The sequence below is a fragment of the Trichosurus vulpecula genome, chromosome 1 (assembly GCF_011100635.1).
Source record: "Trichosurus vulpecula isolate mTriVul1 chromosome 1, mTriVul1.pri, whole genome shotgun sequence".
Classification (NCBI taxonomy): Eukaryota; Metazoa; Chordata; class Mammalia; order Diprotodontia; family Phalangeridae; genus Trichosurus; species Trichosurus vulpecula.
This window is the reverse complement of record NC_050573.1, coordinates 121,432,154-122,585,586: the sequence shown is the minus strand read 5'-3', so window position 1 is coordinate 122,585,586 and position 1,153,433 is coordinate 121,432,154. Positions and strand designations below refer to the sequence as shown.

Sequence of the window (1,153,433 nt, the reverse complement as noted above, 5' to 3'; positions counted from 1 at the left end):
GGTGGATAAAATTCTGGAAAAGTTAGATATTATAGATCTCTGGACAAAACTGAAAGGGAATAGAAAGGAATATACCTTTTTCTCAAGAGAACATGGCACCTACACAAAAAATTGCCCATGTATTGGGACATAAAAGCCTCACAACCAAATGCAGAAAAGCTGAAATAGTAAATGCATCTTTTTCAGATCATAATGCAATAAAAGTTACATTCAATAATGGACAATGGAAAGAGATTAAAAATTAATTGGAAGTTAGATAATATAATCCCCCCAAAAACAAGTAGGTCAAAGAACAAACCCTAGAAATAATCAACAATTTCATTAAAGAAAATGATAAACTACTAAAATTTATGGGATGCAGCTAAAGGGTACTTATGGGAAAATGTATATCTCTACATTTTTGCATAAATAAAAAAGCAGACCAGTGAATTGTGCATGCAACTAAAATAAACTAGAAAAAGAATGAATTAAAAATCCCCAATTAAACACCAAATTGGAAATCCTAAAAATCAAAGGAGAGATTAATAAAATTGCAAGTAAGAAAACCATTGAACTAATAAGCAAAACTAGAAGCTGGTTCTATAAAAAAACAATAAAGTATGTAAACCTTTGATTAATTTGATTTAAAAAAGGAAAAAAAGAAAACAAAATTCTTAGTATCAAAAATGAAAGACAATTGTTGGGAGCTATTTTGCCCAAGTCTATGCCAATAAATTTGACAATCTTAATGAAATGGACAAATATCTCCAAAAATATAAATTACCTAGATGAACAGAAGAAGAAATAAAATATTTAAATAACTCAATCTTAGAAGAATAAATTGAAACCATCAATGAACTTCCTAATTAAAAAACACCCAGGGCCAGAGGAATTCGCAAGCAAATTCTACCAAATGTTTAAAGAACAATTAATACCAATATTATATAAATTATTTGGAAGAATAGATGAAGAAAGAATCCTAACAAAAATTTTTTACAATACAAATATGGTACTGATACCCAAACTAGGGAGACCCAAAACAGAGAAAGAAAATTATAGGCCAATTTCTCTAGTGAAAATTGTAAATAAAATACTATCAAATAGATTACAGCAATATATCACAAGGATCATATGCTATGACCAGGAGGGATTTAAACCAGGAATGCAGGGCTGGTTCAATATTATGAAAACTATCAGCATATCAATAACAAAACCAATAGAAATCATATGATTATGTCAATAGATGCAGAAAAGTCCTTTGACAAAATACCGCACCTATTCCTATTAAAAACACTGCAGAGCATAAGAACAAATGGAGCTTATCTTTAAAAGATAAGTAATATTTATCTAAAACCATCACTAAGCATCATCTGTAATGGGTATAAGCTAGACTCCTCCCCAATACAATAAGAAGTGAAGCAAGGATGCCTATTATCACTTCTATTATTTAATATTGTACTAAAAATGTTAGCTATAGCAATAAGAGAAGAAAAAGAAATTAAAGGAATTAGAAATCAGCAATGAGGAAACAGTTCTATCACTCCTTTGCAGATGACATGATGTTATACTTAGAAAATCCTAGAAAATCAACTAAAAAAACTACTTGAAATAATTTATAACTTTAGCAAAGTGTCAAGAAAAAAAAATAAACCTAATAAAATCATCAGCATTTCTATATATTACCAACAAAGTCTAGAAGCAAGAAGTAGAAAGAGAAAATCCATTTAAAATAACTGTAGACAATATAAAATACCTGGGAGTGTGCCTGCCAAGATAAACCCAGAAAACATACAAACATATACGAATATATAGAAATGCTGATGATTTTATCGGGTTTATTTTTCATCTTGCCACTTACTCCTTCTTCTTGGGCTGAATTCTGAATTCTGGCTTCTCTTCTGACTCTTGAATTCTCACTCCTCAATGGCTATCTTCTGGGTATATATTCTCTTTTAAGGACCCAAGGGCTTCACAGCCTCTCGTGACCTAATTAGCAAAAGGGTGTGGGCCTGGGGCTTCTTACCTAGTAAGTAAAGCGTGTAGGCCTGCCTACAATCAAGCCTCTCCTAATCAAGCTTCCCTTAACTGGCTCAACCTGAGAAGCTTCCCTTAACTAGTTCCACCTGAGGCCTATTGAATGGGAGGGGAAGATTTTTAAGATTAAACACCACAGGATATCGAGGGAATAAATGAAAAAAAATGCAAAAGAAGGTGGTCTAGCTGTAACAGATTTTAAACTGTATTATAAAGCAGCAATTATCTAAACAATCTGGTACTGGCTAAGAAATAGAGTGGTGGGTCAGTGGAATAGATTAGGTACAAATTACATTATAGTAAATGACCATAGTCATCTAGAGTAAAAGATCCAAAGTTTTGGAACAAAAACACAGTACTTGACAAAAACTGCTAGGAAAATTGGAAAACAGTATTGCAACAACTAGATATATAAACTAACATCTCATACTGTATACCAAGATAATAAGCTCAAAATGGATACATTATTTACATATAAAGGGTGATATCATAAGCAAATTAAGAGAGCATGGGTAAGGGAATTTATGTACAAATGTACATAACCAATGCAACCAAAATTTTAAGGAAAGCAGAAAAGGGGGGGGGTTTACAATAAGTATCTCTGATAAAGGCGTCATTTCTCAAATATATAGAGAACTGAGTCAAATTCATAAAAATACAAGTCACTCCCCAAATGTTAAATGGTCAAAGGATATGAACAGGCAGTTTTCAGACAAAGAAAGAAAAGATATCTATAGTCTTTTGAAAAAATGCTCTAAATCACAATTGATCAGAGCAACACAAATTAAAACAACTCTGAGATACCACCTCACACATATCAGAGTGGCTAATATGATTTAAAAAAAGAAAAATTTTGGATGTTGGAGGGGATGTGGGAAAACAGACACTAATTCACTGTTGGTGGAGAACTCTGCCCAAAGGGCTATAAAACTGTGTATACCCTTTGATCCAGCAATACCACTGCTAGGTTTACATCCCAAAGACATTAAAAAAGGGAAACAATCTCTTTGTGCAAAAATATTTATAGCAGCTCTTTTTATGGTGGCTAAGAATTGGAAACCAAAGGGATGCACCACAGTGGGAAATGGATAGACAAGCTATGGTATATGATTGTAATAGATTATTGTGCTCTAAGAAATGACAAGAAGGATGATTTCAGAAAAACCTGGAAAGATTTATATGAACTGATGCATAGTAAAGTGAACAGAACCAAGAGGACATTGTACACAGTAATAATAATGTTTTTCAGTGAAGAACTGGGAATGACTTAGCTATTCTCAGCGATACAACGATCTAAGATGAAGCATACTATCTACCTCCAGAGAAAGAACTGGTATTTATTGAATATCTGAATTGACTGAAGCATGCCATTTTACACTTTCTTTCTTTTTTTTCTTTTATTCAAGTCTTCTTGTACAAAATGACTAATATAGAAATGTATAACCTATATCTGATTCCTTACCATCTCAGGGAGGGAAGAGAGGAGAGAAAGAGGGAAGGATAGAATTCAGAACTCAAAACTTTAAACAAAAATTTTAATTTTTTAAAAAAATCCTTCAAAATTAGGGGATTAGATTATGTGACCAATAAGGTCTCTTCTAGCTCTCTGTCTAAGAGTTTATGACTCTCTGTTGTCCTCTTTCTCTTTCTTCCAATCCTTTGTGTTACTCTTATCCCTCTCACTCAGTAGATAACTCTTGCTGAGAAAATTGAAGCCATCTGTCCTGAATTCTCCTAGTTCTTCTATTCTACATCTCAAAACTCTTCACCTTTATCCATTGAGATGTAACTAGGAATTTTCGCATCCAGAACAAGTATGCCCATGGGGCACGTGACATAAAATGCACCCTCACACGTGATGCTGGGGAAGCTGCAGCACAGGCTGAGAAGGAACTCAAATGGGATGGAGCTGCTGTGATAAGGAAATGGCTCCATCTGGTAGCTTATTTTTAAAACTAATTTTTTTCTTGCTAATGAGATGCTAAGTTCAGTTGTTCTATGCTGCTAAACTGCACGAACTATTACACAGCCTTTTACATTTTGGTACTCTGGAGTAAAATGCCAGTTGCCCCTCCTTATTACAACTCTGTCTCTACCTTTCCTACAATGGCTATGGAACACATGGCTCTCCTTGCCAAGGCTACCCCATCTTCTTGTTCCTTTGATCTTCTTCCTTCTCATCTAGAAACCTTCCTGTGTTTCTCTCTGGGTGTCTCTTTTTCTTTCTCTCTGTCTCTCTCTATCTCTCTATCACTCAGTCTTCCTCTCTCTCTCCTTTCAATGCTACTAGTCATTAAATTGCATCTGTGAGATACATTGAAAATAAACTAACAAATGACAAATCCCCGTACAATGAATACAAATCCCAAAGAATCCATGAAAATTCACTAAATAAACTTTACTGGAACTAGAGTAAATAGAACTATTTCCTCTCAAGGTCCTGAACACACACACACACAAAAAAAACAGTCAAAAATTTTTAAGAATGACATTTTGAAAGATGTTGCCATACCTCCTACACATAATATCCAAACTACATGGAATCAAAAGCTTTCAAAATGTAAAGACTTAGTAGAAGAAATTAAAACTATGTGAGGCCAAGATAAGGCATATGGTATCGTGGTCATCTTGGTCATCCTGTCTCCTACTGAAATAGCATGTCCTGAACATGATTTCCCTGAGAATATAGAACTTGAGCTTACATTCTAATCTCTTACTCAGTTATAAAAAGCAGTCATCCTATCTAACTGTACAGGAATCTGCAGAACATTAAATCCAAAAGAATAATATTAGGAATAAAAATAGAAAATAATAATATGAAGGATATACCCTTTTCCTCAGAATATTTCTATATGAACTCCATTTTAAAAAAGACAAGAACAAGGTAATATTGCAAAAATTTGCAAAACACTTTACAGGCATTATCTCATTGAGCCAATCCAGGAAGTCAGATGTTGCGTAAATGTTTTGTGATTTTTTTTTCAGTACACACTCTTCAACAACACAAATTGCAACCCATTTATGAGTTAGTAGAAAAGTGTTAGAGAATCCCCTGAGGTACATAGAGGTTAATTGATTTGTCTGGGGTTTCTCAGACAGGAAGTGTCACAGGCAGGATTTGAACCCACATTTCTTCTGATTCCAAATCTAGGACTCTTTCCATTATTCCATGTTGATCTTCCCAAAATATGAAAAATGAAAGCATATACCCTTCAATTAATAGGCTATTATGCTTCCTGATAGTGGAGAGAAATTGAGAGGAAGAAGAAAAGAAGACAGGGCATAAAATGCTTGGGGAAAAGCCCAAATCAAAAGTGAGATATGGATGATATTTCAGTAAAGAGGCTGAGGAATGTCAGGTAGGAGGAGAACCAGGAAAGATCAGAAAGGAAACAAGCATTTATTAATTGCCTACTATGTGTCAGGCTTCATACTAAGTGCATTGCAAATATTATCTGCATTTGATCCTGACAATCACCTTGGGAGGTAGGTGCTATTATTATCCCCATTCCATAGTTGAGGAAACTGAGGCAGTCATATGTTAAGTGATCTTCCCAGAGTAACACAACTAGTGTCTAAGGGTAGGTTTGAACTCAGGTCTTCTTGACTCTAGGCCCAGCACTCCATTCACTGTACCATCTAGCTGCCTCAAGCAGTGTCATGAAAATTCATGGAGGAGAGACTGTCTGGAGCAGGAGTTTGGACAGTAGTGTCAAATGCTACAGAAAGGTCAATTATGAGAACTGAGAAAGGACCATTGGACTTGACAATTAAGAGATTATTGGCAACTTTGGAGAACAGTTTTAGTCGAGAGGTAATATCAGAAGCCAGATTTCAAGGGGATGAGAAGTGAGTGAGACAAGAAAAAATAGAGGTAATGAGCATAACTGTCTTTTTTAAAGAAGTTTAGAAAGTAGCTGTGATGAACAAGTCAAGTCAACAAGCATTTATTAAGTGCCTACCAGGTGCCAGGCATTGTGCTAAGTGATAACATAAAGAAACAGTGTGATCAAGTGAGAGCTAAAGAATGTCTATGTGATAGAGAGTCTTTGAGAGTTATGCTGATGAAAAATGAATTAGCCTGCCTCTAACTTCTCCAGATTTAGCTGTTCTGACTTGGAAGGACCTACCAGCATCTTTTTGCATTCTACTGGCATAAACTGCAAGAATCTATGTCGCAATGAAGCTTCAGACATTGTCGTTGTTCATTCTCAGAGAGCACCAAAGACTTCAGGAGGGTAATGTCTTGACTTGCCAGTGAATTGGATTTAAATGAGGTAGGGCTGTGCAAAGTCACCAGTCTCACTCTCCTCGAGAGTCATCTGAGTCCAGTGGCAAGACACTGGTCAGGAAAACTAGAGATGGTCACATATACAGTGGAGAGACCTCGGCCTTTTTAAGTTAAAGTCTTTCAGAGGTCTCAGCTTGTCTGAGGCAACACCTATTCAGTGACTCAGTGGCTTAAGGCTAGGCTAGAAATGAGACAAAAGGTGGCCTAGTTTGCTTACTCAAAAAGAAAAAAATCAACCTGGGAAGGCCCTTAGGGTTTCTGGCCAGAACAGAAACAATTGCTATTTACATTCACTCTGAACCATCAAAACCCGAAGACCAAGTGAGGCTTGGGCTAGGACTTATTATTGGCCAATCAGTGACAGCCAGAGTGATTTGGGTTTAAATCATAGTCAAGTAGCTTCATTTCAATACCAATGGGCTTTATCAAAGTCTGGTTTTCCAGAACTCTTTAAAGAAATAATCAATGAAACTACATGAGACAAAAGAGTTAATTGTCCCAGTTTTTTGGGGGAAAAAATGACAAAATACATATATATGATATAGATAATAGTGATAATGATAGAATAAATATAAATATATATGCCACAGTGTTTGGCAATTGAATGCAAGTGCAGGATGGTGAACATCTTTAATCCCTGCTACAGGAGAGGCTAAGGCTAGTGGATCTGCTGAGCTCAGGATTTCTGAGCTACAGTGGGCTATACCATTCCCATGGCCACACTAAGCTTCAACAGTAATAGAGTGAGTCACCAGGAATTTGGGAGGGAGGAATACACTAGATTGCCTAAAGGGCAATCCCATCAAGTTCAGAAATGGAGCAGGTCAAAGTTCCGGTGCTGACCCATGGTAGGATTATATTGTGAGAGGCCACTGTATTCTCAGGTGGGGCAAGATAGGGGTACCTAGTCTTTAAAAAAATGAGTGTATAATGTAAGTTGTGATGGTTATATGGTTTGTGTTCCTACTCTATCATTTAGATAACCTCTTGAGAAAATTCCAGTGGAAAATATTGCTTTAGAAGTTTGCTGGCAACAGTCTATAATGGCCAGTTAGTACGATTTAGGTTTTGATTTTAGAAAATGAAGTTTACATTTGACTAAAAATTGTCTTTACAAATTAACTGGTCTTTGATTCCCTTGGTAAAAGTTAAAAGACTAGTTATTAATTCCAGAAGAGAGAAGTGGGGGCAGTGGGGAGGGGCGCTTACCTAAGGAAGATCTGAATTATATGGTAGAATATGAATTAAGTCAGGTACAACAAGATAGCCCCTACTAAAGAATGTCGGAGGTTATAAGGCAGCAAGGTATGGTGGAAATAACCCTGATTCTTGAGTTAGAGGACCAACATTCCCCACCTTTGAGATGAAATATCTGCATAACCTTGGGCAAGTCATTTTTCTCCTATGTAAAATGTCTTCAAGACCCCTTTCAATTCCAGATCTAGGATGCTGTGGAAGCATAAAAATCACTCTAGAGTGAGTGAACAAAGGGAAAAAATGAGAAAAGGATATGATCCATAACACTCTAAACATCTCAGACAATGGCTATAGCTATGCTTGTAGCCCCATTTTTCTTTCCTAAAACTTCAAGACAATTGTTCTGGATTACTTTGAGTGAAGACACACCCTAAAGCCCCTTTCAAACTAAGTTTAAGCCAAGAAGTGGGAAGGAAGGAGATGGAGGCTGGTTGTGGTTCAACCGGGAATGGAACATCCAACTTGGTTAAATGGTTTTCATTTTAATATATGCATACTTTAGGTTTTGATTTACTTTGAAACCATCAGATACGGGGAAATGAACATAGAAAGTTCATTTTCATATTGAACTACCTGAAACGTATTTCAAGTGAGAATTCAAAGCAGGTTGTTTTCCTTATGAAGAGGAAAAGTACATTCCACTCATTCAGCATCATGTCATCCCTGCCCATGACTACTTCTCCTTGGAAGAGATCATCATTTAATGTTAATAGATAATAGGAACTACAGAAGGGGGTGGAAGTAGAGCAAATTTGTTACTATACTGCTAAGTTTAATATACACCTAATAGAAGTTGATGATTTAATATAGTATTCTCTTTTTTTGTTACTCTGCATGTTGAGATATTTCCATTTATTGAAGATTACATTTATAATAAGATCAGTTTTTAAAAAACGAATGAGGGTTGATCCAAACCATAGGGTCATATGGCTTTAATACTTATCCAGAACTTGAGGAGGCTTGGGACCACATTTGGACTTCCAACATCTTCACTGAAAATATTTCTTAAAAATCACAATAGAGAGAAAAAATATTTAAAATAAAAATTTCAAGGCAAGGGTATGTATAGGATCTGCCTTCGGAAGGAGAATGACTTGCAAGCAGCAAGATCCTAGGTGCTGCTCAGCTCCTAGGAGATGATTTGGTATAGAAGCTTAGAATGAAAAACATATCACCTTACCATTATCAAGTGGCTTGCTCTGAAGGTTTGAAAGCACTATGTTGCTCATCACCTCAATCGTTTAAACACCATCTTCTGTGAGGTAACTCTGGGTTGCCATCATCGATCCCATTTTATAAGAGTACGTGAAGAATAGAGATTCTCATCTGCCTGTATAATCTTTTTTTCTCTTCTAGTTTATATATGGAAATGCTCATTTTTATTTGGTGTTTGTTAAAGTTCAGAATAAAAGAGTAAAATATTTTTTAAAAAGAGGCAGAGAAAATGATCTCACAGCAAATAAATATAACATTAATGATCGTTGGCATTTAAATAGCAGTTTAAGAGTTGCAATGTGCTTCATATACATTATCTATTTTAACAACCATGAGAGGGTGGCACTCTCATGAGAGGGAGGTGCTATCATCCCCATTTACAGATGAGAAAACCAAGATTCAAAAAGATTAAGTGCTTTAGTTGTGATCATATAGTCATAAAGTGTCTGCATATGATTGTGATGGAATACTGTAGTCCTATAAGAAATGATGAGCAGGATGGTTTCAGAAAAATCTAGGAAGACTTAGGTGAACTGATGCATAGGAAAGTGATCAGAGCCAGAAGATTGTTGTTCATAGTGACAGCAATATTGTATGATGACCAACTGTAAATCACTTAGCCATTCTCAGCAATACAATAATACAAGATGGTTCCTAAGGACTTATGATGAAAAATGCTATCCACCTTCAGAGAAGGGACTGATGAAGTCTGAAAGCAGATCAAAGCAAACGTTTTTACTTTTTCTTTTTGTTTGTTTGGTTTTTTTTTGTCTGTGATCTCTTTTGCAACATGGCCAATATGGAAATATGTTTTGCATGACTACATTATATATCAAAGCGCTTGCCTTCTCAAAGAGTGAGGAGTAGAGGAAGAGATGGAATTTGGAACTCAAAAATTATCTTTAAAATGTTAAAAATTGTTTTTACATGTAATTGAGAAAGAAAAAACATTCTATAAAAAAGAAAGGATCTGAAATAGAATTCAAACCACAGACTTCCTAACTCCAAGTCAAGTGCTCTATCCACTATGCCAGCCTAATTTCTAAGGAGAACCCTAATACCCAATTTGGCTTTTGACTCACTGGAATACATCAAACAATTCAACAAATATTGATTAAGAACTTCTTATGTGCCAGACTCTGTGACAAGAAAATATATGAAATAATCCCTGCCCTCAAGGGAGCTTACATTCTTGAACATATAAAACCTCCAAACTCATCATTAATACATTGTGTCCTAAAAGTCTTAGTTCAGTTTTAGGATATTAATCTTATTCATTTAAGCCACCTTATAAAAGCTATTAACTTATTAATTGTAAGCTATTAAAGCTTATAAAAACTATTAAGACTTTTGGGGCACCTTATATAAAATCCCCAAATGGCATCAGCATCAGAAGATAATAAATTTAGAGATGGGAAAGAATTTGGAAGTCATCTGGTCCAACTCCTTCATTTTACAGGAAATGAAGAAACTGAGGCCTAGATAGGTTTTTAATATAAATGCTCACAATATCAAAGTTTAATGCATAAATTACATTGAGAAATATAGGGTCTAACAATACCTTTTGATGATCTGTTGGCAGTCCTACTACTCAAGAGCATGTATGGCTACTTAAAACCAAAGGGACCAACTTCACAGTTGTCAAAATCCAGCTGCTTTAGAACTGGTTTCTTCTACAATGTTTCTGGGCAGTGATGTGGAAGAACATCATGAATTGGGCACATTACCATCATTTTCATGGGCCAAGCTCCAGTGATACCAGCTGCAATTGGAGTAGGAAGACAGTTGTTGCTGGCATGCATCAAAGCTTTCCCTCTAAAGGTGTTAGACTGACAAGAGATTGACTACCATTGTGCCTCTGCACTCTGATCTCTTCTCTCCACTGGAGTCCTTCCATGGCGTACCAAAATACCCCTGAAAACAGGATCCTGATTTGGAAATGGGTGGTTTTGCCATCTACATTTCTATAGGCATTAATAAAAGTGGAACAAAATCCACACCGATGGAAAGTCATGCTATTTATTAACAATTTTTCAAAACTAAATCTGAAGAAAATGTCTTTGGCAGCACTCTAAAACACCCAGGGCTTGATGGTGAAGCCACATAGTTAGCGATGTAGGTTAATGGAGCATACCAAGTTCTGTGGTTCTGAAGATCCTCTAACACTCTCTCTCTCCCTCTCCTCCCCATTACCCACCATCTATCCTCTCCCCTCCCCCCTCCCCCCTCTTTCTTTTTCTCCCTCTCTGTCTCCCTCTCTCTCTGTCTCTCTTTCTCTCTTCCCTTCCCTCTCTCTCTCTTTCTCACTCTCCTCTCTCTGTCTCTGCCTCTCTCTGTCTCTCCCTGTCTCTGTCTTTCTGTCTCTGTCTGTTTCTGTCTGTGCGTCTGTCTCTCTCTCTCTCTTCAACATTTAAAAATTTCTCTGTATGACATCATTAACACAGTAATGAATAAGGAAATACTTAGGGAAAAGATGTGGTAATTCAACGATCACTTTAAAAACATGGTTATATCATCGGAGAATCTCGTGATGAAAGGGACCTCAGCAGCCACCAAGTCTCATCTCTTTATTTTACAAATGAGGAAACCAAGGCTCGACGAACTTAAGGAACTATCATAAGATTCTGCTTCCCTGCCCCCCACTATGAAAAAAAAGAAAATTATATCCTAAATCTGTATCACATGCAAAATTAAATGTGCTTAGGTTTATTTTTCCTTGTAGTTTATCATCAGGGAGGCAGAATGGTATTTCAGAAAAAGTCCTCACTTTGGAGTCAGAGTCAAATTCTGCCTCTGTCATTTACTACCTATGTGATCTTGGATAAGTCACCTAATGTCCCCGATCCGCAGTGTCTTCATCTGCAAAATGAGAGAGTTTAACCAAATGACCTTCAGTTTTCTATTTCTTCCAGTTCTAAATCTACGGACCGTCTTTTTTTTTATTTTTGGTCCCTTTCTTTTCCTTCTCAACAAATACACTAAATAGTTTTTCTAAAAGTAAATGAAGATAATAAATGAATGTGGAACCATAGCCAGCAAACAGCATAATTTCAGAATACAGTACTAACACAAATTAAGAAGAACCTCTCATTAAGATGGACGGGCTCCAACTTTAGAGAAAAACAAACAACAACAAACCTGGTTCCACAGCAGGCATGGGAATCATTCAGATAACAGGGGAAAAGAAAAAAAAAAACAAAGGAAGATCAGCTTGACTGGGCTTCAGATAAGTGTGAGACGTTGCTAACTAAAGGTTCAGTCTTCCAGGCTGACACTGCTGTCTTTCTCTCAGAGTCGGCTGAGCCAGGACAAGAATCTGGAGAGTTTGACAAATGTAGAGACCAGTCTGTAAAACACATGGTTATGGATGAAATTCTTTGCTTTAGGAAAGAGGAAACATTTTCAAAGATGTTTGCAGTCTCGGGATGATGTCAGTAGCAATTTTTCTATCCAAACCAATGAGCATCTATTCAGGATTCACTCTGCACAACGAATAATGCAACTACTACCGTTGTCCCTCTTTCATTGTGAAGAAGACCAATGTCATCACAGGGGATGTCTTGACTCGCACATGAATTGGATTTAAGTGAGGCAGAGTTGCACAAAGTCAGCAGCCTCACTCTCTTTTCCAGAGTAATTGGAGTCCAGTGGCAAGACCAAAGTCAGAAGACCGGCAATGGTCTGGGATGCAGTGGGTGACTTTGGTGTCTTCAATGTCTGACCAAGCTCTAAGCATTCCACAACACTTCATGGCCACTGGAACAAATTGTTCTGATCCACCCATTCTACCAGGGGATGTCTTCCTGTGCTTGGGGTGGGCATCCTCCTAACTGACCAACGGGATTGAGGCCTATCAGCTTCCCTCAATCTGGCTTAGCCTGTCTGCTGAGATGGTTCTACCAGGACGTGGCTGCTGTGCATTCTACACCTTCCTGGAGCCACTGGTGAGACTACTACTATTACTACCACTATTACTACTACTACTACTAGTATTACTACTATTACTACTACTCTGTTACTACTACTATTATTACTACTACTACTACTATTACCACTACTATTACTACTACTACTACTATTACTACTACTACTATTACCACTACTACTACTACTACTACTACTACTACTACTACTACTACTATTAGTATTACTACTACTACTATTACTACTACTCTGTTACTACTACTATTATTACTACTACTACTACTATTACCACTACTATTACTACTACTACTATTACCACTACTACTACTACTATTACCACTACTATTACTACTACTACTATTATTACTACTACTACTACTATTACCACTACTATTACTACTACTACTACTATTACTACTACTACTATTACCACTACTACTACTACTATTACTACTACCACTACTACTACTACCACTACTACTACCACTATTACTACCACTACTAATACTACCACTACTACTACTATTATTACTACTACTACTACTACTATTACTACTGCTACCACTACTACTACCACTACTACTACTATTACTATTACTACTACTACTATTACTACTACTACTACTACGACTATTACTACTACTACTACTACGACTATTACTATTACTAGTACTGCTGCTGCTACACATTTATATAATAATAAGATTTGTCAAGTACTTTACAAACATCTCATTTTATTCTCACAGCAATTTTGGAAGACAGGAGCTATTATTATCTCCACTTTACAGATGAGGAAACTGAGGAAGACAGAGGTCAAGGGATACAGCTATTAATTGTTTGAGGCCAGATTTGACCTTGTCTTCTCGACTCCAGGTCCAGCACTCTAGGGATAAGCATTTGGGAAGGGCCTACTATGTGCAAGGGCACTGTGCTAAGAGCTCTACAACAATCCAAAGCGGTAGGTGCTATTGTCATCCCCATTCTACAGCTGGGGAAACTGAGCCAGACAGAAGTTAAGTGACTTGCCCAACATGGCACAGGTAGTAAGTGTCTGAGGCCAGATTTGAACTTAAGTCTTCCTGACTCCAGGTCCAGTGCTATACTCTACCAGGTGCTAGGGGTATCACAAGGAAGTGAAAAAGTCTCTAACTTTATGCAGTTCTTATTCTAGTGGAGGTGGGGTAATATAACACATAAGTGGATAAGTATATATATATATGATAATTTGATGAGACAACATAAAATGATACATCTAGAGTGGCAAAGGATCTTTAAATTGATCTAGTAGTACAACCTGCTCTTACAGATGAGGAAACTGAGGCCCAACCAGGTGTTATGTTTTGTTGTTGTTGCTGTTGAATTATTTTGGTTATGTCCAACTCTCCATGACTGCATTTGGGATTTTCTTGGCAAAGATATTGGAGTAGTTTGCTGCATCCTTCTCCAGCTCATTTTATAGTTGAGGAGCAGTAACAAACAAGATTAAGTGACTTGCCCATAGTCACACAGCTAGTGAGCGTCTGAGGTTGGATTTGAACTCAGGTCTTCCCGACTCCAGGCCTGCTCCTCAATCCATTATGCCACCTAGCTGCCCAAGGTTGTACAGGTAGTAAATGTCAAGAGAGAGCATTTACTTCCGGATAGATCAGGAAATTAATTTAAGGTTCAGTAAATGTCAAGAGAGAGCATTTACATCTGGATAGATCTGGATGATATATGAGCGGAAGCTTTCCAAAGCATTTTGCCACCATCGCTGATTTGATGGGAGAATATTGTGACTTAGAGGTAGCAGGATGTAGGTGGCATGGAAGGGACACTAGACTGGTAGTCTGGAGACTTGAGATCTTGTCCTGGAATTCCATAGGATCATGGCTCTGCAACTAACTAGCTATGTAACAGTGGCTAAATAACTTCGTTTCCTTGAGTCTCAGTTTCCTCGTTCGTAAAATGAGGGGGTTTGACAAGATGCCTTCTAACATTCTTACCAGTTCTCAAACTCTCTGCTTTCAAGCTATGATTCAGAGTTCGCCCCCACCCTTTTATTCAAGTGGGGAGTTTCAGAGTATGTGAATAATCCGTTCCCTGCTCATTCAAGTTCTGCACCACATCTGTGCTCACACACCCACCAATCCCTCCCGCCAATAGAGCTCAATATATCCTTTAAACATTGAACTGAAAATAACTTTTTTCCTATTGAACAAGCTTAAAGAAAGGGAATCAGCTGTGAAAGAATATGGCCTTTGTCAAGTCTACCTCAGGAGCTGCAAAGTCACCTGAACAAATTGCAATCCACAGGTCCTCTAAACAAGCTAACCCATCAGTGCAGCGACTGCAAGCTAATAACACAACCATGACAAAACAGAAACATTTTCACTTGGGGGGAAAAATAAATCATAACAATAATTACATCTTTTTTTAATGGGAAGAAAGTGAGTCACACTCCAGCAGGTAGGCAACCCCAAGGGATCTGGGTTTGGAGAAAACACCAAGCAATGGTCAGCTCTGGGAAGTCTGTAATTCAGTCTTGTCCAGCAATGGTCTCATTCAAATTCTAACCCAGCAGAGTTGTCTCCACCTCCCTACTCTCATCTTACCAAGTAAGTTGGATTAAAATTTCATCAATTCTTAAGAAAAAAAAAACCCAGATGGCTTGTTTTTTAATAGTGTATAGGTCTATTCGTATTCATTTACCACACCCCCCCCCAATTAATTTAAGGTTCAGTAACCTTTACTAAAGGCCAGATGCTTAATATTCCTTCAAGTCATCAGGCATTCAAGTACCTGCAAAATCAAGGCTAATATAACCTTATTTTTGCTTAACGAAAACAAGAGTTAATTTTTTTTTCAAAGGAAAAGTGAAGGAGGCAATAAAGATTGATCTTTCGTAGATAATCATTTGTAGCAGTAGAAAATTAAGATGCATACCGAAGACTCCAGCACAGAGGGTTTCACAGGCTCCTGGCAAATCCAAACTCCAATTCTTAAGTGTCCTTAACATGCAAAGGTAGGATCACCTACTTAGTAACCTTTAGAATCGTCAGTTCTAGGTCTTCTCAAGAAGGATCAACCAAAGTACAGAACCTAATTGCCACATAATTCTTCAAAGTTGACTAGTGACTAAAAACACATACAGGTCCACAGAGGGACCATTGGTTACTGTCAAATTTGGCTAAAAGATAAATCCCTACACCTGCAGCAATGGTTATGCTTTAGAAAAGTGTTGCAATGAAAAACAACACTTTTCTAATGGAATCTTAGTTGAGGTTACCATTTTCCTCTTCTCTTCCTTCATCCCCCTCCATAGGGATTGTAGAGGAAAGCGTCCTATTAGCAGCTGGCCAGTGTTCGTATGATTTCATCCTTGTGGAAGAGCAAGTATTTTTGCTGTTGCTCCAAAAAGATTTACTCACTCACAGGCAGATGTGATGTTCAAACTACTAGTAATCTTAAGGTGTTAAAAAAAAAGCACATTGAGGCTGCTAGGCAAATTCCCCACAAAGGCTTAATTAATTAAAAGAAGGCTTATATATCACCAAATATTTAAAGTAGTACTTTTTGTGGTAGCAAAGAACAAGAAATAAAGTAAATGCCCTTTAACTGGGGAATGACTCAACATCAACGTAATAAAACATAATTATGCTATAAGAAACGACAATCATGACTCAGACTTACATGAACTGATGCACAGTGAAATAAGCAGAACCAGAGGGGAAAATATACATGGCTTCAACAACATGAGTGGAAAGAACAGTAACTATAAAACAACTGAATCTGAAAACTGTGGAACTTGATTGACCAAGTTGGGGCCCAAAGAGACACATTTCTCTCCACACTCACCCTCCCTGCTCCTTTCCAGAAGCAAGGAACCCTGGATGTGGAAGACTGCACACAAATAACATCAACCTTTTTTGATCTTTAATTTTGCAGAATTTTCTTTCCTCCTTTCTTCATACTTCATTATAAGGGATGGCTCTCCGGGAGCCAGTGGGGGCAGGAATATAGTTAGGGTAAAAACAAAATATATCAATAAAATTATTTTAAAACAGCATGTGGGAAATCTACTCTGATTTGTAATTATTGTCTTGCCTATAGAGCTTACTTTTAAAGACTTCATCCCTCCCATCAGCATTGTGGTAGGTAATCCAAATCCCTGAACTTACACGTCAGGACTGTAGCTTTGAAAGCCTGAAAGCCAACATAAGTGGATCCAAGCTGGCTCTGGCCCGTAGGAACACACTGAATTTAGATGGGGAAGGAAGGCTAGTATGAGGGGGAAACAGAGACTGGAAACCACTTCACACATAATTTGACAAAGGCCAAAGAAAATAATTTGAGGGATGATTAATCATTACACTTAATTGACATAGCAATCCTTGAGAACTGCAGCTCAGATATCAAGAAAACCATGACTCTAGATGGCTTGGATGAATAAACTGCCTTAAGAGCAAAGATTTAGGGCTAAAGGGGAGGCACTAAATCAGGTTCAACTGCTTTGTTTTACAGATGAGGAAATGGGCAGAGAGGAGTTAAGCACCTTGTCCAGACACACAGAGCTAGCTGTCTGAATTTAGGTGCTTCCGACTCCAATTTTAGTAGCCTACCCTCTCCAACCTTACAGCTATGACCCATCTTTTGTTGAAAACACAAATACACTGTGATTAAAGTCTCACCCTGTACAGATATAGGTCATAATGACCCCAAGCAGGCTAACGTTGAGTCAGGGGAGATAAAAGGAGGCTTAGAGACCTCCTGTGAGTCACAGAGCAGGTGGAGGAAGGCAGAGTTGGAAGAACTTTAGGAGCCTTGTGACCATGGGCAGGCCACTGAGACTATTTCTTCATCTGCAAAATGACATTGGGTTAGGTGGCTTTGAAGGTCCCATCCAGGTATCGATCTGTGATTGCATGAAATTCAAAGGTCTTAACCCTCGGGCTCCTCCTCTTATAGACCATATTACATCGATCTCTAAGACTTTCATATGCTAGCAGTGAAGTAAAGAGACCATTGAACCTGGAAGTCATAAATGTAAAGCTGGAAGGGACCCAAGAGGTCATTTAACCCAACCTCCTCCATTTTTACAGATGAAGAAACTGAGGCCTGTAAAGATGAAACGACTTTCCAATGTCTCAGAAATGACCATTTCAGCAACCTAGCCTCAACTATGTCCTAAATGTGAATCCCTGGGCTAATCGCTAATCCACTCTGGGCTCTGTGTCTTCCTCTGCAGAATTAAGGAGTGAGTCTAGAAATCTCTACCAGCTCTAGGCTCCCTTTCCTCTCCCAAGCACTTAACAAAGAGGAAGGAGTCGAGAACTGCTAGATTTTTACAGCTTTGGCTGATTGAAGCCAGACTTTCTAAGTGATTTCCACATATCTCTATGAGGGAATTTTCTTCTAAACCAAAATTGGAATGTGCTCCCATAAAAATGCAAGAAGGCTAAAGGGGGAAAATACACTGCACAACTAGAGTGCTTATTGTTTATTCAATAGCTTATCAGATGGTTCCTTTCTAAAATACCCTTATTTGGAGGAACCAGACAATGCAGTTCCCCATTGTGACCACCTTTTCATCCTGCAAACCCAAAAAATTGAATGCTTGAAAACTTAAGTCTCCATCTTTTAAGAAAGAATCATGGAGAACGCTTTTTCTCCCACAAAAGCTACAGCAAAAAGTAGCATAAGGAAGTGTTTGCAGCTACAAAAATTCTTTTGTTTTAACACTCCACCAACTTCAAAAGGGCATGAATCACTTCTTGGGAGATTTAAAAAACCAAAATAAAATAAAGACACACACATTTGTTCTCGATTATGTTGTTTGCCACATTCTTGCTTGAAATGACTTGACACATTGCTCCTCCTGCCCTTTAAAACACAGAAGAAATTGGAATGGAGTCCTACCAGGGGTGACATGCGCACTGTCACTGGTATTGCCATCATTAACCATCGTTCCTCCTCTCTTGAAAGGAAGAACTCCTGAAAGCTCAAGATTTTTCTATTCACTATGGAGCTTCTTCTGCAGAAAGACTTCCTTTCCTCCTCTGCACTGCCCTCAGAAACTTGCTGTAAGGAGGCCCCCAATCATAGCCATTGTCTGCCACCATCACACACAGGTCAACCAGTTATTATTGAATCTAACTCACTCCATTTGAAGACATCAGCTTTCTGTTGGGTATAAGTTATTCCTGAATTATTCATATGCTGCATGTGTGGCTCAGACAGCTCTTTATGTAAACATAACATTCATATTTCCATAGTGTTTTCCTGTTGTTAGCCAAGCTTATATTATTTTCTTATTTGAGACACATATAGGTCTTGGTTATGGCTGATTTATTGAAAGTTGCCATACTCCCATCTTCAAGCACTGATCTTTTGGAGAAATAAGGGAATATTAATTTGAAAATCTAACCTACAAACACACATTTTCATGAGCAAAATTTAACATTTCATATTTTCCTTCCTTATACTCAGCAGTTGTTTGGATTTTTTGTTTCTACTCTGAGTATAATGTTTGTTTTGTTTTCTGCAGTGTCTAAGCCTTTAATTCTGCAAAGAAAATAGCATAACTAATGGGAGTGGAGTTTACAGACAAAATAAAATAGCAGCCTGGAAATATTCACGACCAACACAATTTTGATTAAAGAAAGAACTCTGATTTTTAATAGTTTTGATCATTAAAAAAGTTTAAACCTGCATAGCAATCATTTCAAAAATAATTATTTAATGTTCCATAATTAAACTGTACACAACCTAGTCTTGGGACACAGAAGCCTGTGAGGTGAGTTTGCAGTCCAGTGCAATCAATCCCAGGAGCAGGGAGTCAGTCTCCCCTTGGCCGTTTAGTTCTATTCATCTGTTTTTTGTTTTTGTTTTGGGGTGTGTGTGTGTGTGTGTGTGTGTGTGTGTGTGTGTGTGTGTGTGTGTGTTTTCTGTTACTTGGCACAGTCTAGCTCCGCACGTCAGCGGATCTGCACTGAGAAGAGAGAGCAGCTTGACCCCAGTCCTTTCTCCCTTCCCCTCCCCCCACTTGGCAGGACTTCCTTCTCAAAGTCGCTCAATGTCTCGGTATTTCTTCCTCAAGATGGAGACCTGGTCTTTAAAGAGGACGGGGTCGAGCCTCATCTGAGAATGGCTCAGCGGCATGTAGCCAAACCAGCTGGCAAACGTATTCATGCAGCTCTGTCTCTGGGCAAAGTGGTCCGGGTCAGCCCAACGAGAAGCCCGAGAAGTCTGGAGGAAAAGAAGAGGAGAAGGAGGGTGAGATAGCTGAGAGGCTTTACATTGACCAAAAATAAGGTTATTATTAAGGAACTGACATGGATATAGGGCAACACCAACTACCTAAGAGTCTAATGGAAATGTAGCGGCGACGGGGAGGACCACAGGATACTGGTTTTGGTTCTTGACTCGGTCACAGAACCACAGGATAATGGATGGATGGAACAATCACAATAAAGCTCATGTTGATATACCAATTTCAGGTTTACAAAGCATTTTACATACATTCTCTCATTTGAGCCTCATAACAACCCTGAGAAGTAGGTGCTGTTATTATCTCCAATTTACAGATGAGGAAACTGAGGCTGGTAGAGGGTAAAGGACTTTCCCAGGGTCACATAGCTAATAAATGTCTAAGGCAGGATTGGAACTTGGATTTTCCATCAGAACTCTAATCTAATGTGAGTCAGGGAACCTGAGGGACCATTGAGTCTGACTCTTTTATTTTACAGATAAGAAAAATGAGGTGCATAGAAGTTAAGTGATTTGCTCAGTCACAAGCTAGTGAATGTCAGGTAGGATTTGAAACTCAAGTGTTCCTGACTCCAAGCCCAGAACTCTATCCGCTATGCCACCTAGCTGCCTAGACTTTCAGAGCTAGAAGGGACCTTTGAGCCCCTGTACCTATACCTGTATTATATATAATATAAGAAACATATGATATGAATAACGTAATATAATATATAATAATATAATATGAATAACAGAAAACAAATATTCCTATTCCTTCTACAACATACCTTGACGAGTGACCATCTAACCTCTGCTCAAACACTTCTAATGAGAGGGATCATCCCTATTCTGAGGGAGTCCTGCCCACTTTTAGATAGCTTTAATTTTCACGAAGTTTTTCCTTATATAAGAGCTATCATTCATATAGTGTTTTAAGATTGGCAAAGAGCTTCACATATACTATCTCGGCAGGAATTAGGAGATCTGCCCATGACCAGATAACTAAATCTGAGTGACCAGGCCTCTGCCTTTGACCGAGCCAACTCAACAGATACAAGCACAAGTGTTCACGTCTGTAGCTGAAATTCCTGAGGTCGGCGGTGCCGATCACATACAAAATGCATATAAAAACAATTAGAACAACCACAATATCCAATTTCCCTCTTGCAAGGCATGGTCTGATGGCCTGGAAGCAGTGAGTTCTCCTCTCAAAGCTTCTAGGCTTTGTCATCGCTGTTGTTTTGCTATAAAATGAAGGTTAATGCTACTGATTATACTATATGCTACCAATTATAATTGCTATTAATTATATCCCAAACTCCGGAGTCACCACATTTCCAAATTTGTTTCTGCCTTTTTTTTTAAAAAACCAAAACAAAATATAGCGATTTTGTTGTTGTTTTTGTCAAAATGTTGAATGGAATGTTTAGGACTCTGACTTCAACTAGTCTACAAGCTTGACTGATGCCTAAAAGCTATAAAGCATTTTTCCCCAATTTTATAACATTTTTATTTAAAGTTCTGAGTTTCAAATTCTATTCTTCCCTCCTTCCCTTCCCTTTCATTTTTCCTCTCTTTTCCCCTCCCTGAGATGGTAAGCAATCAGATATAGGCCATACATGTGCAATTATGTTAAACATTTCCATATTAGTCATTTTGTACACAAAGACTCAAATAAAAGAAAAAAAGAAAGAGTGAAAAATAGCATGCTTCAGTTTGTATTCAATCAGTGTTAGTTCTTTCTCTGGGGGCAGATAGTTTGCTTCATCATTAGTCCTTTGGGATTGTCTTAGATCCCAGTATTGCTGAGAATAGCTAAGTCACTCCCAGTTCTCCACTGAACAACATTGCTATTACTGTGTACAATGTTCTCCTGGTTCTGCTCACTTCACTCTGCATCAGTTCATATAAATCTTTCCAGGTTTTTCTGAAATCATCCTTCTTGTCACTTCTTAGAGCACAATAATCTATTACAATCATATACCATAGCTTGTCTATCCATTTCCCACTGATGGGCATCCCTTTGGTTTCCAATTATGCAAGTCTTTCCAGGTTTTTCTGAAACCATCCTGCTTGACATTTCTTTTAGGACAGTAATACTCCACTACAATCATATACCACAGTTTGTTTAGCCATTCCCCAATTGATGGGCATCCCTTTGATTTCCAATTTTTAGCCACTATGAAAAGAGCCGCTATTAATAGCATTTTTGTACAAATAGGTCCTTATAAAGCTTTTTAAGACAGTTCACACAATCTAAAAGGCAAGTCCGGTAGTGGAACGGATGGAGCCTGGAAGATCTCAGTTTGAATTTCTCCTCTGACGTTCATTGGCCGTGTGACCTTGGGCAAGAGACCTAACCTTTCAGCTTCAGTTTTCCTAGTTGTAAAACGGAGACCGTGATCACACCATTTTAAAGGGTTATTGTGAAGATCAAATACGTAAAAGCACTTTGCAAACTTCAAAAGGCTAATTAAACATTAGTTATGATGACGATAAGGATGATGTTAGAAGCTCCCTCGGAGGCCCCTTGCTTCGACCAATCATCAGTTTGGCTACTGAGTACTAAAATGTTACTATTCCACCTGACTGAAGCAAAGTAAGGGGTATATTTGTTTGCTGTTTTTGTTTTTATAAGTAGGAAAACATTTGAAAACTGCTATACTGGCACAAAGGTAGGTGGAAGCATCCAAGCCCAAACATTTTCTTCAAAGTTTTCATTGTGTCCCATCAGAAAACTTTCTTTCCCTTCCAGCAAATGCCCTCTGCTGAGAAGAAATTTTAAGTTTGTTTAACGGGCAGATTCAGTGAATGTTCATTAAGCTTGGGGTGTCTATTAAATACTCTAATGAGCTGCCTTTAACTATCTCTTTTCCCTCACCAAGACTGGCCACAGACTTCAAGTTGTTTTTATGGGTCTCTTGCACCCAAACCATTGCTTTTTGAAACTAAAGATTTTTGCATTTCTTACTCCACTTATTCCTCCCCACTGGTACCTTCACCAAACACAATCAGCTTTGCAAATAGTCATTGCCCACTCAGGATAGGAAATTATTGATCTTGGATGAGTAGTAAGGATGGCTGTCCTCATTAATTTGCTTTCTAAGTACCTGTGGGGAAGAGGAAAGGATGGCAGTTTCTTTTGGGGTTAACTAAATGTGGGCTCTTTGAGGAGAGGAACTATTTCCGCTTTTCTTTGTATCCCTATTCCTTGACATATTACATTTAAAAATTCTTATTGATTGATGGCTTTGCAGTACTTAAAAAAAAAGAGGGAGGGGGAACAGCTTTAAATGGCTGTAGAAGTTCTGAACAGCACTAATTAGGCATAGGATCATGGCTAGAGAGCTGGAAGGGGTCTTAGAACCTGTCTATTCCAGGGGTGGGGAACTTGTGGCCTTGAGGCCACATGTGGCCCTCTAGGTCCTCAAGTGTGGCCCAGCTTCGAGGCCACGTTCCATCAAAGGGCCACACTTGAGGACCTAAAGGGCCACCTGGGGCCTCACCCCTACTCTAGGTCAACCTCCTCATTTACAGATGAGGACATTGTGGTTAGGAAAGTTGAAGGACTTGGCCAAAGCCACCTAGGTAGTAAAATTCAGAGGCAAAATCTGAACTCAAATTTTCTGGTTCCAGATTCAGTGCTCATTACTCTACGCCAGTAGTTGGCAAACTATAGCTCACAGAATGCCTGTTTTTGTATGGTCCTTGAGATAAGAATGGATTTTACATTTTAAATAAAGTTTTATTGTGATTAAAAATGCAAAAACCATTCTTGGCTTACAGGCCTCACAAAAAGAGGTGGCAGGCCAGACCTGGCCCTCCTACTGTTGTTTGCTGACCCCCGAACTCAACCAAAATGCTGCCCTTACTTAAGGCAATGGTTAGATTCTTGAAAATAAGGTTTTCTTGAAAAAATGAATTTGAGGAAAGCCTAAGTAATGGGCTTATTCAAACTGTTCTGATAAGTCAATAGGCAGATGTGTACATTGATTTATGCCTTTGGGACAGATAGGTGGCATAGTAGATAGAGTGCAGGGCCTGGAGTCAGGAAGACTCATCTTGCTGAGTTCAAATCTGGCCTCAGATACTTACTAGCTGTGTGACCCTGGGCAAGTCACTTAACCCTGTTTGCTTCAATTTCCTCAGCTGTAAAATGAGCTAGAGAAGGAAATGGCAAACCACTCCAGTTTCAATCAATCAAGAAAACCCCAAATGGAGTCACAAATGGTAGGACATGACCAATAAATAACTGAATGACAACAACGTGGCCTTTATTCAGAAACCAACTCGTTCACAGCCTGGCATAATTGTCTATAGTTGCTTAGATGGGCCATACTCAGTTTCAGAGGGTTATTTAGGGCCATTTACAAACCAGCCAAAGAGTCAACATACTTTAAAAGAGAGCTATTCAAAATGTGAATGCCAATTTACCTCTGGAGAGAAGAAGAATCAACACAGCAAAGAATCTAGCACCTCCCTTACAAATATTAAGCACTCAATAAATACAGAATTTAAATAGGAATTTATTAGAAGATGTCTGTGAATTAGTCATGCTTCAAGAACTCTGATTTTAAAAAGCAAAGAAGGGGTATGAAGACTAAGTTGGCGTCCTTAGCTCAAGACAAAAATAACAGTTCTCATACTTGTAAACGGCCCTACATTTGTCTCTTAATAAGGACAAGTCTCTTCTATCGATAAATGATCAAATTTCCATGTGCATACTTATGCAAATATCCAACCTAAGAAACTTTAATTGAATGTTTTAGATGAATCCAAAGAAGCTTGTGCTCTCCTCCCTAAGTAAAACTCGTTACCATTTAAATGCAGTGCAGTTTACATGGAATTAAATTATGTTCTGGAAGATGTCATAGGAGTATCGATCTAAAAGCTGGAAAGAATTTCAGAGGCCATAATATATAATTTTCATTTGTCAGATGAGAAAAATTGAGGCCTGGAAATATTAGGTGACTTACCAAGGTCACTTAGGTAAAAGGCATAAGAGGCAGAATTTGAACCCAGGTCTTAAGACGTGTGGTTCCCTCACTCCCACTTTGCTTGATTGACATAAGTATTCAACAAACTAACTTTTGTGTATATCTAAGAGGCAGTTACAGATTTATGAACAGATTGTGCTGTAAATGTTCATGTGTAAATTAGTCGCCTGGAATTCAGAACAAATTTTCCCATAGAAACAATGTTACAAATGGCAGTGACGTTCCCTAGCCATCTCCTCAGAGTTCATGGAATCCATAATACTCATGAAGCATAGAGTAGTATAGACCGGGGTTTAGAATATGATTCCATAATTTGTGACAGTGTTCTTAGGGCAAAAACATCCTGAAATTCCAACCTGGGATCCCATTAACCCCACAGTAAGAAAAAGGGATATCCTAATCACTTGGCAAGCATGGTTGCTCTAGGGTGAGGAGCCAGACAAGGTAGTGAGAGATGCAAAAGGCTCCAGAGAGGAGGAAGGGAGCACAGGGGCCAGAAATCCTGTCATCATAAACTCCTGGTAATACTTCTTGGTCCTGAGCTAGATAGCTGGTTGTATTTCATTCAATTGGATAAACATTTATTAAGCACCTACTATGTGCCGGGCACTGTGCCAAGTACTGGGGAAACAAAAAGAGGCAAAAAACAGTTCCTGGCCTTCAAGGACCTTATAATCTATTGGGGCAGGCAGGGGGAGGGGAGGAACAATGTACAAACAAACACAACCAAAGCAAGCTAGACACAGGATAAATAGGAAATAATTAACAGAGGGAAGGCACTGGAATTAAGAAGCATTGAGGAAAGCTTCCTTTATGAGATGAGATTTTAGTTGGCACTGAAAGGAAGCCAGGGAAGTGCCATCTTAAGAATGTGACAGAGCATTAGAAATTGGGAGACAGGAAGAACTGGGCTTGAATCTTCCCTGGGCAAGTTATTTAACCTCTCCATATCCCAGTTTTGTCATCTGTAAATTGAGGGGGTTAGACTTGATCACCTCCCAGGTCTCTGCCAGCTCTAAATCTATGATCCTATGATCATTATTTTGTATTGTGATTTAAAAATGAAAATTTTATTCGTAGTCAGGGTCTTTCTTCTTCCTGACTTGCTGTGGACCAGAAGTCAGTCTCACAGCTTCTCATCTACTTTTTCCTTGATGTACCCACACAGCCCTTTGAAAATATTTTTTAGGGCAGGGACTCTAAAGCTGGGGTTCACGGATTCCAAAGTGGGTCACTGCATAGATTTTGGTGGGCCTGTGAACTTGGATGGGAGAAAAAATACATCTCTATCTTCACTAGCCTCCAACTAAAATTTAGTATTTCCTTCAATTATGAATGTAGGCAACAAAACATCATTCTGAGAAGGGTGTCCACAGGTTTCCAAAGAAGACTGCCAAAGGGGTCCATCACACATTCTCTCTCTCTCTCTCTCTCTCACACACACACACACACACACACACACACACACACACACACACACACACACAGGCAAGAACTCCTGCTATAAAAGAATTCTGTGAAAGGGGATAAAAGATTGCCTCCTCACTTCCTCTCCCAAAGGCTTACACATAAGCACACATGTTCAACACATAAATCCCTTTCTTCAAGAACAAAATGAGTCTTTGGGCATACAGGGGACGGTTCTAAAGTATCATTCATCAAATGAGATAATGTAGGTAACTTTTCTTTTGTAAATCTCAAAGTGCTACATCTACCCTTTAGAAGAAAAACAACTTCAAGCTGGGCTAAGAATTTCATTAACAGAAGTTAGGGTGGGGGGAAAGGTCCTGCAGATAAGGAGAATGGGCTGCTTGTTAGCAGAAGTGAATAGGTTGAGACTGGCTCTAGGCCAGAGGTGGTAGGAAGGAAGCAGGAGTAGTCGCTGGGTTGGTGGTAATGGCCGAAAGATCGGAACTCAAGCCAGGAGAGACCTCAGTTCAAATCTTAGCTCTGACACTAAATGGGAGTCCATGGGAAAGTCACTGAACCTCTCCAGGCCTGTTTCTTCACCTGTAAAATGGGGATAATAACATATCTGAATTACAGTCACCTTATAGGATTCTTAAGAGGAAAGAGTCTGGCAAACCTTAAAATTCTATGCAAATTTTGGGCCAGATCTGTGATTTCATCAATGCAGGGAACTTCTAAGAAGGAAACTCCTTTCACTGATGCAGAACATCACCTGTTCTGTAATTTAGCCTTAGACAGCTACCTAGGGCATTGAGAGACTAAGCAATTTGCCCAGGATGCCACAGCCATTACGTGTCAGAAGTGGGGTAAGATTCAGAGGTCAGCTGTCTGTCCACTGTTCCATGTTGCTCTCTACCTCTATGTGAGCCATTATTAAATACTTTTCTTTCCTCACTATTGTCAGTCCTAATACCATGAACTTACTTCTCCCTCTTCTTCTCTCCACCACTGCAGAGACCTTGAGGAAAAAAGTAGGAATGGGAGATGGTAATGGAACCAATCCCAGGTATCAGGGCGCCAGGGGAAGGAGAAGAAATAAGACAAAAGGACTATTTCAATAGATGACAAAAGAAAGAAAAAGGATGCTTCTGTGGCCAGCAGGCTGGGTGACCATTCCAGGGTGTCACACTATGTAAAAAAGACAGACAAATTGGAGGAACAAAAATTGAGTATTTCTTGTATATGACAAATATAAAATGTAGGCATAGCTAGACATGCCTGGCTAAATTCAGATATGGTCCCAAATAGTGTTAAAATTGAGTATAATCAGAACTGGCACTCTTAGATTGGACAAATTTAGCAAGTCACCAGAAAAGGCACAAAATATACACCAAGAGTTATGCAATTTACAAGATAGGCATAAAAAATGTTTGAATTGCAATAAACAAAAATTAGATATTTATCAAAGCACATTCAATGAATGAAAAAATCAGAAACTGAAAATATTTAGGTTTGCTTAAATTGTGCCTATTGTGAAAGAGAAGCAGTTTACATTATTTTCAATTACTTGCTGCTACAAGATGTCCAGACAAAGCTATAGAGTTGTGTTAAGATGCTATGTTCAAGTGTGCCTCATTGGAATTGACCAAGTCTAGTCAGGCATTTCTAGATTTACCTGGACTGATCTACGTAATCTTTAAGAATGGGGTGTTTGGAAAATGACTAATATGGGAATGTTTTACATGACTGCACATACATAACCCATATCAGATTGCTCAACATCTGGGGAGGGGAAGGGGAGAGGGAGGGATAGAATTTGGAACTCAAAAATATTTTTCTAGGCATATCTAGGTTTGCCTTCTTTCTCAAGTTGCCTCTCTCTCTCTCTCTCTCTCTCTCTCTCTCTCTCTCTCTCTCTCTCTCACACACACACACACACACACACACACACACCCCTAGCAATTTAAAGCTGGTAAGGTCTATGACTTCCTCGCTAAAGGAATTCCCCTTCCTGACACACAACACAAATTCTTACTCTGTGCCTCATATCCTAGGCCTCCTTTTCCTATCACTCAACCAGCATCATTAGAGCAATTAGAAAGGGCATAAGGTCTAAAGGTCATTATTATTTTCTCTTCATTTCATGAATTAGCATGGCCAAAAAATTCATCACCTTGTGGCTGCTTATCTCCTAACTTTCAGAGGGTCACAGGACCATAGATCTGGACTAGGAAGATGGCTCAGATGCCATGAACACCAACCTCCTCACTTTAATGATAAGAAAGCTGAGGGCCAAAAAGGTTCAATTACTTGCAAAAATAAAAATAAAATCACACAGGTAGTAAGTGGCAGAGGCAGGATCTGAAACCAGGTCCTTGGACTCCGTAGCTGAAGCTTTTCCCCTTTGGCCCCAAATTCTGGTAGGTTCTCAAAGGATAGTGTCCACTGAGCCTCTCTTGCTCAATAGGACGTGGGAGAGCGTGTTTTGAGAGCTGAGGGTTGCCTCAACACTGTGATGAGCAAGGCTTTATTGGAGGACCATTAATTTATCATATTCTAAATTGGGACCACAAGAGTGAGTTAAAAATGAGACACACAGGCAGGGAGTTAAATCTCTAAATCACATGACTGATTGTTAATGATCCTGTCCCAAATTAAGATAAACCACAATCAGAATGCACCCATAAGTCTATGTTAAAGAAGCTGTCGTTATCCACGGATCAAATTAACTAGCCAGGATACGTCAACATTTCAGGGACCTGTAATTTAATCCATGTAGGCGCTCCCTTCACTAATGCAGACCAGATTCCATCTTTAACTCAGTGGACAGTTTTAGTTAGTATTCCCTTATCTGGGTTAACATCCTGTTTTCCCTTTGTAGATTATAAGTTCCTTGAAGACAGAGGCGGTTTCATTTTTGTCTTTGTACCCAGCACCTGCTGTATACAGTAGGCACTTAATAAAAGCTTGTTGAACTGAATTGGAACTTCTGAGCATTGGTATGGACAAAAGAAATTCATCATACTGTAGCCACTGTGTTGATGAAGCTGTCTCATCTTAGCTAGGATGGCTCTCCAGCCATACTGGAAGCTACTCTAGCTGGCTAGGACAGGGCAAAGTCCTCTGCATCACTACCAGTCTTTGAGGACAGCTTAGTCGTAGAGTTGACAATTAATTTACATAAATTAGGATTATAGTATCATCAATTAGAGTTGCAAGGGATATTAGAAGTCATCTAGTCTAATATTCTCATTTTACAGATGAGAGACCAGAGGCTCAGAGAAGATGAGAGACTTGCCTGAAACCACACAGCTAGGAAATGCTGGAAGCAGAATTTGAACTCAGGTCTTCCTGACTCCAAGTTCAACCAATTTAATTCTTGTACTATAGAGACCTTGAGACAACTAAATACACAAACTCTGGAGGAGTTATTAAAAGTCTTCTTTATATTGTGTCCTACATCACATGATAAGTAGCCTTTTCTTTTTCCTTTCCTTCTTTCTTTCTCTTCTTTCCTCCCTTCTTTCCTTTCTTCCTTCTTCCTTCCTTCTTTGCTTCTTCCTTCCTTCTTTCCTTCCTTCCTTCCTTCCTTTTTTCTCTCTCTCCCTCCTTCCTTCTTTTCTCCCTCCCTCCTTCCATCCTTCTTTCCTTCCTTTCTCTGATATGGTTGGGGCGGAAAGAGTTATATTTTTGGTTAATCTCATATGTTCCAATCTTAAAACTCCCTCAGGTTCTCTACATTTGGACTTGTTTAATGAGTTTATCTTAATTAATCTTCCAACTGGCAAGACCTTGCTTAAGAGCTCTTTAGCTAAAGAAAAATTTAAACCCTCTGTTAATGAGCAAGACAAAAATAAGTTCCAGCTGCCCTCACCTGCCCCATCATTGTCTCTTTATACTGTTTTTTCTGGGTCACTTTGATTGGAGGCAGTTTCGTCACAGCTGACACAAGGAAGTTCATCAGAATGTCCTCACAGTTGGCCAGCTGGTCCACCATATTCTTCAGGCTGGCTGGCAGATAATGAGTGTACAGGTAGTGATAATATCTACAAAACCGAAGGACAGAGATAGCAATTCATGTCGAGATGTCATTATGGGATGATATGCGACACACACATACACAAAAGACATATAAGCCAGCTGGACCCCAAAACAAATCATTATAATTGGCTTGTCACAGATCAGAAATAGGGGTGATGGCTCACCCAGGCTAACACATTTTCAGGTCAAATCTGTTAGGGAAGTACATCTGAACACTTGAAAACAGCAAAAGGAATAAGTATTATTTATTTACTGTAAAAGACCTTGCTTTATGATTCCATGGATGTAGTTTCAATTCAAACCAAATCACAGCAATATATAGAGCATCCCTCACCCAAGAAATCCATTACATGGCTTAGACTTGTCCTTGATACTATGAATACAGTATTCTACCACATATGGCCCATAGTACAAATATTTCAAAGATGCAAACACTGATTGATTGCAACTGAGTAAGCTGAACCCTTCAATTAACCAGAATTTTTTCCTCTCAACTTTACTTTCAAGAGAGAGAAATAAAATGACATTAACAATTTGTTTGGAAAAAAAAAAAGATAACTTTCAGGGAGCATTCTGGCCTCAAGTAGCACAGAACACGATCGTCTATGTTTTGTATATTTAAAGGACTTTAAAGGCAAAATGGCATAATGGAAGAAGGAACTGATCCTGGCTCTACTTACTAGCTGTGTGACCCTGGGCCAGACTTGACCTCTCTGGGCCTCAGTTTCCATATGGATGAATGGAGAGGGTTGAACCAGATGGTCACAAGGATCCCTTGCAGCTCTAAATCCTATAATCTAACAACTGTCTCTTGCCAAATGATATTTGAAGTTATAACCTCAAGGCCCTTAATGATCCTCAATCATCAAAGACTCAATTATGGTTGGCATTTCCTCCCTTCGTATATAGAGAGTAAGGTATTAATTAACACATTTTTTTCTTTTCTTTAATTAAAAACAGCTCATATTTACATAGTGCTTGAAGGTTAATAAATCACTTTCTTGAAGTTGAATAAAGCACTGCCAAGAACCCTTTGAGGAGGGTAGTACAAATATCATTCCTCCCATTTTTCAGATGGCGAAATGGAGATCCACAGAGCTGAAGTGACTTGAACATGACTGCCAGGGTCTGGAGTCAATTTCAACTCTCTGGACTACTACCAGTATGACCTTGGACAAGTCCTTCCACCTCCATGGGCCTCAGTTCCTTCATTTATAAAATGAAAGGGGTTTAAATAGGTCATATCTGAGTTCCTTTCTATCTCTAAATTTACAAGTTTACGGCTTCCACCGGACTTCTCTTAAAAAGACTGCCAACAACAAAAGCTGCAACCATAAAGTTAACCATGAGTAAACAAAAAAAATGTCAATTAACCAGAATAACCCATTCCCGAGCATGCTGGGATTATTGTATTAAGACAATCAGAAGGCAATATGCTAAGAGGCTTCTCCATATACAGGATAGGGCAGCCAGGCCACCCGAGCTGAGCCAAGAAGTTAACTAATTAACTCCCACAAGTGATCTGAAATACGGCTGCCAAGTTTCAGCTCCGGCTGCAGCCAGAGCCTAACCTGACTGACACAGCATTCCAGGAGAGCCCTGTCCGGTTTGCTTACTTGTGGTAAATAGCAGCTCCTGTCAATACCATGGAATAATCATTAGTCCACTTAGACGTGTAACCCCACCGTTCTTTAGTGTTATCCCAGAAATGGCTGCGAGCTGGGTACCCTACAATCCTCTCTGGAAAACTCTGCCACACCGTAAAGGCAAAATCCACCTGCAGGCAAAACACAAGCCAAACAAGTAATCAGGGATGTTAACAAGTGTCAACAAAACATTACCTTCCCCACTAATTCAGAATGCAAAATCCAGGGACTGTTGCAAAACATTAATTCCATGTATTCATCAGTAAATTAAACTGACTACTTGACATTTTGCCCTGTGATTATGCACATTTTAATGTTTTCTGTTAAAGGAAGCTCAGAGCATTGCAGAGTTGAAATAGAAATTCACAGACAGGTCCTTGTAGAAACTCAGCCTGCCCAGGGGAAACCATATTGGTTTTTTTGTTTGTTTGTTTGTTTGGTTTTCCCCCTGGAGGCAGAAGTGACTATCAATTTGCAGGAGGCATATAGGTATCGTTGAATAAATGGAAATAAATTTGCAAACACTGGTGCACTGGCTATACTGTCCAAGTAAAATGGAATCAATTCAAATAAATGTATTGAAAATAAGATGCATTTTTAAAGGTGATTAAAAAAAAGTTAAGTCCTAATAGGAGAATTTCAATATGGAGATGACATAATTAAGAATGATAATTACAGTGTTTTCAGCAGGTACAGGTATACCATAAGAGAGTGAAATTTAGAAGTCATATACGGCAAAACTATTTAAACTTGTTTTGTTTTGTTAAAGGAAATGCATCTATGTTAGTTTCAAGAGTATATATTAACCTGGCCAATTAGAATTTCTAAGTAGTCGTCCTGCTTTCAAGAGTCATTTGTAGCTAGCAAATTAATATTTAAAATCCAGGTAAGATTTTTTTCCCAGTTCTAAAATACTCCACTGTATTTTGGATATTAAAAGTGTTTAGAAATCACCTTGCAATGCTGCACATACCCTTGCTTCATGAATAGTGAAAAGGTTTGTAGCAATGGATAGAGCATTGGGCCTGAAGTCAAGCGGACTCATTTTCTCGAGTTCAAATCCAGCTTCGGGAACTTACTATGTGATCCTGGGCAAGTCACATAACCCTGTTTGCCTTGGTTTCCTCATCTGTAAAATAAGCTGGAGAAGGAACTGGCAAACCACTCCAGTATCTTTGCCAAGAAAATCCTAAATGGGTTCATGGAGAGTCAGGCAATGACTGAAAAACCGAATGAACACAAACTTCAATTGAGCCCTTGTCAGAGTGATCACACATTTCCTATCAAGGAGGTCACAAGAAATGAGGTTTTACTATATGTCTTCCTATAACATGCAAAGTAAATCATCTCCTTAATTATCCAGTCAAAGATCTGTGAATCATAGATCCTGGCTACATAATACTCTGGGGAATCATGGAGGGCACAGACTCCAGGGCATGATCTTCTTTTTCCATCATCCTCAATGCCTGCTGGAAGTGTTGCCTCTAGAGCATAAATTTTAACCAATGGATTGAGCCTGAGAGAGAATGGCTCTTTCGATAGGACTCATTCAATTCTATTATCATCAAAATGATGACTCAAAAACCAATGATTAGAGCATCTCATTTGTTAATACAAACTAACATTTATTAAGAGCCTACTGGGCAAAGTGTTGGGGAAGATGCAGTTTAGAAACATTTTGGAGGTGGGGAGGATCTAGAGCAGGGGTGAGAAACCTGCAGCCTTGAGGCCACGTGTGGCCCTCTAGGTCCTCAAGCACAGCCTCTTGACTGTGGTCCACACTTGAGGACCTAGAGGGCCACATGTGGCCTCAAGGCTGCTAGTTCCCCGCCCTGTGATTTCATTGGGATAAGCTACTGGTAGGGAAAGAACCTCTATCAAAGGTAATGTTGCACAATGGAAAAATGTGCTGGATTTGAAATCAGAGGACCTAGGTTTGAATCTCAGATGTGTCACTTAATCCCTGTATGACAAAAGAGAAGTCAATTGATCTCTCAGGTCCTTTGAGATCAATTTCCTCATCAGCAAAATGAGGAGGTGGGGCTAGCTGAATTGTTGTCTGAAGTCTCTTTCAGTTCTAAATCTATACTCCAATGATCTTCCTGCAGGTAAGCAGCCTCTCTGTAACTTACAGTATTGAATGGTTGCCTGGGGGCACTGAGAGTTTAAATGATTTGCTCAGGTTTCCATAGCCGGCATATGTCAGAGGCAGTACCTTGAAACCAAGTCTTCCTGATTTTAAAGTCAAGTCTCTGTCTACTATGCCGTAATGACTCTCACCAGAAACATCAATCAATCTTATCGGTTAAAACTGCCACTAATATTTAAATATCAATAATTATTCAATAATTGTTCCTAACAACAATTATTACTATAATCATATTTGAAGTTTCAAAGCACCTTCATGTCTAGTCCCTCCTTTCATCCTCCCAGTGACCCGGTAAGGTAGGCAGGGAGGGCAGCTGTATTTTACAAATGAGGAAGCAGATTAAATGATGTGCCTCAAGTAATGGAGGCCTCCATAATGGATGCAGCCAAGACCATAAATGAGACCATCTAACATCTAGCCTTGTGTTCCAGAGGTCACACCTCTCTATAGGGGTAGAAAGAGGATAGAAGGAGGGTGCCCATCAACTGGAGGTTGGCTGAACAAATTATGGTACATGAATAAAATGGAATACTATTGTGCAGTAAGAAATGATGATAGGGATGGGTTCAGAAGAACTTTGAGAAGAAAGGATCGAACAAATGCCAAGGAATGTGAGTAAGACTGGAAGAACAATTTATACAATAAAAAACTACATCAGAAAGACATAGTCAATGTGGGAATTTGTTTTGCTTGACCATGCATCTTTATTAGAGTATTTTGTTTTCTTTTAAAATAAAGTGGGAGAAAGAGAAAGAGAGAGAGAGAGAGAGAAATGTTTTTTGAATCGAAAAATATAGAAAATTAAACAGAGAACATAGGATCTGGAGTCAGACAATCTGAGTTTAAGTCTCCCTACCATTTACTGTTAGTGTGAACTAGAGTAAGTCACTTGCACTTTTTGATCCATCCTATCTGTAAAATAAGAGCAATAATACACATCTACCTAACTCATGAGGTCGTTTCAAGGCCCCAAAGAGGTACCATATATAAAGTACATAGAGTAAAACATATATAAAAATATATTATATATACATATGTATTATATATATAAACATTAGTGGTTATTATATGATGAGATTGGAAAGGAAGATTAAAGTAAGACTGTGGAAGGCATTAAAAACCAAGGTAAGGCATTTGAGATTTATTCCATAGCAACAGGGAGCCATTGTAGGTGTTTGGACAAGGGATCGGCCTGATCAAAACCGTGCATCAAGAAGATTAATCTGGCAAATGGTATGTAGGGGAAACTGGAAGAAGGGAGTCTGGAGGCAGGGGGACTGAGTAGGAGGCTGTCATCCTGGACTTTCAATAGAAAGACTACCTCTATTGTAACATAACAAGAAAGCTTGACTTATGAAGCTTCTAATCAAATGCTGCTTCCAAGAAAAACTTAGGGTAATAACAACCACAAGCATTTATATGGTGTTCTAAGATTTGCAAAGCACTTTACATATATATATATATGTGTGTGTGTGTGTGTGTGTGTGTGTGTGTGTGTGTATGTATATATATATATAGAGAGAGATACACACACACATACACACACACACACATATATACATATATACATACATATATATATATATATATATATATATATATATATATATATATATATATATATATATATGTATTTTGGTATATGTATATGTATTTTGTTGTTGTTCAGTCATTTCAGTTGTGTCCAAATCGTTGTGACCCCATTTGGGGTTTCCTTGGCAAAGATACTGGAATGATTTGCCATTTCCTTTTCCAGCTCATTTTACAGATGAGGAAACTGAGGCAAACAGGGTGAAGTGACTTGCCCAGGGTCACACAGCTAGTAAGTGCTTATGGCTGGATCTGAACTCATGAGGATGAGTCTTCCTGACTCCAGGCCCGGTAATCTATCCACTGTGACACCTAGGGGAATGTGTCTATGTATATGCATGTGTGTACACATACATGTTTGCTGTCCATATGTATATTCATATATGTATGTTGTATATACACACGTATACATACATACTCCCATTTGATTCTCACAATAAATCTGGGCGGCGGGTACGATTATCATCCCTGATTTACTGATGAAGAAACTGAGGCTGAGGTGAAGAGAGTCACCCAGGGCTACGCGTATGGAGGATGATGTGAATTCAGGTGTTTCTAACTCCACATTCAACACTCTATCCATTTTTTTCTAGGAACCTAAAGATTGAGAGGCATCGTGAGAACTGCCAACATCTCTTGGGGTGCTTAAATCACATAGTCACAACCTCTACATTGTTTCTAGTGTTTAATATTTAAATGTCCCAGAATGATGAGGAAATTACATCAGGCTCATCTTCAGAGAAACATCCTCGCTGTAATCACTTTTAAAAAAAATGATTTATGACCCTCAAAGAGAAATATATACATTGGCAAAAACTGGAAAGCCCAATGGGGTATATTTATCACATGGATTTCCTATCATTTCCAAGATGTTTCAAGTAATTTCAAAGCAAGTTAAGAGAAATTCAGATAAAATTGTTATTCTTGTGATCCTTCAGATCATCAGCACATCAAAGAATCAAAGGTCAGCTTAGGGCCCTTTCTCTTAAAAACTGACATCTGTTTTCTTTAGATCACTTGGAACAACTCAGATTAATGTAAATAACTATAAACCAAGTATGTCTAATGTCCCTTCTAGCATACTATATAAATATCTGTCCTTGTACTACAGGGAGACATTAAAAAGAAGCTGAAAATCCTTGGGGGAGGGGGAAATAAGCCAGTATCTAGTCAGGTGAAAAAAAAGGAAAATGAAGCAAAAAAAAAGAAAGAAAAAAGAAACCCTCATCCTAGATCATTTTAAGCAGCATTACCACTCTAGTTTTCAGCAAGAAGAGCAAACCAGCCTGCCAGCCTCTTAAATCTCCATATCATTTTCAACCCACATTGACTTCTAATTACTGAACATACAACAAATGTCCCTCTCAGCATGCGACACGGTGCTTGGGACTGATACTCTGAGAATAGAAATTGACATGAAATGCGTATGCATCACAGAGGCAAAACGTTGTTGTAACATGGGCCACAAAACGCCAACCTTAGGAGGGCCACTTGTGCCCTGGAGGGTGGGGAGGAGGGCTGGGGAGTGAGAAGAAGCAGGTAGGGATCAAATACTCCTGATCACATTTTAGCAACGGGATTTTCAGCACATGCCATGCTCCCAAGTTGCAAAAGTAGCCAAATGGCAATGTGTGCCATCCCATAACTGGGGTTCCATGCATGCTTTCCTCTTCCAAAATTTAGTTGACCACTTTAAGCCCACCCAACACAACTGACTTCACGAGCTTCCTTCTTCATCTCAGAAACAGCAATATTTTATCAAGAAGAAGGAATCCCTGAACAATTCTGTCTCTTTTAGTACTTCTTTATGACATCTGCTCAACTCCATGTTATGGAAATGGAAGCATCAATTGGGCTGTAAGAAGGCGACAGTGGGTCCCTGAGCTCAGTCAACACTGAGTCTTACTGAGGGAGGAAAAAAAGGCCAAGAGAATCCACCAATGATGACTGCAGACTGGAGAGTGAATGATAGCAAATGCTAATGTTTGGTTAGAAGGAAAAAAGCTTATGAAAGAGGAGGAAAAATGAAGAGGAGAGGGGGAAAGGAGGACAAGGAGCAAAGTCTCTAAGCTTTTTAGTAGCTACCATTAATAATGTATTTCCAATATGCTACATTTTTATATAACTGTCTTTGGTCTCTCCGATGGTTTAAAGAAAGGTTTCAGGGATCAATACTCATCCTAGTTGTAAAAATTGGTTTTCTACAGTATCTATCTTTCTTCTTCTCGCTCTCCCCCTCATGCTCTCTTTTAGTACAATCTTATTTTTGGCACAAATATCTGAACATCTGAAAGAGCAGGGATCTCCATCTCAGACTTAAAGTGAAACCATTTGCTCTTGTGTGGGTGAAAGAAAATCAACACTTGTACCAAGGCAGAAATACTGTTTTTAGAACCAGGAATAATGTTCCATAACAGAGGCAGCATACACCCGCACATACATTAAGATGATTAGAGAAGGGTGGAACTGTTTTCTCTGGACAGCATGATTAAAAGATGATGCTAAATGGACCCCTCTGGGCCTCTCCAGCACCCCACTCCCCTCGGCTCCGCCTACCTGCTGACAGCTGTGACATATAGAAACAAACAAGGGAAAGGCAGAGAAAAGGGAGGCTGGGCAATGCAAATGACGGGCCAATTAACCCCAATAACAAAGAGAGAAAGGCCCTCCTTGGGGCAGGGGGTGGCAGGGTCACTGATAGAAGTATGTGAGGTTGAAAAATGACACTGGGAAATTTCTTTAAAAAAATTTTTTTTCTCTTCTCTCCTGAGTCAGGAAAAGAATGTGACAGGAAAACCCTGATGGATCAGTGCAACCACTTAGAAGACTTTGCCTCTGAGCAACTGTGATGACCAATCTTGACCCTAGAAAACTGAGGATGGGACACACCTCTCTCCTTTTTCATAGACACATGGGGGTGGGCAGAAGAGGGGCTGTGGGTGCAGAATGCTGTATACACTGTCAGACAGTCACTTTGTCAACTGGTTTTGTTTCACTGCTTTTCTTTGATATAAGGGATGGCTCATGGTAGAGGGTGGGCAAACCTGAAAATGATTATGAGGTAAAAACCAGAATCATCAAAACACTTAAAAAAAAGAAAGATGTCTTTCTTTGGCTAATGGGCGTTACTCACCTCAGTAGTTGAAAGCACAGTGTCTTCATCAAGGCTTAGGACTGCATCTGTGACAATGTTGTCGTAGGGCAGAAAACGACTGCTCATGACCTATGGACAGAGTGAGAAGGGGGTAAGAGAAAAATCTCAGTTCCTTTATCATTAGCGGAGGCGGTAAGAAGAGCGGAAAAGCCTCTCTTTCACTAGCAGGCAGGCTCTCCTTCATTTTACCCTTTATTTTTCCTTTTTTTCCCCCACAGGTACATCCTAACTTTTTATATCTGTTAAAGGGCACTGCTCAGCACAATGCCAGAAAGCTGCCATTCTCCTTCAGTGTGGCAGTCAGCTTATACCTTGTACCACAGGAATTAGAGAATCTTCAAATCTCAGAGTCGGAAGAGACCTTAGAGGTGAATTTGGAGCAAATCTTTTCCTCACTATGCGGCCTGCTTATTAATCTCACGCTAGCTCTACTGGTACCCATTTGGAACATAGTCTTAGAAATCAGATTGGAAAAAAGAAAAGCAAACAAAAACAACAAAACATTTCCTAGCTTCCTTCTGGGTAACAAATCTATGCTTCAATAAAGAAAGGAAAAAAAGCAGCTGGTGTTGAAAGTTCTCTATAGTTAGGGACTCTTGTAGCAGAGCAACCTCAAAGTCCAATATGGCAGGAAATGGAACTAAAGGAAAGAGAGAGGAGGCAGAGGGAGGGAGGAACAGAGAGAGAGAGAGAGAGAGAGTGAGGGAGAGGGAGAGGGGGAGAGAGAGAAACTCTGATAATATGAATTCCTATAATAAACTGAAGAATAATGGACCAATCTCAGCCCATTTAAAAGCAGACCAACTTTTATGTAAATATAAACTAAAAGCTAGTCGGCCAGCCTACAAGGATCATCTAAGGAGCTGTTTTCTATTTGATGAAACCCCTCAGCAGGGCTTATGACATTAAAGAAAAGAAAGTGTCCATCAGAAAACATCTCCATGAGCTCAAGGGATGTGTCTGCAGCTTTCATGGCTCCAAGGGCTGTTCTTACATATCAGCCAACCGGGCCAGGTGTTTTGTTTTGTTTTTTTTTCTTCTTTTGGTTCCCTCTTTCCTAGCCTTTCAAAATGAAATAAAAAGAGATCACTACTACTACATATGCAATGGTCACAAATTACAGCCCTGAAGCATTTCTCCTGATACTGTTTACATGTCCAGAGACTAAGGCAGAAACCATCAGCTGCCAGCTTATCAGCACTCTGATCTTTCCCCTTGTTAAGCCTACAGGGGAAAACTGAAAAGACAAGACCCGTAAATTCAAAATGGGATTTTGCAGCCAAAGCAGCCAACACATCAATTTTGAATTCAAGGCCAGGGATCCTCGTTATAAAATGGGAAATGGGGAGGGGGAGTGATCTCTCTCCTCTTGTCTGACCTAGTGCTGGTTTCAGAGGACACAGTTTCCTTTCTTAGCTTTGTCAACAGAGGGCACCATTAGCTGACCCAACCTCTCCCATCTTACAGCTGCACACATAACAATTAAGCTCCTAAAGGCTCTGGCACCAGGACCTTCCCAAAAGGTAGACTGTAGGGAGTCAGTCGACAACCATTTCTTAAGCACCTACTATGTGCTGGGCACTATGGTAAACATAGAACATACAAAAGCATGCATACATATCAGCAAAAGGTGTGGTCAAGGAGGACTCAACAATAACTGGAAGATGAAGAGGGTAGGGGTGGGGTGTGAATGGGGAAGTGAGGGTTTGGGAAGGGCTTACTCTGGAGCCAGGACTCGAAGAAAAAGAAGGACCTAGGCAGGTGGAGATGAAGACAAAGTACATTGCAGTCATGGGGATCAGTCTGTGCAAACGTAGGAAGAGAGTGTACTATAGTGCATAGAGTGCTCAGCTTAATGTTCAAATCCCACCACTTAATCTTGGAGCCTCAGTTTCTTAATCTGTAAAATGAGGGAGTTAGACTCAATGACATATAAGGTCCAAGTCCTATGAGGCTGAGATCAGGAAAGATCTATAAGGGTGCCCTGTCTGGAACAGTTTTACAGATTTAGAACCAGGAGGGACCTTCTCGAGTCCAAGCAAATCTTTTTACAGATAAGGAACCAAGGCTAAAACTGGTCAAGATGGTATGTGGGAAGAAGTAATGTGAATGAAAGCTGGAAAAGATGATGGACACTAAACTGTAGAAGATTAAATGCCGTGTTTTTAACTTTGGATTTTATCCTGCAGACAACAGAGAACCATTTAAGATTTTTGTACCGGGGAATAACATGATGAGACATGTGCACTGGAAAGAAAACATTGGCAGCAGAATGAAGGCTGGATTAGAGAAAGAAGAGACTAGAGGCAAGAACACCATCTAGAAGGCTACTACAATAGTGAAAGTTAGAGGGGATGAGAGATTGGATGATGTTGGAAGTGATGCAGGTGGGAAAGACCCTGGAAGTGGAGTCTACAAGATGTGGCCACCATGGGATTGGGGGGATTGGGGGATTAGAGAGAAAAGAATCAAAGGTGATTAAGATTTTGAGAGTGGGTGACTAGAAGGATGCACTACTACTGAAGGAAACAGAGAAGACTGGACAAAGGATAGAGAGAAAATGATGAGTTCAGCTCTAAACATGGTGAATTGGAGGTACTAACAGTAGATTGAGGTGGACATATCCAAAGACAGGATCTGACACTTTTACAGAACTATTGTTTCTAACAAACTTTACATATACTGTCAACTCTGAGCCTCACAACAACCTGGGGAGGCAGATTCTACATATTCCCTATTTTCTGGTTGACAAAACTGAAGCTCAGAGAACATAAGTGATTGGCCCATAGGAATGCAACTGGAAAGTTTGATATGGGATTTAAAACTAGGTCTGCAGGGTCAGAATCATATCCATGCTACTATAAGGCCTATCAAGACAGGTGGGAATCCAGGGGAGAAACTGGGCATGAATACAGTCATAGAGTTATTACTTAAATCACATCAGTAGACAAGATGTACAAGTCATTTTTCAACAAGTGGTTATGGGGGTAATCACAGGCTTCAATCATACAATGAAGTCATCACAACAGCTCAGGAGATCTGTTGAATCACTTCCATTTGAATTGTCTTAGGAAGATTCTGCCGATCACCTGACAAGATAAGGCAAGGGACAAGAGATCCTTCCTCCAGCTAAACTGCCAAGCCCTCTTCAAACTCTACTGAAGTAAGTGTAACTCTGATGGGCTGGCCACATTGTTTGAACGCCAAATGCACATTTGCCTAAAAGACTGTTTTACAGAGACCTCACATAAAGCATGTGCTCACACAGAGCTTAGAAGAAATAATACAAAGACACTGTCAAGGTCTCTCTGAAGAACTTTGGAAGTGATTTTGTGACATATGAGACACTGGCACAGGACTGCCCAGCATGGCATGCGCACATCAGAGAAGGCACTGTGCTCTATGAACAAAGCAGAACTGCAGTAGCTCAAAAGAGATGCACAAATTTAGACATCTCCACTACAAATGTTCATTCAGACTATTTGTCCATGACCTGTGGTAGTGCCTTCAAAATTCATATTGGTCTAATCAGCCATACTGTACATTGACCCTTATATAGTGATATCATCTTGGTCCATATGAGGGACAACAACCACCACGTGAATAATTCAAGCAAAAAAGTGGTGAGGGCTGGAGGGAGAGGACAGAGAGGAAGGCATAGATTAAAGTCTTAAACCAACAGAAATGAGTCCCATTTAGATGTGAGAGCTGAACAGATCAAGGAGCCACAGCATAATTCAGGAAACATACTTCCCTTCTCTTGTCCCAGAGGTAGGGGGCTGCCAGGGCAGAATGTTGCATTCATGGTCTGACAGGGTCACATTTACTCAACTCTTTTTGATACAAAGGAGGATTCTATTCCTGGGGTGGCGATGGGGGGAGGAAGGGTGCAGCTAGGCCTTTCCAGAATTGACTGAATAAAAAAGAAAAGCCATCAAAACAAAAGCCTGTAGAGCTGATGGTCACTCTGGGTGAATGGTAAAGCTGAATAAATTAGCAAGGGTGATACGACTGATGAAGAGGAGGGGGCTTAGTTATGCAGCAGCCGCAGAGCAAGGAAACACTGAAAGCAGAAATTCTGGGGTGCAAAGATGGCAGGAGTTCGCCCTATGCAGCCCTCTTGCTATCTTCCTGAAGGCCACCTACCTTGCTTTCTCCTTCAATGACGATGACAGGTACGGGAGTGGCTGGCCAGCGGTGTTTGGCTGGCAGGGGTTTGTCACAATTCCAAAGAACTATAATCTGAAATGGAGAGAGTGGTTCATTAGATGTCTGGATAAAAACACCCGGCACTTACACAGGCTTAGGACACAAAGACTCATTTTGTTTACAGAGGGAGAAAATTAAGTCTGGAGATTTCTACACAAAACAGAATGAAAGCCTTCAGAGCTGGCTTCAGAGGAGGGGCAGATAATCCACAAGCCCTTCAGTGTCTGGCCATTTCAAGAACAAGAGATAATGGAAAGAAATGGTTTAACTTCTTCTGGAAAGGACGCCTGTTCAAGTCATAATGTAGGGGAGGGGAGGAGGAAAGGATGTGATTTCACAGTTACCGGTTCTTAGATAACAAGTCATTCTTTAGTACAGCTAGGTGGCGCTATGGATAGAATGCTGGGCCAGATTCAGGACCAGAGCTCCAATTCACCCTCACACCGTGGGCGAGCCTAAGAGTGGGTTAAGAATCCCACTGCCTGCCTCAGTTTCCGCACCTGTAAAATGAGGATGTTGGGAGGACAAAACAAGATGCTATTTATAGAGCGCTTTGTTTCAAACCTCCAGGCACTATATACATGCCGGTTGTTATTTGAAATGGGTAGTGTGAGCAGTATTATGAGTTCTACTTTACAACTGTTTACGGAAGCTCCACTAAAATCCAATGCTGTTGCCTTCCTGCGGTGTGGAGGTAACCCCCAGGTTCTTGCCTCCAGCAGGCAGGTCTTACCGAGCTGGAATGGGATGGACTCAGCGACAGCCTGTATGCTTTGAGGACCGGATCAGTAAACGTCATCAAGGAACCCCACTCCAGTTTGGGTTCAGGATGATGAATTTTGGGGCCATAGCAAGGCAACTCTCAAAGGCCACATATTAAATCATAGACAGGGAGGTTGCAACTTGCATGGATGAATGGTCTACTCGTGCCCACGAGCTCAGAGAAACATTATTTTATAGATATAGACTTGTGCAGCATGGGTTAATGAAAAGAAAGCTAGACGGGGAGTCAGGAGACCCAGGCTTGAGCCTTGTCCCTAGCATTTATTAGCTTACTAGAAATGACTGTGGACAAACCACTTTACGAATCTGAGCCTCAGTTTCCTTATCTGTAAAATGGGGCTGATCATACTAGCACTCTCCACCTCCTTGGGTTGTTGTTAAGGAAAACACTTTGTCAGTCCTAAAAAGCACTACATTACTATGCAGTGACTTTGCCCAAGGCCATATGACTAGTAAGTGTCACAGCCAGGAATGCACCCCATCCATTGTGATTCCAAGTCTGCAGTTCTGTCTGTGTTAGCATCCAGCTACCTAATACTTCATGTTTGGGACAATTGGCCATTTGGTCAATTGCATAAACATTGATTTAGGGCCTTCTGGGTATAAGGAAGTGTGCTAAACAGTCAGGAAAATTTGAAGTACAAGATGGAGTTCTAATTCCCATGGAGTTTATTAGCAGTCACTATCGCTAGGCAAGGAATCAGGGCAGCAGGGACTTCCTCATGATGCCTGGTGTCCTACGCTATCTCAGTCCCTCCGCTTCTCCCACTGCTGTCTCTGTGGTTGTTAACTAACCACCTAGTTACCACCATTTGCCTGATCTTTGGTACATCTCCCCAGAGAGTTCCACCTTACCCTCCCAACAACACACGCCAGATTTTCCAGGTATCATCAGAGACCTCAAAGGGAGTTCAAATAAAATAAGGAGCTTGAAAGAAGAAGGCAGTTAACATGATACGAAGAAGATCTATTTTGGGGAGGAGTGTGATAGGGGATGAGGATGCCCTTTTGGAAAGGAAGAGGGGGTTTTAAAAAGCCAGATGCTGGTTAGCAAATGTTCCCACTCACCTGGGCACAGTACTGAGACTTGGCTGCAGCAACTAGGAGTTTCAACACTGGCTGAGATTGAGAGACCAAGGGGGTCACTGCATGGATGACTGCAGTAAATTTGGAAGGGGGCTTTAAACCTGAAATGAAAATCACAGAGCTACTGAACAAAGCACTCAAAAACCAGAGAAAATTAGCCTGCCCTTCTCCCAATCTCCCCACATGGATCCACTCTAGCAAATGTTCCCTTTGGGTATAACTCCTTTGCCTTCTTTCTTTCACTAGGGCAATGTTGCCTATCAGCCACTGCTTAGTTGTACAAGTCTGTAAAGAAGGAAAAGCTGTTTTTTGGGTTTTTTTTGGTGATCCTACCCTCCTTATACTATGCCTTTCCATCAACTTCATGGAAATTGGCTTTTTTCCTCTGTTCCTATTCTGAGGAATCCAATGCCATTCCCATGTAAAAACTTATTCTCAGGAAAGGATACGGGTTACACCTCAGTGTGAATTTAGGTAACTGTTTTACCTCTTTCAGGATATTTGTAGGGAGAAACTTTCTAATCATGGAATGGAAGGCTTTACCTGCATTAAAGATATTTTAGGAGGGTTTCATCTAATAGCACACAAAGAATACATGGGAAGGCCACTGCACCTTTGCAAGCACTGTGAACAAGACCACTGGAGAAAAACAAAACAATGCCACAAAAGTCTTGGTGCGGTTTTCAGTTGGAATCTACTGAAACATTACATGACCAAGCCACTTTTAAGCACCGCAGCATCACCTACTTGCACAAAATTAATAGTCTAATTATAAATAGCTGTCTTTTCATTTGAAAGAGATATGGCGAATAGGTAGCTTAGCACGGTACCTGGCACAGAGCAGGTACTTAATAAATGTTTTCTGATTCATTGGCATATAGCTAAATGGATGGAAAGAGCATTTATTGAGTGCTTACTATGTATCACACGCTGTGCTCCATTTCTTGGCTCCTGGCATTTTCTCTGGCTATCCCCCAGGCCTGGAAGGCTCTCCATCCTCACTGAAGCCTACTGGCCCCTCCTGGCTTCCTTTAAAACCCAACTAAAAATCCTATCTTCTACAGGCAATCATTCCCAACTCCTCTTAATTCTAATGCTTCTCTCTTTTAATTGTTTCCTATTTAATTATTTCCTATTTATCTTGTACGCTTATATGCTTGCTTGTACGTTTTTGGTGACTGTCTTCCCCATTAGATTTATAAGCTCACTGAGGACAGGGACTGTGTTTTATCTCTTTCTGTAACCCCCAGTGCTTAGCACACCTTCTGACACACAGTAGGTAATTAAAAATTGCTTATAGGCCGACTTGACTGTGATAAGGGCTGGGAATAAAAACACAAGATGATCCGGACGTGCAAGGAGTTTGCATTCTAATGGGAAAAAATAACACATAAAGGGGAAAGTGGAGGGGCAGGGAGAGTATCCTCCCACCAGGCAACAAAAGTAGCTACTAGAAATGGCATAAATTGTACTTTCTATTCGTTTGGCTACAACTACTAATCCCTTTGTGATTTTATTTTTATTCTTATTCATCAAATGGTATTGATATGACGCTTTAAGATTTTCAAAGCTCTTTCAATGTGTTACCTCCTTTGATCCTCACAACAACTCAGGGAGGTAGGTGCTATTATTATCCCCAATTAACAGATGAGGAAACTGAGGAGAGCAGAAGTGACTTGCCCAGGGTCACACAGCTACTAAGTGTCTGAGGCAGCATTTGCATCCTGACTCCAGGTCCATCACTCCATCCACTGTGCCACCTAGACCTCCTGACTATTTTCATTAAATCAAGGATTAATACTCTCATCCCGTGATTTTCCTAAACTTCTATCTCATTATATTATTATGTTCCTACTAAACATGTAAGCTATAAAGGCAGAGTTATATTATGATAAGAAATGTGTACAACCCAATGCATTGGCCATGTTGGCTAAATCAGTTTCAAGCAGGTAGTTACCTTAATGGTTCTCAAATAGAGAGAGAGGGGCGGGGGGGGGGGGAGGGAGAGAGAAAGCAGAGAAAAAGAGGGGTGGGAGAGGGAGAGGGGAGGGAGATGGAGAGGGAAAGAAAGAGAGACAGAGAGAGAGAGAGAGAGAGGGAGAGAGAGGGAGAGAGAGAGAGAGAGAGAGAGAGAGAGAGAGAGAGAGAGAGAGAGAGAGAGAGAGAGAGAAGGAAGACATTTCCAAGGGATTTACTGAGATTAGAACTACAGGCCTCCAAAGAGACTTTGTCTCACAGGCAATAGCATGACCCTTTTGCATGGTCTCTTCTCTGAGTCACATCACCTCCGCCTCCATTATCACTTTATGCTCCAGTCTGCCTTCCCTTTTAGCACATCTCTAAGTGAGAGCCCTTCTTAAGCCCATTTTTCTTTAGTACAGAGGTGTCATGGGGACAAGGGATTATGGCATGAAAAAAAACCCAAAACAACATAGAAGCACAGTCCTACATGGCTATCTCAAGCGACTATCACAAATGAATAGTCATTGCAGCGTCAGAGTCAAGACTCTCCATAAATCTGAGTGAATCTCATTTCACAGGATCATAGACTCAGAGCTAAAAGGGCCCTTAGAGGCTATGGAGCCCAACCCTCTCATTTTAGAGACGAGGAAACTGAGGCATCAAGAGATTTCATAACTGGTACAGAATCACACAGCTACTAGGTGTCTGAGGCAGGATTTGAACCCAGGTCTGATCCCAAGTCCAGGGCCTTAGAGATCCTCTAGCCCAACTCTTCTTCATAATTGGGTATGCTACTGCTAAAACCATCCCCACATACCCATTCCCAGTAAGAAATGGCAGCACCATTGGATTTTTGCTCCAGAAGGAATTGCAGCACCACTCACTTACCTAGATTAGCATAGTAGTAAGGGAAATCTCCCAGATAAGATGAATACTGTGGCAGTACGAACAGCCCTCCAGGATGTTTGTTCCATATTAAGCTGTTACGTGATATGTGCTTGAATATTCTGTCCTGAATAATCTGGGAAACAAAAAGCAGAGGCCACAGTTAAAAAAAAAAGGACACTGACCAAATGCCAGATTAAACATAACACTTACCCAACTATGACCACAATCCCCCAAATAATGGCTTTAAATAAAAAGATGCCCAATACACATTTAAACACTTAGCATGCTACAAAATAACCGAAAAATCACGGGATTTGGAGGTTAGTAAGTCCAACCTCCTCATTTTCCACGTGGCAAAACTGAGACCAAGATCAGGAAAAAGATTTGCTCAAGGTCATTGAGGTATTAGGCTGGGATTCAAATTCAAGTCTTTGATCCTAGTCTGACTCCATATCTGGTCTTTTTGCAGTCGTGCTGATTACAGATACATTTCCAATCCAGGGTCTGGACTCAGCTGGGCACCTCCTCAACTCAGCACAGAATCATAGGGTAGGAAACGAGTTCAGAGGCTATCTAGGACCACTCATCACTTTAGAGAAAGAAAACCGAGGCCAGAGAAGGAAGGGTCTTGTTAAAACTATAAAAGCCTGCATTAGAATCCTGTTCCTCTGGATTCCAGCCGAGGGTTCTTTCAAGTGAACTATGTAACTTCACCAGCCTTCTCCCCCTTCCCCTACGGAAGATTCAAGTTCAAAAACACGGTGTGCGCTGGAGATGTGAAGGGTTGGAGATGCATAATGATTGTCATCCACGTTGACAGCAGGACTCCCAGATGATTTGTTGCTTCTATTGCTGTTTATATTAAGGGGAGTTCTCATAATCACACCAGCTAGCATTTATAGAGTACCCTCACTTTACATTCATTATCTCTTCTGATCCTCACTACAATCCTGTGAGGTACGTGCTATTATTATCTCTTTTTTACAGATGAGGCAACTGAGTTTGAAAAAGGTTAAATGACTTGCCCCATCTCACAAATCTAGTTAAGTGTCTGAGGCTTCACCTGAACTTGGGTGTTCCAGACTCTGAGTCTAACACCCTATCCATTTTACCACATTGCTGCCTTGGTTCTAGTTAACAGACAAGGATTTCTGGTTACCAAAAATTCCTTTTGCTTACAGTTGTATCCTGGGCCATTTCCAGTCATCCTGATGAATATCTGGCCACTGGACCCAGATGGCTGGGGACCTTGCACAGCCCTCCCTCACTCAAACCAAAGTCAACTGCAAGTCATATCATCATTTCCCTGATGTCATGGTCCTCTTCGAAAATGAAGGACAAACACAACAACCAAAAATTCCTTTTGCTTACAATACTGTCTTAAAATAAGTTCAGAAGTTAATTGATCTACTCTCTGGTCTTAATAAGGGACCCTCATCACAAATGAATCTTTCTTCTATGCCCAACAGAACATCTTGATATAACGAAGGGTGATACCTTTAGCAAAGTGCCACAAATGCCCATGTAAATGCATACATGGGTACAAGGCAGAGAGGGAGATAAATGAACATTTAGCCCAGGACACATACTAGAAGCAATTTTTCTTTTTGCTATTTTATGAAAATGCTAGGTATCTGTTATTCACCTTCCAATATCCTGTTTCAGGCAAGTATAGAAAAAGGTTCTAGTCCACAGGGAGGTTGACCATGAGAAGTGATGCATCATTTTCTCCGAATGCTCCGCCCCACCCCCCAAAGTTCTAAGAGGACAATGAAGACTAACATTCAGGCTATTTCATTAAGTTTTCTGGACATTGGGACCTTGCAGATCATTAGATTCTACCTTTGGAGTCAAACGCTTTCCACTTAAAATCGTTTATCAGCCATAAGCCTACTTAGTTCGTTCTGAGGTCTCTGCTCCTTGACTTTCAAACTTGTGTAATTATATCATTTACACAGTAAAGCACTTTGACAACAATTAACTGAACAATGCCTCACAGCTTCAGCAATCTATTTGTATTTTTTTAGATAAAAAAGCAAAGTTAAAATGAATCTTTGCAGTTTCAGACATAGATTGCTTTATCTTTCAAGGTCCTGTTTAATGTAATGTGATTTAAAGAATGTTATCCAGTCATTCAGTCGTGTTTGACTCTTCATGACCATGGACCAGAGCATGCCAATCTTGTCCATGAGGTTTTCTTGGCAAAGATATTGGAGTGATTTGTCATTTCCTTCTCCAGTGGATTAGGGCAAACAGATTAAGTCACTTGCCAGGGTCACACAGTTAGTAAGCATCTGAGGCCACATTTGAACTCAGGTCTTCCTGACTCCAGGTCCAGCACTCTATCCACTGACCCACCCAGCTGCCCCGATTTAAATTATATCCTACTGTAAACTGCCATTATTATCCAAGGTGAATAAATGCTCTGGCTCATTCCCCTTGATAATTGGTCCCATAATAAGGTGGGATTCACTTATCTTAATAAATCAACTGAATTCAACAAGCATTTTTAAGCCCCTACCACATATAGAGCACCATACTGGGTACTTGGGTAAATGAAGATACAAATGACAGGGACAAGTCCCTGTCCTCAAAGTGCTGTCAACTTTAGGGAAAATCTCCTACAAAATCTTCCTGTTTTTCCATCTCTTGAGAGAGAAAAGGGAAGTAAACATAAGTAGCTAGAAGACTACATTTAAGTTGGATGGTGTTGCATTTCTTCCTCTTCTCAGACTACTTTGCTAAATACACATATTTGGATAGACATTGCAAATTGCGTGGAAATTTTAGGTTAGGAGTTACTTTGAAATACTTATCTTTTATTATACATCAGAGACCTGAGTTAATGCTGTGGTGTGCTCCTTAATTACAACAGACATATATCGGCAAAGGGTAGGGTTTTAAGTTACTAGCTGTTCCATTGATCTCTGCTGTTGCATTGCCTACTTGGTCAATTCTTTTTATTGCAGTTATACATCCCAAACCCTGAGAGATTCCACTGTCCACTTTATGATGTCAGTCTGTGTCCTTGACTCCTCTTCTCACCAAATTCCCTTATCTAGGGGCAAGTAGTATCTGAACAAAGAGCCACAGAGTGAATAATCATTTGCAGGAAATACAAATGACACAAAGCCCAGAGATGTCACAAAGGAGTTTGTCATTCACTTTGACTTTCTGGGTGGCACAGATCTCACTGTTCCAGATGGCATTCATAATTCCATATCAGTGTTGTTATCTCTCAGGCTTCAAGGACCAAACAAACCAGATACTCTTCACAAAGATGTGCAAGCATTTTACGCTTTCATCATAGACCCTTGGAAAAAAAGACTATAATATGCTGCAGAAGGCAGCACACATGCATGTGCGCTCTCTCTCTCTCTCGCTCTCGCTCTCTATCTCTCTGTCTCTTTCCTTGACCCTGGGATAATTCTTGCTCATAAAGAGAAAAGTACACATGGGATTTTCTTTTCTTTATGGTGCCAAGAGGCCCTGACAATGATGATGTCAATTTCTTATCTATGTGTGTGTATGACTTGGAAGACTCAAGTGTCTCCAAATAAAGTATAAGCACCGTGAAGGTACAGACTATACTTCTTTTCTCTTGTTTTCTGTACTCCTAGCACCTAGCATAGTGCTTTGCACACAGTGGCCACAAAATTAACAGTGGCTGGATTAGGCTGGGAAAAAAGCTGGATTTGAAGTCACCAGATTCAAATTCTGGCTTTGCTATTCATGGTGTGACCTTGGGCAAATCAATTCACTTTTCTGGGCCTCGGTTTCTGTATTCTGTAAAATGAGGGGACTGGATTAGATGGCTTCTGAAGCTGCTTCCCACTTGAGATCCACATTCGTGAAACTAACAGTCCCTTCTTTCTTCTTTGTGTTTACACGCTATTCTTTAAATAATAGACAAACCCTACAGATGAGAGGATGGCGTCACTTGGTATGCCCCTGACTCAGTCATCTGACCAACACGATACTGAGTTCCACACACACTGGGCCACCATATGCCACCTTACTCCATGCCAATGCAATCTGCCACTCTTGTATCTCTACATCACACTGAATGAGAATAGGAAAAAAATGCCATTGTGTGAATATTACACAACAGTAACAGCAGATACCAGAGTATGCTGTGTTTATTGTCTTAGGATTGTGGAATGTTTGGATGAGAAAAAAGGCAACCTTCTTGCATCAAGGTCCAATTAAGAACATGCCTCACCAGACACCTTTGAATAACATTAGCCCATAATCTCAATGTTACCCACTTTATGTCTAATTGTGATTCACTGGTTCACATCCTGGTTTTAGATAAGCATTTTTTTAATTCTGCCTAACAACCATCTCCATTAAGTGCTATATAATGTGGCCATCCACCCTCTGTTCATGATTAGCCCAGCAAAGCTTGAACCTAACAGAGTGAGCTCTGAAGGAAAGACTTTAAGAAATCTCACTGTAACTATTCCTTCAGAAATTATCATTATATAACATATGTGGAAATTCCAGTCATTAATCAATGTGGAAGTTGATCTAAGTGGTACAAAGAGTTGGCTTTGGGGCAGCTGTCTTGGCTGCAAAAGATTCCTAAATCATCAAAGCTTCAAGGTGGAAATAGTCTGAGGGGTCTTCTAGTAACCAGGTCCTCTGGTAACTCAAATGTCTGTCCTGGAGAATGTCTACATCCCTGGTTCCCAAATGCCTAGGGATCTATGAATCTTCTTTTCTGTAGCTTAAAGTAGAGAACCATGAAACCAGGGAGGAGATTCTACACCTCTAGGCAGCTAATGATCAAGCCAATACGTCTACAGCTACAGAATCTTTGGGCCCTGGTATCTGGGGTAAGTTCCCAATTGCCCACTCTTGGTTCCTCAAACTCCAGCACTGAGTGACATATACTCCTCAAGCCTCAAGGGCTCCCCACGTTTCAAGTTGGACCAATGATGCTCATAAGGTGGTGGTTGTCTTTCATTCTTGAGGAGGACCAAAATGACATCACTATGTTAGAGTCAAGTTACACTGTGTCTGACTGTGGTTGATTGGACCAACATGAGCTTGCAATGCTCTACCACAGGTCAGGCACAAATAGTCCTAGGAACATTTGAGGTGGATTCTCTAAATTTGCACATCTCACATTTCTTTTGAGCTACTTCAATTCTGTTTCACTCATACAGCACAGAGCCTTCTTTGATGCAGCTATCCTTTGCCAGCATCTCCCATGTCACACAATCAATTCTAAAGTTCTTCAGAGAGACCTTGAGCATGTCCTTGTATCACTTCTTCCGACCTCCGTGTGAGTGCTTGCCTTGCATGAGTTCTCTTAAAGGTTATGATAAACTGAAGAGGTTGATTTAAAAACAAAAAAAAGATACAGAGACTTCTATATACAGGGTTTCTCCCTAATCTGCTTTCATTGTGTATTTCATCTAAAATTTTTAAATGTATTAATATTAATAATAGAAATAATAAAAACATGAGATTTAAACGAAGGGGGAAAACCTAAAAAGTGCCTTTCTTATGGCACTTGGTTAAGATGCCAAATGATTACAATCCTTTTTCTGGACTCCGAGAAGAGATTTGGCAGGTCTTGTACATTTAGATGAAGTGTATAGTTTTTCCAATATTTTAGAATACATAAGCATCCCCAGAGAAATGGATGGCTCCCATCCAAGGGAAAGGTGTTTCCACTGCCAACCTACAGATTTAAACAGTTTTGACTCAAAACCCTCCTCAGATGCCACACAACACATGCAACCTTTTTTACCTGGCAGGCATATCAAGACACCTTAGCTAACACTGCTAACTCAATAAGTGAGGGGGATGACGTAGCAATGAAACCACAAACAAAAGGAGTAATTTCCCATAAGGCCCTGGTTAAGACTGTGTCTTCTCCACTTGTGGTCATGAGATGGCAAGCTTGGAAAGGAGATAAGGAACATTAGGATGAACAAAGGTACGCTTCAGCTCCAAAACTGACTAGCTTTCTGACACTGGGCAAAGCCCTTGAACTCTCATCCTTAGTTTCCTCACTATTAAATGGGAATAAGAGAAATATCTGCACTCTCTACCTCATTGGGATGTTGCAAAGAAAACAATTTGTAACCCATAAAAAAGTGAGTGATAATTATTTTATTTTTCTGCTTTACGTATTACTTTTTATGGAAGTGAAAACCCAATTGATTATTATCTAAGATAAGTAATTTTAGAATACAGAAAGTTTTTCATATAAGAACTATTAAGAGGGGCAGCTAGATGGCGCAGTGAGTAGAGCACCGGCCTTGGAGCCAGGAGGACCTGAGTTCAAATCCGGGCTCAGACACTTGACACATGTACTAGCTGTGTGACCTTGGGCAAGTCACTTAACCCCAATTGCCCTGCCTTCCCCCCGTCAAAAAACAAACAAACAAAAAAAAAGAATTAAAAAAAAAGAACTATTAAGAAATCCCACAGAACCAGTAAGTTCCAGACAACTAATTATTTAAATTTTTTTTATGTGCTGGGAATACAGAGACAAAAATGACATTGTTCTAGAAGCTTGCTCATCTAAATAAATGCAAATGGAGAGGCCCTGTGAACTAGAGAGATGGGGAGAAGAGGAAATGAGCAACTATGCATGCTATATTCTAGGCACTGTGTCTCATTTGAACCATGCAGTTACTCTTTAAGATAGGTGCTATAATCCCCATTTTATAGTTGAGGAAACTGAGGCAGAGGTTAATTAAGTAACGAAGGCAGCATTTGGGCTGAGCTTGGAAGGAAGCCAATTCTAAGAGGCAGAGGAGAAGGAATACATTCCAGCTATGGGGGCAGGGGTGGTTGGTCACCTCTTGCTTTCAAAGAGGACCAACAACATTACAAGTGATTTCATGAATTTTATTTAAATGAGGCAGAGCTGAACAAAATTGTCAGCCTCACTCTTTCACAGTCATTGAGGTCCAGTGTCAAGACAAAAGTCAGGACAACTGACAGTGACCCGGAATGCAGTGGATGACCATGGCATCTTCGATGTCTGACCAAACTCTGAGCACTCCTCAGAACCTGCTTTACACACTTTCATGGCCATTCGAACAAGTTCCCATCTGCCCATTCCACCAGGAGAAGTCTGATATGCTTGGGTAGACATAACCCTAATTTATCAACCAGTTTGAGATCTGCTCTAGCCCATCTGCCAAGATGGTTTTTACCAAAGTGTGGCCACTGTGTATGCTACAGCTATGAGTGGATGGACTATGCAAAGAAACAGAGATGGGAGACAGACTACTGTGTCAGGTACAGAAAGAAGGCCAGTTGGGTTCAGTCAATTCTTTCAGGGCAGTTCAGTACAAAAAAAACAGACCTCGCTAAAAAGCAAGTGAAAAATTGGCATAGACTAGGGCAGGCCTGGTCAGTCAGAGAGGATGGGAAGGAGACAGACTCTGGAGAGAACATAAGCATGAGTATGACTGTACAGGTCTGAGCAGGCAAAGGCAGATCACTTCACAATGTCTGGTCTAGCCAGAGAGCTTAGGTAAGGAGTAGGAGAGTGGCTACAGTGTGTGCCTCTCCTCCCCAGATTTTTTCAGTGCATGACTGACCATTAATTCTTTGGACAGCTTTCAAGGATTTTCTTTTCCGGAGTAAGTTTCCTGCAAGTCTGGAGCCCTTTAGGTTCTTCTTATATTATTACACATAAGCAGTATTTCCAGTGCTTTCCCCGGGATCAGTGGTCTCCAATTCTCCATCTTAGAGATTTCTTGGTCTTAGCATGTCATGTTATATTAGCCTATCATTAAGCCATGGCTACATATTCCACTCCCAAAGTGGTTACAGGCATGACTTTTAAACGAGGTCTTTCCTGGAACTTTTCTGATAATTGTTTTATAGCACAGAGACTAGACCTCTGACTTCACTGATACAGAGAATTCCCAGGTGAGCAAATATCCTCTATGAATGAAGGTCAGCACCTTCCACATAACTTGTAAGTCCTAGAGAATTCCTTAAGGGGTTAAATGATTTGTTCAGGGGCATAGAATTCAGAGGTAATTTGGTGGTGCAGTAAGGAGACAGAACACTGGCCCTGGAGTCAGGAGGACCTGAGTCCAGATCTGGCCTCAGATACTTAGTAGCTGTGTAATCCTGGGCAAGTCACTTAACCCTGTTTGCCTCAGTTTCCTCATCTGCAAAAATGAGCTGGAGAAGGAAATGACAAACCACTCCAGTATCTTTGCCAAGAAAACCTCAAATGGGGTCACTGAGGGTCAGACACAACTGAAATGACTCAACAACAACAAAAATAGAACCGGTCTGTGTTAGAGATAAAACCTGAACCAGGTCTTCCTGGCTTTGAAGCTACCTCTCATAACTCTGTATACATTTTGCATTTATATAGCTGTGTACAGGTTATATCACCTTCCAGTAGGTCCCTAAGGACTGGGACCATTTTTTTTGTCTTTATATCCCCAGAGTCTAGTACCGTACCTTGCAAAAAAGTAGGTACTTAATAAATGTGCATTTAATTGAATCATATATATGATTTCATTTTCCTATTTTTGGGGGGGAGGGCAGAAGAGAAGGGATGGTTTCTTTAAACTTGGGGCTGGATGCCATCTGGCCATTGATACTTTAAAATTAATAAACATTAATAAAACAACCCATCTTAATTCTAGTGCCCTCCCTTTGTTAATTATTTCCTCCTTATCTCATATATAGCTTACTTTCTCTGTGTGTGTGTGTGTGTATATGCATGTGTGTGTATATATATGTACATATATATACATATATATACATATATACATACATACATATATACATATACATACATACATATATATGTATGTATATATGTATTCCTTTGTTTGCATGTTTTCTCTCCCATTAGACTGTAAGCTCCTTGATGGCAAGGACAGTCTTTTGCCTCTTTTTGCATCTTTGCATCCCTGGTGTTTAGCACAGTGCCTGGCACATGCTTAATACATGTTTCTTGATTGATTGATTATTGTCTTGTTTACCAGATTGAGATGATTCTGACTTTTTTTTTTTTTACTGTATCACCTGGAAGCTAACATAAATTGAATCACAGATGACTAAAAAACTAAATGTATTAATCCTTCAGCCAGAACGCAGTGCACAGAAAACTGTTTTGAATGTTTGGAGGCACAGGAGCAAGAACGAGGATTTTCCCCAGTTGGCTGCTAACTTCTCTGAGTAAGTTCCGGAAATGGGTTTTTGAAAAGATCCCATGGAGCATGAATGACAGAAAGGCAATCATTAAGTACAAATCCCCCCAAAGCTTCAATACAGAGCTGGTTTCTAGGTCAGGTGGTTTCCACTGTTCATCAGGTACACTTTCATGTATGGATTTCAATAGGAAAGGAAACATTTCCTTGGACTGGGAAGGTAGGTAAAAGGTGGAGGGGAAAGGGAAGTGGGGGCAGCGGGGAGGGAGGGGAGAAGGAGAAGGAAAGGGAAGTGACATTGTCAAATAAGAGTCGGCTTTGTTTCTCCCACAGGGAAACCAATCACATGTCATCAAAACCAAGGTCGTTCAATAGCAAAACACAAGGCAAGAAAGGCACATAAGGGAACTGCCTAATATCCAAAAGCTTTTACTCACCTCTAGTGTAGTTAATACAATCTTCTCAACTGAAGAAAAATAAGCCTCCCACAAGAACTGTGTCTGTTGTCTAAGTGCTAGGATTTTATCCTGATGGATAGACCTGATTGTAGAAGGAATCTGCAACACAAGGTTAAAATAATTAGCTACTAAACAAAACAACATAATTTGACTAAATCAACACAATTGAGCTAGGATACAGTATCCAACTCAAGATAGCAAGTTTTTAGAACCCACGTGTATTTCATTTCATTGTTTCATCTGTACAAGCAATCCCTCCTACAAAGATGTGCAACCACCCACAAACAACACACCAGATAACGACAAGTACCATTTAGAGAATGCTTTAATGTTTGCGAAGCACCGGGTTTACATGATTTCATTTGAACCTTACTACAGCCTTGTAGGGGACGTACTACAAGTATTATTTCCATTTGATAGAACAGGAACCTGAAGCTTAATAAGGTTAAGTGACTTGTAATTGGTCAAATAGTTAATGTCATAAGTGGGATGCAAACGCAGGTCTTCCTGACTCCAGTTACAGCAAATCAGTATTAATTACCTTTAACGTTTGAAATCCAATGGACAACTTCAAGATGGAGTAATAGGTTTGTTTGTTTGGTGTTTTTTTTTTGGGGGAGGGGGTGCTGGTAGGAGAATACATTACTCAGAGGGCCTAAAAAATTGCTGTCAGTGCTGCTAACTCATGTCCTTCATTTTCTCCAGTTAGAAGTCTAAAAATTCCCTCCCTCTGAGAGATGAGGCAGATCTTATCTTAGTGTGTTAAGAGTAAATTCTCAGGGTATAATCTCGGAAAAGCTTGATCACTAGGCTTCTAGTAAACAGGAAGAGTTTGCACCAATAATGCTGAAATTAAACGAGCTACTACCTAAGAATCAGGAGAACTGAGATCCGAGCCTGACACTGATCAGCCAACCTGAATCTCAATCTCCTTACTTGTAATATGAGGCTAATACCTCCTGTCCTACATAGCGCAAAGGGCTTTTGAAAAGCTCAAATGAAACAGTTCGTGCAATTTGGGACCCATGTGCTTAGTTATTTCTGGGGCAGAAATTGCTACGTCCACATACAAAAATTATAAAGGATCTATATCAGGCAAATGTTTATTATATGTAAACTCACAAAATAATTTTTTCTTGAATAATAATAATAATACCTTACTGTTATATTCACACTCTATAGAGAGCACTATCACACACTCCCTCATGTAAGCCTCAACAGCCCTGTGAGATAAGTAGGGCAGACACCGCTTTTTGGCAAATGAAGACACTGAAGTTCAGAGAGGCTGCCTTGTCCAACCAAGGTCACACAACTAAGTAAGAGTTGGAGCTAGGTCTTCGGATTCTGTATCTATAGGAGATAAAAGAATCGAAAGAGCAGACAAAAGACTTCTCTAAGCACACTGCAGAGACCCTAAAACCTCAAAGAGTTCACAAAATGGCAAATCAGAAAATACAATTGAACTGAGGCATAGAAACTTGAGGCAGGCAAGACTCTGAATAACATTGACTAATATAGGTGCAAAACTATGAAGGTAAAAGATACAAATACGGGCAGCTAGGTGGCGCATTGAGTAGAGCACCGGTCCTGGAGTCAGAAGGACCTGAGTTCAAATCCAGCCTCAGACGTTTGACAAACTTACTAGCTGTGTAACCTTGGGCAAGTCACTTAACCCCAATTGCCCTGTCTTCCCCCCTCCAAAAAGAAAAAAAAACAATAACAAAAGATACAAATACCTGGTACTGATTGGAAGAGTTTTAAAGCAATATATGTTGAATGCAAATCTCATTAATAGATCTCTCTTTTTAAGCAAATATTTATTTTGTTTTATTCCATAAATAAAAAGTATTTACATAACAAAAAAGATGATTGCACGTGAAACTGCAAACATAGTATGTACAACTTGCTATTCCTTTTAAATATATAATACAGTTATCATGTAAATTTCTTTTTTTCCTCCTTTTTTCTTCCTGTCCTAGAGATGGCTGCCATTAGACACGATGTGTGTGTGTGTGTGTGTGTGTGTGTGTGTGTATGTGTGTACATACATGTAAAAGCATTCTATACCTATTTCTATTTATCAGTTCTTTCTCTGGATGCAAAGAAATTACTAAACTGCAAAGTGACTATTTGTACCCATAAATATTTGGTAATGTCATTTCCTTCCTTGTGTTTCCTTTTTCTGATTCCCATAAGAATGGTGGAAAAACATGTCAATGAACACAACAGTGTAAATGGAATGAACAAAAATACTGAATGCTTGATAATTATGGTGACCAAGCTTGACCCTAAAGAAAAGATAGGACAATGTACCTCTCTCCCTTCTTTTCAGAGGTGGGGTACTTCAGAAATGGAACACTGCATATACTACGGAACTTGATGGATATCTTGGTTGATTTTGTTGAATTATTTTTTTCTCTCTCTTTTTTAAAAAGTCATCAGCATTTTTCTAGGTGGGGGAGAAAGGAAGTGTGTACTGGGAAATGTAGTGATGTAAAAACAAAGGATACCAACAAAAGTTGAAAAAAAGGGAGAAAGAAAGAAGTTTATATCTTCCTGGAACAAACACAGAACTTCCTACAGGTGCAGATTTTGATAAAATAATAAAATGGAGAGAAGTGTCTATATTAGGTTAGCCTCATAGCATGTACCAATCAGTCAGCATCATTCTTTTAGGCAATTTTGATTAACTTTTCAGGAAATAGGGTAGGGCCATTGTGTTTATTGAAATATGTCTGCTGGTCTAAACAAAACATACAAGTATAAGTCAATTAGTCTCAGTACTTGCTCATTACACCTCTAATTATTTTCTCAATCTAGATATACAGGACTGAACTTATTTCCTTGGTGCAAAGGAACCAGAGAGATGGGTTCATCCTTAATTCTTACTCAGTACCCAGTTTAATGGGGGCACTGTTCCAAGGGCTGAGAAAGTATTATTATATAGTATTGCATGGTATAAAGTATTATTATATCCTCTTTCTGTCTACACCGTGGATCTAGAGAAAGCTTCCAACACAGCCAACATAGTTAAGATGCTGGAAGACTTAAAGACCTCTGATCCATGCAATGACCAACCACGTTTGCAAAGTACTGGTAACAAAAAATAACCTTGTGACAAAGAAGTGATGAACTTAAAGTGCAGAATAAGACACGTGATTTTGGAAATGGCCAGTGCTGGGGTTAGTTTTGCTAATCTTGTATATCTGATAACATGGGAGAAGACTACTGAACTTTGAGCGATACAATAAACAATTATGACTTCACAAAGATGGATGATGAAAAATTCTTTCCATCTCTTAGCACAGGGGAGAATGAATAAAAGATGCATAATGAGACATAGACATTTGCTGCCATAACCAATGTCAGATAAATGGCCAATGTATCACCATGTGTGTTTTGTTTGACTATGCTACTTGTTATACAGTGGGGCTTCTATGTGAGCCTAGGAGAATGATTTAGTAGTGATCTGTTGTTGTTGTCTCATCTGACTTTTTGTGACCCCATTTGTGGTTTGCCTTGTCCTTCTCCAGCTCATTTTACAGATGAGGAACTGAGGCAAACAAGGTTAAGCGACTTGCCCAGGGTCTCGCAGCTAGTAAGTGTCTGAGGTCATATCTGAACTCAGGAAGATGAGTCTTCCTGACTCCAGGGCCAGCATTATATCCACTGTGCCACTGAGCTTCCCACAACAGCTGGCAGAAATGAGCTATAGTATTTTCAGAAGATTACTAATCACTTTTTTGTGGTTGTTGGGTTGTTTTGGTGATATCTGGCTCTTTGCCACACCATTTGGGATTTTCTTGGCAAAGATACTGGAGTGGTTTGCCTTGTCCTTCTCCAGCTCATTTTACAGATGAGGAACTGAGGCCAGTAGCATTAGGTGACTTGCCCAGGGTCACACAGCTAGTAAGTGTCTGAGGACAGATTTGAACTCAGGAAGATGAGCCTTCTTGACTCCAGGTCCAGCACTATGCCACCTGATAGAGATGTTTTTAAAAAAGTGAAAAGAATATCAATAAAACATGAAAATGTACACAGAACGGGGGGGGCAGGAGAGAAGGAAGTTCAAAAGAGGAAACAAATGGAACAGTTTTATTACTACCTTGTTAAATTCTTCACGGCCTTTTTAAAAAAAAAACTCTACACAGCAGAAGTTCAGAGTGTCACATACAATTCTCTTTTCTGTTCTTCATATGCTAAAATGTTTGTGTGTTGATGATTGTTAAATGCATGATAAAAAGAAGTCATATAAAAGGAAGAAAAAAGGGATGAGGAGGGAAAAGGAGAGGGAAGGAAAGGAGAAAAAGAGGGGGGATGGAGAAGAGAGGAGGAATGGGGTTGGGGGAGAGGGGAGGGAGAGGGAGATTTCAAGCCCATTTGTCACTGAGCTGCTCTTTCCCTGTAAAGAGGAAATGGCCAGAGAGTCTGGAACAATCATTTGTCAGGATGGATAGCATCAAGGTTATTCCTGTTCAAGGCATGGATTGGACTAGATCTCTGAGAGTCAGCTGTGGATTCCATGGTCTCATACAGAAGAGGAATCAAGCTGGGGAGAGGGCAGAGCTTCCCTCAGTCTCTGGGATCTGAGGAGAATTCACCAAGTTGTCACATGTTCTTTACCCAGGGTGACCAAGGCTGTGAAGTGGAAGGATGCCTGTTTTACTTGGTGGCTAGCACTGTGGTTGTGGCAGAGGTTGTGGGAGCTGGGGATACAAGTTGTCAAAGCTGAAATCTAGCCATGTTGGCTCATAAAAAAGCCTATTTGTCTCTCGAGAAAGCTAGAATATTTTCTTTTTTTCCCCATCTCTTATTTTTATATATTAAAAAGGAACAGCAAATTGTAATGGTAATATAAATTTGAAGATCTTCCTCATCCATTAATAGGCCAATGTACAGTTTCATGTGCACTCATCTTTTTTTTATTATGCTATATTATATTTGTCTTATTCCATAAATTAAAAATGAAGTAAATAAAAATTTAAAAAAATTAAATAAAATAGAGTACTTTCTATAAAACCATCCACCCTAAATTCCAAACCACCAACTTGTACACATATCTCCTCCCAACTCCCACCCATTTCTAAGTTGGTAACTCTGCTGTCTACTGAGATCTACATGAGTTATCTCCTCAGGTACATGGAACTAAATTTTGAGCAATTGCTGTTTCGGTAGTCTAAAAAATGAATAATACTGATACGGAACTAGGAAACACACGGTGGCCTTGGTGATCAATAAAGATCTGCAGACAGATGAGCACAAGGTGCTCCCTTGATAGCCACTCCAAGATCAGACTTGACAGTGACTAGAGCTCCCTCTAACTGCTACATGCCCATCCAGGGAGGGAGTCATTGCAACAGCCATCATTCAGGCCAGTCTCCTTGAGTAGAATAGCCATAATTTCACTGAAGAATGTGAGGGTTATAGATGTTCGAGCTGTTTACAAATTAAGCAAATTTACAGAATAGAACCTAGATCTGGAGACAGTTCCTTGCTGGGTTTCTTTATTTAGATGTTTCTCCAGATACAACACTTTAAGTCAAGTTTTTCTTGGACCACCTGTTTGTCCTATTCTTATCCCATTTCTTTTCAATGTTTCCTTGGATTCCTCCAGCCTTTTAGACCCAGATCTCTATATATCTGTCCTGCCTATGCTCTCCTATACTAAGGTAACACTAAATAATAGCCTAAAATGTGATAGGTGGTACAGTGGATAGAGTGCCAGGCCTGGCATCAGGAAGACTCATCTTCCTGAGTTTAAATCTGGCCTCAGACACTTACTAGCTGGGTAATCCTGGGTAAGTTGCTTAACCCCGTTTGCCTCAGTTCCTCATCTGTAAAATGAGCTGGAGAAGGAAATGGCAAACCACTCCACTATCTTTGCCAAGAAAACCCCCAAAAGGGGTCACAAAGAATCAGACAACAACATATTCTGGACTCCTTCAGCAGTCTGGTGAAAGCTATGGACCCTTCTTAGAATAATGCTTTTAAATTCATAAAACAAAGCACGTTGGTTTCCAAAAAAAACCGAGTTATACTGATATTGTCTTAGAACCCAGGATAAGAAGCCCAGTTTTTTAACAAAGGAAGCCCTCCATGATCAATTTCCCTTCCTTAGGCATGGGAAACAAATTCAAACCTAAAAAATATTCATTAAGCACCTACTTTGTGTAAAATAATCTCCTAGATGACAGCATAAAAAGGCAAAAATCCAACAGTCCCGGCCTATAAGGTGCTTACATCCAACTGGGAGGACATACATGGTCACAGATAAGTAACAGATTTCCTTTCAGACTTCACATACACTTATTTCTTCAAACAGTTTGCAAATAGCTTACACAATACCACAGAACCTAGCATATATGATAATTTACAGCAGAGTGTCCTGCATATCAATTCACCAGTGATGATTTATCTCTGGACTATGGGATTGATTTGGCTGGTCCAAGGAAAAAAACATGAAGCCATGAACACGAATCTGCATGTTTTTGTGCGCTTCCTTACATAACCTCAGAAACCATGCTGCCTAGAATTTCTGCAGCTTCCTAGGCCCTCTTCCACACCTTTTTTTTTTCCTCCCTGGTCTTCCCTTCTCAAGGTCTTACCTAGAGAAAGAGGGGAAGGTGTTAAGGGACAGGGATTAATCCATTTTTTGTTCCCATCTCTTTTGGTATGTTTCTTTGTGCAACAAGCAGCTAGCCACATAGACCCAGGCTAAAGCAGGAATGATGATGCTTTTCTAAAAAGTGATTCATGTCATTATCAACAGATCCAGCTTTGAATTTCCACAGGTGGCTGCTACCAGGGGGAAATGGGGTGGGGGGTAGGGGGGAAAGGAAGGAGGCATAGTCTTTTGGCTCTTGGTTCTGCTTTGGGGAGGCAAATGAAGTTGTTTCACATTGAAAAGAAGAAAGGAGGATGAATACTTCTGGCAAATATTCAAAACCAGATGCTAACCAAAGTATGCACCTGCATCCATGGCACCACTCAAAACACAGGGACAACAGGTAAGATAGAAAAGCTGGCAAGGAAACTTTAGGCGAGTAGTTTTGTAACTTAGGCCTCAAGAGTCATTTGGAAGTAAAATATCCCTGGAGAAAACAGCCAGAGAAAACCTTTCAAATGAGAGATCTTTGGTGACGGTAGAAAATTAATTTTTATGTCAGCTCCAAGAAAATTATCTGGATCACCAAAGAATGGATATATAAGGGAACCCTAAACAGAATCCACATTGGATATTATAGTCCTGAAAGATCATTTCAACTGAATAATAAGACCTCACCATCACCCTATTACCCTTGACTCTCCAGAAAATTGTGCCTGATGGGGCCACGAAGGTGAATTTATTGACGCATTTCAACATCTGTGTTTGTTCTTCTAGCCTGAACCCACGTGCTTATCCCGAACTTGCAGCATGCAGTTCAATGTCAGAAGCAACTTGTATGTGTTTATAATACTTGCATGTCTCTGACAGTATGTTGCCAAGAGAAATCCATTGCTCAAGAAGATGATTTTGCCTGGCTGTAAAGACACACAGTTCCCAGTTTTAATGGTGTCTGGCTATTAGTTATTAATCTGCTTGTCTGCAGAAACAGGTAAGGGGAAATGATAAATTAATACCGATTTGACAGGATGGTTTTGGAAGTCGTGGCACTAGATAGAGTCTTAATAAAAAGGTCATGTATGGTAACAAAACCTAACTGAATCGACCAAAATAGATTCAGGGAAGCTGCCTTAAGCTCTCCTGGCGACACGATGACAAGACAATATGCAAATAAAAACATTCTAGCTGTTCTAAAACAGGAAATGAAAAATTGTAACATAACAAAAACATTTCCCAGAGCAGACATTCCGGCTGGGAGCCAGCTCTCTCAAGCCATTGTTAGCAACAGCACAGTAGCTATTCAATATGGGAGCAGCTGTACAGAAACTAGCCCGTGCGCTGGAGAAAAAAAAAAAACACACCACAAAGGTCAGGAAAAAAATTAAAGGGGGGGTGGCATGTTAGGAAGTAAAATCTATATTGAACCTAGTGATTGGGTTCTGTGTTGGACAGGGCATAGTAACAACGGTGTTTGATACCTGGATCACCTTTCATCCTGGGCTGATTAAACTTTAACACCCAATATAGGGACACTCACTCAAGAAGTATTGGTACTAGGATGTTGCGAATGCCAAGAGTGCAGTGTTGGGATGGTGGCTTTTAGGCAAAGGCATAAGGGATGTGAGACTTTTTACTCTTAATACAAAACACAAGCGGATTTTTAATACTCTGATGTGGGCTTCCCTGATGTTCTGGACACTCATTCATTTTTTACAGAGGTCTCTCTTCTTCTTGAAGCCAGTATTAAGCCAAACAGAAGCAGACAGAAAGGAATGTGAGATAGGGAGTGAGGAGAGGGAGTAGAGAAAATCCACTGGTGTCACTAAAAATAAACAAACAAATAAATAAAATAAGAGGTCTTAAGCGGAGGTGTTATCCACATCCCCCCTTTCTCCCGCTCTCCTACCTCCCCTCACACCCAAATGGTGTTCTTTGCCAGTGTGTTTTCAATCTCAAAAGCTGTTCCCCTGATCAGGGCAGATGTTGTACTGGGAAGTGAAAGGTGCCTTGCTGAATGAGTTAATATTCACCATGACACAGACCATTTTCTCATGATAAAAATTTCTTTTATAGCGCTGACCTTTTGGATTCATCTTCCTGGTAACTTTGGATGGTGGCAGCAATAATCAACTCATCTGCTGAAGGCCATAGCCCTTTTCTTACCTGTAATAACAATCTCTCATCCCCAATGATGGCAGCTTGGTTCCAATCAATCACTTCAGAGAACGGTAACTCCCATCCATTGCTCAGCATCACCGGGACGCAGGCAGCCTGTACAAAAAAGAAAAACCATCACTAGGTTAAAAAGAGGTACTGTAGGCTCCATACTTAAGTCAAAAATCATATCCAATCAAATTGCTATCATTTCCTATGTCCTTTGGATCCCAGACTCTTAGGGCCATGAAGAAAGATCAAAAGTATTGAAAGACTAATACTCTAAGGAGTTGTGTGTCTGAGAGGAGACCCTTATGCATTATCAGATGATATCAGAGCTGTGCCTATGCTAGCCCGGTTAATAGTTTGGAAGTTTTGCACAGGGCTTTTAAAACCCTATTTCTATCTCTTCCCCAAACCTGATCATTTCTGCTGCCATTGAAACAACTGGTCAGGATGGAGCAGTTTCATTAAAAGCAATGAAAATTTGGCTCCACTGAAGTCTTAGCATATAACTTGCCTTGAATGTAAAACACTTTGGCCCATTTCTACAGACCCCAGTTAAAGTGACCCACCTCTAAGTGTCACACTCTACACAGAACAGCTCACTCTTTGTCTAACAAGAACTTGATTATAAATTTGACTGGATTGCAAACTTAACAACCGTAAGAAATACCGACAATCAAATAAGCTGAATGGAAAGTAAAACCCCGACTACAACATTATACTGAAAGTTACTTAAATGTTTCATTAAAAATATAACTTTAACAAAATAATTGCAATAATTCTTTTGCTTTTTCTTCTTAAAAACGTCTCATAATTTTATCTCATTTTATATTCTTCTTTCCAATTTCGTCATGTTTGTGTGTGGATGTGTGTGTTTCTTGTTTTTCATGGTATATTAACATTCCATTCCATTCACATACATCCCTTTCCTTTCCCTGGGTTTATTTAGTAGAAGGTATGTACTTTCCCTTCTAAGTCAACTGAATCAGAACCATGTCCTCTTTAGTGTTAAGTGATCCGAATCATTCTCACTTCCATAATGATAACAACTCACATTTATATGGCCTGTAAACTTTCTTCATGGGACTACTGGTAGAGAGACTGCGGTAGAGAGAGTGTAACACCCAGAGTCAGGAAGACTCATCTTACTGAGTGTAAATTTGACTTCAGACATCTACTAGCTGTGTGACCCTGGACAAGTCAGCTAAGCCTGTTTGCCTCAGTTTCCTCATCTGTAAAATGAGCTGGAGAAGGAAATGGCAAACCACTCCAGTATGTTTGCCAAGAAAACCCCAAATGGGTCATGAAGAGTCAGACGTGACTAAAATGACTGAACAACAAACTGGAGAGTTGGCTAGAAGTGCCATTATTCCTGCTACGCAGATGAAGAAACTGAGATAAAAACACTTGCTCATGGCTAACTGCAAGTCATTTGATGGACTCGCCTACAGCCATATAACTAGCTCAAGTCGGTATTAGGGTAGGACGTGGGACTCCTGACACCACATCCAGAGACTTCTTCCATTATATCATTATACTGGTGGAATGCCAGGCACCATAACAAAAAAAGATCTTAAACAATTAACAAAAGCCCAGCTCTAAGGAATTTAAGACAGAAAGGTCCAGATTGGTGAGATACAGGAGACATCTAAGGGCTGCAGAGACATCTATGTTTGGTACGCTTTGGAGAATGGTGAGGGGAATCTTAAAGATTTTAAAGGAAAGGAGGCTGTTCTGTTTTTAGAAACAGCTACAACAGTTTTCAGCTGGAGGTGGTAGGAAGATGTAATTATGAAAGTACAAGGCAGAAGTTTCTGGAAGAGAAGGGTATGTATAGATTTATAGGAAACATAGAATACAGGGATGTAAGAACCTAGAGTTGTGGGCATTGGGGAATAGCAGGATGGCCCTCAGGACCAACAGAGCCCACTGGCAACTGTTTCTATGCATCAAGGAGTATTTAGTTCTTCAGGGAATGAGGAAGCAGGAAAGAAGAGTCTTTCCCCATAGGAGTTACCCCCATGAAGGCACTGGAATTGGAGAATCACCAAACCTGAGGGCCCCTCGCTGCTAAGTCACTAAAGCATCAGACCAAGCAACTGGAACCAATCCACCCTGCTATCACTTTCACTTAGGACTCAGAGGATATTGAATGGGGAATATAACGGACAATTTTGCTTTTATGGAGTGAAAACAATAAACTGTTTTCCCACTTGAAGGGTTTGGGTATTGACAGAGGTCAGGATTACCGCCCCACCATCCCCCCAAGGAATCCAGCTCTAATGCTTGTCAGGCAAGTGCGGCAAACTGGTCTGACTCTTGTGCTCAACCACTACTGGGACAATCCCCTTCAAGGGAAATAAAGCAACTCTGTGAGCTCTAGAACTTATTTTAGGGTCCTCTCCCAAAGGCAGGGGGCTCTCACTGCAGAGGTATGTACAAGCACAAAGAAACAAGTTGCAAGCCTCCACTTCCCCACCTCACCGCCCCCCACCCATGCCCTCTTAAGGCATAATATTAAACACACCAGATCCAGTCTTAATTCCCAAGTCTATCTTAAGCCAGGAGGCAGTACAGCATGACGAATACAGTGCTGACTTTATAGTCAGTCGGGCCAATAAGTATTTATTAAGTGCCTACTGTGCGCCAGGCACTAAGCGCTGGGGATACAAATACAAAGACAGTCTCTGCTCTTGAGGAGCTCAGTCTAATTTTTGTTGTCATTCAGTCCTGTCTGACTCTTCATGACCCCTTTTGGCATTTTCTTGACAAAGATACTGGAGTGGTTTGTCATTTCCTTCTCCAGCTTATTTTACAGATGAGGAAACTGAGGCAAACAGGGTTAAATGACTTGCCCAGGGACACACAACTAGTGAATAAGTGTCTGAGGCCAGATTTGAACTCATGAAGAGGAGTCTTCCATTGTACTACCTAGCTGCCCCAACAGTCTAATGGGGGAAGCCAAAACTCGAAAGGATGCTACAAAGCAGTGGGGATGAGGTGGGGAGGAGACTATGCACTCCCCAGTAGTAAGGAAAAATAAGATTCAAATCCCACCAGAGTCGTTTACTACTTGGGAGGTCCCAGACAAATCAGCTTACCCCATGATCCTCTGTAAAACTGGAATGATAATGTCACCAACTTCACAAGAACGTCAAGAAAATCAAATGAGATCATTTATGTAAAGTCATGGGTAGAGTCCTAGTCCCAGAGAAGGGAAGACCTAAATTTGAATCCTGCCTCAGACATTTACCAGCTGTGTGATCCTGGGCAAGTCACTTAAGACTCAGTTTCCCTGACTATAAAATAAGGGATAATAATAGCATTTACCTCACAGGGTTGTTCTGAGGATCTAATGTGATCATTCATAAAGCATCTGGCAAACCCCTGTAAGCAGTTTGTGAACCTCTGCATACACTATATGAATCCTAGCCATTATTATCAGCGATTATTAAAGAGCTTTGCAAGCCTTAATGGGCTAGATAAATGTGAGCTCTCGGTAGTGGTGGTGATATGAGTATTATTAGCATTAATAATAATCTGTAGAGTGCATCTTACCTGCAATGCCTCCAGAAACCTAAAGGAGCCAAGCCTGCGGCCACGGGGAACCAGACAGAAAGTGGCATTGTGCAGCATTTCTCGATAATCATACCTAGAGGGAGAAAAATATGTAATTAAATAATGAAGACCCAAGGGAGGAGATGATGATGGCCATCATAAGAAATACACATACCTATATATGCTAGACAGCCCAATGGATAGAGCTCTTGGCCTGGACTCAGGAAGACCTGAGTTAAAATCTGCCTTCAGACACTTACTGTGTGACCCCAGGCAAATCACTTAACCTCTGTTTGCCTCAGCTTCCTGTCTGTAGAATGGGGATAATGATATTACCTACTTCCCAGGTTGTTGTGAAATGAGACAATAATTGTTAAGCATCTAGCATAGGGCCTGGTACACAGTAGGCACTAAATAAATGTTAGCTATTATTATTATATGGTTGTTGTCTCCACCCATTGGAATGTAAGCTACTCCTTGGGAATAGAGAATTATTTTATTCTTTATATGTGTAGCCCCAGAGTCTGCCACATAATAAATGCTTAATAAATACTTTTTGATTCACTGACTTATACATTCAAATCAAGTCAATCGAGACCAAATCAGTATAGTCATGAGCTCGGGTCTTCTCCTTCTTGGGAGGGGAATTGGTTGTGACAGGTCCAGCAAACATTAAAGATTGTGTTGGATGAAACAGTTATAATATGCTTTGCAAACAATATCATCTGACACAAGTTCAGTGGCCGCCACTTCAACAGACTGGGTACCGGCGTCTGTGTCTTAGAAGTTGAGTTTTGTTGTGACAGCAAATGAAATATTGCCCCTCCTTTCTCTCGATATAAAATAAAATAAAATAAATAAAATAAAAAAAAAAACACTACCCTTTTTTCTGTTGATTTTTAAAATGCCATTTCAGTCAGCCACAAAAGCCTGTGAAAGCTAAGACAGGCCTTGTTCTCCCGCACACCACCCCTTACATTCCCCACTCTGCAAAAAGAAAAAAAACCAGTTACAACTAACTCAAGAAACCTTCATAGTGCGCACAAACAACATTTGCTCTTTCCTCTCAGCCAAAGTCTCTACATTTAGCTAAAGAACATTCAGCAGCACAAGGCAAATCTTCCTGTAGCAGAACAACTCAGATTTAGGGAGAGAGGAAGATGGAGAAGGAAGGGAAAGAGATGATCCAAAAAAGGGGGGGAGGGAAGAGTCAGGGCAAGAAATCTTTGGGGCTATAAAAAAAAAGCAGAGGATCTGCTTTTAAAAGCACACCTTCTTCCCCATGCCACTAGAGTAAAGTTTAGTTGAGATTAAATATCTCCTTTTCATTAAAGCCTGTCCCCTCCAAGGGATGATGTTTAGAGTAAACATCTTAATGGTTTCCAGTTCATTATGAGGTAATCTGAGTTTTAGTCAAGCCTGTACAGGGTAGAAGGCCTGGGTCCTGCAAAGAGACTGTCTACCAAGCATCAAGATTAGCCCCCACCCTCCTTTCTAAAGAGCCTCCAGAGTTCTACAGACAGGTGCTACTTTGGCAGTAACTTATGTCATCCACACTTTCTGACTCTTAATAGTCTAATTTAATCATAGCCCAAAGGCACTGGATATTCTTTCCTCCTATGTTTTTTTGGGAGTGGGGGGTATTGATATATACATTTATATTTTTAAAGTCCACATCTATTTTTATATTCTCACACAAACTAGGCATATGGGAGTAAGCCAATTTTCAATTATAAACCCGTCATTAGGAAGAGACATCTTGCAAAGGCCCATTTGCTTAAACAGGCGTGTACAACTAATTTGCACAAGAAAAGGTCACTGGGAATGGATTAAGATTATCTCCACAGAGAGTAAAATAAAAACCCTTGCTGCATTAATTAAACTACAAAATAGACTTCAAAGTGGATGAGATTTTTAAGAGGGATCAAATTTAGCTAAATAAAAATATTAAATTACAGTGGTAATGGTTTCTTTTCCCATCCTCAAACATTGGTACAGTAATTGACAACCAGCTTCAAGTTCAACTCCTGATCTTGCTGGGATACCTTTACAAACTGTGGAGAAGAGGGAAAAAAGTTTTAAACTGAGTGTGTGGTATTTTTTTTTAATATAAAGAAAGGTCGAAGACTCTTCAGAGTACAATGCATGACAGCAAGGTTTAATAAATGCTTAAAATAGAAACCCCTGAGGGACCAGCATAGAAGGTCCTATATCCCCATCATTAGCCAACTCAAAATGTAAAAATCCATTAATGTTCTCAACTGCGACAAGTCCCAAAATTGCCAGTTTCAGAATTTAGGAAATATGGGGGGGTGGCAGGAGGGAAGAGGAAGGAGAAAATGACTTACAAAGAATTCAAAAAGGGATCACTGTTTAATGGTTACACCAGGAACATTGCAACATAGATCTGGAAATGAAAGGGGCCTCGGAGACCATCCCATCCCACCCCTTCACTTGAGGGGGATACTGAGGCCCAGAGAAGTAAAGCAACTTGCCCATGGTCCCAAGTAATAAGTGTCCAAGGTGGGATTTAAATTCAATCATTGTGAATTCCTCTCCAAATGAATAACGTTGTTCTCTTGACTTTTTAATGGCAATTTGGAGTGGATTAAAATTTACACTAGCAATTTTTGCTTATGTAGCTAGCTGTCTCAGCAAACAAGCAATGTGTCTTCATTTTTTTTCCTCATCAACTACCCACATTTCTGTTGCTGCTTTATATCCAAGGATCTATTGGAGGGGTTGACAATCAAAATGTTCAGAAATTCAAAGATCTAAGATTTTGTTGGAACTATAATGTATAGATTAAGAGAGCTACCTGAGATTCAGAAAATTTAAGTGACTTGCCCAGGGTCATACAGCCAATAATTGTCAGGGCTCAGATTGGAACCTAGCTCTTCCCGGATCCAAATCCAGCACCCTTTCCCCTACTTGATACCTCCAGTGTGATTTTTTAGGGAACAGATATGGTTTGTAGAGACAAGTCCTTGCCCAAATCATGAAGTCAGTAAATGGCTTTCTTTCATCCTCTTTACTTCCTTCAGTGTGTTGCTGTTCAGTCGCGTCTAGCTCTTACTGACCTCATTTGTAGTTTTCTTGGCAGAGATACCAGAGTGGTTTGCCATTTCTTTCTCCAGCTCATTTTACAGATGAGGAAACTGAGGCCAACAGGGTTAAGTGACTTGCCCAGGGTCACACAGCTAGTAAGTACCCCTACTCTTACTGCTAGTACTTTCCTTCTAAGATTATTTTCCCTTTACACTATATCTATACCTATATACATATGTAATACACTGTATATATATATATATATATATGTTATAGTTAACATGTCAAGAGAATCTGAAGATTTGTAAAATCTTTTCTGTTATCTCATTTGATCTTCATCCCACAACCCACCGTACTATTATCAGAGTTGTTTGCATGTTGTCTCACCCATTAGAATAGGTGCTACTTTAGGGCACTTATATTTTATTTATTTTTATTTATTTCTCATTATTTATTATTTATTTATTTTATTTTAAAAATTTTGTATCTCTAAGGTTTAGCAGAATGGGATACATATGGTAAGTACCCAGTGAGAGGAGGGTGACTGAATGACCCACCCACGGACCAACCCATGGACCAACCCACCAACCGGGTAGGAAAGTTGGGGCTTTTTCAGAGAGTCCTCCTCTGCCCCCTTCCTATGGCCCTTGCTAGATGGGCAGACTTTCAGCAAGTCCCAGATCCCCACCCCACCCTCATGAATAAAGGAAAATCTGGCAAGCTACTTCAAAAAAGGTGACTGACCCCTGATCTGACACCATCACTTTAGAAATCACAAGCCACTTAAAAGTATATATAATTAACTAATGCACATGATAGTCTTAGCAGGGAGGTAAGTAATCTCCAAGAACTTGCAGCTTTAATTAATGAAGGATTTTTATTACCCATTTCAGGGGGGTATTAAGATCTCTACTGTACAGGTGGTGACACAGAGGACAGAAGAGTTTTAATAAATGACTGCAAAGGCTAATGTAATTAAGCTGTACGGCCATGAACATAACCCAGAAATAGGTCCCACTTCATACACAATTCTCTCCTGAAAAGTTGTATGCATATGATATACTAGTGAGTCCCCACTTAAAATGGGTCTCTATAATAATACATAATTAATCCTCCCTAGAAATGTAAGTGCTATGATGCCTGCAGCAACTTCAATATTGTTCTGGCTGAAGGGAAAAATCCCAACAGAATGAGGTGGAAAAATAAATATTCACAAGGGCAGACCCAAGGGGAAGAAGCAGAGCCAGCCCTCAAAAGAAAAATGACAGCAGACACTGAGATTCCTGACAGGGAAGGAATTTCTTATTGGAAGCAAGCTTGGTTCTTATTACGAAAGAGTAAATGACTAGTGGTGTTACCATAGATTAGAATCCAGATGCAGCATGGTACGAAGGCGACAAGTCAGAAGACCAGGGTCTGAGTCCCCACCATCTCCGCTCCATGTGGTATCTATACCTAAGGAGTGGTGTTTTTTGCCCCCAGCAGATCTATAAACTTGCTTCCAGAACTCGAGATCTCGTTTTGCCCAAGTGGCTCTAACAGCTGTTTGTTTCCTATAGCACTGACCCTCACAAGTCATTTATCTACATCAGGGGCTTTTAAACTTAGAGCTCATGAATTTCTCTTTTAACGAACATTTTGATAACCATCTCAACAATTCCTTTGCAATCCAATGTATTTTATTTTATGCATTCAAAAAACTTTTTCTGAGAAAGGGTCCATAAGTTTTACCAGGCTGCCAAAGGGTCAAGGCCACACACAAAAAAAGTTAAGAACAAGCCCTGATCTACAGGGATTGCTTTCCCTTTAGCTTGCACATTAAAATATAAAATAAGTTACTGACAGCAAATATCATCCCACAATCCACACACTGAGCTGCATGCAGGTGGTGCTGAGATAGAAAATTTCTTCAGAAACTACCCAGTCCTAGGCAGGTCCTTTGGGTCTATAAGTGAGCTTGGACTCCCTTTTCCATGCCTCCCTTTCCTTTCCACTCTTCCCATGGTCACTAAGGTTCCTTATTTGCTGCAGCTTCTCTGGATGTCATTTGCCCCACAGCCCAAAGGTCCTTGCCATTGGGAGATGGTGTGACTCCTTCCCAGGGCTGGTTGTCTGCTGCTAGCTTTGCTTGCTGTCAGTGCTGCCTCAGCTCCAGGTAATGCTCTAGGATTAGAAATTCATTTCTTTGTAATCCTCCTCAGCCCAATGCTTCCTAGCATGTTCTGTGCCCTGAATATAGGCAGTCTTTGCTAAATCAAATCAGGTATTTATCTTTTCCCTTTCTATGGACTCCTATGCTCCTCAGGTCTGATGCTTCTTTAAAATTCATTTCTTTATGGAGATTCTGAAAAGGAAGTCAAAAAGACCCCAGAAAACATCCTATACCTCAGGATGCAGCCTGAAAGCTCTTGGGGACATTCAACCTTTACCATCACCATCAATAGAGCAAGCGTTTAGATGGTGCTTTCAGGACTGCAAAGCTCTTCATATAAATCATCTCATTCAATCCTCACAACAACCCTGAGAGATAGAAACTATTATCACCCCCATTTTACAGATGAGGAAACTGAGGCTAAGAATGAGAAAGTAAGCTTGCTCAGGGTCACACAACTTCTGTGAGGCTAGGTTTGAACTCAACCTTCCTCACTCCAAGTCTAACACTGTATCAGATTGGTAGCAAACAGACAAACTTAGAACACATTTTAGCCCCAAGCCCTCTCACTAGCAACTAAGCACAACTTGAAATATTAACTATGAGTTTAGACATCTGAAGTCAAAAGATAAAGAACAACTACCTAGCAACAACAAAAAATAATTAGGCAAAATGGGTTATGTGACCAGGTCCAGAAGAGGATGGCAGATATGCAGCAAATCTTTGGGGACTGGAGGGTGGGCTGGCTCTAAGAGCTGTAAATTTAAAAAATATATATATCAATATAAGGGGTAACTAGGTGGCGCAGTGAGTAGAGCACCAGCCCTGGAGTCAGGAAGACCTGAGTTCAAATCCAGCCTCAGACACTTGACACATTTACTAGCTGTGTGACCTTGGGCAAGTCACTTAACCCCAATTGCCTTGCCTTTCCCTCCCCCCCCCCCAAAAAAAGAAAGAATAAAGAAAAAATATCAATACATCTATTTTTAAAAGAACAGAACATGGAAAGTAAGAAACACAAAGGTCAAGGATAATAAGTCTTGAGGTCGTTTTCTTACCATTAACCTTTCCCTGGCCCCTCCCTGCTGTCACTGTCCTGCTGCCCCACATGCAACAAGATCTAGAAGGCTGTGCCAAAGTACACCCAGTTCTACAAAAGGATGGGGATACCACAGTCTGTGCTGTAGAGGAAGTTGTTTCTTAGAGATAGGAAAAGCCTTGGAATGGTGCCATCGCAGCAACTTGCCCCAATGTATCCTTCTTCAAACAGTCACAAACTCAAAAGCTCCTCAGGGTGACCACTAATCCTTTGCGGCAAGTTCTATTGCCTGTCTATGTGCATGGATTGGGAACAGGAGAAGGGTAGAAAAAGAAAAAAAGATGACAAGGAGAAAAGGCCGACTTTTTCTAAATAAGAAAATTTTAGAATCCTGGCATTTCAGAGCAGAAAGGGTCCTCAGAGATCATTTCTACTCCTCTCATTTGGCAGGTGAAGAAACTGAGGTCCAAGGTCACTTAAGCGAATTCAAATGTTACCAAGCTGCCTCCCAGAGTAATTCTTATAATAATCCAGTTACACAAACCTCACCTTCCAATTAATCAAGTGACATCCTACCCTTGATTTTTTCTCCAGGTTTGAGGGAAAATTACAATTAAATTTACAGGGTCATTTGCTTAATCCAGCTCTATGAACACTACGAGGTTTCCAGTTAGCCTGCCCACTAGGAGAGAGGTTTTTGTTTTCAGGTGGGGGAGTGGGTCCTTCTTTCATTTCACTTTCTCTATAGAGCTCAAGATTTGTTAGAAACTCATAAAGATTTGCAGCTCAATGACTTCCCTATTTCTCCCCATTGTAATTCTAATCCTCCCCTCTAGCCTCCCAAGTTTATAAAGACAATAGAGCCCTATTTGTAATCAACTCTAATTCACTCACAGTTTATGTCAGGAAAACTGGTCGTTGTGGATAGAGCTGGTCTGAGAGGCAGGGAAACCTGGGTTCTCCCATTTCAGAAAGACTGGCTGTGTGACCCTGGACAAGTCGTTTGATCTCTCAGTGTTCTAGACCAGAGATGTCAAATTCGAATAGAAGCAGGGGTCATGAAACCATACATAAGGATTTCTGGCAGCTGCATATGGGACTTAGAAAATCACTTATTAACAGTATCTATGTTCTATTGTATTTTTACTTATTTTGTTGAATATTTCCCAATTACATTCTAATCTGGTTTGTTTCTTCCTAAGGTCTATGGCCTCGTATTTGCCACCTCTGCAGTAGGCAACTCTAAAGCAATAAATTGCAGAGAAAGTGTAGAATTGTGCTGGTACAGAATCTCATTACCCACAGTTCCCTATACTAATGGAATTGCAGTTCCTATCCCTATCTCTTAATTGAACTAGTCTTTGATCCCTACCCCCTGCCCTCACCTGGGAGCTGAGGAAGGATGTAGATTTCCATCCCCACCCCACCCCCCCACCCCCTTCTGTAGCTTTCAACATCAAAATGATCTCTGGAAAACTATCAAAAGGAGAAAACCAGGCCTAACAAGAATGTTTTTACTGCTTTCCCACTTGATCCATCACATTCTTTCTCTCAGTGCCAGCTTCACTCAATCCTGGGATTAGGTGGATGCTTGGAATTCCAAGGTCACTCTTCTCTTGACCAGTGTAAGCGGTAGGTAGAGAGGCAGCCAGGGATAGAAAAGGGCTGTGCTAATCTGATGTACCTTGCATTTCTGCTCAGTTTAAGCCTTTTCCCCATACCCTGTACTTGAGATACTACAGACCTGGAAGTTCCAGTTATTCTCAATAAAAATGATTACTTCCATCCACTATGCTTTTGTGTCCCCTTTGTTACCTTTACCACCTGAATCCCACCTGCCAAATTAAATCCCACTGTGACTAGCTACTGAGAGGGAGGAGGAACTTTTATACTGCATAAGCCAAAGTGTCCAGATTCCCAGAGCAGGTTGAGAAAGTTCAGTCCTCCAAAATAAAAACAAAAAAAGTTATCAAGAGTATAAGTATAGACAGCATTGAAACAGCACAAAATTTGGCTTGGTTTGCTCCTTCTTTAACTAAGGAGTCAGTTGATAGAATGCTGCATTTGGAGACCTTGAGGTCAAATCCTGCTTCTGACACTAACTAGGCATGGTTCATGGGCCTCACTTATGCTCTCAGAGTCTACATTCCCTCTTTTATAAAATGGGAACAAATTGCATTTGTGATGCTTGTCTTACAGGGTCCTTGCTGCCTCTGATGGATGCATTGAGAGATACAGTATGGTGCTGAGGAAAAGAGCAGGGGGTTTGGAGTCAAGAGACCAAGCTGGGCCTGGTGCTACTACTTATACCATCTATGTGGCCTTAGACAAGTCACATCCTCTGTCTGGGTCTGTTTCCTCATTAGTAAAGGAGAAGGGGTTTGTCTAATGTCTCTTTGAACTCTAAATTCCATGGCTGAGTTTGGCTTAATTGTTTAGAGTGTATACTTTGTTGGGAGGGTTTGTTTGGGTGTTTGTTGGGAAATAGCTGTTATATCAAAACAAAAGGCATCAACTACTTTATTTAAGCAATCTTATACTAATGTAAGATATAAATGGAATATTTATGGAATATTTTTAATCTAGAACTTTCCATTTATTACCTCATTTGATTTTCATCTTTACAACAACTCTTTGAGGTAGGTGGAAACTTAGAGGCAGGAAACTTAGGCAGGCAGAGGTTAAGTGACTTGCCCAGGGCCATGCTAGCTAATAAATGTCTGTGACAGAATTTGAACTCGGATTTTCCTGACTTCAAGTCAGGAAGGCCACATAATTGCCCCTAAATATTATATCCACTGGACACCTGAGAATATTCAGCTGGCAGGGCCACATTGTTAGCCAAGATACTACAAGTTTCTCCCAGGTGGCCAACATGCTGGACAATGCAGTATAGTAGATAGAGCATTGAATGAACTTGGAGTCAGGAAGATCTGAGTCTGAATCTCACCTCAGATATTTACTAGCCTTGAGACCTAGGGCAAGCTCTCTGCGCCTCAGTTCCTTATTTGGAAAACGAGGAGGTTAGATCCGATGACTTTTAAGGACCCTTCCAGCTCTAAATTCATGATCCTACATGTTCTGTTCTACCACGCTGACTTCCATATTAGCCATGAATATTGTCAAGATTAGTTGACCCCTTTCTTTTAATAGCAGCTGCCAAAGCATCTTTACCTGTAACACGTATACCCAAATGACATCACACTAGAAAAGCTCTAGAGAGAAGGCAGCAAGAATGTCTCCTTGGCACAGACTAGTCTGTCGTGGCAGAGTTACATCCTGTAGGATATGTCAAAAACCCTGGAACCGTTTTCTTTCTTTCTTTTTTTTTTTCCCTTTCCCTTCTTAAGCCAAAAAATAGTCATGGCACACAACCAAAATCCATCCACTTCTTTTCTGGTATTCAGAAATACAGTGCTTTTTCCAGAAGAAGCATCTGGATTAGCTAAATTGTTACCAAGGACAGTTATTAAATACACATGATAATGCTGGGCTAAATACCTTGAGACTGTTGCCTAGTTTTCCTTTGTATTAGATTTCAGCCATTAACCAATCAGCCCATTTTCAGAGTATGAATTCTTGATGCAGATGGCTCTGAACTGTTGGCTCCAGGGCCCCAAAAGCTAGACCAATTTTGTCACATGGAATGTCTTGTTGCTTGGTTTCCATTAAGGTATCTTGGCTTTTGGATAAACTGTCAAGTAAAACTTGGCATTAGAAACACAAAGTGAGTAACTTCCTTTGTAGAGAACCTGACAGCTCAGCTATGTGTCAAGCAGATAGCTGCCTAATAGGGATCTCCAAAGGCTAATGCATCTTCCTTGGAAAGTTGCCTTTACCACAGGCTGCCTTCCTTGGGATTTGGGCTGGGCAAGATTGAGGGATGATCTTTACTGGGAGTGAACATACCACTGGCTGGTAGGTCATGTCCCTCTCCACAAAGTGTTGGTTTTGGAATTAGAAAAAGTTTTGGAGGTGCGAAAACATAATTGGAAAACTTTTTTTTTCCCTGCTTAAAGGGCTAATTGATTTCACAGGTGTTTAATTATCATTTGCTGTGAGATAATACCTTGTAGTGCCATAAAAAATGGATTTAATTTTCAAGTGCTTGCAAAACCAGCACCAAAGCCAAGTTCGAGCTAAAGCTAGATAATTATTCTATAAATCAAACACATTGCCTCCTTTCTTTGAAATTTTTAATACTTGGCTATAATGATATCTGACAACCTTGAAACTAACATAAAAAGGATTTTTCTGCCAAGTGCCAAGAGGCAGTCATTGGAGTATTTCAGTCAGTCTGGTTCATTAATATTGAGTCAGCCAGCCAGGGGACCCTGGTTCAGACATCCAAAACATGCCAACGTGTAAAAGCAGTAGAGTAGAAGCAAGGTGCTGTGTTTCCTGTAGATAGAAATGACCATTAAACTCCACAAAGAATTAGAAACTAATTCCAAACCACCCATACCACAAACTTTTAACCAATCAGCTATATTATCCAGAGCTTCCACTTGAATGTAGTGAATGATGAGTAAGTTGAAGGGGAAGTTATCTTTATCATTAAACACTTGCCTGTCTTGGGTCTAAAATATGAGCCTAGTGTCTTTTAAAAGAGAGAAAAGAAAGCAAGAGGGGAAAGGGCAAAGAAGTTTGGCTCTAAGTGGAAATGGAGATGAAAAACTACAAAAGAGCTTCTGGGTAAAGCACATTCTCCTTTCTTAGGCACCTAGGTGGCTCAATGCTGGGCCTGGAGTCAGGAAGAACCTGAATTCAAATCTAGCTTCAGACACTTACTAGTTGTGTGACAAGATACTTAACTCCGTTTGCCTCAATTTCTTTAACTGTAATGTGGGGATAATAAGAGCACCTTGTTGTGAGGACCTAATGAGACAATATTTGTAAAGTACCTAGCACAGTGCCTAGCACATAGTAGGAGCTATATAAATGTTCCCCTACTTCCCACTCTTCAAATTCAATGTTCCCTCCAACAATGCATATCATAATTCTGCTATGTCTACTTATTCTGCCATTTTTTTCCAATAAGTTTGCCACAAGTGGTCTACTGAATGTGCTGGGGAAACTTTCCTGACATGGTGAGGCTAATAGTGGAGGAGACAGGGCATCCACCAATTGTTTAGGTGTCTTATCACATGACCAGCTCATTTAGTTTTTTGGTCATCTATTTCCTTGGTGATATTCTTTTCTCCACTCTTCTTCATAGAATGCATTATGTTAGGTGTTGCAATCTGTTCCCACCCACCATGAACCTTTCCATTGTCATCTGAGTCAGGTACATTTTAAATTCTCCAGATACTGTGATGTTTTATGACTTAAAGTTATAAAACAACAGTGGTAGAATGTTAATATTAAAACAATGAGGCTTCATTCTTGGGAGAAGTTTGAGAGTAAAAGAGCTTTCCAATTTCCCAAAGGCATTCCAGAGAACTCCCCTACTTCTGTTGAATTTGGGGCTTACCTCATTGTCTATTTACGGAATATGGCCAAAACTAAGATGCTCATAGACAAAGTCTAGGGGTTGCCCATCTGACTGTGTGTTATAATCTAGTTATTCGTCATTCACATGGACTGTCCTGTGTGGATAATTAGGCCAAACATCTGAGTGGCTACAGATCACATCTAGAAATGCCCACAATATTTTAGGGCTTGTCTACCAAGGCTATGTTGCCATCTGCTCTACTACCAGATATAGATCTTCACTTTTCCTTTTGTTCTAGGCAAAGCAATCAAATAATTCATTCACTCACACATTCATTTATTCATCTGTTCCTATACAAAGCAAGATATACATTATGGCAACTCGCTTCTCAACACTTGTAAGTACATTTTCCAGGTGCAATTTAGTCCCAAGCTCTGCGGAAGAATCATCAATTCCCTAAATAATATTTTCACAGTAATTAAAAACCAAATCCCTGAACTCCTAAAAGTGACACACAGCTTGACTGCACTTTAGCCCAAAGACTCTCTAACAGCAAGGTGGTACAATGTTGAGAAATGCCATGTGCTGTTATTAATGCTGCTGAATTGAGAAAGTAGCGGTCCTGCATGGATACAATCGGAAGAAGAAAAAAAAAGGATAAACAGCTTCTTTTTTTTTTCACATGGCAATTTTAGGGAACTAGGCCTCTTGCTGGGAATAATGCAAAGCTGGAGAGTGTCAGCCATTAACACCTGCCATCTGCTCTACCCTAACTTCTGACTTCAGGGACACTCCTGGCCACCCAGGGAACACGGTTCAGGAAATCTCTGCACGCAGGTGTCCTTCCTTCTGTTACAAAGCAGAGCCTTCCCTGATGTCTTCAAGAGCAGCCAAAAGGAGAAGGCTGGATGGAGGACTTTCAGTTATTCAGGTATTAATTTGGATTAGAATTCCTGAGTTAAAGAAAATCCATAAGTGGCACTTACAAAATAAAGATGCCTTTTGCACTTCTTTGCTTTTTATTCTAATTTTAGGATTATAGAGCAGCCTAAGCAACTCCCAGCCCAGCATAATAAATATCTTATTTACCAAGCCACCTCACTGGCATTTCTGGTTGTGCTTTAGCTGGGCTATTTTAAGGACTCAGAACTTCACTAGCTTCAGTAATCTCTTCAACTGTCAGAGACTATAATTGTTCTACACTTCAGTAACAATGATAACGGCTAACATTTGTATAGTGCCTACTACGCGCTAAGCCCTTTACAAATATCATCTCATCGGATCCTCCCAATAACCCTGGGGTGTGGGTACTAGTATTATAGCACCATTTTACAGATGAAGAAAGAGAAATTAAGTGATTTGCCAGATTTGAACTCAGGCCTTCCTGTCTCCTGGCCTGGCATTCTGTCCACCTGTGGTATCAGAAAGAAGGTATGGCCAAAATTCATCACGAGAGGACAAACTTTTAAACCTGGGGAGGTGGTCCTTGGACAACGGATACGCAGCCCATTGTTGAAACTACATAGGTCTGGCCAGAATTTATGCTCCTCCACTGGCAGGGCCTTAGATTAACTCAGATCACATCCATGCCACAGTGAGATAACAGAAGAAGGTTTTCACAGAAATAACTGGAATAAGGACAATGATAAAAAGCATGCAACAAAAATTTCAAAGCATCATAGACAGAGTAAGAGGGGATATTAGAAATCACCTAGGCCAATTTCTTCATTTTACAGATAAGGAATGCAGGCCCCAAGAGACTAAAGGCATTGTCCATAGTCACGCTGGTTAGAAATAGGAATGCCAGAATTCGAACAGACATCCACTGTCTCCCAACTCTGCACTCATTCCACTGTATACAAGACCTCACATCCATTTCTTTAAAATAAAATAAGCTGCAGGGGGAAAAAATTGCCACGTATCTAAGGAACACATTCTTAAGTGAGCAAAACTCAAGAACCTTCCATATGCATGTGTCGGGGTTGGGGTAGGATTTTCGGTTCATATGCCCCTTAGACTCCAAAAACTATCAGGGAATTAAATAACAGAGTGGGAAGATGTATAAGGTTCAAAACATAGCATTTCAATAGCTCCTCCAATGGACTACGTATACTGTTACTGTATCTTTAAGAATGAATGAAAGAGTTTCATTTTAACTGATCTCTGAGGTGTCTATGAGAAGACACATTTTAACTATCATTCTGGAGGGCCTGTTAATTGTCATAGCTAGAGGGGACTATTTGAAAACAGAGAAAAGACTGAGAGAGCTTCTTTGCTGAGAGACTGAGTCTAATTCTTATAGAGAAGCTAAGCTGTGAAGATATTATATAGGGTATTTTTGAGACACTGATTGTCATTCCGAGAGAGCTGAGTTGTGGGGTTATGTTTCCAGAGTTGAGGAGAAGTTAAGAGTTGTAGCTGATTGTTAGAGGTAACTTCGGGTGTGATTTTTCTAACTATGATACATTATTGAAATGTTTAGATATATCTTTGTATTGTCATAATGTTAATAAATTATGTAAACAATAGCATTGGCATTTATACGATTACACCCTGTAACACCATAAAGGAAAAGAAAGGGAGGTCTAATCTGAGGGTCACTTGAGTAGGGATGTGGGGAAGTTATTGCTGAGATTGCTTTCGAATAGTCCAAATTCTAAAGATCATAGGGACAGCCCTCTTTAATGACATATGTCCAAATATTTTTAACATCAGGAGGGTTATTCTTTTTGGTTATTGCTTTTTAAAAGGCTTTGTTAGGCATTTTACTATCCTCAATATTCTTTTAAAGCAAGAATTCTTGAATATTTTTGTCACAGATCCCTGTGGCAGTCTGATGATGCCTATGGACCCTTTCTGAGAATAAATGAAGGAAATGCTAAAATTCGGTTAGAGGTGAATGAAAATAAAAATGTAGGGTTTTTTTCTTTCAAGTTTATGAATGTCCTAAAATCTATCCATAGTTTGGTGGGGGGAGGTTGAACCTCAGATTAAGAACTTCAAAAAAGAAGTTTCAAAATAGTTTACTTTCAACTTTATAAACAGGAGCAGGCAGAGTCCTTTGTTAAAGAAGTAGGCCCTACTCAAGTCAATTCTTCAGTTATTTATTAAGAGGCGACCAAGTGCCAGTCACTGTGCTAGCTGATAGGGATGCAAAGAAAGCCATGCTAATCAAACTTGACTGAGAGGAGACTTCAAAAAGGCGCAGGATAGGCAGAACCCAGAAACAACTTACTTCAATCTTGTTATTCAGAAAGAATTTAAAATCCAACCTTAATGTCAGTTCTGTTTTGTTTTTCTGTAGGAGGGTGTTGAGTAGATAAGCAGCACCCTTATAGAAACTGGCAAAGAGCGCAATCCTAACTCATCCTCCATTCCCTACCAATCATTTCTTTTTTAGAGTCTGTCAGCGATGCATTTACCAAACCTGAATCCCCAGAATACAAACATCTGCATCCCAAATGCAGAATGCAGTGACTGAGCTTCACAATGTCACGAGTGATACCCACTGAGCTCTCAGCACACCAATCCTGCCGGGTATCCAGTACTAAATGTGCTGGCAAGCTGATGCATTATTTACACCAAGGTATTCAGACACAGTATCGAGAACATAAAACATTCATCCACAAAGGGACCACTTTGTCGTTTTAAAATAATTATGTTTCTTTAAAGAAACCAACAAATTCCATTGTCTCCGAATTATTTATTGAGCCTGGTAGGCAAGTGAAATCTTTTTTTTTAAGTGAGGCAGCAAGACTTCATCAGACTTACTGAAATTAAGGATAAGTAATGGAATGATAAGGAGAGAAGAGTAAAAATGTGGAAGACTTCCCAGTATTTCAACGAAATGTTTTTAGAACAAGAGATTTCATAGAGGTCTTAGTGTTCAAATGCTTTTCATCACACTTGACTTCAGAAACTTATAACTATGTGGCATACTATAGGTATTTAGCCATTGGGATGGCATAAAACTTTGGACATGCAAAATACACGCTTAAGAACCTGACAGCCAATATCTAAGTATGCTTTCAAACCATGCTTCAGACAAATGAAATTGAACATGTCCTTCTCTGCAAGTGAAAGTCCTAGGGTTTATTTGCACAAACAGTGTAGTAAAATACAATGGTTACCTAGTGCCATCTCAAAGGCTTTTATGAAAGGTTAGCACATAGTATTAAGTGCATCTATCAAATTAAATTTAATTAAGAATTTATCTACATGTAGCTGTAGTCATCCAATTCAACCAGTAGATGGGGCACATCCACATGGCAAATCTTGGGCTATCAGCCTCCCTTTAATTCTGCATGATCTGAGGCAGCATCCATCCCTCCCATAGTTTGGTAGACTTCTCTTCCTTTTAGCCCCCTACTGGAGAGCTTTAGAGAAGATATGGGGACTACTCTCAAAACAAAACAAACATTTTAGGATCATAGAGATGAAAGGATCGTAATTTTAGGATCATAAAAGATGAAAGAAACCTTGGAGCTCATCTAGAAGAAGCCTCTCAAGGTACATATAAGGAAACTGAGGCAAGAAAGGTTAAGTGACTTGCCCCCAAGATCATGAAGGTAGCAATATGTGACAGAGCTCGGAACTAAAATCAGGTCTCCTACCTCCAAATGCAATTGCTCTCTTCACTGCACCACAAGGCTGTCCCATTCTTTCCCTTAATTCTAGGATTTCTCTCCTTCCACACTGAGTAAACAAAACTCAAATCATTCAGAGGCAGGGGACTACCAGAGTTGGACATTGTAGACACCGTCAGACCTCATCACTCGGTCATTTATTTGCTTTTGTTCCCTTAACTTTTTCCCTTGACTATAGGGGATGATTCAATTCTGGGGAAGGAAAAATGTACCCAGAAATGACTATGATGTAAAAACAAGAGGTATCGATATAACTTATTTTCACCCCCAAAATATTCATTAAAAATTAAAAATAATAATGGTAAAGAGAGATGGAAGAGGGACCTGCTTGCTGAATAGTACTGAATTCTAGATTTCACAATTTCCTAGCAGGAGGCATGAAGTGCTAACAAGTTGCATACCCCTGATGAGGTACTTTCCTTACGACCACCATGGGACCCCAAAGCATCATCAATTTTATTCTGGAAAGGACCTTAGAAAGTGTAGCCCAATCTCACTCATTTACAACTGGGGAAACGCAGCCCACATCCCCACCCCTCCACCCCGCCCAGTTTAAGTGCCTTGCCAAGGTCACAAAGGTGTTAAGCAGCAGAATTAGGATTCCAACCCAGGTCCTCTTGCTTTAAGCCCAGTATCCTTTCCACTGAACCATGCTTTAGAATTATTATAAGTATGTATCAATGCATATTGATAAATAAAAGCTTGCGAGGAGCACTGCTTTTGACTTATTCTAACAGAAGCTGCCCAAAGGCAGGGACAAGGAGAGGAATAAAACGCTAGGAGAATGTAATTAAAACTGTGACTGCAAGTAAAAGACAGGCAAGACAAACAGCATTATGGAGAACTTCATATACAATTTTCATGATCCACCCCACCCCCAGCTGTAAATAATTTCCTCTTCATTTTTTTTTTCCCCAGAGCATTTTGTCAAGATCTCTCCTCTTTGTCCCTGGATGATACTGTGCTATCTATATGTGTGTGTGTGCGCGCACACACGTATATGTATATAGTGTATGTGTATAGATATGTAAACATGTATATATGTGTATATGTATACATGTGTATACACATACACACACACACACATATACCACCACCACCACCACCCACCCCCCTGCCATGTGCTATAGTGGCAGGAGCTGGACCTGCAATTTCCTTGATATAGGGAACTCTCTGGATGAAGAATCTACTACTCCCAATAGAAATAGCATCCTTTTCTGCAACTTAGAATTTAAGAGAGTTACCTAGACACAGTACTGAGATGCCAAGGGTCACAAAGCTGGTATGGATCAGAAGCAAGACTTGAACCCAAGTCTAGCTGGTTCTGAGGATAGCTCTCTATCCATCATGCACTGCTGCCTTTTGTATATGTAGAACAATTTTAAGTAGTCTACAAGCTTCTTGAGGGCCCAGGCTAGGCTGTTTTTGTTTTGTTTTAAATCTTCAAATCTCCTATGCCTAGGACAGTGTTAGTAGGTATCTTATAAACTTAGTTAAAATTGAAAGAGTGATTTGTTAATCTAGTCACAGTGAATTTTCTCCAGCAAATAATCTTGTTTCTTTTGAGCCCTATACACACAACAGTCGTTCTCAGTGGAGGAAAATAACCAGAAACCCATTTGATTTTTAGAATCAAGAAGAAACCTGGGTTTTGCCATCAAGGGGAAATTACTCTTCAACTCCGCTCACTTTTCCTTTTCAAGTCACCTAAACAAGATCCTTCCCTGCTCAGACTTGAAGCTTAAGATGGGAACTGGGGAAGGGGGAGAAAAGGAATTACCCACTATAGTCAAAACACTGCTTTTTGCTTACCTACTTAAAAATACAATTCAATAAGCACTTACTAAGCAGCTAGTCTGAGGCAAAGTACTGTGTTAGTAGGCACCAGGGAACAAAGGATACAATGAGAAATAGGCCATGTCCTCAAGGAGCTTACATTCTTGGGGGGGGGAGGGAAGGGGATATAACAGGAACTCAAATAAATAAATAGGAGGTAATTTGAAGAGGGAAAGAACACTAAAGTCTAAGGAGATGGAGAAAGACGGCAAATGAGATGAGGCTTAAGGGAGACCAGGGATTCCAACAGATGAGAGATAAGAAAAGAGAGCATTTCAGGCAGCCTGAGTTGGGGTGGAGTATGAAATTTGGAGTTTGTGGAACAACAAACAAGCCACTTTGGCTGAGTGGAGAGAGGTTTCATCTCTAGCTTTGGCACACCGGTAAAATGATTTCCCAGTGTCAAACAGTATTGCTAACAACAACAGCAGCAACTGTAAATGGCAACAACATATAGCACTTAGCTTTGCAAAACACCTTAAATTATCCTGATTGAGAAATTCCATTCGGAAAGCACCCTAACGATCTTCTAATCTAACCACTCATTTGAACAAATAGAAACTGAGGCCTACAAAGACTAAGTGGTTTGGTCCAAGGTCAAACTGCTAGTAAATGGCTGAGAGAGAGGTGTGAATCTAATTCTCACGCCAGTTGTTTTCCCACTATACAATTTCTAATGGTAAGAAAGAATAAAGGAATGACTGAATGAATGAATTAATGAAAAATATTTCTTAAGCACTTACTATGTTCCAAGCTTGTGTTGGGAATACAAATACAGAATATTCATTTTATGTATTATATATTGACTTTAGCAAAATGTCATTACAAGCAATGTGAATATCCCTCATGTTGCTGGTTATAGTAGGGTTTTAAGACCAATGCAAATCATTCATTTACTTAATTCAACAAATACTCATTGGACACCTACTATATGGCTCATAATGTGGGAAATACAAAGTACCTCATTTTCTTTTCTGGTAAATGACACACAAGTCCCTCCCTTAAATAATAATAGCCTGCAGTCTATCTGGGGAGAGATGAGGTATATGCATGAAAAGTTCAGCAATGCAAGTCTTAATAATAATCAAGGACAACAACATGTTGCAAAGCAGAGATAGATGGTGCCCAGTTCATCTGTCATGAATTGGAAAGGTAGTATAAGTTCTACGGAATGATGCAAGGAAAGATCACTAGGGAATGAAATACACAGAGAAGGCTTTTATGGGAGACCTAGGATTTGACACTCAAAGGATGATTATGCTTTAAGTAGGGATAAATGGGCAGGAAGGGGTGTAGTAATGGATGGAAGCTATAGAGAGGCAGATTTCAGCTCCATGCAAGAAAAAAAAGAAGTAAGTAGAGCTATTGAAAAATGGAATGGGTTACCTTGGTAGAAGAGGGAGAAAGCATGGTACAGTGGATATGAAGAGCAATGGAGTCAGAAGGCTTAGGTTCAAATCTTATCTCTGCCACTTCAGACCTGTGTGAGTTTGGCAAGTTACTTAACCCCCGGGCCTCAGTTTCCTTATCTGTAAAATGAGAGATTTGAACTACATGCTTTCTGAGGTCCCTGCCAGCTCTAGCTCTATTATGATCCTTAGTAATCAAAGGCCCTGGGCCTGTAAGTGAGAGGTGTTGAACTAGAGGGTCCCCGAGGTCCCTCTACCTTGGAACATATGTGTGCCAAGTCTTTGAAGACGGAGTAAGTATGGCACATTTAAGTGAAAGCAAGTATACCAATCTTTGCCACATATGCATGCAATGGAGAAGGGGGCAGGGATCTGCTTAATATTAATACATTCAAAGTTTTATAAGAAACTTTGATAAAACAGCATCCCTATTGCATCTGTTTTCTGTAGAAAGAGGTGACAGAAGTAGCACATCTAAAGCAATCTGCAAACTGGCATCTCCTATAGGGTGAAGTTGAATTATCATATGTCATAATAACCAAGTAGTCTGCACACACCCCTGTGTTGGCTTACATGGGCATTTTGCAGCTTCCAGATGAGCATGAGTTTCTTGTACCAGCTCCCCAAAGATTAGTAAATCAGAGTGCTATCTATCTCCACAAACTTTCAAGCAGATGTTTTCCCTGTGTTGCTCTCCCAGGTTCCAGATGGTTGCAGATACTGACTCCTTCCTCCTTCAGCCTTTCTCAGATCACACTTCAGGCATGTCAGCAACTATGGCTGATATTGGCAGCAAAGAGACCCAGTTAGTTAAAGAGCCCCGTACAACACTATGGCACTGAAAACATGTGTGTGAGAAACCATCAACTCTGGGAACATAGCATATCACCCACAGAATTTCACTCCCTGCATCCATTTGTTTAATGAAGCTGCTTTGCATGTTGACTTAAATCTTTCTACAACCAGTTAACCCACTGATTGCCAGAAGGGCTAATATCATCACACACTAAAAAAGATTTAATCTCTCCAGAATTGAGAATGGTAGATAATGGTTTAAACTCTCAGGAAGTGAAGCATGCTTAATAATGGAGTTGTAGCAGCTCCCTATCTCCCACACTATTTACTTCAATATATGAAAGGATCTGTGATTTCAGTGGTGCAGACAGAGCTATAATGAGCAATATTTTGCCCTGGGGCAAGCAGCATGGAATGTTGGGGGTGGGAAGAGACAGAAACAAAGTTCTTGGAGCTTCCTATTTTTAAATCATTGTGATTGCTTACTAGATGCTAAAGTTCAGCTGAAAAGAACCACAAGTGTACTTTGGTGCAAAGCTTTAGCTGCCCAGCTCTAGTTTTGGCTTGGCATGGATACAGATCAGAATTTTTCATATCTTAGTCAAATAAGGTTCATGAGTTTTTATACCTGGGGTGGAGTGGGGGGTGTGTGTGGAATAATGACCAGCTGGTCACCTGGTGATAAGCCTATTTGAACTTAGCTGTGATGCTCACTGGGTGGTAAATATAAATCAAACTGCTTCCATACTTCAAATTCATCTTGGTAAGACTTGCTAGAACTTTGTTTCACTGGTATAGACTTTGAGAACCCAGGGTCACTTCAAAAGCCGTGAAGAATAAGTCACAGGGTGGGGAGCCTGTGGACCAGAGGCCACATGTGGCCTGCTAGGTCCTTGGGTGAGGCCTTTTGACTTAGTCCAAGTTTTACAGAACAAATCCTTTTATTAAGGGGATTTGTTTTGTGAAGTTTGGATTCAGTCAAAGGGCTGTACTTCAGGACCTAGAGGGCCACATGCAGCCTCTTTGAGGCCACAGATTCCCCACCCCTGGTAGGGCTTTAGTGGAAGCTTCTAGTCTACAAAATCAGTCGGTAAACAAACATTTGCTACATGCCAGACACTATGCTAAGTGTCTAGGAGAAGGTAGGATTGGAGCCACTCTTGAATGAAGCCAGGCAAAGTAAGAGGTTAAGATGAGATGTGCCTACAGGCAATCTACTCCCATGTCAGAAAAAAGGGTTTATTTTTTTTTGTTAAACTAAATAAGTTCTCCTGGAATCGTCATCAGAATTATGGGCATAGAAAGAGACAACACTTGAGGACAGTACATAAGCCTTAATTAAAGATCTGGACAAAGTCACTTAGCTTGATATGTTCCGCAATTCCACATTTTCTACCCACTTCCCTAAAGATGAGTTAGGATACAGTTACAGTAGTCTAGATGGGAGGGTAAGAAGGCTTGAATGTGAGTTGTAGTACTGGATGCAAGAAATGTTCTGGAGATGGAATTGAGACCTAGTAACTAATGTGATGAGACAGAAATGAAAAGTAAGAGATGGTTCCAAAGCCTGGGTGACTAAAAGGTGCTATCCAGAGAAGGAGAGAAGTTAGAAGGAACAACAGATTAAGAGGAAGATGAAGAGATTCAGGTGTGAATATGAATTTGGGAATCACAAGATTTGAGTTCAAATTCTGCATCTGCCCTTTGAGGCCTGAATGATCTTGGGCAAATTATTTAATTTCTCTGGGCCTCAGTTTCCTCGTCTGTAAATGAGGGTGTCAAACTAGTTGGACTCTAAGGTCCTTTCCAGCTCTAGACCTATATATAGATTTAGGAACTGATGGAACATCTTAGGGAAGATATTTGCCAGGAAGTTGGAAACAAGAGAATAGAGAGCAGGGGAAGACCTGGGGAAGTATAAATAATTTGGAAGTTACCCACATAAGGCATTACATAATAAGTTGGAAGTTATTATGGTAGTTAGTAATTGAAGTCATAGAGCACTGGGCTTGGAATCAGAAAGACTCATCTTCATGAGCTCAAATCTGGCCTCAGACAATTACTACTTGTGTGACCCTGGACAAGTCATATAATTCTGTTTGCCTCAGTTTCCTCATCTGTAAAATGAGATGGAGAAGGAAATGGAAAAGCACTCCAGTATCTTTGCCAAGAAAACTCCAAATGGGGTCACATGGCTGAAAAGGACCAAACAACTTCCTAGTTCAGAGGCTAGTTCTCTTTAAATTATTGATACTGCTTTCTGTAATATCACAGAAGTCAGCTTCAAATATGGCGCACATAAAAAGGAGGCACATTTATTAACAGCCTATTTTATGACAGCCACTTTGCTAAGATTTGGGGATACAGCATCAAAAACTACAGAAGATAATGATGGCAAAGGGAAAAGTCACAGGATTTAGCCATATGGTGATTAGAGGTCCCAGAGAAAGCTGTTTCAGTGACCTGGTGGGGATGGAAGAAAGTTTGCAAGGCGTTGAGGACTGAAAGAAAGGTGAAGTAGAGGCAGAAAGTATAAACTACTTTTTCTAGAAGTCTAGCAGCAAATAGAGGAGGGAGAAAGGTAGCTTACAGAAGGAGCAGGGTTAATGAGGTATGTTGGTTGTTGGGGTTTTTTTTAACTTTTTTATTTAATTTTTTAGGATCCTTGAACATGTTTGCAGACTAAATGAAATGAGTCAATGGACAGGGAGACATTGAAGAGAAGTGAGATTTGGCAGCTCTGATCATCTTTTAACTCTTTACTATACTGTGGATTCTCTAGCCACCACATCTCACATATTCTCTTGATCTCTCCACTTATTAGACTCTCTGCCTCCAATCTCTCCCCCATCCAACTCACCCTCTACACAGCTACCTGAGTGCTATTTTTAAAGCACAGACCTGACCAAGTCACTGCCCCACTCAAGAATCTCCACTGCCTCCCTATTGCTTCTATGATTAAACAGAATTGCTCTGTTCAGCATTTAAAACTGGCTGAACAATGTAGATCCAGCCTACCTTTTGATGTTTATTGTATATTGCTGCCCTTCATGAAATCTCTGCACCAGCCAAACTAGTGTGCATGCTGTTCCCCATACATGGCATTCCATCTGCTTGTTTTTATGCCTGGAATGCTTCGCCTCCTCCCCTTTGCTTCTAAGAATCTTTGTCGTTGTTGCCATTCAGTGGTTTGTGTATTTTTTCAGACCCCATTTGGGGTTTTCTTGGTAGAGATACTAGAGCGGTTTTTCATTTCCTTCTCCAGTTCAAACTGAGGCAAACAGGATGAAGTGACTTGTCCAGGGTCACACAGCTATTAAGTGTCTGAGGCCAGATATGAACTCAGGAAGATGGCACTCTATCCACTGTGCCACTTAGTTTCCTTCAAAACTAATACATGAGATCTTTCCCTGTCCCTCTAGCGGCTAATGCCCCCTCAGATTTACTCTGCATCTATTTTATATTTATTTGTATGTAAAAGTTACTTACATCCATCATACTGTATGCTCCCTGAGGACAGGAATTGTTTGTTTTGCTTTTGTTTTTGTACCTTCACTATATAATAGGCACTTAAGTGCTTATTGATTGTTTAAAGAAGGAGGATTTAGTAAGAACAGGCAAGAAGGGAAATGGAATTGATGGGGAGAGCTTGGAGAGAGGTGTAGAAATGGTAGTTTAGGTCTGGCAAGAAGGAGAGCCGCAGCATTTTGACAGTGCAAGGAAATGGGGGGGGGGATGCATAAGAACATAGATATTTGCAGCATACAGGATACCTTTGATCAGTTTTCTCATTTGTCCTGGTCAATCTGTTCTCTGAATTTGCTGCCTCTTTAAGACATCCATCTCAAAAGCAGAAGATCCCTTTTGTTAATTGGGTAGAAAGGGGATGGATGGATATGATGCCATGCATGTGTGAGGTATGCTGAGTGTGCTTTCCCACATACACACCTGGTCTAATTAATCCATATTATCATCACCTGTCCCTTCCCAGCTTGCAAGTGGGGAGGCCATGTGGCTGCTTTTTATGTTTCCTTTCACATTTTCTCCTAAGCTTTGTAATGTTCCCTTAGTGTTCTTAGACCGAATCCTCCTTTGCACACAAGAGCCCGGAAACAGAAATCTATTACCACGACTCCCTCATCTTGATACCTAGACACAGCAGTAACAGTGGTAGCAGCAGCCAGCAAGTGAACAAGCATTTCTAAACTTACTACTGTATTAAGCAGTAGGTATACAAAGAAAGCAGTGGTGGGATTCGAATGAATTAACAAATGGTTTTCCACAGAACCTAGCCAAGGCACCGCTGCTGACCTGTTGGGAACAGGTCTACAGAACTGGTACGAATCAGCTGAATCCCACCACTGAAAGAAAGTCCCTGCCCCCACAATAAAACAAAAAAAAGTCTCTGCTTTCTAGCTCACAGTCTGGGATTGTACAAATAAGATACACACAGGATAAATTTAAGATGATCAATAGAAGGAAGGCACTAGCATTAAGAGGGATTGGGAAATTTGGGAAACCAAGAAGCTGAGAGGAATGAGAAGCACATTCCAGGTTTGAGGGAAAAAGAGGGGAAGAGGAGAGAGTCAGTGAAAATGTACGGGTTAGGAGATAGAGTGTCTTGTTCCAGGAACAGCAAGGAGGTCAGCACCACTGTATTCCAGAGAATTTGGGGCCAGGGCTGGGTAATCTTGAAGAAGACTGGGAAAGTAGGAAGGGGCAGGTTATTTTGTAGTTGTAGCTATAGAGGTAATGACAATGGCAGGAGTTATTTACTATATGCTTATTTATGGACGTGTATCCCCTGTTAAAATGGCCTGGGACCGCTTTTCTAATTTCTCTGTGCCTCCTCAGTGTCTAGCCCATAGTAGGCACTTAATGAATGCTCGCTGACAGATTGAACCAAACAGGTCTCTTAAGGAGGCTCATTTAGCCATGACTGTAGCGGGCTAAATAGTTCATTAACTTTCACACTCTCTCCTTGTATGTACTTCATCTTTCCTGGTTTTGATAGGACTGGATCATTTCACACATACCACATTCTTTAGAGAGGGAAGGATGCCACAGTGCATAGTGAAAACCATCGATTCCTGACAAAGCTCCTCCAAAAGTCTGGCATTGAATGAGGCTTCAGGCATTAGTCTTACGTAGAGGTAATGGTTCTGTTCCTGTAAATCTTGTAAATAGCCAGACATTCTCAAAATCCAAAAATTCAGACAGTCTATCAAATATTCAAATAGAATTATGCCACATTAATTTACCTAAGTATGGTTCTGTGCAAGAATGTCTTTTCTTTACAGAAAAAAATGCCTTTTTTTCCCCTTTATTACTAACATTTCCCAATAATTCTTCTTTTCTGATAAACCCTCCTTTGAAACAAGTGTGTTCAATTATTTTTCATTTGTGTACAACTCTCCATGACACTGTTTGGGATTTTCCTGGCAAAGATACTGGAGTGGCTTGCTATTTTCTTCTGCAGCTCATTTTACAGATGAGGAAACTGAGATAAATGGGTTAAGTGACTTGCCCAGGGTCACACAGGTAGTAAGTATCTGAGGCCAGATTTGAAATCAGGTCTTCCTGACTTCAGTCCCAGAGCTTTATTCACTGGGCCACCTAGGGGTTATACAAAATAAATCAACCCATTAACCACGCCTGAAAATGTATGGTTCATTCCAAATCTGTATTTTATCTCTCTCTACCAAAGGGCCAAAGGTATGCCTCACAGTTTGGAGAATGCCATTTCTGTGTAATATCATTTCCTGAAGTGGAGTGTATAAAATACTGTACTTGGAATTTAACTCCAACTTCTGACACTTATTGTATGACCCTAGGCAAGTCACTTAACCTCTATGCTCCCCTAAGTGACATTTTCTTTGGTCACAGACCACACCACTTCAGTTTCCATTACATTTAGCCAGGAAAGCAAATCTGAAAATATAAGCATACCTGGGAAGTCCTAGGACAAGTCCTGTGTCAGTGTGGTCCTGCCCTCATCTGCCTCTTTTTCCCATTTTTTTTAAGTGGGAGGAAAATTTAAAGCCTAGGAAGACGTATCAGGGAGAGGCAGCCTATTTATTCACATGTTGTCCAGAGCAGGGGCAGGTGGCAGCCCAAGCTCCTGATGGATATCTGCATGTCAAGCAAGGGGGGTGGGGAATTGCAAGGAGGGAGTGAGTAGAAGAAAATGTCTTGGTCAAGTCGGTTTGGGGCTTTTCTGTGGAGGCTGCCAATTAAAGCCAATTGTCATGGTGGTTTGTGTGAAATGGCCACCTGCCCATTAGGAATTGGTCCGGGATTACAAGTTCATTCCATACACTCCACCAAACAGCTGTTGTAGGATAATGATTTTCAATCACTATGAACCTGGCTAGATTTGAACTAGCAACAGAGGGGTAGATATCCTATCACCTGATCCCTAGAGACCCTTAACCCTTCTTTGGGGACTTTCTCTCTACCTTAACCCACCACCTTCAATATAACTCATGTTCCTTTTCCTTCTTAGTCTGGACTATTTTACAGCTTTTTTATTCATGTGGATGCCTAGAATCAAATGAGATTCTCCAAAAAGTAGATTCACCTACTCAGCAAAAAGAAAGAAAAAAAATCTCTGATAGAGTAACATTCTTGATAAGCGCAGGCAGATTGAAACTTGAATGAAAATAATCTTATTCTCCCATCTCATAGGACAGAAGTGCAAAGAAAAGATAGTAGATGAAACCGAGATTCTGGGGCTTTCCAAAGATCCTCAGTAGAATAAAGTCTGATATTGACTATGGACAGCAGTTACTTCTATGTTCAAGACAGATGGTTTACAACAGAAATGATAGCTTGATATTCGAGTCTGCTCCCATGCCCAGATCTGGCTAACCAGCTAGCCACTAAGTGGGTTGAATATAAGGCATATGTGTGGGAATTTTCATGTCCCAAGAGCTCTGGTGATCTCAATTACAAGAAGAATTTGAAATGGTTCAAAACTTCCATGTCCTTCTCACTCAAACAAAACTTGGAATTGTTTCTGTCACCCTCCCCCCCAAAGAAAAAAAAAACCAACCAGAACAACCCCATAAACTTATCTGGGATAATCAGCCTTTGACTCCTGCTGATTGATACCAGCATAGGAAAAGGTGACCTTTCAGCTAAATACTTCATTTTTACAGCATCTGAATCATGACCCTAAGCAACAAAAGCTAACAGCACTTGGGTTTCTGAATATTCTAGGTCTATAATCCTGGACAAATGTTAACAGACCATTCTTGTCCTCATAAAAATTGCTTGCTCAATTTACCCAATTCAAAATAGATTCTACAGGGATTTAGAAAACATTTAAGTTCCATTCCCACAGATAAAGGTTTGGGTTTTTTCCCTTATACATTAAAAACAAAACAAAAGAAGTTTCCTTATCCACTGTAAAAAAAAATCTTCCAAACCAATAATGGATATAAAAGAATACCAAACTAAAAAAAAAAAGCTCAAATTTATGTAGTGTTTTCTAATTTATAAAGTGTTTTCCTCATAACTACTTATTGTATTAGGCATTGAAAGTATTCCTATTTTATAAATGAGAACACTGAGGCTCAGATAAGTCGGCACATCTGGCCACCATCATGTTAAGTGTCAGATCCAGATTTGAATCAAGGTCTTCAGTTTCAATGTCCAATGTTCCTTTTTCACTGTACCATGCTTCCTTTCTGTTTGGGGAATATTTTTGTGGGGGTCTGGACCCATGATTTCATTGGCATGGAAACTCTCTCTGCTTGTCATTATCAACAATTTGCTGCAACTTAAGTTTGGGAGAGAGGCCTGAAGCAGAGAAAGGGTATGTGACATTCCCATGGCCACAGAGCGAACATGGGTTAGAGGCAATATGGAACCCAAGGCTTTCTGATTCCAAGTCCAGCTTTCCAATCAACCACTATGTAGCATTACCTCTTCTTGAAATATTTTTTAGGACTGGGAGGAGGGAGGAGAATGCAATGAGATGCCATCTGAATAGTTTGAGATGGTGCCATCACCACTATTATAAACAACAATAACTTTAAAACATGAATAACAGTTCAATTTCAAACAAAACCTCTTTCTCGCTGTTTAAAGAGGCTTTGACTCTAATGATTTTTAAAAATATTTCAAGATGGAACATAGCAAATTAAAACTGAATTAGTTAAACCGAAGATGGCCAAATTGCTAGCAAATTGATCACTTCTGGGATTATGCGCTTTATCATTATATGGGCAGAAGGCTTATTTGATTCAGCCTCATAACTGTGGCATACCAGACTTTTCCTGAATCTCAAGGTGAAAGGGAAAAACAGCCCCATAAAAATCACTCTCATGAAAGACTCTGTAAAAAAGACAATAATTTTGTTTTTCTAGACTCTGAGCATTCAATTAAATTTAACAGGTATTTACTGAGCATCTATGACAGCACAAGGATTGGCACCAGGCAAGTATCTGTTATTTTAGCATCTGATTTACTGAGAGGCATTCACTGGGCACCAAATGATGGATGATGGAGGGTAGGACCACCTTTCATATTTATATGTTTTTCCTAGGATGACATTTTTTCCAAATCCCGGTCATCTCACAGTTCAGCGGTCTGTACTTAATCCAACAGCAATAAGGACACCCCTAGTGCTGGAGAATAACTACAACATATTCACATACAAATTGTCAGAGGTAGATTTTTAATTGTACAGGAATTCCCCTTCTGTCACCCACCTTCTTCTTCTACCTCTCACCCCCAAAGAATGTAAACTCATTTAAATACCAATCTAAGTTAGGGCTCACCAGATCTTGGATGCCCTAACAATTTCATTCCAGTAGCAAGGCTGCCTTGTGCTTCAGGACTTCCAAGATTTGTGCCTTCCTAGACAAGAGACAGTGTGGTGCAGGGAAGAGGTAGATTTCAAATCAGGAAGACCAGAGCTCATAACCTACCCTAGATATTCATTAACTTTGTGACCTTGGAAAAGTCATTTAACCTCTCTACGATTCTATTTACTCATAAATGTAAAATGAGGGGGGTTGTACTTGATGGCCTTTAAGATCCATTCTAGCTTTAAATCTATGATTCAAAATCATAGAGTGGGGAGTTCCCAGTCCCCACCCCAAATCCTCAATTCTGGATTTGAGAGGTTAGACTCAAGTACGGATAACCTCTCTCCTACAGGTTTCCCCAGTTTATTCTGTTTTCGTGGACTTTTGACCAAATGCCTCATTCAGTATGGACTCTCTGACAGTAGACAAGATAAATCCTTTCTTGGTCTTCCTTTGCAAACCAATTCAAGCCCAGAAGCATTTTACATTGCAAAATTTTACTATGTAAAGTCCCACTTCAGGCACATCCCTAGGCAAGCCATTAAACCTCTTAGTGCTCCAGGCCTAAAGCCAAACACACAGCCTACAATCCTCCAGAGTAAATCCTGAACCAGATTAAAATGTATATGGGAAATATTTAACAAAATAAATAAAAATACAATAGAACATAGATAATGTTAATATGTAGTTTCTTATGTCAACATGTGGCCCATAAGGATCCCAAAATATCATTTAGTGGCCCTTCTTTCTATTTCAGTTTGACACCACTGATCTAAGCAACCAATGGAGTTCCATAGAAGGTGCAGATCTGTATTGGTGGAGGGAATTTCCTAACCAAGGAACTTTTTCCACTAATGAACAAAAATGTCCAAAAAATACTCCAGGTGTGGTCTGACCAAGACAGAGTACAGCAGTACCAGCACCTCTGTAGTTTTAGTCACTGCTTCTAATGGTCCTCGGCCAAGAATTTATACCAGTCACATTGCAGCCAACAAAAACAACAACAATAAAAAGCCTCTTCTCTGACACCCCATTCTCCTGATTGGTAGCTCTTTGCCCAGCCTACTATTTCAATAAGGACTCCAGCCATTCTACACTTCCCTCGCTACCAGATTCCTTCTTCCTTACCAGCAGTTTTACCACTGAATGGATACTCCTCTCCCCATCTTTCAGTTTGTCTTTATGTGAAGTCTTCCTCTACTAGAATGAAGTCCCCTTGAGGGCAGGAATTGATTTGCTTGCTTGAATTTGTATACAGTTATCCATCCCTTCCACATAGCTACTTTCCCCATCACGGTTTTGATATATCACCAGTTGGCATAAGAAATTAATGGGAATTTTGGGGAGTTTTGAGGAAGCTGTAGATGACACATGAAGGCCAGCAGATGACACAGAAAAAGTTTAGAAGCTCAGAAATGCATAAAATACGTATATATTTAAATATGTATAGTATCATACATCAACATATTTTATCTTCTAATACCATAAATATATGTGATTTCTTCTTCTCTGGTATGAAGGGAGGGCAAAAAAATTTTACATGGACTTTCCAGATTGTAGGGGCACCTGTACCCCCAACCCCCATGATGTGGAAAGGATAACTATACTTGATGTTTAGTATAGTTCCTGGCAGGTTATAAGTACTTTATAAACATTTTATCTATCCCTACTATGTGTAAGACAGTATGTTGGAGGATACTGATTCTCTACCCCCCAAAAAAGCCATGACCTCAAGGGGCTGTCATTCTATTGTGGTAATACATGTAAACAAATAAATACATATGTGATAATCTGAGTTATCTCCAACGCCTAGCTGAATGCTTTGCACATAGTAGGTGCTTCATATACATTTGTTGTAATGAAACATTCTGACTTTTCTCACATGTTGTCAGTGTCCTGCTGAAACAGCTGGGAACATCCGCTAATATTCTAGTATTTAATTTAAAATGGTTCCATATGGTTTCTCAGATACTTTTAGACACAATCAAGAAGAAATCAACTCTAATTCAGGCTTTGCTCATTTTATAACACAGTCATTTGCAGAACATAAATAAGGCAAGTTCTAGGCATATCCTTCCAGCAATCTCTGGAGCAGACATCCAATTCCGCCATGTTGTGGGTAAACATCCATATTCTCCCATCATGGCATTAGCAGGGTAATAAAGTAGTGGGATCTCTCTTCTTTCAGAAAACTGTAAGAAACACTTATTCCCAGCTATGTGAGTGGCTTTTGCTCACATCTGTTTCAGCCTTGTCCCCCAGAGATGTCTAAAATCTAATTAACCAATTAATTTGCAAATATATTCTAATTTATTCAAGGCAGATTTTCTTAGTGTTCAATTATCTGACAGTGAACCATATGCAGTACACAGAAGCAGGACTTCATTGATACACCAAAGGTTACCAAAACCAAGAAAAAAAGTGCTCCTATACAGTGGTCAGCCTGACTTCATGAAGCCCCTATGGGAGGGGAGGGAATAAACTTGTCTGTCAGAAAATGGAAGTAAAAATACAAGCATAAACTTCTATGTCAGAAAAATAAACTTGTATTTCATAGAGTTAGAGCTGGAAGCGGTGTCATTTATTTCAATCCCTTTATTTTACAATTAAAGAACTGAGGGCACACAACTTGTCCAAGGTCCCACAGGATGTAAGTGGTAGAGCCAGAAATAGAATGTAGTTTCTGGGACTCCAGGGGCAGCTAGATGGCACAGTGGATAGAGTGTTGGAGTTAGGAAGACTCATCTTCCTGAGTTCAAATCTGACTTCAGACACTTACTAGCTGGGTGACCCTGGGCAAGTCACTTAACCCTGTCTGCCTCAGTTTCCTCACCTGTCAAATGAGCTGAAGAAGAAAATGGCAAGCCACTCTAGCGTCTTTGCCAAGGAAACCCCAAAAATGGGTCATGAAGAGTTAGACATGACCATTTTCCCAACAGAATGGATGGGCTTCAGGACATGAAGTTAGAAGAGAGGAATCTGAGAAAATGACTAGGCATCTTTCCCTAATCAGTTGTCACCGGTAAAGGGTGAAGGCACTGGTACCATGTAGAAACATAACACATGATGCTATGCTAAGAATTACTGTAAGCTATTTAGTTGTAGGCAGAACTCTGTTCTAAAACAAAGCAGCCTCAGTAGGTAACACTGTTTACTCAGACAATCAACTTGTAATTTACTGTACTTGTACATTAAAAAAAGGTTGTCCTTAATTGCTACATTGCAACATTTTCTCCAGCTCAGTGACTGTATGGGAACAGATAACAGCTGGGAATAATTCTGTCAGCTATTAGGGAGAGATTACATAATTTACGATGAGGACTCCTTCTATAAATAGTTTGACACCTAAAAATAAGGTGTATGGATTTTAACATACTCCTCCTTGACATGTTTGGATACTTGATAATTATGCAGCATTAAGGAGAAAAGCTGATTTTCTCATTATTGGTAGACAATTAAATGGTGTAAGATTTAACAAAAGAGAAAAAAAAACACTCTCCCCTCCCCACTTTCTGACATGTGGCTCTTATGCAATGAATGTGTTTATAATTCTAATATCTAATGTATCCCTTTCTCCATCCTTGAATCATGTAACACACAAAAGGAAGAAAAATTAAAAAAAAAAACAACCAAGGCTGGCAAACAAGGATGAAGGAACAGAGAAGGAATTCTGGAGAGTGGATTCCCAGGTTTGATAGTGAAGATAACAGTATGTGTTAAGATTTATAAAGTGCTTTACACTTATCATCTCTTTTCACCCTCACAAAACTTCTCTGAGGTGGCTGCTATTATTTTATTTCTTTTTAAGTAAAAGACGGAATTTTATTCAAACCTAAGAATTTTCACAGTTGTGAACTCACCATTTTTTTCATTCGCTGAATATAATGGTTTTGGTAAACAGCTTTACATTATTAAATTTTGCGATTCAAACAGTTCTTTATATTTTTCCCAAAACCCCAAGAGGCTAGCTGTAACCAATTTTAATGCTTTTTGGTTAAATGTGAATTTTCTTTCAACACATACACAGATACAATAGGGAATGGGTGAGATAGATTATTTTAAGCCTTTTAGAATTATTTAAAAATTCTTTGGTGGGTGCTATTATTATCCCTACTTTATAAACGAGGAAACTGAGACATAAATGTTAAGAGATTTGCCCAGGATCACACACTTAGTAAATGTAATGAGTCAGGATTGGAAAAGAGGTCTTCCTGAATCAAAGTCTGCCAGTCTAAAGAAAGGGTCTTGCAGTGCTCACAGAAACTTCAATCTAGACTTCCCTATATAAATTCTTTGCTGAGGACGATTAGAAGCAGTGACCAGAACTACAGATTCTGGTACTGCTGTATTATGTTCTCGGTCAGACCACACCAGGTGTATTTTGCTTGGTTCTGGTTGCCATATTTTTATATGGATATTGATAAGACACCATGCCAGACAAGGATCAAGAATTAAGGAGAGAAAATTCAAGCTTGACGTATGAGAAAAAGTTTGCCAAAATGAGACATGCTCAAAAGTGGAGTGGGGTGCCTCAAGAGGTTTTCAAAAAAAGGATTAGCTGTACAATTCTTTTGTCAGGTATGTGGTAGAGGGTACTCTTCTTCAGGCATATGTTGGACAGGTAGCTTTTGGGGTTTCTTCCAGCTCTGGGATTCTGTGACCCATGAATGGTATGATTTTCTACATTTCAGTAAAGAGGAATCAGTAAATTGAGAAAAACAGCCAGAGTGCCTAAGGAGGAGAAAAAGTTTTTGTATCATCTGTTAATAGCATACATAGATTTCATTGCCAAAATTAGCCATTGATCTATTCATATATTCTACTTGGTATTACTAGTTAGTTATGTAGATTTAATAACAAAAAATGTTTTCTATTAAAAACCCTAAGGAATAGATTTTTTTTTATTCTGTATGCATCAATTGATAGCCTGAGATACAGATGAAAAATAGGGGGCCATGAAGGGACTCTGTGTAAAGTTCTCCTTTACACAAGCCACCTCTTGACCTCACAAGCTGATCTCAAGTCGAAATCATAGAATTTAAAGCTGGAAGGGCCTTCAAACTTTACCAAATTCAAGTCTTTGAATTTAGAGACCAAAAAACGGAGGCTTAAGGGGCAGCTAGGTGGCGCAATGAGTAGAGCACCAGCCTTAGAGTCAGAAGGACCTGAGTTCAAATGCGGCCTCGGACACTTGACACACTTACTAGCTGTGTGACCTTGGGCAACTCACTTAACCCCAACTGCCCTGCCCCCCCTAAAAAACACAAAAATGGAGTCTTAGGTTATATGACTTGACCATGGTCATGAGTTATATATGCCAGAGTTTGTATTTAAATCTAAGGGCATCTAATCCCAAGTCTAGCATTCCTTCCTCTATAACTGGAAGAAAATAAGCTTTTCTCAAGTTGTTGTTGTTTATTGTTCAGTTGTTTTAGTTGTATCTGACTCTTCATGACCCCATTTGGGGTTTTCTCGGCAGAGATATGGCATGGTTTGCCTCATTTTACAGATAAGGAGACAAGCAAATGGGCTTGAGTGACTTGCCCAGGGTCACAAAGCTAGTAAGTATATGAAGCTGGGTTTGAACTCAAGATGAGTCTTCCTAACTCCAAGCCCAACACTCTGAGCCACCTAGCTGACCCTCTTCTCAAGAAGGGTTTTTTTTTAACATAAAACCCAGTGGTCACTTCATACATGCTTGATCGTCTAAATTGGGTTCTTCCAAACTGATAGTTTTTATTTTCAAATAATTCATTTTCCCACCAAAAATAGCCTACATAAAAGTAGAATCTGCTCCTCTTCCCCTAAACCCTCCCCCTCCCATCAGAATTAGTTTATGATCACTGAATGAATTCAACATGTATTAGGCACTTACTGTGTACCAGGACAGAGAATGCAAACATAAAAATTAATATTAATGTTGGTTTGAATCTGATAAGGAAATCAGCTTCTTAAACATGCTGAGTTTATTTATTCTATGTCAACATTTTGCATTTAAGAGAGGAGAAAAAAGACAGAATATGCTGATTCCCCTGATAGTAACACAGGAGCTGATACTTCTCTTACTTTGTGCCTACTTGGCCCTGTAAATAAAGTTAGCACTTTGCTGACAACATCAGCTTTAAAAGGTCTCCAATGCAAATTGATTCCAATACTGGTGACTGGTGACATTAGTAAATATATTCCTTTTCAATCTCCCTGACTGTCAAATAACAGAAGTAAGTCACTGCCTTCTAAGGCACCGTGTCATCTTGCCCTAGTTGATTTTCTAAACTTCTCCCAGTAAATTAGAAGTGTTCAGTCTCCCCTAATTTCAAGAGAGAAGAGATAATGGGTGTTAGCATAAGGCCAGTGGACATTCTGTCTTTCAGCTGAGGTCGATGTTAAAGGGGAAGAGCAAAAGAAATAAGAAGTAATCCGAGTTTTGCAGCACTCGATGAGAAGTGTCCCAACTCCTGCAAGGGAGAGACTCCATGTCCAGAATGAAGCATAGGTTGTCAGCCACTGTCAATGAATCCATTTGTTTTGCTTATCTGGACTTTGTTAAAAGGGAGGGGAGTCATAGGGAAGTGATAATGATGTCAAAAAGATTAACTATAGAATTTCTTAAAACAACAACACTATGAGATTTTTAAATGCATTTATGAAGCAGGCTGTGAAAGTTCCTTTCCTGGATGCATTTTAAGGAAAGAATACTATTGATAACACACTATTGATAACAGGGGTATACAAGTTCCTAACCCGGAGAAAGGGATGAAGAAAGGATGATCACCTAATTTGCAGATGAAAATATGTGTATGTGCACACATATATGCACACACAGACCAACTATAAAGTGAATAAAAGACATGTGTGTATGTACGCACTCCACATTTTGTATATACAACACACATACCATATAATTAAAAACAAGGTAATTTGGGAGGGAGGGCACTAGCAGTTGGAAGTTGGTTTCATGCAGAAGATGATGCTTGAGCTCTGCCTTACAGGAACAGAAAGATTCTATGAGGCATAGATAAGTTATGGGAAATGACTATTATGATGGTATAGATACAGAAGACAGAATATTATGGATAAGGAAAAGCAGTTTGGCTGGATTGAAAAGTGAAGGGTGGAGCGTAATGTCCAGTGAGACTGCAAAATTAGCTTGGGGCAAGGTTTTGTAGAGCAAATTAAACAGAGGGGTTTACACAAGATATTGTAGTTGACTGAGAAGGAGAACATTTATATAGTGCTTAAAGATTTGCAAAGTACATAAATTCTCTCATTTGATGAAGAAACTGAGATTCATAGAGGTTAAGGGACCTGGCTGTTGACACTGATTAAGAACCACAGAATCATCATTTGAAATTGCTTAGAGGCCTTAGAGGTCACCTAGGCAAACTTTCCTTTTACAGATGAAAGAATTTAGGCATAAAGGGGTTTAAATACCTTGCCCAAGTCAGGAGCAGAGAGCCAGAATTTGAATCCAGGTTTAAGACTCCAATTATAAGCACTTCTACTGACCACAATCTGCATGGCATACATTAGCTCCTCGATGACTTTTTCAGGCTCCCACCACCCCACCTCCCGCCCCCGCCACAAAAAAAAAGGCTACTGTGGTTTCAGAATCCTTTAGTTACTTCCACATGTGGAACTGTTTTATCCAATAAGCACTTCAATTTAGCTAAGTGTCTACTATGTGCCATGTACTGTATTAAGATCTGGGGATACAATGACCGAAAGAAAAGAAAAAAAGAATCCCTCTCCTCAAGAAGCTTACATTTTATTAGGGGAGGAGGAAGGTAAAAAGTAAGAAAGTAAAAACAATGCATAGACAAAATAAATTGGGGAGGGGAATGCTATCGAGTGGTTGTATGGGGTAGACAAGTTGTTCAGAGAAGGCCTCAAGTAGGAAGTGGCATTTGGGCTTTGCCTCGAAAGGAGCTAAAATTCGAAGAGGCAGGTGGGGAGTCATCCCAGGCATCGGGGCACAGCCTGGGGAAAGGCGGAGAAGTGGAAGACGGAATGTCATCCACAGGCATGAGGTAGTAGACCAGTTTGGATGGAGAAAGAATTCACAATGTAAAATCAGTCTATACTCCAGAAAGATAGCATTTGGCCTAGTTTTGCATTTTCTTAACTGCATTTATTTGACGTTGGTAGAGACAACAAACAAGACAATTTTCCAATTTCACCTTGATAGTAGGAACAGGGGTAAGAGTTGAGTGGAATGGAGGGTGCTGGGAGGAGATGAAGAGAGGAAAAGCTACAGGAAAGCAATGGGAAGTTTGAGAAGGATGTATCCAAGGAAATCTCTTGATCTGAATGAAGACCATTAACAAACTTTCAAACAGATGCTGTTACTTCTTGATCTTTCAGCCCTCCCCATTGACCACTACCACCTGGCCCTACCCAAGTGCCTCTGAATTCACTTAGCTTACTGGGTTCAGTCATCAATGAGCACCTTGTACACTCTAGGACAACCAGAGAGGAAAGGTGGAAAAGCAGTCCAGAGGCCTCATCTCTAACCTTGGCTGCTACTACATTGTTGTTTAATTACTAACAAGCTTTTTGCCTCAGTTTACTCAGTTAGAAAATAGGGGCTTGGAATAGATGCCTCTTTTCGGTCCCTTTCAGCTCAAGTTTATTCCACTCAGTAACTGCTACTTCTGCTGGGACCTTTCTACTGCTCAGACCTCCTCCAACACCATAAGGACCATACTTCACAGTTGAAAGAAAAATTAAATTAGCAGCTATTACTTAGACCATTAACACCTAAGTGAGATGTCCATCTTAAAGTAATCAAAATAGAACTGATCCCTAGAGTTGGAAGGGACAGTGGAGATGACCAAGCCCAACTACCCATCTTACAGATGGCAACTCAACAGAAGCTCAAAAAAACAGTGGCTTGCCCAAGCTCACACAGCTAATAAGTGGAAGAGATGGGGAGAGACTGAGTTACATGATACAGGGGAGAAATTAAAGCCAGGAAGACCAGTTTTAAATTTTGCCTCAGATGTTTGTTAGCTGTGTGACCCTAGGCACTTAAATCACTTAATCTCTCTGGGCCTCAGTTTCTTTATCTGCAAATAAGGTTGGGTTCCATTGTCTTCTAAAGTCCCTTCCAACTCTAAATCAATGATCCTATGTCTTTATATCTGGGACTCTTTTCACTTGGAGGCAGAAGAAACATGAGCCTGTATCTCACATATCTAATGTTTACCAGATGTATGACTACCATCTCAGAGCCTTAGTTATCTCACCTATAAAAGGGGAATAGTAATGACTGCACTAGGACAGCTAGGTGGCGCAGTGCATAGAGCTCCAGGCCTGCAGTCAGGAAGATCTGAGTTCAAATTCAGCTTCAGACACTTACTAGCTGTGTGACCCTGGGCAAGTCACTTAGCCCTGTTTACCTCAGGTTCCTCATCTGTGCTGGAGAAGGAAATGGAAAACCACTCCAGTATCTCTGCCAAGAAAACCCCAAATGGCGTCATGAAGAGTGAGACAAGACTGAAACAACTAAACGAAAACAATAAAATGCCTGCACTCCTTACCATACAGGGTTATGAAGGTCAAATGAGATGATGTATTTAAAGCACTCTGCAAACCTTAAATGGCTACATGTGTCACCACCATCATCATCATTGTTGGTATTATAATCACTACCCCAATTGAGAGATCACTAGAGAGCTCTAGAAAGACCGCTAGAACTTAAATATCCAACAAGAACATCCTGAAGCTTAATTATAAAGACAAACACACACAGTCCAGTGTGATGGAAAACGACGGCATTTAGAGGCCCAGTTCTATTCTGCCACCTGCTGTTAAGAGAAAGTTTATTTTCCGCTTCTTAAAAATAACCTCTTTTCTGATGGGTGGAACTAAGTTAAAAAGTGCTGCCAGTTGGAGGAGCGGGGCAACAGTGTCTAACTGAAGCAGGTCTGAGAACTTGGAAACCTGGATATGCATTTTGGCTCTAAGACATTTATGTACTCATGGTCACATGGACCAGCTAGGTGGCCCATTGGATAGAGTGCTGAACCTGTAGTCAAGAAGACTTATATTCCTGAGTTCAAATCTGGCCTCAGACACTTACTAGCTGTGTGACCCATGGCAAATCATTTAACCCTGTTTGCCTCAGTTTCTCATCTGTCAAATGAGCTGGAGATGGAAACGGCAAACCACTATAGTATCTTTGCCTAGAAAACTTCAAATGGGGTCACGCAGAGTCAGACATGATTGAAAACACCTGAACACCATGGTCACCTCACTCCTCCTTACCTTACCTGCTTCAGGTTTAGAATTCAATCAATCAACAAGCATTTATTAAAGTATCTCCTTGATAACAGGCACTGTACTAGAATTCTAAAGACAAAGGCAAAAATGACAGTCTTTGCCTTCAGGGAGTTCACATTTTTTATCAAGGAAGACAAAAAAGTAGTACACAGATGCAGGCTTAGTGCAGTTTTGAGCTTCTTGTTGTTCAGTCATTTCAGTCATGTCAGACTCTTCGTGACCTCATTTGGGGTTTTCTTGTCAAAGATAGTGGAGTGGTTTGCCATTTCCTTCTCCAGCTCATTTTAACGATGAGAAACTGAGGCCAACAGCGTTAAGGGACTTGCCCAGGGTCACAGGACTAGTAAGTGTCTGAGGCCTGATTTGAACTCAGGAAGATGGGTCTTCCTGACTCCAGGTCCAGTGCTCTATCCACTGCACCACCTAGCTGCCCCTCAAAGTTTTGAGCTATCAAAGCTTAAATCTTTACTGAGATGTCTGGTGCACCTCATATAAAACAGATTCAAGGAGACTAGGGGGAAGAGGTCACAAGCAGTTGGAGATTAGGATATGCTTACTGTAAAAGATGGAGCTTGAAGTGAACTGAATCTTGAAGGCAAAAAGAGATTCTCAGAGATGTGGGTGAGGAGCAAGTGTATTCCAGGTAAGCAGGACCCCCTCCCACTGAAAAAGCAAATTAGGTGGGTATGTATGGGAAGGGGGAGGAAGGAGGAGAGAAAATTCAACTAATAATCATCTATAACATATCACAGTCATAATATATCATAATCATATCATAAATAGTAATAATAATCATACATTATTTTATAAAATAGATTGCTGCTAACAAGGACAAAATTCTCAAAGAAATTTAAGACATGAGCTAAGAGAAACAGGATAAATTTAAAAGGGGACACTGGATAACCTGGAATGTCAACCAATCTCTCTCTCTCTCTCTCTCTCTCTCTCATAAAAATGTGTGTGTGTATCGTATATATATATATACACACACACATATATATGATACACACACACACACACACACACACACACTACACGCCTTGCTAACCAAGAATCTGAGCACATCACAGAGGACCAATTTAACCAGACCTAATGACTGAGCATCTCAAAAACCCTATATCTTAATTACAGGCTTTCTTTTTGCAACTTTGTTCTCCTTTTAGATTCTCCACCTCTACCCAGCACAGAGACTTCAATGTTTGCACTAACCTGTGGCCACTGAAGCTGAAACAGCCATTTCTTCCCTAACCTCATAAAGGAAGGTCACTGACTTAATGAGGGACAGATACAGGCCTTCAATGTGGACTAGACTGCCCTGAGATTAGGCGGGGTAGGCATGGGTAGGAGAGGGAAAGCAAGTCTTTATTCACCTCAAAACAAAACCTTAAGGGGGAAAAATTGTTCTTGCTGGCAAAAGTCTGCAAAGCTCAGACTTGTTGTTCCCACTGTAGCAAAACTACAGCTAAGCTGAGGTGAGAAAAAATAATTAGGTCCCAAATCTGCATTAAAACATTTTTGCAGGATTTTCTTCTTGAAGTGGAAAACTGTTCCCACAAGGTCTATTTTTAGCCATTTTCTCTTAAAGAGATCAGAAAACCTCTTCATGTTGAAATTTTCTCAGTGGGAAATCTTACAGTAATGATGCTGAGAGCCAGACAAAGAATGACAGAGCAGAGGAAATGAGTGAATGCCATCCGTCTGTGGAAATACAATTGCGCTACTTAAAACAATGCCAGGGAAGGCCTACGGAGCTGCCGATCACAGAATCAGCTCTGTTTTCTAATCTAGTTTGTCTGTTAGTGGGAGCAATTAGACAAGCGAACGTTCCAATGATACAAGTGGAGAACTGATCCCTTTTCCAGACCCAGACTTTTAATTCTCTAAATAACCAATATTGCAAATAGAGGCCAAGCCTTTTGACTGCTTTACATTTATACTCCTTCATCACAAGATTTTGATTGTCTTGTAACACACCTAAGTAGGAATCCTAATGTCTACAGCTGGCTCTTCCATGACAAATCACAGAATCATTCATGAGAGGCAGTGAAGGTGCTGGACTTGGAAAAAGGAACAATGGGTTCAAATCCACTGACACTTACTAGGTGTACGACCATGGTCAAGCCCTTTGACCTGTTAGAGCCTTAGTTTCTTCATTTACAAAATGAGAATTAAAATGCCTATAGTAGTTAGGTCCTTCACAGCTTTATTGCCAGGCTGATGGGAGCTTGTGCATGTAAAGCGCTATCCAAAAGTCGGGTCATTACCACTGTTAGCTCTCCCTAGCCATGGCCTTAAATGAAAAGTCATCTCCATAAAATTGAGTTGAGTAGCAACCTGCAAAAGAATAACCTTTTTCTTAGGAAAGTCAGGAGAGGTGGGAGAGAGGTTTGGGAGAGGCCTGAATAGCACCAAGTAGTAGTCATCTCAGCAGTGATAGGATATTCCTCCTTTGTGGTCAAGTGGGATCTTTCCTTCAGTCTTACATGCAACAGAAGCATTCAAGCATTAATTCGGACAAATGTTTCTTGTGTGTCTAATATATACATTGTACGTCACAGAGGAGACAAGGGTTATGAAGAAAAGTTGGATTTCATACTTGCCCTATGCATTCAGAAATGTCAAAATTCCCTCATGTATGTAGGAAGAATTTTGTTCTCTTTTAGACTTCAGTTTCTCAGGATCCATGTCCATGGCAATGTCTAGTTTCCAGGTGTTAGATAATAACTCCCAGAATAGCCCCAAGGATCTTAGATAGTAATTCCTAGAATCATAGTGATACACAGTCCTGTTGCAACTGCGCCATAAGATATGGGGTTGACATAATTGATACTTACTATGCTTGCGCAGAATGACGATATGGCTAAAGTTAACCTGTGAGGCTATTGTTGGCAAAATGCCTTCTTTGTCTGTTGCCCTATAAAACAAGTGGGCTTTGGTCACTGAGTGGGGAAACTACAGGGAATCCATATGGGAATCTGTGTGCCTTGATTGGCCCCCATCAAGGCTCGAGGGGATTTAGAGGAGTGCATGAGCTGTGCCTGTCTCGAATGACCCCATCGAGACATTGTGGTAGTTGCTCCCCCTTCTTACCCACCCCTGGGGGAAGGGTGATTAGGGAATGCTATAGGAGCTGGTGCTCCCATTATCAGCAACACTTCTGAGAAGACTGAACTAGAATAAAGTAAGAGTATTAACCCCTCCAAAGGTCTCTTTTTGCCCTTCCTGTCTGACCAGATCAAGAGTGAACCTGTTAGAGGCTGGAGTCCAGAAACTCCAGTGCCTCCTGTGTGTTATCTGTGAAACACCTCAATATGCAGTTTTGTGACTGGCACATAGCCATATGCATTTTCTCTTCCCTATCCATGTAGAAACAGTGTGTTGTTGAGAAAAAGACTCGGGCATTAAATCCTGGGTTCAATTACCACATCTAATAGCAACTACACTTAGGTGAATCATTTGACTTCCACAGGCCTCAAGCATCTCCCTACAACTCATCTCCTAAGACTGTCATATAGACATTGGAAAATGTGCCGATGTTACACTACCCAGTTCCCATCCCTATATAACACTTAAACCTGGTGTCACCGGCCTCAGTGCTATTTCTCACACAAGATACTCCGTCTCCCAACTTTAGGGGGTTCCCTATACCTGGAATCCTGTCCTTCCTCATCTCTTGCTCCCTGGCTTCCCATCTCAGTTAAAATCTCATTTTCTAGAGGACGTCTTTCCTGATCCACCATAATTCTAGTGCCTCAACTCTGTTATTTCCCAATTAATTTTTCTATAGTTTGTACATTCGCATATTGTCTCCCGTCCCCCTCCTCCCATTAGACTGTGAGCACCTTGAGAGCAAAGAGTATCTCTTACCTTTGTATTGCCAGCATTTAGCACAGGGCCTGGCATACAGTAGGCACTTAATAAATGTGCATAGATTGACTGACTGATACTGAAAGGTCCCTATCATCAGCAAAAATCACAGACCCTATATATGTATTTCCTTCTTGTATCCACATGTACGTGTCTAGTACGTGATTACTCATTTTTTACAAGAGGACAATGTTCAATAATTCTTGAAGCAAGGACAGTCTTAGAAGAAAACTGAGGATGCAAAGACCAAGAAAACATATGAGACTAGAAAATAAATTCAACAGGTCAGTCTTTCCTGATCTGAGCTGACTGGTCCATTTTGGAAAGGAAGTCACTCTTTTTTACATCATAATCTTTACCCCAGAATAGGAGAAGTGAAGGACATAAGATGAGAAGGAAACAAAATGGGGCAGAAAGAAGTCTTGGGAAACTTGTTTTTATATTGATATAAGAAACCCTTGTATGAGGAAACTCCTTCTAGTAATGCAGCGTACCACTTTCTCTGCAATTTATAGTCCTAGAGGATTGTCTAGAGAGCACTAGGAAGTTAAGTGATTCCCAGGTTCACACAGTCAGTATGTGTCATGGGTTGGACTTAAACCCAGGTCTTCCTGGCCCCAAGGCCAAGCTTCGGTACCCAATGCCAAAGTGACTCTATAAAGGATTCATAGGAGTTCTAATTGCAATGCCTTTAAAAAAATTATTTCCCTCAACAAGTACTTCTCCCCTCCCCCCATGAAGAGAAACCCAAGGAATAATGATTGAAACTAATTTTGAAAATTAATGAAACCAATGAATGAAAAGGCATGTAGTAAACTCTTACTATAATATATGGCAGACACTGTGCTAAGTGCTGGAGATACAAATACGAACAAAAAAAAGAGACAGTCCCTGCCCACAAGAAACATACATTCTTATTGAAGGGAGACAAAATACACAGGGCAGTAGTAGTCAGGAAGGGTGTCTTGATCTAAAGAAAGCAAAGGAATGGTGAGCAGAGCTACAGGACAATTGATTGACTCTGATTTTCCTGGAGGGAATGCCAGAGGTAGGACAACAGAATGGATGGCCATATCTGGGAATTCTGACACCTATATGACAAATCACACCATCTTCAGAAAGAAAGAAGTCTTTTAAAAATGAAAGTGAGAGAAAGGGCGGTTTGACACAAACTTCTTGACTTTTCACTCTGCACCAATTAAAAAGAATTAGAATACTGGAAAGAAATACCTTAGCAATTCAAAAGGGCATTTTAGGCCTTTCAGTTTCTTAGCAACATACTGAGTAACAGACATAAGTATTCAGCCATACCAGCATCAGATCGTATCAGGGGTTAGAATTTTAGGATGCAGATTTTCCATTATCGTAATAGTTGGCAATGATGCTTCTATAATACTACAGAAATCCAGTCAATTTGAGGATTTGCTTTTCACTCATGAGGTCTCTGTCTTTCAGAAAGACCAGGGGGAAAAATCCACTGAAGAGAAAATGAGATTTAAGGAGTTTCTGATGACTTCTGAGAAATATGAAACTGAATGGAAAGAAGAAAATAACTCCTCTGACCTCCCCCTAATCACCTGATAGGTGGCTCTGGACTCTCTGAAATGTTTAGATCTACCATACAAAGTCCATTTATAGTTAAGGGGCAGCCTTAGGAAGTCTATTCCATTTGATTCAATAAATGTTTGTTAATTGCTTACTATGTGCCAGGCACTGTGCTAAATGCTAGGGAAATACAAAAAACTAACAAACAAAAAAGCAAAAGATGACTTTCAAGAAGGTAACAATCTAATGCAAACAAACATGCAAACAAAATTTTAAAAAGCAAGCTATATACAGGATAAATAAGAAATAATGGAGAAAAGGAATTAAGAGGGGTTAGGGAAGGCTTTCTATAGGAGGTGGGATTTTAGTGGGGACTTAAATGAAGCCAGAAAGCTTGGTAGTCAGAGTGGAGGAGTGAGAGCATTCTGGGTTGATCACAGATAGATACGGAATTGGGGTTAGGTTGAATTTTACTAAATACCTCTGGGGGCTTTCTGCTCCAACCCACACTCACTAGGTCATGAAAGAACTGTGGTTACAAAAAAAAAAAAAAAGAATTGTGGTTACAGAAGCATGGTACTGTACAAATACCTCTTTTTCCAAGGTCAAATCTCATACGTACTTGAGTGCTGAAGAGGTAATTTTTAATGAGTAATAAATATTAGGTACCTACACTAAAATAAATCTATTCTGGATTAAGATCAGAGTTTCTGGAGAAAGGCAACAATTTTACCCTAATGTACACAGTGGGATTAACTATAGCTGATTTCATGCATTTGTCTAGTATTAATAAAGAGTAGACACTTAGTAATAAGCAATACTAGGTTCTTCGAGGTCCCTGTTATTGACAAATCACAGACCAATCTATCCACAGGATGCCAGAAAGAGAACTACATAAGCTTTTTAAAGTCAGAAACTCTCACTATGCCTTTGTATTCCTAATGACTAGTATAGTATCTGGTACACAGTAAGTACTTAATAAATGCTTATTGCTGTCCATAAAATGAGGGTCACATCATTTAACCTGATTCATGGACTTTTAGCCTGAGTTTTACCCCTAACTTGATATGTGATTGTAGACAAGTAACTTTACCTGTTTATGACTTGGTTTCCTCATCTATAAACAAGGAAATTGGATTGGATGCTCTCTAAAGGTATCTTTCGTATTTTGACATTCCAGGATATTATAATATATATGTCAAGAAGCATTTATTAAGTGCTTACTATATACCAGCCACTATGCTAAGTAAAGGTAACACAGATGACAAAAACATTTCTACTTCACATTCATTATCAACTTTCCTGGGCTTATGATCATATGGCAAATTGATTAAATGGGCTGGTTTTCCTCAGCTGGACATACTAATCAGCTGAAAATTTAGTTGACCTGAAAAAAAATTAGCCCACTGCATATGTAGTTACAGAACTGAGGTTTGCCCCAATGCAGATGTCTGGTTTGTAGCTTGGAAGTCACTCACCCATATTTTTGTAAAAGAACATATTGGGGAACTCTAAAGAGAACTCATACCGCCAACTACTTTACAATTCAAGTCATGTACTTGTTTTGAAATGAAAAGGAAAACATCAGTTAGCCAATACATGTTCCCATGTTCTAAAGCTTGGCTGGGATTCTCTGGTTGAGGTGATGATGAACTATATCAAGGGGAAATACACAAAGCCTTTCCTAATAGACAAATCACCAATCCGTACTGCTGAGAAGACCACATATTTACTTCCAAATTCCATTTCACTACCTTGCAAGGAAAAATATCCATGAAAAAACTTAGTCTTGGACAGGTAAATAAACATACCTACCTCTTCTCAGCAGAGAGGGGGAGGACAATGGGAAAACTCTACATGCACTGGATCTGTTGGTTTTGCTTTGTTACAAAGGTCACTTGGTGCTGGAGGGTGGGCTATATGGGGACATCACTGTAGTGTAAAATAAAAAATCATCAATGAAATTTACTAAAAGGGGAGGAGGATAAATACATGTCCACAGTCTATTTCTTTCCTAAGCAATAGTATTAAGAATTCAATTTGTGATAAACCTAACCAGAAACTCCTGACACTTAACGCTTCCATGATTATTTAAGCCTATTAAGAAAGCTGTGGGAAAATCTGTAAAGAAACCTTAAACCTGGTGAAGCATTAGTGGGGTATTTTTTTGTTGTTGCTGTTATTGTTGCAGAAACAGCAGGTGGGGGATCTCGCTTTTTGCCTGGTGTCTTTTCATTTCATATTGCACATCAACAAAGAAGCGGTACCCTGATATTTCCTGATCAGCTTTAGATTATAAATATTATAAAGGAGCCCCATGGTGACCTAAACCATGGTGTTCCAGTAGTTCAAGATACGCCAGAGTTCAACTCACATCCTCTGGAGCATTCAATGTGATGCTACAAACACCTACTTTGTGTGTGTAGCACCATGCTGGGTGCTCGGAAGATACAGAGCTAGTATTTGTTAATGCCATTCAGTCAATATATGCTTTGTGCTAGGTACCATTTTAGGTGCTGTGGATAAAGGGGGAAAAAATAAGGGTAATTCCAGACTTCAAGAAATGTATATTGTACTGGATATATATATATCTATATCTATATATATAGATATATAGATATATATAGATAGATAGATATGGATATATAGATATATATATATAGATATATAGATATATATATGGATATATATGGATATGGCCCCCTTAAGCAAATAAGTTTAATGGCATACAGAATAATGGGGACAAGAGGGAAATCCAGACTAAGTGTTCCAGTAAAATTTGGGGAGGAAGTGATTATCTTGGTCTTTTGGTAAAATGGACTTTATGGTCGAGAAGACTAGAGTTTAAATGCCATCCCAGGCACCTGACTAGCTAGCTCTGTGGCTTGGGCAGGTCTTTCTCAATCTGTTTCCTCATCTGTGAAATGCTAACAGCGCCTATGTCATCCATTCCTTGGAAGGATCCAATGAGAGAGCACATAGAACATTTTGTAAACTTCAAAAGGGATATATATATATATATATATATATATATATATATATATATATATATATATATATATATATATTTGTTATTGTTATTTTCATCTTAAGTCTGAGGTGCAGAATCATAGAGAGGTAGTACCTGGGCTATGCCCTGGAGCAGGGGTGGGAAATCTGCAGCCTTGAGACCTTCTAGGTCCCTGGGTGAGGCCTTTTGACCTTTTATTAAGAGGATTTGTTCTGTGAAGTTCGGAATCAGGCAAAGGGCTGAACTTGAGGACCTTAAGCCCACAGACTCCCTACCTCTCCCCTAGAGGATGTGGAAGATTCTGAAAGTTAGAGATGGGGAATGGGGACATTCCATCTTTGGAAATGGACAAGTCAAGTTCAAAAAATAGCTGCTAATCAAATCTAGTGATAACATAAAACATATTAAGGGAAATATAATAAATTGAGGCTAGAAAGGAGCCAGAATCAGGAAAGCTGAGATGCTACACTAAGGAGTTTATCTTTTACACCACAGTCTACAGAAAGCCATGGAAGGCTCTCCAGCAGGACTGACATTCACATAATGGTCCTTAAGGAGCTTACAAAATATTAGAAGGACCAAGACAAACACATGAAACTATTAGTTACAAAACAGAGAAAATAATATAAATTTTAATAATGTGCTAAATTTGCTAGATTCATATGCCAAAAATATGTGTACATACATACAACATACTTTAACTTGTGATAAATGAGGGAATGCAGTCCTTTGTCAAAAGGTCTAAAGAGGGTGTCACTGAATTGGCCACTTACAAGGAGTCACAATTCTTTCTAAAAAGTGAGATGTATTCAGTAAATGGCCTAGAGCCTCCTTCTATTGGAGAAGCATAAATCACATTTAACATTTTCTTCTGGTCAAGTTAGAAAAGTCTTCCTTTTCTTCCTGATTTTTGTCTCACTGAGGCAGCTCATAGAGCAGGTATTCCTAACCTTCTTGTGTGCTGTGGATACCTTCAGGAGGCTTGGTGAAGATGCATAAAGTGAAATTCATAGGATGATTACAAAAGGAACGTGTGTGTGTGTGTGTGTGTGTGTAGAGAGAGAGAGAGAGAGAGAGAGAGAGAGAGAGAGAGAGAGAGAGAGAGAGAGAGTGTAGTTATATAAATAGTTATCAAAACACTTTTTAAAATGTTCACAGACCTCTGGTTAGGAACCACTGTCCTAGAAAAAAAAATCTTTTTTCCAAATAAGTTCAAATTTCCAAGCATTTCCAGATTACTTAGTTTCTTTCTAAGTAACACATTGAATAAAAAGGTGGGAATATCTGGAATCAGCACACTTGAATCCCAGCTTGGTAAGTTTCTAACTATTACATGGGACCCCTTGATTAAGTTACTTGGCTGGTCTGTGCCTCAGTTTTCTCATCTGAGAAGTAGAGACAGCAATTGATGTATCCCCTTTCCATGCAGAGGTGCTGTTATGAGGAAAGGGCTTTATAAGCCTGAAGAAATGTGAATCATTATTGTTAAGCTCTGTTTATTCTATCTCTGCCTGGTCTCTGCTACAAGACCAAACAACAGGGACTTAACCAAATTGCTGAATCTCAGAAACATATGTCAGCAGTTCTGAGAAGCTGGGGCTCAAAAGACTTGGATCATTCTGCCTCTTGAGCTTTCTGGATCTTTCATAAAGGCACATCTATTGATACTACTTCCCTTTCTAGCTTTACCAGTCACTAAGATCACTCTGTTGCCTTCAAAGCAGTCAACAGGCCAATTGAGAACTATTGGAATACTAAGGAAGGCGCTATAAATGCGTAACACCTTCACTTGGATTTGTCTCCCAGAATGCACATATGCAAGAAAGATAGATTTGGAATACTAGCAAGCTATGCAAGCTACACATCCAACTGCCTCTTCAGAGACCACAGATCAGTTGTAATATGAGGCTAGACATCATTCTGACAGCTTTAGCAGATGAACTGAAGTCCATTTGGAATATTCTTTTTTTTATCTGAATTGCATAATGTAGCTAGTCTGTGTTGTCATATCAGGAAGGTGGAAATCTGATTCTACTTTCACATCTGGGACTTTCACACCCAGACCAAACAACTTACGACTTATTTTAAAATGTTATTGGCTTTAAAAAAATCTATTTGTGTTTCTTTGGGGGGACGGTGGACAGGAGAAGGGAGAAATCACTTTTCTTTTGTCCTTTTTTTTAACTAACACTCCTTAACACCATATTTATTTCAGTAACATATTTCTTCAGCCTCCCCTTGCCTCTCTGGCAACATAGATTTAAGAAAAAAAAATTTAAAACACTTCAGCAAAACCAAACCAAACAACACGTCAACCATACATGACATTATGTGCAAACATCCACACTGACAGTCCCTCAGATCTGGAGGGGAAAAAGAGGGAGGTGCATTTTTTCAACTTTTCTCTTTTCCAAAGGAACTCAGAAAGCAGGGGAGCAACTCCTGAAGTTTTTAACTTGTATAAATAAAGGTTAATATGTGACTAACTGAGAGACGACCATGTGGTCAAATTACAAGGCTCTGCTCTGAAATCAATTTAAATGTTTTCACACTTAAACATAACCCACTCTCCTATTCTTTGAATTCCTTTTCTTGGAATCAGTCTTCCCATAGGTAGGAGAGAAAGACAGTAGAGAAACTACCATAAGAGTAGCCAGTACCACAGAAAAAGGACGAGGAGTAGAACTTTAAAGAAAGGCGGTGGAGGTGGCAGCATATTCTGTAGACAGCATGCTTGCTTTTGGACTGAGATGGCCTGGCTTGGGTATCACTGCTAAACATCCGATTTTAGGTATGTCACTAATCGCCTTGGGTCATTTTGTACACACACACACACACACACACACACACACATATACACATGCACATGTATGCATACACAATACACATATACATACGTACATGTGCCTGGGCAAGTCATTAATCTCCTCGAGTCACTTTGTATATATTCATATAATGTGTACATGTATGTATGTATGTATGTATGTATCACTACAAATCAATTTATACATACATATTATATATATACATCTATATGCATGTGTGTATGTGTATATTTCCAAACATACATATGTGAATGTGCATATGTGTGCATATATTGATTTATAGGTGTGTTTATATACACATAGGTGCATATATGCATAAGTGTATATATGTGTAGGCATATATGTGAATATACATACATATAATCTCCTATGGCAAGTCACTTAACCTCTGTCTCAATTCACTGGAAGAAGAAATGGCAAACCATTCCATTCCAGTATCTTTGCCAAGAAAACCCCACGGGTAGCTATGGTCCATGGAGTCATGAAGAGTTGGACACAACTGAATAACAAAAATTCATTTCCAAGTATTTCATAGACTCTGGACAAAGAATGAGACAGACAGACAGATGGATGGATGGGCGGACATTTAGGACAGACAGAGCTACATACAGCATATAGTTGTATGTATATTATTTATATATATATATATGTATATATATATATATATATACACATACATATATCTTATTCTTCATCCAAAGTCTATGAAATAGTTAGAAACAACTCCGATGTTTTAGCATGCCTCTTAGTAGAGCGGTGGATAGAATTCTGGATTTGGAGTCAGGAAGACGAGTTTGAATCCTGCCTCTGACACTTATTAGCTGCATGACCCTGAGCAAGTAACTTAACCTCTCTCATTTAAGAAGCTTATAAAATATTAAGAGGAGCAATCTGTTCATTTCAAACAAATGAAACAATCAAGTCACAAAACAGAGAAAACAATACAGTGTGGGAGTGGAGTCATTTGGGGAGGATGGGAGAGGGATGAGCATTGTGGGGTGGGGGTGGGGATCAGTTTCCTTATCTGTAAAATGAAGATTCTAACAGCATCTACTTCTTAGAGTTGTGATGGGAATCAATTGAGATGGTACTTAGGTAGTAGCACACTGCTAATCTTAAAACACTATATAAATCCTAGCTTCTATTATCTGTAAAAAGGTCAAGTCGGTTATGCATCAGCTATGGAACTCTCCTGCACTTCCCCTTTTTTACACAGCCAGGGGCAAGGAGGGCAGTGGAGAATGATACCCAGATTAAGCTGCAAAGTGAGCTAAGGTGGTGGCAAACACCACACTCCCAAGGATAAATGAATAGCTGCAGATTATGGGAAACACACTGGCAAAAGACAGACAAATACATCCTCTTGAAATCCAAGGCTGTCTAATTACTGTGTGGTCATAATACACATGCTTTCCTTAGTGGCAAGCCGGAAATAAAACACCAAATTTTCTTCCTCCTACCCATCACATGGAAATGAAGCTATCCAGCTAGCCCCTCACACCTCAACTTCCACATGCTGTGTTGCTTTATTAAACAAACACTTCCATGAGCCCTCGGTTGCAGAGCTCACTCCCAGTCTCTTTATTGATTAAAAAGAAGCCTTCCATTAAGTTCATTCTTCTCCCAGGCTCACACAAGTAACAACCAGGCTCAATTTCTTCTGATTAGCCCAACGATTTATATTCACTTTTCCAAAAGTGCTAATCAGCTTTTGCTTAAATGGATCAAAATGGAACACTTACTGCAATTTCCCCATTCAGACAGGTCTGGTGGACTCCCACACCCACCTACAATGTAAATACTAGTCTATTTCAAATATGTATATGTATACACACACATAAGAAAAAGAAAGACCAAAAAAAAATCCACAACTACTACAAAATATTACTACTGCCAAGTGGAGATGAGGTACACACCAAGACAGCCTTCAAGGCTTCCTGGCTCAAATGGTGTGGCCGGCTTTTCTTAAGCCCTTCCTCCCCCCACGCTACACAGGAAAATTCATCGTAATACTTCAGTGCATACTTCCCAACATCTCCCATGATATAAGTTAAAAAAAAAAAGTCAACAGGCATAGGCACCAATAACGTGACCCTATTAAACACTGTGTGCATGTGTGTATGTGGAAGAAAGAAGGAAATCAGTATTAATTATGTGCCTACGATATGCTAAACACTTTATAAATATTATCTCATCTAATTCTCACAACAATTCTGAGAGTTACGTGCTATTATCCCTATTTTACATATGAGGAAACTGAGGCAAGCAGCGGTTAAGTGACTGACCCAGGGCCACACAACTGGGCAGGATTTGAATCTTGGAGTCTTCTCTGACTCCAAGCCCAGCACTCTATCCACTATGTCCCTTGAACTCTTTATGGCAACACTTAAGTTGGAAGCTCAGCACATATTTATAAATTTAGTAGTAAATATTATTCACATGTAAAATGACTTTTCTTAATGCATAAAGGGCTTTTTTTCCCCCTCATGAATATTTGCCCTATTGTGAGATAGAAAAAAGGGAGAAGCACCAGGGTTAAAAGGGGCACTGAAGGGGAATCATCTACCTCTATAAGCACTTATTAAGAATTTAAATAGTACAAGACCCTGTGCTAGGCTTTGGGGTCAAAAAGGCAAAGAATGAAGCAGGCCCTCCCCTGCCCTCATGGAGTAAGTAACGAATCAGTCAATAAGCATTTATTTAACTATTTATTAATTTTGAATTTTCATGGAGCTGACATTCTATTTGGGATAAAACATATACAAGTATGTTGTTGAGTTATTTCGGTTGTGTCTAACTCTTCGCACATTCTACTGAAGAAGAATAAGTACCAAGTAAGGACAAATTAACTGAAGACAAAGGGGAGCACTAATTCAAGACTGGCTTTCAAAAGAGAGATTAAGGTAGGTTGTATGGAACTGGGACTCATCTGCCTAGAGAACAAGTTAAATGTCTACTATGCGCCAGATGCTGTCCTAACCAATATGAAGGAAGGAAGGAAGGACCTCAAGAAACTTTTATTTGGTTGGGGGAGACAACATCCATTCATTTCAGCATATGCAAGATCCATACAAAATTTGGGGATTTTCCTGGCAAAGATGCTGGAGTGGTTTGCCATTTCCTTTTCCAGCTCATTTTACACTTGAGGAAACCCGAGGCAAAGACAGTGAAGTGACTTGCCCAGGGTCACACAGCTAGTAAGTGTCTGAGGCCAGATCTGAACTTAGTGAGATGAGTCTTCCTGACTCCAGGCTGGGCATTCTATCCACTATGCCACCTAGCTGCCCATATATACAAGTATAACTAAATACAAAGTCATCTGAAGAGGGTTGGAGAGAGAGAAGCATTGATAAATGGGGGTTGGGTATCAGAAAAGACATCATGTAGGGTTAGCCATCTGAACTGAATGTCAATGCACAGGTGTTCTTAACCTTTGATTGTGCCATGGACCACTCTGACAGTTCGGTGAAGCCTATGGAGCCTTTATCATAATAACCTTACTAAATGCATCAAATAATATAAACAGAATGATCCTACTGAAATAAAGACATCATTTCTGGCCCCTGCCATCCAAATTCTTGGACCCCCTGGCTCATGGACCTCAGGTTAAGAACTTCTATATAACAGGGCCCTAGAGATTCAAGAGATAAAGATGAGAGAGAAATCATTCCAGTAATGGGAGGATAAGAAAGAAATGGCAAGGGGAGCAAGGAGGAAGAGAGGGGAAGATCTCAGCACACTCCACATCAGTTTTGAGGCACAGTTATGAGCATGAATGTCACTGAGCTGCCACAGGTACGAGTCATAGCTGACAGAAGAAGATGAAAAAAAATACAGATTTCTCTTAAGAGACAGTGCTGTGCCTCTTGACAGCACACCTTCACTAACCAATGCATGCTGTCAAGGCCTGCCTCTTCCTCCTCCTCCTCCTCCCTTTGTGCCTTCCAAAATCATTCACTGTTTCTGAGGAACTGCAATGTGTTCAGTTGTGTAAGTTTTCTTAGTGACTATACTATGAAAGTCACCTCCCTCTAATCTCTGTGCTCACCCCCGTTTTCTCCTGTTTCTGTATCGTACTCCAGTCTTTGTCAGGAGGAGAGTCTTTCAACTAGATCAAGCCCCATGAACAGGATCTGTGCATCCCCACACCAGAGTCTTGCCAAATCGTTGCCCTTTGTGGGGGGCCTTGCTGTGTGACTGGCATATAGGTTGAATTTCCTTATAATGAAAGGGGTTTCTGTCCTCCAAATCCTCTTGGATATGGTAGAGAACTCTTCTCCATAATGTACTTTCTAATCCTAACCTAAAGCCTAATAGAAATCCTTCACACAAAGTGGTCATGCCTGGCAATTCGAAAAAGCTTTTAAGTGCCTACTGTGTACCAGGCATTGTGCTGGGTGCTGGCAGTACGGTGTCTATTATGTACCAGGTACTGTCCTGAGTGCTGGTGATATGGTGCCTACTGTGATTATGGATATATATGTATTTTCTAATCCTAACCTAAAGCCTAATAGGTTTTATCTATCCATAAAGTACTTTCTAATCCTAACTTAAAATCTAACAGAAATACTTGACACAAAGTGGTCATACCTTGCAATTCAAAAAAGCTTTTAAGTGCCTACTATGTACCAGGCACTGTGCTGGGTGCTGAGGGTGCAATGCCTACTATGTGCCAGGTATTATTCTGAGTGCTGGTAATAGTACCAGGCACTGTGCTGGGTGTTAAGGACAGAAGGATTAGAAAACAGAAACAGCCCTTGCTTACATTCTACTGAAGAAGAATAAGTACAGATATGTACAAAGTAAAGACAAATTAACTGAAGACAAAAGGAAGCAGTAATTCATGACTGGCTTTCAAAAGAGAGATTAAGGTAGGTTGTATGGAACTGGGACTCATCTGCCTAGAGAAAAAGTTAAATGTCTACTATGCACCAGATGCTGTCCTAGCCAATATGAAGGAAGAAAAGGAAGGAAGGAACGAAGGAAGGAAGGAAGGAACGAAGGAAGGAAGGAAGGAAGGAAGGAGGGAGGGAGGACCTCAAGAAACTTTTATTTGGTGGGGGAGACAATATTCATACATTTCAGCATATGCAAGATCCGTACAAAATAAATACATCATTATAAGATAGGTTTTTGTGAGGTGCAGGGAGATGTTATTATCTGGGGAGGGGCTCAACAAAGTCCTCATGTAAAAGGTGATGTCTGAGTTGAGTTTTGAAAGAAAATGGGGATTCTAAGGCAGAAGTGAGAAGGGGGCTGATTCTAGGCATGGAAACAACCCAGACAAAAGCATGGAGATGATAAATGAACCCATGAGATCACCAATTGACTGGGTCCTATGCCAACAGCCATCATACTTCTGACGAAAGTTACACTGTTTCCTGCAAGTGCAAAAGGACTGATGGGGCAGAGTGCTTTTGAATGGCAAGTGTTGGCTTGAATCATGAACAAATAGCCACATTTGGAGTAGCCAACTTCATTCAAGACAGCCTACTGATTCTGGGCTCCCCATCTCCCATCCCCACTCTTTACTGTGCTCAGTGGGATCAGCTGGCTTGTCTTGTCTATCTTTTTCTCTAGTTCCAAAATGGAGACAATTATTTTCAACCCCAGTTGGGTATATGGCATGTGGTAAAACTGAAGAGGAATGAAGGTGATTTAATCTAGGCACCATAAATATTGTTACCAATGCTGCTAAATTAGGCAGACTTCAACAAGAAGAAAAAAGGGGTTTTGTTTAGTTTTGTTTTTACCATTAACAAATGCTTTTCATTAGATAGCTACGTTAAGCCAACTTGGATCCGGTTAATAATGTAGCCCATGCTGAACAATTGTCTCCCACCTCGTGAAAATAACAGCCTTTCTGGTGTATAAACAGAGCGACTAATTTGCCAAGAGCCTATCTTGATTTATTCTACTCCCTACCACTTTTTAATTCATAATGTCAGGCTATATCTGAAAGGGCTAGACTTGGAATCTGGGAGAGCTAAGCTCAAATCTCTTCTCCCACATTTATTTATTGCATGACCATAGGCAAGTCACCTAAATCTTCTCAGCATCCATTTCCCTCACTTGTACAAGGGTGATAGTATCTCTGGTCTGGTAGTGAACTCTAAAGATGGCTATGAGGCTCAAATGAGATGTTGTAATGGAGCATTTTGCAAACCTTAAAGCTCTGTGATGGCCATTTGCCAATCATCTCAGTTTTCCAAAGTACTAATAAGGACTCTGGAACTTAATATACTCATAACTCCTTAGCAATATGGCCCAGAGGATAGATGGGTGGACTCCAAGTCACGAAGACTTGAGTTCAATCCCTGCCTCCGACACACGTTTATAGGCCAGCCACTTAATTATGAAGTGCCCCCCAAGAAATTGTCTAAGACTATAAACTGCAAGACAATATCAGGAAAGGGATTTTCTACACCAGGAATCTCCTACCCCAGTCAAGAAATTGGTCCAGACCCCAAAATTCCCAAGAATTATACAAAGTACATCTAAGGTACTCAAAAACGGGTGAAGATGACTGAAGAAGTTCTGTTACTTTGAAAGAAACTAATTTTATACACACACATGTATGTATGTATGTATATGTTTCTGTATATACATACATACATATATATGTGCATATATATATATATATGTGTGTGTGTGTGTTTCCCCTTTTCTTTTTGATAAATCCAATGACTATAAGCACTACCATAAAGAAATTACAGCAGATGGGCATAATGCTTACATTTTACTTCTAAGATTCAATTAAAAATTTTTTTTAAAAAATGCTCAACTAAACCATCACACCTAAAACCAGCCTAAGAACTTGCTGAAAACACACATGGACATTTCTGCGGGAGTGAACAGGTTATGCCACAATGAGCGGCCTAAAGACTAGGATGACAAAAATAATGGATGATATAATAACAGATTAAATAACACAAATATACTTATAGAGATTCATGAACCTGGGAGACAGAGACACCTTCACTACCGGATGCTTAACAGCCTGGGAAATAGACTGGGTAAAGTAATCTGGTACTTTTCATACTGTAGAATCCCAAAGGCCTTCACAGCATTCAGTGTGACTAAAACATCACCTGCAATCCTATATTCCAAGGCAGGCTACCTATTCATCAGGCCACTGAAACACAAAAAATCTATTACTGGGTCTTTTTCAGCCACATGTACAATATGGGATCTCTCTCTTTAAAGTTTATAAAGTTCCTTGACTCTCAAGTTTGGCAGCTATGTGGTACAGTAGGTAGAGCTCAGAACCCGGTGTCCAGAAGACCGGATTTACTTCAGACACTTACTAGCTTATGTGACCCACTTAACCTCTCAGCCTCAGTTTCCTCATCTGTAAAATAATTATAGCACCTACCCCCCCGGGTTGCTGTGAGGATCAAATTAGATAATGAGTATAAATTACTATGCAAACCTCAAATAACTACATAAATCCTAGCTATTATCATTAATAAGGATAGAAATGATGTTAATTATAATAATAATTATTATTATCATCATCATCATCATTCTGTTTCTATGAGTCTAGCTAACTGGGAAATTGTCTAAGACTATAAATTGCAAGATAATATCAGGAAAGGGATTTTTCACACCAGGAATCTCCTACCCCAGTCAAGAAATTGGTCCAGACCCAAAAATTCCTAAGAATTATACAAAGTACATCGAAGGTACTCAAAAACGGGTGAAGATGACTGAAGAAGTCCTCTCCTTTGCTTATCCATGCCTTATCTTTTCTTCAAGACCAATCTACGTCCCAATTCCTGCCTCAAATCTTTCCTGATTGGCCCAACCCACAATGATGCCTTCCTTCCCTCTGCTGAATTCCTGTAACACTGATTATTTGATTAATCATTTAACATATACTAACATACTGTTTTTAAAATATATCTTATATTGCCAACCCCTCAAAGGCAGATATTTTTACTTCTTTTTATCTACCTGGAGGAAAATGGAGACCACGTGGAAGTAGGAAGCAGGCTGCAACACAGGGCAAATAAAGGGTCACAAAGGTGAGGGGACCTAAAAAATGCTATCAAGAAAGGTTTAATCCAAAAAAGATGGGCAAGGGCAAGGAAAAATCAATGTACTACCTGTGTACTCTATTGGTATCCTTTCAAAGTCAAAAAGGATTCAGGGCATGTCTTTAGCACATTGGCTGTGCCCCATATGGCCAACATATGGACAAGAACTGGGCTCAGTGGACAGTCATGGGTCAATTGTCATCTGGAACACTAAAGGAATTTGGAACTCAAAGTCTTATAAAAAAAGAATGTTGAAAACTATCTTTACATTAAATTGGAAAAAATAAAATACTATTTTTTTTAAAAATTGAACAAAATACCCACATCAATGAGATCTCACATCCCTGGAGCATCCTGCTAGCACACAGAACAGTGCTTCATATACAACAGGTGGACCAATAAATGTTTATGGAGGGAAAGCTAGTCAAGTTCATCCTATAGGCTTGAAACCCTAAACAACAGAACCCAAACTCTCACCCCACCCTTCCTTATAGGTATACATTTTACTCTCTCATTTGTTCTTTACAACAACTCTCATGAAGTAGGTGTTATTATTATCCTTGATTTGGGGGTAGAAATGGGGACTGGACCGATGATTTCATTGGCATAAGGAACTCCCGGGTGAGGAGCCCTCTTCTGCCAGCGTGTAGGTAAGCACTTTCTCTGCAACCTGTATAGGCTTAGAAAATTGTCTAGGGCACCGAGAGGTGATAAGTGAATTGCCCAGGGTCTCACATGCAGCAGGTGTCAGGTGTGGGGCAGAAGGAATTTCCTTATCCCCCAATAAAGAGGGGGAGATTGAGGCTCTGGTTCTTGCCCAAGTATTAGGTGTTTAAGGCATGATTTGAACTCAGTTTTTCCTAATTCCAAGTCTAGTGCTCTACCCACTATCCCACCTTGCCTTCATATAGATATTGTTTGAGGGAAAATACATGTATATGTGTGTGTGTGTGTATACACACACATATGTGTGTATTACACCCACTATATATGTACACTCACACACACAGACTTAAAAGATCCACATTTTTACATTTACCTGGAATCAGAAGAAAAATGTGGTTGTGTGCTTTCTCCCTGCCTGCCCTATTCACCTGCCACATCTACACTGTTCACTTAGGATAGGGACAATGATAAGAGAGGGTCCTGTGATTTCACAGGTGTAGCGAACTTTCTGGTGAGCAAACTTCCTTTCGTAACGCATGTCTGTACCTTCTTGATAACTGACAGTCTCAGGGACTGAATCTCATCTGGAAGCAATACCAGATAAAGTCTAACCGAAACACACTCTGTGCTTCCTATGCAGGCAACCCCCACCCCACCTCGTGTCTAAAATAGGTTGCTTCGACTAATTAGTGAGTCAGCTTTGCTAATAAAGATTACAAGGAGGCATTAAAAGCAACACTGAAGAAGGGAGTATTTATGCGGGTCAGTAGGGGTTTTCCTAAACATTTTGATTACAACTTTAACTGCACTAAAACGCATGCAAAAGCCCTATCATTAAATTTAAACAGCCTGATGATATGCCGAACAAGACCAGGAGAACAGCAAATAAATTGCTGTAATCTGCCACACTGTCACTTACTCCTGTTCCTCAACAGCTGTAATTGACTAATAGGATAATAAGGTGGCAGTTTACAAATCTGAAAGCTATACTCCTTTGTTTTAAATGCCCTTGAGGAGAAAATGCTCCAAGTCAAGAAGATGGAGTGGGGCTATCACAATCATCTCTCTTGATTCAACATTATTTAAAAGCTCTTCTCATATAAACTCACACTTGAGAAGTCCCACAGCATCAGTCCACTGGAAATCACAACAAATGTAAACTGACTCATCTCCCGGGAGCCCAAGGATGAAGGGATGTTCCTAGGCAGGAATGAGAAAGAGAAGCCACAGCAAGCAAGTCCTTCTTAGAAACGGCTTCTTCATTTCCCAGACAGATGATGGACTCTGGGTGCAGAATGAGACAAATACTTTTTAGACATGGCCAATGAAGGAATTTGTTTTTTCTTGCCTATGTCTATTTGTTACAAGGGTTTGTCTTTCCCCCTTATGGAGGGTGGGAGGAAGAAAAAAATATTTTTTTCCCTTTTTTTTCTTTAAAGAAGAGTTAAAGAATGGGAGACGCCACCTCTGATTGTCTGGCTTAGGGCTTCAGGCTCCCAGGCTGCTCTTCCTCTGGGTTTAACTTTCTGGAGAATCACAGAATTTGAGAGTTAGAAAGGATCTCAGCAGACATCCAGTCCAATCCATTCCCAAAACGGAATCATCACTATTAACATACAAGCAGTCATCCAACCTCTTTCTGAAATCTGAAGCAGGTCCTTTCACTTTCAGACAATTCAGATCACTAGGATGTATGAATCTGCCTCTTTGCAACTGCAACCCAGTGTTCCTGCTTCTGCATTTTGGGACCAGAGTAACTCTTCTCCCTCTTCTACACAGAGGATATATCAAATACTTGAAGGCAACTGTTGAGTCTTCTTTGAATCATCTCTTCTCCATGCTAAATATCCCCAGTTTTTTCAACCAAAATTATGATAGGGACTTAAGTCCCTTCACTAAATTGGTTACCCTACCAGGGACACTCTATATAGATGGTCAATGTCCTTCCTAAATTGTGGCACCCACAACTGAACACAATACACTAGATGTAGTCTGACCAGGACAAAGTACAGAGGGTCCATCACTTCTTTCATCTTGCATGCTAATGTTCTCCATGAAGAATAAAAATGGCATGTTTAATTTTTGGTTGCCATATGACTTTCCTACCTCAGTGTCCCCTAAAACTTCCAGATATTTTTTCAGAAAAACTGTTCTCTAACCATAGCTCACCCAAGGATATCACATCAGCTCAAAAACCATCTTAGCCCTCACCGAGGAATTTCCATGGAAATTAGAACAAGTCTCTAGTGTGTTAAGCTTCAAAAACCACCATAGTAAGTCATTTTAAAAATTTATTGATGTCTTTCCTTTTCTCACAATTCATCCCTCCCACTCCCCCACTGAAATTTGCCTTAAAACAAAGAGCAACAACTGACAGAGTATACAGCATTCCAGACCCATAGGCCCCCTCTACACCAAAGCAGGAAGTACACTATGTATTCTACACAGGACCAGGATTAGTCATTGCAACGAATCTGGAGTTCAGTGGCCTTCTAGTACTTTCATTTACATTAATGCAGTCCTTGCATAGACTGTTTTAATGGTTCTTTTTTGTTTATATTCATTTATCTAAATCTTCCCATTTCCTCTGAATTCTTCATATTTATATTCAGATACCACAATTTACTCAGCCATTCCACTATCAATGGACAATTTCTTTGTCTCCTCTTTGCTGCTATTTATTATGAAATTCTGCTATATTTCCGGACAGTGCATCTATATATGCAATACACATACATACACATGTGCAAATATACACATGTGCATAGACACACATGTGTGTTGTATATATGTTTAGATGTTTGTCTACGTGTACGTGTATGTACATATGTGTATGTGTGTATACATATGTATGGCCTCCCTGGATATCCATCCAATAGTGAGCTTCTGGGTCAAGGGGCATGAACAATTTAAAGTTACATCATTTTATAAGGTTATATATGTGTGAGGCCAGAATATTTGACAAAAATGAAACATAATGAAGAAGGTAAATAGGAACAACATATCATAAACCCCCATGGTTCAGAGCTGGTATAAATATCCTACCTTTGCACACAGGGCTGCTACTCTGTCTGAACTGTTCACCTCTCCTTTAAATGGTATTTAGAAACTAAGTTAGCTATTCACACATTATTTGGAAGTAATATGCTACAGAAAGTCAAACTCAGACAATACTAAACACAGCAGATGTGGGTTCAAATCTTTGTTCTGCCCTCATTAGCTATATTACATTGTCCAAATCACTTGGGACTCAGTTTCCCCACTTGCAAAATACGCAGTTTGGGCTAGATGACTTCTGAAATCCTTCTAAATCTATGATCCTATCATCTTATAACATTTAATAACTTATTGTGAGCTTTGTTTTCAGGGGGAAAAAATCCATACCTCATATCTAAAACAGGTTGCTTCACCTAATTAGCGAGCTATTATAAGCAATGATTCTTTGTTTCTTAAACAGCATCATTTCCCAAATAAATTGCTGCAAAATGCAAGCATTTTTTTGTGCTAAAAGACACAACACTGAAGTATCTGGATGAATGCAAAACTCTTCCTGAATAGCCAAAGTCTCAGTTTCCAAAACTGCAGGGTGACATAAACCCACCCCATGCCAAGACCATATGGTAAGCTTACAGGGAGAACAGGCCTTTGGAATCCTTTGAGGTTTCCTGGGTGAGAATGGAATTTGGGCAGTGAGGCAGGAAACACCCAGGCTGACCTCTGATAGAGCCCCATAAAGTCAGTACATTTGCACTCAGCAGGCTGTTGAACTAATTCCCTGCAAACACTGACACCTGAGCCCACTGGTAATCCCTGGTAGCTTCTGCTGCCACACTAACCTGGAATAGGCCCTGCTTGGGAAATAACTCCTTGCTTGTTTGCTACCTTCTCCCTCCTTCCTAATCCATCAGTCCACTCTGGGTCCCATTTAATGGGAATAGGCACCAAGAGGCAAGCTTTACTGCCCACGCCTTAGTATAATTTCCATGTTGGGACACTATCAATGCTGTCGATTAAGTGGAAGAAAGCACACTGGATGTGGAGTCAGAAGACCTGGGTTTTAGTGCTGGCTCCTTGTTCAATAACAGTAGGACCTTGAATCAGTCTGGCAGGGCTTTAGTTTTCTCATCTATAAAATGGAAAGGGGTAAAACACATAGTAGCTACCTCCACAGGGTTGTTGTGAGGACCAAATGAGATCGTACCGGCAAAGGACACTTTAAATCCTACAGTGATATGGTAAATGGGAGCTTTTATTATTTCTAGAGGCCGGCAGTGTCCTGGATGCCTTTTGTTTCTTACTATTGTCAAAAATGACAGCATCAGTCATTCCAAGGGAAAACCAAGAAAGGAACCCGGATTCCTTCCAATATTCATGACATTGCTGGGCTTTTTTTTTTAATGTTTTAATTCCAGAGAAATCTGTCCCTGTCGAGAATCAATCAAAAGTCACTTAGAAGCAGTCACTCCAAATAAATCCCACCCTTCCCTGGGGACTTTGCTCCCTTCTAACCATTCACCCACCACTGGAGGCCTTTTCATTGCAGAGAAAGTCGAGTGTGTTGGGCAGCCCTCACAGCTTCTGCCAGTGTCACTTCTGATTAGTGAGCCCTGGGCTGCTTCAGCCTCCTGTAAATTAAATGTGCTGTAAGGAACACACTCTGACATTCATTGCCCATCTACAATACAATGCGCTGCTTAATTGCAGAGCCCCACTGAACTGGGGAAGAAGGAACCGAGCGCTGGAAGAGAGGCTATGCAGAAGAGGGAAAAAGAGGAAAAGAGAAGTGGATGGGTAGATGTATGGATGAAAGTGCTTACACATAAGGAGGAAATGAACTGATACGAGAACAGAACTAGATGTAAAGGACTAGATGGATCTCTGATAAATTATTCACTGGTAAAAAATAAAATAAAATAAAGCAGCATCTCGAAAGCCCTGATATTAAACTAGCAAAACCCTCCCCTCAATTGATGAACTAATACACCAGGCCACAGTAATCCTAGAAGGCAGGATCAAAGAGGCTGTAAACCTAGATGGGTGTGAAGTTACATCTAGTACAGAGATAATATCATGGTTTGCCTAGGCTCAGCCCAAATAACAGCAATGTGTGGGATACCAAGTAGGTTGGGGTAAAGCCCTGGGAATCCCATAGAAACTTGTGGTGATATCTACCGGAGGCCTTTATCTCTGAGTGGAAGAGAAGGAGTTTACAGATAGAATCTTTGAAAATAAGATCACAGGACACTCTATCAGTTCACATTCCCCAACCACCACCCTCACCCCTCTATGTACCCGAGGAGAAAGCAGAGTCTGGTTTTCAGTTTGGCACCTAAGAAATGCTTGTCGAATTGTATCCTCTTGAATTTAGAGCCAGAACTTTTAAGTAGTGTTAAGTATGAAAAACCAAATAGAAAAGCACTCTTCTCAAGACTTGACAAATCATTACACCGGCCCAGCCCTGGGTCTAATGGTACAGGAAGTTTGCCTGTAGTGAATTACCTTATTATAATCATGCAAATTGCTGAAAATAATGAGAATATTTGCCCATTGCTAATAAGGACTGATATATCAAAGTTTCACCAAATATCCTAGGCAACAAGAAGTGGTCTGTTCTCTCTGGCCTAGATGTTTTTCTTCTTTTCCTGCTGATCTACTTCAAAGGTTTCAGGCTGGAAACACTAATCATAGTCTCATTGGCTCAAACAGCTCACACTCGTTTTCCTTCCTAACTACTCTAGCTTTAATTCCATCCCAAGTAACATAGGCCTCTGGCACACTCAGATCTGCAAGACTATACACATCTGACAAACTTATATAACATATATGTGTATACGTACACACACATATATATTCTTCTATCCATTGTTTTCCAGAATGGATGTAATACGGAAAGGTGTACAAATAACATTCATATAAATCAAATATGACTTTACATAAATTGAGGGAAAGACACTATGTATAAAGGATGCCTTTAAATCCTTTTGCAAAGAGAAGGTTCCTTTGATATTGCACAAAACCACCATCTAGTATTTGTTTTTTCCCCATTTGGAATTTTGCACATCGTTCAACTTTATACGCTCATTTACATACATGTATCTCCTACACATTTGTCTAACTTTTGCTGAGTCTATTACACCCTAGAGTTGAAGGTCTTGGAAAGCACTAAAAAATCTGCTAAAAATACAAATTAGATGGGGTTTGGGGTGAGGAGGAGTAATAGCCAGCTGGCAAGCTGGTCTTTTTAAAAAGTATCAGGGAATTAGGGTACCGGGCATTAATCCTGCAATTTTCTCTCTTCTGCCAAACTCTCAAATGCATGCATTAGCAAGCAATCATCCAGATTAAAAACTAGTTTCTACAAGGGCTTCGTTTCAACAGATACTTTGCTCCTCCACTTCCTTTTTCTCTCCCTTCTCCATGCCACTTCCCCCCTACCTAAAAATTTGATCAGTTGGAACCAAGCGAAAAATACTGTAATTAAATGTTGCTTTGGTATTCAGGACCACAGATGAAGAGCAAATTTGGGATGTAAACTCAAGCATCACATTCTTTCTTCCAAGCCTTCCTCAATTCAATAAACATGAACTTGAACACAACTGCCAGCAAGGCACAGTGCTCTATTCTTAAACTGTGATGACAGATTACTTTTACAGCATTAAAACAAATGGAGTCTCTACATTTTAAATCAGCTCTCCCAAGGGCAATGGGCTCATTTTCACCTGACTTATGCTAAGGCAGAAAGTTTCATCCATGAAGGAGAAAGATCAGTTTTTATGTTCAGTTTCTATCCTTTTGCTTGCCCAATGTTTCTTCTATAACTCCCCTCATCATCTACTTGGTGATGATATATCTAAGTATCACAGGATACTTAGAATTAGTTGGAACTTCCAAGATGGGGTCTTAACCTTTTGTATCATGGAACCATTGGGAAATTCGGTAAATCATCTGAATCCCTCCTCAGAACTATATTTTTAAATGCATAAAATACATAGGATTGCAAAGGAATCCAAATATTTTGAAACCCAATTATCAAAGTATCAAAACAGTAATATAAATATGTTAAATATTGAAAATATTAACAAGAAAAATCCATGGATCCCTTGTTAAGAATCTCTGATCAAGTCCAACTTCCTCATTTTATAGATGATGAAAATGAGTCTCAGAGATATAAACTAATTTGTACAGGAGCACACAGGTAGAAAGTATTGGAAGCAGGGCACAAACTTCAGTATTGTACTTCTGAATTCAGCACCCAATCCACTGTATTACCCACTGCTCTAGATAGGAGATACAAGTGACCTTAAGGATCTCGTTCAATCATTTCATTTTTACAGATGAGGCCGCTTAGGCCCAGAGAGGTTAAGAGGTCCAAGGTCACGCAGTAAAATGGCAGCAGAGTCAACATTACAACCATAATGTTCTGACTCTCAACTTAATGCCCTTTCTATCATGCCATGTTCCAGTGCACAGTGTTACTATGACATGAGGCTGAAAATGCCTTTGTAGTGGAAAGAGTAACCAGGCTAAAGATTCCATTCATTCAACAAAGTTATAAAATCCCTGTCACGTACAAGGAATACATGTTAGATGTTAGGGATACAAAGATAAAAACAAAACATTCCCTACTCTCAAGTTGTTGTTCGTCCTTCATTCTCAAAAAGGACCAATGACACCACAAAGGTGATGTCTTGATTTGTGTGCAAATTGGATTGAAGTGAGGTAGAACTGTGCAAAGGTATGCTTACTAAAGGAAGAATGGGGAGTAAGAACATACATTAAGTAAATAAATTCAAGGTAGACACAAAGTGATTTCTAGATGAAAAAAAGTACTAATAACTGGGAAGGGAACCAGAAAAAGCCTTGGGTATCAGGTGACACCTGAAAACATGCTTAGAAGCAAAGTAGGTAGTGTAAGAGGTGGAGGTGAGAACGGAAGGCATTCTTAACACAAGGGACCATTTCACAAAGTACAAGGAAAAGCTAGCTGGCCAGTTTGACTGGAATGACAAGCATAGGAAGAAGAAAACTACGAAATAAGACTGGAGAGGTAGGTATATCTGAATGACGATGTCAAAGCAACCAACTAAAATTTCATTTAATCAGCAGGCGCATTATACCTTTACCAAAGGACCTTCAAACCAGTCACAAATTTTCATTAACACTGCACCACTCCTTCAGAATTCTCATTTATACACTAGAATATATCACACTCAGATGAAGACGCCATACAGGAGTATGAGATTCTTCTTGGTAAGTGATAATTGCAAATATGACTTCAGTGACAGAGCCAAGACTAGACAGAAGTTTCACCTCCTCCATAAATTAAATGGAGACCAAGACACAATAGTATGTAGGTATACATAATGTACACAAAATTAATACAAAGTAATATTAGAAGGAAGTACAAGGCAGCCAGGTGGTGCAGTAGATAGTGTGCCAGCCCTACAGTCAGGAGGACATGAGTTCAAATCCACCCTCGGACATTTACTAGCTTATGTGATTGTCATTAAGTCACTTAACCCTGCTTGCCTTGGTTTCCTCATCTATAAAATAAATTAGAGAAGGAAATGGCAAACCACTCCAGGATCTTTGCCAAGAAAACCCCAAATGGGGCCACGAAGAGTCAGACAGACTGAAACAACTGAACAGTGATGTAGAAGGTGATGCTTGGAAAATTCTGACAAGAAGCTAGGAATTCAAGAGACAGAGTTGAGGGAAAATCATTCCAGTCATCGGGGACAGCTAAGCAAAAAGTGTGGCAATGGGAGATTGAATGATTGTTTACTTCCCATTTTGCACATTGCCTAAATGAGAAGGAGCTAGAGCTTAAGGCCTAGAGTATACTGAATCAAGCCTCACTTTGTATACATTTTTTTGAGAAAGTGACTTGTTGAGTGATCTAATTAGGAAGAGACCTTTAAGGACAGTGTAATGCAATGTGGGGCTGGAGGTTATTCAGCCAGTAAGTGACAGAGCTAGAATTACACCAAGTTGCTGTCCCGCTATTCTTTGTATCTTGCCATATTGCTTTCACAATTGCCTCGCTGTGGTTAAAAATAAGTAAATAAGCCATTCCCCACTCCCACCCCCCACCCCCAGCAATTTTGAAGAGGATCTGTGTTCAAATCCTAGGTCTGTTACTTATTATCTGTGTGTCCTTGGGCAAGTCACTTCACCACATATCTAGATATCAGTTTATTCATTTGAATGATGAATGAAATAGACTAGTCAACCTCTAAAGTCCCTTATAACCCTAAATCTATGATCCTATAATCCTAATTATACTTCAGAGACTAGGTAAACAATATCCAGAGTGAAGCTAAATGAAGGTGGAACATTAAACACCCTGAAAAGCATTTCCAGGCTAATATGAATGCAGTGCAGAAAGAACTGAGCAAATACAAGCAAAGTCTCCAAATGCTGCTTGAATCTCGACACAATTTATTTATGGTCAATGGTTTCTGCATTAGCTACTAAACTCAGACTGCAGCAGAAAGGGAAAAAAATGAATGAACTCTTGCTTTCCTGAGATGGGATAATGATACCAATCAGGTCTGAAATGAGTGGAAAAACTGTAACTAAGACAAGCCCTGATTGGTTTTGTTAAAACCATAGGGAACATCTCTTTTTTCTACCCTCCCTCTCTCCCAAATCTCAACTAAAATGGGGGAAGGGGAGAGGAAATGAATGATAATAGAGCTTTCAGTGTTAGCCAAACAATATATTTTCAAAGGTCACTAGCTGTCATATCTCTTTGAATGCCTTCATGATGTTGTGATAGGCACCCACTTACACTGGAGGGGAAACCGTGCTTTGGAAGAAGCGTTTATCAAGCTCAAATGTGTATTCTCCTGTCCAAAAAGAGAAATCATCTAAAAAAATGACAATTGTACAAGCTATGTTCATATTTACCAACACTGGAAAGTCTAGCTTTTCAGAGGGGTTTTTACTACTAAAATTGGTAGAAGTGCAATCTGTCAGGCATTTATTCTAAACAGATGTCTCTGAGACTTCAACAACAACAAGAATAATAAAAAAACCACCCTATTTTTGAAACAAAGCATTTAGATTTGTTTTCTTCTCTCCCTCTTTCCCCCAAGAAATCCAAAACCTGTTCGTTCTCACTAATTCTTTTTTTACACTTTCAAGTCCAACACCAAGTAAGGTTCCTTCTTGTTTTGGTGGTGAGAGAAGAAAAAAAGGAGAGAAAAATGTGTGTATGAATAATTAGGAAGACTCAAAACTCGTTTGCAGATGCTCCGCAATGAGCGTGCTGACAAAGTAACAATGACAGCTTGCTAACGTGTTCATAGGACAAGAGCTTCTCTTATAAAGTAGCTTTCAAGAGGATCAGATGGGTTCCCACTGGTTTAAAGAGCGGGAGTTCTGAAGCAGCTTGTGGTCTACAGCTACAGAAGTCTATTAATCCAGTCTAAATGGGGGAGGAGGGAGAAAGCAAAGCAATGCTGCTCAAAGGCAGTCTCCAGTGTTGTGTTGCATGAAACACACATTAGATGGAGAACAAAAGCTCGTCAGCTGTATAGACATCTTAAAATGATTTCACTTTTCTTTTCCCTTTCAGTTGGGGAAGGGAGAGAGACAGGAAATATAGAAGTCACAAGCAAAGGGGCTTAATTTTCATTCAAGAGGTGGGATGGTGGGTGGTAGATAGAGAGCTAGACTTGGAATAAGGATGACCTATTAGCTGTGTGACACTTATCCTTTCTCAGTTTCATTTTTTTTTCTTGTTCAGTCATTTCAGCTGTCTAACTCTTTGTGACCCCAATTGGGATTTTCTTGGGAAAGAAATAGTTTGCCATTTCCTTCTCCAGCTTATTTTACAGGTGAGGAAAGTGTGGCAAACAAGGTTAAGTGACCAGGAGTCACACAGCAAGTAAGTATCTGTGGCAGGATTTGAACTCAGGAAGAGAAGTCTTTCTGACTTCAGAGCCGATGCTCTATCCACTGAGCCATCAACCTGCCCCAAGTTTCAGTTTGTTCATCTGTAAAGTGGGAATAATAATACCTGGAAGGGTTGTAAAGTGGCTCAAACATCTGAAAGTACTCAATAAATGCCTAATATTGAGGGAACAAGGAATGAGGTCCACCTTTTGTAAATCTTTACCTGGCAACATGATAAATGCTGGAAAAGATGTGGGAAAATTGGAACACTAATGCATTGTTGGTGGCGTTGTGAAATGATCCTTCCATTCTGGAGAGCAATTTGGAACTATGCTCAAAGGGCTATAAAAATGTGTATACCCTTTGACCCAGCAATACCACTCCTAGGGCTGTATCCCAAAGAGATCACATAAGTGGGAAAAGGATCCATATGTACAAAAATATTTATAGTGACTCTTTTTGTGGTGGCAAAGAATTGGAAATCAAGGGGATGCCCATCAATTGGGGAATGGCTAAACATGTTGTGGTATATAGATGTAATGGAATACTGTTGTGCTATAAGAAATGAGGGGCAGACGGACTTCATAATAACCTGGAAAGACTTATATGATCTGATGCTGAGCAAGGGGAGCAGAACCAGGAGACCACTGAACACAATTACAGACACATTGTGCACTGACTAACTTTGATAGATTTGGCTCTTCTCAGCAATACAAGGTTCTAAGACAACTCCAAAAGACTCATGATGGAAAAAGCGATCCATATCCGGAGAAAGAACTATGGAGTCTGAATGCAGATTGAAGAAAACTATTTGCTTCCTCTCTTTTTCTTCTTTTTTGATTTTGTTTCTTCTTTCTCATGGTTTATTCCATTGGTTACAATTCATCTTTACAACATGACTAATGTGAAAATATGTTTAATGTGAAGGTATATGTAGAACCTATATCAGATTGCATGCCATCTTGGGGAGGGAGGATGGAGGAGAGGGAGGGGGAAAAATTTGGAACTCAAAAAGCTTGTGAAACTGAATGTCGTAAACTAAAAATAAATAAATTTAAAAGGAAAAAAAAACCTTACATGGCCTTGGAATCCCAAGAGTGCTTACTGATACTAGCATCTGTAAGCAGCTAAGATGCATCTATCACTGCACAAAATATCACCTCCCTAGAACTCAGTCTTCTCATATGTAAAATGAGAGAGGTTGGACTAGATCAGGGATTTTCAATTTGAGGTCTATGAACTTTTTAAAAAAAATAATTCAATAGATGTCTTTTGATATAATTTTGGCTTCCTTTGTAATCCTATGTACATTTCCAAACACCCTAAAAAGAGATCCATGGGTTTCATCAGATCAGCTGATCTCTAGGTTTCCCTCCCCATCCCTACTCTCCACCCCCGCCTCCCTAGTTCTAAATGCTATGATCGGGGACTAAATGAGACTAAATGATCTACAGTCTCTTTAACCAGCTATCACATTCCATGACAGAGAATTAGTCAGTCATTCTAACTGTATGTCCAGGTCACGGCTACATTGTCCTTCCTCAAAGTACCCAACTTAGAAACACTGCACCATTAAGGAATAGGTCACAGGATGCCATTCTCTGAATTTCTTAGGCCTGGTCTAAAACAAAAGTCAGTTAACATGATTTCATCGTGTTATTTTTGTTCACTATGGATTTGAAATGTATCCATTTCAAACCTGGTGAATGTTTTTCAGAGTGCAAAGTCATCATAAAAACACATGTTCTATCAAAGCATTGCCTTTTCTGCTATGTGCCTCAGTTTCAAACAGTAAAGGGGGCACAACAAATCTGATTAAAATTTTTAAAAATAATACCATTCTCAAGTCATGTGAAGAACAGCAAAGGCTGAACTGTGAACTGTCTTCAAATCCCTGGCCCCAAAGAGCAGAAATTGGATTTTTCTCACTTAGACAAGCTGTGTAGCACACTGGTCCCTTTGGGCAGTCAGTCACCTGGTGACTACACACCATTAATTCCTTCTATTTCCACTTCAAGGATCTATAATTTCATTGCTGTGGTTACTCCCTGTATTGACATGACCTCACAACTTAGTAGAGAGCTGTGACCAAAAAATCCACCACCAATCAGCCAACTTGAGGATGAGTATCTCAGAACTTCTGTAGCACACAGGAGGAACCACAAGATAGCTCAAAAGGGATGACAGATGGAAAGCACTCTGAAAACCCTAACGTACTATATGGATGCTAACTATTATTAGTCGTAGCAACAATGATAGCTAATAATGGATGATGATAATAGTGATAAAAACAATAAATATTTATTGATTGATTGAGCTAACATGAATCTCAAATAAATGGGTTTATTACTTAAAGCCTTTCCATCCTCCAGTGGTTCAAAGGAGATAATGTATTTAAAAGCACTTTGCCAACTTTAAAGTACTATATAAATGTCTATTTCTATTATGGTCCCCATTACTGTTATTTCCAGCTAAGGAGAGCCTGCCACAGCTTGCCTATGACTGGCACAGCCACGCAGAGTTTAAGAGTCACTCCTGGTCCATGAGGAAGCATCAGAGATCTTCAGAAGATGCTGAACAGCTATACAGAAAGTCCAGTTTCTTTATTGTTAAGACTGTCAGCTTAAGAATTCTGTACAGGGCTGACCACATTCTTAGAAAAGAAAAAGAATCTAATTGTACTTAAAACAAATTCTGTACATTTAGATGAATATAATAACAGTTAAGGCAGTGTGAGAGAGTGGAAAGCATGCCTTTCAAATCCTGCCTCAGATACTTTTTTAGCTAGGTGACCCTGGGCAAGTCATTTAACCTCTATATATCTCAGTTTTCTCATCTGTAAAATGGGGTACGTAACATCTACCTCCCAGGGTTGTAATGAAGATCCAAAGAGATAACATAAAGTATTTTGCAAAACCTAAAGGGATATGTAAATGCTGCTGCTTCTGCTGAATATACAGGACTAGGATAGGGAGAGCTGGGTTCAGATACTGCCTCTGTGGCTGAAAAGTCATGTGATCAGAGAACAGTCATTTTTTCTAGCCTTCAGTATTGTCATTTGTAAAATCCACATGATATTACCTATAGCTCCTGAATCTCAAGGTTGTTGTGAAGATCAAATGGGATGATGATTTTAAAGCATTTTAAAATCATAAAAAGCCCACATTATGGTCAGTTATAAAAGGGTAAGCTTTTTTGTATATAGTTCTTTATGATTATAAAGTTCTTTAGATACATCTTTTTCATTTGTCCCTTACAAGAATCCCATGAACCAAGCAGTTAAAAATATTATCCCCATCCATGATTTCACTGGTATGGAAATTCCCCCCACCAACGTAGACAGCAACTTGTCTATGCCTTAAGTACTGCCTTCATGGATTGCTAGGGCCAAAGTTATATACCCATGAGCAAACCTCTGGTTTATACCAAAACAAGTACAGTGATCCACAGGTTCAGTGGCCTTAAGGAAAACTGTTGCCAGGACTATACCAGAAACCCTTCCAAAGGAACAGGGCTTGCCAGAGCTTGTACGTCATTGGCATTTTGTGGTCTATGATCTATAAACCTAAAGGAAACAGCAGATGTACATTACCTGAAACTAACCTGAACCTAGATCGGAGTCACAGAGTAGGTTCTACACAGAGCCCAAAAAACAAGTGGCAAAGGTTATATTTATCACAATTATGCCAATTCAACCAATATTTATTAGGTACAAAAAATAAGCTCAATATAATCTACTAAACCCTGGAGACACAGAGATGGACGACATAATCCCTGTCCACAAAAAAATATATAATTTATCATCAACAAGAAAAGATTTACTAGGTACTTACTATGCGTCTACTAGGCACTTACTATGTGTTTACTAGGCACTTACTGTGCTAAAGTGATGAGGAGACAATGAAAGGCAAAAACATGTCTTCCGCCCTCGAGGAGCTTATGTTCTAATGGGGGAGACAATATGAAAAACAACTATATACATACAGTATACATAACAGTGTAAACAGAAGGTAATCTCAGAGGAAAGATTCTAGCAGTAGGGCAAGGAGGGGAAATTTTGTGAAAAGCCTCTTGTAGAATACAGGAATTTAATGGCAGAAGGTCACTTTCTCTCTTTCTCTGTGTGTATGTGTGTACACACACACATACACACACATGTATGTATATATTTATATATGTATATATCCATGCATTGTGTGTGTGTGTGTGTGTGTGTGTGTATGCATCATACAAGGTGGAATATTATAGGGATAAAGGAGGGATCCAAAGTGCTCTAGAAAAATATAAAAAGTATCTGTTTTGCCCCAGGCAAATTGGTGCCACAGGCAGAATTTACCTGATACTGTTGGTGTACCTCATCCTACTAGAATCTGAAGAGGTCCAGGACTGGAAGAAGAGTATAGTGAGGAGCCTCCTATACACTGCAGCTCTTTCTCATTTTTTCACATTCCCTTTGTTCACTTACACTGTGCATCTCTAGCTCATTTGTCATAATCCAAAGCTTCGGAAGGTTCCTTTGGGATCTGACATAAAGGGGAAAGCTGTTAGCAGGGTTCTGTGGTCACAGATGCCACCTCTAGCCCAACCTAAGCAACCACTTCCTTTAAGCTTCCTCAGAGAATGGGTAGGTAGGGAAAGGAGTCAGTTAGGCTTGCTAAGGGAGGTATGATCTATGTAAGAGATGCACCTTAGCCTTATCGAAATGCAGCCTGTGCTCTCTGATCTTGAGTTAGAAGAGGGATAGAATCAGACTGGGTGCTAGGATCACTGTTGGGTATCATTATTTCAGCAGCCAAGAAACAGTGACTATTATATTGTTATGGTAATTTGCTCAAAAACTCATATAGAATTGTAGTGCTAATAAAGATAAATGGTGATCCACAACCCCCACAGCTATAATTACCCACTGAAACATCACTGGACACAATTCAATGACAAGGAAAAGCAAGAAGTTAGGCATCTTCTACTTCTTCTCTCTCACCAATGCCTCCCTGGGAGTCCCAATTCTGGAAGCTGTATACACTTCCTGATATAAAACTCAGTCCCTTGATTTGCAGTGGATAGTGACATTCCAGACACCCTAAGACAACAGGTTCTTCTTCCTCATCATCATTGTCTCTTCTTGTTCATCTTCCTCCTCCTCCTTCCTCCCCATCTTCTTCTCCTTCCCTTTCCTTTTCCCATTCTCCTTCCCCTTCCTCTTCTCCAACTTCTCCTTTTAAAAAAATTGGTCTTCCTAGACTGAGCTAGGGGTTACACTCACAAGCACCATTTCACTCGGATCCTAGCTAGGCCAGTTCATGCCTCCTTAGACAACCCAGTGGAACACTGCATATGTGTTTTTTTTTTTAGTGTGTTGGTTAGTTTTACAAAAAATAACAATAATAATAATCTTGTTCCTCTTTTTCTTTCTTTAAAAAAAAACCACTATTACAAGTAATAAATCTCTGGAAAGGTACACTTGGGGATACAGGACAAAATCTAGGCATTGCAGAAAAGCAAAAATTTGGTAATTTCTTTAAAAGATAAGCTTTTTTTCAAGAAGTTTGTATTATTAAAGGAATTTTGCTGTTTCACAAAAAAAAAAAAGTCCAGTCCTCTGCTCCCTTTCTCCTCTTCCATTCTGGGCACTACTGCATTCCTGAAAACTCAGGGAAAGAATCTCAGAATCATATTGACTGATCCCTGTGCTCTAAAGGCTAATTTCCATTCCACGGAAAGTCTCCATCTCTTCTCATATCCACCAATATCAGAGGAGGAAAAAAACCAAACAAACACAGCACAGATTTCCAATCTCTAACGAGATATCAAGTTTCACGTGGCTTACGTAGGAGAGAACTCTAGACTATACACACACACACACACACACACACACATATACATATATACACACATATATGTATATATGTGTGTGTATAGATGTATATGTGTTGTGTGTATATACATATACATATACATACATATACATACACATACACATACACATACACATATACATATACATATACATATACATATATATATATATATATGTATACAGGACAAATCTTGACATGTTAGCACCGTCAAGGCTAACTGCTATGTAGCAAAAAAAAAAAGAAAGAAAGAAAAAAAAAGAAAAAAAATTGTGTAGCAAAAAAAGAAAAATAAATAGGGAATTAGAGTCACCACCAAAGAGATCCTTTCAAGTCTTAAAAGTGCCCTTAACAATGAACTTCTGACACACTGAGACAGATTCCTAGGTGAATTATTTCCTTGCTTGAGCCTTATTTATGCCAGTTCAAAAGGTGTGTATGAGACATTGACTGCTTCTCTATGTTCTTACATTGCTCAGAATGACAGAAACTGTGAATGACCTGGGGGATAATTTATTATTAATTATTATTATTATTAATTAGAGTGCACACAAAAAATCTGACTTATTTTCATTAGGAGCTCTTCAGACAGAACTCAGCTTAGGAAACTAGAGGCTAGTTTCAAAAGGACAGATAACCCTAAATGAGTCAGAAAAGACTGCTTTTTAAGGAGATCTGAAGATGGGAAAAAAAGGTTTGTGGTTTTTTTAGGAATTGCTTATTTTCTGGATCATGGCTATCAGAAATCAGAGGAATATAAGATTTCTGAGGGCAGAGATCATTTCCTAGGCATACACAATAGATTTTTCATCTGCCCCATGATTGTTATTCTTTTTAATAACAATAATAATAGCCACTACTCATATAGTGCTTACTATATGTCAGGCACTGTATTAAACACTTTAAAAATATCTTATTTTTTCCTCACAAAAGCCTGGAAAGTAGGTGGTGTTATTCCCATTTCACAGCTGAGGAAACTGAGATAAAGATTAAGTATTTTGTCCAAGGTCACACAACTAGTAAGTATCTGAGGCTGGATTTGAACTCAGATTTCCTAATTGACTCCAGGCTCACTGCTGTATCCACTATATGACTGAGCTATCTCATAATAATAAAGCTAATGAGGGAGAAAATGTTTTTTACCAAAATTTAACATGATACAAGCATTTAGGGATTCTCTTCCTGTACTGACTGAATTGTAAAGCTCTTTGAAGGCAGGGATCCCAGGTCAGTGAAAAAGAAAAGAAATTACGAAAAATAAAAATGATGAGCAGGACAGTGTTAGCACTAACATGCTGATTTGCAGTTTCATATACAATCTTCTCTCTATCCTTGTTCGTATATGGAAATGTTCATATTTTGTGATGTCTATTGAGATCAAATAAAATTAAATCATAAAAATTCATAAAAATTCAGTTCATATCAAATTCATTAAAAAAAATTAAGGTCAGGAGATAAAGAGTTGTACAAATAAACAGGTACAGCTTTGGTCTAGTGGGCAGGGATGACCTTGTAGAAAAGAGCACTTGGATCTGAGGATGACCTCTAACGCATACTGGTGATATGAACCCTGGCAATCCCATAACCTCTCAGCGTTCTAGGCCACTCAAAAACTCTAAGTTGCAAGGAAGGTATCCACATGTATTAGCAAAGGAAGTTTTCTCCTCTGGGAGTTCCCTACATCAGGGTAATCATAAGTCCGGTCCATATAAAATACACCCATATGGTAATCCCAAAACCGTATACAATAACACATGTCCGAATCTGTGGCCCAGCTGGTTAATACTCCTAGTAAAGATTTGCTTGGCTCAGTCTAGGGTAAAACATGACTAATAAGGACTTTCCTAATTCAGGATCCAAATGAACCTGTGCGTAGTCTATAGGAAAGGGAGCTTGTAAAGTAAATGGATACTGCAGAAACAATTACAAGGAAAGCGTTAACCTACTTGGAGAACCATTTTTCAACCACTAAAATATATTTGCTCTGAAATTAGAGTATAAGCAGAAGTTAAAACCACTTAGGCAGATATATCCTAGTGCCTCTCTCCACCTTAGTAGATAGTTGTGTTGAATCTCTGTAACTAATAAAGTCTTCCTCCAGCAGCTGTGGCTCCATTTCTTCATACATAAGCACAATGATCATAATCCTCATGCTACTTATGCCAAAGGTTATTCACAGGTTCATAAAAAAATAGATTAAAACTGGAAGGGCCCTCAAACGTCATCTTTTTGTTGCTGCTGTTGAGTCGTTTCAGTCATATCAGACTCCTTGTGACCTTTTTGGGGGTTTTCTTGGTACAGATGCTGGAATGATTTGTCATTTCCTTTTCTAGTTCATTTTACAGATGAGGAAACAGAGGCAAACAGGGTTAGGTGATTTGCACAAGGTCACACAGCTAGGAAGTATCTGAGGCCAGATTTGAATTCAGGAAGATGAGTCTTCTAGTTTCCAAGCCACCTAGCTGCCCCTCAGAAATGTCATCTAGTTCTACCAAATTTTATGGGTGAGGAAATAGGTGCATAGAGAAGGGACTTCCTTAAGATAACACAGATAGTTATTGTGAGGATGCGCTTCATAAACCCATCTACAAGTGATCCTGCAGTAGATATGTCTCCTCCAAAATCCTCTTCAGATGCCTTACATGACTTCTCAAAGGCAATGCATGAGAGCACACTCCAAACCCTCACAGGTCCTCCTACCAAAGCAGCACCTAGAATCAGTATAGCCAAGTTCTGATATGCTCATTACTAGGACTTGGGCAGCCACTGGGTGATGAATGTGTCAATTACAGCAGTTCACCAAGACTTTCCAGTAGGGTAAGAGGAGGTTGAAATCTACATGGGTACTAGAATAACTACCTGGAGGAAATCAGAAAGCAAAGATCTCTAGAGTATGTGCGTGTACATGTAACATAGGTTTGTTTTAACTCGCTCCTACAGGAACAGGCTCTTTTATCTGTCACACCCATAGCAGGGACTCAACTAGTATTTCTGGATGATGGTGATGATAATGATGACATCAGAAAGCATTCTGGGAAAACAGTACAGTAGCTATGTTTACTTGCTCGAGCTTACAAAAACACCCTGTTACAGGCTGATGTTTCTTCCAGGAAACAATCTAGAAAGGAGCTAGCCACTGAGGTCGCTTCCAACTCTGAAATTCGATTTGATTTTTGTGTGATTCAGCCTGAGGTCTGTCAGGGGCTCCAGCAACCTGAAAATCACAGATGCCTCCTCCCCCATACCCTTTCACTAAACTAAATTCTTAGGTTCAAACAAATTTATATGGCAAAGTCATAACTTTTCTCATGGAGATCTTTTCTTCGATTTTTATTTCACAAAAGTGCTTACCTTTAGACCTCATTTTTCACATCTGTAAAATTACTGGTAACAAAACTTGCAAATTGAGTAGGTGCCCAGTGATTTGGAAATGGTTCAACAAACTACAGAGTGAAAAATCTAATGAAATTATTATTCTGCTGGATAAATGATTTAAACATAAAGAATAACATCACAAGTAAACTAGAGGAGCATGGTAAAATATATCTGTCAGATCTACGGATAAAGAAGTAGTTTATAACCAAATGAGATAGAAGAGATTATGGGAAGCAAAATAGATACTTTTGATTACATGAAATTAAAAAAGCTTTTGCACAAACAAAACTAATATAGTCGAAATTAGAAGGAAAACAAGAAAGGGAAAATTTGCCACAAATTGCAAAGACCTCGATAAAGGCCTTATTTCTCAAATATATAGGGAACTGAGTCAAATGTATAAAAATAAGACCCATTCTCCAGTTAATAAATGGTCAAAGGATATGAATAAGCAGTTTTCTGAAGAAGGAATCAAAGCTTTCAATAGTCACATAAAAATGTTCTAATTCACCACTGGTTAGAGAAATGCAAATTAAAATAATTCTGAGACACCACCTCGCACCTATCAGATTGGCTAACAGGACAGAAAAGGAAAATGACAAATGTTGAAGGGGATGTGGAAAAGTTGAGACACTGATGAACTACTGGTGGAGAGTTGTGAGCTGATCCAATCATTCTGGTGAACGATTTCGAACTATGCTCAAGCAGCAGAAATTCTTTGACCCAGTAATACCACTACTTAGGGTCTATGTCCCAAAGAAACCAAAGAAAAAGGAAAAGGACCAATGTGTACCAAAAATGTTTATAGCAGCTCTTTTTGTGGTGGCAAAGAACTGGAAACTGAGGAGATATCCATCAACTGGAGGATGTCTGAACAAGTTGAAGTATGTGATTGTAATGGAATACTATTGTGCTTATGAGAAATGATGAGCAGGATGGTTTCAGAGAAACCTGGAAAGACTTATATGAACTCATGCAAAGTGAAGTAAGCAATACTGTAAGGATGATCAACTATGAAAGACTTAGCTACCCTGATCAAGAAAATGTTCCAAAACAGTTTCAAAGGACTCATGATGAAAAATGCTATCCACCTCCATAGAGAGAACTGGTGAACTCTGAATGCAGACTGAAGCATACTTTTAAAATTTTCTTTATCTTTATTGTTTGTGTTTTCTTTTGCAATATGGCTAATATGTAACTATATTTGGCATGACCTCATCTGTATAACGCAAATCAAAGTGCTCGCCTTCTCAAGGAGGGGGTTAGGTCAGGAGGGAGAGAAGGAATTTGGAATTCAAAAATTTTTTAAAAGACAGTATTTTTATGTGTAGTAGTTGGGAAATATTAAATGAAATAAAAATAAAAAATAATTTTTAAAAATAAATTATTATTCTGCTACAAAATGATAAATATAAAGAATTCAGAGATTCATGGAAATGCTTGTATTCGTGGAAATGATATAGCGTAAAATAAGCAGAGCTAAGAAAATAATACACATAATGTAAATGGAGAGATCAAATGCAATTGAACAATGTGTAATTCTAATGACCAAGGGACGAGAAAATTAATCTTTCTCCTTTTACTAGGTAGCACAATGGATGGAGGATTGGGTTGGGACTCAGAACGCTTGATTTTAAGCGTTGCCTCAGACATTTGCTAGTTGTGTAAGCATAGACAAGGTATATATTCTCTCAGCCTCAGTTTCCTCAACTGTAAAATGAAGGGGTTGGACCAGATGTTCTCCTGGGTCCCTTCTAGCTCTAAATCTGATCCTATGATCCTAAGGGAAGAGGGAGGGGGAAATCTAGTGGTGTAGAATGTCGCATATGCTATCAGATTGGTTGATTCATTGGTTAGTTTTTGCTGAAGTTTTTTTTCTTCTTTTTTTTAATCTCACTGGGTGAGATTGGCTCACTAGGCATGGGAGAGGAGAAAGGGTATGTCTGGAAATGCATTTGATATAAAACAAAAAGCATCTTAAAAAAAAAAGAAAGTGTTGGACCAGATGACCTCAAAGTTCCCTCCAAGCTCTAAATCTATGATTCTATGTTAAAATACATTGGAAGGTTACCAAAAAAATTCTTTAAAAATATGTCTTTAAAAGGGGAAGTTCTAAAAACACTTCAATAGCTATAGTCATATCAAAGGGGATGGGTCCCCTTCCAATCCAAAGTAGATCTAACAACCAACCACGGGACTGGAGTAGGGGAGAAAAAGCGAAGCAGAAGAATGAAAACGCCCTTGTCAGGAAGAGAGAGCCCCAGCAGCAATCCTGCATTTCCTTTCTTTTGATCTGGAGGCAAAGCCTCTTTTACAGCCAGTGAATGGCTCCTCTAGTGACAATGGAATAATAATGGAGCTGTTGAAAGTGAAGGGAACAGTATTTTTAAACCCCAGCACTTTATTATCCTCTAAAGAATCTAATTCAACTCCTACTGTTTTAGAAATGGGTGTCCCATAACAGGTCTAAGGGGAAAGGGGGAGGGAGAAAGAGAAAGGTAGTCTCAGAGAAGACAAATCAAACCTGGGCATGATTGCTGAGAAGACCTTTGTTGAAATGCCTTTGAAATGCTTTGTCTTTCTCAATTATCTGTCTCTTTCTTCTAGGCTCACAAGTCAAAAGTGGGGGGGGGGGGTAGAGGGAGGTGGGAAGGGAAACTGTTTTAGCCAGAAGAGCCAAAAGTACCCCCAGGACTCTAGCTCAGGGTTGTGAACCAAAGGTTCATCATAGAGGGATGCTCTGCCACTAACCTAAACCCACGCTCCCTCTCTGAGCCTCAGTTCCCTCGTTTGTAAAGGGCATAACACCTGTTCTATCTGCTTTCCAGGTTTCTTTGAGGCTCAGTTGAACATGTAGAGCTCTTTGCAAACCTTAAAGCAACACACAAATGCCATTCTGTTATTGTTATTGTAATATCATAAAGAAGACATTATTAGGTAGTTGGGTGGTACAGTGTTGGACTGAATCAGGAAGACCTGAGTTCGAACCTACCTTATACACTTAATAACTGTGTGATCCTAGGCAAGTCTCTGAACCTCTCTTCCTCAGTTTCCTCAGCTGTAAAATGGGGATAATAATAGCACCTACCTCACACGGTTGCTAAGAATCAATTGAGATGAAATATGTAAAGTGTTTGCAAACTTTAAAGGGTTATACAAATGTAATTATTGTTATCATCACAATTTTGCAAATTATGATATTGAGGCTCAGAGAAGCTCACTAAGGTCACAGGTCTGGGCAGGGGCAGAGGCACTCCTTCCTTATTTCTCCTTTTTAGAATCTCTCATTTTTCTCAGAACCATAATATAGAAGAGATTTTTCCTAGGATTCCATAGCTGCTGGTATCATCCACAGACAAATTACCTTGTATTTATTATGTATATGTTCTAATCTTGTATATAGTACATGTGTACATGCTGTTTATTCCCGATAGGATATAAGCTCCTTGAGGGCAGGGGTTGTTTCACTACAGTTTTCCTATCCTTGTTTTTGAAACCTGGGTTCAAGTTCTGACTCTGAAACTTACTAACTGAGCTACCATGGGCAAGTCACTTAATGTCTCAATGCCCCTCTTTTGAGCTGTTTTTTTTTTAATTGTTTTGTATTGCCTATCACAGTGTCTTAATAATTACTTGTAGATTGACTGATTGAACCAAGACTTGAACTCAGGCCTTTTGGGTCCACTATTCCTTGGAGCATTCTAAATATTGTAAGCCTATTAGTTTTGTCACTTAATGGTTGAGTGATTTGGGGGCAATCACTTGGCTTCTCTCTCTCTGGTCCTATCTCCTCAACTGTAAAATGAAGGGGTTGGATCACATGATCTCTTTTTCTTTTCTACATTAAGTCTCTTTATTCCATTACTGAGATACAGTTCCATAATTTAGTTCTCTAAGAACTAAACAACTTAACCAACAACTAATTGTTAAGACCCCAAGTACAGTTGAATTATCGTACTCTTTACAGTCAACTATGATAATTTACATAATCTGTGATCCTTTAAACTTAATCTAACAAGGATTTCAAAGTGACAATATGTCTTCTATCAGAGTACTTACGAGGAAAAAAAAAAGAATCAGATTACTTTATATTTATTCAGAAGGTGGTCAGTCTTTGATAAAAATTAGTAGTGAATGTTCACAGGCAGAGATTTTTAATGTATAACCCTATATTTCAAAATTCTGTTTTCATGGTAACTTCTATGATTGTGAGATTACTCATATGAAGCTTTATGCATTCATATATTTGCATGATATCTGCTGTGATCAAGCCTCTTGCAATCTAAAAACAACTGGAATTTTCCATTCCACACAGGTAGCTATAAAGTGGTCAGTAAGTAATTTCCCATCTTTAAGGAACAGTTTTTTGCCTTCACCAATTAATACATCCAACCTAAAATTTAGATAAGACTTGGCAAGATGAGAAGCATCATATGCTTCCCATTTACTTTGATCTGATCCTACACATCCATTGAAGTCCTTCTCTTCCCAAGGACAGAGCACTGTATTACAGATTGGAGAGAATGCTGACGCAGATTTGTATTTTCCGGGATTCTTCAAAGCACAAATCAGAGCTCCCTGGCCTTCTGCAGAATGGCCAAAAATAGACCTCTTCCGTGGGTCAGCTGGAAAATTGGTATATGTCAGCTCAGGAAGATAATCTATTACATGAGTACACCCTACGGTTGGTTTTCCAAGGTTCTTCAGTGGCATGCACATAAATACCAGCACTGGTACCATAGTTTCAACTTGTCATCTTCTCCTTAAATATTTGCAGCCATATGGACTGTTGTCTGGTGCAACAATGGTGAAGTCATGTTCTGCTGCAGCTTGGTGATAACCAACTTTTGTAATAAAATTTTGTTTTGTGCAAATTAAACCAGACAGACAGTGAAGTGCAGGACATTTTGCAGTTTCTGCCTTGGGTGGTAAGTACACTCCAAATTTCATTTTGCATTTTATTTCCACACCATCATGTTCATACCCATTCTAAAGTCCCTCAAAGCACTTGTTGCTTTGAACCTGTTTTGAGACCATAGTTTCTTTGCTATTCAGTTGCTACTGTTTTTCTACATAAAAAGGTATATGATCTTCAACCCGAGTAGATGATCTCTTGAGGTCCTATCAAACACTGATATTCTAAGTCTTAATTTCTTTAGGTTTTGGTTACAACATTATTAAATTTCAGTTTTCACAACCAGTCAATAGAGGATATATTCATTTTTCTCAATTAACTCAGCAGAATGAAGGGAAAAGGTCAGAAGTTTTAAGATATACGTGGCCTGGTCTTGTGCCTGGCCTTGGTCATCTTAAAGGAATGTTGATAAATTGGAATGATGTGCCTCATTCCTCACCTCTTAGTCACTTAAAAGTTAACCAGAAAGGGAAAGGGATTAATAGATTTCCCCTCAAAGAGTGTTATCTGCTTTCCCATTCCTCTAGGAGTGGTGTCTCTGAGGAAGAAGTTAATTCCAGAGGCAGATTCAAAAAGACAGGCATAAGTTATCTATTTCATAAAAGACTGCTTGGTCTTACACGTAAAGGCATCTGAAAAAGTCTATTTGAGGTCCAAGATAAACTGAGGGTGGTGATAAATAAGCTCCCTGAAGACAGAGAATAATCAGAACCGGGGTGTTTCCCACTATCCAACAGCATCCTCCTCCTGAAATCTGTTTATCTATGGCCTGGGAGTCCAGGAAGACTGAGGCTCTGATTTCACTGAATAGCTGTTAGGAAAGTCCACTGAGAGTGAAAATTAATCAAAATGAGAAAAGGAGCAGAGAACCATAAAAATTTTGGATTGTTGCCACAGCCATACACAAGCCTGTACCATACTTCGTGCCTCTGCAATCTGACAGTCCATTGACTTAAGAGGGTCAACAGAAAGGGAACCAGAGAAAGGGGATGCAAGGGGGCTTTCTATACTCCCACAATGCCTTGGGGACAAGAGAGCTTTCCTTATTAGGAGAGAGGCTCTGGATTACATGTTCCAGAAGGCTGTGGCTAGAGTCTTCAGGACATGAGAGGACATTGATTGAGAAGAGAGTCTCTGGGCAATCTCACAAGCAAAAGCTGGTGAGATAAAGGAGATTTGACTTTGAGGGGAAATTGGGAGAGGACCAGAGTCAGTACAGCAAAAGCAGCGAGAAGTGAGAGATTGGAAAAAAAGTGGTAGCTTTATTTTGAGACCTTGCAGAGGGTAGGAAACATGGAGACCTAGGATGGCAACTGAAGTAAGGAACAGCAGTGGTTGAATGGAGAGTGTGAAGGAGAATGTGTACATATCAGATACAGCATTCTAGAACTCTGGTCTGGACTCTGACAGTAACGAGGACCCACAGTCAGAGAGTCATAAATCTAAAGCTCAAAGGGATCTTTGAGGCCACCTAGCTCAAGCCCTTCATTTTACAGATTAGAAAACTGATGCTCAGGGAGGTTCAGTGACTTTGCCAAGGCCATCTGAGCAGAAAAGGAGAATCTGAACCCAGCTCCTCCAACTCTAGGGCCACTCCTTTTTCCATTAAACAAGCTACTACCTCCAGTACTGTGAATGCCCAAGGTAAGCTGTGATTTCTAACCCTGCCAAGCTAAAAATGGGGAAGATTAGCTCCCAGTACCACGAGTTAAGCTCACTGTGACTTTTCTCCCTGTTTACTGGGGAAGCAGGAGATCTCCCTTACACACTATGGGTATGCATTCTGTGAAAGTTTGCTGCTTGGTTTAATTTCTTGTTATTATTTTACAACCCTATTTCATGAAATACTTCTTATCTTTTGAAATCATGTGTCATCTGGTTTGATCTGTTAAAGAGGAACACCAAATGGGGGCTTATGAGATATAGGCTTCAATAAACAATGTCCCAAATAGTGCCTTAAATCTGGTCATAGCTTTCAGGAGGCTGTGTTAGTCCTGGGATACAGGATGAAGAAAAGTCATAGGTATTGATTTATTGGCAGGACGCTTAATCTGAGATTTTCTGGCTAATCTGTTGTTCAGAGCCCATTCTCTATCAGACAGACATGCCATTAACGTGACCTATGAATGTTGGAGAAATGATAATGTTCAGAATCAGTCATAGTGAATGACATGAGTGCAAGGCAGAACACAGTAGAGGAGAGCATGAGATTGGACATCATAGAACCTAGAGATTGCTACCTACTAGTTACTGGACCCTGAGTAAGTCTCTATACTTTTCTGAGCCTCAGTTTCTTCATCTGTCAAACGAACAAGTTGTATTAGATGATCTCTAAGGTCTCTTTGACATCTAACCAGCTAAGAATGTTCACTATATTTTACTCTGGAAGAAGCTATCAATTGTGGTACAATGTGTTGTATTTCATATATAAAAATGTTTTTCCTGACCAGGACAGCGCACACATTTTGTGCTGTCTCTCCAGGAGTGGTTATGGATTTGTGCTGATTCATCCATACTCTTTCCCAGAACCCCCTGTAACTAATGGGATTCATTTGTAAGACGGCTGGGAAGGTTAAAGGTCAGACTAAGGTCTGTGAGCAAAGAAAGAAGAAAGCAAAAGAGCCCATTAGGATTAAACTTGGAGCCTTGATCACATAGCACCATTCTTTAGACGACTGAACGGTTAAACTTGGAGTGCGAACTTTTTTCCCTAAAGTTCTAAAGGCATCGTCACATCCATGACTAGCACACTGTCTCCCACACGATAGTCACTCAATTGGTTTATCATTATTATTAGAGGTTGTGGGAGTAGTAACAACAATAATGCTAGTGCTTTAAATCTATTTAGTGTCTCTTGAAGAACCTTAAGTGATTAGTTACAGCAGACTCATTCCTCCATAGGGCATCCCCTATGTATAACCCATGCTTCAGAAAAAGCCCAGGGCCGGGCATGCTAACTGGCTTTTTTTAAACTAATGCTCCAGATGAAAAGCAGAACTGAAAAGTTCCTAGAAATAACATGTATTTCGAGGTCATCAGGGTAAAGAGGATGAAGCTGTGGGGCAAAGGGTGGAAGGTTCACTGAAACTATGTGTCTGGCTAACAGCTGCATCAGGATATGAGGGATAAAGGTGATGGGGCAGGTATTGGAATTGGCATCTTCTTCTCTTCCATAGTCCCACATACACCACAACACACAACTGGAAGGATCCAATCAAGAAGGCAAACAGTGTGGCATTCTATCTTTTAGCAGCGCTTGAGAAGTCTCATTTGGATCTCTTTAATATCTTTCAAGACCAGCAAATTTGCTCAATAACTTACAGCCTTGACTGATGCTGGCCTTGGAGTCAGGAAGATCTGGGTTCAAGTTCTGATTCTGACACTTCCTAGCTGTGTGACCATAGGGCCAGTCACTTAACCTCTCAAGTTCCAGGAACTCTCTGACTGTAAATTACAGGCTGTGGATCTGTCATACCAGAAGTTCCTTAACAACAAAAAGTAAAACTAGGACGGAGAGGGAGAAAGGGAAAGAGGGGGGAGAGAGAGAGAGAGAGGGAGAGAGAGAGAGAGAGAGAGAGAGAGAGAGAGAGAGAGAGAGAAACAGAGAGAGACAGAGAGAGACAGAGATCTCATTTTTACCTCTCTATGCCCAGAGCTTTGCACAGCACCTGGCATCTAGTAGGAACTTAATAAATGTCTGTCAATTAACTGACTATAGACAGGGAAACTGCAGCCCAGAAGTAAAGGATTTGCCCAAACTCATCAGCTAATTACTGTCAGAGAAGAGACTAGAATCCAGATCTCCTAAGTCCATCACCCCATGTGAATACTCTACAAAATGTGATTTCAGCAGCCAAAGAACAGGCAAATTTTAAAGGGTCTGTTCAGCTAGACTGTATCCTGCCACCTAAAAACTGAATCATCTGTCAGTTTACATCACGACCATCAGGAAGCATTTAACAATAACTTTCCAAGAGCCAAGTTCAATCTTCAAAAAAAGCCTTCCCAGGAAAAAAGTCAGTTTGGATATATTTTTTTAAAATAAATGAGAGCTCCTGTAATCAGTAAACTCCTTGATTGTCTTTTTGTCTCCACTACTCAGCACAGTGTGTTTCTTCATATGTAAAATGGGGGAGTTGAACTAGATGAGAACCCTTCCATCTCTAGATCAAGGTTCCTATGAAGTCATTTTAACCATACAGTCTCAATGTCCTCTTCTTCAAAATAAAGATGATTATGTAGTATTTATACCTCATATGGTTGTTGATACCTCAAAATGGGTAACCAATGCAAAGCAGTGTGCAAAGTATTGTTAAAGTCCTATATAAATGTCAGCAATTATCATCACTGAATTGGAGGGAGAAAAGGGGAAGTGGGTGTGAGCAAGTGAAATGGCCCACCATCAAAGCAGCTCTAAAGTGGTACAAACAGGCCTCATAAGATCCAAGATAAACAGCTGAAAGGGGCCTTACAGACCACCTGGTCCAACATCCTCGTTTTATAGATAGGAATGAGGTCCCAAAGAACCTTTGTCCTCTCCTCCTACAAGACCCTAGAAGCCTCTAACATCTCCTCCCCACCTGTGCATATAAAGTGAAACTAATGACGGCAATAGACCTTTACTAATTTGGAGTTGCCATAGATGAGCTTGGGTTGATTCTTGTGGTTGATCTGTAAGAACCAGATGGTGGTGGATAGGGCAGTGCAGTCCCTTTGAAAGTTTCCAAACTATCCCTGGGGATCTGGGCTGAACTGCTCCTGGTGGCAATAGGTTGGGGTCCTTTTTAGCTAAATGCCCAACTAGAAGAAGATGAGAATCCAAGCCCTTAACCTTTCCTGACAAACAGCTGAGGCTATCAAGTGTCTAATCTGCTGGACTCTTATGAGTCACTGCTATCAAGAGATATTGGTGCCCTTGTAGTGGGTTACCAGTGGCTTATCCACTGGAGCCTAATATAAGCCAAAGGGCACTTGGCACCTACTGTTCACACACCTTGAGACCCAGCTAGATCCCAATTCTCTATTAGGCCAAAGTAGGTAGAGTAGGGATTCTTAAATGAGGATCCATGAATTTGACTTTTAAAATGTTTTGAGAACTATTTCAATGTGGCTGATTTGCTCTGGAATTCTGATTTTTATTTGATGTGTTTAAAAACATTATTCTGAGAAATCCATAGCTATTCCCAGACTGCCAAAGGGGTCCATGCCACAAAAAAAACCTGGCTTTAGAGTAAAAATATTCTTGGTAGATATTTTAATGAAGAGAGAAGGAGGTGAACAGGCATGGAAGGAGGTGGTGCCATGATGGTAACTGGTAACTCTCCCACTTTCTATTTTTACTAGGATGAGTAATAGTTAGCAGCTGCTCAGTCTTTTTGCTCATTGAATTGATTTTTGACAATTTACACAACAGCCTCAATTAGGTTGAACACGGCTTAACTAGCTTTGTTGACAGAAAAATGGAAGCATACAAAAAATAAAGAGGAAAAGTAACATAATAAAGGAGACAGTAAATCAGATAGAGGGCAGAGAAAACAATCACAGTAAGCTCTCTTTGTGTGGCACCTTCTCCTTTGCAAATCACTGTTGTATCTGATATCTTAGTCTCTTAATGCTCTCTTCTCTTATTCTTTCTTTATGAATTGGCCTAACAATGACTTATATTTAATATAGGACTTTAGGTGCTCAATTTTGCATTAATTAAAATTTTGTATTTTGTATTATTAATGTTTAGTTTTATATTAATTCAAAATAATTCTTCTAACATCTTCCTGGAAATGTGTTCTGCATGACAATGCATATTTGTTACAAGGATTTTATTTTTATTTCCTAACTGGGGTGGTGGGGGGATTGGTAGACAATATATATCACTGTTAATTAATTTTTTTTAAAATACAAAAATAAAGTTTTCCTCAGGAATCTCATTGATGATAGAAAGGACATCAAATTTGAGCCCCTCCCTCAGTTTACAGAGGAGGAAACTAAGCTCTAGAGAAACAAAGTGACTTATTCAAGGCCAAATACATAGAAGGTAGCAAACCTGAGATATGATTCTTAAGGGCTCTGATTCTTAATGCAGCGGTTTTTCCAAGACCTGGAGGCAGGGCTATGATGTTAAGGGAAGTGGGGGGATATTCTAAGATATAGTTTTAAGTATAATCTGCCTTATTGATATGTTCTCCATCACTTTCTTAAATCTAAACAAAACAACAAATCAAAGCCTGATTTGTAGAATTTGCCAATCTCCGATGAGTAAATACTCACGCTGAAAATTTAACAACTGGCTCTTGTGAGCCAGTTCAAGCTGGCCCCAGCTCACCCATCTGGAGGTGATCCTGGGTTTTCTAAGCCTCTGCCAGCAGAATGCATGTGTTGGTGGGTTCCATTAATCTTGAAAGACTTGGAGGGTAGACTTGGAATAAATGTCTGTTATTTGAAGACCAGGCTGGACAAGTTCAGAGGGTCTCATCATCAAAGGCTTGGACATCAAATGATGATTGGGGTAGAAGGAAGGTCACTCTTAAAGGCTGTTTGCTGTTTGTATGGAAGTGTGTGCACTAGTTAAGGGAGTAGAGGAGTCTCAGATTCTCAAAAGACTGAACTAAAAATAATTCAGAAAAGAAACTAGGCATGTTGTGGGCACGTCAGAACCAGTTTGAAGCCACAGAGCCATTGTCGCTTCCTTTGTCTTCTGTGGATTTATTTGAGCAAAATTGCATTATGGCATTATTATTAGTATTATTTTAAATAAAAATGAAGCAACCCTGGAAGAACTTAATGATACTAAGCCTTGACACAGAAAAGTTATTTATACATAAATTATGACACCGTTGCCCATGTTAATGAGGCTGTCATCTCCTTCATGTGATTTATTGGCATCTTGTAATAGAAAAGCTTCATTTCCTTGACACCTGGGTGGTAATGGAACCGATAATACCATGCTGCAAATGTTTCCTCCTTTCTCCTACTAGAAGTGTTTTAAAATCTTGAGTGCATTTTCAGGTCACAGTAATTCTGATATCAGTCTCCTGGGCCCACAGGCGTGCACACACATGCACACACACGCACACACACACATGCACACACTCACACACATTCACTCACTCATTCCTCACAGAATTATAACTATGAAGATGGATGTCTTTTCTTCCTCAGCAACAGAGTTTGGGGAAGTGACAAGTATGAGTAATTAAAACTGGCAGGGACTTGGGAGAGAGAGTTAAAACTGACTGTGTAAATTAAAAATAAGGATCTGATTTTAAAAAAAGAATTTCATATTTTACTTAAATGCTCTTAAAATCATGTTTTAAAAAATAAACATTTTACAACCAAGGTGGTTGAAACATGGGCAAAGGTACATTTAAAATGATGTTTATTTTCTTACTCTGATAATTACCAATACGAAAAGGCAGCAAAAAGGCGGGGGGAGTGGTGGTGAGAGGAAAAGATTTTTTTTCCATTAATAATATAATATACAAGTACTTTCAGAGCAGCCTTCTATTGACAACATACTTATTTTAAACATTTTAAAATAACAGTGTTAACATATACAAATAACTAGACAAATACATACACACACACACACACACACATAGACACATATACATTGTTGTAGAATCTTTTCAGCCATGTCTGACTCTCTGGGACCCCTTTTTGGGGTGTTCTTGGCAGAGATACTGGAGTGGTTTTCCATTTCCTTTTCCAGCTCATTTTACAGATGAGGAAACTGAGGCAAACAGGGTTTAGTGATTTGCCCAGGGTCACACAGTGTCTAAGATTAGATTTGAACTGGAGTCTTCCTGACTCTAGGCCCAGGCACTTTATTTACTGTGCCACCTAGCTGCCCAACGTATGCATACATACGTACGTACATATATACATACAGCAGAGAGGTGGCATGGTGAATAAAACTGTTGGACCTGAAGTCAGGAAGACCAATTCAAGTCCTCTTTCAGACACTTGCTAGCTATGTGACCCTGGATAAGTCACTTAACCTCTCTGTTTAGTTTATTCGTCTGTCAAATGGGGACGATAATAGCAGCTAATTCAAAGGATTGTGTGAGGACAAATGAAAAAACCTAGAAAGTGTTTTGCAAAACTTAGTGTGGTATAAAGGCTAGCCAATATTATATATGCACACAAGTTTGTGCCTATATGTACAATATGTAGCTCTAAACGTGTATGTGTTGTATAAAGGCCAGCCATTATTATATATGCACACAAGTTTGTGCTAATACATACAATATGTAGCTCTAAACATGTATGTGTGGTATAAAGGCTAGCCATTATTACATATGCACACAAGTTTGTGCGTATACGTACAATATGTAGCTCTAAACGTGTATGTGTTGAAACCCCAGTTACCACTTTTAATAACTTCCATAAATAAAGAACATTTATGACTGGAAAGGGAGATGGACCAACCGTTAATTGAGAATGAGAAACCAGCTGGAGATCCTGGTGGTACATTGGTATTCCTGAGACATCAATAAAAGGCAAGGAAAGTCCCCAGTTCATTCAGTGGTTCCTCTATGGAAGGTCAGTGACCAAAACTGTACAAGTTTGCCAGGCATGGGGGAGTTCTGGTTGGGGTTAGTAAAAGGCATATACCAAAGTATGGTGGGAAATCTTATTCTCCCCAAGACACCAAGAAGGTGGCTGTAAGGAAGAGTTAACCCAAAGTAAAGAAAGCTGACTGACATTAATGCTTTTTGGGTCCTCTATCCAAATTCACACAGAATATAAACTTTTTGATACATGGAGACTGAGGCTTTCTCTGGTCGAATTTGAGGCAACTAAGTAGAGAGAGAGAGGGTGGATGGAGCACTGGGTCTGGAGTCAGGAAAACCTGCGTCCAAAGGCATCTTCAGACACTAGTAGGAGTCACTGAAACACTGCCTGCCTCAGTTTCCTGAACTGTAAAATGGGCATCATAATAGTACCTACCTCCCAGGGTTGTTGTAAGAATTAAATTGAGCTAATAGTGGTAGAGTGCTTAGCTAGTGCTTGACACAGAGTAGGTACTAAATCCTTGTTCCTTTGCTTTTTCCTATAAAGAAAAGATCTCAGTCCCAATATTAAACATTAAATTTCAATCAAGACTAGATCATATAACATGTAAGTGAAATTTGGCAGTTTGGAAAGTAATGTTGAATCAGTGGTAAAAAAAAATCTCTGGGTTGGAGTCTCATTTCCATCACTTATTTACCAGTGTGAACCTGGAAAACCATAATCTCTCTGGAACCTCAGTTTTCCATCTCTGAAAAATGGAAATAACACAATAGGCATCGACCTACCTTATAGGATTATTGTGAGTTCAAGTAAAAAAAATATGTATTTATGTATATATATATATATGTGTATATCACACGCATATATATATACATATATATATATATATATGAAGCATGATCCAGCAAAGTTTAAGTGGTATGCTAATATTCAACACAGAGAGAAGAACTATCTAGTTACTGAGTTTAGACTATTCCAGGAAGTTCTAAATTTCTGCTTATTCTTCCAAATTTCTGTTTTTTTTCTTTTTCCTGGCCATACCCGACTAGCTAATGTTAACATAAACCAGGTCCATCGTCTGGGGAGGGGACAGCCAGATAATTAAAAAAGGAAAGATACTAAAATTAAACAAGACTAAGGAAAAACAGGAAAGGTGAGATTTTAATTGCACAGCTGTCTGGCAATTTAAAGTTATGGTTCCTACATCCAATTTAACTGTTCCCTTTGGAGCATATGCATTACAGTGGGGTATTTGATTACATAATCACTGAACGGTGGGCAACACATTTACTTAGCAAAGATAACAATAGAGGAAATAATCATTATAATAAACCTACTAGAAAGTTTAGACCCAACTACTACCTTCCTAAGGGTTGCTGCACTTAATGTTTCCAGAACACTTTATACTTTCCGAATGCTTTCACAATCCTTCATTAATTACTCTTCCCCATAGCCTGCAGAAATAGGTCAGCATTATTATCTCTATTTTAGGGAGGAGGAAGCAGATATGGAGATACTGGGTAACTTGCCCAAGATAATAATATGGCAAAATCAAGGACATGTTGCCTGTGAATTGCAAAGAACATTAAACTAAAGGCAAAATGACCCTGGGTTCAAAGCCAGCCTCGGCTGACATTTACTCTCAGTGACACCTTGAGGCAGTCAGCCTCTCTGTTATTCAGTTTTCTCATCTATAAAATGAGGGCTTTGGCCTAGATGACCCCTAATGTTCCTTTTATCCATGACCCAGATCCATGATCCTAAGCTTCTAGTTATTTCACATTGCTGGGTCTCAGTTTCCTGATTGGTAAAATGAAAGAAGAGTTGGATTAGATGCCTTCCCTCTGAGATCCACTTGCATTGACAAGTCCAATTTTCTGCATGTTGGCTCCCCAAGCAGACTGGGAGCTCCTTGAGGGCAGGGGTGCTTCTTGTATCCCCAGCACTAAACACAGCATCTAGCACTTAATAAATGTTTGTTGATTGACTAATTAGATGACCTCTAATCACAAAATCCATAAGCCTGTAACCCAAATTACTTCAATGATCTGGGTCAAAGTTTCCTGATCTATAAAATGAAAAGGTTAGACTAGAATATTATCTCTGAGGTCCTTCTCAGTTTGAAGGGTTATGATTCTAAGAGACTCCCTGGCCTCACAGCCCACTCTTTCAATAAATGAATTGTGATTTCCTCCCTAGATTGAGTCTCTGGGCACACATTCCCCTTAGATTGCTAAGGTCGATGGTCCAAGAAAAGAATCAGACTTGGAACCGTGTAAAACACTGAATCCATGGTAACAGATCAGCTTTTACCTTTTCACCACCTAAAATGGCAAATTTTTTTTCTTCTATATTTTAAAAACATGTTCATAGTTTATAATAGTAATATCCTGGTGGGAATGGCATTTCCTGAGAGTAATAACTATCTAGGTTAAGGGCCTGAGGTAAAGCCAAGAGCCTGTAGCTCCTCAAGCTGAATTCATTAACTCCTAGGATGTGACTTTCCCAGGAGCCCCCACTATTTTAATAATAAATAACAGCACTGGGTACATTTCATCTGAGGATTCTGAAACATCTTACAAATATTATTCATCCTGCCTCACACGACCCCTGGAAGGTATAGTTAATAAGACATGTTGGGGATTCTGTCATCTCCCGAGAGAAGAAAAGTAACCAGTTGCTACCTATCCTTTACTTGTGGTTTTTACCTCTGACAACAAAGAAGTGGTAGCAGGGTGCATCCCAATTCAGAGAGCACCATATTTGGAATTGGGAAGACCTGGATTCAAATCCTGCCTTTGATCCTTCCTAGCCATGTGACTGGGCAAATCACAACCTCAGTAAACCTCACATTATTCACCCATTAAGTGTAGTTAATAATAGCCATCTTGAGGCTCAGAGGGGATGGGTGCAAAGGAATCCAGAAATTTTAACACACTAGGTAAATGTCTGACAGTATCATGAATATGAGAAATAGGATGGCAAAGTCCAGAGTGCTACCTTAGAGTCAGGAGGATCGGGTTAAAATCCCTACTTCTGGCGAGACCACAGGCGAGTTACTTAACCACCAAGAAGCCTTTCCTTAACCCCCTTAATACTAGCACCCCAACTCTGCTGATTGTCTCCAATTTATTCCTCTCTATATTTCATTTGTACACAATTGACTCCCCCATTAGACTGTGAACACACCGTGAACAGGGATAGGTTTTTGGCCTTTCTTTCTATCCCAGTTGCTTAGCACAGTCCCTGCAGCATCTGTTGTTGTTGCTCAGTCCTGTCCAACTCTTCATGACTCTGTGGACCATGCCATCCATGGAGTTTTCTTGGCAAAGACACTGGAGTGGTTTGCAATTTTCTTCTCCAGTGGATTAAGGCAAACACAGGTGAAGTGACTTGCCAGGGTCACACAGCGAGTATCTGAGGGTGCATTTGAACTCAGGTCTTCCTGACTCCAGGCTCAGCACTCCATCCAATGAGCCACCCAGTTGCCTCCTTTCTGGAACATAGCAGGTACTGAATAAATGCTCATTGACTTGATTCCAGATGCCTCCAGCAATACCTCAGAACTTATCTATTAAGTAGGGGATACGCTCTTCATTGGTGGAAGGAGTTCCCACACTGAGAGTTCTCCCAAACTGCAGAAACCACATGTGTGTATGTATGTGATGATGATGGTGGTGGTGGTGGTAGTGGTAGTGGTGGTAGTGGTAGTGGTGGTAGTAGTGGTGGTGGTGGTGGTAACAGTGATGATAACTCAGAGGCAACACAGCATAGTAGATAGAGAGATGGCCCTAGAGTCATTAAGATCTGAGTTCAGGTCTGACCTCTGCCAAAAGTCGCCAACTGACCCTGGGCAAGTCACTTAACCTATAAGTGCCCCAGTCATCTTCCTAACTTGCAGATGAAGTGCTAAATCATTTTGGTGGAAGTTTCTCTTTGGAAACAGCCACTCCTGACATAATTAAAAGTCTGGTCAAAATATTATTAATGTAATTTAAGACACCCTAAAATCATGCCAAGATACAGTAAGGATCCCTATAGCCACATGTTGGTTGTGTGGGAATGAATTCCATTTTCCTTAAGAGAGTCCAAATGTGTTATTTATACACATCATATTTCTATGTCTTGAGAACACATAACAGCGGAGGAGAAAAAAAAGAGAAAAAACAGAAAAGCAAACTGAGAATGGCAAAATATGTCCATAACAATTATCCTGGGTGCCAACATATGCTATAGTCAACATTGTAAAGCAACATGGTTGTCCCACGAAGAACATGGAGGACAGAAGAAATGCAATTATGCAGTAAATTTCTGGGCAGTACAGCCTTGCCTAGATAAACTTCTGTTTTCCCCAACTACAGAAACCCTCCTTAAATTCTCATTTTAGTTCAGGTAGGAACTTGATACTGGTCACTTTCAACTAGACTCTGCTACTAGAAGAGCTGAGGCCCTCTGGTGTAGAGGCTATGATGAATGGCGAAGCCAGAGACAAGAGCCTTCCTGAAACTCTCTCCCCCATTGCTCTCAGGACCACTACTCTTCCTCCTGAAATTTTAGGGGGCACTCACTTCTGAATGACAAAGGTGAAGAAAACTGTTCTATCTCCCGGGTATCTATCTCCCTGCAACAACGTCAGAGAAACCTGGCATCTTACTTCAGGAAGAACTGAGTTCAAATCCTGCCTCAGACACTTACTAGCTGTTTGACCCTCAACAAGTCACTTATCTGTGAGCTTCAATTTCCTTCTCTGTAAAGTGGGGTAATGATAGCACTTACTTTACAAGCTTTTTGTAAGGATCAAGAAAGATAAAATATATGAAGTGCTTTGTAAACCTTAAAAACTATCTAAATACTAGCTCTTATTATTACTACCAAAGATTACATCTTTTTTTTTCCTTTCAGGTTTATCGCTCTTGTTTTTACATTATAAATATTTATGGATTACTCTTATTTCATGAGAGGTCTCTTGTAACAAGGTAAAAATAGAGTGACCTAATCTGAAACTGCATGTCACATTTCAAATCTGTATCACAACTTTATTTTTAAAATGTCTTTATTTTTAAAAATGAAAAGAAATGAAAAAAAAGAAAATGAATTTTTTTTGTCATAAATATGCATAGTCAAGCAAAACAAATTCTCTCAATGGTTGTACACATAGAAAAATATATGTGTCATTCCACACCCTAAATCTATAACCTTCCTACGAAATAGAGAGTGTTTCATCATTGGTCCCTGGATTCAGAAATGTTCAGTGTATTGATGATTAAAATAAGTACGGCACAGTAGAAAGAATGCTTGAAGTCAAAGAACCTGGTTTAAATCCCTGCTTTGTCACTTAATACCAAATGACTTTGGGAAAGGGAGTCTCTTTGACCCTAAATACCTTCACCTGCAAAATCAGGGAGGGGCTGTGCTAAATGATCTCTGAGGTCCCTTTCATCTCTAAATCTATGATCTGAAAATCCTATGATCTCACAGAAGGAAAGTGCAATCCAACACAAAGCCAAGAGAGAATTCTACCTCGTATGTCATCTATATGTAAAATAAAGGGTCACTTCTAGAAACTTTCTTAAATCTTTACCTTGTTATAGGAAAAATATGGATAAATTCAATTCAAACAAACATTGTGTATCTGTATATACCATGACTTGGGGCAGCTAGGTGGTGCAGTGAATACAGCCCCAGGCTTGGAGTCTGGAACATTCCTCCTCCTTAATTCAAATCTGGCCTCACCCATTTATAAGCTTTGTGACCCTGGGCAAGCCACTTAACCCTGTTTGCCTCAGTTTCCTCATCTGGAGAAGGAAATGGGCAAATCACTCCGGTATCTTTGACAAAGAAACCCCAAATGGGGTCAAGAAGAGCAGGCCATGACTGAAATGACTCAACAACATACACCATGACTGCCCCCTGGCTCCTTTTATCACAACTGCTAATTACTAGGAAAACTGTATAATACCTACCAAATACAAGAGCACTCAAAAGACAGAAGTAGTATACCATCACAAAATTAATATGGTGTCAAAAGACCCAGGTTCCCATCCCCGAATCTTAGAACCCTTACTTTCCTCCAAAGGTCAGCTCAAGTACCACCTTCTGTAAGAAGGATTTTCTTTCCCCTCCTCCTAACCAGGCCCCCACTCCCAAGCTATTAGTGCCTTTCCTTCAAAAATTAACTCATATTTCTTTTGAATATATTTGGCATATGCTTACATATATACAGGGTGTCTCCTCCAATCCTCTTGTAAATGGAAGCTCCCTGAAGGCAGTAAGTTTCATGTTTATCTTTGTACTGTATGACTATAGAGGCAGCATAGCATAGTAGCACAGTGGATGGTTGGTTGGTTGTGTCCTTTTGTTCTCAAAGAGGACCAAAATCACTATGTTAGAGTCAAGTTACAGTGTGTCCAACTGTGGGTGACTAGACCAGCATGAGCTCAGAATGCTCTACCACAGGTTGGGCACAAACAGTCCATGTGAACATTTGGGGTGGATTCTCTAAATTTGCATATCTCACATTTCTTTTTAGCTACCTCAATTCTGCTTTGCTCATAGAACACAGAGCCTTTTTTAAAGTGGGCACCCCATGCTGGGCAGTCCTGTGCCAGCATCTCCCATGTCATGCAATCAACTCCAAAGTTCTTAAGACAGACTTTGAGAGTGTCTTTGTATTGCTTTTTCTGACTACCATGTGAGCACTTGCCCTGTGTGAGTTCTCCATAAAATAGTCTTTTTTAGCAAGCATACATTTGGCATTGAACAATGTGGCCAGCCCCATCGGAGCTGTGGAATGGATAAAGCTGTGCTGAAACCAGGAAAACCTGGGTTCAAATCTGACACATTGGCTGTGTGACCCTGAGCAAGGGACTCAACTTCTCAGTGCTCTAGACAATTCTCTATGTCACAGAGAAGATATGGACCTGCACTGACAGAGAGTTTCCTCATCTGGGAATTCCCTATACCAGTGAGATTACAGGGTTAGTTCTATTTCCCAATTCCCTTCTGATTGCCCAATGCCCTGCACGTAATACATGCAGACTGATTGACTAAACCTGATTTTGACGTTTTCTATGTGACTAATCTTGGATAAATCTGGGCCTTAGTTTCCTCATCTATAAGATGCTGGGAGTTGGATTAGATGACCTTTAAAGTACCTTACAGCTCTAAATCTATGCTTCCTGCCCATTTCTACACCCTGCTTTCTACTCTAGTCATCATCCCTCCTCTCCCTCACTCCTTCACCCACACTGGGAACTCTGGACTCCGACATGTGATTTTGCCTCACTTTGCCTAGGACCAGGCTTCCAAGACTTCTGGGTCATCACCATACCACATGCTACTACCACCATCTTGGTCTAGGTTCCCTTTCTGTGTGTTATCTTACCCCATTTAAATAGAATCTCCTTGAGGAGATTGCATTGCCCTCCTTGAAAGCAGGTGTTGTCTTGGCTTGCTGGTATTTGTATCCCAGCACTGAGTCCTGTGCCTGGCACAGAAGTATTTAAGAAATATTTTATCCATTTATCTCCCATGAAGCAATTCCCAGTGTTTTCAATGAACACCTTGTTACCACTAAAAGTTCTGGGTATATTTTACCCAATAGTTAGAGCTGCCTCTCTCATCATTACTTTTATTAAGGCTGCTAATCATGTAGGAAAATTGGATGATTTAAGTTTCACCTCTTTTCCCTAACCACTCTTCAGATAAGGTGTTAGTGAATTGGAGAAGACCAAGGAGTACAGGAAAATGGCTGTAAAGGAATGAAGGGGCATGGAAAATTCACCATTTATTCATTGATTCAATACCTACTGCATGGCTACTATGAGGGTGGCTTTGTGCTAGGGGATGCAAAGAATTTGCATCAACTTTCTACCCAAAGACTCTAAATGATGGAGATTGGACTATATGTTTTGTATTTGACGAGCAGCCCTGCACTAAATTGTCAAGGCTGCTGTAAAGTGAACCTGAATGATGCTAAATGAGTAGAGATCCCTTTTGCTTGCACTGCCAACAGAGGCTAAAAAGAAATTATCTATTTACACCTTTATGCAATATCTTTCAATCCTTCTGAGCACCAAAGTAATCAAAAGTTGCCAGTAATTACTGTGCTACGTGGCTCATACTGACCTCCCACTGGCCTGATGTGTTACATCATGCACTTCAGAGGGAAATAATTATCACTACATGCCTAAACAGATAGAACAAATAGGAGATCTAGTCAGTTTCAGTCTTGTCCATTACGGACTAGAACAGGTTCAAAAGAGAGGAAGCAAAATTTATCACCATGTAAGATTTAAGCACCCAAGAAACCAGATGAGGTCTCCAAAATTCAGGAAGTAAAGGCAAACTTAGTGTTCCATTTGCTCTGCAGAAAGAGAAGGAACCATTCAATAAAATATTGAAATTATTTTAAAGGTGAGAGCTGTTCATACTAGTGCATGATTCAGGTTCCTTGCTTCTCTTGAATATGGCTAAACGGTCAACTTCACAGGATCCTGGAAACCCTGAAGGTCATTCTCTAACAAAAATAATGATTAAAAAGTGCTGGGCTTGGATGCTTCCTAGATGTGTGACCTATGCAGCTCATCCTCTGCTCAATCTTTTAGACTATCAATAATTCACAATGTGTATGTATGGCCTTGAACTTATCCTCTCATTGCCTCAGACAACTCTAATAAGAAACACTATATAATTTGTAGAGCAGAGATGAGCTCCATTGGTAGAGGGAATATTATCATAGGAAGTTCCTTATACTGATGAAATTTTAAGTCTGGTCCAAAAGAAAAAAAATGCAAAATTATCACCTAAGACATAAATAAGTCATGGGCCTGTGTAGGTGAACTCCCAATTTGGTACTTCAATCTTTTTTAATTCATGACTACCTGAGAATTGGCAGAAGTTCAGAGAGTTTAAGCAAATTTCCCATGGTCACACACCTAGTAAGCGTGAAAAGTTTAGGGTGTGCTCATGTCTTCCTGACTCTAAATTCAGCACTGGATCCATCATGGCACACTAACTCTCACCTAACATAAGATAGATTGATTAAAATATTGTGAATTGATCCATCACTCTTTGGATGGTAGGTCTATCCATTGCACTCCTGGGTACTGTTAGTCTGGCTACCCTTTCACAAAATCCCAACTTAACACAAATCTCCTGCTTGGGAACTTAATTCAAAAAGAAAATATGGAGATTATTAATTTCCTTCAGCCTAAGCTTAACTGTAGTGTGTTACAAAATAGTTAACTTTATTTTAATAGCTTAACCAAAGTACTGATATCAGTTCTCACAAACTTCATAAAATAGAGCTTCCTTCCTGAAATCCAACCAGCAGCCTTGTTATAGCTGACCATCAGTTGTGACTGGACTATTGAATCTTAGGACAACCTGAAAACATGTTCAGTTAAAAACCATCTCTTGAAGACACAGAACATTATGAAATGCAAAATGGATAATTTTAATTACATTAAATTAAAAAAGTTTTATATAGACAAAATCAATGCAACAAAGATTAGAAGGAGAGCAGGAAGTTGTGAAACAATTTTTACAGCCAGTGTTTCTAATAAGGGCCTCATTTCTTGAATATATAGAGAGCTGAGTCAAATTTATAAGAATACAATTCATTCCCCAATTGATAAATGATGAAAGGATATGAACAGGCAGTTTTCAGAGGAAGAAATTAAAGCTATGAGTAGTCACATGAAAAACTGCTCTAAATAGCTATTAATTAGAGAAATGCAAATTAAAAACAACTCTGAGGTAGTACCTCACACCTATCAGATTGACTAATGTGACAGAAAAGGAAAATGATAATGTTGGAGAAGATGTGGTAAAACTGAGACACTAATGCATTGTTGGCGGAGTTGTAAATTGATCCAATCATTCTGAAGAGCAATTTGGAACCATGCCCAAAGGGCTATAAACTGCGCAGACCCTTTGACACAGCAATAGCACTTCTAGGTCTGTATCCCAAAGAGATCATAAAAAAGGGAAGAGGACCCACATGTACAAAAAATATTTACAGCAGTTCTTTTTGTGGTGGCAAAAAATTGGTCACTGAGAGGATGCCCAACAAATGGGGGATGGCTGAACAAGTTGTGGTATATGAATATAATGGAATACTACTGTGCTATAAGAAATGATGAGTAGGCAGATTTCAGAAAAACCTGGAAAGACTTACATGAACTGATTCTGAGGGAAGTGACAGAACCAGAAGGACATCATACACAGTAACAGCAACATCGTACAATGATCAACTATGGCAGACTTAGCTCTTCTCAGCAATACAATGATTTGAAACAATTCCAAAAGCCTCATGATAGAAAATGCTATCCACATCCAGAGAAAGAACTATGGAGTCTGAATGCAGATCTAAGCATGTTGTTTTCATCTTTTTTCTTTCTTGTGTTTTTTCCCTTTTGTGCTGATTCTTCTTTCACAACATAACTAACGTGGAAATACATTTAATATGATTGTACAAGTATCAGCTATGATAGATTTAGCTCTTTTCAGCAATACAATGACTCAAGACAGTTCCAAAAACTTATGATGGAAAATGCTATCCACATCTAGAGAAAGAACTATGCAGTCTGAATGCAGATCAAAGCATACTATTTTCACTTTTTTGTTTTTTTTTTGTTTTTCCTTTCTCATGGTTTTTCCCTTTTGTTCTGATTCTTCTTTCACAATATGATTAATATGAAAATATGTTTAACATGAAAAGAAATAAATAAAAGCCATCTCTTGAGTTCCCAATGAATGACTATTAATCCAAGGGTATATATGATACTAGCTATATAAATGATATAAATGAAAGTACTGTGGAATCTTAAACATCAGATACGGGCCAAGTTCATACAACGAAATTACCAACAATGTCAACCCAAGTCCTTCAAAAAAACCAGGCTGTTAAAGACTCCTAGCACTTTGTTCTTCAGTTTATGAATAACTAACTCACTGTCCATCTCAGTAGTCCAACTAAGCAAGTGACAAAGACTAAGAGGTGGGTTACTAGTCTATTATAGTCTAGGCTTGAGAGTTCTCCACCAACTCCTATGATTGGCCTGATCTGAATTGCACTGCACATCCTTAATTATTGACACATGGGCAATTAAAATGTCTTTAACTATAGTGATCATAGGACTTGGACAGTACTTAGGCTATCCTCCCTCATTTTACGCATGAAGAGACTGATAGAGAGAGAGAGGTTAAGTGACTCATCCAGATAATTAATGGCAGAGATTATACTAGAACCCTGGTCTCTGAACTTTTCATAAGCCTAGTGCTCTTTTCCTGTGGCATATGCTTGACAGATAAAATCAAGCAACAAAAGACAACATCCTTTTATACACGTATATATTTAAATGCACAAATACTTGAATGGGTATTTAAATATAAAGAAAGACATATGGCCTGAAATTTTCTCTAAAAGTTTACTTAACAGTCCTCAAAATCTCTCAAATTTACCACTGTTATTTCTCTTCTAAGAAATGTGGAAATACATACACATCTCCTCCCCCTCTTTCTCCTTCCCATGCTCCTTTTCCTCCTCCTTGTTCTCTCTATGTGATACAAAGGAGGGGAACAGATTTGGGGTGGGGGGGAACTAAACTCACTTTAGTTTGTAGTTTGGAGGCTGAATTGTGCAGGCTTTCAAAGCAGGATCTATCTTCACTAGATCATCAGGGGCTGAAATATCACGCAACACACATCACCCAGTTCAATCCTTCACTTTTGCAAGATTCTCAGCATGAATCTCATGTCGTTCAGTTTTTTTGTTTTGTTTTAGGTTTTTGTTTGTTTTAAAAGGGATGATCATGGTAGTTTGATGCACAAACGATTTGTGCCTGATGTTCAGGCAGATAAAAGAATCAACCTGTGGATCTCTTGAAAGACTAATCTAATATATATTCATACATATATATTTATAAAATTATTGATGCCTTTTCTTTTCTATACTGGTGTAAGAAAAGCTCTTTAACCTCTAATGCCCCACCCAAGCTAATCAAACAAAATGCTCTTAAAAAGTAAAAACATTTAGAAAAATCAAACAATGCAGAAACCATGTCTAAAAGTATATACTTCATTGGGTATGTAGATTTCAGGGAGATACATTTCATTATCTGTTCTCCAGGAACAAAACAGATTAAACTGAAATCGACCACCTCTTAACATTGTTACAAGTGCTGTCGCAGATACAGTGCTCCTGGTACTGCTTACTTCATTCAATCTGCATCAGTTCCTATGAGTCTTATGAAGTTTCTCTGAATTTCTCATTGGTTCTTTCCAATATGCCATGATATTTATGCCACATAATTGTTTAGCCATTCCCTAATCAATAAAGGCCTAGTTTACTTCCACCTTTTTGATTCCACAAAAAAAGTGCTGCTACAAAGATTTTGATACATATGCAGCCTTTCTTCCTTATCCTTGGAGTAAATTTGGACTGTCACAAAAACAACAACTAGACAACTCAATTACTAGGCCTATGCTTTGTTTCTAAATAAATCTTCTTCTTCATCATCATTTATGTAGTATATTCAGTGTGCCAGGTATGAGTGGCTAAAGTGCTGGGCCTGGTGTCAGGAAGACTCTTCTTCCTGAGTCCAAATCTGGCCTGGGACACTCACTAGCTGTGTGACCCTGGACAAGTCATTTAATCCTGTTTGCCTCAGTTTCCTCATCTGTAAAATGAGGTGAAGAAGGAAATAGCAAACCACTCCAGTATCTTTGCCAAGAAAACCCCAAATGGTGTCACAAAGAGTCAGACGTGACTGAAAAATGACTGAAAAACAAAAATAAAATGCAAATATTATCTCATTTGATCCTCACAACAGCCCAGGAAGGTAGGTGCTAGCATTTATCCCCATTTTATAGATGTGGAGACTGAGGCAAACACAGTTGTTAAGTGACTTGGGGGGAGTATAGATGAGATGGACTAAATGACACTAAAAAGGGCAAAGATCTTAAAATGGAGGAGCACTAGGTTGGCATTAAAAGGTGTGGGTTGAGTCCCAGTTCTACCACTTTCTTACACATAGGATCTGAACTGCAGCTTCCCCATCTGTAAGATAATGGTCACAATTCACTCACTTACGCTGGTATGTTAAAAATGCTGTGCAATTCATAAAGTACAATATAAACGGAGGCTTTAATTGACAAATGCTTAACGATTTGCAAAGCAAATCACAAATTTTCATTTGAGCCTTACAACAACTGGTGAACCCAGGTCTCTCAACTCAAAATCCAGTTATTTTCCCACTTTACCAAAGCTGCTTTCATATTCTCATGTACATCCCTAAGCCCAGTGCCAAAGAGAACACTAAAATAGCTAGGAAGTAAACTGATTAAAACAGGCTATCAGGTTACTTCTGCTCGTGACAATTGTTTTCTGCTGTCAGGATTAGATCACTTCCAGCTGTAGCGTCCCCATAACTTCCAAATAAGCTCATGGCAAAGAACAACTAATTTTTAGGAAACATTTTCTAACCAAGAGCGAAGAGCTATCCAAAAGTGGAATGACTTTTCCCACCCCACCCTCATTCCCAGGAACTCTTCAAGCAAAAGCTGGATGACCACTTGTTGGCTAGAGTATAAAGAAGATTCTTGTTCTGGTATTGCTTGGACTAAAGGAAATCCCTTTCAACTGAGAAATTCTGTGAGTTATTATAGAAAGCAAGTAAGAACATGGGCAATAGGGGAACAACTCAAAATCTATTAAAAGACCCTTAAAAAAGAAAAAGGAGATAGACCAGGGCTGGATGGATGGGTAGTTAGGAACACAAGCTTCAATTTTCCCACTTACTTTCAAATAATTCTTTGGGAACAGTACCTTTCCCATTGCCCTAGAAGCTCTATATAGGAGAAAGGAAGGATCATTTAACAAGGAAGTGAAATTTAAAAGGAAATTTGGGGGAAATCCAGACACAATATTTCTTCAAATCATGAGCAGCCGTGCACATGCAAGTCTCAATACATGGATAGTCTAGACCATTGTCTGTTTAGTGGGTGAGTCCAAGAGTCACCAAAATGTGTGATCCTGTTAACCTCAAAAATAAAAAAAACCTCACAGACTGGCAGCCCTAAAGGAGGATTAATCAGATTCTGTTTGGATAACCCTATAAATTCAGAGGCATAAACAGAAAAATCAACATGGAAAGAAAAGAAGGAAAAAAGCCAAAGGCAGGAACCATCATTTATCATTGGACAAACGAATTGGGTTTTAACAATCTCGTATGTTACCTTTTAATATTTTCAGTTAACAAAAAAAAAAAAGAAAAAACTTGGGATGTCAACATGGACCACCTATAATAACTATATCTGAAACAGCGTAGAAACTGTTGCCCGTCTGACTCCTTAGCAGATGGGAACTCTTCCCCTCACCCAAGAAATCATAGATCCTATATGTATCAAAAACCTCATCTGCTCCTTTACTTTGAAAAGAAAAGGCAGAAAATTAACATGACACGTTGGTTCCCCACTCCCACCCCAAGATGTTTCTAAATGTAGAATGGAGGAAATCGACAGGCCCTAGCAAAACATCCATCACTTTTACGATATTTGAGGTTGTTCAGTAGTTTTTCAATCATATCTGACCTCCATGACCCCACTTGGTTTTCTTGACAGAGATACTGGAGTGCGTTACCATTTCCTTCTCCAGCTCATTTTACAGATGGGGAAAATGAGGGAGACAGGTTCAAGTGGCTTGCCCAGGGTCATACAGCTAGTAAGTGTCTGAGATCAGATTTAAACTGGGGTCATCCTAATTCCAGGCCCAGCACTCTATCCACTGTGCCACCTAGCTGTCCTGCACAACATTTTTTTTTATATACTGATAAGTAAATTTTTCAGAGACATTACTTCAGGTATCAGGATGATTCATATTTGGATAATCCTCTACATGTCTACAAATATGCACTAAGAAGTACGTTCAAATGAGACCTAGCAACACAGACAAGATGAAAAAGAAATAACAGTGAGAAATGAGAGACTGGGCCATGCACAGGATTTCCAGGCCCCGTCGCTCTTAGTTTTTAAATTAAAGCATCTGCTGTCTGTACTATTGCCTTGCCAGTTTATATTTGCTAACCACTATGTATTAATCTTCTTAGGCAAACATCCTGCCTCTCCAAATAGATTTTAAGTTGCAAGAGGGAAGACACTCAATCTTAAGGCTACATCACAAATAACTATATCATATAGCGAGCAGAGCTAGAGCAGACCTTGGAGATGATTTAGTCCAACCTTCTTATTTTACAAATGGGGAAAATGAGGCTCTGGGAGATTAAGTGATTTACCCAAGAAAGATCACTCAAATACTTAATAATAATGTATTATAATAACATCAAAATCATCTATAGTACCCCAGGGTTTTGTTATTTGTCCTTTGTTTTCAAAGAGGACCAAAGCCATCACAGGCCATGTCTTGACTTGCACATGAATTGCATTTAAGTGAGGCAGAGTTGCACAAAGTCCTCAGCCTCACTCGCTCTTCCAGAGTCTCTGAAGTCCAGTGGCAAAACAAAAGTCAGGACCATCTGGCAATGACCCAGGATACACTGGATGACTTTAGTCATTGTCTGGACGAGCTATAAGAAACTCCACACCTTCACGTCACCTTCATGGCTGTTGGAACAAATTGTTCTCATCCATCCATTCCCTTGAGGGCAGTCTTAGCACGCTTTGGGTAGATATCCCCCTAATTCACTGATAGGTTTAAGGCCTGTCAGTTACCTCCAACCTGGTTTAGCTAGTCGGCTGAGATGGTTTTACCAAAGTGTGGCTACTGCCCATGTTAAAGCTTCTTAGAGCCACAGGTCAGAGTTGGGTGAATCAGGTGGATAGCTAAGGTGGACGAGCAGCCCTGAAAAGGGCTCAGTAAGCCATCACACCAGAGGTGCTAGTCCTCCGAACACCCCATACACCCTAGTACCATGGTATAGCGTATACAGTGTTGGGCTTGGATTCAGGAAGACTTCAGTTTTTATCCAACCTTAGATACTAGCTATGTGACCTTGGGAAAGTCACTCAACCTCTATTTTCTCCTCGCTAAAATGAGGTGGTTGGATTCAATTGCCTCTAAAGTCCCTTGAGGCTTAAATCCATGATCCTATGATGAAAACACTGAATATAAAGGAACAGCGAGATAGCAACTTGTTCCAGGAACATTTCTATCTGAATCTTATCAAAAAAGATAACAATAAAGACTTTTATATAACACTTTAAAGAGTGCCAAGCCCTTTACTTGCATTCACTCATTAAAGACTCATAACTTGTGAAATAAATAGGGTCTCCATTATATAAATGAGGAAACCAAGCCTCAGAAAAGTTAAAGACCTTGTCCATAATCATATGAAGTAAGTAGGAGCTCTCCAAACTCCAAATCTGGTGCTTTTCCCACTGCATCACGTAGTGCCCCATAGTAGGCATTAAATCAAATAAGATAATGTACATAAAGCATTTAGCAAACCTTAAAACACTATTTAAACTGATGCCATTATCATCACTATCATCATTAAAATTATTATCATCAATTTTATTATTATTTGATGGTGGTGATGTGTTTTCTAATTCCTCAAGGCAGATCACCACAAATCCACAAAACATACTCACAATGTCTCCTTTTAAAACAAACAAATTGAATAGGCAGTGTGAACTTTTAAAAGTGAGCTCACACCACATTTTTAAAACCTAAGGACTTATTTTTAAAATTAGACTTTTATGGTTCCCACCCCAGCTAACACTCCTCAATCTCTTAAAGCCAACTTACTATTTTTGCCTTTATAGGACATATCAGGACAGAGAGACATCCACAGTGACCTAATAATGCCCCATTCTTTTAACATCTTGCTATAGAAAATCTTAAAATCCACTTCTGTCCCCATCCTTATTTATATTCAAAGGAAATCTGCAGGGCAAATTCAGGCCAAAGTCTTAGTCTAGACCAGGGGTGGGGAACCTATGGCCTCGAGGGCACATGTGACCCTCTAGGTCCTTAAGTGGGGCCCTTTGACTGAATCCAAACTTCACAGAACATATTTGAAGTTTGGATTCAGTCAAACAGCCCCGCTTGAGGACTGAGAGGGCCACGTGGGCCCTCCCCTGGGCCCCCACCCTGGGTCTAGACCTCCTTCCCTTGAGCATCTCTCCCATTCACCCATCATCTTACATGCCACTGCCAGGGGGCACCCCTATCCCTTCCCTAACAAATGTTATTTCAATCATATGATCCTCTTGAAATTTATATTTGGACTCCCAAATTTTCAAACATATCAAGTCTAACCTCCTGCCACTGGATTTCAGGGCACACTAACACTGGGCCACACTCTACAACATTGCTACCATGGTCTCATTCTGTACCTTCTTTTAACTCTAGCTCCTACTATGGAAACCTGCTTCTACTCCTCCTCCCTCTGAGTCTAAACAGAAGTTATCACCCATGCCTGCTATGGTTTATGACCTCTCCCTCCAACAGGTTGCAATTTTAATACCTAAGAACTTTGCAACATTTTCCAGAATAAAGCACACCTGTACGTTTACAGAAACATATCTGACTGACAGAAGGTGGGGAGGTTGGTCAGGACATGATCTTCCAAGCAGAAACAGCCCAACATATAAAGAGTTTCTGCTGCTGCTGAAATTACCTTTGCTCTGGGAACCTAAAGGCTAATCTTGTCACATTACTCCCTAAAAATTAAATTATCAAACAAAATTTGGGATGTCAACAGGCAGCAAATGTAATCAATGTGTCAAAAGCCATATTTATGTCTTAAATGTGCATTCAAAAACATTTCCCAAGGTGATCTCTTAACCAAAATTGAAAACCTTATTTACTTATATATCAAAAGAGACTTTTGAGCATTTAGCTTTGAGTTCCAGGCTATAGGTAGCCAGGGAGTTGAACACAGTGACTCTAAAGGAAGACAGCCATCTGGAATGCAAGGATTTCATCAAGCAAAGACTTCCAAGTATCAAGGCAATGTACCCAAACCATATAGAAATGTGTGTAGGTATGTATATGGTATGTATACACACACACACACACACTTAAATTTGGGATGTCAACATATACGTATGTGTGTACACACACATACATATTTACTGGCTGTAGACACTGCACATTTTGTTTGAGAATTTAATTTTTAAGGAATAATGTGATAAGATTAGCCATTAGGTTAAAATATTATACATATTAATATATTACACATATATACATAATATATATTTTCAAGATATCTGAATATATTGTATATGTATGTACACATACTCATATATATGTATATACACGTGTGTGCATGTGTGTGTGTGTGTGTATGTGTGTGAGAGAGAGAGAGAGAGGGAGAGGCAACTAGGTAGCATACTGGATAGAGTACTGTACCTGGAATCAAGAAGACCTAATTCAAATCCATCCTCAGACCCTGGGCAAATCATTTAAATGTTGCCTGCCTCAGTTTCCTCACCTGTAAAATTAGACCAATAATAGCTACCTACCTCCCAGGGTTGTTATAAGGAAACATGAAACATTTGTGAAACACTTTGTAAACCTTAAGGCACTATATAATGCCAGTTATTACAGTTATTATAATTTTTGTTGTTATTCTGCTCATCTGTGTACTTGATGAAGATTCCCCCCTTCCCCCACAGCCCCCCCTCCCCCCCCCAGTTCCCACCAACCAAATGGACATTCACTCTTTGAGGACAGGAATGCTATCATTTGTATCACTTTCTCTCTCCTACCTTGCTTAATGAACTTCCTGGACTGAATCAAAAGTAATTCTCCTTGGGGGTTCTGTATCACACACTATAATGAGGCTAGCTAAGAGTCTTGAGACTTTTCTCATATGGGATGGTCTGAGGAATGTTGTCCCTCCAAGTCATATTCTTCCATAAACCAGAACATTCAGTTCTGTATTTAAGAAATCCACAAGCTCTTTCTTACTTCAGAAACAGACGTAGCATCTGAAATCTGGATTTCCAAGCTAGTGCTTCAGTAAAAAAAAAAGGGACAAAACACTAGTCAGCTAATCGTTCTACTATTTTCTACACTTTTTATTTACATTTTTATTTCTTATTCTACACTATTATTTCTCACACTTTATCTACACTTTTTTATTTACATGATATAAAGACTACAAGTTTATTTTTGCTGGGGTGAGAGTAAGAAATAGGAGAGAGAAACAGCTTAGATTATTATATTTACCTAAAGACCCTTGGCCAGTGACCTACATCACTTTCCTGTCCTGATTTTAATAGCATCCTAAATGTAAGGCTGGAAGGAACCACAGAGAACAACCCTTCATTTTGTAGATGAAGAAATTGATGCCCAGAGAAGTAAAGGGACTTGCCCGAGGTGACACAGGGAGTAGGCAAGAAGGGAGGGATTTGAAGACAAGGTCTCTGAATCCAAATCAAGTTCTTTCCTTTGTCCTCCAGAACCTCTCAAGTAATGTAGCCCTTGGCTATCTGTTCCTACAGCTGCATACTGACTGAGACCTGAAATCAGTTAATATTCACTTGACCAGAAATCAAAGAGGGAATACTGGAAATAATGGAGGATGGTTATTGTTTGGTGAGGGCTGACCTCCAGGAGCTTGTGCAAAGAAAGCTTTGAGTTATCCAAAGACAGCCAAAGAGGAAGGGCTTATTCATGATGGGAAATCCCAATCACAGAGAAGCACTGGAAATGTGATTCTCTGAACGATTCATCTCTGGAAATGGAGAAACCAAGGGAAAGAAGGGGGGAAAAAGATACCATATCTCCTCTCGGGACCCTCCCCCTCACTTTAATGTATCCCACATGTCTAATTTAAAATGCTGGTTGATTTGTTGTCGTGCTTTTAATTGAATTTGGGTTTTGTTTACTTTTGGGGTTTTTTTTCTTCTTCTGAGTGTTTATGTGTATATAATATGGTTAACAGCTTTATTCATTAAACAGCTCCTTCTTTGCAGAGATTCTACCAGATTAATGGGGGCATCTAGGGCAGAATTCACCCCATGATATAACTCTCTGTAGCAAAGGCATCTAAATATAACAACTTTATACTCTACTTAATATCACTGAAGGCAGATGTACAATAAAAAGTATCTCTCCTTCAGCTAATCAAATCACTAAAATGTCAATTTACACACACACACACACGCAGAGGCATGGCAAGGCTTGAACAGCTGGCCAGGGTTCAATTCCATTGGAATCTTGCTGAATCTCTCTGATTTATTAAGTCTGACTGATTTTGTTTCCTAGCTGTGCCCCCTCCTAGCTCCTCAGCCCTGATGTATGCACATGGTCTCGGCAAGCATATAAATTGGAAGGTGGCCAGAAGCCACAGGACAAAGCCAGCTCTTGTCAAACTGTTTCCTCATTAGCTGCTCATAAACAATAAAGGCTGTAGGGTTTTCCCTCTACATTCAGCGTGCTTCAGAGGCCCAGCTCATTTGTTTAAATCTAAGAGGAAAGAAAATTGTTCTTGTGTCATCCGTATCTTAGCAGTAGATCTCGTGAAAGGAGTGGGTGCCTGTACACACACACACACACACACACACACACACACACCACACAGAGGTTCATGACATGTAGTTTATTAGCCCTGCCTGATTACAACACTTACTTCCTGTAGCTGAGTAATCAGCCCCCTATTTCTGGAGGCGCACTATTGGACTTGTGCTATCTACAATCAGAGATTGTGAGCTTGCTCTCAGTGCCAATGCTGATCACACTAAACCTCTGTGAGTTCTCAACTTCCAGGACTATAACAACACCCAAGGGCTGGAGGGTAACGTTCCCACACTATATACCAATAGGTTCTCCTATGGCCTCCTTTCCATATTCCCAATGTATATGTGGATAGATCTGCCAGTAAAAAAGATGAGAGGTGACAAAAGAAAAACACCTACAAGTTGACAAAGTATCTTACCCTCCTTGAATGGTATGTGTGGAACATTGTATATACAATCAGATTCAGGTGATATACTGGCTAGTTTTACATAAATGCTTTGTAGTTTCTTCATTCTCTTTTTTGTGTTTTGTTACAAATGATTCTCATTGGGGCAGAAGGATATATTCAGAGATGAAGGTGATGTAAAAACAAAAGATACTAATACAAATTTTAAAGAATACTAAGTATCTTAAGTAGTATTAACAACATAGTCTGTGTTGGTAAGAAGAACTTTAAATCCTTAAATATTTTTTAACTACTTAAGGAATTTTTACATTAACGTAGGGCACACATAATATCATAGATCCATTGAGAATGCACACACACATAATTTACATAAGGCTTAGGTGTGCAAAATGCTTTTCTTATAACAATGCTGTGAAGCAGAAAGGAAAAAAATATGATCATCCCTATTTTACACAAGGAAAATGAGACTTAGGTAAGGTAAATAATAGTTAATATTTACATATGGCTCCAAAGTTTGCAAAGTACTACATACATACATATGTGTGTGTGTGCGCGCGCACGCACGAGCACATAGATGCTTATAACAACTCCCTGACATTTTACAGATAAGGAAACTGAGGCTAAGAGGTTAATTTACTTATCCAGGACAACATAGGTAGGCAGGGACTAAGGCAGAATTTAAAGTCAGGTTTTCCTGAAGCCACAGTGCCACTGAGCTGCCTAAATGACTTGCTTACAGTCCCACAAGTAGTAAGTACTAGAATCAGGACTTGAACCCGAGATTTTGGATAGATTTTATGGATAGATTTCTTTCCATTACGGCACAGTTATTGTTTTATTTTGTTTTACAACATTAAGGAAATTCATTTGAAGTTTTCTTTTTCCCCTTAGTATCAAAGCCTTCATTTCATCAGTCAAACTAACATTACATTTCAACATGCTAATGCTGGTACATGTATGAAGAGAAAATAGTTGCATATAAGCCCCTTTACCAATTTGTAGTCAGAGTACATGGATTCAAATCCCAAATCTGCCATTTACAATAGATGGGACTTTGAGCAAGTCATTTAATATCCCTTGAGCGCCTCAGGTCTCTGAATTGTAAAGTGAAAGAGGTTGCTCTAGGTCTTTGAAGTCCATTCTATCTCTGTGAGCTCTGAACCAATGAAATGAAAATCTTGTCATTCATCACAGATCTTCCACAGCAAGTAAAGCATGGCAATGTATCACTGCCTACAATCAAGAAAGGTCACTATGCCAAGATACAAAGGAGACTACTGGGCAGTGCACAACCTAATAAGAAATGGACTCTAACCCAGAGCATGGATTATGGCCAGCACTGAATCTTCTGATTTGAGAATAGGGCCCACCAGATGTTTTCACTTGAAAGATCATGAGGTATCCATCAAAACTTAAAATAAATTACATCTTTCCTTAAATACACAAAATTTAAATCCATGAATAGGTTCTCCAGATCTCAATCCATCTAAGTCTGCCCATCTTCCATATTCCTGTCTCTATCTTCCGGTGTATCCTCCCATAGGAGATCAACTCAACATGCTGGCTTTCTTCTAAATCTCTTGACATTTGTATGCATACCAATGGAATCTGTCTCCTGTCCATCAGTTATCCCTTGCTCTGGATATTTGACCAACCCAGCTCCTTTTCCAGTCACAAGACACTCTAATGGCATCTTTTATGCTGCTTCTGCCTGATTTTTTACTGGAAATATAATATAGGCTACTCATGCCCACATATGTTGTTTGGCTGATAGCAACCAATGCTATCAGTTTAACAGTTATTGGATTCTCATATTCCATGGTTCCTGACCTTGTTCGATTCAAGGTAGATGCTCCATTTATTTTAAAAAGCAAAAACAAGAAAAAAGAATAATTGTTTATCTATATAATGATTTAAGGTTTGCAAAGTACTTTCTATACATTATACTAATTAATTACACTCACTTGCCAAAAACCTCAAACATCATCTTCACATAGCCGAGTGTTATAATGGGAAGACCACTAGACTGGAACTTGAGAGACCAGGATTCCAGATCCAACTCTTCCACTATCTGCGTGACATCGGAAAGTCATTAACTTCTCTGGACCTCACTGATTATCACTTTATTATTAACTCCAAGAAAACAGCCACTTTGTGTACAAGCCAAAACCAGAAGAATCTCTATTCATTTTTCTAACCCCTGAATTAAGTATGCACCCAGATCAATAGTCTCTCCTAGAAGTACTTGCCTTAATACTTCAAGGACTAGTTATCTTTGTGGATTTTTACCCCTTCTGCTGACAAATCCAACAGAACTGAGCAGCTTATTCAAATTGCTGTAGCTGGAGGTAGGGGTTGGGAAATCACCAATTTACAGTCAATCTAGTGCTAGGATTATCTAATCTTTGGCAGGTAAAGCCAATCTAATTTATCCAATACCCATTTATTAGTCATTGTGTGCAAAGCAATGTGGCAGGTGCAAAAAAGTTCGAAGACAAAACAAAACAAACCAATAAAACAAACAACAACAAAAGAAAAAAACCAAGCAGAGTCTCTGACCTTAAGGATGTTCTATAGTCCTTAGACACCAGTCAAAACCCATCACTGTGGTGCTTACACTAATTTTTTTTCCAGTTTGAGCTGACAGAGCTAATGCCACAGTTTTGTGGCAGCTAGTGACAGAGCTTTGTGGACCCTAGTTTACTTCCATATTGCTTTGGAGCATTAGAAGACTTTAGTACTGTATCAGAGAGAAGCACTGATTGCCCTAAGTAAAAACTGAGGTCTTCAATAAGAATAGGGGCAGAAATCATGATGTAATTAGTATACAGAACTCTCTGGGGAGGGAATTTCTTCTGCCTCCGCAGATCAACATTTTTTCTGCAATTTTTAGATTTAGAGAGATGCCTAAAACATTGAGAGGTTATGAGCCTTGCTCAGGGTCACATAACTAGTCTATGTCATAGATGGGACTTGAACCCAGATTTGCCTGACACTGAAGAGGGCTCTAGAAGTCTTCAAGAAGAAAAGGGCTGCAGAGGTCTTCAAGCAGTACCTAAATGACCCATTACTGGGAATTAAGAGAGGGTATTTTCCATTCTTCATGTAACAGGTTGGACTACATAAACCTGGGGCTCCCCACCAATCCAAGAATTCTGTGATTCAGTGTGGGCGCAAGATTATGCATTATTGGTATGAGCAACAGGATGAATAAGTGTGCCTCCAATATTCTATATGAATTTGAGTTGCAGATGCACTTTTCCCTTATTTTATCCTTTATTTGTCAAACCCTAATGATGGTTAACAACCAAAACCAGATACAAATATACCCAGTTATTTCAAACACATCAGCTGACAGAGTTCATGTCTCAAGGCTATAATTTGCAAACAGATATCTCTGCCTTGATGTGAAACCATTCCCAAAACATCCACTCGGTAGAGGGGTAACTTAAAGCAAACCTTCTATTACTGAAGGAACAGAAAACTATCCTAATACTTTTCTTCCCATTACTCAGGGTGGATCCCATCCTGCCCAAGGATACTCTTCTTACATAGGATGACTCTGCGTCATGATCTCCTGAAATTACTATAAAATTCCATATTGGTAAAGAAGGGACCTGAAAATTAAGTCAAGCCCCACTGGCCATGGTGGTAGTTGACTTAGAGCGGGCAGGCTTTTGGGGGGGCTCCTATGCTAACTGACAGTGCTACTTTAGATGGAAAACTAATTGACAAGATGAATGGGACAGTGATTCCTGGCAAATTTGGTACAATTTGGGGCATACGTTCATTACTATTTTCCCTGAGAAAACAGCATGGAAGAATGGATGGTGACATTCTCACTAACTGTGTCATTATGAACAAATTACTTAAGTTCTCCAGGCCTGAAGCAATTCTGAAAAGATCAACTTAGAGACAGTTATGATCTGTTTCAATGAATTCAATCAATCTATCAACAAGTATTTATTAAATGTGTATTATGTGCTTGGGACTCTGCTTGTCACAGAGGATCTAAGTACAAAGAATGAAACAATCCCTACTCACAAGGAAAATAAATACCATAGAAGTATATACAGCATATAATATAAATACAAACAAAGCAGGTAAATATAAGATAGTTTGGGAAAGAGGGAACTACTAATTGAGTCAAACCAGAAAAGGCTTCTTGGAGAAGATGGTGCTTGAGCTGTATCTTAAAGAAATAGAGGATTCTATTCATGCACTGGGGTAGGGTTTACAAGTGGAGCAATAGGGAAATCCTCCCTACTCAGGACTCTTATCTGTAACCATTTTCCTTCCTCTCCTTCTTCTCCTATCCCCTCCACCTTCTTGGAAACTAAGTCTTAGAAAAGGGAAACGCCTTGTGCCAAGTCAAGGTCAGATAGTAATTGTCAGAGCTCAGATTCAAAACCCACTTCTCTTACACCAAAAATCCAGTGGTCTTGGTAGGGCATTCTTTCTCAGAATCTTTGATAGCCCAGAATTCTACCTGGTCTCTATCTGTACATCTTTATACCATTACACATGTAATATGGTAAGAGGATTCAAAGATAATATGCTGGCTTCTAATCAAATTAAATATTTTCGCCTCATGCTTGAAAATATAGCTAAGGTGTTGGGTTTCAGGAGACTCTCCATGGCAGCTAATTAGAAAAGGTGATTAAGGTTATAGTGAAAATTCTCAGTGACAGACAAATGGAGTAAGAATTACTATCTTTTTGCATTATCTTTTTGTTTAAAACATTACATACCAATAAAATATTTAATTTTAAAAAAGAAATCAGAGTTAGTATCCACAGGTAATTCTAGTCTCTGACATCACGTACCCTCTGCAAAGAAAAAAAAAACCTGCACTTCTCAGCTGCTCATCAATGTTTCATGAAATTGTATTTATGAGGAACCATAAGTATTATCTAATCCTAACGCCTTTATTGCACAAATGAGGAAATTCAAATCCAACATCAAACCCCAGATTTGGAGGTTGTTTTAACTTGAGCTCATGTTAATAGTCTCTGACTTCACCTTTTTCTACTTCACTTTCCCCATTTGCATTAATATTAGAATAATGATTTTTTATCTTACACGGGCAGTTGAGGCCATGAATTAGAACCAATAAAAAGTGATTGCAAGGCACTTTTTAGTGGAATCTAAATAGTATATAAAAACTCCATAGGACTAATCCCTTGGCCCTCTGGGGCCCAATGCTGCAGCCAGTTACACAAAAGACATGGACAGGCCAAGGCGTGCTGAGAATCACCCAGGGAGACAAATAACATACAGTATAGGACCCAGCATGTACCTTGGAATCTCAAGGGGAGAGAAGGAAACATATTTTCTACAAATGGCTTCGACCCTTGCCAGCAGCACCATGTGCAGGCTCGCAGGGTGTTTCAGAATACAACAGGCATTGTTCCAGAAGAGGATTGGGGGAGAGGGGGAACGTCCTTAATTATTAACTTTTCATGTTTTCAAGTGGTACTTTATGATGAGCCCTCTTTGCCATCTGGCATTGATCGGGGGACTTTCCACCACTGTCTTTTGGGAAATTGAAATTGATATTGGGGGTGGGGAAAGAGACTGCATTCTTCAGGTTCTTCACTGGGAATATCTCCAAGGATTCTCATTCTTCTTTCTTCATCTACTACTTCATCAGAATTTAGAAATGGAGAGAATGAAGATTTGGAAGGAGGTTTGGGAGGTTGGGAGTTTCAAGACATTTATGGGACATGCTCTGCAGAAGCTTGTAAACGCATTGCTGCTACCTGAGCCAAGACGTCTTATAAAAACTCCCAAGGTCTAAACCAGAGATCCGTTCTTACATGTAACAAGGACAACCATTCCTAAGTTAATAATTCTACTGAGGATTTTGAGGGAAGGGCACCCCTAATGCTATGTAGATGTGCCTCACCCACATCAAGGCAACACTAATAAATTTAGACAAGAAAACCGGGGGAAAATATTCAATGTGTCCTCAACTCTCATAAATCTTAGCAGAAATAGATGGTGTACTAGACCAAGAATTTTGCACCTTAGGGTTTCAGACACCTAGAACACACTTCTCGATTGCCCAAATTCAATTAAAATGAGCAGTAATTGTTATGGGGATGCCATGGTCTTTACAGCTTCAGAAAGCTTGGGAAATTCTAATATTAATTAAGTTTGGTTCTTTTCTATTTTGACAATGAGGTTTAGCACTAAGAGCTGTCATGAGGCACACAAATTACCATTTAATTCATGAGCTTTATTACACTTTTTCTCCCATGCAACCCAATGGAGCTGACTTTATATGTCATTGTAATAATGGCAGAATAAAATTTGTAGGTCAGTATTCTCCTAGTCCCTGGCTATTCCCCAACAGGTTGAAAGTTATCAAACCTGCAATCTGTGAGGTTTATAAAGTATACTCCAGTTTTCATGAATGTACTAAATCAGCCCTTTATGGAACAACACTTACTGAGTGGAAATGTACACAATACTATTAAAAATGGCTGCTCTGAGATAGAAAGGAATAATAATTACTCCCTTCAGGGAACTTCAAGTCTATTGGTAGAATCAGGAAAAAAAAATCAAAATAATAAAACAATACACTAAACAGAAACAAAAAAAAAAGAAAGCAGGAACAATGACCAATATGGGTTCCAAACGATACTGGAACATAATTCCTTACTTTCTGATCAAAGAAATAGTGGGCTACAGATGAAGCATCATATATCCTCTGTCAGTTGCAAGAACTGTATTAGCCAATTTTGCTTAAGTGCTTTGCTTTGTTTTTTTTGTTTTGTAAGGGAAAGGAGGGAGAAGGTGGGGGGAAGTAATTGTTATCTTTTAAAGTATCAAAAAAATTAATTTTTTAAAGAGCACAAACAATTAAGCCCAAAGTGGTGATGTGTGGGCAGACATTATCATAGTTTCACCCCAGAGTTAAGCCAAAGTTCTCATCCTTCATCTTCTAATATTCTTTCTTTTCAGGTTATGATTCTTTTCCCACTTTGAATACTGTGAATACTGTATTATATTCCTTAAATTATTTTATTTTAATTTTTTAAGGCAGGCCTCTTTCCACCAGCTGTCTTCACTTCCTTCCAAATCTTTTGAATATAAAGATCAATGACTTATTCTATCCTTGGTCGGTCATGCACTCTGAGTTGCATGAGGATTCGGAGTCCATAACGTATAGAGGTTGTTGTAATGGTTTGCTGAAGTGCAACCTATGATGTGACTCTGACAGACTATGATGATGGAATGTTAACAATGCCAAAATCTAGTGGACTGAAACTGTGACCTCTGTCCCACCCAACCCCGTTGTCCCATTGTGACCCCCCACTTAAACCACCAGTGGTCGTAATGGCATTTCATATTAATGGCAGTCACAGACAACGTTGGGGTGGGGGGAGTTTCTAAAAACTGGCTGTATATAGCAAGAACAATTCCATAAGCATTTATTAAGTAGTAAGTGTCAGATACTGAGCACATAATAGGTGCTTAATATATATGCCTAATATTAATTCCCATAAGCTAGAGGATTTGGGGGGAAATACGAGTTACAAGGAAAGATTCCATGATTTTCTGGTCAAAAGATGATCTTTGCAATGACCTTAAAAGACAGTCATAGAGCCAATCATGAGCCATTGTAATGACCTATTAAGCTGACTAGGTAATAAGGGCAGCACAAGTCAGAATTAGAAAAAGGAAGGAATGAGCATTTTGAGGCCTTACTGCACAGCCTTTACTACCTCTTGGGTATCTTCTTTTATTCTCTGTTCTTTATTGGGCTTCTTGGAACCAGGAAAAGCTGCCAGAAGCTCACAGAGCTGGCTTTCTTCCTCCTACTGACTATAATCAGGAGACATTTATATACAATGGACATGCTAATGAAGATAGAGCCGTAGCAGAAGTTTTAATACTTGTTATTTTAGTTACATATTTTTGTAACTCTCAGCCTGGTGTCCTCTTTATATTTTAGAAATGCTATTTAGGCTGGGAGTTTCTCTACGTATTAGAATGAAAGATCTTAGATTTTTTACTTTTAAGATTTTGCATCTCTGACCAAGATTCAGGAGGGCAGATATCTATTTTTCTTTCACGCTACATATGACAGGAATCTTACTTGAAGTTTTATATCTGGAGAGGTTGCATCAAATATATTAGGGTTTCATACCCATATCCTGATCCCTAGTTCTCAGAGGAAAATGACAAAGAGAAATATGAAATTTTCTAATATTGAATACTCTGTGTTAGCCTCTTGTTCCCCTGCACATCTTTTAACCAATGTAGTTTTATTGGATCATAGAATTTAAAAGTGGATGGGAACTCTGAGATCATAGAGTACAAAGGCCTCACCTTACAGAGCACAGAATCGGTAAGTTGGACAGGACTTTGAAGACCATCTAGTCCACCCCAGACCTGAAGAGGGAATCTCTTCAGATATTCCTAATAAATGGTCATCCAGACCTTGCTTCAAGACCCCCTAGTAAAAGGAAGCTTCACTTCCTCCCTAGGAAGACCATTTGGCTTTGGAGCAGATAATTCTGTTAGGAAGTATTTATGATTGTTTTTTTTTTCTTTCGGGATTTAAGCTTTAACAACTGCCATTCATCGCTTTCAGTTCTGCCCCCTGGACCACAAAACAAAAATTCTAGTCCCTCTTTCATATGATAAAAGAAAACTGAGGCCAGGATAAGTTTAAATAACTTGCCCAAGTTAGCCAGCCAACAAGTAATTAAGCTTGAAAAGTGACCATAGATCTTCCAGCTAATATCTACCATGTCCTGGTCATACCAGAGTACTTAGGTACAATGCTCATTTTTAAGAAGCACATTTTAGGAAGGACTGTGACCAGCAAGGGCAAATCCAGAGGAAGGCAACCAGGATGCTTAGAGGACTGCAGCCCATGCCATACAAAGTATGGTTAGAAGAGCTGGAGGTGTTTATTCTAGAGATAAGAAGACTTTGGGAAGATCTGAAAATAACCATCTTCAGATATCTGAAGAATTCTTCTTTTGTGAAAAGGATCAGACTTGTTCTGCCTCTGAGAGTGAAACTAGGACACTGAGTGGAAGTTGCAGAAGGGCAAATTTAGGCTTAATGGAAGTTAGAGTTGCCTTAGGCAGCTAGATCATATAGCAGGAAAAGTGTGAGAAGAGCTGAATTTGAATCCAATTTGGATTCTGTGATACTATACCTCACGGACCTGTTCTGTTTCCAATATACTGCATACCTGTGTACAATACTATTCATATATACATGGCATTCCTCATCTCATTTCATAACATTGAATTAAGCTGCTCTAGAAACAGGCACGTGGGCATGGCTGTTGGAGGTGGGAGAAGGGAGGGAAGAAATAGACTGTTTTGAAACTCAACACATGGGGGGTGGGGATGTGAGGGGGACTTAGTTAAAGGAAGAGGTGACACCCGGTACAATGCGACAAAAAGCATGTGGGAAGAATATTTGAAGTAATTTAGGAACATGCAAATTGAGACACATTCTAAGATATTCAAGGATTAGTATAGTATATAGAGCACTGGACTTGGAGTCACAAAGATGTGGCTTCAAATCCTGCCTCACACTTACTAGCTGTTTGACTCTGGGCACATTATATGTGTATATGTGATAGCTCAGTGGCCCAGTGGATAGAGTGCCAGACCTAAAGTCAGGAAGACTCATCTCCTTGAATTCAGATCTGGCCTCAGACACTTCTTAACTGTGTGACCCTCATCAAGTCACCTAATGTCACTTGCCTCAGTTTCCTCATCTGTAAAATGAGCTGGAGAAGGAAATGGCAAATCACTCCAGTATCTTTGCCAAGAAAACCCCCAATGGGGTCACAAAGAGTTGGACATCACTGAAAAATGACTGAAACTAAATGTGTGTTTGTATTATATTATATTGTAGTGTATATTATACATACACACACAGCAGAACTAAGATGTTTGGAATGCTGAGTGTTTGTGTTTGTATTATTGTATATTATACATATACACACACAGTTGAACTAAGACTTTTAGGACACTGTGTTTGTATCTATTGAGCATATATATGTATTATATACATACATACGTGTGTGTGTGTGTGTGTGTGTGTGTGTGTGAGACAGAACTAGTCAGATGTTGGATTGGAAAAAGACCATTATGACACTTGAATTTAGTGGAAGTTAGACAAAGGTGATCTTGGTGGTTACCTTCAGCTAATTCTGATACCAATACTCAATAAAAGAAAAAAATACATATCAAAGCAGAATAACCTATAAACTCAGGAAGACGCAGATGATTAGGAATGGGGTAATACTTCTATTTGTGAAAAGCAAAGTTGAGCCAGACTTGATCTTGAGTCATTTTTTTAAAATCATAAAATCTGAGAATTGAGCTAACAGATGTTACATCTTTAGAATTTAAGTAAAAATGTGGTGTTATGTGTCTAAGAATATAAAAGGAAATATCTGTCTAAGTCCTAAGAACTGAAAATTGGTGACAAGATGTAGTGCCACACGACTTAGGGGAAAATATCTAGGAGAGGGTAGCCTTCACAATGAGTTAGCACAGCAGCACTGCAAAGCTTAGTACAGGGTCCTAAGAGTGGGCATAAAGCTCCACACCAGCCAGAGAATTCACAGAGTAGTTATGAAATGGACTCGTCTCAAGGGCTGAATCTATACTTGGCACTGGGCATTCATTGTGTTTAATACACATGGATCCTGGGTTTTGTCAGGTAATTCTTGCTGTTCCTCATTTTTCCAAGAAAGATGGTGTCAGTTCTTGTTGTAATTCATTTTGCTCTTGAAATCCACAACAATGCAAACTTCTCTTTGCCAAGGTCATAGCTAGAGGAAAGTTGCCATAAAAAATAAAGAGGAAGGACTTCTGGATCTAACCAAAACGAGAAGCAGTTGGCACACTGGATGTATTCTAGGTTTGATGAGCTTAACCCAACTCCTTTGGGTCTAGAGCCATTAGATGAAAGGAGTTGGAAGGAAGGGCAGAATAGGGCAAAGGATTGTTTTCCAATGGGTCATTAAGTAAATGCCTTATGAATATGTGAATAATCAAAGGATCTGTCATCTTACCAGTGCAAAGGAACTCCAGAGACAGAAACTCTTTATACTAATTAAATAAGTCTTACAGCAAAGGTACTTAATCTTTTTGGTGTCCTGGACCCAGTGAAGCCTATGGACCCCTTCTCAAAATAAAGTTATTAAATGCATAAAATATGTAGAATTACAAAGGCAGCCAATCATACTGAAATGTTCTTTTGTTGTTGTTCAGGTGTTTTTCAGTTGTGTCCAACTCTTCATGACCCCATTTGGAGTTTTCTTGTCAAAGATATTGGACTGTTTTGTCATTTCCTTCTCTAGGTCATTTTACAGATGAGGAGACTGAGACAAACAGGGTTAAGTGACTTCCCAGGGTCCCACAGCTAGTTAAGTATCTAAGAACATATCTGAACACAGGAAGGAGTCTTCCTGCCTCCAGGCTCAACACTTTTATCTACTGTAACATCTAGCTGCCCATATTGAAATATAGATATTAAAAAAAAGGTTGTTGACCTTAAGATAAATAGCCCTGGGTCGAGAGAGTTGCCTGAGGTATGCAGAAGTTAAGTAACTTCCTCTGAGTCATACAAATAATGTTAGAAACCAGCTTTGGGCCAGCATTCTATCTACTATCCCAAGTAGTGATTTATTTCATGTGAATAATGGGCAGGAATTTTATTCAAGTTCAATTTGAACGTTTCCAAGTTAACCAGGCAGATCCTTTTTGGAAAAGGACTGATTATAAGATGTTAATTAAAGAAGTTGATTTTCACTTTTTAATTTCAATTTAATTTACCAGCAGAGGTAGCGAAAGAAAAAGGAATATCCAGTCTGTGCTCAAAGGTGACAAAAGAATGGGGACTTCCACTGGTTCTTTTCCTTTGAAATAAAAACCTCATTGTTAACTGTGCTTCTTCAGGTACCTCACTATATTTCGGATCTTCAATGAGATAAAAGGCAAATTAAATCGGTGTCCAATTAAAATAACTGGAACCCGATCATAGGCACACTTCACTCCCAATTACAAAGCCTAGAAGATTATTTTCTTATGTGGTCTTTAGAAAATTATAGGAAGGAATTAAGGGGGCGGAGCCAAGATGGCGGCTGGTAAGCACGGACTAGAGTGAGCTCCGTACCCGAGTCCCTCCAAAAACCTATAAAAATGGCTCTGAACCAATTCTAGAACGGCAGAACCCACAGAACAGCAGAGGAAAGCAGGGCTCCAGCCCAGGACAGCCCGGATGGTCTCTGGGTGAGCTCTATTCCACACGGAGCTGGGAGCTGGGAGCTGGGAACGGAGTGGAGCAGAGCCCAGCCTGAGCGGCGTGGACGATCCAGACCAGAAGCCGGGCGGAGGGGACCCTAGCGACCTGAATATGTGAGCTGCGGCAGTTACCAGACCCCTCGACCCACAAACACCAAAGACTGCGGAGGAGGTTAGTGGGAAAAGCTGCGGGAGTGGAAGGAGTTCGCGGTTCGGCTTCCAGCCTCGGGGGCAGCGGAGGTGGGGCAGCTACAGCTGTTGTTACTTCCGGCTCCAGGCCCACCTGGTGGGAGGAATTAAGTGGCGGATCACAGCAGGGGTGCACAGCCTGCCGAAGATCTGAGCCCAGTCTGGACTGGGGGTCCTTGGGGAAGGAGGAGTGCGGCTCTGACAGAGCTGGCACCTCCCCCCCAAACGTAGAACATAGAACTCTGTAATCTACAAGCAGTCATACCCCACTGAAAAACTCAAGGGTCAAGTTAGTTGGTTGGGAATATGGCCAGGCAGCGAAAACGCACCCAGATTCAGTTTCAGACTTTGGATTCTTTCTTTGGTGACAAAGAAGACCAAAACATACAGCCTAAAGAAGACAACAAAGTCATAGAGCCTACAACCAAAGCCTCCAAGAAAAACATGAACTGGCCCCAGGCCATAGAAGAACTCAAAAAGGATTTGGAAAAGCAAGTTAGAGAAGTAGAGGAAAAATTGGGAAGAGAAATGAGAAGGATGCGAGAAAACCATGAAAAACAAGTCAATGACTTGCTAAAGGAGACCCAAAAAAATACTGAAAAATACACTGAAGAAAACAACACCTTACAAAATAGACTAACTCAAATGGCAAAAGAGCTCCAAAAAGCCAATGAGGAGAAGAATTCCTTGAAAGGCAGAATTAGCCAAATGGAAAAGGAGGTCCAAAAGACCACTGAAGAAAATACTACTTTAAAAATTAGATTGGAGCAAGTGGAAGCTAGTGACTTTATGAGAAATCAGGATATTATAAAACAGAACCAGAGGAATGAAAAAATGGAAGACAATGTGAAATATCTCCTTGGAAAAACCACTGACCTGGAAAATAGATCCAGGAGAGATAATTTAAAAATTATTGGACTACCTGAAAGCCATGATCAAAAAAAGAGCCTAGATACCATCTTTCAGGAAATTATCAAGGAGAACTGCCCTGATATTCTAGAGCCACAGGGCAAAATAGAAATTGAAAGAATCCATCGATCGCCTCCTCAAATAGATCCCAAAAAGAAATCTCCTAGGAATATTGTTGCCAAATTCCAGAGCTCCCAGATCAAGGAGAAAATACTGCAAGCAGCCAGAAAGAAACAATTTGAGTATTGTGGAAACCCAATCAGAATAACCCAAGATCTGGCAGCTTCTACATTAAGAGATCGAAGGGCTTGGAATGCGATATTCCGGAGGTCAATGGAGCTAGGATTAAAACCTAGAATCACCTACCCAGCAAAACTGAGTATCATGTTCCAAGGCAAAATATGGAGTTTCAATAAAATAGAGGACTTTCAAGCTTTCTCAGTGAAAAGACCAGAACTGAATAGAAAATTTGACTTTCAAACACAAGAATCAAGAGAAGCATGAAAAGGTAATCAAGAAACGGAAATTGCAAGGGACTTACTAAAGTTGAACTGTTTTGTTTACATTCCTACATGGAAAGATGATGAGTATGATTCATGAGACCTCAGTATTAGGGTAGTTGAAGGGAATATGCATATATATATATATGTTTATGTATATATATAAGTGAATGTGTATGTATGTATGTATCTATGTGTATATGTATGTATGTGTATGTATGTGTATATATATATATATATGTAAAAGAGAGAGAGCAGACACAGGGTGAGTTGAGGATGAAGGGAAGATAGCTAAAAGAAATAAAATGAAATTAAGGGATGAGAGAGTAACATACTGAGAGAGGGAGATAGGGAGAGATAGAATGGGGTGGATTATCTCGCATAAAGGTGGCAAGAGGAAGCAGTTCTATGGGAGGAGGGGAGAGGGCAGGTGAGGGGGGAATGAGTCAACCTTGCTCTCATCAGATTTGGCCTGAGGGGGAATACCATACATACTCAGTTGGGTATCTTACCCCACAGGAAAGAAGAGGGAGGAAGATAAAAAAAAAATAAAAGGCGGGGGGATGATGGAGTGGAGGGCAGATGGGGGTGGAGGTAATCAAAACAAACACTTTGGAAAGGGGACAGGGTCAAGGGAGAAAATTCAATAAAGCGGGATGGGTAGGGAAGGAGCAAAATGTAGTTAGCCTTTCACAACATGAGTATTGTGGAAGGGTTATACATAATAATACATGTGTGGCCTAGGTTGAATTGCTCAACTTCTTAGGGAGGGTGGGTGGGAAGGGAAGAGGGAAAGGAATTTGGAACTCAAAGTTTTAAAATCAGATGTTCAAAAACAAAAAAACTTTTTGTATGCAACTAAAAAATAAGATACACAAGCAATGGGGCGTAGAAATTTATCTTGCCCTACAAGAAAGGAAGGGAAAAGGGGATGAGAGGGGAGGGGGGTGATAGAGGGGAGGGCTGACTGGGGAACAGGGCAACCAGAATATACGCCATCTTGGAGTGGGGGGGGAGGGCAGAAATGGGGAGAAAATTTGTAATTCAAACTGTTGTGAAAATCAATGCTGAAAACCAAATATGTTAAATAAATAAATTGCATTTAAGAAAATTATAGGAACTCTGTACTTTACTTTCTCCATCTGTAGCATGTTGTTTTCTAGAGAGCCAATAATTTAGCTCTTTAAGCTCCAAAAAACATTTTGGAGGTTTGAAGGGATGGAAATCTTTCTAAGATACACCATATATACCATCATGACTTCCTAAGCAGAGCATTTCTATAATATGCCAAAAGGTTTTTATCATAACTCCTTCAGACCTTAAGCAGTTGGTCTCCTTGAGTTTGGGGGGAAAGAAACAATTTACAATCTCACCACCAAGCTGGTGGAACTGAGCTTCTCTGAACTTGGCTGGGCTGGTCCTCTGACAACTAACACACAGTCCATCGCAAGTCCCATCTCAAAGGTTCTCCAGCTTGGTAGACTATACCAGAGCTTATATTCTACAGGCTTCATTTTCATGTAGCCAGGCCTACCTCCACAATACAACAGAGTATCCAGATGGGATTTTATAAAGAAAATAATTTAACCTTTTGATGACAGTCATTGTTAATAAACTGAAAATCAATTATAGCTGGGAGGAAGTTTATTTTAGACTTATTTTAACAGATAGAGTCACTGAAGTCAAAGAAGGTTGGCTGACTTATGCAAGACCAGAGTTTTATTTGATCAGCAGAGCTGAGCTTAGAAACTATGGCTTCTGACTTCCCATCTCAACTTTAATGTAACTTTAAACTGTCCCTATGACTCTATGCTTCTCCTACAATTAATTCATCAACTAGAAAGGAAAACAAATACAAAAGCAAGCTAGTGTCTGTTCTCAGGACGCTTATATTCTAAATAGGGGATATAACACATAGAAATCAATGGTAGCCAAGGAAGGGAATTCTAGCCGAGGCAGCCTCCAAGATTTTGAGTAATAGTAAATTGTCATGACCTTTCTAGGGGCTATGCTACTACCGATTTGATTATTGTTCCTAGAGTAAAAGCAAGAAATAGAAAGTCAAGGGTACAGGAAGGCTCCCTTCACCTTCTGGGCCAAGATTTCCTCATGTGTGAAATGAACGGGTTGGACCTCTAACAGGTCATGGAGCTCTGATTGCTATTACAAGGCAAATTCAGGTAATAAATGCCTTTGGTCAGCTCAGTCATAACAGCAGAGCCAAGATTTAGTTTCTGAAATCTCATTGATGGTTTCACTGATGTCCTCTGCTCTTCTAGGGGTGGCACCTGGGATGATTTTTCTGACTTTAGGTTATCTCAACAGTAATACAGAGAATGTTGGGTTTCTTCCAATACTTCCAATTTCAGTTGAGGTAATGTAGTCCACAAACAGCTATTATGAGTCACGTCAAGTCAGGTATTCTGATTTGTGCTCTTTTTAAAATTAGGATTCTGAATTTAATGGCACCAAACTATTCTAGATGTGACTAATGGGTCTACTTAGGGATACAAGGTAATTTACTGGGTGTTTTGGCAAATCTAATGGAAATCCCAAAAAGGGCATCTGAAATCAATAAAATATGTTCTTTCTTTGACCAAAAACATATCTGTCTCTGCTAAGTGTCCCACTCATTATGTGATTCTAGCCTAAGGGGTTCCTAACCTTTTGTTGTGCTGTGAACACATTGGCAATTTGGTAAACTGTGTGAGTTAGGCATCTCCATTTTAAAGGTGGGAAAACTAAGGTTGAGTGACTTTCCCAGGGTCATACAGCTAGCAAGTATCTGACTCAGAAAAAAATGGGTTCAACTCCCACCTCTGAAACTGTGCGATGCTAGGCAAGTTTTCTCACCTCTCGGGCTTCCATTTCCTCATTTGTAACATGCCCTCCAAAATTCCCGCCAGTTCTAAATGATCCAGGTACCTTAATTAAGCACCGTGTGCCATCTTTCCTTATAAACCAGTGTCATTGGTTGACTTACTTCTAGAAACTAGTTGGAACTAGGCTGACTATGATGTACCAACCAAAGGCATCCTTGCTATTCCAGACTGGCTTGGAAAAGGAAGATCACTTTGCTGATGCATCTGTGTGTGGTTTCCCTGTGCAGCAAACTCAAAACAGATTTGCCACCTAGTCATTGCCATTAGCTCTCTATCGGCTTTTGTGCTTTGTAAAATTATCTCAGCTAACTTCTAGTCAATGGAGCACAATCTCCAGGCAGACTCATACCATAAACTTGAAAGGCAGCAAACTAAACACCTACATTTTAAACCTGGGGCTACCTTTAATCCAGATCTGCTATGCACTCAAGTCCTTTGGCCTTACCTTTATCTGGGTTGTCACCTCCCATATGAAGTATTTATTACAAGATTATGGGCCTGTGTATGGTCTCAAAGTGCTCACTGATGGGAAGATTAGTTTTCCTTTATTGGTCTGTGTATTATCAACCCTGCAGATTATTCACAATAACTTACCCTGCTTACCAGCTCCTTATCCTACTTCCACCAAAGGTCAAGATACTCTCAGGAAGTGTTAGTATTTTTATGATCTTAAATGAGCAACTAAAAATGATTCCAAAAGACAATGATGATGCATGTTCCTGACCAGGAGTGAAAAGACTAAAGGTGCAGAAATATATAGAGAGAAAGATAGATGATAGATAGATATAGACATATTGAATATAGCCAATATGGAAATTTATTTTGCCAGCCTATGTATATTTGCTAAAAGGGTTTTCTTCTCCCCTACCCCCCCCATAGCAATGAAGTGGAAGGGAAAGAAAATAGATGTATTATTTGATAAAAAAATTAAAAGATCTTCTATGAAACCAAATACAAGATTTAGCCCTAATAGAAAGTCCAGAATTGATTGCATGATTTAAATGGGTTTTTTTAAGTCTTAAAAATTCCATTCAATTCAAAAAGCATTTATTAAATACCTATTATGTGTCATAAATGCTATGCTAGGTACTATGGAAACAAATACAAAAATTACAGTATCATCTCTTCTCAAGGAGTTGATATTCTTTTGGAGGGAACAACGGAATATAAAATAAACACAAAACATAAACAAAGTAATCGGTGCAGGGTTTGGATTCTCTTTTGTTTAGGGGTCACTGGCTCTTTGAGGTACCTAAGTAATGCAATGAATAGAGAACTGATTCTGGAATCAGAAAGATACCTGAGCTCAAATCCAGTCTTAGACATCTACTAACTTTGTGACCATGGGTAAGTCACTTAACCTCTGCTTTAGTTTCCTCATTTGTAAAATGAAGATAATAACAGGGCCTACCTCCCAGGGTTGTTGTGAGGATCAAATGAAAAAATATTTGTAAAGCACTTAGCACTGCTCCTGGCATGTAGCAGGCACTTAATACATGCTTGTTTCCTTCCTTCATTTCCACCTTGCAGTTCTACCCCTCACTCAGGTACATAATAAATACTGATCAAACAAAAGAAAAACTGCCCAACAACATTAGTTAAGTATTCAATATGTTGAAGTAGCAATTATGAGGATGCCTTCCCTATGGAGAGTGTGACCTGCTGGCACAACATTGCATAGTCTTCCAAATGCAAGTTGTGGCTCAGCCCCCAACTAGCTGTGTGACCCTCAGCAGGTCGCTTAATCTCTGTGACCTCAGTTTCTTAAGATCATAAGATTAAATGCTGAGAGTGGCCTTAGAGATCATCTAATCCAACCCCTTCCAAGGGAAAGCCCCCTTCCCCAAGGACACAGGTGACAGAGCCTGGTGTGAGCCAAGTTCTTGGTGGAGCAAGGAAAGAATGGGTATGAAGGAAGGGGAACAAGTAGAAATCTTTCCTCATTCTCCCTACCCCCAAATGCTAGTTTCCTCCCTTCCTCCAAAACTACTTTGTATTTAACCAATTTTTATTTACTAACTTAATATTTCTGCTATGGATTTGATACACATTTGTTATTTCTCCCATTTAAATGCAAGGTCATTGTGAACAGTAATTGTTTCATGATTTGTACTTGTATTCCTAGCACCTCGCATAGTGTCTGGCATTTAGAAGGCCCTTAATAAAAACTTGGCAATTGAATGATTGATTGAAAACTGAGGTCTTATGATTCCATCTCCAAGGCTTTTGCCATTATATTTACATAATGGGGTTGTATCAATCAGCTTTCAAACTTTTTGGACTCAGGACCTCTTTATACTCTTAAAAATTATTGAGGGCCTGCCTTTGTTTATGTGGGTTATAGTTCTTGATATTTACTGTACAGGAAATTTAAAATCTTATTATTATCATGAAAATGTTCTGATCTTGCTGACTGAGCCCCAGGGGTCCACAGATCATACTTTGAGAACCACTACATTAGATGGTTTCTACAAGTTCCAGCTAGGTGTAGAATTATATAATTTTGTGGCTATAGATTATCGAGCACATTCCTTTCCATCATTAAAATTTCCACATTTTCTACAACAAGGAACTTTATTAGATTATGTGATCCTTGAAGGGTTTCTTCTTATTCACCTTTGTATTTTATTCCCATTACCAAGTATGCTATACTGCACATAGTACATAATTAAGAGACGTTTGTTGAATTTAACTGAATTCTAAGGCTTTTTTTTACATAAACTAGGCCTATTCAGTGAGAGAAAGGGAGTAAAAAGGTTATATGAGAAGCCACTACCATTTCAGATTTGGAAAATACACTGGCAAATTACATCCCATGATTTTGTAAGCATTTCTACCTTGGTAAATGAAGTGGCAGATTTGAAGCAGACTAATCTGCTTTTCCAGGCTTTGAAAAACCACAGAGTTAAAATTTCTTATTTAAGTTGAACCAGCTGATAGTTATAGAAATATCGGTCCATTGCACATTCTCTTTGCTCCATTCCTCTCTTACAACACAGTGTGCAACACACACAAACATGATTGGCCCCAAGCACACCAGAGTTGAAACCAAAGAAATAGCAAAAGCAGAAAACCTACTTTTCCTCATTTTTTGAGAGTGTTCCCTGACTATCTCCTCTAGCTGGTTTATATGACAAGAGAGCAGAGCAATAGGTTAAATACTTAACCACCAACTAAACTAAAATCATTTCAATGAGCCACACGATGCCACTGATTGAATGACCTGGAGAGACCATGTGTTTCAACTTCAACCCAGATCCTGTTTTAAACATCCAGTGCTTTTCTCCTCCATATTATAAAGGAGATTTGGGCTTGTTTTTGTTTTTTTCTTATTCTGCAGGTATTTATCTGTGGTACTACAGTGTAGTGGTAAGAGCACTGAACTGGAATCAGGAGACCAGGGTTTGGAACCTAGTTATGCCACTAATTTATTGCATCACCTTCGGGCAGTCACTTCATCTCTCTAGAATTTGCTTAAGGTTTTTCATCTGTAAAATGAAGGGATTGGACTAGATGACCTCTGAAGTCCTTTTTAGCTGTAAGATTCCGTGAAGGGGCTGTAGCTTAGTTTTGGAATGAAAAAAATGGCAGCTTGAATTACTAGGGTGACAACCTCAGTGGATTGCCACCAAACCACAGTACTTCATGGATTTGTGATTTCATACATATGGGTAATCTCTCCAGCAATGGCAGACGTTCCAAACCCATTTGTAGTCTCCATGAGTTCTGGTGGTCAAAGGTATTCATCACCTGTTGGGCAGCCAACTGGCAATGGGCCTTCTCCCACTTGGAGCTCTGATGGGACACATGCTTGGTCAGTTGCTGGGCTCAGATTGAAATTCCTTAAATAAGTTCCCTGAGGGCAGGGAATCTCTAGTTTTTGTATTTATAAACCAGTACTTAATAAATGTTTCCATTTCAAAAGCATAGCTTTAGATAACCCAAGGTCACCTCCATCCCAGGGAGGGAGGAGACACAGATCATAGTGCATTTTAATCAGAATCAATTTCTCTTGGTGAGTGTGTGTGTGTGTGTGTGTGTGTTAAAACAAAATTAAGAACACCCCTGAAAAGGCTGCTTAGGCATCTACATATTTGAGGCCACTGTGAGGATATGTGCTTTAGATTAATACCATAATCTTTATATTTGAGGGGGAGGGAGAAGGACTGAAAAAAAATCATTGTCTTATTGGCAGTTGGGGGTTCAAAAATGTTTCCATGTATGAATAAGAACAGATCTCATCTGTTTAAGATACATAACTGTTTCTGTTGAACTGTGGTTCATTATAATTACATGCAGACCTCTGTAAAGATAAAGCTATCAGGATTAGATACTGAAATGATTTTATCCTATTTAACCAGCTATTAGTGTCAGCTCTTTCTAAATGCAGAGGTGAAAAACAAGGCTAGCAAAGAAAGAATTGGATGCCTAATTTGTTGGAGATGGGGGGAAAGAGGTCACACACTTTGATTCCATTAGCAAGTCATACCACAGCTTTTCCTGTTAAGAAGGTTTCTTTAAAACGTTTACAAACCAAATTGAGTAAGAGCATAGGAACACAGAAGATAGATGCAGCTCAGAAAGGAACCTCACAGGTCATCTAGTGCAACCCTCTCATTTTATATATATGAGGGCACTGATGTTGGGATAGGGTGTATAATTTGCCTAAGGTCATGGAGGCAGTCAACAACAAATAAAAAAGGAAATGATAAAAATCTCAAGTCCTTACTACACAACAAGAAATCCAGTCCAACAATATTTAATAGGAGCCCACTATGCAGATGACACTGTTAGGTATAGATAGACAGACAAAAAGAGACAGGGAGAAAAAGTCAAACAGAGAGAAGGGCAGGCAGGCAGGCAGGCAAAGATCCAACCTCTGCCCTCAACTTAAACACTTCTAAGGGGGTAAAGGGTCAAGAGAGTGCCCAGGAACCTCTCTCTGTAAGCTCTGTTAAACACTCTCAGAGAAAGATCCCAGGTACATAGGAAAGCAAGTGTACCAAGGGAAAATGGTACACTTTGCCTCCAGCAAAGTGTGGGGTATGGCTGGTGCAATCTAACTCCAACCAATGTAAATCTGGAGAGCTGCAGAAGGCACAATATAGGGGACTGTTCTGAAGTCATCAGGTGTTCTAATAGCAGGGGCATATGCAGAAATTTTATATGAAAGAAAACTTTCTGGATAATTACAGAGCACACATTAATGTGGGAAGAGTAGATAAGAACTTGGAGATTTCCAAATGGGGCCTCTTGTACCCATAAATGGAGGTAATGTAGGGGCAATACCACAGTGCAGTCTTGGTCTTGTTTAATACTACAAGCAACAGGATGTGAAGGTCTACTCTCAGATTTTCAATTACTGCACTTTACAAATAAGAAGGGAAGAGAATAAGCTTTATATGGTGCCTGCTACGTGCCAGGCTAAGCACTTTACAAATATTATCTCATCTGCCAATGAGATGATATTTTTACAAATGATCTTGGTCTTGGTGAGAAGCGCTCAAGCCCAGAAGATGAAGGTTCCCTCGTCTGAATCTTACAGAAGCAGTGTTGGGGCATCCTCCAATAAGCAGCTACTTGGGACATCAAGAAAAGGCTACAATTACATCACTGAACTTATCCAAGAGTAGCTATTCCTTCCCAGAGGAAGGAAGCTACATCCCCCAAAAGGAAGTCATGTATGAGGAGATTTTCTGGTAGAGAAGAAAGACAGAAACCTCATCCCTCAATCTCTGAGGGTATTCCACATACAACTACATAGCCGGTATCACAGAAATACAGGCTTGCTGCTCAACTCCCACCTACTTAAAGGGTGGGAGAGGAAGGACATCAGAAACCACCAGTACAGAGTCTAACAGTAATTTCCACTTGTGGTCTGAGTTTCTCTGCCTGGGATGCCTAAAATTAAATCTGCCAATAAAATCCTCTTTGGGTTTCTGAGTTCCCCAGAACTGAAAAGTTTTACAGAATGGTCTCAAGTATTTAAGAGACTCCTCTCAGCATGAAATCCTATGAAATTAAATAGATCACTGTACTTATCCAGCTGACATGGGGGGAAAGGAGAATTACAACTTAACATTGCAGGAGAAAAATATCTTTTTGATGTGAGGATAATTTCAGTTGATAAGGTGAGCAGCATGTTAGAAACTCCAGGAGAACTTCATACTTCATGGTCTAGGCCAATTTTCAATCATGTAAATCAAAATGATATCATTGATTTTTTTCCCCCACAGGAGACAATAAATGAAATTAGATCAGGAGGAACAACGGTGGAATGAAAGCATCAACAGATTTACTCATTTTGAGATGAATTATTTATGCATAGGTTTTTTTGTACAAGATACTTTGTTCAGGTACAAAATGTAAAGAGAAAATTCAAAAGTGACCATAAAACTGAAATGCTTTAAGCTTTGGAATTTAAAAATTAAGAAAAAATTCCTGAGAATATAAGCTTCTTGAGGGCAGGAACCATTTTGCTTTTTGCCTTTGTATTTCCTGCACCTAGTATACCTGAAATATCATATAAAATGAAGTACATCGATTATTTTATAGATAATACAAACAGAAATTCTTCTTCACAAGCTAAGAGGCCCTAGATATTGTGCTTTCCTATGAAGGTATTCAGAAAACTGTGAAAGAAATATATCTCCCTCTACAGTGACAAATTCAAGGATTAAAACAGTAAGATGATATTCGGAAAACACAGCCATCGTGTCCTTTTCATTGCTTTTGATTAGGAGACACAACATGTTAATCAAAGCCGCAATTAAAGCCGGGTTGCAAAGACATTGACAGTACTCATACTCCTCCAGGAGTTAGAAACAACTGACCTTAGCACCTAATTAGCAAAAAAAATAACTAAAAATAAGAGCCCACCAGATGGTATGCTTTCTCTCCTCCCCACTGCCAGATGATATACTCCCTGGCTCAACAAACCATGGTCCCTCCCCCCACAGAAGCCTAGCAGTGTTTGGGGTCTCTTTCTTGCCCCCAGCTAAATTTTACTTCAGAGTTTCTTTCAGGACATGTTTTGTGGGACTTGTCCTGGGTATTTGATTTCTTAGTTGTAGTTCTAACATTAGCAAGAAATTTTGATTGGTTCCTCCTTTACATACCCAAATTCACTCATTTGTATCCAACAGCACCCAAATCACCACCTTGTCTAGCTAATTAATCTGTTTTATTTGCTGAAGCTACCAGTTTCTTTTAGGCCACTGTGTAAAGCTAGTCAGCTTTTTACTTTCCAAAAATGACAAGAAAACCACATAGTACCAAAATGGCATATAATGGCAAAAGAGAATCCCTACCAGCTAATACTGTGGCTATATATGAAAATAGGATCTATTTTCCACTGAACTTTTCCATTACAATTCCAGAAATATACTAGTTTGAAAAACAGAAATAGTCTGTAGGTCATCTCCATTAAGTATATGGATGGCAAGATGCTACTTTGGCTTCTCTACACAACTATCTTCCCAAGAACATCACCACTGTCCCACATGAAGATTTGTTTTTGCTACATATAAAGCTACTGAAATAAGGCAAATTAATGGACTCTACATATAAATTAAAAAGAAAAAAAAGACCCTGACAAACTGGTTAATTTGGGAGCTAGCTTAAACTGGTGAAAGTTCTGAATTATAGAAATTTAAGATAAATGCAAGTGTTATTTTTAATAAACAACTGTAACTCAACCTAGCCTAATGTGCATTCTTAATGTGGCTTAGAGAAATCCTTAAGGGACCTGTTTCAATAAATAGAAAGATTTTAATCAGTATATTGGCCCTTTGTAAGGGAGTGTTTTTAAAGTGCTTGGAAATTTAAATGCTACTCTTTATGAGGTCTTTCCTGATCCTGACACCAACTCATTATCTTCCTCAAATAACATTGTATCTCTTTATGTATGTATGTATGTATGTATACACACACACACACACACACACACACACACAGATACAAGTTGTCTCCTACAGGTAACCTAGAAGCTCGAGGGCAAAAGCTGTTTTTACTTTTGTCTTTGTATGTTGAGAGCCAAGCACAGTGTCCAACACATAACTGGTGGTTAATAAATGCTCATTGTTTGTTTAAGCCAGGAGTTCTTATCTGTTTTTATGTTATGGACCCCCTTGGGAATTGGTGAAGCCCATGGCTCATTTCTCGGAATAATGTTTTTAAGTATATAAAATAAAATACATGTCATTACAAAGAAAACCAAAAGTTAGTGAAAATAAAGATGATTTGTTTTTCTCACACAAGTTCAAGTACCCCCTTCCCCCAAAATCTGTTCATGAACCTCAGGTAAAGAATTACTGGTTTAAGGTTTGCAATACCTATGCTAAACAATAAGGTATATTTTGGCACTAAAAAGCAGAGACATCACCTTTCCAACAAAGGTCTGTAAAGTCAAAGTTATGTTTTTTCCAGGAGCAATATATAACTGCAAGAGCTGGACTATAAGGAAAGCTGAGTGCCACAGAATCGACACTTTGAAACTGTGGTACTGGGAAAGTCTTTTGAGAGTCCCTTGGACAGCAAGGAGATCAAATCAGACAATACTTAAAGAAATTAATTCAGGCTATTTATTAGAAGGTCAGAAGCTGAAGCTGAAGCTTAAATACTTTGGCCACATAATAAGAAGATGGAACTCAGTGGAAAAGACTCTGATTGGGAAAGACTGAAGGAAAAAGGAAAAGGGATGGCAGAAGATGAGTTGGAGAGTGTCATGGAAATAACAAACATGGACAGACTTCAAGAGATAGTAGAGGATAAAAGAGCCTGATGTGCTATGGTCCATGCGGTCATAAGAAGTTGGACACAAGTGAACACCACCACCACCACCCAGGACTTTCCCAATAATCAAAGTGCTTGATTCACATGTATTGTAGTTATTTAAAAAGATACATAAAGAGTACCCAGGGATGGTTGCTAATCATTGTCTCCTAAATAACTGCTCAACTTGGTTAGACAGATGGAAAGTAGACTAGCTATTACAAGAATAATTCAACAAACTAAGTGAAAGTCAATGCAGTTGGTTCCGTTTCTAAAATAAGGTCTGTACAATGTGTTTCACCTCAGAGTTTAATTCCTCATCTTCAATATATTCACTAGAAGAAAAGCCACCACCTGTAAGATTTCAAAAATCCATCTGGGAGGATGGATGACACCCAGAATCAATCTTGCCTTTAGCAGGGTTACTATTACCAGCAAGTGAATGAGCTGTTAACCTCTGGATTGTTGCCCATCACCCACAAGAGAGAAGGAACTTCTGAGGCTGAGTTTGGGATCAAGGGTGTGCTTGGTTTATTTTGGTTTCCGAATGATAATCACAAAAACAGGGAACACAATAGAACCATAATCCCATAATGGTATTATCATACAATTTTAATTGTAAGACAAAGGCCAAAATTTTAGCGTGGTGTAAGTTAGGATATACATTTTTACTTTAATCTCAGCCATAAAAAATTGAATTAGTATTAGATTACGGAATGGCCACAGTCCCAGGTATTAGACAACACCATCAGAATACAAATATTCAATAACACATATGTTCTGATTATCACTGCTCAATTACAAGCTGGAACTCCATCAAGGCAGCCCATCCAAGTTTCCCCCTTCAACATCAAGACATTAACAATCTAAAATTATCCTTCCCCTCAATGTCTGAATGTTACCTCCCAAAGAACGTTAAACTAAAGCTGGCATTCTCAGGTGGAACTGATTATTTGTATTTGTTTATTAATTGAATTTGTGAGCTTCAACATTAGATCTAATACAAAACATACGGAACAAAGAAATTTGATTTTTATAGCTAGATTTTTGACAGTCATAAGTGATATTTTATGTAGCAATTTAAACACTGCAATAAAGCCTTTTTTTTTTTTTGGAATTCCTATCACCTCCTTTCGCTTTCAACAGACCCTCCATAGTTAATCATATTAAATACATACCTTTTTAAAGAAATTCTAATAATGGTTCATTGATAGGAATTCCCAGTCAGGCAACTAACATTTATTAAGTGCCTGTTGTTCAGCCATTTTCAGCCATGGCTCAATTTGGGGTTTTCTTGGGAGGGATACTGGAGTGGTTCGCCATTGCCTTCTCCAGCTCATTTTATAGATGAGGAAACTGAGGCAAACAGGGTTATGTGACTTGCCAAGGGTCATATAGCTAGTAAGTGTCTGAGGCCAGATTTGAACTCAGGAAGGTGAAATCTTCCTGACTTCAGGCCTAGCACTCTATCTGCTATGCCACCTTATTGCCCTGTCAAGTGCCTACTAAGCACCAAGCACTGTGCTATTTAAATGATACTATTATCCACCGGAGTACTGAAAAATACGGGACTTTTCCCCCTTAAAAGTGGAAATTAGTAGATCTTTTGCCATTGATAGCTTCTAACCTCCAAAGAAAATATACAATAATGGCACCCACATCAAATCTTTAATTCCACTTCAGGCACCATTACTAAATATCACATAATTATGGACAAAGACAGGGATGTTTTGAGTCAAAACTTTACTTTGTAGAGAGAATAGAGAAAGAAAATTCTCCTTTGGTGAGATGAAGTCCATGAAAGTCAAATGTTCCCAGGAATCACTTATTTAATTAGCCAAACGACCAAGAACAGAACTGTTTTATGACTTAATCTCTTGCCAAATGGGGAGGGAATGAAGTAGAACGATGAGGAGCAAATGGGGTGATGCTGAAAATCCACAGGACATATTTCTTATAAAGAGACAGCAGCCCTGTCAGAAATGACACACCGCTATCATCCTCTCTTCCCTTCCACAGTGCAACATCCCTTCCCCAAGCCATGATATCCTCCCACATTGAAGCCAAGATGCCAAAATATTCAAATGTCTTATTTGCAAATGTTCAATGAAAATATCCAATCAATCAAGCCTCTTGGCTCCCTTCAAGATTCAGATCAAATCCCATCTTCTGCTGGAGGCTGTTTTTAGTCAATGCCCTCCCCCCACCACTTCCTCTACTGTTAGTGCCCTCCCACTGATATTCCTCTCCACTTAGACTGTATATATCTTAAATGTACACAGTTATTTGCATGTTCTCCCAACATGCTATGAGCTCCATTGAGCAGGAATTGAGTTTTAGCTTTGGATCACTAGCATTTAATACAGTTCCTGGCACGTTGTAAATCCTTAATAGATGCCTGTTGACTGACAGACAAGCATTTACTAATTTCTTACTATGCACCTGACACTGTACTAAGCACTGGCAATACAAAGACCAAAGTTTAGGGTTTGTTTTTCCTTTACTGGGTCATTATTGTTGTTGTTCAGTCATTTCAGTCATGTCCACATCTTAATGGCCCCATTTGGGCTTTTCTTGGCAAAGATACCAAAGTGGCTTGTCATTACCTTCTCCAGCTCATTTTACAGATGAGGAAACTGAGGCAAATGGGGTTAAGTGACTTGACCAGGGTCACACAGTTAGTAAGTGTCTGAGGCCAGATTTGAACTCAGGAAGATGAGTCTTCCTGACTCCAGGCCTGGCATTCTAACCACTGTAGCATCTACCTGCAATTAAGTATAATGAAAAGAACAAAAAAGCAAAGTCAGAATACATATCTAGGTTCTCATTCTTACTTAGGCTACCCTGAACTCATATGATTTCACCTCTGAGGCTATATCTTTTTCATCTGGGGAATAAGGGAATGAATGAGATCTAAGATCTGATTTGAACTTGAAATTCTAATGGGGCTATTTTATGTTCTTTCAAACGCAGTTTGGGGTCTCATCTTGTCTAATTAGATACAAAAATATTTCTACTATTATCCAATTGCAAACATCTTTTTTAATTAAAAAAAATTATTTTGCCTTTCTTTGTATCCCCAATGCCTAATTAGCATAGTGCCTGGTACATAGTAGGCACTTAACAAAAGCTTGTTGAATGACTGACTGATGAGAAAAGGGCAAGCAACTTATTTTTAAAACATGTAGAACTTTGCACTGACTTTTCAGATAAGAAAGTTTATTTTTTCCCCCTTTTGTACTTTTTTGCATTTTTAAACTTGGTATACATAGCTGACTTCTCCTTTAAGTGAAAGCCTTCACAGCAATTGAGAAACCAATTTTCTGTCAAGACTTTATTGCAATGTTATCAGAAAAACTGGATACTTAAGGGGCAGGTAATCTTTTATTTCATGCATAATTGCCATGCACTGTATTTTGATTTCATCCTAATAGCACTAAGTGCGTTTTAAACAAACCCTCAACCCACCCAAATGAAAACCATTTTCGCTTTTCCGTCGCACTTGTGTGCCAAAGATAATTAACACATCTAGGGAAATTCAAACCCAATCTGATTAAGTCATAACACACCATAAAGGTCTTCGTAAATAATCCTTTGAAGAGCCCAGCAGAGGAAAGCATGAAAAGAAGAAATTGTAGGAAAGGAAGATGATTATAGCTTTGCACACTATACCTAAGGGTGACCCTGGCACTACAATCCTGGCTCTGCCACTTACTATTTATGTGACTATTACACATGTGACCTTGGGTCCTGTCATTGTTCAGTTTTCTGACCTGTAAAATGGGATAATAATGCAAATACAACCTATACCTCACAAGGGCAGTGTGATGCAAAAGCTACCTCACTTTCTCACTCCTTGCGATGTACTTTGTAAAGCATTACAGGAATGAGCTATAATTAATGAATGATGGCTCAGACATAAAGAGATGAAAACTTAACAGGAAACAATGTAGAGTTCTGCTTATGATATCAAAACAAAAGTCAACCTCACAAATACAGAATTGTAGAAATGTGGCTAGAAAGCACTTCACTTGGAAAAAAAAAGATGCTTACAAACAACTTTGTAATGCAACAGACCAAAACCCAAATACAAATTTAAGTTGCATGAACAGAGCTCAGAGCGAGAAAGTTGCCAGTATTCTACTCTAAGCTTAGATAAGGTGCTAGACCTGGGAATCTGGAAGGCATGAGTTCAGCTCCTACCACAGGCATCTACTAGCTGTATGACCCTAAGCAAGTCACTTAACCCCTTTTGACCTTTGTTTTCTTGTCTATAAAATGGAAATGGGGTAGAGTCAATGACTTCAAAGACCCTTCTAGCTCTCAATCTATGATCTGGTACAACTTGGTCACTTAGGTAAGGAAGATGAGGTCCAAAAGGGATAAAGGATATGTAAAGATCAAATTGAGACTAAAATCCCTCACGTTCTCTTTCTACTTAATCAGATATACTACCTTCCCCATAAGGACACCTTTGAGATTCCAGTCTTATGGGGGGAAGGAAGGGGAGACATAAAAAAGGTCACAATTAGAGGACAACACATGTGCTTGATAAGCCCTCAGGGACTGGGTCTAGGACAGGAGTTCTTCAGCTTTTTGGTGTGCCGTGGACCCCTCTGGAAGTTTGCTGAAGCCTATGGACATTTTCTCAGAATGTTTGATGACTATATTTATAATTAAAGGAAATATTAAATATTAAAGGTCAGAAAAAATAAAGATGCGATATTTTTCCCCGTCAAAGTTCACAGTACCCCCACCTATTCATGAAGCCCTTGGAGGTCTGCAGACATCAAGTTAAGAACCCCTGAATCATTTTTCATTTATCTGGAATCCAAACAACACGAAACCCACTAATAACTGGGATTTTTTTAAGGGGTAGGGCATAAAAGGAACGACTTTTTGAGCACCTATAAGCACATGACAGGAGGCAGGTAGGTGGCACAGTGGATGTTAGGAACTCCAGGCCTGGAGTTAGGAAGAGTCATTTTCCTGAGTTCAAATCTGGTCTCAGACACTTACCAGCTGTGGGACCCTGGGCAAGTCACTTAACCCTGTTTGCTGCAGGTTTCTCATAAATGGCAAACCACTTCAGTATCTTTGCCAAGAAAACCCCAAACGGGGTCACAAAGAGTCAGATGCGCCTGAAACAACTAACCACCACCACCAACAAGTACAAAACAAAAAGATGAGCTGATATGTGCAATTTAACTTTTGAAGCAACTTCTACAGTAAGCTGATCATTACAGACTCGGTTCGGTTTCTTATACCTCCTAGGTCTATATAGTACTGAACAATGACCACGAACGTTTGATTTTAGGCAACCTTAAAAGCTAAGAAGAGAGTCTAAAAGCTTGAGAGCTGTTGTTCATCAAATCATTTTGTAGTACAAACTATTTAGGAATCCCTCTGACCTTCATTTTCTACCTTTTATGCTGCAGTTAACTTGAGTCTCAGTCTGCACAGGCCCTCTACTTATTTATGGGCAATATTGGAAGATTCTTTAAATTCTGGAAAATGTATGAAAATGTCACATGGCTTATTCATGCTTCCTCTCACCTCTCAACAGGTAAGCTGTGTGTAACATATGAATAAGAGAGAGAAGAGGAGAGAAAAAAAAAAGAAAAGGAGAAGTGAGGAGAAGGGGTAGGGTAATAATGAAAAAGCTTACTAAAAAGATTTCTATCTACTGAGTAGACCTTAAACCACACAGGGGGAGAAAAATTACTGCATTTTTTCCCACATTAAGATCAGAGTATAAATTAGGAGTGCCTCAAAGGACCTGAAAACCAATATTTTTTTAATGTTACAACTGGGAAATATACCCTTCATTGGCTGGATCCAGAGTTCCTTGATTATCTGATTTAAATAACTGGCGGCAGCCAGCAGGGGCAAGATTGGAAAGAACATGAGATTGAAAGTCAGAAGTCCTGCAGCACTAACTACCAGAAAGCCTGCAGCAAGTCACTTAACCTCCACATCTTCATCTGCAAAATTAGGATCTCGAAGGTCCTATCCAACTCCAAAATGAGATGAGCCTATGACGGTGACCTAGTTGAGCCCATTTGAGTGAAGCAGACTCGTCGAGCATCAATTTGAGGTTGTTATTGGCCAACTCTGTTGGGAGCTGCCATATCTTCTCTCTCATGGTTCATTCATTGCTGCTGAATTTGAACAGTGATAGTAACTAGTAGCCCCAACGATAACCATCTAAATCCTCCAAAAGAAGGGGACTACATTTTCTATCTCAGACAGTTCACATGTACAGCCGTATTTCTCATCATTCTTCGGGGCCTTTTTGTGAATGAACAGATGTTACTGATTTTCCTATTTGAGAATGGGCCGGCACAACAGCCGCTTAAGGCAAGTTCCTGAAGCAATGTTACTCCAGAAACTTTGGCAAAACCTTTCAGCTTAACAGGAGGTAAAAACATAAACAGTAATAGTGGTAGGTTGCTTGCTAAAAATTCTGTGAATTCTGTGAATAGTGAACCAAGCAGTGTGATTTAATAACAAAGCAGTGTGGCCTTAAAAAAAAAAAAAGCAAAAGATTTGAAAAAGAGGACCTCTCGGTGCTATTTACTACCTGTGCAACCTGGGACAGGTAATGTCACATCTCTGGCCCTCAGTTTCCTCATCTGTTCATTAACCCCTCATGCCACCAAAATAACCCTCTAAGATATTTAATTGCAGAGCAAAGTGACAGATCTTCATTGACAGTTTCCCCATTGAAAGTTTCCTATACCCATGAAATCACAAGTGTGATCCACCCTGGTCCGCCTTCTCTCCTCACCCTCCAAAAAGAATGGGGTTTCATAAGATGTCTTCCAAAATCCTGTTCACCTTTAAATCCTATGTTATAGCAGTTTTCTCAGTTAAGGGTAAACACAATTTTGAGGATGACATATAGAAGCCATCAATTTATATTCAGGAAAGACTCTTCTCTGAGTCTTATGTATTAATGAAGATTAAATTCAAAGTTTATAAACTGTTCATGATTACTAATGATTTAACTGCAATCAAATGCCAAAGACATTCAAATTCATATTGTTAATGGACAGCCTGAAAAGAATGTTCTGCCAGGCCCACAGAACAAAAATGCTTTTGAATGAATTAATTGCAACATGGTAAATTATAGATGCTTATAAAATTGTCTGGGTTTGAATCTTTTCAAAAACAATCCTCCTTTCCCTGACTTCTCCCCCTTTTCTCCCCACTCCCTTTATTCTCAAGGCCCATGCCAAACCATTCAGGATCACAGAGAGGACAATTCATAACGAGTGACAACATAAACAGAAAAATGAAATAGGGCTTAGCAGTGAAATAGGCTCCTGGATTTCCAGACAGGAGTAGCCGAGGCCAGGGTGCCCTCTGCAATGCTTTGGAACGCCTGCCAATTTATTTTCCAGGGCAGTAAAAGTTGTTGAGAAATATTCAGTGTTTCTGCTTGAAGAGCAAATAAATAGCAAGGGTGCTCGAAGCAAATAAAATTAGTAAGTAATAGGGAGATGCAAGAAAGGTCAATTGTTAAAGAAGGAAATATAAAACCACTCTTGCTCAGATAGCATGAAGAGGTGAGGAGGTGTCAGGGGAGTAACTTCATTATACTATAAGTGCTTTTTTTTTTCAAGCAAAAAAACATTGTTGGTAGAAAGCATAGTGTACTATCTAGAACTTTTCCCCTTAGTGAACCTCTCTTAGATTCAGGGAAAATAAGACCTGATCAGGACATCTGATATGGACTTCAGTCTGAAGTAGACCCGATTTTGCTCAAACACATTTAATTTTCCCATTTCCTTGCTCTGCTCCCCTCCCTCCGATTCCTCTACATCTTTTGGATCTTGCATGATATCAGAAAAGAAGGAACATGCATTAATTAAGTACCTACTATGTGCTGGGCACTGCGCGAAGCACTTTACAAATTTATCTAATTTGATCCTCACTACAAACCTGGGAGGTAGGTGGTATGATTATCATCATCACTGCCATTTTACAGTTGAGGAAACTGAGTCAGCATTTCAATAGGTGCCTTGCTCAGATCACACAGTGATTATAGCATCTGAAACCAGATTTGGATTCACAGAACACTATCCACTGACCGTAACAGAGCTGCCTCATCCCAGCAGTATGGATATTTTCACCAGGTCCTGCAATTCAGTACATGCTTCACCGTGAATAAGTAATTTTTAATTTCTATGTCAATTTTAGACTCTGTATCTGTAAGTTGAAGGGCTGGACTGCATGAGCTCTATAGTTCCTTGAAGCTCCACCATTTGGTGAGTCTATCATTGTACGTCTATTTCCTTTCCATTCATTTTGAGTAAATTTAGGGTTCATTCTTTGGCTTGAAAAATGGGAACTCTTTTGTGAACAATCACGATTGGACTCTTGGTAGTGCAGTGAAATCCAACAGCAGCTCAGTGTGCTTTTGAGGTAATCGTTACTTTTAGGAGACCCATATAGACCAGTACTCTGTTCTCATTAGATTGCCTACCAATTGTGGTAACATAAAGTCCAGCTCCCGTATGTAGAGAGGGATCTGAGGCAGCTAGGTAGGGAGGTGGAGACAGCCTTGGATTTGGGGGTAAGGAAGACCTGCCCTTGAATGCTGCCTCACATACCCACTACCTGTGTGACCCAAGACAAGCTGTTTCACCTTTCAGCTTCAGTTTCATCTGTAAAATGGGAATTATATTGGCACCTATCTCACGGGGCAACTGTGAGGATCCAATTATTACCTGAATCATTCAGAAGTTGGTTTTTTTTAAGTCAACTAGGAGATTTAGGCAGTTTTCTAATAACCACATTATGTCCAATAGAACATAAATTCCTCAAGGGCCGGGAATAATTCACTTTTGACTTTGTATCTCTAGCACTTAGCACAATGCCTGGTACATACATAATTCTCTTTTCTGAATTGAGTTACACTATAGAAGGCCCTGGACTTACTAAGTAATGTCAGGGACCTAACGAGTAAACTCCTTTCCTAATACAGGGTGTTCCAAAATTTTTGGTGCAGTTTTAAGCTTTAATAAATTTATGGTATTATAATCTAGTTCTTTTAGTATTAATTGAATCATTGGACTTAATATTTATTATTTTTGTTCATTTTAACTTTAAATTACTAACACTTAAAACTGCATTCAAACTTTTGGAACAAACTAAGATTAGCCTAGGATTAAGTGTTCACTCTCATATTTATATAATGTTTTCAGATGCTATGAAATGTCTACTGAATGATAGATCTGATTTTGCTATGGGCAGATCACACACACACACACACACACACACACACACACACACACACTAAATCTGAATGATGGCCAACTTCTTTTTTGTTTTGTTTTGTTTTGAGTTCATCTATATATCACCTTGTAAGTGCTGACTTACATCCCCTTAAGGGGGATGTTCAGGGATGCCATTTGATGACAATGCCATGCCCACTGGAGCAGAGAATAGGCCTCTGAAGATGAGGAAAGTCTTTTCTCCACTGTGGCATTGCCATGGTTCTTTTACAGGCATAAATATTTTTTCATAGGCACATCACCCACAAACAGAATGTCAGAGCCAAAAAAATGACTGGAACATCAATGGAAGGAAAATTAAGACAACATGCTTGCTTTATGCGATGTCAATCCTAAGATCAAGCCTTTATTAAACATCTACTATTTACCAAGCACTACGAGAAGTACTAGGAATACAGAAACAAAAATGAAAGATCCCTGCCTTTAAGAAACTTCCATTTTATTAGAGGTTGAGGGGGTTAGGCGAAATGTACACATATAAGTATATAGAAAACATATGCAAACTAAAGAGAGTAATTCAGGGCAAAGGAAGCATTAGAAACTGGAAGGGACTGCTCTAAGACTGGAATAAGTGACAGGGTAGAGAAGCAGAAAACCAACTTAGATCAATAACTATTAAAACAGGCCGGTATCAATAAAGCTATGCAGAATTATTCAAATTTCACAGGATGTAAAGATGACAACAGCATAAAAGTCCAAGGTCACACAGCTCACAAGTGGTACTGCAGGGCATAGAGCCATCTTGACGTTAGAAAAGGCTTTTGTCTGTCCCATTTAACAAGAGACAAGGACCCAAAATTGTTTGGTTGGGCACTTTACTGGTTATCACATAAAGAGGTGTAGAAACTAATGTCACTGTGACAGCCACAACCAGTCAAATGCAATTATCAACCTTAGTACCACAATGCCAAAATTAAAAGATACATTTCTCCTTTCTGTTAATAATCGATAATCTATTTCTCAGAGGAAGTGCTTTGTAAAAGAGTTTGAGTGCTAGCAGTAATATGATGTGATGTAATGTAATATAATATAATCAAAAATTTTAAGTGTTGTTGTTTACATTAAGACTTTTTCCCTAAGCATAATAAAACTTATAAATCCAAAAAAGGTGACAACTTCCTTAAAGTAACCACCTCAGGAGGTCCCACCTTAGTGAAACTTGTATTGATCAAAAGAATTTCTCAACAGCCTTGGTAGTAGCCAAACATTATCTTCTGGAGTTCATTTCTAGAACTGATCAAAGCTACCAGGAGCCAAAATTTTGAATAAAGAAGATAGATAAAACTATTTGTGATCAAAACCAAAGTGGCTGTGAAGTAAATAGACTGGATTTCTTGTGTCATTTGTGAGTTGAATCCAGAGGCAAGTGAGGGATCCACTTTTGTGACCACTGGACTTTGAACAACATGAACACAATTAATTCCCCATTTTGCAATGTATCACACATATTTTGAACATTAGACTGAGAATAAAGTGACTCCTCGGTATGGGTAAGGTTCATAATAACAACACACCATTACAAGGAAAATAAAGCAAAAAATCTAAGGTCAGTGAATGATTAACTAATGATCAGTATAGGTGGATAGCATCTGAGACTCACAACAGAGTAGAAGTCACATAGAGCTGTTAAGAAAGGAAGGTAACATGTAGAAAACAGTATAATTCTATTTCAGAAAAGTGGAAAGAGGACTGGACTCAGAATCTGAAGGCCTGGCCCATCTGTCCCTCTGGCTTTCAATGGAGCTACTCTGTTAGGTCCTCTATTAACTCAAGGTGGAGTTCTGGCTCTGACTGACTTGCTATGTAGCCTATAGCAAGACACTTTATCCCCCCCCCCTCTTTTTTTTTTTATAAAGAACGATATATAAATGATAATACGGATCCCACAGAATCGAGGGCCAAAAAGCTTCAGAAAGTCACACATCAAAGTCCTGCCTCTCACACGATAGCTCTGTAGCCCTGGACAAATCACTTAATTCTTATTTCCCTCAGACAGCTGTCACAGGCGATTTACTATCTGCATCAATGGAAGGAGTTTCCACACTAGGAGTTGCCCAACGATAATGAAAACCTTGGTCTGGTCCTAACTTCTACTGACTAGCTGTGATAATTAAATTATATAATACTTTGTAAAATCTAAAGATTTATATAAAATATAAGCTATTATGAATAACAATTCTTACATTGTAAGGTTAGAACCTTACTAAATTATTATGTACATTTCCAGATTTTTCGCTTTGAAAAACGCTTTGAAAATTCAGAAGTTTCCTAGTACTGGATGCATCTCCAAAGATGCTTAAAAGATTAGAAAAAGAGATTTGTGAAATAATAACAATTTACACTGTCAGAGAGGTTTTTCATTTATAAACCACTTTATATAATATCACAGTGGATAGAGAGTGCTGTAATAGGCCTAGAGTCAGGAAGACATGAGTTCACATCCTGACTCTCATACTTAATATCTGTGTGACCCTCTGGCCCTAGGCAAGTCACTTAACAGAGCTCTGTTTGACTCAGTTTCCCCAACCTTAAAATAGGGAAAATAATAGCACCTCCCAGGGCTATTGTGAGGATCACATGAGATAATATTTGTAAAGTGCTTGCTTAGCACAGTAGCTAGCAAATAGCAGGTGTGTAATAAATGTTTCTTTCCTTCCTTCCCTTGTTCTCTTCTTTCTTCTCTTTCTGCCTCCCTCCTACCTTCCACCAAGCTTACGAAATAGGTGGTACAAGTATTATTACACCCATTTTAGAGATGAGGACATGGAGGGCAAGATGATAACGATTTGCCCAGGGTCACCCAAAGACGCACAAGTCCCCTATCTCCGGGTGTTCTTCATACTACACCACATCACAATGGGATGGATAAGCTGATAGATGATGCTCCATGTTCTTCCAGCTCTGGGATTCTATGACTTTCAAACTGCCACTGAGTCGATGTAACATCATGGGTAAAGGATTCATAAATGAGAAATTATGAAGCCATTTTCAGATACAAAATATTCCAGAAAGAAGCACAATCAAGCAAGACAGCTTTGAAAGTTACAGCTTGAATTTATTAGATACTTGAAAACGAGCTGTCCATAATAAAGATACCTGTAGTTGCATATATAACCCTTTTTCTATTCTCCTACGTATATAGAAATATACATTTTATTTCATGGGTAAGTTCAGAATTTTAAAAAAGAAAAAGAAAAAATATTCTAGGCCAGGGAGTATTTGATATAAAAGAAAGGTCTTCCTCCAAATGTTACTTATACAGCCTACAGCTGATCTTGATTTTACTGTCAGCATCCTATTTCACATGTATACTTTTATTTTAACCATGTTGGAAGCAAACCTAACTAAAGAATTAAGTGTTTTTTTGTTGTTGCTGCTGGTTTACCATGTATTTTGTGTCTGTTCATAAAGAAATCTACTGAGGCAGAGACAGAACCTGGGGTAGAAAACATAGAGAGACAAGGTACATACAACACGTGAGGGGAGGGAGGGGGGAACAGTGAAACGAGGATCCCTTCTCCAACTAAACAACGAAAGAGACAGGGAGAATGAGCATGGAATAACATGAGGGTCACACTGGACTCTCTAAATATTAATAGTCACTTCCCCTTCCAAAAAGAAATCCACAAATTTGAGAGATTTGGCTTTTAGTTTTTCTTAAAGACACCTTATCTACCTCTGACACAGAAGGCACCTTGCTTCTCTCCACCCTGACCTCTCCACTCCACTGGAGCCGAGTACAAGTTTCAATATCTTGCAGCGCAGGCATAGATTTCTGTAACTCCATTGTTAATGACACTGTCTAGGAGCACCAGTGTGAACATTAATAACCATTACTGATCAATATTGAAATTTTGATCACTTGAAGAGTTGTCATAATCCTTTCCTCCCCCAATCTAACTAAGGTGGCTATGGGTGAGCACCCAGGTTCCCCAGAGTAGCAGAATTATAAGGGGACACTGTCAGTGGCCACATCAACTACCAATTAGAAAAACTATGAAGCAGGTGTTAAGAAAATTGGTTTAGTAAAACACTTTAATTGAAAAGTTTCTGTTAATGACTTCAGCGCAAAAGACTCCTTGAGCATTCATTGCAGGAACATATTTTCCTTATTTTCATGCATTTTAATGCCTTAAATGTGCTCTGAAATAAATATGGGACTACACTAAAGCTGCACCATTACATTCCCTACAATATCATGAAATTTAACATAAGGCGTGCTTTCATCAATGGCCACCCCCTCAACTGGGACATATTTCCACAATTAACTCCTAAAGCTCAGCAGAGCTTAGCACACTGTCTGGTATATAGTAGGTGCTTACAAAGTGTTTATTGACTAGAATAGTGCTCAACTACACTTTTGTCCCTATCCTAGGCCCCTTACACAGGTACTAGGGAACCCAGGTAGCCTGGCTGGGTTTGGCAACCCAGGAAAGATGTAATAGGGAAGCAATCCCTACCAGGAGAAAGAGAATTGTACAGCTAGAAGGCAGCACAGAGAGAGAGATCATCTCAATTTTAATGATGAGGCCACTAGAGTCCAAAAAAGTTAAAGCAATTTGCCTAAGACTGCACAATTGATTAATTAGTGAGAGAACTAGAACCCTGGTATATAAGCTCCTAGCCTCAGTGCTTTCTTATAGATGGTTTTATAAGAAGAGTGATGCTTGCTAAGGACCCTTAAATATATCGTATAAGGAAGCATTTAGCCCAGTATAGTTTTTATAGAATCATTGATTCAGAGCTGGAAGAGACCTTGAAGCTCAGTATAGCCCACCCCATACTCCCTCATTTTACAAGAGAAGAAACTGAGGTCCACAAAGGGTCGAGTGATTTATTTGCCCAAGGCTACACAGGTGAGAGCAAAGTCAGCATTTGAATCCAGGAAATCTAACTACAAATCCAGTGTTCTTGCCACTGCATCATGGCTGATGCTTTAATAAATGCCTACTGAATAAATGAAAACTTGCATGAATTCAACTCCCCATTGTACAAAAGCCCAACTAGGCACCATGGGGACAAAGTTAGAGAAGGTACCATCCCCACCTTAATGGAGCTTATAGACCAAAAGAGAATAAAGATACCAGTGCAGATACCTCTAATACACGTTAATTTTTTTACAAAAAGAATGACTAAGGTAATAGAAGAAAGTCTCTTACCTTGAACTCGTGGATTTAATTGATAAAAGTTTTGGATGGAAGACAACATAATAATCTCACACCCAGAAAGACAGAAGGCCACAAATTATGAGTGCATGAAGATGGATGTGGACCAATAAAGTGGAATTAGATAGGTGAGCAATGGGGCCTGTCAGTGAGGATGGAGAAGGCGATTTCTAGGAAGGCTTCTCAGAGAAGACAAATCCTCTGGGCAAAATGCTACTAGGGGCTAATATGTATTCAAAGGCTGGCCAGGGGATGGTCGACAAGGAAACCATTTGTCTACAGGGATGGGTTTCTACCACTGAGTTGCAGTTGCAGGTCAACTTCTTGCTATGGAATGCCACAGGTTAATATACTAATACAAGTTAATACAACATTAAAGATCTGTTCATTAATTTCATTTCTTTTTTTCTTTTTGGTTATTTCAAAAACTATAAAATAGGTATTTCGATATCTTTGACAGATCCAGTGATGCAGACTACAACCCTTCCATGTCCTCTCATTCCCTATGATTCAACAGGAAGTTCCACCCAATATACTGTGGGCCTCCTCTTCTCCACCCTCTGGCCTCCCTGGCTTCCTGCAAGTCTCAGCTAAAGTCCCATCTTCTGCAAGAAGCCTTTCCCAGGGGCAGCTGGGTGGTGCCCTGGAGTCAGGAGGACATGAGTTCAAATCCAGCCTCAGACACTTCGCACATGTACTAGCTGTGTGACCTTGGACAAGTCACTTAACCGCAGATGCCCCACCCTCCCCCCTCCAAAAAATACAAAAGAAAGGAAAAAGAAGCCTTTCCCAGACTTCTTCAATCCAGGTGCCTTCCTTCTGAGATTATGCTCAATTAATCCTGTGAGCATCTCATTTCTGCATGGTTATCTTCATGTTGTCTATCACATTAGACTATGAGCTCATCCAGGGCAGGGATTGTCTTTTGCTTTTCTTCATATTCTCAGAACTTAGCACAATGTGGCACATGGAGTAAGCACTTAGTAAATACCTGTTGACTGTACTTGAATTTATCTAGGTCTCTTGAAATTGCATGGATATCTGGGTTGCACGTAAGCTATCCATCACTCATCCCTTCCTTTGGCCCCATGTTTTACATTTTTCCCCCAAACTTACAACTCCCTAAAAAAGACTTTCTACTTTCTCATGCAATTCTTGGCTGGTAAACAGAGTCTACTCACACCCACCATATGCTTTTCCGTTGCTCTTCATTTTATTACACAGTCATGACGAGGATGATGATGATGATAAACCTCTGCATAGACCTTCAGTTTACAACACGTCTGAATATACTCATTTGATCCTCACACCCAGTATAACTACCATCCCCATCGCACAGATGAGGAAACTGAGGGTCAAAGAAGTTATCATAACCACTATGAAAACTACTCGCCCAATGTCATACTCCTACTAGTTGAGAGAGCTAGTACCCACAACCAGGTCTTCTGAGACCATATCTATTTAGTGCTTTTCCCATCACACCAACCTGCTTCTATAACTAAAGATCTCTAAATGGATGACAAAAGCAAACCTGATTGGCCAGAGCGGCACATCAAACCCAAATGACATCCCTGAGTAGTGTGGGTTAAAGGAGAGTACAGGATCATTTGGGCCCATTTGGATCCATTTTCTTTTTTGATTACTCATCACAAATTGGCATTTCTGAAAGCCAATTTTGGGGTTCTTAGGGTTTTATAGCATGAGAACTCAAGCAGAAAAGATGACCAAATTATTATAAGAACTGGGAAAGAAGAAGAGAACAGAGACAGAAAACATCTAAGGTCTTTCATTGTAGCTTGTTTCTCATTAACAGTCGATAATACTGATTAAAAGTGGGCAGTTGGTTTTATTTTTAATCTTTAAATCTTTAAAATCTTTTTTTTTAATCTTTAAAAAAAAAAAAAGCTAGACCAGGCAAAACAGTTTATGGTATAGGTAGTACCTTGCAAAAAAAAAAAAATGTTCTGTAGCCTGGCTCCTAATCTTTTCCTTTGAATAGATAAGCCAGCTCTTTTGATCTTCCCAAACCTATGTAAAAGAACCAAAGTGCTTTAGGGAAATACACACATAAAGCCCTGTTTATTTGGATCACTCTAACAAAAGCTAGAGAGGAAAAATACCATTTAAGCCACAAGGCACTTCAGTTTATTTCTGCCCTGTCTTCCCCCAATTCATCCCCAGCTCTCCCAAAGCTCTGTGAGCTAACACAGATGTTTTCAAGGGTGATTTGGGAATGGAGGCTTTCATGTAAGGTTTGTAGACACTGAGCAAAAGTAGCCCGGTTTTAATGCAGGCACCCCCTACAGTGCAAAGGACGCTGGTTTCCTGTCTAAAATAGCTGGAAGCGTTTTATTAATCCACAAAGGGTCAAAGCTTCACATCAACATCCACTGATTTTAAGATGCCCTTTAACAGAATTGCCCCAGACCATGAGATACTGTCACTGACTCTATCAAGTCAACAGTCTCAGGAACTCACACCAGTTTAGGACAGAGATAATGATAAACACAAAGGGGAGAAAGGGTGGAGGAGAGAGAGAGACAGAGAGAGAGAGAGAGACAGACAGAGAGAGAGAGAGAGAGAGAGAGAGAGAGAGAGAGAGAAAGAAAGAAAGATAAAAAAGTAGGGGAGAGAGAGAGAAAGAAAGTGGCAGCGACACTAATGGAATCAGAATAGGATTTTTGGCGGGGAGAGGAGTTAGAAAGACAAATCACCTAGAATGACCTTGCAAACTTTATCAAACAATCTTATGCTCAAAATCAGTTAAGTAACTGTTAGCCTAAAAAGTTACAATGCTGATAGCATTCCATATCTTCTCTGGGCCCCTAGTTTCCTCATCTATACCAGAAGGGGGTTGGACTAGATGAATTCTAAGGTCCCTTCCAGTTCTAAATACCATGATCCTCTAGCTAAAAAATATAGCTAACGCTATGCATTTTAAAAAACATTATTCTAACTGTCAAAGTCACACACAAGCACAAAGCTTCAGAACTCCTGCTCTTGATAACCTTCAGGGGGAAAATATGGCAGAGAAGCAAGAGTACTCACTTCAGAGTCATAAAAACTGGGTTCAAATCTTGCCTCTGAAACCTACCATATGTGTGACCCTAGGCAAGTCACTTAACCTCCCCAGATGTTAATTTCCTTATCTGTAAAATGAGGGTATTGGACCAGATAGAATTGGAGGTTTATTCCAGTTCTAAAGTATTATAATAAGCACCAAGGTAAATTATCTCACCCCCTCAAAAAAAAAATCCCCTTCCTCAACAACAACAAAAAGGAAACATGCTCTCTACTCTGAAGGATTTTATAATCTCACATCTAGTCTTCCTATTATCATCAGTTTATAGTCCCTAGGGGGTATCTTATTTAAGGTATCCCCTCAGCTTAACTTCCATACTTCTCTGCCTCCCAAACCTTCAGGCAAAACTCAGCCTCAAACCAGCCCTGACACTAAACATCTATTCTTAGAGACATTCATCACAGTGTATGACACATAGAAGGTGCTTAATGAATGCTTCTTCATTCATTCACTCATTTTCATTTCACCTCTCTCTACAAGCTATATTCATAACCCACTAAACTGTGAGAATTGTTCTTGTTCAATTGCTTTAGTGGTGTCTGACTCAAGATCTCATTTGGGGTTTTCTTGGCAGAGATACTAGAGTGGTTTGCCATTTCCTCCTCCAGCTCATTTTTTTTACAAATGAGGAAACTGAGGCAGACAGGATGAAGTGACTTGTCCAGGATCACACAGCTGGTAAGTGCTTGAAGCTGAATTTGTACTCATGAAGATGAATCTTCCTGACTCCAAACCCCTCACTCCCTCCACTGCTCTTCCTAGCTGCCCTATGGCACACAATAAGTGCTTAATAAATCTTTTTTCATCCATTCACTCATTTTGATCTCATCTCTCTCTCTACAAGCTACATTCATAATTCACTAAGCCATGGGAAACTTCATTATAAATCTTTCAAACTATAGCTTATCCTGTTTCCTCTCCTGGCTTTCATCAGTGGGGACTCTTTACCCATGCACATATAGCCTACTACAAAGAAATCCTCCTTGGAAAATTAAGCACAGAACTATATTAATTACACATTTCTCTGTCATCTATGATTTTAACAGAGCCCCATGTGCTTTAACCAACACAATCTTTAATTAAGTAGGGTCGTTTGTTTGGGCGGGGTGTGTTTTTGTTTTTGTTATACTCACTAGTGCAAGTTTTTCATGGAAAAGTTCAGTCTGGTTTCTCAGCACACTATATGATCAGTGGAATTATCTCTATGTAATAAACAAGCAAGCCAAACTGGGGCTTCTGTACAGCCAGTACAAACATACATTCATGCTGAGAGGTTGGCTCCCTGCTGAGGACAGCAAAACAAGGCAGAGGGCCCAGTTGTCTGCTTCCCTTATTATCATTACCAGTTGTCATTCATGCAAAAGGCAGACATTTCTTCTTTAGACAGGGCTATTTTCATGTGCTTGACTGGCCATATAAAGTTTCTTCTAGGAAGATGCTTTGTGTCTCAGTGATTAGAGACATTAAGCCAAAACCATTTTAAAATTTCCCTCCACATCCACCAAATTATACATGCATTTATGCTAATAGACACTTTTTTCTTGCGTGAAAATTAAAGGCTTTTTAAAAAACATAATGAAAAAGTCATTAATTCAAACACTACTAATTCAATCTAATTCAATCAATATTTACCATGTGCTATTAGTTCTGGAGAGGCAGCTATCTCTGGATAGAGAGTTGTCCTCAGTACCAAGGAAACCTGGGTTCACATCTGAGAAACACTGGCTCTGGGACCCTGAGCAAATCGCCTAACCTCTCACTGTCCTAGGCAGCTCTCTGAGACCATAAATTGCAAAGTGCAGAACTGTAGGGATAGAGCAAGTTTTCTCACCAAGGAGTGTTTGCTATGCCAATGAAATCACAGATCCAGACCTTGCCCCTTATGGGCTCAGAACACATGAAGGGCTAAGCAGGCTGGACGATTCTTATGCTTGAGTGGAAATTTACGATTGAGTGGGTGGGAACAAATGAAAAAAATTATTAAGTGATTACTAGGTGACAAGCACTGTGCTAAACCCTGGGATTACAAACATTAAAGTAAAGACAGTTCGTGTTCTGGTAGGAAGAGACAATACAGATAGAGGAGTGGTAGCCAGGACAGGGGACTTTGGTGGAGAATGTCTTATGGATTAGCAAAGTGGGTCATAAGGCTTTACAAACCATATTCAAAAATAACTATAAGATACAGTCTGAATGTGAAGACACCATGCAATAATGGAGAGGACATGGACTTGTATGACTCTAGGCAAATCTCTTAACCTTCGTTGGCCTCAGTTTCTTCATCTGTGAAATAGGGATGATAATAATAGTACCCATGATGTTTGTGAGGATCAAATGAGATGTGTTTAAAGTTCTTTGTGAACATGAAAAGGCTTCTTAAATATGAGCCATCATCTAGTAGCAATAACAATATCCAATTATCATCACCATCATCACCATTGTTGTTATTATTATTATTATTATTATTATTAAAAGAGTACTATGAAAGTTCAGTATTAGTGATAACTGTTCTCTAAGTTAGGCAGACCTGGGCTCAGATCCTGCTTCTAAACAGAGTGATAATCTCTCTAAGACTAAATCCCAGAGAAGGTACAAATATGAATTGGTAGAACAAAGTCCTCACTAGAAATCTCTACACAGATGAAATCACAGTTAAAAAATAAAATTAGCTACACGGTTAGAGCCGCATTGTGCGCTGACTGATTTTAATAGACATGGCTCTTCTCAGCAATGCAAGGTTCTAAGACAACTCCAAAAGGCTCATGATGGAAAATGCCATCCACATCCAGAGAAAGAATTATGGAGTCTGAATGCAGATCGAAGCACACTATTTGCTCTCTCTCTCTTTTTTGTTCTGTTCTGTTTTGTTTCTTCTTTCTCGTGGTTCATTCCATTGGTTATAATTCTTCTTTACAACATGACTAATGTGAAAACATGTTTCATGTGAATGTAATATGCAGAACCTATATCAGATTGTGTGCCATCTGGGGGAGGGGGAGAAAATTTGGAACTCAAAAGCTTGTCGAACTGAACGTTAGAAACCAAAAATAAATAAATAAATTTTAAAATAAAATAAAATAAAATTAGAGTTCTACTTACCTCATTTGATTCTCACAACAACACTGTGAAGTTGGCACTATTATAATGCCATTTTACAGAAGAGGAAACTGAGGCTGAGGAAGGTTAAAGGTCAAACTTTGCTTTTGAATATTTTGCATCACAGCTACTATGACCTGAGGTCCCTTGATATACTTAGCTACTTATGGTCTCAAAAAAGGGGAGAGGCAAGTGTCCCAAGTCCCATGTGTCTAGGTGGTGGGTGAGGTGCTGAGTGATTCTTGTAACCGTAGTTAATAATTGTAATAATAATGGTAATTAACCTTTATGCAACACTTAGAGGTTTGCGAAGTCAGATGGAGTCAGCAAGAATTTATTAGGAAGGGAGAAAAAGAATTTCTTAAGTGCTTTCTATGTGCCGGGAACTGTGCTAAACACATTACAAATGTTGACATTTATCTTTTGCTTCTTTTTTGTAAAGCCAGCAATCTGCACAATGCCTGGCACGTAGCAGGCACTTAATAAATAAATGTTTGCTGATTCACTGATTAATCCCTATAACAATGCTGTGGGGTGCTGTTATTATCCCCATTTTAAAGGTGAGGAAACTGAGGCATAGAGAGGATAAATGACTTGCCCAACATCACACAGCCAGCATCTGAGGCTGAATCTGAACCCAAGTCTTCCTGACTCCAGGCCCATTGCTCTATCCACTGCACTACCTCTATGCCTTCAGAAGGAGCGTGGTATACTGAAAAGAGCCCTAGACTAGGAATTAGAAGAATGGCTTATAAACCCATCTGGATTACTGGCTATTCGGCACTGAGCAATTCACTCTCTTCTGCCCCCTACCCTCCTCCTTCTCTATAAAATGAAGGATGATGGACTCTTCTAGCTATTTCTGTTCTGTGATTCTACTGTCATTCCTTCCTCCTTTTTCAACAAGTATTTATTACACCCATACTCCGTGCCTAGTTCTGTATGATGGATCAGAATTATTCTTTGGTCTTTATGATAATCCTATTCTAAGGTAGGAGAGTAATGTTATGATGTGAATCAAACTAACAATCCTTCGCTTAGTGTGCAAACACATCCCAACCTTATTATTTCTTTGTAATTGCAGAAAGGGGGAGGGGAAAGCCAGTCTGAATGAAAAATTTTGTAAAAGAAAAGTTGTACGTCTTTTAAGTGCATACAGAAACTGGAACTAGGCTAACTGCAAGTTCCCTGGTATAGCTCCTTGGGGACCTGCTTTAATGAATGGATGAGAGTGCTTGGCCATTAACATTCCAATTGTTTTCCAGTTAATGTGTACCTCTAAAGTACTTGAGATTCTCAGTCTATCAGTTAGTCAGTCAATAAGCATTTATTAAACCCTTACTCTGTACTAAATAGGCAGTTATGTTTTCATGCCTTGGATCTTAGGATTCTAGGACAAAGTATCACAATCGGTTCGAGTCTTTCAGCAAATCATCCATAGAGAATTGCACATTGACTTGGAGAATTTAATCTGGCCCCTTAAAAATCTTGAGGGGACCACCTTTTGTCTCTTTCTCTATAAGCCTAGGCCACCTCCTTTTCTGGATACACCTGAAATGAGTTTAACAGTTTTTCTTTGGTTGAACTAGTTTCAATCCACAGATTCATACATCTGGAGTTGGCGGGACCTCTCAGTCACTTAGTCAACAAGCATTTATTATTAACTGCTTATTTTGGGTCTGGAACTGTGCTAAGTGCTCTGGATACCAAGAAAGGCAAAACCACCTCCAGCATCCTTAAAGTGCTCACAATTCTAAGGGCAAAATTCAAAAAATGATACATGCAAGCTATGTACAATGTAACTGGCAGGTAACATCAGAGGAAACGGACTAGCCACAGTGGGTCCAGGAAACGATTCCAGCAGAATTATTAGCTTGAAAGCTCCTAGAGGCCAGGAACTGTCTTTCGCCTCTTTTTGTAGCCCCTACACTTTGCACAGTGCCTGGCACAAGGCAGGCACTTAATAAATGTTTAGTGACTATGATTAATTGATTGATTGAGTTTTGAAGGAAGTCAGAGGATGAAGAGTATTTGAGGCATGGAAGGCAGCCAATGAAAAAAAAAGGAGTGCCTATGTTAAGCAATTTACCAACTTAAAATGCTTTACAAATATATATTATTTTTTTCCTTTGAAGCTTGTGGGTGAATGGTAATAGAGTGACTTTCTTGCTTCCTACTCATCCCAGTCCATGTTCTGGATCAACCTGAGAATGGGTGTGGTTCCCAAGTATATAAAGGATGAGGAGGGAAGGGAAAGAAGTGAGTTTGCAAATCTCAAGTATGGCAACCAGAAGGGAAAAGGGAGTTCATGTGGCTAATGAATGACTGGGAAAACTGTTGCTAAGTGACAACTAGCATGTAAGGGAGCTACAGGGGCCGTTATCAGACAAAATTCTACATAACATCGGGCAGTGACTTTTAAATATGCTGCATTAAAAATAAACTCAAAAATTCGTATCTCTCATTTTAATTCTCTTTTTTAATTATAAGGAAAATAAATAATAATATATCAAAATTTTACTGCCTGAAAGTTTAGGTGGTGGTGTTTTTATCTCCCACCCCAAGTAAAAAATAGCTTAAATCTCTCTCACACACCTATGCACACAGGAAGCTGGAAGGGACCTCAGGGTTCATCTTGTCCAATTTGCTCAACTTACAGATGAGGAAATTGAGTCTTAAAGGTAGCCAGTGTCCTTGTTGAACAGTGGCCAAGGAAAGATTTGAACTCAGGTCCTTCAGACTCTAAACCCAATACTCTGTCCACCTCACCACGCTTGCTTCCTGAGTGTGCAACCCATTCGAACACATCAAATAACCACACAGGACTGACACAGACCCATCTCAGAATCCCACAACAGTTTGTCTTTAGGTTGAACTTAAGCAATGATGCGAGAAACTCAAATACCTGCCCATTTACTTTTCTGTAAAATCCACCATTTTGTCTTCTCCTGCCCTATACATAAATACCTCATCTTAAACAAGGGTGTCACAGAAAATGAAATTTTGGGCCCTGACTTCAAAGGTTTCTGAGTTTCTAATTAGTCCTTTTTGTTCTGCCTGTGTTTGAGAGTGTTTACCTTCAATGGCTGGCTCAGGCATCCCCCGGTTCTCTCATTAGCAACCTGATCACAGCATGATAGCTAGACCTTCAAACTAGACACAAGAGATGTCCAAGCATGGTACCATGGAAACAGCACTGGCTCTGGAGACAAAGGATCTCAGTTCAAATCCTGCCCTTGACATTTAGTACCTGTGTAACCTTGATCAAGAAACTTAACCTCCCTGGGCCTCAATTTTATCGTTGTTTTTCAGTTGTATCTAACTCTTTGTGACCGCCCCCCCCTTTGGGGTTTTCTTGGCAAAGATATTGGAGTGCTTTGCCATTTCCTTCTCCAGCTCATTTTACAGGTGAGGAAACTAAGGTAAACAGGGTTAAGTGGCTTGCCCAGGGTCACACAGCTAGTGAATGTCTGAGGACACATTTGAACTCAGGAGTATGAGTCTTCTTGACTCCAGGCCCCGCACTCTATCCACGGGGCCACCTAGCTGCACAATTCACACACCCCTTACTGCTACTATCTTCCCTCTGAGACTACCTCCCATTTATACCATCTATATCTTGGATGTATGTAACTGTTTGTATGTTGTCTTCTCCCTTTAGAATGAACTCCTTGAGGGTAGGGACCTTGTTGTTGCCAAGATCCCTCTTCCATTTGCCCTTCCTCTCCACTGCCCTCACCACCATGCTAAGTCAAGCACTCATTACTTCTGTCCCCCAGCTTTATCTTGCTAAAGCCCAGGCCTCCACACCACTTCCCAGCCTGTTCCATGCCATGTTTACCCACACTCCCCTACCCCCATCATTCCAGCTCCCTTTTAGATTTTGTCTTCCCCCATTAGAATGCAGATTCCTTGAGGGCAGGTACTGTCATCTGGTCATCTTGCTTAAACTGGTATCTCTAGTACATATCATAGTGCCTGGTAAAGGGTAAATGCTTAATAAATATTTTATCACTGTCTATTGTGCAGTGCCTATTACAATAGCTGGCCACCTTGCTTTTCATTCTTTTACCCTCCAATTCATCCTTCACTCACATATCCTAATAATCTTTCTAACACACAGGCCTGCCGCCATGCTACTTCTCTGCTCTAAAATTGTTAGTGGCTATTGGATTTCTCGGAGCATTTAAGGCCCCTCCGCTATCTGGCTCCAGTCTATATCTTTACAGTTTGATTCTGTATTTCTCACTTTCGTGTACCTTGGGCTCATGCCAAAACTCTTGGCTGTTTCCTAATTTCTTCCTGCTTGGGTCCACCTCTGTGCATTCCCACAGACCATCAGCCTGGAACTCACTCCTTCCACATCCCTATCCACTGACATCATTCCCCTAGGCCCAATTCAGGTCTCACCTTCTCATGAAAGGTCTTTGCTCTCCTTCCTCAAATTCCTCCTTCTTTCCCCCATACCATAGTCTACCTTGTCCCATGTTCACTTGTCCACATCCTATACCCCAGTGCCTGCATCCTGCCACTCAGAGATTCATTAGACTGTAAATTCCTTGAGGGTAGAGAGGTGGGAGTAGGAAGAATGGAAGCATGGTACAATGAAGAAAACACAGCAACACAGAACAAGAGCTGAACGGGACCTGGAACTTTGTATTAGCCAACCCCTGACTTTCTCAAACGAAGAAACTGAGGCCCAGAAAGGGGAAACAACCTAAAACTGGAACCTAGGTCTTTTGACTCCCACTTTTAACTTCATAGCACTGCCTTTCCTTGATTAAAAGAAATATTTATTTACAGAACTATGAAGGCAGACTGACTGAATAGGGAGAAATCTAGTTGTCAGAAGAATGAGGTTCACCCAAGTCCAACCCCAAACACATAGTGGCTTGTCAATACAACCCAGCAAAATCACTTAGTACCTCAGTGCCTCTAACCTGTTGTTGTTCAGTTGTTTCAGTTGTATCCAATTCTTCATAAGCCCATTTGGAGTTTTCTTGGCAAAGATACTTTGGATGGTTTGCCATTTAATTAAGTATCTAAATTACAGAGTTGCCAACCTGTATCTGAGGAGGGACTTACTACTCTGGGAGTTTTCCAGTTCAATAAACCCATAAGCCTAGCTTCTCTAGGAAAAAAAAATTAATAATGATATATATGAGGAAAATAATTGGCCTGCACTCTTCTTCTCTGCTCCTTCTCTACTGCCCAATTGTCCCCCTTAAACCCACTTTTAAAAGAATTCACATAAAAATTCACCATAAAAAGTAGGCTTCAAGAAAATCACTAAGAAGTTTAATAGTTGAACTGAAAATTTCAAAGTTTCAGAGGCTCATGGGAATTGTTGACTGTTCAGTTATTTTCTTCATCTCCTTTCCTACCTCCCCACCGCCTTTACTCTTCTTTTTAAAGATCACCACCTCTGGAGTAAAAATAAAACCTATGCCAAGCAATTTGTCATTTTAAAAGACATTCATGGTGCATCACTGGCACAATAATGTCTTTTCAGTGTTTGTCATTGCCTAGCTTTAAAACAACAACCAATTTCATGACCAAATGCAATTCACGAGGAAGGTCAGATGTTGGTTGAAACAGCCTATTATCTGCATTTGGCCCAGAGAAAAAAATTTAAATAGGTTTGAGGAGAGTGGACAGAGAAAAGTCTTTAAATCTGCATGCCTGCTACACAGAAGTAGTAATAGAAACAGAGCCAGAAGGTACTGAGATACAGTCAACCACTGATCCCAACTCCTCTGCTTCTAAGGGAAGTGAACTTCATTGTTCAAGACAGAAAGTAAGCAGAGATGTGACAGAAACTTAAGTCATCCAGCTGCAAATCCAACAGCCTTTCTTAGGGCAGGGTCAGGGAACAATTATAATCTGAAATCTCAAACTTGCCACAAAGACATCAGTATTTTGCAATGTCCAAAGGACAAGCCAATTGGGTTTTGAAATGTCCTTTGTCTAACAAGATTAAACATTTGCCCTCTAATCTGACCACAGAGCTTGGCGGGGAGGGAGGGAGGGAGGGAGGGAGGGAGCGAGAGAGGGAGAAAGAGACACACAGAAAGAGAGAGAGAGAGAGAGAGAGAGAGAGAGAGAGAGAGAGAGAGAGAGAGAGAGGAAGCTGAACTATGTTAGATTAAAAGCATCGATTTTCATAGTCTCAGGACTTGGATTAAAGGGGAACTGTCTGTAGATTTTTTCTGCCAAATAGCAAACTTATCTAAGGCTCTGAAGCATTTATATATTAACAATGTTCTACTTTGAGTGATTCCTGAGCTACCTTCTGCTAACACCACACAGGAATTAGAAGAGATGAGGACATAAAGCAAGAAAGTACTTTGGATGGAATGATGTGATTTTTATCTTCAAAACTGCTGGGGCTGGTATCCACATTTTGGTGGGCAACTTTTCTTGGGCTCTGGATTGGAAGCACTAAGAAGAAAAAGAAACTTGTTGGTGTTTTTGGCCTAAGGAGAACATTGAAGGGGAGCCATCCATTAGACTGTGAACTCCTTGAAAACAGGGATCTTCTTTTGCCTTTCTTTGCATCCCTAGTGCTTAGCACTGCACCTGGCACATGTAGGCACTTAATAAACGTCTGATGCCACCTGACAAGAGAGAGCACAAGCATTCCAAGCATGGAGGAAAGCCTATGAAATGACATAGACATGGGAGATGAATGCACAGTACTTATTTCTCTATTACAAATTTTAGCTTGTACTTTTCCTATATGGAATGCTGCTCTCAAAATATGTTCTTCTTAATGAACTGTTTATATGGACACCAGTTATTCCTGCTCCCCTTTTTATGGAATGCCTCTGTCTTGGAATGATCTCTCTCTCTCTCTCTCTCTCTCTCTCTCTCTCTCTCTCTCTCTCTCTTTCTCTTTCCCCGCTTCCTCCCTCCCTCCCCCTCTCCCTCTCTCCTTCCATTTCCACCTCTTAAAATCTCAAGCTTCTTTCAAGAATGACTTCTTCAAGTGCTGTCACATACAAAGACCCAATAGTAACCCTCCGTATTGTTAACTGCCCTCCCCCACCCTATGTATATTTTGCATTTATTCACCTGCATATACATTTCCCCCCTCCCCCCAACCCTCTCCCCAACTGCATATTAGGTCAAGGGCAGATATTACTGTCTCTCAGATTAGAAAGTAAACTCCATGAAGACAAGGACTGTTTTTTGCTTTTCTCCTGCTCCCTACCTCCCCCTGTCCCCTCCAAGATTAGCACAGTGTCTGAAACATAGTACGTCATAAATGTTTGCTGACTTGACTTGTTTTTCTCTTCTTGTCCCCATTGCTTGGACCACAGCAGTCATGATTGACAAGTTATCTGCATATCTTAGAAACAAAGCAGTTTTTTAAATGACTTGAGCTCTGTCTACACTGGCTTTACTGACTACCATGTGGCAGACTCTGAGCCAAATCCTGGGCTTTTCTGTTTTACATAAATGGAAGACTCAGTGTATTTTGTTTTTTAAGTATGACCTCTCACCCAGAAACACAACAAAAGAAGCAAACGCAAGACCTGTAAGAGGCTGGAACCACTTCCAAATCAGGATCATGGCAACCAGAGTTGTGAGTAGAAAGGCATGTCTGGGGAGGAGGTGGGCAAAGAGCACAGGCTCTCTCCCAGCCCCATTTTTCCTGCAGGGAGGTATTACTCAACAGCTCTTCTCTCTACACCATACTCAGCTTTGTCACTTTCGGTTACACCATTATAGAAAATTATAATCCCAATTTTTAAAATGGAAGAGATCTTAAATATCCAGTACAAGCCCCTCATTTTACAGATGAGGAAACAGATGGAGGAAGTCCATAGTTTAAGTAGTACAAGGTCCCACAGGGAGTAAAATGGCAGTGTGGAGTCAAACCCAATCCCTCTGATTCTAAATTCAGCAGGCAGGTCTCCCAGGAGTAATAATAGCCATGGTCACTTCCAATGTGACATACTGGCCTAGTTGGCATGGAAAATCTAATAATAAAGTAGTAGAGTCCTGAAAGAAGTTGTTTTTGTCATGATGTTTCACCAAGACACACAGAGACATGTTCTTGCTTATCCAAATCAAAGACAAGAAAAGGGGGCGGGGGTGGCAATCTACAGAGAAGGGGCAGCATAGCCTATGGATAGAGCACCAGTCTTGGTGTCAGAAAGATCAAGGGTTCAAATCCTGCCTTAAACACTTACTAAGTGGGTGACTCTGGGCAAGTCATTTAAAATCTCTCAGCCTCAATTTCCTCACCTATAAATTGGAGCTAATAACTAGCAATTTCCTCACAGGGCAGCAGTAAAGATCAAATTTTAAAAATCAAATGAAACGGTGTCTATAAAGTGCTTTGGAAGGCATAAAGCTGCATAAATGCCAGCTATTATGCCATTGTTAGTATTTTTATTATTATATATAGAAAAGTATTTTCCCCCTGGCCAGCAATGAGAAGTGCTCATTCATCTGTCAGCTAGGTAACATAGTAGAAAAAGTATTGGATTTGGAATGGGGGGTGGTGAAGGGGAGGTTAAGTTCGACTCTTGCCTGAGATACTTATTAGCTCTGACCCAGGGCAAATGATTTAACCTCTCAGCCTCAGTTTCTCTATTTGTAAAATGGAGATAATGAGAGCATTTACCTCACATTGTTGATGCAAGTATAAAATGAGACAATACAGATAAAATGCTTTGAAAATCTTAAAATATTACCCATATGCTGGCTATTATTATTAAGTTGGCATTTAAAGTCCTTTGTAATTGGGCTGCAGCCTATCTTCCTGCAACATATTAGGTGCTTAAAAAATGCTTGTGGATTGCTTGAACCTCACATAACTTTAAAAGTAGTAAACTTGGGGGTAAGCAGTGTGTCATGCACACACAGCCTGGCCATAGAGTCCTAAGTCTTACACTAAGCTCTCCCAAACTCCACAGCCATAGGTGAGCCTTTAATATGAAAAATTCAGGATGAAAAGCAGCAAGCTGGGGTGAGGTGTTAATATTTTACATTTTTATGTCAAAGCCCAGCAAGAACAACAGATGACATACCCTGCATGGAAAAGCTGTTCCGCCACCCAGAGGGTGCATTAGACGTCATCATCCATTTTTAAATCATAAATCAGAACACAAACACACACACACACACACACACACACACAAATGGGAGAATATGGAATTTAATAACTTGGTGCAAAGCTGTTGTTAAAGTATGTTATCTTCCACTGCCCTTGAGAACAACAATAATAAACACAAGCAGAACGATTTTGTTTTAAGACCACAGATGAGGAACAACTCACTTAATTCTAACCAAATTCCACCCAACCCAGACCACCCGACTACTGGGCAACCATTCAACATCTATCAAACCGGAATCTTAACAATAAAGTTGGACAGGAAGAAAAGGCTGAGCTTCTGAGCACCCAGATGACATAGTGAATCATTCCAGTCTAAGAGATAAGGGCTTGCGTGTATACTGAAGTCAATCAACCCTTAAAAAAATACTTCCCCAACCAACAAAATGCTCATTAATCCTTTACATCTTCCCCAGTGACTAAAACAGATACATTTCAAGGTGACGAACACATACAGTTTGAAGCACTGTGGACTAGGGGACATATTAAAGAGAGAGAGGCATTAGAAGCCAGATTCGCCAATTCCCAATCCAGTATTCTTTCCATGGCTCCAAATTGCCCAATAGTATCTAATTAACTCTGAGCTCCCTCTCCAAAAAGTCCCACTCTAAAGCTTCAGTGTGGCAAAAAAAAAAAAAAAACCAAGGGCCCGAGTCTACGTTGGGAGTGTACAATTTCTAGTAATTTCCTATTTATAGATAATTTGATGTTACCATGTTGGTGTTGCCTTTTTTTTAAGTTTTATTGATTTTTTGTTTTGACATCATAGGCATTTACATATTACTCCCATTCTGTCAGAGGTCTCCTTGTAATAAAGTAAAACAGCAAAGTAAAACTAATAATACAGTGACATATCTGAAAGTACATGCAATATTTTACATCTGTTTTTTAAATTAACAAATCTGTTTTCTCTCCCTCCCATCCCTTACCCAATAGGGAAAAAAGAAAAACAAATTTCTTGTGACATATGCATAGTCAAGCAAAACAAATTCCTTAGTGGCTGTGTGTATTCACACATATAGATATCGTTCTGCACCTTAAATCCATCACCTCTCTGTCATGAATAGTATGTGTTATCTTCAGTCATCCTGAATCATTAATGGTCCTTGTATGGACCACTGTCCTTAAGTCTTTCAAATTATTTAAGAGTATTGTTTTTTTTTTATACATTGTTCTCCTGGCTCTGTTTATGTCAATCTCCAACAGTTCACATAACCCTTTCGATGTTATTTTTTTTAAAAATCATCTATTTCTTCACATTTTACAGCAGAACAGTACTCCATCAAATTCAAATATCACAACTCATTCAGCCATTCCTCAAGTGATTACTTTTCTGTTAGTTTCCAGTGTTTTTCCCACCACAAAAAGAGGTGCATATATATATATATATAGATATATATATAGATATAGATATATAGATATAGATATATATTTGTACATAAAGGACCTTCTCCTCTTTTTTTGTTCTTCTTTGGGTATAGGCCTAACAGTGGGTAACATGTGCTTTTCAAGGACCAAACTAGCTAAAAGCAGAAAAGTTCATCTCTATTAGGCTGGCCAACTGGTGATGGATTCTTTGGCCATGCTAACCCAACTCTCTGCACAGCCTTGAGAAAAATGGGGGCCAGTTATTATGGCCCCAGATTCACAGATATAAAGATCATAAAATCATCCCCTTGAGGCTGACCTCTCCATTAGAGCTAATGGTATTTCACGTATCTAGTACAGAAGGAGATAAAGCACTCTTCTCTCTCTCAAACCTAAAACAAACCATTCCTCCCTATATTTGGGAGGCTATCTTGAGAGACTGTTGAAAAGCAAACCAAAAAATAAAAGCAAAAAAAAAAAATCACCAGCTCATAGATTTGAAGCTCTAGAAGGAACCTCAGTTGCTATCTCATTCAATCCTCTCAGATGGATTGACTTGCCCCAGGTCACACAGAGAGTCCACATCAGAGATAAGATTTGAACCCAGGCCCTCAGATTTCATTGCTTTTGCTCTTCCTACTATTCCATAGGTCATGAGAATATAAGCTGTCGGGGACTCAAGTCAACTTATCAAATCAAGTTAGGAAAGGTCCTGTGTAAACAGTAACTGATGTATACTCTGATCTCCTACATTCCCCCACAATCCGAACTCCAGCCAGAAGAATCTATTCCCAGAACAAAACTTTTGGCAAAACTGGGAGCCTCGCCCATCATATTTCATCACCACAACATGACTGATTTAACTTTTGCCTCACATCAATGGGACCAGCAGCTCAGGTGAGCAGAACTTCGGGGCTCTTAGGCAGGCAAGTGTTATCTAAAAAGAATCATGACTGCAACTTCAGAAGCCTCCCATGTACATTAGAAACGCTTCCTTCTGCTATTGTAAATATTAAGGGTTGCATTAAACATTCAGGAGATCTGCTTCTGGGCACATAATTAGGGAGAGCAAATATTTGTTAAAGTAAACCTCCCCGGGACCTCCTCTTTTAGACTAGCTAAAATTTTGGAAGCAGATTGATATACCGATAGAAAGGCTTGGCCCCAAATCTTCCCCTAGCCCTGATTACTCTACTCCAGGGAGACCCATGAATCTTTTTAACAAAGAAGAGGCTTATAGGCCTCATACATTAGCACTCTGCTTCCTCCCCAGGCCTTCCTAGCTTCCAGTTCCCTGCAGAGCCCCTGTTGACACTCCTTACCCACACCCCCTTTGCAGCCCCTTTGTCTTATGACAAGATAATCAGCATAGGCGAGATAACCACTCTAAGGAGAGGAAGTTAAGATGGTTCTCAGTACATAGTAGAATGACTGCATTAACAATGAGAAGGAAGAAGCCTGGATGACATGAGAACAGACAGCTGTAGACCTAGTATCTATGACTTTCTTCTTTGCAGAATTCTTTCTTGCTACCACAACGGTGACACTGTCAAGCAAAAAAACACCAGCTTTGCGCCTTTGACTGTCATCTTACAAAACTCAATATTTCAGTTCCCAGACAGCATCTTGCTGATTTCACTTCTGTTCTGTGGCAAAAACTCTTCCTTTCTACCAGGGGGGTACATAAACAAGTTCAGCAACTAAATTACATAGACTCCTTGGGAGACAGATGTTTTCTGCAGATAACTTGTTGAACCATTAGAAATGGGGACCTGGAGGGAGGGGGGCATTTTTTTCTGCATCTTTTTTTCCCTTTTTTATTTCTTTAAGTCACCATGATTAAATGAATAAGGGGGCTACAATCTGTTCTGTCTTCCCTCTCCTGCCAATGGGTAAAGTCAGAAAAAACCTGGGGAATGGGGACCCATGGGCAGACACATACCATCTCTAGATCATGACAGACAAAAGAAAGAATACTGATAGTTCTCTATCTGAGGAAGCTATTACAAACATGAAAGACCACTGCAGAGCAGAAGGGGAGGTCTGAGAGCAGCCTCTGGCTTTTTTCTTCCTTCTTGAGGGGAAAAAATATTCACATATTTAGTCATTCATTAAATGCCCTCTAAGTGTACAGTCATGTGCTGGGCATGCTGCTGAGTGTGTGGGGGAAACAAGCGGGAAGTTCAGAATGTAGCTAAAGCATGTAGGCACATAAAGGACAGAGGGAGCAGCATAGATCTGCAGGACTGCAGAAGGAGAGATCAATACATGTTGTTAAATCATATTCTTTATTGGCAAAAGAGTAGATGGCTTAAAAGTAAGGAAAAAGCTGAAATCACAATATTCAGGGCTAGATTAGGCACAGTCATCCTATGAATAGAAGGCAGTGTGACATTGGATAGAGATCTAGTCTGGGAAATAGGACGACCTGGGTTCAGATGCCACCACTAACAATTGCTGGTTTTCTGGGACTGTCAATAACTCACAGCCTCTCAGCGCCATATACAACACTCCGAGACTGTAAGTTTCAGAGGAAGCATTGGTGTGCATCAGAGGAGGGAGCTTTAAAAACCAGGATAAAATCAAAAGCTGCAGAAAAACAAGACAAAACAAACAAGAAACTCTGGATTCACAGACACTAAGTAGCATCTGGAAACCTTTCTGGTGGCACATTTCATCAATCCTCACTCTTCATTGAGACATGCAGTCTTCTGGCATCCGTGGTATCATACACTCAGACCTGGAAAACATCAAGACCTCAGAGCTGGCCAAAGCATTGACCAATCATAATTTCAGAAGACTGATGATGAAAGATGCCTCCCACATCTTGGCAGAGAGGAGATGGTTCAGAGGTGCAGAATCAGACTTGCATTTTCAGACTTGGTCAACGTGCTGATTTGTTTTGCTTGACTATACTTATTTGTTTTAAAGGTGGGGAGGAAGGGGAGGCTGCAGTGCGCTTCTACTTGGGGTGTGATAAGTGAGTGTGATAAGACATGAGAAAAAAATCAATGAAACATTTTTAAATGTACAGAAGAAAAACATAAGGAGACACAAACAGAATAATTTTGTTTCTACCTTGTTAAATTTGAATAGATATGTGTATAAAGATAGAAATAAATAGAAATTTCTTTTTTCTTTTTTTAGATGTAAGCAATAGAAGTTCACAGTGCCTTATGTGATGCTTTTCTCAGTTCTTTGTATCTGAAAATCCTGTGTTGATGATTATTAACTTTACATAAAAAAATAGAGCAAGAAAGTACCCTGGAGTGTAGCCTTGTAGTCTAAATTCTATCTTCGTCCCACTGTCATCAATAGAGATTAAAGACATTACTGATCTTAGAGCCAGACGTTCCAGTAAAGGTAAAACTTTCTAAGATTATGTCCTTGTCCTCAAGAAGCCTAATTTCTAGAAACATAATCTAGAAAAGGAAGCAAATCCCAAAACACCTAACACTATTTTTTTCTTGAATCCCTTTTTAAAATAAAACTATAAATAGGAGTTTAGAAATCCCATATTTGATCATAATGACCAGCTCAATCCAGGCAAATCCCTAGTACAGCAAACAATTTCAGCAAATCTCAAGATATGGAGCCAGAGAGCCTAAATTTGTTACCGAAAATGCTCATTTGACAGTACCTTGTAAGTGTGGCAGTGACTGAGGAATTTCTAACTTAAGTCAACAGTCAGATGCAATGAGATAAAGCCAGCACTTTTTCACCAGTGTAATAAGAATACTCAGCTGACAGGTCTGAATTCAGAATCTGAACACCATGGAACATCAGCTGTTTCTGTTTTCATTTTCAATTAAATGATTTCGTGCTTGGTTGGGAAATAAACAAGGATCCATAAAATGGAATGTAGAATGGGAGAGGGAGAAGCTAGATTTTTAAAGTCCCATATATATAATCAAAATAACTGAGACAACACCCCTCAAAAATCACACATTTTCCCAAGCTTTGGCTGTCCTATTACTGTATCTTATCACTTTTTATTCCTCCCCCTATCACTCCTTAACCTCTCACCCTGATTTGGAATTCTTGATTTAAACTCCTCATAAAATAGATGAGAACTTTTATTCTATCCAACCAGCCAAACAATTAACAAGTTTCTCCATTCCCATCCCAAACTACATTTAAACATCTGCGCCTAACCCACTCACGCTCAACTCCTTAGTGGGAGTCCCAATCAATATTTGTTTTCTATTGCAATTACATGTAACAGGAGTGTCTTTTGTTCCTCTCTTAGCTTATGCTTAGGAGAGCCAGTACCAAATGAGGGAAGCTCTGAATCGACACACAGGCCCCAGTTAGAGACAACTGATTCATGATTCATCCCTGATGTTCCCTTGGGCTTTAGGATTTAGGTTTTCAAGGATAAAGAACTGCCCTGTGTGGCAGTATCTGGATGGGCACCACATGGAACTAAGGCCACTATCAGAAAGAATGATTGGTCCGCAATTGGCAGGGTTGCAAAAAAGGGCTGTAGGCCTCTCTTCTTCGGCATGCCCAGTGGAGTTTTAGCATCTATTACTATAATGTGGAAAAGCCCAACCTCGAACCATCTGATTGATTGGGGAAGCATGTCAGGTATTTCTCTTGCCAGAAAATGAGAAGTTACATAAAATGACCCACATAAAGAGAGCAATTTCAGAAAAGCTTTAAAAGGTCCATTCAACAAATTATTAAATGCCTCCTAGGCAAAAGGTGAAAGGTAGCCTGTTTCAGAAACTAGAAAGCCAACATCAAAGTCAGGAAGAAGAGGGTTCAAATCTCATCTCTCACAATTATGGGCCAGGTGATACTGAGCAAATCACAACCTCTCAGTGAGGCATACAACTCTTTAAAATAGATTGTCTTAACTGCTAATGCCAGAATTCCATGGCAGGTGTGCCTCCTACAATAGTGAAATCACAGGTCCAGACCAATGTACAAGGAACTATACCCAAAGACAAAATGAAACATAACATCCCCTATATAAATACATAGATACACATATACATGAATGAGCATACACTTACATATAAATGAATAAATGCATGTATGTATGTATGTATATGCATGCATAGAAAAAGTAGAGAGTAATGGTAGAGAGGTGAGGAATGATGTTCAAAGTGCTCTAGAAACATGAGGAAATAGGAAACCCAACTGGGAAGCCTACACAAAGCACCTAACCTGAGCCTTGAAGAAAGAGCAAGATTTCACAAAGAAAAGAAAAGAGAGTATATTCCAGGCATGAGTGATGAGGGAAGAGACTGAATGTCAAAACTACGGGACGCAATCCAGCTTGGATGGAGTGTCAGGGCAAGAAAAAAAGCAAAGCTAGAAAGCTGGGTGGGAGCCAGATTATAGTTCAGTGTAGTGGAAAGAATTAGATAAGACCAAGTTTGAATCACAGAGGTTCAATGATTTGTCCAGGGCCATCTAGGTAGTAAGTGGCTGAGGATGTGAACTCAGATTTTCCTGATTCCAGGCCCCATGCTCTATCCCCTTTGCCACCTAGCTTCCCACTAGTTATTACTACTATCATTATTATCTTTAAAATGAAAATAATAGTAAATCTTAACACCTATCTCATAAGGTTATTGTGAGCAAAGTGCTTTTAAACAATAGAAATCACAATATAAACATAAGCCATACTAAAATATTTGTGTTTTCGCCTCTAAACAAGAAGCTGCTATCAGTTTGGGAACAGGAAAGTGGCATGATCAGAAATGGGCTTCAGGATCATCGTTTTGGCAGTTCAATGAAGAAGGAAGTGGAGAAGGGAAATACTCAAGTTTTCTACTCTTATTAGGAGAGAATTGGGGCGGACAGGGGTGGCAAAATGAGAGACTCAAAAGAAGCTTTTGAGTCTATCATCATTTTACTACTCAATCCCTGGAACTGATCCCTGAGGCTATAGCATAAAGGGGAGAAACACCGGAAATTTCTATCACAGTTCAGTTTTCCTCCAATACTTGTCCACTAGATAAACAAGTCAGGCAAGTCATAAACACCACAGGGGGTGGACGTGCATTATTCTTGCCAGTTTGTCCACAGACTCAAAATAATAAACAATGAACTCTCACTAATGTGTTAACCTGCTTGACACAGAAACTTCCTTTCACACTGGACAGATAGCTCCATGTAAAAGACAGCTTAAAGGTAAGCCTATCCCTTTCACACTGGCAGGGGATGTTGGTCTAGGGGAAAATTAATTTTCATTCACAAGGTTGATTTCTCAGTCCAAAGTGAACTAAAGGATCATAGAGCTATATAGATCTCAAGAACTCAGAGGTCATTCTACGCCAGCTTGTTCATTTTACAGACAGGGAAACGGAGGATAAATGACTTTTCCCAAAGTCATATAAGCAGTAAGCATCAGTATGTAAGTGACACATAGCAAGTATATATAGGAGATATGTACATGTGCAGAAGTGTATATACATTTTATATATGTGTATACATATATTATATACATATATTTCTATATACCATAGAAGTATCATAGTATAATAAAACTATTACCAGATTTGGAATCAGAGGATTAGGGCTCAAATTCTAGGTATGATAGTTATTAATTATATGAACTTGGCTAAGTAACAAACTCTGGGCTTCAGTTTCTCGTTTGTGAAATGAAGAGGTTAGAGTAGATAAGTCCTGAGTCTCTTCCATCCCCATAGACTATCATGTTAAAAATAAAATAACAACTGAGATTTATATAGCACATGCAAAGTCTTTAAAGAGAGCCTCACACCCTAGAGACAGATAACACAGACAGGATGATGTTCATTTTACAGATGAAAGAACCAAGTGAGTGGGTTAGTGACTTGCTACTAAACAGTTACTAATATCAGAGGCAGGATTTCAGCACAGGTCTCCCTAACTCCAGGAGCCACGCTATCTGCCACACTAAGCTGTAGCTAGAGAGGGAGAACGTTACAATACAACCCAATTACAGGCAAGGGATGAATCGAGCCTTTCAGTATCACCAAGTGGGGACTGGCAGTAATTCTTTCATTCAAAAAAAAAGTAAATAAAACTTTTGAAAGGTTGGTTAAACCAATAAAGAAATGTCAAATTAAAAGGGGCAACTTCTTTTGCATATGTATTTTCTAACAGATACAAGTATAAGAGAAAATTAAAGTCTGTTCCATGCGTCTCTTTGATGACAACATCCCAGTTACAGCCTTGGCCATTTCAATTGAGAAGCTGATCAGGTAATGTTTACCTGGTGCCAAACATCGATTGTATTAAATCCATCTAGTTTACTGGTTTCCAAAAGAAATTCAATGCACATTACTTAAAAATTCAACAAGTACTCTCGCATTTCATTTTTTGTGGTCTCATTTGCTTTGAAGGATTTTTTTTTTCCAATCAAGAAACAAGGTAAATAGATCATTGGATATGAGGTGGGAAAGGCCATTGGATAGTGTTTTGTACAATCTTCTTATCTTGCAGATGAGGGAAATGAGACACATAGACGATAAACGACTTAGGGTCACAGAGTCAGCTAGATGGCACAGTGGATATAGCTCAAGACTTAGATTAAGGAAAACCTGAAATCCCATCCTGCCACAGGCACCTATTAGCTGGGTGTCTCTTGGTAAGTCATTTAATCTGTCTCAGGTTCATTTTCATCTGTTAAATGGAGATAATAATATCACCTACTTCACAGGGTTTTTGTAAGGATCATAGATTGAGATAACATATATGTAACATATGTGTAGATTATATATGCAAAGCGCTTTGCTAACCTTAAAAGGATATATAAATGCTAGTTAGTTATCAATAAGAAATAGAACTGAGGTTCAAACACATGACTCCTGAATTCCAAGTCCTATAATAATCACCTGAAACTAAGGAGACATGGTTAGAGGGCCCAAGCTTAATCCACAGTTCTGAATATTTTGGATGTCTTCCCATAAAGTAAGGTTTTACAACAGTTAAGTTGTCTTGTGCATTTCCCTTATTCAAAGGGTAACTTTAAAAACAGACAATCAGGGAATAGGCAACAAAAGGCAAGCCAACAGTGGCCAATGTTGTTCCCTTAGTAACTGCACAAAGGGGAGATTCACAGGGTACTTGAAAAAGTTACTTTAAATGGACACTTATTATTCAATCACCCAGAATCCCAAGTGTTGCGAATCCTTCATCATACACTGCCTAAGTACAATCCTTTTGGAGAACTGATCAAATGTACCATAATGAAATAAAACACATGTGATACGATATAATAAAACATAATATAGAAAGATCGTTCTGGATACTTAATACAGAGCTGGCCAGGGAGTCAAGAAACCTGGGTTCAAGTTCCAACTCTTGACACATACTGTCTATGGGACCTCTGGACAAGTCAGTTAAGTGCCACAGGCCACCTCTATGCCAAATCTATGGTCTTCTTTTCAAAACGATGTTTTAAAATGCATAAAATTAAAAAAAAACATAAGATGGAAAAAAAACAATTATAATGAAAGTTACCAAAATGTTAAAAATAAAAAGGTTCATCAACCCTAGGTTTTTAACCCCTAGCCAGCACTTCATAAACTTTGGGTCCCAACCCCATAGCAACAGTAAAAGGTTTCTGAATGCTTAACAACCACAAATTAATTAAAAATCAAATGAATCCGAGGTGTTTTGGTAGCATTTGCCCATGTTGCAACAAGCAACTTCACCACAACCTTGGTTCTGAACACAAAGCAAGCGTACTTTGCACTGCGCATGCCTTCACACCATGGAACACCAACTAATGCTGCCAAAATGCAAAAAGGGGTCTCTAGTGGAAAAAGTTTAAGAAGTCCTGAGATTATAAAGTCTCTTTGGCTCTAAATCTTCCAACTGTAGAGCTACAAATTGCAGAACAGGTGCCCATCTGCATTTTTAAAGGTGATTTCCTGGGGTTCGCTACACCAATGAAAGCATAAGTTCCATCTATAAACAACTATATAGAATATAATAAATATTGCTCTATTTATCTCCACACAATACCAAGATGCAGGGAAAAGTCACCCAACACAACAGGGATACTTCCTGTGAACGATTTATAGGAGGACATGGACAAGGGACAAGAAGGTACCAATAGATTACAATGTGCAAAGCTAGAAAGTGTATACACATTTGGTAAGATCACAGTCCTATTACACCAATAAATATTCTTCTTGAAAAGTTTCATGTTACAGGGAGATACGTTTGGGGCCCTCAGATTTCACTAAAATATGCAATGAATTAAAACAACGGACCATTGGCCCAGACTGTGTTTCACGATCTCGTCACTACCACTGTGCTAATGGTCTCCATTTCCGCGGCTTTCCATTTCATCTATACTCTTTCCCCAGCTCCTGGTGTTACCAGAGAACTTATCCCATTCTGGCTTCATCTGAGCTTCCTGACAGTTTAGTAAGGCTTGCCCTGTACTCAGTACATCAGAGGGGCCCCTGAAGGCAAAGCCTGGACCAATCAAAGGAAACAATTAAAAGAAGAGAAGCCTCTGCTGTCCTTTGGATTACGCTATTCGAGTACGTTCATGAGCATCACCAGTTGTGGCAGAACACATTAAGTTTTCTTATAGCAGACGGCCACACAGAAACAGATGGACTTGACAGAGGACAATTCACTTCAAGAAGCATTTGTATTTATTTTGCCTAAATCTCATATTTAGTTATCTGTGAACATGCTGTATTGCACACCACCCCCCTCCCCAGCTTCCTTGGGGACTGTCTCACTTTGGGGTTTGCATTCTCATTACCTAGCAGAGTGTCTGGCACAGAGCAGACATTTAATAAATATTGTTGATTGATTAAGCCACTATAGTATATGCCAGATGCTAGAGATAAAAAGATTTTTTTAAGTTCCTTAAGAAACTTACATCACCTGGGGGATACAGCATGTAATGAGATACAAGATGGGTTGAAAAGGGAGAGAATACTAACAACTGGGGGTATCAGGAAAGGCTTCTTTGTAGGAAGGAGCACCTGAGCTAAGCAAGAAAGAATTCCAAGCCGTAGAGGACAGATGTTCAGGGCATAGGAAACAGACTATGCAAAAGGTCAGAGGCAAGAGGTGAATGCCAAATTGGAGGAGCAGCAAGAGAGGAGAGAAGGAACAAGCACTGATTAAGTGCCTACAGTACGGCAGCCACTAACACTAAGGGCTTTACAAATAGTATCTCATTTGATACTCACAACCACTCTGGGAGGTAGGAGTTATTAGAAGCTCCATTTTACAGTTGAGAAAACTGAGGCAGATAGCATATGAGAAAGGTTAAGTGTCTTGCCCAGAGTCACACAGCTAGTCAGTGTTTGAGGCCAGATTTGAACTCAGGACTGCTGGACTCCAGTGCCAGCACCCTAGCCACTGTGCTACTTAACTGATTCAAGTAGGCCAGTTTGGTTGAAATCTAGAGTGCAGGGAAGGGTTCCTCCCAAAAGTTTGTTGTGACAGCTGAAAAGCAAAAGACTACAGGCTAGATTCTTAGGCAGATTTAGGAAACAAACCATTTCAGACATGAGTAAAATAACAGACATGTGAGGGACTTGTCCACAAGTATTCTTTCCAAAGCAATGCAGTGAGCAAGCTATATTTAAATATAAATATATACATATATATACATATATATACACATATACATATATACACACATATGTATACATACATATACATACACACACACGCGTGCGCACACACACACACATATATGTGTATATGTCCCCAACTGATAAATAGTCAAAGGATATGAAGAGCCAGCTTTCAGAAGAAACCAAAGCTATCTGTAGATATATTTTTAAAATGCTCTAAATCACTATGGATTAGAGAAATACAAATTAAAACAACTCTGAGGTACCACCTCACACACAAGAGTGATTAATACGCCAGAAAAGGAAAATGACAAATGTTGGAAGGGATTTGGGAAAACTGGGACAAATGCACTATTGGTAGAGTTGTGAACTGATCCAACCATTCTGGAGAGCAATTTGGAACTATGCTGAAAGGGTAATCAAACTGTGCATACCTTTTAATCCAGCTACACCACTACTAGGTCTGTATCCCAAAGAGATCATAAAAAAGGGAGAAGGACCCACAAAAAAAAATTTTTATAGCAGCTCTTTTAGTGGTGGCAAAGAATTAGAAATCAAGAGGATGCTCATCACTTGGGGAATGGCTGAACAAGTCGTGGTTTACGAACGTAATGGAATAGGATTGTGCTATAAGAAATGATAAGCAGGCTCAAAAAAACCTGGAAAGACTGACATGAACTGATGCTGAGTGAAGTAAGCAGAACCAGGAGAATATTGTACACAGCAACAGCAAAATCGTGTGATTATCAACTATTATAGACTTTGCTTTTCTCAGCAATACAATGATCCTTGACAAACCACATGAGGAGAAATGGTATCCACATCCAGAAAAAGAACTGATGAAGTCTGAATACAGATCAAAGCATATTATTTTCACTGTGTGTGTGTGTATGGGGGGGTTGCTTTTATTCTGTTACTGCTTTCACAACATGACTAATATGGAAATATGTTTTACATGATTGCACATACACAACATATCAGATTGCTTATCATCTTAGGGAGAGGGAAAATTTGGAACTTAAAATTTTATATGAAAAAATGAATGGTAAAAATTATCTTTACATGTAACTGGAAAAAATAAAATACTGTTTAAATGGGGGAAGGGAGATTAAAAACATATATGCGGTATCCCAAAAGTCTTAGTGCAATTTTAATCTTTAATATCTTTGGAACACACAAAATTTATAGATAGATACATACAGTTCCTTTAAGTACCAACTAAAATCCCTTGGATTTTTACTGGAAAAATTCCTACTGGAATTTCCTCATTTCCTTACATTCACTTGCCATCTCATCATAACTGTAGTGCTTCCCTTCTGTTAATTACTTCCTATTTATCCTATATATAGCTTGCTCTGAATATATTTATTTGCATGTTATCTCCCCCATTAGATTGTCAGCTCCTTGAGGACAGGGACTATCTATGGCTTCTTTTTGTATTCCTAGCACTTAGCACAGTCCTGGCACACAGCAGTTGCTTAATAAATGTTCATCAATTCATTGATATTGATTGATACATATGTGTAAGTGTATATATGTTACATATGCATATATGTATCCATCCACACATATATATATATACACAATAGCCAGTTAACATTTTAAAGTGCATAATAGTTTGCTTCAAAGTTATCCTGCATGTCTGTATCTCCATCAGAACTTCTTTTTCTTCACACACACACACACACACACACACACACACACACACACACTTCTCTCCCCTCTCCCAAATATTCTGAACCCTCCCTTTTAAAGAATAATTATAGTCAAGCAAAACAGCTGGCCATGTCTGCAAATGCACATCTCGTTCTGGACCTGCAGCCCCATCATCACTCTGTCAAGGGGTGGGTAGCATTCATCATCATAGGTCCTCTGGAATAGTGGCAACCTACATTTTTAAAGGGAATCCTAAAACCCAGTCATAAATCAATAGCAATCATCCTTTCCTAGCTCTGAAATTTGTAATTTGTCTTTCATTTGCTTATTTTAAAATAGTAGGAGGCTTTCCTTTAGGGCTGAAAACATAGATTTAAATTTCCGAGTCATTTGTACTACAAATATACTGCTAATAGCATTTAACCTTTCCTAATAAAAACTCTCATGAGAGGCAGATATGGCATAATGGATAGAAAGCTGGCCTTTGGGCAAGGAAAACCTGGCTTCCAATGCCATCTCTGACACGTGACCTTGGGCAGGCAAGCTACTTAACCCTTCAGTTCTCTAGGTAACTCTAAGATTTTAAACTGCAGAAAATATGCCCACCCGCATTGGTAAGGGGCAGTTTCCTCAGGGAGGAGTTCCTCATACTAATAAAAATGACAGGCCCAGTCCTTATCCCTATTCCGCCATAACATCAGCAAGTGATAATTTTATAGCGCTTTAAGGTTTTCTAAGTATGTTATACACATTAATCTCATTTTATCCTCAAAACAACACAAAGTTTGGCACTATAGATGCCAAATGGTGGTGGTAAGGAAAACTATAGTTGTGGAACAAGGCATTTATTTTCTTTTTTTTCTTTTTTTAATTTTTACTGAGCTCTTTTTTTTCCTATACCACTTTAATTTCTATTTATAAACTAGCTGCCCCCCTCTACCACCTTCCCTTTCAACAAAGAAGAAAAAAAAAGTAGTTTAGCAAAACTAACCAACATATCGACATGGTCTGACAGGATGTACAGGACTTGCACAACCATAGTCTCCCACCTCTGAAAAGAAGGAAGGGAGACAGGCACATTTTCTCCTTCTTCTTCATAGATGGGTAGTGTGATTTATGATGTTCAGCTCTATTTATTTGTTACAAAGAAGGGTGCTATCAGGGTGAGATGGGGTGGGATGGGGTCATTACTAGGAAGTAACTATAGTATAAAAAATTAGACAATCAAAACAGGGAAAAACTTAATTTTTTTTATATGTCCATCTTAAAATGGTTTCTTCATCACTACAAAAGGAATATGCTAAAATAAGTGAGTGATTCTGGGTGGGACTATGGGAACTTAATCCTCTATGCTATTTCAATCCAAGCAACAAGGAGAGGAATGTCCCACAGAAGAAGTGGCTAGTGTTCAATCTACATTCCTTTTAGTCTGGACTACTCCAATCTCTTATCTGAGAGGAACAGGCTTTCATAACCACAACAAACATCAGAATTGAGCTTCAGGACCCAAAGAATAACTCAAAATGTGTTTTTTTTCTTTATACTGTTTTTAAAAAGCCATCCTTTTTTGTTGTTATTGTTTTTGTTTCTGAATAATGTATATATGAGGTCTCTTACTAATGAATATACTCCAAGTATCTGGGAATTTCTTTTGTTAATATTTACGACTTTTATTTCCTTCCCTCCTCCTCCTCTCATTACTCACCTCCCCCCACAAGAAGTCACATTTACATTTTTTTTAATGAAAGCATGATCTCACATAACTATATCCCTCTAATCAATGTAGGAATAGACTGGGATGGTTTTGAGGAGTAGTCCCTGCCCATCTTCCTCTGGGAGAAGTCAAAGGTTGGATTGGATGACACAGAGGCTATAAATAAATCGTGGATTATTTGAAGTCCTCTTATAACCCTCTAAAGTAAATTTGAATTCCAAACCAAGTATAGGGGTCCTAAGCCTGCAGTATAATATTATCTAGATGCCTTCCCATGAAAAGCCTAGTCCAGGGCATTTTTTAAGATAATCTCTAAGGTATCTTCCAGCTCCAGGAATCTACATACAATTCCTTTTGATAGTACAGGGATACTTGATGTTAAGGGATATCAGAAAATATCTGATCTCAATTATTGACTTACTCAGTTGTGCTATTCCATCATCTTCCTCTACACGTGGTACTTAGAAATATTGAATGTTAGAAATATATAGCTGGTCAGAAAATCTGGTCTAGCTGTGCTACCAACTAGTTGTGAGGAAGCAGTGTGGCATACTGGAGAGAAGGCTAGACTTAGAATCAGAAGCACTTGAGTTCAAATTCCACCTTAGACATTTGCTAGTTGTGTGACAATGGGCAAGTCATTTCACTTTTCTCAGTGTTAATTTCTTTATCTGAAAAAAAGGCACCCACCCCACAGAATTTAGAGGATCAAATGATATATCATGTCAGTAAATCATTTTGCAAATATTTCAGCATTATAATTACCATCACTGTTTTGTTCTTTGCTTATATGGCCCATCAGTCTTCTAGATGGTCAGGTGCATGAGTACAAGGCCTGTGTTTTATTCCAACTTCGTGTCTCACCCAACTTTGTACAGGTGCTGCTTTGTGGCACAGATTGAAGACTTTGTAAATTACTTAGACTCTAGAACTAGCTCATAGTACTCTCCAACTTGAACATTCTATTGTTCTATCTTATCACTCAAAAGTATTATTAAGCCCCTAATTGCATATGAAACTGGGCACCGATGGTCCAAAGCAAGCCATATTATATTTCCTAGACTGTGACAGAAGATTTGCTTCCTCTTATATTCGAAACTGAACTACAGACTTTCACCTGACTATAAAACAATATTGCTGTTGATAATTAACAGGACATTTAAGAGTCTATGTGGGTGTTATTTAAGGAATTTGGAGAAAAAAATCATTTTGGCCATGTAGGGGGTAGATTGTAAGAGAGTCTAGCCAAAGGAATTTCCTGGGTTTGTGACATTTTATTAGATCTAGGGGAAGTTTGGGGGTGGGGAGAATAGAGTGCTCCGAACACTGGATTCTAGACACAAGGACCAAGATTGCTAAGCATTCCATTGTGTTAACAAGTGATTACACAGTGATAGAGAGAGAAGCTCAACCCGAGGAATGAACTTATTGGACAACTGCCATTCCTCTCCATCTTCGTTTTCCTCCCTCTGGCTTCCTCCTAACATTGCTAACCCCCATATTCTGTCCTACAGATCCACGGCTAGAATTCATGTTATCTGACTCATTTGAGGCCCCTTTCTACCATATGGCAAGGATGACCACAACAATGATGATAAAAGAGAAGGGACTTTCTTGAACACTCAGTGGGAATTAATTCTGTCTCTCCTCCTAGACTTACAGAGCAAGAAAATTTCTGCATTTACCAAGTATCTCTCATCAATCAACAGGCAAAAACGGCAAAGAGTTGTTTCAGGAAAACATGGCCACCTCAACCTCATTACGTGTGATGTGTTGTTACCAAAGCATACTGTTCTTGAGGTCTGTCCCCAGCTGACATTGCTCTAAACTTCCCTCTTTCAGAAAACATTCTCTGATCTAGTCATTCCTACCTTACAACCCTGTATGAATCCAGTTTAAATAATACTGTTATTTCAGGATTGTACAAGCCAGCTCTTGAACTATACAGTAGGTTCTGGGAAGGTCAAGAGTTTGCTCTATCAAATCGATTTCCCTATAGCTCCCACCTTTTTCCTCACCCTTTACACAGTTTCTAATAAGCTCGTGCTCTGCATGCACTAAGTCTTCTATAAATTTTGTTTACCAGCTTCAAATGAATTCTGAGCAACATTAACAATGGGGTTCCTCCACCTTTCCTGTCTCTTCTTTGAAGCATTCTTCATCTTCACTCTAATTAACTTCACAGGTCACCCAAATCTTACTCTTCCCAGTAAGATCTAGAGGAGCAAAGCATTGACAAGGGTCCTTGATGCCCCTTACCCTATCAGTGGGGGTTAGTCTGACACACTCAGGCAGAAATAAATCTATTCCTTTGCCCTTCTAGAAAAATAATTTTTGCCCAACATAATTTTATTTACGAATTCTCTGGAAGAACTTCTTTGCTGCACCAGTTTTAGGGGAAAATAATTTGATACCCTGATGGTTAGACAGCTATAGTGTCCAACTTATATTTCCAACATTAATTCTTTACTGGGCTCTCTAAATTAGTCTGGTGAAGTACAATTTTTTGCAGTTCTGTTGAGGCCATTCAACTTCATTGTTCTATGCTCTATTCGAGTCCACTGTTATTTCTTGTTCATTGGTGAGGGCATCCAGGGCCAACTTTGCAAAGCAAGAAAGTTTATTTGCTTTGGCTTTTTACCCACAGGAGATTGTTTTCGAGATTCAGAGGGAACTACATTCTTTGGTAAACGAAATGTTCAATAGAATAAAGGGGATCAAAGGCAATAGGATTAGGTTCCCATCCACAGATGCAACAGAAGGCTTGGAGAAACAGAGGCAAAAGGATTCTAGCATTATAGGGTTAGAGCTAGAAGGGACCATCCAAACTCTGCATTTTACATATGAAGAAACAAGCACAAAGAGGTTAAGTCATTTGCCCAGGGTCTCTCAACTATGAAGTTTCTGAGGCAGGATTTGAACTGAAGTCATCCTGATTTGAAATCTAATGCCCTATTCATTAATGCATTCTGGCTATAAAAGAACTAAGAACCACCTCACTGGGGATAGATCTCCAAAGGATTCATTAATTCAATAAAGAATAAAAATTAGAGTGTATTATCAGTTATTTAGAATTCCTAAAGAAAAAAAATACATTTCCATTTTGGATACTCTCTCTATGCTCACATCAAGCATTTTCATGCAGCTCATATCCACATACAGTCCCCCCCTTTAACTTCTGGAGGGTTAGTCCTATGGTTCTTCAAAATGGGAGACTTCAGAAGTGAAATAGATCAAGGTAAAGTTAAAGAGAAGATCTCCTCCCCACCCCCACCTCACCCTTTGCCAGCTGCCGCCTTTTTCCCTTGCCATAATGGCAAACTGCACTCAAATAACTCCTGAATTGCTACCACTTTATTTAACTAATTAGCAAATTTTTGCTTAGGAGCCCAGAATCTCTAGGAGCCTGGGATTTCTAGCTATGGCCGTGTTATAGAATTTGAGGGAGAAAGAAAGAGAAACAGACAGTAAGAGTGTGTCTGTTCCCATGGCAGGGGGGGGGGGTGTTGGGGAAAGAGGCTCAGGGTGGGTAATAGGAAGGTAATGCAGTCCAAATCCAAGAGCAAAGGTCAATGTGAACAGAGGCCCCAGGAGGGGCCACAAGTCACACTAAGCTTTGACCTTCAGTTTTCTTCATTTCTTAGAAGAAGATAAATGTTTTGGAGTTAAGAGTTCAGAGGAGTGGTTTTGATTCTCCAAATTTCTCCTCCCCTTCCCTTCCCAAATGCCCACTGTATCCAGGGGACAACAACCAGGTTAGTGAGAGGACTACAGACCATCTGGTCATCCAAGGAGCATCTGAAAGAACTAGAGATGTTTAATCTAGAGAAGAGAAAACCTCTGAGATACTGAGCTTCAAGTATTTGAAGGGCTGACATGTAGAGAGGGAATCTGCTGAGACACAAAAGGAATAACAAAAACAATAACGGGCAGCTAGGTGGCCCAATGGTTAGATCCCTGGGCCTGGAGACAAGTAAGACCTGAGTTGAAAGCCAACCTCAGACACTTAACTGTGTGACTCCTGGCAAGTCAAGTAACCCCTGTCTGATTCGGAGTTCCTCAGTGATAAAATGAGAATAAAAATAGTACCTAGCTGCCAGGATTGTTGTAAGCATTAAACGAGATACCATTTTAAAAATGCTTAGCACAGTGCCTGGCACATAGCAAGTACTTCTAAATGTTTATTCCCTTCCTTTTCCTCTTAAATAATAATAGCAGTAGCATATAGCACTTCAAGGTTTGTAAAGCATTTTACAAATATCTATTTTTTTTCCCTTACAACAACCCTAAAATCGAGGTACTTGTTATTAGCCTTCTTTTACACATAAGGAAAGTGAGGCGGATAGAGTTTAAGTGTCTTGTTCAGGGTCACAGAGCTAGTAAGTGTCTGAGGCTGGATTTGAACTCAGCTCTTCCTGACTCTAGGTTCAGTGCTTTATCTACTAGATGCCATTAGAAGTAGAACTAGAAACAATGGAGGGTGGCAGTTATAGAGAGTCAGATGGAGATTTAGCATAAGGAAAAATACCAACAATTTGTTGCTGCTGCTGCCGTTGTTGCAGTAGCGTCTAACTCTTTGTTGACCCCACTTGGGGTTTTCTTAGCAAAAATACTGGAGAGGTTTGCTATTTTCTTCTCCAGCTCATTTTACAGATGAGGAAACTGAGGCAAACAGGGTTAAGTGACTTGCTCAGGGTCACACAGCTAGTGAATGTCTGAGGCCTGGTTTGAACTCAGGTCTTCCTGACTTTGGACACAACACTGTCTCCACTACATGGCTTAGCTGCCAAGTCTTAATAATTAGAGCTATCTGAAACATTAATCAAATGCCCCTCAGGAGAGGAGATACTGGGTTCTCCTTCACTAGATATCTTTAAATGGGTGGCAAGCATTAAGGATGTTGTATCGTATCTGGGATTCCTACTTAGAGGTAGGGATTGCTCTAGGTGTTCCATGTGGTCCCTTAAAACAAACACACACAGACACACACAGACACACACAGACACACACACACACACAGACACACACACACAGACACACACACACACACACGCACACGCACACACACACATGATATCTTGACCAGAAACTGGGAAGGACTCCAACTCCATGTGTTACAAAGTTGAGAGAAGCAGCATAAATTTGACTTCCATGTATTCTGACAACCTCCAAGGATAACCCAAAGCACCTGTTTAAAAGGAGTAGCTTTTTAGCAGTTAGCACGACATTAGCATATGAGGCCTTCCAGGGTGTATTTTTGTTGTAAACTGGTGTGTGTGTAGCCATGTACTTCCCATTAGCATGAATGGCAGTCATCAATTGCCACTAGTTGGAAAGCAGTTTCCTGGTGTTATCAGTGCCTACATGTAACCTCATGAAATTTTTAAGGATTTTCTCAGCTCACATCTTATCCTGTTTCACACTACCCACCTCGGCCCTGAGTTTCTCCCTTTCCTCCAGGCTACTTCCGTGACATGGTCTCCCAGTGCCAAGGTTTACAGTAACACTCTAATCAGACAGCCTGGTAATTGAAGGCTTTTCTATAGTGTAACCCAAGTCTATTCTGTAAACGGACACCAGTAGTGCTTTTATACCAAGGGGCCAAAGGAGGAAAGAAAGAAGAGAAAATACATGGGAGAGATGTGTGAGGGGAGAAAAAGGTGATGTGGTCCAATGTCATGAAGAATGGCATCACCATCATCATCATATATAGTATCATATCAACCAATAATACTATTATCAGTCCAGACTTGTGATTGAACTGATATAGGGAACTCCTCAGGAGAAAACTCCCTCTACCAGTACAGGCATACAACTGCCCTGAAATTTATAGTCTTAGAGAGTTGCCTGAAGCACTGAAAGATTAAATAACTTGTCCAGGATATCACAGCATTGGACTGTGAGCTCTTGGAGAGAAGAGGCTGTCTTCAGCCTTTGTTTATATCCCCAGCACTGAGCACAATGCTTGGCATATAGTAGGCATTTAATAAATGCTCGGGTAATATCCAAATAAACTCAACCAGCAATACCTCTACAGAAACATCTGTGTACATCAAATGGCTGAGGCATGCAAATTTATTTATAGAAATGGAGGAGTTTGTGGTAGCAATGCAAAATCAGGTCAGAGCTACCAAAAGCTACCCACAAAAATCATTCTCAAGGAGCCTGGACTCTTACTAATTAATGGAGAGTTGGCGAGGAAATAGTGGAAACTGAGTGTCCTACCACTTCAATTACAAATATCTAGTACTACTGAATACTTATAAAGATATGGTTGGGTGGCCACAATTACACGTCCAAAGCTCACAATCCTTCACAAACAAATGACAAATTCCCCGTGTTAAGCCTCAAAACAGACTGTAAAATTCAACATAGAGACTGTGATATAGTTGGAGAAACGTTAGACAAAACTATTGCCCGCAATCACCTAAAAAGAACATCGTCCCCCCAAAATTTAACTCAATATTTTTATTAGATGTCTTCATACCTAAATGCTCTTATCCTCCAAACTTCATGAAATGAAAACCTTGCTGCCGAAATCAAAACCATACGGGAACAGGAAGCGGTATCTATCATCTCTATCATCCTGTTTGCAACTTAATGGTCCTGAGTACGGTTTCAATGAGTCTACTACATAAAAGAGCTTCCATTCCAACATTCTCATTCACTTATGTAAAACAATTATGTTACCCACCTGTACAATAAATGGCCCAACATTAAACATGAAAGAGTAAGAAGTTGTTTTGCTTGGAATTGTTTCTATCTGAACTCCACCAAACAACAAAGATGAGGAGGCAATAATTAATAATAATCATCATCATTATTATCATTTACCTGGGATCATATAATCGTTAGTGCTGGGAAGGACCCTAAAAATCACCTAAGTCAATTTCCTCATTTTAAGAGAAAAAACTGAGGACAGAAAAAGTAAATGACTGGTCTAGGCAGCTTGGGCATAGTGACCAGGAATACCTGCGTTTGACTGAATCCCTATTCTCAGGATGCATACTTACTTAACTGTGTGACTCTGGCAAAGTCACTTCATTTCTCAGTCTACCCCAGAAAAAGATACCTACCACGCATACGACTCAGGGGATAAAATAGTAATTATAGGCTGATAGGATTCCAGCTCTGGAGCTGGAAGGGACCTCAGCGGCCATCTAGTCCAGCATCCCTCTTTTTATAGATGAGAAAAATGAACCCCAGGGAGGTGAACTAAGTAGCTCAGGGTAACACAAGAAATAAGTGTCAGAGGTGAAATTTGAACTCGGGTCTTCTGACTCTAAAGCCAGTGCTCTTTGCTAAAAAAAAAATAAAAAAATAAAAAATAAAAAAAAATCTCACATTTATATAATGTAAGATGTATAAAGCACTTTACATGCACCTTCTATTCATTTGATCATTATAATAACCTAGTAAGGCATGTCCTGAAGTTATTACTACCCTGTCATGTTATAGGGAAGGGGTTTCTAGGACAAGTCCAGGTTGACCTAGATGTTCCCTTTAGATAGAAGGTTAAATCCTAGATTAGAAGGCTAGCTTTTCCTGTACTAAGAGCAGGAGAGAGTGAAAAAGGGAGAGTGATTAGAGTCCAAGTGGGTGGGACATGGGAAGGGTGTTTTGAGGAAGCAGATAAAACAGGACAATGGAACATAGCTGCCATTTCTGCAGTCTTCCATTTCCTTTAACCTTTCCCTTAGGGTCTGGCTGGCAGCCCTACCCTCAGTCCAGAGATACTATAAGGAAGGAGAAAGAGTCATATGATATATATCATATGAGATGGAAGAGAAGAGTTTATTTGGTTGGTAAAAAAAGATCAACAGGTAGTTAAGATTGCCCACTGGTCCAACTAATGAAGTCTTTTAAAAATTTTTCCCACCTTCCCATCCCCCTCTTCATCCACTAAAGGTCAATTCCATCTTCTTCATCTGAGGGGTGGGTTAATGAGCATGCATATAGGGCTTTAAGGCTTACAAAGTACATTACTAACAAGAAGTCCATGAGGCATGGAGTATAAGTCTTTTTATCCTTGTTGTACAGACAAGGAAACTGAAACGTAAAAAAATTAAGTGACTTAGCCAAAAGAACTCACTGCTCTTTAGGAGGTGAGCTGGAATTAAAACTTAGGACCTCTGTCACAAAACAACACTGCCTTCTGGATTCCAGTACAACACAAGGGAAAATCAGGACAATTAGTCATCCTTCTATCAATTTTCTCTGGCTGTCCCACGGAACATCCTCCCCACTCTGATCCAACTACTGACCTCCCTGGCTTCCTTTAAGTCCCAACTAAAATCTCACCTCCTACAGGAAGCCTTCCCTAACCCCTCTTAATTCCAGGGTCTTCCTTTTGTTAATTATCCTGATAAAGCTTGCTCTGTATATATTTATACGTACGTTGTCTCCTTTGTATGTATGTCTTTCTTGAAGAAAACCCTAAATGGAGTCATGAAGAGTCAGACACAACTGAATGTTGTCTCCTCCATTTGACTGTAAGCTCCTTGAGGGTAGGACTGTCTTTTGCCTCTTTTTTCTATCCCCAGGACTTTTGCACAGTTCCTGGCACATAGTAGCCATTTAATAAATTTTGATTAATTGATCAACTGAAATTTCTTTTCTGTTGGGCACGATGCTGAAAACATTTATTCATCTGGGTCTTTCACCTGGTTGTGATGAAAAGGAAAAAAGGAAAATAACACCAGCTCCTCTCTCTCCACTATCAATCGAAACTCAAAGGCCCAGGATTGGATCATATGATCCTGTATTAAATAACTCACTCAAGGTCACACAGGTAATGAAAAGCATAGCCAGATTCTGAACCTAGGCCTCTCATTCTGAATCCAGCAATTCCTCTTCCCCATTTTTAAACTATACCATATTACTACCCATGCACTGGGCCACCTCCATAGTTAATATTTTCAGGAAAATATTAGGCCCAGAATATTCTTCAAGGGAGGTGAATGGGCTTGTTGAACTCTAGAGTAATATGGGAACATAAGTTTCAAAGCTTTTATAGGAGGAAAGGATCAGCTCATCTAACACTGTTTTGGAGAATTTGCGTCAAATTGACATTCCAATTTCAGGACCGTACATAAAACCCCATTCAATTATTTAGCACTGTACAGATTTTACATAAGTCTTGAAGTTAGTGACTCAATTCATTTTCCTTCGAACTACAAGACAGATTAATCTAAAATGAATTAAGACAGGCAACCAGAAGTAATGCGCAGGCGGCCAGTAAACATTCTTTAAACTGCTGGATCAGTAAGCTGCTTAAGGGCCCCACTATGACTGGCCACTGCATCTGTTCAGTAATGGCCCAACAATTGGGAAGCTGCACCGGGTGCTTTTTGACAATGCCCCAAACATAAGCTTTTGAGGATCCTGGATGTAGGCTCTCCTTTTCTTTTTAGGGAGATACAGCATTTCTGCAGAAAGAGAAAGTCCTTCAGTGGGGACTATGACCCTGACACCCAAAGTTCAAAACAGTGACGTGCGAAAGGTTCCACATTTCTCTAAAATAGGGTGTGACAAGGCAAACAAACTATAAACACATACGCACACGCAAAGAAAAAAGAAACTGAACACAGCATAATCAGAATGACCAAGGTTGGCCCCAGAGAAGAGCTTTTAAGAAAATGTACCTCCTGCCCTTTGTTAAAGAAATAGTGGCCTATGGGTGTGGAACGTTACTTACACCATCAAAAAGGTTTAGTTGGAACTGCATTTGGAGGAAAGCGACACATTTGGAAATGTGATGTTAAAAAACAAAAGGTTTCAAAAAAATAAGATAAAAATTTTAAAATGTAAATAAACTAGGGTTGAACATGTCTTTGCTGATTCAGATATCAAGGTTACTTTTAGCTCTGCATTATGCCAACCAGGCCTGACTTTTTGATACCAATATCAGTCAGTCAACAAACATTTATTAAGCACCTACTATGTGCTAAGCATTGCGCTAAGCACTAGGGATACAAAGAAAGACAAAAGACAGTCCTTGCTTTCAAGAATCTCATAAATTAATGGGGGAGACAATATGCAAATAACTATTTAGAAACATACATGGCAGCAAGATGTGGAATATAACGATCTCCAAAGAATTAAAAATGGTTATCACAGAGACCAATGACATGAGCATTTTACAGCATATAAACACTCAGGAATTCCAAACAACAGGAGCAAAAGAGGTATTTTGTGATAGGAAGATTGTGATGTGATCAGGGCAAGATATAACAGGTGGGCAGTCAAATGTTCCACCAAGATGAGAGTACAAATCCAGGAATGGCTCCAGCACAATATGTGAGCCCCATCTGATGAACTTGTGGCAAGACATGGAGGAGAGACAGGCAAGGCATGGATAGGTTGTGATCTCCATTTGTTGAAGGGGTCTTCTGGCACAGTGTGATCAAAGATCTATTAGAATACCAATCAGAAGTTTCAACAATGAGATGCTAACCCAAAACACAGAGAAGATGAAGGAGGAATAATGAAATATTAGTATGCAAATTAGGAATGAAATTTGTCCCTAAACAAATACCACTGGTAATGCTATACTGTCTTTCTCCTCTTCATCATCTACCATCCACAGAAAGTAAAACAAGTTCTCTCATGGTAGTACAAAAATTTGGAAAAAGAAACAGGGTTAGGGTTCCAAATAGTGTTTCAGAACTACATGCACATTAGTGGAAAGGCTGTATCTATTCACTAGAAGAGATTAAAATGTATTGGGGATGCCTCCTCACAAAACAGAAGTTTCTCCAGTTGGATCAAGCACAAATCCTGAATTCACAAAATCTGGAAAATGGCCTTCACCTTCCCAGGTTACCTCTTTAAAAGTAGGATTTGGCATCCTCTGTCTAAGATTTAAAGGTATAATATTACTTGAGGGTGGGGGAAAAGGATTATATGCTCTCTCAAAGCCAGCTGCTTCCCATCTTATCACTGGATAACAGAATCATATAATATGAGAATTGGAAGGAACTTCAGCTGCCACCTACTCCAACTACATTTCCCAGTCCCATCTCCCACTTCCACCCCCATCCTTCTACAGTTACCTTCCATCGAGTCGATATTTATAAAGTATGGACTCATTGAGAAATGCTACCTCAACCATTTGAATGTAAGCTGCATGGGAGCAAGAATTGGGTTTTTTTGGTTTTGTTTTTTGCTTTTTTCTTTGTATCTTCAGCGTTTAACATGATGCCTGATACATAGTAAATGCTTAATAATCATGAGCACTTAATGTTTGTTGATTGATCCAATAGATTAATTAATTTCATTCAATGGTCATTTATTAAATATCTACAATACGTAACAGCAGCTAGGTGGCACAGTGGATAGAGTACCAGGCCTGGAGTCAGGAAGACTCATTTTCCTATGGTTCAAATCTGACCTAAGAAACTTACTAGCTCTGTGACCCTGGGCAAGTCACTTAACCCTGTTTGCCTCAGTTTCCTCATCTGTAAAATAAGCTGGAGAAGGAAATGGCAAACCACTCCAGCATCTTTGCCGAGAAAACCTCAAATGGGGTCATTAAAAGTCATATACAATCAAAAAACTACTGAACAGAAATGGGTAAAGCAGAGAATTAAGACATTACCTAGTCACCTACAGCTTATAACTGAGGAAGAAAGAATATGACACATGGAAATATGGAATCATGTAATAATAATAATAATAATTTTATAACATAAGATACAAATAGTTCCAGGGATCTGAATAAGAAAAGCTCATTTCTGAAAAGGGATTTCTCCTTCTGTTTCAGAAGGAGAAAATACTGCAAGACTTTCTGGATGAGATATCTGAGCTGGGTCCTGAAGGATAGTTTAGATTGGGGATGACAAGGAGGTACAAACATTGTTTATGCTATATTTGATTGGGTTAGACTAAATGGGGAACCACTAAGTCATGACTAAGTGAAATCCCTCTCCTCTTCACAGTGCCTGGCATATAGTGAATGCTTATAAATGTTTGTTGAATTCCAATAACCCATCTTTGTACACTGATTATAAGGAGCATGTGCTGGCTGGCCTAGGTTAATAATAGAGCCTTAGTTAGCATTTAAACAATAGATCCCAATTTTGAAAGCTTTCATCTTTTGTAAACCTCTTTATACGAAATAGGTTATTTTATGCCTCTTAAATCCAAGTGACCAAATTTGCTGCAAGTCCCAGAGGAAGTGAGCATAAGGGCCAGGGCTAAGACTCAGGAGTTCTGGCTCCATTTCTTCATTCATATCTCCCCTCACCTCTTTGGCAGACACACTCAGAAGGCATCCAGACATTCTCTAACCACAGATTCTGAAGCCAACTATCAACCATGCACAAAAACAGGACAGCAATTCAGGGAACAAAACTGCTATCAGATAAAATACATCATAATTGGAAGATTACATTCCTCATTATAGCCCAATATGGCTTTTCAAATTATCAAAGGGACTCCAATCTGCAAGATCTTAATTTAAAGCAACATAATTCAGGACCACGAGGAACTTAATTGAGGGCTAGGAAACTGTTTTCAACTTATATGGCTCTACATAGCCTCATGCACTATCATGTACGCACATGTTTAAACCACCTGACATTTAAAGCATCTGGATTTAGCTCTGATCTGCCAAAAGGGGGAAAAAAAGAAAAGGAAAAAAGAAAGTGGGAAGACTGTAACAGTCAAACAAGAAGAAGTGCCCTCTCCAGATTTTCCACCTATTGGCTGATGGTGTTACCATTTATCACACTGCTTCACTGAAATGTCACAAAGGAAATTAGTTTAGTTAATAGCAGAGGGTTACTCTGTTGTTGTTTTTGCTGCTGCTGGGGCTGGGGTCAATTTCTACACTTCAACTGCCTGTCAACAACAATCATGAAAATATCAGAAAGACAATATGCCCACAGACACATATACACATATATACATACACACACCCCTATACTAAGATCTTGCTTCCATGTTTTATCCTTAAGTGAAAATGATGGATTCTCAAAGGGCCAAAAGAACAGAGTACAAGCTCTGACAGATCCTACTTGGAAGCTGGAGCAGTTCTGAATTTGGGCCCAGCCACGGGACTTGTGTGTTTGAGTACATACTTCTGTGTGTGTGTGTGTGTGTGTGTGTGTGTGTGTCTGCTATTTGAAGCCAGCATATCTTTCCATGAAGATGATACTTTCCTCTCCTTCAAGCATTCTATGTTCCAGCCATCCTGACCTAACTGACTGTTCTCCATACAAGACACTCCATCTCTCACTTCCATCCTTTGTATAGGCTGTCCCTCGTACCTGGAATGGTTACCCCTCACAAGGCTCACTTCCTTTCAGAAGCCTTTCCCCTCAGTTATGAACATCCGGGTTCTCCCTGGACCCAAATTTACTTTATATTTACTGGGGTGTAAAATATATATACATATATATATATATATATATATATATATATATATATATATATGTAAACATATGTGTATGCACTTAGTATATGGCATAGTATATACATAGCGTAACTCCCTAAAACAGACTCTATGTTCCTTGAAGGCAGGAACAATCTTGGTTTTGTCTTTGTATCCTATCTCTAGCAGATGCTTAATTAATGTTTGAACTGAATTGTGGAAGAAAGTTGGAAAAGGAACCTGGCTGAGAGAGACCAGAAGATTACCATGCATGTGCGTGTGCGTGTGTATTGTTGGTTTTTTTGTGGGAGCGCCAGCAGCCCATGAACCCATCCCCTAAATCAAGGAAGGACTGTAATAAGTCTCAGGGGAGGAAGCACTCATACCTACACATATAAGGGAGGACCTTGAAAGGGAATAACGTCTGGTTATTAAACTCTTCATTTCCTGGGTCATTCTATTTAATTAGGTATTGGGAAATCCTGACTCCCATGATATGAATCTAAGAGATTAAAATTTCGATTCAAGTATCTAAGGTCATAGCGTTAGAGCTGGAAAGGATTGTGGAGGTCATCTAGTCCAACTCCCTCATTTTACAGATAAAGAAACTGAGGCGCAGGGAGGTCACACAGCTAGTGTGTCAGAGTAAGATTGCACACTCCGAATTCATTTTAGCTTTCAGGAGAGGAAAAAAAACGCATATATATCCTACAACCTCAAATGGCAAAGCGAATACAACATCGCACTTTTTCCCCTCTCCTCTCTTCCTGCCCACAGAGATACAGGTATAATTTAGTAATAGGGCCCTGCTTCTCGGGTGCAATTAAAAACGGCCTTCATTACTCCTCCGAATGGGCGTGTTTTATAGTGCTGCAATCTATGGTTCAATAAAAAAAGCCACTACTGAACCTATCATGGCAAAGGCTGTAAAAAGTGATCAATGTGCTGGGTACCAGGAGCCCCAGCAGCAGAGAAATTTCTTAAAGAAATATGCACAAGATTGCTTGACAGAAATGGTTTCTAACACCTGAACTTCCTTCATTTAAGAAACCTCTGCTTTTCTTCCCTTAATTGATATTCTTTCTCATTCCAATTAGCAAGCAGAAGCAAGGTTTAGTGATCTAGAAAGAGGAAAGAGATGAAGAATACACACATACGTATGTACGTGTATATACACGTGTGTATGTGTGTGTGTGTGTGTGTATTATTTTTGGCCTAGAAAGAGAGAGAAGCCTCAACTCCAAATAGCTGCTTCATCTAAGAAATCCTTGACGGTTTTTTGTTTGTTTTGGGGGGAGAGAAAATATTTCAAAAAAACACCCTTGTCAATTCAATTATAATGAGATCTTTCTCTATAACTGTGTTCTATGGTTCCATCACAGGGAACTCTCAACATAAAGGAAAGAACTGGACTTTGAAGTCAAAAGACATGAGTTCAAAATCTACCTTTGCCACTTACTAGCCCAGGGACCTTGGGCACTGTGCATTGTATATATGATGGATATGCAATGTATTGTGTATTCTTGTTCTCTTTTCCTTTTCCTTTCTCTCCCTCCCTGCCTTCCTCTCTCTCCACCCCCCCCCCTCTCATTTCATTTGCAGAGAGAGTTCCTAATGAGGAACTTCCTCTGCCATAGGTTTTAATTTTCTCTGCAAATTATCTTCTTAGACAGCTGCCTAAAAGACCAAGAGATTAAGTGACTTGCCCAGGATCGCAGAACTATTGAGTGTCTGAGGCTGGATTTGAACTCAGGAAGATGAGTCTTCCTGACCTCAGGGCCCGAGCTCTATGCACTATGGCGCCACCTAGCTGCCCGCTAAATCTGTGATCCTACAAATTCACCTCTCATTACAGCACTGTAATCCCAAAATCAGAAACAAGGTATAATGGAAAGAGAACTGATTCGGGCATTAAAAGAAGTAAGTTCTAGGGTCAGTTCTCCCTCCCTTTTTAACAACATGAGCTTGGATAAGTTTTAATAACTTCTAAAAGTCTTAATTACCTTAAATGTAAAATAAGAGGGAGTGGATAACGATTACAAAGGTCCAATCATTCAATGCTTCTCTGAGTCCTAATTCAATATTTAAACATAATATTATAACATTAGACAAACCTCAGTTTACAATCTTGGACTTCCACAACTTCTAAGGTCAACAAGTCAAAAGAATGTATTAAGAGTTTATGTGTAGGCCTTACGGAAGTGCTTCTAGGGGGCTAAAGAGGGTAGCTTGAAAAGCACCATATAAATGGTGGCAGCTGTGTGGTGAAGTGGATAGAGCACAGAACCAGGGTCAGGAAGACCTTCGATTCAGATATAGCCCCTGAAATTTACTAGCTGTGTGACCCTGTACAAGTCACTGAACCACTCCTCATCTATAAAGTGAGGGTAATAATAGTACCTACTTACCCCTCAGGGTTGTTCTAAGAATAAAATGAGATGTTTATAAAGTGCTTTGCAAACCTTAAAGCACTATCTATATAAATGCTAACATTTTTCTTTTATTAAATGATGCTCACCTCAGACTAAATTATCCATTCTGTGCGTGATTTAACATCTTGTGTCTCCTTCCTCCTCAACCTAAGTGCCAGATTTTGAATCATTTTAGGGAACCTCAGGAAGTAACAAGGGAAGGGTTTTTTGTTACCTTATGAGTAATCATGACCCTTGGTCCCGTACTATTTAACATTTTTATTAATGATTTGAACAAAAGCATAGAATGCTATGTTTTTCAAACTTGCAGATGACACAAAAGCTGGGAGATAAAACTAACACACTAGATAAAAGAGTCAGGTGGGGGAAAAATCAGTTGCCTAGAATGCTGAGCCAAATCTAATAAAAGTGCATTTATTCCTATTATTTCAAATTTTATACTAGAGTATAAAACTTCAACCTTACAAGCTCAAGATGAAGTAGGCATGGCTAGATAGTAGTTCATCTGAAAATGAACTTGGGGTTTTAATGGCCTGCCTGCAAGGTCATGTTGAGTCAAGAGCCCAGCAAAGGAGCCAAAAAAACTTAATGAAATATTAGGTTGCTGCAATGTGGGTGGTGGAGGGTGCAAGGTACATGACACTAAGAAGTCCATAGGTCTTCTATACTCTGCTCTAGTCAGACTACACCTAGAGTACTTAGGAAAAACAAATAAAACACTGAATGCCAGGATGGTGATAGGCCAGAGATACGACACCCGATGCTTTATTGAAGGAACTGAGGATGCTTACCTTGGAGAAGACAACCTCAAGGGCGGTGAGGCAGTAAGGACAGTAGTTTAAGTAGTAGAAAGGACATCATATAGAAGAGTAATTTGACCTGTTCTCCTTGAACACAGGGGACAAGACTAGGAATAACAACTGAGGTTAAAATGAGGCTGATTTAGACTTGAAGAAAAAAAAAAAACTTCCTAACAAGTAGAGTGGTCAGAAAATGAGAACAGACTTCCTTGAGAAGTAGTGCATTTGCCCTCAAGAGGGGCCTTCAGGAAAAGGCTTGTCAGGTAATATGGGATGGCTGTTCAGGTGTAGATGGGACTAGACTGGTTCCTTCCACCTCTGTGATAAATATAAAAGGGTTTGGTGGGGAAGGAGTGTGGAAAAATGTATTTTAGATTATCAAGGGATTGGTTTAAATCCATGTTCTCCCAGTTCCCATTACCATAGATGGTTGTCAGCTTACTATATTACCAAAGAGTCTCTGTCTCTCTACACTCCATCCTGATTTCTACGAGGACTGAGATGATTCATGTATTGCATATTCTGCATATTCTCTCTCTCTCTCTCTCTCTCTCTCTCTCTCTCTCTCTCTCTCTCTCTCTCCCTCTCCCTCTCCCTCTCCCTCTCCCTCTCCCTCTCCCTCTCCCTCTCTCCCCCCCCCCGCCTTCCCCTCCCTTCCCGTCCTCTCTCTCTCCATTTTACTTCTTGGCTATACTTCAATTCTAGATTTATTTATTGATGTACATCTCTACTATAAGGCAAAGATATTTTTAAAGACATCAAATAGAGCAGGAATTCTTTTTAATTGTATTACGTAAATCACACTATCAAACTCCATTATAACCCTCCATAAAACAATGTCTGACTCCATTATCTGATCAAAGGGGCAAATATAAAGCTTTGTCAAATATTCTGCTACACAGCATTACACATGTACATACACACATACACACACACACCCCCCACATACCTAATCCTTGCTTCAAAACAGTATTCTTTGTTTAAAACACAGCATATGCCTCTTGGAGAGAGGTGGGATGGCACAGGGGATAGAAGGCCAACCTTGAAGCCACCTGAGTTCCAGGCCCACCTCTAAGACATCCTAGCTATGTGACCTTGGTTCAGTATAAGTTTGTAAGTTCATGTTGTGTTTATGCTTACTCTTTTGCTTATTTTTTCAAAGAAGGTGACATTAATTATTTAGATAAAATTACAAGGTAAATAACAAGAAAAAAAATTATTCACAAAGGGCCATAACCTCCAACAGATAATCAAGATACCAGAAAGAGGGAATTCTCCTCAGACATCTCATGCTCCAAGAATGGAGATATAAATGAAGTATCTTTCACCTCTCCAATGGCTTAGTCTAAAACTACAACTTACAGAAAAGGGATCTGCATTGATAGAGGAATTTTCCTCACCAGGAATTCCAGAAACCTATGACATCACAGATCTAATCCCTATACTTATACTATGCCCTTTGGTATTAAGAGAAGATTCAAGAGTTTGAAATTATTTCAAGACCGTAACTGAAAGATTAATACTGGGGACTTACTGACAAATAAGATTAAAACACATCTCTGTGGCTTAGACCACTTTAACTTCAGTGATAAATTACTATATATTTTGTACCATAGAGTACATTTTGTATGTTACTCATAAGGCTTTTATTGAACAGACTAACTTTAAAAAATAAAAGAGAAGGGAAATTTGTTTATTAGTGGTCACTAACTCTAAATAAAATTTCTTGGCAAAAGACTAGATGACAAACTATTCACATTATAAAGTGAAAAACTATAAAATATCACTTCTCTGTAGGTTAGTCATCTACCTAGCCCACTATTTCATATCTGGTATTGTCACTGATGGACAGCTAGGTGGTAAAGTAGATAGAGCAGCAGGCCTGGAGTCAGGAAGACCCGAGTTAAAATTTGGCCTCAGACATTTACTAGCTGTGTGACCCTGGGCAAGTCACTTAACCCTATTTGCCTCAGTTTCCTCATCTGTAAAATGAGCTGGAGAAGGAAATGGCAAACCACTCCACTATCTTTGCCAAGAAAACCCCAAATACGGTCATGAAGAGTCAGACATGACTGAAGCCACTCAACAACAACAAATATTCATTGAGAGGCCTCTGAGATACATCAAGAAAATTACAAGGCAGGAAAGAATATAGATAGATCGATCAATAGATAGATAATTAGGGAGAGAGAGTATATATAGACAGCTAGATATAGATAGATATTGGGGGAAAGAGAGTGAGGATAGAGAATGTAGGTAGAGATAGACAGAAAGACAGATAGACAGGCAGACAGACATTAAGGAGACAGTGTATAAAGACAGTGAGATATAAATAGATATTGGGGGAAAGAGAGAAAGAGAATAAAGGTAGAGAAAGAAAGAAAAAGAAAGAAAGAAAGAAAGAAAGAAAGAAAGAAAGAGAAAGAAAGAAGGAAAGAAAGAAAGGAGAGAAAGAAAGAAAGAAATTAAGAAATCTGAGAGAAAGAGTGTATATAGACAGAGAGCCCTAGACAGCTACTGGGGAAGAGGGGAGAAAAAGGCGGAGGGAGAGAGAGGAGAGCAAGGGAGGGAGGGAGACACAGAGAAAGAAAGAGAAAGAGAGAAAGAGAGAGAGAGAGAGAGAGAGAGAGAGAGAGAGAGAGAGAGAGAGAGAGAGAGAGAGAGGGAATGAGTATGTGTTATAAAAAAAAAACTAGCATAAAAAAGGTACTTTCAAGCAATCAAAAAGTATTAAGCATGGGGCACCATGCTAAGCATTGGAGATACAAAAGAAGGAGCAAATACTCCTTGCCTTAAAGGACCACTCATGCATATAAAGGATACAAGCTAATAAATAGGCACTTATAAAATAGAGTAGATGGGAGGTTTATACTAGTAGCTTAGGGGAAAGGCCTTCCTTGGAAGGCTTGAGAGAGGTTTGAGGTGAGACTCAAAGGAAGTCAAGGAAGGTGAGAAGAGGAGATGGAGAAGAAATGCATTTCAGGCATTGAGGACAGTCAGACAAAAGGCATAGTGAAAGGGAGATTGTCACATGTGAATTGCAGCAGATTGTGGACATTTAATAAATGATAGTTGATGATGAATTATCACAAGTAAGATAGTGTAGCTATACCATGGTGTACATGGAGAGAAGAAGAGTAAAAGAAGGCTCTAATGGTAGGAAAAAGCCAGGTTAAGAAGAACTTTGGAGGATTTGATACTGAGTGTAAGAGAAAACCACTGGAGCTTACAGAGTAGGGAGCTGATCTGGTCAGTGTGGTGCTTTTAGGAAAAATCACTGGCAGCTGAATAGAGGATGTATTGGAGTGAGGGTTGCACAGCACAGCAGTTTCCTTCTTTGATGACCTCCTCAATGGTTAGAGACATTGCTGAAATAGCCCTTACTCCCATTTGAAAAGCCATCATGGACTGATCATCCTCAAATTTATCTAAGAAACTGCCATATTTATATCTTTCTCCTGCATCGACTCTAGTAGTGTTCAGTACTATTTGATTAGGGGACACCTATGGTTAGTAGTACTGACATGAATTCAGATCCAACAAAGGAGTCTGAAAAGGAGCATTCGACAGGTACCAGGAGAGAAGTGTGTCATGGAAAGCCAGAGAGGAGAAAATATCCAGGTCTTCCTGTGTATCAACAGTACCAAAAACTGAAGGAAAAAAAAAGTGAAGCTTTATAAGGTCAGAAAAGAGCATTCCCATTCTGTTCCGCCCCCTTCAGCATTTGAGATGTCCTCCTCAGTCTAGTTTAGTAAGTGGAGATTCAAGTTCTACATAAGAGTTTTTCTATTTAAAATTTAAAAACCCAGGGGATTACTGAAAATGAAATAAATTAATTTCCTCATTAAAATTTCCAAGCAAATCAGCCCCTGGGGATTATTGTGAAAGTATAGTCACAGAAATAAAATTTAACACAATTCACATTACACAAAAAGCAGTAACACACAAGAGGTATCTGGTATCACAATCTATAAAAATAAAAGATGAGAACATAGGGCCAGGGTATAGGAGCAAGAAACAGTCTGGAATGGGAAAAGGGGGAGTGTAGAAAGGGAAAAATCACCCCCCTTTCTGTCATCTTGGAAAGCTTTGTGGCAAAGGTAGAATTTCAGAGAATTTCAACAACAAAAAAGTAGGGAAATTTGGAAAGCTGAGAGCCAGGAATATGGCATATGCCATGACGAATCTTTATATATAAAATACCATTTCTCTCTTAGTGTGATAGATCTGGATGCTTAGAGGATTTTGCCCTTTAGGCTCTGGTACAACACTTATTTTCATCATATAGGCTTAACTTATCCAGACAGGTTGGAATTAAATGAATTAGCCTTCACTTAAGATTGTTGGGAGGAGGACTGGGGAAGAGAAGGGGGCAGAGGATGTAGGAGAAGGGAGTATACTTATAAATATTAACATTCCGTACCTGGCCCCAGAGCTCAAAAAGACACCTTCAGGTGCGCTTTGAAATTTCAAAAAAGAAATCAGGTGTGTCCCTGCAAACACCCAAGGCCCTAAACTAATAACCTGTATATATGGGAAGAGGATGGGGGGAAGGAGTGAGAACCTTAAAAGCCCCTGGTAAGAAATAGTAATAATTTTGAGCAAAACCCCAAAAAAATAAATAAATAATTTTTGGAAGCTATGAGATATTATCAATGTTGAGAAAATTATCCAGTTCTGATATTGATACCATATTTCCTTTAAGGACCAGCTATGCATTCCCAAATCTGTTTACTCATCTGTAAAATGAAAGGACTGGTCTAGATCAGAAGTTCTTAACCTTCTGGGGTTTTCTGTTGTTGTTTTGGGGGGGGAAGGGGGCAGGCTGAAACCTATGAACACCTCAGAATAATTGTTTTAAATGCCTAAAATAAAATACATAGGATAACAAAGAAAACCGGTTATAGTAAAATAATTATCAAAATATTTCTTTTAAAATGTATGACGTAGTCATACATGTGCTTCTTTATTAATGTATTAAATAGTAATACACTTAAAATACAGGCAAGTTTTAGTTACACATGCCACAGGAGGCTTCGCAACCTTATGGAGAGTTAAAAATTCCTCATATGAGCTTCCCAGTTTTGTAAAACTTTAACAACAAAAATTATTCACCTCCTTTCATATATTGATCAACAAACAACTGAAGACAGGGAATACTAAGAAAACAACTGAAACTTCTGGGTTACCCATAAGAGAACATGCACCTTCGTGATTTGGTGGCTGAACAATTAATTAATGGGCTCAGAATGGCTGAAAAGGTGGCCAGCCTCCTTACACAGTCCCACAACAGTCAGAAAGACTACGATCATATGCATTCTAGCTAGTCTAACTACAACAGTAATTTTGTCTTTTCCTTTTTTTTTTTTTGGAGGGGGGAAGGCAGGGCAGTTGGGGTTAAGTGACTTGCCCAAGGTCACACAGCTAGTAAGTGTGTCAGGTATCTGAGGTCGAATTTGAACTCAGGTCCTCCTGACTTCAGGGCTGGTGCTATACTCACTGCGCCACCTAGCTGCTCCTACAACAGTAATTTTGAGGCAGTGATAAACTGAGCATAAAAAAATCAAAATAGCTTCAACAACTGTAGTATCTGTGATTTCTCTTGGTGATGAAGTCACAGGTCTTGCTAATGCCACTATTGCTTTGTTACCGATGTTCAGAATTAAAGGAAATGCTAAATTTTGGTGAAAATAAAGATGTAATTTTTTTTTTCTCATTCAGGTTATAGAACCCCTGAAATTTGCTCATGAACGCCCAGGTTAAACACTCCTGGTCTAGATGTTCTCAAAGGTTATTTTCAGCTCTAAATTTGGGAATCTAGGATCCTATGGCTTAACCTAACAACATCAAATAAAGTCTTGTTCTTTTATGCTGTTCAACAATTTTGATGGTAGAACCAAACAAGGTTAAGGGAAAAAGTAGCAAACCAAGTGGTTTTTCACTACATACTTCAAAAAAAAGAAATACCTTGTGAATAATAATGGAGTGAACATGGAAAGAGTGGAGGGAAAGGGAATCAAGAGTCAAATAAACTGCTAAGTATTTTCAACACATGCACATTCATAGCATAAATCTTGGCACCCGAGGACTATTCTGACATTTGAGAACTTCCGAAGTCTAATGAATCAAGGGAAAGAGAGACAGGGGATTAGAGGATTTAAATGAGGCTCTTCTGTTTGGTATTATGAACCCAGTCAAAAAGTAAATAAAAGGTTCTGTAGCCAGGTCACTTTAATTCCTGGAAAGCAATTCTTTGTAAGCAGAAACAATTAAAATGTTCTAGGTATAACAAGAAAGACACCATAATGGAGAGGGAAAAGGAAGTTCTCGGTTTAAACACTGCCTCCAACATGTGCTAATTATGTGGCCAAGGGTAAGTCACTCAAATCCTCAAAAATCATAAGTCATAAATTAGAGGCTGAGCTGCATTAGTGGAGGGAATTTTCTTACCAGGAGTTCTCTAAACAGATGAAATCGCAGATCTGTAAGAAAAAATAAAAGATCCAACAAAATCTCAACTATTTCTGTTTACTATCATTCTGTTCTACTTCTGTCTTTTAGATACTTGCCTAGATAATAATACTGGAGGTCAATTTCAAATTTCAAAAATTCAAAATTCAAAAAAAATACTTTCGAAACAGATGAAAATCACCCTTATTTTTAAGAGAGAAATCCACAAGCATATAAGATAGCATGTGTATAAAGTAAGCATTGTTAACTTTATATTCTTTATCAGCCAAGAATTTTCTTGACAGTGTTTAATGATGGCTGACTCTTAAAAATTGGCAACTCCAAATAAAAAATACTTTTTATTGTCACACTGAATCAGAAAGCTTCTTGGACACCGAAGTCACACTATTGGAAGAGCCGCAATCCTGGTTGACCAAGAGAATATTGCCCACAAAATCACCTCTGGGCAGGCTTCCTTTTGCCTCCTATAACATAGTCAGGATTAAACTTGACCTGATTCTGGGACAAATGCTGCCCTTGGTATTTAAAGCCACAGACTACGAGTTTAAAAAGAAATACACCAGGAGTCCTTGACTCTTCCAACATCCAGAATGTTTCTTCCCCAAAGCAGGAAATAAATGAGTGGTTATGTGACTGTGTTGTACAACACTGTGCTAAGTGCTGGGGGAGCAAATAGAAAAATTGAGACAACCCCTGCTCCCAAGGCATTACCACTCTAATAGGGGGAGACAACACATGTAATAGAGTTCAGCCTCAGTGCAATGGAAAACCTAAAGGTTCAGGGGATAGATAGCCAGGCCCAGCGATCTTAGGGTCTGAGCTGAATGAATGAAATCAAACTTCAACAAGCATTTACAAACCTACTATGGCCAAGCACTGTGCTAAGGAGAAACAGACAAAAGCAAAGCAATCACTGGCCTACAGGTCCCATTCTAAGGAGGACAACAATATGTACATACATAACTACATATGAAATGTTCACAAGGTAAATACAAATGCAGCTATTAACAACTGAGGAAATTAGTAAAGGCTTCGTATAATTGATGCCTGAGTTGTGTTAAGAAGGAAACCAAGAATTCCAGAAGACTGCATGGAGTAAAAACAATACAGCTACAACTTTCTTTTTCCTGTAATCAGTTCTCTTCTTTTTACTTCTTGGAAGAGCAATATACATATATACTTGATTTATGAAATCCCCAATTTTCATCTCTACCAAAAGGTAAGAAATATAGTACACCTAAATTTACTTTCAAAAGGTTTTTTCCCCCAAATTCAATGGTTCCTTTCTTTTCTCCAAGAATTCTCTTTTTTCCAACCCATGGAATTATTTCCATAACACCCTTGAGTATATGACACTGGTCCAAGCTAGATTATTTGAGCTAAGCTAATTTACAGGGCAATCATGCACAAGCAGATTTGATGAAAATTTCAAGGTGGCCTTGCAAACACCATTTGGAGTCATATAAGAAAACAGCATGACCTATACTTAATTCTTCCAAATCTCAAATCAAGAAAAATGGGTACCAATGACATCATCCAAAAGGAATAGGGACACTTCAACCTTAACTAGAACTGAAAACTCTGACTATTAAATTACTTCCTTTTCTAGTTTGAATGCCAGCTGCAGATGGCCCTGAAACTGTCAAATGAAATCACGAATAGGAAAATAGGGACTGGGGAAAAAAAATTAAGATCATCTAGTTTAACCTCCCCATTCTAGACGAGGAAACTAATGCTGGATGAAACTAAAGTAAATTGCCTAAGATCACAGTTCTAATTATATCACATGCCCACCTCTTTTTCTGGTCAAAGGTGCCCATGGTGATGTCATTGATGTCACTTCTGACTGCCATACTGAACAGAAGAGAGAGGAAAAGAGGACTCTCCAAAGAAACTTTGGCCTTTACTAACTTAGAGGGTTTTCAAAGACCTTGAGAAAGAGAGAGAGAGAGAGAGAGAGAGAGAGAGAGTGTGTGTGTACACACACACATACTATTTCAATAACTGGTTTCCTTTATAATCCTATGTATTGTATTTTATGCATTTAAAAACATTCTGAGAAGGAATCCATAGGTGTTTCATCATATTGCCAAAGGGATCCATGACACAAAAAAATGCTAAGAATTACTGTTCTATACATACCTTGTATTAAGATAATAAACATACCTACCTATTAAGATAATAGAAAGAAATACAAACATCTAGAGGGCAGGAATTCCCCCCGCCCCAAGCCTCTATGTCCCTGGCACACAGTAGGGGCTTAAATCCTCATTTAGTTATAAATTTGGCCATGGTATCTTTCCACATGTCCCACAAATGTTTTTTTTTTTCCCCACAGGTAATGGTTATAGGTCCTTTCTCTTAAACATCAACATGGAAAAATTATCTTCTAACACCTTTGAATTAAACCAAGGGAAAAAGGCCAAATGCCTCAAAACAAAACAACCTACTAAATGCAAATTAAAGACTGTTTTAAAGTGAGAGAAGAAAGAAGTACAAGGTCAGCGAGAAGTCACTCAGTCTGGTTAAAATGCTCAGAAAGTGGAAGTTATACAAAGCAGTTTTGTCTGGGCAGGTGTGAGGTGGGGGCGGAGGGCTATATTTTTTTTCCTTCCTCACAATTTCTCGGAAATACCATCTCAATCAAAGTCTTGACAATTATGAAGCATGTCAACTGATCATGAAAATTCATCAAATGTGCTATGTGACAAGAAGGAGAGCCTGACTGTTGAAATTGGATGGGCTTCAAAAGTTACTGACAATCACTGCCATAAATCATACGGGCACGTCAGTCTCTGACGCAGAAGGGTTTACAGGCAGCAATATTGCTAAACAAATTCCAACAAAGAAAAGTGGTGTGAAGCTTTGGGTGGTTAAAGAAAAAAAAAAAAGAAAAGGTTAGAGGAGAGGAGAGGAGAAGAGATTATAGGGGATTAGAGAAGAGAGGAGGAGAGAAAAGATGAAAAAGGATTAGAGAAGAGGAAAGGAAGAGGGGAGGTAAGAGGGGAAGGGGAGGGGAGGGGAGGAAAGGAAAGGCCCTATTTTCAGCACTGCTACCCAAGAGACTTAAGTGCAGGTAAGGGCAGAGGACTATTAAAATAAAGAATCACCATTTTCCAGTCACTCAAATCCATAGAATTCTCCATCTTGAAAAGCAGCACAGGAACCACTTCCAAGCAACAGAACATTCCTGTGGTGCCCTGAGATCCATAAGTTTCCAACAACAACAAAAAAAAAGAATCCTAGCTATACACACTCATAAGCACTAATTTAGTATTCCCTACCATTAACCATCATCAGGGTGGCCAGAGAAGCAGCCAACAACCTAAGCACGTTTGTTTATTTCACCAGACTCCCAAGATGAAAGTCTTAATTTTATTTAAATAAATTCCCTGGAACATTATGTCATGATTAAAGAAAAAAAAAAATCAACAATGATTCTGCCCCATATCTTCTTTTTTGGTTCCCTTTCAACTCCCCCAATGGTTTACACTGTACATAAACTTTTGTTTAAAAAAAACAATTTGCCCTAAGCAAGCCTGTCTCCACATTATGGCTTTAAAATAATAAGCTACTTTACATTTCTACAAAGGAAATGGTATATGTTGCCTCCTGCGTGTTTTTTTGTGAATATACTTTAGCTATTTCTGAGGTCAATTTTTTAGATTGATGAGTACCATTTTTTTTAAACTAAGGTATTCAGAGGGATTTGAATTTATTTCCAACTATCTGATTACAAATGAAAGTTATATTGCACTTTAAAGTTTAGAAATTGCATCAAAAGATGAAAAATTTAGTGTGAAAAGGGACCTTAGAGATCATATACTCTTATGTCCTCATTATACAGATGAGAAAACTGAGGCAGAGAGGGTGACTTTCCCAAAGTCACATAGGTAGTAAGGAGCAGAGCCAGAATTTGAACGCAGGTCTTCCAGCTCTAAATCCTCATTATACCACACGGTCTCTCCTTTGCCTTATTTCACTTGGTGCTCAAAACAACCCTGTAAGTATTGTAATTCTCATTTTGCAGATCGGACAACTGGCATTCGCAAAGGTTCAATGACTCCATCAATGTCCCATGCTCATAAGTGGTAAAGCAAGGACAGGTCCTGATTCTAGGTTGAAGAATCTTTACTATGAATACAGTTGTCAGTTGAGGGTAACTACTTAACAATCCTACACTTTTCTTTACCTACAAAGATAAGAAAGAGAATTTCAGGACAGAGGCTTCTGTCAGCTGTGTTTAGAAGGCCAGGTTAATTTGTGGTATGGCCAGTATGGATTCAGGAATTCCAACATCCTGGACAATCCATCAGCTTTCACATTCAGATAAGTTTAGCTTGCAAATCCATAGGGAGCCTGGTGTCCTGGAAAGAGCATCACATTTGGAAGCAGGAAACTCATTTCCTAGTATTGATTCCAAACCTGTGTTAGGTTATTCTGTCTATAAGATTCATTTTCCTCATTCATTTTCCTCATTTGTGGGGAAAAAAGGGAAGGAGGTTGGAATCATGATTTTCACCCATGTAAAGAACTCCCGGTGAGGAAACTGCCTCCGCCAATGCAAATAGCACCCAATCTGCACTGTCTTTATAGAGTGAGAATGGAGACCTGGCCTCAGAGTCAGGAACACCCAGGTTGAAATCCTGCCTCTGATGCCCACTGCCTGTTTGTTAAGTGACTTACCCAGGATGCTACAGTCAGTAGATGTCAAAGGCAGGATTTCAACTAGGTCTTCCTGACTCTGAGGACAGCTCTCCCTTCCTCTTCTCTACTTTTCATGTTTTTCAGTCATGTCTGACTCTTCACGACCCTGTGAACTATGTCAGGACATTCTATCTTCCACATCTCCCAAAGTCTGTACCTTTCATACTCATCTATAAATGGTGATGAGAAGACTTGTACTACCCATACCTACCAGTTACTGTGAGGATCAAATTTCATGCAAGTGCTTTAAATCAAGTGCTTGTGATGTGGGAGGCACAAAATAACGGATAAAATATGCTTCATAATTCTAAGGTGCTACATGAATTTTAGGACACCAGAATGGTAAGGTAAGGTCTCAGAGGGTCAGAGGGATTCCATTTTTGTCACTGTAGTTTCAGGCTGTAGCATGACACCTGGGGCATAGGAGGTGCCTAGTAAATACATGTTGGGTTAAATAACATATTGGCTGAATTAAGGACAGAGATAATGATAAACACAAAGGGGAAAAAGAGGGAGGGAAGTAGAGGGGGAGAAAGGGTGGAGGGGGGAAGGAAGGAAAAGAGAGAGAGAGAAAGAGGGAGGGAGGGAAGGAGGGAGAGAGAGGGAGAGAGAAGCTGTGACTTGCCCAGGGTCGCACACAACTAGTTCACTATACTACCTAGATGCATGACAAAACCTCCCAGAGTGGCATGATGGGATGGTAGGATGGGTATAAGTTATCTACAATTGAGGCAAGTCCCAAGAACAGCCTCTTGGTGCCATTGGCTCGTCCAAACCATTTAGTTAGTCCCTTTCCCAAACTTCTTATTGCTCTGTTCTCAGCTCCCTCTTCTTTGGCTCCAATCACTGTTGATCTTGGTGGTCTACCTTTTCTCCTTTGCAGTCCCAAACTAAGCCACATCTTCCTTTTCTCCAAGCCTGCTGTACTTGCTCTCAGGCTCTTGTCATCGGGGGCCTCTTCAGCCCATTGTTGGTGGAGGAACTCATACTGCTTGATTTCTCACTTCCTTTTCCGGTCTCAAGCCACAGTTTCCTAAAGTCTTCTCAAGTATTCACAACTCTGCCCCTGGTGAAAGTCCCATCTGCCTTGCAGGGATTCGCAACTTATACCTTTATGTTAAAAGACACTGCATTTTCTACTTGGGAAGTTCCCACTGGTCCATCATTGATTTGCTTTATATTTATATTTGGACCTTGAAAATAATCTCAAGCAACTCTTTTGGTTTATAGATTTCAAACAAAAAAAAAAATACTGAACACAGTGAAGTTAAGCGACACGCCCAGCAGTGAATGAGTGGTGGTGTGTTGGACCTGGAATGAAGGGCTACTGACTCCTGGTTCATGGCTCTCTGTTACCCAGTACTTACAGAGGTAAGTCTTTACTGTATGCTCCTAGAATGCATGAATCAGGTCTTGTTTCTTCACTTTTTTTTTTTGAACAAAGTTACCAAATCGGTGGGTTAGAAGGATGCTATAGGTCTGGGATAACTCACTTTATCCAAAAGGCTCTTATGATACTGTTGGAGACAAGACTGTAGACCAGATGACAGTACAAGCTGGTTAGTCATTTGGTCAAATGGCATTTAGTTCACTCCTACCATGTGCCAGGCACTGTGCTAAGCACTAGGGATGCAAAGACATGCAAAAAAAAAAAATAGTCCCTGCTCTCAAGGAGCTCATAGTCTAATGAGAGAGACAACATGTGAACCACTATATACAAACCAGAACTGGAAATCATCTCAGAGAAAATACACTGTGAATTCGGAGGACTGGGAAAGGCTTCATGCAGAAGATGAGACTGAAAGGAAGCTGGGAATCTAGGTAATGTTGCTGAGGGGAGAGCGTTCCATGAATACGTGACAATCAGTGAAAATGCTGGGTTTTGGGGGATACCATCTTTGAGGACCAGGATACCAATATCACTGGATTATAGAATATATGGAGGGGAGTAAGGTCTAAGAAGACTGGTAAGATAGGAAGGCGCCTTGGTGGATTCCAAATTGTTTGAATGGCAAGACCCAGATGATGAGAATTCATGTTTATATGGCACTTTTAAAGTGATTACTATGAGTAGCAGTACAGTGTGGTTACCGGATTGATGTCATCCTGGAGAGAGGTTTCTAATGGAGTACTCTAGGGGACTCCTTGGACCTCTGTGAAAGCCAGGGTGGTGAGAGGAGTGGAGACCTTGCTGTACTAGACTGAATCAAAGGAACTGGTCTGTAGCTATGACTCTCTGTCTTCTCTTTCCAATCCCTTTCATTCCAATCCGCTCTTTGACTCCTATTCACCCTAGTGAAATTGTTCTCTTAAAAATCAGCGATGGTGAGTCGATCCGAGGCAATGGAAAAGGGCACGCTAACTTTATAGTTAGGAGGGTATGGGATTCAGATCCTAACTCGACAACTTACTAACTCTACGATTATGGACGAATTACTTAGCTTCTCAGAACCTCAGTTTTTTTCAACTACAAAGTGAAAGGTTTGGACTAGACGACCTCTAAGGTTCCTTTTATCTTTAAACGTTTTGTTTGTACGTGGTTGTTTATATTTTGTCTCTCCTATTAGACTGCTTACCCCCTGAGAGTATCTTTTGCCTTTCTTTGTAACCACTGCTTAGTGCCTGGCACAGAGGAATCACTTGTTTAATGTTTAGTGACTGACTACCACCACCTCACAGGTATCACTATCTTATCACAGGTGTGCTTTGCTTTAGAACTTATTCTCACCTCTGGGACCTTCAGGCTTTCCGGTGTAACCATGCCTCTTTCTTCTCTGATGTCTTGGGCACTTAATAAAGTCTCCCTTGGCCTTTTCTAATTTATGGTTGAGAGAATTGTATCCAGATGGGTAGGTAGAAAGGTCTGCTCTTGTTTTAGTTTTTGTTTGTTTTGAAGTTCCTTGAAAGTATAATCCTGCATGGGGGTTGCAGTTCCTTTTGGTTAAAAGGGCTTTTTCATTTTAAAAGTCTGATCTGGTGCTGAGAAAGATTACCCTGATAACCTCGATTTCTCAGCCTGAATGCTAGTGAAGTGGAATTAAGGCTGGATTTGAGAGGCAAGGATCTAACCCTTACAATCTCTGGGTCCTTGGAAAAGTTACTTAACCCTTCTGGATCTCGGTTTTTCCTTATTTGTAAAATTAAAGGATTGGACTACTTTTTTAAAAAATGAGAACAGATAACAGTTATGTAGTTTTTTTTAAGTTTATAAATATATATATTTGTATGTATAAATATATATAAATAATATATAAATATATATTACCGTATATGATTCTCAAAACAACTTTATGCTCTCAGGGGTGGGGAACTTGAGGCCTCAAGGCCACATAAGTGCTGCCCTTGGACTGAATCTAAACTTCACAGAACAAACCCCCCTAACAAAAGGATTTGTTCTGTGAAATTTGGACTCAGTCAAAAGGCTGCACCCAAGGACCTAGAAGGCTACATATGGCCTAGAGAACGCAGGTTCCCCACCCTTGCCTAGGTATTCCTGGCATTTTAAAGGTGAGATCACTGAGGTTCCAGAGACTAAATAACCAACCCATGATCACATGGCTAGTCTCTATGAGAGGGGAGGTTTGATCTCAGCTTTCTCCTGCCCAAGGTCACACAGTTTGTTCATAACAAGGCTAAAATTTGGACATAGGTCCCCATATTCCAAATTTTCAAGAATGGATTTCAGTTGCCTTTCAAATAGCAAACATTTAAGATCTGCAATGAACTTTATGTGGCTTAGCTCATTTAATGCTTTCACCAATCTGTATGGTTGGTAGTACCCCTTCAAGTTTGGCCTAGAATTTGAAAGAAGTATTTTTCATTTCTCCCTTTCCCCTTTGCCCTTGAAAGACGGTAATATCAAGTTAACCAGAGCAGAAAGAGATGAGGAAGACAGCCCAAAACTCCTAAGTTTGGAGTAGCCTGGAGTTTCTTCTAGGGCTGAACCCTATTTCCTCACACATCCTGACAGACAGACTCTGTTTTAAACAAGAAAACTATTTCATGGTACAAACTCACTCCTTAGTATCTCTAAAACTTTATTTATTTACAAAAAAGAAAAAAATGAAATATCATCCCTTCTCTCATCCACATCCTGTCCTTCATCTTTCTCCAAATTTAGCTCCTCTAGGAAGTCTTCCTTGCCTGGCTCCTGGGCTCCAGGCAACTCCGAAGCATGGAAGTCTCTCTGTCTCTGTCTCTCTGTGTGTCTCTGTCTCTCTGTCTCTCTCTCTCTCCCCAGCTATAGTTTAGTGAGTGGTTTATCCTCTGCTGTGAGTGATATTAAGTATGTACTATATATGTCTGTCCTGTGTCTTCACACAGAGTGAAAGCACCCTTAAGGAATAAAGTCTATGTGTGACTTCATCTTTCTCATGATTGAGTCAACTTCAATTTCAAAACTTAATGTGATGTCCAATAATATAAAGAGAGTGGATGCTCTAAATATGCTTTTAACTGAGCAGATGTAAAGAGAATAATACTGTTCTGATCTAGGAAAAACTTTCCTTTCAATGATTTGATAAATTCATACTATTTCGTGTGTTTAAATTCAATCAGTAGAATCATAGACTTGGAGCTGAAAGGGACTCTCAACATCACCTAGTACAGCCCTCCCATTTTACAGATGAATAAACTGAGGTCCAGGGAGGTTCAGGGACTTGCATAAAGTCACACAGATAATTAAGCATTACAGAGAGAAATTGAACTCAGATCATCTGACTCCAGAGCTATGGCTCTTTCTGCTGTATCACATTGCCTTCCTAGAGAGGGAGAAGAAAAAGGGGGAAGGAGAGAGGATGAGGGGGAAGATGAAGAAGAAGAAGAGAAGGAAGAGGAGGAAAAGAAGGAAGAAGAGAAGAAAGAAAAAGTAGAGGAAGAGAAAGAAGAAGAGAAAAAAGAGGAAGAACAGAAGGAAGAGAAGGAAGAGGAAGAACAGAAGGAAGAAGAAAAAGGAGGAGGAAGAGAAGGAAAGAGGAGGAGAATGAAAAAGATGAGAAGACATTAAAGAGGAACCTGAAGACAACCTCATGAAGCAGTTCATGCACGTAAAATTGCATAGAGAAGATATGTTACTAGACACCTGGCATTAAAGACCTGATCATAAAAGTGCCGTCTCAAAAAGGGTAGTGGGTTCCAGTAGACACAGGATGCTGAGAGGAGAGAAAATAGGAAAAAGTAACAGGTGACGGAGAAGTATATAACAGCATTCTGGGAAAAGAAAAGTGTTCATACCATATTAACAATAATTAAACTAACCCTGTGCAAGTATTCTCCCTTTCAAGAATACCCTAGCCTAGATCCAAAATTTAGAGTTGAAAGAGAGAAATTACAAGGTTCTCTATATACTCACTTCAGTTTCTAGAAAATTTGTCGTTGTGTTGTTTTTAAGTTCCAGCTTGCCTACGCACTTAGATGCTTAACCTTCACTTCACTCCATCCAATCAACACTTTGCTACAAAACTGGAGCAGTCAACGCTATTCTGGGGGAGATTAGAATCGACTTCAGTCTCGGTTCAAGATCCCATCCCTTGGTGATCATCAGCAACAACTTTTAAGATTTCAGTAAGTCGTTTATTATTTAGCGTTCCACATAAGGGCTAAAATCAGTTTCTATGAGTCTTTCTATTTAGCTAACTCTTCCTCTCAACACATGCGAGCACTTTTTGGAAACGGTTGAGCACTATTATATTCCTGGGAGATGAGCTGGGAAAATCAGAAGGACAGCTTCTCATAAATTCTCAAGAGAGTATTTCTATACTTGGCATCTCCCCATGTTCTGTTCTTTGCTAATCAAATTCCATTCACTTACATTAACGTGTCCACTACCAGTACCACCACCCGCACAAGCTGTCTAAAGGCACTTCCAATTAGGTATAGTAGTGAATGGAGGGCTAGAATTGGAAAGAGGAAGATCTGAGTTCAGTCCCTACCTTGGACTCATTGGGAATGTGACATTGGGCGAGTCATTTAGTCTCCCTCAGCTTCAGTTTCTTCATCTATAAAAAGCACCAATCTCACAGGGTTGATGAAAGAGTCAAATGAGATAATACATGTAAAAGTCTATTGCAAATTTTAAATGTTTGCTATTTGAAAGGCAGGTGGCTTCCATTCTTGAAAAGTATCTTTTGCCAGAAAAGGTCACTAATAAACACTTTGTGTTGTATATATTTGTGATCTGTAAGGCATTTTAGTTTTCTTTTATATTTTCATAAACATGGAACTAAGGAATAGAGCAGCTGTAGAGGGAACAAAGAAAGAAAAAAGATATTCCAGGCCACAAACTACTTTTTCCGGTTCATAATAAGTGTAGAAAAGTAAGCAAAAGATTCAGACCCTAAGGAGGTCAAAGATAAATGAAGGTTCCATATAGACAAATAAATATATGGTAGTGATTTGTTTTTATAGTAGCAAAAAAATGGAAACAAAGTTTATGCCCATCAATTGGGGAATAGCTCAACAAGTTGTAGTACATGAATATAATGAAATATTAATGGGTCATAAAACAAACGTAAAAGATAAAAGGCAGATGGGAAGACTTATGTGAACTGATGCCAACTGAAATAAGCAACCCAAGAAAGCAATATAAACAATGACGAGTGTGTAAATGGAAAGAATGGAAATGACCAAAACCAAAGCTGAAAACCGTAATTATAATGATCAACCTTGCCCCGAAGAACCAGGAAAGGTACTTTCTTCCCTTCTTTCCACTATGGAGGCAGCATATAGCACATGTGGCTTGACCTGACTGACAGGTTGGTCTTCATGAGCTGCTCCCCCTCCATCCCTTTCTGTCTTTATTCTTTGTTTTGAAGGACGGTCCTCTGGGTGGGAGAGGGAGAAGAATATATTAGGAAATGAAGGTAATATAAGAACAAAAGATACAATAAATGTTAAGTGAATGATAAGAAAAGTTGCATGCTAGCTCAGATTTCCTTCTCTGGCTATCTTTCTCTGATCCTCCCAAGGCAGAGGTGGGGAACCTGAGGCTTAGAGGCCACCTGTGGCCTTCTAGGTCCTTGGGTGCAGCCTTTTGACAGAATCCAAGTTTTACAGAACAAATTCTTTTATTAAGGGGATTTGTTTGGCGAAGTTTGGATTCAGTCAAAGGGCAGCACTTGAGAACCTAGAGGGCCACAGGTGGCCTTGGCAGGTTCCCCACCCCTGCACCTGGGTTTTAGGTAGAGTGGCAATTTGGAGTCAAGAGACCTAGGTTTGAATCGTTTCAACTCTTTCTACCTCAGCAGCTGTGAACAGGTCAATTTAAATCAACAAAAAAATTATTTATTGGGCAAGTGATTTAATTTGCCTGTGCTTCAGCTCCCTCATCTGTAAGAAAGACGACAATAACATTTGCACTACCTGTCTCATTGTTATTTTAGGAAAGCTCTTTAAAAAACACAGGTTAAGGTGCTACATAAATAAGGGATTGGATCTGCAATTTCAAGGCAAGTCTATCAGTCAACAAGCATTTTTAAAGTAAGCACCTACTAAGTGACAAGCCCTGGGGATGTGAAGAAGGGCAAAAAGATAGTCCCTGTTCTCAAGGAGCTTAGGCTAACTTTACTATATCCATTTGAAATATTATTCTTTCCTAATGCCCCTCCTCCTCTTAAGTTTCATTACTATGCTTTAAACTGGTTCTTTTGATTTACGTATGCACAATCCAAACTTTGCCCCTTCACAGGCCTATTTCTCTAATTCTTAGCTGTGCATGCATTCTCTGCAGTGAATCTGTGACAATAACCTGGGGCTCTGATTTTTTTGCTTTTTTAATTAACTACCTTTTTCAGACTTGTCTTGCTATTGTAGAACTTTGTGTAATAGATGAAGAGAAGGTATAAGATATCTTTTCAGACAGTAACAATAAAAGTCATTAAAAATTTTGGCTAGTTCACAAAATTTCATCTTCTCAGAAGCCAGCACCATCTGTAACTGGTTATTTTGACCCTTTGATATGGCACAGTAGGTTTACAACACCCCAAACTGTCTGACACCAAATAAATGCCCATTTGTTATTTATAGACTTGTTGTAGTACTTCTTGTAAATTCACAGAATCACAGATTTAAAATGGAAGGGATCGAGGAGGCCATCTACTCCAACCCCCTTCATTTTGGAAATCAGAAAGCTAAGGCCTGTGAATGTTAAAAGACTAGCTCAGGGTCACCGAGTCACTGAGTAACATTATAGTAAGCTTCCTCAGAAGAAGGTGACCTAGGGCTGAATTCTGATAGGAATCTGGCAACTTTGGATGCAAACATGTCAACAAGCATTATGTCAAGTACCTACTACGTGCTAGGCACCAAACACTGCATTAAGCACCTACTATGTGCCAGGTACCAACACTGCATTAAGCACCTACTATGTGCCAGGTACCAACCATTGCATTAAGCACCTACTATGTGCCAGGCACCATGCTAAGTGCTGCAGACACAAAGAAAGGCAAAAAACAAAACAAAACAAAAAACTCAGCCCCTGCTCTTAATGAGTGCACAACCTAATAGAAGAGACAACATGCAAATAACCACGTGCAAACAAGAGATATACAGGTAAATTGGAAATAATCTCAAAGGGAAGGCACCAGAATTAAGAGAGATGGGGAAAAGGCTTCTTGAAGATGTCTTTGGGTGACTGCCTGATTGTCAAATGACAATGAAAACGAACAGGAGAGAGAACATTGTAAAATATAGCTCAGCTTTATTATTGTATTAGACTGAATAATTAGTCTGATTTCTTTTAGGATCAGACTAGTTTGTTTTAGGCCCTAGGCCTATGTTAATTTGTATGACTCAATTTAATTTAATTCAATTCAACAAGCATTTATTAAATGCCTACTAAAAGCAAAGCTCCTGGCTAGCTGCTAGAAAGAGCTCACTTGCGTCGTCAGGGGTTGGGAAGAGAGACAACATAATTTGAGTAAAGTAAAAAATGAGATAATTTGAAGACAGAAAAAACACTAACAACTTGAGGCATCAGGCAAGGCTTCTCACAAACAATGGCATGATCTGAACCTAGATGTGAGCTGAGCCTAGACCAGGCCAGGTGAATACAATGTAAATACAAATGTAAATTTTTCTAACCACAAGTTAGGTTATGAAAGACTGGCAAGTAGCTTCAGATCAACTAGGAGGTATAAATATCAAAAATGGAACAGGAATGCAGAAAAAGAAACCATGCAGAACATTTCAACTCTAGAGTGACTGTTTCTTCTTCGGAGTATATTTTAAGAGGCAATCACTCATCAACTCAACTAGATACTGGCCTAACAGTTTACATAATAGTTTCTCTGGAAAGCCTTCCTCGCTACTGATACAGCAAAGTGTCCAAGTCCTTTATAAAGCATCCCATCCAAATAACAGTAACTTTTTTTTTCATCCCCTCTTTCATTCTTCCCTACCTTGCATTTTTTTTGTTTTTTGGGGGTTTTCTGTTGTTTTTTTTTTTAATGAGAAGCCCTGTGTCATGGGCATGTTTCCTTGGTTACCAGAATCACAAGCACATGTGTGGTTTCAAACACTTCCTTCCAGCTATCTTAAGGCCATGTTTCTCTGGAACCTCTACAAAGTAGATCTTCTCTCTTTCCAGAGGAGTGAGTGATAAAGCAGATAACATCTCTCAGAGAACTGGAATGTCGGCTGTTTATTTGAAGCTACATTTATAGAAACAGAAAGACCAGCCTACTTGACAATGATGGAGAAGCAAAAGAGCCCTTAGATCATAAAGATATTAATGCGACACGACCTCATTCCCCCCTCACAAACTGAATGACTTTTAATATTGTGCCATGTGATATCACGCGACTATTTCTCACCTGCTGTTTTACTCCAGTCACAGACTACCCCTCTGAGCAACTGTGGGGAGCACAACCAATGAAAGGGACATGGGACCATGCCTTACCATAGCCATTGACTGGGCAAGGGGAGAAATCATTTGTCACCAACACTACCCAGGCACTTACTCATAAGCTCTCTGATAGTGGTCTATAGCAAGGAAAGAAGAAAGACAGGAAGGAAGGAAGGAATGGAGGGAGGGAGGGAAGAGAAGGGAAGGGAAGGAAAGGAAGGAAGAAATGGAGGGAGGGAGGGAAACAGAGAGAGAGAGACAGACAGACAGACAGACAGACAGACAGACAGACAGACAGACTGAGAAAGATGGAAAATCCAATTTGGCTTGGTGGGAAGGATACTGAACTGCAATTAAGAAGACCTAGAATAAGAGGCCCAACTCCAGCACAGACTGGGCTTCCTTTTCCTTACTTTTGCAGCAGGTGGTAGGGTCCCGTGGAAATGCACTCATCTTTGGAGTCACAGGCCCAGAGTTCAAATTTCATTTGTGTTATGCTGGGCAAGTCACTTAACAATAAAAGCCTGAGTTTCCTCATATATAAAATGAGGGGGTTGGACTAAATGACCTTGTCTCCATACTACCATTCCTACAAGAAAGAGAGTGTCAACCTACTCGCCTGTGATCAAATGGGAAAATATTTTCAAAGTGCTTAGCATAGTGCCTGGCATATAGTAGACACTTAAAAATGCTTGTTCCCTTCTTTTCCTCTCTACGGGGTTTTCCATCTTTCTTTCTTCTTTTTTTTCTTTGTTGTCATTCAGTTATTTCAGCTGTGTCCAATTCTTCATGACCCCACTTAGGGTTTTCTTAGCGAAGATACTAGAGTAGTTGGTCATTCTCTTCTCCAGCTCATCCTTTTTTTTTTTTTTTCAGTTGAGAAAACTGAGACCAAAACGGCGAAGTGACTTGCCCAGGGTCACACAGTTAGTAAGGGTCCGAGTCCAGACTTGAACTCAGAAAGAGAAGTCTTCCTGACCCCAGGCCTGACTTTCTGGTTTGGAAAGTCACTCATCATCCTAATAACTTTCCAAACCAAAATACTCCTCCTTTTCCACTACTCTCCTGTCTTTCCCTATACAAGCTTCTTGAGGACAGGAAAAGATTCTATACTAGCCTTTGTATCTCCAGTACCTACCACAGTACTTGATACTTTGTAAGAACTTAATGAATACTTTTTTCATTCACCAAGCTTTAGGGTCCTTACCACATCTCAATATGTGATCCTATGATTCCAAGCAAAAATTTATATATAGATCTCGGTTCCAATGCTTCCTCAGACACCTACTAGCTGGACAAACCCAAGAAAGTCCCTTAAAAAATCTCTCAGCCTCGGGTTTATTCATGTAAAATGGAGATAATTCCTACCTACTCAGGGCCTGGAGTCAAGAAGACCTGAGTTAGAATCCTGTCTCAGACACTTACCAGCTGTGTGACCCTGGGCAAGTCACTTAAACTCCCTCAGTGTCAATTTCATCATCTATCTGTAAAATAAGGATAAGAATAGCGCCTGCCTCCCAGGGTTATGGTAAGGATCAAATGAGAATGTTTATAGAGTGCACTGCAAATCTTCAAGTGCTCTCTAAATGCTAGCTATTAGGTTTTATGATTACCTCCAAGGGTTGTAAGGATCAAATAAGATAATATGTGAAATATGCTTGGCAAAGCTTAAAGCACTGTATGAATATTACTTAGGATCTGAAAAGCAGAGACAAATCATCCTCACAGCATGGTTGAAGAATGTGTGATATACACCTAAGAGGCCAACATGCAAAATAATAAGCTCGCCATCTATACATCAGGAACACGTGGAGTATGTGTACATTGAGCATTACATTACAATAGGACACCATGAAAATCTTCTATGCAAAAATGCAGCGTTTATGCCAGAATTTATACTCAACAAACTGCAGTGCCTAAATCAGCTTAAGGAAATAATACAGTTGCTTTTTCAAATCTTCAATTCCTAAGCTAGCATCAAACTGCATTCATGATCTTACGTGCTACTTGAAGCTAACACAGCCCATTTAGAGAAAGATAAAAATGTATTCAGAAAACAAAATGCCTCCTGAAGTCACATGAAGATTGGAAGGCTAAGACTGTCATAGAAACCTGACAGAAAAGCAAATCAACATCTTGAAAAAACCCTCACTAGTTCCTTAATCCTAAATCAATAAAAACTAGTAACCAGCAGCCCTTTTATGACCAAGTTTTTAATGACCATGCCCTCAAACATGGACACATTTTCCATGAGGACAAGAGAAAACTGTATTGAATAATCCAAATTTTGCAGACATTTTCCCTAATTAATAGAAATCCTACATCCAGGCATCTCTTAAAAAAAAGGTGTTTAGATGATTTCTTCAGAAATTTTCCATGTTTTTGTTAAAGGAAGATAAACCAAGGTTTTAAAAGCTCAAATGAGAGCTCTATAAACTCCGTAAATTTCCCTCTCAACTATCTTTTCCCCACTGTGTTAAAATTAAAAAAAAAATTTAAACCAACCATTTATTCAAAGGATAATAAGATTATAGATTTACAGCTAGAAGGGACCTTGGAGGACATCTGGTCCATTCTCTTTGTTTTACAGATGAGGAAACCGAGGCCAAAGGAGATATCAGTGACCTCACCTCAGAAAGTCAAGCAAACAAAGTATATGACCCACCTTAGGATCCTGTACAAAGCTTCAGACTGCAACCACAAGTCCCTATCCCCCTCATAGTCATCTCAAAGACTTAGAGCTGAAAAGAATCTCAGAAATCATCAAGTCCAAATTCCTTAATTTATAGATGAGGTCACTGAGGCCCAGAAAGCTGAACTGATTTACCCCTGGTGAGAGAGAGGGAGCTTGTATTCCAAATACAGGGTTCTTTCCACTGAGCAACACTGCCTCTCTCGGCATATCTTAAGGTCAACAGAAATGTTGATCTAAAACTTTTCCTGCTTACGAGCATTATGGTCCTTCAATAGCTCTGTGAACCCACTCATGAAAACCACACATTTCCAATAATTTGAGAATGGAACTAGATTCATTTGTTCAACCACTAGCCCAACATTAGCCCAACACTATCCTAGACACCGTGAGGGTGAGAAGTATTCAACCTCTTATACTTACCTATCTGAGCCTCTGTTTTCTTATTTATCAAACTGAGGAAGCATGTGTGTAACCTACTTCACAGAACTGCTATGAAGAAGGAATCTTATAAATGTAAGCTGCTACATAAATGTGACTTTTAAAAGTACTTGGCTTCCTGTCAGTATAAATGGTAGATAAACATCCTTTTTGTACATAAACAATGTGACCCAAGTCTTTTGCTGGTGATGCTGTGGAGCAGTGTTAGAGGGCTTCATCACATCTTCATAGGCTCCAATGAGATGATGCAGACTCAGGTACTGGCTGTAAAGCATATATGTTTCAGCATAATCACAAAGTACCATTTAAACATGAAGTGGCATCAGTTAACATTAGAACAAAAATCACAGGATTTCATTTTTTTTTCATCCATTTATTCATTCGTTCGTTCATTCGTTTGTTTTGGGGGCCAAGTTCCCTATCTCACCTACGCCAAAAATTTACAGCACCCATGCAGAGGCTGACTCCAATTCAGATCAACATGGCTTTTTAATTTGCTTTGTTTTTTCTGATCTGAGTCAGTTCACCCCTCCTTGGGCGCCTGAAGTCTCTCTGCTCCCAGAGGTTCACCATATCAGTGCCAGACTTTTGAACCATAACAGTTCAATGAAAGTTAAATGAGTACAACCAGTCCCTTATTTTCCAGACACTCAATTTACAAATGACCAGCCCATACAAATAAACAGTTGCTGTTGCTCAAGACTCCACACCTCCTCATCCCAAGGTAGCCCAGGAAGCCAAAGCCTAGAGCAGGAGTCCAGCATAGCAGAAACCTCTACCTTTCCTTCCCTGAGGGCCCTCACAGTAGCACTAAAATATCTACCACCCCAAAGGAGATTACTGGACTTCCCGGCAGTCTTCACACATCCTCAGCTGCCACAACAGGGCCCTTACCTCCTTTTTGTTGGTCACTCATTTCAGTCTTATCTGACTCTGTGTGACCCCATTTGGGGTTTTCTTGGCAAATATACCAGAGTAGTTCTCCATTTCCTTCTCCAGTTCACTGTACAGATGAGGAAACCGAGGCCAACAGGGTTAAGTGACTTCCCCAGGGCCACACAGCTAGTAAGTGTCCGTGGCCAAATTTGAACTCAGGAAGATGAGTCTTCCCGATTCCAGGCCCAATGCGCTATCCACTGTGCCACCTAGCTCACCCTCTTGCCTCCTTTACCCTCACCCAAGTGTGTAGTCATACAGCCAGAACTCATTCCTGGCATCTCAACCTTGAACATATCTTTTCACAAAAACAGTCCTAGCGGCAGATGAATACAAATCATAAGATCATAGACTGAGAGTTAGGAGGCACCTCAAAGACTATCTAATCCTTCAGTATTTTATAGATAAAGAAACTGAGGCCCAGAAAGGTTAAGCGACTTGCCTTAGATGACAAAGTACCAGTAACAGGATTTGAGCTAACATCTTCTGCAGAGATGGGACTTGAGGCCAGGTAAGATCTCCTGGGCAACTCACTTAACCCTATTTGCCTTGGTTTCCCCATCTGTAAAATGAGCTGGAGAAGAAAATGGCCAACCACTTCAGTATCTTTGCCAAGAAAACTCCAAATGGGGTCACAAAGAGTTAAACGTGACTGAAATATCTCCACAAAAACAACAGCAAAAAGGTTTCCTGAGTCCCTAAAAAGTAGAACCTAAATCCAATGTTCTTTCCAAAGTACAATACTACCTCCTGTTTGTGAGTTGGGAAGGAGGAAGGAATTAATTAGGGGTCAAAGAACTCCCTGTATGATGAAATCATTGTACAGATGGGAAGACCTTGAAAAAGATAACATATCAGGCTCTTTGAATTTCTAGCAAACACCTAAATGCAGAGGAAAAGAGAAAAGACAGGGTGATTGGTTGGGGGCAGGGGAAACCGCTGAATTTTAGTGGGAAGTGACAAAAATGTTCATTTGAGACACATGGATTCACGGGGCTCAGAATTAGACATCCTCTCCCTCTGAAGTATGAGGGGGTCATAATGGGCTGTATACATCCACATGTTTTCTTTGCTGATTTATTTTTATCAAAGTTAAACCTTTTGATTAGTTCAACCTGAAGTTGCAAAAAATGCAATTCTGAGGCTGTCAAATGGTATATCCAGTTTAAAACCATTAAAAATTAGATATTTCTGTGAGAATGCTGATGAATTCTTTTCCATCCCAGGCCCTGAGGATCCACATGAATTATGACTGAGGGTGAAGAGGTTTAACCATTCCTTTAGTTTGGGCTGACTACGGAGAACAGTGGCTCGGACAAACTTCATGTTTTCCTTTTAAAAAATAAAATAAAACTAAACCACTAACGTATAAAGGAAGAAAATAACTCTTGCACTAAGGCCACGTTACTGATTCCACTGTTTGCAATGGTGGCTGGGTTTCAAAAACATTGGGAAAGCACAATGAAGTGGGGAAAAAAGTACTGCCGAGGCTAAAATGCTACTTAATGAAGTGGCTTTCTGGCTTATAAAAATCACAAATGGGAAGTAGAAAGGCACAATGTTTGACCTCTAGACCCTGCCTTCTCATTAATGGAGGGAAGCCGATTTTTTTTTCAAACCATCATTTTCAGCAAATCACTATACAGTTCAAGAAAGCAGCCGGCCTCATTAGTCGGCCACAAACCAGAGCCTTGCACAGACACCTATCCCATTTCCCTCTTCCTACAGGGGTGTCCTAGGTCACCAGAGATGGGATGCCCAAGGGATAGGTATACATATGCAAAGCAGTAAGTTTGATTTTTTTTAATCTGCTTGTGAATTCAATTTTTAAAACTATCTTTTAAAATAACTACTTTCATTTTCTTACAGGGTGCATGACACAGTGGAGAGAGAAAGCTCTCTCAGCCAGGAAGATGTAGGTTCAAGACCCGAGCTTGGTACATGACTGGACAAATTGCCTACCAGGGGTCTGGAACATTTGGCCTTGAGGCTGAAGGTTCCCCACTTTTGCTCCTTTATGCTCTATAGAGAACTTGATTATGACCTAAGAACTGGGTTCAAGTTCTGCTCCTGAGATATACATGTGACCCTAGGCAAATCACCTAACCTCAGTGCACTGAAGAAGATAATTTAAGAAAAGATGTTGACCTACATTCATAGAGTTTTCCTCATTTCTTATGCCAGAAAAATCACAGGTCCAGTGAGGAAGGAAAGGATCCGATTGCTCAGTGATTTATCAACTCCCTTTTACCTCTATAATATTTCTCTACTCTCTCCAAGCTCTTGTATTATTGTCAACTAGCCTGAAGTTGGCCTGCAAGCCTAAATGGCAAGAGATCATATCCAACCCAATCAATCTCCTCTCTCCTCTGTGCTCAAAAAGATTTAGCAAAAAATCAGTAACAATTCTAGTACCTTTCTTTCTCCATTCCTGCTTTCTTTTAACAAATCGTAGCTTTGTTATCAAAGGGAAGAGACGGGTTTATTTGGTCATTTCAGTTGTGTCTGACTCTTCATGACCCCCTTTGGGGTTTTCCTGGCAGAGATACTGGAGTGATTTGCCATTTCCTTCTGCAGGTCACTTACAGATGAGGAAACTGAGGCCAACAGAGTTAAGTGACTTGCCCAGTGACACAACTAGCAAGTGTCAAGAGGCCATATTTGAACTCAGGTCTTCCTGACTCCAGGCCCAGGGTTCTATACACCGCACCAAAGAGGATAAAGGACTTGCCTAAGTCCCATAAGGTCTCAGACAGCAGCATTGAGTCTTAAGCCTCAACTACAGATATGCAAAACCACTCCTGATCATCCCAGAATGTAGATCTAGAAAAAGACCTTCAAGATCACCTCATTCAATGCCTTCCAACTTCATAGATAAGGGAGCTGAGGTCCCGAAAGGGTAAGGGATTTGCCTAAGCTCACATGAGGCAGTAATGAGAAGGACTAGGATTTGAATCCAGGTTGTCCAACTCACAGGGAAGCTAGGTGGCACAGTGGACAGAACTCTGGGCATGGAGTCAGGAAGGCCTGAGTTCAAATCCAGCCTCAGACACTTACTAGCTGTGTGACTTTGGATAAATCCCTTAACCCTATTTGCCTCAGTTTCCTCATCTGTAAAATGAGCTAGAGAAGGAAATGGCAAACCACTCCAGTATCTTCGTCAAGAAAACCTCAAATGGAGTCAAAAGGAATCAGACATGACTGAAATGACTGAACAACAGCAACCCCCAAATCCAGTGCTCTCTGTATTATTCCACTTTTCCTTTCCATCCAACAAGTTTTTGAACCATAATCGCTCAATGAAATTTAAATAGGAACAACTACTTTCCCTGTTTTTTTTTTCAAACTAACATTTTCAACAAATCACTCTAGACTATGCTGCCAGATTACAGGGAAGGCAGCTCTTGTTCCAGGCAAGTGTGATTGAAAACAGTTGATTTTGTTCAAAGTGGTCCTTGGTGATTGGTCAATCATATTAAGTGCTTCCTAGGTGCCAGGAGTAAGAGCTGAGGATCCAATAAACGGCCGTCTGTACCCTCAAAGAGCTTACATTCTATGGGGCAGACAAGACCACGTAGTAACTCCTCAGTGCTGACTAACCAAGCACCAGGGTACCCTCTACTGTGGTAAATACTACTTAAAAAAAGATCAAATGAACATTGGTAATGACACTTAACTGAAATAACATCCACTTTCCTGGTATCCTTTTGTTATCTAAAAAAAATACAATCTAGGAGCTCCAAATTCATTTTCTTATGACAACAACTCACTCGACAGTTTGTAAATGACTATCATAGGGCACCAGGCTATGAACCACAGAAGTGAGGGAAGTAGATGAGGAAGAGTACAGACACAATCTCTACTCTCCGAGGAATTTAAAATGCAATTGGAAAAGTAAGACATATACAAGGTGTAATTCCTTGACTCAGGCACTTACTAGCCGGGTGACTCTGGGAAAGTCGCTTCAAGTTTCAGCCTCAGTTTTCTCATCTGTAAAGTGGGAATAATAGCAGCACCCACCACACAGGGTAGTTATAAGGATCAAACGGGATAATGTACATAAAGATCACTAAATAACCGAGAGACTATTATTGAAGGCTGAACTGGTTTCAGGATCATTGCTTTAGAGATCAGGCACTTCCCACACATTCAAAGATGAACAAATAAATGGCAGTAAATAAATAACAAATGAGCAGTAAGGAGAATAATTGCAATAGGAGTTTGGGTGAGGAAAAGCCAGCCCACAACCATGCCCCCCGCCCCCAGAAAATTCTAAGCTTGCTATGTGTACAATTTTCTATCCAAACTGAATTGTCCCCCAGAAAAACCCTACCCTGACAAATCACAGGTTTTCCTGTAAATGACAGCATAACGGCACAGAAAACAGCCCCGGATTGGAAGTTAGAGGACCTGTCTTCTACCTCTTACTACCCATGTGACCTTGGGCAAGCCACTTAACCACTGAGCATCAAGTTTCCTAGTCTAATAATAAGTATTGATACAGCATTCGGAAGGTTTTATAAACCTTACTTGTACGATCTCATCAGCTCCTCACAGTAAGTTAGATGCTATTACTATTCCCAAATGAGGAAAACGAGACTAAGGGAAGTTAAGTGACTTGCCCAACAGTCACGCAGCCGGCCTGCTTCCGAGGCAGGATTTGAACTTAAGTCTTACTGACTTTCTGACTTCTACCCACTGGAATACCTGTCTATAAAAAATGGGGTTGAACTAGATTACCTCTAAAATCAGCCCTAAATTCTATGACCCCAATCACACTTTTTGTAAAACAGTAAGCAACTTTACAAAAGTCACACTTTTGCAAAAGGTAAATAATTTTTACTTTTCCTAATCATTCCTGAAAATGTGGAATATTAAATTTGCACTAGGACATAAAAGGAATGAAGGAAGAAAACAAGCATTTATTAAGCACTTTACCATGTACCAGGAACAGTGCTAAATGCATTATGAATATTATCTCATTCTATCCTCAGAACAATCCACCCCGGGGAGGTAGGTACAATTATTATCTCTACTGTACAGTTAAGAAAACTGAGGCAGAGGTTAAGTGACTCGTGCAGTATCAAACAGATAGTAAATGTCTGAAAACAGACTTGAACTTCCTGAATCCAAGTCCAGAATATTCCAAAAAAGGGTATCTGATAGCCTGGAGCAGAGAATGTCCCACCCCAACAATGGACAGAACCATTTCTTGGTTCTATCCAGTAGTATCTATGCAGAGTGTGCTCTTACACTTACCTAGACTACTGCAAGGAGCACCACAGAAGAGACAATACAGTCCTGGCAATGCCACCTCCTCTTCTGGGTTCTTCAGACAATTGAAGCTAGGTCTAGTGGGCACATGCCCCATTACCTCCAACAAGCAGAAGCCGCTTAAGCACAGGAATAACACATAGCTTGTGATGAAGACTACAATGTAACTGAAGCACAGCATGAGATATCCCACGAATATATTCTTTCCAGCAGGATGTGGACTGGAGAAAGGCAAAGTCTCCAGAGGAATCCATAAATAGAACACCCTCAGGAGGTCTGTGTAATTTATCTGCAGAAAGTGACATACAGTTATCAGGTTTTCCTGAAGATAACTTTCAGGAAAGAAATATCATGCTATATTAGCAGCCAGATTTTTGTTTTTGTTGTGAAGACTGTAGAGAGGAGTAGGGAAGGGACAACTCATAATGCAAAAGAATAGCAGACTGATATTCCTAGAGAAAGATAATGATTTTTTTTAAGCTAAGTTTCAGCCTTAGGTGAACTTACATAAAAGGCTCACTGAAGTCATGGAAGGTATTCACAGTGGGGTCCTAACAAAAGGATTCTCTATCAATGCCAAAGTTTCCCCAAATGTTCCTTCTTGTAAATGGCATTGTATTGATTACACTAAGCTCAGGAACAGTCCAAAGCCTAAAAAATACACAGCAACCGGAAAGAGACTGATCTAACCATCCACACAAAAAGCAAAGTGGATGAAAAACATGTATTGCCCAATCAACTTAATCCATCAACATGTAATCTTGGGCCAGTACTAAAATTGACAGTGAACTGAGGTTAAAATTGAGAGGGGAGGATGCGGAACTAGAATACATTTAGAAAATTATTCATGGCTTTGAAAAATCATAAACGGCCTGCTTTTGCAAAAGCCTAATTCTAAGACTGACAATCTCATAGTAATGCTATATGGTTGTTAATCATCAGCTACAAACAATCAAAATTCCCAATAACTCAAAGGGCTACAGAAAAGACTCATGGTGGGTGTAGAGAGGTTGATAGCATGTTGTCAAAGCTAACAGGAATGACAGACATTACTGACAGGTAGGACTGGAAGAGGAGATGGGGTAGCTGCATAGCAAGAATGAGATAAATGTGTAAGTGGTGAGAGACAGGAAAAAGGAGAAGGAAGAAAGACAAAGAAGGGAGGAAGGGGGAAAAAAAGGAAGGAGGGAGAGAGAGAAACAGAGAGAGAGACACACAGAGAGAGACAGACAGAGAGACAGACAGAGAGAGCACACTCCTCTGCAGTGTCATGAGAGGATTCTCTTTAGAGTATTTATGGAAAGACATGACAGGAGATGAGAAGGTATAGAAGGACTTCAATATACATCATCAGAGCTGTGCACCCTAGGTTCTTGAAGCTCTGAAATCTGAAAAGAGTTTGAGGATAAATGTTAAACACAGGAACAGACTGTCATTTGGAGACTATCGGGAATAAGTTGGGAGGGAGGTAGCAGCAAAAGTTAGGCCTCCAGCAATTTTTTTTAAAAGTCACAGTAACTCATGTGGTCTGTCTGCTGAGACTGATGAGAGCATACAGCCAATACGATAGAGCCCTGGATTTACAGTCAGCAAGATCTGGACTTAAAACCCCTGCATGGCACTAACTAACTCTATGACCATGGGCATGTCTTTTATCTTCTAAAAGTATGGGTTCCCTCCTTGGGGAAAAAGGAGATAATCACACCTGTAGTATCTGCCTACAAGGGTGTTGTGAGGCTCAAATGGGATCATGTTAAAGTGTAAAGCACTTCATACAGGGTATGCCAAAATGCCTTAGTGCAATTTTAAGCTTTAGTAGCTGGAAACTGCACTAAGGCATTTGGGACACGCTATATAAAGTGTTTTCAAATCCACAGGTGTCAGTAATGATAACGATGATGATGATGATGATGATGATGATGAGTCATCAAATAAATAAATAATCATACCAATGCAATCATTCATCTTTGGGAGAGAAAAAAAACCATAATTTTTTGGCTCAAAAAATAACACAAAATACAATGAGAATCCCTGCTTTGGCCTTCTTTTGGTCCTGGACAGTCTTCTCTTTTGAAGAGCTACATGGGGAGGGGAAGTCTCTGAATCATTGGTTCAAATTGAAGGCTTAAGAGATAGAGGCTATCTATCTTTCATCCAAGTCTGGTTCTTCCTACCACTAATCACAAAAAAAGAAAGAAAGAAAAAGAAAAGGGATGGATCTGCAAGGAACCGTTTGTCCACAAAAGTATACCAGGTATAAATAGGTGACGGTCCAAGAAGCCGCGCCCATGAATCAGCATCACTTTTTAACACTGATTTCCATTACTGAAGTTCATAATGAAAATTGCAGCTCACCTACTTCATGTAGAGGGAAAGGTAATGTGCTGTTTGGATAAAAAAAAAACCAGTTGGAAATATTAAAAACAAGAAGGGGAAGCGGGGAGGGGCTGAAAGGTAGATAAAGCTTTCCCAATCTGACTCTCACTTTTTTTATCAATTATCTAATGCATAAATAAAAGGAACACACTGTAGAACAGAAATCTTCCATTTCCAGTGGAACACCCAGCAACCATCCCACAGGACAAAGACTTCCTATGAATGATTTAATCCTATGCAATGATGCAATGTAAAAAAAAAAAAAAACTAACATGAAATGTTATCAGCTTCTCTATTTCTCTTTGTTGCTGTTGAGTCTTTCAGTAGCGTCTGACTCTTCATGACCTTCTATGGGGTTTTCTTAGCAAACACACACATCAGTTGTTCAGTCATTTTTCGGTTGTGTCTGATTTTGTGTTACCCCATTTGAGTTTTTCTTGGCAAGGATACTGGAGTGGTTTGCCATTTCCTTCTCCAGCTCATTTTACAGATAAGGAAACTGAGGCAGTCTTACCTGACTTGCTCAGGGTCACAGGGCTAAGTATCTGAGGATAGATTTGAATTCAGGAAGATCAGTTTTCCTGAGGCCTGGGGTGTGGCACTCTGTCCACTGCCCCACCTAGCTACCACCCCCCACACACACACACACACAAACACACACTTCTCCTTATGTCAAGACTCAGGTATTTTGCTTCTTTAAAGACTGATTAAATGGACATATTAGAAAAACACATTTGAACCACATACAGAGAAACCTCATGAATAAATTTTCTGGAAGTACACAGCTCATACCAAAAGGATCTGTTAAGTTCTAGACTACTGCCACTAAAGACATATGTGTAAATTAACCACAAATAATTGGCTAGATTCATTGAGTTAAATCTGCTACTAGTCTGTTCTTTGGTTATTCCACACCTCTAGGTTCACTTGCCCAACTCCTTCTGGACAAGGATCTAAGGAGAGAATATTGCTTGTCCAATGGTAAGCTGCAAAAATCAGGTACCTAAAAGTACTCAACTAGCAGCCAACTACATTCTAGAAAACAATTCCAGAGCACAGTGAACAGCGACAACAACAAAAGGATTCTACCTCCCCACTCCACCACAACCCCACAGACCCAGAAACAGTCATCCTCTCATTCAACTGTCTCAGAAGAGGCAATAATACTTCTAAGTTAATGACTTTCCAAATCAGAGATAGGGACCCATGATCAGCTATCAGAGATGTTATAGGAGGGATCACAGATTTAGAGTTAGAAGGGACCTCAGAGTCCATTCTAGTCCAATTCCTTTATTTTATAGATAGGGAAACTGAGACTCAAAAAAAGGTAAATCAATGGCTTATGGTCTCACCACTATTAGTTGTCAGAGGAAGGATTTGAACCCAGTTCTTTCTGACTTTAAGCCCAATCTAAATCTAGGACTAGAACTATAGATCTCCCTTGAAGTTATTAAACAAAGGAATTCCTAACCTGGAGTCCATCAACTTGCATTTTTTTTAATATTAATAATTGTATTTCATTAATAATTAGCTTTTTTCTAAATCCTATTTAGTCTTTTATGAACTTAAAAAACGTCATTCTGAGAAGGTCTTGGCTTCACCAAACTGCCAAAGGGGTCCATGATACAAACAAACAAAAAAAAAAAGATTAAGAATATCCAGTTGTTCTAGAAGCTGCATGGTACAAAACAGTATGGCCAAATTCAAATAGAAACAATAAGGATCCCTGCCAACTTTCTATTGACTTAGAAAACCACATATTAACATTGTCAATGTTCAACTGTATTTTTATTTAGTTAGCTAAATATATCCCAATTACATTTTAATCTGGTTGTGGTGCACTCAGGAGTGTTACAGAAGCAGGGGCATGGGTTGCATGGTTGATAACTCTTGTATAATGGATAGAGGTGAAGTAAGATCTAGTTTCAAATCCCAGCTCTGAATCTCACTAGCAATGTGAACCTGGGGAGTCACTTAATCCTCCTGAGCCTCATTTTTCCTCATCTGTAAAGTAGGGATAAAGAATAACAATTATTCTCAGAAGTATTGAGTGTCAAGTGGCTTTGTCAACCTTAAAACACTATATAAATGCCAGCCTGCATTTCTAAATTATTTTTTGACAAGCAAAAATATCATGAGTATGTAAATGGGCAAGATTTTGATGCAAACTCATATTTATAGCCAGACATAACAGGGAACTAAGAGTAGGGTTATCTATCCCAAGTTAATCGACCCCAGTAATGGTAGATTGGTTTAAAGATGTCTGATGAGGATATTTTAGTGGCTTTCTACAAACAGCAGTAAATAATTTTTTTACTATACAGAGGACAGATTCAAACAAGTGACCTCAAAACAAGGTACTGACCAGCAAGGTGACTAATGACTGACTGTCCTGGGAAAGTGAGTCAGGGAGACATGAAGCATACCACTTGAAGACCTCTGTATGACTGGTTAAATGCTGCTCTTAGGACAACGATGGTTGCCAGCTCTTAAAGAAAAAGGAAAGAGGGTGTGTGTGTGTGTGTGTGTGTGTGTGTGTGTGTGTGTGTGTGTGTGTGTTTCTTAAGTTGGAAAGAGAGGAATCCTCTGTCTTTTCTTTATGAGAAATAGGAGGGTCATTTTGCCACTGAATCTCCATCTTTTGAAGGAAAGGGGTTTGGTCTTGTTGGGGTTTTATTATTATTTGTTTTTGGCCTGTACATACACACTTCAGAAGGCAACCACAACTACTTAACAGAAAGCATGCTAAATGTAGAACTGGTAGCTGGCACAGGTCACCTGACTACAGAAGAGTTCCCTCACTATCTCAGTCACACAGGACACGCTAAACTAAGTAGTATTTGCAGTAGATCAAGCCTTCTCCAGGGCCACCTCCAGGTGTTCATGTTCCACCAAGGGAATGTTTTAATTATATGTTTTAATTTACCCATTTCTCTTCCCCCCTCCCCCTCCCATTAATATGAAAGCTGCTTCATGAGAACAGGGACTGGTTTTTTGCTTTTCTGCCCTTCTTTGTGTCCTTTCTACATTATCGATGTGCCTGACACAGTAAGCACTTAATGAATGCTTAGTGGTTGATTCTCTTGGACATATTAAACTGAGAAGTAAAAAAAAAAAAAAAAAAAAAAAAAACCTTTGAAAATTAGATCCTGCAGGAAATTTTTTAAAAATTAAGGAATATATTCATACGCCAGAAAAACTGGATGAGTTAACAATTAAAGCCTCTCTTCCAAATAAATAAGATTTTAAAAACTATTGAAAAATATTGGCTTAATATTGTATTACTATCAAAGTTACTGAGTTTACATGTCAAAATACAAATGTGATGTCAAATCAAAATTTTTTAAACCATGATATGCATACACCACGTGATTTTTGGATGAATCTACTCTGTAATTTGGTATATAACAGGGACAAGCTGGTAACATGATATATTGGAAAGACAGTGAGAGGACAGAGGTTCAAATCTCTCCTTGTAACACTGCGTGACCAAGGGGGAATCAGTCAACAGTACTGGGGCTCAATATGTTCAAGTGTAAAATGAAAAGGACGTCCCCCGAGGTCCCTTCCAGTTCTGCGTCTATGGATCCCATGATCAATGTTCCTATAACAGAGCCAACTAAAATCCTAAGAGGTTTGGAAGATTTGAAGTGTATGGAGAGAAAGCACCAGCTAGAATATAAGCATGGGAATCCATATTATGAATATTTTCTTGAGTTAACTTTGACAGGCTGATTTACTAACAGGAATATAAATTTTACTTTAAAAAAAAGCGCTAATCAATTTATTTTCCCCACATTTTCCCCCAAACACACAGTACAAGCTGGTTGTTGCTGGTGAATCTAGTCAGCTGTAAACACGACACTCACAGTATCAGAAAGATCAATCATGCACTAAATTGCTCCTGAAAATATACTGTCTCTTCTGGCTTTATTTCTCCACATGACCAGCCTGCTATTTTCTGCTATACATTCCTTACATAGAGTGTGGAACTGCATTTTGGATCGAGAATTGCCTTGCCACTGGCCTTTGGAGAAAGGGGTCACCACAAGGTACGCTTCCCGAAGAGGGATGGCATCCCAGGAGCATGAGAGTTTTACAATGGAAAAGAAAATTGTGGGCTGAGGGGATAGAACTGGACCAGCTGGAGAATCGAGGCCCTTTGCCTTAAGATTTAGCTAGAGACCTGGAGGAAGGTCCTAGACACCAGGGTGAGTCCCCCGTCAAAGGGTTCCAGGAGCCTGTGGACAACAGTTGCATAGGATGTGCAGGGATGGCTGGGTACCCTGATTTAACTGTTGAAGGGAATACCCAGATTGCCAAGGCCACAGATAAATCCACTGAAGTGTATTACTATCGCTGTACTTTGCCGGGATCTAAGGGAAAGAAGAGGAGCAGGAATCAGGCAAAAAACATTTATTAGGTGCCTACTATGTTTGAGGCACAGTCCCCAGTGTTAAGGGATACAAAAAGAGGGAAAAGACACTCTGTGCTCCCATGGGGCTCACTGTCTAAAGGGGGACACAAGATATAAATAACTATGTACAAGCAAGATACATAGAAGATAAATGAATTGGAGATAATAAACACAGGGAAGGCACTAGAATTGAGGGGGGTCAGGAAAGGCTTCTCGTAGAAAATAGGATTTTAGCTGGGACTTAAAAGGAAACCAAAAGTCATAAGTGAGGAGGAAGAACATTCCAGGCATGGGGGACAGCCAATGAAAATGCTCTGAAATAGTGTCTTGTTTGAAGAACAGTGAGGTGTCCTTAGAGTACAGAGAGAGAAGTAAGGAGTAAGAAGACTAGAAAAAGGAGAAGGGGCCAGCTTGTGAAAGGCTTTAAAAGCCAAGGAGAGAATTTTATATTTGATCCCGGAAGTGAAAAGGCACCACTGAAGTTTATTAAGTAAGGAGGGGGACATGGTCAGGTCTATACTTTAGGGAGATGGCTTGCAGCTGAATGCAGGATGAAGTAGAGAGACAGGGAGACCACCAGCAGGCTACTGCAATAGTCCAAGCATGAGGTGATGAGGGCCTACACCAGGGTGGTAGCAGTGTCAGAGGAGAGAAGGAGGCATATATAGATACCCTGATACCTAACACCAGAATCTCAGGGGGATTACTCTTGTAGTAACAGGCTAAAGCTCCTGAAATTTGGTGCATCTAGGCGGCAATGTGGATAGAGTACCAGGCCTGAAGTCAGGGAGACTCATCTTCGTGAATTCAAACCTGTTCTCAGACACTTAACACCTATGTGACCCTGAGCAAGTCACTCAACCCTGTTTGCCTCAGTTTCCTCAGCTGTAAAATGAGCTGGAGAAGGAAATGGCAAATCACTCCAGTATATTTGCCAAGAAAACCCCAAATGGGATCACAAAGGGTCAGAAAAGACTGAAAAACTGAACAGCAACAAAAACCTGAAATTTGGCCTTATTTTATGGGCAGAGAAACACTGTAAAGCTTTAATAATGGAAATTTTTAGGACAGCTTTTCCAAATATTCCATGGTATATCTGCCTTCCTTTTGGACCACACTAAGAGGTCAGACCCATAAAGGAGCTCTAGCAAGACACCATTTTCACATTAATTGAAATGCTTTTTATTATTTTTTTTAAAAATGTTTCAATGTGATCTATGCCTACTTCATGAGTTAATTTTATATTTATTTCAATATTTCCAAGGATCCATGATCTCATCCAGTGTTCACTACTTCCTTTAATATAGATAGCAATTTCTTCACGAAGGCCTAAATCTGTTAGCATGAGCTTCGGTGGACAGCCTTTTGGGGTTGAATCTAAACCTTTCCATTGTGAGCTCAGCTGACCTTCAGACAATCGACATGATCTGTCATTGGTCCTTCCAAGGTTTTCATTCTGTTTTGAAGGGGAGGAAGGGGGAAGGGAAAAAGGAGCACCTACTGTATGCCAACCACTTTACAAATATTATTTCATTTGAGTCACAACCCTGAGAGGCTTTTAAATCTCCATTCTACAATTGGGGGAACTGAGGCAATCAGAAGTTAAGTGACTTGCCCAGGGTCTCAAAACTAGTAAGTATCTGAAGCTGGATTTGAACTCAGGTCTTCCTGACTCCAGATCCAACACTCTAGACACTGCACTACCTAGCTGCCACTAATCCAGTACTCCATATTACCTAGCTGCTTGGGAAGGGCCCAGGATCACCTCAAATAGCATCAGGGTTGTACTTTTGTGACACATCGACACCACAGATACACACACTATTTCCCCCCCCCTCCCACCCCCATTTAATACCTACAGAAAAGTTACTCAGGTTTGAACTAGAGTTTAATGAAACAAAGTTAGATTGTTGAGGAAATTTTCGGTCACTCTCAAGTTACCCCCAACTGACTCTCATTGCTTCCTAAAAGTAATGACAGACCAAAGCCTCCTCCATTCTTGGAAGCCCAAACACAAGTTTTGGGTAGAATGCAGCAGCTGCAGCTAAAACTATATGTTTCAAATGACCCTCCCATGCTACTTTAGGTTGGCTGAGAACAGAAAGTTTATGGTAGAGGAGAATTCTATTAATTAGCCTTTGTTTATGAGGTCCTTAGTTAATTGTGGGAGCAACCCAAGAATTTTTCAATAATCTACCTGGAGTGGGGGGAGGGATAGAGAGAGCTAGGTCATCTCATTGATTGTTTGTAATCTGAGGAATGGGCTCCCTAGGAATTTTTCATTGAAATAAAGAGGCCATGACAATAGCTACCTACTGTGACCTGGACTGGCCATTCCATTCATCACCGCCATCATGCTAAACCAGTTCTAGCTCCTGCCAGGGTAGCATTAAAGTTGGGAAATTTCAAATAATCACCACATACTAAATAATATTCCTCCCCAAGAATCCCCTAATCCCCTCACTCCATAAAAAGCAAAATGTACCCCAAAAAAATCTCATTTAAAAGGAGGTATGCAAAAAATTTATTTTATGTGTTACATAATCAAAACAGGTTCCAAAGGTTGCGAACCATGGATGTGAAATATCAGATATGAATCATAAGGCTAATTATGAATTCTTATATGGTCTCCTTTTTGTATTTGGAATGGTCATTCTTCAATGCTGAAAAGATGGAAATTTTGCTCAGGTCAAAAATACCCTCAAAGTTACTATACAAGACTCAGCCACTCATTTCAGTAACAGCCACTTCATATCTTCGACATCATTTTTCCGTACTGTTTAAGGAGTCTTAACTCCCACATAATAGCACTAGGGATTTCTTAGTGGGTTCTGAAAAGAAGAATCAACCTTAGGGACAAAGTTCCATTTTCTGCATTTATCCTTCAATGTCCTATTTTCAGACTAATTTTTTACCTGGTCTTTTGGAGAGACGGGTACTTTAACAATCTACTCAAGGAGCTAAGAGATTAAAAAAAAAACCCCACCTTGCTTTTTTCCTCTGGACTAAGTTGCTTTTTAAGGGGCAAAATGATTTTCTTTAAGCAAATAATTAAGTTTCAATTATATTGTTTTAATCTCATGTCGCCCCTAGTTTAGTTCTCTTGCCTTCTCTTTCCTGACCAGAAAGAGAAAACATCTTCAAAAAACCTTAACTCTGGGGAAGGTTCCAACTCTTCCATTCATTGTCCCTACCTCCTATCCCTCCCAACCCAAACCATGCATTCCCACTTCCACACCATTTCCTTCTTTTAAATGGTCTCATCTCTCCTTCCCTATATGTAACAATCATAGATTTAAAGGTGGAAGGAAACTGAAAAGTAATTTTGGTCAACTTCATTTTATAAATGAGAAAACTGAAATTTGAAGGAGTGAAGTGACTTATCTAAGATCACAAAGGCACTAAGTAGGATCATAACATCTTAGATAGTCACAGACCCCTCTCATTTTACAGATAAGAAAAATGAGGCCCAGGATAGTTCTGTGACTAGACCAAGGTCAATTGAGAGGTAATAAGTGAGAAAGCAGTTTTGGAATACAAGGTCTTTGACTCTAACCCTACATTCTTTTCTACTAGTGCTCACAACTTAAGAGTCCATATTCAAATCTTTTAAAATTCAGTTCAGGTCTCACCTCCACAAAGCCTCCTAGTGATCTCTTCCTCCTCTCAATGCTAATGCTACTCACTAACACAGTAAGGTTCCTTCCTGAGTGCAAGGACTATTTATTTGTTTGGGTTTTTTTTTCTTTTCCTTCTTTCTTTGTAACCCAGTGCCTACCAAGAGTTGAACTGAATTGGATATCCATTTATATCCCCAAGTGGACCCAAGTTTCTTCCTTATACTCTATTCTACCTATAACACCTACTCACAGTGCTACTCCAGGCTCAGTGAATCACTTACTTCTTTTAAGATTTGACTCAAGCTCCATGTTCTACATGAAGCCTACCAGGAAGATATCATGGTACCATGAAGACTGTATATTAGGAGTCAGAAGGCCTGAGTTCAAATCTTGACTCTTCAACTACCCACCTCTGTGACCATAGGCAAGTCACTACTCCTTTATCTCAGTCTTTGCTTTCTCTCTAAAAGGAGAGGATTGCCTAAAATGACCTCCCAAATTCCTTCTAGCTCTAAATCTATGAACCTTTCTTGACAGAGTAATGAAAACCCTCCTTCCCAAAACAAACCTTGTAATGGTTTTATGTGTATGTTTATGTGCGTACAAGTTGTCTCCCCACATTAAAATGTGATGTTTTCTTAACATTCTCAATGTTTCTTAATGTTTTCTTTTCTAGGATTTTGGCTACTTAACCCCAAACAAATCCATCACTAGGCAGGGGACTAAGATTAAATGCTTCAGAGAAGGAAAAGACCCTAGAGGGATGAAATATCCCATCCCTATTGCTATCCTTATACCTATCTAGGATTTAGGGCTCCTTCGCAAACCTATCTATATCTCTAGCTTTCTGCTACCCCCATTATTCCCTTCCAAAATCATATTTATCAGTCGCTGGTCATGAAATTGCATGTTCTTTTCTTCTCCCCCCAGGTACTCCTATTCTGACTTTTACCATCAATGGAGAGGGACAAATAAAATAATTTACTGTCTTGTATTTGGAGTACTTGATCCACTACAGGAAAAGGAGTAAGCTTGATTAGGGCTTTGAAAGATGAAATTCTCATTACTTCAAGGGCTAGAATTTATTCTGGTGATTTTCCCTATGATCTTGTTACCTGAAATAACTGATGTAAAATCACACATAGATAGTTAAACCAGGGCAGAATGAGTGAAGAAACATCATAACATCTTAACAAGCAAGCACCACATCACTTGAGGCCTAATCTTATTAACAATGCCCAGGGAATCACTCACAAGCTCACTTGGGAGAAGATGGAGGAAGTAAATGAACTTAATAGCAATTGACTAGTTTCCAAGAATAATATTCCAGAAAAGGCTTCTTTCAGCAGCTGGGCAGGTGCTGAATTCACAATTCACTCAAGTCACTTTACAATATGTCTGGCCCTTAATATTTACCAACATTGTACACTTTTGAGTGATACACACACAAATAGATGTCAGGGAAAGGTAGCCATGGTCAAATAAGAAATATCCTCTTTGATTGAAGACACCAACTAAAAGTAAATCTCAGAGTCTCCAAGTTGGAAGGGACCTTAGCAAGCCATGGACTCCAACCAGTGTCTGAACAGCAAAAAGTTCCTCTGTCACATACCCAGCAAGGGGTCATCTAGTCTTTGCTTGTCAGCCTCTATTCAATGAAATCCACTCTACCTTTAGGAGGTCTGTTTCGTTTTTTCCTTAGATGGGGCCCAAATCAGTTCTTATGCCACTTCTACCCTTCTAACATCAACTAATTAAGATTGGAAGATCACATACCAAAGATGTCAAGTGTGGATTCCTGTATCATGTGGGAGGGCAGACTAGAAAGCATCTGAGGTCCCTTCCATCACTAAGGTTATAACAATGATTCATTAACTTATTTAAAAAAATCAGAAAAACAAAAGGGCTGCTTAGAATACCAGACAAGTAAAGAGCCCGAAGGGAAACTTTGTGTGTGTTTCCAGTCTTGGCTGAGAAAGGTGTGCTGGTGGGCTTGGCAAACATTTTCCTAGAGTGGAGGAGGGTGACTCATTCTAGCAAGTTGTATGAGAACACCCCCTTACAGATATTCACCACCCTGATGCTAACTTCCAAATATTTTCCAATTCAATTAAAATAAGCATTTATTAAACACCTACTATGTGCAAGGTACTGTGCTATGACTACAAAGATGAAAAACCACACAGTACTTCCCTTTATTTTACAATCTAGTAGTGGAGATGAGACATGTAAACAAATAACTATAATTCCTCTAGTTTATCTAGCCTTGGACAAACCATTTAATCTCTGGGCCTCAATTTATAATTGACAAATTAAGAAAATAAATGAAAAGGGTGGTTGGATTAATCAAGCTCTAATGTCCATTCTAGCTTTTAATTATATGATCCCGGTATTAGATAAAGGTTAAGTGCAGGGAGGGTCAGGAGCCATGGGTAGGGAAACTGCAGGCTCCAGGTCCTCAGGTTCAGTCCTTGGACTGAATCCAGACTTCACAGAACAAATCCCCTTAATAAAAGGATTTGTTCTGTAAAATTTGGACTCAGTCAAAAAGCCGGACCCAAGGACCTAGAATGCTACATGAGGCCTAAAAGCTGAAGGTTCCTCACCCCTGGTCAAGACATTCACTTCTACAAGACCCTACAATTTAGTTCCCTAAAGCTAGGCACCTGAATAGAGACAGAGAGTAAGAGCAACCCTGAGGGTCCCCTCCTTTATAATAAAAGTATACATGACTCAAAGTTTGTTTATTCAACCATACACATGAGAAGGCCCACTGAAGTCAAGTAGTATGTTTTAAAAAGTAGACCCCAAGTCCAAGAGTACTTAACCCCAATTCCTTGGGAGGTGGGTGGGAGGGGACTGTGCTTATCCCCATCACTCCATCCCTGCAGCAGAAATCCTCTACTATTCCACCTAAATTCAAGGAAAAGTTGAAGCAGTCTTGGCTGAGGACTCACACCACATAACTCATACCATTCCTTCAACAGAAAAGGTCCCAACACCTGCCTAACCATTTAGGAGCTGTAGGAAGCAATGCTGATCCACAAACAAAACTAATGATCATCATTCAACATTAGAGCAGTAAATTAAGGAAGGAATATATGGAAGCTGTTTATTCTGGAGGCAGATCAAGGGAGTGGCTAGACTAGACTTCTCTTATACTTTCTCTAGGAAGACTGGGTCTGAGCCATAAGTCTTGTGGAGCCATGTGAAAACAGGGCAGAGAAGAATGTCAACAGAAGGCTTCAGGTAAACTCCACCTCCTTATCCCACTCCCCAACAAGCACCCATGCCAAAAGATTAGGTGCTGTGCATCCAATAGCTTTTCATTTTCAGTAAGACCTTTCTGAATATTCCCAAAGAACATTAAAAAGCTATTCCACTCAGGCAATGATGACAAGCTCCAGTTGGGAGTCTGGCTATTTGAATCCCATCTCCAGTCTTTACTAATGGTATGATATAGTCAGTCACTTCACCTTTCTAAGGCTCGCCTGCCTTATGTGTAAAACGGGAAAAAATAACACCTACATCAAAGGATAGCTCAGATGGAATGGCTTTGATCCCTCTCCCCCATCTGTTAATACTCCTTCTTTGCTATATTTACTAATCTAGTTCATGTTGTATAAATGTACACACACACACACACACACACACACACACACACACTGTTATGGTTGATTTTATCTGTATCACCAGCACAGTACCTTATACTCGAAAGGTACCTGATAAATTTCTGCTGAATTCAGAGTTCTACATAAATATGAAGGATACAAAGAAGCATGGGAAGACTTCTGTGAACTGAGGCAAAGTGAAGTAAGCAGAACCAGTAATACAACATAAACTCAATCATACAATGTAAACTGAAAGAGCAACAATGACAAAAAAAATGAACCTTGTAATTATAATGCCTAGATTTGACCCCGAAGAGGAAATGGGGGAAAAAAGTATCTATTTTAGTGGGTAAGGGGAGTTTGCGTGTGGAATATTGAATAAATTGTCAGACTTTTTCCCCCTTTTTATCTATCCTTTGTAATAAGCAGTAGCTTTCTGGGTAGGGAAGGAAGGAGGGGGTAGGAAAATAGTAAATGTGATATAAAAAGAAAAACAGGAACCAAAAAAATTTGTGAAAAACAATTTTTTAAAATGTTTAAGTACTATACAAATGAGTTAGTACAGTAGTAAAAGTGCTGGATTTGGAGTAAGACAACCTGGGTTCAAATCCCGACTACCACTTGATAGAAACCCATGTGACCTTGGAGAAGTCATTTCACTTCTCTAAGACTAAGTCCTAGATAAGACTAGATGATGGTCTCCAAGGTTCTTTCCAGCTTTACATATATGAACCTATGGAAACTATTATTCACTTCATCAAAACTCTTCTTAATGGGGAAGGAAGGAAGGAAGGAAGGAAGGAAAGAAGGGAGGAAGGAAGGAAGGATGAAAGGAAGGAAGGAAAGAAGAAAGAAAGAAAGAAAGAAAGAAAGAAAGAAAGAAAGAAAGAAAGAAAAAGAGTGAGAGAAAGAGAAAGAAAAGAGAGAGCAGAAAGAAGGAAGGAAAGAGAGAGGGAGAGAAAGAAAGAGGAAAGAAACAGAAAGAGTGAGAGAAAGAGAGAAAGAAAGGAGAGGAGAGAGAAAGAAGGAAGGAAAGAAAGAGAGAGGGAGAGAAAGAAAGAATGAGAGGAATAAAGAAAGGAAAGAAAGAGAGAGAGAAAGAGAGAGTAAAAGAGTGAGAGAAAGAAAGGAAGGAAGAAAGAAAGAAGGAAAGAAAGAAGGAAAGAAAGAAGGAAAGAAAGAAGGAAAGAAAGAAGGAAAGAAAGAAAGAGAGAAAGAAAGAGAGAAAGAAAGAAAGAAAGAAAGAAAGAAAGAAAGAAAGAAAGGAAGGAAGGAAGGAAGGAGGAAGGAAGGAAGGAAGAAAGGAAGGAAGGAGGGAAGGAAGGAAGGAAGGAAGGAAGGAAGGAAGGAAGGAAGGAAGGAAGAAAGGAAGAAAGGAAGAAAGGAAGAAAGGAAGAAAGGAAGAAAGGAAGAAAGGAAGAAAGGAAGAAAGGAAGAAAGGAAGAAAGGAAGAAAGGAAGAAAGAAAGAAAGAAAGAAAGAAAGAAAGAAAGAAAGAAAGAAAGAAAGAAAGAAAGAAAGGAAGAAAGGAAGAAAAAGAAGTTATCAGCTTCAGGTGTAAACTGAAAAAGATCCTCACAGCTAAGCTCCTTTTGATTCTGGCAACTTAGAAATGCTTTTCAAGACAGCCCAAGAGAATCTGGAGATTTGGAATTTATTTGTAAATAGGAATTTCAATAGTCCTATCAAAGCACTTAGTCACGGTAGGGATCTCCAGGATCCCGGATTAAGCTCTCTTTTCTCCCAAGTCATTTACATTTATATTTGCCTCAGAATTACACATACTGGCCCAAAGAGAAACTATACTTAATTCTCCAAATCTGGTTCAGATTAAATACTAAATGTTGCCTATAATTGGTATTTTTTTAGTATGTACCTATACTTTTTTCCACTTTCAAAGAGATCTAAACATAAGGGTGTTCAAATCAGTGTAGTCTTTGGGGTCCATTAAATCAAAATTTTCATACATCTAAAATAGATGCTTTCTATCTAAAGAGGAATATCATAAACACTACATGATTCATAGAATTGCTCTGTCAAAAACATGGACATAATGCAAACTTTCTACGCTATTATATGTATTACATATTATATGTATATGATCATAAAACTCCAGCTGTACCATACACTATCTGTACAGGGGAGAGGGGATAAGTAAGACATTAATCCCCTTTGGACCTCACCTTCCTTTTCTATAAAATAAGTGAGTTCAACTAAATGACCCTAGGGCCCTTCCAGCTTTAAATCTATAATTTGTTCTCATCTCTACATATGTATCTTATCTGTAACTATATAATGTGTAACATTTAATATATCTTATCCATATTCACCTATAAACTGAGGTTAAGATAATCAGTACAACACTATATAAAAATGAATGTAGGCTATGATGTGAGTTAATGATGACCACAAACACGAACATCCACACCTCTCTTCTCAGGAAATAAAACACATACAACCCCCTGTTCACAAGAAATAATTTTATAAAAATTATTTTGTAAAATCATCTCATGTCAGGCCAATGTATGTATAACTGATAAGCTTTAATGTGGGATTTTCTCAAGGCTATTTGCATTTTCACAGGGAAAGCCTTTGTTTGGCTCTAGCCAAAGTTCTAATTATAGAATTGTAAACATCAGTCTTAGGCAGTGTGGGTGGTTATATTTCAGGGGGTTGGGGAGACTCCCACAGCTGGCTAAACTAAAGCCCATGGTGTGGAGCATAGGCATCGACACCTCCCCCTCTCACAGACTTATCAGGAAACTAAGAGGAAGTGGTTTCCCACTATCATCATGACCTTTCCATCTGTTTCATATTATTGGATCTTCCCCACCTATATATGATGCATTGGATGAGAATAGAGGTAGGCAGGGAAGGTTTGCTTATCTAAATTACTGAATCAAAGAACAGATTACTCTAACCTCTCATGACACATACATACTAGAACACTAATGTACACCTTTCCATCATCTAAAAAGTGAGAGCATTAGGATATAAATACAATATATACATACAATATGTAGATATGCATGTATATATGTACACGTATTATGTGTGAGTATGTAAGTATACATCTGTGTATATGTGTATTTCACACCCTAATTCCAACAGATCTGTGATTGAATTGCTATGGGTGTTCCTTCCAACACCACAAATCTCAACCATCTATGTAACTCTTGTCCATGCCCTCCAGTAATTGGGCCCATTTACCATGACAGGGGATTTTCTCAAGCTCAATGGACATTGCAGATTCCAATGGAACACAAGGGCTGTATGCTAATCATCCCTCAGTCTCATCATGTGACCAGTCTATTTTTTTTTCCGGCCCTACATTTATTTCTCCTTTACTCCCTACCCTTTAACTTACATACTTCCTCATCTTCAATGTGTTGCAGCTTGCTCACACCTACCACTGCACCCCTCCGTTGCCCTTTGGATAATCAAATCTTCATGACTACAGCATTCCATGACTCAGCCATAAAGCAATATCAAAATAATATTGGTGTCAGAAAGATGTGATCGTTTTAGGGCGTGTTACATAAAATTGGACAACGCAATAACAGCTCACCTATAACATATCCCCAAATAACCATATTAGTTTTCATGCTGTTTTTGAATGGAAGAACTTTATGAATTTGTCTTTGTTTTTAACTTCTCAGGTGACTCTCAGATATATGAGATAAAAAGTACCCCTTTCCTAACATTTTACAAGACTTTTTTTCTTCCTTTCTGAAACGGTGATTTCATCTATAGAGGGAAGAAAAAACTCCCTTTCCCCATAATGATTAGCAAATCACCTTAGAAAGTTGCCTAGAGCCCTAAGTAACCAATGAGTTAGACTTAAGAGAGGGAAAGGCCCATCCAGGCTATTGAATCTCATTTCATAGTTGAAGGAGGAGGAGGAGGGCAAGGAAGAGCAGGAGGAGAAGAAAGAAGGAAGGAAGGAAGGAAGGAAGCGGGGGGGGGGGGGGGGGGGGAGAGAAGAAAAAGAAGAGCCAGTATTTGAACCCTGACACTTTTGACTTCCAATCCAACACTCTTTCCATTATTCTACACTGCTCTGCCCATGATCACACAGCTGATGTGTAGAAGGTAGGATCTGTAATCAAACCCAGATCTTCCTGACCAAGGTTGGCCCTCTACCAGGATCCTACACCTACTCTCTTATAACACTTTAAGACAGGAGTTCTTAAACTTAAACCCTTTAGCAGCCTAGTGAAGCCTATTAACAGAATAATGTTTTTAAATGCATAACATTAAATATATTGTATTACAAAGGATATCAATTATATTAAAATACAGTTATCAACTGTTCTTTTTTTAAGTTCACAGATCTCAGGTTCAAATACCCTGCTACGGTTTCCAAAGGTTTACAACCCAGTAAAGTTTAGGCAGCCTAGGAGATAAAATATTGGGACTTGAAGTCAGAAAACCTTAGTTTTAAACCTGCCTCAAGACACTAACTCTGTGTCCCTGGACAAGTCAACTTAATATCTCTGTGTTTCAGTTTAAAAGAAAGGAGCTGGACTCAGTGGTCTCTAAAATCTACTTTCACTACCTAAGGCTTTGCCACACCTTCCAGTGGGGAGAAAAGGTTTAAGAACTGAATAAATGGGAGGGATCCAATCAATACCTCCTAGGGTAAGTAATGTGCAACGAATTACCTTGTGAGTATAGTACTTCTCCAAAATGAGAAAAGACTTCCTGATTTAGCCAATCACCAACAAGTTCATTAACTACCCGGTTAGGCAAAGGACTTGTGGGAAATAATTCATAACTTAACTAGATTTAGTCTCAAATGACAGCTGTATTTAGAATGTTACAGAAGTCTCTACAATTGGTCCACCTTACAAAGATTATCCAAAGAAATAGTTCTATGATTAAGGAGTGGCCACTGGGCTCAGCCGATACGGCCTTCTTCAAATTTTGGTTTCATTACCACGGATATTTTTTTCTAGGTCATGAAGCAGCTCAGCCTGGTTTCAAAGGAGCCATAATTAAGAGGTGTGTAACCTTAGGCAATGTAGGGGCCGCACCAACACGTCTTCAAACAAGCTCCACCACCACCCAGCTCAGCTACTGCATGTGAAAGTTGAAGTCTGTGTACAGCAGCACTGTTATTCACACCTCAGCTCCCCTGTCATCTGGGGTAACGTCTGCCTTTCCCTTTCTTTACACCAAAAAGGGAATTGGAAAGCACACACAGAAATGGTTTCAAAAATGAAAATTCCTCTAGGGAATGTTATTTGCAGACACATATTTTGTTCTGTTCAAAAAAAAAAAAAACAACCACCACCGAGAGAAATGTGGATAAAGGAAAACAGTAGAATCATAGAGGAGATTCAGTCCCAAATATTAAATAAAGCTCCATCAATGTGTGCAGTGTCTGTGCCCTGGAAACCCCAACTTGTTTGTCAGAGGCAGAAAAGTATTTTCCCAGCTGGAACACAGCTTCTAAAAGTGAGTGACCAACTCTTCTTCTCATAATAACTACATTATTGGCAGTCCTTCTGTGTTTCACATATGTATATATACACATATATGTATATGTATGTGTGCATGTATATATGTATATATTATATGTGTGTGCATATATGTGGTATGTATATAATGTATGTTACATACATGTGTGTAATATATATGTGTATGTGTGCATATACACTGTGTATATATCTATTTCCAGATCATCAATGCACTCTTTTCCATTCGCCCTCTCTTTTTCTATCCCCTATGCCAAGGCCAGGGCCCTAGCTGTGACCTTTAGGAGCTCACCATAAAACCACCACAATAGCTCCAACATCACTCCCTAACTGAATTCTTGCCTCACTAATCACTACAGTCCACCCTCCCATTTCTCAGCCCATTCTGTCCAGAAGGACGTTTGCCCAGTCCTCTTAAAGAATCATTTTGTACCACTTTCCTGGTACAAAAACCTTCCCCAAAATCAATAAGCCAAAATGCCAACTCCTTAGTCTAGAGATCAAGCCCACACACCAATCTAGTCCCAGCCAACCTTTCCTAGGGCTTCAAACATGACTCCCAAATAGCAAGAATTCTAATGCTCCTACTCATCTTATTGTCTGTTCCCCAAACAGAGTGATGGGGCTTTCCGATTCCCCACCTTTGTTTATGATTTCTTCTATCTTCCTTTCTCGTCCTCACCTAATAGAATTTTTATTCATGGGAGCTTCAGGAGAGGGGGCTAGAGAACAGTTCTGGTAGTATGGATAAGGGTAAGGACAGGCAGTATGTATGTGGCAGTAACTGCCTCCAGAACAATGGTGGAAAGTTCCAGGAGCAGGAAAGTATCACCAGTTAGATCATGGACCTTGACCAAGTCAACATCAATAAGTGTTAAGAATCAGTCAACAAATATTAAGCACCTACTGTATGCTAGGCGTATCTACATGGTAGATACAAAAATAAATATATTTCTTCTCTGGGCCTCAGTTTCCTAATCTGTCAAGTAAAGAGGAGAGACCAGATGAGTCTAACGTACCCTTTGGGCCGAAATGTCCAAATTATAACAATGTCCAAAATATCCTCTTGTCCTAAGTGGAAAATTAAATATGCCTTCCTCATGATATGATCTGAGAATCAAAAACTGAGAGAAAATCATCTAAAGTGAACAATTGTGGAGATAAATCCAAATGCCACTGAGTGTTGGTGTTTGTACCTTTTGACTGAAAAAGGGTGTGTACTAGTTTATAGTGGGGAGCCTAGTAGTAAATGGGAACTGAGTTTGGATCTTCCACTAATGATTTCCTGAGCTTGGGTCAAAACTCAGCCTCAGGGTCACTAATCCATAAGGAAAACCTTTTTCCTGATTCCTTTGGCTGCTCATATTCCTACACTACCAGGCCCTGGCTGCCAAAATTACTGCTAAAATATATGTGGTATTGACTTAAATGTGTTCACATAAACTCCCTTCAGGCAAAGGACAGTTTTGTTTCACTTTTCCATCTTCCAGCACCTTGCACAGAGTAAACACTTGACAACTGCTTATGGTCTGATTTGCAGCCACCCTAGGTGATCTGGGTAATTCCTTGAGCCTGCTAAGATACAACTAAGGCAGATGGTGTTATTCAGATCTTACCAGGAAAAAAAAAGGAAAAGAAAAGTTATGATGACTTTAAAAATATTTTCATTGGCTTGAAAGAAAAAGAAATAAACATTCAATCATTGTTGTTTGTTTTTTTATATAGGAAAAGAAATCCCCTCAGAAAAGCTCCAGGAAGAAAACTGATTCAGGAATCTCAGGGCCTTATTTTTTTAAAGATCCCAACCTGTCACTTCTCTAACATTCATTCACTTTCTGAAAACGAACAAGAGACATCTGACACTTAGGCTGTGACTTTTCTTCTACAACCTATTTCACACAATATTACCTGCCTCTCACCAAGTCCTTTCCCAGTTCATGTTTGAATTCCAATAGAAAGCCAGCATCACAGAGCTGGAGTGCTTTGCAGTTTACCAAAGTGCTTTCACATACATTATCTCATTTGATTTTGATTCTTACAACAACCATTGCAGGTGGGAAATAACTTAGCACATCCTACTCAGAGCACTTGTTCACATTTAAAATGTTGTATTTCTCTTGCCTGATCCACTGTATTTTCACTGCCAAATATACCATAGCAAGTTAATCTGTCTTCTTTAACTACCAAAAAGAATATCTACCACCACATATTACTGAACTACTACAAATTCAAAAGCTCAAATAAGAAAGAAAGAAAAAACAATTTGTGAGGCCAACTTCCTCCTGGATTTGTCTGTCCCCTTTGACATTCCAAGCAGGAGCAAAAAGCTCAAACCTCTACCACGAATGGAAAATGCAAAGGAGACACGTTTTGGCAGTCCATTGCTACTACGAAAAAGGGGGGGAAACGGGTTACTGTAATGTCCGTATTTTATCTACGTGTGACAGCACAAATTAAGTGTTAAACACATTTTTTTAAACAGCTAACAAGGGAGTATGAATTGATAGTTTTAGAAAAAAATCAAGTGTCTTTAAAACAAAGGTGTGAGTATCTACATAGTCACTATGCATTCACTCAGATAGACACATATTGTTCAGCATTTTCCATGTTCCATATTTTCAGATTCCATCCATTTAGAAGTATGGGAAGTCAAAACTCTGAACTGAATGCTGTGGAATGTTCCTTTAAAACATCAACTTAGTGATTTCCCTTCTCCCAACCAAGAAGGGTTAAGGCATTTTCTTAAGCATTTCTAAAGTCTAAATGGCCATTCATGCAATTCTGTTGAGGCAGTGTTCAAAATGTTTAGATTTTATGACCACAGCATTCCCTGGTGTTCCTACCACATGCTGATGCTTTACTCTCTTTTGGCTTGAAACTAATTGCTTTACTTCTCTGTGAGAACAGTGAGGAGTTAGTTTAACCAAGCCAAAGCTTCAAAACTCTAATCTAGCTGACAATACAATAGTGACTCTGTTGACTGTCTTTTTAAAATACAATCCGGTTATGGCTACCAGGTCCTCCAAGGCCAAATTCAAAAGGATTTCTCTAGTCAGTTTTTCAGCTAGGAGGTAAATCTCGAGCCCTGTGTTCCATATATCTTTATGTCTTCCCCATGACTGTTTTTGGTTTTAACTAGACCTGTAATTTCATTGATGTAGGGACCTCCAAGAGAGGTTTCCCTCTATCAATGCAGACTAACATAGGCTCTGTCATTTATAATATTAGAGAACGGTCTTGGAGCACTGAAAGAATGACTTGCCTACAGAGTCTGCCCTGAAAGGGATTGAACCAGGGTATTGCTGACTCCAAGACAAGACTTTCTAACAAACATGCTGTTTCTCCTTATTAATTAAATTAAAATGAATAATCACCATGGTAGAATGGAAAGACAGGCACTGAAGTTGGAGATCTGAGTTTTAGTCCTGGCTATTCCACAAACTAGTTAGATCACTTGGTCAAGTCAACTCATTTAACCCCTCAGCCTCAGTTTCTTCATCTGTAAAATGGAGATAACACATCTAGTATCTACTGCACAATATTGTTATAAGGAATGTTCTTTGTAAATAGTAAAATGTTAAATGGGAGCTATACACCCAATAATGACCTCATTCAATTTTTAATAAGCCTCTAGCTATACTCTTTAAAAGAGCTGTGCCTTCCACATGGCCCAACTCATAAAAATTCTCTCAAACTAGACACAAAAAGACTGATTAAATGAGTTGTTGCATGGTACCAAAGAGATCTGAATAACCATGGCCATCAAAATTTCACAAAGCAGTGCAAAATGCCCAGGATGCTCTGCCTTTCCCCAGTGGCTTCAAATCAGAAAAGGGGTGTGTGTGTGTGTGTGTGTGTGTGTGTGTGTGTGCACGCTCCACAAAGCTGCTTCCACTAAAGAGAAGGGTATAATTTATTTTAGATTATTCTAGGCATTTTAATAAATTAAAAGAAAAATCCATTCAGCATCAGAGCTTTGAAATTCTGTGAGAAGAAGAGGAGAGGTCTGGATCACCTTGATCTCTGAAACAATAGTCAATTAAAAAATAATAATCCTTGAAAGAATTCTACTATATATGCGCTAAAGATTCTAGGAATGACTGACAGTAATCATGGTTTGGTTTCCATTCAGGACTTATTTCTCTTACCACAAGGTATGGCCTGAGTTCTTCTGTCATAGAATCTTATGGTTTTGCTTTTGCTCCATGAACTGTCTTCCTTACTAAGTACTCCATTTGGCAAATATTAGCCAGGTTTTAATCTGACCCACTAAAGACTAAAGTAGCAAAGAGATCAATACTGATTAGAAATTATGAAAATTATCCCCCAATTACAGGAATTACAAAGCAAGCAAACTAGCAAGATAGGATCTGGGCAGGCCTAAAGGTAATTACTTTAGATTCTCAGAAAGTAAATATTAAAGCCAGAGATTTTATCTTGTCAGAGATGACTTTTGTTCATTTCTCAAAAAAAAAAAAATTAGTGGTGCCTTTTTCCTATTAAGATCAGTCATGCCCTGATATCCTTTCCTTCTCTATAACTTCCCTCACCACTTTTGTTAACTTCTTACTGGCTTTCTGACATTCACAAGTTCCATACTTTACACTTTGCCAATACTTAATTGATTTTTTTAATTGAAAAAGACAAGCAAGGTCACTTCTGCAGAGGTCATCACATTCACCTTGCATGGAGAAGGTCTCTGGCTCAAAATCAGACAGAAAAGCTTAATGAGAGGATGCCTGTTGTGAGAGAAAAGGATTAGGCCGAAAGTCAGAAGTCTTGAATTTCAGTCCTGGTTTTGCCTCTCACTACCAACACTGGGCCTCTATGAGCCTTAATTGCTATTTGTGAAATGAAGGGAATGGAGTCAATTGAGGATTTCTAAAAACCTCTTCCATCTCTTAATTCTATGAAATTAGATCTCCTTGTAATTGTTTGAAGCAATTAAACCCCAAACTATGGCAATATCTAGCAGGACATGACTTCAAAAGCACAGAAAGTAATTTCACATTAAGCAACTTAAAGGTCAGATTCTTCCTTCCAATTTAACAAAGTTCCATATTATAGTTATAGTCTTGAAACCTAAAAATATCCTGAAAAGCAATCACATCTGCTTTCGTCCATTGTTTCAGAAGTTTACAATGTTCAGTAATGTTAATGATAAACAGAATCTAGAACATGGGTTCTTACTGTGTGTGTGTGTGTGTGTGTGTGTGTGTGTGTGTGTGTGTTGTGAACTCCACTGGCAAGCTGGCGAAGCCTATAACCTCTTCTTAGAATAATATTTTTAAATATATACCACAAAATACATAGGATTACAAAGAAAAGCAATTATATACAAAGACAGAAAATAAGTTATTTTTTTTTAATTTCACAGGCCCCAGGTTAAAAACCCCTGGTTTACACTAACATCTTCTACAAAATCATAGTCTGACACAAACATAAGTGAGTGGCCACCAAGAGTGCTAAGATGTGCTACCAAAAACTCTATTCCAATTCAATACAAAAGATGAATCTTAGGGCGGTCTGCTCAGGTTCAACTTTCCCAGAAACATTTTCTTTTTTCTTTTATAAAAAATTACCAATGGATATTTTAGTGACCATAGTGGTCCAAACAGTTCTTCAGATTCTCACTTTTTCAGTGCATTGATCCAATTGGCAAAGACAGATGGTGTTCCATCTTATAAGGGGTATGAGCCAGGAAGCCATCCTGGACAGACCAGAACAGTGCATGGACAACAAACAATTAATACTTGAAAGGTGGCTCCTTGGAAAAACAGAATATTTACCTTTAAGAAGAGAAGACTTAGGAGTATGTTGAGGGAAACAAGAGTGGTTTTTAAACTTACAATCCTATCGTGTGTGATAAAGCTGAAGCTTAAATATTTTGGCCACATAATGAGAAGAAGGACCCATTTGAAAAGACTCTGATGTTGAGGCAGCTAGGTGGTGGAGTGACTAGAGCATTGGCCCTTAAGTCAGGAGGACCTGAGTTCAAATCCGGCCTCAGACACTTGACACACTTACTAGCTGTATGACCTTGGGCAAGTCACTTAACCTCAATTGCCCTGCCTTCCCCCTCCAATAAAATTTTTAAAAAAATTTAAAAAGACTGATGTTGGGAAAGAGTGAAGGCAAAAGGAAAGAGATGGCAAAGGATGAAATGGATAGGGCCATGGAAACAACAAAGATGAACTTGGACAAACTTTGAGAGATAGTGGAGGACAGAACAGCCTGGCATGCTATGATCCATGGGGACACAACTGAATGACCAAACGACAACGTTCATGTGTGATAACTGACATGTTGCAGCCAAGATCCATGCTTTGGAGTTTAGATCAGATGTTCTCTGAGGTCTCTTTCAACTCTAATCCTAAAATTCCACGAAAAGAATTTACACAAAAAGGTAGGCATCTGTACATACTTATTTTGTGCAATGCCATATCATATCTCAGTACAGTATAGCAACTTTTTGTAAGCCTGATAACCCTATCATCGTATCTTTGTAAATGTGCCATGCTTTAATAACCGTTTTTATTGGTTCTCATTCATGCCTGGAATTTTCTCACTCCTCATCTCAGTCTCTTGCTCTCATTTCTGTCAAACCCTGCTTAAAATCCCACATTCTAAAGGAAGCCCTCCAGATCTCCCTTACTGCCAGTGCCTTCCTTCTGTAGATAACCTCTGATTTATATTGTATATGTTTTCTTTGTACATAGTTGTTTGCATAGTGTCTCCCCCATTAGACTGTGAGCTCCTTGAGATCATTAATATGTTTTTTATGGGGACAGGGGCGAGGGCTCAAGGTGAAGCGTTATTGTTGCTTGTTTGTTTTGTGGAATTTTTTGTTTTGTTTTGCCTTTCCTTATATCCCCAGCCCATAGTGCCTCCCACAGTGCCTAGCATATCATAGGTTGTTTACTGACTGACTGCTCCAAATAACAACTGGATTATGGTTTAATAACAGTTTGAAACTCCACTCAAGTAATACACAGAAATCCCCACCTGAAACAGAGGAAGACCTGGCTTCAAGTCCTGCCCCTGTCATATGTTGACTGTGTAACCCCAGCCAAGGCACTTAACTTTTTTATTCTCTAGGCAAAAACATAGGTGGCATAAGCAGTAATGGCCTGCATTGGTTAGATTAAGCTCTTCACTTATTATTCCTAACAACAAAGATATCGCAAGGTACAGTCCCTATCCCTAATACATCAACATGAGGTAATACAGCCTGCTACTTTTGACTTAAAACTTTTTTAACTAGTTACAAGAAACAAGTTAAGACAAAATATGCTTGTGTATATGAAAAAGCAAGAGACAGTAGTGCGGGTCTACATGGGGAGAGCAGGCAAAATGTTCAGAATCTTACAAGAAGTGAACATGGGCAGCAAAGCCAAGTTTCTGAAAACGCCCTTTGTGCCAAGGGCTTAAAAGGGGGTTGGGGGTGGGAAGGCAGCACATTAGACATCTATATACCAGCTTCATACTCTGCTCTGACATTACAGTATCTTATTATATTGCATTAGTATGAGAACTAGATTGGGTTTTTAAAAATTATCAGATTTTTACAATTTTGTTATATATCTAGGAAAAAAATATGTTATGTTTGCAATACTGGTAGAACATTTTTATTCCCAGACTATGAAAACTATATAAAACTTTATCACCATGCCCCTGGATAAGTATTATTACTACTGGTAAACATCGTCATTCCATAACATTTTGAAGTTTCAATAAAATGTTTTTTAATTGTTTAAACTTTATTTTTTTTAGTAATTAAAATTAATATCAACCACAAGAATTTCAAGAGAGATCATTATAAATATCTTAAGGTGAACATGTGTGTCCACATGTGTGTGTCTGTGTGTGTGTGTGTATATAAGTGAGTAAAAATAGTCCCTGCTCTCTAGAAAACATAGTTTAAATAGATAGGCAGAATTCTTTAATCCCACACTTATCCTTGAATTAAACAAAGATATAGCAAACTTCTTAGTGCATGCGTATATAAGCACAGGATGAGAAAGACATATTTAAGAGATAGGGAAATTGTGTTTGCATAATTCCAAAACATTCAGTAAGAGAATCCAGTTTTGCTACTGAGGTAAGAGATACAATTCTTTTACCAAAGCTTTGTCTAAGGGCAAGGTCTTAAACTCCCTACTTTGTCTCTGCTGTATGTAAGAATAAGCAGGTATGAGAGCCATGCTTGCACTGGAATAGAGAACTACCGTTATCCCTTCCACGTTGAGGGGATTAGGGGCACTGTGCCCTTCCATCTGGAAAATTCGCATAAAATTTTTAGGTCTTCCCTTCATACCAGAGAAGAATAGTACTAAAAGATAAAATATGTTGATATTATACAAAACTATACATGTATTTTATGCATTTGAATTTCTAAACTTTTTCTGTGCCATCTGCTGGCCTTTGCATGTTGTTGTTGGCTTCTGCAAAACTCCCCCAAAAATTCCCATTTAATTTCTTATGCCAACCCAAGATATATCAAAACTGCAAGGGCGAAAGTCCCGATGTGGAAGGGATAACTGTAGTAGGCAAAGAAACTCCCTCTACCAAAGCAGGTTGGCACCTCCTCTTCAATTTACAGTCTTAGCGAGTTTCCTAGAGCACTGAGAGGTTAAGTGATTTGCCCAGGGTCACACAGCTCATCTGTCTTCCTGGTTTAAAGGCTGGCTCTCCACTTTATCACACTGCCTCCTCTACTGAATATAAGCTAAAGATAACTATAACTTATTAACAAGTAAAAAACAATGAACAGGAATCACTGGATCACCAAAAGCTGCTAAGCCAATTTTAGAGGTTAAGACAAATGGGAGATGAGCAGTAGCTGTTCGCAACCAGTCTTCCTCAGCTGATGATGAGTTAATTTCATCATGCAGACAGAATTTGAAGGACTCATGTGTTCTCTTCCTATAGGGAAAAGATTCTCAAGAGGAAACCTGCCCCAACCATCAAGAAAGACATTATATCAAAATGTTGTGCCTGGTTATAAAATATCACTATTAAGCTGTGATTTTAATGTTCCTGAGCAAGGAAAAAAAGAATAATAAATCCTATATTCTGACCTGACCTTTATAGATAGAATGCTAATGTGTTTGTTTTGAAACTGTTCGGAGCTTTTATGAACAAAATGCTCTCTCGTAACAGTCATCTTTGTGGGTACAGTATACTTGAATTGCAAAAAAAGGATTTAAATAAATAAAAATGGTGTCAGTAAAAAGCTACTTCAGTCTGTAAATGACTCAGTCAAGATCTGCAAATGGAAGACAGTACATTTTGCAAAGTCTGTCAGCAGTCCCATCTTAAAGGACTGAATAAATAATTGAAGAATAAATAATTGTGCCAGAGCCTAGTCTCATGGGCCACTTTTATAGATTGCCACATAATGATAGTACCATCTGTGACACTCTGTATTAATATAGGATAAAATTACATAGTTCTTTGTCTCTTCTGATACTGTGATATTCTGATGTCGCATAATATTCTAGGATAGAAGACAAAAGCAACGGCACCAAAAAGTTGCTTTAAAAAATTATATACATGTATACACACACACACACACACACACACACACATATGCATATGCATATACATATATATCAGGAAGACCTAAGGTTAGAATGGTGTAGGCGATGTTGGGATTCCCCATATCCCAAACATCCACCATTAAAGCGTTAAAAAGAAAAAAAAAAAGGAGGGGGGTAAAAAAGGCTTTCCCTTGACTCTAGAGAACATTTTAAGAGGTCAGAGGACTTGGCTTTGAAGGTACTCATTCAGGCTGATAAAGAGATACTTTTTTATGGTTCAATTTTTTCATTTATTTGCCTCAGTAGAATGTAAACTTGTAATCCCCATCACCTAACCCACAGAGCAGTTGCTGAATAAGCAAAAAGCAGTTGCTTGTTGAATTGAACCATATTCTACAAAGATCTAATCAAACTATCTAAAAATAAATAAATATATTTAATATATGATATAATATGTAATTTAATTATATAATACAATTGCATTATATTATACAATATATAATATAATAAACTTAATTTGTCATGTAATTTAATTACATGTAACACAATATGTAATTTAATATAATAAAAATAAAAATTTTTACCAAAAGGCCTCTCAGGATTAAAGAATTCCTTACTTCTCATCATATATCCCAGGTAAAATTCCTTGGAAATTTAAAGCCAGGGGAAGACACCCTTTTAAAATTACATACACACACTTTCTTTTAAAAGACAGGAAATTGTTAAAAGAAGCAGAGTTTCAGGATCTTCATCACTTTGGGGACTGAATTAGGGGTAGAACAATTATTATTGATTTAGATTCCTAAATCAGAGTTAAACAAAGGGACATCAGTTAAGAGGGACAGCTAGAAGATGATAGTGGAAAGAGTCCTGGAGCTGGGAGTCAGGACGATCTAAATTCAAATCCTGCCTCAGATTGCTCGACCCTGGGCAAGTAAGCGACTTAACTTACTAATGAGTTAAAGTATATAAAGTGTTAGTACACTTAAAAGCACTATGTAAATGTTAGTTATCATTGTTTTCATTACTATTGTTACTGGGGCCCCCAAAACAACATGGAAAATTAAAACGGAAGGTCACTTTCTCATCTTATCACACTTATCCTCAATGAGTACAGTACCTTCCACACAGGAGGCATTTAGAAGACACTTTTTGAACAATAAGATTATTTGTTCAAATGGTCTCAAATTCTTTCACGCACCTAAGTCTTGTCTTTCAGAGACGTGAAAGTGCTCAAGGACAGAGACAAGTTTATACTAGAAATTGAAAATGAATAAAGAATTCTATCACCATCATCCCCACTGCACCCCTAGCCTTTTCTTCCATCAGGGCTTGGGTTCTCAATAAATACTTGTTGACTTGACATCAATTAATATTTATAGTGAAAGCCCTCATTACGGAGACATAATTGGATGAGACTTAAAGCCACCTGAAAATTAGTTTACCCTGGAGTTTAGAGCAGACTGCATATGTTTGCTGTCCATGTAGCAAAGATGTGTCAAAATTCATTCACAAGTGCCAACTATAAGCCTTTTCACTTCTTTCAAGCTGAGTTGCTAACAATTTGGAAGTAGCAATGCTTACTTAAAGCTAAATAGATTAGATTACATGTCAGGCAGCTCCTAGTGCTTAAAGAGAAAAGTTAGGGTCATACCCAAGGATTTCAGGGAAAGATGAGTCCATGAGTTACCTTCGACTAAAAAGTTCTCTCATTCTTGACAATAATCCATACTCTTTTGAATGTTCTCAGAATCTTCCATCAATTTTAGATGGCAAACTTTGGAATCCTTGACAGAGGAATGATAATCAAATCTGAAATTTATATAGCACTTGGGATATATTGTCTTATTTGAGCTATGCTATAATTCCTATAGATACTGTAGGTATTAATTTCCCCCATTTAACAGATGAGAAAATTGAAGCTCAGTATCATCAAGTGACTTAGCCAAGGTCACACAGTGAAAGTCAAGGCCAGACTGGAGCTCAGGTTTTCCTGAGCTAGCTAGGTGGCAGGCACAATGGCTTGAAATCAGGAATTCACCTTCCTAAGTTCAAATCTGGACTCAGACACTAGCTGCATGACCCTGGGCAAGTCACTTCATCAGTTTCCTCAGCTGTAAAATGAGCTGGAAAAGGTAATGGCAAACCAGCATCTTTGCCAAGAAAACCCCAAATGGGCTCATAAAGAGTTGGATGTGAATGAAACAACTGAACAACAACTTCCTAAATCACATCCTCTCTCAGCCTCAGTTTCCTCAAATATAAAGTGAGTAGGCTGGACCATATGACTTCTACACCTCTTCTGGCTTGAAATCTATGATGCTGTGAACTCTTGAATCTAGCCATTCTATCTAGAGGTATGAGCCACCTCTAAATGATTCTATACTTTCTTTTCTCACCTCCATGACTTCACTATACTAGGCCTAGAATAAGCTAAAACAGGAATCCAAACAAAGATGGAGAGCTGAGACAACTGAGTGACTAAATCACTGTGGAAAAATGGAAAGAAGAGAATGAGAAAAGGTATAGGTGACCAATAGGAAGAATGCATTATCTACAGCAAAAATACAAAGTTCAGAGGTTGCCCCAAATGCAGTAAATCTTTTAGGGCCTTCAAAAGTCATTCTCTCTTCCAGACATTCCACTTTTTCCTGTTGGAGATAGAAAGGGGCCAGCGACCCATGAAGTGTCAAGAATTCATCTGAGGGAGCCCCGGCAAAGTCCCTGGGCAGCTATTGTGCAGGAGTGAAGTTCAAACGCAAATCCTGTCAGGAAGGGCAATGCTGATTGGTCCAGACGGTAGAGAAGGGGGATGGAGAGGAGAAAGCAGTGGGAAGGGAAGAGAAGAGAAGAGAAAAGGAGGAAGGGTGAAACACATGCACTTGCCTTTGCCAAGTTACAGAAAGAGGGGGGTGGGAGTGGAAGAAAGAGCAAGCCCACAATGGCATTAGGGTAAACTTTCTCACAGCTACAGCTGAAAAACATTTTTTTTTAAACAAGGATGGGAGGAGGGGGCGAAAAAGGGAAGGGGAGGGAGAGAGAAAGCAAGCACTGATGGGGTCAGGACTTTGTAACGAGTGAGCCAAGTGTTGCTTTCTTGGAAGGCCAAAGGGTGAGGGGCTGAGATATTTACATTTATCAAAGGCGACAGAGGGAGAGGTATTTTGGTTCTGTTTTGGGTTTTTGTTTTTTTAAAGAAAGAAAGGAGAAAAGGAAAACAAACTGCTCTTCACATTAAATATTCATGACAGCAGCTTGGGTGAGGCTAATGGAAAGCACATAAATCCCTAAACAACTTTGTTAAATGCAAAAAGACCAGTGAGGGTCAGAGCTTGCTTAGGGGGCAAATTCGGAGCCTAGCTCCAATCTGGCAAAGGGGGGATGGGGTGGGGGTGGGGGGCTATGTGAGAGGATAGATACTGTGGTCAAACAGTTGTAATAGGTGTATATGTAGTCAATACTAAGAATTTTATCATCTTAAAATTAAGCAGAACCAGCCAAAGGTGAGTTTTCAACAAAGCTCTATTGTTCCCTAAAAGGCTGGACCCCTTCCTAAAAACTCCAGAATCCAAGACCATGGTTAAAGACATGCATTAAGATTCACTGCTTTGGGGCCAATTATCTGACGTAGGGCATAGATTTGAGGTCCAAGAGTCTGTCATAAGCTTAAATGGTGAGCCCCCAAGCAAAAAATTTCAGGTACAGCCCCCAACCTTCTATTAATTGCAAAATGAACTCTTAAATGGAGAGTCACTTCTTTTCATGAACTTCATACCAAGCGCAGCAGTGGTTCAGCCTCTGAATCAAGGCACCAAAAGCCAGGGGGAAATTCCCCACACCTCTTGCTAGACTTCTGGCATGTTGGGGTTCTTAAAAAGGATGAGGAGGATTCTAGTTCTTTTAAAACTCACGAACGGCAGTCCAGATTCCTTCCATAGAGATTCCCTGAGCATAACTGGAGAGATTTCAGTTTCACTCTTCCCTCACCCCAGAAAAAGTATGGGGAGGAGCTATAATTGTTTCAAGAAGCGTAAGGATTACATGTTTGCAAAGTGTTCTCTTGGCACTGTTGCACATTTTGTTTCTAGTGATAGGATGTAGCCTGTTAAATATTACTCAGGAACATACAAAGAAGCTAGGTCTGTGAGGAGGAAGGGTTTATTAAGACAAATGTACAAGAAAGGCACATAAAGAGAAGCTACCAAACTTCGGGTTTAAAGAACAGAATTCTTCTTTCTTCCTGTCTTCTTTATATTAGAATTCTCAAACAGAGCACAGTCCTGAACCAAAGCACGGAAGTAATTCCAAAAGGCAGCTGGTGAATTTGGACCCTCGTGGAAACATGGAATTTGAGATCCAAAGTGTTGTGCAGCCAAGGTCAACATTCTTATCATCACTTGCGGTCTTGGGTCTCAAAGGTTACACAAAGATACCTAACTTAGATGCCTAATCTGTAATATGCCACCTTTAACAAGGTTTCAAATTCAAAATTTGCTTTCCTAACTAGATTTCCAATTTGCTCTGCTTTCTGCAGTAATACCAATAGCATAACACTGTACAGACTAATTCTTGAGAGACTTGTTTTGTCAGATTCCAATGTCCAATTTTAAATACTGAAGATGAGGCTTCTTCTCTACACATGAGTGTGTTTTAAAACACACACTTATCAAGTGGTTACAGTTATTTAAAAAAATGCAATTAGTCAATTAGAAAGACAGTATGGCGTAATGTATAGATTCCTGACTTAAAGTCAGGAAGACCAAAGTTCAAATATAGCCTCAGTTTACACAATTCCTGCATGACTAGAGGCAAATCACTTAACCTCTCAATACCCTAAGGCTGTAAGTTAGAGAACCTATCTGCACAGGGAGAGGGAATTTCTTGCACCAATGAAATCATAGATCCATTTTTCTAAAACTGTCATTTAATTATGGTCCCAAAGCTTAGAATAGAATTGATCAGCTGCCCATTGATGTAAATAAAGCTGTCTAGTACATACAACTGAATTGCTTAAGGAATATTTAATTATGAGGGTGGAGAAGGGAAATGTTATTTTCCTTCCCTCTTAATTATCAAAAAATAAATAAAAGCAGAGGAAATCTCCATAAATCTTCCCTTTAATTTAAAATTCTATTCAGAAACACATACAGAGAACTGAGCCTAGACAGTTAAATATAAGTTCAAGCCAATTCACTTTTATTTTGAATGAAAATATATACACAAGTTTCCTACAAAGCCCAGAATTGTTGGCAGGTTAAAAAAAAAAAGACATGCTTTCAAGGTACTATGCAAGGAATTCCAAGACCCAGCTTTACATGGAAAAAGTAGGGGCTTAGCTTCCTGCCTCGGGCATTTTAAAGCCTGTCTGTAAGTGTTCTTCCAACCCCACACACTAAGCTCTGGTCCAACCCTGGAGCTGAGCTTTACAGGTTAAAAAAGAAAGCTATCCTAGGGAAGGATTCCACAAGTCAAGATTCAAGCACATTATTGCTGCCAGATTCTCACAAAATAGAACCAATGTTCTCATGTTTTAGTCTAAATAAGGCAAAGGTCTCAAGTCTTCAGTATTTGCAATGTAGAAATCAAGCATAATGAGGTTTCCAAGTGATAATACCAAAAGTGATATGAATCGCAGAAACAAAATAGGTTCCTACTGTGTGCAGAAAGAACCTGAGGTTGGTTCTAAAAGAGATCAGGTGTAAAGAAGAGAAGTCATTGCCCTTGTGAAATTTATCACTATAGTAGGCAGGTTATAGTAAGTACATTACAGAGCTACCAAACAACGTGCTGGGGGGGTTGGATATTGTAAATTACAGAATTTCTGAGCTGGAAAAGGCCTAGACTGCCATCTAGACTAACCTATATCTGAACAAGGCAGTGAAATACTGTGTTATATAAAGGGCTGTATTTGATGCCAAAGGATCTAGGTTCAAATGCCAACTTTTCTATTCAATACCTGGGGCAAGTCATTTATCCTCTGTTGACCTCTGTTTCACCATTTATAAAATGACATGGCCACCTGAGGTGACTTCTAACACTAAATCTGTGGTCCTAAGAATAACAAAAGAATAATACATGATGTATATAGGGATTTAAAGTTTGGATGGCAATTTACAAATCTCACTTGAGCTTCACAGGTAAATACTATAGGCACTGCTATACCACTTTACAGATAAACAAACCAAAGCTCAGGGATGTAAACCTACCCCACAGTTACAAAATATTGTACATGGCAGAATTTGAACCCAGAGTATAAAAGTCAAAATTCTTGTAAAATCCAAATAACTACAGGATTGGACCTGGATGCCATGCAATCTAACTGCCCTACAGGAGGAATAATGGGAAGGTTAGAGTAATTTCATTACTTTAACTAGCAGAAACATATTTCACTAGCTAATGAAATAAAATCTTTTATGTATATATAATGTGTATGTATATATATTTTATGTATATGTGTTTTTAAAAAACTTTATATTTCTGTATTACTTTGGGTTGCTAATATACTTATGCTTTGTACTAGCACAGTTATGAGCCCATCAGGATTAAAATTAAAACATTCCCTTTGGTCTCCAATGAAAATTAAAACCTTCTTAATGTTTTTCGCCTTTGCTTTGCAAAGCAATGAAAGATGGTGTAATTGAGCAGTTCTATATTTGGAGTTCAAAGACCTGGGAATATCCCAGATCTGCCACCTCCTAGCTGTGTGAGATTGCACTATTTGCTCAACTGCAATCAGCCTCAGTTTCTTCATCTGCAAAAGGAAGGGAGGCTAAATGATCTCCAGTCTATGAAAGTCACAATTAACACAATTAAATTGGCATAGGAGGCTGCTGGCTTAGTGGATTGAGGGTCTATCTCCCAGTTCAGAAAACCTAGGTTTAAGTCCTACCTCCCATACATAGTAGGAATAGAAGATGATGTGGGGGGGGGAGGGGGGCACTGTATTTCAAGTTATAATCCTTGAGTCCAAACTGCGGCATTGCTTCTTATTACTATCTTTGTAACCACTGGCAAGTCACAATCTCCCAGCGCCCCCACACAACTCTCAAAGATTTAAAGTTATAGATGAATTGGCAATCTACACAAGTGGAGGAAATTTCCACAGTAATCAGTCAGTCAATAAATATTTATTAATCAATTAACTATGTAGCAAGCATGGTGGGGAGGGAAAGAACGAGAAAGAGAGAGAGAGAAAAAAAGGAAGGAAGGAAGGAAGGGAAAGAGAAAGAAAGAGAAAGAGAAAGAGAAAGTGAGGGAGGAAGGAAGGAAGGGAGAGAAATCCTCTCTTCTGGCATTCTGGCTCACACAGCTCCCACCTTGAAACAGAAACTCAGCTACTCCTCTCGATTCAGACTATCTTGCTTTCTACACTTTTGTTCCTGAAGCTCCTGGACTAGCCACTAACCTTCTAGGTCTTCAGCTGCTCCCATCATTCCTATCCCTGGACCACATGGTTCGTTCCTTGGAAGGGTAATATTGCTACACAGGTTTTCCTGTGTAGCTCCCCTCTACCCTGTCTCACCTCCTCTCTTCAGCCCCAATACAAGCTGAACAGCCCTGCTTTAAAGGTCACTTCCAAGAATTCAACTCAGGTGTGTATAAAAAGACATGAACCTGAGTTGGCACACTCCTGTGTCTATTTGTCTCAAATAGAAGTAAGGTCCTTGAAGGCAGGAATTGTTCAGTTTTTGTCTTTATATCACTATTGTCCAATACAATACTTGGCACTTAGGCAGCTTAATGTTGCTTAATTGATTAATCATTAAAGCAATGACTTTATGCACTTTTTCTGGGGACTTCACCTAGCCAAGGACACATGAGGTAGGAAGGTCCCTCCTCAGATATATGAGGGCATAACCAATAGATAAGTTACTATCCCATGTGTGATGTCCCTGCTAAGACCAAATATTGTAACACTTCAGCAAATTTACTGTTTCCCTTAAAATATAGCAGTTTAAGACAAACCTCAATCCAAAGTTTATTTTAGCATCTTTAACTTAAGAAAGGAATTATTCTACCAACTATAGCTTAGTATATATAATTCACACGTTCTACTTTAAGAATCTGATTTCATAAAATCGCAGCTTTTCAGCATTCAATGAAACCCAGGAGTTTTCTAACCCAACCCTCTGCGTGACACATAAATCTTCCCTAGAACGTGCCTAATAATGGAAGTCTGCCCTTTTTAACATGGGAAGCTAGGCAGCTCAGTGGACAGTGTTAGGCCTGGAGTCAGGAAGACCTGAGTTCAAATTTTGATTCAGACACCTAGTAGCTGTGTGACCCTAAACAAGTATCTTAATCCACTGGAGAAGGAAATGGGAAACCACTCCAGCATCTTTGGGAGAACACAATCCACGAAGTCACGAAGAGTAGTACACAACTGAACTTCTTTAAAAGTTCCAGTAACAGAAAACTCATTACCTAATAGAGATAACCCATTCCATTTGTGCGTATACACACATACCCACAATTTTACCCTTAGGGAGGATATTTCTTAAACTGAGACAAAATCCATCTCCCTTAGACTTCTTCATGCACTTATTTTCTTCTCTGTAACCAGGATGAAAAAGTGTAATTGCTCTTTAACACACAACCCTTCATTTACATGAAAATAGCTATACTCTAGAAGCAGCTAGATAGCACAATGGATACAGCACCCACATTTGGACACAACTTTGCTTAGCTGTGTGGCCCTGGGCAGGTCACAACCTTAGTTTGTCTCAGTTTATTCAACTGAAAAATGGGGGAAATGATAATACCTACCTCCCAGGGTTACTGTGAGGATCAAATGAGATACTATTTGTAAAAGTGCCTAGCACATAGTACATGCCATATATTCCCTTTCCCCTACCCCACTGTCTCTCTTAACTCTTCTCTTGGACCCTGCTAAACATCCTTCGGCCAGCTCTCATGCAACACAATTTCAAATCCATAAATCACCTTGCTTGCCCATTTCTCCCACCTCCTCCATTGTCAATAGCCTTTCTAAAATGTAGCACCCAGAACTGAACACTTCAAATGAGGTGTGACATTCAAGTTGCAAAGTTTCATTAAAAAGAAGTTATTTACATAAAAACACACACACACACACACACACACATATCTGACAATCCGAGTTTACTTTCTATATAGGGCAGTTCTAGGGCCTTCAAATGGAGAGGTTGAAGCACATGACCCCTAAGACTCTTCCTCTCAATCTTGTTACACTATTAAGTAAGCAAAGTAGATAGTCACCAAAGATGCAATGTGGGTGGAAGAGAGAGACCTACACTAGGAAATGGATTCTGTTGTGCTGTATATGCACATATTCTAATTAACAGAACATATGGCACTAAAGTATTGAATTTTGTGAAAAATCAAGTCCCATGTGTTACAGTGAAGGTTTAACCCAAGAGCAGTTCCATGAGAGCCAATCCTTCAAATCATGTCCTAAACATATCAATATCTTGTCCAAGAGTTGATAGTATTCTACTGATTAAAAATAGACCAAATCTGTATCATGTCAAAAGAAGCAGGATGATGAATATCTCAGTATTCCATTATTTATACCTGAGTAGGGTACCTCTATAGCAATCATTATCAATGCAAATAAATAGTAAATTTAATGCAGATGACCAGCTGCAGAAAATCTGAGAACATGGAGTTGGGGGCGGGGGGAACTGGTCAAATCCTCAGTAACAGATTTAGCCTCTTGGAAACCTTGTCCCAATGGAGTTTGCACTGTAACAATTCAGAACATGTCCATATATAATTTACACCTTACTGAAAAAGGTAAGAGGTCAAAATGTTTAGGGCAAATTTTATAGCACAAACCTGCATAATGTGCAGTATAAGTTTCTAAATGTTTGAGTTAAAAATGAAAGAGATGTTCATATATTCAGATACAAAGATGAACAGTTTAGACAGTCAGCAGGCTGGAAAATTTGTTGTTTCAGAGCAATCTTTTCAAATTCAAATCTTCTAAAGGAAAAAAATGAAGATTATAGAAATCACATATTAAACTACTATCATATTTTTCCCTTTTTTAAAAAAAGCTCCTATAACTCGTGTCCAACTAAACACACCAAATAAAAAGCCACTCACTTTCTATTCACAATCCCAGTATTAGTTGCTCTTTATATCACATGTAATAATTACTCTGCTGAAGTATTTTTGATAATATGAAAAAAAATCCTTTTGATGTTAAAGACACAGGAAGGTTAAAGGTCAGACTGCTCAGCATCATGGCATATAAGGATTCTTCCTGGCAAAACCTTTTTCTAAATTTCCTAGTGTGAGGTATTAGATTTTTAGAGGTTTGTCCAGTGGCAATTGTTAAACATGATGGTGTTTGAGTACTTTCCTTAAGGGTCTATTCAGACAGGTGACAAAATACCTACCTTATCACCAAGGGGAAACACTCCTGGGAGAAACACTTTCCCCAAACACAAAGAACTCCATGCATTCCACTGACATTTGGGGGGTAGTGTCAGAGGGAAAGAGGGCTGCAATAAAACTTACTCGAAATTCTAAAAATCTAAATAAAAGCGCCAAGTACTCAAAGTTGAACACAACCAATTTATGCAAGACTACATTCAACCTCTTATTTTCAAAACCCACCTGGCATTAAAAAAAAATTTAAGGTTTTATTTTCGTTTTGTTTTTAAGTAGCTGAACAAAGGCTCATTGATAGATGTAGGCAAAAAAACATTGTAAATTGGTTTGAGTAGAAACAAGAAGTAATAATAGCCTGCTGTAAAGAAATTTCAATTTGCATATGGAAAACAGAGCACATATGGTTGTGCTTCTTAATAGATTTGCTTTCCTGGACACTTCAAAGGTCATTGTAGAGGAAGACAGAGATGCGTGTGGCAAAGTCAGAGAAGAAAGGGACTTGGGGGGAAGGAGGAAATTTTCCTCACGTTGAAATTTGTCTTCCTTCTTGATTTGTTCATCTCACCAACACAACCTCACTGACAAGACTATACAAGAAGGTCCTGGAGTCTGATCTAATTCCTGCTCCCTTCAAGGAAAGTAGGGGATGCATATTATTTAAGAACTAAGGTTCCTAATGACTACCACTGTTCTTTATATTCAGGACTATTTCCCTTTGGGAGATTATGGATGACCTAAGTAAATAATTATATTTTCTTTACTTCCATGTAAATTGGAACCAGCCATCAGCAAAAGAACTCCATTTCCCTTGAAGAAGGTCTGAGGGAGACTAAAACATTAGTCTTTGAGTTAGGTTGGTTTTAATTAAATACTTGTCCTTTATATCATTTGATTTTTAAATGGTATTCTGCAAGCCTTGGGGATAATCAAAACTTATTAATTTTCCTCTGGAGGTTGTTCTCTTTTGAGAACACTGGCAAAGAAATGCCTTCAGATTAGAGAATCCCCTCATCAAAGAGGCTTAAAGCACAGAAAATCTTTTCTGTTTTTTTTCTTCTGAACTTTACCAATATTAACACATTTAAATGAATGAATAAAGCATTTTGTAAGCACTTACTATGTGTGGAGTACTGTGGGATACAAATAGAAAATGAAGACATCTCAAGGTCTCTATGAACTCAAATTCCGAAGGGAAGGTATCGGCTATAAGTCAGATAGGAACTGCCCCCATAGTCCTTAAGGTGCATTTTGTATTTCAACATACAAAGAATAGGAAAGAGCACTGAAAAAAAACTGTGAGCTTGCTATACACAGTTTGATCTTTTTATGTACATTAAATTAACTCAATAGTACCAACACCGCCCTGCCTATCTGTGTCCCCTTCTGAAGTTCCTTCTGTCCTCATCTGTGAATATTTAATTGATGTTCTTCTCTTTCTTCTTTTATCCATTACTATTAATACCCACCAATTCACACGCACGCATGCACACACACACACACACACACACACACACACACACACACACAAACAGGTTCCTTCCTACATATTCATAAATATGGTCAACCAAAACAAATTCACACATTATCCCTGTCTGAAAATATGTTTCATCCAGCACCTCTAGCCTATTACCTATCTTGTCAAGAGGTGGGAAGTATGTTTCATCTTCTGTCTTCTGAAGTCCTCAAGTCTTTCAAAATTATTTTCTTTTGCATAACTAGATCATGGAATCTTAATACCAATTAGGCTTATTTAGTAATAATGATAAAAACCTTAAATTTATGTCATTGTATGGGAATTGTGGGAGGGATGGCCTTAAAAACCCACCACCACCCATGAAATTTGTAGATAACACATTTTAGTTTCTCCTTTTTACAAATCAGGTAACTGAGACACAGATCAATTCAACAAACCTTTATTAAATGTCTGCAGTTTGAAAGACACCCTGTTAGATGCTGGGAATACAAGAATGAAAAGTGACAACTTATAACAAGGAGATACAAATCATAAACCAAGATTCAAGGTAGCATGCAGTCAAGGAAGTTAAACTGCTTCTAAGAAAATGTGAGAGGAGAGAGATCATTTTTGGCTCAAGAGGTCTGAAGAAGGCTTCACTACAAAGGTGGTAGCATTTGAACTAGGTTTCAGAGGAAGAGAAGTATTTTAACAAATTGAGATGTGGGATGAAAAGATCAGGAAAGGAGTATCCACATGGATGAAATGTCACAGATGTGGAAAAAGTACCTTCTACTATTGGGAGATAGAAATCAGAGAAGTCCAGTTAGATAGTCAGTCTAGTTTGGTCAGAATGTGGTACGAAATAAGGTTGGAAAAGTATATTGGCACTTAAAGGGAATGAAAAATAGTAGTGACCATGATAATAATAATAACTAACATATTTAGCACTTTCATTTTTGTAAACCACTTTACATTCACGATCTTACTTTATCCTAACAACTCCATAAATGAAATGCTATTATAATCCCCATCTTAGGACGAGGAAGCTTGAAGTGAAATTAAATGACATCTGTCACCAGGGTCCACCAGGGTCACAAACCTTAGTAAATATCAGAGGAAAGATTTATCCTAACTCCATCCACTACAGGACTTTGCCTCCTCTCAGCTTCTTCAGGGCAAAGCCAGTACTGGAACCCAGATCTTCTGATACAGACAAGAGTTCTTTCACCATACAATGTGTGGGATTAGGCTAAATATTTTTAAGTACCACTTTATATTTCTAAGTACCACTACCAGGATACCTGGAATGAATGAAAAGGCTACGGAAAAGCACAACTGAATTACACTAACTCTGATTTAGAGTGGGTATTACAAGTACCATCAAAAGGCAATGTTGGGGCAGGGAACTAGGGAGAGAGATGCTTTGTGGAAAGGGGGCACTGGATCTGGAATCAAAGGACCCAAATTCAAATCCAGTGTCCTTGGTCAAAGGCCTCAGTTACCTCATCTGAAGAAATGGCTAAATGACACCTAAGATCCTCTCCAGCCCTAAACTAGAGTAGTATAGCAAAAATAGCACTAGTTAGAGTTAGGAGACCTGGATTCCAAGTCTGGCTCTGCCACTAGCCAGCTATGGGACCTCCAGCAAGTCATGTAAATCCTCTAAGTCTTTTCTATAATATGAGGGAGGCTGGACAATTTTACTTCTAAGGTCCCTTCCACCTTTAACCTGTTATGGCTCTCCAAACAGGAAGCTCTCTTATAAAACCCACAGAGTAGGGTAGAACAGCCTATGTAATTTTCCCTTCAGATAATAATTTTAGCATACTGGTTATACTGATAATTCTTAGGAAGATTCTCTACCCTGGAAACTGTGGCCAAAAAAGAGAAAGAAAAAGATGCCTTCTGAATAAGTAACCTACGGGGACTCCCTCTCCCCCTCCTCCCCTCCTCCCAGGTCTTTCTTCCATCCATATGTGGTCTCCCAAGAGCAGGAAATAGAAAGGGGACACAAGAAACCTCCATTGTCTTTAATGAATTGACTCAGTCATGCTCTTAACAGCCCCATTTAATTGTACAGTAGTATTGGCTTCTGAACTCCTCCCAGTATTAATGTAATAACTATCTCCTCCTCTAGCCCCAGAGGAATTACCACTGCTCAGTTTTCACCACCTTCTGCACAGTCCCTGGTCTACTTGTCTTCCTCTTAAGACAGTTACAAAAGCTGAGAACAAAAAAACAAAAAATTACAGCATTTTAGCTGGGTATTACTTAGGCATATTAAATTATAGTATTTAACTCCAGAAGGGGGGGGGAGGGAGAGTGTTCTTGGAAAAAAGATAAGTGATTAATTGTATTAAAATAAAAGAGAGTTGCTTTTGTGATCCAAGGGTGAAGAAACATTAATTTTCAGTTATTTAAAGGCTATAACATCACCAAGTCAATAAACTAGCACTGGTATCTACCAATGACCCCAGATGGAGGCCCCTGAAGTTTCCTGCAAACAGGATTTGTTCCATTATCCCCTCTCTCCAACAAAAGCTATGACAAAAATAGCAAAATGCATCAAAAATGGTAGATGTCCCACTAAGGTCTGTAGCTAGGGGAGTAAATTTATTCCAACACTTTGCATCATGTTTAATAACACAATGCAGCCAGGCAACATTCACCCATCTCCAGCTTCTCATTGTCCCCACAAGGAAGTGCTTTGTTCTCCCCACCAAAAAAAAAAAAAAAACTAGCTCTATAATCAGAGGTCAGGAGTGATTAGTGGAAACTTTAGATTACAGCTTGAAACCATTTGGCCTGGTTATTATTTGGGAAACATTGGTTTTTGTTTTCCCAGTAAGACATGTCTTAAGTTGGTCTGCAAGCTTTCCCAAACAATGAATCAACTGGAAGCTCAGAAGAAATAGGCAACTAGTATTAAAAATTCAGAGTAAAATAAAGCACCATAAACAAGGATACAAACTCAGTCTCCTTCTGCAAGGAAGTGATAGGTTAATTAAAGCCTCAATGTTTTATATAACAAGGGAGAAAAAAAGTCCAAGTTTAGTATAGATTATACAGCCCAAGGCACCAATGTGGGTTAATAGCATATGTAGCCCTGTGCTGAGCTGACAAGTTAAGAAAGTTAGAATTTTCTCTGGCTGACATCTACTAACCTTTTCTCCCCTCCCCCACACTGCCAATTCAGTCCAAAGAGATCTTATAATCAAATTTTCCCAACTTATTAAGAACTAGGAGACATTTTACATGTTCTTGTGAAATTGACACTAGGAAAAATACAAGGAAATGAGTCTAAAGGCTAGGAAAGGAAACCAGGGGACTAGAAAAAAACAAGGCCAGTTCTGATCACTTAATATCCCTTAAAGTTAATTTTTCACATATCAATGAGATAATGTTTTGTAATAGATATTTGTGCTCCATAAAAGCCTACATTTTATAAAGCTGATTGAAGAAAGAAATATTAAATGGGGAAAACAGAATATAATATCTAACACATTAGTAACATACACCAGAACAAAATTCTTACAGAAATCTTTATATTTTCACAAAACCAAATTCTAAATTAAGAGCATTCTACAAAAAAGTATTCCTTACATTTACAGAATCTTGGGGTGCCATACCATTACTTTGCTACCTGCCATTTTGTCCCTACTGTTGACATCACCCAGGGTATCTGACCAATATTCAACAACGATTAAAATGGAATAGGCAGGCCCTAGGTAGGAGAATCAGTCCCAACTGCATTTATTTTCTAACTCAAGCTTTCACGCTGAGACCAGGTGCCATAAAATTCCAGTACTGACCTTAAGGCCTGACTTTCCTGTGCGCATTTATTTCAGCCAAGAGCAGTTTCTATTCAGCTCAATTCAGCCAGAGGTAATTATTGGCCTACTATGTGCCAGGCACTTACAATCACTAAAGAGAAAAGGAATACTCAAAAATAAGCATGATAGAAGGTGAAACATGATGTGAGAAAAGGAGAGATGTAGGAAAAAAAATTAAGAAAATTGAAGGAAGGGGAGATGACTCCCAGCATAGGTGGAAGGGGAAGAAAATCAGGGGAAGTTTCTTGTGGGAGGTGGTATCTAAATGGAGTCATAAAGGAAGAGGAGTATTTCACAATAAGGGAAGAGTGTGGTTCTAGGCCTGAGAGGTAGGGAAGGCCAGGGAGAAGCCTAAAAAGACCTTGGATTTGAAAGGGTACAAAATGAATTCAGCTGGCTTGGTAGTCCGGTTTGGCTGAAATACCAAGTGAGTTAAGTGGAGTAATGTGAAATATGTCCCTAAAAATATACTGGATCAAACTGTGGGGGGGCTTTCAGCAACAGGCCAAGCAATTTGGCCTACAACTACAGGCCACTGAAGGTTTTTCTGGTTTTGTTTTTTTTTTTTTTTTTTTTTTTTTTTTTTAGCAGAGGAGTGACATGGCCAGACCCGGGCAAAGCACTAATTGGAGAGGGGTGAAACTAGAAGCAGGGAGACCAGTTCAAGTGATTACAGTGTGAGACTCTGAAGAGAAGATGACAGACAGACGGGAGCAAAGCTGCACAGAGGCAGAATCCATAGAATCTGACAACTGACTGGATGTAGGAATGGTGAGCTAAGGGAGAGGGCAGTAAAAGGTTTTAGGCCTGAGTAATTGGGAAGAGCCGACCATCAACAGAAAGGTTTATGAGGTGGAGGGAAGTTGAAAAGAAGATGAATATTAAGCACTGTGTTTGCCTAACCCTAATCCTAAGATCTCATGATTGGCGATGACAGTGACAGTAAGAAAGCAGAGCCCAGAAAGAGTAAGAACAGAAGTTAAAGTTACAGAGAACAAACTGCCACTAGATATGAAGAAAGTGAACAATTTTGTTGTTTAGTCTTTTCAGTCATGTCTGACACTTTGCGACCAAGATACTGCAATGGTTTATCATCTCTTCCTCCAGCTAATTTTACAGATGAGGAAACTGAAGCAAACAGGGTGAAGTGACTTGCCCAGGGTCACACAGCTCCTAAGTGTTTCAGGCCAAATTTGAATTCAGGAAGATGAGTCTTCCTGACTCCGGGCCCAGTGCTCTATCTACTGTACCACCTAGCTGGGCCCAACTTAAAAATTATAGCTGTCTCAAAGTGAAATGGGCACCTTAGGAACTAGTAGGTACCCCAGTACTGGAGGTCTTCAAAGGGCAGACTGCCGACCACTTGCAATAGATCATAGAACCAAAGATTTTAGAGCTAGAAGATACCTCAGATGTGATCTGGATCAAAGACCTCATATTTTTATGACTGAGGCCTTGAGAAAGGAAGTGATTTCCCCAAGATCATAAACATTTGAACTCAGTTCCTCTGGCTCCAAATCTAATATTTTTTCTATTAGAAAAATATTTATTACATTAGAAAGATATCTATTACCAAAATTCAAAAAACAAAAAACTAGTCATAATTTAACAATGCCCTCTATGATAAAAATATATGCCACATCAGTCAAACACTGGCCAAGTTGGACTAGATGGTCTTTGAAGTTTCTTCCAACTCCGGGATTCTACACAGTTATTCTAGTCCTGCCCAGTGAATGGCTTCCTGACCCGTGCCTCATAACCTCAGTATAGTGAGATCTAAGATTTCAAATCCAGGACCATGGCATGAACTGGTAGCATGTTTTCCTTTGCTCACTAATTTATGGAGGCAAAAATCTTACAGCTTGTCAGAGAAAGCCTGATCATACTCTGGCACAAGAGTGGGCTGGGAAAGCGAAGAAGTTAAGAGCCCTAAGAGGGCACTAGTTTTAAGTTTAAACAAATAAATCAGTCATCTGGGAATGGATCAAACTAAGTGGGATAAGGGGCGATGTGATGTAATGTAAAAAATGCTGGTCTTAGACTCAAGAGAGTTCAAGTTCCAGGTTTTTACTTAATGCCTATACAAGTTATTTTGGATCTCCGTGCCTCAATTGTCTCATCTGCGACATGGAGGAAATAGCGTCTGCACTACACTACCTGCTTCATAGAATTACTGTGGGACAAGTTTTCTATAAACCTCCAAGCACTCTAGAAATCTAGGTGATTATGATTACAAATTGGATCGGACATTTTCATGCTTACCTTTATCATACAGCCATCATCGATCCTCCAAGAAACACTAATGAATTGTGTGACTGTTTACCAGGACATGATGTCTAGAAAGAGGTCAAATGAAATCAACTGATTTCAAGGGGAAATGAAAAGGGGGAGGGGCGGGGTGGTGAGAGAGACAGAGAGAGGTAAGCAGCAAAGCAAGGCAATGAGCATTTATTATGCACTTACAGTGTGCCAGGTACTGGAGAGAGGGAGAGGGAAAGAAAGACAGGGAGAGATACAGAGAGAGAGGGGGAGAGAAAAGAGGAGAAGGAGAGAAAGAAGGGGAGAAGGAGAGGAGAAGCAGGGGAGAGTGAGAGCAAAAGAGAGTAAGAGCGAGAGCTGAGAGAAACTGCCTTGCATGCAAAGGTATGTAAGCATGTGTTACTTCCAGTTTCTGTCAACAGTTGGTTATGCTATAAACCAGAAGAAAACTACTTGAAGGACCTAATTTTTTCTTCCCATAGTATATCCAGTGATTCTCAAAGCTACTCTTCGCTGGTAAAATGCCTGTGCTTTTATTTGTAAGAAAAAAGGTAGATATCACATACAAGGCCCTGCAACATCACCCAAACACATAAAACCGTCATCACAAAATATGGCCCCACTGCACGATTATGTGGCTGCTTCCTTTACCCTAGCAGCAATGGACATCCAACCTCTCAGGACAGGACCCGATCACTACCTCAAATCACATTCCCACTACCAAATGGAAACAGTGAAGCCAATCTTGGAGCATTCACCCCTAGGGATGCAAACATTGCTACTGAATCAGACAGCAGGACCCCCACTGCATAACAATTTCTCTTCTGTACTGGCATTAAATTACTTAGTGAGAAGAGAACATCCCACAATTCATAGAAAGAAGCCCAGGTGGGAAATCATAAGCAAATATTTTAGCCAGTAAGCAATTTTTTTGTTAGCAATAACCCATTAAAGATCACCTTACTTCTTTCCTTACTCATTCAACAAGCATTTATTATTCACCTCTCTTGTCCTCAGTTTCTCCCTCTGTAAAATGAGTGAGTTGGACTGCATGATCTCTAAGGAACCTTCCAGCTCTAAACCTATGATCTCTAGGCTATGAACTCAACTTTCAACAATATCTTGGGCAAATCCATAGTTCACGAGGTAACTGGAGTGCTACATAAATCAAATGGCACATGGAACAGGAAGGAAGTATTTTGCTTCTCTCTGAAGTCTGTTACATAGATAATAAAGCTTTGAAAAAGTTTTATCATCAATACCATCCTATAGAAAGGCCCTCGTTCAGGGACAGAGCACACTCACCCAAGCAAAGAGAACTTGGAATAACGGCGATGCAAATAGTAGGGAAAGGAGTTTGGAGTATTTTTGTTGTGGTTGTTTAATTTACAAAGGGATCCTTTATCCTACGAGTAGATTTCAAAACAAGGTAGAAACAAGCCCATTCTCAGCTTTTATAGATAATTATGTTTTATTACTCTTCATTTTATGGGGATTGTGCTATACAAAACAAATACCAGATGCCTGTTTGTTTTATTCATTTCAGGGGGAAAAAAATTCTACAAGTGCCGTTGTGAACAGAACTGCTTTTAATTAAACACAATGCACAATGAGCACATAAAAATTAATACTGTTTGAAACCAGCAGGTAGAAAGTAAATGTATCGAACTGTAACTGCTGAATACCCCATCTCCTTAGAGCCAGCCCTGCAAGAGACAGCACTCGTACACTTATTACTTAGGAGCTGAAATTAGCTTGAGCTGATGCTCTTCTGACTCAAGGTCATTTACAGATTTCATTTTGGGGGAAATTAATGCCAATTTTCATGGAAATCTAAAACCTGGAGAGAGGAAGGGAAAAAAAAAATCAATGTGCTTTTAACAGCACCTGTGTTAAACCAGGTCAGGCAGTAGGAGCTCCCCCTTGTTAAATGAGATTTGACTCTCTCTAAGCCATTTGGGCAAGTGGTTCACATAGAATGAATGAGGTACATTTCTGCCATATCAGAAAAATGCAAAGTGATTTCTGGCATGAATCAGACTGGATCTGAAAACAGTTTAACACAGAAGGAAGTGTCAAGAGTGTCTGGGATCTGATTAATACAGTTGTGCTTTCCAGAAAAATAAAGGGGAGGGGAGAGAAGGAAACATACATGGAGCAGAGAGCAGGCCAGCCTAGTACTTTGCCAGGTTCCTCACTGACCCTAAAGAAATAAATCCTATCAGTTAAATTGTCAGTTACTATCAGATCAGAGGAAATTCAACATGCAGCATTTTAATACCACAAAGGAAAGAATGACACATCTCTTTCTCTTCCCTTGTTTCCTTTTTATCATATCATAATAAGATCCAATTATCACCCTCGCCTGAGACCTTGATATCATGTGGTCAGTTGTGATATAAACTCAAAACCTACTGTGAAAAGATAAAATGTAGGGACACTTTTAAACCACTGTAGTAATAAATGTAAAGCAGCTTAAAATGGCAGATAATAACTGACATTTACATAGCCTTGAAAGAAGGGATTCTTAACCTCAGGCTTGTGAACTTTTTATAAATATATGTGTGTATTTATATATGTGTGTATATACACATATGTTAAAATTGTATTTCAATAAAATTAGCTTCCTGTGTAATCCTATGTATTTTATCTTATGCATTCAAAAACATTTTTCTAAGGAGTCCATGGATTTCACCAGACTGCCAAAGGGCTCCATGACACAAATAAAGCTTAGAACCTTTGATTTAAAGCTTGCAAAGCATTTTCTATATGTGATTTCATTAGACCCTCAAAACAAACCTTTGTACCATTTTGCAGATTAGAAAACTGAGGCTTGAGGGGCAGCTAGGTGGACTAGTGAGTAGAGCACCAGCCCTTTGGTCAGCTGTGTGACCCTGGGCAAGTCACTCAACCCCAAGTGCCCTGCCCTGCCTTCCCCTCCTCAAAAAAAAAAAAAAAAGAAAGAAAACTGAGGCTTGGGTAGTCTAAGAGACTTGCCCACAGTGACACCCAGTCATTAAAGTGGGATGCAAACCTGTAGCTTCCTGGTTCCAGGTCCAAAACGTTAACCACACAGCCTCTCATAAATACACATATTCCTGAACAGCATGATCTTTACTATTATGGCTCTCAAAGTTTTACTAACTCTGGCTGAGTCATTAGATAATCCCAGAACAAAATCATGGGCTAGAACGCACACTTGTTAAAAAAAAAAAAAGACCTTGTTGGTAAAAGGGTGAAAAGGGGGAGGAGCTCATAGTTTTATCATTAGAAACTGCTTCCATAAATTTTCATATTTTTACACTAAGAAAACAAATAAAATAAAAGTTCATTTTACCACTAACTTAAGGATGGGAGTAGCCCTAAATAGCAATAGTAAGAATAACAGCAATAATAATAAATGTTAACTTATTTGATATTTACAATAATACTGAGAGGTGAGTGCAAATATTATCCTTTTTTCACAGATGATGAAACTGAACCACAGGGAGTTTAAATGACATGCCCACGGTCACACAGATAGGGAGTGTCTGGGACAGGATTCAAACTCACATCTTCTGGACTCCAAGTCCTGTGCTCTATCTACTGAGACACGTAGTTGCCTGAATTGGGTTATAAATATGATCACTTGGTTGGCTGGCTCATGTTAGAAGGAGGTGGTAACAGTAAGGAAAAGGAATGAAAATAATTATTTTCTTGAAAAATCAGTCTTAAGAAAAGCTCCAAAAAGAAACTCACTTAAGACTTTGAAGATCTGGAGTTTCCTTAGTGTGACCACACCTTAAACAAATATGGCCAAACCACTTTAATTGATGATCTTTGTGAGATGTTGTTATTGGAAGCAAATAAAGTCATCCAGGGACCAACTTTCTAAAGATAAGCTTCTTTGAATTTAGGCTGGGCACTGGACAATTCGATGCCAGATGCACAGTCACACATAACATTCTATTACAAATCTCTTGTCTTTACATACTTTTTTTTAGGCAGACAACTGGAGACTGAGGTGCAGAGGAACAAAGAAAAAACCTTATAATTAACGAATAAAAAACACTAATTTAAGGCATACTAAAGAAATTATAATGGAAGAAGGAATCAGATGCAACATACATCATACCCAGTTCTAGTTTCCAATTCAAAGGCTATTTCTGTAAGACACATCCCACCATGCTCACTCAAGTTTAACCACTGATTTATACTACAGACAAAAAGACAATGTTAAGGTAAGGCTTGGAAATACTACATTTTCGCAGTGGGCCAGGATTGGAAATGTACGATGTGGCAGTGCTAAGCCACAAGGCAGGAAGTATAAGCCCACTGGGGTGAGGGGAGCGATGATTGAAAAAAGGGAAATTTTAGAAAAAGCAGAAGTAGAGTGAAATGATCTGATCCAAGTTAGAGAGAAGCAGTGAGCAATCAGAAACTAACTGGGGATTGGACAGCTAAGCAATAGGCAGTGGTGTGTTGGGAGAGACTTACAGACTTGACTGGTTAATGAGCTGTTGTGACAGTACCCAGGGGGAGTCATCAGGTCAGGGTTCAGAAAGCTGCAAAGCGGGAAGTTTGAAACTAAAGCCCAAAAAGAAAGCATACAGTGTGCTTAAAGGTAAGTGATAAGAATGAGCCAACCAGGGGTGGGGTGGGGGGATTTGGGGGGGGAAGCATGGGAGGAAAAAAAAAATCTAGTTTTTGAGTTAAACCATGCCAAGATGGATTCAATAAATAAGCATGTACTGAGCGTCAACTATATGCCAGGCACTATACTAGGTGCTAGAGGTACAAAGAGCAAAGTGAGATAGTCCCTACCCTCGAGCAGATGGCACCCAAATGGAATTAAATAAACATGTCCATATCCCAGTATGTGGGAAAGGGGAAACTCACTAGACTTCAAGTTGAGAGAGGTATTAAATTTGATGCTTGCTTCCTATATTTAATATTTGACCAGAGACAAGTCACAACCTCCGAGATTCAGCCTCTTTTTCTATAAAAAGGGAAAAATGATAACCTACAGGATGACTGTGAGGACCAAGTTAAGTAACCTTAAAAATCAGGGAGGGCTCAAAGCACTGTGGCATCTACCATTTTTAATATTACCTGCCGGCACAGTCTAGTGAAATTTCCTTACACTGTAATAAAATAGTTGGGGTTTTTTATTATTATTTTAAACAGCTGATGAATGAATAATAAAAAAAATTAAGTGTTTGCTATTTGCCAGGCACTGTGCTAACTAAGTAATGAAGGAATTTATGATGTATTGATGATCTGCTACAAAAGACCTGAAAAACAGGAGAAATGTTTGAATGATGTTTTAATTGTAGTTTAAAGGGTGACCTCCCTCCTTCCCCAATTCCTTTGGGTGGTAACATTAGAAAGAGCAAAGGAACAAACCTCACCTCTGATGCTTGTTAGCTGCATGTCCTTGGGCCAGTGGCTTAACCAATGTGGGCCTCCATTTTTTTCATGCATATAATGAAGGATTGAGACCAGATGAACTCGACAGCACCATCCAGCCCTAAATCTAGGATCTTAAAACGGTAAGCAGAGGTTAAGTGCCTTCTGTTTAACTGTGGCCTGAGTAGTTTCCTTTCAGTTCCTCTTCTTCCACAGGTCTATTGCCTCTCTTTGCCTAAGGGAAGCCAAACTACAAAGGCAACTGTGTCTTTAGCTGGCCTGGAATTTAAGCCACCTTAGGCAATACAAGTTGGAGTAGGACATTAAGTTGTACTGGTGCCATAAGACAAGCCTTTAAAGATATTACAAAGAGCTAGACCTGGAAGCCTACTTATAATTGGAACAGCAAAGTCCCAAATTATTGCAAAGCTGTGATGATTTCCTAGCTTGAATGAACTTTTCTCTCAGCCATGCTCTACAGAGATGAAAGAATGAACCCAAAAATATTTTTTCACAAAGTTAGTATTTTATCATTTGTTCCATTCAACAGAAGGGGGTGGGGGAGAGCAGGGCTGCTACATTTAACTGTAAAGATTTATTTTCTCTGCTTCAGCCACCATGACCATCTGATGTTCCAAGACTATGGCATACGGCCTCTTCTCTCACCTACCTAGGCTAGAAATGCGGGTGGGTTCCAATAATTTTTAAAGATTTCAGATAATGGGACAGTAGAAAAATATTGTTTAATTTGTGTCCTCATTTCGACTCAAATAAAAACAAAGAGTCCTCACTATTCTTTCCAAAACCATAAAATACAAATCCATACCACCCTGTTATTCCAACATGATAGGTATCATAGGCCAGTATGATCCTAATTTTCTCTCTGTTATGATACCCATACTATTTCAGAAGTGTGCATACCACCACCACCACCACCACCACCACCACTAGCAAAATCATCCTGAATCCTCCTCACCTCTACCTCCTGGTCTCCTTTAAGACAGCTCAAATCAAAGGTTCAGCAGGAGGCCATTCTGGCTCCCCACTACCGGTGCCTTCTTCTGAGATTATTTACCATTTACACTGTATGTATCTTGTATGTACATGAGGATATGAACTCCTTGAGGACAGGAACCATGCTTTTGCCTTTCTTTTTATCTCTAGCTCTTAGTACAATGTCTAATAAACAGTAGGTGCCTAATAAATGTTTGTCGACCTTAAACTGATTCAGCACAGTGTTAGCCTGAGGTTTTTAGAATGGTTGCTGGACCAGGATTGGGCTAAGCAGACTCCAGGGTAGTTCTAAGGACTGAAATTACCCCCTAAGATGGAGGTGCTAAAGCATGTGGCCTGGGGATAAAGGGAAAAGAACAAGGCCCTGCTATGTGCCAGACACCGTTATTATGTGCTAAGCGCTTTACAAATATTATCTCATTTTATCCTTACAACAACTCTGCAAGGTAGATGCTGTTTGTGTTATTATTTATTATTATTATTATTTTATCCCCACTTTACAGTTGAGGAAACTGATGTGAACAGAGGTTAAATGATTTTCCCAGGGTCATGAAGTTAGCAATTGTCTGAGGCCAAATTTGAACTCAGGGCTCCCTGACTCCAGGCCCAAGGATCTATCACCTAACTGCCCATATAAGGCCAACTACACTCCTAAGCCCTAAGCCAGATTCAAATGTAATTGGGAAATACTGAACAAAATAAATGAAAATACAATAAAATATAAATCTAAGCCAATATGGTACCTACCAACGGGGACCCATATGCGTGGATTAGTGATTCCCACTTCTATATGAGTTTGACACTCCTGCTCTAAGACATAAGGATGAAGAGTTTCCTGTAGGACTTTCCCAAACCTAGAATCTCAGGAAAACCTCAAATGACATGAGGCACAAAAATAATGTAGGCTTAATGGGAGCTGGGGTAGAGAAGGACTGAGGAGCACCATTCTCTCCCAGTGAACCTGTTTGGTATATATTAGCTTTTCCAGGGCAGGAACTAAATAGTTCTTTATAAGACCAAGAGAGATGCATAATAAATGCTTTTGGTTGATGATAGTGATAACCAGTGTACACCCTGGGCTGTAGGGCATGCCAAATGGCCAGGTGATTTACACTCTGCTATCTGAAAAAATCACTAGACCATTTTTATGACCCCAGAGGGAAACTAAAATGACAGGTTTCAAATAATAGGTCTTACACCATGTCCTGAATATGAGCAAAGCCAGGCGCTGCCAGGCCAGAGCACAATGGGAATTCCAAAAATGAATATTATACACTTCTACAGACATGTCAGGAAATCCAATTAATTCATCTAATCTAATTAAATGAATTAATTAGAAATACAATACCATATTTTATCTCACTATTACTTGAATCTACAGGTCAGCTTACTATTTGAAATAAAGGTGATTTTACCGTGGGGAAAAAAAAGAGATTTAAAAAAATGACATGAGGGGAAGAGTAAGAAAAAAGCAACATGGCATCCTTTTACAAGAGAGCGGAGATTTTTAACTTTTTTTTTTTTCCACAGACCTCTTTGGCAGTCAGGCAAAACCTATGGACCTCTTCTCAGAACGATACTTTTAAAGACATAAAATAAAATATATAGAATTACAAAAGAAAACAATTATGCTAAAATACAGTTATCCAAAAAAATATAAAGGCACACGTTTAGACACCCCAAATTATAAACCCTTTCAATAGAGAGGCATGAAGCCCAAAAGAATAAAATGTCAGACACCTGCCTTAGGAATGCTCCTAGAAAAGATGAACCTAGATGTATACATCACAGATACACTTATTATACAAATGTGCTTGAAATTTAAAAAAGATTGGGGGAGAAAGGGAGAAGGATCACTTTACTTGTTCACAAAAATCACAATCCTGATGCGGAGGGGGTAGCCAAGTCTAAGAGATAAAGCTAGATAAAGCTTTTATTACACATGGTTATGCTTCCAGGGAGAGTCTGACCTATAGTGTTGCCTAATAATTATGAGGCATGTTACTATGGGGCTTGACTATATCTGTTACGATTCAGATGATGTCGGAATTTGAGTATTAGAGAAAATATCTTATGATGTGCTTGTACATGCCTGAATCCATGCCCCTTGGGAGAAAGAATGAAAATATATGTTACAATTGTATGAACAGTCTTTGGCCTTGAAAATAACATCTTAAAATTCCACCTTAACTTTCACCTTGGCTGCTATTAGAATGTTATTGCCCACGATAAGAGAATATCACCTGAACTTAATATGCAGGAAAAGTACACAGGACCAGGTCCTGCTACCACAGATAATGCCATCCTAAAGGAAAAGCTATCAATTGTTAATAGCCATGTAAATTGTTCAAAGTAGAAAGTTATTCAGAGTCATCTCATCATGATTTGATAATGTCCATGCCTGATGTGATCACTTACTTTACTACTCAAATTACTGAGGAATAAAATAGACTTTTATCTTCCACATTCCAAGAAGGTTTCTCCCAGAAAATCATTTTAGATGATTGTGGAGACACATCTGTTACTATTTGGTGGTATGGCATTTTTTTTTCATGAGGCATATAAATAAAACCAAATACTATTGCCCAACTTCATTCACTGAGAAATGGCCATTTTTAAGTAACTGAAGAATGCTGTAAAAATACAAAGCAATAATAATTTATACATAGGCAAACAATTTTCAGAACTGAGATTCTAGTTTGTTTATGCAATAATTCCCCAGGTGATATTTTCAGGCAGCAGGATATAATAGAAAAAACACCAGAACTGATTTACTTGTGTGACTTTGAGTAAGTCATTTAACCTCCTTTGGTTTGGCTTCCAGATCTTCACATTAAGGAGGTTGGCTGTACATAATATCAGAAACAAAGCATTTTCATTACCACAAACTAGCATGGGGTAGTAGCCAAGGTAGTAGACATAAGGTAAAAAAGAACTGAGCCCAAATTTCTACCTCTGTAACCTTTGGCAAGTCACTTAAGGCCCTGGGCCTCAGTTTCCACTTATGTAAATAAGGGCAGCTGGGTGGCCCAATGGATAGAGCACTGGGCTTGGAATCAGGAACAGTTCAAATATGATCTCAGACACACTTACTAGCTATGTGACCCTGGGCAAATCACTTAATCCTGTTTGTCTCAGTTTCCTCATCTGTAAAATGAGCTGGAGAAGAAAATGGCAAACCACTTCCAAGGAAACCCCAAATAACTGAAACAACTTACCAGCAACAAAAATAAGATGAAGTAAGTAGATAGCTGAGATTCTTTCAAGTTCAAAAATCTATGTTGAATAACTCTAATTCATTAATTGCCTACTACACACTAAACACTGAGGATTCAATGAAAAAAAATGAAACAGTCTTGGCTTTGGAGGACCTAACTTTATATATTATATTTGGGAAAGGAGAGGGGGAGTGACTAACCTATAGATAAAAAATGAAATACAAATTATAAACAAAGTAATTTTGGGGGAAAGAAACTAATCACTGGGGAAATCATGACTGGCTTCTTGTGGGAGGTGGCAGGCACCTGAGCTATTCCTCTAAGTGTGGAGCTGTGGAAAAGGGCCCTGAAACAAGAAGCAGAAAGGCTGACTTTTAGATTCAGCTCCACGTCTTAAGTGGTCACATCCTCTATCCTTCTCTTCCATCTCAAATCTTCCTCTTTCTACTCTTAAGATTTAATCTTAAGATTAACACACCAGCCTCACTTGTAAAGGAAAACTAGATAACAATGGCTAATAGCAACAGCTAACATGCATAGAGCACCTTAAGGTTTGGAAAGCACTGTATAAATATCTCATTTTCTCCTCACAACAGCCTGGCACATATGTGCTATCATTATCACCGTTTCACAGATGAGGAAACTGAGGCAGACAGAGCTTAGGTTACTTGCCCAAGGCCACATAGCTACTAAGTGTCTGAGGCTAGATTTGAACTCAGGTCTTCCTGACTCCAAGCTCACAGCTCTATCACTGAGTCATCTAGCTGCCCTGTATCTAGCTTACACAGGGCCTATAAGCATCAAAAGAGCTCAGAGAATCGAAATCTGGAGCTTAAAGAGACCTTGGAGACCATCTAGTACAATCTCTATCCCCATTTTACTGATGAGGAAAGTAAGGCAAAGAGAGGTTATGCCCAAGGCCCTGTGGGCAGTAAGCATCAGAGGTAAGATTTGCACCCAGGAAGTCTTCTGCCTCCAAAGTCAGCACTCTTTTTACCACACCATGCTGCTTGCTTCTCTCATGTGAAAGTACTTTTTTTTTAAACTGTTAAGCACTATACAAATGTATTTCTGTTATTATAAACTTCTGGAAACTAATTTGCCACTTTATCTAAATGGGTTTATTTGTTAGTGTTTCATTTTTAACAGAAACCTGAGTTCCATTATGTATTCAAGTCTTCTTCACCATTTTAACTTAGAGGATACCAAAAGATCTAAATGCTTTATTGATGTTGCAAACTATTAAGGCACTCAAGGCTTATGTTAATATAAAAGCATGTGTTATTAAAAAGAAAACTTTTAATGTGCTTCTCCCATGTAAATAAAATAATATTGCCTACATTGTCATTATGTGAATCAAGGAAATTCTGGCTGCTCATTCTTCATAAGTTCCTCAAATTACACTTACATACTTAAAGATGCAGTTATCACCCAAGGTGCCAATTTAATGCAGGCCTTATTTAATGCAGTGTGAATTTTAATGTGACCTATATGAGAAATGATACTTTCAAGAAATATTTATTCTCTTCCTCTCAATAAAGAAAAAGCACTTTTATATTAGTTTAGATTCTTTCTCATTACATTTTCAGATTAATAGATTCAAATAATTTGGGGAAATGGTTTCACTTGGCTCTGTAACCATAGAGCATCATCTAGAAATAATCAAGCGCCATAAGATCACCTGAATCAATATTTAGGAACTAAAAGGTCAGCTAATTGTGATGTGTTATCACTACAAGTTATTTGGGGGGAAAAGTTGCGTTCCCCGCCCGTTTTGTTTCAACATGCTATATGAACTAAACTGCCATGCATTCAAACTCTACAGAAGAGAGCACAACTCCGATGGGCTGGCCACGTTGTTCAAATGCCCAATGAACACTTGCCAAAAAGACTATTTTATAAAGAACTCACACAGGACAAGTGCTCACATGGTGGTCAGAAAAAGCAACACAAGGACACTCTCAAGGTCTCTCTTAAGAACTTTAGAACTGATTATGTGACATGGGAGACACTGGCACAGGACTGATCAGCATGGCATGGCCTCATGAGAGAAGTTACTGTGCTCTATAAGCAAAGCAGAATTGAGGTAACTCAAAAGAAACACAAGATGTGCAAATTTAGAGAATCCACCCCAAATGCATGGACTATTTGTGCCCAACCTGAGGTAGAGCATTCTAAGCTCATATTGGTCTGATCAGCCACAGTGAGACACACTGTAACTTGACTGTAACATAATATCATTTTGGTCCTCTTCGGGAATGAAGGATAACAACCAACCAATCAACCAACTACTGTAATAAGGACTTCTGATTTAACAGGCAAATCAAAAAGTACTTATTAAGCACCTACTGTATTCCAGGGATTCATACAGAAAAACAAATTAGCCCCTGACCTCAAGCAGTTTTCATTCTATTGCAGAAGAAAACATATACACATTTACAAAATAAACCCATTTTAGTTTAGCTGAGAGACATCAAGAAAGGCTACATGCAGAAGATGGTGCTTGAACTGAGTTTTGGGAGAAACTGAGATCTAAGAGGCGACAATGAGGAGGGAGTAAATTCCAGGGATGGGGGATAGATATCCCATGCAAAGGGAAAACAGGAGATGGGACTAGGAACAGCAAGTAGGTACCTCCTCTTCTGAAGATCACAAACTCTCCCAACACCTTAACAGACACTTTTCATATTTCTCTGGAGCTGAAAATCCCAACTCCCTCTAGCCAGCCTTCTGGCAATGAGCTTAATCCTCAGCAGTGCTGGCCCCAGTCAGCTCCTGGCACACTCCAAGCACTCTATGTTCAAAGCCTATCCAGTTTGGTAAAACCTACACAGTAGGTAGTACTAGTAGAGCTGAGCTAGCCCAGAGTCATCAGGACAAAATCTTAGTAGAAAGTATTCTATCATGAGTTTCCCCAGCCAACCTGGGAGATGGAGAGTGGAGAAGAGATTATGTACATCAATTTAAAATATTTATTAAACACCTACTCTATAATACCAGGTACTATGCTCTGACTTTCTAATTCAACCCATTTCAGTAAAGTCCAAATAAGTTCTATGTTGCCTCGGAGAGTGAAATTTTGCTGGAAAATCAGTTGACAAAATTTAGATATAACCAATGTAGAAAGTGAGCAAAATCCTCTAAACTTACAACTCAGGGAAAGGAGAACTTTGATCTGATTTTTTCAGCTAGCAGAAAAAGATGAGAAGAGTGTTTTATTTGTCCCCCTCTTTCCAACCACCTGTTCCAAAGCCAGGGGCCTCAGACCACCTGAACCTCAAATGCTTAGAAAATATATCCCCTTGGGATATATCCAAAAGCACCAGGCTTATTCACCTGGAGATGATAAAATTCTTTGCCATTGCTCCTATCCAACACTTTCTCCCCAAAAGGAAGAGCATAAGTGAACATACTGCTTTGGAAAGGCTGCAAAATCACACTCTAGAAGGGTATAGTCTCTCCTAAAACTCTATTTAGCTTTCTGAATTCTTCAATAAAAGGTACTGGTTAGCAAGAGCCACATTCCACAACATTGCCCATTGACTCCTTGTGTGAAAGAAATTTTCCTTTTTTTTCTTTTTCATTTTTTTAAATCAATTTCAGTCAACTGGTTCTGATGGTGGAATAATATCACTGAAACCTAATTGAGTCAGTGGCAAATTAAAATACTAAAGACAACTATAGTAAAACCTCAGCTACACAGAATCTCCAGAGAACAAGGATAGTCTTGTTTTCTTTTAAGAAAAAAAACCTAAGGTTTTACTTCTTTAAGCCCTTATTTTAATCATTTTGGACTAAAGTCTTTCCACCCTATAGTATGCACTTCTCTGCTTTCTTGAACAGAAGCTACATCAGTCAATCAGTAATCATTTATTAAATGCCTACTATGCACCAGGGACTGTGCTAAGAGCTGGGAGACAAAAAGAGGCAAAAAGAGAGTGTCTTGTGTCCCGTGGTTCCTGATGAATATCTGGTCACTGGATCCAGATGTCTCTGGAGGAGAAAGTGAGGCTAGTGACCTTGCACAGCCCTCCCTCACTGGCTAGATTTCTTTCCTTCTTTCTTTCTTCCCTTCCTTCCTTCCTGTCTTTCTGTCTTTCTTCCTGGGTCATCTCCAGTCATCCTGATGAATATCTGGTCACTGGACCCAGATGGCTCTGGAGGAGAAAGGGAGGCTGGTGACATTGCACAGCCCTCCCTCACTGGCTAGATTTCTTTCTTTCTTCTTTCTTTCCTTCTTTCCTTCCTTCCTTCCTTCTTTCCTTCCTCCCTGTCTTTCCTCCTGGGTCATCTCCAGTCAATCAAAGTCAACTGCAAGTCACATCAACATTTCCCTGATGCCATGGTCCTCTTCAAAAATGAAGGACAAACAAGAATCACTGTGGATGAACCACTTCACCAAGCCTCCGTTTCCCCATCTGGAAAACTGGAATATTACCTATAGCAACTATTTCATTATATATATGTCATTATAAGGATCAACTAAAATAACATATATAGGGTGTCCAGGCTTACTACAGATCACTCCCCTTTATATCATTTTACAACCCAGCCCTTCTGTTATTGCTCACATGACATTCCATTTCCTGTCTCCAGTCTTTACCCAGGCTAATCCCTAGAATGGACTAATTCCTAATAATCATGTCTGAATCCTCCTCCAAGACTCAGTTCAAATTCACTTCAACATGAAGTCATTTCTGAGTCCCCAAACTACTAGTACCATCCCTTGACGCCCACCAAATAATCCTGTCTTTATTTTTATATATTTTATGTGTACTTAATTACACGTATACTTACTGCTTCCTCTGACAAAATATAAGCTCCCCGTGGACAGAACTGCTTCATTTTTTGTCTTTGTATGCCCAGCACACAGCATACTGCCTGACTCATAGTAGGGACTTAATAAATGCTTTTTGATTAATGCTGGGGATAACAGCACTCCTAGGCCAATAAGGCAACCAAGGTACTAGAGGTATGGAATTGAAACTTATCAAGCTCTCTCTTTCATCTGTCACAATTGCTTGGTTCCCCTGGGACAGTCCTTAATGGAACATCTAGAAGCACAGTCACAAGCCATTCTCTCCTTGACTCTAGCATGTGAGCTCTGGCCAGTGCCGCTAGTAAGTGGGCTTCATAGGGTACCTGTCAGTGCAAAGCTGCTACACCCCTGAGAGACACTGTGTGCATTGATCTAATTTCCTGTAGAGTTAAATCAAGTGGCATGTCAAGCTCTTCAGCTAAGAATAGCTAATAGAAGCACCACTGTTGATTTTTTTTTTTTTAGAGAGGATGGATTTTAAAACAAAACCTATTCAGACTTCTTTAAAGTTGAAAAAATGCACTTGGCATTTTAAAAAAAAGTTAAACAATCATTACTTAATGAAAAACTTACCAGGAAATGATTTGATGGGTTGGTGTGATTTATCCCTGGATGGGCCAGTGAGCTCACAGTTGGCCAGACCAAAATGATGGAGTGACAATTGGTCGTGTGAACATTCTAGCTACAGCAAGTTCATGAAAAGACAATTCTGATAAAATGCATAAACTTGAATGATGCCATACTGAAATAACTCCTCTAAATCCTTATTACATTGTAGTGATTAGGCTGTTTGTAATTTATTTTAGCCTTTATCAACTTTATCTGCTGAGGCATATAACTAATGAAAATTAATTAGATATGTGTCATACAGATGGATGTTTTAATATAACTCTGTATGTTTGAGCCAAAAAAGTGCCTTCATACCGGAGGAAATATCTTCCTTCATTTTCTTTACTTTCAATAATCAGTTATTGATTAATAAGAGGGTAGAATTCAAAAGAAATCCAGATTTGGCATTTAGTATTGTCTTTATCTTCACAGAATGCTAAGTTTCAGCCATTAAAGGTTAATTCTTTTCCCTCAATGGATACATTTTCCATGATTTCCTAATTTGACAATGCCATTTTTAAGTCTCCAGCTTAATCACTATACATTGATGCTATCAGATTTAAAGAGGAGCCAATACAAGGCTGGAAGGTGAATGAGTGAAGTTGAGGCCTACTTTCATATATGCCTATTAAAAGGGAAAAAGGTATAATGAAAATTGATCTGAAGATCCATGGGCTTTTATAGCCATTACCAAATGAATCCCCAGAGCCCTGTTGGGAGGGAGGTATCATACGTCCTTTCCACAACCCAGTAAAAACCTGGATTGGTTGGTGTGACTGACTAGAGGTCGCACACTCAACCATGCTAAAGCAAAAACTTCTAGACCACTGATTCCACCAGCTCATAACACCACCTTTCCCATCATCCCAAGAGAAATGAATTTTACTTGAACAGTTCTGCATGGATGGACATCATTTCACATATATAAAATTCGTTTCTGGAAGGTGGACATTTTATTTCACATCAATAAATAAAGAATACAGTAGCTTTATTTGATCAATAAAGCCAATAAACAATAATACTGCCATGGGCCAAACAGTCACATTTTTTGACATCTTCCTTACTCATTAAACATTTAGAAGTCATCAGACATAAATGGCATCATTGCCAGGAAAACACCATTTTTCCAAAGGTACACACTTTAGAAAACCCACTGGGAGAAAATGAAGTAAAGCTTCTGCTCTACAACCCCACTAACAAATGTAAATGATCAGTGGAACTTAGAAATTATGCAAGATTAGGGCTAGAGGGCACTCAAAAGAAATACCAAGAAATTCCAGTTGCTTTCAATGAGAGGTGTCCCTGGGTCAGGATTCAGTAGGAATCTGCACTGCTACCAGAGGGGCCATCATCTTTCAGATAAGATCAGATCCCCCAGGTCCTGACCCCTTGTGGTCTTAAAAAAGATATCCTAACACTTCCCATAAGAGTTCGGGTGTCAGTACTGATCTCTCAGTCTGATTCCAAGAGGAAATGAGCAAAACTGGAGTTTTAAGGGAACACACCCCTTTCTCCTTCCTAACCATTCCTCCAGTGCTGAAATGCTCCACAGAGCCTCTTACATTATAGCTGAGGAAGAAGCAATTTAGTCTTATTCTTTGAGAGCAAAAGATACGGTTGTATCATTGAATGATAACATATTTCTTAACATCCATCACCTGGTGAACTATGGAATTCACATTTCCTAGGGTGAAATTCCTGTATACCTCATTTAAAAGAATAAAAAGCACCAGGATCCTCCTACAGAATTCAATAAGATTGCCTTAGAAGACACTGAAAGGTTAGACTTCATCTCCGATTACTCCACCAAGAGCCAAACAAAGAAATTCCTGAAAGGCTAGGAGCATTTTCTTTTAGAAAAACCCACAGAAATAGGTAAATTTAAAAATAGCATAAACAAAGCAATCCATTCCTGGAGATAGTTTTAAGTTTATAGTTTCTTTCATGAGAAAAGCAAACTTAAACTTATTTAAATTATACTTAATCTTTAAGCATTAGTGAACTAGTTTTTAGTCAGAAGTAATAACTATCCCCTTACTGACACGATTTCCCCAATTTTGGAAGGTAAAAGGAGAAAAGGGTTGGTATTCCATTCTTTTTCCCCCCAATCTCAGTGAAAACTGTAAGTACACTTGGTTTATCTCACTTAATTGCCACAGCCAGTGATTCTCATCAAAAACCAAAGAAATCCTAGAGAGAGAAACCAGGTCGAGCCATCTTAGTGAATAGTGATATCCCTGCAGTTTTCAGCGTTCTTTCCCTCCCCTCCTCCCTTCCTACTCCCCTCCCCTATCAGCTTCTTGAAGGGGTTGGGGTTTCCCCTACGCTGCATTCCATAATTCAGTTTCAAACTCTGCCAACCTCTGGCAGGTCCTCTTTCATTTTCAGCTTGGGTTCCCAGGCTCTTGGTAGAACAAGGCTGCTCTGGTTTCTTAACTGGTACGCTGTGGAAATGCACTGTAACCAGATCTTGCTAACTCTTCAGCTCTGATGACCAACCAGCAGCTAATGTGACTTGTTTAAAAGTGAACCCCTGATCAATAGCCAGGGGAGGGAGGCTTCAGCAAACTTCATTTTGTAAAATAAAATAAAGTGTATCAGTTACTAACTTAGGGGGACAGTAACAAAGTAACTAGTCAAGGTACTTAACAACTGGATAAAACTTGTATCAACACAGTGAGGTAGCCTTCATCATCCTCATCCTCTTGTAGTCATGCAACTGCTACAAAGTATATAATGGTATAGATAGAAATAAAAGAAGACAATAGAAAGAGGAAAGTCAAAATTATCAATGGTGCTTTCACTGCCTTTCCGGATTATTCTTGCAAGAGAAATGACAGGACCACACCAGAACACTGATCCCCATCAGAATAGTCCTCAAAATTTCAATATAAGAAAGGAAAAGAAAGGTGTGGATGTATTTCATGACTAAATTAAGCACCCCCTTCCACCTCCCAAAAACCAAGCAAGGCTCCTGCATGATACATAAAAAGCTTGGAGGTTGGGGAAAACTTCAGGACTGTGACATAAAGGTCAACAGGACCAATAGAAGCAGTTAACCTGAAGAACTCCTCACAATCAGAACACACAATGAATTAATCTTAGGCTATCAAGGCCCCCAACAAGCATATCCTCTCCTCCCTGTTTGTGGTTAAAGGGAGAAGCTGTGACCACAGAATCCCCAATGCTCCTTGCTATCAAATTCAGCATCTCCACACTCAGAATAGATGAAGTGCAGTTTCCAAATGAGAAGACACAATCGCCCTCCTTCACAAAAGAGAGAGAACTGTAAGGTAACCAACCAACCCCCTAAAGGGATGGAAAGAACCCCTTCTACCTGACTATGTAACTTACTATAGATAACAGGCAAAGAAAACAAAACACACCCCCTGCTTTTAGAGCTGAAACTAATATCTGAAGGGGGAGGGAGGAAACTTAGGAGTTTTCCCCCGGCTCCTCACGCACACACAAACACATCCCCACATCCCTGACTCCTGCACACCTGTGTGGCAAAAGAAGTCACAGGCTACTGAACAGAAAGGACCAGCACGGGGCACTTACTTTTCGTATTCTGTGTTGTCTTTGTCACAACGAGAGTCCTTGTGCTTCTGCCAGTCTTTGCCATGCTTGCAGGTGGTTAAGAGGACCACATCCTCCCCGTTATGGACGTGATATAAGGCATTCCTGGTGTCTGACCCAATCCCTGTCAGGTACCTTTTCCCCTTGAATACCAACATGTACTTCCTGAGAGGAGGGATAGTGTTAAACCTCAAAAATCCCTTCTCCCCTCCTGTCCTGGGATGATCCTTAGAAAAGAGGGGAATAGAAACATCAAAATTAGGTCTGAAGTTTTCAGTACTGATGCTGGCTTTGGCCAGCATTGCCTGGCCAATGTCAAACCCCACATCTTCAGTGTAGTCAGGCCAGGTGCCGGAATATAAATTAAAAATTAAATGATTTCTACCATTGTTCCACAAGTGGAGACTCTGCACTTTTGATTTCAAATTGTGCACATACTGAGGTGACAATTGGTCTCTGTCTAAAGTATCCAAGCTCAGGACAAACAGGCATGCCTGGCTGGGATCAGAAGTGTAAAACCTGGAGCCCTCGATGGCTGCTAGAATATTTTGGTAACTTTCTGCGATTTTCTCCCCTTTCTGCTGCGGGTAGACGTAGACTTTGAAGCCGTTTTTCTTGCAAAGGGTGAAATCGAAGCAGGACTCCATGCGACACCTCTTGCCTTTGTAGATGCTGGAATTACCGTCTCGCTTCTGCTTAGGGGAAATGGGCACATTGTCATCTTCGTTTTCCAATTGATCCCAAGGAATGAAAGGGCGCAAAGCGTCCGGGAACTGGGGCCAAAAATGATCCGGACTAGTGTGGTGCAAGCCATTCCTACTACTGTGCTCCTCTCTCCTGCTTTGGTTTCTGGATGCCCTAAACTGCAAGCCTCCGAAATAAAACAAAAGGACGAGACAAGTACCAGCTGAGAGCAGGATGAAATAGCGTTTTTTGGCCTGCATGTGTCCTGCCTGGGTCAAGATAATTGTAAATAAACACAAGAATCACCCAAGTTTCCCAATCAACACTTTCAGCTCCAGTCCGCCATCTTCCCGCCTGTAAAGACTTCAAACTCTCTTCTACCACCTTCTCTTTATTCCTTTCCCAAAGCCGTGGACTGATCCAGCGCATGTGGGCGATTTCTTTAACTTTCTCCCCTTCTGTCTTTCATCTTTGGGTTGCACAATAGACGGGAGAGTGTAGCCGAATAATTCGCACCCGGTGTGGGCAGCCAAGGACTGTAATTTTCTTGCATGCAACAAGACGAAGGAAAGAAGGGAGAAGAAAAAAAAAAGGGGGGGGAGAGAAGAAGAAAAAAAAAAAAAAAGCTCCCGATACCCAATCAATGGCAAGACTAAGTGATTTCCTCGCCTCCAGAATTCCCCTCGGTAGTGTTGAAAAGGAGCACCGGTGCAGTAACTTCAACTCATCAACACACTCATGCAAAGCACTCCGGCTTCCAACAAGTCAGCAGATCCCAACCGGCTCATACAGAGAATTACATCTTCCAGCTCGAGCGCCGTAACCTTACAAATCCCTGCATTTCTCTGGATTCCCTTCTGCAGCGGCTCCAAGACTCTGGTGGTGTTTACTCCTCCGATCTCGGTGAATGGCCCCCGGGACAGAGCAGCGGCGGCGGCGGCGGCAGCAGCAACACGAGCAGCGGCGGCGGTGGTGGTGGCGGCGGCGTCGGAGGCGGCGGCGGCGGCACCTCCTCCCCCTAGTCGGTCGCTGCACCGAGCTGCAAGCCCCGGCGAGGTTCCCTGGCCGCCCCCCTCCCCCGCCCAACCCCGTTCGAACGTTGCCGATCGCGGAGTTCGATCGCCGAATGTTACCCGGTTCTGAATGTTACACTTACACATTCCATTCCCGACACGACAGCGCTGACCTCATCTATCCACGCAGCCGGCTCTGCCATTGGCCGAGCGTCACGTCCGGGGTGGGCGGTGCTTCCGCTGCACCCATTCATAACCCCCCAGCCGGCGGGGACCTCGCTGCAGTCAGGGACTAGGCGGGGAAGGAGCGGAGGGTGGGAGACGGGAGGAGATGGAGGGGTGTCCTCGGGAGAGGATGCGGAGCTTTGGGAGGGTGGACGGTACCCCAGCCTGATGCTGACCCCTCGGGCGGCGGGTCTCGGTACCGACATTCACCCAACGCGCGTTCTCTGTGGTTCGCGGCTCCTCGGCGCGGCCCGCTGGCTCGCCTGAAGCGCCGCTTTCCTTCCTGCGGAGCAAGAGAAGCAGCGCCCCCAAGAGGAACGCGGGGAAAGATGGGGGGAGTACGGGAGGCGGGAAGGCAGACGAGCACTGGGGAAGATAGAAGGGGATTCACACCATCCCCAGCCCGAGCCCCCATCCCTCGTATCTCCGGCTGTTTAGATCGCCCTTAAAAATCCGTCCTCCCTCATCTGCCTCCCAGCACCGCCCACCTCCCAGACAAGGGAGGGTTTGGGGGGGGGGGGGTTATTGTTATTGTTATTTTAATTCCTAAAGAAAGACTCTTGTACAACTAGCGGCGGAAAGCTCAATCTCTAAAGCCGGAGCTGGGGAGAAAATGAAATAAAAAGGGGTCCTTCCGATGCCACGATCCGGAAAGGTGCCTCCCCACCTCCTCTTTCCTTATGCACGCACACATGTCGAGGAGGCCCAGTTTTTCCTGCGCTTTATGTCCCAGATCACCATCTCTGCCTACTACCCCTTCCAGTGGTCCCCTTTCTTCAGGGAGTCGGGTCCCCAAAGAAAAGGGGAAATCGAACAGGGATTCATTCGGTACTCTACTCCCCTCCTTTTCCCACCCAAAGTTTAAAAAAATTCATTTATGTGCTCTACTTTTTAAGAGTTCTATATATGGTTATTTATCTCCACCAATAAAATGCAGGTTCCTTGAGAGCTGGGACTGGCGCTGTTTTCGTGTGTGTGCCCTTTTTTTCCAGTGGAGAGAGCTCCAGGCCTGTAGTCGGGAATCCCAACTGAGACACTTACTAGCTGTGTGACCCTGAACAAGTCGCTTAACCTCTGCCTCAGTTTCCTCGTCTGTATAGTGGGGGTAATAATAGCATCTACCTCCTCCCAGGGTTGTTGTGAGGACAAAAGAAGATAATAACGGTAAAGCATTTAGCACAGTGCCTGGCACATACTAGGCGTTATATGTTATCTATTAGCTATTATTATCCCCCCCAGCTTCCAGCAGAGTGCCTAGCATTTGATAACTGCTTAATAAATGAATGTATGGTCTATATACACACAAAATTACATTAGCCTGACTTCATTTAGGAGCACAGGAAGCTGAACTGGAAGAGTTCTTAGTGATTTTTTTAATCCAAGTCCTTCATTTTATAAAAGAGGAAACTTGAGGAACGAAGGAATGGACAAAACCTGTATTAAGTACTTGTTACGTATCAGGCACTGTGCTTAGTACTGGGGATACTAACAAGCAAGGAAGACGGTCCCCACCCTCTAGGAGCTTACTTTCTAAAAGGGGAAGATCACAGATAAAGTCAAGGGGGGCGGAGGGGAGGAGTGTGGAGAATAAGAGGCTAAGGGCTTTGCCTGAAGTCATACAGGTATCAAGTAGAAAGAAAAGACTGGAAACCAGGTCTTTGATTCCATATCCAGGGCTCTTTCCACTGCACCCTCTGTAGTAAAGCTTCTTCTATAAAGAGTGTGGCCACAGCTAGAACAGGTACCCTCCAGAAAATAGATTCCACTACTGTGAATGGATGAACGGGCAATAAAGATTATCCTCATGCCCAAAACTGATTTTATTGTCTGGTCCTCTGCTAACTTTGTTATTTCTTTAAATGAGAAGAGTTTGGAGGGTGAGTGGATATTAATAATTTTCTGGGAATTTCTAACCAAAGTATTTGGGAGTAAGAAATCCTAATGAATATTGGGAAGAGGAAAGGACCCTGTGGATAAATGATGCTTCTTGGGCATAGTCTTTGAAATCATTCTGAGGTTTAATAGTTTGTTCAGAGTATACCTGAGTAGTGCCCATCAAGGTGATGAATGGGAAAGCAAAGGGAAGGAAAGCATAGATTTAAAATTGAAAGAGAACTTCAATACTATCTGGTCCAAAGGCCTTGTTTTACAGACTAAGAAACTGAGGCCAAGTAATTTCCTAAACTCACATGAATCTCACATGAGCTGAGATTCGAAACAAGGTCCTCTTGATGAGCACCAATACTCCACTCACAACATCAGCTTCTCCTCCCTAGAGAGGATATAACTTCCTTATAGGAAGGAAGGAAGGAAGGAAGGAAGGAAGGAAGGAAGGAAGGAAGGAAGGAAGGGAAGGAAGGAAGGATAAATGAGAGAGAGATGAAAGAAAGAAAGAAAGAAAGGAAGGAAGGAAGGAAGGAAGGAAGGAAGGAAGGAAGGAAGGGAAGGAAGGGAAGGAAGGAAGGATAAATGAGAGAGAGATGAAAGAAAGAAAGAAAGAAAGAAAGGAAGAAAGGAAGGAAGGAAGAAAGGAAGGAAGGAAGGAAGGAAGGTGCGTGCTCCTGGTAAAAAGATCTAGAAAGGTCTCTCTCCTTTTTAGCCAAGTTTACAAAGTCAGCTGGCCTCCAAGCCTGAATTATATACTTTGCTGAGCAAAATCTCTCACCCTTTTCCCCAGTGGAAAGCAGCAGGTCCAAAGCTAGCTGGCCAGGCAGTTGCCTAGGGCAGCAAACTGTTTAGTGATTGTTTATTATGGGAGTGACTGTCTGTGAGGGGCAGACACTTTCCATTTTCCCTCAGGCACTAACAATCCTAGCAGAGCGGAAGCAGGGCATGGTTTTAACAGGACAGGGTGAAAGGGTTGGAGTGGAAAATTTAAAATAGGGTTCAGAGTTGTTGGAGATTTTTTTTTTAGTTTTGTTTTAATAAGCAAGAGGAAAAGAAAACTGTGCCTAGTTCTGACACACCCAGAATGAGATATCTTTTTTGGCTCCAACTCCATTCTCACCCCTCCTCCAAGGTTTGAAGAGCCCCTGGGATAGGAATCATGACCTAGTCATCTTCCAAGCCCAATGACTGCATTGCAAGAGATGCGCCCACATGTGAACAGTTCTCTATTGCCCTGCCCCGACCCTACCCCCCTTCCCCCACCACACATTCCCCAATCCAGAGCTATTCTATGCTGTTAGTTTAGATCAGGGGTTCTTAACCTCTGTCTTAGTCCCCTTTGGCAGTCTGGTTAAACCTGTGGACCTCCTCACAGAATAAAGTTTAGTAGTGCATAAAATAAAATACATAGAATCCTGATTGTATCCTGATTGCAATTATATTCAATTACAGTTCATGGACCCTAGGTTAAGAACCTTTGGTTTAAATAGAGGTCACAGGACATCATAACACATATCCTCAGCCAATCCTGGATGACTCCATTAGAGAATGCAATTTTGCAGTTATGCACTGGAGCTTTTCTTTCTCCATTTCCTGTGTTATGGGTCTAACCAAAATCCTGAGAACTCATCATCTTAGAATACAGTTCTTTAGTGCTAAAAGAGACCTCAGATTTCATCTGGTTCAAGCCCTCATTTTGCAGTTGAGGAACCAGTGAACCAAAAAACATTTACTAGGAACCTACTATGTTCCGGGCTTTGTGCTAAGTGCTAGGGATATAAAAAGAAGCAAAAGACAATCCTTGCCCTCATGGAGCTTACAATGAAATAGAGAGGACAACATGCAAATAATGATGTACAAAGCAAACTATATAGAGGATGAATAGGAAATAATTAACTGAGGGAAGGCACTAGGATTAAGAGGGGTTGGGGAAGCCTTCCAGTGAAAGACAGGATATTAGTTGGGACTTAGAGTATGCCAAAGAGGTCAATAGGTGGAAGTGACGAGGGAAAGCATTCCAGGCATGGATGACAATCAGAGAAAATGCCTGGAGCTAAGAGGTGGAGTGTCTTGTTCATGGAACAGTCAGGAGGCCAGTGTCACTGGATCAAAGAGTATGTGTCAGGGAGTAAGATATAAGAAGAATGGAAAAGTAGGAGGGGGCTTTGAATGCCCAACATTCTGTATTTGATCCTGGAGGCAATAGGAAGCCAAGGAAGTTTATTGAATAGGGGAGGTGACATGATTGGACAGACCTGTGCTCCACAACAGCCACAGTAGTGTCTATATGGAATGTGGGTTGGAGTGGTGAGAGTCTTGAGGCAAGCAGACCCACTAGCAGGCTATTGCAATAGACCAGGCCTGAGGTGATGAGGGGCTTTGCTAGAGTGGTGGTCCTGTCATTGTGTTACAGGAGAGAAAGGTAGGTATTGAAGTGCTGCAAAGGTGAAATCGACAGGCCTTGGGAGGGGAGGGACGGGGAGTGGGGGGATGGGGGGGGGTGGATAGTGAGGAATCCTGGATGACTTTTAGGTTGTGAGCTTAAGAGACTGGGAAGGTGGTATTGGCTTCTATTATAACAGAGAAGGTAGGAAAGCAGAAGTATTTAGGGGGGAAAATGAGACTCAGAGGTAGTCACTAAGTGCCATGCTTAGGATGCAACATAAAGTTTGTAATTGAACTAAGTCTAGAAACCAGGCTCCTAGACTCACAGCCCAGGTTTCTTTCCACTATGCCTTACCACCATTCATCTTAGGGACCCCAGGACAGCTGAGCAGTATAGTTAATTCCCAATTTCCATTCATTTATTCAACAAGCATTTATATCTACTATGTGCCAGGAACTAGGGATACAAAAAGAAAAATGGAACCATCCCTGTCCTCAAGAATTTGCATTCTATGGAGAAAGCAACAGGTATACAAATAAGTAAATTAAAAAATATATATGCAAAGTAATTTCAGGAGGTGGGGCAAGGCACTAACAACCGGGAAGAATAAGATAGGTCTAGTGGAATTTGAAATGAACCTTAAAGAAAGATAACTATCATAAGTTATAAAGATTAGGAAAGAGTACGTTCAGGGAGTCAAAAATAGCCTGTGCAACGTTATGAAGTTTGGAAACAGGATCTAGGCCGCTTTGACTTGTGGAACGGATGAAGGGTTGCAAGTCTGATATCCCACATCATGAAGTACTTTGAATGCCAAACAGAGGAGTTCATAGTTTATCCTCAAGATAATAGGAAGCCATGTTTCTATTTAGTCATCCAATTGGAATTCATAAATTTCCCATTCTACCCCTTTGACCCCAGAGTTGGAGTGGGGGAAAAGGGTTCATAGGACTTCAAAGTAAAACCTAGTTTCTTGCTTGTGGAAGTACTACTACTGACCGGGAATATGTGAGCAAAAAGGCAGTCTTTCAGAATCCCAGAAGTCCCTTGTTTGACCTTGTGATCTATAAAGCCAAAGGGAATTGTTAGTAAGTGTGAGAATATCCAAGGATTTTGTTTTTTTAAAAAAGCTAAAATGTGTGAGGAACACTCATATAACACCACCAAAGATACTAAAGCAATTCCTACTGTTAGAGGGGGAGGGAAACTTCTGCAATATATTTTCTGAGTTGTAATACTTGTCCCTATCTCCTTTCCTCTCCCTGTTGCGACACTGTCCCTGTACCCCCCACAAAAAAATTCTACAAAAATTACATATTCTACAAAAATTACATTACATTACAAATGGAAATACTGGAACACGAGCATGCATGCTCATACATGCATACTAACAGTGACACAGACATAATCACTCACAGAGGGTGTCACAGGCACCATAATTCAGAGATACTTTACAGTCACTGGCTCAGACAGTTCAGTGACCTTTATTTTTAGGCCTATTCATGGCAAGGCAAAAAAAATAATGAAGAGACTTTGAGCCAAAGACAATTGGAAAGAAGCAAGGAGTATTGAGAGATGCCTGTGGAAGGTGGAAAAGGGCAAAGAGAAGTAGAGGCATTGTGGGGTCTGTGCAAAGAAAGCTGGAAGTTAGGAGGCCTGGTTATTGCTGGTTATTGTGACTGAGGTTCTGTGTGACCTTGAACTTTATCACTTTACTCTGGGACTCAATTTCCTTATCGGTAAAATGAAAGAACTGGACAAGATATTTCTAAGGTCTCTTTTATATATAAAATCCTATGATTCTGTAAGTAGAAGAGCTGACTTGGAAATAAGGAAATAAAGGGTGGAAGATACCATCAGCGAGGAAGGAAAGTTAGAGCACTATGAGAAGCATGGGAGAAAGAGAGACTAAACAGGTTGAAAAACAGAGGAGACAAAACAGATGGTGGTAGTATATATAATTTCCAGGTCTGATACAACCACCACCATCTCTACTAGGATATACCAAAATGTTAACAATGATTTCCTTCATCTCAGGCAAGACAGAATCTAAACTGTCCCAGAATCCCAAAACAATCTGGTACAGTGGAGGTGTTTCTATTTGTGGTGGTCTAGATTCAAATGCTAAGAAGCTGTGTGACCATGCCCAAGTTGTTTCTCTTCTCCGGATTTCAGCTTCCTCTTGTGTAAAATGGAGTTGCTCTAAAGTATTTCTAGGATCTCCTTTAGATTCCATGACTGATCATAGATTTCTGAGGACCTCACTGATATGTGATATTAACAATAATCCATTCCTTGAAATATAAGTGACAGTAACAATAATAATAATGATGATATTGATGAAAAATGGCTGCCATGTAGATCTGTTCATGGAAATAGAGGGAGTAGTAGTACCATGTCAATAAAAAAGAGTGGGAGTTAGTGGTGACGGCTGATTCAGGAATCCTGGGTTTGATTCATGACTTTATCATTAATAATGGTTAAATCACTTTCTTCTTTCTGTTATCTCACCCACATACATAGGGGAAAAGGGTCCTCATTAATCCCTATTTGGTAGAATGGGTCTTTCTATATAATCCACTAAAGGACAGTTCATTCGTTCAAGATTTTGCCATCATAAGATGGTAATTTGATTTCTTACAATTTGTCATAATTAACATGGTGGTCCTAAGGCACACAGAGTTACCACTGTACATCAGCCTGATTGGTGTGCCTTTATTTGGCCATTGTACTTTGCTCACAACATGGATTACGGGATAGAATTTTAAGGATATGATAATAATGATGATGACAATGGTAATAAATTTTATCTAAGTATTTATAATGTTATGATATTAGTTATTTCTATCTTGCAATAATATATGAAATATAAAACAATAATAGCAGGACTTCTCCCAGATCTGTTTCTTTCTGAATTCCTTTGAAAAATATAAGAACAAGATGTTGATGATGATGGTAGTAGTAAAAATAATTGTAATATCTTACATTTCTATAGTGCTTTAAGGTTGCCAAAGCCCTCTACACATACTACCTCATTTCTTTCCAATTTTAGAAATGCAGCAACAGAAGAACAGAAAGCTGAAGCAATTTTATCTTCGTCACCCAGTGAGCCAATAGTAAAAGTAAGTATAGCTTAACACCATATTTATTTGAAGTATATATTATCTGAGAATCTATTTTATGGCTCAAGGTTTAGTGCCCAATCTACTAAACCTCGATGCTCTCATGCTATTGTTTTAGCTATCTCAGTTTTTGATAAAGAGTTGAATTCACAGATCAGGCTACTGAAAGAATGTAGAAATAAGAACTCAGTGACACCTCCCACCATCAAAAAAGAAAAAAAACTCCTCCCCAGCTACAAATATGGAAGTGACATTGGCTGGCAGGGGGCAAAATTATTTAGAAGCCAAGCTGGGAAAAGGATGAGAAACATGGAATCTTGAACAAATGGACTGCCCTCTAGTGGAACATATAGAAGACTCACTCCACCAACCTGGAATTTGTGAGGACCCTTTCCCTTATGTATGTGGGTGGGGTAACTGAAAGAGGAAAGTGATTTAATAATTATTAATGACGAAGTCATGAATTGAAACCAGAATTGCTGAAGCAACCTTTCCCACTCTCTCCTACTCTTTTTACATAAAACTATCAAAGCTTCCTTGATCTTAATTTTTAAGCTTTTATTATACAATTAAAGCTGATTTTTGAATGTCTATTAGCCAAAAATTGCAATCAACTGGCAAATCCATGTATTTGTCAGCTTTTTTCTTTTAAAAAATGTTTCATCAACTTTTTTTTCACATCTTTGACATTTTCTAATATCACCTGCAAAACAACCCCTCTCTTGAAATAAAGAAAAACAATTAAACAAAATAAAACTAATTAGTGACCAGTCAGACAAGCAGGAACTTCATTCTGCCCCACTTTTATAATGAGAGGAGGAAGCCATGTTTCATCATGTGGAGTCAAGTTTGTTCATTGTGTTGGCACATCTATATTTCCATAGTACCATAGATAATTCTTGTTAATGATGATACTCTGGAAAAGCTATAAGATCCCGAGGGGACTTCTGAGTCATCTAAGAAAAGTTAAAATAGGTTTAGATGAGTCTTACCAGAATTTCATCCACCAATCAACAAGGATTTATTACATACTTACTATGTGCCAGGCCGCACACTAGATGCTGAGAATAGAAAGACCAAAATGAAACAATCACTGCTCTCAAAGAATTTACATTCTACATGCACATATTTAAGTACAGAGAGAATAAATACAAAATAGATTCAAGGTATTTAAGGGAATACATTTACATTTGGGATCACAGAACGCTTCATGTAGATGGTAGTCCTTGATCTGAGGTTTCAAAGAAACTAGGGATTCAGAGAAACAGAGGTGATGAAGGATGGCATTTAGGGCATAGACAAAGACCAGTGCAAAGATATGGATTCAGGAGATGGAGTGTCTTGTGTGAGGAAGAGAGCAAGAAGGCCAGTTTGGCTGGGCATAAAATTCAGGAAGGGAAATACCTGAAAAGGTAGATTGGGGACCCAATGCCCAAACATTCTGAATGGCAGTCTTCACGGTACAATGGAACTCCTCTGTGTGACAGACAATTGAGTCTAGAAATATGTGCCCCTTACCATCAAAGAACAGGAAATAGGTTAACATGCAGGAATATAAAAAATGTGCAAGGATACTAAAAAATAAAACATTTCAAATTCCTACAGTATGCGCATAATGAGCACATATGTGTATATGTTACTTGTATAAAATACTTTTTACATTTTATTGACTTTTTTGAATTTTAAAAAGATAGCTATTTTCTATCTCTACCTCCAGACTGGGTTCTCCCTTGTGACAAACAAACAACATCTAATACAGAATCTATGGATGATGATGTATTACAATTTTCTGTCCTGGTAGTTCCCCATTTCTCTGTCACGAGAGAGGAAGGGAAGTCTATTTTATCATCTCTTCTCTGGGATGTTTATTTATTTAATTCATATATATATATATAATATATATATATATATATATATATATATCACAATAACAATAATGACTAGAATTTATATATCACTTTAAGGTTTGTAAATCATCTTAAATATGTGTTCTCATTTGACCTTTACAACAAACCTGTAAAGTAAGTCCTATCATCATCCCCATTTTATACAAACTTATACTAAGGCTGGGAGAGGCTAAGTGACTTGCCCAGGGTCATACTGCTGGTAAGAATCTGAGGCGAGATTCAAATTCAGGTCTTTCTGACTCCAGTTCCAACACTCTGTGCCACCTAGCTGCCATATACACATATGTATGCATCTGCATATAACATACCTGTATCCATACATGTTTCTTCCAGCTTTCAATCTATGACCTTATGAAAGACTAACATTTAAATCCACTGTATGATATAATGAAAAGAGGACTGAATTGGGCTTTGTATATATTTATATTTACTTACCTGTGAAGATATTGCTCCCCCACCCACCAGTTGGACTGCAACCTCTGTGAGTGTGGAAACTGTCTCACTTTTGTCTTTGTATCTGCAGTGGCTAGAACAATGTTTAACACATCAGAGGTACTTAATAGAGGTTTGTGAGTGTTTAGTTGACTTGAATTAGGACCCCACTCTGCCATTCACCGTATGCGTTACCTTGGACAATTCATGTTCACTTCTGGAGTTCAGTCATTTCTTCATCTTTGAAATAACAGACTAGGATTTGATGATCTCTCAGGTCATTGCCAGCTCTAAATGTTATGCTGATCATGTATTTTGGCCATCAATAAGCCTTGAAAAATAAAACCTTAAGCATAAGAGAATTCATGGTTTTGGTCACTACTCTTTCTCCAGTCACTTTACTTCTGTGGCCCTAAGGGACACCCAAACATGGCCAACTCTTCTGAGGGCCAAACGATTCCTCAGGACAAGGGAAATGTACAGAGTCTTCAGTCATGTTTGACTAGAGAAACTTGGTGCCTTTCTTGTTCTTTGAAACATGTGGCAACCTGTTCCTAATGGGAACTCACAGCTGGAGCTTGCTCCAGGCACCTTGCAGGTTTGGCTTGGCCTTGCTGCAAGCTTCCTTCTCCCCACCCTCCTGGAGCAGCTATTCCATCTCACTCAGCTCTGACCTGTAACCCCTCTTGGCTTGTCTGGTCTTGGGATTCCTCACAACAGGAACTGCCGATTGCAGTAAATTATATGGTAGATTGATGAGGTGACTGCTAATCCTTTTGAGGATTAGGAAGAGACCACCAAACCTGTTTTCATGGCTTAGTTAATCATATACCAATGGGAGGACCCAGTAGGAAAATGTGCCCAGTAGCACATTTCTACTGAACCGAACAGTCTGGTTCCAAGCAAAATGGGACCCACTGGTGTAGGCTTTAACTGACTACTTGGCTATGTTCCCATACAGAGGAAGGAAATGCTCCTGGAAAATTTCTCACTAAAATCTTCCTCCTTGGTTTGAGTTCCTTTAATAATCAGATGGTGACCCCTGTTGGCTTGATCTTACTTGTACGGAGTTTTTACTTAATAAGATGGCATCATCCCCCCTCCAATAGCCCTCAAAGGTAAAATGATTAGTTTCACTGGTCTCTCTTTATTCAGAGGTTTTGTCTCATAGAGCAATTAAGCGATGACTGGGTTATTTACAGTGACATTTCAGCAGCTCTTTTTTCTTCTGTCTTCCACCTGAAACTTGGAAAGAGTACATTTTATAGGAAATTTCTCACCTGGATACCTGGGAGAAGCAGTTGGGATTGGCATTGGGAAAGGGGGAGCTTAATCTTTTGTAATGCTGATAGGGGGAAAACACATTTCGTGTATTTTTTTTTAGTTATTTGTAGCTATCTTTGGACATTTTTGTCATCACAAAGTAAGCTATAAACTGGACGGGTCACTGGGATAGTAGCAAAGTTGAGAGATTCTAGTCTCTATCTCTCAATGTAGCTCTAGATCTATGATCTTACCATGATTCTACCATCTTTAGTTTCTTCAGTCATCCCCCTAAAATTACACTAGTTCAAGGAGCTTATATTTTATTTGAGACGAGGAAACAACATATATACTGATAAGTCAACACAAAACATATGCACGGTAAATGCAAATTAATTTGGAGCAGGAGGGCACAAACAACTGGGGGAATCAGGGAAGGCTTCTTGAGGGAGGTTGCCCTTGAGAGAACATCTTTTATGGAGCTAGGGATTCCAAGAGGTAGGTGTGGGGAAGAGGGAGATGGGGGAGAAAGCCTATGCTAAAGCAGATGAAAGAGATGAAAGGTATGGTTTCAAACCAGAAGGTAAATTGGTTTGACTGGAACATGGGATATTTAAAGGGAAGTGATATGAAAATCATTTTTTAAAAATAGGTTGAAGACACATTGTAAAGGGCTTTAGGTGACAAACTGAGGTAGTTAGGTGGCACAGTGACCTCAAACACTACCAGCTGTATGACCTCCCAAGGTTGCTGTGAGGAGGATCAAATTATATATTCATAATGAACTTTGCACAGTTCCTGGTACATGGAATGCTAGACTTTATTACTATTGTACAGAGGGGCTTTCATTTTATCCTAGAGGCAATAGGATCTCCTGAAGGTCAGACCTGTGTTTTGGGAATATCAGTTTGGCAGCTGCTTAGAAGATGAATTGGAAAGGAGACAGGGAGAAGACTGGATGTAGAGAAACCAAATAAGAGACTGTTTCTATAGTTCAGGTAAGAGACGATGAACTAAGGTAATAGCTATATGGACGAAATGAATAGGATAGACATGAAATACATTATAGAGGAAGGACCAGTAAATCTTGGCAACGGATCCTCCAAGTATTCCTTGTATCATATATCCAACATATTCACCAACCATCTTTCCTCTTCTCTTATCATGGCTCACTTTCTACTCCAGTTGACCTCTCAGTCAAAAATTAATAAAAGAAAGTGAGGACACAGACTAAAGTGTTAACAACTCTGTTTGGATTATCAGAGAAGTACCATCTTTCCTTTCACTTCCAGAAAGCTTCTTGGTTATATTTTGCTTAAAGCTTGACTTGGCCTATTGTTCTAATTTTTTGGTTTCTTTTTTTTAATCAATCAGACCCTAAATATGGTATAGGCCTTATGCTGAGAGAACATTACCACCATCTTAAAGGAAAAAAAATTCCCAGCTCTAATTAAATTGATTTACTTAGTTGGCCTACTGGCTCTTTGGTCCAGAGAGTAGGCTGTTGATTCAGTCCCCACTGCCTGTTGTGAACATCCCATTGGATGTCATGGATGTTGAACCCATCTCTGTAATGGAGGCTAATGGAAGTTGGTGTGCTGTGTATTTCCCCTTCTCTGTCTAAGAGGAAGAGTTTGCTGGAGCTGAGCAGCTGTTCAATGTGCAGAGAGGCAAATGTTACTAAATATATGTTCTCAGTGTAACGTTAGTATGTCAAGAAAAATTATGTCTCCTTGTTCTCCATGTAGATGATTTTCAAAAATTCCTTATGCAAGCACAGTGTACCTTTCACCTCCTACCCTCTAAATAAAGAACCCAATTGCATCCTGATTTCTCTATCTCCCCTATACTTCTACAATAACTACCAGTGTAATCACTATACTGCTTTATCCTGACAAATGGACTCTGGCTAGCCTATTGTTTCCACCAGCCCTTCCTTGAAGAGCCATCAAGGAAAATATGCTTTAGCTCACTGGCAGAAAAAATATCTTGTTAAAATGCAGGCTATTTCTAATGTTTCTCATAAGTCAATTTAGAGAAAATTATAAATATGTTAACACAATAATGGCCTTAAATTAGCTCATTAATATTACGTTGACTGAATTGCCTTGGAGAGGCAGCATAGAGGACCAGTCTCCATTCAAGATGGTCTAGGTTCATGACATTTTAGCTGTGTGACTTGGGGAATTACTTAACTTCTTAATGCCCTCAAGGAACTTTCTAAGACTGTAAGTTGCAAAACAGTCTCATAAGTGGAATTTCCTCATTGCATTGGTAGAGGGAGTTTCCACAGGCACACATGGGTTGTTCCTACCCCAAAGAAGAAATCACAGGTCTATGCACCCTAGACCTCACCTCCACCCTCCTCAAAAAATTGCCTTAATCAGGAGATCCATTTCTTGTTTAGGACACATCAAAGATTTTACTTTAATTGAACTGAAATTGAGTGAAACGGAAGATAAGAGAGCAGCATACACATCACAGTGACTAAAAACCTGTAGATAGCCCAGCCTTTCAAACAAATTTCAAAAACTATGGGACACAACACATTGTTAACCTGCAACTTGGTATTTTCTGTCTCCACAGTTAACACTCTCTGCCTCTTCAAAGAAATACAGATTCACCAAACCACAATTTATCTAGTATAATCTGTAGCTGATAAAGACACCTCTGTAGAACATCCTTAGCAAAGGGCCCTGCTATCTTGTCTTGAAGAGGTCCAGTGAAAGAGACTTTAGGTTCCATTTTGAGATGGCTCCCCTTACATTAAACTCCTGCCTCTGCAATTTCACTGATTGTTTTTAATTCTGGGGTCAAATAAAACAAGCTAGTCCCTCTTCCACATGATGGCCCTTCACATATCTGGCAAGCATAATGTCTCTTCCTCCCCACCAAGTCTTCTCTTCTCTAGGCTTGACATCCTTGGTTCCTTCACTTAATCTTCATGTGGCCTGATCTCCATGTGGCCTTTCACTGTCATGGCCACCCTCTATATGATATCTTGCTTACATGTCATCTCAACCTCCTCCTATTGCCTATGCTGGAAGGTACTTGTTGACATTATCCTACCAACCCAGATTCTTGGAGAAAGGGAACGGAGAAAAATCTAAAGTACCACGTGAGTAGGATCCAATTTAAAGAGAATCTAATTTGTGGAAATCTGGAACAGGACAAATAAAGACATGATTACAAGAAATTAAAGAAAAAAATCTTGGTCTTCATGTCCCACCTATCAGATTGGCTAACATGACAAAACAGGAAAATGATAAATGCTGGAGAAGATGTGGGAAAATTGGAACACTAATGCATTATTGGTGGAGTTGTAAACTGATCTAACCATTCTGGAGAGCAATTTGGAACTATGCCCAAAGGGCTATAAAACTGTGCATACCCTTTGAACCAGCAATACCACTTCTAGGTCTATATCCCAAAGAGATCATACAAATGGGAAAAGGACCCACATGTACAAAAATATTTATAGCAGCTCTTTTTGTGGTGGCCAAGAATTGGAAATTGAGGGGGATGCCCATCAGTTGGGGAGTGGCTGAACAAGTTGTGGTATATGAATGTAATGGAATACTATTGTGCTATAAGAAATGATGAGCAGGCCAACTTCAGCCAAACCTGGAAAGAGTTGAATGAACTGATGCTGAGTGAAGTGAGCAGAACCAGGAGAACATTGTACACAGTAACAGTCACAATATTCAATGACCAGCTTTGATAGACTTATCTCTTCTTATCAATGCAAGGATCCAAGACAACTCCAAAAGACTCATGATGGAAAATGCTGTTCACATCCAGAAAAAGAACTATGGGGTCTGAATGTAGATCGAAGCATATTATTTGCTCCCTTTTTTTGGTTTGTTTCTTCTTTCTTATGGTTTCTCCCAGTGGTTCTAATTCTTTACATATTACATGCCATCTTGGGGTAGGGGGAGGGGAGCGATGGGGAGAAAATTTGGAACTCATAATCTTATGGAAGTGAATGTTGAAAACTAAAAAAAAGTCTTGGTCTTACAAAAGGTTCCTTTATATAATGAACTTCTTCAGTGCACTTGCATGTTGGTTTACAGATCATTAACTACTTGACAGAAAGGCTAGAGGCCTACAAGGAAAACTTTAAAAACTTAAATGCTGGAAACCTTTGCCAACTGAAAATTAACCCAAAATTGAAGAGAAATCTCTGAAATGTTAATGCATGCCAATGGTAAAAAAAGGGTTCCATGTACCAAAATTTCATTTGTATTAATCTTATTTTAGGAATTAATCTAATTCACAGAGAAAGATAAATGTTAGGCTATTATTGTTGTTGAGTCATTTTAGTTGTGTCCAACTCTCTGGAACCCCATTTGGGGTTTTCTTGGCAAAGATAATGGAGTGGGTTGCCATTTCCTTCTCCAGCTCATTTTTACAGATGAGGGGACTGAGGCAATAGGGTGAAGTTACTTGCTCAGCATCAAGCAGCTAGTAAATGACTGAGGCCAGATTTGAACTCCTGAAGATGGGTCTTTCTGATTCCAAGTCCAATGCTATATCCACTGCATCACCTAGCTGCCTGTCCAACAATTTTAGAACCTGAAAAATGATATAGAAACACTACAATCACAAGTTTTCCTGATGCTCTTGCTGGCAACTTTCTTCTATAGTGGAGAGAAATTGTGTAAGGCAGATGTGTAGCATATACTTAGGATAGAACATTGAACTTGGAATAAGGCAGACCCAAGTTTGAATCATGCCCCAAATGTTTGGTAGCTGTGTGAATCTAGGAAAATCATTTAATCTCTCTCAGGCTTAGTTTTTTCATCTGTAAAAGGGGAGTGAAAAATAGTACCTACTTTCCAAGGTTTTTGTAAGAATTAAATGAAGTAATCTATGAAAAATGTTTTGCAAACCCCGAAGTGCTATATATATGCTAGCTCTTTCTATCACTTACCTTTTTATCTTTCAAACTACAGTGGTAGAGATTTAGATGTATATTTTACAGTCTAACCTATGGCTCCTTGACAATAGGAATCCACTCTTGATTCTTCCTACATGCCTTGTACAATGACCTACAAGTGCTCAATAAATGGTATTCAATAAATGCTTCTTGTTAGTCCTTTGAATTGATAGTAAAGACTAAATATTTTTATAGGTTAGCAAAGACTCTAGCATCTGCTTCTCTGGAAGTTGTAAAATTAGGTTAGAGGCTTTTCTGTATGTATACTGCTTTATAGTTATTATATAATAATTCCATATTTATATATGAATCTCCCTTAATAGATTATGAACTCCATCATAAGGACCATGTCATAATTATCCTTGAACCTCTCCTATTGCCTTGTATGTTTGGCACATAGTAGGTGCTTTATAAATATTGCTGCTGAATCTCTCTAGGATTGGTTGGCTGCTTACATCCTTGAAAAAAGGCAAATGTGGCATAGTGGAGCATGTATTGGACTTTTAGTAAGTCGATTAATAAGCATTTGTTAAGTGCCTACTGTGTGGTTAATATTGCCTGGTACTGTGTTATGCACTGGGGAATCCAAAGAAAGTAGCTAGGAGAGTTGAGTTTGAATCCTGCCTTTGTTATTTACTAGCTAAGGGATTGTGTACAAGTCATAATCTTTCTGATGCTCAATTTCCTCATCTCCAAAATGGAGGAAGGCAGTGACTGTAGGATTCATTTTGGTATTATAATAAGGAACATCTCAAGATAATACATGTGTAATCTTCACCTAAATCCCAAGTTCCAGATTTATATAGACTGGATCCAATATTTAGGGCTACATTCCCAAATCACATTTCTTTGATCTATTTTACCCTAACCTTTGGGAATCTCAAAATATAACTTGCATTTAAGCTTTCACAGATACAATGAAAGGGAGTCTAGTTCCCTTGCAAGCATTCATAGTAACAATGCATATCAAGAACACCATGGGCTATATTTTATTCTACCAACAGAATGCAAAAAATCCCAAAGGATTCAGGGTAGCCCATTAAAAAAAATTATTACAGTTCTCCTTCCTCTCTAATAAATCTCACTTTCTCCCCAGGAATATGTTCTGTCCTAGAGATTCATAATGCTACCCAGTGACTTGAACTCTTTTCACGGGAATGAACTTGGAGTTGCAAAAAATATATATAATCTCTGACCTTCCCAGTGGGTCCCATCTTATGTCCCAAAGATCTATAGAGGTCTCTAGCCTTACAATACTGTCATGTGGGTTGTGACACCTTCTCTGAAGGAAAGTGAGCTTGAGGCTGCTAGAGAAGCAACCTCCTTCCATTTGGACTTACTCCATCTGATTAACTTATAATAAAGACAGAAGTCAAAGCGCAAATCTGTGTGGTGGCTCCATCTAGTTTCAGCATATGGAGCTCCTCTAGCTCCACAGCAATGTGCTTGATCTTCTCTCCAAGAGCTCTTTCCTCTGTCCAGAAGATGAGTTTTAGAACTCCTCAGAAGATCTGCAATGTCTAAGAAGTCCCTTTCCTCCTTGTAGGAGACAATGCCATGTGGCTCCATCCTCTTTCAGGGGGCCACATGATTGAATGGCTCTGCCATTACTTCTTGCTACCATCTCGTAGATACCATGGGCACACATAACTGCTACAAGCTTCTGCCCCAGCCTTTACATGGCTGCTATTATAAAGTCCTCTGAAGCAGGCTAAGGCAGTGCCCAGGTTTTCCCTGGAGGGCCCTTTCCTCTCTTCCTCCATCCTTCTCTCCTCCCCCCATCTCCTACCCTCTTTGGTGACCTCTTAGCTCTACTGCAATTCTCATGTCTGTACTCAATCCTCACATGATCTCCCTAAGGAATGAAATAGCTTTCAGGATCTCTCTTTATAGGCCCAGTACAAAAGCATATCTCCAATCTACAATAGGGGAAAGGGAAAGAATAAACATATACAAAGTCTACTAAGTCCCAGGAACTATGCTAAGTGCTTTTTTTTAAGCAAATATCTCATTTGTTCCTCATAACAATCTAGGGAGGTAGGTGGTGCTATTATTATCCCCATTTTACAGTTGAGGAAACTGAGGCAAACATAGGTTAAGTGACTTTCCTAATAAGTCAATTTGTAGGCTCAGCTCTAACCAGACTATGTGGTAGGTGTGTATATATAAATATTCTTTCCCCACCTGGCTCCCATGCCACAAGTAGTATGGTATAGATACAAGAATGCTAGTTTTATACTTCTCTCTCTGCCATTACCTTGGGTGTGAGTTTAGACAAGTGAGTTAATCTCTTTAGATCTTAATTTCTTCATCTATAAATTCATAGTGTTAGCACAGATAACTTGCTAGGTTCCCACCCATTCTCATAACATGTGTATAAGCCCTTCTATCCTTTCTCACTCCCATCTTCATCACTGCTCCTGCCTAGGCCTATGCCCACAACCAACTTGTCCTTTGACTCCTTTCTAACTTACCTGCTTAATCACAAAATTCAGGGAGCAGTGATTAGAAAGCAGGAAAAGCAGATATCCAGGGAACCATGTCCTAAGGAATCTGTGCTGTATGGGGGTAATGGGAACTGGGAAAGTCAGAAAAAAAACATTATGGAACGTGCAAGACTTTCTTCATTCAAAATGTGTTATTCCTAGAAGAAAAACTCATTGTTCAGGAAATTTGTGGATTTCTTTTCATTCTTTTTTTTGGAAGCAAGAATCTTTGGATATACTTTTCCAAATATATTTTACTGTGTTTCTGAATAATTAATGCTATTATCACAATTTTATCATCTTTGGTTAAAATATAAATATGACATACAGTGAATATTGCAATGCTGCTATATATTCTACATGAGCTGGATATTGTGTTCTAAGTATATATTCTTAAAGTATGTATAAGCTAATGCTCAACAGTCATTCCTACTCCCTTTGCTCCTTAAAAATGTCTCATTGACGCTTTGCTTTTTTTGTATACCAGTCGTTACTGAATACCTCCTCCCTCCAAAAACTTCCCTGATCTTATTTCTGTTGTTTGAATGAGTTCCATGGTTATCTTTTAGTTTCATATCAATTTCACTTCAGGATACACTTCTCTGCTCCCAACTGAAACTTCTTTTGTAATAATAATATCAATTAAGCAAAAAAGGACCAGGATAGTTAATGAGACTGACAATGTTTGGAAGATTTTTGATTTTTTGTTCATAGTCCCTAGCCTCTTTGCCAGAGGATGGAGGTATGTCTCATTATAGGTTCTGGCAACATAAGTTCTCTGGCTTCTCAGTTTACTCAGAAGGACCTTCCCTTATAGGGGGAAAAAACAGTTAAGCAAAACTAACTGATACATTGATTGTACCTGATAGTGTAATCACCATTCTCCACCCATACATAGTCCACCATCTCTCTAACAAGAAAAAAGACTTCATAGAATGTGAAATCTTTACTTGTAGGAACTATACATTCCCTTTACTACATTTCCCTTTAGTATTTAGAAAGTATCATGCAGCCAATTTCAATATGGCAGTGATCATTTTTCTCATTGACGTATACCTTAAAAATGTATACATATACGTAGACGCACAAATATATACATGCATACACAAATACTTAATACATATCTCTACACATGTGTATTTGCTTTTAGAAGTTTGTTGCTGATCAAAAAGATAAAATATGGTCTCAAATGTGAATTTATGGAATGATTGTTTGCCCCGAAAAAAAATTATTCTCCAGCTTAGAGCAATTAAAGTGGTCTCTCTCATCTCCAAATTAATGTAATTAATACTATAGCCTTGGTTGTTTATCATGTCTTGATAATATCACATGGGAATGAAAATATTGGCTCTTTTATCCCCTTAAATAGCTGAGATGAAACTGTTCAAGCTTCAGTGTTGCAACAGCTGTTTCTCATGTCCCAGAATATAATTGGTTGGTACTGAGGTTACCTAATTATAAGAAATTGACTTTGGTTTTACGCTAGCCTACTTTTGGTGGAGGGAAGGAGGAAGAATTTGACTGGTTTTCTACTAATGAAAAGGCAGAGTCTTCCGGGATGAAATGGTGGCTCTGTGTTTCACTTCTGTAGTTTACTTTACCAACAAACTGTCGGAGAGCACCCTGGCACTCTTCCGAGAGGTAACCTGGGAAAGTCAAGCCATCCTAGTTTCCCTCTTTATTGACTATCAACCCAAGACAGTCAGTTTAAATGCAGTGTGACTTTCAATAGGATCTCTCTTAAGTAGGCCATTCAGTAATAGCACTTTTAAGTGTCCTGCTTTCCACCGGCAAAGTGGAATGGAGAATTGAGGCAATTATCCCAGACAATTCAAGGAGAAAAAAGCTACTTTCACCAGAACCTTTGGACCCTGAGATGGGAGCAAGCACTTTTGAAGCCTAAGATAGAATTCTTTCTTAGCCCTTATAAGTCCCAGGCACTATTAATCCCTGTTTAGACCAGTAATGCTTAGTTCACTTTTCCCCACAAGGAACCTGGGCAATGGCAAAGTCTACTCTCATTGTACTTTCCATATAGCCTTTCTTCCTTCCTTCCTTCACTCCTTCCTTCCTTCTCTCCTCCTTCCACTTTTTTTTGACTAAATGACTTTATTTTTTAATTTTCTTTTTTGAAAAATTTTTAACATTTATTCTTTAAAATTTTTAGTTCCAAATTCTGCACCATCTCCAGCTCCTCCCCCATCCATTGAGAAAGCAAGCGCTATGGTACTCATTATACATGTTAAGCCATGTAAAACATATTTCCATATTAGCCATGTTGTCAAAAAAGCAAGAAAAATAAAGTGAAAAACAATATTCTTCAATCTGCTCTCAGATTTCTTTAGTTTTCTCTCTGGAGGTAGGTAGCATTTTCTCACATGAGTCCTTATGGTCAGAGTAGCTAAATCTTTCACTGATGGTCATTGTTACAATATTGTTGTTACTGTGTTCAGTGTTCTTTTGGTTCTGCTCACTTCACTTTGTATCAGTTCATATAAGTATTCTCAGGTTTTTCTGAAATCATCCTGGTCATCATTTCTTATAGTACAATAGTATTCTGTCATAATCATATGCCACAACTTGTTCAACCATTCTCCAATTGATAGGCATCCCCTCTCAATTTCCACAAAAAGGCCTGCTATATTTTTGTATATATAGGTCCTTTTCCTTTTTCTTTCTCTTTGGAATATAGACTTAGTAGTGTATTGCTGGGTCAATGGTTTGAAGTTTTATAGCCCTTAGGGCATAGTTCCAAATTGTTCTCTAAAATGGCTGAACCAGTTCACAACTATACCAATAGTGAATTAGTGTATATCTTTGTCCATATCCCCTCCAGCAATTATTATTTTCCTTTTCTGTCATCTTAGGCAATTTGATAGGTAGGAGGTGGTATCTCAGAATTGTTTTAATTTGAATTTCTCTAATCAAAAATGAGTGAGGGCCTTTTTTTCATATGATTATTGATGTCTTTGATTCCTTCTTCTTAAAACTGCCTGTTCATATTCTTTGACCATTTATCAATTGGGGAATGATTCTTATTTTTTATAAATTTGACTCAGTTCCCTATATGTTTGAGAAATGAGGCCTTCTTCATCAGAGAAACTTGCTATAAATTTTTTTCCCATTTTCCTGCTAATTTTGGCTGCATTGGTTTATGAAAAAATTTTTTTAATTCATGTAACTAAAATTATCCATTTTATCTCCCATGATCAGTTCTATCTCTTGTTTGGTCATAAATTCTTCCAGAGATCTGATAGATATTTTTTCTATGTTCCCCTAATTTGCTTTCACCCTTTATGTCTGAATCATGTACTCATTTAGAGCTTATATTGGTATATGTTGTGAGATATTAGTCTATGTCTAGTTTCTGCCAAACTGCTTTCCAGTTTTCCCAGCAGTTTTTGATAAATAATGAGTTCTTGTCCTCAAACCTTGGATCTTTGGATTTATCAAACACTAGATTACTATGGCCATTTACTACTATATATTGTATTCATAATCTATTTCACTGATCTATCAGTCTACTTCTTAGCCAGTACCAGACTGTTTTGATGATTACCATTTTGTAATATAGCTTGAAATCTGGAACTGCTAGGCTCCCTTCCTTCACATTTTTTTTCCATTGATTCTTTTGATATTCTTAAACTTTTGTTCTTCTAGATGAACTTTGTTGGGTTTTTTTAGCTTTATAAAATCATTCTTTGGAAGTTTGATTGGTATGGCACTGAATAAGTAACTTAGGCAGAATTGTAATTTTTATTTTATTGACTTCGTCCACCCATGAGTAATGCATATTTCTCCAATTGTTTAGATCTGTCTTTCTTTGTATGAAAAGTTTTTTGTAATTGTTTTCCTATAGCTCCTGAGTTTGTTTTGACCGTTAGACACCAAGTATTTTATGTTGTCTGCAGTCATTTTAAATAGAAGTTCTCTTTTTATCTCTCCCTGCTGATAATATATAGAAATGCTGATGCTTTATGTGGGCTTATTTTACATCCTGTAACTTTGCTAAAGCCGTTAATTGTTTCAACTAGTTTTTTAGTTTATTCTCTTGGGTTCTCTATGTAAACCATCATATCATCTACAAAGAGTGATAATTTTGTTTCCTCATTGCCTATTTTTATTCCTTCAATTTCTTTTCCTTGTCTTCTTGCTATAGTTTGCATTTCTAGTACAATATTGAATAATAGTGGTGATAATGAATATCTTTGCTCCACCCCTAATCATATTGGGAAGGCTTCTAGTCTATTCCCATTACAGACAATACTTATAGATATTACTTAACATTTTAAGAAAAGCTCCATTTGTTCCTATGCTTTCTAGTGTATGAGTGTTGTAGTTTGTCAAAAGCTTTTTCTGCGCCTATTCATATAATCATGTGATTTTTTTGTTCTTGATATTGTGGTCAGTTGTGCTTATAGTTGTCCTACTATTGAATTAGCCTTGAATTCCTGGTATAAATCCCACCTGGTCAAAGTGTATGAACTTTGTGATGTATTGCTATAGTCTCCTTGCTAGCATTTTATTTAAAATTTTTGCATGAATATTGATCAGAGAAATTTTTTGTAGTTTTCTTTCTCTGTTTTTGCTCTCCATGGTTTAGGTATCAAAACTGTATTTGTGTTGTAGAAAGAATTTAGTAGGACTCCTTAATTACCGATTTTTTTTTGTATAGTTTAGATGCTGTTGAAATTAATTATTCTTTAAATGTTTGGTAGAATTCACTTGTAAATTCATCCAATCCTGGGGATTTTTTGTTAAGGAGCTCATTTATGGTATGTTTAAAGGAGGGGTCTAGTAGGACTCTTTTCTTGCCTATTTTCCAATAGTTTATGTAGTATTGGAATTCATTGTTCTTTAAATGTTTGATAGAATTCATTTGTGAATCCATCTGGTCTTGGGAATTTTTCTCAGTGAGTTCATTGATGGCTTTTTCAATTTCTTTTTCTAAGATGGGGCTATTTAAGTATTCTACTTCCTCTTCTCTTAAAATCTGGGCAATTTATATTTTTGTAAATATCAATCTATTTCACTTAGATTGTCAGTTTTAATGGCATATAATTGAGCAAAATAGCTCCTAATAATTGCTTTAATTTCAATTTCATTAGTGGTGAATTCTCCCTTTTCATTTTTGATACTGGTAATTTGGTTTTTATCTTTCTTTTTTTGATCAAATTAGCCAATGGCTAATCTATTTTTCCCCCAATAGAACTAGTTCAATGGTTTTACTCTCAATTTTATTAATCTCTCTTTTGACTTCAGGATCTCCAATTTGGTGTTTAATTGGAGATTTTTAATTTGTTATTTTTCTAGTTTTTTTAATTGAGTGCCCAGTTCCTTGATCTGATTTTTCTGTTTTTTACTAATGTTATGATTTAGAGATATAAATTTCTCCCCAAGTATTACTTTGGCTGCATCTTACAAATTTTGGTATGTTATCTCATTGTTGTCATTGTCTTTCATGAAATTATTTATTGTTTATATGATTTGTTCTTTTACTCACTCATTCTTTAGGATTAGGTTATTTAGCTTCTAATAATTTTTATTCTATGTTTCCATGACCCTTTATTGAATGTTAATTGTATTGTTGTTCAAAACCAGTACATTTAATTTTTCTGCATTTTCTGCATTTGTTTGTGAAATTTTTATGCCCTAATACATGGCCAGTTTTTGTGAAGGTGTCTTGTACAGCTGAGAAAAAGGTATATTCTTTTCTATTCCCATTCAATTTTCTCTGGAGGTCTAGCATATCCAATTTTTCTAAAATTGATTCCTCTCCTTAACTTCTTTCTTATGTATTTTATGGTTGAATTTATCTGGTTCTGAGAGGGGTAAGTTGAGGTCCCACACTAGTGTAGTTTTATTGTCTATTTCCTCCTGTAACTCATTTAACTTTTCCTTTAAGAATCTGGATGCTACGCTATTTGGTGGATATATTTTTAGTATTGATATTATTTCATTGTCTATGGTAGCTTTTAGCAAAATGTAGTTTCCCTAATTATTTATTTTGATTAGATCTGTTTTTACTTTTGCTTTGAGATCATGATTACTACCTCTGCCTTTTTTTTTTTGCTTCAGCTGAACCATAATAGATTCTTCTCCAGCCCTTTATTTTAACCCTGTGTATCTCTTTTCTGTTTCATGTGTGTTCCTTGTAAATAACATATTGTTGGAACTGGTTTCTAGTCCATTCTGCTATCCTCTTCATTCTTTATGAATGAGTGTATCTTATTCACATTCATAGTTATGCTTACTGTATTTTCTTCCATTTATTCTTCTCTCTTTCTCTTTTTTTTTTAACCCTGTCCCTCTTCAAAAGTCTGTTTTGCTTCTGACCAATTGTAATAGCAATTTAGATTTGAAGGTCTTTCCTGCCATGTGACCTGCTACATCACAGGAAGACTAAGTCACATGTGGTGGGAGGTGCTTGCTAAGAGGAAAAGGAAGTTGTGTCATAGGAAATGTTGAGAGAGCAATTATGACAGTTAGAGCTGAGGGAGAGAGAGCTGACCTGTGATAGCTGTGCTGTAAGCTTTGCTTGTTTTTGGGAAGGCCCCAGTAGGGAACAGATGGTTCTGGGATGGTGAGACTCCATGCTGTGGTATTATGTATCGAATTCTTTGCTTCTGTGATGGATTGGGTGGATGGCTTATGGGATCTGGTTCTCTGGTGTCTGAATAAATGGCTTACTTCTTCTACATTCTGTGTGGAAAGTCTCGTATATTTTGTGATACAGAACCTCATAGGCATTTTGACAATTATCATCTATATTGTGATTATTGCCTTGCTGTTACATCAATGCCTCCCTTAATCTACCCTCCCCATTTTCTTATCCCTTTCTCCTCCTACTTCCCCATTCTGTGTGTGTGTGTGTGTGTATGCATGTGTATTCTTCTCTCTTTGAACCAGTTCAGATGAGAGTAAGATTCAAGCATTGCCTGCCCTCTCCATGTCTCCTCCACTGTAAGAACTCTTTCTTGTGCACCTCTTTTATCTGAGACAATTTTCTCCATTCTTCCTTTCCCTTTCTCCTCCCAGTGTATCCCTCTTTCTCATCCCTACAATTTTTGAGATCATCTCAATATAATCAACTTATATTCATGCCCTCTGTCTATGTAGACTCCTTCTAACTGACTTAATAATGATAAAGTTCTTAGGAATTACATATATCATCTTCCCATTTAAGAATGTTTAACCTTATCGATTCCCTTATGATTTCTCTTTCATGTTTATCACTTCTCCTGAGTCTCATATGTGAATGTCACATTTTCAATTCAGCTCTGTTCTTTTCATCGGGAATTCTTGAAAGTCTTCTATCTCATTAGAATATCCATTTTTCCCCTTGAAGGATTATGTTCAGTCTTTCTGGGTAGGTTATTCTTGGTTGTATACTAGTTGCTTTGTCTTGTAGAATATCATATTCCAAGCCCTGCACTTCTTTATCATGGTGGATATTAAATCTTGTGTGATCCTGACCATGGACCCATGGCCCAATAGATTCTTTATGGCTGTTTGTAGTAGTTTCTTCTTGACCTGGAAGCTCTGGAATTTGGCTATAATATACCTGGGAGTTTTCATTGTGGGATCTCTTTTAGTTGATGAGTGGTTTCTTTCGATTTTTATTTTGCCCTCTGGTTCTAAGGTATTGGAGCAATTTTCTTTCATGATTTCTTAAAATGTGATATCTAGGCTCTTTTTAAAAAATCATGGCTTTCATATAGTGCAGGCAGTCTTAAATTGTCTCACTTCATTCTATTGTCCAGGTCAGTTGTTTTTTAGATAAGATGTTTCTCATTTTCCTCTATTTTTTATTCTTTTGATTTTGTTTTGTTTCTTAATATCCTCTGTGGAGTCGTTAGCTTCTACTTGCCCAATTCTAATTTTTATGGAATTATTTTCTTCAGTAAACTTTTATACCTCTTTTTTCCATTTGACTAGTTTTGCTTTTTAAGGATTTCTTTTCATCAGTGAAGTTTTGTGCCTCTTTTATCATTTCACCAATTCTGTTTTTTAAAGGTATTTTCTTGAGAGTATTTTTGTGCCTTTTTTACCAAGCTATTACTTCTCTTTTAGTAATTGTTTTCCATCACTCTCATTTATTTTCTCAATTTTCCCTCTGCCACTCTTATTTGACTTTTGAAATCTTTTTTGTTATTTTTTATCTCTTTGTTTAGCTTTTGTTGTGCATGTGTCCAATCTACATTTTATTTTGAGTCTTTGTTTGTAATTGTTTTCAAACTATTGTCACCTGAATTTGTGTCTTGATTTTTCCTGGCGGGTAAGAGCATAAGAAAATGGTACTGTAAAAGGTTTGCAGAAGAACTTGTCATCACACTAGAATCTTCATCCCTGTGCTCTTTCCTCAGAGTAAACCTCCAAACCATAGCCAAAACTCATTTCCTCTCCTGTTTAACCTGTTCTCTCTCCTCTTCCAAGAAACCATCAACATCAATTTCAGGATTCTAACTTTTGTTTAAAAGTCTCTACTCCTACTAGCAGCTGGAGGAACCAGAAAAGACTACATGTAGGAGGTTGCACTTGAGCTGAGTTTCAAAAGAAGCTGAAGATTCCAAAAGGTACAGGTGAGAAGGGAGAACATTCTAACTCTGGGGGAACAGCCTTGCAAAGGCATGAAAATGGGAGATTGAATATTGTGTAGGAGGAACAACGAACAGGCCAACTTGGCTAGAATATAGAATACATGAACAGGAGCAATGCATAGTTAGCTTGGACATATAAACTGTGGACACACTGTGTAGGATGAAAAAAAATAGAGAAGGGAAGGGAAAGGAAGGGAAGGAAGGAAAAGAAAAGAGATTAGAGCCTGTACACTACAGGTCAGTGAGCTTGACTTTGATTCCTGGGAAAATTATAGAGCATATAAGCAAAGAGGTGATTGACAAGCATTTAGAAGGAGAAACAGTAGATATACATATATGTATACACACACACACACACACACATACACACACACACATATATATATATACACACATGGTGTTTTTATTGATAGAATCTAAGTTCCTTGGGGATAGGGAATATATTGTTTTCATATTCCCAATGTCTAGCACTGGGAAGCATTTAATTTTTTGGATTGAGTTAACACTGGCGATATGGATTAATTAAGAGTTTGAGCAAAAGAATTTCTCTGAGGAAAGACAGCATAGTTTAAATTGCAATTTGAGAGCTTAAGCACCAGGCCATCTTGGATCAAGCTGGAGTTCATATAATCATAGATTTAGAACTCAAAAGGACTTTAGAGACCATCTACTTCAACCTGCTCATTTTACAGAAGAGGAAACTAAGGCCAGGGAGGTGAAGTGATTTGCCTAACTTACTAGCTATGTGACCCTGGGCAAGCCAATTTAAACCTTTATTTGCCTCACTTTCTTCATTTGTAAAATGGGGTTAATGATAGCACCTACCTCCCAGGGTAGTTGTGACAATCAAATGAGATAATAATTTTTAAGTGCTATACAAATGTTAGCTATTAAAGTCACACAGTTACAAGAGGACAGGACCAAGATTTGAGCTGAGGCCTTCTGACTCCAGATCCATTACTCATTGCACTACACCTTTCCCTCTTGTTCATGAGATGGGTAAATCCAAGGAGCTAGGCAGGAAATAGCAAAGAAATACTTTCTCTCACTCTTCTCTCTCCACTTCTCCCCTTTTCTCCATTTCTGTCCCCATATTTCCCATATATTACTCTCCTTTTCTCTCTCTGCCTCCACCTCAATAATGGGGCTAACCCTCAACAAAGCATGCTTACTTTACTGTCTCTTGTTCTTCATATTTTTATGTAAGGAATTTTGGTATCCAAATCTTCCCAAGTCTGCATTAAGATAGTCCCCTTCTCTATTCCAACAAAACTTTTTAGCATCACCACTACTTCTCTCTACTTGCCCCATGGTCGTAAAAGAAATGGTGTCCTAATACTGAAGCTAATCCCTGTTCCCTTGATTCCATTCTCTCCTACCCACTTCAGGACCTTGCTCCATCAGTCATTCCTTTTCTTGGACGTCTTTATCTTTCTTGCCACTTTCTGCCTGTAGAATATCCAGGTTCCCATAACCTGAAAATATTTTTTCCCTTTACACTTCTAACCCATTCAATAAGTATCCTGTCTTGCTGAAATTCTTGAAGAAAAAAAAGTCTAATCCAATGCTTCCTTTTCCTAATTCCCTACTTTCTTCAACACCTTGAAATCAGGCTTCTGTGACTATCATGCTACTGAAACTGTTCCCTTTAAGGTCACAAGGGACCTCCTGATCACCAAATACAATGGGTTGTTTTTTCAATTCATGTCCTTTTTGACCTAAATGGCGCTTTTTAAATACTCCCTACCCTGCCCTCCTACTTGATGCTCTTTTCTCCCTCAGTTTGAGAGATATTACTCTCTTTTGTTTCCTTTTCCACTTTTTTCCACCATTCTTTTGCCTCCCATCTCCATCTTCTCTTCTGATGCCTTAATGTGAGTGTTCAAAGAACCTATCTTTGGTCTTCTCTTGTCTTGCCGTATCCTCTACTCTTTTCTCCTTACCCTAATTCCATGTCCAGGATCCCACAACAAATTAGTGGTAGAGCTAGGACCAGAATCAAGGTCTTCTGAATCCGGTGGTCTTATCACTATTCCCTATATTGTTCTAGCTTTCTACACTCCTCTCTGTCTCTGTCTGTCTCTGTCTCTGTCTCTGTCTCTGTCTCTGTCTCTCCCTCTCTCTCTGTCTCTCTCTCTCTCTGTCTCTCTCTCTCTCTCTCTCTCTCTCTCTCTCTCTCTCTCTCTCTCTCTCCCTCCAAATTTCCTTCTCGGCCCCTTGAAATCTGGCTTCTGATCTCATCACTCAACTGAAGCTGCTTTCTCCAAAATTACCAGTGATCTCTTAATTGCTCAATTTGATTTTTTTCATTCCTTATCCTTCTTGACTTCACAGCATTTGACAGAGTTAGCTATCTACTTCTTCCTGGATACTCTCTCTTTCCTGATTATTTGTAACATTTATCTCGTTTTGTTCTTTTCCTACATGTCCTTCTCCTTAGTTCTTTTCTTCTCTTCAGTCTCCTTCAGATCCTTCAGATCATCCATGTAACATTCTCTAACTATGGATGTTTCTCAAGGGTCTATCTATCCTAGACCATCTTCTTCTCTCTCCCTACATTCTTTTTTCTGGTACTCTCATAAACTTTCTTAAGTTCAACCATCATCTCTATGCACAAGACACCTCAAATTATATATCCAGCCCTAGTTTTTCATCTGAGCTCCAGTCACCAAATGTGTATTTGACGTCTCATACTGAGTGTCTTGGGCAGCTAGTTAGTGCAGTGGATAGAATGCCAGGCCTGAAGGCAGGAAGACTCATCTTTTGGAGTTCAAATCTGCCCTCAGATACTTAATAGCTACATGACTCTGGACAAGTCAGTTAACCCTATTTGCCTCAGTTCCTCAACTGTAAAATGAGATTTAGAAGGAAATGCCAAACCACTGTGGTATCTTTGCCAAGAAAACCCCAAATGAGGTCACAGAGAGTTGGACTCAATTAAACAATTGTCGCAGATGACACAAACTCAACATGTCCAAAATGGAAGTTGCTATCTTTGCCTCTAAAACCAGCATCTCCCCTAAACTCTATTTTTGTTAAGCCCACCACTGTCCTTTCCAGTTTCATAAGTATAATTCTTGACTCCTCCCTCTTCCTCAGCTTCCATATTCCAATCAGTTGCCAAGTCCTGGATATTATATAGTGGGGATTCCTTTCAGGTATGGGTTGGACGAGATTACTATGTTGTCACTTTCAACTTTCATATTCTGTGTTTCTAATGCCAATCTTTCCACCTGTCTATTCCACTTCTCCACTCAGCTGCCAAAATACCCTTCCTAAAGTACAAGTCTGACCCTGCTCAAGGTCCTGCAGTGATTCTATATTGCCTTGAGGACACAAATCCTTAACCTTTTTGTATCATGGATTCCTTTGGCAATCCGGTGAGGCCAATAGTTCCTTTCTCAGAATCATGTTTTTAATATATAAAATAAAATACACAGGATTGCAGGAAACAAACTATACTAAAATGCAGTTATTCATATATTTTTTTAAAAGTTCATAGATCCCAAGTTAAGAATCGCTGTTCTAGGTCAAAATACCAAGTCTTCATCTCGGTATTTCCAAACCCTTTACAATCTGGCTCTAGAACAACTTTTGCAAACTTTTTCATATTCCTACCCTTTATCCACTAAAAATCCTAGCCAAATTCAACTGCTTGATGTTTCTCAAACTTTCCAACTTCTATATCTATTCTTTGCACAGACTATTCTTCATGCCAAGAATATGTACCTGCCTCACCTTATCTTCATACAATTCTTTGCTCCCTTCAAGATTCAACAAAGGTGCCACCTCCTCTCAGATGCCTTTCGTGATCCATCTAGTACTTAGAGCTCGCTTCCTCTTATAGTTATGTATGTAATTTTTCACTTTATCTATAGAATATAAGCTCCTTGAGGGCAAATACTGTTTTTCATTTTGTCTTTTTATTCACAGGGCTTTGCATATAGCAAGTGCTTAATAGCCACTTATTAGATCAATTAGATTAATGAGAATTGATATGAGTTCCCCCTTCCAAGTAAATTGACATCCTACAGCTTCTACCCACCCAATAGCCCAGACTCCATTTTCCAGAAGCTCTTCAGCATGTACTGTATTTGATGCTGTTACTTTCCCTCTCACCATTTTGGGCCCATGAGAACTTTTAGGAATTGTTTTGAAGCCCCAGTTGTTAATAGAAAGTATGCCAAAACAAAGAAATACAGATGTGAAGCCATGCCTGGAATTCTAGTATCCTTTCTCTTCCCGCTGAAACCACAGTGACTGATGAACCCCATGACCAGCAGGCATAGATTGAGAGTAAATGGTAGCAACAAGGAAAACAGGTCTTGAGGCTCCTCAGGGAGAAGTTTGGACTTGCCATAAAGACCCACATGGAAGTGAGTCTATGAGAAAGCTTGCAGATTGAAGTGGGAGTTGAAAATTCCAGGCATTCCATCTAGGGTCCGCTTCCCTTCAGTAATTCCTAGAATACAGCAACTAATAGAAGTGTTAACCCCCTTAAGAAAAGGCAGCCATCCTCATCTTGAATGCATTTGGAGACTGTATTGGAGAGGGAAGAGCAATGGGAATATCACAACCAGACAGGCTAGGAGGGATCGAGCCACCTCTCCTCTGATCTGCTAAGAAGGCTTAGTGGAGGAGGGTGATAGATTTCAGGAGCTGTCCTTTGAAGGGTGGAACAGAGACGGTTTGGCAAACTGGATTCGGTAACCTTGCAGGTGTATGGTGCAGCCTGAACATGGCTCAAAGGGAGGTGGGGGTGGTCTCTAGGTAAACTACATGAATGAATGTATGAAAAAACATTTAATAAGTGATTAATCACTGGGACTACATGTAGAAAAGCAAGACAGTTCTTGCTCTTAAGGAGCTCACATTCTAATAGGGGGAGACTGAGTAGCTGTAGGGAGAAAGGTAGAATCGAGGCCCAAGAAACAAGAGAAAAGCAGATAAAATCCTTGATTTGATGGGTTTAGTTTATCCTGCAAATATTTCCACATGGACATAATATCTTCATCAATAGAATGTACGTTCCTTGAGGGCGGGTTGGCATGGTCTCCTTTTTGTCTTTTGTATCCCCAATGCCTGTCATGTAGGCAATACTGAATACAAGTATATTCATTGATGGGTGATATGAAGTCTTCTTAGGGCCTGAAGGGAAGCAGAGGGGCCCAGTTAGGCGAACACTGGACTAGGAAGCAGGAAGCTTGGTTCCAGTCCCTTCCCTCACCATTTGGATATATCATCCTGAGTAAGTCATGTTACCTCTATGAGTCTGCTTCTTAATGGGGTACTATGTGTAAAGTACTGCATGAATATTTGCTGATCAGTGGGGAAAGCCAAAAACATTTATTATCACTTGATTGGATGCTACTGATTGTTAAGCTCTTGTCCCAGGTCTTCCACAGCTCTAGGATGCAGGTAAGACTCTACTTATCCATATGGCTGTGTGGCAACTTGAAACCGAAAGTTTTTACTTCTGTAGAAGGCTCTCACCCCTATGACTATTTACCCTGTTCCTTCCCTCCTAGAATGCCTCCTGCCCTAAAAATCTAATTTCTACTGTAAACTTCCTGCCCAAAAGGCAGCTGGTGGCACAGTGGATAGGCTTGGAGTCACTGAGAACTGAGTTCAAATGCAGCCTCAGACACTAGTCGTGTGACCCTGGACAAGTCACTTAACCTCTATCTGCTTAAGTTTCCTCAAACTGTAAAATGGAGATTATATTAGTACCTAACTCCCAGGGTTTATATCAGGATCAAACAAGGTAATATTTATTTTAAAAAAAAAAGCACTTAGCACAATGCCTGTCATATAGTAATCACTATATAAATACTTATTCCTTCCCCTTCTGAAGAGTAGGAACTATCTTTTGCCTTTCTTCATATCCCAGTGTTTGGTATGGTGCCTGGCACATAGTAGGCACTTATTAGCTGTAGCTGACTGGCTGACTCCTCATCCTTTAAGATTCAAGTTAAACCTGCCACTTTTTTTATACTGGAAAACTTTTTATTGTAGGTAGAGTGGGATAGCTAGGCATAGTTTAGATGATTCCAATTTTTTTGGCAACATCTAAAGCATCATAGTCTGGAGCAAAGTGGACATAGGCCTTCTCTCCATCAGGCTGGATCAGCATGTTGACCTTGGCCACGTCGATGTCACACAGCTTCTTTACTGCCTGCTTAATCTGATGCTTGTTGGCCTTGGTGTCCACAATGAAGACTAGGGTGCTGTTGTCCTCAGTCTTCTTCATAGCAGACTCAGTGGTCAAGGGGAACTTAAAGATGGCATAGTGATCAAGCTTGTTTTTCCAGGAGGCACTTTTCCAAGAGTATTTGGGCTGCCTTCAAAGTGTCTTGGGTCACCAAAAGGTGGGGAGTGTTCAGATCTTCTTCTTTTTGTGGCTATGGACACCCTTCAGCACTGCCCTTCTTGGCCTTCAAGGCCTTGGACTTGGCTTCTGTCTTTGGGGGGAACAACAGCTTTCTTCTTCACCTTAGGTTCCATCTTGGGGGAAAAAAGGTAAACCTGCCACTTTCGTGCAGCTACCTGGAAAATCCTGATCCCACTTGGTTCAGGTCACATGCTGCTTTCTGGCCTCAGTTCCTTTTACACGCATGTATATTTTTGCTTCCTGGCTGGATTGCAAACTCTCTGAGGGCAGGACCTGAGTGTACCCTCTCCTCTGTTGTATATCTGACATTATCCAGCATGATGCCTTTTATATAATAGGAGCTGAATAAATATTTGGTGGTTGTTAGGTTGATACGGAAATGAATGAGGCATCAGTAAAATGGGCAGTTTTGTACTCCCAGAAAAGCACACTCAGTGTGCTTGAAATTCATCACTCAGTCATGCTGTTGGGTCATATAGACACTAGCAGGAGAGAGGAAGTGGAAAAAGAAAGGAAAATGCTAGAAGGACAAGTTTAGACACAATCTTCCTGGAGCCCAAATTCATTAGGCTGATTGATAATCCATCATAAGCAATTAGTCAGAACCTATTGCAAAACCCTCAGACATGTTGGAAAACGAAGAGATAGCATTGCATGTAAGAAGCAGAGAGTGTGGAGGAAAAGAACATGTACCTGGACTGACAGTCAGGAAACCCTAGTTTAAGTCTAAGCTTTGCTGCTTGACAGCTTTGGGAGCCTTGGAACAAGTCACTTCTCTGGCCTTTAAAATGGGGGGCGGGGAGGGGGCAGAAATGAACTAAATGTCCTCTGAGGTCCTTCCACTTCTAATAATGCTGTAGTTGCAATGGTGGGTACTAGCCATCTGTTGGAAACTTATATGACCTGTTTTAAACCGATTTATAAGGAACTAAAACCTGAAGTTACTCACTTGTTTCCCCTAGAGGAAAAATACTGTGTGAAAGCAGTTCCCAGCTGGGGGGAATGAACACCCAGCACCGTCATTAATTTGGTATGCGATCTTGGGTAAATTCTCCTAAGTCACTGGACCTCAATTCCTTCATCAGTACTGTTTTCAGATGGGATTAAATGATTCCTAAGTTTCCTTCAGGCTCTAAAATTCTGTGACTCTGATTTTCTTTCTATTTTAAAAAATAATTTTGAGATTTGAACTGCAATGGATAAAATGCTTGGCCAGAGCCAGAAAGACCTGAGTTCAAATATGGCCTGAGATACTTACTAGCTATACGACCTTGACCAAGTCACTTATCCTATTTTTCTCAGTTTTCTCAACTGTAAAAATGGGGATATAATAGAACCTACCCTACATGGCTGTGGTGGGGATCAAATGACATAATATTTGTAAAAAGTGCTTAGCACAGTGCCTGGTACATAGTAGATACTCTATAATTGCTTCTTCCCTCCCCTTCCCTCCCTTTCCCTCCCCTTCCCTCCTCTCTCCTCCCTTCCCCTTTCCTCCCCTACACTCCCATGCCCTCCCTTCCCCTCCCCTCTTCTCTTGTAGGGAGAAGCCACGTAAAATGTGTAACAAAACCGTGAGTATGCAAAGCTCTCCATACATCCTGAAATACTGGTAGTCTCAGCTCCATAGTATAATGTACTCCTTGTATTGGAAACATATTCTTTTTTATCTTTCTACTGGCTTCTATTGAGCTCTAGTCTTAGAGGGCAGGTCTGCCTCATTTTAAGTGAAACTCTCTATTTAAAAATTCATTTATTTTTAGTTTTCAACATTAATTTCCACAAGATTTTGACTTCCAAATTTTTTCCCCATCTTTTCCCTAATTCCACCCCAAGATGGCACGCATTCTGATTACCACTTCCCCCAGTCTGCCCCCCCTTCTATCACCCCTCCACATATCCCCTTCCTCCTTACTTTCTTATAAGGCAAGATAGATTTCTATACCCCATTGCCTGTACATCTTATTTCCCAGTTACATTAAAAAACAATTTTTAACATTTGTTTTTAAAACTTTGAGTTTGAGATTCTCTCCCTTCTTCCCTCCCCACCCACCCTCAATGAGAAGGCAAGCAATTCAATATAGGTTTTACATGTGTAGCTATAAAAAACAGTTCCATAACAGTCATGTTGTGAAAGACTAATTATATTTCCCTCCATCCTATCCCACTCCCCATTTATTCAATTTTCTCTTTTGACCCTGTCCCTTTTCTGAAGTGTTTGCTTTTGACTACCCCTCCCCAAATCTGTCGTCCCTTCTGTCAACTCCCCCACCTTATCCCCTTCCCCTCTACTTTCCTGTAGGGTAAGATACCCAAATGAGTGTGTATGTTATTCAGTCCTTAAGCCAAATCCGATGAGAGTAAGGTTCACTTATTCCATTTCACCTCCCCCCTCTTCCCCTCCATTGTAACAGCTTTTTCTTGCCTCTTTTTCCTGAGATAATTTACCCTATTCTGTCTCTCTCTTTCTCCTTCTCCCAATATATTCCTATCTCACCCCTTAATTTTATTTTTTAGATATAATCCCTTCATATTCAATTCACCCTGTGCCCTCTGTCTATACATACATACATACATACATACATACATACATACATACATACATATATGTATTCCCTTCAACTGCTCTAATACTGAGAAAGGTCTCATGAGTTAAAAATATTATCTTTCCATGTAGGAATGTAAACAGTTCAACTTTAATAAGTTCCTTGTGATTTCTCTTTCCTGTTTACCTTTTCATACTTCTTTGTATTTGAAAGTCAAATTTTCTGTTCAGCTCTGGTATTTTCATCAAGAATGCTTGAAAGTCCTCTGTTTCATTGAATATCCATTTTCCCCCTTGAAGTATTATACTCAGTTTTTCTGGGTAGGTGATTCTTGGTTTTAATCCTATCTCCTTTGACCTCTGGAGTATCATAATCCAAGCCTTTCGATCCCTTAACGTAGAAGCTGCTAAATCGTGTGTTATCCTGACTATGGCTCCACAATACTTGAATTATTTCTTTTTGGCTGCTTGCAGTATTTTCTCCTTGACCTGGGAACACTGGAATTTGGCTACAATATTCCTAGGAGTTTTCCTTTTGGGATCTTTTTAAAGAGGTAATTGGTTGATTCTTTCAATTTCTATTTTACCCACTAGTTCTAGAATATCAGGGCAGTTTTCCTTGATAATTTCTTGAAAGATGAAGTCTAGGCTCTTTTTTTGGTCATGGCTTTCAGGTAGTCCAATAATTTTTAAATTATCTCTCCTGGATCTATTTTCCAGATCATTGGTTTTTCCAATGAGATATTTCACATTGCCATCTATTTTTTTTTATTCTTTTGGTTCTGTTTTATAATTTCTTGATTTCTCATAAAGTCATTATCTTCCATTTGCTCCATTCTAATTTTTAAGGAATTATTTTCTTCAGTGAGCTTTTGGACCTCCTTTTCCATTTGGCTAATTCTGTTTTTGAAGGCATTCTTCTCCTGCCATTTGGATTAGTCTATTTTTTAAGGTGTTATTTTCTTCAGTACTTTGGGGGTCTCCTTTAAAAAGCTATTGACCCATTTTTCTTGATTTTCTTGCATCACTATCATTTTTCTTCCCAATTTTTCCTCTACTTCTCTTAATTGATTTTCAAACTCCTTTTTGAGCCCTTCCATGGCCTGTGACCAATTCATATTGTTTTTGGAAGTTTTGGATGTAGGAGCTTTAACTTTGTTGTCTTCTTCTGGTTGTATGTTTTAATCTTCTTTGTCAGCAAAGTAAGATTCTGTAGTCTGATTTTTTATGCTGTTTGCTCATTTTCCCAGCCAATTACTTGACTTTTGAGCCCTTTGTCAAGGTAGGACTCTGCTTCCAGAGTGCAGAATTCTCTGTCCCAAGTTTTAGAGGTTTTTCACAGCTGTTGTCAAAGATATTTCTAGGCACTTGTAAATTTTCAGTTCATCTAAGGTGGCAAGATCCAAGGAGAGGTGTTTACACCTCTTCTGGCCTGTGCTCTGGTCTGTGAGTGACCACAAGCTCTCTTTTCTGCCTTGGAACTGTGAGGAGGATCCCCTCTCCACAGGTGCCAGAAGCTCTGCTATGCCAGGACTCCTCCTCACCCCAGGACCACCACCCAGGACTGTGACTGAGATGCAAGCAGGACAAAGCAAGAGAATCCTGCCTCAACACCAGCAAAGAGATCCCCGCATTCCCCCTCTGAGCAGCTGCTTGATCCCCCCACTGTCTGTGGACCTAGAGTTCCAAAAGCAGCTGCTGCTGCTACTGCCACTGCCACCACCTCTGCCATCCCAAGGCTGGGGCTAGACCACACTCTTCTCCCACCCAGGTCTGACAGAGTTTCCCCACTGACCTTCTACTTTGTCTTTGGTGTTTATGAATTGAGAAGTCTGGAGACTGCCACAGTCCCCCGAGGCCTGTTCCAGCCCAGTCTGTGCCAGCAGCCTGGAGTGATAGACCCTTCTTCTCCACCTTCCAGGTTATCTTGGGTTGGAGATTTGCTTCATTCTGTCATTTTGTGGGTTCTGTAGTTCTAGAATTTGTTTAGAGTAATTTTTACAGGTATTTGGAGGGGCTTGGGGTCCCTGCTTTTACTTGAAACTCTCCTTTAAGAGAGTTAATAAAGTAAGGCAATGATTCGTTTTAGAGGATGGCCCCTCTCCTTGCTAAGGTCAATGCCTCTGTATGTACCTTTGATCTAATCCCCTTCTATCCTCTCTGGCAGATTGCTCCCACTATCATCCCTCCTTCCAATCTCCAGTCTCTCCCTATCTGCCACTTCTTTCCTAGCTGCAGACAAAATATCTCCATTGGACACAGATGGCTCCAGAGGAGAAAGTGAGGCTGGTGACTTTGCACAGCCCTTCTTCACTTAAATCCAATTCACCTGAAAGTCATGATATCACCTTCCTGATGCCATGGTCCTCTTCAAGAATGAGGGCCACAACAACAACAACAGCAGCAGCAACAAATATGTCCACATCCCACCTAGTCCTAGAAAAAAACCTCGATTGTTCGCTGCCATTAGTTATCATTCTGTATCTCTTCTCCTCAGCTAAACTCTGAAAAAGCTGTCTAAACAAGGTGCCTACACTTTCTCTCCTTATACTGTTGTCTAAACCCTTTGCCATTTGACTTCTGGCCTCATTGTTATACTGAAATATCTTTCTCCAAAGTTAACAGTGAGCTTTAATTGACAGATCTTTTTCACTGACAGACCTTTTCCCAATCCTCAGCCTCTTGACATCTACAGCATTTAACTCTGTTAATCACTGGATCCTCTAGGATACTCCCTTTTCCCTTTTATCTATGATGTCGCTTTCTGCTGGTTCTCTTCTTAGCCAGGTGACCACTCCTCAGGTTTCTTTGCAGCCTCTTCATCCATGTTACTCTCATTAAATGTGTGTGTGTGTCCCTACACCCCAACCCACCCCCGCCCCCAAGGCTCTCTCCTGGGCCCTGTTCTCTTTTGTTTCTAGCCTATTTCACTAGCTGATCTCATCAGTTCTCATGGGTACAATTATTATTATCTCTAAGCAGATGATTTCCAGATCTATATATCCAACTCTTTTCTGAGTTAGTAATAAAAATAACTAGCATGTATTTGCCCTTAATATGTGCCAGGCACTATGCTAAACATCTTAAAAATATTATCTCATTTGATTCTCACAACAACCCGGGGAGTTACCTAGGTTAACTCACATCACCAACTGTATTAGACATCTCAAACTGGATCTCTTATTGGTGTCTCAAAGCCAATGTGTCCAAAACAAAACTCACTATCTTCTTCCTCAATCTCCATCCCCAAAATTTCTTCTCTTCCCAACTATCAGCTTCCCAGTCATCTAGCCTCACAACCTCAGTGTCAGCCTGTGATGCCAATCAGTGATTAAAGATCAACCTCCCTCCCCCAGTGCCTTCCCCCCCACCTTGCCCATTCAATAGGCCTCAGGTGGGGTTAGTTAAGGGAAGCTTGATTAGAGGTTTGTTTGTAGGCAGGCATATACCCTTTACCTACTAGGTGCTAAGCCCCAGGCCTACACCCTTTCACTGATTGGGCGTGAAGCCCTCGGGCCCTAAAAGAGCATATATACTGAGAAGGTAGCCATAGAACTCAGAATCTGCAGAAAGCTCAGAAACTGGTGAGCTACAGAACTCAGAGAGCCATGGAGAGATGAAAGAGCTACAGAGAGAGTGCAGAGCAGAAAGTGGAGATCAGGCAGCTGTGGAGATCAGGCAGCTGTGGAGATCAGAGAACTAAGAATCTACAGAATTGAGAGATTGGAGAGTGGAGAATCTACAAACTAGAGACTCTAGAAGACTGCAAGGACTCTGAGAACTGCAAGGGGAGAGGATGCAGGCAGGCAGACAGTTAGGATTTGTGAGTGTTTATGGGAAGCCCCTAGCGGGGGGGAGATTACAGGATGACTTGGCTCCTTGCTGTAATACTGTGTTATAATTTCCTTGTTGTTATGTTGAGGTGGACTTGCTAGTTTTGGAATGCAATTGTCACTATGTCGAATTGGAATTACTGGTTTGGGGATTTAATCCTCCGGTGTCTAAATAAATGTTATACTTCCCCTGCCTTCTACCTAGTGAATCTTTTTTACTTTGAGATTCTGAACTATACAATTATGTTCATGGTCATCTTTGAGGTCATGAATCTTGCCTTACTGATACACAGTCTCCACTACTCATTCACATTCACCCCAAGTTCAATTCATCACCAGATCTCTGTTTCAATTGCAGATCTGTATATCTCAGATATGACCCTTTTTCTGTACTCCCTAAGCTTCCACATTAGTTCAGACCATCATTACTAGAATGATCTTCTAACCAGTCTCCTTGACTCTAGTTTCTCCCCACTTCAATCCAACCTCAGCTCAGCTGGCATAGTTATTTCATCCCACTATTCAACAAACTCCAGGTCCCCCTTGTTACCAAAAAGATCAAATATAAAATCCTTTCTTTGGCATTTAAGGCTCTTCACAACCTACCCCTTTGCCATCTTCCCAATCTGCTTACACTCCCCTCCATGTCACATACTTTACAATACCAGCCTTTTTACTGTTCTTCACATATGACATACTGTCTTCTGTCTCTATGTTTCTGGAACTGGTCCACTCCCATACCTGGAATGCTCTCCTTTACTCTTCACCTCTTAGAATCCCTGGATTTCTTCCATGCTCAGATCAAAGCCCACCTTTTGAAGGGGGCCCTTAACTGGTCCTCCACCCCAAAGCCCCACCAAAGTGACTAGGGCTTTCCCCGCTAAGGTTACCTTCCAACCCTCCTTCAGATATCCTGTATGTACCTATTTATTATATTTTGTCCTCTCTATTAGAAAGTGAACTTCTTGAGGGCAACAATAATGTTTTTGCCTTTCTTTTTATCCCTAGTGTTTAGCTTATTCCTGGTACACAGTAATTGCTTACTAGGTGCTTGTTGGTTGACTGATGGGGAGAAACCATGGAAAAAAGTGTTGTTACAAGGATCAAATGAGATAATATTTATAAAACACTATAAAACAGATTATGGAAATGCTAGCCATAACAATAATAATAATAAGTATTAGTATTAATGAATACTTTTTGATTGGCTGACCAATTTTGTAGAATTTAAATCCTTAAGCAGGGCAGCTAGGTGGTATAATGTGGATAGAGTACTGGGCTTAGAATCAGAAAGATCCATCCTCAGACACTTACTAGATGTGTGATCCTAGGCAAGTCACTTAACCCTGTTTGCCTCAGTTTTCTCATCTCTAAAATGAACTGGAGAAGGAAATGGCAAATCACTCTAGTACCTCTGCCAAGAAAACCCCAAATGGAGTCACAAAGAGTTGGACGAGACTGAACAGTACAGCATACAATCCTTAAATATAAAACTGCTCAAATTGGAACATCAAATTATAGTAAATGCATTTTAAAAGAATTAACAATATTTGGAAATTATCTGGTCCAGCCCTGTCATTTTAAAGATGAGACTGGAGCCAGAGGGGATAAATTATTTGCCCATGACCCACAGAGATGGAACTTAAACCCAGGTTTCCTAACTCCAGGTCCAGATTTCTTTCTTCTACTTGGTGGTTGTCACATGTTGGACAGCAGAACCACCTTAGTAACATTTTTCAGTATAGCCTTACAGTTACATATTGTAAATACCCAAAACAAATAAAAGGAAGTGGGCTCCTGAGTTCTAAGAATTTATCATGGGATTGGAAGATTCCCAACCAAAGGAGAAATTCTTATGAATTGGGGAAGAACAAGGTTAGAGTAAATTAAGCAAGAAAAACTTGGGAGTTATGTAAGTGCTCCAAAATTCTAACATAATACACATCCTCTCGGAATACAATGCCCAGCATGCCAAAGTATCAGCTACCAGTTCAAATCATATTTATTTAAAGTTTTACAATCAATTTCATGAGGATTTCTGCCCTTAGCAGTGACTTCATAGGACCATATCTATACTAGAAGGGATCAGAGACCAACTCATTTAATCCCCTCATTTTACAAATGAGAAAACTGAAGCCCAGGGAAAGTGACTTGCCTAAGGTAAACCAGGTAGTAAAACATCTAGGTGGGATTTGAATCCAAATCTTCTGTCTCCAACATCAATGCTTTTTGCACTATATAATACTGCTTTCCTGTATACATGAAGTAGATGTGGGCCAGAGGAAAATCAAAGAAATAATTTCAGAAATAAAAATCAGCATTTCTGGGGGAAAGTAAAATGAGTTAAGCTAAATTACAATGTCAGCTATTAATTAGTGTGAAGTAACACTATCTCACATTGATGCATTGCTTTAAGGAATACAAAATGCTTTCTTCCAAACAACTTCACGAGGTAGGAGTACCAGCGTTATTAACCCCATTGTACAGATGAGGACACTAAGACTTTAAAAGGTTAAACGTCTTGACCATGGTCACGTAGTTAGCATGAGTCAGAGGAAGGATTTGAACTGAGGCCTATCGATTCCAGGCCCAGCTTTTCTGCTATGTTGTGATACACGATGCCTTGCAAACTGCTCTATGGGAGACTTTGGTGAGACACTTCTCTTCTCTAAAAATGCTATAAAAGCACAAGATAGTTTGATTAGGATTTGAACCTAAATTCATTCCCAACCTGCCTGCTTCCTCTCATCTGCTGTTAAATGACTATTGCAGAGAGACTGTAATAATAATGTGACAGAAGGAGCATGCTTTCCCTGCTACAGCAGAATCCCCCCAAACCCTCCCCCGCAAAAAAACCCAGCATGCTAATAATGATAATGAATAATAGTGATAATTAATAAGAGAAGCAATACGGACTAGTGGAGAGGGGGTTGTCCCTGACATTCTGCTTCTGAAACACTACTTGAAAGACTCTGGGCAACTAATTTAGCTTCCTAGTCCCCTGAACGGCTTTCTAAGACTATAATTTGCAGATCAGTTGCTGCTGTGTATTGGTAGAGAGAATTAATTCACTGCAAGTTTCCTACATCAAAGAAATCTAAGGTCTGGACAAAAAATTTATGAGGATGGATTCCTGTTTTCCATAAAGTCAAAAGTATTTCAGAAAATAATTGCCATCAATGTTAGCATGATGCTGGGAAGTCCAACCTGGACTAAGATACACAGGGTCTCAGAGGGATCTTATATATTCAACATTGGTTAATAATCATTGGAAAAGGATAAGAAGACTCCTTCCCATAGTCCTTTGCAGAAATGGGGGTAGAGAGAGTCCATGAATAAGGAACGTTTTGTGTGTGCGTGCGTGCGTGTGTGTGTGTTTTCAGGTTTTTTTTTTTGGATGTACTGGTTGGTTTTGATGAGTTTTCCTCTTCTTACTTTTTCCTTTCTAATATTTATTATATTCTATAGCTCTCTGAGAAGAGGAAAGAATGGCTTTGGAAGGGAATTTAGGTGATACAAAGGCCAAAGATATCAACAAAATTTATTTTAAAGGCAATTATTAGAGAATTATGTCCAGTTTTCATCTATATACTTCAAGAAATACACGATATGGACAAGGGGCCAGAGAAAAACAAAAAAAATTTAGGAAATGAGGACCAGAACTTCTGGGGAAAAGTTAAATGAGTTAGGACTGTTTAGCCTTGAGAAAAGAAGGCCAAAGAACAACTTCCTATTTTTGTTGGAGAAAATCCATGAACCCTAGATTTTAGAGTTATCACCAGTATGCTAGCCACTTGATGAATTCTTTGACCATGGTAACCCCTTAAGTGAAAAAAAATATAAAATAGTTCTCCATTCTGTGCCCAGAATTAAATAAGAAGAAAAGAACGTACCTTCTCTTTCTTTAAAAAATGTTTATTTTTACATGCATTTATTAATTTTTAATATAATAATATAAGCTTCCTTTCATTTCACCCATTGAACAATTTTTAAAAATGAAAAATAAAACCCTCACAACAAACATATATGTCTAGCAAAATAAATTCCCCACTGACTTTGTCCAAAGATATGTGTCTCATTATGCATTTTAAGTCTTTGGCAAGAAGTGGGTGTTGTGTTTTGTCTCCATTACTTTGGATTCCTGATTTATTATTTCATTGATAAGTGTTCTAAACAGGCCTTCTTTCTGCAGTAATGGTAGCAAAGTAGACAAAAAGAGGGAAGAAGGTGCTAAGAATCATAATTTTTTAAAAAATCTTTATAAACATTAATTTAACTGTTGATACTCTATGAGATCCTTGCTCATTGACCAATGAATGAAAGATGCTACTGGAGAGCTAAATCATATCAATGTTAACATTTGTACTATAATGAAACTAGAAGTTAAAAAAAGGAAGTTTTGGAAGCTAAATGGAAGGATGGGTCCCAAGTTTTTCTTGGAAAGGTATATGAGTTGGTCTTATCATAGATTTGAAGACATCAAAGACGCATCATTGCATGGGATACTTGGCAACTTTATCTAACAGCTTTAATGATGACCATTCTTTAAAAAGACCATCATGAAGATAAATGGAACTTCAATGCCAACATCTGTTGCCAAAGAGGAGAAATTTGACAAAAAAATTGATAAAATCCTCCAACTTCAATTGACATATGTTTTCATATTTGGTGACTTTGATGCAAAGGTGGGCGTGGAGGAGTATGGCAAAAATAAAACCCGATGAAGCACATGTTGGAAAATAGATTTCTCAAATATCCAAATGGATTTGTTATCTGATCATTTTGAATATTCTCTCCTGTGATAGAGAGTTCAACCCATCCATGTCTTCTCTTCCTGGAAGACTCTTTTTCATATGCTCCCAAAAGTTCAATACAGAGCATCCACCCAACATGATTTTATTTCCTCTTGACACTACTAGAAATCCATTAGCATATATAAACTTTTTATTTATCTTTGGTGATCAACCCGTTTTCTTTTTCTGTCATAGATTTTACCATTATCTCCTGTTCTTCTTGGGAGTTCCTCATTTGTTATATGTTGTGGCCTCTTATACTTACAGTATGCTTCACCATTGTCCTCTGTATGATAATTGCTTTTAATTCTTGAGAGGCTGTTGTATTCCATGTCTAACAGTCATTTAATAACATTAGCAGAATACTAGTGTACCCTTTGAGAGCTTTTGTCTTTCATATCCCAGATCCCATTCTCACACAGTTAAGTAAGGTCCTCTTAGAGCAAAGCTGTATATCCATCCTCTCAGATTTCTAGGGGGTACCCCTGAGATATTGGGGGCATCGTTCTCTAATGCTCAGTGTTCAAGCCGTATTTCAAGAAGAAAGTTTAGAAGTGCTAGACATGAGAAGCACCAAATCACATTTTAAAACATGAAATGCCATCTGAATAGATAGGCAAATGATTGTTCTATTAATGAGGCAGTTATTTCTGAATCTGCTGTCTATGTATGATAAGAATATCAATCTGGCAGAGCAAAGGTCAAAAACAAGAAATGAGACAACAAAGCAAAGATTAGGAGAAGATAGTTCCTGCATATAAAACCTCTTGAACCTGAAATGCTTCAACAAGATGTTGATTCTGAAAAAAAAGGAAATGGGTAAAGGAACAGATATGTAGTTGGATAGAAAAGCCATTGAACTCATCCATCAATATTTATCTTAAATTTTGCAGCTGGACAATGAGGTAGGCTCAGAAATGAGATGCAGGAAGAAGGAAGATAGGATTGCATTTGGGAAACTATACTTTCAATGACACCAAGATTCTTCCTGAAACAAAACATCTTGTTTTGTTTTTTTTTAGCATCAATATCCTTCCATTGATACCATATCATCATGAACCATGAATATTGTAATCTCTAAGGAATCAGAATTGTGGTTCATGTGAAAGTAAGTGGAGCCAGGGATGGTGGATAAAACTATTACCAATAATGAATTGTATGCAAAAAGCAATACCAATGATATCATAGTCCAGAAAAACAAGTTGGTAAGTCAGATAGTAAGGGAAAACAAATGGTCAGCCAATATACTGAACTGGTCCCCATGTAATTTTAAGAGACCTAGAGCTATACCCTTGAGTATGTTGGGTTTATCTCCTGCAGAGGACTTATGGGAAGACTTTGGCAAGATTTTCATTGGACAGGAAAACAAGGGAAGATTGCAATTTGCACTTTTGGAGGGAATAATTACATCGATGAGATTATAAATTCATTCAAGAATGAAAGATTAAAGAACTAGAAGGAATACTAAAGAATATCTAATCAACCATCTCTTTTACTGATAAGGAAGCCAAGGTCTAGAGAATTAATGACTTGAGCAAAGTGACAGTGATTTAGCACCATGGCCAGAATGAGAACCCACATTTTCTGACTCCCAGTCCAGTGGGTTTTTTTGCTCCATTATACCACTAATTTAGATGCAGAGGATAGATCACTGGGCCTGGAGTCATGAAGACTTGAATTCAAATCCAGCTTCAGACATGTACTATCTGTGTGACCCTAGGCAAGTCACTTAATCTCTGTCTTCCTCAATTTCTTCAACTGTAAAATGGGGATAATAATAGTACCTACCTCCTCAAGTTCTTTTGAGGATCAAATGACATCATATTTGTAAAGCACTTGGCACAGAATATATGCTTCATGAATGCTTAATCCCTTTCTTCCTCCATTTACTACTGTCCCTGTAGCTATCTGACTAAAAAAAAGTCCCACTGAAATTAACCCCAGTCATTTCAGTGGAACTTTGTAGATCAAAAATAATGAGTTTCATTCAGTATTATAACCTGACTTCTTTTGTTGGATATGTAAAAAGATGATTAATCATAATTTATGTGACTGGGAATGCTTGGATTCCATATTTTCCCCTGTATGAGAACTTGGCTCTTGGTCAATTTCCTCATCTCTAAACCCCATCAACCTCATCAGTCCCTTTAGTCTTTTCCCTAAACCAGGTGCACCAGATTCTCCTGATGCCAGGACCTGAGGCATTTTTCATGGGTGTTATAATTGCTGTTCCCTTCTACCTCTAAGACAGATTTTATTCCGGGGTCATCCTGGGGATTTAGGTTAACTCTTGGAGTACCATTTGATCTAGAAACCTCAAGCCTATTCCTGAGCAATTATATATCATGTACATAAGTGGACATTTTAAAATAAAAACAAATCTTGTCCTTGATTTAAATGCCAGGGGAGTTAAATTCTTGAGAGGATATTTGATCTAAACTTATATTCCCCACTATATGGCTTGATGGTCACATGCTTAATAAATGTTTGTTGAATGAATGAACGAATAAGGAAAGTGACCAGGTCTCATCTAAGCTTTATATTATCCCCTAAAACAAGCCCAATAGACATTTGATAAATGCGTGTTTTGTGATGTTGTTATCGTTTTCTATTGTATGGTATGGTTTGTATCCTCCCTCATACCAACTCCTCCTTGTCACTGTCGTTTAAGCTGTTGTTGATGGGGCAGAGATCCCTCCAATTCCTATTTCTGCTCAGAGTAGCAGCTTACTGTCAGAGATCCTCCCAGCTCCAGGCCAGCTGGGGTGACTGGGAAAAGGAGCTGGAGTGGTCTCCACCCATTAGCAGCTGCTAAAATGGCAAGCTGTGAAAAATCTCTGCTGTTGTTGCTGCTGCTTCTACAGAGAGGAGGGGACACCAATCCCCTTACACAGGAAACTTAGACCTACATCTTTCGGCATAAAAATTCAACTTGACCTCTATGTCAGAATGACTCATCCCCACCATATTAGGAGGTTGCTGACATGACCCCAAACCACTCCATTGAACCCTAGAACTATTTTATTCCAGGCAGAAGAAAATAGGAAGGGCTTCAGGGGAAGTCTACTTTCTCCCAAGTTGCCATAGACCACGGAGAGCTCTCCCGGGACCAAAGAAGCATTAAAAGACTCCCCTGTCTTAACCCTAGGCAGGTAGGGCAATGGACAGGGATCCTACAGGTTTCACTATTTTGTCACAGAGCAAGACACAGAGAAGTCTCCTACTGCAGAGACTTCATTACCTTTCCAAAACACATTCCAGCACATTTCTCAGTCTTAGCCAGAGACCAGGAAGATAAATAATTAAAAGAGAACAGTACGTGTCCAAACCAGCAGTGGCCGCACACACTGAGGTGGGTGAACTGAAGCAGCTTGGCTTTTTAAAATCTTGATTTTAAAGTTGTTTATATCCTCTTCTCATTTCTTTTCTAATCCCACAAAATTGAGTAATATGAAGTATCCCAACTATGTACACAGATAAGAGCAATATGATCTTGCATCACCCTCTTTCTAGACTGAGAGGTTGCTTTTCATCTCCTAACACATTCGTCTCATAAATATAACTTATCTGGGGGCTTGTCATGCAGGATCTCTAATCAATATTTGTTTTTTTTTTCAATTGGGTGCTAGAAGGAATGATGAAAAGGGCCTCAAATCCAATGTGTTCTCTCCTTTTTCCAAATTATTTTGTGTTTAGATAGATAGATATAGAGATAGAGAGATAGAGATACATGCACATGTTATATCTGCCCAGCAGAATGTAAGCTCCTTGAAGGCAGGGTCTATTTCATTTGTGTCTATCCCCAGTGCCTCACGCAGAGTAGGAATTTAATAATGTTTGTTGTATTTTAATTTAAAATTTAAAGCTGAAAGTCTCTTTAGAGATCATTTAGTTTAAATTCTTTTTGATGATGGAGGAACAGGCCCAGAGAGAGGAAGAAATTATATTAATAATACAACAGTTACATAGTGCTTTCATGTTTACAAAGCATTCTCCTCATAGCAACCTTGTGTGTTAGAGTATGATTGGCCTGTTTGACAGATGAGGAAACTAAGGTTAAGTGACCTGCCAAAGATTATCTAGGTGGCTGACAATTATAGAGCCAGGAGAACAACCCTGGTTTCCTGTCTTCCACTCCAGAATTTTTTCTATTACCTCTTTCTTACACTAGTTAGCAATAACCCTACAGCTTTCTGACCATACAAAATCCCATTGAGATCAATCCCATTCATTGGAGCTTTACATAGCAAAAATAAAAATGAATGATTTCCTAAGCTAACATAGAACAAAGCCCTTATCACAGTAGATAACATCAGATTGTATCAGGGGGAAACTTGGCCTAAAAACTACTAACTCAGATCTAAATGTCTTTCAAATAACTTGTTTTAAGCTGCAAATGCCATTTTCTGTGGGTGGGAAGATGAGGTTGCTACTTCTCTTTGTTCTTTAGAGGCTGGTTGGAAAAACTTGAGACGAAAAGTGAGATACTATGGTTCAATGTAAGTTAGGGCTTGGGGTGGCTTTTTGTTTTTTTTTTTTTGTTGTTTTAAGGAAAAGACTCTGTGTGTGTGTGTGTGTGTGTGTGTGTGTGTGTGTCTATGTTTGCCTGCACATTCATGAATGTGTTATACTAGTTTAAGAACTCTTTTTTGTAGATTAAGCTTTTAAAAAAGGTGTAATAGAAATAATTTCTACCAGAGTTCCTCTTTGGTGTCATGCAGATTAAGTCACATCTTTCCCTAAAAGGCAAAGAACTGGGTTGGCTTAGGAGGTTAAAGTTCAAGCTGGGTCACATCTTCCTGGCTATATTGATATAACTTCTGGATTCCCTATGGGAATAAAAAGGCTGGCTGTGGACCCCGGGCCCTTAAGACCTTAAGGAGGTTCTGAGGTTGAGGGGAGATTCACCACACTCCATTCTGTTGACCTTTTCCTGATCTCCATTCTGTATACTTATTAAATAACCTTTCTATGCTATAAGTAAACCTCCTTTTGTTAATTGTTGGATGTGACCTGGAGTGTCTCATTTCATTCTAATACTGGACCTAAACTACATCAGGGAGCCAGGTAGATTTAGTCTCAATTTATGACAAAAGGCAAAACCTAATGGTAAATAAACACAGATAAATCCTTGGTACAACACAATCCTATTTGTTGACTATAGCTCAGCTATTTCCCCATACTTTTTGTTAGGTAAACTAGTCTTTCACCACCATCGCTCTCCACCCCCTGGTTAGCCAGCTAAAAATTAAGTACCTTGTAAATACCTGTATCAGAAGGAGGTCTTAGTGGGTCAGCTCAAACATGGAGGCATCTACTCACTCTCTAGTTTCTCCTCCTATATGGGAGAAATATTATTGAATCATCACACCAGTCTATCTACATATTTATAATACAACAGAATCTGAATATATCATAGGATCCCAAAATCCTATGGTCCGGGAAGAACTTTAGATCTTAATGAAGAATGATCAAAAATCCTTTATTGTTCCCGGAAAAATATCTCAAAGCACTTGGACTGCTAGGTGTTGGAGTGGACAGAGCACTGGACCTGGAGTCAGAAAGACTCATCTTCTTGAGTTCAAATCTAGCCTCAGACACTAGCTGTGTGACCCTGGGCAAGTCATTTAACCCTATTTGCCTCAGTTTCCTCATCTCTAAAACCACTCCAGTATCTTTGCCAAGAAAACCCCAAATAGGGGGATCACAAAGAGTCGTACATGACAAAAAACATACAGAGTGCTTTGGGAGGGAGGGCACTAGGACCTAGGGGTAGGGGCAGGGATCAGGCAAGGAAGGCTTGCTTGAGCTGAGTCTTGAAGGAAACTAAGAATTCTAAAAGGCAAAGCTGAGGAGGGAGTTTGTTCTAGGCAAGGAGGACAGCAAAGACATAGAGATGGTAGGTGGAGTGCTATGTCTGAAAAATAATATGAAAGCCAGTTTGCTTGGAATGTAGAGGGCCTAAAGTGGAGTGATCTATCATAAGCCTGGAAAGGTAGGTGAGGGCTAGTTTGTAAAGGGTTTTAAATGCCAAAATGAAGAGCTTATATTTGATCTCAGAGGTCAGAGGTCTCTGCAGCGAAAGCCCCTGGAATTCATTAGATAGGGGAGTGTGATGGCCAGACCTGTGTGAGAGGAGTAATGAGGGAGGGTGGGAATCATAGGAAATGTAATTGCAAACTAGAAATGAAAGAAACCTTCAGTGCCCATCTAGTTCATTTTATAGGTGAGGAAACTGAGGCCCCTCATGCTTAAATGTCTTGTCCAAGGTGACACAGAGAGTATGTGGGATTTGAACCCAAGTTTTTGGATTCTAGAACTAGGAGGCACTATAGGAAAAGCCATAACTAGAAACTTTGCTGCCCAGGGCAAATTTAGTTGAGTGATTGTGGGTAGGGGCAGAGGACAATCTATCCTTGTTGAGTGTAGTTTTTCCAGGCAACCCCTGGGATGAAGCCCTAGGAAGCTAAAGAGAGTAGTTAAGGGAACAGCTATGGGACTAGAGAGCTGGGGAGAACCTTTGGGATGCCTTGTAGTTTCAGACCAGTGAAAGTCCACAAAGTACAGGGACGGTGGACCAAAAGAATACCATGGAGACAAAGCCCAAGCCTCAGATGTTGGTGCCCCAGGGGTAAAGTCTTTCCGTAGTTAGAGTTCTGGCTTCAGGCTTACAGAAGAGCAAATGTCCAAATTTTCAAAAAGGGGAAGAGAATAGAATCTATAATCTAGAGGTCAGTGACTTTGACTTCAAATCCTGGCAAAATTCTAAAAACTATTATTAATATGATTATTAGTGAACATCCAAAAAAGGAAGTGGTGATCGTAAACCTCTGGCATTAAAAAATAGGTCACGTCAGAATGGCCTACTTCCTTTTTTGGCAGGTTTACTAGAGCAGTAGATCAGGGGAATATTTTAGATACAGATTATTTAGATTTAAGGAAAGTATTTTACAAACACTTTTGTTATCCTTTCATTTTTTAAAATTGAAGTTTAAAAAGAAAACTCATAAATCAGTTCCTAATTTATCCCTCCCATCTACCGAAACCATCCTTATAACAAAGTGAAGCAAAACTGACCAACAAAGCAGCTGTGTGTACAGTGAATACAATATTCTACACCTATAGTTCTCTCATTGTTCTTGTGAATGTGGGCCCCTACAATAGTATTATTAGGTGGCTTTAGAGAAAGGCAGCATGGCATAGAACTGGCTTTAGAGTCAGAAAGACTTGGGTTCAAGTCTCTCCTTTAAAGTATATTGTCTGTCAAGTAACTCAACAAGTGATATGAACAAGTCACTTCCTGGCTCAATGCACCAGGCAACCCTCTTGGTCTTTAAGTCATGAGAACATATTTGACCTGCATGGGCAAAAGTTTCTTACCAGGACCTTCTAATACCAGTGAAATCACAGGTCTGCATTAGGTGGATTTAAGAATTAGGAATTAGCTGGATAGAACTGGCCAGACCCAAAGGGCAGTCTTTTTTTATAATCATTTGATATCAACTTAGAAGGTAAAATGCTCAAGGGATCTATTCTTACTTAGTCCTATGCTATTTAACATGTTTTCAGCCACTTGGATAAAGACATAGATGGCCATTTTCCAAGTGCACAAAGCTGAGAGCATGCCTTTAGTCGGAAGAGGCAGGATCCAGAAAGATCTCCACCAGCTTCCACACTGGATGGAATCTAATGAAATGAAAATTACTAAGTATAAATGTAAAGTTTTGCATTTGTTAAAAAGGACATTTCACAAGTCCAGAGGACAATCTATCCCTGTTGAGTGTAGTTATTCCAGGCAACCCCTGGGATGAAGCCCTAGGAAGCTAAAGAGAGTAGTTAAGGGAACAGCTATGGGACTGGCAAGCTGGGGGGAATCTTGGGGATGGCTTGTAGTTTCAGACCAGTCAAAGTCTACAAAGTACAGAGATAGTGGACCAAAAGAATGCCATGGAGACAAAGCCCGAGCCTCAGATGTTGGTGCCCTAGGGGTAAAGTCTTAATAGTCTTTCCCTAGTTAGACTTCTGGCTTCAGGCTTACAGAAGAACAAATGTCCAAATTTTCAAAAAGGGGAAGAGAATAGAATCCGTAATCTAGAAGTCAGTGACTTTGACTTCAAATCCTGGCAAAATTCTACAAACTATTATTAATATGATTATTAATGAACATCCAGGCATGTCTAGATAGCAGTCTGACAAATATTTACGAGGTTTTAGTGGATTGCAAAATGAATTACATCAAGGTGATTTGTTGTGGTTGTTGTTCGGTCATTTCGATCACGTCTGACTCTTTGGAACCACATTTCGGGTTTTTTTTGGCAAAGATACTGGAGTGGTTGGCCATTGCCTTCTCTAGCTCATCTTTACAGATAAGGAAACTGAGGCAAACAGGGTTGTTACTTGCCCAGGGTCACACAATTAGTGTCTGAGGCCTGATTTGAACTCAAGAAGATGAGTCTTCCTTACTCTAGCCCCCAAATTCTATCTACTTCGACACCTAACTGCCCCGTGCATTAACGGTATGATTGTTGTTCAGTTGTTTCAGTTGTGTCTGACTCTTCAGGACCCCATTTGAGGTTTTCTTGGCAAAGATACCAAAGAGGCTTGCTGCTCTCAGGAGTGTGATGTGTGAGCCCAAACCACTAATATGACCATAGGCTGCGTTAAAAGAGACTAGGGAGGTAATTGTCCTTCTGTCTTTTGCCCTGGTCAAACAACATCTGGAGTTTATTTCTGGACCTCAACATATTAGGAAGGACACTGATAAGTTGCAGAGTACCCAGAGGAGAGCCACAAGGATAATGGAGAGCCTCAAAGATGACACTATCTGAGGAATGGTAGAAGGAACTGGGGATATTCAGTTGGAAAAAAAAGGCATGGGGTACAGGGCACATGACAGCTGTCTCAAAGCATTGGAAAGGCTTTAATGTAGAAGAGACTAGACTTGTTCAGCCTGGCCTCAGAAGAAAGAAGGAACAATATAAAGGAACTGCAAAGAGATAAATTTAGGCTGGATACAGAAAATAACTTGTTCACTCTTAGAGCTATACACATATTGAATGGTCTTCCTTGGTAGATGGTGGGTTCTCCTTCATTGGAGGTCTTCGAGCCAAAGCTGGATGGCCACTGATCTGGTATGTTGGAGAGGGCATTCTCATTCAGATATGGGTTATCTTGATGGCCCCTTGCAACTCAGATACTTTGTGACTCTGTAGGGACAATGTTAGTATTATTCTTCATAGGTGAGGAATCTGAAGCTGTTAATTTTAAAGAAAATTTAAACTTGATTTCCTAGTTCTGTAGTCTTTCTTTTTAATTTTCTCTTTTTGATTTTGAATTTAAACTAAAAAGAAAAAAACATTTTCTTATAAAGAACAGAACACAAAAGAGAGGATTCTGTATGAAACAGTGAATCTCTATTCATACCACTTCTTTAAAAAAAAGTATATAGTATAGTAGATTGTTTACCATCTCAGGGAGAGGGGAGGGGAGGGATAAAATCTGGAACTCAAAACTTAAAATAATAAAACAACAAATGTGAAAATTGTCTTTGCATGTAATTGGGGGAAAATAAAATATTATTTTATAAAGTATGTGGTAAATTTCATATATTACTTTCAAAATGTCTGTGCTTTATTCTGAACTTTCCTCTGTTCTCTTCTATGCATTCAAAAAATGTTTTCAATGTCTCGCTTTTTTGGGACATAACAATTACTAACCACCTCTTTTCCCCAATCCTCCCAATGAAAACACCAAGAAAAAATGTACAAAACAAAAAATTGTAACAAATAAGCATAGTCAATCAAAACAAATTTACACACTCACCATGTCTAAATTTGTAAGCCTCTTTTTGTACCTTGAATCTATAGGTTATTTGGTTTGGTAAGAGGTCCCCCAGAAAAATGGTCAGTGATTTTGCATGAGTTCGGCCTGTTCTTATGTCTTTCTCACAGTTCTTCTTCTCTAGAATGTCATTGTCCTAGCATAAACTGTTCTTCTGGTTCTACTCATTTCATTCTGCATTAGTTCCCAACATGCAAATTTCTCTGGATTGTCTCTTTTGACATTTCTTGTAGCACAATGATATTTCATTACATTCATATACCACAATTTGTTCAGCTGTTTCCCAATTGATAGGCACCCCTGAAGAGTCTAGCTCTTCGCTTTTCTTTTTTCTCTTTTAATCCCTGCTCTAGGATCAGGAAAGTTGGTTTTGTTTGTGACTTTTCCGTCCCTGGTATTTTTCTGACCTCTTAACTTTTCCTATCTTGCCTCGTTTCCTTGCTGTGTTTGATGTATTTCTACACTGAACCTTCTGGGTGCTTATACAACCTTTCTTTGTTCAGTTCATAAGTGAAATTCCTCTGATTGATACCCACTCTCCCCTACCCCTTCTTCCATATTTGCAAACTCTTTTCATGTACTCCATTTATGAGACATAGCAAGTTCTATCCCCTACTTCCTTTCTTCTACACTAGTATATTCCTTTTATTCTTCTTTCCCTTAAAACTCTCAGAACAGAACCACTCCAACCCAAGGTCTTGTTTTTCATATTTAACTCCCTCAGTACCCTTTGAAGACATTAAGGTCTTGAAGGGACACTTGTTTCTTTTCCACCTATTAGAATTTTGGCTAAGGAATTCCTAGGAATTTTCCTTTCGGGGTTTCTTCAAGGGTGTGATCAATGGGTTCTTTCCTCCCCCCTGCCCCCAAACAAGTGGTTCAGGAAGATATTAGTGAAGGAGTCACCAGGCTTCCTCCAAGTAGACTGTAGTAACAGCAACAGCTATTGGTGACTTGGTCCATTTTGAAGATGCTGTAGATGGTTCTAGTTATGGAGCCAATGAAAAATGGCTTCTCCCAACGTTGTGGCAGGCCAAGCAAAATGTACACACATGTTCTAGTCCTTGTGATTCTCCAGGAAACAACTTCTTCATGGATCATGTGGAAAATGCCATTTTAGCAAATTGATGAGGTCGGCACATGCCTCAGATTCTTTATTAGACATAGTTCTAACCAAATCCACCCCTCACCCTCTGACTCAATAAACTCCAGTTGCTTCTTCTTACACCTGGGATCAAATATAAAGTCCCCGGCTTAGCATTTAAGGCTCTTCACAACCTTGCTACTTTTTCAATCTTCTTACATTTTACTCCCCTCTAGGCATTCTTTGGTCCAGCGGTTTGGTGCAGCTAATTGTTGGCTACCTTCTGTGCCTGGCATATACTTCCTTCTCACCTCTGCCCCTTAAAATCACTGGCTCCCTTCAAGACTCAGTTCAAATGTCACCTTCTTTAGGAGACCTTTTCTAGTCTCTCCTGCTGCTAGTTACATCTTCTCTAAATGACTAAGGTAGATGGAACTACCCTATCTGTATCTTGTATCTACCTATTTATATTCATGTTGTCTCCCCCGTTAGAGTGCCAAATCCTTGACTGCAGTCCTCCAGCCTTTTTGGGGGGTTATCCTCAGCTCTTATCGAAGTGCCTGGCACAGAGTAAATGCTTAATTAATGCTCATTGATTGATTGATTACTTTAGCTCTTTAATTCTCTACTCTGGATCTTAGTTGCCTGAAAAAAGCAAATTTATGTCTGCAACGAATTTTGATAGTTTATGAGTTGCCTTTATAGCCTGTCATCTTTTCCTCTGTCCCAGGCCAATACCTCATTTTCCTGTCCCTTCTGTTCCCAGAATCATAGGATTTCTGAACTTGAAAGTGCCTCAGAGGCCATTTAGGCCAAACATACCTGAAAAAATGACCCCCCTCTAAAACATATTTGACTAGGGGACATCCAGCTTTTGCTTGAAGGCCTCCAGTGAAGAGAAACTCACTCTTTCTTGGGACAGCCCATTCAATTTTTGGAGAGCTTTAATCATTAATAAGTTTTTCTCTGCCTTATGACAGCTTCTACCACTGTTCCTAGTCATAATCTCTGGGGCCAAGCAGAGCTGAGTTTATTCTTCTTCTACATGAGAGCCTTTCAAGTGTTTAAAGCAGTTATCTGTCTTCCCTGAGCCTTTATTTTCCCCTTTAGATTCACCATGCCCAGTTAATTACTCCTCATATGACACCGACTCAAGGCCCTTCACTATTCTGGTTGCCCTCTAGCTTAGCAGTGACCTTCCTTCATTTTCCTCAGTTACATTTCGAGACTTTCTGGCTAAGTATGCAGGTTGTGTTCAGTTTAAAACAGAGCCTCTGAACAAACCATTGGATTAGACCTGTTCTTTTAAAATGTATTTTAGCAGGTTCCAGGAAAGGTCCTCCTCCTCCCAAAGACCCTTCCCCTGCCTACCACCACCATTGGCTTTTTCCTGCTGAATGAAGTTCCACTATTAGAAATGATTTACTTCTTTAAGTTTAGACCTATTAAAATATGATTAACCCTGAGATAACATGTTAAGTCAACATCCACCATTAACACCTGAGCATGAATTAGTTTATAGAATGTTTTTTACTTGCTTAGAGCAGGTCTTTTTTTTTTGCAGGGGGGAAGGCAGGGTAATTGGGGTTAAGTGACTTGCCCAAGGTCACATAGCTAGTAAGTGTGTCAAGTGTCTGAGGCTGGATTTGAACTCAGGTCCTGCTGACTCCAGGGTCGGTGCTCTACTCACTGCACAACCTAGCTGCCCCTACAGCAGGTCTTAATAGATATGAGAGGTAGATCCCAAACTCTAAGTGTTTTCTTATTTTTTAGACTTTCCCTTCAATTTGAATGTATTTAATAATGGCAGTAAAACTTAAATAGTGCTTTAAGATTTTCTTTTTTAAAAATTTTAAACCTGTTTCTTTTCTTTTTATCAATTAATTAATTAATTAATTAACTTTTCGTTTTCAACATTCACTTTCATAAGGTTTTGAGTTCTGGGGGCGGAGACAAGATGGCAGCTAGAAAGCAGGGACTTACTTAAGCTCTCCCCCAAATCTCTGTAAAAATGGCTTTGAACAAATACTAGAGCTGCAGAACACATGAAATAGCAGAGGGAAACAGGTCTCCAGCCCAGGAGAGCCTGGATAGTTGCTGGGAAGGGTCTATCGCATGGTGCTGGGAGCGGAGCACAGCCCAGCGTGGGCCATGCCAAGACAGACCAGACCAGGAGTCAGCTGGCAGAACAGGCCCTAGGGCCATGAATCATTGAGCTGTGGCAGTTACCAGACTTCTCAACCCACAAACACCAAAGAGCAAGTTAGTGGGAAACTGCGGGATCTAGTTGAGATGGGTTGGCCACCAGCCCTGGGGGTGGCAGAAGTGGTGCAGTGGTGGCCATAGCAGAAGGAAGCTCCTGAGGCTGCTTTCAGAGCTCCAGCAACAGTTGCTTCCCGAGTCCCTGGCTCACCTGGTGAGAGGAATCTAGCAGTGGATCAGAGAGGGAGTGCAAGGAGGGCTTTGTGGGCACAAAGGAAGGTTCTCTTGCTGTACCCTGCTTGGATCTGGACTGCGGTTCTGGTTGGCTGTTCTTGGGGAAGGAGGAGTGCTGCTGTGACAGAGCCTGGGGTGATGGTGAAGTAGAAGCAGCTCTGAAAACAGCAGTGTTTGGACCCTAAAGCTTGGGACAAAGTACTCTTTACAAGCTGTCATACACTGACAAAAAACTCAAGGGTCAAGTTGTTGGCTGGGAACATGAACAGGCAGCAAAAATGGTCTCAGATTCAGACTAAAACTCTAGATTCCTTGCTTGGTGACAAAGAAGATCAAAACATATAGCCAGAAGAAGTCAACAAAGTCAAAGAGCCTACAACAAAAGCCTCCAAGAAAAATATGAATTGGTCTCAGGCCATGGAAGAGCTCAAAAAGGATTTAGAAAAGCAAGTAAGAGAAGTAGAGGAAAAATTGGAACGAGAAATGAGAGTGATACAAGAAAACTATGAAAAACAAGTCAATGACTTGCTAAAGGAGACCCAAAAATACTGAAGAAAATAACACCTTAAAGAATAGACTAACCCAAATGGCAAAAGAGCTCCAAAAAGCCAATGAGGAGAAGAATGCCTTGAAAGGCAGAATTAGCCAAATGGAAAAGGAGGTCCAAAAGACCACTGAAGAAAATACTACCTTAAAAATCAGATTGGAGCAAGTGGAAGCTAGTGACCTGATGAGAAATCAAGATATCATAAAACAGAACCAAAGGAATGAAAAAATGGAAGAAAATGTGAAATATCTCATGGAAAAACCACTGACCTGGAGAATAGATCCAGGAGAGAAAATTTAAAAATTGTTGGACTACCTGAAAGTCATGATCAAAAAAAGAGCCTAGACATCATCTTTCAAGAAATTATCAAGGAAAACTGCCCTGATATTCTAGAACGAGAAGGTAAAATAGAAATTGAAAGAATCCACTGATCACCTCTTGAAAAAGATCCCAAAAAGAAAACTCCTAGGAATATTGTTGCAAAATTGCAGAGTTTCCAGGTGAAGGAGAAAATACTGCAAGCAGCCAGAAATAAACAATTTGAATATCATGGAAACATAATCAGAATAACCCAAAATCTGGCAGCTTCTACATTAAGGGATTAAAGGGCTTGGAATATGATATTCTGGAGGTCAAAGGAACTAGGATTAAAACCAAGAATCACCTACCCAGCAAAACTGAGTATAATGCTCCAAGGCAAAATATGGATTTTCAATAAAATAGAGGACTTTCAAGCTTTCTCAATGAAAAGATCAGAGCTGAATAGAAAATTTGACTTTCAAATACAAGAATCAAGAGAAGCACGAAAAGGTAAACAAGAAAGTTTACATTTCTACATGGAAAGATGATGCGTGTAATTCATGAGACCTTTCTCAGTATTAGGGTAGTTGAAGGGAATATACATACATACATACATACATATATATATATATATATACACACATATATATATATATACATATATATATAGACAAAGGACACAGGGTGAGTTGAGCATGAAGGGATGATATCTAAAAAAATAAAATAAATTTAAGGGATGAGAGAGGAATATATTGAGAGAGGGAGAAAGGGAGAGATAGAATGGGGCAAATTATCTCACATAAGTGGCAAGAAAAAGCAGTTCTATGGGAAGGGAAGAGGGAGCAGGTGAGAGGTAATGAGTGAATCTTGCTCTCATCAGATTCAACTTGAGAAGGGAATAACATACACACTCAATTGGGTATCTTACTCCACAGGAAAGTAAGGGGAAGGGGATAAAAAAGGGGGGATGATAGAAGGAAGGGAAGATGGGGGAGAAGGTAATCAAAAGCAAACACTTTTGAAAAGGGACAGGGTCAAGGGAGAAAATTGAATAAAGGGGGACAGGATAGGATGGAAGGAAATATAGTTAGCTTTTCACAACATGAGTATTGTGGAAGTGTTTTACATAATGATACGTGTGTGACCTGTGTTGAATTGCTTGCCTTCCTAGGAGGATGGGTGGAGAGGGAAGAGGGGAGAGAATTTGGAACGCAAAGTTTTAAAAGCAGATGCTCAAAAAAAAGTTTTCTGCATGCTGCTGGGAAACAGGATATATAGGGAATGGAGCATAGAAATCTATCCGCCCTACAAGAAAGCAAGGGGAAAAGGGATTGGGGGGAGCAGGGTGACAGAAGGGAGGGCTGAGTGAGAAACGAGGTTATCAGAATATATGCCATCTTGGAATTGGGGGAGGGTAGAAATGGGGAGAAAATTTGTAACTCAACAACTTGTGGAAATCAATGTTGAAAACTAAAATATTAAATAAAAATGATAAAATTTCAAAAAAAAAAAGACTTTGAGTTCTAAATTTTCTCCCCCTCTCTTTCCTCCCCCTTCCCCAAGACAACATGAGATCTGATATAGGTTCTACATATACATTCATATTAAACATATTTTCACGTTAGTCATGTTGTATAGAAGAATTAGAGCCAATGGGAGGAAGAAGAAACAAAAAAAAGGAGAAAGCAAATAGTATGCTTCAATCTGCATTCAGACTCCATATTTCTTTTTCCGGATGTGGGTAGCATTTTTCAACATGAGTCTTCTGGAGCCAAACTCCAAGTATTTATCCCTAAAGAGCAGGACTCTGGGGTGCCAAGGGGCATCTTGAGGCCACTGGGCACTGAATTAGGGGATGGCAGGGAAGAGAGGATTAAAGACAAATTCTACCTACTTCATTATGAGAACTAAGCATGGGTTTATGCTGAAACCTGGTTCCCCTTGTAAGCTTTCGTAGGTATTCTCTGTCTCTTGATTCCTGTTTCTGCCTTCTCTGAGATCCTGCTTTCTCCCATCTCCTGGAGTCACATAAGACAGTCTCAGCTTCAGCTCAGAGCTGCCAGGGAGGGCATGGTGAAGCCAGTGTGCTATGCCCTCCTGGAGCAATAAAAATTGTGTCACCTTGGCCCGGAAACTCGTCCACATTCTTTTTTTTAATAAAGCAAGGCAGAGTGTCAGGAGAAAAACCATAAAAATGTATTGAGGTTATCTTGGAAACAAAGAAGCCCAACATATTGTTTTTATGATCACGAAAAAAAAATCGAATCCTCAGAATACCTCCTTCCCCTCCATCCAAATCATTCTAGGCCCAGTTCACCTTTTAAGTACTCTAACCACATTGATATCTTCTTTCAATTCAGGATCTAGAAATCAGTTCAATTCAATTAATCTAAACTCAATTCAATTCCTTTAAAAGCCAGTACAGTGTAAAGAAAAACAAGTGTTCCATAACATGTTCAATTAAGCAATAAATGTTACTTAAGCTCAGGCTGGCCAGAGAACTGTACTAGGCCTTGGGGGAGTACAACGTTTTGTCAAGACATGACTCTTGTCCTCAAGAAACTCCCGGGTTAATAGGGCAGTATTGGAACTACGCTGTCTTGTTCTGTTTCCTATTTGTTTCGTGTGTATCACTCTTACCTGATGCAGTAGAAAGAGTTCTCAACCGGAGTCAGTCAATAAACATTTATTAAATGCCTACTATGTGCCTTCCTTCCTTCTTTCTTTCCTTTCTTCCTCTCCCTCTTTCCCTCCCTCGTCTCCCTCTGTCCACATAGCGAATCATATCCTTACCTATGGGTGCTTTGCCCAAAAGAATATATATTTTAATCCCTGAAACCATGTAAGATATCTTGCAGTTTACAGGCTGGATTTCATTCTCTTTTCCCTAATTATCTATTTTATCATTAAAAACAACTGGGACAATTAACTCTTTTGCCCCAAGTAGTTTCATTTATGATTTCTTGAAATACAGCATTGGAAACCCAGGCTTTGATAAAGCCCATTGGGATTCAAATAGAGTTATTTGACATGCCTTAAGCCCAAATCACTCTGGCTCTCACCAATTGGCCAACAAGAGGTCCTAGCCCAATCCCCATTTGGTCATTGTTTGGGTTCTCAGGGCTCACCGTAAGCGTAAATAGCAATTGTTTCTGTTCTGGCCAGAAACCTTAAAGGTCTTCTCCTCCCAGATTGATTTTTTTTGGACTAGGTAAAAGAGGTAATTTTTTTGCCTCAACTTCTTACCTAGCCTTAATCACTGAATAGGCATTGCCTTTGACAAACTGAGACCTGGGAAAGACCTCGGCTTAAAAAGGTCAAGGTCTTCCACTGCATTATCCATCTCCAGTCATCTTGATCTATAGCTTGCCACCAGACCAAGATGGCTCTGGAGGAGAGAGTGAGGCTGGTGACCTTGCACAGCCCTGCTTTACTTAAATTCAATTCACTTGCAAGTCAAGACGTAACCTTTCTGATGTCATTGGTCCTCTTTGAGAACACAGGACAAACAAGGGCAACAACACTGTGCCAAGCTCTGTGGTAAGTGCTAGGGATAAATAAAGAGGCAAAAGACAATCTCTGTCCTCAAGGAGTTTACAATCTAATAGATCCTTAGTTCAAACATGTCACTTACTAGCTGTTTAAGCTTGGGAAAATCATTTACCCTTTCTGGGTCCCAGTTTCCTTATTTGTAAAATTAGGTGAGACTAGATGCCTCCAAGGTCATTTGACTTTATATCTATGATTCTAAGGCAGAGAGAAGCTTTTACTTATATATCTCTCAGGTTTCCCAAGTACCTAGAACACTCCTAAGCACGAAGTAGTCAATCAATAAACATTTGCTAATTGGTTGATATGGGAGGTTTAACCTTTTCTTTACCAGTGGCCAGCTAAGTTTCATGACAGGTCTTTTTTTTTTCAATCTCATGGTTTCAAATATACTAATAAATGTTCCAGAAGAATCATGTTTCTTTTCTCACTTCTGTCCTTAGCCTAGGTTCTCATTATCAAATCATCATTATCAAAATATTTGGATTTGGAGTAAGTGGCCTTGGGTAACATCTTAGCCTGAGGGATTTGGCAAGTTAAGTTTCTCAACTTTCATCACATTTCAGTTTCATGAAATAAATAATAGCCTTTTGAGTTTGAGTCTTAGCTATGAATAGCTTCTCTTCTCATAACTTCATCTTATATTTATTCCCTAAAATGATAGATTGAAAGGCATCACCTAGCAACTGGCACATGTTTCTCTTGTGGTCTAGTTACTTAAAATGATTGACTATTGCTATCTGTTTCTTTGATTGTCCTGGTCAAAAATGGCTGCACCAGATTCTATAAATAATTATCTCTTTACATAGATGTAAAGCATTGTGCTCCAACGAATTCATTTTTCAAAGTTGCAGTGATCATTTTTACATCTATGAATGTATATCTTACTTCCCACAAGGACTAGTAGTTTGGAACTGCTCCAGGATTTTATACCATATGGTTGCTTTATTAGTTCTGATATTTCATCTCTGCCGCTGGCCTGAGTCTCCTTTTGGAATGGGGTACAACTATAAAGGAACCTGAAAAGAGATGAGCAAAGACGTAATTTTATAACTCTTCCTGTGGATTTCCTGTAGATTGCTCTGTCACACAAAATTAATGCTTTCCACTTTAAAAGATCCTTTCATCCCAGAACCTCAAAGAACTTTATAAATAAATAACCACCATTATCCACATTTTACAGGTGAGGACTGATGTGCAAAGCTGTTAATATCAAACCATGAATCTAGTGGCGAAGAGGGAAGAAATCTGATCCAATGTAACTCATATAAAAATAAGTTTGGATTGATCTTTCACATTTTATTTTATTTTTAATTTAATATTTTAGACTGGGTCTCCCCATCTTTTGCAGGCTGGAATTCCCCTTGCTGATCTGCACAGAAGTTTTGAGCTACTCCCCTTTTCAACCCTCCTTAGGAGAGGCGCTCACCATATTGGTGTTGGACTGGGTTGGGGGGATGACACCCAGTTAACTTTAGTCCTACTATAACTCAGAACTCCATCAACTTTAGCTTCCCCAGTAGCAGGGATTATAGGTATGCACCATCATACCTGGTGATCTTTATATAAAATTAGTGCTGTTGTTGTAAAAGCATGTCAGATACTGGACTCATTCCAATAATTGGACCATTCTCCCTTCAGAAATTATTGTATTCTTTGGACAGCTGGCTGGGAGGTCTTTCCCCTCTGTTTCTTTTAGCTATATCCCATAAAATTCAGGTGTGTTCCAGTTTCTTTGCTTTATAGTTGACCAAAGGACTATGAAAGGATGTGGGGCGTGCGGGGTTACAAGTAGCAAGGTAGCATATTTCCATATGTAAGAAATGGGGAAAGGGATATCATTGAAGAGATATAAAGCTGGAAAAGAAGATGGGTTGGTTATGTGGAAAGGGCCAAGAAGAACTGATGGAATGCTTAGTATAGTCAACTGTTCACAAGATTAAAAAAAAGAAAAAGATGTAGTAGAAGGTCATCGGCATTTTAGATGGATTTTCTATAGGTTATCAATAGGAGAACAAGTGTGACAAATGAAAAACCCTAAGAGATAGAATTTCGCTAATAATCAATGTATCCATGATCAATGGCTTTTCTTGAAAACCACAGATAAAATATATGGAGAGTCTGAAAGCTTTAAATAATCTTTGAAAGGGAATTCCCTTGACAACTGAAAATCAACACCGATTGGTGGACATTTAATGTGGATATGAGCTAGAAGTCTTCAGCTCCTCCTGCTGAGAACTGACTCAGCTGCCTCCAGCAATCTGGACCAAACAGACCACTCTGGTTGCTTTTCTCCTTCCTGAGCTGGGTCAACCTAAACTCTGGTGGAGGGGTACAAAGATGGGGGCTCTTCTCCTTCGGGTAAGAACCAGTTCAGATTGGATTCTGTTTACACTCTAAACAGAAGGTCTCCCAGTTGGTTGGGGTCTGGACTAAGACTGAAAAACACATTCCTTTGAAGGCTAGGATGATCTCATCAATCAGTCATTTCAGAGATTGACTTTTTTTTTTTTTAACGGGGGCTAGGACTTAAATGAGGAAATAAAAAAGTCTGGATCCTAATTTAATAATTAGTTATTAACATAATAAGAAAATAATTTCTTTCACAAGAATCATGAAGTAGGCAACCATGGATTCTGATCTGTACAGCTGAAGGGAATGCCTACGTCTCAGATCACAGAAGCAATGCAATATTGTACTACTCCATATATCTGCACTTAAAGAAAAAATAAATTCCCTAGATCCTGCTTATTTATTTATGGTTCACAGCAATCAATGAGCATTTATTAAGTGACTGTGCTAGGTGTTGGGGATGGAAAGGCAGAAATGAGAGCTCCTCTCCTTCAAGAGTTGACATTCAATAGGGGATTCCTTGAGGTAGGAGAAGGTTTTATTTATCGTCTTGACCTCGGGCACAGTGCTTTGTACACAGTGGACTTAATGAATACATCCTTAATTGATTTAAATATGTATAAAGATAAACTTATCCTCTGGGCAAAGAACCTCCCCAGTTACATTAGTGTGTAAATAAAACCATCAAAGGCAAAACCAGCACATAATTTGTTAATGAGTTAAAAGATCATAGAAGATAAGCCCTTTTAGAAGGAATCCACAGAAGCTTGGGGTTTTCGGCACTAATATTTACTTTGAAATGAGATAGAATTCTAGCCTTTTTTTTTTTTTTAAGGACCAGGCAACCTGGACATGGATCTAATCTCAAAGGAATGCGGTTTCTGGCATAGTAGTATAAGTCTCCACATAGTATTTGCTCTGTGGTTCTTCTTTTGAGCATTATTGTTGTTTTACCAGAAAATTATAATCTCCTCTTTAATTTCTTAAATCACATGGTTTTAAAAGGGTTTTTTTTGGTGTGTAAGTGTGGTCGTTTATTATGTTTTCAAGCCACTTTTTGTTTTAGCCCTGTGAGAATGCTGCTTTAGTTTGATGATATATGTCAGTGGGAAAATAGGGTTTGATTTACAGAAAATTGCTTTACAGACACCTTTTCTGGAAACATCTTTGCCAGCAAGTGAGTTACTCCAGTATTGCTTGCTTTGCTCACAATGGGTCTGCCAGCAATCATATGAGCAATTCTTGTAGCACTTTGAAGGGGAAGAATGATATTATTGCTATGTTCCTAATATAATTTAGTTCTAATTAAAAGCAGATCATTCTGCTTCCAAGGGAAAAAAAAATCCAGCAGGGGAGTAGGTATATACTCTAGTAGTAAAATATATTCCATTTGTATTAGGAAGTAAAAGAAGCTAAGTCAAGACAAGTTTCCATTCTCTACTCAGCTGTCAAAGTGAACTTCCTGAAACACAGGTCCAGCCATAAATCTTCACCCCGTCCTCATTCCCATGCCCCCATCTCTCCCCACCCCCCTAATCACCCCATACATTCAGTAAACTCTAGTGGTTCCCTATCACCTCCAGGATCAGATAGAAAATCCTCTGGAATTCGAAGCCCTTCTCAACCTCCTCCTCCCCACCCCTTACTCCTTTATAGCTTTACATCTTAAATACTCTTCCACCCAGTGACTCTTTGCTGTTCCGTCATACCCCTACACATACCTGGACTGTCCCCCATACCTGGACTACTTTCTTTCCTCATCTCCCCTTCCTGGCTTCCTGGAAGACCCAGCTAACATGGTGCCTTTTACTGGGAGTCTTCCCCAATCCCTGTCAATTCTAGCGCCTTCCCTCTGTTGATTTTTCCTGTTATCTTGTATACACTTGGCACATACTCCTTTGCTTCTTTTCTCCGTGATTAGACTGTGAGTTCCCAGGAAGTAGGGACTGTCTTTTGCCCTTTTTGGTATCCCTAAGCCTTAGCACAGGGTCTGGCTCATAAAAGGTGCTTAATAAAATTGCTTTTTGGCTGACTGTTCTTTCAGTTTTAACAGTTTATTGGTAATATTTTATTTTGATAGGAGGCATTTCCTCAAATCCTCAAACAAGTCCCTTTATGGAGTAGACTAACAGGGTTTTAAAATCATTAACAGAAAGGAAGGATGCAACCTTAAATATGTATTACTATAGTTAATAGTATTATTGTCATATTTTCTTTTGTAGGCAGCTAGGTGGTGCAGGCTAGACCTGGAGTCAGAGAGACCTAAGTTCAAATCCAGCCTCAGACACTAGCTGTGTGACCCTGTGTCAGTCACTTAACCATTATTTGCCTCAGTTTCCTCATTTATACAATGGGGATAATAAGAGCACCTACCCTCTCCCTGGTTGTTGTGAGAATCAAATGAGATAATATTTCCAAAGTGCTTTGCAAGCCTTAATCTCTGTATAAATGCTAGCTATCTTGGCACTGCTGTAGTCATTGTACATACTCTTTTGATTCTGTTTTCATCCCCCACATTGCTTCATACAAGTTTTCCTATGTTTTTATAAATTCTTCCTAACCATTATTCCATATGGTTAAATAATAGCCTATTGCATTTATTTATATTATCTATTCCTAACATATCCCCTCCCTATGTGTCTGGGGGCAGCTAGGTGGCACAGTGGATTGAGCACTGGGCTTGTAGTCAGGCAGACTCATCTTCCTAAGTTCAAATCTGGCCTCAGATACTTATTAGCTATGTGACCCTGGGCAAGTCATTTCACCCTGTTTGCCTCAGTTTCCTCATCTGTAAAATGAGCTGGAGAAGGAAATGGCAAACCACTCCAGTATTTCTGCCAAGAAAACCTCAAATGGGGTCAAGAAATGTCGAACAGGATTTGCACAACACCACCACCTTCTCAGCCTTCTAACACTGCTCCCCTCTTTGCATTCTATGATTCAACAACACTAGCCTGTTTATTCTATCTGCCATCTCTGCTGCCTTTGCACAGGCTGTCCTCAAGCCTGAAATGCCCTTCTTCCTCAACTCTATTTCTTAGCAAGATTTAGCTCAGATTCTCTCTTCTAATGGATAACTGTTACAGTTCCCTCATCGCCTCTCAACCCCAGCTAATTAGTGCCTTCTTTTTTGACATTACCTTCTATCTACTCTGTATGAATATTGTAGATGCCTAGTTATTAAATGTCTCCTTCATCAGAATGTGAGCTCCTTGAGGGGAGGGGCCTTGCATCATCAGCACTTTGTATAGTGCTGGCACATAGTGCTTAATAGATACTTTTTGACTTGACTTATGAACCATCAGCCATCTCCTAATCATTGGGGACCCCTTGTTCTGACCTTTCTGCTATAACCAAACATACTGTTATAAAACATTTTTGTACAGATGGGTCTATGTACCTATATTTTAATTTAAAAATTTAAGTTTAAATTTAATTTAAAAATTACTATATTATATTTTGTCGTTGTCATTGTTCAGTCATGTCTCACTCTTTGTGACCCCATTTGGAGTTTTCTTGGCAAAGATACTGGAGTGGTTTGCCATTTCCTTCTCTAGCTCATTTTACAGAAAAGGAACTGAGGCAAATGGGGTTAAGTGACTTGCCCAGGGTCACACAGCTAGTAAGTGTCTAAGGCCAGATTTGAACTCAGGAAGATGAATCTTTCTGACTCCAGGCCTGGGCTTTCTATCTACCCCACTACCTACTCACCCCACCACCTTATATATATTTTGCCAATTCTTTCTAATTGTAAAGAATTCTAGCTCTTTTCAATACGAGCAGACCGATCAATTTAATCGCAGCCTCTAGGGGAGCCATAGCATTGAAACCTATTGCTAAAAAGAGAAATCTGAAAGAAGCATTGAATGTAGGCTTTATAGTTATTTTCCTTAGAGTAGTTTTTTTTTTAAATCTAGTTGCTATTTCCATCATTTTATTTATTTAGCTTCAACTGCATTCTATAGGAGTCAGAGCCTAAAAGGTTGTTTGAGTGAACTGGAGCTGATTGAAGTTTTGGCTGAGAATGTAATTACCTAAGTTGGCCCTGGCCCAGGAGATAGACTGCTCTGGCTGAAAGTACTATTGGATTTTTAATAAGCACCAGCTCTCAGGAGTTTGGCTTTCTGTCCCTTGCATCAGACAGTACCATGCCCCCTATCGCCTCTCCCTCTTCCTTGCTCCCTCCCCCGTCACCTCCACTTCAGGGTGCAGGAATGACCCAAAGGCCAAAGGGCAATCCACTGAATGAACAATGCTATTCTTGCAATGCTTGAAATTTCTTTTCAGATTTTTACCAGCCATCTAAGTATTGATCCAGGCCAGACTTACCCCCTGCTTACAAGTTTTGAGGAATTATCTGTTTGCAATTTCAGTGCTACCAGGCCATCCCTTGTAATGTTGCTGCTGTCTTTAAAGATGCAGTGAAGGAGAAAGGTGGTTGATGAAGCTAGAACACAGTTAGTTCAGCATGGCCCTAGAGGGCAGACCATGGTGCAATGAGTAGAATTTGCTGAGAGGTGAATTTGGATTCCATTTGAGGAAGACTCCTAAAGGATTCCAAGGGGTTTCCAAAAAATAGCGACTCTGAAATTTGAGCAAGTGGCTGGCCCACATTACATCAGTCTACCTTCCTAGACACAAGGCTATTAAAGGAAGGAAAATATCCATCAATCACTTAATATTGACAAGTATTTATTAAGTACCTGAGGTGCCAAACACTCTGCTGGGTACCTGGGGTCCAAAGACAAAAGGGAAATGGTCCCTTCCCTCAAAGAGGGAATTTACTATCTACAGGGTGTCCCTAAAGTCTGGACACATAGGAAATCTCATTAACTGTTTCACTGAAGACTCTGTGTTGTTTAGTGACTTCTTTTTCTGGGGTATGCTAAAGGAGAAGGTGTACTCAATGAAAATCACAGATGCAACACACTTGATTGAACGTATAAACACATAAAGAGTGAATGTGCTAAAATTGACGGCAATGTGGAGTTATTGCATCGAGTTCACGTGAATCTTGCAAAGCACATCAACCTTTGCATCACCGATGATGGGAATCATATTGAAGATGTTATTTGTTAACATTCCAATTAAATAAAATGTTGTTGAAAATTTCATTCATTTCATTTCTTGAAAATATGCATTTTTGCCTATGTGTCCAGACTTTAGGAACACCCTGTACATTCTATCAGGGGAGAATGCATGCGTACATATATATATATACATATATATATATATATCTTCAGTGAGTTATTGCAGGGTGTGGGATGACCACATAATATAATATACTATATTATGATATACTATAAGCTATATCTATTATATATAATATAGTAATATGATAATAACAATAATAGCCAGCATTTAGAGAATGCTTTAAGGTTTGCAAAGCACTTTACAAGTATCTTATTTTATCCTAACAACAACCTTGGGAGACAGGTGCTCATTTTATTTCTAGCCCCACCTTACAGATGAGGAAACTGAGACAAAGGTTAAGTAGCGGCCAGGGCCACACAGCTAATAAGTATCTGGGGCTGGATTGGAACTTAAGGCTTCCTTCTTCAGGTCCAGTGCTCTATCCACTGGCCTCTGATCCAAACAACTGTCCATCTCCTTATTTTTTACACGTGGGCACTTAGCATGTGCTATCTTGATTTGTCAGCTAACTTTGTGTGCCATCTAGGGTATAAGCTCTTTAAAGCCAAAGTCAGCTTCTTATGCACCTTTGTGGCTGTCACAGCAATTAGGAGTGGCCTGGACATAGGTAGTGCTCAACAATACCTTTTTGTTTGTTTGTTTGCTCATTGCTAAGAACAAGCAATCCAGCCTACTTTAGGGTGTTGATGCTAAAAATAAAGCTGGACTTCATATAACTTGGCTGAGTTTAAAGGTTTAGCTAGCAATTTTTGCCACTGGGCAACAAAGAGTGTGAAATGTGCCCTCAAATCAAGTTTTTAGGATAGACTCACTTAGGAGGATGTTAAGGATAGACCTAACAGGGCTGTATCCTATTAGTACAGGTTCAATGTTGGAATGAAATGAGGGACTTGTAGATCATTGAACAGTTAGAAACCTTACTTACCTTTAACATAAGAAGAACATTCAATAACTCAGTGCTTGACTCAGGTAGAAGCACTACCTTCTCTCTTTCCCTGCTCCGCGAGGAAACATTTCTGGTGCATAAGCCAAGTGTAGTGAAATTGCATAGTTTTGGGATATTCACCAAATCTGAAGCATCCAACACTCTACGGGAGACCCTTGGGTGACCAAGAAGTCATATCTGTAAGACCAGAGGCTATAAGGAAGCTGTTTCATGAGAAGTGTAGCCTGAACCTTGCTCCACTTTTGGGCCAATCAAGTACCCAATATATCTTTTAGGAAAAAACTAACCTAACTCATATATATGTAGGAGTAGGGGGATCCCTGTGAGATATTGGTCCTATGAGAGAGAAGAAGAAACATCAGATCTCAGGATACGAGACTCCCTGGGAGGGAGAAAAAAGGACATTTTCTTGTTGGGTAAGACAGATCATGGGGTACTATGAGGTGGCTGTTAGGAAAAGGGCAGGCCTAGGCCAGGGAAGGGAGCTCATTTGGGGTGAGGCCATGCTTGGGTTGGAAGAGGAAACATGCCATCTGGTAGCTTGTTATATATATATATCTGGTTATTCTTGGCAGCTAGGTGCTAAGCATAGTCATTTTATCTGCTGAAGAGATGCCAGCACACTCATTTTTGGCACCCAGGACCAGAACCCTGGTTGCCCTGCCTTGGTGATAGCCCTGGTTCCATTTCTAAGCATATGGGAACAACAGCTTTCTTCATCTAGCTTCTCTCTTTGTTCCAGAAGGGATTTGTATAACTTGGGTTGACTCTTGGCTTTCCTATTTATTGTTTGTGGACCATCAGGCAAGTGATTTTATTTGTTTGGCCCTCTGTTTCCTCACCTGTAAAATGAAGGAGTGGGACTAGATTATCTCTAAATTACTGTCTGCATATAAGTAGCAAATTGACTGATTGTCCTAATTTGTGGATTGTGGATTTGTAGATTTGTGGATGACCCTGTAACTTGGCTCCATCCAACTTTGCTAGCTAGCTGTGAACTCTGTATTTGGCCATCTGTTTCCCACTCTTCCAGTTTCTGAAGGAAAAGTATGGTTTTAAAGTGTCCCTTCCCAAAGAAACTGCCCATCTTTGGTCAGGCTGATGCTTCATACAGTCATTATCCCTCCTCCTGGAATGAAAGCAGCTTCTCCTACATCACCAAGGGCTCCAACATGGTAATTCTAGTCCAGAAACTGCCCCCTTGACTCCCAACAGTGACATTTGAAGAATGTGTAGCTGTGCTCTGAGTGCTAAGGGTTGGGAAAATCCAACCATAGGCCCAATAACTTGGGGATTAGAAGGATTGTACTCTCGAGGAATATAATCACTGTGAAGAATGAAGGCCCCTTACGTGTGTGTGAGGGGGAGGGTGGGGTAGGGGGGAAGAAGCTCTCTAACTCCTTAAGTTTACAAGGCAGAGACGAGTCCCACATGAGGATAGATCATATGCATTTGACTTTTTACTATTAGAAATAGTCACACAAAACTCATCTGGTCAAAGCAAGGGGGAAAAAAAAGCCACATTTAAATTTTTAACAGAAATGGCAAATATATATAACATATGTATATATACTATATATATATACACACATATACATACATATATACATACGTGTGTGTGTGTATATATATATATGTATACTTGCTTGCCATGATAGCCTATAGAAAATCAAAAGGGTCAATTTGGAGAAAATATATTCATATCAATTTTTTTCAAGGCAGATGTAAGCATCAATGCCTGAAAGAAAGGTTCTATTTTCCTTCCTTTTCACTAAAGGCAAAGGAGGCTTTTTGTAAGAAAAATGCCCAGTGGATAGGATAGGGACTAGACATAATTTTGTTAGTAAGCATAAGGAGCTACTGGATGAAGAAACTCCATCTATCAGTGAAGGTCAGCACCTCTTCTGTATCTTCTAGTCTTCTAGCCTAGAGCATCTCCAGGTTAAATGACTGATCCAGGCTCACTCAGCTAGTAGATGTCAGAGATAGGGGACTCAAACCTGGGCCTTCCTGATTCCAAGGTCTGCTTTCCATCTGCTACTCCATAGTAACACATAAGTATGTTTGTGTATATATAGACACAGACATGTTTGTACATACCTGTATATATACTATTTCTGCAGATCATAGATTCTATAGATTCTCCCACTGTAGCCCTGAGAAAGTTTACATTCTTACAATAATTTATATTCAATTCTTGGCTGTCTATTCCTTCCAGCTCTCTTACATCACTACTTTACAGATGAAGAAGGAGGAGACTTCAGAGAGTTATCCAAGGTTCTGTGGAAAGGGTGTGGTAGAACCAGGCTTATTCTATTTCCTGACAGCTCAGGAGAAGAGCATGGTTTCTATTTGAGGGTCAATTCACTTCCAGTAATATTTTTGAACCCTGGTAAAAAAAAACTCTCTTCATTGAGTTAAATTCTGTACTCATTATTGGGCCATTATTCCATACCATTCCAGACTATTTCTCTTAAGACATCTCCTTTCTTTCAAAAAACAAAAACAAACCAAAAAAGCTCCCAACAACAACAAATAATGAATATCTTAGAGACAGAACAATAACATCTTATTCTCTAGTTATGTAGCAACATTATTCACCCTGTCTCAGAGTGAATTGTAAACAAATACAGAGGGAAAGCAGAAGCATGGATTGATCTGTCATGCCGGAGGTCAAGGAGCAAGTCATCTTGACAGAAACAGAACCCAGGCCTTGTAAGTCCCCGCTGTCTGTTTTAACCCAGCACACACAGAAACAGACAGAGATACACACATACACACTGACATTCTGAATGCTAAGCTAAGTTCTCTTGGGAGTCTTTGGAAAACCTTCTGAAAGGGCGGTGCTAGATTCTGCCTTTTCTTGTCCTCATGGGCAAGGAATGGCTGCATCTTGTGTGTCTGAGCCGGCTGCTGCCGATGGAAAAACCCTAAAAATGTCAAGTTTGATATGGCTTACTGTTTTTCCATACTATGTCTATATGAGCTTTTCTCTTTTAACTCCCTTGAGTCCCATACTTTTTTTCTTATAGACAGATTTGCTTTTTGGGCAGTGAGAAATCAACATCTATTCTTGCTGGTAGACCCTCACTTTAAATATCTGGGGTAGTGGAATAAGATGTGTTAGAGTGGAAAATCTCTTCACTCCTGCACTATTTCTGGAGGCAGAGGATCCAGGTTCAAACTCTTACCATGATTAAGCATTTTGTCTCCCTGGACTTCATTTTCTTCATACTTTAAATGAGGATGTTCCATTACATAGCCTCTGGGGTTCCCTCTATAACTTGGGTTGGCTCCTGGCTTTCCTATTTTCTGTCTGTGGGACATCAAGCAAGTGATTTTAATTGTCAGGCCCTCAGTTTCTTCACCTGTAAAATGGAGGTTGGGCTAGATTACTTCTAAAGCATATTCTTATTACCGCCTGCATAGGAACAGTGAATTGAGTGTCCTAATGACGTACATTCCTTTTCTAACTTTCATGGATGCTCAAACTTGGCGCAAGGTTGTTTTCCCAGTAAGGTGACTGTTAGCATAACACCTGTAAGAATAAAAGGTGGAGGGGCAGCTAGGTGGCACAGTGAGTAGAGTACCAGCCCTGGAATTAGGAAGACCTGAGCTCAAATCTGGCCTTGGACACTGGACATACTTTATTAGCTGTGTGACCTTGGGCAAGTCACAACCCCAATTGCCCTGCCCTCCTCCCTCCAAAAAAATAAAAAAAAAAAGAATAAAAGTCAGAAGATACACTTTCCTTTGTCAGTCTCAAAGCAGTGATGGGAGAGGCATGGAGTTTTATCTTGGTATTGAATTTTATCATTTTCCTACCCAATTCATACTTAATTGCCATTAGACAGCAAAATAAGAAATGTATATTGTTTGGAGAATTGATTAATTAGGAATAACAAATTAATGCAGGGAGTAAAACATAGAATGGGCAGCTAGGTGGCACAGTGGATCGAGGCAAGGCTTGGAGTCAGGCAGACCTGAGTTCAAATTTGGCCTCATTTACTAGCTCTGTGACCCTTGGCAAGTCATTTAACCCTGTTTGCCTCAGTTTCCTCATCTGTAAAATGAGCTAGAGAAGGAAATGGCAAACCACTCCAGTATCTTTGTCAAGAAACTGCCTCATCCCCCTAGCCCCCCAAAAAAGATTGGACATGACTGAAAACGATTAAACAACAAAAAAGAAGTATATGTGCGAACCCAATGATTATCTCTAGAAATGCTAACCAGTTTGGGCCAGAAATAGGAAAGCATGGTAAAGCATTAATTTTAACAGGATGACCTTCAGCAAAATTGTTAAGTAAGCGAAGTTTGTCATTGGCACTCTGCTTCCTGGGCCCCTTTGCCTCTTCCTTTAGTCCTTTTAAAAACTATACGATGAAATGAAAAGTAAGCCAAATTTGGAGGCATAGGACCTATGCCCAAATCCTGACTCTGCCATTTACTAACTTAGTTGTGTGTCTTTGGACAAGCACTCAACTTCTCTGGGCCTCAAGGTTCACATTTATAAAATAGGCATATTGGATTCGATACCCTTTAAGGTCCTTTTTGGTTTTAGAGTCTTTGATCTTACTCTGAAGGTGGGAAGCTGGCAGCTAAAGGCCCGCTTTCCATGTTATTCAGAGCCACATTGCTGGATATCCTTACCTCTGCTATGGTACTTACAGGTATGCTTTTGGTGTTAGCCTTCTCAGGACTCTTTGTATTTTAATAGAGAACCTTTGGAGTAGTAATAGTAAATAGTAGTAGTTGTTGGTCAGTCATTCCCAGTTGGGTCCAAGTCTTCATGACCCCCTTTTAGAGGGAGTGTTTCTTAGCAAAGACACTGCAGTGGTTTGCCATTTTCTTCTCCAGCTCAATCTACAGATGAGAAAACTGAGGCAAACAGGGTTAAGCGACTTGCCCAGGGTCATACGGCTATTAAGTGTCTGAGACTGGATTTGAACTGTCATCTTCCTGATTCCAGACCCAGCATTGTATCCACTGTGACATCTAGCTACCCCAAATCACACAGAGTACCTCTCAAAGTCCCATTTTAAAAGGCTAGCACTGATCTTAATCTGGAATCAGAGTCCACATTTATTGATCACTTTCACCTCTTCCTTCTCTACTCCCCATCGCTTTTTCATGAGAAAATATAACCACTTGTAATATATTTTCTGTGCTGGGTTTGTGCTTTGCTTCCTATGTTTCACTTCACTTTCCTTTTTTCATTTTCCTAGCTTTGTATGGAAAATGTTCTGGAATGAGCTATAGACAGATGGAAAAGGGGGCACTGGTGTTGTGTTTGGCCTTTTTTCAGAAGTTAGATGCTAAATTCTTGAGGGAATCAGTATTTGCTCTTTGTACAAAGAGGAATAGGGTTGCCTTGTCCAAATATCTTCTTGATTTTTCAAAGTGCATTCAAAATAGTCAAATGGAAGCAGAAGCCTATGTTATCCTGATTGTATACATCTATATTTGAGGTCTATAGATACACATACAAGATAGGTGCTAAGTCTAAATGACTTCAAAATCCCTATGACACTCTGCTCCTCAACCAGGGAAGTTGCTTAATAGATGCCGACTCGGAAGCACCCTGTTGTCATATATATTATTTTGTTTATATACTTAGGACAACTAAGTGGTGTCCTGAATAGAGCACTGAGTTTAGAGGCAGAAAGCTCCAAGCTCTGATTTCATCTCAGACGCTCAGCTGTGTGACCCCGGGCAAATCACTTAACCTCTCCAAACGTTCCTTATCTGTAAAATGGACATGATAATAGCTTCTAACCTTCCTGGGGTGTTGTGAAGAGCAAACGAGATAACACTTAGAAAGTGCTTTGCAGATCTCAAAGCTTTATAGAAAAGTCAGGGTCAGATGAGATAGCACATGTAAAGCATTCTGTATTTTTTAAAGCCTGATATGAATGCTATTTATTATTATTGTCAGTAGCAGTAGTCCATGAATATGTCATAGGGACTATCTCATGTTTGTATTCTTACCCCTAGTATGGTGTTTGACACATTGTTGTGCCATTTTTTAGTCATATACAACTCTTTGTTGAGCTTTTTTTTGGGGGGGGGGGAAGGGGTTTCTTGGCAAAGATACTGGAGTGGTTTGCCGTTTCCTTCTCCAGTTCATTTTACAGATGAAGAAACTGAGACAAGCAGGGTTGAGTGACTAACCCAGGGTCACACATAGTAAGTGTTTGAGGCTAGATTTGAAATCAGATCTTCCTGACTTCAGGCCTGGCACTCTATCCGCTTCACCACTCAGCTGCCCTGCTTGACACATAGTAGGTGTTTAATAAATGCTTGCTGATGGATCATGTGGAGATGTGGTAGGATGGAAGCTTACTCTGATAAAAGAGTTTCAGCGGTCATGTCCAGCACTGTCTTATAGGCTTTGAGTGAGGTGGTCTACAAAATGTTTATTTCTCTTAGGTAGCGATAATAATAGGCAAGTTTGCTCTAGCACCTTAAGATTTACAAAGTAGTGTAACTTTTTGTCGTTTCATTTTGATCCTGTGATTTTAATGTGAAATATCATTTTTGGGGGGGAGGGGTACTTCCTTCCTTCCTCCCAGCCTCCAGTTTGGAAAATAACTTGGGAATTGTCCAAGTAAATGGATGTGTCAAGAAGTCTGGATTTCTGAGAAGTAGAGCATGGGGTTAGGGCAGTTTTAGAGCCTGATCACTGGCTTCTAATGACATTTCTTCTAGACTTAGTGTCCAGTCTTAGGCAGGAAACTGTTATACTTGAGGGTCTCCATTTCTTTACTTGTCAAATGGAGGAAGAGGAATGGGATGTTTTAGGCCAACCCGAGTGGTACCATAGATAATGTTGGAACCGGAGTTAGCAACACCTGAGTTCTGATCCTGCCTCAGGCACTTACCAGCTCTGTGTCCCGGGGAACTGACTTAACTTCTTTCAGCCTCAGGTTCCTTATCTGTAGAATGGGGATAAGAATAGCTCCTACCTCATATGTTTGTGGTGAAGACCAAATGAGATACCATACGTATGGTAGCTGTTGGCTATTGTTATGGGCCTTGTCATTAACATGCAAAGAGGAGAAGATTTTGGCTCTAAGACTTGATCTCAGCCCAGCAATTTCCCCCGGTCTAAACCTTGTGAAGGTTCTTTCTCTCATCATCTAGTCTCAAAATCGAGATTTTCATGCTCAGTGCTGATTATGCTGGTTGTGTTGGAGAAGTCTGTGTACGAGGAGGAACTGGAGTGAGGCCACAGAATCATTTCACATATATTATTTCTGCAGGAAACACAGTATAATTGAGGACAATTTTCCATCATGAATTGCATCATTAACTAACACAGAGAAAGAGAAATTCAGTAACTTTTCCTTTTTTTTCTTCTGAAAAGCTGATGATCTGAAGAAAACATAAGTGAAAAGTTTAATGTGATTTCTTCCAAGTATATTTGTTCAAAATCAGAAATGAAACACTTTTTACACTGTAATAAAAATTTTGTGTTTTAATACATTGCCATGCACATATGAAGTCAAATAATGCGGAGTACAAAATTGTCAAGTATACAAAATGATAAAGCAGATTTCCAAGCCTGCTAGAGATCATGCCCACGGACACCAGAGAAAAAACAACACATTTTGAAAATTTTCATTTAACTCAATTTAAAGAGAATGCCTGCCTCCCCATCAACTCTTTCTAAAAACATTTGAAAACCATTAAAAAAGCAAAAAAATAGAACAGTGGATTAATGGGCATTAACATGTTGACAGCCACTTAAATATGGAAATGAACAGGTTAAAATGATGTGCAATCATTCTCATATTTGGGAAAAATAAGGTTTTCTGTACATTTTTGCCCCTGGGGTTCCTAGGGGAATACAATATATGCCCATCAGAAAGGCACTCGATGTTATCACTCTATTTGGATGCCTACAGAGACATAGTGCTATGGTGTAAAGGGAGGAAACACAGTTGTGGGTGATGAAAAAAGAAAATACCTGTATATCAAACCCTTCCAGGAAGCTAATGCAGGTGCTGGCTTATGGTATACTTACACAAGCTGTGAAAAAGGTCTATGACCTATGCAGGGCTATGGTGTTACAAAGCACACTTACTAAACCTAGCTGACAGTGTGTGCTCCCGCACACAAGCACAGGCATGCAGTATACCAAAGAGGGAGTGAACAATTTTCACTGGTTTACTTCTGATATTACAATAAACCTTCCCTAACCTGTAATTCAATTCACATCATGTGATCTTCCTTCATCAGAACCCATGCTACTAGATGGTGGCTAATGGACAGAATTCAGGGCAGAATGATTTGGTTCCTTACCCGCCATTCGTCAACTACATACTTCCTCTGCTCTTCAGCAACGCAGGGATTGAAAACCTATGCCCGGAAAGCCAAACTCAAAGCTCTCTCCTTTGGCTGGCTAGCTCACTAGAGTGCTCAGTGAATTGGGAAATGGAGTCAGGAGGACAGATGAGTGCCTCGGTCTTTGGGATCCACAGGACAGTACAAATATCGTTTGGCCAATCAGTTGTGGGATATGTTGATCACTACTTCCTCTCCTGGTTTAACCCCCAAAGGGTGGTGATGTGATCAAGATGGTGGGTGGAGATCATAAGGCATAAAGTAGGAGAAATAGGCATTGTGTTTCATGAAATTCTACTTTCATGGAGTCTCTGACCCAGATTATACTTACGATAATACCTTTATTTGTATCACACTACAATATTCATATATTATCTCATTTGGTCCCCATGAAAATGAAAAACCTACTAAAGTGGGAAGGGCAGGTTTCTCTTCTTCTAAAGATGAAATAGGCTTAGGGAGTCTCAGCTATTTGTCTAAGGTTTAACAGTAGAAGATGGAGCTGGGATTGGACCCCTAGGTCTTTGGATCCCTAGCTTGGTGGTTCTGGTTTCAAGATATATTCATTCCATTTCTCCTAGCTATGCTGTCCCCCCACAACGTTCTAAGAATAAACCTGAGCATAGAAACCACAATGGATCGATACTCTCTTCTCAGGTGCTTTTTATTGCTAATATGCAGTTTTACTACGATATCGATCTCTTCTAAAATTTTGTGTAAAGCTATTTAATATAGAGACTAATGATATTAAATAGTTGAACTAACTGGGAATTGCTTTAACAGGTCTCCAGTAGCATGATTAGAGGCGCAATGATGATTTTCAGCAGGATTCACTTCAAAACATTTGGGACCAGATCTTGCTTAAATGGAAGTGTAGTTCTTGATAGAATTATGGTTGGCATGCAGGACATAGCTCCAAGCCTGCACAAAGTCAAGCTCCCAGCATTATTCAGCTCTCTGCAATGTTAGCTGCCTCCACTGGCCAAACCACGGCTGCCGTTCATATAACCTTGTAAGGGCAGTTTTTTCTATTGGTGGACGAAGGGAGACTAGTAGTGGAGAAATCATCCAGAAACAAAAAAGGGGTTTTTAAAATCTAAGCACAAATTAAAGCCACTGGAACTCACTGGTCCTGGCTGGGTTTCCTGGTTAGGGTTAATAGCCACTCCATGGGGGCCAACCTCCTATCTTTTTAGGTTTAAGGTAAGAGCTGAATAAGAATGGAAGCAAACAAAACAACCCCAAAGTTACAATATTCAATAAGGATCCAGCTACATTCTTTTTAATGTCTCTACCCCACCCCCCAACAGTTGCCTTTTAAAATATGGGCAGGAATTGAGCTGTATATTTCAAAACTCCTCTCAGACTTGTTGAGAAAACCATCGAGGCCTGGCTTTCAAATGCTTACTGTGTGAGCTATGAAAGTGAGAATCGGCAAATCCTACCCCCGAGACTTCACAAAGTTTTGTTTTTGTTTTTCAGTGTAGATGAAAACAGACCAAAAATTAATTGTGGCAAAGAATAGTCCCTGGGAGTTGATGCAGGTGTCTAGATCTCATTGACTACAGCAGCATATCACTTCTATAAAATTTAAATTAAACTGAAGTGGGATCTAGAAGTGTGTGTGTGTGTGTGTGTGTGTGTGTGTGTGTGATATCTCATGGGTGCTAATCTTTTTAGCTGAGACATGCTAACATCTTTGAAGGAGAAAGAAGAAGGTAGGCAACGTCAGACTATTTGAGAGATGGGGCAGGACTGGAAAATGGCTAGCCTGATAAGCCCAACCTGAGGCATCTCCTGTCCCTATCAGGGTTATGTCACAAAATCAGACTTTTACTTATTCTCCTCAAGGAAATCAAGAAAGGTAGTTACTTCATTCTAAGAATAAAATCTAAAGATCATTTTTCCCTACTCCCCCGTCCCCATATAGTGAAAAGAGATTGTATTGTGATAGAAACCACTGGCTCAGCCCTAAGCTTTGCCTCATTGTTATAGAGCCTGGGAAACTGCTTGAAATCATCTACTATTTTTTTTTAATCCTAATGAACGGAATTTTAAAAGGCTTAGATATACGGGAAAGGGGAAGTCACTCTCCACAAGTTGTTACTATTTCAATTATCAATGACTAATATGAAATTAAAGGTGAACAACTGGTACCTCAACAGTGTTATTTTATTTCATGACCAGTGAAATCCCATTTCAATCAAGTCTGTTACAAAACATCTCATCTTCTGCTTTAGCCTAACTGTATGGACATTTAGCCATTCTGCAGTCATCCTCCTTGTGGGCAGGAGGACCAAATCCTATCAGGACCTGAAGGCACTTCTCTTTTAAGTTTCTCTCAATCTCACTACCTACATCTCAGAATTTTTTGGGTCAAGGAGGTGATCATAGCAAAGACCCAGTAAGGCTGCAAACATCATCACTCCTTCCAAATACCTGAATTAGAATCTCAGTGGAAACATCTACTTTGTACTAGTTAATCAAGGGTTTGAGCAACTTATAACTTTTAAAAAAGCTGAGCATGAGTGGTTGGTCTTTAAAAGTCTTCCCTTACTTTCCTCTGGAGAATTAGGAGCGTACAAAAAATAATGGAGATGCTATTCTCCCTTACCTTGAGGCAGTTCTGAGGAGCCAGGGATAATGCTGTTGTTTTGTAAAACTGAGTTCTGGAAATTTCGGTGGTGACAGGAGGAGATCTAGATGTGGCAGAGGTAAGGGGATTAAGAAAGTATGAGCTATCTGTCCTTGAAATGTAGCTGAAACTCACCTCCTGGCCCTCTCTACTTTGCGTAGGGATTGTTTCATTCTTTGTCCTTGTATCCCCGGTGCCTAGTCTCAGTACCTAACTCTGGCTTAATAACTACTTGTTGATTGACTGATTCAAAGTCATGTCCCAGAGTGGAAGCTGATGCACCACAGTGGTGTGGTAATCAAGTTCCTCCCCCATCGAACTCAAGAAGGTATTATTTGTTGGAATAGGACTCCATGAATGTTTTTTTTTTTTGTTTGAGCTCTTTATCAAATAACTGAAACCTACCCACAGCACCATGAAAGACAGAGAGAAGTGGAAAGAGAAGAAAGGGGGGTGGGAATATACTGTGGATTTGGGGAGGGGTGAATAAAAAGAGCCTTCAGGGAATAAAGAAAATTTATGTCATTTTCAAATATTTAATTTTTTAAAGTGTCTACATCAGTTTTAAGTCCAGTTGTCAAGTAATAAAATTACTCCAAAGAATATAGAGGAAAACACTGCACAGAATGAGCTTGCTAATACATTTGGAAACAGGTGGATTGCCAGAACTGAAGAACTAACAGGGATCTTAAAAACATGGGACATTTGCAGACCGAGAGAGAGAGAGAGAGAGAGAGAGAGAGAGAGAGAGAGAGAGAGGGAGAGAGAGAGAAGGAGAGAGGGAGAGAGAGAGAGGGAGAAAGAGGGAGAGAGAGGGAGAGGGAGAGGGAGAGAGAGAGTGTTAGCCAACAAGAGTATTACCAGGTAATGGGGTATGGGTGGGGAAGTCCATTAGAAGTTTTCCTCTTTGACATATTTTCTCAAATAAGGTTGATATTCCTTGTCTTCCCGGGTGTTAAAGTATATTTCAGTATTTGCTGGGTTAGTGAGTTATAAGTGTCTTTATTGTGAAAATTCTACTGTATACTCATAATTGTCCAGTCTGTCCTTGTTAGCCCTTAGGGGAATTCTGAGGCCCCTGTAGGACATGTAGAGGAAGTCTCTGAGGTCTGAGAACCGCAGGGTGCATTTGTAAAATTATGCAACCTTTTAAATTTAAATTCAGTTCCTTAGTGAAAGTTAGCTAATCTCATCTCTTTCCCAACCCTCTTCTTGGCACCCTAGAGATCCTAATAATTATTCATGCCTATTCATTCTCAAAACTATATTTTCCCCTGCAGTGGTGGGTGTGAGTCTGTTTCTTCACAGGAAGATGTGGGGTAGGCTTTGAGAAAATGGAAAAGTGAATGTTAAAAATTTATAAGTATTTCAATAACGTACTACTTCACCCCTGCCTCTCCTGCTGCCATTCTCCCCAAATCCTCACAAACACTAATATTTCTCTCTCTCCAAAGTGTTCTAAGTTTCTATACAGGATACTCAAGGAAGAATGTTTATCATTTTGGGGAGCCAGCCATGATTAATCTATGTAGGCTCAACCCTTTGCTCCCCCTTCCCCCCCACATACTCTCTTTACCAAAGAACCCAAGGTTGAATCGTAGGTTCATAGATTTAAAGCTGGAATGGACTTTAAAAGCCATCTAGTTCAATGCCCTTATTTTACAAATAAGACCCTTAAGCCTTTGAGAGGAAAAACAATTGCCTGAAGTCATCCAGGTGATAGAGGGAGGTTTTGAACCTGGGTCTTCTGTTTCTAAATCCAATGTTGCTTCTACTAGGTCCATTTCACATCTGAAGCTGTTCCTGAATTTATAATGCTGTGCTTTCCAAACCATCCCTGGGAGTCACTGAGACAGAACAACCATCTGAAAAACAGTAGTTTGGCTATTTCAATGAATGATAAGTGCTTGGCACAAATACATGTTTAGAAAAGCTATCTGGAGTCCTCTTGGTTAACTGTCTTCTCACAAATGTCAACTCACCAGTGCTCTAACTAGATCTTTTGATTTGAAACAAGTCGGGAGACTTTTGAAAAAAAGCAATAGAAGAAGCCTTGTTTGTTTCTTTAATGGATTTATGAGCATTTATATTCTTGAAAAAAAATTTTTTTCCTTTGTTTATTCCAAGCAGTGACAATAAGACTTTAATCTGGGAAATGGACTGATCTCAATGTTCAGACTACACTTCCCCAAAGCCAAAGGGCTAGACAATATGCCAGTAACCTTTAATTTGTTCCATGGGATAAAGGCAAGAGACCAAATATGGTAGCTAGCAGACAATTCTTTCAGGGATTCTAGGAGGACCCCATGGGCACCAGATTTCCACAATGTCTTGAGAACCTGGCAGTCTTTCTTTACAAAGACTATGGGGAGTCTAAACCCTGTGTTTTATTGTTGTATCATACCAAATGTATGGATACATACACCCATGTGGGTAGGATAGAATGGGGCTGGGGGAAAGGGGTATTGAGTATTTATCATAAGGACAGGAAACACAAAACTGGAAGCAAGATGAAAACTGGGAGTGGGAAGAGCTGGGAATAAGGCATGGATGGAATTGATGGATGTTTCTACCACCTGTTACTTCTGTAGCTGACCTACCATGCTGCCTTAGGTCAGGTGGCTATCAATTGGACTGTCATGTGCAAGGTGCTAGAGGTGTGTTACGCATGCTGGCTGTGCTCCCCAGGGGTGGGGTGGGGACACCTGGGTTTGGGGTTGCATAAAGAATCAACAAGAGAAGCAGCAGGAGAGGGTAAACAGATTGAAGCAAATCAGCCCTACCTGCATGATTCCATGGTGACAGCTGGGGAAGTGGGGTAGGGATACTGCTAAAAGCCTGGAATTGTAAGGGACTGATGAACCCAAGTTTGGTTACCCTAGAGCAGGGGTGGGGCACCTGTGGCCCTGAGGCCGCATGTGGTTCTCTAGGTTCTCAAGCATGGCCCTTTGACTGAACAGAATTCTGTGAAGTTTAGATTTGGTCAAAGAGCTGCACTTGAGGACCTAGAGGGCCACACGTGGCCTCAAGGATACAGGTTCCCCATCCCTGCCCTACGGTACAGAATAAAGATTTCAAGTCAGCTTTCCCCAAAGGCACTCCAACAAATCTCTTTTGGGGCTGCAGTGATACTTTCCTCTCTTGGTATTTACTTGGGGAGTAGCTGGGGAATGATTAGGGTGGCGGAGAAAGAGTCCCTATGGGATCTTAGGGGTTATTTCTCAGTAGGCTTCTTTCTCTAGCACTCTCTTGATAAACTTCTGTTTATCCATTCTTCTCTCTGACTCACTGGAGTTTTCAAGAGGATTTCTTTCCCCGTTGCTGGGAGTTTTTAAGAGAGGTACAATGAGCTAAACCCTTTCAAAGACTTGGGAAGATGGTCAACTAGATGAAGTCTGTGGGTCTGAAGATATCTCTAAATGCTAAACTTGGGGAAGAGCCCAGTCAATTACAAGTTATCTCATGCGGTTTTAAAGAAGTCAATTTCTAGGATTCATAAGCGAGGCCTGAGATGGTGATGTGTCAACCCTCAGAGATAAACTTTACTGGACCCTTGACTCAGTTCAAATAGTGGTATTAGGTTTCAGAAAACAAATTTGAATCAGCTAAGTAGGATTGGTCCATGTGGGCTCTGATGCTTCAAGAGGGACTAAGATAGAAATTGTTCTAATAAAACAAAAAAATCCCCCCGAATATTGACAGTAAAATAGCAGAAAGAGAACTAACTGGAGGATGGTTAGAAGTTGTTTATGGGAAAAGAAATCCTACTGGGGACTGACAGCCATCTCCTTCTTGTGGGATACAGTTTGGTCACTTGTTTTGTATTTTTTGCCTTAGAAGGTTCTACATATGATGCTAGGAGCCTGTTAGGCTCATAACATGTTATGAAACATGTTTACATTCCTAACATGATATAATATTGTGAACATTTCCACTGAGATTGCAGAACTGTTGTAATGGTACCTATGACTCCTTCCATAACATTTTGTGTCAAGCAAGAGCCATGATATGACCAAATTCTCTTGCCTTCACTACCCACTGACCCATGGTTGCTGACGAAAATGGAATCCCTCTCCTTGTTTTCAAGATCTCTGCTTCTATTGATTAGAAGAAAGTTTATGGTGGTACAATGGAAAAAATAAGCATGCTTATATTTGTGGGCAATATGAGGGCATCTAGGTATAAGAAAATAACAGGTAATGTCATAATCACCATGGTCCACCTACTACCCCTATGCTCATCTGTTCCTGGCTCAAATCAAGACAGTTGTTCAATAACATAGGATGAAATCTAACAGTACCATGACCATATCTACACCCAGATACCACAAACCACAAAGGATGTGTAAATAGTGGAGTTTGTCTTGGACAATCTCAGCCTAGAAATAGAACAAGATTTTGGGGAAAAAAAGAAAAAAGAACACCTTGGTTTTTTTTCTTCACATATACAGAACGTGCTAATTCTTCTGTGTAGAGCTCACCTATAAAGTGCTTAATAATTGAACGGAATACCTTTAGACAGCATAACTAACAGATACGAGACATGTTTACATTCCTATCAGGGTGTAATATTGTGAACATTTCCACTGAGATCGCAGAACTGTTGTAATGGTTCCTAAAACATCATGCCATCTGCATACATAATAAAAGAATCCAGTAGTTGCCATGCTAAAATGGGACTTCTAGTGAAGGGCACAGAGAGTCCCCCGAAGGGAACTCAAGTTATGCACAGTGATGAAAACTGGAAGCAATTTCCCAGCTAATGGTCTGTCAATGACCACTTGGAACAAATTAGCACTGGAGATGATGTGCCACATTTTAAATCCATGGCAAACTAGGATTTTCCCAAACCCATCATCTTGACTGAGTGGTTGGAGCTCAGTTAATCTTTCAATTCTCCAAGGTCGTCTTGTGGCACTGCCGTTCTTTCGGCTTTTCATGAGGGAGAGGCCACTTTCATATCAACTGGCAGGACAGCAGCTTTAGAGGCTAATCATGATTATGGAGAACCCTCTGTTGAGGCTGTAAAAGAAATGAAAAAAAAATCAGGAAAGTCATATATTTCACATGATACAAATCTGCACGTTTCCAGAACGTAAAATGTTGTTACCCTGTTCAAACGCAGGTGCCTTGAGCCCCAGGTGAAGGCAGCTCAACACTAGAATGGGGTCTCTGACAGAGACTGTCTATAAAATATTCCCTGGAGAGTGATAAGAACAGGGGAGATACCCATCTTACTGAGGGGAGGCAGGCTGCACTCCCTGGAAGCAAGGGGATGGACTACCTCAACCCTGGGAGTCACATCCAATTCTGTGATTCTTTCCATTAATAAATCTATTGGAAGGAGATCAGATTGGGACAGGCAGTGGGGATGTGTTTCTGTGCACAGTCTAATTGGGTTTTCCTACCAGAGGGCAGATACTGTCATTCAGAGGAAAACCCTCCAGTGATACATACATACAACTGGAAGAAAAGAAGCCCCATGCCAGGGCTTCTCAGCTTGCTGTTACATCCATTGCTACTTTAGTTATCAATTATTTTAGTCATACAACCTGTAACTTTTAATTCATTTTTAAAACAAATTTTTGATACCTTTTGTTTTTATACCACTATCATTTGTGAATATTCCTCACTAAAGCCCAACAGAACTCTCCTTTGAAACAAACCACAACAGAAACAACCATATAGTGGTAACATTCGACGATTTGTATGCAACATTCTGTCCTTGTACTCCTCTACCTGCCTTGCTTATATGAAGGGGGTATAATTAATTATCTCTTCTCTGGGACCACAAAGACTTTTTGAATTACTTCTGCTTCCTTTTAGTGTGCTTTTCATTTATATTGTCTCATCATTGTGCATATTGTTCTCCTGATTTCACTTTGTATCAGTTCATAAATATTTTCTCTTATTTCTCTGATTCCTTAGCAATCAGTCAATAAACATTTATCAAGCACCTATTAAGCACTGTTACATTAAGCACAGTGCCAAGTGCTGAGGATACAAAAAGAGACAAAAGACAGTCCCTTTACCTCAAGGAGATTACATGGGAGGGGGGAAAGACAGCAGGTAAACACACATATGTTCATAGGAAGTCATCTATAGGATAAACAGGAAATATTTAACAGAGGTAAGGCACTAGAATTTCGAGGGGTTGTGGAAGCCTTCAAGCAAAAGATGTGATTTTAGTTGGGACTTGAAGGAAGCCAGGGAGGCCAAGTAGGCAAAGTGGAGGAGGGAGAACATTCTAGGCATGGTAGACAGTCAGAGAAAATGCCTGGAGCTGAGAAACGGAGGTTCTTGTATGAGAAACAGTCAGGAGGACAATGTCACTGGATCTCAGAGTAGTGTAGGGGAGTGAAGTGTAAGAAGACCGGAAAGGTAGGAGGGGGCTAGGTTGCGAAGGGCTTTGAATGCCAAACAGAGCATTTTGCATTTGATCCCGGAGGTGATTAGGAAATACTGGGGTTAATACTGAGTAGGGCAGGGGGTGATATGATCAGATCTGTGCTTTAGGAAAAGCTTGTTAGTGGCTGAATGGGGAGAGAGTTGAGGCAGGAAGACCCATGAGTAGGCTATGGCGATAATTCAGGTGTGAGTTGATGAGGGCCTGTGGTAGCAGCGTCAGAGGAGAGAAGGAGGTGTATTTGAAATGTAGCAAAGGTGAAATTGACAGGTCTTGGCAACAGCTTAGATAGGGGAGATGAGACATAGTGAGGAACCTGGAATGATTCCTAGAGGACTGGACGATGGTGTCACCTTCTAAAATAACAAGGATGGTAGGAGAGGGGAAGGGTTTAGGGAAAAGATGATAAATTCCAGTTTGGACATATTGAGTTTAAGATGTCTACCAGACATCCAGTTCAAAATGTCTGAAAGGAAGTTGGAGATGAGAGACGGAAGTTAGCAGAGAGTTTGGGGCAGGATAGGTAGATTTGAGAGTCTTAGCATAGAGATGATTATTAAATCCAAAGTCATTGTTTATTTCTGTCTACTCATATTTCATTAATTCATCAATTACAGTTTGTCCTGCTATTTCCAAATTAATGGGCATTTACTTTGTTTTTGGTTCTTTGCTACAAGAAAAAGTACTGCTGTGAATATTTTGGTAGATATGTGGCAGGCCTCTCTGTCTGCTTTTGACCTCCCTTCGGGCATATGCCCAATAGTTAGACTATCACTTTTTATTCTTAACAAAGGGAAGGTCATTCCCTGTTTCTGTCTGGGTGGCATTTCCTGGGTTTCTTGGTTTTAGTTTCTGATCAGTCAGATTAGTCAGTCAATATGTATTTATAAATCATCAACTATGTCCTCAGCCTTGGGCTAGACACTGTGGGAGTGGGAGAAAAACAAAACCAAACCAAACCTAAGACATAATATGATCTCTGTCCTTGAGAAACAAACAGTTGAGGAGCCAAGACAAACACAAGACGTGAGAAAAACACAAGTTAAAACAATATACGGTATCTCTCTTACTAGCACTAAATAACAAGGCCTCGTGCAAAGAATATGCTTAAAAAAACTCTTTTCAAAAAGTTTGAATCAAATTGTGGCTATCTAGAACCCTCAGGGTATGTTTTTAGAAACAGTCCAGTTTTCTGGATGGTTGAGGATTCACGTTCTCAAAGCAAAACAACTTGTAGAATTTAACTCTTTTTGTATTGAAATGCTTCTAAACGATATGTCATTTAATCTCTCCCCGATGACTACGGGGCATCAGACTATGTGCTGCTGTATGTTGTATGTGGTACAATACATTGTGTATTGCACAATGCTAGGAGACTGGTTTGTAGATGAGGTGGATGAAACCAAGAGAGTGGAAATGACTTTTCCTAGGGTCACTGTTACATCTCTGGTGTCCTGGGTCTTGCTTGACTCCGTGGAATGTTGGTAAGTATTGGGGATGGAGAACCCACCCTGCTGCTGATTGGGCCATGAAGCAATCAGCTTCCCCCCCCCCCCCACAACCTCCTCAAGCCAGCTACTTAGTTCTTGAAAACAATCCTATCTGTGGTACTGGAAGTTGCCCTCAGGATGAAGTGCTGCCCAGCCACCCTGATATAACTGGCCATATGGCTGGTATTCCTTGGGGGGAAGAGCTACATTGAAACAGCTCACACTGAAAAAGGTTAACTGGGGTTTTCTCTAAAAGGGACATCATAAAAGAACTGGAAATTGAGAGGATGCCCATTAACTAGGGAATAGCTGAGCAAGTTGTGGTATATGATTATGAAATGACAAACAGGATGGTTTCAGAAAAACCCGGAAAGTCCTATATGAACTAATGCAAAGTGAAGTGAGCAGAACCAGGAGAACATTGTTCACAGTAACAGCAATATTGTAATGATGATCAACTGTGAAAGACTTAGACAATTCCAAAGGACCCATGATGAAAAATGCCATATACCTCCACAGAAAGAACTGATGAACTCTGAGTGTAGACTGAAGCACACTTTTCTTGCTTTTAAAAAAATAACATAGCTAATATGGAAATATGTTTTACCTGACTTCTTGCCTTCTCCATGGGTAGGGGCAGGGAAAGAATTTGGAACTCAAAATTTTAAAAGATAAACGCTAAAAATAAATTAAGAACAAATAATTCATAATAAAACAACAGATAATAATAAAAGAAATATTGAAAAATAAAAGAGGCAAATAATATTGTCATATTATATTGATAACTGCCTTGCTGGCTTATGATGTGAGGGATCATTTGTAACATTATTTCTTGTCTAGGCTGGTTTTTTTCTTTTTAAAATTATTTCTTAAAGAAAATATGTTAGGAAGGATCGAATCTTCTCTTTATGTCACCTGAACCCAACTGAGGCACACTTGGCAATGTGTTAAGTACTTTTTTCTCTGGTTACTTGCAGAGCATTTCTCCTTAGGCTTTGATGAGCCCTCAAGGAACTTTGGTTATCATCATACCAATGGACCAGTTGGGTCTTGTCAGGGACCAGTTGGGGCTGAATAGCTATAGAGGGTCTGCCATATATGTGACAGTCCATAACAGCAGAACCCAATAGGTGCTTACCAGATAGTAACACTGATGATTCGTATTTTTCCAATCTTTTTGTCTTTCCACAGTCTGTCTGTTTCCCATAACTAGAACGTTCTCCTCCCTCACTTCCATCTCTTAGAATCTCTAGTTTTCTTCAAGGCTTAGCTGAAATATCACCTCCTTCATGAGAGACCTTTCTCAATTCCCCCAGATATTAGTACCCTCTCCTGAAAATGACTATTTAGAAAGAAGTAACTCTGAGTTCAAATCTAACCTCAGATAAGTTGTATGACCTGTGCAAGTCACTTAACATCTGTATGCCTCAGTTTCCTCATCTTTAAAATGGGGATAATAATACTTATCTCTCGGGGTTGTTGTGAGGATCAAATGAGATAACTCTAAGGCAGTCAGCACAGTGCCTGGCACAGAGTATTATATAAATGTTAGCCATCATCTAAGCCAGGGGTTCTGAACCTTTTTTTTGTGTTGTGGACCCGTCTAGCAGTCTGCTGAAGCCTATAGTTTCTAAATGCATAAAATGAAATACGTAGGATTATGAAGAAAATAAAAAATAATGTAATAGTGTTTAAATATTAAAAAACGTTCATGGACCCCAAGTTCAGAACTTCCATTTCATTTTTGACTTCTGATCCCCAAAGTCTTGCACAGCATTTAGCATGCAATGGAGACTTGGACTGCACCTCTGCTCTCATTGGTATAGGAAACTCTCAATGAGGAAATGTCCTTCCATCGATGCAAACCTAAACATTATCTGCCCTAGGCATTGATAGGTTAGGCGACTTGTCCAGAATTGCATAGCTAGCATGGGTCAGAGGTAGAAACTTGAACTCAGGTCTTTCTGATTTGGAAGCCAGCTTGCTATCTGCTCTACCATGCTGAGTATTTTCAGCTCAAGAAGCACTTACTATATTTGAATTGAAAAACCTCTTGATTATTCATCCTGGCTTTTATTAACTGAGTCCTTCAAATGTTTTTTCTTAAAGAAAAATTTTGATTTTTGTTCCAATGAACAAAAAAATGGATTTCTCCATGATGGAAGAAGACGTTGGAGAAAAACAAAACCTTAATAACAAATCTGTATTGATAAGTAAAACAAACTCCCACATATGCTGTGAGATTTTGAGTTCTGAAAGGCTATGTTAATTCTATTAGCTAAGGGTGGTACACTGGATAGAGTGCTGGGCCTACAGTTAGGAAGATGAGTTAAATTCTGCTTCAGACACTGTGTGACCCTGGGCAAGTCACTTCACCCTGTTTGCCTTGGTTTCCTCATCTGTAAAATGAGCTGGAGAAGGAAATGACAAATCACCCCAGTCTCTTTGCTAAGAAAATCCTAAATGGCATCACGAAGAAGCAGACATGATTGATACAACTTAACAACAAACGTTAGTTCTGATGGGTTCTTCCTCTGTGGAAAAGTTTTGAATATAGTTTTGGCCATAAGACTGTGTCTGCTGACTTAGGCAGGATCAATCCCCCCCAAATTACAGAGGACTTTATTATCAGTACATTGACCAGTTTGGAAGAATTCTAAGGCCATGGTGACCCAGTAAGAGATAAGGCCTAAAATGGAAAAGGGAGGTGGGAGGGGGAATGATCCACAGAAGGAAACTAATTTACTTTAAAGAGACAGGGCAGGTGGTGGCAGGAAGGCATTGGGTACTTAAAGGACATAGAGAAGGGGTATGACAGAATGTGGAAAAGGAACAGGAAGGGGAGACTGGGGATGCCAAACCCAAGCTTTATTTACAATGGGCACAGTATCGAAGGAATTCGTATAAGGTTGAAGAAGAGGAACTCAAGGTATCCTCTGGGGGACCTGAGGGGGAACAACCTTCATGGATTCGGAGAGAAACCTATATTTAGTGATAAAGTTTGACTCCTACAAGAACAGCAACGGCCCCAAGTTAACACATAGGTGCTTTATAAATGTTTGTTGAATAGAATGCAGTGATCCTTCCTCCACATTTATCTCTGCTTTCATTATGTTTTGTTCTAAAAGCTGCTTGATTCTGGTTCCTTGGCCTTGTTATAGGTGAATGTTTTCATTTTATTGGGTGTGGGAGAAGAAGAACATTTTGATGGAATTGCAGGAGGCATCTACTTACTGACAAGCAGTTCCTCCTATTGTAGAGGTTTCCCTCAGAAATAGCTCTTGGCCCACATAAGTATGAAAATCTTTTTGTTTCTGTCTTCTGGTATAAACACTGTCCAAATAGCCTCTGTACCATATGGAGACTGGAAGTTCAGTTTTTTTAATGGGAACCCAGCATTTCTGCCTATTCCTTGCATGGATTCAATCACTCCAATCACCAGCCCAATGGTTCCATTGATAGGTATTTTTATTTTTGCCTCGGTCCTGAAAAATGAGCTTGGAGTTTTAATTTGTTTTGTTTGTCTTTTTCAGTTCTAGGCACAGGTAGTAGAGTTTCTGGACTTAGGAACAACTGCAGGCTGTGTGTTGCTGTTAGCACCACAAAGAAGCTCTGAGAAGCCAGGGTACTGGGACTCAGGCCCTCTGGAACGTTGTGGGACTATGTTACATGGGAACTGAGTTAATATGTGAATGTAATCCCCCTTCATTCCCTTGACACTGAGGTGGCATAGGGGAGGATGATATTCCCTAGTGTTGTGGGGAGAAGGGGAAGTGTGTTTATATGTTCTTGCTTTTGTTGTCATCCAGTTGTTAAAGTTGTGTCTGACTCTTCATGACTCCATTTGGGGTTTTTCTTGTCAAAGATACTGGAGTGGTTTGCCATTTCCTTTTATAAATGAGGAACTAAGGCAAACAGGGTTAAATGACATGCCTAGGGTCACGCAGCTGGTAAGTGTCTGAAGCTGGATTTGAACTCATGAAGATGAGTGTTCCTGATTCCAAGACTGAATGCTCTATCCACCGTGCCATCTAGCTTCCTCTGAGGTAAATATTCCTTTGTAAAAGCCACTCTGACTGTTACATGGTAAAATGGAATTGGGATTTAGGGAACCCCTAAAATGGAGGAAATAGAATTATTGGGGACTTAAGTCAATGGGACACTCCTCATCCCCCTTTAAGGGGACTAGACACCCCTGGAGGAGAGGTGAAATGTAACAGCCCTGGCCTTCAGGCAATGTGGACAGTGTGGGCCAGAGTAATCACAGTTACATATAGATTTAAAAACATTCTGAGAAGGGGTCCACAATAAACAATGCTAGGTAGCATTTTTGAGTGTGCAGGGTCCTTTACATAGCTCAGTTGATACATAGGCTTCCATAGGTTTTACCAGAATGCCAAAGGGTTCCATGGTACAAAAAAATTAAGAACTCCTGTTCTGAATTACATATTTTTTTTTTCTTGCAGGGGGGAAGGCAGGGCAATTGGGGTTAAGTGACTTGCCCAAGGTCACACAGCTAGTAAGTGTGTCAAGTGTCTGAGACCGGATTTGAACTCAGGTCCTCCTGACTCCAGGGCCGGTGCTCTACTCACTGCACCACCTAGCTGCCCCTGAATTACATAATTTGAAGGAACCACAAACAGAAAGCAGAATTCTTAGAGATCAAGCCTTTTCTTCAGCCTCTAATCAGATACGTTTCCTGAAGCCTCCTTGTACATTCACTTCGGCCCAACTGTTCCCTTCTTCCCTGGACCTGCCCTGGGCTCTCCCTCCTCCATGCCTCTGCTTTTGCTAGAACTGTCTTTGTCTACTATACCAGTTGGCTTTTTACCCCTTTACTTCTGCCTGTACCCCGAAGCCTTTCTTAATCCCCAGGTACCAAACAATCTTCTGCTCTGAACCTCACATAGCACTTCTGAGGAGTAAGTTTCTAGTAATTCATTGTATAGATCAGGGCTGTCCAACCTTAGGTTTTTATTGAAACAATAGACAATATATTTTGATGTGCCTTTTTAGTGAGAGCTCGGCTTCCTTTACTAAAGCATTTATGTAAATTTCTATGCTTGTAGGCAGGCCGAATAGATCACATTGCAGGCCACATTTTGGACAGCCCTGGTATAGATGCTGCTGCTGCTGCTGCTGCTGATGGCAACTGCTGCTGTTGCTGCTTCTACTACCAACTCACATTATATAGTGCTAGAAGGACTTCTTCCACAAGGGTACAGGGAAGTAGGCAGTGCCAGTTTTATTCTTTTCAGTTTGCTGAGGAGGAAACTGAGATTCAAAGGTGGTAAGAGACTTGCCCCAAGGTCATTTAAATAATAAGCTGGCTCTGAAAGCCAGGACTGGAACCCAGGTCTCCCGACTTTAGGTCAAGTGCTCCTCCTATTAGAATGACTATAGGATTCACAGGGCGGCTCGCTGATGCCAGGCCTGGAGTCAGGAAGACTCGTCTTCCTGATTTCACATTTGGCCTCAGACACTTACTAGCTGTATGACCCTGGGCAAGTCACTTAACCCTGTTGGCTTCAGTTTCCCCATCTGTAAAATGAGCTGGAGAAGGAAATGGCAAATCACTCTAGCATCTATGCCAAGAAAACCCCAAATAGGTCACAGAGAGTCAGACATGACTGAAAAAGGCCTGAACAACAAAATGAAACCCACAGAGACAGGGATCCAGTCTTTCATATACTAGTTTTTTTGTATTCCAGACAACTTTCAAAGACTATAGATAGCAGAGAAGGCTACAAAGAGTCTATATTATTCTAGGAAGTCCCTTCCTGGGAGTTCCCTTTACTGATGAAATCATAGGTCCTGTCTATGTCTATGTCTTTTCGACTCTGAGGAGCTAAAGCAATGAAGTTTGACACCTCTGCCATTTAGGAGCTTAGAAAATTGCCTGGAGGCACTGAGAGGTTAAGTGACTTGCCTAGGGTCATAGAGCCAGGATGTGTCAACGATAGGACTTGAACCCAGATATCTACAAATCTATATTCATGTTTCTACATCTTTCTTCCCCTACCACCCATCATAGTACATTATACATAAAACATATTTTTAATAAATATTTGTGAAATCAACAAAAAAGCTAGTCAAAGCAACACTAAGAATAATCTCTACCTCTGGGTTTCTCCAGATAATGCAGGCATACCTCATTTTATTGAGCTTTGCTTTACCGTGCTTCACAAGTAACTATTTTGTTTGTTTGGTTTCCAAATTGAAGGTTGGGCCAACCTTGCTTCGAATGTCTTTCGGCACCATTTTTCCAACAGCATGTGCTCATGTCATATCTCTGTGTCACATTTTGGTAATTCTCACAATATTTAAAACTTTTTCATTATTATTATATCTGGTATGGTGATCTATGATCAATGAGCTTTGGAGTTATTATCACAATTGTTTCGGAGCTCCATGAACTGCACCCATATAAGATAGCAAACGTCATCTATAAATGTTTGTGTGTTCTGACTCTTCCACCAGACCAGTAGCTTCCCTGTCTCTCTCCCTCTCCTCAGCCTCCCTATTCCCTGAGACACAACAATATTGAAGAATATTACATAAACTTAGTTGATAAAGCAGTGACAGGGTTTGAGAAGATTAATTCCAATTTTGAAAGAAGTTCAACGTGGGTAAAATGCTATCAAACAGCACTGTAGGCTACAGAGAAATCTTTTGTGAAAGGGAGAGTCAATTGATGTACAAATTTCACTGTTGTCTGATTTTAAGAAATTACAATAACCACTCCAACCTTTAGCAACCACCATCCCAGTCAGTCAGCAGCCATCGACATCACGGCAAGATCTTCCACCAGCAAAAAGATTACAACTCACTGAAGGTGAGCTATAACTCAGATGATGGCTAGGATTTTTTAGCAACAAAGTTTTTTTTTTAAATCAAGGTATGTACATTGTTTTCTTTAGACATAATGCTACTGCACACTGAACAGACTACAATATTGTGTAAACATAACTTTTATATGCACCAGTGAACCAAAAAATTTGTGTGACTTACTTTATTGCTACATTCACTTTATTGCGGTGGTCTGGAACTGAACCTGCAATACCTCCTAGGTAAGCCTATAATAGCTAGCATTTATAATAGAATGTTAAGGTTTGCAAAACATTTTCTATATATGATCTCATTTGAGCCTCACAACAATTCTGGGAGGCAGGTGCTATTACCACCTTCTTTTTACATATGAGAAAAGTAAGACTGAGAGGTTATATGACTTGTCTGGGGTTGAATAGCTACTAAGAATATGAATATAAGACAGTATTTGAACTCCTGTCTTCCTGAATTTAAGACTGGTGCTCTATCCATTGCATCACCTGGTTTCCAATTAACAAAGAAGTAAGGGACAGTTTAGTATAAGCAAAGACAAAACTAGAATGCTTAAAGGCAGGAAGATGCTCATTTTTAGGACAGAAGTCAACCTCATATAGGGCTGAGAATGAGATCTGGAGCTCAGTTTCCGGCTTTGCTACTTTCCTTTTCAGTCCAGTGTGGTGCTGAAGTGGTGTCTTTTGGGAAGAAGAAAGATATATGCTATAGACTCGGCATCAGCCCATAGGGTCCAAACAAAGATAGACCTTTCCACTTTGTAGGAACAGCTCTGTGCATTCTATTGAGAAGGATGGGAGGAAGGTATCCTTAGCATTCAACAGTCTGTCAAGCAACTGGAGTTTTAGGTCACAGGGGTAGGCCTCAAATGATACATGACCGGCTATAAAAATTTACATCATTTTTGAGAAGCACATTCTGAAAGCTTGAGGTATAGCCTAGCCAATAAGTCTATGGGTCGAAAAGTTAGCTCTCTGGGTCCCATCAGCAAAGTCAGGAATAATGCTGGCTATCTACCTTCCCTTCAGGGAGCTATGAAGGCTGGTGGGATGTTCATCAACAGCTTAGTGAGCCCTGAAGAGAAGGTGCTATAAATCTGGAAAAATAGGCTGGTTCAGTGAATGTTACTATTACACTGATATTTCAGACTTCTAAAATCTTCATCTTTTCCATGGCTGGAGGGTGACAGCTCCTTTGTTCCCACATACTCTAGGTCCAGTAGTTCTCAAACTATTTGGTCTCAGGACTCCTTTACACTCTTAAAAATTATTGAGGACTCTCCGGTTTTTGTTTATGTGGGTTACATCTGTCAATAGTTACTGTATTAGAAATTAAAATGTCTTTTCTATTATTATGAAAATAGTTTTGACCACTCAGAGCCCTTGAAAGGGATCCCTGGATGACACTTTTAGAGTCACTTCCCTTGTCTAAGATGATACAAAAAGGGATTAGACCTCGTGATTTAATTGATATAGGAAATTCTTGGATGAGGAAACTCTATGAGTGAAGACTGGCTCCTTCTCTGCCACTTAGAGTTATTTCTTAAGTACTGAGAGTTTAACTGACTTATCCAGGGCCACGCAGGGACTTCAGTGAGATAGGAATGGAACCTGGGTCTTCTCGGCTCTAAGGCATACTTTCTATCTACTGTGCTAAAATATTATTTAAAAAACCCAGCTACAAAATAGCAAGAAACCACAGTGCCACTTGTCTATACAGGAGAGATGTTCCCTTTTCTACATAACTACCCTCTTCAACTTATCTCTTATTCATTTTATTTGACTTTATATTTAATGTAATCAAAACCTGGTAATAAATCATTTCTAGTTTAAAAAGACACAGCATATAGCTCTATGAATCAAAATGGCATTTGGATAGGCAAGCTAAATTAATGAATTAATAGATATGGAATTGGATAGGAGATAAACCAGGATGGGGCTGAGGAGCACTCAGGAACAAATAAAATTGGACCTTGCTACCAACCTCTTAGCAGATATATAGGATGACTCGCTTGGTTTTCTCAGTTCCAGTGGCATCCCTTTGTACATTGCCATTATCTTTTCCTGAGAGCTGCAGTCTCTGCTCTGTGATGGTATGATCAAGGAACTGGTGGGAGTCTTTGATTATGTGATTATGGAATCTATAGCTACAAGCAAGATGGTAACAAAGGTAGCAGAAGTCTAGTGTCTATTAATTCCGAATCACCTCATACCTATGGATCAGTCTGAAATTTTAACTCTACCCCAGCAGTGAACTGGAAGCCAATATTTTTAGTTCTGGATCTATAGATTCTAATGTTATAAGACTGTATTTTTACATCTGGGAGGACCTTTGGAGGCCATCTAGTACATCTGCCCCTTCTGATAGGAAGAAACTGAGACCCAGCAAAGTTAAGTAACTTCACCAAAGCCTGTATGTAGGTAGTTAGTGGCAGATGTAGGATTTAAACCTACGTCCTTTAACGCCATATCCAACAACTATTTTTTTTTTACTATACTCAAGATTTTGTTTTTAATATTTATCATGCTGTTCAATCAATAAGCATTTTAAAATACCTTTTAAATTCTGCTAGGTGCTGGGGATTCAAATTGCAAAAAATCCTTACTCTCAAGGAGTTTATATTCTACAGATAAGAACAGACTTGTTTTGGAAATAAATGAGGGTGTCAATATTTTGGATGTATTTTAGGATCCAGGCTGTTTGCTAGTTTGGTAGAATTAAGATAGGAGAGCCACAAGCTATGTTAGCCCATAGGCCCACACTTGTGTCAGACTTTAAGGTGGAAAGCTATAGCTTACAAAATACAAGAATACTGTATACAACATTCTCTTTGTTCTGCTCATTTTGCTCTTCGTTATTTTGTGCAAGTTTACCCACGTTTTTCTAAGATCATTGAGCTCATCATTTCTTATAGCAAATATACAGTAACAATAGTTTTTTTTTAATTTTAGTTTACAACACTCGGTTCTACATAATTTTGAGTTCCAGATTTTCTCCCCTCCCTCCCCCCCTCCTTCCCCAAGACGGCATGGAATCCCATATAACTTCCACGTATAACTTTGCATTGAATTAATTTACACACTAGTCAAGTTATGGAGAAGAATTGTGATCAATGAAATGAATCATGAGAAAGAAGAAACAGGACCAAAAAAAAAACCCAAAAACAAAAACAAAAGAGAGAAAAAGAAAAAAAATAGTTTTAAGAACTGTGAACAAATAAGTTTTTTTGACTATTATAAATACCAAAATTAACTACAAAGGGCATATGAAGGAAGATGCTATCTGCATCCAGAGAAAGAACTGATAAATAGTATGTATAGAATGGTTTTACATGTGTGTGTATGTGTGTGTGTGTGTGTGTGTGTGTGTGTGTGTGTGTCTAATGACAGCCATCTCTAGGGTGGGGGGGGGGAAGGAAGAACAAAAGGAAAAAAAAAGAAAAAAGAAAGTTACATGATAATTTAATTATATATTTAAAAGGAATAGCAAGTGGTACATAACAGATTTTCAGTTCCATGTATAATGATCTTTTTTTTTCTATTCTACTATTTTATGAAAATGCTTGTTTTATTTCTTAAGTTCAGAATAAAATAAACAAAACAAAACAAAATACTAGAATACAAAGGTGGCTAGCCACCTGTAGTCTAAAAATCCAATGTGCCCAAACTATAGCCAACCAAAATTTCACTTTAACCCCAGAATAATCGGACTGATTTCCCCAATGAGATAAACATGAAGTCCCTTGGCACTGTGGCAAGAATGGTGGTGACCCTGAATCCTTGCTAGCCAAGAACAAGTTCTGGAATGTGAGACCATCTCAAGCTGGAATGGCTTTAATGAAACTCCCCATTAAAGTCATGCAGGTGACATTTCCTCTAATGAGGAAATCTTGATCAGAAATGCCAGGTGAATAAATCTCTGGACTGTATCAACATTTTCGATGAGCCAGGTTCCCTCATCTAAAGATGACATGGCTTTGAGCTCTGTGGAAGGGCATTTTCTGGGAAGTGGTGAGATTTGCTTAGTTACAATAATACGCTTCCCAATCCACACCACGTGAAGAGGAGATTATACATCTTCATGAGAAGAGATATATAAGGCCAGATGTTCTCCAATTAGGTCAGTGGTAACTTCAGCTGCCCTGCTACACACTGGACAGAGGAAAGGGAATTCTATTCCAGTGATCAAGTCAACATTTTGAAGTCATTAAAATGTCAGAGACACTCACCATTAGGCAATGCTAGAACCCTGATTCCTCCCTAGGGCAATGTTCCTTCTCTTTGCCCAAATAAGGTTGAATTTTATGAGGTAATATTTTAATGGATTTTAAAGCTTAATCCAATGAACTAGAAATGCCTTTCTGCCACCCCAAAGTTAGTTTTCTTGGCAGATTAAATAGTTGATTTTGATGTATAAAGTCTTAATTTTTCTCGTTTTCTGTTTCTGATTTCTTAGATTAAGGGTTTCAAACCAAAGGCCAGTCCTTCCCCCAATCCTAAGGCATATTATTCATTCCTCTTAATTGTTTTGTTTGGGAGAACATATAATCAGATTTGTAAGCCTCTGTCAAAAGAAACAAAAGTTTAAATAGTACCAGTCCAAGAAGATGAGTGTTATAAATTTAAAACAAATGTGAAATTTGAGTTAGAGGTCACCGTCTAATATCATTTAGTACTTTAAAGATGGAAGAGATCTTAGAGATCATCTGGCTCAGTCTTCTAATTTTATAGGTGAGTAGCAGGATGGGTGAGTGCCTAGAAGAGGGTAAAGTGTGAGAAGACTGGAAAAGCAGGAGGGGGCCAGGTTGAGAGGAGCTTTAAAGGCCAGAGGACTTTGTATGTGATCCTAGAGGTCATGGGGAGCCACTAGAGTTTACTGAGGAGGATGGAGTGACATAGATCTATGTTTTAGGAAAACCATTTTGGCAGCAGAGTGGAAGCTTGATGGTAGTACAGGGGATAGGAGGCAGGGAAACCAACCAGAAGGCTGTCATAATAGTATAGGTGAGAGAGAACACCAGACTTGCTTCTAGCCCAGACTCCACAGCTATCATTGAAGGGAGAAATCATTGTGAAGGGACCCATCTTCCTTATTCACCACCACCATCACCACCAACAACTGCTGATAAACTTCCACTAACAGGCAGATGGGCACAGGAGCCCTGGGACTGGCAGCATTTACCCCCATGCCCTTGCCCCAAGACCACCAGGCTTGCTTCCATTCCATCCCTCACGGTCATTATCCAGGGAAGTAACTCCCGTGAAGAAGGTGCCAGCCATTCCTACCAACTGTCAACCAACTGCTCTCTATAGGGTAGGCAATCCAGCCCAGCTGAAGCAACAGGGCACTTTTAGGGAGAGTAGGAGGCAGCATACCACCACTTTGATCACCATTTCCCCTCAGATTCTGATGGAAATAGCTAAGTCCATGAACCCAAGAGCCTTTGGAATATCAGTGATTTCAGCTCAGGGCTCTTGGCCATTATCTACTTTTGCTGTAGATTTTATAGTCACAGTTACTGAAGACCCAGAAAGGACATTTTTGCTATGAAAGTCCTTGGAAACTGATAAATGGTTCAACATCAGAAATGGATATGATTTTATCAGTAGATATGACATTAAATAAGAAGCACTACCATCTGCTTTGCCTCTGTACCCTAAGAACCATGGGACAGCTGAAAATCTTCCATGTGTGTTGTCTTCCCAATTAGAATGTGAGTTCCTTGAGGGCAGGGACTGACTCATTTTTCTATTTATATTAACCAGCCTTAGCACATAGCAAGTGTGTAATAAATGCTTCATTCATTCATTCACAGTATGGTAGGATGGTGGCTCTGTGAGAACACACATATGCACCATAGACGTTGTGAAGAAGGTGGAAGGAGAAAGAGGAACCCATAAAGGAATGGTCAGGCAGTTAGAGCCCAAAGGGAGCAGTGACAATATACCCACAGGTGGAGAGAGTATCAAGGAGGGAATGACTAGCAATATCAAATGCTGCAGAAAGTTCAAGGAAAATGATTGGGGAAAAGCCAGTGGGTTTGGTAATTAAAAGGCCATGGTTGACCTTGGAGAGAAAAGTTTCAGCAGAATATTGGGATTCGAAGCCAGATTACAGATGGCTGAAGAATCAGTGGGTGGTGAAGAAGCAGAGTCAGTGAATATAGCCTACTTTCTTTTTTTCCCCTTTTTCATAATTTTTCAGTAAAGGAAAGGAGTGACATAGGAAAAGTACTTGGAAGGGACAGCAGGATCAAGAGAAAATTTTTAGGCTGGGCGTAGCAGGAGGAAAGATGCCAATGGTGGGAGGGAGAGAGGGAAGGAGAGAAGGATGGAGGGAGAGAGGGAGAGAGGGGGGGTGAGGGGGGGAGGGAGGGAGAGAGAGACAGACACAGAGAGAGAGAGAGAGAGAGAGAGAGAGAGAGAGAGAGAGAGAGCGAAGATGAAAGAGAAGGAATGATTTTAGTGGAACAAGAAGATAGAAAGACATAGCATCCAAGGCTCGAATGGTAGCCTTTTGCTCAAGACCTTTTCCTCTTCCACTGGAAAACAGTTAATATTCATTTCCTTTAAAGCTTTTTAATGATTCCCTGAGAATTATGTTTCCTGCTATCTGCACAAAAGAAGGAATAGGCATGTAATCAGGTATATTTATCTTGTATTCTGTGTGCAAAGCCTCCAAAAGCAAAATTATCTTTTGTTTGGTTCAATGTCCAGGACACTGTAAGCTGAATAAATATTGATGTATAATGATGATGATAAAGATACATTTCATAATAGAGCAGGGCTCAGAAAAAGGGAGAAAAGGAAGCTTAAAAACTTGTTCCCTTAAAATCTTTCTTTGGCTTTCGTGTGTGTGTGTGTGTGTGTGTGTGTGTGTGTGTGTGTGTGTGTGTGTGTTTTCATGTGTGGCAATTTATTTATTTTAAATTTGATCCTGGGAGGCCTTATTTTACCATGTATTCCCCATCATGATCATACCTTCAGCCTTCTGCTTTGTGCCGGTTAAATGACAATTAGGAGAAACTTCATAAACATTACGAAGTGCAAAAGATTATCTTGTTTACATAAACCTCTCTGAGCTCCTAGAACTGTGCACCACAGGCTCATGAGAAAAGGATTCTTTTGTTCCTGGCACTTTCACCTTGGGGTGTTTCTATCAGGAATCAGAAGACAGCCAAAGACAACCTCCAAGATTTAGTGTGGATTCTCATCCTTTAAGTTGGAACAGGGGGAAAAGAAAATTACTCACACATTCCAGAGAATTAAAACAAAAAGACTCAGTTCAAATGGAGCTCCCCAGAAAAATTTCTGAGGGTGGGACTTCCTTTTGTCTGAACTGGATTACCAGCCTTCATTCAGGATGGAGCATACAGTCAGTTAATGAGGTTTGGGGAATCCTCCCAAAGCTGGTGCTTACTAATTTCCATTGAGGAAAAAGTTACAAGGCTTGGATGTCTTAATGATAACAGATAATTTCTCAGTGTTGGCAAAGGTACAAAGCAAGCTGCTACGAAACTGTGGATGGGGCTATTTCTTTTGTATACGAGGTTCCCCTCAAAGAATCTACTTGGCATGAGTTGCAAACCTGCTTGGGGACCCCAGTGATTAATTGCTTAAGTTGGCTGGTGGCCACCACTGGGAGCCTGTAGTTTACCAAGCTTGATGCAGAGTTATGGAGCTGAAGGTTTAATGGGACTTCAGGTAATAGAGCCCAGATGTTTGAGGCTATGACATTTAAAATTATACAGCATGCAAACCTGCAGAGTTTATGCCTTATTTATCTCTTGCTTAGTAGAGTTCTCTGCTCCTATCTTCTACACTGTACTGAGGGAGAGGCTATGTACACAGGATCATGCAGGCTCTGTAAAATACTACAGCAATTTACCCCAAATCTTCTCAAGGACAAGTTAGTGAGACACTCATGTGCCCGGCAGGCATGTAAACCCCCATCTCTGCTGCCCTGCCTCTTAGGGATCATTTTTCAGTTAAGAATAATTCATTAACACCACTCTCACCAATACCTCCCATTTGGGCTACACTTTAACTTCCAAATTATTTCTACAGATTTTATCCTAACAACAATTCAGGAGAAGTGGGTGGGGTAGGTGTTATTATGAACATCTTATGAATGGAGAGACTGAGATTCAGAAAAAGTTTATGATTCACTGAGCCAAGGTAATACGGGAGGTCTGCTAAATCCTAGGTCAGCACTATTTTTCTGCCACATGAGAAAGTGGAGATGAATTAGTAATATTCATAGAAGTTCACATTTATGTAGTTGCTTTGTAATTTACAACTCCCTTGTGAGGTAAGGTGGCATAAGCAATCATCTCTATTTTATAGATGAGGAAACTGAGGTCTTGATAGGTATGGTGGAGAGCTTGGTGTCACATATGGCAAAGAGTAATGTATTTATCTGGAGGCAGAGGACCTGGGCTCAATTCTCAGCCTTGCTGATTCTCATCAGTAAAGTGGAGATAATGATAGCACCTACCACATAGGGGTGTTGTAAGGATCCAATGAAATGGTAACATTTAAAGTGGTTTACAAACCTTAAACTGATACAAACACTACCTTCATCATCGTCATCATCATCATCGATATTATTATTGACCCGCGTGATTTCAAGAAAGTCACTTCACCTCTCTAGGTCTCAGATTTCTTATTGGTAAAAATAAGGGAGTTTGAATTAGATGATTTCTAAAGTCCTTCCAGCTCTAAATCTTATGATCCCAGACTGAGTAATTCCACTTTAGTCACACAGACTTGCTAATGGAAGGTCAAGTTAAAAGTCACCATGGGATCACTTCTTGGGCCTTTTGGATAAGATCACATGTAAAAGTCTCCACAGGAGCCATTTAAGTCCAACTCCCTCATATCACAGATGGGGTAGTTGTGACGCAAAGGTTTTAAGTGACTTGTCCTGGCTTAAAGAAAACTCAGCTCAAGCACCACCACTTCCAGGAGGCACCACTAGGTTTCCATAGGTCACCCTCTAAGATTACCTGCCATTTACTCTGAATTTATGTTGTATGTTCCTCACAGGGTTGTTGTAAACTGTAAAGCATCTAGATAAATGTGAATTCATATTAGTATTACTCATTCATCTTTTTTCCCCTCATATGTGGCATTAAAATAGCACTGAACTGATATTTAACAAGCCTTCTTACCTCGTCTCTCACTCTGAACCATTAACCTTTTCTGGGTCTCAGTTTCCCCATGCTGTTAACAACACCTGCTCAACCTGTTTCTCCTTGATTGCTATTAGGATAAAATCTGTGGAAGCCATAACATGTGGTATAAATTGGTGATGGTGGTGTAGATAATACTATTCTCGATTGAAAAGTGTTCCCCGAGGGACTGGGCAGCAGGTAGGGAGCCACATGCCTATTACAGGCACATGTACATCAGAATGTAGATTGGTGAGGGTAGGGACTGTTTTTGCTGCGTCTCTATATTCCTAGTGCTTGGCAATACCTAGGACATACTGAGTCTTTATTAAATGTTTGTTGATTGACTGCCCAAAGTCACACAACTAGTTTAGTGCTGGAGCCAGGCACATTACTTAAAAAAAATTCAACAAATATTTATTGAGTGCCGATTGTGATGCTAGACACCATGTGAGGTGCTGGGGATGCAGAGATCAAAACACCAAAACAAACAAAAAAATCCCAGCACATTTCCTGCCTTCAAACAACGTACATATGGGATATTTTACTTCTTCAGCTACTGTTTTTCTAGAATACCCCATGGCCAGCCTTTCTAATTCTTTACCCAAATCCTGATATGGCCTCCTGTATTCTTGACTCCCTAGTGCCTGAAGAGGCAGCTCTCAGTTCCCCAATGATATGTAGTTGGTGAATCATTCCTCTCTGGACAGGGATGGCCAGGGAACCTCTACACCTGTGAAACCAACTTCACATGCTCTCTCTTCTCTCTAGATGAGGGGTTCTCAACCTGAGGTTTGAGGACTTGTTTTTAAAAAGTTTATAATTGTATTTCAATATAATTCAATTTCTTTGTAATCTTCTGTATTTTATTTCATACAATTAAAATTATTATTCTGAGTTCATAGGTTTTACCAGATTGTACAGGATATAAAAAAAAAAACTGTTAACAACCCTTGCCGACTAGGCAGTGAAAACTCTCACCAAGTATTGCAATGCTCAATGATCTTCTGAAGAATGTTCTCACTTCTCACAAAAAAAAAATAGCTACCTTACTGGTAGGTGACATAATGAGTTCAGGCTTTCTACTGGTGGATAGAAGTCTTCTCTCACCTAATTGAACCTTGCCTATGTTTTTTTTTTTAATTTTATGAGGAGTTAGGTGGTGGAGTGTATAGAGTTTTGAATGTGGAGTCGGGCTGTCTTGAGTTCAAATCTAACCTATCTGTGCCTCAGTTTCCTTATCTGTGGAGTGGAGATGATAATATCCCCTACCTCTCAGGGTTGGTGTGAGGATCAAATGATATAATTATAAAGAGCTCTACAAACTTTAAAATGCCGTATGAATTCTAGCTATTATTTATTTTAAAATATTATTCTGAGAAGGGATCTAAAGGAGTCTATGACACGAAAACAGTAAAGAGCTCTTTCTCTAGGGGAAGTGAAGGGAAAGCTCATCTCTCTTGTCCCTACAGAATTAGAGAAGGTGCCTGGGAGAGGTCCTTCCCATACGAGAGGGAATCCCACTTTAGACTTGCCATGGTCATAACACAGTCTAGTGCTGGCACGGGCACCAGGGAGGTAGGAAGAGGAAGAACAAGCCAGTTAGAAATGTCATCTTAAAAATTTAACTCCCACCCCCACCCCATATGCCAAAGACTGCTTCAGGTTGGGTTTTCAAATAACAGTTGGGGGTAAATTTGCCAGCAGCACCACTCCTGGGCTAGAGGGCTTCTTTCAAAGCATTCTCATTTCAGAGAATTACCTGTGATTATTTAGTGTTTATGTGGCCCCTTATAAACCACTCTGCAAATATAAGCTTTAAAAAAAAATTATTAGCTATTCCTCACAGCAGCCTTCAGAGGGAAGTTACTGGGATTATATCACAAAGGAACTAGGGAAAATGGCTGAATCTGCTTTAAAGTCATAGCCCTCGAGGATTATTAGTAGCCATCCATGTTTCATGCTTCTGTGGTCTGGTGGAGAGAGGATATAGCTAGCTGCCACTGTATTATGGGTCATGTTGGATAAGGTAAGGAGAATCATCACTGCGATAACTCTGCTCTGATTTCTCAGACATAACGCCCACAATGAGGAAGCACCGAGACCTAGGGCAGTGGAAGGGCACTGAGGTCTTGGGTCTCCTCTGCTCCCTGTTATTTTAAAGGAGGCTTATATTTCAGAAACTAAAGAGACAGTAATTATCTCCCATGACCTCCAAGCCCTTTTTAAACATCATTTCATTAATCCTCACTGCTTCTCAATGCAGAACTTAAAGAAGGTAGGGGTGGAGCCACGCACAAAAGCCAGGTCTCCTGATTCCCAGTCTGGCATCCATCTTACAGCAACTGCCCCTCAAAGTGGGACTGGAGGGTCATTTAGCATTCACTAGCTCACCCTTCTAGAGTGCGGCCCCTTTGTAAAGCAAGGCTGCCACAACTGCCATGTGATGCTGAAATTACAGGTAATATTATCATCTCCATTTTACTTATGAGCGTAGGGAGCCAGAGGCTTCTGCAGGCCGAAATATAGCAGCAGTATTTTGGCCAGTGAAAAATCTCAGTCTCCCTGTATAAGTAAACTGAGATTCAAATAAATTAGGGGACTTGCCCACAGTCCCACAGCTTGTAAGGAGAGGAATGCAGTTTGGAATGCAATTCATTCCAAGTCAATAAACATTTATTAAGTCCCGATTTTGTGCCAAGAAAAAAGCTAGATGATGGGGATACACAACCAAAATGGTGCCATGCTGTTTGGAAGCTGTCATTCCACTGGAGGGAACAAGACACCTATAGGTAAGTATATACAAAACATCTACAAATAAATGCAAAATAATCTGGGGGCAAGGGGGTGGGGAGGTCGCCTAGGAACTGTCACATTTGCTTCTTTGAAAGAAACTAGGGATACTCGGAGGTGGAGGTGAGGAGAAAGGAAATTCCTGGTATGGAGGACAGCCTATGCAAGAGTATCTGGTCATCCTCCTCATTCTGCGCCCGGAATTCAGGGCTTTGATAGGCGAACTTTTGGTTTGAGAAGGGACTACTTTTTTTTTGTCTTTGCAACCACAGGCCCAGCTCAGTGTTATTGCATATAGTAGGTTGCTTAATAAATGTTTGTTGAATTGAATTCTTGAATTTCCCCTGACTCTGGGTATTTCCTTTCATACTGGTTTGGTTTTTTTTTTTGGTAGGAGAACTAGGTCAATTCTAGTGGGTGGGGAGAAGAATGAGCAAGGGAAAAACAAGAGGACAACTTTCATAGCAGCAAAATGTTGCCTGAAAATTGCTTAAGAATAGACAGCACAATTTTTATGTAAAATTATAAAGAAATACAAGTGGCATTCTGCTAAGTCATTTTGTACTCCTTGATCTGACTCCTAGGAAAATCTGATTTTAGACCAATCCTTTTAAACGTAGATCACTAGGAATGAAATCTCATGAGAATACAGGTTCTTTTCTGGACAGAATAAGATGAAGGCAATGGATTCAGTCACCTCCTCTGGGCAGAAAGTTTCCACATGGAGGCCTAATCCTGGCTGACTGAAATGTCTCTGTAGGTAGCCCTACATTTAACATTGTTGTTCATCTTCCCTCCCGTTCTATGTCTGAGGCTGACTATTTCTGAAGAGTGCTAGGCCTGGAGTTAGGAAGACCTGAGTTCAAATACAGCCTCAGATACTTACTAGCTGTATGACCCTGGGCAAGTCACTTAATTCTGTTTGCCTCAGTTTCCACATCTGTAAAATGAGCTGGAAAAGGAAATGGCAAACCACTCCACTATCTTTGCCAAGAAAAACCCAAATGGGGTCATGAAGAGTTAGACAAGATTAAACAACAGCAAAATTTCTGAAGAACCATTAGATTGTGAGCTTCTTGAGTACAGGGACTGTCTTTTGCCTCTTTTTGCATCCCTAGCACTTAGCCCAGTGCCTGGTATGTGCTTACTAAATGTTTATTGACTATCTGAACGTGAATTGTGACTTGGATAGGCGCATGTCCTCAGCAGAACAGTGACTACAGAAAGAAGCAATATCACTCTGCACTGTAGTGTGTTGTACAGTGAAAAACATGCAAAGGAACAAAAAAAATCAGCAAATGTTTCTCTTGTCTTTTTAATCAGCTGTCTTACATGTGTACAGATATTAGAAAGTTGGAGTTTAATTTAATTTTGGAAATCTGGTGAGGATGGAAAGTTACTTAAGTAAACTTGGCAGTGAATGCAATACAAATAGCTCTTGTTTGTCATTTCTTTAAAGCCGTGGCCTTCATGAAATCATAATTCTCTTATGACTTGCCTGCAGATGACAGGGTTGTCGTTTCATAAAGAAATTCATATGATAGAACAGTGTTATTACCACACACTGGACAACTCAAGATACGGCTGTAATACAGCAAAAAGAGTGTCAGTTCTGGCGTCAAAGGAGCCAGGTTCTCATTCCATTTGTGATGTTTTTTACCTGTTTGACCTTAGGTCAGTAACATTTAGCCTCTCTGAGCTTGTTTCCTCATCTGTAAAATGAGGGAGTTGGATTGGATGGCAGCCTCTGAGGTGTCATCCAGACCTGAGATTCATTCTGTGATATAAACAGAAGAAGGTCATACCAACAACTTAGCAAATATGGCAAAAGATAAGAAAACTCTGTGTTTGAGGGGCTTTAGGAAGAGAGGAACAAAAATTTACTATTGGTGGAATGAGTTGATCTAAATTTTTTGGAAAAAAAATTTTTGAATAGTGAAAGAACAGTTACTAAGCTGTTCATACATTTCTTCCCATTGGTCCCAATCCTTGGTTTATACCCTAAGAAGGTTAAAAATAGCAAAAAAAGCCTCCAAATGTTTAAAAGTATTCATAGAATCATCATTTGTGATAAAAATACTGGAAACAAAAGATGTGCCCAAATCTAATCAGAGAATGACTGAACATATGAATTTTGTGGAGTATTGTTTTGCCATAATGAAAAACAGATGTGAAAAATTTAGAGAAACATGGGGAAACCTGTATGAAGTGAAGCAGGTTGAAGAAAGAAGAATCAAAGGAAAAACATAGACATGGTTACAGTGTCAAAAATAAGTATGCAATCTCCCTTTTCATTAATAATTGGTAAACTACAAAAGTGGAAACTGACATGTACCATCAATTGGGAACATGCTATTATGCATTTTTGCTTAACTGTTTTCAATCAAGGTACTTTGTACACGTGTGTGTGTGTGTGAGGGGTATTTGAGTGTTTGTCAGGAACCGTCTGTTGTGTCAAAAGAAAAATTATTAACTAAAAAAGAGAAGAGAAAAAAAGCTATATTCAGTACAGTGGACTGATCCCTGATGTGATAGGGCTGTTATTGATAAAAAATAAACAAGGTATTCGTATATTTCAAGCAAACTGGCCTGGACCTATGTTATATTTGAATCTGAATAATAAGTTTTTATTTTATTTTAGCCTTGAGGAATATAGCTTCTTTTTCTGTACACCTGAACAGCTTTATCCGTTTCCTCTCTAACTTCCTCAATAGATGCAAAGATGAGCAACCTAACATTTTTTGAATGTCAGACTTCTGGAAACATTAACCTACCCTTATGTTTACCCTCTCAGATGACCTGGCTTTGATCTTTCCTTCCCTATGAAGCAGCACTGGATTTGGAGTCAGGGGACCTGTATTTCAATCCGTGATTTATTATTTACATAACCTTAAAAACATCACTTCACCTCTCTTGGCTTTAGTTTCTTCATCTGTAAAACAAGATTACCACTATGGTGCCATTCTAGCTCTAAATCAAACATTCTCTAACCTTTTTTATTCCATTTATCCAACCAGTCACTAAGACCCGTTCATTTCTTTTTTCAAAGAAATCTCTCTTACACCCATTCTTAACTTTCATTTATTTCTGCCAATACCTTAGTCTCCTCATGACCTCATAACTTTTTTTCTCTGCTTCTAATGTCAAGTCAAGAGAACTTGCATTTATTAAGCACCCATTATACGCCAGTCTCTGTACTAATTGTTGGGGATATAAAGAAAGGCAAGCCACCACCACCACCAAAACAGACAAAAACATCCCGAGTCTCAAGTCTCATAGTCTAATGGTGGAAACTACATGTAAATGACCATGTACAAAATACAGGATCAACTGGAGAAGATCTCAAAGGGAAGGCACTAAGTTTAAGAAAGCCAGGGAAAAGCTTTTTGCAGAAGCTGGGACTTTAGCTGAGACTTGAAGGAATCTAGAGAAATAAAAAGGCATAAATGATGAGGGAGAGAGTTCTAGGTTGTGAAAAAGGAGATGGAATGTCATGTTCAAGGGACAGGAAGGAAGCCAGTGTCACTAGATTTAAGAGTCGGCTGTGTATAAGGTGTAAGAAGAGTGTCAAAGTAGGAAGGGGCTAGGTTATGAAGGGCTTTAAAAGTCAAACAGGATTCTACATTCTGATTCTGGAGGTGATAATGAGCCACTGGAATTTATTGAGTAGGGGATAGGTGACATGGTCAGACTTGTACTTTAGAAAGATCTATTTGATGACTGAGTGGAAGAAGACAGGAGTGGGAAAGAGATTTAAGGCAGAGAGATCAACCATTAGCTCTATCACAATAGTCTAGGCATGAGGTGATGAGAGCCTGCCCTAGAGTGGTGGCAGTGTCGGAGGAGAGAAGGGGGCATATATGAGACAGTTATGAAGGGAGAAACAGTGAGACTTGGCAACTGATTGACTATAGAAGGCTAAGAGAGAATGAGGAGTCCAGGATGGCACCTAAGTTGTGAGCCTGGGTAACTGGAAGCTTGGTGGTGGCTTTAACAGTAATAGGTAAGTTAGGAAAAGGGAAAGGTTTGAGGGAAAAGATGAGTTCAACTGTCTATATGCCGAGTTTAAGAGCTAAGTCTATAGGACTTTGAGATGTCCAATAAGTACTTGCAGCTTTGAGAATAAGAATTGGGAGAGAGGTTAGGGCTGGACAAATAGAGCTGAGAATCATCTGCACAAAGTTGATAATCGAATCTGTGGAAGCTGATGAGATCAACCAAGTGAAAAGAGAGGGAGCAGGGAAGAGGTCCTAAAACACAGCTTTGGCGGACATCCACAATTAACGGGTATGACTTGGACAGGGATCCAGCAAAGGACACTGAGAATGAGTGGTCACATAGGTAGGAGGAGAACCAGGAAAAAAGAGTGTTATGAAAACCTAGAGAGAAGAGAGTATCAAGAAGAAGAGGGTGATTGACAATGTCAAAGGCTTCAGGTGATTATTATACAGTGATCAAAAAGATATTGCCAAAACACAGGTCTGACCATGTCACTCTGGTTCATGAAGTTCCAGTTGCTACTGATTTCCAATGAGATCAAATGCAGACTCTTCCATTTGGAATTTTTCAGCCCCTTCACAATTTACCTTTCTAGACAGTAGTATCTGTACTACTCTGCTCCACCCTGGACTCTGTGGTTCAGCCAAATAAGACCATCTTTTCTGTCCCTCATACAACATTCCCCTTCTAGTTGCTATGCCTTTGAACTGGCTGTGCCTCATACCTTCAATGCACTCCCCCCCTTTCTACTTATGCCTCTTAGAATCCTACCTTTCTTCAAAGCTCAGTTCAAGCACCACAATTTACCCTTGGTATGAATTATTTTATGATCTTCCCATCAACTAGAACGATTCTTCCCCTCAACCACCCAGCCCCCAAGGAATTTTCTCTTGTATCTATTTTGTAAACATTTATATTATACCGATCATATATTTATTTTTGCATCCTTCCCCTGCATAAAGTGAGTTCCCTGAGGGCCAGAACCATGTCTGTCTGTTTTACATTCTCTTTTTACTTTGCGCATATAGGGGATCTTTAACAAGTTTTTGTGGAATTATTGATTGGTTGATTAAAGCATAAGACAAGGGTCAGTGATTTGATCACCATGGGAGCCAATTTACTTTGAACAGAAATAGATTCCATTCCACAGCCATGGGTCAGATCTAGCCAAATCCTGGTCTGTTTTTCTGCGGATGAGTCTACATGGCTTACTATGAATCTGTCACTGGACTTGAAGGTAACTCTGGTTTTGTCTTTTCATCTTAGTGACTAGAATATTGCCTTATACGTAGTAGTTGCTTAACAAAAATTTTGGACTGAACTCAACACATTCTATTGCAAGATCAGTTTAGCTGTATTCATGCATGGAGGAGAGAAGCATGATCTTATTGCTGGTAATTAGGGACATTTTTATGCAAATTATATTGACATTATAGCTCACTCAAATAGTTTGCTATTTCGACAGGGACTGGATACTTTTCATTCCACTGAAAGCAAAACATCCTACCTAAACACCAGAATGCCTACAGCTACATGACCCTCTCATTTCTTCTTCTTCTTCTAAGGCTTTAGCTTTATAGTTCAGCCAAAATCTGGCCCCCATTAAATGCTGGCCTATGGATTATAAATCTTACTCAACCTGAATTCCACCCCTGAGGCACACCCTGATTGCTTCCTGTAGCACCTGGATTTTCCCTGGAAGTCTCTGACCCAACTGGTGTGGATGCAGCCCTACTTAGCACTCAAGAGCTGATAACATCACAACTGTAGGTGTTTGGGCTATAAGCCACCAATGAATGCCTGGCAAAAATCTTGTCCACAGGACCAATGAGGCAATCCAACTTTGAGAATGATTCCAAGACTTTCAAACTCAGTAAATACCAGTTTATTCTGTTCAGGGAGATGGCAGAGTCTACTGAAAAGAACCTTGGACTAGAAGACTGGGTTCTAGTTTTGGCTTTATTGTTTAATAGCTATGTAACTGGGCAATCTGTTGAACCTCTATGAACCACAGTTTTATCATCTACAAATTGGGGGTACTATCTTATATTGTTCAGAAGTCAGTTGTGAGGGTCAAATGAAATTATGTATGCAAAATGAAATTATGTATGCAAACTTTAAAAGTGTACAAATGTAATATTACTATGATCATTCTTGATAGGAAGGCATGCATATCAATGGAGTCTTTTGCAAGAGACTCATTCCAATTCTCAATAAGAGATGTGAGTGGACATTGGTTCTTAGCAGGATGGAAAAGTTGAGTTTTTAGATCATTCATTAAAACCATTTCTTTTGACCACAACAAGTTCTTCCATGTAATATAAAAGTAATAATGTGCATAGGAATGGACTCATAAACATTTATCCACTTTATCATATAATAAAACCTATGTGAGTTTGGGTTTTAAATAGAAAATTGGACTAATGGTCAAGAAATCTGAATTTTATTGCTAAGTCATATGCAGTGAGGCCCGTAGCAAGTCATTTAGTCTCTTCATGTAATGTTTTTCTCTTCTTCAGAGCAGGATGATCCTATTTTTTACTGAAGAATATTTTTGTCCCTAAAAATTGGGAAACCAGATAACCAGAGAGCGTGTGACTTGAGGAAAATAAACACTGAAGGAAAATCACGGAAAGAAGGATCAGACTTTTTCTTATAGGGTAAGAGATCACAACTAGGAGCAATGAGAAGAGGGGAATCAGATTTTGGCTCAATATGTGGTTGCCTCTACGATGCCACTGGGACAACTAGGTGGCACAGTGGATAGAGCTCTGGGCCTGGGGTCAGGAAGACCTGAGTTGAAACCTTCCCTCAGACACTTGCTAGCTGTGTCACCCTGGGCAAGTCACTTAAACCTGTTTGTCTCAATTTCCTTATCTGTAAAATGATCTGGAGACGAAAATGGCGAACTACTCCAGTATCTTTGCCAAAAAAATCCCAAATGGGGTCATGAAGAACCAGATATGACTGAAGACAACTGAACAACATGATGTTATTGATGTGGGTACACCCTGCTGCACCTTTCTTAGTGCTTTCTCTCTGATTGTATCTTCAATTTATCCTGAATGTATCTTACTTGTACATTGTTCTTTGTAAGAGTCTCCTCCTTTAGTCTAAGCTCCTTGAGAGCAGTGTGCTTAATACATGCTTATTGGCTCCTCAGTTTTTGTGATCCTCATCCATGTCTTCCTATCAATCCTCAACCCCAAATGCCTGGGCTTTTCTATAGGTGTATTGATATTACATGAATACCAATGAAACATGGAGCTGTCCCTTGTTTTTCTCTCATTCTTGCTACATGACTAGCCTGCCTTTCTTCTAGGCTCAATATAAAGGAAAAATAATCCCTAATTTGAGTTGTCCAAATATGCTGTTCATTTGTGGTCATTGGAAGTATTCAAGTAGAGGCTGAATTACCATCTGTCAGGGATGTTGTGGTGGGGATCCATGCATGGGATGGAGGGGAAGCTGAACTAAATAATCTCTAACTTTCCTTCCAACTCTAAGATTCTGGAAATGCTAAAATTTTTACAAACAGGACACAAAATGTAGGCATTAAACCAAAGTGTAACTCCAAAAATGAGACATCCCTCAACCATGAAACTGGGATAACACCACCTACTATACTTATTTTACAGGACTGTTGTGAGAATTAGATAAGATTCTATGTATAAAAGTGGACTCTAAATGAAAGTTTTAGTCATTTAAATTTCACAAATAAAAAAGTCTACAAGCAATTTGAGTCTACGTTTTGCATTTTATATACACACACAAATAATTACCATACCAGGAATTTCACTCATGAGCTTATGGGGACAAAAAAATAATCCCTAGGCACTGAAACTTTTGAGAACAAGGCACCAGACAAGGGGAATATCACCCTCTTTGATTATTAATATCAAAAGATTTGACTCTCTCTTATCAGAAACAGATTGCTCTTGGCAGAGGTGTGAATTTGTCTTCAGCATTTGCAAAATTGCTGACCTCAGCGAGAAATGTTTAAGTTCTTTGATGCAGCTTACTGTTGAGCAAACAGTATTTCTGGAACTTGACAACATTCTGGGTTTAAATCTGCTTCCATCAATCTTTATGTGATGACATTATCATTGGTTATCTATTAAACTTCTTCAACTGGAGCTACATGAAAGGATGGTGAGATGTAAAGAGAGAATTTGATGAAATGGTCTGGTGGATTTATGAAGCATTTTTCTTTTCCTGGATACTTATGGGAAATATTAAAATCATCTTCATACAAGATGATTTTTTAAAAACAGAAACCTGAAATTATTTGAACCGACTTATCCTACTCATTTCTCCCTGAACAGTCTCTGAATATACTAAGGCTAATGCTACTGAACAATCATGCCCAAGTCTCTTTCTCATGGGGGAAAACTGGGCTGTAAGAAAACTGTGGAAGAAACAGGTAAATGGTTTCAAAGGATGTGACCAAACATTTTTCAAAAGAAGAAATGCAAACTATCAATGACAACATAAAACATTGACCCAAATCATAGAATAAATGGAAATTAAAACAACTCTGAGGTTTTACCTCATATTTCTCATAGTGACAAAGATAATAGATGAAGACAGTAAGTCTTGGATGGATTGGGGGAAGAAGAAATGCAAGTATACTATTGAAAGATCAGTGAATTGGTCCAGGAAAATTCTTGGACCAATTTCCAAGTGTTCAGGAAAGTAATTTGGAACTATACAAGAAAAGCCATATTCACATGTTCGTATCCTTTGATACATTGCCACCTTTACTGAATATATGTCCTAAGAGGTTGCAGGATAATCAATCAAGTAATTATTTAGCACCTTCTATGTGACAGTCATAGCACTTGGCAGTGAGGACACGAAGATGAAGACAAAAACAAAATTGCCCCTGCCCTCAAGGAGCTTATATTCTTTTAAAATGTTCCTTCTTTTTTTAATCATACTTAACTAACATGACCTTTTAATAGACAAAGAAAAACAAAACAAGGAATTATATATGAAACTGAACTGCTTTGTCCCCCACACTAGATACAGATTTTTGGGGAATAATTCAAATTTAGCGTGATAATTGCAAAGACTACCCTGATTATTTGTTTCCCCTTCAGAACTTCCTTCTGTTCTCCTCTGTTAAGAAGCTTACATTCTAAGGGGGAAGGCAGAAAGAAAGGCTTCATGCATACCAAAATACTCACAGCAACACTTTTTCATGGTAACAAAAAAATTATAAACAAAGTCAGTTCCCATTGATTGGAGAATGATTAATAAATTTTGGCATATGATCTAACGAAATATGATTGTGCTGTAAGAAACAATGGATATGACCCCAGCCCACTCAGAAGATAGAACATGAAGAATTCAGAGAAACATGGGAAAACTTAGATGGAGCGATGCAAAGAAAAGGAAATAGAACCAGAATAACAGTAACAAAAACTACAATCATGAAAGGCAGCATGGAGCTGCAGATAGGGAGCTAGCCTTGAAGCCAAAAAGATCTTTTGTTCAAACTCTGCCTCTGACACATAACTGGCTGTTGACCCTGGACAATGAATCCACTTAACCTCTCAGTCATCTAGGCAAATTTCTAAGACTCTGAGTTGTAGAAGGAGCTTATTTTTCTTGGTACGGGGGAATCTCCCCTGGTGGTGGTCTATATAAAAGAAATCTCAGGTTGAGCCCCTATCCTTCTTCCTGAAGTAATGTAAGCATAGACAAGACTAAAAGGCAGCTTACCATAAAGGATCTTAGAGAAAGGTGATGAAACATACTTCTTTTGGTAGGGAGGCAGGGGGGACTATGGTTGTAGATGGCAGTGTCTGCTATCAGTACTGGTCATTTTGTTGTACTCTTTTCCTTTTTGTTAATGGGGAAGGATGTGGGAGGTAGGGTTCACCATGGAAGGCAGGTATATCAGGAAATGACTGTGTTGTCACAACAAAAGGCGTCAATAATTTTTTTGGAGGGGGGAAGGCAGGGCAAGTGGGGTTAAGTGACTTGCCCAAGGTCATACATCATCTAGTAAGTGTGTCAAGTGTCTGAGGCTGGATTTGAACTCAGGTCCTCCTGACTCCAGGGCTGGTGCTCTACTCACTGTCAATAACTATAGAAAATCACTCTCTGTAAGTTTTCATGACTCATAGAGAATGGGGCATTTATGCGAGTGGGAGGAAGAACACCTCCTTTGGCTGCTCTCCTTGGCTTCTGAAGAGAAAAACTGTTTTGTAAGAGCTCGTGGAAGCTACTGTTTCTCGGGGGGAATTTGGGATGGGTTTAAGAAGGAGTAGTTTGTGCCCTTCTGGTCAGAAGACTCATCAAATGCAGTAATTATTAATTAGGAAACGATTGGAATTATAGACCCACAAAAATTGTAGATTTAGAAATGGAAGGAATCTCAGAGGTCCTCTAGTCCAATTCCCAATAACTTTAGAGATGAGGACACTGTGGTCTTGGAAGGGTAAGCGCCTTGCCCAAAGTTTCACACACAGTAAGTATCAGCGGTATGATTTGTACCCAGATTCTTCCAGTTCTTAGCACGGGTTATCTGTGGATATATTTCAGGGGTTTTTGTGAACTCAAATGGGAAGGAAATTACAACTTTATTTCAACATAGCTGGTTTTCTTTGTAATCCTACGTATTTTATTTATTTAAAAATGGGGTTCAGGACAGAACAAAGGTTAAGAATTCCTGCCCAGAGCCAGTGTTCTTTCCATTAGTAGGCTAAAGCCTTTTTGGAGTCAGTTGATAAGAAGTTATGCTTACTAGCCCAAACAACAAATTAAGGGATTCAGATGAATTCTTAAGAGGCCTAATTGTCCCTACTTGATTATGGGCTAGCATAGCCTCTGGGCTATCCAAACAGCAACAAAGAACACATGCATTCACTCTGGAAGGCTTCGGTAGCCCAAGATTCCAGGTGAATGGCTCCGTTGGGCCTTCGGGGGGTGTGGAATCATCAGGAGATGAAAGTGGAAGGAGTAAGTGACCTTCTTTTACCCTTCCACTATTACTATAATTGCTATGGCATTTGATAAATATGGTGCTTTTCCTGTGGAGCACTCAAATCACTTTCATATGCATTATTTAATTTACCCATCCAGATTTTTCACTAACAACAACAACAACAAATTCTGGTGTGGCTGATCGCTAAGAAGAATTCAGCTTAAAAACTCAGTGAAATTCATCATCCCAAAGTTCCGCCCTAGACCTCTCCATCCCCAACTTTTAATATTTCTCTTTCTGTCAGTCATGTGCTAAGCTTCCTTTTAAATGGACCACTTAAGGTTGCTTTGAAGAGAGTAATAGCCCTTACTCTGCTGGTAGAGATTCTTTAGCTCAGAGATAATAATAGCTAATAGCTAACATTTACATGGTGTTGACTTATATGACAGGCACCGAGCCAAATGCTTTACCATTATTATCTCATCTGATCATCACGACAAGCCTGGGAGGGTGATGCTATCATCACCCCCATTTTACAGATGAGGAAAATGAGTCGAACAGGGGTGATGGGACTGCTCAAGGTCACACATTCAATGGAAGTAACACAAATTTTAAATCTGATCCTTTAACATCACAGGTCCCAGACAGAGGAACGGTGTATAAAGGACTAACCCAGGCAGAAAGCAGGGCACCAGCCACTTGCTAAGGCTAACAATCTAGTCATCTACATCTGTTAGGCATGGCAGCCTTTTTCATCTGGCCCCAGCAAACTAGACTGGACTCTTGGAGTACAAAGACTCTGGTTCAGTGTGAACTGAGATTCTTCCTTATCCAATCCCACCATCTGCCTCCTTTGCTCCTTATTCACATAATAAGCTGGAAAATTCATAATTATGCTGGGGAAAAATGAAAACAGAAGTTCTGATTAGGTCCCCTATAATTATGTTCTGTAGTATGAGCAGGGCTGTCCATATAGCAGTCCTCTTTTCCCTCATTGACTAGCCATCCCACTCTCCACAGACACTATTCCAAACTTTTTTTTAATAATCCCTTGAGTTTTCCATGATATTCCTTCAGCTAAGGAACTCAGACTTTATTGAAAAAATTGGGGCCATTTGCCCAGAGGTCCCTCTTCTTCTGTCTTCCTTTTCTCAGATTACTCAGATATCTTCCTCCACTATCTTCTTCATCCCTGTTTTACATATAGTGGTGGCCCTTCTCCTACCAAGGCAAACCCCTTCACACACACACACACACACACACACACACACACACACACATATATACACACACACATACACACACACACACTCTTGATCTTATCCCATTTACTCCAGCAGATTGCTTCTACTACCATTTCTATTCTCTCCAATCTTCAATCTCTATCTAATAGCTCTTTCTCTGATGCCTACAAGCATGCCCATGTCTGTGTGACCCTTAAAAAATCCACCCTTGATCCAAAGATTCCTACTAGCTATCATACTATATGTTTCTTCTCTTCTCAGCTAAACTTATTGAAAAAAACTGTCTGCACTAGGAGCCACCAATTCATCTCTTTTCATCCCTTCCAAATCCTTGGCATTCTGGATTCTGCACTCATTATTCAAGGGAAATTGCTCTCTCCAAAGTTATCAATGATATCATAACTGCTGAAATAACGGCCAGTTCTCAATCTTATCCCTCTTGACTTCTCTGCAGCTTTTAACACCACTGATCGTGGTCTTTTGGGCACTTTTATTTCTATGATTTCATGACACTGCTCTCTTCTGGTTCTCCTCCTAATTGTCTGACCAGACCTTCTCAGTTTTCTATGCTGGAGATTTATTTAAGTCATGCTCATTAACTACGAGTGCCCACAAGGGTCAGTCCTGAGACCTCTTCTCTTCCCCTTCTGTACTACCTTGCTTGGTAGTCTCATTAACTCTCACAGGTTCCACTACAATTTCTACAGAGATGACTCCCAGATCCATATATCCAGCCCTAGTCTCTCTACTGAGCTTCAGTCATATATCATCAACTGCCTTTTGGACATCTTAAAATTGATGTTTTGTAGGAGACTCAAACTCAGCATTCCTATAGCTCATTATCTTTTTCCCCCAAACCCTTTCATCTCCCCTATTTTTCTATTATTGTAAAGGGTACAATCTTTTCAGTCATCTACCTTTCAAGCTGTCACCTTTGACTCCTCATTCTCATTCCCCTAACATATGCAACCTGTTGCAAAATCTTGCCATTTCTTTATTTACCATAATCCTAGCATATGTCCCAGTCTCTCAACTCACATAACCACTACCCTAATAGCAGCTGTCATCATCTGTTGCCTGGACTATTGAAGTGGTTCTCCTGACTCCAGTCTCTCCCTACTTTAAGCTACCCTCAACTCAGCTGACAAAGTAATTTTTCCGAAGTGATAGTTTGATCATGTCTTTCACACCTCCCTCCTCCCAATAAATTCTAACGGTTCCTGTCATCTCCAGATTCAAATATGAAATCCTCTACTTAACACTTAAAGGTCTCTGTAACCTTGTCCCTTCCTTCCTTTCCAATCTTCTGATATTTTACACTCACTCTTTCAAAATCTAGAGATTCATTAGCCCACTTCATTTTCCTCACATTTAACATTCTATCTCCTGAGTCAGTGACTTTGCACTGGCTGTCCTCCATGCCTTGAATACTTCTCTTCTCTGGCTTCCTTTAAGACTCAGTTCCGGAGGGGATTCTGAGATGTCAGGGTAGGTCAGAAAACTTTAGGCTCTCCAAGTTTCCTCCACACACACGCAAAAAGACAGAATATTGCCTCAAAGTGAATGTAGAGCAGCAAGAATAAACAAAAATTGGGGCAAAGCAGTTGTCCTCCCAAGACAATTTGAGAAGACCCCAGGAAAGACTCAAGCTCCAGGGGAGGAGGTTTGGTCCCAGTAAAGTGTAAACACCTCTAGGCTGACTCTGTGGAATCAACAAACAACAAGCCCTGGAGGCAACCTCAGCCTTGGAAACGTTCAGCTCATGAACAGTGTGGAGGTCTGATGGCTGAGAAGCATAAGATTCAAGGACTTTTCACTGTTGAGGACACAGTCCTAGGCTGTGGCTGCAGAGGAGGTGAGTGTGATAGCAGAGGGGTGAGACCCTGCTGTCTGTGAGCACCTGCAAGAGAGTAGAGTCCTGAGTTTCAGGTCCAGGGCAGAGAAGACAGTTTAAGTTTGCTGCTGCCAGAGGCACCATGGGGAACAAGAATATTTGTGGGATAGGTCTACAGCTCTGGCCCTGGTCCTGGCTTAGAGATAGAGAGGGGTATCCAAGGTTGGGCCCTGGGACAGAGCTCAGAAAATGATGGTAAAAAGGACCTGAGCTGCTAAAAAACAAAATAAAAATAAAAGTGAGTAAGCAAAGGAGAAAGAACCCAACCACAGATAGCTACTAAAGGGATAGAGAAGATCTGGGTTCATATTCAGAGGAAGATAGTGGAGCTAAAAAAAACCACTCTTTTTTCAGTGAGAAATGTCATATGGTCCACAGCACAAAAAAAGTTCTTATAAGAACTTAAAAATACTTTTTTTTTTTAAAAAGAGAGATCAAGGAAAAATTAGGAAAAAAAATAAGAACAGTCCAAGAAAATCCAGAAAATTATGAAAACAAAGTCAACTAACTGGAAACAGAGAATGAAAAATTTAAGGAAGAAAATAATTCCTTCAATACTAGGGCAAAGGGAAGTTAATGACATTACAAGACACCAAGAAATAATGAAACAAAATCAAAAGAATGAAAAAATAGAAGAGAATGTGAGACATCTCATCAGAAAAACAACTGATTTGGAGAGACAATATAGAATAGCCAGACTACCTGAAAGTTATGATCAAAACAAGAATCTTGATACAATATTACAAGAAATTATTAAAGAAAATTGCCCTGAGGTTCTAGAACAAGAAGGCAAAGCAGAAACAGAAAACGTCTGCTGATCATCATCTGAAAGAGATCCTGTTAGGAAAACTTACAGGAATATCACAGTCAAGTTTCAGAGCTCTTAGGTTAAGGTGAAAATATTGCAAGTAACAAGAAAAAAATAATTTAAATATCATGGAGCCACAATAAGGATTATACAAGACCTAGCAGCTACTATATTGAAGGACTGTAGGTCTTGGAACACTATATTTCATAGAGCAAAAGAGCTGGTATTATGACCAAAGGTAACTTACCCAGCAAAGTTAAATATAATCCTGATTGGAGAAAAGGATATTTAATGAATTGAAAGACTTTCAGGTTATTTGTGACAAAACAGCAGAACTAATGGAAAATTCAACATATAAAATCCAGGAGAAATATAAGGCAAACATTAAAGAGCAATTATAAGGGACTCAATAAGGATAAACTATTTACTTCTTATATGTGAAAATATTATCAGCACTCTTATGACTATCATCATTTTTTAGGTAGTTAGAAAGAAAGGCTTGGGCTGAGCTGTGTATGACAGAGTGATTTAAAAAATAAAACTGCATAGGGAGAGATGAAAAGGAGTAATTATCTCATACAAATGAGGCATGAAAGGAAGAATTGATACAGAAGAAGCAAGCAGGGAGGGGCAAGGGAAGGGTTGGAAGTGCTGGAACCTTACTCTTACTGGAAATGGGTTAAAGAGGGAATAACATATGTATCTAGAAGGGTATAAAATCTTCTAAATTTAGAAAGAAACAAGAGTGTGAGGGAATAACATAAAGGAGGGACTTTCAGAAGGGCATACAGATTAAGAATTAGGAGGGGGAGGGGATAAGGGAGAAATTCTTAGAAAGATAGGTAGAGGACCATGGAGCATCAGGGGAGAGGATAAAGGAGGGACTCAGAGGAGTGGGTAAATTAGGGAATAGGAAGACAAGGGAGCAGGCAGAAGTAAATTAGAGAAGTGAGGAAGGACAGGGTAAATAGGGTGAGAAGGATAGTGAGGAAAAATAGGATGAAGGGAAATATACAAGTAAGTATAACTTAGAATGTGAATGGGATGAATTTACTCATAAAACAGAAACAGCAGAATGGACTGAAAATCTGAATTCAACAATATATTGCATTCAGGAAACACAATAAAAATGAGAGTTACACATAGAGATAAAATAAAGGGCTGGAGTAGAGCTTATTATGCAAAAAAAAGCAGGGGTAGTAATCATGATCTTGGACAAAGTTAAAATGAAAATGGATTTAATTAAAAGAGAAAAATAGGGAAACTATACTCTGTATCACCAATATTTTAGACCATTTAAAATAACTAGATAGTATAAAATACCTGAGACTATACCTGCCAATACAGAGACAGGAACTATATGAACATAAATATAAAATCCTCTTTATACAAATAAAATTATATTTAAATAATTGGAAAAAGGTTCATTGTTCATGAGGAGGTAAAGCCAATATATATATTTTAAAAAAACACAACAATTTAACCTACCTAATCTATTTGATCAATGCCATCACAATTAAATTACTGAAATTTTTTTTTACTGGGCTAGAAGAAATAATAACAATTCATTTGGAAGAACACAAGGTCAAGAATGTCAAAGAACAAAAGGAAAAAAATATAAAGGAAGGAGATTCAGCCATACCGGACCTTAAACTATCTAAGGTGAGAGCACTACTGAAGTGTAAAATGGATAATTTTGATTATTTTAAATTAAAAATTTCTTTCATAAATAAAACCAGTGTAGTCAAGATTAGAAGGAAGGCAGAAAAAATGGGAAATGATATCCATAGACAATGTCTTAGATGTGATATGATTGTGATGGAATACTGCTGTGATATAAGAAATGATGAGCTGGTGGATTTAGAAAAACATGGAAAGGCTTGGACATATGAAGGAAGATACTATCCACCACCAGAGAAAGAACTGACAAATAGAAACAGGCACAGTATTGTCTTACATACATGTATATGTGTGTATATATGCATGTATGTGTATATTTATAGATATGTATGCATAAGTGTGTATATGTGTGCGTATATACACACACATATAAATATAAATATTCACATTTAATTGAAGCCTTCTCAAGGCTGGGGTGGGAGGAAGGATGGAGGGGGAAAAATAAAAAGGACAAAGCAGGGAACAAAAGATACCTTAGAAGGAAGCATAGAAAAGCTGGATTGCTTTGAAAACAATGTGTAGAATTTATTACATAGGTTTTAAGGAATGGAAATTTACTGTTTTATATTGAATTCTCTCTTATTCTGCTGTGTACATGGAAATTTTCTTTTTTTTCTTTTCTCATTTTGTATTTAAGTTTAAAGTAACAAATTTAAAAAAATAAAAGTTCAAATCCTACCTTCTGCATGAAGCCACTCTCAATTCTTATCTACGTCCCTCCCCCCAACTCCCATACACTGTTAGTATCTTCCTTCTGACATTCCATTCCATTTATTCTGTGTGTGTGTGTTTATGCACATGTGTGTTTCAGAGTTAGATGAACTCATTGGTATAAAGTAGCTTTGAGTTTCTGGCTCCTAGGCTTTCTGGATATAGCTATATAAATGTGTATTATATATAAGCATATATACAAGTTACACACATATATGTGTATATATCTAGGATTAATGTAGACATACACACATGTATACATACATACACACATATATACATGCATACATGCATGTATATAATTTTTTAATAAATATATATATATTAATATATAGACGTATCCAGAAAGGCTAGGAGCCAGACACACACACAGGGTTAATTACATGTTGTTTTCCCCATTAAAATGTGACCTCTTTAAGGACAAGGACAATCATTTTGCCTTTTTTATGTCATGGGGACTAGCCTATGTGCAGAGAGTTTTGCTATGGTGTGTCTGCACATGGAAGAGCCTGAAAAGCCTGCTTCCAGGTGTGTCCTGATGATGATTCTGGTCTGTGAGCCACATGGTTAGCAGAAGCCTTTTAGATTATCTGGGAAGTTGGGATGGGAGGTGCCTTCCAAAAGCTCTAGTGTCTAGAGCCCTGACCATTTTCTTTTCAGCTGCTCTGCCCTTGGTTTGACAACTTTGCTGACAACACTTGGTGAGCGACAATGCTTGTAAATCCAGTGAGGCCAATATGTGGCCTCAGCAAAAATTTTAGGTAAAGATCCCTGTGAATTCCAAAAGGTCTGGAGAGTGAGCCTCTGAGTATCACAGTATCCTGGTTTTGCAGCCAGTCCAGCAACGATGAATCAGGGAGCATGGAGTGACCTTTGGGAATGACCTTCAGGACCTGGCCTCATAATAGCTGAGACAAACATTCATCTGGCAGGGATGTCACATTTGGGAATGATCCTATTGGTGGAATCGATGCCATATAGAAATTGTGCAAAGACTGAGCTCACTGTCTCCGAGGACCAATGTTGGGTAGGAATGAGTGTGCCTCTAAAGCTTTGGGAGAAATGTTGGTGTTTTTGCTCTGGCTATAATTTTGAAACTATATATTTTGTTCCTTTGTGAAAACTAATTGATATTAAATAGTTCAATGGAATTTGGGCAGTAGTCACTAGTACCTAACAGAGGGAGAAAGAAAACCTGTGGGGCTTTAGCAGAAAGTATTAGAGAAGATATACCACCAAACCCCTCAGGACTCCAGGGGTACCCTGAGGGGTGACAACAGCTGAGAGAGTAAGCCAAGGAGTAATTATCACTACATTTGTATCTATCTCCCAGGCTTAGCACAGTGTCTGGCAAATAGAAAATATTTAATAAAAGCTTATTGAAGGCTTAACATTCCCTACAGCCTAGGCCAGTAGTTTTAATGGAATTCATGCCTCCTAACAAAGATGCTCAACTAAATTTTCCAGCACAGCCATGTCCTGAGAACCTGTTTTTTATCCTTTTCATTGACTTAAAAAACTCAGCATAAATAGTTTCATGTGTGATGGACCTCTCAGCATAATGTTTTTAAATTAATAAAATCCAATACATAAGATTACCAAGGAAGCTATATTGAAATACAGTTGCCAAATTTTTTTAAGTTGATAGGCACCCCCAATTAAGAACCCCTGTTATAATAAATATTCAGACTGAATATTTCCATCATTGCTAGCTAATCTTGGGGTGTGGGTGGCAGCTAGGTGCCTCAGTGGCTAGAGTGCTGGGTCTAGAGTCAGGAAGACTCATCTTCTTGAGTTCAAATCTGGCCTCAGATACTTACTAACCATGTGACCCTGGGCACCCTGTTTTCCCCAGTTCCTCACCTGTAAAATAAGTCTGGAGAAGGAAACGGCAAACCACTCCAGTATCTTTGCCAAGAAAACCCCAAATGGGATCAAGAAGAGTCAGACACAACTGAAACCTCTGAACAACAAAACAAAGCTTGGGATGTGGAAGGCTTGAAGTGAAGACACATCTTCCTGAGATGTGTATTTTAAGTCTTTCTCTCTCTGTCTCTCTCTGTCTCTGCCTCTCTCTCTCTCTCTCTCTCTCTCTCTCTCTCTCTCTCTCTCTCTCTCTCTCTCTCTCTCTTTCTCTCTCTCTCTCTGTCTTTCTCTTTCTCTCTCGGCCCAGCCGAAACAGGCTGGAGCATAAGGGAGGGGAAAAAGAAAGAGGAAGCTAGTTTTGATTTAGTCATTCTTGGAACTGAGTTATTTTCAAGAGAATTAAATACAAAGGGTGTTGGCTCCTCGTGTGTCACCAGCCCATGCTGGAGGAGGTCCATGTCGCCGGAGTGGTTTGCGTGGTGGGCTCAGAGGCATTGGCAGGTCTAACCTAAGGAAAATGTCCTGTCAAACTATACTTTAGACACAATCCTGAAGGCCTGCCACTAAGAACCCGAGGCTTGATTTGCAAAGTTTAATAACAGCAGAAAGAAATGGAGCAGAGTGTTTTAATCTCCTGTGCGTTGTAGCTTGGCTGCGTGTATGTTCCACATTAGAGAGTAATGTCCATTTTTTTTTCTTTCCTAGAGAATCATATTTTCCTTCCTTCGAAATTAGTGGAATTCAGAGAAGGCTTAAAGTATTTCTTTAGTTCTTTTTTTAAACACCCCTATAAATTGCTTCTAGGACTTGGCAGCTATTGTTAAATTTAATGTGGTTGAATGCCTTAAATAGCTTCTCTGATGAAAAATTTAATTTCTAGAAAATACAGAATTTTCTTCGGTTAAAACTCCAATTTTTCAGCTTTTATATCTAATGTTGCAGTTATTTACAGTGAGAGCCTGTAGAAGGCTTCTGGGGAGGAGCTGAATTTCACAGGTCTCTGCCAGACCTAAACTACCAGTTCAACTATACCCAGTTCTTTGTGCTTTCCTGTTCCAGCCCTCTCCTGGGTCACCATTCTCCAGGCTTTCCCCTCTCAGTACGCCTGCACTGAAATGGCGTTAACTATCTCTTCCCCCATTCCCCTTAACCAATCCTGCTCAGGTGTCAGAATTCTGGGTTATGACTCCGCATGAAAGGGATTCTTGGTTTAAATTGAGCAAAGGCCATGAGCTAATACAAGTTTTAGTCTCAATGTATTTCACAATGGAGATCTGAACACCCTGAAGGACAATGCAGCAAAATTCTCCTGGCAGCCTCCAGTAAAGAAAAGGAACAAGCCAGGACTGAGTGAATTGGCCTACACTTCCAGGAATTGCCACACAGTAGCTGCTCACCCTTAGCCAGCTTCCAGTGTCTGTTAATCATTTGCCTTTGCTCTGAGATGATTTAAAATGAAAAGCAGCGTGTCTTTCAGTGTAAGTCAAACAATATCGAGTTAAATGTAGTCATTCTCTCATGAATCTGGTTTCTTCCATCGACATACGCACATATACACACATGTATATATGTGTACACATATACATATTTATATATGTGTGCACATATATACATACATATATGTATGGGTGTATATGTGGTATATATGTGTGTGTATGTATGTATGTATGTAATCAGGTCTCCGCTATGCTAACAAAATAATACTTCTTCCCCAAGATATATTTCCAAGTCCATGTTAGGTATTTCTATATGGCCCACTAACATCCTATGTTCAACATTTGAACTCAGCATTTCTCTAAAACTTACTCTTGCCCTCAGTTTTTCTAATTTTGTTGATAGTACCATTATTCTCCTAGTCACCCAAGCTCTTTCTTTTCCTCCAGCCTCAAAATCTGATTGTCAAAACCTGTCAATTGTATTTCTGAAATCTCATTTTTTATAAATCCATCCCCACTATCTACTTCCACTGCAAACACTCTAGATGAAGTCATTATCTTTTTTACCAAGGATATTATAATCTGTTCCTAGCCAGTCTTCCTGTTTTTAGTCTAACAGTATCTCTAATTCATCTTTCATTTCACTAATAATCTTCCTAGTAAAATATTCTCATGATAGCACTCAAAAAATTTCAGTGGCTCCCCATTGCCTTGTTCCTGGAATTCAAGCATCACATAATGTCAAAATCACAGAATCTCAGAGTTGGAAGGGACCTTGGAGGCCCTCCAGTCCAACTCATACTTGAACAAGAATACCTTCTACAATTATTATAAGGATAAAAGTTATCCTTAGCTTGAAGAACTCCATGAAGGCCAACCCATTTTTAAAGGCCAACCCATTTTCTCCTGATGAAGCCCACTTTCATCTCTAATGTTAGGGCATGTTTCTTTACAGCAAGACTTTTCAATATATTATGTTGAATTTGGAATTGGTTCAATGAGTAGTCATTAATGGATTGATGTCAACTTGGAGGGAGGTCTCCAGTATGGTAGCCTAAGTATCTGTACTCAGCCTTCAGTTGTTTAATTTAATTATCATTGACTTGGATGCAACCATAGAAAGCATGTTTATCAAACTGGATGTGAAAATGGCAATTGCACAGGATGGGCAGCCATGGATAAGTTGTGATTGGTATCATTGGAGGGAACTCTTGAATTGATGAGATGAGATCCCAAATAATCTCTACAGGGTTGAATAATGGCTGCTATAAAATAAGATATAATCTAATGAATGCAGTAGTTGAATATAAGTCCCTCGAGGACAGAGATTATTAGTATTTTATCTTCATACTCTTCATATTACCAGCACCAAGCACGGTGCCTTGCACATAGCAGGAACTTAAGTACTTGTTGAATTGGATAAATGTCAAATTTTATACTTCAGATCAAAGAATCAACTTCAAAATTATACAACGAGGGAGTCATGGCTAGGCAATAGTAACTATGAAAAAAAATCTAGAGATTTTATTGTTAGAAGCTCAAGATAGAAATCAACAGGTAACCCAGAAATAAAAAAGAATCCAATATAATCCTTAGCTTCATTAAGAGAGGCATACTTTTCAGGAAGAGTGTGGTAATCAAGGTGTACTGGAGCCTGTAACAACAATGCTACTTGTTGCTACTGCAGCTGTGTAGGGCCAATAACACCAGCACACAGGAGGATGGCTAGTGCAGTTCTTTGATCTGCTTTTCTAAGGAAATCAACTTTAAGGGGTTTACAATCTCACCTGATTAAACATACATATATCATTTACTTAGTCCAGGGGAAAAAGTCATCACCCTGAACTTCAGAGCAAATACAAACAGAAATTATGGAGAAAATACCAACAGACAGCCTTCTAGCTGTCTGACCAAAGCAATACATACACAGTTACTAGAGAGAGAAGCACCAAATCTGGGTTTTCAAAGCTGGGGGTGGGTAGAGGGGTACTCCAACGGTTAAGAGTCTCATCTGCCCAAATCACCAACTCTCTTCCAATGAGTGTACCCCCAAAGCAAAACTGCTCCTCCCACAGTTCTGAGAGTTCGGGATTCTGAGTTCAATGGCAATCCTCTGGGTATATATACCCTTTTTCAAGGCCCAAGAGCTTCCCACCTCTTGAGGACTTCACACCTCTTGAGAGCTTCACACCTCTTGTGACCTAATTAGCAAAATGGTGTGGGCCTTCCTACAAAGGCAAGACTCAATCAAAGGCACTTGATTGCCTTAGTGCTGAGAAGCACTCCAAAAGAAAAAACAGTAAAAAGTCCCACTTTGCTTCCCCTTATAGAGCTGTCTTACGAAATATAGGGAGAGCCAATTATTAAATTTTCAGGGTGAGCATTTATACCTTGGAAATTGGCAAATGCTACAAATTAGGGCTGGATTTGTTGTTTTTTGATTGTCTAGAGACTCTAGACTTAGGAAAATGATGGCAAAATGTTAATGATGCAGATTATAGTTAAAAGAGTAGTGCATAGCTTCTCTCCCTCATCTCAGGGCTGGTTGTTAAATATTTAATCAGCACAACCTTGGCATGAAAAAAACTGGATGACCAGTTGTTGGGTTTGTTGTGAAAGGGATTCTTTTTTGGGAGTGGATTAGACTACATGGTCACTGAGGTCTCTTCCAACCCTGAAATCCTACTATTTTGTGAAAAACTTTATAAAATAATGTTTTCCTTCCAGTTGATAAAAAAAGGATTTTGAACTTTTTTTCTAGGTAGCAGTGCATCTCTGCTTATTTAAAAGGGCTTAATAAGTTTTATTTTTTGGTGACTTTACAGTTATATGTAATTGAGTAATATTTAAATCATAAAGCTATATTCTTTTTTTGGTAATAAGTTTTAGCCAAATACAGTTTAAATTATACTGCTATTGTTAGTAAATATGTAATATGCAGTCCAGTCTTACTTTAAACCCAGTTGTCGCAAATCTGTATGAAAAATGTCATCTGGATAATTGTAGGTTTTTAACTTTTTTTTTAAATAAAGGAAGAATCACAAAATTTCTATCAGGCAAGCAAAAGCAAATCTCACTTCAAAGTGAAGAGGATCTTAGGAACTGAAATAATTTCTTAAGTCTTTGAGACTTCAGAGTGAAACTCATTCCATTATCAGTTGTTGGGGCCATATTTGAACAGTGGAATGGGAGACCCCCCCATCCCTATCCCCACCCCAACCCACTAGCTTTTATGGATAGCATAATGATATCCCACTTACATAATAGGTAAGTAAGACTTTCCTGTCTAACATCCTTAGGTGCTCTCACTAGCTTTCCATTTGGTCTGTCTATCTTTCATAGTATCATTCTTCCAGAAAGAATTCAAATGCCTTTCCTACTTGGTGCAGAGAAATACTGCTCACTTCACCATTTCAATGTATTTTTCTTACTACTCCCACACTGCTACACTATTTATTTTATTAAAATATTTAAGCAGAAAAGCCCCACTGAGATGAAACATCTCATTTATGCGGGTGTCCTACGGCCGACCAGGCGAGCCGGCAGCAATGTGCATTCCCATCATTATGGCGATTATACAATGCATTATTAAACACGGCAGTGCCTGGCTCAACTCTCTAAATAATAAGAATTAAGTACAGCACAAATAGTGGCACTTTCCCTAGACCATGAAAGAGCAGCATTCAACAACGAGGCTCTCCAGCTAAATTACAAAGTACTAAGCCTAAATTTAGGACGGGGCAATTCTGAAATGGCTGATTACGGGATCTAAGATTATGGGTGTTCTCAGTGAACTGTTACTGATGAAATAAATGTAAAATGGTGGATTATTACATATGGAATTGTGGGAGATGCCTTGCCTAGGCTGCCTTTTTTCCCCCTTTACTTGACTAGAGAGATCATACACACTGAATTCAAAGATAGATTTTGGGAAGAGTGTTGCATGATTTACTTATGAAAGGTAAACAGACAATAATAATCTTCTGGTGACACAATTTGGGGACAGCTAGATGGCGTAGTGGATAGAGTGCCTGACACGAAGTCAGAAGACTTATCTTCCTGAGTTCAAATCTGGCCTCAGACACTTATAAGCAGTATGACTCTGGGCAAACCATTTCACCCAGTTTCCTCATCTATAAAATGAGCTGGAGAAGGACATTCCAAACAACTCCAGTATCTTTGTCCAGAAATCTCCAAATGAGCTCATAAAGAGCCAAATGCAACTGAAAATGACCAAACAGCAAAATGATGCAATTGGTATAGGATTGAATGGAGAGATTTCATTGGTTTCCACTGGAGAAAAAGAGGCATTTTGGGGGATAGGAAGAGAAAAACAAAAATAACATCGTAACAGTCTGATGATTAAAATAAAATTAAAAACTTCAAACCAGAAAAAGCAAAGGTAGATTCTGAGTTCTAGGGAAACTTAGTTCAGGCCCATGTTTTGGGCATGTTGATCCATGGTAGGAGGGGGAGACTGCCATTCACCAGAGTGGTACTTTCAGAATTTTACCTTTGCAACTTCCACCCATGAAATACCTTGTGAGTCACAGAATAACACAGTCTTAGTGGCATTAAAATTGAGAGTCATGGAAGAGCACTAGAGAGGCAGATGATGAGCATGAGTAGTCTGTAGCACATTAACAACCACACATTATACAAAAGAACCAACATAAAGTATGTCATCAGAGAGATGAATGTTTGGAGAAGGTGAGCTGATGATGTGGTATGCGTGAGGAATAAATGATAGACAGCCTATGTGCTCCACTGTTATGAATGCATGATATTCCATTTACTGTCTTTAAATAGCTAGGTGGCACTGTGAATAGTACTGCAGTCCTACTTTGTGAAATGAACAAGTAACAGGTTCAGAAGTCAGAAGAAGCTGTATGGTTCTGACCTAGGAGGAGCATGGTCTCAGTTCCAGCTTCCAACCCAGTCTGAAAACTGCAAAGGAATAACCAGGATAGGAATCTCAGACCAAAGGGAAACCTGTATTTCTGTCACCCTGAACTAGCAGAGTCTTTCAGCTCTCTCATAGTGGTAGAATCCAGCAGCAGTCTGCTGCAACTTTGCTCTGAGTCAGACCACTTTGGGGCACTAAAAGCTTACCATTCTCCAGCCTGAGCTGTCCCTAAGGTCCTGGGATAATTCAGCAATCAGTACCCCAAGAAAGTAGCAGCAGGACCAGCCCAGATATTTTCACTAGAAAAGTACAGAGCCAGCCTCTAATATCAAGTCAAAGTCAGGAAGTAGACTGGAAAAATAAGCAGACAAAAACAGAATGCTACCATAAAAAACTATTATGAGGATAGGGACACTCGAGACATAAACCCAGAAGGAGAGAATGACTTCAAAACAGCTGCAAGCAAATTTTCAAAGAAAAATGTAGGTAGGGCACAAGTTCAACTAGAATTCTATGAAAAAGGAGTTAAAAATAAGAATAAAAATGTTTATAAATTGAACTAGAGGAAAAAATTAAAAGTGATATCTATAAAAGAAAGAATTAGAAAGAGAATTAACAGTTTAGCATAACAGGTAAAAAATTTATCCAAGCAACAAACTGCTTCAAAACTAGAATGAACCAAATAGAAGTTAGAAGATAACTCCATGAGATGACAAGAACTATTAAAACAAAGTCAAAAATAGAAGAAAGTATGATGTATGTCACAGCCAAAACAACTAACCTGGAATCCAGACTAAAGAGGGATAATTTAAGAATCACCTGAAAGCCATGAACAGAAAAGAAAAGTCTAGACATCAGATTTCAAAAAAATCATAAAAGAAAACTGCTCAAATGTCTTAGAACCAGAAGGTAAAGTAGAAACAGAAAGAATCCACTGGTCAATCCCTGAAAGAAACCTCAAAATGAAAACTCCTAGGAACATAATAGACAAAATTTAGTTTCCAAGTCAAGGAAAAATACTGCAAAAGGCTAGAAAGAAAGAATTTAAGTAAAAAGGAGCCAGAGTATTACACATACAATTTAGGAGATACCACTATTAAGTAATGGAGAGCTTGGAATGCACTATTCCAGAAGGAAAAATATATAGAATAATAAGAATAATTTAGAATAAGAATAATTTAACCTGAAAAAACTATGTGTAATCCTACAGGTGTGTGTGTGTGTGTGTGTGTGTGTGTGTGTGTGTGTGTAAAATGAATCTTTAATGAAATAAAATCCTTCTGAGCATTCCTAATGAAAAGACCAAAGTTGCAGAGAAACTTTGAAGTGTGAATACAGGAGTCAAAAGAAATGCAAAAAGTGAATATGAATGAAATATCATAAGGAAATACATAAAGATAATCTGTTTATGTTCTAATATGGAGATATGAGACATGTCCCCTTAGGATCCTTTTTATTCATCAGTGGTCATAGAGGGCTTAGATTAGACATAGGCCCTGATAGTCCTTCTATTATATTTCATTGATCTTAAAAGAAGACTGGGAAGGGAGGGAAAGAAAAATACACTTGTTGGGCTAGGGGAAGAGGAAGGGATAAGAAGGATAGAGAAAATGATCTCACATAACTGAGGTATATAAGTAGCTCTCTATACAAGCAAGGAGCAATGTGGGGGAAGTGCTTAATACTTTCATCTGAGCTGATCAAAGGAGGGAAATAATACACACACAAACAGTTGGGTACAGAAATATACTTCATTTAACATGGAAATAGGGAGAAGGGAGAAAAGGAGGAAGAATAAAAGAAAAGGAAAGGGAGAAAAAAGGCAATAAGAAGGTAGACAGATTAAGGGAGGGAGTAGTCCTAAGCAAAACAAATTAAGTACGCACAAAAATATTTATTAACAGTCCTTTTTGTGGTGGCAAAGAATTGGAAAATGAAGGGGTACTCACCAATTGGGGAATGGCTGAATAAACTATGGTAAATAAGTGTGATGGAATGCTATTGTATGGTAAGAAGTGATGAACAGGATGGTTTCAGAGAAACCTGGGAAGACTTTTATGAATTTATACAGAGTGAGGTGAGAAGAATTAAGAGAATGGCTAATATAGTGACAATAATACAGAAAACACAAACAACTTTGAAGGTCCTAGGAATCCTGATAAGTGTAATGACCAATTCCAGGGGACTCATGTCTAAACATGATATCTACCTCCTGAAAGAAGTGACAGACTCAGAGTGAGACATATTCTCCTTTCTCTATTCATGCTTATAAGAGATGTTTTGTTTTCTTTCTTTCTTAACTGGGGTGGTGGTGGTGGTGGTGGTGGAGAGGGGTGGGTGAGAGGGAGAGAAGGCAGTAAATTTTTCTTAATAAATTTTAATAAATAAATAAAATTTTATGGTCAAAGGATATGAACAGGCAGTGTTCAGACAAAGAAACCAAAGGTATCTATAGGCATATGAAAAATACTCTAAAACACTATGGATTAGAGAATGCACATTAAACCCACTCTTAAACCCACCTCACACCTATCAGACTGGCTAATATAACAAAAAAGGAAAATGATTGATGTTGGACAAGAAGTGGGAAAACTGGGACACTAATGTACTGTTGGTGGAGTTATGAACTGATCCAACCATTTTGGAGAGCAATTTAGAACTATGCCCAAAGAGCTATAAAACTCCATACCCTTTGATCCAGCAATACCCCAAAATATCAAAAAAAGGGTGGGGAAAGATCTTATTTGTACAAAAATCTTTATAGCAGCTCTTTTTGTGGTGCCTAAGAATTGGAAATCAAAGGGATACCCATCAGTTGGGAATGGCCAAATAATCTATGGCATATGATTGTGATGGAATATTATTGTGCCATAAGAAATGACAAGCAGGATGATTTCAGAAAACCTGGAAAGACTTACATGAACTGACACACAGTGAAGTGAGCAGAACCAGGAGAACACTGTACACAGTAATAGCTATATTGTTTGATGAAGAATTGTGAATGACTTAGCTATTCGCAGCAATATAATTATCCAAGACAATCTCGAAGGACTAATGATGAAGCATACTATCTGTCTTCAGAGAAAGAACTGATATTGTTTGAATACAGACTGAAGCATTTTTTTCACTTTCTTTTTTTTATTCAAGTCTTCTTGTACAAAATGACGAATATTTTTACATGATTGCCCATGTATAACCTATATTCGATTGCTTACTGTTCCAGGGATGGGGAAGGATAGAATTAGGAACTCAAAACTTTTTTAAAATGTTAAAAATTGTTTTATATGCAATTGGAGGAAAAAATAAAACATATTTAAAAAATAAAATTTTATTAAAAAACAAGTTTTACTTGGAATTTAAAATATTTTCAGTAAGTAAAGCCAGTATGTTTCTTGACTTCTCTGATGTACAAAGAGCACTGGCTGAACTTGGAATTGGGATCAAAAGACCTGGGTTTCAGTTTTGGCTTTAATTACTTTTTATCTTTGGTATACCACTTAAACCTCTCTGAATTTCTGTTTTTCATCTCTAAAATGGGAATAAAAATTACTAATCCACTTCTCAGGTTTTCTATAAGTATTCTGTTAACCTCTACACACTATATAAATATTAATCATCCAGATTCTTCAGGAGTTAACTCTCATCTAGTCTGCATCTAATTATAGGATTTAGAGATAAACCTGCTAATTTTATAGAAGGGAAACTGAGGCTCAAAGGCTTTCCCAGCAGGGGAAGGTAGTACTTTACTCAGTAAAGAGATGAATTGTGTTTCAAACCTAGGTCTCCCAACTCTAAATTTAGTACTCTATCTACTATACCATGTTCTCTATCATGAGAAATCCTGCAGAGGATATAGAATTGGATATATGAAAAAGACTTCATTGCTTTATACTGTATAATGGTAAACAGGTGCTGTAGCACTGAGTTGCTGACCTCAAGTTCCATGTTTCAGCCATAAAACTCATAATTACTTTACTTGGGGATGATAAAATTTCCACAGCTCACTCACCATCTTTTTGAAATATGGATGTTTTAAGTATGAAGTGTAAACTCTGCTCAGCTGGAATAAGAAAAAATGAGCCATTTATGAGGTTGGTATGATTGCTCACAGTAGACAGTTCATTCAAGGTTGACCTGCACTTGACTAGTGATGCTGAAGGACGCCTCAAGTTCCAGAAACTCTAGCCAATAACAGACCTAACTCTTCTCTCCTTGTCAACTAAATGCCAATAAGCAAGACTTAATTAAATTGAACAATGAGCTCATCATTACCCAATAGCTCTTCCTTTGCCAGGAGCCAATAGGTGGGCAGCACCATTCATTTAAAAAAAGCTCCTTGACCCTTCTCACTCATTTATTCTTTTGCTTGGCAAAAATTCATTCAATTCACAGTCCCGTCAAATGGGACATTTTTTTAGAGGTCAAGGTAAACTCCCAACTTCTTTTCAGGGAGGACGTTTTCTGACTGGGGTGAGAATGGGAATTTTCTTCTTTCTGCTGCCTATGAACACACTGTGAAGTTTCTTGCTTTGTGGTATGGCAATGTGTTCAGGTCCTGCTCTCTCCATCATCTGAATTCAGGTTTTTAAAGAATGAGTCACCTGAGTAGGCTCATCTCGAAATCCGTAATTCATTAGCAATCAGCACATTTAGAATCAGATTCATTAAGGAAACTTGTTCCTCACAATGGAGTTCAAAGAGACAAATCAACACTTCCCCACAGGACACTTCTCACTTCTCTGGAATAGAGGCTTTTTACACCATTTTTTCATGCAAATGCGAGGGAAAAAACAAAGAAGACATTCGGTACCTATGTTTTATGGGAATGACCACATTGTCATGGTAAGCACCTGACTTTCTTTTTCCTTTCCTCTTTCAGAATTTTGTAGAAACTGGCATTTGGTGACATAGACTGAAAGAGTAAAGTCACCCTCATAACTGGTAGCCATAAATCTTGGGTTTTAAATCTACCTCAACTGTCAACTAGCAGAGTATTTTTTGGTATCTGATTTCATGAAGGCAGTGTGCTTTGGTATAAAGTTGTATTTGTCCTTTGTTTTCGATGAGGACCATGGCATCAAGGAAATGATGACATGACTTGCAGCTGACTTTGATTTGAGTGAGGGAGGGCTGTGCAAGGTCACCAGCCTCACTTTCTCCTCCAGAGCCATCTGGATCCAGTGACCAGATATTCATCAGGATGACTGGATGACTGGAGATGACCCAGGATACAATGGGAGACCCTGGCCCTTTTGGGTTAAGGACTTTTCACGTACTCACTTAGAGTGAGGTAACGCCTATTCAGTGAACAGGCCTCTTTAAGAAGTGAGTCAAGGGATGGCCCCTTTAATGAGGAAAAAAAAAAATAAAATCAATCTAGGAAGGGAAAACCCTCAGGGTTGCTGTTCCAAAGAGAAACAGTTACCACTGACATTCACTCCAAGCCTGGAGGGCCCAAAATACAGCCATTAAGTGGAGCTTGGGCAGGGACCCATTGTGGTCCAATCTATGAGTTTCAGAGTGAACTGAGTTTAAGGTTTTGTTGAAAGAAGAAAGAAAGGGAAGGAAGGAAGGAAGAAAGAAAGAAAGAAAGAGAGAAATCTAGCTAGTAAACCCCAAGTTAAGTGGGCAGCTTCTGGCCATCAAAATTTACCTTCCTTTGGAAAGGAGAAGGAAAAAGAGGAGTAGGAGTAGGAGAAGGAGAAGGAGAAGGAGAAGACGAAGGAGAAGGAGAAGGGACAGGGAGAAGGAGAGGAAATGCTGAGTTACCCAACTAGCTGGGTCCCCATTCAGGAAGCTCGGTCTACTCACAGGTTGTGTTTGTCCTTCATTCTCAAAGAGGACCATGACAACAAAGAAATGATGACATGACTTTGATTTGAGTGAGGGAGGGTTGTGCAAGGTCACCAGCCTCACTTTCTCCTCTAGAGCCATCTGGATCCAGTGGCCTGATATTCACCAAGACAACTGGAGATGATCCGGGATGCAATGGGAGACCCTGGCCCTTTTAGGCTTTGAAGTTAGAAGTTTTAGGTTCAAATCCTAACTCTAAAACTTAATGCCTGGGTGAATTTCCTCATTTACAGAAGGAGAGATTTGGAGTAGGTTGTCTCTTTCAAGACACTTTTAGTTCTCAAATTGTTTTTTAAAGATCACAGTTGATAGATTTCCATCTAATCAGACTCTTCCATTTTACAGATAAGGAAACTGAAAACTAGAACTCTTGTAACTTGCCTAAATTCACCTATATAATAAATGACAGCATTGGAATGTGAATACACATCCTTTGTCATTAAACCCTTCACTCTTTCTACTGCATCCATGACTCCACGAGACAATGTGAAATATAAGAACAAAATCAAAGTATTGAAATAAAATAGAGGACAACATAAGATATCTACTCTTAAAATCATGTGCCTGAAAAACAAGTCAAGGTACTAGAATTTTTTCTTTTTTCTTTTCTTGTTTTTTCTTTTAATTACAGGTAAGTAGGAAGTACATAAATAATAATTGAAAAAATTAAATTAAAAAAAGAAAAGAAGTCAAGGAAAGAGTCTAAGAATTACACTACTTTCAAACCATAACTGAAAAGAAAGCATGAATACCATATTTCAAGTAACTATAAAGTAAAACAACCCAGCTCTTTTTGAACCAAAGGGCAAAGTGAAAATAGAAAGAATCTATTGGTCATTTCCCGAAAAAGTCCTAGAAACGTCATAACCAAAATCCAGCGGTTCAAGTTCAGAGAATAACTATTGCAAGCAGTCAGGATCACAGAAGACTTAGTAGTGACACGATAAAGGAGAAGAGAACTTGGAATATAATATTCTAAAAGGCAAATAATAAAACCAAGGATACCTTGCCCTATAAAACTAACTATAATCCAGAAGGGGAAAAAATGGATCTATAATGGGAGAGGGGACTTTCAACACTCCTGATAAAAAGACAAGAGTTGTTTAGGACTTGAAAATGCAAACAAAGGAGTGAAGAGAAAACTAAAAGGGAAAATCTATTTGAGCATGTGGAGGGGCATGTGGGATGACAAAGTGCTTAAATTTTAATTAGTTCATTTATGTGTTTGTTATGAACCTAACCAATACCAAATAAAATGGACATTTCCATATACATAATGGAATAGAAAAGAAAGATTGTATAGGAAACTGTAGATCTCTGCCATATACAATTCACACACACACACACACACACACACACACACACATATATATATATTCATATGTGTATATATATATAGCATATATATACACATATGTAAAATCAATTCACATATAACATTTCAAATTATTCTGCCTATCATGATTCTAGCTTTCTTTTTGTCCTTTTCTATGCACTTAAAATGTTTCATTGACCATATTTTATTCTTTTCTGGGGGAGGTACACTATCCCTAATTGCTTTTTTTTCCTTTCCTCTCCCCCAAAAGAAAAACAAAGCCCTTTTAACAAATATGAAAAGGCAAGCAAAATAAACCTCTATATTGGCCATGTTCAAAAATATATGTCTTATTTTACATCTTGACTTCATTATCTCTCCATTAGAAGGAGGGTAGAAACTCACATTCTAATAGTGAGGAAGGAACAAGTGTCCCTTCAGAACCTTAATAGTTTTAAGCATCATAGAGGGAGTTATAAAAAACAAACAGATGGCTTGGAGATGTTTTGGTTCTATTTTGATACTTAAGATATGAAAGCAAAGGGAAAGAAAAGCGAATGTACCAGAGAAGAGGGGAGGAGGAAGGGGAAGGAACTATCTCACATAATTGTTGTGTGTGAGATGAAGGGTATATAAATATGGAGGAAGGAGTAGGGGGAGGGGAAGAGGCATGACATGAACCTCACTTTCTTGTGAACAGGACAAAGGAAGGCTGAACACACACATACTCAAACACAAATAAACAGAGTATGGTGTAGAAATACATTAAACTTGAAAGGAAATTAGATCAAGATAGGGAGGGGGAACAGGGAGTTTATAAAAGAGAGGATAGAGTCAATGAGGAATAAATCATAAATACAATTATCTACAGTGCAATACAGTAGATAGTGAAGGAAAAGAAAGTCCCTGGGTTTGGAGGATGGATAAGGGGTAGGGAAGATAAAAATATAGCCTCAAACTATAGAACATTTGTGTCAAATACACTCTTCTTTCAGTTTTTTCATTGTAAAGAGGAAGGAAGTGTTCAAAGATAGAAGAAAGCATAAGTGGATAGGATGGAGGAAAAGACACAATTGAAAACCACAATCATGAATGTTAAGGTGATGTATTTACCTATAAAACAGAAGAGGATAGCTGAGTAGATGAGAATGCAGAATCCAAAAACATGTTTATGAGAAACAGACTTGTAACATAAATATTCATAATTATAATAAGGGGATGGAACAAAATTTATTGTGCTTCAAGTCAACTTAAAGAAGCAGAGCTAGCAATCATGATTTCAGACAAAGTAACAAATATACATGATCAAAAGAGATAAAGAAATCATGTTATGCTTAAAGGCACTACAGTTAATGAATTAATATAATAATTAAAATATAAGAACCAAATGACTAACAACTAAACGCTTAAAGGAAAAGTGTATATGTATATACACATATACATACATATATATGTATATACATGTATACAATATAAATCAAAAGGATAAAGAGAAATGGAATGCCTCTCTTAGTCAATAAATGAATGAGAAAAGCAGTACAGGGGTAAAATCTTTACAAAGTGACAGAATGATATCTGTTTGAATCCAAGGCAAATCATCCAACATCACAGCAAGTTTATGCTCCAACCACTGATGCTGAAGAGGCCAAAGTTGATCAGTTCTATGAAGATCTACAAAATTCTTTTTTAATCCTAATCCTAAAGAAGGGCAATGCCAAGGAATGTTCAAATTACCAAACAATTGTGCCCATTTCACATGCCAGCAAGGTTATGCTTAAAATTCTGCAAGCTAGGCTTCAGGAATATGTCAATCGAAAATTACCAAAAGAGCAGTATGGTTTTCAAAGAGGCAGAGGAACTAGAGACCAAATTGCCAACATTTGCTATATTATGGAGAAAGTAAGGTGGTTCCAGAAAAACATCTAATTCTGCTTCATTGAGTACACCAAAGTCTTTGATTGTGCTGACCATAACAAAATGTGGCAAGTCCTCAAAGAGATGGGAGTATCAGATCATCTTACTGGTCTCCTGAAGAAACTGTATGAGGGCCAAGAAGCAACAGTTAGAACAGAACATGGAACAACAGATTGGTTTAAGTTTGGAAAAGAAGTACAAGACTGTATATTGTCACCTTGTTTAACTTGTATGCAGACAGAGTACATCATGCGAAATGTCAGGCTGGGATGAATCAAAGGCCAGAATTAAGGTTGCTGGGAGAAATATGAACAATTTCAGATAAGCAGAAGATACCACTCTGATGGCAGAAAGTGAAGAGGAATTAAGAAGCCTCAAAGATCACTGTGGACGGTGACTGTAGCCATGAAATTAAAAGATGCTTGCTCCTTGAAAGGAAAGCCATGACAAATCTGGACAGTATACTAAGAAGCAGAGACATCACCTTGCCAACAAAGGTCCATAGTCAAAGCTATAGTTCTTCTAGTAGCAATGTATGGCTGTGAGAGTTGGACTATAATGAAAGCTGAGCATTGCAGAATTGATGCTTTCGAATCATGGTACCGGAGAAGACTTGAAAGACCCTTGGACATCAAGGAGATCAAATAAGTCAATACTTAAAACAAACTGATTCATTCCCCAATTGATAAATGGTCAAAGGACATGAACAGGCAATTTTCGGAAGAAGCAATTAAAGCTATCTATAGTGATATGAAAAATGCTCTAAATAACTATTGATTAGAGAAATTCAAATCCAAACAACTTTGAGGTACCACATCACACCTATCAGATTGCCTAACATGACAAAACAGGAAAATGATAAATGCTGGAGAAGATGTGGGAAAATTGGAACACTAATGCATTGTTGGTGGAGTTGTAAACTGATCTAACCATTCTGGAGAGCAATTTGGAACTATTTCCAAAGAGCTGTAAAAATGTGCATACCCTTTGGCCCAGTAATACCATTTCCAAGTCTGTATTCTAAAGAGATCATACAAACGGGAGAAAGACCCACATGTACAAAAATATTTCTAGCAGCTTTTTTGTGGTGGCCAAGAAGTGGAAATTGAGGGAATGCCCATCAGTTGAGGAATGGCTGAACAAATTGTGGTATATGAATGTAATAGAATACTATTGTGCTGTAAGAAATGATAAGCAAGCAGACTTCACAAAAACCTGTAAAGACTTAAATGAACTGATGCTGAGTGAAGTGAGTAGAACCAGGAGAACATTGTACACAGTGACAGCCACCATATTCAATGACTAACTTTGATAGACTTATCTCTTCTTAACAATGCAAGGATCTAAGACTCTTGATGGAAGATGCTGTCCACATCCAGAAAAAGGACTATGGATTCTGAATGCAGATTGAAGCACATTATTTTGTCTCTTTTTAGTGTTTTCTCCCATCAGTTCTAATTCTTCTTTACAACATGACTAATGTGAAAATAGGTTCAATATGAATGTATATATAGAACCTATATCAAATTACATGCCATCTTGGGTAGGGGAAAGGGGAGAGATGGGGAGAAAATCTGGAACCCAAAATCTTATGGAAGTGAGTGTTGAAAACTAAAAATAAATAAATTAATTAAAAAAAAAGAAATTGATTCCGGCTATTCATTGGAAGTGAATACTTTGGCCACATAATGAGAAGACTGAACTCATTGGGAAAGACCCTGATGTTGGGAAATATTGAAAGCAAAAAGAAAAGGGGATGAAAGAGGATGGCACGGATGGACCGTGTCATGGAAACAATGAACATGAAGAGACAGTGGATAGAAGGGCCTGCAGTGCTAGGGTCCATGGTGTCACTAGGAGTTGAATGACTGAACAACAACAACAAAACATATAATAGTGGGAGACTTCTATAACCCCTTTTAGACATTTCAGTTCTATGTGGTCTTCTGCCTTTAAATCCTTTGCCATCTTGTCATATCACTGCTCTTCTCTTGACACACCTCAACCTTGGATTACTTCCATCATTAGCCTCCTCCACTTCTAATCATGAGGCATTGAAAGAAGCTGAAGGAAGTCCTACAACAGTGCTGACTACTTACCATGTACTAACTTCAGCTGGGCCTTTACTGCAGAAAGTCAGTCTTTTATTCTTCCCTATCTCACTTCCTGCTGGAGCCATTTCAAACCTTCTCTTTTTTTCATAAAACCTTCACACCTCTCCCTAGCTTCCCTCATCTTAGCACATTGCCTTTTACTTTACTGAGAAATTAGAGGTCATTCAACATGAGCTACCTCCTTCTCATTCACTTCATCTCCAAATCCCTTAACATTACCTCTCAATCTCTTCTCTTTTCCCTCAATCTCTGAGAAAAGATATGACCCTTCTCCTGGCCAAGTCCACCCACTCTACATGTACACTTGATACCATCTTTTTTTTTCCAGCACCTCCAGTAGACTTCATACTTTATCATTCTCCTTTCTTCAACTTCTTCCTATCTACTGGCTCCTTCTTTACTACTTTCAAATATGCCCAAGTCTCTTCTTTTCTTAACAAAATCTTTCACTAGACACTACCATCCCCTCAAGTTTTTCATCCTACATTTCATCTTCATATTTTAGCCACAAGTTGTCTATACTTGCTGCCTCTACTACTTTCACTCCTCTATCCTTTGCAATTAAGCTTTCGACCTTATTGCTCAACTAAAACTACTCTATCCAAAGTCACCAATGGTTTCTTCAATGATAAATCTGATAGCCTTTTCTCAATCAACTTTTCTCCTCCTCAACTGGTCTGATGCATTTGACACAGCTGACCATCCTTTCCTTGTAGATACCCTCTATCTGGATTTTTGAGATACTACTCTCTTCTGGTTTTCTTCCTATTTGTCTGACTGCTTCTTTTGAATATTCTTTGCTGGCTTATCAGCCACATCATGCCCCCTAAATGTGGGTTTTCATGAGTTTCTGTCCTGAGTCTTATCTTTCAAATATATCTACATATCCAGCCATGTCTTTCTCCCAACTTTCAAACCTGGATCATCGACTGTTTTTTTTGACATTTAAATTATATGTCTGTAACAGCAAGCACCCTAGAATACCCAGGATAGCCTGCTAGCACAGATTCTTTAATCTGCTTTACTAGGAAAGATAGCTTTTTAGGGGTCAACAATCTTCTTTAATTACACTCATTAGTTCAGGGGAAAAGTCAGCCTCCTGAACGTCAGAGAAAATATAAGCAGAGAAAATACAAGCAGAGAAATCAGACCAACAGACAGGGCTCTGACTGCCTGGATCAAAGCAATATTGCTACACACTTTATACACACCACTGGATCAAGAGAGCCTTTACATCTGAGTAGTTGAGGAGCTTTGAACATATGGCAACTCAGAGTCTTGACCAGGGAATCAAAAGATCCTTCTCATAAGTGAACCCCCAAAGCAAAACCTCACCTCAGAATATATACATACATACATACATACATACACACACACACACACACACATACACACACACACACACACTTCTGGCTAATAGACTCAGAGCCAGAAGGCATCACAACTCTCCCTACCCAGTGCTTAATTAGCTTAGTACCAAAAGGCATGAAAGCCTTCCTACAAGCAAGCCTCCCTTAATGGCTCCACCTGAGGCCTATTAATGGGCAGGAAAGATCTTCCTATTCCATTAATATTACAATGTCCTGGAGACATGTTTAACTCATTGTGTCTGAAAATGAACCCATTATCTTTGTCCCTAAACTCTTTCTATCTTCCAAACTTCTCTGTTTCTGTTGATAGCTTCCTTTCCAGGTCTCAGATACAAAACCTCAGAATAATACTCCTTTTTCCACATTCTACATATCCAATCAGTTGCCTCAGCCTATCTTTCTAGCCATATAGGATATTATCACTCCCACTCTAATCTAAATTTTCCAGCTAAATTGTCCTCTCTTTTTCTTATATATAATACTCCATCTATCATCTTGGTTCCTTTTCTCTGGTCATCCTCCATGCCTAGAATGCACTCTCTCCTCATCTCTGCCTCTCTTACTTTAACATGGAGTTCAGGAACCTTCTTCACTATGTAGTTGTTTCTGATCCCACTAATTGCTAGTGCCCTCCCTTCCCAAAAATCTTGTAATTAGCTCTTTTGGATTTATATACACACACATAGGTATGTACATACTTACACATATTCATAAATGTTTATATGTATGTATTTGTATATATGTGTGTGTATACAGACACATACACACACATTTTTACTTGTCTCTACATTAGAATATAAGTTCATTATAAGGATTATTTAATTCTTTGTATTTGTATCCCTAGTGCCTAGATCAGTGCTTGCCACAGTGTGGGCATTTAATAGAAATGTATTGATTTATTGGTTATTGTTTGACTTCAATTTAACCATTTCAGACCTAGACAAACCTAACAAAGTGATAAACAGGAAGTAAGTTAAGCACCTAAATAGAACTTTAGAAAGCTACGACACGATATATCATATTTGGTGACTACTGAATGAAAACAGAATATATTGTGTTATTATGTACATTATATGTATGAATTCACATATAATACATGTATATATAATATGCATATAGAAATATATTTATATATATTATATGTTTTTTAAATAAGGGTTTTGTTTATTTTTAAATAGTGGACGAGTAGGGAGGAGAGAAGGCTAGTGATAAGAGTTGGCAAAAAAAGAAAGAAATGAAGATCATCAAAGCCTTTTTAAAAAACATACAAGAGAGAACACAAGAAAGGCCAGAAGGAAACACAAACAAGCAACATTCCAAATTGAAAATTACATAATTAATTTATTATAAATTTAAGTGGAAAAAAGCCAAATACAGGAAAGACTCACTGTGTCATACACAATTTTCTGTTTCTGTTCTACTTTTATGTGAGGTATATTTTCTTTTGATGTTTGATATTTTTAGTTGATGTTTGTTAAATTCAGAATTTTAAAAAAAGAAATAAAAGGGACCTAAGAAAACACCCAGCCCCAGCCCCTCATTTTGCAGATGAGGGCCCAGGAGGTTAAAGTCATTTGCTCAAGGTTACATAGTGGTGCAGGTGAATTTTGAGCTCTAGTATAATTGCTCCAAATGCTGTGCTCTTTCTATTATAGCATTTGTCTTGCTGTGTCTCATTTCTGCCTTTGCAAATCCTGGTATGGCTGTCAGGTACAAGATCTAGACTTAGTTATAACGAGCTCTCAATTAGTGTGGATTGGGTTACCTAATCTTCAAATAACCAATTCCAGTTCTTTCTCCCTGGCAACAGGCCCCTCTCTCATTGCCCTGCTCCTTAACTCCCCCATCAGCCAATAGTACAGGTTAAAGAACATAAAATAAAAGTTTAATCATTTAATTTGCTGTTTTTGAGTTGCTCTGATTTAAAAAAATAATCTGAAGCATGGAGATGAGTTGAAACTAATCACTAAAGTAATTTTAGAATGACAAGTGTATTTTAATGATCTCTTTTATCCTTGATGTATTTGTCTAGTTAATTGACAGTCTATCTGTATTTCTTACCTTTAAACAAATGATGTGATGTGATGCGAGTGCCAAGGAGGTATTCAGGAATCCAGATATAAGAACATCTAGGTTCTATTCCTGGCTCTGTCATGCATGAGCTTTGTGACCTTAGACAAGTCTTTTTATTTCTCTTGGCCTCAGTTTCTTCATCGATAAAACAGGGATACCACCGGCCAAGTTTACCTCATAAACTTGCTTTTCAATGCACTTTGAAAAGTAGCAAGGGCTACATAGACCAATGGTATTATTTTGTGTCATAACTTCTACAAAGAATAACAACTGGCTTTCCTTAATGCTCTGCTGAGGAGTCAGTCCATGGTTCTAAACTATTTTAAGAAAGGTGAATTAGCTTTCCACAATTCATTGGAGTGGGTGGGAGAAAGGATACTCAGTCTTTTATTTGTACAATTGAAGAATTCAGCTTATCCTGATTACTATTAGTTCTCGCTGGGAAAAGAGCTGCTTCATTGCTTACTATACAGAGCTCCAGTGGTATGGAGGAGTGTGCTAGGTCTCATGAGCTGATGGTTAAAGCTTCAGTGTGAGCATTTACACCTTGGAAATTGGCAAATGCTACAAATCAGGGCTTTATTAGTTGTTTTGTTGATTACTTAGATTTGAGAAAATTATGGAGACCACGTTAATAATGCAGATTAAACTTAAAACTGCATCAAATATTCATTTTTGAGAGCCAGTTGGTAAACATTTACAAGCATACCAATGGGTACGGGGACACAAGAAAGCATCAAAACTGACTATACTTGTTCGTTTTTCCATTCCAAAATTATTAACATCATCTTATAAATTTGCATACACAGAATTTTTAAGTCTTAGAAGGAACCCCAGAAGATGCCTAGTCCAACCTATACCGAAGCATGAATCCTCACTATAAGACTTCTAACAGCCTCCACTTGAACCCCTCCAGGGTTGAAGAATGTAACAGCACATTTTAAAGAAATTCTTCCTCATATTAAGTGGTAAACCCTTCCCTATAATTTCCAACCATTGTTCTTTGTTCTCTCCACCCTCTAGGCTACTCATTTCCTGCTTTTTCAATCAATCCTTGTTATGGTAAACCTAGATGACTTTTTGTTTCATTTTGTTTATTAAAGTCTAGCTTATTACGAAATGGAAAGACTTATCTTTCAGAGGGTTGGTCTTTGAACTGAGGTAGTATCAAAAAAAACCCCCATCTAAAACCAATACCCATATAAATGAGATTCTTGGTAAAAAGACAGAGTAAATGATTTATTGGGGCACTGCGTCCCTATTTTTTATAATGACCAAATAAATCTAGCTGATTAGAAGCAAGGACCACACCTACAGGAGCTTTGTGCTATTTATTACTTATAATAGAGAGTGAAGAGCAGGAGCTATTTACCACAATGGTCAGAGGGCTGGCCGTGGCATTAGAAACCCTTGGGTTCAGCCTCCACCTATAAGACAAGCTAGCTGTGTGACTTTAGGCAAGACACTAAATCTCTCAGTGCCCTAGGCAGCTAAGATTTTGTTACAGACAAGTTATAGATTATTTGCCAGTAACTCCCTATACCAATTAAATCACAGGTCCAGACCAAAACCAAAATGCCAAACTACATAAAAATAAAACAAAACAATCTCCCATTCTCAAATCAGGACAATGTTTAAAAATGTCTTTTGTTTTTCCATCTAGATCTCTACTAACGCAACACCCAAATTTTTTCAGTCCTAGGATTTCAGTATTTTTGGTGGGAGGGAATGAATGTCTTTCTTATATTTTTACATTACAATGATATTCACATGGATAGACAACTTAGAACTAACTTCTGTTACTGTAGGCAGATCAAGTGAGATGGGATAGGATAGCTATGCCATTTAAAAATTAACCTTGTTATTTCTCTATTAACATTAATGACAATAATTACAAGAGAGAGAATGGCATTAGAGATAAAGAGCCAGCCTTGGAGCCAGGAAAACCCAACTCTGACATATTAGATGCGGGACTCAGGGCAAATCATTTAACCTCCCAGTGCTCTAGGTAGTAGCCCTTTAAGAAGATAAGTTGCAGGGGACAGCTGGGTGGTGCAATGGATAGAGCCCTGGCTCTGGAGTCAGGAGGACCTGATTTCAAATGTGACCCCAGACATTACCTGTGTGGCCCTGGGCAAGTCACTTGACCTTGATTGCCTGAAAAAAGGTTATAAGGTGTAGAACAGGCACCAAGCTACTACACTGGTAGTGAGTTTCCTCACACAGGATTCCCAGTATCAATGAAATCACAGGGTCAGTGCCTGTTTTTCAGCCTATTAATAACAATTCCCAATAGTTAGTTGCTCTTAGAGTCATTGGCCCTAGATAGGAATCCCCTTCATCTCTATGATCCTCAGTTTCTTCATCTGCAAAATGGATATAATAATACTTGTATATATTCCGTATGATATCTCAATGGCTTGTTGTGAAAACATTTTTTAAATGGTAAAACTACGTAAGTATGAATTATTGGTATTTTGAATAACAGCATAATTAAGACTAAGTGTTATGTAGAAGATAGAGGAATTAGGAAGTCAAAGGGCTCTAAGTTCCATAGTTTCACCTGCTCATAGTACTTCACCTGCTTAGCCTCTGAGACCAATTCTAACTGCAGAGGAGCTTTGGTGATACAATACTAAGTTTTGGGAAGGGCTGATTACTAGATTTTTTTCCTGGTTGTCTAGCATTTGTGTGTGTGTATGTGTGTGTGTTTTTATTTCTTCCCCAATTACATATTAAAACAATTTTTTCAACTTTTTTTTTAAAGTTTTGAGTTCCAAAGTCTATCCCTTCCCCTCTCTCTTTCCTCTCCCCTCCCCCTCCCAGAGAGGGTAAGCAATCAGATATAGGCTATACATGTGCAATCATGTAAAACATTTCCATGTTAGTCATTTTGTACAAGAAGACTTGACCAATTACTAGATTTACTCAGCTAATTACTTATTGAATCTTTACAGTGTATTAGACATTACAAGGGGACATTCAAAAGACAGAGGGCTGCCTTCACTTTCAAAAGCCCCCTTCTGCCTCCAGCCTCCATCTGCTACCATAACCAATGGCCTTTCTCCAATGCAATTAAGTCAGAGATTTGAGGGCTCTGGGGAGGCTCCATCACACCAACATTCTATTTAGAACCTTGAGACTGATTTATTTGACAACCCTTTGCATACCTGATACTTCTCCTGCTGATCTTAACTTCCTTAAACGAACAGATGGAATGAATAATCTTTATAATAATTCACCCTGATATCATTCTGTAAGGTTTACAATCAATAAAGGAGAGGTGGTTGAGTGATGCTTTAATCTCTATCATTCCAAAGTACTAGGTAAAACCCCCTTTCCCCTGTTCCCTTTCTCAGTACTTCTGCATCCAGTTTAGCCCTGTTCTTCCCTAGTCACTATTTATATTTGTTCTCTTCTTCCAATGTGCTCTCTGGGACCCCTGCCCTCATCAATCAATCAATCAAAAAGTGTTTATTAAGTTTGACTGTGTCATGTAGCATGGCATAGTGCCCAGAAAGCTAGCCTTGGAACCAGAATAACCAGGGTTCGTGTCTTGCTTATGGCACATGCTGGTTGACTGGCTGTGTGTGCTCCAGGCAAGCCTTTAAGACTATACATTGTGGAGAAGATGTGGATTTGCCTTGGTAGGGGGAATTTCCACAAGTGGGAATTTTCTATACAAATGAAATCATATGTCCAGTCTTTGCCCCATCCTACATGACAAATATTGCACTAAGCGTTATGGACACCATAAGAAGCAAAAACTGTGCCTGCCATCAAATAGCTTACATTTGAATGAGGGAAGAGTCCATGAAAAAATATACATACACACACATATATATATTATTTGCATATATATTTATACATGCAAAATAGATAAAAGGTCCCATTGTCTTTAATCTCCTTTTCTATTTCCATATTCTTACTCTGGGTACTAACTGAAACTTAGCTCTCCACTGGGACAATAGCAAATTTCTGGCTATCTTTGCTACTGCTGGCTGCTCCTTCTCTCATTTCTGATCCTCAGACCTCTACCTCTCATTAGACCCTCAGGATTAGGACAAGGAAATGGCACACTGCTTGTCCACCAAGGCCTCTTTCAAACCTTTACTCTATGATCATCACTTAATGGTCTCACTTTTATTGATTCTAAACCTTAGAGAATGGTATCAATCTTTATAATGGTTATTCATTCTTAGTCTAGCTAGATCTTTGCCACTGTTATCTGTCAACTCCCACTGCATTCTCCCATTCCCCAGTGACTTTAGCACCTGACTTAGGGTCTGCCTTTCTACCCTAAATGCTATGTGTACCTCTAGTGACTTCTGTATTCATACTGATGATCCTTCTAACACCCTGCCTGAGGAGTTCATCAGCCTCAACTCCCATTACCTCCTCAGTCACCCACAGAGGAAGTTCACTTTACTATCACTTGAATCTGTTCCACTAATATCTTGACCTCTAAAATTCTTCTCCCTGACCAAAAATCACCCATCTTTCCACTTCACTACCCTTCATCCATATTACAGGGGCATGTCCAGTTCATCACTTTTGTCCTGGATTTACTACACCTCCCCTCCCCCCAAAATCCTTTTGCTATTTTCCTTTTCCCATCTTGCTAAATTCTCAACTCTGGGTTATTTCCAACATCCACCTTATCTATTCCTACTTCTGATTCACTAAATTCCAATGGAGAATTAATGAAATGGTATATTTGGATTTACTACAAATTCATGCTATCAAACCTTAAGTGGGTCCTTACTGCTGCATGGCAATTCCTTTATTAATCTTTAATCGACTATCTCAGTCCTCAGCAGTTGTCCCTAATCTATTTTTCTCTCCTCAAGCCTGTTTGAGGACTCTGTTAATGACACAATTGACTCACATGATTTCTAATGTTCCTTCTAACTCTTAATATTCTATGCAATCTGTGGACTCACACTCCCTAGTCTCTCATATGAGATACCTTCACATCCTAAGGTAGGTAGTTACCTTACTTCATTAAAATAAGAGTTTCCCCTCCTTTGTGGGGGGGTTTCCTCGAGTTTCTGTCAATGTAAGAGGAATTTGCACAAATGTCCAGGAACAGATAGGGATGTTAAACTAAACATGTGAGCTGGAAAAAAGTTCAAGAAGCCATGTGGTTCCTAAAGGGATCCATATGGACTGAAGAGTCCCTGTCAGAAGGAGATGTTGAAAAACTGATGGAACTGCAATGATGAAAGGTTAAATTCATAGACACTGCCTTTGCCACTAACAAACTAGTACAGCCAGGAACCACCTACAACAAGGAATTTCTGGAACTCTTGAAGGGTCCCCTTTGATGATGGTATCAGTTGTGGGGACTGTATAGGTCTCATGGGAAGAGGGGGGTCTACCTGAGGGGAGGACTGCTTTTTACCTTCTGGAAAAGGGAGAAGAGTTTTCCTGATGGCACTTTCTTCACTTTTTTTGGCCAGGTTAACTAGAAATTGTTCTATTGTTGATGTTTATTAGCCTGAATAAAGAAGGAAGAACTGAAATTCCCTTCTAAGTTAGCAAAATGAGTCATATTTTGACATTCATAGGGATTTACCGGGGTGGAATATGAGCCAGAGAGCTTTTATGAAAGACATGAGCCATAGAATGTTTGTGAGAGACAAATGTTTTTCTGGGAACTTCAAGTCACTGTGAAAGACCCTCAAAAATTGTATTGGAGTCTTCATATGAGAGAGAATGTTCTGATACCAGGGTTATCCTACTTTACTGAGAAGATGAAGACAAGCTTCCTCATCTCTTTCCTCTGTACCCTGAAACCTCCCTGTTCACCCATTCTTTATTCTCTCCTTTACCCATTCCTTTCCTTCACTCTTTCTTTCCTTCTCTCTAACCTCAGAGGACCCAGGGTGTCCTCTCCCCAGCCAGAGAGAAGCCCTGTCACCTTCTCCTATCTCCCATATGACCTTGTTCCATCAGTCATTCCTTCCCCCCATCCTTTCTTCCTCATAGAATCCTGAAGTATGAAGGAACCTCAGTTAGTTCTAATTCCCTGAACAATAATCCACTTTACAATTCTTGACACTTAGGCACCTGGCCTTTGCTTAAAGACCTGTATCATCCTCATCTGAATCACTTTTCTGACACCCTGTGTCTGCCACACACTATCTCTTTGACCTTGAAAAAAAGTAATTTAACTTTTATGGGCCTCAGTTTCCTTTTTTTTGTAAAATAGAGGGATGAGACTAGATGATGCCTGAGATCTCTCCCATCTCTAGATCTATATCTGATTTCCCATTCTACTGGCTCTTCTCCTTAGGCCATGAAAATCCTCAAGGCTTCCTCTAGATTTTCAAAACAAAAAAAAACAAACCTGCCAACAAAAATAACAATAACAAAAAATGTTCCCTAGATCCTCTTCCTCCTCAAGCTATTTCATATTTCTCCTCCTTTTCACAACTAAGTTTCCAGAAAAGAATACACCATTTGTCTCCTCTTCCTCACTTCTTACCCTCTCCCAATTTGATCCCATCGACTGTGCTGAAACTGCTCTCTCAAATATCCAATGACCTTTACTTGGTCCTCACCATCTTTTACCTTTATATCACATTTAAAATTGCTGTGCCCCACCCTCTCATGACTTTCCTTACTGCCCTAGTTCAGGTAATGGTATTACTATACTCTCAAAACTTTCTACTTATCTTTGGCTTTCCCCATCCCTTATCCTTAATAGCTAATCAGTTGCTAAATCCTATTGATTTTAACTCCAAAACCTCCATCTTCCTCAGGCTGTGACCATCACCAGCTTCATCCAGGCTCTCATCACCTCTTACCTAGATTAGTCTTCAATTTTTCTTTCCCACATCTACCCTTAAAGCAATTTTTCTAATGCACTGGCCTGACAACTTCATTCCCTTCCTCAAAAAACTGCAACAGGTCTCTTTCATAGCCTTGGGGAAAAATACAAAATCTTTTATTTGGCTTTTAAGGATCCCTCTCAATCTGGCTCCAATACTTTCCTGCCTTATTCCATGCTTTTTGGCCTGATGTACCCTGTTCCAGTGAACCTGGACTGCTGGTGGTACTCTGAACTAGTCACTGATTCCCATAACTCAGTGCATTTGCAAGGGATATCTTCAATGTTTCTCTAGAACATGCTCTCTCCATGGCTCTGACCTAGCTACTGAAATGCTTCTCTCTCTTCCAGACCCAGTTCATTGCCACTTCTTGCATTAAAACCTTCCCTGATTCCACTCCCCACCTCACCTCCTCTCCGTTGAAACAGATCTTTTTGTCCTCAAATTTTATTTTGATCTACTATCTGGATTTCTCCTTCGCCCTAAACAGGTTGTACCTTATGTCATACTTGCTTACAGGTTTATAGACTTGGAGTTAGAAACACCCTTGGAGACCATCTCGTCCAACCAGTTCATTTTATGGAAAAGTATACCAAAGCTCGGAGATGTTATATGACTTACCTAAGGTCACACAAGTAGTATAAGAAGGTAACAAATATTGAGTGAACCACATGGAATAGGGATATCTATATCTATATCCAGATAGACAGATAGATAGATATAGATATGGAGATGCCTTACCCTGTGTCTCTAGGGAGACTAGAGTTCCTCCTTTATGGGTAGAAGGAAGACAGTAGTGACAGGATGCTCATTCCCTTACTTTCCTATTATCAAGAGGGGTATTAGGATGGAATTATAACTATTATACATCAGATATTCGAAGTCTAGGAGAATGATTCTTTTGGGCTCCTGCATAAAAGCCACTTTCATTAGTCATTCTAAAATTATTTTTACTCATGCTACCTCTTCCAAGTGGGGTACTGGGTGTGTGTGTGGGGGGGCATTGGGGTTGGGGATGAAGTGGGAAGTAGTTCTGACCTAGACCTGGAGGGTAAGAGTCAGTGTAATCTCAGCTAGCTTAGCTTCCCCTTCTACCATGTGGCCATAACACAAAAGACAATTACAGAAAGAGAGCAAACGTTTACCAAAGCATGTAAAAGAGGCATTGGGAAATTCATATGGAGTAGTTGAGGCAACATAATACACAAGTTAGGGGCATCTGTAAGTAGGGAGCAAGATAACGTCTCAGCTCAACCAGGAAGAGCACTATATCACCCAGGGAATCTGCTCTTAGCAGTCTTTGGGGATGCAGATGCTTAGAATCATGGGATCTTTTGGGCATCAGCTTTTCCCCACATGCCTGGGGTTCCAGGAGATAGGGGTGCAATCTCCCTTTCGCCATTCAAAGTCTGCACCTTATGTCATCTTGCCCTGTCTCTTCTTTTCTGTTTCTCTTTCCAAGAAAAATCTCAGCCAGTCAGAGTCACATCTCTCCACTCACATGTAGCATCCCAAAGTTACCTTTCAAGGGATCACCAAGCCCATGGAGAAGGAAGGGACTACAATAAAAATAACCACAACTAAGATTTGTATAGCATTTTAAAGTTGGCCAAGTTCGCTAAACATATTCTCTCATTTGATCCTCAAAATGACCCTGCAAGGTAGGAACTACAGGTATTCTTCCTATTTTGTAGAAGATGAAATTGAGGCTCAGAGACAACACAAGGCTTGTTCACATAAGTCAATATTAGAGGTAGATATGAAATTAGATCTTCCTGACTCCAAGTTCAACAGCGTATCCATCATGTCACAAAGCTTCTTGGATAAGATGAAATGAAAAAATGCATTTAAGGTAAGGTGCTTTGTAAATCTTCATGTGTTAGAGAAATAATGGATGCTATTATTATTATTTGGGGCAGAAAGGTGGCACAGTGGATAGGATGCCAGGCCTGGAGTCAGAAAGGCTCATCTTTATGGGTTTGAATCTAGCCTCAGACACTTACTAGCTGTATGATCCTGGACAAATCACTTAACCTTGTTTGCCTCAGTTTCCTCATCTGCAAAATCGGCTGCAGAAGGAAATGGCAAACCATTCTAGTATCTTTGCCAAGAAAACCCCAAATGGGGTCGTAAAGAGTTGGACATGACTGAAAATGACTGAACAACATTAGGATTATTCTCTAAGATTTTTATTCCCTAAGATCATAAGCTCTTTGAGGAAAAGGGCTGTATTGTTTTTCCAATGCATATTCCCAAGGCCTACTATATGCATCATAGGTATTAGAGTTTGTTGGAATGAACTAAATTTAGGGAATTTATGGGTTAATGAAATAGGATATACTAACAGATATTTCTTTTTTTAAAATACTAAAAAGAACTAAAGAACTTCTAAAAGAAAACTATTTGCAAAGAGTCCTGGCTTCATTCTTACTAAAGAAGGGACCCTTACCAAACGGGCTTGGCTCTGAGCCACCATGGCACAGTGGTTTGCCACTGAATCTGAGTGTGGGGACCTGGGTTGGGGTCTAAGGTCCTGGTTCTGCTGCCTTCTTACCTGTATGACCTTTCTGAGCCTCAGTTCCTCATTCATAAAATGATGTCCTATAAAGGCCCTCATAGCTCAAACCTCTGATCCTCTGATGCCAGTTAATTGTAAATCCCTGGTGTGATGACTTAATTTTTCAGAATTTCTGTTTCCTCATCTGTAAAATGGGGTTGGTAAACCTTGTACTCCCTATATACGCCACAGGGTTAATTGGGAGGAAGTGCTTTGTAAACTGTAAAATCTTATGTAAAGGGGACCTATTGTAATTTTTCTAATGAGTAGACCTTGTTTAGCAGAAGGGAAATGGAGGTAGGGGGAGGCTATTTCAGACTGAATAGATGGGACAGAGGAAGGTAAAGAGGTGGGAGGGAGAGGATGGAACAGTAGGGTTTGGGAGGAAGTTTGTTTAGCTGGAGCAGGAGGGAGTCAGGGAGTAGAGGGAGCTGCAATGATGTTCCACCACCGGGCTCCCGGATCAGACTATACATCATGACTCGTAACTGCTACTCGGCATGTACTTTGGATATATTCCAAATATAGCAGACCTCTACATGATTCATTCTTTTTCCTTCACCAATAGCTATTTTTCTAAGGTCCTACTAGTAATACAGGAACAAGAGAGTCATTTCCACAGGGAATATTTCCACAACGGTTCTATTATTTGTTGGTCACATAAACAGTGACCTTGGGGGATGGGGAGGGACAGAGACCTTGGCCATTGTTAAAGCTACATCCCCCTGCCTGCTTCTTTACCATCAGTGAAGTCTTGCCTTGGCCTCCTGAGAACATGGTGAGGGAAGTAAATAAAAGCCAATTAAAATATGATCACAGTGTACTGAGGGAGCAACCTGTAAACATCCTCCTAAAAATGCTACGGTAACTTATATAAACTTCTTGAAAAAATAAACCAATTTATGAAAGTGATACTTGGTTAAAGGCAAATAAATTATAAGCTTGCCTTTATTCCTGAGTGGCTATTCATGTGCAAGGACTATTAACTGAATGGATATGCTGCTGGGGTCTGCTAGGTGGTATGGTGGATAAAGAATTGGCCCTGGAGCCAGGAGGACATGAGCTCAAATTCAACCTCACATACTTGACTCCTACTAGCTGTGTGACCCTGGGCAAGTCACTTAACCCTGGTTACCTGGGCAAAGGTGGGGAAAAAAGAACGGATATACTGCTGTCCCAATATGGCTCGATCTGATAAATATTTAGATTCTTTTAACTAAGCATAATACAGTAGCAACCCTGCCAGAAGTGGAGCTAGAAGACATTGATTTTCAGATCAGGCTCCACCACTGAGGTGACGGGTTAGAGGTATGGTCACTTCACTTCTCTGAGATTTTATCTCCTTATCTATAAAACAGACACATTGCCGACACTGCCTATCACACAGTGATGTTGGGAGGATTAAATGAGATGTGTGGTTTAATTACTGGAAAGCAGATGCTGCAGTAGAAACAGCCCAGGATTAGAAGGTAAGAAATGAGGGGTTCCGGTTCCAATTAGCTGCGTGAGCCTTTGGGCGTGATTTTACCCTTTTGGTCTTCCTTTCCTCATCTGTGACCACATAGCACATACACTGGTTCTGGCATTCAAGGCCTTTGGGTTCCAACCTAAATTTCCAATCTTTTTTATCCCTTACTCCCTTTTATGTACTATGCACCATTAACAGTTAAATTGGACTTTTCTCCATTCCCCATTCCAGTTCTATCTTCTCTTTCATTTCCGTCCTCTTTCCTCTTATATCATATGCCTGAAACATTCTGCTCAGGTGGGAGTTTCCTTAGCACAGCTCCATAATCCAAGCAGGTGAAAGGCGCCTGAAATATCACATACGGAAAACCCTATGGATCTCCAAATCCTCTCGGATCCAGGGATTCTCCACAGCAGACAAGCATCATTTGATAGATAACATTTCATTTCAACTAACATTTCCCAATGATCTGTATGTGGAAATCTGCTCATTAGCAGACAGAGGTGCCAATCTACAGATTGCCCTATTCACATTCAGAGGGGGCAGGGCTTACCGGCCATTAAAATGATTAGGGCTATTCCGTTAAACACAACCATGTTGAATAAAAACCAGACCCAATTAAGAAAAAGCTCTGTTGGCTTTCAAAGTCATCAAAATTCCATTCTCAGGGCCTGCATCTCTCATAAATACATTCTTAAGGGCTAATTGTTTTGTTTATCCTATTTACTGTAAGTCAGAGGCAACTTCACATCTGCACTGCTAACCGCCTTCATTTCAAGTGTACTGACACTCAGAAGAAGTTTTAAAGACCTCCCAATTGTCTTCTCTACATGCCCAGGGCCCATCAGGCAACAAAGGATTTCTTCCCAATACGCAGACTAAAAGAATATTAGGAGACAGAAGAAACTTTCTTTTTACAGATCATCTAGTTCAATGCCTTCACTTTATAATTGAGCAAAATGAGAACCAGAGAACTCTCTAACAACTCACATTTATACAGGTCTTGAGGTTTACAAAGTACTTTCCTCGCAACAATCCTAAGAGGTAGAAGGTGGGAGGATTATCATCCCCACTTTAGAGATGAGGAAACCAAGTCCTAGAGATGCTCAGGACTCCAAAATAGGTTTCCTGGCTTCCAGTTTAGTTCTGTTTTCACTAAACAATGCTGCTCTATTTGCAAAAGGGAAGAAAGATACAATAGTTATCAATGCTTACTATACACCAGGTGCCATGCTATATACAAACACAAACAAAAATGGTATTCTCTCAAGCTTACATTTGAAAAGAATGTGGGGGCAGCTAGATGGCACAGAGCTCTGGCCCTGGAGTCAGGAGGACCTGAATTCAAATCTGGCCTCAGACACTTGTTAACTGTGTGACCCTGGACAAGTCACCTGACCCTGAATGCCTCCAAAAAGAAAACAAAAAGGGAGGAAAGAAAGGAATGTTACATTTTGAATGGCTTATTTGGAAGACAACACATAAAGGGGAACCAGAAAGTGGGGAGACAATACCTGGCAGGGAGAAGGCGAAGTCCAGGGAGTGAGAAACGGGGGGAAGATCTGAATATGGAGCTACAACTGCCTGTGGGACCTGGGGTGGGTCAATTCACCAATCTGAGCGTCTGCTTCCTCATGTGTCAAATGGGCAGGTTCTGAGATCCTGTCCACAGGAGCCCTGCATCTGTGACTCCCCTACCCTGGCATGCGGGCGTTTTGCCACTCTAAATCTGTGAGCTTCTTTGTGACCGCAGCACTGAAAGCACACAGTTCACTGTGGCCATTCATTCTTCTCATTCCAAACAACTCAAACTTTCAGATAAGCACTTGGACAAGGGAAGCCAGAATGGACATATTTCAAGGTGACTCACACTGATGTCTACCCCCGGGACCCAAGCTGATGCTTTGAACAGAATGACACAGCAGAGAGCACCAGATAGGGCTGTGGGGGGATAATGAGGAAAACTTCATTCCTAGTCCTGCTTTCAAATTATAAAGCACACCGAAACAGGGCATGGCATAATTTTTTAAATGGGGACATAATGTGATTTTCCTCATGGCCCGAATGAGTCATTGTGGTCATGCTTTTCACCACTCCTATTGGGTGAACAGATTCCTAGTCCAGAGTGTAAACTGAGGGACACTGGCTACATTCTGTGGTCAGCGGAGGTTTAATGAATATTAATGGGGGAAAGCACCCTGAAGAGCCACGAGCTGGCCCTGAGCATTTCTCTCAATGACTTGGGCAAAGGCTTAGCTGGCATACTAACCAGCAGCCAGGTGGCGGCGCAGTGGAAACAAACTAACACGAAACCGGGAGGGATTAGTAATGCGTGGGAAGACATATTCAAGATCCAACAAGATCTTGGTATGTTTGTCATTTTGTATGGTAGGGTGGGCTGAAGCTAATGAGATGAAATTTAACAGTAATAAATTGGAAAATCCCATATGCAGGCTTACAAAAATCAAGAGCACATGAATAAAATGAAGATGTGGCTAGAGAGCCCTTCATAGGAGGAAGAAAAAAAAAAACCTTGGGGGTCTTGGTGGACTACAAGTCCAGTAGTATACGTCAGCTGTTTTTCAGTTGTGTCCAACTCTTCATGACCCCATTTCGGGTTTTCTTGGCAAAGATAATTGGAGTGGTCTGCCATTTCCTTCTCCTGCTCATTTTACAGATGAGGAAACTGAGGGAAATAGGGTTAAATGACTTGCCCAGGGTCACGCAGGTACTAAGTATCTGAGGCTACATTTGAACTGAGGTCTTCCTGACTCTAGGCCCAGCACTTTATCCACTGTTCTACCTAGCTGGCCAATAGTATACTGGGCAGCTAAAAAAGGCATTATGAACCTAGGTTGCATGAATACAAGTTTAGGGTCCAGAAAAGGGGACTTGATCTGCCCTCTCTTGCTTGACTTTGCTCAATTCAGACCAGAGCTAGAATAGAATATTTGGGCCTGGGTACCACATTTTATGAGAAACACCGACAAACCAAGGTATGTCCAGAGGATGGCAACTAGGACAGTGAGGGGACTCCAAACCTTTTAATGTGACACAGAGATGGAGGAACTAGGGATATTTAATCATGACAGGATGCTATTTCTAACTATTTGAACAGGCTACTTTGTGCTTCTATATAATGGTTTTACTGTACTATAGGACTCCAGAGCTGAGCTGGAAAGGACAATAGAGGTCATCCAGTTTAACTTCTTCCTAAAGCCTTGGGAGACTGGTGTCAAAACTGGATATAGAAGCCATGAACTCTGATCCCAAAGCTAGGGCTCTTTCCAATAGACCACACTGCCTCTTGGGGCAGGGGATGGCTTATATTTAACAAATTCATCAGAATAATTACTTATAAGGCTCCTACTCTCTGTTGCTTCTGAAGGAGATTAAAAACAAAAGATAAATAAGACAAAGTTCCTGACTATTTGGACAACAGTGGGAGGAATACAAGATACATAAATAATTATAAAACAAAAGAGATTATAAGTGCATAAGCAGAATGGTTGCCAGAGGTCACAGAACGGAGAGGCTTCCTGGAGGAGGTGACACCTGAACTGAGCTGTGAAGGATAGATAGGATTTCAATAATGGAGAGGGAAGTGGGGAAGGAATGGTCTGAGGAACGGTAAAGGGGATTTATGTTTCAAGTAGGGGGCTAGACCAGATAACTTCTAAATTTTCTTCTAATTCTAATCATCTATGACTCTCCCTTTTCCATTTGGTAAATATGGCTCCTGAGTTTATACTAGCCTTCTATTGGTTGCCATAGACAATTCAAAGAGGGCCTTCTGGTCCAGACAGCCTTGATTCCATGGACTACTTGCATGTAATTGATTTTGTTGCTGACTCCACTGTGTGTGGTCATATTGGGGAGGCTTGAGAGGAAGGGGAAGAAAAGGGTGTTTCCAATCCAGTATCTTCCCCTGTATAATTCTCTTTCCCCTTTGACTCAACAAAGGCTAAGTGTGCCAGCCTTCAGGGCAAGAGATTCTGCCAATCTGTTTAGTCAGGAATTTCCTTGATAACCAAGGAAAGACAGCCTGTGTAGGTGGGAAAAGCAGGCCTGGGTGTGCTAGCCAGCCACTTAATTGTCTAGCCCTTGTGTAAACATGTCCAGAGGCTTTGAAATATGCTGGAGTCATAGAAACCAAAAGTATTACATGGTATTCAGATATATAAAGATATACCACTAAAGGTAATTGAGAGCAAAAAAAAACGCAATTAAACTTTATTTAGACAAATTTTTCTTTTGGGAGATGACAAAGGCAGCCATTCCGCTTTCTCTGACTCCGGGCCATCAGCAAACAAGTCTTCCTAGGTCCTGACTGACAGCAGGGATACAGTGGCAGCCACACAAGACGTGGTCCTGCTTTGTATATAAATAAGGCTATTTTCTGTTTTCAAAAGAGGGCCGCCAACATAGCATTGCCTTTCCAATTTTCTTGTTTGAGTTGTGTCGGGTGGGTCTTTTTGTATTCTGTCACTCACTATGAGTTCCAGAAGCCCTCCCTAGCTGTTTCCAGTGCAAGACCTTCATCCCTAAAGCCTGTGTCTGTCTGTGGGTATGCCTTTTCTTCCTGCAAAGGGAAAGTTAATCTTTAAAGTGGTTCTGCCCCACTGGTCCCAGAATCCAAAGGGAGAGCCTCCAATGGGGCAATTAAATAGAAGGTCTATATATTAGAATAAGGATCCAAAAAGACCTCAAAAGATGGACAAGTCAACAAGGAGAAATTTAGTAAGGATAGATATAAGGTTCTGCACTTAATGTTAAAAACACTAGCATTAAATTCTATTTCCTATCCATTGGGTAAAAAGGCCAGAATGAAAACGATCCATAAAAAACCCAGCATAGCCAAAGAGGAATCCTTCAAAATGATATTATATAGTAGTGATCAAAAGCAAGGTGATAATTATTCAAAACTAGGTTTCATTTTAAGATTTAGTTTCTTCACACAGAGAGTGTAATCGACAACTGAGTATTTTCCTTTGGGGAGTTAAATATTCAGTTGACTGAATTTTCATTAAAAAAAAATCAAGTTGTGATAGAATCCCCAGGGGGAGATGTACTTCAATTATAAATATCTTATGCTTCATTTTACATTCTTCTTTCTAAAGCTTTCATAGTCTATGCCTGGGTCTTGCTGAGGGTAACACTTATGGTTTACATTTCTATATCTATAGATTTAGTCACTGCCAATCCCTAGTGCTTCTTTTTTTCTTTCTCTTAGTTCTTTGCCGAATTGTGTGGCTGTAATTGCATTTTCTTCCATGTGTTAATTTTGAGAGATCAATGCCAAAGGTCCAGAAAAAGCAGAAGACCGAAGGCTGACAAAGACCCAAAGATGCTTGGAGACTGTCTTGCCGCTTTGGACTGTTCTCTCAGGGCTATCATGTAGAAATGGTGTGCCAAAGGAGAATAAAACAACCTGTCTGAATACATTTTTGTAGTTTTCACTTTTGCCAGATTAATTATATATGCTATGTAAGGTCCCAAAGCTGGAGGGAAGGATTGGGTTACTCTGAGTACAGAATTCTTTAGCTTGGAAGAGTGAGGGTCTCTCCAAGGTTACTAATGATTACTACTACTACTACTACCACTACTACTACTACTACCACTACTACTATTACTACTTCTTATTCTTCTTCTGATGGCTAATTCCTCCTTTATTTTTTGTACTATCTTTTAAATTTTATTTTTAATTTATGGAATAAAAGCAAGCTTATCATCAAATCCAATGAACTTTTTTTTCCTGTCTTCATCCACGTTCACCTCTATGCATTAGTTTACATCACTCACTATATCCTTAGTAAACTTGGCATTAAGCAAAGGAATGAAACAACTGGGTCTAGCCTGAAACAATTTGTCGTTTGGGGGATCAGAGTAGGCACACATAATGATTTCGTCATAAAAACTCAAGTATTATTTCCAGGTATTATTATCCCCATTTTAGAGGTGGGCAAATCGAGGCACAGAGAAGTAAAATAATTTTCACACAGTTATAGGTAAGAAAACGTAGCTGGATCTTGAACAGGGTTGCTCTGACTTCAAGACTAGTGCATTCTACTAGGCCAGGATATCAAAGACAATGCCAATTGCTTGGGGGTGGAAGACATGGAAGTCTCCCTCGCCAAGTAGTCCCAGACTCAACTAACTATAAACAGCACAAAAGAGTTGGGAGTGAATCAGGGTACCAACTGAACTCAGCCCAACAATTCAATATTTATTAAGTACACCCCATATTCCAAGGTAGTATGCTGGGTGCTAGTGACTTGAAGTCCAACATATGTAGAGTCCTCACCCTCAAGGTTTTTTTTAATCATAATGGAGATGAGAGGGATACACTATGAGCAAAGATAAGTCATACAAGATAATCTGAGGAAGTAGATCGCACAAAGAATTGTGATAAGGAAAGGAAGTAGCACCTGAGTTTAGCCTTGAAGGGAAATAAGGATTCTAAGGAGTGGAAGTGAAGAAGGAATGCATTCCAGGCATGGGAAACATGCTAGGCAAAGCCAGATGGAAGGCCAAATCCTGGGCATGGCGAGTAGATCAGTTTGGTTGGAATACAGAGTGTGGGAAGGGGAGAAGTGTGAAGTAAGCCTGCAAAGGCAGGAGACAGACTGTGAAGGACACTAAAGAGGTTGCTGAAGAGTTTCTATGCTATCCCTTAAAGGTAACAGGATGCCAATGATGACCTTTGATCAGAGGAGTGCCATAGTTAGATCTGTGCCTCAGGAAAACTCCTTTGGCAGTTGTGGGAAGAGAGGAAGTTGAAAACAAGGAGACCAATTAGGAGGCTACTGAAATAGTCTGGGTGAGAAGTTCCAAGGGCAATGAACTGGGGCTGGGGGGGGTGGCTATTTTTGCAGAGAGAATGGGACAGAAGCAAAAGATGTTGTAGTGGTAATAGTGATGGGATTTTTCAGTTGATTGTGCGGTATAAGAGAGAGGGAAGAAACAAGATGGTGCCAAGATTTCAGGTCCGGGTGGAGAGAAGTTGGTGGTGCCAATACCAGAGATAGAAAAGTCAGGAGAGTGGACGAGTTTAGCGGAAAGATGGTGAGCTGCATTTTTCATAAGAATGAGTAAAAAGGCATTTACTAAGTGTTTACTAAATATTAAACATTGTCCTTGGTGCCAAGAATAGAAATAAAACCAGATATTCCCTGCCTATGTTGTAATGGGGGTGACAACACAGAGAATACTTGAGTTTTAGGTGCTGATGGGTAGAGATGACCAAGAGGGAGTTGATGATATAGGAAACACTTAGGAATCAACTGGAAGGAGATGACAATAGAATGTGTAGGGGAATACAAGAGATCATTAAGGGAAAGGATATAGAGGGAAAAGAGGTGAAGGACAGACAAAGTCTTGAGAACACCTGTGGCTAGGGGATGGGTAGAATCTTTCTACTGAATCAGCAAAGGACTGGTGGTCAAGTAAGAAAAAAAACTGGGGAGAACAGTAATAGAAGGTAAGGGAGGACAGACTATCTAGTGGATGTGTGTAGTTGATATTGTAAAAACATGCAAGAGGTTAATGAGAATGAGGATCAACAGAACACACAGTCTAGAAAGGGAGGGGATGAGGCCCAGCACGACTTCTTCAAGAATAGGTCATGTCGGACTAACTTCCTTTTCTTTTTAGATAGAGTAACTAACCTATTAGATCTAAGGAATGCTATAGATGGAGGTTGTCTAGATTTAACAAAATATCTGATGAAATATCTCATCTTATTCATGTGAAAAAAATAGAGACATTGGATGGATGATTCTACAACTAGATAGTGTGCAAATGGTTAAATGGTTGTTCTCCAAGAGTAGTTTTAGTTGGGTCATTCAAGTGTGTCTGACTCTTTGTGACCCAATGGACCATACTGGCTATAGGGTTTTCTTGGTAAAGATACTGGAATGGTTTGTCATTTCCTTCTCCAATGGATTAAGGCAAATGGAGATTAAGAGACTTGCCCAAGGTCACACAACTAGTAAGTGTCTGAGGCCTTTTTTAAATTTAGGTCTTCCTGATTCCAGGCCCAGTGTTCTATTCATTGAACCATCTATCTGCCCCTCCAAGAGCAGTCATTAATGGTCCAATGTCAAGTTGGAAGGAAGTTTCCACATCTGAAAAAAAAGTTGAGGTTTTTATTGGACTGGAAGATCAATATACTCCCCCATAGTGCCCAAGTATTTTGAGGGCTGTCATGTGGAAAAGGGATTAAACTTATTCATTTTGGTGTCAGAGGCTGGTTTGGAGGGAACAAGCGGGAAAACGGGTCTAAGCAGCAAAGCAAATTTAGGCTTGATGTTGGGAAAGAAATCCTAGCATTTAGATTTATCCCAAAGTAGAACAGTGAAGGCAGTAGGTTCTCCTTTATTGGGGTATCTCTAAGCAGAGGCTGAAAAAAAAACTTGTCTATGTTGTAAGACAGATTTTTTTGGAGGGGTCCTAGTTGGATCAGATGGCCACTGAGTTATTTTACAACTCTGAAATTCTGTGATTCTGTGCAACAATTGGATTGAGTGGTCCCTTGAATGGTGGAGTCAGAAGCCAGACTGCAAAGGCTTGAGATTCATAGGTGGTGAGGAAGTGGTAGCATAGAGCACAGATGTGTCCTTTTAAGAGTAAAGACTTCTCTGGTCTCCACAGGCATAGTGATTGCTTCCCTCTCAAATCTCTTATACTTATTTGTGTATTTTTATGTTTCTTTCCTATATTTTAAATCCCTTAAGGTCAGAAATTATGTTTTCTAAGATATTTGCATACTCAGCACCTAACACAATATGTTACAACTAGAGAATGCATAATAAGTTTACTGTTATAAAACTTAATCATCAAAACAGATTATAAACTTGAAGGCAGAGACTGAGTCCTGTGCTACTATAATCCATTAGATCCCTTCTCCTTTCTTCTTTCTCCTCTCTGCTCACTTCCTCTCTTCTCTTCGTTCCTCTCCTCTCATCTCTCTTCTTTTCTCCTCTCCTTTCCTTTCCTCTTTTCTCCCTTCTTCTCATCTCTTTTCCTTTCCTTACCTTTCCTCTTCTCTTCTCTTTTCTTTTCCTCTCATCTTCTTTTCTCCTTTCCTCTTATCTCTCTTCTCCTCTCCTTTCCCTCATGTTCTCATCTCCTCTCCCTTCCTCTCCTCTCTTCTCTTTTCCTTCCACAGGCAGGCTATAGCTAGATTGTGAAGGACTTTAAATGCTAACCACAGGAGTTTGTGCTTCCTATTAGAAGCAACAGAAAATCACTGGAGCTTTTGGAGCAAGGGAATTACATGGTCAGATCTCTCCCCAGTTCCTCCCCTCCCCATATCAATTTGACAGCTGTGCAGATGTTAGAAACGCCACGGGAGGGAAGGGGAGAGAATGGAAAATAAGTTAGGGAGAGCAATTAGTAAGCTTTTGCAATAATCCAGGTAAGATTTGAGGAAGGCTTGAACTAGCTTGATGGCCATGTGAGGGGAGAGGAGACAGATGTAAAAAGTATCATGGAGGGAGAATGAACAAGATGGCAATTGACGTGATATGGGAGATGAGGCAGAAAAAAAATTCAAGGAGGAATCCAAGGTTGAGAATCTGGGTGACTACAATGATGGTGGTGGGAAGTCAGGAGAAGAGGTGGATTGAGGGGAAAAGATAACAAGTTTGGTTTTGTGGAGTTTGAGATGATAATGGGACATTCAGTTGGAAATGTCTTAAAACCATGGTAGCTGATGACATTACTATGAAAGAGGTTTTGGAAAGAAGAGAGTAGAGATAGAAGATAACAGCCTGAGGGGAGGGAGGGTTAAGTGAAGATTTTTTTTCAGGATGAGGGAGACCTTGACTCCAATCTCCTCTTTCTCCAGTTATCCTACACACCCCTGATAGATCAATTTTCTCAAAAAAGCCTATGGCTATAGAACGTTTTCCTGCTTTACAAACTTCTACTGATCTTTATCTACCATAGGTTAAAGTGTAACCTCTGAAAGCAAAAGGCTCCAATACTGCTTAAACTGTCTGTGGAAAATTTAGGGAGGATTTATAAGAAACCAAAGCCTAAAGAAAAAGAGTGAGAATTGAATACAGCGGCTCACTACTTAAATCTTAGCCTTGTTTGTGAATGACCTATGGCTAAAACGTATCTAATCTGATAGACTTTTCTGCGAGAAAAATCTAGAAATCGTCAAATGTTTTTAAACGTAATGTAAAACTTGAAAAACAATTAATTCTGAGTTGAATGCACATGTCGTTTCCGTCCAAAGTGAATTTTTCTAGTGGAGTTACAAGCTCTAAATACTGAGATCTTTGATGCAAAAGGCCGACAGGACCCTAGAGACACGGTCACAAATGGCAGAGATGTAAGAGTCCATCTTCAGAATCACCTTTATCAGGACTTTGGCTTCCCTGTTAGAAAGTAGAAAGTTACAGAGATTATGATTCTTGTCAGGAAAGGGACAGTGACCTATGTTTCAAAGGAGTAAGTGATCTTAAATACCATCTCCTGTGTCATCCTCTGTCTTGCCATCCTAAGCGACTTCAGCACCCTAATTAATAACACACATCGAAGGTGTTTCCATTTCCTCTACACTCAACTCTTGCTCCGCTTTCTCCCTCATGACTCCCTGCCTTTCAGCATCACAAACAAGTCTTGTGAGTCTGTCTGCTTCCTACGCAGTTGCACCTCATGAAGGAGCCATTTATAAACATGTGTACATTTCCTTGCAGTGCCATTTATCATATTTTCTGTAAAACTACTCAAGACAAGATGCTTACTCAGTATAGCTTGTATTTGGCTTTTCTCCCTCTCCCCTAGCTTTCTATGGGCTTCAGATATTTTATTGATGCCGTTTTTCAAGTGTCACTGTTATTTCTGGATTGGGCAGCCCACACTCCCCCTCTGCCCCATACCTTACCTGCTCCAGCCAGAACTGAACCCTCCTTTGTAACAACAACACAAAAAGCTAAAACGACAACAACAATCAGCGACTACTATTACAATGTATGGAACAGTCTGTCCCCTGGTTCTCTGCCAAGAGGTGCGAAGTCCTGGTTCATTATCAGTTCTCAAGAACCAAGACTGGTTATTAAAGTTATTCAGATTAGCATTTTATTCATTTAAGTAGTAATCATTGTGTACATGGTGTTCCTGGTTCTGCTCATTTCCATCTGCATCACTTTTCCATGGCCTCTCTTCATGGCTTTGCTCTACCCCATCATAGCTTCCTTTCTCAGATTTATTTCTAAATTTCTTTCTATAGCTTCCCCTCCTCCTTCAGTGTCTCTCACCTCTTCTTCTTATGTTAAGTGAATATGGATCATAAATTTTGTTTCTTCCTTCTGGTTTACCTCATCACTTTCCAAATATCTTTCCTGCCATGGCTCACCATGGCTCTCTTGCTCCTAATATTAACTATATAGTTTGTAGTCTTTGTCCCTGATAGTTTCAATGTCTTGACACCCACATGGACTTTAAATGAAACAAATGAACTTACTGAATTATCTTCAAAGTAGTAGCTAGGTTGAATAATTGAATATAACGGAGGCTCCGTGCTTAAGGGAAAAATACAAAATATTTAAAGGCAAAAACAAACCAACCAAGCCAAAGACTAGAAGGCCTGGAAGCTAAGAAAAAATATATACAAAATTCTGCAAAGGATCACACAGTGGCCTTATGTTTATGAGAGCCACCACGGTATAGTATTAAAAGTGCTAGCTTAGAAGGTCAACAGATCTGGATTCTAGTTCTGTCTTAGATATTTAAGTAGCTTTATGACCTTGATTGGGTACTCAATTTATTTGAGTCGTTTTCTTCATCTTTAAAATGGAGAGCACCAACTGCCCTACAAACCTCAAAGGGTTTTAAGAATCAAAGGAGAAAGAACTTTACAGATTTAGAAAACTATAAAAATATAAATCAATAACCATTTCAATCAATACACATTTATTAAGCACCTATTATTTGCCAGGAGCTATGCTATTGCTATCCTTGAGACTTATGGGGGACACACACACACACACACACACATACACACAGCAATCCCCCAAATTACAAAACCATCATGTTTAGAAGGTTGTTGCTCTCACCCTAAGGCATGTGATGATAACCCAATGGTGCCTTTACTCACAGTGGGAATAGTGACCATAATTTCTATTGATATAGTGGAGGGAGCAATGGAAATAGTGGATCTGGGTTCAAATCCCAGTCTTGCCATTTTTGGTGTGACCTTAAGACAAGTCATATAACCTCTTGGGGGACACAGTTCTTTCACATGTAAATGAGGGGACTGGACTAGACAATCAATAATTGAGGTCCTTTCAAGTTCTAAATCTACAAACCTATGAAATCTTCAGTACTCTGATTCATGGGCTTATTGAGAGCAGGTCATGTTCTACTTTCCTCATTTCCTTTTTTTTTTAATATATGAGCCACTCAAATGGCAGATTATGTGTGGGCCATAGACACAGCATACTTGTATTTTAGCATTTGATAAAGTCTCTCAGGCTATAGATTGGAATAGTTAGGGGGATTTGGGCAGACTAATTAGACCTAAAGAATGATAGTTAATGGAGGTATGCCAACTTGCCTCGGCCATTAGTGAAGTTCCCTGTCATTGAAGGAAGGGTCTTGGCAAACACTAGTCAGCGCTGTCATACACAAGATTCACATTTTGTTATAGGTTGGACCAGATGGTCTCTAAGGTCCTTTACAACTTTATAATTCTGTGATTCAACTTAACAATTTCCTATAGAAATAATGCTAGCAGATGGCAGTGAAGTTTCCCAGGCTACCCATAAAAGCTTATTTAACCCCCAAATGCACCTTGGTTTTAGTATACATTAAAAGTATTATTCAATGATTTCTAGGCATCCGTCATTTGCCATACATTACACAATCACCTTATTATCCAGGGCTGCAACTTCAGGGTCATCCTTGATTCCTTGTTCTCACGTACCTTGTGTGTGAAATCAGTTGCCAAAACTTGTTTCTGCATTGAGAACATCTCTCTGATGTATCCCCTTCCCGCCACTCACAGTCATCACCTCTTCTCTTGGATTACTTAACAGCCTTCTGATAGGTCTTCCTGTTTCATGTGCCTTCCCACTCGAATCCATCCTAGACTAAGTTGTCAAGGTGACTTCCTTTTTTCTTTTTACACACACACACACACACTCACACACACACACAGACACACACACACACAAAGGTATTTGTTTAAGAGAAGGTACCTCTCTGTGTATATCATCTATATCTATAATTTTATAAGGTACTTTTCTATGCTAATCATTTTTCAGGTATACTGAACTTGGAACTAAAAGAAGGTAGAATTCCCAAAAGGAGGGAATGAAGGTTGTACAGATAACTTAGAAGACAGGTGCATTTTAAATTGGGAATTTTTACTTGAACCAAAGATTACTCCCAAAGAATGTCCAACTCTCAGCAGATAGGTTTCAAGGAGCTCACAACACTACAGAGAATATATAGCTTTTTGGCAATCTCAGTCTCAACAGAGATCAGAGTGGAGCCTTGGTTCCCACTGACAGCGAGTCTAACCCGACACTAGAATTTCAGTGCATAAAAAATGGTCTCAGGACCTCTGACATTCACCAATGGGGAAAAAAGCATCTTGGAGCATGCATTATTTCCACCTTTTATGAATCCAAAATCCTTAAAGCACAAAAGGATCCTTAGGTTCCAAAGGAACTGCTCCTAATTCCTGTACTATGCAGAGGAGACCAGAGGCTACAGACCTCAACTCTCCCTTTCTTGGCACTCTGAAGAATAGCCCTGTCAGGAAAATACACATATGATTAAACTGCGTCCCTCCAAGCTCCCCAATCAACTCCCCAAGACCATTTACTAAGTCATAAAGAAGCAGTGATTTGTATCGATGAAGACAGTGCCCAAATCAGGGATTCTTGGCTAGGTGAATGGTCAAGTGCTCGAGTAATAAAGGAAGTCATTAACCCTGGCCAATTAATGAGCGACCTATCAAAACAAAGAAGACACAGAACCCAAGCGGTAATACAGAAATCTTTTCTGCTTAATGATTTTTGAATCTATAAATATGTAATGCTAGATTCTGAAAAGGTTTTACATTTACATGATTGACTATCCCCTGCACACTTGTGAAGTCACAATGTGTAGCTTCATCGGAGCGTAGATTTAGAGATGGAAGAGACCTTTGAGGCCATCGGCTCGAACTCCCTGAGAAAACTAAGGCCCAGAAAGGTTAAGTGCTTTTCCCCAGGGTCACACATCCAGTAAGTGTCTGAAGCAGGATTTGAATTCTCATCCTTCTGACTCCAAGTTACACATTCTCTCCACTTTCACCAAGCAGATCAAGTCAAAGCTGGAAGAACTGTTCTGTTTCATTCCTGAAATTCTGTCCAGTTTGTTGCAAAATCTAGGGTTAGAGTTGTTTGCCAGGCCAAGTCTAAACTAGCAATGACCTAGAGGTTTGGGGAGCAGGAATCCAGAATTTAAGGACCTAGGGGGAGCCCAGTCCATTCTTTCTCTTTGGGGGAGGAGATGGGGAAGGGTTGGAAAGATAACACATTATTTGGCAGGTCTCCACCCCCAGACAAAATCTGAACACAACCAGCTATGGAAAATACATTCCATTCCATGCCATTCGACTTCTTGCCTGTTGCTCCACTGTTGGTCCTCAGCTTTCTTTTTAGAGCGCCCCATACCGTTTGGAAATGAAAAGCTTGACTTTGAACTTGCCTAGTAGGCAGTTAATATACCCAGTACAAGGCACTTTGTGTGGGCAAAGAGGGAGTTTTTTCTAGCTGTAAACACAGACACAACTTTATAATCTAGACAAGCGAGCTCTTTGTAGATAACTGAGGTGCTGCCGCCATTGTCTGGACCCTTCTTCCTGGCTGGTGGAAAAAACAAATGCTTTTAATTTAGGAGGAAAAAAAAACGAATATGTTTTATATGCCTGAGTGTCAGTTCATTCCCAATCTATGATCTTAAAAGACAACTGAGGAGGCACAGGGAACGGGTGGCATCTTTGTTCCTAGACTCTGAGGCCCTTTCTTTATCTGTGACATGAAAGATTAGCATATTCTACCGACCACTTTGGTGGCCTAGATCTTTGAAATTTTTATCTTTTGCTCCACACACCTCAGGGACCCTTTTCTTCTCCCTGGCAACTTCACTTGTTCACTTGGAGGGTTGTCAGTCTACAGAAAGGTGCTATTTTATCTGCCCCATAATCAACAGAAATATTCAAATGAATCTGAGATCTCCATGAGGTGGACAGTCCCTTCAGAGACCTAGGTGCGAGCCTTCTGTAGCTGCCCATAGGGAACAACACTTGTCCATCTCTTGTCAGGAGGTCCCCACAAGGGGTCCATACAACGTGCTGAGAGCCTTACTTGGTTTTTCTTGACATCTTAGGATTGTTGTGTTTGACCTTCGTTCTCGAAGAGGACCATGACATCAGGGAGACATGACTTGCAGTTGACTTTGATTTGCGTGAGGGAGGGCTGTGCAAGGTCACCAGCCTCACTTTCTCCTCCAGAGCCACCCATCTTAGGATACCAATAGAGCACAAAGGTCAAGTAAACTTGTGAAGTTGCCAGGGAGAAGAGCCGTGATTAGATGGATCCTGAGATCTGGTCAAACACTGAAATTTGGTGAAGTTTGGGTCCAAGGCCGTGCAGTGAATCACCCTTAGAAGCCAGGTCTCTCTACTACATCATTGCACCTTAATCACTTAATGGATAAGTATTTATTAAGCAGTTATGATGTCCAGGCACTCAGTCGGATGCTAGAAATGCAAATACAAAAGCCAAACAGACCCTGCCCTTTACCCTCATCTTTAAAAAATGGCAATAACACTCGTACTACCTATCTCATGTATGAGTAAAGACATTTATAAACCTTAAGATGTGATAAAAATGTGGATTAAAAATATTACTAAGTTTAGTCATTTTCTGTTGAAGGTACCACTAACATTCCAGGCACTCAGGTTCACAAGTTTTGCCTACACGGTATCACTTACCAACCCTACAAATACTATCTTAATTCAGTCAGAAAGTATTGGCTGAGCCCTTAACTATGTTCCATGCTAAGCAATGGGGATACAAAGAAAAAGGAAACAAAACCAAAATCTCTCCCCTCAAAGATCTCACATTTGAATGGAAAAGACAAGGAGCATATAAATTGTTACATACAGAGAAACACAGAGTAGGCAGAAGGTAGTCTTAGAAGAGAAGGGACAGAAGATTGGAAAAGGCCTCCTGCAGAAGATGGCATTTGAGGTGATTGTCTCTTCCTTGGACTACAGTGATACAATAGCCTCCTAAATGATCTTCAGTTTCTCCTTTCTCTAATCTATTATCCTCACAGAGGCCAAATTAATATTCTCTAAGTACAAGACTAAAATTGTCATTCTCCTCTTCAAATTCCCTATTATCAAATATAAATGCCTTTATTTAGTATTTTAAAACCTTTGGTTGTGAATCCAAACTCTACTGAGTATCCCTCCCCTGATTTGCTATATGTTCCAGCTAAACTGAGTTACTTATTTGCTTTTCTCCATATACAACAGTCCACCCCACCCAAACCAACTCTGTGGCCTTTGTACACAGTCTCTCTCCCCCCTTCCTCCCCATGCCAGGAATGCCCTCTTCCATCTAGGAATCCTGGACTGTCTTCAGGGCTCAGCTCAGGAACAACAGAAAGTCACCTTCAGGTAGACTTTCCAGATGTTCATGCTTCTTTCTCCCTCCCCTCGGGGGTCCCAAACCAAAATATCAAACAACAACAACAAACCTTTGTATTTTCTATTTTCTATTTATTTATCTTCCTTAGTACACATTTATTTCCCTGACACCCTTGAATGCAAATGTTGTTTTTGTTCTTGCCTTTGGATCCCAGGGGTCCTGAATTCCACAACCACATAGAGTACCCACTTACTACGTGCTAGGCACCATGCTAGGTGCGGGGAATACAATAACAAACTAGAGAACATTCCCTGCCCTCAAGAACCTTACAATCTATTGAATGAGTTTAAAAAATGCTTTTTACATACCCAGAAAGAAAGGCATGTGTTAACTTGGACTATGCAGTTACCAAGGTAAAAACTCCCAATAAGATTGTCCCTGAGGCTTTCACTGGTTAAGTCAAATGCACTTTTGGGGAAGAAGTTTGCTGAAATATGATCATCTTATTATATTTACTTCCCCCATCTCATCTAGTTAGCAATGTCATTAAACTCATTGCCTACAGGGACAAAAACTGGGTGCCCCACGGTTGGCCAGGACAAGAGTATTGTTAATGCATTTGATTTTCTGCTTTGAGGTCCTGTTGCCAGACTACTAGCAAAGAAAGAATTTGTTGGGAGAAATGTTAATCAATAAGATGCCTTAAAGGAGATACAGAAGCAAGTGTCTGTGGAGAGGGACAAGAGTGGTAGCAGAGGGTAGAAGAGAAAAGTAGGTAAAACATACCATTAGAGTCTAGATGTAATGTCACATCTGCTCATTCTGAAGCCAGGGCACTGGTTCTAACTATTCAGGGAAATGTTCATGAGCTACACATTCATTACCTCTCAAATACACAAAGAGATGGGTACCCTGGATCTTCCCATTTCAAAGAAGGGTTCTATATCTATGGCCGAGCACTCTGAAATTCCTCTGTCTGAGCATAGTCCCCTATCATTCCAGCTCTACCAATGGCTCCCTTCCCGATGCTATGCTTCATTGTTTCCATGGCCTACTCCTCCCTTTTTCAGTGCTCTCCCAAACAATGCCCCCAACTCTGGCTTTTCTTTTCTCTCTTCTTAGTCTTGTCCCTTAAAGATAATAAGCTTAAATGTATACTGTCCTTTACTTGGCATCTAGTGCCCCATTGACCAATCAGTCATCATACCTTGCCAGAACTCGACCCTAGATAACCCTTACTATGTGCCTCCACTGTTCCTACTCACATGCTGAACAGTACTAGAGAAAATAATACAGTTTTGCTGACCAACTAGGTAGTCTACAAATATATTTTATCTCTCTGGGCCTTTACCCCCACAAGATAATCCTTTTACTCTCTGATAATTGTCCCCCAAAACTTGGCTCTCCCCAAGCTTCCTACCTGTTTCCAAACTAGTCTCCCCTCAAACCTCCTACTTTATACTTTACAGAGGAATAGAGGCTGTATTGAGCTCCCTCTTCCTCTCAACTCTACAACTCAAAACCCTTCAATATCATTCACCATATTCCTTTGTCCTCTCCAAGGCCAGCTCCTTTACTTATGCCCTTGATTCCATCTCTCCTCAGGCACATTGCCCCTCACTTAGATCAACTCTCTTTCTCTCTCCTCTCATTTGTCCAAAGTTACCCTTGCTCTCATAATTGCCAATTCAGTGGTCTCTTTGCTATCCTCATCCTTTTTGACCTCTCTGCAGCATGTAATACTGCTAGTCACTTGGTTCTCCTGGAGACTCTGTCCTCTCTCAGATTTCATGATACCCTTCTCTTGGTTCTCCTATTTGTTTAGCTTTTCCTCACCTTTCTTTCCTGGATGACTGTCCATATTCTGCCCTTTCTAACTGTGGGTATATTCCCAAGCCCCATCTCTACAACTCCTCTCTCAAGTGATTTCAGCTCTCATGAGTTCCTTTATCATTTCTCAGCAGGCGGCTCCCGAATTTATATATCCATCCCTTATCTCTTTTCTGAATTTGAATCCCACATTTTCACTGCCTGCTGGACATCTCCACTGGATGTCCATGAGCATTTAAACTCAACATGTCCCAAACTGAACCCATTCCCTCCCTCCCTTCTTCCCAAATCCATCCTTCCTTCTAACTTCCTTATTTCTATTGAGGATACCATCACCTTTCCAGTCACCCATATTCACAATCTCAAATCATCTTCCACTCTTCCCTCTTTGCCAATATTCAACCACCTGCTGTCTTACTGATTTTATTCCCACAGTACTTCATGCATCTGTCCCCTTCTCTCCACTTGTAGGGCCACCAAGGCAGTTTGGGCCCTTATCATCTCTTGTCATCACCCTCTCCATCCCATCCCTTCTCACAGTTGCCTAATAGACATACTCAAAGCGCCAGTCTGACCACGTCACACTTCTGCTCAAGATTCTTCAGTGGTTCTCCATCAACTCCATAATAAAATACAAACTCCTCTGCTGGGCATTTAAAGCCCTTTACAATCTGTCTCCAGCCTATCTTTAAAGGGTTATTGCACATGATTCCTCTTCATACAGTCTACCAAACTAGCCTCGTTGCATGAATTGTAGTTATTCTATACAACATTCTAACTCTTGCATCTGTGGCTGTGATGGGCTTTCCTTCAGGCTTTAGAATGCTCTCCTTCTTCACCTCTGACTCTTGGAGTCGCTAGTTTCCTTCAAGATTTAGCTCAAATACCACCTCCTTCAAAAGTCCTTTTATGACTTCTCCAGTTCATAATTTCTGCCCCTCATGGATATTACCTTTATTTATTTTGTATATATCTTGTATCTAATTATCTGTGAAAATGTTCTATCCAAGTAGAATGTAAACCCTTTGATCTATGATCCTATGATCTTGACTTCCTCTTTCACCATTACCGTAAATCTAGAATATTACAATAAATGACAGAGCAGGCAAGATGAGAAGGGCAGAAGGATGCAGATTTTGACATTTCAGTGGAAGGGGATGATTGAAATGGGACTAGATGCGACACTGCAAAGAAACATTCCATGAACCACAGAGACATAGGTGGAAAATAACGTTCCTCCTTCCCCCCGGCCCTCCCCCCCATGCTGGAGCAGAGGCACGAGGTCAGACCGGTTTTATTTGAGACGGTGGCTGATTTTACCTCAGCAGGGGTGTGTGTGTGTGTGTGTGTGTGTGTGTGGCACAATCAGTCTGACAGGCATATAGAGTGAAGCTTGCTCAGGTAAGGCTGTTCTTTTCTGAAATATTAAGGAGAAAGATCTAGGTTAGAATTTCAGCTTTGACACTCATTAGCTGTGTGATACTGGGAAAGCTGCCTAAGCTCTCTGAGCCCCAGCTTCCTCAACAGTAAAACGGGAATGATAACATTTATACTTCTTATTTCATAGAGTTGAGGAAAAAGTTATACACAGTGCCTGGCACACAGTAGGCAAGTAATAAATTCTTTTTTTGACTTGATTTGTTGACTATATACATACATCTCAGCTTGAAATCATCATTACTCCTGCAGCTCAGGTGCTGATGCCTCTCACTATTTCAAGACTTGTAATAATGACTGGGATGCCAATGAGCATGTTGAGAACTGTGTCATTGTCAAACATGGGTAGGAGCAATTGTAATAGCTTTTTTCCTGCCTCTGGTTTATTTCTTCTTTAATCTATCCCCACCACTGGCTGAGTAATTTTCCTAATACACTGCTATGATCCTGCTACTTCTCTATTCAAAAAACCTGACCTGACCTTGATTATTCTCTCTAATAAGGCAGAAGTTCCTGCCTGGCACTCAAGGCCTCCCTAACCAGGCTCTATTTTACCTTCTCTGCCAGCCTGAGATCATACTATGTATCTCCCACCCCCCTCCATCTCCACATACATCAGATACATCCGGGATAATAAGACTACTTTCCATCCCTTTTCCCTCTCCTACTCTCTCCTCTCTTTGCTTTTAATCACACTGCATCATATGCCTGAACTAGGCCTTACCATCTATGCACTGGACTCATTTCCTTTAAGGTAAGACTCTCTTATGTCCTTTATCAACCCCTCTTTCCAGGGAAAACCGATCTTTTCTTTCTCAAACTTTTTAAAATTTTTCTCTTGGATCCTTCCTTTGTATTCTTCTTAATCTCCCTCATATCGTTCTTGTGAACTTAGCCTCTCTATTCCCCATTTCCTTTCTCCCTCCCCCTTCAGACTATAAGTTCCTTAAAGGCAGGGGATGTGTCACAGGACCATCCATCTAGAGCTAGAATGTAATCTAAACCACATTATCATTTTACAATTGACAAAACTGAGAATCAGGGGATATTAATATCACTTGATCAAGACTGAGTAAGGGAGGTAGTAAGTGCCTAAGCAGATTTTTAACCCTGGTCCTCTGACTCCAGGGTCAGTCCTCTTTTTACTGCATCACCCTGCTTCCTATGTGTTCTTTCTTTGTATTTCCAGAGTCTAGTAAAGTGTATCACACACAGTAGTCATTTAATAAATGTTGAGTTGAATTGCAAATTAGGTGCTTGTTAGGGTATATATTTACTAAATTTAGCCTAAAGCATCTCCTTTTAGGAAATATAGCTCTTTGAGGCACCCAGCCTACTTGAGTATCAGAAGATAATCATGTTCTGAGTCACCCAGATAGACATAATCATCAGTCATTTACTCAGCAACCTTTCCTGAACACCACGATGGCCACAACGCTGATCTCTTATGTTCTTCCCTCAAGAAACAATCTCTATTGGAAGAAATGAGAGTTAAATATTTTTTGAAAGACAGCCCGATGGGGGAAAAATGAGAAATTATGACCACACAGAACTGTATACCTAAGTTACCAGGGGATCATTCAGTTGGCAAGCATTTATTAAGAGCCTACTGAGTGCTGTGTACTGTGCTAAGCCCTGGAGATACAAAGAAAGCAAGAAAACCCCATAGTGTCTGTACTTAAGAATGTCACAGATCAACAGGGGAGACAACATGCAAATAACTATATTCAAACAAGATACATACAGGATAAATTGGGGAAAGTTGCTAAGAAAAAGGGGCACCTAGGAGATACAATCGATAGAGTGCCAGGCCTGGAGTGAGGAAGACTCTTCTTTCTGAGTTCAAATCTGTTCTTAGACACTTGTGTGATCCTGGGCAAGTCACTTAACCCTATTTCCCTCAGCTTCTTCATCTGTAAAATGAGCTTATAGAAAGAAATGACAAACTACTCCAGTATCTTTGCAAAGAAAACCTCAAAATGGGGTTATGAAGAGTTAGACCTGACTAAAATGATCCCAAAACAACAACAACAAAATAGGAATGGGAATGACTTCTTGCAGAAAGAAGTATTTTAGCTGGGAGGTGAGGGAAGCCAGGGAAGCCAGGAAGAGAAGACCAGGGAGAACGTTCAAGGCATGGAGGACAACCAGTGAAAATGTTCAGAGTGATGGAATATATGAACGACACCAGGGAAACTAGTGTTATTGGACTGTAGAATATTGAGGACAGTATGGTACAAGAAGACTGGAAAGATTGGAAGGGGTCCAGTTATAAAGGACTTTAAACGCCAGAGGATTTCATATTTGATCCTGGAGATAAAAGGGATATTTGAATGAATGTGTAAGCCTTTTCAGAGAAACGCAATCTTAGGGAAAAGAGCTGGCATCCAACAATCCAATCTAATCCAACAAGCACTTATTAAGCATCTACTGTATGCCAACCTCCATCTAGGCTCAGGGAATATAAAGACAATACACAGTCTCTGTTCTCAAGGAGCTTACATTCTTCTGGGAATGCATCACCCTCCTCACCTTCCAATGAACTATGCAGTTGATAAAACAAGTGGTTAGTTTACTAAGCAACCATCTCACATCATCTTCTCTTGAGTGTCCCTGCCATGCACATTAGAAAGCATGTCACTATATTTTGTCACCAATCCTCCAAAATCTATGAAAAATATTGCTTATTATTGAAATCTTGGCCTTCCATGTACTCGAAGTGTATCTTTTATGTATGTACCTATTTGTGGATAAGTTGTCTCTCCCATTAAAGTGTCATCTCCTTGAGGGTAGGGAGCATTTGTTTTTAATTTTTATTTATTATCTTGAGTACTTAGCACAGTTTCTTGGCACATAGTAAGAGCTTAACAAGCTTTTATTGATTGCTCTTCTACTATAAAATGTATGTGTTCATATTGGTTTCTTTCTACATTTCATTTTAATTACACATTTAAAAGCGGATGCTCTCAATTCAGCTCTCTTTATTTTAACAGGTTTTTTTTATCTTTCATCTCTACATCACCTCCATTTTTAGGTGTTATCTCTGCCCCCTTCCTGAGTAAGAGAGTCATCCCTTGTACCAAATAATGAGAGGACAGGGAGGGGAAAGGATAGAAGAGAAGGAAAAGAAAGGGGGGAAGGAAAGAAAGAGGGAGAGGAAGGGCAAAGGGAAGGAAAGGAAGGAGAAGTAGGGAGGAACAGAGAAGGGGGAGAGAGGGGAAGAGAGGTAGAGAGACAGAAAGACAGAGAGAGAGAGAGAGAGAGAGAGAGAGAGAGAGAGAGAGACAGAGAGAGCGAGTGAGAGCGACTGATTAGTTGAGTGAAACTAACCACACATCAACCAAGTCTATAAACATGTGCTGTTTTTCATACCCATAATCCTTCACCTCTGCAAAGATGGGAAATTGGTACAATTTCTTATCTCATCTTCAGGGCCAAGCTCAATTATTATAACTGCCTTCCTTTTATTCTTACTTCTTTTAATGGTCCCTCCTCCCCTCCCCCTTCTCTTCCAATATTTTTGTTGCCAGTGAACATAGATATAGGAGGCAAAGGTAATAGAAGTTAGAGTATACTTCTGGGGGGAAAAGAGATTTCTACAAAATGTCTCTTTCTGGTGGTATATATAGCACATTGTCTATACAGTAACCAATCACTGCTTATTATCTATAGTTGCTTAACATACATAAAACAGGAGGGAAAGAGAGGAGTGTTGAAAACAAAAAGGAGGTATATGTGTGGTGAGGGGAATAGGGACGAAAGCCAGTGAAGGGGAGAGAAGATAATACAGGAATTAGAGTCATGAAAGCATCAGAGCTCCAGAGATTTAGATGTATGTTTGGTCTCCAGCATTGGATCTTTCCTAGGTTAGTCCTATCTGAGAGGAGGATTTATGGAGAAGGGAACTATGGCTGAAATGTATGTATCTGACAAGCAAAATAAGATGTAGACTTCTGAGTCCAACTAAATTCTTACAGAAAGGAAGAGACCACCTAAAGAGGCTAAGGTTAATTCAATGAGTGCCTTCCTATGGCCTCCAATATATTACTTCCTTACAGGGTCATTGAAGTTTTTATTACCAATAACTAGCAGGAATGGGGTAATGGTTCTCTGTGACTTCCTACGGTGATTACCTGAGGGAGTGGAAATGTATTGCAAGGGGAGGCATTTTCATAATGAGAACATACAGAAGCCAGTCATACTGGCACTATCATTGCTACCATACTTGCTAAATATCCCCTATTCTCCTTACGACATGTACATCTTCAAAATGTCCACAACGGGCTAATTGATTAAGATTTGGCCAGACAGCTCCAGGTGGCTAATTGGGAAGGCCATATCTCAAAAAGAATTCGTCTTTGATTACGGGCTTTTGACATCTTTATGTAGGTTTTATGAGATATTCAATACATTTTCGCTAGACATCCATTGATGCCATATGGCAGGCCTGAAAATGCAGAGCAAATTGGGTATAATGAAGCTTTTTAAAATTCATTTATTTTAGAAAGGCAAGAAGTATAGTTGAGTGCACTTTCTGCAACCTGAAGTTAGGAGCTCAGGAGTCCAGGAGGGCAGAAGAAACATGGCTTAAAAAGCCATCATGAGAGAACAATGTTGTCAAAGAGAGCACAGTCCAGAAAAAAAGCCCCAGTGGAGCCAATAAAATAAAAGTCAGGAGGGGCAGACACAAAACCAATTCCGCTTTAGTCAAGATGTAAAGGAGGAGAATGTGTGTCCTTGCCACAAAGCAAGGGAGCTGGCACAATGTCTTTGGATTCATATCCTAAAGCTGTCTCTGACACCATGACTCTGCTGTGTCCTGTAAGGGCAGAGAAAAGGGTGGCATTTCCCTCTGTGCAACTTTCTTCTTTTATTAAAAAAAATAGATAAAATAAAATGCTATTTCCGGGATTATTTAAAAGGAGTCTTGCCTGAGGGTTAGGGGGACTCTGACTTCTGGAGAGCTTTCCTAGGCCTGTGAAAAGTGATGACACTCGGGAGAAATTTACATAATCTATAAAGTCATGAAATGACCCCAGAACATTCACCAAGAAGTTATGTCTGAACAAAACCAATTAAGAACAAGAAGTTTTGCAAAGGACACGTCTATGTGGCTCTTGTTTCTAAACTGAGGAACATCATTTCAAGGGCAGCCCTTCAGCAACACATGGAAGTGTTATTTTGGCAGAAATGACAAAGCTACAGGGATAAGAGAACTTTCCTTTCCTTCCTTTTTCTTTTTTTTGCCAGAAACCATTTACATTATGTTCTTTTGTTTTTATGAATTCTTCATATGGTTCAAGAAAACCAGCTAAATATCTAAAGAAAGGTAGTGCAGCAGAGTGAACAGAGAGATAGCTTCAGTGGTGGCAAGACTCAGGCTGAAGTACCACCTCTGACATATGTTGTCCATGGGATTGAAGACAAATCCCTTAACCTCCCAGACAATGGTATCAAACTCAAATAGAAATGGGGGCTACTAACCTGTATATAACGATCCCTATAGGTTGCATATTGTCGTTTAAAAATGTAACATTATCTACATTTTATTGTATTTTTCCCTATTCTATTATTTCCCAATTTCAGTAATCTGGTCCTAGACCTTTGGATTGTTGTGGGCCGCTGCATGTAGCCTGCCACTTGCTTGATAACTCTTCCCCAGGTCATTCCATAACACTATAGGTTGTAGAGAAAATGCCAACCTGCACTGGTAGAGGGAGTTTCTTCATCTGGAGCAGTAAAATCACACATCTGGTCTCATTCATTCTTTGAACTAGTGATGATAATAATAATTGAATACACTTGGTACAAGACAGCAAGTAAAATTTTATCACCCAATTCTCACCTGTAGCTCCAAGAAGCTGTAGCGTGTGCAGAGGCCACACCCCAATAAAACTGTCTTGGTTGAGGAAAACCTACAGGCCTCACACCTGTGCGGGAAGCTTGTGAAGACTTCCCCCAGCAGCACAAGAGAACAATTTGTTCAAACAGCCATGAAGATGGCTGAAGCAGGCACTGTGGAATGCTTAGAGATTGGTCAGACATTGGAGACGCCAAGGTCATCCACTGCATCCCAGGCCATTGCCAGTCTTCCTAACTTTTGTTTCGCCACTGGACTTCAGTGACTCAGGAAGAGAAAGTGAGGCTGATAAATTTGTGCAACACTGCCTCACTTAAATCTGACAGGCAAGTCAATATATCACATGTGGTGTCACTGGTCCTGTTTGAAAACAAAGGACAAAACAACAATAAAAACAACCATTCCTACTTTATCGATGAAGAAAACAAGTCATCTTTCACCTACACTTATTTGCCTATAGCTCTAGTGGTCAAACTGACATTTGCAAAGGGCTTTTCAGCACTCTACCATCTCCTAGAGACCACTGCTGCGTTCTGACCCCAAATGCCAAAGAACAATAACCTGGGCTAATTAATAATTTGTACCAAATTCCTTCAATAGAAGGTAGAATGTGAGAGGATGGCTGTTAGGTCTCACATTCAGATGAGACCTTGGGCTTTTCTACTGGCCCTAGATCAACACATTATAAAACTGTCTCCTCTCTTCCTCTCCAGCTTTCATGAATCTACTCTGCTATCCTCAGCTATTACTGACAACTCTTATTACAAAATTCCTTAAAGATTTTTTTTTATTTTCTTCATTGCTCCAGACTGACTCCACAAAAGCCTAGATTTAAGACATACCTGTTTTACAATATCAGCTGAAATCTCCTGAGGCAGTTGATCGTAGGATTAGAAAAAGTCAGAGCAGGAAAAGACCTTAGAGATCAAGGGGGACCACAGACCCATCTAAAAATGGGCGAAAGAAGAATGTAATGAAACCCAGTAACTGATCTCATTTCTGTTATGTTTATGGGATTTTCCTTTGGCATAGAAATCCAGGAAATACTTGCCTCCTTTCTCTCTTTCTACTTCCTGAGTAGACATTAATGTTATCAATACTATCAACACTTGAAAAAAATCCTTATTCTTACCCTATGCATTGGTCATGTATAGAGCGCAGATGGCTGTTTTTTTAAAAATCACTTTCATCCTTAAAAACACTTTATTTGGCAACCAGTTCAAGATGCAGAGAACAAAACAAAAATGGCCATAGAAAAATGGCCACAAACATTAAGAATACAGAGAAATGTGGAGAGTGGTGAAGAGTGAAACAAGTAGAGAGAGGCAAGGGAAGAATGTGTACAATGAACCTAAGTCAGCACCAGCAAAAAGAAAAACAACAGAAAGACACCAAAACAACAATCAATGCAGGGACAACTCTCAAGTGGGAGCATACGTGTGGAAAAAGGTATAGGGTACATGGTCAAGTCTGGTCAACATACACACCTGCTTTGTTTAGCTGCTTCTTTGTGACTAGAGAGGTTTCTACTAGGGTGGGAGGATGGAGTATCATTGAGAAATGTGGGCAAAGGAAAAAAGGAGAAGAAAAAGTTTGAATACAATTTCAAAAAGGCTTAAAGGAGAAAATTTTAAGAAAGAGGGTAAGGGTTCCAAATCTTTTTTATGTCATGGACTACTTTGGTAATCCGATGAAGCCCAATGGGCACTTTTACAAATGCATACAATAAAATATATAGTATTTCAAAAGAAAATCAGTGATTAAAAAAGGTAGGACAATAGTAAAAAAAAAAAGTTCATGGAATTTAGGTGAAGAACTGTTTTAGAGGAAGAAGCCTATAAGAGAAAGAAATGGGGATTTTGAAAATGAATACAAAGGGTAGATTTTAGGGTCAGAAAAGGAGATGTATAAAAGGGAAAGATATAGTGAATACATGTTTTAAAACAAAATCTTTTGGCTATATTTATATCCTATAGAATAAAGCTGTTTAAATTTAAAAGGGGAGGGAATGAACTGGGTACAACAATGGATTGAGTGCTGCTCCTGGAATCAAGAAGTTCTGAGTTCAAATCCAGCCTCAAATACTTAGCAACTGTGTGATCCTGGGCATATTACTTAATCTCTTTGTCTCAGTTTCCTCGTCTGTAAAATGGGGATAAAAATAACACCTACATACCAGGGTTGTGGTGAGCATCAAATGAGGTAATATTTGTGAAGTGCTTAGAACAGTGTCTGGCACATAGTAAGTTCTACATAAATGTTGGCTATTATTATTAATATTGTTGATATTTAATATGTAAAAGAGAGTTTCCATACTTCTCCCTCTCCACCCCCTGAAAGCATTAGATCCTGTAATCCAAGACAGACAGCATGGAAACACACCCTCCACAGCACCAAAGGAGCAAAGGACAATGAGGAATAAAGAAGCGTAGTGAATAAATATGATGCAATATCTGTTCCACGTTCAGCCCAAGAAGAAAACTCATCAGTGGAACACAGAGAAAGTAAAAAGTCAAACAGTTTGACGTTTAAGCCAGGTAGAGCTTTAACCCAGGGTCACCTGAGACACTAACCAGTTGTGTGCTCATGGACAGATAGCTTAACTTTTGGGTCTCTGTTTCCTCACCTGTAAAATGAAAGTTGTAATACTCTCACTGCCTTCCTTACACGGCTGTTGTGACAAAAATGCTTTGCAAACACTATATAATTGTGAGTTGTTATTATGATTATTATTCAATAAGAAGCCAAAAGTGGCTTCAAAGAGTTCCCATCAGGCACTAGTGGAAATTATATGCACTGTAAAAAAAAAACAAACAAAAAAGGGCTATATTTCCCCTCTATATTTAGAGGCAAATTAAGAAGAAAAAGAAAACTCAGCTTTTCCCAGTTTATTTTTTCCTTTCATTCAAACACTTCCACTGAAGTTAGTGCATGGTAGTGCGCTCTCTCTCTTGTGCTCTCTCTTTCCCTCTCTCTCCTCCTCTCCCACTCATTTTTGTATTACCAACTCCAAGCACACTGCCTTGCTCATAGCAAGTGGTTAATAAATGCTTACTGAATTGGATCAGATTGGATTACGGCAGAAAGACTAATGGATCTGAAACTAAAGAACAAAGTTTCGAGTCTTGGCTCTTCTTAGTAACTGGGTGTGATCTCAGAGAAGTCACGTCACGAGTTCCCTCAACTATAAAATGAAGTTTTTGGACTAGATGGTCCCGAAAGCACAAAATTTATGATCTTTGTATATTTTCTATGATTTGGAAATTTTCTGAGTGAGGATGAGATAAAGATCAATAGAAATGAAAGAGGTTTGGAGTACTGGGGGAAGAGAAGCTCATTAGAGTTCTATAGTGTTGCTGGAGAGAAAGCTGGGAGCTGCCTGGGGTGGCTGCACGAGAGAGATATTAAACTAATTAGCCTAATTCTGAGTGGATGGCCCAGAGAGCAGGAGACTTGGGAAATCAGATCCTCAAGGGTATTCTGAGCAATGTATTTGAGGTAGAGGGAATAATCTTGGACCAGAACCTTATGCAATGGAAAGCCAACGTGTGGTCCCAAAGGAGTGGATCAGCTTAGTCAAAAAGACAGGGAAAAAAGACAACCCTAGCAACAGTGCTGAGGATCAACAGGAAGGGTCAGTGTTGGCAACTGGGAGTGTGGCAGTGAGGGGGTGGTGTAAAGTGGAAGATAAACAGAGCTTGGATACAAGCTATGATGTGGGAGAGGAGAAGAAAGAATACATTTGGCAGATGCTATTAAGGAAAATCAAAGATGGGATTTAGTCACAGACCAACTATGTAGAACAAAGGACAATGAAGGGGACGTCCTAACTTGAAGGTTTCTTCTTTTTTGTGTGAAGTGATTGATATGGTAGTCCTATCCCCAGGGAAGGATTACCTGGGCATGGGGCAGGGTCATGGAGAGGGATCACAGAATCATAGATTTAGAGCTAGAGCAGATCTTAGAGGTCATTGAGCCCAACCCCTTCATTTCACAGATAAGGAAACCGAGGCCTAAAAAGGTTAAGGGATTTGCCCAAGGTCTCATCATCCTCATCTTCATCTCATTTATATAGTGCTCTAAGGTTTGCGAAGCACTTTATTAGGTTATTTTATTTAACTCTCACAACAACCTTAATATATGTTCTGCAACTTATAGTCTCAGGGAGTTGTCTGGAACTTTGAGAGGTTAAACAATTTAGTCACACAGAGAATATGGTGGAAGTGGGGTTTGAACTCGGGTCAACTCAACTTTCAAGCAATGTTGTATATACAAGGTAATTTTTGGGGGGAAGCACTATCAGCTGGGGGATCAGGAAAAGTTTTATGGAGAATGCAGCAGTTGGGCAAAAGCTTAAAGGAAATTAAATATCCTAAGAAACAGAAGTAAGGAAGGAACACGTTGCAGGCATGGGGGACAATCTATATTAAGTCATGGTGGCTTATGATTGATTCCCATACTTACGGTACAGTAAGAGAGTCAGTTTGGATAGAGCATGGAGTGAGTGCATGGATAGGATATAGTATGCATAGTGCACATAGTAAGGTTCCATATGGAAGAAAGGTAGACTGGGGCCTGGTTTTGAAGGCCTTTAAATGCAAAACAGAGGCGATTATATTTGCTTCTAGAAGTAATTGAGAATGACTGGAGTTTATTTAGAAATGCAGTGACATAGTTAGACCTGCCTTTTAGGAAAATCACTTTGGTAGCTATGTGGAGGGCTGGCCATCACGTGATGAAATGTTCAGATGAAGCAACTGCTGGAGATGAGGGTTCTCTGATGTTTTATGATGGAGGAAGTACCCACACTGGCTAAATGAAGTATCCTTGAAGTCTGTCTTTTATATATTTGCAAAGCACTTAACTACATTCCATAGCCTCCTGGGGATATATAAACCATGTCAATTGTGACAAGTTCCATTTTTGGTGGCTATTCTCAAAGTTTTGGGTCCCCAAGAAAAAATAAAGATAAATAAATAAATGTGTGTGTGTGTGTATGTGTGCACGTGCATGCATATACAATATTATGGTATTCACAAGAGAGTCTCTAGCTCTAGTTCAAAAAAGTGAAACGGGTGGTGTTTACATGATCAGGGGTGTTTGGGAAGAAATTACACAACCTCATGTCATTTTGCTAAGATATCTGAAATTGAACACAAACCAAGAGCACATCTGGGTCTGGGGCTCACTTAAGCCTCCGATGTAAGAATGAAGATGAGTGCCAAGTATTCCTGAAGCTCATAAATGTCTTGCTCTTGATGATTCCCCTTTGCTAGGGTGGAAAGGATAACAACGGTTTTCCTCAAATATATGAAATTGCAATCAGCTGTTTGTTCAAGCCTTCTGCTGACCACACTCTTTGTCCTCTACTGGAAATTGAACACACATGGAGGGACTGCAAAGCCTTGGAGTTTGGGGGGAGGAACATGGGGGGGAGAAAGAAAGGGTTGTGGGGAGAATTTGGAGAGAAAACAAGAAAACAAAAGAAAAACCTCAATGTTTTCTATATCACTGGAAAATTAGGCCCAATGTGGAATGTGTCCTGGCACATTCTAAAATTAGTCAGTGCTCAGTCATTACCATCTTTTCATTGATGATTATAATTAACATTAATAAGAAATCGTTCCATGAGAAGTGGCACAAACATTAGCCCATGTTTTCTTTTTAATATTGATTTGAATCACCTTTTGCTGCTATGTATCTGAATTTGTTATGTTTCAACCTGTGGCCCAGCAGCCAGTTCTGCCAGTGAACTGCTGCTAAGATATTCATTTACCCCTAGATTTCTTGTGATGGATACTTTTGGGGTACTGTCTAATGGAGAGTAGGTAGATTGTGCCTACATTTATAATCTGGACAAGGCTGTCTTCCATATAGTTGCTCATTGCAGGGCAGTGAAGAGCTGTAGTCCATAAGTCCTTTCTTTTTTTGTTGTTTCAAGTATTTTTTTTAAAATAATCTTAATCATGGCCTTTAGCTCTTACTTCCCAATCATGTCTGACACACCCCATGTTTCTGAGCAGCCCCTGAATATCTTACCCTCTTGGCCTAAGTGCCCATCCCACAGGGCCAGATAAAATGGCAGCCACTGGGATTCAGTTAAGCAAAACAGGCTGGTGAGCCTGAGAACACAGACATAAACACACACAAACAAAGGCACACGTGTGTATCCCACAGGGGTGAGTTCCTCTTCAGTAAGCAGTTCCACTTTGTATCTGTGTGTGTGTATGTGTGTGAGTCTATTGTTATGGGGAACTGACCTTTGAATCTTCCCTCCACTGGCACAGTGCCATCCTCTGTCCTTCCTGAGGGGACAGTGAGCATCTGTGGAGTTTGCACTGTATTAGTGCCCAGATAAACAACAAAACCAGCAGCCATAACATTTTTTTTTCTCCAGCAGCAGCTGAACAAGGAATTTTCAAAGCAAACGCCCATAGAAACTATACCACAATGTCTATATTCTTAGTCAAAGTATACTTTTTGTTTCATGATGATATCTTAGCATATCATGAACATTCCCTGACTTCTCTTCTGAATCTAAGAAACTGGGAGACAAGAAAATAAGTTGTTAAAACCTAAAACTTGATTTCTAGTAAGCTATATAGCTAATAAGATAACTTATGCCTACAGAATATCTTACTGTTACAAAACATTTTACACACTTTTCATTCTAACAACAACCCTCTAAGGGATGCTAGTGCAGGTAACATTGTCCTCACTTGACACGTGAGGAAACTGAAGCTTGGAGAATTTCAGATCCTGGATTGCTTTTTTTTTGTCTTTGTATCTCCAAGGCCTATATGAGGCCTTTCTGAATCTGCTTGTCTGCTAATATTTCTCTATTGCCTTTTCCTCTTCCCTGAAGTGACCATTTATTTATTTTATTTATATTACAGAGCAAGTGCTTATTTACATTGGTTAAGGGAGCTCTTCACTGGCAGCTCCTATATTAATGAATTCACAGGTCTGATTAAAAAAATTAATACACACACACAGAGGTTGTTCTCTTTTGATAGAAGCTCTGAGAAGGCAGAGATTGTTTAATTTTTTTGTATCCCTAGCATTGACAAATGCTTAATAAATGTTGATTGCTAGTATAGTGCTTTGCACACAGTAAGTGCCTGATAAATATTTGTTGCATTCAATTGAATTAAGTAACTTTCACAAGAACACAGAGGGGGGCCACTGGGACTTGAATCCAAATTTTCTAATGCCTCCTATGCTCTTTCCATTAAACTGACCATGGCAAGTTTTAGTCTTAGGTTTTAGCTCCATGGAAAATATGATTATGATTAATCATGGGATGAATTCTTTTTCATTACTCAACGCAAATATGTAAAAGATTTCTGGACTCTTCCAGTGGAATTTAACAATCCAAATTCCAGCTGTTCCCTGAAGCTGGGGATATGTCCCTTGGCTTCAAAATTTGAGGAAAAAATAAAAATGACAGAGATGATCATGTAAAATAAGCCTTAGGATAGTAGCCAAATATAAAAGGAAAGCAAGATGGAATATTTATATCATGGGGAGAAGACCACTTGTGTGTTCATGGCTTCCAGGACCTACCCCCAAAATACTGACAAAGTATTATTCTCTCCTTTACTTACTGAGCCTTATCTCAATTATATTCATTTTTGTTCCTGTGGTGGTGGTTTCAGTCATGCCCAGACTCTCTGTCCCCCCATTTGGGGTTTTCTTGGCAAAGATACTAGAGTGGTTTGCCATTTCCTTCTCCAGCTCATTTTACTGATGAGGAAACTGAGGCAAACGGAGTTAAGTATCTTGCCCAGGGTCACATGGGTTTTAAGTATCTGAAGCCAGGCTTGAACTCGGGAAGATGAGTCTTCCTGACTCCAAGCCAGACACTATCCACTGTGCCACCTAGCTGCTCTCAACTGTACTCATACATATGTACAATGATGGAAGCATTTTGGTAGGAAGGCACTCTAGACACAAAAAATCATCTTAATTGCAATGTATCCTTAGCCAAATGTATAAGGGCCAAGCCCTAAGTTCCAGCAACATAGGATTAAATTATTCCCAGCAACATAGGATTAAATTATGAACGTTCAAACAAAAAAAAGTAGAGTTCCCCTTACTTCTTGCTGTATTATTTTTTGTCAAATAATAATACTTGATTCTGTGCAAAATGCTTTCACATACACAAGCCTCAATTTCCTTATTTGTAAAAATGGGGATATGAATACGTGTATCACTTGCCTCACAAGGATCACAATCTAGCCTGTTCTTTATTCCCACTATGGAACATTCCATCTCCCACTTCTCTTGTCTTTGCACACAGTGTTCCCCATGCCTAGAATTTTCCTCTTCCTCTCCTCCACCTCTTAGACCACCTTAACTCCTATCAACACTCCTACATGGGGCCCTTCCTGATCTTCCTAGAACCACACCTCCTCCCCTCCCCCATCCTTTGGAAATGATTTTGTGTGTTTTCTATTTATTTATGTGTTTACATGTTATATCCCCTCAGCAGAACATAAGCCTCTTGACTGTTTCTTTTTGGGCACTGTATCCCTAGTGCCTAACACAGACAGTACTTTGCCCAGAGCAAATTCTTAATAAATACTTATTAAATGAATGAGTATAATCTTCACAAAGGCCAAGTATAGTAGACATTATCACTTCTCTTTGACAGGAGTGATAACTGAGGCACAGACTGACCCAATGTAAACAAGTCATACTTTTATAGCTGGAGATCATCTAATCTAATGCTTTGATATGGGGAGAAGTCCAGAGAAGCTTGCTGATTTGCCTATAGTCACACATAGAGTTAGTGGCAAATCATAGCTACCTTTCACTTCCCTCCTTCCCTATTTCAATTCAATCCTTATTTCAAAAACCAAATCTATCTTCATATAAAGGACGCGGCACTCTTGAGTCTTCCAATATACTTCCAATCTTATAGAGAGAAACCAGCAGTGAAATGGGTCAGTTGTAGCTGTCCGGTCCCTTTGCCAAAGGACTTCGGGCCCAAATGAAAGGAAATCCTAAAAGTAAACACCCCTTTTCAATCACTTGCAAATCACCTCCTTCCCTTTCCCACAGGGATGCAATCCTTTGCTCTAAGCATTGAGAAATTGCTGAAAGGGAGAAATAAATGTTCCTCTAAATTCCAATTAACTTTGTCCCTGATTATTGTGTAACTCGGTGTGAGTCACTGTTCTTTAGTAAATGGGGGTGAGAATCTCAAAGATTAATGAAGCTTTCGGAGAGTGGCAGCAGCTTAGATCTTAGATGTTTGCACAGCTCCTTGCCCCTTTTGCTCTCTCTGTTGTTAGGGTGACTATAAGAAAAAGGGGAGGAAATGATGCGGATAAATGTGGAAACTTTTTTTTTTTATCATGCAGTACACAACTCTTCACCAACAAAGCTCCTCTGCAGTGATTTATTTCCCTTTTTTATATGAATCGGTGGTTTCCGTCCCCTCTCTTTATGTACACCAATGAAACCAAAATTAGACTTCAGGCAAAACCAGCTACAAAACTTCTGACACAGAGTCAATAAAGAAATAATACAAATTCCAGTGGGTCACACCAAGAAAACAAATAGGCCCAGGATCCGAGAAAGGCTGCCTGTATGGAATACTCACATGTCCTCCCAGTTGGGTTTGGTTTTTTGACAATGAACTCTGATTTATATGGGGAAAACTACAGAACTCTTTCTTGGAGGTCTTTGCATTGCATGTTGAAGGGCATTACCTTCTAGCAAGCAGCAAGTATTAGTTTCAATACACACTTGTTTCTATTTCTGATACAAAGGTGATGCACTATGGCACATTATTTATCTATATTGGTTTTTCTCTCTCTCCTTTTCCCCTATGTGAGCTCCTTGAAAGCAGAATCTGTTTTTTTCCCCCTTTACTTGAACCCCTGGTAATCCCAATGCCTCTCACATGGTAAATCCTTAATAAATGCTTGTTGAATGGATTTAAACAAGTATTTATTAAGGACCTACTATGTACCCTTCACTAGGCTACTAGGTGCTACTGAGGTAGAGACAAAGTAGCTACAAGCACATGCTAATTAAGCTCCCTACAACTTAATTAGTCTAGTATGGAGACAAAACTAAGAGCCAGAAACATAGAGGAACCATTACCTAACTCTACACGTGAGAAAGAATTCAAAGAGGGAAGGGATCAGTGATGGCATCAGTAATAAAGATGGCTTCATGGAGGAAGTAAAACCTGATCTGGGCCCTGAAGGACAAGAGAGAGAAAGAAGGGAATTTCAGGTTGGAAAGGAATAAAGTAAGCATTTATGTAGTGCTTCCTATGTGCCAGGCACTGTGCTAAGTGCTTTGTGGTTATCCCAACAACCCTGAGAGGTGGGTGATATTATTATCGTCTCCATTTCACAGATGAGGAAACTGAGGCAGAGCGAGATTTAAGAGACTCGCTAGTGTCTTCAGGCCTGATTCAAACTCAGGTCTTCCAGTCTCCAGACCTAGTGCATTATTTACTGTGTCACCTAGCTGCAGTGGACAGTGATAATAGAGGCAGAAATGAGTACCTTGAGATCAGTTTGGTTGGATCAAGAGCATGAGCAGGAATGCTTCGGCTGTATTTGTTGGGTGGTGACCCCCACTTTCCACCAAGCTTTTGTGGGCAAGGCCTGCTTCATGCTTGCCTTTCCATCCTCAAAACAGTCCCCCGCACAAAAGAAATGCTTAAGAAATGTCTGTTGGACTGGATTAGAAGTCTGGTTTGGGTAAGTAGGACACATTTCTAATTCTCTCGGGTAGTAGTCAGAGACTTCGGCTTCTGCCAATCACCAGCTGTAACTGCAGCACCTGCCCACTGGCAGTAGTCTTGGCCTTACAGATGCATTCTGGCATTCTGGTCAACTGTGCCACACTCTGGAAAGCAGGGGAACTTGTTTTCTGGAAAAGAAGTCAACTGAATAATGACTTTCCTCCCTAGAAAATGGGAAAAAAAACCCCAAACCAACCACAGGTACTCTGTAAAGGCTGCCAAACTTCCTCCCAAAGGTCATTTTAAAGAGAGTAGATGTTCCTAGCTTCCAGAGAAGGAATGGAGAGAATACAGTGATTGCAAATGTGCTTATCTGGCCTTATTGTATGTACAACTTACTACCACCTCTGGGGAGGTTCATCTAACTCTGAAGCTAAGGTAGGTCCTAGGGTGGTAGAGCCTTCTTCAGAAACAGAAACAATTAGCTAACCATTTATCTTCTATAATTTGGGCAAAATGCTTCCTAGAAGCAGGGTACTGGACCGGATGACCTGATAATATCCTTTCTAGCCACAGGATTCTCTGTATCTCCACAAGGAAGGGAACAAGAATATGTGTGTGTGTATGTGTGTGTGTGTGTGTGTGTGTGTGTGTGTATGTGTATATACATATATATACACACACACACACACACACATATACATATATCCCTTTGTTAGGTGTATCTTGCCACATCAGATGTATAAGTTATTGATTTGAAGGAACAAATGTGGATTTCCCATGCTTGTCACTTCTTCTTTCTATCACCCTTAGTTAAAGGCAACATTGGTCTCTTGTATCTTACTATAACTCTAGAAAGAAAAAGGAACATCAGCTCTGTTAACAAGAAGTGAATTAAATGCAGTAAAGAAAACTGCCATGTAACCTCTGGGGATGGAATTATTATCTATTGTATTATTGTTTTCTAGGAGATGGGTATTAGGGGAGTCTCACCTGACAAGCGAAAGAAACCTCATTTCCTCTGTTGTTGGAAACTGGACAGGTGACATCACTAAGAAATCAATCAAAGGGTACAGTCTTCTTCAGGCAGACAGATGAACTGGCTGACCTTGTAGCTCTTCTCTATCTCTAATCTCTGTTTTGAGGCCTTGGTATTCAATATTTGGTGGCACAATATGTCAAGATGGTATAGAGTGAGATCCATGGATAAACACTGCCCAAACGTAAGAGCCTAGTTCCCTTACCATTTGCTATACATTCTTTTTTCTGCCGACAGGCAAGCTTGTAAAGAGAATTCATAAAAAAGAACATGTTCTACTTCTCCCCTAGGCAGGATCAGTTATGAAGATCTGATCCTCCTTCTGTCCTTAGGTTAGCCTGCTCATCACTGTTGTAACCTTGATTAAGTTCAGGACATATTTATAAGTGCTTACTATGTTTTGTTGCTGGGTCCCAGGCCTTGGCTTCTAGGAACTTTTAATCTAGAAAAGGTAAATATGGATAAAAATGACTAAGTACACATAGGAGGTCAACCATCAAGTCATCAGATTTTAGAAAGAAGAAATCATTTCAAGTTGAGTTAATTGGGGAAAAAAACCTTCATGGAGGTTGTGATACCTGAACCAGACCTTAGATTTCAACAAGTAGAGATGTTAGATGATCCCCTCCCCCTTCATCCCTCCCCCAAGCATGAGAAGCAATGTGGACAAATGCATGGAGTTGGGAGACTGAGAGGATGAGATTAAAAAGTAGGGACTAGTCCAGTTTGGCTGGAACATCAGGTGGGTGAAGAGGATCATATGATGCATTTAGACTCACAGAATCTGGACTCACAAGCCACTAAGTCCTATCTCTTCACTTTCCAGACGCAGAGGCTAGGTTAGATCACAAAACCTGTCAGTGTCCAGAATTTGAACCCAGGACTCTTTCCAGTGTACGGTGGATATACTACAAGATGGAATGGTACATTAGAATTAGATTTCAAGTGCCTTGAATATCAGGCTAATCAATTTGTATTTTATTCAGTAGGGAGCTATTGAAGGATCTTAAGCAGAGGAGTAACATGATTACAATGGAAAGAACATTGGCTCTAGCACCAGTCAGTCAGTCAGTCAAAAAGTATTCATTAAGCATCTATTATACAAAGAGGACCCAGGTTCAAATCCTACAGTTATTACCTGGGCAACTTAATAATTACTTGGGCAGGGGCAGCTAGGTGGTACAGTGAGTAGAGCACTGGTCCTGGAGTCAGGAGGACCTGAGTTCAAATGTGACCTCAGACACTTGATACACTTACTAGCTGTGTGACCTTGGGCAAGTCACTTAACCCCGATTGCCCTGCCTTCCCCCCTCAAAAAAAATAATTACTTGGGCAACTAAACAACCTCTTTGGGCCTTGGTTTTCCTATCTGTAAAATGAACAAGTTGGACTAGATCTCTAGATCTAGGATCGTTTAATTATACCTGTGTATAATGAAAGACCTGGGCATTGGCATGAAGGAAAGTTTAGGGAGAAGGAACAGGGAAAGGAAGATTAGTTAAAACTGGTGCTTTTAATGGTAACCTAGGTAAAAATTGCAGGCATCAGGAGTAGAGAAGAGGGAGAAAGATGTGAGGGGCAGTGCCCAGATGAAATCTGCTGGCTTTTCTCATTCCCCTTAAGAGATAAAACTTTGATGAATCTAGGACCTGGGACTGTAATACAGTGATTTCAGACTTCTTGGAGACTAGCTTAAACTGCAATTAGTTCACAATAATTAGTAAGGAACAAATGTTTTTTAAGAAAGCATCCATTCAGTTAAAATGATTTTTAATTTTATAATGACTGGTATATAATTATAGCAGAACAGAGCTATTTAGTAAGAAAAAAAAACATCAAAGAGAAGAGCTCATTTAGTGTTTATTTGCTCTAGGGTTCTAATTACTTTGAAAACTACCAACCCTACTTATATGATTACTAGCAGAATTTAAGAGCGGCTTTGAGGCGAGCTCAGCCAATCATTTCTTGGCTCCATTAACATGGGACTCTATAAATATCAGAGCCCTCTGGATGCCTGCAAAGGAATTGTATCTTATTTAGCAGGTACCAAATAGGGAGCCACTGAAGGTGTTTGAGCAGGAATGACTAATGTAGAAACAGCCCTGGTTCTGGAATCAGACTTCCTCAATTCATATACTTTTCCATTCTAGCACCAGTTCAGGTCTTTTGTGATAGAAATATAAAAAATAAATATGTCTTGTGGGTCACTGAAAAGAGATGAGACTGTAAAGTGGCGATAATAAATAATAGCAGCAGGGTTGTGAGGATCAAATGAAAAAACATATAGATTGCTCAGTATACCATTAAGCTCTATATAAATGCTCCTGTTACATGTGAATGTAATGGAATATTACTGTGCAGAAAGAAATGATAAATAGAAGGAATTCAGAGAAATATGGGAAGATTTATATGAACTGATGCAGAGTGACACAGATCCAGAAGAACAGTATTCCCAATGACTATAATAATGTCAATTAAAAGAACTGTAAAAGGAAGTCTAAGTGACTGTAATAATCAATCTTATTCCCAGAGAATAGATAGTAAAACATACTTCCTTCCTCGTGGCATAGAGATGTGTGGACCATGGGGACAGAATGTTGTATATATTGTCAGTCAGTCGCTGTGTCAATTTTTTGCTTATTTGTTTAACTTTTTGTGGGGGTATAAATAAGGGTTTAATTTTGGGAGAATGAGACAAATGTGATTTCAATATAAAAAAAGCTCAATACATTTTATTTCTAATCAAAACTTCCACCTAAACTGATGTCATTTTTCATTCTAACCTGAACAAAACAACTTGTCCCTGGTGCAGTATCTTACTGGCATCAAATCTTTATGGCACTTTCACCTTCACCCACTGTGTTGCTTACCCCAGTGCTGTCATTAATTGTTCTAAATAAAATATTTTTCCAGGAAAATTGAAAAAATTACAAAGCACTTGACACCAACTGATCATAACAACAACTTCTGAATTATTAGGCAGTAGAAGTCTTTTTTGTTTGTTTTTGTTTTTTTGGAGGGGGGAAGGCAGGGCAATTGGGGTTAAGTGACTTGCCCACACAGCTAGTAAGTGTATCAAGTGTCTGAGGGTAGATTTGAACTCAGGTCCTCCTGACTCCAGGGCAGGTGCTCTACTCACTGCGCCACCTAGCTGCCCAGGCAGTGGAAGTCTTAACCTCATTTGATGGAGGTGGAAACTGAGCAAGTTTGAAGTAAGTAAATCATATAATTTTTCTGCACCACACTACAAAATGTGGGGGTGGTCTGCATGATTTTTAAGATCTCTTCCTCAGAGACCTCGAAGTATGGCATGAAGTAGCAGAATGAGTAATCAATGGGCTTGGAGATAGAAGAGATCTGGGTTTAAATCTAGACTCTAACATTTAAAAGTCACATGGCCTTAGGCAAGTTGCTTAATCTCAGTGGGTCTCAATTCTCTCACCTATTAGTGTGTATGGGGGGGGGTATGGAGGGGTGAGGGAGGAAAGAATGATAATATCTATAGTATTTTGGTGGATAAGAATGGGCTAATCTGCTAGGAAGTGCTAGAATTAGGTCTCGCTTCTGACACATACTGACTGTGGTGACCCTGAGCAAGTCACTTAACCTCTTAGTACCCAGACCACTTTCTAAGTCTATAAATTACAGAACAATTGTCAGTCTGCACTGGTAGAGCAAGTTGCCTCACTGAGAGTTCCTCCATGAATGAAATAATCAATCTGAGACCAATACCTGTTGTACCTACTTTGCCTGTCTTAAAGCCCTCTATGAATACCACAAACACTATTATTCCAACTCTAAACCTATGATCCTTCAACTAAGTAGCCTAGAACTCAAACCCTGATCTTTGGGTTCCATAGCCAGTGCTTTGCCAAGACTCCCTTGTTGTCTCTCTCCAACCAAGAGGGCATCATTTTGTCTGAGCAACTCCAAGAAGCACTGACTGGTGGCTTCAGTTCGATTTCATTCCATTTTGGATATGTACATACCTCAATTCATCTTCTCCCCCCATAGTTAAGATTTATATACTTTATTAATCACCTTGTGACAGTCGCCACAGTGGTTTCATTTAGCAGAGTAAGCCAGCCAAACCTCGTCAAGACTTCTGTGGATTTCACGGGGCAAACTTTGGCATCCTGGCAATTCCAATCGCTCTCGCCTAGATGAGATTTTCCAGGGCTATCCATCTTGTGCCTGTCTAATAAATCACATCTACCCCCTGCTCTTTCCCTAATTGATAGGTTGAAAAAGAGACACCACTAGATCATGTTAATGTCCCTCTAAAACAGCAGCGAGATAGAGCCTCTCTGGCAACAACATCTCAAAATGGCAGGCAGTTAAACATTTTTCCTTCCAGATACAATCTGAGCAATAGGAATGTGTGGGATTGTAATGTGTGGCTGACAGGCACGTATTCTCCAAAGTGTTTCAATTGTCCATGATAGCTTTTCCATGCATTTGTCTGTTGCATGTTTAGAAGCACAGGATATGGAGGGGGGCGCCATTAATGTGATGCCGTCTCCTCAGGTAGGAGATCTGCAGTCGGGAATTCTTGTTAGCATGACCGTGAGTATGTATAGTAATGACTGATTTGCAGTCTTGGTTGGGCTGTACCTCCCTGTGCATGGTTATTACTTCTGTGATACTTAACCATTTTCAATGCTTTCCTGGGAAATACATGATTGATTTCCCTAAACTCCTAAATGGGCACGATTTTGTACTTATTGCAAACTGAGATGTTATCAAATGATATTTTAAAAAGTGGCATGAGATACAAAGACTGCAGGACTGGATGCCATCTGTAGTTGGCAATAACATAGTAGACAAATAAAACTACTGACTTAATATAACTATCTTGACTTGCTTCAAGTCATAGGAAAATATGATCATAGATCTATGACTGTAAGAGATGGTAGAGTCCATCTAGTCTAGTCCCTTCATTTTATAGATGACACAATTGAGGCCCAGAGATGGTTAAATGATTTATTCATGGTCACATAGGGAAGAAGACACAAAGCCAAAATCTGATCCTGGGTACTCTGACTCTAAATCTGGCCCCCTTTGTATTGTGCTACTCTACCTTCTATCACACCTCTTTATTAAATTAAACTTTTTGTTTTTTTTGAGATCAGGTAACAATCTTGTCATAGAGTCAAATAGGAAAAGGTAGTTTTCACATTACAAGCCTTCACCCAATATATGTTAACTTGCTCATTAATGAACAGACTCACAGACTCTATACCCGGAAAAGTTTGTAGAGATTATTGAGTCCCAACCTCCCAAGGAAATCAAGGCCCAGAAAATTTAAATGACATGCTCAAGGTCACATATGTATGGATTATGTATCAGAGCTGAGATTTCAACCCAAACATTTCCTCATTTTAAATCCAATGATTTTCCCACCAGAACAGATAAATCTAAGTTATCAGCCCCAAATGGTGCCCCATATGGAGGCCGAAAAGGGAGTGTCCCTGGAGAGTTACTTCTGACTGGAAGGTAGAGAGCTCCTCCTAGTACTTCCACTTAAAGAGAGCTCCCAGGCCAGCCATTTCTTCATTTACCACCCAGTTACCCTTCTCTGGACTTCTCTGCTAAAGGTACTTTCCCTCCTTCCCCCCTTTCAGCTTCTTTTTGGGTGCTGTACTTCCCCATTAGAATGTAATCTCCTTGAGGGAAGAGATGGTCTTTTGCCTTTCTGCAGCATTTATCACAGTGTCTGTCACATAATAGGTGCTCCATAAGTGTTTATTGCCTGATTGACTGACTAGAAATCCTGGAAAATGGTAGCATAGGATTTCTTAGTCTATTGTGGAACATAACACTAATCAATCCTGCCCTACCTCTTTAAGGGGTCCAGTCTTAATGGGGACTATAGTTCATTGGTCTTCTACCTGGTTTCTTCAGTGCTTGGAGGTAAGCATGCTACACAAGAAATTCCTTGCCAAACTAGCATGACTTGATTATTTCAAAGGAAAAAACTGTCAAAAATTTTTTAAAACAATTTTGTAGAACACGGGCATACTTATAAGCCCCCAAATTGGACAACAGCCAACAACCCATAAAGGCAACATAGTGTAGATCAGTGAGGTCAAACTCAAATAGAAACAGGGCCACTAAACCCATACATAAGAATCCCTGAGGGCTCCAAACTGACTTAGAAAACCACATATTACATTGTGTTGTTGTTATTCAGTTGTTTCAGTCATGTCCAACGCTTCATGACCCCATTTGGGGTTTTCTTGGCAAAGACACTGGAGTGGTTTGCCATTTCCTTCTCCAGTTCATTTTACAGATGAGGAAACTGAAACAAATAGGGTTAAGTGACTTGCCCAGGGTCACACAGCTAGTACGTGTCTGAGGCCAAATGTGAACTCATCTTCCTGACTCCAGGCCCCAAGCTCTATCCATTTAGCCATCTACTTGTCCCACTTATTCATTATCTATGTTCCATTGTATTTGTACTTATTTTATTAAATATCTCCCAATTATAAGTTAATCTAGTTCAGCCTCGCTGGGAGTGTTTCTTCTACCATGGGCTGGGGGTGAGGGGAGCATGTTTTACAACTCTGGTGAAGAGTACAGAGAACTGCTTTTTTTTAATTCTTATTTTTTGGAGGCTAGTAAGTGTCTTAATCCAGATTTGAACTCAGGTCCTCCTGATTCCAGGCCTGGTGCTCTATCCACTGTGTCACCTAGCTACCCCAGAGAGCTGCCTTTAGAACTAAGTAGATTTAGGTTCAATTCCAGTCTCTGACACATAATAGTCATATGATGCTGGATGAACAACTTAATCTTTCAGTACTCTAGACCAGCGCTTCTGTGGACTTGAAAAATTTGCAACAGTAAAAGATTTCTGACCATGCAATGACCAAAAATTAATTAAATCAGAGGTGTTTCTGGTAGTGCTTGCCATTGGGCAACTTCACTGCAGCCTTGGTTCTGAACACAAAGCATGCACACTTTTTGCTGTGAATGCCCTCAGGCCATGTAACAGCCAACAAATGCTGGAGAAAAAGGGGTCATGAGTAGAAAAAGTTTAAGAAGCCCTGCTCTAGACAACTTTCTAAGACTCTAAGTTAAAGAGAATATGCTGACCTGCAATGGGAGAGAAAGGTCTTCATACTCATACCAATAAAATCACAGGTTCAGTCCTTATCTAAGTGATATCTCATGCTTTTATCAGTTTGTTAAGAAATATCATTGTGTGGTAGAAAGAACAATGACTAGATGTGCAGTCACAAAACCTGAAGTCTAATGGCCCCTTTGACACTAATTGGCTAGATGAACTTGCCAGAGTCATTCAGAGGGCGCTAGGTGGCACACTGTATAGAGCCCCAGAAGACCTGAGTTCAAATGTGGCCTCAGACACTTACACAAAACTGTGGGACTCTGGCCAAATCACTGAACCACTGTTTGCCCATCTCTAAAATGGGGATAATAATGGCACTTATCTCCCAGGGTTGCTGTGAGAATAAAATGAGATAATTATTGTAAAGCACTTAGCGCAGTGCCTGGCATGCAGTAGGGGTTATATTATTAGCTATTATTATCTTTGGGTGACAATTTGACTCTCTGTTTAATGCATGGTTTATATTTGATTGTATTTGAGGTTCTTTGTACCTCTCACATTCAATAAATAAATTCTCTCAAAGAAAAAAAAACTGTTTCATTCCTCTACTGGTATCATTGGACTTTCAACTTGGAACAGTTTCTCTTTACTAAAAGCAAAGCTTTAAGGTACCTTTATATTCAATTTTACCTATACCTTTAGTGAGCATTTTAACCAAACTCAGTTTGCTAGGCGTATTCATTCATCGCTTCACTGGAGTAATTGTTTTATTAAGTAGCTTAACTGAAACGCTGGCTTAAGTCTGTTTTTGAATTTAATTGTGTATAATTCCTAATACAATAGAAATCTTGATTTTAGAGGGGTGAATATCATACTTTGTACACGTATCAAAACTATTCACTTGTCTGGGACACTCTCAATGTCTGATTTTTTAGATTAAAAAAACAGAGAAAGCTCTATCACTATATTATTTAGAACGTGTGAAATGAAAGAAAAAAAATCCCAACGCAAAACTGAGATACCCCGTGGATCTGGGAGATGGAAATGAAAGCCAGAAAAATTCCTTTGGTTGGTAATTTGGCTCAGTATCTTAGATACTGCTGTTCTACGAGTTCTATTCAGAAGCAAGTCTTTCCAATGGTGGAGGAAATTCAGGAAGTAGAAAACAAGAATGACATGGAAAATCACTTACTAATCATACACCCTTGGGGATGGAAAACAGAATTCCCCTTATGGTCTAATTATGCTCTGCTGTCTTTAAATGAAACCAAATCAGGCAAGTTTCCAGTCACTGCTTGATGTCTCAGAGTCCCTATTTCCCAATGTCCACAGTTGTGATGGGAATATTTACTAACTTCCTGGCATTTTCCTCACATCCGAGGATGCTATTTTATTCCCAGAAAAATTATAGTGTCCAGTATTTTATCAGTGACCCACAAGGTTTTCTTAACAGGAGGAATAAAAGACACATGGATGCACAGGAAATATTTAAGTGACTGCCTCTTTTTCTTGTCTGGAAACCAGACTTCTAAAGTTGCTATCAGTAGCATTAGGTCAGTATAGAGCAACAGACAATCAGGCTGGTAAATTTCTAGGCACAAAGCCATAGATTAGTAATGGTTCTGTCCTATGAAGGTCACTTGTGTACTCTATAAAATAGGCACATGGATATGTGACCTGAATATAAAAGGTCACATTGTTAAAAAAAATTAGAAGATGATAGGAGGAGGTACCTTTCACAATTATGATTAAAGGGGAAATTCTTAGTCAAACAAAGGATATAAATGATTCTAAAATATGAGAGTTTTGTTTACAATGAAAATGATTTTGCCTAATGAAATCAATATAGCTGGAATAAGAAGAGAAATTACTGAGTGAGAAAAAATTAGCATCAAATACCTCTGAACAATTATGCTATCCAAGATATGGAGGAACTTAAATAAATGAGATCAAGTCACTCCCTAATAGGTGAGTGGTCAAAGTGTTTTTTTTTAAAGAATCACAAATTATCAATAATCATGTGAAAGATTGCTTCATATTAAGAATAATAAGAAAAACGCAAGCTAAAGTACTCTGAAGTTCTATTTTTCACTTTTCAAAGTGGAAAAGATGATAAAAGACAGAGTCAGTAATGGATGGACCATGGGAAGAAAGGTACATGAAGACACTGTTGGTAGAGCTGGAAAACTGGTACAACCACTCTAAGAAAACAGGTTGGAGTTTTGTAAAAATTCTTTGTAGGCCCAGGGACCCTACTATTGGGCATGGACACCAAGAAAGAAGGTAAAATACAGAAAGAATGGCTTCATATCTCAAAATATTCATAAAAGCATTCTGTGAAAGCAAAAACAAAGCAAAACTGAGAAAAAGGTGGGGGCCCAACTATTGGAGAATGGCTGAATAAGCCATTAAGCGCATAAAGAGAATATTATTTCTTTGTTGTTTAGTCATTTCAGATGTGTCAGTCTCTTTGTGAAATCTTTTGGGCTTTTTTTTGCCATTTCCTTCTCCAGTTCATTCTCCAGGTGAGGAAACTGAGGGAAACAGGGTTAAGTGATTTGCCCCGGCCCACACAGCTAGGAAGGTCTGAGGCTGGGTTTGAACTCAGATCTCCCTGACTCCAGGACCAGCACTCTATCCATCACCTAGATGCCCTACTATTTCACTCTAATTAATGAAAAATAGGTAGAATTCAGAGAAACACAAAAGGACACATATGAACTGATACAGAATGAAGAAGGCAGAACCAGGAAAACAATATGCATTATAATGATGATAATATAAATGAAAACAACATTAAAAGTCAGAACTCTGTTTAGTTGTAATGTTCAATGTAGGGTCTGGAAAATAGATGATGAAACACATCTCTCTCTTCTCAATAGAGGCATGGCTGTGGAGGATGAGTTACAGGTGGAAAATTTGGCACATTCTATTAAATGAGGTTGTTGTGTCAACTCATTTAGCTTACGTGCGTGTGTGTGTGTGTGTGTGTGTGTGTGTGTGTGTGCATGCACGCAGAGGTATAAGAGGGAGTTCAATGGCAGTGGTGTGGGGGCTGGTATGTTGAGAAATGACTAGTATAACAACTAAAGAAATTCATAAGTTTTTTGAAGATGCAAATGTATCTCTCCTTCATTTGTGCCTCCACATGACTGTCTATAAAAGAAGGAAAATGCCACATGGTGATCCATCTGAAATAGGCTCAATATAAAAGCCACACTAAATTATATTGTTCAGATTAAATTGGCATGAACCACCCATATTTTGCTGATTTGCTAAACTCAATAATACATGCTTTGAGATCCTTGGATGTTTTAAAGACAGTAGTATTGCTACTTGTGACTACAGATCATGCCAATGGAATTTAAAATAGTAGATAATTGAAGTTAATATAGTTTTGGTTTTCTTGTGTTATTTCCTCCCCACAGGTTTGACTTCCTAACTACATTTTCCCCACATTTGCAATGAAACTGGCATCATGTAATACATACAAGGTGAACAGGTAACTCATGACTACAATGTGTAATAAAGAGTGAAGTGAGTCTGAGTTTCAAAACCCATGGTGGGTCATCTGCTAATGGGCAGGTAGAAAACAGAGATGATTGTGAGGCTTTCTACAAAAATCTCAAAGAACTTTTTTCACATATGCTAGCTAGCTCATTGCTCTTCTCACAACCTAATAAATCCAGTTTATCAAATCTGGGTTAAGGAGGCATGGAAACTTTGTGGGACTTGGCGGTTTGGTCCCCTGACTTCCAGCATCTGCTAGACTATGTTGCTCTTTACTATTCTTATAGTAAAGTACTCATAGTCACTGGATAGACTCATTCCCTTGTGATGTCAGGAGCAAACAAGGAAGCTATTTGATGAAGCTTCAGTGGATAATTCAGGGGAAGAAACACAAGAGGTCACACAAGATGGACAGCCGTAGCTGGGTTGAGATCATCATTGGAAAACCTGCATGGATGAGATCACAGATCCATTTCTATGTGCATTTCTATATTTGAGATGGCACTCCTAGTAACTAATAAGCAGAAGTGGCAGAAGGAAAAATAAATACAGAATGCTAAATTTCTCAGGACTTTGCTAAAATAGACGCTTTCTAGTTTCCCAGACCGAAGGCAGTGTAAATTTCCCATATGCCCATCAACAGGAATGTAGCCATCACTGGAACATTTGGGGACACCCATTTTTGGGATGACAAGTTCTCCCATCACCCTAACCATTTACATTTCTATGTGCTTCATATCTATTTCTGGGGCCTGATTAGCACACAATTCTTGCACAAGGCTCTCTACCCATTAGGTTAGTTTAGGGGAAATGCACATTGAGCAATGAAGTACCACCTGACACTTGAGGACATCAATGGAGAGTCTGAATTTATAAGTCAGAAAGAAAAAAAAGCACTTCCTTCCAGTTTGACAGCTGGGAATGCCACCTTCTTTCCTGATGAGTGAAAATCTTTGAATTCTATCCCAAAGGCCTGATGCTCCTCAAACAATCTCAACTCTTACCCCAGCTAAGCAGGTTGAAAAGACTGACACCATTTTGACAGACATCATCATCTTAAATGCATGCCATCATCTCATCTGCAAATGAAACGTGAAGTTAATTGTTTTACCCAAGGAGGAAAAGCTTCACCAGTTTACTTTAGAAGGGAAGCTTCGAGCATCTCTGCACCCTGAAGCTTTGCTGAAAATATTATTAGTTACACGTCAGGAAGGCTGGTTTCTGAAAGCCTTTTCCAATGTGACATTAATAATTTATGAATAGTCCAACACACAAAAACCATATTTGTAAGGCTGACTGAAAGGAAAGATAGACCGGAACTTAGATTTTTAATGAAAGGATGTATAAATAAGGGAAAAGACAAAAAGACCCCTGTGGGAAATCTACAAAGTATGCACTCCATGGTGCCAAGGTTGTCATTCATTAGGCAGCAAAGAAAGAAAAAAATAATCCAATGTGGTTAGAGAAGGAAAAGTGACACATTGTGCCTTCTTCCTTGGAACATCTGCTCTCTGGGTGTCTGGCTGCATCTAAGCAGTCACATCTGGTTAAAGGAAATTTTTACTACTTTTAGGGCTTGTGGAGCTATTATAGCTACGGACGACCGTGCACATTCTATTCAGCCTCATGTATTGTCAACGGGATTGTCAGCAAAGTTCTGATGGCAAGATCTTTATTACTGGTGATTATGGGAGCGGGAGAGTGAACACAGCTTGAGCTGGCAATGAGAGGGAAAAGAATTTTTTTTTTTAACTTTGACTTGAAAATTGGGAATGCAGAATATAAAGGGCAACGAGACACTAAATGAATGAAACCCCAGGAAGATAGTTTTCCTGGTATTGATGCATTTTCAATTTATCTTCAATTAAGTACAACATAACAATGAAGTGTGGAAGGAGAGCTAGATTTCTTTAATCTGCTAAATTACAATGTCAGCATCCTAAAATACATTTTTCTTGTCTGAGCAGCCACTGGGTGGTAACTCGTGCTACCATGTTTTGGCTTCATCTAAGTGTCAGCTTAGGTTCCCTTCTGATATGGGCCTATGTGCAGGAAGGTCCTTTAAAGCCGCATGTACCTATTGCATTTTCTGTCAATTCCAAATCTTAATGATGCTTTGCAGGCAGGCACGCACTTAATGTTCTAAATGCTACTCTAGTTACCTATTGCAAAATTAAGCTGAATCCAAAAACATGTGTCAGAGCCCCTCCTAAAGATATTTCTTTTAGCAATCATTGCATATGAAATGCATCCTAGATCATGAAATGAAATACTGGAAATGTCATTCCTAAACAAAAGTCAGGCTACAGTCTAATAAAAGCAGTAGAAAATATTCATTCGTTAGGAGTCCTGTGTTTTATACCACTATAGGTGATGAAAAGGAAGCATGCAAAATGGCCCCTGCATTGAAAGGACTCAGCATCTCATTAATAGATGCACCACTGCCACGTGTTCTATGCCTACAAAATCTCATAGACCACTTGGTAGTACCTCTCTTTGGAACATATCATAAATAATTTAATATTAGAGTACCCTTTTGGTATCATATCTTCATAGTAGATGCCCCAAGGGGACAGAGATTATATCTTTCCAAATCTTTGTTATATTGGCTCTGTGACCTTGGGCAAGTCACTTAAGTTTTCACTGTCCCCCAACAACTCTCCAAGACTCTATAAGTACTCATCTGCATTGATAGAGGGAGTTTCCTTACTGGGAGTTTCATATATTACTGAAATTGCAGGTCTAGTTTAAAACAAACATACACTTTTGTACACACATAGATATGCATACTCATATGCATATGCACACATACACACTCTCTCACACACACACACACACCCTAGGGCTTAGCACTAATATCTCAAGGATTTATGATTTCATCATTGAAGATCCTCTCTCTGCTGATGTAGATTACAAACCCTCAACAACTTAAGTTTTCTTAAAATACATTTTTTAGTGCTAATTTTTAAAATGTCACCTACATTTCCTTATGGTAGTAGGCAATGGTAGTGTTGACTTTATTACAATTCTCTGAACAAGAGACAGGTGTATGGGGGTGTGTGTGCATGTGTGTTTTTGTGTGTTTGTGGGGAAGAGTGAGAAAGGGTATCTGGCCCAGCAACGGGGCAGAAAATGGTTCCAGAGACTGCAGAGCTAAGTCACTTAGGTCCAATCATGGTCTCAAGAGGTCCAGTTTAGAGCATGGAATTTATTTATTTATTTTCCACAGGAGGTAAAATGAACAATTTTAATTACATAAATTAATAAGTTTTTGTAAAAACAAGACCAGTACAGCTGAAATTAGAAAAAAGAGTAGAAATATGGGCAAAAAATCCTTGAAGCAAGCTTCTTTGATAAAAGTCTCATTTCTAAAATATATAGGGATCTTAGTCAAATTTACAAGAATAAGAGCCATTCTCCAATTGATAAAAGGTCAAAGGATATAAATAGGCAGTTTTCAAAGGAAAAAAAACTTGAAAGCTATCAATAGCTATATGAAGAAATGTTCTAAATTACTAATATTTAGAGAAATGAAAATTAAAATAAGTCTGAGGTACCATTTCTCACCCAGTGGATTTGCTAAGGTGACAAAAAAGAAAATCAGAAATACTGGAAGGGGTCTGGGAATATAGGTATACTCTTGGTTGGTGGTTGTTGTCCTTCATTCTCAAAGAGGGCCAAAATGGCATCACTATGTTAGAGGTACTCAACAATTTAGCAGAGGATCTTGGAGGGTTGCATGGGTAAAAACGATCCAAGCTTAGAAAGTCTGACCCTTAATCAACAGACACGTGGTCCATCATTGGGCCTGTAATCTGGGCCTGTCCATCTTTTTAGGCCCTTCAGAGCTTGTTCTCTGCTGACAAAGCCTTCAAGAAATCTAGGTCCCCTCCATGCAAACAAGAAGCCTTGATGAATGTCTCTTACGTAGAGGTTAGTAGAAAAACAAGTACAAACATAAGCTATCATACGACATAATACACAAGTATGTTTCACAATTAGAGTAGTTGTAAGACATTACGAGTATATTTAGCTGTAATATTGTCACTGTTGACTGGTACATAATTATTTTTCTAGCTATTTGGAACGATCAAGCCATCAATCAACAAAGATTTATTAAGTAGCAATTATGGGCCAAGCACTGAACTAGGGGCCAGGAAATACAAAGGGAAACAGTCACTGGACTCGAGGGGCTTATATCTTACTGGGCGAAAACATATAGTAATATCAGAATCTACAATATAGGTACAAGAGACAGCTGGGGGAACAGTGGATAGAGTGCATGCTGTGGGGTCAGGAAGATCTGAGTTCAAATCTAGCCTCAACTACTTACTAGCAATGTGGCCCTAGGTAGGTCACTTAACCTGTGTTTGTCTCAATTGTCTCATCTGTGAAATGGGGATAATAATAGCACCTACCTACAAGGATTGTTGCTAGGCTCTAATGAGACAATACTTGTAAATTGCTTAACATGAGCGTGGTATGTAGTAAGTGCCGGATAAATGTTAGTTATTATTATTATTATTATTATTTATGAAGGTATAATTCTGTCAGCTCCAGTCAGAATAGCAATTCTGGAGATTTTGGAATCATCAACACAAAGAACACAGGATCATAAATTTAGGGCCAGAAGGGGCCTTAGAAGCCACTGACTCCAACTCACTCATTTTACAGAAAAAAAAATTGAGATGTAAAGAATTTAAGTGATTTGCTCAGGGTCACATAGCTATTAAGTATATGGGGTAGTTTCAGCTAAGGTCTTCTTGACTCCATGTTCAAAACTGTTTCAGTTCAAAAATATACAATCTTGGCCTGAAATCGGAGGAGTTAGTTGGCATGGACAAACGTAGACACGAATGGTAAAGAAAAAATAAAAAAAAAAACATATTCAGCTGCTGCCCCCAGACCATGCTATAAAATCACCTTCAAGAAAACCAAACCAGGACCTACCTGGGCATCTTGCCATCTTGCCATCTTGCCACCTTTCTCTGGTCTCCATTTTCTTATAAGTGTTATCTCTCCCATTAGAACGTAAGCTCCATGAGGGGAGAAATTATCTCAATTTTTATTTTGTGTGTGTGTATCTGCAGTGCCTAGCACATAAAGTCACTTAATAAATATATGTTTGCCCTCCCTCTCTTTCACTTGTAAACTATCCTGTAGAATGAATGAGAGGGTACAATTAGGACAATGACCAAAGGAAAAATAAATATACAGATACATCTTTTGGAAATATAAAAATATTCATAATATATTACAGAATTTGCTCTATATAAATATATTATAGAATTAGCTCTGTATAAATTTCTGTATAAATTGCACAATATACAGAAAGAGATAAAAGATATGATCAACCTGGATGAGAAAGAAGATTCAGAATCAAGGGACCTTGAGTGGTTTGGTTTATTCATTCATTCAATAAATAGTTATTGTGTAGCTCTGATATATGTACACAGTCACAGGGACTAAGGTGAATAGAAAAGAAATGTTAAGGTACAGGTCTTATTCACCACAAGCTGATGGAATAGATAGGAAACCAGGGAATACACATGTGAAACATGAGTAAATAACGCAAGGCAGTAAATGATGTGTGCTATTATTTACTACCTTTGGAATCTAACCTTCATGTTTTAGCAAATCCTTTAACTTCTCTGGTCCTCAATAGTCCCAATGTGGACTGTGGAATTAAAATTTCAGGTCTTTTAAAATTCATTTAAGTTTTCACAGACATAGAATCGAGAGCTGGAAGGGACCTTAGAAAACATCCATTTGCCTAACTGAAGCCAGAGACTTTATGTGACTTCCCTAAGGTCACCCGCAGCTCACCATCCAATTAATGGCTGAATCAAGACTATAAACAAAGTCTTCTGATTCCCAGTACAATATCTTTCTTTTTCTTTTTTTCAATTACAGGTTTTTCCTAGGGTAGTGGTGGTGGAATAAGGGTATGGACCTGTGACTTCATCAGTACAGGAAATTCCCTGGTGTGGAAATTTCCTCTATAAGCAAAGACAGATGAACAACTGATCTGTAACTTAAAGTCTTAGAGAGTTGCGTAAGACTCTCATCCATGGTCACATGGCACCTATGTTTGAAAGGGAAGACCAAATCTTCCTGATTCTAAGGATAGCCCTCTATCCATTATTATATATTGCTTCTGCATGGCTACCTGTCGATGCTTTACGTACTGAATAAGTCTACTGTGATAAGTATTCCAGGGGATACAGAAGGGCAGAATGATGAAGCTGTATGTGATCACTGCTAACAGAACACAGGCAGAAGGAAACTAAATTAATACATGTGGTCTTAAATTTACAGATGAACATTCACCATCAAAGACTAAGACTGTCTACTACTATGACATAAAAAAGGAATTCATGAAGGGCTATCTGTTTTCACTTGAGTATCATCTGGTACAATATAAGCAAATGAGAGAAGGACATATGTGCATTTCACAGGCTTGATCTGGGGTGGATGACACATTTTACACAGGGGATTAAAAAGCCCTGAGGTCTCTTAGACAAGACGATGCTATGTCAGCATAATGTCAAGAAAATGTGTGTGTTATGGTCTTCAAAGGAAAGATATTTCATGTGCGTCATGCCAAGGTTATAAACATTATTGGAGGTCCATAAAAAAACCTTATATGCAAGCAGCAAAATAAAAAACAGTTCTGAGATGCAGCCCTCCAGCCATATACCAGTCATTTACTGTGTATTTTTTCCTTTTTCCTGAAAAATAAAATACGATGAAAACAAATTGTAAGCTTCTTTCCTTCCAACACGTACTTTCCAGGAACATCAATAAGAACTCCATCGCTCACAGAAAGAAAGAAAAGAAGAAAGAACAAAAGAAAAGAAACAAAGAAAGAAAAAAGCAAGCAAGGAAGGAAGAAGTAAGGAAGAGAGAAAGAAGGAAGCAAGGAAGGACAGAAAAGAAGGGAAGAGAGAATGAGAGAGGGAAAGAAGGAGAGAATGAGGGAGGGAAGGAAGAAAGAAAAAAAGGAAAGGAGGAATGAAAAAACAAAACCCTTCATTGTTAGTAATAGTCTCTCAGGAGCTCAATAAGAAAAGTTGCTTTCCCCACCGATTTTGACCTTTTCTATTTGGCAGACGTTGATTTTTTTCTGCCTGTGTTTCTAATGGAGCTTGAAATTAACATGGTTTTTTGTTTACCTCCTAATTTGTGTACCGCCATCATCAATGTTGTCAGCATAGTTCTGGGAATAGGGTTTGTTTACTGCTTCTGTTGAGCCAGCAAATGGGGTAGAAGAACAGAGAAGCCTGCTCCCCTCATCCCACTCTTGTTCAGATTCTATACTCCTCACTTCATAAAAAATTGCTTTCATTGAGGCCTCCAATGACTTTTTTTTCCTGCAAAAGCAAAAACCCTTTATGAATCCCTGGTCTCCTCGATCTTTGCAGCTAAAATGGATGAGCATCTTCTCCTTCCATTCACTTCCTCCATCTACAGTTTCCAAGGCACTTGTCTCATAGCAGTTTACTTCTCCCCTGGGCACAGTTCTTTGGAGGTCCTTCTGGATTCTTGCTTTTATTTTTCTTCATCCATCCTCTTACTGCTATCACCTAATCTCCAAATGATATCTGTTTGACATGCAGTAGGGTCAATAAACGCTTAATGATTGACTGATAAATTAACACCTATTTACAATACTTCATTTGCTGACTGTATATGGATGTCATTCAGCTCTACCTGTCCCATTTCTGAAATCTCCTACTTGGTTATTTATAACATAAATATTGAGATATTTTGAACAGGGAGTTTTATATCTATAAATGCTACTTTTAAACCCCTGTCCCTTAAACCTTCACTTTCCAACATGGTGGAGGGTGCTACCATTTTGAAAAACAGAGACGGCTTAATTTTTTCCCCCTTACACTCTTTATTGTTCTTTGTCCCCAATATTTGGTCACCAGATCCTCCTGTTTCATCACCATCATCGAACAAATTAAGTGCTCCCAGTCCTCAGATCCTCAAGTCCCATCTCCTCCACGAAGGATCCTAAATCATTAAATAACACTTCTATTCTACTTACAACTTCAGAAATGAAATGACTGAATGACCCTTGTTTTAGTAGCAAGCTACTTAGTTCCATAACTTGGGTATGAGGTTATGGCATAAATCTAGACCAAAGACTGGTGGACTTGCAAAACCTAAGTCCTCCCTGCTATCTCTTACTTAAAGATTTCATGTAAAATTTCTGATAGTTTTTCTTGTCTAAACTCAGATCTTCTACATCATGTGTCTCTGTTTCTACCAAATTCTTTTTCTCTTCCCTCTTGAATTTCTCATGTGTCTCTTATTAGCCTAGATTTTTTCCTCTCATCTGCTGGTGGTACAGCGGATAGAGCACTGGAAGCCAGGAAGATCTGAGTTCAAATCTGCTCTAAATCCTAAGTCACTTCCTAACTGTGTAACCCTGGGTAAGTCACTTAACCTTGGTCTCAATTTCCTTAACTGTACAATGGGGATAATAGTAGAACCCTACTATACAGAATTGTAAAAATCAAATCAAATAGTATTTGTAAAAAAAGTGCTTAACAGTGCCTGGCACAGAGTACACATTATATAAATGTTTATTCCCTTCCTTTCCCACCTTCAAATATGACTGTGGTTATGGATGTAACCCCAGAACTGAAAATGCCATTAAAAATCATCTACCGTGAACTCCCAATTATATAGATGAAGAAGGTATACTTCTCTTCTAAAACTTGTGGTTCCTTTATAAAGTATTTTCTAAAAAAGAAGTAATGCATACATACATATCCACTTAACTCGTCATCATCATCATCATTATCATCACCATCGTAATCTTTGCCATCACCAACACAACAACAACAACTTAACCAGTAATTTGGGTCTAGGCATATGAGAATTTGAAATAAATCCCTCAGCAATATAGACACTCAGGTATTTAGTGAACAATGGGCTGGGCAATAAAGAATCCAATCAGCACAAACTACAACCACAGCTTTGTGATTCAGACAATTAATGTACTAAGGATGACATTTTGCAGAGCTCATGGACTGTAACGATATACAGTGACAATTGTCACCTGGGAACATGTACATCTCTAGGGGGAACCTTAAGAGATTGTGGCGGATGTGCTGAAACACAGAAGAGGCATATAGACACCAGAGGAAGAAAAGAATGGGAACGCCAGGAGGATATCCGCAATAACCATCAGTGCTATGTATTACTGGGCCAATTAAACATGGATAAATATTAAAGTTGACTAGTGGAAGGCCAAGCAAGTTGGATTGCATTTGGGAAATTGCACAAGACTTGTAATGATACCAAGCTACCCCCCTGACAAAAGTTCATCTTTTAAACACCAGTATTCTGTCATTGACGATATTTAGTTGGAGATCATAGAATTCCATGATCTCCAAAGAATCAAAATCAAAGGTGGCACAAAGGGGAATGGAAAGATTTGTGGTCAATTTAAGTAAATGGGATCACTAATTCAATTCTGTGTGATTCAATTTAATTCAATGAGCATTTATTATTGACGATGATATTTGGTCAAGAAGTGGCATCAAAGATATCCTCATGGGCTGATACGACTGGAAAGGGTAGTAGGCCAGTTATGTGCTAAGAGTGAGGAATAACAGAGATACAACTTCGATGTGAAAATGGTAGCCATGGGAGAGCAAAAGACCTAGAGGAAGGACTCTGGTATGCTAGGTATGTCCTCTCTGGAGGATTTATGTGAGGATGAGGTCCAAAAATTGTGTATAATGTGAATTATTTAGATTATGCTTTACACTACAAATGCATAGAATGAAGGAAGTAAAGAACAAGCCTTTTAAACATCTTCTATGTGTCAGGCCACAGATATCATCTCATCTGATCTTCACAACACCCCTAGGAAGCAGGTGCTATTACTATTTCCACTTTAAAGCTAAGGAAATAGGCAAGAGGTTAAATGTCTTGCTCAGTTAGGATGTGTCTGAAGCCAGAGTTGAACTCAGTCTTCCTGTAATATGTATATAAACTATATACAGACAGATACATATATGTATTCTGATAACTACATGACAACATAATTGGTTTCCTTATAATCCTATGTATTTTGTTTTATGCATTTAAAAACATTCTTCTGAATAGGGTTCCATGGTTTCACCAGCTTGGCAAAGGGGTGCAGGACACAAAAGAAGTTAAGAACCCCTAAGCTAGGCTCTGAATGCATAGATTATAAAGCAAGAAGTTTGTCTTCCTTATCGTTGTAGCTTTCACAGTAGCCAGGCACATATTGGATACTCTTTGTTGTGTTGTTTGTCTTTAGATCTCAAAGGGGACTCATGACATCAGGAAGGTGATGCCATGACTTGCAAGAGAATTGGATTTAAGTGAGGGAGGGCTGTGCAAAGTCACCAGCCTCACTTTCTCCTTCCGGAGCCATCTGGGTCCAGTAGCAAGATATAGATAAAGATGAATGAACCCCAGGTATTTATTAATTATTTGTTGAATGACAAGTGAAAGAAATCTTGAGCCATTTCTGGCTTTTTTTTAAATGGAAAGCTAAATTCAGTTTAAAGATACCTGTTAAGATACCTGTTATTTCCTGTTGCATGATAATAGGACCATAGAGTAAATGAAAAAGACTGATGGACTGACTGACTCCTTCCAAAAAGTTTGCTGCAGAGGGTGAGTAGATTTTGCTTTCATTTCCTGCTAAGCATGTAACATGAAAGTCAGTGGATCAGAATTTCCCCTAGAATAATAATAAATTCCACATCATCACTTTGAAATCAAATTTACAAGATGGTCAAAAGCATGTGTGAGGGTGGATTAATGTGTCTATGAAAGCTTCCACTCAAGAATTAGCTTCAGTGAAGAGATCGAAGATCCTTCAATGACTCCCTACATCTCCACGCTCCTGGAATAAGGTAAATCTGACTATGACCCAAACAGAGTTTCAGGATGGTGGAGCACAGAATGAGAGGACTCTAAGACTGCAATCTTAGAATAATGAGAACAGTTAGGAGTTTACACCAATCCCCATTGCCATTACAGTAATTGTCATATAAGCAGATTGAACACATTTGTCTGTTCTCATTTCAGTTTTTGCCACAAGACTGATGTACTAGAATTTTAATGCTATATAATTATATATTCTGTAAATTAAAGCAGCATGGCATACTAGATGGGAATAGCATATTTTACACTTCATTACATCTGCTCTGACTGTACTGCTGCTAAGTTCTGATTTTTCCTTCCACCCTGAGACATCTTTCTGATATTTGCTGAATGCCTATTAGGTAGGGAGAAATATATCAAGGTAATGTCATGGCACTGGAGCCAATACAGCCTGGAGAAATCTGGGCAGGATGTTGCCCAAATCATGGCAATGGTTCACAGACAGGCTGGTCCTGGGGATATGCATAGATAGCAAGCAGAATGGCTATAGGCACTAAGGGCAGGTCTTGGATCATCTCTGGTTTTGAGGACTCCAAAGAAGGCTAGTCAATTCTAGATTCAGCCCAGAAGTTTAGGTAACAATTATTGTAGGTCTAGTGTGCTCTGAATCTACTGACTGGCCTCAGCTCCAAACCTGCTTCTCAAGGGAACTGACTTGTCTTTTTACGGCTTTCCTTATGTTCATAGCTGTTTGCATGTTGTCTTCTCTACTAGAATGTAACGTTCTTGAGGGCAGGGACTGGATTTCTGCTTTTTGTTGTATCCCCAGCATTTAGCAGAGTGCTTGGCAAACAGGAAGTGCTTAATAAATGCTTCTTAACTGAATAAAATCCATTAAGGATTTATCTTGAGTTTTCTGCTTCCCTCTTTTTTCTAACCTTTTCCTCAGACAGTTCAACCACCTTCACAGTTTCCGTTACCACCCCTATATTTCCATTCTGGAACTCACTGCTGAGCTCCAAGCTCATTTCTCCAACTATCTACCAGATACTGCCCCTTTGATAGTTGACCATCATCTCAAACTCATCACAAATGTGATGGAATTCAACATTTCTCTCTCCGTCCAGTTCCCGTTGCCAAGAAATGATACTACCATTCTCCCAGTCATTCAAGCTTTAAATCTTGGCATGATCTTTGATGTTTCTTTCTCCACCATCACTCTATAGATTTTTTCCCCCGTAAAATGTCTCTCACAAATCAAAGGCAGCAAAAGATCATTCTGTTTACTATGGATAAATCACAGTATTTGATTTAGGAGGTTTGATCCAGAAGATATCACTGATAGAGGACTCTTTCACTAAAGGACCTTGTTGGTTATCTCTTCCACTGTGTCTGTTTCCCCTTTCCCCTCCATCTCAAACCTTTCCTTTGCTTGGGGCTCTACTGTTTGGGTTTCAAATGGGAGATATCTTTTATTAATAATTATAATGATAATGAGAGGTAGTCTTTTCATTACCCTTTAAGGTTTGCTTTACATATACAGTGTGTCCCCAAATTCTTGGTACAGTCTTAAGCTTTAATAGTTTTTGGTATATAGCTTAACAGGTATATCACTATAGGTCTAATAAGGTGTAATAGCTTAAGATAATAAAGGTTGTCCCCAAAGTCTTAGTTTAGTCTTAAGTTCTATTAACTTGGGATCTCATTTGATCCTCGCAACAATTCTGGGAGGGAGGTGCTATTCTTATTCCCACTTTATCAATGAGGAAATTGAGGCTGAGAGGTTTAGTGACCTGTCCAGTATTATACCACCAGTATGTGGCTGATAGGTCACCTTCTCTTGACCCTTAAGTCAGAACTCTAACTTAGTAGGACTTATCTTCCTAAGTTCGAATCTGGCCTCAGACACTTTTTAGCTGTGTGACCCTAGGCAAGTCATTTAATGCTGTTTGCCTCAGTTTCCTCATCTGTAAAATGAGCTGGATCTATAATCTCTGCCAAGAAAACCCCAAATGGGGTCACAAAGAGTCAGATATGACTGAAATGACTGAATAACAAAATGTACTAGCAGTTATCAACTAGAGCTTGGGACACTATGTAGACACCAGTGGGACCCCCAGGCTATCACAACATGATGGAGAAACCATTTTTTTCAATCACCCATTTCTCTGATGATATCCTTCATGCCTCTTTGGTGCAATTCTGCATGGCTAAGAAGTTACATCCTCTTCCTACTGTGAGCCTTTCCATTGTCCTAGAGCTGACCCACAGGTTTGTTGTTGTTTTTTTTTTAACGACCGTGGTTTTCCATAACTTGCCACCATATGTTGTCACTAGAATATTAAGGACAGAGATTAGGCTTGTGATTTCATTGGTATACGGAACTCCCAGATAAGGAAATTCCTTCTGTTAATGCAAATGGGACCCTTTTCTGCAACTTAGTCTTAGAGAGTTGCCTAAAGTACTGAGAGGCTGAGTGACTTGTTCAGGGTCACACAGTCAGGATGTCAGAGGTAGAACGTCTTAGTTCTGAGAGCATCATTACCTGTGCTGCTTCTCACAAAATAACAGTGATGTTAGAAAGATGGGCCTTTACTTCAGGGAGACTCTTGGGATCATTAAAAGGATTACATACTTTCCCAAAGGTAATCTAGACTGCTCACTCTTTCTTCTTCAATTTTGGGCCCAGAACATTGTTCATTTGCAACGTCTGCATAAGACAGATATACAAAGATGAATGAGATCTATAAATTGAGATCTATCATTGCCTAGAAGTAAGAAGCTGTAATTCACTTGTTTTTTCCTGTATAGATAGTCAAGCCGAACTTTTAAAAATTATCATTTAGCAGACTGTACCATTTTCTGGCATCAGACACTAGTAGCTATGTCACCCCGGGCAAGTCACTTAAGCTGTATTTGCCTCTGTTTTCTCATACGGAAAATGACTTGGAGAAGGAAATGGTAAACCACTCTAGTGTCTTTGCTAAGAAAACCCTAAATGGGGTCACAAAGAGTCAGACATGACTGAAAATGATTAAACAAACAAGCATTTTCTAGGGATTGATTCAATCACCACAATGTCATCTACAAACAAACATCTAAAAGACCTCACCATCTATAGGGAATCTCCTTGCCACTGGGTTTCTGCAGTGGGCATCCTCCATGGCAGTGGCAAATATTGTTAACATGCATATATCTCCCTGATTCCTGCTCTGTTTTATCTTAATAAGCAGAGGGTCATCGAACAAAGTTATCTCTATTATTACATCTTTCAGAAAAGTCTTGTAGGACTTTGACATATACCTGAGATATCTTATAGGAAAAATAAACTTTAAGGTAGTAAATTGCTCTGCCAAATCAAATGCAAGTTTATACTCAGCAAACAAACATAATAGAATCTTTTATGTTCTCTACCTTTTAGTCATTTTTGTTACTATAATGATCTGGTCTGATGTAGAAAATCATTTTCCAGAGCCCATCATTTCCCCTTGCCTACCTTTATCAAGGATAAGCTCCATGTATGTGTATATTATTCACATGAATATTTTAATGAGATGGAAAAGTAGGCATATGGAGTGAGAGAAATTAATATTCTTTGAAATGACCTTTGCCCGTCTTTGGTTATAAGACCTGTGATTCTTCCCCTCCCCACACCCTTCTAAAATGTTTATCTTCTTCCAGTCTTTCAACTCTTTTGAGAATCAACCCTTCAATGCCCTCAAAGTTATGGCTCTTTCCACACACATCTGTTGTGTGTATACTTGACCTAGTCCAGCCACTCTTCACATTTTTGTTTTCGTTGTGACATTTTTACTTCTTCATGCAGCACACTGAGTTCTTTGATGTTAGAATTCAAGGATGGTGATTCCACCATAATTAAAGATGAAAGTAGTTTGTTATACTGGGACCTAAGGCTGAGCTTTCCTGACTGGTGACTGAGTGGACACTGACTCGCATGGCCCACTACTGTGTATCTAACCATCCCCAGACCAGACCATCCAGACCATGTTTTACGTCCCCTTTAGCTGTCTGCCTGGTGATCCTGTCATCCAACCTGCTGCTGCATCCTCTAGGCCACAAGATTTCTGGAGACCATGCCCCGAGGAACTTATTGCATTAAAGTTTAAAACTCCTGCTCTGGGGTTCCCTCACATAAGTGAGCCCAAACTTATATAGCTCATTGTATTTAGCCAGTCCCAGCACAGATCATTTAGACCATGCTTCATATCCCATTAAGGCTATAGACCCCAGCCATCATTTTGCTTTTTCCTTTGCCATCATGGATATCCCTTTGTCCTTCCACTCTTTATATCATGCTAATTCTTAACCATGGCTCACCCCCACCTTCTATCTCTATACTGAAGTCACTGAACAAAAGATAATGGAAATAATGCAACCATGCCGCTAAAAATCATGTTATCAAACCTCAATTGGGCTCCCAACTGCTGCATTTAATGTCTGGTAGACTATTACACTCCCCACAACAGCTGTTCAGAATCTTTCCTCTCAAAACTCTGACTCCATCTCTCTCTTTGCCTTATTTCATTGGGAAAGACTGAGGTCATTTATCATCAGATTCTTCATCTCTCCTCCTCCAAACTTCAAAATTACACTGTATCTTCACCTATCCTCTCTCTCATTTTCTCCAGTCTCAGAGAAGAGTAGATTTTTCTCTTTGGTTCCAGTTGTTTCCGGAAATCTAACCCCTCCTGTTTCCTTTGGAGACTTGGATCATTAATCTTTCTCGTCACCCTTCTATTCCACCTCCAACCTCTCATCTTTACTGTCTCCTAAATAATTGCTCCTTCCATGATGTCTAGGAACATGCGCCATCTTTTATATTAAAAAAAACAAATCCTTCCTTTGACCTCTCCCATCTTCTCAAGCTATCATCTGATCTCTTTCACTGCATCATCTCTTTCTTTCACCGATAAACTTCTAGAAAGAGTAATCTATACTTGCTGTTTCTACTTCATCATCACCTGCTCACTAACCAAATCATTAGAATCAGTCAGTCATTAAGCATTTATTAAGCACTTACTACGTACCAGACACTGTGATAAACACTGGGATACAAAGAAAGACAAAAAAAACCCCAGTCCCTCCCCTCATGGAGCTCACATTTCAGTTGAGGAGACAACAGACAAACAACTGTGCAAGCAAGGTATATGGGAAAGGACCAAGAACCTCTTATAGAAGGTGGTATTTGAACTGAGACTTGAAGGAAGTCTGGAAGCAAGAAGCCAAGGTGAGGAGGGAGAAAATTTTATGTATGAGGGACAGTGAAAAAGCTGGGATATAGAGTGTGTTGTGTGAGGGGAACAGCAAGAAGGTTGTTGTCAATGGACTATGTATAAAGTAGGTAGAATGGAATGGAGTGTAAACATACAATAATTTCTTTCTATTATACTATGTTATGGAAATGCTTGCTTTATTTCTCAAGTTTAGAATAAAATAAATTAAATTAAAAAAAAAGAAGATTGGACAGTAGGAAGAGGTGAGGTTGTGCAGTGCTTTAAAAACCAAACAAAGAATTTTATATTTGATCCTGGAGGTGATAGAGAACCACTGGATTTTATTAAATGGGGGTGACATGGTCAGACCTACAATTTGGAAGTGTCACTTTGGCAGCTGAGTGGAGGATGGATCAGTAGAGACTTGAGGAAGGAAGAGGTTAATGCAAAAGTCCAGATGTGAGGTGATGGGGACCTGCACAAGAATAGTGTATGTGATTAGAGAGACGGGGACACAGAAGGGACGTTGTCAAGGTAGAAGTGACAAGACGTGGGAACAGACTGGATATATGGGGTGGCTGCGAGGGAGGACTTGAGGATAACAGCAAGGTTGGCAACAGGGAAGATGGTGGTACCTTTGACAGCAACAGGTAAGTTTGAAAAAAGGGAAGGCTTTTTATGGTAGTGACTAGTTTCAGAGAGTTTGTGTTTGAGATGTTTAAAGGCAGTTGGTGATATGAGACTGGATCCCAGGAATACTGATATAGAAATGAAAAGAACCTAGGTGGTCATGTAGTGACACTCTACTTATTTTACAGATAGAGAAACTGAGGCCCAAGGAAGGTAGATGACTTAGCCAAGGTTATACAGGTAGCAAAGATCAGAGTAGGGATTTGAGCCCACATTTTCTACCATGCTACCCTAGCAGAGTGGCTTTTTAAATTTTTTTTTAATGTTTAGGACAATAGAATATATTATTTAAGACATTTTTTATTTTATTTTTAACTTATGAAATAAAATGAGCATTTCCATAACATAATCTATTATGTACAACTTGGTATTCATTTTAAATATATAATAAATTTATCATGTAAATTTCTTCCCTGCCCCCCCAACTCCACCCACACACTCTCTAGAGATGGCTACCATTAGACACATACATACATACATATATGTGTGTGTATATATATATATATATGTATATATATATATATATATCACTAGTTTTAAAGAAATCTCTCTCAGAGGTCACCAAAGATTATTTAAATGGCCAAGGCCAATAGCCTTTTTAAAAAAATCCTCATTTTCCTTAACCTTACCTTTAACATTCAACACCAAGGAGCACTGTGATTTAGTGGAAAGAACACTGGACTGTACTAAAGAGTTCCCATCTTGGCTCTGTAACCTTGGGGAAGTCATTTATCTCTCAGAAGTTTAGTTTCTCCATTTGTAAAACAGAGATAATACAACACTACCTAACAACCATGGCAGCGGCAGCAGCAGTAACAGCAGCAGCAACAAGCATTTATTAAGTGTTCGTTATGCGGTAGGTCCTGTGCTAAGTGCTGGGGATACAAAGACAAACAAAAATTGTCCCTGTTCTCTGGGAGCTCACAGTCTGCCTACCACCCAGAGCTGTTGTGAGAAGTTTCAGAAAACTTAAAAGTGCTGTATACATAGGAGTTATTATTATATTGACAGCCTCCTCCTCCTGGATACTTTCTGTTCCCTTTACTTCCATGACACCGCTCTCTTCTCAGTCTCCTACTGACTGTTTGGACATTCTTTTTTTCTCTGTAATTTCATTATCCTCAAGGCCCCCCTAAGTTTTGATGTTCCCTGAGAAATTTTCCTAGGCCTTCTTTTCTCCATATGTCCTCCCTTTGTGATCTCAATTCAATTATCACCTCTATGTGGATGACTTCTGGGCCTAATCTTTAAACTTCAAGCTTACGTCTAACAGTCTGTTGGAACTTCAAAAGCAACATGTTCAAAACTAAACTCATCACGTTCTTCCCTAGACTGTCTCCTCCTATGCATTTCCTCATAGCTGTTGATGGGACCACCATCCCTCAGTCACACAGGGTCAAAATCACAGGATCTAAAGCAGGAAAAGCCCTTAGAGATCATTTAGCCAAGACCGTTCATTTTATAGATGAAGAGAATGAGGTTCAGTGATTAGCCCAAGACCACACAGGTAGAACACAGCAGAGCCAGCATGTGAACTCAGGGTGTCTGACTACAAACCCAGACTTTTACTTGCACCACATTGCTTCCTGACCAACAGTTGTGTCTGGTCCAATTACAGAAATTATCTCAATTACCACCACTGATTGGCAATGCTAAGTGCTCTGAGGAAAGCTAGCACTTTCTTATTAACATCAGTCGGAGTATTTAATGAGTGCCTACTATGTGTGTGATGCTTTCAGGGGCAGAGGAGAAATATTAGACACAGTTTGGGCCAGAAGTTGGAAGTCTATGAAAAAAGTGCTTCTTTTTTTTTGCAGAGGTCATAGGAGTATAGGAATTAAAAGATTTAGAGCTGGAAAAGACCATAAAACCTTTCCAGTCCAACCTCTTCATTTTTACAGGTGAGGAAATTGAGGCCCACAGAGGTCCCCTGATTTACTCAAGGGGATTCAGGGAGTAAATACCAGAGCTTAGATTTAACCCAGGTTCTTTAATTCCAAATCCATCATTATTATTTTTAAATAGAACCTTGCTCTTCCTTATGGTAGGGGATGGTGTCTGTGGGTATACTTTAGCGGGGTTGATGTGCTGGTTAGTTTTCCTGAACAGCTTTTCCCCCTCTTTCTTTTTATTAATTGTCTCCTCTATAGGAGACAGGTGAGGCTTATACTTAGAAATGAAGCAGATGTAAAAAGAAAAGACATCCCACACATTTTAAAATGGTCTAGGCAATAACATATTATAACTAAAAAGTCTAGGCAAAACACATATTCTAAGTGGCCTTATAACAATCTCCCAATTATGAATCAGTGAAGGCAAGTTCTATCTCCATTAAGAAGGTGCCTAGCTTGGCCTTATTCACAAATGGTGCACAAGGATGGGAGAAAGGAACAAGCTGTATGAAATACAGCAGTGTATAGCAAACAGTGCCCCCAGCCTGAGAATCAGGGGGCCTAGGCTCAAATTCGACCTCTAATATTTCCTTGCAAAGTGATATTTATTGGTCAAGTCTGGGATCTCAGTTTCTTCATTTGTGTGTGTGTGTGTGTGTGTGTGTGTGTGATAGCACAGAGTATCTCTATGCTTTCAATAGCTCACAAAAATGCTGCAGCCTTTCACAAGGAAATCAAAGGCACGGTTCTGCTAATCGGACACAAGGTTTAAATAAATGGGAAATGAAAGAAGAAAAAGGAAAGAAGAATGGCCTTGTTACCACAATAAAGCTTGATACTTCTAAATCTAATGCTTCATGGGACACATGTAGGCCAGGCCTTGGAAAATGGACTTGTCTTTGTTCATTACTAAGGTAAATGATGGAGCCCTTAATAGAAACCCACAGCTACCAAGAGGGATTATGTTTCCTCCAAAAACAATTGTGCTGAGCTGGTGGGGAAACAACCAGGAAAATCGGAATTGAAAGTTTATGCTCAGGTAAAGTGGATTATCTCTCACAACTCTCAGAGTGGGAGTTTTTTTCCTCTCCAAGTAAATATTAGTGTTAAACCAGCAATCTAGAGCTTGCCTAGGATGCTTGCTTATATAACTCTGGACAAGTCACCTAATTTCTTTGTGACTCAGTTTCCTCATCTGTAAAATGAAGGAATTAGATTTAGTGGCCTCTAAGGTCCCTTCTGTCTCTTAATATAAGCTCCTATGATCTTGAAGAGTTGCATTAGGAACTCTCTGTACTTTAAGTTTTTAAAGTATATTCTATCCATATATACTTGAAATGCTTATAGATTCCCTGCCAATTTATGTCTACGCCTATATTTTGGTTCAGAATATTGATAGCCTGCAGGTGTGGGACTAGTAAGGAAGAGAATTAGATAATCTGCTGGTAATTGGCTAATTTGCACAATGGGATAAAGAATTCCCGGTTTCTTTCATTCATCCTTGAATAGCTCCCCTAAAACTCTTTGTAGCTGACTAACTTTCTCCAATTGGGTAAGATCAAAAGAGCAAATGAAGTGACAGGCTCCAATTGTAAGCCAGGAATTTAATGTGAGGCTTGCCAGCCTCCTCTCTCTTTCTTCCCAATCCTTCATTTGCAGTGATTATTATGCTGAAAGCCCACAATATTGAAACATCAAGTACCCAGAAATTAAAACCAAGCTCTTGTTTCTGGACAAAACATGTCAACCCTGAGACCATCTTGGACAACTCAGTAGGTTCTACGCTGATGACTTCAGTGGGGCCAAAGAACTCTGCTAGAACTGAGAGGGGGATGACCAAGGAAGGTCACATTAGCAGAATCTACTCTGGTTTTTCCAGGTTTTAAATATCTTTGGAGATTATATAAAGATGTGAAGAACAAACACTGTCCTCAATATCTTACGAAAGTTGTTTTTTTTTTGGAGGGGGAAAGGCAAGGCAATTGGGGTTAAGTGACTTGCCCAAGATCACACAGCTAGTAAGTGTGTCAAGTGTCTGAGGCAGGATTTGAACTCAGGTCCTCCTGACTCCAGTGCCGGTGCTCTACTCACTGCACCAGCTAGCTGCTCCCTTCTGAAAGTTTTATTGTTGACACCTCCAAATATGGACACAGGATGCAGGATCTAAGAACAAAGGGGGTGTGTTAGGGGGTCATCTAATCCAACCTCCTTATTTTACTATGAGGAGACAGCTTCTGAGGGGTTGAGTGATCTGCCCAAGGTCACTCGGTCAGTGATGGGCAGAGAAGGGACAAATCCAGGCTTCCTGACTTCCAGGGCAGTGTCCTTCCCATATATCCCATTTCCTCTGTTTGTGGATTTCTGTTTCTTTCTGAAAATTTCCTTTGGTGGAGGGCTGGTGATGGAAACACATTCTGATAAAGGGTCCAGGACGAGGAACTTGTACTCAAAGCACATCAAAGAAGAACATTTCTAAGGGGGGTGATTTTTGCCTTTAATCTTGCTAAAGCATGAAGGGCAGAGTAGTTCCAAATGTCTTTACATGTCCCTATTCAAGCTTCCTCTCTTCTCATCCATTTTAAATTATCTGGTAGTAAAAAACACATTCCTAATGGTTTCCAATATACTTTTCCTGTCTATATCTACTAAAATAATTTAATACATAAAATCTATAGAACAAAATTCAATCTGTGTTAACCCTTATATAGGATCATGAGAATTTATTACTAATGAAACTGTAAAATAAAATAGACCCCCTTTTTGAAACAATGTTTTAAAAAATGTCAAGATATATAGCTTCCATTTTATGTAGAAAGTAATAATAAATATGGATTAATTTGAAGTTCCTGATGTCCAATCTCTTCTCCCCTTTTGTCTCCACTGCTTGTGAGTAAGTTGTATTATTAGGCTTTTCACAGACAGACATCTTTCCTTCAGCTGCCCTCCTGGATTCCCTATAAAAGCTGTCAGTTTTTGTAGAACATGATGTACTCTATAAAAAACAATGCAAAACTGCCTGTCCTCAGAGAACTTAGCATCACAGGACTGTAGTTTGTAAGGAACTTTCGAGCATCTAGTCCCATGGGGGATATAGAGTCAAAGAGATTAGACAGTTTACAAAGTAACCTACAGTGGAGGGCAAATTAAATTAAATTAAATCAATAGTAGCTTTTGGTCAACGGTCAGAGAAGTAGAGCTAGAAGGAGTCCAACTCTTGCATTTTACAAATGAGGAAACTGAGGTGTAGACCTACTTCACTTGGAGATCATCAGCTTCCATGAATTTAATTATCATGGCTAATGCTGATGATTCACAAATCTACCTTTCCTGCCCCGATCCTTCTGATGACCTCCAATCCTCATCCCTAACTGCCTTTCAGACATCTCAAATTGGATGTCCAGTTGACATTTTAAATTAAACACATCCAAAAGAGAACTAATTATCTTTCCTCCTAAACCCTCTTCCTTCCCACTTTACTCATAACTACAGAAGGCAACAATATCCTTCCAGTCCCTCAGGCTCTAAGGAATCACCCTCCCTTCTTCACTATTTCTCACACCTCCATATCCAATCTGGCCAAGGACTGTTAACTTCACCTTGGCAACATCTCTCAAATAGGCCCTTTCTCTCCTCTGACACTGCCACTCCTCTAGTGCAGGCCCTCATTACCTCAAGCCTGGACTACTTCAATAGCCTGCTAGTGGGTCTGCCTTCCTCAAGTGTCTCCCCACTCTAATCCCTCTTCCATTTGGCCACCAAAGTAATTTTCCTAAAGCAAAGGTCCAACCGAGTCACCTCCCTACTCAATAAACTCCAGCGGGCTCCCTCTTGGCTCTGTTTGGCATTCAAAACCCTTCACAACCTAACCTCATCCTACCTTTTCAATCTTCCTATACCTTACTCCATACCCCAAACTCTTTGATCCAGTGACACTGACTGGCCTCCTGGCTGATCCATGAACAAGACCTCCATCTTTAGATTCTAGACATTTTCTCTGGCCCTCCCTATACCTGGAATTCTCTCCTTCATCTCTGCCTACTAATTTCCCTTGCTTCTTTTAAGTCCAAATTTAAATCCTATCTTTATAGGAAGCTTTCCCCAACCCTTGTTAATTCTAGTGCCTTCCCTCTGTTAATTATTTCCTATTTATCCTGTCTATCAGTGCTTCTTAAACTGTGGGTCATGACCCCACATGGGGTTGTGAAAAATTTTGCAATAGTAAAAGGTTTCTGAACACACAATGACTGAAATTAATTAAAAATCAGACACATAATGAATCCGAGGTGTTTCTGGCAGCGCTTGCCTGTGTTGCATAGTGCAACTTCACTGCAGCCTTGGTTCTGAACACAAAGTATGTGCACTTTTCACTGCGTATGCCCTCAGGACACACAATGCTAAGGAATGCTAAGCCACAAAAAGGGGTCATGGGTGAAAAAAGTTTAAGAAACCCTGCTGTATATAGCTCGCTTTGTCTATACTTGTTTGCATGTTGTCTCCCCTCCTAAATGGCAAGCTCCTCGAGGGCAGAGACTATCTTGTCTTTGGTCTCTTTCTGTATCCCCCAGTATGTAGCACAATGCCTGGCACACAGTAGGTGCTTAACAACTATTGATCAACTGATCATAGATACAAAGGTAGTTTTAAGCAGTATTTCCTGGATTTGAATTTGGATTCTCTAGTTCCATATTATCTTTCTATTGCAATTCATCCAAATACTGGACAGCGTTCAAGGCATGTTTCATATCTTGATTCCTCTATGAAGCCTTTCTAGACAATTTAAACATAGACTGATCTGTTCTTCCCCTCACCTCTTAGGGCACCGATGACACAATTAATTTTTCCTCACTTTTCCCTAGTTTTGTTTCCCCAGTTTTGAGTACAAGCTCCTTGATGGCAGGAACTATGTCTTCAACTTTTCTTGTTTCTTGCTATTATAAACCCTATTCCAATAACGACCAGGTTTTACACCCAGGGGCAATATAATAGTCCTCAAGTTCATGTGATTCTGTCCTCTGCTGCTGTAGAGTTTCTATTAAACAGAAAGTTAGGAATATAAGCACAATCGCTTCTGGTCCCCAGTTGGGAGAATTCCTGACAATGAAGCTGAGTTTTAGTTTTTTGCCTTAGTAAACATTCATATTTATCACTATCTAACCCCTAGTGTCTATGAGGTTGAAGCAAAATCTAGGTCATCAGAGACATTTGAGTAAGGAAGCGTAAGAGTACATTACAGTCTTAGTTTCTACATCTTTAAAATGAAGGTGTAAGAATAAAAAAACCTCCAACAATCTTTCCAGTTCTAAATTTATGATCCCATTGGGAAGGTAGAGAAGGGGTGGCACTGTACTTTTCTTTTCCTGACATTAGCAGTGCCATTTTACAATAAGCCTCCATGTCAGACTAAATAGGCAAGCTACGTCTAGCCCTCATGATTGCGTACTCCTCTCTTTTAGGCTTCCTTCAAGGAACACCAAAAGACAAGGAGACTTTGTCCTGTCTTGCTTGGATCTGCAGGGGCAATGACAGATGAGATTAAGAAGTTTCTGTGCTCTCTCCTGAAAAACAATAAATGGTCCTAAAGACCAGTGGCTGACTGGTTGTAAACCCAGCCTATTTATTTGTTTTCTGTAAAGAACCAGCAGCCAACACCTCATATTCTCAAGCCTGATTGCTCCATAGAGATTCCTTACATTATTGCCAACCAATTCTTCTCTCAGTCTTGGCACTGTGGATGTAATGAAACCCTTTAGTGACTTATACCTCCAACTGTAAACAGGTTTTCTTGTAAAAACACTATGATCCTAAGATGAAATTTAACCAAGATAAATGCAAAGTTATGCATTTTCAGTTAAAAACACGAATGGCATTAATAAAGAATAGGCGAGAACTAGCTCAGTTAGTTTAAGAGGCTGAGGATTTGCCTTGACCAATGTTCAATATGAATCAACCATGGGTTACAGCTACATAGTCTATATGAATAGAAACATAGTGCTCCTTCACTTAACCCCAATTGCCCTGACTTCCCCCCTGCAAAAAAAAAAAAAAGAAACACAGTGCTCCTAATGACAGGGAATGTTGTGTAGTGGATAAAGGGTCAGCCTCAGAATCAGGAAGCCCTCGATTCAAATTCTGCCTTTGTAATACACTGTTTTGTAATTTCACAATGCCCCAGGCAACTTGACAAGGCTTTGCTGAATAGTTATTTATTTTTCAGAAGGATGCTATCAGAATGGTATCACCTTTGCTGATGGAATCACCGGTATAAACAAACCAAAAATAAAAGTTCAGATCAAGGGAAGTTGAGCAAGGCTATTGGCACCATTTTTTTTTCCGATAGCGTTTCTCACATTGTATCTCTGCATCACATTTTGGTAATTCTCTCAATATTTCAAAGTTTTCCCATTACTATCATATCTGTTATGGTGTTCAGTGATCTTTGATGTTACCATTGTAAATGTTTTAGGGCACCACAAACTGTGCCCAGATAAGACGATGAATTTAATTGATAAATGTTGTGTGTATTCTGACTGCTCCATGGACCAGCCATTTCCCTGTCTCTCTCCCTCTCCTCGGGAATTCCTATCCCTTGAGACACAATAATATTGAAATTAGGCCAATTAATAACTTTATAATAGCCTCTAAATATTCAAATGAAAGGAAGATTCAACCATTGAGGAAAACTGCCACTCCAACCTACAGCAACCACCACCCACATCAGTCAGCAGCCATCAAAACATCGAGGCAAGACCCTCCACCAGCAAAATGATTACAACTTGCTGGCTCAGATGACAGTATTTTTTTTAGCAATAAACTATTTTTAAATTAAGGTATGTACATTGTTTTTTAGACATATTATTGCACATTTAATAGTATAGTGTAAACTTAGCTTTTATATGCATTGAGAAACCAAAAAAAATAGTGTCAGTTGCTTTATTGTCATATTTGCTAAATTATGGTGGTCTAGAACTGAACTCTCAATATCTCCGAGGTATGCCTGTATTAGCTGTACTTCATTCTTTTGGCACGATTATATCTGGAATATTGACATTAACAGGTCTCATCTCCAGTTGTTCCATCATTTTGCTTCTAGGTAATATGTTCTAGTAGAAAGAGCACCGGATTAGCCTTTCCTCCTAACTAGCTTATGCAAAGCATTTCCTTAGCCTTTGTGAGCATCAATTTCTTCCCTTGATAAATGAGGTTTCTAATACCTGCTCCACTTATTCCACAGGGTTTTTGTGAGGGTTAATTTAGTCAAGGTATAGAAAAAACATTGAAATGTTTAAAGCACTATATGAACATAAAACCTGGGAGAGAGGGATAGTGACACAGGAGACCAGATTAAGAAGTCTCCCCTGCCCCTAAAACATAACAAATGGCCCCCAGGAACAGCGACTGACTGGTAGTGAACCCAGCACGGGAAGGTGCTTGCTTATTAAAAGTTTCCACTGATTCTTCTGAGTGAGGTAAAAAAATGATCTTTTTGGATATTGTCTTTTTTCAGGCTGATTTGTCTTCAAATTAGATTTTCTATGTATACCCTGCAAGGAAAGCAGAGCCTTTATAGATGCTTTTGCATAGGCAGTCTTATACTCTACCTTTTTCCTTCCTCTTGCCTGAAATGTACTCCCCCTTCCCTGTTTCTTAGAATCCCTAGATACCTTCCTCAATTACCTCAATTACCTTCCAGAAAGGCCTTTCCTGCCTCCCCGCCCATCCATTACCCTCTAGTAGCTAATATCTCAGTCCTCTTCTCCATTACCTTATATTTATTTTCTATGTATTTATATGTCATATGTATTGTTCACTCTGATAGAATGGAAGCTCCTTGAGGGGGGGGGTTCATTTTGTCTTTGTATCTCCAGCATCCGGGAGACTACTGCCTGGTAGGGACTGATTGATTGGCTTGACTACTCTCATTAGGTATTCATGGAAACAACAAAATCATAATAATTGGTTTTTTCTATGGCTTTAATTTAATTTTTCCAAAAGGGTTTCCACTCAGAATGTTTCCTACATGATGAAACTTTCCTTCCCCTCAAAGCAGGTGTATCAGTGAACCTATACACAGTGAAAACAAATCCAGAACAAGAGGCTGTAATAAAGTAAACAGGATGATTTCATAATCTTAGAGCAATGCTGGGGTGTGAGGGGGATGGGAAGGTGATCATCAGTTTACCAATTTCTAAAGCTTGGAGGGATGCTGGCATGAGCCTGTTCGAGGGAATGTGGAGCAGTTCTGTAACATCTAGGTGATGCTGCATTATTATGTACAATGAATCCTAGCTGCGAGAGGAGAACACAAAGAAAGGCTGAGCAGGGTCAGCCACTTTCTGTCTTCATTCACTTCAGAGGATGCATCTCAGGTGGCTCTTCCTGACAGAGAAGTGATAAGACAAAGTAACTCCTATTTCACAATGCCGTGAGGCCAGGTCACTGGAGTCTAAATCTGTGCTTCTTGGCAGACTCTAAACAGACACTACAGAGAAGGTCAGGTAGAATCAGAGGATGTCAGATCAAGAAGGGACCCTGGGGAATCATTCAATCTAAATCTCTCATTTAAGAGATGAAAAAGCTGAGGCCCAAAGAGGCTACAGGCTATGACTAAGGTTCTGCAGCTAGCTAGTTTGGGGGGGTAGAATCAGGTTTAGAACTCAGGTCTTTAGGCTCCTAGTCTTGCTCTTTCCAGCTGGTGGCCCAAATATATACAGTGCTTGCCTTGGGGTCAGGAAGATCTGAGTTCAAATCCAGTTTCAGACACTTACTATCTGTGTGACCTTGGACAAGTTACTTAACCTCTATTTGTCTCAGTTTCCTCAACAAAACAGACATAATAATTCCTCCTATTTACCAAAGCTGTTGTGAGGATCAAATGAGATATTTGTAAAGTGCTTATTAGCACAGTGTTGGGCAACCAGTAGGTACTTAATAAATGCTTTTTCTCTAACCTTTCCCCCTCTTCTCCTCTTTCCCCCTTCCTAGTAGTATCATTAATATTTGACATCAAAATAGCTCTTTAAGTTTTATTAACTGTTTTATGGGTGTGGTTGCAGGGAGGGGAGGACACTGGAGGGCCAGATAAGGGAAACAAGATTTAACAAATAACTTACTATTTATTTTTGCTATTTTGTTTCTACTCATACCCTGTATCTTTGATTGTACTTCTCATTAAAAACAGTTTCAAAGGTAACATCTAAGTAGTAGGTCTTAGCTTCTACAAAAACAAACAGATAAACATATCCGGGCCTTCAAATACTGAATAACTAGGGGAACAAACAGGTTTTATTCACACAAGTCCAATGAGGTATCTTACTTAGAAAACATTTTGTCACCACTGTAATGGGCAAGGTAAAAAAAAAAATCACACACCACACCACAAGGTGCTTCCTTACTCTAAGGAGAGCCCAGGGATACAGCTGCTGAAGAGAAATGTGAAATTAAAGAAAGAATGAAATGTGTGATCTTATTTAATCACACCTGGTGCTTCAATTTTTCAATAACAGCACCCTGCTACACGGTATCAAATTGGTTTTACCAAAAAAAAATGTAACTGGAAGATGAATTAACTATTTCACTGCTAACTCTCTTGCTTGGTGAACAAGGTGGTGTCAAAAAAAGAAAAAAAAATCTCAGTTTTCCCATCAGGAATATATTGGAGCTAAAATCCCCTAGGGGCTGGCTTTGCATCAAATCATCACCCTAGAGGAGCCCTATCTCCTGACGACATGTTCACCTAGTCTGCAGTGGAAGGTCTGGTCTATTTTTATGCCAAAGACATCTCTCTGATCAGAATCTACTTGAGATCTTAAAGTTTGACCTTGTAAGGGGTCTTGCTTCATGTGCTTAGGTGGCTGGTAGACACTTGAAACATGAGAAAAAATGGCTGTTTCAAACCATTCAAGAGTGCCAAAACATGAAGAGTTTAGAGCTGAAAATCCATGCTAGAATTCTTATTTTGGTGGGCTTTCTCTACCCCTCCCTCCTTCCCAACGAGGCATTAAGGTGTTACATTAAGGTGTCTTGGGACTTGTACTGGATGTCAAATATAATTTGATTCTGCAGGCAGCGCACTGTGTGACTGTCCATGTCTTAGTGGCTAGTTAGACACTGCATGGCCATGGTGTGTGCACTAATAAATCACTTTCTGTAACAGACAGCAAGGTGCTTTGTCTAATGTAAAAATGGTAATTGTGGTCAAATGTTCCATTCTTCTGGGGGTAAAAGCACCTTCTACGTGATTCCACTTAGCAGGAGAAAATAAAAAGCTAAGGTGTAATTAGCTTAACATAACCATCTTTATATCAAATTTACAGAGAAGCAAATCAAACATGAAAAACAAGTAGAAAGTCGCTATTTTGGTCCTTTCAATAAAGTAACATCAGAATGCACTGCCGCAGGCACACAAATGACTCCCCACCTGTACAAATGAATAACTTGTTCGGTGATGGTTTGTTGTTAAAGCTGGAACCACTGATTTGGAATTACATAGGAAATGCAAAAGATGGATTTATATGCATCTGGCCATAATTGATTTAAGAGGAGTAAGAGTTTTTAGGTATTTCTTTTTAAAACCAACCTACTGATAATATATCAAAAGCCAGAGACCGAAGTAATTCAAATTGTCTCTCCGTTTCTTCAGTGTTAACCAGCAGATTGCCTCCTTAAAGCCAGGGAGTTTCACCCTGGAAAATAACCATTTGTCTCCCAGGGATGGGGAAAAAACAATGTCCCAAAAATCAATTTTGAGATAGCTGAAATCTATAACATTTCCCAGTATGTTGTAAAAACTCCAGTGAAAATCCCAATATATATAGTTATAAGATGCAGATAGAAAGGCAATTTTTTAAAAAGGAAATAAGCATTCATCTTTTTGGTTCCTAAAAGAAGCTTAAAGGGTTTTCAAGATTTGCCACCATTGGCCACTTACTGGCAAGAGGGCATCTGAGTTTGATTGGCTGTGATCGGCTATGCTAAGATCAATACTCTGCACCAAGGCTCTGGCATTTGTTATTGTCTAGACAAATCTTCAATCTAAAAAGTCGAGAATACCAAGGATGACTTTTAAGGATCGTCAGGTCCATTTTCATTCATCTATGTGCAGAGAGGACATGACATATTTTCATCTGTCTGAGCACCCTAATTATTAAGCAGTCAAGCTGCACCATGCAACTGTAAAACTACTTACCATCATTTATTAGGTAATCTGTGTAGATGAATACTTCCCAACTATCTTTTGGCTAAGGAATAACTCCACAGATCAATCAACCCTTCTCTTCACTAGTCACAGCTAATGTATCCATGCCTTTACCTTAATTCTACTTGTGAAAATCCCTCTTTGCATGTTTGCCAACTCTCTGTAGGTGAACGAGGTGGTATCGAAAAGTGAAAGAAATTCATCTCTTTGAGGCTAGGAAGTGACCAGTGTAAGGGCAATGGCAGAGCCCGACATCTGGTAATGGGTTATTCAACTTGTTTCAAGTATTCAGCTTTTCTCCTTTCCTTTCCTAAAACAGGCAGCTGTGTTTTATTTATTTAATACAGCAATCACTTTTTATAAGCATGCCTGGTCTGCTCCCTGTTTTTGCTGAGGTCATACTAAATAGGTCTCCTATAGATCCCTGGTCCAGGAGGATCTGAGGTGTGATGGGTGATCTTGTTCTTCATTCCATTAGATTACATGCTCCTTGAGGGCAAGGGCTGGTTTTTTGCCTCTTTTTGTATCCTCAGCACTCAGCATAGTGCCTGCACATAATAGGCACTTACTATATATATCTATTGATTGATTGATTGATTGGTGACATTCCTTTGTTGACCTCTAAACCATCGCAGGGCAGTTTGGGACCTGTTGCTTTTGCTTCTAGAGGCAGGTGGATAGGATCTGGAGTCAGGAAGACCTAAATTCAAGTCTGGTCTCAGATACTTATTAGCTGTGTGACCCTGGTCAAGTTACTTAACTTGTGTTTAACTCAGTTTCTTCATCTGCAAAAGGAGGAAAATAATCATACCTACTTTACAGAACCAAATGAGATAATGATTGTAAAGTGCTTAAGCACAGTGCCTGGTATATAGTAAGCACTATATAAATGTTATAAAAGATTATTTTTGCTTCTTATAGAAGCCTACTTGGCTTCTATATAGAAACCTATATGTGCCTGTTTGGTAAGTGTTTTGTGATCACTACACTCCCAGTTCCTTACCTATTCTACAGAACTTCCCACCCAGCCAAATGAGATTCTAAGATGAGGAATTTATTTTTTTTTGAGGGGGAAGGCAGGGCAATTGGGGTTAAGTGACTTGCCCAAGGTCACACAGCTAGTAAGTGTGTCAAGTGTCTGAGGCCACATTTGAACTCAGGTCCTCCTGACTCCAGGGTGTTCTACTCACTGCGCCACCTAGCTGCCCCTAAGATGAGGAATTTAGCTAAGGTTAATTCCACTGTCCCCTCTTCCAGAATCACACAATGTTGGAAATGGAAGGAACCTCCCAGAACACCTAGTCTAACCAGTACCTGATAAAGAATCCCCTCTTATCATACCTGACAAGTGGTTGTCCAGCCTTTTCTTGAATACCTCCAGTGAGGGGGAACTTAGTACTTCCCAAGGCAGCCTTTTCTGTTAGGAAGTTTTTCTTTATCTCAAGTTGAAATTTTTCTCTGCAATATCCACCCATTGTTCTTCCTTCTCCCTTCTGTGCCTAAGCAAAAAAGACTAATCCTTTTTCTCCAGGACAGCCCTTCAAAACCTGAAGACAACTCATTTTCTCCTAAGTCCTTTTCTTCTCCTGATAAATATCCCTGGTTCTATTAGACAGTCCTCATGTGGGTTGGGGTCCTTCAACATCCTCATTGATTTCTCTAGGTGCTCTCCAGCTTATCAATGACCCTCCTAAAATGTGTGACCCAGAACTGAATGCAATATTTCACGTGTTGTTTGATCAGGGGACAGTAAATGGGACGTCATCTACTTCTTGCTAGATGCTACCTCTCTTAAGGCAACCTAACACTGTATAAACTTTCTTGGCTGACGTATCACATTGATGACTTATAGAGAGCTTAAATTCAATGAAAAACTATCTAATCTGGTCCAGATTAACTGTTGTGAAGGAAATATGTTTTGTATGACTTTACATGTATATGGGCATCATGTTATTTGCCATCTGAGTGGAGAGGGACTGCAGGAAGAGAGACAATTTGGAATTGAAAATTTAAAAAAAAATATAAAAAAATTTGCTACCTAACCATGCTTTCTCCATCTTCTACTTATAAAACTGATTTCATATACCCCCAAATAAGATTTTACATTTATTTCTACTAAATGTCATTTTAGGAGATTCAGATCAGTATCGTAGTCTGTTACATTCCCTCATTATACTTTCTCATTATATTACAACACAAAGGTCCTTCTTACTACCTAACTCTTCTTTCTGCAAGGACAAGAAACCGGTATTTGACCCATTCTGTAGTGAGTCATTGCTCTATTTTCCTGTAAGTTCCTTGAAGGCAGGAGCAGCCATTTCTTAATTAAGATCATATTTCCCTATTATTGTGCTATAAGGAATGATAAGCAGGATGATTTCAGAAAAACCTGGAAAGACTTACATGAATTGATGCAAAGTGAAGTGAGTAGAACCAGAAGAACATTTTACACAGTAACAGTAATACTGTACAATGAAGAATTGTGAATGGTTTAGCTGTTCTCAGTAATATAACGATCCAATTTAATCTCAAAGGATTCTTGATGAAACATGCTATCTACCTCCAGAAAAAAAATTATATTGTCTGAATACAGACTGAAGCATACTATTTTTTTTACTTCCTTCCTCTCTCTCTGTCTCTGTCTCTATCTCTGTCTCTCTCTGTCTCTCTCTCATCTTCTTGTACAAAATGACTAATATGGAAATGTTTTATGTGATTGCACATGTAAAACCTATATCACATACTTACTAGTTCAAGGAAGGGGGATGGGAGGGAAGGAGAGAGGGATAGAATTTGGAACTTAAAACTTTAAATAAATGTTAAAAATCACTTTAACATGTAATTGGGGAAAAATAAAATATTATTTAAAAATAAATTCCTACGGAGGATAAAAATATATTTCCCTCAGCACTTAGCATGGAGTCTTACATATAACTCTTCAATATTTTAAGTATCTGTGATTTTACTGGTATAGGCTCTACATTTATTGACATGGATTATAACTTCTATATATCTTGGTGGATAGTCTTTATGAGTTCTTAAAGCTACAACCTTCATCTCTCTGCTGTTGACCTGGTAATAAGCCTCTTCTAAATCACATTGGACAACAGACAAGCAGTCCATCACCAGGCCCATACTTGAAGCCTTCCTGGCTTGGTAGATCCTTCTAGAACTTGCTGCTGGGGATGACCTTCTAGAATCCAGGGTCACCAACACACCATGATGAGTCATCATAGGAGAACTTTCATAGCACTTAGAATAATGAGTATTTGTTCATTTGAACTTGCTCCATATTGTCCTCTAAGTGGTAACTTATGTTATAGAAGCAATCCACAGTTATTTAATGTTGGTGTCTCACCTGTCAATGAGATACAAAAAGCAAGAATCTTGTCTAAAGAACAATTCAGTTGAGTGTCGGGCATGGCAGTATTCTAAGTAAGAATAAATAAATCATTAGATTTACTGAGATCTCAATATCCAGCCCTCTAATATTCAGGCAGGATTGAACTCAACCCTATAACAGATAGGCAGGGTAGTGAAATGCAAAGAGCACTGTAATTGGAGAAGACCTGTGTTCAAAACCCAACTGGCATTTACCTTGTGGGTGACTTCCCTGGATAAGTCAGTGAACTTCTCTCATCTTTAGTTTTCTCATATATAAAGTGAAGGAATGGTCTTTATGGTTCTTTCTAGCTCTAAATCAGGGGTTCTTAACCATTTTTGTGTCACGGACCCCTTGGGTAATCTGGTGACAAACTGTGGACCCCTTCTCAGAGTTGTGTTTTTAAATGCATAAAATAAAATACATAGGATTACAAAGAAAACTCTACTTTAAAAATACTTTTTTTTTAAAACAAAAAGCAAGTTTTTTGACCCCACATTAAGAATCGTTTCTAAATCCTATCTATCATGTTAGCTACACAATTTTAAAGGTATATAAAAGAAGACACCACAGTATTTTTGAGCTGACAACTTTCATGCTCTTCCCAATGTTTAAACTAAATCCTAATTGCTGCTATTTTAAGCCTCTTCTCAACTTTTCTCTCTTAAGAGAAAGCTGAAGAACTTCGTCTTCATTACCCATAGAGTATCCTTTGAAAATTCCTAAAAATTATCCTGCAGCCATCTCTTTTCACAGCTAAACAAATCCAATTCACTTAGCATTTCCCAAACTGTAATAATTTTTATTGTTCACCTCTGGACTTTGTCCAAATTTTCCATATCTTGAGTCAGTTGTGGGGATGAATGAAAATTATAATTGCCCAACAAAGCCCTAGCCAGGGCTAAATGGAGAAGAAAGAGCAACATGTGGCTTCTTTGGGCAATTGCTGAAATTTCAATAACATGTTTGATCATCGTAATGTGGAAATATGTTTAACATGATTGCACCATATAACCTATATCAGACTGCTTACTGTCTTGCAGAGAAGGAGGGGAGGTAAGGAGGGAAAAAAAAATTTGAAATCAAAATCTTATAAAAAATGAATGTTGAAAACTATTTTTACTGTATTTGGAAAAAATACTATTAAAATAAAATAAAGCATGCTAAAAATGTTTGGTCATCTAGCTACTACTATATGACATTTCTGACTCCTATCGTAATGCAGAGTGAGGACCTTGGATCATTTTCTGCCATATTTATATAAAATTGGTTCTATCTTTATTCACATCAGCTCATTTCTCTAATGGTATGGTAAATATTTTAAATCTGTTTCTCCAAAGAAATTGCCTCTGTCTGATCTGGTACTTTCTATGAATGGAATAAACAGACCCCCTATTGTTACCACCTAATTCAGCAGTTGTTATACACCTGGTAAAGCAAAAGAGGATTGGACTTGAGGTCAGAAATTGTAGGTTTGAGTACTGGTTCTGCCAGTTAGTACCTGTATGACCCTGAGAAAGTCATTCATTTATGCCCTCTGAGTTGAAATTTTTTCATTGATGAAGCGGCGGAAATGATGCCTATATAAAATATGAAGCTTTAAAATGCTCTATTAACAGTAGTTACTATTTTAATCACTAGGTGGAGCAGCAGATAGAGCTCTGGGCCTGGAGTCAGGAAGACTCATCTTCCTGAGTTCAAATCTGGCCTCAGACACTTACTACTCTGGGCAAGTCACTTAACTCTGTTTGCCTCAGTTTCCTCAGCTGTAAAATGAGCTGGAGAAGGAAAGGGCAAACCATTCCAATGTCTTTGCTAAGAAAACCTCAACTGAAAAGACTCAGCTGTATCAACAACAACAAACTGTAATCATGGCATCTGCTGGAGGGTGAGATCTCTGCTGGGACAGAAATTTAGCTGCTGTCTCCTTAATCTCTTCAATTCTCTAACCACCCCACATTTAATCATAATAAAAGCTTTCATTTTTACACATTTATATTACCTTCTTACCTCTGGCTCCTGGAAGTTACATGAGTTACCCAAAATCACAGAGGTATTAAGAGAGCAAAGTAGGTTTTGAGCATGGGTCCTCCAGTTCCAAAGCCATTGACCACTATACCATGCCTAATATTAAAGACAAACGGTTGCTAGGAAACTACTAATTTTAATGAAATTCTTAATGTTCCCATACCCCAAAACTGACCACAAAATTTATTTTATTTTATCTAGTTGCTTTAAAAGTAGAATTCCTATGTGTGTTTTCTTAAATTTTTTTCCTGGACCCTACCCCTCCCAACCACTCCAATCTCTGGCACTCTCCAAATCGGACACTTAATAGTCATCTTTCACATTGAGGACAGAGGGAAAAAAGAAATAGACAAAATTATAGTTGGAGAAATTCGGATATAAGAGAAGGCCTTTTCTTACAATAAAAAATTGTTCATCTTTGGAATATTTTACCAATGGAGGCTGGGGAAATATCTTCCTGATGTCATTCAAAGCAAGCACATTCTGGTTTAAGTATGGTCCTGTCAGAATATCAGGTGATTGCCAAACTCCCCAAAAGTTGTACAATTATATTGATGGGGTGCTTGGGCCTCAGCCCTAAGATCATGTCTCTGGAAGCCTCCCAATTTCTAAGTAGGCCCCTGCCCGGTGAGAAAATTTTCCCTTGTTGTAGGACACATTTTTTTTTGTCAGACAGACACAGGGGTGCCTGGCCCAAAGATTTTTGTCCCTCATTGGCTCAAGGACTCTCCCTCATGCCAAATCCCCAAGGTCCATGCCTTTGAAACTCCTTCGATGTCTGATATCAACAAAGTCGTCTCTGCAAAACTTCCTACATAGCTCCCAAAGACACCTGGACCCCTAGATTATCTAATTAGAATCCTTGGCATCCTTTCCCTTGTCCCTTTTCCGTATATGCCCCAGCACCATCCTCATTATCTCACGGGTTCCCTAAGGACCCTTGCCTGCTTTTGCTAAAGCACTACAATAAACTTTCTGCCACTTGACTAAGTGAAGGATTGAGTGTGTAATTCATTCCAGGCAACTCTGCCTTGGCATTCTCGGGGTCCCAGCATCCCCTAACCTCTTCAATATCACTATAATCTTTCCAAAGTGGTAGAGTCAAGAAATGGCTAAGGGAGAGTTAAGGCCATTTTAAATGGAGTTTAGAGGAACATTTTCTTATTGGAAAAGAAAAAGGCACAGTGCATTGAAATAAGGATGATTGAAAAATCAAGACCCCTGGTACAAAAATGGAAGGTAAGGGATAAAAAAGAAACATATTTGTTCATATGATCACACACATATTCTTGAAAAGGCTTTAGAATGCACATGCAGTTAAAATACAAATGGTTATTTCATCTTCCCACCTCACAAGTATCATTCTTAGCCTTGGGAATCTCTCCACTGAGGAGAGAAAAAAAATGGACTTAAATTGAGAATCGAGGGTGGCTGTTTTTCTATATGATAGATGTATTCATTTCCTAGAATATACTATATATAGGAAATTGGGGTTTAGGAATAGAAAAGAGACTAAATATGCAGAAGCCAGACAGCTGAGCAACTGAATATGGAGGAAATGACTCCTGACTGGGTTATCTTCTTAACTGAAGGAACCTGATGGCAAAATGCCTACTTCCTTTTTGATACTTGCTTAGGCCCCTACAAGTCCTCAACTAGTATTTTAAGGCCTCTTCTTTTTTTTTAAAAATTGTTGTATTTTATTGTTTTATTGTGCTTTATTGTTGTGTTGAGCATATCACACACACTATGACCCTTGAAAACCTTGCCTTTCTCTTTTCCTCTAGGCTGGTCCTAGGATAGGCCCTTAGCACTATGAGGATGATTTTGTCTTTAAATAATGTGTTCAGTGAATTTTTATTGTGCACCTACTGTATCCGAATTATTATGCTAGGCATGGTGAACTGATGGCTGGTAAGATTTCTTCTCTCTGCCACAGAGGATACAAATAGTAATTCATGTCCACACTATGAAAAAACCCTTAAACAATCTTCTATCACATATCATTACTGATCTATCGATATTCTTTTGGAGAAGCAAAATGACAGTGCATGATATGCTAGACTTAGAGTCATGAAGACCTGGGTTCAAGTTTTGCCTTTGACAACTTATTAGCCGGGTGACTTTGGGCAAGTCACTTAATGTCTTTAAGCCTCAATTTCCCCATTTGTAAAATGGAGACAATAACACAGGTAGTGTTTATTTCTTCAGAGAACGACTGTGATACTCAAATGAAAGAATATAGGTAAAGTGTTTTGTGAATTCTAAAGCACTATATAAATGTTATTATGATCATCAGCAGCAATACTCACTGTGTGTTATGCTTACTACAGGTTTATAGATAAACAGGCTGCAAGTGTCATCAAGGGCATTGTTTGACTAGAAATGGAGGCAGATGAGAGTGGGGCAGAACAGTAAGGCAGTCCAAGTTCTGTGTGGATATCCATGAAATATTTTTTTTAAATCTAGAGGAATTTCTCTAGATCACTGGATGGAGCCTCTAATGGAAGATTGAGGACATGGGCAAGAATAAGCCATGATGAGTGGTCATATATGAGTTATCTGTATTGGTGGAGAGTGTGATGAGATCATCGTATCATCAAAGTATTGAAGGAAATAGATTTATTGGAGGTTTGTTTCAACAATTCACCTAGCAGCTGCTGTGGGGGTGAAAAACCAACAGTAACTAGCTCACAGAACACTGCAAGTCCCGGTTCTTTTGATCTGCTTTACTAAGGAAAGCCACGTTAGGGGGTTAACAATCTTACTTTAATCCAGCATACAAACACCATTCACTTAGCTTAGGGGAAAAAGCCAGCACCCTGAACTTCAGAGCAAATACAAACAAATTACAAACAAACCAAATACAATTCATAGTTACCAAGAAAACCATCAACCTCTGAGTTCAGCCTGAAGGCCCTTGGAGTGGCTGCCCAGAGTCCCACAGCTCCAGGAGTGAGAGCCTTAAGCAAATAGCTCTGTTCTCCCTTTTTATACACTTTCAGACGCAAACATCATCTGAGTGACTAGAACTTAGGCTCCTATGATTGGCTCTGGTGTTAGCACCTCCCTTCATTGGTCCCACCTGGAGCCCCACCTTAGTCACCAATTCACACCCACGTAGGCTTGGCACCTAACAGATAGGGGTTTGGGCCTAGGGCTTAGCACCTAGTAAGACTCAATCAAAGACACCAAATTAATCAAAGGAAACAAAGCCCAAACTCTTCAAGGATTCCCAATACAAGGTTAGAAATGGAAAGGATATTAGAGACTATTTATTCCAACCCAGAAGGCATCATCTAGGCCAAGAGAGATGATGAGAGTTGTTCAAAGTCACACAGGTCTTGGTGGAGCTAGAATTATTATCCACCATCTTCTAGTCTACTGTTCTTTCCAACGCATCATGATGCTTTTATATACATAGAACCATAGTGCTGTTTATACTATCCATTATCCTATCTGTTCTTTAAGGTTTGGTTTAATTCCCCATGAAGACTCTTCTAATTTAGTCAAGTCAAATTAAGTCAACAAGCATTCATTAAACTTTCACTATGTGCCAGGCAGTGTGCTAAGTACTGGGAATACAAATACAAGCAGAGAGTCCTTGCCCTCAAGAAGCTTCCATTCTAATGGGGGAAGATAACACATTAAAGACAGCTGAAAAGCAACAGGTTGAGGTGGAAAGAAAGCACTCATGCAGGAGAAGAGACTCCAGAGTATCAGAAGTGGAGCCCAGAGAACAACAAAGATATGGGTGGCCTGGGAACTTTTAAGTGCTGTTTCTCCTCGAATTTCCCATAGCCCTCATCTTACACTCTAATATGATACTGTATTACAGTTATTCAAGTGCATGCCTTCTCTGATCAAATCAATACTACCATAGCTGCCATGTATCTCTACTGACAATCCCTGTGACTCTAGACTCCAACCTCCTTCCCTGACTATCACTTTCCCCATATGTCCTCTTCCTCTATTAGAATGAGAATTCCTTGAAGACAGAGATTGTCTCACTTTTGTATTTGTATCTACAGTACGTGGAATAGAATAGGTGCTTAATAAGTGCTCATTCATTTATTCATTCATTCATTCATTCACTGAGGCCATGCCAATCATCTTGACCTATGTCTTACCGCTAGACTCTGATGATGGAAGGTGAGAGTGAGGCTAATGACTTTGCACAGCCCTGACTCACTTGAACCCGAATCACTTGCAAGTCAAGACATCACATTCTTCATGTCTTTGGTCCTCTTGGAGAATGGAGGAACACCACCACCAATATTCGCTATAGATCACAAACTCCCAGAGGACAGGCCGGGTCTTAGCCATTTCTATCTGTCTACTTATCTGTCTGTCTATCACTCACAGCTCCTAGATCAGTGCCTTCCAAAAAATTGGCACCCAACAAGTATTTGCTGAATAACTGAATGGATAAATGAGTAAATAAATGGGCTGATATGATGAAAAAATAGAGACTGTTCTTAGGATTCCCTATTATGTTTCAGAAATTTGATCAGAAACACCCTTCCAAATCATTTGCTGCTCATAGCAAAAGGTCAATCTATGCAAAGTAAACAGGTCAGTGTTTGCCAGCTCCTTACAGGCTATCAAGAAGGCACATACCCAAGCTGATTTTTATATAATCTTCCCTTGTCCATTAAATCCTTCCCTGGGGAAAATAGGTAACAATAATATTGACAAAGGCACTGCTTGATGTCAGACTCTGGCTTGGAACTAGGGAGACCAAGCATGTAGTCTCGACATGCTTTCTTTAACCTTATTCCACCTTCTAGCCACCTCCTACGGTTTAGGTAATAAAGTTTTTATTCACTTAATAATGCAAAGTCTGATCTAAAGACTCAAGTCTTGGGCCATAATATTGTAGACTTAATGTACTGAAAGCACCAGGGGCAGTAGATTACATACATAATGCTCATCCCCGCTTAGGGCCGCTGCCCAGCTAATCTTTGGTTTCCAAAGAGTATGTCCGTGAAACTGAAAAGGACAGAAACAGCAATTAGCTAGGGAGCTCTATTTACAAAGAAGGAGCTTCTTTCTACCCCTTTAGAAAACTCATCTGTGCAAACCAAATCAGTTCAGCAGACAGCTCGAAGCTGACATTTCAGCACAGTGTTCTATGTAAGTTAATAAGCACTTACTATTGATAGTTTCTGTAGTAGCTCTTTAATTTTTAATCATATCCTTAATTTACTGTTTACATTTTTATCCAATTAGCAAGAGACTGAGGCCGGGTTTCCTTTGGACTACAATGCTGAGATGACTCAGGGCTCTTACTAAAATGCAATTTATTTTTCCCTTTTTAAGGAAGAAAGACGTTCCTGGATGAAGACGACATTTTCTCCTCAAATGTTAAGATGCTGAAAAACTTCCACTCTAATTAAGGAGGAGGTCTTCACCTTTCTATGGGAGATTTTGCCAACCTGTCTCTTCCTTTTCCAGAAAGAAGATCATCTCTACCTGCTGGCTTATGTTTGCCTGGGTTTAAAAAGCACAAAACAGCTGGGCAATGGCATAAGAACATCTGCCCTTTACCCATGGATGATAATCTCAAGGTTTTAAACAGCACACCACAGACAATAAAGCCAAACAACCAAAAAAATAACAAATAAATGAGAGATCATGGTCATTTCTATGGTGCTTTAAAGAAGCCTTTCAAACACCAATTGTGTTCTAATCAATGTTCTGCAGAATTTTGATAGGATCAATATATTGATACAGAAACAAAATCTAGGTGGTGGAGTAAAGGACAAAGTGCCACTAATTTTAGAAATAGCATAAATCTCTCGCCTTCCCTCTGCCTGACCTCACTAAAGTCCTCAATTATGGAGTAAAAACAAAACAAGATAAAAAACGAGGAGAGACACTACGCCAAATATGCTTTAGGAGCAGAAAGAGGAATGGGGACAGAGAAATGGGGAAGCCCTAAAAGCTCATTTATGTCACTCGATTAAAAGTGGGTCATTTTTCGTGTCTTACGGTAAAATGCTCGTGTCTGTGTGGAATCTGCAGATATATCAGCTGCTTAGAACAGCAGCATTGACCAGGAAGGGTTGTGGCTATTTCTGCAGCCTTGGGTAAACAGGGCTGCACAGAGTAATTTAGCCAATTGTTCTCTCTCGTTCTATGATTCTAGGATGAAGATGGGTGAGGAAATATTGCAAGCAGGGATGGGGGAAACCTGGGTGAAGGTATGGAGCAAGGCTATGAACATGGGGACAGCCCAAGGGACCAGTTTGCTTCTGGAGTACAGAAGAAGAGCAAATGGTAAGTTTTCTGGGCAGTAAAGTAAATCTCTCACCCACTTCATTATGGATCTCCCCTTAAGACTTGCCATTATCTAGAAAAGGGTCAACATGGGCATTCAGAATGAGGTCAAAGAGTGCTAGGGCTGGAGAGCCCAGACTCCAAACTCAAAAGGTAAGGAGGGAAGAGGAAGTCCTCCTCCCACGGAAGAGGATACATAAATATAACTTTTGGCAGCTGTCACAGGTGTAAAGTGGGACCAGGCAGTCCCACAGTAATGCCAAACACAGGGAACAGGGTACAAAGCAAGGAGAAAATAAGACTCTGAAGGCTCATTCCCATCATTTGGTACCCTGTGTGCTATAGAGGTCTCTCCATGGCTCCATCTGAGCAGCTTACCTGACTTTATGGAAATCTTTTATGCCTTTGTTTTCTCTGTAAATGAACCCAAGAAAATCGAATGTTTTGTAATATAAGTTCATGAGCTTAGCAAGTTAACACTCAAAACGGCTACCCAGCTGCCTTAATTGTTAGGCCAAATACCTTTTAAAAGAACACACTCTCTCTCTCTCTCTCTCTCTCTCTCTCTCTCTCTCTCTCTCTCTCTCTCTCTCTCTCTCTCTCTCTCTTTCTCTCTCTCTCTCTCCACCTTCACCTACCTGGGTTGAATTTCTAAGATTATAAAAGGAAGAATTGAAGAGATAGCAAATATATTTGTGCCCAAGGCTTTACTTTCCTCCTCTCTCTCCCTACCCTATATTTCCAGAAGGAAAGTGAAGTTATACTGGTCACATGCACTTGGTCAATAGAGATTTATTTATGTGGCCTACACAGAAAGAATGAAATAAAACCTGACCTGAGCTCTGTGGATAATGTGCTCATTGATGACACAACTTTAGAAGTACTTTACCATCCCCTGCCCATTTTATTAAAACTTAAGAAGCCTAGAGTGGAGACTTTGCAAGTTAAAAGGGATCAGATCACTCTGTTTTGCTATTCTTTTGTCCTGGAGTGAAAAACTATGTCTGAGAGCTACAGTATAGCAGAGACCTCTATGACAAGTGTTCATAATGGTTCTAAAACTTGGAACGCTTTTTAGTGGAGGAGCAAAAAAAAAAAAAAAAAAGAGGGCCCAGGGAACACAAACTGCCCTGGTCTAGAACAGAAGGAGGAGAGGTTGGAAGAGATGTGGGAGAGATTAGCCTATGGGGCTAGTCCTATGGAAAGTCTCCAGGTACTTTAAGACCAGCTTTATTTGCAAGGCTGCCCACAGGCAGATCCTAATCCACACCACACCACACTTCATAGTTGAAGTTGGGTTTTTAGCATAAAAAGATTAATATAAATCAGGGGTTCTTAACATGGCATCTGTGAACATGCTTTTTGAAAATATATTGTGGTAACTGTATTTCATTATAATTGGTTTCCTTTGTAAACTGATCTATCTTATGCATTTAAAAAATATTCTGAGGTCTCCGTAGTCTTCACCAGATGATCACAGAGGTCCAGGACATGGAAAAGATTAAGAACTGGCCTAAAACAATCTTCTAGTAATCTTCTAGAAAAGGCATCTAACAAGGAAATTCTTTCTGAAAACTCCCAATGCTAATATATTGATGGACTATATAGAGGAAAACAAAATTCAGGAAAAAATGCCAAACTGAAAAATGACAGTCTGCGATCAAGAAAAAGCCAATTTCAAAATGCCTTAGCACTTTTTTCCCCTCAACTATCTTCAGCTGAGGAATGCCCTATATAATGGACTAATCCTTCATCAAGATATATGAAGAGTAAGGAATGTCATCTCTGAAAATTCAGGACAGTGATATATTGTGTGTATATGTTCATGTATGGGCACCTGTGTGTCCAAACACTGAAATCAGAAAAAAATGAACCAGGACTTGGTAATGCATGAAAGAGCTAAACGAAGAAGTTAGGTATAAACCTTCTTCAGACAATCATAAGCTTGTCACATGCACATGGGTCGAACATGAATTCATTTAGCAATTGGGCTGTTCCTTATCTCAATTTTTCCATTATTGATTTTTTTAAAGCAGGGTGGCTTTACTTTTACACAGCATGGCTATACTTAGGCCCAAAGTGAAGACAACTTCCACAACGAGACATGATTCAGAATCCTGGCTACCTGAAAAAAGGACCCGTCTACTTTCAGGATGGGAGTTTCATAAAAGCAGATGCAATGGGAATCCTAGACTAGAACATAGTAGCTCCTTAATAAATGTACAGAAACAGCCATCTTCTCTGAGGAAAAAACCTACTTTCTTCCCTGCCTGCATCACCTCCCACACGACTTCCTTGCTTCTGCTATCTTTGGCATTATTACCATGTTCTGACTCCTTCCTTAGCTTCCTTCAGATGCTCCCACCTCAATGACAATGCCTATGAAGCTGTCATATAATAACGTAATTCTCTCTTCCTTGTCAAGGTGAAAAAACACTACTAAAACTCCACCTAATCCTCATTGCCATCATGGTACCTGGGCTGAAAGAGAGCGCACAAGGAAAAATAGGGGTGAGGTGGGAGGGGAATTTTGTTTTCTTGGTCTGGCCTGCAGGTTCCTGTGCATGCATCAAATATAGCTGGGACAACGTATCTGAACAATGAACAAAACTACAATGGTTATTAGGAGGCTGGAGCCACTCCTGCTTACAGCAAGAACAATGGCCTCCAAGAATGGGCAAGCACTGTTCTGAAAACTCATAATTACGATAGCAGCTGGAGGTCAAAAAGAATGGCAGGCACAAGGTGGGGATTTATTGAAACAATGAAGCAATGTGAGAGGTTATCAAGCCATTGGCAATAATTCAGTTTTACAAGCGCTCATCAAAGTTGGGCGATCGTTGAATGGTAATGCTGAAGAATCTTTCAAGATTCCTTGAAAAGACGTTAACAGCAGAGAACACTTTGATTCTGACGATTAATAATGAATGAAGCACAAAACAGGGAGACACATGTTTGGTCAACATAGTTATCACTCTCACAGATTCAGGTTTGGTGGAGGGTCCAATTGGATGTTTCCATATGAATGGTGAAGTCAATTGGCTGTTCGTATATGCAGATAACCAGAAGCGCCAGAACATAGGGAAGCCTCCTAAATAAGATCCTCAAGCGTGCAAAAGAGCTCGGCCAAATCATTCACTCAACAAGGACTTATTAGTGGCTACTGTTTGCCAGATACTGTCCTAGGTTCCAGGGATACAAAGAAAGGCAAAGACTGTCCCAGTCTTCAAAGGAAATAAATTGTAATGGAGGAAACCACAGGTAAATAATAACGTACACAGAGGATAGATGAAAGGTTATCTGAAAGGAGAAGGCACTAGGGGATGAGGAGAAGACAGTAGATATCCTGTAGAAGGTAAGATTTGACCTGAGTCTTGAAGGAAGCCAGGGAAATAAGAGGTGGATGTGACGAGGGAGAGTATTTCAGGTCAGGGGCACAGCTAGTGCCAAGGCCTGGGGATGGAAGATGAAATATGTTTTTGAGTAAGAGCAAGTAGCAAGCATAGCTGTGTCATAGGGTGCATGGAGAGGAACAAAGTGTAAGAAGACTGGAAAGGTATGATACTGAGCATTTGATATTTGATCCTGGAGGTAAGAACGAGTCATTGGAGCTCACTGAATGGCAGGGGCAGGGAGAACTATACTTTAGAAAAATCACTTTGGCAGCCATGCTGCGTGGATTGGAGTGGGAAGAGACTTGAGGCAGAGAGACCAGTTCTTGCTGCTGTTCAGTCGTTTTCAGTCATGTCTAACTCTTCATGACCCCATTTGGAGTTTTCTTGGCAAAGACACTGGTGTGGTTTGCCATTTTCTTCACCAGCTCATTTTACAGATGTGGAAACTGAGGCAAACAGGGTTAAGCGAGTTGCCCAAGATCACAAGCTAGTAAGTGTCTGAGGTCAAATTTGAACTCAGGAAGATGAGTCTTCCTGACTCCAGGCCCTGTGCTCTATCCACTGCACCACCTAGCTGCCCCAGAAAGACCATTTAGAAGGTAATAGTCTAGTTGAAAGGTGATGAAGGTCTGAACTAGGTGGCAGCTATATGAGCAGAGAGACTGGAATATTAGAATGTCATAGAGATTGAAATGGCAAGATTTGGCAATGGATGGGGACATGTAGAGTGATGGAGAGTGAGGAGTAAAGGTTGATGCTGATGTTGCTCTGGGTAGGAATAGGGAAGTTGGTGAGGAATGGAAGGGTTTGGGCGAAATGTAATGCGTTCCATTAGAGACATGTTGAATTTGAGAAGCCTCTGTGTTATTCATTTCAAGATGTTCAAAAGGCAGTTGGTGACTGTAGCTTAAAAGAGACTAGGGCTAGATATATTGATCTGGAAATCATCTGCATAGAGATAATAATCTAACTCATACGAGCTGAAGAGATCAACAGATGTCCTCAAAGGAAAAGGGTGCAGGGTAGAGTTACTAGGCATGATGAGGAACCAGAAAAGAAGACTGAGAAGGCTCAGATAATCACACAGAAGGAGGATAATGAGAGAGAACGGAGGAAAGTAAGAAGGAAGGGAGGTAAGGAGAGAAGAAAGGAGGGAGAAGAGGGAGGCAGGGAAGGAGGGAAGGAGGGAAGAAGGGAGAAGGAAAAGAAAGGCGGAGAAAATCTTTGGATTGGCTTCATTTGATTGAACTTGGTTCCTCATTTCGAATTTAGTATAATGATGGGGTTGGACTAAATGGCCTTTAATATTCTATCCACCTCTAAATCTAGGAATAATAGTCTCCTGGAGATGTCTAAGTAAAGTTTCAGGAAAAAAATCCCACCACTATAAAATTATGATACCTTTATCCATTTTACCAGGAAGGATATAGGTGAACTAAATAGATTTGTCTCTTCAGCTAGACTGTCAACTATGGCAAGGACCAGGATCATGTGGTAGAAAAGTGCTGCATTTGGAGCCAGAGGACCCAGGTTCAAATTCTAAGCTATGCCACTTACTAGCTCTGTGACTTTGAGCAAGCCTCTCAACTTCTGTGGGCCTCATTGCTTTTCTCTAAAATGAGGGCTAAGACTCATGGCCTATAAGTCCCTTTCAGCTAGAATCTATGATTTTGTGATGATGGTTTCTAGAATCAGAGAATCTCAAAGTTGGAAGGGCCTCCTGTAATATATTGATTGAGTGCAAATCACACCTATCTAAAAGGAATCTTCTCAATACCATATGGTCAAGTTATCATCCAATCTTTGCTTGAAGACCTCTGGTAGCCCATTCTGTTTTTGGAAAGTGCTAATGATTAGTGGTCCAGTGCTGGTACTGGAGTCAGGAGGACCTGAGTTCAAATTTGACCTCAGACACTTACTAGCTATGTGACCCTATGCAAGTCGCTTAACCCTCTTTGCCTCAGTTTCCTCATCTGTAAAATGAGCTGGTGAAGGAAATGACAAACCACTCCAGTACCTTTGCCAAGAAAACCCCAAATGGGGTCATAGTCAGACATGACTGAAATGGCTGAACAACCACAAATGTTTAGGACTTTTTTGGGGGGTCATACTGACGTAAAATTTTCCTGGGCCAAACAGCCAAACTTCTTCCAAATGATACTTTAATTTATTTGAAGGGAGCTATTAAATACTACCCTCCTGTTGTTCCCATCATTTCTTTTGTTTTCTATCTCCTTCCCCTACCCACCCTTTCCCAGGCAATGGCTCTGTGATCTCACTCATAACAATGAAAAACCTTTAACACCTAAAACCTGGCCACCCACAGAACTGGGAAGGAACTAGTCTAAAATATTAGTAATGATCCTCAAAAAGTCTCCACACCCTGATCCAATCAAAGCACCCTAAGTACACAGATTTACAGCAATATAGAGAAGGCTTCCTATCTCATCCTTTGGACTTGTTCACAGAAAATGAAAAGTTGTCCTCAGACAAGGGAAAATCTTTCACTAAGATGTTGGCTGACAAAGAGACTGGATTAGGTCAGAGGCGATTCAATGGAAGTTATAAAGCTATACTATCTCATACAATTAATTCCTCATGCTGACTTGCTAGTTTCAGACGCTCACTGGGCATGTAATGATAACGATAAGAATAATTACCAACATTCACATATAGCCCTTACTATGTGCCAGGTGCTGTATAATTATTTTCTAATTTGATCCACACAACAACCTTGGGAGGCAAGTGCTATTATCTCCATTTTACTAAAGAGGAATCTGGGGCAAACTGAAGTTAAGTGACTTGATTTAGGTCATACACCTGTTGAGTATCAGTCTGGATTTGAACTCAAGTCTTCCTAACTCCAGGTCTGCACCACTTAGTTGTTTAGATCTTAGTTCACTTTACAAAACAGACTTCCATTTGATGATGGTTCTTCAGAAGTGGGGTCATTAAAAGTCATTAAATTCATGCTAGGAAGGGTATTTACCTCACATACCCATTTTTTTTTTGGTGAGGGGAAACAACCCTTCCTGGCTGCCATCAGGCAAGGCTGTGATGGCTTAATGGACATCCAAGGAAGCCTACAGAATTTCTGGCACATATTCTCATAGCTATTCCAATGGTCTTGGGAAACATTCCCATATGATCAGCAAGACCCAGTCCTGCCTCTGTGATTCAGGATGGGTGAACAACCCACACATGCGTCCTGGATGTGGTTTGGCTTATTTGTGTGTGGAACAGTGGGGGGGCTACTCTGATAGTACCCTCACATTAAGTGTTCACAAAATGGTCACTGCACTATAAGAGACTGCCACCCCGGTCCAGACAAAAAGTCCAGTCCTCTGATCTTATTCCTTGGTGTCTCCCTGACCCTGTTGCCATGTTAATGAGATGTCCTCCCTACTTAGATCCTGGGTATTTCCACAGGAAATTACCCTCTGCAAGCTAGCACTCTCAACATCTAAAACTGAAAGGTTGCATTCCTTGACGCCTAAGCACAATATATTAGTAGTACTGGCTTCTTGAAGAGCATGTAGTAATTATCAAAATTATTTTTATATTCATATCAAGTTATATCTAGCAATAGCTATTTTAAAGCAGAGGAAACCTGGATACTTCCAGGTTCCTGACTCCTCGTGCTGGGGTAACCCATGGGGCCCATTTACTCACAAGCAATACTTCACCTAACAATGGAGATCACTGAGCCATCATAATCTTAGTTCCTGTTCTAGTGCAAAGAAAAGAACAAAGAGATGATTTGTTTCAAAATAGGAGCCTGTCTGGTTCCTGTTTTAAGGGAACAGGTAGCCCCTTGGGTTGTCTGAAATGTCTCAAAGTCCTCCGTGCCAGTTTTTGGCAGTGAGCCTTTCAAGGTAATGATAAGGCCTTGTAGAAGTATATTCCATCACAGTTTTTCCAAGACTCAATTTAATAGCACCATATTGCAAGTGCTGCTCCTTATTTGGCCATATTGGGTGATTACTAAGTTCACATCTATCTATATTGTCATCTGTCCATGGCCATGAGATTACCAGAAGGTGCTAGCTTGCAGAGGGTAAGACAGCCAGGCTCCACAGCTGTATTCCGGATGGATTTAAATGCCCATTTCCTTTCCTTGTAAAGGGCAGGGAATTGTTGTGGCAGAACATTTTGTTCCCTGAAAAGTCTTGAAGCAAGAGTTCACCCAATTCATTCTGTCTTCTGGGAAGGTGGAATAGATATCCTGAGAGCATGCATATGTTAAAGAGTCCTAGGGGAATAATGTTAATTGATCCTGGCTTACATTTGGTCTCGACTAGTCCTCGTAGACAATTAGCCCGTTTTTAGGAAAAAGTGTCAAAACTATTGATTAATATTGGTCCCTAAAGCTTAGTGATGTTCTTTATTTTAGGCTTAAAACATATTCTAATAGCTCCTCCCAACTGGCACTTATTAAGCACCCACTATGTGCAAGGCCCTATGCTTGGTGCTAGGGATACAAATATAAAAAACAAATAATCTGTCTTAAAGAAGATTATGTCGTAATGAAGGGGACAGTAAGGGTGTATATGTTATATATGTGTTTATGTATCTGTCTATGTCATAGAGACACACAGACACACATATCCTCCAAACCATACACTTTAAGCTCACTTTCATAAAGAAGTCTGAATAAATATTTATTAAGCATCTACTACAATAAAGTCATTCCACTAACTGGGAACTGGGAATCCAAACATGAAATAAGGCAGCATGGGACAGCAGAAAGAAAACTGACTCTGGGGCTAGAGGATATGGGTTCAAATTAGTACATTTGTGACCCTGGGCAAGTTAATCAAGTTAAAAAAAAAGGTGAGAGAGAGGGGGTAGATAGTGTTTACAAAATGGACTGTCACTCTGGAAAGATTCAGGTCAAAAAGCTATTTTTTTCATGTGTGAAAGTCATGTCTCCCCATTAAGACCATAAGGAATCTAAGGGTACAGACTGCATCATTTTTTTTTGTATTCTCCACGACATCTACAATACTTCACTGTATCTCACACAATTCTGAGCACAGAGTAGATATCCTCAAATACTTGTTAAATAAACCTGAAAGGAAGGTAAGATAGGATGAAAATCTGTCTTTTGAATTGATCCTGAAACTAACGCAACTATTATGAATCAGAATTTCTTAATGGTCAAAAGAGATCTACATTTTGCTAAGATAGGACTCTTTGCACATTGGCAAAATGCCAAAAGTTGTAGTAATGGATAATACATACACATATGTATTATATGGACAATATATATGGATAATGCATACACATTATATCTATGATATATAAGACAGAATATATGTCCACTACACAGAATAGTTAGTATATTAATTAATCAGGGTTTTGTTTATAGTCTCAATGGAAAGCATATTAATTTGTTAATATTAGAAGGACCAGATGTATCAACTGACACAACTATTTACGTGGTCCTTGGGGATATTCTTAATTTAAACAAACTTGAGGGTTGATTATAGGTGTCAAATATAATGAAACCAAGTCTCTTATGAAAGGCAAGAATATGGAAACTTGATAAATGAAAGGGTGAGTGTAAAACTCAACCACACTTGGGAGATTCAAAGTATTTTTATTTAAAGTTACACGTATAGAACACTGAGATTAAAACTGCCTTTGTATCTCTCCTCACTGGCTTGTATGACACAAAGTAAGTGCTTAATAAATGCTTATGATAAGAGAAATAACTATTTTGGATGAAAGAACAGGTCCATAGTCAAGAAATCTTCTAATTGTTTTTTTCTAGTCTTCTTTGGTGTTTGATATGTAGACATGGCATACAGTTTAAGGAGGAATGAGCATCAAGAAAGAGATACTAATGTACATATATACCTCTCAGGTCAGGTCAAATTCTGTAAGACTAAACAATATAAGGATGAAAATGTTTATGTATTTTAAAAAATTTCCAAGTTCCAGCTGAGGGTCTACTCAATCAGATAATATTTGATACAGTAAATCTTTGGAATAATATAAAAGCTTAGACATCTCTTTCACATTTAGTAAGGTTTATTACAATGGGTTTTGACCTTGGAGATAATACTGTCTTATTTTATAGGTGAAGGAATTGAGGTCAAGAGTTTAGTGACTTGTTGAGAATCACACAGGTAGTCAGAAGCAGAGCTGGGATTTCAACCTAGGCCTTCTTACTCTCCCACCAATTCCTTTTCCTATATTATACTGCCTCCCCCTCATTTTTACCCTTCCAATATAACTTTGGAATTAATGACCACTTAAGCATGGAAACCAAAGTTCCATCAACTCAGATAAAGTCAATCATCACCATAAACCCTCGAGGTCACTCATGATACTTTCCTGTACACTCATTTGTGATGAATCAATTTCAATTAAATCAATTAAGATGGCAACTGGCAAAATTCACCTATTGATCTAACAGCATTGAGACTGTTCAATTTGTTTGGGTGCTCCAGGAAACTCAAAGCCAGCATCTCTGCCTGGTGATGATGTCAAGTCTGGAGATTTAAAGAAATAAAACAAAAACATTTGAGTCCTTAGAAACCAGATATTTGGGTGGTTTAATGCAACCCAGACATGTCCATATTGTTTCTGCCCTGGCTCTCAGAGTTTGACTTGAACAAATGAGGAAGGCTGTATCTTATGAAGCATGAAAGCTATTAGGAGTAAACTTTTATTTGAATAGACTGCAACATTAATTTTTAAAAGGATATTATACAGCAAGACTTCTGTGTGAATGAAAAATCTCTCTCTAAGAGAAGCTTTATAATAAATCAGTAGTTTTTGACAGGGTGTGATACACTTGACCTTTTTGGGAAGGGGGGGTGATGTTTTTTAGGAATGCCTAAACCTGAAAGGCAGGTAGATGAAAGACTAAAATTCTGCGTATCTTAATCATACCCATGGAATTTTCTAATACGTTTCCAAAAAATGGCTCCTGACAGACTTTGGGTCATTATTTTCATTTCTTCCCCCATGTTCCCTTTAATTTTTCTATTAACAAAATGATATGAGTGTTAGCAGCAGGTAGCAGAGAGACAGCTTTGTCTTTGCTCCTGCAAAGTGAGGAAAATAGAGTATAAATCATCTCCTTTGGCTTTCCATCGGAGTTCTCTCCATTTGGGGCCTTGTGTCAAGTTAACAAGCATTGATTAAGTGCCTAAAATGTGCCCAGCATTATGCTAAGTTCTAGGAAGAACAAAGAAGGCCAAGAGCAATCCTTGTCCTCAAGGAGCTAACAGTCTAATGAGGGAAACAAACTACAAACTATCACGTACAAACCAGATTTACACCAAATTAGAGATGATCACACAGAGGGAAGGCATTAACGGGGATTAGGAAACACTTCTTATAGGAAGTGGGATTTTAAGTTTGAAGGAAATCAAGAAGCCAGGAGACAAAGATGAAGAGGGAGAGAATTTCAAGCATGGAGAACAGCCACTGAAAAAGTACAGTCAAAAGCTGGAAGTGTCACACGCCACGGACAAGAAGAAAGCCATTCTTCTTGAATTTTCAGAATTTTCTAAAGGGGCTAAATTACAAAGGGCTATAAAATTCAAACATAAGATTTTATATTTAATCTTGGCAGTAATAGGGAGCCACTGGAATTTACTGAGTAAGGGGATGACACAGTCAGACAGACCTATGCTTTAGGATGATCAGATTTAGAACTGGACTGGGGAGAGATATGAAGAAGAGAGACCCAAATAGAAGGCTATTGCATCAATCTAGGTGTGAGCTGATGAGGGACATTAGGGTGGAGAGAGTGTTAGAGGAAAGAAGGAGGCATATGTGTCAGTAAGGCAAGATTCATAACCTTAAAGATGACCGTGAACATGCCTGTATAGTTTGGAATCGCAAAGTATGAGAGATTCCCTAGGAAGAAGGCAGGGGAAGTATAACATTTATTTAGACACCAGAGGATCAGATCCCAAAACCAGTAACTCCAATTTGACAAAGCAGTAATTGTATTCCAAAACCAGTAAGTCCACCTCAATGTAACAACAAGGAAATTATAGTACAGTATTACTGCAAGGAACCAAGTCATCCTGTAACCTTCCCCCATGCTGGGGCCTTCCCGCAAACACTCATGAATCCCAACTATTTGCTTGCCTGCATTCTCTCCCCTGATCAGTTCTCTGGTCTATGCAGCTCTCTGGTCTCCACTTTCCACTCTGTACTCTCTCTGCAGCTCTCTCATCTCTCTGTAGCTAGTCTGCAGATTCTCAGCTCTGTTGTCTCTAAGTTCTTACTTCTTTTTCTTGGGCTGAAATTCTAACCTTAATGGCTACCTTCTGGCTATATACAGTCTTCTTAGGGCCTCACACCCAGTCAGGGAAAGGATGTAGGCCTGGGGCTTAGCACTTAGTAAGTAAAGGGTGTAGGCCTGCCTCTAATCAAGCCTCTCTTAACTGGCCCCACCTGAGGCCTATTGAATGGGTGGGGAAAGATCTTTAATCACTGATTGGAGTCACCGCATATATGAGAGATGTTGCAAAATGTAGAATCAGCAGGATGTTTATACCTAAATCCCCTTTGCTAAGCTCTGGTTTGGTGAATAGTAGAAATGCTGGTTTCATTGACTGAGTTACCTGAGTAGCATCTGAGTAAATTCTTTTTGAATCTATGAAAGGTTATCTTCCATTTTTAGCTTTAATATTCCCATATCTAGCCTACAGATCCTTCTTCAAAAGGCTAAAACCTTCCTTGGATCTAACACCAGCTTCTATGTGTAGCAATATTTAGGTCTAATGCAAAGTAATGGTACATCATAATCATTAACCAATATTTATTAATTATTTATGACAGGCAGGGGACTAGGCTACACACAGGAAACTGAATTCCTGATGCTAAAGGCTCTTCTACCTGTGTGGCCTTTGTTAAGTAACTTTAGCTTTAGAGCATCAGTTTCCTTAGATTTTAAATGGAGAGTGTGGACTTGAAGAGCTCTTAGTTCTTTTTTGGCATTAAAATCCTTTGTTTCTATGGAACATGCTTTCTGGGAAGCATACTTCACATATTGCGCAGGAAATACTTTAATGAGACAAAGTCTAGGCTACAGGAAATTGACTAACTGTGAAGAAAGAAGCCATGCCACTTGTGGGAAAACTCTGAAATAAACTCTTCACAAAAAGCTTTCAAGCATTCAGCCAATAAGAATAGTCTAAGGATGATGCAAGAGAAGTACTCTATGGAGTTTCTATGCTGTACTAGTCTAAAGGAAGACTTCCAAAGGTCTTCAACTGTGAACACAAAAGAAGTCAACCTCCATTAGTATCTAAGGACACTTCAGTGGAAAAAGTCAGCAGAGACCAGTACAACGAACAGCTTGCGTGGGTTTTCCAGGAAGCAAACTATCTCCATAACATGAATGCCAGATGCTAAAGGACACAAAAGTCATACACCAAAAAGGCATCTGGAAACCAATGGACAAGGACCATTCCTGATGGGATCAACCCTAAAACACATGCAGATTGTTGGGAAAGGATCACTGACAATACTAAGTGCTCAGATATAGGTAACAGCCATTGCACTGGCCTCCTTGCCATTCATCACACAAGACACTCCATCTCCTGACCCCTAGGCATTTTCACTCACTGGCCCCCATGCTCTCCCTCCTCATTTCTACTGTCTGGTTCCCTCGCTTTCTTCAAATCTTAGCTAAAATTCCACCTTTTGCAAGAAGCCAGTCCTCTCTTAATGCCAGTGACTCCCCTCTGAAATTCTCTCCAATTTTTTTACTATACATATTTTGTTTGTGCAAAGTTATTCACATGTTGTCTTCCCCATTAGATTGTGAGGTCCTTTTAAGCAGGGATTCTACCCCCTCTACCCGCCCTTTTTATATTCAGTGTGTGACATAACAAATACTTGTTGACACATAGTTGGCACATAGTAGGTATTTATAAATACTTGTTGACTTAACAACTTGCAATGGGCATACAGGATGAGAACAAGAGTCAATGTACTGCCCTCCCTCAAGGGGCTCATATTCTTTTTCTGGGGGGGAGTAATAACATGTATACATTAAATAACTGCAAAACATATAGAAAGTACATATATGGACCTTAAAGGAATCTGCATAGGAAGGATGGTATCTTTGTCTCTTGGACTGCCTGGCTTCCTCAAAATACTACCTTCTGCAGGAAACTTTTTCTGATCCCCTTTAATGCTAGTGCCTTCCCTGTGTGATTATTTCCAATTTAAACTATTGATAAGATATTTCTACATAGTTGCTTCCATTCTGTCTCCACTATCAGGATGTGAGCTTCTTGGCTTTTTTCTTTCTGTGTGTCTCCAGTGCTTAGAGTGCCTGGCACCTAGTAGGTGTTTAACAGATGCCTATAGAGAGACTGTTTTGAAGATTTAAAGAGCTGATGAAATTCGAATTCTCCTAGCATCAAAATATGTATACAATTATGTTAAGATTATGATAAATAGTGTCAGCGGAGGACTTGAACTCAAAGTGTCCTGACTCCAGGGGGAGTTTTCTGCCCTCCTGCCTGCATCATGCTGACTCTTAAATGTCACTATGTTAAAAATGAAATTAACATGAGAATAAGCCTAATATAATGAGAGAAAAAAAGTTAAGAACATACAATCCTAATGGTATGATTGAATGAAAGTTAGACAGAAGTCTAGAAAATTAAATGGTTTGATTCAGGGAATAACAGTAAACAATGTTGCCAGACAGATGATTGTGTTATAGAGAATCCCAAATGTTTCATAGTTTCCTCACTCATAAGTTCAGTTCTAGCAAATTAAATATCACTAGATATTTTCCCTCAGATTGCCAACAAGAGAAAACATTTTATTGGAGAAAATACAGAAAATGCTGGTCTATTAAATTAGCAAGTAGCTGTATTATGGACACTTTAATATTTCACTTCTACTGGGTCAAACCAAGGAATGGAAACAGCAGGTTCTTATGTTCCTTATGCATACCACTAAGTTGTATGATGCTGGAAATTCCTGGTATTTATTTATTATGTATATATTTTGTGTACATGTTATCTCTCCTAACGGAATGTAAGCTTCCTGTGAGTAGGGACTATTTAAATTTTTGTCTTTATATCTAGAGTGCCTAGCACGGTGCCTGGCCCATAGTAGGTCCTTGAGTGACTTATTCATACAAAGCTTGAGTATACATAGAGGCAGAACTTTGCGATATGTTAAGGTTTAGTTAAGTTTAATTTAGATTTGCTTCAATGACCTGGGTTCAAATCCCACCTCTGATATTGTGTAACTTTGGGCAAGTCACAAAGACAGCATGGTACAATGACTCAGAGTCAAAAAGACCTGAGTTTAAACTTTGGCTTAGGCACTTACTAGCTGTGTGACCCTGGGTATTTCAGAGCCTCTCATGGCCTCAGTTTTCTCATCTGTGAAATGGGCGGGAGTTGGTTCAGATTGGATGACCTCTAAATTTTTGATCCTCAGAAGTCATTTAACTTTCCTGTGCCTCAGTTTCCTTATCTGTAAAATGAGAGGACCCTGGATTAGATGGTCTCTGGAGTCCCTTCCTGGGCAACTAGGTGGTGCAATGAATAGAGTGCCCTGCCTGGAGTCAGAAAGGCCCATCTTCTTCAGTTCAAATCTGGCCTCAGACACTAGCTGTGTGACCCTGGGTAAGTCATTTAACCCTGTTTACCTCTGTTTCTTTAAGTTTAAAATGAGCTGGAGAAGGAAATGACAATCTACTCCAGCATTTCTGCCAAGAAAACCCCAAAATGGGGTCACAAGGAATCAAACATGACTGAAAAATGATGGAACAAAAACCAAGGTTTATTCCAGCTCTGGCTAGATCTGTAAGCCACCTACGAATGGAAACCAGTATTCCAGTTTCATTCATTACTAATGACCAGTTCAGGGAACTATCTAGGAGTCAAGAGATACAAGGTCTAGTTTCAGTTCAGCCTTTGTGCAATGTTGGGCAAATCAAGCGACATTTCTGGGTTTCATTTTCCTCCATTGTAACCTTGTGGGATAATAATAGATGACATCTAAGGTTCTTTCTAGCTCTAAGAATCTATAATTCCATAGGACTGTAGAGTTAGAGCTCACAGTTAAACAGAACAAGGAGATCAATGAGTCAGGATAAGCACCAATCTGTTGTATAGTATAATGAGAAGTAATAAGAGGGAGTCTGGGGTTGAGATATAGAGAAGGAGTTCTATAATGGAATGGAACAAGCTAGAACATTGAGTTGGATCTCTTAGGAGCAATTTGATATAGATAAATATAAAGTTTAATACTTGGCTTTGGGCAATGGACTTTGCAAATACAAGATGGGGAGATGTTGTGTGATAGTCTATCTGGATAAGATCTATGGATTTTAATGAGATAAAATTAAGTTTACTCACTATGAGTCAATAATACGATATGGCAACTAAGAAATGTAAGGCAATGTTAACAGAGGTATAGTGTTCAGCATAAGGGAGATAACAGTCCCATGAACAATGCCCTGGGTCAGACTTGATGTGGAATAATATTCAGTGTGGTTTTGGGCACCATACTTCAGGAAAGACATTGATAAGCTAGAGAGAAGCCAGGAGGGATATGGAAGGTCCTTGAGTTCAAGACATATAAGGACTGGCAGATGGAACTAGGGATCTTTACGGAGAAGAAGAGAAGACTTAAGGGAAAATGATAGTTATCTTCAGGTATATGAAGGGTTGCCATATGGAAGACAGACTAGATTTTTTCCTACTTGGCTCCAGAGATGGTAACTCAGAGTAGTGGGATAATAGGATCATAAAGCTGGAAATGACCTCCAAAACAATCTAATCCAACATATTCATTTGAAAGATGAGGAAACTGAGGTCAAAAGAGTCACACAGGTAAGTGGTAGAACCATCTATATAATCTGACCTAAAATGCCTTGCTTGAAGACAGAGGGTTAGACTCTGTGCTCCCTTTTCAACTTTATGAATGCCAAAAGTGAGGAGAAGATTGCATTAACGCTTAGTCAACAGCAGTAATTCAAAGAAGTTGTTCTGAAAAGAGAGAGCAGTGTTGTGTTCTTGGAATATTGTCCAAAAGACAGAGGGTCATGAAGGTCCTCATTGTGAAGCAACAGCATGCTAAGAAACTGCATCTATGTTTGGATTATGGAGTCCTTGGAGGGGAAATGCTGACTTTTAATAAGCTGTAATTGCCTCTGGTTAACAATACACACATACTCCTCCCCACATCCAGAGACACGGATTACAAAGACATTTGCTGATGGTAAAATGCCAGGAAATGTATTTGCTTGTAACGACTTATGGAATAACACGAACTACTTCATCTGGCACATTCACCACTTGAGGGAATCCTCTGACAAAAATGCAGCATCACTTTGTGATGCGTGCTTTCCTTCAACCCTTGTTACATCACCCAAATATCTGCAGCCAAGGATGGTGCTATAGAGAAGCATCCTAGGTACCACTTCTTTCTCTACTGCAGTATCCACGGATCATAAGGATCTTTTCAAATGTGAAAAAATGTACATGAAGTGCTGTATAAACCCAAAACATCGTAATTATGAATAATAAGGTTATTAATCATGTCATCAAGAAGGTAGTTGACTTTCTTTTTCCATTAGAGGAAATGGAAACTATCAGTCTAGAACAACTTAAGGTACTGGGGGAGGAGAGGAAAGCAATAGAGTCTCCAAAGTCCTTCTGAGGTTAGCAAAGAGCCTAATGACCTCTTCATTTTCAACCTTTAAGAGAAGTATGCTATTAAAAGGAGATGGAGAGAGGGTGAGATATTATCAATGAACTACCTGATTTCCTGTGATGGGGAGAAAGGAAGAAAGCCTCTTCCTTCTTTGGATGGAACCATGTGGCAAATTTATGGTAGGACTTGGACAAGAGTCACAGAAGATGGGTAGACATGAGTAACATGGGACTTGTATCACTGGAATGAAAATCTGCATCTATGAGATCATAGATCCATGAGTATCTTAGGAATATTAATGATTCTATTATTGACTAGAATAAGTAGCAATATAGTACTTAAAGCCATTATGTCTATAATTATTAATAACATAAATAGCCCCCAAATCCCCAGATCTCATGATCTGGGAGTTCTGCTTAATGAATCAGGATGCAACCTATCCATGATGCTTGCCAATCCATGTTCTCCCCCAAATATTTGTCATGTACTAGAGGCCTTCCTTGATTGCTCCCAACATTGTAAGGGCATCACTGGAGCAATCTGGCTTACTGGGTGCCATTTCTTTTATATTTTTTTAATTCTCTTCTCTTTATTTTAAAGTTTATAATTACTGAATATAGAGTTTGTTTAGCAAAAAACTCTATAGTTTCTTCCTCTACTACATAAAGGTAAGTACATGTGGAGAAGGTCCCTCAATACATCTACAAATATTGCTCATTGTCAATAAGATAATAATGCTTCTTAAATACATTGTGCATCTGTCTCAGTAAGCAGATCTGAAGCATTTTCTCTGTAACATGGACTAACTTGGAAAAATCCCAAAATAGCCTTGCACCATTGTCCTGCTGTTATGTAAGGCATGTTTTCTGTCTCTTATAAATCAAGATTAAGGTAGAAATATAATAATGATGTTTCCTGCACTGAACAGCTTTCCTCAAGAGATATCTGCAACTATCTGCCAAAGCAGCTCCCTCGCCCTGCAAAGCTGCCAGGAGAATTGCTCACACCAGCAAGGACGCTGAATACACACCTTTCCACTGTGAAAGGAAAACAAAAGAAAAAGAAAAAAAGTTGACAGGGGACACAATCTGGAATGTACTATAAAGGCAAGAATACAGGAAATAAATAGCAGCACCAAAGAGAAGAGTACTAAGACAAGGGCAAGAGTTGATCATGGGTCTTACAAATGTCAGGGAGTTAAAGCAGTTGTATGACAAAGAAGTTGGAAAACCAGAATGGAGGTAGAAACCTACAGAAAGGCTCCAGGCATAGAGGAGTAGTTTGCTTTCTTTTTATTTTTCATCATAATAGGGTAGGAAGAACACTGGATTAAGACCCAGGAGTCCTGAGATCAAGTCCCAGATATTCCATTGTGCTCTGGTGATCTGATTCTAAATCCAGTGCTCTGTCCATTTTACATATGGCAGCCGCTAAAATGAATGTGAACTTAGACTGAAGAAACAGAAGAATTGCGTCCAGTGTGAGGGATGTCATAGTACTGTTGTTCTTTGTTCTAGTGAGACCTTATCCATTATATGGCGTCCAGTTCTGATCATCAAATTTTAGAGAGACAGTTGATAAGACAGCATATACCCAGAGGAAGGCAATCAAGGTTTTAAGTCTAAATCCTCTAAATTATTTCCTACTTATCCTGTAGATAACCTGCTTTGTCTGTATTTGTTTGTTGTCTCTCCCCTGAGGGCAGGGACTGTCTTTTGCCTCCTTTTGTACCCCTAGTGCTTAGCACAGTGGCTGTCACATAGCAGACATTTCATAAATGTTTACTGATTGATTGCCGTATGTCCATTACCATGCCATATGCAAATTGTTGAAGCAGTTCGGCCATCATGAGAGAAGACTCAGGTGGGAGTTTAACGATAGCAGTTTTAAAAAATTTCTTGCGAGAGAGAGAGAGAGAGAGAGAGAGAGAGAGAGAGAAAGAGAGAGAGAGAGAGAGAAAGAGAGAGAGAGAGAGAGAGAGAGAGAGAGAGAGAGAGAGAGAGAGAGAGAGAGAGATTAAATTTATTCTGCTTTGCTACAAGGAAACAAATTTCAGTTCCATGCAGGGAAAAATTTCTTAGCAATGAAACATATTCAAGGTAGAATAGGTTACCATAGAGTGGAATGAATTCTGTTATTAGAAGTTAGCAAAGAGGCTAATGGCCTTTTTGAATTAAGCAAAGGCTAGATTATAACTTCTTTGGCATGTTGGAAGATGGGTTCACGATTTGGGCTGAGCCTGGCCTGGATGAGCTTTGAATTTCCTTTAAATTCTCAAATACGTGGTAAAGGAAGCAGTCTTTCATCCTGTTTCTACAAGCAACAAACCACTACTTGCAATGCCAGTCAGATGCTTGGAAGGCTGCCGGACGGGTCTCTGTGATCCTCTCAGAACTACAATTACACTAGGAATCTTGATCTAAAATCTGGGAAATGCTTACTTAAACCAAGAAATTTGAATATTATTTTTAAAAAGACAGTACCAGGAAGACAATACAGACAAGCAGGTTTAATTCGATATACCACATAGTATCCCAAACTTTTTAGGACTGAAACTCTAGATGACGTTGATTGTTCACGTGTTATGTCTCCTTAAAGCAGCATAATTGATTCTGAAGTGTTGTTGTGTTGTTTCGGGTGTGTCTGACTCTTTGTGATCCCATTTGGGATTTTCTTGGAAAAGATACTAGAGTGGTTTGCCATTTCCTTCTCCAGCGCATTTTACAGATGAGGAAATTAAGGTAATCAGGGCTATGTGACTTGCCCGGGATCACAGCTAGTGTCTGAGGCCAGATTTGAACCCATGGAAATGAGCTTTCTTGCTTCCAAGCATAATGCTCTAGCTATGGTATCACCTATCTCTACAAACATGACTTATACATAAAATAAATATTCCCGTTCCCCAAAGGAGTCATTTAGGAGAAAGATACAGTTATTAAATTGATTCTGTTACTGCTCAAGTTATTTTCAGAATTTATATTTTATGATCAACTCTAAAGAATATAGAATGTTCTTTTGAATATCCTTAGCATTGTTCTAATGTACAACTCTGACCATGTCACCCCCCTGCTCAAGAAACTTCAATAGTTGCCTATGACTTTTAGGAAAACAAACCAAACCAAATTCCTTAATCTGGTATTTGAAATCTGTCATAATCTGGTGTTCACACTTACTTCACATGACTCTTCTTCAAGCCTTCTACGTTCCAGTCAAACTGGCCTTCTTGCTGTAACCTGAACTTGGCTGCTATTTTGGATCTGCCCCCATGTCTAGAACATAGGCCCTCTTCACCTCTGCCTCCTAAAATCCTTAGCTTCCTTCAAGGCTCAGCTCAGGCGTTCCCTCCTATGGCTAAGCCCTTCCCCATTCCCCTGAACTGTGAGTGTTCTCTTCCTCAAATCATATTGAATTTACTTATCTATTTGTATATCATATTCCCAAGGAATATGAGTTCCTGAGGGTCAGGGATGCTTTTGTTGTTCTTGTTTTTGTCTTTGTATCCCTAGTGCCTTGGACTTAGTAGGCACACAATTAAAGTCAGTTGAATAGCAGAATTGAAACAATAAGAGAAAAATTATTATCCTCTGAGAGTGGATTCAATTTTTAGAAGCAGCTAGAAGTCAGTTAGAAAAATATCTGGTATAAAATGTGATGCGCAAGCTGTGGAATACTAAGGTGGCTAGCTACACACAATTGGAAGGCAGCTGTGATGTGGTCTAAAGAACATTAGATGCAAAATCGTAAGACATAGGTTCAAATCCTGATTCCACCATTTATTAGCTAGGGGAATAATATTGCACTGCCTGCTTCACTGGGTTGTTGTGAGGAAAGTGCTTCATCGATATTGTTATTGGTTTCTAGTCTCTTTCTTAAGACTGCAAAGTACACAGAATCCATATTGTTTATGGTTTTGCTTGCTAGGCTAAGCAGTTTATATTTGATCCTAGAGTCGATGGAGAACCACTGAGGACATCTGAGCAGGAGAGTAACAACAGCCAGAGCTGTGAATTAGGAAGATTACCTTGGCAGGTGTATGAAGGACAGAATAATGTAAAAGGCAGAAGCTAGAGGTAGAAAAATAGTTAGAAGGGAATGTGGATAATCCAGGTCAGAGGTGATGAGGCATTTAACTATGGCAGTGGCTGTGCAAGTAAACATGAGAGACATGTGGAGGCGGGTGACTGAACATCAAATAATCAATATTTATTAAGTGTCCATGTGTCAGGAACTGAGCATACAAAGATAAAATTCAAATCATCCCTGACCTCAGGGAGCTTACATTATATTGGGAGAAGTAACATACAGAGAGAGAAGTTTATGCAAAATATATACAGAGTAAATTCAGAACAATTTTTTGGGGAGGGAGAGAGGCACTAACTAGAGAGAAATAGAAGGAAGAATGAAACACGACCAGGAATTCAAACTGGGTTGGTAAGAAAGAGGTTGGTGTCGTCAACAGAAATAGGCAAGTTATATTCTGAGAAGTCAGTTTGGGAGGGGGAGGAAATAATCAGTTTATTTTTGAGATATAAAGAATTTGGGATCCGGGAGTACACTTAAATGGAAATGTTCAGGAGGCAGCTGTCAATGTGGAACACTGGAATTCAGGGTCCATGGAAGGGTTATTGTTATCGATGTTGTTTTAGTGATAGAGAAACCAGAGCACTTTTTCAGGGTAGAAAGAAGGCTTGATTTGACAGAGGGCGAGATCAATGCAGCCAAGTCCTGAAGGAGATGGGAAGGAATGGGACCAGAGACACATGTGGAAAGGCTAGATTTGGGAAAGCGAGAAGCACCTCATCCTTTGCAACTGTAGGAAAAGTGGAGGAGATTAGTTTGTATAATCAGGAAAGGACAGATAATCCTGGAAAGATGAGGTCTGCAAAGCAGAGGCCCTAGAATGTTAAAACAAGGACTCTTTGCTTTATTCTCTAAGCCATGGAGGGACCACTGAAGATCCTTGAACAAGGGAATGTCAGAACTGTAACTGACTGAGGAAGATGAAAGATACTTCATATTTGCAATGAATGATTCAGGCTTTCCAAGAGAGTGGAATTTGGGATTTCCAGGGAATTTAGACTTTATTTGACAGCTAAGTGACATTCAGAAATCTTTTTACTTATTTAGCATAATATTTCTGCTGATTAGGGTGCATGGGGATGAAAAATCAAATATTCAATACAGATGTTCACATCTCAACACCTTTAATTTTCGCATCACGTAAATATTAATTCAGTCAGGGGAATTAAACTCCAAGGTGCTCAACTCCAAATCAAATCCCTAAATATTTTAAGGCTATTTGTTGCCTTTAAGTCTGTCTATTATTCTGACACAATTTAAAGTTTGTAAAAAAGAGTAATTTACTTAAAGAAGGCTCAGAATTTTTTAAAAGCTCCTTGATATGAAATATGCTTATATACGTTGATATGTAAAAGGTTGAGAGGCAGCATGGAGTAGTGGATAGAGAAGACAGGTCCTGAAATCAGGTAAGAGCTAGAGTCAAGGCCTGCCTCTGACTTGTACAGGCTGTGTGACTCTGGGCAAGTAACTTAACATCTCAGCTCAAGGTAACTCTCAAGATGGTTACACAACAATTGCTGATGCATTGGTAGAAGCTTCTTTAGTTACCAATGAAATCAATCTTAATCTTGCCACTCCCACTTCGTCCCCCAAAAAGGGAGACAGCACAGGGCTTATAGTGGCACGGTAATGACTGCATACAATATACTTAAATTCAATAACTTGATGTATTCTAAAGGGATAAGTGCACCACCCTGGGCAAATCCATTCACTTCTGAATCCTAGATTCCGCATCTGTAAAATGGGGATAATAAAAGTACTTAAATCACAGGTTTGTTGTTAGACTTAAAGGAAATAGTGCATGTGATCATTTTGCAAACCTTGGTGTGCTACATCAATCACTCAATCATCCCACAAATATTCATTAAGCTATTACTATTTGTCACAGCACTGTGCTAGGTGCTGGGGATACAAAGAAAGTTAAAAGCATGTCCATGCATTTTAATGCGGGAGGAAGTATGCAAAAATTGTTCGTAGAATACGGGTGTCACTAATTATTATTATTGCATTAATGAATGACAAAGCATTTATTTAGCACTTACTACGTACGCATCGTATACTGTGCTAGGTATTGCTATGGTTATTGTTGTTGTCACTGTTATTATTAAAAGGATGGAGCTTTTCTAAATCAAAGATATTCACAAACAAAATAAAGAGGTTGAACTTCGGCATCACCATTTCGGAATGAAAATTATATGGAGTTTAAAGGTTCTAGCAATAGCTTGGGGAAAATGTGTCTATGGCAAGCAGTGCTATAAATAGTTTTATAAAGGAAACACCACAGGTATATGGAAAGTATCTTTGGACAAAAATGGGTTTCTGAGGGGTGTTCAATGAACACTGATCATCTCATTCTCTTCTCCAATATCCATGCTCAACCCTGCCCCAAATTGTTTACACAGTGTCTTATCTACAGCTAGTGATGAATAAAACAGAATTGAACAGAACAGAGTTGAACTGAATTTCTTTTATTGGAAGAAAACAAAAATTCTTTGGATGCTTCATTCAATGTTGCACAACATGCCTTTATAAAGTGCCTATAATGTGCAAACTCAGGAAGGGCCTGGGCAAACTTTCTAGCGGCCATTTGTAAATCACACAGCCTATAACTCCATCGGCAATAAGTCACTGGGAACAAAATGCCTACACAGTACAGATCAAATGAGTGAAACAATTCTCAGATTACCTGATGTATAAACACATCCCTATAGAACAGTTATCATCCAGACAGTCGGCTTTCTTCTAGGGAGATGGATTATTATTGAGTTAATCTCAGCGTACCACGAGACTTGGCTGACCTAGTTTTCTCTAATACCATTACGCACATAGCTTAGCCAGTCACAATATTTTGCAGATTGAAAAACGTATCCAGTGCTCTCCAAACACATTTTATTATTATCTCTTCATTTGAAATGACACAAAATGGCCATTAAAATAAAACAAAAAGTCAAAGCAATCTGTGGTTGATGCACTTGGGTGAGGCTACCAGTCTGCATCCTGCATGGAGGGAAATATATCTTTCTTTTTTTTAATGCCAAAATGTAATATAGGGAATCGTCTACATTTCAGTTTTAGTTTAAACTGACCCTACAGTTATAGGGGCCTTAAATGTACTAGAACTATTGAAGCAATTAAGGATTCCTCTTGAGTATGACATGAAATTGACATACAGGTCTTTCTTGATATCTATTTTTTAAAAGACTTTCCATTTCAGAGACTTAGCAGGGTTTTTTTTCACTGTTTTTCAAAGCAACAAAGACTTCTAAAATGCCTTCTTCCTACTTCTTTTCCAAGAATAAGTAAAACACTCCATGTCCACTTTGTCTGCCATAGTGGAGAGAGGATTGGCCTTGGAGTCAGGAAGATGTGTTCAAGTTTCACCTCTGACCCATACTACCTGTGTGACTATAGGGAAGTCACTTACCATCTTTGTGCCCCAGGCATAGTCTCCAAGACAATGGAAGCTCTTACAATAAAAGTTCCCCACACCAAAGAAATAAACCAAAAATAGTACATAAATGATAGAGTGACACGGCTCCAAAGAGCTTTTCAGATTAGCTGGTTAGACTAAGATGCCTCCATTTATTTATCTCAGTGTCTGCTTAGTGATCAGTGACCACTTTCTTTAAATTTTATTTATGGGTTTTAAAAACACCATAATAATCTCCTTATACTCTCCCCCAACAGGGAATACTTATTTCCTTATAGCAAAGAAAAATCTTAAGGAGACTGACAAACACAGTAACCACATCTGCATGTGACATTCTACAACCATATTCTTCCACCTCCCTACCTAGGCTTTGACCTAGTTTTACAATTTAAAAAAAAGACTTTTCAGAAGTTCTTTGAGATCATAATGAAGGTTTTGTGAAGGATCTTTTGGTAGGGAGCAAAAGGATCTCTCATTTCCGGATATTTGAAAGTACATTCTTATTTACTACTCCTCCCTCTCTCTTCAAGCCATCCAGTAGGAAATAGTGAGGTACCTTGTGTGAGTAACTGAAGGTTCCTGACTTCTTCTCGAACCTTCAGCTGAAGCACCTGCTGCAAGATGTGCTGTCGGAGGTTCTCCTGGGCGATCCCCATTCGTTCCAGCTTTTTGTCAGTGAGTCTCAGCAGTGCCCGTCCTGCAGTGTTGGGAAAAACAAAATAAACAACAGTGAAGGATCCTCACAAAAATCTATTTATTACTTTTGATTAATCAACTCAGTGCCTGGGGACCTGGATTTTGGGTCTTGCTAGAGAAGAAATTTTTATGTTATAAAGGAAATATAAAATAAAGCTATCTATGTTACTCAGGGAAAGAGAAGAATGGGAAGCCTGGATGATGGAAAGCTATATATTTTTTAAAAATAATTTTTATTGAGATTTTTTTACTTATTCATCACCAAAATTTCTCTAAGTATTCCTCCTCTTCTTCCTTCCCAGATAGCTATCCCATATAACAAAGAAAAGATAGAAATAAATAAGCAAAACCAATAAATGTACATAAAAGCGTGAAAATATATGCAATATTCTACACTCATGGGCCTCCCACCTCTGCAAAGGAGTAGGATACTAGAGTCTTTTCATACCTATTCTTTAGTGACATGCTTATTGTTTGTAATTTTGCAATATTAATTTTTGATTGTGGTTGGTTCTTTCCATCTACATTATCATATTTATTGGGCATATTGTTTTCTTGGCTATTTACTTCATTTTGCATCAGTTCATGTAAATCTTTCCATGCTTCTCTGTGTTTATCATATTTTTTGTTTCTTATGCCACAGCAGTATTTCATTATATGCACGTACCACATTTTGTTTAGCCATTCCCCAATTGATGGGCACCTACTTTGTTTCCAGTTTCTTGCAACCATAAACAATGCTGCTGACTTCTAGTTTACATGTGCAACAAAATGGTGTATCATTTTCTCTGATCTCCACAACCCCTCAGACTTCTCAAAAATAGAAATTATGCACCAAAGGTAAAGCAGCTTCATCTGTTTCAGTGGTCTGGGACCTTCAAAATCCAAAAGAGGGTAAAAAAATTTCCCTCAAACTTAGGAATTAATTAACCTTACGCTCATTCAGCACCCCTCCCCCACACTATCAGCAGCAAGGCTGAACTAGCAGACCCAGGAATGACACAGACTTACATTAAAACTCACTTTGGCACTCTGTTCCCCCTCCCTCTTTCCAGTGCCAGTGAGAACCTAGCTCTAGGCTGCAGGAGTTTGCTCAGGCCTCAACAGCCAGGTTGGCCAAAGTACTTCAGGGTCAAAAGCCTGCCAAGAGCTATACCCCAGGGAAAAAGCAGGCTCTGCTGGGGCTAGGCCAGAGAACTGAGGAAAGAAGGAAGTGGGATAGGTCACCAGGAGAGGATGCTGTGCATGTGGGGAACGAGGTAGCCCTCTACCATGCCTGAAGAAAAAAGTACAGTATCCAGCTGGGACCAGTTCTGAACACCCGAAAGTCACTTGGGATAGGGATGTAGGCTGGTAAATCATGAAATTCCCATTATGGGAGGAGGCACAGACACTATAAGATTTGCCCAGAAAACCATAATCAGAAGGGAGAGAGTCAGGAAAGGTGCGATAAAAGGGGGAGGGGGGACTAAAAATATCAAAAATTTCAGGAAAAACAAAACTAAAAAATCTCGAACATAAACAGATAAATCAATAGGAAAAACAGTAACAACAGAAGGAAACCTGGACTTCAGATCCAGCAATTTGAGTTCAGGCATCTATGAAGAAATACTGCAAAAAATAGAGAGGAGGGAATGCTCTTACCTAAGACAAAGAACCCTGTGGAATATAAGGAGAACATGAAACCACACACGCTGTTCCTGAGTGGTTTAAAAGAGAATGAGAATTGAGTGCAAAATGTATGTCCTCTACAATGAACTTGATAGAAAAACTGCAATAGCAAGGCTCACCAAGGAAACTAAAGAGAGAACAAGAGATTGGGAATGAAAGTATACAGAACTAAAGGATAATCTAGAAGAAGAGAAGCAAAAAACAGTAACATGAAAAGAAAATATCCTCACTATAGAGCAGACAGGAAGAATCATCAGTCTCCCAGAAAAACATGACAGGCAAAAAAATCTCAACACCATAATGAAGGAAAAACAAACAAAAAAAACTTGCTCCAAATTGCTAAACATAAAAAATAAAGAAATTCCAACTGAAAGAATTCCCAGATCATCTCCAGAATAAAGCCCAAGGTTACAAACTCCAAGACCCATAGTGATTATATTGAACAGTTCAATTCAGGAAAATTTCTGAAGGTCATCAAGAGAGAAACCTCCAAATACAAAGGAAAGGACATTTTAATAATGTGAGACTATTCCATACCCACCAAAAAAGGAAGAGGGGATGAAATGTGCTCTGAAGAGCAATGGCACTCAGGGTGATCTCTCCCGAGAATCTGAGCTCAACCACATAGGACAAAAGATGGACATTCAATAATAATGAAGATTTTGAAACATTTTTTAGAAAGAAAAACAGAATGGTGAGATTATTTGCCTCTCCAACACCCCAAACAACAGAAATGCAGGTGGTGTGGAAAAAATGCAGACAGCAACAGCAGCAGAGTGAAGAGACTTCTTTCTAAATGTACACAAGGATCCTGGGGTGAAGGTGGAAATCTGGTGGTGGAGGTAACAGTGAAGAGGCAAACGGTAGTATGGGACAGTACTAAGGGTACTACGGACAGCACCCTGCCTACAAGTTGAATGAGTCTTTTGTGGGACTGCATTAGAACATGGGAAGGTACAAAAAAGGGGAGGAAGGGAACAGAGGGGAGAGGTGTACTAGGATCAAATCAAGGGCTAGCAATGAGGGGAAAGGGACCTCTGCAGTCCTAGAAAGAGGAGGCCCTGTAGGGAGAGGGTAAGAAAGAAAGGGAAAAGTTTGAGAAGGAGAGGGAAAGGAAGGAGGCCTTACTTTGGAGGTGGGAGGGGAATGCTCTTATGAGAGAGATGAGTGAAGGGAAATGAGACTATATACTGGATTAAATCTAGTGGATTTAGTACTTGAAAAATATACTTGTCCTGACGTGGGGGGGAGTTGGAATCTCTGGGGGTAACTGGCACCTGGAGGAGTGGGAGGGCATAGATACAGGGAGGAGATTTCCAGGCAAATGTAGGAAAAAAAGGTCAACAAGAAAGGATATAGAACAGTAGTGGGCTGCAAAATCAGGGATGTGGTGGGCAAGGGCCTTACCATGGGGCAGTTCCTAATTGGCACAGTGGATACAGTGCTTGGCCTGGGGTCGGGAAGTAACAAGTTCAAATCTTGCTTCAGATACTAGTTATGTGACCCTGGGTGTGCCACTTAACCTCTGTTTACTTCAGTTTCCTTATCTGTAAATTGGAGATAAAAATAGCACTTACCTCCTAGGTTTGTTGCAAGGCTCAAATGAGATAATAAGTGTAAATTATGTGTGTAATGAACACATAGAATAGAAAAATCTATATGAATTAATGCAGAATGAAGTAAGCAGGGCCAAGAAAACAACATACACAGTAATTATAATAATTAAAAAAACAATGATGCATCAAAAAATAAAATGTAACAAAATTGTAAAGATCAAGTAGGGCTCAAATGAAGAGAGATGAGAAGACATCCCCAACCTAACCCTTCATGGAGGTTGTAGGTCTACAGGTGTTACACATTGCACATGTTTTCAGACTTTGTCAGTTTATCAATTTGCTGTGCTGCCTCCCCCTCCCCCTATTTTTCCTCTCCACAAAATGTTATTTATCATATAGGATGGCTCTCTGGGAGAGGGATCTCTGGTGATGTAAGAAACAGAAAATATCAATGAAAATTTATATTTTAAAATGCTGCTCCAAATATTTGGCTCTGCGATTCTGTTTTTCTCTGACGTCTTTGGGGTGTATGCTATGTCAAAGGGTATATACAGTTTGGTCATTTTTCTTGCGCAATTGCAAATTGATATCTGGAGTGGTTTCATGGCTCCACCAACGGTACATCAACATGCCTGTGAACGCCATGGATTTTAAAGACAATATTAATTTAGTCAAAATTATAAACCTCCTTCAATTAAAGCTTTGATAATAATATTTTTCTAATGTCACTCATGTGAACTCCATATCCCTTCTTGGGCTCTAGTAGATATAGTATTAAGCAATGAATTGGTCACAGGGCAGTGGACAGGAGGGATAAAGTGGTGCTGCGGATATCGCTGGACTTATTTAGCACCAGGAGACCTGAGTTTGAATCCTAAGTCAGCCACTTACTGATTGTGGGTCCCTAGACAAGTAATTAAGGTCAGCTAGGTGGCCCAGCAGATAGAATGCCAGGCCTGGAGTCAGGAAGACTCATCTTCCTGAGTTCAAGTCTGGTCTCAGACACTTACTAGCTGTGTGACCCTGGGCAAGTCACTTAACCCTGTTTGCCTCAGTTTCCTCATCTGTAAAATGAGCTGGAGAAGGAAATGGCAAACCACTCCAGCATCTTTGCCAAGGAAACTCCAAACAAGGTCATGAAGAGTCTGACATGACTGAACAACAACAGGCAAGCCATTTGACATACATAAATTTCAGTTTCCTTGTATGCAAAACAGCATCTACCTTACTGGGTTATTGTCAGTATCAAATGAGATAATATGTGTAAAATGCTTTGTAAACTTTAAAGTGCTACAGAAATGCTAGTTATCAGTATTATACACTACTACTACTACTACTACTACTACTACTACTACTACTACTACTACTGATAATAATCACCAGGATCTGTGTACTCCTCAGAGGAGAGGACTGAGGTCTGGATAAGCAGGAAATAGATGTGCTTTATGTTCTAAATTTTCCAATGCTGTTTGAATAACCATTCCCACCACTGGATGATCTCAATTCCCTTGGCCATTTTAATTTTACAAAGCATTCTTTCCTCTTTCTTTTCTGAGCTGTTAGCATGCGTTATTTCATAGCTTGGACATCCCACTCCCATAGGTAGTTGCTGTGATTCAGGACAGACCCATGACCTCTATCACAGAGAGAGGCTGGTTAGTTCACTGGGCTAGAACATGGTGCTAACGAGATCAAGGTCATAGGTTTGATTCCTGTTCGGGCCAATTAACTTTATTACATCCCAGTGCCCTAAACTGTACCCCGAACTCAGTCATCTCACAAACACATTTCCTTCACGCAAGCGTGATCAGGTAACTGATTACTGCGGTGATATCGATCAGCACAGGCTGATCGGCAGTATTGAGAGATACATCGATAAGCAGAGTAGATCAGGAATATCCTTGTATGTGGGAAGACTCATCTTCGTGAATTCAAATCCAGCCTCAGACACTGACTAGCTGTGTTCCCCTGGGCAAGTCACTTCACCCTGTTTGCCTCAGTTTTCTTATCCACAAAATGAGCTGGAGAAGAAAATGGCAATCCACTTTAGTACCCTTGTCAAGAAAATCCCAAATGGGGTCATGAAGAATCAGACGTGACTGAACAACAAATGTACCCGTATATTTGTGTTCATTTAACAGATCCACATGGAACTATTTCTGGCATTGATGTACATGCCAAATATTTAATACAATGCAGTTCAAAATTGTTCCGGTTTCATGAATGTAGAAATCCTTATTCTTCCCGTTTTTACAGTTGGAAAAATTGAAGTGCGATGCGATTAAGGATTTTTAAATAAAGTATGGATGTTCTTGATTCCTCAAAGGAGTTTCATCACCTAGGAGTTCCCCCCAGTGAATAATAATTACAGCAGCTGACATTTGTACAGCACTTTAAAGTTTGTAAAGGACTTCAAAAAACATTTTCTCGATTGTGTATCACAACAACCCCGTGTGGAGGGCACTAAAGTGATCGTAAATGTGGTGAGGCTGTGCCCCCACAGGTAGCATGGGGTGTGGAGCTGTCCTGATATGTGGCTTGCAGGGAGGCAGAATCAACACCTCTAGCATCTCCTCCCCTGACCCTTCTCTAAGAGAGACAAGGGGTCAGTCACTATATTCAGAGGGGTGGGGTACAGGGCTAAATTATATCTTTCTGTTCCATTAAATATTACTGGTCATGGGGATGTAATTTTTAGTTTCAAGCTAAACTCCTGACCACTATTTCTTAATGGAGAAAGGACGATCTTTTTTTTTTTCCATTTTTTCTTTTTTTTCCAAAAGTTGTAACTTTTTTTTTACTTTTAAAACTTTATTTTAAAAAATTTAACATTCACTTGAAAAAATATTGGGTTTCAAATTCTCTCCCCCCACATTGAGAAAGCAAGCAATATGATATCACTTATATGTGCGAAGTCATGTAAAACATATTTCCATATTAGCCATGTGGCAAAAAAAAAAAGCAAGAACAAAAACTAAGTGGAGAAAAAGACTCCTTCAGTCTGCAGTTAGAGTCCATCAGTTCTCTTTCCGGATGTAGATAGATTTTTTTTTATCATGAGTCTTTTAGAATTGTCTTGGAATGTTGTATTGATTAGAGTAGCTAAGTCTTTCACAGTTGATCATCCCAGCAATACTGGTATTACTGTGTTAAATGTTCTCCTGGTTCTGCTCACTTTACTTTGTGTTACATGATATAAATCTTCCCAGGTTTTTCTGAAACCATCCTGTTTATAATTTCTTATAGCACAATAATATTCCATCACAACCATACACCAAAACTTGTTTTATCATTCCTCAAATGATGGTAATATCCTCAATTTCCAATTCTTTATCACTGCACAAAGAGCTGCTATAAATATTTTTGTACACACAAGTTCTTTTTAAAAATCTCTTTGGGATACACACCTATTTAATAGCCCTTTTGGTATAGTTCCAAATAGTTCTCTCCAGAATGGTTGGACCAGTTCACAACTTCACTAATATTGCATCAGTGTACCCACTTTTCCATATCCCTTCCAGCACTTGTCATTTTGAAAGGAGGATGTCAAGCTTTATATCCTGACTCCCCACTAAATGATAGTTTTACAATGAACACACATAGCAAGTAGTAAAGAAACCCATTTATCCATGTCAATAGCAAAACCGAAATCTGAGAAAGTATACATAGGAGAATATATACCAGACAATACAGACTGAAGGAGTTCTCCTATTGGGAATGAGATAACTCAGCTCAATTGACACAGAAAGTCCCAGATTTTCCCCAAAGGGAAAATTCTTCAAAGAATCTAGCATAGCAAACTGGGGGGTAGGGTCATGATGAAAATTGCCAGTTCTTCTCATATTGGCTTCTGCTCAGTCTTTTTCTCCCTTCAGCAACCTTGAGCTGGCTTGGCATCATCCATCTTCTCTTTCAAGCCAGAAGCCAGAAGAGCCCAAAGAGACTGATCTCTTTTCTCTATCCATTTCACCCAGCCCCTCATGTAGGCATAGGGCATTGACATCTACCAATGAGGAGACAGTCCCATACCAATCAGCTTTGGGGTTTGGATTACATAACATTTTTACAGATGAAGAAACTGAATGGGGAGCAATTGCTTGTGGCTACACGGCTAGCAAGTTTCAACTTGGGATTTGAACCCAAGGCTTCCTTATTTCAAACCAAACCTGGATCCACTACACCAAGTGTCAAACACCTAGCCTCCTTATGCATCCTACAACACCCCCACTGTAACCCAAACCAGATTAAAATGTATTTGGTAAATACTTAACAAAATAAATAAAAGTACAAGACAATATACATAGTGTTGATGTGTAGTTTTCTGAGTATATGGCTCACAGGGATCCCCATTTCTATATGATTTGACAGCACTGTTGTACATTACATGCCCTAGCTAATGCTTAGACTCTGGCTACTGAATGGCATCTCCAATTTTTTCTTCTAGTCGTGGCTAGGCGCTCTACTTGTTTGGCCCCAGCAGTGACACATTCAGGGCTAAAATAGTTGCTGATCTGGATGACTAAACAAAGGTGGAGAAAATGAGGTCAGTTTAAGAAAGAGAAAGATGGACAGGAATCTGCTCAGTGGCAAGACAAATTTGTTGCTTTGAAAATAATTCCAGGAGACCAGGGCTTGGCTGTGATTCTAAGCCTGAGCATTATGGAAGATTTACGGAATGTACTCATTGGCAAATACATTAAAAAAAAACAACCTTCTCTTACATGTGAATGCAGAACCTGAATATTATTACAATATTGTCTTTGCCATTGGTTTGAAACTACCAGAGAAGAATAGTGGCAAAAATAGGGAAGTCGAATTTGGAAAGACCGTGTATTTCTCAGATATACACAGTACTGCCAAGGTAAGGGTGATGGGAGGGAGAGAGGAAGACAGAGACAGTGACACACAGGGAGAGAGAGACAGACATACAGAGATAGAGACATGGAGGGAGGGAGGGAAGGAGAGAGGGGGAGGAGATTGGGAAGGGAAGGGGAAGGAGGAGAAGGAGAGGGGAAGAGGGGGAGGGAGAAAGGATGAAGAAGAAAGAGGAGAGGTAGAAAGGGAAATGGGGGACAGGGAGAGGGAGAGAAAGAGGAGGGGAGGGAGGGGGAGGGAGGGAGAGAGAGAGAGAGAGAGAGAGAGAGAGAGAGAGAGAGAGAGAGAGAGAGAGAGAGAGAGAGAGAGAGAGAGAGATTTAATCTAGAAGTTTGGAGAAAAGAATAATTTAGAGAAATACCATAGCTTTGTTTAGGTATTATGAGTGTCACAAAGAAGAGGAATCAGACTTGTTCTGCTTGGCCCTAAAGAGTGGAACAATACTTGGAAGGTCCAGAAATACAGATTTAAGTTTGATATAAGGGGAAAAACAGTCCTACTAAGAAGAGCTATCTAAATGTGGAATCAATCACCTTGGAAGGCAGGGGCTTCTCTCTCACTAGAGGCTGGATGGCCACTTGGCAGAGATGCCATAGAAAGAACTCCTTTTTAGGCCCAGGTTGAAGGAGACAATGTTTGAGATCTCTTCCAGCCCTCGGCTTCTGTGACCATAATCAAGGATATAAAGAGACAATCCTCTAGTTTCTCATTCACACCAGTGTGGCAGAGGCCATGGGGACTAAAGCTGGGACCCTCCCTTCCTCTTTCGGAACTGTCCCCGCAGCGGGTATCTTTTCCAGTAATTCCGTTGCATCTCCTCAGCCTTCTACTACAGTCATCCTTACACATCCCCATTTCTTGATAAGTAAGGGGGGAAGAAACACTAATGCCAGGAAAAGTCTATCAGGGTTGGAATTTTATTCCAGTTTCTAAAAAAATACTGACATGTTTTCTTCTTACATTACTTCTTTTCCAAACACATTTCTCCCCTCCTTTACTATCCCAGAGAGCCATCCTCCAAGAACAAGCAGGGCTGGCAGTAATGGGAGAAAACTAGATGGTGCAATGAATAGAGCACTGGACCTGAAGTCAGGAAGACCTGAGTTCAAATCTGCCCCCAGACACTAATTAGCTGGGTACATCAATTCATTTGTCTGCCTCAGTTTCTTCATCTGTAACATGGAGATAACAGCACGGACTTCCCAAGATTTTTGTGAAGATAAAAATGAGATATCTGCAAAGCACTTTGCAAACTTTAAACTGCTAAGTATAATTATTATTAACAAAGAATAAAAGAGAGAAAAAGAGGAGCAGCTCAGCAAAACTCACTAACACATCCACTATGTCTGACGTTGTCCTAACAATAATAGCTAGCAGTACATTAAGATTTGTGAAGGCTTTACAAATATTTTCTCATTTTATCCTTACAACTAACCTGTGGGGTAGGTGCTACTGTTATCTCCATTTAAAAATGAGGAAACTGAAGGAGGAAGAGGTTAAGTGACTTGCCCAGGGTCATACAACTAAAATCTGAGGCTGAATTTGAATTCAGGCTTCCTGACTTCAGGTTCACTTAGCTGCCTCAAGGTAAGGTTCTGTACCTATAGTCTTCTACCCTGTAGAGGAGGAAAGGACAGAGATGCATTTTCACAACTCCTTTTCAGGGGTATGCTTAATCTAATATAGGTATGCTTGATCTAATATACACACATATGTATGGGGGGGAGGCAAGGCAATTGGGGTTAAGTGACTTGCCCAAGGTCACACAGCTAGTAAGTATCAAGTGTCTGAGGCCACATTTGAACTCAGGTCCTTCTGACTCCAGGGCTGGTGCTCTATCCACTGTGCCACCTAGTTGCCCCAAACTAAGATATTTTTTAAAAAATTAATATTCTTCTAATCACTTTCCCCAGTCTCTTCTTTCTCCAATCCATCCTTTAGACACAGCTGTCAAAAATAATATCCATAAGTGCAGGAAGGGTCTGACAGACCATGTCTTTCTCCTGAGTTCAGAAACTTTCTTTTACTGCCATTTGCCTCTAGGACAAAATAAAAGCACCTCAGCCTGGTGCTTAAGGCCCTCCACAATCTGGCTCCTGCTTACCTTTCCAGTATTATTTCACCTTATTCCACTTCAGGCTAGCTCTTTTCCCAAATCTGTCATGCAATCTCCCGCTTCTTTGCATTGACCATACCAACTCCCATGTTGAGAATACATTCCTCCCTCATCTCCAGCCTCTTAGACTTGTTCTCCTCCTTCCCAGCTCTGCTCAGGCTCCACCTCCTTCATGAAGTTGTCCCTCATTTCCCCATTCTGCTAGTTGTCAGCTCACACCCTCCTCAGATTACCTTGTATTTACTTAACTCTACCATCTTTTCTGGTGGAACTGAGACAAGGGAATGCAGGAATCTGGGAGGCTGATAATCAGGTCAGTTTCACTTTGTAATTCCCCTCTAGTAGATTGTCAGCTCCTTGAGGGCATGGTCAATTTTGCTGCTCAATCTAGCACAGTATCTTGTAAATAGCAGGTACTTCATATATCTTTGTTGAAATGAATTGAATAAAAGTAACAGACAAATCAGAGAACTTTGGAAGGAGGAAATTATTCCCTCCTGGGCCTTCTGTTAATTGTATTCGGCAGATGAGATAAGGATTCATTTTGTTTAGGAACCCCTAGCATGAAATCTGGAAGCCTAAAGATACCAGCCAATCACCAAACACCAGACCTAGAAAGGACCTCAAGGTCAGCCAGTCATGACTGCAGTTCCTGGCAAGGATGCCTGAGGAACCTTCCAAAATGAATACATCTCTATTTTCTCTTACCTGCCAGCATTTCAGTGGAGCCAACACTTGGGTACTCACTTGATCCCATTTAGAAAGGATTATCCTTTCACTGGAGGACTTTTCTCAGTGTAGAGAAGAAAAAGGGTTAATGCACATTATCCTGTGGTTCAAGTCAGTTTTTACTGCCTTGATAGGAATACATCCATTGATTCTTTACCAATCTTGGGGAAAAGACTGTTACATAAGTTCAGATTACTGGCTGAAAATATTCAGGAGCTGATGGTGTTAATAGAAGGAAATAGTAATGTAAATTCCCATTAGAAATATAAATTCAGAAAGAAATCCTATTGGACTGAAAGTTTGGTTATGAACAATTTTTAGCCCTCTCTGGAAGGACTACATAGCTTTTAATCAGCAAATTAAAGGTTAAATACAGTCTAAAAATCCATGTTCCTTGCTGCATATATATTTACCAAGATATTTCCTGGCTAAGAAACAACAAAATGTTTGTTTTAAAAAGGCTTCTTTGTTGTTGTTGCTTTTTTTTAAGCCACTAGTAACATCCAATAATCTCTTCTCTTGAACCACTGAGCAGATTGTTTTTAGACAAAATCTGATACTGACGTAATGTAAACTATATCTCGAAGATTTATGATACCGTAAACAACCTTCAAGGTCTTTTCTGCTTTTGATGGGTAGGCCAAGCATTGAAATACCTTTGATTTTATTTGTCAGTGACTGGGTGCCTTGCTGTTTTTCTATTTCCTGTTAATCTAATGTCGCTAGGTGCACAGCCCAGCAGGCAGCAGGTATCTTGTTGTTTTATTAATTACAGAGAAACACATTACATGGCTATTGGCAAACCTCCTCTCCCCAGTTATCCTACTCACGAGCACAACAGCCAAACACAGACAGAGTTCATATGCTGACAAGATTAAAGGTTGGACAAGCTGGTTTACTGCACAAGATTGCAACTGAATCAATGACTCCTAAAACAGCTAATAAATCAAAAAAATTTCAAAGTGAAATCAGTATTTTAAAAAATGTTTTCCGCATGCTTCTCCACCCTAGGGAGTTCTGTGTTCCCTAAAGTTTTATGTCTTGTGACTCCATTAGTAGATTTGCTTTAAAAATCAATTATCTCTGTGTATCTTCTTTATTTTCCAAAACATAATCTTATCCATGAATACTTACTAGGCCATGCCAGCCTCAATCTAAAAGTGTTCTATTCCTGTTCAGATTTTTTCTAGATTACTTTTTCTGTGTCTATCCTCTTTCCTAACCACAATCTACCTTGTATTATAATTATTTGCATATGACCATAATCTCCTTTGAAGGCAGAGACTTGTATTTCCAAAAAAAATCTCTGTATCCTTGGGCCTATTAGCTTCTTGATCCTTTGTATAGTTATTTTTATTTATTTATTTTTGCCATTAATTAAAATAAAACCACCATTGGTTTTTCAAGGGAATTAAGGGACACAAGGTTTATAGTTAGACTAGAAGTTTCTAGGGAAACCCAAGTATCCTAGAAGGTAGATTAGGCTTTATTATGGCAGGTAGACATTAAGAACTGAAGTCATATTCTGTGCTAAGAGCTTTGAGGTCAGCATGAGAGCTATTCTTGGACTCAGTCACAACTGGATTGTGAGTTCCCTGAGGGCAAGGATTTTCTTCTTCCTTTCTTTGTATCCTCAGCACTTAGCATACAGTAGGTGCTTAATAAATGTTTATTGACTGACTGGAAAAAATTTCAGTTAATCGGAAATTTTTTTTTTTTAGTGCCATGTGTATGCAGAGCACCTGCTTGTGGTCATGGGATGAGGTATAAGGAAAGGGAATATGTGATGCTCTCTATTGATGAGATTACAGTTATCCTTTCCACATTGCCAGGGTTAGGGATGTGGAATCTCTGTGATCTGGAAAATATGCATAAAACTTTTAGGCCCACCTTTCATACCAGAGAAGTTCAAATTATTATAGTACTAAAAGATAAAATATGTTGATATATAATGCTATGCATATATTTTATGCATTTCTGAGTTTCTAAACACTTTCTATCATCAGCTGGCCTTTGTGTGTTGTCTATGGCTTCTGTAAAACTTCCCCAAAATTCTCATTTAATTTTTTATGCTGACCCACAATATATTGAAACTATTATAGGGAAAGTTGCAGTGGGGAAGGGATAGCTGTATAATTTAATTGAAGAGCTAGACCATGTAGATATGAAAATAACTTGAAACATTTTTATAGCAACATGAGCACAATCTAATGCAACCTGAGCATATTGCTCAGTGATTCTCTGTTTTGACTTTGTGACCTGCTAAAGTGATTCCATGATCCCTTGACATCTTTTAAAAGCAGGACATTGGAGAGAGAATGTATTACTGAAAAGGAGCTAGGTTGGTCAAGTGGGAAGGAAAGTTAGTAGGTAAATAACATAGGGGCTACACTGGTACCTAAGATACATGAAAAAAAGAAAAGGAAAATCTGTCATGCATTGGCTGTCATCTTCTATAGAAGATTTACGGAAAATCATGAACAAGGTTCATAAAGGATGAGAAAGCATGGCCCTGATTCATGAATGGAGGGAATAACCACACCAGCAATATCACATATTCACCCAACTATTACCACTGTAAGGTTATTCTAATTATCTAACAGGCTATAATACACTTGTATGCAAAAATTTAAAACAAAATGAATTCTAATTAACTTTAATTAAACATAAATAAATAAACACCATATTGTATTTCTGGTGACTGGGGAGAAGTGGGTGTTAGTAAAGCAAACAAATATAAGGTGTTACAATTCCAAAACAGTTTGGAATCATGATATTAGTAATATGGCTTGACTGAAGCAATAAATGTATTTTGGGGGGGTTATTGAAAGTAGGTACATAAAATGACTAAAAAAAGGCAAGTAGAAAGCATGGTTACATGTGTATATGTAATACATATGCATGACTATAAGACACACATGCATGTGTAGGTATATATATGCATGTGAATGTATAAATATATTCACATACAGACACATATATATGTTTCTATGAGTATATATGTATACATACACACACATATATACACATACATAAATAGCATGGATTGCAAGAGCTATACTGTAGCAGTTGGAAAAACGGCTGTGATTTCAATTATTTCACTGATATAGGAAATTCTCACATGAAAAAGTCCTAAAAATTTAAGTGGACACCTTCTCTTATAGCCTTAAAGAACTGCTTATAGCACTCAGGGTTTAAAGGACTTGCTCAGAATCACATAGCAAGTGTGAATCAAGAGGAAGGACTTGAAAACAGGTCTTCTGTGCTGCAGAGTTAGCTCTCTATCCACTATCCCATAGCTAACTTTCTTAGAATAAAATAATTTTTCATTGAAATGATAGTGTAAATACATATTAACTAGGATTGATTAGAAATAAAATCATAATGAACTAAGATTTAAAGAAATTTAACAATTCAGATTGCTACCTTTTCCTCACTACCATTAATTGCTACTTAACTAAATATCAGGTATAAGTTATTAGTAGATATGTGAAAAAATGCTCCAAATCAGTAGTGTAGTAGAGAAATGCAAATTTACATAACTCTGAGGTACAGCCTCATACCCACTACATTGGCTAAGATGAAAAAAAAAAGGAAAGGGACAAATGCTGGAGGGGCTGTGGGAAAACAGGAAACACTAATGTACTATTCGTGGAGTTATGAACTATTCTAACCATTCTGGAAAGCAATTTAAAACTATGGCCAGCATACCCTTTGACTCAACAATTCCTCTAGTAGGGCTAACCCCAAAGAAATCAAAGAAAGAGGGAAAGGACCTATAAGTATAAGCCTATTTAAAGTAGTGGCAAAGAATTGGAAACTGAGGGCATGCCCATCTATTGGGAAAAGGACGCACAAGTTATGATATATGAATATGATGGAATAATATTATACAATAGTATAATAAGTTCTAATAAGAACTTATGAAGAGAATGGTTTCAGAAAACTTTGAGAAGACTTACATGACAATGCAACGCCAAGTAAGCAAAATGAAAAGAATAATATATACAATAACAATATCGAAAAGACAAACAACTTTGAAAGACTTAAGAACTAATCAACTTAATGACCAACCACAACTACAAAGGAAACATGTTATCCACCCACAACTAGAGAGATGATTGACTAAGACTACAGATTGAAGCATATTTCCTTTTCTTTTCCTTCCTTCCTCCCTTCTTTCCTCCCTCCCTTGCTTCCTTCCTCCCTTTCTTCCCTTCCTTCCCCCCCTTTCCTTCTTTTCCTTCTTCTCTTTTGGAACATAGTTAATGCAGGAATTTATTTTGCCCAACTATTCTATATTGGTAATGGGTTTTGTTTTTCTTGACTTCTCAATGAAGGAGGGAGGGAAGAGAGAGAAAATTTGCAACTGAAAAAAAATTAAATGAACTCCCTCTCCCCCCAAATCTAGTATTCTCTCAGACCCACATAAAAAACTTCCTCTCTTCTTATACTCAAAGGTCTTCTAGGGTTGGCATCATAGGAAATGGCAATATTTTTGGATCAGGTATGATTTTCCCTTTAAAATATCTTCTAGATAAGGCTTCTAAATACTTGCAAATTTGTCAGGGCAAAATTTGATCTGCAGAGCTTTGGAGATATGTTCTAAAGCCCAGCAGAGGGTCTTTATTTAACATCTGTATTATACAGGTAGTGCTATCTCCAATCATCCTGATTTATATCTTGCCACTGAACCCAGATGGTTCTAGAGGAAAACGTGAGGCTGATGTCTTTGCACAGTCCTCCATCACTTAAATCTGAATCACTTGCAAGTCACAGCATCACTTTCCTGATGTCATAATCCTCTTTGAGAAGGAAGGACAAACCACAACAACAACAAACAACACCATTTCCAATTTATCCTGTTTATGGTTGGTTTGTACTTCAGCTGTTTGTATTTTTCCTCCCTGTTGGACTACGACGTCCTTGGAAAAAGGATTGTTTTTGGCTTTTCTTTTTCTTCCTAAGTTCCTGGTACTTTGTTGGCACTTTATAAATGTTTATTGACTAAATAATTGAGACACAATAGTTTTCTTCATTTTCAGATGGCATGAATTTTAGTTTCCTTTCTTTTTTATGTCATTCCCTCAAATTTATCTCATACCCGTACAGTCTGTTTATGTATATTCCTCCTAGCTGTTGTACTAGTGGTGGAGCCATCTTCAGTCATCCTGATCTATATCTTACCACTGGACCCAGATGGCTCCAGAGAAGGTGAAGCTGGTGACTTTGCACCACTTAAATCACTTGCAAATCATGACATCAGCTTCCTGATGTCATGGTCCTCTTTGAGAATGAAAGACAAGCAACAACAATATTACACAGGCAGGGCATATTGAGCAGTTTAGTTTGGTTGAAGCAGAGAAGGAGCGATCAGGGAGGAAATTCAAGAGGTGTAATCATTGATGGAGGCTCTGGAATGCTTAGGTAAGAAATATCATAGTATAGCAGAGAGGAAAAGAGTACTCGAGTTATTGTCAATGGACCTGGATTTGAATCTCACCTGTGATATTGGCTATTGGTGTGATGTTGGGTGAGTCACTTAAATGCTTTCAGTTTGCTCATTTATGAAAAACAATGAGGAACCAGACTGGCGGATTGTTTTGTGCCATTTCAGCTCTAATCCTATCTTTCAGACTTAATACAATTGGCAACAAATCCAAATTGCTTTATGTAGGAACACTGGAAGGAGAAACTATAGTCAGTATGATCACATAAGATGCTGCCATAGTAATTCTAAGATAAGTAAGGCCAGAACAAAAAATAATAATACCAGATCATGTATGTGTAGCTTTAAGGTTTGCAAAGTGCTTTTTCCACAGAAACCTTGTCAAGTAGGAAAATAAGGGTTTATAATAGGACTAAGGTTCTGGCTGTCAAGACTCAATCAATCAGTCAACGAGTACTTACTAAATGGCTCTCATGTGCCAAGTCCTGTGCTAGGCTGCAAAGACAAAAATGAAACAGTATCTGCCCTCAAGAAGTTTACCATTTGATTGAGGGAAACAACATGTACACATATAAGTAAGTATGAAATATACAACAAGTAAATACAAGGCAAGCACAGAGTAATTTTTTTTTTCGAGGGAAGCATTAACATGGTTGGGGGGATTGGGAAAAGTATCATGTAGGAAGCATGGCTTTGAAGGAAGACAGAGATTCTATAAGGCAGAGGCATGGTATATTGACTGAGAGAGGGGAGAATAAAATGTATTCTAGGAATGGGGGAACAACCTTTGAAAAAGCATGGAGGTAAGTGTGTCATATGTGTAGCAAGGAGGACACTTTGGCTGTACTGTAGGGTCTATGAGGAGAAGGTGTAACAAGTCTGGAAAGGTAGGTTGAAGGCAGACGGTGAAAGATTTTAAATGCCAACTGTAAAAACCAAAAGGAAGGGATGGTTTGACAGATACTATGGAGTAAGAAACCAAACCAAAACACCAGCACCATGGACTTGGTTATGCATTATGGAGGTAAAAAGCTAGAAGCATAAAATTCCTTTAAGATTGTGATCATGTAAACTGGGATGGTAGTGCTACTAATAGGGTAAAAATGGGTATCTTCTGGTGTGAGGTGGGTGGGGGTTGAAGAAATGAGGGTAAACCTAAGCTCATTTTCCAACAAGTTAAATATCAGAAATCAACAGGACGTGCTGGAGATGAGCTATTCTGAAAAGTTTGCTTTCAACCCACACTAAATGAGTTGGACTAATCAACAACATTGTATGTTCTGAGAGCTCATCATGGTGAGGAGGTAAACCATAATGCAAGTAAGAATTTCCATGTAACAGAGAAGAAAATTCATAAACACACACAATTACTACACTTTGAAGTGGCAATTCACTTAAAAGATCTCATAACTAAGGAAATGAAAATGATTGGTGAAATGGCACCACCAGCCTTCACTCTTTTGTGTCAAGTGGTTAAAAAAACTGGAGGCTTCTAAAATCATGGAAATTTACCTTGCTTTACTCCATTTGGATTTTGAAAAGAAGGATAATTCTTTCCCTACATATAGAAACCCTTCTAAAATATGATAAATACTTTCTTCCCAAGTAGAACTTTAAAAAGGGAAGTAAAAATAAGCTTCTTAACTTACTAAAACAGAGAAGACTGAACATCCAAATAGGATACTCATATTTAATGTTACTAAAAGTAGAGAAATAAACACGAGTAAGAATAGGGCAAGCATCTCCTAGAGCTCCCACATTGTGGGAGTTCGGGGCACAGTGCCCTCACAATCTGGAAAATCTGCATGAAAGTTTTTGATCCTCTTCTCATACCAAAGAAGACATCTGAATTATTATGGTATTAAAAGATAAGGTAGGTTGATATTATACAATACTATACATACATTTTATACATTTCTGAGTTTCTAAATTTCTGCATCATCTGCTGGCCTTTGCCTGTTGTCTGCAGCTTCTGCAAAACTCCCTCCAAATTTCCATTTAATTTCTTATGCCAACCCACGATATATCACAACTACAATGGGGACAGTCACAATGTGAAAGGGATAACTGTATATTTCCTGACTGGTAGTGATTTTCACCATAGCAACTTCTTTCTAGAAAGATGGCCAATTAGTGAATCAATCATTGGACTTTTATTACATAGTTATTGCACATACAGCTATGTGCTGGGTGGGAAGATTTAATGCTGAAGAAAAGAGAGATAATGTTGAGACAAAACGTTGTCCCTGCCCTCCAGGAGCTTCCAGACTAGAAGGGGGATGAGACATCAACTTATAACTTATGAACAACATTATATGACAAAAGCATTAGAAAGTTAGAAATATGAAGTGGTATATAAGTCATAGTTGGAAGGTAATTACTGAAGATTTAAGCATGCTGATGAAATGCAAATGACTTTTGCAGAATCACAGAATCTCAGAGTTGGAAGGGGCCTCAGAAGTGATCAAATCCAACCCCTACCTCAAGGAGAATATGTTCTCTCTTCTATAAGATAATGGACAAATAGTAAGTCATTCAGTGTTTCCTTGAAGACTTCCAGTGAAGAGTAGCCCATTCTTTCCCAGAGTGTCCCTGTTCATTTTTGGATAATTCCACTTGTTGGGTAGGTTTTTTTTCCTGGCACCAAATTTAAATTTGCTTCTTTTCAACTTTTACCCATTGCCTCTTTTTTTCATTGTGATGTTATTATTGGTTATAATAAATATTATTGATTTCAGTGTCTACGATAAAAAGTAGCTAGAACAAACTGGATGGAATCTTTTACAAGATTAATTAAAGGGGTCCTTCCTATCTGACATTACTTTAGGTTTAAAGTTTTCTTGTGCTTTATTCAACTTAATTCAGTAAACATTTATTATGTTCTTATAATTAAAGAACTTTGTTAGACATAGGGGCAGATATAGGTGGATGTAGTAATCATTGACTTCAAGAGTGAAGTAAGAGGGAGATATGACATACATATAAGTGATATGATAATAATAATAATTAATAATAACAACATTGATATAATGCTTTAAGCTTTGCAAAGTACTTTTTTCTGTAAGCCTCAACAACATCCCTTTATAATAACATATGGTTTCATATATATATAAAACCATTATTTTCCTCATTTTTACTGGTGAAGAAATTGAGGCTAAGAGTAGTTAAGTAACTTGTTCAGAGTCATGCTGATAGCATGTATCTGAACTCAGATCTTCTGGACTACAACCTAGTGTTCCATCTATTTTCTACATTCCTATAATGGATAGGGACTATGCTTGTGATTTCATTGGCATAGGGAAGTCCTAGATGAGAAAACAAGCTTATTACCAATGAAGACCAGTACCTGTCTGTAACTGATAGGGACTGGGATACTGACAGAGCAAGTGCCTTGCCCACAGTGACACCAGTATGTGTCAGAGAAGGGATATGCATTGAGGACTTTCAGGTTCTGAAGCTCGCTTTTTATCTAATATGTCCTGCTGCCTCTGTAAGGACACCGGAGAGTGACAATCAGAATTCTGTGAGTGATTATTTCCAGGTTCATGGAGGAGATGGTTCCAAGGCTGGGACGTTGTTTAACAGGTGGAAGGGAGAGTGAGATTACAATCCAGACCCAGATAACACAGAAACGTATGTGGATAAGCACTGACCTGGGAGGCCGGATTGATGTGTTCTCACATTGTGAACAGTACAATGTAGCAGCATCACAGAAACGAGGGAAAACCTTCAAAGAAAATGAAATTACAGCTCGCTATCAGTAAAAACCGCCTGATACTAAACCTCTTAAGTATCTTCCTCAGTTGTATCAGGAGATAGTATCTTCTCTCATCTTGGAGGCAATTCAAATAGTAAGTGAATAACAGTGAGTGGACAACTTCTCAGAGGAGATTCTTGTTCAGGTACAGGTTAGACTTGGCAGACTCCTAATTTGGAGATTTTGTGAAATGTTCTTTCAAGAACCATGTGCCAGGCACTGTGCTAAGGACTGAGAATACAAGCAGAGGAAAAGATGGTCCTTGGCCTCAGGGAGTTTACATTTTACTATATTTAACATATATTAATATATTTAACATTACATTTAACATGCCAGGAACCACGTATAGTGTAGTGTACAGTATATTGAGATTATTCAATAAACAGTGATGCGAATGATAGAGCACAATACTTGGAATTAGAAGATATGATTTCAAGTCCCAGATCCAATACTTATTAACTATGTAGCACAGGGCAAGTCTCTCAATTTCTCTGACCCTCAGCTTTTCATCTGTCAAAGAGAGTTAATAATAATTGTACCTTTGTGAAGATAAAACAAATCAAGGTATGTATGAATATAAATGATTATAAATGACTACTTCTTTCTCTAATGCTTGTTCTCTTTATTTTATTCAAGAACAACTCCACAGAGCTGGAAAAAGAATGAATTCCTCACAATCTTTACTTAACCATCAGAAAAGAGAACTAGAGAATATAACTAGGGGTAGGGAACCTGTGGGCCTTGAGGCCACATGTGGCCCTCTAGGTCCTCAAGTGCAGCCCAAACTTGTGAAGTATGGATTCAGTCAAAGGGCCACATATGTACTGTAACTATAACTGTACTATAACCTCGCAGCATACTTAATAAAAAACGTCAAGAACAACAACCATATTCTCTGACTGGAAGCACACTCTGCCTCTTTGGCTCCTTCTCCTGATTGTCTGGTTGTTCCAGACCCTCATTTTAAGGAAAGCATCCAAGCCATCCATGTCTTCATTCCCCTCTGGGCTCCTTTCCTGACTTTGGATTTTCTCTACCATGGGTACTTTCTCCCCATCCAACATCTTACTTTTAAATATCCGTTTATGTTAAATACATCAAAATGTAAACTCCCTGAGGCCAGGGACCATCTTTTTCTCTGCTTGCACTTGTATTCTTGGTACTTAGCACAGTGCCTGGCACATAATATGCACTTAATAAATGCTGGATGAATTATCATCATTATTATCATAAATAATGGAGAAAGAGGGCCATAGAAAATAAAGACTTGGCCTCCAGCTAGGAAGACTCCTGTCTGACACGTACTGATGATGGGATGCTGAGGAATGACTTAATCTATCAGTGCCGCAGGGAAACAAGGTCACATGTTGCAGAGCAGGTGCTGATCTGCCTTTGGAGAGGGGGAATTCTCCAAACTGGCTCTCCTTCTACTGATGAAATCATTCTTCTAGGAAAACAAACAAATAAAAACCAAACCCAAAACAAAAAAACCAAACTGGCCAACAAACTAAGCAAATGATAATAACAGCTGAGAAAAGCAGCATGCTATATCGGATAGAATGGGTTTGAAGGTTCAAAGACATGTCCTTTGGCACCTATTTTCTTTGGAAGCATGGACGAAAACACTGCTTGATACACAAGGCAACTCTCTAAGACACAAGTCTCTTAGAGGGTTCTCTTTTCACCATATTACACCCAACCACCATTCTCTGGAATCACTTTTACTATAGGCTTCTCTCTGACTGATTGATAAATACAAATGTTACTCATGTTCAATGGCTACCGAAAAAGTTTCCCCAGCTGACTCCCCCCAGCCATTTGGTATGCTTTCAGGTCACTTCTCTCCACTTTCAGTTTCTGTATACACAGGAAATGAAAATGAACTTTAATATTGCTTATAGAAAACATAATTAGTAAAGTAAATTTGCTAGAAAAATATCATATTGCCCTGTTTAATATGATTAGCTTTTTAATATACAGACACACCTAATTTTACATAATAGATGTTTTCCTGTAACCTTTTGTGTAAATCAAAGTTTTGTAAACAGAACCATTTAAAATGCACTAGGGAAGCATTCTTTCTCAAGATACCTTGCAGTAATTTTTTTAAAATAAAGCAATGAACCTTTTGATAATAGGACTCAACAATCCCACATTTGGAAAATTTTGACTTTTATATGTGTTGCTTTTCCTTAAAGTAGAACACCCCTGTATGTAAGCAGGATTTTGTTATCCTTTTTAGAGTTCAGTTTCACAGGATTCATGGCCATGGCAATGTCTAGTTTCTAGGTGTTAGATAATAACTCCCAGAATAGCCCCAAGGATCCTAGATGGTAATTCCTAGAATCATAGTGATAGACAGTCCCACCTAGGCTGTGCCATGAAATATATGGGGTGACATAATGTGGTATTTACTATGCTGTGCAGAATGACGATATTGCTAAAGTTAACCTGTGAAGCTATTATTGGCAAGATGCTTTCTTTGTCTGTTTCCCTATACAGTAAGTGGGCACTGGTCAGTGAGTAGGGAACCAAATAGGGGAATCCATAGGGAAACCCATGGGGGAACCCATTTGGGATTTGGGCAATGCATAGAAGAATGCATGCACTTGCCTCAACTCACCTCCACTGAGGCTTGAGGGGAGTTGGAGGACTGCACAAGTTGTGCCTATCTTGATTGACATAGGGGTAGTTGTTGCTCCTTCTCACCTGCAAAAAGGGTGATTAGGGAATGCTGTAGGAGCTGATGCTCCCATTATCAGCAACCCTTAAGAGAAGACTAGACAAGAATAAAGTAAGATTCTTAACAGCTCCGAAGCTGTCTCCCTGTCCTTCCTGTCTGACCAGATCAAGAGTGAACCTGTTAGAGGCTACAGTCCAAAAATTCTAGTGTCTCCTGTGTGTTATCTATGAAACAACCCCTCAACATGTATGTTTAAGCTAGAAACAAAGCTCCTGAAATTACAAGGAAACACCATTATCAAACTTTGCCTCTTACTGAAGTGGCTCTCTCTCTGGCTATTCAGAGTTCCATTTGTATTTAGGTATACTAGATTTCTTTGTTCCTAGTACCTAGATCCACAACAAAGAATTATTGTGTCTGAGGCAGAATCAGGTGGGGAGGAGGAAATGATGGTATCCCAGAGGACAGACTGATATAAGTGCAGTCTTATTGGGAAATAAGTTAGGCCAGTCTCCTGGAGAGTTTGGCTATTCCAAAGTGGTGAGATTGTGCCACTGATAGTGTGGTTAGCTGAGGGCCACATAGTGAGGTCTTCAAGCATCCCATTCTACCTCATGGTATGATGAAGATGGCAGAAGCTTTGGGGGGAAAAATTATTTTCTTACTAGAGGAAACTCCCTACCAACTCCCCAAAGAAGCTGTACCATGGGCCAAAGTCCTGGTTGTCCTGCACTAATTATGGCTTTGCATTAGCCCTACTTCATCTGATTGAGTGAACAAAAGAATTTGCAGCAATTGTATCCAGTGTTCCCCACCTCCATCACCAAAACCAAAAGGGAAAAATGTTCCCCTGAAGAGACCCCTAATTCCCCAGAAAAGGACTAAGGAAAGAAAGGCAGAACACATATTTTTAATATCTATTTTAGATCTATGCATTAGGCCCATTCTGATTTATTTTGCCCCTGGTCATATGTATTTTGGGGCTAGATTACTAAAGCATTGGCCTTTCTTCAAATAATGAACAACTTGAGAGAGGACTTTCTTAGTCATTTGATGATTTTTTTTTTCTGGCTTCACAATGAGAACTTTTGAAGATGCTGAATACTCAACCTTTACCCCAAAGATAATTTCCATTTGAGGATTCTTAAATACCCTTCATCTGAGGAAGTGGCCACACCCCGGCCAGGCTCAGCTCATTCATCTCCACATGGCTTTCCCACCTCGCTCTTTTTTCTCTTCCTTTTCCAGTTTTTCAGTTCCCTTTTATGTATTATTCCCCCCACCGCTCCCCGCCCCACCATGCTCTTTGGAGGCAGAGGTTGTCATCTGTATTTGTATTTTCTGTGCTTAGCACAATTCCTGGCATATATTAAGTACTTAATAAATGTGCGCTCTCTCTCTCTCTCTCTCTCTCTCTCTCTCTCTCTCTCTCTCTCTCTCTCTCCCCCCACCCCGAGTTTTTTTTTAAGTATTTCCATTCCTTATTCACATAGCCTCATGGCTTGTCAATCCAACTCTAAGATGAAAGTAAGTCCTTCTTGTGCATGAGCAATATTTCCTTTATTTGTTCATAATAAATTATATTTTAGGCTTGAAAGTCTGATTTATGACCCTCTATTCCCATCTCCATTCAATGGGCAAACAGCATATGCTTCCCAGATTAGACTCTAAACAACTCACTGCATTTAATTATGAAGCTGTAAGTAACTGAGAGAAGTTGAGAGAGGAGATGAAAATCACATGCCTACAGAAAGAAATAATTTAGTATTATAGAAAACCATTGAAATTAGAGATGGAAAGGCCCATTAGGTCATCTGTCAAAGGAAGTGCATGTATCTGACACAGAGATTTAATATGCCAGAGATGTAGGGTCACTCGAAGTGCCTACAATTTCTTCCTAGAATGGAGGAACTCAAAGAGAGTAGTTAGGGAGCAGGGCCTTTAATCAAAGCAAAGTCTTTATAGATCAAAATATCAGAGAGAAATTTGTAAGATGTAGAGAAGCAGGAAATGGAGGAATCATACCAAAACATCTAGGAGAGGAAACTATTTCAAAGTTTGAGATGAAAATGCAAGTCATGTACAAGATCCATTCTGGGGGGAAAAAATGTGGAGAGCTTCGATTTTTATAAAGGTAATATCATAGCCAACAAAGCTAGATGAGTCAAAGGATGGAGAATGTGCATAAAAGCCCAACCTTTCATCTGTGGAATGTCACTTTACCCTGAGAAATCTTCTGTCCTGTTTTTCTAACAAAAAGCAGTGCTAGAACACAGCATATTCTAGTGGAAGAAAAATTGAAAATCAGAACTGGAAGAACCTTGTATTTATCATGTCAATATAGATCAGATGCTGCCTAACAACTTCAGAACTTTTTTTCACTTTACCATAAGGCAAAATCATCTTAAGCAAACAATGTAGTTTTCTGGGAAAATGGAAAAAGGTAACACCAATGCCTTTGTTGATACTGGCAACTTTTGAGGGAGAGAAGACAGTCAGAGGTCAATGAGTCAAAGTGAATGCAGGGAACATTTTGTGAAATGTATCAAGGGTCAATACCCATATGGCCTGTGGTGTGAATCAGGTACAAAATTTACCTGGAGAGTCTCTCTCTTATACAAACAGTAGGACTAATATCTGCTAGTGCATGAATTCTGTATCTTCCTTCATGCTCGTCTATAAATGTCTTTAAAAAAAAACATAAGCAAGACTAAAATGATTCTAAGGATTTCACACAAGTGGTTGTTCCAGCTGAGCTAACCCGAAGGAACAGAATGTTTGCGGGCATAAAGCAAGTCACAACTTGATTGGCCTCGGTTAAACAATGCTTGACTTGCTGTGTGATGCTTTACGATAAATTACTTTTCAAGTTGAGAAATGGGGCCTTACAAAACTGTAATCCGTGCTTATGTGAAGCCAATGATATGTCAATAAAAAAGTTTAAAAGATTAAATATCCAACAGCAGAGGAGTAGTAAAAAGACCACTAGATTTGAAGTCAGAGGGTTCAAATCATAACTTTGGTATTTATATCTATATGACCTTGGGCAAGTCATTTCATTTCTCTGGGCCTCAGTTTACTGAGTTGTAAAATGAGGTATAGTCTCAGTATTCTATTCTAGCACTAGAGCTAATGATTTCAATGCCTATCAGTTGGGACAGATAGAGATTTCATTGATTTCCAAGAGCACAGACTACTAGGATAGAACCAAAGGAACAGATCTCTGGGAGATAAGGATTCAACTGCGCCAGTCTAGTTTTAAGATCTCTGAGAAACAGTTGTCAGCTTGTAGAAAACTCTACTCAGGGGGATCTCTATGAAAATTCTTCACTGCAATAAGGGTGAGTGTCATTTCATTAGGCCTGGGTTGTCTTTATAATACGAAAATATCTGCTTGATATCTGCTACGTCCATGCCCACCAAACAGGGACATGGAAACTGCCATTCTGGGTCAGACCCCTGGCCCATCCATCCCAGGATTCTGTTACCAAAGCGCAAAGGATATGTGCTGCGAGAGAAACTCTGCTCACAGAATTCTGGAGTGGAAGGGATCTAAGTGACTATGTATACACACACACACACACACACACATATACATACTCACATAGATATATCTATATCTATGTACATATAGATCTCTATGTGTGTATATATCATAATATAGTAATACATAATATTATATATATATAGATATATAGATATATAAACCCATACCTGAAAAAGAAGCTCCATTACAACAAATGCAATAAGTTGTCAATTCAGCTTTGCTTAAAGACCTCCAATGAAGGGAAGGGGGACTCACTACTTCTTGAGGTAATTTATTTTACTTTTGGATAGTTCTAATTTTTTAGGAAGTTTTCCTGAAATCAAGCTTATTTCTATGTCTTTGATGATTTTACTCTCTGACATTATTCTTGGTACCACCTATTTTGATCCTTGATGTTACCCTTGGTACTACCTACTCTAAGATGCCATATATGACTGTATCTTTCAAAAATGTGCCCAAATTATTTTGGAATATATTTTTATTTTCTGTCATATGACATATTTTATTACAAAGGCCCATTGAGTATGTGAAGCAGTCCTTTCTCCTGTATTTACAAAGTAAATATAAGTTATTATAATTATGATGAGAGGGCAAGTACTAGCAGCTATTGGAAGGGGGTAATCAGGAAATTTCCCCTGTAAAGAGACCTCCAACTCCCCAACCCCCTCCCCCAAAAAGGACAAAGAAAGGAAAGGCAAAGAACATTAGAAGGCAATGCTTGATAAATGGAACTGATAAATAGAAGTATGTATTAAATGGTTTTACATATATATACATATTTGTGTCTAATGGTAGCCATCTCTAGGGTGGAGGGGAGGGGAAAAAAGAAAAAAAATGAGATGATAACTTTATTTTATATTTAAAAGGAATAGCAAGTCGTACTTAATAGATTTGCAGTTTCATGTGCAATCATCTTTTTTATTATACTATGTTATGGAAATACTTGTTTTTCCATAAATTAAAAATAAAATAAATATATTTTTTTCAAAGGTGGTTCTTGAACTGAACTTTCAGAATTCTAAGTGGTAGATGAATTCTAAACCCAGCAGAGAGACTAGACTAAGGTATGGAGCTGGGACGTAGAATCTCATATATAAGAGGGCCCAAGAAAACCATTTGCACTAGACAAAAAATTGTATAGAGGAGTCATGTTAAATATAGCATATTCTGCTTTTGCATTATAATGATCTTATCTCCTACCATAGAACATGAATGCCCAGAGGATACAGATCCTCTCATATTTGTCTTTGTATTTTCCTTAGTGTTTGGCACAGTATATTGTATGGAACATGTATGCTGCATACATTTGCTGAATTTAATTGCTGAAAAATGCTATATTGAAAAAAATCCTGGTGAGCTCATTCCCTGCCCCTCCACCCCAATTTCCACTAGGGTCAAATATAAAATATTTTTCATTCAACCATAAGCAAAGTTTGAGGGCTTCATGAGGTTGGGGATATTTTCTAGAGTACATAGGATGTCAGAAGTTAGAAGTTTAAGGGAGACATTGGCCTAATAGAAGGAAAACTTTTCTAAAAATTAGCTGTCCAACAATGGGATGGGTTAATTCACCAAGTGTTGATTGAATATCCACTGCTCTAACTGTTTTTGCTGGAAACAGATGATAGCTGGTCAGGGATGCTATAGGAAGGAGGCAAAAATTATCCAATAACATCTCATTCAATGCTAAGATTTTATAATGTATTGTAATGATGTATATATTTGATTTGGATTATATCTGGAGAATATTTTTGTTTTTGGCAATTGGGGTTCAGTGACTTGCCCAAGGTCACACAGCTAGTACATGTGTCAAGTGTCTGAGGCCAAATTTGAACTCAGGTCCTCCTGATTCCAGAGCCAGTGCTTTACTCACTGCACCACCTAGCTGCCCCTGGAGAATATTTTTAAAAGGAGAAATATATAGTTGTGTGTGTGTATATATATATATATATATATATATATATATATATATATATATATATATGCATGTATCTATGTAAATATATCTCTATCTATATGTATGTTGTATATATACACATACGCAGATACACTCCACTATCTAGACAGTAGTTATCCTTAGAAGTCTATGGGCTTAGGGCAAATCACATTATGTATGCTAAATATTCTTATTCTTGTTTCTCTGCTTTCCCACATGGCCACCACAATTGCCTGCTTGTACAATACTCAGGTGAAATCAGGTTAAAATGAATAACAACAGTAGCCCTAACCAGGAAAGGAAGTCACAAAAGGCTGATATTGGGGGGGTGTTGAGGGGGGGAACTTCATGGTTTTCCTAGGAGATAACTAGAAATGTTAAGTAGATATCTGCAGAAGGGCTTCAAGTACCTACGAAAAAGTGAGGAACTCTTGAATTACTCATGTTTTATGGTGGGTGGAAGGAAGGCCTGTGTTTCTTCATCTACAAAATGGAAATAATTCTACTTTCTGTGCCTTCTTCACGGGGTTGCCATAAGGATTAAATGAAACAATCTATGTGAAATTGCTTGATGAATGGTAGAGCCTTTACAAACTTAATATTATCATTATCTATCTATAACCAAGAGTAACTTCTCCATAGCAACTCTAATTAATTAATATTATATGGCCATACATTTTACCAAAATGAAATTCTCCATTAGGATCAATGTCAATAAGTTTTTACCCACTTAAAATGGTCTTTGGAAGCAAGACATTCTGCAAGAAGGATTCATTAGAGAATCTCCAAGTGTTCCTTCTCTAGGGAATCTCCATGGTGAAATTAAACTCTCAGCTAGAAACAGAATAAACTATGGTCTTTATTCCCTAAATCTTATTCTTCACTAGACTTCCCCCTCCCTTTATTTCCTTTTTCTTGCAGTTTGGAAAAAAGTCACTCATGGGGTGGAGCCAAGATGGTGGAGTAAAAGCAAGGACTTGTTTGAGCTCTGCCCCAAATCCCTCCAAATACCTGTGAAAATGACTCTAAAAAAATTATAGAGCAGCAGAACCCACAAAAGGACAGAGTGAAACAAATTTCCAGACCAAGACAACCAGGACAGTAGACTGATAGGTCTGCTGTGCCAGGCTGGGAGAGGAGTGTGGGCAGTCCAGTGTGGGCCAGGCTGGCACAGACCGGGTCCCAGAAAACCCAGAGTAGGCCTCACCAGACTGAATCACTGGCAGCTGAGGCAGTTTCCAGACATCTCAACCCACAAAAGACAAAGATAACTTAGAAGGTCAGTGGGAAAGGTCTGTTGGACCTGGGTGAAAGAGGAGCACAGACTTGCCCCAGCACAGCTTGGGGGTGGGTAGAGGTGAAGGTAGCAGTGGCAGCACTGGTGGTAGCTGCTTCCAGACCTCTCAGCCCAGAGACCATAAGGGGATTGAACAACTGATCAGAAGGAGATTACAGGGATCTCTTTGCTGGCACTGAGGCAGGATTCTGTTGCTTTGCCCTTATTTGGATATGGGTCACAGACCTGGGTGGCAGTCCTGGGGGAGGAGGAGTACTGGCATAGCAGAGTTTGTGGCAGCAGTGGAAAAGAAATCCTCCTTACAGTTCCAGGGCAGAAAAGAGTGCTTTTGGTCACTCACAGACCAGAGCACAGGCTAGGACAGCAAACACCTCTCATTTCATACCATCCTGGAAGAACTGAAAACCTACAGATCCCTAGAAGTATCTCTGAAAACAGCTGCACAAAACCCATGAAGCTGGGGACAGTATGCCCTCCACACTGGTAGCAGAACCCTGCCTTAACAAAGAGTTGAAAAGTCAAGTACTTGGCTGGGAAAATAAGCAAACAGTGGAACTACAGAATCTTACTTTGGTGACAAGGAAGATCAAAACATACAATCAGAAGACAACAAAGTCAAAGCTCCTAAATTCAAAGCATCCAAGAAAAATATGAATTGGTCTCAGGCCATGGAAGAGTGCAAAAAGGATTTTGAAAATCAAGTAAGAGAAATAGAGGAAAACTGGGAAGAGAAATGAAAGTGATGAAGGAAAATTATGAAAAATGAGTCAAGAGCTTGCTAAAGGAGACCCAAAAAAATTGAAGGAAAAAAGTCACTCACGTAACAATCAAAGGCTTCCTTCTATATCAAGCAAGGGTCAGAAAAGTGGAGAGGAACAAGGAAGTGTAGGTGAAGGCTCCTAAATGAGAAAGTTTAAATTTCAATTCCAGGTCTGCTTACTGATTCATGGAGTGACCTTAAGTAAGAGAATCTGAATCTTTGTATTCTCCTTTTTTTTTAAATGAATGAAAATAATAATGATGATTATACTAATTTGGCTAAGCTAATGGTTAGAAAAAAAAACAACCACCAGAAACTAAGATTTATGACGCTATTAGGAAGCATAATGCCAAAGATATCAGAACTAACCAACAGAAGGTAAGGAAGGGTGTGGAGCAGAATAATGTTGCCACTCTTTAGCTATGCAATGTTATTATTTGTGAATCATCCTCCAAAGGGAATTCATTTTAGTGAAGAAAATAAATTCCGATCTCTCTACTGCACTTTGATAAACACAAGGCCACTGTGTGGGAATTTCAGAGACTTGGTTATTTTTCCCCTTTATTTCTTTAGTAAAAGAAAACCTCATGGGACTTTGGATCATTAATTAAAATAGATAATTCCAAGCCTAAGCAGATAATCAAATGTGTATCAGTCTTATCGGTCCAGTACAATCACAACCATAAACTTAGGCATTTAGCCCTTCTGAGTAGCAAACTAGGTGCCTGGAATATAGGAGCTGGGAGAGAGTAGAAAGAATACTGACACCTCAATCAAGTCCCTGATTTGTTCCCTGTAGGTAGAGCGCTGGGTCTGGAGTTAGGAAGACCTGAGTTCAAACCCATTTTCAGACACTTGCCAGCTATGTAACCCTGGGCAAGTTACTTAACCCTGTTTGCCTTAGTTTCCTTCTCTGTAAAATGAGCTGGAGAATGAAACGGCAAACCACTCCAGTATCTTTGCCAAGAAAACCCCAAATGAGGTCATGAAGAGTCAGACGCAGCTGAAAAAAATGAATGAACAAACAACTGAACAAGCCGTGTAACCTTGGGCTAAGTGCGGAAAGCTCTAGGAATCTCAGTTTTCTGTCAAATACAAAAAAATATAACTTTCATTTCCCTCCTCACAGGATAATTACAAGGATGATAACGAATACAAAGCATTTTATAACTCTAGAAGCCCAAATCATTCCTAATAAGTAAATTCCTCAGGGGATCATCCCTCTTTTTTTCTCTACAGCATTTAGTGTATGCTGGTTACTCTATGAACTCCAAATATTACAGTTCTCCACCTGTCTCCCTATAAAGCCTTTTATAAAAATATGAGCTACTGCTATTAGGAGCCTCAAAAAAGAGAAGATGCAATCCAAGTTCTCAAGTCTCAAGTGGAATTCAAACCAACTCAAGTTAGTCCATTTATTAAGTATCTAGGTACAAAGCAGTGGGCCACCTAATGCAGAAGTTAAGATAAAGAAACGAAGACATTTGCCTTTTATATTTAAAGGCAATAGGGATATACTCAAATTTTTTTGAGCAAGGAAGAAACATGGTTAGAGCATCCAGCATAAAAACACCTTCACTTTACAGATGAGGACACTGAAGTACAAATATATTCCTCTTCCTCCTCCTCTACCTTTTCCTCATTCTTTGCCTCCTCATTTTCCTGTTGCTATTGCTGCTGTTGCTGCTGCTACTACTGCTGCTACCTACTACTACTTACTACTACTACTACTTACTACTACTACTACTACCTACTACTTACTATTACTACTACCTACTACTACTACCTACCACTACTACTACTACCTACCACTACTTACTACTACTACTACTACTACTACTACTACTACTACTACTACTACTACCTACTACTACTACTGCTATTACCTACTACTGACTACTACTACTACTAACTACTACTACTACTATGACCTACTACTACCTACTACTACCTACTACTACCTACTACTACTACTACTACTACCTACTTACTACTACTAACAACTACTACTACCTACTACTACTACTAACTACTCCTACTTACTGCTACTACCTACTACTACTACTACCTACCTACTACTATCTACTAACTACTTACTACTACTACTAACTACTACTACTATCTACTACTACCTACTACTAACAACTACCACCACTACTTACTACTACTACTTACTACTACTACCTACTACTACTTACTACTACCTACTACTTACTACTACTACTTACTACTACTACCTACTACTACTTACTACTACCTACTACTAACTACTACTACTACTACTGCTTACTATTACTACTACCTACTACTATTACTACTTACTACTACTACCTACTACTACTTACAACTACTACTACTTACTACTACTTACTACTACTACTACCTACTACTACTACTACTACTACTTACTACTACTAACTACTACTACTACTACCTACTACTTACTACTACTACTACTACTACTACTACCTACTACTACTACCTACTACTACTATCTACTAACTACTTACTACTACTATTACTACTACTACTACTACTACTACTACTACTACTACTACTACTACCACCACCACCTACTACTATCACTACTATTTGGAGCTAGGTGGTGTAAGGGTCAGCTATGTGGTGCTGGGCCTGGAGTCAGGAGGAATTGAATTCAAATACATCCTCAGACACTCACTAGCTCTATGATCCTGGTCAAGTCACTTAATGCTCGTTTCTCTCAGTTTCTTTCCCTGTAAAATGGGGATAACAGTACTCTACATCCCAAGGTTGTTGTGGGGATCAAATGAGATAATTAAAAAACATTTAGCACGATGCCTGGCTCATCATAATTGCTACATAAATTCCTCTTCATTTTCTCCTCTTCCTCCTCCTCCCCCTGTTATGCGTCAGGCACTGAGCTAGGTGCTTTACAAATACTATGTCATTTGTAAGTGGGAGGTGATATTATTATCCCCATTTTACAGATGAGGAAAGTGAGACAGCCAGGGGTCATGTGATGCGCTCAGAGCCACGTGTCTAGTAAGTGTCTGAGGCTGTATTTGAACTCAGGTATTCCTGACCAAGAGAGATTGTCACAGGACAATCTATTTCCTTTACCTTCATAGAGATGGACAATGGAGGCATCCTTGAACTCCTTGGGGATGACCTCCTCTTGCCATGTAACCTGGAAAATTTCAGTCAGCTTTTGTGTGAGCAATGGACCCCCTACCTTGTAAATCTCAGCTGGACTAGAATCAGCACCAAGTGCTTTGCCACAGAAAAGGAGCCTAATGGCATTCAAAACCTTTTCTTCAATTGGAACTTCAGCTAGGGAGGGACTGACTTCAACCTGAGGTAAACAATCAATGGCCTCAGCACTGATTGATGATGCTGTATTGAGAATACTATAGAGTGTTCAGCCCATCTCTCTAGGATCATGCGATTTTATATAAGCTCTTTTGGAGGGTGGAGAAGGGACTGGATAGTCTTCATGGAATTCAGCTCATTTTACACAGAGTAGGCACTGAAGAACTACTAAATGAAATAAATGAACAAATGAATGAACCTTTAGAGCCTGAACTTTATCAGAGCTCCCTGATGGATGGATATGATAGCATTAAGTTTGAAGCAGGAATTGAAGGACTCCTTCAACTTGGAAAAAAATAGAAGAAATCCGGGCAAAGTCACTGAGCAATTTGGTGTAAGGTCAGAGGGTAGGAGGGTAATATGCTGAAATCTATGTTTTCAATGAGTTAGAGCCCTTGTGGGTAAAAAGATATTAAACAATTGCTTGACTATGTGCCCAATGACTGATCTTAATGACATAAGATTTCCCAACCTTAGGATTTTGCAAGGCATCAATAAACTAGGCAACATTTACCAGGTGTCTGGTTAAAGAACGTTTGCATGAAGGGTTTGCAAATATTTATTCTTCATGGAAATTCTCCAATTGTATTTAGAGATATTCAACCAAAGAATCATCTCCCCCCACCCCCGCCAAAATGTATTTCTCAGGAAGAGATCACTGAATTCCCAAAATCACTAACATAAGCTGATGCTTTTTCATATCTTCTTCTTCTCCAAAGAAGTTAGATATTGGGATGCTGAGGCAAAACAAAATTATACAATTGAAAGGGACCCCAGAGGTCATTGTCCCAATTCTTATCTAAAACATGAATCATTTCCAAAACATGAACTGGGGGCAGAGTTCATCTAGTGTCTGTCTAAGCACTTCCAGTGATGGAGAACCAACTATTTCACAAGGCAAGTTATTCCATTTTTGCACAGCTCTAATTGTTAGGAAGATTTTCCTTGAATTTAACCCAAATTGGGCTCCCTATAACTTCTAAGTAGTAGCCCCAATTTTGCCCTTCAGAGCTATTAAATAAATTATTGGAACAGGCCTTTCCTCTACAATACAGATGTCAAACTCTTTGGTCAAAAGTGGCCTCAAAACTCTCCTGTGCTGGCCTTAACTAGATTAAAATGTAATTGGGAAATGTTTCACAAAATAAATAGAAATCCAATAAAACATAATGTTAATGGATCTGTTTCTATTTGATTTTGACACCACTCCTCTACTACATTTCTAGCAACTGGTTGATCCAACTTCTACCTTAAAACATCTAGTAACAGGACATTGAAGAAGCTCAAAAGAGATAATGCATATTAAGTAGATAGGTGGCACAGTGGATAGAGTTCTAGGCCTGGTGTTCAAATTTGGTCTCAGACACTTACTAGGTATGTGACCCCGAAGAAGTCACTTAACTCTGTTTGCCATAGTTACTTCATATGTAAAATGAATTGGAGAAGGAAATGGCAAACCATGCCAGTATCTTTGCCACAAAAACCCCAAATAGGGTCACAAAGAGTTGGACACAACTGAAAAAAAACAATAGAAAAAAGCATTAGCAGTTATTATGATTATTATTAATAGTAGTAGTAATAGTACCATTACTGTCAGTAGCAGCAGTAGTAGTTGCTCCCTTTGGAAATCATTCTATTTCCTAATAGTTGTAATTATTAGGAAGTTTTTTTTTTAAATAAAAAACATTGGGCCACTATCTGTGACTATGTAATGTCTGTTCATTGTTCCTAGTCCTATCTGGGAACAAACAGAACAAATGCATTCTCTAAAATTCTTGAAGACTGATATATTTCCCCCTAAGTTCTCTCCAGGCCAAATATCTCTAATTCCTCAAACTAATGTCTGTTTTTCTCACACAAGGCTGGTTGTACTCCTTTGGATGTGTTCCAACTTGCCAACGCCCTCCTTAAAACACGGTACCTAGAATGGCGCTCTCTAGGTAGTCCTCCAAAGGTACAGTAAAATGCAAGTCTCACTTCTCTCATTCTGGACCCTTTACTTAATGCAGCATGAGAAGAAGTTAGCTTTGGGGTTCCACACTTATATTTCCCATTATTCCATTCTATTCCATTAGGCCTAAGTTCCATCTCTACAACCTGTCTACATCTTTTTGGATACGTATTTTATCACTCAACACATAAGCTATTCCTCCCAGCTTTACAATCAATCAATCTGACATTAAGTAACTACTTATTCATTTCAAATATAAATTTGCCAATATGCCATAGCATCTTTTTTTTAAAATTTAATTTATACAACTCACTTCAAACTTTGCTTCACAAAGGCAAACCCCAACAACAGAACTGGCTCATTGTTGGCTCGAAAATAAGAGTACTGGCTACCTTTTCATTTACTTTTTCAGAAAGGCTTGTTTTCTGCTACTACTGGTTGTTTTCCAAATTTTCTTTGTTTCTTCAGAAGTTTAGCACATCAAAGAGAAGGCCTGTCTCTTCTTTGCGATGACAGTGTCTTGACCAGGCATGTTCTAGGTGAAGGCTTCCATGGCAGGAGGACTCACAATCACTATCGATGTATTAATTAAAGGTTTTGGTTACAAAGCTCAAAAGAACAACTAAGAGCTGAGTTATGAGAGATACTATTTGAGACCTTGCTCCAGTTTAATCTAAATAAATACCATTTCAGGTCTTCATTCAATCAGATCTGAATCCACTTGATTCTGCTATCATCCAGTCTATATTTCTCCATCTTGTCCTCAAAAATATTATGAAATCCTTATTTTTTTCTTTCCATATGCTATTTATGTCTAGGGCATATTCCTCACCTACCAGTCTAGCAACCCTGTCAAAAAGGGAAATTACATAGGCCTGGGAATCATCTAACTCAGGGCTGTCCAACCTTAGGTTATCGTAGGGCCACATTAAAATAAAATAATTATTCGAGGGCCCCACCCAGAATAAAAAATACAGTACACTAATAGAAAGTGGGAGAACGGGTGTCATCAATACAGCAGGCAAAGGTGCAAAGTGTGAAAGCAATCAAAAAACAACAAAGCGACAACACAACAGTATAAAGGTAGGTGTATACTGACTAGTCTGCATCGTACAGACGGAATGCATCCCACAGATGGATTGAAAATTCTTTGCGATATGTTCCATCCATAATACTGCTTTAAAACACCAAAGAAAATTAACATCAATGAGATTATTTATTAGTGATGGAATTAAAAAATCTAATAGGCATTCCATGCAAATTATTATTTTATTTTTTCACTCGTGAAAATTAAAAGCCACAGGTGGGTTGCATAAAATCGCACTGCAGGGCTGCATGCAGCCCACAGGCCATATTTTGGACAGCCCTGATCCAACTTAAAAGAAACAATGAGACAATAAAAATAATAACATTATTGTGATAACAAATTTACATAATTATGCAATTATGATTTACAAAGAGTTTTCTTCAATCCTATGAAGTAGGTAGTACATGTATTATTCCCATTTTACAGATACAGAAACTGAGGCTCAAGACTAGTTAGGCCTTTTACCCACAAAAGTAACAGAGATGTGTCCGAAACCCAAGACGACTGGTTCCAAATCTAACGTTCTGTTCCCAAATGTCTCCAGTGAAGGCTGTATAAAAATGTACTTTGTGGCTTCAACCAGTAAATGTTGGAGCTGAAATTCAAAGCCACATAAGCTAATAAATCCTGGCATAATAAAAAAAAAATCCTTAGATTATAAGTGAAAAATACTTCTTAAATTTTTTGAACTAGACAATAAAAAAGAGTATTAGGTTAAAAAAATAGACCTTCCTTCTTTCTTTACCCTCCCTACACATATCAATGTCAGAGGCACAAAGAGGAATTGACATAATGATCAATCTGGGCTCCTCCTCGTATATACCACCATTCCCCATATCACGAAACTACAGAATGTGAGAGATGAACGAAACCTTAGTGGCAAGAAGGTGAAGTTGTTGTTGAGTTGTTTCAGCCACATCAGACTCTTCACGACCCCCTTTGGGATGTTCTTGGCAAAGATACTGGAGTGGTTTGCCATTTCCTTCTCCAACTCATTTTAGAGATGAGGAAACTGAGGCAAGCAGGGTTAAGTGACTTGCCCAGGGTCACACAGCTAGTAAGTGTCCTGGATTTGAATTCACGAAGATGAGTCCTCCCTTATACAAGGATATTCCTGATCTACTCTGACTATCGTTGTGTTTCTCAATACTGCTGACCAGCCTGTGCTGACCGATATCGCCACAATGATCAGTCACCTGATCACACTTGGGTAAAGGAAATGTGTTTGTGAGATGACTTGAGTTTGGAGTACAGTTTAGGGCCCTGGAATGTAATAAAGTTAATTGGCCCACACAGGGATCAAACCTATGACCTGGATCTCATTAATACCATGTTCTAGCCCAGTGAACTTACCAGACTCTCTCTATAATAGAGGTGAGTCCAAATCCTGCACTTCAGTGATGTGTGACCTTGGGTAAATCACTTTACCACCATTTGCCTCAATTTTCTCACTTGTAAAATGATGACTTTGTATTATATAGTCTCTGGGGGCTCTTCCTGCTATAGAGCTATGATTAATCCCAAAACCCTCATTTAACAGAGGAGGAATTCCAGAAATTAAAAATGTGGATGAGGACGTATCCATGACTGAAGCAATTTTCTCTTAATAGCAAAACAAATTCCTCTCTTGAATGGTATTAAATGGCTGGGCTGAGGTGATCATATTAACTGCAAACAATGAGGTGAACACACACGGATCAGCACCAAAGAGTTAATTCTCCTGCTCATGAAAAATGTTCTAATTAAAATTGCATGTCTCAGGCCTGACATTCTTTACTTGCTTGGCCTGGAGGGGGAAGTTTCACAAACCTTAGACAAAGACTATTCACATTTGATAAAGCAAACCACCTATAAACAAGGCTGATTAATATAACCAATTAAGATCTGATAAGATTCTAAAAAAGAATTTAATTAGGTGACTGACATATCTTCCCATACTCATATGCTCCTCCCATATAAAATGAAAAAAAAAGGAAGAGCATAAATGGATCCCACCAGCATAATTTAAAACCAGAATGTTGATGGAAAAGTAGATCTTGCCCACCGAAAGCCTCAAGTCACGGAGGTTTAGCTTATGTGAATGCTCCCCCTGGAGGAAATAAAAATAATTACAACACTGAACTGGAAGAAAAATGCTAAACAGCTCCTGCCCCGAACTACAGAAAAACTGGAGGTGGAAGAGACTTCTATTGATCTTCCAATTCAAACCCTGCCACCCACTTTACAGATGAGGAAACTGAGGTGCAGAAAGAGAAAAAGGATTTATCCAAGGTCAGTTCCATACTTCTTTGATGGGTCTATAGTTACATTTATATGAGCACTCTCTCCAATGAAGCAGTTACCTATTCACATCCTTATAGCCTGGGGGATTCCTGCCCATGTCCTCCTTTAAATTCTATATAAGGATTTAAAGGACAAAGTACTGAGGTCCGTCACATATATCTCTTAACACTGCCTAAGCACCAAGGTAGCACAAGGCTTGTCTGTCAATTATTCCTTATTCTTGCTACATAGCCGGCCAACTCCTTTTGCATAGTTCTTCCGCGGTAATTTTCTCTTTAGCTTACTCAGGTCTATCATGTGTGATATCCTACAGAAAGAAAGTCACAGAGATGTGTTTGGAACCCAGGCCTACAGATTCCAAGTCTGGTGTCCTGTTCCCACAATATCTCCAGCGAAGACTGTGTATAAATGCATTTTGCAGCTTCAACCAGCATCACTTAATTCTACAACTATACAGAATCATGTAGCAACTAGAACTAGAAAACACTGACAGTCTCACTCTGTTTCTCAAGCAAGAGCCATCATCCATCGAGCAATCTCAAAGAGGAACAAAGAACAAAGATAATATGCATCTTGGCTTTAGAGAGCTTTGTAAGTGAACTCCTGCCAGAGAAAGGATATTAATTTAAGAGATGTTATTTCTTTGATACCTCCGTAGGAATCATGCCAGAAATGTGGAGCTGAAGGGATCTTTAAAGATTATCTCATCCACACTCTTCATTTTACAGGGAAGAAAATAAGGCCGAGAGACAAGAACTGATTTGCTCAGAGCCACACACCTATCCTAGAACACTTCTGTTTTCAGAGACCTGATGGGGAGCAAATGATATTAATAATAATCATAATAGCTAGCATTTATATTATTTTAATGTTTCAATACTTTTACACGTTACCACATTTGATCCAGTAAGGTACGTGGTGTTGTTCACACTACTACAACTTTGCAGATAATGACATTGAAGCTGAGAGAGCTTAAGTAACTTGCTAAATAAAGTGTCTGAGCCAGGATTTAAATGAAGGTCCTTATGACTCCAAGTCCAGCATTCCATCTTCTATACCACCTAGCTACCCCACCAAGGTAGATATTAACCATATCAAATCCCAATAGAAATGGCATGGCACCTCCTCTCCAGGTAGGTGTCTAATTGTATTTTGACTTAACAAAGGCATCAGGAACAAAACGAATATTTACAGCTTTGGAACATATTAGTTAATTGTGCACCCTTCATAAAGGCACAGAGTAGAATAATCCTATTCACTAAAATGAAAAAAATACTTTTATTAAAACTTGCTAAAGGTATTTGTTAATGTCGAGTATGCCCCAAAGCATGTTTTCTGAGAGAATGAAGGAAACTGGGAATTTTCCTCCTTGGAATCTCCAAATGTTAGTCTCCCTAAGGACAAACATGTTGTGTCTAATTTATTTTTGCCATTGGTCCTTAAAACCAAAGGCATCTTTAGAGACAACTGTCCAGTCTTCCCACATAAGTCAACCAGCAAAACCTCCTGGGAACATTCCACATGCCAGAGCTGAAACACACATGTCAGGATTTGTCCGACCTTTGCCGGGGACAGGGGGAGGGGAGAGTGTGGGAGCCCTTTTTCAACTGACAGGGCTTGAGTATTCAAGGCTCTCTAGATGTTATATGATTAAGCTGGACCTCCCACTGAAGTTTCCTAAATGCTCTCATTTATCTGGGGTGGTTTCACCACAACTGAACTTTTCCTTTAAAAAGAACTTCAGAAAATTTCCCCTGAACACCCTTAACAACTAACCTCAGCGCTCTTTGGTAACGGAAGAACAGGGTTTTCTTTCAGCTCAGTTTGTGAAACTCGAAGACACTAACAATTTAATAGTTCCAACTGGAAAGGAATTAAGGGGATATGCTTCTGAATGGAATATGAATCTCATAAATACAGCACTGAACAGAGAGATAAAAAACCCAACAACGCCACATAGAATGATGTTGTCTAAAATGACAGTTAATGTCTAACTCAAAATAAAATACTAATTTAAACCATGAAATAATTATAATGAGCAATTAATCAAACCAGAGAAGAAATCCAGGCCAAGGCAAATTAATTATTTTTCCTTCCACATTACTCAGAATCTGACAAGGGAAAAACCATGATACTATCTCTTGAGGAGGATGTCTCTGATTCTCTCTGGGGACCCAGTTGCAACCAAGGAATCTTTAAGAAGCTTGAGAAGAATCACCAAGTATTCGATTTAATCTAAAATAACTTTCATCTTATTGGACTAAAAGCAGCTGTCAGAGTTTCAGTTTGAAGGCATTCCTGTGGAGGAAAATTAAGCTACTGAGTAGTCTATTATTTCATATAAATGCACTTCATTATGATAACTGAAATACACACACACATAAAACTTTAAGGTTTGAAAACTGTTTTACATATGTTACTTCATGTAAGCCTCACAACATTGTGAGGTAGGTGCTATTATTATAATACACATTTTACAGATGAAGAAACTGAGGCACAAAGATTTTTCTTAAGTGAGTAGCCAAGGGTTCTACAGCCAGTAAGTGTCCAAGGTAGTACTTGAACTTAGCTCTTACTGATTCCAAGTCTGGTACTCTATCTACTCTGCTACCTAGCACCTATTAAATTATCCCAGCCTCTTTTTAGACATTCTAATGCAGATAAGGGAAATACACTGATAATTCAGGAATCTCATTTAACTATTTCTGATTCTTCCCAGTATGTGAAAAACTCTATCGCAATTTCATTTCACTTCCAAAATACTTAGCTTAGAGATAGTATGTCTCTGTACAACTCTAGCTATATATATATTAATGACATAATAATTCAATCTCATTGGAGATGTGGCATTTCGTAATGAAGAGAGAGCTGGTCTTAGACTTAGGAAGGCCCGGGTTCAAATCCTCCCTCTGACACATATGGATTGTGTGACCCTGGGCAAGTGACCTAACCTTTCAATGTTCAAGGAAACTCTCTGAAGATAATAAATTGCTGAGTAGATGTCAACTTGCATTAATAGACAATATTTCTCACTGCCAGTTCCTTGTAACAATGAAATTGCAGGGGAGAGAGAGAAAGAGACAGAGAGAGACAGACGGGGGGGGGAAGGGAAAAAGGGGGGGGAAGAGAGAGAAAGAGAGCGAGAGAGAATGAGAGCTTACTTTTTATTCAATAAAAATTGTGTCATGGCTAAATATTTTCAAATCTTAAATCAGTAGGACCCAAATTATCAAGGCTATAGATTCCATCACATCTCTCAGTTTCCTCTTTTTTCCCTCCCTACTCTGCCCCATGTTAGATTCTAGTCCCTTCAAGTCCAGGCAATGGGCTTCCTCATGGACTGCCTCATAGAATGCTTTGCTTCATTATTGTCACGAATTTAATCAGGGTTCAATAAAAGTTCTAAAATGACTTATTCTCTTGTTAAATCTTTTAAATAACATAAATTTAAATAATATAAGTCTTTCTCTTATGCCTCATCTTGATGTAAAGCAAACTCTGGGCTCTCATAGATGATGCCAAGGCAATACCAATCCTGGAAGGTTCTACCAAACTGGAAATCCTTGGGGTATATGCCAGGCAATATACCGTGTGCTGTTTATGTGAGGATCAATCTAAGTATGGCAGTTCTTCATTAGAAGATAACAGGAAATGAAGTTTTGACCAGAGTTATGCATGAAATGAACATCAATACAAAATAGCCCACAGTTTTTTGTGGACTCCTTTTATATCAGTGGTAGAATTGTGGTAAAAAAGGGAGCAAAGTGTGAAAAATCATGCAGGTATTAGATCATCTATAAACATATATTTAATTGCTGACACTCAATGCTTTTATCTAATAAGATAACATTAATATTGTGGTTCTTATATTTGTGAAATGCTTCACACATATCTTATTTGATTCTCGAAATAAGCCTTTGAAGTAATTATTATCATCCCCATTTTGCTTATGAGGAAAATGAGTTAAAAAGAGGTTGAGTGACTTATCCAGGGCAAAAAACAGCTAGTAAATATCTGAGATGGGATTCCAACTCTAGTGGGTACCTCCACTACACCACCTAGTGACCTCCCAACAACCAACAAACTGAGGAAATCAATCATATCCATACCAAAATTCTTGCTATAAATGAATCCATAGGGCACAAAGTTACTACTAAATGGAAGAATGACTTAAAAGTTCACCTTAAAGAAGACAAATAAAGAAGCTAGGAAAATTAGTTTTAGGGGATATCTAACAGCAACAAAAATTGTTGTTTCATTGGTACATGGCCATCTCCAGTATGCATGATAAGCATGAACAAATGGATCATCACAGAGATAAAAAACTGTACCTTTTGTACCAACATCCATTTCAGAGCATAAAGTAGAAAAATCTGAGTGATAAAATTCTCCAAACTAGATCAATACATAGAACATATACCTTAATGTTAGGTAATGCCACTACAAAGGAGGGCCAAAGAAAGGGCAGTGAAAATAGTTTTAGAAAGTGCCATTTTGTAGCAAGAAACAAGAGAGCAGAAAAACTTGCAGACCAAAAGCATCATATTAATATTATAAATACTGTCTGCAATAAGAGAATCACAAGGCACTGGATGTGGCAAGAACCTAACAACATTATTTAAGAAAAAAAAAAGAAACTGGGACAGGCAAAGACTGGTTACCAATGTAGTAATCATTTATAATCAGCTGTCTGTAGGCAAAAAGATCAACAGCTGGTGAGAGCAAAGGTCAAAGTCAACACCAAGTTACAAGAAAGGATAAAGATAAAAGATGCTTAGTGAAATTATAACATCTCTAAACTGACCTGAATCTGTGGGTTCCAAAAAATGGGGGATGTAATAATTTCTCGCTGGTAATTAATTCTATTCAAGTTTTCTTTCTTCTTCTTCATCTCTTCCTCCTCCTCCTCCTTCTTCTGCCAATCAGGGTTAAGTGACTTGCCCAGGGTCAATAGCTAGTAGGTGTCTGAAGACACATTTGAACTCAGGTCCTCCTGACTCTAGGGCTAGTGCTCTATCCACTGCATCACCTAGTGCCACCCTCCCATTCAAGTTTTCCTAAAATTCATTCATCAAGTATCACTTTGATTTTCAAGGTAGATATGGATTAATTCTGAGAAATCAGTATGACTTCCACAACATGGTAAAGCATCAGAGTATAATTTCAGAGGAGGTGCCTAAATATATATAGAAGAAATCTGAGTTGAGTGACAATTTTAAAGGCATTCAAAGATCAGTATTTGAGATAATCTCAAAGAGGAGGAGATTCTAATAGAATGGAAAAGGTCACATGTTATTTTTACTTACAAATGGCAGCTACCAAAAGCTATATGCCCCCATCTTCGTATTTTTTTTAAAAAATTATTGATAATTTGTCTTTCTATCAGTCATTTCCCAACATTTCTCCAGATGATACCTCTCCTTGTAAGAAAAAAATAAACCAAAAACAGAAAACAAAACAAAAACCAATTAAACAGAAATATCCGACACAGAGGCTATGTTTGACAACATAGGCATTTCTGTCCCAATAGCCCACTACAACTCTACCATAAGGATAGTGATAAGTTCAGTGATCTTTTCCAGAACCTTTATTGGTCTTTTTCCACTACTTGGAGTTCAACTTCCTTTTAGTAATCTTCTTATATGAATCGTTGTAGTCATTTTGTATACTGGTCTCTTTGTTTTCGTGAAAGTCTTTTAAGAATAGTCTATGTATTCATTGAAGGTATTGTGGATGAAATGAAAACATGAGAAGGTAATGGGTAGGATTTTACTTTTGATTTTCTACAGCAAACTCTTTCACAGTTACACTTGATTGATAGGTAGAAAGAATATTCAAATATTTGTATCTATTGTTTGTTAATTTAAAAAAATATGACTCAGTGGAAGAAACTGCCCCTTTAAAGGCTTCTTTCAAATGAGGTATCTTCCATACATAATTGATTGCTCAGATGTGTTTCAGTCATGTCTATTTGTGACCCCATTTGGGGTTTTCTTGGCAAAGACAATGGAGTAGTTTGCTATTTCCTTCTCTAGTAGATTAAGGCTAACAGAGGTTAAGTGACTTGCCCAGGGTCACACAGCTACTAAGTGTTTGAGGCCAGATTTGAACTCATGAAAATGAGTCTTCCTGATTTCAAGACCAGTGCCACCCTAGTGGCCCTCCATACATAATGCATACTATTATAATCCAAGATTCTGTGACAGATGTACCTGGGGAAATAGATCAATTATCCTGAGAGCATTAACATCTAGCAGGGCATAAAATGGTAAGACATATGTTCATATGACATATTTGCCAATGGTCTGCAGAATGTCCTCTGTAGAATTAAAACTGTAGGATCTCTATTAATGTCCAGAAACTCCAGACATTCCTGTTTGCAGATGATATGGTCATAAATTCACAAAACAGCCTTCTCAGTGGAACCTATAATTGTTAAAAGAAAATGGCTTTAACTTTTTTACATTGTTAAAAAAAAGGTGAATGAAAATGCTTACTTTCTAGAATATGAAAATACAGCTAGAGTTAGACTGATAACTCCTCAAGTAGTTTGTATATGTATATCTATATGTATATATCAGATAGATATTATAATCAGTTAGTGAATGACCATTTTAAGCATTTAATATGAGACAGGAACTGTGCTAAGCATTAGGGATACGATGCAAAAGTGAAATATTTTCTCCCCTCAAGCAGCTTACGTTCTAATGTGAAGGTAATGTGTGTGTATATATATTATTACATATATTTATATATAATATACTCTGTGTGTGTGTGTGTGTGTGTGTGTGTGTGTGTGTGTGTGTATAACATACACAAAAGGAATACTGATGGAAAATAAGCTGGGCCTACAATTGAATAGATGGTAGAGATTGAGCCAGAGAATTTGGGAGATTATGTGGAATTATGAGTGATCCCAAAATTGCTAATTGCTGAAAACCTCATCTCTTTAACACTAATATTTCCCTACTGATGCTCTATGGCTACAAATCTTGGAATACCATGATCTTGAAAGAATCATAACTATAGGTAACAGGCATGGCAATGAAAAGTTGTACAGCGGAGTAAGAAGATGACGGCATATTATCTGAGACTTGCATGTGGAGAAGTCACACAAAACCATCAAGGGTACATATATGATGGCTACATTGCACCAAGTGGATCCTCTATGGGTGAGTTCTGCTTAGAAGATCATGGAAGAGAATCACACAGAAGGCACAGAAGGGTTGTGATTGCTACCGGTGGAAGGCTGCTGCTGATGAGGACACAAGAGAACCATAGCATCAAGTCCAGCAAAGCACAGCATGTCCTGGCTAAAGTGGCACTTTATTTTCCCGTCCACTGCTTTGTGAAGGTGCTAAGAAGTAATGGAATAGCCCCAAGGTTTGCTTCTAGAAGAAGGATGACATGCTTGCAAAAGCTGAAAACTGGTTCAATCAGCTAATCAATAGCATGTCTAAAGTACCGATCATACATTAGGTACTATGTTAGGAGCTGGGAATACAAACAAAAAAGGTAGAAAATTCCTGCCTTCAAGTAGTTTACATTCTATTAGGGAGATAAAACATGTTCTTAATTTTTTTTTTAATGTAGGATCTATAGAAAATAAATACACTGTAATGGGAGAGGCAAATCAGAGAAGGCCTCTTGAAGACAATGGCCATTTAGCCAAGCCTTAAAGGGAACTAGGAGTTCCAAGAATTGACAGTGTGGACATTAAAAAATTAAGCAATTACCCATTGAGGATAGTAGCTTTACAAAAGACAACAAACTTTTTTCCCATAACTGGGTCGAATTTATGACACAAAAATAATGCCAGCAAAACACACGTTTTTTCCATTGTTTCTAGTCCATCTGTCCCTGATATTTTGCTAATTATCTCAGAAATAGTGTTTGAATATAATTTTCCTCTCCCTCCCCTCCCATTCCCAATTAAGGGCAACAGATTCTCTTGGTGAACAACAGCTGCAGTAGTTAAATAATCTTAATGAGCTACATTAATGCATACTATGGTACACATATCATCTTTTGGCTCTAAGTTACTCAATGTGCTGTCTTCAAGACTGGTGTCAAAATGTTCTACTAAGGGTGGAATACGAACAGCTCTGGGGAAGGAGTAAAGACCAAAGAGGGCTGTGCTAAGCCTCCTGAACACAAGGGTCAAACCTAGACATATGGTGGCATTTAGTGACAAAAATTTTCCTTTACTGGAATGGAAAAAAAGCAACTAAATTTGTCTTTAAGAAGTTTTCCAACCCTGAATTTCTAGGAGAATCTTCAGAATTATCAACTGCCTACTTAGGCAATTGTCTGTCTTTATATATTTTGCCTCTGTATCAGGAATCAGTTGAAGCAAACAAAGACAAACTAATCTTAAGACATCAGTGCTGCTTTGTCTTGATCTAGTAACCATTTTTCCCTGAACCAGGCAGCATCCTCAGACACCGGGAAAGGCAGGTCTAGAAGATATACCCCAAACAGCAGCAGCAGTAGTAGTAGTAGTTGTAATAGTAGTGGTAGTGGTAGTAGTAGCGGTAGTGGTAGTGGTAGTGGTGGTGGTGGTGGTGGTGGTGATGGTGGTAGTGGTAGTTGTAGTAGTAGTGACGGTGGTGATGGTGGTAGTAGTAGTAACAGCAATACCTAACATTTATATAGTGCTTCAAAATTTGCAAAGCACTTTACAAATATTATCTCATTGGATCCTCACGACAATGCTGTGAGGTAGGGGATCCTTATTATACAGTTGAAGAATCAGAAGCTGAGAAGAATTAATTCATTTTCTCTGGGTTACAGAGCTTGTAACTTATCTAAGGCAGGATTTAAATTCAGGTTTTCCTGACTCCAAGTAAATCCCTGTACTCTAACCACTACAGATAGAAGAGATCTATTCCTAACTCCCTTGGAAACTGAGACCCACTTTACTGTGAAGTGACTTGCCCAATGTACCAGAGGCTGCAAGAAGATGTTTCAGAAATTTAAGATGCTTCATGCTCTTTTCTTTCACATGCTGAAAGGAACCAGTTTGTCAAAGGGAATCATTTCTGTTTAGGCATTGATTTGGAGTCAATAGTATTCTAGGTAGCAGGTTTGTCTTTCAACCTAAGCTACATCTATCTTCCTTTGTCCATAAAGGTTTGTAAAGAATGACACTTTCTCAACATGTGACCTTTAAACTGCTCACAGAATTTTTTCTTCTCTAAGGAATTCAAATACCCAAACTCCTGCTTTATGTTGTTACCCACTGGGTACCAACCACTGGTAAAAGCCACTTAAAGTTGAATGAATTTAAGAAAAGTTGTGACTTTCTTTTTAGTGAAGCCTCAGGAGAGGCAGGCAAATAGATGAACTAAACAACCAAAGAAGTAGTTTCATCCTCACTGTTAACTCAGGTTTTCCACTGGAAAGGTTCTTTTAGAAAGATGGCACTGGAAGCCATGGGTGGCAATGATTGGGTGGTGCCTAAAGTTAGCCACCATTCCAAAGGAGATGGAACATGTTTTGCTAATATTCTTGGGAAAAATACATGGGTCTCTTATTATTTTATAAGCCAAAATGATCCATAAGAAAGAAGCATTGTGGCCTAGTAGAGAAAGTGCTAGTCCTAGAGTCAGGGTTCAAATACTCCTCTTGACATTTACTGGCTTGGGGTTCACAGACAAGCCAATCAACCTTTCTGAGCCTCAGACATTTCTCTCGGACTATCAGTTATACATGGACTATGATCTGCGTTGTTGGAGAGAGTTTCCACACTTATAAAATCACAGGTCAATGACCCATTGATTCAAATGAGGCAGGGTGGCACAGTGGAAATAGCAGTGGTTTGGGAATAAGAGAAACTGGGTTCAGATCAAACCCTGCCAGTGTAACCTTGGGTAATCCAGTGAATGTCCATGGGCCTTAGTTTCCTCATTTGTTGGGTTAGGAATATAAGTTCTGAGGTTCCTTTTAACTCTAGATCAAGGATCCTCTAATTTCACATCCCTAAAACAAAACCTCCTGTTACCACCAAAATTGTAACCCATCTGTAATTTATAGTCTTAGAACTCTCTGAGGTTAACTGGGTTGAGTAACTTGCCAAAAGGCCCATAGCTAGTAAATGTCTGAAGCAGGATCTGAACCTTGACTCCAAATCTAGCATTGTACCACAGTGGTCTCAAACTCAAACAGAAACAGATCCCAGTAGACCCCATGTTGGCTTACAAAACCACAAACTGGCATTATCTATGTCATACTGTATTTTTATTTATTTTGTTAAACAATTCCCAATTATAATTTACTCTTGAAGATTTTGGAGGCTTCAGTTTTGACACCTGCTATAGTTTTGCCTGCTATCATTTTCAGTATATACACACATTTTTTCTTGTCAGAGGGTGTCTCATATTCAAGAGTATAAATTGTATTTTTGTGTCACTAATAGTCCTTTAAAAATTTATTTAAAGTTTTGAGTTCCAAATTCTATCTCTCCCTTTCTCCATTCCCTCCTTCCCCTCTCCCTGAGACAATAAGCAATCCAATATATGTTATATATGTGCAATTATGTAGAACACTTCCATATTAGTCATTTTGTACAAGAAGACTCAAAAGAAAAAAAATGAAAGAAAGTGAAAAATAGCAGGCTTCTATATTCAAACAATTCAGTCTATATTCAAACAGTATCAGTTCTTTCTCTGGAGGTGGATAGTATGCTTTATAATTAGCTCCTTGGGATCTTTAAGAATTGCTAAGAATAGCCAAATCATTCACAGAACACTGACATTTAGAACAATATTGTATGTATGTTATAAATTGATGGTAGGGATGATTTTACACCAATATCATTTAAACTCATAGATGCAAATTTATTGTTTATTTGATTTAAATAACTGAATATAACACAATAGAAAGACCAAATAATTTCTATATATTTTCTCAAGAAGACTCTTCTAATGTGAGTTGAGGCCTAATAACTAGAGGAAAGGCACTATAAAACATCTTTGGCCTTCCCCTATGAACTCATTATTGACAAGAATTTATTAGATTGGGTGTAAGCTTAGGAGATAGGAACAGCCTGGCTCAGAATTATCATAATATGGAACAGGATGAAGGTAGAGGAAAGCATGAAATCAGCAAGTCCCTGGGCTGGGGGAAAAGGTTGTAGATGAATGGGTGCTAAGACTATGGAAATGAGATCAAGTAGAGAGCTCTACAGCAGTGTAGTGAACTCAAGTCAAACATATCCTTACCAGGCTGCATACCGATTTTGAAAACCACACATTCACATTATCTACGCTGTATTCTATTCTTATTTATTTTGCTAAACATTTCCCAATTGTATTTTTTATTTTAGATGTAAAAACTAAAACTTGAATACACAAAAAGAAAAGAAAAAGAAACATAATATCAACTTAAATATTGAAACTTAAATACAAAATAAGAAAAAAAAACATTGCCACGTGTACAGCAGAATATGAGTGTATTCAAAATATATAGCAATAAATTTCCATTTTAAGAAAGCCTATATACAGGATACCAGCATCATGCCATGAAACTGACTTGCTTCCATTTGAATTGTCTTAGGAAGATTCTGAAGATCACCTGGCCGGATAAGGTTCCAGACAGTGAGGTCCTTACTTGAACTAAAGTGTCAAGCATTCAAATTCTGTTTCAGAGGGCGCAACTCTGATGGGCTGGCCACGTTGTTCAAATGCAAAGTACACTTGCCAAAAAGACTGTTTTATGGAGAACTCGCACAGGGCAAGAGTTCACATAGTGGTCAGAAGAAGAGATACATGGACACTCTCAAGGTCTCTCTTAAGAACTGTGAAACTGATTGTGAGACGTGGGAGACACTGGCACATAACTGCTCAGCATGGCATGCCCACATCTGTGCTCTATGAGCAAAGCAGAATTGAAACATCTCAAAGGAAATGCAGGATGTGCAAATTTAAAGTACCCACCCCAAATGTTCACATGGACTATTTGTGCCCAACCTGTGGTAGAGCACTCTGAGCTCTTGTTGGTTTAATCAGCCACAGTCAGACACCTGGAATCTTGACTCTAACACAGTAATGTCATTTTGGTCCTCTTCACAAATGAAGGACAACACACCAACCAATCAATCCCAACACATATATGTATTATTGAAAAGAGTCAACACACCGCTACAGGCTACTTATTTTAGCTAACAGAACCACAGTTCTGTACTTAAAGTGGATGAGGGCTAAGATTAGGTATCAGTTGCCAACACCTTGGTTGAGGCAAATTTCAGTACTTTAAAAGATCCAAGATTTCGTCAGTTTAGTGCACTCTCTTCCCTGCTATAGATCATTTCTTTAGTTGCACTGGCCAAAAATGTTCATCACATAATGGCCAACCTTCTGGTAAAGAGCTTCTCTCAACTTGGCTAAACTGATCCTTGGATAACATAATACAGATTATATCTCTAGCCCTAATAATTAAAACCTCCTTATCTGGTAGCAGTTCAATTAGTTAGTCACTACATATTTTTAAAGCACCTACTATGTGTCAGGCACTCTGCCTAAGTGCTTGGGTATTGGAAGAAAGGCAAAAGATAGTCCTTGCTCTGAAGGAGATCACAGTCTAATGAAGGAAAATCTTTGGGATCTGGCAGAGTCTTTGGGATCCTGGAGTCATCTCTATGAACACAAAGTTGGAATAGGATTTTGGTAAAGAAGTCTAGGCCATCGACAGGAACAAATGTAAGCAGACATCAGATAACCTGACACATGAAGATATATGGTGCAAATCTGGTGAATTCTGAAGCTGGTTACAGGGTGGCTATTTGATAGTACAACAGGGAAATCTGGGTTGGAAAGACAAGCAATGCTAGACAAGAAATGGCTGTGGTGAGAGGACAGATCAATTTGAACAGGTGGATGGGACCTATAATTTCTGATGAAACAATCTAGCAACTTATCAAAAAGAACTTAAATGCCATTAAGAGAGGGACCATATCATTTTGAATCTTTATATCCTCAGCATCTACAATAGGATCTTGCGTATGTATGTGTATGTGTGTGTATACATATATATGTACATATGTACACACATACATGCATACATACACACAGCCATCATTGTCATTTTATTGATGGGGCATGTGAGGCAAAAAAAGCTTCTGAGCGACCTCCTCTATCAATAGAGACTAGAACTGTCTTTGCAATATATTGTTCTACAGAATCACCCGGGATACTGAGAGCTTAAGTGTCCTACCTAGGGTTACACAGCCTATGTGTGTTGGAGGTAGGACTTAAATTCACTTCTTTATCCCAAGTTCTGCCCTCTCTTTCTCTAATATGCCATACCATCTCTCATCTTTCAACTTTCATCATGTACTTGGGGGTTGCTTAACAGGTGTTCATTAAATGAATTAAAATTTCAATTCAATTATATGAATGTGAAAAAAATTACGCCAATTTTTACCAAACTATCAGAAATTCATTTTGAGAGTCTCCTCTGACCTCTTTAAGCTGTCTTCCTCTTTTCTATAAAAAGAGCCAAACCCACATTGACCATCTGGGGGCACTGACTTATTTGTTGACATCTGGGTCACAGCTGGAAGGCCCTCTACTGCACTACCAGTTTTGTGCCACTGAACAAATTATTCATTCCACATTTACTAAGTGGTTGTGAAAGGGACTGGTATCCTTTGTTGGGGAAGATACAAAAGAAAAAAATATGACAGTATTCCCATTTTAAAAGAGTATATGGTCTATTTTTAGGACCCCAAATAAGTTGAAAAAATATCCTACACACAGCCCTGATTATAACTATTTCCTCATTTAACTTCTATGTCTAGCATGCTCTTCCTTGATTATCATTAACTATTAAAGAAATAGTGTCATTCTACAACAAGATTCCTATCACTTCCACTTTGTCTTTTGATCTGATGGTCCTTCTCAGTCCTCATCCTTCAGCTGTTGACACTACTGACTACCTCCTGGATATTCTCTCCTCCTTGGGTTTTTGTGATACCAGGAAGAAATAGTCAGATAGTCAATAGGAGAAACAGAGAATAGTCTCCTTTGTGGGCTCCTCATTCATGCCCCAGACCTCAATGATAGGTGTCCTCTATGACTCTTTACTTTTTTCTCTCAAAGATTCAATTATAATTTTTAAATGATAAAATTATCTAAAAGATAAACAAAAATCTACTTTCTTTCCTTCTCTATCCTGTTAAAAAACAATATCCTTGGAACAAATATGGAAAGTTATGGAAAAGAAATTCCCATATTGGCCACATCTATCTATCTATCTATCTATCTATCTATCTATCTATCTATCTATCTATCTATCTGTCTATCTGTCTGTCTGTCTGTCTGTCTATCTGTCTATCTGTCTATCTATCTATCTATCTATCTATCTATCTATCTATCTATCTATCTATCTATATCTGCAAATAGGCACTTGGAGTCTGTCCCCTCTCTGGTAGAAGGTGAGTGGATGATAGTAAGTAAGCATTTAATGAATGCTAAGTAAGCATTGTGCTAAGTGGTGATGAAACAAACAAAAATAACGATATAATCTCTACTGTCAAGGTGCTTATATGCTATCTTATATTTTGAGGCATGTCAGTAAGTCAAGTTAAGAATTTTTAATTCTTACTTTTATGAAAATTAACTTAATGGATGTCAGGATGATTGAAGCTCAATTATTTTGTTCTGTCTCAGTGCTAGCTTTGTAATCCACATAAGAAGTGCATATTCCTATTTTCTAGGCTGGTTGGTATGCAGCAGACACTCCCACCACCATATCACTTTGGTTTCTCTCTCCCCTTTAATCCATAACACCTGCCCTCTGCCGTATCTCCACTCTCAGGTTCCTGCATTTTTGTACAGGTCTATACCTTTTTGACATATTACTTCTCTGATCCTTCTGTTTATCAGATACCATGTCTTTTATGGTTTCCTAGCTGAGGGGAAAACAAATATCTCAGAATAAGTTCTCAAGGATTTTACTCTCTTCATAGATACATTCCCATAGTGATCTCTCTGACTCAGGGTAATTTTCTACTTCTATTCCACAACCCCCCTCACCAACTTCCCTCCCCAGGGAAAAGTGAAAGGCACCCTGATATTTCTGTTTTTCCAGGGAACTCATATAGTGAGTGCATGATGGATCCAGGATTTTAATCCAGTTTTTTTCAACTTCTAGCCTAGTATTTCTGCCACAAGACTATGATTCATCTATGATTTAGCCATTCATTGTCATGTTCTGGCCATTAACTTCATTCCATCAAATGTCTGTAATGGTTAGGGGATTACAAGAGGTAACCAAGGAATAGGGGCAAAAACATTAAACTCTTAGACATATGATGTGGATTCAACTCTGATCTCTACTAATCATTAACTGTGTGACTTTGGGACAGCTACTTAACCTCTCTAGACCTCAGTTTCCTCAGCCATTAAATGAGGGGTTTGGATTAGATGACCTCGAAGGTCTTTTCTAGCTCTAAATCCTTTGCATGTCAGTGTGTTAAAAACATATATCTTAGGGACTAATTTGTCAAGTGGTACAACAAATTAAAATTCAGGAAATCAAATGGAGCAAAGTGTCTTATAATAATCATCACAACAATTATTAGAATGGCTAACGACCTCGCATTTGTAGATAGGGCAATTGTTAAAAGGAGGCAATTGGAAAAGTGGGGGCTGAATGCAGGCTTTGGTATTTCAAAGTTAGTTATTCTACCTACTAATCTCCCCTCAGTTCCAAAATACAAGTATATGCAGGTAAATGAGATTCTTCTCCACCCAGCAGAATAAAACCTATGTCTTCAATTTTACTTCAAGTCAAAGAATGTAGGGATGAGACCATCACAATTGCTAGCTTGTCTTTGGGCACTGTTCCAGCCTCAAACCTGCCAAAACATCCTCGAGAAGACCTACCCTGTGGCAATGTGGGATTCAGAAGGGCTCCAAGTGTGGGAAGTGTGCATAAAAAAGGGGTCAGCCAGCTCTTCATATAAGCCCAAAAGCCAAGTATTATAATAGAAAAATGGGGTTTCCCCCAAAAAGCAACCATGCAGACAGCCCTGCTTGTGAAGAGAATAGTCACCTGATACTATGAAAAACTAGCGTATCAGTCAGGAGTAGGAAGAATGGGAAGGTCCATTTATCAATGCGAATAAAACCTTTTAAGTTAAGTGCAAATATCATCAAGAAGAGAAATAAATACCAGAAGACATCCCCATAGGCTTGACAGATAAAGGGTTTAAGCTTACTGTGGGGAAACGACTTTGTGTTTCTGTTTTAAAATTTGGGTAAGTTCTGTGTAAACTATTGGTTTAGCGCTTGCTTGTTCTGAAGGAGAAACTGTCCCTTTTAGAAAAGAGTCTGACATTTTTTTAACTCCCAGCTTTGTCTCAGAAAGCAGCTGTATCTGATCATAGATGTGATGGTTGCTAAGAGAATGAGTGAACTCAGAACGATTGAACTTAATTGTGCTGCATACAAAGCCAGCAAAAGTATTGATCAGAAAGGAAGGAGAGAGCTTGCAGCTACTCAGAAAAGCAGCTGAGAACCTTTTCTCTAATGCACTTAGAGCATGTCATTTTTACTTTATAGTTAGTCACGATTTATATTTATTCATAGGAGATAGTATGGTGTAGTGAAGAGATGACTGGTTCTAAAATCAGAAGTTCTGGCTTCATATCCAACCTCTGGCACCTACTGTCTATTTAACTTTGAGTAATCGTTTCTATTATCTGCACCTCAGATGACTGATCTGTAAAATGATCGGTTGGACCAATGGTTTGTGAGGTCCCTTCCAGCTGCAAATCTATGATTCTCCCTATATGTTTTAGCATCTTTTAAAAAAATATTTATTTTAAACACTTATTTAAAAAGTTTTGAGTTCCAAATTCTTTCCCTCTCTCCGGCCCCTCCTCAACCCATTGAGAAGGCAAGCAATATGATATCAGTTACACATGTGTAATCATGCAAAACATTTCTATATTAGCCATGTTGCCAACAAAAGCAAGAAAAATAAAGAAAGTAAAAAAAGATTATACTTCAAATTGCACTCAGAGTTCATCAGTTCTCTCTCTGGGGAAGGATAGAATTATTCACTATGAGAAGCATGCTCACTCTAGAAAGAACAATACTTGTGAAGCCAGGAAAGTCCTCATTTTATTTGATATTTACTCTATATTCCCAGTGAATGGGTAGCTCCCTAATGGAGTACACTCGCTCAGACAAATGCAATGCTTTTTATGCTGTTCCCAATTTGAATTTCCCCCCTTGCTCTCCATTGGCTAGATGCCTCCTGAACCTCCTACTTCATGTTCTCCGCCCTGATATGTTCCCCCTCAAACAGCTTGTTAAGCACATGTACAAGCTTCTGACCTTTTACCTGATCAGAAGCCTGGTTCTAATAGGTCACTTCTTCTGATTAGAACCAGTCATCTCTGACTTATGTTCTGTTATCACTCAAAGTTGGGAGTACTTTTAATCCTGTGGAAACAGAATTCCTTCTTTTGTTTCCCACATCACCATGAATCCTTCAGAATTGCCTTGGATCACTGTATTGATCAGAGTAGCTAAGACTTTCATAGTTGACCATCATTAGAATACTGCTGTAACTGTGTACAATGTTCTGGCTCTGCTCACTTCATTCTGTATCAGGTCATAAAAGCTTCCCAGGTGTTTTTGAAATCATTCTGTTTGCCATTTCTTATAACACAATAGTATTCCATTAAAATGATATACCACAACTTGTTCAATCATTCCTCAATTGATGAGTATCTCTGCAATTTCTAATTTGTTTCAATAAAAAGATTCTTTTCCTTTCATCTCTTTGGGATACAGACCTAGTAGTGGTATTGCTTGGTCAAAGGGTATACACAGTTTAATAGCTCTTTGCTTCCAAATTATTCACCAGAATGGTTGGACCAGTTTGCAAGTCCATCAACATGCATTAGTATACCTATTTTTCCACATCCCTTCCAGTACTTGTCATTTTCCGTTTCTGTCATGTTAGCCAATTTGATAAATGTAAGATGGTACCTCAGAATTGTTCTAAATTGCATTTCTCTAATCAACAGTGATTTAAAGTATTTTTCATGTGGCTGTTAGTAACTTTGATTTCTTCTTCTGAAAACCACCTATTCATTCACATCCTTTGACCACTTATCAATTGGGGAATGACTCTCATTTCTTTCCCAAAATTTTCCTCTACTACTCTTCTCTCTTTAACTCTTCCAGGAATTCATGTTGGACATGTGTCCAATTTGCATTTTTCTTTAAGGCTTTGTTTACAAATCTTTCATATTGTTGTCTTCTCCTGAGTTTGTGTCTTGGTCTTCCCTGACACTGTAGTAGCTTTTTATGGTCAGGTTCTTTTTCGTTGTTTGCTCATTTTCCAGCCTATTTCTTGACTTTGAACTTTATGTTAAGGTTGGGCTCCGCTCACTTGGGGGTATGGAGCTTTCATTTTTTTCAGAGCTAGTTCTGGGGGTCTATAGTTTTCAGTGCTTCCAAGATGATATGATCCTGCAAGAGTTGTGGTCACTGCTGTCCTTTAATGTGCTCTGTTCTTTACCAAGGAAGGGCCCCTGCTCTCCTCTGCAGCATGTGCTACAATTCCTCCTGGCCCTGGAACTGTGACCAGGGCTCCCCCATCCAACTGCAAGTGCTAGTGTTCTTCTTTGCTTTGCTTTGTTCTTCTTTGCTCCCTTGTGACCGACCACAAATACTCCTTTCCACCCTAGAACTTGGATGTAGGGCTGAGTATGGGCAATAGAGTTGCCAAACAGTTCCCAATCTGGCTGCAAGTATTAGCTCATAGTCCCCTGTAATCTCTTTCTAACAAGTTGTCTGATTCCCTTACTGTCTCTGGGATGAAAGGTCCCAAGGCCCACTGCTGGTGTTGCTGGGGCATGTACTCTAGGCCAGCCCTAACTTTACTGTTACAAACCTCTCCTGCTAATCTCCTAAGTCTCACCCTGACCTTTTGTTGGTTCTGCCACTCCAAAATTCAATCCAAGGTGTTTTATAAAGTTGTTTGGAAGGGAATGTTGGAAGATTCTGCCAGGTCATTGCCTATGTTCCACCATCTTGGCTCTGCCTCCTATGCTTTATCATTTTGACTAGATTCTATATTACTTGAGGGGGGCATGGAAGGGCATGATATTTCCTCTTTCCCACTCACTAATAAATAATGAAGACAGTTCTGCATATGAGGAGAACTCACTTTCATGGATTTATAGATACCCTATAGTTCCTCTACAATTTACAAACCATTTTTGGACATTTATTGCCTCAGTTGATTCAGTTCAATTTCATTCATTGATTCATTAACTCACCATTTATTAAACACCTACTATGCGAAGAACTCTATGATACGTGTTGGGAGACATACAAAGATAATTAAGACAAGGGCTCTGATCTCATGGAACTTATGTAAATACAAATATACACAAACACACAAAAATATACACCTGCACACAATGTCTCAAAAGTCTTAGTATAGTCTTAAACTATTAAAGCTTAAATATATATGACATATATTAAAGCATATACATGCAAATACATACACCATGACCAAGGACTTAGTGCAGTTTTAGGATATATGCACATATATGCACATGTACATGCATATGTGATTGCATATCTATCATCTATCTATCTGTCTATCTATCTGTCTGTCTATCTGTCTGTCTGTATATCTATCTATCCCTATCTCTCTCCATCTATCTATCTATCTATCTATCTATCTATCTATCTATCTATCTATCTATCTATCTATATATTGAGAGAGACAGAGAGAAAGAGACAGAAAATGAGGTAAAGTTGACAGAGATGTGGCCTCAACATTTGAAAGACCTGGGTTCTAGTCCTGCCTCTGACACATACTAGTTGTGTGAGCCTGGGAAAGTAATATTAAATGGGCAGCTATGGGAAGGAAAGATTGGAGAGGGAAAAGGCTAGAGGAAAGGAAAGCACTTTGGAGGCTATTATGGTAGCTCAGGAGGCTGGCAGGCAATAAGGGCTTGTACTCGGGTGGTGGTAGAGGGATGAGAGAATAGAGAATGTAGTCAATAGATACCGTGGAGAATAATTGACAGGTTTTGGCAGCTGATTCAATGTGGGTAATGAGAGAGGGAAAGAGTCAAATAAAATTAGCATTCACCTCCAAGCAGGATGAACAGTCTGCTGGGGACTTTGATGGAGGGCAGCCTGGCAGTGGGGAAAAGTGACTTCAAGGCTTTTCCTATCTAGTTTACTTACAGAACCACCAAAGCCATGGACATAAACTGGGAAATGGTTTTTGATGTAAGTAATCAACCATTTATAAAGATGCAAGCTAATTAAGATTACAGGCTAAAACCAGATTTTGATGAAATAGGGATTGATGCCAACTAAGGGTTACTATTTCCTTCAGGGCCCAATTTAGGTGCCACCTCTTCTTGGAAGCCTTCCTTACTTCTCCTAGCTGAATGTTCTTTGTCCCTCCTCAAATTTCTCACAATATTTTCTTGGTAAATCTACTTAGCATTTTCAACTTTCATAGGATCACAGGTTTAGAGCTAAAAAGGGGCCTGACAGGTCATCTAGTCAAACCCCCTCATTTTCCAGAGGAGGAAAGTGAATCCCAGTGGAGTCAGGTAATATGTTTAAGGTCAAACAGGCAGTAAAAGGCAGAGTCAGGTTTTTGAAGCCTAAACCTGTGATTCTTAAGCCTTCATTCTTGGCACTGGACCCCACTGCAGTCTGCCTTGTTATATCGCTATGTGAGAGCCTGCTTTATTTCCCACCTTACTCAATTAACCTTCTAGAGATCAGGGAGTTCCTCATTGTATCTCAGTGTTAATAACACTGCCTTGCACATAGTAGGCAGTCAGGTGACATAGTGGGTAAAGCACTGGACCTGAAGTCAGGGAGACATGGTCACTTGCTTAGCTTTGTAACCTTGGGCAAGTCACATCATTTCTCTGTTTCCTGATCTGGAAACTGGAACTAATAATAGCACCTACCTCTCAGGGTTATTGTAGGGATCAAATGAGGTAATATTTATAAAGTGCTTTGCAAACAGTAAAGGACTCTCTCTCTCTCTCTCTCTCTCTCTCTCTATATATATATATATATATACATATACATACGTATATATATATGTATATATATACATACATACATACATATATACATATACATATATATATGTTATTATCCTCAATACATTTGTTGAATCAAATTGAATTAAGGTAGTAGAATATACAATGATGGTGGTTTTCTTAAAACAAAACCCTAAAACTTGTTCATATATTCACTTTATTGTTATAGTAATGAACTCTAATTTTATAGAACAAAACGCTGAATGACAAATTTAGAGTATGGACCTGAATATTAGATGAAGCCACATGTCTTGCCTTTGAACCCATGGACCATATAATCATTGATTGCCTGGTCAGAGGTGTAATTACAGGCCAATTCATCAGGAACAAAAAATAATCAGCTACTTGACTGTCAGGCTTACAAACCCAACCTTACAAAGTAAGGCAATCTATTTCAAAAAATAACCGTAGAAGAAAAAAAGGGGGGCACTGAATTGACTGAATAACCTATAAATTAGAGTCAAGTAGAAACACATGCCCATTTACTTGAGACAAGGAAGAACACTGCTCAGGCAGACAGAGAAGGAAATCATTGGCCAAGAGAGCGGGTGGGGGTTGGGGGAGGGTGATCACTCACTGGGGATACTACAAAGGTTATTCCTCAATGGGGCATGAGGTTAATCCAAGATGTCTTCCAACTTTAAGATTCTGGCTTCTCAGCCTGACCTTAACTCTTCTCGTCTTCCTCTGGTTGGTTGGTTGTTGTCCTTTATTCTTGAAGAAGACCAAAATGACATCACTATGTTAGAATCAAGTTATGGTGTGCCCGACTGCGGCTGAACAGACAAATATGAGCTCAGAATGCTCTATCACAGGCTGGGCACAAATAGTCCATTTGAACATTTGGGGTACACTCTCTGAATTTGTGCATCTTGCATTGCTACTTAAACTACTTCATTTCTGCTTTGCTTATGGAGCACAGCATCTTCTTTGATGAAGACATGCCATGCTGGGTGGTTCTGTGCCAGTGTCTCCCACATCACACAATCAATTCCAAAGTTCTTCTTTGGAAGAGAGCATTCTGCTCTCCTCTGGCTTGTTAATCCCCAAACATATTAGATACATTTCTACCTCCATACCTTTGCTTACCCTAGTATCTCCACCTCTAATGCCATTATAAGGAATTTTTTTTTACTTAGTCAAAGTATACCCTTCTCCTTTAAACTTTAGCTTACAATAACCTTTCTCTGCCCTCAACTCCATTAAACTTTATGTTCTGCCTTACCCTTTCACACTCAAGATGTGTTGCCCTGAAGCATTACTTTAGATTGTTAAGTACATTTCATGTCTCTCCAATTAGCTTGTAAACTACTTGGGGGCAGGGACCATGAATCACATCTCTCTAAATCCCCATTACCTAGAACAGGGCTGTCCAACCTTACGTTTTTATTGAAACAACAGACAATATATTTTGATTTGCCATTTTAGTGAGAGCTCTGCAGTAGCTCAGCTTCATTTACTAAAGCATTTATGTAAATTTCTACGCTTGTAGGTGGCTGCATAAACAGCACTGAGGGCAGGCCGCATTTTGGACAGCCCTGACCTACAACAAAGAAGGCACTCAATGAAGATTTGTTGTTTGATGAAAAGATATTTACAGCCATCATCAGTAACCAAAAAATATGACAAGTTGGTAGAAAGTTTTGTAAAGCAAGTGAAAACTTGGAAGATTTTGTGGCTTGGGTGACAGTGCTAATATATTATCCCACTAATTCTTTGAAGGATTCAATTTGTTTATCGTGAAAATGCACCTTATCTGGGGTGAAATGTAGCAGCTGATTAAATCATACAGTTACATTGCCCCAATGTTTAAGCTAGAATGTAAAAAAAAAAACCCTCAACACCCATCATATCTAATTAAAATCACAACAAGGAGCAAAGGTAGGCAGAAAGCTATTACCTAAATTGGAATCTGGTCAAGACCCTTAAGCCAGACTTACTCCAGAAAAAGAAAATGTACCATGAAAATCTTAAAATAACTCCAGATTATTAGGGCCCAAACTTACTGTCTCAGCAAACACATGCTACCAGAAGCCTGGGTGTCAAGGAAGGCATACAGCAGAATCAATATGGAAGACCAACTTAAGGCGAAAGGAGATCACCGATCCAACTTGCTGATGACTTCCAAAAGCAACTCATTTCTAATCGGATAATAAAAACTATTTTTATAAACCTTATCAACCTTTACAGAAAAGTCCAGAAAGAAAAAAGAGGTTATTGAAGTTTGGGAAGTTTGGGCAAAAACAGCACTTGCTTGTCATAGGATCTTAGATTTTGGAGTGAAAGGTAGGTTCAAAGGTGACTAAATCCAACCCCTTCATTTTACACATTAGGAAACTGAATATGAAAGAGGTTAAATGACTTGCTAGGCTACCAAAGCTAGTATCTAAGGCAGAATTTGAACTTAGGTTTTCCTGACATGAATCCCAATATTCTATCCAATGCACCACTTACCTAACCAGATGAGAGAGGGAGGGAGGGAGAAGGGAGGGAGAGGGGGAGAGGGAGAAGAAGGTGGGGGGGAGAGAGAGACAGAGACAGAGACAGACAGAGACAGAGAGACACAAAGAGATAGAGAGCAATCTACATCACAAATCTGACTTCAGCAATGAACAAAAACTGACAGAACAATTAATAAAGCCATCAGAAAGGCAAGAATTGAATGGAAACCAGAGATAAATAGTAGACAACATGGATTTATCAAAACAGATCATGCTCAACAGCTTTAATTTCTTTGATAGGATAAAAAGCTTAGTGTCTAAAGGAAGCAAGGCATTTAGCGTCTCCAGACTTCAGTCAGGTATTTGATTTAGTCCCACATGACATCCTCATAAGGGAACCAAGGTTGTGCAGTTGAAATATAAAGAAGAGAAAACCACATATACACAGTGAAAAATGATTCTCAGAATCACATCTAAAGAGGTATCTGCCCTAGGTCATCACTCTAAAAGATCTTAGAAATTTGACAAGATTCTGCCTTTATCACTTACTATCCATGTGACCTTGGCTAAGTCACTTAAGTTCTCAATACTTCAGTTTCCTCATTAATAAAATGAAGGGGTTGGACTAGGTCACATATGAGGTCCCTCTCAGCTCTCAATCTATCAGCCTATGGGAAGAATGTGGCTCCTGAAATAAGCTTCCTGAGGTTAGGAGCTATATTTTCTTTTCTATTTTACAGTTTCTAACACAGTGCTTATTATGAAGCATAAAACAAGATTATCTATGAATGTTACTGACTATTTATAAAAATAGGGTAATTTGGAGAAGCAGGAGTCCATTAAAAATCTAGTATGAGCATTTTTAATATGGTTACACCTTTTTTTTCACTTTTTAATTTAATTTATTTAATATATTTAGTTTTCACCATTGATTTTCACAAAAGTTTGAATTACAAACTTTCTCCCCATTTCTACCCTCCTGCCCACTCCAAGATGGCGTATATTCTGGTTGCCCCATTCCCCAGTCAGCCCTCCCATCTGTCACCCCACTCCCCTCCCATCCCCCTTTCCCTTCTTCTCTTGTAGGGCAAGATAAATTTCTATGCCCCATTGCCTGTGTATCTTATTTCCTAGTTGCATGCAAAAACTTTTTTTTTGTTTTTGAACATCTGTTTTTAAAACTTTGAGTTCCACATTCTCTCCCCTCTTCCCTCCCTGCCCACCCTCCCTAAGAAGGCAAGCGATTCAATATAGGACACATGCATATCATTATGTAAAACCCTTCCACAATACTCATATTGTGAAAGATTAACTATGTTTTGCTCCTTCCTAACCTATCCCCCTTTACTGAATTTTCTCTCTTAACCCTGTCCCTTTTCGAAAGTGTTTGTTTTTGATTACCTCCTCCCCCTGTCTGCACTCCCTTCCATCGTCCCCCCTTTTTTATCTTCTTCCTCCTTCTTTCCTGTGGGGTAAGATATCCAATTGAGTGTGTATGGTATTCCCTCCTCAGGTCAAATCCGATGAGAGCAAGATTTACTCATTCTTGAACTGTTGTGGGAAGGTAATTTAGTGCCAAGATGGCTCTCCTCTCAAAGGAATATGGTTTTGTGATTCTCACTGGAGCTGCCAGTTTCATATTGGTCACTCATCTTGCCATCAATGTAGGCAAGGCCCGGAGGAAGGACAAGGTGGAGTATCCCAACACGTACAGTACCGATCCTGAAAATGGGCACATTTTCAACTGCATTCAGCGAGCCCACCAGAATGCATTGGAAGTATATCCTCCCTATTTTTTCTTTCTAGCTATTGGAGGCATTTACCATCCTCACTTAGTTTCTGGTTTGAGGATTGCATGGATAATTGGACGTGTACTTTATGCTTATGGCTACTACACAGGAGAACTCTGCAAGCGGAATTGAGGCATAGTGGGTTCCTTTGCTCTCCTAGGACTGATGGGGACAACTGTGTACTCTGCCTTCCAACATCTTGGTTGGATTACCTGAGGCTTGGGCCGTGGGTCTGGGAGTTGTCATTGAAGAAACAAAGGCTTAACTATCTCGTTCTTTTGGATGATAAACCTCTAACATTTAAGTGTGCTTTTTTCTTTTTCTAAATATAATAAATCTATTTGGCATTAGCCTCATACCTATACCTCCAGAAAAAAAAGATTTACTTATTCTTCCTCACCTGCCCCCTCTTCCCTTCCTACAGAACAGCTTTTTCTTGCCACTTTTATGTGAGATAATTTACCCTATTCTATCTCTCCCTTTCTCCCTCTCTCAATATATTCCTCTCTTATCCCTTAATTTAATTTTATTTTTTTAGATATCATCCCTTCATATTCAACTCACCCTGTGCCCTCTGTCTATACATATATATATATATATATATATATATATATATATATATACACACACCTACATATATACATGGACACACACATATGTATGTGTATATATATATATATATGTATACATACACATATATATGCATATTCCTTTCAGCTACTATGATACTGAGGTCTCATGAATCATACACATCATCTTTCCACATAGGAATGTAAACAAAACAGTTCAATTTTAGTAAGTCCCTTATGATTTCTCTTTTTTGTTTACCTTTTCATGCTTCTCTTGATTCTTGTGTTTGAAAGTCAAATTTTCTATTCAGCTCTGGTCTTTTCACTGAGAAAGCTTGAAAGTCCTCTATTTTATTGAAAATCCATATTTTGCCTTGGAGCATGATACTCAGTTTTGCTGGGTAGGTGATTCTTGGTTTTAATCCTAGCTCCATTGACCTCCAGAATATCGTACTCCAAGCCCTTCAGTCCCTTAATGTGGAAACTGTGTTATCCTGATTGTTTTCCACAATACTCAAACTGCTTCTTTCTGGCTGCTTGCAGTATTTTCTCCTTGACCTGGGAGCTCTGGAATTTGGCGACAATATTCCTAGGAGTTTTCTTTTGGGGATCTTTTTGAGGAGGTGATCAGTGAATTCTTTCAATTTCTATTTTGCCCTGTGGCTCTAGAATATCAGGGCAGTTCTCCTTGATAATTTCTTGAAAGATGGTATCTAGGCTCTTTTTTTGATCATGGCTTTCAGGTAGTCCAATAATTTTTAAATTATCTCTCCTGGATCTATTTTCCAGGTCAGTGGTTTTTCCAAGGAGATATTTCACATTGTCTTCCATTTTTTCATTCCTCTGGTTCTGTTTTATAATATCCTGATTTCTCTTAAAGTCACTAGCTTCCACTTGCTCCAATCTAATTTTTAAAGTAGTATTTTCTTCAGTGGTCTTTTGGACCTCCTTTTCCATTTGGCTAATTCTGCCTTTCTGCATCCTCACTGGCTTTTTGGAGCTCTTTTGCCATTTGAGTTAGTCTGTTTTTTAAGGTGTTGTTTTCTTCAGTGTATTTTTCAGTATTTTTTTGGGTCTCCTTTAGCAAATCATTGACTTGTTTTTCATGGTTTTCTTGCATCCTTCTCATTTCTCTTCCCAATTTTTCCTCTAGTTCTCTAACTTGCTTTTCCAAATCCTTTTTGAGTTCTTCTATGGCCTGGGGCCAGTTCATGTTTTTCTTGGAGGCTTTTGTTGTAGGCTCTATGACTTTGTTGTCTTCTTTAGGCTCTATGTTTTGGTCTTCTTTGTCACCAAAGAAAGAATCCAAAGTCTGAGACTGAATCTGGGCCTGTTTTCGCTGCCTGGCCATATTCCCAACCAACTAACTTGACCCTTGAGTTTTTCAGTGGGGTATGACTGCTTGTAGACTAACGAGTTCTATGTTCCACGTTTGGGGGGGAGGTGCCAGCTCTGTCAGACCCGCACTACTCGTTCCCCAAGAACCCCCAGTCCAGACTGGGCTTAGATCTTCAGCAGGCTGTTGCACTCCTGCTCTGATCCGCCACTTAATTCCTCCCACCAGGTGGGCCTGGAGCCAGAAGTAACAACAGCTGTAGCTGCCCCACCTCTGCTGCCCCCGGGGCTGGAAGCCAAACCGTGAACTCCTTCCACTCCCGCAGCTTTTCCCACTAACCTTCTCCGCAGTCTTTGGTGTTTGTGGGTCGAGGGGTCTGGTAACTGCTGCAGCTCACATATTCAGGGCGCTAGGGCCCCCTCCGCCCAGCTTCTGGTCTGGATGGTCCACGCCGCTCAGGCTGGGCTCTGCTCCACTCCATTCCCAGCTCCCAGCTCCCAGCTCCGTGTGGAATAGACCTCACCCAGAGACCATCCAGGCTGTCCTGGGCTGGAGCCCTGCTTCCCTCTGCTGTTCTGTGGGTTCTGCCGTTCTAGAATTGGTTCAGAGCCATTTTTTATAGGTTTTTGGAGGGACTCGGGTACAGAGCTCACTCTAGTCCCTGCTTACCAGCTGCCATCTTGGCTCCGCCCCCTCCGCTCCAATCTAATTTTTAAGGTAGTATTTTCTTCAGTGGTCTTTTGGACCTCCTTTTCCATTTGGCTAATTCTGCCTTTCAAGGCATTCTTCTCCTCATTGGCTTTTTGGAGCTCTTTTGCCATTTGAGTTAGTCTATTTTTTAAGGTGTTGTTTTCTTCAATATTTTTTTTCAGTATTTTTTGGGTCTCCTTTAGCAATTCATTGACTTGTTTTTCATGGTTTTCTCATATCATTCTCATTTCTCATCCCAATTTTTCCTCTACTTCTCTTACTTGCTTTTCCAGATCCTTTTTGAGCTCTTCCATGGCCTGAGACCAGTTCGTGTTTTTCTTGGAGGCTTTTGATGTAGGCTCTTTGACTTTGTTGACTTCTTCTGGCTGTATGTTTTGGTCTTCTTTGTCACCAAAGAAAGATTCCAAAAACTGAGACTGAATCTGAGTGCGTTTTCGCTGCCTGGCCATGTTACCAGCCAACTTACTTGACCCTTGAGTTTTTTCAGCAGGGTATGACTGCTCTAGTAAAGAGTACTTTGTTCCAAGCTTGAGGGGATGTGCTGCTGATTTCAGAGCTATTTCTATTCAGTCAGCTCTGCCACACCAGCACTCCTCCTTCCCCAAGAACCACCAACCCAGACCTGAAGCAAATCTTCAGCAGGCTCTGCACTTCTGCTCTGATCTGCCACTTAATTCCTCCTACCAGGTCGGCCTTGGGCCCGAAGCACCTGCAGCTGTAGTTCTGTAGCTGCACCACCCCCGCTGCCCTGGGGTGGTGGCCAAACCACGAACTCTTTTCACTCTGTCCCAACAGCTTTTCCCACTAATCTTCTCTGTTGTCTTTGGTGGGTAACTGCCACATGTCACTGCTTCAGGGAGCTAGGGCCTGTTTCGCCAGTTCCTGGTATGGTTGGTCCTGCCACCGCCCATGCTGGGCTCCGCTCCCCTCCACTCCATGAGCGATAGACCTCATCCAGCGACCATCCAGGCTGTCCTGGGCTGGATCCCTGTTTCCCTCTGCTATTTTGTGGGTTCTGTAATTCTAGAATTTGTTCAGAGCCATTTTTATAGGTTTTTGGAGGGACCTGGTGGGGAGCTCACACAAATCCCTGCTTTCCAGCTGCCATCTTGGCTCCACCCCGCCCTATACCTTTCTTAAATGGAAGTCAGACTTCTGGCAGACTCATTATTTTGCAAAACGGCCCATAGCCCCCCAAATAACTGAAATAGACCCCCAAAGCACTGAGACAAAAGAAGGGATGGGGAAAAGTAGTACTAAAGGTTAAGGTATACTATACATCTGCATAGAAATCCATGAACTACTGAGCAGGGAGAACAATGGAGAGCATTTGGTTGAAGACAAAAGGAGAAGGAAATAGAAATCATCTTACTAGGGAGATCGTTAAAAGAGCTCTCGCTTAAACAGAATATGTGTGTGTGTGTGTGTGTGTGCGCGCGCGCGTGTTTGCCTGCGCATGCATGTTGTATGTGTGGAAAAGAGGGGAAACATAGCAGTGGTGGGATATTCCAACTCTCTGGACATCTATTAGAAGTCTCGAAAGTCTTATCCTGTTAAGAGACATTGTGACTGCTATATCATTTTTTTTTTTTTTGCTAATAATTTCATTTCTTAGAAGTCAGAAGAAGCAACAAAAGAAACTGTGACTGGCAAAATTCTCTCCAATGAGGAAGAACTGATTGACAATACTGGTGAAACAAACCTTGAAAAAGAGTAATTGTGTTATTTTAGGATTTGAATTAGTTTCTCATGGTGTGGAGGTAACCTTATATTCTCACAAGTTATGCTAGTGGATTGTAAGCTCTGGTTCATCCTACCAGAGCCATAGCTAGGACAGACAACTAGGGCTTTACTTCAGGGTGCTAAAATTGAGAAGGCACTAAAACCTATGAAATTTACCACATCAGGATTTGGTGCTTCCTTCTCCCCTTGAACATATCCCTAGATCCCTTGGTCTCTCTTCCTATTCCCCCAAATAGTAGAAAGTCCTTCAGCAACACAGAGAAACCATGAGATGTCCTAGAGTGTGCTTCCTTTCCCCCTAGTAGAGGCACCTCAGGCGAGCTCCCTTCTCACCCCCTCACTCTTTGACCTAGGTACAAAGATTGTTAGTTATGCCTGGGTCTAGGTATTACTAAGGTGAAAGAGCTTCAAGCATGGGACTACCAATGTACTACTGTCTAAGCAACAGCTTAGCAAAGCTCACAGGGGCTCATCATCAGGTTGGCCAAAGGGTAATACATTTTTCAGTCATGGACCTTCTATTAAATTCTAGAGACTTTGTTATCTGGGTCAGTGCAGGGAAGTACCTGTGCTGATGAAATTACATGTCCCTGAAAGTACTGATGTATTTCCTCTACAAAATTCCTCCTCTAATACCTTATGACCTGGATGTCAATCTGTGGTTTGGAGCCTATGGAAGCCATTAGGCTGAGGTATATGATGAGTTACATCAGAGGAAGGAGTGTCCAAACTGAAAAATATAAATATTTCTCAAAATACTACATAATAATAAACAATAGAGAAACAACGAAATTCTAGGCAGGTAAAGTCACATTTACTGGACTTTTAAGAAAGTGGATTTCAAAATGTTTAGAGGACAGAGAATGTTAAACATATATAGTAATAGTACTTAAGATTTGCAAAACTCTTTCCTTACAATGAGTCTATGAGGTAAATAGTGCAAGCTTAATTATCCCTAGTTTGCAGACATGGAAACTGAGGCTTTAAGAGTTTGAGTGGCACACTCATGATCACATAGTCATTAAGAGTCTGAACCAGTGTGCTTTCTGCTGTGCCACCAGAATATAGGCATGATTTTTTGGTCAGAGACACTAAAAGTCAAGACAGCAAGAGATATACGGGAGATATCAATTAAAGAATGGCTAAACAAGTTGTAGTACATAAACGTAATTTAGTATCAATTTGTTTTAAGACACGATGAATGTAAAGAATATAGAAAAGTTTGGGAAGAGTTACATGAACTGATTCAGAGCCAGGAATCCAAAACAATAAACAGAATCAGGAAAACAATATACAAAATTATGCTAACAATATAAGTAGAAAGAATTTTTAAAAAACACCTTAAATGCTGTGTAATTATAGTGATTAAAAAGCTTGGTTCTGGAGAAGAGAGGAGAAATTAAACCCTTCCTCCTTTCTTTGAAGAGGTAGGAGACCATGGGCATGCAATAGTGAATACATTGCCATATTTGGGGATTATAGGTATGAAATATTACATAGGTAAATGCAATTTACATGGTTGGTTGTGATGAACTTATTTTTCCCTTTATAAAAAAAATATTTATTATAGAGGATGGCTCACTAAGGAAGGAAAGGGGAAAAGATACATTTAGAAATAAAGGCAATGTAAAAAAATCAGTAACTTTTAATTGAGGAATGAATGAACAAATTATAGCATATAGCTGCAACAGAATATCATTGTGCTATAAAATGATGAAAGAGATAGTTTCAGAGAAACCCGGGAATACTTTCATGAACTGATGCAAAATGAAGGCAGCAGAACCTGGAGAACAATTTGTATAACAACATGGTAAAGGCAAATAAATGAAAGACTTAAGGACTTTGATGAATGCAATAACCAACCTAACTTTACAGGATTGATGAAACATGTCGCCCACTACCTGCCGGAGATTTGATAGACTCTTGGTACAGAATGAAACATATATTTTTGATCTAACAGGAGAATGTATTTTGCTTGACTTTGCACATTTGTTACAAGGGTTTTCTTTCTTTCTTCCTTCCTTTCTTCCTCCCTCCCTTCTCTCTCCCTTCCTTTACTTCCTATTATGGCAGAGGGTGGGTGGAAGGAGGAGAGTTAGGGAAGGAGGAGAGCTAGAATTCCAAAAAAAAAAAAAGAAAGAACCAGAACCAAAGGAATCACTGGCAAGGAGGAGAACTTTGAAAGTTACATGTTGAATTTATTATATACTTAAAAGAAAGGCAAGCTCTATATAATAGAGATTAACAGTATTATATACAATCCTTTCCTACTGGTTCACATTGTAAAAGGAAATGCTCATTTTATTTGGTGTTTGTTAAGTTCAGAATAAAAAGAAAATAGAGTGGGGGAAAAAGAAAAGCAGAAAAGGCTTTAAAAATCTGTTTGGGCCCAAAGAAGACTGAGCGAAAGAAAAGAGCACTGCAGTCTTTAAATGGTACTATTTTAAGAGGTAATGGATGGCATGAGGGCAGGGGTATGGGTAGGAAATGTGAGGAGGTTGGTGGAGAGCCAGGAGAGTATGGTTGTGTTAAATTAGTGGAGATCCTGGCTGGTTAGTGGTTTGCATCCAGATTTTAGCTCCTATTTCTTCATCATGGAGCATGATATTTAAACTTGAAAGCATAAAGCAAAAAGTGTTAACAGGGAATTGGAACCTAAGAGAGCAGATAAAACAAGTAAGGAAGATGGAAAGGAAGAGAACACTAAATTACCTTGTTGCTAGGACCAGATGAATCCCGTCCCAACATACTGAAAGACTCATATATGTGACTGTTCAATCCCTGTCAGTAACCTTTGGGAAGTAATGAAAGATGGTAGAAGTCTTTGGGACTGGAGATAAACAAATGCTCTAAATTTCTAAAAAGCTGGGAAGAGGGAAAGTGATCTCTAGAAGTTTTATTGTCAAGTTAATATAAATTTCTTGCAAAATTCTGGAATCGATTAATAGATTATTGGTTTATGGGCACCAAAGGGGAAGACTGATAAAGTTATTAGACTGGACATCAGAGGAATGCCATAGACAAAGTGCATATGGATTTTTAACAAGGCATTTGACAAGGTCTCGTGTTATCCCAATATATATGAAAAATGCGATATGGAGAATAATTGTAGGGTTCCATAAAATCTATTTCCTTTGGAACCCACTTCAGCTCTCTGTACTCAGTAGGAATCTAATTAATGTTTGTTGGATTATACTGACTGAATTACTTTACTCAAAGAATGCTGATTAATGGACTCATGTAAGACAAGATTAAGGTCCACGAGAAAGTACTGTGGCTTTGTGATATCCAGGTTCCTCTGCTGGGAGTCACAGTGATTCTACATGCAGGCTAGGTTCTATAACCCAGTTCCTGAAATAAATCTTTCCCCTAAGCACTGCCCCCCTTATGCAGCATTACTTTTTTGGGATTCCTACACTTGGGGTTCTTACATTGTACCTCAGTTATGGTCAGTGAGGTTTTTTCACTGTGAAAAAGACTTCTACCTGATTCCCTGGTTCCAATCATTGGGTTCTCATCATCTTCTCCCAGGCCTAAGTCTTGGCTCCGCTACTCTGCCTTTTACAGTGATGCTGCTATCATTAAAATCATGCCCCTTAACTGCAGGTAACCTACTACCTGCAGCCAGATGCTACTCATGGGTCAATGTGGACTTCTGTCTACTCCTGCCACCAGGCTCTTCTTACGGTATACTTCACCAATCTTCAGGGTTGAACACTACTGGACATACCTGGTGCTAATCTCAAACCTGTCTAGACTCTTGTTAGTAGCATGGTAAGACATGCAGTTTGACATGCAGGCAGCACACTTAAGTAAATCTATTATTGTACATATATGGGCACATATGCAAGAGGCAACATGGCATGGAGGATAGAGATCTGGTCCCTAAATCAGAAAGATCTGGGTTCAAGTCCTTCCTCTGACACATATTGATTGTGTGACCCTGGACAAGTCACTTAACCTCTCACTACTCAAGAAACTCTAAGACTATAGGTTGTGGAGAAGGTACCAAACTACACTGGTAGAGAAAGTTCTTTCATGTGGGAGTTCTCTACATCAATGAAAACACAAATCCAATCTCTGTCTGTCTGTTGGCCTCCTCCCCCCTCTATCTGTCCATCCATTTATCCATACAGCTGTCCACTTGCATCTAGGACAACAACTGGAGATGGAAAATGAGTTGAGTCCGAAATTGGAGGAGAATGGGGTGGATTTGGAAAAGCATACAATACCTTATATGATTGTTGTTTGTCATTTGTTTTCAAAGAGGACAAATACTATTACAGGGTGATGTCTTGACTTGCATGTAATTTGGATTTAAGTGTGGCAGAGTGACACGAAGTCATCAGCCTCACTCTTTCTTACAGAGTTATCAAAGTTCAGTGGCAATTCCAGACTGGTGATGGCTCAGGATTCAGTGGATGATTGTGACATCTTCGATGTCTGACCAAGCTCTAAGTGCTCCACAGTGCTTGCTTCAGCTGCCTTCATGGTCATTGGAACAAACTTTTCTTATCCACACATTCCACTGGGGGAAGTCTTCACATGCTTGGGTAGATATCCCCCCCTCCAACTCACTGATGGGTTTGCAGTCCATTGGTTACTCTCAACCTGGTTTAGCTTGTGTGGTGAGATAGTTTATCGGGGTGTAGCCAGTGCACATGCTACAACTTTTTGGAGCCGTAGGTGAGAGTTAAGTGCCTTGTGGACACCAAAGGTAGACGAGCATCCCTGAAAAGGGCTTGGCAAGCCCTCACACCAGAGGTGTTAGTCCTTCTTGAATACCTATACACCCCATTTTAAATTATATTAACCTGTTTAACACTGCAAAAAGCAAAATTTAACATGAATTATAGTACTATTCTTTTGTTACTGGTATAAGATTGTGAATAATGTAACATCAATGTCTTGGACAAATTGAAATTATAAGTAACTCAGAGAGAAATGGAAAGCACATTGGTGATAAGTAGGTTGTAAGATCTTACCAGTAATGACCTGGGTCAGAGGAATGGCATAAAATAAATCAAAGAAATATGTGAACAAATAAGGAGAGGGGATGGTCATGTATCAAGAATTATCCAAAATAAGTGGATATCTCAAATGCTATATTGGTAACCTAGAAATATTTGTTTAAAAATGAAGACTGATTTTAGTAGATGGGTTATAAAAAAGACAGAGACAAGAATTAAACAGGATGGGAAAGTGGGATGGTTGCAACTTACATTATTAGAAGTAGCACCAATGTTGATGAGATCATAGATAAGATGATACGTCTAAGAATACTGATGTGCCACTCTCTGTCCAGAATTCCACCCACTACCTATACTGGAACCTTCTTATAACTGTCTATTGATTCATTATAGTTTTTGAGTAATGGTTATTCCTAGTCCCACTTATATCACCACCCACCAACTCAACAAACAATTCAGTTAAGCAAATGTGTTATGTGCCTATTAATGGCAAGGCAGTATGCTAGATTCTGGGTAAACAAAGGAAAAAAACAATATAGTTTTTGTCATTAAAGAACTTCTAATAGGTAGGAAATGAGAGGGATTTGTATTGACAGCCAAACTGATCTGTCCTTAGTCTTTGTTAAACATTTAGGAGAGATTGCTGCTCAGTTAGAGTTTAGACTAATTGATTGAAGTCAAACAATCGGAGAATCTCAGAGTTGAAAGGGGCATTGGCAACCATCTAGTCTAAACAATATAGTTTTTGTCCTTAAAGAATTTCTAATAGGGTGTTACAACAAATCTACAGATAAATAAGATATAAGGTAGAGGGATTTGTATTTATTCTATATTTAAAAGGAATAGCATGTTGTACATAATAGATTTACAGTTTCACATGCAGTCATTTTTTCTATTCTATTATGTTATAGCAATGCTTGTTTTATTTTTTAAGTTCGTGATAAAATAAATTAAATTAAAAAGAAAAAGAATACCCCTAGCTCTGTCCAATTACTAAATCGTATTGAACTTTTTCCATGACAGAACCGGGATTTAAAGGTATCCTAATTGTTGGAATAGTAGACAGACCTCTGAGGTATAAAAGAAAAAATCTGAATTTTACATCAAATGTCCTATCATATAAGTGCAGGATGGAAGATAGTTGGAAGTTGTCATGAAAAAAGATACATTTTTTTAGCTGTCCACAAGCTCAACAGAAATCAATAGGAAAATATATCTCATTAAAAAATACACTGTCATCTTTAGTTATATTAACAGTAATAGAGTCCTTATCAAGGTAGGTTACATATATATAGTTGTAATTACATATATAATTATATACTACACACACACACACACACACACCTGTATTGGTGGGATAATATCTAGGTGATTATATCCATTTGTGGATAACACACTTTTAGAGAGACACTGATGAAATTACAGAGAGTCCATGTGACATGGAAGTCAAAAAAGCTGATGTAATCCTAGGCTTCTTTAAGAAAGGTTTAGTGCATACAAAGATGAAGGTAATAGTTCAATTAAATTGCTCTAATCTTGGGGTCTGCATTAAGGCCACAGGCAATTTCTTTTTTTGGGGTGGGGCTGGTCCCTTTCTATAAACAATTTGATTAAAAATGTATTACAAAATTTATAGGTCCCTATGAAGTATACTGATTTACCCTTGAGGATTTAAAATAATTAGCTTATAACATTCACCTTTCCATAAGAAGTATTGTGATTTAAAACACTGAACTGTACAGAGCCAAAAGACCTGTCTAAATTTGGATTATTATTGCAATCAATGCAATCACTCATGTTATAATTCCTTGCAGCCTGGGTGAACACTGACAGTTAAAATTACTCCCACCTAATCTCCTGACTATTCACAACACTATCTTTCAGGTGTTCTAGGAAAACGATATACACCATGAAGACTCACCTCACTCCTATCCTGTCCACACTCTCTCAAAATGCCATCGTTTTTAGAAAATGTTTTCAATATCACTCTGTGACTGACACCCAGAAGTTAGACATTGAACAGCCCACTATCACTCACTAATATACATTTCAAGAAAAACTGAAAATACTTCCCTTTTTGCAGCATATGTAGAAAAGTAGAACACAATGATAAAAACTTTATTGTAGTTCAGAACTCTGTCTTGGCACATTTTGCATGAAAAAAGGATCCTTCATTAGAAGGCTCCCATAATGATATTTATTCGCATGAAATTGATAATTTTAAAGATACTTTTTGTTGTTTTACACTCGAGTATAATTGTTATTTTAAAATATTGTTTGTTGCTTTGGCAGTACAAATAAACCTGATAAGGGAAAGTTGATACTTCCTTTACATTTCATAGTACCCTGTTTTTTGAAACCTCAAATATAATAATTCTATCTTTTATTTAATTAAAATAATACTTTATATTAAATATACAAATAAACCAGCATTGTGAAATCTAAGACAATGGCATCAAGTGGAACTTACTTCTCAATAAATGACACAAACTTATTACAATACTTTCATATTAAAATTTTAGTATGCTTTTTCTGGCACCTTTGTTTAAGACAATTTAAATACACACCGACACAAAAAGTACAAATATAAAATACTCTCTTCTATACACAAACTATCCAGCCTATAACATAATGTTACATAACAGAAGGCAGGATCTTACACCATATGATGATTTAGCCTACATGTGTACTTTGATTGCAACTGTCAATTCATCCTTAATTAGAAGGGAGAATTTTAAAGTTTATAGGACTTATAGTCATGACACTAATGATCATATCATATCATATCATATCATATCATATCATATCACATAGAACTTTACAAAGAGAAAAATTTAGGTGGTAGATAACATCTGGCTAGGAGAATCACAGAAGAGACAGCACCTCAGCTGAACCCTGAGAGAAAAGACTTTTAAAAATGTAGAAATTAAGGAGTACATTCCAGGCATGGGAGCCATATCACATAACCATATAGAGGTAGGAGATAGCAGACAGAGAGAAGAATTTCTAGCCCTGCCTGGCTGGAATATAATTGTATAAAATTAGTTATGCCTACAAAATGTAATAGAAGCAATATGCAATTTTAAAGAAAGTATGGAATGAATAACTTTAGCAAAGAAATCATAGAAAAAGTAGTAAAAAATTATGAGAGGCAGTGTGGCATAGTTACAAGTTATAAGTCCTGCCTCTGACACATAAAGATTATATGACCCTGGCTAAGTCAATACTTCCTTATTCTCTAGGTAATTTTCTAAGTCTATAAATTGCAGAGAAGATGCAGGCCTGAAATGGTAGAGAGAATTTCCTCACCTTTCTGTACCCTATAACTTACAAGTTCAGTTCCTATCCTAAAACTTATAACTTCAATTAGTATAAAACTTTCACTAATATGGCCTGTTGATTGTTGCCTTGTGCATCTTTCAATAAAAAAGCTAAAAAAATCCACAAGCTTGGCTAACTACATAAATCAGATCAACTGAATAATTAATCTCTAAAATAACTACTATTTGTTCATACACAGGACAGTTTTTTAATGGCAAGACATATTTAATCACATTGCTCTCACTAAAAATTAATATTTTAGGGGGAGCAAAAGGTTTTTGTACCATTGAAAAATGAAAAAATGAAAATGGTTTATTTTACTTTTATCTCTTTTTATTGACTATTTTTGTGTATGTTTCATAATGTAACATACTAGTACAGTAGACCATGCACATATTTATAAATAAACTATTTTTTTTTACCGAGAGGGGCACACTACCGAAATAGTTTTGAGAACATTGGCCTAGAACACAGAATTTAAATGACTGGTCCAAGGTCACACAGCTGGCAAGTGTCAGGGCCCGGCCTTCTCTAAGTTAATCTGCCTCTCAACAGCTCCTTACATTGAGCAGAAGTCTACCTCCTTGAAGATATACACACTGCTTTCAGTCCCCTACTCTGAAGCAACAGAGAATGAAAAAGTATTTCCAAATCCAAATGGACTCTTTCTGTGGTTTCAAAGACAGCGATTGAGATGCCTAGTCTAGGTGACATAATGGAGAGAATGTTGGGCTTGCAGTCAGGAAGCCCTAAGTTTGAATCTTTCCTCTAACATTTATAGGCTATGTGATCCTGAGGAAGTCACTTAACCTTTTTCATCTTCAGTTTCTCCATTGTAAACTGGATAATAACAGCACCTATCTCCCCGTGTTGGAGAACATTTTAGAGAATTAGTCCAGCCTAGCCTGAGAGTTCTGGGAAAGAAGGAGGGCTTCCTCCTCTCGCCTCCCATCCCCATCTACTAATTTTTATGCCAATGATAAATGGGGGCTTCCAAAGTATGGGGTCCTGTGAAAAAGACCTAGTCTAAGGACCCTATCTGCCTACATCTAAGGGTAGTACCGGTTCTACCTACTATATTTTAGGAAAGACAGACAAACTGATACTTGTTCAAACTAGGGTGATTAGAATGGCAAGAAGACTGGAGAAAATGAAAGAAATGAGAATGTTTAGCTTGGAGAAGAGACCTAGATGGTACATGATAGTTTTGTTCACATATTTAAAGGCCTGTCATCAAAAGGATGTGATTTATTCTGTTTAGTCCCAGAAATCAGAACTAGGAAAATGAAGTTGCAGAATTACTGCCTTTTGGAAATAAATTCTGTCTCAAATATTGCTCTGATCCCAAGGACTGACTACACTCAGAAAAATTTGATAATCAGAGCTGTTCAAAGTTCAGTGGATATGCATAGGAGGCAGAGGATTCCCCATTGTTGGAATTCTTCAACCAAAGGATGAATAGAAACTTGTTGGGGACATAATAGATAGGTTTTTTTGTTCTTATATAAGCTAAAATAGACAGATAGGCTCTAGGTCTCTTTTAATTCTTATTCTGAGAAGCAGTTGAGAGGTTAATCAAAGAATAAGAAGACATTTATTAACTACACATTCATTATATTTCATGTGTCCAGCACTGTGTAGAAAAAAAAGAATAATTGAGTCAGTCCCTGCCCTCAATGAACTTACATATTAACAGGGGAAAGAGCATTTACCCATCTGTATGTATAAAATATATACACAACTAATACAATAAAATTTAGTAACAACTTTCACTAAAATTGTTAAAATAAAATTTTGATGACTAGGTAGTAAATTTCAATTGTCTGAAAATTCACTTATATGCCTTGCTTCATTTTCCAATAATGCGGGTTAAATGAGGTATTACTATATGAAAAAGAAGCTATTATTACAGTTCAATAAAGTAAGTTATTTGCACACAAAAAAGCATCTAACCAAGATGTGAAGATACTGACATATTAAGCAGAGTATCCCAGGGAAAGAAGTTGTAAAGACTCTAAAACGAGTCGAAAACGCACAACAGTAGTTCAATATGTCAGAGCTTTATTTGGCTCTACTGGGCAGTGCTAATCATTGTTCCCCCTGGTAAAGCACATAAAATAATAACCCCCTTTCTTTTGTTTCTTGTCATGGATGCAGCACACTGGGCACCATGGGGAACTTTAAAACTATGAAAAGGTTTGGAAGAATATGACAGAAATATCAAGTGATAAAACTGCTCAGGGTAATCAGCACTAAATGAAACAATGGTAGCTGGTATGCAAAGTTCTATTCTAGTAGCCTAAAAAAGACAAAGCTATTGTTGGTATTCTTTAAAATTTGAAGGAAAAAAAGGAAGCCTGGACAAATATTCAGCTGGATCAATTTCAGCTGAATATGAGAAGCCTCATATTCAGTAGGATCATTTTCAGCTGAACATGAGAAATCTCAAGAAGTAGAATGAATGCTGCCAAGGGGAGACTTTAGAATTGGAACCATTGCTCTCCAAATTGGGTCAGTTTGACCCTCATTTAGAGAAGATGGGTCAGAGAAAAAAATCAATATTATCTCATGCAAGTTATAAGAATCAGGTAATGTAGACTTATGCATCCTTCTGCTAAAACTCAAATTGTTACACTGAGATACCTGTGTGTGTTTAAAATATAGATATTCAAAAGCCTCTTTTTTATGCCATTCCAAGAAATTTCTTTATCCACACAAGCAGTTCTTTAAAGCTAGCAGGTATAAAAGAGCACTTTACAGATGGAAGAGATGAAGCAGAGGTTAGGTGACTCGTTAGAGAATACAGGAAGAATTCCAGGCACAGCAAGAGAGTGAAGTTTCATCAGACCTGAAAAGATTCGAAACCTTACATGAAAGGGAATATGAAAGTTGCCTGTATTCTTGGACTTGGGCTTCAAACAGTCACTCTGTCAGAATTTTTATTTCGAATTCACAAACCAAATTAAGTATGGGAAAAAATAAACAATTTTAAACCTAAGCCAACTGATTTAAATCTGTAAATGCGAATGTTGTTCAGCTGTGCTAATTATCCCATTCCCTCTTCAAGAGTTAATTTTGCAGGTGAAAAATCGGTGAGTTTTCTTCTGATTCAAAGTAGCTGGTAAGTGCCTTCTGGACAGATGGAAACTGTCAACAATTCTAAGAGTTGCTTTTTAAGAAACTCTGAAGATCGATAAATAACCTACATCTGAAGCTGTCTTTGGAATTAGAAAGGAAGAGACCATACTGAATAAATATCAATGCTAGGATTATTGAGGCTGTGCCTCAATTAATTGAAGAAAATGAAAATGTTTAATTCAGAGAAGAGAAGGTTCTGGAAGGACATAATAATTGTCTTTAGGTATTTGAAAAACAGTAACGGGAAAAGGGATATGACTTTTTTATTCCAGGCCCTTTAGACCAGAACTAGACATATCAGGTAAAAGTACAGGAAAAAACTTCCCAGTGATTAGAGCCATCCAAAAGTGAAACAGCAAATAGAAAAAAATATATGTGTGTATGTACATATATACACACATATATATGTACACATATATACACACATGAATACACATCTATATATATATATATGTATTATATATTACAAAATGTAATTATATATTAAATTATATATACTTATTTATAATTACATGTATTTCAAGATATATTTACATTACCATATAAATGCATTTTGCTCAAGTAGAGTTTATACTAGGAATGCAAAGATGGTCAATATTTTCTGAAGCTAGATTAGCACTTAATGAAAAATGAAACCTGGCGGAGAGAAATGATTCTTATAAGGGAGCAATGTATCAAAATCTGGCTTGGACAAATCACAGAAAATGACAATCAATATCACCGGGAATGCTGGGAAAGTCCATACTAGATGTTTATTTAGGTTTTAGGTTAAGATCAAACTCTAAACAGGACTACTGAAAATTTGACCTCATGACATCTGCATATTTTACAGAGCTGACACTGGGGAAAGTTTCCATGATGAAGAGATATTGGTTCAGTTCATTAAAGGAACTGGTGATAGAAGGAGAAGACCTGCATCTGTCCCTTGTATAGGCAGCTGGATCATAAATCCACCATTATAATACTAACAACACTGTGACCTACATTTAATCTTTTGTGTGCCACTCTTGCTACCTAAGAAGCACCGTGACACAGTGGATAAAATGCTGGACCTGGAAATCAGGAAGGCTTGGTTTAAATCTTATCACAGACATGCATCAGCGGTGTGATCCTGGGCAAGTAACTTATCTGCCTAAGTTTTCAGTTGTCTCAATCAATCATCCATCAAGGACTTAAGTGCTTACTATGTAACTGGCATTCTGCAAGTGCTGGCAATACAAGTAAAAGAAATGCAACAAGCCCTACTTGCAATGAGATTACATTCTAGTGGAGGAGACAAATAAATGATAAACATATACATATATATATATATTATATACATACACACAGAGCACAAATATCAAGTTAACAAACACGGGTATATACAAAGTATTTAAATACAAATTAGTCTGGGAGGAGAAGTTCCTAGCAATTGTGGGGACAAGGAAAGGCTGCATGTAGAAGATTACCCCTAAGCTTTATAGCACCTTACCTTTCAAGACTGACATGGAGACTAAATGAGATAATGTATGTCAAGTGCTTTGCAAACCACAAAGTGCTCTATAAAAGTTAGCTACTGTTATTACAAAAACAATCAACATCAAATTATATTAATAGGTTTCATTTAAATATGATTATGTCTGTATAGAAACACTTGATAAAATACAATACTCATTCATGCTGAAAATATTTTTCAAAGTACAGGACAAGAATGATTTTTCTTGCAAATGATGAAATGCATTTTTCACAAAATTCCCATCTCTTCCAATGTCTCATTTTGGCATAGAGATGGCCCTTATTTCTCAAAGATTAAACCAGCAAAAAGCAAGTTCCGACAGGCTGTATGACACATGAAAGTCTTCCTGGGCCTTGTGACAGGCAATATCTATTTCTTAGGCCCCTTGCTAACAAACCAGAAGCTCATCTCTAGTAGGTCTGTTACTATGTGATAAATTCTTTGGCCATAGTTACCCATGAAACAAAGGAAAATACAAAATGACCCTGGGAGTTCCCTCCTGCTTTTGTAGAAGCAGTAGCAGAGGAAAAAGAAGCAGATTATGCTCAGTTACAGTTTTTCGATTATCATCATCACCTACTGGTACTCTAAATAAACTTGCCCAAGGATTAATGAACTGACATCCAAACATATCAATGTTAGAGATTGAATTCATACCAACATTGATATACTTGCTTTTTCTGCGCCTTTGGCAGTCCAGTGAAGCCTAGGGACTCCTTTACAGAATAATGTTTTAAAATGTCATTTAAGAGCCTGCCTAAGAGTCCCTTTTCTATGGTCCAACCATTCTCAAAAGCAATTTGGAACTTTGTACCCCAAATTACTAGAGTATATATACCTTTGATCCATCTATACCGCTATGAAGCTTCCACCCCAAATAGATTAAAGAAAGAGGAAAAGGAAACATACACACAAAAATATTTACAGGAGTTCTTTTCCTAATAGCCCCAAACTGCAAACAGAGTGGATGCTCTCTTATAGGGGAATGGCTAAACACATTACGGTATATAAATGTAATGTAGTATTATTGTACCTTAAGGAATGATGAAATGGATAATTTCAGAAGAAACTGGGAAAAACTTGCTGAACCCATGCACAGTGAAGTGAACAGAACTATGGGGACAATTTACACAATGATATTCTAGAGAAAAACAACAAACTTTAGAACTCTGGCCAATGCAATGAAAAGCCACTAGTCCACAGGACTAAAAATGAAACATGTTACCTAGCACTTCTTCTCAGAGAGATGATGGACTTAAAATACAAAGAGAGATACACATTTTTGAGCATGGCCAAAGTGGGAATTTGTTTTGCTGGAACTGTGCATGTTATTATGAAGATTTCTTTTTTCATTTGTGGGGTGGGAAGAGACAGTAGTGGGAGGGAGAGATAATAAATACTTGTAGAAACAAACATATCATAATAAAGAATCCTGCAGACAAATTAAGTGTCAGCCAAATAGGAAGATCACAGGATCATGGTTCCAGACCTTAGAAACTATCTAGTCTCTTTTAAACATGAGGAAGACTCATAGGTTTGTTGCTTTTTTCAAAGTCAAATAAACTGATAGATCCGCTTTTATCAAGGGTCTGAAGGCAATAAAAAAATAATTTCATGGGATACTGGGTAATTTCCCATTACTGTGTTCATGACAAGCATCTACACGAAGAACACTAAAGACACTATAGCTTATGCACCAACATTAGTTCTACGGTAGAAAGAGACTGAGACACTATATATACAAAGGACTTGTGCAGACCCTCTAAATTCAATCTATATGTACCTTATGAATTTTTATCAAATGTTTCTTTTCTTTTGAGAGGCAGTATAACATAATAGGCTGGGAAGCTAGGTGGCACAGTGAATAGAGCACTGGGCTTGGAATCAGGAAGACATTTTTTTGAGTTCAAATTCAGCCTCAGACACTCAGACAGCTAATGCTGTGTGATCCTGGGCAAGTCACTTAACCCTGTTCGCCTCAGTTTCCTCATCTGTAAAATGATCTGGAGAAAGAAATGGCAAACCACTTCAGTATCCTTGCCAAGAAAACTCCCAAAAGGTGTCATGGAGTCAAACACTACTGAAATAACACACCTTGTAAAGTAACAGGCATCAGAAATACTTGGATTCAAGTCCAGACATTAGAATACACTAGCTATGCTGCATTTGGCCAATCACATAATCTCCCAGTGAGGCAAGCAAGTCTCTACGACCATACTGTAAGTTGTCGATCATGTGGCCATTTGCATAGTCATAAGAAATTTCCTCATTAGCAGGATTCCCAACTCCAATGAAGTCATAGATCTCTTCCCTCTCAACCCCCCATTTTTTTTGTTAGGAACTTAACACAGAACTTCAATACAAATAGCTGAACTTCACTAGCCGTTATACCGCACATTCAAATTTGAGAGATTGTAGTACGGTGAAAATAACACTCAGTGGCTCTAGAATCAGATAACCTAAGTTAAAATTCTCACACCTGATATTTCTGTGTGATTTTTTGCAAGTCAACCTCATGGGCTGCAGTTTCTTTATCAGTAAAATGAACGTGGTGGACTCAATGGCCTATGAGGTCCCTTCCATCTCTAAATCTATGATCCTAATGAATTTTAATTGATAAATATTAAAATATCTCCTTGGTCTTTCCTTCTAGGTCTCCATCACGATATTTTCCTCCATTTATTCTCATTTAGTTTTTTTTTCCGATGAAAACTGAACGTAGGAGTATGCTGGTGCCAGATCGAACTGGTTATCCAGACCAGATTGTTAAATTTTCAGCATAAGCATTTACACTTTTAAAATCAGCAAACATTCACAAATAGGGATTTATTTACTTATTTTTTATTTTCTGTACTTAAGAAAATGATAGAGAAAATAGTGCAGATTGAAGTTGAAAATTTGTGATAAACAAATAAGTAAATTTGGAAAGCTAGTTATTAAACATTTACTAGCACCACTGGGGGTGTATATTACATTTTCCTGATTCTTTTTTTTTCAGTTTGCCTCATGTCATAGAAGTATTTTCAGGTTGCTTTGATGTTCCTCGATTTGTTCAAACATTTTCCTATTGTTGGATATTTATATTGGGACGAAAATTTTTTAACAAATATGTATACATCCATAAAGACACGCATATCTATAGGTATGATACGATATTATGTATGATATGGTATAATATGAGTGTGCTTAAAGAAGCTAACACTTCAAGGGCAAATACCTAACAATGAAATTACTGGGTTACAGGATATAATTATTTTCCCTGCATTTACTGTGTGCTTCCAGACTGTTTTGCACAAAATTCTATGAATTTGCAATTTCGCCATTAAAGAACAACTGTGCCTATTTTTCTAAGCCTTGACAACAATTAGTTTCTTTGACTTTAATCACTCTTCCTGACAATCTGACAGGTATAATGTGGGTGCCTTAAAATTGTTTTAATGAGCATCTCTTAGATTAATGGTCAGGTTGAATATCTTAAAAGTGATTATTAACAATTATGTTTCCTCTTTAAAACTATTCCTACTTATTCTTCAATCATATACCCATTGTGAATTGGGAATTATTACTCTGACTATTTAATAGTTCCTTATATTTTTTAGATGTCAAGTTTCAAAATCTTCCATTTTTATGCAAATATTTTTTCAATCTGTTATTTTTCTTCTTCTAATTATATTGCTTTTGTTACATACAACTGGCCATAAGGTAGCAAAGTTAACTTATTTTTTCTCAATAATTATTTCCATTTTCATAATTTTAAAAAATTTCATGTATATCTGAAATACTTACTGTACTCCATTTTCTTCCATCTTTTCTTTTTAATTTTTTTTAAATGATATGTTGTAAAACTGGTATTCACTGGGGCACATGATTTAAGCTGTGGATCCAATTTTTTTCCCATAAAATTGACAAACATATTCAGTTGTATTTTTTTCATTATTTAAGAATCTCCTTCCCACCTCCCCTTTAATAAGACAAGAAAAATAAAAACGCTATAAACGTATGGTTAACAAAACAAATTCCTGCATCAGCCAGGCCCAGAAAAGAAAGAAAAGAGAATATGCATTTAATCTGCACTCTGAGTCCATCACTTTTCCATATGGAGGTGGTTAGCATATTTCATCATGAGTATTTTGGAATTTGGGTTTGTATGGATTAGAATTCATATGTCTCTCAAAGTTTTTTTTATCTTAACGATACTGTTATTATAAATTCTTCTTCTGGTTCTGTCCACTTAACTTTGCATCAGTTCATACAAGTCTTTCTAGTTTTTTTTTTTCTGAAACAATCCTCATCAGCATTTCTTACAGCAAAATAGTATTCTATCAATTTCATAAATTATAATTTATTCAGCCATTTCCCAATTGATGGACACCCCTTCAGTTTCTAATTCTTTGTCAACACAAAAAAGAGATGCTATAAATATTGTTTGGACAGATGGGTTCTTTTTTTCTTTCTTTGATCTCTTTTGGGGACTGACCTAGTAGTGGTATTGCTGGGTTAAAGGTTATGCACAGTTTAATAGCTTTTTGGGTATAATTCCAAATTGCTTTCCAGAATGGCTGGTAGACCAGTTGACAGCTTTGTCAGCAATGCATTAAGGAACTTGTTTTTTTGATGTCCCTACAGAATTTGTCATTTTCCATTTTTTGTCAACTTTGTCAAATGGATGAATGTGAACTAATATATCAGAGAAATGAGTATATTTGTAAATCTTTCTCTTATTTTTTATTTTCTAGGCTTGTTAAATGCTTATTTTTTATTACTTTTAGTCAGATGACTGATATATCCACTCTATTCTATTGATATAGTTGTAAATTTTTGGCCTATTATAAATTATTTTAATAATAACAACTATTTTAACATATTTATAATGTTTAGGAATAAGGTACTCTTTTTTAACTTTGGTGTGTTACCAATCTTGCTTGCCTTTTTCTCCATATATGTTTGAGTATGACTAATTCGATAGAGTAGTTCCTTGTTATTTTCATGGACATTGTGTTAATTTTTTTGGTTTGTATCTACAATATAATTAATGTAGGAAACTTCAGGTGAGGAAAACATCTCTACTAATTAAGATCTCAGCTATTCTGAAAGTTAAAGTCTTGGTGAGTTGTCTAAGGGCACTAAGAAGTTATGAGAAGCATGATGTCACAAATCCACTATATGTCAGAGGGAGGACTCCAACTCAAGTCTTCCTGAATTCAGGTTTGACTCTTAATCTGCATTGCTCTACTATGGCATTTAAAAAATAAATTAATAAAATAAAATTAAATATATAATTTTATTGAAAGAACCAATGTTATTCAAATTCTATTGATTCAACTCTTCCAGGGGTTAATTAAATTCTCCTTTACTTTGGTCATTTCAGTTTTATATTTCTTGTCATAAGAATCTTTTGTATTCCAAAGTAAGTCACCAGTCGGTGGTTTTTATTATTGAAAATGGGGCTTATTTTTATTATGTTTTGTTAATCTTTATTGGTACTGAGAAAAAAATGATTGTCAATTATTATTTGGGGTTAAACATCCATCATCTAATTTTGCTGAATTAATTTTCTTGAATTCTTTTTTGGTTGAGGCATGCACTTTTGTCATCTGCAAATAGTGGCATTTTAAACTATTTTGTTTCTAATAGAAATTCTTCTCATTTATTTTCTTATATTATTGCAATTTCTAGAATTTCCATGACTACAGAGGGTGGAAGCATGGGATAGAAAAAATAATACTAGCTCTAGAGTCACAGGAACTGGCTTTGAATCCTACCTTTGACACATTCCCTGTTTGAGTGATGAAACATTCTGGAGACTGTTTCCTTGTCTACAAAATGAAGGGATCAGACTAGATAGCTTCTCATGTTCATTTCAGCTCTTAATCCATGCTCCTCCAATAAAACAGTAAGAGTTGCCACCCTTGCTTTGTACCTATATTTAATGGGAAGGTTTCTAATGTTTCTACGTAGCATATCACATTGACCCTTGGCTATCAGATAGAAACTTCCTATTCTGAGAAGGAAAAATCCCTCCATACCTATTCTTTTTATTGTTTTTACAAATAAATAAATGTTGGGCTTTATCAAAGACTCTGAATCTATTGATATGAACTTTTAAAGTAATTTCATTGATATGTTTTCTAATAATAGTAGCATACATCTGTAAAACATTTTAAGGTTTGCAAGTGCTTTAATTATATCATTTCACTCTTCAAACTACCCTTTGAAATAGTTGCTCTTATCATCCTGATTTTTATAAAGATGTAAATAGGTTCAGAGAGGGTAAGTGACTTGTCTAGAGTCACTGAGCTTATAAGTCTTGTGCAGGATTTGAAATCAGTTCTTTTGATTCCAAGACCAAAAATTATTTACACTAAATAATGTTTCCTCTCACAATTATATTGGTAGTGAAAACTTTGCATACCTAGTATGAACCTTGCATGTTCAGAATAATTTTCTTAAAATATTGGTTTTTGCAACTATATTCATTGGCAAAATTGGTCTATAATTTTATTTTTAGTATTATCTTTATTTGGGTTTAAAAATCAAAACTATATTTGCATTTTAAATAGTATTGGGGAATGGCTCATCTTTTCTCTATTTGTGAATAATTGTTGTATTATCTGTTACTGGAAAATTTGAGAGAACTCCAATATGAAATTCTCCAGGTAGAAATTTACTTTTCTTTTAATAGGATAATGCTTTGATGACTTATTTTTCTCTGCTGCAATTGGTTTATTTAAATTATTCATTTATTGTTACAACACAAAAATTTAGACTCTTTTAGATATGCATCTATTTCCTTTAAAGTCTCTCTCTGTATAGTTGTGGTTAGAATTTACTAACCATATTCTTGATTACTTTTGTGTTTTATATGATAACTGCTTTTTCATTTGTGATTTTGTAGATTTGTAGTTTTTCCTCTCTCTTATATGGAAAAAAATTGCTGAAGGTTTGCAAATTTTACTGGTCTTTAAAAACCTACAGGTTTTATTTTAAATTTGATTGTTATTTCATTTTCTACTCTACATTTGTTTTTACAGTAACAATTTCTTTTTTAAACTTTCCTTTGGATTATTGCTTTCTTTCTTTTATAGTATCTTTAGATAACAAGTTTAATTCATTTATTTTCCCTTGTTTTTATATAATATGGTATTTCATTTGCCTTTTCTATTCTAATGCCTTTCAAGAATGTAATTTTTCTGTATGTAGATTATTCTCATAAAATTTTATATAGGTAAGAAAGCAAGCACATGGGTCTGTACTTATTGCATTTTGGGATCATAATAAAATCTGATTACCCTCTTCTGCCATGTTTTTGGTATTTTCCTCTTCTTCATCTCTCATGAAAATTGATTTTTCAATGCATAACAATTGTGCCACCTTCATAATAGACCTTTTCTATGCTTACTCAGTCTAATTTGTCTGTTTTGTCCAACTTTCTTTTCTTCAGTAAAATTTCAACTACTTCTACAAGCACAGCTAAGATATGATACTAAGAAGCTAAATGTGGAGGATCCATTGTCTTTAATGGTGAATGGTTTCTTTTCATGCTCCCATTTCTCTCTGAGACAAAAAGATATCCTTTATAATGCCAATATTTTCCCAGAGATATTTTATGGCCATGGATCATGAAGAATTGAATTTAAAGATTATCCAAAGGATAATTTAGAGGCACATGGTTGGAGTAAGCAAGGAATTATGAAGGAGAACCAGTGTAAATGATGGAAAGAAAAAGAAAGAGAGAGAGAGAGAGAGAGAGAGAGAGAGAGAGAGAGAGAGAGAGAGAGAGAGAGAAAGGAGGAGGGGAGGGAGGAAGGAAGGAAAGAAAGAAGGAAGGAAAGGAGTAGGATAGAACTGAAAAATGGGCTAGCTATGGAATGACAGTGAGGGAGAACCAGTTCACAACCAGTATTATTCATTTGTATTCTAATGATGTGAATACACCTCAAAGGAGACCAACAGCACATTGTGTGTATCCTCTATGATAATTCAATGGGAGGACATGTTAGATATTTGGCTGGGGAAGTATGGATGGGTCATGGTCTGCATTATGGAGGAAACAGCCACATCAGTGGAATGTAATATTCATTTGAGTATAACTATTTGGGGTGGGAGGGTCTGGACTTGGGATTCAATGGTGCTATTTACTGCTGACGAATTAATTCCCTATATCAATGCAGATCAGCTACTGTTCTTTCACTTATGGTGGATATAATTTTTCTTCTAAGAACAGCTTTATTTACATCCCAAAGATATAGATGCAATTTTCTTATAAATTGTTATTTTTTAACTCATTTTTAGGTCTATATGTAGTTGTGCAACTTTTACTAGTGTTATTGTTACTTAATTCTTATTTCACTGCATCATGGTCTAAACATAAAATATGTATAATTTCTGCAACTTGCAATCCAAGAAGAGCTTCTCTATGACTTGTATGTCATCAGTTTTTGTGAGCATTTCATCTATACTGGAAAAGAACACATGTTCTCTAATTCTCCCACTTAGGTCTATCCATTCTAACTATTACATTCAACTCATTACATAGTTTAAATCTATGATTTCTTCATTGCTAATCATTTTGAGTTGTCACATTTTGAAAACTAAGGTTTGAGTTTTTTAATATAATGATGGCTTTGTCTATTTTTTCTATCAATGATAACTTTTGCTTGGTTAATTAAATCATTAAATTAAATGACCATGGGGCAACTAGGTGGCTCACTGAATCGAGCAACCAGCCCTGGAGTCAAGAGGACCTGAGTTCGAATACGGCCTCAGACATTTAATATCTGTGTGACCCTGAGCAGGTCACTTAACTCTGATTACCATCCACTCAAAAATAATTAAGTGACTATAAATTGCAAACTTAAATGTTGGTAATTTATTTTTTTCTTTTACCACTGTCTTGAACCCTTGCTTGTCTCTCTCAATTTTACTTCAAATATAAATTTTACCTTAGTAGATACCAGTAAAGCCACTCCACATCTTCTGAACTTGAAGTTAATATGAAATATTTTAGACAACCTAAATGTTAATCTAACTATATCTTTTTACATGAAATGTGTTTTATGTAAGAAAATACCTTCCTCTATACCTCCCTTTATTTTAATTAGAGAAAGACCATTTACATTTATTGTTACAAGTAATGAATATACCTGGTTTGCAGTCAGTCTCTCATTGTTTTTGGTATTATACAGAGGGAATAAAATCCATCTTTATATCCTACAACTATCTCACCTATTAACAGTAGCAAATAAAATAAGTTATAATTCTATTTATTTAGACAACTATATCTTATACTTCCATGCATTTTAATTCTCTTTTTATGATAGACAGAAGTTTTGCTTTTCTATTACCAGCTCTTTCTCTTCCTGTAATCCCCTCCCCCCTTATTTTACTTTGGTCTCTTATCTCAGCCTTTTTTTCTTAGTAAACTGAATGTATTTTTAGTATTCTTTACCTTTCTGTATTCACATTTTTATCTGAAATAGTAGTTTGAGTATTTTGGTTAATATTCAGTTTATAGACCTTATTCATATATGAATATTTTCATATATCAATATATTAGTGTATATTATTAACATATAATTCACACATATGAATATATTCATATGTATTACTAATATGTATGATTAAAGAATGTAAACTTTCATAAGAGGAAAATAAAGTTTTATTTAGAAAAACGCATATTACAATCAACTTGAAAGAGCAAAAAAGCTAAAATAATATCCATATTTACCAACAAAAAAATCTTTAATAGAAAGGAGAAATGAAAGAGAATGAAAGAGAGAGAGAATTTTGCGTTTGAGATTGTCTGTTCTTTTTCCTTTTGTTTTTCATCTCTGCTAAGCAAATGTTTGGTGTTAGGAAATATGAGACTATATATGGCCCACATCTCTAATATGATTGGTAAACAAAACTCTAGATGAGAAAATTTTTCCTACAAATGCAGATCTGATATGTGTATGTATGTACTATATGAGTGTATAAAAACACAAGTATAATCAGTTGCAGGATTTATTTTTGGCAATTACAAATCATTTAATCAACTTGAATTTCTTCATTTATGGCTTTTAGGAGTCTATTTCATTGTGGTTTTTTGTTGATAAATTCTTTCAGGTTTTGTTTGTATTTGAAGAGAATTCTGTTTTCAATTGGTTTGATCATGTCTGTGGGTCATATAATTGTGGGGTCCAATTCTTTTAACATTTTCATGTATTTTTATCCAACTTTGATGTTTCTCCTTTGTTGTTTGAAAAGATTGATGTTAATGTAATTGGTATTTTAAACAATGTAATTTTGTTGTTGTTCTTGAAGGCTGTAAAAAATTTGCCTTGTTGAATAGTATTTGCTAATTCTCCTCTCTGGTTTCCTCTCTGTTTTTTCTACTGGTAGAGTATTAGATGTCTTTTCCATTCTGGAAAATTTTCTCCCTTAGGCTCTGAATATTATATTTAATTTTAAAAATTTGTATCACTTGGCATGCCAATTAATCTAATAGTAATACTTTATCTTTCAAATGCGTTATTTTTTCCTGTAGATATGTTAATTGCCTATTTAGATATGTTCCTACTTATATTTTTCTTCAATTTTATTTTCATCTATTAATTTTTGTTCAATTTCATTCATTTTCTTGTTTGGGACTTCTATGGAAGTGTGTGTAAAACACATATATACGTATGCATTTATATATACACACATGTGTGTATATGTGTATGCATGTAATAGATCACATATAAATTCCTCCCACTGAAATTTCAAGTACTTCACAAACTGGACCCAAAGGATCTTTCTAGGCTCATGTAGGTCAAACTAGCCTTAACTGTTCTCCCTACTTTGCACTCCATATCTTTTCTCTATGTCTCTTCACTGGCTACCTCCCATCCTGGGAATACCCTCTTTTCTCTACCTCTACCTCCATGCATCCCTCACTTCCTTCAAGATACCACTTTGTCACCATCTTATACAGTAGGCCTTTCTGGAATTCCCAAATGTCAGGGCTCTCCCCCTCCCTATATAAGTATTTAACTACCTCATGTTTCTTTTGCATTTATTCTTCATGTAATTATATACGTACATGTTGTCTAACCCCAATAGAATGTAAACTTCTTGAGATAAGGATATGTTTCATTTTTGTTTTTTCATTCCTAGCACTTTTACACAGCGTTCAGCTCATAGTAGATATGTAATTCCTGCTGATCAATTGATAAATCTTATCTTCATTTTACAGGTGAAAAAACTAAAGGCAGCCCAGATGACCCGATTCTTTCCCCTCCATAGCAATGATAATAAGACTTGGCTCTCTGGTACCCTCCTAATGTTTGTTTGTTCCAGTTTTTGTCATTGCTTTTTAAATTGCCACCACTCTCTTCATTCTGGATTAAGTTCTCTACCATTAAACTCAGCCTTGAGAAGATAATGATTCAGTTAGTTTCCTTTGCTTTCTTACCCTGATCTCAAGAAACAGCACATAACCATTTATTGGATTTTTAAGGGTTATTACTATATACCACCTGTTGTGATTTCCAACTCTGCCACTTACTACCTGACAATGGGCTTAAGTTTCCTAAGACTCAGTTTTTCTGAACATATCTTCACTCTTACAACTTTAAAAATCTGTGAGACAATGCAAAAAAGGAGATTTTTACCCCTCTTTTTTGGTTTGAACCTGTGATTTTATTTATTTAGGAAACTCCCTTTACTAATATGGATCTACTATTCTGTAATTTATAGTCTAAGAAAGTTGGATGGGACACTGAGAATTTATATAACTTGCCCAGGATCACGTAGCCAGTTTCTGCAAGAGCTAAGATTTCAGTCTTCCTGAGTCTTCCTTAGTTACAACAGGGCAGCTCTCTATTCATTATGCCATACTTCCTTTCACAAGGATATTACAATAACAGATTCAAGGTAGATAGATGTTTATAAATTGTAAGGGCCTCATAATCTTGGTCCTCTAAGCAAACTGGGGAACTCAAAATCTCTTCTTCCTGACATCTTTCTTCCATGCCTTATGCTAGGAATAAGACTTGAGAGTATATACTTAATAGTTGTATCTCTGGCTCCAATGGTCTTTTTTGCTTGAATAATTCCAAATTGTTTTCTAAAATGGATGAATCAATTCTAAACTCCACCAACACCCTATTAATGTCTTTCTACAACCTCTCCAACATATGTAGGCAGTTGATTTTCTTTTAAGCAGAATATTATTTAGAACCCACATGAGTCAATCAATCAATAAGCATTTATTAAGTGCCTACTATATACGATGTACATTGTGCCAAACTTGGGATACAAAGGAAGGAAAAATATAGTCCCTGCTACTGAAGAGCGCATGGGTTCTAATGGGTTATTCTATAAGCAAACAAAAATACAAACAAGCTACATACAGGAAAATAGAAAAGAAACAAGAGAGGGAAGGCACTGGAATTAGAAGGGATTGAGAAAAGCTTACTGGGGAAGCTGAGTTTTTAGTAAAGACTTGAAGGAAGACACAGAAGCCAGGATGAGGAGATGAGGAGGAAGAATATTCCAGGCATAGGAGACAACCAGTGAAAATACTTGGAGCATAGAGATGTGAGTGTCTCACATAAGTGGAAAACAGATTGGCAAGGTGGTTAGAAGCTGCTAGATATTGAAGGGCTTTGAATGACATCAAACAGGATTTTTTGCATTTGATTCTGGAAGTGACAGGGAGCCACTGGATTTACTAAATATGAAGGTGACATTGTTGGACCAGAACTTTATGAAAATAACTTTGGTGGATGAATGGAGAATCAATTGTAGCGGGGAGAGACTTTTGGCAGGAAGACCAGCCAGTAGGCTATTGTAGTAGCTTAGGGATGAGGGGATGAAGGCCTGAACTAAAGTGATTGCAGTATCAGAGGAGAGAAAGAGGCATATTTAAAAGATGTTGCCAAAGTGAAATCCTCAGGCCTTGGCAACCGATTGGATATGGGGTAGTGAGAGATAGTAAGGAGTTGAGGAGGACATCTAGGTTGCAAGCCTGGGGGACTGGGAGGATGGTGGTACCTACCGTAGACAAAAATTGGGAAGTTTGGAAGGGAGGAGGTTTTAAGGGGAAAATAATGAATTTGGTTTTGGACATGTTGAGTTTAGGGTATCTACTGGACATCTAGTTTGAGATGTCTGATGGGCAGTTGGGGGTATGAGACTAGAGGTCAGTGGAGAGGTTAAGACAGGATAGTTAAATCTGAGAATCATCAACATAGGCATGCTAATTAAATCTGTGGGAGCTACTGAGAAGTAATATAGAGGGAGAAAAGAAGAATCCAGGAGAGAGCCCTGTGGAACACCCACGGTTAGTGGGTAAGGATCCAGCAAAAGAGACTGAGGAGAGGTCATATAGGTAAAAGAAGAACCAGGAGAGAGTGGTGTCCTGAAAACTCAGGTCTTCTGACTCTAAAACCATTTCTATTTTTTTTATACCATGCTACTCTCTAAGGTCCCTTCCTGAAATAAGATGCTATACTTCTTTTAATTTCTATGCTTTGTCTTTACTATATGCAATTCTTCTTCAAAAGAAATGGTTGTAACCTTCCAGTCTAGAATTATCATCCCTAACTCAGGAGAGGAAGAGAAAGTCCCTGGCATTACTTATAGATCTACACCAATCAGCACTGTCATTAATATTCCCTTCCCATGGGAACTCTACTTGTTAGTTTTCTAGATTAGCCATGTGAAGATAGGGGAATACATTAAAGAAGGGATCAGTTGTCAAAACGTTTTAAGCCTGAAAAGAAAACATATTTGTTTCCTTCACCCTCAGTTCTCTGGCTATAGAACTGGAAAATTCATATCCTTGTCCCCTCACTCCATGGATAGATAGCAAAGGCCCTTTCCTATGTAGATTTCTAGGATTTTTCCCCTAGGGTTATAGGCATAACTTCTCCCTCACCCGTTCATGGAGATTTTCCTGGAGTGCTTTTTTCCATTGACTCATCTTCTTTATACTGGCTCTTCTAACCAGATCAAATCCCCCAGCAAGATTTTAATAATTAGCCCTGCCCTTTGAGGTAAAGTTGCCTCTTTCTTCTATTTCCCTAAAATGATGTAAGGATCACTTTTTTTCATAGTCACACAAAATTTCAGAGTCAGAATTCACTTCAGAAGCCATTGAATCTCTGCCATATCTGAAAAGAATCCCCAGTATAATATACCCAAGTGGTCCTCCAACCTCTGCCAGAAGACATCCAACAAAGGGGAACTTGCCACCTCCTGAGGCTGCTCATTCCATTTTCAAAGAGCTTTAACTGTGAGGAAGTTTTCCTGATATCAAACCTAAATTTGCTTTTTGCAAATTACTTTTGATTCTTCCCTCTGGGGCCAAATAAAACCAGCTTAATTCCTTTCACATGACAATCTTCCAAATACTTGGAGAAAAAAAAATCCCTACCATTCCACCCTATACCTCACTAAGTCTTCTCTTCTCCAGGCCAAATATTCCCAGTTCCTTCAACTGATTCATCTGAGAAGAACAAAGCTCCTTTACCATTATGGTTGTCCTCCTCTGAACCCTGTCCAGCTCACCAGTTCCTGTTTTGTGGCACCTGGGACTGAGTAGAATACGCCAGACGTGGTCTACTCAGAGCTGTAACTTTTCCAGAGAAGGCATGACACAGAACAAAGTTTAAGTTGCCTTGATGCTCCCGGGGTGTGTTCTCCTTCTATGTTGGGTTTTCCATTTGAGTTCTGACCCTGTGTCTTCCAGTAAAACCCTGGCTCTCAAGTCTGGGGTTGAGATGTGACACCATATACTTGTCCCCTCTCTGCTCTTCAGTTGCTACTGATGGCTTTTTCCCCATTCTAGTTATAGGTCCACTAAGTAGGGTGGTTTACTTTTATTAAGGATCACCCTTACAAAATGTTTTTAACATAATGATTACATAATAACATAATATCCATTAGCCTGGGGGTTCCAATAACTGCTTGGCACACTGGTAAGAAATGTGTCATGTTAACGATGAATCTGCTTCAAAGCGCTCAATTCAATAAACATTTCTTAAAGATCTCTTTATGTGCAAAGAAGAGTGCTAAGCACTAATAATACTATTAACAGCAATAATGGCCTTTACGTAGCACTTAAAGGTTTGCAAAGTGCTTCACAAATATTATTGTATCCTCACAACAACCCTGGGAGGGGGGCGCTAATATTATCCCCATGTTATGGATAAGGAAACAGGCAGGCTCGCCCAGGGTCACAAAGCTAGTAAGTGTCCGAGGTCACATTGGAACTTGGGACTTTCTTAATTTGGATCCAGAACTCTGTCTACTTTGTCCTTTGGTTGTTTCACCAGGGATAAAAACACCAAAACCAGACAAAACCTGCCTTAAAGAAGGTTCCCTTGTACTGGAGGAAAGCCATGTAATATAAAGTAAATACAAAGTATATGGAAAGTAACTACAGAGGGAAAGTGCTAACAATGAGGGTGGGGATGAGCTAGCAAAGACCTTATTTAGGATTTATTGGTAGTTATTAAGTAGAAAAGAACAGTAAGATAAAATGGGGGATTTTTTCAATAATTTTTTTACCTTTATATAGTAATTCTCAAGTGGATGGCTACATAGGACCATGATGCATGCCTCTAAAGGATCTTGCGGACTTTCATTTTATTCTCACTAACATACATAGTGCTAGGTTAGTATTAAGTTTTATTTAAGGCTAAAGAACATTCAAGGCATTGTCTTCAAGTAGCAAGCACACCAATAACAAGCTTGAGAAGCTCCCAACTCCCCCAAATTGTGCATCCAAAGTCTTTCTTCACTTTCCTCAGCCTTGGCATACTCGTTTGTGCCTGGATTTCTCAAATCCCTTGCCTTGGAAACTGACAAATGCTAATGGTTGGATAAAATCAGAGCAAAGTTGCTTTTGGTTTGGTCTCAGCTCACCTACAAATAACATTTAGAATCCTGCTAAAGTAAGATCATCACAGAGGGGCTCAGGGAGAAGGCGCTACTTTAAGAAAAGGTAGGGAGAGAAGTCATCTGGTGGACAAAAAAGCATAAAATATTTTGGATACTGCATACTTTACCAGTTATGTCATGCTGTTTGAATGACTCACTGTAGATCTGATACTGATTTGGACAATGTTTCTTCAGCCATTTGCAGACATCCTGCTGGGTCCACAGAGCCACTGGTTTTGACAGCTTCACTGTGCCAGACTGTAAACACAGAGAGGAAAAAGAAAACCCATTAAAACCAGCAACCTGCTTTGAAAGGCACTGCCATGCAATGAAATTCATTTCTAATCCATTAATTCATTGGTTTATAGGCTATAAAGCTGCAGTGGGCTTTGGAGATGAGCTAGTTTAAGCCCTACATTTCACAGTTGGAAAAATTGAGAACCACATACATGAAGTGACTTCTCCAAGGTCACACAGCTAAGAAACAGTGAGGCAAAATTCAACACTGACCTTACGCAGAGGCTAGTATTCTTTCCACACCACCAGCCTACCTCTCCCGTTTAACTCAATTCAACACATAGTAAGCATCTAATGAGTGCAAGGATGAGAAGTAAGGATGAAAATTGTAGGATGCCTGCCTGTAAGGATCTTACTATCTAAAAGCATTCTAAAAACAGCAGACAAATAAGTCTGATGCAAAGCAGACTGTGCTAAGGGAAAATGAGCACAGGAATGGTTTGACCCAACACCTTCCTTTCAAAAATTAAGAAACTGAGTCCTGAAAATGGTAAAGTGACTTGCCAAGGTCACTGAGGTAGTAAGTTTCAGAGCTGAGTATATGACTCTAGCCATCTTTCACTACATCAAAGTGCTAGCAATGCAAAATTAAGAGAGGTGGGACAGGTGAAGAAGAGGGAGAGAAGAGAGGGAAGGAGAGGAAGAGAGGGAGAAATCACTGACATCTGAGAAAATTAGGAGAGATTTCCTTCCTTGAAAGGAGGAAGTGAAACCTTATCAGAGTCTTGAAGGATTTTGGTAGGCAGAAATATAGAAAGGAGTTCATTCTAGACATGTAAAAAGCTAGTAAAAGTCACTTAATTCAAACCCCAGCCTGGAAGGGGATGGTCAAAAGTATTCACAGACTGTCTCTGGTTTATACCTAGTCCACAGCATTCCAGGAAGGATAGGCAGCTGCACAGTCAATATGGAGGCTTAATTGATATAATCAGAGGATTACAAATTTAGAGCTTGAAGGGAACTTAGAGGCTACTGCATCTATTCCCTCCCATTTTACAGATTAGGAAATTGAGACATGGAGAGGTAAAGTGCTTAGCCCCAGGTCAATATTTAGTCTGAGATTGGATTTGATCCCCCATCTTCTTGACTCCAGTGCCTTATCCACAATCCATATGTGAAATATCTATCACCTTAGGTAAAGTTCTTTGCAAACGTTAATATCAATTATCTTTGTTATTTATCATTTTGTAAAATTTTTGTTGGATCTAACAACATTCCACATGGCTTCAGTGAAACTATCTACCTAGTCCACAATTCTATTGATTACAGTGTCATTCAAAGAGGTTTTATGGGAAAGCAAGACTTCCCTGTATTGTGCTGTCTTCAAAGCTTAGGGCTGTAGCCCAGACTTCCCTGCTATTGATGACCTCCAATGGACCCTGAACACAATTTAGCACTGACCCAAATCTCCAGACAATTCCTAGAAATGGCCACTTTTCTCCAAGTCAGCAAGAAATTCTTCAGCTCCCCCCCACCTTGACCCCCCACTTCAGTGCCTTAAGAAGGCACTCTGGCATGAAGTTTCTGATTGCCGGTGTTATTTGCCCAATGGTATTCAGTGTTTGCTGAAAAACACTGCCGTTTTGTGTTCTAGCGCAATCCCAGCCCTGTGGAACAGTCTATTTATCAAGCCGTCTTAGAGTGTGTGTGTGATAAATGAGAAACATTTTTTTCCAAGTTTCAACACTGGCCTGATGAAAGAAGGGATTGGTACTTAGTTCATTATCTTGCTTAGCACAAAAACTTGCGGATCATTTGATTGGCTCCTTCATAGCCTACAGGAGCGCTTTTTTATTATGACTGGTAATACTAAGGCTGACTTCCTCAATAGCTCAAAAGATGGATGGTCTTGCTGGCATGGGTATTCCCTCCCTTGATGCAGATCACAACCCCTTGCATGCCCTGGTGGATGCTCTTTATGAGTTGCCGCGACTGAAAAATTAATCATCTTGTAGCTTGCCTTCTGGTGCTGAGTCTCTCTATACTTACACCCTACACTAAGTCCATTGCTAGGCTTGCACCCAAAGCCTTTCCAGATTTGTGGAACCTGCCAGAACTTGCATTCCACTGTCTTGGCCTTCTGGAGACCTCCGTGCCATGATAAGACATTGCAATAAAATTTCAATGGAGGAATACTGACATATTACATGAATAATTTATATAATTTTTATAGTTTCTCAACAAGCATTTATTAAGTGCCTACTAGGTACCAGGCACTGTGCTCAGTGCTAGAAAAACAAAGAAAAGCAAAAGACAGTCCTTGTTTTTGAGGAGCTCACAGTCTAAAGTTTCTAATGGCAACTTGTTCTATTAGACATCCCCCCTCTCCCCCAATAGAAGAAGCAGTTCATAATCACAATCAGATTTATAAGCTGGTGATTTGGTTCATCATTTAATATAATCTTAACTTAGTAAAATAGTCTATTCTCCTGATTAGAAGTGCTGAATGATATATGCTTACGTGACCTATTTGAATAGTACTTTGCATTCTATTATATAAAATTATATAATATATAACAAAAATTATATAAAAATATATATTTCAAATATATGTATATATATATGTGACCCTCCCAACAATTCTAATTACCAAATACAACAATGTTTTTAAAGTCTCCATTTTTTTATTGAATTCTGAATAGCATTTGACAATATTGACCATTTCCTCCTACTAGATTCTCTCTTCTCCTTTGATTTCAGTCTTCACCACACTCTTTAGGTCCTCTATCTACTTTGCTAACAGCTCCTTAGCCTCATTCCCAATCTCTTAAGATGAATGATATGTCCTTGGACTTCTACTCTTTTCCCTTTCTCCCTTATCAATCTTATTCATTCTCTAGGTTGAAACTATCACCTTTTATATCTTAATTTCTAGCCTGGGTTTCTGTATAACTGGATTTTCAACTAATTGTAAGGCATCTGTTATCTGGATGTTCCACTGTCACCTTAAACTGAACACTGGACTAAATGACTTCTGAGGTCCTTTCCAGTTCTATGACCCTAAACTCAATTGATTATTTCCCCCTCTAAACTTTTTGCCTATAAATTTGTATGACCAATAAAATAATCTATATAAAGCATGTTGCAAACCTTAATGTACTGCATCAATATTTGCCATTATTCTAACTTTACTATTTCTATTAGTAGCACCACCATTCATAGTTTCCCATGTTTGAAACCCTAGTGATATTTCTGACTCTTCCTCATGACTCATATCCAAGCATTCACCAAGATCCTTTGCTTCTATTTCCATAAATGTCCCCTCCTTTCTATTCCCACTATGAATGCCTTCATAATAAGCCCTTGTTACCACCTAATTCAACTGTTATTATAGCCTCATAAAAAGTCTTCCTGCCTCCACTTTCTTTCTCCCCTATCCATCCTTAATTTCATTATTAGGCTTATTCTTCTAATGTATTTGTTATTCTTCTGCTCAAAAATCTTCAATGGAGCCAGTTGTGTGAGGCTACCTGTAATTACAGGGCACATCGGTAATCCCTGCTACCAAGCAAGCTTAGGCTGGCAGACCACTTGAGCTCCAGTTTTGAGATGCTGAAGAGTTAAAGTTGACTGGGTGTCCCCACTAAGTCAGATACCATTATGGTGAGCACCCAGTAGCAAGGATGCCTAAGGAGGGACAAATAGAACAAGTCAAAACTTTCATACTGATTAACAGTAGGATCGGGCCCATAAGTGGCTGCTGTATTCCTAGCCTGGGCAAGATAAGGAGATAGAGAGACTACCAACCCAAAATCCAAGCAAAACACACACACACACACACACACACACAAACACACAAAACAACAAAAAACACACCACGACAACTACCACCACAAACTAGCCTTTTCACTGCCTAACAAATAGAGCCTGAGTCTTGTGCCTGGTATTGAAGGCCCTATAGTCTGGTGGTATCTTTCTGGCCTTATATCATTCTTCATCACTCCTCTGTACTTGCCAAATCAAACCACTCCATGCCCCTAAATACTTTCTTTGCTTCCCTTTTTTGCTTGTCTTTGCTGACACTATTCTCTGTATCATGAATATCTTCCCCCGCTCTCTCTGCCTCCTAATTTCCTGCTTATCCTTTAAAGCTCAACTCAAATGCCACCTCTCAGATAACGTCGTCTCCCATGTCCTATCAATACTAACCTGTTCCTTTGGAGCTTAGCTAGCTCTTTGTTTGGCACTGCTCTAAGGCCCTTATTATATATTTGTTATTTGTGCTTACCTTATTCTACTAATAATGTATATATTCCATGAGGGCAGGAGCCACACCTCATCTAAAGGCTATATTATCCCTCTATATTTAATACAGTGTTCTAAATATAAGAGATGCTTACTAAATGTTGAGGGAATAAATGAATGGATTTGGTATAACATAACAAAAGGGTGATTCTTTTAGAAATCTAAAAAGTAAAACCCCCAGGCAAGGGGGAATTGGGAATGACAAACATGGTAAATTGGATGTTTTGCACTTGAGGGGTAAAATTTAAATGATACTCTTTCATTCCCTCTCTCCTCTCATTCTCCTCCTAGGGCAGTCAGTCCCTCACTCAACTGGAAAGCAGAGCTCTGTAGGATGATATTGCCATTCATCCTTCATTTTCGAAGAGGACCAATGTCATCAAGATGTGATGGGTGATAGCTTGACTTCTGGATTTAAGTGAGGCAGAGTTACACAGTCATCAACCTCACTGTCTCTTCCAGAGTCATCGAAGCAAGACAAAAGTCCACATGACTGACTTCAGCAGCCTTCATGGCCACTGGAACAAATTTTTCTCATCCACACATTCCACCGGAAGAAGCCTTCTTATGCTTGGGATAGGCATCCCCTAACACACCAACAGTTTTAATGACTGTCAGCTACCCTCGACCTGGTTTAGCCCATCTACTGAGACAATTTACCAGGGTGTGGCCACTGGGCATGCTACAGGTACTTGGAGCCACAGGTGAGAGTTGGATGATATGACTCTATGAAGAGGAAGGACATCAAGGATTTGACTCTAAACCCCCTTATGTATTTCCTAATTATTCCGTATATAGCTTGTTTTGTCCATATTTGTTTGTATGTTGTCTCCTCCATTTGATTTTAAGCTCTTTGAGGGCAGGAACTTTTATCTCTTTTTGTATCCTCAGAGTCTAGCACAGTGCCTGGGACATAGTAGACACTTAATAAATGTTGGTTGGTTGATTACTGATTGATTTAGAGAGTTCTTTGTAGGAAAGAATAGCAGCCCCAGAGGGATCTGTGGACAAGTAGGAAGGTAGATGCAGAAAACAGTGTAAGCTGTTTGAGAAAGGGGCCCTTTCTATCCTCAAATTTTTGAGAGAAGGGCAGACTTCTGAGAGGGTCTGCCGCAGGAATATAGGCAATTGTTAAGAAAACTTCAAGGGGTGGAATTCAAGATATGACCAGTAGCTGTAGCAGCAGCAGCAGCATCCAACACAGGCTTCTTTAGCCAGTGTAGGAACCTGGAGTGAGAAAAGCTCCTTTGATGGAGGTTGCTGGGGAGAATAACAATGTTTAAGCTATACCTTAGCCATTCACCATAACTATAGGTCATCCTCAGGCTTTATCCAAGCTGGAGGTATGGGGACAATATGTCTATCGTTGGATCAATACAGTATTTGTTTTATGAACGTGTCCATGCTTTTAGGTTTTCCTATAAGTGGTAGTAAATCCTCAAAGATCTCATCCAGACTAGGCCTTACTTCAAGGTGTTGTTGCTTATTGCCTCCTGGCAGCGGAGTAAGTATAATGTGTTACGTCACAGCCCTTCAGTGTGGAATATAAAACACTGACAATCACAACCGTAACAAAAAGCTCTCAGGAAAATAGCTTCCCAGTATTAAAGATCAATCAATATACAAAAATTTATTAGGCACCTATTATGTGTCAAGCACGTGGTATGGTGGAGAGACTAGCATATTGGGCATCAAAGTTCCTCCTACATGATACTTGGGTCACCTTGGCATGTCACTTAAATTCTCTGGGCCTCAATTTCCTTATCTGGAAATTTTCTTATCCTCAGGTTGGACTATGTGGCCTCAAAGTGTTCCTTAAGCTTTAATTCTATATTTTATGATAAAAATAAATAACTGTTGTTAAGGAAATCATATTCCATCAGGAGAAACAGGTTTTATATAAAAATTATATATACATTTATATCATATATTGTGTATATGTAATATCATATATATACATATACATATGTATATAAAAAGCGTAAGATAATTTTTTGATGGGGAGGATGCTGGGACAGGGAATAGGGATAATAACGAGAGGTATCATTTAAGAAGTGACTTGTGGGTAGGCCTTCGTTACCCCCAACCTGGACTATTGTAAAAGCTTTCTGCTTGGTATCCTTGCCTCAAGCCTCTCCCCACTCCAGTCCATCCTCCACTCAGCTGCCAAAGTGATTTTCCTAAAGTACAAATCTAACCATGCCACTCCTACTCAATAAACTCCAGTGGTTCTCCATTACCTCCAGGATGAAGTATAATATGCGAAGATAGGAGGAGAGTACACATTGATGAGGTCCTGGGATCCACTAAATTATTTAAGTAATAAAATAGAAATCAGTTCATTTACTTATTAAATCAAGCAATACAAACAGAATAAAGGAAAGGGAGGGGATACCTTCCAAGTGCAAAGGAGGACACTCTGCCCTTCTTAGCTAGCATATAACTACTTAGCTTCAGTTATATTAATCTCTGCCATTCTTAGCTAGTTTAAGCAAAGCCCCTGGTGCTTCACTACCATGTTCCCACTATTTTGTCATTTACTAGGCCAACACTTCCCAAATTAATTTGGTTACTCCAGCCTCAAAATATCCTGATAAAATTTATTGATACTGTAAGTGCTGGTCTGATGGGTTCTGGAAACATCAAATACTCTTGAAATAAAATGGAACTTGGGAAAATATTGAGGCAAAATGGATGAAACTGAGACTATTTTCATTAAGAAAGTGACAATATGACATTTATGACAATAAGCATTTTTGTGTCAATCAGAAAATGTTAAGAGCTGTAAGGAGGTTAAGAGATCATCTGAATCAACCAACTCATTTTACAGAAGTGGGGAGCAGGGAGACTAACACTCACAGATATTAAGTTACTTGGCCCAAGGTTCTGATCCCCCTTAATTCTAGTGCTTTGCCTCTGTTGATTACTCCCAGATTTATCCTGTGTGTGTATATATGCACATACACCATTTATAAGACATGTCAAGCACACATGCATATTATACAATGGGCGTGCATACACAGCACATATTCAGACATGTATGTCTGTACATGTCACCCATATATATATGTATATATAGATATAGATATAGATATGTGTGTGTGTGTGTGTGTGTGTGTGTCTGTTTGCACTGAGTTGTGTGCACACTGTTTTCCTCATTAGACTCTGAGCTCTGGTTGGTCTTTTGCCTTTTTTTGTACCTCCTTTGCTGTGCCCAGGGCTTGGCGCATAGTAAGCGCTTAATAAATGATATTGATTGACTGAGGTCATACAACTGATTAGTGGATGAATTGGGACTTGAACCAGGGTACCTAGCTTTCTGGTCCAAGGTTGTTTCCTTCCTCTATGCTACACTGATTGATAGTTATAACTTCATATTTAATATTTTAAAGCAGAAAAAAATTTGACATTGAAGTTTTCTCATTTACATCTCATAGACTCTCAGAATGTCCCAGTGCACAATTTAGGAAAAGTTATACTAAAGTCAGTGAAAGCCACAGTGTTTCAAATGTACCCAGTTTACTTGTTTCATGGTTTGTCATGGTGGCAAGTATCTACCCCAGTCTCCTAGAAGTAACCATGAGAGCCAGTGTATTCCGATCCCCCCTCCCCCTCCCCAGCCATTCCCTGATAAAGTGCTTTAGCAACCTGACTTTGTAAACGAGAACTTCCTTGATCTACCACTAACACATCTTCCAACAAAGTGAACCTCCTTATCATATCGTCATAGCTTAAATATTATTTCATCCCAGGCCTCCATCAGCAGAAGCTAAATACCTTGGAAATGGCCTAGAATAATGCATGCGTACACAAACATACATACATATACACATACTCACACATACACAGTGCATTTGTTTGTCTCCTACTGGGTAGAATTAAAATGATAGGATAATGATTTACCACACAATAGAAATATTCCCCTTCCCCCAAGGTCAGAGGACTGTTCTTCAGTCCACTTAGGAGGGAGTGGGGGATTTCAAGTTCTTTCATCTGCTTGCATTAAGAGTTGCCAGTGTGTCTCTCCCCCCTCCCTTGAGTAGAAGCCAAAACCAAAACAAACAGATGCACCATTTCACAATGACTTTAAACAATGAAATAGAAAGAAAAGTTCAAACTGCCCAAGGACATGCTAATACAAAAAAAATGTTAGAAAGAGGAACCATTTTCAGTGATTTTCCATTTGCTTCATTCCTCTTTCCCACGTACATGTATACCACATCATTCTCTTGATTTAAAACATGGGAAATAGGAGGAGTTGTTTTTTAATGTCCACAGAGAGATCACAGCACAGACAATCTCCTTATTATCTCAAGGTCACCATGTTGTGACACAAAGCAAAATCTCAGGCATTTCTTCTCAGAACTGGTCATTGTACCATCCTGTAGCCAAGACCACAAATGAGATGCTAAGGCTTTTTAACTCTGTTCAGGACAGTTAGATGCATTATTGGGGAGAGGTGTGAAAAATGAACTTTGTGAAATTAATCACATTTCCTGTTTCCTATTATAATTTCAAGATGCTTTATCCTTCTATTTCTCATTAGTCAACTTGGCAGTGTCTCCTGCTGCTTCTATTTAAGATTCTTTGTCCAGGTCTTTGTTTCAAGTTGCTCCTGTAAACAAACTAAGATAAAACAAGGAAATATGGTACTTAAAGGAAACTTTGGGTGAATTATTTTAAGTCAAAAAAATTTTAGAGGAAATATTCACTCATTACTTAATGTTTCTGAAATCTAGCTTTTCCTATAACGACCTGGATTTTTCTTGAAGTGGAGGAACATGTCTATTTTAGGTCCCCAAAGGTATAACAGAATCTTAGCTGAGCCTTCCCTCATTATTCCCCAAATCTAGTATACTATGAGAGGCAGACAACTACTGCACTGCATCCATGCACTATTAGAGGAAAGCAGGACTTTTTTATGGCCAGGAAGTGGTATCTCAGAAAGTGGTAAACATGTTTTCAGCATCTCATTATTAGCATGTATTTGAAAACTCCAAGCATTGCCTAGTTCTTCCCTTACCATTCTGCAATGTCCTTTGCTTACTTCCCAGTCCTCTCTTTTACTGTCTTCCATTGTGTCATCTTATTCAAGGTTAGGAGAAAGGGGAAAAAACACACAAAAAAACAGATGTTAATGTCTATCTCTACATCCCTTAATGGTGCTTATCAGCCCAGAATAAGGGCATTTTGAGACATTAGAGGAAACAAAAGAGGGGGAAAAGTTTTCTCCTGTGAAGAGATGCTTTTTCATGGAATCAATTCAAATTAATTCACAAATGCTAATATGTTCTTCTGTTCAACTGGATCCTATAACTGAGATCACCCACAAGGTCCAAATCTTAATGACTTTCTTGGGATTTGGATAAGAAAACCCCAAGAAACTCAACAATCCTTATATTTCATTTTTCAAAATAAAGAACAATAAAACCGTCCTTTTCATCCCAAAGATGTGTGCTAGAAAGTTATCTAGGTAGTAAAATACAAGGATTTCTTAGTTCTCCCAATGGGAACTAGGTGTGCTGGTGGACCATAGCACTCAGCTTAAAAAAAACATTGCTTCAGTATTAAAGGGGTATTGTTCACACTTTGCATTTGTGAAGTTAGCTCCCTCCTGGTTAGGATAGGAAGTCTTTGATATCACTGGTAGGTCAGCACTGGTAGAGAATCCTTCCTTATGCAGGCCCAAACTGATATGCGCGTGCGTGCGTGCGTGCGTGCCTGTGTGTGTGTGTGTGTGTGTGTGTGTGGTGGGGGAAACTGGGTTTTTTTTTAGTGGACTACAAGGGTCAAAACATTTTACCAATATGATACGGCAGCCAAGAAACTCACAAAGAGGCAAATTTAGGCTAAATGCAATGGGAGATTTTCCCAACAATTAGAGCTATATTACAATAACTATTCTCACACTTATATGGTGCTTTATGGTTTGTGAAACATTCAATGTATATGATCTCATTTGATCCTCACAACATTTCTGGGTATAGGTGGCATTATTATGCCCATTTTACAGATGAGAAAACTGAAGCTGAGAGACATTAAGTCACCTGTTCAGGGTCACACTGATAATAAGTGTCCGAAGTAGGATTTGAACCCAGAATTTCCTGAATCTAAATTTAGCACTCTACCCACCATTATGCCACACACAGCTGTATTTCCAAAGATTATTAGACAAAAAGGAAAAGAACTTAGGTGTTCTAAAATATTTATAGCAGCTCTCTTTGTGGTGGCAAAGCACCAAAAATTGCAGGGATGCCCATCAACTAGGGAATGGCTGAACGAGTTGTGGTACATGAAAGTAACAGAATTCTACTGTACTATAAGAAATGAGGAGCTTGTGGATCATAGAAAAACATGGACAGACTTGCATGAAATAATGAAGAGTGAAAAGAGCAGAACCAAATGAACCTTATATGCAGTAACAGCAATATTGTTTTAAGCACAACTTTGAGCAAAGAAGTCATTTTGACTATTATAAATACCTAAATTAACTACAAAGGATACATGAAGGAAGATGCTCTCTGCATCCAGAGAAAGAACTGATGAAAAAAATATGTAAGGATGATTTTACATATATATACACACACACACACACACATATATATATATGATAGTAGTCATCTCTAGAGTGGGGAGAGAGGGAAGAAAAAAAGAAATTTACATGATAACTTTATTATTGTAAAGGAATAATAGATAACATAATAGATCTGCAGTTTCATATGCAATCACCTTTTTATTCACTACATTATGGGGAAATGCTTGTTTTATTTCATAAATTAAAAATAAAATAAATTAAAAAAAATTTTTAAATGGGATTCTCTTCAGTGGAGGTCTTCAAGCAAAGTCTTATGACCTTTTATCATCTATGTTGTAGAAGGATTTCTTTTTTCAGGTGTGGGTTGGCCAATAACATCCTTCCAATCACTAAAATCTGCAAATCTCTGAAGCTCTGGAACTCATAGACCCTAACATTCTTTTATTCTAACACCCTGAAGGAGAATCTCAGGTCATCCTGGATTATGTGGGAGAATAATATGGTACAATTTATTTAATTACAGGGTAAACAGGGAAACAAAAGAAAAGCTTGGAATGACCTGTAAGTATTCATGGATAGAAAGAATAAGATCAAATTAACTATGGAATGTATTGCATCAATGTTGGTTGCATAGAATTTCAGTCTGTGACCATCAAATCATAAACTCTTAAGAACTGGAAAGCAACTTAAGAGGTCTTGTGGTCCAAACTTTCCTCTTTACTTGTAGTCCAAACTTTCCTTTTACTACAGCCCACTCAGAGAGTCACTGAACATCTGTTTGAGTGCTACCAGGGAAACACTGTACTTTACTTTTCAAGGCATCCAATACTGGTTACCCTACGTTCTCAGGATTATTCAAGAGGTGAAATCCAAAACTGGACAAATAACTTAGATGAAGTCTGACCCATACGTGGTCTGAACACTTTACTTCTATAACAGCGTAAGACTACTTTACCTCCCTACCCCTTAGCCCCAACAGCTGTATCATGTTGTTGGTACATACTGATCTTGTGGCCAGCTAAAACCTCCAGATTTCTGCCATAAATACTTGCTAGTCCAGGTGTCTTCCACTCTGTACTTAAGCAAGAAATTTTCTGAACCTAAGGAGGACTTTCCACTAATTTTGACTACATATAATCATGTTAGTTTCAATCTGCCTTCCTGAGAAAATGTTCTATTCTTATTTGGTCATCCAGTGAATTCGCTCTCTTCTTAGCTTTATCTTATGAAAACTTAATAATCTTGCCATTATTCAAATAGTTAGTATAAATGATGAGTAGGACAAGACCAAGGACAGAGCACTGTAGTATGTCACTAGAGACTTCCCCAAATTGACAATGAACCATTACTCAACCAGACACCAAATCTGCCTAACTGCTATCATTCATAACACATTTCTCTCTCCTGTCCTTGAGGACATCATGAAAAATTTTGTTAAATGCCTTGATTAAAGCCAGATATATTATGTCTATAGCATCCTCCTGGCCCATTAGTTTATTAATTTTATCAATAAAAGGGATGAAAATTTTAATACAATTTATTTTTAGTGAACCTATGCTTTTTTCCTTGAGACCATATCTTTTTTCTTCTTCTAAGTAATAAGGGCAGTAATAATATGTGAAATTTATATAGGACTTTGCCTATATCATCTCAGTGATCCTTACAGCAACCCTATGAGGTAAATATTGTAGGTGTCATTATCCCAGTTTCGCAGATAAGGTAAGTAAGACCTAGTGAGGCTAAGTCATTTGTCCAAGGTCACATAGGGCCAAAGGCAGGATGGAAACCTAGATCTCATATGACTACACATCCAGCACATTTCAAGAGTGAAAGAGCCTTTATAGAAATATGAATCCTATGTACAGAATCCCTTAATGCATGATTCCCATTTAATGGTTGGTGAACTCCTTAGGGAGTTTGCAACAATAGTTCAAGGGGTTAGTGTTAAAACAATTTTAATGGTATTTTAAGCTGTAAATAATTGTAAAGAATATTTTGAGTAGTATATCAAATTATCCCAGGGGTTCACAACACATTTTTTGTGGCTACTGAAAGAGGTTCGTTGAATTTTTTTAAAAGTTAGGATAGCCATCCTTAATGGGTGGTCTAATGCAATTTACGCACTTACAGAAATGGAAAATTACCTAATAATGACTATTCCACCTCCTCACCAGCAGCCTTGCCTATTTACACTCAGGATGCTGTCTTGAGTGGTGAGTTCCTAGTTCTAGCCATGATCACTTCATTCCCAGCTCAACTTGGTCTCTGGGTGACTTCACCTCCTCCCCAGGAGATTTCTCACCCAGAGAAGCCTCAGCTATGAGGTTTATTCCTCTGACTGGTGAGTTACTGGATACGGTAGCCATTTCACGAGAGACCCCAGCCATTCTCATTCTTCAGACTGTTCCAAACTGATTAAAAATATGGGATGAGGATGACTGGGTGAGTACTGTGTAAAGTAGAAAAAAATAAGAGCAAGCATCCGTTGTATAGGCAACCTCATCTGAGGAAAAGAGAGAACGGAGAGTAAACTAGAGGAAAAGATAGGAGGAAATTAGAAAAATGACAAAGGAAGGCAAAACAGGGTGGTAGAAAAGAAAGAAGGAGAATCAATCAACCAAAGTGTGATGGGCACCGGAGAAGAGTAGGGATGGAGAGAAGGCAGATCCTGCTTCTTCTTTAGACTTGGCTGTAACCACACAAAAGCAAACGTGTTTATCCTTAATAACATGCTGTTGTCACCTGTTCCTGGGTGAATCTCCAAGTTTACCCTCCTATTACATCATTAGGTTGAGCTTGGATACAGCTGTGTGTCCCTTCTGACTTTCTCCCTCCAGAAACATTTATAAGGTGCCTACCAAGAACCCCTGAGAAGTGAAAGAGCAAGCTGCCTGATTCTAATGCAGGCAGAGTCATACACAAGGCTTCCTAATATCCATGCAAACAATAGAGCTTAAGACCAGCAGGCACCAGGGAGGACTATTTATAAAGGGCATTGACGCAATGGGGAAGCTCAACTGTTCACGCGTTGCAATAAGGGTATCTGCACACTACTCTGGTAGGGGCTGGCACCTCCCCACTGCACTGGGTGACAAGTCATGGTTTCTAACAATAAACCCTGGTGGAGGAGAAATACAGATATGCACAAGCAGCCAACTGGAAACATGATATCTCAGGCACTATGGATGGCATTGGTGCTCAAGGTTGGCGGGTCCTGCCTATCAGCTGAATTATACAGTCTTGTCAAAGAGAATGTATAGGAGCGGGGAGGGGGAGAATCACACTATATTTTATGTCTTTACCAACAAAATACAGAAGAAAAACCCATCACTCAGCCCAGGGGAGCTCACACTACAAGGAGATGAAAATGTTTGCAAAGCATAAATACACACACACACACACACACACACACACAGAGGGAGAGGGAGAGGGGGAGAGGGAGAGAGGGAGAGGGAGAGAGAGAGAGAGAGAGAGAGAGAGCTCTGACTCATATGCAAATCTCAAAGAGATATAGGCAATTAACAAATGTAATAATGTTCCCAACAAAGCTATGCCTCAAATGTCTATGAGGCCTTCCTTGGGACAGTCTCAAAATGGTTCCCAGGCAATCCTATTCATTCTTGTAACACCTTTGTAAACAGCAGGAATCCTACTAATCCCATTCCAGAATAAGGAAAAAACAGACTTAGAGATGTGAGGCATGTTGTTTGGAAACTTAAGGATAGAGCCCTCTCAGGATTATCAACCAATACTCTGGATTCATATCAGAAAAACAAGGCTGATGACTTCTTTATTTTCCTCACCTAACCTCCTGTATTTCACATTCATTTCTTGGGGCCACTTGATTAGTAAACAGTTACTTCATCAAAACTGAAAGCAGCAATATCTTAAAAGATAGCTAACATGTCCAAGGAAGAATCCAATCATATATTCATTTTAGAGACCATACAGAAAGAGCAAACCAGTTTAATATTTTCTCTGAAAACAGCCACCAGGTTGAAACCACTTAGCTTGGCAAACCTGACAACATGCAGCAAGAAGCAGTTGCCTTTGGGAGAGTAGTGGTGTATTAAAAAGAAAGTTAGTTTGGGAATTGATCAGCATCCAAGTCCTATCTCTGACATATCTCCAATTTCTTCAGACAATTCTTTGAGACTATAAATTGAAGATAGAGAAGGGGCCAATCTGCATTGATAAAGATAGTTTCTTCACCCTGAGTTCCATGTATCACTGAAATTACAGCTCCAGTCTAAGGACAATTCAACTCTCTAATTCACCCTCTAATCCATTCAAGCAGTTTTTCTCACTGTCTATTAAATACCATGTCTGTTCTTACTAACTTGCCTCTGCTATATAGTCCTGCACTTGGACTTTTAAAAAAATGAATTGTACAAAACATAAAGTCCTGTTCTTGCATTTAAAAATATACAAGTATATAGATGGCGACTGGTAAGCAGGGACTAGTATGAGCTCTGTAGCGAGTCCCTCCAAAAACCAATAAAAAATGTCTCTGAACCAATTCTAGAACAGCAGAACCCACAAAACATCAGAGGGAAGCAGGGCTCCAGCCCAGGACAGCCTGGATGGTCTCTGGGTGAGGTCTGTCCCACACAGAGCTGGGAGCTGGGAACGGAGTGGAGCAGAACCCAGCCTGAACGGCGTGGACCATCTAGACCAGAAGCCAGGCGTAGGGGGCCCTAGCGCCCTGAATCAGTGAGCTGCGGCAGTTACCAGACTCTTCAAACCACAAACACCAAAGACTGCTGAGAAGGTTAGTGGGAAAAGCTGCGGGAGTAGAAGGAGTTCGGGGTTCGGCTTCCAGCCCCGGGGGCAGTAGAGGTGGGGCAGCTACAGCTGTTGTTACTTTCGGCTCCAGGCCCACCTGGTGGGAGGAATTAAGTGGCGGATCAGAGCAGGAGTGTACAGCCTGCTGAAGACCTAAGCCCAGTCCGGGTTGGGGGTTGGGGAAGGAGCAGTACTGGTATGGCAGAGCCGGCACCTCCCCCCCAAACGTGGAACATAGAACTCTCTAGTCTACAAGCAGTCATACCCCACTGAAAAACTCAAAGGTCAAGTTAGTTGGCTGGGAATATGGCCAGGCAGCGAAAACGCACCAAGATTCAGTCTCAGACTTTGGATTCTTTCTTTGGTGACAAAGAAGACCAAAATATACAGCCTAAAGAAGTCAATAAAGTGCAAGAGCCTACACCAAAAGCCTCCAAGAAAAACATGAACTGGTCCCAGGCCATGGAAGAGCTCAAAAAGGAGTTGGAAAAGCAAGTTAGAGAAGTAGAGGAAAAATTGGGAAGAGAAATGAGAAGGATGCAAGAAAACCATGAAAAACAAGTCAATGACTTGCTAAAGGAGACCCCAAAAAATACTGAAAAATACACTGAAGAAAACAACACCTTAAAAAACAGACTAACTCAAATGGCAAAAGAGCTCCAAAAAGCCAATGAGGAGAAGAATGCCTTGAAAGGCAGAATTAGCCAAATGGAAAAGGAGGTCCAAAAGACCACTGAAGAAAATACTACTTTAAAAATTAGATTGGAGCAAGTGGAAGCTAGTGATTTTATGAGAAATCAAGATATTATAAAACAGAACCAAAGGAATGAAAAAATGGAAGACAATGTGAAATATCTCATTGGAAAAACCACTGACCTGGAAAATAGATCCAGGAGAGATAATTTAAAAATTATTGGACTACCTGAAAGCCATGATCAAAAAAAGAGCCTAGATACCATCTTTCAAGAAATTATCAAGGAGAACTGCCCTGATATTCTAGAGACACAGGGCAAAATAGAAATTGAAAGAATCCATTGATCGCCTCCTCAAATAGATCCCAAAAAGAAATCTCCCAGGAATATTGTCGCCAAATTCCAGAGCTTCCAGATCAAGGAGAAAATGCTGCAAGCAGCCAGAAAGAAACAATTTGAGTATTGTGGAAACCCAATCAGAATAACCCAAGATCTGGCAGCCTCTATGTTAAGAGATCGAAGGGCTTGGAATACGATATTCCGGAGGTCAATGGAGCTAGGATTAAAACCTAGAATCACCTACCCAGCAAAACTGAGTATCATGCTCCAAGGCAAAATATGGACTTTCAATAAAATAGAGGACTTTCAAGCTTTCTCAGTGAAAAGACCAGAACTGAACAGAAAATCTGACTTTCAAACACAAGAATCAAGAGAAGCATGAAAAGGTAATCAAGAAAAAGAACAAGAAAAAGAAATTGCAAGGGACTTACTAAAGGTGAACTGTTTTGTTGACATTCCTACATGGAAAGATGATGTGTATGATTCATGAGACCTCAGTATTAGGGTAGCTGAAGGGAATATGCATACATATATGTTTATGTATATATATGGGTGAATGTGTATGTATGTATGTATCTATGTGTGTATGTATATATATATATATGTGTGTATATATATATATATATATAGAGAGAGAGAGAGAGAGAGAGAGAGAGAGGGAGAGGGAGAGAGGGAGAGGGAGAGAGAGCGTACACAGGGTGAGTTGAAGATGAAGGGAAGATATCTAAAAGAAATAAAATCAAATTAAGGGATGAGAAAGGAACATACTGAGAGAGGGAGATAAGGAGAGATAGAATGGGATGGATTATCTCCCATAAAGGTGGCAAGAGGAAGCAGTTCTGTGGGAGGAGAGGAGAGGGCAGATGAGGGGGGAATGAGTGAACATTGCTCTCATCAGATTTGGCCTAAGGAGGGAATAGCATACATACCCAATTGGGAATCTTACCCCACAGGAAAGAAGAGGGAAGAAGATAAAAAAAATGGGGGGGATGATGGAGGGGAGGGCAGATGGGACCGGAGGCAGTCAAAAACAAACACTTTCGAAAGGGGACAGGGTCAAGGGAGAAAATTCAATAAAGGGGGATGGGTTGGGAAGGAGCAAAATATAGTTAGTCTTTCACAACATGAGTATTGTGGAAGGGTTATACATAATGATACACATGTTGCCTATGTTGAATTGCTTGACTTCTTAGGGAGGGTGGGTGGGAAGGGAAGAGGGGAGAGAATTTGGAACTCAAAGTTTTAAAAACAGATGTTCAAAAACAAACAAAAATGTTTTTGCATGCAACAAGAAAATAAGATACACAGGCAATGGGGCGTAAAAATTTATCTTGCCCTACAAGAAAGGAAGGGAAAAGGGGATGGGAGGGGAGTGGGGTGACAGAGGGGAGCGCTGACTGGGGAACAGGGCAACCAGAATATACGCCATCTTGGAGTGGGTGGGAGGGTAGAAATGGGGAGAAAATTTGTAATTCAAACTCTTGTGAAAATCAATGCTGAAAACTATATATGTTAAATAAATTTAAAAAAATTAAAATAAAAAAAATTTTGGTTAAAAAAATATACAGGTATAAGATAAGAGCGGCATGGTTAGGTGACAACATATGTGAGAAATATCTGAAGGTTTTAGTAGGCTGCAAACTCAATATGAATCAACAGCATGGTATGATGTCCAAAAGAAGGGCTAATGCAAACTCGGACTGCAGTAAGAAAAGTACAAACTAGAACATAAGAGTTGATAGTCTTTCTGATCTTCCCTGATCACACCACAACTGGGGTACTGGATTTAGAGTTACGGTTTAGAAAAGCCATTAACTATCTGCAGAGATTACAGAGAAGTGTAACTGGGATGGCAAAGGGCCTTGAGATCATGCCATAAAAGTGAAGAACTGGGGATGTTTAGCCAGAGAAAAGAAAAATGAAGAGGATATGATAAGTACAGGGCTCTCCTATGGAAGAGCGATTAGACTTTGTTAAAAACCAAAATGTCAGAACTAGAAATAATGGATTAAATTCAGTTGCAGACATGTAAAATTGGGCTCAACAAAAGGAAAAAGTAACTTCCTGATAATAAAGCCAGCCCTGAGTGGAATGGACTGTCTTGGGATGTAGTGGTTCTCTTCTCACTGGAGTTTTTCAAGTGCAGGCTGGATAACTCCTTGTGTGAGAGATTGCAGTAGGGATTCTCATTCAGATACAGGTTGGAATAGATGGCCCCTGAGCTCTCTTCCAACTGAGATTCTGTGATTCATGGTATTCCTCTTGCTTACAATGCCCATTTTCATCTACTCTATCCTAAATCCTACCCATCCATCAAGGCCCAACTTAAGCTTTACCTTCTCCAAGAGGTTTTGTTTGTTCACTCCACCCAAATTCATTTCTCTCTTCTCTGAACACCATTTTCACTTAAATATCACCAGGTTCAGCAAAAAATTACTTTGTAGTTGTTTCATGTGTGTTCCTTCTATTGAATTAGACTGTAAGCTACTTCAGGACAAAATCATTTTTCTTTTACAAGTTAACAAGTATTTAAAAAATTAATCTGTCTCTTCCCTATCAACATCTTATAATTAAAAAAATCTCTGAATAGACATCTACACAGTCCAGCAAAACCAGTCTCCATGTTAGCCATGCCTCAAAAAATCTGTTTTCCTTCATTTTAAGCCCATCATCTCTCAGTCAGGAGGTGAACAGCTTGTTTCATCTTCATTCTTTTTGGCTCCTAATTTGACACTTCATTGATCAAAGTTCTAAAATCTTTCTAAGTTATTTTGTCCTCTATAATATTCTCACTGTGTGAATTGTGTCCCTAGTTATTCTCACTTCATTCTGTATCAGTTCAAAATGGGCATCCCAGTTTCCTCTGAAATTGTCCATTTCACAAAGTTCATGTATTAACACTCCTTCTGCATATCCTTCAGTCCATAGAGCACTGATGATCACACAGATTTGTCACTCAGTGAATACTTTTTGAGGGACTGGATGGAGAAGGGAGAAGTAGGCTGACCGGTCAAGTGACGAAGTGATAGATGAAGTCACTCCTCTAAGAACCGCATGACTTAAGTCAATAACGGGATCTGAGAACCACTGCTCTGGTCCATGAAAAGGCAAAAAAGAACATTTCGTTGAATTCAATAATTCAATGAAGTAAGCAGAACCCGAACAATAGACACAATGACTAGGAGAATATAAATGAAAGATCTTTACCAAAAGGAAATCAAGCTGAGTAAGTGAAAAAAAAGAAAAGCAGAGGTAGATCTGGTGAAGAGATAGATAATGCAATACAGCCCCTTCCTCTTGGAGGGGAGCCAGGCACAACTGCAGAGGGAGGGAGACACCCAGAAAAAAAAATGGTGATGTAAAAACACAAGACAATAGCAAAAAATACTTTTTAAAAAAAGTTTGCTAATCCCATGCAGACACAGCCTCAAAACGCTCTCTAAATAATCCATATTAGCAGGAGGTAGGATTGGAGGTGGGAATTTTTATGAGGAAAGAAAGGAAGAGGAAATTCTTCATTATGACATCCTCTTCTCAAGACTCTCTGGCTGCTCTACTTTTCCTCAATAGAGACAGCAGTCTTTACTTGGTGATGAAGCGAGGCCCTTAGGGGTTTAGGCAGCGGTACCCAACAAGATGACTTGGAGGTTGAAAGTTACATGATGGTGACCGGCGGCCTTCACTTTCCCACAGAGAGGCAGAATGGGTAGAGAGCTAAACTAGGAGACAGGAAGATCAGTGATCAAACCTCACCTCAACTACTTAGAAGCGAGTTGACTTTGGACAAGGCACTTAAATCTCAGCCTCGCTTTGTTGTTTTGTTTCGTTAAACAGGAATAATAACTGTACCTACCTTACAGCTGAGAATCTTGCCTCACATTTTACAGAAAAAAAATTTGAAACTATTAGCCATGAACTCCCTCTTTTCTCCTCTTTCCCATCCCCTAACACTGAGATGCTTTCTGCCATGTTTTCCTCCTTCATCCCTGTTTCACATGATGAAGTGGCCTTACTCCTTACCAAGGTTAATTTCTCTGTTTAAGTGATCTCATTCCATCCCATCTCCTCCAACAGATCACCTCTGTCATCCCCATTCTTTTTGCTTCTTTTTCAGTCTCTCCCTGACTACTGGCTCATTTCCTACTGCCTACAAACGTGCCCACATCTCCCCTATCCTCAAAAATCCCTCATTTGATCCTTCCATCCCTGCTAACTATTATCTGATATCTCTTCTGCCCTTTGTAGCTAAACTCTTCAAAAAGTCTGTCTACATTAGGTAACTCCATTTTCTCTCCTCTCATTCTCTTCTTAACCCCTTAAAATCTGGCTCTCAACTTCATCATTCCACAGAAACTGCTCTCTCCAAAGTTATTAATGATCTCTTAGTTGCCAAATCTCAATCCTCATCCTTCTTGACCACTCTGTACCCTTTGATAGAACTCTCTCCCCCCTTGTTATTCTCTTCTCTCTACGTTTTGGGGCCCCATTCTCTCCTGGTTTTCCTTCTATTTATCTGATCTCCCCTCTGTTTCCTTTGCTGGATACTCCTCCAGATCACATCTTCTAACTGTAGGTGCCCCTCAGGCTTCTGTCCTGGGCCTTCTTCCCTTCTCCCTCTACACTACTTCACTTGGTGATCACATCAGCTCCCTTCATGATGATGTTCAAATCTACCTTTCCTGCTCCAATCTCCCAGTTCCAGATATTTTTTCTGGCTGTCCTGCATGCCTAGAATGCTCTCCCTCCTACACTTCAACTACTAAATTCTCTGGCTTCCTTTAAATCCCAAATAAAATCCCACCTTCAACAGGAAGCCTAACCCCTCATAATTTCACTGCTCTCCTTATAATTATTTCCTATTTGTTTCATATATATGTATGTGTATATATGTACATATATATATACAATACACACATATATACAATACATATACATATATTATGTATGTATACATATAGCCAGCTTTGTCTATGTTTGCGAGTTATCTCTCCCATTAGATAATAAGCCCCCCAGGACAAGACCTGTCTTTTGTCTCTTTTCTTATCCCCAGAGCTTAGCACAGTGCCTGGGATATAATAGGTACTTAATAAATGTTTACTGATTGACAGTTATCATCATCATCAACAAATTCCTTTATTTGCCTCTCAAGTCATTTACTAGATCACAATCTATTTCTCTACTGGTCAATATATTCACAACTGTGAAACACTAATTTATATTAAATACATTCAAATATTGGGGGGGGGGAGTTGGGAAAGGGGAAGAATAGAGTTTAACTTATTTTTTTTTAATTATCCTCAGGGTTATAGAGTTAAATCAAAAGGCCTAATTAACACATATCCTCAGAGAGAGACAAATTCAATTCGGCCTGATGGCCTCTGCTGGTTTTTTTTCTTTCCTAAATATTCAGAAGAATGCCAATATTTTCTGACCATTTTCTAGACTTGGTAACTGTCAGTCACAAACAGCATATGCAATCAATATTAAAGAGAAATTTAAGATTTCCACTAGTTTTCTATCAATAACTAAATGCCCAAACCAACATGGCTGACTCTAACCCTTACCCTGAAGCCACCAACACCCACACACACACATATACAACACACATATACTCTCAGTCAAGAGAAGAACATTTGGTGTTCAAATTCTTTCCTTCTGCATTTTTGAAGCTTAGGTCCATGAAGTTGAGTGATTTCGTCTAGAACTATAGTTCTCCATAAATAGAAACTCATATTTCAACACAGCAGCCTTCCTTGTTTTCAAGAGTTGGGATTCTGAAAGTTAATCTAGGCTCCTACATGAGTGTTTAACAAACGCAAAACAAGAAAAATCTTCTCCGGACATACACATCACCCCTAAATCCATAATGAAGAAATGACTACATATACAAAATAAACAGAATGCAATTTCTGTCCTTACCAAATCATGCACCCCCCCAAAATAGCATCTAAAATATTCTTTCACGTTTTTATCCTCTCTACTGCCTGTTTATTCCCCTTTAATAAGTTTCTCCATTCATTTTTTATTCCATTTCCATTTCCCCTTGAATATAACCAGGGAATTAAATTAAAAATCCTCACCCTCTATCTTCACATACACATTATTTTCCATTTCTATTCTGGGCCCAATTCTGATCCCAAAGCCATTTGGTATTCCAAACAGGTACAAGGGAAAGCTGAAGGATCAGATGTAACTTTTACATTTCTTGACTTCTTTGGCTTGAAAATGTGTAATTTTAACACTGAAAATACCCAGGCTACACAAAGGATATACAGATCTGGGCACCTAGGACACTGAAATTCCTGTTCCTCCCTCCATGATTTTAAAGAAAAGCAAAGAAAAGGATTCCAAACTAATTTTCCACCGATTCTCAGTTCCTCCATTACATTACTCTCCAATACCTTTTCTCCAACAGCAGGGCCCCTCAGTGCAGTTTATTTAGGCTTATTGATTATGAAGTGGCAAAAATCTTTCACACAGCAAGCATTGCATGCCAGTTTTTCCAGCTATACTTTCAATCTTATTATGTCTATTTATCAAATGTGGTTCATTCCCTGAGTCTTTCTAGAGAGTGAAACTAGTTTTCAAGTTGCTGCTACTCTGAAAAGTGACCATAAAAAGTTTAAAATCTACAGATTTAATGTGCCTGACGTTTAATTTCATGCTCTGTTTGCCCCATTGTTCAAAGCAAACAGTAGTAAAATCTCCACCTCCAAAATATATTAAAAAAAAGAAATTAAATTCATAAACTTGTGTATTGTGGAGTGGTGGGCCTCCGTTTTCTAGAATAATATTGGTATTTAAGGTCTGTTTTGAATCTAAAAATCAGAGAAAAGTGTTGAACAATGATTTACAACCCGACACATCAGCTTTACAGGTGCTATTTATAAAACTTTCCAATTTCCAGGGTTAACATATTCACCCATATTTCCACATTTTTATTTATCTTCTACTTTAAACAAGACTACTGTACTCTGAGATGACAAAGGACTGGAGAAGAGGGCAGTACTGGAAGCAAGAAAAAATGATTCTGCATATTATAATTCAAATTATTTAAAAGGCACTCAAAACAAGCAAATAATTATTAATAAATGCAGGTGTCTATTCTGTGCCTGGGAGCATGCATAAATTTTAATCTGCAGAGGAATGGACCCTACTTAACCCTGAGAAGTTTTATAGGGAAAAAAACTTTTCAAGTATAACCATCTAAATCACTACAATGAAAAACAGATTAGAACACAGACTTCAGTATAATGATAAGAATCTGTATAATTAAGTAGTTATTTTGTGAGCCAACTGATTCCCTCATATAGTATCCCATCAAACCCAGTCATTAAAAATCTCTATGTAGAGGTATAGAAAATCTGGCATAGCCAGTTACAAGCACTTTGAACACAACAAAAAGCAGAGATCTGAGCAAAAGAATAAAAATTAAAATTACAAACTGTGATGCTTCATTGAGTGTGAACTAAATGCTTCTGTACATATAGATGAATTTTCCCATGGTGATAATACAACTTCTATCTGCACGGAATTCTAATATCTAAAATGTAACCCACTATCATCCCTTGTAATCACTCAGCATTAATGGTTCACGTTCGTCTTTGAATTTATTGACATTATTTAAAGACTGCCAATCAAGTCCACCACACACCAAATAGATAGATGGACCAGACATCAAAGAAAATGACAGTTAAGAATCTCAATTTTAACAAAATGAAGAAAGAAGGGAAAAACCTTGATGGGTTGGGGATGGGGACAAGATGGAGACCATGTTGGCACATTATATGTGAGAGAAACAGAATGAAAAAGTAGGAAGAGCACTGAAACCAGAAGACCAAGGTTGGAAAGGATTAACTCTGCCAATCAGAACTCATGCATGACACCTTGGACAATTAACTTTGCCTCTCTGGGCCTCAGATTTCCCATCCATAAAATGTGGAGGTTAGACTAAATAAGTGATTGCTAAGAATCCTTCTGGCTCCAGATGCTAAGATTCTCTGTGTCTTAGAAAAACATTAAGACATGCAATCAAAGACTTTCAGAGTTGAAAAGGAGCTCAGTAACTGTCCCATCTAACCCATACCTCACCCTCCCAAAAACTCCACAGCAACAACTCACCCCACCATCTAATTAGCCTTTGATTTAAGTTTTCCAATAAGGAAAAACCACAAACTCTTGAGGTGGCCCCATTTTACCTTTCAACAGGTTTCCTCCCCCCGAGAGCAAGCTTACATTTGTCTCTTTGCAATATCCAACCATAGCCCCTGTTCTCATTTTGGGAGTGAAACAGAACAAACACACACATAACAGCCTTTCAGATACTTGAAGACAGCCACCATTGTCTCTAAAGTCCCTTACAGATCTAAATCTAGAATCCTATGTCCATACTTATCATCCCTGCCCCTCCCCCTTTCTCTCTTCCAGCTTAAATATATCCAGGTCCTTCAACCAGTCCTAATAAGGTGTATACTCAAAGTCCTTCCTCCTGCTGATCTCCTTCCCCTAGATGCTGTTCAGCTAAACAATATCCTGCCTAGGGTTCCTGGAGTTGTATACAATATACTCTATGGGCTATGACCATGGCAGAATACAGTGGAACTATCGCATCCTTATTCCTAGAAACTCTGTCTTAATGTAGCCCAATATTGAATCAGTTTCTTTGGACTCCAGTCCACCAAAAAAAAGTCCTAGGCCTTTTTAGATCAACTGTTGTCTAACCATGGCCCTCCATCTTTATTTTCAAAGTCAAATTTTGAATGTGAACATAAGATATCAAATTTATACCTACTAAATTTTATCTTAGCCCAGTATTGGAACCTATCAAGATCTCTGTAGATCCTGTCATATAGAACTCCTTCAAAATTGACATTAGATCAATAATGACTATTCTTTTCATATGATGACTCAACCAAATGCAAATAATAATGCCAATCAAATAATAATATTTATATACCACTGTAAGGTTTGCAAAGTACAAATATTGGCTCACTTCAGCATCGCAACAACCCTGGATGGCAAATGATATTATTATCAACATTTTACAGATGAGGAACCCGAGGCAAGCAGAAGCTAAGTGAGTAGCCTAGCATTTGACATCAAGTGTCCGAGGCCATATTTGAACTCAGGCCTTTCTGCCTCCTGTCCTGATGCTTCTAATCCATGGCACTACCTCAATGCCTCTAATTACACAAGCATCTGGTTCGAGTCTCTCCATCGTTTCCATAAGAATAGTATGAGATCTGTATCAAGTGTCTTCCTAAAATCTAGGCAGAATAGACCTACAATACTCCTCTAACCTACCAGTTTAATAAATCTGTCATCAGTTGTTATTGATGAAGCCATGCTGGCTCTTCACGAACACTATTTCCTTTTCTAGGTATGTTCAGTCATCCTGATGAATATCTGGTCACTGGACCCAGATGGCTCTGGAGGAGAGTGTGATGTCAGTGACCTTGCCCAGCCCTCCCTCATTCATATCAAAGTCAACTGTAAGTCATGTCATCATTTCCCTGATGTCATGGCTCTCTTTGAAAACGAAGGACAAACACAATGACAACCATTACTTCAAAAGTCTGCCAGAACTTCAAGTCAAGCTCACTGGCCTATAACTAACAGACTCCTTTCCCTTTCCTTTCCTTTTTGAAAATCAAGATTTTTTTTTCTTTCTCCAGCCCTGTGGTACTCCTCCAAGTCTTGACCTTTGTCTTGCCATCGGACTCAGATGACTCTGGAGGACAGAGTGAGGCTAAAAACTGCATAGCTCTGCCTCCCTAAAATCTAATTCAAGTACGAGTCAAGATGTCACCCTTGAGATGTCACTGGTCCTCTTTGAGAACGAAGGATAAACAACATTAACAATAACAACAACAACCTTTCAAAGGTCACTAGCAGTGGTCCAGTGATCACATACTATATTTCAGTGCCTAGACATATCATTGTTAAGGATAGCTAGGTGCTCTCTTACTATCTCCTTACATAATAATCTTGAGTGGTAACTCCCCACTGGCCACTTTTTCTGTCCTACTTCAAATATCATTCTTCTTGCCAAAAAAAAAATACCAGAAGAAAAACAGCATTTGAGCATCTCTGCCTTCTCTCTGTTGCCTGTAATTATCATGCCATCTACCCTCAGGTAATGGTATTTTAACTGTTTTGATCCCTCCCCAATAGAGCTAAAACATGAGCAAGTGAGGGGGACAAAAAAGGCTAAAGAATAAAAGAAGCACAGACAGTACAGAGAAGTACAAGACCACAGTATCAAACAATGGTAGGAAAGGGTGAAGATAACAGAGATGAAACTAAGCAACAACAGTTTAGCTCCAGAGTCATTGAAGTCAGTGGCTAGACAAAGGTCAAGACTTGGTGGGAGTACCATAGGACTAGAGAAGGAAAAATATCTCGATTTTCAAAAAAAAAAAAAGGAAAGGGAAAGGGAAATTAGTCTGTTAGTTATAGCTAGTGAGCTTGACTTGAATAGTTTAGCGTATTGTATACAATCAAAGGTTTTCTTTCCAAAAAGATTCTGATCTGAACCAGAGGTAAACATTCCTCCATAAATAAAATAGGGCTTTATCTTATTAATCCCAGCTGTATGGCATTCAATTGTGATCCTCCCCAATGTATCTGACTTGATTTCTGCTCCATATGTATCACCTACTTCGGGCTGATTCATGTTGGTTCTCTTTTATCTCCAATGTTTTCAAAAATTACAATTCAGTATTATCTGCACAGCTGGAGATATTATTCCTTAGAGTTGTTACTTATTTTCAGAGGGGCTAAAGAGGCCTGGCTCAGTCTTTCTTTTGTTCAGAATGATGGGCACAGTTTTGTTTTTGTTTTTGTTTTTTCCTTGAGCCCAGCATAATGGCTTTCATCATCAGACTTGATTTCCACACGAAACTTGAATTTGACAAGGAATAATATACCAAATTCCACAAACTTAATGAATGACTGCTAGACAACCCTGTGCTAGGTGCAGAAGGAGATACAGACATGAGTAAGACCCAATCACTGCTTTCAGGGACTTATAATCTGCTAGACAAGGTAAGTAACACACACATATACACACAATACCACAAAGGGGATGGATTATTCCTAGGTACTGTAAGAGAAAATCTGGAAAGGCTATACTGAAGACCGTTAGATCACATATTTAGATCTAGGAGGGATTTTAAAGGTCAACGCCCTCATTTTACAGTTGAGGAATCTGAGACACAGGGAGGTTAAGTAACTTGCCCAGGGTCACCTAGCCAGTAAGTCTAAAGAAAAATCTGAACTGATATTTTCACTCCACACTTAGGATCATCTAGATGTATGATCTAGATAGATTATACCTAAAGTAGATCTTGAAGGATAAATATGACTTCAAGTGGTAGAAATAGAGGGTGGGAGTTAGAAAGGACATTGTAGACATAGGGCTCAGCATCATCACTGGCAGGGCCATGGGAAAAGGTATTATTCCTCAAGAACTAGAGAGTAGATCGGTTTGTCTAGCACCCAGGGCACATGGTAGAGAATGGTTCGAGATAAAGCTGAAAGGTAAAATAGAGTCAGACTGTGGAAGGTCTTGAATGTCAGGCTAAGATTTATAAATGTACATGTGTGTACATAGACACAAACATACTTATATTATTTAGAATGCAATGGATGGTCGGTTCAGAATGCCATTAAATGTTTTTAAGAAGGTACATGGCCTCATCAGATCTGTGCATTTAGGAGGATTCACACTACAGGTATGACGTACAAATCTGAGTGATGAAAGAATAGGGGCGAGGAGACCTATGTAGACGAATAGTCTAGGAAAGAAGTAATAAGGATCTTAACTAGGGTGGTGGTAGGGGATAGGGAGATAGGTGATAGGTGTTAGGGAATAGGAAAGGTCAGAAGGGCAAATGGGAGAATTGATAAGACTACAGGAATAAAAAATGAGTCCATGGTTCTTAGCCCAAGATAATAATGGCATCATTCATAGATTCTTTATAGAGAGGAAGTGTGGTGCAATGGGTAGAGAACTGGTCTAGGAATTAGATATCTGAATTCAATTCCCAGACATGACTAACTCTCACTACTTTCTCTAAACCATGGCCAGTTGAGCTCAATGCAGTGGAGTGGGCAACTTTGGGATCACTGAAATAAAAAGATAATGGGAGATTTTGCCCTCTTATAATGTAAAGAAATTGAAGAATAGAGCAATAGATTACTGTACCATATTAGGCCAAAATTAGCACAGGCAACAGAGAAGTGATCCATACTTTGTTGCCTCTAAGCTTCAGAGGCTGCATTGAGTGCACAATCATCTGCAAACAGAAAATCATGCACCAACACTCCCTCCACTTTGGTCTTGGTTTGTAGCCTTTTCAAGTTGAAGAATTTACCATCAGTGCGGGGGCTGACCTTGCTGCCATGTTCATCCTCACTGAAAGCATGTGACAACGTGGCTGAAAACACCATGCTAAAAAGCACGGGAGCAGGCACACAGCCTTTGAAACAGCTCAAAGGAAACACAGGATGCGCAAATTTAGAATACCCACCCCAAATGTTCACGTGGACTATTTGTGCCTGACCTGTGGCAGAGCATTCCCAGCTCATACTGGTCTGATCAGCCACAGTCAGACACACTGAAACTTGACTCTAGCACAGTGATGGCATTTTGGTCCTCTTTGAGAACGGACAACAACCAACCAACTATACCTTGTTAGGTTTTAACAAAACAATATGAATATGTAACTCTAAATAATAATAATAATGATGATAGCCCTCATAATTGAATTGTAAACTATACAAAGTGTGCCCTGAGAAATAGGAACCACCAGTATTACTATCCTTATTGTGCAGATGAGAAACTGAGTCTTAAGTGAGGAAATGATTTACCATGATCACACAACCAGTAAAAATCACGTCTGGAACTTGAATTCAGGTGTCTACCCAATTTTCTGCCTGTTGTACCATGCTCCCTCTCTATAAAAAAATCACTCTAAATAATGAGAAATTTACCCATTTCTTCCTCGGTTAAAATGTAATTATTAATGGCAAACCCGTCAAACACTACTTAGGACAATGCTGCCTACTGATAATTTTTACTATTCAAGGCATTCTACAACCTGGTAGCCTGGTTCAGGCTTACTTCCTAATACTTTCCCGTACTTTCCCAACCTCCCAGCCAAAATGAACTGCATGAATCCCCCGTGCCTTGGATCCCCTGTGCCATCGCCACCTCTCAATTCAATTAAATACATTTATTAAGCAATCACTACAAATCACTACAATCCCTACAAGACACTTTGATACCTTCCAGGGACAATAAAAATAAATGAAACAGTATCTACCCTCAAGATGCTTACATTCTAAGACAGTGGGGATGGCTTGGAGAGAGGCTGAGGAGAATGATATAACACACACAGAAATAAACAAATAAATAATTGTGCAAACAAATAAATAAGAGGATGAATAAATAAGGTTGGTAAGATCAAAATTAAGGAAATAAAGAACATTAACACTGAAAGGGGATTGAAGAAAGGTTAAAAGAAGAGATGACAGTTGCACTTAGCTTTGAAGGCAGACAAGGATTCTGAGATGCCTAGAGATGAGGGGAGTAGACACAGATAGAAGAGTAGTTAATAGCTCAGTTTGACTGTAAGGTTAAGTTCATGATGGGGACTAAGATGAAGTACCACTTCTTCCATAAAACCTTTTCTCATGCCTTCATCGCTCAAGTGAAAATTATCTCTCCTTACTTAAGTTTCTTATGGCATTTTGTGTTGACCTTACCTTTTGCAATTAGTAATTAACAATATGATCGAAGATCTAAATTAGTAAGGGAGCTTAGAGGCCATTTAGTCCAACTCCCTTTTTCTTTCTTTTTTTTTAACAGAGAAGGAAGCTGAGGTGCAGGATGTGCCCAAGTTATATGCCCAACATCTCACGGGTATCCTGCTCTGAATCATACTTATTACTGCACATATTTTATCTGTCCTCTAGATAAGGTCCTTAAGGGCAGGCTTTTTTGTTTTATGTTATCTTGTATCACTACTGCCTAGCCCAGTGGATACTTAATAAACATTTGCTGAAATAAAAATGCCAGAATTATCAGGCATCACCAGCTTCACAGGTAGTTAGCTATGCCTGTAAGAAAAAAAAGTGCAGAGGAAAGCACATTAAATGTACATCATCTTATTTTCTTTTTTGTTGTGTTTTTTCTTTCTCATGGTTTCTTCCATTCATTAAAATTCTTCTATACAACATGACTAACATCAAAATGTGTTTAATAGGAATGCATATGTAGAGCCTATACCAGATGGCCTGCCATCTTGGCAAGGGAAGGGGAGAAAATTTAAAACTTGTGGAAGTGAATGTTGAAAACTAAAAATCAATCAATCAGTGGTGGCGGGGAAGAAAGTATATCAAGTCTTAATGGGATCTCCATTTGGTAAACAGACTTGCTGTTACATTGAGTTGTTAGGGTTGAGAGTACAGTAGGAATGGCATGCTATAGTCTTATAATCATTCTAGAACTAAGCAAGTGAAAGCACTTGATTTGAGTGTTAGATCAGCTACCGGGTAGTTGCCAACACTGAACATTCTTGAGGGAACAACATAACCCCTCAGCAAGATTATCTCAGTTTTCTCATGTCTACAATGAAGACAATAGATCAGAAACAGCTCCAGAGAGTGGTGAAAGGGATTACTAGTTCATCTGCCCTACAGCCTCAGGAAAGGGTAAGTAATAAGAGATTGCATCTAGATAGAGCTTTAAGGTTTAAAGTATATTTTTATCTAGATTATCTTATTTGGGCTTCACACTATGAGTGTGATCTAGGCACTACAGGAATGATTATCCTCATTTTACAGATGAAGAAACTGAGACACAGAGGGCTTCACTACTGTCATTTACTTCATAACTGTCCAAAGCAAGATTAAAATCCAGTTTTGACTTCCAGTCCATCAAGTCGTCATGCCCAGTTTCCTCTGGCTTTTTCCCCCTCTCAGAATACAAGACGTGCTCTATTTTAGCAGGCAGAAAACGTAAAACACACACACAAACACACACACAGACGCACAACCTCACATTTGTGACTACAATCAAGGTGATTGCTCCTTATCTCTTTGGTGCACCCTACCCTAACCACAGGTCTATATTTATAGCACTTCCCTGTGATTGAGGCCCTCCCCCAAAGGAAAAACACTTGGAGTCATTAGAGACTTAAAGACTTCCTTTTCCTGGATCTCCACAGTTCACAGAACTCACAGAGCTAAGGGAGGGCAAAGTCAAGGTTTGCTCCCCTCTATCATGACATTTCAAGTGACCACTATAAAGCATCTATGTCTTCCATTTATATGTTCATAAACCTTAAAACACTATAAAGTATGACTTATTATCATCATCCTCATTACTCTATATGCACGGTGGGCTACATGGAATTAACCTTGAAAGATTTGTATTATAAAATAGTATTCCTACTTTAAAAAGTCAGTTCCTTGAGTCATTCACCAGGAGACAGCCTAGAGTGCAGATGAAAAACAGCTGGGAGCAGGCACCGTGACACCATATACATTCAATGTCAAAGGCAGAGAGACACTCTTCATCCTGCCCAGGCAGGAAAGATGGTTGTTACCAGCAAAACAAAGAAGGGAGACAGCTCCAGGATGTGACACAGACCTGAACCAGAGACTTGGCTTCCCTAAGGCCCAAGAAAAGATTCGATCAGGATATTTGAAGGAAAATCATCAGAAAAAACGAAAGTGAAGACAAAGCGGGATTGAAACACCAAGTCTTTGTTTTAATCAGATGAAAATTTACAGAATTTACTAAATTTACAGAAGATCAAAGAAAAATGATCACAGTCAAAGTCAACGATGACAAAACGTGGACACAAGAATTTGTCTAGGACCTTTTTTTCCCTCTCTCCTCCAGTTTCCTGTCTTCTGTTTTCTGCCATATTTGGTATTGTCTGGCCTACTTATTTTTATACATCTAGGCCTTCCCCTGGACCAGACCTCCTAAAACCCTTCCTTTTCCTCGCTCCTTCCAGCAGCCCCATTGCTTCCCATTACCTAGAGGTCTCTGTGTCTGGGATGGACGTCACAGCTAAACCAGATGGCCTAATTAGATCAAAGGACTAAGAAGGAGAAAGGAGGGAATGAACATTTACATAAAATCTACTATGTGCCAAATGCTTTTACAAATATTTTCTCATTTCATCCTCACAACAGTCCTGTAAGATAGGTACTACTATTATCTCCATTTTATAGTGGGGGAAACTGAGGCAGACTGAGGTTACAGGACTTGTCCAGAATCACACAGCTAATAAGTATCTGAGGCTAGATTTCAACTCTTGTCTTCCTGACTCCAGGTGCAGAACTCTATCCACCATGCCACCAGCTGCCTCTAAGACCACTGCCCCACTCTGTCATACTGTACCATTATCAGGTTCCTATCTCGCTATATTCTGTCCTTCCATTTTCCTCTACAGAACTTTTCTTCTATTTTTCTCTGTCTTTTCAAAGTTTGTCTCCCATGCCTAGAATGTCCTCCTTCTTCACGTTTAGGAAAGTCCAGCTCCCTACCCCCAGGTAACCAGCGACTGGCACATAGGAGGCATTTAATATGTTTGTCAGCTTGGGTACGTACTCTGTATTTACCTGTAGGCATATTGTATTTCCCTAGGAGAATGTATGTAATCCTCTTCAGCAGGTTGGTTCTCCTCCCTTTCAGCTCCCCCACATCACTGTTCTGCACCGAGCAGAACAAGAAGAGGGGGCCGGAAATTCCCATCCATGCTGTCTTAGAATTAGACTGTAGGATGCCAGCAGTGTCAGTGGCCATTAGGAAGGGAGCCGGCAGAACAGGATTGGCAGGGCAAAGGAAAGTATCAAGAGAACAGGCAAAAGGCCAAGTCAAGCAGCCTAAGGTCAGAAGGATCGGGCAGAGGGATTGTCACTACACAATGTGCATTTCATGGCTGTTACTCAATTTGAGAAGTATTTATTAAGCAGCTACTATGTACCACACATTGTGTAAGGTGCTGGAGTGCAAATAGTTTCTGCCCACAAGGAACACACACTCTGTTGAGGGTTGAGAGTGGGAGATGGAAGACAGTATAGTGCAATATTTATACATATAAATAAACACCAAATAGAGTTTTCAGCTATTAAAGCCTAAAACTGCACCGAAACTTTGGGGACATTGTATAGCAACAGGAATTGGGACTGTGATTTCACTGGCATTGGGACAGTTTGGGTGAAGGAGTGCATGTCAGACCCTTCTCTGAAGCACTTAGATGTTAAATGACTCGCCCAGTCAGGACACACAAGCCTATATGTGTCAGAGGCAGGATTTGAACCCAGATCTTCCTTGCAGTTGACATTCTATCCCCTTTGCCAGACTGACTCTCAGACACCAAATACATCTTATTGTTTGTCCTTTGTCTTTGAACAGGACCAGTGACGTCATGGGGTGATGTCTTGACTTGCACATCAATTGGATTTAATTGAGGCAGAGTTGCACAAAGCTGTCAGCCTCACTCTCTTTTCCAAAGTCACTGAAGTCTAGTGGCTTTTGAAATCCATGTCTTAGCAAAGAGTAACATCTTAGAAATAGATTTGAGGCTCAGATGGGGTTTACATCTTCAGAGAGATTATCAGGGCTAAACCTCAGTAGGCAAGTAGGTATCTCACTGTGGGGACAAGGATCCTCAAATTAGGAACAGTATAAAATCATATTTAAACTTTCGGATCCTCCTAATTAATATCTTTCCCTCCTAAAATCACCTTGCATTTAGCTTGTCTACGTATTGATTCTATTGCTCCGAAAGACTAAATTCCTTGCAGGCAGGCAATGTTACTTTTTGTTTTTGTATCTCCCAGCCCTTATCATAGTGCCTTCCACAGTGTCTGTACTGAATATAATGTTTGCTGAATGGAATTTCTTTTAAGTCCCATGTCCTAAGTTACTGAGTTGTATGTGCCCCTAATTAATTCTTTATTTGTTAACTACAGAGCTCACAGTTACGAGGATGTAAGATGATAGATAGAAAATTGTTTTGGAAAGCTGGAAATATTCTCCAAGGAGGTACCCGGGTGCCTGAAGGCACTACCTTAAGAGGAGACATGGTGACAGGAAATCATAGGTGAGCACAGAAAAAATAAAAAGCCATCAAATGGATGCATGAGAAATCTGAAAGATGGAGAAGAAAAAGCATAAGGAAGAAAAGCTAACCATGAGCTAGCTTCTTCTGAATCATATCCTTGGCCAAGTAATCCATAACCCCTGGAAAGGATGTGGTTCATACATTGCTAATACTCAGTGCAATAACCTATTTTGTTTATGTGCATGTGTTTACATCAAATCTATATTTGTGCATCCTGTTTCTCCACTAAACTGTTAGTATCTTTGTATTATTAGTTTAAGTAAATTTAATCTACAGAACGTATACTGAACAAGACTGTTAATGCAGGAAACTTTCTGTAGAGTACCTGAAACTTGAACACAGTACACAGAACACGGTACACACAGAACACAGTACAAAATCAGCAGCACTGGTCCAACCAACCCCTTCATTTTATAACTGAGAAAGTGAGGCCTAGAAATATTAAGTGAGTTGCCAAAGGTCACACAGGTAGTAAGGATCAGAGACTAGATTTAAGGAGATTAAGTAATTTGCCCAGGTTCACACAGTCCATATATTATAAAAGTGGGACAGAGAGGGACTTGAACCCAGATCTTTCTGACTCTTAGTCTAACCAGACATTAAAAACATCCTGATTACAGGAGGAGGAAACTCCTAAAATCGAGGCAAAGGGTAAATAGGCATGGGGGATAAAATGGTTATCGGCTCTTTGTTGTGAGCAGGGTGACAGAAGTCAAAGTAAAGGTATGATCTTGGTATCAGGAGAAGGCTACAAGGTCTGAAATGGCTAAAAAAATCACCAAATACATCAGTGGGATAAAATTATTGGCACACAATAAAATTAGTGATCACAGGAAGTACAAAATTGAGAGTTCATCTCCTCCGAAAAAATGTAAACACAGGGAATTGCTTTGTTTATCTTAACTGCTTCCTTACTTAAGGTTTTCCACTCAGACTATTAGGGACTTTTTCCCCCGTAAAGAGCTCTGATTTTGTAAATGATGTCAAAGGAGAAGTGGGGTGAGAAATGGAATCCCTTTTCAATTTTTTAGAGGAGCCCCCTTTTTTTACAGTAAGGATACCAGTATTAGATCTCCAGCTACATGACCAAAGCAGTGACCACCAGTTCAGATCGGAGGTCAATCAATGAAATAAATTAGGTACACAACATACAGAAGCAAACCAAAGATGCCAAGAGCTGAAGGAAGGAATTGCTACTGAACAAAAACTGCCAAGAAAACTGCAGAAACTAGGCACAGACCAGCATGTTAAACCACATATATGATATGGTCCAAATGGTTATGTGATTTAGATAGAAAATCTTAAATAATAAATTAGAGGAACAAGAAAGGAATCATACAGCAGATCTATGGATAGGGGAAGCGTTCATGACCGAAGGATAGAAAGGGTCATAGAAGTGAAAAGAGAAAATTTTGATTACATGAAATCAAAAAGGTTTAACACAAACAAATCCAAAGCAGGCAAGATTCAAAGGCAAAGAATTAACTGAGGGGAAAAATTCTTTGCAACAAGGTTATCTGATAAGGGTCTAATTTCCACGATGCGTGCAGAATTGATACAAATTTATAAAAACGAGAGCCATTCTCCAATTGGTTAATCATCAAAAGATATGAAGAGGCAGAAATCTAAGCTATTGATAGCTATTTGAAAAAATGCTCCAAATCACTAATAACTAGTGAAATATGAATTACAGCACTCTCTGAGGTTCTACCTTACACTCATCAGATCAGTAAAGTTGACAAAAAAAAGACAAATATTGGTGGGCCTGAGGGAAAGTAGGCACATCACACTACTGTTGGAACTGTGAATTGGTGTGTACATGCGTACCTTTGGATTCAGAAATACCACTATTAGACCTATACCAAAGAGAGATTAAAGGAAGAGGAAATTTTCTTATAAACACAAAAATATTTATAGAGGCCCTTTGTTGTCGCACAAAATCAAAAATGAACAAGAAAATTAGAAACTAAGGGGAGTGACTAACATTTATAAGATGGCTAAACAAAGTGTGGATTCTGAATTATGATGTCTGGATATTATAAATTATTCTGTAAGAAAGGATGAAGGGAATAGTTTCAGAGAAACCTAGGAAGATTTGTATAAATTGATTTAAAATGAAGTGATCAGATCCAGGGGACAATTTATATGATGGACAACTTTGAAAGACTTAACTCTGATCAATGCAATGACCAATCAAATTCAGAGGACTAATAATGAAATATGCTACCTACCTCTTGACAAGAAAGATGACAGTTAATGATTAATTAGATTAAAGCATACATTTTGGACATAGCTAATGTGAGAATTTGGTTAGTTTTGCTATGCCTATTTGTTACAAGGGTTTTTCTTTCTTAACTTCTTTTTTCCAACTAAGTAGGGGAGGTAGATGGGAGAGGAAAATGAACTTTTGTTAACTGATAAAAAATTTAAAAGATCATTTTAAAAAACAGTTCAATAATCAATCGCTATTCCAGAGGACCAATGATGAAGAATGTTACCAACCTTTTGACAGAAAAGTGATGGTTGACCATTTATTTATGAGACATATTTGTACATAGTCACCGTGGAAATTTCTTTTCCTTGACTATGTTTATTTTTAACAAGAGTTTTTTTTTTAAGTCAGAGAAGAGACTTACTTAGAGGGAATATAAATGCTTGATAACTAACAAAATATATAAATGAGCCCCCTTTCTATGAAAAAAACCAACTTTAAAAATCCAGGAAATAAATTCTATTTTTAAAAAACTAAAAAAAAAGACAAGATGCTTAGGGCATCCATTCTCTTGGCATGCAAAAGTTTTAAAATGGGGAGAGTAAAGATGTTAGTGTTGGAGGTAAACAAAACATGCTCATTGTCTTTCCAGGGAGCAGAGCTTGAGCTAGATAAAAAGGAAAGCATAGAGAAAAAAGGCTGCAGTAGGAGTCAGAGGACCTACAGCACTTTCAGATCCCTACTTGCTACCTGTGTGACCACTAGTAAAATCACTTCCCCTATCTGGGCTTCTGTTTTCTTACCTGTAAAAGGTTACCAAGGAGATCAAAGACAGAAACAAATCCCAATATATACAAAATTATTTATGGCAACATGTTTTGTGTTAGCAAAAAAACCAAAAAACAAAAACTAGAAAAACAGTAGGGGCCCACAGTGTGGTATCTCATAAGAAATGGTGAATATGAAGAATTCAGAGAAAGATGGAAAAAAATCTATATGATCTGATACAAAGTGAAGTAAGCAGAACCAGAACAATTTATACAATACCAGCAACAATGCAGATACAAAGATCATTAAGAGGAAGTCAAACTCTGAATTACTGAAAAACCAATAACAGTCTCAGAAAACACATAATTACATATATCTTCCCCTCCTCTCAGCAAGGAGACACAAGACTATGACGGCAGAATATTGCATACATTATAAGAAAGGTTTGTTACGTATAATGTTAACTGTTTTTCTTTATTATAAGAGGATTGCCCTTGCATTCACTGGACAGCACAGACAAGACAGTGATGTTTAAAAAGGCGTGAATAAAAGTGACATTAAAAATAAAATTAAGAGGTTGGTCTAGATTATTTTTCAGGTTCCTCCCAGCTCTAACTCCCGTGATCCACTAAGACTACTAAGGATCAATCACAAAAGAATCATGGACTTTTCCAGGAATGTTTGGAGTTTATTTAGGCTAAATATACATTCAAATCTGTAATTGACCATTCTTTTACAGACTCTATCAAGCTACTTAAACAAAGGCAAGATGGAAGACAGGTAGAGATGATTGTTATTAACCTCACATTCAGGCAAGGTGATGCCACTGCATAATCTGGCTAACAATAATGGGAAGCTAGAAGGAAGACAATGGGACACAAAAGTCAAGGAAGGAAATTAAACTGAAAATTGGATTCTCTGCCTATAAATTTTGACAAAAAAAAGTTAAAGGAAATTAATCAACTACTTTGCACTTGCTTTGTTGATCACCAGAAGGTCTCTGACTCCACTTGACATAAGCAAATAAAGACAGTAACACTTGACATGTAATTCTTTGCTCACTTAATTGGATTGCTTCACAATCCTTTTCAGTAATCAATCGTTTCTAGTAAGAATCACAAAGAGAATACCAGGCTCTTGGGAACTGTGAATGCTGCATTTTCCTAATTCAATGTTCTTTTACAGGATACCAATTCTCAAACATGCCCACCATATGTATCCATTTCCTAGTTGCACGTGTGCCTCTATACTCCCTTTCAACTTTTTGACTTGATCCCCTCCTCTCATCCTTTTGTCTGTTCAGTTTTGTCTTCACAAAATTGCTAGATAACTGGTCTTTTCCTCTAAGGATATCTGATCCAGAGTCAATTAAAAGGTGTGTGGCTGCTTTTATACTAAGCTTGCCAACCTAGATATGAGTAAGACAATCTTTTCAACAGAGAGGATGTAGTGAAACACAAGAAACATTAAGACCTGTACATTGTATTCACTTTATCTTTCAAGAATGCCAGACATCAGCAGTAAGTCAGACACCTAATCAACTTCTCTCTCCTTTGGTAGGCTCCCCTCCCTCCATGAGGTAATAACGAATTATGCAAGTTGCTAAGCTGTCACCCAAATCATTAGCCAACGCTAATTTTTCTGAAATTTAGGTCCATACTGGGTCTAGTTCTTCTTAATCTATTTTTACAGCCCAAGGACTCAGGAATGTGTATGGCAACAAGCATGAGATAAAATGCTTTCAAATCAACAGAACATAATCAAAACATTCTTGAGAGAGTTATTCCATTTTGCTAGATGGCATGCAAATGATAGGTCATTTCGTGACAGCAGCCTAGAACTGGACTGCCAGTATGTCTGCAGAAAATCGAGGCTGTGTATCAACCTCCACCAGCAAAATTATTCTCATAAAATAATTCTCATAATCAAACTATGCAGCATGCTGTCCATGGCACGTTAGAAGACAAAGCAGAAAAATATATATTTAAGAGGGCTGGGACACCTTTAAAAGGCTGGAGGACAAGATATGATAACAATGTAGCATTGTGGTCCACAGCAAATTAAAAGAACTACTAGTTGCTAAGAGTATTGAAACTTCTAGATGGTCAAGATAGTTGCACCCATTAGAACTGACTCACTTAGGTCTTAGGTCAGTTTTATCTCCAACAACTGTTATACTGCTAAGAGCACTGGAACAGAAATTGGAACACACCTGAGTTTAATCCTAGCCCTGCAATTTATTAGCCCTATGGCCTTGGCCAACAGCAGGGACAAACACAAGGGGGTACTATTGATCTCAGAAGTATTTCTGAGGTTTAGTGAACTGAAAACCATTAATGGGAGGACTATGGCTCTGTATGTATATACCTCATTCAAAGGGAATAGGATAGGTAAAAGTTAGGCTACACGAGGTGGGGAAGCATACAGTAGCATTCCATATCAAGAAATTTAGTCAGGTGAAGAAATGCAAAAACCAGACAAGGGAATTATGGTGGAGAGTATTTAGTGAAGATCAATGGAAGGAGAGAGGGAGAAACAGACAGAATTTTGTCATCAGGATACACTACAGACAACCTGGACAGCAAGAAAAAAAATGAGAAATTTAAGAAACATCACTAGCCTGAAGCATTACACAGAAAAGATGGAGGACTTAAGTTACTTAAACATATGCCCCCTAGTACATGAGCACATGTCTCTCTCTCTCTCTCTCTCTCTCTCTCTCTCTCTCTCTCTCTCTCTCTCTCTCTCTCTCTCTCTCCCACCCTCTCCCCCCATCTCTCTCTCCCTCCCTCCCCCCAGGAGTTAATAATTTAATTTATTATTTATTAATTTTATTTATTATTTATTAATATTATTCTTGATCTGATTCTCACTAACAAGAAGAACTGGTTGCTAAGATGGAAATGACAGTAACTTTGGGGAAAAGAAACTACTCCCTCCAAGAGGCTATGATAGAAAAAGAATAGAAAGCTGGTCAGACTGACATATACATAAGATTTGGGGGAAGCTGATACCAAAGAGTTCTCTATACTCTGTCTTAAGTATCATTATCAAGTCCAACGAATTTATTTATCTTATCAATGCAGATGATTCTCAGATTTTTATATAAAACCACGGTCTTTTGCCTGAACTAATTTCTTATCTACCTCACAGATATTTCCAGATGGGGGAGGCAACTCAACATGTGTAAAAAGAACTTACTATTTTTTCCCAAAAGTTGCTTCTCTTCCTAAATTTCCTATTGCCATCATTCTAGGCACCCAGGTTAGCAATCTTCACCTATTCATTCTCCTTTGCACATAAAGTGAAAAGATCATATCGATTACCCCTATCTGATATCTCTTGCATGCACTCCCAAAGTCACCACCATAGGTCTTCATCACCTCCTTCCTATTAATAGTTTCTTGCTGGGTCTCTTGTCTTCTGTCTCTCCCTCTTCCAATCTATCTACCACCCAACCATCAAAGTGATTAACTGAAATCACAATTCTGACCATGTCACTCCCCTACTCAAGACCCTTCAATGGCCCACAATTACCCTTAGGATAAAAACCAGACTCCTTTGTTTGTTATTTAAAGTCCTTCATCATCTGGCTTCCACCTTTATTTCTAGGCTTATTACCCTCCTTCACACACTTACGTTTCAGCCAAACTGGCCTTCTTGTTAGTCCCCATTTCTGCATTTATGCCTCCAAATGCTTGGTATATATTTCTTCTTCCCTTCCACCTCTTCTAAACCGTAGCTCCTTTAGGGTTCACTTCTGGTGTCACCTCATACAGGAGGCCTCTTTTCATCCCTCTAGTTGCTTGTTCCCTCTGCCCAGAAGTGACATTGCATGTATTTATCTGTGTTCATGCTATTATCCTTGAAATAGAATGTAGGCTATTTGCGGGAAGAGGACATTTCATTTTTGTTCATGTATTCCCAGTGCATTGAATATAGAGGGTGCTTAATAAATATTTGAATGAGAATAGAGTGGATATAATGAATTAAAATTCTATAGAAGAAGTTAGCTCAGAAGGGTACAGAAATTCAAGAACGAAAGCACAAAGGAAATCAGTTCAAATGAGGAAGGAAGACGGGAGTTGTTCGAAGAGACTGATGTGGATGTATAGAGACCTTGCCAATCAATGTAAGATTTTTTTTAAAAAAATGTAGAAAAGAAGGAACTATAAAAGCATGGAATGATCCTATACAAATAGTGGTAGAACTGTTAAAGCTTGATGTTGACTGAGGCTGGCAAGGAAAGTTAAGGACAATAAAAGAGGTTTTTTTTATTTATTTTAGGCATCTAAGTAATGCAGTGGATATACAGCATTGGACTTGGACTTGAGAAATCGCAAGTTCAAATCCTGCTTCAGAAACTTCCTAGTATGATCCTGGGCAGGTTATTTTACCTCTGTTTGCCTCAGTTTCCTGATATAATAGGCATAATAACAGCACCCACCTCTCAGAGTTGTTGTGAAGATCAAATGAGATAATATTTATAAAGTGCTTTGCCAACTTTAAAGTGCTAAACAGATGTTAACCATTATTATTTTATCTGTATGGGGGAAAGAAAGGGATCAAAGAGTTTAATGTTGGTACATAATAATTGACAACAGAGAGAAGGCATAATTATTTGATTCTTATTTTGCTTTTGTTGTCTCAGCCAAGAAAGTCCTTTGGATTGGAAATGGTATTACAAAAATGACTGTCAGTCAGTCAATAAACACTTATTAAAAGCCTATCATGTGCCAGGCACGGTGCTAAGTACTATGGATACAAAAAGGGAAAAGACAATCCCTCTTGTCATGGAGCTTATGATCTAATGGGGAAGACAACCAGCAAACAAATATGCACAAACTATGTACAGGATGAGTAGGAAATAATTAATAGAGGGAAGGCACTGGAATTAAGAGGGATTGAGTAAGGTTTCCTTATAGAAGGTGGCATTTTCGTTGGGACATAAAGGAAGCCAGGAGACAGAGATGAGGAGGGAGAGCATTCCAGGCAGGGTGGACAGCCGGAGAACACACATGGAGCTGTGAGATGGAGTGTCTTGTTTACAAAACAACAATGGAAGAGTAGAGAGAGTTGATATTCTAAACAAGTAAGAAGAATATATAAGAGAATATCCTGTTGGCCTTAAGAAATTCTAATAATCTGTCCAAAAGAGACTTTGGCTACTAGAAAAACTGGTCTTACGATTGCTGAAGTCCTGTCAACGATCTTGAAAAGATCAAGGAAAGTAAAAGAGGCATTACCAGACTTTAGATAGGAAAATATCCTTACTTTTAAAAAATGAGGAAAAATAAAATTGGAAACCCCTTCCAACCCTGTGATATCCTATGGTTCTGTGAAATTGTTATTAGGAAGGTCTGTTATAGACTAAGTCAAAATCACCTTCCCTGTAACTTCAGCCCATTGGTCCTGCTCTTGAACACAAGGACAACCCATCTTCCAGAAATGCCATCTGCAGAGCAAATGCCTAAATGTAGTTCCAACACAATAGAATTACTTATACTGGCTTCACAAAATTCCTTTGGGCAAGGCACTAAAATGAAGCACTCAGAACTTTACAAATTAGGTGAGAAACCAAAAGTTCAGTTTTGATATCCTTTATACTGCTGTGCAATGTGAGACTCTCAATGTTATCCTTAATTCTAAGCTCCGATAACTCTGCTACCTCCCATTCATTTGAACATCCATTTCACGAGAGAAAATTCAAAAGTTTATGAATGTTATCCGTGACAAGCAGTATTATCCTTACTCTGCAGAGGAGGAAAGGGAGGCGCAGAAAGGAAAAGCCAGATGGAAGTCAAGCTGAGAAGAGAAGTCAAGGTGTCCTGACTTTCACTATATCATTACACACAGAGTAAAAACTGTAACCAAAAAATGAAGGAATATGGTTGACACATCCCCCATTAATTTCACCTCAGATGTGATTTTTTTTAATTATACATTCCATCTGCAAAAATATACCTTGGCTCTATGCCCTTCAAACTAGTGTCCATCTGGAATTACACTGCCCTCGGGGGAGCTAGGTGGCACAGTAGATAGAATGCTGAGTCTGGAATCAGAAAGACCTGAGTTCAAATCTGACCTTACTAGCTGTGTGACCTTGGGCAAGTCACTCAATCCTCTTTGCCTCAGTTTCCTCATCTGTACAATTAATGGTAAACCACTCCAGTATTTTTTGCCAAGAAAACCCCAAATGGGATCATGCAGAGAGCGACATGACTCAGACGACTGAACAACAACTTCCTGCCTATGTAAAGGATCCTTACTTATCTGTTAAGGATCACGTATCTAGAGTTAGAATGTACTTCAGAGGCCATCTTGCTCAATCCTATCATTTTACAAGGTCCACAGATGTGACATGATAGGTCACACAGATATAGGAGTTGAATCTGGGTCCTCTAATTTCAGAAACAGTGGCATTTGTATTGCTCTAGGACAACCACAGGCCCAGGTCATGTGCTACCTTCTCCTTAAGGCCTTTCTGGTTACTCCAGCCAGAAGTAAACATGCTTTCTGTTGACCTCATTATCTATACCAAGTATGACAAATATCGCTGCTTTCCTTTACAATGATTAGCATATCCTTTGGATTCATCTCACTATATCATAACCTACTTTAGAGCAAGTTTGTTGTTGGTGATGTTGAGTCATTTTTCAGTAGTGTCTGACTCTTCGTGATCCCATTTGGGGTTTTTCTTGGCAAAGATACTAGAGTGATTTGCCATTTTCTTCTCCAGCTCATTTTATAGATGAGGAAACTGAGGCAAACAGGGTTAAGTGATATCTAGTTGTTTGAGGCTAGATTTGAACTCAGGAAGATGAATCTCATTGGCCCTGTCCACTATCTAGAGAGCAAGTGCTGTCTCTATCTGATACACTTAATAGCACCAACACAATGTTTCATACAAAGTAAACCCTAAATAAATATCCGGTCACAGGATTTAGAGCTAGACTCCACCTGAGAGATCATAATACCACTCTCATCTGACAGATTAGGAAATGGAGGCTCAGAGAATTTAATGATTAGACACCTTCATTTACTGATTTAGTTTTCTCCCAAAATTTTGAATAGAATATTGATGTTTTTGAGGGAAAATTTTGAATGCTAGCCAAACGTTTGAAATGTGGCAGATTGGATACTAGACTCCACTTTCAAAAGTATAGCAGTGTGATCATAGGCAAGCCACTTAAATTTCTGAGCCTGTTTTTTGCATCTGTAAAATAGGGATAATAGGAATGTAGTACCTACATAGGGCTGTAGTGAAGCTCAAATAAGATGTGTCTAAAACACTTCTAAAATATTAGGTGCTACTGGTAAGTAACTTCTTATTACTTGTGATTCCCTTACCAAAATGTTAAATCTTAACAAAACTGGTCATGGGCAGCAATTTGGGGGAGACAAAAATAGTTTTAATTTCCTAGAGTTGGCTCCAAAATGTCCCCAATTTCCCTTTATTCCTAGGATTTTTAAAAGGTATACCCTCTCCCAACCTCTAACCCAATATGAACACAGAACTGATCAGCACTTAGGTCATCCATATACTATCTCAAGCCCTAAAATTTTCTGCAGTGAAATGATTTGGGGAAATATTAGCTTAATGGATTCAGTCTCAGTAAAATTATTTTCAATTTGAATTTGTATCATCCCAGCATAATGAGAAACAGCCCACCTTGCAAAGGGTTGCTTTGAGAATTAGTGCATTAATTTTATAAAGCCCTTTCAGTTATGAATGAAAGACTACAAACACTCAATTAGTCAAATGTTTATATATGGTGCTACTCAAATGAAGTTGTTCATTTGATACCTATGTTTTCTAAAAGAGTTTTTCGGTATCAGTGGTATTTCATAGATCAGATTTTTCTTGTGTGTTCTAACTACAGCAATTGTAACGAATAGCTAATTACTGGTGAATGATGACCTGTCCCTTATTCTGAATAATTATGTATTAAGAGCATCGTGTGTACCTTAAAGCGGTGTTCGAATTATTCAATTACTTAATATGTAACTGTAGGGGACTATGCAACTTTATCTATCTTTGTTGGTGGAAAAATCCTAAGGATTACTGATATGCTGATATGCTACTTCAGAGAAATTTCTGTTTGTTGCTCAGTCATATCTGATTCTTTATAACTCCATATGGGTTTTTTTTAGCAAAAATATTGCAGTGGTTTGCCATTACCTTCTCCAGTGATTTAAGGCAAAAAGAGGTTAAGTGACTTGTCCAGGATCACACAGCTAGTGGATATCTGAGACTGGAACTGAATTCAGGTCTTCCTGATTCCAGGTTCAGCATTCTATCCGCTTAGCTGCTTTGAATCCTGATGATTCAATAAAAAGATGAAGATTTCCTGACATGTAACTTCAGATAAATTTCAGTTACTTGAACACAAACCTCCAAAATGAAGAATAAGATGCCAGATTAAATACACTTTTACTTGTGGTATAATCATATAAAAATTCCTAAAGCAGTGACTATACTGAAATACTCAATGGTACCAAAGGGGAAGAAATGCATGGGAATCCCCTTCTTCATGTTTATTCTCGGAACCCTTAACTCTCTTCAAGGTTCAGCATAAGTGCCACCTGCTACACAAGGAATTTCTTGATTCCTTCTGCCATCTATTCTCCACTATGTCCAAATTACTTTACATTTATTTTGTATTTACTTATCTCTATCCATGTTGCTTCCCTCAAATAAGACATAAAATCTTTGAGAGCAGAGACTTAAATTTTTGTCTTTGTATTCCCAATGCCCAGCATATAGTAAGGACTTAATAAATGCCTATTGAATTAAATTGAATAAAGCCATTATAGAGGGCACTGCAAAGAATGAACATGGCAAAAAACAAAACTTTCACAAAGTGAAAAATTATCATTTTGGCTCATGGCAGAAGAAGCCCTAACATCATGCAATCTTTGTTTTGCCACATCCCTCCTTTAATTCAACAACCATTCATACAATGCCAACTCCAAGGCAAGGCAGTATGCAACATGAAAAGTCCTGTCCTCAAGAAGTTTATGGGATATTGTTTGTGTAAAATAACTCTAACATAAGTTAAAAAATGGTATGTGTCTTATGACTGGTACAGATAATAAGCACTGTAGGAACCAGAGGAGAACAAGGTCACTTCTGACAGAGATTAACAGGGAAACCTTCATGGGAAGGTGGCAAATGTGATCTGGGCTTTGACTAATCATATAATTTTGATGGATGATGGCTCAGTGGTCAAGTGAGTTCCACTAGTTTTATAAAACACCCAGGAGTAGTTGCACTGAACGGTTAAGATTCACAACCCAGCATTTAAGGAAACACTTATAAAAAACACACTACCGTATTCATTTAATAAATTGTAGAGAAAATACCGGGTATACTGACAACCTGCGCAATTAATTCCTCTGAGCCCCAGATAATTGGCACAGTTGCTTACCCAGCACATTGTCTCCCAACAGGGTGTGCCCATTAAGGAAAAGATTCCATTCTTTTTTAGGAAATGAAAAAGAATAAAAAGGACAACCCTTTTGAGAGAGTCGGCTTAACCATGATGCCTGGGAAGATACTAGAGCAAAATCATCAATCAGCCTGAAGACACTAGGAACAGATGACAGGGCTTTGTGGAAAGCAAATCAAGGCAGCTCAATCTAATTTCCTTCCACCACAGTGTAACAAGCCTTGTAGATAAGTGAAGGGAAGAAATGAAAGGTTGTGTCTCTGATTCTCTCCTAGGTGACAGCTGCTGGTGACAGTGGTTGTCATCTCTTGGCTAGTCGCTGGCCCTGCCATTGGATCTGACGTTCCATGATCCTGCCTCTCCATTCTCGGGGTCCTCATTACCAGGGAGGTGGTTTTGTCATTTGACATTTAACTAGTTGAGTTGCTGTGACACCTGACTGTTGTGGTAACACAGTATCCTACAGCACAGTAGTTGCAGGCTCATTTTTCACACCTGTGATAGAACTTGAAGACTTAAGTTCTTATGAAAGAAAGGTTCAAGAGCATCACAGCCTGCTGGATGGTTTCTGTTTCCCATCTGGAGCATTATGCTCTGCTCCTGTCGGTGTATCTGCCTTCCAGAACTAAGGCATGAATATAGTGTCAGGTTCATATTCAGATCCAAAATGGGAGAATCCTATTACAAAAAAGTACAATATCTACTTGATGGATGGTATTTTGGTGGACCTGTGATTTCACAGGTGAGGGTCACAATTTCCTAACTCTTTTTTACCTTATGTCATTTTTAGCCAAGTTTTCCAATAAATCCTTTAGAGAGGATCCAGCCAACACACTGGACGGCACCAAACCAATCTCAAAAAAAACACACAGGCACAGTGAAGAGAAATGAATTTGTATTTAGTGTGACTTCAGGCTGAAGCAATTTAGTAGTTCTTTAGACAGCTGGAAAACAGCAGCTACGGAGGAAAAAAGATCTGGCAAGAGACAGGATGATTCAAGTCAAGGTAAAGTGACACCCAGGTCCTCTTAGCAGCACTCATGGCAGCTTTCCATTCACTTATATTCAACAGTATTTACTGAGTACCAATGAATGAAAAAAAATGTATTAAGCACTTAACATGTGCTAAGTCCTGTGTGAAACACTGGTGATATAAACAGAGAAGGGAAACGGTCCAGGCTGTTAAAGAATTCAGACTCTAATTAGGGAAAACAACACATATAAGAAGATTCAGCTGCATGGTGTCTAGGTGCTACAGTGGACAGAATACTGGACCTGGACTCAGGAAGAACTGAGTTCAAATCTGTTCTCAGAAAGATACTAGCTCTGTGACCCTGGGCAAATCACTTAAATTTCGTCTGCCTTGGTTTTCTCATCTGTAAAATGGGGATTAATAATAGCACCTGCCTCCCAAGATTGTTGAGAAGACTCATTTATTACCATGGAGATGGTTTCAGCTTTGTTACTCACACCTCATCAGTACTCTCAGTTGTTACCTCCCCCTTCCATAACCTCCCTTTATAGAGGGCTCAAAATCTCAGCCACCTCTTTATGTGCCTCCAGCTACTCTGCTTGGTTACAACTCTATCATTATTTTCATCAAGCAAGCTGGGTCTTCCCTAGACCTCTCCTATCCCTTTCCAGCTTCCTTTAGTAAATCCTCTTTCCCAATTCCTTTGTAAGTTTCTTGAAGGCAGGGACTGTCTTTCTTTTTCCCATTTGTATCCTTAGTGCTTAGCACAGTACCTGGCAAACAGTGAGTGCTGAATAAATGTGTATTTGTATTGTGAGGATCAAGTGAGATACGATTGGGAAAGTACTTTGCAAACCTTAAAGAGCTATATAAATGTTTTTGTTGTTCAGTCAGTTTTTTTTTTGAGTAGCATCTGACTCCGTATGATGCCATTTGGTGTTTTCTGGTCAGAGACACTGGAGTATGGTTTGCCATTTCCTTCTCCAGCTCATTTTACAGATTGAGAAACTGAGGCATACAGGGTTAAGTGATTTGCCCAGGATCACACAGCTAGTAAGTGTCTGAGGCCGGATTTGAACTCAGAAAGATAAATCTTCCTGATTTTCAGCCCGGTGCTCTATCTATTGCACCACCTAGCTGCCTATATATGTATTACCTATTATAGTAGTTGGAAATGCCCAGAATTTCTAGATGCGGGGCAACAGGGCAAATAGCAAAATCCAGGGATTCTGAGGGTGCATTAGTAGGTCAGATGTCAGTGCCTAGGGATGAAAAGCAGTGGGGAGATAGTAAGGACCTGAGGACATAGTAGCAAGCAGATGGATAGTAAGGCTTGGAGGTCCTCCGTCTCACTGGATGTCCTGCACCTCATGATTCTTTGCTTATCCTGGCACACCAAGCATGTGCCAAGCCCAATGCCAAGCACTGGAACAAATATGAAGTGTACGACACATATCTTGCCCTCCAGGAGCTTATAACTGAATTCAACCAACATTTATTAAGCGCTTTCTTAGTATAGGACGCTTCTAGGTATTAGAGGAAATAGGAAGATTAAATAAGACAGGGTCCCAAGTACATGGAGCTTTCAGGCAAATATAGGAGTATAAAACACAAGTAACTATAATACAAAAAAATACATGTTGATTGAAATACAGTACTTGGCAAATGAATTTGTAAAGTACAAAGTGATATGTGAGACCTAAAAGAGAGGATTTTTTTCTGGCCTGGGGAGAAAAACCTTTGGATCAAAGAATTAAAAGCAAGAAGGAAAATGGGGATCATTCAGTGCAAACTTCTCTTTTTAACAGATGAGCAAGTTGAGGATAGGAAGGGGAGGTAACTTGCCCAAAGACACACAGACAAGTAGCAGAAACGAGATTCGAAACTAAGTTTTATTTTGTTTTGTTTCTAAATTTAAGAAGATGATAAAATAGTTAGCTGGATTTAGAACTGGTCTTTAGACCCAAAACATAGTCCTTAATGGGTTATTCTCAACTCTCTTCTCACCAAGCTGTACTCCAGACTCTTCCATCATGTTGCAGAAATTCTTCATCCTGGAAAATTACTCTGGCCCTGGAATTCACTCACTGCAGGTACCCTAAGCCACCGTGACCACTCCCTCTGATTGTATGGCTTCTCCCAGCATGCGCAGTTAAGGAGAACACACAAGCCAGTCATGTCTTCATTCCTTAACCAGGTTATCCTCCTGACTCTTCCATCATGCCCCTCACATGCTACAGCTTCTTGGAGCCACAGGTGAAAATTGAGTGCCAGGTGGACAACAAATGTAAATGAGCCCTGAAAAGGGCTCAGCATGCCCTCACACCAGAGGTGCTGTTCCTCCCTGAACACAGGTAGGTGGCACAGCAGATAGAGTGCCAGACCTGGAGCCAGGAAGACCTATCTTCCTGAGTTCAAATCTGCTTCAAATACTTCCCAGCTGTAGAACACTGAGCAAGTCACTTAATACTGTTTGCCTCAGCTCTTCATCTGTAAGATGAGCTGGAGAAGGAAATGGCAAACCACCCCAGTATCTTGGGCAAGAAAACCCCAAGTGGGGTCACGAAGAGTCGGACACAACAGAAAATGACTGAACAACCACCTTCTTCATGAAGTCTTCTCTCTGGTAATTTCAAATAATTTTGACCCCTCTTCCTCACATTTCTTACTCAGAACCTTAACTGCCAATATCTCGTAGTTTCCCCGTAGGATTTCCTTACAGGATTAGCACATTTTAGGCTAGTATTGTTCTCTAATTGGTCCTGGATTTCTTCCCCACCTCCTTATCAGCTGCCTTCTCATCCTGGTGAAATCTTAAAAGCCACTGATGGATGACTCCTTCGCCCAGAATCAATAATAAAATCTAGCATTTATACAGTGCTTTAAGCCTTGCAAAGGGTTTACAAACATCTCATGTTATCCTTCCAGCGACCCTGGGAGGTAACAACAAACCACAATAACATTATAGCACCCACTATGTGCCAGGCACTATGTTAAGCCCCTTACAATCATTAGCTAATTTGGTCCTCACAACAACTCTGGGAAATAGGTGCCATTATTATTTCTATTTTACAGAGGAAGAAAATGAGGCTAAAAGATTAAGTGATTGGCCAGGGTCACACATCTAGTAAATGTCAGAGGATAGATTTAAACTCAGGTCTTTCTGATTCCAGGCCCCCACTCCATCCCTTGTGCTACCTACCTGCCACAAAGCAGACCACATTAAAATCAGATAGCTTTGCTGTTTCAGTACCTCTCCTCCCAAGAATCTGCCTTGTACTGAATTTTATTCTATTGCTACTTATGTCAAAGTAAGTGTTCGATGTGCTGTTATATGCCCATAGAAGCAACAAAGAGAAAGCAAACTTATTTTGTATTCACTTATATTAGCAATTAAATGGACAAAGACAAAAAGTATTTTTTAAAGGATCCAGTTCCTATCATCCATCTCAATCTAAAAATTCAGGTGCAAATATAATCATACTAGCTTCAGTCGATTTTTCTCATGAATAAAATATATAGAACCAGTATATGACTATTAAACTAAACGATTTTAATAAATAATCACATAAGAAAACGTACCCATATTTGTTACCATTAAAGCAACAAATGGATATAGTTGAGGTAAAATAAAATTTAAAAAAATTTAAAAAAACAAGCCACCAAGCCCATCTCAGTAATTCATACCACTTGACATTTTAAGGAGACACTATTTTGCATTAACATGTACTTTTTATGGAGAAACATACTACTTAGATTTGTAAATTGAAAGAGACTGGCATTATAAGAACCCAGTCTTAAATCACTCTCTACATTTATTACTCTGCTTGTGTCTTCTAATGTGGTCATTTACAATTTGTTTGAACAAATGAGAAACTTCTGTCAATCACTCAACTTCTGCCATACTGAGAACAAGATTGCCATCTAGTGAGTTTCACTTCAAGAAATTATTTAATGGTTAGTGCACAACTTGCTTTATTCCCATTTTAAAGCAGCATAGTGATTGCAATGTCTACTCATTCATAGCATCAGTAATTTTTGCTTAAATACTTAAAATGGTGACACCTCAATAAAATACAGGGAGGAGCACTTTACACAATTGAGAACTTTGATGATAAAACTAGAAAAGATTAACCAATAAAAACAAGTGGATATAAAATGGCTACCATGGCAGACAAAATTTCATAATGAGAATGCCATCTGAGCATCCTTAGTGGGAAGCTGCTGTTGTTGAGTTATTTTCTGTCATGGCTAACTCTTTGGGACCCCATTTGGGGTTTTCTTGGCAAAGATACTAGTCATTTTCTTCTCCAGATCATTTTACAGATGAGGAACTGAGGCAAATAGGGTTAAGTGACTTGCCCAGGGTTTCACAGCTAGTAAGTATCTGAGGCCACATTTGAACTCAGGTCTGTCCTGATTTCAGACCTAATGCTCTATCTACTATGCCACCTAGCTGCCCCTAGTGGGATGTTAGCCAAATTTATGTAACAGCCAAAAGCTACCACTACCTTGGCTCTCGGATTATCTGCATACATTTGTGAATCCCTATTTTATTTGCCTGAGCTCAGAAGGATGTATGAAACCAAGGAAGAAAAGAGCTGGGCCCTGTCCTTGGGTCAGTGGCCATAACCCTGTTGTACAGGAAGTGTTGAACTACCCATCTGTGCTGGAATAAGAGGTGTAGGTTCAATCTCATCACTTATTGTCTCCAGTCTTAGCTGAAGTCTTGGGTGCTCATCCAAAGTTAATGCTTTGTCTTCATGGAATTTTCAGATTCAGAACTGTATTTGGCTCTCTGTCACACACACACACACACACACACACACACACACACACATGCACATCCTTCTCTATAGTAACGTGCCTCCTCACCATGGCCTTGTGTTTCTATAGGATCTTACAATTTAATATTTCATTGGCATTACATGACTTCTGGACTAACATTCTTGGACTTCTGCCACTCTGGCACTGATAGCCTGTCCGTTAGCAGTGTAAGAAGGCTTGACATGGAGTGAAATGGTGCTTAAATCCTGGGTCTCTCACCAGTGTGACCTTGGGCAAGTCATAACCTCTCTGGGCCTCAATCAGCTGATCTGTAAAATCGATGATTTGGATTAGACAATCCCTTTCAGCTCTAGACTTATGATTCTATCTGTGCCTAAGCTCCAATCTGAGGGAAACAATCCATGGTAAGAGGGAATGGAGGGGTGGCTAGACATTATTCAGTTCCATTATTTTTCTGAATTCTAGGGTTCAATATTGGCATAGACTACAAGATTTGGAGCTAGAAGGAGACTCAGAAGTCCTTTAGTTCATCCTCTTCTAAGAATCAGAGAAAATAGATGGACGTGTACATGCTCAATTCTTTAAGAAAAGAAAGTCTGACACTACTCCAAAGCATATTTAATCTAAGCAACTAAAATACATTATTGGCATAATTGAAGTGTTCAGTTTTATGCTTAAAATTCAGAAACCAGAATGACTGGTCCTTTCTAAGCAGTTATAGCCAGGAATAGGGTACAATACAGGATCAAAACTGCCAAAATGTTGTACAAAGAGTACAAGTAGGAGTCAAGTTTCTAAGGAAAAAAATGGCAAGGTGGGAAACTGGAAAGAATATTGAATTTGGAGTCAGGAAGGGCCCTAGGTTCAAATTTTACTAGTAATGCTTACTGGCACTGAGAGCTTAGGGAGCACTCCAGTTTCCTCAATTGTTTCCTCATAATATTCATAGTGCCATGCTGCAGCACTGTTGTGAGAACCCAAGAGAGACATGAATTGATATGAAGAAGCAGACATAGAAATCCAGAGTCAGGCTCCAGAACACGGCAGCCTGCATGTGGTCAGGCATCTAGGAATACAAGAGGTCAGAGGCAGGGCAAATGGATTGGAGATGCTACACACAGTTTGGAAAAGGAGCAAGAGACCAAAAGTCAGAGGAGATCACCAACTGACTACATCTCAGCTAGTGATATGGGAGGCAGATATCATTAATGGCAAGCTTCTGGCCAGGGTGGTCTCAATGAGCTACTCTAACCATTTGGCCAACTATGCACTGGTAGAATTGCAAAATGAGTTTAGGGTCTAACCTGACACAGAAGGTGTAATTAGGTTCTGCAGACAGGTGAAGGGATAAAAATAAGATGGATGCCATCAAGCGGTCTAAATGATATTTAAAACCTCTCATACTAGGCCAATGTTGCACATAGAGTAGACGGTCTGAAAGACAATTTTACAGAGAACTCATACAAGGCAAGCGCTCACATGGTGATCAGAAAAAGAGACACAAGGACTCTCAGAAGGTCTCTCTGAAGAACTTTGGAATCAATTGCGTGACACTGGAGACACTGGCACAGAACCACCCAGCAGAGCATTCCCACATCAAAGAAGGTGCTGTGCACTATGAGCCAAGCAGAATTACAGTAGCTCAAAAGAAACATGAGATGCGCAAAGTCAGAGACATCTCCAGTCCAAACGTGCATATGGTCTATTTCTGCCTGACCTGTGGTAGAACTTCCAAGCTCAGATTGGTCTGACCAGCCACAGCTGGATACACTGTACCTTGACCCCAACATAGTGATGTCCTTTTGGTCCTCTTGGAGAATGAAGGACAACCAACCAACCAACCTCCCTCCTTATGATATGATCTGAAGGGAGCAAAGGAGGTGCTGCTGTCCCCAAATATCTCTTGAATATGGGTGCCACTGCTTGAAATTATGGCATTAGAGAGTTCTGCTTCCTTTCATGTTATGTAAGGCAGTATAACACAGTGGAAAGTGGAGACCTGGGTTCAATTCCTGGCTGTGACACTTTTTAGTTGTGTGACCATATATCATTTAACATTTCTAAGCTTCAGTTTTCTCATTATAGTGTGTGTGTGTGTGTGTGTGTAATAATATCCATGATACAGAGGCAACATGGTGTAACGGATAGAGAGTCAGCCTTGGAGTCAGAAAAAACTTGATCTCAAGTCTCTCCTCTAACACATACTTGCTGCATGAACCCGAGAAAATTACTTACATTTTCTGTGCACCAGATTAAGACTATTGGGAAAATAGAGGGAAGGGAACATGAATTTAAGTACCTAATATACTTAATGAATTTAAGTACCTGTGTGCCATGTACTATTCTAAGCTCTTTATAATATTACCTCCTTTAATCCTCACAGAAACCCAGGGAGGTTAAGTGTTATGAAAAGAAGTCTTTGAGAACCCCTTTTCATTCTAGGGTTTTCTCTCTGTTAATGACTTCCTATTCATCCTGTGCATAACTTATTTGTACATATTTGTTTGCTTGTTGTCTTCTCCATTAGTTTGTGAGTTCCTTGAAGGCAAGGACTGTCATTGCCATTTTTTTTGGTATCCTCAGCACTTAGCACTGTGCCTGACATGTAGGTGTAAGTGATTAATAAATGTTTATTCACTGACTAGTTTATCTGTTTTACATTTGAGGAAACTGAGGCAGAGGTTATTATTATCCCATGCTCATTCTCCCTCTCTCTTGTTTTGTTGTCATTGTTCAGATTTTTCTGACTCCAGGTCCAGTATTCTTAGCTGCTTAGCGCTTTCCCAAGTGGTCTGAGCACCCAAAAAAGGTGCTGATCTGTACTGGTATAGGAAATTCTTCACCAAGAGTTCCCTATACCAATGAAATTACAGGTGCATTTTTTAAACGGCTATAGTTTACAGATGTGTTGTGGGGACCAATGGAGATAATGTATATGAAGGACCATATAAACATCAGGTATTTATATCCACAGCACTTACCATACTGCTGATAGGACTGGATAGGAGTTGGGATGGGAGGAGGAACTGAAAAAGATACTCAAAATGGGTATGAGGAATGCTGAGAACAAACCGCTCTCTTCTCCATTAAGTTAGTGCTGTACACTGTCTGGCATATGGAAAATGAATGAATGAAAGAAGATTTATTAAGCACTCATGATGGACTAAGCTTTGTTCTAGGCGAGGGGATACAGGTACAAAAGGAAAAAGAGCTGTTGCTGTGAAAGAGCTTTCATTTTTAACAGGGGATAGTGGCCAGGGAGGGATGTTTTGGTTTGGAAAGTTATAGGGATGGTAAGTGAAGCCATAAGGGAGTATATTGACATGCTGTTTCCAATATCAATATATATTTTTATTACGGTTCCAAACCTGGTAATAGTGGGGGGAAGGAGGGAAAAGGGGGACAGAGAGAGAGAGAGAAAGGGAGGGAAAGAGGGAGAGAGAGAAAGGGCGGGGAGGGAGACGGAGAGGGGGAGAGAGGGGGAGGGAGGGAGAGAGGGAGAGAGGGAGAGAGAGAGAGAGAGAGAGAGAGAGGGAGAGAGAGGAAGCATGTACATGGCAGAAAAGTGGCTAGTGAGAAAATGTCTAGGGAGTGAAACAAGGTTTGCTGCTCTGAGTTCTTCAATATAAAGATAGCATAGTTGATCAAATCAAGTTAGTAATGTGCTAAATTGGACAGCAACTCATTCTTTGTTGTTAGAGAAGTAGGGCTTCATAATAGGTCCGGTTTTATTCAATCCTTTCTATACAGTTATGCTCAAGTACATAATATGGGACTTGGAAGCATCTATCCTTCTAGACCTCTGAGAAATTCTTTCATCTCAACAGGGCTACAAGCATAATGATCAAAAGTCCTTGAGACAGTCATCTAGGAGTTTCTGCATGCTGACGATTGCATTCAGAAAATGAGCATGTAAGAAGACACACAAAGGATACTGAATGACCAGACAGAGCCCACTCTAAGGGCTTAGAATGAGCATGAAGAAGTAAGTCATGTGACATACTGGCCTACACAGGGAAATCCTACACATAGATAGCTAATGATTTTCCCCTTAATACAGGGCTGAAAACTTACTGAACACTGGTCAATGATAGGGTGATTGACAAAGATGTAGAAAACAGCAGCAGGAAGACTGATCATGTTCTCTGGGAAACTGATATAGTGTGGTCCAATGTGTTTTTGGGTCTCTAATTCCTTTCTAGTTAGGTAAGAGATTAAGAGCTTCCAAAGATACTCTCATCTATTCTGATTTATAAGGACCATTAAAGAGCAATATTTAATATGTCAGATTTGCCCACAATGAGGCGCAGAAATACAAGCAGTCAAACATAAGACCCCTGAATACTCAGTATCAAATGCTAAGCTGATGTGGACTTGTCATAGGGAAATCCAGCCTTGCTCCCAACAGGAAGCAAACTAACCTGTGATCGAAGATGTTGAGGTTCCCTTGGAAGTGGTGCATCTGAACTGCAGCCAACAGAGAAGGGGGACAAAGACACTGAGTGTGACAGAACCGCAAAGCAACAGGAACAATTGCTAATCAGAAGATGGACTTTGCCCATCTGCAGCACAGAGAAGACTGGCAATGCAGTGGTCTTAGAAGTTCCATCGACACCTATCAATAGTTGCTACATATCTGTTTCCTCTGAATGCAGATAATTTGTCCTGCTGATTTTCTTTGTTGCTGTTCAGTCATTTTTCCATCTTTTCTGACTCTTCCTGACCCCATTTGGGGTTTTCTTGGCAAAGATACTGGAGGGGTTTGCCATTTCCTCCTCCAGCTCATTTTATAGATGAGGAAATGAAAGCAAGTAGGGTTAAGTGACTAGCCCAGAGCCACACAGCTAATAAGTGTCTGAAGACAGATTTGAGCTCAGGAACATGAGTTTTCCTGACTCCAGGCTTGGCACTCTATCTATTGTACTATCTAGCTGCCCAGATTTTCTTACATAGGTAAAACTACAGCAATGTGCAACAAATACGGCACTATACACATCAACAAAGGCATTTGACACAAGCAAGAAATTAAGAGTAATTCCCAAATGGTCTCAGTGCCCAAGGCAAACCATATGCCAGGCATTCCTTTTTTCTCTGATTGTGTATGCTTATATTGACTCAGCTAGATTACCAGAGTGAAAAGAGTGTAAGGCAGGAAACTTACATACACTATACAAAATGAAAGGCCAAGATGATCATGCTAAGATCCAACAAGGTTCCCTTTGGTGATCTTCCATCATCACTTAGAAAATGAACAATCAACCAATAAAGATTAATTGACCATCTATCTAGTATGCACAACACTATCCTAGAGTAATAGGGGGAGAAACAGGGAACAGAGATTTAGTTATAGCAAAATCTTACATTTATATAGTGCTTTAAAGTTTGCAAAGTGTCTTGCATACATTGTCTCATTTCAACCTCACAACAACTCCATGAGCTCAAGATTGCTGTTCAGTCATTTTACAGTCTTGTCCAATTCTTTGTGACCCCATTTCAGGGTTTGTTGGCAAAGATACTGGCGTAGTTTGCCATTTCCTTCTCTAACTCATTTTATAGACGAGAAAACTGAGGCAAACAGTGCCTAGGGTCACTCACACAGCTATTAAGTGTCTGAAGCCAGATTTGAACTCACAAAGACGAATCTTCCTGACTCCAGCACCAGTACTCTATCCACTGCACTATCTAGCTGCCCTCTGCGCCACCCAGCCTGTGAGGTCAGTACTATAGGTATTACTGTTCTCCTTTTACAGATGGAAAAATGAGGTTCAGATGGGGTCTAGTAACTCAGCCAAGGTCACACAGCTAGTAATAGTATGAGGTGGGATTAGAACCCCCGTCTTCCAAATTCCAAGTCCAGCAACCCAAAGAACTTACAATAAATTAAATAGCAACAAAGGACTTTATTGTGATTAAGGGCCAGGCAATAAGAACTAAAGGAATTTGGAGGAAGAAGGGATCCTTATAGACTGGAACAGTCAAGGAAAGCTTCATGTAAGGCACGGCACTTGAGAAGGACCTTGAACAATGGAGTCATTCTTCACACCCAATCCATTAAATCGGAGGAAGGCTAACCTACCATATGTCACCCAAGGCAACATTCCCAGAGGAATAGGAGTAACTAGGCAAAATCAGAAAAAATAACCTACTAAGGAAATGAATCCATTGTTATTCCTCTGCCTCCCAGTAGGTTTCACCTAAAACATCTAAGACAGATGTGCTCCTTCCCCTTAAAAACCTTGGAGTGGGGCGAGGGGGAGGTAGGGAAGGAGAATTTGACAAACCCCCTTTAGTGACCTATTTGGCTATTTACAAATCCTTCCTATGAGGAAGTGCTCCTTTCTATCGATGAGAAATTACAATCTTATTCATGTGATGGATTTATAATGCCTTTGAATTTCACATTAAAGACTAATTTAAAACATTTTTAGCTCATAATGTCCTTCTGTGCTATGTACAGCTGTTATGGTTTCTGTTTTATAGGGTTTCTGATGTTTGCTTTTCCTTTGTTAGCCTTGTTAAAAGAAAGGCATGTGAGTTAACTCTCTGGCATGGTTACAGAAACAGTTCAGGGCTGGTAGGACCCTAAGGTCAGCAGACAGGGCCTTGATGTAGGGATTCTACTCATGCCTAAGTAACCTAGAATCTACAGAGGTGAAAAGAGAGGGAGGGTGTCTTCCCAGTTAAGAATAACACTCTCCATGATGGAATAAATGCCCCATCTTTGAAGACCCCAAGGAGTATCTCTGAAAATTTCAAAAGATCTTTACTAATTTGGATGAGGGGCAAGCATATTATATATGAAGGGGTTTATTAGCATAAGTTAACATTCTGGGGCTATTCAGACATGAGATTAAGGTAACTTTGCTATTTAAGATGCTAATAGGCTCCATCTCAGTAAGACCAAGATGGAAAAAAAGCTCATCTTGAGATTTGGTTCTCATATTTAGATAATTACTTAAAGATTAGGGATCATACATTGCCACTTTCCCGTACATGAACTCATCAGCAGCAGAAAAAGACCAAAGTTCACAAAATGTTATTTTCCTTCATCTAGACCAATAGTTCTCAAGCTTTTGTGTGTCACTGACCTCTCTGGAAGTCACCAGATTCCTCAGAATAATGTTTTTAAATTATAGAAGATGCTAAATTTTAGTTAGAGGTTAGTGAAAAAATGCAGTTTTTTCCCTATCCAATTTCATGGACTCCATAACATCCTCCACAGATCTAGACTGCTCTTCTATTCCCTACCCCCACAAGGGAAGGAAGAAAAGTGGGGGAAGAAAAGAAACCAAAAGGACTGTAACCATGAGGAAAATAAGTACAACTTTAGGTTTGCTGAAGGGTCCCTTGGAAGAAACATCAGGTACTTAAATCTTAGGTTTAGTTCAGTAGAAAATATCATATATGTTCACACTTTTGTTCAGTCTGTTGTCTGGGATAGGTATGCCCTCCCTCATCTACTTCACTTATACAACAGTCATTAATACTATTTTGTATTATTCTAATTGTTTCCTGTGTATGAGTCCTGTCTCCTCAATAAGAGAGGCAGAAGCTATGATTTATAGTTCTTTTGTATTTCTGTGTTCCTATGATATTTGTAGCACCACACTGGTCATTACACGGGTACTCAGTAAATACTTGATGGATTGAATTATTTTATTTGTTCAGGTGAAGTCTTTTGAGCTCTCATATAAATATCCTTTTTCTTATCTAATGCATATGGAAGCCCATATCCTGCTCGTAGTTGATGGCAGACATCGATTTATTGACTCAAAGGAAGATCTTTATTTATTTATTTATTTATTACAATGTTTTCCCAAATTTACCAAGACCCTGAAAGAAAGAATGATATGGGTCATGACTCAATGTCTTAAAGTTCCAATACTCATCAGCTTGAGGTACTATTCCACAATGCAATTCAGTTAAAAAATAGGCCTGAATATACCCAGCATACCAAATGTTAATCTACCACCACAGAAAATAAAAATATAAAAACAGAACAAGCCATAAATAAACTCAGCTGGAAAGAGAAAGATTCACCAATGGTCTAAGCAACTAACTTCATACTTAATCTGGATGTTTAAGCTTATACTGAGCAGTTACGAGGCAATTAATGAAAAATAGAATTTTATATGATTGTATTAAGGGGTGACTGCCAGTGTTGATGGATAACTCATATGTTAAAAGAAGAGATATTGGTGTTGAGAGCAGTGATTCAATTAAAATGGAGCACGATGTAGGTCACTGATTCATGACAGGAAATAATGCAACTCCTTTGGGAATGCTGGAATAGGAATAAAGCCCATTCTTGAGGATTATCAAGCTTCTAGTCAGTCTCAAAATAAGGAATCCCACAGTTGTTGGGTTGCTTCCCCTAAATTGAGATATTTTATTATTGATTTCAGAATATTCATTTTTCTCTTCTCAAAATGTCACATAATTTTTATATACATATATATACATATATATATATATCGCCCTTAAAGAGATTAGATTAAATTCATTAATTTTACTTTGAGAATTTCATGATGACTCAAGTTTTATTCATTTATTCATTCAAACATGTATTAAGGGCCAAAGCTTAGATAAATAATTCCTGTCTCATGGTGCTTACAGCCTAATGGGAGATGAGAGATGAAAATAATACATAATATTATGATACAACATTTACAAATAATAGGAGAGCTCTTGGGGAGTCAAAAAACATAAGAGGGAACCACTGCTCTATATTACTTAAATATTACAACAGGAAGATTGGAGAGATTATTCAGTCCAACATTCTCATTTTTACAGTGGTGAAACTGAGGTCCAAAGAAGTAAACTGACTTGTCCAAGGTTACCCAAATAGTAAGTAGTAAATGTGGGATTCAAACCCAGGTGTTCTGATTCCAAGTTCAGGCCTCTTTGCATGGTGGCATAGTATCTTCTACTGTTCTCTGCTGTTTCCACTCCCTTTAGTTAACACCACTGCCAAATGAAAGTTTATCCCTATGCAGAATATTGACTCCCAGTTTGGGTCTAGAAAATCCCATAAATGTCTAATGGAACAGTGGGGAAGTCTACTGGGGCAGAAGTAGTAGTATAAATATGATGCTGTATAATGGGCTGTAGAGACTTGAATAATATAATTAGAAATATGATCCACCATGGGAAAACTGATTGAAAACTGATATGATCAGAGGACATCTGAAAGATCACTCAGCTAGTGTGGAGGAAGACAGATCGAAATGGGAATAGACTGAAAGCAGAGAGAGGGCCATCACTGAAGTCACATTAGTGGATGAGAGGAGAAGAGGTTCTGGGGGACAACTTTAAGGAATAGTCATGTTTAAGGGACAGAAGGAACAGGAAGAATCAAAAGAAGAGAAAGAGCAGAAATAAGTGAAAAAGAATCATTTCGGTATACAGGATCACAAAAGCCAAGGGAAGAGAGGTTACAAAGAAGGATCAAGTAGTCCAATGTTGTATGAACTCTGATGGGAACATCATGCCTCTCTCAGGATAAACTGATTACTTGAACTCTCATCACCATGCAGATTGACTCAGTTTTTGATACTCAACACTTTCTTAATTCCTTCTGTTGCTTCTCCCCTCTGATTGGAGATCTGGAAGGCAGAACAATAAACTACCAAAGACTTCCTTTATAGGAAATAACTCTCCATTTTCCACCAGCAGCTCAGATGGAACACAGTACCCCCCAGGTATCTCCTGGGGCGGGTCCCCCATTCTCGCTTTTCAGCTTCCCTTTGTATATTGTCTTCCCCCATTAAACTGTGAAATTCTTGAGGGCAGGAATTGCCTTTTGCCTCTTTTTGTAACCATAGCACTTAGCACAGTTCCTGGCACATAATAGCTATTTATTAAATGTTTACTGAGTTGAATTGAACCATGGAAAGCTTAAGATGGAGATGGGGGAAAAGGTCATTGTATTTGGTGATAAGAAAGGCAAGGATGCCAGCTTGACGGAATGGCTTGATCAAGAGAAGGATTTTTTTTTAGGATGTTGAACTATTTTTCAATGAATAGACAAGAAGATATTAAAGATCTGTGAGACTGAGGGAATGACTGCTTGACCAAGACTAAAGATATAGTCATCGAGGATACATACAGGTAGAAGGGTTAGCTTCAGCAAAAAAGGAAGATCACCCCTGAGACTAGAGGAAACAAGGCGAGAGAATGAAAGAAGTGGAGAAATGAAATTGAGACAATTCATAGAGAATGATTTTAATCTTGTCAGTGAAGTAGGAGGTGAAATTTCTGCTGTATTTCCATTTATATTAGATAAGGTTAGATAATTTCTGAAAGTATAATTGCAGACTTGAGGAAAAAGTATATATATATATTTATGTATATATATTTATGTATATATGTATGTATATCTGTTCTGTTAAGTGTGATAGTCCATAAGAGACAATTGGCACAGAGCACTGCCCTTGAAGAGTTTATAGTTTATATTCTATTGTGAAGGAAACAACATGAATGCAGATAAGTAAAACTGAAATGTGTACAAAAATTCTGGGTCTTGTGGGGTGCTAGGAGAATTAGGATAGCCCTCTTGTGGAAAGTAACAATGGAACTGAGCTTTGAAGGAAGTAAGGGATTCTAAGGGGTGAAAGGGAGGAGGGAATTTATTCCAAAAATGGGGATAGCTTGTATTAAGACACAGATATTGGAAATAGACTGCTGTGTATGGAAAACAGCAAGGAGACTAGTTGAGCTGAAATGCAGACTGTGTGATGGAGACTAATGTGCGTTTAAACTGGAGTCCAATTGTGAGAAGGTTTACATGCCAAACAGAGGAGTTTGCATTTTATCCTAGAGGTAAGAGGAAACTGTTGGAAATTCTTGTGCAGTGCAGTGACATGTCTAGACCAATGCTTTAGGAATATCAGTTTGGTATCCATATGGTGAATGATTTAGAGAGCAGAGAAACAGGATACTGGGAGACAAGGAAGGAGAACGGAGCATACTAAAGGAAATGGTGAATAGAACCTAGATAATAAAAACCACAGATCACTAAAAACCTCTGCAAATAACCACTGTGTGGCCAAAAATGTATACTATTTCCAAGCTTTGCCAGAATAGTATGAGACTGAAATTTAACAATTTATTGAGCTCTTACTATGTACAAGCATATTGTTAGAAACTGGGAGATATGAAAATATAAAATAAAAGAAAGACCTGGTGGTCCCTGTCCTTAGAGATTCACACTTGGAGAGCACATAGGACAATTATCTAAATAAACTATGTTATAAAATAGAACATGTCTATAAAGTGATACAATGTGCTATGCAAAATCTGAAGAAGGAAATATTATATTTAACTGGAGGATTTGGGAAAGGCTTTGTGAAGGAGAGCTGAGCTGGGCCTTGAAAGCAGAGTACCAGGAGTTATGGATGGGGAGGCATTCCCAGTAACTCTATGAGAAAAAAATATCAAGGCAGAAAAGTATAGACTATGTAGAGAGATCAATGAGTAATCCAGTTTGGCTGCAACTTAAAGATAGATTGGGATTGTTTAGGAATGCCAGGTTAAAGAGCTTGGGCATTTATTGATTAGACAATGGAGGCTACTATAAAGACTTCTGAATAATATGATAAATTTGTTTAAGCCTGGAAACAAGATGTTTTGGCAGAAATTGGATGAGGAAGAGACTAGGCACATGGCATTCATTAAGAAGCTATTGCAATATGGGGGTAAGGAGAATCTGATTTAGAGTTGCTAGCATTGGGAAGAAGGAGATAGTTTTAAGAAATACTGTAGAACTATAATGTATAGGAGGTGGCAACTGATCCCACGTAGGAGGTGAGGAAGAAAGAACAAACAACGTGACACTGAGGGTAACTGTATCACTGACAAAAGGAAGGATATATGTCTTGAAAATTTTAAGTTGGAGATACCTGTCATGACACATGGGGAAAATTTTCTCAAAATGCTGATCTGGAAAACATGAGATAGCTAAGGATTTGAAAATCATATGTATAGCCTTGGAAGCTAGGGGAGAGGAGGAGAATGGAAATGGAAAGATGGTGAAGAGAGAAGGGATCAAAAACAGAACTTTGACCAATGCCAACTACAACATGGAAGAGGAAGAAGAGCTTGCAAAGGAGGCAGAGGAATAGTTTGAAATGTAGGAGAGTTAGCAAAGTGTGCTATTACAGAAGCCAAGGGATAAGAAGATCTAGAAAGGTTTGATCAACAGAGTCAAATGCTACAGAGAGACCAAGGAAGATTTGTCCGTTGGGCTTAGCAATAAGTCATTGGGTAAAGAATACATTCAGTAAAGAGAATAGACTTCAAGTGGTTGAAGAGTAAACGGGTTGTGAGGAAATCTAGCTGCAGGATGCAAACTAGTTTTTCAAGATGTCTAGATGAAATTTCTTATGGGCAATATTATGAGAGGGGTCCTATTCAGTGTGAAATAAATGACCAACTTGTTGATTGAGCTGAGTTGAAGACAACTGAAGAAACAGAAAGAGAACATCTAGCTGCCCTCAAAGAGTTCAGTTTGCCAGGCCAGTATAAAGCACATCCCAGAGTAATGAAAGGACTGGTGGTTGTGACCGAAGTACTGCTATTGATCTTTGAAAAAGAGAGAATGGTAGAGATCCACAGAATCATAAGAAGGCAAATGCATTACTTTCCCCCAGGTTTTGTCACCTGCAAATTCAAAAAGAATTTTATCTATGCTTTTATCTGAATAATAGATAAAAATAGAACAGAACAGAACCAAGGACAGATTTTTGGAGCACTTCATTAGGGTCTTGCCTACCCTCTGCTTTCAGGCTGTTATAATCTTTGAGACTCTGTGCCCTAGATGTTAGTACTTATTCAAGTAGAATCGGCAGCAGGCCTGAAATCAGGAATCCCTAAGGCATAGAGGGACACATAACAAATGAAAAGAACTCACAGGCTCATTCCCCAGCAGTCATGTTCGCTCTCGTTCAAAATGAAGGATCAGCAGACTACATCCCCAAATTTCATCCTAATAAATTTGTCCTCACATATGCAAGTTTTATGCATGAGTTGCCTTTCATTCCTCCGGTGTAACCACTGACTTACCAAAAAAAAAAAAATCACCCATTCAGAGAACATTTGTGCTAAGTGGCAAAGTCCAATAAGCTCCCTACTTCTCAAAAAACCAATTCACTCTCCCCAATTAAGCCTCTAAATCACCTGAAAAATTCATATTTCAAAAGCACAGATTTGGCCGTATCACTCCCCAATTCAAGAAGCTCCAGTGGTTCCTTATCACCTCTAGGGTAAAATACAAAAAACTTTTGATGTTTATAACCTTTTACGAACTGGTTCTGGTCTCCCTTTCTAGGCTTATTTGATTTCACTATTGTCGTACAATCTTGTTCAGCTCTTTGTGACCCTGTGGACCATAGGACACCAATATTGTCCATGGAGTTTTCTTGGCAAATACTGAAGTGGTTTGCCATTTCCTTCTCCAGTGGATAAAGGCAGAATATAAATAAGTTGCCCAGGGTCACACAGCTAGTAAGTATCTGAGGTCACATTTGAACTCAGGTCTTCCTGACTCAAAGCCCAGCACTTTATGCACTGATTCATCTAGCTGCCTGATCTTTACTTGACTACCCTCTCGTACCATATTTCCCCGTGTATAAGATGCACCTTTTTTCAAAAAATTTGGGGTCTAAAAACTGGGTGCATCTTATACAGTGGTTGTAGGTTTTTTTACTTGCATTTCCTGCTTTTTCGCGCTTGTTGTCTTGGCTACTCATTGTTTCACATTTGTTACTGGTATGTTAGGTTACGTTTTGCCACATTATGCCTAGAAATGGCTCAGAAAAGATTTTCATACAGTGCTGAATTCAAGTTAAAAATGATCCAGTTTGCAAAAGTGAATGGAAATTGTGCTGCTGAACGTAAGCTTGGTCCCCCTCCAACCGAGAAAACAATCAGAGACTGGCTATGGGAAGAAGAAACCTTACTGAAAATGCCACGGCAAAAGAAGGCCATGAGAGGCAAGTCAGCAAAATGGCCTGATTTAGAGAGGGAATTGAAGATATGGATTGAAGAGCAAAGGGCAATTGGAATTCCTGTGTCCACAAAGATGGTTCAGCATGAGGCAAGAAGAATTGCTGATGAAAAAGAAGTTACTGATTTCAAAAGAGGACACAATTGGTGCTTCAGGTTCATGAAATGGAATGGACTAAGCATGCATACACACACCAGACTTGCCCAAAAGATGCCCAAAAGCTATGAGCAGATGAATAAAACTTGAGTTCAATAACTTTATTTAATACATTTTTTTCAAATTTTGCGCCCCAAAATTAAGGTGCATCTTATACATGGGGAAATATGGTAATTCTATGCGGTAACTAAACTGACCCATTTGCTATCCCCCCATGTATGACATCACATCTTCCCCTAACATGCTTTGTCTAGGTTGTCCCCTACAGCTATATGTTCTCTTTCCTGACCAGTGACTCTCATGGATGTTGCAGTTCCCTTGAAGACTCAGTTAAGGTATCATTTTCTGCATGAGGTCATTCCTAATCTCCTCAGTGCTCTGCCAAGTCATGCCCCCTAAAAAACTGCTTTGCATTTACTTATTTGAATACATATTTTATCCTCCCTTTGGAATATAAACTCCTTGAAGGGCAAGACTGTTTTGTTTGGCTCTTTATATCCCAGTGCCTCGCACAGTGTCTGGTAAAAAGTAGTCATTTAAATAGATGCTTATTAAATTAAACTGGCCCACTATAATGAGGTTCCAGTTCATTAGTTTGGTTCTAGGGTTGCCTGAAGTATAACTAAAGGATATTTTCCTTACTATCTGTATCATTTCAAGTCAAAATAGCACATTTGTTATAGTTAAGGCATTCATGTGACAAGCACTATATAAATACACAAAGCAATAACCATGCTTGTGTGTGTGTGTGTGTGTGTGTGTGTGTGTGTGTAAGCAAGGTAGTAAAAAAATCAAGGTAACAATTTGTTATGTTCAATTGATGCTTCTACCTCAATATTAAAGAGCTTGGTGGCATCTAATGATCGAAAAATTATTCAAACATTAAAAAACAATTTTGTGCAATTATTTGGAGTTTGCTTTCATTTTACAAACAACAATTTAAAATAAATCCATTAACATTATTTGGTGAGATTTCTTACAAGTAAATGGCTCTGTATCATGCACTGACATGTGATTTAATATCAGAAAATAAGCTCACCTACCAGCAATGTATTATGAAAGGAAATTAAGAAACCTGAAGTGATTATTTCCATTACCGGCAGTGTGTCTTTAATAGCAAAGGGGGAAAAGTACTAGAAAGATATAATTTCATTTTTTTCAATAAGCACTTATCAGGTACCTACTGTGTTCATAGGAGTACCACCATGCCAGTCAAGAATTGGTATTTCCTTCACTCTATCATCAACTATTCAATTCAACAAATATTTATGAGCAACTATGTGCAAAACATTATGTTAGGTGTGGGGGATGCACAAAAGAAAAGAAGTTATATTTGATTACTGAATATGGTTTTCTGAGATTTCAGCTGAAGTCAAGTGTCTGTGCCAAGACAATTCGTGTAATTGGGAGCATATTCCTTGAATAAGATGACTTTTATGTTCTTCAGAAATAGCATTGACAAGCTTTCAAGTAAGCACACACCAACATAGCAAGGGACCTGAAGACCATAAGAGTTAAATAAGGATTAAAGACCATGAGTGCCAGTTAAAGTAACTGGGGGTGCTTATCCTAAAAAAGAAAAGAGTCAGAGCAGATGTATGGCAATAAAAGTTTTCTTCAAGCATTTGAAGAGCTGTCACTTGTAAGAGGAATGGGATTTGTCTTGCTTCATCCTAGAGGCCATACCTAGGAACAACGGGTGGAAGTGGAAGTGAAACAGATGTCATCTGAAGAAAAATTTTCTAATCATCGGAATTATTCTTGAGTAGAAGGGACGGTCTTGGAAGAGAGATGCTTCCCCTATTCACTAGAATGCACTAGAATTCTCCTAAGCACTCTTGGCTGATTGGGACTCTCCTTTCTCATGCCAGCCCAGACCCCACCATATTTCACAATTGGCAAGGTAGGCCCTGTTGGCACTGTAGACCTCTTTCCATAATACGGCTAACTGCAACTATCGACTTTGTATAACCCATCACCTTTATTGCTTTCCTTTGCATCTCAGGAAGATGATGCAAAGGATAACTGCTATGTGTATGAGTGGGTGTTGCAAATATATTGGAAAACGGAAGTGATATTCATCACTGGGTGAAGAACCCTGAGAGATCATGCAATTCTTGATCTTCCTATGAAGTCACTTCGAATGATAAAGCTGAAGGGCACAGAGCTCATAAGTTTCAATATCCAGAGTCAAACTCAGGCCTCTTGACTAATAATAATAGCTAACATTTACATAGTGCCTAACATGTGCCAAGTTCTTTACAATTACTACATTGTCTGATCTTCGCAACAATCCTTGGAGGTATATGTTATTATCCCCATTTTACACATGAGGAAACTGAGGCAGATAGAGATTGACTTATTGAGAGTCGCAGAGCTAGTAAGTGTCTGAGTCTGGATTTGAACTCAGGCCTTTCTGAGCCTGACATACTGTACCACCAGCTAACTCTAGGGCTCTTTCTAAATTTTACATAGAGTGATTGGGAGTTATAGAATCATAGTAGTTATATAATCACTAGAACTTGTATAATCAAAGCGAGCAATTTATTTGTTGTTCTAATACTTCTATATTCCTTTATCTTTTCAGTCATTTATAAGTTAATTTGGGTAACTACTTTACAACCAATCAGCAACTATTAAAAAATTTCCTTACGTAGTTGGTTAATATTCTTACTATTTTTACAGAAAGATAGCTTGTAAGCAATGCTCATTTTCGTAAATACCCTTTACTTAATTCTTGGTTTACTAATTTTTAAATCCATGTCATGATTTTTTTTTCCCAGATCCAAATGTGATGAATTTAAGGAATTTTCAGATTGAGATATAGCATTTGTTAGCATCACCTAGTCATTTAATGTGATATTGTAACCTGGCTCTATTATGCATTCTATTATACATTCTCAGATAAAAAGGAGGAAGAAATTACTCCTTCTATCCAACCAAAATTTGGTGATAGCCAATCATGTGCCCCAGGAAATAAAAGATTTGGCCAAGAAAAGGATGTGTGTGTGTGTGTGTGTGTGTGTGTGTGTGTGTGTGTGTGTATTCAGACCCACACTCATCAGCTATGTGACCTTGGGCAAGTCACTTTAACACTTTGGACCTCAGTATCCTCATCTGTTAAATGAAGGGGTTGAACTCAGAAGTCTCTAAGGTCTTTTCCACTTCCATATCTTTTATCCTATGATACACTTCTGCGCAAGGAATAAATATTTGGTTACTTTATACCTAATAAAATGATTACAACTTAAATTTCATTGAAAAATTCAAGTTACAAACATTTTTATCACTTTAAACAGACTATGGCAGTAATCAGATGTTTGGAATATTCTTTTCTTCTTCAGGAAGCATCCCGTAAAATCCTAATAAAACATCTTCCATCATAACTGATAACTAGAGTAGAATTGTAGAGGGAGAAATGTGCTGTGAACAAAAGGCTGGTTTAGCTGAATGGATTCACCAAATTAGAAAAGATTATAAATAAATAAATACAAAAACTCAGAGCTCTGGAGATTAATTTAATTTAGCTCCTTCCCTGGAAAGCACTCAGAGTGATGGGGATAGGGGGAGGGGGGAAGAAAAAGATCGATTCTTATTTAGAGCAACTGACAGCAATTGAAATTGAAATGTTCATAAGAAACAGAAAACCATTTAAAAACTGCAGGTGATTTGACAATTCCACTTTTATCATGGTTTACAGTGTTATTTTAGGTAACATAATATGCAATGTCTAGCAGGTCAATTGACAAATTCAGAAAGCTCTCAACATTAAGAAAAGTGCATGAATAGGCATTTTGTGGATTGGGAAATCTGGGTGGATTTGATAATGCAAACTTCAGAACAATGTGAGCTGAACCTCTGCTATGTCAACTATTAAGGTAGTGCTCTAAGCAGTTCTATAGTTCTAGCTGAAGAGGCCCTTTCTCTTTGAAAGCTTCAATTTTCAGGCTTCTATAACTTGCTCAAAAAGTAACATGCTGAGATGCAATTTAAAATATTGCCCCATGTTATACAACATGAAATCAACAGGAACAGGGAGAAAAAAGGGGCTATGCATTGTGCTTTTGTCTGATTTGTGGAGCCTTTAATAGACAGTGAGATAGAACCAATTCAGGATTTAGGCTTCTGAATGGGGGTGGGGCACAGTTTTTATTCTTTTATTTCCATAGAACATATTGAGATAAAAGACTATTTCCATCTTGAGGTTTTTGAAAATTTTAGATATTTTTGTAAGCACAGGGCAGAGATGAGTCTGTCACCAGATTAGAAAAGATTATAAATAAATAAAAATATTTTTAAGCACACACCAGGGATGAATATGAACCTGAATTCAACGAAACATCTAAGCCTCTCTGTACAGAAAAATCTTTATTTATTTATTTTTTATCCAGCCTCTTCTGTTAATCACAATCTATGAAGTCACTAACCCCAAAGACCAAAGTATAAGGAGGAGGGAAGGGAGGAAGGAAATGGTACCTACTTTGAATACCGCTGGCCATACATATAATGAGCTCTCTCTAAATAATGTGACTTACTCTTGTTAAACTTATTTCTTGTTCTCACCTTAACCTCCAATCAATTCCATTCCCTAAGTGGTCTCCTAGGCCTGTACTCTGTACCTGTACCCTGGCTACCTTCCCAGTGCTGACCCTATAATTAAGCAGGTCAACAATACACTGTCTTCAACTCTCAAATCCCTTGGCATTATGTCCTATCATCACTCATAGCTCACCAAAACTGACACAGCCACTAAGTGTCTGAGCCAGAATACAAGCTCAGGTCTCTCCTGACTCTAAGCCTGGGGTTATGACCACTATTTTATACTCCTTAAATTGGGCCATAAATCAGTCAGACGGTCATGCCTACCCTTTACAGTAAATGGAGCACCACCTGAAGAGTCTTTTGTCTACTATGTAACTCAATTATATCTTGCCAAGACCTACTGGTCTGACTGGGAATAATTAAAATAGCTTGCACTTATATACTAGATAAAGGTTTGTAAAGCCATAAAAGTATGTGTGTCAGCGCAGGTAAAATAAACATTTATTAAGCACCTATTATGTGCCAAGCACTGTGCTGAATTGTAGGGATACAAAAAGAGGCTACTGTCCTTGCCCTCAAGGAGCTTACAATCTAATGGGGAAGACAACATGCAAACAAATATAGACAAAACAAGCAACTATACGGGCAGCTAGGTGGCACAGTAGATAGAGTGCTGGGCCTGGACAAAGGAAGACTCATCTTCCTGAGTTCAAATCTGGCTTCAGACAATTAGTAGTTGTGTGACCCTGGGCAAGTCACTTAACTCTATTTGCCTTAGTTTCCTCATCTATAAAATGAGCTGGAAAAGGAAACAGCAAATTATTCTAGTATTTTTACCAAGAAAATGCCAAATGTGGTCACGAAGAGCCCGACACAACTGAAATGGCTGAACAACGACTACAATAAAACTATATATAGGATAATTAGGAAATAATTAACAGAGGGAAGGTACTGGAATTAAGAGGGGTTGGAAAAGGCTTCCTGTAAGAGGTGGGATTTCACTTGTGACTTGAAGGACCCCACGGAGGTCAGTAGTCAGGAGGAAAGAGGCAGAGGAGTCTAGACATGAGGGATAGAGAGGGACAATGCCTGGAGACAAGCAGATGGAATATCTTGTTTATGGAACAGCCAGGAGGTCAGCACCACTGGATGAAAGAGTACACCTCACAGTGTAATGTATAAAAAGATTGGAAAGGAAGGGGGGGCTAGGTTGTAAGAGGCTTTGATGCCAAACAGAGCACTTTGTATTTGTTCCTGGAAGCAACAGGAAGCCACTGGAGATTACTGAGTTGGGGGCAGGGGGCAGGGGGTGCAGTGTGTGACATGATCAAACCTTTAGAAAAATCATATTAGTGGCTGAAGGGAGGATGGATTGGAGTGAGAAGAAACACGAGGTAGGCAGACCCACCATCAAGCTATTACAATAGTGGCTCTGTGTGTGTATGTTTTTTCTGTGTTACGTGTGTGTGTATGTGTGTGTGTGTATGTGTATATATATGTGTGTGTATGTATATATGTATGTATATATGTGTATGCATATATACACGCATGTATACATAAACACATGTGTATACACACGTATGTATTATGTACTATGTATGTGGAAAACTCTTAGTATTCCTGGCTTCAGATAGGGCACTCTATTCAATATGCCTCCTAGCTGCCCTTCATTCTCAGAAGAGGGCCCTATAAACCATTGGAATATGGGCAATTCCTATTCATTTTTCTTCTTTTATTTAATGGAATCTCCATCCTCTAAACTTCAAATCACCTCCAAGGCTCTGTCTCTTTCCCTTCCAGTTCTTTACCTAAACACACAACTCAATTTGTTTCCTCCTCATCATAGAAAAAGAATGATGCTAAAGTACACATACACACATTGTGCAAAGGATTGGATTTTTTGGTTTTGTTTTCTAGTCCTAAATGATGCACTGAGGAAAAAATAGGGAACAATTCTCCATCAGGATGATGGAAAAATAAGCGCTTTTCTCATTAAGGATAAAATCTACTTTTCCATCTATAAAAAATTCTTCCTTCTGCTCCTCACCCAGGACATGCCATCTCTCATATCTATGACTTGGCACTGGTCAGCTCTCAGTACTGAAATTCACTCCTTCCTTACATCTGACTCAGAGAATTATTCTCTTCCTTCAAGACACAGCTCAAGCACCATCTTTCCTGAACCCCCTCACTTCAAGTGCTCTGTCTCCTTATCTTACCTCTTATCACCCTAACTATTCATTTTGTAGTTATCCTGTATAAATATTTATAGATAAAGGGAATGTTATCTCCCTAAAAGAAAGCAGGGTCCTTGAGAGCAGGGATTTTTTTTCATGTTTATTCTTTGTATTTCTATCCCAGAGCCCAGTACAGAGGCCAGGCAGAGTAGGAGATTTGGCATGAATTACTAGGCTTAGCAGTTTTGACAGCATCCTGGAACCCAACTATGCTGAATGTATTTTTTGTTTTTCTTGGTAGTATTATTACTTGCTTTATTGTTTCATACATTCATTGTAAAATTAGTGAATTTCAAAGAAAAAAGTTATGATATAAAATTTTCTCAATTATAGACTATTCAACCAAATACTAGTTAGTTATGAATAGAGTATAATTATATTTTAATATAATACTCAACTACTACATATATTATATACATATGTAAACATGTGTTCAATGAACTCATAAATCTGCATGACAGCTTGTAAACTTGTGCCATGAACCGAGTATTTCTGCCTCTACATAAACATTTGCATCTGTGCTTTGACATTAAGACAGCTCAGTCTATCCAATTATGTACAATACCAACTGAATCAACTGTTTTTAAAATGCAGCTTTTATAAATAAGGTTGAAATTTAGGAATCTGGAGTATAATTTTATTTTATCCTTATATGTATTTCGATATTTTTAGTTATTTTCAATTACAAAAGTTTAAATAACCTATATGTATATTTTATTAAAAATATTTTAAAAATATTTCTATTTCCTCTTAATTTTCAAACAATAAGATCTTCATGTCAAGTGAAAAAAGCAACTGCACTTAATTTTAAATGGCTACATTTAGGAATACTAAGAGTTTTCCACATTTAAATTTTAAATGGCTACATTATGAGTGTTGCAATTTTCAGAAAGTTGGAATTTTCAAAGTTTGTTTTTGTTATTGTTTTGCAAAATGAATTACATGATATATTGTTATTTTTGTTTATGTTCTAAAATTTGAGAATAAATATTTTCTTTTTCCTATTCCATGTTTTATTTGTATACCAGGTTGGGCATTCCCCCCCCAATATCAATTCAAATCCTCTGTAAAGACATCTAGTTGATTTGCTGTGGGCCCCATTGTCCTGTTTCCTCCCCTTTCCTCATAGCCACTTTTTCTCCTCCAATCCTTTCCCTTTTACTTGTATCCTCCATCTCTTTTCTGCCCTTACTGAGGGACACAATTTTTTTTCCCCACCAATCCAAATGTGCTCTCAAAGGAACTCCCTAGCACATAGTATGCTCTTAATAAATGTCTGCTGATTAATTCACTACAAATTGTACAGCATAGAAGGCCACATCTTTATAAACATAAAATTGTCTGAAAGGCATCAAGAATAAAAGAACCAATAAGATCAAAATGGGTACATGATTTAGACAGAAAGGGTTACACCATAAGTAAATTAGGAGAGCATGGAATAGTTTACCTATCAGATCTACGGATAAGGGAAGAATTTAGGACCAAACAAGTTACAGAGAGCATTTCAAAATGTAAAATTAATAATTTTGATTATATAAAATTAAAAATTCTTTTGCACAAACAAAACTAATGTGACCAAAATTAGAAGGAAAGCAGGAAACTGGGGGAAAAATTTACAGCAAGTATCTCTGATAAAATTCTCCTTTGTCATCTCTACAGAGAACTGAGTCAAATTTATAAGAATCCACGTATTCTCTAGTTGATAAATGGTCAAAGGATATGAACAGGCAATTTTCAGACAAAGAAACCAAAGTTACCTATACTCACATTAAAAAATATTCTAACTACTGATTATAGAAATGCAAATTAAAACAACTCTGAGGTACTACCTCATACCCATCAGATTATCTAATATGGCTGTAACAGTAATTAAGGTGGGACTTTTTGCTGTTGACCTTTAATGATTCTGGCCTTTGTTTGAACGTGGCAGATAAAGTGCGGTGTTTTTGTATTTCTCAGCACTGAGACAACTGGGAGCTGTTGATTTGTATCTGATGTGATATTGGGGGTGGGGAACTTTTCCACACCCAGCCTGGGTGAGGTCAGGGCCCTGAACAGGATATATAAGCGCAGAGGTTGGCATTCTCTCTCAGAGCTCTGAGCCACAGCAGGAGTGGCTCGTGACTCTGGGCTAGCCATTGTAATGAGCTCCCAGGATGAACACTCAGATGTTGATAACTACAAATTCTATTTGCTCTATAATTCAGGGTGCTGGTTTTTTCCCCTGAACTAAGTAAATGACATTTGTATGCTAGATTAAAGTAAGATTATCCAGGACCAACCAGACCAGGAGACAGGAAGAACAGGCAGTAGGGCCCTGAATCATTGAGCTGTGGCAGTTACCAGACTTCTCAACCCACAAATGCCAACAACAACAGAGCAGATTAGTAGGAAAAACTTCTGGGACAGAGTGAAAAAAGTTCACAGTTGGTCACCATCCAGAGGGCGATGGAGATGGTGCAGCTCTGAGGCTACTTCCAGAGCTAAAGCTGCAGCTGCTTCCAGAGCTAAAGTCGCAGCTGCTTCCAGCCCCAGGCCCACCAGGTGGGAGGAATTAAGCAGTGGATTAGAGTGGGAGTGCAAAGCCTGCTTTGCCCTGCCTGGATCTGTGCTGAAATCCTGGTTGGCTGTTCTTGGGGGAGAAGGAGACCTGGTATGGCAGAGCTTGCTGTGTAGAAGTAGCTCTGAAAATAGCAGCACAGCCCCTCAAGCTTGGAACAAAGTACTCTCTACTCTACCAGCAGTCATACCCCAACAAAAAGCTCAAGGGTCAAGTAGTTGGCTGGGAACATGAACAGGCAGCAAAAACGGTTTCAGATTCAGACTCAGACTTTGGGATCTTTTTTTAGTGACAAAGAAGACCAAAACATACAGCCAGAAGAAGTCAACAAAGTCAAAGAGCCTACATCAAAAGCCTCCAAGAAAAATATGAATTGGCCCCTGGCCACGGAAGAGCTCAAAAAGGATTTGGAAAAGCAAGTAAGAGAAGTAGAGGAAAAATTGGGAAGAGAAATGAGAGTGATGCAAGAAAACCATGAAAAAGAAATTAATGACTTGTTAAAGGAGACCCCCAAAAATACTGAAGAAAATAACACCTTAAAAAATAGACTAACTCAAATGACAAAAGAGCTCCAAAAAACCAATGAGGAGAAGAATGTCTTGAAAGGCAGAATTACCCAAATGGAAAAGGAGGTCCAAAAGACCACTGAAGAAAATACTACCTTAAAAATTAGATTGGAGCAAGTGGAAGCTAGTAACTTTATGAGAAATCAAAATATCATAAAACAGAACCAAAGGAATGAAAAAATGGAAGACAATGTGAAATATCTCATTGGAAAAACCACTGACCTGGAAAATAGATCCAGGAGAGATAATTTTAAAATGATTGGACTACCTGAAAGCCATGATCAAAAAAAGAGCCAAGATGTCATCTTTCAAGAAGTTATCAAGGAGAACTGCCCTGATATTCTAGAGCCACAGGGCAAAATAGAAACTGAAAGAATCCACTGACAGCCTTCTGAAAAATATCCCAAAAAGAAAATTCCTAGGAATACTGTCACCAAATTCCAGAGCTCCCAGATCAAGGAGAAAATCTTGCAAGCAGTCAGAAGGAAACAATTTGAGTATTGTGGAAACACAATCAGGATAATACAAGATCTAGCAGCTTCCACGTGAAGGGATCAAAGGGCTTGGAATATGATATTCCAGAGGTCAATGGAGCTAGAATTAAAACCAAGAATCACCTACCCAGCAAAACTGAGTATCTTGCTCCAAGGCAAAATATGGATTTTCAATAAAATAGAGGACTTTCAAGCTTTCTCAGTGAAAAGACCAGAGTTGAATAGAAAATTTGACTTTCAAACACAAGAATCAAGAGAAGCATGAAAATGTAAACAAAAAAGAGAAATTATAAGGGATTTACTAAAGTTGAACTGTTTTATTTACATTCCTAGATCATGGAAAGATTATGTGTGTAATTAGTAAGACCTCAGTATTAGGGTAGCTGAAGGGAATATCCATCCATACACACACACACACACACACACACACACACACACACACACACATATATATATATATATATATATATATATATATCAAGAGGTCACAGGGTGAGTTGAATATGAAGGGATGATATCGAAAAAAATTAAATCAAATTAAGGAATGAGAGAGGAATACTTTGAGAGAGAGAGAAAGGGAGAGATAGAATTGGGTAAACTATCTCACATAAAGGTGGCAAGAAAAAGCAGTTCTGTTGGAAGGGAAGAGGGTGCAGGTGAGGGGGAATGAGTGAATCTTGCTGTCATTGGATTTGACCTGAGGAGGGAATACCATAAACACTCAATTGAGTATCTTACCCCACAGGAAAGAAGGAGGAAGGGGGTAAAAAAGGGGGCACAATAGAAGGGAGGGCAGATAGAGGGAGGAGGTAATCAAAAGCAAACACTTTTGAAAAGGGACACGGTCAAGGGAGAAAATTGAATAAAGGGGGACAGGATAGGAGGGAGCAAAACATAGTCTTTCACAACATGAGTATTGTGGAAGGGTTTTGCATAATGATACACATGTGGCCTATGTTGAATTGCTTGCCTTTTTAGGGAGGGTAGGTGGGGAAGGAAGAGGGGAGAGAATTTGGGACTCAAAGTTTTAAAAGCAAATGTTCAAAAAAAAGTTGTTTTGCATGCAACTGAGAAATAAGATATACAGACAATATGGCATAGAAATCTATCTTGCCCTACAAGAAAGTAAGGGAAAAGGGGATGTGGGGGAGTGGGGTGACAAAAAGGAGGGCAGACTGGGGAATGGGGCAACCAGAATATATGTCATCTTGGAGTGGGGGGGTAGAAATGGGGAGAAAATTGTAATTCAAAATCTTGTGGAAATCAATGCTGAAAACAAAAAATATTAAATAAATAATAAAATTTTTAAAGATAAAGTTACCTCCAGCTCTAAAAATAAATAAATAAATGAAATGTAAAGTCAAAAAAAGGTAAGATTATTAATCCCTTAATGTTGCTTTCCTTAGTAAAGAAGATCTAAAGGACCTGGCCTTGCAGTGTTCTGTGAGCTGGTTGTTGTTGGTTTTACACCCCCACAGCAGCTGTTAGCCGGATTGTTGAAACAATGACAGAAAAGGAAAATGATAAATTTTGGAGGAGAGGTGGGAAAACTGGGACACTAACGCAATATTGGTAGAGTTGTGAATTGATTCAACCATTCTGGCAAGCCATTTGGAACTATGCCCAAAGGGCTATAAAACTGTGCATACCCTTGTGACCCAGCAATACCATCGTCAGGTCTGTATCCCAAAAAGATAAAAAAAGGACAGAGGAAGAGCCTGTTTGCACAAAAGTAGTGATAGCAACTCTTTGTGGTGGCTAAGAATTGGAAAGTAAGAGGATGGCCATGAATTGGGGAATGGCTGACCAAGTTGTGGTATATGATTGTGATGGAATATTACTGTGCTGCAAGAAATGAGCAAGCAGATTTTAGAAAAATCTGAAAAGACTTATATGAACTGAAACAAAGTGAAGTGAGCAGAAACAGGAGAACATTGTGCACAGTAATAGCAATACTGTATAACTGGCATTGTGAATGACTTAGCTATTCTCAGCAATATAATGATCCAAGACAATTCCAAAGGACTCATGATGAAAAATGCTATCCCTCTGCAGAGAAAGAACTGATGTTGTCTAAATATAAACCAAAGCATACTATTTTTCTTTCTTTTTTGTTCAAGTTTTCTTGCACAAAATGATTAATATGAAAATGTTTTACATGACTGCACATATACAAACTATATTAGATTGCTTGCCATCTCAGGGAGGAAGGAGGGAAGGATAGAGTTTGGAATTCAAAACTTAAAAAAAAATGTCAAAAATGACTTTTATATGTATTTGGGGGAAAATAAAATATTATTTAAAAAAAGAAAATACAGGTTAAAAAAAGAATAAAAGAGTCCACTGTGTGTTTGTTTTATCGATACCCATTGCACTTCATGTGGAATCAAAGGACCTGAATGAGAGCTCTAGCAATCCTACTTACTACCTTTGTGACCTTGGGAGAACCTCTTTACTTTTCTGAGCCTCCCCTTCCTTACCTGCACAGGGCAGTACTGGTCCTTTCCCAGGTCTACATTCCTAGATATTAAACATTTCTTTAATTTTCTAGCCCAATGTAATCTTTCCCTTCTCATGCAGCACTCACTGAGTGAGCATATTACTCAGTGACTAGAATAATGCCATGTACTGTTGGTTGTTTTCTCATGTATATGGCCCTTATTTGTCTAACTAGACTGTAATCTTGTAGAGGAAAAGAAATGATATATTTCTTTGTATCCCACCCAGCACCTAACATAATATAAAGCACCTGTTACTTATTCAATTAGTATCTGCTCAATACTTGATTGGATAAGACTTTGCTTCTTGCTTATATCACCTCTCCCCAATACATTCCCTTTTGAGGAAATGTTCTCCAGAACTCCAGTTCTCCAGTTTCCCTACTTCTTATGCACTTAGTCTGGCAAGACAACTCTGATTCCTTCCCAGCCGCTGTCACTCAGTAAATAAGGCTACTGATGACTCTCTCTGCATTCTAGGAATGGTCTGTAGAAAACAAGGAATGTGTATACTCTAATATCTGCACAAAACATATACCCCAAAAGAATGTCAACTCCTTCAAGGATGAGATGGTTTGATTTTTGACTTTTACAAGGCCTTGTACATACATAGTAGGACTTCACATAAATGTCTACTGAACTGAATCCTACCCCCAAGGATGGGTACTACCTCTTCCCTTAATTACTCAGTGGCCTGTAAGGGATCACGAGATTTAGGCTGGCAAAGACCCCTATGCTAACCTCCATATTTTACAAAAGAAAATGATGTCTACAGAGGTTTAGTAACTTACTTAAGGTCACACAGCTCATTATAGAAGTATCTAAGGATACCTCTGGATAGGCACTCTGACTGAGCTGCTAGGAGATAGAACAAATTTCAAATGGGCCTAAGTAGAAAATACAACAGGTACAGTATGGAAACAACTCTCAGCTCAAGGCTAATTTTAGTTGAAAATATTCTTAGGCTAATTAAACCACTTAAACCTTAACTAGGTCAGAAGAAAATGAGTGTTGGGCAAATAACACACACTATGAAAGCTGCTAGAATGCTGTCAAGAGTGTAACAGTTCTTGACAGAGTCAGTGAGCAAATATCATTGACTGACAGGACCACCATTTAATAGAAAATCTTTCTTCAAACCAATTAGCTTAAATTAGATGAGTCTATGCTTAATAAAGATCCAATTTAACGCAGCTATTTTTCCTAATTTTTTATTCATTTAAATCACTAAATGAGTTACTGGCTTACAAATAAAAGTTTTACTTTTTGTTTCCAATGAACATTACCTTGGAGCGTCCATTTTATCCAGATCCTAAAGTTCCTCAAAGGGTCCATCAGTGCACCTAATACTTGGTACCTTCTAGCATGGGGTAGCTGCAATAGTACACCTGAATAGGATTCTAATAGTTTATAATAAGCATCAGTAGAGTAGAATACTGAAGAGTTGTTTTTTAGCCTCCCAAAGCTTCAAAAACAGTACTACATAAACTCTAAGTGCTTGTTAAATGAGTTATGTGTTTCATCCATTCTTAAAGTTCTCTATCATAACACCCTCATCTGCAGAATGGAAATAAATATAGCCATCTTTCTTTAGTAAATTGGTAGTTAATTTGTGAAAAAAAATCCAACCATTATGTAAATTTTAGCTATGATTACTGATGAGTTCTCCCCCCCATTTATATCTGCATAAATAGAACAATTGCTGTTGTCACTTGAAAACAGATGGAGTTTTTAAATTTAAAATTAATGTAGCTGCTTGATATAATTTGTGTGTCTTGGTTTCTCCCCCAAAGCTGTGATTCTGTGAGAATTTCTTTAGTGGTAGCCTATTAAATGTTACACATTGAAGCAGTAGCAGTAGAATGTAGACTTGAGGGTAGGGACTATTTGTCTTATATCTCTGTAGCCCTAGAAATGAATACAGTGCCTGGAACATAGTAGATGCTTAATAAATGCTTGTTTAATTGCCCACTGAACTGTGCTACTGCTTTATTACAAAACCACTTAAGTCAGACCTCTATTTCAGTGTTTGGTACTGTTTGGCAAAACTCAATATGGCGGATTAAAAACTGATATAATATTGAGCTACATTAAGAAAAGCAGAAGGAAGGGGTTTGGTCATGCTACTATTGTGTTCAATTCTGGGCACTACATTTATAAAAGGATATGGATAAACAGGAGAACATCAAGAGAAGAAAAAGCCAGAATGAGGATGACTTGGATAGGGGTCCAAACCATAGGCAAATTGGTTGAAGGAATTAGGTAGTTACCCTGGAGGACCAAAAGGTGATGGGGATTCAAGTATCTGAAAAGGCTATTGGGTACAAGAAGAATTAGCCTTGCCTTGTTTGACTCCAAAGAGCAGAACAAAAAAAAAAGAAGGTAAAAATGGTAAATTCACAAACTTAGGCTCAATTGTTATAAGGAAAAACTTCTTAGTAACTTGAAATATCAAGCAGTCCAAGAAAGGTAAGGTCTTCCTTGGGAGATAAGCAGTGTAAGGTGATGGGAGAGTAAACCTAGAGTCAGAAAGACATAGATTCAATTCCTGTATTAGTCATTCAACAGTTGTGTAGCATGGGCAACTTACTTAATATCCCTTAGCCTCAGTTCCCTCATCTCTAAAGTGTGGATAACAATAGCATCTAGTTCACGGGGGTTTTGTGAGGATCCAAACACTTTGCAAAAGCAAAAGCTAGATGACCACTTGTTGGGTTGTTGTAATGGAGATCTTTTTTAGGTATGGGTTGGATTAGAAGGAGTCTAGTTCTCTTCCAACTCTGAGGTTGTGTGATGATAACTCATCAAGACAGAAAGCCTGTCACATGGTGGAGAAAGAAAGTGATGATTATTTCTTACAAGCACATGTGAGGTGAATAAATTTTTTATGTCTCTGCTTACTATAGGAAAAATTAAGATGAGGAAAAAAAGAATCTATCCATTCAAAATTTGTGAGTTATAAATGGTTAACACTACAAGATCAGGAAAAGAAACAGATGGAGAGCAGGTCAGGGATTATTGGTTGGAGACATGAAGGTAAGGGAGCTGAAGAAGCGGGACCAGTTTGACAGTCAATTCAAATAAGACTGATTTATAATGAATACAAGGGGAACAGAATTCCATTAACAGTTAAGAGAGGTCTGATAAGCAGTTGTAGAAAGACAAATACATTAATACATTGTTGGTGGAGCTGTGAATTAATAGGACCATTCTGAAAAGTAGCTTGGAATTATGCAAATAGAGGATAAAATGCCTATACTCTTTGAACCAGTGATTCCGCTACAGCACACACCTCAAGGACTTCATTGATAAAAAGAAAGCTTCTATGTACAACAAAATATTTATAGTAGCACTTTTTGTATTAGGAAAGATCTGGAAGCAAAGCTGATGCCCAGCATTTGAGGAGTGGTTAAATAAATGTAATGGTGTATGAATGTGATATATGTATATACTATACACATGTGTATATGGAATACACATTGTGGTATATAAATTTAATGGAATACCACTGTGCTTCAAAAATTATGAACATGATGAATATACAGAAGTATGGAATTTCATGAACTGATGAAAAGTGAAATAAACAGAGCCTACAGCAATGTACTTGGGGAAAACCCCATAAAACAGCCCAAAATGAAAATTACAAAATTACGAGGAAACCGAAACTGGTCCCTGTAATAACAATTTAGATTTGAAGATCTTTCCCACCCATTAATAGGCCATATGATCTGCTTATGTCACAGGAAACCTAAGTCACATGTGGGAGGAGGAGCTTGCTGAGAGGAAAAGGAAGTTGTGTCACAGGAAATGCTGAGAGACAGCCATTATGGCTGTTAATGGCTGTCATGATAGTTAGAACTGAGATAAAGATAGTCAACTTGTGATAGCTGAGCAGACTGTGATAGCTGTACTGTTTTTGGGAAGGCCCCAGCAGGAGGTTGGAGAGGTTTTCGGATGGCGAGTCACCATGTTGTGATATTTGTTATAAGTTCCTTGCTGTTATGATAAAGTGGGCTAACTGGTTGTCGGAGCAAATTGCCTGGTTATGGGATATGGTTATCTGGTGAATTAATAAACATGGTTTACTTCTTCTACGTTCTATGTGGAGAGTCTCGAATATTTTCTGATACAGAACCACATGGGCATTTTGACAATTATCATCTATATTGTTACTATTGCCCTACTGATACAGTCCAATTGGTCCCAAATAAGACATATGAGAAAGCACACTCCTCATAATCTCTGCAGAGGTAGGGGAGGAGGGACACAGGTGTGTAACACAGCATATTATCAGATTTTTTCTAATTTATTATTTTTGCTGATTTTTTTTCTCTTCCTCTTTTTCTTTAAAAAAGCTTTGTTATAAGGGATGGCTCTCTTGCTACTTCTGGGGGAAAGGGAGGAATACAGGGGAAATTTTAGGTGATAGAAAGACAAAAGATACTAAAATTTATTTTTACAGAAACAAATGTATTCCATAAGATCCAATGTAAGCTACCTAGAACTCCATCATTCAGAGGTGAAACTGGGGAAAGAAAAAAGCAATTTATTTACTCTAATGCATGAAAAGAGTTAAGCATCCAAGGATACATATATTCTTCCAAAAGAAAAGAGTTCAAAGTAATTATAAGTATCACATTGACCCTCCAGGCCATGCTACATCACAATAATGTACAAAGAGCATAACCAATGCGCTTAGCACATTCATGTCTATCTTAAATAACATGGAAGAAAACTTTGTTATTTTAAATTATTATGTTTTAGAGTTGGTCACTTTTATGTATATTTTTGATTATACCCATAATTTTCCGGATATGGTGTCCTTGATCAAGACTGTAAATTTACTCCTATGGGAAACTGTGGTTTGCATTGTTCTGATTTACAGGAAGAGACTGTGCACCTTTTATATCCCCGTGGCTTCCTGAGGGCAAGGCACACCTTTATTTTTGTTTTTGTATCAATCAGTGTCTAGCATATAGTAGACATCTAATAAATGTCTAATTTAATTGAAAAGTGCAGATGGTCTGCCTAAACATTTTAAAATAAACAGTCATAGTCTTTATTAGCCAAGACTTCATTTTCATAATCAAAACCACATAAAATTATTCAACAGTTAGACTGTCAATTCCAAATAATTTTGCTAATAAATCCAACACAAAGTCTTTTTAATATCCCAGCTACTAAGGTAAATTTAAGTTCACAGTATTGAATACAGAGTAATAATTATGTTGGTGCTTCAATGAGTTATAATTGCCTCTTGTATGATTACTGATAATTTTAGATAATTGTCAGTGATAGGAAATAGTTTTCTATGTCTCCACACTAGACATTACTCTAGGGAAGAAGGATAGGAGATGAATGAGGCGGGGGGGGGGGGTCAGGAAATGGCTCCATTATTATAATGCCTTTCTTCTAGTTTATTTTTTTTTCGAATAAATACATTACTGTAATGCATTAATTCATTACCTCAAGTGACAACCAGAAGTTAAAGAATAAAATGCTGCACTAACTTTCTTGATACCCATATTTTGAGGGAGAAGTGTATCTTTTGAGTAGTGGAAAATTATATTCACATTTCTAAAATCTCAAGTTTTACAGTCAGTTATAGCCTTTAAAAATTCTTGCTGATCATTCCTATAATTGGAATCTTTGCAATGGTAACTGTGGTAACTATATTACTGGGAAAATATTTGGAAACCAGGCCATTACAATTGATGTAGTAAGGATAGGCACCTTAAGAGATAACGAGTGGATTTTTCTACACAGAATTAAGAGGTAGATGGGGGGGTAGGGTGAAGAGCATACTCTCATATTTTAACAATTTAAAAGTGAAATGCTCTAGGGAAACTGGAAACTGACATGTTTAGTCAGGTAAAATTGAATGAATTAACCATTTCCAAAAATTTGCAAACCATTTGTGAGAGGATAGTGTTTAAATGGTGAAATGCTTAAGTCATATAAGGCATGAAGCACACAAAATGTAGTCAGAAAGTCAGGTGACTCAAGATCCTCTGCTAATATACTCATCAATAAGACATCCAAGAACTATCACTTATACTTTTCTTTTAGACAAATACCAAAAGGTCACAGTGGCTCAATTTATTGTGTCTTATACAAACTTTTCCCCACTGATCTGGAAAGGGAAAAAAGTAAAAAAGACAGTAAAACTCCAATCAGCCTCAGAGAAAGGTTAAAGTCATTCGTTTTTATATCCATTCTGGGTAGCGATCCATAAAAAATAATTAGGACAAGGGTAAACCTATTATGTAGCACAGAGCCACCATCAGCCTCTTCAATCTGTATTTGCTTGGATGCGAAAAGTTTGCTGGATTGTGTGAGCATTGCCCCTTTTTTGGAGTGGGGATGGCTGTAAGATCTTCTTTAAAAATAGGAATTTGTCTTCTCCTTTTTCATCTTGTCACTTTCTGTCTGAGCCTACCTCCTTCATTCTTGCTCTTTCACCCCAGACTATCAACATCTTGCATGCTGATCCAAAAATTGTACTGGTCTTTCCCCCCACTCTACAGTATTTGTTGTCCTGTCTGATTCCTGTCGTTTATTTCTAAACATCCATCACCCAGCTGTTATCTCTCCCCAGCACACTCTGTCCATCATATTTCCCTTGATCCTCTCTTTGCACTAAGCTACTTTAACAGAGGGTTGCGGTGGGGGGAGTGTGTTTTCATCATCCTTCTCTGAGCTCAGTTAACTAAGCATAGGGTTTCCATCCCCTTGAAGGCTGTCTCTTTGTCCCATGAATGCTTTTGTACTAGGATTCCATCAGCTGGACTGAAGGATGGTGCATTTGTAATCATTTCTCTTATTGAAAGATAAGTGTTCATTGCCAATTATTCTTCCATTCTTGGCTTTACTTTTCATACTATATTCTATATTTATGTATCATTCTACCGTGCATTTGACAGTGCCCTTCCTGATAGTGCAGCTAACAGTATGTACAAGTGTGACTGAAATGAATGTGTGACCTTCAGTTCATCCTAGCCTCAACATACAAGTATAAGTGCATCCGTACCTGCTGCAAGTCTCCATCAAGATGTCTTTGTCTTGAGGAGTGGTAATAATGATGAATGGTATGATCATGAATTTATTAAGCAGCTCTCTTCCCAGGTAACTGAATGCTGTTTCCTCATGCCTTAGTTTCTTGGTACACCCACACTTGGAAGCCATAGACAATGAGGCAATGAGCTTAAGGATGTTTTCTCCCTTCCCCCTTGTGGATTTTATATCCCATAGTCCACAATGGTAATTCCAAACATTCTTTTCTCTATATAAATGCCAACTCCATTCTTCCCCCCAAACTTTCTGCAGATGACCTGACTTCCTAGTACACTGAGAAGATACACTCGTCCATCAGGAATTTCCCCTCCCCATCTCCTCTAATCCACTCAATTTCTTCTGAGACTAAGAGTCTTCGAATGGATACAAGGTAGTCCTCTTCCTTTCAAAAACCAATTCTTCTACCTGTGTCCTTGATCTCACTCCCTCTGTGACTTTCCCCTATTTCATCTCCACTTACCTTTTTATCTTCAATTGCGTCCACTCTACTAGCTACTTCCCTTCAGTCTACAAACATGCTTAGGTCTTCATAATACTAAAAATCACATAACAAAAATCTGACCTGGGCCTTACCAAGGACAGCTCAGATTTACCCAGCAGTCTTTAAATTTTATAAAGCACTGTCCTTTGAACAATAGTTTGTCACAGTCAGTTAAATTGATCCTGAAACCAGGATCAATTCTTTTTCCCATAATACTACACAACCTCTAATGACAGCAAGTTCCCCTTCACTGCCAAACATCAAGAAAGTAGTCTCTGCTCACTACTACCACTCTTCTTCATGGCCTATCACTCTTTAACCTTTTCTGACATGACTTTCTCCCTTATACTGTCCTCAAGCAGCTTTTTCCAAAGTCACTAATGACTTCCTTTTACCAGTTTCTGGAGCCTCTTCTTCTATTTTCATCATCCTTTACTTTTCTGTAGAATCTAACATTAAAGACAATCCACTGTTTCTTAATGTCCACTCTTTCCCTGTTGTATATGACACTGCAGACATATGTTGTTCTAATGAACTATCAAATGAAATCAATGATCAAATGAAATAATGTCTGTAAAGCACTTTGCAAATCTTGAAATACGATGTAAATGTCAACCAAGATGATGGAGATCATGATAACAGTTATCTTATTCTGGCCCTTGAGATGTAAATGTTCCCCAAGATTCTGTCCGTGACCCTCTTCTCTGCTCATATATACCGAACTCTTTGGTGATCTCATCTATACGATCAATTACTATTCTTGACATGACTTCTAAATCTATATCTCCATCCCCAATCTCCTCTCAGAGAGCCAATCTTACATTTCCGACTCTTGCCAAATATTAGCATCTGGATATTTAGTGAGTACCACAAACTTAGCATATCAATGACTTGATGCTTCTTCCATACCAAAACCTAACTCACCACCTAATTTTTCTATTTTTATAGATATAACCACCAACCCTCCTAATCACTTATGTTTAGAACCTTCAAATCATCTTTGGATGTGTCAACAAGAGAGAAGAAAAATTCATTCAGTTGCCAATTCCTGTGGTTTCTGTCTCTATAACATTTCATATATCACCACCTCTTATAGTAACCATCTAATTCAAGCTCGTATATATCCTCATCTAAAGCATTATAATATCCTCCATAATAGTGTTTGCACTAAGTCCACAAGGACGGATGACCTGATTTTCATAAAGGGGGAGATGACAGTCTTGATAACTGAAACTGATAAGCTTGACTTCAATTCCCAGAAAACTTGAGGATTTACTACTGAAGGAATGGTTCATGAGCAATTTACAAAAGGAAATGGTAATCCCCAAGAGCCAACATGGCTTCATCAAGAACAGGTTCTGCCAGGCTGACTTTATTTCCTTTTCTTTGAAAGGGCAGCTAATAGATCAGGAGATTTCTGTAAATGTAGTATGCCTAAATTTTATTAAAACACTTAATAAAATGTTTCATGTTACCCTTGTGAACAAGTGGAGGACATATGGGAAGAGATTTAGTAATACTACAAGTAGGTGAATTCTGAACTACCTGAATGAGCAGAATCAAAGAACAATTGTAAATGGGTTAATGATGCTCTTGTTTGTGGATGACATTATCTTGTGTTAAGACCCAGAACTGTTCAGAGCCTCCTAAATAATATCTATAATTACTCCAAAAGAGATTGGCCAAAGAACTCCCGTGGACAAAATTAAGTAGACTAATGAATGTCTGTGGACACGAGTCAAAAACTAGCATGTGAATCTACCTCTTCTGACTCCAGTCTTCAAAATTTTGGGGGTTGATTACCTCTACCAGCAAAACATTTTTTTTACCAAAACTACCCAATGTGTGTATGTTTATTTATAAATTATTATGTATAGTATTAAATATACATGAAAATAGACACCTTTTTCACTTGAGCATTTTATTTTTTCCAATTACATGTAAAGATAGTTTTCAACATTCACTTTTATAAGATTTAGAGTTTCAAATTTTTTCTCCCTCACCTCCTCCCTTCCCAAGACGGCACGCAATCTGATATAGGCTATAAATGTATAATCAGATTAAACATATTTCCACACGTTATGAAAGGAGAATCAGAACAAAAGGAAAAAACCATGAGAAAGAAAAACAGGAATAGATGTTTTTAAAGGATGGGATAGAGTTGAAATAATATTTGATCCTAGAGCTATTTGGAGTCACTGCAGTATATTGAATAAAGGAGTGAGAGGGTCAATCTTATGCTTTAGGAAAATTCCACTGAAGGCTCTGTGGAGAATGGAGTAGAGCGGGAGAAGCCTTGAGGACAGGAGGCTGATTAGGAGGCTATTGTTTGTTGTTCATGCTTCCTTTTAGAAGAGGACCAATGGCATAATGAGGATGATGTCTTGACTTGCAAATGAATTAGATTTAAGTGAGGCAGAGTCGAACAAAGTCATAAGCCTCATTCTCTTTTCCAGAGTCACTGAAGTCCGGTGGCCATACAAAAGTTAAAAGGACTAGAGATGACCCAGGAGGCCATTGCTATAGTTTAGATGAGAGGAACTAAAGCAGGGTGGTGATTGTGTGAGTAGGAAGAAGGTGACCTGCAAGAGATGCTACAGAAGTAAAAATGGCAAGAGTTGGCAACTAATTTAATATGTTGGGTGAGGGAGAATGAGGAGCCAAAGATGAGACTGACGTTGCGAATCTAGATGAATAGACAGGGCAGTGTCTCAACAGTAAAAGGGAAGTCTGGAAAAGTGGTGGATTTCGGGGGAAAAGGTAATGTAATATGAGTGCAGATGTGGATCATAAGCCACCCATATCAGCTCATTCTGTGTAAACTCTGTACCACCAAAACGAAAAGGTGGGGAGTGGGGTTTTATTCAACAGTCACAGTCTAGGAGTATCTAGCCCATTCTCCAAGAAACTTCTGACATAATGGTAGAAAATGTGTTTCCTGGAACGGGGAATATTTTCCCAATGCTACCTATATTGCTTCTTCTGTTGTTATTTGGACACTAGCAAGGGTATAACTGCTTTTAGGCAGCTCAGCAGGGGAGAAGTTGAGAGTTTTTATAGTATAAGAAGGGAGCATATTAAAAGTATTGGGATATAGGGTAGGTGCACCCAAGTTGGAGATAAGCCCTCAAACACACTTCATAAGAAATATCACTTCTAGGTCTGTATCCCAAAGAGATCATAAAAATGGGGAAAAGACCCATGTGTACAAAAATATTTATGGCATATCTTTTTATGGTGGCCAAGAACTGGAAAATGATGAGATGTCCATCAAGTGGGGAATGGCTGAACAAGTTGTGGTATATGAATGAAATGGAGTATGCTGTGCTATAAGAAATAATGAGCAGGCAGATTTCAGAGAAACCTGGAAAGACTTATATGAAGTAAAGCTGAGTGAAGGGAGCAAAACCAGGAGAACACTGTACACAGTTACAGTCACATGGTGCAATGACTAACTTTGATAGACTTAGCTCTTCTTAGTAATGCACGCATCTAAGACAACTTCAAAAGACTCATGATGGGGGCAGGTAGGCGGTGCAGTGAGTAGGCTGGTACTCTTACCAGCCCTGGAATCAGGAGGACCTGAGTTCAAATCCAGCCTCAGACACTTGACACACTTACTAGCTGTGTGACCAGAGCAAGTCGCTTAACCCCAATTGCCCTGCCAAAAAAAAAAAAAAAAGATAAAGCAAGACTCATGATGGAAAATGCTATCACATCCAGAGAAAGAACTTTGGAGTCTGAATGCAGATGGAAGCATACTATTTGCTCCCTTTTTTTTGGTTGTTTTGTTTTGTTTCTTTTTTCTCATGGATCATCCCATTGGTTCTAATTCTTCTTTACATCATGATTAATGTGAAAATATGTTTAATATAAATGTAGAGCCTGTATCATATTGCACACTGTCTTAGGGTTGGGGGAAAAGAGGGGAATAAAATTTAAAACTTAAAATCTTACGGAAATGAATATTGACAACTAAAAATAAATAAATTCATTTTTACAAAAGAAAAATCTATGAAGAAGTTTGTCGGTCTGTATAAATATGTGTATGTATTAAATACTGAAAATGAACAGTGAGTTGGCTCAGAAGTAGTCAGAACTGCCTGGATTGCATTTGGGAAACTACAAAGTTCTCTCAATGATCCCAAGCTTCTCTCCGAAACAAAGGCCCATCTTTTGTTAACACCAATACTCTCCCAGTGGTGTTGTATGACTGAGATGCATTAAACAGTCTCCTAATATCTAGAACAAAAAATGACAAAAGGACAGTTGAGGCACGTGGCAGGTTTGAATAGGCTGCTGTACATTAAAAATGGGCATCTCAGTGGATAGTGTGCCAGGCCTGGAGTCAGGAAGACCTGAGTTCAAATCCTCAGACACTCACTAGCTGTGTGACCCTGGAAAAGTCACTTAACCCTGTTTGCTTAAGTTTCCTCATCTATAAAGTGAGCTGACAATGGAAATGGCAAACCACTCCAATATCTTTGCCAGGAAAACACTAAATGGGGTCATGAAGAGTAGGACATGACTGAAATAACTGAAACAATAAAAACAATATTACAAGAAATTATTGATGATAAGTATTGTAAAGCATTCTTTAAAGATATATTTGGTCAAAAGAAGATGGGTTAGTCACATGGAAAGAATGAAAGATAACTCTTTTTGTTCCACTGGTATCCTCACAAAGTTACTGCTATCTTAAGCTGTATTAAAAGAGAGACTGGGTTGATGCCATCTTAGAATGAAGGAAGTTATAGTCCTATATATAGTACAATTACACTTTGCCCTGGTCAAAAATATATCTGGGGCACTGGTAAGTACCTATACAGGATCTTAGAGTCACATTTTATGAGGGATATTGATAAGCTGGAGAGAATGTGCAGAAGAGAGTAACTAGGATGTGAGAGGTCTTTTGATCAGACTGTATAAGGATCAAATAAAAGAACTGGGGATATTTAGTCTAGAGAAGAGAAGACTTTGGGGAGAATATAAAAGTTTTTAAAAATGTTTAGGAGGCAGACGTCAATGCCATGAATCACTGAGCTGTGGCAGTTACCAGACTTCTCAACTGACAAATGCCAGGGACCACAAAGCAAGTCAGTGGGAAAACTGCTAGATCTGGGCAAAAGAAGTGCAAGGTCAGGCCTCAGCCCCGGGAGTGGCAGAAGTGGCGTGGTGGCAGCAGTGGAAGCTCCTGCGCCTGCTTCCAGAGCTCCAGCGGTAGCTGCTTCTGGCCCCAGGCCAACAGGGTCAGAGGAATCAAGTGGCTGATTAGAGCAGGAGTGTAAGGAGCACTTTGCTGGCACAGAGGCAGGGTTCTCTTGCTTTGCCCTGCTTGGATCTGGGTCCCAGTGGCAGTTCCTGTGAGAGGAGGAGCACTGGTGTGGTAAAGCTTGCGATGACTGTGGAGTAGAAGTAGGCCTGAAAACAGCAGCACAAGGCCACTAAAGCTTAGAACAAAGCACTCTCCACTCTAAAGGCAGTCATACCCTGACAAAAAGCTCAATGGTCAAGTAGTTGGCTGGGAAGATGAGCAGGCTGCAGAAAAGGACTCACACACAGACTACAGAATCATTTTTGGTGACAAAGAAGATCAAAACATACAGCCAGAAGAAGTCAACAAAGTCAAAGAGCCTACATCAAAAGCCTCCAAGAAAAATATGAATTGGTCTCAGGCCATGGAAGAGCTCAAAAAGGATGTGGAAAAGCAAGTAAGAGAGGCAGAGGAAAAATTGGGAAGAGAAATGAGAGTGATGCAAGAAAACCATGAAAAAGAAGTCAATGACTTGTTAAAGGAGACCCCCAAAAATACTGAAGAAAATAACACCTTAAAAAATAGACTAACTCAAATGACAAAAGAGCTCCAAAAAACCAATGAGGAGAAGAATTACTTAAAAGGCAGAATTACCCAAATGGAAAAGGAGGTCCAAAAGACCACTTAAGAAAATACCACCTTAAAAATTAGATTGGATCCAGAGCATTTTTTCATATGCCTACAGATAGCTTTAATTTCTTCCTCTGAAAACTGCCTGTTCATATCCTTTGGCCATTTCTCAATTGGGGAATGGCTTGTATTCCTATATATTTGGCTCAGTTCCCTGTATATTTTAGAAATGAGGCCTTTATCAGAGATACTAGTTGTAAAGATTTTCTCCCAATTTTCTGCTTCCCTGCTAATTTTTGTTGCATTGGCTTTTTTTGTATAGAAACATTTCAATTTAACATAATCATAATTACCCATTTTGCATTTTGTAATGCTCTCTATCTCTTGTTGGGTCATGAATTCTTTTCTTTTCCATAAATCTGATAAGTAAACTATTCCTTGCTCTCCCAAATTACTTATAGTATCAGCTTTTACTCCTAAATCATGAACGCATTTTGACTTTATTTTGGTATATGGTGTAAGATATTGGTCTATGCCCAGTTTCCGCCCTACCATTTTCCAATTTTGCCAACAGTTTTTGTGAAATAGTGAATTATTAGCCCAGAACCTGGCCTCTTTGGGTTTATCAAAGAGTAGATTGCTATAGTTGTTGACTTCTCCGTCTTGTATTCCTATCCTATTCCACTGATCCACACCTCTGTTTCTTAGCCAGTACCACGTAGTTTTGATGACTGCTGCTCTGTAAGTACAGTTCAATATCTGGTATGGCTAGGCCACCTTCTCTAGCATTTCTTTTCATTAATACCCTAGATATTCTAGACCACTTGTTTTGGATCACTACTGATTAGAGAAATGCAAATCAAAACAACTCTTAGATACTACATCTCTTCTGTCAGATTGGCTAAAATAACAAAGCAGGAGGATGATAAATGCTGGAGAGGATGTGGGAAAATTGGAACATCGTTACATTGCTGGTGGAGTTGTGAGATGATCCGGCCATTTTGGAGAGTAATTTGGAACTACGCCCAAAGGGCCATAGGAATGTTCATACCTTTTGACCCAGAAATACCACTTCTAGGGTTGTATCAAAGAGATCACACAAGAGGGAAAGGGACCAAAGGACCCATTTGTACAAAAATATTTATAGTGGCTCTTTTTGTTGTAGCTAAGAATTGGAAATCAAAGGAATGCCCATCAATTGGGGAATGGCTGAGCAAGCTGTGGTATATGAAGGTAACGGAATACTATTGTGCCATAAGAAATGGGGATGATACGGACTTCATAACAACCTGGAAAAACCTACACGACATAATGCTGAGTGAGCGGAGCAGAGCCAGGAGAACATTGTACACAACCACAGATATGTGGATTCCATGAGGACCAACCCTGACAGACTTCACTCTTCTCAGCAACACAGGGTGCAAGGGACTCACGATGGAGAATGCTATCTACATCCAGAGAAAGAACTGTGAAGTCTGAATGCAGATTGAGGCACACTACATGCTCGCCTTTTTTTTCTTCTCTTTTGTTTTTGGGTTGGTTTTTTTTTTTTGGTTCTGTTTCTTCTTTCTCATGATTCATTCCATTGGTCATAATTCTTCTCCACAACTTGACTAGTGTATAAATTAATTCAACGCAAAGTTATACATGAGAGTTATAAGAGATTCCATGCTGTCTTGGGGAGGGAGGGGGGAGGGAGGGGATAAAATCTGGAACTCAAAATTATGTAGAACCGTGTGTTGTAAACTAAAAATAAAAATTAAAAAAATTAGATTGGAGCAAGTGGAAGCTATAAGAAATCAGAAAATTCTAAAACAGAACGAAAAGAATGAAAAAATGGACGACAATGTGAAATATCTCATCGGAAATTTAAAAACTGCTGGACTACCTGAAGACCAAGATCAAAAAAAGGGCCTAGATATCATTTTTCAAGAAATTATCAAGGAAAACTAGAAATTGAAAGAATATACTGATCAACCCACTCTTGAAAAAGATCCCCAAAAGAAAACTCCTAGGAATACTGTAGCTAAATTCCAGAGTTCCCAGGTCAAAGAGAAAATATTGCCAGCAGCCAGAAAGAAACAATTTGAGTATTGTGGAAACATAATCAGGATAACACAAGATCTAGCAGCTTCTACATTAAGGAATGGAAGGGCTTGGATTATGATATTCAGGAGGTCAAAGGAGGTAGCATTAAATCCATGAATCATCTACCCAGCAAAACTGAGTATAACACTCCAGGGTAAAATATGGACATTCAATAAAATAGAGGACTTTCAAGCTTTCTCTATGGAAAGACTAGAGCTGAATAGAAAATTTGACTTCCAAATACAAGAATCAAGAGAAGCATGAAAAGGTAAACAGGAAAGAAAAATAATAAAGGACTTACTAAAGTTGAACTATTTTGTTTACACTCCTACATGGAAAGATGATATTTGTAACTCATGAGACCTTTCACAGTATTAGGGTAGTTGAAGGGAACATATATGTGTGTGTGTGTGTGTGTGTGTGTGTGTATGTATGTGTGTGTGTATATATATATACACACACACATACATACATATATATATATTACACACAGAGTTCACAGGGTGAGTTGAATATGAAGGGATGATATCTAAAAAATAAAATAAAATTAAGGGGTGAGAGAGGAATATATTGAGAGAAGGAGAAAGAGAGAGATAGAATGGCGTAAATTATGTCACATAAAAGTAGCAAGAAAAAGCAGTTCTATTAGAAGGAAAGAAGGGGCAGGTAAAAGAGAATGAGTAAATCTTGCTCTCATCAGATTTGACTTAAGGAGGGAATAACATACATACTCAATTGGGTATCTTACCCTATAGGAAAGCAGGGGGGAAGGGGATAAGAGAGAGGGGATGATAGAAGGGAGGGGAAATAGGAGGAGCATGTAATCAAAGGCAAACACTTTTGAAAAGGTACAGGATCAGGGGAGAAAAATGAATAAAAAGGGACAGGATAGGATGGAGGGAAATATAGAGTCTTTTACAACATGACTATTATGGAAGTGTTTTGCATAATGATACATGTATAACCTATATTGATTTGCTTGCCTTCTCAAGGAGGGTGGGTGGAGAGGGAAGAAGGGAGAGAATTTGGAACTCAAAGTTCTGAAAACAAATATTTAAAAATTGTTTTTACACACAAGTGGGAAATAAGATATACAGGAAATGGGGTATAGAAATCTATATTGCCCTACAAGAAAGTAAGGGGAAAGGGGATAAAGGGAGGGCAGACTGGGGAAAGGTGCAATCAGAATATATGCCATCTTTGAGTGGGGGGGTGGCTAGGAATGGGGAGAAAATTTGTAACTCAAAATCTTGTGGAAATCAATGTTGAAAACTAAAAATATTAAATAATAAAAATATTTTTTAAAATGTTTGGGAATTGTATTGTAGCTGAGAATCAATTTCCTAATCTGTAAAATAAGCATGTTTATGACTACTGTGGAAATGTTTTGCATGACTACACATGTATAACCTACATTAAATTGCTTGCCTTCTCAGTGAGGTGGAGGGGGGAGGGAAGGAGAGAGTCTGGAACTCAAAGTTTTAAAAACAAATGTTAAAAATTGTTATTACATGTAACTTGGAAAAAATAAAATACTAAACAAAATTTTAAAATGAGTATGTTCAGGCTAGAAGGCTTCTAAATCTATGATCCTATAATTGCTTGTCAGGTATGGGATGTCCCCTCAGGAGGTGACTTCCAACTTAGGATGTTGTGATTTTTCTTCTTCTTACCTCTCCAGCCCACACACCTACCAATCCAACCGTCAAGCTGCTGCCCAAATACAGTTTCAAGTGGACTACTCTGGTCATGTTACTCCAGTATTTAAAATACCTTTTGGAGTTGGCATTCTCTTTTGTATTTAGCTCATTCTCTCTTATTTGTAATTATCTGTATACATATCCTTTCTCCTCTCCTCTCACCCTCACCATTTAGAATGTATATCCCTTGAGAGCAGGAAATGTGTCATTTTAATCTTTATACCGATCTCCTCTCCTCCCAGCCTGGCATACTGCTTTGCACTCATTAGACATTTAATAAATGTTTACTTACCTACCCACGAGGGATGCTGTGAGGAAAGTGGTTTGTAAATTTTAAAGTATTAAATAAATACGTATTATTGTTAGTTTCTTGAATTAAAGTAAATTGTCCAATTGTCCTGATTTCCTCACACAATTATATGTAGCATTTATTTTCCAGGTTTGAATTATTCCATATGATTTCTCCTAGTATATTCTTGTATATTCTGAAACTGGATTAGAAGATACTCCTTTTTATGGTCACAGGATTGGCTAAGGGCTATTTAATTCTTCATATATTTATTTGTCTTCCCAGCAAGATTATAAGTTCCTTGAGGGCAGCAAACATTGTCTTATGCCCCCACCCCTCATAACATTTAACAGATAGTGAAATTAAGAAAAAATTTGTTCATTCACTATATACATACATGTACGTATATGTATTATACATATATGTATATACATATAATATACATATATGTATATACATGTATGTATATGTATTATACATATATATGCATGTACATACATCTGTATTGTATGTCTAGGTATATAAAGTTAGTCAATGAATAAAAATTTATTGAATATCATTATGGGGGCATATAAGGCAGTAATACATATATAGATACAGAGAGATATACATACATATACATCATCATAAACCTTCAAAAGCTTCCAAAACTACTTTCAGTTAATTTGCAAATGGCATCCTTATGATTTCAGGGAGGAGAAGGAGGTGCTTTCCCTGTCTTTTAGGCTCATTATCATGTTCTGAAATAACTTGGGAACTCTAGTTCCAAATGACATTAAAATCTAATGCCCACATCTAGGGATGCTGATATAATAGTCAGGGATAGATAATCAAAATGCATTAGCAGAGCAGAGCTTTTAACATAATTTCTTTCCAAGGGAACTTGAAAAGAATTGTGTCAAGGGAAATAGGACCAATGCATTTTATAGGATTTGCTATGGACTTTTAAAAAGTCCTTCTGAAAGGTCAGATTAAATACATTAAAAAAATTATACAGATTAGCGGCAAAGCAGAGGCACATGGTCACCTTGATTAGTAACGTGAGAGAACACAGACGAAAGCATCACCAAATGTGCCATTTAAAAATTTTAATTCGATAATAGAAATGGCAGTTTAAGTTTTCCTTTACTCACAGAGATCATCTTTTTTTTTTGCTCCTGGGGGCATAAGTAAACACAGTTCTGAGCCAGTTATCCCAAGATAAAACTATGAGAAAATATTATGGTGTAAACAGATTTTACACACACCCACAGAATGGATTTTGTTTCACTCTCTACTTATTAAAACACACAATGTTCCAGTCTGCTTCAGTCCTTAGAGGTCAGCCTGATATTTAATTTTTCTCAAGCTGAAATTGTAATTTTACCTAGCTTTATAAAATATATCCTTTAGACGGACAACTAATTCATAGGCTATCTTATCCCTGAAAAGAGTTAGCCTAGTTAAAGCAAAAAGATGCTACAACATACAGGTGAGATGTTCTTACCATCCAACATATTTTAGATTAGCTCTGGGGCCACAAAACTTTTAAAGACTGTTGACATGGAATACAGTTCCCTCCCTCTCTGCCCTGGGGAGTGTAAATCTACCTCATGCCTCCTGAAGTCTCTCACCCGTTCCATTCATGTTTTTTTCTTTTTAACCTCAATTTTACAAGGTGATCTTTTCTGACATTGTCTCAAAAATCTGGGAATAAACCTTATTTTTTCTGGGAGGAGGAAGGGGGTATCCTCACATACCCTTGAAGGAAGGAACCAAGCGTTTAATACCTACTATTTGCCAGCACTTTATAGATCTTATCTCTTTAGAGATTCACAATCCTGGGAGGCAGTTGCTATTATTCCCCGTTTTACAGTTGAGGAAGCTGAAAGAGATTAAATGACTTGGCCAGGGTCACACAGCCAGTAAGTGTCCAAGGCTGCATTTGAACTCGGGTCTTCCTGACTCCAGCCCAATGCTCCATTCACTTTGCAATCTAGCTGCCCTTGTTTACTGGCTACCAATTATTATATAGCATGATATGACAACCATAAAAGTTACTATGTTTTTGGGCTCCACTGATTGGGCAAAAATTATTATCAGTTTCTACCACTGAGAGACACAGTTTTCTTGATCAATCATTTACGAGCATTTCGTAAGTGCCTTCTAGGTACCAAGCACTGTTTTAGGCACAAAAGGACCTCAAGGACTACATCTTTGTAGTACTATGTTCAGTTTCGGACAATCCATTTTCTCTGTTATATCATTCTTTTGGAATTTGTAAAATATCCCTGATACTTTTTCATGTGCAAATGTCTTATCTTCCCAGCTGAATGATAAGCTTCTTATAGCCAATCACTGCATATTATATTTCTTTGCAAAACCTGTATCATCTTACATAGTTACTTGCTCATAGTAGGCACTCAGTAAATGCATGTTGTTTGATTAATGAGATCTGAATTCATTTTAGCACAACCCAAGCCAAGAAAATATGTCTTCCTGGACAATGAAGACAAATACAATACATTTAGCTTTAAAACACTACTGTCTTCAGTGCAAACAGACTGAAAATGTCACTCATCGCTGCTGCAATACTTGAGAAACAATCACTGGATGAAGCCTGGCATTACTGATCATCTTCACATATACCTGCCAAAAATCGACTCGCTCCTGACTTGGATTAGACTGGAGAAAGGAACAAGAAGGCCAGGAATAGAATATCATTACTTATTCAGTACTAACTAGCTGTAATGAAGCTAAGGCTGCCTCAGCTTGACACTTTCTCAGGAGACAACTTGAGTTCAGTTGGCTGGCACAGGACTCAGCCAATGACAAGCATCACTAGGGAGGAGGTGAGAGCTGGTCCAACTAGGCTCATACTCACTACAAAATGAAGCAGGGGACTCAAGAATGGTCTGGACCCCAATACCAAAGACCAAAAATGAAACAAAATGCATTCTTAGGAACTCTCTACAATGGGGCTGTGTGTAGATGCTTCTCTGAAGCTTTTATAAGCTGTTTGATGGGCAGATGTCTGCACCATCTACTTGGCAATGATGCTACCTGTTATTATTTATAATCTTTTATATGTCTCTGTCTATCCAACTAGACTACATGCAAGGTCCTCGAGGGCAGCAGCTGTGCTCTAAAAATCTTATGCCCAGACCTTTATTATAGTCTTCTCCTCAAACAAGATGTTCAGTGAATATGTGGTGATGACACAGGGAAAGAGAAGCAAGTGCTGTTATCCTACTAGGGCAAATAGTACTGCTACACTTAGGAGGGTAGTCACAGACAGAGACACAAAGACACAGACTGAATTATAGTGTGGACAAGAGAAGGAAGCCTGGAATCTCTATCGATGCTCTTATACCTTAGTGGAGTTTGCAAATCTTTTCTTTCTTTCTTTTTCTTTTTCTTGTTTTTTTTTGGGCTGCTGCATAACTGGTACCCTGAGATGATCCAAGGGAGTCTGTGGTGGGATCATATCCCAACTTCTGCTCGCATTCAAGTCAGGTTTGTTGTTTTTTTTTCCTTAAAAACTATTGAAAAAAAAGAAAGAAAAACAGAAGAAGAAAGTACTGAAACCAATCTTAAGCCTGATTGGCTCAGGAGACTAAAAGATGAGGCTGTTGACATCACTTCCTGGTCACCTGGGTACAAAAAGCCATAGAAAGGATCCAGGTGCACTCTGATGGTTGGCTATGGAAAACTAAGGGCGGCTGAATCAACTCAAGAGGCCTATCCTCCATCTATGACTAAGCAAATTTCCTTTTGTTCTCTGTTGAATGACCTATGAGTATGTCATTTTGTTCCCCAATCCAGCATAAATTACCAGGGGACTGAAATGACTCAGGCCCAGCCCAAAACAGCATGGGAATTGTACTGCACCACCCCTTTCCATTTGCAGTGTCTGACTGATGAAATTTATCTTGGCAGGTCATGGTGCTTAAAAAAAAACCACCTGGTACCTGACACTATGGGCAGCAACGTGTGGAGGCAGAACCAGCTGGAGAGTGAGCCCTTTGTTCTTACTTCTAATGAGAAAAGTGGGCAGTGGAAAGAGAGCTCCAATCCCATCATTATCAATTATTTCTATGATTTTTAGGAAAGTCAACTAACCTCTTTAGGTCATAATTTCATCATCTGTAAAATGAGATCCCTTTCAGTTCTAAGCCTATCCCACTATGAATCTAAGGATAACAGAAAATGAGTTTTAAGCAGCATTTTTAGTCTGGGGTCCATGAACTTTAAATATATAGAAATAGATGTATGTAGATATCTTTATATCTCTATATATTTATATAGACAGATACAGATATATATATATATATATATATGTAGAGAGAGAGAGAGACAGATATAGATATAGTTATAGATGTAGATGTAGCTACAGATGTAAAGATAGAGATAGAAAACTGTATCCCTTGTGAATGATTCACTTGCCTTAGCTGGGAGTGAGGGGGAGGCTTGGAGAGCAATAATTTTGAGGTCTAGCCCTAAAGAGGAACAGAATACAAAAAGAAAGGAAAGAATACAATGACATCACCTGGAAGAAGTTACTGGGATCCATGCATCATTACCAAGCTGGGCAGAGAGTTGACAGAGTAGTGATAGACTCAGAGAGTTTTGGTACCAGTGGAAAGGAGGCAGGATAAGAGATATGGTGTCTAGGAGATTTAAAGTAGTTCTGCTAGATTTGTGATAAGCATAAAAAAAAAAAAAACTAATTATACCCTGGATTAAGGGATACAATTAAAGCTACCTGGAATTAACTGGTAAAGAAGAAAAGCAAATAGGATTTGCATTATTCACATCCAATTCTCAACCTTCCTTCAAGATCCTGCTTCCTTACTATTTACTCCATTGAGTTTCACAGTGGTAAGAAGGCTGGATTCTGAGCAAAGGGCCCAAATTCAAAACCTTAGATTTGCTATTTACTTCCTGTGTGACATTGTGATAATAATGTGACCTCTCTTGGCCTATTTTCTCATATCTTACTTAAATGAGGGGGTAGGCCTAGTGATCTCTTACCGTAGGTCCGTTCTAGCTTTATATCTATGGTTCGACTCTTCTACTTCCTTGAATACTTAAAATTGCTAGAGTAGATATACTATAAAACTTAGCACTTTGTTGTATATTAATCTTGCTCTGTTCTCTTATCATGTCAAAGGCATTTTTCTTGCCAACACAATTATCAATCCATAAACAAGTATTAAGTAACTCCTATGTGGCAGGCAAAATACTAGGTGCCTAGGTGATAGAAAAAACAAAAATGAAACCATCTCTGTCCTCAAGGAGGTTAAATTCTCTAGGTCAGTATTCTACAATATGTACACAAACATATATACAAAACACTAGGTTAATTGTAGGTGGGAAGCATAAAAAAATGCCTTGCGTAGAAGGTGGTATTTGACCTGGGCTGAGAAAGAATTTAGGGATTCTAAAAGGCAGAGAGTTCTAAGAATAGGGGACAATGTACATGAGGGCATGGTGATGGAAGATAGAGTGTCACATGTGAGAAATAAGATCAGTGGGGCTGGATTGTGGAGTGCTTGAAAACAAATAATGCACAATAAGGCTGGGGAAGCAGGTAGGAATCAGATTTTGAAGAGCTTTAAATAGCAAGAGGAAGAATTTCTATTTAACTGTAGAACTAAGAGGAAGCCATCGGAGTCTATTGAACAAGGACGAAATCACTTTGGCAGGCTTGTGGAGGGTGGATTGGAGAAAGTAGAAAAATTAAGAGACTATTCAATAGTCCATGCAAGAATTAATGAGGCCCCGAACCGGGGTGATGGCTGTGTGAATGGAGAAGAGGAGATAAAAACAGAAGAAGTTGTGGAGAGAAAGGCGATAGATTTGGGAACCGATTGGCTATGTGGAGTGGGAGAAAACAAGGCATCACGGGTGGCTCCGAGGTTTCATATCTTAGAACCTAGGAAGATGGCAGTGTCCTTGGGAGAGGAGGGGAAGTTAGGAAGAAGAATAGGTTTTGAGAGAGAAAATAATCCTTGTTTGAATATATTGAGTTTGTGATTCCTATGAATAACTAGATTGAAATGTCCATGAGGCAATGTGGGACTAGAATTCAGGAAAGAGGCTAGGGCTGGAAATATTGTTATGGCAGGCATCTACATAAAGATGATAACTGAAAGTAGAGAGATGTTGAAGTTGCTCAAAAAAGAATAAAAGAGAAATGGACCAGGAGCAAGGCCTTGAAGGACAATCACAGTTTAGGGGATGATAAGAATAATAATTCAGAAAAGGAAATTAAGGAATAGTCAGTCAGATAGGAAAGGCAAGAGAGATTAGGGCCATGAAAACTCAGACAAGCAAGGGAATTCAGAGGAAGAAGGTGGCCAAGGGCATAGTATATTTTTCTGGTACACCTTTCTCCCCATCCCCATTTCCAAATCCAGTGTGAGGAAGACAGAATGTTAAGTCAGGACTTGATTGATTAGTTAAATTTATAGCTTATGTTGATGGCTGTTGGGGGAGCTTATCTATATACATATCTAACTATCCTTATAGATTCCGGTCTCCTTGAGGCCAGAGACTGTGTCTCATTTACATCTATATCCTTCCCCAATATCCTGAATAATGAATTATACTTTTAAAATAATTGTTTTAATAATTAATACATTATCAATTATTTAATAATCAACATGATTTATTACTTATATATTATTAATGATTTAATAATGTATTTTAAATAATTAATACTGGGTGTTTTAATAATTGTTTGTTGACTGAAGTTGAATGGGACATACTCGATTTACACCAGGTTTCTATTCCCTGACAGGGATGAATTGAAGAGCTAGCAATATGATATGGCCTCTAGTCTCTGGGAAGAACCAAAGAAAATTCAAGAAATCCCCACAATGAAATATTACTCTACTACAAGATGATTAATATGATGAATACGGTGAAAGATAGGAAGAGTTACATGAACTGATGCAAAGTGAAATAAACAGAAACAGAATTATAATGACAGAGCATGGTCTCAAAGAAGAGATATGAGGAGGCACCTCTACCACTTTCTTTGTTAAGGTGGAATTTTCATCGCACATAGCATTAGACTATATACATATATGTATATATACGTATATATACATATATGTATATATGTATATATACGTATATATACATATATGTATATATGTATATATATGTTAGCTTTTCTGAACTTTATTTTTCATTTTTAGTTATAAGGAAGAGCAACATCTCTAAAAGGTAGAGAAGGGAGGAATACATTGGTGAAATGTAGGTGATGTCAAAACCAAATCTATCAATCTATCTATCAAGATATGTAAGGTTAATTAAAAGAAAAGAAACATTCCCCAAATTTACCCAGGACCTTTGTTTTAGAAGTGGCTTTGTCAATAGAATATACATATGGAAACGACAAAATAAAATAAGATGAAAATTGCTGACCTGGTGTAGTAACAGTGCAAGAGCCAACCAAAAGGGAACCTAGGACATACCTAGGCATAACCTTACAAGAAAAGTTGCAAACTGAATAGCTGTCCCTCAATTCAATTCCTGATACACAAGAAGATAACCCAGGGAGAGCTCTGGAAGCTGTATGGTTCTAAAGGGCTTACTGTGGCAGACAAATACATCTAACACTCTGGAGATGAGACTGAGAACCATCTCAGCAGGTTTATCAGGTAACAAGGGAGGCTTAAGAAATCTTTTTGTGAAAGTTTAAAAGCTGAGAAACCAGAGAAGTCTCCAAAGCTTCACAAATTCCCCAAAACGAAGAATTTAAAAACCTTCAGTGCAAAAACCAGATGCAACAAAGTAGAAATACGATGTTCTGAACAAAAGCATTCCCAAATGCCCAAGGTCTTAGTACTAGATTAAGAAGCAGGCAAATGAAGACGTATTTAAAATCAATCAATATTTCAGGAGCCAAAATTTGATAGGTATAATACTTGCTGCTTTGGGGAATACAAAAATAAGTTATCAGTCATTTTCCCTGCTGTCTCCCAAGGCACAACCTAGTTGAACATAAGAATTGAGAGACTAAGTCATGCTCTGGAAGCACATTTATCGTAGAAGTATATTTAAAATCTCCTTTATAGTAAAACTAGAAGTATTGGGAAATAATATTTTTCTCTAAAGCCCTATCCATACTCAGGAAAATCCCTTTGGATGGGTGGGTGATAGGTCAAGTCAGGGGTGGGGAACCTGCGGCCTCCAGGCCACATGTGACCTTCTAGGTCCTTGGGTGTAGCCTTTTGACTGAGCCCAAGTTTTACAGAACAAATCCTTTTACTAAAGGGATTTGTTCTGTGAAGTTTGGATTCAGTCAAAGGGCAGCATTTGAGCACCGAGAGGCAGGTTCCTCACCCCTGGGTTAGGACATAAGGGGAAAAAACAGATCCTTCATTAGGTGAATGGATTATGGGTGTGTTGCTGTTGTTATCCGGTCATTTTTGACTTTTCATGACCCCCTTTAGAGTTCTGTTGGCAAACTAGAGAGATATGCTATTTTCTTCTCCAGCTCATTTTACAGATGAGGAAACTGAGCCAAACAGGGTGAAGTGACTTGCCCAGGTCACACACCTAGCAAGTATCTGAGGCCAGAGTTGGACTCAGGAAGATGAATCTTCCTGATTCCATGCCTGGTACTCTATCCATTGTCACCTAATTGCCCTATTAAGGATGTCAACAAAATTTAATTCTACCAACCAAAGTGAGTGTCCCTAGCACCCACCCTTCTCCATCAAGAAAGGATTAAAATATTAGTGGGAAAGACAAGGCACTTTGTTTAAATGACTATACTTTGGAAAAAGCACTACATCTGGAATCAAAAGGTCTGGGTTCAAATCTCATCTATCTATACTTCTCTTTGCCTCATTTTCCCCATCCATAAAATGAGGGGGCTGGATTAGATGAGCCCTAAGGTGTCTTCTAGCTCTGAATGTATAATCTATGATACACGAACACACCCAAATCCACACACATGTATTCCTGAGAGGCCTGCTCCTCTTTGTCCCTAGCTGGCTCTCCCATGCCCCATACTCTTCCAACTTAAAGTCCCTGGTACCCTAAATAGGTTTTAATCACCACTCCCTTTTCTATTACTATTCCCCCCCTCCCCAATAACTATCTTTCCTCCAGAATGGGATTCAAGATGTAACTTCTACATTAAACATGCAAGAGTCCCTTAGGTACCCTAAGCATTTTGAGAGCTAGTAATAACCTCTGTGGAATATATCAATATGGAAAATAGACAGATGGAAAAAGCTAGAGTCATCTTTAAGGATGCTTGATTTCATCCATTTCGATATTCCTTTCACCGGTGCATATTGCAACCCCTCCAAGATCTCTCTTCTTATGTGATTCTTATCCAGGATTTTCCAAAGGTCTTATACAGAGAAGCCCCTCAATTTACTGGAATCTTCGTCTGGCCCTTTTAATACCTCAAGTATGCATATGCATCACTTGGGCTTCCATTGATCTCACCATCCAAATGACTCACTTCTCTTTTCCAAGTTCATACAAGTTCTCAGTATTACTTTATGTGCCACTGCACATGTGTAAATCATCATTGGTGACAGGTTACGGTCTACTTTCACACACCCTAAAGCTTTCCACTGTCTTTTGGCTTATCTTTGATTTTGATTCACCATCTTCAAGAGAATATAAGTGTTCATAATGATAATGAGAAAAATAATGATTCCTAGTATTTATATGGTACTTTAAGGCTTACAAAGTACTTTACAAATATTAACTCATTAACAAGCTAGTAAGTGTCTGAGGCTGGATTTGAACTAAGGTCTACCTAACTCCATGTTCAATGCTCTATTGGGCCACCTACCTGATCAAATGGCCTTTGTATTAATGGACAATTTGAAATTACTGAAAATACTGTGCTAAAGATGTTCCAACTTGAGAACAATTTAATGAATTCTGGGCCCAGCTCACTGTCCATCCTCTATGCCTATCATATTTATATAGATCAACAGAGAGATTTAGTTATTCATAGATATATGCAAATACACATACACACATAATTAAAGAGCTGCCACCCAGCTGCATGTCAGAATTGGAGCAATCTGTTTTTCATTCAATTTTACCTTTAAATCTGCCATGAGGAGGAAGATGTGCTGTCTTTGAAATCTTTATGCAAATATTCTATGCACACAGAGTATCTGGTTAAATTCTGTGTAAAAAATGTTTTACTTCTTCCTCTAAAAGAGATGCTGGTCCATAAGCTAAACATATTGCATTGTTATGGTGATCTATTTACTTATGCTCATCACAATCATTTCAACATAAAATGACCAAATACCTCATGAAATAATGTCTTACTGCCCTTGAACAAATGATGAAACCAACTTCTCATTTTCTTAGTGAACCAAGAAGAGCAAGAATGCTATGCATACATAGGAATGCAACTACTTTATGCTTTCTGGTTTCATTTATAGCAAAGATTTCAATTTGGATTTGGTTCAGTTTTTCCCAGGCATATGTCAACACATTTGTCATTAGACAGAGTTTGCTTATTAAAAGTAATATGATGGAATGCCTGAAAAGTACTGAAAATAATGCTGGCCTTGGAGTCTATAGACCAGGATTCCTATCCTAGCTTTGCTACTTGTTATATGACCCCAGCCAAATTACATACCCTCTGTGGGCCTCAGCTTCCTTAACTGCAAAATGGAGGCATGACAATCGTCTGACCTACCTTACAGAGTTGTTGCTAGGAAAGTACATTAAAAGCATATTAGGGGACAAGTAGGTGGCACAGTGGGCAGAGCACTGGCCCTGGAGTCAGGAGAACCTGAGTTCAAATCTAGCCTCAGACACCTGACACACTTACTAGCTGTATGACCTTAGGCAAGTCACGTAACCCCAACTGCCCTGCCTTCCCCCCTCAAAAAGAAGCATATTAGTCTGGGATTATTTTATATGACATTCCATAAATTGATTCAATATGCTACTAATGAGGAATATAATTGAGGATCAAAAGTCATTCTTTAAATATTAATGAGAAATATATTGAATGAACATATAGATTATCAAATAAAATAACAAACATCCATAAGCATTGTACGAGGTGCTGGGAATTGTCAATTGTTATTCTTCATTATATTAATTAAAGAGCATCAGATTTGGAGTCAGAAGACATAGGCTCAAATCCTGGCTCCTTCTATTTATTGTCTGTGAGACTTTGGCCAAGTGACTTCATGGCTCGAGACCTTAGTTTCCTTATCTATAAAATGTAGGTATTGGACTGGATCAATGGTATCAAACTCAAATAGAAACAGACCCCTGAGGGTGGCATATTGACTTAGAAAACCACAAATAAACATTACTTACGTTGTGTTGTATTTTTATCTATCTTGTTAAACATCTCCCAATTACATTTTAATCTGATTTGGGCTGCACTAACCACTAGAAATATGACACCTCTGGACTAGGGAATCATAACAGTACCTTTGAAAGCTTAACTTTATGATCCTATAGTTTTATGTTAATATATAGATTATTGTATAGACTGCACTCTTAAGAGTTCCAGCACTTGAGAGGCAGCGTGATGTGGTGCCATCTTGGGTTTGGGCTTGGCTTGGGTTCACAAAGCCAAAAATTTAGTTCCTTCCTCTCACACACCTTGCCCACGTGAGCCTGGGAAAATCACTTGATCTCACAGTGTCCTAGACATTTAGTCTTTAGACTAAGCTGTGAAGCAGTCAATCAATAGAGAAGCATTTGTTAATCACCTACTGTGTGCCAGTCAGGCCTTGTAATAAGCTGTCCATACAAGAAAAGACAAAAGACAGTCCTTGTCCTAAAGAAGCCCCCATTCTAACAGGGGAGCAACATGTAAACAAGTATCTACAAACAAGCTATACACAGACTGAATAGGAACTAATCAACAGAGACTAGGCACTAGAATTAAGAGGGGTTGACTTTGAAAGGCATCTTGTAAAAGTTGGGATTTTAGCTGGAACCTCAAGGAAGCTAAGGAATTCAGAGAAGCCAGGAGGTGGAGATGGAAAGGGAGAACATTCTAGGCATGAAGGACAACCAGAGAAAATGAATGCTCAGAACTAAGAAATGTTGTTGGTTCTTCATTTTCAAAGAGGACTAGTGGCATCACAGGGTGATGTCTTGACTTGCTCTTGAACTGGATTTAAGTGAGAGAGGTTGCACAAAGCCGTCAGCTTCACTCTCTCTTCCTGAGTCATTGAAGTTCAGTATCAAAGGCAACAGTCAAGATGACTGGCAATGAGCTGGTCTACAGTGGATGACCTTGGCATCAACAATGTCTGAATAAGCTCTAAGCACTCCACAGCACCTGCTTCAGCAGCCTTCATGGCCATTGGAACGAATTGTTCCCATCTGCCCACTCTGCTGGGGGAAGTCTTCATATCCTTTGGGTAGACATCCCCCTAACTCACTGACAGGTTTGAGGCCTGTTGGTTACCCTCAATCTGGCTTAGCCCCACTGCTGAGACAGTTTTACTACAGTGTAGCCGCTGCACATGTTACAGCTTCTTGGAGCCACAAGTGAGAGTTGGGTGACAGGAGGACACAAAAGTTGGATGAGCAGCCCTAAAAAGGGCTCAGCAAGTCTCCCACCCGAGGCGCTAGTCCTTGTTGCAAAAAGGCAAGTATCACAATTGATAGACATATATGGAAACAGTAGCTGAGGATGCAATGAATCCAATATCCTTGCCCTCATGCAGTTTACAATCTAATTAGGAAAAGAAGCCAAGCACACGTATGGCCCAACAACTATAATATAAAAATTAAAATATATTAAGTGCAAAGGAGAGGCACACCATGAATCAAGAGCTCTGATTAGTAGAAGCTTCAGTAAAGAGGTGTATGCAAACACTTGGCACTTTAGCTGCATCAGGACAAATGGAAGGAATTTTAATAGGAATAAATGGAAAGGGGTGGGGGTGAGGGAAGTATGCAGATTTTGGTTACATGGTGTTTGAACACCCAGACACGTGTGATTGTGAACTGCTTTGCCAAACTATCAATTGTGATACTTGCCTTTTTGCAACAAGAGTGCTTGATTGATATGGCGTGTGACATACAAAATGAAATCGCCAAATCTTCTCTACACAAATTCCTTTTCTCGGCTTTAAACATTCACTTTTTCACAAGAAAAATTCATTTTGCTCTTGTCAAAATTAGTGATTAAAAAATACCCCACTAGGTAATCTCACTTCATGACATATATCTAGCCTTTCAGGTAGGGAAACAATTACTTTTTTTGGCATTTCCGTAGGGAAAGGGATTGGACTTGTGATTTTATTAGCATAGGTAACTCCCAGATAAGTTAACTCCCTCTACCCAAGCAAGGTGGAACATTCTCTACAGCTTGCAGTCTTAGGGAGTTGCCAAGCATACTGAGAGGTTGTTATTTACCCAGATTCATTGAAAGAAGAGAATCACAGGATTTGAGAATTGGAAGGGACTTTAGAAGTGCAATCTATATCACAAAATCCTCACTATAACATAGCCAACAAGCAATCATCTACCTTTAGCTCAAAGACTTCAAAGGAAGCAGAAACCCAACATCTCTATGTCCACTTTTGGACAGCTCTAATTTTTAGGAAGTTTTCTTGATAGAACTTAAATTTGCCTCTTTGTAACTGCTATCTTTTGCTACTGGTTCTGACATCTAGGTTCAAACAGAGTAAGTCTAATTTTCCTCCATAGGAGATCCATTCAAATACTTCGAGACAGTTCTACAACCTCTGAAATCTTTCTTCTCCAAGTTAAACATGCTTAGTTCCTCCAATGACGCTCATTACATGTCCTGTCATCATTCTGGTTGTTCTCCTCTGGACACTCTCCAGTTTATCAATGAACGCCTTTAATTGTAATGGCCAGAACTTAACACAAAACTCCAGTTAAGTTTGGCAACGGCAGAGCATTATGAGATAATCACATTCCTATGCCTGTCTATACTATGTCTGCGTTAATGATGTTTAAGATCATATGAACTTTTTTGGTCATCATGCCATAATGCTGATACTTATTGATACATCATCTCCAGTGGATATGGCTAGAAAAGAAATGAGCCCATCATCTGATAATAAAGAGTGATGATGGAATATTATGGAAGAACAGGGATAAGAATTGCACAAGATAGGAAAACATGAATAAATTATAATCCACACCTGGAAGTAGTGCCCACACCAGTGCCGCTAGGATCTTATTATCTGCCAGTGAAACACACTGACTGTAAATGATGGCTTTTAAGCAACTTCTTAGGTATGAGTCATGGTTGGTGATGAGTCCTTGAAGCAGATAAAAATGTAACTGGGAAATATTTAACAAAATAAATAAAAATACAATGCAACATAGATAATGTTAATATGAGGTATTCCAAGTTAATATTCAGGCCTTTTTTGTTAGAAGTTGGTACCATCATTGTACAGACTACTTAAAACACTCCATGTGTTACTCCAAACCCTTTTAACTTTCACCAGTCATTTTTTTCTGAGATCACAGTATTCATGATTCATTGCCATGTAGCATCCATCATTGGGAGAATACTGTTGCTTAAAAGATCATCACTTGTGACAGGAAAGGTGCTTGGGATCCCTATTGTTACCATGGCTGCCCTGAGACTCTGTGACCATTTCTGATAAGTGGCAGAGAAGAAAATATTATTAGTTTTTCTTAAAGGCAATGGAAAGGATACCAATAACTCCTGACCCCTATCTCTCATAGTTTACATATACATCAAATTAGTCTAGATGAAAATGAGAAGGAAAGGGCCATTTTAAAATCACTTTTTCACAGCAGTTGACATCTTTACACTCACCCAACTGACTGACTAAAAGATATAGAGAATATAAGGTCCCATCTCATCTATTGTTTGTTGATTGTTTTAAAATCATTCGATTCAATGGAACAAAATATAGCTTTAAGAACTTTTCTCCAATGTCCCTCATGCAAGATTATACATTAAGGTCATGTATTTAACATTAAGATCACTTGTGTGACTTATTAAACAATTATCTGAGGGGGATAATTGTTTAACAATCCTCTGATAATCAATATCAAACAAGTCATAAAACAGGGAGATGTATTATAACCAACTGGCCATAAGCTGACCAGATGATAGATCTAAAGCTGGAGAGGTCTCTAGAGGCCATATATTCCAACCCACTTATTTTTAACAGATGAAGAAACTGAGTCTCAGAAAGACTCTTTCTTGTTACCACCATCATGGAAGATGTCAGGCACTGAATCTAAATGGAAGTCATCATAAATGGCAAGGTCCTACAAATGTCTGTATTTACATGACATTGTGCTGATTTCACTGAGCTTCCAAATACTAAAAAGCCAATCCAAAGAGATTCCACAGTTACTCAAAATATATTCGCCTAACATTCCACACAGAAAAAAACCCAAAGAAAGCATATTGCTTGGAGTATGACATACAATTAAACGGAGACTTTATTGAGCAAATTAATCACAACCACTATCTTGTACAGATAACCGTAGATGGACAATGAATTAGGCCCAAAATTTAACAGGAGGAAGAAAGTGAATTGGATTGTATTTGTGAGATTATGAGGCAATGCAAAAGCACATATTTTTAAAACCAAAATTCTTCTGGTGGTGCTACATGGCTTGGGAAAATTATGGAATATCATATCTCTGAAAAATCAAAACTGAGTAACTCAAAAGGCAATGTAGAGATGTTTGATGGGCATAAAGAAGCTGCAGTATATTACCAACAATGCCTTACATGACAAAGTGGAGTAAAAGCACAGGGGTAGCAATAGGGACAGGACCTATGATTTCACTAGTCTAAGAGCATCCAGAAAATGTACAATTTAAAATGGAAGAGAAGTGGTTATATTTTGAAAGTAAGGGATAATAAATGTGTAATAAAAACCAATATTAAAAGAAAATTAAAGTAAAAGCCTGAATTTTATTATATGGACAACAGGAAGCTACTGAAGACTTCTATCAGAGGAGCAACAGAAGCTGACTACATATAAACTCTAGATGAGTGATGTTTCCTGAACTCTAGTCCAGCATCATGAACCATATATTGTTCTGGATATCCCATATGCATCTCAAACTTAAAATGTCTAAAAGAGAACTCATTATCGTACCCTATCCTCAACCCAATCCCTTCCCATTTGAACCTGACATAGAAAAGATGAGATTCAAATCCAGGGCTGCTGATGTTCAGTCCATGCCCCATTACTGAGGTTGAGGTAAGAAATATGATTATCTATCTATCTTTTTATATAGTTAGGTTTGGGCCACCATAAGAAAATATGAGGAGTTCATCCTACTTTTCCTACTACATAACTAGAGAGCAATTAGGGATAATTTTATGGCACTTTTAAAAATGAAATTACTTCTTTATTAAGTTGTTGAATAGATAAAACTGAGAGTTAATGTCTAAGCCTAAACTAGTTTAAGTGATGGGAATCTGCTAGTAAATATCATTTAATAACATTCATTTATTTCCATTGGGAGAAATGAATTCCCTATGAGCAGCATACTCCTCCTATACAGGTTTAGAGAATAAAACTATGGACTTGCCACCTGTGTCTCCATTTTTCCATCTGGTAAAAACTGCAACTATATTCCACATGGCGCTCAGCACCCAATATCTGCACAAATATTCTAATCTGAAGAAGACACTGATTCCTTTTCTCTCTCGTTGCTCTCATTTTGCCTGAACCAGCCCCACCCCCTTTCCTGGTTTGCCTGTTTCTATTGGTGATGCCACCATTTTCCAAACATCCAGGCTCAAAAATCTCAGTCATCTTTAACTCTTCATCTCTTCCCAACCCTACTCATAAACAGTCAGTAAGAAAATATTGGTAATGCTTTCTTCCTATTTCTGGCTTCATACACCTTTCTCTGCTTTGCTAATACTACTCCATTAGTTTGTTACCTTGTGCCTTTGCTTATTATGATAACCACCTAATAAATCTTCCTGCTGCCAAGTTCTCCTTTCTCCAAACTATGAAAACCATTTTGGGGAAGAAAGGTGGATGGAGAATCAAACCTGTAACTTCATCAGTGAATGGAGTTCCTAATGAGGAAATTCTCAAACTCTCTTTACTAATACCAATAGCGCCCTCTGTATTCTTAGAGAGTTATGTGATGCACTAAGAGATTAAATGATTAGCATGTCAGGTGAAACTTGAACTCCGGTCCTCCTGACTCCAAGGCCATTTCTCTATCTACCATTCCAGGTTGCCTTTCATGAACACTAGACAAATATTCTTAAACCCAACCTTGATCCTATCACTCACTTGACCAGAAGCGTTCAGTAGCTCTCAAATGACTAAAATAAAAGATAGAAAATCATGAGATCTCAGTGTGAGTCATCCTAGTGCAACCTTTTGAATCTCTGTAATATCCAAAAAAAGTGGGTTCTAGTTTCTGCTTGAATAAACCTAGCAACAACAACCACAGAGCTGGTTATCAAACCCATGCTACTTTTTTATAATGAGCAAAAACATATTTCCCTATAGCTTTCATGTAATCCTCCTTCTGTCTTCTGCAACTACTCAGAATATGGTCATTCCTTCTCTCAGACTGGATAGCACCATAAATATTTGAAACCAGTAACATCTCCTCCCCACACTTACCTTCTCTAGGTGAAATATCCCCATTCCTTTAATTCTCATAAGGCATGGTTTTAAGCTCACATATCACACTTCCTCTGGATGCATCCAACACATCTATATCCCATCTTAAAGCGTGTCACCCAGAAATTAATATCCTAGATGTGATCTGAGCATAATAGAACGATGAAAGACAATCACATCATACTATAAACAACTTTCTAAGCAACAAACCCTGCCACCATCTCTCTCTCTCTCTCCTCTCGTCTCGTCTCATCTCCTTTCTCTCTCTAGCTCCAGTCCCACATTATAGACTATCTTGATAATGTCTTCTCCTGGATGTTCTTGGGTCTCTCAAATTCAAAATGTTTAAAACTGAATCCATTATTCCACCTCTTCTCCAAAATTCACTATTTCTGTTGAGTCCCCACCACCATCCTTCAAGTCATACAGCTTTGTCAAATTAAAATCATCCTTAATTCTTTACTAAGCTTTACCTCCCAAATCCAGACAGTTGTTAGGCTTTGATTCTGCCTCCATAACATGTTTTATATCTGTGTATTCAAATGACCACCACCACAGCACATGATCTTTCAAGTGGACTACTGTCTTTATAGCTTTTTTTTCTCCCTCAAGTCTCTCCCCTTAGAAATCTCTGTAACACATAGCTGTCAAATGGATACACCTAAACTGTACATCTGACCATGTACCTTGCTCACAAAGATTCAGTGGCAGTCTTTAAAGCACTAACATCCTCATTTCAACCTATCCTTCTGGACTGATTTCACATCACTGCCCTTCACCCATTTTACAAGCCAACCACACTGGTCTGCCTGTTGTTCCCCATGTAAGAAGCTCCTTTGTGCTTTTGCATAAGCTGTCCCTCAAGCCTTGAAATCTCTTCCTCATTCCCTCCACTTCTCGGAGTCCCAAGTTCTCTTCAGGATTGTTCAGATGACTCTTGCTACAAAAAGATGTTACTATTCTATCATATCCTCCTTGGTACTTTGTACTTTTTAAAATATTTTTTTAAAAATTATCATCTGTCTACATGTCAGAGCTGGAAGGGATCTTAAAGGTCATCAAGCCCAATTTCATCACTCCACAGGTCAGTAAATTGAGGGATAGAAGTGTGGTGAAATGATCTACCTATGGACACACAGCCAGTAAGTGTCTCAGGTCATCATCTACAGCCATGACCCCTAAGAATGCAGTGCAACTTGGACATTTCTGGACACAAGGATTTGGCACTGCTTCATTCATCATTCAGTGAACCCAAGGAAAGATTTAGGCTGAAGCCCAAACCAAAGGGGTTCTTTCCAATACCAGCCCCAAACACACCCAGATGCCCCCATTCTTGTCTTTTCCTGCCCAATCCATTTTGGTCTCAGATCCAATTTTCTCATAGCATCAAATCTTTTTACAAAAATTCAGATTGCATTCAGTCAGTGAGCATTACCTATTGAGAATCATTATAAAAGAAGGAGTGACAGGACTTGATGACAGATGGGAGAGAGAAAATGGATGACGGAATTTAAGACTTGGAAGACAACTCTGTGGCCACTGAGCTTAACCCATACATGAAAGATAATTTCCACTACAACACATCCAGCAAATGGTCATCTGGCCTCCTTCTGATGACCCCCTAATGAGGAGGAGCTAACCACCTTCAAATGCATGCCAGTCTACTTTTAGACAACTCTAATGGTTAGCAAGTTTTTTTTTTCTTTTTTCCTTACATAAAGCCTAAGCTTGCCTATTTGTAACTTCCACCCAATGCTCCTAGTTCTATCTCTGGGGTGAAAAAAAATCTAAACCCTCTTCCACTTGACATAAAATCAAATGTATTTATGAATACACCTATTCTGTATTCCTTGAATCATCCAGTCTAAATATATGCAATTCCTGTGACCCAATATTCTTCTGGTTTTGACCACTGGCTCTTCACCATCCTAATCCTATTTGGTTTCTGAGTTATCAATGTCTTTCCTAAATTCTGATGCTCAGAAATGAACTCAGTATTCCAGATGTGATCTGACCAGGGCAGAACTGAGAGGGTCTATAATCTCATTATTGGAGGAAGCTACACAGTTTTTTTGGCTGCCACATCATGCTGCTGACTTATACTGAACTTGTAGTTCACTAAAACCCTTGGGTGGTTGCTTGGTTTTTTTTTTCAGACTGTTAGTGACTAACCATGTCTCTCCATTTTCTGTGAACATGATTTAAAAAAATGCAAGTGTTAAGATTTGACATTTATTCTTATTAAATTCATCTTAGATGCCATCCAATGTCATAGTCTGATAAGATTTTTTAGGATTCTGACTGTCATTCAATGTATTAGATATCCCTTCAGCTCTGCATCCCTCTGAAACTCTGATGAGCATACTATCTATAACTTTATCTAAGTAATTGATAAAAATTTTAAGGAACACAAGGCAAGTCGAAATCCATGGGCCAGATGGATGGTTCAGTGATAGAACACCGGGCCTGCAGTCAGAAAGATCAGAGCTCAAATCTGGCCTGAGATAATTACTGTGACCCTAGGCAAGTAACTTAACTTGTTTGCCTCAGTTTCCCCAACTGTAAACTAGGAATAATAATTGCACCTCTTCCTAGAGATGTTGTGAGGATTAAATGAGATGATATTTCTAAAGCAATCAGATTAGAACTTAAATTAGATTGCACATTCCTTGAGGGCAGAAACTATTTCTGTTTTAATTTATATTTATAACCCCAGTTTATTGACCATTGACTAAATGCTAGGCATGCTGTTCAGTCCTGTTGGACTCTTTGTGACCCTGGGACTCCAAACTGTGCCAATACTGTCCATGGGGTTTTCTTGGCAAAGATACTAGAGTGGTTGTCATTTACTTCTCCAGCGGACTAAAGCAAACAAAGATTAAGTGACTTGCTGAGGGTCACATAGCTAGTGTCTGAGGCTAGATTTAAACTCAGGTCTTCCTGACTTCAGGTTCTTTGCTCCATCCGCTGAGCAACCAAGCTGCCTCCAACACAAACAGGGTAACGTGCCTTGCCCAGGGTCACACAGCTAGTAAGCATCTGAGGCCACATTTGAGCTCCAGTCCTGGAGCTCTATCCATTGAACCAGCACAAAGTAGGTGCTTAATAAATGTTCATTCCCTTTCCTCCCTTCCCCTTGGACAGTCTATCAAAGTGTTCCTACCACTGACATCAGACCATTAATGGCTACTTTTTTAATTCAGATATTCAGCTAGTTCCAAATACAACTGATTGTCTCTCAACAAACGTTTATTAATAATCTACTATGTGCCAGGCAGTTTGCTAAGTACTATGGATACAAAGAGGTAAAAAAAAAATAGTCCCTGTTCTCAAGGCGCTCACAGTCAAATTGTATTATCATCTAGCCCACACATGTATGTTCCAGGAAAAAAGTATGAATTTTTTTTTCAATATTAGGAAAACTACAAACCTTTAATAGTAAAAACAAACAAAAAGATGTCAAAATGATTTTATCCAGGTCTGAAATTACACTCCTCTGCTATATAAACTCCAGTGGCTCCCTACTAACTAAAGTATTATTTTACATTTATCTCATCCTTTCAAAATTTCTATTTTTATGTAAGTTTTATAATCTACATTATTCTTATATTATACAATAACACATGTATAGAATGTATAAATAAGTACATATAAAAATGTCAAGAATATACTAGGATTTTTTTTTTTTTTACTTATGAAGAATCTGATAAAGATTGGAGACTACTGTCCTAGAGTGTCCTCAGGCATTGGCTTCACCTTGTTTCCTTGTTTAGTCATGTAATGTAATGGAAGGTCCATAGAAGAGTAGCTAGAAATGGCACTAGCTTCAGGCTGATCTTTTGGGGAGTTCCCAGACTCCCAATTTTTTATTCCTGACCCCATTTCCTTGTAGTTAAGGCCTTAAATACAAGAGGGATCTTTGCATTTATCATGCCAGCCTTTGCGTAATTGAGGACTTTAGTGGTTTTTTTTTTCCCTTTGGTTCTATAATTTCACGAAGTAGTCTTCATTGTTGGCAGGGATTCTTTAGAGGAGATAGGTTTAGCTAGAACCTTTCATGTAGTCATCTGACCCATAAGCTGTGCCCATCTTTCCACAATCCCTCCAGTATTGACTATTTCCATATTTTACCATCTCTATCAATTTATTGGAAGGGAGATAAAACCCCAGATTTGTTATAATTTGCATTTCACATATTATTAGTGATTTTCTCAGAGTTATTAAAGTTTACAACTCTCCTTTTGAGAGATGATTGATGATACTCATTTGTTCGCACTTCAGAGAATGGCTCATGGTCACATTTCTTTTAATTCTCTTGGATTAATCATGAATATTAGATCCTTATAAGAGATATTTTACATGAAAATTCCCTTTTCCCCAACTGACAGCTTCCTTTCTTATCCTAGCTGGGTTGATACTGTTAATGCAAAAGCCCTTACATTTCATGTAATCAAAATTATCTATTTTGTCTTCTGGGATTCCCTCTATCTCCTGTTTGATCAAAACAACAATAACAAAACCCCCAAGTTTTCCATTAGTCACAACTATCAAAGGAATCTGATCATCGTTCTCTATTTTGGGGGGCGGGGGCACATGAACTTTCATAGTCTTACATAGCTAGTATCTATATTCAACATTGAGTTCTTGGTATATTCACATCAGATTCTTTGGAAAATCCCAATTTTCCCATTTGTTCACCTTTGTCTCTTTACAATTTCATGTTTGATGTTTCTCATCCCTCTTGGGCCAAATTTCTCTATAGAATCATTAAAGGGAAAAGTGGGTACACCCTTATCAGAGGGCTTCAAACCCTTAGTGGCCATTTGCGGGGGATTTTGTAAGAGTAGATCTTTGATCAGATGGTCTCTGAAATCCCTTTCAATTATGAGAGTCTGGTATTCTCTGACCTCTCATACTATATAAAGTGATTCTACTCCTTTTTTTGCTTGTCTTAGGCACTTACGTTGTCATTTGTATTATACTTTTGCATGTCTCTAATCCCCTATAGAAGCTCCTTAATGTCTTATTCATCTTGGTGTTTCTCCACCCCAATACCTCCCTCCAGGACCTAGTTCGTTGAATTTAAAATAACAACAACAATAGACAGAAAGATAGACAGACAGACAGACAGATAACGCAGATTACAGATGGCACTTCAAGGACTCCAGAATGTTTTACCTACATTATTTCATTTGGCCTTCATAACCCTGTGAGGAAGGTAATACAATGTTTGCTGAATGGATGAATGAGCTTCCTTGGAGCTTATCTTATAGTTCTTTCATTTTATACACAGAACCTAGGCCTAAACTAAGCATACAGTAGGTACTCAATAAAATACTTAACTGACTGACTATGATGGTATTTGATAACACGGTAAATGATTATGGTATCCTTCCTTCCTTCCTTTTCCCCTTACCTGTGGCTACTCTGCCCAAAGGAATGTAAATTTTGATCACTGAAAAATTTTTTTCTTAAGGACCATGCCTCAACCCCAAATCATTCTGGCTCTCATTGGCCAACAATAAGGACCAGGCCAAGCCCCACTTGGTCTCTGTTTGGGCCCTGACTGGCTCAGAGTAAACGTAAACAGCAATTGCTTCTGTTTGGGCCAGAAACCCTGATGGTCTTTCCCTCCCAGACTGATATTTCTTACCTAGCCTTTATCACTGAATGGGCATTGTTTCAGTCAAAATGAGACTTGCTAAAGACGTTAGCTTAAAAAAGCCAAGGTCTTCTACTGCATGCAGGGCCATCTGAAGTGATCCTGATCCATATCTTGACACTGGACCCAGATGGCTCAGAAGGAGATAGTGAGGATGGTGACTTTGCACAGTCCTCCCTCACTTAAATCCAATTCACTTGCATGTCATGGCATCACCTCCTTGATGTAGTGGTCCTCTTCAAAAACAAAGGACAAACAGCAATTTGATTAGGAAAAAAAGTCGAATATATTTTAAAATTATTCTTACTAAAATATTACAGGATACTTTTCTGTTCAGAGGGATATAATTTGGAAATGAGTAGGGATGAGAAAATTAAAAAAAAACAACAACTCATGATCACAGAATGTCTGAGTCAGAAGAGACTAACCTGTAACTGGATAAGAATCTCCATTTCATCCAACCTAACAAATGGTCACCCAACTTTCACCTGAAAAGGAGACTCTCTCTATAGAGGGGATCCACTACCTCCCATGGCAGCCATGCCACTTTGGGATGGCTAAAACTATTAAGAAAGTTGCTTTAGTGTTTCTGAAACTTCCACCCATTGTCCTTGGCTCTGCCATCTGGGGCCGAACAGAACAAGTTTAGTCACCTTTAGACAACTGATAAGACAATCCCTCCCCCTTCTTTCCTCTAGGCTAAGTACACCCAAATCCTCCCAAATACAATATTCCAGAAGTGCTCTACATTTGGACAGGGTACAGTAGAACAAAACTAAAATTTGCCTGATCGCAGACTCTATACCTCACTTAACGCAGCCAAAGATCACATTGGGATTTTTCCTTTACTCATTTATTATGTTGACTCATGTTGGACTAGCTTCTACTAAACCCTTCAGATCTTTTCTTCAGAAAAATTATAGTCTAACTATGCCTTCCCTTTTTTGGGCTAATGAAGTTCATTTATCTGGAATACGTGTAGAACTTTACATTTAATGGTTAAATTTCATCTCACTAGGTATAGCCCATCATTTGACCCTGTCAAGTTCTGTTTGGATCTTGACCCTGTAATCCACGAGTCAAGTTTGTGTTTGTCTATCCAGAGACCAAAGAAAAGTTTTTGTTTTTTTAACCTTACATTATTTTTAAAGTTTTATTGTGTTTTAAAATATAAAAATGCCCTTCTTAACACAAGATTTTTCAAAAACAGGGAGAGGCTGTATTTAGCCCTCAGGCAGGAGTTCACTGACTCCTGCTCTAATGCCCCCTCTCCCAACTTTGTGCAACAGCTTTAAATCTGATGGGTATGACATATATGATTTTCTTCAAGTCATTCATTAAAATGGGATGTGGCCCAATGTGGACCAGAAAAGCCACCTGGGGTATTGTACCTCCAAGTTCATGTCAAGGCATTAATGGTTATTAGCTGGATTTAGCCTTTCAACCAGAATCTATCTTGCTGCACTGGGAGCCATCTCTAGTCATCCTGATTTATATCTTGCCACTGGACCCAGATGGCTCTGGAGGAGAAAGTGAGGCTGGTGACTTTGTGCAGCCCTCCCTCATTTAAACTCCAATTCATTCGCAAATCATGGCATCACCTTCCTGATGTCATGGACCTCTTCAAGAACGAAAGACAAACAACAACAGCAACAATCTGGGTGCGCTATTATCTAGTTCCAGTCCACCGTCTTTGTTACAAGAAGAACACGAAACATGAAGAGTTTTATTGAAACCAAAAGGAAACTGTATCTACATCGTTCCCCTAGTTTATGAGTTAAAAGGAAGGGAAGTCAGTTCTTGATGAAGGCATGCTGGCAACAACGACCCCTGGCTTCCTTCAAGACTCAACTCAAATATTACCTTCTACAGACCTTTCCTGGTCCCTGTGAGAGCCTTCCTGTCTATATTACTTTGCATCTACTATTTAGGTATTTTGTACGTGTCCAATTATTTATATGTTGACTTTTTTCCTAATCAAATTGCTGTTTGTCCTTTGTTTTTGAAGAGGACCGCTACATCAAGGAGGTGATGCCATGACATGCAAGTGAATTGGATTCAAGTGAGGGAGGACTGTGCAAAGTCACAAGCCTCACTTTCTCCTCTGGAGCCATCTGGGTCCAGTGGCAAGATATAGATCAGGATCACTGCAGATGGCCCTGAGGGCAGCAGAAGACCTTGGCTTTTTTAAGCTAATGTCTTTATCAAGTCTCCATTTGATTGAAACAATGCCCATTCAGTGATTAAGGCTAAATAAGAAATATCAGCCTGGGAGGGAAAGACCATCAGGGTTTCTGGCCCAAACAGAAGCAATTGCTGTTTACGTTTACTCTGAGCCAGTCAGGGCCCAAACAGAGGCCAAGTGGGGCTTGGCCTGGTCCTTATTGTTGGCCAATAAGAGCCAGAATGATTTGGGGTTGAGGCATGGTCCTTAAGAAAAAAATTTTTCAGTGATCAAAATTTACATTCCTTTGGGCAGAGTAGCCACAGGTAATGGGAAAAGGAAGGAAGGAAGGGGGGGAGGGAGGGAAAGAAGGAAGGAAGGAAGGAAGGAAGGGAGGGAGGGAGGGAGGGAGAGAGAGAGGGAAGGAAGGAAGGAAGGAAAGAAGGAAGGGAGGGAGGGAGGAAGGAAGGAAGGATGGATACCATAATCAGCTACCATTTTATCAAATACCATCATAGTCAGTCAGTTAAGTATTTTATTGAGTACCTACTGTATGCTTAGTTTAGGCCTAGGTTCTGTGTATAAAATGAAAGAACTATAAGATAAGCTCCAAGCCCCCAGAAAGCTCATTCATCCATTCAGCAAACATTGTATTACCTACCTCACAGGACTGTTATGAAGGCCAAATGAAATAATGTAGGTAAAACACCTATGGGTGTTTGGAAGACAACATGTACTAGAAACCACTAATGACCTAATAGCTCCCTCAGTACTGCTTCAGACAGAAGAGCTTTGACCAGTGGGTAAAAAGTTTTGGTATTCTCTGAAGACAACCTAGTTATAAGAGTGTTAGGATTCAAAACCAATTATGGATAAATCACTTGTGGATAAACTAAGAGTTGAATATAATGGCAATAAATTACCAAGAGTCATGTTGGAACTAGAGCAAATGATGCATCTCTGTGAGCTGAGCTCTAGGCTTGTATAAATCCATTAATTACCCAACAGCCAAAAATAGGATAGAGAGATCCAGTAATAGGAGAGGGGAAATCTATTGCTTACTTTGCTTCTTTCTACATCCTGTGACCCTGTCAGGAGTGGAATATTTTCAGGTGAGGCCCACTAAGCTGCCAGAGATATAGGGGCATTGTGGGTATGGGGCAAGTGGAAGGGGAAATATAAGAATATTAACCACAGTCCTTAGCAGATTGTTCTTTCTTCCTATCCTCCCCAGACACATCTTTGAGAAAGATCAGAGAAAGATGAAAAGTTATACAATAGGCAGAGAAACAGATTAATAAAAGAAAAAAGAAGGAAGAGAAGAATAGGGATATGGAGGAAAACTAAAATGGAGACATGATAGAACATAGTTTTATCAGAAAATCAGAGAATCTCAGGTTTGGAAAGGAGCTCAGAGACAACCTTGTCCAACCTGCATCTGAGGAGCAACTCCTTCTCTACCATCCCTGATAAACAGCTAGCTACCCAGGTGCTTGAAAATCTCTAGTAAAAGGGAGTCTACTAGCTCCCAAGGAAGCTCACGTCATGTTAGGAGATTCAAATTCTGAGTCAGCTTTTCCTCGTATCAAACTGATTTATCTAAGGGCAGCAACTAAAATATGGATGGAGATCAACCACCTTTACAGTAAAAGTGACGACGATGTTAATTTTTATATAGCACCTTAAGATTTCCAAAGCACTTTACAAATATTATTTCATTTGATCCTCAAAACAACCCTGGCAAGGTGGGTGTTCCTATTACCCCCATTTTACAAGTGAGGAAACTGAGGGAGACAAAGGTTAAGTGACTTTGCCAGGGTCACAGGGCTCATAAGTATCTGAGGTTGGATGTGAACTCAGACCTTCTTGACTCCAGGCCCACCGCTTTAATCACTGTGCTTGCTGCCTACCTGTCTTAACAAGGTAAGGATCCCTACTTCTTGATTAGTCTCAAGCCTTCTTACCCCAGTGCTATACTTCTCACCTCCCACGGTCTTACCCAAGGACAGATCAGGCCTGAGGATCTTTAGGATTTTCAAGCTTGGAGAACCTTGGTATTATGGGTTGTCCTACCGTTTTCATTCCACAGTATGAAAAGGACTTAAAGACCCTACAGGTACAAAGTGCTTTCCTATATATTATCTCATTTGAGCCTCATGACATAGAAAGCACAAGTATTACCATACTCATCTTGCAGATGAACAAATCAAGATTCAGAGAAATTAACTGACTTGCCCAAAGTTAGAACCTCAATCCAATCTAATCCAATAAAAATTTACTAAATGCCTACTATGTGCCAGGCATTGGCACTAATAAACTAATGTGCTAAGCACTGGGGACGCAATTAATAAAAAGAAATACAGTCCCTGCCCTCAAGGAGCATACAGTCTAATGGAGGGGGAGATAAAACACAAAAAGGTACAAGAAAGGGGGTAAGGTATTGGGACACCAGGGGGTACTGGCGCAGGGGGCATCCTGATCTGTGGAGTTGGAAACAGGCAGAACTGCACGTTAGAGTGAAAAGTCCAGTTTCTGCTTCCTATAAAGGGCACTGAATAAAGCTCCTGGCCTGGAGTCAGGAAGATCTGAGTTTAAATCCTGCCTCAGACACTAGCTATGTGACTCTGGGCAAGTCACTTAACTGTTTGACTCAGTTTCCTCATGTGAGATACAAACTGGAGAATGAAATGGCAAACTACTCTTTGCCAAGAAAACCTCAAGTGGGTCACTAAGAGTTGGATAACTGAAAAGGACTAAACAACAAATAAAGGAAGGCATCTGGAGGAGTTTGATACTCTACCCTCTAGCCCTTCAATCAGAGGTAAGGAGAGGAGGCTACACTGAGAGAGGTGTCAGTTGTCAGTCAAGGCTTGAGTTAGAATAGTGAGGAGATCAGAGGTGATAAGCTTAACCTGGAAGAGGCATATTAGTCAATGGGGATAAAACCACAGAGAACATCAGATGTGGAGTAGAGTTTGCCTCTGAGTCTAGTGATCTTTCTATAATACCCTATTGCCAAAAATAAGATCTATGGTACTTACTGCCCCCTCTCCCATCCTCTTGTGATGCCTTCTAGCCTTATTCCAAGTGAGCTTCCTAATGACCCCCCTGTGTGCTTCTACCAATTCCACATTGACTAAAAGCAATTCTGCTCCCGCAGTCTGTGCCATGCTCATTGGCAAAATGTCTCTCAACCCCCAAGTAAGCTCCAAGTCCAGATGAGGTACACTGGGAGTGGAAGAGAACAAAAATCTGGCCGGCTGTCAGTGGAACAGATGAACAAATCTGCTTGGAGGGACTGACAGCAGTGAAGCAATAAATTAGTCCTATAAAGCATTTCACATTTAAAGCTGTAATCCCTCTTAATCGAAATGTGATGTTTCTACAAAGGATTTTTTTTCATATAAATCAAGCAATTGGCATTAAAATGCTGAATTAGTCTTCAAGCCTCCTATTTAAAGCAGCTCAACATGTAAAATGGGTTTTGGATAGCTTTACTGGGCAAGGTGATAACATCAGCCCCAGCACAGCTACAGTATGGCTGGCATGTGACAGGAGGAATGCATTCCATACCCTTTGGGGGCACTGAGCCCAGGAAGATCTTGGCTATTGGAATGGAACAGAAGGCTATGTCAATTCTCTTATGGCAGGTGACCAGGGAGCATATAATCAATCACAGGCACATAATTAAGGAACCAACCTTTTCTTTGTCCCAAGATCATGGTAAACATTTTCCCTTTACTTTCCTGACTCTTTTTCTTGAAGGAAAATGGCAACAAAAGTCAAGTTAACAAGCATTTATTAAGCACCTATTACATGCCAGGCACAGTGCTAAGCACTAGGTAAATGAAGAAAGGCAAATAAGCAAATAAATGAGTGAATAAATAAATCCTTGCTCTCATTGAGCTCACAGTCTAACAGGTGAGGCAGCATACAATGTATAAACAAATGTATATAAATAATGTGTGTATATAAATATATAAACAATGTATATATAAATGATATATATTAATACATAAACAATATATAAGCAAATATTAAATATACCTATGTATACATCTTCCTTGTTTGTACATATATGTGTACATATATAACATATATCTTGTTTACAGGAATATATATATATATACATACATATATCTGGAGTACATATGTACACATACACAAATATATGTGTAAAAGTAATAAGTTGGAGATAATCTCAATGAGAATGAATGAAGGTAAAGGGGGACTGGGAAAGGCTTCTTGCAAAAGGTGAGTCTTTAGCTAACATTTGATAGAAGCCATGGAAGCCAGGAGGCAGAGATGAGGAGGGAGAGGGTTCCAAGAATGGGAGTCAGCCAGTGAATATGCCCAGAGTTGAGAGATGGAGTGTTATATGCAAAGTACAATAAGGAGGTCACTGTCATTGGATTACACAGTACATATATGTAGAAGAATAAGGTGTAAGAAGACTGGGAAGACAGGAGAGCATAGAACTATACCGACATAATCCTTGCAGTTTTTCCTCATTTTCATCTCTGCCCCAAAGACAAAAAATATCTAAAAGGGTCCATGATAGGCCAAAAAATGGTTAAAAACAGGTGGTACTGAGGGTATGCTAAGAGTTGGAGACAGATGCCAAGAAGGCAGAGAGGCGAGAGATGCTATGTCGAGTTCAGGGAACAGTGAGAAGTTCAGCTCGGTTGCTACGCGCGGTACATGAAGAGAAATAATGTCCGATTAAGCTGGAAGTAAATGAGCATCATATTTCAGAGGACCTTAAGTGCTCATACTGAGGTGACTGACTGTATTTTATCTAAGAGGTGAGAGCTCTCATCCCCCAAATTTTCTTGGAGGCTGGATCTTTCCAGATCTTTCTTTTGCCTCTATTATGTTCTGTTGTTGCTGTTGTTGTTCGGTTGCATCCAAATCTTTGTGACCCTATTCAGGGTTTTCTTGGCAAAGATACTGGAGTGATTTGCCATTTCCTGATCGAGCTCATTTGACAGATGAGGAAATTGAGGCAGACAGGGTTAGGTGACTTGCCCAGAGTCATACAGCTAGTAAGTGTCTGAGGCTGGATTTGAACTCAGGACTTCCTGATTCCAGGCCCAGCACTCTACCCACTGCACCACCTGCCCACCTATTTAGCATATTGCACCTTTTACATACTAATTTGTACACATATCTTATCCTATTTCCTGTGCTGCATGTCCTGCTCCACACACCCTCTCGTGCCAAATCCCCAGGAGACTGAAAACTTATTGGGGTAGGGATATCATTTTCACATTCCCAGAACCTAGTACAGTGGCTTTTGGACTACAGCAGCCTTTTGGACTACAGCAGCATTTTCGCTGGTCCAGGGAACTCCTGTTGAAGGAACTCCCTATAGCAATGCAGATCTGTACCTTATCTGTAACTTAGTCATTGAGAATTGCCTGGAACAATGAAAGGCCAAGTGATTTGCCCATCTTCACATGACCAGCCTGCATCAGAGGTGGGATTTCAACTCACATTTTGCTGATTCTAAGGCACTCAACCTCTTGTCTCTCTAACCCAGCTACCTCCCATTTGATTTAAGAAATACCCAAAGAATTAAGAAATAATTGCTTAATTTTAAAAGTTAGTGTAGACTTGTTAGCAGAAAATTGCTGAAAACAAATACCTTTGACAGGCATTCCCTACAGAAAACACAAACCAAAAAAATACTTCAACGTCCAGAGGAAGAATTCAAATTTACATGATTCTTTTCTAAGTAGCTGTGAGAAAGGTTGATGGTTCAATGCATAGAGCGCTGGGCTCAGATTCAGGAAGACCCAAGTTAAAATCCACCCTCTGAACTGTACTAGCTGTGTTACCCTGGGCAAGTCACTAAATCTCTGTCTGCCACAATTTCCTTCACTATAAAATTGGGATAATAATGGGACCTAACTCATAGGGTTGTCGTGAGGCTCAGATGAGATACTTGTAAAGTGTTTTGTAAGCCTTAAAATTTTACATAAATGCTAGCTGCTTTTGAATTGTGGTGCTGGAGAAGATTGTGAGAGTCCACATTCAAATCAGTAGTATTTAAAGAAATTAATTCAGACTATTTGCTGGAAGTTCAAATACTGAAGCCAAAACTTAAATACTCTGGCAAAATAATCAGAAGACGGGAATTGTTGGAAAAGACCCCGATGCTGGGAAAGACTGAAGGCGAAAGAAAAAGGGGACAGGAAAGGATGAGATGGATAGACAAGGCAACAATGAACACGAACTTGGTCAGACTTTGAGAGATTGTAGAGTATAGAAGAGCCTGGCATGCTACGGTCCGTGGACTCACGAAGAGTCGGGCATGACTGAGTGACTGAACGACAACAGAAAATAAGGACATTGGACTCAGTGGCTTCTGAGGTACCTTCTAGCTCCAGAGAACAGAGAAGGCATATCTATTAAATTTGCCAATGACCTGAAGCTAGGAGTACTGGATAACACATCGCATACAAACAGATGCTACAAATACATTTTTAAATATTCCAAAGAATTTAATCCATAAACTGTACTGTAACTAGAACATTATCTCAGACTGAACTGTTGCCCATCATCACTCAGATACAAAAAATGTGCCATAACATAAAAACTTAAGAAGAGCACTTTCTCCTTCAATATATATTTTATTTATTTCTTTAAAGATTTCTCAATTACATGTAAAAATTAATATTTGGTTTTTTTTAATTTTGAGTTCTGAATTTTCTCCTTCCATTCCTCCCCTCTCCCTTCCTTGAGAAGGGAATTTGATATATAAGTTCTACATGGAAAATCACACAAAACATATTTCCATATTAACCATGTTGCAAAAGAAAACAAACCATTCAATATTGCTATTACTATGTACACTGTTCTCCTGGTTCTGCTTGCTTCACTTTGCATCATTTCATACAAGTCTTTCCAGAATTTTTCTGAAACCATCCTGCTCATCATTTCCTATATTAAAATAGTGTTCCATCACAATCATATACCACAACTTGTTCAGCCATTCCCCAATTTATGGCCATCCTTTCAATTTCAAATTCTTTGCGACTACAAAAAGAGATGCTATAAATATTTTTTGTACATATAGGCCCTTTTCCTTTTTCTTTCCTTTCCCGTATCTCTTTAGTAGTGGAATCTCTGGATCAAAGGGTATGCATAATTTTATAGCCCTTTGGGTATAGTTCCAAATTGATCTCCAGAGGGGTGGGATAAATTCATAATTCCACCAACATTTGTCATTTTTCCTTTTCTATTTTTGTTAGCCAATCTGATAATGTGAGGTGGTACCTCAGAGTTGTTTTGATTTGTATTTCTCTGTTCAACAGCGATTTAGAGCATTTTTTTCATATGACTATGGATAGTAGTTTTTTATTTCTTTTTCTGAAAACTGCTGTCATATCCTTTGACCACTTATCAATTGGGGAATGACTTGCATTCTTATAAATTTGATTCAGTTCTTCATATATTTGAGAAACGAGGCCTTTATCACAGCAACTTACTGTAAAATTCTTTTTCTCAGTTTCCTACTTTCCTTCTCATCTTGGATGTATTGGTTTTGTTTGTGCAAAACCTTTTTAATTTAATGTAATCAAAATTATCCATTTACATCCCATTATGCTCTGTATATCTCATTTCGTCATAAATTCTTCCCTTATCCATAGATCTGACAGGTAAAATTTTCCCATGCCCCCTAATTTGTTTATGATAGAATCCTTAATGTCAAAGTCATGTATCCATTTTAAAATTATCTTGGTACATATGGTGTGAGATGTTGGTCTATACCTAGTTTCTGCCAAATGGCTTTCCAATTTTCCTAGTAATTTTTGCTCAAAAGTGAGTTCTTATCCCAAAAGCTTGGATCTTTGAGTTTAGCAAACACTAAATTACTATGGTCATTTACTACTGTATATTATATACCTAATCTATTCCACTCACCTACCACTCTAATTCAAAGTCAGTACCAGATTTATTGCTTTGTAATATAGTTACTATATTATCACTAGCTAGAAGTGATGGCTAGAAGGCCACTAGAAGGCCATCTTCCTTCACATTTTTTTCACTGATTCCCTTGATACTCTTGACCCTTTGTTCTTCCGAATGAACTTTTTACTATTTTTTCTGACTCTGTTAAATATTTTTGGTAGTTTGATTGGTATGGAACTGAATAAATTAATTCAGAAAGATTTGACATTTTTATTATATTGGGTTGGCCTACCCAAGAGCAATTAATATTTCTCCAACTGTTTAGATCTGACATTATTTATGTGAAAAGCATTTTATAATTGTGTTCATAGAGTTCCTGGGTTTGTGTTGACAGTCAGACTTCCAAGTATTTTATATTGTCTGTAGTTATTTTAAATGGAATTTCTGTCTTCCAGATAGACTTCACTGGTAACATATAGAAATGATTATGATTTATGTGGGTTTATTTTATATTCTGCAATGTTGCTAAAGTTGTTAATTGCTTAAACTAGTGTTTCAGTGGATTCTCTAAGTATATGATTGTATTGTCTGCAAATAGTGATAGTCTTACTTCCTCACTGCCTATTCAAATTCCTTCAATTTCTTTTTCTTGTCTTATTGCTATAGCTAGCATTTCTAGTACAATATTGAATAAGGGTGATGATAATGGACATCCTTGCTTCACCCTTGATCTTATTGGAAAGGTTTCTGGTTTAATCCCATTACAGATAATGCTTGCTGGTGGTTTTAGATAGATATTACTTATCATTTTAAGGAAAGCTCCATGTATTCCTATGTTTCCTAGTGCTTTTAATAAGAATGAGTACTATATTTAAAATCTTTTTCTATATCTATTGAGATAATCATATAATTTTTGTTGTTTTTGTTACGGATATGGTCAATTATGCCGATAGTTTTCCTAACATTGAACAAATCTTACATTCCTGGCATAAATTCCATATTGGAATAATGTATAGTATTTGTGATATCTTGCTGAAATCTCCTTATTAATATTTTATTTAAATTTTTTTCAATCAATTTTCATTAAGGAAACTGGTATACAATTTTATTTTTCTGTTTTTGCTCTTCCCGGTTTAGGTATCAGGACCATATTTGCACTGTAAAAGGAATTTGGTAGCATTCCTTCCTTGCCTATTTTTCCAAATTTAATCTGTTCTTTAAATGTTTGATACAATTCACTTGTGAATCCATCTGGTCCTGGGGATTTTTTCTTACGGAGGTCACCGATGGTTTTTCCATTTTCTTTTTCTAAGACAGATAGACCCACTGAAGTATTCTATTTTCTCTTCTTTTAATCTGGGAAATTTATATTTTTGCAAATAATCATCCATTTTCACTCAGTTTGCTAGATTGATTGGCATTTAACTGGCCAAAACAGCTTCTAATAATTGCTCTATTTTCCTCTTTATTGGTGGTGAATGCACCCTTTTCATTTTTGATGCTGGTAATTTGGTTTTCTTCTTTCTTTTTCATCAAATTACCCAATGGTTTATCTATTTATTGTTTTTTTTTCATGAAACCAGCTCTTAGTTTTATTAATCAGTTCAATGGTTATCTCATTTCCAATTTTATTAATCTTTCCTTTGATTTTCAGGATTTCCAATTTGGTGTTTAATTGGGGGGTTTTAAAATTGCACACCCGATTCACTGATCTTCTCTTTCTTTTATTTAAGCACTTAGAGATATCAATTTTCCCCTAAATACTGCTTTGGCTATATCCCATAAAATTTGGTATATTGGCTCATTGTTGTCATTCTATTTAATGAAATTATTGTTTCTATGATTTGTTCTTTGACCCATTCATTCTTTAGAATTATTGTTTCCAATTAATTTTTAATCTATGCTTTATTGAATGTAATTGTTATTGCACTGTGGTCTAGAAAGCGTGCATTTAATATTTCTGCTCTTCTGCACTTGGTTGTAAGGTTTTTACTCCCTAATACATGATCATTTTTTGTGAAGGTACCATGTAGAGCTGAGAAAAAGGTATACTCATTTCTATTCCCATCAATTTTCTCCAGAGGCCTATCATATCTAAGCTTTCTAAAATTATATTCATCTCCTTATCTTCTTTCTTCATTATTTTATGGTTAAATTTATCTACTTCTAAGAGGGGAAAGTTGAGGTCTCCCACATGTAGTTTTACTATTTCCTCCTAGAACTCATTTCATGTTTCCTTTAGGAATCTGGATTCTATGCCATTTGCATATGTATTGAGTATTGATATCGCTTCACTGTCTATGGTACCTTTTAGGAAAATGTAGTTTTTCTGCTTCTCTCTTTTAATTAGGTTTATTTTTGCTTTTGCTTTGTCTGAGATCATGATTGCAATGCCTACTTTTTTTTAACCTCAGCTGAAGCATAATGGATTCAGTTCTAGCCCCTTATTTTTACTCTGTATGTGTCTCTTTGTTTCAAGTGTTTTCTTATAAACAACAAATTCTTGGATTCTGTTTTTTAATCCATTCTGCTATCTGTTTCTGTTTTATGGGTGAGTTCATCTCATTTACATTTGCGTTTATGATTACTATGTATTTCCCTCCATCCTATTTTTCCTTGTTTATCCTCTCATTCTCTCTCTCTCTCTCTCTCCCTCCCTCCCCCCCCACCTCTCTCTCCTATACTTTAGATAGAAATGGTCCTCAGACAAGTCTCTATCTTGCTATTATTCTTTTCTATTTAACATTCTACTCACTATTATACTGATTGATATATACATATATATATGTGTGTGATATATATATATATATATATATATATATATATATATATATATATATCTGCTTTTTCAGTTAAGAAAAAGAATCAGAATATAAGCCCTCTGCAGGTTCACTGAAAGCATTCTCTATGCAACTCCAGGAATAGATAAGACAATAGGGCTGAAGTGCACCCTCATCTTGTTCCCACGTGATTTTAATCTCCTTTCTAGGTCTCTATGTTTTGAAAGATTTTCATTCCCAGAGCTTGGAGATTATCTAAACATCTATTAAAAGTGTTGTTCTTAAGTTTTTGTGGGTCATTGTGTCTGGGTGATGGTGGGCAATAATTCAATCGGAGATAATGTTCTAGTTTCAGAACAGTTTATTGGTTGAGTTTTTGTTATATTTTAAAATCCATAGTTGTAGCACCTTTTCAAATTCAATGTGTTACCTCTCACTCCCAGCTTCATGTTATTGGTAAATTTAATGGATATGCCTTCTCTGTTTTCATCCACATCATAGATAAAAATGTTGAATAAAACAGATGAAGACATAGCCTTGAGGCAAACCACTAGCACTATGGATGTATATGGATGTGTTGTCTGTGGGTCCATGAAAGATAGTGAGCTTCTGATATATCTTTCTAGCCACTAGGCTATGGGTTGAAAGATTCTTAGTACGTGCTAAATTTTTGTGACCTACAGTATATCTAATGGTGCTCAGTTCTTACCATTCACTTGTGTGTCCTTTGTTAATCAGGAACTCTGGAATCCTTAAAATTAACCCTTCTGTAATTTCTAGTTATTATTATCACAAAACAGTGACTATCTCATCAAGAAAAATCATTAATAGTTTTCCTGAAGGCTGTATTCATCTCTTTCACCTAACCTTCAAGGCAGTAGATGTTGAAATAGAAATTTAATCTCCACTAAATTTGCAAGAGACACAGCTAGACAAGAATTCCAAAAAAAAAAGACTTAAAGTTACAGAATCTAAAAGTAATAAGGGACCTTAGGGCCTAGCCTAGATCCAGCCATCATATGCCCCAAAATGTGCTCTGACAAGTGGTCACTCACTATCTGGTTTTAGATTTCAAGGAACAAGGAACCCATCACAACTCCTGAGGCAATCCTCTCTACTTTTCAATCAATCAACAATCAATGATTAGTGGTGGGGGTAAAAATACAAAGGGAGACAGTCCCTTCCTTCAAAGAGTTTACATTCAGATCTGCTCATTAGGGATTCCATCCTGACAGCACACTGAAATCTGACCCTCAGTACCACCTTTCTACCTATACCAGAAAAATCTAGCCCCGGGATCAAAAAAGAGTAAGTCTAATCTCTTTTCCACAAAAGAACACGGCAACTACTTAAAAACAACTCTCTTCTCATCCCCTACCTCTTCCCTTTCTATCTTAACTGAAGCTATTCTTTCAGTCAATCTTTATGTAGCATGTTTTTCTAATCCTCTCACCACTCAAATTACCCTCTTCTAGAGGTACTACAGCTTGTTTGTGATTTTCCTAAATCGTGGCATCCCATAATTTAATCCATTGCTCAAAATATGATCTGACCAGGTCCAAGTGCACCATCACTATCATCTCATATGCCATAGACAATATGCCTCTTGATATTGCTAGATGGCATAAGGTTTTAAAATAGACTGAAAGCTCAGAATAATTCAACAGTGCAATGGCAGCCAAACACACCTAATGTAATTGTCGACTCATTAATAAGAATGCTTCGTGAAGAACGAGGAAGGTGACAATTTCAGTGCCCTGGTAAGACCACATCTAAAGTAATGTGGTCAGTGTTGAACATATTTTAAGAAGGAGATGGATATTGACAAGCCGACACAATCTAATAAGAAGCCTCTAAATCATTTCACATCAGCCCAATAGAAAGCAAATTCCTTGAGGAAAAGAAATGCTTTTTGATTTTTGTCCTTGTATCCCCAAAGCTCAATGCCTGGCACACAGTAGTAGCTTTTGCTTCTCAAAATGAATGAATGACTTGGAAAGACTAAAAAGCTGTGATCAACACACTGACTACTCACAAATTCAACAGGCAGCTGTATAGAGTGCTGGTCCTGGAGTCAGGAGGACCTGAGGTCAAATTCAGCCTCAGACACTTTCTAGCTGTGTGAACCTGGGCAAGTCATTTAACCCTGTCTGCCTCAGTTTCCTCATCTATAAAATGAGCTGGAGAAGGAAATAGCATACTCCAGTATCTTTCCCAAGAAAACCCCAAATTGGGTCACAAAAAGTCAGAAATGACTCAACAACAACAACAATGAATTTAAAAGATTCATTATAAAACATACTATCCATGTTCAGAGAGAGAGCTAATGGACTTAGAGTGCAGACTGAATCATATTTTCTTTTTTATTTTCTTTTTTAAGACATGGCTGATATGGAAATTTTGGGGGTTCAACTTTACATATTTGTAAAAGTTTTGGGTTTTTGCCTTCTCCATGGGTAGGGGAAAGGTAGGAAAGAGGTCATTCAGAAATAAAAATAAAATAAAATTGAATTATTAGGAAAAAACAATAAATTAATGAAAAATACTTATTAAGTGCTTACTATATGCCAGGCACTGCTAACCTTTTGGGATACAAAAGGTAGGATAGTCCCCATCCTAAGGGAGCTTCCATTCTAATAGGGAAAGGCAACATACATGAGGGCAGTGATGGTAAGGGAGTGATGTTATCATCAAAAAAGTGAAAGGGATGTGATAAGTGAAACTATAGGGAAATTGACTGTCATTACTTAACTTGAAAGAATAGATAGTTGAAGAAACTGGGTATTTTAGCCAGGTGAAGGGGAGACTTGGAAGGAAATGGGAGGAGAGGAATGAGATAGCTATCAGTAATTATTAGACCTATAAATATGTTACACAGCTCCAGAAAACAGAAGTAGGGTCAGTGAGCTAATACAGATTTGCTTCATGATAAAAAAGACCTTTCTAATAATTAGAGATGTTGGAAAAAAATTGACCAAATTGCTTCCCAGGGCAATGAGTCACTTCTTACTCCAAGTCTTTGGGTGGTTATTTGATGAAACTGATGGTCGCTTCCCATGAATGCCTTAGACAAGATTCATGCCTCATCTAGGAGAGAAGCTGGATGCCCTTCCAGCTCTGAGATTCATTAGGTGTGGTATAACTCCAATTTAAACATTCTTCCTTTTATGATTACAAATTCCTTTTCTGATATTGTTTATCTTTACACTAAGTTTGCATTCTATGTTTTTTTCAAATCACTTATACAACTACAATACTTCCCCATAAAATTTCAGTTTGAAGTTTTTCTCTTCCCTTGAATCTATGACAAAAACACAGAGAAAATTCTCTTCTAAATGCAATGCCATCCTACCCCTCAACTTTTTTTGAAAAAAAAAAAAGAAATGAAATGAAACTAGTCATCCAATAATCCTCAGTATTTCCTTCTATATTGAAGAAGTCTATGTATGAGAGTTCACTTCCTCCACATTAACTCATAACCCACACACAAAGCTTGGTTGGTTTGTAATTGGTTTATGTTTTAATAAATCAAGTGGATGGGTTCTTACAGCCCAACATGACAATGAAATCAACATTCGAAAATATTAAAATCTTCATAAGATTTATACAGCAAAATCCAAGCCCTCTCCTCCACTTAGTATGAAATCCAACAAACCATAAATTCACAGGTCCTCGGTGAAAAGCACTGCAAAGAAGTTAGTCGTGAAATGCAACTGGCCTCAGTAGTGCCAGAGCCATCATCATGTTTCCCAAACCAGCAAATAAACCATCAGAAAACATTTATTACACTGTTAGGTGGCATCCCAGTCACAAATGATGTCTGCTTCTCATTGTATCATAAAGCAGCTTAATTGATACAGCTGGAGCCTTGGCTTTTTTGTTAACTCCTTGCTTATTGCATTGATTTTTAATTACTTTTTTGGCATAATTACTAATCTACCACATTTAGTGATTTCCAATCGGTCTCTTAGTCATTAGTGATGTTCTACTGCAATTGGCCTAATAATGCAAACACACAGAGAATGTATAACAAGAAAATAATAGTGACACTTGGTCACTTGGAAAGGATACAATATTAAGCCTAGGAATTCCCACTGATATTTATGCAATTTTGAATTTTGTTGTTTCCCCTCCACCTTCCTTGTTGGTAGACTGTACACTCCTTGAGGACAGGGAATTTTGTTCTCGTTTTCTTTTTTTTTTCTTTCTATCGCTAGTGCCTAGCACAGCACCCTGCATGTTTACTCATCTGTAAAATTGTGGCACAAGTAATCTACTTAGTAGACACTGGGGAAAATTTATTATTAAAATGCATCCATTATACAGGGATATAAAAAGCACTCATGAATGTTTCCAAGGACCTTGATGTTCCATGGCCTGAAGTCTATCCCCTTTGATCCCTGAGAAATGGTGATGAGGTAGTGTTGATCTGTGAGAAACTTCTAGATGATGTCTAGTGTGAAGTGTTTTTTTTTTACCTCCAGGCTTTCGCAACATAGTTTACCAAGTTATCCATAGCATCACAATACTTACAAGCTGGAAATCTCCTTATAAACGTTTGAAATTTGTCTTTGTATCTCTAGTACCTAATCCCTGGTAAGGGCTTAATAAATGGTTAGTGATTGATTGATATTAAAGACCATCTAGTCAAACTCCCTCCTCTTTTTGATGAGAGGTAAAGTAACTTCTTGCCCAAGAACACACAGGAAGTAACACAGTTGTCATTACAGCCCAGATCCCCTGATTTCCAATGAAGGACTCTTCCCACTACACCAAGCTGTCTGTCCTGGCTGTAGAATTCTGCAGAGCTAATATTCAGGTTTAAGCTTTAGCACTCCATTAAGCAATTCTACTCACCCCAGAACCTACCGAGAATGTTGAGATGGCTTTGCCCTAGCTTCTCTAGTGGATTAAAAAAATGTCTCCTTTTGTTTGGCTGGGTAGACATTTTGTACACAAATTAGCATCTCAAAAAATAGAATTCACACATTCTTACTGGCATTTTGAAACAGCCAAATCATTGTATTTTTTCAACTCCTGAGAAATACTGAAATGTTTATCTCTTGTTTCCTTGAAAAAGGGTCACGTATGACTTATCTTTGCACATCTTGCTCCTTAGGTGCCTTCAATAGAATAAACATTTATTGAATTTCAGAATAACTGTCATTCACCATATTTCTGAGGGACAGGTGCTAAAAGCATGCTCTCTCGTCCTTGTGTACAGTAGACACAAGAAGCTAAGGTATCAACGACAAAAGTACTAGATTTGGGATCAAAAGACTCTGGGTTCAAGGCCTGGCTATTCTGGGCCACTGGGGAAATCGCAATTTCTCTCTGCTTTAGTTTCTTTATCTGGAAAACAGGGACAAGGTAGTACACTGAAAAGAATGCTATATTTGGAGGGAGAGTCTGAATCCCAGCTCTGCTGCTTCTTAACTGTATGATGCGGGGACAAAGCACTTAACCTCTCTGGGATTCACCTTCCTCAACTCTAAAATGAAGAGGCTGGACTAGCTGTCCTCTAAAGTCCCTACCAGTTCTAAATATATGACCTTGTGACTCTAAAGACATTCATCCTACCTATCCTCATGGAGTTGGGCTGAAGGAAGCTCTCTGCAAACCTGAAAGCTATTATTTGCTGGGCTTCTATACTCTTCAGCCTAGATGGCAGCCAGTCCAAGTTCCAGCTATGCCTCACTCTACAGAATACTTCCTTGAATGGATACCAAATAAAAGTTATTTTTAGGAAATAGATCTGCCTTTCCCATTGACCTTCATTCTAAAATGGGAAATTCATTCTTCTCCAAAATGTTGCCTTTAAGACATAATAAAAGCATACTTAAGAATAAAACTTTTAAAAGAAAATTCTACTTATCAGAGGGAAGAAAAAATGATACTGACCAGGAAACTAAAATGAAAGTGTCAGCTAAAAGTAACTTGTATTATTTTTGATATGTCAAGCACTCAGACAGATCTGTGACCTTGAGGGCAGAGACTATGTTTTTGCCTTTCTTTGTATCCCCAGTGCTTAGCACAGTGCCTGGCATATAGCAGATATTTACTAAATTCTTATTACCTAAATGATCTCACTGATTTGGATTTCACTACAGTGATATAACTTATCATATGTTCTGTTACTCTCATTCTCTTACAAGGCTCACACAAGGGAGACACTCCTTATGTTGGGACCTTCCTTGAATTCTCTTGATACTGTAAGGATACCAGCAGAAAATACTCAAGTTAACCATGTAATAAGCACATCTTTTCTTGGTAAAAATCATAAATTTTCCTAATAACTTCCTTTACTCCAGTTTTTCAAATTTCTTTGTTATCTCTTGGAGCTTGTTCACATCCACCATGTACCCACTGTGAGCTCCTGGAGGGCAAGGTCTTGCCTTTCTTTGTAACTCCAGGGCTTGGTAGAGTGCCTGGCACACAGTAGGCACTTAGTAAATGCTTGTTCATTGACTGACTTTCCATTACCCTCTGTGTGAAACTAATACTAAAATATATTACTCTATAGCAATAGCTTCAATATTCAGAGGAAACAAAGATGCTATCTTAAGCTTCTCAATACAGCTTTTATGAAACTTCCTAATGTAAATTTTTAAAAATCGTACCTGTGATTTCATTGGTATAGAGATGGAAATTCCTACCACTAATGCTGATCGTCTATCCATCAAAAATCATTCATGAAGCACTTAGTAATGTGCCAGGCAATGTGCTAAACTCTTAGGATACAAAGAAACTTAGTCTCACAGCAAGTTCTCTAATTTACAATCTTAGAGATTTTCCTGGGGCAACAAGAGGTTAAGTGATTTACCCAGGATCACATATCCAGTACCTATCAAAAGCAGGACTCTGACCTAGTCTTTGACTACAACGTTGGCTATTTACCATTTTTCTCTCCTCTCCTCTCCTATCCTCTCCTATCCTCTCCCATTCTCTCCTCTCCCCTTCTTTCCTCTCCTCTTCTCTTCTCCTTTCTCTAAATATATATATATATATATATATATATATATATATATATATATGCATATGGATACACATATATCTATACATATATGTATAAATGTATATATTGTTTGCCTTTTAATATATATTAATTACATTATATTAAATAATATATCAATCTGGTGAAAATTTTCTTGGGCAAGAGATGAGGGTGGGAGGGCTCACTTTGTTTCCTGATACTTTAAAGTAGCTTATTATTTCAAAAATGAATAGTCTGAATTAACGGAAAGAAATAAAATAGCAGTTTGACCTTACTTGGGATAGAATAAGGGAACAGGGACCACAATGAATAAAATTCTAGTCTATATTCATTTGATCTGAAAATTCTAAAAAGTCAGTCATCCAAAAATGTGTAGCAAGTCAAATCCCAGGTACAGACATTTTATAACAAGTATCTTTGTATACTGCATTTCATCATAAAAAGGCATATCTATGGTATATTGCTACAGGGTTAATTCAAGATAAGAATTTAAGTGCTTACTTATGTGTGAGAAGATTGAGACATTAATACTTAAGACATTATGCCATTCAATAAAAGGAAAATGCTAATGAGCTATCCCTTACATGAGTTAGAGAAAGAAGAGATAGAAGGTGGTTTGGAAGTGGAGTTTATGGCTCATGAGACTGTCTAATTAATGAATCATGCCCTGGCAGCTATAAAACTTGGGGCAGGTGACTTCCAATCCTACAAACGACAGACAAGGAAACATATCCCCTGAGAGAAACATGTGACAAAGGGAGAAGGTCAGAGTGATTGATAAGCAAATGATTTAGCTCTAGGACTAGCTTCAGAAAGGAAAGTATCTGTCTTTACAATGAAAAACAGTAGAAGAGAAGTGCACTAGCTTGTCATGTGAACTGATAAAAGTAGGGTTTCCCTGTAGCATCTGACACCAGAAGGCAGCATGGTTGAAGGGAGAGAATATTGGCTCCAAAGTCAGAGGGTCCAGGACCCAATCCTGCCTCTGCCATTCATTACTACATATGTGAAATTGGACAAATTATTTAAACTCCCTGGGCTTGAGTTTCCTAATCAATAAATTAAGATCCCTTTTAGTTTTAAATCTACACTCCAATGACTTTTTGTGGATAGTGTCTTGTAGCTTCAGATGTAACAATTCTTCTGGGTCTCCTAATGGCACCTGAGGTTTCTGGTCTGACTACTCCACTGGTTCTCTTCTTCTGCAGGGTTTCTATAGGTGGGTGTTGTCCAAGGTTCTGCCCTGGGTTCTATTCTTATCTCTCTCTCTGCCTTGACATATTGGTAAGGAGGGGACCTTGGGTTCATCTAGTCCCACTTCCTCATTTGACACATGAGGAAACTGAGGCCCAGAGATATTAATTAACTTGCTTAAGGTCACATAGAAAATAAGTTATATAGTCCAATATGTGAACCCAGATCAAATCCAACATTTTTTTTTACTGTACCATGTGTGACTTGTCCAGGGTCATAGAGCTAGTGTCTGAGGCCACATTTGAACTCAGGTCTTCTTGACTGAATCAGGAAGGCCCATGAAGAGGAGCCTACTGAAATCACTTAACCCTGTCTGCCTCAATTTCCTCATCTGTAAAATGAGCTGGAGAAGGAAATGGCAAACCGCTCCAGCATCTTTGCCAAGAAAACCCCAAATGAGGTCATGAAGAGTTAGACACAAATGAACAACTTTCTGACTGGAGGCCCAGGACTCTACACATTGCACCACCTGGCAGACCTGCTACCACTGAGCAGCTTGTTTCAACTACAACATCTATGCAGGTAAATTAAAAATCTCTGTCTCCTTCCCCAAATTCTCTCTCCCAGTCTACAGAGCAACATTCTCAGCTTCAGACAGGACCCATCCATCTATCTATGTCCTGACACCACTTCAAGCTCAACGAGTCTCAGACTGAACTTTCTACCTTTACCCCCACCCCGCCCATTCTGAATGGACAGGGCATTGAACAAAAAGTCAGGAAGATCTGGATTCAAATCCATCTTCATGCACTTAATAGCTGTGTGACCATGGGTAAGCCACCTAACCTTTCTCAGACTCAGTTTCCTCAACTGTAAAATGGGAACTGTAATAGCTGTAGCACTTATCTCACAGGACGGTCACAAGGATCAAATGAGAATGTAGGCTGACACTGCAGACCTTATAGCACTCTACAATGTTCATCATCATCATCATCATTATTACTATTATTTTGGTTTCGTGGGTTCTAATCTGCAACATACCCTGGAATCCAGTGATACTGGCCTCCTTGCCATTCTTCACACAGGACATTCTATCTCTCAACTCTTACTGTTTTCACTAGCTGTCTTCCATACCTAGAATTCTCTTCCCCCTTCATCTCTTCCTCCTCATCTCTACCTCCTGGCTTCTTTCAAGTCCCAGATAAAATCTTACCTTCTATAGGAAGTCTTTCCGGATCACCCTTAATTCTAGTGCCTTTCCTCTGTTGATTATCACTAATTTATCCTGCATGTAACTTCTCTGTATATGTTTGTTTGTTTTCTCTCCCATTGGACTGAGGGCTCTTTGAGAGCTGAGACTATTTTTCACCTTTCATTGTATTCTCAGAGTTAAAATCCAGAATCTAATACTTCTTATCTGTGTGATACCAGACAATTTAGTGTTAACCTCTCTGGCTGCAATATGTTCTCATCTGTAAAATGGGGATAGTAATGTTTGAACTACCTGTTTCACAGTTATTCTAAGGAAATCAATGTAAAGAATATAAACATTATAAATGTGAATTAGCTACCTCACATATCATTCTCCACACTGATTCACCAAACTTTTTTTCCTAATCCCAGCACTGACAGCCAAAGACTTAGTCTGCCATAATACACATGCCCAAGTCAGCAAAAGTTTCTTTTTGCTGACTCTAATCTCACCCAGAAATGTGTTGCATCTCTATAGTGCACTTGTAGTGCTTTCTTTTTATTATACCAATCTGTACATCAAATCTTGCTCCTTGCATATAAGCTTCATAAGGCTTATCACTACACTCCCCTTAGTTCCTAGGAAATGGAAGACTACCTCACAGATTCCTAGAGATACAAATAAAGGATTTGGTATGGTGGATTTTACTGTTATCCCAAAACAATAACATTTCATGAGCTACTTGGCCATCTTGTACTGCAGCACTGTGCCAAGAAGATAAATGAAGATAATTAAAGCTTATATGCCAATACATACTGCAGAGCATGAAGAGGTAAAAAAAAAATCTATTTTTTCACTACTAATTCCATATCATACACATACTCACACTTTAACATTGGTGACTTCAATGTAAAGATGGGCATAGTCAGCAAAAATAAAATTGTTGGAAAAACAGTTTAGGAGTAAGAAATTACAGAGTGAACAGGCTTACAGACTATGTAGGAAAGCCTCATGATTATAGAGGATGGATATTTTGTTCAAGAAGATAGTTGGAAGGCCCTAGACATGATAAGTAACCAGTCACATCACATAAATGATATTTTAATCATTTAATTCAATTAAATGTCTATTAACAACTAGACACCAGCACAGTAATCATTTCAAAATCAGCTTTCTGTGTATGAGCCAGGCCAACCTGTTAAGGTAAAAATTTTACAAAAATTAAAACAAAAGAAGAAGAAAATGTTGTGTGGGCATCTACTCAATATTTTGTGAGAGAAGATTTCAAATGGTTCTGAGAAAGGAATAGGAACATCTTATGGCTTAAAATTCTACAAGATGAGCTAATTGTGGAGGGATGAGAAGGTCTCAAGAATTAAATTATCAAAATACAAAGAGAAACAACTCCAATGAAGAGAAAAAAGGGGGTGCTGTCTAAGAAGATCAATGTTGACATAAGATACTAACGAATCCTTAACAGTCCCATAGAAAATATGGAAGCAAGGGCAGGTAACAAAGGATAAAAGTATGGCACAGACCTGAGAGAATAGCTTCAATAATGTCAAAATGAACTGTCACTGTTGAGGAAAGGCAAAGAAAACCAAAGGGTTTTGTCTTGTTTTGTTCTATGCTATTCTGGAAAAAGAATAGAATCAAAGAAGGGTGTGTTGATAAATGTTTAACAAATGGCTTTCCAAAAGAAATGTGCAAACATACTTTTAAGTTTAATTTGCATTATTAACATTTTCTCTATCACTTTCTTAAGTCTAGACAATCAACAAAACAAGTTACGCCTTGATTTGTAGTGTTTGCTGATTGCTGAGGTGTAAACGCTCATGCTGAAAATATAATAATTGGTTCAGCACTGGCTCTAGCACAGCCCTGGATAGGACTATTGTTTGGGGAATGGGGGTTTGGGGGAGGCATGATTATAATGTACACAGGAGAGAAGGCAGAACTATTCAAATCTTATTTTGTTTTGGTTTTCTCTGCCAAGAAAAATGATCTTTTTTGACTGGGCAGAACAAAAATGGCTAACGGAAAGCAGGTTTCCAAAATAAATAGGAAGAAAGTAAGAGGGCACACAGTTGTCCTTGATAAGTTCAAGTTGCCATGCCTACATGAACTACATGAAGACAGAAGTGGCTGATATGACTGGCCAAAGAACTGTCTATTATCTTTTAAGCATTCAGAAAACGGGAAAGGAAGCACTTTGGAAAAGAGCAAATGTGGTCCCAGTTTTCAATGAAATGAGGAGAATGGAATGGTTAAATGCTAGTCCAGGAAGCTTAACTTTGATTACTAAAAAATCCTAGATAGAATATATTAATAAATGATATGGTGAGTGAATATGTAATATGGGAAGTAATAATCACAAAGAACCAGCCTGATTCCATCAAGGGAAGATTAAAACTAACCTCATTTCTCTTTTTTCAGGGTATTCTCTTTTGCTACTGGTCTAATAATTTACCTAGATTTTAGAAAAGCTTTTCTTAGATTCTTTTTCACTATTCATTTTGGAAAAGGTAGAGATGTACAGCTGATTTTAAAACTGATTGAACAGTCTGACTGAAAAGGCTTGAAGGTCTTTTATGGAGTACTCCAGGAATCTGTGCTGGGCCTTGTGCTAGTTAACCCTGTTATCAGTAATTTAGATAAAGCCATAATTATCAAATTTGCAAATGCTGGAAAGGACTGTTGTTGATCAGTCCTTTCAGTCATGTCTGATGCTTTACGATGCCATTTGGGGTTTTCTTGACAAAGATACTGGAGTGGTTTGCCATTTCCTTCTCAAGTTCATTTTACAGATGAGGAAACTAAAGCAAACAGGGTTAAGGACTTGCCCAGGGTCACACAGCTAGTAAATATCTCTGAAGCCAAATATGAACTCAGGAAGATGAGTCTTCCTGATTCCTGGCCTGGCACCCTATCCATTGCACCATCTAGCTACCCACTAGAAAGAATAGCTCATACCTTATATAGCAGAGTCAGAATCTTAAAAGAGTGTGACAAGCTAGAATAGTAGGCAGAATCTAATATGATGAAATTTAATAGGGATAAATAAAGTCTTACCCTTGGCCTGAAAAACATTAACGTCACAAGTAGAAAATAGAGGGGATAGGTGTAGCTAGGTTCCATTTTGACTAAGGAAAAAAGATATGGAAGTTTGATGGACTGCAAGTTCAGTATGAAAGATGGCAAATAAGAAAGGTGATATAATTTTAGATTCCATTAGCGAGCCACATTGTCCAAGACTAGGAACATGATCATACTGCTGTACTCTACATCCTAGTCAGACTACATCTGTACTACTTTCAAGTTCCAGAAATCACATTTTAAGGACATCAGTGATAAATTGGAAGCATCCAAAGGAAGACTGCTAGAATAATAAATCACTCGAAGATCATGTCAAAGAAGTATTTGTTATTTTTTAAACAATATTTTACTTTTCCCCAATTACATGTTAAAATTATTTTTAAGATTTTTAAAAAGTTGTTAGTTCCAAATCTATCCCTGCCTGTATTCCCTCCCCTCTCCCAGAGACAGTAACAATACAATAAAGGTTATATGTATGTTATCATGCAAAACATTTCCATATTATTCACTTTGTACAAGGAGATTTGAACAAAAAAAAAGAAAGTGAAAAAAAGTATGCTTCAGTCTGTGAGACAACATCAGTTCTTTCTCTGGAGGCAGAAAGCATGTTTCATCATGATTCTTTTGGGATGGTCTTGGATCACTGTATTGCTGAGAATAGCTAAGTCATTCACAGTTCTTCATCATACAATATTGATGTTACCGTGTACGATGTTCTCCAGGTTCTGCTCACTTCACTTTGTATCAGTTAATGTAAATCTTCCCAGGTTTTTCTGAAGTCATCCTGCTTTTCATTTCTTATAGCACAATAACATTCCATCATAATCATATACCACAGCTTGTTCAGCTACTGCATAATTGATGGGCATCCATAGATTTCCAGTTCTTAGCCACCACAAAAACATAGGAGTATTTGTTGAAGGAACTCAGACTATTTAACCTGGAGAGAAAATGACTTAGGAAAGAGAAGAGAGCAGCATCCAAGTATTTGAAAGCCTAGGTATAGAAAAGGGACTGGCAATGTTCTGTTTGGCCCCAGAAGGCAAAACTAGGAATGATGAGTAGATATTGTAAAATGACAAATTCATAAAGAAAAACCTCCAAATGTCCAAATAAAGAACCTCCAAATGCTCATCTAAACATAGAGCTAACCCTAGATTCTTGAAGATTATGCCAGTATAGCCTATACTCTGGCAGCTTCTGTAACACCGGAAAAGATTCAAGAATAAGCTCTAATGTTAGACCAAATCTGTTTTCCTGACAACCTACGTAGCTAACTACTTAGAGGCACTTTACCAAGTGGCTGGTCACACAGTGATTCTTTTTCATTCTTTCTTTTTTTGGCCACAGAAACCCATGAAACAAAGAGGAAAAAAACAGTCTTCAGTCTTTCTGTGACTCAAGAAAACATCAGCAACTACCAACCTATTTGTCTACTCTCCTATCTATAAAACAATCCTTATGAGAATCATCCAGGCACAAATCAAGGGCATCATCAAGGAGCAAATTAGTTGTGAACAAGCAGGCCTTTACAAGTGATAATCAATAATGGACTGCATCTTATCATTTACCAATTAAGTAAGAGAAGTAGAGAATAGATCAGGGTCGTATTGGAGGGGAACTGGAAGGCCAAGCTTCAGGAATTGGACTTTTATCTTATCCAGGCAATAGGGTTCTAAAGAAGGTTTTTGTGCTGGAGAAGCTGAAAATTCCAGAATCATAGAAGGTCAGAGCTGGCAGATGCCTTTCTAGTCTAGAGGGGTTAAATAACTTGCCTAAGGTTATACAAGTAGCAAGATTTTTTCTTTTTTATGCTTCTTATAGTCACATCACAGTTATTTCTGGATGTATTATTTTCCTTTCCTCAATCAATGAGCCTTTTTTTGTAACAAAGAAGGATAAACAAAACCAACTGAAACACTGATAGAACCTGACAGCGTATGCCACATCCCATACCCATAGCCCCAGCCCCAGCCCCAGCTCCATCTCTCAAAGGGGGGGGGGGGTGATATAGTCGTACAGCTCCTCTCTGGGACCAAGGCTGGTCATTATAACTATACAGTAATTCTTTCGATTCACATTATTGTGGCCATTGTATTACATTGTTTTCTTTGTTCTGCTTACTTCATTCTGTATTATTTCCAACAAGTAATTCCATGTATCACTGAAGTCTTAATAATCATTGTTTCTTGTGGTTCAATAGTGTTCCATTATCTTTATAAACCATAATTTGTTCATCCATTCTCCACTCTGTTTCCAACTCTGCTACCACAAAAAGTGCTTCCATGAGTATATTTGGGACTTCTTTCTTTCCATGTTTCACCTCTTTGGGGCATAAGCCCAGCAGCAGGATCTCTTAAATGATTTCAAATTGTTTTCAAAGACAATTAGACCATTTCCCAGCTCCTCCAACAATGCAGTAGTATAATTCTCCTCCAATAAACAAAAGTAGCATTTTAGCTGGGCCATTTATTAGAACCCAAGTCTTCTGACTCCAAAGCCAGTGATCTTTCCACTATATACTACATTGTTCCCTAAAGTCTCTTCCAGCAATAAAATGTAATACTTCTTCCTCCCTCTCCCTCCCCCATGGTTTGTCTTCATTGCATGCAAGTCTATTTGCCAATAAACAGTTGTAACCTTCTAGTCTTGGGTTCCTCTCCCTGTCCTCACACGAGGATATGACTCAAAACTACACCAATCAGCAGGGCTATAAACACCTCTACCGTGCCAAACCACTAGCTGTTGCTGATCTATATGAGCTATGTGAAGAGACAGAGATTAGTCCAAGGAGAAATGCTCCATTTTCAGAAGGCTGATGTGCAAAATGATAGAATACATGCTCTGTAATTTGCATTCTATAGAGAAAAAAATAGGTCAGCTTCTCTAAAACAGAATAATTATTCAAGTGGATCCCAAAAACACAAATCCACTGACACTGGAAAACAAAGTCACTCCCAAACTTTGAAAGCCCTACAATTTAGACCAGTTACAGATACAAGCACTCAATGCCATTTAGTAGGGAAGAAGGTGAACTATGTGAAAGGGAAAGAACATCATCAAAATGAGATGGTAGCCTGAGCAGCTAATTGCTGCCAATTACAAATACAAAACAAGGCAGGAGGGAGATAAGCACAACGGTATTTTTTTATACTGTCTGTACTGCAGTGGGAGCTTGGAGGGAAGAGCTTAAAAGCCTTCAAACACCAGCTTAATTTTGCTAGAGTATTTCAGAGCTGAACTAGTGTTTCCATCTGCTAACAAGCAAGAGAATCACATTACCCTCCAAAAGCATTCGTTATGCACCCATCTTTGCACAGTATTCAGTCTCACCTTCTGCACAGTCAGTTGAATAGATAAGGCTCCTGCCTTTGGGGAACATATGGTACAACACATAAGAAGCAAGAAATGATGATTTTTACCATTGGATTTTCAAAGGAGGTCTGTCCAAAAAACCATTTCTACTTAATAGCAGTGGCCCATTTCTTGCTGCCAATGCACTAGCCCCCTCTCACTCAAATAGTCAAATGAATCTGTATTCTCAGCAACATGGATGTTCCCTCCTTACTTTCTCTTGATATTTCAAGGATTACAAAACAGCGCATGGATTTCCCATAAATTGTTCCTTACTCTTACTACATGATTAGCTAAACCCATCCTGTTTTTTGATCACACATTTCTCTGATGATATCCATTACTCTAGTTTTTCTTCAAAGATTCTTATGTGTTGTGACCCCGCCATGGGCCTCTCCATTTTGACCTCTGTACTCCTGCCCACACATTTTAAAATTAAATTTCCCTTTATCCTAAATCTCTTCTTTCCATTCTCTTTTTGTGTCCTTACACTGAAAGAAACGATCTACCTGAGCAACACCTTGGACTTGACCTTTAAAATGGAGAACAGCCACAGAGGGAGCTGAAAAAATGCTGGAGAGAAACAGGATAAAGAGAGCAGATTAAAGTCCTTTGTGTGAAATTCTGGACATCTGTACAGCAGCTCCTCCTTGCCCACTTTAGTCCGCAGGAAACCACTGGTCCCAGAGACATCAGTAAAGCAATTCCAGTGGAAGAACAACAGAGGAATCACTAAACCAGGCAAGTAACAGAATGAGGCAGTAGTGAGGAAAAGAACTATGATATTGGACAGCAAACCTGGACCTTGTCCTTCACTGATACTGTTGAATAATGCAAACTATGTTGGAGGTGGGGAGGGGTCATCTCTCTGTCTGTCTGTCTCTCTCCATATATAGACAGACAGATAGACAGATAGATAGACATAGGTAGATACATGGATAAAGAGAGAGAGAGAGAGAGAGAGAGAGAGAGAGAGAGAGAGATCAAAGTTCTTTCCCCTTTGGAGGATGTAGAGGGCAAAGAAGTTGATACTAGAACTAGAATATAACTAACATAATTTTGTAGAAGGTGCAGCTCACCAGAGGGAGGTGGGGTTGATTTTCTGGAGACCTTAAGTATTTTCCCTTTTAGGAAAGCCTCAAGCCCAAGGATAATACAATAAATCTATATATGAACTTTGGTTGTAGGTCAGGTATTACATTTTGAGATCACAAAGCATTGAGTTTATAAACTCGGTTCAGTTTTAACTACCACAAAGAAATATTTTTTATCTGTCTTGATTCTCTATAATACTCCCTTCAGAGGAAGTCTCCAACTTGTTTTTCTCAAGCTCCCAATGTGACCCCACCATCTCTCTCTCAGACAATAGCCTTACCTCCTAATTTACTAAGAAAATATAGACTATCCAAGGTGATCTCCTTTATCTTTCAAATCCCAATCCTCAAAATCCCTCCTATATCCTCACCCATCCTTTCCTACTCTACTATGAAATATGAGGAAGATAAATGTCTTCTCCTAGTCAAGGTCAAACTCCTCTACCTCTACCCTTGATACCAGCTACCATTGTCTCCTCTAAGAGTTTGCCCCCATTACTTCTCTTCTCCCCCAGCTCCCCTGGCTTTTCCCTCTCTCCTTTCGGACTGCTTCTTCTGGTCAACAAACATAATCAGGTCTATGGCTTTTAAAAAGCCTCTTCTTGACCCTATAATTTCTTCTTTTCTCTTTTGATTTGCCCTTCTTTTTACAATCAAACTCCTGGAAAGATTTAGCTATACTCTTTGCCTTTACTGCCTACCCACCCACACACTTCTCAACCCCTGGCATTCTGGCTTACAACCCTACCACTCTGCTGAAACTGTTGTATCCAAGGTTACAGAGAATTCCTTAATTGTTAAATCTGATGGCCTTTTCTCAATTTTCATCTTCCAATACCAGGCTACAGTTTTAGATGCTGCTGTCCACTCATTCCTTCCACATACTTTACTCCTGCCAGGTGGCACAGGATAGAGAGATTTATTCAAGTCTCTCTCCAAACCTAAACAATAGCAACACAAACAAAAACCCCTTCAATCATGTCCAGCTGCCAACCTCATCTATTTCTTCTTCTTCATTGTCAAAATGCTCAAAAAAGTAGTCTATGTCCATTGCTCTTACTTATTCACAATTTATTTTCTCCACAACACTCTAGCAGTCTGACTTCATTCCCACAATTTTGAAACTGTGCTCTCAAAATGACCTTTCAAGTCCAATAACCTAATGAACAAATCCAATGATCTTTTTACCGCTATCTCCCTTGACTTCTTTGAAACCTTTGACACTACTGACTGTCCCCACTCTTTCAGATTTTCTTTTTTTCCCTTAGTTTCTGAGATATCAGTCTCCTGGTTCATCCCCGACCTCCCTAACCAGTGCTTCTCTGCCAAAGGCTCCTTTTGTCTTACATGAATGATCATCAAGGCTTGGTCCTTGGCTCTTTTCTCACTAAGAACTCCTGCCCTTGCCAATCACATCTGCTCTCTTGGTCACCCTGTCTGTGCCCTACACTCTAAAATGATCCTCTATCTACTTTGTATCATATATATTTTTATTTGTCCATGACCCCCCATTAGAACAAAAGTTCCAGGATCCTTTCATTTTTGTTTCTGTATCCCCTGTACCTAAGCAAGCACAATGTTGGGCACATAGTAAGCACTTAATAAGCAGGGGGAGGGGGGGGGGTTGTTTGGTTTTTTTTTTTGGCTGTTGTTGTTGGCTTTTTTTTTGCTTAACTGAGGCAGTTCTTTATGCTCAAAATGTTCTGTTTCCTCCAATTTGCTTGAAGGCCCAGGCAAATGTTGCTTCTTCTATAAAACATTCGATGATCATCAGTAAACTCACCCTAGTGCCATTGAACTTGGAGATCAGTTTTACACCTCTCTCATACACCTCCTATTTGGTATGGCAGAATGAAACACATGGCAGACTATATAAAGAGCTTGCTTCTGATATACACTTGCTGTCTGACCTTGGGTAAGTCATAATGTTTCTCAGTGCTCCCAATCGACTTTCTCAATGAGTTTCAAAGCCACTGTGAATCTGCATGGAAAAGAGAGGTTCCTCATACCACTGAAATCAGCTCAGGTCCAAGAAAAAATGTATTTTAGTTACAAATGGGTAATATCCTCCCACTAGGCTGCATGAGATAATATATCAAAAGCACTTTGCAAACCTTCGAACAGTATATAAATGTCAGCTATTGTTATCATTATGGTCTAGGAGGGCAAGGATCATGCCTTATCTAAACTCTGTAGCTCTCAATATCTACCTTAGCACTCTGTGCCCATAAGGCACCTGATTCACATTTGCTGAGTTGAACTGAAGCCAGAGATCACTACTAAAATTGACTTCAGTTTGTAACACTTACACACTTAATAATTAAACTGCTAGATTACATATAAATGTAAAAAGGGGAGGGAAGCTATAAAAACTGTGGAAATCAGTCTTTGAATATCATCCCCAAATTGTCAACCCTAGGGAAAAAAGTGACAATTTTTGGTACGTTGGGATCACATTTAAGCAACACATCAATTTATTAAATTGCTTTGAGTTAAAGATCCCTAGCCTGGTTATGGAACAGTGCTAATAGGGCTACTTTTCTTTTTTTTTCCCTTAACCCTGAGAATACCACTTACTTGAGTTGAATATAAGGTTAAGTGAAGGCGATAGGCCAATAGAATTCAAATATGAAATGGAGCCCATGGATCATTCAATCCAGCCATGCATACATACATGTACACACACACACACACACACACACACACACATACACACCCCTTCCCATTTTGTAAATGAGGAAACTGAAGCCCGCAGGGTTAAAGTGACTTGCCCGAGATCTTGTGGGTCATAAATTGGAAAACCAATATTCAAACCTAGTTCTTCAGACACCAAATCTAGTAGTATTTCTTCTACAGGAGGACTGTTAACCGTTTTTGTGTGTCAAGGCTGCATTTGTCAATGTGATAAAGCCTATGGACCTCTTCTCAGAACAATGGTTTTTAAATGCATCAAATATTTCAATTACACTGAATTACAGTTATCAAAATATTTTTGTCATCCAACTTCATGGACCTCAATGAGGACCCACAGATCCCAGATCTTGGATCCCAGATCCCAAACCTTGTCTTAAATAATAGAAAGGTAGCAACGTGCATTTATTAAATGCTTATCATGTGCTAGGTACTATGTGATGCGCTGGCAATACAAACATAAGCACAAAAAAAGACAGCCCCTGCTCTCAAGTAGATTACTTTCTAATGAGGGAAGGCAACATATAAAAGGAAGCTGGGTAGGCCAGGGGAGAGGCAAGGAATCAAGGATTGAGGGGATATTGTAGAGGAAGTCCCTGAGGAAAGTCAGGAGTGCAGTCATATCATCTGTATTCTGTTAAATTACTAGCAGGTAGGTGGTGCAGTGGACTGAACACTAGGCCTGAAATCAGGAGGACTCCTTTCCTTGAGTTCAAATCTGGCCTCAGACACTTACTACCTGTGTGACCCTGGGCAAGTCACTTAACCTTGTTTGCCTCAGTTTCCTCATCTGTAAAATGATCTGGAGAAGGAAATGGCAAACCCCAAGACGGGGTCTAAAGTGGGAAGTGAATGAACAACAAAAATGATTACCATGTGCATAGGTCTCGGAGTACACAGAATCAGAGGCTGTTCAGGCTAGGAGGAACCTTAGAGATCAGATTAGTCCAACCCCCTGATTTTGCAGAAGGGGAAATCAAGGCCCAGGGAGCTAGCAGAGAAAGCACTTGGAATCCAAAGCCCAGTGCTCTTCCCACTAACCCCTAAACTACAGTACACGATCTAATGTAATTGTATCAATAAGACAAATTTGACTCTACAGGTCAGTAATGTTATAACATCTATGAATCTTTCTGGGTAAGACAGGGGGTTAGAACTCTTACTTTTCCTTTAAGCTACAAAACCTTCATAAATGTAAAAGCTGTTCTCATTCAGGTATTTAAGGGTAAGATGAAAGAGAAAATAATTAGCTAACTGGTCTTTTTGACTGCTTTTTAATGATCTGAAGTTTCTGGACACCTGCTTTCCTATAAATAATATTGGCTATATCTCCTCATCTGACAGGTCATTTCCTATTTTCATTTTGCAGTTTCAAAAAGGCAGAAACTGTATTTTCGCACAACTCTATCAATCTATTAACATGCATTGGTTTAGCACCTACTATGTGATAGACACTAGGGATACAAAGACCAAAAAAAATGAAACTGTCCCTGCCCTCCAGGAGCTTACTATCTATAGGGAAGACAACATATGCATAGATAAATACATACAAAATAAACAGGAAGCAAATTTGGGCACAATGGGAAGTCCTAACATCTTGGGGAATGCAGGAGCTGGCGACTGAATTGAAATTTGAAAGAAAGTATAAATTCTAAAAGGTAGTGGCAAATATGGAATGCCTCCCGGGCATCAGGGAAAGCCTGTGAAAAAGAGCCATCAGAAAAAAAAAAAACAAAAAACAATCCCAAGTAACGAAAACTCCCTAGCATGGTATGCTGGAAAAAATAATAAGGAGAGGAATAGCTAACATTTGTATAGTATTTATAGTGGTGCCAGGCACTGTGCTAAGCACTGCACAACTATTATCTCATTTGATTCTCACAACAACCTTAGGAGATAAATGCTGTTATTATTCCCTTTTTATAGATGAGGAAACTGGGGTAAACAGAGATAAAGTGACTTAGACACTTGTCTGAGGTCACATTGGAACTCATGTCTTTCTGACTGCAGACCCAGTGCTCTATCCACTGCACCACCTAGGGTGCAATGTCGGGGTTTTTTCTAAGCTGTGATACTAACTAGATATTTTGCTCGTGGCAGGATACAATCTCTCTGGGTCTTGATTTCCTCACCTGTAACACAGAGAATATAGATTAGATGAATTTTAGAGGCAGAAGAATCACTGGAGGCTTTGGAAGCAAAGCTATCCCTCTCTATTTATGACACTGTTCATAGCCTAACATGGCAGTTCATAAATGCATCTCTTTAAAAAAAAAGAAATTGTGTTTATTGTATTGTCTTACTAAATCTGTCACAGTGCTCAATGTTCAAACACTGGGGCCCTGGAATGCACACAGCATGAAGTCATTCTAACATGCCTCTCTTTGCCAGCATTCTGTTCTTATTCCCCTGATAGTTCTAACAAAGTGTGTGCTCATTACAGTTTTCATACATTATTTTCTTTCATCTCTTTGGTGATATTATATTGGGTGGACAGAATTGGTTAGGGAACATGCTCACTCCCAAAGCTAAGGGTTACACATGGCCAAGAATTAGATCATACTAACCTCAAATTTCCTTAGAATCTTCTTGAAGTTAGTGGAGCACTCTGATTCAATCAAGGTCAAGTTGCATTTCCTCAACTTTTCACCCAAGCTCCTATTCCTTTGGCTTTGAATTTACATTTATTTCATCTTAATTCTGGATTAATTTAATTTAAAAAACCTGTATTGAGTGCTTGTCATATTCTGATAAGAATACACTTGGTGCAGTTTCAAAAGCATTTTTGCATGTATTATTATATCTGGTTCTCAAGACAGCCCCATGAATAAAGCCAGGCAACTATGAGCATCTCCATCTTTCAAGCAACTCAGAAATATTAAATGCTTTACCCCAGGTTATATGGAGAGTAACTGGGCTAATATCTCCTATTCACTATTATAAACTGCCAGCCATAGATACAAGATAAATGTCAGAGACTAAACAGGATCCCCAGCAGGTAATGGAAGCAATGCCTACCCTGGAAGCAAGAATAACACAAGAAAATAAAAGGACTGTAGTTATTCAGTGGAAGCCATACTTGTCTACCCGAGATGGTGAGGTAGCAAAGGCCAGTCATAGACGCTGGAACAAGCACAGTTAAAACAGAAGCCTGGGTGCAGCTAGGTGGCACAGTGAGTAGAGCATGGGCCCTAAAGTCAGGAGGACCTGAGTTCAAATCCGGCCTCAGACACTTGACACACTTACCAGCTGTGTGACCTTGGGCAAGTCACTTAACCCCAATTGCCTTTCCTTCCCTCCTCCAAAAACAAACAAACAAACAAAAAAGCAGAAGCCTACTATGGAAGAAAGAGGGAGAGATGGGGCTTTTCCAGTTGAAGACCACCAGCCTAGCCTGTCATAGCCAAAAGGGGCAACATACCTCTTATGGTGATCTGGTGACCCCCAGCACACAGCTAATACTTAATAAATCAATCTCTCTCTCTCTCTCTCTCTCTCTCTCTCTCTCTCTCTCTCTCTCTTTCTCTCTCTCCCTCTCTCAGAGGTTCTTTTGTTTTCCCTCCACATATTAATGGGTTTTCCTAATTACATTTTTCTATCTTCTTTTTAAAAATTATTTATTATAAGAGATGGCTCTGTGGAAAAGGAAAAGCATGAGATTTAAGTATGTAAAAACAAAATGCTTCAATAAAAATTATTTTTAAAAAAGAAAGATGACATAAGGTGCTAGCCTTATAGAACCTAAAACCCTGTTCTTGTCTACCTTCTGTATGAGTTTATATCTCTTCTTTCTGATTCATACTAACTGATCTGGTGCCATGAGAAGATGGCCTATCTGCATGGGAAATTCCATTGCTGTAGACCATCTACAGGAATCATTAGTTGGGCCTGGCTGAGTTGGTCCAGTGGCTTAAGTGGGCAGCCAATGATTAAACATAGTCCCAGAATGTGTTAGTTAAACTTTTGTCTACGAATACATCCCTAAGGCTCCAGCTATTTATAATACCAAGGAATGATACCTGAGGAAAGAAAAGTAGGCACAGACCAGCTTCCCTGCAGTCAACTCTCAATTATCCCTATGTGGATTATCTCTGACAAAATTTTTATCCCAGGTTGGCTTATCCCCCAATCCCTGCAATCATATCCATATAATTTAAATTCAGGATGAGGCTAATTAAGAATGCTTAAGTAATTCTAATTAAGAATGTTCCCAAAGAGTCAGAAAATGCAACTCAAACTAGAATTGCTTAATTATCTGCTGTTTTAAAAGTTATTAGCATCACCACATTTTCCCCTAAATGGATAAAACAGGAACTTACTGCTTTTATTTTAGAAAATAAAAACATACCTACAAAATTTTAATGACCTCCTTTGCCTACAGAGTTACCTAGTTCTCAGCTTAACAATACTGGCTCAGGATCTAGATTTCTTTTTCACTAAATAATGAGATCCTTCATACTATCCATATATGTTACTATTTGCACTATTTGGGCAAATAGGGACACACATAACCCATTGACTTTACCTCCACTGTCACTTCCTTCTCTATAACATTCATGGGTTTTGATAATCACAAAAATACAATGGAGACGGTGAATATTATTAACTGTCACTTTTGCATGTTGGGAAATATGCTGAGGAGATCTGCTGTGTTCATATAAATGAATAATCAATTTACAGCTCCACAGTGGAACTCAACAGTTTTCTATTTCCCAACTCAAGTCTCAATCACAAGACTTCGGCAAACCCGCTTTTAGGACTAGATAGTTATGCACTTAAACACCATCAAGAAATGCAAGTTGTACAACCAACCACATGCCCAAAAAGACTGAAAAGAGTTGGCACAGTTCTTAAACCCGACACTCAAGGTACTCCACATCCTTATCTGTGAGTATCTCCTGACATCCATATGGGTTTCCTCACCATTGCCCATAACTACCTTGAAAAGTCTCACCTCCTTGCCTTTGCATATACTGTTCCCTGCTGGTCCCAAGCTGGGATGCCTCTTATCCTCACTTCTTCCCTTACGAGTCTTACCTGTCCAAAGCTTAAATCAAGTCCTATGAAGACTTTCATGATTTTCCTTCCTCCATTGCAACCTCCTCAATTTACAGATGAGGGAACTAAGGAAAGGGAGGTTATAACTACCTTATCAATAGTTTCACAAATGAAAAATTATAACAATAATACTAATAACTAAAAAGTGAATGACACTTTAAAATTTGCAAAGCACTACGTTATTTGATTTTCACAACAACCCTGCAAGCTAGGTGCTAGTATTATCCCCATTTATTGGGAAACTGAGGTTAGTTAAGCTATTTGTCCTGAGTTACACAGCTAGAGACACACTCTTAGATCCAAATTCAGGACCTCCAGATTTGTCCAACCCTCTATCCACTATATGGCCTGGGTCATCTTGTGTTTTCAAAGATGTAGAATGCTTACATTTATTATGGGTTTAGGAAAATTATACTTGAAGAAAATGAGGTCCAGAAGAACTTAGTGACTTGCCCAAGGCACAGGGAGCAAACAGCAGGGCTGTCATTGGAAAATGTTTTCTAACACCAAATTCAGTGCATTTTCCATTATACCATGATGCTTCTTAAATTTTATTAGGATTGGACTCTATTCCTTTGAGCACTGACATGAGGTTAAAGCAACTAAAATTACCTTCCAGCCCAGAAAGCATGAAGCAATTTTAAAACATACAAATTGATGGTCAGAAAATTTATTTAAATGATCTCTAGGCAAGTTTACAGCCATTCAAGTCAGCTCAACTTTTATCACTTGGGGCTTAGTTGTTTAGTTATTTATTAAGGTCACAAACCACCCTAATGGTGATATATACATACAACAGAAGAAAAAAGATTTAAGATGTTCCAAGTACATGAACAAAATGAGTTCATATTGACCTTGGCATAGGATCTGCTCATACAATGTGTTAACTGGCACACCTACACTTTCCAGCATCCAAAATATGACGTTCCTTATATTAACCTGGGCATCCTTGACTACAGTAACCATACACAAATTCAACAGAATGGGGAAGATCATGCTATCTGCTGTGAGTTCGAGTTAGGTCTTCCACTGAAAACTACCCTGCAATTTCAGGCAGTATTAAAAATGACTTCCTCTATCCTAGAGGGCATCATGGAATATTTTTCTGAGAGGATTTTTCCTAGTTTATGGACATCATAAAGAAGTTTTGTACCAACATTTTTGCTTCCGAATAAAATTCTACTAAATCTAAGTGAACTTCAGTTTAAACAAAATGAATGTGAAAGTACCTAGAAAAACAAAAGCATTGCCTAAATATTAAACTTGGGAAAAATTTAACATGGCAACCACATAAAAAGCATTCAATAATTTATAAATAACCCCACCATCAAACCTCAATCAAAATGCTAGCTATTAATACTACTACTAATAATAGGAATATATTTAATTTTGGAATGGGATTATAAAAATAAAGAACCAATCAATGGCTAATTTATTCATTCATTACAATTTTTAATCTGTTTTAGCTGCTCATCTTAAGGATGCCACTTGGACACAACTCCATCTATCTTCCTTGCTGCAGAAGGCTCTTGAGAAAATGAAGATTTTTTTAGGGCCTATTAAATTAAAAGTTTATTAATTCTTCATGCCACAGAAATTTTGAGAGGAGGAGAGAGGCAAAGCTTTTATGTTCTACTCTGCTTAAAAAATAGAACTTGAAGGACCACTAGCTGATATCTTATATGGCTCATTTCCTTGCATCAAAGGTGTCATGTATGACTATCTACTTCTATCAGCTAGCCAATTACATTTCTCATGAACAAGAAACTAAATATTTAATAAAGTCCATTCTAATTATCCAAGCTGATGCATGGAAATACTAGTGCTAATCATTCAAAACAATTAATGATACAAAAATAATTTCTGTTAGGTTTGGAAAACTGTTCTCAATTCAATGAATTAATTTGGCTGCAAATAACTTCCGATTTTTGTTCTCTTTTTATACAAATATTAAACATTAGCTTATTTGGACAACTAGCCAAATGACACCAACTGACAATGGGAAAGAGTGACCAAGAAGGGACAGAGAGAAGAATAAGCATTTATGTTGCCTATGTGCTGAGCATTGTGCTAAATATTTCATTTGAAGAATCCATTCAGAGAGGCAAAAAACATTCTGCAGACGATAATCCCTTGTGATAACCCACATGAAAATAATCAAGGCTAGACTGTAGCAATTTATCATCACTAACACCTCATAGAGCTTTTCCAATGGTACATTTTTCTGGGGCAGATAATATAGATGGACCCAGAGTTGAAAAAGAGGAGAGTGAGTTGGATTGCTTTTGGGCAACTGAAAAAGCATATTTACTAATTTCAACCTCTCTATAACAACAAAGGCCTATCTTTTTAATACAGATTTTACTGAGTTTTTTTGTATAGCAGGAAGACCTAGAATACCGTTGGCTCCAAAGTACTAAAGAGAAGTATTGCACAGAGCGGAGTAGAAAGGCCCATGGTGGGTGTGAGCAGGCTGTAACGTATAACCAATATGGAACGCCAAAGAAGAGCAGAAGTAAAGGATGTTATCATTCTGTATGACAGAATAAGAAGATGGTCTAGTCACATGGTAAGGGTGAGAGATGACAGATAGATGGACAAAGTGTTCACTGGTACCCCTGTGGAAATGGAAAAAGGTTCCCAGAATGTTGGTTGGCTCCTATGGTGAACTTCCAGGAGAACACAGGTGAGATTCACAAAGGATGGTCAGGACAGATAGGTTATCACATACATTATTGAAGAGAATTACTGAATCAATGAGATCACAGGTCTATTTGAGAATATGAGCACCCAGAAGTTAGGATGGGTAACCTTACATTCTACCAACAGCTTCAATTATTTCAGATAGACAAACTGAGTCTCTGCAGAGTCATGCCTACTGCTGATAAGTGACAAAACTAATGCTGAGGGATAGCCTGTCTGGGATGCTTCCTGTGTTCAAGAATTGCTTGACCTGGAACATCCTTTTCTCTCACACTATATACAGCGTCCTTCAAATAGGTATCACTGGGTCTATATCCAAACTCAGAATTAACCATGGCCCACTTATCTAATTCTCCATTATGATACAATTGTCACATTCAAGTCAAATGCTATACCATTCATTGTTTTATTTTCAACTTTTATTACTGCCTGTATTTTCACAAATGTTTAAATTTCTTGCTTCTTATTTCCTAGTCAAGCCCTACCTGTAGTCAACATTTTCATATCTTATTGCTCAATCATACTATATTACTTATGTATTTATTACTATTACTTATTACTGTCATATCAAGGTATAGCATTTTATACTAATCAATGAATCAAAGGTCTCATGGAAAGAACACTAAATGACAAACTGAAGCACAATCAGGAAGGAGCACAATCAGGAGAATATTATGCACACTGACCTTAATACTGTCAAAAGAAAACCTCTATAAATCAGCTAAACTCAAATTAATTGCAGTGACCAATCCTGTCCAGGAGAATAGATGATGAAATATATTTCCCTCCTCTTGAAAGAAAAGTGGATGATTATAAGGGAAGAATGTGGCGGTATGCTGTTAGTAGCAATCATTTAGTTGTTACTCCATTTGCTTCTGAGGTTTTTATCACAAGAAAAAGATCGATTGGGTGGGGAAGTGATTATATATAGATATATATCTTTGTATGTGTGTATATATATTTGTATGTATGTATATATATATATATATATATATCAATTGGGGAATGGCAATGATAAATAAAAGGCACAAATATTACTGTCTTGTAATAAAAAAATTTCTTTAAAGAATGAATACTGGTCCCAGTTCTGCCATTTATAAACAGTATGTCCTTCAGCAAATCACTAAACCTCTCAGTTTTTTCATCCTAAAAATGGGATACTTGCATTTACCTGCCTCACAGGATCTGTTATAAGGATCAAATGAGATAATGTAAATAAAATATTTTTTGCAAAAATATTGCAGATGTAGACTAATAATCCAACTATAAAGAGAATTTTCTTTCATAATAAAACCCAAACAAGATCCTAGCTAGTCAATATTCCAATTGTCCTTTCCTTTTGCAGGGCTGACATACAGTTTTTGGAAAATTGCAGTTGATGCATTGCCTCAATAAGTTGGATTATTCCTTACCTTAGATGCCTCTGCCTCAATCTGTTGTCGCTTGGGTGTTTCTTTCAGGTCAGGTGATTTCTGGGTAGTTTTGTTCTTAACGGCTTGAGATGCAATGCCTTCGCCTTCAATTTGCTGGTTAATACCTTCTGCATGGACAGAGTGATCAATACCATTTGGATTCAGACTGCAATGGATAGCTGAGGGGAAAATGACAGATATAGCTCAGTAAACAAATCATATCAGGAGAGTCTCTAGAGACAAAGAGCATTTCATCAAGCAACACCAGGAAGGTGCCAGGCTGGGAGCTGAGAAGCTGAAAGAGCCTCAGAAACTGTACTTGGTATAATCGTAAGAAGCACAGAAGTTCAGAAGCATTTCAGAGTACTTCATTGGCCACTCATGCCACCTAAATCTGAGGAGGAATACTTTCTACAGCCAACCTGACAAGTGGCCATCCAGACTCTGCTTGCAGACTAATGAGATGGAATCTGCCCCATTTCAAAACAATCCATTACTCTTAGGGACAGCTGTAATTGTTGGAGCATTTTCCCCACCCCCTTATTCTGGTAGTATGGAATTTGGTTCACTTTTTTACTAGCCTGGAAAAATCCAGCTTTTCATTCCAGAGTAACCCATTCAATTAGACAACTCCATATTAAGTATCTACTGTATCCAAAGATCTGGGATAAATGATGAGCGTGGCCATATGTAGCAAAGTAGAAAGAATGATGGATTTTAGAGTCAGAAGACCTTGGTTAAATCCTACCTGTTTGAGAAAGGGAAAGTGACCTAATCTCTTTGGGCCTCCATGTCCTCAGCTATAAAATGAAGAGAGGTTGGATTTGATGGCATTTGAGATCCCTTCCAGCTCTGAAGTTTCCTATATGGATATGAAGATCCTACTCTCCAAAATTTATAATACAATGCAAAATGGCAATGGACTAGAAGTCCACAACTATGATGGAAATGAGAGTGAGATAACTGCAAAAAAAGACATGTAAGACAAATGTTCTAAGAGATGGAGAGGGGGCACATGGGGGTGGCAGAAGGGGAGGGCCAGGAGAAACTTCTTGGAGGAGTTAACATCTGCATTGAGACTCTAAAAGAGATGTCAATGGATGGAACTGGGGATGTGGAAAGACCATTTAATGTTCTGGGGACCGGAGCAAAGTCAACACAAGAACAGAGAGAATGCTCCAGGATCTCACTCTGACTACCCAATGAACTTCACTGGATCCCTCTTACCTTCAAGATCAAATTAAAACTCTTCAAGATTTAAAGACCTTCACAACCTGATCCCCACCTCTTTCCAGGTTTATTGTACATAACTACTATGTCATCAAAACTGGTCGGGGCGGAGCCAAGATGGCGGCTGGTAAGCAGGGACTACTGTGAGCTCCGTACCGAGTCCCTCCAAAAACCTATAAAAAATGGCTCTGAACCAATTCTAGAATGGCAGAACCCACGAAACAGCAGAGGGAAGCAGGGCTCCAGCCCAGGACAGCCTGGATGGTCTCTGGGTGAGGTCTATCCCACATGGAGCTGGGAGCTGGGAATGGAGTGGAGCAGAGCCCAGCCTGAGCGGCGTGGACCAACAAGATCAGCAACCAGGCAGAGCATGCCCTAGCGCCCTGAATCAGTGAGCTGCGGCAGTTACGAGACTTCTCAACCCACAAACACCAAAGACTGCTGAGAAGGTTAGTGAGAAAAGCTGCGGGAGTGGAAGGAGTTTGTGGTTCAGCTTACAGCCCCGGGGGCAGTGGAGGTGGGGCAGCCAAGGATGTTGCTGCTTCCAGCTCCAGGCCCACCTGGAGGGAGGAATTAAGTGGCGGATCAGAGCAGGGGTGCACAGCCTGCTGAAGATCTAAGCCCAGTTCGGGTTGGGGGTTCTTGGGGAAGGAGCAGTGCTGGTGTGGCAGAGCTGGCACCTCCCCCCAAACGTGGAACATAGAACTCTGTAGTCTACAAGCAGTCATACCCCACTGAAAAACTCAAAGGTCAAGTTAGTTGGCTGGGAATATGGCCAGGCAGCGAAAAGGCACCGAGATTCAGTCTCAGACTTTGCATTCTTTCTTTGCTGACAAAGAAGACCAAAACATACAGACAGAAGAAATTAATAAAGTCAAAGAGCCTACAACAGAAACCTCCGAGAAAAACAGGAACTGGTCCCAGGCCATGGAAGAGCTCGAAAAGGATTTGGAAAAGCAAGTTAGAGAAGTACAGGAAAAATTGGGAAGAGAAATGAGAAGGATACGAGAAAACTGTGAAAAACAAGTCAATGACTTGCTAAAGGAGACCCAAAAAAATACTGAAAAATACACTGAAGAAAACAACACCTTAAAAAACAGACTAACTCAAATGGCAAAAGAGCTCCAAAAAGCCAATGAGGAGAAGAATGCCTTGAAAGGCAGAATTAGTGAAATGGAAAAGGAGGTCCAAAAGACTACTGAAGAAAATACTACTTTAAAAATTGGATTGGAGCAAGTGGAAGCTGGTGACTTTATGAGAAATCAAGATATTATAAAACAGAACCAAAGGAATGAAAAAATGGAAGACAATGTCAAAAATCGCATTGGAAAAACCAGTGACCTGGAAAATAGATCCAGGAGAGATAATTTAAAAATTATTGGACTACCTGAAAGCCATGATCAAAAAAAGAGCCTAGATATGATCTTTCAAGAAATTATCAAGGAGAACTGCCCTGATATTCTAGAGCCACAGGGCAAAATAGAAATTGAAAGAATCCATCGATCACCTCCTCAAATAGATCCCACAGGAAAGAAAAGGGAAGAAGATAAAAATAAATGGGGGGGATGACGGAGGGGAGGGCTGATGGGGGTGGAGGTAGTCAAAAACAAACACTTTTGAAAGGGGACAGGGTCAAGGGAGAAAATTCAATAAAGGGTGATGGGTTGGGAAGGAGCAAAATATAGTTAGTCTTTCACAACATGAGTATTGTGGAAGGGTTATACATAATGATACGCATGTGGCCTATGTTGAATTGCTTGACTTCTTAGGGAGGGTGGGTGGGAAGGGAAGAGGGGAGAGAATTTGGAACTCAAAGTTTTAAAAACAGATGTTCAAAAACAACAAAAATGTTTTTGCATACAACTAGAAAATAAGATACACAGACAATGGGGTGTAGAAATTTATCTTGCCCTAAAAGAAAGGAAGGGAAAAGGGGATGGGAGGGAAGTGGGGTTACAGAGGGGAGCGCTGACTGGGGAACAGGGCAACCAGAATATACGCCATCTTGGAGTGGGTGGTAGGGTAGAAATGGGGAGAAAATTTGTAATTCAAACTATTGTGAAAATCAATGCTGAAAACTAAATATGTTAAATAAATTTAAAAAAAAATAAAAATTAAAAAAAAACTGGTCCTGCTAAGCCAATCTTATTATTCCTCAAATGTGGCACTCAATCTCTACCACTGTGCATTTGCTCAGGATGTACCCCATGCCCTTCTCACTTCCATCTCTTAGGATTCCTAGTTTTTTTCAATGTTCATTTCAAGAGTCACCTTCTGTGGAGTTGTGAACTGATCCAACATTCTGGAGAGCAATTGGGAACTATGACCAAAGGGCAATAAAACTGTCCATATCCTTTGATCCACCAATACCATTACTAGGGCTATATCCCAAAGAGTTCATAAAAAAAGAGAAAAGGACCCACATGTACAAAAATATTGATAGCAGCTCTTTTGTGGTGGCAAAAAATTGGAAATTGAAAAAATTACCATCAATTGGGGGAATGGCTGAACAAGGTGTGGTATATGAATGTAATGGAATACTACTGTGCTGTCAGAAATGATAAGCAGGATGATTTCAGAAAAATCTGGTGTAACAACAATGCTACTTGCTGCTACTGTGGCTGTATAAGACCAAAAACACCAGCACACAGGAGGGCTGTTAGCACAGATTCTTTGATCTGCTTTTCTAAGGAAAGCAACTTTAAAGGGTTTACAATCTCACTTTAATTAAACATACATATATCATTCACTTAGTTCAGGGGGAAAAGACAGCACCCTGAACTTCAGAGAAAAGACAAACAGAAATTATAAGCAGAAATTATATGAACAGAGCAAATATCACAAATCAGCAGACAGGGCTTCTGTCTGTCCATAGCAATACATACATAGTTACCAGAAAGAGAGAGAGAAGCACCAAGCCAGGGGACGGGGCTCATTAATGGCTACGCAGATTCTCCTCTGGTCAAATCCCACAACACTCTTCCAGTGAGTGAGCCTCAAGCAAAATTCTAACCTTAGAGTATATATATACTCCTTCAGGTTTAGAGGGCATCACGACAATGTGACTCAAACCCATGTGACCTAGGCCTTCCCATGACTTAAGCAGGTCTTCAAGGACTCCTGATTCAATCAGAGACTCTTGATTAAAACAAATGCAAGACTCAAAGGCACTTGATTGCCTTAGTGCTCAGAAGCACTAAGAAACAAAAGACAACAAAAAGTCCCACTTTACCTGTCATTACACTTGGAAAGACTTACATAAATTGTTGCAAAGTGAAGTGAGCAGAACCAGGAGAACATTGTACACAGTAACAGCAACATTGTGCTATGACCAACTGTGAATAACTTACTTCTTATCAGCTATACATTGATCCAAGACAATTCCAAAGGACTCATGATAGAGATTGCTTTATACATCCAGAGAAAGAACTATGTAGTCTGAATGCTATCAACTCATACCATTTTCATTTTTTTTATGTTTTTTTTTCCTTTTGGTCTGTTTCTTCTCTCACAACATGACTAATAGGAAAATATGTTTTACATGACTGCACATATATAACTTAAATCGAATTGCTTACTGTTTTAGGGAGGGGGTGGAGATGGGAGAAGAAAGAAAATTTGGAATCCAAATTTTTTTTAAAAATGAATGTCAACATTGTTTTTATATGTAATTGAAAAAAAATACTATTTATAAAAAGGAGTCACCTTCTACATGAGGCCTTTCATGATTTCCTCCCTCTCCTCCTGCTAGGATTTTCCCCTCCAAGTCACCTTGTATCTATTATGAAAAATCCTACCTATACCTACATATGGGTGGGTTGTCTCCCCTGTTTAGATTCTAAGTTACATGAGCACAGGAACTGTTTTCACTTTTATCTTTGTAACCCCAGTGTCTAGCAGAGTGCCTGGCACATATCCTTAAGAAATGTTTGTTGGTTAACTGACTGAAGAGAAGTGGTAAAGCTTAGGCTAGATTATGGAGGTCCTTAAATTCCAGGTGTGGAGCTCCAAGGTATGGAGCTTATACTTCGTTTAGCAGGCAATGTGGAGCCCCTGAAGGCTAATTAGAGGAACAACATGATCACAATATAGGGCATGCCTCTCAGTGCACTCAACATAAGAAGAGCTAGGAAGTATCCCAGGACTCCATCAATCCAGATTCTGGGAATCAATCATTTATTATATTCCAGGTACCATATTAGGCAGGGCAGATAGGTGGTGCAGTGGACAGAGTGGAGTGCCTGAAGTCAGGAAGACAATTCCTCCTGAATTTAAATCTGGCCTCAGACACTTACTAGCTATGTGATCATGGGAAAGTCATTTGACCCTGTTTGCTGCAGTTTCCTCATCTGTCAAATGAGCTGGAGAAGGACATGGTAAACCACTCCAGTATTTTTGCCAAGAAAACACCAAGCGGGGTCACAAAGAGTCAGACATGGCTGAAATGACTGAATAACAACAACAAAAAACTGTGCAATACAGTGACAGTGGCCTTCTTGCAGTTCCACAAATAAGAAATTCAGTCTCTTGACTCAGGACATATTCTCTGGCTTTCCTTCATTCCTGGAATGCTGCCCCTCCTTATTTCAAACTCCTGGTTTCCCTGACTTCGTTTAAGTCCCAACCAAAATCCCACCTTCTACAAGAAGTCTTTCTGAACCACCCTTTATGAATGTGTCCATCTCTCTCTACCTCCCATTTATTTTATCTGCAGCTTCTTTGCCCATATTTGGTTGTTTTTTTTTATGTTCTGGGGTCATTGAGGACAGACTTTTTTTTGCTTCTTTTTATGTCTCTAGAGCTTAGCATATGCCTGGCATATAATAGACACTTAATAAATGTTTATTGACTGACCGATTATTCAACATACTTGGGCATGAGAAAGTCATTGTGCTCCACAATAATATATATGGCCTCTGTTCTTTCCTCCTATCATTACATGATTTTGCAAAGAGCCTTCCTTTTATGGACTAATTTTTAATAAAGTTTTATTATTTTTATAGTAATTTAAAAACACATATTGCTCCTCAGATTTCTTAATCCAGATAATTAGGAAGCATGAGATTTTATATATATGCATATATATAAAGCTCAAATTATAAGAGGTCTTTTTTTTGTTTTTTAATCATTATTTATTTATTTAATATTTTTAGTTTTCAGCATTAATTTTAAAAAGAGTTTGAATTAAAAATTTTCTCCCCATTTCTACCCTCCCCCCACTCCAAGATGGCATATATTCGGATTGCCCTATTCCCCAGTCAGCCCTCCCTTCTGTCACCCCAATCCCCCCCATCCTCTTTTCCCTTATTTTCTTGTAGGGCAAGATAGATTTTTATGCCCCATTGCCTGTATATCTTATTTCCTAGTTGCATGCAAAAACTTTTTTTTAACATCTGCTTTTAAAACTTTTGAGTTCCAAATTCTCTCCCCTCTTCCCTCCCCACCCACCCTCCCTAAGAAGGCAAGCAATTCAACATAGGCCACATGTATATCATTATGCAAAGACCTTCCACAATACTCATGTTGTGAAAGACTAACTAAATTTTGCTCCTTCCTATCCTATCCCCCTTTACTGAATTTTCTCCCTTGACCCTGTCCCTTTTCAAAAGTGTTTGCTTTTGATTACTTCCTCCCCCTATCTGCCCTCCCTTCTATCGTCCCCCCTTTTTTATCTCCTTCCTCCTTCTTTCCTGTGGGGTAAGTTAACCAACTGAGTGTGTATGGTATTCCCTCCTCATGTCAAATCTGATGAGAGCAAGATTCACTCATTTCCTCTCACCTGCCCCCTCTTCCCTCCCAACAGAACTGCTTTCTCTTGCCACTTTTATGTGAGATAATTTGCCCCATTCTCTCTCTCCCTTTCTCTCTCTCTCAATATATTCCTCTCTCATCCCTTAGTTTCATTTTATTTTTTTAGATATCATCCCTTCATATTCAACTCACTCTGTGCCCTCTGTGTGTATATATATATATATATATATATATATATATATACACACACACCTACATATATACATAGACACACACATATGTATGTGTGTATATATGTATACATATACATATATATGCATATTCCTTTCAGCTACTATGATACTGAGGTTTCATGAATCATACACATCATCTTTCCACATAGGAATGTAAACAAAACAGTTCAATTTTAGTAAGTCCCTTATGATTTCTCTTTTTTGTTTACCTTTTCATGCTTCTCTTGATTCTTGTGTTTGAAGGTCAAATTTTCTATTCAGCTCTGGTCTTTTCACTGAGAAAGTTTGAAAGTCCTCTATTTTATTGAAAATCCATATTTTGCCTTGGAGCATGATACTCAGTTTTGCTGGGTAGGTGATTCTTGGTTTTAATCCTAGCTCCATTGACCTCCAGAATATCGTACTCCAAGCCCTTCGGTTCCTTAATGTGGAAGCTGTGTTATCCTGATTGTTTTTCCACAATACTCAAACTGCTTCTTTCTGGCTGCTTGCAGTATTTTCTCCTTGACCAGGGAGCTCTGGAATTTGGCGACAATATTCCTAGGAGTTTTCTTTTGGGGATCTTTTTGAGGAGGCGATCAGTGAATTCTTTCAATTTCTATTTTGCCCTGTGGCTCTAGAATATCAGGGCAGTTCTCCTTGATAATTTCTTGAAAGATCATATCTAGGCTCTTTTTTTGATCATGGCTTTCAGGTAGTCTAATAATTTTTAAATTACCTCTCCTGGATCTATTTTCCAGGTCAGTGGTTTTTCCAATGAGATATTTCACATTGTCTTCCATTTTTTCATTCCTTTGGTTCTGTTTTATAATATCTTGATTTCTCATAAAGTCACTAGCTTCTACTTGCTCCAGTCTAATTTTTAAGGAAGTATTTTCTTCAGCAGTCTTTTGGACCTCCTTTTCCATTTGACTAATTCTGCCTTTCAAGGCATTCTTCTCCTCATGGGCTTTTTGGAGCTCTTCTGCCATTTGAGTTGGTCTATTTTTTGAGGTGTTGTTTTCTTCATTATTTTTGGTCTCCTTTGGCAAGTCATTGACTTGTTTTTCATGGTTTTCTCACATCATTCTCATTTCTCTTCCCAATTTTTCCTCTACTTCTCTAACTTGCTTTTCCAAATCCTTTTTGAGCTCTTCCATGGCCTGAGACCAGTTCATGCTTTTCTTGGAGGCTTTTGATGTAGGCTCTTTGACTTTGTTGACTTCTTCTGGCTGTATGTTTTGATCTTCTTTGTCACCAAAGAAACATTCCAAAGTCTGAGTCTGAATCTGAGTCCATTTTTGCTGCCTGGCCATGTTCCCAGCCAATTACTTGACCCTTGAGTTTTTCATCAGGGTATTACTGCTTGTAGAGTAGAGAGTACTTTGTCCCAAGCTTGAGGTGATGCGCTGTTGTGTTCAGAACTATTTCTACACAGCAAGCTCTGCCACACCAGCGCACCTCCTCCCCCAAGAACCGCCAAGCTGGACCACGACTCAGATCTTAAGTAGGCTCTGCACTTCTGCTCTGATCTGCCACTTAATTCCTCCCACCAGGTGGGCCTGTGGCCAGAAGCAACTGCAGCTATAGTTGTGTCCTCAGAGCTGCACCACCTCCGCTGCCCCCAGGGCAGTAGCCGAACCATGAACTCCTTTCACTCTGTCCCAGATGCTTTTCCCACTAACCTTCTCTGTTGTCTTGGTGTTTGTGGGTTGAGAAGTCTGGTAACTGCCACAGCTCACTGATTCAGGGCGCTAGGGCCTGTTCCACCCAGCTCCCTTTCTGGTTGGTCTAAGCGCAGCCCACGCTGGGCCCTGCTCCGCTCCACTCCCAGCTCCATGGGATAGACCTTACCCAGCAACCATCCAGGCTGTACTGGGCTGGAGCCCTGTTTCCCTCTGCTATTCCGTGGGTTCTACAGTTCTACAATTTGTTCAGAGCCATTTTATAGGTTTTTGGAGGGACCTGAGAAGTTTTATTTTTAACCATCATGTATAAACATATTTTGTTGAGATATCAACTGATCTCTTTCAGTGCAGAATCCAATAGAATTCTGTATTACATCATTTTCATGGAAAAAGCTGTGGCATTGCTATCAATAGGTTTGCAAAGTTAAAAAAAAAAACCTTCCCTAAAATCAGCATCAATATGTTTCGACAATCTGGCTGGCAGCTCTTGTGGGGGTGAAAGACCAACACAAGTCCAACAACAAGAATGCTGCCAAAGCCCAGGTCTTTTGATCTGCTTTACTAAGGAAAACAATGTTAAGGGATTAACAAGCTTACTTTAATTCAGCATACACATATCACTCACTTAGTTCAGGGGAAAAAGTCAGCCCCCTGAACTTCAGAGCAAATACAAACAAATTACAAACATCGACAGACAGACCAAATACAATTCATAGTTACCAACATCTAGGTTCAGCCCAGGAGCTCATAACAAGGGCTGGCCTTGAGTCATGCACACCACCATAGCTGTGTGTAAGAGCTCTGAAAAATAGAAAGCCAACCCCTGGTTTTATATCTTTTTCAGGGTCAAGTGTGAGTCACACATGTGACTCACCCACGACCTAAAATTGTCATAAAGAGGTGACTTAAACTCATGTGGTCCAAAAGCCTATGATGTCCCAAACATGTCACTTAAACCCATGTGTAAACTAGGCCCTCCCCTGAGGCAAGGAAGTCACCAAGGACTCCCAATCTAATCAAGTAAACAAAGGCCAAACTCTTCAAGGGCACTTGGTTGAACTGAGTGCTAAGAGCCCATTTCGTTTGCCAACACAAATTCCCAAATCCAGAAAATACAATCTCATTTATTTGTGGATGGGATACATAAAAACTGATTAATAAACTGATTCACAATAAACATCCATGTTGATGGATAAGGAATATCGGTATGTTTGCTTTGTATCAGTACTTTAGCTACAGATAGTATGAAATCTAGTAAATTTAAAAGATGTCTTAAATGTGTACATGCAGAATAGATTGGCAAGGTAAAATAATTTCCTCGGAAAAATTAGATGCTTTCCATAAGCAGAACAAATAAATAAAAAACAGAGTGTCCATGTGTGTTGGCAACCAAAAATGGGCTCCTTAGCACTTAGTCAACAAGTGGCCTTGACTAGTTTGGCTTTTACCCCTGAACTGAATGCTGTTTGTATGTTGGACTGGAGTAAGCTTGTCGGCCCCTTCACCTTGCTTCCCTTGCTTAAGCTGATGGAAAGAACCTGTGCTTTCCTGGTCAACCCCTTCACCTTGCTTAAGCAGATTGAAAGAACCTGTGCTTTCCCCAGCGCACCTTATACCCCCCGCAGAAGCTGGATGGTTAAAAACAGCTTCCGCTGGAGCTACAGCCACAGCCACAGCTGAAGCAGGAGCTGCCAGTGGCAGAGCTGACCTACGGGAGGAAGCTGAACAAGGACTTCAGGCCAATGGGTAATCTTTTTACCATAGAGGGGGAAGCATGATTTTGCTTTACGCAATCATGCTTCTCTGTAGCCTCCTGGTTACTCTTTCGAGGCGTACTTATTGGGCCTGGAAGCTTTTGATCAATATATCAAAATGGGGTTGCTGGTTCATGGGTTGGTTACTGTGGAGCCTAAATATATGTTTTGATTCCTCTGCCTTCTACTTTGAGAGTTTCTTATATCCGGCGGTTCCAAACCTTTCAGACATGTATATGATCCTCTTTGAGATTATAAACTCTGCCCTCCTAATACACCATGATGTTACAAGAATTGTTTATATTGCATAAGGTTGCTAACATGATTGCTAAATGCAAAAAGCTTCATCCAATAGGAAATTGTGAGTGCTACCTTCAGCTATATGTTCAGAACAATACTGGGTACATTACCTGCAGTACAGCTGCGAATGATTCTATTCACAGGTAAAATGGTGAAAAGGAGAACCACTTACATATCTGTCTAGTGACCTTTGTAATCAAATAATTGAAAAGCAAATCTTTGTATTTTTTGCATTAAAAGTGGAAGCAGCTAGGTGACACAATGGACAGGGTGCCAGACTTGAAGTGAAGATGACTCATCTCCTTGTGTTCAAATCTGGCCTCAGACACTTACTAGCTGTATGACCCTGGGCAAGTCACTTAACCCTGTTTGCCTTAGTTCTTCATCTGAAAATGAGCTAAACAAGGAAACAGGAAACCACTGCAGTATCTTTGCCAAGAAGACACCAAATGGGGTCATGAAGAGTTGGACACAACTGAACAAAAACAACAAAAGTATGAAAGTAGTTAAAGATGATTATTGCCTGTGCTACTGCGTGTTGGCAAACAAAATGGACTCTTAGGACTCAGTTCAACCAAGTGCCCTTGAAGAGTTTGGCCTCTGTTTCCTTGATTAGACTGGGAGTCCTTGGTGACCTCCTTGCCTCAGGGGAGGGCCTAGTTCATACATGAGTTTGAGTGACATGTTTGGGACATCAGAGGCTTTTAGACCACGTGGGTTTAAGTCGCCTCTTTGTGATGATTTTAAGTCATGTGGGTAAGTCACATGTGTGACTCACCCTTGACCCTGAAAAAGATATAAAACCAGGGGTTGGCTTTCTCTTTTTCAGAGCTCTTACACACAGCTATGGTGGTGTGCGTGACTCTGGGCCAGCCCTTGTTGTAAGCTCCCGGGCTGAACCTAGATGTTGGTAACTATGAATTGTATTTGGTCTGTCTATTGATGTTTGTAATTTGTTTGTATTTGCTCTGAAGTTCAGGGGGCTGACTTTTTCCCCTGAACTAAGTGAGAGACATTTGTATGCTGAATTAAAGTAAGCTTGTTAATCCCTTAACATTGCTTTCCTTAGTAAAGCAGATCAAAAGACCTGGGCTTTGGCAGCATTCTTGTTGTTGGACTTGTGTTGGTCTTTCACCCCCACAACAGCTGCTAGCTGGATTGTTAAAACAGAATTTTACTTTGATTTACTTTGATTTTTTCCACTGCTTCTATGCTAATTTTAGTTGCTCTAGTAGATTTTCTCTTCAAACATATCATATATTTATCTATGGATATTATTTCATTTTTAAAAATAGGTAATAAAAATTAAGACAAATTTAATTGCTGAAATTTCCAAAGTTATCTAAAATTGATATCAGTTACTAAAAAATCTTTTAAATTTTGGGTTTTTTGAGAAACCAGTTTATTCCAAATTTACTAAAAATAATAGATATTATGTTACATTTAACTTTTATGCAAAAACTATTTAACTTTAAGTTTCCAGACTTTATTTTCAAATGCAACATCTATCTCATGAGCCGGTATTGATGGCAGCAGATCATGACTATGCTAAAATTCTACATGTAGCTTTTGACCCCCTTTGAATACTATGAACGCTGCCCAGCCACCATCAACTGGAATGAATTCTCTCAATTAATTACTCTTGCTTCTATTGAGTTTTACCTATGTTTGAAAAATGTTCATTTTTTTTGTCAGAGTAGATATATTTATGTAGCAGTTTTACATGAAAAATTTCAATGGTTTTTACCATTACTTTGAGCACTCCTGACACTCTACCTTGCCATGGAGTTGGGGTGAGGAAGAGATAAATCCCACAGTTTGGGAAATGACACCTCAAACCCTTGTAATCTGGCTTCCAACCTCATAACTGGACTGAAACTGTCCTCTCTAAGTCTGCCAATGAGTTGTTAGTTGTGAAATCTGTTGACATTTTCTCAGTCTTCATTCTTGACACATAGTAGCCACCTAATATATACTTGTTGACTGATTCCTATCCCCTCCTCACCACCACATTTGACATGGTTAATTACTCCCTATTATCTCCCCCTCCCTAGGTTTTCTCTTGGTTGCAATCCTAATTGCTGGCCACTCTTTCTCAGTTTTCTTTGTGGTATTATCATCCATGTTCTAAACCCAGTTTTTGGGAATTTCCCAAGGTTTGACTCTGATGGATGCTCAGTCAAGCAATTATTTATTAAGCACTTATGTGCCTGGCACTATGCTAATTTCTGGGAATACAAAGATCCTGCCACTGCCTGGCTCAAGGAGCTTTAGGGATTTTTCTATTGCCTCTAAATATGAACTACTTTATTTGGCATTTGAAGCTCCAGTCTGTCTTTCTATGATTATTTCTTATTATTCCCCTTGACACAGGCTCAATTCCCAACACACTAGCCAACTTACTGCTCCCCATAAGCAGCACTGAATTTTCCACCTTCGAGGCCATATAGACTATTCCCCATGGCTGGAATAAAGTCCAATTATAAATTATAAATTCTTACAATTCTTAGTTTACTTTGATATTCAGCTTATGTCATGTTCTACACAAGGCCTAATATTTCTAGTACCTTCACAAATAACACACACACACACACACACACACACACACACGAACACATGATGCTAGAATAAAATGTTGCCTTACAGGCTCTTTTAGAGTAAAGATGTCTCCCATCTACACCTCAGGATCATTCAGGATTTTTTGCAAGGTATAACAACAGAAATAGAAATAATCCTGTTCAATGATGTTTTGATAATAAACATCAGATGAGACATTAAACATAGAGAAATGTGCCCATAGAAAGTATTCACGGCTGCAATACAAGTCACCTGGACAGTTCCAGGTTGAGGCGGAATTCTTCATAGATAGGGAAGTATCTCAGATGTTACTGCTTAAAGATGGCATTGTGCTGATTTCATCAATTTCAAGACTTTTCAGAGAATCCAGGAAGAAATGTGTAATCACTCAAAGGACTCTGACCTGCCCATTTACACAAGAAAGACCAAGTACAAAAAAAGAGTATCTGTACTGGGTTGCTTTCAGGAAATGGCAAAGTTCTTGTATGACCCTAAATTTCCCATGAAAACAAATACCTATTATTTTCAATACTAACATTTTATCAGTGCTGCTATATGGCATATGTCGATGAGATGCAGAATACAACTGCCTCTAAAGAACTAAAAACATATACCACCCAGAGAGTAAAGGAGAGAACATATCTAATGAGGAGCTCCACAGCTCCAGTTTGTTAGCTATTCACCCTAGCTTTGTGTCATCTTCATAAACATACCATGTTCTGGCTGTCTTTATGGCAAACCACGTCCTGTCCAGCCTCCATCTCCACAAGGCCCCAATCCTATAGGCGCGGGCTTTGATTGATAAGCATTTCACCTTTTCTTACCTGGTCTCATGCCCATCTTTCCCCTTCCCAGGGTCTGTATACCCTACCCTGTCACACACATATACTTTCCACGTCCAGCTCTGAAAAACCATAATCAAATCAATAATAAATAATAAAATCCCATTAAGGATGTCAATAAATTGTCCTATTACTCCAATCACCATTCTCTTTGAGACTTATTGTATGTAAGGTGGATTTTAGTGTGTGTAAGGTGGATTTTTGTCATTCTTTCTTAGAGTTTAGTTTTCCAGGATCCATGGCCATAACAATCTCTTTTTCCGAGGTTCATGACTTGTAAACATCTCCACCATGCTTATGCAGCATCATATAATGATAAGTAATAAACATTTGTGCTTAAAATTGTAAATATCCACTGGGACTAGGCAGTGAGATAACGATGAGATAAGGTAAACTTGTGAGGCTATTGCTGACAATATGACTTCTTTGTCTGTTGCCCTATAAAGCCCTGATCAGTAAGTGGGGAACCCATAGGGCAATATGACAGTGTAATGATGTGTGTGCCTTGATTGGCCCCCATCAAGTCTTGGGGGGGTGCGAAATATGTGTTTGCCTCAACCAGCCCCCATTGAGCCTTTACGGGATTTAGGGGAGTGGACAAGCTGGAATGCTGTGCTTGTCTCGACAGACCCCATCAAAACACAGGGATAGCCGCCCCCCCTTTCTCACTGGCCCCTGCAAGAAGGGTGATTAGAGGATACTGTAGGAGTTGGTGCTCCCATCAAGAGCAACTCTTTTGAGAAGACTAGACTATAATAAAATAAGTAAGATTATTAAATCCTCTGAAACTGTCTTCCTGTCCTTCCTGTATGACCAGATTGAGAGTGAACCTGTTAGAGGCTGGAGTCCAAAAACTCTAGTGCCTCTTGTGTGTTATTTGTGAAACATATCTATCCAAAAACCTGTTCTCTGGCGACGTTCTCTTCATCTGTTGTCTTCCCTTATTAGAATGTAAACTCCATGAGAACAAGCGCTGCTTTGCTTTCTTCTATTTTTTTCACTTATCACAGTGCCTAGAACATAGTAAATGCTTAACACATGATTTAGCATTTATTTAGTCATCAATGTTTTCAAGATACTGACAGACTCCACCCAGACAAAACTGTTGGGTACAAAGAGCAAACTGCTATTGACTTCAAACCACACAAAGAGGTCTTATCTAACCTGAGTTTCTCCAAATCTGGTTGGCCTGTGGTTCCTTCAAAGGACGTCCTATTAGCTCAGTGGTTGAAATGGAAAGAGAAGTCCAAATTACACAGAATTTCTTAGCACTAGTGGTATCCTGTAGTATATAGCACATAACCACTCAGTCTAACAGTTGGAAATGACATTAAAGGCCATTTGGTCCAACGTGTACCCATTAACGAATGGTTGTTTAATCTTTGAAAGTCTCCAGTGAGGGGGAATATACACTAATCTCAGAGGCTGTCATTCTGCTTTTGGATAATACTCATTGTAAGGAAGTTTTTCCACAGAAATCTCAGGATACAGAGAATCAGGGCAATGTCGGTATATATCACTTTGAAGTAAACACAGACACAGACATATACATGCACCTATATATGTATTTGTGTGCATATGTTTGTTTCTGTATACAAACACAGGGCATGTATAATAGGGCTAGTTAGGTTTGTCAACAGAACACTATTAATAAAATGCTGGTCCCAAGAGTCAGGAACATTTGAGTTCCAATCTTGCCCTAGACATTTATTAAGTCTAAGTCCCTGGGATGGTCATCTAACTTTTCTCAGACTTATTGTTTATTTCTAAATAAAGACGTTGGACTTCATGGTCTCTAAGCTCCTTTCTAGCTCTAAATGATCCTATAAAAATTGCATGGTTTCATTTACCATTCCCATTTCCTAGCAACCTTCATACATGAAAATGTTTATACTTGTTGATGGTTTTCTAGTCTGATTTAAAAAAAAAACAGGGAAATCTTTCTCTCATCTTAAACCCTTAGCTTCCCATTCTACCCCTGGGGTCATGCAGAAGAAATCTAATCTTCATGTCTTTTATATAATAACCCTTCAAATATTTGCTATTGTGTTCCTTTTAAGTCTTCTCTAAGCTAAACATCCTCAAACATCCCCATTTGTCCCTTGCTGGGCAAATCTTCCAGTCCTCTTGCTATCCCAGGGGCCCTTTTCTGGATATGCTCCATCATAAGTATCTTTCCCAAAATGTGGCACAGCAAAACCACTCCACAGGTATCTTCAACCACGACAGAGTTTAGCAGAATTATCACTCTCTCCTGCACTTCCAAGAGCCAAGATGGCATAGTAAGCAATAAATCGCTGTAACTCTCCTATATTTACCTCCAAACAACCATAAAATAGCACCCCAAAACAAATCCTGGGAGAGCAAAACCAGAAAAAAGACTGGGTGAAACAATGTTTAGCCCAAGAAATGTGGAATATTGACAAAAGGGGAAGAGTCCTGGCAAACCAGCAGCAAGCCCCACCTCAGCAAATCAGCAGGAGATCCTGAGCCTCAGTGTGGTGAACACCACACCAAGGACCCCCACGTGCCTTAGCATAGTCAGAGGAACCAGCAGACTCCAGTTCCGAGAACCACCACATGCTTCAGTGTACCTCTGGGCAAACAAGTATCCTTCAGCAAGACAAGAAAGTAGACCAGAATTTGGCGTTCTTCGGTGTAGCCCTGGGGAAATAGGCATCCTCCAGGGCCAGACCTCCATGTGCTTCAGCATGGCCCCAGGGACAAGTAGAAATACACTACAGATCTGGCACATGCCAGACACCACCACTAGGACCCCTGCTCAGCACAAGGTAAGCTGCCAAATCCATAGGGCCTCCAGTAGCACCAGCCTGAGACAGTGCCCCTTCCACCCTAGGCACAGAGCTCAAATTTTAAAAAAGGGAAAAAGCAAAAACAAAAAGATAAGCAAAAAAACAATAAAAAATAATTTGACCATAGAAGGTTATTATGATGATTGGGAAGACCAAGACACAAATTCAGAAGAGGACAACAATGTCAAAACATCTATAGGCAAAACCCCAAAGAAAAACAGGAAGTGGTCCCAAGCCCAGAAAGAACTCTAGAAGAGCTTAAAAATCCTATGAGGGGTAGAAGAAAAAATGGGAAAAGAAATGAGAGTAATGCAAGAGACTTATGGAAAAAGAGTCAACAGTTTGGAAAACTGCTTAAAAAGTAGAAATGGCCAGACGGAAAAGAAAGTACAAAAGTTAACTGAGGGAAACAACATCTTAAAGGTGAGAACTGGCCATATGGAAGCTAATGACTCTATGAGACATCAAGAAACAATCAAATTCAGAAGAATTAAAAAATAGAAGAAAATGTAAAATACCTCATGGGAAAAAAAACAAATGACCTAGACAACAAATCCAGGAGAGACAACATCAGAATCACTGGACAACCTGAAAGGCATAATCAAAAGGAGGACCTGGGCAGTGTCTTTCAAGAAATTACCAAGGAAAACTGCCCTGATGTCCTGGAACCAGAGGGCAAGATAGGCTCTGAAAGAATCCACTCAGGAAAGAGATCCCCAAACAAAATTCCAAGAACATTATAGCCAAATTTCAGAACTATGAGGTCAAGGAAAAAAATACAAGTAGCCAGAAAGAATTCAAATATCAGGGAATCACAATCAGGATTACATAGGACTCAGCAGCTGCAACATTAAAGGATCAGAGATCAGGAAACATGATATACCGGAAGACAAAAGAGCTGGGACTACAACCAAGAATCACTTACCTAGCAAAATTAAGCATAATACATCAAGGAAAAAAATGTTCATTCAATGAAACAGAATGATTTCAAGCTTTCATTAAGAAGATGACCACAACTAAACCAAAAGTTAGACCTCCAATATCAAGACCTAAGAGAAGCATAAACAGGTAAAAAGGGAAAAGAAAAAGTAAGGGATTCAAAAGAGCTAAACTATTTACAGCTCTACGTGGGAAGATGATACTTGTAATTCTGAAGTTGACTTTTTGAGCCCAAGTATAGTTTTACCTTTATTCCTATTAAATTTTACATTTTTAGTTTTAGCCCTCTATTCTAAAATGTCGAATTTTATTTTCAATTCAGATTGTCCAGATTTATGTTATCCATTACTCATAACTTCACGTCATACAAATTTGACATTTATGTCATCTATAGTTTCATCCTAATCAATGATCAAAATGTTGAACAGTACAAGGCCATGGACCAATTCTTTGAGTACTCCACCTAGAGACCTGCCTCACAGTTGACATCGCCACTTTAATGGACTTATTTTTGGGGGTCCAGTCATTCATCTACTTCCAAATATGTGACATAGTTCATATTTCTTCATCTTTTCCTTAAGGACAGCAGGATCATAGGATCACAGATTTAGAACTGGAAAAGAGCTTAGAAGTTTGTCTACTCCAACTCTGACATTTTATATTTTATAGCTATTTAGAGATAAAGTTAATGCTGGGATTTTTCTGAATCCAAATTAAGCATTTTACACTGCATCAATCTTCCTGCCAAATTATTTCGGAATATCAAATTGTTTGCTGACATCATCCAATCTATTTACTTTGTCAAGAACAAAAGAATGAAAGAAATGAACTAGGAATGATGGTATGTGTCTACCAGGGAGGCTAAGGCTCATCTGTTGAGCAGAGGAGCCCTTAACTACAGTGGGCTAACAATCACAAATCCACACTAAGTCAAGTACCAATATAGTACCCACTGCTGATGGGAGGGATGAGGAGTCAGGGGCTTGGGGGAGGGGATAGTACCAAACTCTACAGAGGAACCCAAAAGCCCAGGTTGGAAATGGAGGAGGTTGAAATTCCCATGCCAATCAGTTGCAGAATTGGGCCTATGAGAAGCCACTGGACTTCTAGTCTGGGCAAAATAAAAGGAGGGATAGGGAGAGGGAAGGAGATAGAGAGAAAGCTTGGCTTTCCCTGTCATAATCTGTACCATATATGCTGTCATTTAGAAAGCACCAATTCCTTTTCTAAATGCTTACAAACCACCTTGTTCATAAAGTGTTTCAGGAAGCCAAAATCATTAGACAAACCTACATGTCAAGCCCCGAGAACCCACCTATTTGCCTATGCCATTTGCCAGAACATCCAAGAGACCCTCTAGAGGGGATCAAAGTGCTCTAGAGTGGATAGTACTAATCTTTTTTTTTTTCCACTACCAAGCCATACCCAAAAGACCTACAGCATCTGATTATTCAAATGCCCTCCACAAGGCTCCTGCTGCTGCCCAAGTGGGGGAAAAAGTACTTCTAAAAGAGAAAAGAGTCTATGACCTCTAGCTAAAAGGTGTGAATGCAAGAGACTAGGATTTTTGCTAGACTGATGTTATAAGCACCAAGGGGTCAGGCACCAATATGTTCTACTTTGACACAGCAGTGAGTAGTTATTAATCTTTGTTATAAGAAAATTATCATACCTTTGCTTCAACTTCACTGAATAATGCTAACAAGGCTTATAAGAATATGATAAAGGTTTATCTATGTTTACTTTGGAAAGATTACTGCTTTTTTCATTATATCCCTTTAAAACCCAGACTAGCTCCCTATTATTGCCTGTCTAATCAAGTCTAATCTTCCCAGGCTGACATTCAAGTGTTCCATCAACTGCTCTGCTGCTCCACCTAGACAAATTTACCTTTTACTATTCCATAACATGAACCTTCAAGTCAGGTAGTCTCCTCACACTCACCCAAAGATACAATGATTACTCCTACATAGCCTCATGGAATCCTCCTCCCCAACCCACACTCTGACAAACTATCCACTCAAGTTATTAGTCCAAGATCCTTTTCTACTACAATATCTTTCCCAACTAACCCAACCCATACCTATCTTTCCCTGTTCTAAACACCTAGAATATTTAGAGTACTCTCTGGCTTAGTTCAACTGGTTTCAACATAAGCATCTGTACTTTAAATCAGGATTCACAGGACTGTAGGATTTTCGATTTGAAATGAGAAGGGAACACAGAGGTCATTGGGTCTAACTCCCTTGAGGAATAAAAGACTCAGAGAAATTAAGTGATTTATTAATCACACCCAGTAAAATTCAGAGGCTGGGATAGAACCCAGGACTTCCTAACTTGAAATCCAGCTTTGGCCCCTGGCTGCCATGTATTCCAACTTGATAAGATGATTCTGTGACTGACCTTTGCTTCTAACCAGCCAGGGGGCTGATTGTGCACAAACGGCTGATTCTGAAATTATCTCTGTGTCAAAAACCAGTCTTTCCTGTCTGTGGGTATAATCAGTTTCATTTTCTGAAACACTCTAGTTCAGTTCAAGAAAGAAAGTATTCACAATATAAAAACATAAAGCCAATGAGGACAAGCCTTTAGCGTCTCTTACTTTTTAACCCCAAAACGTACTCTACAATATATTTTCCTCCATGCTCTTCCCCTGATTTGGGTATATCAAGATATAGAGTAATTTGGTTTGAAGAATCTTGTCAGGTTTGTCAGAGAATTTCTCTTCTTCCTCACCTAAAACAGGTGTCTCAAGGTTCAAATCCCAGCTTTGCTACCTACTAGGAACTCACTCAACCTTTCTGGGCCTCAGTCTCTGTATTTCTGAAATGAAATTAGACTATAAATCAGGGATTCTTAACCCAGGGGCCACAGACACCCAAAAGGCCAGTAGAAAGATTTGGAAGGGAAAAAAAAATTTACATCTTTATCTTAACCAACATTTAACTAAAATTTCTGAATGCAGGCAAAAATTCAATCATGATTATAGGCAACAAACATTATTCTGAAGGGGTTTATAAGATTCGTCAGATTGCCAAAGCTGTACACAACACAAACCATTGTACAGATGGTGAGGTGCTAGGGTGTATCTGTTTTCAGGTTATACTGAACTAACTGCATCCAGTCCACAGAACTGACCAAGGCCTCAGGGCACCCTTGGCCCACTCCTGCAACATGATATTCCCAGTACCCACCCAAGCCCAGGGTGCCACTGACCTTTGTTCTACAAAAAAACCCTATATAAACTGGGACCCTTACAATTCATCTGTCACCCATTACTACTTCTATGGTTAGCATAATCCTACTATCTATTCCTCCCTATTCCTTTTTACTTGATCACTAAGCCTACAAGAAGTGAATTATCTCCAACCTCAACCTTCTGTTTTCTCATCCCAATTCTCCTTAAATCCACCCTTACTCACATACTACTCCAACTGTGGGAATCTTGTTTCAAAAATTAACCAACATTCCTTCATCCAAAACATCTTCTCCATCTCCATCTTTATTTTTACTAAGCTCTGACTTCCTTTGTAATCCTATGTGTTTTGTTTTATTCATTTTAAAACATTATTCTGAGAATGGGTTCATAGGCTTTATCAGAGTATCAAAGGAGTCTATAGTACAAAAAAGATTTAGAAATGCCTGTTTATAGCATTGGGGCCTCCATCAATTGGCCATTCCTTAGGCTATGATGGGCAAATTCCTCGCTTCTGTTCTCTCCTTATACAGTGACCAAGAGTCTACATCTACTGATGCAAAAATCCCCTTCCCTCCCTATACAGCATCCTAACCTTCTGTCCACAACCTCCTCCACCACCACATTCCATTATGCTCTGCAGAACCTCCGCTGGATTGTGAGATGCCCCTTAATCCTAGATTTCTTTATTTCATGCTCTTTCCATCTTATACTAATGAAAAACTAGCTCTCTCCAGAAGACACTGCATCCTTAGCCACCCTCTCCTGAACTAGGGGCTCCTTCTTTCATGCCTACCCTCCTCACTGCACCCCTGCCCTGACGTTCTGGGTCAGAAGGAGATGAAGACATGAATCTTACATGGAAGCTAGGTGATAGAGTGGATAGAGCATTGGGCCTAGGGTCACGAAGACTTGAGTTCAGATCGAGCCTCAGATACTCACTAGTTGTGTTACTCTGACTAAATCACTTGATCTTTATTTTTCTCAGTTTCCTCATCTATAAAATGGGGATACTTAGGGATGTTGGGAGGACCAAATGAGATAATAGTTGTAAAACGCAATGCCCCAAACATGGTAAGTATTATTATTGTTATCAACATCATAATCATCATCATTATTCTCTTCAATCCCACTTTCAGATTATTAGTTTGCCACTATTGGTCCACAACATTTCTTCCTTTGGAGCTCCTTCCATTCACCTTTTTGTTCAATCATTTTTCAGTGATGTCTGACTCTTCATGACCCCATTGGGGGTTTTCTTGGCAGAGATACTAGAGTGATTCCACTTCCAACTCATTTTACAGATGTTAAAACTGAGGTAAACAGGGTTTAGTGGCTTGCCCAGGGTCACACAGCTATTAAGTGTCTGAGACCAAATTTGAACTCAGAAAGATGAGTTTTCTTGACTCTGGATTCAGCAGTGTAGCCACTGGGCCACCTACCTGCCTCTACTAATATATTAAGGGAATGCTTATTACAGCTTTTTCTTTGTCTGGTCTCCGTGAGTATAGTAGGCATATAATAAATGTTTTCATTTTTAAGATAAATGAAAATACTGTCTTTCTGTAGATTTATAGTTATGGATCTATGTGAGCACTGGAAGTCTAAAAAGGAGAGGACATGGAGTGGGGAGAGTGGAGGAGACCAGGGAAGAAGATTATAAAGAGTAGTCCCCTATAGACTTGAATTTATCATGCTCATGTTGCCTGCCACACTGGACGAATTTCTCCCATATTTCGAGAGAGAGAGAGAGAGAGAGAGAGAGAGAGAGAGAGAGAGAGAGTGTGAGTGTGAGTGTGAGTGTGAGTGTGTGTGTGTGTGTGTGTGTGTGTGTGTGTGTGTGTAGGGGGGAAGAGAAGGAAGTGTCTTATCCCTCTCAAAAACTGTGATGGAAAGAACTGGGTACCCAGAACTCATTTACCAAAGAAAGGTAAACTAGCCTTACAACCAAACTTCACCTCCCTCTCAACCTACTGAAATGGCACGGGGAGACAGTTAAAATATATATTTTTTTAAAATTACCACTGTCAGTATGGGTTTCTACCCACTTTTAAGAAGTATTAAAAATACAGGTAGCTAGCAGCCGTCCCTCCCATTCTTGGAAATATCTGCTCATAAATCAGATGGGAGATTTTTCTCTGGGTGTAAATATCTTGTGCTCAAAATGTAAAATATCTATAAACTCAAGAAAAAAGGTTTTTGATTTTCTGCACACATACGCTTATTCTTCACAAAGATACATTTTAATCCTCTATTTCTACATCTTCAGCACCTCCTCCTCCAACCACCTCTTCCTCCTCCCCCCCTTAAAGCACTCCTCATTAGATTAGGAAGTAACACAAATGCAGGCTCTTACACACACACACACACACACACACACACACACACATTCACACATTCTCACTATCACCACCACCGTTACCACCAGCACCACCACCTTCACATTTCTAGTCAGTCATATTTACAAGTCAGGCAATTTTTAAGTGACCTCTTTGATAACAGTGACCTTCAACTCTGGAATTGTCCTCTAAATGATAACCTGTTTGCTTTTTATTCATTCTTTTTTATTAATAGTCCTTTCTTATACTGAGAACAGTTATTTACCCGATGTAATGGACTGAGCAGCCCAAGGGCCATTCCCATGCACCCAGGCTCCCCTTTTGGAAGATTCCTGGGTTTCTTCCTGCTTGAGCAGGCATTTCTAACTCAATCGGTCCCTGTGGCATTTACCTGAAATGCTGAGGCTTTCATGTTTAATTAAATTTTAATGCCCCTAATTTTGAGTTCTTTGAAATGAAGGAGTTAAGACTGAATGATTCTCATCGATATAGCTATTTTAAAAATTAAACAGGGAAAATTCCCAGCATCAATGTGCTCTTTTTAGCATTTCTTGAAATGCCATTTGAAAGAGATGTGTTCCTGGTGTCTCACTGTGCAAAAAGATTTGCACGACACATTTTATATATAGATATGTATATAGATAGAGAGATAGATTGAAATAGGTGTTGATCTAGATATTCACACATATATGTGCACATATATGTATGTGTGTATATACATATATACACACATCATTTTTTTACACACACACAGAGAAATTGAAAAGAGATTTTTTTTTAAAGCTAGTTTAACCTTCTTCAGCAAACAAGGTCTGGGTACCATGTTCTCCAAAAGATGTATGCTGCTGGTTTAAGAACAGTAACAACGACAACGAAACCACAAAACAATCAGGACCAAATGTTGTAACATTTCATAGAATACGCAAAATAATAGATAAGATTAATAGCTAACATTTATACGGCACTTACTGTGTGCCAGGCATTGTGCCAAACACTTTACAATTATTCTCTCATTTGATTTTCACAACAAACCTGGGAGGTAGATGCTAGTATATCCCCGCTTTACAGATGAGAAAACTGAGGCAAACAGAGGTTTAGTGACTTGCCCAGGATCACAGAGCTAGTAAATATTTGAGGTTGGATTTTAATCCGGGCCTAGCACGCTATCCACTGTGCGATCTAACTGTCCTGAGCATGGCTCTATGAAGATACTGCCATCCATCTCCTTTGAAAAACTGGTAGGTCCATGGGTGTGGAATACTACATATATTTTCAGACTTTTTAGAAGAGTTGATTTGTTTTTCTGAATTTTTCCCTTTTTTCTTTATTTTTTTGGTAATTTGGGGTGGCTTTCTGGGAGGGATAAGGGAAAGGATCCTGAGAGAAATTCTGGTGATTTAAAAAATCAAAGACATCAATATTTAAAAAAAAAAGCAAGGTCCTTTTTCAATGATTCTCACCATGATTTCTAGTTAGCATATTTTTTGTGTTTTCTAAAACAAAACAAAACAAAAATGATAGCAATTAGGCCCCATCAGGATCAGATAACTTCAGAACTTCAATGGAAATATAGGCTATTCCCAAGCAGAGATGAGCTTGTTGGGTTGAAGCTCGGTTCAATTTATAACATCTTTATAAGGAAGAAAAAGTCATATTAGAGCTTTACCGCCTAGAGAGTGCAGCCTGACTGTACTAAATAGTTATTAACTAAAACAGACTAACCAGAAGCACTTTACTTATTTTGTTTTCTTGAGATGATTCAAAAAAGAGGCTACACAGTGGGGTTCCCAGGCATTTTATTCGTGCCTGCCTCATACATTCCCCCTTTCCTTTAGGTGATCAAGGGATATAGCTTTGCTGCAGTTGATTTATTCTTTAACAGAGAAATGTTATGCCAACATGAGATATAGGATGGGATAAAAAAAGAAAACTGAACCTTGGATTGAAAGACTTGGGTGCATAACTGGCCTCTGACATATACCTGTGTGACCTTGGATGTGACAACACCCACGGGACTAAATTTCTTTATCTGTAAAATGAGAGGGTTGGATTTCATGGCATTTCAGCTTCTTTAAATTCTGTCTTTCTTTAATTTCCAACTAAAATCCCACCTCCTACAGGAAGCCTTTTCCAATCCCTCTTAATTCCAGAGCCTTCCTTCTACCGATTATTTCCTATTTTTCCTATATATAGCTTGTTTACATATATTTGTTTGTTGTCTCCTCTACTAGACTATACAATCCCTGAAGACAGGGACTTTCTTTTGCCTCTTGGCATTCTGAGCTCCTTAAAACAACTGCCTGACACAGTAGGCACTTAATAAATGTTTACTCATTGACTGAATAAAATCTGGATTCCAAATAGTATCAGTTCTTAATATAAAGTACAGCTGAGCCCAAAACCACAGCTGAGACTAATACATAGAAAAATTAGGCACCTGCCTTGGGCATAGTACTCACAGAAGGACTCAACAAATGCACATACAATCAATCCTCAACTTTCATGGGGGTAATGTTCCTAGAAAATGGTGTGAAAGTCAAAAACATGAATATTGATCCATTGAACCTATGGGAAATAAGAAGTTAGGTTCCTGTGACCAGAAAAAACTGAACTCTTTTGCTAATGATAACTGAAAATATATTTTTCTGCATACAATTCTTTATAAGAAAACACTGATTCTGATAATGCATACTTTTCCTAACACAGTAACCATGAAATAACCCATAAAATGCAGTACACAAAATAAAACTGGTAACATGTGAAACATTTTTCTCATTAGTATTTCCCTAGAATTTTGTGACCTTTTATGATAACATCTCATTAAAAAAATTAATTTCTGAAAATATTCATTTTCATAATACATGAAATCTCCAGTCTCATACTTTCCTCCTTTTGCGGATATAACAAAGGGTTGATTCGTTAACACCAAACTCATAGCACCAGCAGTTGCAACATTCTGGTATAAGGTTTATCTAACACCTTTATTTTCTTACTAAGCTGCATCATTGACTTTGCAGACTTGGGCTTACAGCCCAAAGGACTTGCACTATGCTTTGGGGGCATGATGACAACACAAAACTTGAGTTTTAAAAGCAAAAAATGAAAATAGCAACAGGAATGAAGGGAGGCTGTTTGTTCTACAACAGTAGGGTGAACAAGGCAAGTGAAGCAGCTAGTAGGATATCAGCTGCTCCATAAACTTGCACACACCATGCCTCTCATTTTGTTCTCTATTGTACATAGCCAGGAATATGCTCAGTTGCTAGTGCAAAAGTCAAAATGAGGTTACTAATAAAAATCACACAAATGCTTGAAGTTGGGAAAGTTAAATGCATGAATGCTGAGAACTGACTGTATTTTTATCAATAAAATTTCTGTCTTTCACAGCAAGTAGGCATGTGTTGTGTGGCATAATGAAAGTTCAACTCCTCAGGGACATGTGAGGTAAGATTTTCCCACCTCGTCCAAGACTCAAGAACACTGTGTCCTGACTCTACCCTGCAATCTGAATACTGAAGAGAAAGATTACTACTCACTATCCCTACAAAAACATTAGCTCTATTATACCAATAGTGAAGAAAACGGAGGCAAGTAGTCATCAAGCATTTAAATGCTTATTGTGTACCAGGCACTATGTAAGCACTGCGGATACCATGAAAGGCAAAAACACAATCCCTGCTGTCAAGGAGTTCACATTCTAATGGGAGAGACAATATACAAACAATTCCATACATGCAAGAGCGCTGGGCTGGAAGGAGATTATCTCCAAAAGTTTCTTACAGAAGGTAGGACTGCAGCTAAGATTTGATGGAAGCCAGGACATGAAGACAAGAAAGGAGCCATGCACAGTTGAGAGATGGAATATCATGTGTGAGAAGGAGCAAGAAGGCCACCATCACTGGACCAGAGAGTACATGATGGGGGGAGAGGGGAATACCAGGAGACTGGGAAAGGCAAAAAGGGACCAAATTGGAGCATTTTATATTTTATCCTAGAGATGATAGGGAGCAACTGGAGTTCACGGAGTAGAGGAATGACATGGTCATCATAACTGAGCTTTAGAAAAGTCACTTTGGCAAGCCAGTGGAGGACAGACTGGAGTGGGGAGAGACTTGAGGGAGGGAAAGCAACCAGCATGTCAGAACATAATGACCAGTTTTGTTCCTGGAAAAGCACGTGATGAAATGCCTTTCCCTCCTCTCGGTAGAAATACAAGGGACTAAGGGCATAGAATGTTGTACACACTGACAGGCACAGCTGCTAGGTCTATTCGTTTTGCTTAATTATTTCTCTTTGTTACAAGTGAGTGTTGCAGAGTAGGAAGGGGTATCACTGAGTGTCTAAGGATGGATTTTGACCTTAGCCTTCTGACCCCAGCTCCAGTGATTCTACACCGTACCATATCCCTCATACGTCAGGTTACTGATGTTGCTGCTATACATCCAAATCTGAAAACTAGAATGTTCAGACTCAAGACTGTAAATTAAATTGGAAAAAGAAAAAAAGTAGAAGATTGTGCTTCCAGAAGTACATACATAGCCCAGACCTCTCCTTGAAATCTCACCTCCCCCCCCCCAAAAAATTGCCATTCTAAGAAATTTTGGCAAACTGAGGCAAAGTAAAGAAAGGAACAAAAAGGACAGCTTTTCAACTACACAGCAACCTTGGCCAGAAAAAGGTGAGGCCATAGTGGGGAACAGGGAAACAAGGATCTGCATATAGTAAAAGATCTTTTGACTTCTATGCTCATGTTAGCATCTTCTGTCCCAGTAAATTACTAACGAGAGAGATTCGTGGCTTGCCCTAAAAATGCTGGGAGTCTCCTCCAGCACGCATTTCATTGTGTTTCAGGAGGCAAACTAATATTCTAAAGGAGTAATACTTTTTTCCCTTCCCCCCTCTCAGATCTTAGTCATTTTGGGTTATAATTAATTCTCATTAAGGTCAACTGCAGAATTTTCATTCTTCTAATCAAATACTGTTTGCCTCTCTGTGTGTATCTACAGTGACTTAGCTGGGCTTTTTGTTAAAATCACCTCTTAGAAAATAATGCTGTTGAGTCATTAAATAACTCTGCCCTTCCCCTCCCCAGCAAATCCAGGGACACAAATCAAGCTGTTATTTTCCAGCTCCAAGATTGAACAAACCCAAGAAGATGACATCAAGAGTGCTAAAGGGCTATGACTTCTTTTTTAAAAATTTTTTTCTAATTCTGAACTGAACACCAAATAGCATTTTTATATTTACAAGGCAACAAAAATTATCACCCAAGTTTTGCCTCCTTAGTTCCATTCAATTCAACAAAGTGTTTATTAAGTGCATCTTATGAGCCAGGCAGTATGCAAACAAAGAAAAAGTATGATGTTTTTTCCTGCCTTCATGAAGTTTGTTTTCTAGGGAATGCTGATACTATGAAATGCATACACATAATTAATTATACTATGAGGCAGAAAGTAATTGAGACAAAGGAAAAATCCAGATAAAGTGCATTTCAAATTGTCAATAGGACCATCAATAAGGGTACCCACTTCCATTGATGAGGATCACAACCTATCCATGGCTTCTTATCTCGGAGGACTCTTGTCATTCACTCAACAAGCATTTATTAAGTGGCTACAGTGTTCTAGGCACTACATCTGGGATGCAAAGATAAAAGGAAAACAGTTTATTCCTAGACAGTTTAAATTATCCATGTCTTCCTATAAAACTTTCCACAGAAGACCCACCCAAAATGTTTTCTTTTATGTCTTTTTAGCACTATTCTTTGGGCATCATTGATGCAATCTGGCTATCCATCTGTCATGCCTTGTTCTCACTACATGACTGGCTCACTTGTGTTTCCAATAATACATATACCGTATGACACCATTTATGCCAATATTTCAACGTTGGTAACATGCTGTAGCCATCTTAATACACCATGAATCTCTTGACTACCCTTTGAGTCATCCACTATTTTGAATCTTCATAGAGTATGGGATTCCATGATCCACAGCCAGAGAACATCCTTAGGAGAACACTCATATCAAAAAAGGCATTTTAGGGACACGTTAGGAAGTAGGTTCCAACTGTTCCAAGTCCTACACACCCTGATGAAATTCAGCAAGTTTTCCTTCTACTGGCACAGTGGATAGAGTGCTGGGCCTGGAATCAGGAAGAGCCAAGTTCAAATCCAGCCTCGGACATATACTAGCTGTGTGACTCTAGGCAAACCATTTAACTTCTGGTTGCCTCAGTTTCCTCATCTCAAAATGGAGATGATAACAGCATGTACCTCCCAGGGTGGTTGTGAGGACCAAATGAGATAATACTTATTATAAAATGTTTAGTACACAATTTGACACACAGCACACATTATAAAAATGCCAGTTATTTTTTCCTTTTCCTGTTCCATTTTGACCCTATTTAGCATCTTCATTCTCTGTACCAGACAGAGATACTGACAAATAACTCAAGGGCTATCTATCCAATTGTATAACATGTTCTAGTTTCTTCATTTTATTTGTCTTATTTACATTATTAGGGTAACCTCTTTTAAGTGTCCATGGGCCTCATGAAGAGGTCCTACAGTCCTCTGAGGCTTCATGGAGTAAGCATAATATCATCTGGAGGATTTCACTACCTATATATTTTTCTTACATTTGGAATTTGCAAAAGACAACTTCCATGACAGTGAAAAATGCCAATCACAAATGACATGGTCTCAGTTTCATGCCTCATTTGATGTGGATGCTCAGAGGATTCAGTGAACAATGCCACTTCCATGGCTACATCTATCAAAGATTCATATATTATCTTAACCTATATATTGGAGACTTTTTATTGGAGAAGGTTCCTTCAAGGAGCATTCATTTTGTTCAACCAAGTCAAATGTTTATAATCAACAGTGTAAGTAAGCACTGTAAGGGCCAGGGCTGCTTCCCTCATGTCTTTGAATGTCCAGTGTCAAAAAAACAGTAAGTATTTAATAAATGCTAACTGACTGAATGACAAAACACAACAGACTCTTGGATTAGCTATATTTTTAATTGACTATATGACTAAAGCTGTAGTTTATTGCAGAAACTGTATAAAAGCTTCTCTGTCCCTTTTCAGATCTTCTAGCAAGGGTACTATTGGAGACTTCCAGTTCCTATGACCGAAAAGATATTTTGTCCCACCCTCATGACTTCTCAAACCTTTCCAAAACAAGAAATATATGCAAGAGAAAAAGCAATTTCATCTATGTCCATGGTCTAGGACCCAAAAAACCCAAACAAGGCAAAAAATGAACAAGCACAGCTCGAAGGAAGAGAAATGAAAAGACTGTCCCACCTCAACTTTTTGCAGAGTCAGGAGGTCCATAAGCATTGTATATTGCATGTACCTTTGGACTCTTTTGATTTACTGATTAGTGATACCGATTTTTCCCCTTTTGCTTCCGTTAAAAATAATATCTGCTACATTGAATGGCTCCCTGGAAGGGGAAGGGACAGTGGAAAAAAATATGATATAAAAAAGACAGTAAGAAAAACATTTTTAAAAGAAGTACTATTGATAAACATGCTTTTTGTTGTTCAGTTGCATCTGACTCTTCATGACCCCATTTGGGGTTTTCTTGGCAAAGATACTGGAGTGGTTTAACATTTCCTTTTCCAGCTTATTTTACAGATAAGGAAACTGAGGCAAACAGGGTTAAATGACTTTCCCACACATAAAGTGTCCGAGACTGAATTTGAACTCAGGATCTTCCTGACTCCAGGCCCCCTCTATCTACTGCATCACCTAGCTGCCCCAGAAGGAAGACCAGACTTCAAATCCCAGCTCTGCCACCTGTATGACCTTGAGCAAATCATATGATCTCTCTGGATCTGTTTCCTCAACTCTAAAATGACATGGTTGGATTAGATGACTTCAAAGGTCCCCCTTCCATCTCAAAATTGAATAGTCCCAACAAATGGTTCAATCTGGCATTTGAAGTCCTCCATAATCTGGCCTTACTTCAGCAGTTTTTTATATACCATCCTCAATACAAATATTCTACTCAGACTGATATGTTCACTGCTCCCTTTCCAGTGGGAAGAATATTAGCTCTGAAGTCAAAGACCTGGGTTCAAATCCCACCTAGAACTCTCACTACCAGTGCAATCTTGGAAAAGTCACCTATCTCTCTGGTCCTCCATTTCCTTACCATTAAAAAAGATACTAGTTTATTAAATAGCCTCTGAGATCCCTTCCAGCTCTAGAGCTATGATCTAACCTTTCTTTCTCCTCCTTCCCTCTACTCAACCCCTCCACATCGTGTTCTCTCTCCACTCTCCATCTCTGCTTGGGCAGTTTACTCCACCTGAAACATCTTCCTCCCTCTTTTCCACATACTCCCAGTCGTTCTTCTAGGATGATATGAACTTCTCTCCCTTCCATAAATCTGACTCTTCTAGCAAACAATGACACTTCTATTACATGGACTCCTCTAGCACTGAATATTTATACGCAGGAGAACATAAGCTCCCTCAGGGCAGGACTATCAACAAATATAATAATGAATAGCTAAGACTCATATAGCACCCACTATGTGCCAAGCACTGCTCTGAGCACTTTACAATTATTGTCTCATTTGATCTTTACAACTCTGCAAGGTTAAGTGCTATCCTTATCCCCATTTTACAGACGAGGAAACTGAGGCAAGCAGCTATTAAATGACTTGCCCAGGGTCACACACTTAGTAAGTGTCTGAGGTTGAATTTGAACTCAGGTTCTCCTGCCTCCAATACCAGCAGTCCATCCACTGGGCCACCCTACCTGCCTATCTATGTTTTATACTTTTTTTTAAGTTACCCTAGGGCTATTAGCATAGTGTTTCTGCTCAATGGACAGTGGCTGCTTTGTTGAAGCCTAAGAAATACCAAATAGTATTCAGGGCTTCCACCCACAAGTCCCATAACTGAGTGCTGGTAGAAAATACAAGTGAAAGAATGTTGGGACCACTGCCATCAATACGCCGTAGCTCTCTTAACCTCATCAATGCAAAACTTCTCTTTCCAAAAGGCAACTGAAAACAACTAGTACTAAGTAAAAATGGCAAAATAATTAGAGAAGGGATTTATTTTCATCCTTGAGTTTTCAGATTAAAAATTGCTTCTAAAATATTTTAACAGTTTCCATATTGGACTAGATCTTCTTGGCTGTTGTACAGAACAAAAATAGGCAAAAAAAGTTATGCAGAAATCCACTGTAAAAGATGAGAAATTCATATATACTACTGTAAATTATTTCTAAAGATGCTTTCAGTCAGCTCCCAATATGATTGCCATTTAAACACTGTAAACAACCATTGCATTATAACTTTTCTGAAGTTTAGAAAAAAAGAAAAATTAAAAGCACAAAACTCTAATCAGACATACAGGAAGGAAAAATAAAAACACCTGCGAAGTACAGCCAACTTTTGAACATCTCTGAAAAAGGGGGCCTAGATTTGCCGAGATAAACGGATTCCACACAGATAATCCAATCAAAGTATCTTTGCAAATTCGGGCTGAAAAATGAAATGATATGCCTACGGTCACCCAGCAAGTTAGTTATAGAACCAGAATGAGGATGCAGCTCTCTTCCTTCCCGGTTCTCTCTTCTTTTCTCACTATCTCTAATACAAGAAGGAAAGACCACAAAAAAAAAACATCCTATAATATGTACCAGCACACAGAAATAGTTATAGCAGTTTGGGCCCCTCTCCTAAGATTATGGGATTTAGAACTGGAAGGAATTGCAAATAATAATAATGGCTGACATTTATATAGTGCCCTAAGGTTGGCAAAGCATTTTACATACCTTATCTCACTCAATTTTCATTATAACCTTGTGAGATACGTACCACAGGTATCATTATCCCCACTTTAAAGGAGAAGAAACAGATTAATTGACTGACTGCCCCCAATCACACAGGTAATTTGGTTTCAATCAATCAACTGGAATTTATTCAAGCACAGGCCCTGGGCCAAGCATTGTGTTAGGTGCTGGGGATAAAAATATTAGAATGAAACAACCTCTACTTATAATCTTAAGAGGGGAGAAAACAAACACATACATAAGTATAAACAGAATAACTAGAAAATAAATACAAAGTATTTAAATACAAGGCAGTTTGGGAGGCAAGCCAGTTTGGCTGGATCTCAAAGGTTTATCTGTAGTGTGTAACTATACACATTAATCTCATCTCCCTTTACCAGAGATAATTAAAAGCTAGCTATTATTCACTTTCCCTATCTGCCCTGATTTTTCTTTCCTTTTCCATTTTGCTGCTTTTCTGATCCAGACTTCAAAGATTATCTATATAATCTCTTCATTTTATATGAAATGAAACTGAGGCCCAGAGAAGTTGTGTCACACAGGTAGTCAGCGAAAGAACCAGGATTCAAATGTGAGTCTTCTGACTCTAAATCAAGAGCCCTTTTCTAAATACCAAGCTGCCTCAGCAACACAATGTTCTCAAGCATTAAGTAAAGTGAGCATCCTTTCCCTTCCTCCCATTTATCCAGGAAGTTGTGACAAAGTTCCTTAGGCTACATGAAACTCACTCAGAAAGCCTTAGACATCATTGAAAAACTCCCCCTTCTCCTTAGCAAGATTCTCAGGCTTAGACAGCCTTGACACAAAAAATGTGAAATTCCTCCCTGCTTTACACCACATGTTCGTACCTCTTTCCTGTTATCCCTAGATTTTGAGCTTGAAGGGAAACGGGTTTGTATTCCTTCCAGGAATTCTTAACCTTTTTTGGGTCCTGTTCCCCTTTGAAAGTCTGATGAACTGTCAATAGGCACCACCTCAGAATAATGTTTTGGAATACATAAAATAAAATAATTAGAGTTACAAAGGAAACCAAAGATTAGTGAAAATAAAAATGTATTTTTCCCCAAATTCACAGGGCCCTGAAATCTAACTCCAGATCCATTGGAGGTCCATGGATTCCAGGCTAAGAATTCGAGGGTCCATAGACCTCAGGTGAAGAATTCATGATCTGGTACGACTTCATTTTACAGATGAGGAAACTGAGGCAAATTGCCTAAGATCACACAGTCTTGGACTGAAGCCCTCTGCCTCCAAACCCAGCATTGTTGCTATAATGTTCCCATCACCTCAGAACTTTCAGAATTCAACCCACTCTTTATCTGTATACCTTCTAAAATTATAAGCTGGTAGGAGATATATTAAGCATATTACCCTAATACATTAAAAAATGTATTATCATCCTCCCCTCACTTTACAACTGTGAAACCCAAGATCCAACATCAAAACCCAAATTCCAAAGCCAACTGAATCTGAGCTCATGCTCTACGGGCCTTCATCTGCCTCCATTTTCCCAGTTGTATTAACAATGGTAGATAATTACTTTTAACCTCATGTAAATGTGATAGACCTAACAAAAAGTTATTATCAAGACCTTACAGAACTATAAACTACTACGGAAACATTTGCTAATACTCATTTTATGGTCCTTTGAGGTAGGTCATGACTTTCACACCTTCTTGACTTAAAACTGTAGAATTCTTAGAAGTAGGATAGGATAGGATAGGAGGCAGTGCTCAAACTAGGAAACTGGCCCAATTTGCTGTTCTCTAGGTTTATGTATCTAAGAAGATCAGTCCCCATGAGCAGTGAGCTGTACAGGAAGGCAAACCAAGGGAGAAAAGGTGACTCTTCGGCTCACGCAGAAAATCTAAGAAGCATCCATCTGAGACCCTTCCTGATCCCTTCAGCTGTGACTGTCACTGAAAAAAAAAAGTCATCTCATATATACATACCTTGTATTGATTTGTCTAGCTATATATTGTTTGTATCTCTCAGTGGAATGTCAGCTCCTTGAGGCCAGGGACTATTTCTTTTTTTTGTTTTGTTTAAGAATCACTGGTGCCTAGCACAGTTCCTGGCACATAACAGGCACTTAATAATTTTGTGTTGAATTGAAGTAAATGGAGATGCTGAAGCACAGCAAGACTATTTTGATGACTCATGAATGAAGCTGAAAGAACACTAGATTTGGAATCAGGAAGCCTAGGTGACAAGTCCCATTTCTACTCTGTAACTGACAAGGTTTGGAGAGATACCGGAACCCCAAGACTGAAGTTCCCAAAACGAGGTTGGGGCTGTCTGGAATGAATCTGCAGACTCAAGCATTCTTTAAGTCAAGGTGGCAAAGATTTATTGTTACGCTTTTCAGCAAGCAAGAGTTCTTAGGGAACCTGAAACCTTAGAGGTTTATATAAGTTAATAAGGTTTATATAAGTTAAACTATAGTAAGACATGTGCCAAATATGCCAACTAGTTGATTCAGGGTGGGATTAGGGAGCAGTTAAGGAGTGGTCAGTTCTTAAAGGAACAAGCATTTTTTGTATCTACTGCACAGGTATTTTACCCAGAGTTCACAGGGAAAGGGTGGTCCCTACATGGAGTTATGGTATTAGGCCTGGAAGGTCACCAAGTTAACTAACAGTCAGGGCTGACTGGGAAATACCCAGGCTGCCTCCATCGATGTCTAGTTAGACAAGATAAATGTAAGGGAGTACACATATATCTAAGTCTAGGACACACATGATAGGTCAGTAAATACCTTTATGAACCAGTACTCAAACTAATAAATTCTATAGATGCAGCTAGCTACTATAACAGGAAGACAGATAACTGTTTTTGCTAGGGCATGCTATACTTGGGCTGGAGAGAAACTGCCTGAGACAGTGTTTTGAGGCTAGGGAGAAATGTTATTTTGGAATTGGGGTCCAAGCACTGGCACCCAAGCACCCCATCATAACCACATGGAAATGGGTATCTTTTCTCATTTATAAAATGGGTATATTAATGCTTAGACTACTTATTTCAACACTAGAGAAGGTAGATGATTCAAAAGTTCCCCTTCAGCTTGAAATCTATTATCCTATGGCTTCTCTGGGTGAGGTGGGGTAAAGGGCTATATTTCCTAGGATTCCTGGGCTTAGAGCAATGATTCCTAACTATTTTTTGTGCCATGGACCCCTCCCTGGCAATCATGTGATGCCTATAGACCACACCCCCCTGCCCTGAATGTTTTAAATGAATAAAATAAAATACATAGGATTAAAAAGAAACCAGTTATATTGAAATACATTAAAGTACATATATATATGTACATATACATGTACATGTACATACACATGTACATATACATATATACATATATGTGTGTATGTATATGTGTACATATATATATATATATTTGAAAAATTTATGGACCCCAAATTAAGAATCTTTGGCCTCCCTAGAGCATGAATATTCATTGAAAGAAAAATAAAAACTCCAATTACCGCAAGACATGGATACCTGCAGCACAGTTTGATGGTATCTGGGAAGGTGGGAGGATGGAAGAGAAATGGAAGTCATGGCTAGATTTCTGACAAAGGGAACAAGAGAGTGATTTGGAAGTGAGCCCAGTATTAGTGGTTTTGTTACTAATGGAGTTGACAGGAAGCAAAGGAGATGAGACATCTTGGTGAATTGTTGCCTCATTTAAGGAGCTATTCTGAGGCAACTGGAGAGACAAACACTTGGCTCTTTGGTGAGATCAAGCCATTCCAAGACCTGTCCCAGGAATACAATCAGGTTGCTAATACCTTGATCGCATTTTGCCCCTGTTCCATAGCCAATGGTATTAGAAGAGCTTGTTTCCCAAATCGTTTGCTGGGATAATAGGGGAAGAGGGAGGGAATTGTATACTTTACTATTTATTCCTATGTCCATTAAATGCTTTACTTTTTCAATGCCATTCTTTTCCTGGTGAGCAACTGAATATTTAGATCTAATCTAAATTGAGAAGTTCACTATTTCAAACAAGGTGGGGGCACAATGAGCCCGATCAGGAAAATTACCATTCAAAGGCCTCATGAATCAAAACTGAGTCTCAAGAAGGACCATGGTAGGTGGACCACACACTGAAGTGAAAGGGTGTTCGTCAACACCTGTGTGTGAAGGTGTAGGTGAAACAGAAGCATGTGTGATTTGTAATAAATATCATTTCCTCAAACAAATTAGTTATTCACATGCCTATCACTATGATTCTGGTCAGACCTGCTGTCTGCCCAAAAGTTCTCCATCTAGCTGTGGCATCCAGCAAATCATCTTTTCCTTGAATATATCTACTTTAGCACGTCCTCGTCATGTGAAATTTACTTGTCAGTACCCTCTATGCTCCCACCGCTTTACCACTCTTTTGGTTCACTTATACTGATGTATCTTCCAATTTTCCATCTTGCATCCATCTCAGTAGCCAATGCCTACTCTCTTGGTTTTCCTACAAGCTACGATCAGTTTCCTATTTCCTATTTCCTATTCCTATTCCGTCATTTTCCAAATGACTTCTTTTGTACTTGAAATTCTCAGAACTTTGTCTTAGAATCATATAATGTTAGAGCTGAGAAAACATGCTTGTCATCTAGATTAACCCCTTCATTTTGCAGATGGAGAAATTGATATCCAGAGATGTAAAATGAGAGACTTGGCTTGATACAGCTAGGCTACTTTAGTGGGTAAAATCAGGAATAGATCTCAAAATTGTGTAAATCCCTCTTCATTACAGCATTCCATCTCTCTTTCCAGGACTTGTCAATACTCCCAATAAATATTTATCACATGATAAAAATATTATATAGCCACATTGTATGTGTTGTTATCTATAACCAAAATGTATATGCTAGAAATGATGCTGAACACTAGAATCTATTTCAGGAAGGTATGACTTACAATCACATACTTTAACAAAAGACATTTTCCCATGCTCTATCTCTAGACCACTGGAGACAAACAGTATGGCATGACCAATAGAGAATCAGCCTTGTGGAAAGGAAAAACTGGATTTAAATCCTGCTTCTAACACATGCTACTTATATGACCATGGGCAAGTCACTTATCTTTTAGTGCCCTTAGGCAAATCTCTAAGTAGTTGCCAAGTTGCCAGTCTGCAACAGTGGAAGAAGTTTTAGCTTTGGGAGTTCTCAAAAAAGAAGTTCCCCTAGAGGGAATGACCTATACTGATGAAATCACAGGTCTGAATTATGTATTGCATGTATGTATGAATTGATGTGTACGTGTGTACACACACATGCCTATAAACACAAACATAAAAAGTATATATAGTATACTTTACATACATATGTTATATAAATATTCTGAAAGTTGTCCATCACAAAATAATTTTAAAGTACTCATGAAATGTATTTTTCAGCTGACTGCTCTTCGTACTATCATTTACTTTCTCATTTGGATACTTTCTGCTCAAACTATATGGCAAATTCAATAGGTCAAAAACTAATTGAGTCACTGTTTAGCCCCACGGAAGTAGAGAATAAGTCACAGACAGAGCTACAACTAATGTATACCATGGTCCACTCCCAACAGAAACCAAACAATCTCATTAAAAGTTACAGAAAATCTTCCATGTTAATGTTATAACATCAAATTTCTAATTTCAACTGCAAAATCCGTATTTGGAGAGTAGTTATCTGACCATGTCACTTGCCCTGATCAAGAAGCTTCAGATATCCCCTGCTGTTCCTCAGATAAAAACAAAAACTCTTCTGTTATTTCAAGGTTCCACAATCTAACTTCAACCTCTTTCCAAACGGATACTACATTATATTCTCTGAGCCTAATTGGTCTACTTGCCATTCCCTATAAATAAAATATACTCTCTTCTGCCTCCGTGCTTTTGTCCAGGCAGAATGCCTAGTTTTTCCTCTTCACCTCAGTCCCTTGGCAGCCCTAATTCCCCTTAAAACTTAGTTCAAGTACACAAGAACTTCCTTAATCCCCTCAGTTGCTAATGTCCTTTGGCATCCTCTTGATTTGTATTTATTTATCTGGGTCATGTTGTTTCTCCCTTCTTCCACCCCCTGAGTTGAATGTAAGCTACTAGTGGGCAAGGACTATTTCACTATTTTTTTATATCCTCAATGTCTAGCACAGTGCTCAGACATAGCAGGTTCTTAATAAATGCTTATTGAATCTCTAGGGGGGAGGGAAAGAAGGGAAGAAAAGAAAGAAAAAAAAAGAAATTTATTTGATAACTTTATTATATATCTAAAAGGAATAGCAAGTTGTACATAATAGATTTGCAGTTTCATGTGCAATCACCTTTTTAAAAAATTCTACTATGTTACGGAAATGCTTATTTTATTTCATAAATTAAAAATAAAATAAATAAAACTTTTTAAAGTGCTTATTGAATGACTTAACTAGCTTTGAACAACATCACCAGAAGTATGTGGGATATATAAGGGCTTCAGACCTCACTCTCAGGCCCAAAACTCTTTTAGAGCTAATTCTATAATTTGTATTTCCATACTTATGATGCAGAATCTTTCTTGTTCAGAATGTCATTAAAGTATCAATAAACAGTGGGAAGAAGCCATCAGTATTGCCTAGACAAATTTCTGTTCTTGTATAAAAGCTTCCTTTCCTTAAGATTACAGAATTCCAGTGTTACAGAATTTAACAGACCAAGTAGGTATCCCTTATCTGAAACATTAATCATCTCTTCAACATTTAATTCAATAAACATTTATTATGCATTAACTACGGGGAATACAAAGACAAAAATGAAAATAGTCCCAAGTCAAAGAGGGGCAAAAAGGATAGATGGATAGATAGAAAGATAGATAGAAATAAAGATAAGTATAAACATAATCAATCAATAAGTATTTGGTTACTATATGCAAGGCACTGTAATAGAAGCTGAGGATACAAGTACAAAGAATGAAATAGTCCATACTTGCAAGAAGTTTACATTCCAAAGGAGGTCACAAGTGTACACCTGTGTATACACAGATACATATATACATACACATATACATATATACATATATAAAAATATATAGTGAATAACTGCAAATATCTGCAAAGTAGTTAAATACAAAGCGGTATAAGAAGGAAAGCACTAACAGTTGAGAGGATGGGAAAAAGCTTCATGCTAAAGTTGGCATCTGAATTGCATGTTAAAGGAAGAGATATTCTCTATGGGGCAAAGGTAGGGAAGGAGTGAATTCTGGGCATTTGGGATAGCCAATGCGAAGGCAGAGATATGGGAGATGAAATATTGGATGTGAAAACAGAGGGCCAGTTTAGCTAAATCTCCAAGTGAAAGAGGGAGAGTAATATCTAGTAAGGCTGGAAAGATATGTTGGGCAAAGCGTTATTTCCTACTTAGCCTGTACATAACTTGCTTTGTACTTTGAGTCTCCATTCGATGGTAAGCTTTTTGAGGGAGAGAGCTGTCTTTTCCCTCTTTTTGTACTGCCTGGCACACAGTAAGTGCTTAATGAATGTTTATTGTGTATTAAGTTATATTTATCTTAGAGGCAATACCACCCCTGGATTTGACTAGATAGAGGAGTCACACAGTCAAATCTGGATTACTTTGGCAGCACTGTGGCTGGGGTGGACCAAAGTGATAAGAGGCTTGTGGTAGTGAGATCAATTAAAAGGCTGTTATAATAATATAGACAACATAATAGGGGCCTGAACAAAGACGGTAGCAATGTAAATGAAGATGAGTCAGTTTTAAGAGATATTGTGAAGGTAGAAGCTGAAAGATTTGGTAAATGATCACATAGGAAGGATAAGAGAGTAAGAAGTTTCAGGATAATGCCATTGATATGAACCTAGGGGACTGAAAGGATGGGGGCATCTTCCACAGAAATAGGGAAATTTGTAAGAGAGGAGGATTTGGGAGGAAAGAGAACAAGTTCAATTTTGAACATGTTGAATTAAGATGTCTCTAGGACATCCAGGTGGACGTTGTTTGTTGTTGTTTTGTCACTTTCAGCCATGTCTGACTCTTCCTGACCCCTTTTGGGGTTTTCTTGGCAGAGATACTGGAGTGTTTTGCCATTTCCTTCTCCAGCCCATTTGACGGATGAGGAACCAATGCAGTTAAGTGACTTGCCCAGGGTTACACAGCTAGTAAATGTCTGAGGCTGGATTTGAACTCATGAAGATAAGTGTTCCTGATTCCAAGTCCGGTACTCTATCCATTGTGCCACCTAGCTGCCAGGTTGATATATCCAGTAGCAACTTGTCTGATGAGGTACTGAAGCTCAAGGAGGAGATGGGTTCTAGATATAAAGAACTTTCAGTCATAAGCATAAAGATGATCATTAAACTTGGGAAACCTGATGAGGCTACCAAGAGAGACTATAGAAGACGAAGGCCTAGGAGAACTTTGGGAAAACCCACAGTTATGGGGCATAATGTAGATGATGAGTAAACAATGGAGGTTGAGAAGGAGCAGTCAGGTAATAGGAGAAGCTGAAGAGCTATTGTCATGAAAACCCAAAAAAGAGAGTATCAGGAGGACAGAGTGGTCTAAAATGTCAAAGGCAAGAGAGGGGTCAAGAAGGATGAGGACTCAGAGAAAAAATATCAAATGGAAATTAAGAGATCATTGTAATTTTAAAGAGATAGCCATTTCAGTTGAAGGATGACATCACATATAGCTGAGAAAGGGGGAAATATAGCTTGAAGAGACTGTAGGGACTAGTAGATGGAAAGTGTTGAAAGTTAGAGAGAACAGGATGATGAGGGATGCAATCTGTTGGGTAAAGTGGGAGGAGACAGGATCAAATATATACATAAAGGAGTTAGCCTTGGTAAGAAGAAAGATTCCTTTTTTATCAGAGACTGTGGGAAAAGGAAAAGAGAGTGGGAGATAACGTCAACTGGAGAAGTATTCACATCAAACAGTTTCAATTTTTTTCAGTAAAGTAAGGTCCTCAGCTATAAGAAAAGGGTGAAGAGGAAGTGTGGGAGGCTTAAAGAGAGAAGAGAAGGTTTGGAATTACTTCTGTGAGGAGTGAGATAGGGAATCAATTGAAGAAAAATAAAATTACTGCCTTGATGCAGTAAATGCCCAGTTGGTGTTGGATAATATGAATTGGTAATATACCCAGTCAGCACAATCTAAAGACTCCCTCCAGCTGCAGTCAGCAGCTTTTGAGTAGGAGTCTAGGAGACAGATGGTGGGAATAATCTAGGGTTGAGGTTTGGCAAGAGATGAGTGACAACAAGACAAGGGTACAAGGCATTCAAGAACAGAGGAGAGTATAGAGTTGAAATGGCTAACTATTGGGCTAAGATTGGAAAGTGAAGGGCAAGAACGGGTGTTGGAAAGGCAGCACCAACAACTGGGGGAATCAACAAAGGCCTCTTAAAGAAGGTGGTAATTGAACTGAACCTTAGGGGGAATTAGAGGTTGCAAAAGATGGAGGTAAGAAGTGAGTCTTCCAGGCATGGGGGATAGATAGCCTGTGCCAAGACATGGAAATGTGAGATGTCTTTTACAGGGAAAAGCAAGCAGACCCAGTTTCTGTGAAACAGAAAGAATAACAAGAAGTAATTTGAAATCAGTACAAAGATAAGTTGAAATCAGACTGGCCTTTAAAGGGCTTAAAATGCCCCAAGGAGGAGATTGTATCCTATCTTAGAGATAACGGGAGATGGGGAATTTGCATGGTCAGATCTGCTTTAGGAATATCAATTTGGTGACTTTGTATGGAAGTTGGCCCAGGGAAAGAAAATGCAGAGAAAATAATGAGAACTTGTTGCCATGATGATGAGAATCTGAATGGGGATAGTGGTTGCGTAACCGTAAAGAAGGGGATGGATGCAAGAGATATTGTGGAGGTAGAATTGAGGAGACTTGGCAACTCAGTGGATATGGGAGATGAATGAGAGTGAGAATTAAAGATGGCTCTTGAGCTCTAAATTCAGGTCATTCAGTCCTTACGTATTTATTAGGTATCAGCTATGTGCTGGGATGATGGTGCCCTAAGAGGTTAGTTAATTTTGGTGGGGAAGAGACTTAGTACTATTTTGACATGTCAAAATTAATTTGACTGTGGGTATTTGATCAGAGATGTCCAGCAAGAAGTTGGAGGATTCCCTTTCAGGTGAGAAATGAATGCTATGTATCAAGATTTGAGTATCACCTATATCAATGGCATCAAACTCAAACAGAAACAGGGACTACTAATCCATATATATGGATCCCTTTAGGCTACATATTGACAATTCTAAGGTGTAATGCTATCTATGTTTTATTATACTTTTATTTATTTAGTTAAATATTTCCCAATTATATTTTAATCTGGTTCTAGTCACACTCAGGAATGTTGTAGGATGCATGTGGCCCATAGGTCACATATTTGACACCTCTGATCTATATAAAGGTTCTTAATCTGAGGTCTATTGACCCCTTTGATGGATTTCAGAGGTTTTTTTGAATTTTTTAAAAATGTTTTGATAATTATTTTAATATAACTGATTTCCTTTGCATTCCTATGTATTTTGTGCATTTAAAAACATTATTTAGAGAAAGGGTCCATAGGCTTCATCAGACAGTCAGAGGGGTCCATGAAAGGATCAAGGGTCCAAAAATGTTAAGATCCTGTAATCTACATAGAGATGATTGCAAATTTATGGGAGCTAATGAGGTTATGAAGAGAGAGAACATAGAGGGAAGAGGAAAAGTCCTGTGACAGAGTCTTGGTGTATGTATATCTGGGGCTTAATATAAATAAGCCTGAAAAAAAGACTGAGAAGTCAGAAAAATGGGAGGAAAATCAAGAGTGAACACTGTCACCAAAAACAAAAAAAAAACCATAGATAAGAGAGTATCCAGGAGAATGAGACGGTCATCGGTGTCAAATTATTCAAAAAGGTCAAGAATGAGGAATGAGAAAAGACAACTGATTTAGTAATTAAGAGATAACTAGTGATCTTAGAGGGAGCAAGTTCAGTTACCTGATGGGGATAAAAGCCAGACTGACAGGGAAATGAGAAGTAAGCAGGAGTTTAGAAAAATAGAAGCAATAAGTATACACAGATGTTTTTTTTTTCTCTAGAGATTGCCTGGAAAAGGAAAGAGAAATGTAAGATGGTACATTGAAGGGACTGTAAATTCAAGTCACCATTTTTTAAGGATGGGCTATATCTGGCCATGTTTGTACGAAGAGATGGGCATTGGTTCTCAGAGGACACAGGAGGGAACGGGATAAAAGGTTATTTTTGACAAAGAGAAGGGCAAACTCTTCCACAAAGACTGAAATAAAGAATCAAAGGGGCCGAGGGTAATGTTGAGGTATGGAACCGTGGAAAAGAGGAAGCTCACAATGGATGATCATCCCGCTTCCTCTTGAAAACATTCATTGTTGGGGAATTTGTATCACAGTGAGCTCACTTCATTTTTGGACAGTACAGACTGTTGGAAAGTTCATCTTCATATTCTGCCCCTTTACAGCTGTTATTCATTGGGCCTAGGTTTGCCCTCTATGACCAAACAGAATAAATCTAATCTCTTTTCTACATGAAATCATTCAAACTTTAGAAAACAGTGAAAATTTCCTTCAAACTTCCCCCACCCCAGGTCTTCTCTTTCCAAAGCTTAAATTTTCTCAACTCTTTCAACTATTCTTTGTATGGCAAAGGTTCTAATCCTCCCAACTATCCTGGTTATAGTCCTCTGGTTTCACTCCAGGCTGTCAAAATCCTTCCTAAAATGTGCAATCCGAAAATTAGAATAATGCTCAAGGGCACTGAATTTCACTGATCACCTACAAGCAATTTAATCAATATCTGATTGTGCAAAGCTTTAAGTTCCTTATGGTATAGCACTTGAAGAGAAGGTGTTAGCAGGTCTAGGGGAATACTGCAATCTCAGAATGGATTATTTTTCAAAGAAAATCTGCTATCTAGCTATATTTTCCTGGCTTTTCTTCAGAGTCCTTCATATAGAGTCACTGACTCACTTCCCCCTCCCTAAGAGTGGGAGCCTGCAGTGGATGGGGACTGGTTTTGATAGAATTTGTCACTGATGATCCTTGTACCATCTGCAGCCTAGGCAGTCTGACAGATGGTTCACCCAGAAAGATCAGCTCTGCCCTCAATGTCAGTGTCCCCATCACCGCCATGATAAGGAGAAGTCAGAAGAAAGGGGCAGATCCAGGAATGGGAGTAAGGAGTAGGAGGGAGACAGCAGTGGGTGAGCCATCAAGCCATTTCTCCTCTCCATGTTACACAGATGTGGCCAGCAGAAACGAGCAGATGGGGATGTCAGTATAATAGAGCAAACAAGAATATGCTCTTAAATTAGTCCCTTTAATGCAGTAAATGGGTCCAAAGTTTCTAGGCACATAGGTGTGTTCCCTATCAACCCCATCCAAAATACTCATTGCAGGTCAACAGATGGCTGGTGACATGTCATTACTATCTTCTTGGCCCAATTAGAATAACTGATATTTCTAATTATGCCTTGCAACATGAAGATCTCAAAAAATTAATAAGACAACATTACAATAGTTTGTTAGTAATTCATGACCACCCTCCCTAAATTTGCATGCATAAACACAAATTAGAGGGCTCGAGTGGGAGAATGATGGAGCTCAGAGAGACCTTAGAGGTCATCAAATACAAAGCACTCACTCTACAGATAAGGCAAATGAGACTCAGAGAAGTAAAATGATATGCCAAAAGTCACAGAACTAGCTACGTACGTGGGTAGCTCTGAAGCCAGCCCTCCTTCTACTGTATCATATGGAGACCAAGACTGTAATCTCATGCCTGCTTACATTAGAAAACTCTCTATTATATAGCATAATCAGGAAGAGGGGTACTCTGGTAACTGGAATAATTGTTTAAGTGAGAATTTGATGGGCTACTAAATTCTCAAAACTAAATAAAATATACAACACCACAACTAAATGATGTGTTTTTTAAAGATCTATTCAGAGGCATTTTATCTTAGAGTCATCATGATAAACTTCAGTTCTCGCTCTTCTGTAGATTTTCAAAATTCCAGTTAACCAACTAGCGACAGACGAGATGTTTACTGTACGGTGCTCTGTATCACTGTACAGGCCATAGCTTTAGACAAAAGCAGAAGCTGGAGTCCTTGCTCCCTTTAATGACAAAGCCCAGTTATATCATGGTCACCTTGGGTTCCAGGTGTTCTAAGGAGTTAAGCCAGTTCCCCAGATTCATTTGCAATCATCTCATAAGCATTATATTCAAAAGCAACATAGCAGCAAGAACTGTAGGAAGTAACAATAAGAATGAATTAAGAATCAGGAAACCTAAGGTCTAATCCCAGCTCTATCATTAACTAGTTTGGTGATTTGTGACAAAGTGCGATCTTTGTGTCTACATATGTATAAAGCACTTTGTAAATCTAATGCTATTTTTTAAAAGGAGAGAATTCTCTACCTAGCTCTATTTCTGATTCTTGGGACTTTGCTATCATTTTACACCTGAATTTTCATTCTGGAACTTTCTCTAGTACTTAGCATCTTCATACCCTCTGGCCTTCTCATCCCGAAACATGCCTCTGTCCTCGAAACATGCCTCTGTCCTCAGAATTATACCTTGGAATATCCCTCTTTCCTTGGGGCCTTCTCACTCTAGACCTTCTTCTATCCCTCAGGCCTTCTCAATCTGGAAAATCCTTCCACCCCTTTAGCACATTTCTCCCAGAGGTGAGTTCCTCCTCCGGCCTTCATTTGGGGGAAAGGCCCAGGCAGGCCATCCTTTCTTTCTTTTTATTTTCTGGGTTTAGTTCAGAGATTGGCATATATTAAGCACTTAATAAATGCTTATTGCTTGCTTTCCTGCCTGACTCACCTGTCTCACAAGGTTGTTGTGAGGATCAATTAAGGACAGAGAATACTTTGAAAAAAAAGAAAAACAATACCTAAGAAGGAGAATAGCTTAGGAATAATTCTCCCCATGAACAAAATTTCTACCTCCCCTGTAAACTGGTCCAATCCTTTTGGAAAGCAACTTAGAATTCTACTAAGAAAGTGACTACAGTGTCTATATGCTATGATCCAGGCATCTCACTGCTGTGCCCAAACTCCAAATTGGTCAAAAAGAGAGAGGTCTCATATACATCAAAATATTCATACCAGGGCTTTTTTGTAGTAGTAAATAACTGGAAATAAAGGTGAGGCCCAATTATTGGGGAAACAAATTATGGTACATAGTTACATAATGTAATATTACTAAGCTATGAAAATACATGAACATGAAGAATTTGGAAAAGCATGGGAGGACTTATATGAATTAAGTAAAGTAAGCAGAACCATGAAAACAATGTAATAGAATGAGCATAACAATGTAAATGGATAAAACAAACAAAAGAACACCTAAATATCTTGTAATTACAATGACCAAGTTTAGGCCAAAAAAGTCAAGATAAGTCAACAGGTATTTATCTGTTAAGCACCCACTATGTGACAGGCACAATACAAAGAAAATATACTTCCAACCCTTCTTTAGAGGGACAGGAGATTATGAGTATGAAATGTTACATATATTGTCACACCAAATTAGTATATTAGCTTGCTTTTTTCCTTCAATTTCATTTTAACTTTTCGTTATAAGGGATGTCTTTCTGGACAGAGTAGAAGGAGGGGCCATACATGGAAATGAAGGTAACATGAAAACAAATTTTTTTAAAATTCCTGCTTCTATTCCCTGGGAGACTTGTAATACAGAGAAGCATATGATAAAACAATTCATATCACAATATGAATAACAACAGATTAATATGATATCTTCAAATGGGCGCTTACCCTTTTGAAGGAAAAAAATAAGGAAAAAGTAAAGCCTTAGCCCAAGGTAATGAATCTCTAATAGGAGAATTTTAGACACTGTGGCAGGTTAATAAGGGAGATATTTTAGATGTTGTGTGGGAGTAGGGAGGGAAAAAGATTTCTAGAATTTCTCAAATCACACCAGGTAGACAACCCCTCCTACTATGCTGAAAGGAAACACTGCCTTGCCTAACACCATCCCCTTAAGCAGCCAACCCTAAAAAGCTATGTTCTTCTTCCTTCCTTCCTTCTCCACACCCTCCACCCCCAACCCAACCCCAGGTCTACATATGGGACTCATAGGCAAGAATCTCCAACAACCTGCATAACTCAACACTATCAGAAGAAAGATATCAAGAAAAATCTTGGCCCACCTCCTCTGGCTATTAGAAAATATAATAGTTGAGAGATCAAAAGAACAGCTGCTTCTTCAAAAGAAACACATGCACACAGAGACATACAAACACCAATCCATGACCTGCTCCTTTCAATCTTAAAATGAAGAAACAAATGCTTGTAGACATGCAGGAGAAATTATGTTAAGGTACTATCTTAAAAAACAGATCAAACTGGCAGCTATTCTAGATATAGTTTGGAGGGCAGGATGTATCACAGCAAAATCTGAGTTCAGAGGATATAGCATTAGATCTTTGATCTCAAATGCAGCTTAGAAATAAATACAGTGGAACACAAAAACACTAAGGGAGAATTAATATAGGGGCATTGTAGGAGGCTCTTCTTTAATAAGATAGGTAATCATTTTTTCCGAACCTAGTCAACCTAGTCAACAATACTTTTTAGCCATGTGATGCTGGGCAATAAACGTAATCTCTCTGGGTCTCTCTCCTCATCCACAAAATGAGAGGGGTTGTGTTAGATGACCCCTAAAGACCCTTCTACGATTATATTGAAATAACCCTTTCTTAAATTCAAACAAAACTCTCAGCCTCATTTTCTTTTCTTCCTACCTCCAGTACAGGAAGTGAGACAACCATTGGGGAAGAAGTTATTTTTATCTTTCCTAAAGCTTTGGGACCATCAGGTGGTGAATTGTGATGGGGAGAGAGCGCCTATTGGCAAGGCCCAAGCTGAGTTGGGCACCAGCTTCCAATAAACATCCTGGCAAATCATGGATAGTGATCTATAAGGGAAGCCTTTAAAACATACTGGTAGATCTGGACCTACTGACTGGGGACCTTTGCCCTAAGCAAACCAGAAAGCTATATTGCAGAGGGACTCATTTACTAAGGAACGATGCTCAATGCACAGATTCTGTCCTGGACCGTTGAAATCCCTCGTTTGCCCCTGCTCTCTTTAGATTAAAAATGTTATGCTCAAATGACAACAGTGGCCTTTATTAAAGCATCAGAGTAGTCGCCTGCTTTTGTGAGCAGTGTCCATATTAAACTGAACTGACATAAATTGAGAGGTTAATAAGGGAAGTTCTAATTGAAAGAGCAAATTCACAGCGACATTAGCTCCCCAAGTGCTGAACAGCCCCTGAAGGCAGCTAAGGTCCACTGCCTCCTGAGCGCATTTCAGATCTCCTAATCTGCGGTGGAAGTTAAACTCAGCCAACATTTAGTAGATTCGACCAGGTGTGACATAAACAAAAGTTGGATCATCGATCAATGCAGTAATGAGAAGACAGTTTTACATGGCGCTTTAGAATCCACAAAGGCCTATACAGCAATTTTCTCATTGGAACTTCACAGCAACCCTTCAACTGGTATTATTGCCATTTTCCAGACCGAGAAACAAAGGCAGAAAAGTGATAGGCCAAAGGAAACAGAGCTAATAAGAGTGAGATCTTGGAGCTGAATCTAAGTCCTCTGACTTCAAATACGACATTCTTTCCATTACCCCACACTAGCAAAGCACTACGGGGGCAACCTCTTATTTCAAATCCTGTTATTTCTTCTCTGAAATGTTTCTTAAATTCCCTTCATACGCTGTACTGTAGCTATATAGCCTCTAGGCTTTCGTTGTGTCACAACTAAACTATTGCCACTTTTTCAAGGTGCTGTGTCAGGCTCAAGTCATCTTTTGCAATCCAACTAGACAATTTTTTTAATTCAGCAAGCGTAATGAAGCACCCAATATAAGATAGGCTCTGTGTCAGGCTTTGGGGACAGAAACAAAACTGTCCTTCTTCCCTCAAGGTACTTTTATTCTAATGGTCCCCATCCCTACTGTTTGACCTTAAATGATGAAAGGACTTATAACTCAGAAGGACCTTAAAAGCTACAGGAGAGAAAATTCCCTATCGCTTAGTATAGGAAGTTCAAATTCTTCTACTTGTTAAGGCCTTCTACTCTAGACAGATCCATCTCTCCATTAGATTTAGGCTGTCGATTAATAAACATTTATTAAGCTCCTATTATATGCCAGCTGCCATGCTGAGCATTTTATAACTATTAACTCCTTTGATCCTCACAACAACTCTGCAAAGTGCTATTTTTATCCCCATTTTACAGATGAGGAAACACACAAACAGTGACTTGCCCTGGGTCACAGAGCTAGTAAGTGTCTGAGGCCGGTTTTGAACTCTGGTCTTCCTGACTCCAGGTCCAGAGATCTATCCACTGTTCCACCTACCTGCCTCGTTACTGTCCACAGGCCGTGCTCCTTCCCATCTCCATTCACTTATTTCTATTTTGATTTCTGTCTGAAATACTTTTGTTCTCTCTTCCCGATCAAACCAATCTTTAAGGGTCAATTCAAGTCTTATCTCTTCCATGAAGGTTTCCTTGACTTCTCTTTCATTTTTTTTATTACATAATATAATTAATTCAATAACAGTAACACATTTATTTAGCACTTTATACTCACAGAAGTGCCTTCTTCATAACAACCCTGTGAAGTATTAAAACTATTAAGCCCACTATGGAGCTGAGAGTACTGGGAGTGAAAAAGGTTCAGTGACTTTACTCAAGTCACATGACAAAAAAGTGTCAGAGTTGGGATGTAAATTGACCTAGTTCTTGCCTGATTGGAAGCCCACCCTACCACACAGCTGGACATGCTAATAAGCAGCAGCAGAACCAAATGGGGGCCTATGGGCTGGTGTTTAAGGTCAAAATCCTAAGACCTAGAAAGATGATATTTAAGATGCATATCAACAAGAGAAAAAAACCAGGGAACTGATTAAAAAATGATGTGAGTTGGCTAAAATTTGAGCTGAACCTAAGTAAGGAAATTTTTTACTTAGCCATGATCCAAGCCAAAATTTTCAAAAAAAGTACCTACTAAACCAGGACTAAACATGTATATTTTATAAGACAAAGAGAAAAGCAAAAAAGCTATTTGGCGCGGTGGACAAAGCAATGGAGAAGAGGGAACAGAAGGCAGGGGACCTACCACAGACTAGATGTATGACCTTGGGCAGATCCCATCCTCTCTGACCCAAAGAGGGGTTCAGCCAGGGCCTTCTAACACAGGCTATGGGTCATGGTATAAGAACCCAGAGGTTACCGGCCAGTGGGAACATGGGTCTTGGAACAGATGGCACCAAGCAATAGCAATGTCTGAAATGAAAGCCAATGACAGGATTGCCGACTAAAGAGTTCAACCGGACCAATGCAATAATCTAAAGAGGAAATTAAGTCAAAACCAGGGACACTAAGCAGAAAGAAGACTCATAAATTCAGGTTGGATACCTGGTGAGCAATATGGTGTTAGATTAGAGTGGGAACATTCTAATCCGTCATACTTAACAGGTGCATAAGTTAAAGCAAGAAATGCATACAGCCTGGACCCGACCTCCAGCTTCTTCTGAATTGACGTGAGCTGGAAAAAGTCACCCATATTAATTTCCATAGCAACTGTACCTGGAGGCAAATATCACCTAGCTTTCATAGAGTAACAAATCATACCGCATTTCTACACTAAGGGAAGATTATGATGGGAAGCTTCAAAAAATAGAGCACCTATGTATATATGCAAAGTGTGCAGCAAAACTTTTTTTGATAATGCAAGGATTAAGATTCAGCTTAAGAGTCATCAGGTAAGAGGTGGAACCAAGATGGCGGCTGGAAAGCAGGGACTTGCTTAAGCTCCCCCCAGGTCCCTCCAAACACCTATAAAAATGGCTCTGAATAAATTCTGGAGCTGCAGAACCCACGAAATAGCAAAGAGAAGCAGGGCTGCAGCCCAGGACAGTTTGGATGGTCGTTGGGAAGGGTCTATCCCACAGAGCTTGGAGTGGGGCAGAGCAGAGCCCAGCATGGGCCGCGCCAGGACCAACCAGAGTGTGAACTGGGCAGAACAGGCCTTATCGCCCTGAATCAGTGAGATGTGGCAGTTACCAGACTTCTCAACCCACAAATGCCAAAGACAACAGAGAAGGTTAGTGGGAAAATCTTCTGGGACAGAGTGAAAGGAGTTCGCGGATGGCTACCACCCCAGGGGTGGCAGAAGTGGTGCAGCTCTGAGCCTGCTTCCAGAGCTACAGCTGCAGTTGCTTCTGACTCCAGGCCCACCTGGTGGGAGGAATTAAGTGGCAGATCAGAGCAGGAGTGCAGAGCCTGCTTAGATCTGAGTCATGGTACAGGCTGGCAGTTCTTGGGGGAGGAGGAGAGCTTGCTGTGTAGAAATAACTCTGAAAACAACATGGCAACCCCTCAAGCTTGGGACAAAGTACTCTCTACTCTACAAGTAGTCTTACCCCGATGAAAAACTCAAGGGTCAAGTAGTTGGCTGGGAGCATGGCCAGGCAGCGAAAATGGACTCAGATTCAGACTCAGACTTTGGAATCTTCCTCTGGTGACAAAGAAGACCAAAACATACAGCCAGAAGAAGTCAGCAAAGATAAAGAGCCTACATCAAAAACCTCCAAGAAAAATATGAATTTCTCTCAGGCCATGGAAGAGCTCAAAAAGCATTTGGAAAAGCAAGTTAGAGAAGTAGAGGAAAAACTGGGAAGAGAAAGGAGAGTGATGCAAAAAAACCTTGAAAAACAAGTCAATGACTTGCTAAAGGAGACCCAAAAAAATACTGGAGAAAATAACACCTTAAAAATAGACTAACTCAAATGGCAAAAGAGCTCCAAAAAGCCAATGAGGAGAAGAATGCCTTGAAAGGCAGAATTAGCCAAATGGAAAAGGAGGTCCAAAAGACCACTGAAGAAAATACTAACTTAAAAGCTAGACTGGAGCAAGGGGAAGCTAGTGACTTTATGAGAAATCAAGATATTATAAAACAGAACCAAAGGCATGAAAAAAAATGGAAGATAATGTGAAATATCTCATTGGAAAAACCACTGACCTGGAAAAGAGATCCAGGAGAGATAATTTAAAAATTATGTGACTACCTGAAGGCCATGATCAAAAAAAGAACCTAGATATCATCTTTCAAGAAATTATCAGGGAGAACTGCCCTGATATTCTAGAGCCAGAGGGAATAACAGAAATTGAAAGAATCCACTGACTGCCTCCTGAAAAAGATCCCCAAAAGAAAACTCCTAGGAATATGTTGTTGCCAAATTCCAGAGCTCCCAGATCAAGGAGAAAATACTGCAAGCAGCCAGAAAGAAACAATCTGAGTATTGTGGAAACACAATCAGGACAACACAAGATCTAGCAGCTTCTACATTAAGGGATCCAAGGGCTTGGATCCAGAGGTCAATGGAGCTAGGATTAAAACCAAGAATCACCTACCCAGCAAAACTGAGTATCATACTCCAAGGCAAAATATGGATTTTCAATAAAATAGAAGACTTTCAAACTTTCTCAGTGAAAAGAATAGAGCTGAATAAAAATCTGACTTTCAAACACAAGAATCAAGAGAAGCATGAAAAGGTAAATAAGAAAGAGAAATCATAAGGGACTTACTAAAGTTGAACTGTTTTGTTTACATTCCTACATGGAAAAATGATGTGTGTAATTCATGAGACCTCAGTATTAGGGTAGCTGAAGGGAATATACATACATACATATATACATACACACACACACACACACACACATATATATATATATATATATATATATATATATATATATAGAGAGAGAGAGAGAGAGAGAGAGAGAGAGAGAGAGAGAGAGAAAGGGCACAGAGTGAGTTGAATATGAAGGGATGATATCTAAAAAAAATCAAATTAAGGGATAAGAGAGGAATATATTGAGAGAGGGAGAAAGGGAGAGATAGAATGGGGTAAATTATCTTGCATAAAAGTGGCAAGAAAAAGCAGTTCTGTTGGGAGGGAAGAGGGGGCAGGTGAGGGGGAATGAGTGAATCATGCTCTCATCGGGTCTGACCTGAGGAGGGAATACCATACACACTCCATTGGGTATCTTACCCCACAGGAAAGGAGGAAGGGGATAAAAAAGGGGGGAATGATAGAGGGCAGATGGGGGAGGAGGTAATCAAAAGCAAACACTTTCGAAAAGGGACAAGGTCAAGGGAGAAAACTGAATAAAGGGGGACAGGATAGGAGGGAGCAAAATATAGTTAGTCTTTCACAACATGAGTATTGTGGAAGTGTTTTACTTAATGATACATGTGTGGCTTATGTTGAATTACTTGCCTTTTTAGGGAGGGTGGGTGGAGAGGGAAGAGGGGAGAGAATTTGGAACTCAAAGTTTTAAAAGCAGTTGTTCAAAAAAAGTTGCTTTTGCATGCAACTGGGAAATAAGATATACAGGTAATAGGGCATGGAAATCTATCTTGCTCTACAATAATGTAAGGGAAAAGGGGATGAGGGGAGTGGGGTGACAGAAGGGAGGGCTGACTGGGGAATGGAGCAATCAGAATATATGCCATCTTGGAGTGGGGGGAGGGTAGAAATCAGGAGAAAATTTGTAATTCAAAATCTTGTGGAAATCAATGCTGAAAACTAAAAGTATTAAATAAATAATTAAAAAAGTAAAAAAAAAAGTCATCAGGTAATCATGATTTTTGAAATGACCTCAATGTGTAGAGCTGGCCTACTGCATGTAGGGCTAATTAACCTGGAAAATAGATTGAGGAGAGATAATTTAAGAATTTTTGGACTACCTGATACCCACAATCAAAAAAAAAAGGAGCTCAGACATATTTCAAGAAATGATAAAGGGAAACTGCCTAGGGTGGGGAAACCTGTGTCCTCAAAGCCACAGGTGGCTCTCTAAGACTTCAAGTGCAGCCCTTTGACTGAATCCAAACTTCACAGAACAAATCTCCTTAATAAAAGGATTTGTTCTATAAAACTTGGACTCAGTCAAAAGGCTGCGGCTGAGGACCTAGAAGGCCTCAGGTGGCCTCAAGGCCGAAAGTTCCCCACCTTTGGCCTAGAAACAGAGAACAAAGTAGAGATTGAAAGGATTCACTAATTATATCCTGAGATACAATTCCTGACATATATTCCCAGGAATATTATAGCTAAATTCTAGAGTTCCCAGGTCAAGAAGAAAGTATGGCAAGCACCCAGAAAAACACAATGCAGCATCACAAAAGGTTTACCATCTACCACTATAAATTAGTGGAGGGCACAGAATATAATATTCTGGAAGGCAAAAGAGCTAGGATTACAACCAAGAATAATTTACATACCAAAACTAAATATAATCCTTTGGGGGAAGATGGCCATTTAATGAAATAGAGGACTTTCAAATATTCCTAATGAAAGACCGGAGTTGAATAGAAAATCTGACATTCAAACACAAAACTTGAGAAAAGCATAAAAAGATAAACCTGAAAAAGAAATCATGAGGGACTTGATGAGGTTAAACTATTATATTCCTATATGGGAAGATGATACATGTAACTCCTAAGAACTTTATTATTATTGGAGTAGATCGAGTCTACATAGACAGAGAGCATGGGTATGAATCTGTTATATTGGGATGAACTCAAAAATCAAATTGAAGGGTGCACCAAGAAAAGGAGGAAGGGAGAGGAAGAATGTAGAAAATTATCTCACATAAAAGAGGCATGCAAGGAGCAGTTTTTACAATGGAAGGGAAAATGGAGGAATTTTAGGCAACATATGAACCTCCCTCTCATTGGAATTGGCTCAAAAATGGAACACACAGAAATTCACCTTACCCAACAGGGAAACAAGAGGACATGGTCAAAAAGGGCGGGGTAAGAGGGAGGGTAAATTAAGGGAGGCTTTGATCAAATGCTAAAACAAAAATTTGAGGCAAGAACAGAGGATAACAGAAGCAAGTAACATGGAGGAAAATACGCAGCAATAATAACTGTGAAAGCAAATGAAATGAACTCACCCATAAAACAGAAGTGGATAGCAGAATGATTGAAAACCAGAATCCAACAATATGCTATGTATAAGAGACATACTTGATACATAAAGATAAACACAGAGTTAAGATAAAGGAGGATCTACTAGGCTTCAGCTGAGGTAAAAAAGGTAAGGGTAGCAATCACAATCTCAAAGCAAAAGTAAAAATAGACCTAATTAAAAGAAATAGCCAGGGGATAATCAGGATTTTGTTAAAAAGATATTATAGATCAGGGCTGTCCAACCTAAGGTTATCTTAGGGCCGCATTAAAATAAAATAATTATTCGAGGGCCATACCCAGAATAAAAAGTACAGCACACTAACAGAAAATGGGGGGATGCACGTCATCAATACAACAGGTGAAGGCACAAAGCGCGAAAGCAAACACAAAACAACAAAGCAACAACACAACAGTATAAAGGTAGGTGCATACTGACTAGTCTGCATCATACAGATGGAATGCATCCCACAGATTGATTAAAAATCCCGTGATATATTCTATCCATAATACTGCTTAAAAACACCAAAGAAAATTAACATCAAAGAGATTATTAATTAGTGATGGAATTAAAAAAATCTAATACGCATTCCATGCAAATTATTATTTTATTTTTTCACTTGTGAAAATTAAAACCCATAGGTGGGGCACATAACATGGCACTGCGGGCCACATGCAGCCTGTGGGCTGTCTTTTGGACAGCCCTGTCAAAGATAATGAAGTATTATCAAAAGTGAACATATATGCGCCAAGTGACCTAGTATCTAAATTCTTAAAGGAAAAGTTTAATGAGCTACAGGAGAAAATAGTAAAATTACAGTAGTAGGATATCTCCTAGGTCAGGTGTGGGGAACCTGCGGCCTTGAGGACACATGTGGCCCTCTGGGTCCTCAAGTGTGGCCTTTTGACTGAATCCAAACTTCACAGAACAAATCCCCTATGAAGTCTGGATTCAGTCAAAGTGTCACACCTGAGGGCCTAGAAAGCCACATGTGGCCCCGAAGCCACAGATTCTCCACCCCTGTCCTAGGTTTTTAATCTGGATGACTGGAAGAATTGTGGTATATTAGACAAAAGTAGGGGAATCAGGAGGAGATGTGGGTTTCAGGGAAAAGACAGTGAGTTCTTCTAATGACTACAAGCTTCTGCCTGCCTGAAACAAGCTTCTTCCTGCCTTCTTAACACCAATATTTTCCCAGTGATTCTTCTTGACTGTGAGTCATGGAATACCATAGCCTCCAGAGAAGCGACATTAAGGGTTATCTAAAGAGCAACAGAGATGTATGCGGTAGGTGTGAGCAGCTGAAACACATTATAAATGAGGAAAAGGACAGGAGAAATGGCATAAACAATATTATCAGAGAGCCACAGGGCCAAAAGAAAAATGTATCAGCCATGTAGCAAGATTGCCTACTTCCTCCATTGGTTCATATGACATCAAGAGATAAAAAATAAGATCCTCAGACTGTTTGGGGGGCCCCCTATGGAAGATTTATGAGAGGATTTGTACTAGAATAACATGAAATGAGCAGGCATGGAGGGGTTGTGAAACACACGTCGGAGGAAATATTCACATGGATGATATTACCGATCCATGGTAGCTGCTAGGGTAAGCTATGTGCCGCTTAACTTTTCTTGTCAAAAACTAAAATCTCAAAAGTTGGAAGGGGCCTGAGAGGTCACAGAGGTCTGAATGTTCTAATCAAATCCATACCCAAATGGTATCTTTCAAACGGCTCTTCGAATGCCAATCCTATTTCTACTCAAACACGTCCAGTGCAGGGAGAACTCACCATATCCCTAGAATAGCACCTACCTCCCACAGCTGTGACAAGGACCAAATGAAACAATAATTGTAAAGCACCTGGCACAGTGCCTTGCACATAGTAAATGCTATATAAAGTTAGCTATTATTATTACTATTATTATTAATTACTGGATAGCTCTAATGGTTGGCAAGTTAGGAGCTTTTTTATTTGAGATGAAATCTAGTCTTCTGCAAGATTCACCCACTGCCCCTCAGATCAAACCTTTTCTTCCCATGCTTCTTCTGCCATCCTGTAATCCTGTAGTCCTGGTTCCCCCAGGAGACTTCGGCATCTATCCCTGGCCATCCTCTCTAGTACTGTATGTACTTACCCTCAACCCTCCACAGACTACATCAAGAAAAGAAGTAGGCATGCTTCTTATTCCTCACTGTTACTTCCCAGACACTTTCCCTGCCACCATCCCTCAGTAACCTCTCTTTCTTTGAAGTTAATTCCATCTAGATTCTGCTCTCTACTAGCCCCCAGGTAATTCTCCCTTCCTTTTTCAAGATATTCAGTAGCTCACTGACTTCCTTTCCACCCTAACTCCTGATTTTCTGTTCCAAGGACTTCTATTTACATGATGATGTCCCTTCAAATACCCTTGCTTCCCAATTTATCAAACTCCTTAACTTCCATTACCTACACCTTCACTATACTCCATCCATACAAAGTATTATACTCTTGATGTCACCACCGCTCACCAATGTTCCACCACCATGCTGAAATTCTTCTAACCATAACCTCCTATCCTTCCGTCTCTCACTGGGCCTGGTCCCTCCCTACTAAAACTTGTCTCTGCCATCACTTCAACTTCCTATCATTCCATTTACCCCTCCCTACTGTCCAAGCCCATAACTTGTGCTCTGGTTTCATTTTCCTCCCTTCAAAATCTTGACCCTATGGTTAATCAGTTCTCTTTATGCTATGCTCCTGAATTTCTTGCCTCCTTGTCCAAAGAGGACAAGAAATCCTACCCCTGTATTGCTCCTATCATCCACCATCTTTGTTCCTACTCAGGTATAGCTGAACACTGATGAAAGTCACATAACTGCATTAACTGAGCTAACTTCAAACTTATGTTATTTAATCTTCACTCCTGCACATGAATTATTTTTGCTCTTTCCTTATTCTGTCATATTCCCTAAGTTCATTCTAAACTTTCTTATATCTCCTCAAGCCATCTAAACTATTCCCTTCTCCCAATCTCTCTGTAGAGGACTTCATCTCATACTTTACTGGAAAAAAGACAACTAACATTTATAAAGCACTTTAAGGCTTGTTTTTACATATATTCTTTCATTCGACCCTCAAAACAACCCTGTGATGTAGGTGCTCTTATTATCCTCATTTTCCAAATAAAAAAGAGGCTAATTCAGCCCTAAGAAATGCATACAAATGGAGAGGAGAATTACACTTATCCCTTCCACACTGAGGTGGTTAGAGGCACAGCATTCCCACCCACCCTCAACCCCAAGAGATCTGGAAAATCGTGAAAAATTTTTGGCCCTCTTCATACCAGAGAAGTCTGAATTTTTTCTTTTTCTTTTATAGGATGTTTACAATACTTATTGTAAAATTTGGTTTGTTATTACACGATACTATACATGTATTTTATGCATTTCTGAGTTTCTAAATTTTTTCTGTTTCATCTGCTGGCCTTCATGTGTCATCTGAGGCTTCTGCAAAACTCCCAAAATATTTCCATTTAATTTCTTATGCCAACCCACTATATATCAAAACAGCGATGGGGAAAGTCACAATGTGGAAGGGATAACTGTACAGCTAAAGCTCTGAGGAGGAATTTATTGGATGGGAGAGGAAGGAGTAGCCGAGCCTGGAGCTCAGTTTCAGGCTCCTTCATTTTCCCTTGACAAGAGAAGGACCTCATAAACTTCAGAGGTCTGGAGGACTTCCTATCTTTGACCGAGCAGCTTGCTAAGCTGATCAGGTGATGATGCTTTATCATAAGCTCTTCTTCATCAGGATTCTACACCTCAAATCCCCTCAATATCCTCCTTAATTCTCTCCAGTTTCAGAAAGGGGGTGGCCCTTCTCCTTCCCGAGGGAACCCCTCTATTTGTGCCCTCAATTCCATCTCCTAGCCTCCTATGTCCTCCAAGATCTCGATCTTTTATTCATTCCCTCTTTCACTGCACCACATGGCTGCCCACAATCACATCTCAACCCCAACATTCTGTTCAAAACAGAAGTAGATATCTTGCCCCCCTAAATCTGTTAACTTCCTTATTTCTAAGGAGAGTGTCGCCATTCTTCCAGTGACACTGGTTCAGAAGCTAGAAACCTTCCTTGATTCTTTACTCTCATTTACTGTCTCCCATCCCCAGTTGGTGGTCAAATCTAGTTGATTCTGCCTCTATGGCACCTCTTGAATCCGTCCCCTTCTATTCGTTTACATCATAACTTCTCCAATTCCAGCCCTCATTATCTTTTACCCAGACTCCCCTCTAAATCATCTCCTCCCCATCTGCCAAATTGATATCCCTAAAGCAAAGGTCAGATGACAGTATTATACCCTGCTCAAGAAGTTTCAGCATCTCACTTTGGCTTCCAGGATAGGATAAGCCAGGACAAGCCAATAAATAATAATTATAATAACTAGCATTTTTACAACTCTTTAAGGTTTGCAAAGCACTTTACATGTGTTAACTCATCTGCTCCTCACGACAACCCTGTGAGGTAGTTGCTACTATTAATCCCGTTTTACAGAAAAGGCTGAGAGAGGTCATGTGACTTGCCTAGGGTCTCACAGCTAGCAAACTGTCTGAGGCAAGATCTGAACTCAAGTCTTCCTGACTCCAAGTCCAACATTCTTTTCACTGTTCCACTTAGCTGCCTCAATATGATTCTAAGCAATCTTTACAGAGTAACTACATATTACTCCCCCTCTTGCACAATGTGCTAGCCTAACTGGCCCACCTGCTACAGGACAATCCACCAAGACAGGTTATCATCCTAAAATACCCTAGTTCCTTCAAGCTCACAAGCTACATTCTATTAGAGGCCCTTCATGACTCTTCCATTTGTTAGTTCCTCTTCATCACCCTTACTTCCAAAATTATTTTTGTTTGAATTTATGTACATGTTGTCACCTACTCCACCTTCACCACCTGTAGAATATATGCTCCTTGAGGGCAGAGACAGTTTTGTTTTTTGTCTTTCTGTCCCACGCTGCTAGGTCAGTACTTGGTACAAAGTAGGGGCTTAATAAAGTCTTGGTGAATTTAATTTCTCTCATTTCTATCTTCCAAGGTCAAGCAGAACAAGATGGATTCCTCCAATGGCAGCTTTTCAAATATCTAAAAATCTCAATTATGTCTTACTCTCACCCCAAGTCTTCTCCCGCCTCCCTATGTTAAACATCCCCATGTCTTTCCATCAATGCTTGGGACTGCCACATTTTAGAAAAGACATCGACAAGTATCCAGAGAAATATGATGCTCAGGAAACTACATGCTCTCCAGGTTTGATGCCCCTTCTAAAAAGTGTCAGACATAACGAGCTACCATCTACCAGATGTGGGTACAGTGACACCATTGCCTCTTTTGCTCTGAACACGCCATACTTCTATTAATGATGCTCAAGACATCATTAATTAGCTCATTTGGCTGCCACATCATGCTGCCAACTCATGCTGAGTTTGACTGACATTCTTTGAAGGGATCATGATTTCAGCGGTGCGGTATAGGGAATTCCCACCCCCAACACAGATCACTACCTCTCTCTGCCTTAGTGAGCAGGTACTTCTTTGTGAATTGCCACGGTCAAAAGGAAAACCATTTTGCTGGCAACAAGCCCTCCTAACTTAGTTAGATTGGTTCTCTGACAGACACAATCCATCACCATGCATTACTCAGAGCCTTTCCCAGTTTAGTAGGCCCTACAAAGCCTTGCGATGCCTTGGCAAAGCAAGAATTTCTTCTGCCTCACAATGACTGTAGGGCCTTTAGCAGGTGATTGACTCATAGGATCTGACTCAAATCGAGCTTTATCATTCAATATATCCACTCTCCCGCCCAGGTTCATTTATTATGCAAGTTTAAAAAAAGAAGGAATCTCAAGTTTGGCTTCTTTTTACTTATTTTGAATTTATTATCTGCAGTCATGATGTTTCCCTATAGGGAAGTGTAAAATTCCCTAAGGACAGGGCCTGTTTCTATTTGTCTTGGTATCCCCAAGGCTTCCCACAGAGCATAGCCTATAGCAAGTGATACTAAAGCTTTTGAACTGTACTAAGACTATTGGGACAGCCTGTACTTATTTCTTTGAATTTGATAAATTAAAAACGTTAACCAAAACAGATCTAAGGACAAAGACATAGAGCATTTTAGTAGTGATGTCAATGAGCCCTGAGAACCTATGTGGAAATTTATGACACTTAATCACAAAGGATGTGAATGAAGATGACGTGTGTCAATCACCACAGCTGAATAAAAAAAAAAACCAATGCACAAGAAAGTGTGTCCTGCTGTCTTGGGGGCAGGAACTTAATATTCATATTCAGAGTCCAACATCATATGCTAAAAATGAAGATCATAGATTAAAAACTAGAATAAGCTTTAGAAGTAATCTAAAACAGTTCCTTAATTTTATACAGGAAAAAACTGAAGTTAGGAAACACTGTTGTTTCCCTGTGGTCACGCACCTAGTTAGTGACAGAGGTGAAATCCTAACCCAGGGCTTATGACTCCAGGTCTAACACTCCATCCACAACGGCCACTCTCCAAGATAAAACAGAAACTTCCAAAACTTTTAAGGCAAACAATCTCTATCTAAAGACATCTGCACAGAGCACTGCTCAAGTTAGATGAAAGAAACAGATGAGTTATGTGATACTATTTTAGATTCACCTAGGGCTAGAAAAAATCCAGATAGATTTCTTTCCCTTACCTAGTATATCTAGTATATCAAATATACTAGAAACAAAGTTGCATTTTTATTCATATTCTGCAGAAAAGGGGAATCCCTTATCACCCATAGATATATGTACTGATGTCTTACAGGAATAGAAGGTCTGACTGTTCTCTGCTACCCAAGTTAGCACTAAATCTGGTCCTTGCTCTGGACTTCATCCTAAGTCACTTTCTAAATGTCCCATATACATAATATGTAATGACAAATGATATTTATATAGCGCTTAAAAGTTTGTGAAGCACCGTACACACACACACACACACGCACACACGTATGTATGTATCAATATCTCTATGTATCTATATAGATATGCCCATGTAAATATGGCTGGCTGTTGTCATTTGTTCTGAAAGAAGACCAAAATGTCACTGCTATGTTAGAGTCAAGTTACAGCGTGTCTGACTGTGGCTGATCAAACCAACAGGAGCTCAGAATGCTCTACCACAGGTTGGGCACAAATAGTCCACGTGAACCTTTTGGGATGGATTGTCTAAATTTGCACATCTCACGTTTCTTTTGAGCTTCTTCAATTCTGCTTGCTCATAGAGTGCACCTTCTTTGATGTGGATAAGCATCTCCCATGTCACACAATCTTCCGAGAGACCTTGAAAGCGTCCTTCTATCACTTCTTCTGATCTCCTTGTGAGTACTTGCCTTGTGTGAGTTCTTCATAAAATATATATATATATATATGTATATATATATATATACACATAGTATATGTATATATAGGTACATGTGTATACTATGCACACACACACACACACACACATATGTAATCTCATTAAATCTCATCATTCCTGTAAGAATTCTGGGAGGTTTTACAGATATTATTATCCCCACTTTACAGATGTGAATTGTTGTTGTTATCGTTGTATTTGTCCTTCATTCTCAAAGAGGACCATGACATCAGGGAAATGATGACATGACTTGCAGCTGACTTTGATCTGAGTGAGGAAGGGCTGTGCAAGGTCACCAGCCTCACTTTCTCCTCCAGAGCCATCTGGGTCCAGTGACCTGATATTCATCAGGATGACTGGAGATGACCCAGGATGCAATGGGAGACCCTGGCCCTTTTAGGCTCAGGCCTTTTCATGTACTCACTTAGAACGAGGTAGTGCCTATTCAGTGAATAGGCCTCTTTAAGAAGTGAGTGAAGGGATGGACCCTTTAATTAGAAATAAAAAGGAAAAAAATCAAGCAACCTCAGGGTTGCTGTTCGAAAGAGAAACCATTACCACTGACATTCACTCTAAGCCATAAGCATTTATTAAGCACCTACTCTGTACCAGACACAAGGACACAAAAACAAAAAGCAAGAGTCCCCAACCTTGAGGAGCCTACTTACAGAAATGTAATCTGGAACACAAATGAAAAGGCTGAGGCAGAAGGAAGTTATATAACTTCCCTAGGGCCATAAAACGAATAAGCTTTACAGACAAGAGTGGAAACTAGGTACTTCCTGACTTCAAGTGTAGCCATCTTCCCACTATATCACTTATTACTGGAAAAGCCTCTTTAAAGACCTGCATCTCCACCCCCTCCCCATGAACTCCACCTGCTCTCTAATATGCTAGCATAGTTTTCACTCTCCTTTATTACATTTTTCTAATGCTTAAATTTATATTTTTCTATTGGCCTGTCCTGTCTTCCCTTTTAGAGTACAAACTCATTGAGAAAGACTAAGTATGTTCTATAAGAGGCCTTCCAAGCCCTGGTTGAGTGTTGAGCAATGTACCCTGTGTGCGTTGAGTACACTCTTGTCAAATGGCTCATCATACAGACATCTTCCACTGTTATAAAAGAACAGCAGAACAATAGTAGGGAAGGGAAGGGATAGCCCCCCCTCCCCCCGGCTCACAACTGAAGTATCCTCTCCCAGTCCTTCTCTAATAGCGAATCTCTAAAGAAAGAGAGGATCCCTTCAAACGGCTGCTCTGCCTACACTGGCTTTCACTTGTTGAAGTAGGCTGTGCTGGAATCATCCTGCACCCACACTTCAGAAAAATCAGACTAAATATAGCCAGCTTTGCTTTCATCTCCACGCTGCACAGGCTAAGGGAGGGTGTCACTACTGCATTACACACCAGAACATGGTGGGGAAGCCAGTGTGGATAACAATTAAGCCTCAGCATTGGCACCTGTGGTTTAACAAAGGCAACATCCAGATGGGAAGAAGCGTGGCCTTGGGAAAAGGTTAGGCAGCACCCAACCGGAAATGATGGGAAGTATCAAGGGTGATTGTCAGAGCTCATCTCCAAGAAAGTCAGAAAGAATTTTTTTTTTGGATTTAAGAATGTGTCTTTAATATGTAGGAACGATCATAAGAAAGTCAAGTAGAAAACATGCCCTTTCCCCCTAAGTAGAAAAGAATGGGTAATTTCACAAGTAGCTTAAAAATTTACTTCTTTTTAATTTAATTTTTAATTTATGGGAAAAACAAGGCATTTCCATGACATAGTAAAATAAAAAGATGATTGTACATGAAAACTGCAAATCTACTAAGCACAGCTTGCTATTCCTTCAAATACACAACAAAATTATCATGTAAATTTTTAGCTGCCATTCTGGGATGTCTCTCCTCCAAAATAAAGAAGTCAACCAAAATAAGACAGGTATATAGTTCTCTTCAGCTACATCCAATTCCCCAAGTGACAGCCCTTTAATAATAAAAGGCCTCTTTCTCCAAATTGTGTGTTCTCATCAATCAATGGCTTCCTTTTGCATCAGGAGGCAAGAGAGTTTGGCTTGTGCCATGATTTTAAGAATGGCCTGACTTACCAACATAGGATTTAGAGATAGAAAGAACTTCAAAGACCATCTAACATCTCCTTTGCTCTAACTCCTCCCCTTCTTTCACCCATGAATTTCTCCAGGGCTCCTTGCATTCAACTTCTAAGGGAGAGATCAATTGATTAATTAAACAATATTTATTATGCACCTATTAGGTACTGATCTGGGTGCTGAAGAAGACACAAAGTTAAGCTTTAGTTAAGACTTAGCGTTAGTTATCTTTCATGGAGCTTACTGTAACCAGAATTGTCTTTGTTTTCTTTGAGTGACTCAATTTATCTCAGCGAGCTTTACTAGGTGCTAAGCCCCAGGCCCAAACCCCATTAGGTGTTAATGTAATCCATGTGGATGTGAACATCCCAGGGTCCTAAGGGGAGGGGCCAACTCAAGAACCAATTACCAGAGCCTGAGCTCTGGTGATTCAGATGATGTCTGATGATGTCTAAAGCCCTATAAGAAGGGAGGACAGAGCTATTAGTGCGGGGCTCTGGAGATGGTGTTGATGAGGAGACTCCAGGCAGCTGTAGCTAAGGAGCCCTCCAGCTTGTCAACCCGGATGTTGAAACTTTGTTGAACTGTGGTAACTATCTGTTGGGACTTGAATCAGACAAAGTCTATTGATGTCTGTAATTTGCATTTTGTTTTGAAGTTCAGGGTGCTGGTTTTTTTCCCCTGAACTAACTGAATGATATTTGAATTAAAAGTAAGCTTGTCAACCGCTTCACCTTGCTTTCCTTAATTAAGCAGATCGAAAGAACCTGTGCTGTTGGCAGCTTTCTGGGTGTTGGCTGTGGGTGAATCTTATACCCCCACAGAAGCTGCCAGCTGGGTTGTTGACACACTTACTTACAACTTAGTGGAAGGGCAAGATAGAGACATAACTAGAATACACAAATACTACAAAATAAGCACATTATAGCGGTGTAAAACCAAAGTACTATATTAGGTTGGGTGGGGGTAGAAATCAGAGAAGGCCTTTGAACTGGGCTTTGAAAACATTAGTAGAAATTCCAAAGATACGGAGGGAAGGAGAAGGATTTAAATAGAATACTATATGAGTCCCCTCCCTACAATTAATAAGTGACCCTTTCACTGGACCCCAGAGAAGAGATAGGAGAAGTCATCTCCCCCAAGTCCTTTGCTGAAGTTAGAGGGAGGGTGAACAAGTGTAGAACATTGTACAGAACTGCAGATTTTTTTCGATGTGTTGATTAGCTATGCTGATTTTTTTTTCTCTTCTTTCTAACTCTTTAAAAAAACCTTTATTATAAGGCATGGCTCTCAGGATCTCAGAGAGGACATGGCAGAAAGTAATGGGGGAAAGCTAGGCAATGTAAAAATAACAGATATCAATAACAATTTATTTTTAAAAGTTAATATTTTTAATGGCCCTTTCTCTAAGCTTGCACAAAAATGGATCTTTGTGAACATAAGCAAGTGTTACTATGGGCAAGGCAGATGGGAGAAGGTGGCAGAAAATCTGTTATATATACATATATATATATATATATGTATTATATAATATGTGTACATATATATGTAATACATATACATACATACACTTTCTAGATGGCATGCACATGACATGCTGCTGTTCAGGATGCCCCATTATCTAACCCAATGGGAGCTTTTGCCTTGGGATAGGAGGACAGTACCCATCCTCTAATTTTCCAAATCTAGCTATAAAACCTAAGAACCAAACTTTCCTTTGCACCACCTCTCATCCCATGACTGAATCTTCAAATTAATCTCATCATGACTGCTTCATTCCATCCTTATCCTTAGCAGGCAGAACTCTAAGGCAGTGGCTTTCAAAAGTCTGGTCCTGGGAGTCCCCAAGACCTTTTCACGGAGGCATGTAGTCAAAATTATTTTCACAATAATACCAAGATATTTCAATTTCTAATACAATACATATCTATATGTATATCAATAGATCTAGATATAGATCAATAGATCTTTGAAGGGTCTTCAGTAATATTTAAGAAGGTAATAGGGTCCTGGGACCAAAAAATTTGACAACCACTGCTATGCGGTAAAGAAGAGGTAAGGCATTGAGAGTTTCTCCTCTTCCAAGAAAATAACATGTATGGGTGTCTATACTGGATAGCAGAGATACAAAGATGATAACCAGAGTCCCTGACCTTAAAAGGGCACTTACAGTCTACTGAATGCAGGCAAACACAACCAACATGTTACCTGTCATTTTGTTTCCAAATCTGGGGTGACCAGACCCATTATATGTCAAGAATAGCTTTAATATCTCTGAGTATTAGCAGTGTTCATCTACTTTCAGGACTTTTCCACAGTATCTCTTACCACCAGTCTGCACAGTCCATCCTTCTCCTTGGCCCAGTTTCACAATCATTTCTCTCACTCATCCTGACTCTCCATTCAAAGTTCCTTAAAACTTTGTTCTCCTCTTCTTTTTTTATTGGGATATTTAATATCTAAAAATCTTACTTCATCAGATTACTGTTAACTTAAAACTCCATAATACACTAAATATTGATTATATCACTGGTTGTTTTCTTTGTTTCAAACCACTCAAAAGCAAGTTTAGCCTAACCATTCATGTAGAAAACCTAAGTGGATGAAAGATGTCTATTGCCTAGATTGATGACATACAGTACACAGGCAAACTCTATAAGTTTGCACATATATAACTCTATAGGTTGTCCATCTCTCTCTCTATCTATATATGTCAATCCGCACAGATGGATACTGAGTTGGGCCCAAATTAAACAGGGAAGTGAACTGGATTACTGCCTTCAGGAAACTGCGAAATTTCCTGAACAATCCCCCAATTCTCCCATAAACAAAGGCACATACGACCATGTCATGGAACACTATAATATCCAAGGAATTAAAAACAAGTCTCAAGCAGAGGACAATTGAGAAAAGCATAGTAGATATGAACAGACTGCAACATAATAAATAAGGAACTTCGAGGAAGAGCAGGAATAAAGAATGTCACCAGGGAGATGGAGGATCGAAAAAAGAAGAGCAAGGAATAACAGATACTCAGCTCAATTGCTACAATGGGATGATTGCAGCATAAGAAGTCCCATGGTACCTATGATAGATCCTGTGGCATAAACTTATGGGTTTAATGAATAAATAATGGGTGGGAGGGAGGAAGGGAGAGAGGAAAAAGGAGAGAGGGGGAGAGGGAGAAGGAGGGAGGGAGAGAGAGAGAGAGAGAGAGAGAGAGGGAGGGAGAGAGAGGGAGAGAGAGAGAGAGAGAGAGAGAGAGAGAGAGAGAGAGAGAGAGAGAGAGCCAGACAGAGAGCCAGAGAGAGAAAAAATGAAGCAATGAAGTTTTGCCACTTTGAAGTATATGTGCTAACTAGAATAGGCTAACAAACTTTTCCCACAAAAAGGACCTAGAGATCCACTTTGTTGAATATAGGGAAGAAATCTGTAATGGTTATATCAATCACTTCTTATGCAGAGAAACATGAGAGGACTTATATGAACTGATCCAAAGGAAACAGCAGCCTGATTAAGAAAAAAAAGTACCCACTATTACTATAATATACATGGAAAGAATGATAACAATAACAAAAAAAACTGAAAACTATATAATTATAATGATCAAGCTTGATCACAAAAAAAGGAGGAGGAAAAATGTACCTTTCTCCCTTCTTGGAAAAGGTGGGAAATTATGGGTACAGAACATTACATACACTGTCATTCCTGGATGATGTGTTGGTTACTGTCTTTCAAACCTCTCTCTTTTCCCGGTGTGGAAACTGAGGCAAATCTATTTAACTCATCTGTTACTTGAGAGTCTTAGAAAATTGCTGCCACATTGTGCGGTTAAAGGATTTGTCCAGGGTAACACAGAAAATGTGGCAGAGGCAGGACCCAGGTCTTCCAGATACTGTCAATCCTCTACTGTGTTTCTTCTAGAAAACCAGAACAAAATGTTAAAAAAAGAAACAATTCCTTTAAAAGGGAACAACTGGTTTAACTCTTTCTTTTCTTTGCTTCAGCTCTCTCAAATGCCACCTGAGTGAAACTGAGAACTCTGGAAACCCCAAATAAAAACCTGGGTGACCAATGACAGGGATGACACTAACTGAAATTCTTACTAGCTCCTTTTGAAAAGCCCTCCTACCTCCTTTTAAGTGTGCTTTGGTCCAACCTCTTGTTTGGGTAAAATCTTGCTTCAATAAGAGAGGAAAATTATAAAAAGGGCATGAACAATTCTACATACATATTATGTAATATATTAATAAGTACTATATATGTATATGTACATATACATACACATACACAAACATACTAGTTTCAATATGTCAAGGATCTCTGTTTACAGTGTGGGTATTCCCTTTACAAACCCAGAAAACCCCTTATGATTTAGTTGACAGTCTTTAAGAGGAACTACAACTCTACACTTCTTCACCCTTTGGCCATTCTGACAAAGAGCCTCTCCCAATTTAGATAGACTGATGTTATCAGGCCTATACTAGAAGATTTTCCAACTTGGTTGGATGGCACAGGCAGTCTTCGAATATATAACATCACTAATGAGCCAAGAGGAGGACTTCAGTGGGGGAAAAGGCACCAACATTGGAGTCAGAGGGCCTCAGTTCAAATTCCACTGATGACCTCTGTGACCTTGGACAAGTCACTTAACCTCCTTAAACTTGAGCTCTCTGTCTGCATAATGAGGAGGTGGAGGAAGCTAGAACCAGATTAAAATGCAAATGAAAAAATGTTTAACACAATACATAAAATTTCAACATAAGATTAATTTGTGGTTTTCCAAGTCAATATGTCCCTGCAGAGATCTGTTTCTATTTGAGTGCCACCACTGGACTAGATGGCCTCTTAGGTTCTTTCTACCTTTACATCTACATTCCTATGATCCTCTCTCTTTCTCCTATACACAGAGCAAATAGTAGAGAGCAGATGACTCAAAACCAGGAAGTCCTGGGTCCAGGTCCTGCTTTTTACACATGGTGACCATGTGATCCTTAGCAAGTCCCTTAATTTAGCAATGTTCTAGGTAACTCTAAGAATATCAATAGAAGAGAAGGTGTCAACCTTCATTGGTAGAGAGAGTTTCCTCATCCAATAAGTCTCTCTAACAGAGAAATCCTAAGCCTAGTAAATCCAGTCCTCAACCTATTCCAACGACTGATATAAATTGCAACAGAGAGAACTGCACCTCACTTGAGTGGCTTTGCATCCCTTACTGTCCTGTCTTCAGGAGAACAAGCCATTATGAAGTCAGCTAGCCTGGGTCCTCATTTGAAGTGTTCCCAGTATGTAGAGTTTTCAATGTAATTGCAGAAATAAGAGTTACTTCCATGACCCCATGAGGTACAGGAATAGGAATTCAGTAGAAGATGAGAGAGAGGGAGAGGGGGAGAGAGAGACAGAGACAGACAGACAGATACAGACAGAGACAGAGAGAGAGAGACAGAGAGAGAGACAGAGAACAGAAGAGGAGGAAGAGAGAGGGGGGGGGGGGAGACAGAGAGAGAGAGAGAGAGGGACAGAGAGAGCATCTGCCTCAAGTCTCTCCCCACTCCAATTCATTGTCCATTCAGCCACTAAAGTGATTTTCCTAAAGTCTGATCATGTTATGCCCCCCCTACTCAAAAAACACCAGTGACTCCATACTGCTTCCAGGATAAAATACAAAATGCTCTGTTTGCTATTCAAAGTCCTTCATAACCTAGCCCCTTCTACCTTTTAAGGCTTCTTACACCTTACTCCCCCTCACATAATGGATCTAGCGACACTGGACTGCTGGTTGTTCCACAAACAAGACACTCCATTTCTTGCTTTCAAACATTTTCTCCAGCTGTTCTCCATGCCTGGAATGCTCTCCCTCCTCCACTCTGCCTAATTCACCCCCCTGGTTTCCTTTAAGGCCCAACTAAAATCCCTTCTTTTCCTGGAAGGCTATTCCATCCCCTCTTAATTCCAGTGTCTTCTCTCTGCTAATTATTTCCTATTTATCCTTTATCTACCTTGCTTTGTATATATTTGTTTTCATGTTGTCTCCGCCATTAGCTTGTAAACTCCTTGAGGGCAGAGACTGTCTTTTGCTTCTTTGCATCCATAGTGCTTGACCCCATGCCTAACATAGGGTAGGCACTTAATAAATGTTACTTAATTGAATGATTGAGATATAGATACACACGTGTGTGTAAAATGTACATTAATGTAGTAGCTGGTGACAACGGATGGATATTAAATGGTAAATAAATGTTTCCTGTTCAAAAGGTTCACAAGCAGAAGGTAAGCACCTGGCCCCTGAGAGTAAGAACTACTAGAAGGACAAGGTTAATGTTTAAATTGGAGAGCCATTCTTCTTCCTTTCTACTCCAAAAGAAAGAGGCCCTCAGAGACTGATCCTTGTCTCTTGCCCACAAGGAATAGACTCATTTCCCGGTGGCATTGAGCCCAGTTCTGCTGCTGGGGTGTTGCCTTCTCTCTTGCCCTTGATGCCTGGGAAAGGCTTTGGACCAGTGCCGCCCTTCTATACCATAAGTAATCCTCTATATATGAGAATGTCAGTGCTACCTTTAGTCATTATCGCTCAATCATTTCCTGACTGTCTTGACTCATCACGTAACTCGGCATCATAAATATTAGTGGGTTTCATCATTAACCCCTAATTTTTATAAAACAACTATCTGTTATGGGAATTTTACAGCCAGAGCACTGGATCTGGAATCAAAAGACCTGAGAGTGCTAGGACCTAAGTTCAAAAACTGACTCTGCCACGTACTAGTTTTGAGACTTTGGTCAAGTCACTCCAGGCCTTAGTTTTCTCATCTGTATTGGATACCCTCTAAAGGGTTTTGCACTCTAAATTTATACTTCTACGACCCCCGGACTTGTACCCCCCATTTGGACCCCAGGATGTCCCCATCCCCAACCATGCCTCCAATCAGGAAGCTCCGTCGACGCTGCAATTTACAGATATAATTGCCAGACAAAACTCGGAAACCGGGCACAGGAGATCCAAATGCCAAAAGGAAAAAGAGATAGAATCACAACCATCCCCACTCCGGCACCACTTTGAAGGGATTCGAGTAGTTTCCCCGTAGCCCCACACCCCGCACGAATTCCGTTCCGACAAACTTTCCCAAACGGCCGAGTGCGGCTGCGGGAACAAGGAGACAGGTGTAGTGACACCTCTCCACACCGCAGCACAGGCGCCGCAGCTGCTCTTGCGCGCCCAGCTCAGAGCCCAGCGTCGGAGGGAGGGGTTTCCAGCCCAATCGCAACCCGAGATCCCGAGCAGTGGGGGGATGACGCACCTGGCAAGGGTCCCCCTCCCCACGTGGGGGCATGAAAAGGGCTCATCGCCCACCCACCGGCCGGCCAGGGAAGGCTGGAGATGGCCAAGGAGATCAGTGTGGGGGCTGGCACTTCGGGCCGGCCAGCTAAGGCTTCCCTCCAATTCCCGGTGTGACAATTTGCATAATGGAATTTTTATCCTCTCCCCACCTCCAGACCTTAATTCCTTTGCATACCATCGCCCCTCTGGGCCACCTCTCCTTGGTGATAACCCAATGTCTTCTCCCGGGTGGCCCAGGTGAGGGGCAGGAGGCGGCAGAACTCCATTCCCTCCCCCTCACCTTCCTTTCCATCTCATCCCTCTCCCTTCCCCCTACGATCCCCTCAATCCTCATTAGTGGGTGCACTGGGGTGCGCGTGTCGATGCAGCTGCTGCTGCTGCAGGAAATAGGACTTAGATGTCTCTTACCTTCCACAGCCATTCTCTCAGTGTTTGCCTAACGTATGCATAATTCGCCTGGCCTGGGTACTTCTTCTGCCCAGGACTCCCCACCCCCCCCCACTTCACTTGCTCTCGCTTATAAATTCTGCGCTCATCTGCAACCAAGATCAACCTGCAGCCCTCACGCAAACTGGAGGAGCCGACTCCCTGCACGAGCCGGGCAGTCTGGGAAATGTAGTCTCCCTTCCCCCCCCCACCTCAGCCCCAGCAAATAACCCCAGAATCCACCCTCTGAGCCCGCTTTCGCGCCACCCTTTATTCCTCTCCAGAGGCAGCTCGGGGTGTGGACTGGACTAGGCAATGGAGCGCATCCCCAGGAGCAGGAGAAGAGGACCGGGAGCCCTGGGCCGTGATCAGAACTACATTTCCCGAGATGCAAAGCTTCAGGGTTTAGCAAGCGATTTGGAGTGGGGATTAGTGATTGAGAACTTCCCTGTCAAATTAGAAGGGGACAGGTACGAGGGCAAGGGTCTGGTGCTAGGGGAGGGAGGCTGCTGGATTTTATGACAGCTATGTGTCATTGCACAGTTTACTCATCCGGCATTGGTCGCATATATTCCCGACCTGACCTTCCTCCACCTCCTCCGGGCTAACCCAGAGACCCTTGGCTTCAAAGAGCAGGGCATCTTGTTTGATGCCTGGCCTCCAGTGTCAGTAGCAAAATGGTTGCACCAAGTGGGACCGAAAAAAAGCAAGGGTTAGTGTCCTTCTTTTATTGTGCACTCCAAGGACGTTTGAGGCCTGGAAGGAAACCCAGTCTAGGATCCTCCAGCCAGGGAGGTTGGGAAGGTGTGAAATTCCTGAAGAATTTCAACAAAAAATATATTAGGCAAGCCAAGTAGTTGGAGGTTTATTTAACACATTCTATGGTGCAGTCAAACTGCCCTTCTTACTGTTCCCCACGGGACAGATTCCATCTCCTACCTTCGTGCCTTTGTGTAGGCTGTTCCCAGTGTCCAGAGGGCACTTCCACACTTTTCACCTATCCAAATCTATCATAGGCTTTTTAAAACTCTCTTCAAATACCACCTTGTTCATAGGCTTTTCTAGATTCCATCCTCCCCCAAATGCTATTGCTGCCCATCCCCAACATGCTAAATATTTACTGTGTGTACCTACACATATACAATCACATATATACATACACATACATACATACACATATGTGATAATACATAGATGTAGGTATATATGTGTTAGAGTTTACATGTATGCTGTCCCGAAAGTCAGAGAAGGTGAAAATTTTTAATAGACACATACACACATGTATGTACATAGTATACATGCATGAATATGTATACATGTATATATGTCATTCCTTCCCATTGTAGAATGTAAGCTGCTTGAAGACAAGAACTATTTTTTTGTTTTGTTTTGTATTCCCAGTACCTAGCATAGTACCTGGCACATAGAAAATGCTTAACAAAGGCTGCATGGGTTAATCAGATTTTTTCACCAACCACGCTGGTGAAAGTGACTCCCTACAAATTAAAATCACTCTGGGAGAGGGGGAAAGTAATAATTTGGGTTGTACTCTGGAATAATGAGTAAAATATGATGGGATCAAAAAATTGTGGTTGTAAAGAACTATAGACGTTATGTAAGACATAGCCAGCAAATTTTGCAGATAAGGAAATCGAGGTCTGAGGAAGTAAAATGATTCACCCAAGGTCATACAGGCAATAAAGAGCAAAGCCAAAATTGGAACCCAGGTCATCTGACTACATGCTGATGCGATCGTGTAAAATAGTCCAAATGACTAAATCTCAGAAGTCCCTTTTCATTCTTTTATATGCTTCTCTAATATTTATTAATTGTAACGATAATAATAATGTTCTGTACCTCCTTTTTTGTATAGAAGTAGTAAACATGTTAGCTGATATGAGCAAGGAATAGTAGAAGAGAATAAATCTGAGTCCTTTTAAATGTATTTTTTTAACTATTAAGTCACCATGACAATACTCAACCTCTTCATTCTCTATTCCTTGATTAGAAGGAAGACTGGGTAGCAGAGGAGCCTCAACATACAAAAACAGATCAGTCCACAATGTTTATTATGAGAGTGGAAAGAAGCAGCTTCTAGGGTTTGCTTTCTGTTGAGGTCACCCAAAGTACTGAGAGGCTAATAAAGATTCTTCATCCAAGGAATGTCAATCCAGATCTCCCTCCTTCCCTGTCCTGCTCTGTAGGGGGAGTTTGAGCTGTTTTCCTAGGGTCATCGTAGATGTTGTGATCTTTGGCTTAGCCCCACCTGATGCTTTTCAGGCCTGGTGGCTTAGAATATAAAACCATTGGCCTGGCAGTAGGAAGGCAGCCCATTTTGTTTTACTGAGTTTGAACTGCCTTCTGAGTGCTATGGAAAAGAAAGCACTGGCAAAATCAATAATTCCATAAAACTCACCTGAGGCCTGAACGATCTGGTTCATTGAACCATACTGGAAAGATCAGGAAAAGCTGCAAAAACTGGTGTAACTACTTTATTCCACTCACTGTAGACTTTTATTAATCTCCAGGTATCATCCATATTCTTCCCTGGCCACACAATGTTATTAAAGATGGCTATTTAAACCTCATTCCATTAAGCAAGTTTTCTAACCTCCTTTGTCACCATTACCAGAAAGAAAATGTCTTTCACCTTCACCTTACTTTTTTAAAAATTATATTCCTTTTATTATTTACAATTTTTAGTATATCCGGTTGACATCTGAATCCAACATTTGTGGAAAACCAAAAATCCTATGCAGTGAAGATGTACAATTATGATGGGGAGATTTAGTATCAGGATCTTTCATCCCTACTAAATACTTGAAGGAAGGATATCTTCTCCTGAGGATCATAGACTCCAGTTCTGAGAAACTGGCACTGGTAGCAATTTCATAACCATTGTCCTTTGCCATAAGGATGTAGGCTAGGTCATTCCATTTCTCACCCCGGCTGTTTTTTAACAGTCCTATACTTCTGCCTATCCTTGTTTTCTCCTTCAAATCTGTACCCCACTATCAAGGTGTTATGGACCAAATGCTGGCCACCACAGTTTGGTTCATAATAAAATCCTAACTGGTAGTTCCAGAAAGATGGACTTCCAGGCATAAATTTCCATAGACACTGGTCCCACAGTTATCACAGCCTTCATGAGATACTGTTCACCATAAGAAGAGATGTCCACAAATACACTGACCTTACTAGCTGCGCATTCAAGTCTGTAAGAGCACTAGGGTTCTTCCTTGACCACATAAAGCTACTAAATCCCAAGAACTCATAATATTCTAAGCCCTAGCCATTTGCAAAAATCTACCAGGTTCTGTCCATTTAGGGCCATGGGGTTGACTTTTTTTTCTGAATTAGCTGGGCTTCCAGAGACTCAATTTTGCTGAATGCCCAGCAGGATTTATAGTGATGCTGGTTTTTAACAGAGTTCACGTAGACATACTTCCTCTAAGTTGTGAGTTGAGGAAATCAAAAAAAGTTGACATTTCAATTATAGAATGATAGCACTTAATATTAACTCCCAAGGGGTTCTATCCACAATAATACAAGCATAGAAGCTACTGTAAAGTATTTGGACAAGTACAGACTCTCAAGAACTTATAATATTCATGACCACAATATACTGTCCTTGATTAGCCACTATAGCTAAGGCCAAAAGAAGGAAATGGAGGGGGAATATCTTCTACCTACCTCCACCTGAGCAAGGATACTTCTTTCCTTGGTAAATTATACCTCAGAACCTCCAAAAGAAACTAGGGTTCCCCTATGAAGTTCCTTGGTAAAATTGTAACCTAGCTGCCAGTATCTAGTAGCTCCTCATGTGTTTGGCATCCCACCCTCTGTCCATGCCATAGTAACTTGGGCATAAGGCATCCTTATCTCCAAGGATCCTACAGTTAAAAAAGCGAGAACTCTGGGAAAACCTTGACCCTTCATATTCCAACAGTCCCTCAAGTCTGGACTTGTGTGCTAAAGACTTGTATCTGTGAACAACTAGGTAGGATGGAGGCTGATTAGTTTAGATAGAGGCTTTCAGAGAATTCCTAAATTTTGATGGGGCAGAAGGACCTTGACTACGCTGATCCTAGGTGTGCTATACAATTTTATTAACATCTTTGTAGGTTGTTTATCAGTTGTCTTCTTATACATCATGTTTTAAGAGCTGTACTCAAAGTTCATTATGGGGAGAGGAAATTATTGCCTTCTACCCAGCTAATATGGTGGTAGGGATCATCCCCTTCAAATAATCTCCAGAATTCCTCTTCTGTGTGGACAGTTCAGTATATTTGACTAACTAATAGATCTGTCCCAATCTGTGACTCAAACTTTTTTGATCTACTCAGACTTGTTAGATGGTCTGGTAGGGAAGACCCAGAGTGCTAGGGCATTACACTATTGTGGTAGGGAGCTCCAACTAAAAGATATGATGAATCCCATCTGAAGCGAGCTGGTTAAAAGAGTGGCGGGGAGGTCTTCTTCAGGGGGAATAAATTCGATCTTGAACCTATCTCTATAAAAAAATTCAGCCCCCCTACCCTGCTGCCTTCCTTTCAGGAAATAGTTATAGAGGGAAGTCATCTTTATGGGGCCAAGTGTACAGATTTTTCCACCTAAGAAAGAATAAGTAGTAGTGTTCATCAAAGGTCTGTTATTGATTCAGTTGACTTTTCAAGAACAAATTATTTGTAAGCTCTCTTATTCTATGGAATTCTGCAATGAATTAAAGTAATTTTAATTGGATTGTTATGGTTCATGATTGCCTACTGAGTTTTAAACAAAAAAAACTTGGACCCACTGGACCAAATTTAGGCTTAGCTCCCACCATGTACTATATGAAAAGTCACAAAGGGGTAAGAACTAAGTGAGTTGAGTGAAAAGTAAATGAAAAAGAAAACGGCTATAAGATTATCTGTGTAGCAAACTTAAGATTTAGGGCAATATGAAAAGAAATAGCAAATGTCTATAATTAAAATCTAGAAGCCTGAGTTTTTAGCACCAGGCCTGATCTTTACTCATTATGTAATCCTGAACCAATCATCTAATCCACCTGAGCCTTAGTTTCCTATTTGTAAAAAACCTAGTAAAAATTAATTCAGAAAACCTTTTTAAAGTACCTACTATGTATAGAGCACTTCTGGGGAGATTCTAAGTTAGAAGACATACTAGCAACCCCAAGGAGTTCTTGTAAGAAATGCCTTTTGTAGACTATAAAGTATCATATGTACATGCGCTGTAATTATTTCAGCTCTTTCAAAAATCTCATTTTAGTACAAGGTTGATTACTGAATAAAGTTGAAAGCCAGACATTTAAACCTCTTCATAATTAGCCCACAACTTCCCTTTCCAGCATCCCACATTAGTTTCTTTTTTTATAGTCTCTAGTTTAAACTGGACCAAACTCAAATTCACATCACTATCTTTCCTCCTATACAATAATCTACCTCCCTGTTCCTTTACCCCTTTACAAACGCCATCCTTACCTGTTGGAGTATTTCTAGTCTTTCAGCTGAAACTTTCTCCATGAAATACTCTCATTCAGAAGTCATCTCCATGCTCACCTCAGGAATTCACTATTTCTACCATGCTAATTAACTTTGCCTCTTCTAATATGTACATGCTTATCTGTGTTCACTCCTGCTACATTGAAAACTACTGGAAGGCAAGAGCAAAGCCTAAAAACACAGCTTATACTTTGTTCACTAAACTGTTCTGGGCACAGGGGAAGAAAAAAATAGAAAAGGCAATATTTTGGCCCTCAAAGAACTTATGGTCTATCGTTGAGTAAGATTCACCACGACTTCAGAGTTATTCCCCATCTATCCATCTATATATCATCAATCTATCTATCTATTTTTATCTATCTGTCTATCTATCTATCTATCTATCTATCTATCTGTCTATCAGAACCCATTTCTAATGCTGAAATGAGAGGAAATTAACAGTCATGTTCTGTTAGGCTTCTGTTGAATAAAGTTATTATGTTTCGGGGGACATGATTCCAACAGTAGGCTATTCAAATCTATATGATAATAAGCTAGGTCATAACAAGGTTATGCTGTATTAGAGAAAAATATTTTCTATGGTTCAGGATTGTTTCTTTATTCTGAGTCAAGAAGAAGCATAATGATCTGTTGAAAAAGTAGACAATACCATTTTCTACTAAATGCATTAAATTGCAGTTGCCTTAAGATAAAATGATTTATCTTAAATGACTTCAAAAAAGAAAACCATCCCCCACAAACCTGGACATGCTTCAGGATGATGGCACGATGAACTTCAAGTGCCATTTTGCAAATTGGTACAAGAAATACCAGGAGCAAACAAGCACAGTTTGATTTCAAGTCATGCTAGTAACAGAATGATCTTAAATTGGTTGAAGTGGTGCCTTACCACACTGGTGTGAGAACAATGCTTTGTTGCATTGAGTTGTCCTAGGGGTAGAAATGTAGCCTTCCAGCAGGGTTGACTGTGCTGTTGTTAGAAATAATAATGGATTATTTTGAGACACAAAAGGCATTTTGGAGCAAACTTTGGAGACCACCACAGAGCTGCTTCTCTGTGATAAATTTGCAACAACTTTTCTTAGCATGGTGACTGGGAAACTGGCAATCATAAACAATCATGGACAACTTACAATGATAGGTCTGGTTATTTGGAACTGCCACTTACATAACCAGACTGAAGCAGAGCTCCATTGGGGTCAAGTGTAAAGAGTACTGGACTTGGGGTCAGAAGACCTGGGTTTGGATCCTGGCTCTAATACTTCATTGTTGCACTATCATGGGCAAGACAAAACTTCTTTTGACCTCAATTTCCTCTTCTGTAAAATATGAGAGTTGGATTAGATGATATCTAAGTTTCTTCCCAACTCTAAAGTCTATGAATAAAAGATATGAACAAACTTTTTGACTGATTTACAAAGTACGTGAGGTGGATGGTAATGTTGCATCCTAGGCAAAATGTATGGTAGGATGAAAATCCAACTCTAGCATTCTAGACATCCTGATTTATTTATTTGTGACACTTGTCAATTTATACTGGAAAGATAGCTACCCCCTAACTATAAATCAAGCTTTTTGTTTTGTGGAGTTTAAGTGAAGTCACTTACAATAGATTTTTAAAAGTGTGCTTGTCTGGCTATGATTCTACACAACTAATAGACTTATTCTGGTCTGAATATGGCCAGAAAAAGGAACTGTTTTTGCCTAGTGAAATTATAGATCAATATACTTTACATTTTATGTTCATAACATCCGTATGAGATAAGTGAAGTTTGAATCTTGGCTCTCCCATTTATTACCTGTGTCAGCTTGGGAAAGTCCATTAACTTCTCTGAGCCATAATTTCCTGGACTAGATGACCTCTAAGATCCCTTCCAATCATAGATCAAGGATTATTTTACAAGTGAGAGAACTGAGATAGAAAATATAAGTGACTTACCCAAGGTCACACCGTTGGTAAATTGCAGAGCCAGCATTGAAATCCAGAACTTTTTGTCTCCAGGTTCAGCACTTTCTTCACCACCTTGATCATAATTACATTGATAGATGCAGAAAATAAGATGTTCAGTTGTGGATTTTCATTTGTTTATTATATTTCTAAAAAGCATTTGACCCAATAGATAAAAATGTAGCTTTGCAAAAAGATATCTTCCATATATATATTAAAATAATGCAAGATTCATTGGAAGATATCACTGGTCTGTCAAACAGCACTAGATCTAACAGACTTTGATTCATATTGTATTTCTGTGTGTGGTTCATTGTTGTTGGTGTGTGTGTGTGTGTGTGTGTGTGTGTGAAGTCACTGTTCTCTCACTTAGCTCAAGTCCCCACAGCAGAAAGAAATTAGGAACTTTTAACCTATCAGGTTGCGATATAGAGTTTACTACCATACTAATAGAAACCCAGGTATGCTGTTGTTTACAGCGTGATTAGTAAAATTATTTAATTAGAACAGAATTAAAAAAGAGAAAACGGAAACATTCTTAGCACCCATTCATCTAATGAGCAACCTCTCATTTCTCTTTCACCTGGCATAGCCCAGGCTAGATGCTTCCCTGCTCCAAATTCCCACCAGAAAACTGGAGGAAAGAGGGCAAAGTCTCAGCAGCCTCAAGCATCTACTGCAAAGATATTATTCCACTTCCCAGCTACAATCTCAATAGTCTCAATATAGCACTGTGAGACCCCTGGAAGTGTCTGAAGTTCTTTTAGCTCATTGCAATTCAATTCAATTTAACAGGAGTCTATTTAGCATCTACTAAGTGGTACTGTGCTGGTGATAAAAAGATAAATATGAAAATATTCCCATATTCTCTTTGCCCTCTATTTGGTATTATGAGGAGTTTGGGGGAGGAGGGTCAGGAATAGCACTAACATTTGGAATAACGGGATAAGGGTAGGGAATGGATTAATGATTTTCCCTTGGTGTAGATGTGATATGATGATTATGACAATAATAATAACAACTTGAATTTATATAGAACTTTGCATTTTTCAAAGAACTTTATATACTATATTCATTTTGAATTTCAAAACCACTCTGTAAGGTAGATCCTGCAGATATCATTGTCCCCATTTGGCAGGTGAGAAAATGAAACCCAGAGAGTTAAAGTAACTTGCCCATGGTCATACATCCAGCAAATGTCAGAGACAAATTTCAGTTCCTAACTTTAAATCCACCAATCTATCAAGTATGCCATCCATTATGGTCCATGATAATCAATGTCAATATTTTCATTTTTTCCTATTTCCCATTTTTCAAAGTTGACAGCTTATTTAAATAGGTCATGCTTGAGTTGTTTTAATCACATACAATGTCTTCTCATCTTTATTCTTTTTACTAATTCAGTATTGATTTTGACCTTTGCTCTAAACAGTCAATGATCTAATTGTACATCAAGAACTGATTTCAAAATGATTTCTATACCCATGACTAGTTGTATCATGTCTGTTAAGATATAGATGTTTCCATCCATTCTTTATGGTGGTGTTGAGTGCTTGGCATGTCTACCATCTTCTGATTCTCTTCTTTAAGAAAGTATTCATGAAATACAAACATGAGGCTTTTAAACAATTTATAAGCCTTCTGTTTCTTTTTATTATTATTTTTTTTCATTTATAACAGTCAGTTCCACAAGTTTCTGAGATCAAATTTTCTCCCTTTCCCACTCCTCACTCTTCCACCCCCAAGATGGCATGTAATCTGATATACGTTCTACAAATACCTCGACATTAAACTTATTTTCCCAATAATCAAGTTATAAAGAAGAATTATAACCAATGAAAGGAACCATGAGAAAGATGAAACAAAACCAAACCAAAAATCAAATAAAAAAAGAGAGAGAGTAAATACTTTGCTTCAATCTGCATTCAGATTCCATAATTCTTTCTCTGGATGTGGATAGCCTCTTCTATCAGTAGTCTTTTGGAGCTGTCTTAGAATGTTGCATTGTTAAGAATAGCCAAGCCTATCAAAGTTAGTCATCACAGAAGCAATGTGTCTGTAGTTGTACACAATGTTCTCCTTGCTGCTCCCTTCACTCATCAACAGATCATATAAGACTCTCTAGGTTCTTATGAAGTCCATCTGCTCCTCATGTCTTATAGCACAATAGTATTCCATTACATTCATATACCACAATTTGTTTAGCCATTCCTCCATTGATGGGCAACCGCTTGATTTCCAATTCTTTGCCACCACTAAAAGTGCTGCTATAAATATTTTTCTACATACAAGTCCTTTTCCCCCTTGTATGATCTCTTTGGGATACAGCCCTAGAAGTGGTATTGCTGGGTCAAAGGGTATGAACGTTTTTATAACTCTTTGGGCATAGTTCCAAACTGCTCTCCAGAATGGTTGGATCAGTTCGCAACTCCACCAACAATGCAATAGTGTTCCAAGTTTCCCACATCTTCTCCAGCATTTATCATTTTCCTGTTTTGACATGTTAGGCAATCTGATAGGAGAGATGTGGTATCTGAGAATTGTTTTGATTTGCATTTCTGTAATCACAATACTCATGTTGTGAAAGGCTAACTACATTTTGCTCCTTCCCAACCCATCCCACTTTATTGAATTTTCTCCCTTGACCCTGCCCCCTTTCCAAAGTGTGTGTTTTGATTACCTCCACCCCCATCTGCCCTCCCCTCCATCATCCCCCCCTTTTATTTTTTTTTATCTTCCTCCCTCTTCTTTCCTGTGGGGTAAGACACCCAACTGAGTATGTACGGTATTCCCCCTCAGGCCAAATCTGATGAGAGCAAGGTTCACTCATTCCCCCCTCACCTGCCCTCTCCCCTCCTCCCACAGAACTGCTTTCTCTTGCCACCTTTACTGAGATAATCCACCCCATTCTATCTCTCCCTATCTCCCTCTCTCAGTATGTCGCTCTCTCATCCCTTAATTTCATTTTATTTCTTTTAGATATCTTCCCTTCATCTTCAACTCACCCTGTGTCTGCTCTCTCTCTTTTACATATATATATATGTATGTATATATATATACACATATATATAAACAGACATACATATATATACACATACATACACATACATACATATACACATAGATATATACATACATACACATTCTCTTATATATATACATAAATGTATACATATATATATATATATGCATATTCCCTTCAACTACCCTAATACTGAGGTCTCATGAATCATACACATCATCTTTCCATTTAGGAATGTAAACAAAACAGTTCAACTTTAGTAAGTCCCTTGCAATTTCCGTTTCTTGATTACCTTTTCATGCTTCTCTTGATTCTTGTATTTGAAAGTCAAATTTTCTATTCAGTTCTGGTCTTTTCATTGAGAAAGCTTGAAAGTCCTCTATTTTATTGAAAATCCATATTTTGCCTTGGAACATGATACTCAGTTTTGCTGGGTAGGTGATTCTAGGTTTTAATCCTAGCTCCATTGACCTTCGGAATATTGCATTCCAAGCCCTTCGATCTCTTAATGTAGAAGCTGCCAGGTCTTGGGTTATTCTGATTGGGTTTCCACAATACTCAAATTGTTTCTTTCTGGCTGCTTGCAGTATTTTCTCCTTGATCTGGGAGCTCTGGAATTTGGCAACAATATGCCTAGGAGATTTCTTTTTGGGATCTATTTGAGGAGGTGATCGATGAATTCTTTCAATTTCTATTTTGCCCTGTGGCTCTAGAATATCAGGGCAGTTCTCCTTGATAATTTCTTGAAAGATGGTATCTAGGCTCTTTTTTTGATCATGGCTTTCAGGTAGTCCAATAATTTTTAAATTATCTCTCCTGGATCTATTTTCCAGATCAGTGGTTTTTCCAAGGAGATATTTCACATTGTCTTCCATTTTTTCATTCCTTTGGTTCTGTTTTATAATATCCTGATTCCTCATAAAGTCACTAGCTTCCACTTGCTCCAATCTAATTTTTAAAGTAGTATTTTCTTCAGTGGTCTTTTGGACCTCCTTTTCCATTTGGCTAATTCTGCCTTTCAAGGCATTCTTCTCCTCATTGGCTTTTTGGAGCTCTTTTGCCATTTGAGTTAGTCTGTTTTTTAAGGTGTTGTTTTCTTCAGTGTATTTTTCAGTATTTTTTTGGGTCTCCTTTAGCAAGTCATTGACTTGTTTTTCATGGTTTTCTCGCATCCTTCTCATTTCTCTTCCCAATTTTTCCTCTACTTCTCTAACTTGCTTTTCCAAATCCTTTTTGAGTTCTTCTATGGCCTGGGGCCAGTTAATGTTTTTCTTGGAGGCTTTTGTTGTAGGCTCTATGACTTTGTTGTCTTCTTTAGGCTGTATGTTTTGGTCTTCTTTGTCACCAAAGAAAGAATCCAAAGTCTGAGACTGAATCTGGGCGTGTTTTCGCTGCCTGGCCATATTCCCAACCAACTAACTTGACCCTTGAGTTTTTCAGTGGGGTATGACTGCTTGTAGACTAACGAGTTCTATGTTCCACGTTTGGTGGGGAGGTGCCAGCTCTGTCAGACCTGCACTGCTCCTTCCCCAAGAACCCCCAACCTGAACTGGGCTTAGATCTTTGGCAGGCTGTGCACCCCTGCTCTGATCTGCCACTTAATTCCTCCCACCACGTGGGCCTGGAGCCAGAAGTAACAACAGCTGTAGCTGCCCCACCTCCGCTGCCCCCGGGGCTGGAAGCCAAACTGCGAACTCTTTCTACTCCAGCAGCTTTTCCCACTAACCTTCTCTGCAGTCTTTGGTGTTTGTGGGTCGAGGGGTCTGGTAACTGCCGCAGCTCACTGAATCAGGGCGCTAGGGCCCCCTCCGCCCGTCTTCTGGTCTGGATGTTCCCCGCCGCTCAGGCTGGGCTCTGCTCCACTCCGTTCCCAGCTACCAGCTCCGTGTGGAATAGACCTCACCCAGAGACCATCCAGGCTGTCCTGGGCTGGAGCCCTGCTTCCCTCTGCTGTTCTGTGGGTTCTGCCATTCTAGAATTGGTTCAGAGCCATTTTTATAGGTTTTTGGAGGTACTCGGTAACGGAGCTCACTCTAGTTCCTGCTTACCAGCCACCATCTTGGCTCCGCCCCGCAGTTCTGTAATCAATAGTGATTTAGAGCATTTTTTTCATATGACTGTAGATATCTTTAATTTCTTTCTTTGAAAACTGCTTGTTCATATCCTTTGACCATTTATCATTTGGGGAATGACTTGTATTCTTATAAATTGGACTCTGTTCCCTGTATACTTTAGAGGTGAGGCCTTTGTCGGAGACGCTGGTTGTAAAAATTCTTTCCCAATTTTCTGCTTCCATCATAACCTTGGTTTCATTGGCTTTGTTTGTACAAAAATTTTTCAATTTAATGTAATCAAAATTTCCTATTTCGCATTTCATAATGTTCTCTATCACTTGCGTAGTCATAAATTCTTCCCTTCTCCATAAGTCTGACAGGTAAACTATTCCCTTCTCTCCCAAATTGTTTATAGTATCAGCATTTATATCTGTCATGAGCCCATTTTGACTTTATTTTGGTATATGGAATAAGATATTGGTCTATGCCCAATTTCAGCCATACTATTTTCCAGTTTTCGCAGCAGTTTTTATGAAATAATGAGTTCTTATCCCAGAAGCTGGACTCTTTGGGATTATCAAAGAGTCCATTACTATATTCATTGACTACTGAGTCCTGGGTACCTAACCTCTTCCACTGATCCACCACTCTATTTCTTAGCCAGTACCAAGTAGTTTTGATGATTGCTGTTTTATAATCCAGTTTAATATCTGGTATGACTAGGCCTCCTTCCGTAGCATTTCTTTTCATTAATTCCCTTGATAGTCTGGATCTTTTGTTCTTCCAGATGAATTTTGTTATTATTTTATCTAGCTCTATAAAATAATTTTTGGTAATTTAATTGGTATGGCACTAAATAAGTAAATTAATTTAGGTAAAATTGTCATTTTTATTTATTAGCCCAGCCTAACCATGAGCAACCAATGTTTTTCCATTTATTTAGATCTAACTTTATTTGTGTGAGAAGTGTTTTGTAATTGTGTTCATATAGTTCCTGGGTTTGTCTTGGCAGGTAGAATCCCAAATATTTTATAATGTCTACATTAACTTCAAATGGAATTTCTCTTTCTATCTCTTGCTGTTGGGCTTTGTTAGTATTATATCGGAATGCCGCAGATTAATGTGGGTTTATTTTATATCCTGCAACTTTGTTAAAGTTATTTATTATTTCAAGTAGTTTTTTTACTTGATTCTCTAGGATTCCTTAAGTAAATCATCATATCATCTACAAAGAGTGATAACTTAGTTTCTTTTTAGCCTATTCTAATTCCTTCAACTTCTTTTTCTTCTCTTATTGCTAAAGCTAACATTTCTAGTACCAAATTGAATAATAGGGGTGATAATGGACATCCTTGTTTCACCCCCAATCTTACTGGAAATGCTTCTAGCTCATCCCTATTACACATAATGCTTGCTGGTGGTTTTAGGTAGATGCTACTTATCATTTTAAGGAAGATTTCGTTTATTACTACACTTTTTTTAGTGTTCTTTAATAGGAATGGGTATTGTAGTTTATCAAAAGCTTTTCTGTATCTATTGAGATAATCATGTGGTTTCTGCTAGTTTTGTTGTTGATATGATCAAATAGTCTGTAAAGTATGGGAATTAATTGTTCTTTAAATGTTTCATAAAATTTGCTTGTAAATCCATCTGACCCTAGAAATTTTTTCCTAGGGAGTTTGTTTATGGCTTGTTCAATTTTTTCTGAGATGGGGTTATTTAAGTATTTTCCTTCCTCTTCTGTTAATCTGGGCAATTTATATTTTGTAAATATTCATCCATTTCCCTAAGATTATCAAATTTATGGGCATACAATTAGGCAAAACAATTCCTAATTATTGTTTTAATTTCTTCTTCATTGGAACATTTTCACCCTTTTCATTTCTGATGCTGGTAATTTGGTTTTCTTCTTTCTTTCTTTAAATCAAATTGACCAAAGGTATCAATTTTATTGGTTTATTCATAAAACCAGCTCTTAGTTTTATTTATTAGTTCAATAGTTTTCTGGATTTCAATTTTTTAATCTCTCCTTCGGCTTTCAGTATTTCTAATTTGGTATTTAATTGGGGATTTTCAATGTGTTCTTTTTCTAGCTTTTTCAGTTGCATGCCCAATTCATCGATCTCCTTCATCTTTATTTTATTCATGTGAGCATTCAGAGATATAAAATTTCCCCTAAGAACTGCTTTTGCATCATCCCATAAGTTTGTGTATGTTATCTCATTATTGTCATTCTCTTGAAGTTACTGATTATTTCTCTGATTTGTTGTTTGACCGATTCATTCTTTAGGACTAGATTACTTAGTTTCCAATTAGTTTTTAGTCTATCTTTCCATGGACCTTTATTACAAATAATTTTTATTGCATCATGATCTGAAAAGAACGCATTGACTATTTCTGCCTTTCTGCATTGGATTGTGAGGTTTTTATGCCCTAGTACATGGTCAGTTTTTGTGTATATGCCATGTACCGCTGAGAAAAAGGTGTATCCATTTCTATCACCATTCAGTTTTCTCCAGAATCATATCTATCTTTTCGAAAATTATATTTACCTCCTTAACTTCTTTCTTGTTTATTTTGAGGTTAGATTTATTAAGTTCAGAGAAGAGGAGGTTGAGGTCCCCCAGTAGTATAGTTTTGCTGTCTGCTTCTTCCTGTAACTCCCTTAGCTTCTCCTCTAAAAAGTTGGATGCTGTACCACTTGGTACATATATGTTAAGTAATGATATTACTTCATTGTCTATGGTGCCTTTTAGCAGGATATAGTTTCCTTCCTTATCCTTTTTAATTAGATCTATCTTTGCTTCTGCTTTGTCTGAGATTAGGATTGCTACTCTTGCTCCTTTGTTTTTTACTTCAGCTGAAGCATAATATATTCTACTCAAGCCTTTTACCTTTACCCTGTATGTATCCCCCTGTTTCAAATGTGTTTCTTGTAAACAACATATTATAGGATTATGCTTCTTAATCCATTATGCTCTGTTTTATGGGAGAATTCATCCCGTTCACATTCACAGTTATGATTACTGTCTGTGTCTTTTTCTCCATCCTCTTTCCCACCCTGTTTATGTTTTTATTTCTCCCTTCTCCCTTCCCTTCCTCAAAAGAGTTTTGCTTCTGACTTTGCCTCCCTCGATTTTCCCTCCCTATCAACCCCCCTCTTTTTTCTTACCCTTTTCCCTTACTACTTCTTCCCTCTCTTCTAACCCCACCCTCTTTCTTTCCCCTTTCCCCTCCTACTGCCTGTAGGACAAGTTTGATTTCTATACTTATCAGAGTATATTATTCCCCCCTTGAATCAAATCTGATGAGAGTAAAGCTCGAACACTGCTCTTCTCTTTCCCTGCTTTCCCTCTACCATAATGTTTTTGTGCTTCTTCATGTGATGTAATTTACCCCTTTTCTACCTCCTCCTTACTTCTTCTCACAGAACAATCCCTTTGCAGCCCTTAATTATTTTTTTATCATCACATCAGTTAATTTATACTCACACCTTCTATGTATATCCCTGTTAATTGTTGTAATAAGTATACCATTCTCAAGATTAACATATATATGTATATATATACATATATATATATATAAATAAAACATATATAAAACAATATAATCCTATATAAGGATGTAAACAATTTGCCCTTATGGAATAACAAGGTTTTTTTCTCCTGTTTACCTTTTTATGTCTCTCTTGATTTTTGTATTTGAAGATCAAATTTTCCATTGAGCTCTGGCCTTTTCATCAGAAAAGTCTGGAATTCCCTTATTTCATTGAATGTCCATCTCCTTGCCTGAAAAATTATGCTCAATTTTGCTGGGTAGTTGATTCTTGGTTGTAGTCCAAGCACCTTTGCTTTTCAGAATATCATATTCCAGTCCCTCCAATCTTTTGATGTAGAAGCTGCAAGGTCCTGTGTGATCCTGACCAAAGCTCCATAATAATTGAATTGTTTCTTTCTCACTGCTTGCAGTATTTTCTTCTTGACCTGATAATTCTAGAATCTGGCTACAGTATGCCTTGGAGTTTTCAATTTCAGATGTCCTTTCATTTCTTAATCCTGAAACATTGTACAACAAATTTTTCATTGTAGATCCTTACTCCCAGCTTCTCATTGAAAGTCGCTAAGTTTGTAGACTTTCTTTGAAGAATTTTGTCAAGTTCTTCATACAATTTTTCTACTCCTTTCTCTTTGTAGAAAACATTGTCATATAACATACACTTATGTTTATAATTTTTATTTTGTCCATATAGTCAAATATCTTCAGTTTTGGGGAATGAATAAAAGAAGTCACATTTTTCTTGTAGAGATTCAACAAAATAATTTATTAAGTGGAACAAAAGTATATATGGCTGGAATATGTGCAACATTAGGGAAACAACTTGCCCAAATTCCAGTAGTACTGACTCAGGGATAAGTAGCTGCACAGTTTCACAAATAAGACAGAAGTCAGAGATGAGTGATCCACCTGTAGTATAATCAACAATACAGGGTTTTACCCAAAGACTCATTTTTCTTCCAATCGCCAGATGCTGTGTCTTTTGTAAAACACATTTGTTGCACTTATCCTAGAATCTGCACTACTTGTGATTGAGTAGGATGATAGCACTTGCCCGAGGTGCACATCTTTTAGTCTTCCAAATGACTCTCTAAACTACATTCTGTGACATGGTCCCTGTATAAACAAGCTGCCATGATGCTCGTCATGAGCATGAGCAAGGTGAATAATGTGAGATAGTCAAGTGTTCCATGAAATGATGTTTCTGATATCACCTCCTCCAACCTAAAACTCTTCTATTCATCTCTCTGAGGAGAACCTATAAGCAAGCCATCATTCCATTTAGGTACAACATTTTTATGATTTCTGGTTTCATTTATTGTGAGAACGTAAACATTGATGTGGTTAGGTTCCCGGGATAGTGTATCCCTTCACTGGTTGTTATATAACAATTACACATTAAGAGTTGCAACAGTTATATTAATGTCTGTAGATGGTCTAAGAACTGTGAGATTCTTAGCATCCTCTCTCCCCTTTCTGTCACTTTGTCCTCAGAGACTAGATCCCCTACACACACACATATATAAATACACACGTATATATGTATATTAAATTGGATATATAATATGTATATATGATGTATACATACACACAACACACATAGATATATGCATACATATGTATAAATACATACATGTGTATGTATATATGTATATATGCTTATATATACATACATGTGTGTATGTATATACATGCATGTGTATGTGTATTCAAAAGCAGATTCTGAATGATTTAAGTGCTGGTAAAGAATATGAGCTGGATTAGACTGTCTAATCTGGTAAAAGGAGAATGTAACCATGTTAGTTTTGTTTTTTAATTGTTAGCTGCCTCAAGGATCAATTTATAATATGCGATTGAAGCAGAGGAGGTTGCCAGTAGATACCATTTTATCTTGGACCCCAGCACTGCTACTTTGTAGTTTAGTGATCAAGAGGCAAGATAGAGAATGTAATGAAACTACCATTTCATGTTGCAATTTTTCTGTTGCTAACAGATTCTCAAATGTTAAAGAATATGGATATATATGTAATATATAAAATAAGATATATATGCATATGAATATACATAGAATATACAAATACACACATACATGTGTTGTATGTACGATTGTTTCTTATGGCTTCTTTACTGTTAGAATTTGAGGGCAGGAGCTATTTTTGCCTTTCCTTGTATCTCTAGTGCTTAGTGTATGAGGTACTCAGGGAGGACTAGCACCTCTGGTAAGAGGACTTGCCAATCCCTTTTCATGGCTGTTCACCCACCTTTGGTGGACACCTGTCACCTGTGCCTCCAAGAAGCAACAGTCATACCTTGGTAAACCATCTCTGCATATGGGTACATCAGGTTGAGGATAGCCAACAGGTTTAAACCCATTGGTGAGTAAGAGGAATGTCTACCTCAAGCATGTGAAGACTTCCCCCAGCAGGAGGAGCAGATGAGAACAATTTGTTCTAATGGCCACAAAGGTGGCTAAAACAGGTGCCATGGAACTCTTAGAACTTAGATATTGAAGATGCCAAGTTAATCCACTGCATTCTGGGATATTGCTCGGCATCCTGACCTTTGTCTTACCACTAAACTTCGATGACTCTTGGAGAGAGTAAGAATGATGACTCTGAGCAGCTCTGCCTCACTTAAATCCAATTTACCCGTAAGACAAGATATCACTCATTTGTGATATTATTGGTTGTCCTTGAAAATGAAGGACAAACAGCAACAACAGTTCTTAGCATAGCACCTGGCCATAGTAAGTACTTAATAAATGCTTGTTGACTGCCTGTTCTCATCACTATAGAAGCAGAAGTTATTTGCCCTGGGCTGAGGGCCAATTTTATTCCTTTAATGTCAAAATACTAGCCAAATCCTCTAGGTGTGAACCTCTGGACATTTTGTCTGAGTCCTGGAAAGCAGACAAAATCTCTTGTCAAGGTTATGTTGAAAGCATTTTTATCTTGATAGAATCTTCCAGGACTTACACTCTTAGAACCTGTGGTCATATTTCCTCATCACCATAAAGCTTTAGAGTAGGGCTTTTATGGAGGTTCTGAATTTTCTTCATGGTTTGGGCGTATTGCAATGTAGAGAAGGGTTCTGGGAGAATATGGACCAGTCTGGCCTGAGAAAAAAGCAAAGATAATTCCTAAGGGGTGGGTGATAGCTTTCATTGCTTACAGCTAGTTCAAACGATATTCAGAGTGTTGCATATGAGCACTATAAGGTATCTAATATAGCTCCCAGAGAAGGTAGGGGAGAGTTCTCTTTTCTTTGTGAAGATTAAGGACCACTGGAATGATTGCACCATCTATACCTTAGAAAACATCAATATATTGGTGGTGTCCAAAAAGCCGTTGTTAACTCTTGAAGATCCGGAAAAGAATATGCAAATCTCACACAAAGTCATGCTATGATCCATAGCAAATGTCTAATGTGAACAGGGCCAATGACATATTAGTAGGAAGTACATTTGGAGCTTAAAATATTCATAAAAGATTTCAAGGATATTCAATCTTTTTAAAATTTTTTTGGTATTTATTGATTTTTCCCCAAAAGGCATTTTCATATACTAAATTTATAACAAAAATCAGGCAACTTCCTTTAAAAAGCAATCTAGAAAGTATCATTTTCTTATTTTGTAATTAAAAGAATATTTGTTCCAATACTCCAACTAATCAAGCATTTCCTCAATGCAGTTATTTCCTTCAATGACGCAAATCTCAACCTATATAAGCTTACCCACCCAATACAGATCTTATCCATGCCCTCCTTAATGTTCAGTTCAAGGATTGCAAGAAATATGCCAAAAGCATTCTTCATTTTCTCTTATATGGTAGGGGTGACCAGAAAAATTCCTGATCAAGTTGATAATTTCCTTCTATACATTTGATGAGATTACAGGAATTATCTTTCATGGAACTCTTTGGACATGCTTGTTGGTTCCTTGTTGAGAAGATACGTAATCCTCAGTGATTAGGACTGTCCCCAAAATGAACAGTTTGTTGTGAAATTGCCTCTTCATGCCTCCTGGAAGATGAGCTTCACTAATGGGGGGATGCCTTGATTATTGGTGATAGATTCAGATCAGGTGGACTACTGTCAGAGAAACCCTTCTTCTATAGTCTATAAGAGTGAGCTGAGGAAAAGCTTCATTCATTTAGAGTTTAGACCCTTCTCCAATGGTGAGGAGAGGATTTTTTCCTTATCTTCATCAGTAACCACTACTCCATGAAACCAGCAGGAATAGCAAATTAAATCCAAAAAACATGGCAGTAAGAAATGTGCTTGCCCAGGTAAGTCTAAAACTAAAGTTTCTCAGACCTCAACATTTCTGGCTCTTTTCTTCTTCCTTTTTGTGCCGTTTTTTGAGCACAAGACAATGATTAATGATCCTGAGAATGGACGTTTCTAGACTTGGGTGGTATTGAATATTTAAAGCTTCATTTGATAGCTTCTGAATGCAAGCATAGCGTACCCACTGCATAGAAGAAGATTTCTTTTACAGCCTGTTTCTCTAGGGAGAAAAAATGATCACCAACTGAATGATCCTATAGTTGAAGAACTAAAGCTATGCCATGGCTTGCCAAGAGATCTAGAACTTGCTTGCCAACTGTTATGGGAATTTTTGATTTCCCTTTATTATTAGGTACTCAGGGCTATATCTCTTACAATTCTTGGTTAACTAGAGATCTGCTTTAATGTTAACCTCTCCTGAACAAAAGGGATGTAAAAATGTACTCAAAAGCCTTAGATATTTCTTAGATAAGAATCCAGAGGAAGTGTCACCAACTCCTTGGCAACATATAAAAACCCTCCCCTTCCATCACTGTATTTATGACTCCTCTAAATGTAGTTTAATCTGTAACTTCACTTAGTTTACCTATAGAGTTTGGTTGATGAGATTTGTTTCCTTAAGGAATATATGAGATTATGACTCTTTAACTAAATTTGTTCAATTTTTTATGATATTGAAGGAAGTATGGGGATTATGGATCTGTCTTCTCTTTAACTTTTATGGTCTAAGAGGAATGTACAAGATTGCAATATGTAAAAGAATTATTTCTTTGTCACTCTGACTTCATTTTGCCTAGAAGAAGCCTTTTCAGAATCCTCTTGATTGTTCAGTTTTCTCTGAGGCCCGAGCCTATGCTAGAGCATAATAATCAAATCTAGGTTTTTCCATCTGTAATTTCTACATTGTGGTAAATATGTACTTGGTGCAATTACCCATAACAAGAATGCAGAAAGGAGATATTTTTCCTGTAATTGCTATGAATTGAATAGATAGTGCAGATCCAAGTGAATGAGATATTCTTTTTGTCATACTAAACTTCTTTACTGTCTAGGATTAGGAGAGAATATGGTAATAATAATGGGTTGTTTTATGCTCTTCTTTTTCCTATACTTATTCATGTATCCCTGTGAGTCCTTTGTGTCTTATTCAGTTTCAGTGTCAGAGTAAAAAGCTGCCCCATTCCCAAAACCCAATTCTATTTTTGTGGCAGGGGACTTATTCCTCATTCTTCTCCAGATTTCCTACCAAGTGCCACTCCTTTTCAGCTTCCTTTTAGGTGCTGTCTTCTCCTATCAGAATGTAAGCTCCTTGAGGGCAGGAACTATCTTCTTTTGTACTTGCATTTGTGTTCATAACACTTTATAGTGCTTTATAGTAAGTACTTTATAAGTAAGTGCTTAATAGATGCTTGTTGACTGACTGAAAGGACCCTTTTACCTTTAGACATCTTAGGGAGAACCCTAGACATGAACCATACTCAAGTTTTGTCTCAGATATTTCCCTGGAGAAATCTAGATGGGATCACTAACTGGCCAAAGAGAATTTGATTCCTTGGCAATCAGATCCCTAGGTTTGAACCCTGTTCACACTAGCCAAGGGACCCGAATGGGATTTCTCCTAGTAATGAGACACATTAGACATTCCAAGGATGCCAAGGGAGTATGTGGGGCCATACATTTCTTTGATGACATCCTTTATACAAAGACTTTTTATTGGTGGTACTGTTTTGTAGTCTGCTTAGGTCAACCATTAGCTTTTTCCTTTAGAAGAAGATGCTCAGTTTGTATTCTTCAAAGGCTTGGGTGTTCCATGATTCAGAGCCATACAATGTCACTGGAACAATATTAGTAGTGAAAATATGGGTGATTGAGTCAAATAGAAACTTGGGGTCCTTAAATAACCTTGTAATTTCCCAAAGCAAACCAGCCTGCTCTCTTCCTATTCAATTCTGGGTCCAACTCATTTTCCCTATGTGGTAGCTGTCCAAGATTGTCACATTAAGGGATGAGTTCCATAGGGTATCCTTCCAACTTAATGAATATCATATTCTGAAAAATAAGCATTCTTCATCTACTTGTTTTTTCTCATGTGGATCATTAGGCCAAACTCTTTGAAGTGATTATCAATTTCATTTAGTGGGCCCTGCAATGTTCTTTTAACCTGATGAAATCAAGACAATGCTACTTATAATAAAGTTCATCAGAAGGATCTTGTCATCTCTAAAGAATTTTTTTTCAAAGTAGATTTGATGTTGGATTTCCTCCATAACATTCAACATATGTGGTGAATGTATTTCCCTGTTTTATGCTTTGCTTGATATTAACAATTATAGGATCATTCAACAAGGCTGTTTCTGTTGCTATATCTTTCAAGGAATCTTATAAATTTTGACTTTGGAGACACAGGAGCCGTCTTGCCAAAGATGTGACTTTGAAGTCATATTTTGATGTATCAAGTTCTTTTTAAGGGAAGGAGGCAAGCATTTATTAAGCAACTACTGTAAGCCAAGCACCATGCTAAGTGCTTTACAAGTGTCACATTTGATTTTCACAATAATCCTGGTAGGGAGGTACAATTATTATTCCTATTTTATAGCTGAGGAAACCGAGGCAGATCAAAGTTAAGTGACTTGGCCAGAGTCATACAGCTTGTAAGTGTAAGTGTGTGAAACTAGATTTGAACTTAGGTCTTCTTGACTCTATGCCTATTACTCTATCCACCATGCCTCCTAGCTGCCTTTATAACAATAAGCAATGAACATATTGGAATCTTGCTTTAACAAAAATTTTCAGGCAGCTTGTGGAGAGAAAGAGGTGTCCTGTGGCGTATCACTTGTGAATATTTTCCCATCTTTCCTAATACTGTCATCAAGGTTAACCTCAGGGCATATTGATTACAATAATGTAAATTACTACAATGTAAATTGGCTACAATAATGTAAACATAAAGGATAGCAACAAAAACAAAAGAAATGAAACAATGCTGGGAAATTATAATGACCGAATCCGGCCACAAATAAGAAATACAAGAATGTAGCCCCCACTTCTTTGCAAAGGTGAGATTTGATTGATGTGTCCTTTAGGTTTGTTAAGCTTTTTTCATCTCTTTTTTATTTTTTGTCAAATATATAGATCTGAGAGAGAGGGAATGACTATGTTGGGAAATGTAGGTGATGTCAAACCAAAAGAAAAAAAACATAAAAGAAACTTTATGTAGAGTGAAAAGTAGGCTTATAGGTTGATAGTTATTGATATTCTCTTTTTATGCCTTTTTTGGAGGGAATGTTAAGGTGCAACATTGTTTCTATACCCCTGATTTCTTCCTCTCTATAGGTTAACTTGAGAATCAAATTATTAATATCCACAAAATTGCATCACCTATAACAAAGATATCCTCTGTATATATTTGGTCTAGTCGAGCTGTTTTTCTTACCTTTGTTTTGTTCAATGTAAATTTTGCTTCCTCAAGAAGCACATACAGGATTGTAATTCTGTATTTCAGTTCTAATATGTATGTTTCCTGCCTTGATGGTGAAAAGAGTTCGTTATAAAAATCTTTGCAGATTTAAAAAAATTTTTTTGTTGTCTTCCTTCTACCTTTGTCTTTAGATACTCAGTATGATTTTGTCTAGTTGGTTCTCTCATAAGATTTCTTTAAAATTGTTTTTGATGCTACTATTTTTCACTTTTTTCTGTACTATTCATAATCATCTACTCTTTCTCTTCATAAAAATTTATGAACATATATATTTATATTTCAAACCAGTATTTTCTTTGACTGCCATATCTCTCTACTTGGCAAGTATATCAAGTGTTTTCTTAGTAAGGCAGTTTTTAGGCTCTTTTGGAATCCTTATTATAATAATTAATTTATATAATTGAAACTTCTATACAAAATTGCTATAATCATCCTTTCCTGATTTTTCAGCATTAATCACTTATTTAGGTAGGTCAGGTTGGATTTGTTTTAATTATGCTGTTCTTGTCATTTTTATTCTTTTGATTTTGTATTAATTATGATTTTTGGTCTAAAATAGAGGTTCTTAATCTTGTGTATATCATTGATCCCTCTGGTGGTCTATTGAAGCCTATGGATCCCTTCTCTGAATAAGATTTGTAAATGCACAAAAATGAAAACCATAAGATTACAAAGGAAACCAAGCATATTGAAATACTGCTATCAATTTTTTAAAAAAGTTCTATGGACCCCAAACAAAGATCCCTTGCTCCAAAAAGTAGGTGGTTTGAATATACACAGATGGCTAAAATCTTTTATTCATTTACATAAAATGACTACCTAGCAAACTGAAAAGGGGGTGAGAGGCATATGGACAGGCGGCTTTTGAGGGAGTACAATAAGTAAAAAGAATACCAAAAACCAAACTGTTTCACAATTTTCACCATGGATATCTTTAGAAATTATCCTGAGACTTATGATGCCCTATTCTCCCTGCCTATAAAGGTGATTGGGCCAGAAGGATGTGGAGTTTTCTGGAAGTGAGGCCTATTTGTGTATATACTGAAGATAAATGACAATAGCCACCCCATTGAATGAGACATTGTTTTTTCTTTGATGGGACTGTCCTTGAATGTAATGGGTCTTGGATCACAGAATCAGAGAAATTCAGTCAGAGGACCTCAGGGGTTATCTAGTCTAACCCACACATGAATGAAATTGTCTCTATAACATGCCCAACAAGTGGTCAACTAAGCTCAGCTTGAAGGATGCCATTGATGGAGTGCTACTGAGTGTAATGTAGGTAACCTGAATGTTTTTTTTTTATAGAAACCTAAAGTCTTCTTGGTTAGAGTAAAAAGTGTGATATGTGAATTTATTGTCTTGAAAGAGACAGGAATGGATTTGAGGCTATGTGCTTAGAGATATCAAATGTAAGGAAAATCTAACCCAGTGTCAAGGAATTGGAGTGGGGGAATCCTTTCATAGAGAACAAAGTTCTGTAAAAAGTGTTTCAGTGAATACTATCACAAGTACCACAGGTGTTTATGATAGATTACTATCTTCACAAATTTGAAAGCATGATATAAGGCCTAATCTTAATGCCTGACAAAGTCAAAGGAGTAAGGAAAGGCAACGCCTTAAAGGAGATGATTTAGAATGGATCTGGGCTTAAAAAATGCAAGGGTACACAAGATATCCTTTTTGTGCCAAGAAAAACATTAGCACAGAGCAGCCTTGTGCTTCCTCTTCTGACCTTCATATTTCTGTCAGCGATGCCCATGGTTTAAAAAAATGTGGTATTCGAAAGTTATTTCTCTGTCATTTGGAGTTTTAATGAAAACTGAAGTTTTTTGGGGGATGGGTGGTTATGTAATACATCCACCATAGGGAAGATTAAGTTCAAGCAATCAACAAGGACATATTAAGTGCCTACTATGTGTCCAGCACTGTTTGATGCTAGGGACACAACTAGAAAGCATAGAATTGACTACTCTTATTTCATTACATGACAAAGTCTACATGACCTGACCTTAAGAGGACTCAAAGCATCAAGAAATATCCTCCTAAGAGGAGCTGTGACCCTCACTCCTTTTACCTGCTGCTTGGAATCCCAGGTCTTTAATTATATGTTTTAGAATGTTTCCATGAATAAATAAGAGTCAATTTTAGTGGTATAGACCAACACCATAAATTAATATTAGGACTTTCACTATTTCTAAACAACTTAAAAGCAAGGTAACAGAGAATCAACTAATCTGCTTCATTTTTTTTCCTTTCCTTGCTTGGCGATGTTGTTCTCTTTATGTCTTGTATGTTATCCAGTGTGTTATCCAGTGACCCTGCCCTCCTTGCCCTTACTTGCAAAAGACATATCATTTCCCAACTCTGATTGTTTTCACTAGCAGTCCCTCATGTGTAGAATGTTCTCAGTTCTCATCTCCAACCCCATATTTCCTGGTTTCCTTCAAATCTCAGTTAAAGTTCTATCTTCTATACAAAGGCTTTTCTAGTCCTCCTTTAACTTGGTGCTTTCCCTCAAAGATTTCCCTCAATTTTATATATATACACATATATATATATATGTGTGTGTGTGTATACATATACACATATATGTGTATATGTGTGTGTACACACATGTATATGTGTCTTTTTTGTACATCGTTGTTTGCATATTGTCTCCTCCGTTAGACTGTGAGCTTCTTGAGGGTAGGTATTGGTTTTTGCCTTTCCTTTTACCTCGCACAGTTAGCACAGTGCCTGACACATACTAGGTGGTTAATAAATGTCAGTTGACTGACTGTCTTGTTTCATCCTGGTATGGAAACTCTGTCCACCAATGCTGAACAGCAACTCATTCACATTACAGATTTAGAACTGGAAAGGCCTTTAGAAAGTGCCCATGTAGCCCAACCTCCTCATTTTATAAATATTTATAGTCTTAGAGAATTGCCTGGCAAACTGAGAGGGAGACATTTGTGATGCTGTGGACAGAGCAAAAATGATAGCCATCTCCAGAGTGGGGGAGGGAGGGTAGAGAAGAAGAAGAAAAAAGAAATTTACATGATAACTTTATTATATATTTAAAAAGAATAGCAAATTGTACACAATAGATTTGAAGTTTCATGTACAATCACCCTTTTTATTACACTATGTTATGGAAATGCTTGCTTTATTCCATAAATGAAAAATAAAATAAATTTCAAAACATTTTTTTTCAAAAAGAAAGATTTAGAATCAGAAGACCTGGGTTGAAATTCTGTCTTGGTCACTTACTGCTCATGTGACCTTGCACAAGTCCCTTACCTTTTATAGGCTTCAGTTTTCATATCTATAAAATGAGGGGGTTGGACTAGATGGGCAGTATGGTTCTTTCTACCTCCAAATGTAGAATCTATGATAGGTTAAATAATTTTAAATGGTCACACAGCAAGTATGATTCAGAGGCTTGACTTGAAACTAGGTCTTCCTGACTCCAAGGATAGTGCTCTAGCCTCTAAGCAACACTATCTCTCTTACAAAATTACAGGTTTGGACCAAAAACATGTCACATAAATATGTAGGACTCTTTCTGAACCTTACCCAGTCAAAGACAACTTTTCTCAATAGAGAAAGAGAAAGATTTAATGAGGACTTGCAAGCACATGAACTTTCAGGAAAAAATCTGGCACAAAACCAATTTGCAAATCCATTTTTAAAAGCCTCCTTTAAGTTGAAAATATAATAACAATATTCTTAAAGATACAAACATGTAAGTGACAGATTCATTAGCAATACTGTATATTAAAACTCTGTGCCTGTATTCTCCATTGGACTTATTATCCACAAATAAAGGAACACACCTTTTCCTGTAAAGAGGAGAGAATTAGATTATAAATCTGTCCTAAGCCAAGTTGGGCATGTCTTGGCCTGAGGCTCTCCAGCCTTCTGGGAAGAGGAAACCTTAATGCATCAGAGAAGAGAACCAGATATGCTTCTTCTCATGTGTCTAGTCGAAAAGAAAGAGAAGTAAAGTCTGGCTGCTCCACTGCCAAACAAAGAGAGTGAAGAACTAGCTTTTTCAGGCCAAGCACAAGCCTTGCCTATCCTTAAATCCTCCATATTGCTTCTAATATCATTTGGTGCATTCATAAATTACCCTCTTACAAGAGTCTCTACAGCCTGCTCCCTCCTGATTCCTCATTAATTAGTCCCTCTACTCACCAAAGCATTCATTTCCTGTCTAGTCATCAGAAAAAACAACAACAAAAACCTTACCTCTGATTCTTCGGCAGGCATTGGAAGGTTTATTTTGGCATCTTTTTCCAGGGTCCAAGCAAGCTTAGAATTTGGTCAGACATCAAAGACACGAAGGTCATCCACTGCATCTTGAGCCATTGCCAGTCATCTTGACTTTTGTCTTGCCACTGGACTACAAAGACTGGAAGAGAGAGTGAGGCTTCCAACTTTCAACAAATCTGCCTCACTTCAATTCACACCAAAATATCACTTGTGATGTCATTAGTCCTCTTCAAAGACAAAGGACCACCACCAACAATAACAACAACAATCTCTTCCACCCCACCCTCCCCTCAGCACTGGACTCCATTCCAGTTTCCATCCCCAGTTCAGCTCAATATCTTGCACTGTGTTTGCCTTATCTTTCAGGTTTCTAACATCTCTGGGGTTTTTGCTGTTGCTATCTGGTGGGGGTGAGAGAGGTAGAGGGAAATGGAGTGAGTTAGGTATTCTTCAGTCAAATAAATAGAGTGAGTGCATGATGCAAGCTTATACCCTTAGGAGATTTTTTTTAAAACCTTTTCTTTCAAAAATTATTGATATCTTTTGTTTTAATATCACCCCCAGTTTCCAACATAACTCTTTTCCCTCTCCCTCCAAGAGTCATTCCTTACAACAAAAAATACAAAAAAGAAAAAAAAATCAGATTATCAAAACTAACCAGAAGGTCAATCGAGTCCTAAGTGTTTCATAATTTTAACCCCCTATTTCTGCAAAGAAGGGAGAGATTTATGTGATCATATCTCTTCTTTGGGGATCAAGCTTGGTTATGATAATTTTACTGCATTTAATTTCAATTTTATTTTTTCCTCATTTACATTGTTGTAGTCATCATGCATATATATGTATGTATGTATACGTATCTCTGCTTCTTAATTCACTTTTTATTAGTTGATATACATCTTACCATTCTCCTCTATATTCTTCATATTTAACTTTATAGCACAGTAATTTTCCATTACATCCATTGCTTTCTAGATTGTTGGGCTACTTCACAACTCCATCAAGACCATGTTCTTTCTAAAACCTTTCCAATGTAGACTATTCCCAATTTTTTGTCATCTTTGCTATCTTTCTGGGTGTAAGTGAAACCTCAACATTATTTTGATTTGCATTTCTTTTACTATTCAGGATTTGGAACAATCTTTCATTTATTTGTAATGGTTTGCTTTCTCCTTTACAGAACCATGTACTGATATCCTTTGACCACTTATTCATTGGGGAATGACTTAAGGTTTTATATATCTGACTCTCTACTCCAAATGTTCATATTAACTATTTGTACCCAACCTGTGGTAGGGCCTTTCAAGCTCATATTAGTCTGATCAGCCATAGTTGGACACTCTGTACCCTGACTCCACCATACTGTTGTCATTTTGTTCTTCTTTGAGAACAAAGGATAACAACCAACCAACTAACCAACTAATGTGAATTAAGGTTAGGGACTGGCCCTATGATTTCATAGTTATCAAAAACTTCTCTCTCTATGAATGTAGGAATTGGTACCATCTCTATAACTATCAAGAGGTGCCCAGGGCACTAAGAGGTTAGGTGATTTGCTCAAAGTTACAGAGGTAGCATATGTCAGAGGTAAGATTTGAATCCAGGTCTTCCTGATTTTGAGTCTGGCTCTCTATTCACCATGCCATATAGCCTCACTGGCATCTACCTATTTCTGTGTATGTTGTCTCCCCCATTGTAATGTAAGATCTTTGAGGGCAAGGACGATTTTTGTCTTTATTTATATCCCTGGCACTTGGCATAGTGCCTGGCACATAGTCAGTGCTTGTTGAGTGATGTAACAGTGAGTGAGTTATGAAACACCATGCTCTCAAAAGGATTGAAAATTGTAGGTGACCCAAAGGGAAATGGAAAAACACCCAGTAGCTATAATTAGTTTGAAGCTTATGACCAACAGTTATTTGTGAATGAGAAAATTTGTGAAAAACTTTGGATCATGTGAGATGAGAAAGGAGATAAGCTAGCTGTGTAACAAGGGTGAAGGATGATAGAAGGACAGTCTGAGTATGGCATTGGTGCATACAACTTTAAAGTAACAAGAAGTAAGCGAACATAAATTAATCAATAATCAATGAATTAATAAGTCCTTGTTATGTAGCAGGCACTGTGAGGGCACTCGTCATGCAAATACATACATGAAGCTCTCAAGGACTTTAAATTCTACAGAGGAAGACAATATCCACACATGCAAGTATAAACGAAATAAGTGTAAGTTTATGCGGGGAGCCTCACAGCTAGGTAGGGAATTTGAAAATGAAAATGAAAAAGCCTCACATAGTGTGTGAACTAAGTTTTGAAAAAAACAAACTAGGGATTCTAAGAGGTGGACATGAGGAGGGAGACAAAAAGAATGACATGTGTGAGGAACATCAAGAATGCCAGTGTCTATTTCAAAAGACTCATGATGGAAAATGCTGTTCACTTTCAGAGAAAGAACTATGGAGTCTGAATGCAGATTGAAGCATACTATTTTCTCTTTTTTTGGGTGTTTTTTGTGTTTTCTTTCTCATCATTTTCCCCCTTTGCTCTGATTCTTCTTTCACAACATAACTAATATGGAAATATGTTTAATATGATCATACATGTGTAGGCTATATTAGATTGCATAGCATGTTGGTAAGGTGAGATAGAGGGAAGGGGAAAAACTTAGAACTCAAAATCTTTTTTTTTATTTAAATTTATTTACTTAACATATTTGGTTTTCAGCATTGATTTTCACAACAGTTTGAATTACAAATTTTCTCCCCATTTCTACCCTCCCCCCCACTCCAAGATGGCATATATTCTGGTTGCCCTGTTCCCCAGTCAGCCCTCCCCTCTATCACCCCCCTCCCCTCTCATCCCCTTTTCCCTTCCTTTCTTGTAGGGCAAGATAAATTTCTACACCCCATTGCCTGTGTATCTTATTTTTTAGTTGCATGCAAAAACTTTTTTTTTTGTTTGTTTTTGAACATCTGTTTTTAAAACTTTGAGTTCCAAATTCTCTCCCTTCTTCCCTTCCCATCCACTCCTCCCTAAGAAGTCGAGCACTTCAACCTAGGCCACGCGTGTATCATTATGTATAACCCTTCCACAATACTCATGTTGTGAAAGGCTAACTACATTTTGCTCCTTCCCAACCCATCCCGCTTTATTGAATTTTCTCCCTTGACCCTGTCCCCTTTCCAAACGTGTTTGTTTTGATTACCTCCACCCCTATCTGCCCTCCCCTCCATCATCCCCCCGCTTTTATTTTTTTTTAATCTTCCTCCCTCTTCTTTCCTGTGGGGTAAGATACCCAACTGAGTATGTATGGTATTCCCTCCTCAGGCCAAATCTGATGAGAGCAAGGTTCACTCATTCCCCCCTCACCTTCCCTCTCCCCTCCTCCCACAGAACTGCTTCCTCTTGCCACCTTTACTGAGATAATCCACCCCATTCTATCTCTCCCTATCTCCCTCTCTCAGTATGTTGCTCTCTCATCCCTTAATTTCATTTTATTTCTTTAGATATCTTCCCTTCATCTTCAACTCACCCTGTGTCTGCCCTCTCTCTTTTACATATATATAAACACACACACACATATATATACACACATACATACACATACATACATATACACATAGATATATACATACACATTCACTTATATATTTACATAAACATATATATATATACACATATATATATATATATATATATATATATATATATATATATATATGCATATTCCCTTCAACTACCCTAATACTGAGGTCTCATGAATCATACACATCATCTTTCCATGTAGGAATGTAAACAAAACAATTCAACTTTAGTAAGTACCTTGCAATTTCCGTTTCTTGATTACCTTTTCATGCTTCTCTTGATTTTTGTGTTTGAAAGTCAAATTTTCTATTCAGTTCTGGTCTTTTCACTGAGAAAGCTTGAAAGTCCTCTATTTTATTGAAAATCCATATTTTGCCTTGGAACATGATATTCAGTTTTGCTGGGTAGGTGATTCTAGGTTTTAATCCTAGCTCCATTGACCTCCGGAATATCGCATTCCAAGCCCTTCGATCTCTTAATATAGAAGCTGCCAGATCTTGGATTATTCTGATTGGGTTTCCACAATACTCAAAGTGTTTCTTTCTGGCTGCTTGCAGTATTTTCTCCTTGATCTGGGAGCTCTGGAATTTGGTGACAATATTCCTAGGAGATTTCTTTTTAGGATCTATTTGAGGAGGTGATCAATGGATTCTTTCAATTTCTATTTTGCCCTGTGGCTCTAGAATATCAGGGCAGTTCTCCTTGATAATTTCTTGAAAGATGGTATCTAGGCTCTTTTTTTGATCATGGCTTTCAGGTAGTCCAATAATTTTTAAATTATCTCTCCTGGATCTATTTTCCATGTCAGTGGTTTTTCCAATGAGATATTTCACATTGTCTTCCATTTTTTCATTCCTTTGGTTCTGTTTTATAATATTCTGATTTCTCATAAAGTCACTAGCTTCCACTTGCTCCAATCTAATTTTTAAAGTAGTATTTTCTTCAGTGGTCTTTTGGACCTCCTTTTCCATTTGGCTAATTCTGCCTTTCAAGGCATTCTTCTCCTCATTGGCTTTTTGGAGCTCTTTTGCCATTTGAGTTAGTCTGTTTTTTAAGGTGTTGTTTTCTTCAGTGTATTTTTCAGTATTTTTTTGGGTCTCCTTTAGCAAGTCATTGACTTGTTTTTCATGGTTTTCTCGCATCCTTCTCATTTCTCTTCCCAATTTTTCCTCTACTTCTCTAACTTGCTTTTCCAAATCCTTTTTGAGCTCTTCCATGGCCTGGGACCAGTTCCTGTTTTTCTTGGAGGTTTCTGTTGTAGGCTCTTTGACTTTATTAATTTCTTCTGTCTGTATGTTTTGGTCTTCTTTGTCACCAAAGAAAGAATCCAAAGTCTGAGACTGAATCTGAGTGCGTTTTCGCTGCCTGGCCATATTCCCAACCAACTAACTTGACCCTTGAGTTTTTCGGTGGGGTATGACTGCTTGTAGATTACAGAGTTCTATGTTCCACGTTTGGGGGGGAGGTGCCAGCTCTGCCACACCAGCACTGCTCCTTCCCCAACCCCTAACCCGAACTGGGCTTAGATCTTTGGCAGGCTGTGCACCCCTGCTCTGATCTGCCACTTAATTCCTCCCACCAGGTGGGCCTGGAGCCAGAAGTAACAACAGCTGTAGCTGCCCCACCTCCATTGCCCCCGGGGCTGGAAGCCGAACCGTGAACTCCTTCCACTCCCGCAGCTTTTCCCACTAACCTTCTCCACAGTCTTTGGTGTTTGTGGGTTGAGAAGTCTTGTAACTGCCGCAGCTAACTGAATCAGGGTGCTAGGGCCCCCTCCGCCTGGCTTCTGGTCTGGATGGTCCACGACGCTCAGGCTGGGCTCTGCTCCACTCCGTTCCCAGCTCCCAGCTCCCAGCTCCGAGCTCCGTGTGGGATAGACCTCGCCTAGAGACCATCCAGGCTGTCCTGGGCTGGAACCCTGCTTCCCTCTGCTGTTTTGTGGGTTCTGCCATTCTAGAATTGGTTCAGAGCCATTTTTTATAAGTTTTTGGAGGGTCTCGGTAGGGAGCTCACGCTATTCCCTGCTTACCAGCTGCCATCTAGAACTCAAAATCTTATAAAAGCAAATGTTGAAAACTAAAAATAAATTAATTAAAAAAAGAATTCCAGTGTCTTAGATTCACAGAATTGGAGCATTGAAAGGAACATAATTAATTAACTTTTCCAACCTATGCAGGAAAAGAATCACTACTATCATATAACTGACAAATGGTTGAAGAATTCTATCCCTGAAAAGACTTTTATCTTAAAGGACTAGTTAAGGCATTAAGAAGATGGATTATCAGTAGCAAGCAACCAGAAATCACTGAAAATAGGCTTGTTAGTTGTGCAGGAGATAGAATGAGGAATCCTTCATAAAGGCACAGATCTCCCTCAGGGTCAAACATACAGGCTGACATCATACTGGAAGCAAGATGGCCTACAGAATTCTACTTCAAGGACATACACTATCTTAAATATCCCCATTTGCCCTGCCTTTGAGCTATGATGGCTCTGCCATAGTTGTGCTCATCAAGCTGCCTCAAGGGGTCTGTCGAAGCTGTAACAAAAGCCAAACAGTCTTTACTGCTTGAATGGTAGGCTACATCTGGGAATATCCATCTTTACACTTACTACTGTTGGATGGGCTATATAAGGCCTAATCTACTTGCTGATTGTGACATCCTGGAACATATACAATGGAAAAGTTGAGCCAGATGCAGGGAAAATACATCTACCTTATCTGCCACTGGTTTAAAGTTATATTGGAAGAGTTCCAGATTTAATGGTCTGACTGGACCACTATGGGCTGCTGGATCCCTTCCACAAGGGATGGTGCCAAGCCTCAAAAGCTGTCTTGGCTGCTGGCAGTTCTTTTCGCCCAGCCTGTAGAATTTCTTTCAGCTGCTGTTAGACTTTTCAAAAATATACACAGAGCAAAGTTAAGGTTTTTTGCTTTGTTTTGTTTTGGGTTTTTTGGATAGTGAGGAGGGAGTTGGCAGTTTAGGGAAGGGCAGTCATTACTGTCACATAAGAGACATTTTCCCCTTGTGAATGGCTTTTGATGGTTTGGACACCTTAGTATAGGAGCAAGAGTAAATGGCCATTTCAGGTCCCTATTAATGGTTACTACTATTTGAGTGCATTATGGAGTCTTAGGGCATTTTACTTGATTGTATTACAATAGGTTAGACTCCTGTGATTGTATTACCAAGGTTTAGTGTCTTGTGAATTGCCCTATCAGATCCCTATTAGTAGTTCCTACTATTTGAGTGCATTATAGAGTCTTAAGGTATTTACTTGATTGTATTACAAATTGTTTAGGGTCCTGAGAGGTGGATATTGAAAGTCCGTGATTCTCTCCTAGCCTCCTCTGCCCCCCCTCCAATCTCATGTTTATCTTTTATAGGTTCATGTGTACTCCCCCACAGCTCATTTTATGATTCTAGAATACAGGCTTCTCTTACTTACATGGACATTTTCCTCACTTCATTAACTGGTAGCTCTGGTGTTGTTGCTGGAGGATGGTCTTTACCAAGGTGACAGGTTGGCCAGGGAACCACTAGTAGATCAAAATGTCACCAAGACAAACTACTAACCTCCAATCTAGCAGGTTTTGAAAGATTGAGCTCATGAATCACAAGAAAAGAGCAGGACTGTTTCACAACCCAAATGATATAACTCTATACTTGGACATCCCTTGGCTGGTCTGAAACATCATCTTTTACCCATCTCCCTCCTTAATTCAAATCAGATTCTCCCCTTCTCCCCCCCTCAACCCTCTCCCCCCCCCGCTGCCACACCCCCATGATCCAGCTAGATGAAACTAAGTGCTTACTACATCCTCCAGCATTAGAAGAGAATGCGACAATACCAAAACATAAAGGTATTGAAGATCTTGTAATCATGACAGAGTCTTAGCTCCTTGTTCTTTGTCTTCATTAACATGATCAAGGTCCTTGTGAGGGGGAGGATGGTGTACAAGAGAGGGAGATAGAAGGTCAGATGAATGCCTTACAAACATTTCTATTAGCAATTCCTGTAACATTTCATTCTCAGATCTGGTTACTGAATAAATGTGCTTCATAGGCATAGGAGTTAAATAAATTAATCAAATTAACCACACAATCCTGAAGTTTATGTAGGGGCAACATCTTTGTTACAATCACACTGACTGGAGCTTCTGGTTATTGCTTGACTTGCCCGGGGTCATGTTAAGTATCTGATGTCTCCCTGAACCTAAACCTATTGTTTTAGTCATTGCTCCATCTAGATGATTGTATTATTTCTTTTTGTCTTCATACCCCCAGCATCTAACATGGTGTCTTCAGGACTGGACCAGGCTTGTCCATTCCTCTCCAAAATGGTCCATCAAGGATAGCTAATTCCATTCCACTTAGGTTCTATTCCAGCATATGGAAGGTACTGGCATAAATAACAAAGAACCCTTCCCTTGTCACAGGTGGCGAAACCATTCCTTGGTAGATTAAACTCAAAGTGGGTCATTGAAAGTCTCCGTGAATTCTACAGGAAACCTTAAAAGTCTGTTGGCAAGAAGGCAGAGTTCACTTGTTAGGTCGGACATTTCTGAACAAGTGGCCTGTCCCATTTACTATGTTGTATTGGAACTCCTAGGAGAGGGGACAAAAGCTAGCTTCAGAAAATGCAGAGCTGGAAGGGTCCCTAGACAGTTCACATTAATATAAATAATGTCTAAAATAATTTAATCTTCACTTCTCATTATTGTGTGGTTTATTGTTTTATGGTTTTGTATTTTGAGACAGCTAGGTAGTGCAGTGGATAGAGCACTGGACAATGACCTCAGATATTTACTAGATGTCTGTTACTAGGCAAGTCACTTAACCTCTATTTGCCTCAGTTTCCTCTTCTGTAAAATGCATAAATATATGTGTAAATATGCATAAATATCTATACATATATCATAAATATCTATAAAAATAGCACCGACCTGCCAGGGTTGAAATGAGACAATAATTGTACAGCACTTAGCACAGTGCCTGGCACATAATAGTAAGCACTATATAAACGTTAGCTATTATTATTATTTTTAACTATGTGACCCTGGTCAAGTCCCTTAACCTCTGCCTGTTTCAGTTTTCTCCTCTGTAAAATGCAGATAATAGTGCTTATCTCCCAGGGTTGTCATGAGGGTAAAGGGAAATAACATTGGAAAGCACTTTAAACCCTAACAATGTTATATGCTTGTATCTTTACTACTGTTATTGTTATTATATCCTAAAGTAATGAGACCAGTACCAAAAGGTGAACAAGATGTTGCTAGTATAGAGTAGAGCCCCGGCCCTGGAGTGAGGAGGACCTGAGTTCAAATCCAGCCTCAGATACTTGACACACTATCTGTGTGACCTTGGGCAAGTCACTTAACCCCGATTGCCCTGCCTTCCCCCCTCAAAAAACAAAAACAAAACCAAGAAGTTGCTATTATAGTTCATTATCTAGGACCTTTCCCCTAATCATCTGAGAATATTTTATGGGATCTTGGGTTACAGATTTAAAGTTAGAAGGGACCAGAGGCCACTGAGTCCAACCCCTTCATTTTACAGGTGAAGAAATTGAGGCACAGACACATTAAGTAATTTTCCTGGGGTGACCCGATTGGACATATGTTTGAGGCAAGATGTAAACCCAGATCTTCCTGATGCCAACTCCAGTGACCTAACCACTACCCCGCCATCCCTCTGTTTTAGGGAGCCAGTTAGTCACTATTTTATGAATGGAGAAATTGAAGCACTGAAGGCATACCTATTTTGATATTGAGAATTGATGACCAAAGGTAGAAATACAAGATGAGCTTTCTTCTATTGTGCACAACTGTTTCTGGTCCATTAAATATTCCACCTTTTACAAGGTTTGTCCAATTCCCAGTAACAAGGACATTAGATTATATAGGGTGAGATTAGGTAGGATGTCAGTGAAAAGGAAAACTATGATGAAGAAATACTATTCATTACGTAGCCTTTAAGTCTAATAAAGAGGAGAATGTAGGGTTTCTCAGATAAGGATTGACTAAGGGCCAAGGGGTAGTTCATTTTAAAACAGAAATAGGAGCTCAGTTTAAACTATATGGCAATAACAGAGGCCACAAAAACACAAACAGAATAGAACCCAATTGCACAAAACACTATTTCCTAAATGGTCTAATTCTGATAAATCACCAAGACATGTGGCTGGTAGATTCCAGACAATGTGTTTATACAAAGGCAAACAATGCCCCATAGACATTTATATTGTGGATACTCTCACTGTGTCAGTACATAGCTATAAAACAAGTAAAGGACTGAGAATAATTACAGTCTTTCTCAACATAGCAGGAAAGAATAGGTTTGAGAAAGGCATGATTGTAGTCCACTACAGAGTACATTAGCATGATGTAAGTGGAACTTGCAATGGAACACAGATGATATTGTGGATTGCACTTTTCCATAACTAGGGCAGAGACAACAGGGCTTTGCACCAGGGTATCAAAATTTAGAAGGTACCAACAACACTCGCAGTCCTTTAGCAACATTGAAACAAGAACTTAGAAACTTGTTAGCAAGAATAGTTAGTTAAAATGGAAGCTACTAGACAAAGCAAGATGATCACACACCCTTATAAATTCTTTTCCAGACTACGCAATTTACCCCATGTGGTGGCTTCCCTAGCTGTATTTGAAGGTATATTTCATGCTACTTTGTCCCGATTAGAAAAATTGCTGGCTATGACACTGCCCATAATGGAGCTATTCACAATCTCAGGTGTGATTACAAGAACCTGGGATTGATTAGTATGATTGGCTAGTTTGTATGTTACTTGAAAGTGTCTTCATAACCATTACCTAGCTCACTGAGCACTGTGATGATCTGTGTTCCAATTAGTTATATAAATTTGGCCAAGGTAAGACCCATTCGGTGAGTAGGCCTCTTTAAGAAGTTAATCAAGGGATGGCCCCTTAAATCAAAACTCAAAAAAAAAATCAAACTGGGAGGGGAAGACCCTCAGGGTTCCTGGACCAAAGAGGAACAGTTACTATTTGGTATTTACATTTACTCTGTGCTAGGAGGGCAGCTCCTAGCTGCCAAGTAGTAACTACCAAATAGTAACTGTTCCTCTTTTGGCCAGGAACCCTGAGGGTCTTCCCCTCCCAGTTTGATTTTTTTTTTGAGTTTTGATTTAAGGGGCCATCCCTTGATTAACTTCTTAAAGAGGCCTACTCACCGAATGGGCCTTACCTCATTCAAAGTGAGAACCTGAAAAGACCTGGGTCTCCCAATGCATCTTGGGCCGTCTCCAGTCATCCTGATGAATATCAGGCCACTGGACCCAGATGGCTCTGGAGGAAAAAGTGAAGCTGGTGACCTTGCACAACGTTTCCTCACTCAAATCAAAGTCACCTGCAAGTCATGTGATCATTTCCCTAATGTCATGGTCCTCTTTGAGAATGAAGGACAAACACACAATAAATTTGGGCAATCACATATTTCTTTGGAGCTTGGTGCAATCACATATAAAATGAAGATATTATACTTAATGGTTCTTCAGGTTTCTTCTAATTTTAAATTTCTATACCTATGGGGCACAGAAGCATATTAATCTATGATTTCCATAAAAATGACCTTTTATGAGTACCTCAAATTTGTATCATTTTTAATTCAATTCAATCCAAATCAATAAAATCCAGTATTCATTAATCGTCTGTTCTGTGGGGAAAAACAAAACAAAACAAAACAAAACATTGTTAGATGCTGAGGAAGCAAATTAAAAAAAATGCCAATGTCTCTACCCTCACAGAATGTGTTGTCATGGTGGTTATTTGTCCTTTGTTCTTGAAGAGGACCTATAATGTAAGGAGAGAGTGTATGTGATGACAAATATAAGAATGTACATGTATAGAGAAGCCTGATAAAAGACAGAATGTGGTAAGTACAAAGGAGAAGTTCAAAATATTGTGAAAAACTTGAAGAAGGAGTGTTCACTTCTAGCTGAGGACATCAGAAAAGGCTTCAGGGAGTAGATGTTACCGACGGTACCTGTATGGTTATGTCTTGAAAGATTTTAATTGGTGAGGATGTGAAAGAAGATCATTCCAGGTATGGAAGGTCTATGTGACTGCATCAAAGTGAGAGAGGTCGAGACAAGGTCCTGTAAGCATCTAGTAATCCAGTTTTCTTCCCCTCTGAGATTATCTTCCATTGACTGTACATATTACTTAAGTGCCTAGTTCCTTAAATGCCATCTCCCCATTAGAATGCAATTTCCTTAAGGGTGGGGATTATTTAACCTTTTTTTGGACCTTCAGAACTTAACGAAGTTCCTGGCACATAGTAAGCACTTAAACCTATCTCTTGACTGAATGTAGAAAGCATAAATTTAAAATGAAGATGAAAGTTCAGACATCAATTCTCAGTTGATCTTTGATCTGACCGATGTTGGCATGTACCCCATTGGCATAGATCCCAAACCAACCTATTGAAGATGCTAGCACTTTGTCATCTTTGGCACTCTTGACCATATCCTTTCATAAATCCTCCATACAGTTTCAAACCAAAGCATTTCTTTCAGGTCTTCTGACATTCCCTAAGTACCAGAGTAACACTGTCCATCTGTTATCTCTTTCTTTTTACATGACCTGTTGACTTGCTTTTCTGGTTAAACATTTTCTGAAGGATATCTTTTATGTCACTTGCATTTTGATTACTAGGAAATTTCAAGATGTCATCTGATGTGTGGTCATATGATATCACCTGAAGAATATTGGTGTAAGAAGATGGGTCTTTGCTTTAGTGAGAATCTTGGCATCCTTAAAACAATTTTATACCTTCCAAAATACAACCCAACCAGTTTTCCTCCTCTTATTCAGCACTGGGTCTAGTTCATTGCCCATCTGCATTGGCTGGCCAAGGGTTATGTATTGATATGGGGGGGAGGGAGAAAAAAAGGGGAAAAATTTACATGATAACCTTATTATATATTTAAAAGGAATAGCAAGTCGTACATAATAGATTTGCAGTTTCATGTGCAATCATCTTTTTGGAAATACTTGTTTTATTAAAAATAAAATAAATAAAAATTTAAAAAGAGAGAGAAATATATTAATGAAGTAACCAAACTATATCCAAGTCTGCTGTCATAGTCTGGAGAATAGACTTACTTTGCATATTTGATTTTCTGTTTGTAGATTGTTGGGCTGAACCCATAGTGTGATAAATTCCTTAAAGAATTTTTTTCCTAGCCTCTTCATCCATCGAGTCTTTGAAGGAGTACTTAATTCTTGGCACAGTGTCTGGCATTTAATAGGGACTTAATAAATGCTCATTGATTGATTGATGATTCCACCCCAGACCAGGAGCAAAGGTCCAACTGATGGAGACTTCCACTAGAATGTGAGCTTCTTGAGAGCAGCCACTGTTTTTGCTTTTCTTTGTGTTCTCAGGGCTTAGCACAACGTGTTGACTTGACTTATGGGGACTTGGCTTCAACTTTACACCACAGTACCCTCAGAAGCAGGATCAGCTCCTTAGTTTGGGGTGGACCTTAATGCCTCTGTCAGTTATATACAAGTGTTCTTGCTGTGATGGCTCCTTCTACAGAACCAGGAGGGGGGATTTTGGCTGCTGCAGCGAGTCCTTTGGCAAGCAGCAGGCCACACCACTGGCTGTTGCTCTGATGACAGGCCCCATTGTCATGCATATGCATGAGGAATCAGGAGCTAAAATTGCTTTGGGGGCCTTTGTGTGATTAACATTTCAGCAGTTTACAGAGTCTTTGCCCTATCATTTCCCAGCTTTAAAAATTAATGTGCCTGTTTCTTTATTATGAAAATCAAAGAAGGAAAAGTACTGCTGGAGCCGATGGAAGAAGTTTAGTAGGAGACAAATAATACCTTCTAATGGAAGAAGATGTTGAAGACTCTCTTTTTCCTCAAGTGCCACTTTAACACCCACGGATTTTTCTTTTGGAATTACCTGGTGACCCCATTATCTTTCAGAGCTCTAGCCTCCCTCCAGTCCCTTACAATTCCTCCTTCCCTCAACCACCATCATTTATATTCACCAATATGTACCAGGACTTGGCTCAATGGCTCCCCCTACTGGATTCTCACTGACACTCTCCTGTTAATATTGGGGCTCCCACCAGCCCAGCTTTCCCAGTTGGAGAGGCCATTATAATTTCACAGCATCTTAGGTTTTGGAGTTGAAAAACCACACTTTTTTACAGATGAGGAAAGTTGGGCCCAGATAAGTAAGTTGTCAAAGCTCCAACAGATAGTTAGTGGCAAGCCTTCCAACTCTGAAACAAATTCCTATTCCATGACTCCAGCATGCTGCCATTTTCCCTGCTCCTCCAAATTAGTACACAGATCGGAAAAAAAGACTTGAGAGTTAACATTGGCCCTACAAGCAAACATATGACCTAGGCCTTAATCCTTCTTTGTTTGCCCTTCCTTGTCTGAATGATCTCTCTTTTCTAGGGATTTTCCTCAGTTAGCACCCCACAAAACTTTCAGTTCCTTTTCATTTCTTAGGATCATCAATCCTAAAATATTCCTTACTTTCCAGGAAATGTAATGCCCTCCTTTCATCTTTCACCCTTAGTAGTACAGCTTGCATTATATAATAAGGTTATAGATTTATAGTTGAAAAGGGCCATTATGGGTCATCTAGCCCAACTCCTTCATTTTGCATATGAAAAAATAAGAGGCGTGGGTAGCTCTACCCTCTCTCCATCCCCTCATCTCACCAAGACTTCAGGGATGGAGAAGCTTTAAAAAGAGAACCAAGGAGCACCAATGTGACAGTGGGCAGTGTGGCCTGGTGGAAAGAGTGCTGGCTTCTAAATCAAAGGAACTGAGTTCAAATCTCACCTCTCATACTGCTTGTGTGACATTGGGTAAGTCACTCAATCTCTCTGGACTCTCACTTTCCTGAAATGTAAAATGATGGATTTAAACTAGAATTTGGGGGTTGTGATGGATGCCCCTGACAGTCTGGTAAAATCCAGAATTGTGATTTTAAATGTATAAAATAAGACATACGTGATTACAAAGGGAATATATTAAATTAACCCTTGGGATGAATTCTGAGACCTAGATCTATGATTAAATGTAGGGGTAAAAAAGCAAGGTGGCGGTGGGGATGAGAAGACAATTCTCTGGCCTCAACTCCAGTTTTCCCTTATGAGACTGTGGCCTTTCGGTTGGCAGCTGGTTCATATTTGCACTTCAGGATTATGCAGAAATAATTTATTTCTCAGAGGTACTTCCAGATTGGCAATCCCAACATTAAGCATCCTTCTTTCTTTAATAAGGAAGTTAATTTCTCCATAGTCCTTTTTTTCTGCAAAGGTTGTTAAGGGACTGAACTTTACTAGGAAGTTTTATATGTATTGTGTATATTTATACATATATATATATATATATATATATGTTGTCTTTCCTATTAGAAAATGAGCTCCTTGAGGGCAGGGACAGTTTTATTTTGTCTTTCTGTCCCCAGTGCCTCGCACAGTGTCTGGCACATAGAGGGTTCTTAATAAATCCTTTTAAAGTGACTGTTGATTGATAGGAATGAACACTGTCTGAGCACTGGGCCTGGAATCAGTAAGACCTGAGTTCAAATCCACTTACTAGCTGTGTGACCTTGGGTAAATAATTTTCTGCCTCAGTTTCCTCATCTGTAACATAAGAATGATAGTAGCTCTTACCTCCCAGGGTTGTTATTGGGATCAAATGAGATAATATTTGTAAAACTCTCTGCTGCTGTTACTGCAGCTCTTCCTCCTTCTACGATAATAGCGAACACCTGTGGCTACGACTACTCTTTCTATTTCTGCTACTAGTACTACCACTGCTATCACCACCATCATCACTGCTACTACTTTTGTTGTTGTTCAGTCGTGTCCAACTCTTTGTCATCTCATTTGGGATTTTCTTGCAAAGACGCTGGAGCGGTTTGCCGTTTCTTTCTCCAGCTCATTTTACAGATGAGGAAACTGAGGCAAACAGGGTGAAGTGACTTATCCAGGGTCACATAGCTAGTGAGTGTCTGAGGCCAGATTTGAACTCAGGAAGGTGAGTCTTCCTGACTACAGGCCAGCACTCTATCCAAAGCAACACCTAGCTGCCCTCTCCTCCTCCTCCTCCTCCCCTTCTTCCTCCTCTTTTTCCTCCTCCTCCTTCTGCTCCTCCTCTTCCTTCCAGCACTACTACTGCTGCTGCTGCCACACATAGGAAATACATTATAATTTACGGACCTAAAAACCAAAACTATGTAGTACATAAATAGCTTTATCATATAATGTTGTTTTTAAAATATCTATTGGGAAAACTCTTAGGCAGGAGTTAAAATGATATAATTAGGTCTCTGTTGACTGATTTTACATGAATACACTTAGTCATGGGACCACTACACCAAAATGAAAAGGTGGAATTTCATTCAGCTTTTAGGGGAAAAAAAAAACTTTTCAACTTTGGGTATTGTGTGAAAGTCCACAATATCCCTGAGAAATCAATGCTGTCAAACAAACATCAGACTCGGAGTGCAGAGGCTTGAATTTAACTTAATATCTATGGGCGAGTCATTTAAACTCTCTGAACCTTGGTTCTCTCATCTGTCCAACGGGAGTGGAAATACTTTCATTCTCTCCATACCAAAGTTTCTGTAATCATAACTGTTTGCAAACTCCAAAGTGCCAAAGAAATGTGAATTATGATTCTCTGCAGATTTTAAAGAAAACCCTGTACACATCCATCCATTTTGAGCAATGCTGGTGCTATTAGGTACATAGGTCCCTTCCTTTCCTTTCCTAACTTCCAACATGTACTTCTGAGCATTATGATCCGTTGGAGCTGATGGGACTCCTCTTTTCCAGAATGAAAAAATTCTATCTTAGTTCTTGATCCATGTGACAGAAGGTCCTGAAGTTATGGGCTTGTACACATGCCAGAAGTAGCACTGGCCCAGATGCTGTGTAAACTACTGCCTTTCTTCTAAGGGAATTCATTCCATTTCCAGAGGCCTCCCTTGTGCCATTAGAAACACTGAGCCACAGATGCAAATTTAAGATTCAAGTGGAATCTCTTGTTTCAGGAGCACAAATGCCAACATAGGGAGCGACAAAATGTTCCCTATAAAATCCCCTGTGACACTTTTTACGCTTCCTTTTCTCCACCTATTATGCCAGCTCATCTCCATCTTACTCCTCCTTTCTTCCTCTTTGATATTCCACAGTATCCTCTTTACTTTTGTTTCCTACTTAAAATGCTGGACTCACCAAAAGTTAAAGTCAGAAAGAGACATAGAGTTCATCAAATCCATTGACCTTGTTTTTGTTGTTGTTCAGTTGTTTCTGACTCTTTGGGACCCCAATTTGGAATTTTCTTGGCAAAGATACTGGAGCGGTTTGCCGTTTCCTTCTCTAGCTCATTTTACAGATGGAGAAGCTGAGGCAAACAGGGCGAAGTGACTTGCCCAGGGTCATACAGCTAGTAAGTATCTGAGGCCAGATTTGAACTCGAGAGATGAGTATTCCTGACTCTGTATTCACCTGTACCATCTAACTGCCCCTTTGTGTATAGAGGAAGAAACTGGGGAACTGAGATATTAAGCAGCTTCTGTGGTCCTTCTCTGGCTTTTCTGTGTCACATTTTTCACCGTTTGACCTCAGGACAGGTACTTCTCTGGCTTTTTTTTCCTTCTTTATTTTCTTTTTGAAGCATTCCCCCCCTTTGAAGGAACACAATAATCTAAAGAATGGAAAGGTATTCCCCAAGGTCTGTGATCATCTTCTCTAGGGGGGAGACCGATCTGAATTTTGTGTCCTCACACACGTCATTTGGTGGTGGTGCAACACCAATACAACACGATATCTGCAAATCATTAGACTCCCTTCCTCACCCTCCATATTTGATAAAAGTGAGAAATTCTATCCTTGGTCTTTCATGCTGGTAACTCACATAGGTAATTGCTTTAATACATTGCCTATGTGCCACATCTGTTCACTGTAACAGAAGTTTCTGTCCTCGGGTCCTCTCATTCTGTGGACTCCAAAGCAAGTCTTTATTTATGATGGTTGTCTGAGACTCTCTCTTGCCTTTTCTCAACATCTGAAGCTAATTTAGCTGATACCTTTGATCTTGGAATAGCGGCTTGTTGCCATAATGCAAACAGCAGCTTCTCTCAGACACTATGTGTGATAAGTTCATCTAAAGAAATATAATTTCTAGTCATTTTCTTTTCTCTCCTCTCCACTCCAATCAGGCCCAGTTATTAGTTACTTGCATCAAATGAGATATCATATGTAAAGCAACTTGCCATCCCTAAAATACTACATAAATGCTAGCTATCATTACTCTTATTAATCACTGTTGTAACTATTGTTCTCTCTTTTAACATATTATGTTCCCACACATTTCTGTATGGATGTCTCGGAATCAACCTAAACCTTTCTCATCAAAAATAGAACTTATCATCTCCCCCTTACCCCAAACAAGCTCTCTTCTTATGACTTCCTTATTTCTGTAAATGCTAATATTTACGCAGTTACCCAGACTGAAAATCTCATTGTTACCTTAGTTCTCTCTTTTACCCAAACATCATTTCTGCTTCTGAAATATCTCTCACAGTTATGCCTTCCTTTCTCTTTCCACTACCACCATTCTAGTGGAAGCCCTCACTATACCTGCCCCAAACAGCCTCCTAAACTGGTCCCCCATCTCCCACTTAAATCTATCTTTGACACTGCTGCTAAATAACCTTATTTATGTATAGATCTTATTAGGATACTGGTCTATTGTGAGGATCACAGAATCACAAAATTTTAGAACTGGAGGCAATATCAGTGGCCACTTCAACCAACTCATACTTGAATTAGCATTCCGTTAACAATATACCCAACAAGTAGTAAACCACCCTTTGCTTAATGACCTCCAACGAGGGAGAGCAATTTCCATTTGGGATTGCTCTAATTGTTTGAAAGATTTTCTTTAAACCAAGCCTCAATTTACTTCTTTACAACTGCCATCCATTGGTTCTAGTTCTTTTTTGTTTTTACCCTCAGAAAATAACTTTGGGTGTTTCCTTTTAAGATCTATGGCATCAGGGCCATTTTATGGGAGCAGAAAGAGAGCTAGTGGGTCAGGTCAGGAAGATTGAACTGAATGTAGAGACCAGGTAATAGAGATCAGGAAAACAGAGCTGCTACTGGAAGTTCTTCAGTACCTTCCGATAACTGACTAAATTATCTGTCTTCTAGAGTCTGAAATAGGAATTTAGAATTTAGAGCTGGAAGGAAACTTCGAGATTACCTAATCCAATCCTCTCATTTTATAAGTAAGGAAATAAATGTCCAAAGAAATTAAGTGAATTGCCTAAGGTCATGTAGATGATAGGCACATGCCTTCTTATTTATGTCTTCTCTTCAGCCTAGCATTAGACATAGGTAACCACAACATAGACTCAATCCAACTTTATTTCATTCATTCATTCATCAAACATTTAAGTGACTCTACCTGCACAACTCCAGCCATCTCATTTCTCCTTTCACATGCCATTATCATAGTTTTTACTCATGTTATTCTCACCACATAGAATGCTCTTATCATGTCTTTTAATCCATCTGAATAATGTTAATCTGTGAGGAAATCACTATTAGTTCTACTTAAAAACAATTGTGAAAAATGCTTAAGGACAAACTCCCCATAAAAAGTAGTTTGATTTTGAAAAAAAACACCAGACTATGAAATACACTTTAATTTTTAAAATCCTTTCTCAATGTATATATCCTATTGACTAGAAAAGAGAGTCATTTGGTTAAGGTAGTGACTATGAGACCTGCTCTGTTGGTAAATCAGTCACTCAGATAACCTTATCCTGGTTGAAAGGGAAGAGTTATGAAGTCTTAAACTGGGGAGAGAAAGAAATACTGTAATATATCTGCCTTTTTGACCTAGAAGAGGAAAGACCATGAAACAGGGAATATAAAAGGGGAGTTGGGGAATGCATATATGGATATGTAGATATGGGGCGGGGGGGGTTGTGAACTTATCCTTAGGTCAACATGGGTTGACCTAAGGAGCCATGTCATGGACAAGTAAAGGTAGAAATGGGAGAAAATATCTAAGGGCTTTTGATGCTAAAGTTTCAAGAAGCAGGGTTGGTAGACAGGCCAAAACCACTTTTTATACTTCAATGGGATTAAAAGCCTTAAAGTCAAAATGAAAGCCACAGTTCAATTAAGCCTTGATTTAAAGAAGTTTGGAGAGTTAGCAGCACTATTTTATACTTGTTTTGTTAGTATTCTATTTTAATCTTAATCAAATCTTATATAAATATGCACACACATATTGATAATACAGTAGCAATTAGGAAGTAAATTAAATACTGCTACTTTAATATTTTGCATATAAACATTGAAGATAAATATTGCCTGGATTTTATATTTTCTTTCAGGTCTTTGTTATACATACATGGGAATAGAGCTGCTAAGGGAATCAGGCACCACTGTGCCACCTGGTGGCATCTACTTGAATTGTAGGCATAACATGGAGATGCTGCCAAGTTAATGCCTAGCCAGCTTCTGACTAGAGGCTATGGCATGAAGAGGTAATCCTGTTAAATGAAGGAAAGTATCTCACCAACATCAGGGTTCTGGATCACGAGCCTTATTTTGCAAAAGCTTTTGACTACCCCAATGCATACTGATGTCTCTGCTATCCTGACTCAAAAAATATTTATTGAATACCATTATGGGTGACTCTCTGAATTATTTCTGTCAGGGCTAAGAAAGTGAAGGGAAACACAGCCTCTGGTTAGTCAGTCAGTCATGTTCAAGGCACTGTGCTAAGTGCTGGAAATATAAAGAAAGGCAAAAGACAGTCCCTGCTCACAAGAAGCTCACGGTCTAATTGGGGAGATAACATGCAAATAACTATGTACAAACAAGCTACATACAAGAAAAATTAAAAATAATCCCCAAAGAGAAGGCAACAGCACTAAGAGAGATCAGGAAAGACTTCTTGTAGAAGGTGAGATTTTAGCTAGGACTTGAAGGAAGACAGGGAGAAGAGATGAAATCTACTAGAGGAGATAAGATGAACTCATAAATAGCTATATAACAAGGTGAATTAATCCTATATGGTCTCATATTATTTCATATATACCTAATCTTCTCAGTGATCCTCCCTGAAGGAACAGATGTTACAATTCTTTATGATCTTCTCATAGTACCAAGCATGTAGATAGCATAAAGTTGTTGTTGAGGTTTGAATTTGTTTTGATATTTTTTTGGGGGGGAAGGGGTGGCACGGGGACAGTGGGGGGAGCTGGGAATACATAACAGAGATTTTATCAATGTAGGCAACACCCAGTAAACATTTCTTCTACCAATGCTGTTTGGCTTGCCTATAGCTTACAGACTTATGTGTATATATACACACACACACACACACACACACACACACACACATACACACACATATATTATATACATACGTACATACATACATGTATATGTATATTTGTATGTGTGTATGCATGTTTATTATATATATGTGTGTGTATACATGTATACACACACCTGTATATAACTTAGAGCCTTATAGAATTGCCTGGGTCATGGAGAAGCTGTGGTATTTATTTCTATGTAACTCATATGTGTGAAAAGGGCTTGAACGCAGGTCTTCATGACTTTGACATCTGCATTCTATCTACCAGGGCAGACTGCCATTCAGAGCTGTCAGAACAGAACTAATGATAACAGCTGATTATTACTACTTAGTTGACAAACAAACCACAGTTCTGACCATGTCACTCCTTTGCTTTGGAGGCTACATGTTGACACTACAAAAAATACAGACTCTTCTGTTTAGCTTTTAAAATCCTTCCCAGTCTTGCAGCCTCCTATCTTTGCAGCCATACTTCATATTGCTCTCCTTTACACACTCTAAATTCCAGACAAACTTTTGTCCATTTGCTGCTCACTATATATGGTATTCCATGTCTGTGCCTTTGCAGGGGCTGTACCTCAGGCCTGGAATGTATTCCTTCCCCATCTCTTCCTTGTAGAATCCCTAGCCTCCTCAACTCTCAAATCGAGTCAACTTCTATAGGAAACCTGTTCTGATCCCCCTTTGTTGCTAGTAATCTTTCCCTGGAAATTGCTTTATATTTGTGGTTGATGTATTTTGTATTTGTGAGTGTGTGTGTTTGTTTGTGTGTTTGTGAATAACCAAATTACTTTCTCTAAATATCCTCTAAAATCCTTGAAGGCAAAGACAATGCTTTGTCTTTGTACTCTCTGCACCTAGCAGAGTACTTGGCATGTAGTGTAGATGAGGACTAGATTTGGGATTTTTTTTAATGTATTTGATTTTTATTTCAGAACTTACCTTTAACATGGTTAAGGTGACAATTGAAGTATTAGATTTACATTATTAAAGATAAAATCACCACCGTTTGTGCAATTCTACATTTTGTCATTTGTAATGCTCATATGGAATGAAACCAAGATTGCTTGATTGTATTTTTTTGTAAACAAAATTGGAACTAGCAGAAAACAATTATTGTAGAGGTATAATAGCAAGGCATTAAAAATATTACACCAGACGAAAAATAAGAGGAACTTATTACTCTTGAGAATATCTAGAATGTAGGTATATGGAACACCCAGGTGAAGAAACCCATTCTACCAAAACCAGTTGATGCCTCCTCTGCAGCTCAGTCTTACAGAGCTATCTAGAGACAGTCCTGGGACTTGTTCATATCCTCACAACCAGTATGTGTCAGAGTTAGGACTTGAACCCTGGTCTTTCTGGTTGTGAGGTCTATCCACTATATTACCTCTCATACATAAAAAGAACAGACAATTATAAAAGTAAGAGCTAGCATTTATACAGTGATATTATATTCTACAAAGGACTTTTCATGCACTATCTTAGTGGATTTTCAAAAGAACTCTGGGAGGAATCCCAAATGCCCTTAAAGGATACTAACTTTTAAAGCAAGTAGATCTTTTAAGCTCTAATTAACCACAGAGTGTCTTTTAAGTGGGCAGCAAACAAGATGAATTTTTCCCTTTATGAGAAGAATCATAAAAGAAAAATGCTCTGGCCAGGAGGTGATGAAACCAAAGCAAATCGACTCTTGGATAAACTTGGCAATCACTCAAGTGAGCAGACCATTAGGCGCAAAAGCCAGATTTCTGGAAAATATAAACTGCAGACTGATATCCATCGGAGGGGAGAAAGTAATTTGCAAAGGCTAAGTATTACAGCAAACCTGACAACTTGGGGGAACTGAATTTCATTAGATTCCCTTCCAACAATACGATAGACTACCCTTCCATGCAAGGTAGTGATTTATTGCACCCAAGGACCTCCTATTAGTGAAGGTGTGAGTTATGAGCTCAAATCCCCAAGTTTCCTAATGAAAATGTACCTCCAAATGCTTTGAAAATTTTTTCTGCCCTCGTTTCCTGCCTTGGAGGCAGAGGTATGTCTTCAGGGTGGGTGTCAAGGAAATATTTACTGTATGAGAGCTTGATACCTTGACTTTCTTAAAATAAAAAGAAATAAAGATGCTTTGAACACTTGTAAACCTGCCCATTGATTCAGAGAGCCTAGGAAAGTGGCTTGGCTGAGAGTATAATAATTAAATCCTTTTCACCTATTTGATAGGTTGGGAGGATTTTCCCTTCATTTTTATAGTAGCTTTGGGCATGTGGTTGAGGCTCCTTAAAGGGATTTAAATAAGCAAAATCTTAAGATGAAAAATATACTTTTCCTATATAAGACAGGAGTACTCAAAACATTCTTAGCTTTTTTTTTTTCAAAAGAAAGTGTTAATTGTAATTCACTCTAAGGGCAACAATTTTAATTTATAACCTTTAAAGAAGTGATCTTTATTATTCAGCCGGGTATTCTAAGCATGCATCGTGTCTGATATTTTATGCATGCATTTTTCCAGTTGTAGGCATTGCCATCACTCAGACTTAACAAACTCCATTCTCAGCTATAACTCAGAGGGTGACGTGTATCTGCTGTCCAGCTGTAAATCTATGATTGTTACTGTGCTTTTTTGAATCTGGTTCATGTAGAACCCATTATCCTTGCAACTTTAATTAAGGAGTTAGGAATTTCCCATTTGGATTCCTAGCATTCTGTGCAGTTTATTGCAGATTTCCCCATGAGGCTCTAATTGAGATATCTATATTACAGATCCTTGGAAGAAGAAAATCTATAAACTCTAAATCAGGGATGGGCTAATGGATTTTGCCCAGTGTTAGAATCCACTTCAAATTTCCAAACTTAACCTAAATGTCTTTGGGCTAGAGAAATCATTAATATTTTAACTTTTTTTGTGCCCATGCTGCCAGGTTATCCCCATATATTGATGCCATGCAGCGTATAAAAAGGCACAGTTTCCTTCTGGCTAGTTGTTGGGTCTCCAGGAACCCTAATCAAGGCTCATGATTTGGTTCTAGGATTAAAAAAGGGAGACTTCTGCATAATTCAATCGTAACAAGGTAACATTCAGGGATGAAGCATAGGGAAAACAAATCATGTCTTATATAAACGTGTGTGTGTGTAAATGTGCATGTGCTTGTGGCTATATAACAAAACTTTCAAAATGTAGTCCCCTAAAACATGTGATGTGAAAGGTTAAAGGCAGTGTACCAGAGGATAGAATGCCATAAAGAGGGTGGAGAAGATCTGGGTTCAAGTTCTGCTCCCATTATTTAGTTGTTATGACCATGGGAAAGTAATTTAAACTCTTTCAACCTCTATTTCCTTACCAGTAAAATGGGAATAATAATGCCCATAGCATTTATTTACCTTGTAAAGTTGTTGTAAGGATCAAATTACACAGAAAATGTATGAAGGTGCATTAAGAAATTTTAAAGTTCTCTATAAAGCTTGTTATATTATTTTAAATAACTCACTAAGCAAATTAAAAGTGAAAATAAGTCACAAGGGGAACATTTGCTTAAGAGAACAAACTTTTTAAGTGTCACAGAAGAAAGTCAGGGTTGGAAAGGACCTCAGAGGTCATCTAGTCCAACCTATATATGGAAGAAATCCCATTTGCAAGATACTCAGCCAGCAGTCGTACAGAATTTGCTTGAAGCCCTCCAGTGATGGGGAACTTGCCACTTTGAGATGTGGCCCACTGCCTTTATAACAGCTCTAATTATAAAGAAGTTTTTGTTTCAAGTCTAAATTTGTTCATTTGCATTTAGCATGGTGCCTGGTATATAGTAAGAATCTAATGAATGCTTATTGACTGACAGACATCAACATATTATTTCTAGTCCTGTTCTCTGTGGCCCAGAAGAATAATTCTAATACCTATTCCAAAAAGAATACTTGAAGATAGTGACCTTGTCTCCTCTAAGTCTTGTTCAGGCTAAACACCCACAATTCCTTTCACTGTGGCATGAACTTGAGGACTTTTGCTATCCTTGTTGTCAATTAAAGGGCCTTGATCTCACAAACCAGTTTGGCAGTCTGTAAGATAGGCAGCCTCAAAAATAGGATTTATAACTTTTGTTTGTATCATGAACCCCTTTATATTCTCCAGTGAAGTATATGGACCCTTTCTCAGAATAAAGTTTTAAATGAATAAAATAAAATACATAGGATAACAAAGGAAAACAATCATAGTGAAATGTAGTTATCAAACTATTAAAAGTTCCAAGTTCACAGACTCTTCGAAATCTATCCACATTCACTTGAAGGTGCAGGGACCTTAAGAATCATACGCTAAACTGATAAATATTATGGTGTAGTTGGGTAATCAAACATTAAGTAGAGAAGCACAAAGAATCTCCAACTGTAAGTCAGAGTGAAGCCTCTGATAGAATAACTGCCCTTGGAGAGAAAGAATTTAAGATTATAAAATAGATCTGAGAGTTGTAAAGTCAATCACAGCAGCACACCTGAGGACTGCTGCTGTGAATAATTTTAAGAGTCTAATCGCACAGTATAATGAATTCTCTATTTATTCAGAACTAAACATTGTTCAATAAAGTAAAGCATAACATTCGTAGCAACATCCTTGAGCAAAACATTAATTATATATGTATATATATATATAATATCTCATAACACATATCATATGGCACACAGCATATATCATTGCATTCAATAGCATTCCCCAAAATACTTGTTTACACAGTCACAGGGTCCTAGGCTAGGGTCTTCCCTAGCACAACACATTACACAGCATATATCATTGCATCCCCAAAATCAGGGGGTCCCAGGCCAGGGTCTTCTCTAGTACAATGTACCTCCAAGGGGTAGCAGAAAACATCACACCATTCACCCCTAGGTCACAGTAAGAACAATCTCCTTAATCAATACAAAGTGTCCAAGTAAAGTCCTCTTTCATTTTAACTTGAGGTTGACTTCTAAGTCCCACCGCTCTTTCTCTGTGGGCTGACTGCTCCCAACTCATGCCTGGATTCACATGTAGGCAGCTCTTGGCTCCTGCTCCAAGTCTCAGCTCATGGGGACTGCTCCACTCCAAGCTCTCCCCACTCCTGTCTGACAACAGGCTCCAGGGGCTCCTGACTGCAGCTTCTGTTTCTGAGAAAACAAAGTGTAACTGGGCTACGACAATATTTACACACATTACCAGCACCATCATCTCAATGGACTTTAACAGCTCTTAAAAGTGGCTTAAGCTAAGCTTCCTTCCTGTGAGTGGGTCTCTGCCCTTCAGCTTAATTCACTCATAAAGACTGACAGGGCTTCTGTCTGAGAAATTAACACAGACCAACAGACAGGGCTTCTGTATGGGAAATTAATACAGACCAACAGATGGGACTTCTGTCTGAGAGATTAACACAGACCAACAGACGGGGCTTCTGTCTGAGAGATTAACACAGACCAACAGACGGGGCTTCTGTCTGAGAAATTAACACAGACCAACAGACAGGGCTTCTGTATGAGAAATTAACACAGACCAACAGATGGGACTTTTGTCTGAGAGATTAACACAGACCAACAGACAGAGCTTCTGTCTGAGAAATTGACATAGACCAACCAACACCTCAAACATTCTTTCTGTTAGGTCTCCAAATAAGCAAGTTCCCCCAGGCAAATTCCTCCCTCTGCCCACTCACGCTAGTTTCTTTCCCTCAGCTCTTCCTAGCTCTCACTTCCCACTCTTTTTCCCTTTTTTGGCAAACTCCTCCCACACTGGGCCCCATGTGACTCACGCTCCATGTGACTCAGAATGTATCACAGCTATAACCTGGTTCAGAGCTCAAAGCAGGTCACATAGGCCTATTAATGGAAGGGAAAGATCTTCCTATTCCATTACCATTACATTAAGCACTTAATGTGTTACCGAAACTTAACTCCAAAAGAAAAAAAAACAGCAAAAAATTCTACTTTGTTTGCCGTTACAAGAGTATTGGCTCAAGTTAGCTGGGTCTATTATGTCTTGTAAACTGGGACGAGAAAACCTATTCTGGAATTGCCTGTTTCAGTGAAGGTTCTAATAACAGGCTTTCTTTGGGGAGAAAAAGATGCTCAGGATTTTGGTCCCCATTCTAATGGCAGGTTATGAGAGGGCTTGTCTTCTCAAAAGAGCTGTAGCAAATCCAGCCTTAGACACTTACTAGCTGTGTGACCCTAGGCAAGTCACTTAACCTCCATTGTTTCCAAAAGAAAGAAATGAAAAATAGCTGTGGCAAAATATTTCTAGAATTTAAATCTAAAAGAGATATGGCAGAACCTGCTCTTCTAATAGGGAAAATGTGGTTTCCAGGTGAGAACTCCACCTAGAGACAGATGCCACGAACAGAAACTCCACAATCTAATGACTAGGCTCTCCCCTTGTGGTGACCAGCACTGAAAACCAGACCAGTGGAACATTCTCAAGAGGTAGACAAGGGAAACTTGCACAGAATAATTCCTAGTAGAGACTACTTGACACACCCACATGCTCAACAGCAACTAGATAGTTTAGACCAGCAGCAGCAGGCCCTGTGGGAACAGTATTATGGCATCATCAGAAACTATTTATGGCTTTGAAGAATTAGGGACAAAAGTTGTTCTTTAGACACATTTCTTAAATGTATACCCCTCCATGGATATATATGCCTTGCTCAAACATGCCTACCATGTGTGTGCCCTTCCAGGGTTATCCTGGCAACTCTTATTCTTTACGTGTTCATGAGTTTTCCTTACGTGTGCCTACTCTTCCCATATTTGGTGTATATTTGTGAGAGATTGGGTGCTGGGTTTAGGGGAGAAATTGTTGCTTTTCCTACTATGCTTATTTGTGTAGATGTGGTCTCTTCTGGTAGAATGTAAGCTCCTTAGGGGAGAGACTGTCTCACTTTTTTCTTTGTATTTCTAGCATCCAACATAGTAGTTGGCACATAACAGGTGCTCAATATATATGCTTATTGATTATTTGAGTGATTAATATGCTATTAAAAGTCTTTCCTTTGAGCTAATAATGCCCCGTGGCTCAATCATAGAACTCAGCATTATCTATTTTCTGGTGTTGTTCAGTTATTTTAATTGTGTCCAATTCTTTGTGACCTCATTTGGGATTTTCTTAGCAATGATACTGGAATGATTTGCCATTTCCTTCTCTAGTTCGTTTTACAGATGAACAAACTGAGGCAAATTAGGTGAAGTGACTTGCCCAGGATCACAAAGTATCTAAGGCCAGATTTGAATTCATGAAAATGAGTCTTCCTGACCCCAGGCCTGGCACTCTATCCACTGCACCACCTACCTGTCCATGGCATATCTTTAGGGATTTGTAAACACAGAAGCTAGAAACAGAAAACACATCTATGGGGACTTAGGAACTATGAGACTGCTTTTGAGTAAAAGAAGACCCATAGAATCCTTGTACCCAAGAATGCTTTTTCTGCAGGATTCACATGGTGGATAGTGGGAGGTGAGGGGGGTGAACTAAGGTGCTATACATGCTTATTCATCAAATCAGATTTTATGTACCCTAAAGGGCTTACAATACTGTTAGAGAAATAAGATTTTTCAATGTGAATATAACAGATATCAGTAAGTATATATCCAGGTGCTAAGATGGATGATGTAGCTGACAAGTGCTATTATAGATCAGAGACAAGTACAATCCATGCGGGCAGCAGTCATCAACAGAGTCTTTGTGAAGGACTTAGGGTTGGATATGAGCCTGTAGGGATGGGAAGAATTTGAATAAGTGAAGAGAAAGAGGTATGGGGGTGGGGGAGACATAGAGACAGAGACAGACACACAGACACAGAGAGAGACAAAGAGACAAAGAGAGAGACAGAGAGAAACAGAGACACTAAGAGACAGAGAGACAAAGAGACAGAGATAGAAACATAAGGAATACTATGAAGGGAATTGAGGCATAAATAACCATGATATGTGTGGGAGACAGAAAATATTCCTGATTCTTTTGGCTCTGAAGTTTTCTGTTGAGGAGATAAGGTTGGAAAGATAACGATATTATCGACTGCTTTGAGTGCTAGACTGTAGCAGAATTTCACACTTCAAAGGGACCTTGGATACTGTCTAGTTCAGCCCATAACTGAAAATTATAATGCAATGGGCATTTTAATAGCCTGCTAAGTACTAGGTACTGGGATAGGTACTTAGGAGATTGTCACATGTGTTTGTTCCAGCTCTTGAGAGGCTTACACTTTACTGGGAGGGGGAAATAATACGTAAACGAACAAACAAATGCAGAATGTATACAAACTGAATACAAAGTTATTAATGTGGTAGGAAAAGTTATGAGGCTAGAGATCACCAGTCAGTGGGGAAATAGGAAAGGCCTCCTATAGGATATAACACCTGGGGGGAGCCAAGAAGGTCAAAAGTCAGTGGTGAGTAGGGTGAGCATTACAGGCATGAGCAAAGGTGTGGAGATGGGAATGGACTGGTGTGTTTGGGCAATAGAAAAGAGTACAATTTGACTGGAACATGGAATGCATGAGGAACAGGGATGGGGGGTGGTGGTAGATGATTTTGTGAAACTGGAGCCAGATTATGAAATGACAAATAGATGAGTTCATATTTTATCTTAGAGCCAATAGGGAGCCAGTGAAGCTCGCGGGAGAATAACGTAGTTAGACCTGTGAAAATCAATTTGGCAGATGTGTGGAGAATGGAGTGAAGAAGAGAAAGACTGAAGGCAAAGAAATCAATCAAGAGAAGACATCAGTGGTCCAGAGGTATGAAAGTAGTGAAGGTAATTGCCATGTGAGCAGAGAAAAGGGGATGGATATGAGAGATGTAGAAATGGAATCAATAAGAATTGGCAACTGATTGGATGGGGGGGAGGTGGGGAAGAAGAATGCTTTTTCATTATTCATTCAATGAAGATGCAAGGGTGACTCTGAGGTTGTACACTTGGGAGGATGAATGAATGATGCTACTCTGACAGAAGTAGTGACATTAGGAAGAGGGGAAAATGGAGAGGAAGAGCTTATCTATCTATCTTTCCCAGCTTTATTATTTGACAGGCATTCTATCTTTGCCTTTTTCTATGTCATTGATAAGAATGGTAAACAGCACAAGGCCAAGCATAGAACCCTGAAGTTATTCCATTAGAGACTTCCTTTCAGGTGGACCTTGTTCTATTTGTGATTACTCTTGACCCTGCTGTGCAGCAATTCTTAATCTATTAAATTGGATATAGTGCATAGCTCTGTATTTTTTCCATGAGAATCACACAAATGATTTTATCAAGTGCCTTGCTAAGATCCAGGTAAATTGTAGTTACAGCATTTCTCAATCAACCAAAAAAAAGGGAGTAAGGTTTGTCTGGTATTACCTGCTCTTGATGAAGCCAAGCTAGCTCCTTGTGACCATCAGTTCCTCTTCTGTTGTTGAACTGTTTCAGCCATGTCTGACTCTCTGTGACCCCATCTGGGGTTTTTTGGAAAAGATACTGGACGATTTTGCCATTTCCTTCTCATTTTATAGATGAGGAACTAAGGCAAACAGGGTTAAGTGACTTGCCCAGGATAACATAGCTAGTAAGTTTCTGAGACCATATTTGAACTCATGAAGATGAATCTTCCCCATTCGAAGTCCAGTGTTCTATCCACTGTGCCACCTAGCTGCCTAGTTCTTCTTCTAGATATTCACTACTCATCTCTTTAATATTTTTCTAGAATTTTGCCAGATTTCTAAGTCAAGTTCCCTGGACCTTAGTTTGCAGATCCCATTCTTTTCCCTTTTTGGAAATCAGGACCCTTGTCTTCCAGTCTTGAGATATTTTTCCTATTCTCTGCAATCAAATTTGATCTTAATCTAGGAGGAGAAAGTAACCATAGTGTAGGGAAATAAAACCAGGCAAGATGGTCTGGAATAAGGAGAGGCTAGAGAATATAGCCCTTATAGTCTGTCTAGCCTCTTTCTTTGGTAGTTGTAGTTAATTCAGTCACAAGGTGATGAGAGCCTTGATAATGAGAATAAGAAGGGATACATAAGAGACATTGAAAAAAACTCAAAAGAATTAGGTAACATTAATTATGAATAACAAAGGAGATAGAAGATTTAAAGATGAATAAAATTTTGAGCTTAGTATATTAATCAGATGGTGGTATCACTGATAGTCAAAAAGTCTTGGTGTGATAAGAATGCAAGAAATCACTTGTGGGGGAATGGGGAAAATAGCATGCCATGTGGACCATGTGAGCAGAATCCAAAAAGATGCCTTGACTTTCAGCTTGCTAGGGATTTTTTAAAAACTACATAATCTCTACCATAGGCTCATAAGATTATACATTTAGAACTGGAAGGCATTGTTGAGGTCCTTGAATCTAACTCTTAATTTTATAGATGAGAAAAGTGAGACCCAGAGAGATTCGGTGTTGGGGAACCTGTAGCCTCTGTGCCACATGTGGCCTTCTAGGTCCTTGGGTGTGGCCTTTTGACTGAATACAAATTTTATAGAACAAAGATTTGTAAAACTTGGACTCAGTCAAAAGGCCACACCCAAAGACCTAGGAGGCCACATGTGGCCTCAAGGCTGCAGGTTCCCCATCCCTGGACTAAGTGATTTGTCAATATTGTCTTCTCTTGTTGGTAAGTCCCTGACCTGGACACAATTTAGCAAGGTACCCAGGCTTTCATTTCTAATTTCACTCCTGTAAGTTAGTTAATAAACATTTATTAAATATCTACTATGTGCTGGTTAGTGCTAGGGGTTAGAGGTAAAAATAAGAAAGAGTCCCCACCATCAAGGACCTTATTATCTAAGGGGGGAAGACAATACACAAAAGGAAGCTGAAAAACTGGGGAAGCAGGCATGACGTTTGTAGAATTGAAATCAAGCAGAGATATTGATGGAAAATGAAGTTACCTGGAAAATTCTGAGCCCTCTGTAAAGGAAGGCTTTGGAAGGATATATTGCTCTACCCTCCAGCCCTTCAATCAGAGAGCAGAGGCAATTGTGGGTGTGGAGATGTTGAATGTCAAAGATGAGTCAATCTGCATGATGACTAGTTTTAGGTGCTGAGTTTATCCTAGGGGAGGCATGATATTAATGGAATCAAAACCAAGCAGAGCAGTTGAAGGAAAATGGCTCTACTTCTGACTCTCTGGACTTTTCCTTCTAGCCAGTGGTGTTTTTTACCTTAGAGATGCCTCTGCCCTGCCTTGCTCTGGTGAGTGTCTGGTCTGGACCACCATTTCAAGGAATGACCAAGCCATCCATGCTCTTCTCAGTCCTAGATCCACTCCTGAGTCTTATAACTTTTCTGCCTTGCTTCCTCCCTGTTCTCTCCCTGTGCACATTTCATTTAGATGTTGTGTTCTGTCTTTAGAATGGAAGATTCTTGAGGGTAATGACTGTCTTTTTTGTTTCTATTTAAATTTCCATTACTTAGCACAGTGCCTACCACATAATAAGAACTTAACAAATGTTCTCTCTCTCTCTCTCTCTCTCTCTCTCTCTCTCTCTCTCTCTCTCTCTCTCTCTCATCTGTTCATCTATCTGTCTATTTATCTATCTATCTATCTATCTACCTACCTACCTGTCTATCTCGGGGTCACGCAGCTAGCAAATATGAGGTAGGATCAAAACCACAGGTCTTCTTGCCTCTAAGCCTAGAATTTCATCCACCACATCACACTGCCTCTAAAATTTTCCCCAAATTGCTTAAATGGTGATGTAAAGACTCATATAACTGAATTAAGAAGGAGATTCAGCTGAGGTAAACAATTTAAGCCCTCTAAAAGGGGCACATTGTGCTTTCTTGCTCAATTAATTTATTGATTTCTAAAGTATAAAAAAGATAGTCTAGAGGTTAGTTGCTCACACTCTTCAGTTTCCCTAATGTCTTTTCAGTAGGACAGTATTAAGCTGGCAAATGTTCAGAAGTGGGCAGAAAGGGTGGTAAAGGGCTTGGAGTATTCATGCCACATTTGGATCTGTTGAAGTAACTAGAGGTGTAACTAACAACTGAAGAAGAAAATTTTAAGGGCTGTCACTTGAAAAATGGGCGATATTTGGTTTGCATGGCCCCTTTGCAGAGGACAGAAGTAAGAGTAATGAATAGAAAATACTAAGAGTAATGAATAGAAGTTGCAATGAGATAAATTTAAGCATGATGTCAGGGGGAAAAATGCCCTAATGGTACAATGAGTTACTTCCCACATGGTGGCTTCCCTGTTCTTGAAGATTTTCTAGCAAAGGCTGAATATTTTTACATAGGTTGCAGATTCTTTTTCAGGTATGGGTTGGACGAAGTGGCCTTGGAGGTTCTTTTCAACTCTGAGATTCCATGATCCTTTTCCAAGGCTTCACTCCCAATTTCACACAGGACTGAGGGCTATAAAAGTTTTTGATCATTCATAGAGATATTGACTGGTGCATTACCTCTTTCAGGATTCAGCTTCTCCCAATTAAATCTGCAGTTGAGTTTTGGGAAAATTGTGAGAGTACTTCAGGAAAAAGAGTTGTACAACATTCCTTTGCCTAAAATGGGACAAATTATTACGTTATTTTATGAAGAATGAGACCTACATTTTCAGAAATGGTCAATGCGTGGATTTTATATGCTTGACCATACTTATTTTTACAAGTGAAGAGTTTTGATTTGTTTTGAAGGAACTGGGGAGCCAGTGTTAGTAATGGCAAAAAAAAGATAAGAAAAAAGGAAAAAATAAAAGAAAGTAGAGAATGACAATGAAACATTTTTTAAATGCACAGAAGAGAACAGACGGGAGTTCAGTGGGAAATATAGATAAATAGATTAAGTTTGGATCTATCTTCTTGCATTTATTTTTGGATAGAAACTGAAACAGTGATTGCATTGGCAAAGAACTACCAAATGATGAAACTTTCTCTACCAATGGAAGTTGGCACATAATAGGCTTGAAGACCTGCCTAAAGCACTGTAAGGTTAAATGACTTGCTGAGGAACTCAGCATTACACTGCCAGTATTTGTCAGAGGAAAGACTTGAACTCAGGTCTTCATGGTTGACTCTTTATCCACTACACCATGGTCCTTCTCCTTGAATTTGTGATGTGAGAACAATCTGATTGTGATGCCTATTACTTATTGATTACCAGGGTTGATTCAGCTGATGTGGCTGGTTTGATGGATGTCCCCTTCCTCCCTAAATATGCCATGTGCAGCTGCACTCAACGGAAGAGAATATACAATGGGCAGATGTGTAATGGGTATGTTAGTAAATATTTAATGACTAGCTCTCTGGAAAAAATGTATGCAGGTTAATTTTTTTCAATTTAATCTTCATTATTAATATTTTATCTATCACTTAAGTCTAAACAACAAAATGAAAAATCAAGCCCTGATTTGAAGCATTTGCAAATTTCCAAGATGTAAATACTCACTCTGAAAATTTAACAACCAACTCTTCAAGCCAGTACAAGTTGGCTTCAACACATTGCTGGATGTGTATAATTTTTTTTCTGTCAAGGATTTATGAGTAGAAGGACTCCCCTGATAAAACGTGTCTAATTGTTTTTGTTTATTAAAATAAAGCACACACACACAGACCAAAACTGTATATATATTACTCTTTTTCTAGTCTTCGCCTGTGGAAATGTTCATGTTTATTAAGTTCAGAATAACAAAAAATCCTTTAAAAATGTTCTAAGGAAGGAGTTAGGGAGACAATTATATCACCATAATGCAGAATGCAGTCATTTGGAAATAGCAATGATACAAATGCAAATTGCATTAACAAAATTTGTTTTAAAATAAAAAAAATACACGAACAAACTTGAATCCATAGCTAAGTACCAGAGATGACTTATAACAGCGCTGTCAAACTCAGGGCCTGCAAAACTCTCAAATGTGGTCCTGAACCAGATCAAAATGCAATTGGGACATGTTTAACAAAATTAATAACAATACTATACAGTATAGTTAATGTTAATTTGTGGTTTCTAAATTAATCTGCAGGGTGTAGGGATTCTTTTGATCCCACTGATGTAGAAATACCTACTCTGCATATGCCTGGGTGAATAAGGATTTTAGGAAGACTAAATGGTTCCTAAAGGGGAATGTTGTAATTATTTCAGTGACATGGAGTCAGAAACATACGGGCTTTTTGCATCTTTGTGTGGAGGTGATGCCAACTTGAAAAAGTATGATTGACTCCAGATGTCCCGCTCTTGCTATACTGTCAGATGCTCAGCTTAAGCTTTTATGCTGTCCAAATGATATGCCAGAAGAAACAAACACGTCATGCCCACAGAGCAGAATTTCTTATGTCTCAGGTGCTTGTGTTGGTTGCTTTATGTTTCTACTGAAATTTTTCAGCTTCTGTGTTTAAAAGGGGTTGAGGTACAGAATTCATAGAGGTAAGAGAAGCCAACTTAGCTCAGAGAGCCAGTGTGATATACTGGATGGAGTGCTTGACACATAAATTAGGAAGTCCTGGGTTTGAATCCTGCTTCTGACACTTGCTGGCTCTGTCACCACCAAGGCACAGCTTCTCTTAGCCTAGGAATGATAATGCATGTAGTATATATTTCACAGAGTTGGTGTGAAATTTGAATGAGAGTATATTGTAAAGTTCTTTGTAAATGTTGAAGAGTTGTATAAATGTCAATTATTGTTCATCACATTTAGGCATATAATATTCCATGTATTACTTTGATTCCCATCCACACAATGTGCATGGTGATCTTGGGGATATAAGAAGCTGACTGCTCATCTGTTCTCAATTTTGAAATCTTAAGCGAATTATAAGTGAAGGAGTAAGAGGGTAAACTCACTTGCATAACAACAAATGGTTTTGAGCATTGTTCTAACCAGAACTTTCTGTTAATTAACAGTGTGCCCATCAAGATAAGAATGCATTTGTCCACTTCTTCCAGATGTGTCCTGATGGCACATCCACATTTATTGACTGTTGATTGAATGCGATGGAAAATCAGGGTGAGAAAAGGCCTCAGAGCCAGTCAGCTTTGGAGTAAATGGATAATTCTAAATGTATGTTCAGCATAGTTGGAGATAGAGAAAATTACGGGGAAATGCAGAGCGACCAGGCACTGTGAAAGGAAATTTTCCCAGGTTTAATTATTCATGCCACTACAGCCCTCTTAGATGGCCTAATGACTTGGAGTGAGATGAAAAGAATATAGTTTGCATGCTTTTCTCAATGAGCCCCACTAGGGACTATGGGGGTGGGGGTGGGAAAGAGAGAGGAATGGCCATTTTTTATTTGCATGACAAAAACTGTAACAAAAATTCTCTTCTGGAACAAATAAATATAGGCATAGATATCATTAAAAAATATGCCTATCATTTATCAATGTAAGGAACTCCTGGTGAGGAAGTTATTCTATCTGTGCAGGTTAACTACATTCATAGGTTCAAAGAATTCCCTGAAGCACTTATGATTTAAGGGATGCATCAGGAGCCACCAAGCCAAGCCAATGAGTATTAGAAACCAACACTTGAACCCAAGTTCTGAATCTGAGAGTAGCTTTCTACTCTCTCTGTCTCTGTTTCTCTCTGTTTATATCTATCTATCTAAATCTATATATGTATATATATATATATATACACACACATACACACACACATATATATGTACATATATGTATATAATATACATTTAATATACACACAAATATACAAATATACATCATGTACCTGTAGTACAGATAGACAAGAGGCAGTGGTGGTATAGAGGAGACTTTACCTTGGAGTTAGGAAGATTTAAATTCAAATACTTTGTCAGACTATAATATAATATAATATAATAAATATAATACATATAATTAATATAAGTAATGTAATGTAATGTATAGTGTAGTGTTGCGTCATGTAATGTAACGCAATGCAACACAACACAACATAATATAACACAATCCTATACAATACAATATTATATTACATATGGGTAATGGTTACCAAGGACATTAACCTCTGGATGTACTAAGAAACTAAGACTGGAAGTTACAATGAGTTGCTGCTGCACTCAGAGATTCCTACATGGATGAAACCATAGGTTTAGAGCAACGACAACAGAAAAAAATAAGAATAGATATTGTGTATATCCAGGTATACTGAGAAAAATGAATCCACCCAAAAAACTATGAAACAGACATGCTTATGCCCTGTGAGGTTCTTTATCTTGCCTTAAGCCCCAGAAACGATCAAGCCCAAACTAGCCGCGTCTCCAAGAAAAGCTGCTTCTGATCTTGCTGGTTTTGCTCAACTCTATGTCTGGTTTTAGCCTGGAGGAGCAGGCCTCAGACTGCATTTAATTTCTCCACCCTCCCTTTGGCCTGGTCCCAGATATTCAGCTCCCCAAGCAAGGAATTGAATTTTGCATTGGGTGTGGCTGGCTCAGCTACCAAAGGAATCAAGTGGCAGGAAAATGCATTTACTTGGACTCCAAGTTATAGCGTGGCAGCAGTTGGCAGAAGGGTTTAATAATCCTGTAAGACACCTGGTGATACAGTTGGGTTGTTTTTGAGGTCTTGAGTCATTTTTTAAGGCTATAGCATTTAAATGAAGACAACTGTGGTGTGTAACATTGTGGCTGATGAATAGGTGTTCAGCGATTACTGGCTGATTGGTTGTTGCTAAAAGATACTGTCCATCACTAACAGTGTATATAAAGACAATGCTAAAATAGATAATAAAAGGTAATATAGGGAAAACGCTTTATAAACCTTATAGTGCTATATAAATTTTACCCATTAACAGAGATACAAAAAAGTAGCTTGTCCCAATAATGGATACACTGTGGCTTGTTGCATGGGATTCTGATATAATCATCATGGCTCTTGTTTATTAAAACTTAATTGTCAATTTGAATTCATATTTCTTCTCATGTGTTGCGTATTTGTCTACTTGATGAATTTGTATCCCTAAAGTAAATCATCCTCAATCCTCTACTTTAGAATAGCAGGAGGTACCATTTGGCATATAAAGTATTATAAGACTTTGATCCTTTGATGTATCTGTGATCTCATCATCAGCCTTATGGAGTCATGGCCAGTCATTGTGTTGATCATAGTTCTTAAGTCTCTTATGATTATTTTCTTTACAATACTGTCATCACTGTATAAGGGCAGCTAAGTGGAACAGTGAATAGAGCGGTGGGCCTGAAGTGAGGAACACTCATCCTCCTAATTTCAGATCTGGCCTCAGACATCCCCTAGCTGTGTGACCCTGGGCAAGTCACTTAACGCTGTTGCATCAGGTCCTCATCTGTAAAATTAAATGGCAAACCATTCCAGCATCTTTACCAACAAAACGCCAAATGGGGTCATGAAGAGTTAGAAAGGACTGAACAATACCAAGTCACTGTATAATTTAAATTGATCTCTCAGTTTTGCTCACATTACTCCATATCAGTTCTTACAAGTCACTCCAAGTTATGCTCTCTCTATATCTTGTCAAGCCTTTTTCAGACCTACTCACTCACCCTTGGTTTTCATCTTCACCCAGTTTTCACCTGTGGCTCCAAGAAGTTGTAGCAGACACAGTGGCCACACCTTGGTAAAACTGTTTTGGCAGACAGGCTAAACCAGGTTGAGGGTAACTGATGAGCCTTAAACCTGTAGGTGAGTTACGATGCGGTCTACCCCAACCATGTGAAGACTTTCCTTGGCAGAATGGGAGGATGAGAACAATTCGGTCCAAAGGTCATGAAGGTATCTGAAGCAGGCACTGTGGAGCGTTTACAGCTTGGTGAGGTATCGAGGATAACAAGACTACCCATTGCATCCTGGGCCATTGCCAGTCATCTTGACTTTTGTCCTGCCACTGTACTTCAATAACTCAGGAAGAGGGAGTGAGGCTGATGACTTTGTGTAGCTCTGCCTCACTTAAGTTCAATTCACATGCAAGTTAAGACATCACCTATGATATCATTGGTCTTCTTTGAAAATAAAGGATGAAAAACAATCTTTCATCATGTCTTACAGTTCATTAATATCCCATTATATTCATGTACCATAAATTGTTGAGCCATTCCCCAATTGGGCATAAAATTTTATTTCCAGTTCTTTTGTATGGCAAACAATGCTGCTACAAACCAAATAGGTTCTTGCTCCCCTTTTTTGGATCTTTTTGGACTATAAGCCTAATAGTGGTATCATTGGTGAAAGGGCATGTCCATTTTAGTGACTTTTTATGTATAGTTTCATCAAATTGATTTCTAGAATGGGTCAATCAATCACTTTACAATTACACCAACAGTATATTGTGTCTATCTTCCCATAGAATATCCAAAAATTTTAATTTTCCATTTTTATCATTTTAGCTAATGTTATGGCTGTAATTATGAACTTGAGTTGTTCTCATGTGCATTTCTATTCTTATTTGTGTAACACCCATATCTTGGCCCCCCCACTGCATTAAGGCCAGATGTGTTACATTTTTCTCTCTCCCCCAGGGTTCTTCAGTAGTCTTAGGGGGCTTTCCGGTTTGTATGTTTCTTGCTACTGGCCCCAGTCTCCAGTGATGGTGTTCTCTCAAGTGTAGGTATATGTAGGTGTATGTTCCTACACGTTGAAGCCCAGTTCCATTTAGCTATTCACAGAAGATTAGCTTTTCCAAAGAAATATTTACTTTAAAGCTATAATCACAAATATACAAATTTAGCCTCCCAATGTGTAGGAAGCACAATTCCCCTCCCCTCCATACCACTTCAGTCTCTGGGGAAGGGACAAGTGAATTAGGTTGATAGTTTAGCTCAGTTCCTATAGAGCACAGTCCAAGTTCCAAATCCACTCTGTCCTCCCACCCCACCACCCCCTATCCCTCACCTCTGACTTGAGTATCAGGCATCCTAATTCTTTCCAGGCTCCCCTGCTGGGCTGGCTAGCTATAACATCTTGCCTGCAATCCTAGACCTAAGGTCTCCATGACTTCAATTTCCAATCAGGTGGAGCCAGTTGCTACTAGCACCTAAAATTGAGAACGAGAAATGATACAGAGCACCCTAGGTCAATTTCTCAGAGCCCAGGTTAAAGTGAGGGGAATTATGCACAGTACCTGCCCTCAGTGAGCTCACATTCTAATAGAATAGACATGCAAATAATTAGGTACTTACAAGTTATATACAGTGAAAATAGAAGGTAATCTCAAAGGAAGGACACTAGTAGTGGTGGGTGCAAGGGACTGGGAGAGAATTTCTGCAGAAGGTGGTGATTGGGCTAAGTCTTGAAGTATAGTTTGAGGTCTGTTACTGATAGGCCTCCTTCCTTTCCATCATTTCCTTCCCACCTTTATTATTATTGTTATTCTTATTAATATTATTTCCCTTGAGAGTACTGACTTTTTGTTTTTCTAGAGGATTTTTTTATTGTTTTCTAGTTTTATAAAGTAGCTTTTTGGTAGTTTGATTGGTATGGTTCTGAATCTGTAAATAAATGTAGGTAAAGTCATTTTAATTACAGAGGCGCATAGCAATTGATACCTCTGCTAATTTTAATAGTCTGTCTCTATTTCTTTAAAGCGTGCTTTGTACTTGTATTCACATAATTTCTTTGTGTGTCTTGGAAGCTGGACTCCCAGATTTTTATATATATTCTATAGCTTAATTGACTGAAATTTCTTTTGTCCTTTCTTTCTTTTTAAAAATCTCTTCCTGCTGGGTTTTGCTGGTAATATACAAAAGGGCTAATGATTTTGTGGCTTTATTTATATCCTGTTACTTTACTGAAGTTGTTTTAATCTATTTTTAGTTGAACATCAAATGTTCTCTGAGTAAACTATCATGTCTCTACAAAAGGTAAGAATTTTGTTTCCTCTTTGCCTATACTTATTCTCAGTTTCTCTTTTCTTTCCTTCTTGCTATAGCAAGCATGTCTAGAATTATATCAAAGGCCACCTAACTTCATCATTTTATAGGTGAGCAGATCCAGGCTCAGGGAGATTGACTTATTATGATCACAAAAGTATTAAGTGCTACAGTCAGGATTTGAATTTAGGTCCTTTGACTCCAGGTATAGTTCCACTTCTATTGGACCATGAATTTGGTGGACATGGCCTATTTTTACCTAGTTAAACATAAAATGCTTCATCACTATAAGGATAACCAACAAACCATAGTTTTTTATTGGTCAGAGCAACAACCATGAAACTATCTACTAAGATTTTAAGGGGTTGTGATCAGTGCAACTAATTGATGAAACCACAGATCTTTCAAATGATTAAAAGTCCACAGTGCTAAGTTTCTATCAGTGTTAAATTTTTTGTCAATGTGAGCTTTCATTTGATGAGATTCAAAGACTATTTCTGCATGAGCAAAGTAAAACCGGAAATTCAATAGATGATTCAGGCCCTGAGCTATTTTGTCCTCTGAAATATCCAAATAATGATTTCGATATGTGGCTTTGAGACTAGAAGCAACTCAGATTTTCCCCCCTTCACTTTCAATGTCTAGATATTGCCTGAAAGTGTTAATTTAAAATAAATGAAAAAAAAATCAAGAAAGCCTTTAATAGGTTTTTTTTCCCCATATCCATAGTATTTCCAGCAGCTTATTCAGACTGTAATTTTTAGAATTTTTATACCTCCTTGAGATACTTGCTTTTTTTAGAGGATATAAGTTCACCGGATCCATGTCAAAATATTGTAATGTATTTCATTAAACGTATCTTTTGGTAATCTTATAACTGTTTGCCCAAACTCTTATATAACTTAACCAATTAGATTCATTGTAGCCTACTGAAACTTTTATTTAAGAAATTTTACTAAGTAGCAAGCATCGGACATGGACAAAATATGAAATTTTGCCTAATTCAGTAATCTTCTAACACATAGATAATACAAATTATAATTTTGCATATTATCTAGATTTGTGATATGGGTCTCTGAATGGTATATAACAATAAAAGGCAAACTTCTAGCCCAGATACTTAATTATGGCGCATTATCATTTCTATCCATAGTTCCTTAATCAAAACAGCTATTAGAAATGCAAATAAAAAGGAAATTGGATTAGGAAAAAATAGATTGGTGATGCTCAGATCAGATAGTTGATATTAGATAATCAGCTTGAAATTAGACCCTATTTAACAATAGAAATAAATAATGCCAGTACCTTATCATAAACCTTTTCAATTTCAAGGATGAGATGCAAAGTTATTTCTGTCCTTCTATTATGCTTTCATGTTTTCTGTTAGTCTGAAATAGCTATTAGCAATTAAAATATATATATATATATATTTAAATTTTAGCTATTGCTATATGGGAAATACCTGGAGCTTCTGAGATACTTTCCCCTTAGTCTGCTTTATGTTTTAAAAGCCATATTTGTCATTCTGCACTTCTCAACCTCTCAAAAGTAGCCTGCTACTTTCTACTGAATATGCTAAAAATAATAATTTCCAATTTTTCCTATTTTTGGTGTTTCCCATTCTTCTTATTGGATATGAAGTCTCCTCCATCTCTTCTAATTTAGCAAATGCCTACACATTCAGAGTCCTAACTTTGACTTTATAAAATCTGTATTTAAAGACAGAAAGAAATATTCTTCATGGAAAGTTGCATATATTGTGTTGAATAGTAGTAGCTGGTTAATAGATTTCGCCTACTTCCGATTTTAGTACCCTACATTTTTGTAAAGCATGTTACAGTTTTCAAGGCACTTAATGTACGTTATTGTCATATGACCTTGAAGAAAGAAGACTGGAGTTTGGCCAGGGAGATCTGGGCTTATATCTCACCTTAGACATTTTCTCACTGGACAACCATGGACAAGCTCTGAGCTTCAGTTTCCTTGTCTGTAAAACGAGGGTAATACGTGAATTACCTTACATGGTTGTTGTGAGGGAAAACTTTGCAAATCTTGAAATGCTATAGAAATGTGAGTTGTACTTACTATTACCACTAATATTCATAACAACTCTGTGAAGTAGGGAGGGTGGGTATTATGATTATTATTATCAATTTACTGAGGACTAGTGTTAAGTGCCAGGCACTGTTCTAAACTGGAGATAAAAAAAGGAAACAAAGCAATCCCAACCACTGAGGAACTCAGCCTCTAATTAAGGGAAGGAAAATGAATACAAGGACCTGGATGGTGAGAAAGAGAAGTCTGGAAAGTGAGTTGAGGCATGAGAGGTAAAACAAGACTGGAGCCATTCCAGAAACAGTGGTCCCATTGAATGAATCATCAGTCAGGAAAGTGGAGTCCTAGGCTGAAAGTTTGTTCTGGATGAGAAGGTGGTTGTCAAAGAGCAAGTACTTGAGTCAATAAAGAAACTAGTGGCCTGAGAAATCAAGTGACTTCCCCAGGTCACACAGCCAACTAATTGCGAAAGCACAACCAGAGCCCAAGCTTTGTGACTCAGGTATACCTTCCACTTATATCATTCCACAAGATGCCTCTTCTAAGAGAAGTATTAGAAATCATATGGATTGATTTGATTGAGCTAACTGACCACTTTTTTTCTACCATTACAAATATGTATAGTCAAGTAAAACAAATTCCTTCCGTATGTCTCACCATAATATGCTTCCATCTGCACTCTATCAACTTTCTATCAGGAGATGGGTAGTATGTTTCATCATGATTCCTCTGGAATTGTGGTTGGTTATTGTGTTGATTAGTTATTAAGTCTTTCAAAGTTTGCCTTTATAATACTGTGGTGATTGTATAAATTATTCTCCTGGTTCTATTCACTTCACTTTGCATCAATTCATACAAGGCTTCTCAGGTTTCTCCAAAACCATCCTTTTTTCATTATTTCTTACAGTGCAGTAGTGTCCATTATAGGAGACTATTTCCAGTCATCCTGATTTATATCTTGCCACTGGACCCAGACGGCTCTGGAGGAGAAAGTGAGGCTGGTTGCCTTGCACAATCCTGCCTCACTTAGTCACAATTCACTTGCAAGTCATGGCATCCCTTTCTGATGTCATGATCATCTTTGAGAATGAAGGACAACAACATTCCGCCATGGTCATAAAACATAACATGTTCAGCTATTCCCCAATTCATGGGTACCCCCTAAGTTTCTACTGCTTTGCCATCACAAAAAGAGCTACTATAAATATATTTGTATCTTTGTAATTACATATGTTTTAATGGCCACTTAGAAAACAAAAGTTTACCTTCTCTGAGGCAGGTTTAAATGCTATGCCCTAGCTGGGCTAAACAGGATAGCATTCCCACAGATTTCCCTGACTTCCCCAGGAAGGTCAGATGGAGTCACCTAGCAGGTGTGGTAATTGGTTCTTGTAAGACTTGGCCTGATAAGGCATCACTGGAAGTAAAATAGATAAATAGATAATTATATGAATTTTAAAAAGCTTTTGCATAAACAAAACCAATGCGCCCACAATTAGAAGAGAAACAGGAAACTGAGAAAAATATTTTCAACAAGTTTCTCTGATAAAGGCCTCATTTCTCAAATATATATGGAACTGATCCAAACTTATAAAAATAAGAGCCATTCCCAGTAGATAAATGGTCAAAGGAGATGACCAGGCAGTTTTCAGAAGAAGAAATTAAGGCTATCAATGGTCACCTGAAAAAAATGCTCTAAATCACTTCTGATTAGATAAATGCAAATTAAAACAACTCTGAGATACACCTGTCAGACTGGCTAATATGACAGAAAAGGAAAATGACAAATGCTGGATAATTGGGACTCTAATGCAACTTTGGTGGAGTCGTGAACTACTCCAACCATTCTGGAGAACAATCTGGAACTACACACAAAGGGCTATAAAACTGGGCATGCCCTTTGACCCAACAATATCACTACTAGGTCTATATCTCAAAGAGATTTTTAAAAAAGGAAAAAGCCTCTTGTAAGAATTCTTATTAGGCTTGTGTCCAATTCATAATTTTTTGAGGCTTTGCTTGTAATTGTTTTGACTTCATTTTCTTTTTCTGAGTTTGTGTATTGATCTTTCCCGTAACCATGGTCACTTTTTTTTGCTCATTTCCCCACCCTATTTCTTGATTTGAAACTTTATGATAATATGATATTCTCTGGGGTGGGGGGCAGGGAGGCGGGGCTCTTTCTCAAGCTTCATGCTTTTTCTGCACTGCTGTTTTCAGAGCTGGTTTGGGGGTTTGGAAGTTTTCAGTGCTTCCAAGGTGATGTGATCTGGGGAGAGATGTGATCACTGCTGTCTCAATCTTCACTCTGGTCCTTTCCCAGGAAGGGCCCCTGATCCCTTGGGATTGCAATTGTTACTGCTTCTCAGGGCCTCTCTTCCCTTGGGAGCAGAAACAACACTTTCCTCAGGGTCTCTAATCCCTTGGGGCCATAAGTGATACTGCCTCTCAGGGCTTCTACTCCCATTTGACCAAAAGTGCTCCTTTCTGCCCTTGAACTATGACCCAGAAGTGAGCATAGGCAACAGAACTGCCAAAAAGCATCTCGTCTTATGTCCAGTGCTACCACAAGGGTACCCTGTGATCTCTTTCTGACCAGCTGCCAGATGCCTTTACTGTCTCTGACTTGCAAACTCCCAAAGCTGCTGCTTTCACCACCACTTACTCCCAGCACTGATATTTCATCCGCATGCACTCCTGGCCACTTTCCTCCTCTGTGTCACAGATCTCTTTCTCGCCTCCTATGTTATTTTGACCTAGAAGAATGTCTCACTCTGACCTCTGTTGACTCTGCCACTGCAGAATTCTATTTGAAACATTATTTTAAAGTTGTTTGGAGGGAAATGTTGGGAGAGCTCAGCTGAATGCTTCACTACTCTACCATCTTGGCTCCATTCCCAAGGATATCATTGGTAAGGAATGATTAGGATTGATAATTGATAGACAGGATCATGATCAGTAAACTAGGTCATAGGTAGATAAGCATGGAGGGGCAGGATAGGACCTTATATTTCTAGGTGATTGCTGACAGAGCCAGGCTTGGTAAGGAAATGTCTAATTGGAAGCCTTTAGGCTCTGTTAGTGTGATATTTTTAACTTCTTTGCCTTGAGCATTTTCCAAGTGGAAGGCAAGCAGGAGAGAAGGACATCTTCAAAGTAACTGGAAGGTTCTGTAGGCCCTCGGGATCTAATTCCCATCATGTTCTTAGGGCTCTGTTGTTAAATTTATCCCAAGGAATAAGATCTTATTTTAAGTTTTCATATTATACTCATTTCTGAATAAACACCTTCCTCTAATGAGTCTTCCCTTTTAAGAAAGGTGAAAACACCAAAAACTTTTAACAGCTGATTGAAACCAACACATCAGCTGTACCTGATGGGGCATTCCATAGCCCTAGTTCCATAGTTCTTCAGTGAAAGGGAGAAGTGCATTTTCTCTTCCCTTCTATGGGGCCAACCCTGGTTAATATTAACTGTACGTTGATCGGTTTCATTTTAGTGTTCCTTCTGTTTATGGCACTGTATAACCAGTGTGCATATTGTTTTCCTGGTTCTTCCATTGTATAACCCGTGTACATATTGTTTTCCTGGTTCTTCTTACTTCACTCTGTATCACTTCATATAAGCCTTCCTGTCATATAAGCTTTCTATTTGTCATTTCTTTTGATGCAATATTACAGTACATTCATGAATCACCATCTGTCTACCTGTTTGTGGTGGGCTCTTGCCTATACTAAAGATCAACTATGATCTCTCTTCTCTTTATGACATAGAAACCTAGGTCATACAGGCAGCTAGGTGGTGAGGAATATGGATCACTGGACCTGGAGTCAAGACAGACCTGGCTTCAAATCCCACCTCAGACACTTATGAGCTGTCTAATCCTGGGCAAATCACTGAACTACTCCTAGCCTCAATTTCCTCATCTGCAACATGGGGCTAATAATAATACCTACCTCCCAGTGTTATTGGGAGGAAAAAATGAAATCTTTGCAAACCTTAGAGTGCCATACTATCGTTCTCATCCTGAAAGTCTTTGTCAGTACTCTAAAAGGTCTGATGAGTTCTATCAAGTCAAAAACACCAAAAGTATGGATAGCAAGTAGCAAGTTGCAAGGACCAGGCTTAGTTAAGCTCAGAGTGGCTCATCAATAGAAGGTAGATCAGCAGGTGATGGATATTTTTCACCTACAGCAACTTACATCTCCCTATGAAGATATGAAGGAATTGGGGTCTATGTTGGTGGAGCCAGTAGCCACACTGATCAAATGCTTGATACTTTAGGTCAAAGATGTGCAACCTGTGGCCCAGAGGCCACACGTAGCCGTCTAGATTCTCAAGTGCGGCCCTTTGACTGAACCCAAACCTCACAGAAACATGAAGTTTGGATTTTGTCAAGGGGCTGCACTTGAGGACCTAGAGGGTCACATGTGGCCTCAAGGCCACAGGTTCCCCACTCGTGTTTTAGGTAATAAAATAAAGAGTATCTTGAGAGGAGTTAAGGGAAACTAGGGCTTTTACATTCTCCAAGAAAAATTTTATAAAGGCTGGAAATGCCTTTGACCAGCCCGGTGCCAGGCTCATAGTAAGAGCTTAATAAATGCTTATTGATTGACCTACTGACCTTAGGGGCCCCCTTCTTTTGACTAGGATGTTTGAATGGTGGCCGTGCCTATACTCGCATTAACATGAGAAAATATGATCCCTTTTTGCTGGCCAGACAAGCAATCAAAGAATCCCAGATTGTACATATTAGATATATAAATATTAATAATAACTTTCTGCCCTTAAATATTACATGTCAAAGCTAATATTCTGCTCTCTTTGTCTATATATCTGTTTTTCAATATTTGCCACTAGAACTTTATTAATAAATGTTAAGCTCCTTTTTTCCCTGTGTGTGTTTTATCTAGATCATCCTGCTCAAAATACCAAGAAAATTCTCACTGTCCACTTATTTATTGATGGGAGATAGTACTATAGTACGTGTCCTACATTTTTAGTGACAGGAGGAGATGTTATTGGGATGAATGTAATTTTACAAGCTAAATATTTTACTTTGTATTCAATAAGAAATAAGGGTATTCAAGAACACTGTATTTGAGTCCCCATATCTGACAGAAGGAGGATTTGAATTCACATCTTCTAATTCTAAATCCTTTGCTCTTTCCATGGCATTTTACTGCCTTCCCTGTGCCCAACTTCGTCTTGAAATTACTGGGCACTAAGACATATACCGACTTGGTTTGCAGGGTCTTGACAAGTTCTTCATAACATTTGTCTGCTTCTTCATCTTCCATTACAGGCCCTGGCACATGGTCTTTCTCATATATTCATTTTTGGTTCTACTTCCATATTTCTAATATTTTATTTTTTTCCAATTGCATGTAAAAACAATTTTAATATTTGTTTAAAAATTTTTTTGAGTTCCAAATTCTCTCCTTCTCTCCCTCCCCTTACTCCTCCCTGATATGGCAGGCAATTTGATATGTTATGCATGGACAGTCATAAAAAACTTATTTCCATATTAGTCGTGTTGTGAAAGAAAACATATTAGAAAATCATGAAAAAATAAAGTAAAAAATAGTATGCTTTGATCTGCATTCAGACTCCATCAGTTCTTTCTCTGGAGGTGGAGAGCATATTTCACCATAAATCCTTCAGAATTTTCTTGGATCCATTCCCCAATTGATGGATTTCCTTCCACTCTCCAATTCTTTGCCATCACAAAAAGAGCTGCTATAAATATTTTTGTACATATGGATCCTTTTTCTTTTTTAAAATATCTCTTTGGGATACAGACCCAGTAGTGGTATTCCTGGGTCAAAGGGTATGCACAGCTTTATAGCCCTTTAAGCATAGCTACAAATTGCTCTCCAGAATGATTGAATCAGTTCAAAACTCCACATACTGTATATTAGTGTCCAAATTTTCCCCACACCCTCTTCAACATCATTTTTCTTTTCTGTCATAGTAGCCAACCTGTTTTAATTAGCATTTCTCTAATCAGTATTGATTTTCCTGTTCACCTTCAAAGTTTCTTGGGCTGGAAAATTGCTTCACCCTGCCCTTTGTGGGTTCTGCCACTTCAGAATTCATTTTGAGGTGTCATTTAAAGTTGTTTGGAGGGGAATTTGGGAGAACTCAGGAGAGTCTCTGCCTTTACTTTACCATCTTGGCTCTGCCTCATATATTAATGTTAATGTGGTAGAGAGGTGCTCTGGGATAGGAGTATAATGGCTGTGGTATCCTTGGAGGATGGTGGCCTAAATCCTCTATATGGATATGATGTACTTCTTCTCACTAGGTCGCTAGCCTGGGTAGAGCTGGGAAGCACAGTTTCTTTCTGTGATGATCCTCTATGCCTTGTGGCTCTCTGGTGAACTTGACTCCCACTATGATCAATTCAGGGAGAAAGCATGCTCCCTCTAGTTATTAGTGTTACAAGGGAGGAAATATCCCCCCTCCAGGTTGGCATTCTGGGACAAAGACCTGATTGCCTAGTGCTAATTATCACTCTCTGGTAAAGGTCAAACATTATTCCCTTTATTTATTTTGAGTCACCATGACCAAAGAATTGATTAGCTGGTGGTCAAAGTGTTGCAGGTGAGTCCATCCATAATTAGTTTCACTTTGACTTTTAAAGTCCTTCATAACCTGTCCCAAACCTATCTTTTTAGCCTTACTCCACTTTTTATACTCTATGGCACAAATTATCCTTCTTAGTTTTTAATCATATAAGACACTCCACCTCTTTGCCTCTGTATTGGCTATGTACTCTCATCTCACCTTTGCTCTTGGAATCTCTAATTTCCTTTAAGACTAGTATCTTAAATGCCACCTTCTGCATGAAGCCTTTTCTGCTGCTTCCTTCAGTTTCTAGTGTCTCCTCTCAATAATTATATTGTATTTATTTTGCTTGAGAGTCAATATAGTAATATATCAAGAGCTATCCTTGGAATGAATAAGACTTGAATTCTAGTATTTCCTATGACACATACTAGCTGTATCACTCTGGGCAAGTCACTAAATCTCTTGGTGCTCTAGAACAATGGACTTGAAAGTGGATGCCATGTCCCAGAGGGCATGTGGCCAACCAATTAGAGGGTCAGAAGAAGGGTGGCATCCCATGCTTCTTATGATGGCTAATTGCAGGGCTTGTTTTTTTTGATATGACCACACTTCCCCTTGTTCCCTTAATATTCTACCTCTCAGTTCCCTCCCTCTGCTGTCCAAGTCCCAATTTCCCATATATTAACTAGATGTCAAGATAGAATGAGTCACAAGGAATAAAAATAGGGATGGATGGATTATGATTTGAATTGCAGATATAACATTATCTTTCCCCCTAAATCTACCCATCTTTTCAAATTTCTCCATTAATTCATTTCAATAAACACTTATTAAGCACCCTCTATGTACCAGGCACTCTGCTAAGCTCTATTACTATTGAAGATATCATCATCCTTCCAGTCACCCAGATTCTTACAGTCTCCTTGAAGCCTCAGTTTCCACATATGCATGTGTAGCTGCCATATTTGCTATATGTTGTGCATAGTTGTCAAATTTTGTCAGTTCTACCTCTAAATCTCTCACATCTATCCTCATCTTTCTGCTTCTTATCACCTCTTACTTAGGGTATTGTGGTAGTCTCCTAATCGATCTCCCTGCCTCAAGTCTCCTCCCTTTTCATTTTTTTTCTGAACATAACTGCCAAAGTGATTTTCTTAAGGTGCAAATCTAACCATGTTACTCTGTTACTCAATAAACTCCAATGGTTTTCTCATGGATCAAATAGGATCAAAAGCTCAAAGGCTCAAAGATAATTTATCTTTATCTCATCTTTTTATTTTGTTTCTGTTTTCATATAATTTTTGTACTGTACAGAATTATTCTACAATGCCTGTAGTTTGTGGTTGTATATAATTTACAAATGAATATATACATATTAAAGATGTGTGCAGAAAAAAATCTTACTTATAGGAATATTCTCAAAATTTTGTATTGATAGTTATGTACAGTCAAAAAATTTAGAGACTACATCTTGAGGCAACTCTCTAGGACTATGAATTGCAAAGAAGATGTCAACCTGCATTGGTAGAGGGAGTTTCCTCATCTGGGAATTCTATATCAGTGAAATCACTCATCCAGTCCCTATCTCTAGTCTCTATATTTTGTGTATACTTATTGGTGAAAATATTTCCCTGGCAGAATGTAAACACCTTAAGATCAGGGATGGGATGCTTTTTGTTTTGTGTTTTCATATCTAGCAACAGTACTACTGTTTCTCACACATGGCAGGTGCAAATGTCTGATGACTGATTGATTGGCTATGTTTGTTCTTGGAGAGGACACACTATTTTTTCCACAACCCTGCTTGGAAGGCTTTCTAGCTTGGCAGAACTTGGAAGAGCTTACTTTTGAGAACCCACGGTCACCCTCATGTCTTGAAGCACTGGAGTCGTTCATCCTTTATTTTCAAAGAGGACCAATGACATCAGGAAGATGATGTTTTGACTCAAACATGAATTGGATTTCAGTGAGACAACGTTGCACAAGGCCATCGGCCTCACCCTCTTCCAGAGTCATTGACGTCAAGTAGCAGGACAAAAGTCAAGATTACTGGTAATGGCCTGGGATGCAGTGGATGACCTTGTCAACTTTGATGTTTGACCAAGATCTGAGTGCTTCACAGCACCTGCTTCTGTCACTGTCATGGTTTAGGACTTAGATGGAGAACAAAAAAACAGCTGCTAAGATTTTTTTTAAATGCCTTCTCTGACTAGTGCAGTTTCTCTGTTAACATCATCAGTACTTGTGTTCGGTGCTCATTCTATAGCAGTACAAAAAGCCAAGCAGATGTTCATTGTGAGTCAAGTATCCTTTGAAGACTAGCAAAAGAATCCCAGGGGCCCCACTTGAAAGGGACTCTAGAATTTTCCAAGATTCACGGGGAGCACTGAAGTTTTTCCCTGGCAATTGTCATGTAATCATCTTTCTGAAGAAAAAAATCCCATTTCCTTATCTGACAGCAAACTCTATTTCGCGATTTTGACTCTGAGCCTAGGTTTATTAATGAATCAGAGTTCAGATGTGGTTACAAAGAGCAATCTCAGGACTGGTCACTAATTAATCAAACACTCAAATTGCTGAAAGGCAAATTACTAACTTATTGGAAGGAAGATATATTCAAGGACAAAAACTTCCATTAGTTTAAGGGATTTTAAAAGTGTTAATAAAATATAATCTAAATGGAATGTCATTTAGTTTAATTAGAGAAAAATGAAAAATAATTGTGTATTCTATGCCCAGGAGGGTCACCTTGTTGAGAGTTTAATGCATAATTATAAGAAGGTCACTCTAAATCCAGAGTTAGGATTCTTTGCTCTTGGGATAAAGAGGGAATAATAATCTATCACAGCAATAGCCCCAGGTTTGGAATCTATTATAGATAGAATGTTTACAGGACCACAACTGTGGCCTGTATCTCTCCTGTCTGTAGCTTCTGTTTGTTCTGTCATGCATGTAGTACAGAAATCAAGGAGGTAGCAATGCAAACAGTGGATGCAGCCAACAGTAGATTCTGCCCTTACCCAAAGGGCTCTGAAGTACTGATGAATACTTTCAGCTCCATTTGTCCATAGGCAAAGTGAGAACAAGCACATAATTATCTGAGTACAAAGGATGAAGAGATACATGAGTCTATCAGAGCTGTAGCTAACAATTTTGTCACCTGAGGGCAATTCATTTGGGAAAGGAGAGGTTGCTGGGGAGGTCTCTTGCTGCTGGGATTGGGGTTGGGGAGCAGGAGGAATTCAACTTGGGTATGGTATGATGTCAGAGGCAGTATAAATTTTGTTACCTTGGGGTAAAAGCCCTCCTCATTATAATTTTGGTGTATGTACACTTAGGGAAATACAGATACCTGCACAAATATATAACTATCTTAGAATTTGCATGAATAAAAATGTGTAAAATGATTCTGTAGAATAGTTTTTAGGGGTCTTTTTCTTTCACAGGATCACAGACTTCCTGAGTTGGAAGAGACTTTACCAACCAGCTAGTCCAATCTAAGTTTGACCTACTAAACGTATCTCATGAATGGTCATCCAAACCCTTCTTGAAGACCTCCAGTAAAGCATAAGTCCCTATCTTCTGGGGATGTCCATTTTTGGATAACTCTAGTTGTTAGGAAGTTTATCCTCTTGGCAGGCCTAAATTTACTTCCTTGTAGCTTCTGCCCATTTATTATTCCTAGTTTTTTCTACAAGGGCCGGACAGAACAAGAGCAATAACTATTCCACACTAATGCGCTTTAGTTATTGGAAAGCAGATATTATATCCCCACAGGACTCTAATTCACAAAGACCCATGTTCTCCTTGCTACCCCTCAAAAGATATTTCATTGAGCCAATGTGGTCAAGGGAAGCAGGCACCTTCACCAAATGGGCCTAGAGTTCCAGGTGAAGTACAAGGTCCATCCACTGTAAAGTTGGTATAGTGGAAAGTGTGCTTAACGTGGAGTCAGGAGCAATGAGTGCAGTCTTGGCTCAGCTATTTAGTAGAGAAGTTAACTAATGTTTTTGGTTTTCAGTTTCTTCGTTTCTAAAAATGGGAGCAGTAATACCTGCCTTGCCTGACTCATAGAATTGTGAGCAGGAAAGTGATTTGTGAGTGGATTATTATTTTTCTGTTCCTGCCATTTTACATGAAAGTATAGGACATTAAAGCTGGAAGAGCCCTTCAGATTATCTAGATATATTATAGATAAGTAAACAGAGGCTCCTAGAAGTTACCAGACCAATAGAGGGATGTGGAAAGCACAGTGGATGGAGTGTTGGACCTGGATGCAGAAAGATCTGAGTTCAACTCCAACCTCAGACACTTATTAACTATATGACCCAATCCATGCCTGCCTCAGTTTTTTCATTTGTAAAAATGGAGATTATAATAGGTTTGTTGTGAGGATAAAATGAGGTAATATTTGTAAAGCATTTTGTAAACTATGAAGTATCATATAAAAATTAAGTTTCATCATGTTCAAAGATTGTATAAGAAGTAGTAGAAATGATACTTGAACTCAGGTCTCCTGACCTTGGGCTTATCCCTGCTTACACATTTTTCCCACTCTTTACATTCTTTGTCACTGTTTTCCATTTTCCACCGTTACTTTCCTTTTTAGAGACCCTTACTTCCCAGAAGCTGCATGAGCCAACAGATGAGAAACATGCTAATGGGAAAGTAACCTTCTGTACCCTTGCAGATTTCCCCAAGGTGCTTTTGGCTATGGCAAGTAGGCATAGCAATCATTTTTTTTCAGCTCTTTCATTTTACAGATGAAGAATCTGAGGCCCAGAAGATTCAAATGCCTTGTTAAGGTCACACAGAGTAAACTGCTAAGACTGAAACCATGACCTTTTGACTCTAGTAGAATATAAACTCCTTGAGGAGAGGCACAGTTTGATTTTTATCTCTGGGTCCCTGGGTCCCTGAATACTCTTTCCATTATGTTGCTCTAAAATTTGTAGTTGTTGTTTAGTTGTTTTCCCCTGTATCTGATTCTTCCTGATCCCATTATGGTTTTCTTGGCAAAGATACACGAAGGGTTTGCCATTTCCTTCTCCATTTTCCTTTATAGTTGAGGAACTGAGGCAAATAGGATTAAATGCCTTGCCCAGGGACACATAGTTGTTAAATGTCTGAGGCCAAATTTGAACCCAAGTCCTCCTGATTCCAGCCCGATCCTCTATCTACTGCCCCACCTTGCTGCCTGGACAATTTGTAGAGAAGATGTCATAATGGATTTATCTCAAGTGTTTTCCAATATATGTATATGTGTATAAATATATATATATATATATATTAGATTCAGATATTTGTTTTCATTCTGGTTTGAGATATTAGTAGGGACACAATAAAAGAACAAAAATGCAACATGGAATGATATGGGCAGTAAAACATGGTACAGTTGTGAACTTAGTGGGGAGCACAGAAGAGAGGACTAACATCAAAAAGACTTGGGAATAGAGAAGGGTGCTGAGCTAATAAGATCAAAGCATCTGGGTCAATTATGCTGTTGAGTAGCTAGCTACTCAATGTGTGGAATTTTATCAGGTTCCTAAAGTGAACTGAACCAAGAGCTGAGCTTCCATATTAACTCATTAAAATATGATGCAGGAGAGAAGGAAAATACGTTTTGTGTCAACTTAATGGATGGTGGTGCAGTGGATAGAGTGCCAGGCCTGGAGTAGGGAAGAGTCATCTTTCTGAGTTCAAATGTGGCCTCAGACACTTACTAGCTGTGTGACCTTGAGCAAGTCACTTAACCTTGGTTGCCTCGGTTTCCTCATTTCTAAAATGGGCTGGATAAGGAATGGCAAGCTGTTCTAGTATCTTTGCCAAGAAAGCCCCAAATGGAGTCACGAAGAGTCCTAAGACTGAAAATGACTGAACAACAAAAAAAATAGATGGTAAACAACACCTGTTCTATTCCTAGTTTCTGAGCAGGGAAGCTATGTATGTTGTCCTTAATTATGTTCTCCATGTGATCTTTATAAAAATTTTCTTATTGATTTTTATAATGTTATCATTTCTAGATATAGTTTTTCTCCCCTCTCTCTCTTCAGTTGAACCCTTCTTTGTAATGAAGTTAAGCAAAAACAATAGATTCAAGGGATATGGCTGACTCATATGTAACATAGAATTATGTATTCTCTGGGAATCAGATCAATTTCTAGCATTACTCAGTTTGGATTATTTTTAATATTCAAAATTATCATTTACATTATATAACTTTTCTGGTTTTACTTATTTTACTCTGCATCAGTTCATACAAATCTTTCCATGCTTTTTGAGTTGCCTCACATTTGCCATTTTATAGAATAATAACATTCTGTGAATCTATAGTTTGTTTGATCAGTTCTTAATTAATGGACACCAAATTTGTTCCCATATCTTTGAAAGTGCTACCGTATAAGTTTTGCATGACTTCACATGGATAACCAATATCATGTTGCTTGCCTTCTCAAGGGGTAGAGGAGGAGAAGGAAAGAAGGAGAAAATTTGGAAGTCAAAATTTAAAAAAGAAATGTTTTTATATTTAGGAAATGGAATTTCCCAATTGGGAAATATTTAATAAAACAAATTTTTTTTTAAAAAAATAGTGCTGCTGAAAATATTTTTGGTATATGTAGGACTTGTCTATCTCTTATTTCCTTGGAATATATTCCTAATAGTGCTATCACTGGGTCAGAGGATGAAAACGATTTATTCATCTTTCTCCCATAATTGTAAATTGTTTTTCAGAACAGCTGTGCAGAGCTCCACCAATGGTGTATTAGTGTGCATGTCTTTCCATAGCACTTCCACTGACTGTTTTCATTTTTTTTGCACCATCTTTTCCAATTGGCTGAGTGTGATGTGAAGCTTATGTGATCTTTACATATGCCAGAAGTAATTTAGATGCTGGTGGGCAGAGAGGAAGATGGGCAACACAGAAAGCTGAAACAAAGGGAAAGACTCAGGAGAGGATTTTCTGTTCTTGCTTTGCACTCGTTACAAAATCACTTTCCAACTCAGAATTGAAAGTAAAAAGGTTTTTTACTTAATACTCTGATGTTATGTTAAGGTGTCTCTGGCCTGCCTAGGGCCTGGGCTTGTAGAAAGTAGATTGATACCTAGGTATAATTCAATGGCTTATAAATGAGGAGCCTGAAAAGAGCATAAAGATCATCTTGACCAGCCCCCTAATTTTACAGATAAGGAAACAGTGACCTAATGAGGTTGTGACCCCTACATAGGTAGTAAGAGGGAAAGCCAAAACTTAAACCCAAATCCTTTGACTGTGGATTCAGTGTTTTTACTGATGTATATTAATTCCTTTAATGAGTAGGGACTAGCTTCCACCTCATATTTATAACCGTGCTTCCCCCTTGGTGGCATTGACAGCTCTGGCTCAGGTCAGCAAGCAGAAGTATAAGACTGGCCAACCTGATCACAAGAATACCTATGTTTGACCTTAGCCTTCCCCTTCTCTTCCTCCCAGAGGCTTGAGGACATCTACTGCTCAGTTTACCTCTGGCCCTGTAGGTTCACATGCCAAGACTGACTGGTTGGTGGTATTTGAAATGCTATGTACACAGTTCGGCAAATAAAGGACATAACTGTTTGCCCATTAATCACTTGGGGGCCACTAGTCAAAACATTTTCTCTGTGAAAATGCCTCTCCTATTTTGTATCAATTAATATTGGATGGAACTCTAGAGCCATACTTAATCTGTTGTAAGACTTTTATTTGCTGTCAGGAATATATACATGAAAAATGCTCTATGCAATATTTTAATTAATAAAAATATGCTGAGAAGCATATTTTTTTCCTAAAGCATATTTTATTACACTTCATTACATTTCCCAATTTAATGGACACATATATTATGTCCTGTTGCCATGGGAACCGCATAGGGACATTCTGTTTATGGGCTGTCGGTCGTAGTTATAAAACTCACAAAGACGAAATTGTTTCTTACAAGTTTAAGAGGAGCTGTGCTCCGCTTACAGTATGGATAATTCACCCCTGGGCTTAGAGCCATGGAGAGGGGTCTTTGCTTGATTTAGATACTGGTACTTCCTATTATGAAGCTCTCCAATTTTAATTATTTCGGGCCCAAGTTCATGCTGGTATAACTCCAACTATATTGAGAGTAAATATAAAAACGCCTGATCTCCAATCTCATAGCAAATGAGAATCTTTAACACTGGAATGAGTGAATACTGCTGAAATTTTTTTTAAGCTTATAAGAGAAAAACCATTAGCAGAAACCTGTATAAGTTTTCCATTAAAGAAGGCAGAGGCACAGATAAGAGCTGGATTGTAGAGTGTCCTGATAGTTAATCCCTGCCTCAGTGGCCTGCTAAAGCTTCCAATGAACACTACAGGCTTCATCTTGATAATAAAAAGTAATTTGTTTTTTTATTCATGTATTTTCCACGTGTTAAATTCCTATTTTTCCCATGAAAGGCATCTACTCTTTCTGTCTGATTTTTTTTCCATCTTAAAACCAAGAACTGGGTCTGATTTTCACATCAAAATGCTGTTTGAAAACATATTTTCCTTGACTTTTTCCAACTGTTTAATTCCCAGTGAAAGGTTTACACTCTCCTACCATAAGCCCCCTAACTGGCAGGAGAGAGGAGCTCAGTTTCACCCCAGTACAAATTGTTTTTCCAATCAGTTCCTGATTTCATGTCTAAAGCAGAGATGCTACTTTTCAGTTAAGCAGGCAGGGCAATATGAATCCCTTTTTGAAACCTCTTCTCCCAGACTTTGCTTCCCTTCCACTCACAACGCTCTGAATCACACTTCTTGTCTGGAATGAATGGGATTGCTCAGGATGGAGAGAAAATTCTTCCACTGGTTCAGTTATTGCTTTAAAAAGTACATGAATTCTTAGGCTGCTACAATAAAACCTTGCTAATGAACCTTGAGAAACAGAAGGCTTCTGGTTAATTTAACTTTTGTTTATGAGATCCCTAGGATTTTTGACATTCACTGTTGAAAATCTTTCTTAAATACATTAACCCATTTTTCTCTCTTCATACATGATTACATTATACAGGACTAGAATCTTTCTTTCTTTGATGACTGAAGATATTACAGCACTCCATGGTCAGAAGCTGTCTCCTTTGACAGTAAAAGGGACAGTTAACTGCCTCAGATTGGGGGGGGGGGCGGGGAGAGAAGGGAAAAAAAGGAAAAAAGAGAAATTTGCACGATAATTTTATTATGTATTTAAAAGGAAGAGCAAGTTATACATAATAGATTAAAAGTGTTAATAATGCAAAGCTGTAAACAAAACAGGACCATGGAAATCCTACTGCAAGGATGGTGATACAGAAGAAAGATTCCGGGTCCTGGAGCAATCTGTCTCGGATGCTTAATACCTGTATGATATGCTGCAATTTATTTAACCTCTCTAGGCTTCCATTTCCTCATCTTAAAATAAAGGGGTTGGAATAGAACGCCTCATTGGCCCCTTTGAGCTTTAGATCTATGATCCTATTTTCAACAGGGATCTGTTACTCATTTAGTAGAGCAGCCCATCTGTAATCAAGAACCTTGTAAATCTAGAATTAGAAGGTTGGAAGTCCTCTAGTCCAACCCACTGATTTTACAGCTGAGGTGAGATTTGAACACAGGTCTTCTGACCCTAGATGTGTTAGTTCTACTGTACCCTGGAGAGCTCACAGCAGAACTCAGACCTGATAGCATACAGGGACATGGGGCACTATCCTAGCTTTTTGGTAGTCAGCCTGGATTAATCCCCTTTGCTTGTCTGGAATATGGAGTACCACCCCGAGCTTGGGTTAGAATTAAAGGTACCAAATTAGCTCTGTTGAGACAAAGGGATTGAAGGTCATTATAACATGTCACCAGGCATTTGCAAACTGTTCACCAGATGCTATGTTAAGTGGTGGAGATACAAATTAAGATTAAAACAGTCCCTCTTCTCAAGGAGCTTATATTCTAGTGTTGGAGACAACATATAAATATGACTTCTTGTTTAATCGTTTAATTTGTGTCTAACCCTTTGTTACACCATTTGGGGTTTTCCTGGCAAAGATAGTGGAATGGTTTGCCATTTCCTTCTTCAGCTCATATTACAGATGAGGAACTGAGGCAAACAGGGTTAAGTGACTTACCCAGGGCCACACAGTCAGTAAGTGTCTGAGGTCAGATTTGAACTTATGTTTTGTAAGACATTTTGGGGTTTGGGGCCTAGATTTTTTTAACTTTAAATTTCTATTTATTTACATTTTTTTTCTTTTTCAAAAAGCAAGGACAATTTACTTTTTGCCTTGTGAAGTTTTCATTTATGATTTCTTGAATAACTCTGGTTCTCTTTTAGAATGGCAAATAATAGCCCCCAATGTGGCTCATTGTTTAGGTTCTGATGGCTTAGAATTAGTGTACATAGCAATTGTTTGTTGTTCTGGCCAGAAACTCTAAGGGTCTTCTGGGCCATCTTTTGTCTTGCCTAGCCCTTAGTCATAGAATGGGCGTTGCCTCAGACAAACTAAGACTGGGGAAAAAAAAACAACTTAATTTAGAAAGGCTAAGGTCATCCACTATATCCTGGGCCACCACCAGTCCATTTACACACAATACACTGCATAATAAAATATACATGTATGTACACACACGCACACACACACATACATGTATATGTATATATTGCAGATACCAGGGCAGCACTCAGCTTGTCCATCCCTCCTGCTGGCCCAATCCATTTTACAGTTATACAGATATATTTTATATAACTCCATATACACAAGCAACTGTTGGTAATATATGATAGGCCTATTTCTATCTACTGATATCTTTCTATTGGCCTTCAGGTCATCTGTGATTATGATTTTTCTGAGATAGCGGTGTTCTATGATTCAAAGTAATACATCATCACTGGAGAATTAAAAATTAGTCTTTTGTGGCAGTGACCTTCTTGGGTCCTTTGAAAACACAGTCACAGCATCCCAGATAGGGTTCAAACTAATCTCCTTCCACTATTCCAGGCAAGGGGAAGAGAATGTAGAGATTATGGCTAGTGGGCCCTGAGTTTCAGTGGAGCTTAGGGGTGGGAAGGGAGGCCTGGCTTTGCTGCTTTGTTGAGCTCATCCCCTCAATGCTGGAATGAGGAAAGGTGGTGGAATTAGTGAACGCATAGACAGTATATTTCCCACCATAATCAGATTCTGGCCTGCCATAGCTCCCCCTCGAAGAAGCCACTGGCCTACTGTCTTTTTGAGTAGAAGAACATGGACCTAGGGTATGCCTAGGAAGGACTGAGGAACTTTCTTCTCCCTCATCTTAAGTGATAAAACCAGGACCTGACATTGCCATCCCCCAACCGACCCATATCATCTAAGATCACATTTCAACAACCTAGCTGAAAGAGCACGAAGCTGAGAGTTAGGAGACCTTGGTTGTAATCTCTGGACTAGATGATCTATGGAGCTATGTTCCCTTCCCCCTAAAAAAAGGATATTGGACAAAGTAAGCTTTAATAGTCTATTCATCTATGAGATTTGAGCTCCATTTGACTCCAGTTCAGTATCAGTATCATTTAGAGTTGAATGAGTATTCCTTAGTGATCTTGTGGAAGTCAGTTACCTTCTTTAAAGCCTCAGTTTCCTTCTCTGTAAAATGAGCCATTTATACTGAATCATCCCTAAGTACTCTTCTAACTCCAGCATTCTGTCATGGCACTGCTTGTGTGATCTTAAGTCGAAACTTCTGTGGTCTTCATAGGTTCATAGTTCATAGTTCCATAGAGATGGAAGAGGCTTCAGAGGTAATCTTGTTCAATGCCTCTCATTTTATTGATGAAGAATGTGTGCACCAGGGAGGTTGAGTGACTTGCCCAAAGTCACACAGGAAGTAAGTGAGGGAGTGGGAACTCAAACAACATTTTCTGACTCCAAATCCAGCTCTCTTTCTAACAAACCAGTCCTAGTTTCCTCAATTGTAAGATGAGGGAGTTTCCATGGCTTTTAAGGTCCCTTCCAACTCTAGGCCAATCATCCTATGAACTTTAAAGGATTTTGGAGAGAGTGAGAAGTTGGTTTTAAGCCCTCTTTCAGACCCTTCCTTTAAACCATCTGTTTGCTATAGGGTTGCCACTCATTCCCACTTCCTAGTGATCAGGCTACTTGTATGCTAAGTGTGGAGAAACAACTGATCTTAACCCTACTTCTCAGGTATAATTAGTTAAGTGCATAATTTTAGTGACAAGGCTTAGACTCAAAACGAGGTGAGAAAATACACCTCCCTTCTCTCTTTTTCAGAAGTGGGGAGTTAAGGATATAGAATGTTGTATATACTATCAGATGTTATTAGATAGTTGATATGTTAGTTGGTTTTATTAAACTATTTTTTAATTAAATAAAAATCTTTCTCAGGAGGATTGGCTCAATTTGTGAAGGAGGGAGAGGGACATATTTGGAAATGAGGATGATGAAAAATAATAGAATAGGAGTAAAAAGGAATAATTAAAATAGGAAGCTACTAGGTGATATAGTTCCTTTTCCTAGGGATGGCCTCCCCACCAGCAGACTTATGGTGTTCCTTTCTTCTAACAATAGTGTCCTCTGTATTCTCCTTCCCTCCACAACAAACACATCGAGGTTATTTTTCAAGCTACTTGCTCTGGTTGTGTTTGCTCCAGACACAAAAGATCCTAATAATGTATCTGTTCAGTCATCTCTAGCCAGAAGCATCTGAGGAATCTTCACTGTCCTTAGGGAAACAATCACTTCTTCTGTGATACTATAACTTTAGTGACCTCATGTCTCCCTAACTTAGCTCTCCTTAATTTTAACACTGAGTTTAGCTTTGACCAAAGCTCTCCATGGTGAATCCATCAAACAGTATTGTATGATTTAATGTTACAAGAGTCATATGTTTAAAGAGTCTGCCTAAAGCCACATTTTTCATTAGTAAGACCAGTGCTTTTTTATTATGAACAGAAATTAGAATGAGATCTACTTTCTCTACATTTCTTAGGCAACTGATAACTGTGAAGATGTGGTCTTTTGTAGAAATTCATCTGTAAAAACACATCTATTGCCTTCTCATATTTTAATCAAGGATACCCTTGATGCAAGAACAGACTACCCTCATTAATAATTTATTGAGATTAAAAAGTAGAAATATGTGTTTGTAGTTGCTGATATCTCCTTCCTTCCTTCTTTTTTCTTCCTCCTTTCCTTTCCTTTCCTTTCCTTTCCTTTCCTTTCCTTTCCTTCCTTTCCTTTCCTTTCCTTTCCTTTCCTTTCCTTTCCTTTCCTTTCCTTTCCTTTCCTTTCCTTTCCTTTCCTTTCCTTTCCTTTCCTTTCCTTTCCTTTCCTTTCCTTTCCTTTCCTTTCCTTTCCTTTCCCTTTCCTTTCCTTCCTTCCTTTCTTCTTTCCTTTCTTCCTTCCTTTCTTCCTTCCCTCTCTCCTTCCTTCTTTCTTTCTCTTTCTTTCCTTCTTTTTTCTTTCTTTCTTTCCTTCTTTTTTTTCTTTCTTTCTCTTTCTTTCTTTCTTTCTTTCTTTCTTTCTTTCTTTCTTTCTTTCTTTCTCCCTTCCCCCCCTCTTTCTTTCCATAATAGTATTGGATTAAAAAAGCTTTTGGAATTTTCCTTCTTGCTTTCATGAAAATCATTTGTGAGGGATTTTAAGATTGTTTCAATCCACTTATTTCAGTCAGTCAGGAAACATTTATTAAGCACCTACTATGTGCCAGGCACTATTCTATACACTGGGGATACAAAGAAAGTTAGAATATATTTCCTGTCTTTGTATAACTCAAAATCTAACATGGAGACAATATAAAAATAACTATGTACAACCAACTAGATGAATTCAACACATCTAGTCAGTAAGTATTTAGGAGGTACTTATGATGTGTCATGCACTGGTTCACATTTTAGAATTCTTTTGAGGATAAAATGAGATAATATTTATAAAGCATTTTGTAAACCTTACTTTATATAACACAAGTCCCAAAGTCTACTGACATGAGATGTTTTCTCCATTGGTGAGATCAATGCTCTGTGCCTGCATGAAGGGGCTGGAAGAATGGGCAAGAGGCAGAGAGGACAGAGCTTCCAGTCTCTTTCATTATGACCTTTGATTCCCATTGATTCCTTCAGTCTCTGGGTTCTACAGTTGCTTCAGGTGCTTCTGGCTTCCAACTTCAAGAGAAGATGGAAAATGCCAATCCCACTTTACATTGCTGAAAGGTAAAGACTCCAGGAAGAAGCTGACATGTGAGGAGCTAACAGTCTCCATCATGTCTCTGTCCTCAGCTTGCTACTCTGGAGATCTAGAGTTGTTCTCTTAGCCTGGAATTCCCTTCTCTAATTATTTTTCCCCAATAAATTACTATTTACTCTTTAACTTCCAATTCAAATACTAACTCTTACTTTGACTTCTTCCCTCATCCTTTGATGGTAATGAACTCCACTCTCAGACTTTACACAATGACACAATAGTTTGTGTCACAACACTTGTGACACAACTTGTGACTTGTGACACAACACTTTACAAAATACTTTGTCATGTAACTCTCCAAGGTAATACTGTAGTTTTTGAGTCTGTTTTATCTTTCTCCCTCCCTAGAATGTAAACTTCTTGAGAGCATGTTGTGTCTCAGACCAACTTTGTGTCTCTCCCAATAAAAAGAACCATTCTCTGTAGGAGTCATTTAATAAGTACTGTTTGTATTTGTATTTTAAAATCCATTTACATGTTTGTTATTCTGCTTCCTATTTCAACTTCAAATGTTCCTGCAGTGCTATGACTCAATGTATATAAATATCAAGATCTCTGCAGGCTTATTTCCACCCTACTGCTTTTCACTATTTGGTGGCAACAATACAACACAATCTTCCATCATCCTTTTCAGCAATATTTTGCAAATAAACTTGAACTCTTAATGAGTGTTGCTCTTGGATGTTGATCTGACTGGCAAAAAATATTAAATGATTCCTAGATAACAAAATTTCTGAGCACTTTTATCCTCCTTGGTATGTCAAGCATTTGACTTGGGTTAAAATTCTCTAAAAATGTTGCTAGCATGAATATCTTTATTTTGTCCAAATTTCCTATTTTTGTGTGTTATCCAGCTTCATAACTTTAGCAACATCCTTTAGCCTTTTTCATTAGTCCCCACATTCTATTAATTTCCTTGTTGATTCTACCCTTGTTATCTCTCATCTCTCCCCCCTTTTTTCCATTTATCAAGCTATCACCCTAGATCAGACCCTAATCACCTCTGGCCTAGACTCTTACGATAACCACCTAATAGATTTGCCCTGTATTTCCTCTCATCCTTCTCCAGTCTGTCATAGACATAGATGCCAAAATGATCTTTATAAGGCATGGACCTGTCCTTGTCATTCTTCTGCTGAAAAACACTCAATAGTTTCAATTTGCCTCTGATAAAATACAAATGACTAAGCCTTTATGGGATATGATTGAAGATGTTAGACCTATTATTTCAGATATTAAATGAGCAGAAAAACCCCAAACCAAAAATACCAAGTTCACAGCAAATTTTAAGGTTAGAGAAAGAGGCATAGGAAGTAGTACGTCTAAGTAGCACCAAATGTTTATTATGATCCTTTGAGTTGTACAATGTTAGGATTCAGACTGATACGTGGCTTATTAAGATAGACTCTTTTCTTACATTATATGAGAATTTACCTCTAGTCTTCAAGTTGTCCTGAATCAATCTTATTAAAAGTCAAGCATTTGACTTTTCCTTCTTGGGTCTCTAAACAAAAAGAAGATGTGATGAATATGTATGGGGTCCTTCTGGTGAGCTATGGGGTAGTTTTGGGGGAATGCTTCTGGTCATGTGGTATCCCAATGCTGTAAGGACATGGATCTGATGTGGTAGGCTCTGGGTCCCTTGATTCAATCACCCTGCCCATCTGTACTCCCACTGCAGGCATTGGGGAAGGCGTGAGGTGTTCTAAAAATAAATTAATCTACCTTTGTAGACAAAGAGATCCCCTTCATGAAGGTTATATTCTAGTCCACATAGACTATTATTTGTTCTCTGAACTAAATACTCTTAGAGACCTGAATTTGAATTCTGCCTGAAAACTTTACTGTGTGACTATGGGCAAGGCACTTAATTTCCCTGAGCCTCAAGGGTCCTCATCTGCTCATCTGTAAACTGGGGAAATACCCATAGCACCCACCTCATAGGGTTATCATGAGCATGAGATGTAAATATATATATATATATATATATATATATATATATATGTATGTGTGTGTGTACATGTACATATATATACATTATATATATAGGGTTATCATGAGGATGAGATGTAAATATATAAGTATGTGTGTGTATATATGTATAAATACATACATATATGTATATGTATGTGTATATATATATATATATATATATATATATATATATATAAAGTGATTTGCAAAATTTTGGCTATTTTTTTATTAGCATGGTGAGAGTCAGTGTGGCAGAGTGGATAGAAAGCTGGAAATCAGGGAGACGGGTTCAAGGCCAGTCTCTGACACATGCTGGCTATGGGACTCCGGCAGATCATTTAAACCCTTACTGCTCTTGGCAACTCACAAAGACTGTAAATTGCACATAATCATAAATAATAATAACAATAATGACAATAACTAACATTTATATGGCACTTACTATGTGCCAGGAACTGTGATAAATGCTTTATAATTTTTATCTCATTTAATCCTCACACCAGCCCTGGGAGGCAGATGATATTATCCTCACCTCTCAACCGAGAAAACTGAAGCAAACATAGTAGGTGTCTGAGGTTGGATTTAAATTCAGGTCTTCTTGATTCCAGGTTAAGTGCTCTACCTGCTGCACCACCTCAGTGCTAACAGGTATTGGTAGAGGGAGTTTCCTCACCTGGGAGTTCTCTATATGAACGAAATCCTAAGTCTCTATATGACGGTATACCCATTTAGCTGCTAGATGATTGTGCATCGAGTACTGACAGATTGATGAATATAAGTAGGGTGTTGAGGAACTGCAACTGCTACTGTTATAGAAACAGAAGAGGGCCAGAAGAGACTGTGGACCATTTTGTGTTCTTCACCTGTTTCCTGGTTCATCTGGGCCCAGACCTCCATTACTTGGTGGTAGCCATTGGATGGGGAGCCTCTCCATCATTCCCTGTGCTTGTCTCTGGACAGCAACAAGCTCTGTTGTCAGAGTGGTACTAGGGAGAGAAAGCCACAGATGCCATATGAAAAAATGAGTGTGGCAGATAGTACATGATTTACATTTTTAAAGGAAGAAGATTTCTGATTAAATGGAGGTAGCTGAAAAAGGAGGACCTTGAGCAAAATGTTGAAGAACTGGTTGGATAGGCAGAAAATGGCACTGTTGGTTATGGGGGTTATTATAGGTGGGATGGGGAGGAAAGTCACATAGGCAAATGCACAGAACCTGGAAAATGCAAAGCTCCTTTGGGTAGAGACTGATTATATACTAATCAGATTGAAGATGAAGGTTCATATAGGAGAGAAGTGAGAGACAATGCTGAAAATGTAGATTGAAGTTCAGTTCTGGCAAACAATATAGAGGAGATACACAATGGGAAAGGGATATTTAGGAAGATTAAATCTGTTAAAAATATATCCTAGAAGTTAGAATGAATGAATTAACTTTGCATGTCTATTTTTTTAAAAAAAAATCCATGTGTTGATTTTGTGAGTGTGCGTGTGTGTATAAGATCGAGAGGGAGAAAGGGAGAAAGGGAGAGAGGGAGGGAGAGAGGGAGGGAGACAGAGGGAGAGAGAGGGGGGGAGAGAGAGAGAGAGAGAGAGAGAGAGAGAGAGAGAGAGAGAGAGAGAGAGATGAGAGAGAGAGATGAGAGAGATAGATTAAGGTTTTTCAACCCTAAAAGTGGATAGCAAAAAACCCCTGTTCTGTACAACTGAAGTATCCAGTTGATTTTCCTTAATTTATGAGACAGAGTGATTCAGTGGAAAAGGTTTTAGATTTAGAATCAGAAGACGGGTTTGAATCCCAGATCAGCCATTTATAACCTGTGTGCTTGTGGTCATTTCAATATCCCTGGGCCTTAATTTCCTCATCTGTGAAAAAGAGGGTTGGACCAGACCAGCTTTGAAAGTCCTTCAACTCTAAATATTTTCTTTTTCTCTTTGAAAGTGATGTTGTTGAGAGTTTTATCTCCCTTTAGAGGTATGTCTGTTTTACTCATGAACCATATCTTTTGCCCAGTGAATGGGAGAATAGCCTCTGGGCTGGTCAGCAGCTGTATTCATTTCTTGGAAGGGTACGTTGCTGTTTCTGGCTCAGCCTCATTTCATCAATGCTGCAGGATTGGCTTTGCTCCAGGTCCACAGTGGTGGGGAATCCATCTGGCCATTTCATGCTATAGCTTGCACATAGATGGCATTAATAGCTAAATAATGTGGATCATCTTCAATCTGTCTTCCATTTTATCCAATCCTTGGGGATGGTGCCTGTCAAAGTTAGTGATAACATTTTTCCGTCTATGCTGCAGTTTATGATCATGGATTATTCTATCATACCTTCTGTAAATATAACTTACAGGGTACCGTCCCCATCTGGTGGTCTTCCTAAGCCTTTGACCACTCTTTTTAACTGGCTTCATTTTGGTTGCTGGTTTTTTTTAAAAATAAATTTTTATTAGTAATCATTTTTTAAAAATCATATCTATTTTCCAAAATATCTGTCTCTTCCTTTTCCTCCTCTGAGGTAGAAATACCTTATAACAAAGAATAGAAAGAAAAACAGGAAAAAATTGTTTGTTAAAATTAACCATCATTTTGAAAAAATCTGACATTATATGCAATATTTCATAGCCGTGGTGCCCCATCTCTGCAAAAAAGTGAGAAGATTCCAAGCTTGGTCATCATAATTTCATAATCTTCAGGGTTGACTGCTTATCAGGGGTGGGGAACGCAAGGCCTCAAGGCCATATGTGTCCTAGGTCCTCGGGTGGGGCCTTCTGACTGAGTCCAAATTTTACAGAACACATCCTTTTAATAAATGTATTCTGATGTATTCTGTGAAGTTTGGATTAATAAAAGGATGTGTTCTGTAAAATTTGGACTCAGTCGGAAGGCCCCACCCGAGGACCTAGAAGGACACATGTGACCTTGAGGCCTCAGGTTCTTCACCCCTGTTACTTGTCATTGTTCTTTCCATTTTCACTATTGTAGTTATGGTGTATATTGTTTAAAGTATCTTTGAAAAGCAGTCTTATCCACTGACTTAGTGAAGTGAACAAAATAAATCGATTAATAAGCTAAGTAACGCCATAGTGCATACAGTGCTAGGCTGGGAGTCAAAGAGACTCATCTTTCCGAGTTGAAATCTGACCTCAGACACTTACTATCTGTGTGACCCCAGGCAAGTCACTTCACCTTGTTTGCCTCAGTTTCCTCATCTGTAAAATGAGTTGGAGAAGGAAATGACAAACTACTCCAGTATCTTTGCCAAGAAAACCCCAAATGGGGGTCACAAAGAGTTGGATATGACTGAAACTGAACAAAAACAATGAAGCATTTGTTCATTGGTAACTACTAATTGCCTAGTGTCTTAGCTTCTTCATTTGCAATATGAAGGATTAGACTGGATGGTGACTAAAGTGACTTTTGGTATGTGCCAAACGTTGTGTTAGATGTTGGGGATATGAAGACAAATACGAAACATCCTATGTCATAATGTCTCTCAGTGAAGACATACAATATAAGTATAGAGAAAATATATAACAAAAATAAAAGGTCAAAATTTAATTGGTGGGGGAGGGAAAGGCAGAAGCTATTGCAGACAGGAGAGAGGAGGACAGGCCACATGTAGAAGGCGATGTTTGAGTTGAAGTTCTGTTGAAACTGAAATTTCAGCAGCAGTGACATATTTTACATATCCTTCCTTCATCTAAAGTACTTAATTTTTTTCCATCCTCCTTTCAATATATGTGCCTCTTTTGCTTTACTTACCCAGATGGTTATAAATGGGCATAGAAGGCTATTTCTGGAGAGGTGACCTTGGTTTTTAGAGGCCTCACAAGGTCATGGGAATATTATGAAAAAAATAAAATAAATCCTAACTACTATCAATCAGCCATTCAACTTTGTGCCAGACAGAGTGCTAAGAGCTGGGAATACAAAGAAGGCAAAATGCAGTTTCTTCCCTTGAGGAGCCCACCTTCAAGTGGAGGTTGCACTATGTAGATAACTATGACATAGAGGAAGATACAGTGGTAATGGAAGATCCTAGGGAAGGCATTAGTTCTTCTAGAGAAAGTAGGGTTTGAACTGGGTCTTGAAGAAAGCCAGGGAAACTGGAAGGAGGAGGCGAAGAGGGGAGGCATTCCAAACATGGCGCCAGGCCAATGAAAAAACCCTAAATCAGAGATGGAGTATCATGTTCAAGGAAGACCAAGTGGGCCAGTGTAGCCTGATCAAAGCATACTGGGAGGGGGGTAAAGTGTAAGAAGACTGGAAAAGTAGAAATGGGGCACAATGTGAATGGCTTTAAAGTCAGAGAACTTTTATTAGATCCTGAATGTAATAGCAAGCCACTGGAGCTATTGAGTACTGGGGTGAAGGTGAGGTGACGTGGTCAAACCCATGTCTCTTCAAGGCATTTCTCATATTAATTTTCTACGTAATAACAATAAATTATCATTTACATACTACATCAAAGTTTGCAAGGTGTTTAATATACATTACTTCCTTGGAACCTCACAAAAACCCCACTAGGCAAATACAGTAGATATTAACACCTTCCTTTTTCAGATGAGGACACTGAGTCTCACCTCAGAGAAATTAAATGACTTGGTGATCCTTGCCCAGTTCCTAAGTGGCAAAGGTGAGATTTGAATCTAGTTATTCCTGACTCAAGGTCCCATGCACTATCTCCTAAGTTATATGAACCTTGAAGACTGTGCTCCTCTCTAAACCAATATGATCCACTTTAACAAATATAATTTTATGAGTTTGTGTCATAGGCTTCAGCAAAGGCCAATTATAAAACACCTATTTCATTTCCTCCAACCATTGATTTTCTAATTTATTGGCAAAAATCTATTATTTCAGTCTGATAGAATATTTTCTTTATAAACCCATCTTATCTTTTGTATATGATCCTGTTGTATTCTATCTGTTTAAAGATTTTTCATCTTATTATATTTCTTTCATTATTTTACTGAGGCAGTGTTCCTGAATTAAAATAGCTGGGCTCAGCCATCTTACCTTCTCTGAAGAATGATACCACATCTGCTTTTCTACTAATCTTATAATATGTCTTGAGTGCTACGTTTGAAAACAATTATAACCAATTCAGTAGAAACTGGCTAATTCCCTTATTAGCTTAGGATGCATATCATCCAGACCAAATTGTTTATGTTCCCATTAATTCTAAGTATTCCCTCGCCTGCATTTTGCCAATAGTTATTTTGCGATGTCTCCATTACTTTCTTATTGTGCAAATTTATTTTTCTAATTTGACTTGGTAAACACGGGTTGAAAAATGAGTACAATTGCTCAGCCAAGTTTAGAGCCATAATAATTTAGTGCCCCATCTTCATTATTAGCAGGCTTATTTTCTGTAGAGTCTATATTTCTCCCCTGGTAGGATTGTGAAAACTCTTTATCTTTCATTTTTTTCCCTTGCTTCTGACTAGCATTAATTCTATTCTGGATTTTCACTGACTAGATCAATTCCTGCTATACCTTTAAGAATAGAGTAGGTGTTTTTATCCTTTCTTTCTCAGCTCCTCCCTATGGGACCATAAAGTAAATTATGGACATTAATTTTCATGTCTTAGAAATCAAACCATTGAAAACTGTTAACAGGAATTTCATAAATGACTCTGATCCTTGGCCTTGATAAGAACTTAAACCTTTGAATACTGGCACTTTTAAATGCTGTCATCACTTATGAAAAATCTTCACTTGGTCTTAACTGGGCATTATAACCAATAGTTAGGTTATATCACATGCAGGAGTATCGGGCAGGAGAAGAGAACCTATCTATGAATCTCACCACTGACATCAAATCTGGCCCAATAATCTAAAGCTTAGAGAGATGGTTGTGTGATTGGAGCTTTGTAGAGAGGTTTCTGGTAACCATAGTAATTAGTGATATTAATAATTCTTCAAAATACATATATAGGACTTTTCACAGGATGGTTGTCAGGATCAAAAGGAATAACTCTCTGCAGTCCTTTGTAAATCATAAAGTGCTCTGAAAACGTCAATTATTTTGTTACTATTTTTTTTTCTTTTCTCATCACTACAACAGAAGGTGGAGATGAAGAAGGAGCATGGCATAGGGACCAGGTTGGCATATATTTTACATTTATCTTATTATGTTAAGCTGTTGTTCTGGAGGTAAAAAGGATGCTGGTCCCTAAGACACAGAAACAACTTCCAAGACAAGGATCAAATATAGAGCATGCCTTTTTGTTTTTGTTTTAAGGTTATTTTCCCTTCAGTGTGGACATCTTCCAAGTTGTAATGCCTCCTTCTTTATTCTTTCTACCCTCTTGCTCCTTTCATTTCTCCTTCAGGATATCTTCATTTGAATCCCTTTGTCAATTTGTCCCATAAATATTCTTTCTTTTTTCTCTTAATGACTCTCAGACATATTGAGGATTCTGAAAAACAGTAGCCTTGTCTCCATCTTGCAGCACCTAGACACTGATTTATCTGTTTGGTCTTTCTATGCTATAGTATTTGTTTGCCTTCCCTAACTTTCTTTTGTTTTATGAATTTGCATTCAAAATTCTGCCACTTCCATCTCAAGTTTTCCTAGTAGGAACCAAAGAAATCAAAATTTAAAGTCCTTAATCCTATCATAAATCCATTTTCTCCCTGACATTTGAGCTCACCTTTAAGGAATATATTATTTGGGGATGTAAACTAGTTTTCTTTGCTTTTCAGGATATTGTATTGTAAGCGATTCCTTCATTTCTTGTGGCCAATGAATAGTCTTAGACAATTAAGACTGCTGTGAAGGTATTTGTGTGAAGGTACTCCTCTAGGTTGTTTGCAAGAGTCTTTATTTAATATTGCAGTTTTGGGACTTGATTACTGTGTTTCTAGGGGAGTCAAATCTGGGGATCCTACCTATACCTTGTATTCTATAGATTCAATCAACATGTGTTTTGGCTTCTGTTTCCAACACTACTAGGCAGTGTTCTTGCATAATTTTATGAATTATGATATTCAATCTTTTGCCATTTCACAATTGACAGAATGACATTGAGAATATAAAATTGCACTATGCTTGTTTTTCTTTATGAAAAGCTAATTGATTTAGAAGAGCAAAACATTGCCGTTCAGCGTTTTCTATAACAAGATCTCTCCCACCTATACATCAGAATAATTTAGGATTCATTGAAAGATGCAACAACAGAAATAACACTTCCCAATGAACCTGTAATTATAAACACAAGATGAAGCATGAAACAGGGAGAGGTATGCTCTCCAGAGGTGTTCAGCAATGTAATGAAGGAGATTCAGGAGAGAATCCAAGTTGAAGAGGAATTCCTTATGGCTAATGAGGTCCTCCAAATACTTCTTTTTATGGATAACATTGTGATGATTTCATTAAGTCCCAGAAAACTGGGCAGCTTGCTGGGAGATATTTATAATCACAAAGGAGTTTGACTTGGAACAAGAAAGATTAAGTAGACAAAGAATATTTTCTTCTATTGCCTAGATTATAACACAGGACCATGGATTTAGGGCTGGAAAGGACTTTAGAGGCCATCTAGTCTAACATTTTCATTTTACATATGAGACAACTGGAGTCCAGAGAGGTTTTTGACTTCTCCAAGGTCACAAAGGTTGTAAGTGGCAAAGCTAAGAATATGAACCCATTTTTCTGACTTCAAAGACAGCACTTCTTATGTGACAGTATTTGTGAGGAAAATCTATAGAACTTGTTCATCAACACACATATCTTTGGCAGACGATAGAGAGGGATAACAAGTCAGATCTAGAGTTGAACTAGAGGAGGAAAGTAGGCTGAATTGCCTTTAGGAGTTTGCAAGCCTCCTTTAGTGACCACATGTTTCCTATGACAAGAAAGGTCCATTAAAAAAATTCTAGTCTTCCATCACTGTTGCTGTCCAATAGCAATATGTAGAATAAGACAAATTCCAAAGAATTAATAATACATATGACATAGTGATCAATAGAAGCTTAGAAGGTGTCAGCAGATTGCAATAAATGGCCAAGAAGGCTAGGATTAAAGATGTCATCAAGAAATTGGATGATGTGAATAAGGGAGGTGCTACTCATGTGGTAAGGGCAAGGGATTACTGCTGGCTAGGCGTAGTGCTTCTCTGGTACCCTGCTGTAGCATTTTATTCATCTTTTAAAAATATTTAATACTTTATTTTAACATTCATTTTAAAAATTTTGAGTTCCCAATTCTCTTCCTCCTTCCAGCCTCTCCCTCACCCATGGAGAAAGCAACAATTTATCAGTTATACATGTGAAGTCATGCAAAACATATTTCCATATTAACCATGTTGCAAAGAAAAAAGCAAGAAATATACAGAAAGTGGAAAAATGCTTCAATCTGCACTCAGAGTTCATTAGTTCTTTCTTTGGAGGTGGATAGCATTTTTCATCATGGGTCCTTTAGAATTGCTTTGGGTCATTGTCTTGATTAGAGTAGCTAAATCTCAGCTGATCATTGTTATGACATTTCTATTACTGTGTACAATGTTCTTCTGGTTCTCTCACTTCATTTTACATTAATTAATATAAGGCTTCCTAGGGTTTTCTGAAATGATCTCCCTCATCATTTCTTATAGCACAATAGTATTCCATCACAATTATATACCACAACTTGTTCAGCCATTCTTCAATTGATGAGCATCCCCTCAATTTCTAAATCTTTGCCACTACAAAAAAAATGACGACTGTAAATATTTTTAACATATAGGTATTTTTTTTTCTTTTCCTTTGATCTATTTGTAGTACAGACTTAGTAGTGATATTGCTGGGTCAGATATTATGCACAGTTTTATTGCGTTTGGGGAATAGTCCAAAATTGTTCTCCAGAATGGTTGGACAAGTTCACAATTTTACCAATAGTGCTTTAGTGTTCCTATTCTTCCTCATCCCCTCTAGCATTTGTCCCTCTCTTTTATCTGTTAGCAATCTGGTAAGTGTGAAGGGGTGTCTTAGAATGGTTTTCATTTGCATTTCTCTAATAAATAGTGATTTAGAGCATTTTCTCATATTACTATTAATAATTTTGATTTTTTCTTCTGAAAACTGCCTATTCATATCCTTTGACCATTTAGCAATTGGGGAATGACTTGAATTTTTTATAAATTTAGCTCACTTCTCTATACATTTGAGACACGAGGCCTTTTATTAGAGAAACTTGCTATAAAAATTCCTTCCCAGATTCCTACTTTCCTTTTAATTTTGGCTGCATTAGTTTTGTTTGTGCAAAGCTTTTAAAAAAATTTCATGCAATTGAAATTATTCGTTTTGCTTCCTGTGATCCTCTCTATTTCTGGTTTGGTCATAAACCATAGATCCATAGATCTACAGGTAAATTTTTCCATGCTCTGCTAATTTGCTTATATCATCCTTTATGTCTAAATCATGTACTCATTTTTACCTTATCTTGGTATACCATGTGAAATGTTGATTTATATCTGCTTTCTGCCAAATGGCTTTCAAGTTTTCCCAGAAAATTTTGTGAAATACTGAGTTCTTGACCCAAAAGCTTGGATCTTTAAGTTTATAAAACACTGGATTGCTATGGTCATTTGCTAATGTGTGTTGTATAGCCAATATATTCCACTTATCCATCACTGTATATCTTAACCAGTACCAGTTTGTTTTGATGGTTACTGTTTGTAATATAGTTTCAAATCTAGTACTGCTAGACAGGCTTCCTTCACATTTTTTATTGACTCCATTGATATTTTTGAACTTTTCTTCTTCCAGATAAATTTTCTTAATATTTTTTCTAGCTCTATAAAATCATTCTTTGTTAGTTTGATTATTGTGGCACTGAATAAGTAAATTAACTTAGGAAAAATTGTCATCTTTATTATATTGACTCTGTCTGCCCATGAGCAATTAATATTTCTTCAATTGTTTAGATCTGTTTTTATTTGTGTGAAAGATATTTTGAATTATGCTCATATAGTTTCAGAGTTTGTCTTCACAGATACATTTTCAAGTGCTTTATATTGTCAGCAGTTATTTTAAATGGATTTTCTCTTTCTCTCTTTTCCTACTAAGTCTAAGACATTTTTGGTAATTTGTAGAGATGATGATGATTTATGTGGGCTTATTTATCCTGCAATTTTGCTAAAGTTGTTAATTGTTTTAACTAATTTTTAATTGATTCTTTAGAATTTTCTAAGTATATCATTATATCATCTGCAAAGAGTGATAGTTTTTTTGTTGACTATTCTTATTCCTTCCATTTCTTTTTCTTGTTTTATTACCATAGCTAGCACTTCTATTACAATATTGAATGATAGATATGATAATGGACATTCTTGTTTTCATCCTGACTGCTATGGCAAAATTATGAGAGAACATAGATGAAGGTCATTAAGGAGAGGGATCATGGTTGAGTTATAATTTGTAATTTTGGAGGAAAGTTCCAAATAAATGAGATCACAGTTATACTTGAGTACTTGAGAATGTTTGTATGGGAGACCAATAATTCTCATTATCTCATAGCATTGGCTTTTCAAGGTTAAATACTTTGGCTTGTAGAAATGTTTAGGGTCCTTCCGATTCTGCTGTTTGTTGTTTACTTTGCTTTTCTTTTTTTCTCCTCTACATTTTTCAGTTCTGAAACTGCTAACTCTTTTTAGAGTATCTACTTCTTTAGTTAGATTTCTCAACATTTGTTCTAAAAAGTTTCTTTTCATTTGCCTTTTAAAATTCTTTTTTCAGGATGATAACTTCTGTCCTACTTTCCATTTTTGTTTCTTCTTTTTTCTCCCCCTTTATTGACCTTTTAAACCCATTTGGAGGATCTAATGTGTGTCCCACTTCTGGAGTGCTGGTTGTTGCTGCAGTAGTATAATGACAGATAGTTATATTATTATTGCACAAAGTGTATGCTTAATAAATGTTTCATGACTATTTTATTCCTCTCTTCTGGGTGTTTCATCTCACTTTCTTTTGCACTGTAATTTTTATTCATTGAAATAGGATCTCATTTGGAAAGCTTTCTGATGATTGTTCTGTTTTCATTGTGATTAATTTTTTCCTTTCCCCTCTTTCTTGTTCTTTGCTGTTTTGAGGTGACAACAGGGAGTAATAAATCTTAGATGTGAGTTCTTATCTTGCTTGAAGTTTTTCTCTCCCTTTTCTCTCTTTAACTCATTCCCTTGGTTTACTTTGTTTGATGTTTTATTTGATTTTGACAACTGTCAGTTAGACAATAAACATTTATTAATTATTAGCTATGTGCCAGGCACTGTGCTAATCACTGGGGATAGAAATAAAAAAGATAGTCCCTGCCCTCATGGAGGTTACAGCTCAATGAGGGAAGACAACACACAAAAGAAAGCTGAAAAATAGTGTCATGGGAGAAAATAGTGTGGTCATGAAAAAGGAATCCAAAGAATTCCAAAAACAGTGTAGCTGGTGAGAAATGAGGTGCTGATTATCCTTGGCCTCCTCCTTAAATGGAGATGGTGAAACTCATGGCTTCAGTCTGAGGGGCAAAGGGTACTGTTGATGTGTGAATACCAAGGCTGATTTAATCTTGCAAAAAAGATGTGACTCCTGGGACATGATGGCATGATGGAAGAGTCCAGAGTCCAAAAGTCTTCTAGCTGGTGGGAAATGAAGAGTGTGCATAAATTTGTAAGTTAGGTAATCATTAGGTGGCCCAAGGAAATAGAGTAATAAAATTTCTGAGTTGGAAAGGACCTGTAAGACCACCTGGACCAGCCTGTACCTGAACAAGTACCCACCTTATATCATCTTAAACTAGTGATCATATATCTTCTACTTGAAGACTAACAGTGAAGGATTGCCCACTGGCTCCCTTAGCTCTTAGGAATTTTTTCCTTACATCAAGCCCAAATCTGCCTCTTTGCAACTAAAACCTGTGGCTCCTGGTTCTGCCTTCTGTGACTAAGTGTTCTTCAGACACTTGAAGAGCATTTCCATGTCTCTTTAAATTTTCCCATCTCTTAGCTAAACAAGTCTGAATTCATTAAACTGAAGGAAATGTTAACCAGACTCTAAGGTTAATCATCATTCTCAGCTGCCTTAATGTAATTTGAATGAGGAGGGAGAGCACCTTAAGACAGCATAGCATGTGATGAGAGCCAGAAGAGAGTAAGAAAGCTGCCTTTATTGAGGGCATATATTCACAATATAAGGTGCAGTCAAGGAAGATGGACCTAGGTCAGGTCCTGCTAGAGTGCCCAGTCAAAAGAGGTACCCAATGGTAAAGTCTTCTGGGGTTTTATAGGGTTTGGGGAGGTTCAAGAAGATCCACAAATTGAGGATAGCGAGCAAGGAAACTATACCTGGTATGACATTCAAGGTTTGGAGGATGGTACTAATTCCTGATGGGGAAATAAATGCTTGTACAATTGGCAATCTAGTTACTATTGAAACATTTCATTGTAAGGAAAAGGGAATTTCAGCTGTTACTGAAGACCTTACTTTGACCAGATTAATGATTAGGTTTGAGCTTCCTTGGGACTTCCTTGTTTATTGAGTTGAGGAGGCTTCTGAAGTCCCTATAACCACCTAGAAAATACTGGCATACTTCTCCTAAAAAGACTCTTAGGCCATATTTACTTTGAAAAACCTGGGTAATAACTAAATACTGAGGGGTCTCTTCCCCCCAAAACAAAGTGCCTTAGTTCTTTAGTTTTTTTAGGACCCAGAAACATTCGATCCTACACTACCTATTTTTAATCTCTGCAGCAGAGACTACAATTCTGTTATGATATTTCATGAGTGATGTTAGGAAGAGGAAATGGGGCAAACATATATGCATTTCCTGGCAGGAAAGCAGTACTTCTCATCTTGATGTGTGCAGCAATAGGAGCTATATTGAACAGTGCAGAGAAATCTAAAACTTCACTTTTCATTAGTATGAAAACTAACAGGGTTTTGCTGTCAGCAGTATTTATGGAGAGGAGATTTTCCATGAATACTGCTTTGCCACAAGGAGACTACCTGCAGGGCTATGGAATATCCTACACTAGAGATTTAGAATTGTCACCAACTCTTGCTTCATGATGTTACCATCCTCCCAATATCCTGTCAGAAGTTGATTCAAATGAATGAAACCAACAAGCAATCTCCCTCATTTTTGGTCTTCACAAAGCTAGCATTCTCTTATAGGATCAAATGAGATAATATCTGTAACCTGCTTAACATGGTAGCTGGCATATATTTCCTTGTTAGACATTGGGGATACTAAGGCAAAAATGAAACAGTCCCTGCCCTCAAGAAGCTTATAGTGTGTTGACAGAGATAACATGGACACACATAAAAACATAAAAACTAAATACAAGCTAACTTTTTGTGAAGAGAACTGTTAGGCTGGGGGTATCATTGAACTGAGCATAGAAGGAATCATTGTTGTTCAGTTGTATCTGACTCTTTGTGACCCCCTTTGGGGTTTTCTTGGCAAAGATGCTGGGGTGGTTTGTCATTGTCTTCTCCAGCGCATTATACAGTTGAGGAAATTGAAGCAAACAGGGTTAAGTGACTTGTCCAGGGTCACAGCAAGCAAATACCGGAGGTGGAATTTGAACTCAGGTCTTCCTGCCTCCAGGCCCAGTGCTCTATCCACTATGCTAGTCACCTGCCCCAATTGAAAGAATCAAGGGAGTCCAAACGGCAAAGATACACGCCACGCATGGGAAACATCACAGAGGCAGGAGATCAAATGTCATGTGTAAGGAACAGAAACAAGCCTAGTTTTGATAGGACCATAGTGTGCAGTAAGAGGTGTAACATGCAATGAGTTTGGAAAGGTATATTGAACAAAGGCTTTGAAGGGCTTTAAATACCAAAATGAAAAGTCTGTGCTTTATCCTAGAGGCACCAGGGAGTCACTAGAAATTATTAAGATGAGAGTACCATGCTTGTGCTGTAGGAATATTACTCTGGCAACTGTGTAGGAAATGGATTAGAAATGGAAGAGGGTTGAATCACAGAAACCAACTAATAGGCAACTACAATAGTCCTAGTGAAGCGTATTAATAGAACTAAAATTGTGGTGATATGATTTGGGGATAAGGGGACCGATGTGCCCATAGGACTATAAGGCTTGGCAATTGAATGGATATGTGGGATGAGGTAGAATGAGGATGACTCCAGTGTTGTGAACCTCGATGCCTGGAGGAATGCTGGTGTGCTCTAAAAAATAGGAATGTTTAGAAGAGGGAAAAGCTTGGGGGAAAGAGATTAGGCTCTGGTTTTAGACATAGTAAATTTGAGATGCCCACGGGTTTTCCACTTCATAATGCCTAATAGGCCATTGTTGATGTAGAAGCAGACCTCAGAAGAGAGAACAAGGCTAGATGGATATATAGATGTTTGAGTCACCAACCGAGAGCTGATGATTTAATTGATGGTAATTGATTTCCTTCCATTGTCTGGCTTAAGTGCCACATTTTGCATGTGGAATTTCTTGGTGTCCCTCTTCTCCTGTTCCTAGCGCTTTCCCCACTGAGGTTATGTTGTGTGTGTATGTACCTATACGAGTGTATACTATTTCCCCATTAGAATGTTAGCCCCTTGAGGTTCGGAACTGATTTGCTTTCTCTTTTATAGCCTCAGAACATAACACAATGCTTGACACAAAACAGAAACTTAATGAATGTATGTTGATTCATAGAGGAGGTCACTGAGAGGGAGAAGATGGAGGGGAGAGAGGGCTCAGGATAGATGATTGATGTATACTCAGATTTAGAGAGTGGGATATAGATGTTAATACAGCAATGGAGACTTAGACATGGTCAAATAGGTAGGAGGTCAATCAAAAGATAAAAATCAAGTTAATGAAAACTTAGAGAGGAGAAAATATCCAGCATCTGATGCACAAGGGGATCCTCAGAGCTTGAGCTGGATCCTCTCCATCAACTCTAATCATATGCTTCCTTTGCTTGTATTCTCCTTTTTACTTTGAAGATGGGGAAGAGAAGGCAGAAAAGGAAGGGAGGTAAAAAAGAAAAGTAGAAAAGAAGAAAAAGGAGATAAATGAGAGGGTCAGATGGGGGAATAGGGAGAAAAAGAAGGAAAGTGAGGACTTCTGCTACATGTCTTCCCCAGTCAGGGCTATAACCTGGTAACTGGCCAACACAAGTTGGGCTATTGAAACTAGCCTGTACTCAAAATGATTTGCCCCTCTATCATTCTAGTGATCATTCAGCCTCTGCTTGAAGAAGTCCAAGGAGGGGGAATCCACCATCTCTCAAGGCTTTCCATTACACTTTTGGACATCTCTAATTGTTATGAATCGTTGTTTTTCTGTCATCAAGTCTAAAGTTACCTTATCGCAACTTTCAGCCACTGCCCCTGGTTCCATACTCTGAAGGCAAACAAAACAAAGTTCTCCTCATGACAGCCCTGCTTTGGAGTGGAGAGCAAAATTGATGCTTATCAAAAGGTGAGTGAAAAGATGGCAGAATGGATTAGTACCTGGGTTTCTTGGAGCACCAAAATCCTAGGACGAGGAGGATGATGATGATGATGATAACAATAATGGCTAACATTAATATAGTGCTTACTATGTGCTAGGAACTGTGCTAAGCACTTTATTATCTCATTTGATCCTCTTAAATTACTGGGAAGATTATGCACAGGTAAAGAAATTTAGGCTAGAATGTCAATACCGCACACAGCGAGTGTTGGGGGGAACTGACCACTTTTCTGCCTCAACCTGTAGTCCTAAAACTTTGATCTTTTCGTGGTGGTTGTTTGGATTACCCTTTCCTGATGCGCTGGTGTGGTCATGAATGGGATTTATCATTCCCCTTCCTGCCTCAGTCTCACTCATCTGACTGTATTCTTGTTTAACCTGGAAAATTTTGTGCCTATTTCAAAGAAAGGAGTAGGATTACATTGGATAGGATAAAGAAGTAGGATAAAGAAGTACTTGAGCATCACTCCCCTGAATGTGTTAGGGAGTTCAGAGATCAGAATCTTTTGAATATGCTTTCTGGGGGTATTAGGTACTGTGAAATGCATTTTCAGCTTGTATGCATGAAGAGAGGCATCATTTCTCTTTTCAAAGAGTTTCTTTTAGCTGTATATGACATTGTCTCCTTCCATTTTCCATAGGAGACCTAGCCTCAAGGAAGAAATACCTTTAATCAGGTATGCATGTCACACAGAAACAACACAGTTGGGGGGCCCACCTGTGAGTGTGATACAGATCAGCATATGCCCACACTCCCTTAATTGCCATCTGTTGTTCTGGGATAACTCTGATAAACCTTTATGCCCAGGAAAGCCATGGCTGCCTGTCCTATGGCAACCGTTTATCATCATTAGCAGAAATGCAAAGGCTGGTGCTTGGAAAATCATCGGTAAAATGATCTAAGAAATTTGTCAGTTCAGGGGACTCTAACTTCGAGAAGCCTCTATTTAAACTTTTGAAAGTAAATGTGTTCCCCTGTTTTTTTATTTTTTAGGGTGTCATACCTCCCCACTGTTTCCTCTTGTCTTTTTCCTATGTCATCTATCTTGCTCTTTTAGTGGTGAAACTTTTAAACATTTGTAATGCAAGAGAGTGTAACAAAGAATAGAAATACATAAAAATATGATGTTTTGTATTTTGACTCTTTCTAGGTGAGCATTATGTATTCTGTTTTATTCTTATTTGGGTGCTTTTAGCTGGATCTGAAAAAAAATCATCTATTCAGATGAAAACCACAAAAAAGAGGAGAAAAAAAAAACCTTTCAAAAATCCAGATGTGTTATCTGTACTGCTGCAGGCCTTGGGACATTTGGAAACACCTGGACTCTTTGGATTACATTTTTCAATTTTTATTGGCCTATCTTGCCTCTTATAAACATAGCAAGGCCATGTTCTCTCTTCCCCAAGTTCCTTCCATGGCATATAGCCATATCATTTCTGCCCTCACCAGCTCCCTGTCACAAAGAAAAACACACTATGCTGTAATGAGTGAAAAGGAAAATGGGTTTCCCTGTCTTCCTGAAAAATAATTTCCTTTACAAAATTCTGGTTATTTCTCTCTCTCTTCACACTCCCAGGTAAATGCATGATGCATTTTTGCTTCAGGGACCTGTTTTCATGGCTCTATTAAGCAATTAGTGATGATTTGTCATAAGCATTTAAAAATTTATTTTACACTTCCCTTTGGGCTTGTGCATTCTTTTAGTCTTAATAAAACAAAAAAAGGAAGATGAAAGGATATTTGATAAATATTCAGTTTTTCAAGGCAAAAGATAATTTTCCCCAAAATGCACAGTAGATGGGCTGCGCTTCTCAGTGAATAGAGAAATGGCTTTGGAAAGAGGAAAAAATGGTTTAGCTGCCCCCCCTCCCCCATACCACCACCACCAACAGTACTAAAACCCTTCAATCTCTCAATTACCCTCACCTCAGTCGTCAAAAAAGTATGTATCAGAGGCAAGCCTTGAACACTGTTCTTCCTCATTCTAACTCTTCCCATAGCACTTCATGGTATGCTTTTATAAAGCAAAAAGGAAATGGGATTCTCTCATACCCCTGAAAACATGTATACATAGCTATATTATTTTGATGAGCCATAATGATTAAAACTAAATTATAAGGAAGCAACTGCTGTTAAGTCTCCAGGCCTCTGGGGTGGATTAGCTCCCTCCCCTCCCTTCCTTCCCCTCCCTTCTCCTCCTCTCCCCTTCTCTTCCTGAGACACACTAAGATACATGTTGCAAGTAGTGGTAACAACCAATTTTGCATGTAAAATTGTGTTTTTCACATGACAACGTTTAAATACTATCTTTTTTAGGTCACAAACCCCTCCAGATCTGGAATTATGCTTGATAATTTCTTTGAAACTCTTTCATTTTCGAGTATACTGATCTCTACACGTGGAACATTTAGCAAATAGTGGATAATATTGACTCCAAGTGTTGTGTGAATTTTTAAAATTTTCTGGTGGGTAAGTGGTCACCACCAAACCTAGCCACAGTGACTTTCCAAATACTTACGTTCTGTATGATAAAGCAGCCTGTAATATAATATGGGAAATGTTGTATAATAAAGGAAAGACTGCTGGATGTAGTAGTATCAATGGACCTGGGCTTGTATCTTGACTCCAACACCTGGATGATTTTTGACAAGTCACTCAACCTCTCTTGGCATTCCATTTGTAAAAGGAGAAGATTGGACTAGTTGGCTTCTAAGTTTCCATTCATCTGTACCTAGTACCTTTACCAAGATACTAGAAGGTTGAAGAAAGGAGAGAGCCTATAATCTCATTTCCTGAAAGAAGGAAACCAAGATGGAGGTTATATAGTTGACCAGACAGAACTAGGAAAGACAGAGAAGTTCAAAGACATGTGGTGAGGATTGAGGCAGAACAGGTAAGATTACAATTAGGACAAAGAGGATCTTGCTCCAAATCTGTATAGCCCCTAGCTACAGGCTTCTATTCCACAGGCAATCAATAATATGCGAGGAGCACAAGACTTTACTTGTCTTGATGCTATGAGCAGAACATCATTTGGCCACTGTATTTTATTTCCTACAACCCTTTGCTTGACCCTTGGAGAGTTCGGGAGTAGAGTAAGTGGTGTGAAATAAATTGAATTTTATTTTGTTTTCTCCTAGAAAAGAGTGCTGCTGCAGCACATCTGGGTTTTGGACCGTGATTATAAACTCATTAAATCCCGTCAAGGTCTGAGAGATGTTGTAGGTATACAATGGATGTCATATTATGCACTGTTTTGTTCCTTTTATGATTTCTATCCCAGGAGTAAAAACACTGTATACAGTTAAGTATAAGTCTGTTTACCCATGTGGCAGATGCCATGATTATATTTCTTTGTTGAGGTACAGCAGATTCAGGGAGAGAGAAGTAGAGTTTCCTGATGACATAGAGGCTCAGAATAATTCTGATTTGGTAAACCCATGATAACCTTACCATTTGGTTTAATTAAGTAAAAACATTATGAAAAGGGTGGAATTTAGCACAGAAAATTGCTCACTCTCCGAGAATTGCGAAAAGCTTGTAACTTCTCCAAAGTTGTCTTGTGCTAAGTGAAGTACGCAGAATCTAGGGTGTGCAGGCTACTTCCAAGGACTTTGTGCTCTTGGTGATTTGGATTAGACTAGTGGCTAGCAATACCACTTATAGTTAAATACAAATCTATGATCTGAGGAATGGTAGTTGAATTAATGGAGACACGGAAAAGAAAGGAATAACACTAAGACGTATGTTGCAAGTGGTGGTAACAACCAATTTTTTGCATGTAAAAATGTATTTTGCATGTGAGAACGGTTAAGTGCTATCTTTTTAGGTCACAAACCCCTCTAGATCTGGAATTATGCCTGAGAATTTCTTTGAAACTCTTCCATTTCTCAGTACACATGGAACACTTAGTACTAGTAGATAATATTGACTCCAAGTGTTGTGTGAATTTTAAAAAATTTTCCAGTGCGTAAGTGGTCAATGCTTCTATCCTTGTTTTCTACGTGGGGAAATGGAGTCATATTTGAGATAGGTATGTTGTCCAATATCTGTCACACCACACAGGTATGCACTGACAATCAATAGGTCAACAACCACTTGTTGAATACTATGTGCCAGGCACTAGGATAGGTTCTGGGTGTGTAAATGCAAAAATGAAAGTCTTTTCCTTCAAGGGACTTATATTCTGAAAGGAGGAGGCAACAGAATGCACAGTAATAGCATTCGTCTTCTTTCCCCGAGCCAACTTGTCTCAAGATCTAGACAGAGTTCTTGTTTTCCTTTGGAATTTCCTAGTTCTCTCTCTGCCTTCCTGTTATATATCACAAAAAGGTTTCCAATATGCAGGCTTATGAAAGAAACATGATAAGTACAGAACATGCTCATTCCTTCTTAATTGCCTCAACTTCCATCTGTTGGTCTGGGATAATATTGATAAAGTAATTAGAGAGGCAATGCCATCTCCTGCATGAAATGAGGACAATCATCCTCAAATTACAAAGTATGACATTTTTATATTTTGTAACATAAAAGGGAAAGATCATTTAATTTATTTTAATGTGGCTAATTTAAAACAAGATTGGATCATCTAGTTAACTTTCAGGTTCTTGACTTTTAAGACCAAACACAGTGTAGCATCTCATTTCCACAGTGGCACATGCTGCTGTTAATACTGGTTCATGTCTAATCAAGTGGGAAGTTAACCTTGAATACCAAACATAAAATCTATAAACCAAAAGCTAGAACTAACATGATTTGAAGGGGAGAGTGGAGTCTAAATAAAAGTCAGAGCTTCATGGTGCTTCATGAAAACTGTCTTTGTTGCCATTTGTCTAAAGCTCGGATGCGTTCATTCAGAGCTGTAACTAATATCAGATGAACAAGGTTTTGCCCTAGGGTGCCAACAGCCAGGAAGGCATGTTTATTCCCTGGTTTGGTGTGCTTCTTTTTGGCGGGGTTGGAGGGGGTGGGGGACTAGGGTTGGGGAGGGGCAGCATACTTCTTTTCTGTGGTGATTGCTACTTTCCTGATGCAGTTAAATGGTGAAGTAGATACAACCCTGAGACTGGAGTTCAGGAAGATCTGAATTCAAATCTGGCCTCAGGTACTTAGTAGCTGTTTGGCCCTGGACAAGTCACTTGGCCTCTGTTTTGCCTCAGTTTCCTCAACTATGATGTGGGGGTAATAACAGCACCTGCCTCATAGGTAGTTTATGAGGACCAAATGAGATACTTGTAAAGTGCTTAGGACAGCGACTGATACATAATGAGCAATATATGAATCTGTATTCCACTCCCTTCCCCTACTATCCTTGCACCTCACTTAGCATTTGTCCCCTGGCCCATGCTGACATGTATCACAGCCTCCATTGTTCCACAGCTAAGTTCCTGTTCCTGTAGTATATGCCCATCCCCTCCTTGCACAGTGGCTCTCCTCTCACCTCAATTCCACTTGATTGTTTTTGCCCCAGATGAAATATTCCTAGGTATGGCTCTGTATTTATCCATCTTCATAGATGGAGAGTACCCTTCGTTGTAATGCCTAAGTCCTTTTATCACTGTGGAGGGAAGAAGAAGAGAAAAAAAAAAGGAAGAATGAAAAAAAGAGAAATAAAGAAATATCACCCATATTGGTCAACACCTTAGCTCATAAGGCTGGCCAGCCTAGTTTCTGCTATAGTTATTTGGTTCTGAGGTGGGAGACTTATCTATACTCCATATATTTTTAAAGTTTCATGGAATATTAACATTGGATGTATCCTCTGCGATAACCTATCCCAAATCATGCCCATCTGAGCCACTAAACCAGATTTACATTGGCCAAAACCAATTTACTTAGAGTGGTCCAGTGGGAAAACAGTGTCTATTTGTTTGAATTTGAGACTATGATCTCAACTATCCTTTATCAAAGTTTTATTTTGATGAAGTTGTTGGCATAGAAATACCATCTGATGATGATGTTGGCATGGAAATGAAAATATATTCTTGAAGGCTGCACCAATAGCATACAGAGTGGCTTGGGTTCTACTAATCTTGAAATGGTTAGAATATAGGCTTGGTAATGGACAGCTCTCTGAGGACTGGCTTCATTAATGGAATTCATGAATTAATTCACCAAATATTCATTAAGCATCTATTGTGTGCAAGCACAATATTTGACGCTGGTGGAGATACAGAGTGTAAATCACAGGCAAGCCTGTAGATTCACAGATTTATAGCTAGAAGAAAACTTGGAGATTGGCTAGTCCTATGGTCCCTGCCCTCATGGAGTGTATAGTACAAGGACAAGATATACAAAGAAAGTTATAATAATTAGAGGATTTTCGTGGAGCACTTTGAAGTCTTGCAAAGCACTTCACATACATTATTTCAGCTGAGCCTCAGAATAAATCTGCATTGTAGCTATTTTTATCCTTGATAATTGACCAGATGAAGATAGTGACATTTGGATTTTAAATGGCTTGCCTATGTCACACAGCTAATAAATGTTAAAGATGAGATTTGATGCTAGGTTCTCCTGACTCCTAGTCTAGGATGCTTTCCATTATATTGTGTGGCTACTACATGACAAATAATAAAATGCAGTAAGTGAAGTAGAGAGTACTGAAAACAAAATACTCTATAAGCTTAGTGGAAAGAGGGGCATTATCATGAGGCTGGTTGACAGGTTTTTTCTCTGTCTCCATCTATTTCTTTGTCTATCTCTCTGTCTTTCTTCTCTCTCCTTATATCTATATTGTAGATATAGAATTTATATCTATATTTATTTATATCATCTCTATCCATATCCATACCTATGTGGATATGGACATAGACAGAGATGATATAGAGATTCATAGTGACAGCAATTCATGAAATTATTTATGAAACCACTGACAGGATAGAATCTGCCTCACTGACACCCACACCCATAAAATAAAGCATTTTCTTAGAGCATATAAGTAATAACAGGCTCTATGATTTGGAGGGAAAAGGGGTGTGTAGTCTAAGTAGTTTGTGGGCTAGTTAATTGGGAGCATTTACCTGCAGGGCAGGTTTTTGTCCTTCGTTTTTTTGAAGAGGATCAATGACATGAGGAGGTGAAGTCCTGACTTGCCCATGAATAGGTTTTAAGTGAGGCAGAGTTGCACAAAGTCCTCAGCCTCACTCTCTTTCCAGAGCCATAGAAATCCTGTAGCAAAGACAAAAGTCAGGATGACTGGTGATGCAAAGCTACAATAAAGGAGGAACCCTGCTGTCAGGGTCTGCATTTCACTTTCTTTGTTAACTCACCCTGAGGTGCTTTTCATACATAAAGACTTTTTACCTGGGCTCTGAATAGTCTTTCTCCTTCAAATTTAGTCACAGTCCTAATTTCATTTCCCAAATCCACATTTCATTTGAAGACTAAATATTGACAGATCTTCAAACAGTGACCAGCTTCCTTGGGGATCCTCGAACTTTGCTTAATTTCCCTTCCTGTCTTCCCATCCCTTCCTTTGATTTTAGTCGCATCTGTCTCTTCTAGTTCTGTATCATTTAACCATATATATTATTTTAAATGTAGGGGAGGGGTAGGTATTCGTTTTTACTGAGCCTGTAGTAATCATGGAATGAAAATGTAATCCTTCCTTCACCTCTCCTGTCCTTTAAGGATCCTTGAAAGAGGGATCACTGTAATTCCTGTTTTCCCCAGATGGGATTGTTATCTTTATTGGTGCTGCTGTTATGCCTTATTATTTTATGCTTATAAAATGCAGTTAAATGTATCTGACATCATTTGACTCTTATTTAATATTTTATAGCTTTGCAGTAAGTTTTACAATTGCTTTGATTAGTTACTCCTCCCCATATCCAGTACCTATTACTATTACTACCATGAAGTCAGTCAGATAAGGATTATGATCCCATACTCTTTTGGGAAACTGTGTGGCATACCAGGGAAACACTAGACATGGAAGCAAAAGGTCCTAATTCAAATTCCAAACCTACTACGGTTATCCTTCCACATTGCAGGGGTTAGGGGTGCTGATACCCCCACTATCTAGAAAATCTACAGATAGTTTTTGGACCTTCCCTTTGTACCAGAGAAGTCTGAATTATTATGGTATTAAAAGATAAAATATTATACAATATTTTATTTATTCCTGAGTTTCTGAACTTTTTCTATGACATCCGCTAGCCTGTCATCTGCAGCTTCCACAAAACTCCCGCAAAATTCCCATTTAATTTCTTATGCTGACCCAAAATCGCCATTGGGAAAGTCACAATGTGGAAAGGTTAACTGTGCTTGCTAGCTGTGTGACATTAGAGAAATAATTTAATCATGGTGAGCCTAGATTACCTCATCTGTACCATGGAGCTTTACTTCTACTGGTTCCCTTATGGGATTGTTAAGAGGAGTAAATGTAAAATGTTATATGTAAAGGTTTTGTAATCATAGGATCAAGAATTATATAATTTAACCCATATTTAATAAAGATTCTTGTCTGCTACACAGTCAACAAGTCAGACACCTGTCTGAAGGAAAGGAATCCTACTTCCAAGGCAGCATGTTCCATTTTGGCATCTCTCTGCTTATTAGGAAGTTTTTCATAAATTTAAGCTTAAATATGTTTCTTTCCAGCTTCCAACCATTGATCCCAGTTCTTCCTCCTGGGTTAAACAGAACAAGTCTAACCATCCATCCTTATCAAGCTCTAGGTAGGTGTAGGCTAGCATATGGGGCATCAAGGTGGCACAGTGGATAGAGTATGGGGCCTGGAGTCTTGAAGATTTGAATATGGCCTAAGACGCTTACTAGCTATGAGACTCTAGACAAGTTACTTAAGTTCTGTTTTCCTCAGTTTCCTCATCTCTAAAATGGGGACAATAATAACACCTATCTCCCAGGGTTGTTGTGAGTCTCAAATGAATTAAAATCTGTAAAGTGCTTAGCACAATTCCTGGCACATAGTAAGCACTATATAAATCTTAGCTATTATTAGTAGTAGGGGTATAGATGAGGAAATTGAAAAAATGTTTGCATTTGCACTAGTCAAGGGTATCAAAATGTGAGTTGCTATAAACTATCTTTTTTTTCCAGCTTGATTTTGCTAGCGTTCAAGCCCCATAAAGCAATGAGATGAGGAATGGTTTCTTTGACAGTAAATGCCTTACTCATTCAACACTTAAGAATGGTTCTTCCAACAGTATTGCTCTAGCAGCATTTGGCTTTAGGTCCATTGCTCAAAAATCAATCAGAATACCGCTTTTGTCCCGGTAGCCCAAAATAGCCAGCATCATAAGGATTATAGCTAGAAGGGATTAAGAGATATTCCAGTCTAATATCTTCATTTTACAGGAAACTGAGGCCTACGGGGTAGATGTGAGTTGACCAAGGTCCCATATGTAGTCAGAAACGGTTGAGATTTGAACCAGGTCTTCAGAATCCCAATCCCATGCTGCTCTTTCCACCAAACCCCACAATTGAGACTGATTGAAATTCATACTTCTTTCTCCAATGGTTCAAAAGAATCCATGGTTCTCTTTGAGCCTTGTGGTATGCTTAAAAGAACAGTGAGTTTGAAGTCAGGACTCAAGAACTTAATTTAAATGCCACCTTTGCCACTTTCTATATGGGTGGCCTTAGGTAAATTACTATTGGGCCCCAGTTTCCTCCCCTTCAAAACAGAAATTTGAACTGAATGATAGTCTTTAATGGGCTTTCCACCATAAATCTCTGATCTTATAATCTTTATCATCTCTGGTTCCTTCTCTTTGGAATAATTGAGTATAATTGTGAGAAATTCTCTTTTTTTACTGTATAATTGACTCAACATTGCTATTGGAGGGGAAAAGTTTTGTGTATAATTTGAAAGCCCAAAGAACTCCCAAACTGACTACATTTGGCTTTATATTACATTACATTTTATGACTTTTTTGGAAGTAGCAGATATCCTTTCTTATTCATGTTTGGTTTTGTGAAATATTAAAACAAGTTTGTTTCCTGAGCACATGCCTACCAATAGTGTGGAAAGAAAGGTCAGAATAAAATATTTACTGCAGGTACAGAGATAATCCAAAGCTCCGGAATAGACAGTGTTTATGGGATCTCTGCAAATTTCTGTGAGGCTCAGCTAAGACTCTGAAATGTATTACAAACACTGGAGGGGGAGGGACAAGACCCATCTTCCCAGGGCACTAAGAATTCAAATTGTGCAGTCTATTAGGATTTATAAAGCATCTTCCTCAAATAAACCTTGTGAAGTTGCAATTCAGTTGTTATTTTCCCATTTTGCAGATAAGTAAATTGAGGCTCAGAGTGGATAAATGATTTGCTGGGGACGTAAGGCTAATAAATGTCAGAGTTTGTTTTTTTGAATCTAGATCTCCAGTCTCTTGGTATAATGTTATTTCCACTATAGCATGTATCCTCAGCAAGAGAGAGTTCATATCCTTTGATCACTGATCTAGTGGGGAGTAGATCTGCCTTATATAATTGGTATAATGCCCTATATATCTTTATATCAGAATTTCATCAGTGACATGTGATTTAGAAATTGTCTGCCAGTAAATATGTTTTCTTTTTATTGTTTTAAAATAGAGTTTGTTTGATAAAAAGTTTTTTTTTAATTTAATGTAATCAAAAATATCTTTTATTTTTTATGATCACCTCTGTCCTTTTTTTGGTTAAGAACTCTCCTGTTGTCTGCTGTTGTAGAAGCTACCACCTCTTTTCCTTTAACATTTTAAAAGATCTAACCTTATATATAGGTAGCATTAACTATTCGAAACTTATATAGTATAAGGTACTGGTCTAAAACTACTTTCTGACAAACTGTTTTTCACTTTTGCAAACTTTGAAGTGCTATAGAGACATTATTATTAAAATTATTTAAGCATAATAATTATTAATACTATCAATAATGATGATGGCACAATGGACAGAGCACCTGATTTGGAGTCAGAAAGACCTGAATTCAAATCCAACCCCAGAAACTTACTAGCAGTATGACTCTGAACAAGTCACTTAACCTGTGCCTGCCTCAGTTGCTTCATCTGTAAAATGAAGCTAATAATAGCACCACCTCCTGGGATTGTTGTGAGGATAAAATGATATAACATTTGTAAAGTTCTTTGTAAACCTGAAAGAACTATATAAATACTAGCATTTCCTTTCCTATCCTCCACTCCCCTCCTCTCCTCCCCTCTCCTCTCCTCTCCTTTCCAGAGGGCCCAATGAGAGAATGGATTTAATGTACTTTTAAAGTTCGACATAAATGACTATCATCATCTTCATCACCATTTTAAGTAGTAGTAGTGGTAGTGGTGGTAGGGGTAGTACCAATAGTGGTGGTTGTAGTAGTGGTGGTGTAGTGTTAATAATAGTAGTGGTGGTGGTGGTAGTAGTAGTAGTAGTGATGGTAGTAGTAATAGTGGTGGTGGTGGTAGTAGTAGTGATGGTAGTAGTAGTGGTGGTGGTAGCAGCAGCAGCAGTAGTAGCAGTAGTAGTAGTAGTAGTAATATTAATCATGAAGTTAGGCATTTACTGTAGCTAGAGAAAGGAAGGACAGTATAAATTCTGATGCTAGGTAGGGGACAGATTGGCATGGGGAAGCTGGTAATGGGGCTCCATTTTATGTACTTCTAAACTTCTCGCCTCTGCTGACCAAAGAGCATACTCTGGAAAGAAGATAGAATTTGAGCTCTTGAGAAGATTTACTTCAGAGAAGGAGACCATTTTGTGGTGCAATAGAAACAGAACTGGATTCTAGGAGGGAATCCTGGCTCTAATCATTCATTTCCTGTGCCACTTAACCTTGATAGCTCTCAGTTTCCTCACCTGTAAAATGAGCAAGTTGGACTAGCTGACTTCAAAAGTTCCTTCCAGCCTTCAATCTATGATCCTATGGTCCTGTTTCCAGCTTCCAATGATGCCTTAAAACATCTTTGCCACTAGGGATGCTTTCTGTACCATTCAATTCTCTAACAGGATCAGAGGCCAAACAGAAAGGTCTGTGAGTCTGCTCAAGGTCCACCTCTATTTCAGACAGTGTAATAATGGACATTGGTTTCATTCATGCTGCTCCACTGTATTTCCCCTGGTATCAAAAGAGGATGTAGCAATTTTCAACTCCTAAGGATAGCCATAGTATTCTTTCCAGAAGAATGGAATCAAGCTGAGCTCCATCCTCTCCTCTCCTCTCCTATCCCCTGGAACAAAAACCACTCTTAAATGATAGATTGCATAGGAGAAAATCAGCAGCAGCTGCTTACACCAAAATGAAAGTGGAATTTGGCTCAGGTTCAGCAGCTTTATTTCACACTGCTTTTAGTACTCACAGACAAATGTGATAATGGTAATTTAATTCCTAGAGTTGTGCCATCAGCTCTTTATTTTACCTTGGGTTTTTTAAATCCAATGGAGCCTCAGTTTCAATGACTGTAAAGAGTCATCTTATGGTATTTATTCCCTTAGGGTGGAAAAAAGCACAAGGTACCCATTTAACCCTTGCTGAATTTCTCTAGACTTGAGCCGATATAATTATTGACATTATGAAGTGAGGCGAAGAGAACCATGGGAAGCTGAAGAGGATCATAGACTTTAGAGCAGAAAGGGAACTATTCCAGATGTTCTTAACTGTTATTGTGTCATGGAGCCCTTTGGCAGCCTGGTGAAGCTTCTAGAATCATTCTTGGAATAATGTTTTTAAATAATTGAAGAAAATGTTAAATTCCAGTGAGAGGTTAATGACCATAAATAATTTATTTTCCATTTAAGTTCATCGACCCTATGAAATCTATCTATGGACACTGGAGTTTGATGTCCAATCTTCTCATTGTACAAGTCAAGAAAACTGTGGCCCAGAGAGGAAAAAGGACTTGCCCAAACTTATATATGGAGAGGTAATCCCTGACCAATTAATTTTCTTCTAATCCAGTTAATGAAATGACAGAACAAAAAAGGCAGGTAAAAGACAATGAGGTGTTATGGTCTTAAAGAAATATTTTCACAGTTACCCTTTTATGAAGAGTTAAGTACTCCATGGGCCAAGAAAGCCTCTAACTTATTGACTCAGACATACCCAAGGGCCTTTTTACAAAGCTAGACAGACTCTAGGAAGTCATTCTAGGCAGGAAACAGCTCTGAGAACTGTGAGCTTTGACAATGAAGACAGTCAGCTATGGAAGAAGAAACTAGCCCTCTAGAGGGAGTTATCCCTCACCTCTGGTAAAGGGATTTTCTCTCCCCTTCAGTACCCATGATAGTTTTCAGCAGAACTACTGATCAAATAAGAGATGTCATTTTCAGCAGGGAGCAGGCCCAGTCAAGGCGTGATCCTAGAATTACCGAATCTGAAAATTAGAAAGGACTTTAGAGGTCATCAAATCCAATCTACACAAGAAAGGAATCTCCACTAGACAGGAGGAGTTTTATGAGTTTAGTGTTAGCCTCACCCTTAAGATTTGAGTCTCCTTTTAAGATCAGGCCAAGGGAATTCAGAAGAAGGACACGTTTAGCAGAGATACTATACAGAGAGTGGGGAGAGAGAAGTATGAGGACACCATGAGAAGGGAAAGGGCGTTTCAGCCCTTTGATGCCAGGGGCCACCTATGTTCCTCACTTGTGTGATTCTATGCTCATGAACTCTATTCATATGCATATTCTTCCCACTGATGCTGTGAAAAAGTGATATTAGTGTTCTCTAGGTTTATGGCAGTTTAGGGAGGGAAGGAAGAATATTTTGTTACTATTGTTGTGATACCATCTCAGAAAATGGCATTGTTATGAGCTAATTTTGTCTACTGGCTGACTAACAAAGGTAATTACCCTGATGGGGGCTTCTGAGCTGAACCCATAGACTACCTCCAACCTGGAGTATCTGCACACTGGAAGATCTAGTCTTTGAGCTCATGTTGGGGCATACTGGTAAGTTAAAGGCAGTAGAGCCAGGTTTGGAGCCTAGGTCTTCTGGCTCCAAGTCTGGTGGTCTTTCCACTATTCACTGCTTTACTCTTCTATTCCTTCTAAAATTCTCATCTAGAGAGCTATAAAACCTTGGAGCTTAGAGTACATGCATTCTCTAGTTCTAGCTTTCAGCTGAGTCTCCAGATTTTTCTAATTCTCATTTAGAAAGACATTAGGATGACATTATACTCCTTTAGAAAAGAGTAAAGTCTTTCATGCTTCTCTTCTTCATTCTTCTCTTCTTCATTCCTTCATACTGTCTCTTTTCCCCAGACTACTAGGATCTGTGTTTCCCTTCCTCTTCTTTCCCAGGTAATAACCTTTTTTTGTCTGTCTATACTCTTCTCCAGTCCCAGTTTTAACCCTTTGATAAACCAGCTTAACTATATACTACCCTCTATTCTTGAATCCTTTGCCTCCACATCCTATCACCAATCATACCTTACCAAACCCAAACTCTACTCCAATTTTCTGTTTTCTCTGCTCCTCACCACATAATCCTCAATGGGTCTGGGGGAAACTGCAACCATGCTGAGTCCACTAGAAATTTCTTATCTAATCTCAACTGGGCACTCTCTAAGAGAAAAAAAAAGTTCTATTCTTCTTTAGTTGATTATTGATAATCACTCACTATAGTAGCTCTTCCAAACCTTGACTTCTTTACTTAAACCTCTTAAAGTACTTGCCACCTCTACCCTCTCACCTTGCTTCATACTTCACTGAAAAAATTCTCTTCCCATCTGCCATAACCCTGACATCATCTACTACCCCCTACTTCCCTATAGTCTCTGATGGAAGAGATGACCCTTCTTTTCAGGACCAGCTCTTCTAAAGGCACCTTTGATTCCACAACATTTTCATCTTCTCCAGCTAATGGCTTTCATTATCAACCCTCCCCTTAATCTTCAATCTTTCCCTATCTACAGGTTTCTTCCTTGCTTCTCCATCTCCCATCCCTAGGCCTTTGCACTGGCTATACTTGATGCCTGGACTATTTTCCTTCTTCAGCTCTACTTTTTACAATCTCTGGCTTACTTTTAAGAGCTGCCAAACACCATCTTCTGCAAAAGGTTTTCCCCAATTCACCAAGATGCTAGTGCCTTCTTCTCTAAGGTCACCTTGAATCTACCCTGTATGTATCTTAGATATACCTATTTACGTACCTGTTGACTCCCCCATTAGAATGTAAGCTCCTTGAAGTCAGCAGTTACTTTAGTTTTCTCTTTGTATCCCTAGTCCAGTGTGCTAAGTGCTTAAGAAATGATTAATTGATTATTACTATGTGCCATCACTGTACTAGCTAGTTATTGGGAATATAAATACAAAAGTGAGACAATCCCTTCCCTCGGCAGCCATCTAAACCAACCTATACCCAAAAGGAGATCCCACTATGATATTCTCCCAAAGTGGTCATTCAGTCTCCAATGAGAAGGAACCCACCACCTCCTGAGACAGTTAATGCCATTTTTGGACAGCTCTAATTCTTAAGAAGTTTTTCTTAATGTAACAACAAGTGTAAATTTGCCTCCTTGCAACTTTCGCTATTTTTTCGGGTTCTGCCTTTGGGGCCAAGGTGCCATAACCTTGGTAGGTTTATCTAAATATGTAATTATTTGGATGGTATGTCCTCCAACATCTCCGAAATATAAATCCCATTTATGGTAGCCCTAGGTTTACATTTCAATCCTACCATGATTAGGGAAGTTGCTTGGAAGAATAGGATTGTTACTGTCAAAGCCTATCTTGAGGAATTCTACTGGGCAATTGCTCAGCCTTCCTTTATCTCTGACCATGATTTTTTCCTTCACAGATCTATTTGAGTACTGTGCCATAATAACATAAGAATTGCCACACAGTGATAGACTCATGGTCCTCCCATGGAAATAGTTAACTATTCTCTCTCTCAAAGCTTGAACATAGGTTTTGGTAGAATAGTTGCCTTCCTCGACATCAAGCATTAAGGTTATATACATAATAACTATATTTCTATGTCACTTTGTGACTTACAAAGTGCTTTCCTTAGTAGAGACTGAAGATTGGTGTGTGAGGTGGGGAGTGGTAATGAAAAATCATTAGCTAGAGAAAATGAGGAGGTGGAATAATCAAAGGTACCTTTAGAAGAGCTGGTCCTGAAAAGAAGGATCATCTCTTCATCAGATACTGGAGAGAAGTAAGGGGTGCTGGGAGGTGATATCAGAGGAATGGCAGATGGAAAGAGAATTTTTTCAGTGAAGTATGAGGAAAGTCTTGTAAAGTAATTAGTATAAGTATTATAATTCCTATATATACGTATAATTCATATATACATATATATATATACATATAATACCTATAAATAGATAAGGAAATAGATTTGGAATGGTAAAGTGACTTGCCTACAGTCACTCCACTAGTACGAATCAGAATCAAGGTTTGAACCTAAGACTCCTGAAGACAAGTCAAATATGTTTTTTCACTGTTCCATGATTCCTCATTTTCTAAAGAGTGCTGGCTTTTTTTTTATTTCAGAGACCTGGGTTCAAATGCTTGCCCTGATATTTATTGCCTGTGTGATCCTGGATAAATCACTTTACCCCTTTGTGCTCCAGCTTTTTCATCTGTAAAATGAAATGGTTGTACTACATAATCTCTAGGGTCTCTTCCAGCTCCATATCTAAGATGTTAATTTTTAAAGAAACCCACAGATATATAACGCATCATGAATTTATCTAACCCTATTGTGGAATCTATTTATATTTAATGTTTTGCAATGAACAAATTCTATAAGCTGATGACCCCTCCCTTCCCTGTGTACTCAATAGTTCCATTTGTTTTAAACTGGCCCCTCTTTGGGATTTGTTATTTAACTTGCTCATGCCAGCAGTCTACTAAAAACCTATAGTCAGGAGAACAACTCTGGGTAGAGGCAACTTAAAGGACAGTTATGTTGTAAATTCTTTCGGGCAGAGACTATTTCATTTCTGTCTTCATATCCCCAGCCCTTTGTACAGTGCCTGAAACATAGTAGATGTTTAATAAATGTTTGCTGATTGATGGATTGCAGAAGAAGAATGAAGGAGGAAAGACTTCCTCTCCTCTGTAATAAGGAAGAGAAGTTGGTGAAGCCCCTCATTTAATATAAAGATGATTCTAGACATGGAAGGAACATAATCAAAGGTCATTTAAGAAGGCTTACTTTAGGCTTTTCTTTCTCCTCTTTTCTTCAAATTTCTCTGCTTGTGCTCCACTCCCCCTCACCCCACCCCACTCCAGTTCTGTCTCCAGGTCTGGAACATGTCACATCCCCATGAAAGCAAAAGGCAGGGAGTTGTGGTTATATAAAGGACCACATGGGAATGAAGTAATTTTCCTTCCAAGTCCACTGACCTGGAAGAAGGATTCCTGCCAGAGGGGATAAAATTTTCTTTCTAAACAAGAGAGAGGGCAGTCCAGAGCAGCTGCAACACATCTAAGATGAATTTAATGTACAACAAAAGAATAGGTGACCAAAAAAGACTACTAGCAATAAAGATGAGGAAGAATAATTAAATGTAATAATTTTTAAAATACTAATAAAAGCTAGCATTTATATAGTACTTTAAGATTTGTAAAGTGCCTAACATGTATAATCTCGCTAGATACTGACAGAAAATTATTAATATTAAGATAAAAATTGTTTTTTTTTGTTTTTTGACCTTTATTTTATATTTTATTATTTATTTAATATTTTTAGTTTTCAGCATTGATTTCCATAAGATTTTGAATTACAAATTTTCTCCCCATTTCTACCCTCCCCCCCAACTCCAGGATGGCATATACTAAAAACAAAAATTGTCAATACCAAATGTAATGTTATCTGCCACTCCCCAAATGATCCTAGCACTGTCAGAATATCAGTAGCATTCTCAGCAATGTAATGTTGCTTACGTTGAGCTGAGTCAGACCTTATGTCCCATTCTGGGATCTTGCCTTGTGGGGGAACTGGGCTCAAGCTGGATGTAGGCCTCTGATGTCCTTGCCCCTTTCCATTGAGATTCATGGCATGAAGGGCAAAAGACTCAGAATGGAATGGTTTTCCTTGCTCAGATTGCTGAGCATGGCTGGGATCTCATAACCAGACCTTCCTTTCTCACAATACCTCCTCTACCCCTCTCCTCCTAAAGCTACAAAAACTTTTTTGTGGGTCTCTTTGGTTGGCAAATCCATTGGACATCCCCCAGGGTGGCAGATTTGCTACCCTTTTATCTCAATTAAAGATGCTTTATTCCTCAACTTATGGCTCTGATTTATTTCAGGATTTGACAATACTTAAACCAACTCTGTAATGTAAATTCTATCATTATTACCATTTTATAGACAAGGAAACTGGAGTTAAGAGAGGTTGAGTTGCCTCTGAGGCAGAATTTGAACTCAGGTCTTCCCGATTCTGTAAGTCTGTGCTGTAGACACTATGACACAGGTATGAGAATTTGACATTGGAGGGACAGATGTACAAATTTGTGATCATTTCTATTTAGTAGGGGTTCACAGGCTAAAGGAGCTAAGATCTAGTCTCAGTTTCAAATGGGTCACTGCATGGTTGGATGTCTCAGGAAGAAAGCGATATGGGGTCTTTTTTTGGGGAAAAATTTCTCTCCATCTTTGGCCATCTGGTTGGTAGATAAAATCGTTTTCAGAATAGCAGAGGAGATAATTTGTACTCACGTGTCATGGAAATTTAACAGCCTTACTTTATTTCTATGTAGGCTGAAGACCCAAGTAGTCATAAACACTAACGCTACCGGTATTTGCCTTCTGCATAGACTTGAAAAATGTTTAAAAAAAAAAGACACTGTTGATTTATAGACCCAATCCTCATGGGTGAATACATTATTCTGTGGTGGTAAGTTATATCCTTGGGGAATACAATAAATTTAGGCCACTCTAGTACTGTTTATTATATCTTGGCACCCTCAATTAATAGTAGCCTAATGGATCCTAAGATTCATGCATTCAATGTTTATTTAGATCCTACTATGCTCAAGGCACTGGGCTGGGTTAAATAGGAAATACCAAGGCACAATCTCTGACTTTGAGGGATTTTACTTAGGGGAGATTACACCTTGCAGGAGGATTAACAGGGTAGTGCTGAGGCCCTGTGACTGAGAGATTAGTGGTTCTATCCTTGTGGAAAGACAACCTCCATTCTGCTTTCCCCTCCTGGAGATGTAGGACAAACATATCATAGGGTCTCTAATTTAAGGCATGCCAAGAAAGAGAAATTAGGAAAACTTTCCTTGAGATTCAAGGTGGAAAATACAGAGGAGTGGAAGTCAGAGAGGCTGAGTGCTATTCCTAACTTTGTCACTCACTGTGACTTTGTAGCTCTGGGCCTCAGTTTCTTCATCTATAACATGAGAGTTAAACTAGATGATTCCTATAGTGGTTTCAACTCCAATATTTTATAATACTGATTCCATAGCAAGTAGCCTCAGGAAAAAAAATCTTGAAATCATATGTCTTTGATAAGGGTATTCAAGTTGCATAAGAGAATTTTAAAAATTGGCTGTATTACTGCCGTTTCCTTTAAGAGAGAAAGTCATATAACTAGCAATCAACAAATATTTGTTGAGCATCTATTATGTGCCAGGCACTGTGCTAAGTGTATATTATTTGCCTGAGTTTAGCATCAATGAGCCCAGGTTGAGGCAAAGGGAAAGACAGAAAGGACCATCAGACTACAGGTGCAGTCGCTCCAGGAGAGGAGGAAAACAAAATCTCATCCCCATGAATGTTGGTGAAAGAAAATGACTCCTTGAGATATAATGATGGGAACTAGGTGGGAGTAGGGAGAGTCTTGGGAGGCAAATTGTAGGAATAGAAATCACCTTAGAAATGGCTTCCCTCAGGGAAGAAGAATCTTTCCCTCCTCTAAATCCAAATGTTGAAGCCCTAGGGCAATACCCCAATAGTCCAGTGATAGTTATCTGCCTGCATTCAGTTCTGGTTGATGGGGGAAACATTCATAATTAGGAAAATGGAGTTTATGTTTATACAAAGCAATATAACCAAATCAGACAGTAATAGCAAGTGCCAAATAAGTGATATAGGCATGATTCTCAAAATTATAGTCTACGAAGAATTCATACATCAGGTGGGAACTGAACTGGGTGAGGAAGAATGGATGGAATTTGAATAGACAAAGAAGAGTGGGAGGGGGGAGGGTATTCCAGGTGTTGTGGAGAAAGAAACATGACAGTGGGAATGAGCTTGGGTTTAGGTTCCATATGTATAGTATATGGAAAAGGTAAAGGGTCTGAAATAGATCTTTCTACAGTACCTAACCTACTACACATGATCCAATAGAGATAATAGCATGTGACTCTCTGATTACAGAAAGAATTATTCCATATTTCCCTTGTAAGTACCCTTCATACTTTCCCCCAGCCCCTAGCCCAGGCTTTCCTAGGAGTGAATGCAGGACAATTTCTTCCAGTTACACCACTGGATATTAGTCTGTCTTGGACTTCCCACTGGGGTAGAGGTCTGGCCCAGTCTAGTTCTATCATCTTAAGCTGAAGGATTTCTGGAAGGCCAGTGGGGGTCAGAACTAACATGAAGCTTCTAGTCTGCTCTAGGGTGAATTCCAACGTTCATATGTGTTTACAAAGCCTATAGTCACAGAAAGCCTGACTCAGAATAGAAAAAAAACTTCTGAGTCAATTCCCAACCTTTCCCTAGCTTCCTAGCTTTTTATTTGAAATTAGTGCAGGCCTGCTATAGACTCAGGATGATACCCAGATCTTCTCTGAGATAGGTTTCATTTCCAGACTTGACCTAGGTAAAAATTATTGTCTTAGGAAAGTTTGTCTTGGGGAACCCCTTTCATTCTTTTGGCACATCTTCCTTCCCCTTTTCCTTCTTGTTTTCTTGATTTCTCAATGTCTCAGTGTTACCTCTTGAATATTCAGATCACCCTCTGTAATGTTTTCTTTGGGCCTATATTGTCTAGGTAATTAGCCATACTCTAGAACCTTCAATCAGTAAAATGAGAGAGCTGTACTAGACTAAATCCTTGACATTTATATTCATGCATTTACACCATTGTAGGATGGGCAGGTAGTAGTTTCTATTAATAAGAATTAGTTTCACCTCTGAGAAAAGGAGGTGATTTTTGCTTCTAGGAGATAATGTGTCAGAAATATATGAAATATACACACCACAGAGTCCATGCTTGTGGAGTCTAAGCCTATAGCTGTGTTGTCTCTAGCCGAGAGGGGTGATTAGAAAGATGATTCCATAAAATAACTTTGCCTTAGGCAGGTGTATGGTACAACAGAAACAATATTAAATATGGAGTAAGAGCATCTGGGTTCTAATACTGATTCTGATATCTTCCCCCTGTGCGATATTGGGAAAATCACTTAACCTTTCTGGGCTTCAGTTTTCCGTCTGTAAAATGGAGACGAGGGAGGACTAGATGGCCTCTAAAATGTTTTCTACCTCAGAATCTAGGAACCTATGAGTCCTTATAGGTAGAAATGTGTTATATACATTGGTATTGCCATTAGTTGCTGTTGGTCAGTCATGTCTGCCTCTTTGTGACCCTGTGGGCTATATCACATGAATACTGTCCATGGAGTTTTCTTGGCAAAGATATTGGAGTGGTTTGCCATTTCCTTCTCCAGTGGATTAAGGCAAACAAAGGTTAAGTGACCATGCCCAGGGTTTCACAGCTAGTAAGTGACTGAGGCCGCATTTGAACTCAGGTCTTCCTGACTTCAGGCCCAGTGCTGTAGCCATGGAGCCTCCTCGTTGCCACCATAGTAAATAGAGGTTAAGTGACATGCCCAGGGTTACAGGTCTAGTAAATGTCTGAGGTCACATTTGAATTCAGGTCTTCCTGACTCCAGGCTTAGTGCTGTAACCACTAAGTAATTTAGCTGCCTCTGGTATTACCACATACATATATAATTATACATGGAAACATACAATGTTGTTTTAGAGACACACACACATACACACACACTATTGACTCTCACCTGGTAATTCCGCTAATTCCTAGTACATGTTGAATCCTTTCACTATCACTTTGGGCCACTACGACAAAATATTCTGGAAGCTTAAGTACCAGGGCAAGATGACAAGCAGCCAGCAATACACTATACAGACCACCAAACAAAATCACCAAAATATGCATGAATCTCTTTAGAGTAATTACAGCCATTGTATTGGGAAGCTATAAACAGGTAAGGACAAACATGACCTTAACATGACAATTCTTTATTGCTGGAAAAATAGCAGCAATCTATTCTCTACTCTAAAGGAATAGTTACAGAAACTCGTGAGCAAAGCAAACTCTAACCTTCTATCATAGATGTCATGGCTCTAAGGACTCCCTCCAACAGGGCAAAAGTGATTAGCCCATTAAGTGCCCAAAGGAACATTTGAATTTATGTTTCCCTACCTATAAGCCCTCTATACTTGTCCCATAAATCCAACCCAGGAGGGTGATGGGGATCACTCAATATTGTAGGGACTTTTTTTTAAAGTTCTCTAAGCATTGCCATACCAAAGAGAATGTATAGACTTTTCATCAATTACCCCACACTCTCATTACATGATCAGCCAATCTTTTGCTCAGTCAGGTTGAGCATATCCTTTGTTCCATGTCTCATATATTTTTTGTTTGTTTCTGATGGGTCCCAGCATGCAAACACTCACCACCCAAGTTTCCAGTGCTCTTTGAGTGTGCTTTATTTAGCTTTAGTGCTTTCAGGACTTGTATTTTGGGTCTTGCGGCCATTCAAGATTATATTGACATGAAAAAAGCTGGGCTTTTTTTTGCAGGAAGAAGCTTGGGATCTATAAAAGAACTGCCCAATTTCCCAAAGGAAATAGCTTTGGGGAAGATGGGGAGAAGTTCTAATTTTTGCTTTCCCTTTCTAGGTTTATCTAGTCTGACTGAGAACTTGAATGAGTCAGATTCTTGCAAGTAGACCCTGAAACTTGGGGTGGATGTGTATCTGCCTATCAATTAGCAAATATTCATTAAACACTTACTAAGTATAAGTTACTATACTAAGTGTTGGGGATACAAAGAAAGCAGTCCCTGCCTTCAAGGATCATACAATCTAATGGGTGAGAAAGCATGCACATAAATATACTTAAGATACCTAGAGAGTAGATACAAAGTAACCTTATAGAAGGGAATAAAGATTTATTAAGTGCCTACTATGTGGCAGATGCTATGCAATTATTCCCAGTTAATGGAACTGATGCAGACAGAGGTTAAATGACTTCTCCAAGGTCACACAGCTACTAAATTTCTGAGGCTAGATTTGAACTCAGGTTTTCCTGACTCCAAACTCAGCACTCTATTCACTGTGCCACATAGCTGAACTAGTAAAGAGGATGTCTTCTTCCTGACTGTGTGCCATTCCTACAGACAGACCTTCTGACTCCATTCTTCAAAATATGTTGGAAATCAGCTGGGTTCAGTGAGTTGATTGCTCTTTTCTGAATCAAGAGTAGAAGATTAATGCTCCTCTTAATATGTTTGTTGGGATGCCTGCTTGAGGAAAGATGGGGCACCCATGCTTCCACTTACCCCCAAAAGCATAAAAGAAAAAGGTAGTATTTGTTCTTAGCAGGATAAGTAATAGTACCAGGAAGGCCATTTGTTGCAATCCACTGGTTAAGCAGTTATTTTCTGCTCTGTGAATGGTAGTATGTCTCTAAGGCCTCACAGAGTTTTTGTTTGGGGTGTTTGTTTTTTTGGGGGAGTGTAGGGACCAGCATCCTTGTGGTTCCCAGCATGGAAGGGAAATTTACTATTAGGTTCTCTTTTATACTGAAATGAACTTTCTACAGGGATTTTTATTCAATATGCTGCCTCTTTATCTGATTTGAGTCCCTTTTACATGTATTGATTATAATCTATGACTCAGTACCATAAAAAAGAACCAATAATAAAAAAGCCTGGCCCAAGTTACACTTATTCAAACGAATGAAAGTTAGTGCTGTTCAGAATAATATTAAGATTTGGTTTTCTAGAGAGTTTGGTTTCCCAGAGAATACTTACTCAGCTACAAGTTTTCCTTCATAAACTTTTTTTTTACAAACATCACGAGTTTGCAGTAATCTTCATTTTAAATGATTTTACTGATTACTTTGATTTTGATACTGTGAAAACTTCTCTACAAAATGCAAACAAAGCCTCCAACAAAGTTCTTCCAGAAAATAATCAAAAGTACACAATAACATTGTTCCATCATTTTCTGCTTTTATAGTTTGCTGATTTAAAAAAAAAAACCCTCTAAACTCAGACACCAAGCAAGAGCATTTCCATACATAAAGCAGAGCACAAAAACAGAATTCTACATGAAACCATGAATCCCCATTTCATACTACTTGCTTTAAACACACACACATATATGTATATGTAATAAATTCTATATTTTACTTTCAAAACTGCCATTTTTGTCTGTGTTTAATCCTTCACTTCCTTCTTTTCTCTTCTAAGCGTTTTAAAAATGATGCTTTCAGCACCCCCTAAGACCTTTGTATCTTTCTGACATAATTTTAAACGATTTTGCTTTATACCTATCTATGTTGGTTTCTTATCCCCCTATAAGACAATAGGCTCCATGAGATCAAGCACTAGATTTCTGTTGTTGCTGTTGACTCTTTGTTCTTGAAGAGGACCAATGACATCACAAGGGTATGTCTCGACTTGCAAGTGGATATGAGTGGGGCGGAACTGTGCAAAGTGCCTTAATCCCCACTCCTGAGTCATCGAAGTTCATTGGCCACTAGATTTTTATATAACTTTTTTATCCCTCCTCCTCCAAAGCCTTGCACTGTGTTCTGTACGTAGTAGCTGCTTGATGAATATTGGTTGAATTTTTTGAAAATGTATAGAAGAGGCAACTGTCACCTCAGAGTCACAGATGGAGCTGACATACTATGGCTTGCTACGAAATATAGTACTATTTGGCTAGATATTTGCAAATTCAACAAGTTTTTTTTTTACTCACTTCTTTTCACTCCCAGGTATTTACTCTCCTTTGAACCTGTCCTCCATAAACACTTGTTTTCCTGTTGATTATGATGTGTTTCTACAAGAAACTCTGTGCATGTTCAACCTTCCTTTGTTCATTTCAGATGAGAGTGAGGTTTACTTGATGCTACCTCTCTCTTCCTCTATATCTTTTGTTCTATATTCTTCTTTCACCTCAGTTATGTGAAACAGCAGGTTCTCTCCCCTTCTTCCTCTTTTCTATATTGGCGTATCTTTCCTTTTGCTCCCCCATTCGCTTTCCCACCTTCAAAACCTAATACCAGAACCAATTCAATTCTAGGACCTCTATTTTTCTTATTAAACTCTGGAAATATACTTTTGTGGCATTAAGGATGTGAAGGGACATTTGTTTTTTCTCCACAATTAGAATATTAGTACTGTATCATCATATACTTCCTTACAACTGCTCAAATAAACGAACATTTATAGTTACCGCTAGACTCATATTTTTATTTTAAAGTTTCTACTTAACCTCTGTTTTTTTCAATAGATATTCTTGAAAGTCCTCTATTCCAGTCATATTGCCTATTTCCTTTTCCATTGAAGGTTCATCCCTCCTTTCCTACCTCCACTTTTGGATTATACTTTTGCAAGATAAGTTCTTTGTAGTACGTCCATACTTTTTACATTTTGGAATATTGCATTCTGAGATCTCTCCTTGTGTGATACAGATTGTAGTCTCTTGATGGTTAAACTGCTTGTTTCTGGATACTTACAGTACATTTCATTGAATGTGAGAGTGCTATATTTTATTATCACATTCATTTCAGGGGGGTGATTGATAGATTCTTTGTGTCTTTACCTTGCCCTCTGGTTCTGATAGATCTGGGAAGATTTATTCATTCGTGATTCTTTGAAATGTAATGTCAAGGTTGTTTTTTTTTTAAATCTTGGTTTTCAAAGAGTCCAGTGATACTCACATTATTTCTCCTTGACCTGTTTTCCAGGTTAGTTGTTTTTTTATATTGTATGTTTTCTATTCTTCATTTTAAAAAATACTTTTCTAATATTTCTTGTTATTTCATCATGTCATGGAGTCATTGATTCTTTCTGGTCTATTCTAATTTTCAGGTGGTCTGTTTTGTAAAGTATGGTTTGTTTCTCTTTTGTGGTATTTATTTCCTTCCAATTCTTTCTCTAAGAGCCTTTATTTCAATTTTTAAAATCTGTTGCTTAATTTCATCTCAGAATTCTAGTAGTTATTGTGGGAAATTCTTTTTTTCCCCTCTGAGTTTCAGCTTGCAGTTGGTACAGAGTTAGATTTGCAATTTAAAAATTTTAAATTTATTCTTAATTAATGAAAGTCTATTTTCTCTCTCTCCTCTCTGGAAAGAGAGAAAATAAAAACACTGTAACAAATATGTATTGGTAAAATTAATTCCCATATTGGCCACATTAAAAAATACCCATGAGTTAATCTGTATATTGAGTCTATTGTCTTTCTTTCAGGAGTTGGGTAGCATATTTCATCAAAGGCCTCTAATTATGGCGTTGATGAACAATGTTAAGTATTTAAAAATTGCTTGTCTTTACCATTTTGTTGTTATTGTATAGATTATTCTCCAAGTTCTGCTCATGTCACTTACTCTGCATCAATTTATATTGTCTTTCCAGATTTCTCTGAAACTGCCCCCTTATTATTTCTTATAATAAATTGTATTCGATTACATTCATGTGCCATAATTTGTTCAGCCATTCTTCAATTGATGGGCAATCCCTCAGTTTCCAGTACTTTTATGCCACAAAACAACTGATATAAATGTTTTTGTACATGTAAATCTTCTGCTCCACCCCCCCCAAATCTCTTTGGATCATAGGCGTACTAAGAGTATTGATGGATCAAATGGTTTATACTTTCTTAGTAACTCATGGGCATAGTTCCAAATTGCTTTCCAGAATGGCTAGATGAGTTCTCAGCTCCATCAGCAGTGCACTGGTGTGCCTGTTTGCTTCTGCCCCCTCAACTTTGACAATCTGATGAGTGTAAGGTAGAAGCTCAGATTTGCTGTAATTTGCCTTTCTCTTATTATTGGTAGCTTAGAAGATTTTTTTTTTCACATGGCTATTTATAGTGTGGATTTCCTCCTTTGAAAACTGCCTGTTTATATCTATTTATCATTCATCAATTAGGGCATGTTTCTTTTTTTTATAAATTTGAATTGTTCCTTATATGCCTTGGAAATGAGACCCTCATCAGAAAAAAAACAAAACAAAACAACTTTTCTCTGCTTCCTTTATAATTTTAGCTGGATTGGCTTTGCTGGTGAGATTTAAAACATATTTTATATACACACACACACACACACACACACACACACACACACACACACATACATATTTGGGTTACTTAGCTATTTGAAATTTATTGAAGTGTATTGTACAAGACACTGATCTAAATTTTTTTCTGCCAAAATACTTTCTAGTTTTCCCTGTGATTCTTATGAATCGATGGTCCCATTCCTAGCAGTTTTTATTCCTTGTTTTATCCAATGCCAAATTGCTGTACCCATTTACTTATTTAATTGATTCCATAAATCTACTTTTCTATTTATTATCTCATGTTAGATAATTTTGATAATTACTGCTTTGTAAAATGGCTTATGATCTAGTAACACCATGACTATTTTCTTACTATTTTCCCCCTGTTATTTTTCTTAATAATCTTGGCCTTTCTTTCCTCCATGTAAATTTTTTAAACTAGCTTTTGTAATTGTTTAAAGTCTTTCCTTGATAATCTATTTGGAATGGTAGTAATCTGTCAGATGATTTAGCTAGTATTGCAATTTTGTTGATATTAGTATATCCAAGTCACAAATATGATTTCTCTATTTGTAATTAGTAATAGTACTACTAATTAGTACTTTGAGCAATTAGCAGTGCTACTAATAATAGTGATGTCAATCACTAGAATGTATTTTGTGGTTAAGGTTTGCAAAGAAATATTATCTTATTTTATTCACTCAAAAGCCCTGGGAGGTAGGTAATGTTATTATCCCTATTTTACAGATGAGGAAACCGAGGCAGACAGATGTTAAGTGATTTGCCCAGGGTCTCACAGCTAATAAGTATCTGGAGCCAGATTTTTATCTTTACTTCTATAAAAATCATTTTATAGTTACACTTATATTCATCCATTGTGTTTCTTGGCAGATTAACACTCAGATATTTAAAGACTTGTTTCTTCCAATAGAATTTCTCTTGCTATCTTTTCCTCTTGTTTTTTTTTCTTTCTTTTCATTTTGTTAGACTTTTTGTGCTTGGCCCTAGAAGGCAGAACTAGGAACTACGAGTGAAAGTTGCAAGATATATAACCTTGATTCAAGGGGGGATATTCTTTACATTTAGAGCTATCCAAAAATGAAATGAACTGCCTTGGAAGGTTGTGGGCTCCCTTTCACTGGAGGTCTTCAAGAGAAAATTGGATGACTCTTTGTCTGATAAGTTGTAGAAAAATCTTTTTTTCCTTTTTGGTATGAATTGGGGTAGATGACCTCTCAGATCTGTTCCGAGTTTGAAATTTTGTGATTTTATGTGATTCTGACTTGCAGGTTAATATGAAGTATGAGGCTGGAGCTAGACATGGTAGCTATGGAAACAGGGATGAGGTCAGGCAGGATAGCATTGGTGCTCAGGAATTAATGAATTCACTTGAGTTAATTCAGGTTAACAGAGAAAAAATCCCCCCCAAAACCTTTGACACTGGATAGGATATTAGGAAAGCTTGGCAGGGTGTGTGGGGGTGGGGTTGTCTTTCTGAACCATTAATGTTTATGATCCTAATGTTAGCAGTTTGAAAAAATGAAGATCACTGTTTCCACTTCCCATACTATTTTGTTTTTGTTTTTGTTTTTCGGGTTTTTTTTTTGTAAAACAAAAGTAAAGTGAATGTAAAGAGCAAGGGAAACCAGCTCCAGGTTTTAAGTATTTCATATATCAACAAAACAACAAAATAATCAATCCCACGGCTTGGTTTGTTCACACATTGATTCACTGAAAATCTATTAAGTGCCTGCTATATCAATCCTTCCCTAAAGTTCTACTCTGATACCACATTATTGTGTGGTGACTTAGGTTCTTGAAGGCCTTGCTAATAGAATATGAGCTCTGGCAGGCTCAACAAAGCTGGAAAGATTTTGAGTACAGACAAGCCAAATGACAGATCAAATGCTTTTCATACTTGGCCCAGACTGGTGAAATTTGGAGAAATTCATAACCAATTTGTCTTTCGTGTTGCTGATTATATAAGAAGAGCTTTAAATATGTTTGTTAGATTAAATTAAATTGGCTATAGAGTGATCCGTCAATAAACATTTATTAATTTTCCTAGTATGTGCCAGGCACTGTGCTAAGTGCGAGGGCTACAAAGAGAGCAAAAAGGCAGCCTCTACCCTCAAGGACTTTACAATCTAATGGAGGAGACGACTTGCAGGAAGCATGCAAAGACTTTCTACTAAGTCATGGGAGAATTTTGATCAATATTAGTAGATAATAAATAGTGATGTTTAAGGTTTACAAGATGCTTTACATAAATTAACTTCATTTGAATCTCAACACAATCCTGGAAAGTAGGTACTTTTATTTTCTCCATTTTTGCAAATATTGGAAGGTTCAAGATGGGTCTGTATATCAGGAAGAATTTGAATATCATTAAAAGAGCTGGATACTTCCCCAAAGGTGAACCAGTCTACTATCTTCCTCTTTAATTTTGGCCCCAACTGAGAGTTCATTTGGAGTGTCTGCATGCTGATGGACTAGGTCCATAGGTGGTAAATACTCAATTGCATATCATAATCTGGGCAATAATCATTCTTGATTCACTTGGTTTTTCCTGGGTGGATATTTAGGTCAAACTCTTTCAAGTAACCCCAAAATTCTCCCTAAAAGAAATGCTCTTCTTTTCCATACCAATATTAGTCTAATGTTATTATGTGGAACATCAAAATCTTCATAGAATTCAATATTAGTATCGCCCAGAAAGCAAAGAAGAGTTTTATGTGGCAGGTAAGGATAGAGTTTAACATGTCATAAGCAAGGAATTACGAAGGACAAGTTGAATAACAAATAATATCGAATAAATGAGCAGAGATATGTGAGCAGAAAAGAAGATGAGTAGATCATATAGCAAGAGCATGGGATAACTGATGAATAGCTTTTTTTTTTTTGCTCCTCTGGTATTCTTGTCACATTAGGAGAAAGTGATTCAGATCTATAGCATATTGGGTAGATGCTCTGTGTCAAACTTACGAAAGGACATGGATAAGTCATATGAGATGGGCAGATGTAGATGGATTATGATTTGCCTTCTTGGAAGAAATACCTACCACATCAATAAGATTATTTTGTTTTTAAGAAAATTCAAAGCATGGGAGGCTTATTGCTGGTTGCATATATATACATATACATACATACATACATACATATATATGCACATACATACATACATGTATATAACAAATGCAAGAATGCGGACCAGAAATAATGGCCTTACCCTCTTAGGTTAACTTGTGTGGTTGGCCACTTTCTTTTGTTTGGTGATTAAAAAGCACACACACGGCCTCAGACCCAAACAACTGTTACAACATTCCTTTGTCAGAGGTTTCCTCACAAATTAGCTTCGATGGTATAAGATCACACATAAAGGACTTAAGTGGCACTACAGGGACTTCCTGACCTTAAATCAGATAGAAGCATGGGAAAAGTATATGGACCCCCACCCCAACAGGGAAAAGGGAATTAAAAGACAGATTAAATGCCCGTGTGCTTTAGTTAACTGGCTAGGTACTTCGGGTTCTAAATGATGTTAGTCCCCATTCCTTCTACAGAGAGAAGGTGTATATAATTAAGACATCAGGAAATGAGAGATTCTTCTCATGGAGGAAAAGGAGCTAAGGGTTTTCTCTGGTTTGATAGTTGGTATATGAAGGGCCTGCCTTCCTTGCTAATAGAGCTGAAATTTAAGATTCTAGGTCCGAGGTAAAACAGAGAGAATAAAGAATGTTTCTCTTCTTACTAGGTTAGAGACAGCACTTCAGCTAAAGATTTCAGCTTAAGCCAGGGCTAGAATAATAGAAAAGTTCCAGAATCACATACTCCACAGAACAAATGAGCAGCAACCCCAAAGGCTATGGAGCAACACTCAGCAACAACTATGATAATACCAACAACAATAACCAACATTTATATGGTGTATATTGTAATCTTACGTGCTCAATTTTATGTATTTATAAACATTATTCTGAGGAGGGGTCCATTTACTGTATGCTGGGCACTATGCTAAGAGCTTTAACATTTATTATCTCATTTTATTCTCACAACAACCCTGAAAGATAGGTGCTATTATTATCCCCATTTTACAGACCAGGAAAGTGAGACAGTCACAGGTTAAGTGATTTATCCAAGGTCACATAGCTGGTCTGAGGCTGGATTTGAACTGAAGTCTTCCTGATTCCAGGCCTAGCACTGTAGTCACCAAAAAGCCTTGCACCCACAGAGACCAGCAGACACTACACTAGCTATAGTATCTACTGGTGTACTCCCAGGCTTTCTTAATTCTAGTGCCTTCCTTCTGTTAATTACCTTCTAACTATCCTGTATATAGCTTGTTTGTCATATTTGTTTGCTTGTTGTCTTCCCCATTAGATAATAAGCTACTTGAGGGCAGGGACTGTCTTTTGACTCCTTTTGTATTTCCAGTGCTTAGCATAATGCCTGGCACATAGTAGGTGCTTTAATAAATGGTTATTGACTTACTGGCTGTGAGATGAAAAGGGTATAGTCCCAGCAAGAGCAGTGTGATGATGTCATCAGAGGACATGATAACCTTGCAGGGGCATGCGTTAGCTTTCTTCATGTGTGTGTTCATCGCGTATGTGTGCCTCTTCTATACGTGCTCTGGCCATAAATGTTTTTACGTGTTCCTCTATACATTTACCTTGGCCACATCACATATTCCCTATGTACATTTGCATTCCCTTTCAAATATATTCCCTGACCATGTCTTCCCTGCTATTGATCCCCTTTGTGCAAGTTTCAGGCCAGACATCTTCCCTGCTTTCATGTTCCTTACTGAGTGTTCCCTGAATTCGGGTGTTTGATACATTTGGGCCCTCCACATAGGTTTTCTACATGTGTCCATTATTCACAGTGAAAATATGCATATTTGTGGGAGAGTGTGTCTCAAATTTATGGACAAAATATTCTACATATATTACAATGTTATTTCATTAAATGACTTTTTTTTTCCAATTGTGTACTCTGGCTGACTAATAAAAGTAAACACCTTGGTTGGGGTTCATGAGCTATGGTGTTTTTGAGAGTGTCTTTGACATAAGGTAGCTTTTATAAGAGTTCCATATGCTAGAAGAGGGTGCCCTAAGTGTTTTCTAGAGGAGAGTTAAATGATTTACCCAGGATCATAAAGCTGGTAAGTGTTTGAGGAAGGATTTGAACCCAAGTCCCCCGGACTTTGGGGCAGCTAGGTAGTACACCGGATAGAGTGCTGGCCTGCAGTCAGGAAGACCTGAGTTTAAATCTGGCCTCAGACATTTACTAGCTGTGTGACCCTGGGCAAGTCACTTAACTCTGTTTGCCTCAGTTCTTCATCTACAAAATGAACTGGAAAAGGAAATGGCAAACCACTCTAGTATCTTTGCCAAGAGAACTCCAAGTGGTCAGGAAGAGTTTGAAATGACTGAACGACAATGATAACTTCCTGACTTTAGGTCTAGCACTCTCTGCCCTTCCCTAAAGTCCTTAAAGGACTGAGGTATTTATTTCATTCCATGATCTATTCTAGGCACTACGGAAGATACAGAGATAAATAACCATAGTCTTTGCCCTCAAGGGGCTTGTGAATTTTTAGCAGTGATGAAATACAGGCACAAAATAACTACCATACAAATTGTAACATGACAAATACTAGTAGAGATGCTAGGTCCTATGAGTTGTGGTTAGTTAGAGTTACTTGAGAGTGTCCAAAGGGCCCAAATATTAATTCTAGGCCTCTGGGGTTCAGACATCACTAATTACATAGTACAGTCAAACTCAATTTACTCCTTTGTTATGTCACCAGCACAGTATGAAGCGGCATAGGGAATTTTTGGGAGAAGGAAATTCACAAATTCAGGACTTCATGGGATACATGATTCATGTTTAAAATGACAGCATTTATACTCCTGGTTAAAACTTCATTTTCCCCTCAGGCATAGATTGGCATTTGAAGATGACTCAGCCAACTTTGCAAATATTTCTTAAAAATCACTCAACCTGCAGAAAATCTGTTTGGCCTGCAAACCTCACACTGACCCCCCTTTTTTCTACTTCCCAAGTATTGGCAGCATTTTTTAAAGGCCCCTCATGTCAGTGGGCAGCAGACTGTAGCTTACATAGACACATCCAGACACAGGTTCAATGGAGAAGGAGAGGAAAAGGGTGTTTAGTTTTTTCAGATGCCAATCTTCATTAGACGTGTTATTTAACAGAATCATTGAAAGTCAGGTTTGGGAAGGATCTTTACAGAGCCTCTTATTCCTAGCCACTATTTTACAGAAAGATTGATGGATTAGGAGTCAGAGGACCTAGATTCAAATCTCGGTGCTGCCATTTACTATAGATGTGACTTGGGGCATATCACTTAATCTTGATGAGCCTCAATAATAATAATAATAAATTAAATACAATAATTAACCAGGTCAGTGCTTCCTAACTCTTCTTAACTGTTGGGTCGATGAACATTTTAAAAATATACTTTGGTAACTCCATTTCAATCTAATTGCTTTCCTTAGTAGTCCCATGTATTCTATTTGATGTATTTAAAAACCTTATTCTGAGAAAGGGTCCATAGGCTTCACCAAGGTCCCAAAGGAATCCAGGACACTCAAGGAACATTACAGTTTTCAATCTTTGAGAAATCCAGATATCCTGCCTCTCATTTCAGTGATCTTTAATAATGCCTTATATTGGTAAAGGTTTTTTTTTTTAAAGATTGTATTGATATCTTTGGTTTTTACATTGCTCCTCCCTTTCCTTTTCCTAGGAGACTCCTTAGAACTAATAATTATAAAAGAAAACAAAAGAAGAGGAAGAAGAGAAAAGTTACTAACACCGAGAAATCTGATACTGTATGCAATGTTTCACATCTGTGGATCACATTTTCCTCCCTCCTGGCCCTTGAAGTTGGGTGCTAAGCTCGTCTCTTAAAATTTCCCAATGCTCACCTTGAATTGTTTTGTGGTAGCTGTTTCTTTTTCCATTCACATTGATGTAGTCATTGTATATATTGTTTTCCTGGCTCTCCTTACTTTATTTTGCATCATATAAAGTACTTTTAATTTTGCAATTCAGAAAACATTTATTACATACTGTGTGCAGAGCACTGACTGTACTAAAGGCTGGGAGACAGAAAATTTAGGTAAAACATAATCCCTGTCCTTACAGACTTTATATGCCAGTAGTGGAATAAGACACAGGCCCAGCCCTGAAGCCAAGAAGTTCTGTGTTCAAATCCTGCCTCTGAAACACTTGCTATGTGACCATGGTCAAGTCACTTAAATTCTACCCAAGAAAGACTTGTGTAGCAGATATTTAATAAAATCTGTAAGAGTAGGGCGGCTGGTAAGCAGGGACTAGAGTGAGCTCCATTACCGAGTCCCTCCAAAAATCTATAAAAAATGGCTCTGAACCAATTCTAGAATGGGAGAACCCACAGAACAGCAGAGGGAAACAGGGCTCCAGCCCAGGACAGCCTGGATGGTCTCTGGGTGAGGTCTATTCCACACAGAGCTGGGAGCTGGGAACAGAGTGGAGCAGAGCCCAGCCTGAGCGGTGTGGACCATCCAGACCAGAAGCCGGGCAGAGGGGGCCCTAGCGCCCTGAATACGTGAGCTGCGGCACTTACCAGACCCCTCGACCCACAAACACCAAAGACTGCAGAGAAGGTTAGTGGGAAAAGCTGTGGGAGTGGAAGGAGTTCCCGGTTCGGCTTCCAGCCCTGGGGGCAGCGGAGGTGGGGCAGCTACAGCTGTTGTTACTTCTGGCTCCAGGCCCACCTGGTGGGAGGAATTAAGTGGTGGATCAGAGCAGGGGTGCACAGCCTGCTGAAGATCTAAGCCCAGTTCGGGTTGGGGGTTCTTGGGGAAGGAGCAGTGCGGGTCTGACAGAGCTGGCACCTCCCCCCCAAACGTGGAACATAGAACTCGTTAGTCTACAAGCAGTCACACCCCACTGAAAAACTCAAGGGTCAAGTTAGTTGGTTGGGAATATGGCCAGGCAGCGAAAACGCGCCCAGATTCAGTCTCAGACTTTGGATTCTTTCTTTGGTGACAAAGAAGACCAAAACATACAACCTAAAGAAGACGACAAAGTCATAGAGCCTACAACAAAAGCCTCCAAGAAAAACATGAACTGGCCCCAGGCCATAGAGGAACTCAAAAAGTATTTGGAAAAGCAAGTTAGAGAAGTAGAGGAAAAATTGGGAAGAGAAATGAGAAGGATGCGAGAAAACCATGAAAAACAAGTCAATGACTTGCTAAAGGAGACCCAAAAAAATACTGAAAAATACACTGAAGAAAACAACACCTTAAAAAACAGACTAACTCAAATGGCAAAAGAGCTCCAAAAAGCCAGTGAGGATGCCTTGAAAGGCAGAATTAGCCAAATGGAAAAGGAGGTCCAAAAGACCACTGAAGAAAATACTACTTTAAAAATTAGATTGGAGCAAGTGGAAGCTAGTGACTTTATGAGAAATCAGGATATTATAAAACAGAACCAAAGGAATGAAAAAATGGAAGACAGTGTGAAATATCTACTTGGAAAAACCACTGACCTGGAAAATAGATCCAGAAGAGATAATTTAAAAATTATTGGACTACCTGAAAGCCATGATCAAAAAAAGAGCCTAGATACCATCTTTCAAGAAATTATCAAGGAGAACTGCCCTGATATTCTAGAGCCACAGGGCAAAATAGAAATTGAAAGAATCCATCGATCGCCTCCTCAAATAGATCCCAAAAAGAAATCTCCTAGGAATATTGCTGCCAAATTCCAGAGCTCCCAGATCAAGGAGAAAATACTGCAAGCAGCCAGAAAGAAACAATTTGAGTATTGTGGAAACCCAATCAGAATAACACAAGATCTAGCAGCTTCTACATTAAGAGATCGAAGGGCTTGGAATGCGATATTCCGAAGGTCAATGGAACTAGGATTAAAACCTAGAATCACCTACCCAGCAAAACTGAGTATCATGTTCCAAGGCAAAATATGGATTTTCAATAAAATAGAGGACTTTCAAGCTTTCTCAGTGAAAAGACCAGAGCTGAATAGAAAATTTGACTTTCAAACACAAGAATCAAGAGAAGCATGAAAAGGTAATCAAGAAACGGAAATTGCAAGGGACTTACTAAAGTTGAACTGTTTTGTTTACATTCCTACATGGAAAGATGATGTGTATGATTCATGAGACCTCAGTATTAGGGTAGTTGAAGGGAATATGCATATATATATATATGTATATGTTTATGTATATATATAAGTGAATGTGTATGTATGTATATATCTATGTGTATATGTATGTATGTGTATGTATGTGTATATATATATAATGTGTGTGTATATATATATGTAAAAGAGAGAGTGCAGACACAGGGTGAGTTGAAGATGCAGGGAAGATATCTAAAAGAAATAAAATGAAATTAAGGGATGAGAGAGCAACATACTGAGAGAGGGAGATAGGGAGAGATAGAATGGGGTGGATTATCTCACATAAAGGGGGCAAGAGGAAGCAGTTCTGTGGGAGGAGGGGAGAGGGCAGGTGAGAGGGGAATGAGTGAACCTTGCTCTCATCAGATTTGGCCTGAGGGGGAATACCATACATACTCAGTTGGGTATCTTACCCCACAGGAAAGAAGAGGGAGGAAGATAAAAAAAAAATAAAATAAAAGGTGGGGGGTGATGGAGGGGAGGGCAGATGGGGGTGGAGGTAATCAAAACAAACACTTTGGAAAGGGAACAGGGTCAAGGGAGAAAATTCAATAAAGCGGGATGGGTTGAAAAGGAGCAAAATGTAGTTAGCCTTTCACAACATGAGTATTGTGGAAGGGTTATACATAATGATACATGTGTGGCCTAGGTTGGATTGCTCGACTTCTTAGGGACGGTGGGTGGGAAGGGAAGAGGGGAGAGAATTTGAAACTCAAAGTTTTAAAATCAGATGTTCAAAAAAAAAAAAAGTTATTGCATGCAACTAAAAAATAAGATACACAGGCAAAGGGGCGTAGAAATTTATCTTGCCCTACAAGAAAGGAAGGGAAAAGGGGATGAGAGGGGAGAGGGGTGATAGAGGGGAGGGCTGACTGGGGAACAGGGCAACCAGAATATAAGCCATCTTGGAGTGGGGGGGAGGGTAGAAATGGGGAGAAAATTTGTAATTCAAACTGTTGTGAAAATCAATGGAAAACCAAATATGTTAAATAAATAAATTTAAATTAAAAAAAAATCTGTAAGAGTAATACAAAAAACTCTTTGGGATTAGAGTTTTGAGATTAGATTGAATTGCTGGTCTCCATTAGTATCAGCCACTAGGTGGTGCAGTTGATAAACAACAGTGGATAAAAAAATAACAAAATTAGTACCATTAATTACTGCAAGGGGAATTTCCACAGGTGGATGAACTCACAAGTTTTGGGGGAAAAAAAGAAAAAAGAGAGAAGCAGAAAAAAGTGCTTTGTGAGGCCAACAGGTAATAAGTTCATGAGTAACAATAAGGATCATGGAGGAATTCCTGGAGGAGGTGACATTTTAGTTAGGCTTTAATGGATGAATAGAAATATAATAGGCAAAGCAGAGAAGGGAGGCCACCCCAGTTGAAGAAACTGGGTGGGAAAAGAAAAAGTCTGTACTGGGAGCAGGGGCAAGGTGGGGGTGGGGTGGAGTGCAGTGAACACTCCCTAGTTAGAGTTTTGAGTACATGGATGAGAGCAATTCAAGTTAAGGTTTGAGAGGCAGAAGGGTAGGGTGGCATCAGATTGTATAGGGCATTGAATGTTATAAAAAGGAAAACAATAAAAAGAAAAAAATGAAAAAAGAAAACAAAAGGAAGGCCATTGAAGATTTTTGGTAAGAGAGAGTTTATGACTATCAGATCTACGCATAAGGAATATTAGTCTGGTGTCATAGCCAAGGATAGATTCATCCAAAGCACTCACATATCTGTTATATCCATTAAGATCATGGACAATCACAAAATGTCAGAGCTTAGATAATAATTATACATTCTCTAAAGCACTACTTCGACATATAATTTCTCAGTATCAGGGTAACCCTGGATTCTCAATGGAGGTGTCAGCGAAATGCCAGTAAAGAAAGATCCTACCAAACTTGGAAAATTTTAATTAGCAACCCAAGATTAGACTATACATCTTTTATTCAAGGACCAGATTAGTAAAATTTAGAGAGGCTCTTCACCAGCTTAACTACAAGGTAACCAATTTTTCAGCCATGGCAATTTTTGGAGATCATTTACTAAGCTAATGATTGTAATCTGCAATAGTGAAGAGAATTTTTCCCACCAATAAAACCACAGATCATTTGATAATGATAATAAAAGCTCACATTTAAAAAGTACTTTAAAGTTTACAGAACATCCTCACACAACAATCTTGTGCAATAAGTACTATCCCTAATACACAAGTGGTCTAACGTGGCATAATGGAAAAATTGTTGGATTTGGAGTGAGAAGACAGTGGTTTAACCCCTAGGTCTGCCGTATTCTGCCCATAAGTGACATTGTGTAAATTACATCCCTTCTATGGGTCCAAATTTCCTCAGCTGTAAAATGAGGTCATTTAATCCAACTCTTTTATTTTACAAATGAAGTGAATTGGACCCAGAAAGGAGAAGTAGTATATCCAATTTAGTGTAGCTATTACATGACTGAGCAAGAATTCAGTCTCATGTCTTCTGATTTCAATAATAACAATTCACACTTACATAGGCTTTAAAGTTTACAAATATAATATTATGCTGCATTTTAATGATTACTCTTATAAAGTATGTATCACATAATTTTTATGCAGATTTTATCTGGTTTTAGAGATGACTACCCCCATATATAGCCTACTATATAGAACCAACTCTAACAGTTATCATTTCATATCTTTATTAATTTTCATCCGGAGTTTAAAGGACAAGGCAGTTAAGGGCTATCTTCTGATATTTCCTTATAATACAAAATCACCCTCTTTCTCATTATTTAATTAGCTCTGAGCCCCCACTCCAGTATATAAATTGAAGAAACTTAATTTTTTCCCACAAGTTTTCTCCCTCTCATAAACTTAAACATCAATATGCTCACCATTAAAATATTTCATCAATATATCGGCTAGCCAGAATCACAACAAATCATCATCATCATCATCATCATCATCATCATCATCATCATCATCTTCTTCTCTAGCATTTTTATAGTACTTTAAAGTTTTTACAAATATTATCTCATTTGGTCCTCAAAACAACTCTGGAATGCAGGTGATATTATTGCCCCCACTTTACTTTTTTTTCTTTTTTTGTCCCCATTTTACTTTTAAGGAAACTGAGACCAATAGAAGTTAAGTAACTTGCCCAGGGTCACATAACTAGTAAGTATCTAATGCCAGATTTGAACTCATCTTCCTAAACCCAGTTTTAGCTCTCTTTATACTGTGTTACTTAGTTGTTTCATCAAATGCAAATATTAATTCCTCAACTCTGGAAACATAAGTCCTACCAATTTAGCTCTCAGAATAACAGTTGAAATTGCTTAAGAATTCCCTTTAGGATACCTTTTCCACCATATAAAAATTAAACTAACTTCTTTCAGGAAATGTGTCTTCAGGCTTTTAAAATAATAACAAGTTAGTACCATCTTCCAGGAAAGCCATTCTCTTAGCCCTTTCTCTATGAACCTCCTGCAGTTTCTCTTTAGCTATGACAGTTAACTATCTCTAGGTAACAGTTAAATTGCTCCTTTCCCCCAAATTTTATTTCCTCTTAAAGATACATTAGCAGTATCCATAATTTCCATGGGAGGAATTATTGAAATAAGCTCTGAGATGAAAGGGATCCCAGGGTTTAGCTAGTGCAATCCATGTCCAAGCAAGAATCCTCTTTTCAACACACCTAAGAAATGCTCATCCAGTCTTTGCTTGAAAACCTATGATAAAGGGGAACCCACTATTTCTTGAATCTGCTCATTCTACTTTCAGATCACTTTGATTTTCTTTTTCTAAATTTTAAAAATTATTTATTTAATTTATTTATTTTTAGTTTTCAACATTCACTTCCATAAGTTTTAAATTTTTTCCACCTCACTCTCTTTCCACCTCCCCAAGACAGTGTGCCATCTCATATAGGCTCTACACATGCATTCTTATTAAGCATATTTTCATATTAGTCATATCGTATAGAAGAATTTGAATGAATGGAAGGAACCATGAGAAAGATAAAACAAGACAAAACAAAACAAATAAAAGAAAGAAAGAGAGCAAATAGTATGTTTCAATCAGCATTCAAACTCCATAGATCTTTTTCTGGATGTGGATGGTGATGGCTTGCATTTTCAAGGAGTTTTTCCTGACATCAAACCTAAGCTTATGTCTTTGCATCTTCTACCCATTGCTTATATGAGACATTGGGACCAAATAACTTTTAAAGTGCTCAAAGGAAGCTTTTATGTTCCTACTGTTCTCTTTTGTAAGCTAAGCGTCCCTAGTGCCTTAAACTGATAATCATAAGGTATTAACTCAAGGCCCTTTGCAAAATTGGTGACCCTCCTTTGGGCACTCTTCATCTTATCAAATAGTTTTTAAAATGTGATGCTTAGAAGTGAATGTGATATTCTGAACATAGGTCAGTTAAGAATGGAACTATCATTTCCCCCATGCTAAGTGCTATGCATCTCTCAATGTAGCCTAAAATGTAGTTAGATTCTCTGGTTGCCATATCATGTGGTTGACTCATATTGAGTTTGGAGTTCATTGAAAACCTTATATCTTTGTAGCTTTGACTTTCCCATCTTGTACTTGTGAAGAAATTTTTGAAACCCCAAATAACCTCACTCAACTTAATCATTTTCAGTGGACCAATGCTGACAAGATATTTTTGGATCAGTTTCAGCCATCCAAAGTGTTCACTATCCTTCCCAGCTTTGTGTCATCTGAAAATTTGATAAGCATGCCATCTGTTTCTAAAAAGGCATTAATAAAATATATTAAACAACACAGGACCAAACATAAATCTCTGACACATTCTCCTAGGGACCTTCTTCCAAGTTGGCATTGAGTCATTTGTGATTGCTCTTTGGGTCTAGTTATTCACCCAGTTCTGGGTCTTCCTAATCAGCCCATATTTTTCCTTCTTTTCCACAAGTATAGTTTGAGGGATTTGTCAAATGTTTTGCTAAAATCATGGTAGATATATAGACTTCTCATGAACTACCTATCTGTCAGAAAGGGAAATGAGCTAGTCTGGCTTCTTCTTGATGAATCTGTGTGATCCCTATATGTTTTTCCAGATACTCATTAATCAACACTTCAGTAATAAGTTCTAGAATTTTGCCCAGAATCAAAGTGAAGTCCATAGTTTGCAGCCTAAATTTTCCTCCCTTTAAAAACATTTTTGACAACATTTGTCTTCCATTCCTATGGTACCTCTTGGATTCTTCACGATCTTTCAAAGTTTGCTGACCATGGCTCATCCATAACATATGTATGCTTGATTCTTATCCCAGGCTTTTTTTTTATTGCTGCCTGAGACAGTTCTTGAGATAAATCTAACTGCACAGGGCTCCTCCTGAGAATATTTCAATAAGCTCCTGGACTCTGGAAGCAACTCATCATTTCTTTACAATGAACCAGGGCCAGTCTAAGGATCTTTAGAACTGGAAGAAACCATAGACTTCATCTGACACAATATCCTTGCCAATATAGGATTCTCCTCTACAATTTCTTTGAAAGGTGGCCGTTCTGCCTTGTCTTGAACACTTTTAGTGATATGAAGCTCTTTGCTTACAAGTAGGTCTGTTTCACTGTTGAACATGGCTGTGAAAGCTATGGTGTTGTCAAAAGCAAAAGACTATGTAGTAGGCATATATAAGAACAGATAGTTTGCAGTGAAATGTTGAGTAAAAAAGGAAAATGGGCTAATTGCTAAAAACTATGGCCCTACAAATTTCAATTAATACTTATCTTTGATTGGTCTTGGACCCAAGCTTAATTCTCTGGTGATAATTCCTGGACTTCACCAGTGGCAAGAATATCTTGGTTTTTCCTTGCTCTCTTAGTTCAAAACTTACTCTCTAAAGTTATAACTAGCTTTAAGTTTCACTCTGTCTCAGTATATTACATGAATCACATTGGATGTTTTTAGTAACACACATAGTCTTTACTCTATGGTTCTTGGGTGGTTCGCAAAAGAACATCTTTAATTAATAGAAATTCTTTATGTTCAGGAAGGCTTCATCTTTATAGTTCTCATACAACAGTACCTCCTGGAACAATGTAGAATTAATTTTTATCCTCTCACACTTAATCTTTAAAATATTCAAAGATAGCTGTCATGTCCTTTAATCATATCCCCCAACCCTTAACTCTTACCAAATATTTTCTTTTTTAGGCTAAACATCTGCAATTCTCCCAACTGTTGCTCATTTGACACGGTCCTCAGATCTTTTGCTATCCTGGTCCCTCTCCATTGGATAGACACCAATTTATAAATGTCTTTCTTAAAGTATGTAGCCAAAAAATAGATGCAGTACTCTAAATGTGGTTGGACCATCACAGAGTAGAACTATAATCACCATCCTTGATCTTGGCATTACATTATAATTAATGTCACATCTCACTGTCACCTCTTTTAGAATTTGTGGTAAACTAGAAACTCAGGTCTTTTCATATGAACTCATGTGAAGCCAAGTCTTCTTGTATCTTATAATTATAAAATTTATTTTTCACTTAAATTCGGGAATTTATATTTATATCACTTAATCTTTATATTATTGGTTTTGGTACATTATCCCAGTCTATTTAGACCCCCTAGCCATTCCCATCAATTGCAAAAGAATTGCTTTCCATTGATCAAACAACTCATGCTAACTGAAACAACATGGCCTCCTGAGGGTGAGACAAAAGCTGGCATATCAAAACACGACCACAGCCTCAATTATGACCTCTCTTCACACTTTAATGGAGATAGGTCAGGACACTGAGCTAAGGGCCCTTGAGATAACAGTGCCTCTCCCCTCTGAGAATACTGGCCCTTGATTTCCCCCTCTTGTTGTTGAGTCATTTTTTTCAGTCATGTCTGACTCTTCATGATCCCATTTGAGATTTTCTGACAAAGATGCTGGGGTGGTTTGCCATTTTCTTCTCCAGCTCATTTTATAGATGAGGAAACTGAGGCAAACAGGGTTAAGTGACTTGCCCAGGGTTGGATTTGAATTTGGATTTGAACTCAGGTCTTCCTGGCTCCAAATCCAGCACTTTATCTACTGCACTACCTAGCTGCCATCCGTAAGTCATCCTTAAAGGGAGAGACACTTATAGAGAGTAAATCTGTCATCCTTGACATCACCAACACAAACTGCCACCAACAGACATTCAATCCCCAAAGCTGTAGGATTAGCAGCACTTCAAGACCACAGACTTAGATTCTATCCCAGTAACTGTAGCCATCATCTTGGAGGAGAATCCCTTTGGAGAATGGATCAACCATCCCTACCAACTGCTGGCTAATGGCCACCCTTTGGGCATCTGAGCCAACTTAATTGAAGCAACAAAACACCCTGAGTGAGATACAGGCAACTGTAACATTTGTCAAATGTGTCCAATCCAATCTAATCTAATAAACATTTATTAAGCACCCACTATGTGACAGGTATCATGCTAAGAGCTGAGGATGCAATTGGTAAAAAGAAAAACAGCCTCTTCCCTTAAAGAACTTACAATCTAAAGCACACAAAAGGAGGCAGGAAAGTAGAGAGAGAGGGGATGAGGCACCAGGGGATATCTTGTTCTGTGGAGTTGAAACCAGGGCAGCAGACAAAAAATGGAGTAATAAGTTGAGGATCCAATTTCTGCCCATTATAAAGGAAGGCATTGGGAGAAGTTTGTACTCCACCCATATCCCTCCAATCAGAGGGGAGAGGAAGCTGAGGGAGGTGGTCTCAGTAAGGCTTGAGTTAGCAGCATGGTGGTGAGTTTAGAAATGAGGAGCTTATCCTGTGAGAGGGTTCTTGTTGAAACCAGGCAGGGTAGTAAACCATTGTCATCACTTCTACTTCTATCTCCCCTCTGATCCCAATAAAGGCAACACAGAATCTGAGTCCAAGAACTCCCAGGAAAAGCACTGTTTTTCAGACCAACACCCTGTCTGTCCTTCCCTGCCATCATCCAGAACTAGATGTCTTAACCTGGAATACATAGATCTCCAAAGAATCCATGGATAGATGGAGAGGTCCATGAATCTGGGTAGAAAAAAATGTCTTTATTTTTACTAATTTTTAACTGAAATTTAGCATTTCCTTCAATTAAAAAAAATATTCTGAGAAGGGAACCACAGACTTCAAATGGCAAATAGATTTATAAACATGATTAATAACCCCTTATCCAAGGAATCAACTCTTGTGGAAATACAACCTGGCAACTGCCTCTGCAGGCACTACAGACCTTGCTTCCTTAGTAGCCACAGCTACTGAAGATCTGGAAAAGAAAGCTCTCAGATTTTGGCACTGTCAAATGGGTCAACATCAGATACAGACATGGTTTCATCTGGTAATAACATTAAAGAAGATTCATTACTACCTGCTTTGCCACTGCTTTAAGAGTACCATGTGGCCATTCCATTTGACTTGCAGCTTAAACTTCCTATGTGTTTTGTCTCCTTCAATTAAAATGTGAATTCTTTGAAAGCAAGGACCACCTTGCTTTTGTATGTGTATCCTCATCTCTCAGAAGGTGATTTTTATATAGCAAGCACTTAATAAATGACCTACCTTCTCTTCCTCTTTTCCTCCTTCCCTCTCTCCTTTCCTCCCTTTCCCTTCTCATTCTTTCTTTCCTTCCTTCCTTTCCTCCCTCCCTCTCTTTCCTTCCTTCTCTTCTTTAATTTTTCCTTCCTTGCTTCCTTTCTTCCTTCCCTTCCTTCTTTCCTCCCTCCCTCCCTTCCTTCCTTTTCCTTCATTCATTTTTCTCTCCCTTCCTTTTCTGTCCTTCCTTCTTTCCTTTCTTCTTTCTTTCCTTCCTCTTCTCTCCTCCCTTTCTTTCTTCTAACCTTCCCCCGTTTATGAATCCTGATTCTGTCATCCAAAGGACAGGTTTAATTCCCTCTGCTGGCTTTTAGAATTTATATGACCCTGGGGAAATCAATCTCTCTGAATCTTGGTTTCCTAATCTGTAAACAGAAGATAATTATACCTGAAGTACCTGCCTTATAAGATTGTTGTAAAAATGAGCTAATATGTGTAAAACATTTTGAAAAACTCAATGTATTATATCCTTATTGTCCTGCATAGATACTATGCTTCTAAATGTTGTCATTAACACACTTATAGAAGCACATCTCTGTCATTATCCAACTTAAGTCATTGACATATATGTTGAACAAGAAAGTATCAATTACAGTGTCTTGTGTCATCATACTAAAGACCTGCCTCTAGGTCAACATCCGTCTATTAATCCACAATCCTTGTTCACCAATCCATAAAAGCTCTAATTTCCTTCATTTAATTCAATCAAAAAATTCCACACAATTCACAAGGATAACATGAATGATTTGTTAAATGCCTCCTTAAAATCATCACGTACTCTGTTTACAGCATGTACTGATCAACGGTCCTATAATTCTACCCAAAACCAAATTAGTTTTGCAATTCATAATGCCTCCTAATGATTCCTTCTCTCTTCCCCAAGTGCTCATTCACTCTAGAATTTTGTCAAGGATGGATGACTAGATAGCAGGTCCACGGTTTATGAAATCTACCTTTTAAAAAATCAGGAAACCATTTATCTACCACCGATCTTCTGATACCTCTCCTTTTATTGGGATATCTCAGAGCCTGTTGACTGGTTGCAGTCAGTGATGATACCTATTATAGGTTATTTGTGTACTCTTCGATGTAATTCTTCTCTGTATGGAGACTTGGACCCATTTAAAGTGACTAGATGTTCTTTATCTCTCTTTTTTGTTATTGTACACTCCAGTTTTCTTTTATTGATGTTGCTTTTACCTTTTCTAATTTGCACAACATTTTCCTTCATAAAGAATATGGGGTGTGGGGGTGTTGAACAATTTTTTCTTCTCTTTGTCATTTTTTACCTCTAACTTGGCATGTCTAAAAATGATCTCATAATCTTTCTCCCTATACCTGAATCTCTTTCTGACTTTTCTTATTTCTGCAATTGGCATTATTATTCTCTAAGTTACCCAGGCTTGAAGTTTGAAAGGAATCTTTGATTCTACTTTTACCTGATATTCTCTATCCAAGCTGTTGCTAAATCCCAAAATGGACTGCTAATTCTTTCTAGAACATGTTCTTCATTCTTTTTGCTCCAATTATCATTGCTCATTCCATCCCTTACAAATAGAACACCCTCCCTTTCCAACTTTGTGTGCTAAGATCCTTTCAGTTATTTAAATCCAAACTCAAATTCCATTTCCTCCCTGTTTCTCTCTCCCCCAAATGATTTCTCCCTTCTCTGAACTCATAACACAATACACACCTCACAGGTTGTTGTGAGAAAGCAGGCCGTGTGAAACTTCAAGCGCTATATAGGTCTGAGTTGTTTATTTTTGATAGGCAGTGTAATGTAGTGCGTAGGGAAGCTAGCCACAGGGCCAGGAAGACCTGGGTTCCAGTTCTACCTCTTATCCAAACTAGTTGTGTGAGCCTTAGCAAGTTGCTTGATCTCTCAGTACCCTAGACAGCTCTTTAAGAGCAAATTTGCAGAAGAGTTCTCTGAGCTGAATTGGTAGAGGAAGTTTTCACATTTGAAATGAATACCAGTGAAATCATATACCTATTCTCTAGCTCTATTAGCATTTTCATCATCATTTTTTATCAAGAAGCAGCTTGGATAGTGGATAGAGAGCTGACCTTTGAAAGTCAGAAAGATCTGGTCTCAAGACCTGTCTCCTTAACTTCTCAAGGTCCCAGGTACCTCACTGAAACTAAACCCAATGTAGATCAGTGTCATCTGCATGTGTGGATTTTTCCCAATGAGAATTTCCCACACTGATGAAACCACAGGTCCAGACCAAAAGCATCTATTTTTACCCCTTAGGCACTCATCATGTTTACATTTGGATAATGTTTTTTCCTTTGTATCATCTCCCCTACTTGACTGTAACCTTCTTGAGGTTAAAGAGGGCACCTGATTTGCCTTTATATTTCTCAGCATTTAACATAATGTTTTCATATAGTAAACACTTGACAAATTTAAAAGATAGACTAAAATTGATTAATATCACACTATAGCATTTGTACAGGGCTTTAACGTTTGTACATATTATCTCATTTGACCCTAACAACAACCCCTTTTTTCCTCCCCCAATGCTTTCCATTTTGTCATTAGATATATGGATGATTTCATTAAAGGTGCCTACTTCTCAACATATAGAACAAGAAGGACTTATCTAAATCTTCTACCTAATAGCTTCATATTTTGACTTGCTTTTTGATTTAATTTGATAATTGTCCTTGACAACTAGGTCTAAGCTCCTTTTCCCCCCTAATTGCTTGAGAGTTATAAATATCCAATAAATTAGCTCTCCTCCAAGTCTGGTATCTTTTAAATATAGTATTCTATCCAGGCCTGGTTGCATAAGCCTGTAAGCCCTGCTACTGGGACAGCTGAGGCTGGTGGATTGCTTACTCTTGGGAGCTCTGATCTGCAAAAGGTTAAGTTGATTGTGTGTCTGTACTAAGTTGTTTGTACCAATATGATGAGCCCCTGGGCCAGGTGGCCCAAGGAGGGGCAAACTGGCCTAGTTCACAAATGGAGCAGTGTAAAGCCAATCAGTAAGTGAAAGATCTTTCCAGCTTATTGAATAGGCTTCAGGTGGGTCCAACAAAGGGGGGCCTTATTAGAGACAGGCCCACACACTTTCACTATCTAAGTCTGAGGCCCCAGGCTAGTAAGCAAACTTGTTTGCTAGTTTTTGAGAGACTTGAAGCCCTCAGGGCCCTAAGGGGAGTTGCTAAGACCAGAGTCAATGGTATGTGGACTGAGTTCTAGTCAATCAGATGATGGCTAGGACTGTGTAAAAAGAGAGCCCAGAACTAGGAGCAGCAGAACTAGGAGCAATGGAGAGGAGAGCAGCAGGATTCAGAAGCAGAGAGCCAGCAATGAGAGAATGAGAGAGAATGAGAGAGAGAGAAAGAGAGAGAGAGAGAGAGAGAGAGAGAGAGAGAGAGTGTAGAGCAGAGAGTGCTGAATAAGAGAGAGCTGTGGAGATCAAGGAACTTAGAATCAGAAGAGCTGCAGGAGAGAATGCTGATAGGAGAGTTAGTGATCTTTTATAGGAAGGCCCTAGCAGTGAGGGGAAGTTACAAGTATGGCTTGGTTCCTTGCTATAATATTTTGTTATAATTTCCTTGTTACTACAGTGAGGTGGGCTTATTGGTTTTGGAATATTATGGCTACTATATCATATTGGGGGCATTGGTCCTTGGATTTGATCCTCTTGAGTCTAAATAAATGTTATACTCCTTCTGCCTTCTACCTAGATAATTCCTTATACTTCTTCATCCTAAACCACTCAGGCATGTCCATGGCCCTCTCCAAGGTCATGAATTTTGCCTTACTACTATAAGCAGGCCAAAACTCTTGTCCTTATCAGAGAGGGATTGGACCTGAAAGTGGTCACTGTACATCTTTACTCATTTTTGTAAATTCTGCCTGGGCAAGTTAAGGAAACACAGTCTCAAAGAAAAAAAAATCAGTTCCCTAGATGAAAGTCCTACTTTAATCACTGAATCTAAACCCCAATAGAGGTGAGGGAGCAGGTGTACTGAATCATGATTACAGAAAATGTTTAGCTGGGGCACTTCAAGAAAAGGGAGAGTGGTAATTACTGATATTTTTGCATTTGGGCAGAGATGACTACTCGGTGGAGAAAGAAAATGATACAGAAAAAGGGGCAGTGATGTAATCTGAGAGGGAATTTGGGAGAATCTTCTTTTTCAAGAACATTTCCAGGTTCTCTGTCTGTACAATGATGAATCAGGAATGCAGCCTTTGGTATGTAGTGGAGAGAGGTACAATTGTGAGAGATCTGAATCTCCTCCTTCACAGGTATCATCTACTGAAGCTTTGCTTTGTACTCACTAAGAGTAGGATAAAAGATTTGGAAGGGGGGGGCAGAGCCAAGATGGCAGCTGGAAAGCAGGGTCTTGCATAAGTTCCCATCCAGGTCCCTCAAAAAACCTATAAAAAGTGGCTCTGAACAAATTACAGAACTGCAGAACCCACAAAATAGCAGAGGGAAGCAGGGCTCCAGCCCAGGGCAGCTTGGATGGTCGCTGGGTAAGGTCTATCGTGCACAGAGCTGGGAGCGGAGGGCAGCAGAGCCCAGTGTGGGCTGTGTGGACCAACCAGACAAGGAAATGGGTGGAGTAGGCCCTAGCGTCCTGAATCAGTGAGCTGTGGCAGTCACCAGACTTCTCAACCCACAAACACCAAAGACAACATAGAAGGTTAGTGGCAAAAGCTACAGGGGACAGAGTGAAAGCAGTTCTCAGTTTGGCCACCACCCCAGGGGCAGCAGGGGTGGTGCAGCTAGAGAACTACAGCTGCAGTTGCTTCCGGCCCCAGGCCCACCTGGTGGGAGGAATTAAGTGGCAGATCTGAGCAGGAGTGCAGAGCCTGCTTAAGATCTGAGTTGTGGTATGGGTTGGTGGTTCTTGGGGGAGGAGGAGTGCTGGTGTGGCAGAGCTGGCTGTATAGAAATAGCTCTGAAAACAAGTGTATCCCTTCAAGCTAGGAACAAAGTACTCTCTACTCTACAAGTAGTCATACCCTGAAGAAAAGCTCAAGGGTCAAGTAGCTGGCTGGGAACATGGCCAGGCAGTGAAAACAGACTCAGATTCAGACTCAGACTTTGGAATCTTTCTTTGGTCACAAAGACCAAAACATACAGACAGAAGAAGTCAACAAAGTCAAACAGCCTACATCAAAAGCCTCCAAAAAAAACATGAACTGGTCTCAGGCCATGGAAGAGCTCAAAAAGGATTTGGAAAAGCAAGTTAGAGAAGTAGAGGAAAAATTGGGAAGAGAAATGAGAAGGATGCGAGAAAACCATGAAAAACAAGTCAATGACTGGCTAAAGGAGACCCAAAATAATACTGAAGAAAATAACACCTAAAAAAATAGACTAACTCAAATGACAAAAGAGCTCCAAAAAACCAATGAGGAGAAGAATGCCTTGAAAGACAGAATTAGCCAAATGGAAAAGGAGGTCCAAAAGACCACTGAAGAAAATACTATCTTAAAAATTAGATTGGAGCAAGTGGAAGCTAGTGACTTGATGAGAAATCAAGATATTATAAAACAGAACCAAAGGAATGAAAAAATGGAAGATAATGTGAAATATCTCATTGGAAAAATCACTGACCTGGAAAATAGATCCAGGAGAGATAATTTAAAAATTATTGGACTACCTGAAAGCCATGATCAAAAAAAGAGCCTATATATCTCTTTCAAGAAATTATCAAGGAAAACTGCCTTGGTATTCTAGAGCCAGAGGGTAAAATAGAAATTGAAATAATCCACTGATCGCCTCCTCAGAAAGTTCAAAAAAGAAAACTCCTCACCAAATTCCAGAGTTCCCACGTCAAGGAGAAAATACTGTAAGCAGCCAGAAAGAAACAATTTGAGTATTGTGGAAACACAATCAGGATAATACAAGATCTAGCAGCTTCTACATTAATGGATCTAAGGGCTTGGAATATGATATTGTGGAGGTCAATGGAGCTAGGATTAGACCAAGAATCACCTACCCATCAAAACTGAGTATCATGCTCCAAGGCAAAATATGGATTTTCAATAAAATAGAGGACTTTCAAGCTTTCTCAGTGAAAAGACCAGAACTGAATAGAAAATTTGACTTTCAAACACAAGAATCAAGAGAAGCATGAAAAGGTAAACAGGCAAGAGAAATCATAAGGGACTTACTAATTGAACTGTTTTGTTTACATTCCTACATGGAAAGATGATGTGTGTAATTCATGAGACCTCAGTATTAGGGTAGCTGAAGGGAATATATATACATACATACATACATACATACATATACACACACACACATATACAGATAGAGGGCACAGGGTGAGGTGAATATGAAGGGATGATATCTTAAAAAAATAAAATCAAATTAAGGGATGAGAGAGGAATATGTTGAGAGAGGGAGAAAGGGAGAGATAGAATGGGGTAAATTATCTCACATAAAAGTGGCCAGAACAAGCAGTTCTGTAGGAAGGGAAGAGGGGGCAGGTGAGGGGGAATGAGTGAATCTGGCTCTCATCAGATTTGACCTGATGAGGGAATAACATACACACCCAATTGTGTATCTCACCCCACAGGAAAGAAGGAGGAAGGAGATAAAAGAGAGGGGATGATAGAAGGGAGGGCAGATACAGGGAGGAGGTAATCAAAAACAAACACTTTTGAAAAGGGATAGGGTCAAGGGAGAAAATTCAACAAAGGGGGATAGGTTAGGAAGGAGCAAAATATAGTTAGTCTTTCACAACCTGAGTATTGTGGAAGGGCTTTGCATAATGATACACATGTGGCCTATGTGGAGTTGCTTGCCTTCTTAGGGAGGGTGAGTGGGAAGGGAAGAGCGAGAGAATTTGAAACTCAAAGTTTTAAAAACATGTTCAAAAAAAAAAGTTTTTGCATGCGACTAGGAAATAAGATATATAGGCAATGGGGTGTAGAAATCTATCTTGCCCTACAAGAAAGTAAGGGCAAAGGGGATGGGGGGGAGTGGGGTGACAGAAGGAAGGGCTGACTGGGGAATGGGGCAATCAGAATGTATGCCATCTTGGAGTGGGTGGGAGGGTAGAAATGGGGAGATAATTTTTAATTCAAACTCTTGTGAAAATTAATGCTAAAAACTAAAAATATTAAATAAAAAAAAAGATTTGGAAGGGATTCTAGAGGTCATTTAGTTGAAACTCCCAATTTAATAGACAAGAAACTGAGACTTAAGGAAACTAGATGACTTTCCTATGGTCATGAAGGAAAGAAGCAGAAGAATAAATCAATAAGCATTTTTAGGGTGCTTATTATGTGCCAGGCACTGTGTTGGGTGTTTGTGAAGCAAACAAATGGAAAAAAAATCACACAGTCCCTATTTTCAGGGAAGTCAGTATTTGAACCAAGGTCCTTTGACCCCATATCTCATGCTTTTTCCATTGCACTTTGCATAATCTATTTACTTGAAGGACATATCTAAGGGTTGTTTAACCATTCCTTTTCCCTCCCCTACCCCACTACATTATTAACTCATTGCCTAACCCCAAACCTCTAAATGTGTACTTAAGAGCCCCATTTGTTAACACAATTTGCTTTTCAAGCACCCTAAACTGTGGGCATTCTTTTTAGCTACCTTGAGACATAAAAATTACTTAAATTAGCATATTGATGGGCACTGATCAGGTCCTGGCTCAAGGACACCAAGGGTCTTTTCCTTTTAGGGGTAAGGTTTAAAAAAAAAATTAATGCAGATTGAAGAATTGTAAATCATGTCATTCTCTGTTTATTGCCTACTTGACTGCACATATGAATATTTATAATGACCCAACATATTTCATATCATTTCAGGGTCCCATTTCTGTGGTCTCTCAACTCCTTTGCAAGATCAGAGCCCCCCTTTACAATACCAATGCCTGAAGACCTTACTGATGAATTTCTGTAGAAATCTTAATAGACTGCCTCGTAAGAAACACGTGGATGTAATTTTATAACATGACATCACAAAAGCTCAGAAGCTTTTATTTTCCTAATTGTACTGTCTTTGATTTAGCTACACATCTTCTGCCTTGGTCTTTTTTTTTTTTTTGTTAATACATACTTCTTGATGATAAGCTACATAGGCTTTGAGGTACAGCAGAAAGAGATTAGACTCAGAATCTGAAGACTTAAGTTCAAATCCTGGTTCTCACACTTACTATGTACCTGACCTTGAGTCAAATCAATTCATCTCTCAATGTAAATTCCCTCATCTTTAAGAGGAGATACTGATACAAATTCTATTTCAAAGCAATTGTAGGGTGGTATGGTGGTGAAGAGGATTGTTCTTCTACTCCCATTTTCTCCCCCATCCCATTGTCACTGTCAAGATGGGGCTTGCCTATTGCTCTTTCTACGGAAAGTTGTATCAAACAATCTGTAGCTCTATCTTCTGTAGCTCTAAGCCCCCAGCCAGAGATACCCTAGTGAAATGTTAGATCTGTCTCTCCTCTGGACATGTGCCTGCTTCAGTTGCCTTCTTAATTCTAAAAAGCATGCCCAAGCTAATAAAGTCTGGTGGTTAACACTGTGTACAAAGAAAAAGCAGGCATTTAAAGCAAAGAAGGGTGAATAGACTTTCCTTTGCCCAGAATGAAAGGCTTCAAGTTTCTGCAAAGGAGCACTAGAGAAGAAAAAAATGAACACTCTGGGATTGTAGTGCAGGGGGATTTTAGCAAGAGAGTTTCTGTCCCAACACTTCCTTGTGCCCAACCTGACCAGTAGCTTTGCTCCCTTTCTTTATATTGGTGACTTCTGCCTGTGCCAAGGGCCCCATTTTCTCCATTTCATGTATCTCCTTTACATCTCACCAGGGGCTGGGTTTTGCTTGGAATCTGTCTAGTGTATTCAGTAAAATGAATTTTAAATCTCACTGTGAAGATAAGGCCGATCATTCTTCATTCCACTGTGTTGTTTTGTTTCTGATTAACTCAATGTACTAATTTGTACCTCCATGGAAAAGGGATCACCTATGTCAGCTCTATCTTTTCCCTGTAGTTTAATATCTTATTGTCTCTACATTCTGTGATTAGGTCTTGGGCTTTTAAAGACTATTGTCACTCATCCTACCTACTTCATACTATTGCTGTAAAGAAAGTGCTTTTGTAAACCTTAAAGGTTGCATAGATTTGCACTTTTAAGAGACCTTGGCATTCTTGGCTTCCCCTATTTACTATTCAATTCCTTTTTCTTGTTCAGAATTAGACTGATTCCTTTTGTAATCCCTGGGCATTTTTCCATGGGTTTCCCAAAGGAAGCAGATTCAAGTCACTCTGGTTGACCTTCCTTTTACACCCACCTCTTCTCTCTCTACAATCCTCTGGTTAGACCCTAGGTGGAACAATAAGCCAATTGAGTTTGCCCTGAGTTCATTTACATCTCAGAGGAAAGTTCAGACTATAAATCTCCATCCCTAATGTTCCCTACTTTACTCAGGAAGGTCATAAGATCACAAATTTAAAATTGAAAGGAGTGAGGCAATCTAGTCCAAACCTCTCATTTTGATGGGGTATGGGAACCCCCTGGAGCTCTCCCTGAAACTTCCCCCTTGATCTAGCTTCTTCATTGTCTGGTTACCTCTGGATTGCCTCTGTCCATTTCCCACCCTTGATCCTATCAAAATATCTATACCCAAATCTGTTACCCTAGCCCTCCATCGTCTGTCATCTCCATTTCCCACCCTTAATCCCATTCCTGGAGTTTGACCTCACCCCAGTCACCCCAGTCCCATCAAGACCCTCCCTAAACCCCTCCTCTAGTCACCCTAGACCACTTGACCACCCCTAGATTTCTCCCACAGTCCTTCTAGTCTCACCTTGCCTCAATAAAGGTGCTCAGATTCAACCTAGTTCAGACTCAACCTGGCTAAGATTGTTCTGGCCTGTTTGTTAACATAACCATCACAAAATAGTGAGATTTCTTAAGACTCTACCTGTTGAGGGTTAGGGGAGACGAGGTCCAGGAACCCCAAGACTGGAGTTCCCAGATGGGGTCATTGAGAGGGAGTGCCCTTCAAAGACCCAAGTAATGGAGAGAGTTGGGGCCATCTGGAATGAATTCATGATCTCAAACATCCTTCAAGTCAAGGTGGCAAAAATTTATTATGCTTTACAGCAGGCAAGAGTTCTTAGGGAATTGCAACCTTACAAGCGCACAGGGAAAGTTTAAGTATGAGATTTGGGTGTGAAATCTGTCAATTAGGTGTTTTGGGGTGGGATTAGGGAGTGGTTAAGGGGTGGTCAGTTCTTAAAGAAACATGCACTTTTTGTATCTACTGCACAGGTATCTTACCCAGAGTTCACTGGGAAATAGCCCAAGGTGGGGGGCTACTTGGGAGTGTGGTTTTGACTGTGAAACATCACTAAGTCAACCAAAGGTCATGGCTGACTGGCAATATCCAGGTGGCCTCCATCAAATGTCTTGTTAGACAAGATGAATATAAGGGAGTATACATTCGACTATGTCTAGGATACATATCAGGAAGGTCAGTAAGTAGTAAATATTGTTATGTCCCAATGCACAGCCAATTAGCAATACACAGGGAGTCCAAACTAATAAATTCTATAGGTAGGCACAGTTGGTCACAACATCAGGAGGAGAGATAAGTATTTTGCTAAAGCATGCTGCCCTTGAACTGGAGAGAAACTGCTAGGGCCAATGCTTTGAAACTAGGGAGAGATGTGATTTTAGAACTTGGGTCCAGGCACAGGCACCCAAGCAGAGGCTAAGGAGAAATGTGATGTTAGAATTAGGGTCCAAGCACAAGCACCCCATCATACCCAATATGGTGAATCTTTAATAAAGTTTGTTTTTCTCTTTGGCTGTAGAACCAACCAAACCAAGAAGGCTTGGGTTGAATTTATTTGGCAGGACCCAGCATGTCCATATTTTGGGGTCCTGAGTACCCCCAAGACCCTAAACCTCAACAATTTTACCCCATGAAGAAATACTGAGGTCAAGGGAGGTTAAGTCACTGACCTAAAGTAACATAGATAGCAGATGACCAAAAATGGATTCAAACTCAGACCTTACAAAGCCAGAATATTGCCTCACAAAATCATGCTCACCTATACTCATATCTATGTATTTTACCAGTAGCAACTTTTTTTTTCATTTTATACATTGAGCTTTACATGTGAAGTTTGCTTTTCTTTCATGCTGTTTCATGTAACTATTAAATATCTCTATTTTCTGGTTATGAGCAAAAACCAACTATTTTGCATTTGTAAATTTTTACTTTCTCCTGGAGCTTCGTAGATACTTCCCAGAAGTGGCCTGGGAATAAAGCTCCCTTAAGAACTAAGCACACTCAGTACCCTTAGTGCTGGGCTTGAGTGTCCCTATGATTTTATGGACCAATAGGAAACAGAGTTTTATTCCAGACTTAGCCATATTGCCTTTGTGAAGCTCCTCTAAAAGTTATCCATTCACAATTATATCATACAAGGTCCCTTTCTTTTACTAAAGAACCAAGTGGCAATACACAACGAAGTCACAATTAGCTCACAATGCTTTGAATTGTATAGTTTCACAAAGCATTTGGGGATGTGGTTGGCAACAGAAAAGGCCTACCCTGAGAAAAGCTGGCTTGCCTTTATGATGAGGGTGATCTCAGACAACCTTTTCTTCAACATGATTCTTATTCTTGATTATTCTGGAACATGGTTAAAAATGGGAGGCAGGGTAGGAGAGAGTAAACCCACTCTAAAATGCCAAAGATTTTGGTTCAGTGGTCTGGAAACTTAACCTTTTCTCTGGCCTGTCTCCCTTAAAGGGACCAATTACTCTCAACTTAAACGTTTTATAAAGTCATTGTCAGAATCCCCCAAAACACTTGCATCTTTTCTTAAATAATTTTCCATTTCCATATCATCTTTGGATTCACAAGGTATGCATGCATTGTTAGCATCAATGATGTTTGTTTTGGATTTAGAATAAAGAAATTTGGAGTGGTCTAGAGGTTAGTATCATATAATCCCATTTGTCATTAAAATGGATCATCCATTTAGAGCTGGAAGAGACCTTCAAAAGCATCTAGTCCAATCCCTAAATTTTACAGATGTCATTTGAGACCCACAGAGGTTAAATGACTTTTTCAAGGTCACATAGTAAATATAAGATAGGATCTGAAGCTTGGTTTTCTTATTTGAAATCTGGCATTCTTCCTACTATACCACTCTCCCTATTCCTCAGTTGACATTCAACTGTGATCTATAAGGTTCTTTCTGCAATTTATTTCATTTTCTTCAGGTTTGTGAAACGTTCTCAGGCCCTTAACTGGACTTTTGTAAAGACTTAATCGCTCACTTCTGAGGGGAAAATGTTTTCCCAGCAAGCTCCATTTTGATCTTGACCATGTTAGTGCAATCAAGTATGCACTGTAATATCAGATTTCAGCCAGGAGATGGCAGGAATACCCCACGATGCTTTGGTCACGGGCTTCTGACATTAGGAGAACATGAATTTACCCTGTTAAGAGAAGGAAAGGGGTCTGTGATAAGCCTTCTTATGTAAGAAAGCAGGCAGAGGTACCTGTGGTAAAAAAGAATTTCTATCTGAGCACCACTATTAGTCTGTGAATTTGGCCTTGAACCCGAAGATATTCTTAGCTTGCAAAGGAAACATAGCTGAGTGCAAAATCGCCTTAAGCAAACCTGTCAGAATGAGCTATGAGGTGAGCACCACAAGGCCTCGGTCTTATTCTGGGCTGTTTTATTGGTGTATAGATCAATATAATTGTGATAAAAAAAAAAAAACTCAGAATAAAAGCATACGGGTTTAAAGCATAAAACTAGAAACTGCAAAAATAGTCCTTGCTATGTTCAGGCAGATAAATTGAGTTCTGTGTGGTTGCATTTGGCTTGGCTGAAGGGTAAGGAGGAAGTTTTTTAAAATGGGGAGGTGGGAAAAGACCCTGAATATGAGTCATTTAAAAAAGTCATTTTGGAATTTATTTAAAAGCTGAGCATCCATGGCAGAGCTTTTAGGAAGAGTGAGGATTTTTCTTTGGATAACATGGCCACATTTCTGTCATTCCAGCTTCCATTTCATCGTTTAAGTTTGTTGTTGCTACAACTGAGCTTGCGGCTGGCCATTGGCTTTTAGATTTGATTTTATTGGTGAGGTGGCCACATTTCCCCAGTGAAACTACACAGACATTGAGACCACCATTGGGATTAGGTCTCATTAAAGGAACCTTTCTGTTTCATCTTTATCACTGGTATTTCTGGATTTGAACAAAAGACAGCGAGGTTATCTCCAGTCCTGATTTTCACAGAATCTCAAAGTTGGAATGAAATCTCAGAGACCATCAGTAATCTAACCTATACTTGAGAAAGTGCCCCTTTACAGAAGGGGACCCCAATAGTCATCCAGCCCCTGCTCAAAGATCTCCACTGAGGGGGGCCGGGAAGGGGGTACATAGTAGACACAAAAATGCTTTTTGACTAGGTGGAAGCTGTCTATTTTCCGTTCAGATAGCTCTTTTTGGTGTTAAATTTTTCCTTACAAAGAAACTAAATCCGCCGTTTTGCAACTTTCACCCAGTGCTAAAAATTCTGCCCCCTTATGCTAAGCATGACAAATTGCCTCTCTTCCAGTCACTTAAGTACGTGGAGACAGATGGCATGTCACTCCCAAATCACTTCTTCTCTAGGATAAACATCCCTTGTTCCTTCATCTGATCTCAGGGCCTTTCATCACCTTAGGTTTTTCAGATGTGGGCTGACCAGAACGGAGAATAATGAGACTATCACAAAGCTAGTGCTGAGTCTTGTGCTTTTCTTGGTATAGAGGGAAATACACAATCTCTGGAGTCAGAGGAAGTGGCTTCAAATCCTACCTCTGATGTTTTCTACCCATGTGATCTTGCCAGTCTTTCTCTCCCCAAATGCTTTGCCTTCAAGGAATTCATAATATAGTAGAGTAACTAAAACAGGAACACATGAACTATGATATGAACACTATATCTATCTATCCATCAATCCATCTTACAATCTATCCACGTCCTGTCTGAAATATGTGTATACATATATATGCATACATGTGTATATGCATACAATGATGTGAACAATATATGTATGTGTGTCTGTATCAGAAAAGATGGACTAGTTATGAAGATGGGCCAGCAGTGAGTATCCCATTGAGTGTGTGAGAGACTCCCCTGGCAACTTCTGGGGTCAAAAGAAACAGCACCGAACAGACTGACATTTTGATGATGCAGCAGTCTTGGGTCAAATATTAATGTCTGTGGTAAAGATCAGAGCACCATATCGATTAAAAAAGATACAAACTCTCTGTCTCTGTCTGTCTCTGTCTCACTCCCTTTCCCTCCTTCTCCCCCCCCCCCCCACTGCCACCAATCCTCTAAATATGGCAAATAGTTCTCTCTTCCTGGGCTTCTGGGGAGGGGTAAACATTCTTCTCCCCAACATTGGCAATATGGAGGCTATAGTCAAATGGTGACAAGAAAAGGACATTTGTTGGCTTAGGCAAGCCTCAACTTGGGCCTGGCATCCCCAACTATCTCTTCCGTGTTGTGTTCCTCCCCTGAGCATAGGTGACCAATGTTTATTTTGAGATATTTATGTCCAGCTTTGGAGACAATCTTCTGAGTCTGAGGGATCTGGAACTCTTGGGTACTCTCAGTTGAAGCTAACTGGCTGCAGGAAAAGTCTTCTACAACTACAACCTTGTTGGAAAATATGTTAGCCAACAGGACAATGAATCAAAACCCTGGTCTGGCTTGCCAGAAGATGTGTACTTAGAGGAATTTGTTTGGACAGTGCAGAATTGAGGGGAAATGTCAAAGCTTGATTCAGCATTTCTATAAACTGCTTCATGTTTTAATGATTGTCTTAATTTCTCAGGAAGGTATAACAGTTAAAAATACACACACACACACATTTAGCTGTATAGTAAGTTACTGCTATTTGTTTAAATCTTTGTTAATGTGTTCTGGTGAGGTTTATGAATTAAGTATCTCTTTCATGTATAGGACATAAATAGTTGTCCTTTTCCTGATATACGTTGTACATGGAGTACTTTTCTACTTTCTCACTTTTGGAGAGAACTCCTAAACATGATTCAGACTAAACTTTAAGAGATTCTCCTCTGGGTTCTGGAATGGGGTGTAAGGAGCCAGAGAATGTGAGGAAAAAGGGACCGAACCCTCTGTTTAAGGACCAGTCTCTTCAGGGACTACACTCAACGCATGTGCATGGGTCTCATGCTAAGGGCCACTCTGGGCCTCACAACACTTGCTATAAATTAGAACCTAAGTGCCTAGTTGATGTACAAAATATGTTACATGTGGGAAGAGAAGTATGACTTCTGGTTGGGAGTATTGAAGAAGGTTTTTTGAAGGAAGTGGAGAGGAAGTTGTGCTTTAAAAGATGGATAGAATTTCAATAGGCAGAGGAGGGGAGGATATTCCAGTATTATGGGACGTGCTCTATAGAACAACATCATCTTTTCTCTCAGAGGCACAATATCAAATCCTGTCCACTGACTCTTCTTTGCTGTTTTCCTTCCCTCTCTGCTATATATCTCATTTCTTTCAAAACTCCCCTGATTGTATAGTTTAGGCAAACAAGCCTACTTCTTATGCCTCCCACACAACATTCCAGCCCTAATCTCCATGTATTTGCACACAATATTCAACATGTATGGAATGTACTTCCTCCTTGATTCACTAGCTTCCTATATATATATATCTGTACATATATATATAATATCTTTGTGTATAATGTATATATTATATCTGCACATGCCATATTAAGTATAAAATATGTTGTTACATATAATATATAATTATATAAGATGTATATATCATATATATATATAAACACAAGGCAATTTCAGAGGCAGGAGGCACTAACAGCTGAGTGGGTTGGGAAAGGCTTCATTAGGAGGTGGATTTGAGCTGAATATTGAAGGAAACTAATGATTCTAGGAGGAGGAGATGAGAAGGAATTACATTCCAGACATGCTGAAACGTGTGTACAAATACATGGAGAATGGAGTTGGAATGTTTATGGGAGGCACAAGAAACAAGCCTGTTTGACTACCAGTGGTGGGGAACCTGTGGCTTCAAGGCCACATGTGGCCCTCTAGGTCCTCAAGTGTAGACTTTTGGCTGAATCTAAACTTCAAAATTCAGTCAAAGGGCTACACTTGAGGACCTAGAGGGCCACATGTGTCTTCGAGGTCTCATGTTCCCCACTCCTGGAAACTGTAGAATGAAGGAAAGCATTAATGTATAACAAGCCTCAAAATGTAAGTTAGGACCAGATTACAAAGGACTTTTAATGCCTAACAGAGGATCTTCGTATTTGATCTTAGGAGGAATAGGGAGCCACTGGAGCTTCTTGAACAGGAGAAATCAGATCTGTACCTTAGAAATATAATTTTTTCATCTGTGAACACAATGGATTAGAGAGGGGAGAGATGTGAGGTTTGCTGTTCAGTCATTTTTCAGTCACATCCAACACTTCATTGACCCCATTTGGGATTTACTTGGCAAAGATATTGAAGTGTTTTTCCATTTCCTTCTCCAGCTCATTTTATAGATGAGGAAACTGAGGCAAATGGGGTTAAGCGACTCACCCAGGGTCACATAGCTATTACATGTCTGAGGCCAGATTTGAACTCAGGAGGATGAGTCTTCCTGACTCCAGGACCAGTGCTTTATCCACTGTGCCACCTAGCTGCCCAAGACATGAGATAGGGAGGCCAATTAGGAAGCTGTTCAATAGTACAGGTCACAACGAAACACATGGCTCATTTTCCAATCAGGATCAACATTTAACTTAAATACTTCGATAACCAAAGTACTATCATCCCTCTCTCTAATTTCTTTCTTTCTAATAAGTGCCAGCAGCTGAGGCACTTCTGGCTTTAGACCCTATAGTCTTATGATCATAGCACTAGAAACTATGGGAAGTAAGGAAAAAGAAAGAAAATGAAGAACTTGAGGAAAATGGAATAAGATGGATGATAGCCAGGAGAGAACTATGAGGCCAGAAAGTTCATCCTCCTCATTTTACAGATGATGGGAAGTCACTTTTATGCATGATGACAGGCACCAAGAGAAGCAGAATGGAACTTAGTGATTCCCCAGGAAGAAATCGTGATTCATGAACGGGCCACGAGCCAACTAAATACCAGTGCTCAGTGACGACCCACTTCTAACATTACCTCTTCACCACTGTCTCTCATCCGGCACATTGGAAAGAGGCACAAGGGCCTGTTCCCTTTTCCTTTGTCTCCCCCGGACTTTCCATGTCTTGGGTTGCTCAGCTGGTTGGCATGTCTGCGGATCAGGAAAAATGCCTTCTTCAAAGGAGTCAATTTTGGTAGCCGCAAATCTGGGTGGTTTGGGTAGATGTTGCCTAATTCTTTATGAAATTCTCCTTCTTCCTCGAAGTTCCCATCAATTGTACAAAGTTATAGGGAGTTGCTACCTTTTGCAAAGTTGTGGCATGAGAAGAAACCACATAACACCATCCTATATAGATGCCATATGGTATGCCATAGCTCAACAGTTTAATTACAGGGATTAAGAAGAAAAGCTCTTTTACATTTAGAATGAAGATGTTAAGTTTGGGTGTGATTACGGGAAAACCAATCTTTTCCTCCTCCATGCTTTACCAGTTGAAATTCCTCCTTTTGCTTCATTTTAAAATAAGAAAACTTCTAACAATTAGAGCTGTCCCAATGTGAAATGCACTGCCTTAAAAGGTAGTGAATTGCTCCTCCCTGGCGGCCTTCATGCAGAGGTTAGCTTTCCACTTGTTGAGTGTGTTATAGCGTGGATTCTTTTTATGGCTGGGTCATACTAGAGATTGCTTACAACTCTCCGATTCTGAGATTCTGTGAAGTATTCCCTTTGATTATAGCCTTTCCTTTCAATAAATCAACATGAAGCGGGAAAATAATGTTGCAGACTTAAATGATAAAGGTCACACAGAACTCTATGTTTATTGATGGGACATTCATTTTTTTCTAGGCCCAACATGGCAATAATGGAATAAGGGAATAAAACTAAATTGACCTGGATGTCTCTTATCCAGGTGTTTTGTCTGCATCTCACAGAATTATAGGATTTCAGAGCTGGAAGGGACCTCAGCAGACACTTAGCACAACCCGTACTTGAAAAAGATTATCTATTATGACATGGATGGTAAGAGGTTTTCCAAACTTTATTTGAAGACCTCTAGAGAGAGAGAACCCACTACCAAGGGGGAACCCCTCCTATGGTCGTCCTTTTCATTTTTGAGTAGCACTAATTTTTAGAAGAGCAGGTAGGTGGCACAATGGTTAGAGTGTTAGATCTGAAGTCAGGAAGACTCATTTTCCTGAATTCAAATTTGGCCTCAGACATTTACTCGCTATGTGACCCTGGGCAAGTCACTTAACCCTGTTTACCTCAGTTTCCTCATCTGAAAAATGATCTGGAGAAGGAAATGGCAAACCATGCCAGTGTCTTTGCCTAGAAAACCTCATATGGGATCATAAAGAGTAGGACATGACTGAAAACGACTGAACAATTGTTAGAAAGTTTGTCCACATAGTAAGCCTTCATTCGTTTCCTTGTAGCTTCTACTCATTACCCTTCATTCTGGTCAACGGGTCCAAAAAGAACAATCACTTTCCCACAAGATAACCTTATGTTGACCAGTTCGTGGGGTACGTAAGGGCATGAAATTATTCCAGACTACCCAAGTTTGGGGGTCCCACAGGCTTCCACAAAGACTAGATTACTGTACAGGATACAGTAGGTAGGAAAAGAAGATGATAGCTGACACATTAACATATATACGCACATTCATGCACACGTATAGACATTCTAGTACTCAAGGCCATAGTGGATCTAGTTGCCTGGTAACTATGACCTCTTCTCTTCCCCCATTTATTTCCCTCAGGTTCCATGTTGCATTTTGGTAACATCCTCTTCCATTGTTTGCCATTCAGGCCTATACTTGTATTGATTTATTTTTGTTTCAAATTTCAGATTTGTTTTTAGTTTCATTGATGAGTTGGTTAGTAAGAAAAATGTTTCCCAACTAAGGTACTTTATCAGGTAATTTCATCTTCTTGATGTAGCAACACATTTGCAATGATTAAAATTTTGTGAAATATTATCTTTATTGGTGTCCATGTCATTTATGGTGTTCATTTTCCACTTCTTATTGTTGATTCCTTGTTTAAGTTATTTAGGATTGAGCTTTTTCAATGGGTACATTTTATTCTTATCAGTATTCTTATTTCTTCTTGCTTTTTCCTAATTCTGATTGTTGCACTGACAAGTTGGTGAACTCACTGTATACAGACAGTGGATATAGGGATAACTCCCGAAATAGTAACAAATCTTTTCATGTCTATTAAAATATAACCTATTAATTTTTTTACCCTTACAGTCATTTCCTGATATCCTCCCCACCCCAACACATAGCTTACACCAAAAAAAAAAAAAAAAAACATTTAAGCAAAACTAATCGACATGGCAGCCATCTATGAAAATATGTGCAGTATTCTACACCCATAGCCTCCCCCTCTGCCATACCACACCACGTAATGTGGTATATTTCACCTTTTGTTTTCTGGGACTAAGATTGGTCATTGCAATTAATCTGAGTTTGGTGACCTTTAGCTATTGTTTTCATTTATATTGGATGGCACATTGGGGAGAACGCTAGTACTGGAGTCAGGAAAATCTGAGTTCAGATCCTGTCTCAGACACTAGGTATGTGATCCTGAGCAAATCATTTTAACCTCTGTTTGCCTCAGTTTCCTCAACTGTAAAATGGGGATATAATAAGACCTACTTCCCATGGTTGTTGTGAGGATCAGATGGGGTAATTGTAAAGTGCTTAGTACAGGGCCTGACACATAGTAGGAACTTAATAAATGTTTGTTTCCTTGCTATTTTCTCATGTTGTCATTGTACATATTATTCTTCTGGCTCTGCTTACTTCACTCTGCATTAATTCCTACAAGCCTTTGGCTATTTCACTGAATTCTTCATATTTGAATTTTTCTTAGGGCACGAGATTATTCCATTACATTCATGTGTTACTCAGTCATTCACCCATTGGTGATAAACCACTTTTTTCCCCAGTTTTTTTTCCTGCCACAAAAACACTGCTACTAATATCCAGTACTTGGGGCAGTGAGGTGGTACAATGGAAATAGTCAGAAAGACCTGAGTCCAAATGTGACCTCAAACAAACTGTGGGCAAGTCACTTAACCCTGTTTGCCTCAGTTTCCTCATTGATAAAATGAGCTGGAAATGGCAAATCACTCCAATATCTTTGCCAAGAATACCCCAAAATGGAGTCATGAAGAGTGAGACATGACTGAAAATGACTGAACACCAATCCAGCACAGTACCTGATATTTAGCAGGCACTTAATACATGTTTATTAATCGACTGATCAATTACAGAACCTTTCCTTCGGTTTTTGTCCTATTTTGGGTAATATGCCAAATAATGGGATAACTGACTCCAAGGTATGAAGACTTTAATCAATTTTCTCATATAGTTCTAATTGTTTTCTAGAATGTCAGAGCAATTTAAAACTCTGGCAAAAAGTATATTAGTGTGCACATATTCCCAGAGTTCTTCTAAAATGAATTATTGCTTACTTTTATCGTGTTTGTCGATTTGTTCAGAATGCCTAAAGTTGTATTTGTTCTTTTGGGTATGATTTATTGATACTTGGTATTTGGTTTAGGCAGATGTCCTAGAGTTCTGTGTCTTCTTTGCCAGGTTCCTGGCTCTAGGGGGGCTAAGGCAGGATAGGGATATGCCTTAGAAATGCTACACATCATTCTGTTTCATTTGGAATGGTAGAAAAATACACTTGAGGAAAAGAGATATTAAAATAAATAAATAAATAATGAGGGGAGGTGAGTTTAAAGCAAAATATAGAAAGGGAGTGAAGGTGATCTTTATAGGATAATAGATATATATAGTTCAGTATTTCAATGTAACTGATTATATTGATGTAGGTGCTCTTCAGCTATATAGATGACAATTATCTAATATGTTCTTATCATATGTACATGCATGTATATATACATATATGTGCCTATGTGTACATATCATATACATATTTGCACAAAAAATTGTTAGGTATTTAATTCAATTAATTTAGGAATGCATGGTCTATGGAGGTGTGATTTGATGGAAAGGTTCTAGATTTGGAGTTAGAGTGCTGGGTACAATTCCTCTGAGACTAACTACTGCCATGAATAAAACCCCCAGGAGACAGTTTCCAGGTAATTAATAAAGAATTTATTAATCAAGATAGCTAATAATAAACTGATGGTCAGCAGTTTCAGTAACCAAAGATGCCAAGGGAAACTCTGACACACCTAAAATCAGGTGTGTGCCCTCTGACAAGAAACTCCCCTGACAAGTGAAACTCAGTCCTGATTGGTGGACATTTAATTTGGAGGTGGGCTAAAAGTCTTAATTCCTCCTGCTCATACTATGGCTTGATCATGAGATTCAGCAGCCTCCAGCAATCTGGGGAGGGGAAGTCATTTACATCCTGATGTCTCTGGCTAGTTTTCTCATTCTTGAGCTGTTACCCTAAACTCTAATGGAGAGGATTGGGAACAGGGGTTCCTTCCCCCGTGGTAAAGGGTCACCCAGACTGGATTCTGTTTAAACTCTAAACAGAAATTAGGTTCCCCAGTTGGATGAGGTTGCCTAACCTAGTTAAGGAGCTTTGAGGAGTGATCCTATTACTCAGTCATACCATTCAGAGACTGACTGAACTTTTTAGGAGTCTTAACAGAAATAGGAGGAAAAAGATAGATGACAAATTAATAATTAGTTACTATTATAATAGTATAATATTAATTTCTCTCACTGATTTTGTGAACTTGAGTAGGTTACTTCAAATTTTGGGGCCTCAGTTTTCTTATCTATTAAAAAGGGGCTCAGACTAGATCTCTGAAGT

At 39.0% G+C, this 1,153,433-nt stretch overlaps 2 protein-coding genes and 2 pseudogenes across 2 annotated transcripts; 1 reads left to right on the top strand and 3 right to left on the bottom strand.

The window, feature by feature from the left end:
- Positions 1-19,328: 19,328 nt before the first annotated feature.
- Positions 19,329-368,675, bottom strand: EXT1 (exostosin glycosyltransferase 1). Its single transcript, XM_036761068.1, has 11 exons — positions 366,794-368,675; positions 69,775-69,868; positions 66,220-66,327; positions 57,432-57,551; positions 47,843-47,975; positions 44,975-45,093; positions 43,061-43,156; positions 38,894-38,983; positions 31,992-32,152; positions 30,209-30,380; positions 19,329-19,927 (listed from the first exon to the last, which is right to left on the bottom strand). Exons 1-11 carry the CDS (start codon positions 367,753-367,755, stop codon positions 19,742-19,744), a joined length of 2,241 nt encoding a protein of 746 aa, XP_036616963.1. The 5' UTR covers positions 367,756-368,675; the 3' UTR covers positions 19,329-19,741.
- LOC118854345 lies at positions 153,581-154,351 on the bottom strand (annotated as a pseudogene).
- A 78,298-nt stretch (positions 368,676-446,973) lies between the features above and the next one.
- Positions 446,974-977,388, bottom strand: SAMD12 (sterile alpha motif domain containing 12). The gene is made up of 5 exons (XM_036757739.1): positions 977,233-977,388; positions 903,457-903,635; positions 740,871-741,000; positions 643,017-643,157; positions 446,974-455,527 (listed from the first exon to the last, which is right to left on the bottom strand). Exons 1-5 carry the CDS (start codon positions 977,243-977,245, stop codon positions 455,505-455,507), a joined length of 486 nt encoding a protein of 161 aa, XP_036613634.1. The 5' UTR covers positions 977,246-977,388; the 3' UTR covers positions 446,974-455,504.
- On the top strand, positions 707,325-707,926 carry LOC118848729 (annotated as a pseudogene).
- Positions 977,389-1,153,433: the final 176,045 nt, after the last annotated feature.

What these genes read in the sequence shown, in the direction of transcription:
- EXT1 (XM_036761068.1), bottom strand. Translation starts at nt 367,755, where the DNA reads ATGCAGGCCAAAAAACGCTATTTCATCCTGCTCTCAGCTGGTACTTGT. An exon ending in TTACTACTATGCTAATCTAG is followed by an intron (nt 45,094 to 47,842) that starts GTAAGTGAGTGG and finishes TTTTCATTTCAG; the next exon opens with GTTTAAAGCCCCCTTCCAAA. An exon ending in GGAGCTGCTATTTACCACAA is followed by an intron (nt 30,381 to 31,991) that starts GTAAGCAAACCG and finishes TCGGTTTTGTAG; the next exon opens with ATATTATCACTACCTGTACA.
- SAMD12 (XM_036757739.1), bottom strand. An exon ending in TTGAGGCAGAGGCATCTAAG is followed by an intron (nt 741,001 to 903,456) that starts GTAAGGAATAAT and finishes CTGTGTTTACAG; the next exon opens with TCTGGCACAGTGAAGCTGTC. An exon ending in CAAACAGCATGACATAACTG is followed by an intron (nt 643,158 to 740,870) that starts GTAAAGTATGCA and finishes CCAACACTGCAG; the next exon opens with GACGGGCACTGCTGAGACTC.